The sequence below is a fragment of the Podarcis raffonei genome, chromosome 17 (assembly GCF_027172205.1).
Source record: "Podarcis raffonei isolate rPodRaf1 chromosome 17, rPodRaf1.pri, whole genome shotgun sequence".
NCBI lineage: Eukaryota > Metazoa > Chordata > Lepidosauria > Squamata > Lacertidae > Podarcis > Podarcis raffonei.
The window spans coordinates 26,074,550-27,038,558 of record NC_070618.1 but is presented as its reverse complement, the minus strand read 5'-3'; the positions used below and the strand labels follow the sequence as shown (position 1 = coordinate 27,038,558).

Below are 964,009 nucleotides of genomic sequence, written 5' to 3'. Positions count from 1 at the left end.
ACCGGATTAAACCGACCGGCGGGCCAGATTATGCCACCGAAATGGACTTTGGACATGCCTGTTTTAACCCCTTCTTCCCACCCCTTCTCTACCTTAAAGCATCTCTCCTTCCCTCCCCCCCAACCCCCCACTTTACTGGGACTCAGTTTAGGCCAAGACAAGCTGGCCATGGCCACATTTCATTTGACCCTTAGGAACTGATGTAAGCAACTTCTTGCTATAACCTATTGAGTTCAATAGAACTTAGTCTAAGGTAAATGTGTATAGGATTGCAGCTGAGCAAGGTGGTAAATTTTATTTTTTTTCCCCGCCCCCGCAACAGGAAACTTGGAACTCCCTTAGGATGAAGAACTAGATTCCCTTGAATCTATGAATCTATGAAAACGATAGAATTCTGAGAGGTGTCTCAGTTTTGCAGGTGGCCCTGAAGCGCGGAGAAAAGCAAATCCTTTTCTGTCCAGCCTTTTGTGCATGAACTAAAAAGGCAGCAGATTTAGTTCATTGGACTATGGACCTGGGTGTGCCATATTCAAACAACAAACACAAGAAAGCAATTTGACTTGTGCACATGAAATATACTCAGAGTCGCAAAGTGATTTCATGCTCTTTATTCAGCTCATAGTGGTGAGGAGGAATGAATGAAAGTCCCCTCAAAGTATCTGCTTTATATACATTATTTACACAATGGGCTGCACATGATTGGCTAATTCCAGAATTCTATTGTAAGCCAATCAGGTTGTGGATTCACTTCTATCTGGAGCATGATTGGGTAGTTCCTGCCAACCAATCATACTGCTGCATTCTGAATCCTATTGTTCTAGGACCAATCAGACTGCTGCCTTTTGGATCCTATTGTTCTAGGACCAATCAGACTGCTGCAGTTTGGATCCTATTCAACTCAGTACATAACAGCACATTTATCTGGCTTTAATCTCTAAAGGGCCGTTTGCTGTGGGCTGCCCGGGGTGTTAAATCGATCCATATTCATCTACCTTAAGCTCTGCAGCGGAAAAAGCGCTTTTGAAATGGTCCGTGTTTGTCTGCCTTTGATCTCTAGGCTGTTATTTCCTGTGGGCTGCTTCTGTATGTGACGCTTGTTCAAAAGAGAAATAGCGTCCACGTTTGGAGGTTTGCTGGGTGGAATATACTCATGAGCTCAGCACAAGTGTCACTTTTGCCGTTCGTGCACAGGCTAAAAAGCTACCATGACCACGTAGCTCAGTTGCGTGTCGAGACCCCGCAGCCACCCCCTCGTTGGAAATAACTCACACAAGGGCACGGATATTAGGTTTATGTTATTGGGCAAATTTTGGGCCAAAACTTTATTGAAATTACAGAATATGAGCGGTATTGGCTTAGGCATTGATTGGACCTGACTATATCTGACTCCTGCCCATTATGCAGGAAGTCCAGTAAGGGTAAGCCACCGGTAGGGGGAGCCCTGTCGATGCGAACCAACTCAAGCTCCCCCTGGTGTTTTCGTCAGAGTCGTGTCAAGGCCCAAGCCCCCAGCCGGGCTTCAGACTAGATCTACACCCCTGGATTCCTTTAACGGAATACCCTTAAGCATGGAGAGGCAGGTGATGGCCACACCTCACCTCCCCCCCCCCCAAGAAGCGAGCCAAAGAGGAAGTCCTCTGGCTCACTACTCCATTTAAACAGCTCCGGCCATGTCCCCCCCGGCCAGCGGATTGGCTGGCTGGGCTCTGACATGGCCGGGATCCCCCAAGCAATGGGGGACAAGGTCCCCCGCCCCCAGTGGGGAATGGGTGGCCACGCGGTCCAACGCAACTCCTCCCCACTGGGAAGTGGAGCGGATTAGCAGAGCACAAAGACCTCAGAATGGATGCCTCACGTCCAATCTTCAGTCTTCCCAGTTTAAGGATCTCAGATCTCAGATAATAGAGCTGAGTCAAAGAAGATAGCCAGAGAAGTCAGTCTGCAGGCAGATGAACTGATGGGCTTCGAAGGATAAAGAGACTGACATCGTTTAATGTTTCTGACGGCAGACAGTGCTAGATTTACGTATAAGCTAAACAAGCTCTAGCTCAGGGCCCCACTCTCTTTGGGGGCCACCCAAAAAATTAAAGGGAAAAAAACCTGGATGTACATTTCCAAAATATAAGATAAAAAACAAATAAAACAAAACCTACATACAGCAAAAGTGTTTTGTGTTGTGTAGGTTCCTATGATGGAAGTCATGGGCCCCGCCTGCTCCCTAAAATATCCCTGGTTTGCTCCTTTCTATATATAGGGTGCCTATATTCTGCATGGAATGGTTGCATGGCAACATGGGCAAATGGCTTGAGATACCTATGAGGTCCATCAATTACCACATAGCATATATTCAACACCAAAAAACAGCGACAACCTGGTGTTGACAAAGGACAGCTGGACATATAAGGAGCCCCATTACCTTCAGGAGCTGAGGGCCTCATCAAACCTAAATCCGGCCCTGGTCCCACCACCAGGATCTGGGATCTAGGTCGTCTTCTTCTGTTCCCTCCTAGGCTAGGATGTAATGCCTCCAAAGTTGCGACCATGCGGGTCTCTTTGGCCAGAAAGGAAGTGGAGGAAGAGGTCCACAACAGATTCCCACCAGGGAAGCGGTCAGCATCCATTAGCTCAGGCATGTCCAAAATCCGTTTCGTCTGGCCCCTGTGGCAGTTTATTTCCTGGGGTAAAATCCTAAAGAAACCTCCACAACTTCAATCCTAATAAAAGCTCAACAACTATAGCTTGTTTAGCTTATACGTAAATCCGGCACTGGATCCTTCTCTACAGATGTTGCATTGTAATGGCTCAGGCAATAAGAGGAGGAGGATTCTTTGCCATTAATGGATGGCCTATCTCAGAGACCAGATGGAGGCATCACAGAGAGAGACATTAATGGGGTGATGACAGTCACTCGCACCTGATATTCCCCACTGAGCTCCACCAAAAGAGATTCAGCAGGTGCCTTTTGTGTCAACTTTTAAACGCTTGATGGAAACATTTCTGTTCCGAGAGGACTATGCAGGCAATTAAGAATACATTTTCCCACAACGGTCAGTTGATGTTTTCTGTTATATATTTTATGTATTATTGCTGTAAACTGCTTTGATTTGGAGGCATATAAACATTTTTATTAATAAATAAAGCAAGCATCCAAAATTGGCTTGCAAAAGAAAGCTTTGTGCCGGATACGAATTTATTGTGGTATTTTGACAGTATTATGTTTATTTCAAATTCACCCATTTGTTGATAAATGAAATAACTATATACCTATTAAATATATGTTTTCACTGTAATGTGGTATAATTATCATACGGGCAAAGATTTGAACAAGCATCTGGATTGCACAGCTATCAGCAGGTGCCTTTTGTGTCGACTTTTAAACACTTGCTGGAAACATTTCTGTTCTGCGGCAACTACGCAGGTGATTAACTCGCCTATTCCGCTGTTTTGGAAGAGGAGAATTAATGTGATTGCTACCATTTGACTGAGGCTCCAATACTTTGGCCACCTCATGAGAAGAGAAGACTCTCTGGAAAAGACCCTGATGTTGGGAAAGATGGAGGGCACAAGGAGAAGGGGACAACAGAGGACGAGATGGCTGGACAGTGTTCTCGAAGCTACCAGCATGAGTTTGACCAAACTGCGGGAGGCAGTGGAAGACAGGAGTGCCTGGCGTGCTTTGGTCCATGGGGTCACGAAGAGTCGGACATGACTAAACGACTAAACAACAACAACAACCATTTGACTAGCACCATTTTTCTGCTTTTAATGCTCTAAATTCAGAGCTGTGCCCCTCAAGGAAATGGCCAGAATGCCGTGAGAAATAAACCACAAATGGATTTGTATAACCAAGGCGTCCAGTCTTTAGAGAAGGCTGCTCACTACACCTCTTGACCATTGTTTGTTCCAGTGCTGCACCCTGCTAAACTGGACTCATTTGGAATATGGGTAGTTTTGTCTCACCTCTCTGTTTTGGTTGCTATTACCTCTGATGGAGAGATAGAGCTATTATCTGCCCCAAGAATTCACATCCCTAGAATAGTGCTTCGTAGTGGGCTAGCAGGTAGACCTTATGCTTGCAAATGTTCAAAAATTAAACTTTCTAAGATACAAAAAACAACAACCCCCAAACCTAGATTTTTCCACAACAGCCAATTGATGTTTTCTATTGGATGTTTTATGTATTAATGCTGTAAACTGGTATTTTTCATTTTATGATATGGAGGCATATAAACATTTTTTTTATAAATGAAAAACGCAAGCATCCAAAATTGGCTTGCAAAAGAAAGCGCATGCCATTGCCTTGTGCCGGATACGAATTTATTGTGGTATTTTGATGGTATTATGTTTATTTCAAATTCACCCAGCAAACTATGTTGATATAAGAAATAACTACAGTGGTACCTTGCTTTAAGAACAGCTCAGTTTATGAACAACTTGGATTAAGAACGCTGCAAACCCAGAAGTAGGTGTTTTTGTTTGTGAACTTTGCCTTGGAATAAGAACAATTTTCACTTCCTGTTGAGTGTGTTCCATTTGTAAATTGAGCCCCCGCTGCTATAGGAAAGCACACCTTGGTTTAGGTACACTTTGGTTTAAGAACGGGCTTCCGGAACGGACCAAGTTCGTAAACCAAGGTACCACTGTATATACCTATTAAATATATATATTTCCCGGTAATGTGGTATAATTATCATATGGGCCAAGATTTGAACAAGCATCAGGACTGCGCAGCTATCTCCTGCATCAGCTGTGGAATCAGACTATGTTTTGTTTCCAGCCACGAGGTGGAGCTATAAAACCCTGAAATAAACCATATAAATGTAGCAAAGGTCCCCTTGCCTTTTTTCTTTCTTTTCTTGGCAAAGGGTGGTAGTTTTTTTGTTACACAAGGTCACGGGATTTGTTGTAATGGCGGGCGGTTGTGTGGAAATAGTTGTGTACTCCTGCCATAGCTGTCAACTTACAGATTTGAAAATAAGGGACCAGCAGCCAAAATAAGAGATTTTGCTATTGTAAAGAGTTACATACATTGGTAGGATTGACAGATGCTGTCAATCCGGCATGAGGGAGTTGCGGTGCCGCAGCGGCCGCTGAAGCGCCGCCCTTCTGCGTCCCTCCCCATCCCCTCCTCTTCCTCCTCCCTCAGGCTGCCTCCTCAGCTGCCACCACCGCTGCCGCCTCCGGGCTTGCGGGTGGCGTGGGTGAGAGTCTCTCTCCCTCCCCCCTCTCTCTAGGGTGGGGAAGGGCCGATGGAACTCCTCGCGCCAGGACGACGGCGCCAGCGCGCGCTCTCTCACGCAGCAGAGGACCCCGAGCCGCTGCTTCCCTCCCGAGCTGGGCAAGCATGAAATCCGGGAAATTTAAGGGACATCATCAATAAGGGACAGCAGTGGGACACGGTGCTGGGATAAGGGAGTTTCCCGCTAAATAAGGGACGGTTGACAGCTATGACTCCTGCCTGCCTCCCCCCCTACCCAGTGTTCCCCCCTAAAACCATGTTTAGGGGGTACTCCCATTTACCTACTCATATTGAAATCCTGCCCCTCAATGAGGCCAAACTTAGATTCACAAAATGTTTAGGGGTATGCTTACCCCCGCGTATACCCCACCCCCTCAAAAAGCTCTGCCCCTACCCATTCTACACAATTCTTCTGTTAAATAATCCTTACATGGTTTGAGTCAGAGTTAAATTTTATACAGCAGTTGGCTAAGCTTAGACTCTGGACCTCATGGTCTCACGGGGCTCCCCTCTTTAGACAGCAATGTGTTTTGCTTCATAACTTGAAAATGTGGTGAGCCAAACCTGCTGCATTTCACAGAATCCTAGAATTGTAGGTTTGGGACCCCCAGGGGTCATCCATCCCAACCCCCTGCAATGCAGGACTATGAAGCTGTTCCAAACAGGGATCAAACCTGCAACCTTGGCGTTATCAGCACCAAGCTCTAAGCAACTGATGATGATGATGATATTTATGCCCCGCCCATCTGGCTGAGTTTGCCCAGCCACTCTGGGCGATTCCCAATAGAATATTAAAAACACAATAAAACATCAAACATTAAAAACTTCCCTGTACAGGGTTGCCTCCAGATGTCTTCTAAAAGTCAGATAGTTGTTTATTTCCTTGACATCTGATGGGGGAGCGTTCCACAGGGCAGGTGCCACCACCGAGAAGGCCCTCTGCCTGGTTCTCTGTAACCTCACTTCTTGCAGTGAGGGAACTGCAGGAAAGCCCTTAGCGCTGGACCTCAGTGTCCAGGCAGAACGATGGGGGGGGGAGACGCTCCTTCAGGTCAACTGGGCCAAGGCCGTTTAGGGCTTTAAAGATCAGCACCAACACTTTTAATTGTGTTCGGAAGCATACTGGGAGCCAATGAAGATCTTTCAGGACTGGTGTTATATGGTCTCAGCGGCCACCCCCAGTCGCCAGTCTGGCTGCCACATTCTGGATTAGTTGTAGTTTCCGGGTCACCTTCAAAGGTAGCCCCATGTAGAGTGCATTGCAGAAGTCCAAGCAGGAGATAACCAGAGCATGCACCACTCTGGCAAGACAGTCCGCAGGAAGGAAGGGTCTCATCCTGAGTACCAGATGGAGCTGGTAGAGGCGTAAGTCAATTCTGTGTCCAGGGCAGCTGTCTACCAACTCCATCTGGTACGCAGGATGAGACCCTTCCTTCCCGTGGACTGTCTCGCCAGAGTGGTGCATGCTCTGGTTATCTCCTGCTTGGACAGCTCAATGCGCTCTACGTGGGGCTACCTTTGAAGGTGACCCGGAAACTACAACTAATCCAGAATGCGGCAGCTAGACTGGTGACTGGGAGTGGCTGCCAGGACCACCAGTCTTGAAAGACCTACATTGGCTCCCAGTATGCTTCCGAGCACAATTCAAAGTGTTGGTGCTGACCTTGAAAGCCCTAAACGACCTCAGCCCAGTATACCTGAAGGAGCGTCTCCACCCCTATCATTCTGCCTGGACACTGAGGTACAGCGCTGAGGGCCTTCTGGCAGTTCCCTCACTGTGAGAAATGAAGTCACAGGGAACCAGGCAGAGGGCCTTCTCGGTGGTGGCACCTGCCCTGTGGAACGCCCTCCCATCAGATGTCAAGGCAATAAACAACTATGTTACTTTTAAAAAACAACTGAAGGCAGCCCTGTTTAGGGAAGTTTTAAATGTCTGACGCTGTATTGTTTTTAATATTCAGATGGAAGCTGCCCAGAGTGGCTGGGGAAACCCAGCCAGATGGGTGGGGTATAAATAATAATAATAAATTATTATTATTATTATTATTATTATTATTATTATTATTATTATTATATCTAATGGAGCCCAGGGACGGAAGCTTTCCTGCTGTATTGAGGCAGCACCGGGTATTGAAATTTTGCACCCCTTAAGAATTTTGCTCCTGGGGCAACCGCCCCTGTGGGCCACCCCCATGCTATGATGCTGGAGAGTCTGCTACCACACTTCATAGGCTGTTCCTTTATCCTGGTTGCCCTTTGCCATCGCCATCCCTGGAGAAGCTAGGACAGAAAGTCAATGTCGTGGTCAAAGCAGCCTTTCTCAAACTTGGGTTCCCAGATGTTGCTGGACTGCAATTCCCAACATCCACAGCCAGTGGTCAGGGATGATGGGAGTGCTAGTCCAACCATATTTTGGAACCCAAGCTTAAGAAAGGCTTGGTTAAGGAAGTTTTGAATCACTGATGTTTTAATGTATTTTAAATCTTTTGTTGGAAGCTGCCCAGAGTGGCTGGGGAAACCCAGCCAGAGGGGTGGGGTATAAATAAAAAGGTAAAGGGACCCCTGACCATTAGGTCCAGTCGTGACCGACTCTGGGGTTGCGGCGCTCATCTCGCTTTATTGGCCGAGGGAGCCGTCATACAGCTTCCGGGTCATGTGGCCAACATGACTAAGCCGCTTCTGGCGAACCAGAGCAGCACACGGAAACGCCGTTTACCTTCCCACTGGAGCAGTACCTATTTATCTACTTGCACTTTGATGTGCTTTCAAACTGCTAGGTGGGCAGGAGCAGGGACCGAACAACGGGAGCTCACCCTGTCGCAGGGATTCGAACCGCCGACCTTCTGATCGGCAAGTCCTAGGCTCTGTGGTTTAACCCACAGCGCCACCCGCGTCCCTGGGGTATAAATAAATCATCATCATCATCTTACTAGGACTTGGGAGACGAGCATTCAAGTCCCCGCTGAGCCATGAAGTTCAGTGGATGACCTTGGGCCAGTCAAGTTAGGCTGAGGCACAACCTCACAGGGTTGTTGGTAAGAATTAAATGAGGGGGAGAACCATGTACACCACCTTAAGCTCCTTAGATAAGAGGTGCCAAGAAACTTAACTTGTGCTGTGGGACTTGAGACCCTTTCTTGAAGCTAGCGGCCGCCCCTTAGAAAAGAGGACATAGATTTGCTAAAAAAAATGCACATGCTAGTTTCTATTTGTGCAGATGCAAACTGAGCAGCAGTTACTGCAATTTATATAAGAAAGGCAGCCGATCTTGCCACAGGGGGGGGGGCAGACGGTGAGCAGGCATGTCTGTTGATCTGTTGATGGGCCAATCCGAGGCCCCTTGCCCTCCCTTGTTGGGATCCTTTATCTTTCCATCGGACTTAGACCAGACAAGCCAAGTCGCCATAAAGTAGGACGCATGATCCCCTCTTCCACTGCCAGCTCCTCCCAGGAAGTGGTACGAGTGGGAACTGGGCTAGAGTTCACACCGCAGAGACATCCTTGGTGCTTTTGTTTGAAAGGGGACGTAGGTAAATGGGCCATATTTCGTTATCTGCTGCTGGTCTGGAGCCTGAATCTGCCGTTCCTTCTGTTTCATCAGCCACGGCTATTCTAGGACTTGCGTGTCGAGGTCCCCAAGCCACCCCCCTAAATAAATCACAATTCACACAGAATTTTTGTTTAAGGTTTTTGGCATAATTTTGGCCACAACTTTACAGTGGTACCTTTGGTTACGTACTTAATTCGTTCTGGAGGTCTGTTCTTAACCTGAAACTGTTCTTAACCTGACACACCGCTTTAGTTAATGAGGCCTCCCGCTGCTGCCACACCGCCAACGCGAAATTTCTGTTCTCCTCCTGAAACAAAGTTCTTTTTTTTTATAATAATATTTTATTAATTTTAACAATAAAAAGAAACAACCAAACATAGAACAGTAAAAACACAGGGAAAATATAAAACACAACAATACAAGCTTTCACAATACATAAAATACAAACATTTAACCTAACAAGGGGGGGGGGGAATCAGTCAACACACAAAAAATAAAATAGGAAAAAACACAAATCACTCTTTTCTAATTGTTCATCTTTGATTAACTTATTTTCCTGACTTCCTCACGCCTCCCTTTTTTGTATCCCTTTTTAACAGTTAGTTCAGCAAATTCATATCCTACTACTTTGTCCTTATAATTTTACCTCCCAAATTTATAATTTCAAATTTTTATCTCTTGTTACTAGAACCCCTTCATTTTATTTCAATGTCATCAGCATTCATACATTTTACAGTACTTCTGTAAATAAATTTTAAATTTCCTCCAATCTTCTTCCACAAACTCTTCTCCCTGATCTCGGATTCTGCCAGTCATCTCAGCCATTTCCATATAGGCAATTACTTGCATCTGCCATTCTTCCAAGGTGGGTAATTCTTGTGTCTTCCAATGCTTTGCGATAAGTATTCTTGCTGCTGCTGTAGCATACATAAAGAAAGTTCTATCCTTCTTTGGCACCAATTGGCCAACTATGCCCAGGAGAAAGGCCTCTGGTTTCTTCACAAAAGTGTATTTAAGTACCTTTTTCATTTCATTATAAATCGTCTCCCAGAAAGCCTTAATCCTCGGGCACGTCCACCAAAGGTGAAAGAATGTCCCTTCAATTTCTTTACATTTCCAACATTTATTATCGGGCAAGTGATATATTTTTGCAAGCTTGACTGGGGTCATGTACCACCTATACATCATTTTCATAATATTCTCTCTTAGGGCATTACATGCCGTAAATTTAATCCCAGTGGTCCACAACTGCTCCCAGTCAGCAAACATGATATTGTGTCCTATATCTTGTGCCCATTTAATCATAGCAGATTTTACCGTTTCTTCCTCAGTACTCCATTTCAACAGCAAATTATACATTCTTGACAATATCTTAGCATTGGGTTCTAACAATTCTGTTTCCAACTTTGATTTTTCCACCTGAAAACCAATTTTTTTGTCTTGATTATAAACCTCTCTTATTTGAAAATAATGTAACCAGTCTCGCACCTTCCCTTTGAGCTTCTCATAACTCTGCAATTTCAGCTTGTCACCTTCCTGTTCCAAAATTTCACAATACTTTGGCCATTTTGCCTCCATATTAAGTTTTTTCATAGCTTTCGCTTCCATAGGTGATAACCACCTTGGGGTTTTATTCTCCAAAAAATCTTTATACCTTATCCAGACATTAAATAGTGCTCTCCTGACAATATGGTTTTTGAATGCTTTATGCGCTTTAACCTTGCCATACCACAAATATGCATGCCACCCAAATACATTATCATAACCTTCAAGATCTAGGATATCAGTGTTCTCAAGAAGTAGCCATTCCTTCAACCAGCAAAAAGCTACTGATTCATAATAAAGTTTAAAGTCCGGCAGGGCAACCCCCCCCCCTCTGTCTTTAGCATCAGTAAGTATCTTAAATTTTATTCTGGGCTTTTTGCCCTGCCAGACAAATCTAGAGATATCTCTTTGTCACCTCTTGAAACAGTCCATCTTGTCAATGATTTGCAATGATTGGAACAAAAACAACATTCTCGGCAATACATTCATCTTAATAACAGCAATTCGACCAAGCAAGGAAAGCTTCAAATTCGACCAAATCTCTAAGTCTTTCTTCACTTCTGACCAACATTTCTCGTAATTGTCTTTAAATAGATTTGCATTCTTAGCAGTCATATTCACCCCCAAGTATTTTACCTTCTTTACTAATGTTAGATCTGTCTCTTTCTGAAACCTCTCTTTCTCCATCGGCGTCAAATTTTTCTCCAAAACCTTAGTTTTAAACTTGTTTAACTTAAAGCCTGCCACTTGACCAAACTCCTGGATTAATTCTAGAGCCCTCTTAGTACTAGGTACTGGCTCTTGTAATGTCAATACAAGATCATCTGCAAAGGCTTTAAGTTTGTATTGTTTAGCTCCAACCTGAATACCATGAATCAGCTGGTCCCTTCTGATCATATTTAGCAAAACCTCCAGTCCTGAAACAAAGTTCTTAACCCGAGGTACTATTTCTGGGTTAGCGGAGTCTGTAACCTGAAGCGTATGTAACCCGAGGTACCACTGTATTAAAATACATAATGTGAGTGGTTGCTTAGGCATTGGTTGCGACTATCTGTCCCCGCCCCAGGACAGAACTGACTTCCAGATTCCAGCGAAAGCCAGTAAGGGAAAACAATATTGGGGAGAGAATGGGGCTGGGCACCATACCGTCACCTCTTCCCACATGCTCCCAGGGGCTTGCACGGCCCTAGCTCCTTGCCGGGGATACGGACAAAAGCATGGCAAACCCCTGGAATCCTTTAACGGAATTCCCTTGCAGCAGCAGCATTGGAGGGGCAGGCACAGCCAATCCATACCCCTCCACCAACCAATTTTTGAAACCAGTGCCTAACCGCAACCTTATAGGTTGCGACGATTTGCTACGCAGTAGGCAAAAACCGAATGGCCCCAGCCAATCAGCCAAATGGACAAAATTCCTACCAGGCCCCTGCCCCAAAAGCCGATGACCCCATGACAGGCATAGCAAGGTCAAACGCAACAAACACCCTAAAATTAGGGACGGTGGGTGGGTGATCCGATGCGCGCAGCGAAAAGAGGAAGCTCAACGCTGCGCGCAGGGCATATACAGTATTCAGCCCAGGCTGTCATTCAAAAATTGGCAACATCAAACTCTCCCCAGCAACTTGAAGAGTCCAATCACATTTTGGGCCAACCAAACCAACAGGGTGTGTCTGGTTAACCCCACCGCAACCCGTGCTCTCCATGAAGCAGAGCACGCATTGTCGACCTTTCTTTAGGGAGGACGGCACTGCCAGCGGGATGGGAGGAGGTGGGCAGCGGCTGGAGGGTGGCTTCTCCAGCGGGAAAAGCTGGACGCAATGCCTCCCGGCTCAGCTGGTCGCTTCGTGCCGTGGTGGCCACAGCAGACGGAGGCTCCGGGCGCAGTGCTGCTTTGGCACAGGCGGCATGGCAGAGTTGGGCGAGGGTGGCGAGTTGATGCCAGGAGGTGCTGCGTCCAGCCTCCGCTTCTTCCCTGCCACCCTCCAGAACTTGGTGCCCTGGCGCCCTGTGCCACTAGCCTCTATGGGTAAGACGGCCCTGGCTCTGAGCTATGAGCGACCTTCTGAACTCTGAGCTATGAGCCACCATCCATCTCAGGTCTCTCTCCCGCCCTGCAAGATTGCATCCTTGCATTAGCAAGCTCTTGATTGTTTTCTAAAGGAAGAGTTTGCAGATGAGTTTATGGCGATATGTGCAATGTTTGCTTCTTCTGCAGACGACCTGTCCCAGTCACAAAAGACAGCATTGTTCATATATTGACCAGATTTCACAAAGTCCTCCTAGCCATTGATATTGACTATCTTTTGGTTATAAAAGACAAGAAAGGTCAAGGATTATGTGCGTGTTATCGGAAGGCTTACATTCTTACTCTCTGTTTGAGCTCGCCATTGGTAAAATTCCCAAGGGAAAGGAGGAGTTGAAATCCACACCCAGCATATCTCCTTGTCTTCCATACTGGTTCTGAAGTGTAAGGAAACCTTAGGATTTTCGCTACTGGTGAATAAGAACAAAGGATTGTCAACAAAGGCTAAAATCTAGCGACTGATTCAATAACCAGGCTAAGTAATGTTTGCCTGATGTGCTCTGTTGTTGCAAAGAAGGGCAGGTGGGTTTTGTTGGACTGAACTAGTGGTTTCGTGATCTTCCATTATTTTTATTTATTTGTAGTACCGTTGACAAGTCATATGTAGCTTAAAGGTAAAGGGTAAAGGGACCCCTGACCATTAGGTCCAGTCATGACCGACTCTGGGGTTGCAGCGCTCATCTCGCTTTATTGGCCGAGGGAGCCGGAGTACAGCTTCCGGGTCATGGGGCCAGCATGACTAAGCCGCTTCTGGCGAACCAGAGCAGTGCACGGAAGCGCCGTTTACCTTCCCGCCAGAGTGGTACCTATTTATCTACTTGCACTTTGACGTGCTTTCGAACTGCTAGGTTGGCAGAAGCAGGGACCAAGCAACAGGAGCTCACCCCGTCGTGGGGATTCAACCCACCGTCCTTCTGATCGGCAAATCCTAGGCTCTGTGGTTTAACCCACAGCGCTACCCGCGTCCCTCATATGTAGCTTAGAAATGCACAAATTTTGTATTTCATTCATTTATTGGGATTTTATTCCCCCTTTCTCCAAGGAGCTCAGGTGAAGCAAATGTTCTACCCATCCCCACTGAACCCTCACACCAACCTTGTTAGGTAAGCAAGACTTGGGGGGAAAGTCAGTGTCATCCCTGAGCAACTTCGAATTAGAAGCTTCCTGCACTGGGTCCTGTATTCGAAACACACCAGATTTCAGGGGTGCATGCAGGCCTGTAGCCGGACAATTTGAGGGAGATAAAGCCGCCATCTGGAAAAAGAACGCTCCTTCGAAGGGGACTTTGCTGCCCTGAAAAACTGGTGCCATTAGCGCACAGGAACCATCACCTCCTGAAAAACTTAACCTGCAGAAAGCCATTCTGTCAAGCCCCGTAGTGACATTCCTAACCAAACCAGCGCATTTTGGGGCAGGCAGGAGGAAGAGAGGAGAAAAGGAAGAGTATATGTGTTTATACAAAAGGAAAGAGGGGAAAGGGCCACAGAAGAGAATGAGCAACATAATGTGACACACGATTTCCTTATCTTACTTCCACAGTTTCTTTTCTCTTTTTAAAATAAATTTCGCAGGGTTTCTCAAACTTGGATCTCCAGCTGCTTTTGGACTACAGTTCCCATCATCCCTGACCACTTGTCCTGCTAGCTAGGGATGATGGGAGTTGTAGTCCAAAAACAGCTGGAGACCCAAGTTTGGGAAACCCTCATTGGAGTATAAAGAAAAACGCAGAACTTAATCTCAGATATCTTTCCCCTCCAAACTGAAGCATTAATCTAAATACTGCAGCTCATCAAAGGGGAAAAAGAGAAAAAAAAGAGTAAGAACAAAAGAAGAAAAAGAAAGCATAGAAAGAAGAGAAGAACCTCAGAATAAGTACTTAATTTGTTCCGGAGGTCCGTTCTTAACCTGAAACTGTTCTTAACCCGAAGCACCACTTTAGCTAATGGGCCTCCTGCTGCTGCCGCCGCACCACCAGAGCACGATTTCTGTTCTCATCCTGAAGCAAAGTTCTTAACCTGAAGTACTATTTCTGGGTTAGCGGAGTCTGTAACCCGAAGAGTATGTAAAATATGCAGGGATTTATGATATGTAAAATGAACCATGGAAAGAGAAGAAGGGAAGTCATTGATATCTTAAGGATGTAAAATGAGTATTTTAAATTGTGAAACAGAAAATTTAATGAAATTTATGTAGAAGAAGAAGAAGAATGAGCTGCAATTCTCCAGACATTAATTTCTTCACACGCTTTGGCTCAGCTGCAGGGAACGTGCGCTTGCTACTGTACAAACCCGCTCTGAAAAGTACATTATTGGGTAACACACCAATAATAATAATAATAATAATATACTGTTTATACCCTGCCCAACTGGCTGGGTTTCCCCAGCTACTCTGGGCGGCTCCCAACAGAATATTAAAAACATGATAAAAGATAAAAGATCAAACATTAAAAACTTCCCTAAACAGGGCTGTCTTCAGATGTCTTCTAAAAGTCAGGTAGTTGTTTATTTCCTTGACATCTGATGGGAGGGCGTTCCACAGGACAGGCGCCACCACCGAGAAGGCCCTCTGCCTGGTTCCCTGTAACCTCACTTCTCGCAGGGAGGGAACCACCAGAAGGTCCTCGGAGCTGGACCTCAGAATGATGGGGTGTGGAGATGCTCCTTCAGGTATACTGGGCTGAGGCCGTTTAGGGCTTTCAAGGTCAGCACCAACTCTTTGAATTGTGCTCGGAAACGTCCTGGGAGCCAATGAAGGTACCCTGTAATGTTCGTATGCTGTTATTTGCACACTGTACCCAAGTCAGTGTATCCCTGGAGGCACAGGAACGGGGCAGATCAGCTTGCAGACTTGACCCACAGAAGCCGCTCCTGAATTTAGTAAAAGGCTGTATTGGCACAGACCCTAAATATAGCAGCTGCCTTCAAGATCCCGCTGCATCAAGGGATCACGTTCCCCATATTCTCTTACACGCACGTGATCTGCTTCTCCTGGACTCTGCCCATTCTAGCAGACAGCAGTCTGTGCAAACAGCTGTGTGAGTCAGCAAGCGCCTGAACTTTGCTCTATATCGGCTAATGAAGCATCGCCAATAAATGGACATGTGAGGCTCAAAAAACCCAGTGGAAGTTGACCAGGCCCATTCGCTTTCTGACACGTAAGGTAGTTGTGCAACAATAGCTCTGGTTCAAAAGACTTAGTTCAAAGTATGTTCAGATATAGATATACTCCAACGAGACCCACATCTCGCTGAACTTGGGAGGAGAAAGTGAGAGTGCCTCGCAGGAGAGTGAAAGTATTCTGAAGCAGCCTTAGAAACCAAGATATGAAAGCTAGGATAGGGTTGCCATACAGACACCTCAAAAATGGTTGAGCTTTTTTTTTTAGGCTGACCATAATTGTTGAGCATTTTTTAAGGAAACCACAAAAATGGTTGAGTTTACAAAAAAGCAATGTCTGGGAAAATACAGGTGTAAATGGCACCTTAAACCTAGGTTATCGGTGCAAAAACGGACTGTCTAGGCGTGCTTTTTTATAACAAGAATACAAAGCTGAAAATGAATGAACAGCAGCTAATATTTTTCATATGATCTAGTCCTTCCCCTGCCCACCCCCTAATATTCTTAAGAGGGTCTCTTCTCCAGTCTTCAGAGAGGAGCTGGAAGTGGGGAGGCAGAAAAAGCTCCTCCTTTGCTTCCACTCTGCAGTTTTAATCTGAAATTTTAGGCACAGTAGGCACAGTAGGGACGCGGGTGGTGCTGTGGGTAAAACCTCAGTGCCTAGGACTTGCTGATCGTAAGGTCGGCGGTTCGAATCCCCGCGGCGGGGTGAGCTCCCGTTGTTCGGTCCCAGCTCCTGTCAACCTAGCAGTTCGAAAGCACCCTCGGGTGCAAGTAGATAAATAGGGACCGCTTACCAGCGGGAAGGTAAACGGCGTTTCCATGTGCGGCGCTGGTGCTGGCTCGCCAGATGCAGCTTCGTCACGCTGGCCACGTGACCCGGAAGTGTCTTCGGATGGCGCCGGCTCACGGCCTATTGAGTGAGATGAGCTGAAGATGGCAACCCTAGAGTTGGTCACGACTCGCCCTGACGGGCAGGGGTACCTTTTACCTTTTTACTGCGCCCAGAGCTCAGAAACTGCTTGCGCTAATGAAATCCTCTGTCACAAAATGCGCCCAGAACAAAGGGAGTTTGGAACGCTGATCTGAAGGACTTCTAGGGGCAGGTTATGACTTGATATCTTGAAGTTCTGTTTCTTTCTGGCTATAATGTAATATAATACAAAGGTTGCATGGTTTGAATCCACAATGGAGATATCGGTTCCAACATATTTTACTATAAAGTGATATGCTGTAAAATAAGAAATAGTGCCTGTTTGTTTTTCTCCTTCTCCCTCCATATTTTTTTCCTGTTGTCATGTCTTTTGGATCGCAAGTCTGAGGGCAGGGACTGTCTCATCACTGACACATTTAAGCTATTCTTGGAGCCTTCTGAATGTTCTCTAGGGAACTTTTCTTGTTAAATAAACTACAGTACAGTGGTACCTGGGGTTAAGAACTTAATTTGTTCTGGAGGTCTGTTCTTCACCTGAAACTGTTCTTAATCTGAGGTACCACTTTAGCTAATGGGGCCGCCGCATGATTTCTGTTCTCATCCTGAAGCAAAGATCTTAACCCGAGGTACTGTTTCTGGGTTAGCGGAGTCTGTAACCTGAAGCTTCTGTAACCAGAGGTACCACTGTAGTTCCATTGTGCCATCTCTGAGGGTTGGAAATCAATTTATCATGTTGCCCACAATGGGGAATGATCCGAGATAGCATTGCACATTATTACAGCCTACTGTAGTTGTGTGGCCAAGGGGCCAGAGACCAGCACTCTGTACGCCCACGAGAAAGAGCAATACCATGGTGACAACCGCCACGAGCCCACCAAGTTATGTCATTGCAACAAAGGTTAGAATCAATCTGTCTAGAGCTTTGTTGCTAACCAGGTTCAAATCTCCTGCTTAAGCCATTTTCTCCCAGGTAAAGCAAGATAGCATTTCTAGTGTGTTAGAAAGAAATGAGTATTTATTTGAAGTGAGGAGCTGAGGTGACTTTTTAACATCAAATCAACCCATACCTGCCCTTTTTTAATCTCATTTTATCTTCTGTGCTTGGAACATAAAAGCGTTTTGGAGTTTTTGTTATGATGAGAGACACACCCATTGCATTAAGTTCAGCTGATTTCAACACGATGACTTGTGAAGGGGAAACCAAGGTTGCATTGGTTTATATGACTGTGTGAGTTTTCTGCTTTCATTTCCCCATTTTAGTGGTTTCCAAGCTTTTTTTTTACTTTGAAGAGACCCTTTTCCACGTGAATGGGTCTGCCTAGGAAGCGACGGAGGGGCAATTCTGTATTGCCAAAAGGATGAAATGCATCACACACAAAAAAAAGAGGACAACATATTTGCATAAAAAGTGCAGATGATAATGTGCACATATAGATATACAACTAGTAGAAATATTATTATTTAAATAGAAATGTAATGCATATCTTACCATAGTGAGAAAGATGGTGATTGAGTGATCTGTGTCTGCTTTCCAGCTCTTAACTATGGGTACACAACTTCAAGGACCGCTCCCCTCCTTTCTCATAGTTCTATAAACCAGTCGTCTTCTTCTTCCTCAGTGCTGAAAATAGCATTTTTTTCAGGGTTTACCATCTTGGCTGCCTTGCAAGCCTTTCCCCACCTGGCCCGGGAGGGCAGCACCCGGACTGACTCCAGCTGCAAAAGCTGAGGTTGCCGAAGAGGACAGAGACCAGTGCCGGATTTACATATAAGCTAAACAAGCTATAGCTTAAGGCCCCACTCTGTTGGGGCCCCCCAAAAAATTTAAAGACAAAAACACCTGGATGTACATTTCCAAAATATAAGATAAAAAACAAATAGAATAAAACCTACAACCAGCAACAGTGTTTTGTGTTGTGTAGGCTCCTACGATGTAAGTCAGGCATAGGCAAATTCGGCCCTCCAGGTGTTTTGGGACTACAACTCCCATCATCCCTAGCTAACAGGACCAGTGGGCAGGGATGATGGAAGTTGTAGTCCCAAAACATCTGGAGGGCCGAGTTTGCCTATGCCTGGTGTAAGTAATGGGACCCGCCTGCTAGCCTGTTCCCTAAAATATCACTGGTTTGCTCATTTCTATATACAGTGGTACCTTGGTTCTCAAACTTAATCCGTTCCAGAAGCCTGTTCCAAAACCAAAGCGTTCCAAAACCAAGGCGTGCTTTCCCATAGAAATAAAACAAAACCTACATACAGCAACAGTGTTTTGCGTTATGTAGGCTCCTCTGATGTAAGTCATGGGCCCCGCCTGCTAGCCTGCTCCCTCAAATATCGCTGGTTTGCTCCTTTCTATATATAGGGTGCCTACATTCTGCATGGACTGGTTGCACAGCAACATGGGCAAATGGCTTTAGATACCTATTAGGTCCATAAATTACCATATAGCATATATTCTGTTATGTACTGAAGTTCTCACCCTGGGCCAGCAGGGGGATACTGTAGATAGTTATGCAAATGAAGGATTGAAAGTGACGTTCAGTGATTGGATAGTTTGTATGCAAATGAAGGATCGAAAGTGACATTCAGTGATTAGATAGTTTTAGAAAGTTGCTACAGTTACGTTGTTCTGGAGCTCTATATAAGCAGGCTGACTGAGCTCTTCAGTTCAGTTCTGTTCTGGCCTCTGAATAAACAAGAGCTGTTTGAAGAATTGCTGTGTCGTCTAATATGTTCGCCCACAACTTAACATATTCAACACAAAAAGCAGCAACAAATTGTTGTTGACAAAGGACAGCTGGACATAGAAAGGGCTCCATTACCTTCAGTAGCTGAGGGCCTCATCAAACCTAAATCCGGCCCTGATAAAGACCCTCTTGGCTGCCTCTTGGTGCAGACCCAGGTCACTGAGCCTGAGCTTCACACCTCCTGCCACAAGCCACCATTTTCAGTAATGGCAGCAACAGCAGCAGATATGTTCTATGGCTGAGATAATATTTCATTCCCTTGTTAGTTAGGCTGTTTGAAATGTGCATTTTAGATCTGACTTCCTTTACTAATGTCTTCTTTTGAAATGTTTATGATAGTTGTTGTTGCTGCTAACTTTTCTGTGTTAAATGTGCCTTTGGTAGTTGGCCACCTCTGTCATGTTTTGTTTTGAAATCTTTAAGAGAATCTTTTAGTTTCCTGTTAATTGCATTGCTTTGAATGCATGCTTTATATTTGACTTTCTTCAGAACAGTTTTATTCTGGGTTGTTGTGTTTGGTGTTTTAACGTGTTGCAAACAGCTTTGAGATTTTTTCATAAAAAGGCAATGTAGTATAGAAATGCTATAATAATAATAATAATAATAATAATAATAATAATAATAATAATATGGTTTATGTGGAGTATTGGCCTCAACATTGCCTTACATGGTCTGACACTGCATCTCAGAAAACACCTGTCCTCTGCAGTTAAATACTGCAGATAAAGTAGGCTACTGGGCTTTTTTTCAGCCAGAACTCACCGGAACTCAGTTCCAACATCTCTCAGGTGGGCGCCATTGCAATGATAAGGGAACAAGAGAGGCATTTGTTATGTAGTGAAGTTCTCACCCTGGGCCAGCAGGGGGATACTGTAGATAGTTATGCAAATAAGGGATCGAAAGTGACATTCAGTGATTGGATAGTTTTAGAAAATTGTTACAGTTACATTGTACTGGAGCTCTATATAAGCAGGCTGACTGTACCCTTCAGTTCCATTCTGTCCTGGCCTGTGAATAAACAAGAACTGTTTGAAGAATCGCAGTGTCATCTGATATGTTCACCCACAACTTAACAGCATTCATGGTGAGTTCCAGCACCTCAAAAATAGCATTGGTTGGCGAAAGTGACTTTCTGTGAAGTTTGTCTTCTGTTAATGCCCCTTTCTTTGAGATCCCCGATAAACTTCTGAGCAACCTCAACGTTCCTAGAACAGACTTTGGAAGAAACATCCTCTTTCCATCAAAACATGTCTTGACCTTTTGTGCATATTGCAATCCGCCCTCAATCTTTTCTGGTCAAATATGTTTAGAACTTATGGAAGAGGGAAACCAAAAGAGGGGCAGGGAATCAACAGCATGAAGAACTACAATGAACAATCTTTATTTCCCAACGTGCGTCACTCGTTCTGGTCAAATAACCTAGCAACCATGTTTAGGACATACTGAGAAAAGAAAGCGTAGGAAAAATTAAAAGTAATCAGCTTGAAGGACTATAATAAACAAATCTGCAAAGCAACTTTTAGTTTACTTTCGACTAGTGCAATGTCCTATGGGGTACTGGCTGCAGAGCTAAATCTTCCCCTGACTGCAATGAATTCAGTCTCATTTGTCAACCAAATGTTGGTTTCTTTCAGAATGGTTCCTCCTGTTTGTAAGCTGCCTTCTGTTGTTAAACCCGTAACCATCTTCAACTCCAACAGAAATTTTCTCCTTTAATGGCTTTGATGTTTTTTAACCCTAGCAGCGATTAACTATACAGTGGTACCTCAGGTTAAGTACTTAATTCATTCCGGAGGTCCATACTTAACCTGAAACTGTTCTTAACCTGAAGCACCACTTTAGCTAATGGGGCCTCCTGCTGCTGCCGCGCCGCTGGAGCACGATTTCTGTTCACAATCTGAAGCAAAGTTCTTAACCCGAGGTAATATTTCTGGGTTAGCAGAGTCTGTAACCTGAAGCGTATGTAACCTGAAGCATATGTAACCTGAGGTACCACTGTAGATCATGTGTATGTATGTGTGAGAGTGTGAGAGACAGAGACGGAGAGAGACCGAATGAATTCATAACAGAAGACAGATCGGTGTGTAACATGAACAAACTGCCTTTTCTCAATTTTGAATGTACACCTGGCCATAATAATCTGAAAACCTCAGAAGGGAAAGCAAAGGAGACTAATGGCCAATTTCCATTCCCATTGCTTCTCAATATCTCTTGTTTCTAAATCAATACGGACCTTACCGGGAGGAAAGCTGTGCTTCTGCTACACAAACCATGAGGGTAACTGATACATATATTCTCCCTTCCCCAGTTAAGTAGTTTAATCTTTATATGAGAACTGGTGGATTGTCTCGTAGTAAGCATAAGGCAACATAAGGCCCATGGACCACATATGTATGTCAAGGTTTTCCCTGTGTCCCTGGCCAGACCTGCAGCCACACTCAGTAAGTCCAGGAGAGCAGCCTTAGTAGGCTGGATGAAGCCCACACATCTGATCTGATTTTTCTTGCTTTCAAAGTTGATGTTTTCTTCTATATTTGTACAAATTGGGACTCCTACTCATTATTGAGTATTTTTATATATTTAAAAGTGACCTTACTTTAAGTAAAGTTGCATAGGAAGTCAACCTGAAATTAAGGAGCAATGTTTTTGTACCCTTTCAACCGGGAATTTGGACCAATTCTGTTTTCTTTCCATTTCTAACGGCAACATGAATACAGAGATGGGTACCGTATAGAAAATAGGCAGACACTTCCTTTTGCAGTTCATGGCCTTTGGCCCCATTTTATTGCATCATCTCTTAGCTGTCGATGACACACCTGGTGAAGTCCAATGGACTCTGGTTCATGAAAGCTTACGCCATGGTAAATGGGTTGAGTCTTTGTAGCTGCAATCCTAAACACGCTTTACAGTGGTACCTCGGGTTAAGTATTTAATTCGTTCCAGAGGTCTGTACTTAACCTGAAACTGTTCTTAACCTGAAGCACCACTTTAGCTAATGGGGCCTCCTCCTGCCGCCGCACCGCCAGAGCACGATTTCTGTTCTCATCCTGAAGCAAAGTTATTAACCTGAAGCACTATTTCTGGGTTAGCGGAGTCTGTAACCTGAAGCATATGTAACCTGAAGCATATTATGTAACCTGAGGTACCACTGTATTATCTTCTGTTTGAACATGGGCTTCCAATAGGCACCAGCTTCCCTTCTGTGGGGAAAAAGGATGTTGGGCTCGATAGCAACTCTCTCCTTACCTTCTTTGCTGGTTGTGCTGCAACAGACCCCCATGGCTCCCTCTCCAGAATTTTTAACAAGCAGGAAGTGGCTTAGTTTATTATCAGTGCATCAAAGTTACTTTTCACGTAAGCAATGGTATAGATAAGGCATCCCCAACCTGCGGCCCTCCAGATGTTTTGGCCTACAACTCCCAAGATCCCTAGCTAACAGGACCAGTGGTCAGGGATGATGGGAATTGTAGTCCAAAACATCTGAAGGGCCGAAGGTTAGGGGTGCCTGGTGTCGGGACCTCCGCTCGGCCAAGCTGATAAAGCTCATTTTCTTCCCCCGAGTCTTCGGAATCGCCTCCCGACGTGTTTAATGACCTGAGCCTTTGATAAGGCTCCAAGGCACATTCTTCAGCAGAGTTTCCAGCACAGGAAAGAGACGAGAGGTTTGGGCTACATTGTAAAGAGTTTTACTTCTAAGCTACGTAGTCAGAAAAGACATCCTCTCTCTATGGAAGCAGACAGCAACTGAACAAAGGAACAAAGGAAGCAGGAAACCACTAAGGTCACATCCCGTCTCCTCTCCCGTGAGACTTCCAATAGTATAGAATCCCAGGAATGTAAACAGAGTCCTGTGACTCCAAGCAGCTGCTCAGTGGCAAAACAGAAACTAACACCTGGTATAGATCACACACAAATATACCACACACACAAAACAGTTCAAACAAGCAAGAGGCGGATTTCGGGCAGTTCAACTGCTTCCCCCGCCCTGGGTGCTGAGCCTAGGGGGGGCCGCAGGGTGCCACAACTGCAACATAGTGAATGGAGCAGAATGGAAGGTACTGATTGTTGGCCTCGCACAGGACGCTGCAGAAATCTGACAGACCAAAGTCTGCCCCAGACATGCCTACCCAGAGGCTTAGAAAGTGGGCGTAATTCTAATCTGTTCTAGCAGTCCCTTTTTCTGGGGGTATTCAAGGGTACACAGTACCGGCACCTTCACCCCCCCCCCAGTCAGATTGGTAGGGCAGCCCAGTCAGATTGGTAGGGTACCAATAATAAAATGATGATGGTGATAATGGTGAGTACCATTAACCCTCTGTTCCCTCTGTTTAGGGAGGTTTTTAATGTTTGATGTTTTATCATGTTTTTAATAGTCTGTTGGGAGCTGCCCAGAGTGGCTGGGGAAACCCAGCTGGATGGGCGGCGTATAAATAAATGATTTATTATTATTATTATTGACACTTTCTCCTCTTTTTTTCCTTTTTAAAAGCACTGCGTCAATATTTTAACTTTTGTATGTTTCCCTTCCCTCCCCCTTTTATGAAGATTACCCGCTCGGGGATCCCACAGCTAATTCTCCCCTGGTCTCCTCGCTGGCCCAAATAGGACTAATTAAGCCAGCTAGCCCTGGTGATCATCTAATGTTTATTGGATGGATTTCCCCCCTAAATTGATTTTTGAATTCTGAATTTATTGTTATTCACGTTTTATACTGTATTTTATGCTGTTTTTTGTAGCATCAATTAAGTGTTTTAAATTTGTTGTTAGCCGCCCTGGGCCCGGTTTTCTGAACCGGGAAGGACGGGATATAAATAAAAATTTATTTATTTATTTATTTATTTATTTATTTATTCTCGGTTTTGCTTTTTTAACACATAAAGTAGTGTAGGTATACACTTTATGAAATAAACAAATGAGGAAATAAGCGGTTCGGGGCATTGCATAACTGGTCCTGCGATTAAACCTGCACGCTAACTGCTGCGATTTCTGGGGTTGACATATTTTTTAAAGAGCCTCCCCAAAAAGAGGACGCTGCGTCGGCCATTCAAAGCAAACAGGTGCGCTTTGTCTTCCATTTCACCCCTCGGAAAAAAGAGGGCGCGTCCTGGGAAAAGAGGACACATGGCAACCCTCGTCCCCCTCTCTCTCCTCGGCTTCTTTCAGCTGCGCAAGGAGGAGCCAAGACGGCGCGGCGCCGAGAGGCAGGACCCGCCTGTTTCCTCCTCCGCCGCGCCCCTCCTCTTCTCGGAGCCGTGCGCGCATCGTGTGCGCGCTTGGAGGAAGCTGCCCGGATTTACAGCTGCCTGGCGTCTCGCGAGAGGAGGTGGAGGAGGAGGAGGCTGCCCGACGGGGCCCCCCCCTCTCTCTCTGCCCGGATAAATTGCCGGCGAGGCTGGGGCGCGGCTGCGGAGCCGACGGGGCGAGGGGACCAGCTGGGCGCGCTTGACACACACGAGGCAGCCGCCGCTCTCCTCCGACAGGTGAGTCGCCTTTGCCCTTGGCCGAGAGGAGCCTAACCTGCGCGTCTTTGCAATGGGGGGGGATGATGATGATGATGGGGGACTCGGACGCGCCTGGAGAGGCTGCGGGAGCCCCGGGCGCAAAGGAGCAAGCGGGTCTGCGCGCGTCCTCGCCTTGCAAAGGGACCTCGAGGGGTCATCCGGTCCAACCCCTGGCTCTCTCGCCCGACGCTGGGCTCGAACCCACGACCCTGAGAGCAAAGAGTCCCACACTGCGAGCGGGTGGGTAGGTAGGTAGGTGTCCCTTTGCGCTTTCTTGTTCTGCATCTTCCTTCCTCTCCATCTTCCGTTTGGAAAGCCCCGGGAATGATGCGCAGGGGCCGTAGACAAGGCAGGGCACACCCTGTGTATGCTTACTCCGAGGTAAGCCACACACGCGAGTTGGTTGGGGCTTACTCCCAGGTAAGTGCAGTTGGCAGCCTCTTTGCCCGAGGGGGGCGGGACTGCAGGGCATCTTCTTAAACCCCTTTTTTTCCCGTGAGGAAAGATCTCTCTTGAGGATGCAGGAGTGAGTGGAGAGGCTCTCCGGGACGGCAGCAAGGAAATGCAGGCGCTCCCCAAACGCCTCCGTCCCGATGCTTGGGGAGGTCTATAAATGTACTTTCACTTCTTGCTGGCGGATGCTGTGCCGTCACTGAACTGGAGCCATAATTGGGTGGGAAACATTTCTGTCGGATAGGTCATCATCTTGGCAATGTAGATGGGGGCAAAGGACAATCGGGAACAGAGCTGTGTGATAAATACAATGCAACGTAAGCAAACAGAACCGAGATAGAATCTGCTGCTTAAATAGGTTTGGTCCCATTGTTTGGAGGAGACCAAGCCTGTTTGTTTTCTCTCCCTCTCTGCTAAAAGCTGCGTTCATCTGTGTAACATGCAAGCTGCCTCAAAGCCTCTAAATTATCCCATACTTGAAGGGGCTGAGAGGCAAAATTTGCAGCTGTTTCACAGGGTTCTTTGTAGGAGAGGTTTAGTTTGGTTGCTTTTATTTACACTGCATGAAATATTGTAGTTGGGTTACAAAAAACTGTTGTGGGTGAGTGAGCATTTTTTAATTTGAAAAAGCTCCCTGTGATTTTTGGAATTCATTGTCTGTTGTCTGTAATAACTGTTAAACCAATGCATCACCTGTACTGTACTATATCTTTAAAAAAACCTGGGTTTTGAGTGCTTGGTGGTCCTTCAAGTATTGCACCGAGACTTAAAATGGGAAGCTTAAATGCCCCTAGCATGGTGTGCTCTTTCCCTTTTGCTACCTTTCGTATGAAAAGGAATCCTGCCTGATATTGATCAACTTAAGAGAGGCATTAAGGTTTTTTGTTTTCAAGTTGCTTTGTAATCATTTCTGCAGCAGGATAAAGTTTCACGAGAACTGAAATGGAAACACGTCCTGTCATTTCTGTGTTACAGGAACTCTTTAATAGTGCATACACAAATGTTTCAAACACACCCATTCAACCCCCCCCCTCCTAGAACTGTAGTTTATGCCTGTATTTCTGGCACCCTTAAATTATAGTTCAAAGGATTCCTTTCACGTAGAGGAGAGAGAATGTGCTTTAAATGTACAATGTGTCCTTGGCTGAGAACAGATTTCTGAATCCTGTTTGGTTTTGACCACAGCCTGCACCAGCCATAGTTCATAATCATGGGATGATAAGAGTCACGGTCAAAATATCTGGAGGGCACGAACTCAAGGATAGCTGAGTGAGAGGAATATTCCAGAGCAACTCTGTCTAATTATGTGGTTTCATAATACAGATGGCAGTTCTGTTTGCAGAGGGAGAGTCTCACAACCAGCAGTGAAAGAAGGGGCAATTGCAACGTGTTAAGCACTTTATTGCTACAGAGGGAACAAACAGTCTCCCTTGTTCCATTTAACACAACTTTGACAGTGGATCCACATTTGATAACTGTGGATTCAACTTGGCTTTTCTTCACTCATTCTTGTAACCAGAGTTTGATGCAGAGCTTTCCAAACTCTCCATGTTGGCGGCACACTTTTTAGACATGCATCATTTTGCGACACAGTAATTCAGTTTTAGTAGCAAACCGGAGGTTAAATGAACCCCCTTTCCACACACCGACACACTGCAGTGGACATGTCATGGCACACACAGTCTGGAAAGCTCTGGTTTAATGTCTACTCTGAAGGCACTGTTGTTTGTTTAGTAACTTAGTAAAGAATACTAGAATACAATGCTTGGCTTCTACTTTTCAAATCCCAATTTAAACTCTTATTTCCCTAACTTGTTGCTACTACGTTTTGGCTTGGAAAGTGAGGCGAATTTTTGGACACAAGAAAAGCCAAGTGTTCCCAAGGTTGTATACAAATTGGCTTTGCCAAAGCAACCCAGAACATGTCTCTGCTCAGTTCAAGCATTACTGAATAAACTAGTGAATTATAATTTAGAAATAACGGAAGATATCCAAAATAGTCATGCTTTAAATACGCCCATTGAAATTGATACTTAGTACATCAAGTTACTTAAGCCTATTGATTTTAGCAGGTCTATTCATGAGTATGGCTCACTGGATATTGCCCACAAATTTTATTGGCTAGTCATATTTGTCCGGAAAGAAAATGCTTTCAGATTTGAAGTTTCAACCTTCCATATTGCATAAATGGAAAGCATTTTAATAACGGAACAAGCTGAGCATATCTTAGCGGCTGCAACTTGTCAAAAGGTTAGGTTTTGTTTCAAGCCTTGCATTTAACTTGTGCTTTCTCTCCCCTCCCCCAGACTCTATAAAGCATTCAAGGCCCAAACATGGCGGAAGAGAGGACTGATTCACAGCAGGTATGTTTGCATGCACCAAAAATGTCCCTGACAATTTATTCCAGAAGAAATGTGAGCTAACTGTCCTGTCTTCTGCATAAACAGAATGTGGTCGCCAGGGTTGCCAACCTTCCCCTGGTGAGCTCCACCTACGACATGGTCTCCTCAGCTTACGTCACCACGAAGGACAACCATCCCTACCTGAAGTCTGTATGTGAGATGGCGGAGAAGGGTGTAAAGACCATTACTGCAGTAGCCATGACTGGTGCTCTGCCTATCATCCAAAAGCTGGAGCCACAAAGTAAGCCCCGACTCTTGGAAACACTTTTCAGCTTGCAAAATTCTTCCAGAGGAAAAAAAAAAGACCAGGTTTATTAGCAACAATAAACAGGTTCCCAAGCAGAAATGACAGTCTGGGCATACAAGTTGGTATTTGTTTGGAAATTTGTTTGGCTGTCGTTTCGTAGGCTGCACATTCAGATGTGTAGACAGCATGGTAAGGTCCAAAGTCATCTGTGATCCCTCTAGTGGAGTGCGTTGGGAACAGGCAGGATCCAGTGATCCTCAGGCATGCACCTCCAAATGGTGGAGCTGTCAGGGCTCCATTCTGGCTCCCAGGCACCTTCAGGTGGTTGCAAGAGACCAATAGCCAGGTGCCAAATGAGCCTGGCATCATGCGAATTTTGAACACTGCCACAGAGTATAATAATCTCACGCAGTGTACGAAACTCCCATTTTTCTTGGTGCATTTTGCGACAGGGAATTTCATTAGCATGAAGAAGAAGAATTTGGATTTGATATCCCACTTTATCACTACCCTAAGGAGTCTCAAAGCTGCTAACATTCTCCTTTCCCTTCCTCCCCCACAACAAACACTCTGTGAGGTGAGTGAGGTTGAGAGACTTCAGAGAAGTGTGACTAGCCCAAGGTCACCCAGCAGCTGCATGTGGAGGAACGGAGCTGCGAACCTGGTTCCCCAGATTACGAATCTACCGCTCTTAACGATTTTTCTGGGTGCAGTGCAGTGGTACCTCGAGTTAGAAACGCCTCAGGTTACAAACGCTTCAGGTTACAATCTCAGCTAACCTGGAAGGGTTACCTCGAGTTGAGAACTTTGCCCCAGGATGAGAACAGAAATCGTGTGCCGGCATTGCAGCGGCAGCAAGAGGCCCCATTAGCGAAAGCACGCCTCTAGTTAAGAACAGTTTCAGGTTAAGAACGGAACTCTGGAACAAATTAAGTTCAGAACTAGAGGTACCACTGTACTGTGCCTAAGTTATCAGATTAAAACTGCAGAGCGGAAGGAAAGGAGGGTCTCTTTCTGCCTCGCCACTTCTAGCTACTCTCTGAAGACTGGAGAAGAGACCCTCTTAAGAACATTAGGGGGGTTGGCAGGGGAAGGACTAGACCATATGAAAAATGAACATAATATTTTAGCTGCAGTTCATTCATTTTCAGCTTTGTATTCTTGTTATAAAAAAGCGCACCTAGACATTCTTGTGCCCATATCCTAAGTTTAAGGTGCCATTTAGGTCCTAGTTTCATATCTCAGCTTCTAACACTGATCTCAGGATGGTTATTCAACTACTTGTGTGCGGCTTAATTGCGCCAGTGGTCAGGGATGATGGAAATTGCAGCCCAATGACATATTCAGTTGTCAGCTTGCAAAAATGCTCTGCTCAGAAGCCTGGTTGCTTTTGTAGAATGCCTAAAATGTTTTCACCACGGGGAGAGTATTTTGTTTGGCTTAGTGGAAGCACACTCCCAACAAAGAACTGTAAAGGCCTGCCTTAAATAACAGCTCATTGCGAGGCTACTAATATCTTTGCATAACGTTTATGGGCCGCTGTGGCTATAAAGCAGCTTTCTGGACGAATTGGGTGTGAAGTCAAATAAGATTGTGACTTGTAAGATGCACAATGAGTCAAAAAAATCCTCCTGGCTCTAGTTTCTCACCCTTCACCCACTTCTAAGTTCTGTCTCAGCTTCCCCTTTCGCCTACTTTCTCAATGTCTCACAGTTTAGAAACTTGGCACTTTGCGCTGTGCACTCCCGTGCTTGAGTGTGTCAGCTTGTTCACGGAAACCTATTCTTGCGAAGTGGCAGACAGTCAGGAGACCCTCTTTTATCGCTTTCCGAAGGAGCTCTGAACTTGCTAATGAGTCATTCATGATGAACTTCGTCCTTAATGTGATACACCAGAATGCTTCCTGTTTCCCAGCAGTTCAAAGAAATAAACAGCTTCTGATTAACTTCTTAAAATTGCAAAAGCTGGCCTAACGGTCCTTTAATGTTTCCAGTTGCAGTTGCCAACAGCTATGCTTGCATAGGACTTGACAAAGTCGAGGAGAGGCTGCCGATACTTTATCAACCAACTGATAAGGTAAACGATTTAGAAAGATTTTAATGTGGCTTTTTCTCTCTCGTTGGTTCGAAGCAGAGTTACACATGAACTGGAAAAAAGGTACCAACTATAACTGGGTGCATTGGGGAGGGAGGGAGGGACTTCAGCGCAGGAAACATATGAAGTAGCCCCGAGGCACGCAGGACGGTACGACTTACTTGGGATACCTGCCCAGTGTTTAATCTACGAACGCAAAAGTCCCTTGCTTTATGTATCTGTTGAGTTCAAAGCCCTCTCCTGCAGGGCTTTCTCATTCACTTCTTCTTTGAAGGAAAAGGTCTCGCATATCTATAGGCTGCTCACTGGTTGGTATCCAGTGCTAGTCCTACTCAGAGTAGACTCACTGAAATGAAGGGAATTACTGTATTTTTCGCTCTATAGGACGCACCGGACCATAGGACGCACCTTGTTTTAGAGGGGGAGAACAAGAAAAAAAAATTCTCCCCCTCTCTGCTCAGTGCCCCTTCAGCGAAGCAGCAGGAGAAGCAGCCCCTTCCATTTCTCCTCCCACTTGGCTGAAGGGGCACTGCACAGCTCTCCCTCTCTGCTGAAGCCAGGAGAGTCTTGCTCTCCCGGCTTCAGCGAAAGGAACCTGAAGCCTGCAGAGCATCGCGGGAACTTGCGCTGTGCTCCAGAGGCTTCAGGCGGCTATCCCTGAAGCCTGGAGAGCAAGAGGGGTCAGCGTGCACCGACCCCTCTCGCTCTCCAGGCTTCAGCGAAAGCAATGGAGGGAGCGCTCCCTCTGCGCTTCGGAGGTTCGCATTGCTATCGCTGAAGCCAAGGAGCCTGCATTCACTCCATAGGACGCACACACATTTCCCCTTAATTTTTGGAGGGGCAAAGGTGCGTCCTATAGAGCGAAAAATACGGTAAGTTAGTCATTGACATTAATTTTAGTGGGTCTACAGAGTAGGACTGGCCAGTGGTGTTGCGTCCTTTGCTGGCGCCCGGGGCACTGCTCTGCTTGCCCCTCCAAATCATGTGCCTGGGGCTATGCTGTCCCAGGCTCTCTCCTTGCTACAACCCTGGGACTACCAATATTATTAATTACTACTTACTTATTGAATTTATATACCGCCCTATACCTGGAGGTATCAGGGCGGTTCACAGAACGAAACCAAAATATAAAACCACAAAATATATAATCAAAATAAAAACAATACCCCGCCCCCCCCGTGCAAAAAAACCCACCAAACATTTTAAAAGGGCATCAGGTGTCAATCAAATCAACCAAAGGCCTGGTTAAAAAGGAACATTTTCGTCTGGCACTTAAAGGTGTGTCATGAAGGCACCAGGCAAACTTCCCTGGGGAGAGCATTTCATAGACAGGGAGCCACTGCAGAGAAGGCCCCACTCTCGTGTTGCCACCCTCCAGACCTCTCGAGGAAGAGGCGCACGAAGGAGGGCCTCACCCATGTGGCATTCTGTTTTGTCAAGTAAAAGCCCAGTGTTACAGCTCCTTTGAAGACTCTAGGCATTGGGGACACATTCCTCCAAAGTCTGCATGGCGTACACAAAGTGATCCAGAATCTAAGCTGGTTGCATTGTCGGAACTCAGGTTTATGTTTGTTCTCCCCCCCCCCAAAAAAAAAAACAGCAAGCAGGAAGCAAGCTTTTTTATTGGCTTACTGATCTTGGTTTTTTTGGGAAACCATCAGGTTGTGCAATGGGCAAGATTCTGTCTTGTTTTATGCTTGGTGGGGGACTATGGGAACTCACGATGAATTTGCGAGTGTGTGCCAGCACGCCGCTCGTTCTTAATAAAACTGTATTTTTAAACTCGGGCTGAATGTGATGGGCAAACTGGGCCCATGTGCTTTATACTGAATGAGTTGCATCTTGCATTCAGCTAGCAGTGAAGAATCTGCAACCACTTTTTCTAGGTTGTCGCTAATGCAATGGATGTGGTTGTTGGTGCGAGGGATGTCGTCGCAACTACCGTGACCGGTGCCAAGGATACTGTTGCACAAACCATTAACGGAGTTGTTGACAAGACAAAAGGAGCCGTCCAGGACAGTGTGGAGTTGACCCGGTCAGTGGTCAGTGGCAGCATCAACACCGTTCTGGGAAGCCGGGTGCTGCGTCTGGTGACCAGTGGGGTGGACACTGCCCTCAGCAGATCAGAGACCCTTGTAGACCAGTATCTCCCACTGACGGAAGAAGAACTAGGTAAGTTCTCCTAGAACAGTGGTTCTCAACCTGTGGGTCCCCAAATGTTGTTGGACTACAACTCCCATCATCCCTGAGCTCTGGCCTTGCTAGCTAGGGGTGATAGGAGTTGTAGTCCAACAACATCTGGGGACCCACAGGTTGAGAAAGGCTGGCCTAGAATATGGGTAGGAAAACTAAGGCCCGGGGGTCGGATCCGGCCCAATCGTCTTCTAAATCCGGCCCGCGGACAGTCCGGGAATTAGCATGTTTTTACATGAGTAGAATGTGTCCTTTTATTTAAAAGGCATCTCTGGGTTATTTGTGGGGCATAGGAATTCGTTCAATTCCCCCGCCCCCCAAAAAAATATAGTCTGGCCCCCCACAAGGTCTGAGGGACAGTAGACCAGCCCCCTGCTGAAAAAGTTTGCTGACCCCTGTCCTAGAAGGTCCAGTCTGCCAGGTTACATACCCCGTTATGAAGATTGTGCTATTTTTCGTAAATAGAAACAAGGGGGAAATACAATTGCCGAAGTTCATTGGTTTTGAAGCCAATGAAATGTGATGCTATCGTGTATTATTTTTCAAGAACGAGGAAAACATACCGTATTTTTTGCTCTATATGACTCACTTTTTCCCTCCTAAAAAGTAAGGGGAAATGTGTGTGTGTGTTATGGAGTGAATGCAGACTGTGCAGCTATCCCAGAAGCCAGAACAGCAAGAGGGATCGCTGCTTTCGCTCCTCAGCGATCCCTCTTGCTGTTCTGGCTTCTGAGATTCAGAATATTTTTTTTCTTGATTTCCTCCTCCAAAAACTAGGTGCGTCTTGTGGTCTGGTGAGTCTTATAGAGCAAAAAATACGGTAGTTTGTGGGTAGAACTGGGCCTCTTGATGATCATTTGGCTATTTGGTTGGTTTACGACTGCAAACTTTGTAAGACGGCATAAGATCAGTCAGCCCTACACACTCAATCGCGGCTACTCTCTAGGTTTGACGGAAGGCTTCACATTCAAAGCTCTTCCCTGGGAAAGTCACCAGCTCTCTCACCTTGAACGTTTCACCATCAGACCAAAAACACCTTGCAAAGTTGCCTTGGGAGAATTTGTCTCTCTTGGCTATAGGCAACAGACTCTCAAGAAGCGAGCGAGAAAGATAGGAAGCGGTTGTTAGCTTTCCTAATTGCAAGCTTGACGGCGTTAACTTGCCGCGGTTACAGTTGGAATGGTTTGCTGTTTTGATTCTGCAGAGAAAGAAGCTACGAAAATGGAAGGATTTGAAGTTGGAGTTCAGAAGCCAAGTTACTACGTTAGATTAGGGTCTTTGTCGTCAAAGGTCCGATCCCGTGCCTACCAGCAGGCCTTAATCAAGGTTCGAGATGCTAAGCTCAGAAGCCAAGAGACAATCTCTCAACTTAACTCCACTGTCAATCTGGTAAGTGAGTTCTTGGTTCTAATTTCAGATTTTTGCTAAGGGTTTCAGTCAACCTTTCGGACTCACAGTGCATGTATCAGTGGATGGCAGTCCGCTCTACCTTTTTAATAATATTTTAATCCTATGTTCTTTACTTGTGAGTTGGCCTCAAGTTTTAAAGTTTGCAAGGCTAGCTTTAACGTAATACACAGCTCAGCGTTTTACTAGGCAGCCTTCATACATCCATGGACACAATAAGAATCTTTTCTTAACATCAAATTGTTGAAATGATAAGTCTAAAAAACACTATAGTGGCATTTGATGGGCTCTTAGGGCAGGGTAATCTGAAGGGGGAAATGTTAGGCTTTATTTAAACAAATAAAGAATTCTTCAAAATGATATGTAGCGTGCCAGCAACTGCAGCAAAGGAGAGGAATTGGTGAAAACAGAGGGTCTATTGGGCAAGAATACACAGTTACATTTTGGGGCCCAAGTAGATATCTTTCATTAATACAAAATCCATATAGCGCTGTGAAATTCCAACTTCTTTTTCAGAGGGTTTGTTGGAGGGTTTAACAATCTCCGGTGGAGTTTTAAAAGGAGATATCAGAGCCGACCTTGTACAAACATGTTTGATACCTGAATGAATAAAAAAATAAAAAAAATTGTCCAGTAGCACCTTAGAGACCAACTAAGTTTGCTACTGGACAGTTTTTTAATCGATTTATTTCGCCTGCCGTCAGACCAACATGGCTACCTACCTGAATCTTGTTTGATAACTGTTGGCAGAAGAAAGATTGCTTTAGCTGTGAAAGCACTCCCAAGAATGATCTGAGTTTCCTGTATCCTGGGAGAAAGATTTGCAGAAATCGGTGGCGCTCCTGAGTAGACATGTGCAGGATTGCACCATTGAAGAGTACTTCCCAAAAGTTGAACGTGCAAGTCTTTTGTATTCCAGATTGAATATGCCAGAAAGAATATGAATAGTGCCAACCAGAAACTCCAAGATGCCCAACAAAAGCTGTATAATTCCTGGGTAGAATGGAGGAAAAACACAGGCCAAAATGAGGAAGATGACTCCCGCAGTGCTGAGGTGGGTTGCTGAGTGAGCATTGGGCAGATCCGTCAGGTTAATACTGTAATTTTCGCTCTATAAGACGCACCAGATCACAAGACGCACCTAGTTTTTGGAGGAGGAAAATAAGGAAAAAAATATTCTGAATCTCAGAAGCCAGAACAGCAAGAGGGATCGCTGCGCAGTGAAAGCAGCGATCCCTCTTGCTGTTCTGGCTTCTGGGATAGCTGCGCAGCCTGCATTCGCTCCATAAGACGCACACACATTTCCCCTTACTTTTTAGGAGGGAAAAAGTGAGTCTTATAGAGCAAAAAATACGGTATTCTGCAGCCTTATAAATACGTTTGCAGGAAGAGGGCTTGCTCTTTGGTTGTTTTTGTTTTAACTATTTACTTGTGTTTTTTTATTGTATTCAATTTTATTAATATCACGAGTTAAAGTAAAAAAAGGAAAGAAAATACATAAACCATTTTAAAAGGTAGAGGAAAACAACACTATGATAGCAAAATATAATTAAGATCACAGAACTATATAACACATTTGCAAATGACTGAACTTACAGTTTCCCTCAAATATACATGGATTCAAGGGGCTGGTATGGTTTCGATAAATGCACTCCAAATATCATTTAATTTGTCCATACATAATGTTTGTCTGAAGGCGATCCATTCATGAGTTGCAATGCCATCTATCCATTGATCGAAAGACTATTTTTTTGGCCTCCCAATGTATTAGTATCATATATATTTTTGCAGATACAAAGGGCAAGGTTGCACCCAAAACAATTTCCTTGCCCAGTTGCTGCAGCAGTCTACAGCTGGCCATGCTGAAAGTTCTTTATCAAGGTTAAGAGTATTAACCTTTTGACCCAAATAATTACAGCAGTGATAAGGCTCCTGTCCAGGACTCAAGCGAAGGCTTAAACTTAGCTCTTGCTACTACTGGGTATTAGCTGCTTGTCTTGTTTCAGCCACAGCGGAAATACAGGAAGCTTGTAAAGAAAAGGGGAAAGATGTGAATGAGTAAGGTGGCTTCTCTCAGCACACTCTTTCCCATGCCTTCAAAATCTTTGTAGCAAGCGTGGGGGTAAAGCTATCTGGCAAATAGGATATAACTGAAGGACCACTTGACAGATCTGTTATTCGTGGGAGGCCAGGAGGGAGAAATGCTTTTCGCTTTCCAGGTCAAGGGGTCTAATTAGGTTTCAAGTCCCAGCCAAAGTTAGGATCCCTTGGGTGTGGAGAAACATTGGTCAGTGCGTACGAGCATTCATTTGGGTCTTATGGCAGTGTCTCAGCCAGTGTTAGAAACTCAGATACATAAGCTTAAGCGCCAAATGGCTCCTTAAACCAGGGCTAGTCGCCAAAACAGAATGCCTAGTGGCCATTTTGGGGGCCAGACAGTTCGAAAGCCATATTTTTCAATACAGTGGTACCCGAGGTACCACTGTACGGCTTTTTGGTACCTGAAATTCATTCTGATTGGGCAGTGAAAATGTAACAGAATTATACAGGATGCATTGTGAAAACAGCCAAGATCCATGGTTCCCCAGGTATGCACCTCCAAATGGTGGAGACATCAGGCACCATCTTGGCACCCAGGCATCTTCACTTGGTCGTGAGTGGCCGATAGCCAGGTGCCAAATGTGCCTGGCAAATTTTGAGCACAGGTCCCAGCTTCGTTCCATACTTCAGTCGTACCTTGGAAGTTGAACGGAATCCATTCCGGAAGTCCGTTCGACTTACAAAATATTTGGAAACCGCAGCGCGGCTTCTGATTGGCTGCAGGAAGGTCCTGCAGCCAATTGGAAGCTGCGTCGGACGTTTGGGTTCCAAAGAACGTTTGCAGACCGGAACACTCAGTTCTGGGTTTGCGACGTTCGGGAGCCAAAACGTCTGAGTACCAAGGCGTTTGGGATCCAAGGTACGACTGTACCCCCACATTGGAAGTTCAAGTTATTGTTGTCTAGGGTGGCGGCCTCGGCTGTAGAATACAGTCACACCTCAGGTTAAATATGCTTCAGGTTGAGCGCTTTCGGGTTGCGCTCCGCAGCGACCCGGAAGTAACGGAACACGTTACTTCCAGGTTTCGCCGCTCACGCATGCGCAGATGGTCAAAATGACATCACACGCCTTCGCGGAAGCGCGAATCGCAGCACGCGCAGACGTGGGTTGCGTTCACTTCAGGATGCGAACGGGGATCCGGAACGGATCCAGTTCGTACCCAGAGGTACCACTGTATTGGGGTTATTTTAAGCTAACAGAATAACATGGAGCCCGTTTCCAATGTCTGTGTGTTTTGCTTTTGTTTCCAGTACATTGAATCACGCACACTAACGATTGCACGGAACCTGACCCAGCAGCTTCAAACCACCTGCGTCACCCTGGTGTCGAGTATACAGGGTTTGCCCCAGAATATCCAAGGCCAGGTTCACCATGTGGGGGAAATGGCAGGCGAGGTCTACCGGAACTTCCGCTCGGCGTCTTCCTTCCAGGAAGTGTCCGACAACCTCATCACCACCAGCAAAGGGCAGCTGAAGAAAATGAAGGAATCGCTGGACGACGTGATGGATTACCTGGTGAACAACACGCCCCTCAACTGGCTGGTAGGTCCCTTTTACCCGCAATTGGCTGGCTCTGAGAATGCTGGGCACAGAGGTGACGGGGAGAAAAAGACCAGCCAGGAGGACAAACAGCCTGAACGCAACACAGAATAAATGGCGGCATGACAAAACATGCACACACACGCCGTGTAGCTTGACTGACAAGGTGGCCGAGCTGTGGTAGCTGCAGTGTAACCTGCTGGGGACAGGGGGTAGAAATTTAATTCCTGCTGCGCTTTCTCTGACAAAAAAAGCAAAAAAAGATTTCTGCGCTCCCGAGTTGAGTTCCCAGTGTTTGGGTTTGAAGTTGTGAAAGATGCAAAGTGCCTTAAAAGACTTCTGAGCCTCAGCAGATTGCATTGGAGAAAACCCTTTGTTTAGCTACCTATATATTACAAAGCTCCATCTTGCCTCTCAGTTAAAGTGGCCTTTAAAAAGAGTTTACTGCTATTCTGTTAATATACGCAGGGGCGGAAAAAAACAAAGCAAACCCCTTTATTGAAAATCTGTAAAGCTTCTGGCAGCATAATTACATTTTCTTATTCAGCTTTCGTTTGAAAACTGCACACTGTACCCTTGTATACTTATCATTCCTTCCATTTGCCTTAAAGCAACTTGTTCTAGGACCTAAAAAAAGAGAAAAAGCCTTGATAAGCTTTTTCCACTCCTTGCGTGGAGTTGGACTAGACTTGCCAGAGTAACTTGTCTGTTGTGACAGCTCACGTTCATCCTTCATTTCTAAATATGAGACGTTGTACTTCTCAGTAACTCCACTGAAGCTACTATTGAGCACTGTGCGCTAAGCGAGATTCATGCTGTTTGTACATGGGTGTTTTTAGCCTGTCTTTTTGTAGTGCCTTGCCTTGTAATTTCACATGTATGCTTAGTAATAAATGCTTCAGCAGCCGGAGTCTGGTGTCTCTTGGATTGTGTAAAGAGTACTGAGGATGCGAAACAAACGTTGTGACTCAATTACCATTGAGCTGTGGGTCTGTTTAAAACGGGTTGAATGCAAATTGCTGAATCAGCACCAAGCATTACATGTAAACAGATGGTCCAGGTGTTGCTGCTGTATTTATTTCCTACCTACGACTCCTCAGCCAGCTCTCTGGATACTTGCAGTTTCTTAAGCTTCTACCATCCCAGCTTTTGCTTGTAGCTTGCTTTTCTGGGTCGGGGCTCTTGAATCGGTGGGTTGTGGCTTGAATTGGTAGGCTGTTATGATGTATACTATGCCAAAGGAGGCCAAACCACCTGTCTCTCGTAGCACAGACATTCCGCAGTCTTGATGGCCCTTCAGATTTTACAACAGGTCCTAGGAAGTTGAACCACAACAAACTGTAGAGAACACCTGCAAATGATCTGGAGATATTTCTGGTTCCTCCTGCTCTGCTTGTTCTTGCACTTGATGCTTAAACTCAAACAAAAATAAGTTTGCTCTGCTGTCCAGGTATCCTGCTGCGCTAACAGTTATGTGACAAAGTACACACAGGTCAATACGTTAATAGTTTTGTCCCCGCAGGGAAAACATTTAGCGCACGGGATGCCCTGAGACTTCCACCTGTGTAGAATCAGCACCGATGAGGACTTGAGCGTTCTGCCAACATTGCTGGGGCAGAATTAAGCAGCAGGCCCACTCAAATCACAATTCATTGCTAATAATTCCCCTAGTCTAAAAGTGCCCTTTAAAAAATTGGCTTTAAAATTGAACCAGGCCAACCGTCATGTGATCTATAATGCATGCTTTGTTGTGGTTTCTTTGAACACAATTTTTGGTTGGTGTTGTCTGGCTGCATTGGCAGAAGAGAGTGAACATTTTGTTGCACTGGCGGGTGGGTGGGTGGGATTCACCTAACTAGTCCTGTTAGCCGAAGCCCTGCTCAAGGGCTTCTGCTTGTGCAATGGGGCTTCCCCTCCTATCTAACCCCTATGCGCCTCTGCCCCCCAGAATATCATTCAAGGGGAGCAGAGGAGAGATTTTTTCACCTGGCAAACTGAAATGCTTGTGCAGATGGTGCAGTTGACACAGCAGAGTGTTGAATTTCTCCCCAATTGTTTATCCTGGTCCAATTGGTTTCCAAGCCCAATTCAAAGTGCTGGTTTTGACCTATAAAGCCTTAAAAGGCTCAGGACTACCTCAAGGACCACCTCTCTCCATATGAACCTACCCGGACCCTGAGATCATCTTTTGAGGCCCTCCTTTGTGTGCCTCCTCCTCGAAAGGTCCGGAGGGTGGCAACATGAGAACAGGGCCTTCTCTGCAGTGGCTCCCCATCTGTGGAATGCTCTCCCCAGGGAGATTCGCCTGGTGCCTTCATTATATACCTTCAGGTGCCAGGCAAAAACTTTCCTCTCTAACCAGACCTTTGGCTGATTGACATACAATGCCCTTTTAAAATGTGTTGTGCAGGGGGCAGGAATAATTGGGTTGTTACTGCTTTTATTTTTATTATGTATTTTGTGTTTTTTATATTGTGATTTTTTGTCGTGAGCTACCCTGAGACCTGCGGGTAAAGGGTGGTAAACAAATTTGAATAATAATAATAACCACCTTGGCTTACAAAGGACAAGCAATAATTCATGTATGGATTGGTTTTGGCCGTGCAATTAATCTGTGGTTTAAAGGTCATGGATAGGCTGTGGGATCTCTCACACACATGTATATTTTCCTTCCCTTCAGGCTGTGAAGTTTTCCCTCTATACAATTCTGGTGTTGCATAAGCATTGTTCATCTGCATTAAAACAAATTGCATGTGCTTCTAATAATAATAATAAATTTTTATTTGTATTCCGCCCTCCCCAGCCGAGCTCAGAGAGGCTAACATCATAAAAACGAACACAATAAGCATAAAAACAGGCATTAATTAATTAAAATACATCTTAGAATTAATTCAGACAAGTTAAAATCCAGGCAGGTGGCAATTAGGTAAAGGACCCCTGACCGTTAAGTCCAGGTGCGGACGACTCGGGTTGCAGCGCTCATCTTGCTTTATTGGCTGAGGGAGCCGGCGTACAGCTTCTGGGTCATGTGGCCAGCATGACTAAGCCACTTCTGGTGAACCATTGCAGCGCACGGAAACACCGTTTACCTTCCCGCCAGAGTGGTACCTATTTATCTACTTGCACTGGCATGCTTTCGAACTGCTAGGTTGGCAGGAGCAGGGACCGAACAACAGGAGCTCACCCCGTCGCGGGGATTCAAACCACCGACCTTCTGATCGGCAAGTCCTAGGCTCTGTAGTTTAACCCACAGAGCCACCTGCATCCCCAGGTGGCAATTATCAGGGTGCAATTGAGAGTGGTTAATAATTGCCAGGACCAACTGTTTCCACTGATCATTCAAGGACCTGTGAATGGGTTGGGGGCCTCCTTCGGGCTTCTTTTATACAAAGGAAAGTAAGCTCACATGCAATTTGACTGGGGCTGATGAGTCCCACAAAAACCTGGGAGGGTCCCACATTTTCTACCCCTGCTTTAAAGATATGACATGAAGATAATTATTAGTTTTCTGCACAGGTGAATAACATGTTACATAGCAAGAGAAGAACCAGGGCACTTGCATTTTGCTGTTGCTTGGTACATATGTATATGTTCCACTAGCATTCAAGACAAACATAAGTACAATCACAGCAATAGCTCAATCTTCTTTGCAAGCAGAACGTCACAAACTCAATGCCATGCAGCTCCAGTGTTTGAAATTCGCCAGGCACATTTTGCACCTCTGGTTATTGGCCGCTTGTAACCAAATGAAGGTGCCTGACATCTCCACCATCTGGAGGTGCATGCCTGGGGATCTGGACTGTTTTCACACACTGGCAACACATCCTGTAGAATTCTACCCCTTATATTTTATCTGCAAAATCAGGATGAATTTCAGGAAACCAAAATGCATCATCTCTGCAGCCTGAGCAGGAGCTGAGAACGACGTTATAGTGATTTGTTGTAGCTTGTCTTCGCTTCTCCCGCCCCAATGCCCTGCTCACAGTTGCGAAGAATAGCACTACGTTATGAATGGCCCGTGTCACCATTAAGAAAAAGAGGTCGGAATAGGCCAATATATATGTGGACTGTCCCTGAGTCAAGTGACTTTTCTTCTTTTAAGTTCTCAAAACTCTTAACTTAGCTCAAGGTAGTCCTCTGAACTAGCCAGATGTTGAACTGAGAATCAGTCACAGTCAGCCCATCCTTTGAAAAACAAGACTTTAGCCCCATCTTGCCCCAAAACAGCAACTAGACATTCCGTTTGGGAGATTGCAACCTTGGTTTTAAGGAACCCTTTGGTGCCTAGAGTATATATCCTGAGTTTCGAACACTCTGCAGCTCTAGGTAGGGCAATTGCCTGCCTGTGTTGACAAAATGGAACTAGATTTTTCTCCCTTGGTGTAAGATGAAGCCTCATGTTCCCCTTAGAGGTTTTGCTGTGTTCAGTGGTCCTTATGCCCTGGAAAGTGTGTGTGTAGGATTGTAGCCGTAGCTACATAAGGTGCTCAAAACAGGTTAGGGAATAATAGGCAACTTGACCTGGAATCCAGCCTGCTGCTGAAATAGGTACGGCACGGCTAGGACAGAAAACTCCCTGCTACCTTATTCTGAGAGCTTCAAAGCAAATGGTAGCAGGGAGGCCAGCATAGCAGCAGACATAGAATCATAGAATCATAGAGTTGGAAGAGACCACAAGGGCCATCGAGTCCAACCCCCTGCCAAGCAGGAAACACCATCAGAGCACTCCTGACATATGGTTGTCAAGCCTCTGCTTAAAGACCTCCAAAGAAGGAGACTCCACCACACTCCTTGGCAGCAAATTCCACTGTCGAACAGCTCTTACTGTCAGGAAGTTCTTCCTAATGTTTAGGTGGAATCTTCTTTCTTGTAGTTTGGATCCATTGCTCCGTGTCCGCTTCTCTGGAGCAGCAGAAAACAACCTTTCTCCCTCCTCTATGTGACATCCTTTTATATATTTGAACATGGCTATCATATCACCCCTTAACCACCTCTTCTACAGGCTAAACATGCCCAGCTCCCTTAGCCATTCCTCATAAGGCATCGTTTCCAGGCCTTTGACCATTTTGGTTGCCCTCCTCTGGACACGTTCCAGTTTGTCACTGTCCTTCTTGAACTGTGGTGCCCAGAACTGGACACAGTACTCCAGGTGAGGTCTGACCAGAGCAGAATACAGTGGCACTATTACTTCCCTTGATCTAGATGCTATACTCCTATAGTCAGCATAGTACTTTTGTGTCCACAGTCTTAAAATAATACTAGGCAGCTGATCCTGCCTATGCTTACTCTGAAGTTCCACTAATTTACAGTGGCGCTTACTCCCAAGGGAACACAGGGGCATTGCCGCTTTAGGCCTGAATGAGCCCATTGACTTTAATTATTTTGAAACCAATTCATTCTCAATAAAATTATTTCTGGTTTTCATGAGTCAGTTTACCCTAACTATCCTGCTGGTGTAAACCACTGAGCCTCTTGGGCTTGCCGATCGGAAGGCTGGCGGTTTGAATCCTTGTCATGGGGTAAGCTCCCGTTGTTCTGTCCCAGCTGCTGCCCACCTAGCAGTTCGAAAGCACACCAGTGAAAGTAAATAAATAGGTACCACTGCAGCGGGAAGGTAAATGGTGTTTCTGTGTGCTATGGTTTCCATCACGGTGTCCCATTGTGCCAGAAGCGGTTTAGTCCTGCTGGCCACATGACCCAGAAAGCTGTCTGTGGACAAACGCCGGCTCCCTTGGCCTAAAAGTGAGATGAGAGCTGCACTCCCATGGTCAAATTTGACTGGACTTAACCGTCCAGGGGTCCTTTCCCTAACTGTTTCAGAGATGAAATCAAGCCATGTAGTCATGCTGTTGCTTTAGAATCAGAGATTTGGAGGAGAATCTGGTCTAAACTATGACAGTTGGTTAAAGTAAAGCGGGCATGCACTGAGGGAAACTGATTCACACGTACACTACAGTTTAACACATACCGGATCTCACTTCTGGTATCAGAGACCAGCTTAGGAGAAGACATACGGCAGGGATGTAAGCTGTGGGAGGAAGGAAAGATTTCTCTCCAGATTGTTGGTCTAGGGTTAGGACTCGTGCTTTCAGTGACAGGCCTTGAGTGCAATTCCCAGACAAACTCACGCAACAGGAAGAAGAGGGTCGAGCCCTTAATTGCTAGCCATAACTAGAGTGTATGATTTGCACGCAGAATATCCCAGGTAAAAACCCTCAAATCTTAGTGCTGGCCGGGAAAGACTTCCTGTCTGAAATCCCTGAGTGGTATTCAAGTGAGTTTTACACAGAGTAGACCTGTTAAAATTAATGGGCCTGACTCAGAGAGAAATAAGAATATTTCATTTATACCCTGCCCATCTGGCTGGGTTGCCCAAGCCACTCTAGGCGGCTTCCAAGACATAAAAACATAATAAAACATCAAACATTAATAGGAACAATCTGATCCAATTTAAAGTCACAATAACTTTAAAATAAACAACTTATATCAAACAAAGCAGCATCCAACAATCTATCAGAATCTAATTGTTGTTTAGTTGTTTAGTCGTGTCCAACTCTTTGTGACCCCATGGACCAGAGCATGCCAGGCACTCCTGTCTTCCACTGCCTCCTGCAGTTTGGTCAAACGCATGTTCGTAGCTTCGAGAACACTGTCCAACCATCTCGTCCTCTGTTGTCCGCTTCTCCTTGTGCCCTCCATCTTTCCCAACATCAGGGTCTTTTCCAGGGAGTCTTCTCTGCACATGAGGTGGCCAAAATCTTGGAGCCTCAGCTTCAGGATCTGTCATTCGTGTGAGCACTCAGGGCTGATTTCCTTCAGAATGGAGAGGTTGGATCTTCTTGCAGTCCATGGGACTCTCAAGAGTCTCCTCCAGCACCATAATTCAAAAGCATCCATTCTTCGGCGATCAGCCTTCTTTATGGTCCAGCTCTCACTTCCATACATCACTACTGGGAAAACCATAGCTTGAACTATTCAGACCTTTGTCGGTAAGGTGATGTCTAGGTTTGTCATCGCTTTTCTCCCAAGAAGCAGGCATCAATAGTAAACAGTAAAACTAAGCATCAGCAAATAATAATTAAACAGTTCAACCACAATAAAGAATTACCAACCTATAATCAATAAAAGTAACAGCAAATCACAATGCATAAAACACCACAAAACTTACAAAACCATGTAAAAGGATCAAATTGAGAAACAAAGAAGCACAACTTATAAAACTTATTTTTAAAAAATATCCCTGAACTCCTCTCTTTCCAGCTGCTGCTGCTCCTGCTGTTCTCCAAGTCATAGTCCGGGAAAGGCTAGGTTGGGAAAGGCAGGTGGAAAATACAATCATACATTACAATGGAGTTAAACACGAAAATGATAAAGAAAAGAGATAAAAAAGAAAAGCAAAAAAGTCACACACAAAAAGAATTGACAATAGCAAAAAAAATCAGTTAGAAAAGCCAATCATTTATACAGCATCATATCTTATCCGATAAAGTCTTCTGAGAAAAACTTCCAATCGTTTTCATTGGACTTTTCATATTGTCTTGATTTTATCGCACAGTTTATTTTATGACTTTTTCTATATATTCCTCTAAGATGTTTATTCCATTTGTTTATTATACACAAGTATCATTCAATTCTGCTAGGATATTATCATTTTTACAATGTAATCTTATATACTCCTTGAATAATTTCCATTCTCTGTATGTTTTTTGATTCGGGGCTCTCCTGACTTTTCCAGTCAGCTTTGCTAATTGAAAATACTCGATCATGAGTGTTTGCCAATCTATTATTGTCGGTGTTGTTTCACACTTCCAACTTCTGTCTATGAGTATTCTTGCAGCCGTGACTGAGTACATAAACAGTGGTCTTGTGTTTTGCTTGATTTCTATTGGCAATATTCGGATCTTGAATGTTTTCAGACACCAGCAACACACCCTGTACAATTCTATCCATTATATTTTATCTGCACAATCAGCATGAATTTCAGGAACCAGAAAGTCATATTGAAAAATAGGACTTTCGAGCCGTCTGGCCCCAAAATGGCAACTAGGCATTCTGTTTTGGCGACTGTAACTCTGGTTGAAGGAGCCATTTAGCACCTAGCTTACATAACTGAGTTTCTACCACTGCTTCCTACATTAAAATAACACAATTTGGATAAATGGTTGGTTTAAAATCTTTGGGTCTCCTTTTATTTCTCACTATGAAGCCTACGCCAGAGAAAGAGGCATTTCCCCACATGAATTATTTGTGAACTTTTTAAATGATAAGACAATATCATTTCATTTCACATGTGATACGCTATGTTTTTGTCAATATAGTACTGAAATGGGAGGAAATTTTGCTGGCCTGTTCTCCTCAGTTTGAGTCCTAGGTCTTTAGCGCTTTGGGAAATGTTGAAAATGTTGCCTTCAAATTTATTTGAGTTTCTTCCTCTGCAGGTTCCGGATTTTGCTATCACAGACTTGTCTTCGGAATCGGATGAGATACCAGATATCTTGGCTTTGGATGAAGAAGGGCAGCAAGATTATTCGCGTGCAAATGGTCCCATCACCACAGGTCAAAGAGCTGAATAAACACCGAGCACAAGAAACCAAAAACTAATACTTTTGATTGAATAAATATATGTTCATACCCATTTTCCCCCCTAACCTTATCCTCCTGCTTTTTGGAGTGGAGTTACTTAGCTCTTGGGGAGTATTGGAATTGTTTGTATCACTTTTGCTTCATTTAGATTGATCAAAACTCTGACCTTGTGAAAAAATATTATGGAACGCACATTAGTGTAACCTATTAGCATGGAGGAGTGGACTCTTTTTGTCCTCCGTGTCAGATAAATGTATTCAACTGGTCAACAATTTAAGTCTGCATCACAGTTTGGACAGCAGTTGCTTCTGAAACCACATCTCTGCTGCTTTGACATGGAATCCTGTCTGAAAGAAGATTTGCCGATTTCAATTTCAGTTCCTCTGTAAATACTTCTGTGTTTCTCCATCAACATCTTTACCTGCCAGGAAGAAAAAATGCAGCCATTTCTCATCTCTTTCTGTTTCGTTGTGATGTATCTGCATGACTCCGTACCAAATGTTTAAACAGGTGCCCTTTGAGTTCAAATGCAATGGATGAGCTCAGTGCTCCTTGCTTTTCTAAGATTATGATGCTCCAGCAAATTGCAACTCATGTTCTCAGTCAGGTGATAAACCTGTGCCTGGGTTGCGCCATTTTAGACTATGGGAGAAAGACCAAACGCTCTTCCATACAAAGTAAATCTTTGCATGTAGAAATCTTAGCACATCACAGAGAAGTTTGAACTAGGACCGTCCTTCCTGAGACCTAATTTTGTTTTTCTCTGGAAGAGCAGTCGTGTGAGCTCTCCACTTGCAGCCAGAAGTGGTACAGCCCAGGGATAGTAAGAATTAGGCTTTGCAGTAGGGGAACCTGTGTACCTTTCCCATATTTTGGACCACATCTCCCATCATCCCTTTCCATTGGCCAGGCTGGTTGAGGCCGATGGGAGCTGGGAGTCGCAGGTTTCGCCATCACTGCTTCAGAACATCTGGAGTTTAACCAGGACAATACTCTAGAGCAGTGGTGGCCAAACTTGGCCCTTCAGCTGTTTTTGGACTACAATTCCCATCATCCCTAGCTAACAGGACCAGTGGTCATGGATGATGGGAATTATAGTCCCAAAACAGCTGGAAGGCCAAGTTTGGCCACCACTGCTCTAGAGTAAAACAGAGCCAAACACAGGTTCAAGAGATGCAAACTGGGAAACTTCTGAGAGGGTTCAAAAAAAGAAAAGACGTTTAGTGAAAAATGGGGCAGAAAATACGAACGAGACGGAGAAAGCTAGCCCTGAAGCGATGTTCCTGCGCAATCCACAGTTGTTTTAGCAGGGTTTGTATAGTTCCAGTGGTTTGCCATCAAACAGACCCGCCATTTCTTGACGCAAATCGGAAGAGTCAGAGGAAGCTCAAAACAAACTAGAAATGCAGAATCAGACGTGCTTAACGAAATGCTACAGTTGAAAGACTACGCCGTGTTTTGGTTCAGACAACCTTTAATATCGCTGGCAGTTTTGGGTTTCCCCCCGTTTTTTAATTATGGGATTATGAAGATTTCCTATGGTGCTAATTTTTATAGGTTAGGTCCACAGATCTGGATTAAAGAGATAATTTGATGCTCTCTTTAGCATGAAGTGGACAACCTCTCCCCCCACTCTTCAGTTATGCATTATAAGAGATAACATGGAAGTTTTAAGCACTAGTCACTGAAATGCCTTGGAAATAAAGTTTAAAACTGTATAACCTGATGGCTGCTGATGTTTTGCTTCTCCTTTTTATTGCTTTTTATATGACCTCCAAACCATTAGAAATTCATGATTATTTGAAGTTGTTGTAGCTGCAACTGGAAAAAACCAACCTTTTCTGAAATGCAGGGTTATCACATTTTGATGGGATCATAAGAATATGATTTCTTATGCTGTCTTACGTCTGTGACTGAGTTATATAAAAAAGCACACAAGATCACCACTGATCCCACAGTCAGATGTCTTCCATGAAAAATAAAATGCGCATCTACTACTTTTAGTTACGCTTCAGATACTTTTTTAAAAAACACACACCAAAGAAGTAATTGTTGCTTCTGTAAGGGTGTGACTGAGTTGGCAAAAACCGTTCAAATGTCGTTATTAACAAGTTAACTATGCCTTGAAGTCCATTAATTCCTCTCAGAAAACAAAGTGATAATGCAACATGCTTCTTTTAAGAACTAAATAACCATTATCCTTGAAATATTTTTGACATTAAAAAACAACAACATGCAGCCTAGCTCTACCACAAGACCTTTGGGTGCCTGGAAAAGTATCTAAATAAAATGCATGCCCCTTCCCAAATGATGAAATAAATTACTGCTTACTGCTCTAGAATGCCGACCCTCCAACATTCCTCAGATGAAAATAGGGACCCACCCCCAACTGATCCTCCTTGATCTCCCATTTTGTCCCCCTCGCTCCCCACAGGGCCTTTTCAGTGATGGCTCCGACCTGGTGGAATGCTCTGTCCCAGGAGACCAGGGCCCTTCAGGATTTAACCTCCGTCCATCAGGCCTGTAAGACAGAGCTATTCCGCCTGGCCTTTAATTTGAATTCAGCCTGATCTTTTATTTCCCTTCTCTTCCCCCCCCTCCCCTTTCATGACGATTACCCACTCTGAGACCCCACAGCTAATTCTCCCCTGGTCTCTTCGCTGGCCCAAACAGGACTACTGTATTTTTCACTCTATAAGACGCACCAGACCACAAGATGCACCTAGTTTTTGGAGGAGGAAAACAAGAAAAAAAATCTGAATCTCAGAAGCCAGAACAGCAAGAGGGATCGCTGCGCAGTGAAAGCAGCAATCCCTCTTGCTATTCTGGCTTCTGTGATAGCTGCGCAGCCTGCATTCGCTCCATAAGACGCACACACATTTCCCTTTACTTTTTAGGAGGGGAAAAGTGAGTCTTATAGAGCAAAAAATACAGTAATTTAGCCAGCTAGCCGTGGTGATCATCTAATGTTTATTGGATGGATTTCCCCCCTAAATTGATTTTTTATTTTACTGTTATTCACGTTTTATACCGTATTTTATGCTGTTTTTTGTAGCATCAATTAAGTGTTTTAAATTTGTTGTTAGCCGCCCTGAGCCTGGTTTTCTGAACCGGGAAGGGCAGGGTATAAATAGAATATTATTATTATTATTATTATTATTATTATTATTATTATTTATTATTTGCACCACCAGTACCCCAATGGGACACAGCACATATCCCCTCCATCCTGAGAAAGCCAGCGTAGATGAAGAAGTGGTGTAGTGGTAAAGAGCAGTGGACTCGTAATCTGGTGAACCGGGTTCGCTTCCCCGCTCCTCCACATGCAGCTGCTGGGTGACCTTGGGCTAGTCACACTTCTCTGAAGTCTCTCAGCCCCACTCACCTCACAGAGTGTTTGTTGTGGGGAAGGAAGGGAAAGGAGAATGTTAGCCGCTTTGAGACTCCTTAGGGTAGTGATAAAGTGGGATATCAAATCCAAACTCTTTTTCTTAATCCTGATTTGATTTTATTCTTTGGTAGATCTAATAGAAAATTATTTACAGATAACAGTTCCTAAAGCAATTCAAATGTTGTCCTTCACCAGTGCCGGATGTACGTATAAGCTAAACAAGCTCTAGCTTAGGGCCCCACTTTCTTGCCCCCCCCCCAAATTTAAAGGTAAAAGACCTGTGGATGTACATTTCCAAAATATAAGATAAAAAACAAATAAAACAAAACCTACCTACAGCAATGGTGTTTTGTGTTGTGTAGGCTATGATGTAAGTCATGGGCCCTGCCTGCTAGCCTGCTCCCTCAAATATCACTGGTTTGCTCCTTTCTATATATAGGGTGCCTAAATTCTGCATGTGCAAATGGCTTGAGATACCTATGAGGTCCATAAACTACCATATAGCATATATTCAAGACAAAAAACAGCGAGGATTTGTTGTGGAAAAGGACAGCTGGACATATAAAGGGTCCTATTACCTTGAGTAGCTTAGGACCTCAGCAAAACTAATTTCGGCCCTGTCCTTAACACTTTCTCAAAAGTGTTTTTATTCAGGGGTTCTTTGACATCGTAGACCAACCTCCATCGAAATGCCACGGCATCGAGTCTACTGGCCAGGAATAAGTTGCACCGGACACCTTGCCCCACCAAAGCCACCAAACCAGCACTCAGAGTAGGATGTAGCCCACTTAATGTGCTGACATGGTGCTGGGGTTGCAAAATGACACTGCGAGCCTGGTGCTGCTACACCGGAATGCAATGTGTGTTGCACCTGTGGTCATTTAGCAGCTAGTTATGCGGGGAAAAGCAAAGAAGGGTGCCTTCACCCCAGTGTGGTTCCCCTTTCTCACATACACAGCAAAACAGGACAATTATCTATTCCCCCCAATAGCTTATGAATCAATATGACCCATCTGACCCAACAACCTACCCCTCCCCACAAAACAAGCCACACTGCAGCCAACTGAACACAACCAGGTAAGAGGTAAAGGACCCCTGGATGGTTAAGTCCAGTCAAAGGCGACTATGGGGTTGTGGCGCTCATCTCGCTTTCAGGCCGAGGGAGCCGGCGTTTGTCCGCAGAAAGCTTTCCAGGTCATGTGGATAGCAGGACTAAGCTGCTTCTGGCACAACGGGACACTGTGATGGAAACCAGAGCGCACAGAAATGCCGTTAACTTTCCCGCCGCAAGGATACCTATTTATTTACTTGCTCTGGTGTGCTTTCAAATGGCTAGATTGGCAGGAGCTGGGACAGAGCAACGGGAGCTCACCGTTGTGGGGATTCGAACCGCCGAGCTTCCGATCAGCAAGCCCAAGAGGCTTGGTGGTTTAGACCACAGCGCCACCCGTGTCCCTTGAAGGCAACCAACCAAGATCTGAACCTCTAACCTCTCACAATGTCTCACTCCACTGTGGGATGCTGATACAAACCCCTGGACTACTAACACTGTACAACTTTGTATGAAAGAACCCCCCCCCCCCATCTCTCTCTTACTCCTTTCCCCCAACCTCAGGATGTCTATGACAAAAGTGTCTCTCACTACCTGTAAACGAATGCGAAAGAGACTCTATGAACTGAAAGTGGAGACAATGGAGGTACTCCTCCCTGTTTATTCGTTTGTTTTGTAGCATTAGAATATCTTAAATAAAAGCTGATTTTGAAAAAATTAGCTAGTTATGCTTCTTGGTGGAACTGCAAGCCCACTATGGGAGGGCCCTGTAAAAAAGTCTGGAAAGGACCCCCCCCCATGAGGAAGCTCACAGTTTTTCCCGTGGTAGTAATCATAGTTTAGAGGTCCCGGGCCCTAAGGAAGTCAGATTATCCTCCACCAGGGCCAGGGCCTTCTCAGTGATGGCTCCGACCTGGTGGAATGCTCTGTCCCAGGAGACCAGGGACCTGCAGGATTTAACCTCCTTCCGCAGGGCCTGTAAGACTATTCCACCTAGCTTTCAATTTGAATTTAGCCTGATCTTTTATTCCCCTTCCTTCCTTCCCTCCCCCTCCCCTTTTTATGAAGATTATCCACTCTGGGATCCCACAGCTAATTCTCCCCTGGTCTCCTCACTGACCCAAATAGGACTAATTTAGCCAGCTAGCCCTGGTGATCATTTAATGTTTACTGGATGGATTTCCCCCTAAATTGATTTTAGAACTTTGAATTTATCGTTATTCACGCTTTTATACTGTAATTTATGCTGATTTTTGTTGTATCACAATTAAGTGTTTTAAATTTGTTGTTAGCTGCCCTGAGCCCAGTTTTCTGAACCGGGAAGGGTGGGGTATAAATAAAAATTTATTATTTATTATTATTATTACTTGTGCTGAGCTCTGTCAGTTCGAGCGAGGAGTGCGGGCAGCAGCAGGGCAGAGCGAGCAAGAGAAAACTGTAGCTGCTCTCGGTTCCTCTCTTTTGTTCTCTCTCTCTGGGTACTGTGCAAGGAGGGATGGCCCCACAGTGCTACCTAGAGAAATTGCAAGTAGCCACCTCCGCCCCCTTCCCTCTGTCTAGGGCAGGGTAGTGTTGTTCGTGATCAGAGAAGACCAAGTAGCCAGCTCTTCCTCACCATTGTGGGGAATTTGACCACATGGAAAGAAAAGAACAGGACACTTTAGAACTTGTTTTAAGAAGTTTAACATTCGCTGAAAACAAAATACCTGAATCCAAAATGGAAAGCCATTACAGTGAACAAAACCCAACAACAACATTCATTTTTGAGTCCTCTTGCTTTCATAAACCAGAAGCAAAGTTTGGCAAGGGAGCAGCTGCAGGAATGGAGAAACACAGATGCTCTTAGTCCCAAGGATGGTTCCTCACTCTAAATCAAGCCGTGGCAACACAGGAAGAATAAGGTTTCCAAAGGCAGAATCTTGGGTTATGAAGTATCCTGAGGAATGTGCATGAGCATGCTGCGAAAGGAACGTAAGTGTTTCAAAATGAGACCTTTTCAATGGAAGCCAAGTCTCTCCACCGTCATGCAAGCATGAGTGAGTGCTTAAGAACATCAGATTTGGAAGGAATATCTGTTCTTTGCCACATTTCAGTCCTGCTAGTAGTTGCTTTGACCCAGGTGTGGGGAACCCCTGACCCTCCATATTGCCAAACTACGTCCATCCTCACATCTAGCTCATTCTTCCCAAGGTTTTGCCCGCAGTGTTTAAAACGGGACTAAAAGTTCAGATAATACAGAACGTAACATGACCAAAGCCACTTCCTAAATCAGAAGACCCTCTCAGAATTTTAAACTTTGTCATCACTATGAAAATCTTAAGCTTTTGTGATGCATGTTAGCTTTCGTCCCCAATGTCTGAGATGGGTGGGGGGTTCTTAGGAGCTATAGTCTCCGAGGCACCAAAACAAAAAGGCCCAGGGAAACTTGCAAAACGGCCCGTTTGGATATGCTTTGGTCAGGACAACTCACCTGTAGAGCAGCCTTCTGCTGTGCAGCGATGTGCTGTAGTTCAGCATGATCACGAAAGTCCTTGTTAAGGGAAGATCTGGCAAGAGAGATGCTGCGAGCAATGATAAGAAATTGACATGTCACACAAAGGCAGGGAAGGCAGCCATCAGCACAGCATCATGGCCAGGGTGGGTGTTTCAGAGTCAAGAAGTTCCATGTCGTTACTTTAAATACAAGACTTGGAATTTTGGGCAAATCTGAGTAATTTGCACGTGCCAGACAGCATTAGAAACTCAGATATATAAGCTAGGCACCAAAAGACTCCTTCAACCAAGGTTACAGTCACCCAACAGAATTTCTAGTTGCCATTTTGGGGCAAGACAGCTCTAACGTCTTATTTTCCAAAGGATGGACTGACTGTGACTGGGTCTCAGTTAAACATCTGGCCAGCTCAGATGAAAATCTTGAGCTAGGTTAAGAGTTTTGAGAACTTAAAGAAGAAAAGTCACTTGATCAAGGGACAGTCCACATAATATATATTGGCCTATTCCTGCCTCTTTTTCTTAATGGTGACACGGGCCACTCACAACAGTGGGAGAAGTGAAGACAAGCTACAACAATTCACCACAGTGGACCCTCCGGATACAAATTAAATTCGTTCTGGGGGTCCATACTTAACCTGAAAAGTCCGTAACTGGAGGTGAAACTTCTGTGCACGTGTGCGGCACGCAGAGCGCTTCTGCGCATGCAGCGAAACCCGGAAGTATACACTTCCGGGGTTGCCGTGTTCGCAACCCAAAAGTTACGTATCCAGAGCGGTATGTAACTCTAGGGTATAATGTTCTTGTCCCCTGCTCAGGCTGCACCGAAAATGCGGCAGCTAGACTGGTGACTGGGGGCGGCCGCCGAGACCACATAACACCGGTCTTGAAAGACCTACATTGGCCCCCAGTACGTTTCCGAGCACAATTCAAAGTATTGGTGCTGACCTTTAAAGCCCTAAACGGCCTTGGCCCAGTATACCTGAAGGAGTGTCTCCACCCCCATCGTTCTGCTCAGACACTGAGGTCCAGTGCCGAGGGCCTTCTGGCGGTTCCCTCATTGCGAGAAGCAAAGCTACAGGGAACCAGGCAGAGGGCCTTCTCGGTGGTGGCGCCCACCCTGTGGAACGCCCTCCCATCAGATGTCAAAGCGATAAACAACTACCTGACATTCAGAAGACATCTTAAGGCAGCCCTGTTCAGGGAAGTTTTTAATGTTTGACATTTTAGTGTATTTTTGGTCTCTGTGGAAACCGCCCAGAGTGGTTGGGGAAACCCAGCCAGATGGGCGGAGTACAAATAAATTATTATTATTATTATTATTATTATTATTATTATTATTATTATTATGGTTCCAGAAATTCATTCTGATTGTGCAGATAAAATATAACGGATAGAAATCTACAGGATGGGGTATTCGTGTGTGAAAATGGCCCAGATCCAAGGATCCAAAGGCAGGCACCTCCAGATGGCGGAGATGTCAGGAGTCATCCTGGGACCCGGGCATTTTCACTGGGCTGCAAGTCGCCAACAGTCAGGTGCAAAATGCGCCTGGCTAATTTTGAACGCTGGTGCCAGAAGGACATTCACTCCAGCAATGGCAGGTGAAATCAAATAGGGAGGAAACCCAAGTGTAAGTCAAAAGGAAGTCAAGCGGAAGAAGAAAAAGGGGCCCCGACACATTTTGCTCTCTCGCCGACGCCCCCCAATAACTTGCCTAAGTGATACCTGAATAAAACAGCGCTACTAACCAGGGGTCCATAGTCTTCATGATGGGGAGTTCATATGTTTGGTAGAGTGGCTGCAGAACTCTGTATGCAGGAAAAGAGTTTCCCATTGAGATTGCGCTGAGACAACGTCTCTTCGTAGCCAACAAGTTACAGTACGCGAAAATACTACTACGACTCCACCATGAGCAATAAATCAAGTTCTACGCTAAACACATGGAAGAGGATTTTGTTTTGTTTTCAATTCAGGGGCAGCTTTACATTTCAGCAGATTCATAGAAATCTCAAATCTAAATATGAAAACAACGATAAGGTTCAACATGGGGGAAGCGGAATTTTGGTGGAGAAGTAGGTGGAAATACAAAACATTAAAAAGTTAACTTTTTTTTTTTAAAAAAAGGTGAACTGAACTTTCCCCTCTCCAGAGGGAATGAGCAAAGATGGAAACTCTCTTGCAGCTGGCTGCTTGGAACAATTGGCACACTGTTTCCATTATAAGTACATGTTGCTGATAGATCTATTCACCTTCTTGGTGGGTGGCGTTGCGGCTGGGTATCCGGGCCCTTGCAGCGACCCGGCTAGGGGGCGGGAGATTGTCGCCCCCTCTGCGCCAGCCCTGGCTGCGTCACCCCTACCTGGCCAATCTAAGCTGGCGGGGGGCATGGCCGCAGGTAATTGAAACCGCGGCGCGGCCGGGGGGTTCTCTCTCTTGCCTCCACGTCAGAACTGCAAGGACCTGCAAGGACCTTTGTTTAACAGAGGGGAGGCTGCAGCCTCCGTCTACCCCTCCTCGATAAGGGTATCCTGCTAAAAGGATCTGGAGGTGTGGATTCTGTCCAAAGCATAGGCATGGGCTAGGGCAGAGGTCAGCAAACTTTTTCAGCAAGGGGCCGGTCCACTGTCCCTCAGACCTTGTGGGGGCGCGGACTATATTTTGAAAAATAATAATGAATGAATTCCTAACACCAGGCAGGCCCCACAAATAACCCAGAGAAGCCTTTTAAATAAAAGGACACGTTCTACTCATGTAAAAACACGCTGATTCCCAGACTGTCTGCAGGCCGGATTTAGGTGATAGGGCTGGATCCGGCCCCTGGGTCTTAGTTTGCCTACCCATGGGCTAGGGCCATGCCACTAACCCAACAGGGACCCCTAGGACTGCCCTTATTTGATGTAAGTCATAGGGCTCCCCCTTCTGGTGGTTTACCCTTAGTTAGACTCCCTGCAAGGGATACGGGTGGCGCTGTGAGTTAAACCACAGAGCCTAGGATTTGCCGATCAGAAGGTCGGCTGTTTGAATCCTCGCAACGGGGTGAGCTCCCGTTGCTCAGTCCCTGCTCCTGCCAACCTAGCAGTTCGAAAGCACATCAAAGTGCAAGTAGATAAATACGTACCGCTCCGGCGGGAAGGTAAACGGTGTTTCCGTGCGCTACTCTGGTTCGCCAGAAGCGGCTTAGTCATGCTGGCCACATGACCTGGAAGCTGTACGCCGGCTCCCTCGGCCAGTAAAGTGAGATGAGCGCCACAACCCCCGAGTCGGGCACGACTGGACCTAACAGTCAGGGGTCCCTTTACCTTTACTTTTAGACTCCCTGCAGGTGGGCGGGTGTCAAGTTATACAATGGTACCTCGGGTTAAGTACTTAATTTGTTCCAGAGGTCCATACTTAACCTGAAACTGTTCTTAACCTGAAGCACCACTTTAGCTAATGGGGCTTCCTGCTGCCGCCACACTGCTGGAGCACAATTTCTGTTCTCATCCTGAAACAAAGTTCTTAACCTGAAGCACTATTTTTGGGTTAGCGGAGTCTGTAACCTGAAGCGTATGTAACCCGAGGTACCACTGTAGCCTGGTTTCACCCAACGTCCAAGCCAATAAAGTTGTGGCCTGTTTTAGCCCATAATCCCAAACACTCGTGTTGGTGTGTTTATTAATCAATGGGGAACTACAGGGCACGGGGCCTTGGCACACAAAAGAAAGCGTCCCTTGGCTTTTCTCCTTGATCAGAGAACACAACTGAAACAAAAAGGCAGGTCTCTAAACTTACTGTACCTGGCTCCAGGGTGATTTGTGGAAGACTGGTTTTGCATCAGCAGCTTCCTCTTCTCCTTATCTAGCTCTGCCAAAATTGCAACCCTGTTTTTATTCTGAAACCCTGGCAGGAGTGAGAAGAATGGAAAAGTCTATGCACTACTTCAAGCTCTCCAAAGTGAATGATAAAGAGTACAGTGGTACCTTGTTCTCAAACAGAATGCGTTCTGGGAGTCTGTTTGACTCCTGGAACCGTTCCAAAACCAAGGTGTGGCTTCCGATTGACTACAGGAGTGTCCTGCAGCCAATCAGAAGTTGTGCCGGACGTTGGACTTTTGGAAATCGTTCGAAAACCGGAAGACTCACTTCCGGGTTTTGATCGTTCAGGAGATGATTTGTTTGGGAGCCAAGGCGTTTGAGAGCCAAGGTACCACTGTATTACGAGTTTGTACTGAAAGGGCTGGTGCCGTGTTGTTTTTATTGTAAAATTTTATTATAACGTAACCATGCACATAGAGGCAAAGATTACCATTTACCTTGCCCAGGAGGATTTGATGCCATCTTTCTAGTTTCTGCCTTAATTGGCTACAACGTAGTTATGGGATGAGCTACCGAAAAGAATATAAATGAACACGTGAACATAAAAGGCTCACTACTAATACAATTGTACATTAATATTCAGATTGCAGGATGCAATAGCAACATACTTTGTAAAATGCTTGTGAAAATGTTGAGTAGCAGGTATGCTATACACAAAGATGGTGTGAATTGGGTACACTATTGGGTACACGTGACTCCCTTATTGGAACAACTACACTTGGTTTGGATTGGTTTTCCAGGGACAGTCCCGGATTTACAGAAGCCGTCCCGCTTTCTGATCCTGGAATGTCCTGCAAAACTGTATTAAGGTAAAGGGACCCCTGACCATTAGGTCCAGTCGTGGCCGATTCTGGGGTTGCGGCGCTCATCTCGCTTTATTGGCCAAGGGAGCTGGCGTACAGCTTCCGGGTCATGTGGTCAGCATGACTAAGCCGCTTCTGGCGAACCAGAGCAGCGCACGGAAACGCCGTTTACCTTCCCGCCGGAGCTGTACCTATTTATCTATTTGCACTTTGAGGCGCTTTCGAACTGCTAGGTTGGCAGGAGCAGGGACCGAGCAACGGGAGCTCACCCCGTCACGGGGATTCGAACCGCCAGCCTTCTGATCAGCAAGTCCTAGGCTCTGTGGTTTAACCCACAGTGCCACCTGCGTTCCCTGCAAAACTGTAGGACATCCCTATTTTCCTCAGGGAAATACTGGAGGGCATGGAGCTATTCAGTCATCTGGAAGCACCCCAAGTTTTTAAAATGTTCAGTGTTTTATTATGTTTTTATATACATTAGAAGCCGCCCAGAGTGGCTGGGGCAGCTCAGTCGGATGGACGAGGTATAAGTACTGTAATAAAAGTATTGATTACGGAACAGGACATCCCTCTTTTCATTGGAGAAACGTTGGAGGGAATTTCGTTCCATGGTTCACTTTTCGGACTACAACTCCCATCAGCGCCAGCAACTGATGGAAGAAGCTGTAGTGCAAGCTGTCTTGCAGGGTGCCTGGACTAGGGAATCCGCAAAGGGGAATCTTACAGGTAGCATTGCGGTTGCTGCTTTCGGCTCACCTCCAGCAGGTGGGTGGAGTCCCTAAGTGAAAGCATAAAAATAGACAGCTCCAAGCACCTGGCGATGGACACAGTCCGCATTCACCCACATCCTCCTTGCCGGTGGACTGCTCCCTGTTTCTCTCACGCCACCCCCTTTAGCTGCCCAGATGGACTCTGCTGCCCCCCCCTTTGGCTGTCCAGATGGATTCTCCCGCCGCCCCTTTGGATGTTCACGTGGGCTCTCCCAAACCGCCTTTGGATCTACAGATAAGACTCTGCAGCTTCCCTTTGGCTGTTCAAATGGACTCTCCCGCCCCCCTTTGGCTGGCTAGATGGACTCTCCCAAACCTCTTTTGGCTCTAGAGGTAAGAATCTGCCACTCCCCCTTTGACTGTACAAATGGACTCTCCCGCTTATCTTTCGTTGGACAAATGGACTCTACCACCCTCCCCCTTTGGCTGCCCAGATGGACTTTCCCGCCCCCTTTGGTTGGACGAATGGACTCTCCCGCCCCTCCCCCTCTGGCTGCCCAGATGGACTTTACCACCCCCCTTTGGTTGGACGAATGGACTCTCCCGCCCCTCCCCCATTGGCTGTCCAGATGGACTCTTCCTCTCCCCGTTTTAGGGGCTCTTTCTTCCCCGCTCACCTGCTCCCGACTTCATTGTCACGCGCGCCGCCTTAACGAGGCGGGGCCAGGAAACAAGCTCCGCCTTCGCTTCCCCGACCACCCCTGACTAAGAAAAGGGTAGAGTGACACGCAGAGTCCAGCTTCCGGGATGAGCTGGAGTTTCCGCTTAGCGAAGGCTTAGCCAGCTGGGTCTCCACTGGCAGGGAGTTCCAAAGGCGCCGCACAAGGAAGCGGGTATTCTGCGGCGGCGCCTGCGAAAAGTATTAGTAGTCCAAGTGTCTCTTCAGCGGTCAGCGTCTAAAAAAACCCCCACCTTGTTATTCTCTCCCCCCCCATAATATTCTTTATTGGTTTTGATTTGCACACTCCACATACACATGTTGTATTACATTTCACATTTACACCTGCTTCCCAGAGCCGACTTCCCTCCTTCCCTCTTCTGGCCTTTTATATCACATCTAACTTTTTCGCATTGTCTTCATCTCTTTTGTATATTATTGTTCTTCTTTCGTATTTGTGCTTCGAGTGTCTATTGTCAAATCCTCCTGTATATACAGTTCTTATTGTCTGCCTATATTCAATTACAATTACCATTGGTTACACTGATCACATTGTACATTTTATTTTTTGTTATTTTTCTTATCCAGAAATTTTCTTTGTATTTCACATTATGAGGTTTATTTCAGTTCTACTGGTTTCACTATTCCGCCTTATCCTTCCTATGTATGACATAAATTTTTCCCATTCTTTTTGAAATGTTTCATCACCCTGTTGTCAAATTTCCCCCGTTAATCTAGCTATTTCTGCATATTCCATTACCTTCTGCCGCCATTCTTCTACCGTTGGTACTTGCTGTTGTTTCCAAACCCACCTTGTTATTCTCATGCTATATCTCATGATCCTCGTGGATGCCCTGAGCTGAGATTCCTGCCTTGCAGTGGGTGGGACTAGATGGCCCATGCGGTCTCTTCCAGCTGCAGGATCCGGCAACTCTACACCGCAGGCTGTGGCTTAAAACATCCTTGCAAATGGAACAGAATATTGCAGGGGTAGGGTGGGAGGGGACTCAGCCCCTAGGAGTTAGGCTCCTGTGCATAGCTGTCAACCTTCCCTTTTTTTGCGAGAAATTCCCTTATTCCAGCGTAGTTTCCCGCTGCTTCCCACTGCTATCCCGGATTGTTGGATATCCCGTAGACTGTCCCCGGGACAGGTGAGGCTGCTGATCCCTTCTTTTCAAATCTGAAAGTTGACAGCTATGCTCCTGTGCTGGCCACGCAGTCCTTGCAAGGATGAAGCCAGGACCATGCAAGAAGCCACAGAGCAGGATTCAGTTACATTGAAAGCAGGGCCGGATTTAGGTTGGATGAGGCCCTCAGCTACTGAAGGTAATGGGGCCCTTTCTATGTCCAGCTGTCCTTTGTCCACAACAAATTGCCGCTGTTTTTTGTGTTGAATACAGTGGTACCTCGGGTTACATATGCTTCAGGTTACAGACTCCGCTAACCCAGAAATAGTGCTTCAGGTTAAGAACTTTGCTTCAGGATGAGAACAGAAATCGTGCTCCGGCGGCATGGTGACAGCAGGAGGCCCCACTAGCTAAAGTGGTGCTTCAGGTTAAGAACAGTTTCAGGTTAAGAACGGACCTCAGGAACGAATTAAGTACTTAACCTGAGGTACCACTGTATATGCTACATGGTCATTTATGGACCTCATAGGCATCTAAAGCCATTTGCACATAACAAAGTATGTATTTTATCAAAGTAAGTGTTGAGCTGAAATACAATTAAGAAGTATATTAATAGTGAAATACAATTAAGAAGAAGTATATTACTAGTGAAATAATTGATAATCTCTAACTTAAATTGGTTTTTATTCATAACTAACTTAATAATGCAAACACATTGGCATTTAGCAAGAACCAAAGTTCCTTTAGAAACACAATTTACACTCATAATCTACGGTAGTCTCTTGAAACTTGCTATAACATGAAATAATAATGGGTGTAAATATATCATGCAAACTACTAATAATTATAAATAACAGAATGTAGGCACCCTATATATAGAAAGGGGCAAACCAGGGATATTTTAGGGAGCAGGCTAGCAGGCGGGGCCCATGATTTACAAAACACTGTTGCTGTATGTAGGATTTATTTTATTTGTTTTTCATCTTATATTTTGGAATTGTACATCCAGGTTTTTCCCCCTTAAATTTTTTTGGGGGGGTCCCCAAGAGAGTGGGGCCCTAAGCTAGAGTTTATTTAGTTTATACATAAATCCAGCACTGATTGAAAGCCCGAGGGAGATTTTCCCCCTCCGTTGCTAGGGAGCAGTTTCCACTTTCCGCCTGCGGAAGAGCCTCGCGCATCAGGCAGACACTTAACTAGTAGCTCCTCTAAACTTTTCGTAGCTCTACGTCAGCGTGCCTCGGTTGAGAGTCGGGTACAGTAGATGTCTCCGGCAAGCGGTGCATGCTGGGAACTCGGATGTCGGTTTTCCCCCATTGGCTGGGCCGCGCATATTTCTTTTTGATTGGCTGACGCGCGGCTCGCCGCCTCTCCCGGTTTTCTTTTTTGGCGGTTTGAGCCTCAATGGCGGCGCGTGTGGTGGGCGAGGCGGCGGCAGCGGCTAAGGCTGAAGAAGAAGGGCGCCTCTGAAAGGAGCTGAAGGGTTTGGCGAAGGCGAAGGCGGAACCCTTGAGGAAGAGCAGAACGCTGACGCGGAGGATATACCTGCACGTGAGGAAAGGAAGACACGGGTCAGCCCCCGGCTCGCCTCGCGGCCATGAGCGCGCAGCAGCTCTCGCCTCCTCCCGCCTGGGAGAAAGAGCACCTCTGGCTCTACCTTCTGGCGCTGGGCTTCGACCCGGAAAAAGCCGCCGCCGGGAGGGTCTCCACGCATCTCGGCCTGGGCGTGTGAGTCAGCCTTTTTTTCTTTTTTCTTATAAACTGACCTTTGTTTAATGCTGCGTTCCCCAAATTTGGGTTTCCGGCAGGCTTTTGGACTACAACTCCCATTGTCCGCAGCCTTCCTTGGAGGTTTCTTAAGCAGAGGTTGGGCCCCCCCCCCAAATTTCACTACAGTATTAATATACTTTTTCTTAATTGCATTTCAGTTTAATAGTGGTATTTCAGTTCCACAGTTAATTTGATAAAATACATATTTTGTGATGTGCAAATGGCTTTAGGTACCTATTTGGCCCATAAATTACCATATAGCACATATTCTTTTATATACGGTGGGGCCCCGCAAGACGAATGCCTCGCTAAACGAAAAACCCGCAAGACGAAAGGGTTTTCCGATTTTTAGCGGCTTCGCAAGACGAATTTCCCTATGGGCTTGCTTCGCAAGACGAAAGCCCATAGGGAAATCTCCGGGGACAGCGGGGAAGCACAGCGCGCCTTCCCCTCTGTTCCCGGACCTGTCCTGAAGGCTTGCGGTGGGAGGAGGGTATTTCCTCCCCACCGCCAACATTCAGAACAGTATTCTGAATGTTGGCGGTGGGGAGGAAAGCCCTCCTCCCACTGCAAGCCTTCAGGACAGGTCCGGGAACAGAGGGGAAGGCACGCAGCGCTTCTCCTCTGTTCCCGGACCTGTCTTGAAGACTTGCGGTGGGAGGAAGGTTTTCCTCCCCACCACCAACATTCAGAAGGCTGTTCTGAAGGCTGGCGGTGGGAAGAAAAGCCCTTCTCCCCCGCCAGCCTTCAGAAGAGTTCCCGCAGGGCTGCCTAGGCTGTGGATAGCAGCCTGCTGCCCCGCGCGAGGGGCGCTCTGCTTCAGAGTGCCCTTCACGCCGGGCAGACATCCGCAGCTTGGGGAGCCCTGCAGGAGTTCCCCGCAGGGCTCTCCAAGCTGCGGATAGCAGCCTGCTGCCCCGCACGAGGGGCGCTCTTAAGCAGAGCGCCCCTCGCACGGGGCAGCCATTCACAGCTTGGGGAGCCCTGCAGGACTTCCCCGCAGGGCTCTCCAAGCTGCGGATAGCAGCCTGCTGCCCCGCACGAGGGGCGCTCTTAAGCAGAGCGCCCCTCGCGCGGGACAGCCATTCCTAGCTTGGGGAGCCCTGCAGGACTTCCCCGCAGGGCTCTCCAAGCTGCGGATAGCAGCCTGCTGCCCCTATCCGCAGCTTGCGGATAGCAGCCTGCTACCCCTATCCGCAGCTTGCGGATAGCAGCCTGCTACCCCTATCCGCAGCTTGGAGAGACCTGCGGGGAAGTCCTGCAGGGCTCCCCAAGCTAGGAATGTCTACCCCGCACGAGGGGCGCTCTGAAGCAGAGCGCCCCTCGCGCTGGGCAGCAGGCTGCTATCCGCAGCTTGGAGAGCCCTGTGGGGAACTCCTGCAGGGCTCCCCAAGCTGCAGGTGTCTGCCCCGCGCGAGGGGCGCTCTGCTTCAGAGCGCCCCTCGCGCGGGGCAGCAGGCTGCTGTCCGCAGCCTAGGCAGCCCTGCGGGAACTCTTCTGAAGGCTGGCGGCGGGAGAAGGGCTTTTCTTCCCACCGCCAGCCTTCAGAAGGCTGTTCTGAAGGCTGGCGGTGGAGAGAAAAGTCCTTCTCCCCCCGCCAGCCTTCAGAAGAGGTCCAGGGACAGACTGTCCCCAGACCTGGTCTGAAGGCGGTCTCCATAGGAACGCATTAATTGATTTTCAATGCATTCCTATGGGAAACCGTGCTTCGCAAGACGCAAAACTCGCAAGAAGAAAAAACTCGCGGAATGAATTAATTTCGTCTTGCGAGGCACCACTGTATCTGTACAGTGGTACCTCAGGTTACATATGCTTCAGGTTACACACTCCGCTAACCCAGAAATAGGGCTTCAGGATGAGAACAGAAATCGGGCTCCGGCGGCGCGGCGGCAGCAGTAGGCCCCATTAGCTAAAGTGGTGCTTCAGGTTAAGAACAGTTTCAGGTTAAGTACGGACCTCCGGAACGAATTAAGTACTTAACCTCAGGTACCACTGTATATCTATGTCTATATATTTATATCTAAATATTACTGTTTTTTTAACGTATCATTTTCAACAATTACTAAACATACTTTTATATCTTATACAATTTTTTTTTACTTCCATCAATCACATCTGAAAATTTTCCAATCTTTCTCATTTTATTTACATTTCTTGCTTTCACTATTACATAAATATCATAACTAATACGTCTCTTCTTTCTCTTCTTTGCAATATTTCATATATTCCTCCTTACAAAACTTATTGTAGTCCTACTAGCGTAATTTGTTGATTACAGTTGCTCTTCAAATAATTCGTAAATTTCTTCCAATCGTCTGTGAATCTCTGGCCCCGCAGGTTTCGAATAATCCTTCCTGTCATTTTATCTAATTCTGCGTAGTCCATTAATTTCGTCTGCCATTCTTCTTTCATCGGTATTTCTTCTTGCTTCCATTTCTGGGCCAACATTATTCTTGTCATTGTTGTTTCGTATAAAAACAGTTTAATATCCTGTCTATTAATGTCCTTGACCATATAGCATATATTCAACGCAAGAAACAGCAACAATTTGTTGTTGACAAAGCACAGTTGGACATATAAATGGCCGCATTACCTTCAGGAGCTGAGGGCCTCATTAAACCTAAATCCGGCCCTGTCTGCCATGGAGCTTTAGTTGAGATTCCTGCATTGCAGGGGGTTGGGCTGGATGACCTTAGGGGTCCCTTCCCACTCTACAATTCTGTGACTCCGTGATGGGTATTGTACAGTAGTTTGAAAGCAGCTGGAGACCCACTGGTTTAATGGGTGTACATCTCACACAAGTTCCTAGAAGCAACAGCGCTGGTGAGGTTGGGGGGGTTAAAATGCTATGGGGGTTTATTCGAGTATATTATTTATGGTAGTGGTTTTTTGAAAAATATACGGTACCGTCTTAAAAATGAAGTACTCTTGTGCCTTAAGCACATCTCTGGTGGGCAAATGTTGGTAGATGAAGTTTTCCCGTCACTGCACCTCTCTACCTTTAAATTAAAAAACAATGTCCATGTTCATGCAAATTGTATTTACCGACACTTAAATGGATCATGGGAAAGAATTAATAGTGCAGGACTGTTGCCTTGTAGCACTCCTGTAAGTTTTAAAAGTGCTATTATAAGAGGGGGAATAAAGCATGGTTGGATGTTAATCCCATTTCTTACTCCAAAAAACAACAACCTGCTTCTCTATAAATCTTATTATTTTGTGAGCTGCTATCAGTGCATTGAAGGGCCCTCTAAGGGAGGAAAGGAGGCAATCCTGGTGGGTGCTGAGGTTTGTGCATGGGGCAATTGTTTCCTTTACAAGGACATTTCTGGTTTTCATAATTTTTTATTTTTTTTTTAGGAACATGTTTGATAAACCGAACAAAGATGCATTTAGTATCGTTGTGCACTTCCTGTTTTCCAACGTGGACCAGTCTCGTTGTAATGAGATTTTCAGGTGAGTGTCATGTCCCTTTAACTTCATTTAAAGGGCCTGTAAGACAGAGTTGTTCCGCCTGGCCTTTGGCTTGGAGCCTTCCTCTCTTTCTTTTTTCTTTTCCTTCTCCTCCTGCAATGAGGCTACATTTTAATATTTTAATGTTCCATTATTTTAATGTTGTATTTTATTTTTGTTTTTAAGTTGTAATCATTCTTCTTGTTTTTATTATTGCTTGTAAGCCGCTCTGAGCCCGGCCTTGGCTGGGGAGGGCGGGGTGTAAAGAAAAATAAATAAATAAATAAATAAATAATAATAATAATAATAATAATTAAAGGATGCTTTATTACTCAATTGCTTTTTCTTATTGACAAAATTATGAACGGGTCCACAACTTCTGGATGGCCTTACAAGCCAAACTAAAAATTGTGGCCACCAGAATGTAGTTGGTCCCTGCCAGGCAGCGCCTTTTCACCCTTTCCTGCAGAAAAGGGTAACAGGGTGCTTGCCAGTTTGATAGCTGTGTGGCCAAGGGCCCAGCAACTATGCAGACCACAATTGCTAGTAGCAGCCTTCCTCTGGGGAGAAATTGTGGGACTGCCGTATTGCTCCCCATTAAAAGAAAATAGTGTAATATCCAGCCCACAAGTAGTAGAGGTCTAGTCTTGCTGCAGAGGAGATAACCATAATGTTTGTTTCTACTCCTCCTCTGCCCACCAAAAGGATGCATATTGTGCACAAGGTAGGGGGAAGAATTCCTGTGGATATGATTAACAGAATTAGAGGAATGTGTAGGTTCTACTTGTTAATTTAACATCCTTTGCTCCATTTCTTCACATCATTTTTTGAGATTTTAAGCTTGCTGCTGCTGCTCTCTCTGTGTGTAGCCTTTGTTTGAGAGGAAAAACTAGCTAACAAGGGACTTGCTGCACATTTTCTGGAGATTATTTAGTTGCAACTCCTGCAAGATCTTTGTGGTGTTGGGATCACAACGTGCTGGAAACTGATAGCGATGAGCAATAGAACTCTTTCCCAACTGATGTCATGAATAGTATCTTTGTAACAATATAGTATTCAGTGTTTGGAATATACGATTACACAATTTATTAGTTATAAAACATAGCAGTGCATTTAGCAGTTCAATCTTGCAAATGTCTATTCAGAAGTAAGGGCTTCTATGTTAAATAATACTTGCACTCAGGAAAGTATATAAAAGCAAGAGATCAGTTCACTAAAATAAATTATTCTGAAAGGTCAGATACCTGCTGGGATAAGACTAAGTCATGTGCCAGAATTTTCTGTTCTGACAAGTGAATTAGGTGATAAAAATCTTTCAAGCTTTACTAATTGTCATGGTTAGCTCAGTTTCAAAAGATGCAGATGGAGGAAGCCAGTCGCTTGGTAAGATGATATGTGTTCAGTTATTTATGCTAATGCCAATCTATTGTAGCAAGCAGGAATTCTAGCTTAAACAAGGCTGTGGGCATTCAGAATAGAACGTGATCTCTTTTTATCTGCTTTTTTTGCAGTCATTAAGTTCTAACTATCCACAAAAGCAATGGATAGTGATTTATTTCCAAACGGAACATGTAAATAGGATTTTGGAGACAAAATGACTGGCTGGGTGGGAAAACAAAAAATCTGAGAAAGTGAGGGAGGAAAGGCTGTGGAATAAATCTCTAGTTAAAAACAGAATTTTAAAAAACCCAAGCTATATCAATTTAAGATATATGTTTTTTACAGATAATATCTTTATTGATAAATTCAGGTAATATTATTGTGCTATCATAGTGGAACTAGACTGCACAGCTAGCTAGTAGAAACTAATGTCTGGCTATATTTTGTCAACCCCTGCTTAACTATGTGACAAAAGCTGAAGAGAAAGCAGGCCAAATAGACTTCCTAAGGGAGGGAATTTAACAGTCTAGGTGCTGCCACAGCACCCTAGGAGAGGTGCTTGTCTCCTAGCTATTTGTCATTCATCACTGATGGGACCTGGAGATCTTAAGATTAGGCAGATTTATATTGGAGACGATGCTCCTTTTGGTATTTTGGGCCCAAGTCATATAGTGAGAGACTTGTATGTCAGCTTGTGTTTGGAAGTGAACTGGAAGCCTGTGCAGCTGTTGTAAAGTAGTCAGCACATGTTCTCTTGGCTGAACACACACCAAAATCCTTTGTTGACATATTCCACATCAGCTGAAGCTTCCAAATATTCTTCAGAGGTTGCCCATTTGGAACACATTGCTGTAATTGTAACATGCCTCTTCTTGTCTCCATAACTTGCCTATTATTTAGCACAGGGGTAGTCACCAGGGTGCGTTCCAGAGCTTTTTGGACTCCACCTCCCATCAGCTTGGCCAGGGTTTGGAGATGATTTAGTATTATCAATGCCAGCCTGAAAATTGACTACAACTGTTGTCTATGCAAACTCTATCCTAGGTGGGATACTTAGCTTTTTGTTAATGCATATCTGTTTAGAGAACACTGAGCCTTTTGTATTGCTATGTTTTGTGAGAAATATAACTGATTCATTGAACGTTTGTTGAAATTGACTTCTTTCCCTTCCCTGGAAAGATTTTGTTTTCCTCCAACAGATAAAAAGACAGACTCTGAATTCAGGAAACATAGTTATGAATGGCTAAGAAGAATTTCAGTAAGTATCGGTAAGAATGAACAAGGGGTTCACATATTTGCCCCATACATATTGGTGGTCTATGAGAATTCCTTTCAGACTTTGTGTTCTGACTCTTTAGGTGTTGAGAGGGAGAGTTCTCTCATGCCCTGTTCTCCGCCTCCACCATTTCAGCTTTTTCACGCTTTCATCATCTTGCAACAACACAAGTAGTTCAAGTTGTCAGCAAATGATAGAAACTGTTTGAAAGGAGAGCCAGAAAGGAGTGTGGACGAAGATTCCTCCCTCCAGTACTTGCTCCTTTGGGGAGGTTTCCTTGCCAGTCCCAAAAGTAGCTGGTCAGTTTAAATTGCTGCTGTCCAGGATCAGAACATTGGTACCTCTCTTCAGTTTTTAAACAGGGCATTTAAAAATGGCTTTGCAATCCTATGGTTGCAGCACGTGGGATTGAATTTGAAACACCCAGCGCCGACATGAAAGTACATTTGATGAAGTCATGCTGGGCGGGATTCAGCACAGCAGAAGCTATTCCTTCATTTGTTTGGAATATGAATAAACCGGCAGCCCTTTTCAGGGAAGTTTTTAACGTTGGATGCTTTATTGTGTTTTTGGGAGCCACCCAGATGGGCTGAATAATAATAGTAACAAAAGAACATAGTGATATCCAACCATAATGAAAAATGAAAAGATAACAAATAAAAACAGATAAAACTATTATCAGAGAAAAAATTGGATGTTTTCCACGGGAAAACATTTGGGAAAGCGTGTAAAAATAAAAGTTGTTAGCCTGTGACAAAATGTGTCCAATTTCAGAGCCTGTCTTAACTTCCACAAAAATCCAGTTGTGATCTTACTGGCCAGTACATGGGTCGCTGTAACTAAGCTGTTCCTGTCCAGGAATGGCCATTGTTAGTACAGCAATGATGTCTGGGAATCCCTGCTCATCCCAGAACAGCTGCCGACGGGGGGGGGGGAGGCAGGGATGGCACTCTGGTTGTTACTTTAACTGGTTTACAAACGGCAACAACAACATGCAATCGCCAACATAGATCCTGGGGGGCCTCCACTATTCTTACTTGGCTGATCCCCAAAGTAACCATGGGGGCTTGTTGGAGTGATGGAAGGGCTGCTCTTGTTCCACAGGTGCCTCCTTTGAACACTGGGCCACTTTGGGGGTCTGGACTTCACGGCCCTCTTCCTCTCCTGGCTGGGATTTCTGCATTTCAGAGGCTTGGACTAGATTACCCTTTGGGGTCTCTTCCAACTCTACAAAGCACTCCTAATTACTGAGATCACTACTGTCACTTCCAGTGGCAGTGATGAATCAAGGAGTACTTCCAGACTGTGTGCCTGTTCCTTCAGAAAGTACATCCAGACCAGTGATGGGGTGGACTACCTCTGTTCTGTCCAGTGCCACATTCCCTGGGGAGGGGAAGTAATCTGTGGACCTTGCATGCTGAGTGTTGGTGGGGCACCTTCCTCCCCTTCTTCTTTTCCCCCTCTCTCTCCGCAGAGGAAGGAAGGTGTATTGTGAGCTGTGGCTCAGGCACAATATTATTAATTTATAAACCACTTAAATGTCATAATGGCTTCTAAGCAGCACACAGCTATAAAATCGATACATACTTAGATCCACAATAACAAATCCATTGGGGCACTCAACATCCTTAATTAAAATCTACAACAAAACAATAAAAAATCATAACAAAGCAATACAATCAGAAGTTTGGTATTGGTTCAAGCCTCAGGAAATGGTGAAGCAAAGTATGCTGATTTGTCAAAGCTACTTGGTATTGTTTTATTTGCCGATTGTATTAGTGCTACAAACAGGTAGTAGCTAAAGCTTAAATCTAAGAGATAGAGTTGTAGGCTGCAGTTCACTTCCTCCGTTCACTTTTTTATCCTTTTAATCCCCGAGGACGAATGTGGAAACAGCTTTCCTCCAGTCGTTGCGTCTTTATTCCTTTCTCCCGGTGGCTCTAAGTTCATTCATCTAATGTACTGCTTCGCAAGATATGTCATAATGCAACATGTTAAAGTAGATTCTGCAGGTAAGCAATCATTTCTTGGAAGGCTTTCTATTCCAAACTAGCTTTTTTTATATGCACGCCACGTGGGAAATAAATTGTAGGACATGCAGTTGATACTGGGTTCAAGGGATCGAAAAACAGAATGAAGGGGGGCCCATGCACAAAAGGCTTGAGAAACTTGCTTCTTCCATGTAGGTGCTGACATATCCTATCCAGAAGCAGTGAACTCAAGACCTCCTGACTTGAACATTGCAGTTGCAAAATATCATGTAGCACAAAACAGATTTTTACACGGTCTGCAAAAGGAAGACACTTTGATTCAAGAATTGCAGAAAAAAGCATTGTAAGTAGAGTTTCTATAACATGTAAGTTGTGGCAGTTTGAGTGATCCAAACAACCGTATAGCTGATATTGTTGAGTTTTTGTTTCTGTGCTGCCTTCCAGCCAAAAAAGGCCCTCACAAAGGGTAGCACACAAATACACAATTCAAATAAAGGAATAAGTATGAAACTTACAAAAATGTAAGACAAAATCTTAGCACTTCAAAAAAGACTAGAAGCCAAATAAATTCATGATCCTCTCAAAAGACATAGGGCAGTCTCTACAAAGATGTCAGGGAGAATAGGAGTAAATCCCTAGGGAGCAGGCCTGTGTAGCTAAAAAAGGCTTCTTGATTCAAACAAACAAACAAAAACTTTTAGGGAGCTGCCATCTTAGAATTGCATATTACTAAAAAAGTAAACACATGAACTATGTGAAGCACATATTGGGGGTTTGGGGCTTAAGGAAAAAATGCTGTTTGCTCTTCACCAGCTGCTTTTGGGAGTATTGTACATTTAAGAATCTTTACCTGTAGCTATTGGCTTTTACTTCTTTGTTTGCAGGCATTTTAGTAAGCGAATTAGAGATTTAAAATTTGAAAATGCAGATCTGGACAAGCAGCTCCAAAAGTAAGTGCACCCTCTTAGCTTGCTTACATTTGAAAGTTTCAGTTTAGAGTTTTTTGCCCTGGTTGTGGTGTTAATACATTTTCATTAAAACACAATATCTTGCAGATTTGAGAAGTGGGAGAAGGAAGCATTTTGTGTTGACTTGTATGTGATACACTCTTGTCATGCCTAATGCTCTCAATGGCTGCTGATTAGCTGTTAGCAAAATACACCAGAATATGTGAGCCAGCTTTTGCTGTAGCACAAATTATACTGTTGGCTCACACTTTTTGTGTTTTTCACTTTCTGGCTAGAATGGAGAAAGGCGTTAATCCAAGTCAGAACAACACGGCAGAGAGAGTTGAGAAGGTGAGGATATTTGATCATGTAATTCCAACTATCACCATCTGGTGCCCTGCCTCCCAGGACTGTCATTTTACGCACATGCATATTTCTGCTTTCTCAAAGTATCTCATTTTCTTTCTCGTTTCCACCCCCGCTTTCTTTTACTTCCAAAGGTTCGCTGTTTATGGACACAGATAACGGAAACACTTACATGTCTACAAAAAGAAATAGAAGTTGTAGATTCAGTTGTCAAAGGTCATATTGACCAGTACGTATTAGATGGCACAAGTGTCGCTATTAATGTTCCGAGGCCTCTACTTGAAAAAGTTGAAAAGGATATGCACCAAGTAAGTTTCTTTGCATCTTTGTTTTTACGCCACTGTTTCTGTAGAATTGTTTTTTTCTTGTCTGGTGTTGTTTCGTTTAGTTGTCTGAAATTCATTGTCCCCTAGGTATTGTGATTAGCAACTTTGTTAAGACAAAATGCAGGGAAAGATCTGCAGTATAGTGAAGATGTAATCAAACTTAAATCAAAGAGCTCTGTTCTAAGAGTTGTACTTCTTGCAAGATCATTCCACCCCTACACTGAGTTGGGCTTACGTGAGCCAGGCTCTCCTTGCAGCTGACCGATCATTGGGTTGGACGAGATTCCATGCATATACAGTGGTGCCTCACGAGACGAAAAGAATCCATTCCGCGAGTCTCTTCATCTTGTGGTTTTTTCGTCTTGCGAAGCAAGCCCATTAGCGGATTAGCGGATTAGCGCTATTAGCGGCTTAGCGGATCAGCTGATAAGCGGCTTAGCGGATCAGCTGATAAGCGGCTTAGCTGATCAGCTGATAAGCGGCTTAGCAGATCAGCTGATAAGCGGCTTAGCGATCAGCTGATAAGCGGCTTAGCGGATCAGCTGATAAGCGTCTTAGCGGATCAGCTGATAAGCGGCTTAGCGGCTTGGGGAAAAGGGGGGGGGGGAGGAAAAAAACCCTGCAGGAACTCGCAAGACATTTTCGTCTTGCAAAGCAAGCCCATAGGAAATTCGTTTTGCGAAGCACCTCCAAAACGGAAAACCCTTTCGTCTAGCGGGTTTTCCATCTTGCGAGGCATTCGTCTTGCGGGGCACCACTGTATCGGCACCCTTCATCTGTAATAAAGCAGGAGTGACTAACCCACGGGTCGCATACTACCCCCAACAGATCCCCCTCCCAATTTAAATTGTTTGCCATGTAAATTTTTAATTTAAGAGAAGTTTACTGATTGCTCCCAAGCATACACTAGCATGATGCCAAAAGTCTTTTGGTGCCCCTTTGTCGGTAGTCCCTTGAAAAATCACAATGAAAAATCGGTGATGCCTTTTTCTTTTACCCTTCAGCCACTCCCCCTTTTACTTCCAGGCCCATGGCATAAAGAAACAATCTACAGCCCTGAATCTCAAGCCACAGGCACTCAGTTATCTCTTAAATCACGGTCTTCACTCCATTTGTCTTGCATGGCTCACTATCCCATTATATTTTGCTCAGTTTTTGAAAGAGGAATGGGGTGTCACGATGATGTATTTCTGTATTAATCAGTTCCTGCCCTTGTTTGCAACGTTTTGCAGTTTCATGTAGGGAATGTTTATGAAGAAGGAAAACTAAACGTTTTAACAGTCGTCCACTTACTCAACAAAGCCTTGGAAATACTGATGCATGAGCGCTGGCGCATTGACAAGAATGCACTAAAATTGGATCTTCAGTACATGGAAGGAAAGACCAAATACCAGAATGTTAATTTACAGGGTCTTAAGTCACTGAGGTGAGTTCAGAAGTCTGTGGCTTGCATATCCTACATGCACAGTCGCTTTTCACATACTTGTGGCCTGAATAAACTGACTTACTGGCCTGGCTTAGATGTAAGGGTCTGGTATACCATGATTTCCTGGATCTGGAGCAAACTATGCCCCCTCTTCTGTTATTGACCTTAAGTCAATACTTCTATGGTTTATTAAGTCAATTTTCTCATGATATCTGAACCAGGAAACTGCTTTAAGTAATCCCTAAAACCAGGAACATTCCTCTTTTTTTACGATTTGCTTAAATCAGAGTTTTCTGGTTTGGATGCCATGAGGAAAGTGTGGTTTAACAAGTGCTGGAAGTATTAAGAAACAGAATAGAAAAGAGTGGGAAGCATACAAGCACATTATTTGTTTCTGGACTAGTTGATGGATCTGAACTTGGAGTACAAAATTCCTTTCTCCCTGTATGTCTTGGTGTCCAGATTCTATTTTAAACAGAGGACCTGTACTCTTTACCTTCTCATTTTATTAACTTGCAGTTAGCTCATTTCAATTGCCTTTTGGTGAGTATTCTTGCTTTTCAGGTCTGTACTAGTAGTCTTGTAACTGTTAACTTTTTAAGACACAGACTTACTTTTGTGAGTATCAAATAGCTTCAGATTTTTGTAAGTGAAACTTGTATATTGTGGTCTTGCAGTTTCTTTCTGCTTACTCTAATTATGGTTCATAACTAGACTTTAGCTAAGGCACAGCTGCTGTGTATTTAAAGCAGATACATTCACTTGATATAACTCATTTGTTCATGAAATCTCAGTTTGCTTGAATAAAACACTGTAGTAACTATGTTGGTTATTCTTCAAATTCTTACAGGCAAAAATTAAAACATGAAGATTGTGTATCAATAAAGCAGTCTATTTCTAAAAAACAGCAGGAATGGGATTTGAAGTGGGAAAATTGCCTTGGCCAGTCACCTTTTCATTTAATTAAAAATCCAGATCCTGTAAGTATCTGTTCAGGGAGAGTAAAAGGCTTGCATTGATTTTTTTTTTAATGTATGTTTTCAGTATAAAAATAATTGAAACAAATTGCCTATAAAAATCCGAAAGGCAGTCCCCTTATTGTTACACTAATTGTTTAACTTGACCAACACTTTTTGGTAGTGACGCTGGTAAAACCCTCAAGTATTTTGCAATGGGTTAATTATCTTGATTTGAACCATCTTAAAGAGCCAAACTTATGACCCCTTAATCTTGTAAGGCTGTAAGATTTCAAATGTTTATTGAAATGGTAAAACTTAAGGGCAGCCTTTTAGATTTTGAAAAGAGGCTGTGTGGTTTTAAAATTTTGTAGGAATTTTAAGTTTTCTGGAATATTGATGATACATTACTCAGAGCTAAAAATGTTGTTTAACATAACTTTTTGAATGTCTTTCTTTTTAAGGCACTTGACTTATTACCAGCCATGTCTCCCCTTTCTTTTTCTCCTGCTACCGAGGAAGCTTATAAAAGCAGTGTCTTCTGCCAGTACCCTGCATCAATTCCAGGTAAATCTCAAGAGCAGCTTTATCAATCCTGCCCTGAGATCCATAGCTTCAGAGCACGGGCAAGGGCTTTCGATGGGAGCAGTCGCAGACTTGTCTGTCTTCCTCTTTGCATAATTATACATTTAAAATTATCATCATTAGCCATAATTTTTTATGGCTATGCTAACATAGGCACAATATTTGAGGCATGTAGTATTAGTCATTAGGGCAGGCATCCCCAAACTCGGTCCTCCAGATGTTTTGGGACTACAACTCCCATCATCCCTAGCTAACAGGACCAGTGGCCAGGGATGATGGGAATTGTAGTCCCAAAAACATCTGGAGGGCCGAGTTTGGGGATGCCTGCATTAGGGCATTCTAATCTAGTAAATATAACAAATTTGCAGTTCTCAAAAAGCCATGATTCTCTTTGTAAAAATGTATTTTTAGATTCTACCAAGAAGAAGAGTTTTCAGAAAACAGAACTTGAGCTTCCTGGCAAAGCATCAAGATGTCAAGGTAGTTCAGATGGGGTAATTGCAGAGAGGTATGGCTTTAATATGTCCTTATGCATCAAAGGGGTGTGTGTGTTCGAGTTCGTGTGTGTGTGTGTGTGTTGAATATGACACAACTCTGAAAATTGGAGGAGCAGGTATTATACAGGGATGAAGTACTGCAACACATCTCACCTCTTGTTTATAGTTCTGTGACCATCTCATGGAAATGCAATGTGAAACAGTCTTTTCCTTGGTCCCAGGAGGCGCCCAGGTCCAATATGGGGGCGGAGGAGGAATAGCAGAGCTGAATTAATTTATGCTTGGTTTCTCTTGCAACGGGAAGCTGCCCTCAAGTGAGGAGGACCCCACTTGCGCTGCTGCTGCTCCCGTCAGGCTTGGGAAGCATCTCTGAAGAATATTGTCCCGTCCCCCCCGTAAGACATGCGTGCTGCTCCCTGAAGTTCTTAGGGTTGAAATACCATTTGAACTACGCATGTGACTGTGCACAGGTCAATATCGACCCAGCTGTATATGAGGCATACCTTCCAGCTATTGTAGCCCTTCCTATAAAGGACTATAAATAGTTTATTCAAATAGGGGGAAATACCGTATTTTTCCGTGCATAAGACTAAGTTATTTTCTTAAAATAATTGTGCTAAAAACTTGGGGTCGTCTTATACATGGATAGTGGAGAGGTGGGACGGGCGATTGGTGGCTGCTGCAAGCAGGATATTGCCCGCGGCATTTTTGCGGGTGATTGGTGGGTGCTGCAAGGTCTGCTGGCTATTGGCTGCTGCGGCAATTGGTGCTTGCTTTCGGCGAGCATGCAGACAGTTGGCTGTTGAGTTCCTGCGGGTGAGTGATTTTCGGCAAAACTGCCACCCAAAATGCTCAACAAGTCTGGGCAATCCCGCCCAAAATATCAACAACTCTGGGCAATCTCCCCCCCCAAAAGCTCAGCAACTCTGGACAATCTCCCCCCATTTTCTCTATTTGAAGAGGGGGCGTCTTATACATGGGAAAATACAGTACTTACCACATGTGAAACACTGATTTTGCTTGAAGTTCTCTGTGTGGATTGCTACCAGTTTGTAAAGTGGACTTCATCAATTTGTGATTGTGTGGCATGGTGTGCAGTTGCGATTTGTGTGCAATCTGTCTTTAAAAGCATTCTATGAAGCATATATTGCCAGGCACTGAATTCTTTGCGTGTGCATATATTGTTGTTCATGAGATTCACCTTTATACTTCTGGGAGGCTGATACTCAAATAGAGATAAAGCTCTGCTCTAGTTGGCACTAGCTCTCCCTATAATAAAACTGCCTTTTGATGACCGGGACGAATTGAGGGAAATCGTAACGGACAGATACGGGGCATACAGCTGTTATTGACTGAATGAAGTGTAGAGCATCAACAGTATGCATTTAGTAATATTTTCACCTCTCCTCACCCCCCCAGGATGGTCGTGCCCTCTTCCAGTCTCGCCACAGCGTCTGAAAATGAAACATGGGTATCTTCGGAAAAGGTAACCTGACTGTTCTTGAAAAGCTGAAGTGTCTACAAGGAGTTACAGAGCTTGGAGTAAAGTCATAATTTGGCCTGGTTCTGTCTTTCCCAGCTTGTGGATGGGAGTGATTTCTGCTTTTGGTTGGAGGAGAAGGGAGACAATATAGGCACCAAGAAGTAGTGCTTCTCTGGGTGTGAGGCAGCACATAGACTATTTTGTGAGTGTTCCCTGCCTTCCGCGTGGTGTTGATCGGCTCCAAAAAACGTTATTACGTCACAGAGAGGCCATTGCTTTGAAGAAGCTGAACCTTATCCTAAGATTATTTTACTGGTTTTGACCTTTTAATGGCCTTGAGACCATATATTCCTGTCAGTAGACATGCATGAGAGAGAGGGCCTTTTCAGTGGTGCTCCTGTGCCTAAGGAATGATTTATCCTATGGCCTAATAGATTTATAAATATTTCTAAGCAATTCATTGGGTTTTTAAATAGTTGTCTTGATTTTCATTTTTTATTTTATTTTATGTCATGTACTGTTTTTAGTTCTTTATTAGATTTCTTACCACCCGTCCCAGGGCAGGTTACAACAATAAAATACGTGAAATTTATTAAACAAATGAAACAATTATAATGGGGAAACACAAAAGTGTAAAAACAATTAAAAACATTTCCATATATAAAACAATTCCATATAATAACAATTAACAATAATTGCCAACTTGGGAGCTATCTTGTGAGGTTATGTACCCTGAAAGAGGGCCTAAAATCTTTAAAATTAAATCTTTAAAATGTGTATATGGTGCAAATGTGGCTTGGTTGCTGCGACATCATAAAATCTTTTACCTTAAAGAAGACCAGCTACACCAAGCTTTTCTGTAGTGACAGCCCAAAACCTGCTTCTCCCTTCTGAATAGGGGAATCCATATAATTTGGGAAACTGCAGCATTGTCTGTTGCAGTTAAATCTGCCATGGTGGTTATGTTGTCAAGAACGACAGTCTGCATCTAAAACCGGTCCTTGAGCATTTGTGCAAATAATTGCATCATTTCAGGGATCGGTTACTGAAACACCCAAGGCAGCAGATCACTCTAGTTATCAACTCTTAAGATATAAAGGAAGAAGTTCAAGACCTGCAAAAACAGCAAAGAAAAAACAAGCTGATACATTCAAAACGCCATCTTCCGTTAAACGAGAAGATCCTCTGAAGAAGGCACAAGAGCAACTGGCGGAACAGGTGAGAGACGTCCTTGAATGTGATTCAGCCAGAAAATTGCCACAAGGCAAGCAGCTCTGCTTAGCTCGGGCATAGGCAAACTCCGGCCCTAGAGATGTTTGGGACTACCATTCCCATCATCCCTAGCTAACAGGACCAGTAGTCAGGGATGATGGGAATTGTAGTCCCAAACACCTGGAGGGCCAGAGTTTGCCTATGCCTGGCTTAGCTGGATTCAGTATTGGAAGGTCTGAGGTGGGGGAGGGACTTCCTTCTTCCCTTTGGCCGTGGATAAGCAGAACAAAGCAAAAGCAGTCTCTTAACCATTTAAAGAGATTTTAATGATCACAGCTCAAGAACATCTCGGAGGAAAGGTGTTCCCAATTAAAGTTTCCACCCACTTCCCTGCCCCCCCCCGTCCCATCACTTCCATCTTGCAACCACCGTGCTTTTTGTGTAGCCACCTTATCTGCTCTACGTGACCTTGGACTGATAGGCTGGACACTTTCCAGTGAGAGAGAGTCTGTTAGCGCGCGCTCTCTCTCTCTCTCTCTCTCTCCCAGTTCTTCACTTTGCTGTTCACCCTCCCAGTTCTTCCCAACTATGCCCCTCTGCAAACCACTGTTTCAAATCTATACTGCTCTACAGCTCCTGGGCAGCTTCAGGATCCTGGTCAGAGGAGGGGGAAGCTCCCACCATTCCTCATCAGAGGTGCAGACCTCAGCCTGGTCTCTTGACACCCAGGAAAGAGTTGGGAAATCTGCTTGCATCTTGAGCAGCTGCTTTAAAAGCTGTTTCATTGGCAGGTGTCTAATGAACTAGTTTTTCTGTCGAAGTTTTACTAATGCTGCTCTAAAGCTCAATGTTAATAGTCCCATAGTTTGTCAAAGCTGGATTCAGAGTCCCATGAGTAGAACCCGGTCCTGTGGAAACCTGTGTTACGTGTATGGTTTTTTTGTGTGTATTTTTTTGCAGATGGCAGATGTAGTAGTATCTAATTCTCCCCAGAGCACTCGAGGAGGAGGACAGGATTTGGAGGACCTGTTTGGCACCTTAATCTCAGATCCCTTCTTAACAAAGAAACAGATTCCACGGACCCCAGAAAATCTGAGTGAGTATCTCTAATATTCCACCCTTTAATTACCTATGGCAGAGGATTCTGCAATGCCATTTGGTACAAAGTTAAGGTTTTGAGGGAATGTAATTCCTTTGTCTGATGCAGGAATTTTACAAGAAGTCGCGTTCTCTCTTGAACAGGTAGAACAGACACCACAATTAAAGGCATCAGAGAAATCGTTCAATATTTTGGGCAGTCAGTGATGCTTCTGTGCTAGATGGCAACGTTTTCCTCTAGGACTCAAGTGTTGAAGGCAATGGCAGCTGATACCTTTTGACACACAGGTTCTTGCAGATACATCCCCATCCTTTCTGCCTCTGTCCATTTTTCTTTAAAGGGTCAGGAAGAAGGAAGCAGAAATTGTCCTGGTGGCTCCCACTGGACCAGGAGGCTCCCTTTTTGGTGCTGACTGACTCATTGGGAGGCCAGTAAATTGTTCCCTCTCATCTCTCCAGCTGTTCTTGGGGGAAAGTGTGATGTCCTCTATGTTGGCCTGTATGAATAACCTGCCAAATTGTAATTACATGTGGGAAAGGAGAAGAACAATGGTTGGTCAGAGTTCAGTTACGAGCCAGATTAGCAGAAATGCTAATAGTTCCCAAAGGGGGTGATTCTTTCCAACTTTTAACTTTACTCTTCTGCAGCCTAATTCATTTGTTGTACAAGACAGGCACAGACTATGGTATTACCTTCACTCCCTGAGAATCCATTTTTTGTTTATGAAGAGTAAGTTTCTTTTCCTTATGGCAACAAAACAGGCATTTCCATTCTGTGGGCGATGCCTGGTGAAATACGCCTGGAGGAGGGAAGCCTTTTTACTGATCAGGGGTTGATGCTTCAGCCTATTGTCTTGCTGTTCACATGACTAGCAGAGCAGTTCAAGCTAAGAAAATCTGTTCAGCTCATACAGAACCTGATTTTTAAACGCAGATCAGTCACAGTCTGGCAGTACAAATAGTTTTGCTTCCCTGAACTTTGACATTATATCCACCATTCTTCTAAGGACCTTATACTTAAGTAACTGATGACATTGCATGTGGAAGGAAGCGAGGGAATCCAAACGGTCTGGGCCCAGTATCCCGGAAGGAGCATGTCCACCCCCATCGTTCAGCTTGGCCACTGAGGTCCAGCGCCAAGGGCCTTCTGGCGGTTCTCTCCCTGTGAAAAGTGAGGTTACAGGGAACCAGGCAGAGGGCCTTCTCGGTAGTGGCGCCCGCCCTGTGGAACGCCCTCCCATCAAATGTCAAGGAAATACAGTGGTACCTCGGGTTACAGACGCTTCAGGTTACATACGCTTCAGGTTACAGACTCCGCTAACCCAGAAGTAGTACCTCGGGTTAAGAACTTTGCTTCAGGATGAGAACAGAAATCGTGCTCCAGCGGCGCGGCATCAGCAGGAGGCCCCATTAGCTAAAGTGGTGCTTCAGGTTAAGAACAGTTTCAGGTTAAGAATGGACCTCTGGAACGAATTAAGTACTTAACCCGAGGTGCCACTGTAAACAACTATCTGACTTTTAGAAGACATCTGAAGGCAGTCCTGTTTAGGGAAGCTTTTAGTGTTTGATGTTTTATCGTGTTTTTAATATCCTGTTGGAAGCCTCCCAGAGTGGCTGGGGAGGCCTGGCCAGATGAGTGGGGTATAAGTAATAATATATTTATATTTATATTTATATTTATATTTATATTTATATTTATATTTATATTTATATTTATATTAGCTGTCCTAGCTAGTTTTGAAGGTAACTTGCTAACTGTGCAATAGAAACACATTGGATAGGAGTATGGTTTCCAGTGCAGTGCTACATTTCACTTATTCTTGATTGAATTTTAGTTGCTGAAATTAGAAGCTCCTGGAAAAAAGCTATCCAGGATGAAGAAGCCTCAAGTGTGGAAAGGAATCATACCGAAGCAATAAAAGACATGCCGGAGGACCGAGTCCCTGCGTCTCGAAACCAAGTAGATTCAAGTATGGCATGCTTTATGTCTTCATGCATGTCTGATACAGCAGAATCTCCTTTTCTGGATGCGCGGTCTCCATTTTGTTTCCAGCAGGTGGTTACCGGTTGTAGCGAATTGCTGACCTGTCAAGCAGCTGCTGGGCCAATGGGTGAGATGTTTTGGAAGCAAGGGTTAACATGCGCTGTTCCAGGCAAATGTGAAACAAAAAGTCCAGAACCTGGCCTCAAGACTGAACGTGCAAGTGAGCTGGAGGATGGTCCATGGAATGGCATTGCGGCAGAGACTTTGCCTCCTTATGTGAGCCAGAATTCTTCTATGAGTACAACTGTGTCATGGGATGGTCTTCCGATAGGAAGCTGCTCTGATAGCCAGGAAGTTATCCAACTGGGCATACTTCAAGAAACCCTTCCAGAGGAAGGGGCACTCTTAAGCCTTAATAATAGTTGTAAAGATTTTGAACTGGATGAAGTAAGAGAAGACAGCAACGCTTTGCCGGACTGCGTGGCAGGAAGTGCGTGCAAACTGGATTTGCAATCTATTCGAAGGCGCTTGGAAATGTTGAAAAAGTCTGCGCTTGAAAACTCGCTGCCTTCTAAAAAGCAAATCCCAAGGTGCAGGTCTGAGTTTAGTCTCTCTCCGGCGAGCCTAGAAGCTTGCAATGTTCTTACCCCTTCGGGGAAACCATATGCATCAGATGCAGAACTTTCCAGGAAACCATCGCACACGACTCTTCTTGAAAGAAAGATCCTTCTCTCCCCCCTGGGTTCGCTTCCTTCAACGCCACAAAGAGAGCAGTCAGGCTCACAGGATAGGGGAGACCTGTTAAACGGTTAGTACCTATTGGATCTTGCAGATGAAAATGTGTTTTATTGCCGTGTTGGGGTGGGTTGGCGTTCCTCTGTTTTCATTGTATGATTTAGGCCACAGTCCTCTTGTTTGCCTACAGGGGAAGCAGAGTTGCTCAGTGGTTAGAGCATCTGCTTTGTATGTAGAAGGGGCAGGTTTTCTCCCTAATCATCCACAGTTAGGGGTGTCCACACCCGCTGTCTGAAACTCTGAAGAGCTGATGTCAGTCAATGTAGACTTGATAAAAAGCAGCTTCCTATGTTACCAAAGCCCCAGTGAACATGATGGGACTTCTGAAGCAGGCATGGGATTGCTGTGATGGAACACTTTCTAATACTGAGTGGAGCAGAAGCTAAGGAATGCCAGCAAACTGCTAGCACAGTTCTGTAAGGGATAAAATAGCTTGCATTTCTGCTGTGCTCAGATTTGCATTTGCTAGTGCAAGCAGTCATGCCATAGTAGGTACACAAGGGAGCAAGTAGCTATGTGAAACGGCTTATGTACATGAGACTGAAGCCAAAGAAACATGCCACTAATTCTGCACATCCAAGGTAGTGTCTAGTTTATGGGGTTTTTTTGCCCCACCATTTCCTATGCAGCAAACAGCTTTTTAAACCTTGGGGACTTCCCAGACCAGTTTGTGTTAGAGCAAGAAAGTCTGCTGTCTGTTTTTTATTTCTTTGTTTAATTCTCATTTGCTCCCACTTGCACAACAAGTTCTCTGGATATAGTTTTATTTAACAAAATCCACGTGCTGATTTTAAAAACAATCTTGTATTCAGAGATCTTGCATGCGTCGTTTGTGCAAGGAAAATGATTTCTCATTTTCTGCCCTTACATGTGAAACATATTCTCTCAATTTTGACCATCTTATTCTTAATATTATCTAAATTCTAATAGCCAAAGTGACCATAAAAATAGCCTTTTGCTACTTGAAGTTTTAAAAGTTTTAACCGAGGTTGCTTTGTAATAGAGTTCTACCCCATACATAACAGGGTACATCCTTGGAAGACTTTATGCCTAAAGGACTATTATTTCTAGGCAAGTTTTAAAAAAATAATTGAAAAGTTTTTGAATGGCATATGTGTTTCTTTTTCAGAAAAGTAGCATGGAACTGGATGTAAAAGAATCTTCATCTGCAAAGATCTGTAAAGATGAAAACATTCCTTGGTTATATAACAATGCACTAACTTCAGAAACTTAAACATTTCACTTTTACCTAAAGTATTTTTTTTTTGTAAACCTCATGCTTTCATTGAGATTTTGGTGTTAAACAATGCAAACTCTGACTTAGTTTGTTGCATAGTCCCCATTATGGTGCTCTTCTGTTTTTACTGATTAAGAGATCCTGAAAAATTGAGGCCATTTGAGACTTTCACAAGCATGGAGTGTTAAGAGACTGAACCAACAAATATTATCCGTGTACACCTTTACATATCATAACTGCATTCTAATCAGATTTTGACAGATCATTTTGCTCTAATCCTTTTCAGCACATTCTTAATGAAATGCTCTTGTAAATAATTGGCTAAACCAATCGCCCATTCTGATGTCAACTTTTCCTCCTGTGTGTGAATCTACAGAGGTCTTCATTACGCAGATGTTTTCATCTTTCTCTTCTGTGTTTTGTCTTAATATTTGCTGTTGCAAGATGTTCCCCCTAAAATAGGTTATGTGCTGTGTATTTAAGATCTAATCTAAAAAACGGAGAGCTTGCTTTGTTAGAACACATTTGCCCAGACATAGCTTGGTCATGTAGACAATGAACTGAATTCTAGTAACTAATGTATTGTCTTAAAACTTTCACTTGTCTTAAAATATTTATTAAAATAAAATAAAAGTTTCACTTTTTGAAAATCATAATAAACTTCTCTCAATAAAATCTTCTGATTTAAGGGTTTCCCTCCCTCAGCTCTTCTGAAGAATGAAGTAAATTTATTTAAGGCTATGAAAGAAGCCCAACTTGTGTTTTATGCCTGTTCACTTATTTTAGGCTGGATTCAACTAATGGGTCGTGCCAGCGAAAGCCCAGGTAAGGCCTTCTGCTGTCACAACAGGTCTTTCCAAACTTCTGCAGCCCCCCCCCTTTGGTTCTGAGTGGTCCAAAATGCTTGCGCTGGTGGAATTGTCATCTTGGCGCCACATTGAATTCCTCCTAAACCTCCCTCCAGCTTTATGGCGGATGGTCTGTTCATGTGACTACTGTGGCTTCTGAGCTGGGAAAGTATTTTTCCAGCAGCAATTTTCTATACTTCATGAACCATTATTATTAATTTCATTTCTATACCGCTTTATATTTTTAAGAATCTCAAAGCGGTTTGCAGCATATTAAAACATCAATAAAACAATCTGAAGAAAGTCAAATAGAAAACAAAAACATTATCTTAAAGATTTCAAAAAAAAATATTACAAAGGCGGTCAACTACAGCATACATATTTAACACAAAGGTAAATCTTAAGCATTTAAAAGCAACACATTCCTAAGTGAAGTCAAATGCACATTTAAAATAGCATAATTAATGAGAATAAAACCCTGCACTTAGGAGCCTCTCTGATCACAGAAGTAGCTTTTGCCCCTAGCATTTAGTAATGCATATATCTTGCATGATATATTGCAGCATTTGGGTTATGCAGGTCGGGGGAAGTGGACCTGCCAGAATTTTCTCATTTGGAAAAGCCAAATAGTGTCATAGTGAAGTCTTCAAGGTGGAATCTACACAAAAATAGAAAATGCTGTGAAAATGCTTTTTTTTAAAAAGACGTTTTGGAAAAATACTTTTAATTTTGCTTAGCTCACTGTCGCCATCTAGTGTCACATTTGTATATTGCACTTTACAACACATTTAAAATGTTTTATTTGCAGCTGTGTAGCTGAGTCCCAAGTCAGACTTGCTACTTTTTCATATAGTGTGTTAATGTAGAAAAGCCCCTATAAAAGAAACTGCCAGCAAGGGATGATGTCTTCTTTCATATGTTTCAGCTGCACAGCTTACTCCCTTGCCTCAAAATATTTTGTTGGGACTTGCTACCTGATAGGATGACACCAAGGATGCTGGCCAAGTAATCCTGATTCAATGTGGAGTGCCATTTAATTTCTGTCTCTGTTCTAGATTTAAGGATATTTTGTAAGCCACTGCGATCCTCTTGGGTCTATAAAGCAGGATATACATATTCTCCCTAATACAAAAAGTCTTGTGGCCTGTCTCAGTAACATTTTTATTACAGGAAGTGTTCTAATATCAAACATGTGTACGAATCTGTTTTCAATATTAGTGGGCAGCGTGTGGGTTTTGCTCCACTCCACTCCACGTTCACAGGTAGTTTTGACAATGTTGCAGGAAATATGCCCCAAATGCCCACAGGAACAGAAACAAGAAAACAATAGCAATTTAATATTCATGTGTTACTGTGCCTTTGGCATTGATACATTAAGGTTTTCAAAGGACTGATGCGAAGCTCCACATGGAAGGGTAACAGTTCTCAAATAAAAGTATTGTCAAGTAATGTTTGCAGCTGTATTAACTAAATTTTGTTTTCCTTTTTATAAATATTGAAATGGGGGCCCTCTAGCTTGCATCTCTAAAGCAGCCCTGCTCTTTCTGATTTGCCCACAACTGGAGTAGTTTAGTGATTCCCAGATTTAAAATTGAGCTGGCTATAAATTGAGCTTTGAATTCCTCCTCTGTTTTGTGGTGGGGGCTGTGCTAAGTCCTGCTTTTGGCAGTTTTGCTGCTGCAAGATCCAGGTCTGCCTTGGTGACTTCACAAAGGATCTCCAAGTGACCACCCCAAGAGGATATTATGAGTCCCCTGTCCTTTGCAGAGCAGGCCTGGATTAGTAGAGGCTTCAACAGCAGCAAGTTTAGGGGGAAAGAGAATTTGTGCTGCTCTAGGAAAGCTGACTAGCTGAGATGTGCAGAATACTTTCTTCCTTTGTGACCTGCTGCAGTGAGATGAGGAAGAGCTAGCCTACAGGTTGCACCCCAGAAGAAACAGGACTGCAGCAGCCATGGCTTCTCCCGCGGTTTCACGTCTCTCCCAACCATGCATTTGCGAGATTTGCGACTGTGGGTATGTATATGCCGTGTGCTGGCTTGCGCAATCATAGATAAAGATACACACCTCCATCCCCATTCACGGTTAAGTCGCTTTTGCAGAGCTGTTACAAACAGACAGAATCTCTCGCTGTGTTGTGATCCGTGGTCCCGTGGCCAAGGATGTATATGAGTTGATTTTCAGAACAGCCACGTGACTTTTAATGCCTTTACATAGCTCCATCTTTATTTCAGACAGTGTGATATATCAGTATATCATTATGTTTAGCTGGTGATATATTGTGATGTTTAAAACCAGCTATTGCCCAGCCCTACTGGGTGGCTGGTAGTAGCTGGCCTGACCTAGAAGTTTTGGGGGAAGGGTTGCTGGTAGGGATCTGGGTGGACATTCTTTGCAATCCGTAGTTTCTTCTGCTTGGTGTGAGTTTGCATTGCAAAACACATCAGGTCTTGGTTTTGCCCATTTTGTTCCTATGTGAATTGACTTGCATCCATAAACCGCCTTGCTTAGGACAGCTGTTGGTCGTCTAGTAGGGCTTTTCTGAACTGCATCAGCTATACTTTCCTGCAGTGGTAACCATCTCTATATGTTTTCTGGATATGCATTAGGACAGTACGTGTATAAACCAGTAGTGCAGCTTGATCACCGGGAACCTCAGGTTTTGTGATTGCAGAGGAAAACTTTTAACTATGAGGTGCCCATGGCAACTTTCTGATATCACTGGCTCTAAGCCCATGTGTTTTCATGGCTGTCCAGACATTGATTTCAACCTTGCAGTACTCCTTTTTTAATTCTACACCTCTGATGCAGTCCAGACATCGCATAAAGTCAGCATACTGACATTGGGTGACAGTTTTCTTGAGCCTCTGTGGGTCGTGACCTGGGTGCTCCTGCCTGTGCGAGAGGTTGCTTCAATCTCTACATCTGGAGCAATGTGTGTGGGCTCACAGCTGGGGAACTCAATGTGTTTGGTGGATTTGGCACAGAGCAGAAACACACACATCGCCCACTGTTAGTACATCTGTGTCTCCTTTATTTTGGGTACATTAACACTTTCCCTAGCCTTCCACATCTGTTGCTGTTTTTCCATGGCACTGACAGTGGTTTCAGATATATTTACAAAAGGAGTCGCGCTGGTGCTGAATTTGGTCCGCGTTTGCCTTAATCTCTCATTTATGGATACACTGGCTGCTCAGCTGTCTTTTTCCAAAGTGTCTACATTTCAGTGGTTGCGCCACGGACGCCATGCAGAGATGTCTGTGAGAAGCTGGTTTTTCAGCACAGCCAGCAGCAAAATAATGTTATTCCACAATTATTTGTATTTGCGGTGTGAAACTCTGTTTGCTTGACACAATTCAGCACAGTCCATCCTTTCCAGCTTGAAACAGGATTAAGTGTTGACAGTCTCCTCCAACCCATAATAAGAAAAGAATGAAGGGATTGAGTCTATAGATGAGGACAATAACTCACTGGAAGACCCAGAAGTGGGAACTTGTTTAAGAAGTATCTTTAAATGTTGGAATCTAGACTCGTAATAGTGTGCTGTAGTAGATATATATGGATTTGTGTGGTGATGAGCTCTCATATTCCTAGCAGATTTATCTGAATTCTTAACATTCCACCATACTTGTGTGATCAAGGATCTGAACCCAGGGTAGATCAGAGCAGGCTTGATTCTCAATGACTGGGGTTAGATGAGTCAGTAAACAGATGTACCCCACAGACTTCCCCACCTCTTAGGAATGAAAAGGTAAAGGACCCATGAACGGTTAAGTCCAGTCAATGGTGACTATGGTATTGCGGTGCTCATCTCGCTTTCGGGCCAAGGGAGCCGCCGTTTGTCCACAGACAGCTTCCTGGGACATGTGGCCAGCAGGACTAAACCGCTTCTGGCGCAAAGGGGACACCATGATGGAAACCAGAGTGCATGGAAATGCCATTTACCTTCCCGCCACGGTGGTGCCTATTTATCTTATCTGCACTGGTATGCTTTCGAACTGCTAGGTTGGCAGGAGCTGGGACAGAGCAATGGGAGCTCACTCCGTTGCGGGGATTTGAACCGCCGACCTTCTGAACTAGTTGTTTAGAGCACGGCACCACCTGCTCCCTTAATGAAAAAGCAAAGTATAGCATTTGGGGGACACAGCTACAGTCGAGACAGAACCAGACCCCAAGTGACTTAGCCTTCACTGACAGGGATCATGCAGTGTGTCTCTTTGACCGCAGCATACAGAGGTGTTCTGCCCCCTCAGAAGTCCTTGGAGTATCTATGGAGACATTCTATGCAAGGAAAAGAGGAAAGGGAGCTGCTAGATGCAGGCTCAACGTGTTTCAAATTAGTATGTTCAGAGGTACATTTTAAACAACCAATCTTGCTATTCGGTCTCTGGTGATTCTGCTGTAAAGTAGCTTGGACTGTTTGGCAGCAGAGTTGCTGGAGGCTAAAGATTAAGGCTGGTTGTTTTTACGATGTTCTTCAGGAGCATGCTTAATTTGAAATGTCTTAGATCAGGGGTGTCAAACTCAAATTCATCGGGGGCCACATCAGCTCAATATAAAAACATGCGCTCAATATAAAAACAAGTGGAGGTTTCCTGAATGCATGTAAAGTGGAGGTTTCCTGTGTAGAACGGCCGGCGCCGCTAGAGGGCAGACGTTCTCTGGCTTGTAGGCTGCCACGCACGCACTGAAGAGGCGGCTTTCTTGTGTCAAAAAAAAAAGCGCGAGAATAAAAGGTGAAGGCTGGCGGCCGGCGATGGCTACACGGGCCACATGACGAGGTCTGGCGGGCCGAATTCGGCCCGCGGGCCTTGTGTTTGACACCCGTGTCTTAGATCCAACGAAGTGCACTTTGCACTGAATGTTTCTGCTTTTTACCTGTATTGGTGCTTTCCCATGTCTACATCCGGCCCGTCGTTTAAAGCCATTTTGTTTGTAATATGTGTTGTAAGGACCAAACGCTTCTGTTTGGGGAATCTGAAGTGCTGGAAAACTTTGTCTTCTGACGAGTTTATTGCCCTCAATAATTCTCTTAAGATAGTGGTTGGTAGTACTGAAACAGTTTGAAAGGTAAAGCAATCTGTACTTCTGCCCTTGATAAATACGAATATTCAGATGATGCATAACTTGGGCAAAAGGTGCAAATCCACTCAGAATTTGAAAACTAGCAAAGCTGTGTAAGATCTAGCTACATCCATTCTTCTGTAGTCTCTCTTTTAAGAAACAACCTCTGTGAACTTGGCATGTATTATTATTATGATGTACAGGTGGTAACCATTTTGCCTGCATTCAGTTGACGTGTGACCACCAATGCATAGGTCCTTTTGGACCTGGAGGAGGGGGCGGCTTATGCATACTCTACTATTGTGCATGGGGGTCAGGAATGGAACCCCTGTGCAAAATGCTCACCCCCTCTGTACTATTCGATCCAAGGTCTCTGGGTGGCTTTGGATATTAAAGCGCGCACACACACACACACACAATTCCTCGTACAAACCAAGGAAACAACAGCAAAAAGGCCAGCGAACCCCCCCTCCAAACCAACCCACCTATAAAACGCACAAACCATAGCTGCTAAAACAATTTAGCAATCCAAACCAACAAAGGAGAACTTTGTGCAAAGACTGAAGCACCCAAGGTACAGAGTCAGTGCAGTGTGTTCCCTCCAACCCAGACAGCCTATTCAGCAGGATACCATGGTTGATGGAGTCAAAAGGATTGAAGAAAACTGACAGTGTGTCACACACACCCCTGTCTGTGTCTCAGCAGAGGTGATCCCACAGGGCAACAAAATCAGTTTCCGTTCCGCAACCAGGCCTCAAGCCCACCTGAAGAGAATCTAGTAAATCAGTGTCGTCCGCAGAGACTCATGAGCTGAGCAACCACCCACTCAAACACCTTGCCAAGGAAGGGATTTTCTTTTGAATCTGACATATAGTTATTAACACCTCCTTGGTCCAGACTATGTTACTTTAGGAACAGTGCAGTCATGGCATCCTTTAAAGACTCTGGATCCAACACCTCTTTCGATGAGGAATTTATAACCACCTCGACATAACAATGTGGAACTTCTGTCTCGTTTGTCCTTTCAGATGCCCGATGGCTTGCTGATGTTTCCTAGCGCATATCATTATTTGTGACCTTGCCCGTTGCAGGGCATAACATAAGGGGAGTGCTGCATCTATCAGCAGGAAGCTATTTAGTCTGGGCTGTGGAGCCATGCTAGGGATATCCATCAGGACCCTCTGCAGGGCTGGAGAGTGATCCAACTGCCTGTGTGTCAACAGGGTGGCTATTTATTATTTTGCTCCAAAGAATAGAGCTGTGTGTATTTTGCTGGCTTGCTTTGTGCTTTGACCAAGAGATTTTAACACATGGGAAGCAGTTTCTCTTCTCAAAAGTTTTTAAATGCATGTAACGTTCCTTCATCCTTCACGGCGAGGTGAAAATATGTAGACATGGATAAAAGTACCTAGTGTGAAATATTTACATTTTAAGAGGGCATTCAACACCTGCTGCCCTCACCTGAGTATACAAGCTCCAGAAGCCGTTCAAATAACTGCAGCAGGAGAAGAACAGAGCCACCTAGGTGCATTATTTTGAATATTGACTTTAATGGAAGGCACACACCAGCCATTGTATGTTTGCGAAACAGGCGTGCATCTGTTCAACAGGTTACCACAGAGGTGGTGAACTTGCTGCCCTCCAAATGTCGCTGGACTCCAGCTCCCATCATCCCTGGCTATCTGAAGCCGGGCGGACTGAAGTTGTTAAACTCCAACTCAGCATCAGTATCTGGGAGAAGCACAGAGTCCCTATCCCTGGGTTACAGTGATTTGGGCTGGAACCAAAGGTTTACCTTCGCTGACCGAAGGAACTTCTTCTCCCAGGAAGACTTACTGTATCCACAGAAGAGGACCTTTCGGATCTGAATACGAGTCTTCCCATGAGTAGTTGTTGTGCACCTAATGTGCATCTAATATCAACATTGATGCTCCAGTTGGCATCTGATTTTTTTCTGAATCGTATCTAACAACAATGCTGGTAGGTTCTGGGCTATGGGATCTGATAATGGCAGCTAGCAGATTGAGGTTGAATCCTGACAAGACAGAAGTACCATTTTGGGGGGACGGGGCGGGCACGTGTGGGAGACTCCCTGGTCCTGAATGGGGTTACTGTGCCCCCGAAGCCTTGGGTAGGCTTGCCATACATCTGGAATTTCCTGGACATACCCAGAATACTGCTGTCAGAAGCAGTGCCCCTGCAGAAATTGGCATATCCGAACTTATGGCAACCCATGTCAGTAGTGTTTTTGCCTATTTTCCTTTTAAAAAAAGATAAAAAACAGCAATTTTGTTTTGCTTAGGAAATCAGAAAAGAAATATTTGCCCAATCTGGGCTAATCCAAAGTTGGGCTTAATGTTCCACTATAGCCAGAGAATTGGGGCGAAATTTATGGGTAGCAAATTTTGGACAGATTGGTTCAAAATATGCCACTCTTGAGGCTCAACCTTGCTGTTTACTCAGATTATTGTTGTAGCAACAGCAGCCAAGTAGCACCAAGATGGAGCTGGGCGTTTGCATTGGGAGTGGTTCAAGATGATGCCGCCATATTGTAGTCTAGCAAGCTTCTTGGATGCCCTTTATCCCCCACTGCTAAGAGGAGAGGAGGGCAGGGCATAGTCAGGGCCACTGATCGGTGGTCCTGTTCCTGCGGAAGTTTTCTGTCGCTGTCAACGAGGTTCTCCTCGGCATCTTTTTCCCTCTGAATTCCACAGGGTGGCAACATAGACCTTAGAATGCCAGAATGTGGAGGTTGCTGTTAGCTGTCAGTGCTTTTGCCTCTATTCACTTGCCTTTGCTCTGCGTTCCTTAAACCTGCTCCATGCTTTTGGGAAGCAGGTAGCAGAGAGAGAGAAAGAGAGAGAGGTATTTTACATTTGAAGGTGCTGATAACTGCCCACCTTCATTCCCAACTAGTATTTTATTATTATTATTATTAGGCAAACACCACAATTCTATACAAAATTTAAAAAATCCATCCAGTAGCACCTTAGAGACCAACTAAGTTTATTATTGGTATGAGCTTCCGTGTGCATGCACACTTCTTCAGATACACCACACTTCTATGATTCTATGGAATGTGAGGTTAGGGAGAGAATAGGTGGGGAAGTATTAGGTCTTTACTCAGTCAAATAACTAGTCCCTGCAAATGTGCTCTCCCTCCCTGCTGCTAGTTTTGAAATACAGTGGTACCTCAGTTTTCGAGCATCTCGGAAGCCGAACGCTGAAAACCCGGACGTAATTGCTTCCGTTTTCAAACGTGCCTCAGAAGTTGAACAGCATCCGCTGCGTTTTTTCATTTTTTCTCCATTGACTTTGCTGATCGCCCTTTGCGCCTCAGTTGTTGAACGTTTCGGAAGTCGAACGGTCTTCCGGAATGGATTGTGTTCGACAACTGAGGTACCACTGTATCTTACCCCTGTATGAACCTGCCTGGAGCCTGAGATCATCACCCTTCGCTGTGTGCCTTCTCCAAGGGAGGTCCAGAGAGTGGCAACAGGACTCTACACACTGTTGTGTGGTGAGCCAACCTCGTCATCTGTTTGATGCCAGACAAAGGTGTTTTTTGTCTCCTCTGCATTTGGGGAATAGCGCCCATGATATTGTATTGGTTAGCCTGTTTTAAATGGGTTCAAACCGTTTTATTATTGCAGTTTTTACTTGGTTGTAAGTCACTTGTGACTCACTTATCCCCTTAAACTTTGCTGCTCCTGAGCAACTTCTGTTGTGAAAGGAGCAACCTCTCCCTGGCGATTACTCTCACATTTGCCTTCCCCAAATAGGGCTGTGCAATATATTGATATATTATCCAAAACCGCTTTGAAGTCCATATTGTGATACTGGTTTCATAATTTTTTTACCTGGCAATATATTGCGAATCATGATGTGTGTGCTATGCAAAAATCACAATGTAGGAAAAACCATGAAGCCAGCCAGTGCCCTTACATAGCTCCATCCTTATTTCAGACATTGTGATATATCGGTATATCGCGATGTTTAGCTGGTGATCTATTGCGATGTTGGAAACCACCATATATTGCTGAGCCAAACCACAATGGGGGGGGGGGCATCTTGGCTGCACTGAGCTCCGTAGAGGAAACCCCAGAGCTTTTCATCAGTGGGTTGAATCCAGACTTAGCCACATTCAGAGCAACCCATTGAAATCAGTGGGACTTATTAGCAATGAACCATGCAGTCCTCACTGTGTCTATGCAAACTTTAATCCTGTTGAATTCCACAGAACCTACTCCCAGGTACTATGTGTTGAGATTTCAGCCTCAGCCTAGGATCCAACCTAGAAGGCCAACTACAGTGGTTGGCATTCATACGGACGTTGCTGTAGTCCACTTACCAGTGCTGTTTTCCCACCGGATGAGCTATGGAGGCACAGCTGTTGCTGGGGTTGAAGTACTGCCCTTTCAGTAGCAAGAGTGCTAATACCCCAGCATTCCTTGTGTGCAGCAAGAGGTTGCTTTCATCATCAATCGTGCTTGTTGGCTCAGAATGCTTTGTGGATAATTTCCCAGCATGCTTCACAAAAGGATAGCTTATTACCAAGGCAATGGCCCACAGCATGCTGGGACACATTTTATGATGTGTATGAATGTGCTGGCTAGGAGAGGAAATGATTCTGATGGAATACCACCAGTGGCAGGCTAAAAGCATGGCTCTCATAAAATAACAAAATACAGTCAAACCTCCGTTGTTGAACTTGTTATGTACTGAAGTTCTCACCCTGGGCCAGCAGGGGGATACCATAGATAGTTCAGGTCCACATATGCAAATAAGGGATCGAAAGTGATGTTCAGTGATTGGATAGTTACAGAAAATGGTTACTGTTGCGTTCTAGTGGAGCTCTATATAAGCAGGCTGGCAAACTCTTCAGTTCAGTTCTGTTCTGGCCTGTGAATAAACAAGAGCTGTTTAAAGAATTGCTGTGTTGTCTGATATGTTCACCCACAACTTAACAGAACTTAATCCTTTTCGGAAGCCCATTTGGCTTCCGAAATGTTTGACAACCGAGGCACGGCTTCTGATTGGCTGCAGGAGCTTCCTGCACTCAAGCGGAAGCTGCGTCGGACGTTCAGCTTCCGAAAAATGTTCAAAAACCGGAACACTTATGGGTTTTTGGCGTTCGGGAGCCGAAACGTACAGTAACGGAGGTGTTCAGGAGCCGAGGTTTGACTGTATAACCTAGCCTTCTCTTCTAGCAAGTAGTGTTGCACACAATGAAGTGAGATCGGTTCTGCCTACGTGAAAAAGCCACATCCACATATTTTTATTTATCGTGCCCTGTCTCTCAGCCCTTGTTTTCTTTCTCTTGGTTGCGCAGCAGAGTTGGAAGTTTCATTGTTTGTGAATGAAACACGACATGTGAGAATTTCCTCTTCTGTTTTGCTTGCACCATCATATCATTTGAGATCCACATTATTGCAGATATATATATTATTGCAGATATATATATATATATATATATATATATATATATATATATATGAGAGAGAAATAACTAAATAACTCCTAATGCAGCAAACGCCAGGAAGTAACTGTGAATCTGATCCAGAACTCAAACGATCAGATGATTTGAACAGGTCCCATCCCTAATCCTCTTAAGTCGCTGTGGGTGTATATCTCTTTCTTCATCAGCTTCAGTGAATGGCAGCTTTTTGTGGGCAGGGGGCTTGTAAAATAAGTCTTGCCTTCTGCCAGCTGAGAACGGACGGCTGACTTTTGGATTAGGAAAGCTGTCTTAGGCCTCTGAAATTCTCTCTGATCTCTGACATCCTTCCTTCAGGAAGCTTCTTTCTTAGATTGGGTTTCACCAAAGGAGGAAATATTATGTTCTACCCATTTAATTGGTATTTAGGATCTTAATTACCACACCTGTTTGCATTTAACTGCCTTTTGCAATAAGCTTGCATGATACCCAGTTTGGAAGGAAAACCCTCCTACTTCTCATCTGAAGATGTGCTGGGGTACCTTTTCCTATAATCACTTCTTTGTCATCCTAATTTTCTGTTAATGGACTGCAATATGTGCTAGGCCACAAGCCATTCTTTATCTGGTGCTGCTATGGTCCCAGGTTGCCATCTGTGCTGCTGATTTTTTTTTACATTTATAAACACTCCTATCGGAATTTTGGACTTTATATTGGCAAACAGCTGGATGCTGATGAAAGTTTTGCATTCTGTATTGCGTTTTACAGTTCAGTGTTCAATTGGATCTGGATTATGGTGTTGCTGAAAGGGGAGTTAATCCTCCCCCATGTCATTTTCCTTTAAAAAAATCAATCAATCAATTTTATTAACAATTTTCAACCTAATATACCATCAAATTCCAACTAAACTAAAAAGAAAATAGAATACAGTATATCAAAGAGAAAGGAAACTAAAGAGCAAAAGAAGATAAAACACATTAATAATCCTCATATAATCCTCATAATACACAAAATTATAAATATGCTTCCATTTTGCTGTCTGTCAGTTGTGTATATAACCGTTATTCTCAGTATTTAACATATATACTCCTGGTCCCAGCCCCTTCTGCCATTTTCCTGGTGCAAATTAAGAAAAATACCTTGGGGCAAACAGCTTCAGGAAGATTTACACAAAGAAAACTGGGGAGGTTTAATCCCTTCACCAGAGGCCCGGATATAATTCTCTACCCTGCCTTTAAAGGAGCCACAGGTCCAATTGTGGACTAGCAAGGCTGCAACTCGTTGAGCCGTTTGGTGCAGCTAAGCGGTGGCTTTCACATGCACCATTTTGCCTAAACCAGAAAACCAGGAAGGAGGACAAAGTCATTGACTTGAAAAAGCAGTTAATTCTGCTTTGCAGGGCTGCCCCGAGCGTGTTTGGGATTACAGCCTTCAAAAGACAAAGGGAAGTTTTTAAGCGAATGTCATGACAGGCCGTCTGCCTTGAGAAATGTAATGATCTCATGGCTGACCCTTTGCTGACCCTGCGAGCTGACAGTAAAGAAGCTGACCTTGTAATGACTCTGCCTCGCTGCAGCTTATAAAGAGGAGACATTCACGAGAGTCTTTAACAACATGCTCCAATGTCTGTCCTCTTCTCAGACTATTGACCTCATTCGGAATTAATAAAATGCTCCCAGTGGCTGATAAATCACAGCTGACTCTTATCGCAGCAGCCAGTTCAGAGCACAGATTTGTGCATTTCTAAAACTTTGGTTTTGCTTTCCTCAAAAATGACCATCAAACTGTACGTATATATACCCGCACTAGAGAACACCAAAGTTTTCTTTTGGAAAACAGTGTAGCTGTTGCACCCGGTTTCGCCTTGCTCAAGAGCTTTTGATGCAACAGACGCAGCTGCTACCATAAGAGAAAGGGGGAAGATGTTCAGCGGTTCCCTCTTTGGCCCCTTGAACCCCTGAAAATACGACGATTCACCTTGGAAGGGCTGAATAGCTTCTCCTCTGAACATTCAGAGGGATGGTTCAGAGGAATTTCTTTGGAAGAGCCCCGAGGTCTGGGGCGGAAACTCTGGCGTATAAAGTATTGCAGTGCAGTCTATAGAGTCACCATAGCTATAAATTAGTAGCAAAGTGGTTGGGGGAACAAAAGGAATTGGGGAGGACAGAATGTACTGCTCTTTTTGCAAACAAACCAGACCCATAAGATCATGTTTTATCTAGCTGGTTTTCTAATTGTGGTTTTTGTGGAATGAGCTGGATCCCACATGACTTGAGTGACAGCGTGGCTTAGTATAACGAAAGTCAATGGAGAATTGTCAGATAGCAGGGGACTGTCAACTCTGTTGTTAAAGTGTTGAGTTAGATTATTGAACGGGCAGGAGCCTGTCTTTTCTGTGATATTATTTGCTGCTACTAATAATAAGAGTAAACTTAAAAATAATAATTGTATCGTAAAAGATATTCAATTTATATAGGCTATTGCGATGAACAATGCTCTTGGTTTTAAAACTATTTTGAGTGGTGTCTCACGTTTTATTGTACTGTTGTATGGGCAGGTGACGGCCTTTGGCTAAGCAATAAAGATCTGGATTTCACTTTTTGTCCACTCCCAGCCCCTTATAAAGCTGTGTGTCTGGATTGTAATGTTAAGTGGTTATTCTGATGGATGAAATAGTAGTAGTAGTAGTAGTAGTAGTAGTAGTAGTAGTAGTAGTAATAATAATATATGTTTGAGCTGCTGCTTTTCTACTGAAGTACACAAGGTCTGATCATGTGATAAAAAGCATATTAAAAGTCTTTTAAAAAATAAATATATGAATCTGTTATTGTCAGTCAGCCTAATCACATACCCTGTTTTACACGTCAGCGTGGGACAGGCCGTTACAGAGCCATAGCTGTCAACCTACCCTTATTTGGCGGGAATCTCCCTTATTCCAGTGCCGTTTCCTGCTGCTATCCCGGATTGTTGATATCCCGTAAATTTCTCGGATTTCAAAGGAAGCAGCTCCTCTTCCTCCCTGCTGGCCGGCCAGGGAGGCTCATCAACTGCGTTGCTCGGCTGCGTTGCTCACCAATAAGGAGTCTGAGAATGACTGGGGGGTGGAGCTTGCATGTCTTGAGCCAATCAAATTGGCCGCGTTGCCTGAGGACTCGCCTTTGCTTCAGCGCTTCCCAACGGAGAGGTGACGGTGTGGTTTTCCTTGCTGCTGTATCCCTTTGCCGGGTTGCCGCGCTGTGGGAACCACCACTTGAGGCTTCGTTTGGCTGGCTGGGCTTTCTGCCTTTGGGCCTTTGGGCCTTTGGCTCAGAGGGGCTCTACTCTGTGTGTGTGTGTGTGTGTGTGAGAGAGAGAGAGAGAGAGAGAGAGAGAGAGAATGTGTCACTTAAGCTGATAGTAGGAATGTTGTAGCTTCACACTTACCTTCACACAATGTGTAATTAAGTTGGTTGGACAGTGTTCTCGAAGCTACCAGCATGAGTTTGACCAAACTGCGGGAGGCAGTGGAAGACAGGAGTGCCTGGGACAGGTGAGGCTGCTGATCCCCTATTTTCAAATCTGAAAGTTGACAGCTATGTACAGAGCTAATGCATGTAGCATACAGCAATGGCTCCAGAGCCTTTGGTTGCGTACGCACCATGCATTTAAAGAACATGACTCTCCTCAAATAATCTTGGGGACTGTAATTTACCCCTCACAGCACTACAATTGCCAGCAGCCTTAACAAGTTACAATCCCCGGGATTCTTTGGATTAAAACATGGGTAGGCAAACTAAGGCCTGGGGGCCGGATCTGGCCCAATTGCCTTCTAAATCCGGCCCGTGGATGGTCAGTGTGTTTTTACACGAGTAGAATGTGTCCTTTTATTTAAAATGCATCTCTAGGTTATTTGTGGGGCATAGGAATTCGTTCATTCCTCCCCCCTCCCCATATAGTCCAGCCCCCTACAAGGTCTGAGGGACAGTGGACCGGCCCCCTGCTGAAAATGCTTGCTGACCCCTGGGTTAAAATGTGCTTGAAGTGTATGGTACATATGCAGGCTTGGCCAATATGTCACAAGTAATGATCCTCGGTGTAAAAAGAGATATTTGGCACGTGCTTAAGAGTGGCTTTTCTTTTCACCAATGAATGGCATCTGTGTGTGTGTTGTACTGGTTGCATGTGCAAGATGCCAGCTTTCATGGCCAACTTGGGTTTATTGGTGCATGCAACTGCTGGTCTATGTTTTAGCGTTTGGGAAGCGTTCGTGGAATCAGGTTTATCATCCAGAGCGCTATGTTACAACCATGGCATTCGGAAAATGCTTCTGAGCTCTGCAGGAGTTCCTGCTAACCCTGTAGAGGTTTTGGATTAAAGTCATAAGCGTAGAGACTTCAAACTTTTGCTTTCCCCAAAGGAGGAGTTGCTTTTCACTGCACCTTTAAGTTTTATTTCAAAACCACTCACTGTCTAAAAGCAACGGGCTGACATTTCCATATGCCTTTATCTGCAATGTGTTTTCATTTTCTTAATACTATTACCACATCTAATATTCCTGTGTGATACATTGTGATGTGTTGCACATGTATGCTTTTGCTTCCTTACATTATCTCTGTAAGCTATCCTGCATACCCATGTATATATATCTTATAAAAATAATCCTATAATGTTGAGATATTGCAGGCACTCGGTATTTGTAGTGTCCGGAAACAATTGAAGATGTTCTTGTTTCGACAAGCTTTTCCAGCTGGATGAAGAATTGTTAGGTCTCTCTGCCTAGGGTGTTTCCCTTTCTTGCTTCTAGTTGTTTTATTGTACGGTTGTAAACTGCCTTGAAATTTATATGCAAGGATATTCAAAAAATAAGAAGAAGAATGTAGACCGTTGTTTGCGTGCCCAGGCGCAGTCCCCCCCCTTACCCTGGGAGCCAGACCTCAAGGGCAAAGGAGTAGACCCAACAACATATTTCGGGATTAAAATGGCCCCAACTTTATTAAATTTCAGATGTAGGGAAACCTTGGCATAGGCATTGGGCGTGCATCCCTCTCAGTCCCCAGTTGGGGGTCTGAGGCAGGGCAGGGTCAAATAAGAATTTGAGACCACTGCAAAATGTGCGTTTATACAGCTGGTCCCCTCCTAAGATGCTGGGGGGAGCTCTATGGCCCATTTGCCATGCGCTTGTGGACAGAGACTCGCCTCAAGACCCCTCTAATGGGGAACCCTGCTATCGCCGCCGGCACGGAATGGATGAATCACGCCTTCACCCCTTCTGCAGTTGTTAGACTGAAGCAGGGGTTGGCAAGATTTACCTTGCCTGGGCCAGTTCACTCCAGCAGAGATCCCGCCATTTCCGGTGTCTGCATCTGCGCAGATGTGATTTCCGGCATCTGTGCAGACGCGATTTCCGGTGCCGTAGAAGCGAGTCCCCGCCCCATGCTGTGCCAGTTTAGCACAGGACACGGGGACTCGCCAAGCGGGCAACTCGGTTTGGGAGAGGCTCGTAGGCCAGTTAAACGACCCCCGTGGGCTGCTTGTGGCCCATGGGCCTTAGTTTGCCTACCCCTGGACTAAAGGATTCCGCCCAAGACCTAAAACCACCACCCGAAACCACGGAATCGCACTCTCGCTACCAAGACTACCTACAGCTGAATTCACTCTTCAAGGCTCTGCTTCACGTCTCTCAACCAACGCTCATTCCCTGTAGGTGTAAGATGCACTCGGTCAGTTCTGAAAAGGTCCAGTTTGTCAGATTTAACTTCTGGATGTTTTATCATTCGGCCACCAAGACGCAGGGTCGCATTGCGTATAGCCCTGTTGATTTTTACTAGGGCGTAGGGGGATGACATAGAGTTGTTGAGCTTTTTTGGGGGGGGGTTACCCAGGGTTGTGCAGCTAAATCTGGCTCCTATCTGTCCCATCGCCAGCCAACTGCTGGAATGTCAGCCAGTCAACACCCACCCATTGACGCAGCAGCCAGTAACACGCACAATAGCCACTGACAGCCTCGGGAGCAACCAATCAAACGTTCACCCTAGGCACTACCCATGTATAAGACGACCCCCACTTTTTAGCATGATTTTAAAAGGAAAAAACATAGTCTTATACACGGAAGAGTACGATATTTGACATCGTTCAAGGAGCTGCAGCAAATGCAGCAGATTAGCCACATTCTTATGGCATTTGCAGAAGCGCATGCAACTTACGCACGGGGCTTGCCGAGTTTTCTCCGAAGGGTCTTTTCAGGGCTACAGCAGAGTTTTCTCAAAAACTTGATGGCGGAGCTATTGTTGGCCACAGTTACACACATGCAAACTCCACTCCTAGCAGGAAAATTTTGGTAGGGAATTGTCTGAAAGCTGTGTGCATATCTGTGTACATAACATGGGTAGCTGTGAGCATGTTACAGTTTCCTAAGTGTCTCTACGTGAATAAGGGTGGGGAGAAATTCAGCTCCATTCACAATTAAAGGCATTCCCCTATCTCTGCTTCCCAAAACAAAAACCCAGCCATTCTGCAAAGCCCACACTTCTCCGTATTTCGCAGTGCAATTCTCCAAATGATAGTTACAAAAATGCACATATGCTTATATGAGGAGACAGTCACACTAAGATGCCAGTGAATATTCACGAGGATTTTTATTTTTAAAAAAATGCAAACTGATGTAGAAATGTGGAGAACCGTATTTAAGGTGGTGGTGGGGGAATGAGAAACTGAAAGAAATCAAAATTGACAGATTCACCCATTCCCATACACAAATCATAATCTGGTAATTGTGTGACGTCATGCAATTTATATGAGACTTTTGAGCACTTTCCTACAAGGACATGATCCCTGTGTCTTGAAAATCTGAATTACTGGGCCTGGATAGCTCAGTTGCTTAGAGCGTGGCGCTGATAATTTCAGGGTTGCAGGTTTGATCCCTAAATGGCAGAGCTACATATTCCATGGGGTTGGGATCCCTTCCAACACTACAATTCTATGAATATTCAGTAGCCCTCTTTTTTTTTTTTTTTTGCTGTATTAGTGCCCCATTCAGGAATTTGGGTCTCTGGTAACATCCTTTCCTGGCTGCGGCCTCCCAAGAGCCCCCAAGACAACACTTCCATGGTGCCTGGTTCATGTGTGCTCTTGAGGCTCATTCCCCAATTTCGTGTCACAAAGGCCCTTGTTTCATGAAGAAGGTGAACCTTTGAGATGCTGTCAGATCCCTTTCTAACAGCACTCCATCTAGTCACACCAGCTGACAACTTGGGGGCCAGGACTTTGGCCAAGCGCATAGAAATCCACCCAATTCACTTCTAATTACTAGGGGTGATTTTAACAATGCAAAGTCGAGGTCATAAAGTAAGCAGGATAGCACTCGTCACTATCAGTTCGTGAAATGAAAGATCTTTCTTCCGCACTGCCTGTGCATGGATCATAAAGAACCTTTGCAGCTCTAGGTGTTACAGAAAAGCCTATTTCAGCTTGGCGGGCCATGTGTTTTCAGCCAGCCAAACCACCGTAGGCTCCGAAGATGAGCTAGCAATATTGCTTCAAGGCAGACAGTGCACCACAGCAACACCTTTAACTGCAGAAGGTGCTTTATAATACTTTAGCAAAGATATGGATTGAAGATTTTCCATGGTGTAGGTTGATATCAATAATATTCCCCTCCATAGCCCATGAGTGTTTGTTGACATATATATTCTACCATGCAGTGCAAAGAGTTTCCTGTATAAACACAGAGCACCCCCCAAAATCTTCTGCCATGTCAAGGGGGTGGGGCAGGAGGCAGTAAGATAATTCTATTGAAATGGCCAGGCCAGAAGTACAGCTGGGCAATACCTGGTTTCCAGCGTTGTGATATATCACCAGCTAAGCACCGCGATACACTGATATATCAGAGCTTTCAAAGCTTTTCATGTTGGTGACACACTTTTTAGACTTGCATCATTTCACAACATGGTAATTTAGTTTTACTAGCAAACCAAAGGTTAAACTAACCCCTTTCCGACCCTGAGAGGAGCACAGGGAGTGTTCATGTGACACACCTACACACTGCAGTTGACACACTTAACGTGTCACGACGTTTGGGAAGCTGTGTGATATATCACAATGTCTGAAATAAGGGTGGAACTCTGTAGAGGCAATGGCTGGCTTCACGGTTTTCCCCACATTGCAATTTTTGCATAACACACACACCATGATTCGTGATATATTGCCGGGTCAGAAATTATGAAGCTGATATCACAATATGGACTTCAAACTGATTTTGGAGATATTTTGATATCTTACTTGGCTCTAGCCAGAAGCAATCTAGAAACCTGGAGAGATGTTCTTCTGCCAACCCTGCCTCCTTGGCTACTTTGCCCATATTGTCAAAGTGGCCTGGATGAGGGTCTCCATGTGGAAAGGATTTCCCTGACACGAGGATCATTTATATTGGGGATGGGGAACAAATTTTGTTGTTGTTCTTCGAGGCCTGCCTTCCAGTGGTGAGTGGGACCAGAAGGGGATGGATGGGGCAAAGGCTATGATGCAAACTTTGCTCACTCAACCCCCTTCCAACCATGCTAACCTCTATCTGGTCGAGCAAAAAGTGTTATATCATTTCTCTGGGCTGGCTTGGGCCAGTTTCTCTCTCTCTGCCTAGCCTACCTCACAAGATTGTTTGGAATGATGAAGTAGATAAGTCATACATACATCACCCAGACCTCTTGAGGGTAAGGTTTTGGAGGCCCGTATAATAAAGGTGAAGGTAAAGTGACCCCTGACCATTAGGTCCAGTCGTGACCGACTCTGGAGTTGCAGCGCTCATCTCGCTTTATTGGCCGAGGGAGCCGGCGTACAGCTTCCGGGTCATGTGGCCAGCATGACTAAGCCGCTTCTGGTGAACCAGAGCAGCGCACGGAAACTTGCGGGATTCGAACCGCCGACCTTCTGATCAGCAGATCCTAGCAAAATGTGTTTCTCACATCAAGGGACATTCTAGCCAGGCCAAAGCGATCCAGGAGGCTGTGGAGCAGGACCTGTAAAGGGTGTGGCTTGGGGGAGTCCTGAGGGCAGAAGAGAGGCCTGTGGGTTCCTCACTGGGTATACATATGGAAAACACAAATAGTGTGGATAAATAAGATTGGTATAACTGACTTGGCAATTGGGGCTGGGGGTATTCATCCTACCTCATGATGACCTTCATCATGAGAGCCAGAGAAGTGCAGTGGCTAAAGTGCTTGGTTGGACTGGAGAGGGTTGGGTTCAAATCTTGCCAAGTCAGGAAGCTCTCTGGGCTGGCTTGGGCCAGTCTCTCTCTCTCTCTCTCTCTCTCTCTCTCTCTCTCTCTCTCTCTCTCTCCCTCTCTCTCTCTCTCTCTCTCTCTCTGTGTGTGTGTGTGTGTGTGTGTGCCTAGCCTACCTCACAAGATTGTTTCGAATGATGAAGTAGAGAAGTCATACATACATCACCCAGACCTCTTGAGAGTAAGGTTTTGGAGGCCCGTATAATACATCTCTGCAAATAAATATTTTCTTCATGGCGCTGTGGGTTAAACCACAGAGCCTAGGACTAGCTGATCAGAAGGTCGGCAGTTCGAATCCCCGCGATGGGGTTAGCTCCCGTTGCCCGGTACCTGCTCCTGCCAACCTAGCAATTCGAAAGCACGTCAAAGTGCAAGTAGATAAATAGGTACCGCCCCGGTGGGAAGGTAAACGGCATTTCCGTGCACTGCTCTGGTTTCGCCAGAAGCGGCTTAGTCATGCTGGCCACATGACCCGGAAAAACTGTCTGTGGACAAACCCTCAGCCAATAAAGCAACCTCAGAGTCGGCCACGACTGGACCTAATGGTCAGGGGTCCCTTTACCTTACTATAATACATCTCTGCAAATAAATATTTTCTTCTTATCCCACCCAATAACAAAGGTCATGACAATGCGATCAAAAGAGAAGGGGCAGCATGAAACTGAACTTGAGAGAAGCATAAGAGATAGCTAGGTAGAATCCAACTCTTGCCAAGTTTTTCCACAACCCCCAGTCATTTGCTGGCAGTGTGCTGAGCACATTGCAGCACCCCACTCCTTTTACCAAACAAGCCCCTCCACACAGAAAAAGAGTTGGAACATTCCTTGTCTCCCCCCTAAATGCATGAGTAGCTCACAGGACTCAACTCTTATTTTCTCCTCAGTAAATTCAGGTTGTTCTTGTAACAGCTGCAAAGAGAAAAAGGGGGATAAGATAACTTCAATTATTTTTAAGTGGTTAATTTCTCTTCAGATGACAAAAAGGATCAGGCCAACTTGAACAAAGTCGCTGAGATACAGAACAATGCCAGAAATTTGCTGTACTTAAAAGAAAAATGCATTTGGCTTGAATATTTCTCTTTGCCTGACTCGGGAAAGGAAGTTTGTTTAGGTCAGCGAGAAGAATGTTTGAGCTGCTTCAGAGCTTGCCCTGGGGATTCACGGCTAGTGCTTTATGATTTGCACCGCTATTTAACGACCTTTTAATGATCTGCATGAACTTGGAAGTGCACTTGTGTGCAGATGATGTCATGCACCAGGCTGCTTTGACAGTGTAAGTCGCAAGTACAAAAATGTGTGGCTCTCTGATCAACTAGATGCCAGTTTTGTGGGCAGTTGGCACTAAAGACCTGCTGCCATAAATAGAGTGTATTTTCTAACATTAAATTACAATAGAGGGTCTCTGCGATGGTCTGATTTAATAGCGGTCATAACTTTGTATGTTTTACTCCAGCTCTGTACAATGAGGTTGCTACTATTTCTGCTGGCCCAGCCATTGTGACTTCAATGAGACCATAGCTAAGAGGTAGAGGTCCATTTGACCATATGCATTGGCTCTAAATTTCACTTCCACGCTTTGAAAATAAATCCCAACTGCTATTTTCCACTCTCCGCTCCTTTAACTAATAAGTTTGGAACTGAAGATTCTGAATCCAGAATTTGGAATTTCTAACAATCAGGACATAGGACTCTGAGGGTGATTTTTGTGAATCAAGATAAACCCAGAAGTATGGATGAATCAAACTCTGTTTCGGTTTCTTTGAGTTTCTTGTTTCTCCCATCTTAACTTCAGTTCACCACATTCCCTCATCAGTTTGCATTCTTGAAAAACCTCAACAACTTGTCACCATTTTAGCGTGCATTTCTTCTAGAAAATTTTGTACGTACTTTTGCCCAATATACATGTTTTTGGAAGCAATTTAACCTAATGTTTGGGTTATGTATTCCGTGGTCTGTGTTTGCCTGAGCTTGAGTCTGGACTAAGGATTCTGAGCCCCTGCTTTCTAATTCGATGCATGATGTCCAATCACAGAACATTTCAGGATTTGGGCCTCTGCCATTGGCCCTGGATTCACAGCTTGGGAGTTTAGACAGCCAATCGCGTTGGGAGTGGGAGTGGCCCAGTCCTTCAGAAATGTATATAAGCAGTTGCTTTGCCCCTGTTGTCCAGTTCTGTTAGTTCAATAAAGGTTATTGTTGTTACCACTGTGTCTTGTCTCATGGGGACCCACCTACACTTCAGTTTGTGTATTGCTTTCAATATGCATTTCATGTGTTCATGTGTATGCTTTTTGGGGAGTATGCTTTCTCCTTATACACTTGTTTTTGTACACAAGTTTTCAACTCAAGAGAAGCACATATTTTATTTATTTTTAATTTTTTATTGGCAAAAACATAAATACATAGTTAACAAATACATACATTAATAACCTATATGAAAAGAGGAAAGGGGAAAAAATACACGTCAACGTAAATAAAAAAAGAAAAGAATAGAAAAGAAAGGAAAGAAAAAACAAAAAGATACAAATTGACAAAACTTAACTATAACAGAATGATAACTTAAACATTCTCAATACCTATCACCTGATAGGTTCTATTTAATATGATTCTACCCTGTGTTGGTATTTCTTGTATATTTTGAACCTTCGGTGTGGGTTAAATCTCTTTACTTATTTTTTATTGTAGACTTCCTTCTGCCTCATTACAGTTTCAGTTCACATTAACCTACTCTTTCCCCGTCTTATTTGTTTTATCCTCATCTTGGAGAAGTGCAAATTTTAACTGATACCAGCATTCTGGTTTGCGTACCGTTTTAGGAACTGTGAACTGGGTAATGCAAATCAAACTGAATTCCAACCCCATCCCTGCTCAAGAGGCCTGGGACCAGAACCTTCTCTCAACTAGGAATGCTCCAGATTGTTCCCATTAAATCACCTGCAGGCATTCCAGCATTTCTTGGATTTCGGCAGAGGGAGAGGGAGGTCAGCAGCATGGGCCACTGAATTTTAATACAGGAAAGGCAGACTTATCTCTGAATGCAACTGTCAATATTCCCTGAGGGGATTTATTCATTTGCAGTTTTGCCTAAGGTTCCCACATTTTAAGCAGCAGCAACATTGCCTTACTTCACAGGTGAAGTATAAATTAATTTCAAAACGGAAAAGCATTCGCATTTAAACTTGGCAGGAAACCATACTTCTGTGACTCTGAGCCTGGCTTTGGCTGGGGAGGGCGGGATATAATTTTTTAAAAAAATATTATTATTATTATTATTATTATTGGAAGGCTTGCCGTCCCTCTTCTTCCCCCTGTACAGTGGTACCTCAGGTTACTTACGCTTCAGGTTACAGACTCCGCTAACCCAGAAATAGTGCTTCAGGATAAGAACTTTGCTTCAGGATGAGAACAGAAATCGTGCTCCGGCGGTGCAGCGGCAGCGGGAGGCCCCATTAGCTAAAGTGGTGCTTCAGGTTAAGAACAGTTTCAGGTTAAGAACAGACCTCCGGAATGAATTAAGCACTTAACCTGAGGTACCACTGTAAAGTGTTTTAGGGCTAGCTCTGGTGAACCTGTGCCATGGGAAAGGATCTCTGCACATGCTCCAAGGATCTCTTCTTTATTACTATGTCACATGTCTCGGTCCTCAGCAGTGTCCCTGGAAGCAGTTTGCAGAGCTGAGCTGAGACAAACAAAGTTCTTGTTTTGTACGCCAACTAATTCCTAACCTTTGTGCTTCCTCCAGGCGCCATCGCTGCCCTCATATAACCAGACCCTTTGAAATGAACGAGAAGCCGTGTCTCCTCACTGAGTATACAGAGAAATACCCACTTTATCCCAACTTTGAACCCAGAGAATCCTGCAAACCCGTCATAGAGTACAATAAGCAGCCAGTACCAATGGAGGGCATTTCTACTATGAGGTAACAAAATGGCAAGTGTTGGGTATCTGTGAGCCAAGAAACAGACATACCTGGGGAAAGATGTGTGTTGCAGTCCCGTGGGGGGGGGTGAAGTTCTGATTTTTGGGACTTGAGGAGGGAAATGATGGAGGGTTTGTTTTCCTGCTGAATGGAGAGAGCAGAGAGGGCAGAATGGATGTTGCTCTAACACCAATACCTCTTGGCAACACCCTGGTTAGGTTTGGACAGTCATATTTTGGCCTCATAAACTGAGACAGGGAAGATCAGTCCAATGTTTATTATGGTGAGCGGACCATCAAAGGAGTACAGAGCATAAAAAAATATTAAATCACAGCCATTGCAGAACAAGGCTTAACAGGTGGCAAGGGGACACCATCTACTTTGCCACGAATTCAAATATCCAGGGCCTGATAAGCTGCGCCCAAGGGGTACTAAAGGAGCTCACAGATGTCATCTCAGAGCCTCTGCCTAAAAACTGAGAATTCTTGCAGAACAGGAGGTTTTTGAACTGTCCCTAGCTAAGATACTCAAGAATGTATGGATGCAGCCTTATCTATGGGGCTTCATTAGACTTGGAAGAAGAGGCTATGGGGTGGAGAAGGAAGCATAGTTTGTTTTTGTTTTTTTAAATAATTTTTATTAAGTTTTCCATTTAAAAATCTAATCATATCGCATTAATCCGAATTATACCAATACATATCATAAAATCATAAAATCCAAATATTTTGCCGAATTTTTTAAATTTTTGTTGGGGGTACCCATGTTTTGAGCTCAGTAAGGGTCCAATCATCTCATATTTCTGCTGCTTTGATGTTCACAAGTCAAGGGAGTACAGTTTGTAAACAGCAGCAATAATAGCAGCAGCAGCAGCAGCAACAGCAATGTCCTGCTAAGCACAATGGTTGTGAGTTTCTTTTTCTTTAAACAATTGGCCTTTAACAGCTGCCAAGTTAGGACCCACTACAGATTCCCAGCTTGATTACCACCATACAGATATATCAGGGGGGAAATAAAAAGTGTATCCTCAAGTGCATGTTTGGGCTAGATATGGGACTTGGGTGTAAAAAATTTGAAGACTATTATCATTTATGATGATTAAGTTTATTACCTGCCTTTCGCCAGCAGGTCCCAGGCAGGTCACAATAACCTAATATTCAACATTAGGAACAGTTAAAACAAATCACAGTTGTGGGAACAGGGCGAGTTGGCTTGTCAACCCAAATCGCCTGCCAGCTTCCAGGGGCATTAAACCTGTCCAAGAACATTATCTAAGGACGGGTGCAATATAGACACATGTTTTTCCTCGGTTCTAGATATTAACACAAGTGAGCCATGCCGGCGTTCTTGTTTACAGGAGAGATTATGTCCCTCATGAAGTGTCGCCTATAAAGTTGAGGCCGCCCGAACAATATTTCAAGAGTAATGCAGCTATGGACCTGTTGTCTACGTATAAGCAAGACTACAACCCTTACCCCATTAATCGAGTGCGTCCTTGCATGCCTCAGGAACGGAAATATTCTTCCGATGACAAGATGACCACAGTACCAACGTACAAAGGTAAGTGTCAAAGGAGCTATTTTATAAGGCGGTCTGCTTCTTTGCAACGTCTTGGACATTTATCTACTTGCACTGGCGTGCTTTCGAACAGCTAGGTTGGCAGGAGCTGGGACAGAGCAACAGGAGCTCACCCCATCGCGGGGATTCGAACCGCCGACCTTCTGATCGGCAAGCCCAAGAGGCTCAGTGGTGTAGACCCTTGGTGCAAGAGGAGGAAGCAGGATGGTGCCCCCGGGACCTTCCACTACTCCAATCTGAACATTTTGTATAGCGTGTAACAAATGGTATTTGTACAAACATATAGACTGCCTACAGGGCTTGTATACAGAAGGTCTGTATGCACTAAGTCATTCACAAGTATGGGAAATGTGACTAACGGGGTTGGGGGAACCTGTGGCAGACCTGCCAGGTGCCCTGATTTTCCAGGGACAGCCCCAGAATTACTGAGGCCATCCCAGTTTATGATTTGATCCCGGGATGTCCCGGTTATCCTTTTTCCTCCCCTCCACGTCTTTGCTCTTTCTCTCTCCCTATAATTTCGAGGGAAAAGGTCACCGATCCACTTTAAATTTTTTCATGGCAACGCTTCATTTTTAAGGAAACGCGTGGAGTGTTGATTCCTTTACTGTAAATGGAGCCTTACAATGCAAGCCTTTACATGTCTACTCAGAAGTAAGACCCGCTATATTCAGTGGAGCTTACTCCCAAGTAACTGGTTAAAGATTGTGCAGCCTTACATTGCAATCCTAAGCATTTTTATTCAGAACTAAGTTCTAATGAGTTCGATAGGATTTACTCTCTGGTATGTTCTTGATCATGTTCACTGTTTCCATCATCGTCATCATCATCATCATCATCATCATCATTATTATTATTATTACTACCCACCTTTTCCCCTGACAGGGACTCAAGGCAGCTTACAGATACAATTTTATTTCATTCCATTTGTCTGTGGAAGGTGTTGTGCGCAATCCCTTCCCTCACACATTTTTCTTCACCACAATCCTGTGAGGTAGATTCAGTGGAGAGGTTGCAATTGGCTCAAAGTGCCAGATGTCAATGTGCAGGTGACGTCCATGCGTGCATGAGATTAAACCATAGCTGTCGCTTATTTGGTGGGAAACTCCCTTATCCCAGCGCCGTGCCCCGCTGCTGTCCCTTATTGATGATGTCCCTTAAATTTCCCGGGTTTCATGCTCACCCGGCTCAGGAGCGAAGCAGCAGCTCGAGGTCCTCCGCCGAGAGAGTGCGCGCACGAGCTGCCGTGTCTCCGTCTCTCCCTTTTCCCCCTCAGGGGCGCGTTGTGAGAAGACGGGTGGTGGTGGGCGGGCAGGCAGCTCCTCTCTTGCAAGACTTCCGCCGCGCTGCCAGTGGAAGCCGGAGGCGGTGGCGGTGGCTGAGGAGGCGGCCTGAGGGAGGAGGAAGAGGAGGGGATGGGGAGGGACGCAGAAGGGTGGCACAACCGCCACATGCTGGGTTTGCGGGCAGAGTGGGCAAGAGTTTCTCTCCCTCCCTCCCTCTCTCTTGGGTGGGGAAGGGTCAATGGAACTCCTCACACCAGGACGACGGCAGCCCCGACGTGCTGCTTAGCATACCCTCCAACCAGTGCAGCATCTTAATGTAGTGATTTCCCCCTCTGCATCCCTTTCATAACTCTATTTTTATAAATCATTTGTCCATCCATAGTTCAAATTTTTACCACTAGTTTTCTGTCAATCCTACCAATGTATGTAACTCTTTACAATAGCTTTTCAGCTAAATTATAAACTTTCCCCATTCTTTATTAAAGAGGTCCTCTTCCTGGTTTCTAATTCTGCCTGTAAGCTTTGCCATCTCGATGTCGTTCATCAGTTTTGTCTGCCACTCTTCTTTGGTCGGAGTTGTAGACCCTTAGGATCATCTAGTCCAACCCCCTGCAAAACACAGTCAGTGGCAGCAAAAGCAGCATTGCTCCATCAGTGGTGGATTTCTGTATAAGTCAAACAAAATCCCTTATTTTGGCTGCTGATCCCTTATTTTTGAGGCTGCTGGTCCCTTATTTTCAAATCTGTAAGTTGACAGCTATGGATCAAACGCGGGAGCATCTTCCTGACGCAGAATAGGATTCCCTGTTTTCATCGGAGAAATGTTGGAGCACATGTCATGGACACAATCCTGCTCCCTGCTTACCCATGCCGATTGTGCATGCATGTCCCTTCTGTCCCGTCTTCCTTGGCCCTTCGAGTGTGGATTCATCCCCTCAACGACGTTAGCGTCCCAAACCGAAGTGCTTAAACTACCTGCAGATGAACCATATGAAAACCTTAGGTAATGATTTGCAGAGCCTTTGCCGGGGTTCCGAGAGCCGTAATGAAATGCAGCTCGGCTACATTTGGTTGCAATTTGCAACTTTTTATCACAATTCTCTGCAAATGGAAATCCCCAGCTAATAATTGGTTCCACGGTCTTGGGCATATTGTGCTGATTCATTGTTTATAGGGCACATTTCATCGATTTGGAGGACTGGAACAAAGTGGCACTTTCTAGTATTCAGGCAGTTATATCCCCTTAGCCAGAGTCAGACCAATTAAACTGCACTCACAAAGTTCCTGCGAGTTGGGGTCTCCATTCACTTCAATGGGGGATGGGAGGCAGCTGCTTCCATCAGTGGAATGGGGAAGGAGGCAGTTCCTTCTCCCCACTGCAGCTCCAGAGGATTTGGAACAGTGCCGGATTTATGTATAAGCTAAACAAGCTCTAGCTTAGGGCCCCACTCTCTTGGGGGCCCCAAAAAAATTTAAAGGAAAAAAACTTGGATTATATTTCCAAAATATAAGATAAAAAAGTAATAAATAAAAGCTACATCCAGCAACAGTGTTTTGTGTTGTGTAGGCTCCTATGATGTAGGCAAATTCGGCCCTCCAGAAGTTTTGGGACTACAACTCCCATCATCCCTAGCTAACAGAACCAGTGGTCAGGGATGATGGGAGTTGTAGTCCCAAAACATATGGAGGGCCGAATTTGCCTATGCCTGATGTAAGTAATGGGCCCCACCTGCTAGCCTGCTCCCTAAAATATCACTGGTTTGCTCATTTCTATATACATTTTTATATATTTCTATATACCTTGGTTCTCAAACTTAATCCATTCCAGAAGTCCGTTCCAAAACCAAGGCACGCTTTCCCATAGAAAGTAATGCAAAACAGATTAATCCATTCCAGACTTTTAAAAAACTACCCCTCAAAACAGCAATTTCTTCTTAATTATAATTCACTATTAATATACTTCTTAATTGTATTTCAGTTCAAAAATTATTTTGATAAAATACATACTTTGTTATGTGCAAATGGCTTTAGATCCCTATGAGGTCCATAAATAACCATATAGCATATATTCAACACAAAAAACAGCGACCATTTGTTGTTGACAAAGGGACATATAGAGGGCCCCATTCCCTTCAGTAGCTGAGGGCCTCATCAAACCTAAATCCGGCCCTGCTTTGGAACAATGTGCACTGGGGCAGAGGACAATTGCCCCCAATTGCCTCCCTCCCCTTTCTGCTGATGGAAGTCTCTGATACAACCCACTTTCCCCATTTCATAAAAGGTAAAGGGGACCCCTGACCATTAGGTCCAGTCGTGGCAGACTCTGGGGTTGCGGTGCTCATATTGCTTTATTGGCTGAGGGAGCTGGCGTACAGCTTCCGGGTCATGTGGCCAGCATGACTAAGCCGCTTCTGGTGAACCAGAGCAGCGCACGGAAACGCTGTTTCCCTTCCCACCGGAGCGGTACCTATTTATCTACTTGCACTTTGACGTGCTTTCGAACTGCTAGGTTGGCAGGAGCAGGGACCGAGCAACGGGAGCTCACCCCTTCGCGGGGATTCGAACTGCCGACCTTCTGATCGGAAAGTCCTAGGCTCTGTGGTTTGACCCACAGAGCCACCCGCGTCCCTTTCCCATTTCATAGAATCATACAATTATAGAGTTGGAAGGGAATTTGTGGTGGAGGGATCAGACCCACCAATGCAGATCCACGTTACCCTGTTATCTTTCAAGGTCAGGTATGGGACAATCCCTTCCGTTCATTATATGGAGATAGAATATAATTCAGACAGAAATGAGAGTGAGAGGGGAAAATGCAGTTTTTGCATCTATCTACATACACCCCAGCCAGACAGTGTGGCAGAAAATGATGCTATCAGGTCACAACGGATGCCTTGCAGCTTTGCAGCTTCACCCTGTGTATTGTTCCAGTCTTCTCATTATCTCCCAGATACACTCCTGATCTCGCCATAGGTAGATAATTTAATTTTAGAGTCATTTTGTTTGGCCATGCTGAGGTCTGCCTGAGCCTTTTTTTAAACATGTGGTGCGTATCCTTGATTCCCTCCCCTGTCTCTTAATTTTTTCAAGATGGTGATACATGGGAAGCCATTAATACCCACCAGAGAAGAAGGAGAGTTTCAATGAAATTGTAACATATTTTGGTGGTGGATAGTAGCGCTGTTGGCTCCAACAAAGTAAAATATATTCATAATACCTAGGAGAGCTCCAAATGTGTGGAGTTCATTTTAACACACACACACACACACACACACACACACACACACACACACGTGCAATGGAAGACATATGGAAACGTTTGTCATCTTCCAAATATTGTACAAAACTCCCATATCAGCAAACATCCTAGCCCAGATTATCACAAGTCATGGCAAACTCTGGAAATACTTCTGTATGTCTTCAACGGCCTACAAAAAGTGTGTTTGAAAGGTAATCCTTATAAATTTGCTCCATGGTTGCGTAGAGACTGTGTTAAGAAGCAGCCGTAAAAAACACGAGGGATGTTCTCACTTAGTCGTCGCTCCATTTCCCCATGGTTCCTTTCAATACGTGTACATGGCTTCTTCCCAAAGTAACCTTAATCCTTTATTGCGTGCAGTAGCTATTAAACTGTGGCTGTCTGCAGAGATCCCTTGCAAGCACCTCAGTCCTCCTTGGGACGCAGCATTGCAAGGAAGCAGATTTAAATCCCAAGGCTGTTACAGGTGCTGTGTCTCGATGGCAGCTTCTCAGGTAGCAAAGATGCAGATGTGCGGATAAGAATCAGGAAGAAGTTAAAGATCGCACAGGGCTTTGCATCACAATAAATTGTTGGGGCTGTGCTAGAGCAGACAAGAAGGGCTGTTGCACACATAACACATAGATAACTTTTGGGATTCAATAAATAATAATAATAATAATAATAATAGTAATAATAATTTTTATTTATACCCCGCCCTCCCCAGCCAAGACCGGGCTCAGGCGGCTAACACCAGGTATAAAAACAATTGATTAAAATACAACTTAAAAACAAGATTAAAATACAGCATTAAAATACAGCCTCATTTCAGTAGAAACTCAAATCAAAAACTTTTTGGGCATGAAAATGTCAAATCTTCACCAAGGCCAACTATCCAGACTGATCCTACGTGGGCCAGAAAAAAGCCAGGGAAGTCCCCAAATAGGAGTTCCATCACAGAAGGAGAAAGGAAAAAGGAGAGAGGGGGAGGGGATCAAGTTGATTCCAAGCCGAAGGCTAGGCGGAAAGATCTCTCTCTTACAGGCCCTGCGGAAAGAAATCAGATCCTGCAGGGCCCTGGTCTCATGAGACAGAGCATTGCACCAGGCTGGAGCCAGTGCTGAAAAGGCCCTGGGCTCTGGTTGAGGCTAATCTGACTTCCTTAGGGCCCGGGACCTCTAGGGTGTTGCTATTTATGGACCTTAAAGTCCTCTGCGGGGCATACCAGGAGAGGCGGTGCCATAGGTACGAGGGTCCTAGGCCGCAAGATGCAATTAGATGAAATGGTTTGGTTAGAGCAGGGGCTTCCGAAACTCCCCACTCATAGCTCCTTGGTCATAAAGTGATGAGGGTGCTCATGTTTCTTCTTCTTCATAAAACTGAAGCAGGAAGTTGGAAGAGTCACACTTTCCCCCACTTCCTCCTTCATCTCCATCTGTGTTTTTCAAGGCTCAGATAAATTCTACTGGATTTATTCTACTTTTACTGAGAATGCTCGAAGAAGCCAAGTGCACACATTCTCTCTTTCTGACTCTTTGGGAGAGGGGTATCGGTGGTGCCCATTTGCAGTCAACTAAAAGGACCCAGATGTGCCCACAGACCTAAAAAAGACGGGTGACTCCTAGGTTATAGGTACACCAGGAGAGTCAAAATGCCCATGAAGTACGGAGTTGGTATCACCATCATTCTTTTGAATGCCAACTCAAGTCTTCTAGAGTCAAACTACCCACCCCACCCACAACAGAGAGCATGTGGCCTTGTGGTGAGCATCTCTCCCTTTTAGGGTAATATATAGAAGAACTTACCTTCAGTGGTGATGCTGTGATGTTACAGTCCTTTAGTCCCGCTCCACAGCTTTCTTTGGCTGCTGTCATGGAATCACTTAGTGGAATCATGTTGCATGGAAAAACCAGGACGATTTCAGAGGCAGCCCTTTGTTTCTTATAGTTCCACCCTCGTATGCTATCCTACATTCTCTTTGGGCTAAAAGGTAAAGGTACCCCGACCGTTAGGTCCAGTCACGGACGACTCTGGGGTTGCAGCGCTCATCTCACTCTATAGGCCGAGGGAGCCAGCGTTTGTCAGCAGACAGCTTCCGGGTCATGTGGCCAGCATGACTAAGCCGCTTCTGGTGAACCAGAGCAGCGCACGGAAACTCTGTTTACCTTCCTGCCGGAGCGGTACCTATTTATCTACTTGCACTTTGACGTGCTTTAAACTGCTAGGTTGGCAGGAGCAGGGACCGAGCAACGGGAGCTCACCCCGTTGCGGGGATTCGAACCGCCAACCTTCTGATCAGCAAGCCCTAGGCTCAGTGGTTTAGACCACAGCACCACCTATGTCTGTTTTAGTGAAATTGAAGTAGCAGCCTTTCTGTACATCTTTCTTATGGGGTGCTCAACTCAGGAAATGCACATTTAAATCAAAATGGCAACTGGTCGTAATGGCAATATGTTATTGCCTGACTCTGAGGCAACCTGCCTCTAAAGGCCTGTCACTGGGCGACAACCGTTTTGAGGGCTTTTGCTCCCCATTCTTCCTTGTGCACTTCTCAAAGGCATCGGATTGGCCGCTGTGTGAAAAAGGACGCTGGACTAGATGCGGGTCTGATCTTGTTCTTAACATGATGTTGCACATCCCAAAACAGAGGGAAGTACAAAGAGACAGTGATCTAGGGATGTCTTGTTTCAGTATTTATTCAGCTATACAATTACCATGCTGATAATGTGTGCATCTCATATGTTTCGTTCTGTTCATTCATACAACGAATGTCTTGACATCTTTCTAATAACAAAGCAGCTGTATTCGTTCTTGCTGCCCACGTTTGCATAAATCCCACTGTTTTATTCATTAACATGGTATGCCATAAGTGGAGTGGAAATGAGAATATGAGGATAAACAATAGCCCCATATTATTAGTCAGCAAATGTTAGCATATGATTTTGCTTTAAAACCGCATTCTCCTTACATTTCAGCTGATTACTTGCCATGGAAGCAGGCCAAAAGGGACATGATTAAGCCGCCACACACTTTCCGCCCAGCAGAAGATAAATTTGACTGTCGGACCACGCACCAGGATGAGTACCTTTACAAGGGCCCAGTGATGACGAAGAGCTGCAAACCATTTAGATCGCCACACATTACAAAGATACCCTTGGACAGTATGACCAACTATAAGTTGAATTACGTGGCACACCCCTTGTCCAAACGTCACGCCCATGTCCCTGAGCCATTCAAGCCCAGCCAGGAGCCATTTGATGGTCTCACCACCCACAAACAGTCCTACAAAGGGCTGGCAGGGCCCCCCGCTCAGTCCGTGAAGCCCCCTTACGTGAGGCCGGACCTTGCCAATTTTGAGGGGACTACTGAATTCCGGGAAAAGTTCTTAGCTTGGCCAACGGCCCCGCCGGTCAGCAGGAAGCCTGCTGCGTACACACCGCCTAAGGAGAAGATGGACCTCAAGACGATGGCGCAGATTCATTACGTCGACCCTCACGGCCGCCCGGCAACGTCCTGCAAACCCCTGGCCCGTGTCGTAACCCACACAGATCCCTTCGACCACTGCTCCACCATGAAGGAGGATTATAAGCATTGGGACTATTCGAAACCGAAGGCCATTGTTCCTCACTGTGAGGTCACGTTACCCAAAGTCCCCATGGACACCTTGACCACCTTCCAGAGCCATTACGTGCCTCACCCGCTTCCATTCACCAAGAGCTTCAAGCCCCGGCTGCCGGCCGCTCGGCCTCACGTCCCGTTTGTTGATGAAACCACCTACGCCACGTGCTACACACCCAAGAAAGTCCACATTTGCCCTGCCACCTACAAAGAGCCGCCCGGCTACGTATTTGAGAAGATTGATGAAGCAGGGCACAGGCGGTTCCGTCCTTCTACGGTGGCCCAGGACCGATGTGCGTCCAGTTTGAATATTGGCGAGTGTAGAGGCAGTCTTCCCGGCGGCAGCTTCAGTCAAACGGGCCTCAAAGAGATTGCGATGAAAGCCTGATGTTTTTCGAGCTAGTTTTCAACACACCACTGAATTTATTCGTTGATGAATTCTATTGGTATCATGTTTATTTCCAGAGGCTTGTCGTCCTTCTGGTAGAGCTGAATAAATAACTAACATTCTAGGAAAGCTCTCCTCCCCTGGTTGCATTATGACATTTTATTTCTGGAGCTGCCACCAGAAAACCTCTACTTGGAAGTCCCATTGAGTTCAATGGCTCTTACTTGCAGGTACAGGTATGCAGCTTAAATTCATTAATTGTATGAGTCTGAACTGATTGATAAGGCAATTAATTGATCAAATCTATGGTTGCATGAAAAGGGACGCGGGTGGCGCTGTGGGTTAAACCACAGAGCCTAGGACTTGCCGATCAGAAGGTCTGCGGTTCGAATCCCTACAACGGACTGAGCTCCCGTTGCTCAGTCCCTGCTCCTTCCAACCTAGCAGTTTGAAAGCACGTCAAAGTGCAAGTAGATAAATAGGTACCGCTCTGGCGGGAAGGTAAACGGCATTTCCGTGCGCTGCTCTGGTTCGCCAGAAGCAGCTTAGTCATGCAGGCCACATGACCCGGAAGCTGTATGCCGGCTCCCTCAGCCAGGCCAATAAAGTGAGATGAGAACTGCAACCCCAGAGTCGGCCACGACTGGACCTAATGGTCAGAGGTCCCTTTACCTTTATGTTTGCATGTGAGGGGAAAACAGTAATTCTGCAGGGGAAAAATGTTTTTAAAATTACGCATAGGCATGTCACAGAAGGGATCAGCGCTGGTGAGTCCTTGTTGCACACAGATGTGTGTGTTCTCTTTTAAAGTGATGCTTGTACAGTGGTATCGCAGGTTAAGTACTTAATTCGTTCTGGAGGTCCGTTCTTAACCTGAAACTGTTCTTAACCTGAAGCACCACTTTAGCTAATGGGGCCTTCTGTTGCTGCCGTCCTGCCGGAGCACGATTTCTGTTCTCATCCTGAAGCAAAGTTCTTAACCTGAAGCACTATTTCTGGGTAAGCAGAGTCTGTAACCTGAAGCATGTGTAACCTGAGGTACCACTGTAGTCTGGTTTTATATATTCAGAATAATGTTTTTTAAGGTCTGCTGCCTAATTAATTAGGGCTCCTTTTTTTAGTCAGCAAATTGTTTTAAACTGATTAAACTAACCAATTCATCAACTAAGCACCCTACTAATTGCTGCTGCTATTGTTAATCAGGACTTCATTGCCAAAAGGGGAGGTGATGGGGCTCAGCTCTAGAAGTCAATCTCTTTGACTTGAAAATGCTGCATGGAATCGTAAGAGTAGCGAGGGTCGTCTTGGAGCGGCCTTCCAGGATGCAGTTACAGTATCCCTGACCAATAGCTGACCCTCTGCTTAAATATCACCAGCGAATGAGAGTCCACCACTACTTCCCAAGGTGGCCACTTGAGAAGAACTCTGCACATGCTCAGAGTCATGGTCCTTGTTAGTGAGTCCAGTTACTAGCCCAGGCACATTTTTACGACTTTATTCATTTGTGAGAAATTTATGTTGTAAAGGGAAGAGAATAACTTCAGGGCAGATCGACACCATACATTTAAGGCACATCCGACACACATTTTAAAAGCTTCTCCCAGAGAATCCCGGGAAACGCGGTTTGTTAATAAGGCTGGGAATTCTAGCTCTGTGAAGAGGAAACTACAGTTCCCAGGACGTGTAATGGTTATGAGGCTTCGCTGCATATTCCAAAAACTGAATTTTGGCCCTAAAAACAGCTTTCAGGCCTAGCAGTGACCAGCCCTGACTATAATTAACTAATAGCCTCACTGCACCTGTGGTTTTGTTCTTAGCAATGCCAGGAGTTTGCAGGGTTGCCATGTGTCCTAAATCACAGGTGATGGCCAATTTGTTTGAAGGGCTGCCCAACCCAAGCCCAGTTTAAAGATACAGAACCACCAAAGGCAGGGGGCTGGAGGTTGGTTGCCCATTTATTGTCAACACCTGGGCAGAAGGATGAGCAAGCACCCGAGTCGTCACCTCACACAATTCTGGTGAGTTGCATTTTTATTTCAAATTATAATAATTAATGCTAAATTGACATGCAAAGGGATGAAGTTCAGGGATAGATGACCCCAGGTCCAGTCCCAGGTAGGGGACTGGGGGAGAGCTCTCTCTAAAACCTTGGAGAGCCTCTGCCAGTCTGTGTAGAACAGAAGAAATTACCGTGAAAATCCCTGAAACGAGAAGTAATCGACTATAGAATAACAAAAATAAACAATAAACTAGAATTAAAGAAAAATTTAATGAGATCCCGGCTACAAAACTCATTTCACTGAACTAATCAGTTTCCTCAGAAGGAAATAAAGAAATTATAAGATTTTAAGTGATATCAAACAAGCTCAAGAGCCCTATTTAAGAGAATCGAGCAGTAGTGATAAGAAATTGAGGTTTTAAAGTTTCAAACAAACTAAAAAAACCGGGCAGATACTCAAAAAAGTTTTAAATAAAACCCTATTTAAGAGAACCAAGCAGTAGTAATAAGAAATAGAGATTTGAAGTTTCAAACAAACTCAAAAATAGGGCAGAGACTCAAACAAGTTTTGAACATAGCCCTACTGAGAAATTGAGGTTTTAAGTTTCAAACAGACTAAAAAACAGGGCTGAAGCGCTCCTGACTGTTGATGTTAAAGAATGATATAGGGTGTTCCCAATCACAGGTTTTTATACTGTAAGGTGAAAGAATTTTTAAAGGGACAGACCATCTAGTTCAAACATAGGGCGTGGTTGCCAAAGTTTGTAAAGAATAACAAGAATATTGTTTAAATAGAGTTATAAGAGATTACAATAAGGAACTAAAGTCAATATAAGAGTTGAGACCTGACGGAATTAAGGAACCAAATCTAAAATGATAAACCATCTGAAATCCGTTGCCTTATGTTTGGTTTCTAAGAAATGAGAAGTAAGAGGTGCTTCCATCACTTGATTATGAATACAATGGTTTATCATTTATAAACATCAAACTCCTGAGATAAATACGGATATTTTAAGAAAGAAATTACTACAGAAGGAAATGTATTGGATTTTTAGATTGCTCGATTCTCTTAAAGCCCTGTTTTTTGAGTTTGAAGTAATTTTTTGAGTTTGAAGTAAGTTTTTGAAGTAATTCTATAGTCAATTACTTCTCATTTCAGGGATTTTCACGGTAATTTCTTTTGTTCTGTGTAATTTCTTGGTTCCGTGACTGTCTTTTTTTCACTAGTCTGTGTAGACGCCTGAGAAACAGTTTCTACCCAAATGCGATTTTGGTTTTAAATGCAGTATAAGGAATCTCTATGGGAGAATATTGTATTTAAAAATGGGGTATCAGAGTTTTTAGGGGGCTAACCAGGTTGGGATAGCAGGCTTGTTGGTTTTTGAATGTCTTATGTAGATTTTTCAATTTCGTTGTTCTGTATGGGACAATGACAATAAAGATTATCGTATCGTATTGTATCGATCTCACTTGACACAAGGCCTATGGAGGGACAGTGTGGTGTACTGGTTAGAGTGTTGGATTAGCACCTGGTGGAGACCAGGGTTCAAATCTCCACTTAACTCGTTGGGTTTCCTAACCCTAGCTGGACCTGCCTTGCAGGATTCTTGTGAGCATAAAAAGTGGAGGAAAAGCTCCGTGGGGCACCTTGAGCTCTTTGGAGAAAAGGTGGGATATAAATCAAGCAGAAGAATAAAATATACAGTGGTACCTTGGTTCTCAAATGCCTTGGTACTCAAACGACTTGGAACCCAAACCCTGCAAACCTGGAAGTAAGTGTTTCGGTTTGCGAACTTTTTTCAGAAGCCAAACGTGCTCCATTTTGAGTGCCACACTTCCGTTTTGAGAGTTACACAGGTCTGTCTGTTTTTGCTATTTATTTTGCATTTTTGTTTTTGCAGCTCTTTTTTTGTTTGGTTTTTGGGACTGTGTGGAACCCAGTTCAGCTACTGACTGATTGATTGATTGATTGTGCAGTACATTGTTTATTGCTTTCATTTTATGTATCAATGGTCTCATTAGATAGTAAAATTCATGTTAAATTGCTGTTTTAGGGGTTGTTTTTAAAAGTCTGGAATGGATTAATCCATTTTGTATTACTTTCTATGGGAAAGTGCACCTTGGTTTTGGAACGCTTTGGTTTTGGAACAGACTTCTGTAACAGATTAAGTTTGAGAACCAAGGTACCACTGTACATGAAAATCAAGATGCATATCAGTGTTGTTTAAATCTGTGTCCTCTTTTTGGAGATTTACATAAGTGGCCACTGGAGGCACTTACTCAAGCAGGAATCTGATATCCCAAACCTCTTTCTGTGGGGAGTATTAATTGTCCAAAATTTCCTGGTTATATTGCAAGTCTGGAGAACATCACCATTTTATATATTCTGCTTAGTGGAAATCGTGGCTCAATGCATTCAGCCTTAGTTTTGCTTAAGGGGGTTTGCAGCAACTGTTGGTTTTCAAACAGCTTGGTTCTTGAATGTTTTGGCTCCCGAACGCCGCAAACCCAGAAGTGACTTTTCTGGTTTGCAAACTATTTTTGGAAGCCGAACGTCTTGACGGGCATCCGTGGCTTCTGATTGGCTGCAGGAGCCATGCTTTGGTTTCTGAATGGACTTCTGGAACTGATTCCATTCGACTTCCAAGGTACGACTGTATTTGGTCCTCCTGGCTATTGGTTAGCCATTCCCTGGTTTCTGGCTCAGGAATCTTTCCTCCTGGGTGCAGTCGTACTTGATCTGCTATGATACGTCTCAGCAAGTTAGCTTTCTTTCTTAGGTAAAGGTAAAGGTACCCCTGACCATTAGGTCCAGTTGTGACCGACTCTGAGGTTGCGGCGCTCATCTCGCTTTATTGGCCGAGGAGCCGGCGTACAGCTTCCGGGTCATGTGGCCAGCATGACTAAGTCGCTTCTGGCGGACCAGAGCAGCGCACGGAAACGCCGTTTACTTTCCTGCCAGAGTGGTACCTATTTATCTACTTGCACTTTGACGTGCTTTCAAACTGCTAGGTGGGCAGGAGCAGGGACCGAGCAACGGGAGCTCACCCCGTTGCAGGGATTTGAACCGTCAACCTTCTGATCAGCAAGTCCTAGGCTCTGTGTTTTAACCCACAGCGCCACCTGTGTCCCCAGCTTTCTTTCTTACTTGGTAATAAAAACCACTAGGTTAGACCACTGGGTTTGTAGAAAACCAGCCCCATAAACGTTGCACTACCAACTTCGCAGAACATTTACTTAAACCAATAATTTAGGCTTAACAAATAATTTTGGGTAAAGTGGGGGAGGGAATAGCAACCTTCAATCTGACCATTGAAGCATTTCTTTAAGTAACAAGGAGCAAGTTCTGGGTTCCTTCATTAGCAATTAAATTGTTCTCTGTTTCTCCAGTCTCTTCGGTTTACATGGCGCTCCTGTTTGTTTGGGTTGACCTTCTGGATTGAAGCATGAGATCATCCCAATGGTCATGAGGGACCGAGAGGCAGCAGACTGTTTTATAGGATCAGAGGAGCGCCCGCGTGTGCAGAAGAAATTGATTTCTCAATTCCCACATGATTTTGTTGCAAGCATATTTACAGTGCAGGGCGTGCAGCCACAGCGATCATAATAATTACCCACTCAAAAGCAAATGTTTTGTATTTCAAATCACAGCCTCTCCCAGCACTTTAATTCCTTCTCAGCCAGACACATATGCACCATATTTGCTTGTTATCGCAGATTATCAGCTATTTTACCCTTTATCAGTGGTGTCCAAACTTTTTTCAAAGAGGGCCAGATTTGATGAAGTGAAGGGCCGACCAAAGTTGTTTTTTAGGATTTAGTTGTTGAGCTTTTTTTAGAATTTTACACCCCACAAAATAAACCAACTGGCATGCCTGCTTTAGATTTAGATAGCATTTAGTCCTTTGAAGGAAGAACTCTAAGCCATGATAAGCTTTCATAGGAACCTAAGACCACTATCCTGTGAATATTTGATTTATGTAAGGACAGACCCTCCAAGTGTCCCTTTTTTCCAGGGACAGTCCTGGATTTACAGAAGCCGTCCCTGTTTCTGATTTCATTCCGGAATGTCCTGCTTTTCTTTAAGATGTCACTATTTTCATTCGAGAAATGCTGGAGTGTATAGGGATGTTTCTATTTTAATCGGAGAAATTTCAGAGGGTATGGAGTTATGCAACCCCCCCGAGACAAGGAGATACAATCTGTAGAAGACATCTGAAGGTAGCCCTGTATGGGGATGTGCTGTGGTCTAAACCACTGAGCCTCTTGGGCTCGCCAATCGGAAGGTCAGCAGTTCAAATCCCCGCAATGGGGTGAGCTCCCATTGCTCTGTCCCAGCTCCTGCCAACCTAGCAGTTCTAAAGCATGCCATCACAGTGTCCCATTATGCCAGAAGTGGTTTAGTCATGTTGGCCACATGACCCAGAAAGCTGTCTGTGGACAAATGCTGGCTCCCTTGGCCTGAAAGTAAGATGAGCGCCACATCCCATATCCGCCTATGACTGGACTTAACTGTCCAGGGGTCCTTTACCTATAGGGAAGTTTTCTAATGTTTAATGTTTATTAAGTTTTCATATATGTTGGAAGTTGCCCTGAGTGGCTTATACCCGGATGGGTGGGGTATAAATAAGAAAATTATGATTATGGAATAGGACGTCCCTATTTCCATCAGAGAAATGTTGGAGAGTATGTAAGGATAAAAATGTTTAGGATGAGGCTTTGGAAGCTCAGTGGTAGAGTAAATGCTTTGCATGCAGGTGGTCTGTTTCAATCTCCAGCATCTCCCAGTAGGGCTGGGAGATGCTCCTGCCTGAACCTGTGGAAAGCGCACCAGTGTTGACATTACTTATATATATATAATAAAAACAAAGCTCAGCCAAGAACAAGCCTCCCAGTACAGAAGCTTCACTCTGGTATCTTAAAAGGGAGAGAGGCTGCCATAAAATAAGCGAGAAGCCATTTCATATGGTGCTATCCCTGCTCTTGTAAATCCGATGCAAGTGGGATGCAGTACTGCTTGTCGGGCAGAAGGAAGCCGGTGAGGAAAGCCCTGGTCCCCAGGCCCCCCCCCCCCAATTTGGCAAATATATCATTGGCATCGGGATTGTTCACGTGCAACGAGCCAGCCTTCGGTTTTAAAGTGGGCCAAAATTCTTTTTGGTGCCCTTTAAATTCAGGCAGATAACGATGGCTGACATGAGGGCAGGTGCTAAAGAGTTTCGTTTGCTGCATTATCATTCACCATGGCTACTATTTGTTTCTCATCTGCACAACAGTACTTTAGGTTTTGCAATTAGGGTTTCAGTTTCGGGTCCCTTAGGGGACTGAAGAAGGAAACTTAAGTCATTTGCCTAATGTTAAATCCACCCTCTCGACTGGAAACCGAAGCCTAAGGTCACATTTAAATTGGCTATTAAAACGCATCTCTTCTCTCAAAGAATATGAAGAACTGTAGTTTTCTCCTCATGGAGCTCTAATTCACAGCACCCTTAACAAGGTACAGTTTCCAGATTTTTTTTGGGGGGGGCAGGGCATTTTAAATGTACACAGCCTAAGGTTTTTGATACTGCTCTTCAGATCTCGGACAGAAATGAAGCCTGGGCTGTTTCTAAATTCCAAGGCGTCCGTATGGTTTATAAAGAACGAGACGAGACAAGAGGGAGTAAATAAATAAGATGCATTATTTGTACAAAAAAAAATTATATAATCAAGTTTTTTGTTTTTGTTTTTTTAAAGGGGAGGGAAGCTGCCTCCTGTAATATTTTCCAACCCTAATAAATGTACACTGATGCTCTCAGGTTGCAATTCATCAGACAAATTACATTTGAAATTACATTCATAGGCTGCAAGCCTTTGCACAGTTAACAAACCTGCAAGCCCCGGCGGGACTTAGCACAAGCGCTCTGCGCAGAGGACCCTGGCCATGGTGTGCAAAGGGGGCAGAGCGGCCGAGTCAGCCTCTGAGTGCAATTCAGCACCACGAAATACAGCGGTACGATCCTGGATTTCTGTAGGCCTTGCCTTAGAGAGTCCTTGCAGGCGCAGGCCCCTCTGTGATGCCCACCCACAGCGTCACATAAATGAAGGGGGCAACAAAGGGATGTGTGCGGGGAGCTTCACTCTGCGCTAATTTTTTTTGGGGGGGAGGTCTGCTTGGGTGAGAGCCCCAGGCATGCTGGTCCACCGGGGCTTTAAGCTCCGAGATCCCTTGGAGCAGTGTTATTGCATGATGACTATAAAAGAGGTAGCTGCTGCATGGTTGCCATGTGTCCTCTTTTTCCAGGACACGTCCTCTTTTTCAGGGGTAAATTTTTGAGACAAATTGCATTTAATTGCTTTGAATGGCTGGCACAGTGTCCTCCTCTTTTTTGCTCTTCAAAATATGGCAACCCTACCAAAGGCTGATATTACCGCTGCATTTCTCGCCAGTTATTGCTGTCGGAAAACAGCCGCCACATCATTATTAAGTAAGCTGCTGTTCGTTCTCTTGGTAACTCCTTGGTTTTTTTTAAATTAATTAATTAAATTTAATTAATTTAAATTAATTTTAAAAACCCACCCCACCCTTGCCTCCCAGTTGTTGCAATTTACTCTGTATGCGCTGAAACTCAGTCAATATTAAACAAGAAGTGCTGATTTAGAATTTGGGGAGGGGAGGGGATATACATTATCACTGGTAAGACAAAAACACATTGCAGAGGGATAACAGAATAGCTCCTCCTCCTAAATAGTTTCATCTGAACAACATAATGTACAATTATTCATATTGCACTTTTTATACAAGAAATTCTAATAAATATACAAAAAAAGATACATTTACATACATAGAAAGACATTCTTCTTTTTTAAATAAACGTCGCTTTGATTCATAGCAACACAATAGCTCAGAGACCCATCTGAAAGAGAGAGAGAGAGCACGTATTCCCTGCCAGATACATTTTGGAATGACCCAAAACCGGAGGCAATTTAATCTGTCGGACCTGGTGCTGGCCTCACCAGAGAACTTCCAGACTTGCTTTAGAATTGGCAGGTAATAAAAGCTGCAACCTGTCAATGCTACCTTCAGCACTTGAGCTGCGTTTTATGACTTCAGCACAAGCCCTGGGCCCCCACAGAGACACCTGAGGCACAGTTAAGCCCTTTTATAGAACCTGGTGCCGCACAAAGCTAAAGGTTTGCAAGCCAGGCCTCCCCGCTGCCTTGCCCCACTGACATGGGGGCTTCTTTCTAAACAGCCTTTTATTTTCCTTGGCTTGAAGAGGTGTAGCACTTTGTGGCACTAAAGCCCGGATATATAAATCCGCTACACACCTATAGGGATGTCGGGGAATTCTGACAAAAACGGAAAAAGAAGCGGAATCTGCTGCAGCTTGCGTGTTTGTCTGCAGTCAGGAGCAGAAATGAATTGAGCAAGTAAGATCAGTGTTCATTCACATTGCTGCTGTTTCTGAGTCTGCAAACAAGCAGGCAAGTTAACAGCATTTTAAACATGGTTTTGGCGTTCCCTTTACACTGAAACGAGTGTAAGGTACATTAACTAGTGGACATAATGTAGCATTGGACAGAAACTGAACTGCAGTGGAATGGAAACGGCGCTGATTGTGATGGATACAGGTCAGAATGCAAAAGGTGGCCTTCACCCATCCCCTAGAGAGCTCAAAGCACACATAGGATCAATGCTATTTATTGCAGAAACTTGTTTTTTCTGCTTCACTTTGGGGCTGGGGGCTGCAGGCTGCATAGGTTGCTGTGCAGGCATACTGGCTGCAGTCCCACAACCTCGCCCGCTGGCCCACCTGCTGTTTGCAGCCTGGAAGTCATGCTCACGCAACCCACATGAGCTGTGTTGTGGGCCAACACCTATTTGACAACCTGCAGAGCCAGTGTGGTGTAGTGGTTAAGAGCAGTGGACTCGTAATCTGGTGAACCGGGTTCGATTCCCTGCTCCTCCACATGCAGCTGCTGGGTGACCTTGGGCCAGTCATACTTCTCTGAAGTCTCTCAACCCCACTCACCTCACAGAGTGTTTGTTGTGGGGGAGGAAGGGAAAGGAGATTGTTAGCCGCTTTGAGACTCCTTAGGGTAGTGATAAAGCGGGATATCAAATCCAAACTCTTCTTCTCTTCTTCAAATCTGCCAAACCCTAACTGAGCCATTCACGGGGGGAAACATGCACCTACTGCGAGAGCCTGTTGGATGCACACTTCCAAATCTCAAAATGTGCATGAGATGTGCATGGACTTTGGTCAAAGTAGTCCAGCTAAAGCCTGCTTCATACCTGACCCCGAAAACGTTTATTGGCCATAAGTTTCACTAAAGAGCCAGCGTGGTGTAGTGGTTAAGAGCGGTAGCCTCGTAATCTGGGGAACCGGGTTCGCGTCTCCGCTCCTCCACATGCAGCTGCTGGGTGACCTTGGGCCAGTCACACTTCTTTGAAGTCTCTCAGCCCCACTCACCTCACAGAGTGTTTGTTGTGGGGGAGGAAGGGAAAGGAGAATGTTAGCCGCTTTGAGACTCCTTAAAGGGAGTGAAAGGCGGGATATCAAATCCAAACTCTTCTTCTTCTTCTTCTTCTAAAGTGGGCGTGTGGCTCAGGGACCACCTAGACTGATAGTCCTATACTTATTCAACATTTATCTTGTCCTTCCTCCAAAGGGAGTCCTTTTTGTCTGAGATCTGCTTCAAATGAGAGGGCAGCACAGCCACGTTCCCCCAGTTACGGGAACGCTTACCTTTGTCCGAAGCAGCGCAGTCAGCATCATGCTTAAAGTAGGCCATTCGCATCAATTCATGCTGTGGCCCCATGCTGTGGATCGATGGTCCAGGTGTACTAACATGCCCATGCTGCATGGTCAGGTGCTACTGTTTTAAACATGATGCTGAGCTCGTGGGAATTCCGACAGGGTGTATTTAACCTTAATATCCTCATAGTGAGAAATACCTGATTGTGTGCCAATTCTGGGCCAGCAGGTGGGTGGAGATGGCTGCGTTGTACGAATCTCAAGTCACATTCAAGAGTTACACACTTTTGCATTTTTAACCTGTATACTTTTATTCTGTACTGTTAGCTACAGATGGCTCATGGTATTTCTTTTTCTGGACTAGGTCCCACACTTACCTCCGTTATAATCAAATATTCTTCTTCAAAATTTTTTAACACTCAGTATGCACTATTGCATCTATGCACCTGCCCAATCTAGAGCCTATTTTAATCATCAACTCTCAATTATGTTCCAATTTAATTTTTATTAGCACCAGCTAAACCAGATAATTGCTTCAGGAATTTTGAACCTGGGCTCTTATTCCAGTTTCATCCGGTCTAAAATTGATCAAGTGTCCTATTAGTATGTGAATATCATTGCACATATTCAGTATTTATTGAGAATATTTTGTGTGTGTGTTTTAAAAAAACAAGAGTCTATACGGTCGTACCTTGGTTTTTGAACAGCTTCGTTCACGAACAACTTGGAACTCGAACGTCGCAAACCCGGAAGTGGGTGTTCTGGTTTGCGAACTTTGCCTCGGAAGCTGAATGTCCGGCGTGGATTCCGATTGGCTGCAGGACACTCCTGCAGGCAATCGGAAGCCACGCCTTGGTTTCTGAACATTTTGGGAGTTGGACGGACTTCCGGAATGCATTCTGTTTGAAAACCAAGGTACCAGGGACAATGAACAGAAATCAACTGAAATGTGACAAGAGGGCAAGCCTTTGGTGCATCATTTCTTTCAAGACTCTTTTTTGTGACTGGCATTAACAGATATACCCTTTGCATTGCTCCCCCTGTTTTTAATGCCACGTTGAAATGGAGCTTGTGCCAATGCAGTATTTTGAGACTTGGACTGTGCCTCCTAAGCATAACCCAAAAGCAGGGAGGCCCAGGTGGTAAGGCAACAGAGAAACAGCTATACAAAACCCATGGCGGATGAATATACGGAACTGCTGACCACATGAACACACAACCATTTGGGAAGCTGTTGGGCTGCAGCATCCCTGCCCCAATGGTGAGTAGCAGAATTTCCCTGCTCCCTTGCTTCCCCGTATTTCTGACTGCAATGGTACAGGGTAAATTCCTCTTCGCCCAGTGGTGGGTGGCTGTTACTTCCCATGTCCATGTGATGAAATGCACTACATGGGAAGCTACTCCTTTTAGCAGATGGTCATATCTATTCACCTTACGTGAGCAAGTCTTCCAGGGTCAACTGAAGGCTAATCCATTCTTCAACATGACACCCCCTTTCCTTCCACCCTTCGTTTGTGCAGGGGTGAATGTGGCGTTCCACTCTTGACTCAAGGTAGTGGCAATTTCGCTAGGCGTTTGCTGAGCCCAGTTGCTCAGGGTCGGTTTCCGCAGGTTCCTTCTGTCCACAAAGGGCAGCCTTGAAGTCTTCCAGGGCGTTCCATCATTCCAGACTCTCCTCTCTCCGGTGCTCTCTTTCCTTTTGTTTTTGGTCTGCACCCTCATAATGAATTCTGTGACTTGCTGCGTTTGTCTCCTTATAGAAGGGAAACCTTGTCGAGGTCTTTACAAAGACTTCAGTTTAAGAAAGGGATTTTGAAAAAAGCGGAAACAAAAAAAAAGGGGGGAGAGGAAAAAATAAATAAATAAAATGGAAGATAAGGCCATTCCATTTCCAATTTTTCCTTTTTATGAAGAAGCCCTTCTCAGTAACAAAGCAGAGGGTGGGGGCTGGTGGTGCCAAATTCATCAGATGGTTCTCTGCCTGCCACCTTTATGCTTTTCCACACGTCCCACAGCACCGTGATTTGAATTGTGCGAGCTGGCAGAGTTTCAGCTGCTTCACCTTCTCACAGTATCTGGTGGTATCTCTGCACTCGACTAGGAAAAAGAGAAAAGAGAGAATCATTGCATTATTGCATAAAAAAGAGAGAGAGAAGAGTTCATTACCTTGCATCTCATATGTTGACTGGTTTTACAGCTTCTCTCTGCAAAGTTCCTATCTTCCTATCGTTTCATTACCGTTGCAACATTTGGGGCCATGTCTTTCACAGAACTTAAGACAGAACTATTGGCCGTTTACTTCCCCCCACCCAAAAAAGCTCCATAACTTTTTTGTCTGCAATTTGGCTGGCTTAATCCAATCTGCAGGGGCTCTTGGGCTTGAACATTTCATTCGCTTTGGCCAAAGGTGGAGAAAGTTATAGCTGTTTTTAGATACTCCATTATAGTGAATGGGGAACACACAGCTTTTTAAATATATATATACAGAACAGGTTAAAGCCTGAAATGCAGGTCAAACTGAAACAAAGATTGAACGGGGGAGAGTGTGGCACGATGCAGAAACAGATCATATTTTTTTTTAATGCACAGCTTGCAAGGTGAATCTTGGGGCCTCTCTAGAACTCCAAAACAAGGGAGCTGTGAGAAAAAAGATTATGCAAATATATATTCTTATATATGATTCAGTACATATTTCAAGCTACATCTGGGATTATCCTGCGACAATGTCTATAAAGAATAACCACAGAGCTTTATTTATATAGTACAGTGCTCCCTCGGCTTACATACGCTTCAGGTTACAGACTCCGCTAACCCAGAAATAGTACCTCGGGTTAAGAACTTTGCTTCAGGATGAGAACAGAAATCATGCTCCGGCGGTGTGGCAGCAGCAGGAGGCCCCATTAGTTAAAGTGGTGCTTCAGGTTAAGAACGGACCTCCAGAACGAATTAAGTACTTAACCCGAGGTACCACTGTAATGTAATTGTGCTTTACATGCAACTGTTCTGTAAGCTAGTCTTTCATGATGTTCTGCCGGGTAGTGATGAGAACTTTATCATATATAATCTGATTAGAAATCTGGGGAATCAGCAGTGTAGTGAAATTCATGCACAACCAGCTATGACCACCTGGCAGAGGATGACATGTGAACCAGTCCCCAAAACCTGCATTTTCAGACAGCGGCTTTCCCCAGCGAGTGCAGTGCTAAGTTGGAAAGACGTACTATTTTCACAGGGAGTGATGTTGCAGCGCTGCCAGTTAGCCGGCCTCGGTCTCCAGGCGCAGTAGTGCTCTTGCACAGGTTTGTTGGTGCGGACACGCACACATTCCACTCGTCTCGACTGGAAGCCGTAGTTCCCACAGGTAGCTGTGCACAGAGTCCATAGACTGACCCTCCAGTGCACTCCGCAAGCATCTGTCCAGCAGTTCTGCGTGCTCAGAGGCCTTTTGGCAAACAGAAGAGATACAATGCAACTGCGGAAATATTCTTAAAAACAACACCTGTACGAGCCTTTCAGGAAAGGCTGACCCTCGTCTGGCCAAGTAGGAGTCAAACCAGAGTCAGTCCCCTGTCTGGGGGGGAGGATGTACCAGAAGGATGTACACTCTGCATAGTCACACACACAAACACATGGAATGATTCACTACAGTATGCAGAATTCTGCACAATGAAAATGTGCCTACTTGAAGGTTAGGTTTGCTTGTCCAGTGTAGTATTGCTGGGTTGGGCTTACTTGTGCTTCTAGTGGACCAAGGCAGGAGTAGCTTTTACAGGAAATAGGTTGGGCCCTCTTAGTTTTGCGTACTCGCCAAGCATTAACAGTCCAGAACTGAAACTCAGCAGAGTGCTAACCCATTTCTTGCAACAAACCATTAACCGAAAGCCAACCGTGCAAATGGTGCCCTGAAAAAATTGCTAAGCCGAAACGAAGTTGTAAGAGGAGTCACAAACGACTGCAGGAGCAAAAAACCTTCAAAAGCGGCCAGCCTATTTCTTGTTCAAGCTTACTCCTGCCTTCATACAAGTAAGCCAAATTCAATGGTGCCACAGTTCTCTTTCCATCATTTTGCACAGTTTATTCCAACATCTGTCCGACTTTGCATATTTGTTTCTGGTTTTGCAGGTCATAAGGAAAAGGTGAGGATCTGTGAAACTGCTACTGGAATCCTGCCAATGCCCTCTGCCTTCCAGGGTTCCAGCAGAGATTGTCCAAATGCATTCAAGCATTTCTTTCTAACAATAAGGGCTGGGCACTTGCCCTTTATAAAATGAAAAGTTGAGCTTTTCCGGAAGCTGAGGGCTCTTGCTAGCAGGGCTCTTGCTATGTTACTAATGCCCATCCTACAGGATGGGCTTTCTCTCTGTCCAGCTCCCATCTTTCCTTGCTTGGAGGACAAATGTTTCCCGAACAGGGACCTGATGACTTTTCCTTCTTGAGATGCTGGCAGGTTGGGAATTTCTCCTTTCCAGCACTCTCATGGTTGTGGTGATGGGATTCAGGAAAGGAAGGGTAGGACTGAACTTCCATCTTGGATTGGCATTTCCCTTCTTAAGCTTGCTGCTTAGGGAAGAGGATGAGCTACTCAGACTGTGATTTGCCTTGGTTTCTTTTTTAATGAGCTATAAACCAAATTCAGTAGAGTTATTTCACTCTCTTCATAAGTCCTCATTATCATGGGTAATGAAGTGACCATATTCAAGGTAACTAGATCTTGCAGGAAATATGGGCCTTCCCTAAAAAAGATAAATGATTCCATCCCAAAATCTGTTGCAATACCCCTTCCCATATGAGAGAATACATTTGCATTCCTCTGTGATAAGGGATGATGTTAGATATATAGTTGTAGCTCGCACTCCACAGGAAACAGGTGACTGGGAGTGGCCACAGAGACCACATAACACTGGTCCTGAAAGATCTACATTGGCTCCCAGTACGTTTCCAAGCACAATTCAAAGTGTTGGTGCTGACCTTTAAAGCCCTAAATGGTCTTGGCCCAGTATACCTAAAGGAGCCTCTCCACCCCCATAGTTCAACCTGGACTCTTGAGGTTCAGCTCCAAGGTGGTTCCCTCCCTGCGAGAAGTGAGGTTACAGGGAACCAGGCAGAGGGCCTTCTTGGTGGTGGCGCCCGCCCTGTGGAACACCCTCCCATCAGATGTCAAGGAGAGAAAAAACTACACGACTTTTAGAAGACATCTGAAGGCAGCCCTGTTTAGGGAAGCTTTTAATGTTTGGTGTTTTATTGTGCTTTTAATATTCTGTTGGGAGCTGCCCAGAGTGGCTGGGGAAACCCAGCCAGGTGGGTGGGGTATAGATAATAAATTATTGTTATTGCTATTGTTATTATTCAACAGGATTAAAACTTAAAGTTCAAAACATAAATAATGCTGTGTTACAATTGGCAAACATGGTGTCAGTTTCTGAAAATATCAGCAGGGCTTACCTCGGAAGGGAGCTGCATTGGTCGGAAGGCACAGATATCCCATCCCTGGTCCGGCAGAAAACCTGCCTGTGTTGTACAGCCAGTCGAGATCCAATGCATGGTCCATTACACTGTTAAGAAAGACAACTGGACACTTAGAACAGACATGCACTATTTATTATTATTATCAAAGAATGCAGCCTACCAATCATGTATCGAAACCTATCAAGGACTTGATCAATACTTATTTGTTGCTTGTTCTGGATTGTAAAAGAGGTGTGTGTGTTGGGGGGTTAATTCCCAAGCACCTGACACTCCACAATATGTGGCTGGTATATTGAATTCAGTTCGGTGGGTCATAAATTGAGCGGGCTGCAGCAGAACGAAGATATAGCATGCATTTCTTTCAGTAGTGCTAAAGGAACACTGCAAATGAGTCAGATGCCCCCTGTCTTTTGCTATGGATCTGTGGCCTGGGATATGTATGATTTAATAAATTATTGTTAAATTCCAGAAGTGTAGCTAGGGTGGTCTGTTTCAGCAAAACCAACAAGAGTCCTGTTGCACCAGGAAATTAATGGTAGCATGGACTTTTGTGTGCCAGAACCCCTGAAAACTGATGCTACAGTAAACACATTAGTCTTTCAAGCTGCTTTGGTTGGTGCTATAAATTCAAGAGTTTAGGACAAATGAAAAGTCCCCTCTCACTTTCCCATTTTCTTGGCCTGCAGCTTGAGATCCACACGGCAAATGGCACTCTATCCCGTTTGCCGGATGTTTTACTACTCATAATTTACAGGCAACCCCTTAAAAACAAGTAATTGAAAAAAACGAGACAATTAATGCAAGTCCTAGAAACGTAACAAAAGTCGTGAATGAGAATTCATAAAGAGTTTCACGGTAGGGTTGTCCACAGATCTAAGGTAAACTCCCCTCAGTGTGGAACAATGGGTAATGACTAGAGATTTGCCTAAATGAAAATAATTAAAAAGAACTCGGCAGTGGAAATATATATCAGTTAGGCTTCTGCTCATTGCCAGATCTCATAGCCTCTTGGCCTTCTCGTAGTTGATCATGAAGTTGTGATCCTAGAAGACCGACAGGGTCACATGAAGTCTTCTGTTGTTTGGTGCAGGGATGCAGAGTCCATCATCATGTCCTCGAGGTAAGGAAAAGGGAATAGGCACAGAAGCAGCCACTACCTAGGTGAATGCTCTCTGGGCTGAGGCAAGGGCAAACCAGATTGCTTCGTATTGGAGGTGAAAGCCGTTGTAGGCAAACATGAAGAACCTGTGCTGTGGTGGAAAGATAGGAATGCGTGTGGGATGTGATCCATGAGAAGCAGTCAAGTACAACATTCCTTGTAATGCTAGAGAAGACACGCAGGGAAATGTTTGGTCCAGCCAGTCAAAACTTCCTGTTCCTCCTGGCTGGAGCATCCTTCCTTTGCATGTGATAGAAGGAAGGTGTGACCTTACCTGTCCAGGTAATAAAAGGACAAGTCACGCAGCACACTTTATCTTTTTGACTTCCTTCTTCGTTTGACCAGCTAGGACTGCTCTGCTAGCTCTCAGCTAGCAGAAGCACTGGGATTATTCCCCCTTATGGGGTAGATCCACATGTACATATTTGTAACTAAGTCTGCCTTCAGGAATCCAACTGTGAACTGATGTGAGTAAACTTATTTTATTGACTTTGAATAAGATTGTGGCATCTTTATTCTTTTAAGAGGCATTCAAGGGAACTTACCAGGAACGTACAATTCAGTCTGAGACAGACTGAATTATATAATAGTGAGAGGCTCACACGAGCCAGCAATCAGCTATCTGCTGTGCATGTAAAAAGGGGAATGTAAACTCTGCTAAGTAAAGGAACTTGCTAGTGCAAGTTAGGAAGGATATTAATAAACAATACATCTTCTCCTGCCACCCTGAACATTCCCACAATGTGCAGGTTGGCTTCTGTCAGATAGTCAGAGGACATGAAGCCCCCCCTTTTGGAGATATTCCTGAATAGGCTGTAACGTCTCCATCTGAAAACGGTGGTATTTTATGAGTTGGTTGCAAAACCTGAGGCCTAATACCGTTCTGAGCGATCTATCTTTCTTGGATGTGGTAAAGGTAGAATAGATCACTGAGCCACATTCTTCTTGAAGAATGTGCTCCACCAACTGCTCTGTCTAGTAGGTGTGCCATTGCATTTCTGACCCCAGCTCTCTTGGAGGGGTCTGGCGAGACTGGAGACGGTAAGAATTTGGATGGAGGAGCTGTAGGTTCATTCCAGACAAACACCATTGGGGATATTGTCCAGCACCCTTCGGTCTGACTTGGTCAGCTGCTGGCTAGCTGCTCTCCCACTGGAATGGCAACATTGCTGAGAGTGGTGGGGTTTGTTCTGTTGAGTGTTGCAGGATTAGGACCACTGATTTCACTTACGCTCCTGCTCATTGCCAGATATCACCTCCAACTTGTTTAAATGTCTGGAAGTGGAATGATCTATCAAGCTGTGAACACCCCAAAGGTCTAGACTCAATCCAGCCCTGAATTGAGCTACTACTTCCCAGAGGGGACTCAGTCCACCCAAGAGAACTTTTGACTCCCATTACTCTGAACAGCCAGCCTCCCAAACAGCATTTCAAATTATTCAGCCCTAGACTTCAAATCCGTAGTCTCAAATACCTCCACTGCAAACTAACACGAGTGAAACTGGAGTTACAGTGAGCGTACTTAATTCTTATGAGAAATGATTGCATGGAATTCCTGCCTTTGAGGCTGCCATGACACCTACATCAAAATTAAATGATAGGAGACGGGGGGGGGGAGGTCTGTTTGCAGAGAGGACAAAGTAATCTGCTTATTTCCCCTGCACTTTGGGAAAGGTAATCATTGAGCTTGGCCAATCGGAACCTGATGTCTCCTTGAGTGGACTATGTGATACAATAGTGAAATGGCACTGATCCATGGCCAGTAATCTGTTCTTAATTGTAATCAGAATAATCAATTTGTAGGCCTGCCTGGGAATGGAGCCTTGTAAGTTTACACAATGCATGAGAAACTCCTCTCCCTGTTCTCTGGTTGGAGAAATATTATATCAGAAAGCCGAAAGGTCAGGTGAAACAGATGAATTCATACAACTTTTTATAATTGAGCTTGGATATGACATCATGGGATGCTATAAACTAACAGCCATCCCTCTGGGGGAACTAGACATAAACCTTACCTGACATTCCAGGGAAAGTACAAATTAGACCATTCGCTTACAGCTTTTCAAGGAAAGATCTGATCCTTTTTAAATAAATGGCAGCATGATAAGTCAATCAATGCTAGAGGGAACATTTTCTAAAATCTACCAAAGCAGAATTTGTGTGTGTGCACACATACACATGTTTTTAATGCAGTTGTTATCAGCTAAATGAAAGCTGATAATAAGTCTGATTTGGCCATAGGATAGCCTGCAATCCTTCTTCACCCCACCAAACCGTATTCTTCAGGATGGGCTAGCATTGCCCTCATTGTGGCAGCTCAACACATACTGTGTAACGGACAGTAATGTAATGTGTAATGTCTTTTAACCAGGGAATTATAAGTCCATCTGGTTCATCAGGAATTGTAGAATAAACGTTGCTAGTTGACCCACAAGCCCTTTTTACCTGTCTGACATAAGACGTACTTTATTTGCTATTCTTTCAAATTGGCTTACCATGCTGTGATCATTCTCAGTAATGGGCCGGATATTGCGGATGATGCAGTCATACGGCTATTATAATTTTATCAGGATATTACTGGGTTCTACTAAACTTAATTTCCCTGTGCAGCTAATATTTAACAACATCCATTAAAACATATGGCTTAACGCCGTCATTTTAGGGTCAACCAAGAGTGACAGCAACATGCGCTTACAATTTCCTTTAATGCTATTATGATTAATATACACCAAACTTTTTAAACACACACACACACACACACACACACACACACACTCATGTTAAAATACTAATTTTTGCCTGCACTGAAGCAATCCTGAGAGGCAGGTCACTGTGGTTTTACAGGTGGGTAACTGGGATGATGACTTGCTCAGGGCCATCTAGGAGAGAGACAGCAACCCAATTTTTAAAATGCATTCTCAACCCCTGTTTTAACCTCCTCACAATCCCAAACAAGAAGAGGAGTTTGGATTTGATATCCCGCTTTATCACTACCCGAAGGAGTCTCAAAGCGGCTAACATCCTCCTTTCCCTTCCTCCCCCACAACAAACACTCTGTGAGGTGAGTGGGGCTGAGAGACATCAGAAAAGTGTGACTAGCCCAAGGTCACCCAGCAGCTGCATGTGGAGGAGTGGGGAAGCGAACCCGGTTCCCCAGATTGCGAATCTACCGCTCTTAACCACTACACCACACTGGCTCCCAATGACTGGCAGCTGCGTGTACTTACCTGCCCCCAGGCAGATGTTGCCCACTCGACACACAACTGTCTGTTGCAGCTCTGGGTGTCTACTGGGCGCTTGGAAAGTTGAGCACATGCGTCGTTTGACATGGACATGGAGCTGCCTGCAGCTGTCAGCTTTTGACATGTCACCCGACGGGTCTGGATGCCTCCGCCACAGCTTTGTGTACAATGGGACCACGACGTCACCATCCATCTAGCACAAGGAAAGGAAGAAGAATTACTGGTGGGTGAGCCACAGGGGTGTAGCAAAACGACCTGCCTTACCTTCCTTCTGAAACTGTACACTTTCAGTCAACTTGGCTTTTATCCTAACAAGGATTCTCACCTAGTTCCGTGAAAGGCCAGTGGGACTCGAGAAACTCAAAAAACCTCTCTCTCTCTAGCAGTGAACAAGGTGGTAGGTGCTGAGTGAAGCGCAACCAAAATGGGGCCAGCGAGAAACAACAGGGGAGACATAAGTAAAAAAAGGAAAAAGCCGCAACTTTTTCAAACACCTGTCGAAGAATGAGAATGCCCAGGAGGTGCTGAATGCTAGCTGTCAGTTGGGGGGGAAAACAGGCATGGGAGGAATTTAATCTTCTACACCCACTCTTTATAGCTTGTTGTAAAAGGTAAAGGACCCCTGGACGGTTAAGTCCAGTCAAAGGCGACTATGGGGTTGCAGTGCTCATCTCGCTTTCAGGCCAAGGGAGCCGGTGTTTGTCTTCAGACAGCTTTCCAGGTCATGTGGCCAGCAGGACTAAACCGCTTCTGGTGCAACAAGACACCGTGACGGAAACCAGAGCACATGGAAACACCGTTTACCTTCCCGCTGGAGTGGTACCTATTTATCTACTTGCACTGGTGTGCTTTTGAACTGCTAGGTTGGTAGGAGCTGGGACTGAGCAACGGGAGCTCACCCCGTCGTCGTGCAGATTCAAACTGCCGACCCTCCAATCGGCAAGCCTTAGGCTCTGTGGTTTAGACCACAGCACCACCCGCGTCCCTGGCTTAGCTTGCTGTATCCAGGAGGAGGCACGTGGCTGGCACCCTGAATAGGAACACCCCAATTAGGTGTGATGACGACGACACACTGCAACCTTTTGTTGCAGGTAGGGGTGGGGAGAATTTCAGTTTGGTTCCCATTTCAATGTGAACCCACTTAATTCGCCCTCCCTAAAACAACGTGAGAACCGAAACACAGCCATCTCTCAAAACTCACACTTCTCCGAATTTTGTGATGCAGTTCTCCAACAAAAAAAAATATGTAATGAAGTGCATATATTATGAGTAAAGTGGGCATAAAAATGCATATTTTGGCAAAAATAACGTACAAACACACATATTAGGGGAAATTGCATCCAAATACATAAAAAAGCACATTAAAAAATTTATGTTAGGAGAAATGTGAATTTAAATGGTAGGAATGTTCACCAGGACTTGTCAAGTGACGCAGATCTCTGGCAAACTTATCTTAAGACTGTGAAAATGAGAAACTGAAATGACAGATTCCTCCATCTCTATTTCATGCCTAGAAAATTTAATTTTTGATGCATTGCTAATTCTTAAGGTTCTATAACACTAGCAGGCCAAGAATATACATTATAATGATTTGCTGTGATTTGACAATATAATTTAGGCTGCAGTCCTAACTAGGAAGCAAGGACCATTGAATAAAATGCAAAAATAGAGAGGAAATTAGAAAACCATTAAAAGGGGTTGAGGGAAGTCTTAGGCTGTGATAGCCAAAGATTTGTTGTTATACTAGAAAATTTGTGCAAAAAAAATTAAACAATTATGTACAGTATAGGAAGCAAGAAACTTACTTCCAAGTGAACATGAATAGGACTTCTCTTTCTTGTCCTTTAAATTAAATAAAAATGCAAACTCTGCAGCTGTGAATTTGCTTTTATTCTTCTGCTAACCAGGACTACCCCCACCCCAAATACCCCCCCGAAACCTATCGGGTCCTGCCAAAACAAAGAAAACACACTTCCCCTGTCTTTGTAATGCTGCTCTTTGGAAAGGTCAAATCCACAGGTTTTTCTGCCCCTTGTAAATTTCAGCCCTGCATTTCCAACCTCTTTCTCTTTCCCAACTTATGAACATTTCATCAGTTTCTTGGGAGTCGGGAAAAGCAGCATGGGCGCTGCTGCAGCTTAGGAGAGGGGCAAATGAATGTGCATAAATCATTCCTGCAGAATGTGTTTCCCACCAGCAAGTCAGAATTTTGCTGATATTAATGAGCAAGTTTCATATTTCACACACTCTCCTGGTCCCAGTTGTCCCTTACGGTTCAGCTGGCCATCCTTTGCCTAAAGCAGAGGTGTGTGGAACATTATGGAAAAGTAATTAAAAGGGAGTTATTTCCAAGATGGCCACTCCAAGCTGATCATGCAGATCTTTGCTTTTGTTGTTTCGTTTCTATTGGCAGCTGTGCTGCTGCTGCTATTGTCAGAAAAGATTCCAAGGTCATGAAACACCGGAAGTGGCCCCTGGTAGACCTTTGCTCCACAACGTCTACGTTGGCCTGGTTTCTCATTACACAGCGAACGGCTTGCAGAGAGCACACAAACTTGCAGGTTCTTGGAGAGCAGCTCGCAACCACTTTGCTCCTCTGCAGTCGTCTTCTCCACTTCCACACCATACTGAGCTGAGCAAAAGTTTGACTAAGCATCCTGTTGTCCAAACCCAGGCTCGCGGTCGAGCTGTCTTCTTGCTAACCAATGGCTGTAAAAAGGTAAAGGGACCCCTGACCATTAGGTCCAGTCGTGGCCGACTCTGGGGTTGGCGTGCTCATCTCGCTTTACTGGCCAAGGGAGCCGGCGTACAGCTTCCGGGTCATGTGGCCAGCATGTCTAAGCCGCTTCTGGCGAACCAGAGCAGTGCACGGAAACACTGTTTACCTTCCCGCCAGAGTGGTACCTATTTATCTACTTGCACTTTGACATGCTTTCGAACTGCTAGGTTGGCAGGAGCAGGGACCGAGCAATGGGAGCTCACACCGTCGTGGGGATTCAAACCGCCGACCTTCTGATTGGCAAGTCCTAGGCTCTGTGGTTTAACCCACAGCGCCACCCGTGTCCCCTAACCAATAGCTGTAGCAAAGGCTGTACAGCCTGTGGTTAGTGAAGAGAGCTGAACCACGTGGCCAGGTTTGGACGGCTCAGCGCGGCACCTGAGTTGAAAAGGCAGAGGAGGAGCAAAAAAAAAGACAGCAAGCTTTTCTCTGGGAGCACACACACTTGGGAAGATGGGTGGGTCCCTGTGTCTGGACGGGGCTGTTCTCCTTCGTAAAGAACAGGTGCATAGGTTGGGGGCAGTCCTGGATCCATCGTTATCACTTGAGGGTCAAGTAGCCTCATGAGACCAGGGCCCTGCAGGATTTAACCTCCTTCCGCAGGGCCTGCAAGACAGAGCTATTTCTCCTGGCTTTCAATTTGAACTTAGCCTGATCTTTTATTCCCCTTCCTTCCCTCCCCTTCCCCTTTTTATGAAGATTACCCACTCTGGGATCCCACATCTAATTCTCCTCGCTGGCCCAAATAGGACTAAAATTTAGCCAGCTAGCCCTTGTGATCATCTAATGTTTATTGGGTGGCTTTCCCCCCTAAATTGATTTTTGAATTCTGAATTTATTGTTATTCACATTTTATACTGTATTTTAAGCTGTTTTTTGTTGCATCAATTAAGTGTTTTAAATTTGTTGTTAGCTGCCCTGAGCTCAGTTTTCTGAACCGGGAAGGGTGGGGTATACATGAAAAATTATTATTATTATTAATGGCTAGGAGTGCCTTTCAGTGGCGTGCAGTGATTTTTTTTTATAGGGGAACAGTTAGGGCCAGATGCTCCAGCTTGCAAAGGCAATTGGGAGGTCCGATGTTGCGCGTGTGATGCCCCAATGTCACGTGTTTGAGCATCGCGCCTCCTGCTCTGAGCTAGGCACAAGCTTTCTAGGCCTTGGGGAGGAAGTGCCAGGCTTTAATACTTTAATACTCTAATTTACCGGGAACCTTTAGGGGACTAGCCTAGTTCCCCTAGTCCACTGACTGCACGCCACTGTACAGGGTAGATATGGATTGTAGCTCATTTTACGTGTTTACGTCACTTCCCAAACCAGACATGGGAGCATAGTGGATGCAGAGTAAATGGGAGTATGTACGCAGCCTACATTTTCTCCAAAAGATGGGCTGAAAAATCTAGTCTCTTCCCAAGCACAAGTCTAGGAATCTTTATGTCTAAGATAACACTGCATAATAACATGGGGAGTGTGGCCTGCAGTTTGGCTCAGTTTATTTATTTAAAACCGCTGGTCATAACAAAACAGATCTCAGAATACAGTAGCCTCCGAAAAGTGCTGAGAATTATTGCTTTCTTTTATTAAGCTGTGCTTTTTACAAGCCGTCTCATAAAAGGAACTATGTGACCATGAAAGCTGGATTCACCCAATATTTCTACCACCTCCTGCATTCATATGGACCTTGTTTTTCTCTGTTTTTTTTTACAAGAGTTTCCTCACTTGACTGCCGGTAGGGAACTCTTTATTTACTGCAGGCTACCAAATTTGTGTGTGTGTGTGTGTGTGTTGCTTTATAAGGCTGATTAATATTCTACCTACAGCCTTTTAAATGTGTTTGTGGGATGGGGGGCATTATTGTTTTGTTTTAACTATTTACTTGCGTTTTTACCTTGTATTTTCATCCTGTGAACCACCCTCAGATCTTGTGATAAAAGGTAGTATATAAATCTAATAAATAACGACCACAACCACCAGGCAGTTTCAATCCTGCGGTGCAATCTGCACTTCAGTAGCATTGGGAATGCGCACAGCACATGTTGAAAACACATGACTAAACACATGATTAAAGCATGTGACTTCTGCTGAAGAATCCTGGGAACTGTAGTTTCCCCCTCGCAGAGCTACAATTCCCAATACTCTTAACAAAACCACAGAATTATTAAGCGAAGTTGTGTGGTTTAAAAGTGCATTGACGGTGCTTTCCATGTATGGTGTAGATCAATGTTTGGTTAGCAAAAAGGTAAAGGACCCCTGGATGGTTAAGTCCAGCCAAAGGTGATTATGGGATTGCAGCACTCATCTCTCTTTCAGGCCAAGGGAGCTGGCGTTTGTTCACAAACAGCTTTCCAGGTCATGTGGCCAGCAGGACTAAACCGCTTCTGGCACAACGGGACACTGTGACGGAAACCAGAGTGCACAGAAACACTGTTTACCTTCCTGCCACAGTGGTACCTATTTATCTACTTGGACTGGTGTGCTTTCAGACTGCTAGGTTGGCAGGAGCTGGGACAGAGCAATTGGAGCTCACCCCGTCATGGGGATTCGAACTGCCAAACTTCCGATCGGCAAGCCCAAGAGGCTCAGTGGTTTAGACCACAGCGCCACCCGCATCCCTCCTTTTTGTCAGCAACACACTCTTAGCTAGAGAAGGGAACCATCATTGCTTTGTAGTGATGCTTTGTAGCACATAATTATACATTTCAGGGGAAAGGCCAAACCTCGAAGGGCAATCTCTTCTGTTACAAGCAACCGGCTGCAGAGTCGGTTTGGGCTTCTCCATGCAGTGGGAGATGTTGACTTGGGCTCTGTCCAGTAAGCATCTCAGCTGGTGATACTGCAGACCCTTGTTACCGCAGGAGGCTGAGCAGGGCGACATCTTATCCACCGACCACCAGTAATCTGCAAGAATAGCAAAACATCCAGGTTAAAAGATCTAACAGAGTTAGACCTAATAGAGCTTATTAGTAGGTGTAAAAGCAGCAGACTTCTCAACCCATCTTTTTTTTTTTTGCATCAATATATTTATATGGTTATAGGTCATGGGTGGGCAAGTTTTTTTTTTACCCTCGAGGGCCACGTTCTCTTCTGGGTAAGCATATGAGGGTCGCATACCAGTGGTGGGCAGAGGCAGAGGCAGAAGTAGGTGCAGCAGCAAATGTAAATTTTATCTTTGTAGAGTAGGTGAGTTTCTACACGGTGCACACACTCAACTCATCCTCTGTCCTTCATCCAGACAAGAGAGAGGCATTTTCAGCATCCATTAATGCACATTCTGTGAAACCCGTGTTCTGTGGTACCCGCAGCACTTCCTTAGATTTCCAAATGTGATCCCATGTCCAAAAAGGTTGGGGAAACCTGACAGTCCTTGCCATTCATTGGAAATGGCTTTTTCCTTCACTACTACAACCCTTTTGATGCAAGTAGCCAGGGACGCGGGCGGTGCTGTGGGATAAACCACAGAGCCTAGGACTTGCCGATCAGAAGGTCGGTGGTTCAAATCCCCACGACGGGGTGAGCTCCCGTTGCTCTGTCCCTGCTCCTGCCAACCTAGCAGTTCGAAAAGCACGTCAAAGTGCAAGTAGATAAATAGGTACCGCTCCGGCAGGAGGTTAACGGTGTTTCCGTGCGCTGCTCTGGTTCGCCAGAAGCAGCTTAGTCATGCTCACCACATGACCTGGAAGCTGTACGCCAGCTCCCTCTGCCAATAAAGTGAGATGAGCGCTGCAACCCCAGAGTCGTCCGCGACTGGACCTAATGGCCAGGGGTCCCTTTACCTTTTTAACCAGGGCCAGATTTTGTCATACTCACAAGTCAACAAGAGGATAAATCCCTTTCGTGTCGTGATTCTGCTCACTCACAACAGCACTCACAACAGCACTCAAAACATGGGAAGCTCCAAAATCCTTAGGAGCATTTTGGAATACTGTAAACACTGCTTTCAAAATGCTAAACTCCCTTGGGTGTGATCGGCATTCCAGACTGAAAACTCAACACACCTCTGTCAAGAACATAACTGTGGAGGCAGGGCCGGATTTGGGTTTGATGAGGCCCTAAGCTACTGAAGGTAATGGGGCCCTTTCTATGTCCAGCTGTCCTTTGTCAACAACAAATGGTCACTGTTTTTGTGTTGAATATATGCTATATGGTAATTTATGGACCTAATAGGTATCTAAAGCCATTTGTGCATGTTGCCATGCAACCAGTCAATGCAGAATGTTGGCACCCTATATATAGAAAGGAGCAAACCAGGGATATTTTAGGGAGCAGGCAGGTAGGTGGGGCCCATGACTTACATCATAGGAGCCTACACAACACAAAACACTGTTGCTGTACGCAGGTTTTTAAAAATTTGTTTTTTATCTTATATTTTGGAAATGTACATCCAGATTTTTTCTTCCTTTAAATTTTTTTGGGACCCCCAAGAGAGTGGGACCCTAAGCTATAGCTTGTTTAGCTTATACGTAAATCTGGCACTGTGTTTAGGTGCTCCAGTAATTCAAAAGTTGCTTTAGTTGGGTATGCTTAGCATTAGGGTATAAACGTTTGATATTTGTGGACACCGGTCAAGTGTGTCCTCTTCTTTGAGTTTACTGAATCTGTTGGCAATATTCTAAAATCCATAATCTATTGCCCAGAAACTGACTGCTTCCACATGAAATTTGTAAGCTGTTTGTTTGTGTGTTTGTTTAAACAACAACTGTATTACCTATGCCATTTTTTTAAAAGATATTTATTAAAGTTTTCAAAGTTAATACAATAAAAAAAGAATCAAAAAGAAAAAAGAAAAAATAACAAAAAATAGAAAAATACAAAAAAGTTTAAAAACACATAAAGTTCACAATACTTATTTTTCATTAGCATATTTCCCCGACCTCCTCGTACCTCCCTTTTTTGTATTCCAGTTCAAATTGTTAGTTCAGCAAATCCTTATCAGTAATTTTTAGCCTATTTCTGCACCTTTTTTTCCCCATATCACTCAAAACATTACAGCTGGAAACCACTTAATTTCTATCCGACATCATTCTAACATTGATTAATTTTACAATATTTCTGTGAATAGTCCTTAAATTTCTTCCAATCTTCTTCCGCCGACTCTTCTCCCTGGTCACGGATTCTGCCAGTCATTTCTGCCAATCCCATGTAGTCAATCATCTTCATCTGCCATTCTTCCAGAGTGGGTAAATCTTGTGTCTTCCAGTACTTTGCGATAAGTATTCTTGCTGCTGTTGTAGCATACATAAAAAAGTTCTATCCTTCTTTGACACCAATTGGCCGACTATGCCCAAAAGAAAGGCCTCTGGTTTCTTCAGGAAGGTATATTTAAATACCTTTTTCAATTCATTATAAATCATTTCCCAGAAAGCCTTAATCTTAGGGCATGTCCACCAAAGGTGAAAGAATGTACCTTCATTTTCTTTGCATTTCCAACATTTATTGTTGGGCAAATGATAAATTTTTGCAAGCTTGACTGGGGTCATGTACCACCTGTATATCATTTTCATAATATTCTCTCTTAAGGCATTACATGCCGTAAATTTCATACCTGTGGTCCACAACTGTTCCCAGTCAGCAAACATAATGTTATGTCCAACATCTTGTGCCCATTTAATCATAGCAGATTTGACCGTCTCATCCTGAGTGTTCCATTTCAACAGCAAGTTATACATCTTTGACAAAATCTTAGTTTTAGGTTCTAACAATTCTGTTTCCAATTTTGATTTTTCCACCTGGAAGCCGATTTTCTTATCCAAATTATATGCCTCCATTATCTGATAATAATGAAGCCAATCTCGCACTTTGTTTTTTAGTTTCTCAAAACTCTGCAGTTTCAGTCTATCTCCTTCTTGTTCCAAAATTTCCCAATATTTCAGCCATTTGGCCTCCATATTGAGCTTTTTCTGAGCTTTCGCTTCCATTGGTGACAACCACCTTGGGGTTTTATTTTCCAATAAATCCTTATATCTAATCCAAACATTAAACAATGCTTTCCTGACAATATGGTTTTTAAATGCTTTATGTGCTTTAACCTTGTCATACCACAGATATGCATGCCACCCAAAAACGTTGTTAAAACCTTCTAAATCCAAAATGTCTGTGTTCTCAAGAAGCAGCCAGTCTTTCAACCAGCAGAATGCTGCTGATTCATAATAAAGTTTAAAGTCTGGCAGGGCAAATCCACCCATTTCCTTTGCATCAGTTAATATCTTAAATTTTATTCTGGGCTTCCTGCCCTGCCAGACAAATCTAGAAATATCTTTCTGCCACTTCTTGAAACAGTCCATCTTGTCCACAATTTGCAATGTTTGAAACAAAAACAACATTCTAGGCAATACATTCATCTTTATAACTGCAATTCGACCCAACAAGGAAAGCTTCAAATTTCACCAAATTCCTAAATCTTTTTTCACTTCCGTCCAACATTTTTCATAGTTATCTTTAAACAAATTCCCATTTTTAGCTGTCATATTAATCCCCAGGTATTTCACTTTCTTAACCACAGTCAAACCTGTTTCATTCTGAAACCTCTCTCTTGCAGTCAATGTTAAGTTTTTCTCTAAAACCTTAGTTTTTGACTTATTCAATTTGAATCCTGCCACCTGACCAAACTCTTGAATTAGTTCTAAAACCCTTTTAGTACTAGATTCTGGCTCCTGTAACGTCAAGACTAAGTCATCTGCAAATGCTCTCAATTTGTACTGTTTGGCTCCGACCTGTATACCTTTAACCAACTGGTCCCTTCTAATCATGTTCAGCAGGACCTCCAGGACCGATATAAAAAGCAATGGGGAAATTGGGCACCCCTGTCATGTCCCTTTTTCTATCTTAAATTCTTCCGTAACCACATTATTTACAATTAATTTAGCCTTTTGTTCAGAATATATTGCACCAATACCATTTTCAAAACCTTGGCCTACCCCCATACCTGTAAGTTCTTTTTCATAAAACTCCAAGAGATGTTGTCAAAAGCTTTCTCCGCATCCACAAATATCAGAACTGCTTTAGTGTTTATATTCACTTCTAACTTTTCCAAAATGTCAATTATATTCCTCAGATTGTCAGATAGGTGTCTTCCCGGGAGAAAGCCCGCTTGGTCCTTATGAATCTCTTCGATCAATACTTTTTTCAGTCTCTTAGCCAAAATGTCAGCAAAAATTTTGTAATCCACATTTAATAAGGATATGGGACGGTAGTTCTTAAGTTGAGTCTTTTCAGTCTCTGTTTTCGGTATAAGTGTAATATAAGCCTCTTTCCACGACTCTGGTGCCCTTTTCCCTTCCAAAATTTCATTGCAGACTTCCTTCAAAGGTTGCAATAGCCACTCCTTCAAAGATCTGTAATATCTGGAAGTCAGCCCATCCGGTCCTGGAGACTTGCCTAATTGCATATTTTGGATGGCACCTTCTATCTCCTGGTCAGATATTTTGCAATTCAACATTAGTTTACTTTCTTGTGAGATTTTTTGTAATCCATTTATCTTCAAAAATCGGTCAATGTCCATTTCATTCTGTGGCCCTTGTGCGTATAGTTGTTTAAAATACTTCTGGAAGCAATTTCTAATCTCAATTGGATTATGTATATCTTTTCCTTCTACTTCTAAATTTGTGATGGTATTTAATTTTTGTCTTTTTTTCAATTGCCAAGCCAATAGTTTCCCACATTTGTTCGCTGACTCAAATGTCTTTTGTCTCATTTGTTTAATTTTCCATTCTATTTCCTGATTCATCAATTCCATATATTGTACTTGATATAATTTTATTTCTCTCAAGATCTCCTGCGACTTTGGCTTTACTCTCAATTTTTTCTCCCCTTCTTTTATTTTCTCCAAAATTTTATCTTTTTTCTCATTTTGACTTCTCTTCTTTATTGCGTTCTGTTGTATCAAAAACCCTCTCATCACAGCTTTACTTGCGTCCCAGATTACTCTTTTTTCAACGTTGGTAGTCATATTTATTTCAAAATAGTCTCTCAAAGTTTTTTGGGCCTTTTTATATACTTCTTCATCTCTAAATAAGGTGTCATTCATCCTCCATCTAAAGGAGCCGGTTGTTATTTGCTTCATCTCCATCTTTACAGCGTTATGGTCAGAGCAAGTTTTGGGGCAGATTTCCACTTTCTTTATCTTTGGTGCCATTCCTCTAGTAATCCAAATTTGGTCAATTCTAGTCCATGTCATCTTGGCTTCAGAGAAAAAGGTTCCCTCTCTCCCCAGGGGGTTCTTAGTTCTCCAAATGTCAATCAAGTCCATATTGTCAGTCAATTCAAAAAAAGTTTTTGGTAGTCTGCCATCTTTGGTGACTACCTGTTTTTGTGCCTTGTCCATATTTGTAGATACTACTCCATTCATATCCCCCATCAGAATTATATTATAGTCCATATAGTCCAACAGAATCTCATGCAACTTCTTAAAAAATTCAGATTTCCCCTCATTTGGTGCATAAATTCCTACAATCAAAAATTTCTCTCCTTGAACTTGTATTTCAATTGCTAAAAATCTTCCTTGTTCATCTTTAAAAATTAATTTCGGTGATAATCTCTCCTTTGCATATATCACAACTCCTCTCTTTTTAACTTTATCAGATGAAATAAATTCTTGTCCCAATCTCTTGTTGATGAGTATTTTCCAATGTAGCCTCATTACATGTGTTTCTTGTAAACAAATCAAGTCCAATTGTTCTTTTTTCAATATATGAAAGACATTTTTTCTCTTTCGAGGCGAATTCAAACCATTACAATTCCAACTTAGAAGTTGCAGAGCGATGGTGATGGGGTTACTTCACTTTACCTCCTACTGCTCCAAGTAACTGTTCTTGTTCTGTCGGTGGTGTCTCTTTCCTTGGACTGTGCAGTCCAAAAGATAAGTTTGCTATGTCAATTGTTTCTTTTTTCCAGTGCTCCTGGTTCTTCTCCGGATTCTGCTTCTTTTTGCAAGTCTTCTCCGTAGTCTTTCAAAAATCGGTCTTTATCACTAACTGTTCTGATTCTTGTTTTTCTTCCTTTATACTTAAACGATAGGCCTTGAGGAAATTCCCACCTAAAGGATATTCCGTTTCTTCTCAGCAGGGCGACTAGGTCTCCGTATTTTATTCTTAAGTCCAGAAGTTGTTTTGGTATGTCCTTAAAAATTTCCACTCTCGAATCTTCAATTTCTAAAGCTCTTTGATAGTGCAAGTTCAAAATTTTATCTCTCTCCTCTTTTGTTCGAAAGATGATCAAACAGTCTCTTACTTTGTTCTTCCTTTGTCTTTTGCCAAGTCTAAATGCAGTCACTATCTTGAATTCTTCTTTCTCTAATTCCTGTTGCCAGAAATCTGTAAATTCCTGTGTTAAAAAATCAGCCAGACTGTCTTTCTCCCTTTCTGGTACCGCCCTGATTCTTAAATTCCTTTCTTTATCTCTTAATTCAATCATAGAAAGTGTCAGGTCATGGTCCTCCAATTTCTTGTATACTGGTGGTATCTTCTCAAGTGGCCGTCGCAATTTCCCTTGCTTCCTCCGCTACCTTTCGGGTCAAGGCAGATTCTTCTAGTAATTTTTCAATAGACTGTGTATTAGAGTTCACCTTCTGTCCCAAATTATTAATACTTGTGGTATTCACATCAATTTTAGCAGATGCTTCAGTCACTTGTTTATTTGTCTCAGCTACTTGCTTAGCCAAATTTTCCAAAGATGCATTAATTTTCCCAAGTGCCTGTGCCAAGACGTCTTCAGACATAACTTTTATTTTAGCCTGTGAAGGTGCAACCCCTGAAGTACCAGATGCTCCAGATGTTGAAGCCCTACGCTGGTGTGTAGTGTCAACTCGGTACTGTCTGCCAGACCTCGTTGTCTTTTCCTGTGTCAACTCTAATTTTCCTTTATCATTTGCCATAACACTCTCATGAAAATCCAAGGTCGCTCCCACGGCTGGTGGAGATTGTTTTGAATGGAAAATTTCCTAAAGCCCAGTTGTTGTTGCAACAAGAGCAATGTTCCTCTAGGGGGACACAGTTACCGTCCAAAGTTTGCTACTTTCTTGAAACAAATTTAGCTCTTTAAAGTCCCCCAACTCCCTTAAAAAACACAGCAGTTTCAATGTAATTCAATGTTACTTTAAAAATCAGGAAAAGTCCAGAAACACTGTATCCGTTTCGCAGAGTCAATTCTCAAGTTCATAAATTGCCGACAGGCTTTTCCACTAGCCGGCTTATCCTATCTGAGGGCAACTCGTTCCCAGGTCTTAAGCAGCGGATTTAACTTTCCTTCCCCCCTTTTTCTTGCAGATAAGTTTTCTCAATTCTTTTCCCCCTCCACTCCTGCAATCTGGAGGGGAATCAACCTTCTTGATGTCAAGATCAACGTCTTTTAAACAGTCTTTTAAAATTTCAAGGTTTCCGCTTTACAGTCTCTTTGCTTTGATCTATTTACAAGTCCGGAAGGCAGACTTCCTGTTTATACCTTCTGTTTCGGCATCCAATTTGCTCAAAATTTGTCTAGATTTCTCCAATTAAATCAATAAGCCTACTCACGGGTAGTTACTTTTTAAGTCCGAATGTTCCAAGAAGGCAGCGCTCTCCGGCAACGGCTTCGCGGCTTCACTCCACGGAAGAAGCAGACGACTCACAGCACAGCGCCACTTCCCCGCTCCGCTCCGGAGCCCAAAACTGGACTCCTTCGCCGATTTGGGGGGCGCAAAAGGTGCCCGCCGAGTCCCACGGTCACAGGCTTCACCCGCCTGTGATTTTTAAAGGGTCCCCGCTGCGCCGTAGCGGTGTAGACCCAGTTTCTGCGGAGCCAGTCCCCTCCAAATTAGAGAGAATCAGCCATTTTCCGATGGAGCCACCCCGGAAGTCCGTATTACCTATGCCATTACATCAATTCCAAAAATCTAGAGGTGCAGTATTTACCTTGGACTGTCAGAGATGTTTTTTGTACAAGCAAGCCTGCCTCGTTCTGAGCCATGCAGCTGATTTCTCCTTGATAATCAAGGCTGATGTTCAGTATCTGAATAATCTCTCCAGATGACAACACATGGTGAGGCATGCTGAGGGGCTGACCAGCATGAAACCAGGTAATGTTAGGAGCAGGATGACCATTCACAGGGCAGCCTAAAAAAGAGAAGAAAAAAGGACAGTAACATATCAAATCCCAGCAAACTTGGTCCCTGACAGCAGAGAACCCAAAGATGGTAGTTCCATATTCTTGACTTGAACATTCATATCTCCATTCTCCTGTTCAATTCAAAATGGCCAGTGACATTCATATGAAGAGCAATAAAGATCATGAAACAGATCCTTTGCAAACCCATCACCAAAGAGACGCTACCTACAAGAGAATAGCAGTAAGCTCTGAGCTGCTGGCTTCATTAGACTGGCTCCACTCCAGAGGCGGTTTTAGAGTACAGTCACACCTCGGGTTGAAGTTCCTTTAGGTTGAGCATTTTCAGGTTGCGCTCCGCGGCGACCCGGAAGTAATGGAACGTGTTACTTCTGGGTTTCGCCGCTCGCGCATATGCAGGTGCTCAAAATGACGTCACGCGCATGCGAAAAAGCGGTGAATCGCAACCCGCGCACACACAGACGTGGGTTGCGTTCTGCTCTGGATGCGAACGGGGCTCCGGAACGGATCCCGTTCGCATCCAGAGGTACCACTGTAGTGTGATTGGTTTGGCCGCACTGGGCGCCAACACCACAGGGTGTCGCACTGCAACAACAATGCAAAATGGAGCACGAGAGGGTCCCTCGACTGTTAGCGTTGCTGAAATTTGAGGGCCCCTGCCCACTCCTGACATCCACCGAGGATGGGGTCAGAATAATAAAGATGGCAAGGCTGGTGAGTCCCTGCAAATCATTACCAGCAGCGGAGGAAGCTGCTCAGGTGCCTGGGGCAGGGCACCCAGTGGCGGGGCGAGCCACCCATAGGGGCAGGGTGAACCACAGGGCCTCCGGAGTCTGCCTGCCTCCTCCCACTCAGCTGCCCTACAGCTGGGGGGGGGGGAGGCAGCAGGCGGACCGTTCGAGCAGCATTTAGCCTGTGCGTACCCAAGCCACAGCTTCACTCCCAAGAGAGACGTGTGGCTCAGGCACACTGCAGGCCCTGCGGTGAGTTCTGCCCAGCATTTGGTCACCCCCCTCAGTGGTGACACCCGGGGCGCTCCATACCCACCACACCCCCTTCTTCCACCCCTGATCTTTACAGTGGACGCTCGGGTTGCGGATGTGATTTGTGCGGGATGCACGTTTGCAACCTGCGTCTGAGCAGAAGTAACCTGTTCTGGTACTTCCGGGTTTCGCCGCTTGCACATGCGCAGACGGTCAAAATGACATCACGCGCATGCACGGAAGCAGTGAATCGCGACCCACGCAGTCGCGGGTTGCATTCGCTTCAGGATGTGAACGGGGCTCTGGAACAGATCCCATTCTCATCCTGAGGTACCACTGTACAAGGACCCCTGCCAAGGCCACCAGTTCTGGCACACCCCCCAATATATTGCATTACATCCAGCCTTCTTTTAGGTATGACACATCTAAACGCCAAGGCAGGTCTTATAAAAACATCAGTGCTCTGTTTTCACGAAGCCAGACTCTTTCGCTTGCACCATTTTCCCCCAGCTGATGGCTCTGAAGTGGGGATGTGATACTTGCACAGACAACCATAAGCCTTGGCTCCTATGAAAGGTTCTGTGCACAGCAGACGAGGGCTCTTGCCTCCCCAGCGTGCCGTGCCTGTAACTTTCGCATTGTGGCTAGGCGTGATCTGGCCCCGAGTGACTCCTAGTTTTTATGCATGTTGCAGATGGGAACAGAATGTATAAAAGTACATCCGCAGGTTCACAACAACTACACTGAAGGCCAAATTCAGTTTGTCCTCAGCCAATTTTTTTTCTCTTTTTTCATCTCCTACAAAGTTCTGGGTTGCCAAATAAGTCAAGCCTTGTTCTCATCGCTATATATTTAATTTGCATCAGCTATTACTACCTCTTCCAAAACCAGTATATAAGATAATGGAAATACCATTATCAACAATGGGAAAATAAATAAGTAAAACTCGCCCCCTGTTCTTGCAGCATGTGCAGTGATACATTTTCCTATTTCTTTCTCTCTCTCACCCTTTCTGATATCTATGAAAGTAGTAAGTAACATGTATTTCTCACTTGCACCTGTGAGAGGAGCATCAATCACCCTTGACAGACAAGATATTCTACATACATTCTTTACTACAAAACATAATATCTTGCACAGTGAGAATAAAATATAAAAAAATACTGAAGACTGACCTTTCATTCTGTGGAAAGGAATATTAATCCCACCTAATGCATCTTATTGCTAGTAACTCTTATTCTGTATTTCCTATCTGTCATACATTTTGACTACTTTTTGCTCAAGACTCATCTAAAATAAAGGGCACAGCCTATGGAAGTAAAACAGCCTTTACATACCGCCCCAAGTGAAGCATGGGGATATATAGACCTTTTAACTATTCCACTGTTAAGTCACTTACAGTGGCTTCCCATTCTACCCCCTTTGCAGTGAATAGACTATGAAGTTTGGTAAGTTTAAAAGAAGTTTACTTACAAACTCATTCAAGGTCAGAGTCCTGCGTTTTTCTACACAGCAGCAAGAAAACTCAGGTAGAAAAACTTAAGTTTACAAAATGTGGCAAAAGCTTCTGAGCACATGTTCTGAGCTTGAAGCGGTCAAGCTCAGAAGTCCACTCTGATTGGGTTCATATGGTGGAAGAGAGCAAATAGAAGAAAAAAGGTAAAAAAACAACTTTACTAGCTGTTGGTTACAGGACATAAGGGGGCGTGACCTGGTCAAGTCTCGCACAACAGCTTACTCTATGGTCTTAACTCCTTCATGCATTTAACTGGAGCTACACATGGTAGTTATATGAGTCTACATTTCCCACACTGCAAATCTTGGGGGGGTGGGGTGGGGTGTCATCTGGACTCTGTTGATTCTACCTTTTTATATATGGCCGTCGCCTTTCTGGCTCCCCAAGTGATGACACTTGGGAACTGAATTGGATTTCAAACAGAGGATGAGGATGTTCTGTGTCTTGAATCAACAGATGCTGTATGTGCACATCATGCATTTAAAGCGCGCGCGCACACACACACACACACACACACACAATCCTGGGAACCAAAGTTTGTTAAGGGTGCTGGGAATTGTAGTTTTGCGAGGGGTAAACTACCGTTCCTGTGTGCTTTAAATGTATGGTGCGTACTCAGCCGAAGAGAGCGGGGCCCTGCAGTCTAGCTTCTCAGAAAGACGCATTCTCTCCCAGGATCCCAAAGTTAGACTTGCAGAGTGCTGGCAGCCAGGCAAAACGAGCTCTGACTTGTGAACTGAACAAATATGATATGGAAGTCACCAGGGGAGAAGACAATAAATATGGAACAGCAGGATTTCCTTTTTACAGTTGACTGTACTTCTCTGGTCATAAAAAGCACACTTTACTAGCAAACTCTGCTGTTATTGTTTCATATCTCCCATGAATAGGGGCTTTTATTGTTTTTTTAAAAACTACTTGTACTGAAAGTCTGGGTCACAGACTGGACGCGAGTCAAATGGTACGGGTAGAGGCTGGTTTTTGCACTGCTCCATAAGGGTCAGATGAAGGGACCACATAACACCAGTCCTGAGAGATCTGCATTGGCTCCCAGTACGTTTCCCAGCACAATTCAAAGTGTTGGTGCTGATCTTTAAAGCCCTAAACGGTCTCAGCCCAGGATACCTGAAGGAGTGTCTCCACCCCCATCGTTCAGCCACTGAGATCCAGCGCCGAGGGCCTTCTGGCGGTTCCCTCATTGCGAGAAGTGAGGTTACAGGGAACCAGACAGAGGGCCTTCTTGATAGTGGCGCCCACCCTGTGGAACACCCTCCCTTCAGATGTGAAGGAAATAAGCAGCTATCCTATCTTTAAAAGACATCTGAAGGGAGCCCTGTTCAGGGGAGTTTTTAATATTTAACGCTGTACTGTTTTTAACACTTGATTGGGAGCCGCCCAGAGTGGCTGGGGAAACTCAGCCAGATGGGCGGGGTATAAATAATAAATTATGATGATGATGATGATTATCATTATCATTATTATTATTATTACCTGGGGCCCTCCAACAGCTCCTGGACTTCAGCTCTGACCATGGGCTGGGGCTGATGGGACTTGGAAGGCAACAACACCAGGAAGGCCATAGGTTCTACATGCCTACCTTAGGAACAGGTTCACGGTCTGTGGAACCATTAGATCCCAGTTGTGCCTCTGAATGCCTAAGGGACTTCTGTGGCACAGAGCGTCTTTCACTCCCCCCATCATCCCCAACCACTGGACCTGCTGGCTACAGCTGGCAAGAGCTGGAGTCTAACAACATCTGGAGGACCACAGGTTCCCCATCCTAGGTTTAGTGGCAAACCCCTTACCCATTTTTTTGGAGATGGAGCAGCTTTAAAAAACATTTTTTTGGAGATGGTTGCTTTAAAAAAAAAAGTGCTGGTGTTAATATTTAAAGCCCCAAAGGGCAGAAAACAATGCTTTGATGTACAGTCGTACCTTGGTGTTCGAACAGCTTAGTTCGCGAACGTTTTGGCTCCTGAACGCCGCAAACCAGGAAGTGAGTGTTCCGGTTTGCGAACTGTTTTTGGAAGCCGAACGTCCGATGCAGCTTCTGATTGGTTTCAGGATTTTCTTGCAGCCAACCAGAAGCCACGCTTTGGTCTCCGAACATTTTGGAAGTTGAATGGACTTCTGGAACGGATTCCATTCAAGAACCAAGGTACGACCTTACAGTCAAACCTCGGGTTACAGACAATTCAGGTTGTGTTTTTTGGGGTTACGGACTGCCAAAACCCGGAGGTACTGGAACGGGTTACTTCCAGGTTTCGGCGGTTGCGCATGTGTAGAAGCGCTAAATTGTGCTTTGCGCATGCACAAAAGCGCCGAATCGCAACCTGCGCATGCATAGACGCGCCACTGCGGGTTACGGATGCTGCAGGTTGCGAACGTGCATCCCGCACGGATCACGTTCGCAACCCGAGCTTCCACTGTATGTATAGGTTTTCTAACCTAAGTTGCTAATGATTCTGTTCTGATCTGACTGCCTCACCAAGTTCAGGGGAAGAGGAGAGATATAACTGGGCACCGTCTGCATATTGGTGGCTTTTTCAGTGATTTGGCAGCTCAATGCAACTGCTGCCGTCATGTCTAGCACTTGACTTAGCTTTCATACCTCTCATATATGCACAAAAACAAAACAAAAATTGTATTTCCAGTGCAATGATAAAAAGAGCATCGAAACCCCCACCGCTCCGAAATCTTCCTTTTAACTTCTTGGAAAGGTCCACAGCCTTAAATATAAACACTTAACATTGTACATTCATTTTTTTTTCCAAATAAGAGATCAACATACTTTTGAAAATCTTAAATGGGTCACTAATAAAAATATGTGAAAACTGATGCTTTTCAAAATTGTTGAGGCAACTGTTTATAGGTCCCTGGTAACGTATTAGAAAACAGAATACTAAATGCAGGAACTGGCATGCATGGCATTGATAACTTTATCTATATAAAATTATTCTAACAGTCCTAAGTGGTGGCTGCCATGGGTAGATTTACTGTCTTTGATTTAGTTTCCAACTATTTCAAGTGTTACTTATACCCCAGTTTCTCTTAAAACCTGGGAACTTGAAGCTTCATTCCAAACCCAGCAGCATCTCTGTTGCTGCATTATAAACACTACCAAATATTCTTATACAGATTGCACACACATACATGAAATCACTGCACATCAGGAAGATTGGATTTCTGCTGATTCTTAGAAATCAATAGGACGTGTGGGGTAGGAAACACCAGAGATGCTTGTCAAATGTTTCCACTTTTCTCTGTGTAACAAGAATGGGTAGCCCTGAAGGAGGGTAGGTATCAAATTCATATTTTGGCATTCTCGCAGCTCAAGCCTACAGATGTCTACTCAGATGTAAGCCTACGGGGGCTTGTTCTCAGGTAAGTGGGTAAAGGATTGAAGCCTAAAAGTAAGAAAAAACAACAACCCCCAAACACCTATCTCAACCACCATTCTTTGCGGCTTCTGTATTTGACAGGTAATTAATCTACAGTTGCCATTTGCAATAACCCTCCAGAAACACGCAAGCATGAGCCATGTAAGCAGAATATTTCCCATCTGTACAAAGAGAAGTCAGCATAGACCAACATTTCAAATTCCTTGGTCTATGGGATATTCATACAGGATTCCCAGTACACCAGGGAGCAGATTCGCAATTGGATCTCCCACCTTCTACTGAAAAAAGAGGAAAAAAACCCTACAAAAAGTTAAAAGCGACTACGTGTGTTTGGAGTTAAATTTTGGAGCAGCAGTATGGGTTGAGGGGCAGTTCTTTGGAATGAAGTCACTCTCCCACAACCCAAAGTTTCCACAAGTCCTACTGGGAAGGGAGAAAAAAAGTTGAATGCGGTAAATTCTAAACACCTGAACTTACCAATCAGCACAGAACTCCCTGGGCTGAGCACTTTTCTCGTTCCTGAAGGAGATGTTATCACAGAAGGAACGCCTGGTCCTGTGATGGATAACGCGGCTGCCATGTCTTCCAAACGATGAGGGAATTGTGGCGGGTCTGGGAACACATTGAAAAGCCTAAGATACGACAAGGAAGCCTCTTAACCAAGACAGTTAATTCCTGACGTTCTTTAGTACCACTCGTGGTATTGTTTGCCACACTGAAATGTGAGCTTTCTCAAACGGGACTTATATCTATTTTCTGACTGGGGGAATCAGGAAGGTAAAACATTAACGAGACAACAGGCCTAATGAGCGACATCGTGAACAGAACCATTTCCAACGTCGGGAAGTGGAATCCTAACAAATACAGTGGGATAGCCGGCAGATGGACAAAACTAAGCTAAGATACACAGGTGAGTCTATGGCCCATAATTAATCTGTGGAACTCAGGGTTGCAGGATATGTTTGATGGTCACAAGAAAAACTTTTTTAAAAAATCAAATCAAATTCACAGAAAACTGGTTTACTAGGGGATTCTAGTCAAACATAATAGTAATAGTAGTAGGAATAATAATAATATTGATTGATTGATTGATTGATTGGTTATACCCCGCCCATCTGACTGGATTGCCCCAGCCACTTTGAGTGGCTTCCAACATATATAAAAACATAATAAAACATTAAACATTTTAAAAAAGCTTCCCTATACAGGGCTGCCTTCAGATGTCTTCTAAAGGTTATATAGTTGCTCATCTTCATGACAACTGATGGGAGTGGGGTCCACAGGGTGGGTGCCACTACCGAGAAGGCCCTCTGCCTGTAGCTTTACTTCTTAATAATAATATTATACTAATGGTGGTCTATCTCTGACTATTAGATGTGGGATAATAAAAACAGAAGGGGTACCATTATTTACCTGATCATGATTCTCCTGAGGATATCTCTCAGTAGAAAGAATTCTAAGCTTCATGGATATGTCTGCCCAGCATAAACATGTCTAAGTCACCCTGGCAACACGGAGTTTTCCAGATGACTTCAGGGGTTGACGAATCTCTTAATTCAGAAACTTTCCCATTCAGAGCTTTTTGAAAATTATAATCAGTCCCCTTAAGTTGATTAAAGGCATACTCATCATTCAATGACTTCTGCCTCAAGTTATTTGCCTGCACAAAGGGGCCACTCGGATTGTGTTGCCTGTCATCAGTTCAGGCACAACATTTTTCAGTGGAGTCAGTTCACACATCCAAGTGCACCAAGTATAACTGGTACAGTGGTACCTCGGACAACTTGGAAACCAAACACTGCAAACCCGGAAGTACGTGTTCCAGTTTGCAACTATTTTTGGAAGCTGAATGTGCTCCGTTTTGAGTGTTATGCTGAGCTCTGTCTGTTTTTGCTATTTATTTTGCATTTTTGTTTATGCAACTTTTTTGTTTCGTTTTTGTGACTGCGTGGAACCCAGTTCAGCTACTGATTGATTGATTGATTGTGTGACTGCAGTACATTGTTTATTGCTTTCATTTTATGGATCAATGGTCTCATTAGATAGTAAAATTCATGTTACATTGCTGTTTTTGGGGTTGTTTTTAAAAGTCTGGAATGGATTGATCCATTTTGCATTACTTTCTATTGGAAAGCGCGCCTTGGTTTTGGAACGCTTTGGTTTTGGAACGGACTTCCGGAACAGATTAAGTTTGAGAACCAAGGTACCACTGTACATGCAATGTGTGAACCAGCCTTTGCACAAACAACAGGGTTTGAGAAGTCTCTGTTTCTAAAGGTGACGCCAGAGACAGAAGGGGAATTTCTGAGTTCCGTCCGCATGCTCTGCCCTGGAAGCTTGGGTCAGCAGGGGTTTAAAAACAAGCAAAGCATCGAGTCCTGAAAAAGGAGGTCTGCCATGGGTACTTTCGTATGAATTGGGAAGCATCAATTCGCCCCGGCCTCTCTAGAATGTGCACACTCCATTAGCAAATCTACAGTAGCATTTGCTCAACCTAGCCTATCTTTCAGCTCTCAAGCAGCAGGGAGTAAAAATGGCACAAACGTGTTATTAGGAAGGAAAATCCATCAGCAAGCGCCATAAATCAGCCCTAGGAACACATTTCCACTCATGCTTTGGGCCTGACCATGTCATTCCAAATCACCCAGCTAGACTCAAACTGCCTGCTATCGTGAAACACAAGACAAAGTAAACTTCACCCTTCGGTGAACTGAGTCCCTGTTTTGTGTGCGCTTTTTAAAATACAGGGCCGAGTTTGGTTTTTGCATCTGTCAGTGAGGTGTGAAATTGGTCCGTGTCACTTTGTGATTTACCACAGGGCTTGCTTCTCCAGTAAGGAGACTGTGATAGAGAAGCAGGAGGAATATATTGCCTTCATTTAGGGAAGCCTGTTCTTGGAGAAGGGCCCGTTTCTGTCCTCGGCATGAAAAGCTGGTGTAATATTAAATTCTCAAGTATCAGCTCAGTGGAAGTGAGTTCAGGAGTGCCATTTCAGACTCAGTAAGGAGGCAAATATATTTCACTAGAGATTGGTATTGGGTGTATCCTTGGGAAATTCTTATCCCAATTAAAAGGCCCACTGTTTGATGCATTAAATAGGCAGGGAAAGCAGTGCCTTTAAGGGCATTTGTCGACTTTTCTCTTTTAACAATATAGCAATAGCTGTCATTTACCCAAAGCAAGCTTACCAAGTCAGTCACCTTTCATTTTTAAGCGAAGAAATTTGTAACACTGGCATACATATCTAATACACAAGGCATTTTAGCTATGATGACTACAGCCACCTAATGCGTAGAACCAGCACACAGGCCACAAGTCAAAGGTCCTCCTGAGGAGAAATCACATGTGGTCTGAAGCGCAAGAAAGGGAGGGCGCTGGTCCCTTTCAGGCCTGGCTCTACCGTTAGGCAGAGTGCAATTGCCACCTCAGGCCTCAGGCGGCAGATGTCGGAGAGCAGGAGGCAGTGGTGAGGTGTTGCGAGAGAGAGAGAGAGAGAGAGAGAGAGAGAGAGAGAGAGAGAGAGAGCTGTGTGTGCACCACAGAGAGGTGGACAAATCTGTCAATATTGGCTTCTCTCAGTTTGTAATTTCAAAAAAGTATTTAATTCAGTTCTCCGCATTTCCACATCTGTTTCCTTTCTTTTTTTTAAAAAAAGAGAATCTTGAAAATTCACCAGCGTTTTAGTTTGGCTTTTTCCTAATATACACAATTTTGAAAGAAATTTAGCCTATTTCAAGGCAACATTCCCCGATGCAATGCATTTTTGTAGCTCATTTGCACCAATATATGCATCTTCGTCTACACCTTACCCTAGTTTATGTACCATTGTACACATGACTTGGGTGGAGAGCTGTGTTGCAAAATTCAGAGGAGTGCAAATTTTGAAGGTATCGTTTTGGAGAAAGCAGATTAGACAGGTTTGCCTTTAAATGTGAACCAAACTGAATTTCTCCACCCATCTCTAGGGTCACACGGCGTATTCTGCACTTCTTAAGTGAGGATGCTGGCCTCAGACTTGCTTAGGATTCAATTACCAGCCTGCCTGGCTTTGATACATGGAATTGTGGTGTGTCCTTTCATACCCCCCAATTGTGGTGTGTCCTTACATACCCTGTAAATATGGGACTGTCTCTGGAAAACAGGGGCACTTGTAAGTTCTGTCCTTCATGGCAGGCAGCAAAAAGTATTAGGTAAGCCCTGTGACCAGTGGCAATTAAGTGCTCAACACCTTTAGAAACTCGCTGTGTTTTATGTTTCACATATAACATTAAACCAGTGCTACTCTCCACCTCAGTATTTCCTATGAAAAAAGGGCTGCAACAATATTCCAAAGACCTTATTTACAACATGAATCCAACCTATCACCAAGTAGGTATATCACAATTGCACACCTAACGCTAAATTTTGAGACTGCTTCTGTGCGCTGTCTAGCTTCTGGAAGTCAAAACCTCTGACAGTTCCTCTCGTAATCCTACTGAGGTCCAAACTACATGAGATGTTAAATACGTGTCTGCCTCTGTTTGCATTGTAAGGGAATTCCCCATTGATACTACCCATATATTGCATTCCCCTCTCCATGCCTGTCCGCCTCCTGTTCTTATGCCGCCAATGGCCTATTTAAAACCCCTGTTCTTCCAAAGCAACTACTCTACTCCAAACTTAAAAATGCTGGTGGTCAGCAAAAGAGGTTCAAAGACTGACTCAAGGCAAATTTTTAAAAAATGTAGTATAAACACCAATAACTGGGAAACACTGGCCTGCAAGCGCTCCAATTGGAGAACAGCCTTTACCAAAGGCATCATGGACTTTGAAGACACTTGAACTCAGGAAGAAAAGGGAGAAATGTGCTAAGAGGAAGGCACATTTGGCAAATCCACACCGGGATCAACTCCCACCTGGAAACCTATGTCCCCACTGTGGAAGGATGTGTGGATCCAGAATTGGCCTCCACAGACACTTACGGACTCGTTTTTAAAACCATGTTAATGGAAGACAATTTTACTCGGCTACGAGGGATCGCCAAAGAAAAGAAGAAGAAGAAGACTTTGAATATCGTGACTGGTTTGGCCCTGCACCCCTCACTTTTATATAATGGCAATACTGGTGTTGCTCTCTGAAGTACATGTGAAGAAACCTTGGCAAGAAATGTTAGCTCTTTAAGCTTACCCAGAACAAGAAGCTGAGTGCTTTCGGTAATCTGCCCACGAATGTTGGCTGCCCTGCAGGAGTATAAGCCTTGATCCGAGAGAGAAACATTTTCAATCTGCAATGACCCATCCTGCAGGTAATGACCAGGGGCCAGCTTGATTTTATTCCTGAACCAGGTGAGTTCTGCTTCAGGCACACCTGTTAAGAGAATATATTAAAATAAAATCCTGAGAAAGAGAATCTGCATTCGGTACATTCTGCAAAGGTGTTGTTGATAAAAGCTGATGTTACATATGTTGGTTATTATTATTATTTGCCAAAATCCCAGTCTATCTCACACACATTAACTTGTTCTGAGAAGAATAAAAGTAATTCATTAATTCTATGTACACATTATCCTTCAGTGATCAGGCTCACAGCAGAGTTCACAATGTATTTAAAAGAAGATTAAATACAAATCAGTAAAATAAAGCATGCAAAAACATGCAAATCAAAACTCAGAGTTTAAAGCAGGCTTCCTCAACCTCAGCCCTCCAGATGCTATTGGCCTACAACTCCCATGGTCCCTAGCTAGCAGGACCAGTGGTCAGGGATGATGGGAATTGTAGTCTCAAAACATCTGGAGGCCTGAGGTTGAGGAAGCCTGGTTTAAAATTATATCCAAGCAGCAATTGCCAGTAGAAACACCCCAAAATCTAAGTGAATGAATCTTAGTAAGTCTCCAACGGAAGTGCTTTCCACAGATGGGGTGTCATCACAGGTAAGATATTCAGTACTTTGAAAGGCTACACTAGTATCTTGAACTGGGCCCAGTAGTGCGAAGGCAATTTCTTCAGAATGCGTGTAATATGATTCTAGTTTGAGGCACTGCTCTCAGTACTCTTGTAGCCACAATCTGCACCAGCGGCACCTTATTTTATATTTATTGCTATTTCAATTTGTATGCCCTCTTTCCCACATACGTGTGTCCAACATGGCTCACAACATGGCAGCAAGAAAGAAGAAGAATACATGATTACAGTAACAGTCTAAATCAGGCACCCCCAAACTCGGCCCTCCAGATGTTTTGGGACTACAATTCCCACCATCCCTGACCACTCGTCCTGTTAGCTAGGGATGATGGGAGTTGTAGTCCCAAAACATCTGGAGGGCCAATTTTGGGGGTGCCTGGTCTGAATCCTAAATCATTTCAAAACATGGCTATCCAAATAAATAATTCATTTCAATAATACGGACATAACAACATCTTGATTTTTAATCATTAAAATATATCCATTGATATCAGTTGGTTAAACTGACTGTCTTCAAGGCTTGCCCCCATGTCCCCGTTGCAGTAATCCAGACTAATTACTATGTGGACATAATGACATTGGAAACTCCCTTATTCTGTCGGACCATGGTCTTTCTACATTGACTTTCAGACTTTCAGACTTTCAGACAAGCCCTACCAGGAGTTGCTAGGGATTCAACATTCTGCAAATCTTGGGAGTATCTCCAAACATACAGAGATCTCCTGCTTGATTCTCCATGAAGCCATTTTGCATATAAAGTCATTGGCGCCACCACCCCAAGTTCAATATTAGAAGGAGTGATAATGTAATGGAGAGACGGAATCAAGAGCACATTTGCAGCATCTTCTCCAAACACAGACAGAGCTCAGAGTTCAGGCAGGTGTGGACAATTATCCGATACTTCAGTCTAATGCTACCCTAGCCAGGTACATCCTATTCTGTAATAGACACTTCTAATCTCAATCCTAACAGCTGTACAAGTTTCAGGTGGTGGACGAAAACCAAATCGCCACATCCACATTTCTTTTCTGGAGCTGGCGTGCTGCCTGGGCTCACGTGAAACCAAATCCTAAAATCATGACTCTGATCCATGGTTCTGCAAAACAACAAAGGGGAATTTTATTCGGATAAAAGTAAGGGCTTAAGGATTTGGAGGCAAAGTGTTTCTGCTGCAGCTGCGTTCAGAACAGAATGGAATATAGCTCAGTGCTTCTATAACTTTGATCACCTGCACAAAAGAGTTACCTGCTGCTACCTTCAAGGTGAACAGAGAAGAATCGAAACCAAATGTCCCACCTGCATGGAGTAAATGTCATGGGAAAGTGGAGAGAGAGAGAGAGAGAGAGAGAGAGAGAGAGAGAGAAGAAACAGCAGTGAGCAGCCCCTAAGCTTTCTTATCCTTCTTACGTGAGCCTTATTCCAAAGAAATAGGCTATGAAACCGAGAACATGGCGATCTGGCAAAAACTTCAAGATGTGCAATTTAGGACACAGGTGCAGAGGGGCCGACCGAGTCGCTATTCAATCGCAGCAGCAGTAGAGGGAGCAAGAGCATTTCCTGAATCTAAGTTTTGTGTTTTCTTTTACTGCATTATGCATCTGTCACCTGCAGTGCTTAATGGAAATAAGGCTTAGAAAAGGAAGAAGACATTAAAGAGAGAGAGAAACATTAATAAGAAGCCATGAAATCTTCAGAGTGAGAAGATTAAGGGCCATGTAGCCAACTGGAATAGGACACAGGTGGCGCTGTGGGTTAAACCACAGAGTCTAGGACTTGCCGATCAGAAGGTCGGCGGTTCGAATCCCCGCGACGGGGTGAGCTCCCGTTGCTTTGTCCCAGCTCCTGCCAACCTAGCAGTTCAAGAGCACGTCAAAGTGCAAGTAGATAAATAGGTACCGCTCCGGCGGGAAGGTAAACGGCGTTTCCGTGCGCTGCTCTGGTTCGCCAGAAGCGGCTTAGTCATGCTGGCCACATGACCCGGAAGCTGTACGCCGGCTCCCTCGGCCAATAAAGCGAGATGAGCGCCGCAACCCCAGAGTTGGCCACGACTGGACCTAATGGTCAGGGGTCCCTTTACTTTACTAGCCAACTGGAACACGGAGTATATTCAAAATGGCACAGGTGGAAGTAATTTTTTAAAAAAAATTCAAGGACTATCCTTCAATGGGCTGTATTATTCATCAAGTAGAAAAATATCATTTCCTAAGCATTGTTCCGCCACACCATTATTTGCTAGACTTTTAGCTCTTTTTTCCTCTTGGGAGCTCAGAGCAGCTTCCACTGGGCTCCCCATCAGGCCCCCATCTGAGGCAGTGCCCAGGGCCAGACCTCCATGCAGTGTGATCCTAGCCATGTCTACTCGGAAGTAGGCCCACTGAGATCACTGCACACTCTCACCATCTGTGCATAAGTTTATTGTTCTAGCCAATAGCCATGACAAATATGAGGGAACTGTTAGACCAGGGACGGGGAAACTTTTTTCTCTCTTGAAGGTCACATTCCCACATGAGTAACCTGCTAGGGGTCACATGCAGGTGATGAGCTTAGCCAGAGCCAAAAGTGGGCAGAGTACTCCTTTGCTCACTCTCTCTATAATTTAGTTACACAAATTAATTAAATAACTTACTTAACAAGGTAAATAGGCCAGCAAGACCATATAACACCGGTCTTGGAAGACCTAAATTGGCTCCCAGTATGTTTCCGAGCACAATTCAAAGTGTTAGTGCTGACCTTGAAAGCCCCAAATGGCACGGTATACTTGAAGGAGCGTCTCCACCCCCATTGTTCAGCCCGGACACTGAGGTCCAGCTCCAAGGGCCTTCTGGTGGTTCCCTCACTGCGAGAAGTGAGGTTACAGGGAACCAGGCAGAGGGCCTTTTTGGTAGTGGCGCCCGCTCTGTGGAACACCCTCCCATCAGATGTTAAAGAAACAAACAACTATCTGACCTTTAGAAGACATTTGAAGGCAGCCCTGAGGTTTTATTCTGTTAGGAGCCGCCCAGAGTGGCTGGGGAAACCCATCCAGATGGGTGGGGTATGAATTATTATTATTATTATTAGACACCGAACTGCAGCAGAATGGAAACAGCACCAATTGTGACAAACATAGGTTGGAATGTAAACTTCTGCTTTCTTTAATTCCTACTTGCTACCCACATGAAATGAGGCCAATGGCTACGTGTGGCCTTGAGTCCACATGACTCTGGGCTAAATGATCCTTTCCAGCTATATGATTCTTAGTGGGCTGAGCTGTTCCTTTCCTTACTGGTAATATTCTGGACACTGTTCCTATTAATCTATCGGCTGTTTCAAGTCCACACCTGTCCTAGGCCAGCCAGTCCATTTGATTACAGCAGTGTTTCCCAAACTTCTCTTTCAGACTACAATTCCCAACAACCTTGACCACTGGTCTTGCCAGCTAGGGATGATGGGAGTTGTAGTCCAAAACAGCAGGAGACCCCAAGTTTGGGAAACACTGGATTACAGTCATGAACTGTAGCATGTCCAGCCCAGCACTTAAGATTTCTTTCTCCTTCTTAATCCAAAAGGCTCTCATATCATGTTGTAGCTAGGCTTGAGCACTGTGAGGCGGCTACTGAGTATGACTTAAGCCCCATCTGCCTCCCCTGCCGCCCAAGAGGATAATCAAGCGTCCTGGTTATTTTCTTCCACTCATTGACTTGCCAATTATTCTCCTTTACTCATGAATGGGAATGGATGTTGTTCGCACTTGTTGTTTGTTATCCAATTAATCTACACGCACTGGCTGCGTTCCAGCGAGTAAGTACCGCTGGAGCAGCCAAGAATTTCAGACTGCTGGCGACATAACCACAGAGCTTGTGGTTCTTTGCCATCCGTCCTTAGCCATGGGATTTGACTGCACACACGGCTCTCTGGATTGCAGCAGCTGTGCACTACATCACGCCTTCTAATGCCGAACTCAGTCCCGGCGCGATGACAGCTTTGCAGCCAAACAGAGCCACTGAGCAACAAGGCCATACCTGTACGTTTGGGGGAATCTCACAGTTTGGAGAAGTATAAACAAAACCATTTTTAAAAGAGAGAGAGAGAGAGAGAGAGAGAGAGAGAGAGACCCGCCTTTAAGCGACAACCCACATCCCCTGCAAAACAGAAAGTTGCATGGAAGGAAGGAGAATGGGGAAGAATGATGAATGGTAAATGCACACATATAACCCAGTTCTTGACCACCTCGTTCTGTTAAACTCAGATGACCCAATAGGAGAAACGGATGAAGCAGGAAGGACGAGAAAATGAGATGAGGGGAAAAGGCTAAAAAGCAGGTGGGAGATGGAGGGGCTGAGAGTGGGCGAGGTGAAGGAAGCAGGAGGGATAACTGAAGCAGATATGAGAAACAGTGGGGCTGGGAAGGGGAGAAATCGAGGGGTGGGGCAGAGCAGAGGAGCCAGAGGGAGGACACAGAGAGCAGAAACCTCTTACCTGCAACCTGGCAGTTGATGGTCACGTTTGCACCCAGGATGGTTTTCACGGTGCTCCCAATATCAACAGTGACAGCAGGCAACTCCTTGTTGACCAGGGTGGCTCTTGATGTCTTTATTAATGGCTTCCCTGTAAGCAGAAGGGATCGCGGATTATTAAATAGATAAGGGAAGAAGCAAGATATGGGCACTGCTACTCTTCTTGAAAATAGCGCAAGGAATTGGCACAGTCTGTATTTTGCCTCCTGGCTGTCACTGACAGCCCTCGATTAGGACTCCCATTTCCTTCTTCCCCCATTCTGCAAAGTTTAGTATGATGCTAAAGCTGTGGTCTAAACCACAGAGCCTAGGGATTGCCGATTGGAAGGTTGCCAGTTCGAATCCCTGCGACGGGGTGAGCTCCCGTTGTTCGGTCCCCGCTCCTGCCAACCTAGCAGTTCGAAAGCACGTCAAAGTGCAAGTAGATAAACAGGTACTGCTCTGGCGGGAAGGTAAACGGTGTTTCCGTGCGCTCTAGTTTCCATCACGGTGTCTTGTTGCGCCAGAAGCAGCTTAGTCCTGCTGGCCACATGACCCGGAAGCTGTCTGTGGACAAACGTTGGCTCCCTCGGCCAGTAAAGCGAGATGAGCTCTGCAACTCAGAGTCATTTGTGACTGGGCTTAACTGTCAGGGGTCCTTTACCCTTACCTTTTTAAAGAGTTGCAAGCCTTCAGATGTTCTGCTATATCTTTCATCTTACAAACTGTCACTTTCTTCTTTAATTTTCTCTCCCCCTTAAGTCCGGTCACCCTCATTGGTGGGCAGTGTTGCGGCCAGGCCCCGGACCCCCAAGTGATCCAACTAATGGCAGGCCGGATTGCTTGGCTGCTGGCTATTGGCCAATGCCATCAGCCCTTAGAAAGGGCGTTCCCCTGGCAGAAGGCCCAACCAGCAAATGGGGATGCTTGGGCTCACTCCCAGGAGTTGTTAAATTGCAGCCTTTTGTGGTTTACCCTTAGATGCACTCCCAGCAGATGGGCTGGAGTGGAATAGCAACGGTTTTACCCAATGCCTATCCCAAACCACTCTCTACTGTAACCAATAAAGTTGTGGCCATATTCAAGCCAAAAACCCAAAATCCTGTTGTCCTGTGTGGTTATTCATTTCCCCTAGGGAACTGTGGGGTCATGGGGTCTTGGCATGTAAAACATTTTAACTTGCTTTGTACAAAGTAGCCTACTCAGACTAGACCCTTCCTCTTTTGGAAGGAATTGCTGCTGATCATGCACAACCTTATGTACAGTGGTACCTCAGGTTACATACGCTTCAGGTTACATATGCTAACCCAGAAATAGTGCTTCAGGTTAAGAACTTTGCTTCAGGATAAGAACAGAAATTGTGCTCCGCCAGCATGGCGGCAGCAGGAGGCCCCATTAGCTAAAGTGGTGGTTCAGGTTAAGAACAGTTTCAGGTTAAGAACAGACCTCTGGAACGAATTAAATACTTAACCCGAGGTACCACTGTACTTGCAAACTTCATCTCAAAGTCATCTCTTTTCCCCACATTCCCCATCTGACAGCTATGTGCATGGAGACAGGTGTGCAAAGGCAGCACTATTTTGGAAACAGTTCGAAGCATACAATTTGGAGAGAGGGGAGCATATACACAAATGGAGGATGCATAGAGATAATTTGGGGGGCAGAAAAGACAAAAAGAAATGAAATGAAATAAAATGGAACCAGTAGCCCCTGGCATGCCCCGAGAATCTTGGCAGCTCTTATACGATTGAAAACAATATGGTGGTGTGTAAACTGGAGCATGATAACTGCTCATTCACATGTCAAATCCTACCTAAGTCTTTATTCTCTAAGATTAACGTCAAAAATCTCTTGAACAGGAGAGCAAACTAGACAAATAGAAAGCCAGTTGCAACAATAAACGAAAATGTAACCGAAGCTGATATTTGCTTGACTATTGCCACAATCCTGATGTCTCAAGTAACTGTATACACATTCAGGGCTTCCTCCATAAAGTTAAGTTTCATTCTCCTTGTGCATTTATTTGCATGTCTCTAGGGTAGGGCCCCAGAAGCTGGAGAAATTAACTTGTGCATCAAAGGGTTAACGGCTGCAAAGTCAGATGAACCACGGAAAATGTTCCATGCTGCTGGGGAGGGAGAGAGGGAAGAGCTCAAAACGCCCCAGCCCAAGTGAGACTCCACCTAGCTTACGTTATCTTCTTGTATTGGGGCCAGCCCACTTCCGAAGGCATTAATGTTTGTGAGAGAGCTTCTCAGTGCTGGCCGGCTGCATGCTTATCTCCCAGAAGTGGGATTGTTCATGGGCCAGCAGAAGACAGAATGGATGCCGTCGTGTGATTCCACGGGCTTGGGCCCAAAACAGGAGCCTACAAGGCCTATGAATTAATCCAGCTATAAATCAACAGTGGCACTAAGAGGGGAAAAGCTGGTTAAGAAAGGATGGGTGGAAGAGGGAGGAGAAGGAGGAAGAATTATGGGTGCTTTAGTTGGCGGCGGCAACCAAAATGGTTGAAATCTGGTTTTGTTCCTGTCCTCCCGCCTCTCCGCAGATCCCGCTGCCGCGAATTAAAATCCATAAACTGGCCTGACAGCTGAAATGGACTCATGTGGAATAGGCAGCAAGCTAATCCACGTATTTTGAGAGGATGCCATGAAGCCCTGATGCTGTGCAGATTCACTTTCAGTAGCACTTTTTGTACAGGGGCAGGACTCTAGTGTCCCTGAGACATCAACGTAGAGCAGCATATCCAAGCACAAACATGTTCCATTCAGTCACGGAAAGTTCACCAAGTTCTGATGTTTTACAGGGTGCTCCTAAATCAAGGAGGAGGAAAGAGAGACCTCAAATGGCAATTGGGCTTTTAATTTTTCCTGGTGGTTTCTTCTTCTTCTTCTTCTTTCACGATCTCTTCGTTAGATTAAATATCTGTCAGCTGCTCAGCCCATAAAAAGTAGCAAACTACTCCAAAAATGGAACCACATTTTCTCTCTGGGCCCTCATGTGCTAAATTAATCAAAGAGGCTGAGTGTTTCATTTAGACTGCACAAAGGTTACCCACTTCCTCTGCAGAAAAGTTCTGGGCTCCACTTTTGAAACAAAATGTGTGCGGTTTATTTTTCCTCCTCCTTCTTTTGGTTAAATGCATTTTCATTATCTCAAACTTGGTGTCCAGATTTCCAGCAGCTGAGTGACTGGGCACTTTCAACTCCTGCTTGACGGATGAGGCTATTCAGAACCTTCCTTCAAGTAGTGTTGTCTCTTGAAAATATGACCCAGAGGGCCTTGCATTTGCTAATTTGTTTGCATGAGAAAATGAAATCAAGACATGGAGCATTTTATTAGAAAAATGATTGCTGGTTGCTGAAAACCCAAAGGCATATCTGTCTGTTTCGCGTATTCCCCTCTCCCTGCTTCTTCGGGAGACAGTGATTGATTAGCCTCCATTGGATGAAAACTGTGACTCTATACTTATAGCCTTTGAAACTTGCCCATCAGGAGCATAACTGGCTGCAAAGGCTCTCTGCAGAACGGATTGTTATGTCCCGCCACAAAATGCTAAGCCTGAAAACTCCCATGTTAAATCCATTTTTGATACCATTCCATTGTTGATAGGAGAGTTCCATAACAGATAAATTATTCCAGTGTTTTATATTACAGTAAAGTTTTTTTGAAAAGAGTCTACATTCTCCTAATTGCATTAGTTTTTCAAGGAGACACAACTGTACTGATTTTCAATGGAAATATTCCAAAAGTAGGCACGAAGCACGCAGAGAGAGAGAGAGAGAGAGAGAGAGAGAGAGAGAGAGAGAGAGAGGAAGGAAGGAAGGAAGGAAGGAAGGAAGGACAGAAGGAAGGAAGGGGGATGCATTTGGACATAACACAAAACCTGGGTTGGGAAACTTCAAACCAGGGGCCAAAGGCAGCCCTCCAAGTTTCTCTCTATAGCCCTAACCACAGTTTCCAACAAAGAAAACAACAAACTGCTGTAAGTTTACATCGAAGCAGTTGCTTCTGATTCCCCTCCTTGCAGCTGGGGAGGCGTAGGGAGCAGGTTTGCTGCATGGAATGTGAACTATGGTTTAGCGTTACATCCAAACAAGATAAGCATCATGCTTATCAAACAAGATAAGCACCATTCAGGGGAAGGTGACCTTTTTTAAAAGATATCCACACACCTGAAACCTTGTGGTACATAGCATGTTCTCCTTCATGGAGAGCAAGTGTTGCGGTAGGGTCTAACAAGACATCCCACTGTTGCTGGGCAGGTACAGATAGCTGGCCACCATTGCGATTGGGCTCCCCTTGTCGTTGGGAGGAATTTGATGTTGCCATTTTGTGACTGACAGCCAAAAAGTATACTGTATATTCCCTGTGCAGCGTTGAGCTTCCTCTTTTCGCTGCGCGCATCGGATCACCTGCCCACCCTCCCTATATTTAGGGTTGTTCGTATTGACCTTGCTATGCCTGTCATGGGGTCATCTGCTTTTGGGGCAGGGGCCCGGTAGGAATTTTGTCCATTTGGCAGATTGGCTGGTGCCATTTGGTTTTTGCCTACTGCGTAGCAAATCGTCACAACTTGTAAGCTTGTGGTTAGGCATTGGTTTTATGAATTGGTTGGTGGAGGATTAGCTGTGCCTGCCCCTCCAATGCTGCTGCTGCAAGGGTTTTCCGTTAAAGGAACCCAGGGGCTCGCCATGCTTTTGTCTGCACCCCTGTCAAGGGGCTAGGGCCACACAAGAGCCCCTGGGAGCATTTGGGGAGAGGTGAGGGTATGGTACCCAGCTCCATCTTTCTCCCCAAAATGTTTTCCCTTTCTGACTTTCGCGGGCGTGCGAATGTCAGTCTGTCCCCGTGTGGGGTCAGATAGCCACAACCAATGCCTAAGCAACCACTCACAATTTTTGTGTTTTAATAAAGTTGTGGCCAAAATTATGCCAAAAACCTTAAAGAAAAATTCTGTGTAAATTGTGATTTATTGGGGTGGCTTGGGGACCTCGAAACACAATTTACCGAGGCTTTAATGTCACTGAATGCACATGAGTGATAGATAATAACCCTGTCAGAAAGAAAAGCTGTTGTATTATCTGCTTACTCATTTTAGCAATCATCCTACAACGACTCAGGTTTAGCCATTTATCTATTTTTGGCTTTGTTTTATAATTCTTCTCTGGATTGCAAAGGAATACTGAATTTTCGCTGGAGGTGTAATTTTATGCTGGGTGCAAAAGCATTGCTAAACTATTTCAACTGCTGTTGCTCTGAGGAGAAACTTTACAATATCTGCAAGGGCTTTGCACCTCGGACTCTGGCCTGCTCCACATTTGGGCTTAACTTTTCAAAAACAGAAGAGGAAAAAGGAAGTATTTCTGTGATGACTGCAAGGAACATATTACCTGCTAACGTGACGGCAATGGAAACAGAGTCAGATCCCAACACATTAGTTGCATTGCAGGTATAGAATCCGACGTCTTCTTCGACAGGCTCCAGAATTTGCAAGGAGTCATCTGGCTGAAGAAGTATCCTGCAGCGACAGACCAATATCTAAGTCTAAGATCCCTTGCCAAGTATGCTATTACTCAGCACTAGCTATTTAAATAAATATATATGCAGAATGACAAGTTACAAGGCCTCATACATTCCAGTTTTGCAGATTCTGTTTAATTAAATAACAAGTTTTTAAATCCAGCAATAACAAACCACATAAGGCATCTGTAGCCTTCTGTTTTTTAAACTACGCACACATTAATTTTTCAGGTTCTACCTTGATACGACACACTGCTGTGTGCATTGGCTTCCAAAGCAGAGGTGAACGACGTTGACTTGTTCAAGCCCTACTGCATGTCTCAGTGCCTTGCAGCCTCCCCACCGCAGCTTCACAGCACCCGTTAATTGCAATCTCTAGGACTCCGGTACAAAGACATAGTCTTCACAACCCTGTGACCATGTCCCAAGGCAGGCAATGGTCCCCAAGCCCCAGGACCTGATGACTACATCCACCTGTGCCGGTCCTCTGCCTAACCATCATTTTGGTCAATACGGTCACATCATTCTTCCATTTCACCTTTCCCCAGAAAACATGCATATATTTGTTGCCGGGCCTCCAAATATCTGAGGTTGCCTTAGCTAAGTTTCCTCCCTTCCCAGCCTGGGATGTTCATATGCCAAGGCTTCTCCAACTATGTGACTAAATTTGATGCAAGGGGGAGCGAAATATTGGATTAGGGAAATCCTCTTTCAAATGTCATTATCGTGTGAATGTTGAAGACTAGGGGGCTGCCAATTTTTAAGGAGCAAATTCCACTGACTTCAGCGCAAGTAGCATCACGATCTCTCCTGTGGGAACTACTGGAAACAGCCCATTAACAACCTCTTGTTTTTCATAGACAATGCTACTTCAAATACCTATACATTCTTTTGAATAATTTCTCCCAGAGCAGGACTCCAACATTTGCTGAAAACCACGCTGCCACTGTTGGTTGTTCTGAGATGGCAGCCCCACTGGCTGCTTCAACTTCGAGCCTCTTAATATTGTATGAGACAGGGGTTGCCAACTTTTCTGAGCCCATGGGCATATTTACAAACCAGAAAAACTGTTGTGGGCATCACACACACACACACACACACACACACACACACACACACACAGCATCCTGTTCTCTTGGCTGCAGCGTCAGGCGTCTCCCAAACCTAATATCAGCAGGAGAAGGGTGGGGATGAGACCCTACAGGCATCCGGGCAGGCCTCTGCAGGTGGTGCAGGTGTGCCTAAAGGTGCCACTTTAAGGTAAAAGTTAAAGGACCCCTGGACGGTTAAGTCCAGTCAAAGGCGACTCTGGGGTTGCGGCGCTCATCTCACTTTCAAGCCTAGGGAACTGGCGTTTCTCCACAGACAGCTTTCTGGGTCATGTGGCCAGCAGGACTAAACTGCTTCTGGTGCAACAGAACACCATGACGGAAACCAGAGCGCATGGAAACGCCATTTACCTTCCCTTACCTATTTATCTTCTTGCACTGGCATGCTTTCGAACTGCTAGGTGGGCAGGAGCTGGGACAGAGAAAGGGGAGCTAACCCCGTCGTGGGGATTCAAACTGCCAGTCTACCGATCGGCAAGCCCAAGAGGCTCAGTGGTTTAGAGCACAGCACCACCCGTGTCCCTGGAGCCACTTCGGTGACCTCTGGGTAAAGGAATTAAATCTGAAATCTGGTTGACACTAAAGAAAGGAGCTCAAAGCTGGCCAGAACCTCCCTTCTTTCATCTGATGAAGTAGATTTTTCTCTACCAAAGTTCATGGCACAATATACCTGTTGCTCTTGGTCTGTCACAACTGCACATTTGAATTTTGATTCTGATTTTTTTTTGCTGCTGCAAAATTAGCAATCAGATTACTGGATTTCATGCTTTCTGCTTCCAGGGAAATATTTCTACGTTGCTTTCTTGTCTATCAGCAGAATTCTGCGTACTTGCCAGGAACTGCTGTGTGCTGCAGAGAATTCTGGGGCATGTACTAAAGTGCAAACTCAGCTCACGTAAAACAGGAGGCAAGTCCTACTGTTCCTCACTGTTAACTCTGTATGAACTGAGATTTTGTGCCCCTAGCATGTGGACAGCATTAAAAGACAGCTTCACACTGCGCATGATTATGCCAGACAAACTCTTTCAGGGAAGATTTTCTACCGTTTAACACTTTCTCATAGATGAACCTGATAAATTTATGAGGACCCCCCAGCTTGAAAACCTTTATTGTGTGCAGTTGAGGACACATTGGTAGCAGGTTTCTGGGGTCTCTGTGTGATGCCTTCTTTCTATGGAAAAATGTTTTGTGATTCCTGAGGATATATCCGCTTAGCACCGGGAATGAAGAAGGGTAAAAAGCACTGTCCCTGGATCCCAAAACATTCATGAACTGGAAAGAAACAGGAAGGGAGTGAGATTGTGAGTTGACAGATGGCAGGGAGGAAAATGGTTAAGAAGCCTCTTCCTTTTGCCTGAAGAATGTCTTAGGCTGCTTTTCATTTAAAACAGCAACACCACACACTGGGAGAAAAAGGCATGCCATTTCTAGTTTAGCACTGAATTCTTCATTATCTGATTTGCTGACTATCTGAATTCTGTGTCTGCCACCTATGTGATCCTGTGTAATTGCAAGCCTGTGTAAACAACAGCAATGCAGTTTATTCAAACTCAAGAGATCATTGGGATAAACCATACTTTGCAAGTGACAAGCAGACAACTAAGATCCAGGGAGTCTAGCTGACTTTTCCAAGACCACACAAGGAACTTAGTAGCAGCGATCTCTCATCTTTCACATCCCATGGGCCAATTCCAACGTTAATCTTGCCTACTTGCGTTTCGAAATAGCATAAAAGGAAGCAGCCAGGAAAAGGATGGTAATAACAACAACGACGCAGATATTTGCAAACTGGGAGCTGGGAAGGAGCCTGTGACTCAACTCATACGCAGCCCCTTTGCATATTTGGTGCAAGTCTTTCACCGAACTGTTCCAGTAGTGTAAAGACTGGACCTCCAAACATTTTGGGACTTTTCCTGGCCACGTCTGTTAATACTGTTCCAAAGGGAAAGTAGGAAAATGTAACTTCAGAAGAGGGCCCCAGGCTTCTTCCCAAGCAGCTGGGAAAAATCCCCATATCCCACTAACTGGACAAAATCATTATTATGTATTAAAAACATTTGTAGCGTATTACATATCCATCATCTTTAGAAACTGTCATCTGTTCCAGGCTTCTCTAGCAATAGTCTCCTGTTTTAACTCGAGGGAATATCTGGCATTTGCAAAACAGGGGAAGCTTCTACAACAGTTATACAGTGGTACCTCGGGTTACATACGCTTCAGGTTACATATGCTTCAGGTTACAGACTCTGCTAACCCAGAAATAGTACCTCAGCTTAAGAACTTTGCTTCAGGATGAGAACAGAAATCGTGCTCCGGTGGCGCGGCGGCAGCAGGAGGCCCCATTAGCTAAAGTGGTGCTTCAGGTTAAGAACAGTTTCAGGTTAAGAACGGACCTCCAGAACAAATTAAATACTTAACCCGAGGTACCACTGTATATGCAAAGCAAAAGCACCCAATCCCAAGATTATAGGGATCAGGGGGATCCTTTTGAGAGAGGGAAATGCATAAAAAATAGGTGGGGGTGCACTCAGAAACAGACCCTCCAAGTGTCCCTATTTTCCAGAGTTAATCCCGCAGAGCCCAGGGCTTGCCAATCGGAAGGTCGGTGGTTCGAATCCCCACAATAGGGTGAGCTCCCGTTGTTCAATCCCTGCTCCTGCCCACCTAACAGTTTGAAAGCACACTAGTGCAAGTAGATAAATAGGTACCACTCCAGTGGGAAGGTAAACAGCGTTTCCGTGCGCTGCTCTGGTTTTGCCAGAAGCGGCTTAGTCCTGCTGGCCACATGACCCGGAAAAACTGCCTGCGGACAAATGCCAGCTCCCTCGGCCTGTAAAGCGAGATGAGTGTCACAACCCCAGAGTCGTCCGCGACTAGACTTAACGGTCAGGGGTCCCTTTACCTTTACTTTTTTTAATCTCAAATTTACAGAAGCTGGGGAGGCATAGCCAGGATTTATTTTAGGAGGAGGACAGGCTTTATGTTATTGAGGGGGAAGTACCAAGTTATCTGAGGTGCAATTGGTCATTTAGTTAAAGTATTTTTGTTTATTTACTTGATTGATTGATGCCCCCCCATGGCTGCGCCCATGCATCCAGGGTCTGATTTGATCCTGTAATGTCCTGCTTTCCTTAGGACATCCCTGTATAGGGAAGCATTTTAAATGTTTAATGTTTTATTATGTTTTCATACATGTTGGAAACTGCCTAGAGTGGCTAGTGAAACTGAGTCAGATGGGCAGGATATAAGTACAGTACAGTCGTACTCTGGTTTTTGAACAGAATGCGTTCCGGAAGTCCGTTCGACTTCCGAATCATTCGGAAACCAAGGCGAAGCTTCCGATTGGCTGCAGAAGAGTCCTCAAGCCAATCGGAAGCTGGGCTGGATGTTCACAAAGTTCGCAAACTGGAACACCTACTTCTGGGTTTGCAACATTCGAGTTCTGAGTTGTTCGTGAACTAAGCTGTTCGAAAACCAAGGGATGACTGTAATGAAATCGCCGTCGTCCTGGTTTTAATTGGGAAAGTGTTGGAGGATATGCAAGAACTTAGGTCTGTATGAGATCATGCTTGTGGAGCAGAGGGTGGGAGCCAAGTATAGAGTCTATATCACTCATAGGGGTGGCTGTGGCATGGAGATTTTGGAGATAATATGCCACAGACCTTGTGTTATCAATGGCGCCTCTGTATCATTCATAATCACAAATAAATATACACAGGTATGCTGGACTTGGGCCAAAGGGTTTCCAAGCTTGGGCCTCTGAAAATCTATAGGTGGCCCTAACACCTCTCTCTCTCTCTCTCTCTCTCTCTCTCTCTCTCTCTCTCTCTCCCTCTCTCTCATTTTGCAGCTTCCACTTCAAAAGAGCTAATACTAGGAACTTCCTCAACCCGTTCTTAAGTTGAATGGGGGGGGGGACTATAGGCAAGGTTGCTTTTCTCAGAAGAAAATTGCAGCAGCTGTTTTACATAAATCGTTTTGCCAGGATGGTGACAGAAAAAGAAATTGGGGGAGTAACTGAGGCAAAAGAGGATGCGAAAGCTGGAATGAGAAAGCCCATCCGAGTGCAATCAAAGTCTAGTTGCTTACCATGCGCTGATGAGATTTTTTTTTGTTTTCCCCTTGAATGAAAACTACTGCCTCATGAACCACAAAGTTAAGGATATTTGATCTCACCCACAGCTCCATGGGTGGCAACACTCTAAAACAAACCAGATTAAGGCCACCCATCAAATACTTTTTTGGGGGGGAGGGGAAAAGCAAACTAGGGAAGGGCAGCGCACACACTCTACCTTTAAAACACATTTGAAGCACATTTTACTCCTCAAAGAATTCTCGGCACCCTCATAGAGTAACAATTCCCAGCCACCCTTAATAAACTACAGTGGCCAGAATTCTCTGAGGAGTAAAAATGTGCTTCAAATGTATAGTGTGTACGCAGACACGGTTCTGTCCCACCAAAAGATATGTTGACCTTCCTATTGCTCTGCAACATGTAGGAGGCAAAAAGGATCTGGCCTTACATATTTAGGAAGGCTTTCGACTTCATCGAAAGAGGCCCGGGGTCTTCTTAAGCAGACCACAAAGAGGGTCATTCCTTCCTCCAGAAAGGGTAGCCTTCAAGATGGCATGTAATCGCTACATGTCTGTTTAGAAACCAGCCTCTGCAAAACTCACACTTGTGTGCACAAAATACCCTTTTAGTACACAGGTAAGTGTCTGCTGGTTCAGCATCTGAATAGCATAGCACGGTCATGAACAAGGTCTTGAAAATGAGTACTCAAAATAGTTAGGACTGCTTCGCACGTTGCATTTTGAGGTGTACATCTGAGATGCTTTAGGCGTACACCTAAAAATGCGCAACTTGAAGGGGACAAATGCATTTGTAAACCGACTACACTTCCAACTTGACTGTACTCTTTGTGGTAACCCTCTACAAAAAGAAAAAGAAATGTATGAAATGGTACTATGGATGATAAGTAAAGGTAAAGGGACCCCTGACCATTAGGTCCAGTCGTGGCCGACTCTGGGGTTGCGGCGCTCATCTTGCTTTATTGGCTGAGGGAGCTGGGGTACAGCTTCTGGGTCATGTGGCCAGCATGACTAATCCGCTTCTGGTGTACCAGAGCAGCGCACGGAAACGCCATCTACCTTCCTGCTGGAGCAGTATCTATTTATCTACTTGCACTTTGATGTGCTTTCAAACTGCTAGGTTGGCAGGAGCTGGAACTGAGCAACGGGAGCTCACCCCGTCGTGGGGATTCAAACCGCCAACCTTCTGATCGGCAAGTCCTAGGCTCTGTGGTTTAACCCACAGCGCCAACCACGTCCCTTACTATGGATGATACCGAGAGGGAAAATACGTTATTTACCTAAATTGAGAATCACAGAATTGTAGAGTTAGAAGGGACCTCAAGGGTGATCAAGTCCAACCCCCTGCGTTGCACGTATCTCCTCACAGGACTCATTCCACTCTATTGAGAGCACCTCACCCCAAGAAGTTGCCAAAACCTGGAACCAACTATTTGCTCCCTAACAACAAAGCACTATATTGGTGCACATATACTACTCAAGCACATTTACTTGCAGCGTGGGATCAAGATACAATTTTCTCTTGCTTGAAATCAAGCTTAAGCCTTGTGTGGACTTAATGACAATTTATTTTTAAAATCATGACACGCACACAAATACCTATACACCACACCACAGTAAGTTCAAACAGAATGTGTGTATTATTATTATTATTATTATTATTATTAATCACTTTATGGGCACTTTCCCAACAGGATGTAACCACTGGCTATGCAAATCTGTGCATGCAACTCTCTACAGGCCAGAAAGATATTTTTACAGGACGATGTCCAATCAAATATATATACCATAGGCCTATTCTTGATTAAGACTGCATGTGCTTTTCATAACAAATACATTCCTGTTCTTACATTGAGGGTGGGAGAGTCACACACGTTTTGCTTTTAGTGGTAAAAATCAAATGTATCATGTGCCAGGGAAATAACAACAATAATAGTGAATGAAAATGCTGTTTTAAAAAGCAACAATGCTGCAAATGCTAGCAAATTGCAGAAATGGTTGCACTTGGAGAGCTTCTAGCCGCAGAAAAGGGAGAGCAGCAAGCAAGCTAATTCTGTATCTAAACCGCAAGCGATGAACTGCACCTTGGATAAATCACAAACTTGCTAGATCCCCGACAGAAACAGCCATTTAAAATTAATTTTAGCTCTGAGAGTTGACTCTTGTGCGCCTTCTCATTTCCTAGGCTGACCCCGGTGACCGGACTCGGATATTTAACCTCAGGCCCATAACTTACGCATAGAGGAAACATGTACTGGCAGCAGATTCTTGGTTGGCTGCCTTGTAAATACGTCAACTATTGCAGATGCCTCTGAGCACACTAGCAGGTCTTAAGCTGCTCTCTCATATGGCCACCCAACCCTGTGCATGCGTAGCGCCACAAATTAACACACAGCTGAACGCATAGCGAGGATACAAGGCCCCAGATACATGATCAAATATCGCCAGCCGTAAGAAAACGACACAGAAAGGAGTTTTGCTTAAAAAGAAAAGCAAAACAAAAACATCCCCCATTTTCTGCACAAATTAGAAGCTGCCTTGTACTGGGTTCTCTCCCAACAACTCAAGCCCCCTTAAAACAATGGAAAGCAAACTTTTTGGCAAGGATGCCACAAGTCAAAGCTAATGCATAAGATGTGCTACTCTGTTGTGCCTGTGTTATATAGCGGACAGGGGGCTGGACTTGGCCTGGAAGAAACTTTAGCTATTGTAAATGATGGGGCTGTATCTTTTATCACATGTGAAACTTTCCCATATATAGCTGCAGCTGCTGTTAATAATGACTGCTCACTTCACCGGAGCCAATTTGACCCAAACCTAAAATGGTATTATTTTTCACTTGGGTGTGTAAATAATCATCACTATGTGCTGATCATTCAGAGGGCTCAGAGGAATTTATTACAGATGGGTGTTTGACAGTTCAGGCTACAGGTTTTATTGCCCATGAAGAGTTCGGAAATGAGGAAGTAGCGTTCTTGGAGCAGCAATTCTCTCCCTGCCAACATAGGAGAGGGAACATGTCTTGACTGAAGGCGCCCCCCCTCGTGTTCTTGACAGCCCCCTAAGCCCTTCGAACAATTAAACAGTTCCTTTTCACTGTGAATCATCAATCTTGCTAAAAAGATTCTATGCTAATTATGTTTCAAACTACATTTTTAAATAAAAAATCAAAATCAACCAGAGACAGGCTATCAGAAAGAAGACAGGCGGCGTCAGGGTGCTTTTTAAAATAAATTGGGTTCTGAGTTGCTCTTTATTAAACAATGTTCTGTGTTCCCCATTTACTGTACTCGGGAATCTATTTTAAAAAGGCTGTAATTTCCCTGCTTTTTGCCAAAGTGGATGAAATTTACAGTCACAAGAGTCCCTCCAGAATATATTAAACCTGCTAAGTTGTAGGTATTTCATGCAGGGAATCTTTAAAGTTAAATTCATATTAACAGTCTATAACTTTCTGCCAGAATTTGCAGGACTAGCTACTTCCATCTGAGTGAAGTGTGTCAAATTTTACAATTTATAGCTGCAAAATGATAGCTGCAGTGGGTTTTTGTTTTTTTGCAAGGGCAGAATAACCTGTTCTGGGATGAGTGCTGTAGGAATCATAGGGGAGGCATGAAACAAAGAACATGGATCCCCAGGAAATACTGTGGTGGCCCCTCCCAGAAATGACCATGTTGCCCCAAGGGGTGGGGGTAGGCTTCTAGCTCCCCAGGTTTTCTTGAGCTACAGTGGGGATCTCCCCATTGATCTCTCAATAGGGGAAGGCATTGATCCATGCACTGAATAACGAAGACAGGTTTTAATCAGTGGTCGTCACATGGACAGTACCACTCCACACTGTGTGTGCATACTTGCAAAATGTGCTCCCAGAACAGGAACTGTGAACATCAAAGGATAAATACTACAACAGAAAACAAAGGAAGTGCATAGCTTAATCCTTGGGGTGGTAAAATCAACAGAATTTGTTACCTTTTGCTGAACTGCACAACCTCTCCATTCTTTGCCCAGCTAATGGTGGGCTTTGGGTTCCCAACCGCCTCGCAGTGAAGAAGAACACTTAGTGTCCCGCTAGCTAAAACGACAGTATGTCCGAGATGGGTGACCACTTCGGAGGCGGAGAGCTGCTGGGCCGCAGATATCTTCTTGAGAATGGCAGGCTTTCTATGAGGCCCCCGCGAGCCGTTTGTCAGCTCTGGTGATGAGGACAAGTGGGTTTCAGCCGAAGACGTTCTCAAGGAGCTGGTGAACTCGGAAAAATACTTGCTGAACGGGACCTCCACCGAAGCAGAACTGACCCTGCTCCCTTGCGTTTTGAAAAGGGACTCCTGATGTTCCAAATGGCTCTTGAAAATTTCGTGGGCCAACTGCGCAACCAGCTGCTTGCTATAGACATCCTGAACTTCCTCTGGCTGTTGGGACAAGTTTCTCAGGATGTCGTCCAAACGATCCTGGTTGGCGACCATGGTGAAAGGAAGGGTGTACTCCTGGCCTTGATCTTCCTCGGAAGAGATGTTTCTCTCCGCAGAGTCCTGAGCTTCCCATGGCTCTGGGTGGTCCCGAGGCCAGCCTCTGTACTCCAAAAGCCTGGAGACAATATCGTCGTACCGGCTGCTAGGGTCGGTAAGAAGCCCCCGTTTCTCAGTTTTGCTGCCGTTGAAGAGGATTCCGTTCTGATGCTTCTCCTGGGCGTGCAAAGCTTCGTTCAAGCTGGCCTTCCTCGTGGCTTCTTCTTCTTTCATCATCCCAAGTGACAAGGCGGCCATGCGCTTGTTGTGGCCTCCTATGAGCTTAATCACAAAATGCTCCCGAGCCAGCCCTGCTGTGCAGGTGTAAGTCCCCGTATCGGAGGGCTTCAACCGATGAATTTTCATATATCCATACGGAGCAATAGTCACGTGAGCCGAGCTGATGAGCCGCTTGCCATCTTTCTCCCATGTGATCATTGGCTTCCGGAACCTTCTCACGGGGCACCTGAGGATGACGGAGGTTTTGGGGAGAAGGTAGGCATACCCGCCAACAACGAAGTGCAGCTTTCTCTGTTTCCTTGTTTGGATGAAGACTTTCTTTTGAGCCATGATCAGAGGGGTTTGCTTGTGAGATGGCCTCTGGTGTCCTGAAATGTAATTAATAATGTTTGGAAATGGAACCACATCATCTCTCCTAGCAAGTTCGGGTGGAAACTAGAATTGGGTTATTCCCTCGCCCCCATTTTGTTTCAGTTAATCTGTGCTATGTTGTGATCAGATTGCGCATGTCCTGTTCTACTTCCACAACATCGGCTGCTGCTGTGGCAGGAGGCAGGGAGGGCCAAAGAGAGCATGACATGATAAAGGTAAAGGTAAAGGACTGTTAAGTCCAGTCAAAGGCGACTATGGGGTTGCGGTGCTCACCTCACTTTCAGGCCAAGGGAGTCAGAGTTTGTCCACAGATAGCTTTCCAGGTCATGTGGCCAGCATGACTTAGCCACTTCTGGTGAAACCAGAGCAGCGCACAGAAACGCTGTTTACCTTCCAGTCGCAGTGGTACCTATTTATCTACTTGCATTGGTGTGCTTTCGAACTGCCAGGTTGGCAGGAGCTGGGACAGAGCAACAGTAGCTTGAATGACATATCATGGGGTAATACACTATATCAGGCATCCCCAAACTCGGCCCACCAGCTGTTTTGGGACTACAATTCCCACCATCCCTGACCACGGGTCCTGTTAGCTAGGGATGATGGGAGTTGTAGTCCCAAAACAGCTGGAGGGCTGGGTTTGGGGATGCCTGCACTATATCATGGCATGGGGCACCACACTCTAATCTAGGAGAGAGGAAGGATAATCAGCACGGAAATATCATTTTCAGTAGCACCTCAGTGTTGTCCAGAAATGTCGTTTGCACCTCATTAAACAAAATAAACAGCTTCTTTTGGCACTGGCTGTTATTTTAGCTATTATGATTTACAGCAAATAGGTGGGTGGCAGCTGCAGCCCCTCTCCCAAATCAGAAAACAGCAATGCACATCCCGTTGCTGAAGATCTTTCCGTGAAGGAGCCCATCTAATGAATACAAGGAAGGTGCGAAAGAAAAAGGGGAACTCCCCTTGTTAAATGTTCATCGTTTCAGCCCTGTGAGGCCCCACAGCTGAGAGCAGCAAGGAGGAATAAATGCAGTGGAGTCTCGAGGGTGTAATGTGAAGCAGAACAAATCTAGTTTGAGCGGGTTGAAAACCCCACGGTGGATAATATTAGACTTCATTAGTTATGTGGGTCCCTGCAGTTCAGATCTCTGTGCCAGACAACTGAAAAGAATATGAGGACTGGGTCATGGATTTTGAAAATAATGTTACATTTTGCACTTAGAAATCAAATCCCAATGTAGCATTTATGAATGGCCCATCCATGTATAAATCACAGCTGTTGCAAACTTATACAAACAAGGCCCCCAATTCTTTCCTTCTCACTGTACTTCTCCATTTTTCAGGCAAAAGTTATGATACATGAGTAGCGTACTAATCTTAAATGACATTATACTAAACACACAGGGCAACACCCACCATTTCCTGATTCCCCCCCTCCCATATTTTTTTGAGGGGGGCGCACTGAGGGTACAAGGGATGGGTGGAACAGTTCTGCCAATGAGGGACGCTGTTAAACATCACCCATAAACCTCTGGAACGCTGAACCTGATTATTACTGTTTGGAAAGGGACGCCCACCCTTATATATCTTCTTCATGGAAAACAAACAAGCCCTGGGAAATTCAGGCACAATTGAATACAACTGCAATAGCAACTTTCTTATGAAACTTTTATCATTTTGAAAACATGGACTCCATTTGCCCCAAAGTGATTAGGGGGCCTTTTCTCGCTGAATCAAACCCCAAGACAGCACAACCAAATATCAGGGATGGTGACAGTTACAGTCCAGCAATAGCCACAATAAGGTCTCTCTCTCTTTTTGGTCCATAATTCACCCATGTCTATATTTGCAGACTCCCAGGGTAGACCATGGACTGTGTCACAAGTCACCTTGCCATTGATTCAGATCTCTGTGTGTGCATCAACTAGCCATTAAGGCCTTTTCTCAACTTGTTGCCTGATTTTTAAGGAAGACAGGCCAACTATTATGGGAAAGTCTTATGAATGGGATCTAGAGGGCAAACAATCCACTGTGCTGATTGAGTTCAGCCCCTGCTGAACTTCCAGGTAAAAGGTAAAGGTAAAGGGACCCCTGACCATTAGGTCCAGTCGTGACTGATTCTGGGGTTGCGGTGCTCATCTCACTTTATTGGCCGATGGAGCCAGTGTACAGCTTCCGGGCAGAGGGAAGGATTAACCAGTACACAATAAGATCAAAATGCGAGTCGGGTGAAAGTGTGGATGCAGTTAGTTCAAATTAAGTCTGATTATAACCAGTGAGGCATGTAAGGGACCCCTGACCATTAGGTCCAGTCGCGGACGACTCTGGGGTTGCGGTGCTCATCCCGCTTTATTGGCCGAGGGAGCTGGCATACAGCTTCCGGGTCATATGGCCAGCATGACTAAGCTGCTTCTGGCGAACCAGAGCAGCGCACGGAAACACCGTTTACCTTCTTGCCGGAGCAGTACCTATTTATCTACTTGCACTTTGACGTGCTTTTGAACTGCTAGGTTGGCAGGAGCTGGGACTGAGCAACAGGAGCTCACCCCGTCGCAGGGATTCGAACCGCCGACCTTCTGATCGGCAAGTCCTAGGCTCCGTGGTTTAACCCACAGCGCCACCCGCGTCCCGAACTTCCAGGTGCTTTGCAGTAAATTATTACCGAGTAAAGGGCTCTACAAACTCCTGTTTGGTCACAGAGATGTCACAAACCCTCAGAATTCCCACTCACCCCAGTTGCTTTTCTATACTCACTTGCACAGGTTGCTACTGCACATGGCCTGACCAATGATGAGAACGGCAAGGGCGGGCACAGCGATGAATTGATGATGGCAGAAAGCCCGGTGTTTAGCATTTTCCTGCAAATAGCATTTCGCTTCTGGGTTCCCTCACCACAGCTCACAGAACACTAGGCACAAAAAGGAGCTGATTAGGAAGGTCACATGTTAAAAGACAAAGAGGTGCAGAGAAAAGGGCTGGAGGCAGCTGGGTGCACGGACTATAATCTCTTCCTGTGGCCACTATGCTTTAAAATATTAGGGTGCATTACTCTGTACAGAAGGGAACTCCCCTTTGCAGATTTTTGTGGACTCGGTAATGCTCATACATGTAAGGTTTTCACAGTATCCACAGAACATCAACCTCGTGATAATGGTGCTGTCTGTCTCCACCCACCACTTTAATCCAGATGCACTGTTTCATGGTTTTGGTGGTTTGTTTTAATTGGTGAAATATACTCGGAGTGGCGTAGTGATTTCATGCTCTTTATTGCAGCTTGTAAACAGTGAATGAATTTCCCCAAAACCTCAGGCTTTATATACATTATTTACACAATGGGTTGTGATTGGCTGATTCTGCTTCCCTCCTGGAGCCTGATTGGGCTGTTCCTGCAGGCCAATCAGTTGTTGCATTCTAGGATCCTACTGACCTAATAGGCTGCTTAACTTCCTCCTGGGGCCTGACTGGGCTGCTCCTGCAGGCCAATCCAGTTGTTGCATTCTAGGATCCTACCTGCCTATTGTTCTAGGATCCAAGCTCAGTACATAACAATTGGATTTTCCATGGGAGCCGTAAACGCAGATTAAATTGGAAAATAAAATGGGAAGACATCATGTGGCTATTGTTCAAACCAAGCATGCATGGCCACAGCTGCCTTCCTGCAGCTGTCTGAACATGGGAATCCTACCCATGCTGGCATAAGAAGACAGATTCCCATTCCTTCGCTTCTCACCATCCTGTCTTCAGGAAAAGTTAGGTACTCCAGTGGGCAGGCTATGTATTCCATATACACAGGATCGCTTTGGTGTAACTAATATGCAGGCAACTTAACAGGCCTGCACTTTTGCCAACATCTGCAAAGAACTCCAATGCTGCCTCTTATGTTTTTTGCTTGCGGTGCTGTTCCTGGAAGCGGCTGATGACTAACATGGTAACAGCGAGTGGGAGGGAGGGAGGGAGAAGCAGACATGATGCTCACATGGACCCCAGTTCAGATTCAGCCTTGCACAAGGCAGGGTGGGCATGTGGCAAGTAAGGCACGGGTATTAATAATTACCAAAAGCTGTGGCCCCAGATAACCAAGAGCTATCTAAATCGTAAGACAGATGGATGGGCCCATCTCCATCTCCAATGAACGACCTGCATTCTTGAGCAAAGGGGCTTTCCTTCCTTTGAGCCCTGTGCACATGGTTACAGATGCAGTATTATAAACCTTATGTGCAGATCCAGTAGCAGCTGCGAGTATCTGGGTCCAGGTTTGCTCTGCTTGCCCTTGCTGTGTGTGCACCACATAAATAAATGGCTCTTGTTGAATCTGGGCTTTAAAATATAACTTTCTAATACTCGTGCAAGGATGGTTATAGGTATAAAAAAAGGGGGGTGGGACAGACACACCAAAACGTTCTCTGGTGTAGAAGGAAACAGCCCCCTTTTGAAAAATAATATAAATGCCATTATGCAGAAAGTTGTGTAGGAGGGGGGTAGAATGCCTGCTTTAGCCTCATAATGGGGGCATGTCCTAGCAGCAGATTGCCTTATACAATCTATTTATTTGGCAGGATAGATTATTATCAATTAGTTAAGCTTCCTCTACAACACACAAGCACACAAACACATCCTGACACGAAGGGTTTCTTTCATCGACCAAGCTATTAACTTTCTCCTTGAGTGAAAGAGGGGTTGGCAGTGGCAAGGAGAAGAACACCTACTTGGTTTTAGGATTAAGCAATATGCTTTTATATATGTTGGAAGCCGCCCAGAGTGGCTGGGGCAACCCAGGCAGTTGGGCGGGGTGCAAATATTATTATTATTATTAGGTGCTCCAGACATCCCTTACCTGAAAGCCTCTCTCTCTCAGCAATCACTCAATAATGTCAAATCCAAAGTACAGATGTATTTGGTTGTGGATCATTAAACAAGACTAGAGCAGTGCTTTACACAAATGCTTTACACAAATGCTTTACACAAATGCTTCAATGTTTATTGAAGTTGGCAAGGGCCTTTTTGCAGCCTGAGTATTCTATATTGCGAGACTTGTCAGGTGGTTCCTTAGAGAGAAGATAAGGCTGTGTACACATGTTCATTTCCTCTGCATCTGCTGGTCTAGGAAGCCATGCACTCATGGTATTCGCCACACCTGTATCTATCCTACATTTTCAAATGAAATACTGCATTGTAATTCATTCCCCTCAAACCAGCTTTGATCAGAATGGAAAAGAGGACTTCTCTGCATTTAAACTGGTAATGTGTACGCAGCCTAAGAAAGGACAGAAAAGTCTTTCTCTGCAGTGTTACAGGGAAGATGCTGGTTAGGTAAAGGTAAAGGGACCCCTGACCATTAGGTCCAGTCGTGACCAACTCTGGGGTTGCGGCGCTCATCTCGCTTTATTGGCCGAGGGAGCCAGCGTACAGCTTCTGAGTCATGTGGCCAGCATGACTAAGCCGCTTCTGGTGAACCAGAGCAGCGCACGGAAACGCCGTTTACCTTCCCGCCGGAGCGGTACCTATTTATCTACTTGCACTTTGGCGTGCTTTCGAACTGCTAGGTTGGCAGGAGCAGGGACCGAGCAACGGGAGCTCACCCCGTCGTGGGGATTCAAACCGCCGACCTTCTGATCGGCAAGCCCTAGGCTCTGTGGTTTAACCCACAGCGCCACGCCCTCTCCAAAGTGTGCTCTAAGTTCACACAGCACAACCGTGTGGCCCAAAAAGCTTTTCTACAATGGATCGCATTCCCTGAAACACGCTCTGAACCCTCCTGCAGCACACACAGGTGTTCTGCTGCAGACAAGGCAATGCAGAAAGGCAGCTGTAGCAAACTTCATTCCAGTTATTGCTCTTGTCTCCTCTAGCTGCCCACAGCGATGAAAGACAGACCTAATAATAATAATAATAATAATAATAATAATAATAATAATAATTTATTATTTATTATTTATTATTTATACCCCGCCCATCTGGCTTGGTTTCCCCAGCCACTCTGGGCGGCTTCCAACAGAACACTAAAATACAATAACCTAGTAAACATTAAAAGCTTCCCTAAACAGGGCTGCCTTCAGATGTCTTCTAAAAGTTTGGTAGTTGTTTTTCTCTTTGACATCTGATGGGAGGGCGATCCACAGGGCAGGTGCCACCACCGAGAAGGCCCTCTGCCTGGTTCCCTGTAACTTAGCTTCTCGCAGGGTAGGGAACCGCCAGAAGGTCCTCAGTGCTGGACCTCAGTGTCTGGGCTGAACAATGGAGGTGGAGACGCTCCTTCAGGTATACTGGACCGAGGCTGGTTTTGCATAAGTATAGAGCCAATGAACTAGCAACCAATGAATTTGTACCTCTGTGGAAATAACCTGAGCACCAGGACAAACTATCACTCACTTCCTCGCCTGCCCCCAAACCCACCTAGAATGTGCATGGTGAAGTTCTGAATTTACAAGCCACCATCTCCAACTCTTATTATGGAGGTTCTGCAAAGATGTTCCAAATGGAAATGTCAACACACAGCATCCCTTCAGCAAAGCACACTGGGTTCTCTACCAGCAGCCAGGTGTACTAGGGCTACTAGGAGAACACACCTCACAACTTTCAGGAAGAACATCATGGGAAAAGGGAGACCTATCTGACCAGCCATTCAGTGAAGGCTGGTCACTGAGGGCAAAAGGTGCACTGCCCAATCAACCTCAGCCTGCCTTTGGTCAGCCCCAACCTACCTGCTTTTCTCCTTACAACCTGCCTAGAGGGTGGCACTGCCAGTCAGCTACCTTCTCCTTAGTTTCAGTGTTGCCTTTGCAGAACTCATCAGGGAAGAGGATGGGGACAAAATTAGATGTCAGAGGCTGGCTGGATGAGTGAGAGCGGTGGGAGCCGTCTGCCCAAGAGCCCCCCAGGGAGGACACAGAAAAAGACGACTTTGAACCTGGTGGCCAGCGCACAGCAGCAGGGGTGGGGATGGAGGCTGGGCACCCACAGAATTTTTTTCTGTGGGTGCCTGGGCTCCCAGGGCCCCCTGAAGTTGGTGTCCCTGTGGAGGAGCGAGTGCCATTGTTCAACTATGCAATGCATGAAAACCACTTTTTTATCCATCCTGAATCTTCCAGCATTCTGCTTCATTAGATGCCCATGACTTCCTGTGCTATCCTGCCTAGAGCTGATGGTAATAAATAAATAAATAAATAAATAAATAAATAAATAAATAAAAATACTACTACTACTACTACTACTACTACTACTACTACTAATAATAATAATAATAATATATTATTTATACCCCGCCCATCTGGCTGGGCTTCCCCAGCCACTCTGGGCGGCTTCCAACAAAAGATTAAAATACCGTAATATATCAAACATTAAAAGCCTCTCTAAACAGGGCTGGCTTCAGATGTCTTCTAAAAGTCTGGTAGTTGTTGTTCTCTTTGACATCTGGTGGGAGGGCGTTCCACAGGGCGGGCGCCACTACTGAGAAGGCCCTCTGCCTGGTTCCCTGAAACTTGGCTTCTCACAGTGAGGGAACCGCCAGAAGGCCCTTGGCGCTGGACCTCAGTGTCCAGGCAGAATGATGGGGGTGGAGAAGCTCCTTCAGATATACTGGTATTCACAGTCCCAAACATCTGGAGGGTACCACATTGGCCACCCAGTGCTAGAGACACCCAAGGCTGCGGTTTGTTTGTTTTTGTTTTCTACTGCTACCTCATACCTGCGTCCAGTCTGAAAGAAGCCACTCAGGGGGGCAGTCCTCATTTTGGCAGGCTTGTTGGGAGGCGGGCCTCAAAGTGGAGCAGAATGTTTCTGGAAGCTCCAGGAAACTCCCATCGGCCATGCGCTGCTTGCAGAGCACTTCCCGCTTCTCAAGGCCACCCCCGCACGTCTGTGAACACTGGAGGACAACAGAAGCGGCAGAGGCCTCAGAGCTTGCTGACATTTGCAGCAACTGCCATGCATCAGGTCGCCTGAATCACAACTGAAGTGAATGGGAGCGACCTGACTGCGTGTGAGATGGCAGCCATTACATACAGCCTACTTGTGAGAAGAGTGTTAAGTTAAACAAACAGCAGAAGCGCAGCTCTCCTTTGGCGCTCTCTTTGCTCAGAAAACCCTCTGTTCAACACCAGGCCCAGCCTAACTCCACAGTCTAATCCACCACCCCCACCAAGTTTTAATTCATGGGAAAGCTACACCCTGGGTCTTCAATCCGCAGCTCCCTAAATAATTGGTTTGCAAGGTTAATATAATAAACTACTAAACCACACAGTCCTTTATTTTTATGACTCTTGGTGACTGCTGTGAGCACTGCTTCCAAAAATAAAAGGGAGGGTTATTGGAGTCAATGTAAGTATGTTAGATAAATTTCTAATGAACCACATCTCCCTCCCTCTTTAAGCTAAATCTTCTCCTGCATACATTCATGCAGGCAGGGAACTAGATTATAAACTTGTATAGAGATTCACTTGACCCAATGAGGCCAGTGAGGCCCTGCTTCTAGCATTTCTTTTTATGCACAAACCACCAGGTTAAAGAACATGGTGCCCATGTTGTGGACTGCAACTTCCACCATACTGGCTGGGGCTGATGGGAGTTGGAGTCCAAAATCCAAGGTACCATGTTAGGTTCCCAAAAGTAAGTTGAAACTGGTTCCATACTCTCCTGGTATGTCCCACAGAGGATCTTATGGTCTTCAAACAAAAACATCTTGGAGGTTCCGGGCCACAGAGCGGTTAGGCTGGCCTCAGCCAGAGCCAGGGCTTTTTTGGCTGTGGCTCCGATCTGGTGGAATACTCTGTCACAAGAGACTAGGGCCCTGCGGGACCTGACATCTTTCCGCAGGGCCTGCAAGACACAGCTGTTCCACCAGGCCTTTGGCCAGGGCACAGCCTGACCCCCTTCTTTGGCAATCCTCACAGAACTCTAGCTCAATGGTTGCCATTAATCTGATTTGAACGGATTTTATAATGAAATGATTTTAGAATGTTGTATCATTTTAATGTTGTTAGCCGCTCTGAGCCCTGCTTCGGCTGGGGAGGGCGGGATATAAATAAAATTTATTATTATTATTATTATTATTATTATTATTATTATTATTATTATTCTATTTGCACCTGTCAATTGGCTAATACCAATTAGTGACTTGTATGCTGATCCTCGGGATGACTTATCACATTCATATTTCCTCTGATAAAAAACTTCCTACAATCTTGGTTTTGCATGCTAATATCCTTTTTGGTTCCCAATTAAAGAGCGTGAGATCAAGTGAATGAGAGAACTACTCAATGGAGTCAGTTCACATATTCAGTTGCGAGATTAGCAAGCAGTGAGAAATAAAAGGGATGCCTAAGCCTGCACTTGTGAACCAGCTCAATGTCCTACATATGACAATGTGCAGAATGAACCGTGAGTTGGAAGGCAATGAAAACAGGCATGAAGGAGGAGTCGCGTTGTGTGCTTGTCCCTACAGTCCCTTTGAAATTATAGCTAAACCATTTACAAAATGTCTGGCAGAGGCTGACATAATATGGGAGATAGACCTACCCACAACAACAGGCTCTTTCTGATGCTTTAGGATGCTACAGTCTCCCATAAAGGTGTTTTAACGCACAGGTGTGTGTGCATAGGTAATTCGCTATCCAATCTACCAGACAAAACACACATGCAACACACAAACAGGTTTTGCTTTGTGAAACACAAAAGGAGCTTTCAAATTATTTGGGGCTAGTTTTTAGAATTATTCGCTGAGTAGTACCTAGAGCAGTAAACAAAGGGAGGCACACAGATGAGATTTCTTTTCTTTCTTTACCCTTGCACTATTATGAATTGCAGCTGCATTATTTATATTGTTGTTGCTATTATTAATGTATCTTTGACACATTTATTTATCCCCTTTTTCTGCTCCCCTGTACTGTTTGTATCTGTGGCATATGCACTAACTAGAATTATCGGGTGGGTGCATCAGTATGTTTGGGTATGTGACGAGGGGTAATGGGAGGGAGAAATGAAGGAGGGGGCTGTCGACTGAAGCATAATTTTGTGAAAAAGAAAACCTCAACAAGTGGAACCTTGGTTCTCAAACATAATCCGCTCCTGGAGTCCGTTCTGTTATGTACTGAAGTTCTCACCCTAGGCCAGCAGTGGGATACTGTAGATAGTTATGCAAATAAGGGATCGAAAGTGACGTTCAGTGATTGGATAGTTTTAGAAAATTGTTACAGTTATGTTGTACTGGAGCTCTATATAAGCAGGCTGACTGAACCCTTCAGTTCAGTTCTGTTCTGGCCTGTGAATAAACAAGAGCTGTTTGAAGAATCGCTGTGTCGTCTGATATGTTCACCCACAACTTAACACGTTCAACTCCTGAAACGGTTCAGGAACCAAGGCACAGCTTCCAATTGGCTGCAGGAACTTTCTGCAGCCAATCAGAAGCTGCGCTAGACGCTCGGCTTCCAAAGAACATAAAAAAACCGGAACAATCACTTCCAGTTTTTGATCGTTCAGGAGCCAGAACGTTTGGCTCCCAAGGCGTTCAGGAGCCAAGGTTCCACTGTATTCGCAACAGCAAAAGGTAAACAAAGACCCAACAGCTTTACAACTTTAAACTTTTGTAAGCAAAGCAACTAAAAAACAATGACAGTAACAACATATTGTATACAGCAGGGCAAGAGCCTCGCTACTGAAATGCTGCATTATGTGGACTGTCATTCACAGAGCACCAATTCATCGGTTGTCTGAAATGTGCCAAAATTAACAGAGATTATAACTCCCTTCTATGGACAAGTTAATATCTGATAAGCAGTTATTTTCTACATTCGCTCTTGGAATTGTTCACTTGCATTGTTAGGCAGTGAGACCAAACAGATGCAGAAGGAAAAAGGAATCATGCTTTCCAAAACTTTAATAGTTGCTGTTGGATCCTAAAGCATTCTAATTTGCTGCAATCAGCAAGGTTCCCCACTCCCACCTTCTGGGAGAAACAGTTTTGAAGGGTCAGGAGAGGGGAAAGAAGCCTTTAAAAATGTTCTGGGACATGTCAGCCCAAGGAACGTTAATAGATATTCTGAAAAGTGAGCCACGGTTTGTTCTATTAAAAGTCCCTTCCCTTCAGCAATAAAGCGAAGATAGAAAAAGATTTATTGATGCAACATTTTGCAGCCGCTTTCTAGAAAAGAAATGTTTACCGGGGCTTATAAAAATGAATTCTGATACCATTTTCTTTGGGGTGGGAGGCGAGGAGAGGAGATAACCCCTCAAAACAAGGTAAACACCCTCACAGCTTTATCCCAAATATGGAACGTTTTAAAAATAAAGACTTGAATTTATAAGGATGTATTTTTAATCACTCAAAATGTTAAACATGCTGATGGTTATCTCAGGAGTTCTTCTGCCAAGAACATTAAAGCTTTATTAAATAAATAAATAAAATTCTAATTTGGACCATCTTTCCTTATGGGAACTCAAAAGCCACAGCGGAGAAGAGTGGTAAGGCTTGTAGCTAAAATATTGTATTCATGCGAAAAACGTCAGTAGATACAATGAACATGGGTTTACCCCATGTCAGTGGGGCAGCCAAAGAGGGTGTCTATGGGGGCAGTGGGCTTGCCTCAAAATCAAAGCAGAAATGAGAGACTGTGTTTACCAGGGGTCAGCAACCTTTTCCGGTCCACTGTCCCTCAGACCATGTGGTGGGCCAGACTATATTTTGAAAAAAATGATGAATGAATTCCTATGCCCCACAAATAACCCAGAGATGCATTTTAAATAAAAGCACACATTCTACTCATGTAAAAACTGTTAGAATTCCTACTCCATGATTGCAGTCATGGGATTGTTGTCTTTCACATGACAGTGTATATTTTGACTCCACAAAGTGGGAAGTGACGGAGACAGGATGTTTGTGTTATTGTGTTCCGTGAAGTGGGACTATTGTCCTGTTTTTTCCTCTTTACTGTCTGATGCTAGAGAGGGAGGGAGCCATGTTGCAGTGCTCCGTGTGTGTTTATATGTAAATAAAGTAGATTAGCCCAAATGCTGAGTTGCTGAGGTCTGTCACGCATGATGCACAAACTCTGTGGATCCCTAAGTGTGCCGGTGTCAGTTGGCATCAGTCGCTGTGATGTTCGGGCTGAAGAAAGCTTTTGAAGCTCCCGAATGAAAGACTAGGAGGGAGAGAACATGCCAGTCGGGCATGTGTCTCTGCCAGGGTCCTACTTGAGTGTAGGCCAAGCTCCTCACAAAAACACCAGGGAGGCTCCACAAATAACTCAGAGATGCATTTTAAATAAAAGGACACATTCTACTCATGTAAAAACACGCTGATTCCCGGACCATCCGTGAGCCGGATTGAGAAGGCAATTGGGCCGCATCCGGCCCACGGGCCTTAGTTTGCCTACCCCTGGTGTTGATCTTTGATGGGGTTCAGAATTTGCACCTTCCCTGTTTGTTGCGCAAGTGGAGGAAACTTCATGCCTTGGTTCACTGAATGAAAGACATTACTTACCTGTTGCCACTCTGAGAGGTACCAGGACGGGGGGCAGTCGAAACGATTGCAGGCTTGCACCTGGATGGGCTGGGGCTTGTGGCACAGCCCGTCTGCCAAGATCACCGTCTCGTTGGTTTCTCGCGAGAGGAGGTGAGAGCAGAAGACGTCTCGGGTCTGCAGTCCTACGCCGCAGGTGAGGCTACAGGAGCTCCACTGCCCCGTCTCCCACCTGAGGGGGGAAAGACGAGAAGAGGAAACCGCTGCATCAAAACAAGTTTCCCAAACCTCCTACCAATCTGTCTGCCTTTTCGCTCTGCATGAGAAACTCTGGAATGGATCATGCCTAATGCTACAGTCCTATAAACCAGGAGTGCGGCAGAAGGCTGCGTTCCCTTCTGGGCACCTCTGCCCCCGGTGGGCAAGGCCAGAGGCAAAAAAGAAAAGGTCACAACTCTTACCTAGATCCAGTCATGCAGAAGTTTTTACACAAACCCAGGATGACCGTTTACAGAGGCAAACACAAAAAAGGAGTCTACTAGTTATTTGAGAAAGACTGTGGAATCTGGGAAGGTGGTACATGTGCAGCTCCCCAGGGGGTGGTATTACTGTGCCATCGGACTGGGAGTCTTCATAAGAGAGATGCTCCAGAGGAAGAACTGTGAGGGGAGAGAGACTTTCTGTTCATCATTGGCTCCCTACATTGGCTCCCAGTACGTTTCCGAGCACAATTCAAAGTGTTGGTGCTGACCTTCAAAGCCCTAAACGGCCTCAGTCCAATATACCTGAAGGAACGTCTCCACCCCCATCTTTCAGCCTGGACACTGAGGTCCAGTGCCGAGGGCCTTCTGGCGGTTCCCTCCCTGCGAGAATGAGGTTACAGGGAACCAGGCAGAGGGCCTTCTCGGTGGTGGCACCCGCCTTCCCATCAGATGTCAAGGCAATAAACAACTATCTGACTTTTAGAAGACATCTGAAGGCAGCACTGTACAGGGAAGTTTTTAATATCTGATGTTTTAATGTATTTTTAATCTTCTGTTGGAAGCTGCCCAGAGTGGCTGGGGAAACCCAGGCAGATGGGCAGGGTATAATTTATTTATTTATTTATCATCATCATCATCATCATCATCATCATCAGGCAATGGTTTTCCCACCTGCTTTGCCCCACCCTCCAGCCCTAGGAGCCTCTCCCAGATCATGACATTCAGAACAGCAGAAGCAGCTGGGAAGAGAGAAGAGGAGCTCAGGGATATATATATTTAAAATAATTTTATAAGTTATATTGTTTTCCTTGTTTTTCAACTTGATCCTTTTATATAACGTTGTGGTGTTTTATGCATTGTGACTGGCCACCATTTTTACTGATTACACTGTAGTAATTCCTTATTGTATTTGTTAAGTGAAAACTGTTTAATTACTATTTGCTGATATTTAATTTCACTGTTTACCATTACGTTCTAATGGCTTATTGAATATTGCTTTATTTGATATAAGTTGTTTATTTTTAAGTTATTGTGGCTTTTTTCTTGTAATTGGATCAGATTGTTATTAACGTGTGTGACCTTGGCTGTCTATTTTGTTGTTTCTTCGCCTTGTGAATAATAAGATAGAAAGGCAGTATGCAAATTAAAAGTGAAATGAAAATGAAATTTTCCAGTACAGATGTAGTCTATTTGCTGGATGCAGATTGCACCCAGCATACAACTCAGGCACAGAGCAGGATACATCCTCCATTGTACCGTGTTTGCATTCTGAATGTTGCTGGCCAGGATTTGAGGTTTAAATTTGAAATGGTTAACCTTGCAATGTGTTGCTGATGGCAAAAAATTATGGTGTGCATATACATAGGTAAAGGTAAAGGGACCCCTGACCATTAGGTCCAGTCGTGACCGATGCTGGGGTTGCGGTGCTCATCTCGCTTTATTGGCCGAGGGAGCCGGTGTACAGCTTCCGGGTCATGTGGCCAGCATGACTAAGCCGCTTCTGGTGAACCAGAGCAGCGCACGGAAACGCCGTTTACCCTCCCGCCGGAGCGGTACCTATTTATCTACTTGCACTTTGACGTGCTTTCGAACTGCTAGGTTGGCAGGAGCAGGGACCGAGCAACGGGAGCTCACCCCGTCGTGGGGATTTAAACCGCCGACCTTCTGATCGGCAAGTCCTAGGCTCTGTGGTTTAACCCACAGCGCCACCCGTGTGCATATACATACATGGGCAGAACTGCACAATGAATACCTGTATCACAATGCCATTTTTTTTAAACCTATTGACTTGTTCTCGGCCTAGCATTGTCAATCTGGGGTGCTATAACTATTCCATTTCTCGATGAGAGATTGGCAGACTACAGCTGTTTTCTGTGAGAGAGCACAACTAAACAGCACCATGTTGGCCACAATCCTTAAGCTGCCTATTCCTTAAATTATTGTGACCGAGAGAAATGTTACGACCTAGAAAACATAATGCTCATGAACTTCCCTTCCCCAGTTATTCCTGCCCTGCTACCCTGCTACCCTGATATGATGTTCTGCACCCTCATGATGTTCTTTCCTTTTCTTCACTTCACACTGTCATGTCATATTGGCACCACTTTCCCTGTACTTCACACTGTTGGGTTGGGTTCTTTTTTTGTGCCTCTTCAGAAAGAGAAGGTGTGAGAGCAGCTCACCTTGAACCAGGGAGACAAAGAGAACCAGCCAAGGCTTTCGTTCAGCCAGAACTCAGTTCCGGCACCTCTCAGGTGGGTGCCATTGCCATTACAGTGGATGCTCAGGTTGCGAACATGATCCGTGCAGGATGCACGTTCGCAACCTGCAGCGTTCACAACCCATGTCTGTGCACGAGCGGGTTGCGATTCGGCACTTCTGCGCATGCGCAAAGTGTGATCTTGCACTTCTGAGCATGCGCGACCGCCGAAACCTGGAAGTAACCCGTTCCAGTACTTCTGGGTTTCAGCGGTCCGCAACCTGAAAAAACACAACCTGAAGCGGCTGTAACCCGAGGTACAACTGTATATGAGGACAAGGGAGGCGTTCAGGGTGAGTTCTGGCACCTCTTTTTCTAGAAAAATAGCACTGGACTCAGCACATGTCAGAGTATCCTGGAGACGCAGCCCTGTGAATATACACCAGCTCTCTCCCAGAATCTTATTTACTGACCTTAATAAGGCTATTTGAAGGCCAAGGGACTTTATGAGCATTGGCTAAGTTATGATAAACGAGGGGGCTGCTATCACCGCTTTTCTGTGGGACAGCAATGGCACCCGGCCACCGTTTAATCTAATTCAGAGCAAGTCTCCTTGATACACGAACCTTGAATTACAGGTCCCACGAAGTTGTCAGTCAGAATTAATAATGACATATCGGCTACTCTCTGTGCTTGGCACACCTTAGAGGTATTCAGAGTACTTGGTGGTAAAAAACAAAACAAGACCCAAAACCCAAAATAAAATCCTGCCTTTTGTCTCTTCTTTGGAGGTCTATTTCAATGCAGAGCTTATTGCAACACTTGCCAAAGTTTATTCTTCTGGAGTGGGAGGTTTTCCAGTTACCTCCAGCAGCTCATTGTTTATCCATGGAATAAATGCTCAGCATTCATGTTGGCAATGAGCAGCCTAGCAGGCCATAAGAAGGAATGCATCCTTTATTTGGCTTCTTTAATAATAATAATAAAAGTTCGCAAGTTTTTTTTAAAAAAATCCTATTTTTTAACTTTGGATGAAAATAAATCCTGTAGCCTTTTAAAATGTTCGTTTTTTTCTAAGTAGAGCTGAAATCGAAGAAAGAAAGGGGGACTTTTAAACAGTTTCCTGATTGAGCGAAGTAGTAGGCATGACTGTAAGGCATCGTAACCAGTTTTCCCTCTGTTTCCATCATAAACATGCACATGAATGAGGATTTTTAGGAGCGAATCTTTGAACAAAAATTATGTTCGACTGAAACTGGAGTGAAAGGGAGGACCCACAAAAGTGTGGTTTTTTTGCACAGTAAGCGCCAATCTTCTGAATGGTCGCAGGCATATAAGTTTGGTTGTGCAAGCCTAGCATGTTTCAGAACCAAGTGTGCAAGAGAGATTATCCGATGCAAAGTGACTGGAGAAGGAGGAGGAAGCAGATGATCAGGTGGTATGACTCTACCTTTAGCAAGTGGTTGTAGTTAAAACTCTGCAAAAGCATAGGGAACTCTAGACCTTCTCTAGATGAAAGACCAACTTAAAATTCTTGGCTCTGACCTCTGTTTCCAAATTGTCAATTTATAAACCCACAACGAACGGCTGCCGGATTGTGGTCTGCAGTAGTCTCTTTGCTACCCTAAGAAGCACCAGGAACAGCAGCAGCAGCAGAACGGTGGTTCTTTGCCATTGTTTCCTATGGAAATTTGGCATGCAGATAAATCAAACCTGCAGGAGGAGCTGGCTAGAAGCCACTCATTTACCCCCCAAGGGCAACTGTTGAAAGCACTAAGCACATCTCCAGACCTGCCACATAACTGCTGGAATGCGATTATGTCTTTTAACCACAAGCAGCTATCTAAAAGGGTTTCAGCTTCTACAAGTGTGCAAAAGGCCAGGAGCAGAAGGCTCCTTGCTTACGCACGGTCTTTAGATGGTTGAAAAACAGAAATGCGCTCAATCTTCTGTTCCAAGAGGAGAGGAAAGCAGAGGGGCAAACTCTCTTCTCTGCCATAAGGTCAAGTGAAACTCATGGTGTGAACCGATGTTTATCATGGGACTGCAAGTTCCTTCTCCTAATTCTAAATCACATGTAGAAGAGGAGAAACTTGCCACATGACAGAGTGCTGTCATACAGAATGTTTCTCTAGCCCTTATGGGGAAAAGCCAGTTAACTAGACACTGGAATTCCGTTTAAAGCAGCAGTCAAATGTCATCCAAGCTGCCGTGCTAGTTCTGTCCTGAGCATCTCTACAGGGATTGCTTGTATCCTGCATTTGGCTCCTTCCCATAGAATTGTAGCTATGACACAAAGACCCAAGGTATCTTGAATACTCATTGCTATGGGTCAGCTCTGGGCTGTAGGCAGCAGCCTGGAGAGAGTCTGGAGTTTGGGACAGGGAATCAGGACCAGAGAGCAATCAGGCAAAGAGCAGTCGGGAAAAGGCACACCAGAAAGGCCTGACTGGAGAACAACCCAGGAGCCAGGATGAGAAGAGGAGCAGAAACACTAGACCAGGCATAGGCAGACTTGGCCCTCCAGATGTTCTGGAACTGCTATTCCCATCTTCCCTGACCACTGGTCCTGTTATTTAGGGATCATGGGAGTTATAGGCCAAAAACATCTGGAGGGCCGAGTTTGCCTATGCCTGCACTAGACATACTAAAGCTCAAATAGACCTAGTTGCTCAAGCAAAGCAAGCCATCTCATCTTCCTTCCTATCCAGAATGAGCCAACGGCCTGCCTCAGTAGGTGGAAGCAGTCTAGATCCAGAAGGTTCTTCCCCGAGAACTGGAGCAGATTGCATGGCCAGGCAGAGATTGTCACGGTCTGGTTCATGGGCAAACAAAGTCCTGGCTGGGGACGTCGGGACTGGGGGCAAGATGGCGGGGTAGGAGCAGGAACAGGAGTCCAGAAGCCAGGAGTAGGGAAGCCAAGAGTCCGAGTATCAGAGAGCTGGGAGTCAAGAAGTCAAGGGTCCGTTGGTCAAGAAGCAAGGAGGCACAAAGGCAGGGGTCCGAGGAGCAAGGAGCAAGGAGTCACAAAGGCAGGGGTCCGAGGAGCAAGGAGTCAAGGAGCCAAACGCAGCAAGGCAAGGAGCGTGTTGCTGTGGCAAAGAGCTGAAGGGAAATGCTGACCTTATATCCCTTCCCGGCTTTTGCCACCAGGTGCTGTGAGTTACCAATCGGCCTCACCTGTGTGGCCGCGCCTTGCCTCTTCAGAACAAACTTAGGAAGGCCCCAGTCCTGGTCACAGGGCCAGGCTCCTGCACGCACACCTGACAGAGATGTGGAGACACCCTCTTGCTGCAGCTTCCTGAATGGGGCGAGGCAGGGTAACAGTGAGGTTTGGTTTGCCTGGGCAGGGCTACCAGGCTGGCTCTGGTGGTATGGCCACACATCCCTGACTGCTTCCTTGCCTCCTGCCCTGCCCAGGTAAGCTGCAGCAATGCTGGTGTCAGGAAGGTGGTTCCATGGGTCCACTCCACCACACACAGGCCACTGCTACCCGAGGTTGCAGTTATGGAACTCACTGTGTGGGGCAGAGATCAGGAGTTCCTGAAACTATGAATAATGGGAAACCAAAATGTGAAGAAACTTGGCAAAGCCACTTCCGCCCTGCAGAGGAGGTGGGATTGCGGGCTTCACGGCCCAGCCTCCATGCGATTGGGGGAATCCCCGGTCACTTCACCCCCTGGCCAGCCAATCAGCTGGCTCTGGGGGTGTGGCCTGCCCTATTTAAGGCAGGCACAGCCGGGGATCTCCCTCTTTTGCCGCCTACCAGCTGTTCCTGTTTCCCACACTCCCGCCCTATAAGGTTTCATTCCTTGACCTTGCTATGGACCTTGGTTGGTTGCCGTTGAGGGGCCTAGTAGGAATTTTTCCACTTGGCAAATTGGCACCAGCCACTTGGGTTTTCACCTACCTCGTAGCAAATTGTCACAACTTTCTTGGTATTGGCGGTTAGGCATTGGTATTGTTCTGTAGATGGAAGAGGGGAGGTAGCGCCATCACCTGCCTCACATATTGAAGGGTAGTCTGTTAAAAAATTCGGGGGGGCATGGCCCTGTCCGAAGCCCAGGGAGGTTAGGGAATAAGGCACGCCCCCTAGTGGTGACCCCGGGGGAGTTCCTAGTTGATGTGCATCAGCAGGACTCCCCCTACTGGTGGTTAACCCTTCCCGGACTTCAAGCAGATGGGCTGGAGTCGGATATAGTCGGTTAGGACCAATGCCTAAGCCAATACCGCTCATCATCTGTAACCAATAAAGTTGTGGCCTTATTTAGCCCATTAACCTTAATAATTGTGTCATGTGTCTTTATTTCCACTGGGGGGGGGGACAGGAACTTGCCACGCAATGATGATCGCTGCAATGATTGCATTCTAAGGCAGTTTCACTCACGGCTTTTTAAATTGCCGTGGGTGCAATCAGAGCAGTGATATGAGACAGAGAGACAGACAGACAGCTCCTGCTGACTGATTTATTGTCTTTCAATTAAATTGTTTCAGATAGCCTTTTATAAAGAAATTTTGCCTTAGAGGTTTCAGGTGAAGAGGTGAACATCCATGTGTGCAAAAAATAAGAATAAGAATGAAGAGAACTCCTTTGTGCAAAACACTTTAGAATGAAGCCAGTATGTGCCATGAAGATTTAGTAATTATAAACGAATAAAAAGGAGGCAGTGATATATGGCATGATGGATGTTGTGAAGGATGAGGAATTACAATTTCCATAAGGATCACCCAGAGAAAAACGACCCATTGTGGAAAACCAGGTGTCACATCCTGTTAAGAGTTGGACAAATAATCGACAATAAATCACCTGGTTGACAAATTAGATTTTCCCCACTTGCAATTGTCCATGAAAAAGCCATAAAAAAAAAATACTATGTCCGTTTGCTTAATGCATAAACCAATAAGGTAGAATGCTATTTTTACTATGCGAGTTATTCTCAATGACTGGCTCACATGACACACAATACCAATCTTTGGCTTTGAAGAACCGTGCAAATTTGTGGGCTCCCAGAGAGGAATTTGTAGCCATGCTAATCTTCCCCCAAACTTTTTGCTGCTGTACCGCCCTGAGCTAAGGTTCGGCTTACTGACTTGTCTGAACAGCGATTTCTGGTTAAACCCTCTCCTCACTAATCACAAGCTGTAACCAGGCTTGAATTGATGCTTTTGAATTATGGTGCTGGAGGAGACTCTTGAGAGTCCCATGGACTGCAAGAAGATCAAACCTCTCCATTCTGAAGGAAATCAGCCCTGAGTGCTCACTGGAAGGACAGATCCTGAAGCTGAGGCTCCAATACTTTGGCCACCTCATGAGAAGAGACGACTCCCTGGAAAAGACCCTGATGTTGGGAAAGATGGAGGGCACAAGGAGAAGGGGACGACAGAGGACGAGATGGTTGGACAGTGTTCTCGAAGCTACGAACATGAGTTTGACCAAACTGCAGGAGGCAGTGGAAGACAGGAGTGCCTCGCATGCTCTGGTCCATGGGGTCACGAAGAGTCGGACATGACTAAACAACTAAACAACAACCAGGCTTGGATTGCAGTTCCCTGCCACCATGCGCAAGTTCTGGCAACACAACAACATATTTACATAAAACAAGTTCCAGATCAGGTTTTCTTTTTACACATTCTCACTGATACTTTGGATATTACGGTCAAGATCTGTGGGGCTAATTTAGTATTTAAAGTCCTGGATGTGTTTTACATAATGGTTTACCTTTTCCTTTTAAATCGAGATGGGGTACCTGTGGTCTCAGCTGGCATGGCCAATGGCCAGAGATGTTGAGAGTTCTCATCCAACAGTATATGGAAGGCCACAGTTCACCATCCCTGCTCTAAATGATTGGTCTGCATTGCATATCTCAATCTACCTGTGACATTCCCTTCATTGGGCGTGGTGTGTGCTGTGCTGTTTGAGAAACAGATGCCCCAAATTCCTTTAGGCCAGCCTTTCTCAACCTGTGGGTCCCCAGATGTTGCTGGACTACAACTCCCATCACCCCTAGCTAGCAAGGCCAGAGCTCAGGGATGATGGGAGTTGTAGTCTAACAACATCTGGGGACCCACAGGTTGAGAACCACTGCCTTAGGCAAATGGAACAAGTCATGAAGTTCCTTAGACCCAGGCTATGGATAAAGCAAATCCAAACTCCACAAAGTGTGGTGGTGTTAATCTGGAGGCTAAACTAAATTTGGGGGCACTGGGCGGATCTTTGCACCCTGGCAGCGCATATGCTAAAGACTCCTCAGTAAGAGACATTTATATTTTGGGAATGATTCATGTTCCTATGTAGCTGCATTGTTTTATACTTTCTGCATGTTCCATGATCATATTATAAAGTGGTTGTGTTCTATATTATAAATCAAGCACTCCTAGGTGTTGTTTCTTTTTGTTTTCCAATGTATTTCTTATTGATAAGAAATTCAGTGTGGTGCAAGCAAATTTTCATTCTGAAAGTGTGGCCCAGAGGAAAAAAAAAGTTTGAGAACCACTAGTTTAACTTCATACACCTGCAAGCACAGAGGTGCACTTTATGCTGTCTTGGCTGCATGGCAACTGGACTTATGAAACACATTGTTCTGAATTATGTTATATTGTCTATTTTCTGTTCCACCAACAATGCTGGCGAGATGAGCAGAAAGATTTGCCATTTCCAGTTCTCTCACTTTCCTCACTTTCTCATTGTTCCATTCTTAAATTAAGTTTTCTGCATTTCTGCAGCAATTTGAGCATTTATTTATTTTTCATAGTCATGAAAATTCTTCAGCATTTTAGTGCAAATTCTCCAAGCAAACACATTTTTGTATGCTGTTCTGACTAAAGTTACATATTTCCCCAAGCAATTTATCCTAACATAATGCATTTTTTGTATTTTATTTTCAATGATATATTTATTTTATGTGCACTTTTACCTAATATATGCAATTTTTTGGTAAAAATTTATTGGAGAACCACATTGCAAAATTCACAAAAGTCTAAATTTCAAAAGATGGATACATTTTGCGTCTCATATAGGTTCACAAAGTATGAATTTGATCAATTTAGCTTTCAATGCAAACTGAACTAATTTCTCCCCCATCTCTGCTGGAGAGAAGGTGAAGTCGAGACTTACAAATACACTCAAGACCATTCCACCTGTTGCTTTTTCTATTGCTTAAATTATATTTATGGCCAAACTATGAGCATGTGAGATGTATAAAACTTCAAAAGTCTTTCTTGTTTCGATGTTGACTTTATTTATGGGATTTATTTTAAACATATATGAACAGAATGGAAAGGGTGCCATTGTTTTCTAACTGCTGGGGAAGCAGTCCTTTTTGTACTAATCCCTAGTCCAGAATAATTAGTAACTAAGAGTACATAGTTAGTAGTAACTAGTGTACCCCATGCTGAGATTAGTTTAAGCAGTTCATATGGGATGAATGAATGGGATGTTGCAAGAACTGCACTTCAACAAGTGCACCGCCCACGATAATTTGCACAGAAATGCAAAATGGTGCCAAGCATCACTTGGCCACTTGCATCGCTGGGTTGTGTTTTCAACAGATGTACAGCTGGGAGAGCTAGCCAGATTGGCCAAGAGCTGAGACTAAAATGTCTGGCTGAATCTGCTCTGAGCAGTGGTGATTGTGGAGGAAAATTAATTCCATGCCACTGAGCTAGCTGATACACCTGCTACATTTCAAGTTTGGAAACTGCTGCATGGCAAGATTCAAATGCCTTTATCCATCTGGCTCCCTGTAGGTCTTGTGTCAGCTTAACTCAGGTCTCAAAATCCAAACAACCTCCTACAGCAATTACACACCATTTCACAGAGCCGTTTGTCCCATTTCTGTAGGTTTTAGGGAGGCAGGGTATTCTGTGTTTGTAGCATTGCAACACACTTCTCTGAAGGAAGAAGAAACGGTCAGTGTACTAGAAGAAGCAATGATTCTTCACCAGTGTTGAAGCAATGATTCTTCAACATCAGCTTCGTTGGTGTGGGTGCCTGATTATCGTCTTCCAAAGCAACTAGTCTATTCCGAACTTAAAAATGGAAAGCATAATGCTGGTGGTCAACAAAAGAGGTTTAAAGACTGTCTCAAGGCAAATTTTTAAAAATGTAGTATGAACACTGACAATTGGGAAACACTGGCCTGCAAGCGCTCCAGTTGGAGAACATCCTCTATCAAAGGTGTCATGGGCTTTGAAGACTCAGGACGCAAGGGAGAAACGTGCGAAGAGGAAGGCACGCTTGGCAAATCCAAACCGTGATCAACTTCAGCCCGGAAACCAATGTCCCAACTGTGGAAGGACGTATGGATCCAGAACTGGCCTCCACAGTCACTTACGGACCCCCTGTTAAAGCCATGTTATGGAAGACAATCTTACTCGGCTATGAGTGATTGCCAAAGAAGAAGAAGAAGAAGAGTAAAACCACAGAGCTCCTAGTAAAGCAGTCTCCTTGGGACTGGATATAGTGGCATGTGGGGAAAATGGAAATTGTGGTGAACTTTGGAAGCTTGTGTAGATAAAGTCAATAGCTCAGCAGAGGCTTAAAGAGCCAGGGCAAATCCACTTCCTCTCATTCAGATGCATGGAGGCATCAGCCCACACTCATGTTTTCTCCATTCGTATAGCGGTTAGGGGAGACTTTGATCTGGTGCAAGCTGTGCTGCCTTCACTGCTATCTTCAAGGTACCAGCCTGGGGGTGGCTCAGAAGAGAGACCCATTTCCTTCTTTGTGGCTTCTTTCCTTCCTGGCTTGGTGACAGAGTGCTGGCCAGATCTATTGTGCTGAATGGCAGAAATAAAAGCCCCATTCTGGAGCCAGACATTAGCAGTATGGGTTGTTCAAATATCATTTCCTTCCTGCAAAAAAATGCAGCTTAGTGCCACCAGCACAGATGCTCTCAAGGCTATTCCAAGATATTTTGCTGCTTTGAGTGGCTGTATCAGGTGTGGATTCCATGCTGCACTGCAATGCATGCTGGGACAGAACTCTCTGATCGCACGTTTCTTCAATGGTACTCTGAAAAGATTGCTTCCTCAAGCCAATCGCACTAGGATTGCAAGTGCAGTTGAGTGTGTCTGGGGCCACAACATCACCAAAGAGTGAAATACCCCAATACATTTTGGTGCTTGAAGCAGAAAATCCAAATGCAAACCCTATGGTGGTAAAACTAATAAATAAACTAAGTTAACCAATCGTTTCTTGCCTTTCTGTAATATTCCACTATCTCACACTGCCTGATACACCTTAAGTCCCATTAACCCAATTTGGAATTCTCTCCATCTTACATGAAAATATATGACAATGTACTTATCCGACTCTCTTTGACTTGTGAATGTGTGAAGCTGTGCAAGTGTAACTTCTTACTATTACCTATAATGACACATGCCATTTTAAGCACTTATGCTTCCTTACAGCTCTCAACTAATTTTGCAAGCTCAGAGGCTATTGTTTCATAAGCTTGCTATTTCAGCATTGCCAGCTTGGCAACAGATCAGACTCACTCGGTGGGTTTTCTGAGTAGAGAGGCATGGTGATTCTGCTCCCCCTCGGCTAAAAAAGCGTCTGTCTCCCAACTTAGAAGAATCCATGAAAAGAGACTATTGTACAGTTATTCTGCATCATTAAGCCTGAACGCAGACAGATCAAAGGCTTCATAAGAAAGGTTTGGGATCAAGAGCTGCGGTCTGCTTTGGCTCTGTGCTCTGATTGGTATCAATCAGAATTTTATAGCTCACAGTGAATCAAAAAGGCACAAAGCCAGCTTTTAGGTAACAAGGCGGAGGAAGAACTTTACAAAGCGGCTGAAGAAAGGGAGGCAAGTTAACAAAAAGAAGCCTGATTGCATACCAGGAAGTATCACCTTTGGTACAAAAGATCCTGATAGGCTGACGCAAGAGATTAATTTGAAAAATGTGTGCTCTGCTTGTCCCTGTGTTTGTTGGTTAATTTTCCAGCAGCGAGGTTTCCCATACATTTTGGTACCAGTGGTCTATGTTCACTCCTGGTAGCTCCTTCCAGTGTCTAGTTACAATAGACACAGCGGGTGGTGCTATGGTCTAAACCACTGAGCCTCTTGGGCTTGCCGATCAGAAGGTCGGCAGTTCGAATCCCCAAGACGGGGTGAGCTCCCGTTGCTCTGTTCCAGCTCCTGCCAACCTAGCAGTTCAAAACCATGCCAGTGCAAGTAGATAAATAGGTACTACTGCGGCGGGGAGGTAAACAGCATTTCCGTGTGCTCTGGTTTCCGTCACGGTGTTCAGTTACGCCAGAAGCTGTTTAATCCTGCTGGCCACATGACCCAGAAAGCTGTCTGTGGACAAATGCCAGCTCCCTTGGCCTGAAAGCGAGATGAGCACCACAACCCCAGAGTCACCTTTGACTGGACTTAACCGTCCAGAGATCCTTTACCTTTTTTAAAAAACAACAACAATATTTCTAGCTGCTGAGAGTAAGTGACTTATGAGTTCCTTGCCATGTGTGCAGTTCCCTTTTGTCACATATACAGCACAGGTCAATGACCTACCCCCCAACAACACAATAATCAATAAAGCTAACCTGACACAACACCCCCCCATACAAACAAACCATACTGTAACCAGCTAAATACAACCAACCAAACCCTGGACCCTCCAATCTCGCACAATGCCAATAGAAACAAATAGATATATAAATAAGGCACCTAGCCATGAGATACTGGCATAAAACCCTACACAAACACTATGCAATAGAATGAAAAGATAATCACACACACACCCAACCCTCTCCCTCTCTTTCTCTCTCTCCCCCCCTTCCCCTAAAGTCTCTGACAGTAACCTCTCATACCAAATGTAAACAAACTGGATTTCAAAGTGGGCACCCAACAAACTTATTTAACCCCCAGGTCAACCGCAAACTTGATTTCAAGAGGAATTGCAGAGATTCCTGCCTGGGCAAGGTACCTGAGGAATTTCAATGGAAGCACAAAGGAGAAGGCTAGTCTACTAAAGTTTTACAGGGCGTTGCACAAAATACCGAACAAGTCCTGTTGAAAGCAATACATATTGTGAGTGCTCCCCAGCCATATTTTGGCCTGTTCATCACATCTGCTCAAATATATCTGTGGGCGATGAGCAGCAGCAATTCATTGTTGGCAATCTGTGTGAAACAAGCACTCATATGGGCAGGTGGGATTCAAGGGACTCATAATGCGATAGTAGGAAAGCAACAGCTTCCGGGAGGGTCTTGCAACATCCAGCTACAAGCCGAAGCAGCTCTGAAATGTTAGCCTAATTATTTACGGCCTCCCCATCCCCAGAGACTTGGGGCAGATTAGGGCAATCATTCATGAACTCCCCAGAGCCTTGCTATTTAAATACTGTATCTTTCTGTAACACAGACAACATACTTTTACGCTTAAAGACCGTAAAACCGCCTGTCACTCTCAGATTTCAAACAGAAGCTCCTTAGGAAGTTTGGGGTTTTGTGCTAAGACTCAAGAGGGGAAGCACCTGTACACAATTCACACAGGATCCTGCCTGACACAGGTAGATCACTTAAACTTGGACACGTGGGAACATAGGTTAACTACCGAAGCCTTGTTTGGGATCCTGGTTCCAAACAGTTCTTCCAGTTTTAAATGCGGACGTGGATATGCAGCGACGGCTAGTGAATATGCAAGATGAAAATGCCAGCACTGGCTGTCTTGTTGAATCTCTGTATAGCATACATAAATAAGCGATGCTCTGTATATTACATATAAGGAAGGGAAGTGATGCTCTAGAGTGGATGGAAAGGCAAAAAGGAGGGAGAAGTAAGTAATTTGGAGAGCAGAGAAGATGTCCACCCTTTCTCTCCCTGTAATTCCATCTGTAAATATTTCATTTATAACTTTGGAGTGGTCTTCAGTACTAGTCCTACTCAGAACAGACCCATTAAAGTTAATGTGCAATTTAAGAACTTAGGTTCTTAAATTACAATGGGTTTGCTCTAAGTAGGAGTTAGTAGAATACAACCTTTGGTTGAGATTCTTAAGCGATTTTTGGTGAGTCTGCTATTCGTGACTTACTTTCTGCATCTTGCATGGGAGTGACTGGGAGCGGCCGCCGGGACCATATAACACTGATCCTAAAGGATCTTCATTGGCTCCCAGTATGTTTCTGAGCACAATTCAAAGCATTGGAGCTGACCTTGAAAGCCCTAAATGGCCTCCACTCTGTATGCTTGAAGGAGCGTCTCCACCCCCATCGTTCAGCCCAGACACTGAGGTCCTCCTCTGAAGGTCTTCTGGTGGCTCCCTCACCGTGAGAAGCAAAGTTACAGGGAACCAGGTAGCGGGCCTTCTTGGTGGTGGCACCCACCCTGTGGAACACCCTCCCATCAGATGTCAAGGAAATAAGCAGCTATCTGACTTTTAGAAGACATCTGAAGGCAGCCCTGTTTAGGGAAGTTTTTTAGGGATTGATGTTTTTATAATGTTTTTAGATATGTTGTAAGCCACCCAGAGTGGCTGGGGAAACCTAGCCAGATGGGTGAGGTATAAATAATATAATTATTCTTATTAAAGAGTAATCATTTTAACACAAACCAATCATTGTTCTTAGCCAGATTACTCAGTTGCGAGACTGTTCAAGAAGGCTTGCAGAATGCTGAAACCAGATTCAAATGAATAAAGACTATCACTGTTTCAGGATATACCCAGACTTTTAAAACTGATTTTATTATTGGCTTGGTTTTGCAAAAAGTGTCTCCCACCCCCACTTCTTCAGCACTGGCAGAAAAATATTTCCTTTTGTGTTCAGAAGAACAAATTCCTTCTGCCAAGAGAGTAAATTTATACTCGGGGAAACTGAGAACATATTTAAAGAGGAAACAAAGAATAAGAGGTAGAGGTACAATATATGGAGGGGAGACAGCCTTCCAAATATTTGAAAATATTAGGTGGCAGTGAGTATTAGGTTCTCTTTAGAAAGGGCATTAGGAAACAGAGACAGATTGAAGCAAGGTGCGGGGACAAGAAAACCATCCGTTCCAAGACAAGTAAAATGAAGGAAAATTGGTCACTGTATAGTTCTTAGTTTGGCTTTAAACTCGTGATCATATATGCTGCCAATCAAAGAGGGAGAAGCGGGTGGAGGGGGATGAAGTCAAATTACACTGCAAGGAAAACACAATGTCTTCTTCATGCCTCGGCACTACAAGTTTATCACCAGACAGGTACCTGTGTGCACAAGGATCATCAACAAATATGAGCAATACGATGCCTTTTGAAGCGAGAAGAAAAAACAGAGTGCCTACAAGCCATTCCTGTAATAAATCATTTACAGATGTGCTCCAATATTTTGTGAGCACATTGACAAAGAATTTAACATGCACCGAATCCAGTGAAGATTAAAACATCTACATGTACAAATCTGGGTAATATAGCTGGAGTGACTTTTTATCATATATATTTTAAACATTTATTTAAAATCAAATTCAACCGAACACAGGCTAGGAGAAGACGTGAGTGTTTGCTGGGGAGGGTTTTTCCACTCGGCTCATTCAGCACATCTCAGCACCACAAACGACACCTGCCCACAGCTAAGGCTACGCTGAACACTCTCTCCTTGCCCACCTGACTTCAGATGGTGGTGACAGCAGAGCAAGAGCACAACACACTCCCATACAAACAAATTAGGGTGTAACACTAAGAAGGAGCTTCTCCACCCCCATCATTCAGCCCGGACACTGAGGTCCAGCTCCGAGGGCCTTCTGGCAGTTCCCTCCCTATGAGAAGCGAGGTTACAGGGAACCAGGCAGAGGGCCTTCTCGGTGGTGGCACCTGCCCTGTGGAACACCCTCCCATCAGATGTCAAGGAAATAAACAACTATCTAACTTTTAGAAGACATCTGAAGGCAGTCCTGTTTAGAGAAGTGTTTAATGTTTGACGCTTTATAGTGTTTTTAATATTCTGTTGTGAGCCGCCCAGAATGGCTGGGGAAACTTATGCAGCTTTAAACTTGTTGTTGGTTAACCTCATGAGAAGAAAAGACTCCCTGGAAAAGACCCTGATGTTGGGAAAGATGGAGGGCACAAGGAGAAGGGGACGACAGAGGACGAGATGGTTGGACAGTGTTCTCGAAGCTACAAACATGAGTTTGACCAAACTGCAGGAGGCAGTGGAAGACAGGAGTGCCTGGCATGCTCTGGTCCATGGGGTCATGAAGAGTCGGACATGACTAAACGACTAAACAACAACCAGGCTTGGATTGCAGTTCCCTGCCACCATGCGCAAGTTCTGGCAACACAACAACATATTTACATAAAACAAGTTCCAGATCAGGTTTTCTTTTTACACATTCTCACTGATACTTTGGATATTACGGTCAAGATCTGTGGGCCTGATTTAGTATTTAAAGTCCTGGATGTGTTTTACATAATGGTTTACCTTTTCCTTTTAAATCGGGATGGGGTACCTGTGGTCTCAGCTGGCATGGCCAATGGCCAGAGATGTTGAGAGTTCTCATCCAACAGTATATGGAAGGCCACAGTTCACCATCCCTGCTCTAAATGATTGGTCTGCATTGCATATCTCAGTCTACCTGTGACATTCCCTTCATTGGGCGTGGTGTGTGCTGTGCTGTTTGAGAAACAGATGCCCCAAATTCCTTTAGGCCAGCCTTTCTCGACATCAGGGTCTTTTCCAGAGAAGACTCCCTGGAAAAGACCCTGATGTTGGGAAAGATGGAGGGCACAAGGAGAAGGGGACGACAGAGGACGAGATGGTTGGACAGTGTTCTCGAAGATACAAACATGAGTCTGACCAAACTGAGGGAGGCAGTGAAAGACAGGAGGGCCTGGTGTGCTCTGGTCCATGGGGTCACGAGAAGTCGGACATGACTAAACAGCAATCACTTATGATCTAAAAGTAACAGAACTACAAGACAGCAAAAGCTGTGAACGAGATTACAGAGCTACAATGGACAGGTGCTTAATTGTGAATGAGTTTAGATTAAGAGGGCTGGAACTCCTACATAAAAAGGGAAGTAACTGTGGATTATGGGTCAGAGGGCCACACTAGGAACCGGGGACCCTGAATTCAAATCCTGACTTAGCCATGAACCTCACCGCATGACCTTGGGCCAGTCTCTTAGCCTAACCTCCCTCACCGAGTTGTTGTGAGGATAAAAAATGGGTTGTATGCCACCCAGGACTCATTGTTTAAGAAATATTCCATACAGTACATATTTTGCATAATTGCAAATAATATTATTTGTTCCACGATCAGCTCTACTGCGATCAGAGCCAAAAGACATAAGGCAGCAATTGAGAGTGTCAGTGGGGTGTAGCGGATATTCACGGCTGGTAATCTTGGTGTGGGTGGGGGGCCCTTACCACGTGACAAACTAATGTACCTCACAAGGTTATTGAGAGGATGTGTACAATGCAAGCAAACATGTACATTCCTGAGTTTGTTGATGAAAGGTATGATTCATATGTCGTTAAACTAAAACAGGTCCCCCCCCCACGGTATCCTTTTTCAGCCTAATAATGGAATGACACCCTTGACATACAAATTTGAATTTATTTATTTTTTTTGCAGGCATTAAGGTTAACAAAACAGCATTTGTCTCTTCCAACACCTCATTATTTTTGTTCCACCACAGACAGGAAGCAAGCAGGGGGTGAGGAGGGGAAAAAGCCATTTTGGCATTTGAAGCTACAGGATTTCACACCCACCCACCCACACTCCTTCCAGCCCCACAGGGAGAGCCTCAGCTGATCCTTACGGTGACTCCTCAGAAGGGCTTTCTAACACATTCCTGCTCATGCCAGCTTTGTGTGTCCTGATTTAAAGGGGAAACTTTGAGCGACTTCTGTGTCCAGAATTACCAGAGGTCTTGCCTTTTGTTGTTCTAATTTGCTTTCCAAAGCTCCTTTCTCCCCTCTTTTACTTGTATAAACGCAAATCTGGAGCCACGAGGAAGAATGCCTTCTGTTGCTCTACCTCAGGTAAAAAATTGTATTAGGCCAGTAAATCCACACACAATGTGTGCAAACTTCATTTGTCTCTGTCCCAGTAGGCAGAGGGGGGTGTTTTCTACCTGTGTGTTTGAATACATCTTAAGACATGAGTCTGTATTATTCTTATTTTTGGGGGGGCAATGCCTGCAGAATGGTGCTGTCAAGCCAACCTCAGACCCTTCATGTGCCCCTATTTCTCAGGGATAGCCCCAGATTTACAGAAACCTACCTGGTTTCTGCTTTGATCCCAGAATGTCCCACTTTTCCTTAGGACATCCCTATTTTGATCGGAAAAATGTTGGAGGGTATAGAGTTATGTGACACCCAAGATAAGGAGATAAGTAACTATAAAACCTTTAGAAGACATCTGAAGGAAGCCCTGTATGGGGAAGTTTTTTAAAATGTTTAATCATAGAATCATAGAATCATAGAGTTGGAAGAGACCACAAGGGCCATCGAGTCCAACCCCCTGCCAATAATGTTTTATTATAAATTTAAAAAATTGTCCAGTAGCACCTTAGAGCCCAACTAAGTTTGTTCTGGGTATAAGCTTTCATGTGCATGCACACGTCTTCAGATACCATGCACATGAAAGCTTATACCCAGAACAAACTTAGTTGGGCTCTAAGGTGCTACTGGACAATTTTTAAATGTTTAAATTTATTTCGACTGCGTCAGACCAACACAGCTACCTACCTACTTGAATGTTTTATTATGTTTTTATATATGTTGGAAGCTGCCCAGAGTGGCTGGGGCAACCCAGTCAGGTGGGTGGGGTATAAATAATAAAATGATGATGATGATGGAAGAGGACACCTGCCAGTCCACCTGCCATTTTACTTGCAACCAGAAGCGGTGGGGGCTGGCCTGCTCTGCTTCTCATTGGCTCTGGTTCCAACTAATGCTGATTCTCTGCCCTCCCAGTTCCAGGCGGCACCAGTCACCACTGGCTTCATATCTATGTACATAATGCTGTGTCTATTAGCCAACTGTTAAGAGAAAATACTTGATAAATAGTCCATGTTTTCTCATAGCTTTCTCTTGATAAATCAGAGGAGAACGGGGGAAAGTCTCAATTTTGCAGACACAAGCAACCAGAACCACAAAAAACCCCTTGCTTTAAGAATAAGGAACTGATGTTCCCCAACACAAATCAGTCTTATAATGGAGGAGGTCAGGTGTTTACTACTCTGGGGTTGACCTTGTCAGAGTTCTGAGATTTATCAGTCCTGTCCTGGAATTATCAAACTGCTGTTACAGACTCTTTCTCCCTGTTCTCAGAAGAACCATAAAGTTTGAGAAAGAGCTGTGTACAGAAGGGAAATCTTTCCTTTCCCCCCTTTTTGCTGTTCCTGGAACTTTGTGAGCTGTTTCCCCCCATGTGTGTCTGTTCTCTGCTATTCTGTTATTTGCACAGGAATAAATGTTTAGTTCTGAAAGTATGTTAAGAACAAAGCGGCAGAAATTGACTGGAATTTCCTTCATTTTCATCCATCTGGCTTTCATTGCCTGCTCCTCTTTCCTCCTACTCACCCACCCACCCAAATCTCTTTAGCACATGCTGACCAAGATGCAGGGGGGATATTTTAAAAAAATATAATTCATAACACCCACTGTGGAAATCTTTCATGCACTTGGTAGCACTCCCTGTCTTTCCAAAGACTACTCATGCTTTCACAGTTGTCAAGAAACAAGATTATGTTATAAGCCATGCATTTAAGAAAGGTGTCAAATGCTCCTTATATTAAGTTAATGTGCCTTTTTACAGAACTATAAAGATTCAAGGGACAGCTCTTATTTCAAAAGGCAGCTCCGGTTAAGTTGTGTGGACACCACAAAAAACTCTAAAAATCTTTTGAGGGTGCAACTGAAATCCCTGATCTGCCATGCTAGGATGGTGATGGGTGTCCTAGACTAGAACAGCCTTATCTTCTGCTGCCATTGACTTCCCTCTTCCACCCACCAAAAGTACAGGCAGAGCTGGAATTACCACTGGTGATCCCAAACCCAGTTGCAACTTTCCTTGGTGTAACCCTCCTAGGGTATGAACTCACCAAAGTACCCCCTTAGAGTGCTTCGAAAATCCAAGCGAGTGGAATAATATGTTTCTGGTCAGTACAAATTCCTCTTCTGTTGAAGAGGGAAATTGTTTCAGTTTCATTGATGGCATGCTTTAGCTTATGAAGTCATCTGCCAGAGATGCTTCAGAAAGAGAATATCCTATCTCAAGGGGAAGGGGATTTGTCTGTTGCCTGCCTGCAGATAATCCTCTCTGCATTGATGCATCTGCAAAGGGACCTCTGAGCATGTGCCAGTACTGTGCACAGGATTCTGGGGTTCAGAGGTGTACACTAAATTAATGCGAGCCTAGAATGCACCCAACAACATTTGCTTCTAGGGAAACTTGAAGAAATCCCAGAGTTCCTTGAAATGCAGCTTGTAAACCACTGGATCAGAACATTCATTGCCTCATTTCTAGGACAAGGAAACTATGATTCTACAGGTTACTCCTGACTTGCAGGAAATGCAGCATTAGTAGATATATGGCCGAAAGATATCCATGTGGTAGCATGAGAATCAGATGCATCCCTCACCCAGCAAATGTCTGAATTTTTTAAAAAATCAAACGCCTGTGCGAACTTTTCACGTGCTGACAATTTTCACACACTATGTGGAATTTGCAGCAGAAAATAATAATTATATGGGGAAGGGAGGTATGTTTTGGGAAAATGTCCAGGAGCTTCAGAAAATGGTGGTTCCTGTGTATTTTCACAAGCGCACCCCTCCTCCACATGTTACAGTGGTCTCAAAAGGGAGACACACTAGTTGGTTTGCTATTGAATATATATATATGACACCTAGGAGAAATAGGCAGGCTTGATCCAGTTTTATTGTGGCACATTTAAGGGATCACAGAAGACGAAAATCTGATTGCTGAACCAACCTCTCAGCAAAAGTTGAAGCCGACACCTGCATAACGCTCTTATGTTTAAATATGTTTAATTCCACAAGCGTTCTGTATTAAGCAGGCCTCTGAGTTCTCACACTCAAATGTTCTCCGTTTCAAAGAGAACCCAAGAAAGTGACAGAGGAAGTAAAAGCAGGGCTGTTTTCCTTGCCCCTATTTCTTCCCACTTTCCTTCTCAACTGGGGAGACCAGCCAATATGGTATTGAAGATACCAAGGCTGAGCACTTGGTAGGAAAAGAAGACATTCTCGGCAAATCCTGGGAACTGTAACTTGCCCCTCACAAAGCTATCCTTTCCAGCAAGCTTCATTGAACTATAGTTCCCAGGATTATCTAGGTGAGGGTGGGTGCTTTAAATGTATGTTATGTATGCAGCCCCTGGCTCAAATGTACACTTGGCTGCAATGTTTGCTGGCTAATTTAGGGCTGGGAGAGAACTGTGTCTGAAATCTTGTAAGGCCACTGCTAGAGAGTATTGATGATACTGAGCTACCAATGATCTTACTCAGTATAAGACAGCCTCCTCTGCAAGCCTACAGCGTTTAAGGCACAGGCAGATGGGCAGGCAGGAAAATGAGTGAGGCCTCTGGCAAGGAAATAGATGAGAGGGCTTGCTTTGGAATCCACCCTAAATTCGCTGGAATTTCTGAGCCCCCAGCTACCTACATACTAACAACCCTGAATAGATTCAGGTGAAATAATTCAATCATAAATCAGTGATACATGCCAGCATAAAGTAAAGGGACCCCTGACCATTAGGTCCAGTCGTGGCCGACTCTGGGGTTGCGGCGCTCATCTCACTTTATTGGCCGAGTGAGCCGGCGTACAGCTTCCAGGTCATGTGGCCAGCATGACTGAGCCGCTTCTGGCGAACCAGAGCAGTGCACGGAAACGCCGTTTATCTTCCTGCCAGAGCGGTAGTATTTATCTACTTGCACTTTGACATGCTTTCGAACTGCTAGGTTGGCAGGAGCAGGGACCCAGCAACGGGAGCTCACCCCGTCGCGGGGATTCGAACCGTCGACCTTCTGATCGGCAATTCCTAGGCTCTGTGGTTTAACCCACAGTGCCACCCGCGTCCCATATCCCATATGTTGTCCCAATTTTTCTAAATTCAGTGGCCCACCCCAAATACTATTTGGTATAGGGAAAAAATAGTTTCAGGACACAATAGCTCAGTCAGCAGAGGGTTGTGGGTTCAAGCCCCACATTGGGCAAAAAAGATTCCTGCATTGAAGAGGGTTGGAATAGATGACCTTAGGGGTCCCTTCCAACTCTACAATTCTGAGACATCATGATTCTGTGACATCTATATGCCTAACTGAAGAAGAGAGCAAAGAGCAGCCTACCTTGGGGGACAAGGCTCCAGGTTACAAGCTTTCAGCAACTGTGGGGGACGCCGGCTGCTCACACATAGATTTTCATCGGCAAACTCTCTTGTCTGTTTATTCAGGCAAGCCACTACTGCCTCTTGAACACCTGCAAACACACAGACACACACACACACAATTACGTCAAAATAAAATTTAATGTAACAGAATCAGGGCGGAAAAATCACAGTCAGCGCCAGGAGAGCACAGTGCGGACATGGCATCGGCAGGGGTCCTTCTGAGTTGTTGTGGAGTTCATTGCCTCCGGGAGATGAATCTGATACTCCTCGCTGTCGACAGGGCAGGATCACACCATGCTGCCACCCATGGAACAGGAAGGGAAAGCAAAGTGTCAGATGTTGGGAGATCTGTTCCTTGTTACATCCTGTACCTGTATCAGGATTGCAAAGGAACTGGAATTTCTTCACTGGCAAGCGGCAAATAATAATAATAAAAAAACCCCACAGCTTTCAAATTTTTTTCTGATTAAGAAAACATCTCAATCTATTCACATTACAGTTCTTGGTTTACTCAGTTCATTCTTTCTACAAAGAAACACAGCTATGGAACCATTACCTCCTGCTGCTGAAAGTTGAGTGCCCACACTTTTTAAAGTTTCTAGCTATGGAGCAAATGGTCTGTACACCAGGTGACATTGACAGCAGCATGGCCCTCTTCTCAGAACACCTGGAATAAGGCGCAGGTATTGGAAATTCAGGTTCTAAGCCTATCTGCACAAACTAAGGTCCGGTAAATCATCATCAAAACCTTTTATTGGCAACACATACAAACATCCAAAACAAATCAATACAGAATTACCACTTCACCAGTGGCACAAAACATTTGCTAAAAGGAAGGAGGCAGAGCAGTCTATCGCCACATCTCTTGGTCTCCAGGGAGATCAGACATCTGCAATGTATTTCGACGACAAAAAACCAAATTCCAATCTTTAAAAAGGGTGATAAAAAGCTGCCGTCCAACTAGCGGCAAATAAGTCTCTTGTCAAACATTGGGAAAGGTCCAGTAAATGCAGGTGTAAGCGGAACTTTGTTCCACCAAGCTAAATGGAACTGAAATGGCTCAGGGATTAATATCTCCTAACAATGTTGCTACATTCCAGCTACAACTATAAGACCAATGCAAAAAAAAAAAAAAGAATAAATTTTTAAAAATCCTATTTACAAAAATTAAATTCACAGTGCAACCCTGTACCTGTCTTCACAACTGAGTTCAATAGGGTTTCCCGTCAGATAACCAGACATAGGGCCAAACCAGGTACTTTCATTCTGCAGTGAGCAGCTATGTTATTTAATTTTTATGGTGGGGGAACTTCTCATCAGAGCCACAGCACTTGGGAAAGGAAGGTTTAACACACCCTGCAAACATGAATATTGTGAGGGGTCTGTGTGTGTGTGTGTGTGTGTGTGTGAGAGAGAGAGAGAGAGAGAGAGAGAGAGAGAGAAGACACTTCCTAACTATTATTATGCAGTGGCGCCTGCCCTGTGGAACGCCCTTCCAGCAGATGTCAAAGCGATAAACAACTACCTGACATTCAGAGGACATCTTAAGGCAGCCCTGTTCAGGGAAGTTTTTAACATGTGATATTTTAGTGTATTTTTGGTTTCTGTGGAAGCCGCCCAGAGTGGCTGGGGAGGCCCAGCCAGATGGGCAGGGTATAAATAATAAATTATTATTATTAATTATTATTATTATTATTATTATTATTATTATTATTATTATCATTATCATTATCATTATCATTACTACAGCCCTTTCCATAGGAGATATAGATGACAGATAGATGATAGATAGATAGATAGATGATGATAGATAGATAGATATAGATACATAGATAGATAGATATTTCCAGCTAGTGTGGTTCTGTATACAGTTCTGAAAAGCTACTGATAGTGCAGAACTCAGAATCTCAGAACTCAGGGCAAGTTAAGAATCCCCAAACTATCATTCTGCCCCGTCCGCAAACAGGTTTTGCAGCACATGTTGAGATTTCCCGCACATTTGCATAAGCAATGCCAGAAAAAGGCCGTGACAAGTGTAAGGCATCCGTTGCCTATGTCTTGGCATCCACAAAGCACACACAAATGCTGGGCCAGATATGTTAATTAAGTGAAGCTAAAATATGCAAATTAACTGCAGCCCTCTAATATGTTTCCAGTGTTGCTCTCGGTGTGTTGACATAAAGTAGCCTGCCCCAGGCCTCAGGAAACCAGATGCAAGGCATTGTTTTCTCTGTGATGCGAGGCGAATGGGCCGCCTTCGCCCATGTGGCTAGACTGTCTCTGGGTAATTCAGGGGTCATCCAGTTGTGATTACAAGGCTTTATGGGATGGCAATGTTTAGCTTAGGCGAAACCTTTGGCATCACCTCCACCACAACAGTAAAAGCAGCAGCAGCAGCAGCAATGTAGAGGTTCACCCACCAAAGCACCAAGCTCTTTTGAAGATGACAGCATATTTACAAAAGCATCAAGCAAGCCTGAGAAGCCATGCTGAATGAGCAAAAACAACACTGCCACATGCATGGAAGCTACAATGCCTTGATTTATTTTTGTTTTTAACGCCAAAGCTTAAAAAGAAACACACCGCCTCTTTTTATAGCGATGAATCAAAGCACTGCTCTTCAAAACGCTCCTTTGCTTTTCATCAGTCACAGAGCTGTGAGGACCCACAGCCCTTGCCTGGTTTTATTCATTATGGGCCGCTCGCCGGATAATGCAAAGCACTATCGCACCGTTGCACCACCAGCACCTCACTCTGAGCTGCAATGTTTGCCCATAAACATGGGCAGGTATGCATGGGCAATGCAAAAATTCTAGTCTCCCAACATAAACAGCAGGGAAAGGTGCAAGGGACTAGAAGCAGAAAGAGATCCGAGCTTCAGGGCATTCCATACACTACATTTTTAGGTGTCTTTCTGTGGTGGCCACCAACAAACTGACCCCTAGGAGGAAACGCAGCTCCAAAAGGAAGGGCAAAAGAGAACAACCATTTGCATGAAATATGCACATTGGCACCTGTCTGTCTCGTGAGACAATGGAGGCATGTGCCTAGGTCAAGCTGTTGGAAGGTAGTGGTGCCTGCTGTGGCTGTAGAGACTAATACAGGAGAAACATGTTTTGTTGCAGCCAGGTGTGATGGGTCTGGAAGCCTTTCGCAAGGAATACCTCTGCTCACTCACAGATATATTTACAGTCTTTATTTACATACAAATTTACAGGGTACAGAACATAGCTTCATGCGTCCGAATCCTCGGTAGCAGATCCAGGAAGTGGGAGCTTTCTGCTCCTCCTCCAGCAGAGAAGCTTGGGAAGCCCCAAGCGCCTCTTTTGTTCCCTACGTTTTAACCCCCTCCTGTCCTGTGCTGAAGGAATGGGCATTGAATCTCCCTCTGTCCCTGAACTATTCGAGTGGTGTTGCTGCTCTCCAGCATCCGGGAGCGTCCTTGCCGCTTGAGTTCCTTCCACTTGTTTGTCCTCCTCTCCCTCTCCTGTCTTTTCTAATGGCTCCTGTTCCTTCTACCCCCTCAGCTCCGGGGCATTCCCTGGCAGCCCTGTGACACTGGGGCAGTGGAAGATGTCCAGTTGTGCTGCTGCAGATGCACCATGATGCTTCTTCTCTCTGCGCTCCTCCCAGTGGCTGTTCCTCCTCTGGTCACTGCTATGGATATGTGACTTGACTGCCTGTGTCCAGGCACTGTGGTCTTCTGCAAGGGATTTCCACATGGTAGTGCTGATGTTGCCAGCCTTCATGTCATGTTTGCAGGCATATCCGTAATGCAGAGTTAGTCTGCCAATCGGCCTGGTGCTGGAAGCCAGCTACCTGTGGAGCATGCACTTGGGGTTCCTGCCATCTTCCATTCTGTGAACATTGTCACAGTCTGGTTCACGGGCGATCAAAGTCCCTGCTGGGGACATCGGAACCGAGAGCAAGATGGCAGAACGGTGGTCCAGAAGCAAGGAGTCAGAAAGCCAAGAGTCCGAGGGTCAGAGAGCCGGGAGTCAAGAAGCCAATGGTCCAAGGGTCAGGAAGCAAGGAGTCACGAAGTCAAGGGTCTGAGGATCAAGAAGCAAGGAGTCAATGAGCCAAATGCAGAAAGGCAGAAAATGTGTTGCTGTGGCAAAGAGCCGAAGGGAAATGCTGACCTTATATCCCTTCCCTGCTCTTGCCACCAGGTGCTGTGAGTTACCAATCAGCCTCACCTGTGTGGCTGCGCCTTGCCTCTTCAGAACAAACTTAGGAAGGCCCCAGTCCTGCAGAGTCCTATTGGGCACAGGGCCTGGCTCCTGCACGCACACATGACAGACACAAGACAGTGTAGATATCGCTGAGACAGGAGTGCGGACGTGCTGTGGATGTTGACTTGGGGAAGCACATCTTTGTTTGGAATTCTGTCCTGCTGTGTGATGCCCAAAATCTTCCTGACGCAGCGCATGTGGAAGGCGTTGAGGTGTCACTCCTGGCGGGTGTAAGTTGACCATGAAAGCCTGGTAGACCTTCATCTTGGTATTGCTCATTACGTTCTCCCAGACCCTTTTGGAGAGGCGAGCCATTGCTGCAGCTGCCTTGCCAATCCACTTGTCCAGCTCTGCATATGCATATGCTAAACATAAATCAACTACAGCTGATCATGATGTGAACACATGACCGTTGTGCTTGCTGTCTAGAAACTAAAGGTTGATGGGCAATTTGAAGGTCACCATCTCCCTTCTTAGGATTTGGCCCAGAAAGCCCTTCTTTACACTTAGGATGCTTTCAAATAGAGGACTTTTCTCCTTAAAGTATCGTCGTCATCATCATCATCATCATTATTATTTGTATACAACTCTTCATCCAAAGATCTCAGGGCAGTTCACAGTAGGATATGTGTTTACCAGATATACACTTAAAATTGTAAAGTGTGAATGCAACAGACACATGCCTGCAAACACGAAACACTTTTTTTTTATAAATGTCATTTCTCTTATCTCTAATATCTTAATCTGTGCCCTGTAGACCACAACTCCCATCAGCCCCAGCCAGTATGGTCAATGGTTAGGGGTGATGGGAGTTGCAGCCGAAAGCTCTAGAAAGCACAAGTGTGGGAAAGGGTTAGAGGCAGCACTGGAAAAAACCCAGGGTGTTTTTTTGCACAGGCTCACTGCGGACAGTAAGGTCTATGAGAGTGAAGAACAAGATACGGTGAGGATACACTCAAAGGTGTGGTAATAATGGGAGATGCTATTATTAAAGCAGCCATCTTCCTAACAAGTTCACAGTGACAGGCTGAAGCCCATGGTGATGAGGTTATTGTCTCGTTTGTCATGACGTTACACATTTTTGTGTTTTCGTACTGTAAAACGCCAAGTGGTTATAAAAGGGAAGTTTCAGTTCACAATCCATCTGTCACAGCAGCCGAAAACCACCTTAGCAACTCCAGTCTGCCGTAGTTACGAACGTTTTCAAGCAGACTTCCTTGTGCATTCATAACTAAACTAAACCAATGAACTATTGTGTCCATTCACTTTAAGAGGAAGACAGGTTTTTTTGAAGCATCCTCTGACCTCAGACCATTCTCTGGCAGAAAGCACTGCTCTAAACTATGTGCTCCTTTATGCATTTTTCGAAATGACAGGTGAGCCCCTATTCTCCCTTGTCCTCAGAGAAAACTAGAAAGTGGCAGGAAGAGATAAGAAAGGTGGGGAACTCCTATATGAAATGGCAACAGTGCATTTCCATTCTAAAAATCATTTGCTTGTGTTTCAGACATTTTTCAATAGCTAGTAAAACTTACTTACTTACTTATTCAAACCTTTATTAGGCATTATACAAATAAAACGATAAAAGAGAAAGTAACATATAAAAGCCTTGAGATATATACAGAAAGGCAGCAGTTGGCTACATACATATATATATATATACATATAAAATCAGTGGTTTTCCTTGCTAACCCGCTCCTTGGAGGGCTACTACCAAAAACTCGGCTACCCCCGCCGTTACCCTTTGGTCAACGTCGGATAGGCAGAATCCCACACATTCACCTTGTTGGGGCTCCAGACCACCCAAAAGAGGGGACAGCACGCGTTGACGGAGCGTACTGTACAATGGGCACTGAAAGAGAATGTGCTCTACCGTGTCCGGGACATTCATAAAACATCTGCAGAATCTCTTGTTTCTGGGGATGTTTTGATATCTTCCCCTGACAAATGCTGAGGGAAAAACATTCAAACGGGCCAGCATAAAGGCCCTACGTTGGGCTGGAATTATTAATTTGGTGACGTAATTGGCTCTGTTATCTAAGATATTTAAATCATAGAATATGGGCGAACAAATTTTGTTTACAGCTGCCATAATATTTTGCCTCTCGACATCCTTTAGTCTAGTTAGGATATTATGGAAAATGTATTGCTCATTAGAATTGTACAGGGGCTCCAGCTCGATGCCTAAAGATTCAATCTTTTTTTCGAGGTACTGATACCATCTTGATTTGTAGGAGTCTTTGAGCAAATCAGCGAGCAGACTTGATGGAGGGCAGCGAAAATGGCAGCGTAACCAGTACTTTATTGAGGTGGACCAGGCCCAATATTCCATTGTGTGTATGCCTATTTCTGCACACATTGTTTCATATTTGATCACAGTTGGGAGTCCAAGAATACGTCTCAGAAAGCTGGAGTGAATCTTTTTTAGATCACTATTATATGCTTGGACCCATAGCGGGATTCCATAGAATATCTGGGATTGCACTTTTGTTTGGAATATCTGATTGGCCGCAGGAATAAATTGATTGCCTTTCTGATAATAAAAACGGGCAACAGCTGATAAGGTGCACTTTGCCTGTTTTATGGCATTTGTGCGATGATTTGCCCACCCTAAATTGCTCTGGAATAAGATTCCCAGATACCTATAGATTTTCACTTGTTGGATTTCCTGCCCTCTTATTTTCCATTTCTCTAATTTCCAACCATTCGAGAAGACCAAAATTTTTGTCTTCTCATAATTTATAGAGAGCTTGTTACATTCGCAGTAAAGGATCAGAGAAGATATAAGACGTTTCAGACCCAAGCTCGTTAATGATAGTAGAACAGCATCGTCTGCGTATAATAACAGAGAAACTGGTTTCTGATTAAGTTTAGGGGCATGTGATTCTATTTTTTGAAGGTGATCTGGCAAGTCTGATAAAAATAAATTAAATAGGAAGGGGGCAAGAATACACCCTTGTTTTACCCCTTTCGAGTTTGGGATGTCTGGTGAGAGGTGACCTTTGGTGTTAAGTTTGACTTGACAGATATTGGAAGAGTATAAATTTTTTATTAGGATCAATAAGCGCTGATCAATTTTTAATTCTGTGAGTTTCCTCCACAGCTTTGGGCGGTCAATTGAATCAAATGCACCACGAAAATCTACAAAAGCAGCATATATCTTAGATTGCCTTTGAGATCTGTATTTTTCAACCAAGTGCATAAGTATAAGGCAGTGGTCTAATGTAGAGCAACCTTTGGAGAAACCTATTTGTTCTTTCCCTGGTAAATTTAGATTTTTCATCCAGGTAAGGAGTTTAGATAAAAGGTGCTTAGCGTAGATTTTCCCTATCACTGATAATAGGCTTATCGGTCTATAATTCCTTGGTTCTTTTGGGTCGCCATTTTTAAAGATTGGGATAATTATTGATCTTAACCATATCTCAGGTATGATCCCATATTTATCTATGAGAGTAAACAATTGAGCTAAGGGTTCTGCCCACCAATCTATATAGGTCTTGAATAATTCTATTGGTAGACCGTCTGGCCCAGGAGATTTCCCCGATTTGAAATTTTTAACTATCTCTCTAATTTCCTCTTCTTCTACCCTTGGCCACTCCTGGAGTTTATTGATTTTATTTTTAGTGGATGTGAGGGCGATCTGGCTGCGACATCTGTCACCCCATTGATCGCCAGGGTTGATTCGGCTGATCTGGCTGGCTAGGCGGGTGTCCCCTTCCTCCCTCACCGCTCCATGTGCGTCCCTCCCGAAGCTGCGCGCTCGGTGGAAGAGGACGACCATCCCAGATAGAAGGAGTGTACCGTTCTTCGGTCAAGGGTATACGATAGCTGCGCTCCCCTGCTAGAACCTCCAAACAAGCTCAAGCTAGTAAAACATTCGAGATGCAGCACAGAACTAAGTAGCATGATAGTGATTTGTCCCTCTTGGAATTTTAGGATTAGATCTTGTAGCTTCCAACACAGATGTATTCAGAAACTGGAAAATACATATAACGAAGAAGCTGTACATTCCTTTCTAATGAGAAAATAAGCTGCTCAAAATGGGACGCAGAAAAGCCCTGGGCTTTCCACTTTCCAGGGTATTTGAGGCTCGAGTTTTAAAAATCATTGCTCACAATTTTAACATAATGAAGCTGGGTTTGTTTTTCCTTGAAAATCCCTGAAGTTTATGGCTGGGAAATTAAACTGCTACACGGAGGAAGGGGAGGACATGAATCTAAGTAGCTTTCAGTTCACTTTCAATATACCATCAAATAGGATTTGCTGTGTTTATATCTACCAGAATAGCATAATTGTTACATGATACTTGATGACAGCAGTGGAAGACGCAGCCACTTCATGAAGACTAAATTGTTAACTGGTTCCTTCTGGCTGCTACTCCTTTGAGGGTGAAGGGCTACTTCTGCATGAATCAAATTTCATCTCCAGAGAGCACAAGAACAATAAAATTAACTTGATCTGTCATGCAACTGTGGAAACAAAATGATTATTTGGAACCTATTTATTCCATTTTAATTTGCTCAACAGAAAACGTTTTTCCCCAAAACATTCTGAATGCCAGTCATTTCGCAAACAATCATATGGCATTGAATGGATCAAAGAAATGGTTCCTGCTACAGCCACATATTATCAGGTACAATAAATGTAACAAGAGATGCAGCTTTTAAGCCCAAGTTCTCTGTGGCAATGCTGTTCAGCAGACCGAGCGCTGGATGTGAATTTAACTCATGGAAACAAGTGGTTACCATCCAAAGGTCTTTAATTCCTACAAGCCACTGCGCTTTGATATGGTGTAAGAATGCTGCAATGTAGGGCCCACAGTTCTCACAGTGTGTGTTATGGGCCTTCCCAAAGAAGTGTGCGGCAAGCACAACTGCCTCCCAGTTCAGAACAAATGTGGACTGGGTTCAGGAATGAGAGGACAAACATTTCTTTTTCAATCAGTGTATGTCAGAAGCAGAACATCTGCTTGACGAGATGGTTGACAGAAGTGACAGCCAATGATGAAGCTCTCTATTTTAACAGGCTATCTTATTTGAAAAGATGCTGCGGTACTGTGTTGACCCGATCCCTCACTTTTCTAACCTAATGCAAAAAACCCAGCAGCTAGACTGGTGACTAGGAGTTGCTGCTGGGACTATATAACACCGGTCCTGAAAGACCTACATTGACTCCCAGTACATTTCCAAGCACCAACACTCTCACAGTCCGGTTCACGGGCAATCAAAGTCCTGCTGGGGACGTCAGGACCGGGGGCAAGATGGTGGGGGTGGGAGCAGGAACGGGAGTCCAGAAGCCAGAAAGCTAAGGGTCCGAGGGTCAGGAGCAAGAAGTCATGAAGTCAGGGGTCCAAGGATCAAGAAACAAGGAATCAAGAAATCAGGTTCAAGGATCAGGAAGAAAGAAGCCCAAGGCAGGAAGCGTGTTGCTGTGGCAAAGAGCTGAAGGGAAATGCTGACCTTATATCCCTTCCCGGCTCTTGCCACCAGGTGCTGTGAGTTACCAATCGGCCTCACCTGTACCTTGCCTCTTCAGAACAAACTTAGGAAGGCCCCAGTCCTGCAAAGTCCTATTGGTCACAGGGCCTGGCTCCTGCACGCACACCTGACAAACACTTTGAAGCCCTAAACCATGGGTCAGCAAACTAAGGTCCGGGGCCTGGATTCAGCCCAATTGCTTTCTGGATCTGGCCCATGGACGGTCCAGGAATCGCTGCATGGATCGGCATGGGGATTCTGATTGTTGGGGCTGTGCCATTTCCCCCCGTCCTTCACACACACTGCCATGGCACCTCCTCCCTCCCTCCTCCTGGCTTCTCCCCGCCCTGCCTAGAGGAGGAAGGGGGCTGGGCTTTGTTGAGCCATAGTTGGCTGGGCACCATTTTAAGTAACCCTCCGCCGCCAGCCCCTGCCGCTCACAAGGCACAGGTAAGCAGCCACCGGGGCTTGGCGGGCGCTGTGGAGAAGGGAGGGGAAAGTTGTGGGGGGGATTTTTCTTCTTCAAAATATAGTCCGGCCCCCCCACAAGGTCTGAGGGATGGTGGACGGCCTTCTGCGGAAAAAGTTTGCTCACCCCTGCCCTAAACGGCTTCGGTCCAGTATTCCTGAAGGAGCATCTCCATCCCCATCGTTCAGCCCATACACTGAGGTCCAGCTCCGAGGGCCTTCTGGCGGTTCCCTCACCAGGAGAGGGTCTTCTTGGAAGTGAAGTTCTCCCTCTGGAACTCCCTCCCACCAGATGTCAATGAGATAAATACAACCTTTAGAAGACATCTGAAGGCAGCCTTGTACAGGGAAGTTTTTAATGTTTAATGTTTTATTATGCTTTTGTATATGCTGGAAGCCACCCAGAGTGGCTGGGGCAACGCAGCCAGATGGGCGGGGTATAAATAATAAAATTATTATGATTATTAAGCGGCCTATCCCCAAACCACACGCAGCAACAGCTTTTGCTTCTTTTTCTTTAACTTTGCTAGCTAAGTTTTAACTTGAATTAGGGAGGAGCTGTGATGATGCAGAAGCGAGTTGGGATGCTGCAAGGATGCTTGCGAAACCGAGTGCCTCTCCATGCGAGAGGTCCAAGGTGAGCTGGGTCCCGTTCATTTCCGGCTGTGAGCAAAGTGAGCACATGGAACCTGCAGTTGCCACCACTGCATCCCGCTTCCCTGTAGGGGAAGAAGACAGGTGGCAGTGGGTGCCAAGGAGGTCGTGGTGGAGCCTCTTTCCTAAACGGGAATGGAGCTTCCAGCCCTCATAACCTCTGGTGCAAAACTGACTTTGATAGACCCAGGAGAACTCCCTTGCTCAGTGCCTGAGGACCCCAGTCCTGCCACTCACCACCTGGCCCAGCGCGGGGCCTGATGGGCTCTATAAAGGACTGCTGCCGCTGCTGCGGCTGGGCAGAGAAGGCTCCGTTTCATTTTTGCTTTTTGTTTAAATTGCTGGGGTTTTTTACCTATATCATTTTAAACTGTGATATTAATGCTGTATTCTTAGTTTCAGATTTAGATTTATGTGGAAATTGTTTCCCATTTGGTTGTGTATTTTTTTGATGTGCTTTATTTATTGTTTATGACTTTTGTAATGATGTAAATCTTGTTATGCTGTAAGCTGCCTTGAGCATTGTTTTTTTAACTGTGGAAAGGTGGCATGTTGTTGTTGTTTAGTCATTTAGTCGTGTCCGACTCTTCGTGACCCCATGGACCAGAGCATGCCAGGCACTCCTGTCTTCCACTGCCTCCCGCAGTTTGGTCAAACTCATGCTGGTAGCTTCGAGAACACTGTCCAACCACCTCGTCCTCTGTAGTCCCCCTCTCCTTGTGCCCTCCATCTTCCCCAGCATCAGGGTGTTTTCCAGGGAGTCTTCTCTTCTCATGAGGTGGCCAAAGTATTGGAGCCTCAGCTTCACGATCTGTCCTTTCAATGAGCACTCAGGGCTGATTTCCTTAAGAATGGATAGGTCTGAACTTCTTGCAGTCCATGGGACTCTCAAGAGTCTCTCCAGCACAATAATTCAAAAGCATCAATTCTTCTGTGATCAGCCTTCTTTATGGTCCAGCTCTCACTTCCATGGAAAGGTGGCATACAAATAAAAAATGATGATGGTGATGATTCTCCAGCTACCTAATGGTCCATCTCTAGGCATGCACTCATTCCACGCCTGCACTCATTCCACTTTGAGATTTGACCTGGGTTTGGCGTGAAAGACTACACCTGGGGCTTCTTTTGGATTCAAGAAAGCATGTTGACCTGCTTTCAGAGCTCTGTAAATTAGGGTTGCCATATGTCCAGAATTTCCCAGACCCAGCCGGAATACGGCCGTCGGAAACAGTGTCTGGGAGGAAATAGCTGAAATGTCCAAGAAAATCCAGAAACATGGCAACCCCAGGTTGAAACTCTAGTTTTTGGTGCAACAACTTTTGGGGGAGGGGATGGCTCAAGAACTTTGCCCCCCGCAAAGGCTCAACAACGTTTGTGTCTGGATTTTTACTTTTTGAAATATGGAAACCCTATGTAAATTGTGTATGCGTCAGATTTGAGCAACGCTGCAGAGATAAATGCTTTCTGTGCCATTTTTAAACCCACTTCCCTATTTTTACCTGAGAATGAGGTAGTAAGGGAAAGCAATGTTTTGTTCTGATAGGGTACAGGAAGTGGGATAACCAAAGGAAGGAATGAATAATTATGAAGCACTATTCACTTCGTGGTAAAAATGTTCTTTTTCTATCATGCACAAGTTACTGCATGTTTCGTTCTATAAGACGCACACCAGACCATAAGACGCACCTAGTTTTTGGAGGAGGAAAACAAGAAAAAAAATATTCTGAATCTCAGAAGCCAGAACAGCAAGAGGGATTGCTGCGCAGCGAAAGCAGCGATCCCTCTTGCTGTTCTGGCTTCTGGGATAGCTGTGCAGCCTGCATTCGCTCCATAAGACGCACACATATTTCCCCCTACTTTTTAGGAGGGAAAAAGTGAGTCTTATAGAGCAAAAAATACGGTACTCAGAACCTATGAAATGCAAGCCATTTGTTACAATTTCTGTGTGGAAAAACCCCAGCTTTAGAGGAGCTAAGGAATTTTAGGAACGGGACGTTTCTAATGGGCACGATTTTCATAAGCAATTAGCAGAAAACGACTGAGTAGACCCAAATGGATTAGACACCATGTACATTAAACAATTCTCATAATATGCATAAATGGTGACCCTCCTTAACTTTTAACCTAAGTGCCAAACTTACTAGCTCCAGGCAATCTTTTCACTGGTTATTTTTGCCATATGTTTTCTCTCTCTCTCCTTTACCCTGCACCGAGATCCAAGCTAATGTCATTTGCTAGTAAAAGCTATCAAAACCAGCTGAGTCTCCAGTAGATTCAGTAAAGAAATACATATGCAACAGCCCAACGCTTGGGATCCACATGTCTCTGCTTACAAAGCAGAAGTCAGGCAATGCAGAGCTAATGACACCTGATGCTTCCTGACTTAATCTTGCTCTTTAAAAATACACTTCCCTGGCCCAAATGTAAGTGGTCAGCAGGAAATGTAAACAACCAGACTACTGCATTAGTCATATGAAAGACCCCAGCTGTGAATTCTGATACCTTCTAGATCCAAAATGGTATTACATCTGGACTTTATTTTCGATAGTTCCCTCACAGAGCCACTCTTCCATTTCAAACAGAGAAAACAGAAGACCGAGGTCTGATTCTCACATTTTGGCTGCCACGGTGGAGCTGGTGGGACCGTCCACACAGTGCCCAAAATGTGCAGAAGGTGCTCATTTCATGGGTTATTGATGGATGGACGGAGTCGCTTTATATGCCACATTTATCCACATTTCCCATTAGCCAGCTGCGTGCCTGGTGAAAATCGGCTCTAATCCACTGAATTGAAAAGCTCGGTTGAACAAAAACCCCTCTTCAGGTTTTCCACACATCTGATAAGAACTAATTTAGTGGGTAAGGTTGTGTTTTCGCAAGGCACCACTGTGGAACAATGAGAGTAGCTCTTGGGCAGAGGGAAGGATTAATCAGTACACAATAAGATAAAAATGCGAGTCAGGTGAAAGTGTGGATGCAGTTTGTTCAAATTAAGTCTGATTATAATCAGTGAGGCATGTAAGGGACCCCTGACCGTTAGGTCCAGTCATGGATGACTCTGTGGTTGCGGTGCTCATCCCACTTTATTGGCTGAGGGAGCCAGTGTACAGTTTCTGGGTCATGTGGCCAGCATGACTAAGCCGCTTCTAGCGGACCAGAGCAGCACACAGAAACACTGTTTACCTTCCCGCCGGAGCGGTACCTATTTATCTACTTGCACTTGATGTGCTTTCGAACTGCTAGGTTGGCAGGAGCAGGGACTGAGCAACAGGAGCTCACTCCATTGCGGGGATTTGAACCGCCGACCTTCTGATTGGCAAGCCCTAGGTTCTGTGGTTTAGACCACAGTGCCACCCTCATCCCAAGGCATGTAAGGTAGTCATGACTTAATACCCATCCATATTTTGCCTGTGGATAGGCAATATTTAAAACAAGCGAAACAAACAAGTTGGAAAAAAAATTGCAACTCACCTCCTGCACAAGACTCAGAGCACTCTGTGAAGCCTTCATACTCCCAGTCATGGAGTTCGTCAAAATCCTGCGAGCCGCCATAAAACACATCGGCCTCTTCGGGACTATATTCGCTGGTCTCCCCATTGCAAGGGCCGCCATAACAAGCTCGTTCGGAGGCTGGTTTGGGCCCTTCACATTCATCAATGGGCAAATCAGCCACAGACTGAGAGAAGGAGAGCAGAACTTGGCACTTCACTAAGCGGACTTGGATTCCGACCCCACAGGTCACGCTGCAGGCAGACCAGGTCTCTGGAATAAACCTACAAGGAAAAGCAAACATAGGAATCATCTCCCAAAGACAGTGGTTTTCAGTCAGGGCACCTTGAATGGTGGTCAGGTGGATCGCAAGGCAGTAGTTCTCCAGACAAGACAAAGTACATAAAATAATACAATACAAAGGGAGCTGTGGACTCCAAAAGACTGAAAACCTTTGCTCTAAGGCAGACATAGGCAAACTCGGCCCTCCAGATGTATTGGGACTACAACTCCCATCATCCCTAGCTAACAGGACTGGTGGTCAGGGATGATGGGAATTGTAGTCCGAAAACATCTGGAGGGCCGAGTTTGCCTATGCCTGCTCTAAGGTATCTGGGCCTCTCTGCCAGAGATGCCAAAACTGTAACTTGAAACCGATATTATTTGAGAAGTTTGAAGGGTTCCTTCCATTCATGGAAGGGACTCAGGTCCAATGGAAGCTCCTGTTGAAGAAGGCAGGTTTGAAGAGGCTGCATGCAGGGGGAAGGGGAATCAGTGAAAACTGCACCCCCTTTTTTTAGTGTGAGCATCCTGTGAGTGGATTCAACTTAAGTAAAGAAAGATGGTCCCTTCGCAGTGCGAAGGAAATGGGCCAGATGACTTTAAGGAAAGTCTAGCTTCATAATTTTATAATTCCACAGATTCCTCTTACCAAAAACATGACCGCAAATTAATGCAGGGCAAAATGGCTCTACTATTAAAAAAGCATGTTAAGTTCATGCAGCACACCCTGTTAAATGAAATAATGGAGATGTGCGTAAACCACATGCTTGGAGCAACAGCAGAAAAGAGAAATGTATAGCCTGTAAGGAAACTCTTCTAGGGAATGAAAATTGCTGCATAAACTATAATCTACTCATTATTAATCATTTCACTGTGCACAGTAATTCATAACTGAAAAGCAGGAAATAACATCAGGAAGTTATATTTTTTCCTGCTTCCTAAACAGATACTTTGCATTTTGAGTTATGAGCCTAGTAGGGTAGGTTTATGCTATGTAATAACTTGCTTCAAAGGCATAAAGAGAACCTGTGGAGCTGAGAGCAATAAAACATACAAGGTTGCCATTAGAAAGTCAACATTTACTAATAACAACCATATTTCTGAGTTTGGTGATAGTGCTACTTTGCTGTGAAATAAATTCTTAATATATGCTTATGAGTTACTCTGTAGTACAAAACTGTAAGAGATATATTCCAAGCTTATTCATCTATTTGGAATGAGCGACACTTGACTAGTCAGAGTTGCGGTAAATCAAAGCGCTACTTGCACAGGGTTACAGCGATAACAGAATTAATATCCTGTGAATTGATATAATCAGGATCACTGTGCTTAGCATGGTCTTGATTATTTGAATCTCAGTGAATTAGCTCAGAACGGAACTTAGCAATGAAATAGTAACTGGATCAAATGGCAATTCCATACATTGAGCTAATAATCCTGTATATTTCTGATGTTCAGGTTATGAGTGCCATTGATTATGCAGCTACAATGGCACCACCCACAAATAACGATTACAATAATTGTAACAATGCAATTATTATCAGTAGACTTGGAGGGGGGAAACTCCATTTGCAGAAGTACTTTTTTAAAAAAAGAAAACTACTTAAGGTGAAGAAAGAACCCAGTGAGGACCAAGCCTACTCAATAATCACAGAATGCTAACTCTTAGGAACGGAAATGTAAAACAGGTGGGGGGGGAGGGGATGGAATGGGGTGGCTTGAATTTTGGAAAATGTTTCTTCTGGATTGTGACATTTTGTTTCAGGTCCAACTTGCATGCAGAGTGAGAGGAGAGACTTCACCAGGCAAGGACTTCTTTCACCTGCCTTGCTCCACCCTCCCGTCCTTGCTTCTCATTATGTATTGTATTATTTTATGCTCTGTGGCTTGCCGTTGTTTAACTGATTGAAGTTTAGAAATTACCGTATTTTTCGCTTTATAAGACGCACCAGACCACAAGACGCACCTAGTTTTTGAAGGAGGAAAACAAGAAAAAAATATTCTGAATCTCAGAAGCCAGAACAGCAAGAGGGATCACTGCGCAGTGAAAGCAGCAATTCCTCTTGCTGTTCTGGCTTCTGGGATAGCTGTGCAGCCTGCATTTGCTCCATAAGACTCACATACATTCCCCCTTACTTTTTAGGAGGGAAAAAGTGAGTCTTATAGAGCAAAAAACACGGTATTTATTGTAATTGCTAAGAATGGATTTCTGTTTGATTTTTTTATATGCTGATATTATTATTCTATACTATTCTAATGACTGTCGAATGTTACTGTATTTGATGTAGGTTGCTTATTTTAAAGCTATGTTTTATTATCACATTTTTGTATTGCATTAGATTGTTATAAGATGTACATTTTTTGTTTCTTCAGCTTGTAAACTGCCTTGGGTATTGTAAGACATAAATATGGTATACAAATTAAAAGTGATGATGATGATGATATTTTTGCTGCTGGATACATTTGGGACGACAGTCACATTCACGCCCTGCTTGTGAACTTCCTGAGGCGCTTGGAAACATATTTGCAAGGCAATTATGATCTTATGTACAGGAAGCTTTTGAGGAGCGGTGAGTGGGAAGCATTCAAACCCACAGTATTGCTTCTCCTGATGCTTCGGTAGAACAACGCTGGTAGAACAACTCTGGTAGACCTGATCTACATGACTTATGCCCAATTAACCCAAACCATTAGCTATTTGTTGCTATGAAATGGGCACTCCCACCCAAACCATTTTGGCTTTCCCAACAGAAACCTGGAACGGTACCCCGGATTTAAGTGCATGCGATAATTAGCAGAAAGATTAATTGCCACATTCTCAATTCTTTCGCATTAAAACTCAAATCATCACATTGTTTGTTTGTTTGTAAGAGCTAGGCTATAAAAGCTGGCATGTAGCCTGGACTGTAGAAACCAACAACAAAAATTCATTATATCCAGAACTGGATAGCCAGGCAAACACCTTACATCTGTAATCAATAAAGTTGTGGCATGATTTGAATCAAAGAATGTTGCCACGAGTTGTCATTGAAGCACATGCATGTTGTTGGGTCATGATGCCTGGGCATGCAATTTCTTCTGCTCCTTCCACAAGCTCCCCAACTGCCTTGTAATCTTGGGTTACCAGCCAGAGGAGTAACTGCCTGATATACCCAGTTTTGTTAACAATGCATGTATCTCCATACCATGGCTAATGCAAAAATAACCATGCCTAGCAAATAAGTTCACAAATCCTTTTTTTCAAAAGCAAACAAATAAGCAATGTCCCTAATTAAAATTAAAATTTAAAATTAAATTCTCAAGCTGCAAAATAAAATGCCAAATCACGCCCCTGTTTGATGTGAAGCTCCGTGCAATCGTTTGACAAACTCTTCTTCCTTCAGGCAGGAAGGTCTGAGTTCTTTTAACTTATAAAAATGAACATGCTTCAAATTCAACATTTGCGGTTAAGGAATATTGCTCCTGAGATAAAGATCGCCTCGTTTATAAAAACAACAATGTAACGGGGCCCTACTATTTTAAACAGATATTAGCAGTGAGAATGTCCACATTTTGTTTTGGCATGGAACAATCACATTCATTTATCGTTAAAATCCTCTAGAGTGAAGTGGGGTGGTTTGTAGTCAAAGCTTTGAGAGAGCAGTGGCAAGAGAAATGGAGAAAGACAAAGGGAAGAAATCGCACAAGCTGATCCAATGCCCTGGCAGCTGAGAGGGAATTTTCCCAACTGTTCCAAAACGCAATGGACTGCAACCATAGGAAACACACCTCCAAAGAGATATTTTGGCCGACAGAAAGCAGTGCAAAAACGAAAGGGAAAAAGTATTCGTAGATAATATCAAGAGCAATATATACATAACTAACATCCTCACTGACAGCCTCAGATCCTCCAGGGCACCTCTAACAATTTTCATCTCCTCTTTCATCTAAATATGGAATGTTCAAACGGTTTCAGAGACATCATCTCCTTGTAACCATTTCCAGAGAGGCAGTCATGCGAGCCTTTGCACAGCAAAAAGTCATGGGGCATCTTTGAAGACCAACAGGTTTACTATGGGATAAGGTTTTGTCGATTGCAGTATACATCTTATACTTCATTAGATGCATGGAGTGTTACCCTGAGTTGCTATAATGCAACCCTGCAAAAGAAGTCAGAACCATTTTTTTTTTTTAAAGTTATCTTATTCATTACATCCATATCACGCCGTTCCTCCAGGGAAGTCAAGGGGGTCTTCATAGCTCTCCTCCCCACTGTAACCTCACCACAACTAGGGACAGGCCTGAGGCGTGTAATTGGTTTGTTTCTGTTTTATTATGTATTCCGTGTTTTCATTTTGTATTTCTGTGTTGTGAACTGATCTTCAGATGAAGGGCAGTATACTAATTTTAACAAACAAACATATAAATACATGTTTTTGCTATGTTGCTACTTACTGGAGCAATTCCGTGTAGAATGAGCGCGCAGATCAAGTACATTAAGATGCAGGTAAAAGTTCTGAAAACACATCACCTGTCTAGTTCCTTAAGCCCTTTTGGTAGGAAATCTCACCTCTAAAAGACTGGCTCTAAGCAAGCGCGGCTTAACATTTAGGAATTATTATTGGGCGATTGCATACTACTGGCCTTTCTGCAGCTAAGTTGTTCCCTGTGGGTTCTATTCAAATAGATGCATATCAGGAATTTCCTTTTGTTTCTTACTGAATCAGCCCCATCACTTAGCCGGTGCCATCTGGCATCCAGATATTACAGTTTGCCCACCCCCCTTTTGCTTTATTTTATTTTATTTTTACAGCTCACACCAGGTTATTTATGGCAAAAGGTTAAAAGCTGGATATCGTGTTAACATACAAAAGTGTTTTTCAAGAGTTGCAAATCTTTTAGAAAAAAACTCCCCCCAACTTGGCAAACTCTCCAACGAAACAAGTCAGATGAAAACTAATAGGCCCCTGACTTTTTCAGCCGCGATGACTGTGTAGTGGACTGTGTTCAGGTTGTGTAGTGGGCTATGAAATCAGGCCTCCATGAAGAAGAGACTAGCCAAGTTCTGAACGGTCTCTTTCACATGCTAAACTTTCCCAAACATCAATGTGATAAAGTGGCAAGGAACGGGACATAAGGAGTTTATGACTATGTTTTACTCACTGGTGGATTTATTGTTTTCAGCTACTTTTATAATTTACATCTACATTTCCTACACTTGCTTTTGAAGGTAGCATTCCAAGGAACACAGTTCCTACCTAGAGGGCCGTATATAATGCCATCAATGGAGTCTCTCTTTCCTGCGTGTTTATTATATGGCTATGGTCACTGGAGGATTAAAAGGACCTAGCTGAGGTTTAAGTGAACACACTTTCCAATCTAGAATCGTAAGGCGTTGCCTCAGGCAATTCGCAACACTGCAAAATATATTATCACTCCCATTTTACAGCTGAAGAAACAGCTCTGCTGTCAACAGCCCTGTTAAATAGAATGGTACCTTTAAACCTCTTCTTAAATTACTGGATTCCTTTCAAAAAACATCACAGAGGTCAGATATTAATGCAAAGGAATGACCGCTCCCCGCTTAAAACGAGGGGTGCCCTTTGCGTGGACGCACGCAGCCCCTAGATCTGGAGCGGCTCCATCAGCATAGGCTTGGCTTTGCCTTCCCTCAGGTGGGATACCTGGAGGTCTCCGCCTACCTCAGTCAGTTTTCCAATCCCACCTGGGGAAGCGTTGCCAAGGAGACCAGGCCAGGTAGGGGAGGGATTACCTGCCCAGGTTGTGAAAAGAGCAAGATAGTGCACACCCCAGAAACGATCTCTTGAAGGAGGTACAGGGTTATAAAGATTAGGACTAGCTGCCTGAGAAACAGTTTCTATTCAAATGCGATTTTGGTTTTAAACGCAGTGTAAGGTAGTCTCTATAGGAGTATATTGTATTTAATTACGGGGTATCAAAGTTTTTAGGGGGCTAACCAGGCTGGGATAGCTGGGATAGCAGGCTTCTTGGTTTCTGAATGTCTGATGTAGATTTTCAGTTCCGTTGTTCTGTATGGGACAATGACAATAAAAATTATCGTATCGTATCGTATTGTATCATACTCTAATTAAAAATGAAAACAGGGTGTCACAGTACGGAGCTTTCATACTGGTTTAGATAGCGCTTTTAGCAACTGCAGTTGCATGCAACGTTTTGCCTTCATCTATAGATGGAACTATGCATGAGTCCATCAGGCCCAGTTGAGATTATAAACTGATGAGTGGGAGCTGCAACATAATGTTGTAGTGTATTTCCATTTGTGGGATGGTTCAAGTTCAGAGCTCCATTCAGCTCGGAACAGTGCACTATCCAGACCGCTCAAGAGACGGGATTGAAGGAAGGGTGAGGGAAAACAAGGACGCCTCATTTTCCTTGCCCTCCCCCTGATATAATGCTAGAGCTCTTAGACACAGACTCACAGAATTGTAGAATTGGATGGGACCCCAAAGGTCATCTATTTCAACCCCCTGCAATGCAGGAATCTCAGCTAAAGCATCCATGACAGATGGCCATCCAACCTCTGCTTAAAAACTTCCAAGGAAAAAGAGTCGACCGCCTTCCAAGGGAGACCGTTCCACTGTTGTATGTCTCTCTTTTTTTTAATGAATATTTATTAGCATTTTCTATAATGAAACAAAAACAAAAGTAAACAAAAAAATAACAAACATACAAAAATACAAAACTTAAAAACAATTAAAAACACATAAAATTTCAATTACTTATTTCTTTTAACTTATTTCTCAGACCTCCTCACACCTTCCCTTCTTGTATTCCAATTCAAATTATTAGCTCAGCAAATCCTTATTACTCCACTGTTGTATGTCTCTTTCTGTCAGAAAGTTCTTCCTGGTGTTTAGTCGGAATCTCCTTCCTTGTAACTTGAAGCCATTGGTTCAAATCCTGTCCTCCAGAGCAGGAGAAAACAAGCTTCCACCATCTTCCATTTGACAGCCCTTTAGATATTTGCAGATAGCTAGCATCCCTCCTCTCAGTCTCCTCTTTTCCAGGCTAAGGATATTCAGTGTGGTGGGCCCGGGGGTAACCCATGAAAGGCAGTCCTGGTCCAGTCCAGAATCCGAAGGTTCCACTAGGAGTCAGTCCGACAGGTCCAAGGCAGGGCATGAGGCAGGATACCAGGCAAGGACAGGTACAGGATCTCAGGCAGGCATACAGGTCTGGCATACAGCAATGTTGCTCCCACAACCTGGGGCGGGGTTCGACAGCCTTTTATCTTTGTCAGGGTAGCGGCTGGTCCTGATCCCCTGGCGACTCACCTCCCTGTTTCGCCCAAAGGCAAGCACTCCTCCTGTGAGTACTCAGGTCTCTCCTTCTCTCAGACCTCAGTCTCTGCAGCTCAGGAAACGTCGGTGGGTTACTAGACCCAGGGGCTGCCTCAGCCTCCCCTGACCCAACCAGTAGTGGGAGCAGCTGTAAATGATGGCCCAGCTGAAGGCAACGAGGTAATCCCTGCATCTGGAGCCAGGGCAGGCTCAGGCGCCTGTCTCGGCCCAGCTGGTGTTTGTTGCAGGGGAATCTGTGCGGAAAGGGACTCTTCAGGATCAGGCCCCAGACTTGGTTCAGATGATGCCTGAGGCAAAGGATCCAGTGCAGACTGAGACTCCTCTGGTTTCGAGTCCAAGCCCGAGTCCCAGGCCATCGCACTCAGCTCCTTCAACCGTTCCTCATCAGGCTTGGTTTCCAGACCCTTGATCATCTTGGTCACCCTCCTCTGCACACGTTCCTGCTTGTCAACATCCTTGAATTGTGGTGCCCAATCTATTCAATGTACCGGCATTAACAGAGCAATCTTATACGTTTACTCAGAAGCAAGTGTCACTGTTTTCACTAGTAACTGCACATATGATTCCAGCCAAAGGGTCTAAGAAATGTTGTTAGGAGGCATTCTTTAATCTTCACTTAAAGTAGGGCTAAGTTAGAGGATTGAGATCCTTGCAGTACACAGCCCTATAGAGAAAATTTAATATGAGTCATCTGTCTCATTTCTAATAGTAATTGGCAATAGAGTCAACCCTCAATTTAGCTGTTCTCCATAGAGATCATATTACTGATCATTCTCATAAGATTTTGTTGCCTTTGGAAGGTTAGCAGACGGTAGGTTTGTGTTTCAGCTTGTCAAAAATGGCTGTTTTCACAACTGCAGGGTGGGTCATAGGTGCAGTGAATTTAGCCCTCTGAAATTTGTTTTATGATAGAGGAGGATATCCTATCTAGTTCAGGCAGATGGAAAGCGACTAGTTTATCTCAACTAGATGAATAAAGTGTGCTGAGTGGCAGTTTCTTATTCTCCTCTTTCTTGAATTTGTGGGACTGGAGAGAGGAAGAAGTGTTGCCAGCCAGCCTTCAAGAGCCAGGTTTCTTTTGATGGCGGGCGATTGGCATTTCCCATTCCTGCTAACTAAACAAGACCTTCTACATTACTCCTATGCAGTGGCATAGCGTGGGTTGTCAGTGCCCAGAGCTGCATGGAGCAGATTTGTGGAATGGAGGGAAACAGGCGGAATACGCATGCACATTCAGCTGCGTAATGGTGTCCTCATCACCCAGGAGATTGTGGTTGAAGATAGGAAAAGAGGAGTTGTTCTGTTGCCTGGAGAGGTCTCTTCCTGCTTCGCATGGAGAAGCTATGTTCAAGAAAGTTTCTGACACAGTGGTACCTTGGCTTCAGGTTACATACGCTTCAGGTTACACACTCCGCTAACCCAGAAATAGTGCTTCAGGTTAAGAACTTTGCTTCAGGATGAGAACAGAAATCATGCTCTGGCGTCGTGGCGGCAGCAGGAGGCCCCATTAGCTAAAGTGGTGCTTCAGGTTAAGTACAGTTTCAGGTTAAGAACGGACCTCCAGAACGAATTAAGTACTTAACCGAGGTACCATTGTACAGTGGTACCTCTACTTACGTGCACCTCTGGTTACATATCCTTCGGGATACACACATGGCAAACCTGGAAGTATTTTTCTGGGTTTCAATGCACACGCATGCACAGAAGTGCTCTTCCACACCCTACGCATGCACAGAAGCATTCTACCATGATGCGCGCATGCTCAGAACAGACACCTCTGGTTGCGGAAACCTCGGGATCCGACCGGAGTTCCAGAATGGATCCTGTCCGTAACTGGAGGTACCACTGTATTTTATTGTGCTTTTAATACTTTGATGGGAGCTGCCCAGAGTGGCATATAAATTACTACTACTACTACTACTACTACTACTACTAATATTTCAGTGGAGCCCAGCAATGAAAGTGCACAGCTGTATTGAGGCAGCACCGGGTGTTGAAATTTTGTGCCCCTAATAATTTTGCACCTGGGGCAACTGCCCCTGTGGTCTCCCCACCATACACCAATGCTCCTTACAACCACACAAGGACAGCGGAAGGGAATGGAAAACCACTGCTGCTACATGCCACACTATATAACCTACACAACTGGAACCACTTTCAACATTTTTGACCCCATCCTCAAAATTGACGAAATGCTCTCCTCAGTTCACCCCCTTCAATGGGGTAGTAATTGTGAAGAAGGCATTTCGCAACAGACCAAAGAAAGAATGAAATATAATAAATATCTCTTTTTCTATCAAAGAAGACTTAATCCACTCAAACATTGTGATGTTATTTTACAGAGTTGTGTCTCCATTTTACAGCTGGGGAAACAACTCTGTAAAGCAAACAGATCTGCTGAATAAAAAGGTGCTGATAAGTACAAATAAAATCTCTGCTTAAGTTCTTGGGATTCCTTTCATTCCCCCCGCCCGTCCAAGGCTGTATATAATTCCTTCAATTGCCGTTTGTCCAAAATACATTATAATTATATTCCATATTTTCTGTTGTACCTTATCCCAGAATCCTTACAAAAATCCTTACAAAAATCCATTTGTGCCACTATTCAGAAATCTGTTGTGCTGTCATTTTTAAAAGAATGCAATAACTATTCAACACCAAGCATTAGGGGAGGTTATTTTCCCCTCACGAAGCAACGCCAACATTAATTCTCAACATTCAGATCCAGACTTTTGTCAATAAGTCCATGATCATGACTTCTTCTAGAGTTGTGGCTTCTTCTAGCTTATTTTTTTAGTGCTCTGCAGCAGAAATATGGGCTATGATTCAAATCATCCCATTCCAGTGTAAGCAACGTGATCCCTGTTTGACACACACACACCCCGACACTGCCCAGTTCCCATTATACAACTGAAGGGTAATTATAGTTTGTTAAATACGTATTTAGAAAAGTGGTTTACTAGTAGACAGAAAACTGCAGAAATCCAAAAACTGGGCTTCCAAATTAAAATAAATAAAAACAGATTCAAACATGTATCTGGCACTTGGCTATAAATGAACAAAAGGCACATATGAAATATATAATAGCTCTGAAGTATAACTTCATCATAACATGTAACAGCTGACAAATATATATTTACATACGATACATATAAATAAATATAAACATAACTATGATCTTGAGTATAATATTGTACATTTCCTCACTGTTTCCCCATGGCTTCAATTAAAATTTGCGCGATTTCAGGTCAGCCATGCCAGCATGGAAGCTTTACTATCTCAAAGACAAATTTTATGAGATGAAAATATGGCTCTAACATCAATCAAAACCAAAAATTGTCTCCAGGAAGGCTAGATATGTTTCAGCTAAATGTGTTTTGGAATGTGAAAGGTTCAGAGTCTAAAGGACAGCTGAAGCAGCTTGCACAAATCCTGCTGCCTTTCTGACACCATGAGGAAGACGTTAATTTTTTCCCCAATCCCAGGGCCAGCTCAAGACATTTGGCCGCCTCAGGCAAAGGAGCAGATGGCACTCCATCCTAATTCAATGTTCAGAACCCAACTGGGCTGATGTTTGAATTTTACTTCAACGTTGATGATAGGAGTAGAATCCTGCGCCACATCTGGGACAGCTGTCCAGATTAGGGGCCACAGGAGGGAGAAGTGGAACAGAGTCAGTTGCCTTACTCTGCCTAATATTAGGGCCAGCCTTGTCCCTTTCACAGTAGCAGCAGTTTTGAGAAAAGGTGATAGTGGCTGAAAAAGTAGCATCGAGGAAAATGCTTAGGTGGCCCTTCTCCCCTGTGGCTGCTTTTAAACAAAGAAAAAATATACTGTTGTTTAGTCGTGTCCGACTCTTTGTGACCCCATTTAGCTCATGCCAGGCACTCCTGTCTTCCACTGCCTCCTGAAGTTTGGTCAAACTCATGCTGGTAGCTTCGAGAACACTGTCCAACCATCTCGTCCTCTGTCGTCCCCTTCTCCTTGTGCCCTCCATCTTTCACAACATCAGGGTCTTTTCCAGGGAGTCTTTTCCAGGGAGCACTCAGGGCTGATTTCCTTCAGAATGGAGAGGTTTGATCTTCTTGCAGTCCATGGGACTCTCAAGAGTCTCCTCCAGCACCATAATTCAAAAGCATCAATTCTTCGGCGATCAGCCTTCTTTATGGTCCAGCTCTCACTTCCATACATCACTACTGGGAAAACCATAGCTTTAACTATACGGACCTTTGTCGGCAATGTGATGTTTCTGCTTTTTAAGGTGCTGTCTAGGTTTGTCATTGCTTTTCTCCCAAGAAGCAGGCATCTTTTAATTTCGTGTCTGCTGTCACCATCTGCAGTGATCATGGAGCCTAAGAAAGTAAAATCTCTCACTGCCTCTATTTCTTCCCCTTCTATTTGCCAGGAGGTGATGGGCCCAGTGGCCATGATCTTCGTTTTTTTGATGTTGAGCTTCAGACCATATTTTGTGCTCTCCTCTTTCACCCTCATTAAAAGGTTCTTTAATTCCTCCTCACTTTCTGCCATCAAGGTTGTGTCATCTGCATATCTGAGGTTGTTGATATTTCTTCCGGCAATCTTAATTCCGGCTTGGGATTCATCGAGCCCAGCCTTTCGCATGAAAAAATATACTTCACGTCTAATTTGGCATTTATCAACATCCCGTGAGAAACCACTTCCCATTTCAATACAGTAGGAATGGAAGGGAACCTTATGAGAAAGTCTTACAGGGCTTGTTCTTCAGTCCCCACCCCACCCTGGATAAATTGTAATATTTTAGCTTGGTGAATCAATGACATTCTTTAGTTTTTAATGTTTGATTACCGTACTTTTCCATGTATAAGATGAGGGTTGTTTTATTTTTACACAAAAAGAATATTAAAAATCGGCGTTCGTCTTATTCACGGATAGTGCAGAGGGGAGACGGGTGTTTTGTTTCAGCCATGAGCAGCAGCTTGTCACTGGTGACTGGGTGGGTAATTGGTGTCTGCGGCAAGGGCTGTTTTGGATTGGCTCACCAACTCAGGGCAACCCCACCAAAAAAGCTCAACAACTCTCGGCCATTTCCCCCCATTTTCTTAAAATGTAGTCCCCCAAAATAGGGGGCGTCTTATACATGGGGGGGGTATTATACACAGAAAAATATGTTAAGTAAAATGTCATATTTCAAGGTAAAGGTAAAGGGGACCCCTGACCATTAGGTCCAGTCGTGACCGACTCTGGGGTTGCGGCGCTCATCTCGCTCTATAGGCCGAGGGAGCTGGCAGACAGCTTCCGGGTCATGTGGTCAGCATGACCAAGCCACTTCTGGCGAACCAGAGCAGCACATGGAAACGCTGTTTACCTTTCCGCCGGAGCGGTACCTATTTATCTACTTGCACTTCATGCTTTCGAACTGCTAGGTTGGCAGGAGCAGGGACCGAGCAACGGGAGCTCACCCTGTCGCAGGGATTTGAACCGCTGACCTTCTGATCGGCAAATCCTAGGCTCTGTGGTTTAACCCACAGTGCCACCCGTGTCCCATTTCATATTTCAAGGTGGGAACCTCTAAACCAGTGGTTCTCAACCTGTGGGTCCCCAGATATTGTTGGACTACAACTCCCATCATCCCTAGCCCTGGCCTTGCTAGCTAGGGGTGATGGGAGTTGTAGTCCAACAACATCTGCGGACCCACAGGTTGAGAAAAGCTGCTCTAAATGTTTAAGTGAGAGACATTTTCTGAAATGAAAATTTACTTGGTGAAAGCACCCCATGAACCTTGGGAGTGCAGGGTGTGTGGAAATCTCAGATCCGATGGCCAGAGTTCACAAGATGAATTGCTGTAAACATGGCATTTCTGTGATGAATGTGATATCTAGGCTGGCTCTGAGCTAGCATAGGCTGGAAGCGGCAAGTTTTGATGTTTGTGTGTGCTTTCAAACTCATGCGAAGCCTGAACTATACAGTTATGCGAGAGGTTTTGCACTGCTTCCGCAACGGAGAGTTTGAGTCAGCTCTTATTCACCAGTTTACACGAACCAAAATAAATAAACTCAATCAGCATGCACAAAACCACTTTGGCTACGAGTGAAAATCAGCACAACTTGATTAAAAACCTCAGCTGCTACAAGCTTAGAGGGTCATAAAAATAAGCCCTCTGTGAATCAATTTACTCGGTTGTTAGAGCTACATCATGTTAATTGTGGTTTAACTCCTCGCAAGAAGACACAAATCAGCCAGGAAGACTTTCAAGTTAAGGGCAGGATTATGGGGTATGGAAAATATCCTAACTTCAATGGGGTTTAACTCCATTCCGGAATGTAACAAAATGCACCACACTTAGTCTTAAAGTAAAATACAGTTTCAAAGCACTGATCAACTCCTGACCTCATCCCAGTTTCAGAAAACCATACTCACGTTGGTTCTTCTGATACTATTGCTCCTTCTTCCAATTCCTGGGCTTGCTTGTACCATGGCAATTTAGCTTCAACAGGAAGTTTTTCTGCGGGAATAATTACAGGTAAATAGCAAATATGCCGCTGTAATATCATGCACATATTTTATTTTTTTTTGGTAAATCAATCCACCGATTTTCTGTGTGCTGCATTTATTTCATACTAGCAAGACACTAGTCACTATGACCACAGTGTTTGTGGAGAGCACATTCTGTCTCTGGGGACAGGGTGCAGTAAGTCTCTGCAGCCTCATTTGCAAACAATGCAAAACTGCAGCTCCTATCATTCCCAGACAGCATGGTCAATAGGGATGTGACAGGAGGGGAACAACATCTGGAGAGTCACAGGATAGCCACCCTGGTTTAGTGTGTCATCCAAATCCTAAACTCTGGTTAATCTGAACTATGGTTAAGATGCAGCTGATCTAAAACGCAAGCTGAAGTTTCCAAACTCCTCCTTGCAGACGTATTGGAGGAGACCAATGGGCTCGAGCCTGAAGCTCAGTTTCATTACACTAAACACTGGTTTAGTATTACGTCTGCAATAGTTCTCTCTCTGTGTGTGTGCTCTGCACATTTCTGCCAGAGGAATGTGTGGGCTTCATGACACAGAAGTCATGGATCTTCCCCTGTGGGAGACATGAGGTTTTGTTTTCACTTGTAAGCAGTGGCAGGAAGTGAAAATACACAGGTGCACACATTTCCTCCTGCTCCTTTTAATGTGCCTTATAGCCCCAAGTTCACGTTAACAGATCTGAAGATTCCTGCATTGCTTAGTCAAAGATGTGTGTGTAGTTATACCCATTGTATCCTCACTTTAATAACTTGAAGAAAATATATATATACTAAACTCCACTCTGATGGTTTATTATGACATTCAAGAAAATCCAGATGTGATGAGTGATAGTTGAAGAAACAGGCAAATGCAAAAATAGTTCAGTGATGCCCTTTCCAGTTTGAGCTTATCAGTTCATCAACTATGTGAATTCGAAGAATGAGCTGAATACTTTCCCTGTCATTTTTGATACAAAACAGCGCTGCTCTGTATCCCGACCTCTCCCTTCCCCTCCAAAATCAGTACCAAAAATATACATTAGAAGTATCTAATAAAATACTCACTTTAGGAGCCAAAATATACTCCCTTGGGAACATAAATCTGGACTTGGCTAGAGTAAACTGGAGCAAACCAGACTTGCAATGGCCCTTCAAGGCTAGACCTGAGGACCTGAGCCCATGACAAATGGGTGACTTCACCCTGAAGGAACAGAAAACCATCCCCAGGGACCTACTGATCTCTGCGGAGATCACTGGATGCTACAGCGCTGCTCCCAAGCTCTCTGACTACAGCAGGCTGCTGGAAATATGTGATCCACCTACATGACCATTTCCTCCCTGAAATTCATGACCCAGAAACAACCCTACATGGGCCCTTTTTTCCTTCAAATCCACTTGAACAACAGTTTACAGTTCTCATATTCAAGCTAGCTAGAAAAACAGCAGCTGTAGATACCGTATTTTTCCACCAGACCATAAGACGCACCTAGTTTTTGGAGGAGGAAAACAAGAAAAAAAATATTCTGAATCTCAGAAGCCAGAACAGGAAGAGGGATCACTGCGCAGTGAAAGCAGCAATCCCGCTTGCTGTTCTGGCTTCTGGGATAGCTGCACAGCCTGCATTTGCTTCATAAGACGCACACACATTTCCCCTTACTTTTTAGGAGGGAAAAAGTAAGTCTTATAGAGCAAAAAATACGGTAATTAATAAACTAAGTTAACCAATTGTTTCTTATAGAGCAAAAAATACGGTAGTTGCTACTTATGAGCAACATTGCTCTGATTAGAGTCTCCAATTCTGGCAATTCGACACATGCAGTTGTTTCTGAGTAAGCCCAATCTGTTTTATGTTGAATCCTAGAATTAAGAACCCTGGGTCCATATGGAACGCGGCTTTTCTGAACCTCCCACCAATAGCTCATTGCACTTCCCCCAAAAAATCTTCTCTTGAAGGTTGAGAGAACTTCAAAAGTGGAATTTAACATATGCAGGGAATACAATTTGGAGTGAACTCTATTAACCCTCCCCTTTCTGCTTGTGTATGGACTGGGCAGGTGAAGCTTTAGATGCTGCAAGACACAAAATTTAGATGAAATCTTTTGATGATGGATCTACTATAGGGACGTATACCCAGCCTAAGGATTCAATAAGGGCATTCCCTGCTGCTTAGGGCCCCAGGTTTTCTTCCAGGCACAGAAGACTGCCACGGAGCAGAACAGGAAATTAATACATACATACATACTTTTATTCCATGCTTCCTTCCCACAGTTCAAATCATGCTCAAAGCGACTTACAGCATGAAAATATGCATAACTACAACATGACAAAGTAGTAATAAACTGTAAATAGAACATTTAAAAATGCACAACCAGGCTGAACGATTTTCACACAACAAGCTTTAAAATAAAGATGCAAAAAACCCAACAGCAACAACCCCCTTCCCTTACCAACAACCTCTCCAATAGATTGTGCATTCAACATTTTTCATACAGTCTTTCACATTGATTGAACTATCCGTTGCAATTCTGGCAACACACAGTGACTATAACCTGTAATCCTATTTCACATTTCCTGTGATGAATTTTCCTGGAGTAGATTTATGGGCATGAGGACAAGAGGAAGAGGATAATGAAGTCATTATGCCCTGATTCCTCCCCAACCATTACTTGCCAGATTTCTATTCAGATATATTTAGTGGTACCACTTGATGTTATATATGTGGAAATGCAGCTCTTAGCTTAATCTGTATTTTACCATGTTCATTAACTCTAATATGTAAAGAGATATTTCTGTTTATACACAGTATACTTATTTTTATGGTAATGGAAAGTCAGGCCTTATTGCTTTAAAAAACTGTACAGCCTTGTAAAACAAAAACAAAAAAAACCCCCACATATGGTGCTTTCCTGTAGAGATGCCTGCATGATGCCTGTAAAATATGGTGTGTATATGCCTTGGTGGGTGAGAGGGAAAGAGACATATTAAGTCACATTCTGTTTACAAATCCTCAAGGCCAGCCCAAGGCATTCTGCTGTCCTTTCCAACTCTATAATTTGACTTTAGCATCTGAGGCAGCCAATCCCAGAAGCAGGGTGTAAAAACACAATAACAATGTTACAATAAATAAAACAAAGCAAATTTGCTGACTTTGCAAGTTGTTGAGCTGATCTTAACTTTGGTCTGACACAATACAATTATCATGGCGTTTGCAACTTGTTTGGTGATGACATGATACGGTATCATCTCAGACCCTGATGTTGCTCTAGGAAGCTAAGTGCAGTCAGAACAGAATATACACACTTTCAGAGTTAACGCTAAATACTACAGTGGTGCCTCGCAAGACGAAATTAATCCGTTCCGCGAGTCTCTTCGTCTTGCAGTTTTTTCGTCTTGCGAAGCACGGCTATTAGCGGCTTAGCGGTTATTAACGGCTTAGCGGCTTTAAGAAAAAGGAAACAAACTCGCAAGAACTCACAAGACGTTTCGTCTTGCAAAGCAAGCCCATAGGGAAATTCGACTTGCGGAATGACTCAAAAAACGGAAAACTCTTTCGTCTTGCGCGTTTTTAGTCTTGCGAGGCATTCGTCTTGCGAGGTACCACTGTACTTCTGGTAAATAAGCCACTATAGCTGCTAGAGGGATGTGAAAATTTGTGTCCTGGGCTTTTTAGACTCGTTTACCCATGTACAGGGACACAGGTGGCACTGTGGTCTAAACCACTGAGCCTCTTGGGCTTGCCGATCAGAAGGTCTGCGGTTCGAACCCCCGCGATGGGGTGCGCTCCTGTTGCTCTGTCCCAGCTCCTGCCAACCTAGCAGTTCAAAAGCACACCAGTGCAAGTAGATAAATAGGTACCACTGCAGCAGGAAGGTAAACGGCGTTTCTGTGCGCTCTGGTTTCCATCACGGTGGTCTGTTGCGCCAGAAGTGGTTTAGTCACCCGAAAAGCTGTCTGTGGACAAACGCCGGCTCCCTCGGCCTGAAAGCAAGCTGAGCGCCACAACCCAAGTAGCCTTTGACTGGATGTAACTGTCCAGGGGTCCTTTACCTTTACCTTACCTTTTACCCGTGTACTATCTGAGACCCAAGGGGTGCATTGCTTGCCAGATGTGAATCCCCCCCACAGCTCTCCTACTCCACTATATTGGCTAAAATTAAACCTAGGGCATCACCTCTCAGACTTCCGACTTACTGGTGGAAATGTCCTGCCACTCGGGTGGCGAGGAGTATACATGTATTTAGAGGGAGGGAGAGAGAAAAGGAGGCAAGGATTCTTTTGCCCTGTGTTTTACCTTTGGGCTTGTAGCAAGGAGTGGGAACGATGCATTCTTCTTTGATGTGAGGCTTTGTTTTAGCAGTGCAGCCACCGGTATGCATCCCTCTGTGATCAATGCACAGAACCACTCGGTATCTTAGGCCTTGGCCACATGTCACTGTGCACTGAAAGGAAAAAACAATGAAAAAAGTATATTCCTGAATAGCCAGACTCTGCCTCCCTTTTCGAACCCTGCTTGCCCATATGGACAATTAGCAATCCGAACCGGAACAACACCATCCACCCATCCTGGCTTTCTGATCATGGTTTGTTAGGAAGAAGCAAACCACAACTATGGTTTATACATAACAACAAACCATGTACATACAGCTTATTTCTTCCGCTCATACCTGGGCAAGAGCAACAGGGCAGAATACGCTAGCATGCTGCTTAATCCCAATTAGCCGTTAATGGTGGCGTTGCATGGGGGGTCCACAGAGGTGATTGCCCTAGGCGTAAAATTGTTAGGGGTGCAAAAATTCAGCACCCGGTGCTGCCTCAATACAGCTGCGTGCTTCCGTTGCTGGGCTCCATTGAAAACAGCTTCTCCATGCAAACCAGCAAGTGACCTCTCCAGACAATGGAATATGATCTGCTGCGTGATGTGGACACCATTAGGCAGTTGAATGTGCATGCATACTCTGTCCATTTCTTTCCCTCCCACCCCGCACCTCGTGGCCTCGGACACTGGCAACCCATGCTATGTCACTGGCCACAAGCAATGGTTTATTGTTCCCAACATGTGCTTTGTGTGTGACTGGCATTCTGAGTTAAGAGGAAGGAACAAGAGAATATGATGGTTTGGATTGTTCATAATTATTTGGTAGATAGGTCGTCTCCCCTTCTTTCTTTCTTTGTCACTCACTCGCTCGCTATCTCAGTACTGGCTATTTGGCTTGCAGCCACAAGTTGCTGTGCTTACTAACACTTCATCACTTTCATTTGTAGTCACTTTGGCTTAGTACAGAGGCAAAGCACTTAATGTTATGTGGTAATCAGTGCGATGTCAAGCTTTTTTGGAGTGGTGAATGGTGAACTACATACAGTAGGCTCTGCTCCTTCAACTACTTTTTTTAAGAAGTCCAGGTGAGATCAGAGCCTCTCTACAGAAAGGTGGCCTTGGATAATGATATGGAGACTGTTGGAGGTGCCAGGTGCAGTCCTGCTTGCCCTGTGGGCTGATATACTTGCATAGAAGATAAGAGAGCAACCTCCAAGATTCCTAGACTGCTGTTCCTGTGCTGATCTCTTGACATTCCTTCAGTGTTATACTGATACTCTTAGGGTTTGCTGACCTAACCTCACTTCCTCTCCCTTCTTCTCCATGCCTCCCTTGTGACCAGAGGGACGCTTGAATCTCTCTCCATCTGAGATGCAAGCAAGTTAGCTAGAACTGGGGATCTCTCCAATCAAGGAATAAACACAGGTTTTTATTTATTTATTTTACAAACTCAGAATCTCAATGTGCTTCTCCGGGTGTGTGTGTGTGTGTGTGTGTGTGTGTGTGTGTGTGTCAAGTACAGTGGTACCTCGGTTTACGAACTTAATCCATTTTGGAAGTCCATTCTTAAACCAAAACCGTTCTTAAACCAAGGCGTGCTTTCCCTAATGAGGCCTCCCACCGCCGGTGCCCTTCCACTGTTCAGATTCTGTTTTTAGACCAAGGTAAAGTTCTCAAACCAAGACACTATTTCCGGTTTTGTGGAGTTTGTAAACCAAATCGTTCTGAAACCAGTCTGTTCTTAAACCGAGGTACCACTGAATTTTCCTCCAGGGGGGATTCTGCATGGTAAACTTCTGCTGAGCATTTAAGCTCTCGCTGTCATCAGCCACGGTAGTCTAAAGAGAGGCTGTATCCCACTTTTCATAATAATAACCTATCATAATAGCAATCTACCCTTGCTCATTCCTTGTTGATCACATTCGTGAAATGCATCACAGGGCTTTATAGAACTAAGAGGGCTAATAGGCAATGCTGCAATATACAGTGGTGCCTCTGGTTGTGAACGGGATCCATTCTGGAGCCCCGTTTGCAACCTGAGCAGAACACAACCTGCATCTGCGGGTGTATAGGTCGCGGTTTGCCACTTCTGCGCATGCGTGTGACGTCATTTTGAGCGTCTGCGCATGCGGCGAAACCGGAAGTAAACCTTTCCGGTACTTCCGGGTCACCGCGGGACGCAACCTGAAAACACTCAACCTGAAGCAAATGCAACACGAGGTATGACTGTAATATATATGCATTTAAAGAAAGCGGTTACCGGAGACCACTCCTGAGCCAACCACTTGGGGCAATCGAAGATGTTGCAAGGCTGGACAATGGGCATCTTGGGAGTGTACATGCACTTCCATTCTTCCACAGAGCTGACGAGCCCCTGGATGTCCTCTTCCACGCAAGAGATTGTGCGGCTCTGAATGCCTCCGCCGCAAGAAGAAGAGCAGGCGGTCCACGGGGTACTTTCCCACCTGCAAAACAAGATGCCAGTCAAGGAAAAGGCTGAGCATCTGAGCTTTCTCACTGCATGCATCTTACGATATATTGGCATTTTTCTAGCAGCAGCAGCAGCAGCAAAGCACAACCATGTCGGTTGCTGGAACAATTACATCAGCCAGTATTTCACCCCTGACTGCCTAACAAGGACAAAATTATTTAGCTGGTGAAAGAATTCACAGCATGACATGAACAGAATAAATCTGTGGATTCAGTTTGCCTTGGCAGGGGTCACCCACCTTTACGGGTCTGTGGGCACGTTTGAAAATGGGAGAAACTGTTGCAAGCAACCAGGCACGCATTCCAACGTTGCGTACTGATCAGCGCCTACGCATCTTCCCTGAATCACCATTTCTCAGGGGCAGTGCATTTCCGCAATATTCGAATGGTGAGATATTACTGCCAGGAGAACACAGTTCCTGCAGTCTGGAATGTGGCAGTGGTGTGTGTGTCACAGGCACTACTAGATTCTGCCTGAGACACCAAGTGCAGCTACACCATATTGTATGTGCCGTGCTCAGCGATGGAGCTGAAAGGGAACAGTCTCAAGGCAAAGTACCTTTGTCAGTTTCTTTCCTGGCAGAGGGGTTTCCAGTTAAGTCTTTGAGTCAATGGTCAGCAAGTAGAGGGCTGCCCTGGGTGCTAGTGTGCTAAGCCTTCAGTCTTTAACCCCTTCCATGCAGCCAGCGGGCAAGTACAGTTATTGTGGATGCAGCTACGACTCCCACATCCAGCTATACTTTTTGTGTTGGCAACCAGGTGGGAAGAAGGAACAGACAGCATTCCCTCAATGCTGGGTCTGGATTTGGCCCAGCAGCCTATACAGTTGCTAATTACTACGTTAGCTGGACCCAGTCATGTTGTTGTTTAGTCGTTTATTTGTGTCCGACTCTTCGTGACCCCATGGACCAGAGCATGCCAGGCACTCCTGTCTTCCACTGCCTCCCATAGTTTGGTCAAACTCATACTGGTAGCTTCGAGAACACTGTCCAACCATCTCGTCCTCTTCAGTCCCCTTCTCCTTGTGCCCTCCATCTTTCCCAACATCAGGGTCTTTTCCAGAGAGTCTTCTCTTCTCATGAGGTGGCCAAAGTATTGGAGTCTCAGCTTCAGGATCTGTCCTTCCAGTGAGCACTCAGGGCTGATTTTCTTCAGAATGGAGACGTTTGATCTTCTTGCAGTCCATGGGACTCTCAAGAGTCTCCTCCAGCACCATAATTCAAAAGCATCAATTCTTCGTGGATCAGCCTTCTTTACGGTCCAGCTCTCACTTCCATACATCACTACTGGGAAAACCATAGCTTTAACTATACGGACCTTTGTTGGCAAGGTGATGTCTCTGCTTTTTAAGATGCTGTCTAGGTTTGTCATTGCTTTCCCCCCAAGAAGCAGGTGTGTTTTAATTTCGTGGCTGCTGTCACCATCTGCAGTGATCATGGAGCCCAAGAAAGTAAAATCTCTTACTGCCTCCATTTCTTCCCCTTCTATTTGCCAGGAGGTGATGGGACCAGTGGCCATGATCTTCATTTTTTTGATGTCAAGCAATTTCCCAGGTCACATGCACACTCAATGCATGGGGCATGCTTACAGCCCAAACCACTAGCACTGACATCTATGCAGTGAGCAGTACATCTGCAGCAGAGTCCCCATGCTAGTGTGAATTTTGATGACACATGGTTTCCTATCTGATGGAGAGCCTATGTACACAAAGTTGTAAACACAGAGACTTCCCTCTTCAGACATTTCATTGAATGTGCAACACTGGTGGCAATGGCCTGTAGCACAGTCCCACCTCCCTGTCCACACACCGAGTGGACGAATGTGACGACTATCTGAACAGGGCTATTGTTAATGTGAAACCAACAAAGGACTTAGGCTACAATCCTAACACCGCTTACCTGCAAGTGAGCCTCCCCAAATTCAATAGGACCTACTTCTGGTTAGGGATACATGAATCTTTCAATTTCAGTTTCTTGGAAAAGCTCCTAATTTTCCCAAACTTAAATCCAGTTCTCTAGATTTCCACAATAGTTTGTGATTTCTTGTTTAAAGTCCTCATGAAAGGCCATCAGCATTTTAGCACAAATTTATTCTAATAAACAACTTTCCATATGCTATTTTGCCCAATATACAATTTTTGCAATGCAATCTCCCCTAATGTAATGCATTGCTGTATGTTATTTTTAACAGACATATATGCATTTTAATGCTTAGTTTAATATATAGATTTTTTTTGTATATATTACTTGGCTGGAGAACTGCATTGCAAAATTTGCAGAAGTGCAAATTTCAAAGTGTGGTAAGAATTCATCTCTACACCACCTTTTTTGTTGCCCAGGTGAGGAATAACCACCTTTTGAATAAACCACAGAACCAAGGAAACTATTTCCAAGTCCAGCATCCAGATTTAGGGACCCAGCATTTATTATAGCTATTGTAATAGGACATAATTCACTCATTGGTTCTGTTGTCTGTTCAAAATGTGGTTGTTCCTCACCTGGGTAATGAACAAGGTGTTGTACAGGTGAATTCTTACCATGAAAGGATGGCTCTGTTTGGGCTTGCTTATTATTTTGGAAAGTTGGTTTTAGGTAAGATTGCCTTTAAGTGGAAACTGAAATTAATTCCTCCCCTTCTCTACATCAGTTCCAGTTCCCATGCAAGACCACTCTTTGTGGGTGAAGTTCTTTGTTGACTGAGAAGCAGTAGAAGCAAACTGATGGAGGGAGAGACACAGCGCCGTTAATTTCCTCTTCCGTTAAATGTGGGGCTGGGCATCATGCTAGTGATTGTGGATAAAAGTTTGCAAGGCAGGTCTGCATAGGCTAAAGTGTGGTTGGGCTATACTTTGAACTTAGCATCTAGATCAGGCATAGTTGCCAGCTCCTAGGGGCCTGTGGGATGTAATCCACTGGGAGCAGTCAAGTACAGCATTCCTTGTTTTGCTAGAGTGGACATGTAAGGGAATGTTTGGTCCAGCCAGTCAAACTTCCTGTTCCTCCTGGCCTGGAGCATCCTTCTTCTTGCATGTGACTAGTAGGCGGGCAAGACCTTTCCAGACCTGGTAAAAGGCCAAGACATGCTGCCACTCTCCTTCTTTTCCATCTTCCTTTCGTCCTGTGAACTGCTGGACTGCTAGCCTGCAATCACTAGGTGAATCTCCCTTATGGGGTAAACCGTTTTTATACGTTTGTAAATTTAAGCCTAAAGCCTGCCTTCAGGGATCACACTGTGCTCTGCCTGATCGTGAGTAAACTTTATTTTTATTGCTTATGAGTAGGACTGTGGTGTCTTTGTTCTTTTAGGAGGGATTCAAGGGTCTTACCAGGAAAATATTAGAACACATTTCAATCTGGACAAGCCAGACTGAATTGCATATTGTCTTAAGAAACTCACACAAGTTTGCAACTAGTTTTCTGCTGTGTAAAGGGGAATGCACTCTGCTAAGTAAAGGAACTTGCTAGCGCAAGTTAGGAAGGATATCAATAAACAATATATCCTCTCCTGCCACCCTGAACATTCCCACAGGGCCGAGGCATTGTTGTTGGTTTTTTGTTTTAGGGGACCAGGTCCCCTCAATGTTCATGGGGCACTTGGCTCCTCCTCCTGGCTCCTCGTGATGTCACACACATGATGTGAGAACATCACATTGGGCCCCCTCAATCTTCTTGAGAAGTTGGCACCTCTGAGATCAGGACTATGCAGACCTTGTCTGAGGCCAGGTATATTGTTCGAATAAAGCTGTAAACTCAAACAAAAAGGGAGCTGGTCTCAAGTGGGGGCCCTCAGCCAACTTAGCCCACCGAAGCCTAGCCATTCTAAGTTTCTGAACAAAACTATAGCAGCATACTTTTTATATTTACCATTCATTTGCATTCCAATGAGAAATGCAATTATGTGCTGCACAATTCACCAAGCCATTCATCCTTCACAGTCACTTTAATCTTAATAGCATAATATATGCCTTACAGACACACAAACGCACACAGATGTTTCTCCCCAATCAAGCTTGTAATCGGCTGAATGCTTCAATAATTGGGCTCACGGTTGCCTCAGAATAAACACACAGAAGAAAATACTTGCATAAGTCACATCAATAAGCCAAACAGAATTAAATAGATTCTGCTTCAATTTGGCAATTGTTAAAGAGCAAGGCCTTAGTCGCAAAATTATAAAATAACAAGCTTCTAGCCAATTAAGACTCATTTATGTTGCTTAAAAGATGAATATGCGAGAAATAATGTAATAGAGTCATGCAAAAACGCCAAATGCTGTCAAGAAATATGGATTGAGACAATGGCTTTTATTGGCCCCATTAGCAATTAAACTGTAATAACCTGGATTGCTATGTTAAAACTAGAGATGTCAGAATTTGTTTTCAATTAATTGGTCTTGTTTATAGCTGATTATATAACAAGTTGAATGGCAGTATTTTGACTTTTAACATATTACGTGAAAATAATAATTCTGGAGAACACAAATGCTCTCTGTTGCTATAAACCTTTACCTTAAATGAACTGCCTTCAATCAACAGACTGTAATTGCCATTTTGAGAAAGATCCAGTTAAAACTCTGCCTCTCAAAGTGCCAAACATGTGCCCACATGGGGAAAAGAAAGGGTGGCCAACAGCTTGACATTTTAATTTCAGTCTCAATTGGATATTTCAGTGACAAGATTCTTTGGTTTGTGTGATAGGTGATTATCATTCTTTGCAAGAACTCCAGGACACGAGAAATCCAGATTTCAGTATCTCATGTGTACAGAAAAGCAGGAAGCAATGAAAACAAAACACAAGACCGCAGGCCCAGAGCGTGTTTGCAGATCACTACCACACTCTGTTAAGAGTATCAATCAACCACAGGCACATATCTGCATGTTTGTTAAATAGAGAAGCTGGTTTACATACCGAGGAAGAGGATGGTAGAGGTCATAGGGCATGATCTGCTTGTATCCATCACTGTTAGGAACAATAATGCCAACCCTCTGAGTAGAAGGTACACACAATAAAATAAACACTAAATGATTACATTATACAGAGACATAGCATTAAATAGATTATTATGTCATTCTACTCATGCGGCTAAAAATCTAGCTTCAAAGACTAAGGAGCAAGCAAAAATTGACATTGGCACTCAACATTTCACTTTGCAAAATATTTCATGAACCAATTTTTTTAACCTATTAGTTCATATGGCTCCCACAATGTAAAGTGATTTATTTATTAAATGCAGAACAGTTATGTTCTTAAACTGAACTCAACAGAGTTAATGAATAAGTGAGGGAGAGAATGATGTGTTTTGCATTTGTAGGGAAGGGGCGCAGAACTTGTGAGCCTCCAGATGTGCTGGGAGTTCAGTTCCCATCCTCACTGACTGTGGGCCATGCTGGCCGGGGCTGATGGGAGTTGGAATTCAACAACATTCAGATAGCCAGAGATTCCCCATTCCTGGTGCGTGGAAAAGAAGTGTTTCTCAACTCTTACAAATCACAAACAGCAAGGAGTTATTCTGTCTCACTAAAAATAAAGCCCACCACCAAATTTTAAAGGTCAACCTAAAAAGTAGGGATTTTGTGCTGCAAAAAGAGACATATTCACCATTACTTGTTGACAAATAAAATGACTCTGTCGATCAGTAGGATTCGATTATAACATCTCAACAAGGTGGGAGAAATGTTGCCATCTTTGTACTAACCATAATGTTGAAGGATGCTTCCACACATCAAAGTTAACAGGAAAACAGGAAGCACAAACAGGAAGTACATCACTGGAGTTTCTTTTTGTTGGGGATTCAGGCTACTCATGCTTCTCTTGCATGATAGTGATCCTGCTAGTCCACATGGTCTAGCATCCATCACAACCTGGATCACTCCTTGTTCAGTATGTGGTTTCCAGGTCACCAGTGCTATAATTTACAGTCTTAATCCCCCACATTTACAGGGATGCCCCTTTACGACATCATAGCTCATTAGCTTATGAACTAAGCATTGATAAACCAAAGACTGAGCAAAGTGAAGCGAATATGCAAAAAGGCTACATTGCCTGAGAGGTAAAAGTACATATTCTAATGGATCACTTCCCAACAAATTATAAAGCAAGCAAACAATACAAATCAATAATAGGAAAGCATCGGTTTTCTTTAAGTTCTTGTTTGGATCTTCAGTGCTTATAGTTTGCATCTATGTGTACTGCTGCATGAGAGGAGGCTGAATGTAAAAAATGGGTTTGTTAGACACTAAGGTGGTAGCATATTGGCATTCTAAATTCTAGATGGCCAGTGAGGAACCACATTGCTGCTGGAGACCAATCCTTCGCTCCGCTATGTTGTCAGCCAAGAACCCGGAGCCCAATACCAAAACACAGGGTTAATTGTTTTGGCAACTGCAAGAGCCCAGAGCCTAATTCAGTAAAGGCCACAGCAAACCCGAGTTTGCAGAACTACTTGACAAGTGTGCGGGGATGCCACAAATTTCCTTGAAGGCAACATCCGGACCACTGGGCACGTGATGAAAGGTTAGGGGGCTCAGAAATACATTTAAAATAGAGCTGATCATCTTTGTGTGCTGTCTGTTGAACCCTGAATTTAGGCTGCATCCAGGTGCAGGTTATATACACTGCTCCTTGGTGGGGCTCTTAAACACAGGGCTGCAGCAGCATTCCTGAAAGGTCAGAGTTGCAGATTCCAGGCAAACAACTCTGCACATGCAACCAGACCCCCTTGCTGCAGATGTTTTGTGTTGTACAGATGGACCTCAAGGGAAGCGAGCACACCATCCGGGGCTACTCAACACGGGCCCACTCTGTGCTTCCAGATTCTTCGTCTGGAAGCCCCAGTACACCCCAGATGTTCCACCCCAATGTGTATGAGAGCTCAATGACTTTTTCTTAAGCAGAAGCAGCCCTGGGAGGCTGCAGTTTTCCAAGCAGAAGAAAAGCAAGAGGAAATGAGGTGCTTAACCCCTTCTTCTGTGGCTGTCTGCTCAAGATCAACCTACACACCCACCCCAGCTGCTCCCCTCTGTTGGGGTTTGAGGCTCTTTCAGCAAGTCTGAGGTGGAAGGGCCTTGCATATTAGACTGCATTACGGATAAGGAGGTAAAGCTGGAAGAGAGTCCTGACAGGATGTTTTCTTAACTAATTAGAGAGGTCTTTTCAGTTCATTTCAAATTGGCAGGTTACGCTGGAAATTTCTTAACTGCCTTGCTCTTATTCTGTCATCACGTTGCTGAAAAGTATTTAAATAGATAGCAATTATGAGGCAAATATCACAGTCAATCTGTATTCCTGTTTCCACTAAATTCGTGATCAGAAGAGCAACGAGGCAAGTATTTTGGCACATTGTGTGTACGGGAAGAGACTCTTTGTCAATGCCTGCAAGATATGAGTCCTTAGCAGTTTCGGTTAGCGGTAGAATGCTTTCCGCTGTGATAGCTGCCCTGCAACTGGGACTCATAAGGCAAGCAAGCTCCCACATGAGACCTCAGACTGCCAGTCAATAATTAAGCAGCAGAATTCAATCTGGAGGGCAGTGGGCCTGTACTGCGTGCTACTGTTGAATGGTTTCTTTAAATTTTAGGTTTCATTATTGTTCCACAAGATGTGTCTGTCTTTAAGGGCCAGAGCAAATAACATGACCTAGTTTTACATCTGTGAAGCAGTATAGCAGGTGCTGTTAGGTAAAGGTAAAGGTACCCCTGCCCGTACGGGCCAGTCTTGACAGACACTAGGGTTGTGCGCCCATCTCACTCAAGAGGCTGGGGGCCAGCGCTGTCCGGAGACACTTCCGGGTCACGTGGCCAGCGTGACATCGCTGCTCTGGCGAGCCAGAGCCGCACACGGAAACGCCGTTTACCTTCCCGCTAGTAAGCGGTCCCTATTTATCTACTTGCACCCGGGGGTGCTTTCGAACTGCTAGGTTGGCAGGCGCTGGGACCGAACAACGGGAGCGCACCCCACCGCGGGGATTCGAACCGCTGACCTTTCGATCGGCAAGCCCTAGGCGCTGAGGCTTTTACCCACAGTGCCACCCGCGTCCCTGCAGGTGCTGTTAAGTTATGTTAATTAAACTGTTGGGTATAGTATATAAAGATCAGCAAGTAGCTCTCTCAGTACCCTGGTGGATGGGTCACACTTATTGATATAATGTAATTTAGTGTAAAAGGAGTTTTTGCTTTTGTTATTTGTTATTAAACCAAGCAAAAGTTACTTTTGCGTTTCTTGAATGTATGGTCTCCCCAGCACACCTTCTGCAGCCAAACTAATCTGCAAATAACCAATAGTTACAGATGCTGCTTTCCTGCAAATTGGCTCCACCTCTTTGTGGGGACACATTGTGCGTGAGCCACCAAGCCTCCCCCCTCAGTGTGGGGGGCGGGACTGTGTCCCGCCTTACCCTGGGGAGGCCTGGCCATGCCAGTTAGCCAAGCGGCCAATCAGGCGGCTTGGGGAGCGTGGCTGGGACCAATTTAAACCACAGCGTGCTGTTGAACTGGCCCTTTTCAGCCTCACGTCGCAGATCTCCTGCCCTCCCACCCGTTGTACAGGTTGCATCACTGGCCTTGCTATGGACTTCGGTTGGTCGCCGTTGAGGGGCTTGGTGGGACTTTTTCCACTTGGCAAATTGGCACTGGCCACTTTGTTTTCACCTACCTTGTGGCAATTGTCACAACTTTGTAAGGTTTGGTGGTTAGGCATTGGAATAGCGTTGTGTTAGGCACTGGAATACCCCTCTGTGGTATTCCAATCTGGGGGTGTGGATATTGTCTGAAGCCTGGGGAGGGGCTAGGGCCATGCCATGATCCCAGCGGGAACCCAGGGGATGCTCTAGTCGATCTGCATCGGCGGGGCTCCCCCTACTGGAGGTTTACCCTTACCAGACTCCCTGCAAGGCAGACAGGAGTCAGATATAGTCTGTTGATGCCAATGCCTGAGCCAATACCGCTGTAACCAATCAAGTTGTGGCCTAAATTTTGCCCATTAACATTAACCTAAAATTCTGTGTCCTTGTGCCTTTATTCTCATGGGGATGGCTTGAGGCTTTGACATGCAAAGCAGGATCAGCAGAAGAACAGTTGTGGGTTGTGTGCTCTAGCCTCTCCCGCTGCACCTCTTTTCGCCTCCCAAAAGTCATCCTTTCAGCCTCTGTCACACTAGATTGTGTTTCCAGCACAAACGCAAGAACCCACATGGAGGAAAATTGGCTGTGAGGAATTCAGGGGAAAGGGTTAGGCACAAGTACATTGCATACCCCCCATGGCTTCTCCACTACAAATCCCATGCTCCCAACTCTGCTTTGCAGTGGTGACCAAGTGAGAAGCGCCATCTTTTTTTGGTGACTGTAGTCATTGGTCTTTAGTGGGTCAAATGTCTTCTCTCTGCCATCGTGATCGTGCCAAATATGGATACTCAGCGGGGCGGTGGGTGAGCAGGAAATGGATGAACCCAACCTATGCATGTAAAGGCTAGAAGGAATCATTTTCGTTTGTCAAATGTGTAGGTGGATTTTTTTTTCTAGCATTGTATGTACAATGGAAGGAATTTGAAATAAAGGCACAAGATGACTTTGTTAGGACAAGCAGAGAAAGGGTGCGTAACGGAGTGTCATTCCGGGTGTTAAAAGGTATGCACAGTTAAGTAACATTAGCATAAAGGCTATAATTAATGTGAAAAGGAAAAAAAACCAGGTGATTTGCCTATCATATGCAACCTCCCAGGCGCCTGTCTGTAGCCTGCAGTGTGAATAGCGAAAAGATGGATAGCGCAAACACATGAGAAACCCACTCAGATCAAGGGCCTGAGTAAAGCTTATTCTTAATATTGGTGAAAATTGATTAATTAAACCAATTAGCTGGGGGGGCTATTCTGCAGTGCTCTTTCAGAACAGGTTCCGCTGCTGAGGATATATATATTGCTTCCAAGAGCAAATGCAATTATGAGAAAGGTCCTATACTACAGTCACATGACTAAGCCAACTTCATTCTGGTAGGTCCCGTAAGTGGAAGAGAAGACTCTTGCATCTAAAGGACTCCTGCCCTTCAGGATCCGTATGTCAGCAGCCTCACGTTGATCCGTCTTGTATAAGAGCAAAAATTACTTCCCCTGACATCTGCACAGAAGTTATTTTTCTCTTTCTTTTGATATGCATGCACCATGCAGCCACCTGTCTTAACATTTATGTATATGTAGTGTCAGGTTTTATATATATATAAAAAACCAAACTGGAAAACAGCTTTGAAATCAGTTCCCAGAAACAAATGGCGTGTGTGAGCTCTAATATAATAAACATCAAGAAAGGCAAACATTTAAAAATGAATGGCAAAAATAAATACCTAGGCATGTTTAATCTTTATTTTGCAGGCACCACTGACATTTTGAGCAGCCGGCCGTGCGTCTCCCTCTGCTTATGGTACACTGCAACTCGCAAATTTGTGAAAATGCACTTTTCTATTTACCCTGATAATTCAGGCTGGCACAACATGTAGACACCGGGTTGTACCTGTACGCAGCACATCAGTCATATCTTGTGCTCAATAATGCCTGTTTCTGTTGCTCTGGGCAGGCCAGGGCACAGAGCTATCATGCTACTTGCAACCAATATCTCAGGCAGGCCATAGCTAGCCGATTACGATGTAACAGCAGAAAAACAGAGGAATGCACAGGCTTGCTTTCCTTGCTCCTGTTAGTGCTACGGTTTATTATAAATCTGGTTTGTGGTCATGTTCTTTGCTGGAGGCCAATTCTGCCTTAATTGTTAACTTCTATTTTGCGCAATCTCTTTCCATATTGCTTATCCTTTTCAGGCAAACGTTTAACATCACTGAATGTTAAATGCCCTGCTTACTGTATTCTCAGAGCTCTTATTTTATCTGTTTTTTGGGGGGCGCTTGGCCCCTCAGCCCCTCCTAGATGGCACCCCTGGCTGAGTTAAAGAAATCTATCAGAAGTGGGCTTTTGTGTTAAAAAGCTGTGAGCTCAGGTCAGGTCCTAGAGACAAATTCCCAAGCTCAGAATATGATCAGAGGCACCTGCGTCTTTGATTCTAATCGCATGTCTTTTGTATCTGATTCTGGCAGCTAGACTTTGAGGTTCTAGAAAAATAAAACCAAAGTAGATCCAACAAGCCTGAAGTCTGTCTCTCCCCTGCTCTGACGAGCCCCAATTCTCATTATTTTTCTGTGTTGGCAATTGATTTTTTTTTTTAAAAAAACCCAACCAAAACCAGAAACACACCATAAGGTTCCCAGCAGAAGGAGTGGGAACATTTAATCAAAGGTCAAAGGTGACAAGCAATAAAGCCCTGGTCAATACTTAATTTTCATGAAGTGCCCTTTTCAAATTGGAAGAATATAACATTCAATAATACAAGGTGGCTGGAATTTCATCTATGTTATCATTCTACTGCTATCAGTATTTTTCTCCTTTCAACCATCAGAAACACTTGATGAAAACACAAACCAACACACCTTCTCCTCATTGATAAAGTTGTGGATAAATGCCAGTGATATGGGACGAGCATTTCTCCAGAAATGTTTCCATAGATATATCTCCCCCCACCCCCCCTTGCTCAAATGAAAATTATCTTTTTCTGAAAATGCAGCTTCATAATGACTGGAAGAAGACCATTCAAAATTGGGGCAATTGCAAAGTTGTGAATTAGTTTTTGTTGCCAGGTAACCACCCCTAGAAAGCATATATAGTAAGTTTAACTGCGGAGCTCCTTCTCCGTGCTAAAATGAGCATATTTTCAGTTTTCAGTGACTTCATTCTTTCTTAAACTTTCGACAACATAAGGACAAGTACAGTATGCTATTGATCTCTCTCTCACACATATATATATTCAAAAAATATAATTTCCAAGTGCATAACTAAATTACTTTGAATATCCCACTTTTCAGTGCAATCCTAAAAAACATGCCTACTCAGAGACATCAGCTACATTAACAACTCTTTCAAGAGTTGTCCACCACATCTACCTCAAAAATGCTGAATCAGATCCCAGTTAATTTACTATACTAGAACAGAAAATGTCCTGGGATTCCCCCCCCCCCCCCGCCCCAATTCAAGATGTTCCGATCAGTGTGGTTACATTAATTTGTACATGCCGGCTGGATAACAAGCTATTTGCAATCCTCTCAATATCTAAACAATAAATTAACTGGTCTGATTTTGCTCAGTGTAAACTATCTCAAAATTGTGAACGGACTTACCTGGCAGGGCAAGGATCCAGGTTGCACTCCTGAAGTTTTGGCTTTGGCTTGATGTTTTCAGGGTAGTAGTGGCAGTATTGGTCAGAGACCACTCTATTGCTTCTCAGATCATAGCACTCGGCAGAAGTCAGCTGGTAACCTTAAAAAAAATCTAGACTCAGAAAAAACAAAGACAACTACGCAACTCTGAATTAACTCACAGTGCTAAGGTTTGTGATACTGGGCTAAAATACTAACCAGAATGTACTTGCTAGCCTAAAAAGACCTTGCAAGTGGGTCTTAAGAATGTAAATATAGGTTTGTTCCAAACGTTCGTTTCTCTTTTGGTCACATGTATCACTAGAGCTAAGAGGCTACGTACAAATTAACAAACTTACGTGGCTGAGTTGTGATGGCGTTTTTTAAAGGTATGAAACGCAACTTTGGGAAACCATTATTTAGAGAGGAGAAGCAGTCGCGGAGAAGATGCTTAAGTCCTTTCTCACCTGCATCCAATTGTAACAGCCACCCTAAGCGGCTTCCCTCCACGTGGTTTCCAAAAACGTGACTGGAAGTCACTGTTAATTTCTCAGCTATCTGTAAAAATTTCATGTAAACATGTTCCCCCAATAATTATTTACACACACAAAATTAAAAAGGACAGGTGGTCCATTGCCCTACAATAACCTTAACTATTACATTGTCACATATCTTGAGGCCTGAACAATTTATCAAGACAATAGGTGAAATCCTGTTCTGCTGTTCTGCTCATGAAATGGCTGTTGATCCAAGAGAGTCATTCCCTAATGGAAGAGAAGAGATGATTTTCTCTTATTCTCATTTCCCTACAGGCCCTTGACTCTCGCCCACAATGTTTCGGAGGGTCCCCCCCCCAACCCTCTGAAACAGATTTCCAGGGTGTTCTGAGTCCTGGAGTGGGGAAAGGAGAACTGGCAAGAATTTCTTCCCCTTCTCTTGCATTGACAGACACCTTCACTGGATCAAGAGCTATTCTGCAAGTATAACAGCAGTATTGGATTTCGCCTATTGCCGAAGCCTTTCAAAAAGAAACATTCGAAAGTATCAGCTTCCCAGCCATTGTTTTATTCTGGGGATTTTATTTAATTCAAAGTCACTGCTGTATATAAAGTATAATTCAGAGTTAACAAAGGTCGGTGGATACTGTCGATGGCAGTTTTCTTGAGAGGAACAAGAAGTTTATAGAATGCCTGTCGTTGGCCCTTGCTTTTCTTAAGGTGGAAATTGATTCCTTTTGCCTCTTCTTGGTTAGCTGCATGCTGATGTCAACTGCAATATTATATGGTTCTCTTTTATAGAGGGTTAATGCCCTAGGCTGATTTCTGTACAACAACCTCAGATTCTTAAGCTTGGTGCTACAGAAATCTAAAATGATAAAGTAGTAAAAGCAAAGTGCAAACTTCCCCCGACTGCTCGTATCTTTCGGGTTGATTTATCTTTCCCCTTAAAGTCCAGCTTTTGCATTCTGCATTACGAGTCTCCTTCTGAGCATTTCCTCCCTTTCCCCCTGTAATTTCCCATATGGGAGTATCGACTGTTGTGACCTAATTTCAATTACCAGATACCAGTTCTCTCTAGGCGCTGCTATCCTTGACCACAAAGATTGCATAACTCCCCCGGAGGCTGTCATGACAAGTCACTGTGACAATTCCTTTAATGAAATTGTTTGAAAATCATTGGAAGAGGCAAGGGGAAGTTCAACTCGCAGGCTTCTTCCCAGTGCACTAGGATTCAGGACGCCTGTATCACATACGTAGTACCCAATATCACACGGCAAGTTGTTAACTTTGCCCTTTCATTTGCCTTACTGCGTCCAATAAATTGGATCTCTTCCTCCAATCAAGCTGCAGAGCTGATGATGAGTTATGGAATCAAAAGCACATGCTGGATACATTAAAAGTAAAAACAAAAATATAGCTCCAAAAAGTATGCAAATAAATAGACCCTGTTTCTGTAATATGGCTAAGCAGTCTGCAAACTTCACCTATAGGGTGAAATTTAGGTGCATTTTTTTGTAAAAGGAACAGCTTGACAAATGAACATGTTCAGTAGTTGTAATGGTATTGAACTTAATTCTCTCTTCAGGCCAACTTTCAAGATTATACTTTTCAACCAGGATTTGGAAAACACGTAGGGGTGAAATGGGTAGATCATGGCTGATATGCTTCTTTGTAAACCTGGAATGTCCCAAAGGAATTGTGCCATGCACATAGTCTGAAGATAGTCAGAAAAGCTTTGTGAGATGTTTCCTCATATTCATATTGAACATGTCTGAAATTACTGAAAGCCATGACTTCAGTCCTCCTTTGGCAACTGCAAATACTTTCAGAACATGCATATATATCTATCTCTATATTTAACTTGGGATACAGGAACTGACTTTCTAAACAGAGAAGTAATCTGGGAAGGAGAGATGGTTTACAGTATAAGAGTGAAAAGCAAGTCATTAATCAGTGGTATTGATGCATCCTTGTGGACCACACTGGAGTTATAAATAGCAATGAACCACCTTCTATAATTATCCTCCACAGAAATAGACTTCCCTTGGGACAGATAACGCTGCAAATGAGATGCAGTGTTTTTGCCAGCACACCTGGGAAAAGACACACACCAGCAACTTGGACAGAGGTTATATTTATTGAAACGTATCAAAATTTGAGGATCTGCAAACCAACAAGCTGATTCACCACATCAAAATATAGTCAGGACTGGAAAGCTCCCTGAGGGTTAAACTCCCTCACGCCCAATGGGCAGGATGAGAGGCCTTGCCTGTGATGGAGTCGGAGAAAAGGATTCGAAGGAACCCTTCCTCATGCTCTGAAGGCCCTGGAAATCTGAGGTCTGCATGCACACTGTGGTGTGGTTCAGTGTTCACCCCAGGATGCATGTCAGCAGAGTAAAAGGTGACTCAGAGCATCCTTAACCCAGCACTGCCTCATTTGATTACTCCTTAACTCTTGCCCAGGCTAATTGCCAATTAAACCAAATAAACAGCGCTACTCCAAACAAAACTCGCAGCAGCATGAAGCAGGCGAAAATGAAGAGCCCAAGGGTGATTGAAAGGACTCCCTGACCCCCCAATTTCTACTTTGCCCCTTGAACAGGCAACTAGCAGTGTCCATACTGCATAGGGAGTTGGGTGGGTGCAGAAAAGAGAAACTGCAATATTTAGGGGGTGGAGGGAGCTCATAAGGCAAGTTCTTTATGGGGCCTAAATTTGGACGGGTAATCAGTGTAGCATTCTTGAACCTGTCCAATCCAAATTCTTAAGGCAGATTTTTTTCTGTACCGCCCTATGTCTCGAATGCAGCATTACGATTGGAGGCAAGTCTTCCCTCTGTAGAAGCTCGGTCCTGGCAAAGAAGTCCGTCTAAATTTAAATCCACCTGGTCTACTGCCCTTAGTGACACAAGACCCCCATAAAAGTGTGTGGTTTAAAATTGTGCACCAAAAACTCCTCTCCTGTGGACTCCACCCACATCAGCTTCTCATGACAGGCTTTATTAAAGCAAAAAGGCTAATTGAACAGTGTCTGAAGGACTTAGAGCAACAGAACAATCTGGCCATTATAAAGAAATTCTGTCCTTGGTATGCCTTTCCCCTCCCTTCTCAGTTTGATTCCCTGGCACCATATTTGTATAAATTAACTATCCCAAAATACAGACGTGCCTTCAGACTGGCCATATTAGATGTGATGCCCTCTGCCGTACTTGAGGGCAGATACCAAAAGATTCCAACTGAGAACTGACTCTGCCCCTGTGGAGATGGCAATCTGGAAACAGTGGCTCATGTTCTCCTATCCTGTCCCCTTTATAAAGATCTGAGGAATGAGATCATCACCCCACTCTTACTTACCATCCCAGGCCGCCCATCCGCGGTCACATTGTTCTTTCTGTTATCAGATCAAAATGATCAGACAACAGCAAAGGTTGCTAGGTTTATCGAGGGTGCAATGAGATTAAGGACCACTATCTGAACAATAATCTTGGTCTTTTGATTGCCCTTTTTAGCCATTGCTGTCTTTTTATTTGTATATATTGCTTGTTTTATGTTGCCATGGCCGTTGGCTAATGTGAATAAAGTTTATTTTTTTATTTTCTCCTCCCCTCTCTGATTGGCAACAGAAGCCATAATTCTGGGACAAAACAAGGAAGTCTTTTTCCTGGGGGAACTAAGATGTGGCAAATCAGCTCCCATGCTAATTGGGTGTGAATGGCATTTTCCTAGAGGTAGCTGTACTGTACAGAAGTACTAATCAGATACAAATCAACATTCCCGCTCCCACACAAGCAATTCCTAACAGGTGAAATCCATTCCAAGATGAAGAGTCAACAAGAGTTAATTCAGAATGAGCGAAACTCATTCCCATTTTTTTAAGCAACAACAACTTAACCTTATGTATATTGGTACAGAATGCAAATCGCTATAAACAATGTTAAATTTATTACCTCCACCACAGGAAGCGGAACAGGGAAAGAAATCAGTTTCTCTCCATCGGTGAATAATAGGTTGGTAGAAAATAAACTGAACCGTACTGTCGGCAGCACCAGCGTAACGGATCTGAAAAGGAGAAACGCTGCAGGGTAAAGTTGAAAGGTATGTAGCGCAGGTATCAAACACCTGTACAGGTCGCAAAATATAATAAAAAACACGGCTGGTAATATTCAGAGCAGGAGAAACATGTTACACCTTCTGCCAGAACTATGTCAAAATGTATATACAGAAGGATGCATATCAAAGTAAATTAGGCAAGCTTCGAATCCTAAAGCAACAAAACACCACCACCACAAACTGGCTTATAAGAATAAAACCAAATTTACTAGAATAATAGCTAGAATAGAGATAGACTTGTAGCCACTCAAGCAACAAACATACTAAGGTGCCTTGTTAAGATACAGTTGTACATTTATCCACTCCATGTTTACAGTATTTCCAGGCTTTGTTTTGCACATGGCACCTTAGTATGTTTGTTGCTTGAGTGGGGTGGGGGACAGATACAAAACCAATTGCATTATATTTGGATTACTTATTTCTTCAGGAAGTAAGAGGAACGTAAGTACTAATAAAATAGCATTTTAGCTGGGGAGGGGGAATGGGGGAACCAGGGCAGAAATGCTTCGGGATACGTTGAAAGATATAAGAGTTGCACTCTACTGAGGGAAAGCTGGTCTTTTTAAAATCAAGATAAACAGTGATGTCAAATTCCCCATTGGAATATGTGTGTGTGTGTGTGTGTGTGTGTGTGTGTGTGTGTGTACACAGCTGTAGCAATGGAGGAGGCCTCTTGTACGGATTAATATCATTTTGTTGAACATGCCATAAAAAGGATGTCCAATTCCTTGAAGTGGGGTGGTACATTAATCAAGTATGGATCTGAACTTAACGAAAAGCCCCACCGACTCTTGGGAACCAGAATGGTATCATGCTAGACGCTATTTGAAATCTCTTACTGGAATGTGCAGCAATGAAAGCTTTTGTAGCTGAGAGAGAGACAGAGAGAGAGAGAGAGAGAGAGAGAGAGAGAGAGAGAGAGAGAGAAGGAAGGACCAACTACGTTGCCTGGACCTGAAAGGTCTCATGTGTGAGGTCCTAGCCAGAGCGTGATAAATGAGGAGAGAGATTGCACAGGGACTAGTTGAAAGGGTTGAGTAGGTTCCACATCCCAAGTTGGGAAGACATAACAACCCAGATCCCCAAGGATTCTTGTCGTGTTGTCTGCTTGATTATCTGTCTTCTCTGACATAGAGAAAAGGCAGATGCAGATCAATCTATTGAAATAAGTGGGAAGTTATTCAGACAGCCAGGAATACACTGCAATTAATCACAGATGGAAAAATAACATTACTAGGTGAACGAGGCAAAAGAAATCAGTAAAAAAGAAAAAGAAAAGAAAGAGTGTTTATTGTTTCATAAAAGCTGCATAGGCTTTGGGAGAAGAAGAGACTATTATGATTACCGTGTTGTCAGAATTTTGTTTGACAAGAGGTTAGACCTGGGTTCTGCAGCCCGGAGGCAGGATCAGCTGTTGACTAGACACACATGTTGATTCTGCTGAAAGCTAAATGCTGTATCCTGCCTGCACACCCATTTTAAAACTCTGGACTACCTCTAAAAGCTGGGGGGAGAATCCACAAGCCAGGTAGCCGTGTCCCCATGTTGAAAAGGGAAGCATCTCAATTCCACATTCTGACTCACGATGTCTCTCAAAAGTAAGTGGTGCTCACTTCTGTTGTGAATTAGTAAAATGGATCTAGGGGCTGCCTCCTCATGTTAGTCTTATGATTAGTTGGGTGACTTTTTTATCTATTTTAAAGGTATTTTAAATTAAATTTGTTGTTGTTTTGCACCCAGTCCAGAATACCTCCAGGCTAAAGGGAATAAAGAACTAATAGAAATAAATAAAACCAGGCAATTGCTGAGATGATACCAAAACACAGTGGGTTTCTCCAGACACCCCATTGATTGAGCATTCATCCTGACTCGGGGATAAAAGGCTAAGGAATAAACTCAATGCAAATCCAGAGTGGAGTCCCTAAAATGGCTGGATTGGTGCTGGGTACGCCTCCTTCTGGCAACTCCTCCAGCCAAGCTGGTGCCAAAAGTCTTGCTCTGCTTTCCTTTGGGCCACCTCAGCAAGCCTGAGAGGCCTTTGTCACGATATTCCGTTCCACCTTAACAGATGTGTGGAGTTGTTGTATGTCACATGTCTGTTTACATTCCAGCACAGCTTGCTGGGAACTTCCATTTTGTGTATAGCTTTTGCCTATGTCTCTTCCAGCACCATAATTCAAAAGCATCCATTCTTGGGCGATCAGCCTTCTTTATGGTCCAGCTCTCACTTCCATACATCACTATTGGGAAAACCATAGCTTTAACCATACGGACCTTTGTTGGCAAGGTGATGTCTCTGCTTTTTAATTATTATTATTACACCACCACAAATAATATCCACCAATGTTCCTAATTTGTTCTGCCTATTTTTTGTGTGTGGCTAGTTGCACTATTGGCCATCCCAACATTGGTTTCAAAAACCCAAGTTCAAGGGAAAGTACAGATTCTAAATATATCTGTTAAATGCATTGTACGATGGAAAACACTAAAGAGTAATACTCTGCTCAGTTTATCGAAACCACACATGTTATGTGCTTAACACCCACCCACATTTGAAAAATGAAGTTTCTTTGAATCTGAAGGTACACAGTGGAAGCTGAGAGGAGCTCAGGATTCCTGGGGCATGTTCAAGACCCAGTAAGAAATTTTTTATATGGAAGCATTTTCATATGGAAATAAGCATCTGAATTTGGCGAGACTTCCTGATGAACTTGCTTAGGATCACTGCCGATGTCAGGAAACTTAAATAACGCAAATGGGTCCACTTAGCCCTGTGATTGCTTTGGTATCAAAGCCACATGATATAATATATATGTATATAAGAATGATCCAGGAAAGGAGGAAAGGAAGGAAGCACCCGAAGCAATCAATGTCTTCCCCTTTGTTTCTAAATGATTTATCCGTTTACTGCAGATGCTGAAAACAACTGTATGCCTAGGCACCAGCTATTCCTCCAATCCCTTGTGAGCTAATATATGTCCGCTTTGATCAAACTTCACACAGATCCATAAATAACAGGGCTCTTTGTGATAAACGCAATAAATAATCTTACGCTTGAAGCTATGATAGGAAATGGTGATTTGAAACATCTCTCTGGCAGTTAGTCACATTGAAAAACTTTTCGGTTTTAATCAGATAAGTTCACTTCCTTGTTGCTAAACAGAACTGTTTGGATTTTGGCAACGTGGGTCCCATCAATTTACTCTTGCCTGTTGGAGTTTACAGTAGCCTGACCTAAGATGCACATTCTAAGGTTACATCTGCTGTTGTCTGGTTTAATCAAAATGACATATTAATCGAGTTTCGCTAGGTCATCATCAAATAGCCATCTGCAAAAAGGGTATGGTCAGGTTAAGAAGAAAGAAGTTTCCGCAAAGGAAAACACACTTCTAAGGAACTTGCAATTGCTTTCTTACGTGTTTTAGTATGGTGAATACCTAGAAGGTTAGGCCTGGAGATGGGATAGTCGCAGACTCAGGTCCATAGATGTATTAAATTGGTGGGGTGGAAGATTTCAGGTGCATGATGGAGTCAGAGTTCAGCAACCACTGGCTGCATCATTCCTTACTCCTGACTGGCCACATCTCCAGAGCAGTCCCAAAGAATCGGTTGATTTAGAATACTCATATCCCATTTTCACATGCACACAGACCGAAGCTGTGAACTTGAAATCCATGTTTGGATTTAGTTTTGCGCATCTAAGAATGTTGAAAATGAGTTGAAAATGTCTGCCATCAGCACCCTTTCAAAGATAAGGGGGAAAGACATAGTGGACTGACACTAAATACCATGCTTTTCTGTGTATAAGACTAGGTTTTTTCCTTTTAAAATCATGCAAAAAAGTGGTCTTATACATGGGTAGTGCATAGGATGTCTGTTTGATTGGTTGCTGCCGTGGCTGTCAACGGCTATTGTGCATGTTATTGGTTGCTGCATCAATGGGTGTTGTTGATTGGCCAACGCTGTGACAATTGGGCGGGCGATTGGCAGCATCTGCCGGCGAGGGAACAGACTGGAGGCGGATTTTGTGATGCGAATTGCATTTTGCAATTCACAGCTAAAGGAACCTGTATTGGGGGGGGGGGGGAGGAAATCTTTGGCACCTACATTCTGGTCAGCAAATTCTCAGCTGAAATGAATGAAATGTTTGCATAATTGAGATTACATCTAGTTAGGTCATTTCACTTTTCTAAATGGAAACATTCATAGTAAGTGCTTTTAGAGAGAAAGGACACCCCTCCCTTCAACGATCAACCTTTTTATTACATTTTTGCTTAGTTCTGTTTGGTCCAGAATTGCCTTTCTGAAAAAGTAAATCAGGACACTCTGATGAGAACACAATTCAGCCAAGACTGATGGCAATAAAGCGCAATGGCTCTTTAAATTTTCCTTTTGGACTTATCAACAGCGTTATATAAAGAAGCTGTTGTAAGTTTAAAACAGTCAAAACACTAAGGCAGGGTTTCCCGAACTTGGGACTCCAGCTATTTTTTTGGACTACAATTCCCATCATCCCTGACCACTAGTCCTGCTAGCTAGGGATGATGGGAGTTGTAGTCCAAAAACAGCTGGAGACCCAAGTTTAGGAAACTTGCACAAAGGGCAAGAAAAGATGCAGGTACCATAGTTTGACTACCAAGAACTCTTAAGAAAAAAAGTTAAGAGACAGAGAACAAGTGGTTCATTCTGCTGTATTGAAGAACAGCCAATGACCTATGAACATGTGTGGATTTTGATGAAGAGTAGCTGAAAATGTTTAACATCCTGCCTGTCGGGCATTTTATTTGGCGTGTGGCCACTGATGTGATTTTGAGCCTCCCACCCTACCTTCAAAAGGCCACATTTTTTCCCCATCTCACACAAAGCATATCCAATCTTCATGCAAACATATGTCCTCTTCCACAAATTGGTTGGAGGGCCCAATCCACATACCATGTACTGGACCCAAAAAATCCTATTGGCACTCCCACTTTTAATAAACACCTCTTTTGGTACCTTGTGTGAACTAACCTGAGATATACAGGTATAGTGAGGAATGCAAATTTAGTAGTAGTAATAATAATAATAATAATAATAATAATAATAATAATAAACTGGTTTTGCATTGGGAACATTTACTCAGCAGGACCAGATTGCTACATCTGGAGAGGGTTATGAAGGGCAGGTACCACACACCCAAAAAGTCCACAGACTTAATTCTATTCTATTTTCTTCAATTCAGTTTGATCCCATATTCTGCTTTCCATGCAACCATCTGCATTTCCATCTGCCACAAGGTCATCAGAATCAGCTCACATCAAACACCCTCTGACATTGTATCCCACAATGAAAAATTTATGGTATCCTGGACACAATGCAATTTTTACAGCTTTACAGCTGAAATCCTTCAGGCCCTCTTGACCTACCTCCCCGCCCCCCCAAAAGGGGTTTTATTTTATTGTAATTCCCAAATGCTCACATTTGTCTCTGCAATTTCACCCCCTTCCCCTACAGAATGTGCACACTGCCTCCAGCAATGTGTTTTATATTACCTGGAAGAATAGGAAAGCACTAATGTGAGGAAACAACTTGATTCTTACAGCCAGCACTGCACAGAGCAGAACTTCAAAATTATACAAATGACTTCTTGACCAAAGCCAGCCTGCTCATCTTGAGAGGCTCGGGGTTTAGTTTTATATGTGTTTTACACCTTCTGTGAGACTTCAGAAGCATAAAAACCAGTGAATGATGAGCCTGAATCAGAGTCTAATTTGCCCACTTCAGCTTCATTTTATACTGATTCTTATTTTAGCCGGGATCTCATAACCACCTGCCTTTTCCACAAGTGTTTCCTCCTCCACTCCATGAATGTGTTCATTCCTAAAAACTTTGATTCTACTCTATTTAACTTGGCAATTTATTCATTAAGAAATGACACACAGAGCACTAGCAATAGCCTGCAACAACATATTTCCAATAAAAGTTTGCAACTCTTTGTACAGTGGTACTTCAGGTTACATATGCTTCAGGTTACAGACTCCACCAACCCAGAAATAGTACCTCAGGTTAAGAACTTTGCTTCAGGATGAGAACAGAAATTGGGCAGCGTTGGCATGGCAGCAGCGGGAGGCCCCATTAGCTAAAGTGGTGCTTCAGGTTAAGAACAGTTTCAGGTTAAGAACGGACCTCCGGAACAAATTAAGTACGTAACCAGAGGTACCACTGTATAGCTATCTTCCTAATGACCCACCCTCCCACCCACTACCCAATGCTGAACGAAAGCCCTCCCAGGCTCCCAGCTCTGATTCCTCAGAGGTGTTCAGGAGCAGAGATATAGGCAGCATATGCAACATAAATTTAAAGCCCATTTCACTACCTCCCAAAGAATTCTGGGAACCGCAGTTTGTTAAGCGTGCTGGGAATTGAAGCTATTTCCCAGGCAGTGAGAGATTTTACTTTCTTGGGCTCCATGACCACTGCAGATGGTGACAGCAGTCACAAAACTAAAAGATGCCTGCTTCTTGGGAGAAAAGCAATGACAAACCTAGACAGCATCTTAAAAAGCAGAGACATCACCTTGCTGACAAAGTTAAAGCTATGGTTTTCCCAGTAGTGATGTATGGAAGTGAGAGCTGGACCATAAAGAAGCCTGATCGCCGAAGAATTGATGCTTTTGAATTATGGTGCTGGAGGAGACTCTTGAGAGTCCCATGGATCAAACCTATCCATTCTGAAGGAAATCAGCTCTGAATGCTCACTGGGAGGACAGATCCTGAAGCTGAGGCTCCAATACTTTGGCCACCTCATAAGAAGAGAAGACTCCCTGGAAAAGACCCTGATGTTGGGAAAGATGGAGGGCACAAGGAGAAGGGGATGACAGAGAGTCAGATGGCTGGACAGTGTTCTAGAAGCTACCAGCATGAGTTTGACCAAGCTGCGGGAGGCAGTGGAAGACAGGAGTGCCTGGCATGCTCTGGTCCATGGGGTCGCAAAGAGTCGGACATGACTAAATGACTAAACAACAACAACCCAGGTGTCAGGGAAGAGTTAGAAGTTTCCAGTTTATCAGAGGGAGAAAGCATTCCCCAAGGGGGGAAGGAGAGCAGTGAATCTAATAGAAGAGAGCAAGAGGAACAACAGGGAGGGACTGGCTGTTCACAGGAAAGGCAAGGGTTAAGTTCTAGCTCAGATTCAGAGGAGGGGAGATACAAGCCAGTCTAGCCAGGAGGTTAGAAAAAAGAGAGGGAAAGCGAAGGGAAGGGCGCCTTCGCCATTTTGAGAGTGGCTGGTCACGGAGAAGCAGAGCTCAGAAGGTATCTGAAAGAAGTGACTCTGAGGAATAATATTTAAGAACTGTTTATAAGATTGTTTTGTTAATAATCAATAAAAAGTTATAAAAGAACAAGAAGTGTTCGTGTGGTGATCTGAAGAGGACAACGACCAGGCCTGACACCAGGATTTGTTGGAAGGGGATGAAATGTGCTTCAAATTTACGGCATGCTACATGCAGAGGGGCAATCACTCCTCTCCTTTAATCCCATACTATGAGCATTGAGGGTCAACGGGGACTGTCTCCCCACCTGATTTCATAGTAGATACCCCATCTCTATTTCAATTCTGGCAGAGAGCTGGAAGGATAAGTGGCCTTTTGATACACTGCTTGATACACCTCTTGACGTGAACTGCCCGTTGTTTCACATCCCCCTTTCCTTAAAAAGAACAGCATTGTTTAGTCGTGGCTTCTCACCTTGACAGTGAAATCTGCAGTGAGGGGGCCAGGCATTCTCAGGATCTCTTTGTCCGGAAACTTCTGCAAGTCCACGCTAGAATTGTCCACGAGGAACGAACCTGTGGAGCCGAGACTGTTTTCGCCTTTCAAACCTTGCAGCGTCTTGGTTTCTAAATCTGGCAAACACAACACATTTAAGAGGAGGGTGTGCTTGTTTCGGCAGCTTGCAGAGAGAAAACAAGCAAGCAAAATTATTTGTACCAGGAATGTCGAAGCACATTTGAAAGATATACTACGTTTTAAGGAAATGTCCTTTTTGCTGAGTGAGATGGATTTTCCCTCCGTTAATAAGGAGCAGCCAATCATTTAAGTTGCCCTCACTAATGTCTATGCTTGTGAACATCTCTGTTAAGACCTGCACACAATTTTTTTCTACTTTATTCCAGTGTATTTTGGTCTCCTCTCTTTTTTCCTATAGATTTATCTATTTGGGAGCCAGAAAAATTCCCAGTAGAATTAAGAAGGTGTTGTGTATATATCTCTCTCTGTTTGTGTGTGTGCTGAGATTCCAAGCGGAAGTTGTACTCCTTCCTGGCCTCTTTCAGAATGAGATATAGAAGTATATAGAAAGGCTTTTATTCCAGAGCTAGCCAAGGAGAACAGAAAGCTCCAGCCAAAAAAGCTCCGCAGGTCGGCCAGGATGAACTCTGTTTTAATAATGCATTTTCCACAGCGAAGCAAAATCCCCTTCTACATTTCATGCAAAACACACACGATTCTGCACCAGGCAGTTAAACGAATTACCTAACTGGTTCACCAGCACCAACCCCTTCCTTGGACTTAGGTTGCGTTGCTAGCCCCAGAATGTTTTGAGAACATGGAAATGCATAGCAGAGGGAGGAGAAAGGAGAACAAAAATGAAGGAATAAAAGAACAGTGGCTGGGAGAGTCATGGATAGGATCAGGAACGGGGAAGATATTCCTTACAGAACCAAATTGTTGGCTCAATGCCCAAGGGTTCATCCCCATTCCCCCCAGGGTATTTAATCCATGATGCAATAAGACAAGGGCATGACAAGTCATGGTGCAGCACAGAAATATGACCTGTTAAATGAAAACTGCCTTAGGTGTCAATCAGCTAGGCTTGTTAGGGAATTTCTTTCAGTATCTTCACATTACCGAAGCTGAACCAGGCTCAGCGTAACAGAGCACACTGGTTTCTTGCCAGTAGAACACATTTATTGCAAACACATGACAAGATCATGATCTTGTGTAAAGTTTACTCCAGGATGACATTCACCATCTGCCTATTGCTTAGGAGTCATATTGGTCCTTGAGCTCACTTTGAATGAGCTCATTCAAGGCACTGCTTTACGTGGAGCTGATCTTCTTTTATTCTAAAACTCTTCGTGATGCACAATATTTATGATATCTCAGCTTCACTTGTGAAAGCATGGGTAGGTGTGTTTTGCTTTCTGTCTGATCTTTCACATATTTGTACTTTTCATTTCTCTCGACTGCTAAATAGCCTCACAGAGCACTAGGCAGGATTGGTGAGGGGGACGGGATAATTATTACGCACATGCAGAACCTTTGATAAACCAGTTAATATTATATGGCTGTAGCAAACACCCATAAACTATTAACCCTAGTCTGGTGTTTAGAGATTTACGGAGATCCAGTTCTCACATTGTAACATTTAAGTGACTATGCATCTAACCAGAATTTATTGCAGATTTCTTCTGTGGGCTTTCTAGAATCTTGAAAATCATGTTATATTGTTCCCTGAAAACCAAGGGGAAACTGCACCATTTTAACGGCCATGACGAATTCAGTTAATATGCATCTTTTCACCTGCTTTCAACATCTCTTCCCTGGTGTATATTTTGTTTGGTTCAATTACTGGGCGCTCTCTCTCTCTCTCTCTCTCTCTCTCTCTCTCTCTGTGTGTGTGTGTGTGTTCACAGCAGGTAAAAGGGACACTGTCCTGATCATCCAACGTGTCACTGGCAATAAACTAAGCTGATCTAGATGCTACTTTCACCACGAGGATGAAATTTTTATAGTGAATTCCCCACCTTCTTACTGTGTCATCACGAAACACAGCTCAAGATGTTAAGTCGGCAGGACCATAATGCAATGAGCTTCCCTCTGACTTTTATTACTGTGGGATATGCCTGAGGACTGTATGACTCACATAGCGACTTCGGCTTCATGAGATGCGAGAAATTGTAGGCTTAAAGCAAGACAAATAGGGGTTGCCCCTTTAAAAATCCAGCATCATCTCATCATGAATTACCTGTTCTTTGGGGAGGGGATACAACCCATGTTTCAAACATGTTATCCTCCAAGTGAACCAACTCTATTTGGGTGTACTCTGAACTCTTGTCTTCCATCTCTGTATTTCATCATCTAATTCAATCCGTATCTCTAGGCCACGCTTCCTCAACCTCAGCCCTCCAGATGTTTTTGGCCTACAACTCCCATGATCCCTAGCTAGCAGGACCAGTGGTCAGGAATGATGGGAATTGTAATCTCAAAACATCTGGAGGGCCAAGGTTGAGGAAGCCTGCTGTAGGCCCTCAGGAACATATATGGCTGTTAATGATTTTGGCTCCCTCATTTGAGCTCATGAAAAGAAGCCAACTGGAGACTCTGCAAGTCAGGACCTCGTTGGAATATTTGCCTTCCATATCTGTTGCCATTCTGCTCAGACATCTTAAGCTGAGCTCGTGATATGATATACTACAAGCTCCTTGGGGATCTCCAGTGTATCTGCATTCCTTATGTCCCACCCTTATTAAACCATAATCTCTGCTCCACTATCTTGGGCACTGGCATGCTTTCTTTGGGCAACTTCCTTTAACAGCACAGTAGAAAATGCACGTGTCTCCAAAGTCCAGAAATACCAAAGAAAACATATGAGCAAGAACATGTGTTAAGCTCATGAGCAGTGTGGTGCTTCAGCAGAGCAGAAGGAAAGCTGTATTCGCTGTATTCTCATCAACCAGCACAATCTTTTCTACGGCAGTCCTTTGCATCAAGTTCGCTGGAAAATTAGTGATTTATTTATGGGTTAAATTATAGCTTCTTATAATTGTGCAGCTAACTGATGCTCTTGGGAGTGGCGTTTGAGGATAGGGCTGACCCTTACATTGGGCAGGAGGGCAGGGGCAGAGAAGCTGTAGAGTTGTTTTTGTTTTTTGGTAAATACAGCTCCACAGCATATTATGAGCATTTGACTATTATTGTGTAATTAACACATGCAATGCTGAAATAAGCTTCGAAGCATTTTTCATAGTGCAAAAACCAAGTTCATGTGAAGCATTCAATTGCAAATATATGCAATTAAAACACACAATTAAACAGCCCTGTTAAAACAAGACAGCAATTAAAAACGGGAGACCACGATAAAGTGTACTTTTACTCACAGAGATGATCAGGACCTTTCAGCACCAGGCGAACGTGTCGACTTCCGTAGGGAATAACAACCACGGTATCATCCGCTGGGTGAGGGAAGAGGGAGGCAAAAAACCATACATGATCAACAAGCAAAGGAAGTGCCCAAACAAGCAGTGAAAACAGTTCTTCATGGGAAAATGGCAAGCCAAGTTTTGGGCCACCTAAAAAGACAAACATTCAAACCCAATGAACCCTGAAGAACAGCTATATATGAAACAATTATGCTCTGCTCTACCGTCTCACAGATTTTGTGTGTGCTGCGCTGCTAGACAAATGCCCTTGTTTTCAAGAGAAAGCTATCACTTTAATTATACACGGTTGCTTTGTAAAATAAACACTTATTACACGTCCATAGCAACAGCTGCTCTTGCAGATATTAGGCTACAAACCAGCTGTTTACTGACTTTCTTGTGAGCCTCCTCAGAAATTTGACTGTGCATCTGTATTATCATTAAACAGTTATCAACATTTTTTACGGCAGAAGGCAAAGAGATATTTTATTGGCAAACAATGAGAATTTGAGCTTTCTTTGGGAGGGGGGATGAAATATTTACTTGGTTGGGGTGTTGGGATGTGGAAACTGGAAATTGGTGGGTTTGGTGGTCACATTGCTCAGATGATGGGGGCAAGGTGGTAGGACGGAATGGAGAGGAAATATCACACAGGATCTACTAAACAAAACAAAAAAACCCCAAAGTTTTATCTTGTAAGATCTCCCATTTTGGTGCTGGCTGGAGCAGCTCCGTAACTGCCATTTGTAGGCAGAGAAAACAAAATTAGGTGCCAAACTCAAATACTTGAAACTCTTTATCCCAATCATCCCACCACTTTAAATTAAAATATATATTGGATGCCAGCTCAGCCCCCCCCCCCATTCTCACGCACTAAAACATTCTCACAGCCTCAGAAACCAACAGAAAAACTATTTTAATGCATTTTTAAATTCTTAGCAAGCATATTTTACCTGCCTTGAACATTAGGAAAGGTCAGTGAAACCTTTGCTGCCTACCCTTGTAGTACAAAAAAATTGGTTAATAAAAACTTAATGGAATGGGGCTGCTGAAAATAGAAAGTCTATGTTTACCCGCAGGTCATCTGAAGTGCAAGCAACAGCAACCTTTCTATGTGAGCTTTAATTTTTTTTAAAAAGGATCCAGTACTCTCAACACAGCCACAGGCTGTTCTTCTTACTCTGTTGTGAAAATAGATTTGCTGTCCGCACTGCAAGTTCTGCTGTAGCCTTTTGACTTTAAATGTTCAACTCCACCAAAGCCAGCAGCAGAGCGAAGGTGCCCTTTCAAAGCCAAGTTGCTCAAGCCACAAAGCAGCACACAGTTCACTGAGGGCTTGGCCAACACCTCTGCTTGTGCCATGAGAGGTTCTGCCTTCGCCCTACTGCTGAAAACCTGCTCTTTAGCGCTATATCAGAATAGCAGTCCATGGAAAACTCAATTGCCATTTTATCTTCTGATTCAGTGCTAAACCACAGGTTTTTGGGAGGGGAAAGTGGTAGGGCAAACGGACGTGGGTAAGCCCTGAGTCATATCATGGTCTAGACCAGAGTTTCCCAAACTTTTTAGGCTACAGTATCCATCATTCTTGACCACTGATCCAGCTAGCTAGGGATGATGGGAGTTGCAGTTCAAAAGCAGCTGGAAAACCCTGGTCTAGACTTTCCTAAGGTCCAACATTTGAAATAATGTCTGTCTGGCCAATTGGTGAATTGACTCTCATTATCCTAGGCTCACCCAAGCTGGACAACACATACATAAATAAAAGTATTTGACCCTGTGATGCTTGTTTGTTTGTGCGTGTATCTGTGCAGAGGAGATAACAATTTTCACGTGTGATCCGTTGGAATACCGCTAAAGCAGAATTACTTGTGACTTGAGGCAAAGTAGCTTGGAATCCCTAGCAAGCAATCCATTTAGCCTTGACATAAAGCCAAAGTTAGAGAAAATGTCAGCAAAGCTGTCCTTTTATCAGTGCATGCCAGTGTGTTTATGTGAGAGAGGTCCAGATAAGAGCGGGCCATGTGTGTGCATGTGCAAGCTGAGAAGGGCAAAGCAGCGAAGACAGGAGTTGCCTTTGATCCAATAATGGTAGCAGCTCAGAGATTTTATTCAATTAAGTTGGACTATCCAAATCATGCTTGAGTAACACACAGTCCTATACAGTCTCAGAAGTAAGTCAACTGCAACAGCACTTAACTCCCCCCCTAGTAAGTGCATTTAGGATTTCAGTCGAAACCCACAAATTTCCCAAAAAGATAGCCTGCAAACCTTGGAATGCACACTTACTTGGGAGATAATCCCCACTGATTTTTTTCCCCTTTAGCTACTTTGGAGTAAGCATGCACAGGATTGCATTGCTAGGGAATCAAAGTTTCTAGACTCCAGAAGCATGACAGGAGCGAATCCTTTCTCAAAGCCACTCTGCAGTGGGGTCTTTCAGAAGCCCCACCCATTCCTGGCAAAAGATCTAATTCCTTGAGCTCACCCATCCCATGGCATGAAATCTACTTTCCTTGAGTGAAACAGCTCAATTTTTCAGGCATTCTAGCCCCCAGGAGAGGAGTGGAAATATGTTTGGTGGCCTAGTCCCCTCTATTGCATCCTGACAGCTTGACTCGGCAGCCTTCCACACATTGGAGAGCTCAGGACTGAAGTGAAGGATTGAGGTTGAATCCTGACAAGACAGATGTACTGTTTTTGGGGGACAGGAGACGGGCAGGTGTGGAGGACTCCCTGGTCCTCAGTGGGGTAACTGTGCCCCTGAAGGACCAGGTGTGCAGCCTGGGAGTCATTCTGGACTCACAGCTGTCCATGGAGGCCCAGGTCAATTCTGTATCTAGGGCAGCTGTCTACCAGCTCCATCTGGTATGCAGGATGAGACCCTCCCTGCCCGCAGACTGTCTTGCCAGAGTGGTGCATGCTTTGGTTATCTCTCGCTTGGACTACTGCAATGCGCTCTATGTGGGGCTACCTTTGAAGGGACCCGGAAACTACAACTAATCCAGAATGCGGCAGGTAGACTGGTGACTGGGAGCGGCCGCTGAGACCACATAACATCGGTCTTGAAAGACCTACATTGGCTCCCAATACGTTTCCGAGCACAATCCAAAGTGTTGGTGTTGACCTTTAAAGTCCTAAACGGCCTCAGTCCTGTATACTTAAAGGAGTGTCTCCACCCCCATCGTTCTGCTCGGACACTGAGGTCCAGCACTGAGGGCCTTCTGGCAGTTCCCTCATTGTGAGAAGCAAAGCTACAGGGAACCAGGCAGAGGGCCTTCTCAGTAGTGGCGCTCACCCTGTGGAATGCCCTCCCACCAGATGTCAAGGCAATAAACAACTACCTAACATTTAGAAGACATCTGAAGGCAGCCCTGTTCAGGGAAGTTTTTAATGTGTGACATTTTAATGTATTTTTAATATTTCTTGGAATACGCCCAGAGTGGCTGGGGAAACCCAGCCAGATGGGCGGGGTAGAAATAATAATTTATTATTATATTATTATAAGTGGAGTGCTCACACAAAATGCGCAGCCCAGAAACCAGCCCACAGAACCTGTGCACGTGACAGATGAGCTCAGGATCAGCACTTTATCCGTTACTTTGAGAAAGTGGATTCTGAAAAGCTGCCTCTGATTCGGAGGCAAAGCAGGGTCAAAGTGGGAAGAGATTCAACCATGCAGGGGCTTTGCTGCAGAAGAAAAAATTCACAAACCAGACTAATTTTACAAGCAGGAGTAATAAAAACACATTATGTACTTTTGGTGGATGCAGAGAAAGAGCCTGGATTGCTGAAGCGCCAGATCTTTCAAATAATCTTTCATTTTTATTTGCAAGGAGGGGACACCAAACCAGGTGTTTCCCCTTCAGAAGAGCGTAGGAGGGAAGTGGGGGACACAGCTCTCTTCCCACCATGGTAGTCCCCCCCCCGGTTTCTCACACTTCTGGGACTGATATACTATCCCTGTGAATACTGAGATAGTTGTTTCCGTTGCAAGTGCTAACAGTTGCACTGCTCCATCTACATCTTTGTCTTCTGATCCCTGTCTCCAAAACCCTCCACTCCCCCCTCCACAATGTCCGCAGAGTGGGGGAACAGAACCGAACGCAGATACAGAGAGAAAATTAATTCAATACGATGGACGCAGCGGTGTGTTTGGAATGCTTCAGAGAGAGAAAACATTCCCAGCATTTATTTTTCCTTTTGGCACAGAAGCTGCTAATGCGAAGTGCTAAAAAACGGAATCTCTTAAGTGCAGCGGCGTTCCTCAGAGCTTCTAAGCTACCTGCTTCACAGATGCTCAATCCCAGGCAACAATTCCCCCCCCCCTTATGTGATAGTACAAGAGGGAAGGAAAACCAGAAATGAAAGCAGACTCTCTCCAGCAGCCAAATGTTCCTTATGCCGTGCCTTGCTGTGCAGGAAGATAGCTATGGATTCGGAGAGGAAGTATGGGAATGAAATTACACTTGGACGAGGTTTTTTAAAATATATATATATAGAAGTAGCAGCAGCAATAACTGCAGCAACCCTGAGATTAAACAGCCAAGTCATGCAAGACCTGCAGCTCCAGAGCACAGAAACATGAGCAGTGCTATCAGATTGAAAATTGTTGCACATAAGTAGAACCTGCAGCAAAATGTTGCAGTGTATCTCCAACTCTATATGGAGCAGCAAACTTTGTAGTAGTATACAATCAACCCTTTAAAGAAAGGGCCTGAAAATATTTACTATATATATATTATCTACCCATTCTCTAAGGAGCTAAAAGGTAAAGGGACCCCTGACCATTAGGTGCAGTCATGGCCGACTCTGGGGTTGCGGCGCTCATCTCGCTTTATTGGCCAAGGGAGCTGGCGTATAGCTTCCAGGTCATGTGGCCAGCATGACTAAGCCACTTCTGGTGAACCAGAGCAGCGCACGGAAACACCGTTTACCTTCCCGCCGGAGTGGTACCTATTTATCTACTTGCACTTTGACGTCCTTTCGAACTGCTAGATTGGCAGGAGCAGGGAACGAGCAACGCGAGCTCACCCCGTCACAGGGATTCGAACCGCCGACCTTCTGATTGGCAAGTCCTAGGCTCTGTGGTTTAGACCACAGTGCCACCCACGTCCTTTCTCTAAGGAGCTACAGGCAGTATACATGCCCCTTTTCGTTTTATTTCCGCAACCACCTTTAAATGCAGGTTATGATGAGGACAGTGCTAATAAGTCTTCTGGTGAGCTTAATGGTTCGGTGGGAATTTGGACCTGCTTCTCCCCAGCAGAAATGCACCGCTATTCAATAAGCCGAGGATGTATGGGGAACCTGTTGCTGGATGCCCATAGCCCCAGTCACCATGGACAGCAAGATATAGGTCACAATATACAATTTGAAGATTGCATAAAACTTTGGAAAGCAAATCTGAAATTCACAGATTGCATATTGTTAAAATAGAAAAGTAAATAACTTATTTATGTATGTGTCAGCGCTGCCCAAGGTCCCAGCTCACACAAGACCAACGCTGCTTCTTGCTCAAGTTTAAAAGTCTTTATTGAAGTTCAGTTTCATTTCCAGACGCGCAGCGCGCAACGCTACGTCCATCCATCAGACTGTAGAAGTCCCATCTGAATCTCCTCCCCCCTGACACCAGCTTAAGATTCTAGCCTTACTCCACCTCTTCCTCTGTTCCTTCTTTCTCTGGGTCCTTCTGCTAGTCGGAGTCTCAGCCCTCCTAGATTCCTCTGACGCTGATTCTGCTGACTCTTGTCCCCCCCTCCTTCTGGCTTTAGGACCTGGCTCCCAATCCGGGTTTTCTGCTGTCCCGCGCTCCTCCACATTTGAACTTGGCGCGCGCGCGCAGCCTCCCACTTTCCTTCTGACCGTTACACTTGTGTCACTGCTCCCCCTTTCGGGGAGGCTAGCTGGACCTGGCCTTCCCTCCGTCTCCCCACTCCCCGATGGAGGAGAAGCTGGTCCTGACTCACGTGACTCTTCCCCCCCACTGTGCTCTGGTGGGGGAACTGGCCCTACTCCTCCGCTACTCCTTTGGGACTCCCCTCTGGTTCCTTGTTTATGGATCGTCCCCCCTGGGACTCGCCTCGCCCTTACCATAGGCGCCCCCTCCTGGGAATCTTCTGATTCGCTGGAGAAGCTCATGGAATCTCTCGGTCCACTGTCATATTCCCCTACGCTCCCCTCTGATTCCTCTCCTCCGCTCTCTATTTGCTCTCTCCCCTGCTCTTCTGCTCCTGAGCCTCTGACAGTATGCTACAACAGCGGCAAGAATCTTGTTAGCACAAGGATGGAAGAATAAGGAAATCCCAACGAAAGAGCTGTGGCAAGAAAAATTGATGAGCTATGCGGAATTGGCCAAATTGACATATAAACTGCGTGAAAAGGGCAACTGTGACATCAAGGAAGAATGGGAACTTTTTTGCAAACTATCTAAAAAGACAATAAAATGAATTGGACTTTTTGCCAGGTTTTGAATAAACATTCACAAATTTATTAGCTGAACATATGATAGATAAAGTAAGGATATGTACAATTTTATAACATGCAGAAAACAATATATGTAAAGAAATCAGGGAGGGGAGCTGAGGGAAGTCCTGTGGGGGGGGAAGAGGGAGGGTTGAGGGGGGGAGGGGGGAAATAATGTAATTGATTAAGAAGATTGATAAATTGTTATATGGAAATTGGTTAATAAAATATTTTTTAAAAAACAGAATTACATGATGTATAGATGGTATATTTCACCGGTTAAATTGGCAAAAATATATAAAAATGAACAGAAGGAGTGTTGGAGGTGTAAAGAAGTTGAAGGAACTTTTTACCATATGTGGTGGGATTGTAAAAGCGTTAAAATATATTGGGAAATGATATATAATGAATTGAAAAAAATGTTTAGAACAACATTTGTTAAACAGCCAGAAGCCTTCCTATTGGGTATCTGAGGGCAAGGTCTGCCGAAAGAGAAAAGGACATTATTCATGTACGCTACAACGGCAGTGAGAATACTGTTAGCACAAAACTGGAAGACTGGAGAAATTCCAACAAAAGAACAATGGCAAGAAAAACCGATGAACTATGCAGAGTTGGCAAAGCTGACAGACAGACTTCGGGAAAAGGACAATAGTGACTTTGAAAAAGAGTGGGAACCTTTTATATTATATTTGCAGAAATAAAGAAAGAACATTGACTCGATGGCAAGATTTAAATAAACATTCACAATTTTATGGACAGGGAACAAATATTGTAACAAAGTGAAAATATTGATATATTGTAAAAAACAGCAGAATATAATAATGAGGATGCTAAATCAGAAATGGAAGTTGAGGGAAGTCCAAAGGGAGAGAAGGGGAGATGTTACACAAATTGTACATTATGGATATAAGTATATTTGTGGTGAGAAAAAAGAAAATATTTTTTTTTAAAAAAAGAAAAAGAAATAAATGCTGGGAGCTGAGGGTCCAGCAAATTCCCTGCTCTTACACTAAGCCCACAGCTGGCCCTACCATAGAACAGAGTGAGGCAGCAGCCTCAGGCAGCTCATTCCGGGCTGCATTAAAAAGGTAGCAAACTGTTCATCATTTTATTATTGTTGCATTTTCTGCCTCAGATGCCAAAATAACTTGAGAAGACTGGGGGACTATTGTTTTTGACATACTGAGGGGTGGAATTTGCTGTCCTGCTTCAGGCGGCAAAATGTATTTGCTGGTCCAGACTAAGCCAGGTTGGCTTGGTATGCTCTCAGTCTTACAACACGTAGTATTGGCACAAGACTATTCAGCTTTTCCATGAATTGTTATTCCTCGATCTGCTGGGCAGATCGCAGCTAGCGCATTCATTTTCGGAAGCACGCTGTGCAAACTCAGGGTGTGTCTCAAACTTTTCTAGCCATCGGGCTATTCTTTGAGACCGTAAGGATGATTCTGTAAACAAACGCCTTTCCATGCTCCCCACAGAAACCAAACATAAATAGGTGGGATAGATATTCAGCAGAAATGGCTCCACACACCCTTGTCAGAAATTACATGCTATTCTAGATGTTTAGTTCATGTGCCAGTTTTTCTTTCTAAATTCAGAATACACACACACACACACACACACACACACACACACACACACACGTAAACCATGCATTCTGTAAAACTAATGTTCACTTTTGGACAGAGTTGAGGAAAAGCTAAGCATTACTGTTAACTGCTGTTAACTGTTAATAGGGACACGGGTGGTGCTGTGGGTTAAACCACAGAGCCTAGGACTTGCTGATCAGAAGGTTGGCGGTTCGAATCCCCAAGACGGGGTGAGCTCCCGTTGCTCGGTCCCTGCTCCTGCCAACCTAGCAGTTCGAAAGCACGTCAAAGTGCAAGTAGATAAATAGGTAGATTGCAGGAAGGTAAACGGTGTTTCTGTGCGCTGCTCTGGTTCGCCAAAAGTTGCTTAGTCATGCTGGCCACATGACCCGGAATTTGTACGCTGGCTCCCTCGGCCAATAAAGCGAGATGAGCGCCGTAACCCCAGAGTCGGCCACGACTGGACCTAATGGTCAGGGGTCCCCTTACCTTTACCTTTACTGTTAAGATCAGGGTGATTTGTACCAGTCTACACATTACATCACAACTACATTTAATTATTGCCCCTTTTTTTATTGCATGGTGCTCATGGAGGGGCACTTAGTAGCAAGGCGAGATGCTTAACCCTTCACCTGCCAGCAGTGTTCACGCCCTGCACTCCATTTGTTCTAGATTCATCTTGTCAAAGTAATTGTGTGCCTGGGGCATCTACATAGGCAGAAGTCAACGAGAGCATGTAAAAAAAAATTATTTAAGGGTAGGGGGAGCACACACACACGCTTTCCACTAGAAAGCTCCCGACCAAAGGTGCACTGCAATGGAGAAGGGGCCATCAGGCTGACATTAACACAGCAGTTTGGCCCCATCTGCAACATTTAATGAGTAAATCATTCTAGAATGTCATAGCTTTCCCCAAGTCCATTTTTGCTCCAAGGGCTTATGAATATTACCTCATGTTTTTGGGGGCACAAAATATTGCAGTGTTTGTGTATGTGCCATAGTTGTGGCCTGATTCTAACCCCAATGGGGCTTGTATACATTTGTAGTGGCTATGCTGCAGGCGAGCAAGTGGAAAGCCATTGAGCAGGTGCCGTTTTCTCATCATGGCAACACCAGAGCAGACACACCTGTGGAGTTTCCTTCTGACACGTCAGGAAAAAGCTGCCATGTCCTCTGCGACATCTGGCAAACCTATCTTCCATCTGCGTGCCTTCAGAATCCAAACACCAAGCCTTTTGTTGACGGAAGATTAATTCTGCCTGATTTCCCAGCATGGGGTCAGTACAGTTGAAGGAAACATTTTAAAAAATGTTTGGGTTATAATTAAAACCCTTAGAAGCGACCGGTCCCTTTACGCATCATTGTTTGGAGGGCGTTCATATTCCTGTTGAGGCAAAAAGTCAAATCAACATCTTACGTTTATTTGCCAAGAGCTGAGATTTATATTGGCCTCGGACAAGCCGGCAGGTGGAACCATCGCCATTGCAGACCCCACAGTTATCTTCCTTGATAGTGCTTCCCAGCTGGTGGTCACAGCCAACAATCTGACAAAAGAGAAAGATGTGCAGTTCAAATTGAGCACCTCCTGACTGCTGGATCCATCTCTGTGGTTAGTTCCCGCCAATTTCTTTCCCCCCTCTCTCACACACACTGTCTCAAGAGGGCCATAAAGCATGTTAGCAATGAAGGGGGGGGGGAGAGAGCAAATGAATTCAGCTGAGAGAGCTCCATCTGAACTGGGCAACAAAGTGATGATGCTGTGGCTGCAAAGAAAGAAGGGGAAAATGTTTCTCAAAAGGAGTGGTGGCTTAGTAGTGATCGCTTCCTGGTCAGGGGTCTGACGAAGAGGTACATTGGTACTTTGGTTCTCAAATGCCTTGGTACTCAAACAACTTGGAACCCAAACACCGTGAACACGCAAGTGTTCTGGTTTGCGAACTGTTTTCAGAAGCCGAATGGGCTCCATTTTGAGTGTTACGCTCCCGATTTGAGTGCCACACTTCTGTTTTGAGTGCTGCGCTGAGGTCTGTCTATTTATTTTGCGCTTTTGTTTTTGCAGCTCTCTTTTTTGTTTTTGTGACTGTGTGGAACCCAGTTCACCTACTGGTTGATTGATTGTGCGACTGCAGTGCACAGTTTATTGCTTTCATTTTATGAATCAATGGTCTGGTTAGATAGTAAAATTCATGTTAAATTGCTGTTTTAGGGGTTGCTTTTAAAAGTCTGAAACGGATGGGCATTACTTTCCATGGGAAAATGCACTTTGGTTTTGGAACGCTTTGGTTTTGGAACGGACTTCCGGAACGGATTAAGTTTGAGAACCAAGGTACCACTGTATTGTTTTTAACACACTTAGCTTGAAACAGGAAGACTACAAAGGCTTTAATGCCAACAGAAGGTTATCTAAGACAGTCTTCACCCAACCTGGTGTCTTGCAGGGCCAATGGGAGTAGTAATTCCAGTTGGTGAAGGCTGATCTAAGATTTACCATGTCACGGAAGAGATGCGCTATACACAAAAAGCAATGTCTAACAGTTGCATTCTGGTGACATCGCCCTATCTAATAGGAGCGTGAAAAATCATGCCTGGAAGAAACACTGAGGAATGTACAGTCTGACATGCATGCTGCTTATCTTAACTCACATTTTAAACCTGCAAGACTAAATGCACTGAATGCACTTGCAGCGGTGAACAGCGGTGAACAGCGCTGCCAGCGATACGACCCACAGTAAACAGAAACATGCAACTTGGAGCCCAAACATATTGGTCTGCATTCTGCCGCAGTCCCAATAAAACGCCCACTTCCAGATTAACATGTGGCATTAATTACATTTGACTGTCCTCCCGGTCCGTATGCAAACCGTGTCCAGATAATGTTCAGGGTGACACACAAGAGAGGCTGTATTTAAAATGAGGGTTTGAAAACCAGCAAGTCTGGATTCCATTTCCAGCCCTCCAACAGGCATTGGGGGAGCCATTGGGCAGCCTTCTCTTCCAAAATTTATATAACCTTGAGTGCTCAGCTCAAAAGCAATACATAAAGCCTGATCTGCAAAACAGATAAGCCAGAGAACCTTGATCAAAATGGGTATAGGGTGGTGTGTGTGTGTGTGTTTACATCAGAATGACCAACTAATTCACTTTCATTAAAGTACCCAAGCTTAAATTGTCTGTAGAGCACACCATCAGGGCTCAGATGTGTTCATAAAAAAAAAATCACACCCAACACCCATGTACAAACTCATATAACACTCATAACAGTGATTTCTGTCGCTTCCAATATCAGAAGAACCTTAGTGACACCACTGAATTTCACCTAAACTGAAATTTGTGTTGAATTTGACGAATCTTACTAAGGCAAATCATCTGTAGGAATTTTGCATAAAGTTGACAGGACTCTCTTAAGACTGGTATAACTTTTTGTGGCTCTCAAACCACTACCACCAAATTTCTGCTTAAAGGAAAATTTTGGAGATTACTTTTGGAGGGGGAGGGGTGGGAGAGACAGTAGAAATTTAGGGAGAAAATAAAAGCATTTATATGACGACCCAAATTTCTCACAGGGGTGGGGATGGGGGTTACACACTTTAAGGGGGGGTTATTCAAGTAGAGGAGGCTTCTCCCAACACAGTGCCCTCCAGATGTTGTTGGACTACAACTCCCATCCTTGCTGACCACTGACCATGTTGGCTTGGAAGCTGTAGCCCAGAATCCTTGCCCTGAGATCAATGAACTTATCGCATTCTTGCCACCATAACAGCTGAGTTATTGTTAAGTAGTGTTGCAATATCATTACTTGGCAGGCTAAAGATGAAACCCAGTTTCTGCTCCACATGCTGCATAACTCTGTATAACCACCAATTCTGTCCAATGTTTTATGCATTCATATATATATCCATTCTTAAGGAAAATACCTATCCATTCTTAAGGAAATCAGCCCTGAATGCTCACTGGAAGGACAGATCGTGAAGCTGAGGCTCCAATACTTTGGCCACCTCATGAGAAGAGAAGACTCCCTGGAAAAGACCCTGATGTTGGGAAAGATGGAGGGCACAAGGAGAAGGGGACGACAGAGGATGAGATGGTTGGACAGTGTTCTCGAAGCTACCAGCATGAGTTTGACCAAGCTGCGGGAGGCAGTGGAAGACAGGAGTGCCTGGCGTGCTCTGGTCCATGGGGTCACGTAGAGTCGGACATGACTAAACGACTAAACAACAACAACAACAACACATACACACACACACATATATATGACACATCTTCCTCTCATAGCTCACACCCATATCTAGGCTGAGTTGTTAACTTTGCTTGTAGGTTTAGCACAGATAGCGGCCAGAGTATTTGTTCAGATAAGCTGCTTCCTGCATCTGAGGCATATGGCTCTTTGGCATAAGTCAAAATGGCTGTGTTCTGAAGTTAAAAACACCATACTATAGTTTAGAAACTGACTTTTATATTTCATGTTAAGTGTGACCCCCTTCATTTGGGCGAACACCAAGTTGAACTGGCAGGACAAAGAATCGGGATACGCAGCCATAATATAGAGACTCATACATCAGCCATTGTTTACAAGACACTACATGAGGCAAGAAAGGTGAGGCAACGAGTTTCTGTGGACCAGTAAAAGCATCCCTGTGGTATAGCCGTGTTCTCCCACTATGTGTGAACTTTGGGATTTCTTCAGGAATACAAACTGGACCAGCAATGACAAGTCCTGGGGAGCTTTGCATGCTCCTAAGTGCCCTAGGGTAAGACATTTTCATAATCATTTCTTCTCAGCATTGAGAAACTTGGCCAGGAAATGGTATAATAAAAACAAACCGGCAACTCTAGCCAAGTATAGATAAATCTCTTTTTTTGGTCTTTCAGAGGCCCTGTCTGCGCCACTGAGTTTCTGGATAAAGATCCCAAGATTGGAATGGGTGTCCCTAATCCACTTAAACACTTGCTTTTAATTTAACCTTGCACATATTTTACAATCTGGTTGAATGCTGATATGCCCTGGAGCTTTGGTCTGGATATTTGAAAAAGGCGCAAGTGATAGTAAATATTGGAACTGGAGTTGCAAATAGATTGAGGGACAACAGCTGCCTTACAAACAAGCTCACTGTTGCAAGGAAAACCTATCAGCATGATTTATTTCACTTAGAAATGTATCAAACGCTATCATTAATACTTCTATTATTATTATATAGCAACATACTGCTGCAGCAACTACTACAATTATTATAAAGTGAGAACGGTGTGCTACCAGGTTAATATCTGTACAACACTAGTTTCAACACTTGAACTAAACCATCCAATATGCATTGTAAGCTAAACTAAAAAGAGATGTAGTGAATTGTACCAAAATGCTAATTTAGCATCACGAGTCCCTTTCTTCTGAAGACACGCTAGGGATTCAGGCTGGGAGAGAGAGTTATCCTCAAGCCATCCCCAAATGCACATCACCAACCAGGAACATTTGCACAATGCCTGTGATGCCAGTACCCCTAGGGCAGGCTTCATCAAACTCGGCCCTCCAGATGTTTTGAGACTACAGTTCCCATCATCCCTGACCACTGGTCCTGCTAGCTAGGGCTCATGGGAGTTGTAGTCTCAAAACATCTGGAGGGCTGAGTTTGAGGAAGCATGCCCTATGGTGTCACATCGCCCTCCTTTGAGTTAGAGGACTCCAGCCAGAAGCCCTGGCAGAACCATAGTTTCCCTTGCTCTGTCACAGTAAACAACAGCTAAAGCAAGCTGAGCCCCTTTAAATGAAAAGGACCCCCTCTGTAAAAACAGCACTAGTCAGAGGATGACAGCTGCTGAAACAGGACAAAAATACAGCCCCCTTTGATGAATGGATGGATGGATACAACCCATGAATGGATTGGCTTCAGATGGCAATTTGTGATGGCCTGGGACTCGGGCTCGGACTTGGAGCCAGAAGAGTCTCAAGTCTGCACCAGATCCTTTGCCTCAGGCATCATCTGAACCAAGTCTGGGGCCTGATTCTGCACAGGCAGCAAAATCTGCACAGGTTCCCCTGCAAAAAGCACCAGCCGGGCCGAGTCAGGGGCCTGAGCCTCCCTGGCTCCAGATGCGGGGATGACCTTGTTGCCATCAGCTGGGACATCACTTACAGCTGCTCCACTACTGTTTGGGTTAGGGGAGGCTGAGGCGACCCCTGAGTCTAGGAACCCGCCAACGTCTCCCGAGCTGTAGAGACTGAGGTCTGAGAGAAGGAGAGACCTGAGTACTCTCAGGAGGAGTGCTCACCTTCGGGTGAAACAGGCAGGTGAGTCGCCAGGGGAACAAGACTGGCCGCTACCACGACAGAGATAAAAGGCTGCTGGACCCCGCCCCAGGTTGCGGGAGCAACATTGCTGTTTGCCAGAACCTGCCTGTGCCTGACCTTGCCCTTTACCTTTACCTTAAAAAGGGATGCGGGTGGCGCTGTGGTGCTGTGGGTTAAACCACTGAGCCTAGGACTTGCCAATCAGAAGGTCGGCGGTTTGAATCCCCATGACGGGGTGAGCTCCTGTTGCTCGCTCCCTGCTCCTGCCAACCTAGCAGTTCGAAAGGACGTCAAAGTGCAAGTAGATAAATAGGTACCGCTCTGGCAGGAAGGTAAACGGCATTTCCGTGCGCTGCTCTGGTTCGCCAAAAGTGGCTTAGTCCTGCTGGCCACATGACCCGGAAGCTATACGCCGGCTCCCTCGGCCAATAAAGCGAGATGAGCGCCGCAGCCCCAGAGTCGGTCACGACTGGACCTAAAGGTCAGGGGTCCCTTTACCTTTTACCCAAAATAATAAGACTTACACAGTGAATCTATGCACACAGAGTTTGTTAATTTCCTATGAATTCCCACAGGAGCCCAAGTTTCTCGTCCCTTCTCCAAAGAATACTTTAACATTAAAGCTTTCAGCTGAAATACGGTGGGGGTGGGGATTTCCACAGAAGTCTACAGTGCATCAACTATGCAGTTGCCAGATTCACTGACTTAATTATTCAGTCTCACTTGTTTCTTTTTTTTGAAGGGCGCTCTCATTATGCCACATATCAGCATTCACCATCATTCTTCTTGGATGCCCTTTCCAACTCCACAATTCTCCGATTCTATGAAATAAACAGGGCTTAAACGTTTCATGCGATCATCTGTGATCTTTGGCTTCAGCTAGGGACAGTCCTAGCAATGTTTATATCAATACTCCTTCAAGGAGGAGAGATGGCAAGTTGGCCAGGAATATAAGTGTGCTTGATAAATAGACACTCAGCAGTAACCGGCAGCCTTGGGCAAATGTCAGGCTCATTGCTGCGTCCCTCTTCATTCATCTTCCTCCTGGCCCAGCACTGCAAACCGCACCGGTCTGCTATGTCAAGCCAGCGTTTAAATTTCCCACAATGCCCTTGACCTGGCATCTGAGGCATTGCGGGAAATTAAAAGGGTCTCTCAGCACTTCTTGGAACGCTGTCACCTCCAAGGGCTCATCCACACATAGCTTTGCTCTGCATATCTTTGCACAGGTCTGGGTTTGCCAGCTCTGCATCCCAGTGCTTACACCTCCCTCGCCTCCATGTGAAAACCCACTCTTTAGTGTTGAATCGGAGCAAACAGCAATCCGTAGAAAGCACAACTTGTCATTTATAATAAATAATAATAATAAATTTTTATTTATACCCCGCCCTCCCCAGCCAAGACCGGGCTCAGGGCACCCGATACAAAAACAAATTGATTGAAATGCAACTTAAAAACAAGATTAAAATACAACATTAAAACATTAAAATACAGCCTCATTTCAATGGAAACTCAAATCAAAAACTTTTGGGGGGATGAAAGCGTAAAGTCTTCACCAAGGCTAACTTTCCAGACTGGTCCTACATGGGCCAGCAAAAAGCCAGGGAAGTCCCCAAATGGGAGTTCCATCACAGGAGGAGAACGGAAAAAAGAAGAGGGGGAGGGAATCAAATTGATTCCAAGCCGAAGGCCAGGCAGAAAAACTCTGTCTTGCAGGCCCTGCGAAAGAAATCAGATCCTGCAGGGCCCTGGTCTCATGAGACAGAGCGTTCTACCAGGCCGGAGCCAGTGTTGAAAAGGCCCTGGCTCTGGTGAAGCTAATCTAACTTCCTTGGGGCCCGGGACCTCTAGGGTGTTGCTATTTATGGACCTTAAGGTCCTCCACGGGACATATTGGGAGAGGTGGTACTCTTGAGGCATCTGATCATAGCCTGCATTTTAATCAAGGCTTATATTTTGATCAGATTCCTGTATTCTAAAAATGAGCTTAAATTCACAAATGTTTCTTTCGAGGCAGGAAACCAGCAGGCAAGGTCTTTGTCAGAGGCCCCTTTGGTTTATTGCGGTCATAAAAAAAAAAGCTGAGAGCAAAAGGTCACTGACCCTACATATTACAGAATATAATTAAGCTGTAATAAAGCGGCTAAATTAAGAATTAGTAAATAGTAAAAGGTTTTGCCATTTGGCCTCTCATCATACAAAGAGTCATTTGCCTAAAGGTCAAAAAGGTCAAAGCATCTGGCTGGCAAGAGGGGGAGTAAAGAGCCGTTTTTTAAGCTGTTCCTTGTTCCTTTTAAATTGAGATCCTTTTACTCTGCAAAGATTTCTTTTCCTCTTAAAAGGTTATTTATGTTATGTATAATATGATATTCTGTTGCCTGAATGCAGTAAGCATCTAGAAAGTAATAAATGTTAGATTCTTATTTCATAGAATCATAGAATCATAGAAGAGTTGGAATAGACCACAAGGGCCATTGAGTCCAAACCCCTGCCAAGCAGGAAACACCATCAGAGCACTCCTGACATATGACCTCCAAAGAAGGAGCTCTTTCATAGATGGTGTGTGAGAAGGTGAACAAAAAGATCTGTTCAGATAAAATTAGAACCATTAGCCATCTGTTTTGCAGGGAATAGGGCAAGAGGGGCCAAAGGTTATCTGGTAATTAAGGTGCCTTGTAGAGGTTAATGGCTACTTGTTTGCCATTTATAAATAGAAGAAAATATAGCTCTCTGTCTCCCATAAAAGGTAATAGGAAATGGGTGTATCTTTTATGATTGGTTCTAGCAAACAGCCAATAGGAATTTCAACCAGGCTGATTGGACAAAGGCAGCCAAAGGGAGGAGAAAGGGGGCTGGATTGAGGAAATATAAGTGCTGGCCATAATGGCAGGAAGGCAGGCCAGAGCTTGGTAACCATATACCACTGTGCCTCTTATTTATTTGTCTGACAAATAAATTATTATTTTAATTTCTCTATTGCTGCGTTGAATATTTCATTCCAGCTAAGCGTTAACCACAAGCAGGGTGCTACACTCTGATTCAGCAGTAAAGATCAGGTTTTCCTGGGGGCATACGTGCCAGGTTCCACCTAACTGTGTGTGTGTGTTGTGCACGTGAAATCACACATGCAACACACACACGCATGACATCATCCATGTTGGGAGGAGGCTGTGAAGCCCAGCAGGGCAAGACTCCACCATGGGGAATCCTGGCAGGGGCCTCTGCCACTGTGGGGAGTTCCGATGAAGCCTTTGTTGCCATGGCCCGGCCCTTCAAGTTTGGAGGATGCCCAGCCCCATCCTCACATACATCGGGGGGAAGGAGTGTGAGAGAGGTGTCCTCAGTCCCATAGAGTTGGTGCCTATGCCTGGGGAAAGTACTTGGACAGGGACAGGGAAAGCATGGACCTGTGGCCAGAAAGCACATGGCAAAAGGCTAGTGTGGAGGAACCCCCAAGAGTCTACTGACAGAGGGTAGGGGCCCCACTGCTCCTCAGCTTGGAGCCGACCCCAGTGGGGAGGGCAGGGATATTGTCCCCTATTGTCTGGCACTTCTGCAAATAGGGAGCAAATTCCTCAGTGAGTCACAGAAATGCAACTTTAGAGAAAAGAGGGAATCCTATAGTTTTTATTATGTCCTTTCCCTGTATTTCACTTACATATTGCTTTCATTCTTTTTAAAAAATTTTTCTCTGTATAATGAAATATACCTGGATTCATGATACTGTTCTTTAACGAAGCAAAAAATGGACTCTTTAAATTCCTGACCCTCAGTAAAACAGCTATGTTTGTGATGGCAAGCAAAGTTAGCGGTGACAAAGTAAGCACAACGCAGACAACTTGACAACCTGACGTGTCACATGACAATTCTGTTGTCATTGGCTGCTATGGATATCGTCCCATGATGTAGATCCCCTGGAGATTTAGCTGACACAAGTTCCCAGGTTTCTCAGAGCAGGAAAATATATGCACTGGAGAAAGTAAAGAACCTACTGTTGAGCACATGTCATAAAATGATCAATCAAGCCATATTTGTTCCAGCATTTTCAGAATAGCATAATCAACTTTTTTTCAAAAAAAGCAAGCGATGGAATTAAATACACATAAAGCCAGCCTTTGCTAACCCTTTCAGATGTGTCCAATTACTAAACAGCAAGAGTCTGTATGAGCTACCGCTGGATTCTCATTAGAGAGTCTGTGATTCTTTGTCAGCGGCAATGACTTCATGACATATTTGGGTATCGCCAATCAAACCGTTCCATCCGCAAGGCACGTACATTTGCTGCTAAACGCACAGAGCTCCTTTTGTTGATAGAAAAGGGTCTTCTGGCCAGATGCAAACAGACGTCCCACTGGAGTGCATCCTTATTGTCAGCGCCTGTGCCAAAGGAGGTCTGTTGCTGCAATCAGATAATTAGCCTGTACCCTTGTGAAACCAAATTCAATGGGTTCACCCTGACCTCAGCCATCAGCAAAATGCTGGATTCCAGGCTTCAAATCCTGAATTACAGCTAAACCCGTGTATTGCCAAGGAAAGACCGTATGAGCAGCATAAAATGAGAGGACAGGAGGAATTAGAGACGAGGATGCAGCTGTTGCAAAGAGTTAGGAGCTTTTTCTAAAGAAAAGAAAATAGCAAGTATTCATTTAGGTACTTGTTGCTTTTCAGTGACTCTGAGCAGTTTTTTAATTTTAAACTAACTGCAAAATTTTCAAGACATTTGAAAACTAATGAGATGATGAATCTAATTAATCCTTTCTGGGACCCCTTTTTAAGATAGCATAAGCCAAGTATTTTTGGACCTCTGTAAAGTGCTATACATTGTTATGAGTTTGGGAGGGGGCAAATCCCCACCCCTAATAATCTCTACATTCAGTGAAGGGTTAGAATTTGAGCAAGCTCATAAATTCATGAATTTCGCAAGGGCTGGAAATAATATTGGCTGGCTTTCTCATGGGGCCAGCCTGGCAATGGCTCGCTTGGGATGGGCTTGGGACGAAACAAAAAGCTGATACAGTGGTACCTCGGGTTACATACGCTTCAGGTTACATACACTTCAGGTTACACTCTCTGCTAACCCAGAAATAGTGCTTCAGGTTAAGAACTTTGCTTCAGATTAAGAACAGTTTCAGGTTAAGAATGGACCTCCAGAACGAATTAAGTACTTAACCTGAGGTACCACTGCAATGGTTTGTTTGATAACATTAAGCCACTGGCAAAACACAAGACCCTCTGCCTAGTAGCTTTTGGGTTCGGATTACCATTGGCCTGATGTAAGCAGCAGGGAAAAGTGCCTTTGGCAATGGGTTTGAGAAACAGAGGTTGCTGGGGTGCCCAGTGATGCTGGTGGGGCTGGATGTGGAGAAGGGCTTTTCTGCAAGTGCTGCTGGGAAGGAGAAGGAAGAAGTGTGGAGGACTCCGTGCAGAGACTGAAGGGTAACATCCACGCTGGCTGGGTGGAGCAGGCAGTTATCAAACAGACATAGGGATGGTGCTTATGATGTCTTTGAATCCAACACTGCGCTCCTGGGAAGGACAAGTGCCTCTTCAGATGCAAACGTTGTGAACTCTCTCTCCATAAAACTCCAGTGTAAATATGTGTGAATAAACCATATTTCTCAAAGACCCTACAGTCTCTGCTGTGCCTCATTCCAAAGGAAAGACAACCGCTATTTAAGTGTTGGACTTTCGGAGGAAGAGAGGAGAACTAGCCCCGCTGTACATCGGGGAGGGCTGTGTGGAGAGAGTCTCTTCCTTTAAATTCCTAGGAGTTTATCTCAGTGAGGACCTTACTTGGAACATAAATACAACCCAGGTGGTTAAGAAAGCCCAACAGAGACTCCATCTCCTCAGAATATTGCAAAAGAATGATGTCAATCAACATTTGATGATCTCCTTCTACCGGTCAACAATAGAAGTGTCCTTTCATACTGCATTACGGTGTGGTATGCTGGTTTGACATCAACTGATAGGAAGTGCCTACAGAGGGTGGTGAACACAACACAAGATATTATGGGCTGTCCCATGAATCCGCTGGATGAAATAGCGGGAAAACGTTGCCTCAGGAGAGTGAGGAAAATTCTCAGGCATGATTCACACCCTGGCTGGCACTTTCTTGATCTCCTGCCCTCAGGCAGAAGATATAGAAGCATGATTAGTCACACCAACAGGGTAAAGAACAGCTTCTATCCGTGGGCTGTTAGGCTGCTGAATGAAAAGATAACAACAGGACAACTGACTTTGGGGTTTGGTGGGTGTGAGTCAGTAAACCAAGACTAAGAGAGCTGAGTGGAGGGTGCTCCTGTAATCTCACTGTATACAAGTTGTACAAGTGACAATAAAGTATTTCAATTTCAAGTGCCAAGACTCCCGGAACCTCACACTGCTCATACAGATTGGGGCAGCCTATAACACTATATTATGCTTCTGAAAATTGCAGCGCAGTACCCCCTCTGCCCCACATCCAAACAGGAGCCAGGTGAGCTGCCACAGACCCCTCGGCCCCTAGGAGTTGACTTTTTTGTGAATGTGTGTCTGATGGGCTCAGGAGCAGAATGTGGTGACCCCTGAGCCCAGCTGCAGCAAGAGGGACTTTTTGCAAAGGGAGAAGCAACTCCTGGTTTCTCAGCTACAGCAGTGTGCCACGGCAGGTCAGGGGCACAAGATATTGGAATGAACACAGTCGTCGCAAGATCACAAGATCAAGATCTTACGAGATTTTGGCAGGGCCTTTGTTTGTCCCTCAGTTGGTACTGAGGCAGCAGCGCTTAACTAAAAAAATGTATTTTTCAAAACATAAAGCAATCTTCACAACTATTTAAATATAGGAATTAGTGCTTACAAAATCCGTTTTCTTTTTCATAGGTCTGTATATAGAGTCAGCAGCTGTTTCCGATGTAAGTAGCAGCACAGCCTGCCTTTTGATGTAATAATTTACATCCCTGAGTCTCTGTGGATGTTTAACCTACAGGGAACTTAGTAGTTATCTTTGCTTTTAATGCTTGACCTTTTAGCCCTAAAATGTTGTAAGTTGGAGGATGAGATTTCAATGTGTCTTTTCTGAAACTCATCAACGCCTGTTGACCACAGCTGCAACTCAACACGCAAAACAAATCCTTAATCGGTCTGGTTTCGGCTTTCATTGCAGGCTCAGTATATAAAACAAGTCTTCAAGTGAGCGTTCCATTAGTACCTATATGGCAGGAAACAAATGAAAAATTCAAAAAAATGGAGATCCCTTTCTTTCCATGAGGAAAGAAAAGAAGACAAGACTCTGTGGTGTGAGATTTCAGTGAAGCTAGTCTATCCAGAAGTTACACAATACAGTAACACTCAAATTGGGAACAGAGGCACAGCTAAGTAGATAGAAACTTTGCATTTCCAGGAATGTGAAGGAAATTGGTTAAGCTAGAGTTGGAGCTTCTAAAGCTTAAGGCTGAAGATTTCAACAAAGTTCACATGCCAATCGAGTCTCTTGTTGGGTTAAGATAAACTGTAGACCCTCCAAGTGTCCCTATTTTCAAGAGACAGTCCCAGATTTACAGAAGCCGTCCCAGTTTCTGATTTGATCCCAGAATGTCCCGCTTTTCCTTAGGACATCCCTATTTTCATCGGAGAAATGTTGGAGGATACGAAACTGATAACACATCTCAGTCCTCTATTTACAAGAGGACCCCAACAGTTGTCAACTGTTGCTCCCTCACAATTTGACCAACAATTAGCACCCAACCGATAAAATAATCTCTCTAGCACTCAATACACTCAATGCATGGGCGCCAGTGTTGTCGCCAGTAGCTCTGGCTCTCTGCGCAGCGCCCCTTCAGCAACGTGCCTGTCCTCCTTCCTCTTCGCTTCGCGCAGCGATCCCACTTGCTGTTCTGGCTTCTGGGATTCAGAATATTTTTTTCTCTTGTTTTCCTCCTCCCCAAACTAGGTGCGCCTTATGGTCTGGTGCGTCATATGGAGCGAAAAATACGGTAGATACCTGAGTCTTTTCTTCCCTCTTTGAAGATGGGGTCATTTGCCCACCTCAAGCCTTCAGGGACCTCATTTGGGTCCCCCTATTGCTTCTTCTTTCATGCTGGGCTCTTGTAACTTCCCACCCTAAACCTCTGCGCTACTTCCCAGATAGCTAAATTATTTGTGGGTTCATTTATTCTTACAGAGCTTTGTTCTGCAAAAAAGAAAACTCAATCTTTCAAAAAGACAGGGTGTGTGGGGAAGTTAAAGCTTCCCAGGCATGGTGCCTCCAGCTAATGTTTCAATTTCTGAAGTTGATTAGGAATATTATGGCTGTGCTTCTCCCTCAGTTCACAAGGAAAATGTCACAGGTGGTTAGTAAATCAGAAATCTGAGGGTACCAATTATGTCTCACCCATGAAGAGCTGGCAGACCATTTTCTGTTCTTAGACCTAGGAATGCAATTGAGAATCAGCAGCACTGCAATTAAAACTATGGCTCAGGCCATCTGGATGGGCTTTCACAACGCACCCTTTCCCTCCTCACTGAAGGGCAAAGAATGTGCCATTCTTTTGAAACTCCAGTCAACTTGAGGGGACACAGAAATTCCAAGCCAAAGGAACCAAACAGGATAAACACTACAGCAGGAGGAAGAGCTCGCAAGTTCTTCAGGTGACGACAAAATATGGTGCTCCAATTGGAACTATCTGCTTCCTCAATAAGTGATTTTACAGGCCAACCCGTTCATCACTGATATTCTTCTGACTGCCCCCTACCCCAGGTCAGAAAAAGAAAATATGTGTGATTGGGGCAATGGGGAACGCACTCACCCAACTCTGATAAAGTGATGGTTTTAGTATTGTATGGACAAGCACAGGGATGGGGCAAAAGGCATCAAAGGATAGTAGTCTCTTCCATAACTAAGCTCCCAGCATCAAATTTCACCACTAGCAGAAAGGTGGTGAAACCTTCTGTTCTGCTTCTGAATAAAGAAGGTGAAATTAAACAGTGAAATGGAAAGCCACACAGATCTGACAACTGGGGACATGTATGGGAAAGGTTTATCGCCAGACATCTTGGGTAAGATTTTGTCACCTGCAAAGCTATATAATTATTAATTTTTATTAAGAACTGGTATTATAATGTTGGGAACAAATAGAGGTGCCTCCTCACACTGCCCCACAGGGGCTTGGGAAACACCCCCTGGCCAGCCCCAGAGGCACCATTCACCTGGGAAGCTTGTAGCCAGAATTGCTGCAACAAACAGCTAGGCAGAGATGCGAAATGGCATCAGAGGAGAGAGGGAAGGAAAGGGGGATGGAAGCCCTTGTTGCCCGCAGTACCCATGCCCATGATTCAAGGCACCCCAGGGTGCCACGGCACGCTGGTTGAAACACACTGCTGTATTGAATAAACTTTTTTTCTGTTTATAGAGATAATGTCATGATATTTTTTTATTTTTTCAAAAAGCGCAATTTAAAAAAATGAAGTGTGAAATTGCCACCAGGAAGTGGCTATTATTTCTCATGCAAACACTGATGAAGCACAGTGCATTTTCAACATGCCATCTACCCATCCTGCTGCAGAGCCAGCATTTCCAAGGACAGCTGCTTCTGACTCCAAAACACCACACAAAAAGCTGGCTTTCCTTCTTCTGAATGTAGCCAGAAGTCTGTGTTGATTTTATGCTAAGCTGGTGGGTGGTCATACGTAAAGCAAAAGGGCTTTGCCATGAGAACTTACAATTGCACAAAGCCTCATAAATATGTCACTCAGCTACTTGCATCCCTGCATCACGAACAACATCAAACAAATATGGATTAAAAGACTCGTATAAATTTCACTTATGTTGTCATCCCAAAGGGGTCCCAAACAGACAGAGCTTGCAAATTGCAATCTTAATGATGCACTGAGGAAGTAAGCCAGCTCTTAGTCTTTGTATGATTACCTTGGAGGATAAGCTGCAGACAGAAGACACATACGAAGCATGACCCAAGCTATGTAACGAAGAAACATAGTTAGGCAGGAGTTCAAGCACACGTCTTTCTATGCTGGATTCATGAAAAACACAATATGCAGAGGGTAACCTTTCCTACTTTGTCATCTGAAAGGTGCTAACCACAATAGAATCATACACCGCACTTCCAAACTTCCCTTGATACTGAAAATACATAATAACTTGCTCTCAGGTTGTTGTTGTTTTGGTATAATTTGCTAGCTTAAATTGCTAGTATACGATAATCTTTATTGTCATTGTCCCATACAGAACAACGAAATTGAACAAATCTACACCAGACATTCAAAAACCAACAAGCCTGCTATCCCAGCTCTCCCAGCCTGTTTAGCCCCCTAGAAACTCTGATACCCCATCTGATACTCCGCAGTCTTTACAGCCTTGGACAGCATTGTTTTTTCCCTGACCATGCAGCTCCCAAACCACACACACAGACCATAAGTTAATACACTCTCAAAAGTACAATAGTAAAATGCCATCAATAGGTCCTTTGACAGATAAAATATAACCTCTGCTGTGCTCTCATCATCAGGTCTTTGCTGTTTTCTCTCCAGGTTAGGTCATATCTCAACTCCATTCCCATAAATCGAAACACCAAGACCTGTTCCACGCACTTCCCCTCAATAATAAGTGGCTGAATATTCAATTTACATTTCCTAAAGTCCACAATAATCTCTTTTGTTTTCTTTAAGTTAAGGAGTAAGTTGTTTTTCCTGCACCACTCCCCCAATTGCTCAACTTCCTTCCTATAGGCCGCCTCCCCCTCTCCAGTCACAATTAAACCAACCACCGTTGTATCATCTGCAAACTTAAATGATCTTATTACTGGGGTATTTGGGGGCACAGTCAGCTGAATAGACTGTACAGTGGTACCTCGGGTTACATACGCTTCAGGTTACATACGCTTCAGATTACAGACTCCGCTAACCCAGAAATAGTGCTTCAGGTTAAGAACTTTGCTTCAGGATGAGAACAGAAATCGTGCTCCAGTGGCGCGGCGGCAGCAGGAGGCCCCCATAGGCTAAAGTGGTGCTTCAGGTTAAGAACAGTTTCAGGTTAAATACGGACCTCTGGAACGAATTAAGTACTTAACCTGAGGTACCACTGTATATAAAAGCTAGTGAAATTTTAAATGAATCTCATCACCTACTTTGGCAGGGTGGGGTGGAGATGAAACTATTTTGAAGTTATGAATGCGCCCAACAAAATAAAGTAGCTGCACAGAAATGATGGTCTCCACCCCCCACCTCTCTTTCTGTGTTTTCTCCTACCTTCGTCACTGTGATAGGAGCCAGAGCTCAACCCAGTGACCCCACCGTCCGGCAGGGAATAGAGGGAAGTGTCAAAGTCTGGTGTTCGGAGAGGGAATCCTGGAAGCAAAAGGTTCAGTTCTCACTGACATGGTGATGATATGTCTGTGATCACAGGGTTGAATGTTCAATTGATGTAAAAAAAAGGAGGAAGACTTCCAGTCTTACTTTCTTCCTGACATGTAGTTTTCTATCTGAGAAGGAAGGGACGAGTACGGAGGAGCTATCCATTCAATTTAAAATGGTGCAGAACAGAGGGATTCACTATCTCAGTAAAAACTAGGGCAAACGATGAGCTGGTGAGGTAGAATAGAGGAAATTGTGGCACACTTAGCAGAAATCAGATTCATGCCAAAGGGTATAGAAGTGTCACAATGGGAGCTGCAAAAATGAAGTATATTAACATTGGGGTTAGGGGGGGAGGATAGTAATAATAATAATAATAATAATAATAATAATAATAATAATAATTTATACCCCACCCATCTGGCTGGGTTTCCCAACAGATTAAAAACAGAACATCAACATTAAAAACTTCCCTAAACAGGGCTGCCTTCAGATGTCTTCTAAAAGTCAGATAGTTGTTTATTTCCTTGACATCTGATGGGAGGGCGTTCCACGGGGCGGGCACCACCACCGAGAAGGCCCTCTTTGAACGTAAGCCAGAAAAAGGGTCTAGAACAGTGATTTTCAAACCTTTTTTTGGTCACCACCCCTTGGTTCCATCATTGGACCCATAGTGCCCCCTACCCTACCTTACCGAAAGCATTATTCAGAATAGTGGTTAGATAACAACACACACAAAAATCACCACAATTAACAATTAACTGAACGTTTATCAAAATCCAGTCAAAACTATTTAGTTTAATTAGTTCAACAAAACTGATTAACTTGATGCAGTGATACCACCTTTTCAAAATCTGCTAGTCATTTACACCTCCAGCACCCCCCGGGGGTGCTACCAACCACTTTGGGAACCCCTGTTCTAGAAAGTTCAGGGGAAGAGAGCGTTAGCTCAGTAGAAGCATGGAGTTACAAGCGACCTGGAAGCCACACTACAAAGCCTTCATTTTGGGATTATCATATTTTTCTGTGTACAGTGGTACCTCGGGTTACATACGCTTCAGGTTACAGACTCCGCTAACTCAGAAATAGTGCTTCAGGTTAAGAACTTTGCTTCAGGTTGAGAGCAGAAATCGTGCTCCGGTGGCGTGGCGGCAGCAGGAGGCCCCATTAGCTAAAGTGGTGCTTCAGGTTAAGAACAGTTTCAGGTTAAGAACGGACCTCTGGAACGAATTAAGTACTTAACCCGAGGTACTACTGTATAACACATCCCTGTGTATAAAATGCCCCCTATTTTTTGGACTCAAAATTAAGAAAATGGGGGGAGATTTCCAAGAGTTATTGAGCTTTCTTCAGGGGGGATTGCCGAAAATCGCTGACTGCCTGACCGATAATGACAATATTGCCCGTGTCGCCGAAACCACCAATCATCTGCCCACTTGCCGCCAGCTGCCGCCAATCGCCCGCCCTATTCCCGCAGCACCAGCCAATGGACAGCAGCCTTTGCCACTGCCAGAAATCACCCGCCCAATTACCAATGACAATCTCCTGCTCACAGCTGCAACCAATCGCCCATTCCCCCCTCTGCACTATTGGTGGATAAGACAACCCACAATTTTAAACATTATTTTATAATAAAAAACCCTTGGCTTATACATGGAAATATACAGTAATAGATGTTCAGCGTAATAGGATAACCCTTTACTTGTCCCTTTTTCCAGCCTACTGAAATTCACCAGAAGCTTTGACCAGAGCCTATATCCAAACACATGACTAGAGATCTTATTTTTCCCAGGATTCTCAATCACATAGAAAGAGTCTCCCTGTGTAGGCTCTGCACTAAAAAGTCATGCTGGTTTTCAACTAACTTTTATTCAGAGTAACTCTATTGTACTCATGTTCATTAATTCTAATTATTGGAGTAAAGCTTAGTTGACTACCACCCCATGATTCTGTAACTGAAATGCAATCCCAGCTGGGCAGATTTATAGCTCCCTTGTAGAAAGTTTTGTATCTGTTTCACAACTTAAAACTAAACAATTCAAAATTGTGAGGTAAGGTTCAACATCTCTTTCCCTATTAAAAAGGAGCCGGCAATGTGGCAGTCCTAGTTTGCTGTAGCTCTGACAACACACTAGCATTTATAGGATGTCTTACTTTCTTGGGGTTTGGAGTAACTTAGGCGCCAAGCAAGCACATCCTTAACAATAGACCCCCGACTCCCTTGGAGACGATACATATTGTGTCATTGCTGGTGGTAATATCAAAATATTTGTTGACAGATATATGGTCTGCATTGAGAGTTGTCTTGGACTCATGCTTAATATACAAGATGTTTACAGATTGCATTTTTTTTAATCTCCATGAAAAAGTACATGCTCTGGGAGGTTTTTGCAAATATAGGCCAAGGGTAAATGATGCAATGCTGGACAGTGCTCAACAAGAAACAATGATTACAGGCACTTAGGTTGTTTTCAGACAAAGAGGTTTAAATGCATCAAAAGTGCTGCTGACTCTACCCAGCTAACCTGCAAGATACACAAGGGCAGTGCCATTCAGAGCTACTTCGAACAGGAAATCAGGGACTAGCAGTACACTGCCATGTTTGTTGGATGTTTTACTTGAACTACACATCCAAGAAACTACATGATGTGAGTTTCACCAGCTCTGCTTCACTTCCTTGAGCAAGAAACATGGGTTCAGTGTAGGTCTTCTGCATGCAGATTATGGGCACCATCCACTGATCTTGTCCTGGCTGAATAAATTAATTTCACTTCAAGCATAGTGCCGAGTTAATTATGGGTGGTAGTCTGAGACTATGGGTTCTCTATAGCAGTGAACTGACTTTTGCCACCAGAGTGGCTGAGTTCCAATCATGTGACCTGCAAGCAAAGTAGAGTCTTCTACCTCTACAGTGGTACCTTGGGTTACACACGCTTCAGGTTACAGACTCCGCTAACCCAGAAATAGTCCTTCAGGTTAAGAACTTTGCTTCAGGATGAGAACAGAAATTGTGCTCTGGTGGCGCGGCAGCAGCAGGAGGCCCCATTAGCTAAAGTGGTGCTTCAGGTTAAGAACAGTTTCAGGTTAAGTATGGACCTCCGGAACGAATTAAGTACTTAACCCGAGGTACCACTGTATTGTGTTTAATGGACCTCTACAAGGCACAACAGTGTTCTTAGAATCATTTTGCAGTTTCTGTGTGATTCATCTTCTCTCTGATAATTCCTCAGTGTCATGCATGCCTGATGGAAAGTTACAGAGATGCACAAGCCAGGGGGCATTTGGGTTTTAACATACAAGAACAACAACAATGTTGAATAACAATGTAATTGTCAGTGCTGTGCTCCATTTCTCCCTATATCCAAGTGTGTGAAAACAAGGAACACATGCTTCAATGGTGGATGTTATCTATTAGCACTGGAAGGGTTTCTCACATAGGTGTGTCCTGAACTTGGACCTTAAAACACAATCCAGCCTTAGTCCAATACGATCTGGCAAGCAGATTGTTAGTTGACTCAAGAATGCTCCAAATCCACATCTTGTCCTGAGCTCAAGCACTTTAGCCAACTAGCGAGGGGGTGGGGAAAATTAAACACATTGTCCCCTGGAGTCGCTTATTAATAAATTGAGAAACAGCCAACAGCAAGGTCTTCTGACTCGACTAAGCTCACTTCTCAGAAAGACCATTGTGTCCTCTGATGAAATAAAGAGACATGTCCCTGTTTCAGTTAATTACAGAGCTGAGATAAGTGAAGCTATGTGCTTTATATCACATTCCATTTAGCTTAAACATCTCCCTCAACAATAAAGACGTGGGCCAGGTCAGAACGCAACACTGAAGAGAAAGAGCGCTAGGGGAAAAACAACCATAAGACACAGAAAGGAAATTCAGTTCAAATGCTAATAAAATGTCAGGAATTATATGGGATTATGGATGGGGAGAGCTGTGAAACTTGGATTTGGAACGACAGTAAAGTTCAGAAATGCTTGCATCCTTTTTTTTGTTTTTGTTTTAATTCAGTGAGTCAGTCTGGATTCATATTTGACCCCAAAGCTTTAGGAGCCAGAGGTTTAGATGAAGTAATTTTATTATGTATCATTATAAACATATAATGTGTTAAATGCATGTATTATTTAAACACATAAGAACTTACGTATTGTCTTGTTGGGTCAGACAATGGCTGGTTCCAATTCAGCTTTGTTTTTTTCCAACAGTGGACAGCTGGATGTCTCTGAGAGCTCACAAGCATTATGCATGCAAATAACATTTCTGAAACTGACGTTGCTAATGTTGAATTGCATCACTTGTACTCAGATTGGTTATGCTGGCATTAGCCAATGCTGAGTTAGAAATGGCTGCCCATTTTCACGGGGGTGATGGAGCTGAGCAGGAGTTGAAGAGGAGAGGAAGGTTTATTTTGTATTTTTTAAAATCAAGTATCGGGGCTTATCAGTAAAGTGGCAGCAGGCCTGCATTCTCCCTTCTTTAACGGAATTGTTCTGTACAACAAACCCACAAATCACTGGATAACTGTGACACAAGCCTGGTGGCACAGAAAAGCTTTCAGTATTTTGAAATTAATAGAAGACATCTGAAGGCAGCCCTGTTTAGGGAAGCTTTTAATGTTTAAGAGGTTATTGTATTTTAGTGTTCTGTTGGGCGGGGTATAAATAATAAATTATTATTATTATTATTATTATTATTATTATTATTATTATTATTATTAATGAACCTGCAACCCTCAATTGAGATGTCTAATGGAGCCCACACCCCATCTTTGGCTCACACAAGATGGGGGCTCTGTTAGACTTCCCCACTGAGGGGCAGGCAGTCGCTCTAATATTATGAAACTCTAACAGACATACAAATCCTAACAATCACAGGGCCTTTCCATTCTGGAGAAACATATAGCTGTTGCTAATACTGACAAGAATACAATGGTACCACAGGTTAAGAACTTAATTCGTTCTGGAGGTCGGTTCTTAACCCGAAACTGTTCTTAACCTGAGGTACCACTTTAGCTAATGGGGCCTCCCGCTGCTGCCGCTGCGCCACCACCGCACAATTTCTGTTCTCATCCTGAAGCAAACTTCTTAACCCGAGGTACTATTTCTGGGTTAGCAGTCTGTAACCTGAAGCGTCTGTAACCTGAAGGGTCTGTAACCCGAGATACCATCATATTGGAAGCCCCAGCTTTTTTGTAGCTCCATGTGCACATTGGACTGATTGAAACCATAGAATACGTTTCAGTCTTTCAGACTTTGCCTGTTGTGTCTAATCCATAACACAGAACACTGATATCAAGGGCATGACCATAGAACTGAATGGAGCTGGAATGAGTGCATTGTTCATTACGGAAAGAATAGGTTGTATCCAATGTTAGTTGTCCTCAGAGTAGACCTGCTGAAGTGAATAGACTTAGAATTCCTGCTCCGTGATTGCAGTCATGGGATTGTTGTCTTTCACATGATGGTGTATGTTTTAACTCCACAGAGTGGAAAGTGACGGAGACAGGATGTTTGTGTTACTGTGTTCTGTGAAGTGGGACTATTGTCCTTTGTCCTTTTTTTCTTTGCTGTCTGATGCTAGTGAGAGAGGGAGCCATGTTGCAGTGCTCCATGTGTGTTTATATGTAAATAAAGTAGATTAGCCAAAATGCTGAGTTGCTGAGGTCTGTTTAGCAAGCTGCGAAGACTCTGTGGATCCCTAAGTGTGCCGATGTCTGTTGGCATTGGTCGCTGTGATGTTTGGGCTGAAGAAAGCTTTTGAAGCTCCCGAACGAATGGCCAGGAGGGAGAGAACATGCCAGTTGGGCATGTGTCTCTACCAGGGTCCTACTCGAGTGTAGGATGAGCTCCTGACATAGACATGGCTAACTTAGGTCCATTCATTTCAATGGGTCTATTCTCAGTGGACTGTACAGTCGTACCTTGGAAGTTGAATGGAATCCATTCCAGAAGTCCTTTCGATTTCCAAAACATTTGGATACCAAAGTGTGGCTTCCAATTGGCTACAGGAAGCTCCTGCAGCCAATCGGAGGCCATGGAAGCCCCATCAGATTTCGGCTTCCAGAAATAGTTCGCAAACCGGAACAGTCACTTCTGGGTTTGCGGCTTTCAGGAGCCAAAACATTTAAGAACTAAGCTGTTTGAAAACCAAGGTACAACTGTAGTTGGGTACACAATTAAGTATTTTGAATAGCAGTATCTCTAAATTGATAAATTACGTACATGTTGGGAAATGTGAATTCAACAGCCCCCCCCCCCACTTTCTCACACGAACAAACAAGGAACCACAATGCAACCAACTGAACTCAACCAACCAGGCACCGGACCCACTAATCTCTCGCAATGCCAATAAACATTTAATTAAGGTACGAATAAAAGGCCTACTCACATAATGCTGACCCAATAGTTTACACAAACGCTATGTAACAGAACGAAAGAACATCACATTCCCATCTTTTTCCTATCTTCCCCCATAACGGCATGATATCTAGAACAGTGTTTCCCAACCTTGGGGCTCCAGCTGTTTTTGAACTACAATTCCCATCATCCCTGACCACTGGTCTTGCTAGCTAGGGATGATGGGAGTTACAGTCCAAAAACAACTGGAGGCCCAAGGTTGGGAAACACTGATCTAGAATGATAGTGTCTCATACAAAACATAAACGAATTGTGAAAAAGACTCTAATCAAAAAATGGAGATGCTATATGAGCTTTCCACCGCTTGTTTGTTTTGTAACACAATAAAATCTCTAATAAAAAGGAATTAAAAATTAAAAGGGAATGGGAATGAAAAACCTGAAAGGACTACCTTGAAAGGGTTACCTTTTCAGGCTGTTTTAACAGGAAGAGCTGGCACAAACTTAAAAGAAACTGGGGGGGAGGAACCCCACTGTTGATAAAATGCATTTCAGAAGCAAATATGTAAGTGACTCTGAAAATGAACGCACACTTTAAAGAAGACTGTAGGAGCAAGCACCATGGAGGAGAGCGGGCAGGGGAGAGATTAAAACACAATACATACAAAAAGACAAAAGACACAGGAAAAGGATGTGTGGGGTGTGTGAAAATCAGCAAAAAAAAAAAAAAAAAGTATGGTCCTTACTTGGCACAAGCCGCTAATGCACATATCTAGCGATTCAGTGTAGCACCGGGTCCCATCCAGCACTTTAGGAGCCAATTCCACAACAAAGCTTGTCCCTTTGGCCTGGCACTTTAAGGAGCATGGGTTGTCAGGATCATTCGATACAGGGAGCCATTCGTAAAACTGCCCCTGGTACTTGACGTCGTTGTGCGCCGAACATTGCTGGGTACGAAAATCACCTGCTTCTGGAGGGCAGTCCTAAGGAGAAAGAGAAGAAGGTCAGGTGGTCACTTGTAAATGGGCTAATAATTGCGTGGCGAGTTCCCGCCTCCCCCCAGTGGAAGTAGACACATGACACAAATATTTAGGATAATGAGCAAAAAATTGGTTACAGGAATGAGCGGTATTGGCTTAGGCATTGGTCCTAACCGACTATCCGGCTTCAGCCCAATTGCTTGAAGACTGGGAAGGGTTAACCACCAGTAGGGAGAGTCCTGCTGATGCACATCAACTAGGAACTCCCCCGGGGTCACCGCTCGGGGGCGTGCCTTAGCCCCTCACCTCCATAGGCTTCGGACAGGGCCATGCCCCCTGGAATCCTTTACCGGACTACCCTTCGATATTCGGGGGAGGTGATGGCGCTTCCTCCCCCCCTTCATCTACATGACAATACCTCTACCAATGCCTAACCGCCAATGCCGAGGAAGTTGTGACGATTTGCTACGAGGCAGGCGAAAAACCAAGTGGCTGGTGCCAATTTGCCAAGTGGAAAAAATTCCTACCAGGCCCCTTAACGGCAACCAACCGAGGTCCATAGCAAGGTCAAAAGGAAAATGGGAGGGTGGGAAACCCGATGAGCTGAGGTGGCAAAAGAGGGAGATCCCTGGCCGCGCCAGTGTGATATCGCGCAAGCCACGCCCTCCCTAGGCCAGCTGATTGGCTGGCCAGGGGATGACCCGGCAAGGGATCCCCTCAATCGCGCGGAGGCTGAGAGCCAGCCCCTGCACACATAGAGAGGGCGTGAAGCCCGCAACTCCACCTCCTCTCAAGTTCGGAAGTGGTTTTGTATTCTCAACACGGGGAACTCAACCGAGTCTATATATAATGTGGTCATAGGCAGAAATCAGACAGCAGTTTTAAGGGAGTCGAAAGTGGGCATTGCACAAAGACACACACACTCCTTTCACTGCACTAGTGACATTGGTGAGACAAGTTTTCTTGGTTTAATGCGAAAATTTGCAAAATCTGTTTTGCAGAGGCAGCCATCGGGTATGAATCCCTCTTTGGGACTGTCCTGAAGAAGTAGAAAAGATTGTCTCTCTCCATCCAGAAGCAAACACATCAATTGAAGTAGCTCATGACATTATTACTAGAGATTCTTCAACTATGTGTTATTGAGGGACAAGTTGAAGAGGACAAAGCGCCATGTGTTTTAGTGTATGAAATATATTTTCTCCTCTCACAAAAAACTGCCTGTTGTTCAACATTTCTTCTGACTTTATGCACATATACAGACCTAGCCAACTGTTCTTTCTCCTTTGAAAAGGGAGAAGGGGGGGGGAGGGAGGAATCAAGAAAATTGCTTGATTCAAGTGTTTGTTTATTTAAGCATTCTTTGCTAGCGTTTCTTTCCAAAACGACCTAAATCAGTCAGTGAAGCAACGTGAGCCAGAAAAATGCTCTGTATATTTGTATTACTTCAACCTGGCTAATGCAAGCAGAGATTTTACAATCCACAGAATCAGCAACTCTTCAGAATTTTTTTCTGCTTATCACGAGTTATTTATTTATTTATTAAATACCCCTTGTTGACCTCTCAGGGGAGGTTTCAGACAAGTTTTGGGTGCAAGCATAGTATCTCTAATTTGTGCTAAGCAATTTAAAAAAACCCCAGTTTAGCTGTTAACGTTACTAAAGACTAATCATATATTTGGCTAGATATCTTAGCAGAGGCAATTATTTTCTGTAGTATTCAAGATAAAAGGTTTATCCAACTTTCAGTAGCTTTGAACCCCCCCCCCTTCTCCCAGAGCTACTTCAATGACCATTTCCTTTAGTTAAACACACCCATTATCGTAGTGGCTGTTTCTAGAGAGACTGTGGATATATCCAATTTGGTCACCCAACACAAAATTTGATGGCAAACACTCTCAAAACCTTCAAAAGAACTCTTAAAGCCTGACCCTATGCATATCTGCTAAGAAGGAAGTCACACTGGGTCCAATGAGACTTACTGTCAAGTAAGATATAGGTAGGTAGCCGTGTTGGTCTGCCGTAGTCGAAACAAAATAATTTTTAAAAAAAAATTCTGGTGACTTCTGTTTCAGTGTATCTGAAGAAGTGTGCATGCACACAAAAGCTCATACCAATAACAAACTTAGTTAGTCTCTAAGGTGCTACTGGAAGGAATTTTTTTTTATTTTGTAAAGTAAGAATATTTAAGACTTCCTGTAAAGTAAGAAAATTTAAGAAGGCAGCTTAAGAAGAGCTACTCACACCTTTGGTGATTAATTCAATCTTTCACATTTTCCATAGTTTAAAATTGCTCTTGGCAGTTTAGCCATAAATCAGTTTAAACCACTTACTCTTTTCTTCTTCACTTGCAATTGTAAATAATATCCTTGTGTATCCATTGCCTGACAGAATAGCTACATTTTTTAAAGAATAAAACTCACTATTTCCTTATGGGTTATATTAAAACCACTCTTCAGTTATCTACTAGCAAGTAACAGTTTCTTCCAGTATTAGCAGCTTGCCTGACCCCAAACATTGCTTCCTCCAATTCCTTTATCTCGTTTTTGTCACGGGGGTCTGATTCAGTTCAAGAGTCACTATAGCATGTGGGGCACCATGTGGGAAGACTCCACTGCTTCTGAAGGAAAAGGATGGATGGCAGCTAACAGATTGAGGTTGAATCCTGACAAGACACAAGTACTGTTCTTGGGGGACAGGGGGCAGGTTGGTGTGGAGGACTCCCTGGTCCTGAATGGGGTAACTGTGCCCCTGAAGGACCAGATGAGCAGCCTGGGAGTCATTCTGGACTCACAGCTGTCCATGGAGGAACAGGTCAATTTTGTGTCCAGGGCAGCTGTCTACTAGCTCCATCTGGTATGCAGGATGAGACCCTCCCTGCCCGCAGACTGTCTCACCAGAATGGTGCATGCTCTAGTTATCTCTTGCTTGGACTACTGCAATGCGCTCTACGTGGGGCTACCTTTGAAGGTGACCCAGAAACTACAACTAATCCAGAATGCAGCAGCTAGACTGGCAACTGGGAAGACCTACACTGGCTCCCAGTACGTTTCTGAGCACAATTCAAAGTGTTGGTGCTGACTTTTAAAGCCCTAAACGGCCTGTCCAGTATACCTGAAGGAGCGTCTCCACCCCCATCGTTCTGCATGGACACTGAGGTCCAGCGCAGAGGGCCTTCTGGCAGTTCCCTCATAGCGAGAAGTGAGGTTACAGGGAACCAGGCAGAGGGCCTTATCAGTAGTGGCGCCCTCCCTGTGGAACGCCCTCCCACCAGATGTCAAAGAGAAAAACAACTACCAGACTTTTAGAAGACATCTGAAGGCAGTCCTGTTTAGGGAAGCTTTTAATGTTTGGTCGACTATTGTATTTTAATATTCTGTTGGAAGCCGCCCAGAGTGGCTGGGGAAACCCAGCCAGATGGGCGGGGTATAAAAAATAAATAATAAATAATAAATTATATTATTATTATTATTCTGACATGGGAACAAACCACATTGTAGATGTCTCCCACATGGTCCAGGGCTTCTGAGGTCACCCAGGCTGCACGAGAAGAAGCTGTCCTCCTGCAGTCGCTACCACACCAGAAAGAAAAAGCAAAGTTCTTGTGCTTCCTGTCCTCTGTCTCTTTCCTTTACCACTGAAAGCAGAACTTCTGCATATAACAAGGGGAGAAAGTTGTGGCAAAATACAAATACAAAACCTCCATTTTTGGACTATGAACAGCAGTGCAGGGAGGCTGTTCTATATATTGTGTCCTTCCATAGTGTCCTAAACAGCTCGTCTCAGGGGTGATTCTGTTTCTTCTTGGCTGAACTAGAATGAACCTGGTTCAGCCCCTGACCCCTAGAAACAAGCAGTCAACACACTGCGAAAGCCCTGTGTGAGCATTCAGTGAGCTTTGGCCCAGATCAGCTGGGTCTGGTCTGAAAGGGTGCTCCATGTAAACAGCCTGAGAAACTATTAAAACAAGTGTACCTCCCTCCTAGTTCCCTTTGCACTCCTTTGTTCCACAAGGGCATGTAGCCTGGTTTAATAAGCTTGGCTTATTCTAGCATTCACAGAGCCAAGCTAGATCTCTTGTTTGGTTCTGTCTTGGCTCATCCTACATAATGTTCCGGCTTGGGCCGATTTATTTTTACAGAGATAAAAGGTCCAATAAACCCTACAGATATATATATATACACACACAGAGTTCTCAATCTTGGTTCACCTGCAAGCCAATAGGATTGTTTGAGCCGTTTGTTTTCTCAAACCAAAGGAATAAAAAACGAACGGTTAACCTAGCACGTTCCTCGGACACTGCAGGTGATCAGGACCAAAAGTTAAATGCTACGTTGCCTTTGATTTCCACGATTAAAATAATAACATGGATTTAAATAGCCAAGTATGTGTTTAAAGAAGTTTCCTGTGAAACTTGAAGCTCTTTGGAGAATAAATATGAGCACTCAAAAAAGCCTACATGCATACTTATGCCACGGGCCCTAAGGCAGGAATGAGTGGATTTCAACCTCTAGGGTGAAGGGCCAGCACAAACATACAATGCTAAATCCCAGCTAGAGTCAAAATCTTCAGGCCCAGCAAAATACCTTCTGTGACTTCCCTACTTTATGAGGCATGCAGCACTGTTGAGAGACACTCAGATTTTTTAGAAGCTCTACAGGCAAAATGCGTTTGAAAGAGTGGCTTGCCCATCTGCAAAAGGCCATTGAGAAATCACAAATGGTTCTGTGGATCTTTGGGGGCTTCCCCAGAAAAGGTAGATCTGGATTAGAGGGATGGCGTGGGATATGGGCTGGCATTCTTAAGCCAACAATGTCATACAAATATTGCAAAAACAAGTGTACTGTATGTATGCATAGGGACGCGGGTGGCACTGTGGGTTAAACCACAGAGCCTAGGACTTGCTGATCAGAAGATTGGCGGTTCAAATCCCCGCGATGGGGTGAGCTCCCGTTCCTCGGTCCCTGCTCCTGCCAATCTAGCAGTTCGAAAGCACACCAGTACAAGTAGATAAATAGGTACCGCTCTGGCGGGAAGGTAAACAGCGTTTCCGTGCGCTGCTCTGGTTCGCCAGAAGTGGCTTAGTTATGCTGGCCACATGACCCGGAAGCCGTACGCCGGCTCCCTCGGCCAATAAAGTTAGATGAGCGCCACAACCCCAGAGTCAGCCACGACTGGACCTAATGGTCAGGGGTCCCTTTACCTTTACGTATGCATAAGGAGCACAATAAGCACCCATGCAGAAGCACCTATGGATTCAGGTGATTCTGCAGAATTCAACAGAATATCCATGACCAGAAAGCAAGAGTTTGGGATTTTTATTTTATTGTACAAAGGTTATTCCTGTAAAGAGTTCCATGCTTCAAAGGCACTGGAATTCTAATTACCAAAACAAGCAAACCTCTGGAATGGTTTGCTTGGAGAGGAAGAGTTTCAAAGGGGAGTAAATTAATAGGTGACCAAAAAAAGTGGCTGAAACCGAAACCATCTTAATACAGAAGTTTGACTTATTGGCCTTAGGTAGCTTTCATTCAGATATGACTCTGCAAGAGGCAATACAGTGGTACCTCAGGTTACATACGCTTCAGGTTACAGACTCTGCTAACCCAGAAATAGTGCTTCAGGTTAAGAACTTTGCTTCAGGATGAGAACAGAAATCATGCTCCGGTGGTGCAGCGGCAGCGGGAGGCCCATTAGCTAAAGTGGAGCTTCAGGTTAAGAACAGTTTCAGGTTAAGAACGGAACTCCGGAACGAATTAAGTACGGTACTTAACCTGAGGTATCACTGCATGCCTTTTACTGTCATCAAAAGAGAAGTGGAGGCTTGACCTGTAGAGAAACTATTGAAACTAAAGCTGGAATACCAGGATTCAAACATTATCGGCCTTGTGGGCTCAGGGGGTATTTGGGCAACTAAACACCTTTCAGTGTTAGCCTCTTGGTGTGTTGTTGTTTTTTAATAAAAAACACACACACACACCCTTCCCGGAATTGCAATCACAGCCTCTCAAGCCTTATTGTCAGAAATGACAAGATAATTATAAAATTGTTGAGCGCACATAAAACATTACTAAAATGCACGTTACCAATTGTAATTACTGCTGCAGGATTCTGTTGCACATTCATTCCAAGGGGCTGAAAAAAAAGTGATTTCATTCTACATAAATTATTACACTTTCATGTAAGTGGATAGCTTGTGGGTTTGGGGCCCAAAGTCTCAGTGCCTCACTCTTGTAATTTTAGTTTCCAGTGGGCAATTTTTCTCTCAACCACAATCATAGGCTCTGGTTTCTTTTAGTTTTCCCCCTTTTCTTCTTTTCTTAAATAAACGGCTTGATACACACAGATAAATGATACAGAAGGTGCAGGGTTTAGAACCAGAGTTTATCCCACCTTCATTGGCCAGAGCCTCCTTACCTGCCCTGTACAGACACAACAGAGGACCTACTTCCTGTACCTGAGAGAGGTGGGAAACATGCAGCAGGAGCCACTCACAGGTGTTGCATCCTCAGTAAAGAGCAAAGACATCCAAACCGCTGCACCTGAGTCCACCTGACATCTCGGGACCTCTAGTTTGTTACAGGTGATGACAATTATTGCTCTGTGAGGGATCCCAGCAACTCTCAGCACCCTTCACAGACCACACCTGCCAGGATTTTGTGGGGAAGCCATAACTGTTAAAGTGGTGGAAGAGTACTTTAAACACATGGGGAAGATGCGGCCATTGTCTTTCGGATTCTTTGATGAGAGACCCTCTGGTTCAGCACTGAAATATATTTTACAACATTATTTTTTTGAGTGCATTTGAGGAATTCGTAACCTACAGGTCTTTTCTTTCTCTTGAGCGTTTGTTTAATGTCAATAACTATCAACTATTACTCATCCTCTCGGGCATATATTTCCTACAAAAACAATTTTTACTTTAAAGGTGGCCAACCGTTCCCTAGGTGAACAAACCCCTTTCCTTTGAATGCAAACACAAAATGTTAAGTCTTCGTATTTGAAACATAAAACCCAGATTGCCTAAATGTCTCTTGTCCACACATACACAACAACCATTTTTGCCATGACCTTTTATTTGCCCTCACTGTGCTTCATAACGGCAACACAGGTCTGTCATATTCAAATCCCATTTCAAACAATTTCTATTAATCAATGAGCTAGAGAAAAAGATAAGATGAATCCCAGATGTGCTTGATGGAAGTAGATCAGATTACACGGGACATGAAAGGATCGAGCTATTAAAAGTTTACTTGGTAGGTTAGATACAAAGATCTTATCAAGGTTTTTATAATAGAGAAGCAGTTGAGAAGCCTCTAAAACAATTTATAAAATATACATATTGTATATTTCAGGTTCCAAGAGAGATTAACTATATACTATCCCCAATAGGATTAGGAAAGGAGATTTCTGAGTGAAGTCTATGGTATTTTGGTGGGAGATTTGCTGTCATAGCTCACAATGCTAGTTAGTATATGAAGGAGTTAAGGACCACAGAGTTCTAACTGCTAGAGTTGGCTCAATGAGATCATGTCCCATCTTCTCCTGACAGTAGGGAAGTACACACTGTAAGCAAGGAGGTCCTCAACTGGGCTTCCTGTCTCAGACATGTGTCTGAGGCTGCTCTGTTGTATTTCAACCAAGTATTTTACCTGCATTATCTTTAAGCTGTTGCTTAAAGGAAAATGCATGACTGTGACCTCAATTAAGTAACTAAATCATTTTTAAACTCACTTCAGAGTGTGGTCCATTTGATTGCATGAGGATAGAAGTGGGTGTCAGTTGCTTCTTGCACCTGAACAAAATTAATAAAAGGTTTAATAGCCTATTCTTATGCTTCATTCATGTGCCTAATGATGGGGCTGAATGCTCTGCTCCTTGGGCTCTCTGTGTGCTAGCCCCACTGTTTTGAAAACAGGCGCTGGCAGTTTGCTAACTGACCCACACATGCGGGTCTGTAATAATAATAATAATAATAATAATAATAATAATAATAATAATAATAATTTTTTATTTATACCCCGCCCTTCCTGGTTCAGAAAACCGGGCTCAGGGTGGCTAACAACAAATTTAAAACACTTAATTGATGCAACAAAAAACAGCATAAAATACAGTATAAAACGCGAATAACAATAAATTCAGAATTAAAAAACCAATTCAGGGGGGAAATCCATCCAATAAACATTAGATGAACACCAGGCCTAGCTGGCTAAATTAGTCCTATTTGGGTCAGTGAGGAGGCCAGGGGAGAATTAGCTGTGGGATCCCAGAGCGGGTAATCTTCATAAAAAGGGGAGAGGGAGGGAAGGAAGGGGAATAAAAGATCAGGCTAAGTTCAAATTGAAAGCCAGGTGGAATAGCTCTGTCTTACAGACCCTGTGGAAGGAAGTTAAATCCTGCAGAGCCCTAGTCTCATGGGACAGAGCATTCCACCAGGTTGGAGCCATCACTGAGAAGCCCCTGGCCCTGGTGGAAGATAATCTAACTTCCTTAGGGTCTAGGACCTCTAAACTATGATTATTCATGGACCTTAAGGTCCTCTGCAGGGCATACCAGGAGAGGCAGTCCCGTAAATACGAGGGCCCTAAGCCACTCGTAGGGGATTAAATGTAATTGATATATCGTCTTATTAATTCCCACCAATTTTTACGGTTAATCCTATAAGCTTAATAAACAGCAAATACTTACAATACTGCAAGTATTGAGATTAGTCGTGTGGTGGCAACAATATTGTGAGAATTATCTGTTCTGTTTTTCTCCACATTCCCTTGCAAACCGTCTCACAGAATCACAGAAGTGAGGGTCGTCCAACTCCCTGCAATGCAGGAATCTCGACACATGGGGCCTCCCATCCAATTTGAAACCATACTGGACCCTGCTTAGCTTTGCAAATGTGCTAGCAGTTTTATTGCTGCACCGCTAGGAGGTGAGCAAAGATATTTGAGGGGGGCGCCCAGATGAAGCAACCGCTCCTTTCAAGGTGATCAAAGGAACTCTAAGCCAAGGATTTCCAGTGCTCTTCTCCTATAAGCTCCTTCCAAACAAAAGATTCTGTAGAGGGGCAATATACTCGCTAATTTGCAGAGGAGGACATATTCCTGATCCAGCTTCAGCTTCCGTCTTACATTAAATCATTCTTTCATGATTTGTTTAACTGCCATGGAATGTGGAAAGGGGCAGGAGGAGTGTGGTGCTTCATAAAGCAAATTGGCGGTTCCTAGTCATGACTGCATTGGGCTATCTATTTTGAGAAGGATCCGTAATGTGGGGGCAGGTGGAAAGTAAAGGTGACTTTTGGTCTAAGACATAATATGGTTCCCTTGCTTAGGCCATCTGGTTTGTCTTACAAAATTAAGTCTGCAGCATGGAAGATTCAGCGCCTGAGAAGGGAGTTGTACCAGATGGCTTCTGACTCTATGAACTTAGAAAAAGGTATAATCTGAGTATTTAGAAGCATGGAAATTCAGGTCATGTGATGGTTGAGCGGTTCTGTTTGTAGATGAAGAAATAATAAAAGGTTATTTTCAGGAGGAGAGAATTAGTGACATCTTGTCACTAAAAATAGAAAAACCTTTGGCAGCTGAAGGTGAATCTCCAGGAAAGAAAAGGGCTGAAAGAACAGCTTTAAAAATCCATCTTTTATAGGTTTACAATATGGCAGAGAAATCAGCTTTAGAAGTTCCATGCAGCCAAGAAATGTGTGAGTCACTTTTTAAGATTTTGTTTACTTTTCATACCAAAGGGTATATAATAACATAGCAAGTTATAAAAATGTGTCTTTTTCTTTTACTGCGTTCAGGGTCGTTTTTCCAAGAAACAACAAAGGGTATTTTTCTTTCAAAGTTCCAGAATGGTTTCAGACATGTTTAGCTGGGTTTTTCTCCCCCCTCAAGTTTCTACCACAGTTCAGAACACAAATAGATCTTTCTTGCCTCCAAAATAAAAATTTCCTGGCTGGACCCTAAAGCCATTTAAAGAATAAGAATTGGGCTGGCAGAATCATACCAAACAATCATTTAGTCCAGATAAAAGTTCCAGAAGGATGCCAACTTTTTCACTGGCCTTTGCTCACATGCCTCTAAGAGCAGCCTGGCACACATGAATTTAGCAGCTGGAGCTTTTCTTCACCTAAAAATAAAATTGCTGTGATAGGAGGACAGCCAAAAAAAGAGCTCAGAACCCTTACTCCACATGAATTTATCCATGTTCATCCCCACAACAGATAAAGGAGGAAACAAGACTTGCTGGAGCTACTGCTATTCTCACACACACCTTTAAAACAAACTAATGCGGTGTGTACTCCAGAACAATGAAAGGATCAAAAACTCTGGGAAGCAAGGATACCAGATTAAGCCAACCGTAATTGGAAAATAGAGGTGGAGTTAATGCAAGAGGCATCTGGGGAAAGTTTCTTGTCAGATTTATCTGGACTTCTTCAGATTATTATTATGGTTCTGCAACTGTAACTGCACTGAATGTTCCCTATGAGAGAAAGGGTTGCATCTCCCCAGGTACACAAAATAGGATTGCCGGGGCAATAAGATGAACCTTGAGAGAAAAATACGTGTGCCATATGCAGTAAATGAGAAACAAATGTGTACTTATCACACCGAAAATATGATTGTTAGGAAATTCCCTCAGTGCATACTAGACCTGGATATCTTTCCTTAGGTCTCCCCATTTTCACTGTTAATTTGTCAGTTCCCCCTCCTGCTGATTTGATATATGCAATGTATATGCAGGTATATTTTACCAGGAGCAGGCATCCCTTTCATCATGAAGACAAAACCATTTCCCTACAGGTGATTTATCTCTCCCTTGGACACTGAATGAGGAGTTGCTAGACTATCTCTGCAGCATGCATTCTGAGAAGGCAACTTCTGGAAAGAGGTTTTTGTTTTGTTTTTAAAGGGGAGCTTAGACAATCTTTCCTACTCTTTGTAAATTGTTTTGCTGTTTGCATTTGTGCAATGAGTGAGCTCGTGTTGAATTTCATGTAGATGCATATCTATAAATCACTTTCCCACATAAAAGCAGCCGAGGAAGTGGGCGATAAAAAAATTAAATAAAACCATACATCCCTCTCCCTTGAAACACAGATTAAATAAAAATTGGAAGACAGGCTAACCAGTAATGAACCCACACCGTTCATTAAAACGACTCAATGGTAAATTGGATTACAAAAGCTCTCCCAAGTTTCCTGGACAAAGATGTTAGAAAGTGGGCTTTTGTAGTGAGGGCACGCCACATTTTCAGCTCCACCGCATGAAACCCCTACTCCTAACCTCCACTAGCACCAATGGCTTCCCTAAAAGAAAAAAAGACTTAAAACAAGACTCTCCTCAAATACTTATTTGGATTCTGAACCAGGCAATTGTTAGTTCCAATGACATTATATAATATAATAATAATAATTTATTATTTATACCCCACCCATCTGGCTGGGTTTCCCCAGCCACTCTGGGCGGCTTTCAACAGAATATTAAAATATAATAACCTATTAAATATTAAAAGCTTCCCTAAACAGGGTTGCCTTCAGATGTCTTCTAAAAGTCTGGTAGTTGTTTTTCTCTTTGACATCTGATGGGAGGGCGTTCCACAGGGAGGGCGCCACTACCGAGAAGGCCCTCTGCCTGGTTCCCTGTAACCTCACTTCTCACAGTGAGGGAACTGCCAGAAGGCCCTCGGAGCTGGACCTCAGTGTCTGGGTAAAACAATGGGAGTGGAGATGCTCCTTCAGATATACTGGACCGAGGCCGTTTAGGTCAGCACCAACACTTTGAATTGTGCTCGGAAACATACTACTAGTGGCCTTTTAAAACATCGTTCATGTGTAGAGGTGCCCACTGGAGCCTCAGGCCACACAGTTGCGCCCAATATTACATTACAGTCCCCCTGTTTCCTTGGATTTCTGAGCAAAGGAACAGCAAGAAACACCAACCTTCTTCCCGTGGACAGAGATATGTGAACTTTTATTTTGAAGAGACACATTTCAAGTGCATTAGCCAGAAGATCGAACCTATCCTAAGAACAACATTTTTATTTTTTCTATTAAGGAAAGATTATTCTTTGTGTTGGAAAAGTTCAGCTGTTCCTATAAACAAGGGCTCCGAACTTAGGTGTAATCCCAGCTTCCCAGCAGGGTGATCCAGCAACAACAAACTAATGCAGAGAAGCATCTCGTTACATTCTGCTTCCTTTGGGGCTGGCAGCAGCAGAACAAGGCAAGGAGCAAGCTGGCCAGTATTGTGCAAAACAAAATAAAACCTGTGAGAGTCTTTTGAATCCCATCAGCTTGGACAGTGTCTCTTTCAGTTCTCCCATGCTATATTCAGTGGAGCCACCGTATGTCTCCCAATTTGACACAAATTATTAAGCCTGTTGCTCTCTTCAGTCTCCTGGTGTACCCAAAGTGCCTCGCAGCTGGAAGACAACCCACAAAGCAGAGGGCAGCTTTATTGACTGGCTGTTACCTCCAGTTGTTGTCAATGAGGACAGCTCCTGTCTAGACTAAAGGAAGATTGCAACAACCTGGAGAGGACCCCAGTGTAATCCCATGAACAGTAAGGTGGTTTAAATGCCCGTGAAATCAATGAGATTTATGCAGCCAAACCACGCACAACATTGGAACCATTAGCCATCATGTTCAATGACTGACTGAATAAATGTGAGTGTATGGGGAGTGGTTGTTCTAGTGAAGGAAAGAGATACAGTTAAAAGGTTTTCTGACTATTTAACACACAGGGGTTTAACACTTGCGGCCCTGCAGATGTTGTTTGACTACATCTGGTCTTGACGACTAGGGTGGATGATATTTAGAGTCCAACAATATCCAGAACACCACAGGTTCCCCATCCCTTCAGCAAGAGCATACCCTCAGGTTTTCTCTGATGAAAACAGGGACATGTCCAAAGGCTGTTCCATGGGTCTAATCCAGCCCACCGGTGATTTTAATTCAGCCCCGTGGGGTAAAGTCCTAAAATTTCAATCCTAAAAAAAGCTCAACAGCTTTGAAGTAAAAAATCAGGGGGGAAAAAGCTCAATTTGAATCCTAAAAAAAGGATAACAACTTCGGTTGACCCTTTGGTCGGCCCTCATGGCCCTTCACTTCATCAAATCTGGCCCTCTTTGAAAAAAGTTTGGACACCACTCATCATCATAATTTTATTATTTATACTCTACCCATCTGACTGGGGTGTCCCAGCTACTCTGGGTGGCTTCCAACATGTATAAAAAATAAATAGAACAAACTTAGGCAAACTAAGACCCGAGGGCCAGATGCGGCCCAATCGCCTTCTCAATCCGGCCCACGGAAGGTCCGGGAATCAGCATGTTTTTACATGAGTAGAATGTGTCCTTTTATTTAAAATGCATCTCTGGGTTATTTGTGGGGTCTGCCTGGTGTTTTTATATGAATAGAACGTGTTCTTTTATTTAAAATGCAACTCTGCGTTATTTGTGGGGCATAGGAATTCGTTCATTCCCCCCCCCCAAAAAAATATACCGTATTTTTTGCTCTATAAGACTCACTTTTCCCCTCCTAAAAAGTAAGGGAAAATGTGTGTGCGTCTTATGGAGCAAATGTAGGCTGCACAGCTATCCCAGAAACCAGAACAGCAAGAGGGATCGCTGCTTTCACTGCGCAGCGATCCCTCTTGTTGTTCTGGCTTCTGAGATTCAGAATTTTTTTTCTTCTTGTTTTCCTCCTCCAAAAACTAGGTGCGTCTTATGGTCTGGTGCGTCTTATAGAGCGAAAAATACGGGTAGTCCATCCCACCACATGGTCTGAGGGACAGTGGACTGGCCCACGGCTGAAAAAGGTTGTTGACCCCTGTTCTAAAGGTTGTACAGTTACTTGTTTCCTTGGCTTGGCGGGGGTCTCACAAAACTTCATACATTTCCCTGATGGATACAGGGATGTCCTAAGGTAAAGCTGGACATTCTGGGATCAAAACAGAAACCAGGATGGCTTCTTTAAATCTGGAAAACAGGGGCATTTGGAGGGTCTGCAAGAGGGCAAGCATGAAAAAGGTGCCCTTCATTCTCTCCCTCCTTCTGCACTGAGGGGAAAGACATCTGCAAGGAGGCCTGAGTATTGCGCCTCTATGGGGAAAATGTGCCTCTCTTCATACCAACAACACTTCAACTGTAAATATTTGTGTATAAACCTCATTTACTTGAATGTCACATGCCACTACCAGAGACCTATCCTTTTGGGAGATAGTTTCCAGAGCACCCATTTGTCACAAACCCAAAATCTTTCCAGATATGTGGATTGCAGTAGCCCCGGCACATAATCGCTTACCACGTTGCTGCATGTTCGGTATCTGATATTTCGACCCTCACAGCTCCTGTAGCCAAACAAAAACAAAAGCCACATTACTGCATGTCAATACCCTAATCCACAAGTCACTCATTTCCATCTGTATTTTGCCAGTCATATAAATCAGACACAATGCACAATTCTGACCACTGAATGTTGTCAAGATGTGCGTTCACCATGATATATTTCATGTTCCTAAATGGAGCAATGTGAAGAAATACATTCCATAACATGTAGCTCTCTGAAGTTGAGTGAACTTGGAATTCAAAAGGGACAGTAGACTTCAGAAGGTTAAACGCCTTTGCTCAAAGATAGTCAATTTATTTATGTAAAATATTTGCAGAGCACGCTTTTCATTAAAATACAACAAGGCAGCATACAACATGTCAAATTACAGTGACATCAGTGCATGACTGCTACAAACTATTTTCCAATACAGAACCTCAGAATATTGTGTGGCAACTTAACATAAGCGTTACTGACAAATATTCATTAGGCAATACTATGAAAAAAAAGGTATGATGAATTAACTCAGTAAATTTTGACATATGGTTAATCTGTTCCTCATGTGTGTTTGTGTGTAGAGGTGTGGGGGGGGGGAGAAAGTCAAAGCTATAAGTATGTTGCAAGAAAACTGAAATGAATTTGTTGCCTTAGATTCCCAGCATAAAAGAGAATCAAATTAACACTTTTGAAAGATGAGCATGTTAGTTAAAATTCATAGCTCTGCTGGATCCCCAAAAGAAAGGCTCAAACAGATATATTTGCTTTATGACCAATCATAGTAGCCTTCAGTAGCTTTGTCTTTGCCCTCCAGTTTCTGTCTCCTGTAGATCCTTTTTCCTTTCATAGGCTACAGGTTTTGCCTTCCCATATAATTTCCCTGATTTTATACATTCAGTCCAAGTGATCAACAAGTTTGCACTCCGGGGACCAATGCCAGGATTGAAATATTGCTAAGAAATGTATTTGGGGTTCAACAACACCAAGATTATCTTTGCAGAAAAAAACAATCACAAATTAATGAAGGTGGATTTGGAATTCCGAAAGTGGAACTACACCATCATGCCTACTTACTGTCTAATATCAAATACTGGAAACTTTTCTTCAGTTTCAACTTTCTGAACTGGGGAACTTTAGAATTTACATCTATAGCAACTTTGGCTGGTTGGACAATATTAGGATCAAAATATATGAAAACTCATATATGACTCTTAAAACAATGAAGTCAGTTTGAGGGTGGCGCTGTGGGTTAAACCACAGAGCCTAGGACTTGCCGATCAGGTCGGTGGTTCAAATCCCCGTGACGGGGTGAGCTCCCGTTGCTCGGTCCCTGCTCCTGCCAACCTAGCAGTTCGAAAGCACGTCAACGTGCAAGTAGATAAATAGGTATCGCTCTAGCAGGAAGGTAAATGGCGTTTCCGTGCGCTGCTCTGGTTCGCCAGAATTTGGAGGGTCTGCAAATCATGCAGTCATGCTGGCCACGTGACCCGGAAGCTGTACGCTGGCTCCCTCGGCCAGTAAAGCGAGATGAGCGCCGCAACCCCAGAGTCGGCCACGAGTGGACCTAATGGTCAGGGGTCCCTTTACCCTTTACCTTTAATAGTGTTAATGGAAAAACAACAACTCAACAACAGCAGTTCCTGAATTGGATTTCTCCAGATTATGGGAGGGAGGCTGAAAAGATTTTAATTTTTTTTAAAAGCAACAACAACACCTTATGTATAGGACTATGTCACCTGGCACCTTAATAAGTGCAAAGAGACTGCAAAATGTTACCAGATCAGGATAAGAATTTTGTACATGCTGTAGGCTGACTGGAATAAAAGATGGAACAAGATGAAGACTGATGGCCATCTGGAGATCAGAAACAGAAAGAAAATTTCAACCTAAACATTCCAGTTTCTGACAAAGTCCAAGCACTTTTCTTTTTTTCTCTCATTCTGAACTATAGCACGGCCAACATAATGCTTGAGTTAACGGAAGATCTGTTTCTTTTCTAAGCTGTTGCATGCATGGGAAAGCTGACTTTTCTTAATTTAAGAAGTTGAGCATTAAACTAACATAGTTCAATAAATCCAAACCTTTGAAATTAAAAATGCATTTCTGTTCCACGCCACGATGGAACACCCTGAGCAAGTCCATCCTGCTAAGAAGTATTGCAATAGGTTCTGATGCAGCACAATACAAGAACTATCGGTATTCTTAACCCCCATAAAATATATATTTTATAATACATAGGAAAAGGAAAGAGAGCCATACATGCTAACAATCTGAACAGTATATTGGCAACCCTCCATGTGTGCCCGTTCAATATGCGTGCATCTGTGCATCGCACTGAACCCAGAAGTGATCTGAAAACGTCACAAAACGAGGCAGGATGGGGAGGAACGGGGAGGAACGGGGTGTTTGCAGGCTTTTTCAATGGTGTTTCAAATATATGTGATTTCACTGATGCATGCAGTGCCTCCCCAAAAAAACACCCCCCCCCCAAAATGGGGGATTGCCTGTAATTATTGCAACTTCTCTTAAGAAGCCCATTATTCGATCGAAAGAAGAATGGATATTGAAGATGATGGAATATGTGGAGATGGCATGGTTAACCGGGAAGATCAGGCACCAAGAGGACAATAAGTTTAGTAGAGAACGGTCCTCCTCTTCTTCTTCTTCTTCTTCTTCTTCTTCTTCTTCTTCTTCTTCTTCTTTGGTGATCCCTCATAGCCGAGTAAGATTGTCTTCCATAAACATGGTTTTAACAATGAGTCTGAAAATGACTGTGGAGGCCAATTCAGAATCCACACCTCCTTCTACATAGGTTTGCGGGCGGGAGTTGATCACTGTGTGGATTTGCCAAGAGTGTCTTCCTCTTAGCACATTTCTCCCTTGCATCCTGAATTCGAGTGTCTTCAAAGCTCATGACACCTTTGGTAAAGGCTGTTCTCCAACTGGAGCGCTCGCAGGCAAGTGTTTCCCAATTGTTGATGTTTATACTACATTTTTTTAGATTTGCCTTGAGAGAGTCTTTAACCTCTTTTGTTGACCACTAGCATTACGCTTTCCATTTTTAAGTTTAGAATAGAGTAGTTGCTTTGGAAGATGATAATCAGGCATCCGCACAACATGACCAGTCCAACAAAGTTGATGTTGAAGAACCATTGCTTCGACACTGGTGATCTTTGCTTCTTCCAGTACACTGGTATTAGTTCACCTGTCTTCCTAAGTGATGTGTAAAATTTTTTGGAGACACCATTGATGGAATCTTTCAAGGAGTTGGAGATGGTGCTTATAAGTGGTCCATGTTTCACAAACATTAAAGAACACTGTAAGAGTTTAAAAACATTAGCAGGATTCACATAGCGCTTGTAATTTAAATTAACAAAGGGTAAGAATGGAGTATAACAAAGTTAGATAAAGTTATTAAAAGGTAAAGGGACCCCTGACCATTAGGTCCAATCGTGACCGACTCTGGGGTTGCAGTGCTCATCTCACTTTATTGGCCGAGGGAGCCAGCGTACAGCTTCCAGGTCATGTGGCCAGCATGACTAAGCCGCTTCTGGCAAACCAGAGCAGCGCACGGAAACGCCGTTTACCTTCCTGCCGGAGCAGTACCTATTTATCTACTTGCACTTGATGTGCTTTCAAACTGCTAGGTTGGCAGGAGCAGGGACCGAGCAATGGGAGCTCACTCTGTCGCAGGGATTCGAACCGCCGACCTTCTGATCGGCAAGTCCTAGGCTCTGTGGTTTAACCCACAGCGCCACCTGGGGAAGAATTCTGGAAGCCAGTGGAGGGGTGGGAGGAAGTCCTGGGGTTCAGGGAACCCCATAAAGGTGTTGATATGAATATGGTTTTGTGAAAATAAGTGTCTGTGTGTATATGCCTATGTGTGTGTGTTTAAAAAAATTATGCTTTCTTTTAGAAAATTTGAAAATAAGAAGCCCAATATTCGAAGTGTCATAGTATCTGAATTCTAGGATACTATTTTAATCCATGTTGTTGCTTTAATTGGGAGTTGCAGTAGCTTGATGATGATCCTCCCCCAAAGCGTGGTTGAAGCGAAAGTGCAAACCGTCAACTGAACAAAACACCCGCCAACATCGTGTCCAAATGACTTTGCTTCTCTTGAGCTAATACAGTTCTTCAGGCATTTTCACACAGTTAAACTTGGGCACAGATCAGCTTGGCACAGAGCAACCTTTGCCTTCAAAGTTAGGTCCTCATGGGCCCCATTTCTTGCAAATAGGTTTGGAGTGAAATGACTGGGTTAGGGTTTTCCATTCATTTGTCAAACAGAAGCAAGGGTTCTGTACAAAGTTTCTTAACACCCTATACTATCAATAATATGCTAGAAGCCTGCAGCCAAATAACAGGCTGGTTAGTTTAAACTGTGACATTCAGTGCCCCCAGCATTGCTTTTAGGTTTTTGTTGCTGCCCACGTAGGGTCGTTGAGTTATAATACTGCAATGAGAGTAGAAGCTTCAATTGGCAGAATACCCTATAGATTCTAGACCAGGGAATGGGAATCTTTTCTTTTTCCCTGTAGAGGTTTGTTCCGGTGAGGGGTCGTTCTGGCAGCATCAGCGGCTTGTCTGCCCCGGGTGCAGGCAACCCATGCTATGCCACTGGCATGTAGTCATTGGAGGATAGCTAAAAGGAAATGTGGTCTTCTGGCTAAAATGGTTCCTTGCCTATGACACAGATTCTCTTGAAGCTTTGTCTCAACATGGGACTCCTCCCTGACCCTTGCTATTAAGCCTGTGCCCTAAGGGAGGCTTAGGAAATGGGCCTTTGGGGACTTTTCCCATCTTTCCTTCTAGTGGTCAGGACTTGGGTGAAAAAGGAGGCGGGATATGATGGACAGTTTGAAATCACATGGGAAAATTGAAGTGTTTTATCAGCCATAGTGAAAATGAAACTAAAGAGCTCAGCTCCACGTTTCACCCTTTAAGATCAGAAAAGCAGGCAAGGAGTAGATAGCATAGGCCTTCTTCTTCCCCTGGCAACCTAAAAAACACACACGCCGAAACATATCTGAGGAATATTTTTTTCTGTAGCGGTAACAAAATAAACAACCAGCTGGCAAAATGCCAGCAGCAGTCACTGCAGTCAGCAAACTGGCCAGGAAAATCAAAACACAAATCATACCTTTTGGACTGCCAAAGGCCCACATATGGGATGCAGTATATGGGGTAATGACCCGAAATGAGAGCAAGACGAGAAGTAGTAAAGCAGGAGACCAAAAACTATTAGGAATTAATACTTTTAGCATAAATAACATTTCCCAAAATCTCAGGTTTTAGAGAGTCAGCGTTTCTGATGCAAATAATTTATCATAGCTGAAATGAACTAAATGCTAGCCTTTGTGTGGGAGGAGAGGTAGATTTGAGCTTCAAATAAATGTCCCTGGGATGAAACACACTCCAAATTACATCAATGTAATTCTAGAGCACTCATAAAAGTCAATAAAGCTGCACTGAATTTACTCCCAATGTTACTGAGAATGTCTCCCTGCCCGCTTAATGTCTGTCATTTCATAGAGTTAAGCAGTAAAGACCTGCAGCCCAATATTTAGTTGGATGGTTCGAACCAAGATGAAAAACTAGACCTTAACATGCAGTGCTGCGCCACCAGAAGTTCTCCAAGCCCTCTGGGTCTTTCTTCTTCCTGATACGAGCTTTGCACCCCAGACAAATTCATCAACAAGATGTCATAAAATTAATGAAAATGTCAAAAAATTAATAACCAGAAGTAACACAGGATGCAAGTATAATGGAAAAGAGACCTGCAACAGCAGAGGGTGATTAAGAGTAGAAGCCCAAGCCAGGAGAATCAGCAGCACTCTTGCAGTCTATGCTAACCAGGCTGGTGCTGCAACTTCATTGCAAGTCAGAAAAATGACCACAAGCCAAGCCCTAGTTTTTAAGAAGGTGGAGGACAGCAGAGGAAGTCTCCAGAAATCTGGCTGTGACCATGGCTCCGTTCCCCATAATAAATGAGTGGATATTGGGACCCATAAACTCTCCTATGATATACACAACATGCACAGGCTGCATATTAAACCATCCATGTGTATGGCACTTCGCAGAGTAAACAAGGAGCTTGCCATCTAAATATCTGAAGAGGAGATTGGGACAAACACTGGCAGTGTGTGCAATTATTTCAGTTACTTATACACAGCTATAGGGCGCAGCGGTACAGGAAATAAGAGGTGTGTAACAGTGACCCTGAAGCTCAACATCAAAAAAACGAAGATCATGGCCACTGGTTCCATCATCTCCTGGCAAATAGAAGGGGAAGAATTGGAGGCAGTGAGAGATTTTGCTTTCTTGGGCTCCATGATTACTGCAGATGGTGACAGCAGCCACGAAGTTAAAAGACGCCTGCTTCTTGGGAGAAAAGCAATGACAAACCTAGACAGCATCTTAAAAAGTAGAGACATCACCTTGCCAACAAAGGTCCGTATCGTAAAAGCTATGGTTTTCCCAGTAGTGATGTATGGAAGTGAGAGCTGGACCATAAAAAAGGCTGATCGCCAAAGAATTGATGCTTTTGAATTATGGTGCTGGAGGAGACTCTTGAGAGTCCCATGGACTGCAAGAAGATCAAACCTATCCATTCTGAAGGAAATCAGCCCTGAGTGCTCACTGGAGGGACAGATCGTGAAGCTGAGGCTCCAATACTTTGGCCACCTCATGAGAAGAGAAGACTCCCTGGAAAAGACCCTGATGTTGGGAAAGATGGAGGGCACAAGGAGAAGGGGACGAGAGAGGACGAGATGGTTGGATAGTGTTCTTGAAGCTACCAGCATGAGTCTGACCAAACTGCAGGAGGCAGTGGAAGACAGAAGTGCCTGGCGTGCTCTGGTCCATGGGGTCATGAAGAGTCGGACATGACTAAATGACTACACAACAACAACAACAGTGACCCTTGTTTTTTACAAGCTGCCATGGGTTGTTTGCCAAACCGCTAGTTTGGTCTTAAGACTGGAGCATAATTTTGAAACAGGGTAGGGATTTTTCTACAGGGAGCAACATTCTCTTTCTAGAGTGAGATGTGTGCATGCATTGGTTCTGCTGCAGACCCTTGGAGCTGCTACCAATCAGAGCAGATAGTATTTCACAGGAAGGACAAATTATCTGACTTCCCATAAATCAGCTCCTTATATCCCAAGCATAGCTGGATGCATTTTGCAGGCGGCCGCATAAATGATCTTACAATGTACAGTATATCTGTTAAAAGTCAACCCTGCAATTTGAAAACACAGAGACATTCCTCCCAGTCTTTACCATGCTAACCTCCCCTATCCCATAATATCCTGGAGGCAACGGTAGCTGTTTATACGGGGGAAACCATTTGGAAGATATTTAATGCATTATTCATAATTAACATGGTGTAGCGGTCGGAAATTAGGAAAACCACAACCAAGTTACCAGCCATCTCTGAAGGAACGATTAGTGAAACCTACAGACTAAACTGTCTCTGTAAATTGTCTGAAGTTTGTGACTTCGTGCGGTTTGGATTCAAAACAAGTATTGGAACTTGATGGTTCAACAAGCTTATCGTCCACAAATAAGTAACAAATTCTCTCTGGGTTTGCTGATGTCATCAGCATCGTATATATTTGGCTTGCGTTTCTGCCTCGCGAAACTACTGTGAAGGTAGGTCAGCAGGTCAGTTTTTACAGATGGGAAATACTGCATGTCAGATGATGACTTGCTTACAGTTGGATACTGATGCGCACAAATATGAATCCAGGCAAAAGCCCAACATTCTATCCACTGTATTTCAATAGAACCTGGATGCCAAAGTTCTGGGAGTTCCACGATAGTCAGGAAAAGCCATAGGCTCAGTGAGAGGCATATGCTTTGCTTGTAAAAGATCTAAGGTTCAATCCCTAGCAGGAATCCTGATAGACTGCTGGCAGTCAGTGTTGACAGTACTGACCTAGATGGACCACAATGGTCTAACTTCAGCCTAAGGCAGCACCTTGTGTCCTTTGTCTCCAAAGACCACTAAAGCTATGACTTTCCTCTATTTCTACAACAACAATTGTCTCCTTTTTTAAAGATTGTATTTATATTTTGGGGTGTTTATGTGATTTAATAACAAAGTAGCTTATTATTCACTCTTTTTACTGTGAACCGTGTTGTGAGTGTTTGTTGCATGGAAAGTAGGATATAAATTGAAACCACAGCAGAATGGGTGACAAAGAAAGACATCTGAAAAATAAAGTACAAAGCCATTAGAAAAGTTGTTGGCAAGTATTTTAACAGGAGTATTTGTATTGTACTTAAAGAGTACTTGTTACTCCTGATGCCTGCCAATATTTGCATATTGTTCTGGTTTACGTTTGCACCAGCTTGGAAATGGTTTCTCCAATGATTGGGGTTCATTTTTGATCCCTTTCCTAATGACACATAACTTTCCTTTTTTGCAGTTGCCACACACTAAGTGGATGCTTTCATTAAGATATAGTCGTACTCGGAGGTTGAACAGAATCCGTTCCGGAAGTCCGTTCGACTTCCGAAACATTCGACTTCCAAAGCATGGCTTCGGATTGGCTGCAGGAAGCTCCTGCAGCCAATCGGAAGCCACAGAAGCCCCATCGGACGTTCAGATTCCAAAAGAACGTTTGAAAACCAGAACAATCAATCACTTCTGGTTTTTGATCGTTTGGGAGCCGAAACATTCAACTCCCAAGGCGTTCAGGAGCCAAGGTATGACTGCATTCACTATGAGCCCAAGATCCATGGTCAAGCATCAGCGATTCATTCATACTCCATTACTGTAGATTTGAAGTTATGCTTTCTTTTTTGCCCAATGGGCATCACTCTACATATAATTACAACGAACCACATTTAGTATTTTAATGCCTCCGTCATCTAGTTTGGAGAGATCCTTTGTAATCTTTTTTGGTATGACAAACCTGGATAATTTGGTGCTATGAATGAACCTGGCCACTTCATTGTTCACCCCAACTGCATATCACTTAGGAACAAGTTTAAAGCACCATTCTCAGCACAGATTCTTGTGGGGCACAGATCCTTATATCCAGCCACAGTAAGAACGGTTTATTTGGTCCTACTCTACGCTTCCTGTTCCTTAGATGGTTTATGACGCATAACAAGATGTGCTGTTTTATCCTATGACTGCTAAATTTGCTCTGGAATCTTCAGTGATCAAGTTTATTCCAAGCTCTTGGAAAATCCACGTACACAATGGCTACTGGATTACCAATATCCACCTGCTTATTAACACTCTGAAAAAACTCCAAAAAGTTAGTGGAACAAGGGTTACTTTTGTAAAATCATGTTCATTTAACTCCAGAAAGACTTGTTCTTTCTATAAACTTGATAATTTTATCTTTAACAATTCTTTCCACAAATTTACCTTGAGTTTATCTAAACTAACTAGCCTATAATTTCCTGGATTCCAAACCCCTGGATTCCTTTTAAAAAACAGCTGTTACATTGCTCAACCACAAAGGCTGATCTAGGGGACAAGTTACATATTTTTGTTACGAGATCGTTAATTTCACATTCGAGTTCTTTAAGAACCCTTGGGTGGATACGATATTATCTGCTGATTTTTTAAAAATCTTCCGATAAAGCCCAGAACTTCATTCTCTTGTCAGCACCATTTGCTTCTTTTCTTCAGACTCCTTTCCTGAATTTTGACTCTTGCTTTGAAGAACAAATGCACCCCTTCCAAAGATATGGAGGTTGGAATGCAGTAAGACAACAATGGTAGTGAATTCATGGTAATGGTTTCATTCTATCAAGCTATTCAAAGAGCAACAGAAGTTTATTTCAAGATGGAAAATGGTAAGTACCTAAATGACCATCAAGAGTGAGGAAAAACAGCAAACCAGGGGAATCTGCTGCTGCCCTCTGCAACCCATCATTCCAGAATTACACCAGATGTGGCTGCTATTATGTTTGCATGCCACAGCAAAGTAGGCTTAATCCACATAAAACTAGAGCTATGCATTGAATGCAGGTTTTTCTCCATGTATACAAATGTATTACAGATTTGAAATCTGATTTCCCCTATAGTTTAAATTAAATATAATTTTAGAAATACACATTAACTGCACAATTGCCTAATATGTATACAAGGGGACTTAAATTCATTCCATGAAAAGGTCAATAAATAGCGAAAACTCAGACAGGACTAAAATTTTGGCTATGTATATTGTGCAATGGCAGCTGTTTTTAGGGAATATGAGTTTTGGCTATATAATCTCCACATGCTTTCTGAATTGGGAATGGAAAGGTGAGTATTCCAAAGAAAGCACCGAACAATGATTCCTACTCTTCCAATGACTTTTAGAAAGTGGCTTCTTCACATTGCTCTAACTTGGAGCTTGACAGCAAGTTGCCCTATCATTGTGGAACAAATTGGTGCATATCAATTCGATGGCACAGAGGGAAGGGAAAAAAGTGAACAAGCAAAATAAAATGTATATATTATTATATTATATTATATTATATTATATTATATTATATTATATTATAATTATATTATATTATGTGTCGTGATTTGGGTTTTTTGGTGTGTAAAAACATCTGCTGCTCAAGGCAGAAGGATCCTGATCTGAAGCTGGAAACCGTAAAACACTGGAATCATGGCCAACTCCATCATCCTCAGCCAAACTTCTCAAACAAAATATAGCTTGACAGGAAAGGATGATGACAAAAGGGAGTGTGCAAACAGTCACAGAGGGTGCCAAGTGAAACAGAAAACTTTGGCTCAAAGCTGTGGTGAAAACCACTTTGGGATTCCATAGGTCATCTTAGGAAAGGTTGCTGATCCATTATCTCCAGCCCAATTCTCCCATGGCTAATTTAGAACAGAACAAAATGAATGAGGTTCAAAGGGGACGAAAATTTACAGATTTTTCCACCCTATAAAAGTGTACTTAACTTATGTACTAAACAATGGGTCAAAGGGTGAGGTGGGGTGGGGGTTCCTGACAAGATATCAGACTGTAAGAAGAGTCCTGCTGTATCAGGCAAGAGGCCCATCTAGTCTAGCACTCTGGTCTCACAGTGACTTCCACAGGAAGGCCACAAGGAGAACTTGAACACTCTACACGCCTGTGTTTCCCTGAAACTGGTATTCAGAGGCATACTGCCTCCCTCAGTGGAGGTAGAACAGAGTCATTGCACCTAGCAGCCATGGGCAAACTTCTACAGGTGCACATTCAGGCATGCTTCCTTACAGTTACAAATAACTTTCCATACTGTAATATAAAATACAGTTTGTAGACCAGTGGGGCAGAAAGGACACCATCTGACTGCATGAGCAAGATTGCTGGAAGAAGTACGCAGACTTCTTCCATATGCACACTGCATATCCATGCTGATTTAAGCATTTTAAAAAACAAAACGAAACATGAAACATAAGGCCAAGGAACCAGGACTGGTTCCTGAGGGTATCTACAGTATGTTTGGATACTTACTGGGACCAGCAGATCTCTCCCACCATCCCTGACTACTGGCCATGCCACGTACCTGAGATCAACAACATTCGGAAGACCATAGGTTCCCTGTCCCTGTTCTATGTTAAAGAGGTCTCTGGACGGTTCCTTGCCCAAGCTGCTCCCAAATTTTGGAGCTGAACCTGCCTGAGCCATATGTGGCCCTACAGTGGTTTTGGAGAACAGTTATTCTCTTAACCTGTGATAGAGTCACAACGTGGGGGAAGCTCCGTGATGTAAGGCCTCTGAGACAGAGTCTGTGTGTGTCCTGTGGGATATGTAGACAGAGCTGTCAAGTCCATCGTTTCCTGTTTCCTGGAATGGGCACACAGGGGAATGGGTCTCCAACAGGGAGGACCTGTGGGAGCCACTTCCCCTTGGGTGTGGCCAGGTCGAGGTGGGCGCCACCCAAATTAAAGGCTGGACACATCACCATTTCTCTCTCTTGCCTCCTGCTCTTTGTCTGTTGATCTGCTTCCTGAGATGCCTCATGCATAACAAAGCATGTTCTAAGTCTGAGAGTTAGCTCAGGCATCTCTTCATTTTAATCTACAAATATACCCTATAACTGCAACTTAAGCCTGCCTTCAGACTGCTACTGAATGTGAACTGTGAGTAAACTCTACTCTTATTTTAAGAAGACTATGTTGTATGATTGATTGGAACGCGGGTAGCGCTGTGGGTTAAACCACAGAGCCTAGGACTTGCCAACCAGAAGGTCAGCGATTCGAATCCCCGCGAAGGGGTGAGCTCCCATTGCTCGGTCCCAGCTCCTGCCAACCTAGCAGTTCGAAAGCACATGAAAGTGCAAGTAGATAAATAGGTACCGCTCCGGCGGGAAGGTAAACGGCGTTTCCATGCGCTGCTCTGGTTCGCCAGAAGCAGCTTAGTCATGCTGGCCACATGACCTGGAAGCTGTACGCCGGCTCCCTCAGCCAATAAAGTGAGATGAGCGCTGCAACCCCAGAGTTGGCCACGACTGGACCTAATGGTCAGGGGTCCCTTTACCTTTACCTATTGTCAGGGAACTGCCATCACAGCCAGGAGTGGAGGAAGGGCTCCCAAGCGATGCCGGAGAAGGTCCCAGCAGGAAAGGAGGGGACTCAGCTACCGGGGAAGGAAATCAGCGTTACACCAGGGAGAAAGGCGGGCAGAGGCAGGCTTCGGAGAGTTGGCTCCAGGACTCTTCACCAGAGACTAGCGAGGAGAGTACGGGTCCTCCACTGCCCACACCCACCCTGCACAGAAGACTTCCGCGCAGGGAGGCTAGGTGGAGACTATCCGTCAAGGAACTTTTATGTTGGAAGAAGTTCAGGAAACGCCCACTGACGGATTCTGCCAGTGACTGAGACAGACGCGGAATCAGGGCTGTCCAGCCAGGGGAAGGTTTATCCAGGCAACCTCGCCGAGAGTGGCGGCAACTTACGCACGAGCAACCCCCAATTCCCATCACACCTATGTTGTATGATTATTCTTTTAAAGAGGGAATATGGGGGAGGGGATACCAGGAAGATCTAGGCTGCACCAGGGGCATTCTGGATTGCTTCATCTAAAGGATGAAACCAGCTTCTCAATAGCTTTCACTAACGCTGTAAAGGGGGTATACTCTGCTATACGCATAAACGTGAGTAAGGAAGGATAACATCAAATCAATATATACTCTACCACCTTCACACACTTCCGCACATGTCTTATATTGCAATGGGAGATAAAACCAAACAATAATGCATCTATTAAAACAACACGTATAAGGGTTAGAGAGATAAACAACTATAATAGCCAAATAATTTTTTTAAATAGTGGAAAAATCAAATTGGGAGAAAATACAGACACCGACATTAAAAACACACACCACAAATCCACACTGTAGTCCGTCAAGCTCACTTCTTGCCATGGTCTGACTCACTCATGGCATTTCTCACACTTTCCTGGCATTCACCTACAACAATGACTCATGGACATCAGGGTTCTAGTTTGCACTGAAATAAAATGCCAACATTCAAGAGGTTTAATCTTGATCAGGCATGTTCTGGGACTACAGTTCCCATCATCTCTGACCACTGGTCCTGTTAGCTAGGGATGATGGGAGTTATAGTCCCAAAACATCTGGAGGGCCAAGTTTGGGGGTGCCTGATCTAGATTAATCACCGTGCAATAAAAATGGTGTGCCTTCAAGTTAGTAATATGGATCCCCACTACTTAGGAGGAGGACCCCCCCTCAAAAAAAAGAAAAAACCAATTAAGCAAAGGACAAGGAGGAATCTGTCTTTGTGAAATATTTGGTCACATAACTGATAAACCAGGGCATGGCCTGACAACATTTCCAAAAAAAGGTACTCAAAAAAGAGGAAGGAAAGAATGAAATTGCTGCAGACATGGTAGAAGGGAAGTCCTTCCTTTTACCTTCAAAACAAAACAAAACACACACACAACTTACTTCTTTAAAAGTAAAAAGACTTCACTTTAAACAAAGGAATGGTCAGGTAAATGGTAGGCTGCACACCTGCCTTCTGCACCTATATGAAACCCTAGCTGAGGCTGCCATGGGGCTTTCAGGAAGCACAGGCACTTAGGAAGGTTGTGGAGCGCAGACCACAAGAGAGATAATTTGCAGAATATGATACAATACAATACAATAATCTTTATTGTCATTGTCCCATACAGAGCAACGAAATTGAAAAAATCTACCATCAGACATTCAAAAACCAACAAGTCTGCTATCCCAGCCTGGTTAATCCCTGAAAAACTCTGATACCCCATAATTAAATACAATATACTCCCACAGAGACTACCTTACACTGTGTTTAAAGCCAAAATCACATTTGGATAGAAACTGTTTCTCAGGCGGCTAGTCCTAGTCTTCATAACCATGTACCTTCTTCCAGAAGGCAGAAGCTGAAAGAGATCATTTCCGGGGTGTGCACTATCCTCCACTGTCTCTGCAGCTTTCTTATGACACCTGGAAGCGTAGATTTGATCCAAGGTGGGAAGAGTGCACCCAATTATTCTCTCCACAGTCTTTACAACCCTGGACAGCATTGTTTTTTCCCTGACCGTGCAGCTCCCAAACCACACACACAGACCTTAAGTTAATACACTCTCAACATTACAATGGTAAAATACCATTAACAGGTCCTTTGAGAGATGATTTCTCTGAAGGATTCTCAGAAAATATAACCTCTGCTGTGCTCTCTTCATCAGGTCTTTGCTGTTTTCTCCCCAGGTTAGGTCATCTCTCAACTCAATTCCCAGAAATCGAAACACTGAGACCTGCTCCACACACAGAACAGGGCACTCAACAACACCTCTAGGCCACATGTAAGGTAACTGCAACAAGGACCACACACCCGAACCACAAGGATTTCTCCAAAACTTTCTCTCCCCTTTGATAATTTTTCATATATTATTTTTTTCCTCATTAATTGAGGATGGATGATGTGGATAAATTTTAGGCACAGGCAAGATCTCCACCCTGATGAACAATTCATACAGGATTTCCTAGAGGAAAGGGTGATGATAACAGATGTTGGCCCATAAACTTGGCTTCAGTGATTCAATATCCATGAGACCACACATGGTCAGCTACGTCTTGTGTTTCTAAATGTTTGTGCACACACAAAGTATCCCATGCTTTGCCCCTTTGCTGGAAAGAATGACAACAATAATGGATAGGATCTCTGGGTAAATATTTAGCTTCTTGGTTAACCTATTATCACCTAAGATTGTTTCCAGAGTCCTGGGAGTTCCTCCCTTCCTGTACCCTCCCTTTCCATATTACGCATTTTCAAAGATTACTATAGAAGATTATCGTGAGAAAAACGCACCATTTCTCCCCAGAAGATGTCCAGAAGTAATGCAGTGAGGATGATGGTGGCATTTATTAACAATTGGAAGAGGAGGTACACAATCCAATGGCAACAGTTTCAGGGCGGAAGGACTCTTGATCCAAAGAGTAATGTGGAGAATTTCAGCCTCAATCTTTAGGGAAGGGGCTTTACTTGCTAACTTTGGACCAGATTGAAATCTATGTACCAGACTGAACTGACCAGTCCTGCCAGCAGACGCCATGAGGGTGGGCAGGGGGTATGAGTTTTGCTTCACAGTTGGAGGCTGCAATGCTTCTAAATACTAGTTGCTAAACCCATAGTTGAGAGTCCCATGGACTGCAAGAAGATCAAACCTATCCATTCTGAAGGAAATCAGCTCTGAGTGCTCACTGGAAGGACAGATCCTGAAGCTGAGGCTCCAAGACTTTGGCCACCTCGTGAGAAGAGAAGACTCCCTGGAAAAGACCCTGATGTTGGGAAAGATGGAGGGCACAAGGAGAAGGGGATGACAGAGGACAAGATGGTTGGACAGTGTTCTCAAAGCTACTAACATGAGTTTGACCAAACTGCGGGAGGCAGTGGAAGACAGGAGTGCCTGGCGTGCTCTGTGTGCCAGTGTGGTGTAGTGGTTAAGAGCGGTAGACTCGTAATCTGGGGAACCAGGTTCGCTTCCCAGCTCCTCCACATGCAGCTGCTGGGTGACCTTGGGCTAGTCACACTTCTCTGAAGTCTCTCAGCCCCATTCACCTCACAGAGTGTTTGTTGTGGGGGAGGAAGGGAAAGGAGAATGTTAGCCGCTTTGAGACTCCTTCGGGTAGTGATAAAGTGGGATATAAAATCCAAACTCTTCTCTTCTTCTTCTCTGGTCCATGAGGTCACAAAGAGTCGGATATGACTAAACGACTAAACAACAACAAAACGCATAGGAGGGGAGAGCGCTCTTGGGCTCATGATTTCTCACAGCCATCTGGTTGGCCACTGTGAGAACAGGATGCTGGACTAGATGAACCATTGGCCTGATCCATATTCTTATGTTTTTACCACCGGGTTGCCTCACCTAAACCCTCAGCTTAACCCTTTCTTTCTAACTTTCCTTTTTCAGAACCTACCACAAGTCCTGCTGTCCCTATTGAACTCAACGTTAAGCACAGCTGGCTTGGAACTACTAATGTCTTCCATGCTACTTGATGAACAAAATTTGCAGTGCATTGTATGGAGATCATATTAAGTAGGATCTTTGCATTTACACAGTGAAAATGCATGGCAGTTAAACATACCTGACCCGAACAGCTAAAGGAATGGGACTAATCAGGAGATCTGGCAGGCGAGTCTTGGAAAATAAATTAATTGCATTTATTCAGCTGCTTAGCTGAACAAAGATATTTAGAAGCAGGACATGTATTCTTTGCATGGCTTCAAAGCTGACACAATGGGACTGCATTCTCCTTTTACTTCGTGTTCTGGAAGCCATCACACAGAGAACGAAAAGGCGTAATACACCATGAACATTCCTCAGTGGAGGAGAAATATTTAGTTTTGGTTTGTGGGTTGGTCTGTTCTATAGTGCTCAACTAGCGCGCCAGTTCTTAATTTATCAAACTAACAATCAAAAATCTAGCGTCATTCTTCATTTTATCTGTTATAGAATTATGTACGGCATACACAACTCTGCAACATGACAGACATCACAAAACTGTGAACCACCAACACAAATCACAGATAGTTCATTTTCGTCTTCTTAGATTTAAAACTGTCATGTTTTGGGGTTTGTTTCTAAATCCCCAAAGTTTGGGTGGGTTTCTTTCCTTTTCGCTTTGAAACTGCTTGTCCAGCATCACAGGGAAAAATAATAATCATAATCATTTAGCACTCTTTTATAGTCATAATTGTATGCAGACCAGAAAAAGGAAAAATGAGTTGCACATTTAGTGCTAATTCAAGGTCAAATTTTACTATTTAGAATATATTGTTACTGGCGAACAGAATCAGCACATAATAACCCTTTCTCAATCTGCGAATAGGCAAAAGTTCAGATTTGGTTTCATAAATCAAACCGAACTCTCTTGATATGGAAGCAAAAAACAACACACTTTTAAAGACAATTCCGACTATGGAGTATGTCCCTTCTGCATATGTGCCATAGACAGCTTTTATGCACACTACCCAAAATACTTGTTTTCATAGAACAGTGGTGTCCAAACTTTTTTCAAAGAGGGCCAGATTTGATGAAGTGAAGAGCCATGAGGGTTGACCAAAGGGCCGACCAAATTTGTTGACCTTTTTTTTAGGGTTGAGGTTTTTTAGGATTTTACCCCAGGAAATAAACTGCCACAGGGATCAGATTAAACCGAGCGGCGGGCTGGATTAGGCCCCCAAAACGAACTTTGGACATGACTGTCATAGAAGATACCTTACTAAGCATAACTAGGCAAATAGACAAATTATAGTTTGTTCACCTTCATCTTTGACTACCTTCTCTGAGAATCCCCAGATACTATCATGAACTGCAGCCTGTACTGATGAAGCAATGAGGCAAACCATGGTTTGGTGGTTCAGATTTAATGCCAACTCTGGTTTGCCACTCAGTTTCAAACCATAGTTTCAGATCCTGGTTTGGCATGCACTTGCAATAAACATGGCTTGTCAGATGAGAAACTGTTCAGGTTATCATTCGTGACAAATCTTGTTTTATTTTTCCAGGCCCTAGAAAAATAGTTGAAGAACAGTACAGAAATCTGACAATTAAGTACCTATCTACCAAACGAACAAACAAACAAACAAACAAATAACTTAGCTTGGGTTTAGCATTGTTTTGCATTGCTGCTGAACAAATTCATACTGTCCCATGTTCAATATATGTTGAAAATTACAGCGAAAGCAAGCAGTGCCTTCAAGGAAGAAGGAGAGCAGAGAGTGGCAGTAGCTTTGGTGCATCTAAGGACTAAAAACCACACGAACTGGCCATATGAATGCTGAAGCCATTAGGCAAGAGTAGAGGTAACCCTCATCCTAATCCTTGATTTAAGTGCCTTATTATTTCCACCATTCTCGCTAACAGCAGAAAGAAGCTATACACTCGCTGTGGGTATATCAACCCTTCCCTGCAAATCCTATTTCCTGCAGCCTCTTCCAGGGTCAGAATGGTAGCAGAACCACAACGTGGCAAAGCAACTCGCATCACATCCAGATCATTGGCCATGATGGCTGGAGCTAAAGGGAGCTGGAGCTGCCCATTCTTGGGATAATGAATCTTAAGCTAACCTGCTGCTTACTGGGAGGGGTGAAGCAGCAGCAAGGTCAGTGCTGTGCAAGTGCACTGGTGGACCTAATCCTGTGTGCCCACACAGTCCAAGCCTTGTCACCGCCATGTCCTTCCACATCCCAGTGAGCAGCAGTGATGCTGCTACTAGGACACTATTGTTGTGGCTACATCTCATTGGGGGAGCTGCTCCTGGTCTTAAAAATGAACCACAATCCCTGCAGTCCATTACCTTCACGTACCTGCTGATTTTCCCCTTGTATACAATGCCCAGAGAAAATTTTGTATCATCTATTAACTGGTCCTCTGGCTGATCCCCCAGAAAGTGACAAGTCAAACTCTTAGCTGATAAACATCTGCAAATTACACAACTGGTAGTCAAATTTGCTCTGACAGCTAAGAAGGTCCATTCCAGCTATGTTAATGCTTTCTAATTTTAATTTTTTTATGCTGTCAATTTTGCATGCTGTAAACTTTTATAGGTTATGTTGTGTGGTTTCAGAGGAAAGCCTTGCCTTTGTCCTCTGCTCTTCATTGTAAAGGGGATTGTAGAGGGGATGCCGGTGGCATTGTGGTCTAAACCACTGAGCTTCTTGGGCTTGCCAATAGGAAGGTTGGTGGTTCGAATCCCCGCGATGGGTGAGCTCCCATTGCTCTGTCCTAGATCCTGCCAACCCAGCCGTTCGAAAGCATGCCAGTGCAAGTAGATAAATAGGTACCACTGCGGTGGGAAGTTAAACAGTGTTTCCGTGCGCTCTGGTTTCCGTCACGGTGTCCCATTGCACCAGAAGCAGTTTAGTCCTGCTGGCCACATGACCCAGAAAAGCTGTCTGTAGACAAACGCCAGCTCCCTCGCCTGAAAAGTGAGATGAGCGCCGCAACCCCATAGTTGCCTTTGACTGGACTTAACCGCCCAGGGGTCCTTTACCTATTCTTTTACCTTGTAAAGGCCTTTGGCTATACACAATAAATCAATTGACCTTCACAGTGATTGTTCAGCTGCTTAGTTGTCTTGAGAGGAGGTGTAGAGATTTACTGTGCTCTGGTAATGATGAATGAGTTCCCCATGGAAAAGCTGGGCTAATTCTAGACCAAGGCAACGGCAAGCCATTGTCCATTTCTACAGGGAGCTAAAACAAACACATTGTTGCCCCACTGATTTCATGGTTCCATCATGAATCTTTCCTCTCCTCATAAACATCCCACTCCTGCCTCAACGTAACAGCAACAGGAGATCCAGCTTCCATCTTTGTGCTGCCTGGACTCAATTATAAAATGAACAGTGCTTCCTTACATCGTCATAATATCAAACCTAAGAAAGCACTTTGGGACAGTATTTCCTTCCCAACAGGTTTCTATTAAATTCTCATCAGCATGGTACAGAAAACATGTGCCAGGTTTTTTTGCTCTGTTTAAATTACACCTGGGTGCCGTCAACGTGTAAGATAATAAAAGCATCATTGAAATTGATATATGATTATTCCCGCCAAATTCATACTTGTTGACATGTTCAGAATCATGCTCTGTGGTAGTGTCCCTCTTCTCAGTTCATAGAAACCCAAATTCTGTACACATCAGGTCAATTTATGCACATTAATCTCAGGGCCATGGGTTCAAGCCTCATGTTGGGCAAAGGTTTCCTGCGTTGAAGGGGCTTGGACTAAATGATCTTCATGGTCCTTTCCAACTCTGCAATTCTATGATGCTATGATCTTCTTGTTTAGGAAGTACTTTTTGAAATCTAGTAGAGTAATAAACCTGGTTTTAATTTAACGCTGCTTGCTTGGGCTGTTGGTTTAAGATTTTCATGCATGCGGGTACTTTAGGTGTGGGCTTTGAAAGTTATTCTAAAATGGATTTTATTATATTAGTGATATTTGTCATAAGGGGTTTTGAGAGTCCGGTGGGGCTAGTTTAAGAGTATAAATTTCAAAATAGTGTGGGTCTTCTTGGGCACAAAGACACACATTTATAGTTTGGCCTGCTGCTGATAACACGCAGGTCTTTCTGAGGGCCAAACTAGACATGATGGTGCTAATCCTAATACTTACATTTCCGTTTGTGAGTGAGTGTATGTGAATTGGTTTGGTTTTTAAATCAGAAAAGAGCCACTATACAGATAGAACTACCGTACACTCCCCGACTGTCATCCTGTCACTCTCACAAAACTACTTTTAGTAAAAATGGGGACCAGGGATGCCAACTATGGGGGAAAAGGGGGCTTCAGAAAGCCAGAGTGGTGTAGTGGTTAAGAGCGGTAGACTCGTAATCTGGGGAACCGGGTTCACTTCCCCGCTCCTCCACATGCAGCTGCTGGGTGACCTTGGGCCAGTCACACTTCTCTGAAGTCTCTCAGCCCCACTCACCTCACAGAGTGTTTGTTGTGGGGGAGGAAGGGAAAGGAGAATGTTAGCCGCTTTGAGACTCCTTCAGGTAGTGATAAAGCGGGGTATCAAATCCAAACTCCTCCTCCTCTTCTTCTTCAGCCCCCTCAATATTTGGGAGGCAGGAGGCTGAGCTCACCACTTAAAACTGAGGGGGCCATCCTCCCTTGCCGCCAGAGGGCAAGTGCTCGGGAACCGAGCGAGTTCAGGACACTAGCGCTCACCACCGCCAGGTGAACGTTCGGGAGTGGGATGGGGTAAGGGTGAATCACATGACACCAGGCTCCCTCAATGTGTGTGTGTGTGGGGGGCAAGTCAGCGTCCCTGATGGGGACCTTCCATTGGTGCCAGAGTCTTTTGCTCTCCCATCTCTAGGGTTAACAGAAATGGCAGAGGAGGAGGAGAATTTCCATTGGGACAGTGGCATGAAAGAAAGGGTCAACGCCCTGTATCAGAATTGATGGGGGCGGGGCGGAGGAAAGAACTTCCTAGGGATTCATTTAGCATCTTGTCTAGTTTGGTCCCTAATCTCTTTTATAACCTAAAGGAAATATTCTGTAAAAGCAAAAGCTCAGTATGTTATTATACATGTGTGTGTGTGTGTGTGTGTGTGTGCGTGTGTCTATATATAGACACAAATACGGATATCTTTTTTGGGGTTTTATAGATCCCATATGACTAAATGATTTAGGGTGCGAAAGCTGGAGGTTTATCTCAGGTTCAATGCATGGGAGTGAAGAGGATTACCACTCTGAATGAGAGAGTCTATGAGTGGTTTCATTTTTCATTAGCTGGCAACGGACCGTTTGGCATTAGACTCAGGTAAGAACTATGTAGGGATTGTTCGCTGCGCTGCACGCTTTTTTTAAAACTGCAGGCATATTTTAAGGACTGTGCGTTGGGCCATCAACCCTGCTGGAAGGTTGCCTGAAGAAGACACGACCTTTCGTCTTCCAAGTTCGAAATGCAAGCACGATTCTGAGACACCCGCTGCTCTGTATGCTGTAGACTCAAGAGACTCAAGAGACATTTAACTCCTTACTTGCTGCTCAGGCAGCGCCTGAGGGAGTAGGAAGCGCCTCCCCCACAAGTACGGGAACATTCGCTCCATGAGCCCCAGGCATCCCACAGCGTATCTCGGTCTTCCTCCGATCGAGCAGTTCGAGAACTCTACAAGAGAAAGAAAGAACAAAGTCAAGAAAAGGAGACATTGGTGACAGTCAAAAGGTTTAAGATGCAGCCATTTTACTTCCTCAGGACTGTTTGCACAAGGCATCCTCACATCCATATTCTATACCAATGAATCTGGTTCCTTGAACGAAACAGCATTTTTGCAAAACAATAATTCGCACAATGTGTAAATCCATCTGCTCCACCTGGCGCACTGGCTGAGACCCTTCCTGCCTGTGCACTGTCTCACCAGAGTGGTACATGCTCTGGTTATCTCCTGCTTGGACTACTGTAATGCGCTCTACGTGGGGCTACATTTCAAGGTGACTTGGAATTGACAACTAAGAATGCAGCTGCCAGACCGGTGACTGGGAGCAGCCACCAGGACCATGTAACACCGGTTCTGAAAGACTTACATGAGCTCCCAGGACATTTCCAAGCACAATTTAAAGTGTTGGTGCTGACCTTTAAAGCCCTGAATGGCCTTGGCCCAGTATACCTGAAGAAGCATCTCCACCCCCATCGTTTATCCCGGACACTGAGGTCCAGCACCGAGGGCCTTCTGGCGGTTCTGCCACTGCGAGAAGTGAAGCTACAGGAAACTAGGCAGAAGGCCTTCTCAGGAGTGGTGCCCACCTTGTGGAACACCCTCTCTTCAGATGTCAAGGAGGTAAAGAACTACACAATTTTTAGGAGACATCTGAAGGCAGCCCTGTATTGGAAAGTTTTGAATGTTTGACATTAACCCAGCCAGATGGGTGGGATAATAATAATCACCACCACCACCATCACTGGAAACACTTAATTCCAATTGCTTTAATTGGGGGGAAAGTCTGGGGAAAGTTTTGGTTGCTAAAAGGTGAAAGAAATTGATTCTGCACGTGCTCCAAGGCCCTCTGTCTTTTATTGATCCATTTCAGAGATGATCAGCGGCATTCAAAATAAGTCTACTATTTTGGGTCTCAGGCTATTCCTTGTGTTAATTGTTGCATTTAGATGAAGGCTATGGGATGGTCAGAGACAAATAAGGACAAACATGAAAACTGTTTCTCAAGAAATTGAGTAACATAAAACACACAACCACTGGCTTCTGATATAGTAACTTGAGGTCTAAACTACTGATTGTTTCTGTTGGGATGCTGCAGCAGTTTAAAGCATAAAATAGCTTTCTTATCTTGAAAGGCTGCATGAAACCTTTGTCATGATATCAGAAGCCTAGCAAAAGTCTTCTGTGCTGAATGCAGTTATTCACAGGCAGTTTGGGTAGGGGGGTTGGGAAGGGGTTCACTGAAGGCTGGAACTGTGAACAGTTCGGTATATATCTTTTCAGGAAAGCCTTTGAACTTATCATAGACCTAAATCCAAACCCTCAACATCTACCAACAGCTGGGAACTGTGCCTGGGGCCCTCTCTCTTTAAAGTTCTTTATCAAGTAGGACCTACCAATGTGGCTGCTGAGAGCCTTTGACGTTACAGTTGACAGTTGTTTATACTGGGAATGAAACAACCAAGAATCTATTTATTAGTAATGCCGAGGGAATGTGGTATTATGCGCTGTTGTGTTCTCCCGCAACCCCACTTCTCATTTAATGTAATAATGAGCAGTAGGAATGTTATACCAACTACATTACCCAGTGCTGCTGCTACTGAAGCGACTGGGTAACAGGGAGATCAAACTCACATAGCATAATTTTTATTACTGTTGTGCCAAAATCCGTCATCCAATTTCTTAAAAGAGGCTTCCAGGATTTAATGTGTTTTATTTAACTGATTGCTCTAAGCCCTACACCACTTAACCTCAGATATTTGACAAAGACCTGTTTATATTTCAGAAGGCATTTTAAAGTAAGTTCTACCCTGCCTATTTATTGAACTCACGTTTTCACTTGTGTTTTTTGTTTGCTTTAATCACCGTATTATTTTGGTTGATTGTTTTATTCCTGGAAGTATGCCCATCTGTGGTGAAAAGTGGTCTATAGGATCACACTAATACAGATTATTAGAAAACTCAGCCTAACTAAATATGGTCTGAAGCTCAAAATAAAAAAAACTAAGATCATGGCCACTGGTCCCATCACCTCCTGGCAAACAGAAGGGGAAGAAATGGAGGCAGTGCGATATTTTACTTTCTTGGGCTCCATGATCACTGTAGATGGTGACAGCAGCCACGAAATTAAAAGATGCCTGCTTCTTGGGGGAAAAGCAATGGCAAACCTAGACAGCATCTTAAAAAGCAAAGAAATCACCTTGCCGACAAAGGTCTGTATAGTAAAAGCTATGGTTTTCCCAGTAGTGATGTATGGAAGTGAGAGCTGGACCATAAAGAAGGCTGATCGCCAAAGAATTGATGCTTTTGAATTATGGTGCTGGAGGAGACTCCTGAGAGTCCCATGGACTGCAAAAAGATCAAATGTATCCATTCTGAAGGAAATCAGTCCTGAGTGCTCACTGGAAGGACAGATCCTGAAGCTGAGGCTCCAAGACTTTGGCCACCTCATGAGAAGAGAAGACGCCCTGGAAAGGACCCTGATGTTGGGAAAGATGGAGGGTACAAGGAGAAGGGGACGACAGAGGACGAGATGGTTGGGACAGTGTTCTCGAAGCTACAATCATGAGTTTGACCAAGCTGCGGGAGGCAGTGGAAAACAGGGGTGCCTGGCGTGCTCTGGTCCATGGGGTCACAAAGAGTCGGACACGACTAAACAACTAAACAACAACAACAATCAAGTTCTTCAAACTATTGAGTGAAGAGAGGATTTAGAGCAGGCATAGGCAAACTCGGCCGTCCAGATGTTTTGGGACTACAACTCCCATCATACCTGATCACTGGTCCTGTTAGCTAGGGATGATGGGAGTTGTAGTCCCAAAACATCTGGAGGGCCGAGTTTGCCTATGCCTGATTTAGAGGTACACAGCTTAGAGCAGGGCTAGCCGATGTTGTTGAACGACATCTCCCATAATACCTGACTATTGGCCATGTAAATTGGGGCCAATGAGAACCGTACTCCACAAAACATGCAGGGAACACCATGTTGGCTATCCTTAGATTAGAGCAAGTTGAGTCAACAAGACTGGGGCATAAAATCCTAGTTTAGAAAGTAGCAACAGGCATAATCAAGCCAAAGCTAAATTTTAAACCCTTAAAGCTCCAGCCCCATGTGCAATACTTAGAGTCCCCCTAATGCATTCAACAGAACTTTATTATGAGTAAACATATGTTTAATTGGACTATCAGCATCTCCCACTCAAGCCAATGGAATTCAAATGTGTTTCGCTTTGTGCTAAGTGGAAATGGTATATTAAGGTTTTATTGAGAATGGAAGGAGTCTAAAAAACTAATCCCAGCGCTTGATTTTAGAGCACAGATTTTGTTTCTTCCTGTGTACCATTTCCTTTTTTAAAAGTCATTTTACAGTAGAAAGTTAATCTTAGAAAATGAAGCACCCTAGAGACAGATTTGTGGCTGCTAAAAAACAGCAACACCCAAGTTGTCTTATTTCCTGCAGCCACGCCAAGGGCAGTTCTGTGAGTTTAAAGGAAGGGTTGAGTGGCAAGGGTCAGGTGCAGGTGACAAGGGGGATTCACAAAACCGATGTCCACTGACCTGCTGCTCCTTTGACATTTCCAAAGTGACATACTGGCAGCATTCCTACAGCTGCTTCTCATCACCCTTAAAGGCACAGGAAGCTCCTTTTTTAAAAGAAAGAAAGAAACCAGAGCACAGAGATATATACTAAGGGAAATGAGGATTCAGGGCTAGATTCATTTGCCTTTAAAGAAAAACAACCAGCTGATCTTGCAGTTATTGCTGCAATAAACCACGTAACTTGTTCAGCCCATGTAGCTCTGCTAGCTGCTGGCTATGGAACAAGGAGGGCACCAAGAATAGCAACGTCAGGTTGAAAGTGAAGAAGTACCGCATCCTGCTATTTCATGCATCCAACTGATGGGAATGAACAACAGGAAACTGGGCGTTGTTACTGTACTACTAAGCTGCCTGCCAAATGGTGGGAATGACTGCAACAGGGCTCAGCTTGCTGATTTCAGAAGGATAGTACTGGTTCACAGGCTGTCGATATCATAGGTAAAGGTAAAGGGACCCCTGGCCCGTTAGGTCCAGTCGTGACCGACTCTAAGGTTGCGGCACTCATCTCGCTTTATTGGCCGAGGGAGCCGGTGTACAGCTTCCGGGTGATGTGGCCAGCATGACTAAGCCACTTCTGACGAACCAGACCAGCACACGGAAATGCTGTTTACCTTCCCGCCGGAGTGGTACCTATTTATCTACTTGTGCTTTCGAACTGCTAGGTTGGCAGGAGCAGGGACCGAGCAACAGGAGCTCACGCCGTCGTGGGGATTCGAACCGCCGACCTTCTGATCGGCAAGTCCTAGGCTCTGTGGTTTAACCCACAGCCCTTAATTCTACACCAAAGGCTAAACTACACACGACATTTGCTGAGTGGCAACTTTTATTAATTAAACACCAGGAATGGGGGATTGCAAGTGAAAGACATTTCTATTTATGCATGGTTTCATTCTCATGCCAATTTTATCACCCCATGCCCCAGAAAACTTCTCCAGAGATTTGAGGGATCCTTTGGGGTAGTGTGTTGTGGAGCAAGGGGCTTCAGCCTGGGGTGAGGATTCTACTTGCATAACCCTATATTTGGATCCAAGACTTTGTACTTAAAGCAACCAACCCATTTTTCACATAAGAAGATGTGAAGCTTAGTGGCAATTGGCTCGCGATAATCCTACAGCATCTCCAAATGACATCATTCTGGAGGAGACTAGATGTGCAGCCTGCTTTCCAGAGTCCCCATGTGCTAGTGACCCCCATTTCACACTTACCTTCCAACTTTACTGCAGGTGGAAAGAACTCAGGGACCAATATGGGCTGTGTAGTTCACTTGGCAAAAGTCCCTTTGTGATTGTGTGCCAACCTCTCCCCCCCCCCCCAACTTCTTTCTTATGGAAATGTATGGTAATCTAATTTCCTGTATTTCCAGTTCCAAATGCACCAAACTGTGAGAGGAGCAAATTGCCCTCTAGGCACACCACAGAGAGCCACGTGGTGCATGGTCAGGAAATACTGCGGCCAGATGAACGGAATCGTGCAAGGCTATTGGTGCAAAACAGAGAAGCCTTGGAGGACTGCGCACTACGAAGAGAGAAGATAAAGCTTTCCCAAGAAAGCTATTCAGTGAACTTAATGGCTCTATTCCATCCCATTCGTGAAACTTTTCCTTCTTCGACTGACAATACTCTGCCAAATACCATATTTTTTGCTCTATAAGATGCACTTTTTCTCTCCTAAAACGTAAGGGGAAATGTGTGTGCATGTGAATGCAGGCTGCACAGCTATCCCAGAAGCCAGAACAGAAAGAGGGATCGTTGCTTTCATTGCGCAGTGATCCCTCTTGCTGTTCTGGCTTCTGGGATTCAGAATATTTTTTTTCTTTTTTTCCTCCTCCAAAAACTAGGTGCATCTTATGGTCTGGTGCGTCTTATAGTGCGAAAAATACAGTGGTTCTGGTTTGTGGACAGAACCATAGCATACTGGGAAGCTACTGTAGGCTGTTGTACTTCTATGGAGACTCAAACCACATCTGAAACAGATGTAGGGGCTTCTTTCCTCCCCTCCTCTCCCGTGCCAAAGTAGCTTTCTAAAGATCCGTTTCTAATTTAAACAGTTAACAGAATCTCATTCTAACTACTATAACATGCAATATTTCATTGTTTGGCTTTCATCCAGTGGCTAGCAGGGTGGGGGTGGAGTGGACCAGGGACCTAAACCGAATTAATATATTCTTATAGCACAAGAATATCAGATCAGTCCAGCGCACAAATAATTATTACGCTCATTAGGCATACCAAATTCAATTCTCTCTTATCTTTATTAAAATGCCACGCAGCTTAATTTTGAACCAACCCCTGTAATTGCTGGGATAAAGATAATAATTAAAAGGAAGCAAGATAAGTGATCAAATGGTGACCACAGCCAATCCCAACAGCTGCAAAGGATCACCCACACACTGGGTATGCAGATGTTCTCCATCCAACAGATGCAATCCCATTATCATTTACATGTTGGGCAAGGATAGTCAAATCCCTGGTTTCTGATATTTTTACGGCAGCTTGCTTCCCAGATTGTTGTCTTAAATAAAAAACGAAACTCAAATTGGACGGGGGGTACGAGAGAGAGAGAGAGAAGTTTTGTCTTACTGCAAAGATTTTTGTAAATCACGAAAGAAACCTAGAGCAGTCATGGTAATAAGCTGAGACTGAAGAGCAATTAAGCAGGGGTCACAAGGTGAAGCCACAATCACTGAGCGCTCTTACCTCATCACAAATTCCAAGCAGTAGAGCAACTTGAATTTGGACGAGAAGTCCAAATTTCCCTGAATAAATTTGCACGCCCACCAAGAAAAGAGCCATGTGCCTGCTATTTGCATTCCAAAATTCATTATAAGACCTACGCTTCTCCCAAAAACATGTGACCTCCAGCTGGAGCAGGGTCCAGGTTTCCTTTTAACAAGTGGAATAAACATAATTCATTTCAACTTGGGCCATGTTTAATGTTAGGAGAAAGTAAAGTGATTTCCCCTCCTCTTCTGAACTGACTGGTGATGCCTTAAAGGCCATTTAAAGGTTTAGAGGAAGAATGTGTTTATTTACCCCGAGTCTGAAGACTGCCTTGATATATAAACAGCCAACCTGTCTAATCCAGTTTTGCCACTTTCCTGAGCTGTTTTTGTTTACTGCTGCATTAGCACTTGAGGATTTACAGTAGTATAAACATTTAAGAAAAGAATTTTTTCAGAAAGGCTCCAAGAAACATCAAGCAAATCCTCCTTGGACAATTACTGTGGAAAGGAGATCTTAGGAAAGTGAATTCGCATCTGAAATGTTTGTTGTCTAGTACCACAAATCAACAAATCAAGTGATTAGACAAGAATGAGCGACATGACTTGCCAAAAAGAAAGGTCAACAGAAAAGTAGAGGCAAGTTATATCTTCTCTGCTCCAGTATTGAAATTTGCAGTTTTCCATTAATGAGAAATTGTTCTTTTAAATGTGCATCTTATTCCCCTCTCATGGGCTTAGCTAACTAACAAAATAAAATGCAAGCACTAAGATACATTCTAAAATCCGGATATTCTGTCAGCTTGGGCTTAAATAACTGTTTCCTCTTAGGATGCTTCCAAAAATGGCCCATACTTTAGAGTTTGGTGAGTTTCCAAGACAAATGGGGATTTTTGCTTGTGGGGTGAAAGAAAGTCCTCTTTTTATGCTCTTGTTCCAATTACGATAATGAAATTGTTAGGAGGGTGTTCTTTATAGACGGAAAGGGAAATTAGGGAGGAGCTTTGACTGGCAGAATTAGCAATACTAAAGATACCACAATATCTGTTCTTCATTGGTAAGAACTCGATTGTTTGGTGTGGCAGGACTCATTGCACAAATATGGGCAACACACACACACACACACACACATGCTTGCACAAATATTGCACAAATATGGGCAACACACACACACACATACATGCTTGCTTGCACAAATATTGTACAAATATGGGCAACACACACATACATGCTTGCTTGCACAAATATTGCACAAATATGGGCAACACACACACACACATATACATATATATGCTTGCTTGATATCGGTATATCAAGCAAGCAAGCAAGCAAGCAAGCAAGCAAGCGTTTATGTGTATGTGTGTGTGTGTGTGTGTTGCCCATATTTGTGCAAATTTACATTGACTGAGATAAGCTATTGGAACTAACGTAAAAGAAAATTTCTGGAAGTTTGTGTCCGCAATAAAATGTTTAGGGAGACTGCATTTCCTCATCTCCTGGTTTTAATTAAATATACATCAAAGATTCAAAGAATCAAACACATCATTAATCAAACGTGTGCAACAGAATGGTATTCATAAAGCACGAGAATACTTTAATAAAGAGCTAATTCAGAATCTAAACCAACCTGTGCATTCATATCAACCATGACCTAAAGAGAAGGTGTTAAATGAATGAATAGATAAATAATAGAAAACCAGCTGTTCTACATGTACATTGAGGCAGAAGGAATTATTCTACTTCTACTGTTTGGTTTTGTCTTTTTGCATGAGCATCTCAGTATTCGAATGGACAGACATGAATTGGGAATCACAAATATTGTATTTCACTTAGTTTGGTGCATACGTTGCTTCACTCAAGTGACCTCAATCCCCACCCCAAGCAATACAGATGTAAGCCGCAATGGCTTTTCCAAACTGCTTGGAATCAGTCCTGTCCTCAGTTCCCTAATACACACTTAACCTTCACTTGACCCTGTTAATACCGCTAGGTATAGCTGCATTTAACAACAGAACAGATAGCATGTATCTGTAAAAAGCAAAAGCAAAAATAAAACCCAGTAAACAAAAAAACCCTCCCAAATCTGCCAGTATAATGAAAAATATGTACATATTACATAACATGGAACAGGTCAAATAATGGAGATTCTATTACCCATCTCTAGAGCCTTGCTAAAAACATTTGCCTGGCAAATGAATCAGGCTCAGAGTGGGATTTTTATTTTTTTTATTTTTTTGTATGCATGTGGGTTGTTGTTTTTTTTGGTTTTTTGCTGTCCTAGAAAGCAACTGATTCAGATAGCAGCGTCCTGAGTGCTGCATGTCTGAAACATCACAAGCCACGATGCTCTTAATCTGAAGTTGCACAAAGACGGAGCTGAAAATAAGCCTTTTCGGACATTCATTCCATGTAGAATGGATGCAAACGGAAACCTGCTCCCTCATCCCATCTACAGGTGTTCATTTGAATGCTTGAAAAGAGTGCCTTCCATCAGCTTCGGCTGGTGGCCCAGCTGTGCCCCTATCTGGACAGGGATAGCCTAACTACAGTTGTCTTTGCTCTAGTAACCTCTAGGTTAGATTACTGCGACGAGTTATATTCTATGTAGGGCTACCTCTGAAGACAGTTCGGAAACTTCAACTGGTGCAGAATTTGGTGGTAAGGTTGCTCACGCAATTCAAAGTGCCGATATTAAACTATAAAACAGCTCAGGGCCGCAATACCTCAAGGCTTGCCTCTCCCCATATGAACCTACCTGGACCCTGAAATCAGCATGTGAAGCCCTTCTATGTGGGCCTCCTCCACGAGAGGTCCGGAGGGTGGCAACAGGAGAACGGAGCCTTCTCTGCAGTGGCTCCCCCATTTGTGGAATGCTCTCCCAAGGGAGGTTTGGCTGGTTCCTTCATTATACACCTTCAGGCACCAGAAAAAAAATATGTTCCTCTTCAACCAGGCCTTTGGCTGGTTGACATTAAATACCCTTTAAAATACGTTTGTGTGGGGGTGCGGTTATTGGTTTGTTTTTCCTCTTGTTTTTAGGATCTTGTATTTTTGTGTTGTGGACCGCCCTGGGATCTACGGATGAAGGATGGAATACACATTTAAGAAATAAAAAAAATAAACAGAGTGCCCACATGATAATCCACACAGTGACGTTATTCAGACATAGCACTAAATCATATTATACTGGGCTAGTATTGGCCTGCTTGACTTTTAGTAATGCCTTGAAATATTCCAACCAAAAGCAGTACAGTTGTACCTTGGAAGTTGAACAGAACCCATTCCCGAAGTCTGTTCGACTTCCAAAACATTTGTAAACCAAAGCACGGCTTCTGACTGGCTACAGGAAGCTCCTGCAGCCAATCAGAAGCTGCACCAGATGTTCAGCTTCCAAAAATCATTTGAAAACCGGAACACTCACTTCTGGGTTTTGATCGTTTGTTCCAGAGCCAAGGAGTTCGAGATCCAAGGTACAACTGTATTTGCATGTTTCACCTAAACAGCAATAGCAAATGTCATGCTGTCCAATACCATTGCAATATCCAAATCTACATTTTGCTTCTCTTCTTTCTATTGGTTTAAAAGGTCATGGATAGGAAAGACATAAATGTGTACATTGATATGGATTCTGTATCACCTGCTGCCCATCTGGTTATTGCTCAGGGATCTGATAACAGCCAGCGATGACATGGGAACATCATTTGAGGTTGTTGTCTTAAACTTAAAACTTATTCTCCGCTACTGCAGGGAAGGCTGTGTGCACACTGCAAGGGCATGAACAGAGATGTAAATATGGAAGGAGCTTGCCAATGAAATGCTCCTGCTGTCCTTCACACCTGCGCTGTCTCCCTCTAAGATACTTGGGAGAGCGTGAGATGTTTGACCATCGCATAACCACTGCTTGAAAATACCCTGCATGTCTCCCTCCCATAACATGCAAGGTAACCATGGATTCGAATTCTGTAATAGATGGTTTGGAAATCTCTGCTTATCGACAGAGCATAACGCTAGAATGTTAGTATTTCACTCCTCCGATGCCGCAAATGAGATTGGTGTAAATCACATGCCTGTCTGGGAAGAGTGTGGTAACGGAAGACAGTCTTATCTCTTCTTCTGTATGTACTATTTGTACTGTACTTTTGCTTTCACTTGTCTCTCTTCTTCTCTTGGAGCTGGAGAGAGAAGACGCCACAAATCCTTTGTCTGTACATGTTGTTGTTGTTTAGTCGTTTAGTCGTGTCCGACTCTTCGTGACCCCATGGACCAAAGCACGCCAGGCACTCCTGTCTTCCACTGCCTCCCGCAGTTTGGTCAGACTCATGTTTATAGCTTCGAGAACACTGTCCAACCATCTCGTCCTCTGTCGTCCCCTTCTCCTTGTGCCCTCCATCTTTCCCAACATCAGGGTCTTTTCCAGGGAGTCTTCTCTTCTCATGACGTGGCCAAAGTACTGGAGCCTCAGCTTCACGATCTGTCCTTCCAGTGAGCACTCAGGCCTAATTTCCTTAAGAATGGATGCGTTTGATCTTCTTGCAGTCCATGGGACTCTCAAGAGTCTCCTCCAGCACCAGAACTCAAAAGCATCAATTCTTCGGCAATCAGCCTTCTTTATGGTCCAGCTCTCACTTCCATACATCACTACCGGGGGAACCATGGCTTTAACTATACGGACCTTTGCTGGCAAGGTGATGTCTCTGCTTTTCAAGATGCTGTCTAGGTTTGCCATCGCCTTTCTCCCAAGGAGCAGGCATCTTTTAATTTCGTGACTGCTGTCACCATCTGCAGTGTCTGTATATAGTGTGTAAATAAATGCGTAGATTAGCTCTACGATGTCTCACGCTTCTTGCTGTGTTATGCTAGAAGATCAGTGTGCATATATCATTTTATATATGTCACTAAAGCGCACTGGAGAAGAAGAGAAATGCCTTTTCCAGAGCTGCGCATACCGGAGGACGCTCAGAGTTCGAGGGCTGTAGGGGCACCCTAGGGCATTTTCCAACAATCTCCATGCCAGTTGCATTACTTTTGGTACTGTACTGTTATTTGCAATGTAGCACAGAAGATACTTTCTAAATGCTTATTGAAATCGGGAGTATTGTGTCCAGTTGAATAAAGCATGCAGAAACAATCAGCTTTCACCCCCCAAAGGCTGCATTAAGATGCGATAACCTCGGAGTTATAAACACCCTGAGAATCACTCAGCACCGCCGTCTCTATCCTGCCGCATCTCTCCTCTGAAATGACCTTGCAAACTGATGGATTGCACTGGTCAGAGGGAAATGGCATGAAGCAGACATCTCCCAAGCCATGCCCACCAACCCCTTCTCCCTTCACACAACTAGGATGATGCTCGTACACATGCCACACAAATAAAAAATATTGAGGACCCTTCTTTGCAGTAGAAGAAAAAGCATTTTTAGTGTGTTATTCCAGAATACTAGTTGAATAATGGCAACGGCATGCTGAATCTGGCAAAAGCAGCAACAATATCACTATAAATGGTAATTGCAGGAAGTCCTAGAGAAAGATCATCCCTAGGCCTTTTCTCTTCTGTCTTTTCTATCGCAAAGTGCCAAGGCTCTTAAACCAGGTGACTAATGCCAAGTGACTTACTCAGCTAGCAAACTGGTCTGAACTCCACTGTGCTGCATCACCTCCTCTGCAAGTGATGGCAGGGATCAGGAGAAACATGGACCCAAAATGAGCCTCACCACTATCTGCATTGAGCTCCTGGATCTAGCCCTTTTCTCCTTAGTCTGAGCAACTTGTCGCTCACATTCAAACTGAACTGCTCCGACCACCTCCCTGCTTGCCTCTGCTCCGAACCGCCTACCTCCCTTTAGGCCACTAGCCCTGAGAGCCATCCAGCTTCCCCCAAAGCATCAACTAGAGCAGCTTCGGCAACTACAAGGTCCGGCCTGAAGGACAGGATTAGCAGGAGCCAGCCCAGCTAGTGCTATTTCACCCATCACAGTGTTGCAGCAGCTGAACTCCTTCTTGACAAGCAGCTATTAAGAAAGCCGAGAACTTATAAAGGTCAGGAGTTGCCAGCTTTAACCATGTCCCACCTGCCAGCTCCCCACACAAATCCTGCTCTGTATTTCCTGACAAGCTACTTGAAGAACATCCTTCCACAATCTTGTAACCCTCTCAAAGTTCAGGCTTAATCTGACAGCAGGAACTCCAGCAGCAAAGAACAAAGTGATTGACATTATGAATGGGCATTTGGTTGACTCGTCAGTTCGCATTTCCAGTATTCATATCCCCCAAGGAAATACTGTACGGATGAGTAAATTGGCTGTGGCAAAAAATATATGTCGTAGGTCTCCACAGAGAATATATTCTGAGAGAACATCAACATACCAGCACACACAAAATGGTAAGTTGCTGTTCTGCAAAACACATTAGTGGTCTCATTCTAGTTCTCGTTGGCATATGCCCATTTTTGCATATAAAATAAGAAAAAAGGAGAAGAATTACCTCACTTGGCAATCATTTGTTGGCTGCCCCAGAAGCAGAAATGCCAGTTTCAGACATGGCACTATCCGGAATTGACTCTGCAAATTGATGGTAGCAGGCAATCAACTGGCAGAAAGGTAAGTCTGCTTTTTCACATACAGTCAGAGCACTTCAATTTATTTGTCGCCAACATCACGAATAATGACTGTATACACTCATGGATATATATAAATGTAATACACATGCACAGACATATATATATATATATACTGTATATATGTTAATGCAAGTTCACTAGAAAATGTAATGCAAGTCCACTTTTCTACGCAGGGTGGGATGTGGCAAAAGTTGACAGCACGAACAGGCAATTTCACAAATGGCCTAGTCAAAGTGCACCAATTCACCAATATTCACCAATATTACAAATGTATTGCTTTTTAATGATTGATTTGTCCATGTTTTTTATCTGTAAACCACCGCCCGTTCCATCAGGGGAATCCATAAAATATTTATTGTGTCTCATTGAACATGGTTCACCTTCTCCACCTGGTTGCATGCTTCTTGCAATTAGGAACACAATTGCCCCCACATTACAGGGGTTCCCAGGACAGAGACACGGTTATACATAGCAATGATTGTATCTTTTTTCTCCTGCCAGTAAAATCCAAGAGTCATTTTCCAGGCAGCTGATTAGCAAAATGCCTTATGGTGCATGTTATATACCCACAATAATGTCATCACAGAGCACTTTCTATATATATATATGAAAAATATTTGGATGTGGTTTCTTGTTTTTCTATTGGAGGGGCTGGAAACAATAATTAGGGCAACCAGCTAAAAGAACACATGCGCTACAGTAGCTTGCTCATGTACCGAGTCTCTGAATTCCTGATGACCAACACTTTTTTTCCATCTGGGGGATGGACCTACAGAGCTATAGTTCAACTTTTCTAATTCCCGGCAGGAGTTGGCAGATAAAGGTGATTCACCATATGTTGCAATCCCTCTGTTTCTTCAGAACTATGATAAAGAGGCTGAACAGCAGCTATAACCCTTTCCTCAAACTTAGTCAAACACTAGAAAAGGAGGAAGGGAAGAATTTGGGGCTATCCAGATGTTGTTGGACATCTTCTCTGGCCATTGCCCATACTACCTAGGTCTGAAGGGGGTTGGAGTCCGGCAACATCTGGAGGGTGACAGCCTTTCTGGCCCCCCTGCCCCCGCTTCACTGGCCAAGCATCTGGAACTAGGTCAAATTGGTGCCCTACTTCTGAGGGGCATACCTGGTCTGTTTGGGTTCTGCCAGGCCCACACACTTTTCCAGAGCAGTTGCAGCGAGAAAAAAGGCCTTGCGCTCAGTCTATCACATCTGTTAAAATAAGTCAACATGAACTTCTTCATAATGACTCGCTCAAATCTACAGAAGGCAAAATAACTTTCCGTTCAATGTCGTTATGTGCCTGGCATAAATCACAGCGCCCCCTTTAAGGTGATCAGGTAGAGCTAAATTGCCAAAGCAATTTGTCTGATTGGGTGTTTTCTTTGTCAGGTTCTCCTTTGCACAAATGTGTAGAAAGAAAAGAAGAAGGGGGGGGGATGGTCACAGCAGCCCTACTTGGAGCAAGATTCTATATAAAGTTTTATAATCTGGTGCCCATCACATCAGCACCTAACTCAACGAACCTGTTAAGTTGTGGGTGAACATATCAGACGACACAGCGATTCTTCAAACAGCTCTTGTTTATTCATAGGCCAGAACAGAACTGAACTGAAGGGTTCAGCCAGCCTGCTTATATAGAGCTCCACTACAACGCAACTGTAACACTTTCTGTAACTATCCAATCACTGAACATCACTTTCAATCCCTTATTTGCATATGCGGACCTGAGTGAAAACTATTTACAGTATCCCCCTGCTGGCCCAGGGTGAGAACTTCAGTACATAACAGAAGCTAATTCTGTTAAGTTCACAGCAACCTCCTGCCTCTCTATCGCTAAAGAATCTCAGCCAAAGTTGAGCTCACACCTTCCCTTTAAAGGGACAACAACTAAGAAGGAAGCTTGGCACACCATACAACCAACAGGATATCACTTCAACAGCTTGCATGTTGTGCTCACCATAACATTTTTATAGAAACGCTTGAAATTTTGAAAAAGTAGTCACCAAAGTTGTTGATGGGCTGATTAAAAACAACGGAAGAGATAATTAACAATTGGTAGAGTTTTCAAAATGGAACAGGCAGAACATCTTACAACTAATCCAGAATGCGGCAGCTAGACTGGTGACTGGGAGCGGCTGCCGAGACCACATAACACCGGTCTTGAAAGACCTACATTGGCTCCCAGTACATTTCTGAGCACAATTCAAAGTGTTGGTGCTGACCTTGAAAGCCCTCAAAGGCCTCGGCCCAGTATACCTGAAGGAGCGTCTCCACCCCCATCATTCAGCCCGAACCCTTAGGTCCGGCTCCACGGGCCGTTCCGAGGGAACTTCTGGCAGTTCCCTCACCGTGAGAAGTGAGGTTACAGGGAACCAGGCAGAGGGCCTTCTCGGTAGTGGCACCCTCCCTGTGGAATGCTCTTCCATCAGATGTCAAGGAAATAAACAACTATCTGACTTTTAGAAGACATCTGAAGGCAGCCCTGTTTAGGGAAGCTTTTAATATTTGCTGAAGCATTGTATTTTAATATTCTGTTGGAAGCCACCCAGAGTGGCTGGGGAAGCCCAGCCAGATGGGTGGGGTATAATTATTATTATTATTATTATTATTATTATTATTATTATTATTATTATTATCATTACTACTACTACTACAAGAGCATTTGTGATGTGGCTAAGCTGAATCCAAGGGAGCAACCTTTTTAACTCTTTTCCTAACACTTTGCCTCCAAAAGATGTCTTTTCACTGCAAAAATCAGAGAACGATACAACCACCTTTCCCTTCTGCTCACCAAGCAGAAAGCAATGCGTTTCCTTTTACACACTTCACAACTACTCTGTTAGACCAATTTTTTTCTGAGGTGTCCATCCCTGCCCAAAGTCCTGATTGCCCTCCATGGCATCTCCTCTTCCCTTGAGCTCGTTTCCCCCCTTTCCTTCCAGCTCCCTCCCAAAGTTTAACCGCTCTCTGTGAGCACCTGTCAGGAGAGAAAATTCACACAAGCAAGTGTGACCTGAAGTCTGAAGATCAGGTTCTGTGGAGAAACCACAATTGTAGAGAACACTGGGTAGGCCCACCCTTTCCCATGCTTTGATTAAACTAAGTGGATTGATTGGCTGACATTTGCCCGCATAGGAAAAAGTGAAAGAAGGGAAAATAAGTAAATTCTCCAGGCTGTATTTCAGCACCAGAACAATAAAAGCCGTTATTACTTCTTTCATACCTTTTCATTTATGGTTCTATTGATGCAACACAGGAATTAAACACAACTCTATCGGACTTCAAACAGGGGGGTTAAGATTATATCCAACAAAGCAGGGAGGAGAAATCCAATACCCCCAACAGTACTTTTGTGTAGAAATAAAATGAGTTATATTTATTTTATGGGACAGTTTGGATTTATTGCATGTTGCACATAATCTCCGGCCTTATTTCTTCAGTTCTCCCGGATTTTATCTCAGGATGCCTTACGTTATCGCCCACCTCCTTCCTTCCACTGCGAAACTATTACTATTAATAATAATAAAAACCCCAAACCGCACTCAGTGCACCACCCTAATAAATGGTGGGAGCTTTGGAAGAAATTCCAAGTAGGTAATAAAGACAAAAATGGAAACTCGGCAAAAAATTAATGTAGTGTAGAATCAGGGAACATACCGCTTATTGCTTCTACACAAAAATAGCAGTCGGAACCCATTTATGAGGTATAATTCACAGGTGGTGAAGCTATTAGCAAGCGCTGCATATGCTTGCCACAGAGATGGAATAAATCTTGCACTCATACTTCTTGCACAGCTTTCTCGCTACTGTGTCTTGCATCCCACCCTTCTGATGATGAAGCTTTCTGATTTACCCACAACTATTTGGGGTTATTTTTACAATGAAATTAAAGCATGTTCTACTTCGGCGGTGGCGGCGGCAGCAGCAACGGTAGGGATGTGAAAGGAAACTTAAATCATTGTGCTGAAAGAAATTCGAAAAATGCCTATCAATTTACTAAGAATTGCAAAATGCATTCTGCAGACGCTACGGTCACTGCAACTGCATTTGGGACCAAAGTTCACTGCCATGCTGTCATTCTTGTGGGAATTTGCAAACAGCTAGTCTACAAAGCAGCCAGTATGACAGTGTTGACAGACTATCAGAACTGGAACCAGGGAAGATTCTGTTCCTTTGGGGATCTACCTGGATATCCTTGGGCAAAGATCTCTCAACCTTTTGCCTAATTTCATAGCTGACATATAGGCTTGCAAACCTGAAAAATTCAAAATCCTGGCACCTTGGCAGAGCTCAGAGGGTGGGGCCCACAGAAGAATACCCTGTTGTTCTCAAGATGCACAGCTATTACATGTGCTCACAAGTCTCCTGCCATCAAGGCATACAATACATGAATGGTATCAGCTCCCCACAGATCAACACAACACAATCCATTTGCATGCAGAACGCATAAGTCAAGACAACAATCACAGATGATGCTTCAACTCACACAACACACATATGCATTCTATGGCTAAGGTATGTGCCATATAGGAAATATACATGCACTTTCCATGCTCAGCCTCTCATTGTTAACACAAATGCACACACAAGGGACAAGACTGAGGGCACTTCAGTCTTGTCTCTATTCTGTCACATGCCGCTAAAGTTTGTACAATTAAAGCTGCTTTGGAGTTCTCACGCAACTAGCCAGCTTCTCCGAAAAGTCAGCCTTTTTGCTATCAGGAAAGTGAATGGAAATTGTGGGATCACATGTGCTTGACACAATGTCGCCTAACCAAGCTAATCAGAATTCTTGTTCAATAAATAGCTGGCATGGTCTAAACCTCCTCACAAACTTTGTGCAAACAGTTCAGGATGATTGCTGAATAAAAAGGTCATCCGAATGTGACCCGAGACCCAGTTTTTCTTCCCTCACATATATGTCGGAATCTCCGCTACGACCGAGCTGATAAAGCTTATCTTACAGAATCTCCTCCGACGATAATTCACGACCTGAGCCTTTGATGAGGCTCCAAGCACATTCCCATTACGCAGAGTATCAAAGCAGCAGAAGTGACGAGAAATATGAGCTACATGCTAAGGGTTTTATTACTAGGCTACGCAGACAGAAAAGAAATACATCCCCTCTCTGTGAGAGCAGAGAGCAACTGAAAAAACAAAGGAAACCGGAAACCAGTAAACATCACATCCGCCTCCCGTCTTCCGTCTTCTGTGACATTTCCAACAGTCTAGAATCTCTGGAATGCAAAACAGAGTCTTGTGACTCAAAGCACTGCACAGTGGCACAAACAGAAACTAACAATATACACTCACATTGCCTGAACCAGATGCCTGTATGCATGCTTGGTAGGGGCAGGGCCTTCTTGGTGGCTGCTCCCAGACTTTAGAATCCCCTCCCTAGAGAAGTTAGTTTGGCTCCCCACCCCCGTTGTCTTTCCGCTGGCAGGCGAAGACTTTCTTATTCCAACAGGCTTTGGGGAACTCACTTCTTTGAATGAAAGAGCTGGTGCTATTTTTATTATAATTATCTGTATGTTTTTAATAGACCTCAGAAAGAGCAAGAGTGAGATGCTGAATGATATTAATGCTTAATTGTTTTTCCTATTATTTCTTTTCTCTGTTTTAGCTGTTCCTATTTCATCTGTAATCCACCTTGAGTCCCATCCAGGTTTATAGTCATCACTGCTTCCTGTGGCAGAGAGTTCCATAGTTTAACCGTGTGAAGGAATGCTTTCTTTTATCTGAAATCTTCCAACATTCAGCTTCTAGTGATATGGGAGAGGGAGAAAATTTTCCCTCTATTCACTTAATCCATGCCATGTACAATTTTATAACCTGCTATCATGCCACCGCTTAGTCATCTGCCCTTTCATTCAAAACAGCCAGTTCCCCGAAGCCTGTGGGAATAAGCTCCCACATAAACAACATGTCAAGGAAATGAATCAATATATTTTCTATCAGCTGGGAATGTTTTATTGAGGTGCATTGGATCATAGGAGCTCACACCTGCAGTCTGCAGTGGTAACGCTTTGAGACAGGTTTCCTGTCTCATGTACTGTTTGCCCTGATATCTACACCCTTTAATAATCTATGCTAGACCTCTTTGATTGTCTTTAGTGACATATTTAAAGGTTTTCAGGATTCTTCCCATCACTGCTTCCTCAGATACCTCCTGCATAGCAGTGCTTTAGATCAGTGTTTCCCAAACTTTGGTCTCCAGCTGTTTCTGGATTACAGTTTTCATTGACTGGTCTTGCTAGCAAGGGGTGATGGGAGTTGTAGTCCAAAAACAGCTGGAGATCCAAGTTTGCGAAACACTGCTTTAGATAAACACCCTTTTGCCCAGTGGATATGCTTTTAATTTCCTGATTTTGAACTCAGGTGCAACAAAGATATCCGAGTGGCAGAGAGCACCAGATAAGTTTTGGACACGGCTGTCAAAACGGCGCAGTATTTTTGAACACGGATCATGTGCATAAACAAAGCCATTTGACTGCATGTGTAAAGAGCAGAGTACAGTGTGCACCTATTCAGCTGGCACAACTGAGTGCCGGTCGCATACACAAGTGAGTGATCATGGAAAAAGAACATGTGCGTTTTTGGAGCAAGCATTGGAAAATCGTTCTCTCCGCACAGCTATAAACGTAGAAACAGATGGGCAGTCTTAGAATGATAGACATATCTGCACACAAAAAGGGGGGGTGAAAAAAGAAAACTTTTCTGAGTTCAGCTGTAAAACAAGGAATTTAAGATTCAGTCCACAGGCTAATTGCACCAATGGTCATCCAAAACAGATAATAGAGGAGGAGAGCATGAATGGAATGGACTATTGTACTTGACTAGATTCCATGTATAAATTAGGAGGAGCAGGAGGAGGAGAAGGGGAAAGAAATTCTTGAGGGCAGGGGGAACCCATGTACTTTATTATCATTCCTAGTGTTACCCCTGAAACTATTACAATGGCAGGCAAGAGAGCTAAGGCCCCCTGAAAAGGAGCAGACAGCAAATGCAAATTTGATTCAATGACTCTTTGACAAGAAGTGGTTTGACTTCAAGTCAGGATGAACATGCATGTCAAAGAGCAGCCTAAGTCTCAGCCACATTCCCTTTGGGTGAGAAGACTGAAGGCTCCCTGTGTCTACTCTGCATTCTCTAAATGAACATAATGGGCCTTTTAACCCTCTTCGGGGTGTTTTTTTTTTTTTTTTGGCTCATTTCTTCGGCATGTAAAATCTATATAAGGAGCAAAGGCATCTCTTCTCACCCCACCGAAAAATACCTGGGTTTGTTGGTCCCTGTCATTGGAATTTTTGGGCTATGAATGTATGTCCATTTTGCAAGCCAAGGCCAAATTCTCCGCTGGTGCAAATCAATGGGGGTCAAATGAGGTCCAGTGGTCTGCATCTGATTCCTGAAGCATCAATATTAGTGGTTAGATTATGGCAGGCAAGCTCTTTCCATCCCTGTTACCTCATGTGAATCTCTTTCATCAACAGCCTCCCAACCTTATCAACCGCAATTTAAGCAGCAGGCTTTATCTGTGCATACACACCTCACAAGACAGGAACTCCATGCAATATCGATCAAGGTGTGGTTAAAAAAGAAATCTTTAGTATCTCTTATCTTCCACACACATAACCTCACAAAAAGAGAGAGAGAAAATCCCTGCATTTTTATAATAAAAACTTCATTGAATTGTTAGCCTACAACTCCTCATCCACCCCATGAAGGGTTTTTCTTTTCAGAAATCACACTCATTCCTCAATACAGTGGTACCTCAGCTTAAGTACTTAATTCGTTCTGGAGGTCCGTACTTAACCTGAAACTGTTCTCAACCTGAAGCACCACTTTAGCTAATGGGGCCTCCTCCTGCCGCCACGCCGCCGGAGTACGATTTCTGTTCTCATCCTGAAGCAAAGTTCTTAACCTGAAGCACTATTTCTGGGTTAGCAGAGTCTTTAACCTGAAGCGTATGTAACCTGAGGTACCACTGTATGTCCATCTGAGTGTGTCCAAGTGGCTTGAACTGGCCCAAGGTTATCTGTGAGCTTCATGGTTGAGGGGGACTTGAATCTGGGTCTTACAAGCCCAACCACAGTGCTACATAGGTTTTCATTCAGTTTTTCCGCATTCATAGAATGCCTCATGTATGCATTCTTGTGGATACTGAGGAAAATGTTCACCTCTGACAAATCTCAGTCACATAAATGTTTCTTCAATTAATTAGAACACCCCCCCACCCTTTTTTACAACTTATTTTTTATTTTTGGTGCATCTGGATTGGTAGTTTTTAAAACACACACACACATAATCTGCTACTGATATCTACTCACAAAAAGGGGCCTAATTTAGCATGTTCACTTTAAAGTCTGGAACTTTAAGCCTCCCCTTCCCCATTATGTACTTCATCAAGCAGGTTCCAGTTATTTCACAACTGATCTGGAGAAAGACTCATGCTGTGCCTTTTCTTGGTCACTTTCCTGTCTCTCCCCCCCCCCCTTTCATTTTTGGAGCAAGCGACTTGCAGAGCTGCACCTGTGCAGCTACTCAGAAGGAAACAGTAGTAGTCTGCTAATTCTTTTAGCAGAAGCTAAACCTGGCTACCTACCAATTCTCTTCAAGATTCCCTCCCCGCCAATTTTTGGCAATCTATATCAAATTAAGTGCATGTGCATGGAAACAATTGCAGAAATACATTGATTAATAAACCTGAATCCCCACAAGGAAGAACTGCATATGGGCAGAAAAACACGAGTATGTGTTTAACAACAACAATTACAACAACAATGGTGAAATTAAAAGCAACAAAGATGGCCACCTGGACAATCCTGCTCCCCAATGTCCTTATTTCTAAAATTAATTACTCGTTAGAATCTTGGTTTGCAAGTTCAGGCCCTGTTGCATAACAAAGCAATGAGATTTATTTTTATTTTAAAAACCTAATTAAAAATTATTGGGCTCAGTCCCCTGATAGGTCTTTGCAGTGTCAGGTACCTCCTTTTGTATGATGGTTTGTAGTTCTCGATCTGCATGCAGTGGGACTTTCAGAGGTTGAGCATGGCCAGCCCTCTTATGAGCACAGTGACTCAATGAACCAGAGAATGCTAAATCACAGCTCCACTCTTACTCAGAAAGAATGTGATGGGGCAGGAGAGACAGAACATCAATGCCTCCCTCCTGCTGCCTAGCCAGAGCTGGTGCAATATTTGCAGGGTTCCCCCGTCTCAACTCCTTTTTGCTGGTGGCAGCATATTTGCATATCAGCCACAATAAAGCCTACATTCCTATGAACTAACATATGTGAAGAGTTTCCACTGAACTCTGTGTCAGCATCACTGAAATATGGAATTTTTACAAGAATGAAGGAGGATGGAGGTCCTGGCACTCACGGGGTCAGTGGTGAAATCTAATGTCTGGAATTCTTTTGCTTCTAACCAGAGGTGGGTCTGGTAGACTTCTCCAAGGAGCTGGATGTGGCCCTGCTGCTGTTGCTGCTGCTGCCCTCAGCCAGATGCTGTGGCAGGCGGAATGCTAAATTATCTCTTGAGAAACTCAAACATATAGTCTTCACTTACTTCAGCGCCACTTCACACATTGCATTCTTAGGTGTTTAGTATATACTTCAAAGTATGCATGAAAAAATGCATGTATCCTGTGAGGACTCTCCATGGGAGTGTACTCTCAGTGGCTTCCGTTTCTTCTTGAGCGTGCTTGCTGTTGTTTAGTTGTTTAGTCGTGTCCGATTCTTCGTGACCCCATGGACCAGAGCACGCCAGGCACTCTTGTCTTCCACTGCCTCCCGCAGTTTGGTCACACTCATGCTGGTAGCTTCGAGAACACTGTCCAACCATCTTGTCCTCTGTCGTCCCCTTCTCCTTGTGCCCTCCATCTTTCCCAACATCAGGGTTTTTTCCAGGGAGTCTTCTCTTCTCATGAGGTGGCCAAAGTCTTGGAGCCTCAGCTTCACGATCTGTCCCTCCAGTGAGCACTCAGGGCTGATTTCCTTCAGAATGGATACATTTGATCTTCTTGCAGTCCATGGAACTCTCAAGAGTCTCTTTTAGCATAATAATAATAATAATAATAATAATAATAATAAAAATAAAATAATTTATTTATATCCCGCCCTCCCCAGCCGAAGCCGGGCTCAGGGTGGCTAACAACAATCAATAATTCAAAAGCATCAAAAGCCTTCTTTATGGTCCAGTTCTCACTTCCATACATCACCTCTGGGAAAACCATAGCGTGCACCTGGTGACAAAAACAGGTTTGTGCAAAGGATATTAGCATTTCAGGGTGTAAATCATTTGTCATCAACATACTCCCAAAGTGGAATCAGATTCTGCCCATCTGATTCCAGGGAATAAGTCAGTGTTCACAGCAGGATTGTCAGCATAATAAGGGCAGCCACCAAGGGACCCAACATGTTCTGTGCTTACATTCACACCTTTTCACAATCTGATTGCTTTCTATTTACAGCTGTTCCAGTGTCGTTCCCCTCCTCCCCTTCCTGGCCATGTGCTTCTTCCTGACTATTGTGACCCTAGCCAATTGGGGCAATCATATCATCAACAGGATGACATCATGATTTGGCTGTATGATTACGCGACAAAGCCCATTCAGAGTGAGGACAGGGCGCATTGCCCTTACTCTGGCTACGCAGACACATCTGCTGCTGTTTGTACCCCTGACAAATCAACTGAAAGTGGTCTCTTGTTGCTAAAGTCTTATCTGATACCTTGCAGCCACAATGCTGTGTGTGCTGTTCTGGTCCCCAACTGGCATGTGGTGAAGATGTGAGGATTTGAATGCCAGGATAAAGAACTGATGCATTCTACACTACTACTGCAGACCACACAATAACTGCCTTTTCTGGAACTATGACCCATTATTTTTTACAGGATGAAAGTACTGAAGACGATGGCTCTAGGGAAGTGGATGTACCACGGCAAACACATAATCAGAGATTAAAAACCTTAACCTAGGATGTGGACCTTGGTGAAAGCAGCAGAGCAATTACTCCAGCACACAGCAGGATGGCTTTTGATCAAACTGGGCTAAGCTGCCCCTTCACTTCCCATTTTGCATTATGCAGAAATATGAAAAAATGGTGATATTCAGACCAGAGGTAGAGTGAAGTAAAGGATTAGGGAGGCGTCTGGAACTTCCGCACTCCATCTGACTATTCAGACTCTGAGCATCTCTTGTAGTAGGGGAAAGGGGGCTTGCAAAACAAGGCTGTGAAGAGTGGGGGCAACACCATCTAAAATGAATGCACACGTTTGGCCTACAGCAAGAATGGGGAACCTGTGTCCCTACACAGATGGGCTACAAATCCCATAAGCCTTGACCATTGGCCATGTTTGCTGGGACTGGGACTTCTAGAGGACCACAGGTTCCCCATCCTTGGCTTGGAGGATGGAAACCCCAGGTACTTATCCCGCTGTACCTATTTTGCTCACATAACCACAATCCATTCAGGTTTTTGACTTTCAGTCTCTAGGGACTCATGTACGCCAGCTTCCCAGGCTCCCAGTTGCAGCACGTAACCAGTAGCACGGGAAATGTTCACAGAAAAATTGCAAAACCTTTCCCCTCCGAGACATGTCCTATGCTCATCCTGGGAAGACAGCCATGAAAACCAAGGCTCCTGTCTGCTTTGTGTGATCTATATGTGGGCTGACTCATTCAGAGTACTGAGGAGGTGATAGTTTTTCCCCCTGATCCATGCATACAGAGGTGTCTGCAAGTGTCAGCTACAGTCTATTCTCCAGCAAATCCATAGTGACAGCTCTACATACATGGAAGTTATCAGGGATATGCTAGAATTGACAGCAAACACTCCCCCCCCGAAATGTGGGCCTGCACGAATAATGAATAAAGTGAGGGTTACAGGGCCCAAATTTAACAGTGAATGATGCGGTTGAGGCCCTTCAGAATAGTGCCCTGACTGGCTTACCTGGAGGCAGGCAACAGTGATGGCACTGCTAGGTGGCTGTGTTCAGCCCCCATTTTAACTCCTCACAGCCTTCAAAAGGCATGCTACCTCAAGTGAATTGTGGGAGACTGAAATGGTGCCTAGACTAAACCACCCAGTGCTGCTTCGAGTGCCAGACTGGATTAAAAAAACACACACACATAAAAACCCAGCAACCCAAAAAAACCAGGCCACCCACTCACAGCCTCCTTTTGCTCTTAAAACTGGGCCCCTACCCCACTGTTTTATTAATGATTGGGGCAGACATCTACCAAAGAGAGGGATCTGCTTCTGGTGCTTCTGGTGTGGCCCTCATCTGACATCGCAAGCCGCTTGGGGATCAACAGGTATGTGTGTACTCAGCTCTGATACCTTCCTAGTTGACTTTACCCAGGTAGCTGTGCATACTTAATGTAACCTTGTTTTTTTTTTTTTTTGTTTCTTGTTGCAAGCCACACCTGCAAGGCAAAGGTGACCTTTTTGTGTGCAGTGCTATGCAGACCAGAACTAAAAGCCAAGCACAATATGCTTCATTCTCCCACATAAATTAATGCTGAGCTGAAGTTGGGTGACTTACTTTAAAGGGAGGAGGCAGAGATCTGCAGGTTTCTATAATCTATATCCTGTTCTTGGTGTCCCTCCATAATTCACTCATTCATCACACTTGATTTAGGGGAACTCTTTTAGAAGAGGAACGGAAGTCATGATTCACACGAACACACACTCCATAAGTGCTAGCTTATTAATCCCCTAATTATGTCCTCTCTTATCTTCAACTCTCTTTTAAATTTCTTGTTCCATCTCATTCCACCCATAAAGATCTTTGAAACCAAACAGTGAAGCAGAAAGTTGCCAGCCTGCCAAAATGCATATATTAATTTGCAGGGGGAGTGTAACATAGTCTTCCCCATCACTCATCATTTTATTGTGCTTTACTCGGTGTGCTTTGAAATGCATTGGGGCAAGAAAATATTTTTTAAAAAAAACAGTGCATTGTTTTGAGTACCTTTGAGATTGCATCTCTCCCATCCTCTTTTCCCCTATAACTTACCTGCAGGCACAAATTAAGTTTTATTTGGTGGTGAATGGGGAAATCTATTTAAAAGAGAGAAAAGAATCCCAGTCAACTCACCCAACTCAAACTGGTATATAGCATTAAAGAATAATGCATAATGGTTGGCAGCAGAGAGTACTATTTATTTTAGTGAACTGAGAAATGAGTGCCTAATTCACATGTAATGGAGATTTGGTTTAGGTATGTTCTGAGGATGAAGCCAAATCACGCTGCTTCAACTCTTGCTTCAGTCAGTCCTAGAATACCAAAAAAACAAAACAAAGTTTTCCAGTCGTGTATAAAGCGGGGATCAATTTTAAGAGAGAAAGGGGCATGTGATTGAGGCAGGGTGAACCAGTCTGTTGCCCACAATCTCTCACTCACAGCTTATTGGGGCTGGCAGTGGGGAGGTATGCTGCGGGAGAAGGAGGGTTTAGCACCCCTTTTTGCTCTCAGAAACTGGCTCTTGGTGGATTAAAATTGCACGATTTGGCAGGGCAACGCAGAGTAACAATTATGCAAGTCTAACGCAAGCATGCTCCAAATATAATACTCTTTCTCTTGCTGCTGGGATGAATCCAGAAAGGAAGAAAGAGCCTCACTCTTTTGACTTGCAGAGCAATAAGCTTACAAATCACTATTGCATAATGCGCACAGCCCTTTACAGTGTAAAATAAGCAAAAGACAGGCCCCTGCCCCAAGGAGCTTTCAAACGACCCCTTTATTATAGAAGTGGTGGATGGAAGTGATTATTCAGTGGCAAGAGAAATTGCTGATGTGTTCTGGCACTGAAAACAGGTTCTGGGGGTAAAAAGCCCCGGATAAGCCTGACCAGCTACCCATTCCTGCCACATTTATACTAGTGATTTGTAATAGTTTACACATTTTATCTTAAAAACAAATGTTGATATGCACAATGAAATAATATGTGCATAACTAGTGCAAAGATTTGCGGACAGTGGCATGTACAATATCATGCACAACACTTGTTGGCAAAAAAAATAAGTTTGCCCATAAAAGTGATGGTTGGTATAAGCAGTAGAGCTGGCAATAATTACAATGACAAACAGTAACCCGGTTTAGGATAAGCAGCCATCTGTAGGAAAGTATTTACAGTGCAAGTGAAGTGCAGAGTCATATCCCTGTCACAGAGAAAGAGTGAGTCAGCAATAAACTTTCAAATATTTCGTGGACCTTAGTGTGCAATAGCAAGTTTAATTCGTATTTATAGACAGACTGGATTTTCCTTGAACCACACCAGAAACAGTACTATTGACGTTCAAATATCATTTCTGACCCCCCACCCCCTTGCAATCCTTTGTGCAATCCTTCACACGGACAACTCCATTCCTGGTCCCGGACCAACTTTAGCTCTTGTTGCAAAAAGATCAGCATGAACGAGTCAATTATTCCAAATCACCAGAAGTGATTTGGAAAAACAAACAAACACAAAAGACACGCGCAGCATGCAAGAGTATATCTTTTCAAGATTGTGAGCGACGCTTTTGGGAACGTGAGGGAGGGTAGGGAGGAGGGGTAGTAACCCACGGGGGAGACTTTGCAACGGAGCCTTCCCTTTTAACACCCCCAAACCCCCAAGCCCAAGAGTCCAAGTCGCAAAAGAATTTCACCCGTCATTCAGTTTAGGGAAGCCTCTTATCTGAAAAGTTTCGTCTGGCTGAAGTAACGCGCGCTTAAGATCATCAAACGGACAGGATCCCTGGCACCGTGGAGAGGGAAGAGGCAGCTAAGTTTGCGCGAGAATCTTGCAGCGATCAGAGATCAGCGCGCTACTGCGGAAGCAGGGCTAGATCCTTCAGTCGCTTGCGGGACCTGCTTTTCTCTCCCTCTCAAAGAGTGGGCGAAATAGTTTTTTTAAGAGGAGGGAAAAGAACGGCATCCCTTCTAGAAAGAATCCCAGGCACATCCTTGACCACTGAACTGGATGTCAGGAGTGTGGGTTTCCCCTCCAAGACCCAGAAGTTTCAGGGGCTGCCTATCCACACCAGAGGCGAGCCCAACTCTCTGTACCTGCCCTTTAAGCCACTGCCACCTAACGGGACCTGCCCTGCGAGGCTGGAACCTCTGCGAGAGGAGCAGCCTCGCCGCGCGCTCTCCCCGCCTAAGTTCTCCAGTCATTGCAAGGGAGGAGAGACCATCCTGCGGCCGCCGCTGCTTTAGTAAAAGAGAAGGAAAAGGCATTTACCAGGAGCAGGGAAGCCAGGAGCAGAGCGCCAGCTGTTGCCCGGCGGCACCATTCCATGCTTGGATCCTTGCCGGGATCTCAGTCGGTCAGGCAGAGGCACTGAGTGAGCGGCTGCGGCTGCTAAGCGGCTCTCCTGCCTCGCTTGCCTGCTGTCAGGCTCGGCGCAGCAGCAGCAGCAGCAGCGGTGGCGGCGGGGCGCTAGCGCTTGAGCCGCTGCCTCTCCGCTTCCATCCGCCGCGCTCACGTTTCCTGAGCGAGGACTGGGCGAGAGCAGGGGCTGATCTGCATGGAATCTCTCTCCGAACAGGCAGGCAGCCAATCAGGCTCGGGCTAATCAGACATGCCGAATAACAAAAGGGGGAAAGGGGGTCCCGGACAAGGATAACTGGGAGAAGGAAGGAGGGAGAGGGGTGGAAGGAGAGAGGGAGCGTGGCAGAGCTTGGAGAGGAGGAGTGCTTTGCTTGGAAGCTCTGGCATAGTTCGTTGCTTGCGTTTAGGAACCAGCAAGGTAGCTCTTAGCTCGCTTTCTGCCCGCACATTGTTCCGTTCAGGAGGGGAAACTTAATCCCTGTCAATATATAACACATGCCGTTAAGGGGGACGCGAATCAGAAGAGGCAGAAATCTTTCAGGGAGGAAAATAAATCATCCTCCAAATATGCTCCCGTGCTCTTTGTAGGCACACGTACTGAAACAAAAAACAAAAAACCCCAAAACCATGGCAGGCCAGCCAGCCAGCCAGCCATAAAGAAAGCTTGCTTGTCCAAAGGTATATAAATTTGGGGCTGGCCCTCAGTACGCACCAGCACACCAATCGTGGATGGGAGCTGGTTGTTTCGTGAAGAGGTTCATCTCGAAAAAGTGACCCTGGAGATCAAAGGGTCAAGAAGCAAGAACAATCCATATCTCGACAAGGTGGCAGGAAAGGGAAGGAACGAGACCATAAGTGCAGTCCATGGGTGCTCTTTAGTAGATTCTTTCCGGGGTGGGTTCATTGCAAAGGAAATGTCTAGCACACACATTATTTACATAATACAACATGGAGTGTTTACATGTTTACTAGGCTGTGCCCTTTCTTGCTCTACTCACCAAACCCACCGCCCTGCAATTTCCCTCACATCAACCTCCCAGAGCATCCCCTTTCCTGCAACTACTAAACTCACTTTTTGCCTTTCCAACCCAATTTCTGAAGCCACTTCTATTCCGCAGCCCTACTTTGCACCCCTGTTTTCTGCAGATGGTGACAGCAGCCACGAAATTAAAAGAGGCCTGCTTCTTGGAAGAAAAGCAATGACAAACCTAGACAGCATCTTGAAAAGCAGAAACATCACCTTGCCAACAAAGGTCCGTATAGTTCAAACTATGGTTTTCCCAGTAGTGATGTATGGAAGTGAGAGCTGGACCATAAAGAAGGCTGATCGCCAAAGAATTGATTCTTTTGAATTCTGGTGCTGGAGGAGACTCTTGAGAGTCCCATGGACTGCAAGAAGATCAAACCGATCCATTCTGAAGGAAATAAGCCCTGAGTGCTCACTGGAAGGACAGATCCTGAAGCTGAGGCTCCAAGACTTTGGCCACCTCATGAGACGAGAAGACTCCCTGGAAAAGACCCTGATGCGGGGAAAGATAGAGGGCACAAGGAGAAGGGGACGACAAAGGATGAGATGGTTGGATAGTGTTCTCGAAGCTACCAGCATGAGTTTGACCAAACTGCGGGAGGCAGCGGAAGACAGGAGTGCCTGGCATGCTCTGGTCCATGGGGTCACGAAGAGTCGGACACGACTAAACGACTAGACAACAACAACAAAATTCACCTTCCCCCTCCTACCCATGCCTTCTCCTCCTTGCCTCTCCTTTTGTGTAACCTCCTCTTGCACACAGACCCCTCACACACATTGCAACCAGTAAGCACCCTTTCCATCTTCTGTCCAATTAGGAAACCACCCTCTCCTCTTCTCCAGACCCTTTCTTGCTCCTGCCTTCCTCTTCATCTCCACTCCCATGCCTGCTACTCCTTCCTTTTTTTGAAAACCCTTCTGCACCTCCAATTTCCCCTTCAAGCCCCTTTTCCCCTTCCTCCTCCTCCTTTTCTCAAATCTCTCTTCCACACAATCACCACAATCTCTATGCCTTGTCCTCTTGCCTGTTCTGCAGCCCCCTCTGAGCACACACCCCTCGAGACATTTACGTACCCTGCTCTCCCCACACATATATCTGTCGCTTCAATGAATCCATACGTTATACAGGGACCTTGCTGCCTTGGTATAAAAACCCAAGGAAATCCCTCAGCTTTTTAGAATATGTTCTGGTGGACAAGAGGAGAAATGACCATTGGGAGGAGTGCAGAGTGAAGAAATGCCATGGTGCATCTAGAACAGTGTATAAGGATGTGGGTGGCGCTGTGGTCTAAACCACTGAACCCCTTGGGCTTGCCAATCATAATTTTGGTGGTTCGAATCCCTGCAACGGGGTGAGCTCCCATTGCTCTGTCCCAGCTCCTGCCAACCTAGCAGTTCGAAAGCACACCAGTGCAAGTAGATAAATAGGTACTGCTATGGCAGGAAGGTAAATGGCGTTTCCATGCGCTCTGGTTTCCATCACGGTGTCCCGTTGCGCCAGAAGCGGTTTAGTCCTGCTGGCCACATGACCCAGAAAAGCTGTCTGTGGACAAACGCCGGCTCCCTTGGCCTGAAAGCAAGATGAGCACCACAACCCCATAATCGCCTTTGACTGGACTTAACCATCCAGGGGTCCTATACCTGTTACCTTTATAACAGTGAAACCAGATGCCTTCATTTGCCCCACCTGCAATAATACATGTCTCTCCCGTATTGGTCTCTACAGCCACTGCAGGTGCTGTAACTCTCCAATGCTTTGACTTTACCCCCAATGGCGCACTCTTCCATTGTCTCTGAGGCAGACAGATGACAACAACAGCAATTCTAGTAAGTCACTTTATCTGGGCTGAAATGAGATCCATACTGAGATAGGCGCATGAAAGCTTCTACCACAATAAGGCTGCAATCTTAACCCCACTAACCACAGAGTAAGCCCTACCAAACAAAATTGGAGTTAATTTTGAGTAGAAATGTATAGGACTGAGCTGTTCTTTTGCCACAGATTTGGTAATATACTTCATCAGAAAACTGGGTGGGAAAATGCACAGATGGAAAGATTAAAAGGTCTTAAGAGAACTACTGTTATAGGATTGGTGGAGTGGGGTGCCTAGTCTGGGTTTTTATACCTGCAAGATGGGATTCTGTTGGAAGATGCTGCTTAAGCAGTCAGATACACATCAGTGTTCCTACGCACACTTATGTCCACTAGTATACAAGTAGCATACAAGTTTATGAGTTCTTTTCAATAAAATAGGCCTATGCCTGTAAACCCATACTTGCAATAAAACCAAGGCAAAGATTCTCTTCTGCAAAACTCCCCAAAGGCAGGTAAATCATCATCTGCAGCTAATTAAACTGGAGTCTGCATGTGCGCAATTGACAGAACCATCATTGTCCTGTGCGTTGAAGTCAACAGGAATTTTGCATGCAGAAAAAAATGTCAGAAGAAATATATTAGTAGCTGTCAAACGGTGTTGCCTGCAGCCCTCAGACACATAATTTGTCAGCGGGTGTTTTTTTAAAAAAGATTTATATTTAATAAATAGCGCAACTATCAAATGTAAGAGCTCTGCAGTTGAACACAACTCTGTGCAACACACCCCTGGCTTTAAACTTTTGAGCTGGTTCAGACATAACATTTTCCAGACACAGGATGATTACTTCTAGAATGGTTTCCATTACCAGGCACATGTACGAATATGTTGTGAATCATGCTTATACCTTCCCACCCTCATACCTGTCTCTCTCTCTCTGTAAACAGATGGCGGAATTGCTTTGGCTCACCACAGTACCGCGATTATGGTTTAACAACTTATAGAACACAGCTAAGGTGTTCTGCCCATTGCAGAAAGACCAAATGAGGTCTGAAGAGATGTGGCAATTATAGGGAGCATGTTGTGCGGCATTTTCCTCCAGCTTTTACCACCGCGAGGCCACCCATAGTGCTGGTGCTAATTTTACACCCAGTTATGTTAGTTGACTGTAAAGAAGGCTGATCGCCGAAGAACTGATTCTTTTGAATTATGGTGCTGGAGGAGACTCTTGAGAGTCCCATGGACTGCAAGAAGATCAAACCGATCCATTCTGAAGGAAATCAGCCCTAAGTGCTCACTGGAAGGACAGATCCTGAAGCTGAGGCTCCAATACTTTGGCCACCTCATGAGAAGAGAAGACTCCCTGGAAAAGACCCTGATGTTGGGAAAGATGGAGGGCGCAAGGAGAAGGGGACGACGGAGGACAAGATGGTTGGACAGTGTTCTCGAAGCTACCAACAAGAGTTTTACCAAGCTGCAGGAGGCAGTGGAAGGCAGGAGTGCCTGGCATGCTCTGGTCCATGGGGTCACGAAGAGTCGGACACGACTAAACGACAACAACATGTTAGCCGAAACGCAATCAGGTAAAAAGACAAAGCGGCAATGCTAGTGAAATTAAGGGTAAAAAAAACTGAAGGCGACTGAGGCTGCTTTGATTGCATAGGGCCTCTGTTTCGATGTTTAGCATTTCTAGATAGAGAAACTTTGTCTCTCTCCAGGGAATCAGTCAGCACTGAGCCCAGAGTGGTCAAGCAGCCTGACTCATCACATGACAGCTCCACCCTCAGGGCAGACTTTTGGTCTAAGTGCTCTGGAGACAAAAAGGTCCTGGGTGAGGAGAACACTTTGAAACAGAGGGGGGGCATATCTTAGTGTAGGGCACACATTTTCTTCACACATTCTGTCAGTCATTTTGATGAGACCTTAGAGAAGCTTCTAAATTAGTCGCTCAAGAGTTTCCCCTCCTTTCCAGTGGTTATTTTCTTCTTGATTCTAATGAAGATCCTTATTTAGTTAAAAAAGGAACATCCACAGGTGGGGAGGATAGTCTGGAGTTGTGGGATCATCACAAAGCGACACAAAACTGATTCCCCATCATGAGTCTGGATGGGCCCTTGCCTTTGTTCCTTTGCTTTTCGGCTTTCAGATGTTGGAACTGAAGCTGCCTGGTTAGCCATGCCTCCGGCCTACAGCAAGTTTATGTGAAATGAGCGCAGAAGCAAGAGCGGGTGTCAGAACTGTCTGATGCATCACTCTAAGCTCTACAGATTTAACAATGCTTGATTTAAAAACCACCTGCCATGATAGGAGAAAGCTGTTAGCATCAAATGTGCTCTATAACTGGTGAAAATAGTGAAGTGAACTTTGGAGTTGATCTCCCTGGAGAGAATCACTTATAGTTTTCACTTTGGAACCCACCTGTCTCTTTCTGAAAGCTGCACATTCTTATTTTCTCAGTGTTTTCTTTAAACGTTTTTGCTGTGATGTTAACAGTTGTTATTAAATTGCCACTCACTATCCATTAGTAAGCAATTAGTGAGCATAGTGCATTAGAGTTCATGCTTATAATCATGGTTTGCATTTATTTGTTTTTGTTTTTATTGGAAGCTGCTCAGAGAACGTGTGTTATTGGACATCATAGAAATGTTGTAAATTAAACAAAGAAACAAATGCTGGGTGGATATTTACACAACACTAAGCTGATATAGATGGAAAGGGTGCTTTGACAAATGCTCTGGTTCGCCAGAAGCGGCTTAGTCATGCTGGCACATGACCCAGAAGCTGTACGCTGGCTCCCTCGGCCAGTAAAGCGAGATGAGCGCCGCAACCCCAGAGTCATCCGCAACTAGACCTAATGGTCAGGGATCCTTTTACCTTTACCTTAAAAAGGGATGCGGGTGGTGCTGTGGATTAAACCACTGAGCCTAGGGCTTGCCAATCAGAAGGTCGGCGGTTTGAATCCCCTTGACGGGGTGAGCTCCCGTTGCTTGGTCCCAGCTCCTGCCAACTTAGCAGTTCAAAAGCATGAAGTGCAAGTAGATAAATAGGTACCGCTCCGGCGGGTAGGTAAACGGTGTTTCCGTGCACTGCTCTGGTTCACCAGAAGCAGCTTAGTCATGCTGGCCACATGACCCTGAAGCTCCCTTGGCCAATAAAGCGAGATGAGCGCCGCAACCCCGGAGTCAGCCACGACCGGATCTAATGGTCAGGGGCCCCTTTACCTTTACCTTAAGCTGATACAGATGGAAATGGTGCTTTGACAAATGGGAATGTGTGTGTGTGGAACAGAAAGGGCAAAGAAGCCTTTGCCAACCTGGTGCCCTCACCTCCAGACATTTCAGACTACAACTCTGTACTTGGTGGGACTTAATAGTCCAAGATTTCTGGAGGGCACTGGGTTTGTGAAGGCTAGTGCAAAGAGAGGTGGGAGAAATTCGTTGATTGTGAAAGTTGTGCAAATGAAAGGTGATGAGACTGAAATGACCATATGGATCATTATAGAAGAAACTCATCTTTGCACGAGAGATCATCGGAAGCATGCCCAAAGACAGTGTGGTGCCCTCCAGGCCTGCTTGGATTCCAAGACCCTCTACCAGCATGGTCAATAATAAAGGATGATGGAAATTGCCATCCATCATGGAAACCATCATGTTGGCTATCCCTAAGATAGTCTTTTAACTCTAACCATATTTACATAAAAATAAGGGACGCGGGTGGCGCTGTGGGTAAAACCTCAGTGCCTAGGACTTGCCGATCGCATGGTCGGCGGTTCGAATCCCCGTGGCGGGGTGCGCTCCCGTTGTTCGGTCCCAGCGCCTGCCAACCTAGCAGTTCAAAAGCACCCCCGGGTGCTAGTAGATAAATAGGGACCGCTTACCAGCGGGAAGGTAAACGGCGTTCCGTGTGCTGCGCTGGCTTGCCAGATGCAGCTTGTCACGCTGGCCACGTGACCCGGAAGTGTCTGTGGACAGCGCTGGCTCCCGGCCTATAGAGTGAGATGAGCGCACAACCCTAGAGTCTGGCAAGACTGCCCGTACGGGCAGGGGTACCTTTACCTTTACCTTAAAGTTCTTATGGGTTTCACAGGATCTCACATCAAAGCAAATGCATTGAACTTAGATTAGCCACTTATCCTCCTTAAGTTATGGACCAAGAGCTGAACAATGCACACATCAGGTTCACGAAAGGTGGCAAAATCCTACTCTATTCTTCTGAAGGGTGTTGTGTGTATGGATTCTTTGTTCACATGGTAGCCAGTTCTGAGTTATTATAGCTCAGAGGTTTTATGATGTCATCAAGATGGCAAAAGCAATCTTTTTCTGATTTAAGCTATAATGTGATCTAAGTGTTGGTCAAATATGATAGCATTGCAAGTAACATTATTAATAAATTGCTGTTATTCTTTCATGGGTAAAATAACAAAGATATTTTTGTGGGACCATGGACCCACTAGATGAAAAAAGCATGCGGCCACAGAAGTGACCTCATCTGGCTGAGAACACACTGTCCACTTCTGTGCTGAAATAGCAAATGTAAGAACCGTGTCACCTTAAATCCCCATGGAAGATGTTGCCAAAAGCAGAAGAAATCAGAAACCACCAAGCAGCTTTAAACCTTGTAAAATTACCTTCAGTGCAATTCCATCATAAGTGCCGCAGCCTGTTTATGATGAAAATAAAGTTTGTGTGCTATGATCACCAAACGGTAACTATTGAATTTATTACAGCTACAGAATCTAACACAAAGGAACACCTTTTTGAATATCTTGAATTAGCAAAAATGACTGAGACAATTAGAAGACAGCCAACTCAAAGGTATAAAAAAGAATGGGGAATTTATAAAGAATACTTAACTAAACATTGTCCACAAGTGAAAACCTGGACATGTTTTGTCTAAACTCTGCAATTTGTAAGTTAGAGAAAGAATACATGAGATAAAAGAAAAGAAAATGCACATAAGGAATATTGAAGCAGTGATGATAAAAAAGGGGGGGGGGATGAACCCTTAATGAGGAGATGGGAAGCCATATGGAGAAATTAAGAAATTGTGAATTAAATACAAGTCTTCTTTGGGAATTTAAGGATTTATACATATTTGTTTATTTGGTAATTTGTTGTTCCTTTTGTATTTTATTTGGAATGTATAATTTTTAACATGTAAGAAAATCAATAAATTTTCTCTGAATCATATAGCAAAAAAAGAAAAAAGAAAAAATGCACACCAGATGGGAACCTTGCCCTTCTAGAATTTATGAGGTTAAGTGTCTTTTCTGTGAGAGACAAACCAATTAGTTACGTGAAAAGATGAAATGTGGGTGTTCATTACAAATGCAAGTGTGTTCCATAGTAAGGAAAGGCGTCTCCTTATCAGGTCTGAAAAGACATTCACAGAGAAGACACTGCACATTGGGGTGGACTTCTGAAAAGTATAAGCAGACTTTTGCCAAGATGCAGTTTTGCTGAATGGATTTATTTTGGTTAAGCTTATTCTTCAGGACTGAAACATAACAATTCAAAATGAACTAATCCCCCAGGCAGGCCCCACAAATAACCCAGAGATGCATTTTAAATAAAAGGACACATTCTACTCATGTAAAAACACGCTGATTCCTGGACAATCTGCAGGCTGGATTGAGAATGTGATTGGGCCGGATCCGGTCCCCGGGCCTTAGTTTGCCTATCCATGTGCTATGAGTTCTGTGCTCTTGGTTTAGTCTGGCTGAAACTGGTAAATCCCAAGGATGGCTTGCTTGAGCTATGTGCATTAATATCACACACACACACACACACACACACACACACACACACAAATATTCTGTAATGTTTACTGGATCCTCTGCAAACATGGTAATGTGGAAAAAGTTCCTTGAACATGGAAAGCTCCAATTCATTTGTTTGAATAGGATTACTCTAGATTGACTCTGTTGAAACTATAATCAGCAGGTGCCCTAACAAAGAGACCACACCACCAGCTAGTCTCACTGCATCTTCCAATGTTAAGAGTTTTGTTAATAGGTTAGCTACTAAAATAAGCAGGGTTTCAGTATACATCTTTTAATTAAATGTTGTTTATATTGTCAAGAGTGGAGAAATAAGATTGAAAACAAGGCAGCCCTGTCTGCATGCTGATAATTTATGCCAGGATTGTGGTTTAAGAAGAAAATTTCATTTCATGACATTTCATGTCAAAAGGGGGATTTGGAGCCAAAAAAATAATTTTCATTAAAATAAAAAATAATCTGCTTGGGGCATATTCTAACTTGATGACATTCATCTGCTATGGATTTTGAATTTAGTGGCAAGTTTCTTAAAGCGCAACATTTAGTATGTGTTGATCAGGCCAGGAAAATGCGTATAGATTTGCCTGTACATGCCGCTTTAAAGATACTGCTGTGCTGAAAATGTCTATCATTTCCAATGAATAAATAAGAAAATGAATTTGAAAATTATGAAAGAGGGGAGAAAATTTCAGTGAAACTCCCGTGGATAGGAGGTTGGCTTTTCTTGTTTCAACTACCTTACTTTTCAGGTGGCTGAGAAATTTTGAGTATTGCTCCTCTCATTCTATAAATTATCACTCTAGTGGTCTGCATTTTGCAGTCATCCTAGATATCTGAACTTCCAGTAAACCCTATTGTGCCCTTTTCCCTCTAAGAATGGGAAGCTATCTACTAGGCTGCTGATCAGTGTTTTGAAAGTAATATTAATAAAAAATCATTAAAAAACAAATCAGTGTGGAAATATTTTTTTTTTTAAGGTAAAAGGAAGAACTTGTTTTGAAAACAAAATCAGCAACTGCACTGATCTCAGGCGCTTGTTAGTCAAGACTCCCTAGCATAGCTGTCAACTGTTCCCTTTTTTAAAGGGAAATTCCCTTATTCCAAATAGGATTCCTCGCAAGAAAAGGGAAAGTTGACAGCTATGCTCCCTAGCTTCCCACATAACTTCAATAAAACCCAGGGGACAATATCAGATGATATTGTCTCCTATATGTCTGCCCCCTCCCCTTGCCCCACAAAAGTAAGCAGGGCACCCGGGGAGGCTGCAAAACACTGAATACACACAGCGGTGGAGGAAGCCGCTCGGGCGCTTGGGGAGGCGTGCCCAACGATGGGGTGAGCTGTCCAGAGGGGCGGGGCACACTGCAGGGCCTCCAGAGTCTCCCTACAGCTGCCCTACAGCTGGGAAGGAGGCAGTGGGAGGACCGTTTGGGGCAGCGTGGAGCCTGCGGGCGCCCAAGCCACCGTCTCACTCCCAGGAGAGACGCATGGCTCAGGTGTGCTGCAGGCCCCACGGTGAGTGCTGCCCAGCATTTTGTCACCCCCCTCAGTGGTGACACCTGGGGCGGCCCGCATCCCCCTTCCTCCGCCCCTGAATACACACGCTAGCCTTGGCCACCTTGCAACAAGGAGCTAAGCTCGTAGCCCCATATCCACTGAAAGTATGAAGCAATTCTACCCTGCAAATGAAGCAGTAAAGCAGAAGCCACTTTTGTAGTGGAAGAAAACTTTCGAGCAAATGGAGGACAGGTTTTGGCACAGCACTACCTTCTTATCTCAGTCAGCGTAGCACTGGCTGTTGTGTGCTTCCTACATTTACTGGGTTGATGGATTATAGGGCTGCTGTTTAATGATAACGGTCTGTTTTATACAAGGGTTTCTTGCTGGGGTTTCTTTGTGCTTTACTTCTGCCGGTTCCCTTCTTTTCCAGCATGTTGGCTCTTCTGCCTCATTTGAAAGCGAGCTCTGCATATTGAATTGTGCTTGGTGAAGCAAGAGAACCGGGGAGCCCACAGACCCACCAGAAACTGCCGGGCCCCCACCCCTGAGACCCACTAGAAACCACTGTGTAAAAGAGGGAACTTGAAATCAATGCAGTGGGCAGGCTTCTGGCACCCCATCCAAATCATTCTCTCCAATACGTGAGAAAGGAGAAGAGGTAAAGCTGTTTTATATTACCATGCATTAAGAACTCCTTGTCCATGTAAAGGGAAAGTTAAATAAGGGAGCCATATGGTGATAAACCCCAATAAATAATGTTTGAAATATTAACCAACTTTGACATTTTTTTTCTTGTAGGGATATAAATCCTTTACAGTTCCCTCCAACCCCAAAAATGCATGTTGGATGTTATAGATTTGTACCCACACAATGTAACTCCCCCTCTCCCAGATATGAAAGTGTTGGGGAATTTCAAGAAGAAGAAGAAGAAGAAGAAGAAGAAGAAGAGTAGTAGTAGTAGTAGTAGTAGTTTGGATTTGATATCCCGCTTTATCACTATCCTAAGGAAAGCAGCTAATATTCTCCTTTCCCTTCCTCCCCCACAACAAACACTCTGTGAGGTGAATGAAGCTGTGATGCTTCAGAGAAGTGTGACCAGCCCAAGGTCACCCAGCAGCTGCATGTGGAGGAGCGGGAAATTGAACCCGGTTCACCAGATTACAAGTCCACTGCTCTTTACCACTACACCACACTGTAGAGTACTCTGGCAAAGGCATGAGATACCATTCAGATAGTAGCTTGCAATGAGCAAAGCACTGTGTATATGCTATACAAATAAACAATCTCCCACATTTTGAACAAAATAACAGGCAGTGTTCAAGTCTTTAGAACATGCTAGATGGTAAATATATAAAAAAGGTAAAAGTAAAGGACCCCTGGACAGTTAAGTCCAGTCAAAGGTGACTATGGGGTTTCGGCACTACTCTTGCTTTCAGGCTGAGGGAGCCGCCGTTTGTCCGCAGACAGCTTTCCGGGTCATGTGGCCAGCAGGACTAAACCGCTTCTGGCACAATGGAACACTGTGACGGAAACCAGAGCACATGGAAACACCGTTTACCTTCCCGCCGCAGTGGTACCTATTTATCTACTTGCACTGGTGTGCTTTCAAACTGCTAGGTTGGCAGGAGCTGGGACAGAGCAACGGGAGATCACCCTGTCGCGGGGATTCGAACCTCCGACCTTCCGATCGGCAAACCCAAGAGGCTCAGTGGTTTAGACCACAGCACCACCCGCATCCTGGTAAATATATACAGCCATTTATCAAGTGTTGCTATGGCATGGTGCATATGCAATCACTTTGTAAGCTGATTATCTGCACTGTCTTGCAACGTGGTGAGAACAACTTTGCAGTTCCCCTGTGTCCCTGGGTTTCTGTTCAGCTGCAGCAGTCTGATCAGGTCAGTCTCCTCACCAGGACAACTGGAGTTCTATGCACAATGGGGTGAGGTACCACCAGGTCATTTATATGCCCGAAAGTTAAGAAAGTATTAAATCATAGGGGTTGGGCTGGAAGCGGCATTGTGTTAGGATATGAAATGCATTAAGATGAAGATCATGCACACTGTGGAGCTAATTCAGCACCACCAGTGCAGTTTGAACACATCTATAAATGCGACATATGCATTGTCGTTGTACTTCTTTCTGATTTTGATACTGCATTTGTAAATTTTGCTATTTACTGGAAGCATTGAAGTTCCAGTATTATTATTTTTTAATGGCCCTGTTTTCAAAGAATAGTAAGGACCAAAGGAGACAGGTGGGCAAACAGGAAACAATAGTGATATATGATTTTTCTGGGGGTGGGATTTGAGATAGGGGCATGAACATTGGGACCCTCCCCTCCAAATAGCCCGGAAGTGAAATATAAAATCCATGGATGGTTTGATTCCACCCTTTCCCTGAATGTTTTTAAAGCATCTTAATAACCATATACACTAGGTACTTTATTTTTTCACATCCAAATCACGGAGTTCTGCATACATGTCTGGAAAATATATGCAACACTTCAGCGACGCATGCCAAGCTACAAGACCAGCAAGCAAGTTCAGGTCCAGTATTAGGTGTGAATTCAATCCATACCTTTATATGTGATGGGGGGGGTGAGGAATAAGTTCTATAACTTCAGTAATTTTTCAGGACACCACAGTTCTCCCTTTATCAGCTCTTTTGGTGCACTTTGTCAGTTTGACCCAATATGGGTTAATGAATTTTCTTTTTTCTTTTAAAGAGAAATAATTAAACTTAAACTTCAGGGAGTTAGAAATTAAGATGCAGCTGCTTCCTGATGTGAGGAAATCTTTCACAGAATCTGAACAAGACACTGCCAGGTCAGTATAGGCCCCACTTATAGGTATTAGAGAAACAAACTTTTAGAAAGCCTTAGGTCAGCAGAAATGTTTCCTTTTCACTTTTTCGTGGAATACATTTGCCTTGCCGATTTTTTTAACTCGTTCACTGCTCAACTTTCCCTTTCAGAATGAACCAGCGGAAATACAGTGGTGCCTCGGGTTAAGTACTTAATTCGTTCCGGAGGTCCGTTCTTAACCTGAAACTGTACTTAACCTGAAGCACCACTTTAGCTAATGGGGCCTCCCGCTGCTGCCACGCCGCCGGAGCCCGATTTCTGTTCTCATCTTAAAGCAAAGTTCTTAACCTGAGGTAATATTTCTGGGTTAGTGGAGTCTGTAACCTGAAGCGTATGTAACCAAGGTACCACTGTAATGAAATCACCCAGGCACATCAAAATAAGTCTGCAACACTGCCTATACTTGTTTTATTGTTAAAAGGTGGGGGAAGGAAACCATTTTTCTTTCTTTCAAGGGTGATATGGGGTAACGTGCAGCAGAATGAGAGCCTTTTCCTTTCCTCTCTTACCTTCTTTCACCCTGTTTCCTTTTTGGTGAATGGGTGGAAATGAGGGGTGTTGCATGACAATGCTCTGAGCCATTGGGGTGCCATGCAACTGGCAACTCTCTCCATGGCCTTTTCAGTAAGGTTGTGGAGGGAGGGATGTTGCTGGATGCTGGTCAGAGGTGCTTGGGGTACATCATCAGATAACCAGCCATTCTCATGCTGGTTTCTCCCAGTGGGAAAGGCCACTGTTGAAAGAGGCAATATGCAACGCTATAGGGCAGCAAACTTTTTCAGCAGGGGGCCGGTCCACTGTCCCTCAGACCTTGTGGGGGGCCAGACTATATTTTTTTTGGGGGGGGTACGAATTCCTACGCCCCACAAATAACCCAGAGATGCATTTTAAATAAAAGCACACTTTCTACTCATGTAAAAACATGCTGATTCCTGAAGCGCCCGCGGGCCAGATTGAGAAGGCGATTGGGCCGGTTCTGGCCCCCGGGCCTTAGTTTGCCTACCTGTGTGCAATGCTTTTCAAAGCTGAGCAGGGCATCTCCTTCCAGGATGCAGGCCCTGCCCCTCAGTGGCGTGTGGTCAGCGGACTAGGGGGACTATAGGCTAGTTCCCTGAATGTTCCCCTGGTGCCGGCCTTCCCAAAGCCTGGGAAGCTTTTGCCCGGCTTAGGAAAAGAGATGTGATGCTCAATGGGTCCAAGAGCCCTCCTGCCACCTTCCCAAAGCCCGCGCAGCTTTGAGAAGCAATCAGGAGGGCTCCAGCATCCTGTCAGAGGTCTGGTGATAGATAGATGGATAGATAGATATAGACAGACAGACAGACAGACAGACAGATATAGATATAGATGATAGATAGATGATAGAGAGATAGATGATAGATAGATAGATAGATAGATAGATAGATAGATAGATAGATGATAGATAGATAGATAGATGATAGATAATTTATTACGGCCGGAGACCAGCTTATAAAACACACTTGGGGATACAATCCCAGAAGGAAAACAAACATTTAAAACAATGTACAGCAATAAATTTAAAATTTATAAATGTGATAAGCGTATAGATAAGCGTAGCAAAATGACCCAGAGTCAGCCATGGAACCGAGTCTGGGGATTTTCTTAACGAATTAGTTTGGGTCGGTGGATGGTCTGCGCCTACAGATCTGTACACAGAATCTGGCGACCATCCGGGTCATCTTATGATCTTTGCCTAGTAGGAAAAGGTCAAATTTTTGCTTTTTTGGGAGGTCAGTGAGCCTCACCAGCAGGGAATCAATGGTCTCACTACGTGCCTCTTCATAAAAGGGACATCTAAAGAACAAGTGCTCTGGGCTTCCTATATCCCCCAATGAACAGGCAGAAAGTCTTCGAGCATATGGGACTTTTTTAAAGGACCCTTCCAGGACCGGCAAGGGCGGAGCCGAGCTTCTGGCGAGTGTAAAAGCCCTTCTTGCATTTTTGGATACGAGAAAGAAGAGATATGCTGCCGGTGCAGCTATGTATCTCTTGAGAGGTCTGGTGTCTTTTCCTCAAAGCCCAGGAAGCTTCTGCCCAGCTTAGGAAGGGAGGCACGATGCGCACGCAACATAAGAGCCCTCAGCCCAAACACCCTTGGCAAGCTGGCACTTCTGGCCCCTGGGGAAAATTTCGCTGCACGCCACTGCAGCTGCTCTCCCACTGGGAAAGGCCAGTGCAGGAGGGAAGTGATGCTGATTTGAAGCACTTATGATCATGCAACTGGAGATGGGCAGTGCTGATTGCTGTGGAGGGGAAAAGGGTGAAAGGAGGGGGCTGAGCGGATGCCAATGCCCAGATGAAAAGGAGCTGCCGTCTGCATTTAGCGTTCCAGTTGGCACTGCTTCAACCCTTTCATGCGCAAGCTGTAGTTTAACAATGTTTTCTGATCCTGAGAATTAAGTCTTGCACCTTCTTTCTGTCCTGAATATGAGAGAGACTTCACAAGCCCAAATAAATAATTGTGAGAAAATATATATTCCTTTTTTTGAACAAAAGTTTGAAAAACAAGAAAGCAAAAATGTTAAACTCCTGAAAGTCCTGGGCATTATTATATTATATTATATTATAATATTTTAGTATGTATGTAAGTATACTGCCCTATACCTGCAGTTCTCAAGGAAACCCAGCCAGATGGGCAGGGTATAAATAATAAATTATTATTATCATTATTATCTTTCTCATCATCATCAGGGTGATTCACAGGATAAAATCACAATATAAAATCACAAAATACATAATCAAAATAAAAACAAAAACAGCCCAATAACTCCCCCCCCCCTCAATTTTAAAAGGGCATTGAATGTCAGTCAACCAAAGGCCTGGTTGAAAAGGAACATTTTTGCCTGATGCCTAAAAATAGATAATGAAGGCGCCAAGCAAACCTCCCTGGGGGAGCATTTCACAGACGAGGAGCCACTGCAGAAAAGGCCCTGTTCTCGTGTTGCCAGACCTTCTGGACCTCTCATGGAGGAGATACACGAAGAAGGGCCTTGGAAGGTGATCTGTCATATCTATTATTATTATTATTATTATTATTATTATTATTATTTCAAGTTATTCACAATGGAGGAGAATACCATATTTTTTGCTCTATAACACGCACCTGACCATAACATGCACATCGTTTTTAGAGGAGGAAAACAAGGGGAAAAAAATCTGAATGAAACAGTGGATGTATCATTTTTGTGCCTCATGCTGTGGCCACAGACATGTGATCTGATGGTGAGTTTGGGGTAGCCCAATGCAAAAATCCTGAGAATCCCTGTGGATCTGTGCTTTGTAACCACGTTTTTGCACCATTGTGGCCCCAGGCAACAGTGGGTGCATGATTTTTTTGGTGCAGGCTGTAGCCATGGACATGCTATGTGATCTGATGGTGAGTTTGGGGTAGCCCAATGCAAAGATCCTGAGGATCCATGTGGATCCGTGCTTTTTAACCACGTTTTAAGTGGGGAGGGAAGGAAAAACACAGAAGGGACAAGGAGCACGAGAGGGGTGTGCAGAGAAGCAGCTGGCTAAGAATGCAGGAGAGGGGTTTAACGGGAGGGAGGAAAGGAAGGCAAAAGTTTCCCCCCACCCACGCACCCATCCACCCAAGCCAGCCCCCCCCCCCTCACCTGCATGTTTTCCGGCTGCGAGTCCCTAAAATGCTTCCCTGGACGCAGCAGCACCGGAGCACGGAGAGGAATTAGAAGGAAGGATGTGATCCTTTCCTTTCCCCTCTGCTTGCCTGGAGGGGAGGGGATTTGCCTGCTCTTTGTTCCGTTTGAGCAAACAGGAACCGAAACAGAAGAGGGTGGGCAGTAAAACCCTGAGGTAGAATGCAGGAAAGCAACCTCTCTCACAGAGCTCCCTCCTCCCTGACGCGCGTGATTGGATTTTTGCCTGATTTTTGCCCCTGCGCTCGGGCCAGTCTGCTCCAGGGACCAAACATTCACTCAATAACATGCACAGACATTTCCCCTTACTTTTTAGGAGAAAAAAATCTGCGTGTTATAGAGAGAAAAGTACAGTAATTTGAGTATGGCGTAGAGCAACCCGCCTCCCTTCTCTAGGCATGACTACCAACACTTCTGATACTTCTGATGTAAGTAATTATCCAAAAAGGTGCATGGCCTCTTTACAGAGATTTAAACAAGCTGACACTCTCTGTTTCTGAAAGGTTTTAACGTAAGTTTGCTTACTGTCAGTTTGTGCATATAGTTGAAATATTTTTAAAATAGCATAATTAGGCATTGTGCAATGATGTGCTCATATTTTCCCTGTTAGCTGGGTGTGTGACTGCTCAGTGACAGCCAAATGTCTTATACAGGCACGAGTACAACATGAGTCAGAACATCAGAATGGGAATTCCAGAGAAGAAAATATTAGGATATTAAGGCTCATCTGCTCAAGCACCCTGTTTCAAAACAAGTGGCCAACCTCATGGCCAATACAGCCATCATGATTATTAGCCATTAATAGATATATCCTATCCACTTAAAAACTATGAAGGTAGTGACTGTAACCATATCTGGGTCTCAGGTCATGATCCAAAGGCACGACCATGCAAAAACTAAGCAGCACTGGGCTAGTGCCTTTGTGGGAGACTGCTTGAGAACAATGCTATGTGCGGCACCTTGGGTTCCCTGATGTAAAAAGCAGGGGAATAAATAAAACATATTTTGGCAGCAAATTACACGAACTAATTATGTGCTGTGTGAGGAAGTACTTGAGCTCAGGTAAGGATGCTTCCCCTCTTTTCTGGCTCATGGCACAGATCCGACTAATGTGTCTTCGGAATGTTCTTTCTGAATTAATTAAGCTTTCATTTCCATCACTAAGGACAGAATCCTTCTAGTTTCAAATTTTTGAAGAATTCTCAATGGCTGTCTTTTATCCAAGATCCTCTTCCCTAGTTTTAGATCTACATTGTATAAATGGAAGGCCCAGCTGTAATCTTATGGTGCTATTTAGTCTATAACATGGAGGCGCAGGTGAAAGTGGTACCCCGTAATATATACCGACCACAATGTCACATAGTTTCAATATTACATTATTCATTTGAGCAGAAATCCCCGCTTGTTTGATTCTTAAAGGTAAAGGTAAAGGGACCCCTGACCATTAGGTCCAGTTGTGACCGACTCTGGGGTTGTGGTGCTCATCTCACTTTATTGGCCGAGGGAGCAGGCGTACCGCTTCCAGGTCATGTGGCCAGCATGACTAAGCTGCTTCTGGTGAACCAGAGCAGCGCACGGAAACGCCGTTTACCTTCCCGCTGGAGCGGTACCTATTTATCTACTTGCACTTTGAAGTGCTTTCAAACTGTTAGGTTGGCAGGAGCAGGGGCCGAGCAACAGGAGCTCACTCCATCATGGGGATTTGAACCGCTGACCTTCTGATCGGCAAGCCCTAGGCTCTGTGGTTTAACCCACAGCGCCACCCGCGTCCCTGTTTGATTCTTAGGTACTTGATTACTCCTTACAGAGGTAGACACAGCTGAGTATTGGTAGACGCATTTCTAAAACTGTGCTCAGCACCCAGACACCCCAACTTAACTGTATGCTCTAGTTGCATAAAAATGGTTTGGACTGCCTGCCTAGACACTGTTTCTCAAGCAGTTCCACTTTTTCTTTGGGGGCCTGGTGTTTTCAATCTGGAGAGCTTCTACTGTCATCCCCACCACCACTTTCTAAGACCCACAAGGTATCCGCTGACCCATTTCCAGATATAGTGGGTCAAAGCGATTTGCCACTGGGATTGTGAACTCTGCAGACCTAACTTCTCTTTAGAAGCCAAAAAAATATTGGTCCAGTTTCATCTGTTTGGTATTCAGTAATTCCACATTATCAACTTTGTCCAAATTCCAGGGTTGTTGGTTGTTGTTTTTCAAATTTCCTCATCTTGCTGTTATGTGTCCAGGCTCCCACCCAGAACACACAGATAGAGGCTATGCTTGTAATGGTGCAGACTCAGCAGCAATGGTGCTCAGGAGACACAATTCAGTAGTTCAACAGCAGGGCAAGAAGTTCAGAACTGGGCAGAAGCTACAAAGATGCCCCAAAAAGTATCCCCACAACTCCAGCCAGCTTTTAAAGGTGAAGTTCACTCTCAAGACTCTCTCATCTTATAGGAATGTTGAGATTGGTACATTGCTTCCCCACCCCCCCTGTTTTATTCAAGTTGGCACCTGTCAGGAGTCCAGTCCCCAGCTTGATCACACAGTAAGTATAGTTAATTAAAAAGGATGATTTATTGTCAAAACAATAGATAGCTCCGGACAGCTCTAACACAGCCTCCCAGTATCATCAATCACGATGACCCTTCTGAAGACTCCTTCCAGTTTCTACAGAAGACAGAACTTTTGCGTCTTACGTCTCTTGTTTTGCTTCCGTCTAACATCCCTCCCCTTAACCTACTCTTAGGAGGGACTGGCTCAGCTCCAATCTCTTCCCGTTCTGACAAACTGCATCCTTCTCTGTTCCCTTCTCTGTTCCCACCAGTTTGTACTTCTCAAGAGTGTTGGCTGGGTTCCAGCCCGCTCTCAGACATTCCCTTATCAACCAGCATTCCAAGGGGAATGAGCCCGATGCTCATCCTGCCTGGCAGTTAACCCTCTCTGTTCCTGGCTGCTTTCTTCAGCTGGCTGCAACCCGTCACTGGGAACTGGCTCACTCATGACAGCACCCCTGGGAAACACTCAACCTCATCTGTCAGCAGAGGAGGAAGAAGAGAGGTACCACAAAGAGGGGCTATGCATGTATTGTGGGAAGGCAGGTAATTATGCCAATGTGTGCCCACCAAGGCTGAGAGACCCCCGTTGTGGGGAAATACCAGATCCTAGCTCTCCAAGAGGTTCAAGAGCTGGGAAGTATCAGGCAGACTGGACCTGTATCAACCCTTTCTGTCCAGTTGTACAGCACAAAGGGATAGGAGGTCCAGTCACACGCCATGATAGACCATAGTCTATCTGCTATCAACAAACAGACTTGGACGAGGCAGCTCAAATAGTAGAGGTCATCTTCTGATATAGGTGCTTCCTCTGACAGCCCTTCAAATAGAGGACTGTCCTCTGTTAAGTAAGACCTATGGCCATCTTGCCCAACAAGAAGAACCATTGCCATACATTTGTTTCTGGTGTTATTTAGCAGCAGCGCTATTTTCCTAGAAAAAAGAGGTGCTGGAACTCACCATGAACACCTCCCTTGTTCTCCTATAATGGCAATGGCGCCCACCTGAGAGGTGCCAGAACTGAGTTCCAGCTGAAAAAAAGACCTGTTTAGCAGCAGAGATAGTGAATCCTAGAAATCTTGCATACATATAGAATGCCCTGCATCAGGCCTCAAGTTTTCAGATGTTCTGTTCAACTGCTATGTAAATAAAGTTCAGGCTCACAAACAAAGAAATCACACATGGGAGAAAGGAAAACTGTTCTTGAACTGTACCACTTAGGACTGCAGATGTAGAGTCACACGTCTGAAAGCTTTCCCAAGCTGAAAAACAAAACCTTAGCAAAATAATAAAACAACAACAACAACAACAACAACAACAGGCTGTTAGGAAAAAGATGGGACTGAAACACATCTTTTTGACATCTGGTTTTCTCTGTGTAGGGAGTTTATATAGAAATGCAATGTGCTACTCCATCTGCAGTCTGAAGTGGTACAGTCCAGACTTTCGAATGCAACCTGCTGTTTGTGTAGATTAACTCTCTGTGGCTTCATGGTTCTGCCACTCTGGTACTCAAACAAATCACAACAGTCCTTTGAAAATCTAAAAATATTCAACATCCTGTGAAAGTGATGAAAAATGATTGAGAAGTTAGTGCTGGCCAAGAGAGAGAGAGAGAAAGTAGTTCAAACTGCAAAATTTATAAACATACAAAGAAGGAATACAGGAAACTGTTATAAAACACAAGAGGATAATGGTAAGCTTTGGGAGCACAGCAACACGTGCACATAAATGGAAAAGATATTTGGAGAAATATTTGAAACATATGGTTTTTTTGTTTGTGTTTCTTGCAAAAAATGAACTCTACCTGTATACAAGTTTGAACATGAATGCACTATTGTGTTGTAACAAAAAATGCATTTATAAGCAAAGCAACAGGCTAAAAAAAAAAAAAGAATTGGAAAGAGTTATATTGTTAATGTTAATAACTTGGAGGCTATCGGGTTCCATATTAAATTTTTTTCAGCAGAGGTGCTTGCCATGCAAAAAGCAGCACTTTTTCACTCTTGATGGATTAAACAGTTTCAATGTGGTGGAAATGCAGGAAACGATTAAATAAAACAGATAATATTCTACCCTAGAGCTGGGAAGGGAAGGGCGGGCTCTCTATCATCAGGTTAAAGCAAAACCCAGCCATTACTGTATTGGGCCATATTTCTCTCCATTAAAACTGAATGGGAGCATTTATCCCTTACATCGACTGCTGCTCCCTGCAATGCCTAGGTAGCTAACCAAATGATTTCCAATGAGCTCTCCAGGTTAATTCCAGGCACCAACGTTTGGCCACATTTCAACCTCATGTATCAATGAAAAACAAAAAAAAAAGCTTTGAAAGAGTTGTATGAGTTCTGGATATTGCACATTGATTTGTATTCCCAAATCCATCCTCACTCTATACAAGGAACCTAATCATCACCATCTGATTGATTGATTGATTGATTGGCTGTCCAACTGACTGGGTTACCCCAGCTACTATGGATGGCTTCCAACAGATTAAAACAAAATACGACATCAAACATTAAAAGTCTCCCTATATAGGGCTGCCTTCAGATGTCTTCCAAAAGTCAGACAGTTGTTTATTTCCTTGACATCTGATGGGAGGGCGTTCTGCCTGGTTCCCTGTAACCTCACTTCTCTCAGCGAGGGAACCGCCAGAAGGCCCTCGGAGCTGGATCTCCAGTACAAAATTGTTCTCCAGTGCAAAACTGGAGTTAAGCTTGAGCACATTTGTGATAACAGATATATATTTTAGCAGGGAGTCTCACATTTGAGACTCCTACCATGAAAACAGGCACCATGAAAGAGTTGTCTATGCTGTTTAAGACCTCCCAGAGCTCATGGCACCTGAGTTTTGTTTGGACAGAGCACAAAAGACTCAAAGCACACTCTTCCTAAGTATGTGTTTAGGACTGCAGCCTTACTTTGGATTTATCACATGAACAGGCACTGCTTCCTGTTCTAGTGCTGTGCATCACAAAGCAGGCCTATGCTCAAAGCAAAACAATTCCTCACATTTGAGTCTCAGCACTGAAGGAAACATGCTCGACATAGGGCCACTGAGCAATGGCACACCTGGTAGAAGAAATGAACTTGGCTCACAAAGTCAAACCCTCCCAACCCACTTGAGCCTAATGTGTCATTCCAGACATATCCATCAGCAGGATAGACAGGATCTTCTGCCCTGGACCCAGTGGGAGGTAGAGAAAAAGTGGAAATTTAAGTCTGTTGATAAGTCACATTTCCCCAGATTTACACTCCTCTCCCTTTGCATGGCCTTCTCGACTTTCTTCCTGAAAGCTGTTAAAAGCAAGATTCTACTTCCTCCTGGCTGAAAGGGAATGTGTGAAAAACACCTTTGCCAGCACTCATCTGGAAACCTTGGTAATGAGGTCCTGTCAGTCTTGCACAGCCAGGAGCCAAACACATAATCTTTGTGGCATTCCTAGTTTCCACAAGCTTGAGTGAAATAAAGAGGAGAGGCCTAACCCAAACCAACTTTTCAGAATGGAAAACCTTGTGCAAGGCTAATCAGTGGCAGTTGTTGGACTGATAATGTCTCATCTCCCCTATTTTCCATCTTGTTTATTGTGTGGCATTCAGGCAGGATGGACCAGAATTACACGATTTTGATATCTCACAAGGAGACAAACAGAAAGAAAATGTATTCTGAGAAAGCGTGTTCTCCTTCATGAAGAGCACATGTCGCAGTGGGGTTAACAAGACACTAACTGTTGCTGGGTGGGTTAGTTTGGATGGCCACCATTGTGACTGGGCTCCTCTGGTTGTTGGGGAGAGTTTGATGTTGCAAATTATTGACAGTTTTAGGTTACAAATTCCCTGCGCGCAGCTTTGAGCTTCCTCTTTTCACTGCGAGCATCAGATCACCCCCCCTCCTTAATTTTAGGGATTTTGTGTTTGACCTTGCCATGCCTGTCACGGGGTCGTCTGCTTTGGGGGCAGGGGCCCGGTAGGAATTTTGTCCATTTGGCAGATTGGCTGGTGCCATTTGGTTTTTGCCTACTGCGTAGCAAATCGTCGCAACTTGTAAGGTTGCGGTTAGGCATTGGTTTCAAAAATTGGTTGGTGGAGGGGTAAGGATTGGCTGTGCCTGCCCCTCCAGTGTTGCTGCTGCAAGGGAATTCCATTAAAGGAATCCAGGGGCTCGCCATGCTCTTGTCCGCACCCCTGTCAAGGGGGCTAGGGCCATGCAAGAGCCCCTGGGAGCATTTGGGGAGAGGTGAGGGTCTGGCACCCAGCTCCATTTACTCCCCAAAAATGTTCTCCCTTACTGACTTCGCAGGCTTGAGGATGTCAGTTCTGTCTCTGGGTGGGGACAGATAGTCGCAACCAATGCCTAAGCAACCACTCACATTTTGTATTTTAATAAAGTTGTGGCCAAAAGTATGCCAAAAACCTTAAACAAAAATTCCTGTGTGAAGTGTGAATTTATTCAAAGGTGGCTTGGGGACCTCAACACGCAAAGTGCTGTGAATCTAGATAACCAAAGTAGAACTGGGCACATAATTTTGTTCATAATGGGTGAAGCGAGGCTATGGTGGATTTTGACGTTTACATAAAATGAATGGGAAAGTTTCATTTTAAGAATGCTAATACCATGTGGCACACAGAGGCATAGAAGCCAACTCCAAGGGGCCAAGGAAACTTCAGTCCTTGCAATAAAATATTTGAGAGGGCTGCCCCCCACGTTGATGGGCACTGCCAATCAAATGGTGTGTGTGAACCGCATCTTGTGATCGCTTATGTTGGGTGGGGCTTAACTGACCTCCCCATCAATATTTTATCCAGATTGGCACTGCTGCATGGAGGCAGCTGAAAGAGGAAAGTCTGATCTTCAATGAGCTCAAGAGCAGACCATGCAGACTTCATGCTTAAGCATTCTGCCCAGCAATCGTGCCAGTGTGTAAATGCTCACTTTGCAATTACAATGCTCTAAGGACAAGGTCTTAAAAAGCAGAGACATCACCTTGCCAACAAAGGTCCGTATAGTTAAAGCTATGGTTTTCCCAGTAGTGATGTATGGAAGTGAGAGCAGGACCATAAAGAAGGCTGATCGCCGAAGAATGGGTGCTTTTGAATTATGGTGCTGGAGGAGACTCATGAGAGTCCCATGGACTGCAAGAAGATCAAACCTATCCATTCTGAAGGAAATCAGCCCTGCGTGCTCACTGGAAGGACAGATCGTGAAGCTGAGGCTCCAAGACTTTGGCCACCTCATGAGAAGACTCCCTGGAAAAGACCCTGACGTTGGGAAAGATGGAGGGCACAAGGAGAAGGAGACGACAGAGGATGAGATGGTTGGACAGTGTTCTCGAAGCTACCAACATGAGTTTGACCAAACTGCGGGAGGCAGTGGAAGACAGGAGTGTCTGGCGTGCTCTGGTCCATGGGGTCACGAAGAGTCAGACACGACTAAACGACTAAACAACAAGGACATGACTTAGTGTTGCTCTCATTCAGTAAGGTCTTTGCATTCTTCATTGGCATTATATATGTGATTATCAATTAAAACAGGGGTCAGCAAGGTTTATCTTGCCTGGGCAGGATCAGTCCCGCAGAGATCCCCCTGTGGGCTGGATCATGCGCGCCTGCAATTTTCGTAAGTCCCCGCACTGCGCCGGTTTAGCGCAGCACCTGAGCGGGCGGCTCGGTTCAGGGGTGGCTCGTGGGCTGGTCAAACGACCTCTGCGTTCCATTTCCGGCCCATGGGCCTTAGGTTGGTGACCCCTGGATGAGAACCTGTGATGCATTACTTCAGCTGCTAACAATTGCCCAATATATTGTGGACTGCCCGCTTACGACAGGGATGGGGGACAAATGTGGTTTAGCATGTTTTGTGATATGAACTTACCCAATTCGTCTTTGGCAAAACAATATGTGAACCAAAATGCTGTTACCCTTTCAAAATTTGCACTTCTCTGAATGTTGTGATGTAATTCTCCAAGAAGGGGAAAAAATGCATACGAAAATGTGTGTAATAGGGCAATTTGTGTGCAATATTGCACACAAAGGTGTGTGATACAATACATATATATGAGTGAAGATGACAAAATGTATTATATCAGAGGAAATTTCTTGTAAGGAAATATGCATATTAGGAGAAATGAATGTTAAAATGCTGGCAAGTTTTCAGGAGCACCTTTTAAAAATAGTAATCGCAATCTGCCACAGAAATACGGTGATCTGAACTGAAGAATGAAAACAATGAGAAACTGGGAGAAACCAAAATTGACTGATTTACCAGTCCCTATGTAATGACCAATGTTAAATCCCACATATTATTTTTACAGTTTCATCGTCTTAATCAGGGAGACGGGCATCTAAAATAAGTCACATACCTATATATTCCCATTTCCTACATGCTCCCCTACACAGAAGACCGTTTTCTATATATTTAGTTTGGAAGCATTTGTGACAAAACAATCTTGTGGCAGCTCTTGGCTTCACATGCTTTGTTTTGTTTTAGTCTGAAGTTATGATTGGGCGGTATATGTCCTTGATAGTAATAATTGCCCTGAGTGCCGCTTTTGCTGTTTTACTTGAAACCATGGCACTGTAAAATCATGGATAATAAGAGTCCTTTTTTTTTTGCCAAGCAGGAAAAAAGAAGAGGAGGGAAAAACCCCACAATTCTGAACTATTAAAATTAGGGAATCATAAAGAGAGGGGAAGAAAGCTGCTAAAACAAAGATTTGTTCAGTGTGTTGTTATGCTGGTCCCTGGATGTGGAGGAGATGGAGTAAGTAAACTGATACCTTTTATTGACGCTGGTATACACATGCAAGTTTTTGAAAGCTTGGACCCACCAAATGAAACGGGCCCTGTAAAAGGTATTATTTTACCTAATTTATTTCTCTCATAACCAAGGAACAAAGAGCAATAAATAAATAAATAAATAAATGCAAACCTCTAGCTGCCTGTCTAGATTAATATCTAGATGCTACTGCAATTAAGCCTGCTTCGTTTTATAACGTTGGATTTGTGAATGGACCCAACTCCCTATTTTCACTTTTATCGTTCTAGCCAATTAAGGGGAAGATCAAAGTATAAGGTAAAGGCATGCAAACAAAGATTGTGCTCCAGAAAGGCTATTCCCCCCCTTACCTGCTTTGCTGATAACTCATTAACATTTATGAGCACAGGACTTCACTGCACATAAGGAGATACAAAGAGTCAATTACACTTGGCTAGATCATAAAAGAATGTCAGCTCATCAGTGGCTTCCTATGATGTCACCACCAACTGTAAACTGGAGCAGTTAAGCTCCGAGAAGCTGGATATGAAATTACCATTTTTAATATTGACCCAGAAATAGAGCTCAATAAGGCTAACAGAGTACACTTAAATATATATTTCCCCAACCCTATAAAAATATATCAAAGGCTTGATTTTCAAAGGCATGGGAATGGCAGTCTATTTGGAAAGAATATCCTGCACAAGAGTTTTTGGTGGAAAAATCAGCAGGCAGCGTGGAGCAGCAGGTGAAATTAAGGAACTGACAGGCTCTACAGGACTGTAAAAATCTCACAGTATTAGAACTGACTAAGACACTGGTACCAATTTTTTCCTTTATAATAAGGCCATTTTGCTTCACTTAGGTGCCCTGGAGGGGTCTTAAATCAGGCATAAATTATATTTACAGTCACTTTTAGATGCCATGGAGGTCTATTTCTTGAGCCACTCATTTTCCCCGAGGTGTCGGACTGGGCAGCAATGCATTAATTTGTGTCTACACTGCAATATCTTACTACACTGCAATATCTTACGAAAACCCATATTGCACAGCACACACAACATTTCCAGAATGCAAATGCCCAAAAATAATGCCAGTGTTTTCCTAGATAGCAAACATATAACTTGGGAATTGTTGGTTGCTGTTTTTTACATGCTTTCTGATTTAGAGTACTGTCATAACTCAACCCATAATTCTGGTGTGAACGGTTTGACAAGCCAGGTTTTGTGCTGTGGGGTACAGAAGAGCTGCTGGGTTGACACGAAAACTTATGGGCGCACTTAAGGAACAAGTGTGTGGCATCTGGACTTGTGGTCATTCCATGCTAGGGATGCAGGTGGCGCTGTGGTCTAAACCACTGAGCCTCTTGGGCTTGCCAATCAAAAGGTTGCCGGTTCAAAGCCCCGCAACAGGGTGAGCTCCCATTGCTCTGTCCCAGCTCCTGCCAACCTGGCAGTTTGAAAGCATGGCAGTGCAAGTAGATAAATAGGTACCTATGCGGCAGGAAGGTAAACAGCGTTTCCGTGCGCTCTGGTTTCCATCACAGTGTTCCGTTGCACCAGAAGCGGTTTAGTCCTGCTTTGCCACATGACCCAGAAAGCTGTCTGTGGACAAACGCCGGCTCCCTCGGCCTGAAAGCAAGATGAGCACCGCAATCCCATAGTCACCTTTGACTGGACTTAACCATCCAGGGGTCCTTTGCCTTTTTTTTACCATTCCATGCTGACTCTTGTTTCAATTTGTGGGATAAATGAGCTGCAATACTCTGAAATTCATGCTGAAAGCCAGCTCTTGTGATACTTGAGCAGCATTGTCCTCCTCCTTCTGCTCAAGTTCCTTGGCTTTCTGGTAACTACAGGAGGAAACTGGTGTCACTGCTCTCCATGCCAGAGCCACCAGCTCATGTGCTTGCCCCAACCACTCTGGGCAGCTTCCAACATATATAAAAATGTAATTAAACATTAAAGATTTTTTTTAAAAAAACCCTTTCCAATATAGGGCTACCTTCGGATGTCTTCTAAAGGATCTATAGCAGCGGTTCTCAACCTGTGGGTCCCCAGATGTTGTTGGACTACAACTCCCATCATCCCTGAGCTCTGGCCTTGCTAGCTAGGGGTGATGGGAGTTGTAGTTCAACAACATCTGGGGACCCCTGGGTTGAGAAAGGCTGCTCTATAGTGATTTACCTCCTTTGCTTAGGCATCACGTAACTCCACGCCCTTCAACATTTCTCCAATGAAAATTGGGACATCCTAAGGAAAAGCGAGGCTCAAATAAGCAAGATCAACTTGGAGAGTCTGAGCTGGTGTGGGAATAACCATATTATTCGAGTCACCTTGTTCAGCTGTTACAGAAGCAGCTCAGAACATGAGCCCACAGCCACGGCAACCACACTTCTCAGGTAACAGGAGAACCAGCCTTGAGAAGCAACCTCTTTTTTTTCCATTTCACAAATAATTGTTTCTCTGAAGGCGGAGGTGAAATTTAAAGGACATTAAATTCTTTTACAAGATTTGGACTAAGTTATGAAGAATATATTGCTGAATGGAAACCTGATGTACTCCGTTGACTTCAAGAAGAACAAATGCGCCAGTTGTGATCCAACTCTATTGGACTAAAATCATTTAAGCTTCAATAGATTGGAGAGAAACCTAAGTCTCTTTCTCTACTGTTTGTATTCCACTAGGGGCCAATGTCTGCATTTTAAAGCTGGTGGGGAGCACTGCTTCTGTATGGCTTGGCCTGTTGTGCATGTTGAGTGTGTGCACGTAAAATTGACTGTTTTCAATAAAATTTCATTGCACCTCTATGGTGAGGAATTATGGCGTCTTCCCAGTTTTCACAGGTTGCTACACTGTAGAAGAGAAACTTTACACATGCTGGTTATGCCTGTAAATCAATGTACTAAAGCAAGGAACATTTAATTGTGTATATTGCAAAGCAGTTTTAATTAAACTGCTCAGTCTGACATCCAATACTTATTCAACTGGATGTAGAATTATCTTCCATGTTTTTTATAATCACCTTTTCTAATATTGGTTTTCTATGTAAGGATTCGGAAATGATCCCCAAATTAATAATTCCTGGTAGGCGATAACATACCAATTGGTCTATTTTAAAAAACCTCAATCCTGCAAGTACGTACTGCTATTCTAGCTAATATTGAAACACAACATGACTGGTGAATCCATTGAAATTACTTGTTTCAGTGCTAACCTCTTTGCAAAATTGGCAAGTGAAATCTACGGGCATTTTGGTTGGAAGCCGCCCAGAGTTGCTGGGGAAATTATTATTGTGTTAATATTATCTTCAGAAAACTGGGCTCAATGCAGTCCAAATTGAACACTTTAATTAGCAAGGACACTGAGACATCTTGGAAGCAGTCTGCCTTGAGAAGATCCAAGACACTTAAGGAACCACCTCCTTCTAACCTTTTGTCGCCACTTATATGACCCAAGAAGAGTCCCCCAAACCACAAGATAATACATTCCAGTTGCATAATGGGGTAACTGGAAAACAGCATCACTCAGTGCGACAATCAAATAAGGTCAGCATCACGGTATGTAGCTATAAAGGCTGGTCCCTACCTTGGACCAATATTTGGCGATCTAAGAGGCACATAAGGTCCTTGCTAAGGGATCAAGGAGGTCATATAGATCTAATAAACATGGAACCCCTGAACTTCTTTAACCAACAGCAGAAAATTTTACTTTTTTTTAAAGAGCTCAAAAATTCCCTCACTGCTACTTCATGCAAAGTGCATGCTAAATGCACATGAGTGTCAACTTGAATAAAATGTTGGGAGCAGGAAGGTAATCCCTGCCTCTCATAATCTATCACAAGATACAGCACACAAACACCATTTGAATTGAAATGCCCATCAACTTTTGGGGGTCTCAGCCCCCTCCAATATTTTATGGGGAGGTTAAAGGACCTCAGACCCTAGGAGTTGGCTCCTATGCCTTCCATTCCATATTGCTCAAGTACATGATTTAGTTTATGATTCCAAAGCAGTGGAGAATTCTTAGTTCTATGTTGGAAACAATATGGTAATTTGGAACTCAAAAATTCAGGGAAATTTGGCTTAGGAATTTTTTGGAAACATTACTAACATGTAGGAATGGCCACGACAAAAAGTGAGGTTTAAACCAGTCTTTGTGTTTCCCAATGTCTGTGATCTGAATGCAAAAAGCTATGTTGCTTAAAATGTACATTTTGAATGAACAGCTTTCTTTCACTTTCTAATCATTCTGTTGCACATTAACATTCATAAGTAGCGTATTCCAGACTAAGAGGCATTCTTAATGTCACTTGTGAAAATACCTTTTGACAACTTGCCTAGCGAAGCAAGCATTTTGGCTTACTAAAGGCAACCAGACCCAGGCAGCAGTTCCATACATGCTTACTCAGAAGTAAGTCTCACACATAGGAAAGTGGGAATGGAATTGCAGCCTAAAACAGTATGTTTCACTTTAAATAAGCGGGTGGATGTTGACTCTGGGGTTGCGGTGCTCATCTCACTTTACAGGCCGAGGGAGCCGGCGTTTGTCCACAGACAGTTTTCTGGGTCATGTGGCATGACTAAGCCGCTTCTGGAGAACCAGAGCACCGCACGGAAACACAGTTTACCTTCCCTATTTATCTACTTGCACTTTGACGTGCTTTCGAACTGCTAGGTTGGCAGGAGCTGGGACCGAGCAATGGGAGCTCACCCTGTTGTGGGGATTCGAACCGCCAACCTTCCGATCGGCAAGCCCTAGGCTCAGTGGTTTAGACCACAGTTTAGACTAATTTATAGTATGGAACAATTCCTACAATACAATTCATAATATAGAAAAATGTTCATATAAAACAATTCATGGCATTAATTACAGTATTCCCTGGGGCCATCAAAGTGTTGGTAAGCCAACAGAGGGCTCTTCTCTCCCCTACTCCTTGCAAAAAAAGGTAGGAACTTTTGGCAATAATGCTGACGTTACAACCTTAAATATGCAAAGGTGCAAACGTGGTATGGAATGGGGAGACTCAGTTTTGCCACACTTTTGAAAGGAAGGCAGATGAAGCCTTGAGCAGCTGGGAAACAGCTAAGGAAGGCAAGTTTAATCTTCTTGAGAACATGGTAGGCTGGCACAATGTCATCTTGATCTCTGGTGTGGCTCTACTAGAGGGATGCTAAGTTCTGTGTTATGCATTGTGTGTACATAGACAACATGTAAGTGCATATGTAAAGGGAGAGCAATGATTCCCGCTGGGAAAGAGCCAGCCAAATACCCAAAGAGAAGAGCCAACAACAGCAAATTACTGATGTCAGGAAGAAATGAGCATCACCACAGCCCCCTCTAGGGCACCACAGTAGAGTTGAAGAAGAAAACAGTAACAAGATGTAGCAATGGAAAAAAAGAGTGACCGTGATGGAAGAGAGAACTGGGGAGCAAAAGGTACCGAAGGAATTCTAGAGGATGGGGAAAGTGGGGAATCCACCTGAACATATTCCAAAGCAGACAGAGTTTGTCTTTCCCCAAAGAGCTGCAATTTGCCCCATCAATGCAAATGTGCAATTGGAGGAATAGCGCCTTTGGAACCAAATCGAACGTTATTATTTCGGTCACAGACCAGTTCCAGCTCACATACAATATCAAGGAAGCCATAAAACACGATAGGGATACATTTGAATTTGCAATTAGGTATAACAGCGGCAATACAGATATAGCAACAGTTTAAAATATATAAATGAAAACTTAGTCGCAAAAATATAACCTAAAATCATCATTTAAGGCCTTAATCATTAATTGTTCCCTAAGTTTTATGGCAATCGCACAGAATTTGGCCACCCTTAAGGTGATCTCAGGATCCTTGTCCTCTACCAGGGATTTTAGACATTGAAGTTCGGATTCATTTGGAGATTTTTGCATAGCAGGGTTAATAAATACCAAGCGTATATCCCCGTAGAAATGGCAGCGTAAGAAGGCATGAGAGACAGTTTCTACCTCCATCAAGGGGCAGACTCATTCTGCGTATGGTTTACCCTCGAATCTGCCCTGCAATAAGGCAGATGGCAGCATGTTGTACTTTTGGAACTTAGGCTGCAAACCTTGAAAACCCTTGACTGGGAGGAAGGTTGACCCCTGACCATTAGGCTCAGTTGCAGAGGACTCTGGGGTTGCGGCGCTCATCTTGCTTTATTGGCCGAGGGAGCCGGCGTACAGCTTCCAGGTCATGTGCCGCTTCTGGCCAACCAGAGCAGCACACGGAAACACTGTTTACCTTCCCGCCAGAGCAGTACCTATTTATCTACTTGCACTTTGATGTGCTTTCGAACTGCTAGGTTGGCAGGAGCAGGGACCAAGCAACAGGAGCTCACCGAGCAACGGGAGTGGGGATTGGAACCGCCGAACTTCTGATCAGCAAGTCCTAGGCCCTGTGCTTTAACCCACAGCGCCACCCGCGTCCCTAGTGGGACTTATTTCAGACTAGGTATGCCTTTGTGCAGCTTGTTGAACATGACTGCAATGTACTGCTGACTGCAGATGCAGTTGGGTTGCAGATCTCAACACAAAGTCATGCTCATAGATCTTTAGCATGGTTTTGTGTTGAAATTTGCGACCAAACTGTTTGTGGATTTGCCAGGAACAGATACTGTTGTGGTGGACTACTCAAACAGAATTCCTACAAGTGAACACTAAAACATGGTGTTTAGAAAAATAGGTGAAGAAACATGGTGAAGAAAAACTTCACCATGAAGTTGCTACAGTAAGTCCACACTTTCTAGCAACCCAAAAAGAGGTGCTGGTACTGCGTACCCTTGAATAGCCTCTGGAAGAAAAAAAACCCCACTGGTTGGGATTGTGCCCCAGATCATCTCTGCCACTATTTTGACTTTGCCCACCATAACATTCTACTAGGGGCGGAGCGGGGGGAGTCTGCAGCAGACATATATTAATTAAACAAACCTGCATAATCTAACACCTGAATCCAAAACTTGTTAAATCAAAAGTAATCCTCACTGAAATCAGCAGAATTGAGTTCTCAGTAAGTATGGTTGGGGTTTCAATTTAATTTTATTTTATTCTGATGATGTGAGCAGAAGGGCGATGCGCAAGATATTTTAGTGACTAAGCTAAAAAAAAATCCAGATTGCATCTTCATTGTAATAAAAGAATATTAATAACAACAATTGCTAATAACGAATAAATGAGTACATTTTGTTATTTGTTGGCCTTTGGGGGTACGCCCAAACATACTGAGATGGAAAGCGCATCCTGTCTAATGCTAACTTCCTGTATCCATCACATACTAATATCTACAGTCATGTGGTATAACTGCAGAATGAGTACCACACAAGTGTCCTGGAAAAAACTGGACACCACGTTTTCTCCTGCGAAAACACTTTGGGAAACTTTGGGTGCTGTTATCTTGCACAATTTCGCGCCAACATCTCACCCAGAAAAAGCCTTTTCCCCTCCAAAAAAAAGGTGCTTTTTGCATGGCTGCAACACGGTACCTCCAAACATGCATGTGGCGTTTGTCCTCCTAGGGGTGTGACATCATACTGGGTTCAGAAGGAAAGAGTTAACTAATTGTAAAATGACCAACCTATAGTAACCCAAGGGGAGGAGTTAGAGGAGTTGTTAAGATGTCAGTCTGGAGTTAGAGAAGAGAGAGGGAGGATAAGTCTGAGGGTTGGGCTAGTCTGACGTGAAAGAGTGAGATAATCTGTTAAAAGGAGTCAGTCAAACAGTTGAGATAATCAGTCAGAAGGTATTAGGAAGGTATAGGCAGGTAAAGAAACTAAGGTTAAGAAACTGACAAGAAAAATTATCTGAAACCATAAACTTGTTAATGTTTATAAAATAAACTTGTTTAATTGGTTTAATTTTAACAACTGACTGGACTCAGTGTTTTACCAGAGAGTAACTGGTTGGTGGCAGCGGGGAAGCGATCACAGTGGTGGCACAGGGATCAATAGACCGTTAAACGTCCGGGGACCCTGTGTGATCGCCACAATGCATTTTTGGGTGCTGTGGAAGCATGGTCCCAAGTAAAGCATGTGCTCCGTGATCTCACACAGAACCACGGACAGAAAGGCATGAGTCCTGGTTTGGGGACTCAAAATTTTGGAGGGTATGAGACTATATCTCAGGGGTGGCGAACCTGTGTCTCTCAAGATATTGCTGGATTACACCTCCCATAATCCCTGGCCATTTTGGCTGGGGCTGATGGGAGCTGGGGTCCAATAATTTCTGGAAGGCCATAAGCCACCCACCTCTGAATATAATGAAAACAGAAAACAGAATCTTGAGGCTTCCTATGGTGTTTCTCCAAAGGAAAAAAAAAGAAATATAACAGGATAACTTCCCCAGGTTTAAAAATGGGGAGGGGACATTGCGTGTACACATGGAAAGAAGCGGGGGAACAACCTAGCATCTTTAGCTCAGCAGTATTTTAACTGAATTGGTCTCCATTGGTCTGAAGCTTGATTTTTATTTTAATTGTGCTTTTAATAAATCATCAGTCAGACGAAGCCTTGGTGGAATTCTTAGCTTGTCTGGGAGAGAGTGTGAGGCAAGCCAGCAGGTCTGCTCTGCAACCTCAAGAGAAGTGAAGCTGCGTTAAGTTTTATCGTGACTGCAACAGTGAAAACACTTCAAGGTACTAGGCCAGGAAGCAAAATGTGTGTAGTCAGCTTGTAAACAAGCTCTCTTACTCCTTCCCTTTCCCCTTACGACGACTCGGGCATCCCGTCAAGATGATGAAATGTTCTGGAAATGGCATCTGGCTGGCAATGGTTCTGAGAGCCTATCCCTGATAACAGCTGGGTACACAAGTCATGTTCTAAAATAGGCTGGATGGCAATGCCGGCCACCTAGATTAGCTGAGATATCAGACAGCTGTCATTTTCTTCCCAGCGCCGGGCAATGGAAAGGTCACACAGTCCCTTAGGAATAATACTTGTATTATTAAAATGCTTCGCTTATCGCAAGGGCTAGGCTAGCTGCAGGGTCTCTAATTAGTATATCAATTCTACAAATGAATAATGAGACATGGTGCCATGTGCCAACTTTCTGGCTGCTCAGCAGCAGTGATTATCTATTTTCTCTTCCCAGCCCCCCAGCCCGGCCAATGGTAAGTAACTAAACAATGATCTTGTAATACAAATTTATTTGCAACAATTCAGCTTTTCTACCAGAAAGGTAGCATCAATTTACACTACACTTTGCCCCAGGAAAAAAAAGTTTCTTGCAACAATAACATGAAGTTAAAATCAAGCTTTAAAAAGCCAAACAGAGAACTTAATAAAGCTGCTGTAAATATTATTTTGTTACATTTCTATCTTGCAGTAAAAATACAAACAAAACCTTAAAGAAAGAAAAAAATTAAAACATTTTAAAACTTTAACAGCACATATAAACATTTAAAGCATTAAGAGCGTGCAAAAGGATCTAAAAACAATAAACCCCCAAATTAAAAAATCTAAAAACATTAAGAATATTATAATCCAAAAATGCCTTAAAAGGATTGAATCAGGTTCAATCGGTGCTGGTGATAAATGGTGAGTTTTATTTTATTGGAAATTGAAGTTGCCCATCAAAATTTAGCCCATGGTCACAGTCTTCTATACTATAATGAGATGCATTGTAGTATTTCTAGTTAAATGATAGTACAGTAATGATTTTTAAATTCACATCTATACATATAAATAATCATGTGTGGCTTATATACAAATCTGTCCCCTCTTTGTTCTTTGGTGATGCATTTGGGCAACGCATAAGTCGCCATTCTATATCTTGCACTGGTGCAAAGGTATGTCTCAATTTTCCAGGTAACTCTCTAATCATGCCTTAGTCCTGAGCAGGTGATGATAATATGTCCTTCAAACTTTGCCCTCTGTGATATTAGCTGCTCTAAAGAATGCCACGTGATGAGGCTTTTCTGGTCTCGATATTATGGAGAGAATAACTCCCCATTTCTTCCCATGTACCTATTTCCTTAATTCTTTCAGACATTTTGCCTAGGTCTAATTACTGTTTTCATGAGAATGACCAGTAACTGGCTTTAAAAAAAATCCTTCTAAGGGAACATTAGGAATAACAGATTTAATCTTAGGAATGAGTAAGAAAAACTGTGCTATGTATTTGTCTTCTATATGGACACCTCTTATGAGAAGAAACACATTTTTTTGGCTTTACCTTCTTTTATTTTAGAACAAAATCTGGACTACGACCAAGATCCCAGTAGGGAAAGTTTGTTTTCCTCTCTCTATTAAACCGCACTGCGATTGTTTCAAGATTTCCCTTCCAAACAGACCATAAAGATAGCATGATTGGAACAAAATGTACTTTCACAGGAGACCATGATAATAATCAGCAGTGGCCAATTAGCAAAAAGATATTTGGCAAAAAAAACACCCCTAAACCTATTAAAAGTAAATTAATTTAAAAATGAGCTCTCTACAGATAGCATATCTAAATTGCCAAAACAACCCTCATTCCAGCAGGAAGGCTTGATTTAATACCCGGAGGGTCACAGTGCTTTCCAGAAATATGTGACAATGACAACCCACAATATGTTGAATCGCCGCTTTTCAGGACTGTGAGATGGATTTCCCTAAGGAAATCTAGACAGTTGCTAAGAGAGGCCAGACCCCATTCATTAACTATCCAAACATTCTTATTTGATACTTCAAAAAGGCTCATTATTAGCCCATGTCACCATTGGTCCACACACAGACAGCGTGGCTTAGTGGTTAGTACTTCAAGTAGAACACCTGCTTTGCATCAGAAGGTTCCATGTTCAATTCCTGGCATCTCTAGGTAGGACCAGGAGAGATACCCTGCCTGAAACCCTGGGGAGCTGCTGGCAGTCAGTGTAGATAATACTGAGCTGGGTGGGCTGACTCTATACGGCAGCTTCTGATGTTCCTATGCAGGACCGGATTGAGGTTTGATGAGGCCCACAGCTACTGAAGGTAATGGGGCCCTTTCTATGTCCAGCTGTCCTTTGTCAACAACAAATTGTTGCTGTTTTTTTGTTAAATATATGCTATATGGTAATTTATGGACCTAATAGGTTTCTCAAGCCATTTGCACACGTTGCCACGCAACCAGTCCATGCACAATGTAGGCACCTTATATATAAAGGTAAAGGTAAAGGGACCCCTGACCATTAGGTCCAGTCATGACCGACTCTGGGGTTGCAGCGCTCATCTTGCTTTATTGGCAGAGGGAGCCGGTGTACAGCTTCCGGGTCATGGGGCCAGCATGACTAAGCCGCTTCTGGCAAACCAGAGCAGTGCACAGAAACGCCGTTTACCTTCCCACCGCAGTGGTACCTATTTAACTACTAGCACTTCATGCTTTCGAACTGCTAGGTTGGCAGGAGCAGGGACCGAGCAACAGGAGCTCACCCCATCGCGGGGATTCAAACCGCCAACCTTCTGATCGGCAAGCCCTAGGCTCTGTGGTTTAGACCACAGCGCCACCCTGTATTTTAGGCAAAACTCCACATTCATCTTGGTAAATGAAATCCTGTAGAATTTTTTTTAATTCTTTCTGACAAAATCACTGTAAATAATTTATTATTGAATAAAGAAATTGGTTGATAATTTTTTAGGTACGAATAATTTAGGTACGAATAAATAATTTTCTAGGTACGAATGTAATGTTAGCCTCTCTCCAGCTCTCTGTTATTTTCCCACTCTGTAAAATATTATTCACTGCCTGTTGCAATGGTTGAAAGAGTTCATCTTCAAAAGATTTGTAGTATGAAGTTGATAGCCCATCTGGGCCTGGCAGCTTTCTGTTCTTGAGACTTCTTAATAACATCACCTAATTCTTAAATAGTTATAGGTCCATTCATAATTTGTTCCTGCGAGTGTGAAATTCGGTATTTGGTAAATTTTGTCTCTGTAAGTATTCATCTATCTATCTATCATCTATCTATCTATCTATCTATCTATCTATCTATCTATCTATCTATATTTAAAAAGTTGCCTGGCAACCGCTTAGAATAAAAATACAGCTTAGAATAAAAATGATGAAATGCTTTTTTCATATTTATATTATCTGTTATTATAACATTTCCCTCTTGCAGCTTCAATGTCACTTTCTTCTCTTTCTCTTTCCATAGTTTATACTCCAACCACTTCTCTGAAACACACATCCCAATTCTTGAAGATACAACAGGCAAGCAGACACTCCAGGAACAATGCAAATGCCCCTTCTAAAAGCTACCTAACTGCTGTATGCACATCCATTAAAGTTATTATTAATGGTGTTTGGAAGTCTGGCAGACCAGGTAAAACCATCTGTGACATTTCTTAACCTGTTTGTGCAGCTGCAAGGGAAGTGTAAGATTTTAATTGATGACCCTTCTTAGTTTTATAGGACTGTCTCTCTGACTAGGTTGTCTCATACAAAGGGCTCTGAATGAAGACGATGCGACTCCCTGGAGTCCTCATTAGCCCAAAGTGAGCAACATATACTAGAAACCACAATGTTCCTGTCCTCTGGTACCACCTTAACTGAAAGCATGTTGGAAAGTAACATAACAGATGTCTGCCAAAGCAATAAGAATTTACGTAACTTTGTCAAAGAAGAATCTACGTAACTTTGTCAAAGAAGAAGAAAAGGGGGTGCCATTATCTATTTTCCTCAAATACCCTCAACCCCAGAAAAAGAGGCTGGAGGAAACCAAGAACAAAAAGAAACTCTGCAAGGAATAAATTGATATTTCGATATCTCAACATTATTTCAGTTCTTTGCAATCAGTTTTGGTTGAATATTTCAGTTTCCATCACAGCTAAACAAAGTCTTAAATCCAGCTCACCTTCTTTTTCTAAAGCCCTAATGGGAATGCCTCTATAAAGGACACAAACTTCTTTAAATAAATTATGACTTCTTTCCACAATGAACACTTTCTATCCCAGAGCTTCAAATTCATTTTAGATGACAACCATTGGCTCGGCCATTGCGGTAGGAATCTCCAGGCATCTTCATAACCTAGCCTCCACCCTTTTGAAGAAAGGTTTCACATCGACTAAGGCAAAAAGTTCAAGACACACACCCTGGGACAGTCTGCTAAAAACAAGACCAGATTTCTCTTACTACTGAACATCAAGCAATTGAAAAGCAGAAGCATGGTACCAAATATGAGAGATCTGTATGCGCATGCACACACAAATGCACACACACAAGAGGATATGCACTTTCCAAATAGATTTATACAAGTTCGGTTTAAAATACAGCTCTGATGAGCCAACATGACAAAGCTTTGGCATCGTGTAGCATCCAAAGTTGCCTTAAGTCAGATGTATTTTCAGTGATGACAACTGGCTTGGGATGAGGCCTATGCTAGCACCCTCTGGCTAGCAGACAATGTTCTTATTCGCAGCCTTCTCAATTTGCAAACCAGGTTTAAAGATAAGGATCAGGGTGGTGGGGCTTTTTCTTTTTTAATCTTCCCAAAATGAAAATCTTTCTGAATGAGATCATGTAAGGAAAAACAATTAAGTTGTTTTGCCTTTCACACAAATATGAGACAGACAGGTTTTTAAGAGTAAGAAATAAAACTTGTTGGATAAGAAAGCAGCAGTAAGAATAAAACATTAAATAAGTAAAGCCAGAGTCATGCTGCTACTCAGTTTTACACACATGTACATGGGGAGGGGAAAAGAGAGAGAGAGAGAGAGAGAGAGAGAGAGAGAGAGAATGAAAGAGAGCATTTCCACAGGTGTAGGATGTTGGAATGACTTTCTCTGGAGCCCAGCTGAGAAATAAGTGGAAAGACCCAACGACTAACTCTGTGTGGGTCACAGGCCTAAGTATCGGAATGTTGTGGAACAGCTATTTTCATGACGTAGCAACATAACTTCATGATGCAGGGTTTTTTTTAATATCATAGATACATACTACAGTCATACTCACACAGGTTTTGAATCAATGCAGCCAATTCGTGGAGCACTGAAGCATAGGTTCAAGGGAAGCCGCTTTATACTGAAGTCAGACCATGGGCCCGTTAAATAATTAATTATTAATAATAATAATTGTTATGTACTGAAGTTCTCACCCTGGGCCAGCAGGGGGATACTGTAGATAGTTATGCAAATGAAGGATCAAAAGTGACGTTCAGTGATTGGATAGTTTGTATGCAAATGAAGGATCGAAAGTGACGTTCAGTGATTGGATAGTTTTAGAAAGTTGCAACAGTTACGCTGTTCTGGAGCTCTATATAAGCAGGCTGACAGAGCTCTTCAGTTCAGTTCTGTTCTGGCCTCGGAATAAACAAGAGCTGTTTGAAGAATCGCTGTGTCGTCTGATATGTTCACCCACAACTTAACACTAATAATAAATAAATAAATAAATAAATAATAAATAAATAAATAAATAAATAATAATAATAAAATAATAATAATAATAATAATAATAATTTATACTCCACCCATGTGCCTGGGTTTCTCCAGCCACTCTGGGTGGCTTCCAACAGAATATTAAAATGCAATAACCTATTAAACATTAAAAGCTTCCCTAAACAGGGCTGCCTTCAGATGTCTTCTAAAAGTCTGGTAGTTGTTTTTCTCTTTGACATCTGGTGGGAGGGTGTTCCACAGGGCGGGTGCCACTAACGAGCTCAGTATTTGCTACAGTGACCAACAGTGGTTCCCCAGGGTTTCGGGCAGGACTTGCAATAGCCTTTCCCAACCCTACCTGGCCAGGCCAGGAACTGTACCTGGGGCCTTCCACATACAAGACAGATGTTCTACCACAGAGCTATGTTCCTATACCAAGTGTAGCATGCCATATTAAAGGACCAAAACCCTGGAAAAAGTGTCCTCTTCCACTGGTGAGCTCTGATGGGCTTACTTGGTATCAGTGATGCACTACAGCGAGCAGCAGCTGTGCTCTGAGTAGAGATGTGGGTGGCGCTGTGGTCTAAACCACTGAGCCTCTTGGGCTTGCCAACCGGAAAGGCGGTGGTTCGAATCCCTGCAACGGAGAGAGCTACTGTTGCTCTGTCCCAGCTCCTGCCAACCTAGTAGTTCAAAAGCACACCAGTGCAAGTAGATAAATAGGTACTGCTGTGGCAGGAAAGTAAACACTGTTTCCATGCACTCTGGCTTCCATCACAGTGTCCCGTTGCACCAGAAGTGGTTTAGTCATGCTGGCGACATGACTCGGAAAGCTGTCTATGGACCAACACTGGCTCCCTCAGCCTGAAGCGAGAAGAGCGCCACACCGGCTAGTCTCCTTTGACTGGACATAACCGTCCAGGGGTCCTTTACCTTTTGCTCTGAGTAGCACTAGATTGCAGGGTCTAGCTCCCCTATTTCTTTTTCTTATGATAATTTCTTACAATCATGAGTGATGCTATGTGGTGCCTTTGTATGCCCCTGAACACCAGTTGCTGTGAATCACAAAACGAGAGAGGGCTATTGTGCTCATGTCCTGGCCACTGAGGCCAGGATGCTGGCTGTTCTCATGTGCTTAAATGTAAATGCTGGCTAGGCCTGGCTGCCCATGCATCTCAGAGAAAAATATAAAGAGTGACATGATAAGTACTGAAGGATGGTGAAGATCTATGGCCATCTGCATGCTCAAAATTGAGATGCAGAGTGATAAATATATGTGCAAACATGAAACTGAGAAAGCCGAGAGTAGCAGCCCAAACATCACAATTATACGCATGTGTTTTATCAGTAACCCCTGCAAATGAAAATCTGGAAACTTTTAGGTAGCTAACGTTTGATAGTTAATTCACGTCACTTCTATTGCATGTGAATTAAGTTTATTGATAAAAATTGGTTTAATGGATATACCAATTGAACATTTGCTTTGCATTTTGGACTGTGTGGTTGCAAAGTCCCTGTAACAGTCACAAGAGGGAATTGGCAGAAGTTGCATAGTGTATCTAATTCACATTTGAAAGAAAGATAAGCAAATAAAGAAAAAGCCTCTGATCTAAAATCTGCCTTTGTTCAGTTTTGAAAGCAATTTATCATGGGGAGAGCTTTCAGAAGAGAGTCCAAGGAAGGGCTGTATTTTGATCTCCAAAAATTGTTTCATGAAAACAGAGAAGACCTTGATTAAATTTGCGGTTTTGCCTTTACACCCTGCTTGTGGGCTCCCTGAGGGCATTTGGTCGGCCACTGTGGGGGGAAAGGATGCTAAACTTGACAAGAGCCCTGGTCTGACCCAACAAAACTTTCCTTGTGTATCTGTACTATTAACCAAACTTATCCGGATGACAATGAAATTAAAAAAAAACAATTTTCAAATTGTTGGCTCTTCCTCTTAAGGGTGCTGCTTCTGATTCTTTTCCACTTCTGAACTTCTTTAGCTTCTTAAAATACCCCAGACTTCTTTTCTTTTCCACTTCTGAACTTCTTTAGCTTCTTAAAATACCCCAGACCTCAAATACCCCTGGGCAAAAAATAATTAGCTTGTGGGGGGAAGCAGTGCAATGTACAAATCAATTAATTTGAAATGAAAATGAGGTTTCTTGTAAAAAGTATAGCATGAAGAAACCTGCTAAATCCATTAAGTCAAATTTAGAAAGGCTAGACTTGGGATTTCCAAACGGCAAAGTGCTTTATTGCGGAAAAAATTTCCAGTAGTCTAATAGTAAGGATTAAATAAGTTATTGTGTATTTAGACACATTTCTAATGCACAAGGAAAAAAACTATTATGCACTTCAGAGAGATTTTAGCATATCCTAATGTATTTCTCACACAACCCATTTAGAAATGACAGAGCATGCAAAATGCAAGTCTCTTTTTGTTATTTATCTGTAACATAGTTTTCTGACACTCAGTTCCACAGAGAAGTGTACTCACAGATAATACTGTGACACAGAGGAGAGTTATAGGTTGACTATGGGATCTGTGCACTACTGTAACTGTGTTTTCAATTAAAATCTGAAGATTTACGTTGAGAATGGTAGGAGCTCCATGTATTGTGCGTTACAATTTTCAGGAGGATAGAAAGAAAAAGGAAGCACGGAGAACTAGCTTTCTGATTAAAAGTTAACAAAAACATATTTTGGAACAGGAAGAGCTCTACCTTAGGGAGATGACAATAGCTGAATCCCAGTCTTAAGGTTCTCATTAAAATTTGCTTTTGGGGGAAGAAAAGAGTGGGAGACAAGGCACACAGAAATTAAACCTGAAGAAGTAGAGACGCATGAAAATTCACAGATGTGTTTTGCATTTGCAATACCTCTTGTGTCCATTCCCCACTCACTCTTTTATGTTCTGTGCTTTAATCTGATACTACATGCATCTCTCCACTACCCTAATAAGTTGCCCTAAGAAATTATCCAAAAATGGCACTGACTCTGCAAATAGATCTATAGATACACTGATCCCAGTGCCAGATTTCCATATAAGCTAAACAAGTTATAGCTTAAGGCCCCACTCTCTTGGGGACCCCCAAAATATTTAAAGGGGAAAAAACCTGGATGAACATTTCTAAAATATAAGATAAAAAAACAAATAAAACCTACATACAGCAATAGTGTTTGGCATTGTGTAGGCTCCTATGATGTAAGTCATGGGCCCCGCTTGCTAGCCTGCTCCCTAAAATATCACTGGTTAGATACTGTACCTATTAGGTCCATAAATTACCATATAAATTATATTCAACACAAAAAACAGCGACAATTTGTTGTTGACAAAGGACAGCTGGACATATAAAGGGCCCCATTACCTTCAGTAGCTTAGGGCCTCATCAAACCAAAATCCGGCCCAAGCATAGAGAATTTGTCCTGCTGTTCTTACCTGTTATCTATAGAGCAGTTAACTTCATAAAGGAAATAAAATTTTCCAACCATATGAGTATCTGAATGATGTGAAATCATGGCATGCAAAATAGAACATGCCAAGTCAAATCTCCACGTTCTGTTTAAAAGAGCCTTATGTGTTCCCCCAAGAGACCCTAGAATAATAAAGTCAAGATATACTGTTATTTTGTTTTAAGCATTTGTGATGCCCAGGATGTTGTTTGCTGGATTCTGTGGAAATCAACTATTTACAATATGTAGAGACACATGAGGCATCTGAGCATGCAATAGATTCTTAGATGAACAGTAGAAGGACAGTATTGACGGCAAACCTGGATCTGTTGGAATTTACTTATTTTAGGAAAGAACCAGCTCTCTATGTACTGACATGTATCCCAAGATGGGTTCCTGTGTGGGCTCCTCAAATCACTATAATTAATAAATAATAATAATAATAATAATAATAATAATAATAATAATAATTTATTATTTATACCCCGCCCATCTGGCTGGGCCTCCCCAGCCACTCTGGGCGGCTTCCATAAAAACCAAAAATACAGTAAAATATCACACGTTAAAAACTTCCCTGAACAGGGCTGCCTTGAGATGTCTTCTGAATGTCAGGTAGTTGTTTATCGCTTTGACATCTGCTGGAAGGGCGTTCCACAGGGCAGGCGCCACTACCGAGAAGGCCCTCTTGCCCACTTCCCTTGCTAAGGTGTTGTTTCAAATCCTTTACCATATGAAGCTCTAAATACTTCCATCCACTCCAGAAAACACACCCATTATTACATGCGAGAAGCTAAGTTACAGGGAACCAGGCAGAGGGCCTTCTCGGTAGTGGCACCCGCCCTGTGGAACGCCCTCCCGCCAGATGTCAAAGAGGAAAACAACTACCAGACTTTTAGAAGACATCTGAAGGCAGCCCTGTTTAGGGAAGCTGTTAATGTTTGATGCATTACGGTATTTTAATATTTTGTTGCAAGCCGCCCAGAGTTGCTGGGGAAGCCCAGCCAGATGGGTGGGGTATAAATAATAAATCTATTATTTATTATTATTATTATTATTATTATTATTATTATTATTAAGCACTGGGTAGAAACATTACATGAGCTCAACAAATATTTACTAAACTTGGAGGCTGAAGTTCAGCCTAACCGCTTCTTAAAGATAAAGGTACCCCTGCCCGTACGCTCATCTCACTCTAGAGGCCAGGGTTGTGCGCTCATCTCACTCTAGAGGCCAGGAGCCAGCGCTGTCCGCAGACACTTCCGGGTCACGTGGCCAGCGTGACAAGCGGCATCTGGCGAGCCAGCGCAGCACACAGAACACCGTTTACCTTCCCACTGGTAAGCGGTCCCTATTTATCTACTTGCTTTTGAACTGCTAGGTTGGCAGGCGCTGGGACCGAGCAACGGGAGCGCACCCTGCTGCGGGGATTTGAACCGCCGACCTTTTGATCGGCAAGTCCTAGGCGCTGAGGCTTTAACCCACAGCGCCACCCGCGTCCCCTAACTGCTTCTTAGGATTACTTTAAACTTTCACTGTGGGAGAGTATTAAGTATTTAACTTCAATGCAACTTAAATTCCCTAACTCTTGCTGGATTCCACCCATTTATTAGTGCACCTAGAACTATCAATATAATCCAGCTGACATTCAGTAATAGCACAGATAAGCTACCATCCAGAAATTAGATAGATGGATTTATCCCAGTTGATTTCATTTGGACTCAGGTAAAGGTAAAGGTACCCCTGCCCGTTCGGGCCAGTCTTGCCAGACTCTAGGGTTGTGCGCTCATCTCACTCTATAGGTCGGGAGCCAGCGCTGTCCGCAGACACTTCCGGGTCACGTGGGCAGCGTGACAAGCTGCATCTGGCGAGCCAGCGCAGCACATGGAACGCTGTTTACCTTCCCGCTGGTAAGCGGTCCCTATTTATCTACTTGCACCCGGGGGTGCTTTCGAACTGCTAGGTTGGCAGGCACTGGGACCGAGCAACGGGAGCGCACCCTGCCGCGGGGATTCGAACCTCCGACCTTTCGATCAGCAAGTCCTAGGTGCTGAGGCTTTAACCCACAGCGCCACCCACGTCCCTGTGTTGGACTCAGGTAAGTGGATGTAATTATGCCGTAAACTGTAGCCATAGTGTTTATTAAGCCAATAGAGCCATCACTTCTGGCAGACTGATTATATATGCCCACTGCCTTATTACATCTGCCCCCACCAAATTTAACCTTCTTGACAAAGATAGTCCTTGCATGCTCATACTCACATGGTAAATAATATTACATTTCCTGCCAGTGCTTCTCTAGATTTATCTTTAGCGGGAGGGGAAAATATACAGTATGATAAACTCAGAGTTATAAATATATCTCAGCTTTAATAAGCTTTTTTTAATCTCATGAAATTTCAAAGTGACACACTCCTCAAGAAAATAAGCAAAGGGTTATTTGACAGAATGGGAGCACGATCTATTTGCTGTGAAGAAGATTCCTCTATTTCAGCTGTTCATTACTTACAACTTTATATAAAGTCCTTAAAGGAATGTCAGAAATACAGTTAAAGCTCTTGGGTGCTGTGCATTATGTTTCATTCTATGATTTAGCTACCTTTTTTTGGGAAAAAGACAACTAATTCATATGTAAATAGAAGCTTAATCCTGGGCATCATAACTGATCCCCTCCCATGACAATTTTAAAAATGCAGATTCTCTGCCAGTTTTCTGCTGCTGCCACAATCTGAATCAGGGTGGCCTTATTTATTTTTTTAATGGCTAGAAAGAAGTTTCATGGTTGTCTCTTACTCTAAGCATATGGACAAATGTTCACCTGATCTGGGTTGTTAATCCATCACAAATTGCTGGGTGCCATTTAAACACAAGGCTCTTTGGTTTGGGGATTGAGTTGGATTATCTTCTGATCGTTTCATAGAACCATAGAATCTTAGAGTTTAAAGGGGCCATATAGTCTAACTCGGTGCAATGCAGGAATCTCAACTAAAGCATCCATGACATACGGCCATTCAACCTCTGCTTAAAAACCTCCAAGGAAGGAGTCCACAATTTATTATTTATACCCCACCCATCTGGCTGCCATCAGATGTCTACTAAACGTCAAGATAGTTGGTTATTTCTTTGACATCTGGTGGAGGGACGTTACACAGGGTGGGTGCCACTACCAAGAAGGCCTTCTGCATGGTACCCTGTAACTTCGCTTCTCGCAGGGAGTGAACCGCCAGAAGGCCCTCGGAGCTGGACTTCAGTGTCCGGGCTGAATGATGGGGGTGGAGACGCTCCTTCAGGTATATTGGGCTGAGGCCGTTTAGGGCTTTAAAGGCCAGTGCCAACACTTGGAATTGTGCCCGGAGACTGTTCCACTGTCAAACAGCTCTTACTGTCAGAAAGTTTTTCCGAATGTTTATTCGGAATCTCCTTTCTTGTAACTTGAAGCCATTGGTTTGAGTCCTACCTTCCAGAGCAAGAGAAAACAAGCTTGCTCCATCTTCCATGTGACAGCCCTTAAGATATTTGAAGAAGGCTATCATATCTCCTCTTTTCTGGACTTTGGAGCCCAGAGATGCCAACTGTGTGAACCACTGACAGCCATTGTTCTGAATGCACCATTCCATGTTAGGTCTTGACTTAAAATAGCCTGACATGGACTGTGGCAGGAACTTTCAGTAAATCAATACTAACAGTCTATCCCTATTTGGTGGAGAAGCCCAGATAAATTAGGGTTATAACTTTTCTTACAGCCTCATGTTCCTGTAGCTTAGTTAGATGAACCTTTGCCTAAAAACAAATGAACGAACTGTCATTTCCAAATCTCTTGAAAAAAAGGTCACCCCGAAATTAATAAATCGCTTTATGTATATGCAACTGGATAATGTATTATGTAATATGGACAGCATGCATTATAATACAGGAAAAATAGAGCTTACAATTTTTCTAATACTTGTACAATGTTTTGTACACTGTACATCACTTCTTGTTGCTTAGAATAAATTGAGTTTACTGTTTGTCTTTGTTTCTGCTGCAAACACCATTAAGTTCCTGCATCACTTTGACTGCACATTCTTTCTATATACCATTATTTGGATTCTTATAGAACAGTTCCAGACAGCTGTAAAAGTTCTAAACAGTTCCACATAGTTTTAAAAAGTGCTAATACTTATGAGTTGTAACATTACATATACGGTGATTCCAACTTTCCCTTTCTGGGTGACCTTTTTTCACACCTGAGAAGAATTAGTTCCTTTCTCAGTGTTTCTAAGCAAACACTTACGATGCAGGAGTTCTTTTTCTTTCTTTTTATGTCAGTAAGTTATAACCCTAATGAATATAACTAGGCATGATAATAGATTCCATTTTGCAGCAGTACTGTCTCCTAATTCAATTCATCTCAATCCACATATGCAGTTGGCTGTGGGTTTTTAAGATGCATCAGAACCCGTTCCCCAAATCTCAGACCCCAAAGAACCAGACCCCACATATCCATGATGGGTGGAACATGAGTGCCACACCTGAAATTGTGGCTGCTGGTATTTCTCATCCTTTCTGTTCTAGAATTCAACCACCAGTTTGGACCAGAATTCCTTTCCTCCTTGGAGGGTATTTTCATTATTTATTTATTTTAAAAAACAGTAACATGTGGATACTAAAACCCTCTCTACTGATTTAATCTCTGCTCCATTTCCAGCACAGCTTGGCTAATGAAAATATATTTTATGCTTTCCTATATAAAACTTGATAGAGAATTATAGATAGAAGGGCTGTAAAGATCTGAGTAAATCTGTATCCCATCTGCATAAGCTACTGCAAGCAGAACAGAGAGTTCTAATGAAACACAGTGGCAACAGGTTACGACTTTGGCAGTTCAGCAGATTTATTAACATACCGAAAACTCCAAAGTGGGACATTTGCAGTTGAATACCAATGAGGATGCAAGAAGGATGATGAGTGGGGATGAAGGAAGCAAACTGTTGATTGGCAAGTCCCCATTTGAAGTCAGCATGTTATATTCCTACAGCCTGGGGAGAGGTACAGACTGCCAATTTTACCGTGAACTCCTTGAGGTCTGTCGTGTTTAGAAAAATCAGACGGAAGAATATCCAGTCATAACATGAGTGGGTATAAAACCCAGAAGGACTGAGGTATAACCTGTACTTTAATAACTTAATAGCAACACGGCATTGAAACATAAAAATGTAATAGCATCATTAAAAACATGGGTCATCAACAACACTCAGGCTATACTTATATTCCTGAGCTACAAACATAGCTTATATGTTTTTATAGCAGATAACATTACCAGTGACCTGGGTGCTCCATAGAGACTCGCAGCAGTGCAGAAGGTTTTTCTTCACAGAAAATATGTGCAGATAGTTTTTCCAGGCAAGCGGGCCACTGTGTGGTGCACCCAGCTCACAAGGGATGCTATTATCTCTAGGACAGAAGCAACTGGGGGGGGGGAGAATCCCATCACCCTTCCACTGCAAATTCAGGAGTATATGAACCAGATCTCCACATCTCACAGATAAGAAGTCTCCACTGAAAAGGGTATTGTGCTTGAGGTGAAGTCAGGAAAACTCTGTCCATGGTATCTGATTTGTGCTGGCTATTTCATCCATGCAAGTCATCACCTGAGGTTGCAGTTAAGTCATGAGTACTAAGAAGTAAGTGGCTACGGGCATGGCATAATACAAAAGGGATTCCTTTTTTAAGTGCTTGATTCAAAACCAATTTCGGTGCCCGTGTGTGTGTGTGTGTGTGTGTGTGTTGTGTCGGAGGTGGGGGGGGTGGTGAATTCCTGTTTAAATTGAGCAGAAAGTAATTTCTGTCCATGAAGCAATAAACCACCAAGAGGATTTGGGCAGGAAGCCAGATTTGTTCCTTAACATTAAAATCCCCACGGGCCTTTAGGTCACCAGTGAAACGCCCTGGAAAATTTAATTAAAGTGGATTCCAGGAAGAATGACGGGGCTGATAGAGGTAGCCACCACTAAATAAGAGGGAGAACTCGTACGCAAGTGCCTTGCAAGCATGAGATGCCAAAGTCTGGAATGAACACTGGCTATTTCAAGTGACCTTGGTGTGATACACATAATAAAGTAGCCAAGATGACAACCAGCTCCCTTTCTAGTAGTACTCGGTTGTACGTTTTCTGGGTAAAACATTTCCTGTCTTTTCTCAATGGGAATATTAGCACTGTTGTACAAACACACACACACCTACACAACAAATGGACCTTGATGCTTCACGTATGTGGGACAAGAAGCTACAGTTAGAACTGGATATGGAACAACTGATCGGTTCAAAATTGGGAAAGGAGTACGACAAGGCTGTATATCGTCTCCCTGCTTATTTAACTTATATGCAGAATTCATCATGCGAAAGGCTGGACTGGATGAATCCCAAACTGGAATTAAGATTGCCGGAAGAAATAACAACCTCAGAAATGCAGATGACACAACCTTGATGGCAGAAAGTGAGGAGGAATTAAAGAACCTTTTAATATGGGTGAAAGAGGAGAGCACAAAATATGGTTTGAAGCTCAGCATCAAAAAAACGAAGATCATGGCCACTGGTCCCATCCCCTCCTGGCAAATAGAAGGGGAAGAAATGGAGGCAGTGAGAGATTTTACTTTCTTGGGCTCCATGATCACTACAGATGGTGACAGCAGTCATGAAATTAAAAGACGCCTTTTTAAGCCTGTAAATGGTAAAATTACCATTTTAAGCCTGTATCTGATATTCTGCAACAGAAACTCTGAGTGAGTAAAGGTTTCTTTTTTACCTTTTACAAGACTGTTTTGTGAGAATCCAGTCTGCCTTAAAGCATCCTTGATTACTTAAACTAAAAGGCTAAAGCTAGTCTATCTAAGCTTCCCTTTTAAGCTGCAAGGGGATGCACTCTGCTGAAATTACAAATGTGAGGAAGGAAGGATAATATCTATTAAATATATCCTCCCCTAGCACCTATACACTCCCCTACAACTTAAAAAACCAACCAGGAAGTTAAAATCACAATAGACCAGACTAGAACAAATTAAAAGTCATATGAACTTTCCATACATCTGGCTAGGCGTGTCTAAATAAGAATGTCTTAAGCAGGCGCTGAAAACAACTCAGTGAAGGCACCTGCCTGGAATAAATAGGCAGGGCGTTCCAAGGATGCTAGCCAACACCTGACACCAGCTGTGCCACTGACCCATGGACCATTTTGCAGTGGAGGAATCAAGGCAAAGAGATCACTAAACCACGAGTTAATGGTTTATGTGGGATTAAACTCACTGGTCTGAGACCATCAAGCGACTGCATTAAGACATGAATAGATGTTTAAAGAATAAAGTAGCTTTCATTGTAAAATGACCAACATTTTCTTAATCAATCAGTCTATTATGGTCCAGAGGCCCAACAAATAGTTACAAAGCAATACACAATTCATACAGCCTACCTCCAGGTTAAACAAGCATTTTGTTCAGAATATAGGGATCATTGGTTCTTGCAACCACCGATAAAAACTTTGCCACTGCTAATGTTCTAGCGTTTGTCTGGTCTTCCAATAGGAACCTGACATAGTGAGCCTCTGATTTTCTTAAAGGTTCAGTGTATTCATTCATGTAGATATTAGATGGGCATTGGGGAAGCTGGTTTCAAGGAAAGGACTGCAAATAAATTCCAACTGTCTCTGCAAACACAATTAATAGACAGGCGTCCACAAAGAAACCTGCATTTTGAATATCTATTGAATCATATTTTGATACTGATATATCCAACCGACTGAAATTTTTAAAATGCATTAATTTTATTCTGGCTGAAAGTTCGAATCTTTCATGCCCAACCCACCTGAGGGGGGTGAGACACCACACCTATTTCAATCTTATTTAAGAATGGCAGCTCAATGCAAAAGGGGGAAAAAGGACAATGTTTCCGTGTAGCGGCTGAAGATTCTTGTCTCCATTTCTGCAAGCCTTACCAGCAGATCCATAAACAAGTCATGACAGTTTCAAGGTACCCACACATCATACTTAACATTCCCCTGCAGTGTCCCCTGGGAGATTCTTACGATGCTGCAATTATTCTATTTACTATTTTAAGTACAGAGAAATTATCTTTGCTGCTTTCTAGATACCTCTATAATAACTGTGGGTAAATGAATGTTAATGACAACACATTTAATACAGTATATAAATCAGTAGTTGGAGGCAGTATTTGCTTTGAACACATAAATGAAGCATGATGTTATAAGAGCCCTGGGAGGTCAGCATCTAAGTTAGCAGAAAATAATGAAGCATTGCTGGTAGTATATGAGAGATGAGCTTTGGCTGTGTGACAAACTATAAATTGCACCACACAGTTTATCTTCTAAAAGACTTCAGAGCCCCAAAGAGGATTTGCTTTCTTAACTGTACAAGCTATCATACAGAAAAACATGTCACACCCATTTGAAGTAAGACTTGCAGCTCGACTCTTGGAAACAAGATTATTAGAATTCACCTTCTTGCTGAATGTTTTATCATTCACGAATACCAAATTATCATGATTAGTAGACATAAAAGTGAAGAATGTTGGCACCCAAAATTGCCCCTAATTTATCTCTCTCTCACTGCCTCTCAGCTGGATAAAGTAAGCAATTCTCAAAGTTTAAATGCAGATTAAAGCTGCAACCCTATACACATTTAGGAAGAACCAGGTCTTTTTTTTCAGCTGGAACTCACCGGAACTCAGTCAGGTGGGTACCATGGCCAACCTAAGAGAACAAGGTGGGCATTCATGATGAGTTCCGGCACCTCTTTTTCTAGAAAAACAGCACTGGGCATAACTAAGTCCCACTGGATTCAATAGGACTTACTTCCGAGTAAGCATGTATAGGGTTGTGTTATGAGATGCTAAAATTCCCAAGCCAAAGATATAGTTTCACCAAGCCTTTTACTACACTGATTGTCTACGGCAGCAGTTGGGAACCTTTGTTCCACATTCTCTTCTAGACAACTTCTGGGGGGCCACATGCCAGGTGATCAGGGCCAAAGGCAAAAGTGAGTGAAACCAGAACAATGAATATAAAATGTTATATTTGTACAGTGGTCTTGTTTCTACATGCACCTATGCAGCTCTCTCTTGGGCAAACAAGAAACATTATCAGAGTTCAAGGACAAATTTCATCCAGGGTTCTCAATGAGTGTGCAGAGCACGGCTTGTGAAGTGTGTCATGTGGAAAGAGAAATATGGCCTAGGAAGAGTCCCAAGGGCTACACAGAGAAGACCGTCTCCCAGGCCTGAGGTTCTCCCATCCCTGGTCTAGGGACACCATCCTAGCCATGAGCATAGTCAATCATACCCAGCCATGGTTCCGTCAACTTAAGATATGTGCTTTCCATACACATGCAGTATGGTGCAAGTGTAAAAAAAAGAGAGAAAAGAAAGCACACACATATGGATTTACCCCAGACTTCAGCTTAGCAAGAAATCTGCCAGTATCTTAGCGGCAAATCCAAGATTTTAGTGGCAGAAATCCGATCTCATTATGCACCACTATCCCAAAATGCACCACTCAGTCCAGAGAACCTCAGTTCCACTTGCCTGGTATCAGACGGTGATCATTCCTCACATCCATGTCACGGTCCGGTTCACAGGAGATCAAAGTCCCGCCAGGGGACGTCAGGACCGGGGGCAAGATGGCGGGGTGGGAGCAGGAACAGGGGTCCAGAAGCCAGGAGTCAGGAAGCCAAGAGTCCAAGGGTCAGGAAGTAAGGAGTCACGAAGGATCACGAAGGAAGTAAGGAGTCCGAGGATCAAGAAGCAAGGAGTCAAGAAGCAAGAAGCCAAACACAGCAAGGCAGGGAGCATGTTGCTGTGGCAAAGAGCCAAAGATTCCCTTCCCGGCTCTTGCCACCAGGTGCTGTGAGTTACCAATCGGCCTCACCTGTGCGGTTGCCCCTTGCCTCTTCAGAACAAACTTAGGAAGGCCCCAGTCCTGCAAAGTCCTATAGGTCACAGGGCCTGGCTCCTGAACGCACTCCTGACAATCCAGGGCTGGCCTGACCATTAGCATAGCTGTCGACTTTTCCCTGTTCTTGTGAGGAATCCTATTCGGAATAAGGGAATTTCCCTTTAAAAAAGAGAAAAAGTTGACAGCTATTCCATTAGGCAGAGGAGCTTCAGATGGCAACAGCTAAGGGCAGGGAAGAGTGGTGAACCTCTGAACAACAGAGCTGTGTGCCATGCAGTTTGCCCAGTGCTCCCTAGTTAATATTAGCTAACCCTAAGGTAGCCTGCTGCCCTCAGTTGCAGTGGCCCATGTTTTTCTGCTGCCATTGCTGAATTGAGATTCAACCGACAATTCAGTGGAGTTCAGTATATGGAATGAAGGGAGTTCCACTTTGTCCTTTGCCTCAGGTGGCAAAATGTCTTGGGCCTGCCTTTGCTCATGTTCCACAGATTTCAGTGAGTTTAGGGAGCTTTCAGCACACACAATAAAAAAGCCTCAGCAAATGCCAGAAATCAGAGGCTGTGTTTTGCAAACAGTGTTCCTGATTGCAGTTTTTTTGTTCCTGATCAAGACCTGGGAATTAGCAGCGAGTCATCAAAACCTGCTCATCCTTCCTATTTGCTGGTAAGCACCGAGGTCTGCAAATGCTTGGGTTACCACGGATTACTTCTGAGGGGTCGGTGGGGGGAGAGAAGAAGAAGAAGAAGAAGAAGAAACCACAGCTGCCTGAAATAGCTTTTTCTATTTATTACAAAGTCATTTCTGCTTAACTGCATAGCTGGTTATGGTTACTGAATGAGTAGAAAGGCCTCATTTCATATACTCATGTTCTTCTCTTACTTCATGTCCTTTAGATTCTGGTGCTGTCTTTTATTGGCCAAATAAAAGAATAAATGGAGAGGTGCCAGCCCTGCAAGGTTCCTAGGCAAGTGCAGCCAAAGTTTTCCTGAACTTTTCCTTCCTTTTGTGGGGGGAAGAAAAGAAGAACTGCTCCTTTGAACTTACATCAAAACTGAAATAAAATGCCAGATTCTTTTTCCATTTGTTTTGTCTTTGGAAAAAGCTTATGCAGTACTCATAAATGTTACCTAGGGTCTTCAGGCTCGTTCGTATCTCCTGCACTCATCCTGCACTCAACCCACCAGAGTGGAAGCAGGCGATGACCAGGATAGTGTATTTCAGGTCATGGCACCCTAACTCTGGAAATGCTTCCCTCTCAGGAAGTTTGCCTGACATCCAGTGTGTTATCTTTCAGGTCAGAAGTGTTTTATTTGTCCAAGACTTAGCATAGTTTTTTCAGAATTGTAGATCTTAGACTTTCATTGCTTAGGTTGCCCAAAAATCTTGGGGAAATGAAAACGCTCACCTCATATGCCCTACTCATTGTAATGTCAGGTGTTTTTCTTTATAATAATAGTCTCTCTTTTGTTCTGACTCAGCCATCCATTGGGAAAATTCTAGAACCATTTTCTTGCTGAGTGAAAAACAGACCTGTATTATAATCCTAAGCATATCTGTTTAGTAAGTCCGATTGTGGTCAACAGAGCCTAATCATGGCCTTTGGGTGGCTGACACCACAGTACACAATTTCAGAGCAGTTATAGACCTTTCTTACTTTTCTTTCTTTCTTTCTTTCTTTCTTTCTTTCTTTCTTTCTTTCTTAGCACTCTATAATCTATTGGAATCTCCCCAAGGGCTGCTAATTACTGCAATTTCCATCACACAGATTGTACATCAGCATGTCAACTTTGAATTTTTCTGGAGGAAATGACTACTTAATTTATTTTAAAATAAATATTATATGGTTTTGAATGTTTTTTTTTTCTGGAGGGAAACCTTTTTTTAAATTCACAAGTAATCTCAGGTATGTTCTGTCAGGTGCTGCAGGAGGAGCAGTAGAAATCCGTTGATTCCCCACTCCCTCTTTAGTGCAGAGTAAAAAATATTGACTATTTTGTGCCTCACAATAAACTACACAACAAGAACTGCAATACAAAACTTGCAGAAAAGGATTTCCTCCCATAATACTCTTAATAATATTTTAGTCTTTCAACCCTGCTACAAAAAAGCAAGTAAAATAAAATGAATGAATCGCTTTCCGAAGAAGTCCACAATATCAAGATATGCCATAGCAGTGGTCCAAATACTACCAGTAGGAATTCCAAGATATTCATGCCATGTGTCTCAGTGGTGATTCTAGCTTTAATCTGTGTTTCTGAGCACAATTCAAAGTGTTGGTGCTGACCTTGAAAGCCCTAAACGGCCTCGGTCCTGTATATCTGAAGGAGCATCTCCACCCCCATCGTTCTGCCCGGACACTGAGGTCCAGTGCTGAGGGCCTTCTGGCACTTCCCTCATTGCGAGAAGTGAGGTTACAGGGAACCAGGCAGAGGGCCTTCTCAGTAGTGGTGCCCGCCCTGTGGAACGCCCTTCCACCAGATCTCAAAGAGAAAAACAACTACCAGATTTTTAGAAGACATCTGAAGGCAGCCCTGTTTAGGAAAGTTTTTAATATTTAATGCTGTATTGTTTTTAACACTTGATTGGGAGCCGCCCAGAGTGGCTGGGGAGACTCAGCCAGATGGGCGAGGTATAAATATTATTATTATTAGTGCAGCCAAACTGGCACAATCCACACACACAACAACAAACTTGGAGGAACCTCAAGGTTTGCAGAAGTACACAAAAATGCCACAAAGGGGAAATATGTGAATGGGAAAACATAAACAGTGTCCTTGGTGGACATGGAATGCTGATTGACTTCTGGGGGTTGGGGATGGAATCTGCAAAATTGGGCAAGGGTGTGGTATAGTTAGGTTATTTTCCACCCTTGATCCAGATAATTTGTATCCTCCAGGAACTCCTGTAACTGCTTCGCCATCCCCTCTCTACCACATCTTCCAGTTTGCAACTATTTGCAGTAGTTATGAACAATGGGATTTGGGGGGGGGTTCTTCCAGAGTAGGTGTACTACTGCTTGTTGAAGGGCACAAATGTTCCTGTTTCTGACCTGTGACAGACAAAACATGTAGCCTGAAAGAACAGTTTGGAAAGCTCATTTTTTAAAAGTTCAACACGCTCAAAAAGAAACTACTTTCAGTTCATGTTCATCCTTTAACAAAACAAACTAGTTTGGTTCACAGTTCAAGTTCAACCAAATGATCCTCAGCAAAAAGAAAAAAGAAAAACCAGCATGAAGAATGATACAAGCTACTGTGCTGAAATATAAAATATACTAAGAAAACATCAAAGCACACACCATGGACTGTTAGTTGTTTATTTCCCCCAATAATGATTATATTTAAGTGTAATGGCTCAAAGAGTCCAATGAATAAAAACACATGTTTCTTGAAGATGAACTAGAAATCACTCAAAGTTCTGCCAGAAAATGAACTTAGTTCACATTCAGTTCCCCCAGCAATTAGGAGAACTACTTTCAGGTGTAGTTCAGAGATTGTATTTGTACTTGTTTAACCCACCCACCCACCCCAACGAATAATGTTTAAAATAAATTATGTGAACTTTGTTAAATTGAAATAGTTCATTCTAAGTACTTCCTAATACTTCCTAATTTTTGTTTGTTTGTTTGGTACAGAGGAGTATTCAATCTTGTGAGCGTCCATCCGCAATCTGAAGTGGTATAACCTATACACAGGATTATAACAGCAATCAGATTCTACTTCTTTGTTAAGACTTAAGTTAATCTGAAGGGGGGTGGGGGAATATCTTGAGGAATGGAAATTGGCATGAGGGCTAAATGACTGTCTCTTCATTCTGAGCCAAGGCACTGTGCTAGGGAAGATTAGTTAGAAAATATGCCACATTGATTCCACCGGACAAATTACTTTTTAAAATATCGCTTCACTGTGCACATTTACTTGGGATGTTAGGGGATGAGAGGGAAGGAGAGAAGGAAGAAGAAAGAAAGAAAGAAAGAAAGAAAGAAAGAAAGAAAGAAAGAAAGAACGAACTTGGCTTTTCCTGTTTCAGCAGCAAACTTAATGGTGCCCTAAGCAAAATAAGCTCTCCTCTCTTATTTGTGGCTGGTGCAGAATGGTGACAACTTTCATGACTAGGACACAGTTTAGAAAGGGACCATGAGGGTCATCTAGTCTGAACCCTGCAATGCAGGAATCTTTTGCCCAATGTGGGGCTCATGGAATTGTAGAGTTGGAAGGGACTCTGAGGATGAACAACACCATGTGATGCAGGAATATGCAGCTGTACCATATGGAATTGATGCTTTTGAATTATGGTCTGGAGGAGACTCTTGAGAGTCCCATAGACTGCAAGAAGATCAAACCTACATGGGGTCACGAAGAGTCGGACACGACTAAACAACACCACAAACCATACGGAAATCAAACCTGCAACCCTGGCATTATCATCACCATGGTGTAACCAACTGAGCTATGCAGCCACATCTCAAACCCACAACCCTGAGATTAAGAGTCTCATGCTCTACTGACTGAGCTATCACAACATCACATACTGGTTCCCAGTTCCTAATCCTGAAACAGCCACTTTCTGAACTGTGCTTCCCCATAGTTGCAGGAGACAAATTTAAGATTCAAGCCAGCTTATGGGACATTAGACCTTACGCAATAAATGCACAGTATACTACCAACATGAATTAGTAAAACAAGGCATATGATAAACAGTATATCATGGACATTTGGAGTCATTCCATCACCATGTGTATGCTTTCAGCTGAGATTTTAAGGTGAATTGGATGTGAAAAGCCAGTTCTTCATCAGATATAAGAGCAACAGCAGCAAAGATTTCGCTGGGGAGGCAACAATTGATCCCAGCTGAAGCCAACTATCTCTAAATCCTCGAGCATAATTCTTTAATATCCAAATGATATCATGAGTATCTGAATTACCCGCTATTCGCCACATGGAGGAAGGGGTGCATCTGATGGAAATATGTGTCTCAGAAACAGCTCAGCCCAAGGCCCCCTGCCTCACGTACCCCTCCTCCTCCTCATTCAGTGTCAGTAGACCAAAACAGATTTAGGCAGACTTATGCAAAGCTAAGCACTGCAAGATAAGGAACTCATTTGATATTAAACTCAGGCAAATTAATGCAGACTTAATGAAAGCAATTCAGTTTGAAAGTAGATTCCCAGACACTATTTCTTACTTTCCATGACATAATGTATGTGCAATAAAATAATAGCTAACCACCTGGAGAAAACTTGGTGAGGGTGAACTGCCTGACAACACAGTTCTGGGAACTGTGTGAACTATTTACGAAATCTGAAAGTCAAGTTGCTCTGTACACATGGCTCTAGTTAAGCCACATTTTTCCACAATTTGCCGTCAATCAGCTCTTTGTATCTGAATAGTACAAGGACAGAGCCTTTCAGAATTATACCATCTGCTTGTATGTTTTTGTCCTATGGCATTGTTTAGAATTCAAGTACAATAAAGCAAAGCTCTCTTTTGGAAACAAAGTAATGCAGATTAAGTGTTCCTTTTAAAGCTGCAGACCGAATCAAGCTTGCCTCTTTACAAAATCCGCTTTTCTTTTACAAAAGGCATGGCAGTCTGAAGGGCCCAACCAACCTTGACACAAACACAGAGCTCCAGCACTCTCCTGTCCCCAGCAAAGAGAAGGGGGCACTTTGGCATGGTTCACACATAGTATTATACCATAGTTAACTATGAGTTAGTGTGAATGAGCAGTGTGCTGCCACAGGAACAACAAATCTATGAAGGTTGGCTCATCATCTGAACTGGAGTTGATGGTTTGTTTCTCTCCAAACAAACCATGAGCAGCAGCCAAAATTTGCTCTTGGTTTACGAATCACCATTTGTTTGGAGGAAATAAACCAGGAAACTGGGTTCGGATGGCATGGCAAACCAAGGCTTGTGGTTTGTTGTTCCCGGAACACCAAGGCCAGCAGTGGGGAAGGAGAGAAATGGGGACTTTTGAGCAGCATTAGACCATAGTTAAACATTAACTATGGTTTAATCAGATGTATGAACACAGCCTACCAGGACGCGGGTGGCGCTGTGGGTAAAAGCCTCAGCGCCTAGGGCTTGCCGATCGAAAGGTCGGCGGTTCGAATCCCCGCGGCGGGGTGCGCTCCCATTGCTCGGTCCCAGCGCCTGCCAACCTAGCAGTTTGAAAGCACCTCTGGGTGCAAGTAGATAAATAGGGACCGCTTTCTAGCGGGAAGGTAAACGGCGTTTCCGTGTGCGGCTCTGGCTCGCCAGAGCAGCGATGTCACGCTGGCCACGTGACCTGGAAGTGTCTCTGGACAACACTGGCCCCTGGCCTCTTAAGTGAGATGGGCGCACAACCCCAGAGTCTGTCAAGACTGGCCCGTACGGGCAGGGGTACCTTTACCTTTATGAACACAGCCTTCTTATTTTGCGCTATTGCACTTGACCAATAGCACAGGGCATGCCTTTAGTCTGTTACACAAAACACTAGGCTCTTTTCACAGCCACGGTGGAAGCTGCTTTCTACATTTGGAATACAATTTCCCATTTCCAACTGCACCATCCTATTTGATTTTCATGCTTGGATGGCTGAGTGAATGGACTGCTTTTCTGCATGGGCTGGAGTAGAAAAGATCTGCTGTCGCTTCAGTCGTTACAATAAAGTTGCCTTATATGCTGGGAAGGCTCCCAGCATATCAATCCCTCTCCTGCATTAGTACCAATCTATGCCAGGTTTCAGCCTGGGGTATGTCAACTTGGGCTGCCACCAAAAAAGGCAAATGCATTCCTCAGAGTTATTTCACCACCACGATTGCTTCAGATTCCAAGACTATCGATATAAGGATTCCATGTGCTTTTCATTGCTTCTGGTATTTTCTGCTTTGGTTATCAAATGGTTATCAAACAAGCAGTCTTGCTAACAGAGACACGGAGTGATGGTTTGTAAGTTGGTCTGCCCAACAACTTCTGCACTAAGCTGCTAAATCTGTTAGAAGCTTAGAGCAGAAGCAGATTCAGGGGAACAAGTTCAGTTGCACAGCCCAGCCTCCCTTTTGCCTTGCCTCCCTCTCTCTGAGTAAGCCACAGCGATGCTGCTGCTGGGAAGTGAGGAATGAAGAAATCCTTGGATATGGATGTGTCCCTGCATCTTCCATGACTACCTTACCCAAATATTACTCACTGCTTGTGCAAGCAGTTCCAGCAGATGAAAGAGTCGACAGATACAAAATCTGATCCACATAGACATTTGCACTGCTGAGCCGACACGGATTTCTGGAATTAACACGGTATTAAATACATGTAACAGATCTTTCTCCTTTGGCCAGGTCACACAACCAAATTAGCATCAGGAGAACATGCAATGAGAAGATCCATGCAGGGCACTGAAGCACAACGCAACAGTTGTGCAGTGCAACCAGTTTTTCATATGCACAGCCTCCAACTCAGGTCACTGCTCAAGTCTAGCAGTTCATTGTACAATTTTGGATTATGTGATGCAAACCCAACCCTATTGATGTTAACTTTCAAGATGATGCTTTGACTATCTCTTGAGACCTTCTCACATAGCGAAGCATTTTATTCTCTTTAGCATTGGGTGATGTGGAATCTGAACTTTTTCAAGCATAGCAAACTGCACTGCAGCAAGATATCACAAGATATCACAATACATGAAATATATTTTCTAGCTTTTGCCATCTGGGGGTGGGGGCTGCCTCCTTGCCTCTGTTCTGGGTTTTCTCCCAGCCCTCCAGAGCAGAAGGCCCTGTGGAGGAGGTCAAGACTCTTCTTCCTGGTGGACCGGCAAAGAGAGGTGGGTGCATGTGGTGTTTGCTGCTAGCCTAGGAGATCGCATTGGAAAACAGAGCTATGTCAAGCTTTTCTATTAGTCTTTGTAATTGTTTTAACCAGCTTTTTAAATACAGTGGTACCTCGGGTTAAGTACTTAATTCGTTCCGGAGGTCCGTTCTTAACCTGAAACTGTTCTTAACCTGAAGCACCACTTTAGCTAATGGGGCCTCCTGCTGCCGCCGCGCCACCAGAGCACAATTTCTGTTCTCATCCTGAAGCAAAGTTCTTAACCTGAAGCACTATTTCTGGGTTAGCGGAGTCTGTAACCTGAAGCGTATGTAACCTGAGGTACCACTGTAATTGTTAATGCTGCTGTCCTTTGCTATGATATTCTGAGAAAGGCCCCCAAAGTAGCATATAATTGGACAAATAGATAAAGATAAGGAACTATCTGGTGACTTGAGGCAAAGTCATTTAGGAGAAATGTGCAGTTAAATGCTGACAATTTTCCATGGAGACTTTAAAAATAACAACTCTCAAACTCATTCCTAACTATGGTGAATTGCATTTAAGGGTAGAAACTGAAATTGACAGGTTCATCCACCTCTACTCATATTATCCTCTTTTTCATTACAGGCCAATGTCTGCCAATATACCCAACATGCCTGATTGCCTTTAAGCTGCTGCATTTGTCAGATTTTAATCCAAAGGTTGTTCACACCAGCATGTGGTCTCTTACTTTGCCCAGTTTCCTGGGATCAATCCTGGAAAGATCATGCTCACTCGAAACACATGCCAGCCTTAGAATGCATTATCTGCAGATCAATAACAAGGAAGAGTAGCAATTTGTCTCCCTTGCATTTCCATCTCATTCAAGCCTGTTAGGAAACACAAGGAAACCTACAGTGGTCCTCCTTTGCCAGAACTGAAGAACTGATGGGTATCTAATATAATTTTTCATCAAAATTATGATGTGGGTACTGCCTAAAAATATTTCTGACAAAAAGGGGGTGGGGAGGCAGTAACAGGGGACAGTGGGACAATCGTGAGGTCAGAAAGTTAACTAAAAATGGCAGGTGTTCCCAAGCCCTCAGTCCTTGGATGCCACTGTTTTTCTTCAAATTCTCTTCCATGTGTTGTTAGTTAGCAACACCACAGGAGCAATCACAGAGAATGAAATGCCAAGTTCTGCACAAAGGTAAAGTTCAAACAATGGCCAAAACTGAAATTCTTTGAAGCAGTGAAACTTTTCTTGGAAAGTAACTTAGATTAACATGTTCCTTTCTGGAGTGAGGAGAAGACAAAGGATAAAACCCAGTCCAGTAGGCCTGGGATGAAGTATCGATGCATCGCCCAGGACCACTTTGAGGGCCAGAGTGTGATGGCTGTTTCAACCGGTGGTATATATCAGGGTGGTATATATCAGCGGCGGCTGCTTCAACTGTGATAAACTCCGGGTGAAGCCACCAGTACGCTCTGGTCGTCATACCACAGAGGGACTGCATGGGCGGGTGGCTTCTTTAAACTGCACACAGCTGCCCACGCCTCGGTGAGCAGTTTAACAAAGCCCCCACTCCAGCTCACAAAAGCCAGAGACCGGGAGCTCGATCAGCTGAGAAGCGGGCTTCTGTAAATCGCTCACTTCTCAGCTGATCAGGCCGAGGGAGCCAGCGTTTGTCCACAGACAGCTTTCCAGGTCATGTGGCCAGCAGGACTAAACCGCCTCTGGCGCAACGGGACACTGACGGAAACCAGAGGGCACGGAAATGACGTTTACCTTCCCACCACCTATTTATCTACTTGCGCTAGCATGCTTTGGAACTGCTAGGTTGGCAGGAGCTGGGACAGAGCAACGGGAGCTCTCCCCATCGCGGGGATTCGAACCGCCGACCTTCTGATCGGCAAGCCCAAGAAGCTCAGTTGTTGAGACCACAGCGCTACCCGCATCCCTGATTTGCAACTATATAATAATAAAAGAAGAATGTCTACAGGAAAGGGTACATTTCCTTCTAGTCACTTTATCCAATCCACTGAGTTTTTTGTTTTTGTTTTAAAAAAAGGATACACCAGACATAAGGAAAAAATGGCAAGAGTAAGTTCCTGGAAAAAAAAGGTAAAAATAGATCCAGAGTTTATTATTGTTCTCTATTGCATTCAAATGATTTATGAAAGTCGCCCATTCTGAAAGGCACGTGAAGCTATGTCTAATACAACATCAGTTCTTGTTGTCACTTAGATTGCAATTCTCTTAACACCCGCCAACCCATTATGCTGCAGAAATAGCAGCACAGTGTTTAAATTCAAAACATTCTTCCATGTTATCAGGAAAACTGGTGCCTATTGATGGCTCACTTCAGACCTGCTGTCGAGTTATGTTTGGTTCAGTGTAGTTTAAAAGCCAAAGAAAACTGCTGCCCTATCAACCTCATGCGAGCTTCACCTTACGTTTCATAATTGCAAACGTTGCCGCAGTGCTCCTGCTGTTAACATCATGAAAATCTCAACTGTTCTTTTTATTTACTTATTTTTATGTCTCTCCCCGCCCCCCGCACACCCTATGTTCTATATCAGGCAACAGATGTTTGGAACAGTAAAGGCGCTGGAATAAAATGATAATTAAAACACTGCATGCCAAAACAAGTGAGAATGGCACGTTTTCAGTCATTAAACCCCAAATGCTAGTAAACTTATCGGAAAGGTGCTGCCAATGGCCATGTTATACTATCAGAAGAATCAGGGACTGGCTGGATGAGGAAGAATGGTGGGAGCTCCCCGCCCAAGAGCCCCCTGGGGGAGGCACAGAAGACGATGACTTAGATCCCAGATCCTGGTGGTGGGACGCTGAAGAGAAGTTTGCAGAAGGGAGAAGCTGGGAGGTGCTAGAAGCAGGGGGTTTGAGAGATCAAGGGGGGTCAGGAGAAGGAGGACCTTCCAGGTCAGGGTTAGAGAGTCAGAGTGTGAGTGCAGACTCAGACAGAGAGGCGTCAGAGGCTGCCCCTGCTACCCAGCAGCAAGATGGCCCCAATCCTGCTGGCTCTCCTCCCCCTCTGACACATTCCTGAACAATGGGCAAGGCAAGCCCAGAGGAGGAGCTCGTCTCTTGACACAATCTTTGTCTGCTGGGGAGAGATCCAGGGTCAAAGACTAGAAGGGAAAGGGTGGGGCTAGTGTATGGTTACCAGATTTTTTTCAATGAATCCGGGGACATTTTTTTTTTTTGTAAGCTGAGTAGCAACAGGGAGTCAGTAGTGGGGATGGTGAGGCAAAAGACCCTGGGCCCAAGCACACATGCATATTGTATAAAGGTGCTAAGCCCTTTTAGCTTAGTCACTAAAATATCTTGCACTTCCCCCTTCTGCTCACATCATTAATCACATTGGAATAAAATAAAAATAAGATGCAACCCCAACCCCAACCATACTTACGGAGAACTCAATTCTGCTGAGTTCAGTGGGGATTACTTTTGATTTAACAAGTTTTGGATTCAGGTGTTAGATTATGCAGGTTTGTTTAATTAATATTACTGGGCAACGGACTGCCACGCGCCCGTGACTCCCGAGCCTCCCCCGGTCTCCCTTTGTTTTGACTGATCGGGGGAGGCTCAGGAGTCGTAGGCGGCTGGCCGTTGCCCAGTTTTTTTAAAAAAAACTGCACATTTATGTTTCACAGGGTGCAAAAGAAGGGCTTTGCACCTTGCCTGGCAGAGATACCGTGCGCCTTGCACCCCTGCTGGGCAACGGCCACCTGCCCACAACTCCTGAGCCTCCACCGATCTGTCAAAACAAAGGTGGAAGGGGGCAGGAAATCTGTACCGCCGGACGTCCCCGGTTCCCCCTGGGCAGTGGCGGTGGCAGCAAGCAGTGAGCAGCTCCTGAAGCCAGCCAGAGCCAACTGTGCTACCAGGCTGGCTCCGGGCTGCTGAGGCTGCCACTGCCACATTTCCCAGGGACAGATTTGCAAATCTGGGGATATTCCAGGGACAGAATTTGTCCAGGGAAAGATTTGCAAATCCAGGGACTGTCCCCGGGAACCGGGGATGTCTGGTAACCCTAGGCTAGTGGGTCAGTTTCAGCAGTCTCAGCTGGATTAAGGCAAAAATGATGCTCCCTGTCATCTGAAGAAAGTGTTTTGCTTCGTCAAGCATTTTTAGAGAATTAATTCTATTCAGAATTGGGCGTTTAGCCCTGCATTTTGGTGTGATTTAATTACTTCTATTGTATTTTTGGTGCTCAATATTTCTCAATAATGAGTTGGCGGTTTATATAAATACCCTTATAAACAAATATAACAGGGGCATGGGGCTAAACATTCTCCTAATCCTCTTGTTCCCCATCAGATCGTGCCTATAATATTTTTGCTTGCTGAAAGCCCAGATGCGCTGCAGAGATTCGAGTTCCCTTCCCCTCCACATCTGCACATCTGAGAGGGCAAGATGCAGTGAATCTGCTGCAGAAACACACCAACATGCGCACACTTACACACAGAAAAAATCACTGTGTGGCCCTCTGAAGGGTTATATGCTATCCTTTGGGAAACCACTATAAAAGTGTAATTCTTTTGAAAGGGCTGAGTCTGGTATTCAGCAATAGAAAAACCGTGCCTGCAGCGTGTCCTAACTATTCCTGACAGAGTTAGTAAACAGCTTCTCTGGGAACGCAGCACAAAACATTCAGACCTACTCCATGCGCACAGCTAGCGAGAGGCCGCGGTTTCGGCGTTTTAGTAAAGGCGGACAGAATTAAAAATCTTCACGTTGCAGCCCGGTGGGGGGAAATGGATGTAGTTCAAATTTGGTCTGGATATTGGATTCAAGTCCCAAAAAATTTTTTTGGCTGAATTTAGAATTCCAGCATGATACTAAGCTTGAGAAGAATGCACAGTAAGAAATCCTAGGAAAAGAAAGTTGGGGGGGGGAGGAGGCTGGAGAGGTGAGAAAGCAGGCAATGTATTATATAGCAGTGAACCTGGCCAGTGGAAATATTAATATCACTGGAGTTGGAGGTGATTATTTTCTCTATTCATTCTCAAGACAGTCAGATGTCTTTAATCAATAGATCTCTTTTTAAATGCACAGTAACCCGGAAAATTCTCCCATGGCCACTATAAGCCCTGCTGTTTTAAAGACAGCCCCTGATGAACTTCCAAAAGTTGGCAGCAGCAAACTAACCTCTGAAGGCTTTTGCATTCAAAGAAGACTCCCCTCCATCCCACCCACTGTGTGCAACAAACTGTTTGGCTACTTCCTAAAAGGCAGAACTTGATTTCTAAAGTAGGAAGTGTGCCAGGGTTTACAGTCTGCTGGAATGTTTTGCTCTGTGCATGCTCAGAGGCACTGTTTTATATCATTGCTTCACATGTTGCTGCTTACTGTTGTTCACACATTTCATTGCATATACACGTTTTTTTCGCTCTATAAGACGCACCAGACCACAAGACGCACCTAGTTTTGGAGGAGGGAAACAAGAAAAAAAATATTCTGAATCTCAGAAGCCAGAACAGCAAGAGGGATCGCTGCGCAGCGAAAGCAGCAATCCCTCTTGCTGTTCTGGCTTCTGTGATAGCTGCGCAGCCTGCATTCGCTCCATAAGACGCACACACATTTCCCCTTACTTTTTAGAAGGGAAAAAGTGAGTCTTATAGAGCAAAAAATACGGTAGTTGTTTTGATTTTCAAAATGACAGAAGCTGTTCTTGGCACTGTTTGGACCATTGAATGCACAACATATAAGTTTTCTAAAACCAATATATCAAAATATGAATTTCGTAATGGCTCAGCACCAATACTGAAAAAAAGGCCTCTCACGGTTGATAGCATATTTTAACAGAGCTAAAAGCGGTTTGAGAAAGTTCATTTTATCAAGGGCATACACACACATAACTTGTTACCTCTGGCCAAAGAGTTTCACAGATCTTTCAAGCAAAAAAGACAGAAAAGAAAAGCTTTGTAGGTTTCTGTAAACTAGAAGGTGAAAGTGGACTGAATATGAGCAGCAAGCTTTATTTCAAGCAAGCTTCCATTTTCGGGGTGGGGTGGGGGTGGGGGTGGAATAAACACTGCCTGTCTCCAGTCTATGCTTTTGGGTTCTAAGCATTGGTTCAAGTTAAGTCTTTAGAAAGTTACAGCTCATCATTTCCACACAAGGAAACCCTTACAATAACAAAAGGCACCACAGCACTGACCAAACTGTGGCTTACAAGCCACATTGAGCCACAGATGCTTAATTTGGGCCAAGCCTTGCTCCAACATCTGTTTTCAATGAGCTGACTCCCAACCTATAATAAAGGAAAGCGAGCATGTGCTCATGTATCTTCACTTGAATATATTCAGCCTGTCTACATTCATTTAGGATTCAAGTCCAAGGCTCCCTAAGAAGCCATATTACTGCCTGCAAGGTCCGATAGTTTCTGGGCAGGTGTGCATCCTGGCACCTCTCTGCTTCGAAATAAAGCACTTGGGGGATTTTAACTGCCTTTCCCTGATAGTTCAGGAGAATCAGAGTTGAAGGGAGAGGTGCTTGCTTTTGTCTGCACTACATATGATCCTCCCAGGCTCATACTGGGATGGAGGAAGTTCAGCAAGAATACAGGGGGACTGAACTTCCATTCACAGGGTGCCAGACAATGGCGCGCTCTCTCTCTCTCTCTCTCTCTCTCTAACAAAACACACACATTCTATGAGCATTGGGAGTAAGCCCATTAAACTCAGTAAGACCAGGTAAACTTGCATTGGCTCTGGTCGCACAGCTAACAAACGCTTAGCTACTTCTATAATAATAATAATAATAATAATAATAATTATTATTATTATTATTATTATTATTATTATTATTATTATTAATACCCCACCCTTCCAAGTTCAAAAACCGGGCTCAGGGCGGCTAACAACAAATTTAAAACACTTTAAAACACTTAATTATAAAAGCAGCATAAAATGCAGTATAAAAACATGAATAACAATAAAATTCAAGAATCAAAAATCAATCAGATAATCCCCAGGGCTAGCTGGCTGATTTGGTCCTACTTGGGCCAGCAAGGAGGCCAGGGGAGAATTAGCTGTGGGGTATCAGAGCAGGTAATCTTCATAAAAGGGGAGGGGGAGGGAAGGAAGGGGAATGATAGATCAGGCTGAATTCAAATTAAAGGCCAGGTGGAATAACTCAGTCTTACAGGCCCTGCAGAAGGAGGTTAAATCCTGAAGGGCCCTGGTCTCCTGCGACAGAGCATTCCACCAGGTCGGAGCCATCACTGAGAAGGCCCTGGCCCCGGTGGAGGATAGTCTGACTTCCTTAGGGCCCAGGACCTCTAAACTATGGTTATTCATGGACCTTAAGGTCCTCTGCAGGGCACACTAGGAGAGGCAGACCTGTAAATACGAGGGCCCTAAGCCACAATGGGCTTTAAAGGTCAAAACCAGCACCTTGAACCTGACCCTATACTCCACTGGGAGCCAGTGCAACTGGTAAAGCACTGGGTGAATATGCTCCCATGGCAGGGACCCTGTGAGGAGCCTCACTGCAGCATCCTGCACCCGCTGGAGTTTGTGGGACAGCTTTCAAGGGCAGCCCTGCGTAGAGTGAGTTACAGTAGTCAAGCCTGGAGGTGACCGTTGCATGGATCACTGTGGTCAGATCGAGGCGGGAAAAGTAAGGGACCAACTGCTTAATGCGGCAAAGATGGAAAAATGTTGCCTTAGTGACTTCTAGAGACTGTTGCTCCAATTCCTGTTATTTATTCCTTCCGTAGAAACAAGACCACACAACATTCAGACATTGTGAACGTTTACTGAGATGCAAATGTTGCTATGAGAGTAAAGGGGGGGGGAGTGCATAATTATACATATTTGTTTTAGAATATGCAAACTTGGGTGAAGGAATTGAGGGGATGCTCATCAAATTTGCAGATGAAACCAATGCCGCTGGGTAGCCAATGCCGCTGAAAACAGAATCAGGATTCTTAGCAGATTGGAGATCTAACAAAAAGGGCAGCCCTGTTCAGGGAAGTTTTTAATGTATGATATTTTAGTGTATTTTTGGTTTCTATGGAAGCCGCCCAGAGTGGCTGGGGAAACCCAGCCAGATGGGCGGGGTACAAATAATAAATTATTATTATTATTATTATTAAAATGAATTTCAATAGGGACAAATGTAAGTCTCCACACTTAGGCAGGAAGAACCAGCTGCAGAAATATAACATGAGGGACACCTGGATTGCCAGTGGTACATGTAAAAAGGTCTTAGTAGACCACAAGCTTAACATGAGTCAACAGTGTGGTGCTGCAGCAAAAAGCTAATGCTATTCTAGGCTGCATCAGCAGAAATATAGTGTCCAGATAAATTCTGCTTTGGTCAGACTACACCTGGAATACTGTGTCCAATTCTGGACACCGCAATTTAAGAATGACATTGACAAGCTGGAATGTATTCAGAGGAGGGTGACCAAGATTATCAAGGGTCTGGAAACCAAGCCTGATGAGGAATGGTTGAAGGCGCTGGACATGTTTAGCCTGGAAAAGAGGAGAGTGAGAGGAAATATCTTTAAATATCTGGAGGGCTGTTGCATGGAAGATGGAGCAAACAGACTCCAGCAGAACAGGTTCTCCTTCCGTGGAGCTTTTTAAGCAGAGGGTGGATGGCCATCTGTCATATATTATCTAGTTGAGATTCCTGCATTGCAGAGGGTTGGACTAGATCACCCTCAGAGTCCCTTCCAATTCTATGATTCTAGCATTCTAAGTTGAATAACTTTATTTCTGGGTTATGAAATTGATAAACCTATTGCAACAAAAGTGTCTGTCCCTAAATATAATAGCAATATATGGGTCTCTGTTCTTCACAGTGCTGTTAAAGGGAGGGGACCATTTACTCTAATGCCTACACATGGCTAGATTTTTTCATGATTTGTATTATGGACACTTTTAAAGTCGGATGTAGCCATCTGATAACAGAACAGTTTTCTTGATGCCATGAACTCAAACTGCTTCACTGAAGAACCAAACACGTTGGTAAGAAAAATACTTTATCTGGAGCCATTTGGAAATGAAACCAAATATAGTTCTGGCGTGACTAGCCATTTGCACAACGTGAAGCCCAGGCAGGGCTCCCTTTTCCCCAAATAACAACGTTTAAAAATAAATGTGGTGTTGTCTCCTGTGGTCCTCTACTTGCTCACAGCCACAGCTTCGTGAAACAGCGCCAGCCAGCTCTGATTTCCACGAGGTGCCTTATTTAAAGCGATGGTGATGCCTTTGGAAATCTTCAGAGAAAAGCTGTGCTCCATCAATGCACAATAGGGCTCCAGGCTGCCAAAGTTCACAAAACCAACATTCCTTTCCGTGCTTCACTGCCTTCTGAAACAGTGCTTTTACACTAAGAATATTATTGGTCCCCTTAAACCCAACGGACACTTCAAGGCACTGAACCTAAAACTACAATTTCCCTCCCAAAAAAGCTCTCCCTCGCTGATGAACAATGTTAGCAGGTGGGGCTTGGACCCACTAGAAGCCACAAAGGAGAACACTGTCCAGCCATCTCATCCTCTGACGTCCCCTTCTCCTTGTGCCCTCAATCTTTCCCAGCATCAGGGTCTTTTCCAGGGAGTCTTCTCTTCTCACTCTCCTTAAGGAGTCTCAAAAAGGTTAACAATCTCCTTTCCCTTCCTCCCCTACAACAAGCACTCTGTGAGGTAAGTAGGGCTGAGAGACTTCAGAGAAGTGTGACTAGCCCAAGATCACCCAGCAGCTGCATGTGGAGGAGCGGGGAAGCGAACCCGGTTCACCAGATTACGAGTCCACCACTCTTAACCACTACACCATGCTGGCTCTCTAGATTGCAATGGATCGCTTTGAACACTTCAACACCAGATGGGGGGTGGGGGACTCTCCCCAACCACGCTGCCCCACCTTGTATTTTGCCACAACAAAGGTGGCAACCCTAATTCCAGTCATTCAATGGTTTGAGGGCTATGTGGACCTGGCCAGTGAGAGGTGTGGCCTGAGAAAAGCAGGGGTGGCAAGGGGAAGTGGGTGGCCCATGGGCTTGTGGCTACACGTTCTCACATTCCAACATACCAGGTTTATCGTGGCTTATTGTGGATAAGCGTTGCTGCCCAGCCTTCCCACTTCACTGCTCCCCAGGTATGAACTGGAGAAACAAACCAGGAAGCCACAAACTGACATACTGTGATAGGATTTTGGCTATGTTGCTGCTTTAAAAAGTCAGGATTGCTAGCAATCCTGAAACCATAGTTTGCTCTTGGACTGCAAAATCCTGGCTTGTTGGGGAACATCAAAATAGGACCTCAGGTTCAGAAATCACCAGAGTATTGCCTGGAATTTTCCAGATGATGATGATGATGTCATTATCCAGTCCAGAAGGCAGAAGTTGGTGCAAACTATTTGTGTTCTGCCAAATGCACCAGGGGATGAGGCACTCTGTTCTTGCATGCAGCCTGATTATGATAAATTATAATTTTTATTATTAGCAGCTGGATATGGGAGGCAGAGGGAAGGTCTCACCATTTTTAAGGCCTATGCGAACACCTGCATGCTTGAACAGTATAGTGAGGCAATGTTTTACTTATAAAAGTTTGTGTCCGACTCTCCGAAGGTCCCAAACAAAGTGGACACAATAGGAAATGGGCTGTGTTACTGATCTTTTATGATATCATACATGTCCCACTTATATCAGTAGCAGTTTAAAACATTTAGTTTACTAATTCTCTTTCTCATTCCACATCTCTTTTGCATATATATATATATATATATATATATATATATATATATATATATACACACACACACACACACATATATATATATGTTTGCAGATAATAACCTGGTTAGCAGACATTTCTTGTTGCTCTTCTAGTTTCTTTAATGCAGCCTTCTTCAACCTGGTGCCCTCCAGATTATGTCGGATGACAATTCCCATCACCCGCCCTGACCACTGACCTGACTGATCCAAATGATATGAGCTGGCTGGTGTCAGTCGTGGTCCGAAAACACATGGAGTGCACCAAGCTGGAGAAGGCTCTCCCAACGTCTGCAACACTGAAACAAGGAAAACCCCACTAAGCATGGGCACGTCTAGGGCTCTCCTTTCTTCTGTAACATAGAGAGCCACAGACTGGGACTACACACACAGTGTGTTCTCCTGCGCACACACAGCAACAACAGACATGCTAAATGGAGAGGAGAAGAGTGATGTGTTAATACTTGTAATATATTTGTTATAAAATGTATTTTACAAATACAGTGGTACCTCAGGTTACAGACCATAGCTGTCAACGTTTCCCCTTTTTTAAGGGAAATTCCCTTATTCCAAATAGGATTCCTTGCAAGAAAAGGGAAAAGTTGACAGCTATGTTACAGACGCTTCAGGTTACAGACGCTTCAGGTTACAGACTCTGCTAACCCAAAAATAGTACCTCGGGTTAAGAACTTTGCTTCAGGATGAGAACAGAAATTGTGGCATGGCAGCAGCGGGAGGCCCCATTGGCGAAAGTGGTACCTCAGGTTAAGAACGAACCTTCAGAACAAATTAAGTTCTTAACCTGAGGTACCACTGTAATACATTGCATTGGGGGAAAAGGAAAACCTCTGTAATGTAATGTAACAGCTGCAACATCTTGCTGCTCCAATTAAGGTCACAGAAATGCTGAATCTTTGCCTTGTCAGTTTGTTAACTCCCTATAAAAGTGAGTATGGATGTCTTAGGTAGTGATAGGAGGGGTGGGAATTGTTTTGCTGTTGTTTTGCGGAGCGTGGAGGTGCCGTGTCCGGAGAAGTTTGTGAGGACGGACAAAGCTATGGACTGATCACTTACGCACTGCTAGGAAGGAGTTTGGGAAACAAGAAGACCCTCTCTTGGGCTCAAGGGAGAGAAATGCATTTCACTGGACTTGACATGTGTAAATGCTACTGCTTGTAAATAGTTGCCATCCTGCAAGTAAAGAGTCATCTTCAAGTTTTTATGTGTGGAGTCTACTTCATCACTAGGGCTTTGAGGGTGATGCCACTGCGTGACTCAGAAAAACAGCCAACATGAAGATATGGTTGAACTGTGGTACAATTATGAAATTATTTCAGACCTTGGGGAAAGTAGCCACGCCAACATTATGAATTGAAATATATTCTGTTCCACCTATTTCATATAATTTTTCTCTTTTAGTACTATCACATGTGTGATATTGGCTTTAGATACAAGGGTATCTTTTAGGTGCCACGCTAAAATGAAACTGCCACATTTCAAAGGCTGATTCATATAAAACTACACAAGTCAGAAAAGTAGATACTCATTCTGAAACTCAAGTTTCTCCATCTTTTTCTTTTTTATCATCACTTTAAAAAAATATTGAATTCAAATGAAAGGGATACAGGAAACAAACAGCCAAAACCTAAATGTTGATCAGCTTCCTGTTCTTACAATAGGAATATTCATCATTGATAACTGTATGCCAGATTTTAATAAATAGTCCTTATTACGAACGGAAGAATAAAAGATTTATGAACGGCAAATTAAACTATGCCTAAACTCTATTACATATTTAGGAATATGCTTATGTGCTCTTAATTATTTTGCACTGGCAACCTTTTTCCCCTTAACATTCTCACTGGGACTCTATATCAGAGTATGGAGGATGTGCCACAAACATGTATTTATAAGCAAATAAAAATTCCAAGCAAACTTAACAGTAACAACTAAAATAATATCACATTCCACTAAAAAAAAGGGGGTAAAAAGCCTCTAGTGGCTATAGCTTGTATTCAGGGTTTGGCAATATGAAACCCTTTGCAATGTGATATACATTTCAGATGCACTCCACCCTTGTTAAAATACCAACTTTAGGAGACAGGCATTTTCTGTGTTATCATAAAGTATTATTCTAATGATGGTATGTATGATAGCTCAACTGGAGCCGTATACCAAACAGCATGCTAAAACAGAGACAGCCCCATAATGAGGGGAAAGTGTATGGCTATAATAGATTATACAAACCATCAACTTATAAATGGCCTTTATTTGAAAAGGGAACAGAACTGAGTAGAATGCGATGGGAATAAATTGTTCGAAATGCCAAATAATTTCCAGACTGTGGGAAACATTTTCCACCCATTTAAAAACTAAAGAACCACTTTAGTGTGCAGCAACGAATCTGCTCTGCTGCTTCCTCAGAAATTGGCAGAAATTAAGCCAAGAAATAACAGCAGCAGCAACAACAACAACAAACTACTACTACTATTTTATTGTTTACATGCTGCCCATCGTTGCTCCAGCCGCTCTGGGCAGCTTCCAGCAAAATATAAAACACAATAAAATACCAAAACATAAAAAAGTTCCCAATACAGGGCTGCCTTCAGATGTCTTCTAAAAGTTGTAGTTAGTTATTTCCTTGACATCTGATGGGAGGGCGTTCCACAAGGAGGGTGCCACTACCGAGAAGGCCCTCTGCCTGGTTCCCTGTAACGTGACTTCTTGCAGGGAGGGAACCAGCAGAAGGCCCTCGGCGCTGGACCTCAGTGTCCTGGTTGTACGATGGGGGTAGAGGCACTCAGAACAAGGGTACAGGAAGTGTGATCCATAACGTTCTTAGATTTATGCCAGTTTCATTCTAATGATTTCAGTGGGGTGAGATTAACTTAAATCCAGAACAATTAATTAAAAATGAAACAATTAATTAAAATATGGCCCCAAGGTCTTGCTGATGATCAACCACTGCCAGTTCAGACCCCATGAATGCATGTGTAAAATGGTATCTGAAGAAGTGTGCATGCACACGAAAGCTCATACCAATAACAAACTTAGTTGGTCTCTAAGGTGCTACTGGAAGGAATTTTTTTATTTTGTTTCGACTACGGCAGACCAACATGGCTACCTACCTGTGTAAAATTATTAAGTCTTCCTAGCTGGATGAGAATGAATACACACAATCCAAACAATACAATGTTTCCAGCTCCATAATGATCTTTGACTTCTGAATGGTAGCAATTGCTTGTATCACATTTCTGCTCTTGTTGACTAGGGTTTTCCCTCTGTCTTCAAGGGATGGATTGACTAAGAAGTTTATGGGTTTGTTTCCTATAATGCTGATGTAATAAATGATATGCCTTTGAACTGATCATGAGATGAAGTGGCTTATTATCTTCAATTCATGGGAGTATTTGTGAGAGTGATCCCATTGGTCCTGTTCAGATGGTAGTTTAAATCCTGATTTAGATGATGGCAAATGAAGCAGAGTGAGCTTCAGGGTTCCTCTGTCCTCTTTTCTTCTTTTGGGCATATGGAGGATGAGCAGTGCCAGATTTACGTATAAGCTAAACAAGCTATAGCTTAGGGCCCCACTCGCTTGGGGGCCCCCAAAAAAATTAAAGGGAAAAAACCCTGGATGTAAATTTCCAAAATATAAGATAAAAAATAAAATAAAATAAAATACTTTGATAAAAATACATATTTTTGTTATGTGCAAATGGCTTTAGATACCTATTAGGTCCATAAATTATCATATAGCATATATTCAACACAAAAAAACAGTGGCAATTTGTTGTTGACAAAGGACAGCTGGACACATAAAGGGCCCCATTACCTTCAGGAGCTTAGGGCCTCATCAAACCTCAATCCAGCCCTCAGGATGAGGGAAGTCTTTGGCTGTTGAATAAACCGATTTCCATAACAGAGCAAAACACAAACCCCTCTCTCATAAAACCCCCCTTTGGATAGCATCCTTCCATCCAGCAACACAAGGAAGACCCTTTTCTTCCATGGTCCTCAAAGTGAGTCAATACAAACCCAATTTTTTTTTTTTAACCTGAATGTGCATGGGTGTCTAGCAGGAAGGGAAGAAATACCTGTTTATGCTTACACTTGACCTGCCAGTGGTAAGCATCCATCTCCTATTTAGTTGACTTGATTCTACCATTCCCCCATGCTGATCTTTCCTCCTGGAACCCAACGTAAAAATGGCTACTTCCAAACATGCTTTTGTTTCTGTTTTTGTTTGGTCTCTTGCCAGATGGAACCCATAATAATGCAGAAGAATAATATACTCTCATATGTAAGTTACTAAATCTTCCTTAGCGGTTACAGCAGTCTGGGATCAGTTGACAATTACTGTTATATTTTCTTTTCAACGCAGCCTGCTATTTTCTCAATTTCCTTATCTGAGCCCTTTAATAAAAAACACTTTAAATCAGTAGCCTGAAGTCGGCCGACTTGGCACATAGCTTAGGAGTCAGGCCTGCCTCACCCACATGTTTAATTGCCTTGTTTGTGCTAGACATTTTTTCTAAGGAGAGAACAGAAATTACAGAAGGGAATCTAGCTGGTAGAGGACAAGTAGGCTTGAGAAACATTACTTTCCTATTCTCAAGAAATCTAGTATCTCTTAAGTGCCTCCAAGCTTGTGAGCAAGAGGATAAGGGGAAGCGGTAGGGGTGATAAATCTTGCAGAGGTGCCTCTCCACTAAAAGTACCTCCCTGGATGACACAATTTCATATTACTAACACAGGGAACTGTGGGTTAAAGTAACCCTTGCTAAAAAAAATTTTTAAATATTGTTGACTTGCTACAGTTAGAATAAATCACAGTTTTCTGGGTCTCTTTGTAACAGAGAACTATGATTTAGTCAAAAGTGAAGTAGAAGATTTCATATTCTTCCTCTCATGAATGCATGTAGGGATGTTGGAAAATTCCATAGGAATGGAAATGGGAGTGGAAATTGCCACAATTTGCATGTTCACCCAGGGTCAGGAACAGAAGTGGTATCCACTATCATTTGTTACCTAAAATAAAAAAATGGCTTAACATAGTGGATTGTTTGCTCTTGAATCCTGGCCTTCTCCCAGAAGACAGCTAGAGGTAAAAGGTAAAGGACCCCTGGATGGTTAAGTCCAGTCAAAGGCGACTATGGGGTTGCGGCGCTCATCTCACTTTCAGGCCGAGGGAGCCGGTGTTTGTCCACAGACAGTTTTTCGGGTCATGTAACCAGCAGGACTAAACCACTTCTAGTGCAATGAGACACCATATTGGAAACCAGAGCACACAGAAACACTGTTTACCTTCCCATCACAGTGGTACCTATTTATCTACTTGCACTGGCATGATTTCGAACTGCTAGGTTGGCAGAAGCTGGGACCGAGCAACAGGAGCTCACTCTGTTGCAGGGATTTGAACTGCCAACCTTCTGATCGGCAAGCCCAAGAGGCTCAGTGGTTTAGACCACAGCACCACCCGCGTCCCTTAGACAGCTAGAAACCTTGCTTGGAGAGCATAATTATGCAAAATTCTTTATGTGGACTGAATGCTCAGTATGACCTTGAATGGTTGTGTGGATGTGGTAGAGAGGAATCAGGTGTGAGAAATGTGTTCCTTGTACAGCCAACATAAGTTGTTTGCATTTGCAATTCTCTTTGTTTTGCTATTTGGAATCCCTAAACATGAAATAAATTCACTAGAGCAATGCTTCAGAACTTGGAAGAAATCCACTCTGCTTGCCTGTGGAAGGAGCATAACTCTTCAAACCTGTCTCTTTTGATCCTTTATTGAGCTGAGTGGTAGTTTCAGTTACTACCACGTTTGCTTTGAAACCTGTTTCTGGGGGAATCACGCTGCATTCTGCTTTGGAAAACTGTGTTTAAAATACATTTTATTTAAAACCTTAGAGCCAAGTCTAGGTTTGGCTCTGAATTTTTTTTTTGGAAAAAATAGCAATAAAGAAAGATCAAATTGTTAAAAAGCACTGTTTCCTTCATCCCTGCAAAGCTCCATCTGCTTCAAAGAGGATAGGGAAACATTGTAGACCCTCGATTGTGCCAGAGCGAGGATCAAAAGGGCATGTTCACTTACTTTCAGATGCAACCACTTCTCAAAATACACTTAAATCAACAACAAAACCAGCCTACAAAAATGAGAACTACATTTTACATATTACATTGTTTATTTTTGAACTTGGAGCCAAATTTAACAATCGGAACATAAATGAAGAAAGAGAGGGCTGTTGTATGCAAGAAAATGACAAGAGCTGTGGTTCTCAGTCTTTCTGCCTTGCTCGAAAAGGAACCATAGAGCTGTAGAGTTGGAAGGTACCTCAAAGGTCATTTAGACCAACCCCCAGCAATGCAGGAAACTCTGAATGTTTCTTTTGGAACCCATAGGCATTGTGTTGCAGGGCATACACAGGGCCGTGCACTCAGGCTGGGTATTCCCAGTTAGCTGTTAGTTTACCATGAAGTCAAATTAGTTCTTATCAAAGTTCCTCTGGCTTCTGTGCAAGGCACTGAACTAAGGAAGGATCATGTCCCCAAACTCAGTTGTTGACTGGCTTGCTAGTACCGCTTCTTCTACCTTCTGAGCAAAACACAGGACTTTGATGTGACAAATTACTGTCACAATCTTGTACAAGTTACTTTTCAAAACTCACACCTATGAAAACAAGGAGCTAAGGTCTGGTCATACTCATCCATTTGTTAATCTCTTCTTCCTCTCTGAATCTAGGATTACTGATTTTTATTCCCTTTAATAAACCAGAATGTGAGAAATAGCTTCTGTACATTTGTGCTTCACGGAGCTTTTCAAACTGCAAAAAAAAGCTTTCTACACTTGCCGGCTCAGGTTTCCCTATTCATACATAATCTGTCAACTCTCATACAGCTTTTAATGCTCTTCCTGTATTTAAACACAGAGATTTCATATCACTGGAAGCTGAAGTCCCCTGAGAAACCAATGGTAGCCCTTCTGCTAAGCCTAATTTCTATCTTTGAAAGACCTTGTTGGTTTTTCCTTTAACGAGGTAAAGATGGACTGGGCTTTGCAGCTGACGTTCTTTTGTGGGGTTCAGAACTAATACTGTCTTCATGGTACAATATTTTGCGGTCTTACGCCATCTTTTATTATTATTTAATACTGTTGTTTTAATAAAGCCAGCACCAAAAAACACAGTCCAAGGATAATGTAGTGCTTGGCTTTCCTGATTATCCTGTAGCTGTGCTCCACAGAGCCATGCAAACTTCGTCCGAAACCAATCCTCAATGGAAGAGAGAAATATAGGACACATAGTGAAACCACAGGGTTGATCTTTTAGCCCATAGAAATAGTGGTTCTGTGTGGTGGAGAGGAGCCTCATTCTTCCAGTTCAATGCTGATTGCCTGGGTGGTGGTGGGAGAGAGAGGTAGTGAGCTCATGGCAGCATGGGTATAGTGGCAAGAGCACTAGATAGGCAGCAAAAGTCCCACCACTGTAACTGTAGTGTCACCACCATACCATCCCAGCTTGTCCAGGTAACCAACAGCAACACTGGTATTGGGAGAGTGTCTCTACCCCACAACACATGCCACTATTGGTCCATGGTGTGTCAGCAACACTGTTCACAGTAGCACAAGTGGCAGGCTACATCTACCCCACATAGATGTATATATCCCCAAGTAGTGGTACAGCAGAAAATGTCAAGGCCTCATGAGTTTGCATTTGAGTACTCAAGTTTGCTCTCCCACTCCCCACATTATATAATATAATAATAATTTATTATTTATACCTCGCTCATCTGTGTGGGTTTCCCCAGCCACTCTGGGTGGCTTCCAACAGAATATTAAAATACATTAGTCTATTAAACATTGAAAGCTTCCCTAAACAGGGCTGCCTTCAGATGTCTTCTAAAAGTCTGGTAGTTGTTTTTCTCTTTGACATCTGGTGGGAGGGTGTTCCACAGGGCGGTTGCCACTACCGAGAAGGCCCTCTGTCTGGTTCCCTGTGACTTGGCTTCTCGCAGGGAGGGAACCGCCAAAGGCCCTCGGCACTGGACCTCAGTGTCTGGACAGAATGATGGGGGTGGAGACGCTCCTTCAGGTATGCTGGACATTCTGTGTCATATGTCTAACAAACAGATGAACTAATTTCCCAGTGCTTTAAATTACTGACTCCAAAACAAAGGACCGTGCAAAACCTTCTTTTGAAAAAACTAAGCAAATTGCATGAACGTTTCATCTGCTTTTCACCTGAGTCTTTAACAGCTTGGAGAAAACTATGGGCATGCTGTCCCAGAAGGCCAAACTCTGCAATTGCTGAGGACAGTTCTCCCAGGGGGCATTGTTCAGGAAAGTTCTTCAGCTTTGAACCCAAGGGAAATAGATGGACCTGGCATCAGCATCGGGTACATCTAGGCTAGGGGCCCCAGGAACCCAGCAAGGCCCACCAACCAGCACTGTTTTAGCAGACCATGAAGCCTGGATGAATTAGATTGGAAAGATCCCTTGCGATTTATGGAGTTCAAAGACTTTATTCATGCAGGAACTATTTGCAGCTTGAGTGAAGGTAGAAAGGGGAAATACCAGACATTTTGTCTCAACAAGTTGGGAGAGAGTTAACTTAGACAAAGAGTCTCACAAGCAAGTGCTGGCTAGACTACTACACAAACAGTGTCCTCCTTTGGCTTAAAGTAATACATGCATTAATTACGAACTCAAGAGAAGAAGTTGCATTTGCCCTGTGTCCTTAGTAGAGGCTTTATGTGGTGGTGGAAGCACTGAGCAACCCTTTTAATTTCTCACAACAGAAAGAACACTGCTACACTGGTGGAACTGTGGGAAATTAACATGGCTACCCACTGCTGTTAGGTACAGCCGGGGGTCACACCAACACAAGAGGGGGCTCGCATTGCCAAGGGCCCCTTCAAACCTGGAGCTGGCCCTGAAGATACACAAACTTTGAGACTGTCCAACCAAGTACAGTATGCTGCAGCTTGTAAGCTTCCCAGAGCACTGTGGCGGCAAGCATGGAAGAAGCAACAGCAACCTCCACACCTCTCCACACAAGGTGCAAAACGACTCATTCATTTTCAGCCCTTTAAAACTGGGGTGCAGATCCTTTTTCAGCCTGATAGCTGAAGGTCAAACTAGGCAATCTTCTGAAGGTCACATGCCAGAGCTGGGCAGAGGCAGACCAAAGAGAATTAAGTTTTACTTTTGTATGGTTGGCTAGTTTCTACACCCACGAACATATATCTCTATCCTCCGTCCATGCAAGCAAGAGGCATTATCAGATTTCAAGGTCACTTTACAGCCAAGCAACAACGCTCAAGGGGTGACTGGGGAGGAAGTATGGCCTGGGAGAGTTCTGAGGGAATGACAGAAAGGGTTGCCTGGAGGGTTGCATTTGGCCCAGGCCTGCAGTTCCTCACCTGTGCTTTAAAACACAGAGATAATAATGCTCATGCTCCTGATAGTGACAACTCTCAAATGAACATTGCCTGTGCTCACACAGTGCTTCCAAGTTTAATTTCCAAAGTTATGTACCAGCTTCCCTATGTCTTAAACAAATGTCAGACAAACTTGAATTTAATTGCAGGGGTCATTCCACTTACCCTTTAAAATATTGAATGAATCATTAACTTTCTTCCAATCTCCCCAAATCCTTTCATGTTTTTATGATTTATTAAAGTCTAATGTCATTAGAGGAGAGATAGGCTCAGCTAATAGGGCTATTGGCAAGATATTGGGGCAGTATATTTTTAAAGCTTTGCAACATTTTTATATGCTGCTTCAGGATCTCCTTAGCTACAGCTGTAATGAAAAGCAGTTCACGTGCTATGAAAGTTAACCCCATATTAAAAGAAAAATATTTACCGAAGTAATGCCCTGATAGGTAGTGTTAACAATAATTTTTTATAATTTGCATATGCTGCATTAAATTAAAATACATATTTTGGGAACAATGCAATCAACATTTTGTGGTTGCTACTGGGTTATATTACAGCATAAGTATCATTTGTGGATGATTCCATCCAGACATTCACAACTTTTATTTATGCTTAAATGTTCAGCCCACATTTATGCAGCTGTTTGTGTGAATTGAAATTACAACTTTTGCATTCTTCTTTTAATGTTTGGTTTTAATTAACTGCTTTGAGAACCAATATGCTTGAAAAGCATTACATGAATACTTCTGTAATTAAAGAAATGAATGACATGTCTATATTTTGTTACATTTTTTTGTTTGTCATCATATAATATAGCATAGTTCTGTCACTTCATTCTGTTGTATTTAGGAAACAGAAAAAACAGAAACAATTGTATCTGTGAGCAATAAAATGCAGGACAGAAGTAATATAAAAGGGAGTTTGAAGGATGCTATAAATGTCCTTTCACAGCTAAATGGACAGACAACCACACCAAATTGTCAGCTGTGCCCCTCTCTTCTCTCAATGTATAAATACTGGAGTGTCTGCCACACCCTTACACATGTTCAATACATGTGCACCCACATATAGGCACAGCACTGGGAAATGAATAAATAGATTGGCAACTCCTACCTGCGGCTCAGATCTCCACTCCTGGTACCCTGGGGCAAATGTCCACACACACACCAGCAAATGGTCAGGGATTATGGCAGCTGTAATCAACATCTGGGGAGGGGAACCCACTGCACTGACGACCCCTGATTCAGACTGTATGGATATACTTGGTTCTTGTTGATTAAATAGGTGCCTGGAACTAGCCCAAAGGTGGTTGGTAGGTGAAATACAGAGCAGAAATTATTTGTTTCCCAGTTGAAAGTAAATTATGTAAGGAACTGTAGAGGAACAACCTTGGAATGTGTATGAACTTACCGGGGGGGGGGGACGATACCCCTAATTGCTAACATTTTCACTTCCTTAGCTGGAACAAATTCTGTCCAACAATTATACTTAAAACAATATGAGAAATACTTAAAATTACCAAAGAGCCATCACATTGCTCTAGTTTATTAGGTACTTCATCATTTTGGTTTATTTTCTTTGCTGGAGCCTGACCAATTTTACATCTCTTACAGTTTCTCAGACTTAGAATAAAACTTGGAAGCTTTCCTTAGCCCTCTGATCTTTTGCCTATGTGGTGATGTAAAGAAAATCCAGAGCCCACAGGCCGAAGCACCATCTCCCTCATTTCGGAAACCCCTTCCAGTGCAATAAATAAACAACTGCTTTCCTGATGCACACAGGCAAGTTTTAAAATCCTTCCCACTACTTTCTGGTGGTACCGGGTGGGAAAAAACAGGATGGTATATGACTAAGTCACACTTAGAGTGGGCCCACTGAATCATTTGGTCCAATGAGTCTATGCTGAGTATGGCTTACTTGAATACTATCCACAGATACTGAGATACTGAACAAGATAATTTTGTAAAAAAAATCATGGAATGTAAAATGCTGATTTTAATGCAGCAGGTCTGCGCAGCCTTACGGTTTTTGGACACCAATGATAAACCACCACTTTTTCAGTTATAACTTACACATACCCTCCAACATTTCTCTAATGAAAATAGGGGTGTCCTATTCCATAATAATAATAATATTATTGAATAATTTTATCATTTATACTCTGCCCATCTGACTGGGTTGCCCCTTTCATCCTGGGTTGCTCCCAACATACTGTACTTTTCAGTGTATAAGACTAAGTTTTGTTACTTTAAAACAAGGTTAAAAATCTGGGGGCATCTTATACACGGATAGTGCATATGCCCATTTTCTAAATTTGGGGTCCCCAAAAGGAAAAATATGGTATATGAAAACATAATAAAACATTTGAAGGCACCACTTAAGATACTGAACTACCAAGTCCCTAGGAATTGTTTGAAATCACCATCACAAATCAGAGGCCTTTAACTGCATATAAATATAAATAAAATCCATCTAATGTTACTCCACTAAGCTGCCCGTTCTTAAAGCATTTGTGCAGAATTTATAAGTTCAGAAACCACTTAACTAAACATTTTTTAAAAAATAAAACTCAGAGTATCAGTGCCACACATCATGCCTATATAGTTGAGTTTAAAAGCAAAGAGAAACAGAACAAACAGCAAAGCATAATTCAATCCATTTATCAAACATTCACCAATGCTTTCCCTCTACTCAGCGCTGGAACATTTATTTAGTCAATAAATAGTTTAAGTAAAGAATCAAACCATAAGGGCGAATCGCAAGATCCTTATTGCCAAATATGTAATTTGCTTTCATGGTAGCCTTAGTTTTCGTGTGCCCTGCAGCTCATGGTGATTTTACACAAAAAAAAGCAGCCAATGCAGGGCTGGCTCACTTGTAACCTTCCAGGTGTTGCTGAACTACAACTCCCAGCATTTCTGACTGTTGGGCTGAGGGGGATTTAGGGGAGCGTGAGCGCTTTGGTTGCAATGCACGTTGAGCTTCAGTGGCACTGCACAGGGTTCTGCAACTACCATGTCAGGTGGAAGGCAAGAGTTGAGGTGAGTGCCAGCTCCATTGGTGCCACTGAAACTTGAGACCTCAAGGCCCGCCACTGCTATTGGTCGCACTGGCTAGGGCTGATGGGAACTGGTATGGCCAAAAATCAGGAGGAGAAGAAGAGTTTGGATTTGATATCCTGCTTTATCACTACCCTAAGGAGTGTCAAAGCGGCTCACAATCTCTTTCCCCTTCCTCCCCCACAACAAACACTCTGTGAGGTGAGTGGGGCTGAGAGACTTCAGAGAAGTGTGACTGGCCCAAGGTCACCCAGCAGCTGCATGTGGAGGAGCGGGGAAGCAAACCCGGTTCACCAGATTACCAGTCCACCGCTCTTCATTCCAAAGCCTAGGCAGAGAAACAGCGAAACTACATCTCAAAAGCTTTCAACTTTCAACTGAACCTGAGGCCTGCAAAGTGTTTGTTCTACTGAACATGTATATTCAGGTACTGAAGGTGGATGTTCTCAATATCTGGTTTATTAGTCTTGCACTAAGAGCAGAACAAGTGAGCCTTGTGCTTATATTTCCCCTGCTTCCCTCTGGCCACGAGAAAGTGATTGCAAGCATTTTGTGTGTGTGTTCGCACGCCTAATGTGGTAAAAAGGTACTAATTATAACATTTGACATCACTTGACATTGTCTGAATGCTGGGTCAGGGTTATTCCTTCTTTTTTAATCCTACCCCCTTTATTTAACCATCATAAAAGAAACACAAAAGCACCTATGTCACACCCATGAAAGCTACTAGAGAAGCCTTATTTAACCTGGTGCCCTACAAAGGCTTTGAACTGCAATTCCCACATCCCCTGACCATTGGCCATGCTGGCTGGGGATGATGGAAGCTGCTGCCCCAAACATCTGGAGGGCAGCAGGTTGGGGAAGGTAGAATTAGATTGCCTGGTCAGCACAGCCCCCAGCTGACTACATCTATCAACCCAGCGAAGCCTCTCTGTGCTAGAGATCTGTTTTCTATTAACAATCTTCCTGATGCTGTAGTAAAAATATAGGCTATGCTAATTAAAGCATGCCAGGGGATTGTATAACAAAGGGCGCTCCAAAGCAGCTATAACAACACACTCTGCATTGAGAGGTTATCGTCGTTTGGTGGTCTTCTGATATACACTCTGCTTTATGAAAGAAATGAGCTACATTGATGTTGATAATTATATATATATGAGAGAGGGAAGGAAGGGAAACAGAACTGCAGCTCCTATCAGTCATTCCTTAATTAAAATCCTTTAAAAATTATACACAAAGAGAATAATAGAAAGATGTCTACTTTCCCCTCATATAATAGGTCTCTTAGGCAGTCTTAAGCCACCGCTTCCTCATGGAGAGTTCTTCTTGGCCATCACAGATATGGACATAATGGGTCAAAAGGAGCATGGACTTTGCACCCTGTCTGCATCCTTTGGTCTCAATAAGTTGTCCAATATAACCTGAAATGAGGAGGTTGTGTGGAGGACAAGTTGGAGTGTATATATGAGCAATTTTAAACACACACACATACACACACCCCTGCAAAAAGTGGGTATATCTGGAATCACTGTTCACTACATCTGTTTGCGGACCACTTCGGCAGTGCTGGACATCATAAAACAAAGCTTTACGGCTTGTTTTCACCTGATAAGAATGTGACCCACTGCTTCTTTCAGAGACTTGCATAGCCCACAAAGACTTTCAGAGACCTATAAGACTTATGTTTGTTTGGTTCTATGTTTTCAAGAGAATCCATCAAGAGTGTGTATTTTGTGACTTTCAGAGATTTAGAAGATTTCTGTTTATTTGGTTTTGCAGAGAGTGCATATTTCATATATTTCATATTGTTCATATTGTATAGATTATATAAAGAGTTTATATTGACGTTGCATGTGGTACTTGGTCATCATGTTGCCTTTGGATATTACTGCAAAAGTGTCGCAGCAGGCAGCTATTAAATCTAGCCCTGCCATTGCCATTAATAAACTGTGACTGTGAATCAGCGCAACTTCACAGGCTTCACTGGCTCAGGGCAAATTCACACAACCCTTTCAACAGGGAGAAATCTGTGTTGACGATTGAGTCACATTGCTGCCTACAGTGCTTTCCCTGTTCCAGTAGTTTACAACGTGGCTGGCCGTAAGAGCAATCTGACCATTTCACTACCAGGTGAGCTAAAGAGAGACTCAACCCATACCTAACCAGACTAAAAAAGAGAGAGTCATGTTTGTTTGTTTGTTTGTTTGTTTGGAAGCAATTCTACCCCCACCCCTTCCAACCATGATGGTTATGTTCTATCTCCACTGTCGGGCCCAGTATGCCTGTGAACACCAATTGCTGAAGGTGTTGGGTCATCATAAGCAGGATAATACTGCTGCATTCATGTTCTGCTTCTGGGATTCCCATAAGCATCTGCTAAGCTACTGGAAGCACAGGATGTTGGACAAAATGGGGCTTTGGGCTGTTCTAGCAGGACTTTGCTTATGATCTTCAACCAATCACATTCTTCAGAATGGCCTCACGTGATAATCTTACACAGCTTTTTTTAATAATAAGATTTGATTAAGACCTTTCCTAACACATTACAATAGCAAACAAACTAATCTAAGCAAAAAAAAAAAACAAAGGAAGAAGGAAAACAGGAGAATACAAAGTCCTCTTTCACAGGTAATTCTTACCTTGTCCCACACCTGGAGAGGTGAACCCTCCCAGCTCTCACCTGGGAGCTTCCTTTTCTTCTCCCATCCTCCCACCCTGGAAAATCTCCCCTTCCCTGCATCTCACATAGGGTCCTTCATCAACTCTCCATCACCTTTATATATGTATGCTAACTCCTCCTTAATTCTGAGCAGAGGACCACAATAAATTCAAAAGACTGTAGCAGAGCAAAAACACAAAGCAGAAAAATGGGGGGAGAGGGACAAAGAGATGAGAGCATTAAAGGAACAATAAAAGAATAAAAAGAAAAGAAAATATAAAAAATAAGTATGAAGGACTTCTAGCTACCCATCTGTCAGTTATATTCCTCAAAACAGTCTAATGTTCAATCCAGAGTAATATTCTTTTTTATTATTATTATTATTATTATTATTATTATTATTATACAGTATTCAGCTGTCTCTCCCTCTGCTAGGCAATGCTTTTACAGTCTTCAGTCTGGGCGTCTCAAGTTTGTTCATTTTCTTTCAAGACGAGAAGCCACTTACCACCTGGCCCAGGGCGGGGCCTGAAGCCTCATAAGGACTGCTGCGCTCCGCTGCCCAGGAGGACTCTCCTGTGTGAGTGTCTGAGGGCCCTGCTCCTTCCTGCCACTTACCACCTGGCCCAGGGTGGGGCCTGAAGCCTCATAAGGACTGCTGCACTCCGCTGCCCAGGAGGATTCTCCTGTGTGAGTGTCTGAGGGCCCTGCTCTTGCCGCTTACCACCTACCTGGCCCAGGGCGGGGCCTGAAGCCTCACAGGGACTGCTGCGCTCTGCTGCCCAGGAGGACTCTCCTGTGTGAGTATCTGGGGGCCCTGCTCCTTCCTGCCACTTACCACCTGGCCCAGGGCAGGGCCTGACGGTCCTCACTAGGACAGTTGCTGTTACTGCTGGAGGGGTGCAGAGTGCCTTTAAAATGTTTTAAAATTTTTCTTTTGAATTTTTTTGTATGTGGGGTGGGTGGGGGTGGGATGGATGTTTATTGGGCCTGGAAATTTGTTTGATTTTACGTTTTTGTAATTTTTACTGTTTTTTGTTTGTATTGTTTTATTGGTTGGTTTTTTTTAAGGTGTTATTTTGTTCTTAAGGGGAGGGGTCAGGGCTGCCGGGGAGTAGGTCCCAGCCAACAAAATGGCTGGGGCATGTTCCACGGGGGGGGGGGGATGCACTGGGACAACCGATCTCAGTGATCACGGGTAGGAGGAGGAGTTACGCTAAGACCAGACCATGACCAGACCAGAGGAGGCATGTTTAGTCGTTGTCTGAGGACTATCCCTGCCTCCGGGTCTGGTCCTGACCGGATGGATACTAGAATCAGCAAGGGATACCCACATGACCTGAAGGTGCTGCTGTGCAATGCCAGGTCAATGATTCATAAGACCACTGCCATCCATGACTTGATCATGGATGGAGGACTTGACCTGGCGTGTGTAACAGAGACTTGGTTGGATGAAGCAGATGGGCCTGTCCTTGCCACTGCTTGTCCACCAGGTTTCTCTTACGCACAGCAACCCAGGTGATGTGGGCGGGGAGGGGGGGTTGCAGTGATTTTTAGGAAGTCATTAGTTTGCACCAGGTGTCCTATTGGGAAGACCCAGTTTTCCGAGTGCATGTTCTGGAAGTTGGGCAATAGGGGCAGTACAGGATTCCTTTTGGTGTACCGACCTCCCCGCTGCACCAAGGATTCCCTGCCTGAGCTGCTTCAGGTTGTGGCGGATGTTCTCCTGGAGACACCTAGCTTGGTTGTCCTAGGGGATTTTAACATCCATGCCGACACGACCTTACAAGGGGCCGCTCGGGACTTCGTGGAAAGCATGGCCTCCATGGGGCTGTCCCTGAATAAGTCTGGCCCAACCCATAGCCGCGGACATGCCTTGGACCTGGTGTTTACCTCTATGGATGTTGGTGATCTGACACTAAGTAAAAGCAAAACGAAAGAAGTGCCATGGTCAGATCACTTCCTGGTGCAACTGGACTTCTCTGCGACCCATCCCCTCTGCAGGGAGGTGGGACCAATTCGGATGGTCCGCCCCCGCCACTTAATGGATCCAAATGGTTTCCAGAGAGTGGTAGGGGATGCTTTATCCCATTTTGATGGCCTTTCAGCCGATTCCCTGGTGGCCCGCTGGAATGTGGAGTTAGCCAGGGCTATTGACTGTTTGGCTCCGAAGCACCCTCTCCGATTGCATGGAGCCTGGACAGCCCCGTGGTTTTCCACGGATCTGAGGGCAATGAAACAATCGTTGAGACGGCTAGAGCGCCGGTGGCGGATAACTCATTCCGAATCTGACCGGACACAGGTTAGAGCTCAACGTCGAGCCTACCAAGTGGCGATAGCGACGGCGAAGAAGACTTTCTTCGCCGCCTCTATTGCATCTGCAGAAAACAGCAGCAGGAGACTTTTTCAGGTGGTTCACAATTTAGCGGAACCACCTGCAACATCGGGGCCCAGTACGGGCCACATGATCTCCTGCAATGATTTTGCAAAGTTTTTTGCAGATAAAATCGCTCAGATTCGGGAAGAAGTAGACTCCACTGTGGGAGCAGGGCCAGGGCGGGAGAGTGCTAGAGTCCTGTCTAGTCAAGTTGTGTGGGATCAATTCCAATCTGTTACCTCTGAGGAGGTGGACAGGCTGCTTGGACGAGTGAAGCCAACCACCTGTCTCCTGGATCCTTGCCCATCCTGGCTTATAAAAGCTAGCCGGGAAGGACTGGGCGATGGGCTTCGTGGAGTGGTGAATGCTTCCCTCTGTGAGGGAGCCTTCCCAGACCCACTGAAAGAGGCGGTTATTAAACCGCTTCTTATAAAACCATCTTTAGATGCGGCCACGATGGCCAATTATTGCCCAGTCTCAAATCTTCCATTCTTGGGCAAGGTGATTGAGCGAGTGGTTGCTGAACAACTACAGGCATGCCTGGAAGAAGCGGACCATTTGGATCCCTTCCAGTCGGGATTCAGGCCTCAACATGGGACTGAAACTGCCTTGGTCGCACTGGTTGATGATCTCCGGCGGGCTAGGGACAAAGGTGAGAGCTGTTTCCTAGTTCTGCTGGGTCTCTCAGCGGCGTTTGATACCATCGACCATAACATCCTTCTGGACCGTCTTGAGGGGCTGGGAGCTGGGGGCACTGTCATACAGTGGTTCCGCTCCTTCCTCCTGAGCCGTGTTCAGAAAGTGGTGGTGGGGGATGAGTGTTCAGACCCCTGGGCTCTCACTTGTGGGGTGCCTCAGGGTTCTGTCCTCTCCCCCATGCTTTTCAACATTTACATGCAGCCACTGGGAGAGATCATCAGGAGGTTTGGGCTGGGTGTTCATCAGTATGCGGATGATACCCAGCTCTACCTCTCTTTTAAATCAGAACCAGTGAAGGCGGTGAAGGTCCTGTGTGAGTGTCTGGAGGTGGTTGGAGGATGGATGGCGGCTAACAGATTGAGGTTGAATTCTGACAAGACAGAAGTACTGTTTTTGGGGGACAGGAGGCGGGCAGGTGTGGAGGATTCCCTGGTCCTGAATGGGGTAACTGTGCCCCTGAAGGACCAGGTGCGCAGCCTGGGAGTCATTTTGGACTCACAGCTGTCCGTGGAGGCACAGGTCAAATCTGTATCCAGGGCAGCTGTTTACCAGCTCCATCTGGTACGTAGGCTGAGACCCTATCTACCTGCAGACTGTCTCGCCAGAGTAGTGCATGCTCTGGTTATCTCCCGCTTGGACTACTGCAATGCGCTCTACGTGGGGCTACCTTTGAAGGTGACCCGGAAACTACAACTAATCCAGAATGCGGCAGCTAAACTGGTGACTGGGAGTGGCCGCCGAGACCATATAACACCGGTCTTGAAAGACCTACATTGGCTCCCAGTACGCTTCCGAGCACAATTCAAAGTGTTGGTGCTGACCTTTAAAGCCCTAAACGGCTTCGGTCCAGTATATCTGAAGGAGCATCTCCTCCCCCATCGTTCTGCCCAGACACTGAGGTCCAGCTCCGAGGGCCTTCTGGCGGTTCCCTCACTGCGAGAGGCCAAGTTACAGGGAACCAGGCAGAGGGCCTTCTCGGTAGTGGCACCCGCCCTGTGGAACGCCCTCCCATCAGATGTCAAAGCGATAAACAACTACCTGACATTCAGAAGACATCTGAAGGCAGCCCTGTTCAGGGAAGTTTTTAATATGTGACATTTTAGTGTATTTTTCATCTTTGTTGGAAGCCGCCCAGAGTGGCTGGGGAAACCCAGCCAGATGGGCGGGGTACAAATAATAAATTATTATTATTATTATTATTATTATTATTATTATTATTATTAGAGGTTCTCTGATTATTATTATTATTATTATTACGGATAGAAGTCATGATCTAAGAACAAAGCTAGGCTGCCCACAGAACAAAGTGGGAATCTGATTCAGTGGCTGGACTTGAAGGTGGTCCTGGCATTGTTGCTTCCCCGATCCGGGTGCTTCCAATGCTGAGATACGTCCTAGGAAAGGAGGGATTCGTACGCTTGGTCTACATGGCAGAAACAAAGGAAGAGAGACATGTGCCTGATTCTGTCTGCTTGATGGGTTTAACCACCATTAGGCAGAGTCCTTCAAATACCCAGCTACCCTTTACTGACAGAAGTCATGGGACAGTAAGACCATTTATACTGACTCCCTAATGCCATGATTGATTGGTTGGTTGATTGATTGATTGATTGATTGATTGACTGACTGACTGATTGATTATTTTTATGCATATTGTATTATTTATATGAAGTTAGCCGCTCTGAGCCTGGCTCCGGTGGGGGAGGACGGTAAAGGTAAAGGTAAAGGTAAAGGGACCCCTGACCATTAGGTCCAGTCGTGACCGACTCTGGGGTTGCGGCGCTCATCTTGCTTTATTGGCCGAGGGAGCCAGCGTACAGCTTCTGGGTCATGTGGCCAGCATGACTAAGCCGCTTCTGGCAAACCAGAGCAGCGCACGGAAACGCTGTTTACCTTCCCACTGCAGCGGTACCTATTTATCTATTTGCACTTGACGTGCTTTTGAACTGCTAGGTTGGCAGGAGCAGGGACCGAGCAACGGGAGCTCACCCCGTCGTGGGGATTCGAACCGCCGACCTTCTGATCGGCAAGTCCTAGGCTCTGTGGTTTAACCCACAGTGCCACCTGCGTCCTCTAGGGGAGGACGGGGTACAAATAAAGTATTATTATTATTATTATGACTTCCATTTTGCTTTTATATTAAGGTGTAAGTATGAAAAAAGTAGAGCAAATGTAACAACAACAAAATAGCAGGAAAATAGGAGGGGAAGGGTTGATGGTTAGATACAAAACTGGTGGAAACTGCAGTATCAACTGTATAAACGACTGAGCAGAGTAAACCTCAGTCATAGACAGTTCCTGGTTCTGCGCTGTGCAGAACATCATACTCAGTAGAATTGCATGAAATAATTTAGCTTTTGAACTCAAGTAGGTATTTCCATTTCCCAGCACATTATTCTTCAGATTATAATAATGTTCTTCTAACCCAGCTGAGAATTGTTTAAGGGTAAGCGATACAATTTGATATACCAATTTCGGCATGCCAATTTCTCTTCAGCAGCCATGCTAAAGAAAACACATTTGCAATATCCTTTCTGTACCACAAATTACAATGTACTGTATTATGTGCACCAGTTAACAGGTACAGAGATCATGCTAACAATAGCTGGTATTATTGAGATAATGGCCAACCATTATGGCGCACATTTTTTTTGCAAATTGTTAGGTCTCCTGGCAAAGTAATTAATGTACGAGGTCCTCATCTTCCCCCATAGGTAAATTAGTGGCACATATCAAAAACCCTGCTCAAATTTATTCCAGTTACAATGGTGCTGACATGGTGATCAAGCTTTTATGCTAACAATGTCTAGTATATGACCTCCTATTAATGCAACACACAGCACAATACAATGGTAGATGAACACAGAGGCTCAGCTCACTTCAAACCATAGTTTAAAGCAAAGTATGTTGAGGATTATGGTGCTGGAGGAGACTCTTGAGAGTCCCACGGACTGCAAGAAGATCAAACCTATCCATTCTGAAGGAAATCAGCCCTGAGTGCTCACTGGAAGGACACATCCTCAAGCTGAGGCTCCAATACTATGGCCACCTCATGAGAAGAGAAGACTCCCTGGAAAAGACCCTGGTGTTGGGAAAGATGGAGGGCACAAGGAGAAGGGGACGACAGAGGACGAGATGGTTGGATGGTGTACTCGAAGCTACCAGCATGAGTTTGACCAAACTGCGGGAGGCAGTGGAGGCCAGAAGAGCCTGGCGTGCTCTGGTCCATGGGGTCACGAAGAGTTGGACACAACTAAACGACTAAACAACAACATGTTGAGCATTAAAACTGGAACTGTTGTTATTGGATTAATTAAGATTATGCAAGCAGGAAGAAATAAGAACTTTATAACCTGCAACTCAGTACACAGGAAGTCATCTCAAATTGATTAATTTGGTTTTTGAATAATTGGTTCTCTCTCTATTAATTGGATTGTAATTTGGTCATGTGACGATGTGGCTTTTATTGGAATTGTATTAAAATTAATAAAAATTATTGTAACAATAAAGCAAACTATGTTGTAACATGAATGACATCAAACATTCCTGCATCACTGCTCCCCTGCCACTGCTGCACTGCAGATGAAACAAACCATAGTCTGGCTTACATTGTCAAAACTTGGGGTCTCAGCCTAGTATACCTGAAGGAGCAACTCCACCCCCATCATTCTGCCCAGACACTGAGGTCCAGCGCCGAGGGTCTTCTGGCGGTTCCCTCCCTGCGAGAAGCAAAGCTACAGGGAACCAAGCAGAGGGCCTTCTCGGTAGTGGCACCCACCCTGTGGAACGCCCTCCCACCAGATGTCAAAGAGAAAAACAACTACCTGACATTCAGAAGACATCTGAAGGCAACCCTGTTCAGGGAAGTTTTTAATGTGTGACATTTTAATGTATTTTTAATATTTGTTGGAAGCCGCCCAGAGTGGCTGGGGAAACCCAGCCAGATGGGCAGGGTACAAATAATTTATTATTGTTGTTGTTATTGTTATTATTTCTCTTCAAACAAACTGCAATCGGGAACCATGATTTGTTCTTAACTCACTGCACAAGGTTTGTTTTGGGGAAGCAAACCATGAGCCCAAGTTCAGATAGGACAAGTCAGGCTCCAGCCTTTTTCATCTGTGGCAAAGCAGCAAGGGCACCAAGATACTGCTCAGTCACATTAAACCAGAATTTGTTTTAAACTATGGCTTAAAGCGACGTGCCAACCAAGCTAAAATGCACCTCTTGAAAGCCAAAAGGAACCGGCACTCAAAAATAGAGAAGAATCCAGATCATAGCAATCATGTTAAGTTTGATTTTTTTCCCTATAGGGTGCGTGGATGAAGGAACGGGTAGATATCTAGACAGATGAAGCGGTTGCTGATTTCTTTTCACAACCCCGTTGGAAAGATACTGCTGCATAACATTTTGCAATGAAACAAAGGTTAGGTGTACATTTGGTCCTGTGGCTTGTGGTACAGGGAGGCCACCCAGAGAGGAGAGAAACTATTTGAGGCTCATCAAAAGCACAAGAGAAATGTAAATGCAGGCTATTAAAAAGCCACCCAAAAACAATGGGATAACACTATACTGTTACAAGCAAACCCTCCATTTAAAATGCGTTTGGGTTAAGATCAGAAGTAATTTGTTTTCCTAATTTTTATTTCACACCAGAGACCAAAAGGTACCGTTTCTAAAAGCTAAAATATTTATACTGTGGGCCAGACAGAGAAGTGCTTAAGGGGGGAAGGTGGAATCAAACTTCCTTATAAACTCTTTTACAGCAGATCTCAAAATTAAGAAATACCATTGAGGCTAGTAATGTGGCTGAAAGGCAGGTACACTTGGAACATTTAGAAATGATGTCTTAAAGCACAGCATTGTCTTTTTATATGCAATGGATTTTTGAATACTTTCTCTGCTTGTGCTGAGTTTATGAAAGGTAATCAAGTTGCAATTATTAGGAGAGACAAAAAAAAAAAAAAATGTCCAGGAGGTGGAGAAATGCCAAAACAGATCAAGTCGGAGTGGTGTTGTCCCAAGGGAATGCGAGAGACATAATAGGTAAAAATAATACTGCAGAAATTTGCGCAATAAAAGATCTACTCTGATTTGTGGGACGTATCTATGCCACAAACCTGTATCAGTTTTACAGCATTTAAATGTTCTGGCTCCCCACCTCTCCACCCCTGGAAAGGATTGTGGGAATTGGTGAGAATTCTAAGTTATAAATTCTGACCTGCTCACAAAACTAGTTAGCAGGGTTCCCTGAGAAAGGTAACAATCAGACCTCTTAAGACAGTCAGAGGGAAAACCTATGCATTCAATGGGGTTTACTTTCATGTATAAGACGGCTGCATTACCAAAAGAGAAGATGCATCACCAAGAAGGCAAAATATTGCATAACATTTGCATAGTATATGCATATGTGGAATATATGCACTATATTTTAATAATAACAATAACCATTTATTTATACCCCTCCCATCTGGCTGGGTTTCCCAGCCACTCTGGGTGGCTCCTAACAGAATATTAAAAACACAATAAAATATCAAACATTAAAAACTTCCCTATACAGGGCTGCCTTCAGATGTCTTCTAATTGTCAGATAGTTGCTTATTTCCTTGACATCTGATGGGAGGGCGTTCCACAGGGTGGGCGCCACTACCGAGAAGGCCCTCTGCCTGGTTCCCTGTAACCTCACTTCTCGCAGTGAGGGAACCCCCAGAAGACCCTTGGAGCTGGACCCCGGTGTCCGGGCTGAATGATGGGGGTGGAGATGCTCCTTCAGGTATACCGGGCCAAGGCCATTTAGGGCTTTAAAGGTCAGCACCAACACTTTGAATTGTGCTCAGAAACGTACTGGGAGCCAACAAAGGTCTTTCAGGACCAGTATTATATGGTCTCGGCAGCCACTCCCAGTCACCAGTCTAGCTGCCGCATTCTGGATTAGTTGTATAAAGGTACCCCTGCCTGTACGGGACAGTCATGTCCGACTCTAGGGTTGTGCGCCCATCTCACTTAAGAGGCCAGGGGCCAGCGCTGTCCGGAGACACTTCCGTGTCACGTGGCCAGTGTGACGAAGCTGCTCTGGCGAGCCAGCACCAGCGCAGCACACGGAAACACCGTTTAACTTCCCGCTATAAAGCGGTACCTATTTATCTACTTGCACTTAGGGGTGCTTTTGAACTGCTAGGTGGGCAGGAGCTGGGACCCAAGGTTGGGAGCTCACCCCGCCGCGGGGATTCGAACCGCTGACCATACGATCGGCAAGTCCTAGGCGCTGAGGTTTTACCCACAGCGCCATGTGTTGTATACAACACATCTAAATAGTGAGGAAGATTGCGACCAAGTGGCTGTGTAAGTCTGCTCAGTCTGCTGTCTAGTTCCTAATTCAGTTGCTAATTAAACAAATCCCTTGGTAGAAGCTTGGACAAAGCTTATTTGCTTTCCTGTGATCCTCTAAGTGAATGAGAAAACTGAGGAGCAGGGAAAGGAAAAGACAGAATGGATAGAAATTGAGGTCTTGTGACTGTTTCTCTCAGTCCTGCCACCCTCGCAGGCACACTTGGTGGGGATGCAGGAAAGGGTCTTCTTGGTGGCTGCTCCCAGACTCTGGAACCCACTCCCTGGAGAAACTAGACTCCCCCTCCCCTTGTTATCCCTCCGTCAGCAGGTAAAAAAGATATGTTTGTTCCAACAGGCTTTGGGGGATGACTGCTTTTATTGAAAGGGCTAGTGCCGGGCTGCTTTTATTGTAATTTTTTTTATGTTTTAAATATATATATATGTTTTATATATATCTATATAGTTTTAATTCTATTAATGTTTAATTGCTTTTAAATTGTTATGTATTGAAGTTCTCACCCTGGCCACCAGGAGTATCATGTATATAGTTTTCACTCAGGTCCACGTCAGTTACTTTAGGTGGGAAACCCTGGGTTGTTGTTGCTACAATGTTGACAGCCGGCTGCCTATAAAAGCAGGCCGGCTGAGCTGTTTGCGGTTCAGTTCTGTTCTGGCCTGTGAATAAACAAGAGCTGTTTGAAGAATTGCTGTGTCGTCTGACATGTTCACCCACAACATAACATAAACGATGGGTTTTCCCCTGTGTTTTTAGCGATTCTTGTTTTTATCTGAAAGCCACCTTGAGTCTAGTCAGGAAAAAAGGCAAGGTACATACATACAGTCATACCTCGGGTTACAGACGCTTCAGGTTGCTCGTTTTCAGGTTGCGGACTGCGCCGAACCCGGAAGTACCGGAACGGGTTACTTCCGGGTTTCGGCGCTTGCACATACTCAGAAACACAAAATGCCATTACGCACATGCGCGGAAGTGCCAAATCGTGTCACGCGTGTGCGCAGACACAGCACTTCAGGCTGCGAACGCTGCGGGTTGCGAACGTGCCTCCCATGCGGATCACGTTCGCAACCAGAGGTATGACTGTACACACATACATATGAGAAATGCACTGGTATCAACTAGTGCAGAACTGATGCAATGTGCTTCAGTTGCCTTGCCTGGCTCATCTTCAAAGGCAGCTCCCAACTTGCATTGGTATTGTTTGCTAGCATAATGTTCTCCAGAACTGTCAACCTGCTGCTTTTCAACAGGATGAAATTTTGAAAATGATATGTGGAATTAAGTGGAAAAAATAAATGTTTCGATACAAACCTACATGACTTGCTGTGATTTTTTTTTTTAAGTGTTCTGAGGAATCATGGCTGTGCCAAAGCCTGGAGCTATTTTTGGTTGGTTCTTTGGCAAACACCTCCTTCTTTCTCCTCCTCCTCCTCCTCAAGAGAACAGAAGACTCTGAGAATTAAAAGCATAAGTGCTTTGAACCAATGTGCCAAGTGAAATTCATCACTATTTATTGCTCCCTATAAGACAAATGGAAAGCTCCTTATTTATCTCAAATATTCGCAGTCGTAGGAGCCTGTGATACCAATCCTACCCTGCTCTTCTGGCATTATTAATTTATTTATTTTCAGATTGTTTAGGGGAGAGGTAGAACCGCCAACTTCAATAGCGCATGTAACAATCGACCAAAAATATTCTTTAGGAGCAATCAATCAGGATTATATATTCTTCTGATTTCCAAGCTGGCTTCTGTTGGGCTACAGGCTTATGATTAATGCTCGCTTCATTTATCACTTCTGAAGCAGGGGAAATCTCATTCAAAGACAGGGGGATTGGGCAGCAAGTGGAAAAGACAGAGGAGAACGAATATTTCCATTGAATGTGCAAGAGTACCATATGTCTGAACAGAAATGCCATTTCCAACCTTTTTTTAAATAAATACATAAATAAATAAATAAATAAATAAATAAATAAATCCCCCTTTAACCTATCGCTAGAATCAAAGTTAATCTATTAATGGAAAAAATGTTCAAACCAAACATCTGAAGTTGACCTGTAGAAAAGACTCTATGGACTGAAAACACAGGTGCTATACGTAGCTTTGTTATCCATAAAATTATTTCAATAAAACCTATTTAAAACAACAACAACAACAACAACAACAACAACAACAACAACAACAACAACAACAGAGCACAGCTGACTGGTTCTACAGCAACGAAGTGTTAATAGGCAAGAAAAGATCTGAAGAGACATGGTGAAGAAAGACATGAAGAGATTAAAGTTGGCTAAGACTAACCAAAAAGATAAGCACAGAAAAGCAAATAACTGTTTATAGTGTGGAGCACCTAGAAGAGCCTTGTCCAATCTGTGCCCCTCCATGAGTCAGGCTCCAAGGACTTGGCTTCTTCCCTCCCTTTTGCTGTAGATAAGCAGGACAAAGCGAAAATAGTCGCTTTCCATTTAAAGAGTCTTTAATGGTCACAGCAAAAGAACAAAGCAGCCATTCTCAGAATGAAGGTGCTCCCCATTAAGGTTTTCACCCACTTCCTCCCTTGTCACTTCTGCCTCTTGCAACCTGATCTTGCAACCACTGTGCTTCTTGTGTAGCCACCTTATCTGCTCTACGTGACCTTGGACTGATAGACTGGAAACTTTTGAGCAAGAGTCAATTAGCTCTCTCTCTCTTCTAGTTCTTCACTTTGCTGTTCACCCCCCAGTTTGTCCCAACTTTTGTCTTCAGAACTATGTCCCTCTGCAAACCACTGTTCCAAATCTATACTGCTCCACTGCTCCTGGGCAGTTTCAGGATTCTGGTCAGGAGCAGGGGGATGGGGAGGCTCCCACCACTCCTCATCAGAGCTGCAGACCTCAGCCTGGTCTCTGACACCATGTTACTATTCCAGGGTGTTGTAATTAAACGCATTGCAACAGGAATGGGGAACCTGTGGCTCTACAGATGCTTGCAGACTAAAGCTCTCCCAGCCATGGTGATTGGGGCTGATGGGGGAGCAGGTCCAACAACAAGTTCCTCACAAGTTCCCCATCTGTATATGATCCTAGAGAGTCCTTTTGGTGAGATATAGCATTCTACCAGATTGCCACCTACCAAGAAGCCTTGATGGGGCTTGATGGATTTTGATATTTCTTTTGTGCCAATTATTCCTACGTTAATTGTGTAAATTACTGTAGCATATCTGTTAATTCACTGCAACTTGAATGAAGAACTAAAATAAAATAATAATAATAATAATAATAATAATAATAATAATAATAATATTGGTAACAATTGGTAACAGTAACAATTGACTACAAACAGTAGCAAGTGATTATAGCACATTTTAAATAAATAAATAAATAAATAAATAAATAGTTATCCTTTATTAGGCATAGCAAACCATACATTATCAAGCAGACACCATATACAAATCGCGCAAAATATGAGCTCAACATAACAACATAACGTTACTATTAAAGTAATTTGATCATTCCTGTCCAATAGCAAGTCCTGAACCGTTCGCTTTGGCAGCACATATACTAAAATTGGAATGATTATAGCACATTTTCCAGCTAACTCATTGAACATCATGGTTGTGTCTCATGTATTTCCAATCACCAGCAAGCAGTGATAAAGGGAGAGGGAGAATAAAGAATGACACATGACCACCACAAACACTCTTCAGCCCTTCACCTGTGCAGGGGCCCATGCATGGACAAGTGTGGGATGTAGGCATTACAGGCCAGTAGATATCTTTACACATGTAGGGCTCAAATGGAATGCACCAGGCTCTATTAGATCATTTTCTGTGTCCTTCACTGGGGCACGGGGGGCAGGTTTATACAGCATGTATCTCCAAAGCAGTTGTGGAGCTGGGCTGCTAAAGATACAAAGTTCCCATAAAGTTTGCAAGGTATTTTTATGATTAGCCATGCACTTTAGGCATTCTCCAAGAGACTCAGGACTTTGAGCAAGTGTACATTGAGAAATGTATTGTATAGGTAAGGGTAAAGTTAAAGGTACCCCTGACCATTAGGGTCCAGTCACGGACGACTCTGGGGTTGTGTGCTCATCTTGCTTTACTGGCCGAGGGAGCCGGCATTTGTCCGCAGATAGCTTCCAGGTCATGTGGCCAGCATGACTTAGTCGCTTATGGCGAACCAGAGCAGCACACGGAAACACTGTTTACCCTCCTGCCGCAGCGGTACCTATTTATCTACTTGCACTTCGACGTGCTTTCAAACTGCTAGGTTGCAGGAGCTGGGACCGAACAACAGGAGGTCACCCCGTCGTGGGGATTTGAACCGCTGACCTTCTGATCGGCAAGCCCTAGGCTCTGTGGTTTAGACCACAGTGCCACTCACGTCCCATGTATTGTATAGCTAATTCTAAAAACATTAGAATAATACCCAAATAGAGATACATGTAGATCATATGCAGTGTAAGATCTAACTCAACCACCCAAAGATCTGTTATGGTATGTTGTGTCTCTTATTCAAAAAGAAGAGATTTATCTTGAATGTGTATTCCTGACAAATAGAGAAGTAGGAGAAAGACCAGGCACAGGAATATTATGTATACAGAGGACAGCATTGTTGTAAAATAATATATTATATTTGGGCTCAGCTCGGGGGGGGGGGATAGTCCTTGCCTCGAGCTCCTGAATTTACTACAGCTGAGTTGCCAAAAACTTCCAAACCTCTTAGCCTCATTCCCATTACCAAAAAAAATTCCACAGTCCCAGCAGATCAGATTTCATATCAATATTTGAGTGGGCTGGCTGCCAAAGCCTTATCAAGGAAATAGTAATTACTGACTAGACTGTTGCATGCTGAATTCTACAACTCACACACCCCTCTCTGTCTCAGAAACTAATATAATAAAAGTGCAATGAGATAACGTATCTGCCCTTTATTTATTTATTTGTCCTTTGCAGTTGAGTTGCTTTAACTGATGAATACTTCAGGTACCATTAAGGCTACTGACAAATGCCTGGTTTGAAGATGGAAGTTCCAAATTTATACAGGATACACAGTGATATACCATACTTTCGCCTCCTGATGAATAGTTGTTATGGTAATTGAAAAATCTTGCATCAACTTGTTATATTTGGCCATAAGTCAGATATCTAAAATGCCTACAACTCCATGCATTAAAATTCATCTCCATGCATTTATTTCATTCCACTGATATTTCTAGATCAGAGGAATCTAGCCCATTATCCAACCAGGCTGACAAGAAATCTTTTGGCCACAAGGATTCTAATTTCATTCAGCTTATTATTATGCCTTACATTTGCAAAGCTGCAAGTATTTCAAATGTGAGTTTACCAGCTGTTAAACTATAGAAGATTTGCTTCTTTACCAATTTAAAAAGCTTATATCCCACTTTCCCCCTCCGGATAGACCTCAAGTGGCTGACAATGTAAACCTATTTAAAAGCACATCAGCAGTGTACAAATAAAGATTAAAAAAATAAAATATACGTATAAAAACAGCGTAACAGCCAGCCAGTATAAGAGACCATTGAGAAGGGATGCAGTAAAGTCATCTGACTTCCTTCACACAAATCCACATACTGAATGGCATGATGATGAGGAGAAGGTTGCATCTCCTTTGAGCTCTGAGGCCTGCAGTTTGTTTTCAGTTAGCTTTTAGTTTCTAGCCATTAGCCAGGTAAGTTTTTATATCGTTAATCTTATTCTAATACTTCCTGGGAGGTTTTGAAACCTTCAAGGACTACTGGTAAAGCCAAACAAGCCTGTGAGCTAGCTGAAGATATCCTCCTCCCATTTGGAGAAGACGAGCAAGGCCAATACTGTTTGACTATGCTATCTTAAGCCCCCTTCAGGTGTCCTACTCAAGTGTAAAAGCAACATGCCAGTGAGGACATACTAAGCTTTGCTCCAGCGCTATCCCTGTTGCTCTCCATGAGTTGGTAGGGTTGACTTCTGAAGTGAGGAGACTTCTGCATTCATGGCTCAAGTAGGGAAACTCTATGAGTATCGGAGACTCCTTCATCCTCCAGCACATGACGGGGCTTAGGGGACTTCTCCCTAGTTGTGTTTCTTTTATACAGGGTGCAGAATGCCTGAAGAAGGCTACTATCAGCATTCGAAGTATCAGCACTCAAAATATAGTACTATGAATTGGCCTGGAGACCTGCTATATACAATACTTCCTTCTTCTTCTTTGGCGATCACTCTTGGCTGAGTAAGATCCATAAACATGGTTTTAACAATGAGCCCGTAGGCGACTGTGGAGGCCAATTCTGGATCCACAGTGGGGACATTGGTTTCCAGGCAGGAGTTGATCACGATAAGGGTTTGCCAAGCATGCCTTCCTCTTAGCAGATTTCTCTCTTGCGTCCTGAGTTTGAGTGTCTTCAAAGCCCATGACACCTTTGGTAAAGGCTGTTCTTCAATTGGAGCGCTCACAGGCAAGTGTTTCCCAATTATTGGTGTTTATACTACATTTTTTAAGATTTGCCTTGAGGCAGTCTTTAAACCTCTTTTGTTGACCACCAGCATTACGCTTTCTATTTTTAAGTTTGGAATAGAGTAGTTGCTTTGGAAGATGATAACCAGGCATCTGCACAACATGACCAGTCCAACGAAGTTGTTGTTGAAGAATACATACTTCACATCACTTGCACTCCTTTAATTTCCCCCCGTAAAATACATGGAATGGAAGTGGAGTTGCAAAAGAACCATGAGCTCCACACTGGTTTCCATCCAGTTTGCAAAGAAAAAAAAAGACTTCAATCAGCTACAAAAATGGCAGCATACATAAACACCATTCAGAGCTGATGAAAGGCATACATAAAAATGACAAGTGAGAAGCAGCACTGAATCTCAAATGGTGTAGCAGGATGACACATCCATATACAACAGGCTCTATAGCAGCTACTTGAAACCTTTCTCTTCCTTTTCTTCTATGTCTGCTATTTCAGTATTGAGCACAGATGCCACACTTGAGGAATACCAATGTGGTGAATTAGAGCAATCAACATCAACCAGAGACACCTGCATTTAAACCCTGGCTCAACCACGAAGCTAACTGGGTAACCCTGGACCAGTAAGGATCTCTTAGCCTTACAAGCCCCGTTCTGTGCCCAATAAGCCTTTGCCCAGCAGCGCTGTAGCCCATAGATTGCAGCAAAATACTGGTAAGGCTTTGCCCAGTATCTTCTCTGTGTGATGGGCTCATGGGAAAAAGCTGTCCCATGAGCCCTTGCTGCAGAGGGAAGCCTATGTAGGGCTGCTTCTCCTGGAGCTCGCAGCCATTTTGCTTTGGGAGCTTCCCACTCGCCCACCCTCGGGTTAGAGCTTTCACTGAGCAATTTTGGGTTGCTGGTTGACAGAAGTGGAAAGGATTTTTTCTCTCTCTCTCAACCTGATTGGCACTTGGTTGCTTTTTTTCTTTCTTTTTTTGCCTTTCCCTCAGGGAAATTATGGCTTTCCTTTGTAGGTAGAAGAACATTGCATGATGGTGGAAATGGCATTGGGCTGGATCAATATAGTATAGAGGGGCTCCCATAAGGAGCCTGCGGACTGACCACGGCAAACCTGGGCCTGGTTGGAATCTACACTCTGGTCCCCAGTGAAACCTTGCTTTCCTGGCTTCCACCATGGCAAGGTTCCCAGTGGATCCAAACCCAGTGGATCCATTCCATCAGCATGGGACTTGTGGAATGATGAACTGATCCTGGGACCCAATGCCATGCCAACCCTTGCCCTGCCCGCTGCTGTCAATAAAGATTTGGCCTCATTTCATCCCATCGCTGTTGTACAGCCCAGTTATTTTGTTGCTCTCATGCGTTATATAATGCGCCTGCCTGGGCAAATAAGCTAGGTTTAGTGAAAGTGTTAGTAGGCAAACTATACAGTCATACCTCGGGTAAAATGTGCTTCAGGTTGAGCATTTTCAAGTTACGCTCTGCGGCGACCCGGAAGTAATGGAGCGCATTACTTCCGGGTTTCGCTGCTCGTGCAGACTCTCAAAATGATGTCACGCGCATGCGGCAAAACGCGACCCGCACATGCGCAGACATGTCTTAAGTTCTACTCAGGATGTGAACAGGGCTCCTATACAGGTACCACTGTATAGGCAAACTAAATAGAGGTAATAATAAAATGCAAAGAGACTTTAAATATAACTAGGGGGGTTTTTTCCCCAGCATGGATTGCAGGAAGCAACTTTTCTCCTCTTGATGAGATCGTTTCTCCTGTCAACGAACATACGCAACTCTCGTTAATGGTAATGTGAGTTACATACATGCATGCGGTGGGAATGATGAGCCCCCTGTGGTCGTAGGTGCAATGTCTATTCGTTCTTTCTTTTCTCTTGCCTGAGGTACAGAAGCTGGCTATTTGACTCTGCTTGGCACTTGCTGCGCTGTTAATGTATAATCTGCAAAAGCCATTTTATCTATGGCATCATTTGTTTATTTTACAAAAAGAAGTTAATGTGCCTCTTATGTGGTTTCACAGGTAGAACTGATGATGGCATCATGCCTGCTTGAAAATAATTTTAAGGGGTTTTCATCAAATGTTTTATTTGCAGAGTGTGATATCCTGATATCGTCAGTGTAATTACCTTGCCAGATGAGTGCTTTGTTTGCTTCACATATTGTAGCTCTGTTTAAATACAGGAAATGAATGGTGTGTCTTGAACACACACATATACATAGCGAGTGAGCAACAAGCAGCCATGAATTATAAAACTATAATACCATCTCAGTCTCCTGGTGACTTCATAGCCCACAAATGTGAAATTATCAAGTCATTTTAGGCTCTGTCACCAGAGTTGCATTTTGCAAGCCCACAGGTTATTGGTATCATTCCATATTGACTCTGTGTGTGTGTGTGTGTGTGTGTGTGTGTGTGTACACACACTACATTTGTGATTCATCATATGCCCTGAGCTATCTGCTGATTCTCTTCTGTGGCGTTATAAATGAAATGTATGTTATATGTCACTGACAAATGCAAAAGACCTGCCAAAGTCCAAGCCTGAGCATTTCCTAGAAGCCGCTCTTGTTCGGATTGACTTTTTATAGCTAGATGAAGCAAGCACGAGTTTATCTTAATTTGCTTCTCTACATGTTGTACATTTTATTGGGAGTTTCCTTGTGGGCTGAGAAATGACTCCTAAATCTCCACAAGAAGGCTGAAATGTAATAAGTAGCAAGTCTGTCGTCAACTTCCAACTGCAGTTTACAAACGGGGTATCTATGAGCAAATTCTACCAATCCATTAATTGGTCTCTTTAGCCCATCAAAATAATAAAATAGATTAATCCATATCACCCAAAGGGAAGCAGGGAAATGCATCTTGTCCAGGTCTCTCGCTTTATCATACATTTCTTTTTAATTTCAGGCAGGAAGGAGAACTTTGATAGGTGGAAAAAGCAGAAACTATCTTAAAAAGGGAACAAGATGGATGCATCCTGTGCAGTGTTTCCACTGAAAACAATGGAATCTCAGTTACTCATGGTGTGACTAAGTTAAGTCTCACTGGTTTCGATGGGAAGTAAGTGTGACTAAATTAGTCTGAATCCAGTCCATAACACATTTCACAAGAAAGAAGGTACACCAAAGCAGCTGAATGATTCACAATCCCTTGGTGCCAGGGTTTGCAAGCGCAGAATTTTAAGGCAAAACATCTATACTTAAAAAGGGAACCCGCAGATTTTTCAGGCTCGTGCTGGTGTACAAAACTACATGGGTCTGATCTTGTGCCGTACAATCCTAATAATAATAATAATTAGTAATACATTTTTATTTATACCCCACTCTTCCTGGTTCAAAAACCGGGCTCAGGGCGGCTAACAACAATTTTAAAACACTTAATTGTAAAAGCAGCATAAAATACAGTGTAAAAACATGAATAACAATAAAATTCAAAGTTCAGAAATCAGTTTAGGGGAAATCCATTTAATAAGCATTAGATAGTCACCAGGGCTAGCTGGGTGAATTAGTTCTACTTGGGCCAGCAAGGAGGCCAGGGGAGAATTAGCTGTGAGGTCTCAGAGCAGGTGATCTTCATAAAAGGGGAGGGGGAGGGAAGAGAAGGGAAATAAAAGATCAGGCTGAATTCAAATTAAAGGCCAGGTGGAATAAGCATTTTTATAGAGGTGTCCTAGTGATCTCAATGGGGCTTTATTTTCTAGTCAATGTGCCTAAGGACTGAACTCCAATTTATGTAAAATTTCACAAACCAGGTGCAGTCATGACTTACATGAAAAAATTGACAGCCAAATCTTAATAGTGAATTTCCCAAGAAAATCTAGACAAGCGTTTGTCTTCAGGTCAGTATGTTTAAACTTAAGGAAGTTTGACCTGAAGATTACAGACTGCCATCCTTGAGTGGCACTTGAACCTCTACTAGGGGAAAACTGGGAATGATTGCACAGAATAAAATATGTATGGGGGAGAATTTCCCACAAACCTGCAGATGAATTTTCATGAAGACTAAAAAATTAACAAACCACTATGGAAATATGGAGAACTGACTGGGAAAATCAGAAACCGAAATTGACACACCTGCCCTTTTCTACTCCAGAGACTGCTTTGTTTGAGAAACTGGAAGCATAGCAGACCACTTCATTTGCGATTCACATGAAGGGAGCATCACACAAATACATATGATGATTTGACAAATAATTTGAAAATGCACCTGTTCACACTAGATTCTGACACTTCAGATATATATTTCTAAAACCCATCTTATTTTTGTAATTTTCAGCTGTTCCACCATTGTGTAATATTACATTGTAATATTAATGTTGTGTTTTAATCATTGTGATCTGCCCTGGGACCTTTGGGTGAAGTGCAAGTAAGAAACTGTGACAATGATAATGATAAATTAGGCTGCAGTTCTAGCCCTGGGAGTAAGCCCTGCTGCACTCAATCGTGCTTACTTCTGAATAAGAATGGTAAGGACTGCACTGCTAGTTTCCTTTTATTACATTTGTCAGTGCCATGACTTCAGAGTCGAGCAGTAATGAAAACACAGTCAGTGGTTAAAGAGTTGCTAGCTAATGAGCAAGACCAGGTATCCGACTCTAACCTGATGCTGGTCACCAAGGGAGTGCCAAATCCAAGGCTGCCAAGCAGGAGCCCCCTGGATCAGATTTCACATGTCCCATTAAGCCTAGGCCTGAAGAACTGAGTGCCTCCCAATCTACCACACTGGTTCAGTTGCACAGGGAGCACACCAGGGAGGGGGGCAGGGGTTGCAGAAGTGTCCTTGGGGTTGGCCCTCTAAGTATTGCAGTTCTCACAATGGAGGGGAGGCCTAGAAGAGGTGGACTTTAAGCTAAAGCGAAAAAGGCCTCAGTACATTTTCATTGGAGCAAGTTGCTCAGTTGGAGCTCTCCATGGTGCTGCAGCACTTGACCTGGCTTGCCACCTTGCTCTGTGGGCTCTCTTGCCCAACCAGAACAGTGCATTCAATCTGGATGACTGGGATATTCCCTAAAACAGACTTGCCCTATCCTTTGGATTATAAAAAAACAAACCACTGAACATGTGCAGTGTGCAAAGGCAAAACAACAACAACAACAACAACAACAACAACAACAACAATTTATTATTTGTACCCCGCCCATGCAGCCACTCTGGGTGGCTTCTAACAAAGATTAAAAATACATTAGAATATCACACATTAAAAACTTCCCTATACAGGGCTGCCTTCAGATGTCTTCTAAACGTCAGATAGTTGTTTATCTCTTTTGACAGCTGATGGGAGGGCGTTCCACAGGGCAGGTGCCACCACCGAGAAGGCCCTCTGCCTGGTTCCCTGTAACTTGGCTTCTCGCAGTGAGGAAACCACCAGAAGGCCCTCAGCGCTGGACTTCAGCGTCCGGGCAGAACGATGGGGGTGGAGACGCTCCTTCAGCAGTGGGAAATCTCTGTGTGGCCCTCAGGGCTCTCTATATGGCCCTTGAGACTCTCTCCAGATCACACCCCTCACCAGCCATACTTTGCATCATTCTTGAGCGCTTCTTGGTTAGCTGGAATGCATCCTGGATTCTGCTAATACTTCACGCTTCCTCAGGATAGAGGATAGAAAGGAGTGTGCAACTGTGTAGAAAGTAACCCACTGTCATGGACTAGCTGGATGCGGAGGAGTGGTGGGAGGCACCAGCTTGGAAATCCCCAGCAGAAAGTGGCTCAGAGCCAGGGGGTTGGTGGAGGGACAATGAGTGATCAGAGGGAAAAGAAGGAGCAGACTGGGAGGAGGAGGTGTCGGAAGCAGAAGAGGTAACAGGGTTTAGTGAGCAGGAAGAGGCTGTTGCAGACAGCAGTTCAGACTCCGAGGCTGGAAAGGAATGGAGCCAGGAGACAGAGGGGCAGGCTGCTGAAGAATACAGGGAGTCTCCCCCTCCTGCTGCAACCAGCTCCCTTACCCACTGGTCTCCCAGAACATGCAGAGAAATGGGGAAAAAGCAGGGCAGAGATTTGTTGTGCACAGAACAGTTTGAGATTGCTTGGAGGGGAAGCCCTGGAGAGAAGGAGCCTTAGAGAGTGTTGGGAAGGCAGCGACCTTCAATCCACCCAAATCCTGCCTCATTTTGGCAAGACCTACTGGGAAGAGTTTGTTGGGATCACTGTTGTTGTTGTTTAGTTGTGTCCGACTCTTCGTGACCCCATGGAGCACGCCAGGCACTCCTGTCTTCCACTGCCTCCTGCAGTTTGGTCAAACTCATGCTGGTAGCTTTCAGAACACTGTCCAACCATCTCATCCTCTGCCGTCCCCTTCTCCTTGTGCCCTCAATCTTTCCCAAAACCAGGGTCTTTTCCAGGGAGTCTTCTCTTCTCATGAGGTGGCCAAAGTCTTGGAGCCTCAGCTTCAGGATCTGTTCTTCCAGTGAGCACTCAGGGCTGATTTCCTTCAGAATGGATAGGTTTGATCTTCTTGCAGTCCATGAGACTTTCAAGAGTCTCCTCCAGCACCAGAATTCAAAAGCACCAATTCTTCGGCGATCAGCCTTCTTTATGCTCCAGCTCTCACTTCCATACATCACTACTGGGAAAACCATAGCTTGAACTATACGGACCTTTGTTGGCAAGGTGATGTCTCTGCTTTTTGCACTACTTTGGCTTCTTTGAATAACGAGTTAACTTCACTGACACCGGTTTTTTTATTGCTGACCTATACCTGACTCTGGCTCCTGACCCTACTCTTATGAAGGTGTGGGGAGGTGGGGAATTACATTAATTGCTTTGCCCACTTTGTCTTTGGCCTTTTCCACCATTTGACATGTGGCATCAGGGAGGAAAGGCAGTCCTTGGGATGAAAAGGATTCCTCACCCCTGCTATTAATGTTCATTTTTTGGTGCAGGCACATATGAATGGAAAGTAGGGGTCAGAGGCTGGCAAAGCAGCTATGGTTATTCTGCTCATGGTGGAAAAGAAAAGAAGAAAACATGCAGGCGAAAACAATGGAAAAGTCTATAAATAAAAGAATGTCGCCATGCTTCGTATTAAGGGTTCCTAAAAATGTCTCTGATGGAGATATAACATGACAGTTACTAGATGTTCAATGCCAACTGAATATTAAAGATGAATTTAATAAAGGTTCAAGGGCATATATCTGACCCAGTCTTGGCAGCAGAAAATAGCCTTAAAGGGACGGGGAAAGACTGTCCTGAAACACAAAGGTTTTCAGGTGCAAGGATATCATATAGAAAGAGACAGGAAAGCCATTCCCCACAGCTTCAGAGACAAAGGTATTTTGATAAGACAAGTGATTATTGATTTACCTAGTCTGAAATATTCTCAAGTGTAATTCTAAGAGGTGCAAGGATCTTTGTGTGTATATATGCATATATAATGAATTTCTGCATGGAGCCAGGATAACTCCTGGGGTTGAAAGAGATGGGAAATTAAACCAAGGAAAGGTTAAGAGTGAAGGGGACTTGTTTCTCCCAAAGAAAATGATTTAAATTAGCGGGTGCCAGGTCTACTTTCTCTCACAATGTTATTTTGTCTATCTTCATGCAGCTGGTATTGCCAAACCCCATGGTTCAAATTCATGAGTCATCTCCTTCCTCACGATCTTAACACTGTTTCAAATTTGAAAACAATTTTGAGGGCGTTGGTTATTTACTTTCCAATCTTTTAAAGTTTTAATTGTTCAACATTTTCAATATTTCTACAACTACTCATATTCTCATACTTCAAACAATAGAAGTTTTAAATTAAAACACCGTTTATTGCCAGTTTAGAAAGAAGCTGAAAATCTTTCATGCGGCTTCCATTAGTGCTTGTGCAGAAACAGGTTTCATTTCTTTAGAGAACAGTCTTGCAGCATATACAACTCTGTTAATTATGTTGCCATGAGATTATAGTTTGAATTTTATTTTGAAATTTTAAATTACCTATTTTTAACTTTGATGTTTATTGACAATTATAATGTGGGTTGTTGTTTTTTGCAAAGTGCTTAGAGGTTCTTTTTACAATCCAGCAGTATATGATTTTTGTTAAATAAAATAAGATTGGTTGGAGGAGAACCATTTTATTTTAATACTGTATTTACTCAAGTCTAATGCGCCATCAAATCTAATGCGCACCTTAATTTTTGCAACGTAACTTGGCCAAAAAAGGTGAGCATTAGATTTGAATAAATACGGTAAATATGCTACAGCCTTTACTTTTTTCTGGGAACATAAAAACATGTATTTTAAACTACAAAGTGTAAAAACCTTGGACTGTATACAAACTGTGTGCATGAGGCTTTCCATGACCTCCCCAATATGACCTCCCCAACCCTAATTTGTTGTTGCTGATTAGTCGTTTAATCATGTCCAGCTCTTCGTGACCCCAAGGACCAGAGCACGCCAGGCACTCCTATCTTCCACTGCCTCCTGCAGTTTGGTCAAACTCATGCTGGTAGCTTCAAGAACACTGCCCAGCCATCTTGTCCTGTGTCCCCTTCACCTTGTGCCCTCAATCAGGGTCTTTTCCAGGGAGCCTTCTCTTCTCATGAGGTGGCCAAAGTCTTGGAGCCTCAACTTCAGGATCTGTCCTTCCAGTGAGCACTCAGGGCTGATTTCCTTCAGAATGGAGAGGTTTGATCTTCTTGCAGCCCATGGGACTTTCAAGAGTCTCCTCCAGCACCAGAATTCAAAAGCACCAATTCTTCAGCAATCAGCCTTCTTTATGGTCAATAATAAAGGTATGTAAAACACACAGTTCAAGGTATGTATCCAGTAGAATCTAGTCACACTTTAAGGTAAAGGTAAAGGTACCCCTGCCCGTATGGGCCAGTCGTGTCTGACTCTAGGGTTGTGCGCCCATCTCATTAAGAGGCCGGGGGCCAGCGCTGTCCAGAGACACTTCCGGGTCACGTGGCCAGTGTGACGAAGCTGCTCTGGCGAGCCAGCACCAGCGCAGCGCACGGAAACGCCGTTTACCTTCCCGCTATAAAGCGGTACCTATTTATCTACTTGCACTTAGGGGTGCTTTCGAACTGCTAGGTGGGCAGGAGCTGGGACCGAAAGACGGGAGCTCACCCCACCGCGGGGATTCGAACCGCCGACCATGCGATCGGCAAGCCCTAGGCGCTGAGGTTTTACCCACAGCGCCACCCGCGTCCCAGTCACACTTTAGTGCAAGCCTAACCATGTCAACTCAGAAGTTAGTCCTGCTGAATTCAGTTGCGCTTACTTCTAGGTAAGTGGGGTTAGGGTTGCAGCCTACTGGTTTCAATGAAAGTGGGAACAAGTTCTTCTGGATTCAACTCTCAGTCTACAAATTTGTGTGAACAATGATATCAACTTTGTAGTTCCGCCCCCACTACCAGTCAGCAGATATGGCATAAAGATTATTGGAAACCCTCTCAAAGGAGACCTGTCGGGTTCTATCTCTGCTCACTTTTTGGTAGGCAGTCAAAACACCAATACAGGTACCTTTTTTAAAACGGATGCTTAAAAATTTAATTCAATTTATTAATCAGTAAATATTCCAGCTCTAATAATCAGACACACACAAACAAAGAAAAGGGGGGTGGAATCTAACCCAAAGGTAGGTGCAAAAAGTATACACAACGTACTAATTATTTTTTTTAAATCTCACTTATTGTCATTAGTGTTGGGTATGTAAAAACACCTTATATACAACATAAGCAAAAGAGAGAGAAAAGAAGCCCTTGGTTTGCTTCCTCATGGTTCTTATAATCTGAAGTTTCACATTAATGAGGGAATAGAGAGGGGAAAGAGGATAATAATTATAGAATTATAGCTGGTATGTTTCTCCCTAATCTGCACCATTTGGAGTTACGCTTAACCGAAGCCTCTCACTTTCTAAATCCATTTAGATGCCAACTGCACTCAAAATGCATCTGGTGATGGGCAAAGTTTCATATCACATTCCAAAATCTTAAGCATCACCCTCGCTTAAACTTCTGTGTGTCTTAAGCAAATGAACATAATAACCCAAACTTGTGGTCCAAAAACTGTCTCAGTATAGCATTTTTCAATATCATATTCCTAAGTAACATCGTTTCAGTTTCTAGATTATTATTTCCAGTGAACTTCACAGGCTGCTGGCTTCATCTTGCATCATTTGAGCAATGCTTAGTATCCAAAGCATTTAGACATCATTTTGAAACTACTTCAGAAAATAGAAGTCCTTTTCTCTTGCCTGCCTTAGGAGCATCACAGGCCCTTCGCTAAAGGAAAATCAGGATGACTTAAACAACTCTGGTACAGATGACCCTTAAGATTTGTACCAGAATACCTGTTGGTAATATCAATATAGTAACACTACAATCCTAGTACAATGCCATTCTAGCGCACTGATCACTTGTATATCCCATACTAAGTATACAATGTCATTGCAAGACTTAGATGTGGCTTCAAGTGTGCAACAATTGATTTAGTCAGCAGTGTTCATGGTACAGTATCTGGAAGTCTTTCGTGAAATCCCTAAAAAATTCCCTCTTTCAAATTACCAAAAACTCTATGGTGATTATTTTTAAGAACTGCTCATTAAAGTACTAGAGAAAGGAAAGGGAGGGTTTAAGAAAGTGTCTCATTTCATATGCACCTCTTACTTGGTTGAACAAGAAATGAATTCTTCAAAGAGGACAAAAAACAAAATCCTGACAATTTATCAGATGAAACTATGCTACAGAGCTTATCAGTTTGTAATAAAGGTAAAGGTAAAGGACGCCTGGACAGTTAAGTCCAGTCAAAGGCGACTATGGGGTTGTGGGGCTCATCTCGCTTTCAGGCTGAGGGAGCCGGCGTTTGTCCACAGACAGCTTTCCGGGTCATGTGGCCAGTAGGACTACACCGCTTCTGGCGCAACGGGACACTGTGATGGAAGCCAGAGTGCATGGAAATGCTGTTTACCTTCCCACCACAGTGGTACCTACATATCTACTTGCGCTTTGACGTGCTTTCGAACTGCTAGGTTAGCAGGAGCTGGAACAGAGCAACGGGAGGGATTCGAACCGCTGACCTTCTGATCGGCAAGCCCAAGAGGCTCAGTGCTTTAGACCACAGCGCCACCTGTGTCCCTTCAGTTTATAATATGAAGCTCCATCTCAGCAAATTGCAACAGGACAATTCACTAAAGCAAGAGTATGCACATAAAAGTGATTCTGCTGTCACCGACACCCCTCAAAGTAAGCCTCTGTAGGAGCCAAGCATTTTAATAATTTCTCCTGTACCTCTGTCAAAATTGTTTCCCCACTTTCAAGTTCCATTTTGGACATAACAGAGAAGGAAACACAGGACACGTTAGAATAAAGTTAAAGTTTATGTTGTGGATGCAAAAAAGAAAAAGAAAAAAATAGGAAACGATTTCTCAGTGAAATTTCCCACTTTGGTTTGTGGTAGCAATTCAGTTTATTTCAAGTTCTGCAAAAGCTTTTGGGTTTGAACACAGCCCAAACCAAACTTCCAGAGGTTTGCCCATGCTCTTATTCATGGAAATGGTATTTTTATGGCTTACCGCCCTCCAGAAACAGATTTCTCATAAACTGAAATGACATATATATTTTGAGCATCCAATTAGTGACTCTCCGAATGTGTTTAATCTTTGGACCCATTTAGAAGAATAAAACACTTCAAAACTATTAATTAAGAAAAGCTTAAACAGAAGGCATTTCCGTTTCAACCATTTCCAGGATAGCTGTATCATTCAAAGTGACATCTTGCTCTTAGCTAAATAAATGACCCACGTTCTAACAACAGATACAAAGACAGCAGTTCACGCTTGTGATATTAATACGCAAAGAAGGGAATTTTTTTATTGACTGCCGTTTCCTCTGAAGTTTGAATTATGAGGGCAGAAGTTGAAATAGAGTTTTTCTGCCTCTGAATGATTTTCTGAAGTATCTTTGCAGAGAGAAAAATGAAGAAAAAAGTCTACATTAGCACAGTGGATCACATGTACCCCAGCCCTTTCATCTCAAATTCCATTCCCAAGTGGCCTTTGGTGTGCTTTTGCATAAAAGTAATTCATTTCACAAATTTTTCCAAACCCTTTTTAACATTTGTGCTTCAGGCAAAAATGAAACAACCAAAGTCTTTACAGTGCTATTCTTTAAAAGTAGGAGGGATGCAACAACATTGTTTCTTATCTAAAATACATAATGGATATTGCTAGTCCTGTTTGCTGCAAACACCACTCCTAGCTGCAAACAGATTTGCCATTTCAGAGAGAATATGTTGCCCTTTTCCTTACGCTGTGTTTTTGCCTTTTTGCCAAGCCACACTCTTGGAATAACAAATTCCCACTCGGACACGGGGAAATGAATAGAGGCATTGTTAGCCCACAGAAGACAAAAATGCTCCCTAAGAATATCAGAGAGGGAGCCTGTCAGTTCCCCTCCTGTCTTCTTCCTTTTAGTGTTTTGATATGACTAATATCTTACTAAGATACACAAGAGGAGGCTTCTTAAATCTCATCCAGACTTAATCCCTCAGGGCTTCCCCTGGTATGTCGGTAGCCTAAAATGATCAGTTAACAAATACTGTCAGAGAGTATTTGTAGCAGTAAAGCCGGGGGTGGGGGGCAAGGGGGGAGCAAAAAAGCAAGGGAGTAGTTCATATCTTTGCTGCCTTCTCTTTCAGTGCCACTGCCAGACAAAATTATGTATCTACCAGAAGTACAGATTCAAAGCTTAATTTCAGCCGGGGCTCAGCACCTGAACTTATTTCAATGTGCATTGCTACAGTATAAGTTAACAACTCCCACCGCACACTTCTGTGTTTGGCGGGCATGGCTTCCAAGCAAGAGAAGGCAGCTACCAGGGCTTCTGCATCTCTCTTCATGTTAACCACTAAGGAGATTTTAGCATGTCTGTGTGTCTGTGTGTGTACTGTGTCTGTGTACTGTTTTTTGAAAGGTTTCTATCTCCTGACACTCCCAAGTTGTTTTACCAACTTGGTTCTGTTTAACTTCTCACTAAGTCTCCAAGTACCAGAGAGTTTTCTTAAAAACAAACAAATTAAGCAGCAGTTCATATGGGTTCGCCTCATGAAGACACACAACAGAGAGGTGCATAAGATTGTCCATGGTGCAGAGAAAGTGGAAACATTGTACAAATATTAGAAAATTTGCAAGCCCTGTTAATCCTGTACAGTGGTACCTCGGGTTATATACACTTCAGGATACAGACACTTCAGGTTACAGACTCCGCTAACCCAGAAATAGTACCTCGGGTTAAGAACTTTGCTTCAGGATGAGAACAGAAGTGGTGCTTCAGATTAAGAACAGTTTCAGGTTAAGAACAGACCTCCAGAACGAATTAAGTTCTTAACCTGAAGTACCACTGTGGTACAGTGGTACCTCATAAGTCAAACGGAACCCATTCCAGAAGTCCGTTCAACTTCCAAAACGTTCAGAAACCAAGGTGCGGCTTCTGATTGGCTGCAGGAAGCTCCTGCAGCCGATTGGAAGTCACGGAAGCCGCGTCAGGACGTTTGGGTTCCAAAGAATGTTTGCAAACCGGGAAACTCACTTCTGGGTTTGCGGTGTTCAGGAGCCAAAACGTTTGACTCGCAAAGTGTTCGCGAACCAAGGCACGACTGTATTATAATGCATATTACATAATATATTATACAGTTACATTTACAAAAATCAATTTAGTGGCATGGCAGCAGAGCCAATATGCTGTCCCTGCCATCATTTCCTGCACTGCACTGAGCTCCCCACACCTCACGACTGTTGTTCCTCTCAGGAACATAGCTGTCAACTGTTCCCTTTTCTTGCGAGGAATCCTATTCGGAATAAGGGAATTTCCCTTAAAAAAGGAAAAACATTGACAGCTATGCTCAGGAACCAGCTGTTGTGCTTTGTGTTGGGAAGGCAGGTGAACAGCGACACAATGCCTGAGCTGCCCCACTGACTGGCACTGGATGCCAAAGGCCCAGCTTCAGGTGAAGGAACTGAGAGCGCACTCTAAGCCAACTCAAGCTTGGCTGCAACAGAAGATCTCTGCTGAAAGCAGAGTTTGCAGGCCCAGCCAACCAGCCGATTCATGTCAGTTGCAAACCCCACTTTTGCAGGAATCTATGGGGTTTGCAGCCAGGCCGATCAATTGATCTGCCTGCCTGGCTGCAAATGGTGCTTTTGTAGGGATGTGGTTCTACTTGAAAGCTCTGACCAGAAGCTCATGAAGGGAACCAATCCCAGGGGGCTTGCATTTGGCATGAAATGTAAAAGGGGACAAACATAAGCCTCAATTTCCAGAAAATAATGGAGAGCTCACTTTGAGGTTCCCGAGTCTTCATTTGCAGCTGCTTCTTTACCTGCCCCCACACCTGGTATTACATATGATGTCAGGTGTAGGGCAGGTGGGAGTGGCTAAAATGGCTTTGCAGGTCACATTAGGACCCCTGCCAGGTCTAATCAGGCTGTTCTCCATTGCTGTTCTAACAAAGCAACATTCAAGGTTTCACACACACAGTTCGGGCCATTACTAACCCTGCAGAGTGGAGTTATGACAGCTTGCTAGTATCTTAAAGCTGTCTCAGTGCCTCTCCTGTCTTGGACAGTTTCCAGTCGTATAACACCATGCCATAATTGACTTTAATTGACAGCGTATTGGCAGGCTGAGCAGAAATCAAGGATTAAACAGGGAAGGAAAATGAATCTCACCTTCTACTTTCTATTCCTTACCTTTCTTATGAAAAAACAAATGACCTCAGTTTTTAAGATTGGCAATTCTACACCTTCCAAAGGAGGAATAAAAAACACTCACCTAATTATTTACCTGAAGAACTGACGTCTAGATGTCTATAGTAGAGGCTAGCGATATAGTAAAGTGGGTATTTCATGTAAGCAGGGCTGAGAAAGGGAATTGGACTTTCTGCTAATGTTTACTCTCCTCTACCAACAAGAGAAGCAGTTAAAGGTAAAGGTAAAGGAACCCCTGACCATTAGGTCCAGTCGTGGCCGACTCTGGGGTTGCGGCGCTCATCTCGCTTTATTGGCCAAGGGAGCCGGCGTACAGCTTCCGGGTCATGTGGCCAGCATGACTAAGCCACTTCTGGCAAACCAGATCAGCGCACGGAAATGCCGTTTACCTTCCCACTGGAGCGGTACCCATTTATCTACTTGCACTTTGACGTGCTTTTGAACTGCTAGGTTGGCAGGAGCAGGGACCGAGCAACGGGAGCTCACCCTGTCGCGGGGATTTAAACGGCCAACCTAGGCTCTGTGGTTTAACCCACAGCGCTACCTGTTACCCCATCTCCTTCAACAATTCTCCGATGAAAACAGGGATGTCCTATTCCACGATAATAACAACAGGACTACCGATAAACAGCCTATTCTGCATCCTGAATGATCACTGCTACAAAGAGTTTAAAAATAATGCATATAAGCATGTATGCCAAAGGAACATATCCTTTCAATTCTTTGAAAAAAGACGGATGGGGATTGTACATGTGTTCCTGTGATATAGAAAAAGTAATCGCAGCAGATGCAGTTTAATCTTTGCTAGGCTTTTAAAACTTGCTGAGAACCCTCCCATCCCTCAGTTTAATCTGAAATGTTGCCCATATACTGGTTTTGCCATGAAGCTCACACAGCCCTCTCAAAATGGCAGCAAGGGTCCAAGCCAGCCTTCCTACCAACTGACTGAGGAGATACTACTTTAAGAAAAACACCAGCGGGCTAGTGATACAGCATTTATAAATTACCATCATCAGTGCTGTTTTCGTAGAAAGTGAGGTGCCGGAACTCACCATGAACGCCTCCCTTGTTGCCTTATAATGCCAATGGCACCCACCTGAGAGGTGCCAGAACTGAGTTCCAGTGAATTCCAGCTGGGGGTGGGAGCCCTGACCCTTATCATAATATTTAACTAATAAAATACATTATAATAAACATGGTGCAACTTAGAAATTCAGTGTATTTTTTTTATAAAATATTTATTGAGATTTTACAAAAACATAAGTTTAGAAAATACAAAGAGAAACATAGTAAAAGAAAAAGATAAAAAACAAAAACATACAAAAATTCATAAAAAGGAAAAAATAAAAATAAAAATACAAGATACAAAAAAACCCAGATAGATAAAAAAGAATAAAAAACAAATCCATTTTTATAACTTTAAATTCGTTAGCTTGTTTCTTTGACCTCCTCACACCTCCCCTTTTTGTATTCCCATTTAAGTAATCAAGTCAGCAAATCCTTACCCTCTTTCATTTATCTTAACTCTATATCTTAACATATTGTACCTCTATATTTTCATCCTTTATCAATTCATTTTTGCATATTCTCATAACTTTGTTGCTAATGCCACTTATTTTCAATCCAACATCATTTTTAACATTCATTAATTTTACAGTGTTTCTGAAGATAGTCTTTAAATTTCTTCCAGTCTTCTTCCACCAACTCTTCTCCCAGGTCTCAGATTCTGCCAGTCATTTCCGCTAATTCCATATAGTCCATCACCTTCATCTGCCACTCTTCCAGGGTGGGTAAATCTTGTGTCTTCCAATACTTTGCAATGAGTATTCTTGCTGCTGTTGTTGCATACATAAAGAAAGTTCTGTCCTTCTTTGGCACCAATTGGCCGACTATGCCCAGGAGAAAGGCCTCTGGTTTCTTCAGGAAGGTATATTTAAATACCTTTTTCATTTCATTATAGATCATCTCCCAGAAAGCCTTAATCTTTGGGCATGTCCACCAAAGGTGAAAGAATGTACCTTCATTTTCTTTACATTTCCAGCATTTGTTATCAGGCAAATGATATATTTTTGCAAGCTTGACTGGTGTCATGTACCACCTGTATATCATTTTCATAATATTCTCTCTTAAGGCATTACATGCTGTAAATTTCATACCGGTGGTCCACAACTGTTCCCAGTCCGCAAACATAATGTTATGTCCAACATCTTGTGCCCATTTAATCATAGCAGATTTAACCGTTTCATCCTGTGTATTCCATTTCAACAGCAAGTTATACATTCTTGAAAGTATCTTAGTTTTGGGATCTAACAATTCTGTTTCCAATTTTGATTTTTCCACCCGGAAGCCAATTTTTTTGTCCAAATTATAGGCCTCTCTTATTTGATAATAATGAAGCCAGCCTCGCACCTTATCTTTTAATTTCTCAAAACTCTGCAATTTCAGTTTATCTCCTTCTTGTTCCAAAATTTCCCAATATTTCGGCCATTTGGCCTCCATATTGAGCTTTTTCTGAGCCTTCGCTTCCATTGGTGACAGCCACCTTGGGGTTTTATTTTCCAATAAGTTTTTGTATCTTATCCAGACATTGAACAATGCTTTCATGACAATATGGTTTTTAAATGCTTTATGTGCTTTAACCTTGTTGTACCACAAATATGCATGCCACCCAAAAACGTTAAAACCTTCTAAGTCCAAAATGTCCGTGTTCTCAAGAAGCAGCCAGTCTTTCAACCAGCAGAATCCTGCTGATTCATAGTAAAGTTTAAGGTCTGGCAGGGCAAATCCGCCTCTTTCCTTTGCATCAGTTAGTATTTTAAATTTTATTCTGGGCTTCTTGCCCTGCCAGACAAATCTAGAAATATCTCTCTGCCACTTCTTGAAACAGTCCATCCTGTCCAAAATTTGCAATGATTGAAATAAAAATAACATTTTTGGCAATACATTCATCTTTATAGCTGCAATTCGACCCAACAAGGAAAGCTTCAAATTTGACCATATTTCTAAGTCTTTTTTCACTTCTGTCCAACATTTCTCATAGTTATCTTTAAATAAGTTTAAGTTCTTAGAAGTCATATTAACCCCCTAGAAATTCAGTGTAAGAAAGCTGTCCTTTCGCGCTGTACCTGTGATGCATTTGCGACTGCTAAAGGCAGAACATCAACATCTACTGGGAGTGCTTTGGTTTTGCTTGGTTAAATTCAGATGCCTAATGTTATTTAAACACAGTGTTTCATATTTAATAAGAAACATAGCTTTTCCCCTTGAGACACAGGGAATAGAGAAAAAAGAAAGAAAACTAAATGCAGCAGTACAATCTCTTTACCTACACACAACTTACTAAATATACAAGGGCTGAAAATAGCTGGGGAGGGGAGAGAATGAGAGAGAGAGAGAGAGAGAGAGAGAGAGAGAGAGAGAGAGAGAGAGAGAACGGACTTGAAGAGTGTTTTAACAGTGAAGTAAAACCACAACTAATGACTTCAGGAGACAGGAGTGAGGTGGACAAGCACAGCATTACGGTTTTAAATATAAAATATTTGGCTTCACCTCCCAAGTAAGTGGGCTGGCACAAATTCAAATGGGCTAGTCTGGCACGCTAGTGCCTCTGGAAAGGGACCACACTGCCTGATGGAAACAACCACAAAAGCCACAGAGATAGCATAGACTTCCAAAGGCAACATGAAGGCAAACAGACGGGCAGCTAAACAATGCCAGAGGTTCTGCCTTGGCAAAGGGCAGCTAGGCCTAATGATGCAGCCCTGTCCTTCAGTAAAAGAGCCTAACAGGTTAGGCAAAACAGCACCTAACAATATAAACGTGTAGAGCCTCTGCCTTGCGAAAGACCAAGACCAAAATTAATTAGTAGCAACTGATATATACCATTTTAAGAAATGGGGTGAGTGGGTATGCATAGATACTAATGAGAATAATTTTATTATTTGTGCCCTGTCCATCTGACTGGGTTGCCACAGCCACTCTGGGTGGCTTTCAGCATATATAGAAACATAATAAAACATTTTAAAAATATCTTCCCTATACAAGGCTACCTTCAGATGTCTTCTAAAGGTTGTATAGTTACTTATCTCCTTGACCTCTGATAGGAGGGCGTTCCACAGAGCGGGCGCCACTACCAAGAAGACCCTCGATGACAAAAAAACAATCCTCTATGTATCAATTATCAATACCACTTGTTTTAATTCTTTTTATGGATGGAATACATAGGTTTTAGCTATGAGACATATTTTTGTAGCAAATACTGTATGGTGTAGCAGAGATGCCGTCCCATCACCAGTTCTGAAATAAATGGCAGTCATCTCAGCTTCTGTATGAGAAATAAGGAGGGACACCATCTTGTTCTTTGCCTTAGGCAACAAAATGCCTAACTTTCCAAAGTTCACAAAGGGAAGGAGGTGGACAGAGTTTAAGATGCTTGTCTTGTTTCCATGTGGATAGCAGGACAGCTCTTGAAAAGCTCCCAAAGCCGGTCAGTTAATTGCACTTGATTATTCTCATGCTTCTCTTTAATGTGCATGACCAGAAAAGTACTGAGTGTGTGTAATGACACTGATCTAGATGCTCCTTGATGGAATGCTACAGTAGAACACATCACGTTGTGTGCACGCTAAACCCAAACTTCAGGAATTCCAAGTTTTAATTCACCTGAAAGTCTGGGAGGTATGGCCCATTCCAAAGACAACATTAATATGTACTCAGCTATTGGAAAGAATTATGACAAGCACTGACAGAATTATCCCATATCTGCAAGAGTAACTCCATACCTTGTGGCAGTTACAATTACACCAAAAACATACGCCAATGTGGATGAAAAACGAACATCTTCAATGTATATTAAAGGGTCCCTATCCAAATGCATGTAAAAAGCTGCTTATAAACCATGGAAATGTCAGACACACTTCATGCATTTGCTGTAGGAAACATCAGTGTTCCTGGCATATAAAATGTTTAGAAGTGAAGTCAGATTCCACCAGAACTGAGAGGTGTTTTTCTTCTTCTACACAACTTCCAAGCATAATCTAAAAAAAACTGGAAGCATCTTGGACAAATTGCAGTAATAAAAATGTTGATGCTGCCTAGATTATCATCTCTTTTCCAGGTACTACCAGTCTTAAGACGTCCCGCCCTCAAAAGGCAAAATAAACACAATTATCAAAGAAAAATATCAAAGGGCAGTCATAAAATCCCATACAAGTCCAAGGGAGTCTTAGGAATGCCCAATTTAGGACTGCCCTATGTTGCATTTCAGGGATATGGGTGGCACTGTGGGTTAAACCACAGAGCCTAGGACTTGCCGATCAGAAGGTCGGTGGATCGAATCCCCACGATGGGGAGAGCTCCCGTTGCTCGGTCCCTGCTCCTGCCAACCTAGCAGTTCGAAAGCACGTCAAAGTGCAAGTAGATAAATAGGTACCACTCTGGCGGAAAGGTAAACGGCGTTTCCGTGCGCTGCTCTGGTTCGCCAGAAGCGGCTTAGTCATGCTGGCCACATGACCCGGAAGCTGTACGCCGGCTCCCTCAGCCAATAAAGCAAGATGAGTGCCGCAACCCTAGAGTCGGTCACGACTGGACCTAATGGTCAGGGGTCCCTTTACCTTTATGTTGCATTTCAAATAAAATCATTTATCCTACTGACCAGCGGCCAAACTGATTATCCTTGGGTACAGCTAAATTTGTTCCATCCTTGCTGTCAACAGGTGTGTCATACTTGCAGGGACACAGAGAAAGTGGAGAATCCTTTTTTTAAAAGCAGGAAAGATTGGCATAAAGTTCTACAATTCCCATTCTAGACCAGTCTACCTTTGGTTAGGCAGACAAGTACAAGCCGATAGGGAGTCAAAGGGGCTGTATAGAGTTTGTGATCTTCTCCCCAGTGAGAAGCTAATCTAAGCATTATGGGGAAGCTTGGGGATACACATAAATCTTGGTTCAGAGCATCACAAGGCTACGCTTTCACATGCTACCTGGAGCCCAAAGGGCTTACCATCCCTCACTGCATTCGAGTCTCTATGCTTTAATCAAACTATGAATTGAAAGGGACAGCTTCCCTAATCTATAGTATTGTAACATAGTATGGAAAATTCAGAAAGTTTATGGCAGCTGTGGGAGACAGAGGTAGGGAAAAAAGATAGAGGCTCACAGGTGGGACATGCCCTTTAAAGACAGTATCTGATCACCTTCAAGAAGGCTCCCTAAAAACTATCTTCTGATGGTATTGGACACCAATAAGACTAGCTAAAATAATCCACAGACTGTCCCCTTTCTACTGGAAAGCATGTGGGAAGCCTAGATATTACATGCATGTATGATTTGAATGTATAATTGTACACAAATTCTGGATCAACGTTTCCAAGGTTATTTCTATTATCCCTAAACCATCTCTGCAGCCTAATCCAGCGTTAGCACTCCTCACAGAGGACCTTAAGAATCACAAAGAATTAATTGGTTTTCATCTGACTGGGGGACACCTGGTGATAGCCCAGCAGTGGAAAAATCAGTCAGAAATACACGTGGATCTATGGTTTAATGCTGTGTGGAATGTAGCCTTATCAGAAAGACTTGCCTGTCACAGAAGAGTTATACAAGAAACTTTCAAAAGAGACAACTTCATTATGGTGTGGTGTCCATTTGTTTCTTGTGTTAATGAACATGGAAGAGATTCCCCATTGCCCCACTACTCAAACAGATCTTTGGAGAGGTTACCTAAATAAATGATGTTTCTAAATCAGAAATAAGGGCACTTCTGTATTGTTTTAGTTGTGGCAAATGCTCAGTACAAGTTGTGATAGTGGACAACAATTTAATGTTTCTGTTTCTGTATTGTGCAAAAATCAATAAAATAAAGTTTGGAGGCAGGGGGAAATAACTCCAAAGCATACAAAACCATATAAGGCAGGATTCTTCTCACCCTTTAAAAGAGAAATATTGCCTTTTCTTTTTCAACTGAAATGTGATATTTTCTTTTCCTTTTAACTCATCATTTTTCATTCTGCTATGTTGAAATTAGTTTTCTTTTAAAGATATCATTCCGATCAGAGTTTAAAAACCCCCACTATGGAGTGTTACGAGCTTCCCTCTTTTTATTGCAAGTTTGCTGGCAACCCAACCCTTTGTGAGGGGTAACTTAATACATATTTACACAAAAGAAGATGGCCAGTGTCAGATGTGTCAAGCTATGAATTTGGCACATTTGATATATCTGCACAGCTCAGCCTTTCCATTTCAAATAAACTCTTTCTAGGCCTTGTGGTTTCAAAAATAATCTTCTGGATTTGATCTGATGGAGCATTTCTATTGAGTTTAAATCATCAACTTTGAAAAGATGTGGTAAAGCACACAAGGAAAGCTTCAATCCTAATTGCACAAAACCTCAGAATCCTAATGAGAATGTTTCCACAGACAGATTATCAAACTATTTAAGCATGAAACTGCATGTCTAATTTTGCATACTTAATTACTGCAATTTCAAATGCAAATCCAGTAAACCCAAATGGTGAAAGAAGAGATGATCAAAAGATGTGGAGGTTCTGGAAATATTCTGCATCACTCTTTCCTACTGAGTTTTGATCAATTTGAGTACAATCCACTTCTATTTCTATGGCTGTTCGCCATTTTATCTAAATTTGATCAACTACCGTATGTTGCCTTAACTTTGCTGCTCTGCTCTAGAGATTACATAATTAAAAGCACAATTAGGGGTGCTCTATCAGAATGGATTTGATGGCTCAGCTCTGCATATTTCAATCACTGTGACAGCATCTCCAACTTCTGCTTTTAAAGAACTTGCAATAATAGGGCTGGCAGAATAATTTTTAGTGATGTGCCAACTGAGAGTGTTGAGGGTGATGAGAAACTAGATGGCATTGCCATTTTTCTGTATGAACAACACCCTGCAAACTCTTATGTACATTTTCTGGAATTCCATGGATGAGAGGCAGGATAGAACAAACAAACAAATTAGCCTTCTTCTCACTGTTGTGTTGCTCCCACAGCAACTAACACTTAGTGGCACAGTCCCTAAGCTACCATTTAGCCATGATGGTTGATAGCTGTTGCTATATGTCCAATGACTTTGTTGAAACCCTTCTGGAGCGATCTTAACCACTGGTACACCTTGTTGGGAGAAGAGCAGCAGGGGGAGCTAGAGACAATGTCAGGCAGTAGAAGATGGTTCTGTCTCATCTTCTGTCAGGAATGAGCCAGCTCCAAGTGAAGGTTTACAGCCAACTGCAGAAAGCAGCCAGGAACAGGGAGGCTTTGATGTGAGTCAGGCAGGTGAGAGCCGGCAGCTGCAGACTTTGGCTCTTCCTGACCTTGACGGGCTGGCTGATACGGCAGTAGCTGAGAGCAGGCTAGAACACAGCCATAGCTTGCCGGAAGCACAATCAGGAGTGAAGAAACTCAGAAGCAGCCTCTCAGAACAAGAAAAGGTTGGAGCTGATTCAATAAGTTGGTGGGGTCGGCGAATGGGAGGGCTTCTAGATAGGAAGCAAAACGAGATGTAAGGGTCGTAAGTTCAATATCTGCTGGAGACGCCGGAAGCAGTCTTCAGAAGGATCATCTTGAATAATGATGCCAGAGAGTTTGTTAGAGCCATCTGGCTCTGTTTGTTTTTGCAATCTGTTTGTTTTTGCAATAAATCCTCCTTTTTAATTAGCTACACTTACTGTGTTATCAAGCTGGGAATCTGGACTCCTGACATCCTCCTTCCTGCTAAGTTTTGTAAAGGGCAACTAAGGAGGGGAAAGCAGACAGAGGGCAACCCAATGAACTGGTTTTAAGTAAGAAGGTTGGCAGGTGTTGGCTGAGGGCAAATTGAGGTTGGTGGGGCACTGCATTGTTCACCCAAATGGAACAACTTCCACTGTTGGTACATATAAATGATTCCATTTAACAACATCTTATCTGTGTATTTTCTGTGTGTCACATGACCATATAATTCTTTAATTTTTCCATAAACTTTTCCATAAACTAAACCAATATTAGTGCAAACATGCTGATACTACAACTATTGAGCATGATGTATTTACACTGTTTATTAAGCACCTAGCAGTGAGAGACATTTGAAATATGCACTCACACACAAACTTGATGCAGTGGTACCTTGGGTTACAGACGCTTTAGGTTACAGACGCTTCAGGTTACAGATTCTGCTAACCCAGAAATAGTATCTCAGGTTAAGAACTTTGCTTCAGGATGAGAAGAGAAATCGCGCAGCAGCGGGAGGCCCCATTAGCTAAAGTGGTACCTCAGGTCAAGAACGGACCTCCAGAACGAATTAAGTTCTTAACCCGAGGTACCACTGTATACAGCAGCAGCTTGCCCAGCTAGGAAATGGATGTCCACTGCACACACAACATAAAACATTCTTAAGCACATGTTTATCTTTTAGAATATTGGTTAGCTCTGAAAGAACAGGTCATGGGTGGTATTCAGCCACGTTGTACTTAGAATAGACCCACTGAAATTAATTTACATTGCTAAGTTAGGTCCATTAATTTTAATGAGTCCGTTCTGGGTAAAACTTAGTTGAATACCACCCCGTGTGTCCAAAGATAAATTGCATGCTTAAGTCTACTTTATCAGCTTGGTTAGAGTGCTCTGTGTCACACAGAGAGTGGATAGGAACAAATATTCAGCTCGTTGAGTTGCTACTTATTGTCTCACTTTTCTAGTTATTCAGGTTACTCAGTCGTAGGTATTCTCAGTAGACAGTGTAATAACTTTCAGTATAACTTTCAGTTATTAGCAGGGTTGTGGAAACTGACAAGCTAACAAAATTCAACAGAAAAAAATCTCATTTTCTAAAACATTGGCTGCTGAAATTGTGAGTGCCCTGGCTTTCACTACATTTATAGGCAGCTCATTATGTTTCTAGTGTCGAAAATACTACCACATACCTCCAGGGTCGTAATACACTATGATAAATTTTAAAAAGCCAATCTTTATCAAACATGTATTTAATCATATATGGCTAATTTGAGACATTGATACTTCTACAGCATTTGTTGCTTTCAAAAGTCTTTGAGTGGTCTTCAACATTAGTCATAATCAAGGCAGACCCACTTGAAATCATAGTTATGATGTGCTAAAATTAAAGAGCTTCTTATTTACTTTTGTTTGTAATTTCTGGAAACTCTTAAGACTGTTGTGTATAGAGGGCATATATGTACCGTATTTTTCACTCTATAAGACGCACCAGACCACAAGACGCACCTAGTTTTTGGAGGAGGAAAACAAGAAAAAAAATATTCTGAATCTCAGAAGCCAGAACAGTAAGAGAGAGCACTGCCCAGTGAAAGCAGCAATCCCTCTTGCTGTTCTGGCTTCTGGGATAGCTGCGCAGCCTGCATTCGCTCCATAAGACGCACACACATTTCCCCTTACTTTTTAGGAGGCAAAAAGTGAGTCTTATAGAGCAAAAAAAATACGGTAATTCTTTTCCAAATTACCATATGTTCCGCCGTATCAGACGACTTTTTAACCCAGGAAAATCACCCCAAAAGTCGGGGGTCATCTTATACGCCAGGTATATGTGGAGCCACCTGTTGGGAAGGAGGAGAGGGAGCCAGTGAGCAGAGGCGCCCCTTCTGCCGTTGCTCCTCCTCCCTCCCCACGGAAGGGGACGCAGCCTCCTGTGGCACAGCTCAAGGCCCCACCTCTTCCGTACTGGTACAGCGCGTGTTCATTGGCCGCCGCTCTATCCTCACCACAGAAAGTCCTTCCGAGCACGGCGCTCACCCGCCCGCCCACTGCTGCCTTCGTGGGAGCCGGATCCAGCCTCCGCCGTGGCTGTGCAGGGCTTCACTCAGCTTGTGGGCGCCATGAAGAGCCTGCCGTGGCGAGGTGGTGCATGGCTTCGGCTGGGGCTCCAAGGAGCTGGGCATCCCCACAGGTGAGGGAGGGAGCCGGGCCGGGCCTCCCTCCCTCTGGGTGGCGGGTTTCGGTTTCGTTCCACCCACCCAACGCCTCACCTCAGGCTGCTGCTGCTGCGACGGCAGAGGCAGCGGAGGGGTGCGCACTCTGCCCCTGGCGGCAGGCGGCCAAACTCTATAATTTAACAGCAAAAGTTGGGGGGTCGCCTAATACGCCGGAACATACGGTAACTATTACACCACCAAGGCTCCAGACCAGGGGTCGGCAAGGTTCACCTTGCCTGGGCCCATTCACTTAAGCAGAGATCCCTCTGTGGGCTGGATCGCACCCATGCATGAGCGTGCACACCCGCGATTTCCGGCGCCTGCGCAGACGCAATTTCTGGTGCCGCGGAAGTGAGTCCCTGTGCTGCGCCAGTTTAGCGCAGTGCGTGGGGACTTGCCGAGCTGGTGGCTCGGTTCGTGGGCAGCTCGTGGGCTGGTTAAATGACCCCTGTGGGCCACTTGTGGCCTATGGGCCTTAGGTTGCCGACCCCTGCTCCAGACCCTCCAAGTGTCCCTGCTTTCCAGTTACAGTCCCACATTTACAGAAGCCATCTTGGTTTCTGATCTGATCCTGGAATGTTCAGTAGGATGTCCCTATTTTTGTCAGAGAAATGTTGGAAAATATGGAGTTATGCTACTCCCAAATCTAGGATATAAGTACTATACAACCTTTATAAGACATTTGAAGGCAGCCCTGTCTAGGGAAGTTTTTTATGTTTAATGTCTTATGTTTTTATATATGTTGGAAGCTGCCCAGAGTGGCTGGGGCAACCCAGTAAGATGGGTGGGGTATAAATAAAATTATGATGGTGATGGAATAGGACGTCCCTATTTTCATTGCAGAAATAAGGCTCCAGTAGGTATTTTTTTATTAATCAATGACCTGGTGCATGTGCTTCACTCATTTTGTGAGTGAACTGCCAAATTTTAACATTTGTATTGTCCTAGCCACCCTGTTGCTTGCCTTTACATTATTCCTGGTCCTGATATTCAGAGCAAACTTCTGCAGAATCAGTTTTTTGTCCCCTGTTTCTTACTTTTGCTTTATGCAAGCACTATCTTTTGTGTGTGCTTGGTTTTTGGATCATCCAAGAATCTTTTATAGAGCTCATGCAGTACTAGATGACAAGCGATAACATTAACTTTCTGACTGCAAACCAGTTGGGATTTTGAGAATTAAATCTCCTGGACACATCATCTGTTTTTACTTTTGGCGATACCTACTCAAGTTTGAATGTAAACGCACATATAAAACATAAGTTATTATTACATTTCTGTTATCACTGCTTATATCTAGTAGCATGGCTTGTAGTAATAGCAAATTTCAACAAAACTATGCCCAACAGCATCCCCTAGTGTCATGCAGCTGATTCACACAGAAAAATACAAATGGTTTGAGGTTTTCTGCTTTACAATCTAAAGAATGGTAATAAGCCTGGAAGTTTGGAAGAAAAAATGCAAGTAAATACTGAAAGTGATGAGAAACTTTTGACTGTTTTCAAAACAAACATCTTTTCACTGCCTGTGGGATACCCAAAATAGTCTTATAACACGCTGGGAGCAAAAGATCATTGGCAGGATTCAATAAACATAGAAAACCCAAGCTTTATGTTGCCATATACCACTGCCTGTTTTGAACATACCATTTTACATTGTGTGTAATTTGGGTTATAAACATCGCTGTTGGGTGAGCAGGAAGTCGCTAGTTTTGTTGAATTGGAATATAACTTTTGAGTAACAAATGTAACTTTCTACATGGAAGAAAGAATAAATTATTATTATTATTATTAAAGGATATACCATTTTACATCCCAGTTACAGAAAAATATGAAAACTGAAAACTTGAGCTCTGGTAAAATGAACGATAATCCCTGAAGTGACATACACAGACACGATGGAAAAACCTTGTCAATGAATATGAAAGTGGAAGGATTTAGTATTGGCCGGAAAGTAAAAAAGTGTATAAGTGAGAAAGCTATAGTTCTTGCAGAAAATGTGTGCATGAGCTACAGGAACATAGGAATCTTGTGCATCTTGCTCAGTTGTCTGAACTAAGGCTCAGGGCTTAGTTCTCTGCAGACAAGCTAGGAGCTGTTACTAAGATTTGTCTTGTGGTTTATAGTTTGTTTGGGAGAGATGAATCACATTATCAGGTTGGAATAACATGCTAAGCTAAACCATAGTGTAGTGTAGCTCACTGCAGAATGGCCGCAGAACAACCAGGGAGAATCAAAGCAGCCACAATCTCTTATCCGGAAGCTCACAAGTTTGCTTGTGAGCCATGGTTTGGCTTAGTGTTACATGTGAATGAGGCCATTATGCTCTGTGACCAGGAAGGAGAATACTTCCTTGTGGAGACGAAGGGCTGTGGGTTCAATAATCAAAGACGGTGCTCAATATTTACATTGAATACCCAGCAATAAAAGAGGGGGGGATTCTTATTCCTACTAAAGCAATGACCAATTATGCAGATGGTCAAAGTCTTTGAACTGGATGCTAGAACCAGAAATCAAAAGCAGAAACATGATTTCCAAACAGAATGTTATGAATGACGTTAGCTGTGTTGTGGGACCCTCTAATGGAGGATAATGTGAGTTGCAATGCTACATACTAAAAGGGATAAAAAGGTACATTATGGCACTTACTGCATTAGAATGCCTACAATGCTATCCTAATATTATTTTGCTAATTAAAAGTTTGAAGTAGTGCACACTTACTCTCCTCCCCACATACATCCCCTGCACATATTTTCATCTTATTCACTCACTGCATGTGAAAACTCTGTGCTTCATTTAGAGTACAAGGTTTTATTCTAATGCACAGCTCTAAGCAGTGAACAACTATGGTTGGAACCAGAGATGCTCTTCCTCAAATGGAAGGTCTTTTCCAATAAAGGCTTTTTTCTCATTTAGTACAAGATCTCTGTGGGAGAAAAGAAAACCGAAATATATCAGCATGCTTCTTTAGGTACAAGGCCCACTGCAATCTCCTGCCCAAGGTCACGTGTTGTTGTTGTTGTTTAGTTGTTTAGTCGTGTCCGACTCTTCGTGACCCCATGGACCAGAGCAAGCCAGGCACTCCTGTCTTCCACTACCTCCTGCAGTTTAGTCAAACTCATGCTGGTAGCTTCGAGAACACTGTCCAACCATCTCAACCTCTGTCGTCCCCTTTTCCTTGTGCCCTCCATCTTTCCCAACATCAGGGAGTCTTTTCCAGGGAGTCTTCTCTTCTCATGAGGTGGCCAAAGTATTGGAGCCTCAGCTTCACGATCTGTCCTTCCAGTGAGCACTCAGGGCTGATTTCCTTAAGAATGGAGAGGTTTGATCTTCTTGCAGTCCATGGGACTCTCAAGAGTCTCCTCCAGCACCATAATTCCAAACCATCAATTATTTGGTGATCAGCTTTCTTTATGGTCCAGCTTTCACTTCCATACATCACTACTGGGAAAACCATAGCTTTTACTATACGGACCTTTATTGGCAAGGTGATGTCTCTACTTTTTAAGATGCTGTCTAGGCCACGTAGAATATTTCAAAGATGCATATTTGCGCTAAGTCTATTTTGTGCAAAGTCTTTTGCTATCTCTTCTACAGAGGTTTACAGAAAAGCACCACTCCTAGAATTTTTTTCTGCCGGTTTATTTCTGGATTCAAACCCCATGCAGTGGTAGCCAATCTGGTGTTTTCCAGATGTTGCTCAGACTACAGCTCCCCTCAGCTGTAGTCAACATGGACAATGTACAGTCATTTGGGGAGCTATAGTCCATAGGAAGGACACTATGTAATCAGTACAATGCTGACTGCCTTGCCTAATGTTGCTATTGTTGCTTATTAAATTTATTCATTTTTTTAAAAAAAACAAAAATAAATCTCAAAGTGATTTCTCGTAAGTAAAAATGCAAGATGCCATAAAACAGGCAAAAACGGGAAATGATGCATAACATTTTGAGCTGAGCAGAGTATGTGCACTTATGTTCTAAGAATATCATTGCATCTAGGACTAAAAATCACAATGAAAAGTAAATTGTTTGCATTGCACAATGCATCAGTCTGTAAAATGTGCACTGTCAAATATGGCAGACACATGATTGTGCAAATGAAGCTATTGCACAAAAACCAACATTTGCTACGGTATAATCGTGTGTGAACAGTTGCTTAACACAATATAGTGCTAGACTTAAAGCAATCGTTGCAAGTCCTCATTGTCAATGCTTCCTCCATTTCCTAATCTACTAGATTCGCAAGTGGTAGCTGTTTAGTTTTTGGAGAAGGCCTGATATCCACTTCAGAGGATAATTTAAATTACTTCTAGTTATAAGATAAAGTCTCTTACTATGAATCAAAAACAAAGAAAAGCTTTCCAGAGTTACCTTATGCAAAACAACTATGGGGGGAAATGGCCACACAGTGTTTCAATTCTATTTGGGTAGGCTGCCAAAACAATGATAAAGACATGCTACAACACATATTTCTGTTTCCAATTGCCTTGAAGATGTTTGCTTCTGTTTTTAATTTTTATTTATGTAGTAATTAATTCCCAAAATAGAAGGTTGGCTAATGAAAGCATGCATAAATTTCACTGTGTTTGTAGGCAAGAATATAATCCAGCCCTTGGAGTAAATGAAAAGACTCACTTGGCACTGAAAATACCACGAGGATGTCCCTGGGAATGATCTTCCATAAGTGGGGTGCCATTGCTGAAAAGCTTCTCTTCCTAATGACTACCTGCCTAACTTTATTCAGTGAAGAACACTTGTAGCAGGCTGTCCAAAGAGGCTTTTGGGGTTTGGGTAGGTGCATAGGAGAGAAGGCATCAGGTAACCTGATGTTGAGGTCTTTGAAGTTTTAAATCAGCACTGTGAATTGGGCCAGCTGGAAACAAACTGGGAACTGGTACACCTGACAAAGCCAAGTATAATATGTTCAAACTGGCAAGTTCAGACTGCTACCGAGTTCCAGTTTTAACTCACCCCTGAAAAAAATCTACAAGCTGCATCCATAGCTCTGAATTCTGTTCACTTTGACTGATGTGCAACATCTGTTTACCACGTACTGAGACCCTACATACATTCCTGTTTCCCATAAGAACTAATAATTATTGTGGTCATGTGAACAAACCCACATGCGCAAACATGTGATAATCTAATATTAATATTATCTTGGATATTTTGTATCTCAGGGGCAAACTCATATGTTGAATATTGAATTGGCTAACGCAGACAGAGTTCAAAATTACATCTGGTGTTGGAGCGCGATGTAGGCTCAGAAACAAAGTCAGTACTGGTGGCAGAAGCAATACATTCTTTCCAGTGCTGAAATAAAAGCATTAGATTATTCAGAAATCTTAATCCTTCTGGTAACAGTAATCAATTCTTATGCCTCTTGCAATGCAAAAAATTCTGGCACAGCAGCTAAATACAGATTTTTAAGAATATAAAGCAAACATGGGAATCTTGATTAGCAATCAAGGGAGCATCCAGCTGTAAGCAAGATAGCATGAATGCACAATAACAATCTGGACCGCAACACTACAAATGAAACATTCCCCACAGTAACATATCATTGTTGCGACACTCAGTGTCTAAACATCCAGAGCTTTCAGCTCTATTTAAAACATGCCGGGGCAGCCGCAAATCAAGCAAACTGTTGATAGACAGAGAATTCATCTGAGGCATTTCTCATGCGCATGTGTACATCCGCAGCGATGAGGAAAAACCTGCCAGTTATGGAAGAATCAGAAGTCAACTCCAAGCTGTGGCAGGGGACAGATAGGATGAGAGAAAGAGCTCTTGGGTGACATTCAGCATTTAGTGTGGAACATAGGGCAGAAAGGGGGAAGAGAAGGAAAGGAGAAAGGGGAGGGGGAATACATGCCTTTATTTAAAAAGTACACATTCCTAATGGTACATAACAATGGTAAAATGAAGCAAGTCTGCTGGTGTTTTTGCCGCATGCCTGGATTAATTATATCAACTCTAGATTTTGGCTGCCAGAGGTCATATATTTCCTCAATGGTAGCTCTAGGGGTTCAACTGTCATAGTCATCTATTTCCCGCTGTTAACCCTAAAAACCTGACATGTGTCTTCTTAGCTGTAACGCCTAAGTTTTTCGCTAAGAAATCCTAGCATAGCTATAGGATATCTGGACCTGTTGAAAGTTGGTGTTGGTTTATTACAGCATGGTGGATTTAAATAGAAAACAAGCTGGTCACACAAGCACAAAAAGAACCCCTATTATTTATAAAAGCTAGTCCCCAAAATTCTCTCTCTCACACATGAACAGGAGTTGATACGAATGATTTAATAAGCCAGAAATAACAGGTGTGAAGGACAGGTACACAATCTAGACTCAACATCTTATGGTTGTGAAGCCACAGTTGCAGAAATATACGCATCTGTTTAAAGTATAAATGATTGGCAGTGATACACTTAATCAAGGGAGAATACATTTTTGTAATACAATACTAGATGTGCAGCATGTTTTCTGTTCTCTATCCTTGTTCTCAGTGTCTTCCTAACAAGCATAATTTAGTTGGGTAGCAGCAGAATGATGGTTTGCCAAAAGTTCAGCAGTGTGGTTTGCCAGGATGAAGCTAAAACTCCAAGTTTCTGTTGACAAACGCAAACGATATTTGCCAACTTTGTGAAGGGGTGTTGAGTTGTGTAAGACCCAAAGTGCTTTGCTACTTTGCTTGCATAGGGGGAATGAATCACAGCCTGCTATCTTTACATGGGAAAGGTGGCTGTCCCAATTGTAGCAAGTTTTTGCTTTGTTAAATGTTCGATCTGATTGCACAGTAGCTAAGTGTCTATTTAGAGAGAGTTCAGAGACGGATTTCTGCTTGACACAAAAGTTTTCTGTGTCTAATGGTAGAGGAGCATTTCATTAGGACAGCTCTCAAGTGAAGCCTAAAGTGGTTCGGTCCATACACAAAGCTTTTATCCTGGCTCCAGCAGTGCACAGTAGTTCACCTCCTATCTGCAGCTACTTTAACAAGCTTTGGTGTCATACAAATAAAGGAGTTTCAAGCACTGGTGCTAAACAGATTGAACAGAAGCTAAAGAAGTGATGGTTATTAAATTGTTCCCTCAACTAACAACCATTTAACTGATCTTGGCTTTGATTATAGGCTGCTATGTTGTATGCATGTGTGTGGTTGTTATGAAAGACGAGTATCCCCTGAGGTGCTCAAGGGAGTTGGCTGTAAACCTCTTCAAATTCTGGGTGGGAGGAGTTATTCAGTAGTCAGAGACACACTTCCCATAATCCTGTTGTTCTCTGTTTTCATATTCTGTTTGTAGATATAGTAGATAAGACTTCTTGGAGACAGTTGGAGGATGGATGGCAGCTAACATATTGAGGTTGAATCCTGACATGACAGAAGTACTGTTCTTGGGGGACAGGGGGCGGGTTGGTATGGAGGACTCCCTGGTCCTGAATGGGGTAACCATGCCCCTGAAGAACCAGGTGCGTAGCCTGGGGGTCATTTTGGACTCACAGCTGTCCATGGAGGTGCAGGTTAATTCTATGTCCAGGGCAGCTGCCTACCAGCTCCATCTGGTATGCAGGCTGAGACCCTCTCTGGCCATGGACTGTCTCGCCAGAGTGGTGCATGCTCTAGTTATCTCCCGCTTGGACTACTCCCATGCGCTCTATGTGGGGCTACCTTTGAAGGTGACCCGGAAACTGCAATTAATCCAGAATGCGGCAACTAGACTGGTGACTGAGAGTGGCTGCTGGGACCATATAACACCAGTCCTGAGAGACCTGCATTGGCTCCTAGTAAGTTTCTGAGCACTATTCAAAGTGTTGGTGCTGACCTTTAAAGCCCCAAATGGCCTCGGTCCTGTATACCTGAAGGGACGTCTCCACCCCCGTAGTTCAGCCCAGACACTGAGATCCAGTGCCAAGGGCCTTCTGGCGGTTCCCTCACCACAAGAAGTGAGGTCACAGGGGACCAGGCAGAGGGCCTTCTTAGTGGTGGCGCCTGCCCTGTGGAATACCCTCCCATCAGATGTCAAGGAAATAAGCAACTATCCTACTTTTAAAATACATCAGAAGGCAGCCCTGTTTAGGGAAGTTTTTAACGTTTAATATTTTATTGTGTTTTTAATATTCTGTTGGGAGCCACCCAGAGTGGATGGGGAGGCCCAGCCAGATGGGTGGAGTATAAATAGTAAATAATAAATTATTATCATCATCATTTAGTTTTAACAATTATGAGGGGCAAAACACTTACTACGAAAAACTATCTGCAAGTATTTTGTTAAACCAAGGTATGGGCATACTGAGGCTTTTAGCAATTCAACTGTACAATATATGCATAATAAGATCATTTCCTTCCTGGTAGCATTAAAAGGTAAAGGTAAAGGGACCCCTGACCATTAGGTCCAGTCGTGACTGACTCTAGGGTTGCGGCGCTCATCTCGCTTTATTGGCAGAGGGAGCCGGCATACAGCTTCCAGGTCATGTGGCCAGCATGACAAAGCCGCTTCTGGCGAACCAGAGCAGCACATGGAAACGCCGTTTACCTTCCTGCTGGAGCAGTACCTATTTATCTACTTGCACTTTGATGTGCTTTCGAACTGCTAGGTTGGCAGGAGCTGGGACCGAGCAACAGGAGCTCACCCCGTCATGGGGATTCGAACTGCCGGCCTTCTGATCGGCAAGTCCCAACATCCTGGTAGCATTACCAATCATAATATCCAGATGTAGCCCAGTAACATGTGGGTACTCAAAGAGAGTCCACTGGAATCAGTTTTGTGCCTTGGGGATTTAGCCATAACCATCTTGGCTGAGAGTCCTGGGAGATCTGCTCCCTGGCCTGGAGGGCAGGGCCCCGACTGACTCCAGCTACAAAAGCTGACGCTGCTGAACAAACTCTTGAGCTGGCGTATTGTTTAGAGTCGCACTGATCAGAAGAGTTGTTCCGTTGTCTGGAGAGGTTACTTCCTGGTTCACATGGAGAAGCTGCTTGCAATGAAGCCCAGCAATGGAAGCACACAGCTGGTTTGAGGCACCACCGGGTGTTGAAATTTTGTACGCCCTAACAATTTTGCATCCTGGGCAACTGCTCTTGTGGACGGCCTCCATGCAACGCCACTGTACACAAGCTGATTGACTGGTCACATGGGAGAGATCTGTTATCCTTCAACATGCAAATAACTGCTGCAACTACTGTTTACCTGTCAGATTGAGTGTGTGTGTGTGTGTGTGTGTGTGTGTGTGTGTAATTTCTTGAAATTTGGGCTCTTCTTTTCATATCTGTTTGTTTTAAATTGCTCACATAAAAAAACTTTCAGCTGCATTCTAAAGTCATAAATATGTACATCATAACTCTTCATGCCCAGAAGACAAGTTCAGATTTTATATTATTTTGGGGCTTCTGTTCATGTAAGTTTGATCTCTCCCTTGTGTCTTGTGTGGTCTATAAGGACATTCAATCTCATCTACCTAAGGCAAGTACTCTCTTCTGAGATATCAGAAGCATGATGATCGGTGGCAGTAACACGGAAAGTTAAACAAGGATGACACATTAGAACTAATTTGAGAATTAGACAGCCTAAGAAGTAATTAGGAAGGAGTAGCCACTATAAATTGTGGAGTCTTGTCAGAGCACTACACCTATAATTAGGTAAACCCAGAAGTTCAAAAGCTCCCTTTTCACATCTATGCTATAATTTTGAGTAACCGAAACATGTTGTCAAGTTGTCAGTATTAAGAAAGTAATCTCTTGCCAGGTAATTATGTAAAAGAACATTTTAGGAGGAACAACTCTGCACTGTAAAAAGCAAGCACTCACTTTATCCTGTTCAGTATTAACTAGAGTTAATACTTCTAAGGATAAATAAATAAATAAATAAAATACTACAGTGCCAAGACAGCAAAGGACACATTTGCCTTTTCTTTTCGACTTCCATTTCCCCCACCACCAATAACAACCGTTGCAAATGCTAAGGTTTTATGTACAAATTATATATACAAAATGATCAGCACCTTGGACACAACACCCTCAAATGTTTGAAATACCCACGGAAACCTTCCCAGCCTAAAATCCTTTTGTTGTCTGACTCTCTTATGGAAACTGGAAAACAACTCTGATGAGGAAAATCTCTATCCCTCTAGCTGCCCAGAGTGGCTGGGGAAACTCAGCCAGATGGGCGGGGTATAAATAATAAATTATTATAAATTATTGTTATCCCAGAAAGCAGGGGGAATGACTCCTCTAACACCTTCAGACTCGACCCGCTACCAATGTATTTATTCTGCCCCATCATTGAACAGCCCAAGCTAGCAATACCACATAATTTATTTTACTCCATCTCCTCAGAGTATTGCGGAAGAATGATATCAATCAACATTTGATGATCTCCTTCTACCGGTCCACAATAGAAAGTGTCCTTTCATACTGCATCACGGTGCGGTACACTGGTTTGACATCAACTGATAGGAAGTGAATACAACACAAGATATTATGGGCTGTCCCGTGAATCCGCTGGATGAAATAGCGGAAGAACGTTGCCTCAGGAGAGTGAGGAAAATTCTTAGGGATGATTCCACACCCTGGCTGGCACTTTCTTGATCTCCTGCCCCCAGGCAGAAGATACAGAAGCATGATTATTTGCACCAACAGGGTAAAGAACAGCTTCTATCTGTGGGCTGTTAGGCTGCTGAATGAAAAGATAACAACAGGGCAACTGACTTTGGGGTTTGGTGGGTGTGCGTCAGTAAACAAGGGGAATTAAGACTAAGAGAGCTGAGTGTAATCTCACTGTATACAAGTTGTACAAGTGACAATAAAGTATTTCAATTTTCCCTGGCAAGCCTGCTGTGTTGTTTCATACCCTCCAAGTGTCCAGATTTTCCAGGGACAGTCCCGGAATTACAAATGCCATCCCAACTTTTGATTTGATCCCAGAATGGAGCTTGGGGAGGAGGATGAGCTGGTGTAGCATTGAGGGAGCATCCTCTGGCCTCTCCATGGCCGCTACTGCTGGCCTCCTCCCTTGGGTAGCTCATAGTGGCTGTTTGAGAGCTCAGAGAAGGCAGGGACAGCAAGGAGGAGAAGGAAGCTCCATACAGCTTAATTCTGCTTAATTCTGGCACTAATCTTGGTTAAAAGAATTATCCTTGGCTGGATAATCACTACCTAAAACATTAGTGGAAAGGAATTAAGATAAAATAGGTTGAATAAGCGTAAAATAGTTAAAATATTTTTTTCCCCTATTAAATTTTCCACAGGCTTCTACTTGCATGATCATGTATGTTGATGATATCTATGAAACTGAAGTTTAATTTGACTTTCAGAGCTAGAAATTATGGGGTGGTAGTGGTTTCATTATGTTCAGAAACTTTGCATTAAATAAATTAAGACAGAAATCAAACAGGAGGACTGGTGTACTTCAGCTTTTCAAATTAGTACATTTTTTTCAGGGAAAGGGTAGTCTGGAGACAAACGTATTTAACTGGCTAACATGTAGTAACTTGAAATGCACATAGCTGTCTTCTCCCTCCATACTTATTTTACTCCAAGGGTTTTTTTTGTTTTTGTTTTTTGTTAATTGACTGCTTTAAGGAGCTGTTAAAAAAATACAACCCATGTACTGTGTGAAAGATGAGTATTCAGATAAAATTCAAATTGACATGCTCACAAATCTATCACTCCTGCCACTCTCAATTATGCTTGAACATTATTTCTTGTACAATTTCAACAACAAATTGAAGCAGGAACAAAATGGGATTTCATTAAGATCACTCTTTCAAAACAGCTCAGCATCAGAGCTCCAGTAAAAGAAATAAAACTTTTTAAAAAACCTAATCTAGGAATTTTTATCATAAAAGTGTCCTGCCTTGAAGCAGACCTGATGGAATCCTGATTTAAATTAAGATTGCTAACTGCATTCCTTTGTAACTCAGTTTGTTGCACTGAGGATCCTTGATAATCCCACTATTCACTGACCAGCAAGAGGTGAAATCCATTCCATAAATAGAATCGTAGAATTGGAAGGGGCCTGAGGATTGTCTAGCCCAACCTAAAATCTTGGCGGTATCAGCACTGTGCTCTACCCAACTGAGCTATCCAGGCTGAGATGTACATAGTTTACATACAACCATATCAGGTTACAAACCCCTCTTGAAATTCATCAAGACAAGTATTATCAAAAACTCACTGAAAATATTTCCTTGCTGTACAGTGGTACCTTGGTTCTCAAACTTAATCTGTTGCGGAAGTCCGTTCCAAAACAAAGTGTTCCAAAACCAAGGTGCGCTTTTCCATAGAAAGTGATGCAAAATGGATTAATCTGTTCCAGACTTTTAAAAACAACCCCTAAAACAGGAATTTAACATGAATTTTACTATCTAATGAGACCATTGGTCCATAAAATGAAAGCAATATACTATGTACTGCAGTCACACAATCAATCAATCAATCAATCAATCAATCAGTAGCTGGACAGGGTTCCACACAGTCACAAAAACAAAACAAAAAAGTCGCAAAAACAAAAACACAACATAAATAGCAAAAGCAGACAAACCTCAGCATAACACTCAAAACGGAAGTGTGGCACTCAAATTGGAAATGTTCAGCTTCTGAGAAAAGTTTGCAAACCAGAACATTTACTTCTGGGTTTGTAGTTTTTGGGTTCCAAGTTGTTTGAGTACCAAGGCATTTGAGAACCAAGGTACCAATGTATAGGTTTAAGCAAGTGCAGGATCTGTACAGGAGAACATCCTGTTGCATAGTGACAGGACAAATATACTGCTTCTATTCATTCCAACAAATGAATTTGCATGGAAGAACAGGGATTGTGTCCTTTTTGCCATCTTTCCATTTCTGTCGCATACACCATGGAGACTTCTTTTTTATGGAACGAAGAGAAGGATGTGTTGCATAAAATCATTATAGCATTGACTCTAGTAGCATATGCTTTGAATATCCGTACAAGTTCATCTAATTAAATGCAATGGCACATCTCTTCCAGTAGTGAGTGCTCTTTGCTAATAAGAAACCATCCAAAACTCTCCATGGACCATTATTTTCAATACATCTGAATCTCTGTGAAAATATCGAGCATGACCAGTTTTAAAAGCTAGCAGCTTAAACACCATTGTGAAATGTTGGGATTCTGGTCCAGGGACATCTTTGAACCTTCTTTCTCCTGAGTGTTTGGTTCATGGGCTGTTTTAAAGGATGAGAGTTTTAAAGAAGCAGAGTCCTGTACTTAAATCTGATGGCAAGGTCAACAGAACATCTCCAGAGGCTGTCCTCCCAGGCACTAAGAGGATACAACGAATGCATTCCCTACCCCTTTCCTTTACTGGTGGAGAAGTCCACCCTTCTCCATTTGCTTTGGCCAAAAGAGCTCTAAATGAGAATGAGACATGTGTCATGCTGAGGGGGAGAGAAAGATGAGCAAGACGATTGGCATGGAAAATAACAAAGAAGCCGAGTCTCAGAGCATTCAGTGGTATAAGCATTGTCTCTGGGCCTAGAAACCATACATTAACATAAGACAGGCATAAGCAAACTCGGCCCTCCAGATGTTTTGGGACTACAACTCCCATCATCCCTAGCTAACAGGACCAGTGGTCACAGATGATGGGAATTGTAGTCCCAAAACATCTGAAGGGCTGAGTTTGCCTATGCCTGGCATAAGATATCAGAAAATGCTAGAGCAGGCATAGTCAGAGAGGTAACGTTGGCAGAACGTTACTTTTTTGTTCCACAAGCAAAAGGATATTTCTCTTAGCCATTCCAGGAATCAAGAAAGCTAGAGGATCTTCCTTCTCTGAATGGTATTATCAATGGCACTTGGACCTAATCCTTTTCATCTTGTTTTCTCAATGAGCTTCCTTACCTTGAGCAGACCCCAACTTTATAGACATGTAGCTACAACCTGGTTCTCTTTGCCAGAGGACTAACTTAGACAAATATGGAGAACACATAATGAACTTCCTCTCCAGTTCCCATTCACCTTTCCTTGATTTCTCCTATACATTTTAGGTGGCTTTTCTCATCATAGAATTTGTAAGCAGTAACTGACAAAATAATGGGCTGCTTCATTTTTGCCCAGATACTGCCCTAGGTCCCACAGATAGGTAACTTAGCTGTATACCATTCTTCTTTGGTTACTTCCTACTATTTTCATTTTAGACCCCCCCCCCCACCAAATAAAATATCTAGGATGTTTTCCTAGAAGTTTGGCTCTGTATATATGCAAGTCCATGCATATACAGATAAATAACAATGGTAACATAAATGTGGTCTTAATTGCTTCTGACTATGTACCTTTTCTGACTATGTACCTGTGAAAGCTGGACCATAAAGAAGGCTGATCGCCGAAGAATTGATGCTTTTGAATTATGGGGCTGGAGGAGACTCTTGAGAGTCCCATGGACTGCAAGATGATCAAACCTATCCATTCTGAAGGAAATCAGCCCTGAGTGCTCACTGGAAGGACAGATCCAGAAGCTGAGGCTCCAATACTTTGGCCACCTCATGAGAAGAGAAGACTCCCTGGAAAAGACCCTGATGTTGGGAAAGATGGAGGGCACAAGGAGAAGGGGACGACAGAGGACAAGATGGTTGGATAGTGTTCTTGAAGCTACCAGCATGAGTATGACCAAACTGCGGGAGGCAGTGGAAGACAGGAGTGCCTGGCGTGCTCGGGTCCATGGGGTCACGAAGAGTCGGACACGACTAAACGACTAAACAACAACAACATGTACCTTTTCATTGACCTAATGAGTGGGAACCTGTTTGATACTGTGCAAATATGTGTGCTAGAATTCTATCCCATTTTTCATTATACACAGTAAACTAAAACTGTAAAGCTCCCTTAGCCCAGCCATGCTCAGACCCCTGAATGTGAGATTTCCTCAAAGAAACAGGAGAAGCAGGACCTGCCAACAAACAGCAGAGCCACCAAACCCAAAAAACACACCATTCTTGCAGAAATGCACCATTCCCCACCATTCCAGCTGAAGCACTGAAAACTCCAAAATGGATACCAGATGCACTCAAATTACCCAAGGGCTTACGGACCAGAGTGAATGAGGTTATGACAAGTCGAGCAGGAACATCAGGGTTGCCAGTAGACTACCTAGCTACTGCTGGAGGAAAGCAAATACATTTTCTTCTCTAAATATCCTAGTCAATGCATGTGCTGTTTTAAACCACTTCTGTTTTAAACAGAAGGCACTGTTTGCATAGCAATCTAGCCTGCTTTTGTTTGTAGTTCTCTAAGTTAACTCCATGCCTAAAAGCTGAGCCATTTTTTGTTTGCTGTTTTCTCCAAACAATGTGTGCGCTATTTCTCTTCTATCTCCACCAATCCTGTAAGAAGTTATTGCATGAATAAGCCCTTCAAACTCCAGAAGCTGTGATTATTCCAATCTAATTCACCCAAGCTGCTAACAGCTAGCTCCTCAAGGCTATTGTTTATATAATAATACTTGGAAGAAGAAATCCATGTGACATCCTGCCCAGACCAGGGTCTTTCTGAGAGCCAGGAAGAGGAGTCTCCATCTCCTATGGAGGCTCAGTCTAAGCCAGGTGGTTGCTGATGTAGCACTTACCTTGGAACTCTTTCCCAGGTTCCCTGGCCCTTCTGTTGTTGCAAAATATATACTCTTCCTCCTTCAAGACCAAGTAACAGACCTTGTCTTTTTACCTGCAAAGAACTGTTGCTTTCCTCAGTTCAGAGTTTTGTTTATAATGAGCACTTGAGGCTCCAGCAATAGCAGCAGGAATTCTTCTTTGAACTGTGGGACTACTTAGAGAAATGTAAATATTGTATTTCAGTGCAGTGCAGCTAAAAAGAGCTAAGCTTGTTTTTTAAAAAGATACAAATAAAGGAGGTGATTCCTATTGGGAAACATATCTGGAACAAAGCCATTGTTGCATCCACACTCCTGCAATTTCCAGCTCAAATTACAGTGGTTATTCTATCCATGCATGGAGAAAATAACCATGATGTGATAGGTAAGCCAAACTGTTTTTAATAGTGTTTTATGTTTTGCTGTTTTACGACCACCTGATGTTTTATGATATGGCAGTTTATAAATAAATGACCCTAATAAACAGTACTAGTGGCATGTGGTCATCAGTATACACCAAAAGGAACAAGGGCAGGGTAAAATGTATACTAAACATTTGTAAAACTAATGCAATTTGTTTATACACGCTATTCAAAATACTTAGTTTATTATATATTAGACACACATATATTACACACAGAATTCCAAAACTAAGACAAAAATACCAAATGGACAAGTGCCCGATCACTGCTGTTTCGGTCATTATCAATGGTGTCAAAACAAGAACAGTATATGTTTATTATACATAACATTTTGTAAATAAATAAATGCATTGATTACTTCTTCTGTTAGTACAAACAAGATCTTTAACCCTACACTGACAGAGAAACTGCTTTTACGAATCCAGTGTTTGGGTCAAGAAGGGCATACAAATAAAATATTTGGCAGATTTGATTAAGCATCACACCACTTGCAAGAAGATGAAAACATCATGCCTTCACTGCAACATTCGTTTTCCATTGCACCGCCCTTGTGCTTGACCCAACCTGTCAGCAAAGGGTTAAATATGCTTCTGCTAACATCTAACCACCTGATGTCCAATCATAAGTTTAAGAAGTAAACGAACCAATTAAAAAAGCACGTAATATTCCTAAAAGTCCATTTTGAAAACCACTAAGGAAACATTAAATCCTTAAGAGTCTATACATTGTTATTTTACATATAACCGTTGCTTTTTAAATTTATTTTCTAATTCTATGTTTCTAGTGAATGTTCAAAACTGAGGGTATGTGACGGTAAATAGGGATACCCTGGAGAAAACATGGAATCCATTGCTGGACTGCATTCTCTAGTTCATTTTTAGTTACGAGTTTAGCAAAAGATGGAATATGATAAAGATTTGGGGGCAGGGGCAGAATTCTTCCCCTGGCAAGCAGAAACATCACAGTTCTGAGGTTAAAGCTGGAAGTGCTGTACTGCTATTTTTGTATCATGTTTGTGCAGTGTTTGCATAATGGGGGCCTATGGGGCTACAGGATTGTAACTCACAGATCCATCCTTAAGACTCCAGAACAACAGAATTTGGGGACTTGATCCTCAGGCTGCCCAAATACTGCTTCGGTTGTCATTGATGGTGATGAATACACATTAGACCAGCCTTTCTCAACCTGTGGGTCCCCAGATGTTGTTGAACTACAACTCCCATCACCCCTAGCTAGCAAGGCCAGAGCTCAGGGATGATGGGTGTTGTAGTCCAACATCTGGGGACCCACAGGTTGAGAACCGCTGCATTAGACTGATATCTAGCAACAACTACTAAGTTTTTCTGGGAGAAAATCACAGCTAGCTTTTTTATTATTTTGAATAAATCTTTAATTTCTAATTGATGCATTGTTACTTTAAATAAAAGTTTGTTTTAATTATCTGATTATCCTGCAGATAACAATGTAACAATACTCTTGTCATGAGGCCATAAAGTCTGGCCTTTTAGCCTTATGCTACTGTGCTATAATCTCAGACCGTGGTTCCCAAATTCCACCACCACCACCCCAGACAAATAGATAACTGCAGAGTATCTAGGCAGATCATTTTTCTGTCTGTTGTTCACCAATTTATTGAGCTGTGCTAAAGTCAGGCTGCAGGCGATCTGAATAAAGCCCACAAACCACCGATAGCCCATTGACAGGGCTGGGCCATTGATATGGTTTTCAGCATCGCAATATATCACCAGCTAAACACTGTGATTTACTGATATATCATGATGTCTGAAATAAGGATGGAACTGTCTAGAGGCAAACATGGGCCACACACTGGGAACCTGTGATATAAGAGGTAATCTGAATACACAGTGCTAAACCTTCCAATAAAGTATCAGATTCAGAATGTAGGGAAGAGTATTCTAGGAGGAAATATTTTCCCATATCAAAAACCTCCTGACCATGAAAACCATTAGGGATCTAGGCCAGGCATCTGCCTGAAATTCTAGTTCTCCACTTAAAGTGAGAAATCATTCAGACATGATCTCTCCACCTTCTGTGTTCTGAGCTGATAAAGTTCCCAGAGATTTTTATGCCAGTCTTCAATAACGAAGGGGAGAAGTATGAACCAGGATATACCCTTGAGTGGTAGAATCAGCAACCTCTATTTACAGTGGCACCTCGGGTTACAGACGCTTCAGGTTACAGACTCAGCTAACCCAGAAATAGTACCTCAGGTTAAGAACTTTGCTCCAGGATGAGAACAGAAATTGTGCGGCGGCAGCGGGAGGCCCCATTAGCTAAAGTGGTGTCTCAGGTTAAGAACAGTTTCAGGTTAAGAACGGACCTCCAGAACGAATTAAGTTCTTAACCCGAGGTACCACTGTATTTAGATAGTTCTACACCACTATTGCAGTGTATTGGGTGGTAGAGGGGTAGTACCTGGTGGGGGGGGGGGTGACCTTTGGTCCCCACCCTGAACTCAGCATTCATTTGTGGCTCCTAGAAGCTGCCAATATGCGACAGTGGCTACACCCTGCAAAAGGCTTTGGCTGGCTGGCTAAAATAGGTGAGTTATGGACTTCCCCTGCATGTGGAGACAGGCTCCAGTGGATTGATTGGATGAGATCAATAGTGGATCTAATGGTCAAGAAGGCAGTTTCTGCATGTGCTGTAAAGGGAATTGAGGGGCAGATGGAACTCGTCAGCCTGGTACCGTATTTTTCGCTCCATAAGACGCACTTTTTCCCTCTTAAAATCTAAGGGGAAATGTCTGTGCATCTTATGGAGCAAATGTGTGGTCCCTGGGGCTCGGGGGGGGGGACCTGGGCTTCCCTCAGCAGCCCCACAAGCTCGGCTTTCCCCACCGCCAGCCCCACAAGCTGCGGGGAGCAGCGGAAAGGTTGTGCGCAGCCTTCCCGCTGCTCCCCGCGGCTGGCGATGAGGGAAGCTCGGCTTTCCCCACCGCCAGCCCCACAACGCGCCTGTCCTAGAAGCCGGAGGAGGAAGGAGATCCTTCTGTTCCTTCTCCAGCTTCGCTTGAAGGGAGAACTGCGCAGTGCCTCTCCTGAGAAGGAGAGGTGCTGTGCAAAGAGGGAGAACTGCACAGCACCCCTTCAGCGATGCGCCTGTCCTGGCTTCTGCCTTTGCCTCTTCTGGGTAGGGGGAGCCTTCATCCTGCTGCCATGAAGAGGATTGGCACTGTTATCCCAGAAGCCAGAACAGCCACACAGTATCCCAGAAGCCAGATCCCTCTTGCTGTTCTGGCTTCTGGGATTCAAAATTTTTTTTTCTTGTTTTCCTCCCCCCAAAACTAGGTGCGTCTTGTAGTCTGGTGTGTCCTATAGAGCGAAAAATACAGGTAATTTAGCCCATATGGGATAATGAAAACTCTGATCCTAAACCTCCACTGCCTTGTGGGATTTCCTCAGGAGGAGTAAACCCTACACAAATGCAGAGCAGGTTCCCTAAGACGGTTGGATAGCACCTTGAACACCTCTATTCTTCAACTCCTGCAGCCAAGCTGGTGCCAAACTTATTGCTCTGCTTTCCTTTGGACCACAGAGTTTTAAAATATCCTGTTCATATTCTGTTCATTCACATTCAACTGATTTGATTTTCTAGCAAATTTTCTGATTTTGATTTTCAACCAAAAGAATATATAATTTCTCAACGAAAATTTAAGATGTAGCATAGCTATCAGGGTGTGTGTTGTTGTTGTTTTTAAAAGCTCCCCCCCCTTATGTTATATTGTGTAATAAAATGAACTTACTGAGAAGAAATAGTTTCTGGTTGGAACTTTCTGTATAATTAACACAGTACTATCGCTTGTTAACCGTGTACAAATACTTGTAGTCCGGCACAAGACCAATGTATTTCAATACAACCACAGGCCAAGCCAGCAAAACAGACACAAAACTAACAAAAGGTTGCCTGCTGGTCTATGGAGCATTGCATTCGATGCACAGAGATTCAAGCCACACATCATTAATCACAGTGAGGGTTAATCGCATCATCTTCACAAAGAATCTTTTTGTCTTGGCAGTAAAGCATTGCTTGATTCTACTATGAGTCTCACCAACAGATTTATACACGGCAAAAACAAAGTGTTGATTTTGCCTGATGTGTGAACTCTTTGGGTGGGATTGTGAGAATCCTAGAGATGGTTTGCCGAAAAGCAGATGGATTACCAGGGGACTGTTTATTGCATCCATCCTCTTAATGCATCCATCCTCTTTGTTAAGTATGTTCTTTGACCTAAGCAAGATTTATCTTCGCAATCCTCATCTCTCTAATGTTCCGGTCAACCATGTTCTCACCAGTGATATCCACTCCACAATCACAAGTGCAGCTGAATTGCAGCACAAAGCATTATCTTTGAATCTGCTTTTTTAAAAATAAATTTATATAACCAAGAAGAAACAACTACATGCAATCAGAGAGTCTTCTCCAAATACAACACAGAACCTTGTAAAAGTGCATATGCTAAAAGCATCACAATCTTAACGAACACAAAATGATACACAATAACCTCCATCGCTTGGACTGTTGTCCACAAATGAAAAGACAGACTGAATCAGCAGGAGGACTTTGAATGGTTATGGTTTGCATAACTTAGTCAAAGACAGGAGGAAAGAGGAACAAATGCTAACTAAAAAATATATGCCTCTGTTTAATTTCAGGGATAGGATTTCGACACTAGAAATATTGAAATAAATTCAGTGTATTAGCACAAAGCAGGCAAAATCTAGAGAAAACTAGGCTCACGCAAGTCCCATCAAAATAACTACTATTCAAAGAGAGTTCACTAGCTTTGTCTGATGCCCTCCAGATGTTGTCCTCCAGCTCCTATCAGACCCAGCAGCATAGTCATTGTTCAGGGATGCTGGGATTTATAGTGCAACAAAATGCACAGGACAGCAAGTTGGTGAAGTCTGGCTTACACTATAGAGCAGGGGTCAGCAAACTTTTTCAGCAGGGGGCTGGTTCACTGTCCCTCAGACCTTGTGGGGGGCCGGACTATTTTTTTTTGGGGGGGGGGGGAAATGAACGAATTCCTATGCCCCACAAATAACCCAGAGATGCATTTTAAATAAAAGAACACATTCTACTCATTTAAAAACATGCTGATTCCTGGACCATCTGCGGGCTGGATTGAGAAGGCACTTGGGCCTTAGTTTGCCTACCCATGCTATAGAGCAGTGGTTCTCAACCTGTGGGTCCCCAGATGTTGTTGGACTACAACTCCCATCATCCCTGAGCTCTGGCCTTGCTAGCTAGGTGTGATGGGAGTTGTAGTTCAACAACATCTGGGGACCCACAGGTTGAGAAAGGCTGCTATAGAGCAATTGTTGCAGGTAAATTTCAGCTTCTATGCAGTCTTGTTACTTCACTAGGCTATGCTCCGGAACTGGTTTTGTCTTACAGTCACAACTTAAAGCCAGACCACTGAAGGGTTATGGGAGGGAGATACTCCTTCTGGTTTGCTCCCAGCCTATACTGACTGAGCTACTGGTTCCAGCTCACCATTCAGCTCTTCTCTCTTGAATTCAGAGCAGCCTGGTAGAGCAGCCAGAGCTGCAGTAGATCTCCCTCCAGTTTGGCATACTTGACCTCTGTAGACCACTTCTCAACCAACTGAAGCTCTTCTCCCTCATACCTGTTACAGTGCAAGTTTCTCTTTCCTTATGACAGCCTTTCTCAATCTGTGGGTCCCCAGATGTTGTTGAACTACAACTCCCATCACCCCTAGCTAGCAAGGCCAGAGCTCAGGGATGATGGGAGTTGTAGTCCAACAACATCTGGGGACCCACAGGTCGAGAACCGCTGCCTTATGAGTTCTGGGATAGGAAGGAGCCAGAAGAGCACTGCTACGGGAGGAGAGTTTGCCACCAACAGTTCCAACCACAGCTCTAGTGCCTGTTATACCTGTTCTTCCTAATATCTTTGAGTTCCTCTCTCCTGCCATTTAGAATAACGCTCTAAATGCTAAATGCCATTTTTCACATGCACCATATTATTTAAAAGATAGGCCAGTCCTACCATATCTTCAATTCTGTGGTTCGTATTCAGCAAATCTGAAAGGAAATCTTCATTAAGACTCTCTCTCCGAATCAAGGTAAACTCACGCAGAAAGATGGCTCCCTGGCTTTGGTCGCCACCAACCTAGAAACATAAAATACTATCGTTTAGAAAAATAATGCTTTATCTTTGCTGGCAACATCATAGAAAGGAATAACAATTTCTGAACTGTCTGCAAAAACAGTGTAGAAATATGCTGATGCATAAGAAAATGAAATATTTAATCAGCTTTTTTTATACAGCCAACCATGGACACATTGCATAGTGCAACAGGAGTAATAAACCCCAAATAACAAGAAAGGAAAAGCAATGATCCCAATTATTAGGGTGGGAAAAGATGAAGTCTATAAAATCTCAAATGATCAATTTTTCAAGTTCTCTTTGGAATTATATGCTAAACCAAAATATGTAGTTTAAGATGATATAGAGCCTTCCTTTAACAAAATAAACAACATATTTAGATGACACACAAAATACACACATAATATATTAAAAAATGTTTAGGGGTACTATCATTTTGACTCAAGAAAGTCATCATTTTATAGTTCAAATCGGGGAAAATAAATACAGTAAATGGACAAAAGTACAAAGATTCATAAAATGTTTAGGGGTATGCGTACCTCTGCGTCCCCCCAGAAAAAAAAGCACTGGATCTATCAGCACCAATTGTACAAAGAGATACCTGATAAAGGTAATTTATGAATGACATTCAATCAAGCTTATATTACAGTTGCACTCAAACCAGATAAAGATCACACTCAGTGTGCAAATTATCAGCCTATATCACTGATTAATGTTGATACAAAGAATTTAACAGCGACTTCAGCAATTAGAATCCAGCAATTGATAATGTCCGTTATTGAGAATGACCAGACTGGTTTTATAAAAATGAGGCAAGCAGCAGTTAATATGAGATTAGTGGTGGATTTCATGAAAACAAAGATCACCACAGCCAATCACAAACAAACAACCACACCCTAGGCCAACCCCCAACCCCAGCCTCTCTCACCACCAAAGGAACACAAGTGAATAGCAGAGAACCTGCACAAGCGACACTGACACAATATATATTAAGTATAATAGAATAAGTATAACCCCATATATATTAAGTATAATAGAAACATCGCCACCCACCCCCACCCACCTCTTTCCCCCTTTTCTTCCTAATGTCTCAACAAATGAAACTGATCTGTAAAAAATGTTACTTGGAAAGAGGAAGAAGAAGAAGAAGAAGAAGAAGAAGAAGATTATTAGTGGTGGACTTAAGCAAAAGTAAAGACCAATTTCTAATGTTACCATTAGATGCTGAAAAGCCTTTTGACACAATTTATAAACAGTATAGAAGATGTAGCTTGAAATAAATGTTGATTTCATAAAATGGATTAAGATATTGCATGACTTGCCTACACCTAGAGTTAAAATGAATGGTATCGCGGACCCACTCTCAGTGACCCATCCCCACTCCCCAAAGGAACAAGGCCTGAGCAAAACTATAACCTGTATAGTCATGGCTAGTATTAATACAAACTTTGCAAATGCCAGTCATCATAATGCTATGTCCCAGATCAGCCTCACCTGTGCTTTGGACTACATTTCCATCAGCCCCAACCAGCATGGCCAATGGTCAGGGATATTGAGGGCTGCAATCAAACAACATCTAGATGGCAGCTGGGTTGGGGCTCTGTGGGTAGTTAACAATGAGTGGCTGAGAGCCACCTGTCACAACTTGTGGCATTACTGCTACTTCCCTCTACCACCAATAAGCTCAACTGGGGTTTCATGAATATGTGAGGAATAAACTATGTATTACTAGCTGCCTGCATAGTATACAGTAATGTTAGCTCACATCTGGTGAACTTAAAGAACAGCAATTTGTAGCTTGACAACTTATATTCCTGCTACAGCAATTGGCCCAAGAAAGTTATTATACCAGTTTTTTTTTGTCTCATACTTCTTATTGCTGCTTTTATACTTCCCTGGTTGGTTTGTAGACTGCAAAGCTACCTTGGAAATGTTCAGAAAGCTTACACTTTATTAGGAAAGCTATGGGTTTAACCCATCTGTCTATATACCACATGACTTTGTCTTAACTATGAAACCAGGACCAGTCCACCACTCACGAGCAGATATATGGCATTTGCGTGGACAGGCAGAGTCCCCCAGATCCCGGGCGCCGCCTCCCCCGGTCATGTGGAATAACGACTCAAGACAACATGCTATGGGATTAAATTGGCCACAACTTTATTATATTTCAGATGTGGGTAGACCCTGGCTCAGGCATTGGGTGTTATCCCTTCCCAGTCCCCAGCCAGGAACCTAGGGAACATCAGGGTTATCCAAGTGTGTGGGGGGGGATGGGCTGGCTCTGGAGAAGATATTTTCAAGCAGAGATAGCCGCCCCCGTTACGCCGCCACCGCAGGGGAGAGCAATGACGACCTCTCAGCGTACGTTCAAAGCCTCCCCTCAGAAACCCCTTTAACGGGGAACCCTGGTATCGCCGCTGCAAAGAGGAAGATAGACTAAAGGATTCCGCCCAAGGTCTGATACCGCCAAAGTTGTGACATTTTGCTACGGGAAAGGCAAAACCTGCCAATGCAGGGGAATTCCTTTCCGGCCCTTTAACAGCAACCTTGACGTAGCAGAGCCCGCATACATGTGAAGAAAAGTTAACCTGCAAAAGAAGACTTAACTGAGGGTGAGTGGGGTGGGAGAAGCTCTGGAGCCAAGTGAGGATTCCCAGGTAAGATCCTCCCTCTGTTGTGTGGGCAGGTAGTCCCTCCCCTACCTGCCTGGTCTCCTTGGCAACGCTTCCCCCAGGTGGGATTGGACAACTGACTGAGGTAGGCGGAGACCTCCAGGTATCCCACCTGGGGGAAGGAGAAGCCAAACCTGTGTTGATGGAGCCACTCAAGATCCAGGGGCTGCGCGCGTCCACGCAAAGGTCACCCCCCATTTTATGTGGGGAGCGGTCATTTAGGGTATAAGGATGCGATCTTTTCACATGAAGAATGAGCAGTGATGTGTTTCAGAGTTACTGCGCCTTCCGTTGAGATGGCTGGAGAGAATTCAACAGAGGAGGAAAGGAGAGGGGTGGAGAAAAAAAATAATACCGAAAAGGGTGGATGGAAAATTCAAGGTCTCTCAGCACAGAATAGCCTTAGTTTTATACTTTGTAATATGTTGGAGAGAATTCCTTGAGTTCATGGCTGTGAAAAGGAGAGGGAGGTGTCCAGCCCTTCTGAGTGCACTGAACGCTTGTGCTGTAAAATTAAATGTTAAAAATTATATTATTGCTGTAGTATAAGACATATATGGTTTTATGAGCATGGGGAATTTTTTTTTAAAAAAAACAGGTGCATGGACTTTGCATTATGTGGTTAACAGTGAGGTACACACCCAACTGTATTACATAAGACTCACTGTGCCATAGCAACACTAAGTACAACATGAATCAGGTGGGAATTGAAAAAATATCTCAAAAGGAATGGTAAAGTGCCACAACAAGCTTGCAGCTGTGGAGAGTTCTAAAGAGCAAAGAGCCATACCCAGGGGAAAACCTACTCATTATGAGAGGCGAACATGCTTGTAAGCTCAGTGTTACTCACATATTTTTAATAAATGCAAATCTGTTTGCAGCTTAGTGTATTATTTGTGCAGCTACTCTCTATGCAGATGTACACCACTCAAGATAGAGGCAAAATAAGAAATAAGGGGCAGAAATTATTCTCTTGAGAAGAGGTCAAGTGGACCATTTTTCAATTTAAAAGTATCACCTGTGCCCTGAACCTTTTCCTTTTCTTTTCTTTTCTTTGCTGCTGCTTCTATCAGGGTGGCTAACTTGATACGTTTTTGGACTACAACTCACATCATCTCTGAATATGCCAGCTGGACACATGGGAGTTGTAGTCCAACAACATCTGGAGGTCCACAAGGTCTTTATTCCTGTTCTCCTCAACACGGAAGCTCCTCAGAAGAGGCAAAAATCTCTGGCTGCTTTATATCCTGTTTCTGATTTCTTTGGTTCAATTATCAGAAGCCAGAGATTAGCATGAGCTCAATTTATTGAGCCCTGGGATAGGCAGCAGTCACAATGCTTATAATTAAACACAAGGAATCTGTGTTTATGATTAACTGGCTCAAGATACAGTGCAGTCCCAGCAGGAGAGGAATTAAAAATGTTTCAGTGTGAAATGACACTTAATGAGTGCTAATTGCCTATGATAAGGTCCTGACTTCTCTCCACTGACTGAGAGAGCAAACATTTCTGTACCATCACAAAAATGCCCTGTTAGTGCATCCCAGGCCTCTTGCTCTGCAAAGTTACTTGGACAAGAAATGACTTCCTGTTCGGGCTTCCAGATGTGTCCGCATTGCTGCTGGCTGCCAAAAACACTTGCTGATTAGCACTGCTGTGTTGCTTCAAGCAAGGGTGGGTTTATTTTCATATAAAAAGGGAGTGGGGAAGGAGAGAAAAATATAAGGGGTGCTGAAAAGAGACAAAAATTGTAAGCAGTCACATCAAGCCTATGTTTAGATGCTTTTGAAGGAGTCCCTTTCAAAGAGAAGAATATGATTGAAGTTATAAAGTCATGCGTAAAAGAGAAAGAGGGAAATGCTATTTACTTTCACGAAATACGAGAGCTAAAAGCGATCTCGTGAAAATTAACCACCCAGCAAGATTAAAGCAAAAGGGAACTCTGCATATACACTGTGCACTATGGCAAGAACCAGAAGCGTACCAAAGATTCAAATTTAAATAAAAATAGATTAAATGAATCCATAAAAGGCCAGATACCTTATTTGCCAGATGGTGGGATGAACATCAGAGTACAGAACTCTGTTATCACCCTGTGTTGTTAAAACCCAATGGAAGAGTCACATCCTGGCTCTTTGTCCGAGATAGCTGGGTGGAGGATGGACTGTTAAACTGACTTCATGTAATCTACGGAACTCAGTTAATTAACAATTAACTGACATTTCATTTCCAGGAATGTGGAAGAAACAACAAAGGGATCATCTATCTTGGGACCTGGACCTCACCAACAGGAAGGAACTGATCAACAAAGAAGAAGTACTGGGAAGTTTGGGAGAAAGTCCTCTTGGGTTTCATGATACAGAGGCAAGGGAAAGCTGAGGGTAGTGTAGGACTGTGATACCCTCTGGACTTTAAGAAGGCTGGTTTCAAGCTTAAGGAACTAGTGGATGAGATTCCATGGTGAGAAATACTCAAAGAGAAGGGAGTCGAAGATGCATAGGGGTTTCTTAATGGTGAAATATTTGAAGGCACAAATGCAGACAAATCCAACAAGAAAGAAGAGTAGGAAGGGTCCACAAAAACCAGTGTGGCTGCAGAAGGAGGTTACAGATAAACTAAGATATAAAGAGGGTGTGTGCATAAGAAATAAAAGAAAGGGGAAATTCATGTATGAATAGCCAACATTTGTAGGGAGACGGTCAAGTGGGCCAAAGCTCTGGATGAGCTCAGGACTGCAAGAGATGTTAAAAATAATAATACTAATAAGGTTTCACATGTAAAACAAAGAGAAATAAAACAGGTACAGTGGCACCTCGGGTTAAGAACTTAATTCGTTCTGAAGGTCCATTCTTAACCTGAAACTGTTCTTAACCTGAGGTACCACTTTCGTTAATGGGGCCTCCTGCTGCCGCCACACAGCCGCCATGTGATTTCTGTTCTAATCCTGAAGCAAAGTTCTTAAACCGAGGTACTATTTCTGGGTTAGCGGAGTCTGTAGCTTGAACCGTCTGTAACCTGAAGTGTCTGTAACCCGAGGTACCACTGTATATGAAATAATTATCAATATACTGCAATGCATTAGCTACAATTCTTTCTCTCCCAGGTGTTTTGGATCATTTATTACAGCACTCCTGAAAAGTTGCTAAAATGACTTCCGGATAATGGTTTTGAATTATCTTGTTGAGTTCATGCTTTTAAAGACAAAAGTACTTTTTTGCTGTACATCTCCAAGGATACAAAGAGGGAGCCCATACCTGACTGCCCTATTTAAAGGAAAAAGGAGTTGCGTTAATGGGACAGTCTGAGATGTGTTACAACAAGCCCAAGAAATTCCCAGTTCAAATAGCAATATATTTCACAAGGGAATGTTTTTCATTCTGCTTGAAAATGTTCCCACCAGAAATTCTAGTTGCCCTTGAAATATGTTAAATCTCTCTTGCCCCCCCCAAACCCTTTCTTTCTACAGAAACTGAATTCAGGGTTTGCAGCAAGACTCTGACTCTTTTCCATGGCCTGTGAAGGAAATGTGGCTTTGTGCTAATTATTTTCAGTCCTCAAGCAGCCACAATAGATAAGCCTGGTTAATGTATTCATTGAAATAAATTATTTGAGCTCCATTTCAGCCTCTCCTTTCTCAAGCAACAAAAGCAACAAAAAGTGATTTGCATTCAAGATTACAGCGTGAAGTTGCCCCCTCGGACAAAGCCACCAGCAACTTAACATCTGAGGCAGACATTAGCAGTGATGGGGATGTTATTTGTAAAGCAAGCACACGCCTACACTTGACCCAGGGTGTTCTAACAACAGAGAAAGCCAACATGGCCCCAGCAAATGGAGTGGCAAAAAAGGGAGAATGGGGGAAAAGAAAAAAAGAACGTAACAAAAAAAACAACACGCCAATATTTCTGCTGCCAAGCAACCTTGGCTGAAAAAAAAATATGGGCAACAGACTGTGGGAAAGAAAGATGAACTCATATAGGAGCAAACAAATCAAAGCTTTACATCTGCTTTAAAACCCTGTTGATTAGAACAACCTTGCTGGTGGGCCACCAAGGCATGGCGAAGACAAAAAGGAAGGATGGGGTATCCTTTATAAGCTTGAGCAAATTGCGTTTTACAAAATTTACCCACTTGGAGCTTGAAAGGTGTTGTGAAAAACTGAGGGACGGGTGGGTTGAGTCAGGGTTTGCCACCAAATGTCCCCCAAAAGCAAAAGGAAAGATGAATTTAGAAAACCGGGCAAAAGATCTTCAGAGGTTTGAGAGATGCTAAGAAAGAATAAGCCTAACAGTTAACAGTTTTAAGTTCAGTGGAATTTTGCACATGGAATTGTAATGCTACTATTTTAGCTAATTTTATTATTTATATATTTTACACTTTAAAAAAATTAAACTGCCTTGAGATGTTTTTTACCTATAAAGCTTGCCTAAAAATATTTTTTATAATGATAAGTAATAATTCACATACAGTGGTACCTCGGGTTACATACGCTTCGGGTTACATATGCTTCAGGTTACAGACTCCGCTAACCCAGAAATAGTGCTTCAGGTTAAGAACTTTGCTTCAGGATGAGAACAGAAATCGTGCTGCGGTGGCGCAGCAGCAGCAGGAGGCCCCATTAGCTAAAGTGGTGCTTCAGGTTAAGAACAGATTCAGGTTAAGTACAGAACTCTGGAACGAATTAAGTACTTAACCCGAGGTACCACAGTATTCCCATTTTTAGTAATTCCTGATTAAAATGAGTCTTTACACAATCTTTCCAAATCATTCTGGTTCGCAGGCTTTTTCCCCGTTAAAAGCCAGGATCTAGACCAGCCATTCCCAGCCTGGTGCCCTCCAGATGTTTGGGATAGCTCAGTCAGTAGAGCATGAGACTCTTAATCTCATGGTTCGAGCCCCACCTTGGGCAAAAGATGACCCTTTTAGTCCCTTCCAACTCTACAATTCTATGATTCTATGATAATTCCATCAGTCCTTGCTAAAAGTCAGGGGTGATGGGAATTATAGTCCAAAACATATTGAGGACAGTAGGTTGCAGAAGGCTAGTCCAAACATCATATATGATGATGGGGCGGGGATTATTGTTTTACTTTTGCTTTAACTATTTTTGGGGTCTTCTATACTATATTTTAAGGGACGCGGGTGGCGCTGTGGGTTAAACCACGGAGCCTAGGACTTGCCAATCAGAAGGTCGGTGGTTCAAATCCCCATGACGGGGTGAACTCCTGTTGTCCGGTCCCTGCTCCTGCCAACCTAGCAGTTCGAAAGCACGTCAAAGTGCAAGTAGATAAATAGTTACTTCTCTGGTTACCTCTCTGGCGGGAAGGTAAACGGCGTTTCCGTGCGCTGCTCTGGTTCGCCAGAAGCGGCTTAGTCATGCTGGCCACATGACCCAGAAGCTGTACGCCAGCTCCATCAGCCAATACAGCAAGATGAGCGCCGTAACCCCAGAGTCGGCCACGAGTGGACCCAATGGTCAGGGGTCCCTTTACCTTTACCCTATATTTTTATCTTGTGAACCGCCCTGAAATCTTTAGATGAAGGGCAGCATATAAATTTAATAGATAACAATAATATTAAGGATCTCAGTTCCATACCCCCATATCTGAATTTCTTTTATCTTCCTCTCCTTACATCAATCTGATTCTTTATCCAAAGTTCTCTGTCCATATAGGAACTGGCGTAAACACCCCTTCATAGAATAAAGGTCAGAAGACCACTAGAAAGAATTCAAACATTCAACAACATGTTATCAAGTGATGGGACATCAAGTGATGAACACACACGTGCAAATCTCAGTTGGTGGTGCTTCAGGGTAGGAAACTTTATATCAAGCTTTGTTGTCTGGATGGTTTCCATTCCATCAACTACAGGTATATCTAGGTGCCTACTTCCTGTGCTACACCTTAGAAAGATCGTCTGTAAGTATACTGGAGCAGGGCAAAGTATGCTTTTAAATACTCCCATTCCCCAGAATCAAAGAGCTGAGTGGCAGGTTCATTCTGGGTACTGCCCAACACATAATGTGGGTGCAGACATTTCTGATTTACAGGGGTTTGGCAGGCCGTACTGACAACGGGTGGCAGCCTCTGAGCCTCTTGGGCTTGCTGATCAGAAGGTCAGTGGTTCAAATGCCCGCGAAGGGGTGAGCTCCTGTTGCTCTGTCCCAGCTCCTGCCAACCTAGCAGTTTGAAAGCATGCCAGTGCAAGTAGATAAACAGGTACCGCTCTGGCGGAAAGGTAAATGGTGTTTCCATGCACTCTGGTTCCAGAAAGCTGACTGTGGACAAACGTTGGCTCCCTTGGCCTGGAAAGTGAGATGAGCGCCGCAACCCCATAGTCATCCTTGACTGGACTTAACCATCCAGGGGTCCTTTACCTTTTACCTTACTGACAACACCCATCACACGCATGCTCAGTAGGACTGTTGACACACACACACACACACACACACACACACACACACACACACACGGAGGCTGGTTTTTGAGAAACACAAAACCACAGTCCCCTAGGCACATGGAACTCCTTGTAGAGTTCTTTGGATCCTGGCCATTGCATGTTCAAGTAAACCCAGGGTTGTTTGGGGGCTTTTTAAAAGCCTTATTTTCACTTTGTGGCAAGCTAAATTAAAATCAATGTTTCCTTCCACCCAGTGTTGCGGGTGGAGAACTTCTCATCGTATCTAATATCAGCTGTTCCCTGCTAGTTCCATATCAAAAGGAAGTGTGCATCATTTAAATAATTTCATCAGGCCCATCTTTCCGTGAGAAGTCTTAAGTTTGAGGGTCTTTTTCCCATGCTTGATTTTTATGTCCCCCCCTCTCCCCCAGATGCGTTTGATTGGGATGGGATTTTTAATGTTTCCTGCCAATGGTAAAACTGGTTTTAATAACTGATGCATCTCTATTCCGTTTTTTTAAAATACTACATGGTATACGAATATAGTTTTTTTATGATGCTGGAAATTTTTTCTTTTTATCTCTCCAGTTTGGATATGCTCTGATCTTTGTCACATGTGTTATTAATGAAACAAGCTGGGTCACACTCTTGCAGCTCGAACTTTTTAACTGTTCTCAGATCATTGTGCAGTAAACACGGAATTTATTTTTTCTATATTATGTTATTCTATATGATGATGGCACGGGACAGAGGCTTTCATCATTGCTGGGAGAAGAGACTTTTGGCACTGAAAAGGTCTGATGTTCTATCCCAGGTAGAGATGGGGATGTCCCTTACCTGAGGAACTCTGAGGAACCACAGCTAGCCAGTGTAAACAATACAGAGTTAGAGAGATCAGTGGTCTGACTTGGTATAAACCAGCTTCCTTTGTTCCTTCCTTCCTTGTTAAAGATATTTAAGCTTGGTGTGGGATGCTTTTAAAAACATTTATCCTCTTGGTTTTAATGTATCCATGTGGGGTTCACTGTCTGTTTCTTTGACTGTAAGTCGCTTCAGGTTGCCCTGGATGAGATAAAGTGACCGACAAATTTAATAAATAATAATAAAATTAAAAGCTAAGGGACAAAACTTCTATTTAATGCCAGTATGTGCCTTTCGAATCTTTAGTTCCGTAACTGCTTTTAAATGCAACCTCCATGTAAGATTTCTTTCAAAAAATTATATATACAGTTAAGGACTTTTAAGCCCTACTGATTTTAATTGGGGTGGGGGAGAGATAGAGAGAATATGAATATGTTCTTAAAATGCAAGAGGACCAAATAGTTTGTTTTACTTGAACTGTATCTACTGCATTCACATGCATGGGCATTCTTGTACAGTGGTACCTCTGGTTACATACACTTCAGGTTGCATATGCTTCAGGTTACAGACTCCGCTAACCCAGAAATAGTGCTTCAGGTTAAGAACTTTGCTTCAGGATGAGAACAGAAATCGTGCTCCAGTGGCGCAGCAGCAGCAGGAGGCCCCATTAGCTAAAGTGGTGCTTCAGGTTAAGAACAGTTTCAGATTAAGAACGGACCTCCGGAACGAATTAAGTACTTAACCCGAGGTACCACTGTACTATTTCTGGGTTTTTTTAAAAAAACATCTATAACCATGCAATAGTCTTATAACCCAGAAAGGAGGATTAGGGCAATGTGACAGGTGCTGCTGCAGGGCTTCTTATTCTTCTTTGGCGATGCCTCGAGGCTGAGTAAGATTGTCTTCCATAAACACGGTTTTAACAATGGGTCCCTAAGTGACTGTGGAGGCCAATTCTGGATCCACATGTCCTTCCACAGTGGGGACATAGGTTTCTGGGCAGGAGTTGATCACGGTGAGGGTTTGCCAAGTGTGCCTTCCTCTTAGCACGTTTCTCCCTTGCGTCCTGAGTTTGAGTGTCTTCAAAGCCCACAACACCTTTGGTAAAGGCTGTTCTCCAATTGGAGCGCTCACAGTCCACTGTGTCCCAGTTGTCAGTGTTTATACTACATTTTTTAAAATTTGCCTTGAGACAGTCTTTAAACCTTTTTTTGTTGACCACCAGCAGTATGCTTTGCATTTTTAAGTTTGGAATAGAGTAGTTGCTTTGGAAGACGATAATCAGGCATCTGCACAACATGACCAGTCCAACAAAGCTGATGTTGAAGAATCATTGCTTCAACACTTGTGATCTTTGCTTCTTCCAGTACACTGCTATTAGTTTGCCTGTCTTCCCAAGTGATATGTAAAAATTTTCGGAGACACTGTTGATGGAATCTTTTGAGGAGTTGGAGATGGTGTTTATAATTGGTCCATGTTTCACAAGAATACAGTAAGCATCGCAACTGTGACATAGTGAACTGAGCAGAACGGAAGACAAGAGGCAAAAGAGGCACCAAAGTTTGGCCTTGCACAGAGCATTGTTGAAATTTGAAAGGCCCAAGTCCACCCTCGGAGCCCATTTCACAACCAGTTCTGACGTTTCATGCCTACAGTGGTACCTCGGGTTAAGAACTTAATTCGTTCTGGAGGTCTGTTCTTAATCTGAAACTGTTCTTAACCTGAAGCACCACTTTAGCTAATGGTGCCCCCTGCTGCCGCTGCGCCGCTGCACAATTTCTGTTCTCATCCTGAAGCAAAGTTCTTAACCCGAGATAATATTTCTGGGTTAGCAGAGTCTGAAACCTGAAGTGTATGTAACCTGAAGCGTATGTAACCCGAGGTACCACTGTATTTCTATCATTCTTCTTGAAAGAACCTTGCACTTCCATTAAGTCAACTGGCATCCATTTAGTCAGCTTACAGTTCATTTTAATTAACATTTCAAGAGCAGCATATTAGACAAGATACAAAAACTTACAATATAAAGTCTAAATATACAGGTGGTTGAATATATTGGGATGGGGGCATGGGGAGAGAAATTACTCGGCAGTCATATGTCATTTTTAAGAATTTCAGTCTTCCAACTCGGGAAAACCAGCATCACAGCATGACCTGCAATCACTAAAGAGGATAGTTGTGGTTTTTTTGAGCAACCACAAAGGCCTCATTTTGTTCAAAGCAGCAGTGACTTAGGATGAAATGGAATATTAGAAAATTGTTGTTCATCATGACTGCTGGCTTTGGTGCAAAAAATTGTGCTAAGAGGCAACGCTACTTAGTGCCAGAGGTGTTGCAACAACTCTACAGCTTATGTCCCTTATATGCTGTTGAAGTGGAGAGTTTGACTATTTGTTACTAGGGTTGTAAACCAGTTACAAAAAGTATCTTAAATAGGGTTCCCATTTGTTCAGACAAAGGAAGAGTGAAAGCATATAGACATACCATACTTTGTAAAAGACAAACTTCCTGCTATTTCACAGTATACTTCTTACTGTTTTAAGTGTTCATGCAGTGTTCATAACCTTATTAAGCCACAGTAGTGCTTGGGTTTTGTTTAACAGAGATACAAGGATTTTCATGGGGAAAGCAAGAAAATGCTTTCAGCTTCCTCCATTACCAAGAGCTACATTCTGCCATTTTCAGAAGATGTATGAAGGACCAAGAGCTCTTAAAACAATTTTTTTTTGTTATCCTTCAGTGCACATTATTTCTGTATATGGTGCGAAATGTACTTTCTGAATGAATGATTGATTACTTTTGACTTGTATACAGCATTAGAAGGTGGTGTTCTCTTTAACCCAGATAGAGCTGGCAACTACATGGAGATGACAGGTACAGTCATCTCTGCTGCCTTCTGTTATTAATACACAGCAGTGGGAACTGAGCCAGATAGCTTTCCCAGCATTCAGTCACTACAATTCCTGCCTCCCAAAAGAAACATGCTCAACACTGGCAATACAGGCTGAAATAGCATGTGTGAGTGAAGAAGCAGTTCTCAGCATTTGTGTGGTGTGTGTATCAATGGCTTGGGTCATAGGGACCTATAGCCCTATGGTTACAAGCAAAGCCTTGTCTTGATTGGAATGATATGCTTGGAAGCAAAAGCAGGGTCAATTGAATTACTAGATGCCACTGGGTCTATCATGACATTGGCATCCTGGCTGGTCTAGGACCAATGGCAGAAACAACTGAATGTTCCTCTCAGGGTCACTGGTATCCTATCATGTGACAACCATAGCTGTCAACATTTCCCTTTTTTAAGAGAGATTCCCTTATTCTGAATAGGATTCCTCGCAAGAAAAGGGAAAAGTTGGCAGCTATGGTGACAACTGGTCTAAAGAGTTGCAGGGGCAATGGAATCTTACTGAAGTGGGAGCTCATCAGGTCCTCTCAGAGGTATGTTGAGGCCTGGGCCACTTCTGGCTTTTGAGGTCACAAACCATAATAAATGCAGCCCAGCCAAAAATGACACATGGGAACAAAATAAGTCACCACCACCTACCAAAAAGGGGACAGGAGTAAGAATTAATTAGATGGCTTTCCAGACTTTTTCCTGTGAAATGCAGTAATTGTTGTGGGAAAATATCCCTTTCACGTAATATTAACCCTGATATTAACCCTAATATCACAGTTGATGTTAAGCACATCACAGTTAAGAAAATCTGTGACTCTAAAATGCATTTACTACAGGGGTCAGCAAACTTTTTCAGCAGGGGGCTGGTCCACTGTCCCTCAGACCTTGTGGGGGGCTGGACTATATTTTTTTGGGGGGGAATGAACGAATTCCTATGCTCCACAAATAACCCAGAGATGAATTTTAAATAAAAGCACACATTCTACTCATGTAAAAACACGCTGATCCCCGGACCATCCACAGGCTGGATTTAGAAGGCAATTGGGCCAGATCTGGCCCCCGGGCCTTAGTTTGCCTACCCATGATTTGCTACTTCTGTGCTGCAGACAGTAAAACATGTTTACTACTTATATGAAGCTATAGTTAAGCCAAAGTGCCTTAAATTTCAATTTCCATCCTTTTTCTTACACAGGTGGATTTGTAAACACATTAAGTAGAATGTTAAGTAGAAAGCTTTTTGATCCAAGAACCAGAACCATCAGGATAGCTTTTCATTGGAGTATAAAGCAGAATTATGTTGTTGGAGGAAACTCTTGAGATTTCCATGGACTGCAAGATCAAACCTATCCATTCTGAAGGAAATAAGCCCTGAGTGCTCACTGGAAGGACAGATCCTGAAGCTCCAAGACTTTGGCCACCTCATGAGAAGAGAAGGCTCCCTGGAAAAGACCCTGATGTTGGGAAAGATGGAGGGCACAAGGAGAAGGGGACGACAGAGGACAAGATGGTTGGATAGTGTTCTCGAAGCTACCAGCATGAGTTTGACTAAACTGCAGGAGGCAGTGGAAGACAGAAGTGCCTGGTGTGTTCTGGTCCATGGGGTTACGTAGAGTCGGACACGACTAAACAACAACAAAAATAAAGCAGAACTGTTTTCTAAGTGAGTAACAGGAATAATGTCTATTGAGTGTTAGTTTTTTCCACTGCTTCTAAATTATCAGGTTGCTGGCTTTGTCTGAAAAGGTTATTTTTCCTCTGCTGATAACTGAAATAGTTCACCTATAGATATTCAGTAACTTCGTGGTATATGCTCAAATAATTATCTTTTCTGATAATTTTTACAACTGAGATGTTTAAATGTATTTCAGCATGGTAGATAATAAAAAAGAATGGCTGTTTAACCTGAGATTTCAAACCCTACACAAATCCTTATTTGTGTTGTCATCTGTATTTAAAAGGCCTAAGACTATATTATTAAATTATTGTTATTGTTATTGTTATTAAGATTCCAGTGTATTAAGAATTAATAAAATGATCCAGAGATACTAGTGGTGAGCTGAAAAGAACCCCCCTCTTTCTCATTTGGGTAATTCATCATAATCTGTACTGAGTCCAGCACCTCACATATTCAGAGATGGGTGGATTTCACAACTAACAGCAAGCAAGCAGTGACTAGAAAGTATTCTGAGATAGTAGAGAAGTGAGCTGGACAGGGTGACATCCTGTTTTCTCAGCTGGGATTGTTTATTTGCAAATAGCAGCCTCGCCCTCTGAAGTAACCCAAGGACTTTGAGCATGTAAACAACTGCTTTGTTAATTACATTGAACTAACTACAAATCAGACCAAACATATTGTTAAAGTTTTTTGGGGGGTACCCCCCTAAATTCTAAAAATTAATAAATGGAAGGATTTTGATTAGTTGGGATGTGAAGGGAGAAATGCAAGTTGCAGAGGAATTCCTTGGCTAGCCTGTGCAAAACAAACACGACCTGGCCAAGCCAGGGCCGTCAGAAAACAGTACAGGGCCACTGAGGGCCATTGGCATAGCAAAAGAACTGTCCCCCCCCCTCTTGCCCTGAGGTGTGAACAGAGACTGGGGATTTGGAAGTTTGCCTGGGTAACTGGGTATGAAGTGTCAGGAAAAATCACCTGTTAGCAGGTGTGCTGCGTAGAAGGAGGAGGAGGAAAGAGGCAGAAAGAAGACTAGGATCCATCTTGGGCAGGTTGGATGAAGGCTCGCTGCACTGCTGTGGGGGACAAGCCCATCTTGAAATGACCATGCTGTAAGCTCTGGACTCCCTCCATGCAGACTGAAGGTGCAAATAGGTGAATAAAGCATGTTTCTTAAAGCTATGACCATCTCTGCCATGTCTCAGTTCTCCAAAGGAACACAAACATTGGGTGAGTGCCTAGAACCCCCTGGGATCTTGCTATTGCTCAGCAGAGAGTGAATGTGGCACCCAACTTTTGTAACAATATTAATTCCATTTACCTGTGTTAATGTCACACGTTCTGGAAATCTCATTTTAGACATTTTGTTCAGGACTTCCCCATTAAGATTAGAATGTAGGGGCAATCCATATACTTGGAGGATAGCATTTATTTAGAGCAGGGATTAGAGACCTGTGGCCATTCAGATATTTCATAGAATCATAGAATTGTAATGTTGGAAGGGGTCCTGGGGGTCATCAAGTCCAACCCCCTGCAGTGCGGGAATATGCAGCTGTCCCATACCAGGATTGAACCTCCAGTTCCCATTAGCCCCAGGCAGCATGGCCAATGGTCAGGGACAATGGAAACTGAACATCATCTGGTGGATCACTTCTCTGGTATGGGAGTAGTAGTAATAATAATAATAATAATAATAATATATTATTTGTACCCCACCCATCTGGCTGGGTTTCCCCAGCCACTCTGGGCGGCTTCCAACAAAGATTAAAAATGCATTAAAATGTCACACATTAAAAACTTCCCTGAACAGGGCTGCCTTCAGTTGTCTTCTAAATGTAAGGTAGTTGTTTATCTCTTTGACATCTGATGGGAGGGCGTTCCCCAGGGCAGGCACCACTACCAAGAAGGCCCTCTGCCTGGTTCCCTTCTCACAATGAGGGAACTGCCAGAAGGCTCTTGGTGCTGGACCTCAGCGTCCGGGCAGAACGATGGAGGTTGAGACGCTCCTTCAGGTATACTGGGCCGAGGCCATTTAGGGCTTTCAAGGTCAGCACCAACACTTTGAATTGTGCTCGGAAGCGTACTGGGAGCCAATGAAGATCTTTCAAGACCGATGTTATGTGGTCTCGGCGGCCTCCTCCAGTCACCAGTCTAGCTGCCGCATTCTGGATTAGTTGTAGTTTCTGGGTCACCTTCAAAGGTAGCCCCACATAGAGAGCACTGCAGTAGTCCAAGTGAGAGATAACTAGAGCATGCACCACTCTGCAGTCTGCGGGCAGGTAAGGTCTCAGCCTGTGTACCAGATTGTGATGGCTTGAGAATACTCTCCACAAGAAAAGCTCCTGCTCACTCAGAGATACATAGATACAGTCTTTATTTTACATATGTACAAGCAGCACACATACTATGCGTCTGAATCTTGAGAGTCAGATTCCCGAAGTGACTTACGTCCGCCCCTTTTCCAACAGAAGAGGTAAGGCATTCTCAATTGATGTCTCTGCCCCCTACACTTTAACCCTCTCCTTTCCTGAGCAGATGGAACCGGCACTGCATCACTGTCAGTGCCAGAGCTTCCTGTGCGGAGTTGAGGCTCTGCTCCAGCATCTGAGAGCCTTTCCTCCTCCTGACTTCCCCTCCTTTCTTGCACTGGCACTTCCTGCCCCCCTTCCTCTGCTTGTCTCTCCTCCTCCTCCCCTGCGTTCTCCGGCAATACCATGACACAGATGGAGCTGATAAACAGCTGCCCCGGACACAGAATTGACCTGTGCCTCCATGGACAGCTGTGAGTCCAAAATGAGTCCCAGGCTGCGCACCTGGTCCTTCAGGGGCACAGTTGCCCCATTCAAGACCAGGGAGTCCTCCACACATGCCCGCCTCCTGTCCCCCAAGAACAGTACTTCTATCCTGTCAGGATTCAACCTCAATCTGTTAGCCGCCATCCATCCTCCAACCGCCTCCAGGCACTCAGACAGGACCTTCACCGTCTTAAGAGAGGTAGAGCTGGGTGTCATCTGCATATTGATGGACACCCAGTCCAAACCCCCTGATGATCTCTCCCAGCGACTTCATGTAGATGTTAAAAAGCATGGGGGAGAGGAGCTGCTATATCAGTAGTTATTTGGCCACAAGTTGAAGTCCCCACTTAGTCCCCAGCATCACCTACCACACTGCTCTCCAGAGGGTTGGATGATGCTCTGGAATGCTGGCAGCTGATGGCACTGGAAGCTCCAAGAGGAATCTGCAAATGCCACCCCACCACTCAAAAGGCAGAAAGGGCATTTCTGTCTGTTGAAAGTGAACTTTGGATCAGGACTAAGGCAACTTTTTAAAGTATTGTTTTTCATCGCAGCACCATTAGATGCTCTGTGCTACTGCTCTCTGTAAAATGTTCTGTGTGTTTTTGAAAGACAGTCTCTTATAAGAAAATATGAACCCACCAGCGCAATCCTACAAATGTCTATTCAAATATTTTAAATACAGACATATGGAAGCATGAGTATACTTAAACCCCTGAAAGGCAAGCTAAGGAACTAGGAATGTGAACAGTTTGGCCTCTGCTTTGTTCTGATCTAGCTTTAAAGACTTAAGAGTATGTCTCTCTCTTCTTGAAACCAGAGTTGCATTTTTGGGGACTTAATGGCAGATGGATACAAAATCTCTGAGATTTATCCTATCTGTATAAGTCTGGCAAGAATTATGAAGAAAAACATCTAACATTGAAAAGTGTGTGGGGGGTGTTCTTTCTAAATTTGCATTCCATTAATAACTGGTGTTAAGCTTGACAATTATAACCTTTTTCATATCTCTGTTTTGGTGAGATGAGGCCTGTCTGGATCATAATTGTATAATAGAATTAAACGTATTTCCATTATATGTAATTATTTCCTTGTGACAACAAATTAAATACTGAAAGTTGTTATATTCCATTAATTTGGGTGTTAATATGGCTTTTGGATATTTTAAGAAAGTCTTTGCCCTTTTTAACATTGTGTACTCTTGGATACAAATTGCATGATTATGTACATATACAGTTTCTGCTGTACAGATCACATGGACAAAAGCTTGGCTTTCCCCTCCACTATAAATGCTAAGTGTGGCTGGCCTCGCCATAACATTTTCAATAAAAAAGTCATTATTCAACAGACTCAGAAACCACGCTCGGCCTAACATCATTCTGTTTTAATAAGTTTGTATTGAACTGTTGTTGTTTTGCTTTGAGACCGGGCTGATAATCTTCAGTGAGCCATAGTTCAAAATCTTGTCTGATCTTTCTAGTCATTTTCTAATCTGAAAGAAAACCCACATCTAACGTGAGAACAGATATTAGGTCAAGGCCCAACTCAGGAAAAAGACAAGGAGAGGAAGCATTTGTTCACCACATTGAATATCATTCCTTAGAGCATCTTAATGTACAGGGATGATAAACAGAGCCATGTGGACTCTGCTAAATGAGAAACAAAAGGATGTCACAGCAGAATAATGGGAGCTCATCTTTAACACTTTTCCATATGTGTTCTGCATAAAGGCAATGCCTCAGTGTTCCATGGAACTGAGTGGCCCAGGAATTCGGGGTGGGGGGGATAAATTTAGCTATGAACAATGAGGTTCCAAAAGAAGTGAAATCTCCCACCCAGTCATGAGAACTGTAGCAGTTGACTTCCCTCCTCTAAGGTAGTCCATCACCAGTGGATGGTTGCTATCCAAAATCAAAACAAGAACCATTACATTAACCAAAGAGCAAAGGTAAAGGGGCTCCTGACCATTAGGTCCAGTAAGTGCTAAATCAAGCAGCACTATTGAAATACACTGTTCAATTCCCCAGTTTGTGTTTTGAAAAACGAAATGAAACACCAGTACTGTATTTATAAACACATAGAAAGATGAAATGAGAAGATTATGCCAGCAGCTGTTTTCAAGATAAGCAGAAGGGGGGGGGTTCTCCCACTTCTATTGATCAGACAACAAGCTCACTGGCAGACCAACTCTGCTTCTGCATTACAAAGATGTCTGGAAATGTGACACAAAGGCTGGTGACATTAACCCCACCATGTGGGAATCCCTTGCAGACAACCATAGTGCCAGGAGACAATCAGTCAGGTTGTGTATCCACAGCAGTGACCAGAGAAGGAATAACCACTGAGAAGAGTGCAGAAAGAAGAAATGCTATGGTACATCTGCAGCAGCACAACCGGATGCCTTCCTCTGCCCTAACAGCAACAAAACATGTCTCTCCTGTATTTGTCTCTACAAATACAACCACAGCAGGCGCTGTGACTCTCCAATGGTTTGACTTCACCCCTGAAGGCAAACTCTTCCATTGTCTCCCGAGACAGACAGAGGCCAACGGCAGCAGTTATTGTCCCCTCTGAAAACTGCACAGTGCACAAAAGTGGCAGAGGGATAAACAACCAGGGAACATTTTCCATATTTCTTGATGCACAGCTATTAATCGCCTCACAGTTTGTTGTGTACAAACCAATGGCAAATAAAGTCTAATTGTTCCAAAATGTTTATAGCCAGTATTGCCTGTAAAAATAAGGGGGGGGGGCTCAACTCCCATCCTAAAATAAAATGAAAAGGATATGATATTCTTGCTCTTTCCCCCTTCAGTTAAATGGTTTTACTGATTTGATGATAGCGTGCTGAAGAATTGCAAAAAACTGGGCAGCTGTCAACAGTGTATTTGGCAGACTCCTAAATTTATTATGTAGTCCATCTACCATCTGCCAGACCTGACCCTCGCATCTTCCCTGTTAACAATCTTCACATACAATCTCTTTCCAACTCCCATTGGGGTCTAGCCAACAGCATTCACACACACACAAAAAAATTCTTCCTGTGAATTACAAACAACATGCAAACATCTATCCTCTGGCAATGGGGGGTGGGGGGGTACTTCACAAGGGTGCTATGTGTAGCGCAAATTGTTTGTTTGTATGTCACAGAAACAGCATACACGCTTGTAATTTCTGCACGAGTAGCAAAACAGAAAGGGGAAAAAAATGAGAGTCCTCATTGCTGTTTCCTGCTAATAATCCACAGGCTGCCAAAGTAACTTGAACCTCTCTCCTCTACACACCCAGTCCCTAAGTCACTAACCTTCCCAACAGCACTGACAGCAATGATTGCCTGGAAAAGAATTGCAAAAGCTAAGAAAAAACAGCTTTCCATACAAAAAGAATTTGGGGGGCTGAACTGTGATCAGAGAGTTATCCTACCAATGCAAATGTGGTGGCAATGTTGAAACCTTTCTTCACACACAGATACACATATGGACATCAAGCTGCTATTCTGCGCCTACTTACCTGAGAGCAAGCCCTACTGAGTTCAATGGGGCTGACTTCTGAGTAGACATGCACGGCTAGAAACCGAGACTGCAGCTATTTTTCAACTTGCCCTCAGTTCTCCTCATTTCTATGCACAACCCATCGACACACTTTAGCTCGTTATTACATCAGAGAATATTGCCTCAGTGATGTAGAAGAGCACAGTACATCTGGTAAGTAGGGAAATAAATCACAAGGCTGGCTTTTGGGAGTCCTCCAGCCCCCACCCCACCCACTACCCTGGTTTAAATAAAAAAAATTGTTTCATCATCTGCTGCTTCCCTGCTAGCTGCTCAGCCCTGTAGGCTCATATGGCCTGTTTTGGCTTAGGAGAACTTTCTCACTAGCAGATGAAGGCTGGCACACACCAAAAAAGAGGTTCACAGCTGTGCAATATGCTGCGCTGCATTAACTACAAATCCCCAGCTACATTATGAAATTTTTATTTCATACTCCGCCACCCCCCACCCCACCCCCCAAATATGAAATCTGTACTTGCTACATTCTCAACTTGACAGGATGACAGGCACACAGAAGATTAGGCCAGCCCTCTTGTCTGGCAAGAGTAATTTTCTAAAAGCTAAACTTCTGGTGACAGGAACTCCCACTTTCTTCTTAAACTTGTATATGCATAAACCGTAATTTCATCCACAGTTTTCTTAATTAAACCAAATGCGCACATGTAACTGAGCAAATGTTTTCACTAGGTACACTTGCATGAAATAATCTGCCCAAATATAGGAAGGTAGGAAGCTCAGGAAGGTAGGAAGCCAGGAAGGTAGGTAGAGACATCACCTTGCCAACAAAGGTCCGTATGGTCAAAGCTATGGTTTTCCCAGTAGTGATGTATGGAAGTGAGAGCTGGACCATAAAGAAGGCTGATCACAGAAGAATCAATGCTTTTGAATTATGGTGCTGGAGGAGACTCTTGAGAGTCCCATGGACTGCAAGAAGATCAAACCCATCCATTCTGAAGGAAATCAGCCCTGAGTTTTTCTCTGGAAGGACAGATCCTGAAGCTGAGGCTCCAATACTTTGGCCACCTCATGAGAAGAGAAGACTCCCTGGAAAAGACCCTGATGTTAGGAAAGATGGAGGGCACAAGGAGAAGGGGACGACAGAGGACGAGATGGTTGGATAGTGTTATCGAAGCTACCACAGCATGACTTTGACCAAACTGCGGGAGGCAGTGGAAGACAAAAGTGCCTGCCGTGCTCTGGTCCATGGGGTCACGAAGAGTCGGACATGACTAAACGATTAAACAACAACAAAAGGAAGCTCTCTTAGTATAAGTCAGACCATGGGGGGTCTATTTGGCTTGGTGTTGTCAACAATGACTAGCAGCCGATCTCTAGGGATTTCAGACATCTCCTACCTGGAGATATAAGAGATCAAACCTGGGAACTTTTCGATGCAAGGCACATGGTCTATTACTGATCAGTCACCCTTCTGATTGCCCACTTCCTAAGGCAATCAAGTCACTAACACATACTCACAAATTGACAATAATAAGTAATAATAATAATAATTTATTTGTACCCCGCCCATCTGACTGGGTTGTCCCAGCCACTCTGGGCAGCTTCCAGTGTATATGAAAACATAGTAAAACAATAAACCTTAAAACCTAGAACCCTAAGTGAAGGATAGGGCTGGGAGATACATCAATATATCATCCAAAACTGGTTTGAAGCTCATATTGCTATATCGATTTCATAATTTTTGACCTGATGTATCATGATGTGTATGTGAGAGAGAGAGAGAGAGAGCTATGCAAAAATAACAATGTGGGGGAAACCGTGAAGCCAGCCAATGCTTCTCTCGATTCCTGCAGCTCCTGTTAACTCTGCCAGCTCAGTATATTGCTGCAGTGTATAGCTGGCGATACAGTGCTATGTTGAAAGCTACTTATTGCCCAGCCCTTTTGAAGGGGAGCTAAAAGGCAGCAGAAGCATTGCAACCACCAGCAAACACTTTAGCACATATTAGGTAAAGGTAAAAGGTACCCCTGCCCACATGGGCCAGTCGAGCCAGCACCAGCGCCGCACACGGAAATGCCGTTTACCTTCCCACTATAAAGCGGTACCTATTTATCTACTTGCATTTAGGGTTGCTTTCAAACTGCTAGGTGGGCAGGAGCTGGGACCGAACGGCGGGAGCTCACCCCGCCGCGGGGATTCGAACCGCCGACCTTGCGATCAGCAAGTCCTAGGCACTGAGGTTTTACCCACAGCGACATCTGTCCCTGCACCACCCGCGTCCCTGTACTTTAGCACATATTAGCATGTATCAAAATTAGCAACCTCCAATGATATGAAAGCTGAGGGAGCTAAACAGGCTTTGGGATTGGAATACTGTGAAGCTGGTTTTGTTGCCGTTAGCATTGTCCCACTTATTGAAAAATCATTTTGAACTTCTTTCTAACTTGTGTATTTTTAAACTTGGGGATTAAAAGATGTGAGGTGTGCCTGGGAAGAAAGGAGCTGGGGAGAGAACAGGGACTTTTATCATTATTTTATCTAAGCAAGCCACTCACACCACAAATAAGGCAGCCTTATTTGCATCTGAACTCCCTCTCTAACCCCAATTTAGTTCTCCATGTTCTTTTCTGCACGCCTTTCACCCTTCCTTCAACCTTGCCTCCTCTCCAGCCATGCCATCTCATATCACCCTCATCTGTCCCACCTGCAATAAAACATGTCTCTCCTGTATCAGTTTCTACAGCCACAGTATGTGCTGTAACACTCCAGCGATTAGACTTTGCCCATGAAGGCACACTCTTCCATTGTCTCCCAAGACAGACGGATGCCAATAACAACATATCATGACATACAATGACTGTGAGATCCACAAGTACATCTCTGGTCAAATGTCAAAGCGGACACACAATAACATCCTATACTGGTTATTATTTTTCAATTAAGTTGTGTCCTTGTGAATAATAATTTTATTCTAATCTCTAATGGCAAGAACAGAGGTTTTGAAAGCAAAATGGTGTCAATGTCAACAAAAGGAAGATGCTTCTGTCTCTTCTAGCGGAATGCCAAATGTATGCGGAAGACAACTTCCTTCAGCAATGGCACAGGGCTATGCTCACACACTATTTCTCAGTCTAACAATCTGCAAGCCGATGTTCAACTGGTTGGCTTTGAAATGGCTGAGCAGCGAAGTTCATTTTAGCTATAACTCAGCCCTAATTTTATCTGTCAGCAATTTTATGCAGCTTCCCAGACATAATAGGTGATTGCCAAGTTCGTTTTTGAATAAAACCACCCTTCTAAAAAAAGCATCGTATTAATATGTCAGCAGGCAATGAAATATTTTCATTCGACAGTTTTTCTTCAACATTTGCTTATGCACCAACATAAAACGGGATTTTTTTTAAAAAAATAGCAATTTCATTAGGTGGTAGTCTGAATGTTTGTTTGAAAGCATTTGATTTGGCATAGCTGTTCTTTCCGTGGTCCCCACACCCAAATCTCCTGACTGGGCAATGCTGGTTTGTTAGTTTCAGGACTGAAGTTGGTCTGATATGAGAGGTCAAAAAGTAATCAAAATAGTAAGAACCACCGCCAAGAGAAAAAGAGAATTGTGAGATTTAAAAATGCCCTGGTTGTGCTGTTATAACACATAAAGTGCTAAGAAAATCTCTTCCCCCACCCCAGGCTTTATGAACTTTGCCCTCCAAATGAAATCCCCTTGCAAAATGGGCTTTTAATTCTGCTTAGCCCCAGTTTACACTGGAGGAAATCGAAATCCAGATTTAGTTGCTGTTCATCTCTAAACTCTGTGATTTAGGATTTGCCATTGTGTTTTGACCCAAACTTGTGCCTATGTAACCCCTGTGGCTTCAATACACCTGTTACTTTATTGCAGGCTTTTAAGCTATTGTGCAGAGATTGGGTTAGGGAGGAGCGGAAGTACATGACAGAATGCTTTCAAGGCTTTAACTAACGGTAAAGGGACCCCTGACCATTAGATCCAGTCATGGCCGACTCTGGGGTTGCGGCGCTCATCTCACTTTATCGGCTGAGGGAGCCGGCGTACAGCTTCTGGGTCTTGTGGCCAGCATGACTAAGCTGCTTCTGGCGAACCAGAGCAGCGCACAGAAACACCGTTTACCTTCCCGCCGGAGTGGTACCTATTTATCTACTTGCGCTGGTGTGCTTTCAAACTGCTAGGTTGGCAGGAGCAGGGACCGAGCAACAGGAGCTCACCCCATCGCAGGGATTCGAACCGCCAACCTTCTGATTGGCAAGTCCTAGGCTCTGTGGTTTAACCCACAGCGCCACCCGCATCCCTGCTGCTGTCTTTAGTTCGCTTAAATTATTTCAAGCAGCATCTTAACTTCTGCGATGCTAACAAACCCCAGCATTTACAAACTGGAAAAGTATGCATTACAGCAATAAAGGCATCCTTTGAAGAGAATGCACAATTTAAAAACATGTGGTGTTGTAATTAAAGCTGGGGGGGGGGATTCAATAAAATATCTATCTTTCTTTCTTGTCAAGCTGCTTCAGAAAATATTTACCATGATACAGAATTGTTTATCTGTTCTTCGTTTGTTTTGAAAGTGGCCATCAAATTGGTAGCTAGCTATTCCCTGGCACTAGGCAAAAAACTGATTGATTTCAGACAGTATCACTTAGATGCAAAGAGGCCTTGCTAGCGGGCCTCATTTCCTTACTGTGCTACATACACTTTATTGTAAAGGATTTAACCACAAACCACCTGCATGAATTTTTATTTTTGTAAGAACTCATTAAGATGTTTAACAGGACTGTGGAGCACTGCTTTATGCAACATTTAGTGTTGGCTATCAGCTGTTCGGAAGGACTGAGAATGTTTTATAAAGTGAGAGTAACAGAAAGCAGAGGGAACAATGAGATGAACATGCAGCATTTGTCTATGGGTCCAAGTCCTCTAGAATGCACAAACAAAGATTTAACAGGTCAATGATTATAGCAACTTTGAAACTTGGGCAGTAAATACTGTTCAAACTTGAGGGGTTTTTTAAAAAACAAACAAATCCATTTTGCTCATTTCTATTTCTTTCGCTTGTTCAATATAGGCAGGGATTGGCCAGTTCACCTAAGAACCTAGCTTTGCCATTGTATGTGAAACTGATCCACCAAGGGCACGCACTAATGGTTTTTTTCAACAACAGGTGTGCACCTGCACTACAAGTTTAATTACATCTGCATGCGGCTTACAAGCATTCCTGGAGTGTGGCTGCTTAATTAGTCATTTGAGTAGTAGGCCTGGAGCACAGGTGGAAAGGCATTTCCAAACAAGCTGTTATACAATTTTCATTTGGTATATGTGCAGTCAAACAAAACTTCCTGGACCACAGCAAGCATGCAGTTGCTTCCTGGCTATTCCTACTTAGTGTATACCCTATGAGCATTCATGAACATGGCAAACTTAGGTTCATTAATTCCAATGGTTCTACTCTGGGTAGGACTAGCAATGGACACAAGTCAATAAGTATTGCAATCTACATCCTTAGTCTTAGGATGAGTGTGTGGCCATGCTAGTGGCGACATGCTTAATTTTCTATTACAAGAAAATTCAGTGTCTGAAGCACTGCATTTGGACTGAAGAAAGCTGCCTTCAGATCCTCAGTTGGTAATGAAGTTCTATTGGTTAGTCACTAATCTCAGTTTAACCAATCTCACATAGGTTTTGTGAATATAAAATGTGGAAAACACCATATACACTGCAACTCCTTCAAAAGTTGCAGGCAAATAAGGAATCCAGAATTAATTATTGGAGATACAGTGGTACCACAGGTTACATATGCTTCAGGTTACATACGCTTCAGGTTACAGACTCCGCTAACCCAGAAATAGTACCTCGGGTTAAGAACTTTGCTTCAGAATGAGAACAGAAATCGTGCTCCGGCGGCGCGGCAACAGCAGGAGGCCCCATTAGCTAAAGTGGTGCTTCAGGTTAAGAGCAATTTCAGGTTAAGAACAGACCTCCGGAACGAATTAAGTACTTAACCCGAGGTACCACTGTATTCCAAAAAAGTAAAATTCCAGAAAGTACCTTCATCATCATTATTATTAATTGAATTTATATACTACCCTATACTAGGGGGTCTCAGGGCAGTTCATGGAGTTTGGTGCATCATTCTTCTTCCAGTACAGGAAAATCCAACACGTGTTTTCTTGTGAACGATTTCCATGGCCTCTTTTCTCATTAGAAGGGAAGAGGCATGTGGCCTGGCCAACTTATATTCCTGGTTTTCTTTACGTGGCAACAACTGTAGGTGCAGTCTGTTTATACAGATTTTTCACCTGACCACAGAAGAAAGCTCTTTCAAAGTTATAAATAATTAGATCATAGATTTACGGAAATTTGGCAGGAGGAATGAGGAACAGGTGTACATTTGAAAGTACACTGGACTCTTTGTATACTGAACTGGCTAGAATTAAATTTATATCCCCTCGATCAGTTGGGCATGTCAAAAACACGAATCTTCCAAAGGCCTACATGCAAGTCTCCTACCTGGAGAGACAGGTTGGTACAAGGTGCAGATCTTGCAAAAATGTCTAGATGCACACTATTAAGAATGAAAAGGACCCAGACTGACACACAAACGTTTTTAGATCAACAGGCAATGACATTGACCTAGAAACACTATGGAATGTTTTATTAGACATTCTTGCAATGTGGAGTTCCACATTTTGAAACTCAATCTTATTTCAAGACATCCCACTTTTCAATTTATATGAGGAAAATAAATAATCAGAACACAATGATTCAAGGCTTACCATTCTAGCTCCTGATGGCCTGAACAAAAGCAAGAATTTTATTAATTTGTAAGCCGCCCATGTGACTGAGTTGCTCGATTTCGCATTTCCTTCCATTTTGACATTTAAATTGTCCTTACAGTAAGCTTGACTTCAAACTGAACTGAGTGATTTTGACATTTTGTGATATAAAGATAATTTTGCAACAATGAAATGGGTATGTGGCATATGAGCAACTTAGTTATTTAATAACTGAATTTCTGCAGCTTCCAATGGAAGAAAAGTGGTTACAATGACAACTACAATAGTTACTTTGTGCTGAAAAAGGAGGACGGGGTTGAGGCTATTCTGATACACAGTCAATGGAACAAAGCACACAAATTCCTTTATGTCACAGATTGCAGAAATGTAATTCTTGTTAAGAGGGAATTTATTTATTTATTGCTCCTTTGGTACTCAAAATACATTAGCCGCGACCACCAGTCTGTTTCCTGCTCAGATCAGAATAGAACTTTCTGGGGAAACCAAAACGAAAGCCAAAATCATTCTCTCCCCCCACAAAAGATTTTTGCCTCATCCTGACAACATAGCAGAAACAAAACAGCTGATTTTGAAGAGGGTGAAAGGTCACACGAGCCATCCTTGGCAATGCAGTACAGTGGTACCTCCAGTTGTGGACAGGATCCGTTCCACAGGTCTGGTTGGATCCCGAGGTTTCCACAACCTGAGGACCACTTCTGTGCATGCGTGCATGGCAAAACCCGGTAAAATACTTCTGGGTTAGCTGCTTTCGCATCCCGAAGTTTACATAACCAGAGGGTTATGTAACCGGAGGTACTACTGTACAGTCATACCTCATGTTACATTTGCTTCATGTTACGTTCTTTCAGGTTATGTCCCACGGTGACCTGGAAGTACCGGAAAGGGTTACTTCTGGGTTTCACCACTTGCGCATGCACAGAAGCGCAAAACGACGTCACACGCATACAGCTTCCGGATCATGTGGCCAGCATGACTAAGCCGCTTCTGCCGAACCAGAGCAGCACACAGAAACGCCGTTTACCTTCCCGCCAGAGCGGTACCTATTTATCTACTTGCACTTTGGCATGCTTTCGAACTGCTAGGTTGGCAGGAGCAGGGACCGAGCAACGGGAGCTCACCCTGTCACGGGGATTCGAACCGCTGACCTTCTGATCAGCAAGTCCTAGGCTCTGTGGTTTAACCCACAGCACCACCCACATATCTAGCTAACTGTTATTAGGCCTAATTTCAAACACAACAGGTTGGTATGGTTGTCATTTCAGCTCAGGCTGACTAAAGTCTGTGGTTTAATTGCATTTGCCTTAAGTAACTGACAACTGTAGAACTGAAGGCAGCCCTGTTTAGGGAAGTTTTTAATGTTCTGCTCAAACTTATATCCTGATCATTGCATTCAGTGTTAAACCACTAGTGGTATGTAGTAAAAGTATTTGCATTCAATTTATCAGAAGATGAGAAAGCTTACACTCAAGCTGCAAAGATTTGGATCCAGATGTTAAGTCCCCCCCCCAAAAAAAATTCTAGAATCTTTAAATCAAGGAGCTAGAACTGGCTTCACTTCAGCGACAATGCAGAACTGTCACTCAGTCAGAGCTCCAGTGTAGAAAACAGAGCTAGCTTTGGATGTAAAAATAGTTACATACTGTATTTGTCTTAGCAGCTTCTCACTTATTTTTTAAAAATACAAATTTATCAGGAATGAAAGCTATTCTAAAGTTAAACAAAAATGGTACATTTTCTTGGCACGGAGTTATAAATAATGTTTTATCATATTTACAGAGATCAGCATTTTTCTGTATTTCCTAATTTGATTAGGAGCAAAGCTGGATTGTAAATTTGATCAGATTCTCCAGAGTTAAGGCTATGTTCTTCATATTTAGAAGTTAAAAACATGGTTGTAGCTTCATTTATCACAGTGCACTAACAAGAAAGTACTGTAATCTTTTATATTTTTATGAAAAGGGCAGTCTATAAATATTTAATAAATAAAGTTAAGATTTGTACAAACCCTGCCACTTCCAGATCAACTGGAATAAGAAAGTAGCAGAGGATCAAAAGGTAAGTTGCAACCCCAATACTTAGGACACAGGCTAAGGAAGGACAACATAGATTATTCAGGGAATGGAGAGGGGGTTAGAAAAAGAAAAATAGTTATTTATAGTTAAAGTCTGATCTTCACTCAAATTCCTAGGATACTGGTAGTTTACAAAATTAAAACACATAAATTAAAAATTAAACATTCTAACACTGGCTGTATATCGTCTCCCCCAGTCAGTCACAAATGGTGTTGCAGCAGTGTGTGGCCAGAGTTAATAGCATAATAACCATTAGGAACATTATCAGAAGCAATCTTAGCCACTTCCCACAGCTTAAACCTATAATAGGAATCAGAGAACAGCTTCTGTTGATGACCTCATGACTCAGGTAGGTTCAAATGGGAGAAATAGTCCCCTTGACACAGGGCCAATAGTATGCAAGGTTACTGGATTTGGCAATAGAAGCAATAGCGATTGTGGCTAAGCTCCACAATGATGAGCAAGCAAGTTGCTTAGGATCGCTCTCAGACCAGGGAGAGGAAAGTTTACTGTGCTGTATTAAGGACTAAAAAGAAGACAGGACTGCATCACTTGCTTGTTGAAGAGCAATGTGTTACTCTGTATCTTGTAATTTTTATGTGTAACTATTTTAAGACAAGGGACGTGGGTGGCGCTGTGGGTTATACCACAGAGCCCACGACTTGCCGACCAGAAGGTCGGCGGTTCAAATCCCTGTGATGGGGTGAGCTCCCGTTGCTCGGTCCCAGCTTCTGCCAACCTAGCAGTTCCAAAGCACGTCAAAGTGCAAGTAGATAAATAGGTAAGGTAAACGGAGTTTCCGTGCACTGCTCTGGTTTGCCAGAAGCGGCTTAGTCATGCTGGCCACATCATTATGGCCTCCCCAAGATGCCAATCTACTGAGGGTCTATGCCCTGTCCACCCCACACTTGGCTTCTGGACAGAGGCTTCTACCTAGACCCCTCTAATGGGTTAGCCTGTGTACGGACCTGCTCTGGGGTCAGGGTGGTTCACCAATTTCTATTTAATGTACAGCTTCGGTTGTGACATTGCGATTTCTGATCCTTTTGGAATTATGCTTTTGTTTCATTTACTTTCCTTTGAAAACAATCACATGAAAGCCATTACTGGAACTAGAATGGTTTGGATTCAGACTGAGACTGCAGTTCTAACCCCCATTTTCCTGGGAATAAACCCCAGCAAACTCAACAGGGTTTACTTCTTATTAGGCATCAGTTAGCTGAACTTAAGCCCCACTGATTTCACTAGGATTTAAGTAAAATCATGACTAACATGGCTCATCGATTCCAGTGGAAACTAAGCCAAACTAAACTTAGTCTGGATCAAATCCAACAAGATTACAAAACCCTGGGCATTGTCAAAAGTTCGTAAAGTTACCAGACAGGTTAAGTCTGGGGAGTGGGGGGGTTTACCAGGCATGATGGATTAGTAATTATTTACTATGAGGAATACATATTTACACACATGCACACCTGCTTAAAACAAGAGCATTCCTTCAGGCCTACTTTGCCCCTCACTTAGTTCTTCAAATTTCACATCAGTGCCTATTTATTTCTGGAAGTAAATAAATGTATGAATAGGGTTACAGCCAGTCTACCAGTTCTAGGTTCCGTAAGAGTAGTTTTCCAGATGGAGTAAAAGAAAGCAGCATTTGTATATAATACTTAGCTCCTTTTACTTCTCAAAGTCATTAAAGGGGGGGGACACAAGACACAGAAACTGAGGAGAGGCGCATGGGAATAGCTGTTCTTGTTTGAGAGTGTGGATGGAAATTGGAGTGGAGTTTGGCTCTTAAGCAGAACACTCACTCGTCAGAGGTGGTTTACAATAGCCAGAGAGAGAGTCTAACAATGGGAGGCATATTGTAAATGAAGAGATTGTGTTATGACAGCCAACTATTCTGCAGAATGGACTCTAAACAAGGAACATGCTGGAGAGAGACAGAGAGAGAGAATGCACACACACACACACACACACACACACACACACACACAATGTCCAAACTTTAGACTGGTTTTTTTTTTTTTTAAAAAAAAGAGAATTGTTGAGATTTTCATTTCTTATCTGTCAATCTTCATCCTCCCTAGAACAGGAAAATAACCTAGTCTGATGAGAAGTCACTTTGCCTGGGGTGACAGGATGCAGGATCAATGCTGAATACTTCCTCCCAAGAGAGGGACATCCTTGGAAGCCTGTAGTTTATAGAAAATCCTTCTTTGGAGAACTGAGGGCAAGGGGAAAGGCGGGACACTGAAAGAAACATGAACATGTATAAAAACTGGAAAGTTATTCAACAGCTTCCACAGAAGAAAGAAAAACAGACATTGAAGAGATCTACTCTAGACTACCCTATAGCCTGTAGGATCAAGACAAAGTAAGGTATCTGAATATACTTTATAAAAGAAATCTGGCTCAAATTATATGGGCTTTCCTGACTATAGAGTTCATAAGAAGAGACTTTCCTAAAGGGATGTAGATGCTAGGTTTGGAATAGGGAAAGGAGCCACACTTTCACTTTTATTATTACTTTATTTATTTATTTATTTATTTTATTTCCATATTGCCCTATACCCGAAAGTCTCAGGACGGTTCACATAAAGGATCACATACATAAAATCAAAATACAAACAACAACTCAATAGAACGCCCCTAAAAAGAGCCAGCATTTTAAAAAAGGGTATAGGATGTAGATCAGGTCCAGCAAAGGCCTGGTTAAAAGGGAACATTTTTGCCTGGTGCCTAAAGGTGTATAATGAAGGCACTAGGTGAACTTCCCTGGGGAGAACATTCTACAGGCGGGGAGCCACTGCAGAGAAGGCCCCGTTCTCGTGTTGCCACCCTCCAGACCTCTCAAGGAGGAGGCACACAAAGGAGGGCCTCAGATGATGATCTTAGCGTCTGGGTAGGTTCATATGGGAAGAGGTATTGCGGTCCTGTGTCTTTTAAGGCTTTATAGATCAAAACCAGCACTTTGAATTGGGCCCAGAAACTAACTGGTAGCCAGTGCAGTTGGACCAGGATCAGTGCAATATGCTCAGACAGTCTTGCCCCAGTGAGCAACCTGGCTACTTAAGTTTCCTGTCTTCAGAGGCAGCCCTACATATAATGCGTTCACTTCACTCCCTTCCAATCCCTTTCCTAGCTGAGGTTTAGTTAAGACCCAGATCTATCTCCCACGCAGTCTCTAACTTTGATCCTGCCTCTTGCTAATTCAGAAGGTATGACTTCGCATCGGTCCATACTCTTGTTCTGCATCTAGCATTTCCTCAGGTTTACTTACTTCACACAGGACTTCAAAGGAAAGCAATAATCAGTATTTGTCATAAGTCTATGTAAATACTGTACTTGCTATCCCACATAAAGATTCAAACAAGTGAAGAATTGCCGGGCACTGCCTCATCCCAGATAAAAGAACTGACGTTTTCAAACGCAGTGTCGCAGCGTCCGAGAGAGTTGAACATCTAAAGGCAATAAATCACAGTGGTTGTTCTTTGCAGAAGGTCTCAGATGCCTCATCCTAAATAGAAACTTCACTGTGATACAATAACTTGGCCTGTCAAGAATGCAAGTTCTCCGGGCTTTGGTTACACAGAAAACGTGCGTTCTTAACAAGGAAGGTGAGCAAAAGAAAACAGAACCAAATAAGGGTGAAATTACTTAAGATTAGCAAGTCAATGACTGCAAGAAGACTACAGAATTCCATCTCCGTTTCCAGCTCCGTTTCCGAGCACAATTCAAAGTGTTGGTGCTGACCTTTAAAGCCCTAAACGGCCTTGGTCCAGTATATCTGAAGGAGTGTCTCCACCCCCATCATTCAGCCCGGACGCTGAGGTCCAGCGCCGAGGGCCTTCTGGCGGTTCCCTCACTGCGAGAAGCCAAGTTACAGGGAACCAGGCAGAGGGCCTTCTCAGTAGTGGCGCCTTCCCTGTGGAACACCCTCGCACCAGATGTCAAAGAGAACAACAACTACCAGGCTTTTAGAAGACATCTGAAGGCAGCCCTGTTTCGGGAAGCTTTTAATGTTTGATGTATTATAGTATTTTAATATTCTTTTGGAAGCCGCCCAGAGTGGCTGGGGAAGCCCAGCCAGATGGGCGGGGTATAAATAATAAATTATTATTATTATTATTATTATTATTATTATTATTATTATCTCCTAGACAAGACATGTCCAACTCCCAAGCGACCGTGATCTACTCCCAGTATAAAAAAACCCTGGCCGTGATCTTCCCATTGTCATTGGATGGAGGAGGAGTGTGCGTGGGGTGGGTGGATTGCCCACAGTTTTCGAGATTTTTTTGGGGGGGGGGATTGTACAGAGTTTTTAGCTCCCCCCCCCCGTAACTTTTTATACACAATAAGGATCCTGCGATCTACCAGGATCAGCTGGGGATCTACCGGTAGATCACGATCTACTGGTTGGACATCCCTGTCCTAGACTATGCTGTGTTGTCAAAAAGTCCTGCGCGGAAGCTTTTCAATGGAAATAACAGCATTTCCCATGGGACTGTGCTCCTGTGGAAAAATTTTGAGTTCGTAAACTCATATATAACGATGGGTGGTGTCCAGTTAAACAGTTCCACTGGTGCAAGCACTGTCGGCTACACAATGGGAATTCTCGCCCCTCTCCTCTCCCTGTGCCCTTACCAATCTGCTCTGGAGGATTGGGGAAAATCCTACAACAGATTTAGGGAGTGAGGGTGAAGAGAGGGAGGGGAAGTTTCACTGTGCTGACAAATGTGCTTTTTCTATTAGAACTGTTTAGCTGGACGATGCCAAAGGAATAGATGCCAACTGAATATAAAGCACTAGGCAAGCTTGGCAAGTTCAAAGTTTTCAGCTTTGTTTACTAAAGACAAATAGAAGAAACATGTTAAATTAAATTAGTCTCTGGGGCATCAGAAAATTTCCCAGTGCAAACTGAGTATTTTCTGGTGCACGTAATTCTATGCAAATTGCCCTGATAGGCAAAGGAAATTTTATTTGGAAATTTTTCCACTTCAGAATTTTCCATAAAACCCACATCATGGTATAGACGATATTAAAATATATTGTTTATAAGCAGAGATTAGTTTGTTGGTTCTGTGTCTGCTGCATCAAGACAGTCTGCGCAAGGAAGCCTATCTGCCAAAGCAGTTGCACTATGGTCAACATGAATAATCAAACCAATAAATTATTCAGCTCACAGCAAGGATTTGCATGTGAACCATTTATTTGAAGGCTCCACACTATTTTACCTGAGATACATATTTATTTCTACTTCCAACCCCCACTCATTGGCTCTTAAATATTCTTTCCTACTGCCTGTCTGCTTGACAGCCAATATTTCCACAAGTGAACATGTTCTAAAATTAGCTCAAGGTACTTCCAAAATTATGAAGAATGCCAGAACAGAAGAACTCAGAAGAATTCTGGAGGGATCAGGTTTTAATATATGCAGATTATGATTTGCCACATTCACTATGAAGGAGGCAGTGGTAAAACCACTCCTTAAAAAACCTTCCCTGGATTCAGAAAACCTAACTAACTACCGGCCAGTTGCTAATCTCCCTTTCCTGAGCAAGGTTCTGGAGCGAACGTCGCAGACCAGATCCAGGCACTTTTGGAAGAAACTGATTTTCTGGATCCATTTCAATCAGGGTTTATGCCTGGTTTTGGCACAGAAACTGCTTTGGTTGCCCTGTATGATGACCTCTGTCAAGAGAAAAACAAAGGAAACATGTCCTTGTTCATTCTTCTCAACCTCTCAGTGGCTTTCAATACCATCAACCATGGTATCCTTCTGGAACAACTGTCCAAACTAGGGGTGGCTGGTACCGCTTTGCAGTGGTTCTGATTGCCACTTTGTGTGAATCTGTGCTCCGCGGATCCAACAGCAGATATGGAACAGGTCCAACAGTTCCAGTCCTACTTGGATGGTCATTCCCAGAGGGTGTTACTTGAGGAATGCTTTTCAGCCCCATGGAACCCTCAATGTGGGGTTCAGCAGGGCTCAATCCTATCCCCCATGTTGTTTAACATCTACATGAAACTGCTGAGTGAGGTTATCCGGAGGTTCAGAGTACGTTGTCAGCAATATGCTGATGACACTCAGCTCTATTTCTTCTTTACATCTGCAGGTGAGGCAGTGGAAGTGCTGGACCAGTGTCTTGCTTCGGTAATGGACTGGATGAGAGCCAATAAACTGAAACTCAATCTAGATAAGACAGAGGCACTGTTAGTGGGTGGTTCCCTAGACCAGATGGGTGGGAGATCGCCTGCTCTTGATGGGGTTACACTTCCTCTGAAGGAAAGTGGTTCGTAGCTTGGCGGTACTCCTGGATCCTTTGCTGTCGCTCGAGGCTGAGGTGGCCTTCTATCAGCTGTGGCTGGTGGCCCCATCTGGACAGGAATAGCTTAACTACTGTTGTCTGTGCTCTGGTAACTTCAAGGTTAGATTACTGCAATGCGTTATAAGTAGGGCTGCCTCTGAAGATGGCTTGGAAACTTCAGCTAGTGAAGAGTTCAGCGGCCAGGTTGCTCAATGGAGCAAGACAGCATATTACACCAATCCTGATCCGACTGCACTGCCTACCAATTAGTTTCTGGGCCCAATTCTGGGTTTTGGCCTATAAAGTCTTCCTCAAGGACCGCCTCTTTCCATCTGAACCTACCCAGACCCTGAGATCATCTTCTGAGGCCCTTCTTTGTGTGCCTCCTCCTTGAGAGCTCCGGAGGGTGGCAACACGAGAATGGGGCCTTCTCTGCAGTGACTCCCCATCTGTGGAATGGTGTCCCCAGGGAAGTTCGCCTGGCACCTTCATTATACACCTTCAGGTGCCAGGCAAAAACGTTCCTTTTTAACCAGGCCTTTGGTTGATTTGATTGACATCCTATGCCCTTTTAAAATGTGGTGGGTGTTTTTGGGGAGGGGGGTTATTGGGTTGGTGCTTTTATTTTGATTATATATTTTGTGGTTTTATATTTTGATTTTGTTTTGGGAACAGCCCTGAGATCTCTGTGCATACGGCAGTATATTAATAATAATAATAATAATAATAATAATAATAATAATAATAATAATTCTGTAGGAGTCTTTGGAAACATGAGAATCACCAATATATCAGCTATACCATAAATAGAGTTTAGGATCTTATTTGATCTGAAATTTATATTCAGTTAGTGGCTGTGAATAAAAACAGAAGGAATTAACCAGAGAGGACCGAGCTGATCCTGGAATTAATAGCTGCTGCAATCACAGCATTACTCATTTGGCTCTAATTCACACATTAAACACTGACTGACAGTGCTGCTATTGTTAGTCTATGAAACCTAGGCCTGCTATTTAGTAGTTTAGAGTAGGCCAAAAGGTATAAAAATATCCACAGTGAGGAATATTGTTTACAGTTAAAACTGAGTAAGAATGTGAGACATAGATAGGCTTTTTAAATTTATCTATTTCTGATATTGGAGATAGAGAGAAATCTAGAAATAGTGATGGGTGGATGTTAGCAACATCAGATAAAGTTAGTAGTTTGGGCTTATAATGAAATAATTAATATTAACAAAAAAAAATTATTTCTGTATCTATTTGGCAATGAATTAACAAATGCAGGGATAATGCTGAACTTTTTCCACCAGTGCATATTAGAATTTTTCAACTTTAATTTCAGAGAGAGAGAGAGAATGAATCAGAGAAGGAAGGTATTTTGGAGGAAAACTTAGCTCACTTCAAGGTGCTAGTGGGAATCTACAAATATCTATTTCCAACTGATATTTCTGTCCTAATAACTAACAAAGGATATTCAATAACAGCTGCCAAAACAGACCTTAAAGGTAAAGGTAAAGGTACCCCTGCCCGTACGGGCCAGTCTTGACAGACTCTAGGGTTGTGCGCCCATCTCACTCAAGAGGCCGGGGGCCAGCGCTGTCCGGAGACACTTCCGGGTCACGTGGCCAGCGTGACATCGCTGCTCTGGCGAGCCAGAGCCGCACATGGAAATGCCGTTTACCTTCCCGCTAGTAAGCGGTCCCTATTTATCTACTTGTACCTGGGGGTGCTTTCAAACTGCTAGGTTGGCAGGCACTAGGATCGAGCAACGGGAGCGCACCCCGCCGCAGGGATTCGAACCGCCGACCTTTCGATCGGCAAGCCCTAGGCGCTGAGGCTTTTACCCACAGCGCCACCCGCGTCCCAAAACAGACCTTATCACTACCCAAATATTCACATAAATTATGCATTTGCTGACTCCATACACAGCAGCTTATGCTATTGTGGCCCAGTTCTTACATCATGGAAAACCATAGTTACTGGTTCACTATGTGCACACAGAAATTGCTCTCACTTTACAGAGTGAGCAGGAGCAACAAACCATGATGTCTGCCTTAATGTTGCATTGTGGTTTGTTTTGCTCTACCTTTGCCAAGAAAAGGACAAACCTTGGTGTCCCAAACCTTGGAGTTTGAATTTAACTCCAAGACAGAGATTATGGTTTGTTCATCTGACTGTTGCTAGGGCAGAAATGACATAGGAGCCGCCTGCATGTTCATGGTAAGCCATAATTAGCATAAGTTCCTCCTTAGTTATGGAAGTGAGAGCTGGACCATAAAGAAGGCTGATCACTTAATAATTGATGCTTTTGAATTATGGTGCTGGAGGAGACTCTTGAGAGTCCCATGGACCGCAAGAAGATCAAACCTATCTATTCGGAAGGAAATCAGCCCTGAGTGCTCACCGGAAGGACAGATTCTGAAGCTGAGACTACAATACTTTGGCCACCTCATGAGAAGAGAAGACTCCCTGGAAAAGACCCTGATGTTGGGAAAGATGGAGGGCACAAGGAGAAGGTGAAGACAGAGGACGAGATGGTTGGACAGTGTTCTCGAAGCTACCAGCATGAGTTTGACCAAACTGCGGGAGGCAGTGGAAGACAGGAGTGCCTGGCGTGCTCTGGTCCATGGGGTCACGAAGAGTCAGGCACGACTAAACGACTAAACAACAACAACCTCCTTAGTTGTTTTGCTGTGCTCTGTGCTGACCTTAGCCAAGACTTGGCAGAGCATGCCATCTGAACCCAATCTTGTGGATTGTTCTCTTTAGGAAAGTCAATGCTTTTCCCATGATTTATTGCTCATAGTTTGTCAGCAAAGACCCAAACCATGAACCTGGGTTCAGATATCATATTAAGCCAAACCATGACTTTTGGGGGGCAGAGTTCCATAGCGAAGCAACTAGGAGAAGAGCAAAGCAGCCGTTATCTCCTCTTTATACATGAGACGTAACCGGCTGTGTTCTTAGATAAATAAGGTATACTATTCATAGTATCAAATTGTGAATTTCAACAGAAGTAACTCATAAAGTTCAACAAATGAACAAAGCAGAAGACCCAGTGGATCAGAACATTCTATAGTCAGTTCATGTATAAGGTCCATCCATGTAATGGTGTCTACTCCACCTGTCTGTTCATAAAGTCCAAACCATCCACATGAAAGGTTGTTACAGTTCTACAAAATCCTTTCACAGAGTCTAAGACAAGGATTTCCGGAATATTGGCCTTGTTTCGCTGTCCTGGGCTTCATCAGTAGTTAAAGCTCATATGTGATATTACAGGACAGTGGATCTTACGGGATAGTAGTAGCTCCTCTTTGGCAATCTGCATTTTTGCACAAAGGCATAGTCGGGTTTAGCATTATCTGACAACGGGACCTCTGTCTAATCTCTTGTCAGAAATACTGCTCATTCCTTTTAAATACTGCATTCGAAAAAAATCCATAAAATAATAATTATTATTCAATTATTATTTTTCTTGCCTGCTTTATAAAAGAGGTATCTTTAATCTAATCTAATCACATTTGCATGTTTTAGGACGCAATAAAAAATACCTGTATTCGTGGTCCTTTAAAAAAGGAAGGAAAGGATTTGCTATGACACATACTATATTTCTTGTTATGTCTCTGGCTTTGTCAAACTATCAGCTACTCCCAGCAAGTAAAATGTAGGCAGAAGTAAAGAAATGTAACACCACACTGCACCTCTATTCTATGTGTGCCATCTGGTGACTGACAAGTCAAATTATAGGGTCATATTATGTGAATAACTACTAGAATTCTTTTTAGCTACTTTCCTGAAGAAATGTAATTATGTCAGCAGTGGGATTAGATTCTGTAACAGATTTTTGAGGTTTTTAACATAGCTTCAGATAGCATATTTGAAAAATCACATTTGGGTTTTGTTTCCACAAGTTTTGTTTGTTTCGGCAAAGTTCTGGTCTGGCTGTATTTTCTGCAACAGAATTACTTTCCCTTTTCAAATTAGCTACCTACTGTCTTGCATTTAATTTTTAGTTTGTATAACGACACTCACAAGAGTAATTCAGAATCTGGAAGTAACCTTTATTACACTGTAGTAATTTTGTTTGTATTAGTTCCTGAGCAGAGGAAACAAGAAACTATGTAAGGTTTCCTAATAAAATGTAAACATTCAAAATAAAGATCTCTTCCCAACAAGAAAGTCTAAATACTTTGGCCTACAGCAGTGGTTTTCAGGCAGTGCGTCATGCCACCCTGGGGTGCCATGAATGATTATCTTTTCTCCTTCCTCTATTGCTCTCTTGCATCTCTGCAGGGCCGGATTTAGGTTTGATGAGGCCCTAAGCTACTGAAGGTAATGGAGCCCTTTATATGTCCAGCTGTCCTTTGTCAACAACAAATTGTCGCTGTTTTTTATTGTTGAATATATGCTATATGGAAATTTATGGACCTAATTGGTATCTAAAGCCATTTGCATATAACAAAATATGTATTTTATCAAAGGATTGTTGAAGTGAAATACAATTAAGAAGAAGTATATTAATAGTGAAATAATTATTAATCTCTAATGTAAAATGATTTTTTTATTCATAACAAACTTAATAATGCAAACACATTGGCATTTAGCAAGAGCAAAAGTTCCTTTAGAAACGCAATTTACACTCATAATCTAGTCTCTTGAAACTTGCTATAACATGAAATAATAATAGGTGTAAATGATGCAAACTACTAATAATTACAGAAAGGTAGCCGTGTTGGTCTGCCATAGTCAAAACAAAAATTTTTTCCCCTTCCAGTAGCACCTTAAAGACCAACTAAGTTAGTTCTTGGTATGAGCTTTCGTGTGCATGCACACTTCTTCAGATACACTAGTGTTTCTGAAGAAGTGTGCATGCACACGAAAGCTCATACCAAGAACTAACTTAGTTGGTCTTTAAGGTGCTACTGGAAGGAAAAAAAATTTTTTGTACTAATAATTATAAAGAGCAGAATGTAGGCACCCTATATATAGAAAGGAGCAAACCAGTGATATTTGAGGGAGCAGGCAAGCAGGCAGGGCCCATGACTTACATCAGAGGAGCCTACACAACACAAAACACTGTTGCTGTATGTAGGTTTTATTTTATTTGTTTTTTACCTTATATTTTGGAAATGTACATCCAGTGTTTTTTCCCCTTTATTTTTTTGGGGGCCCCCAAGAGAGTGGGGCCCTAAGCTAGTGCTTGTTTAGCTTATACTTAAATCCGGCACTGCATCTCTGCCTCACAAAGGCTTGCATAGCTGTTTGTGGCAGCAGTCCTGCTGCTGCCAGTGCTGCCTTCCAAGGTAAGGTGCTGGCCTCATGTTCACCTTTGGCCAGTCTCTGTTGGGCCACTAAAGCTGGGGGAATTATCTGCCCAGGTCCCTGTGGGGTGGTGTGAGAAGGCATCTTTGGGGGCAGGGGCCAGTTCAGAGACCAGGGGTGGCAGCAGTGGCTGCTCAGAGGACTACCAATAATAATAATAATTTATTATTTATACCCCGCCCATCTGGCTGGGTTTCCCCAGCCACTCTTGGCGGCTTCCAGAAAGTATTAAAATACAGTAGTCTGTTAAACATTAAAAACTTCCCTAAAGAGGGCTGCCTTCAGATGTCTGCTAAAAGTCTGGTAGTTGTTCTTCTCTTTGAAATCTGATGGGAGGGCATTCCACAGGGCAGGTGCCACCACTGAGAAGGCTCTCTGCTTGGTTCCCTGTAACTTGGCTTCTCGCAATGAGGGAACCGCCAGAAGGCCCTCGGCCCTAGACCTCAGTGTCCGGGCAGAACAATGGGGGTGGAGACGCTCCTTCAGGTATACTAGACCGAGGCCATTTAGGGCTCTAAAAGAGAGGGGAAAGGAGAGGAGGCTGAGGGTGTTCAAAAAAGGGTGAATGGCTGCCAGCATTGCAGCCACATAATTGGGCTCCTGAGCCCCACAGGGGTGGCACAGAAAGAAGGTAGTTGGTCAAGGGAGCCGTGGGCTCAAACCTCTGGCCTACAGTAAGGTAATCACTTTAGAGACATTTTACATGTGCAGCAATCCACTAACTTCAGAAGGCCTTGCTTCCAAGTAAATGTAGCTAAGATTACACTGACATTGGAGAAAAACATTCTTGTGTGCAGGAAGAACAAGCAACACAATGACCCAATTTCAGGGAAGAGAATGGTTTGCTCCTAATTTCTCTATCCTAAAAAAGAAAGAGAAAACACACGCAACCGTGCATAGAAGATACAGCAATAATCTTTGAATCTTATATAACGTAGCTGGAGAAGGAAGGGCTCTGGGCTCTCACTTATTTAAAACATTTATACCCCCAACTCCCTGAGGTAGCTTCTGACAGAAAATAAACTATTAAAATAGCAACAAAATAAGATCACTGTAAACAATACAGAGCCGCAAATGTCCACTCAGCAGCCAAATGACTTTAAAAAATAAAAAAAGGATAAGCGCCAGTACATTGAATTGAAACCAGAAGCTAATTGCCCACGAAGAGCTTGAATACAGTCCCATCTCTCATCCTTCACCAAGAGGTAGTTGGCAGCATTCTTTATAATCCTAGTTGGTGCTTTCAAGTCATCTTCAACAGCAGCCCCACGCAAAACACATTGCAGAAGTCACTCCCCGTGATTTCAAAAGTGTGGGTAACAGAGAAAGTTTGTATCTAACAACATAAATAGTTCTCACAAGCAACTGATTCTGTCTCAATAGTTGTCTAGCTAGAAATCCTAAACACAACAATAAAACGATTCATTTTCAAAGGTATGAGGAATGTTTTGCGTGTCGAGGTCGCCAAGACACCCGCCAATAAAACACAATTGATACATAATTTTTTGTTTAAGGTTTTTGGCATAATTTTGGCCACAACTTTATTAAAATATTAGGCATTGGTTGCGACTATCTGACCCCGCTTGGGGACAGACTGACATTCACACGCACGCGAAGTCAGAAAGGGAAAACATTTTGGGGAGAGAGATGGAGCTGGGAACCAGGGGCTCTTGCGTGGCCCTAGCCCCTTGACAGGGGTTCGGACAAAAGCATGGCGAGCCCCTGGATTCCTTTAACAGAATACCCTTGCAGCAGCAGCATTGGAGGGGCAGGCACAGCCAATCCATGCCCCTCCACCAACCAATTCATAAATCCAATGCCTAACCGCAACCTTACAAGTTGTGACGATTTGCTACGCAGTAGGCAAAAACCAAATGGCACCAGCCAATCAGCCAAATGGACAAAATTCCTACCAGGCCCCTGCCCCAAAAGCAGATGACCCCATGACAGGCAGAACAAGGTCAAGCAAACAACCCTGAACATAGGGAGGGAGGGCAGGTGATCCGATGCGCGCAGCGAAAAGAGAAAGCTCAACCCTGCACGCAGGGTATATAAAGGCTTTGGCTGTCAATCACAAAATGGCAACATATAAATCTCCCCAGCAACAGGTAGAACCCGATTGTAAAGTGGCCAACATTCTTTCCCGCCCAGCAACAGTGGAGTGTCTTGTCAGCCCCCACCGCAACACGTTCTCTCCATGAAGGAGAACACGCTTTGCCAAATTAGAGAGTCTGTATCTTGTGCTCCATGTGGGAACATCCCCTACATGGAATTCCACCCAAGGCTCCCTCTTGCAGAAGTATATTTTGATTATTCTCCCTATTGTCACCAGTACCACGCTCTGGAACAGTGTGGGAGGGTGTACTGGGAATGGGACCCATCCACCCACCCAATGTTTCTTTCAACATTGACCAGTTAAAACACCATTTCATTGCCAATGAACAGCAGGGACTTTTTTATTTTATTTTTTGCAGTGGTTGTTCTTTTTCATGCTTTCAGTTTTCATTTCTTAGTACAGAAAGTATTGATCTGATGTGTGGAGATCTTTCCTATTCTGATTTGTTCAAGAATGTTCTAGAAGGTTTATTTCTATGTGAGAGAAACAGGAAGGAGATTCTGTTCTCTATGTTGTAGTGTTAAGGTTAAGTCTTAATATAAGTTACTGTAAGTTTTGTTTTAAGTGCTGCAACTGGATTTTTATGGACTGTGCCAATCCTGAATGCACTGGATTTCTGACCATTATGCTCGTTAACCTTAAGCAAGTAAAGCTCTGCTGAATAATAAATTTTTATTTATACCCCATCCTTCCCGGTTCAGAAAACCGGGCTCAGGGCGGCTAACGACAAATTTAAAACACTTAATTGACGCAACAAAAAACAGTATAAAATACAGTATAAAACATGAATAACAATAAATTCAGAATTCAAAAATCAATTTAGGGGGGAAATCCATCCAATAAACATTAGATGATCACCAGGGCTAGCTGGCTAAATTAGTCCTATTTGGGCTAGCGCGGAGATGAAGTTCAGTTACCTCTGGTCTATTTTTGGGGAACTCTGCTGTAACTTTTCTCCTGCTCCCCCCTTCCATGGGCGACATATACAACTGGGTATAGAGGGGGGGTGTAATCACTGAGAGGCAAATATTCTCTATCTCTGAGTACAGTGGTACCTCGGGTTACATATGCTTCAGGTTACATACACTTTAGGTTACATACCGTATTTTCCCCTCTATAACACGCAGATTTTTTCTCCTAAAAAGGAAGGGGAAATGTCTGTGCGTGTTATTGAGCGAATGTGTGGTCCCTGGAGCCAAAAAATCAAGCAAAAATCAAATCGCGCGTCACGGAGAAGGGAAACCTGAAAAGAGGAAGTGGCTGCTTTCCTGCATTCTGCCTCAGGGTCTTACTGCCCACCCTCCTCTGTTTGGTTGCTGTGTTTGCTCAAACGGAACAAAGAGCAGGGAAAGCCCCTCCCCTCCAGGCAAGCAGAGGGGAAAGCAGAGTGTCGTTCCTTCTAATTCCTCTCTGTGCTCCGGTGCTGCTGAAAACATGCAGGTGGGGGAGAGAGAGAGAGAGAGAGAGAGAGAGAGGAGAGAGAGAGAGAGAGAGAGAGAGAGAGAGAGAGAGAGAGAGAGAGAGCTGGCTGGCTGGCTTGGGTGCTTGGGTGGGGGGAAACTTTTGCCTTTCTTTCCTCCCTCCCGTTAAATCCCTCTCCTGCATTCTTAGCCAGCTGCTTCTCTGCACACCCCTCTCATGCTCCTTTTCCCTTCTTTGTTTTTCCTTCCCTCCCCACTTAAAATGTGGTTAAAAAGCATGGATCCACATGGATCCTCAGGATCTTTGCATTGGGTCACCCCAAATTCACCATCAGATTACATAGCATATCCATGGCTACAGCCTGCCCCCCAAAAATCATGCACCCACTGTTGCCTGGGGCTGCAATGGTGCAAAAACATGGTTAAAAAGCATGGATCCACATGGATCCTCAGGATCTTTGCATTGGGTCACCCCAAATTCACCATCAGATCACATAGCATGTCCATGGCTACAGCCTGCACCAAAAAAATCACGCACCCACTGTTGCCTGGGGCTGCAATGGTGCAAAAACGAGGTTACAAAGCATGGATCCACAGGAATTCTCAGGATTTTTGCATTGGGTCACCCCAAATTCACCATCAAATCACATGTGTGTGGCCACAGCATGAAGCACAAAAATGATACATCCACTGTTTCATTCAGAATGTTTTTCCCCTTGTTTTCCTCCTCTAAAAACGATGTGCGTGTTATGGTCAGGTGCGTGTTATAGAGCGAAAAATACGGTACTCCGCTAACCCAGAAATAGTGCTTCAGGTTAAGAACTTTGCTTCAGGATGAGAACAGAAACCATGCTCCGGCGGCGCAGCGGCAGCAAGAGGCCCCATTAGCTAAAGTGGTGCTTCAGGTTAAGAACAGTTTCAGGTTAAGTACGGACCTCCGGAACGAATTACCGTAAGTACTTAACCTGAGGCACCACTGTATCACCTTTTAAATCACAAGTAGACTACAGTGGTACCTCTGCTTACGAATATTGCAATCTCATGTCACTTCTAGCCCATTTAAAAGCAACACTGAAGTACGCTACTACAAAGGTGCTTAGTACGCAGAATAAAATGCTTAAGTTGGCAACGACTTCTAAGTGCTACTCAAGAAACACTGTTTTACTAGGATTACCACATGACTGCACTTCAGAAGTGACCGATCTTGCCCATTAAAGCAAAACATCTAAATGAGAGAGGCTAAGGAACCCACGATCTTCTCCCTATCTCGTACGCCACCTGCCTACTCCATGACAACTTGATTACATGCAGCCTGTTCATCCTGAGGAGATTGTTCTCTCTTTCAATTCATGTTTGCTTTTAGTTTAGCTTAGTTTGCCTGAATTCCAATGTTGTCTCTGCTACGCCTTGAAAAAGAAGGCATAGCAGGGTCAGAACTGGATCGACATCCATGGAGGGGTTTACCTCCCCAAACAAAATCTATTGCAAAAACAAACAAACCCAGGTTTTCATTAAAACCCCAATAATTGAAGAAAATGTTAAATCTGCACTCCACGGCTGCTGCAAACCTGATAGGTATCAGCTACCTCATGTGAAATGCAAGTGGTTGTGAGCATGCAATCTTAACTATAACTCAAGTTGCTGCAATTTATGCTAGAATAGGTTGTCTCATTCCCATTCCTGTGAACCGCCCTGATACCTGTGGGCGTAGGGTGCTATACAAATTTAATAAAGAAGAAGAAGAAGAATAACAACTCTAATCAGAAGCCTGTTGCAGGGGTTGCTTGCCAGCTGAGCTGTCAGGCGAGTGTGAGTCAAAGTACCGTATTTTTTGCTCTATAAGACTCACTTTTTCCCTCCTAAAAAGTAAGGGGAAATGTGTGTGCGTCTTATGGAGCAAATGCAGGCTGCGCAGCTATCCCAGAAGCCAGAACAGCAAGAGGGATCGCTGCTTTCGCTGCGCAGCGATCCCTCTTGCTGTTCTGGCTTCTGGGATTCAGAATTTTTTTTCTTGTTTTCCTCCTCCAAAAACTCTTATGGTCTGGTGCGTCTTATAGAGTGAAAAATTGGGCCCTAGGTCACATGACCAGGCTGAACCAGGTGGTTTGGAACAGGTGTAAGTCTTGCCTGGTCTCATCCTGCCCCCCAGAACATCCGCTTTTGTATCTTATTTGTCAGTTACTCATTTGTCAGATGCAACTCCTTAGCAAGCACCAGACAAATAGTATCATGTGGTGATTGTAGCACAATGGATGGGTTGGCAAGCTGGATGAAACCAAGCAAAGATTGTTCAAGAGACTTCGAAGGAAACAAGCTGGTATTCAACCACACTTTATTTCCTTCCTCCCCCTCTGACTTGTTCTGCTTTTGTACAGAGTGACCCCCCCACCCCCATTATTATTTTACAAATGATCTGAACTGTCCTACAGTGGAGAGCAAATAACTTTATGCCAAGGGAATTCAAACAAACAAGTTGGGCAGTTGGTATTCATTCAGGGCTGGCAGAGAGTGTGCTCAAAATCCATTGGTAATTAGAACATACATATTTTCCCCCACTTTGGTTAAAAAAAAACAAAAAACCAGCTTAACCTCATGGCGGCTATTATATTATTTCCTCAAAAAGCTTTAGAGAAGAAATATGACTGGCCCCCTGTGTCTAGATTTTGGAACTGATGTCTATTTTATTTCATTGCATAAGAAAGCTCTTGCCCATTTTGCACACACAAAAGCAACATATTAAGTCGAGGAGTGAAATATAAACAAAAAGAAGAAAAGCACACACACCAGGAAGCTTTAAACATAAAAAGTATTGTGCAGTATTCTCAAAAATAAATTTCCTATATCAAAAATTTCCTGTTCTTCCCATAGGGCTGTGGTATTTATATGCATACTGGAAAACGATGGGATACCATTGATTTATCTTCTGCACTGCCCTGAGATCTTGTTATGAAGAGCAGTCTATAAATCTAATAAACAAATAAATAAGGATGAATGAAAAAAAATACCATCAAATGCCACCCCCGGAAGTGACACCTACAAGACTATGGAAATTGCAAATTTCCTATTATAAATTCTTATTCTTATTCTCATCCTTATTTATATCCCCCCCCCCATCTGGCTGGGTTCCTACACGCAGTCAGAATGAGATTTACATATTAATCCTGCTGCCTAAATATTGCTTTGATATCTGTTATTCACACAAGGATGGCAACCAAAGCAGGGTCCCAGCAGTGGCAGAAACCCAGTGGAACCATTCACTGCCCGACTACATCTGCTTCTAATAAACTTGGACAGGTTGCCAAGTAACAGGTGTTCCTAATCTCACATTCTAAAAGCCACAGTGACAGCTGTCAATAATCAAGATTTACTCTGCCTATACTTCCATAAGTGAGATATTAAAACATTAGTAAGGTATGTTTTTGTTAAGCCTTGTCAATTTAAATGTGGTCAAAGCACATTTGATATTTGAAGAAAGCAGCCCAAACTTCTATTGGCTTAAGTTTGCAGAAGCTACATTGGTAACAGGCATACCATATCGTTGATTACTTAATATGGAACCATCCTACCACTATTGGCTTGAATAAATAGGGTGCTAATGCTTAAACAAATGGCAGTTTAATTCTTCTCATCTGTCAAGTACCCTGTGCAGCTGCTATTTTTAGAATCAACTACTATTCAAACCGGGAATTAGCTGATGACAGGTCTTTCATCTTATACAATGAACATTGCTGAATAATCAGTTTTAAAAGGTATTATTCAAAGCCAGTTCATAGACTAAATTCCATCACATCATGCACACAAGGGAATGAACATATCAAGAAATCTTACCAATGTGGAGAAGCCCTTTGGACTGGCTTATCTTGCATAGTTAGCACAAAGAACAGGCTCACCTTCTCCCATGTATACCTGCCTGGGCCTTGAGATCTTCAGAGGCCCTTGTCGCGGTTCCCTTGCCTAATGAAGTGTTACTAAGAAGACAGCCTTCTTGGTGGTGGCACCCCGCTTCTGAAATGCCCTTCCCAGACATACTCGCCTGGTGCCTACTCTATGGTTTTTAAAGGCATTTTTTTTCTCCCAGGCTGTTTAATGTAATGAGTATATCTATTTAGTACTTTTAGATCTTTGCATACGTTTTTGCTTTTGCTGGTTCTTTCTTGTTTTTAACTGCTTTATTTGTACTAGTCTTTGTTTATTTATACAGTGGACGCTTGGGTTGCGAACGTGATCCATGCAGGAAGCACGTTCGCAACCCTCAGTGATCGCAACCTGCAGCACCGCGTGCGCACACACGCAGGTTGTGATTTGGCACTTCTGCGCATGCGCGACTGCTGAAACCCGGAAGTAACCCATTCCGGTAATTCTGGGTTTTGGCATGTCCGTAACATGAAAAAACGCAACCTGAAGCATCTGTAACCCGAAGTATGACTGTGGTTGGTTTGACTGTATAAAAATGATTTTATTTTGTATTTTTAAATTACGTGTAAGCCACCCAGACAACTCTTGTGATATGGGTGGTAGGCAAATAAAATAAAACTAACACAACTTATTTCACTTCTGCATTTAGATATGCATATGTACGTGTATCCAAACTATATCTTTCATTTCCAAAAAAAATAAATAATAATCCTGCCGCACAAGAGACTGGGCTGACCAGGAGCAATATTTTGCACTGGGTGATTGAGCAGTCAAATGATGGGAGGAATAGAACACTATATCCACACCAAAGCATCGTCTGGGGGCAAATGGTTTAGCTCCTACTGAGTTTTAACTCTAGCCAGCATCTGCATGGAATGCACCTAGAAACCTTGTGCTTACTACCTTGCATTCTGTGATGGAAGACTGACAGGACGTAATTCCACTAACTAAATAAATCTCTCTATCTGCAGCCAGAAATAAAAGTCAGCACCAAACTGGGGTGCTAAGATGCTGCATGCATGGATATTTTTGAAATTTCACCTAGAACTCTCAAATTAACCAAAAGCATCTCATCACTGAGACTATGGGTAACAGGGGTGATTGAAGCCGATGCAGAGGAAACAAATGGTCAGCAAATTAGCACAGCCCCAGTACTTCCATTTCATGTTCAGGGTACTATGATACCAGCTTTTGTGCTGCAGGGGGGGGGGTTGCTGGGGGGGGAGTAGGACATTTGCCTCTGTTGGTGCAGTTCGGCAACATACAGCACGCAGTATACATTTCATTTGCATTCTACCCAGGCTTCAGGGCTCAGTAGCCGCTTGATAAAATTACAAGACGCTCAGCAAGTTCTGGCTGTGCTGGCATCCCCTTGCAGTTACAGAATTATGAAAGATTAGCAGCAGAATTTCATCCGTGAACCAGCAAACAGAACATATCGAAGAGTCTGACTCATAAAGACACATTTTCTCAAGGCACAACTCAACGCCTATTTAACATCAAGAATTTTGACCTGCCAAAATGCTGTTTCTTTTTTGAATCCACAAATGCATTTCAATCGAACATTCTGAAGCCTAAAAGCTGAATGTAATGGAATGACCTCCTAAAACAGGAGAGACCAATATAATAATTTCCACCCTTTATCATGCCTCTTGCAAAGTGACTTCGCAGGCCATTTTTAGACTGGAAACTAAGTCTAGTTGAAGGGAGGGAGGCAGCTTTGATTGTTTGCAGGGGAGAATCTGCAAATGTGAGAACAAATCGACTCCCTTCCTGTGGATTCTCCCTTGCAAATGCAAACCTCAGCAAAAATTGAATTCTTGCTCTTAAAATTCCCTCTCTCTGCTACAGTTTCAGCGTCTGGCATCAACTGTCACCAGTACGGTTAAAGAGGTTTAGCATTCCAGTGGATAGCCCCCTGTAGCCAAACTTGACTTATCTTCCCCCCGCCGCTGCCCTGCTACACTCTTCTGTAAAAGTTGGAACATACAGTAGGCTCTTTCTGCCTTGTAATCCTATCATGAAGAGCAAGATTAGCTTGAAACATTCTGAGTGCCATTGCCAAAATACATCTGTCATCCACACCGTGTACATCAAAGAAAGGTCATAGTGTTATATAATATTTCAAAATTGAGAGTCCCATCAGATCTGCTATCTGAGTACAGGGACCTGTCCGTTTTTTAAAAAAAAGATTTTTATTTTTTTTAATGGCTCTGAAGTGTTGATTTTACAGCACAGCAATAATTGCTGTGGGGTAGAACGGGGCTGCAGAAAAAATAGAACACACACACAGAGATGTAGAGCATGTTTCAGAATGGCTAATGGAGTTTAGTGTTGCCAGCACTCAGAACAACATACGTCTGAGTACTTGATATTCCCCTTACAGTCTCTGATGGGTATTAATATCCCCTTTTAAGGATCAAGGAGGTAATTCATCTTTTGGTCCTCTGTGACTATTCAAATTTAGCCTTTCTTTGTCTTAATTTTCCCCAATGAAGCTTCTATTGGAATTACAGCCGTACCTTGGATCCTGAACACCTTGGTACTCGGATGTTTTGGCTTCCAAACACTGCAAACCCAGAAGTGATTCGGTTTGCGAATGTTCTTTGGAACCTGAATGTCTGACGCCCGATAACAAATGTTGGAAATGTAAAGAGACTGAAGGTACATTCTTTCACCTTTGGTGGACATGCCCAAGGATTAAGACTTTCTGGGAGATGATCTATAATGAAATGAAAAAGGTATTTAAATATACCTTTCTGAAGAAACCAGAGGCCTTTCTCCTGGGCATGGTCGGCCAATTGGTGCCAAAGAAGGATAGAACTTTCTTTATGTATGCTACAACAGCAGCAAGAATATTTATTGCAAAGTACTGGAAGACACAAGATCTACCCACCCGGGAAGAATGGCAGATGAAGGTGATGGACTATAAGGAACTGGTGGAAATGACTGGCAGAATCCGAGACCAGGGAGAAGAGTCGGTGGAGGAAGATTGGAAGAAATTTAAAGACTATTTACAGAAACATTGTAAAATTAATGAATGTTAGAAGGATGTTGGAATGATGTTATGTGGTTTTAGCAGAAATGTTATAAAGGATTAAGAAAAAACTGTCTGTTAATTGGTGAAAGGAGGGAAAGTAAAGTTACATTATATTAAGATAAATTACAGGACAAAAATATGAAAAGATTGAAAGGATTTGCTGAAACAGATAATCGAACTAGAATACAAAAAAGGGAGGTGTGAGGAGGTCAAGGAAATAAGCTAATGAAAAATAAGCTATGGGAAGATTCGCTGTATTTTTTTTCTTTTTTTAATGGATTTAATTTTTCTGTTTTTTCTTTCTTTCATTCTTGTTTCTTCCTTATTGTGATGTGTTGTATTGTTTTTGTTTAAAATGGTGTTTTTCACTTTTCTTTCTGTAACCTTTAAAACTTTAACAAATATTATTTTTTTTAAAAAAAGAATGTCTGACGCTGCTTCCGTGGCTTCCGATTGGCTGCTGGAGCTTCCTGCAGCCAATTGGAAGCCACACTTTGGTTTCTGAACATACCACTGTATGAGGTACCACTGTAGAGAGTTCTGTAATGCAATCCTGTTCATATTTGTTGTTGTTGTTTAGTCGTTTAGTCGTGTCTGACTCTTCGTGACCCCATGGACCCCTCCTGTCTTCCACTGCCTCCCACAATTTGGTCAAACTCATACTGGTAGCTTCGAGAACACTGTCCAACCATCTCGTCCTCTGTCGTCCCCTTCTTCTTGTGCCCTCCTCCATCTTTCCCAACATCAGGTTCTTTTCCAGGGAGTCTTCTCTTCTCATGAGGTGGCCAAAGTCTTGGAGCCTCAGCTTCAGGATCTGTCCGTCCAGTGAGCACTCAGGGCTGATTTTTACTTAGAAGTAAATCTCATTGTGTTCAACTTCAGTGGACTTACTTCCAGATAAGAGTTCATAGGATTACCAGATTAGTGTCTGTTTTTGAAGAAGGTTAAATTCCAGACACCATTAAAATAGAACCAATGGACCCTAAGAAAATGGGTGTACAATATGTACTTATGGATATCTATAGGATAACCTGTGGTCCTCCATATGTTGCTGGACAACATTCCCCATCGTCCTTGACCATTGGCCATGCTGGCAGAGGCTGCTGGGTCCCAACATCTGAAATACCACAGGTTAGCCATCCCTGATTTATTAAAGTATGCATAACTTGCCAGCCCACTTTAGCCACAAATGCTCATATCTATTAGCTTGCTTCTGCTGCTCTCTTGCCTACTGTAAGGATAATCAGCTAAATATCAGCAATTATTACACTAATTCTATCTCTGCCTTTTAAAGTTCTATGAAGATGTCCATAGGATGATATATTGGAAGTTGTATTTTCCAGTCACCTGTTTTTACAATGCAAATTCATTTCTTAGTTTCTATTATTATACTTAGGTAGTTTTTCTGGCAATTGTAGTTTCACAAATGTTCTGATTATTTTTAATCTGAGCTACAGTTTGGTGTCATGGAGTACTGTCTCCCAAACTCCATGGTTTTTAAATTTAATATAAGACTGTTATGGGAGACTTGAACCAGGATAGCAGTAACAAGCTTTCATGTGGTACAGTCAATGGCTAGTTTTTTTTATTAAAAAAAAGACTAAATTATAATCCAAGTGATACTTTAGCCTTGACTGCTGGCTGCTTCGTGAAAAATCCAATAATGATTGGATCGTGTCCATAGGCAGAAACTGTTTTTTATTTCAATGAATTCTAATTCAAATGCTTCAAGATACATCTACACACATCATTCTAATTAACATCTTAAACTCTGCATTCTGCTCAAATATCATTAAGAATTTCTCTGCTTGATTCCAAACTGAAAAACTGTCTGAGGAGCCTGTAGTCATTTCCAGGCATCAACTAAGTTTACACAAGTTTATAGAAACAGTATAATGTGATTCAAAATAAGAGGTAGCTAACTTGCATAACCCAATGTGGTCCATGGTGCTGAACATTTCCTTCTTCCAAAACACTGGGGGGGGGGAATCAGTTTTGCATGAATAACTTGGCATGGGACACAATTCTATATTTTAAACATATAAGCAACATTTGTTTTATGAGGCAATGATAATAGCTCAGACCGGTACAGTCATTCTCAAATCACATTCATCCACATGCCACTTTGGAAATGAAAGTACAGGTCAAAAATTTAGCAACAGCCAGGTAACACATGACAAGCAAGGTCAGTCTTCTATAGGAAAACATAAGCAGCTCAGAGAAACTAATTAGAATTCGGCTTTTTGGCAGACTACCATGTTGGGTTTCTTATATTAAAAAAACCCTACTCTGTGTTCCTCTGTTTGGTCCTCTGTATGAGTTTCAGCTCCATCAACTCTAAACTGATTGGGACATGTCCAGCCCTACATACTAACGTCCAAAGCAAGGATGCTACGAAAGACTAATGGTAGCCCCGGAATGCAGCAGTGCCCTGGAAGCTCAATAATAAAAGCCTATATTTTAAGTGAACTTCCTGCATGAATAATGCCCCCTTCTCTTTCTTGAATTTAGAGTTTCATTAAGCACACTTATCTCTAGATAAATGGGATTACTTGTACACCGAAAGTAAAGCTTTCTCAGCCATAGCAGATCATGTTACGGAAAGCAAGGCAGCACTACCAAGTTAGAATATACTGACTGGCTGCTAAAACAAAAACAAAAAATTTATGGGGATGAAGGAACAGGCAGAGCTGAGAGATAGGGGAGGATAGAATTAGGAATAGGAATAGCTTTTGGACACCAAGTAAATAAGCAAAAACGTATAAATCTAAGTCAAGTATTTGTTGGAGACGTAAAGAAGTCGAAGTACATTTTAACCACATGTTGGGGACATGTAGAGTGCTTAAAACATACCCATAATTACAACAAAAGCATCACGGAACCAGGCCTACAATAATAATATTCTAAGTTTTTAATGAACTAATAGTCATGTGAAAATTATCATTTATCTACAGAACTAATCTGCTAAGGAGGTCTTCTACCAAAGCATTAACCTTCTGATGAACTATCATATAACCTAACCTTTCAATGATCAGTTTTTCCTAAGTGTTTGTTTTTTTCTTATCACTATAGTCTTTTCCAGTCTGTAATTGAATTTACTATACAATTCTGTACTTTCATTAATGAAGAGGTTGCAGTGGTTTTGATTTGCTTGTGTGTGTTTTTCAATTAATGCATCAGTACAATTGGAGGGCTGTGGGTTAAACCACAGAGCCTAGGACTTGCCGATCAGAAGGTCAGCGGTTCGAATCCCCGGGACAGGGTGAGCTCCCGTTGCTCGGTCCCTGCTCCTGCCAACCTAGCAGTTCAAAAGCACGTCAAAGTGCAAGTAGATAAATAGGTACCGTTCCAGCGGGAAGGTAAACGGCATTTTCGTGTGCTGCTCTGGTTCGCCAGAAGCGGCTTAGTCATGCTGGCCACATGACCCGGAAGCTGTACGCCGGCTCCCTCAGCCAATAAAGCAAGATGAGCGCTGCAACCCCAGATTCGGCCACGACTGGACTTAATGGTCAGGGGTCCCTTTACCTTTACCTTACAATTGGAGGAACTAGATTATACATTACTTGTCATTTACCTAGTTAAGTATTTGTGCAGCTAACAGGATACAGGTTGCGCTATGGTCTAAACCACTGAGCCTCTTGGGCTTGCCGATCGGAGGGTCGGCGGTTCGAATCCCCACGATGGGGTGAGCTCCCATTGCTATGTCCCAGCTCCTGCCAACCTAGCAGTTCAAAAGCATGCCAGTGCAGGTAGATAAATAGGTACTGCTCTGGCGGGAAGGTAAACAGTGTTTCCGTGCGCTCTGGTTTCCATCACAGTGTTCCGTTGCACCAGAAGCGGTTTAGTCATGCTGGCCACATGACCTGGAAAAGCTTTCTGCAGACAAACGCTGGTTCCCTCAGCCTAAAGCAAAGATGGGCACCATACCCCATGGTCAATTTTGACTGGACTCAAGAGTCCTTTAACTTTATCTTTGTGTAGCTAGAGAAGGTTATGTTTTAGGATTACATTGGCTTATAGTGTAGTTTAATATTATGAAAGGAAGTATGGAGTCATGGGTCAGATAGGCTAATGAGAAAAAAAATGGTTCTTCAGGGGATATTTGAAAATTACAGTGGTACCTCTGGATGCGAACCCCCGTTCACATCCTGAATCGAACACAACCTGCGCCTGCGCATCTGTGTGTGCACGGGTCACGATTTGCCGCTTCCGCGCATGCACGTGGCATCATTTTGAGCGTCTGTGCATGCGCGAGCGGCGAAACCGCGCTCCGTTACTTCCGGGTCACTGCAGAGCGCTACCTGAAAATGCTAAACCTGCAGCTACTTCAACCCGAGGTATGACTGTATCATAAGATGACACCAAAATAAAGAAATTAGAGATGAAGAAATGATACAGTTAACAACTGGAGGTGTTTTTTTTTAATAGCAAAATAATTTAGAAGTTAGAAAGAGATGAGAGAAAACATGATTAAAAATGGAGCAGTTGGAAATGAATAGGACTGATTAGCAACAAAATTCTTAGGAACAGAGATCTTTTATGTGTAACTAAAAAGTTAAGGCACTGGTAAACAAGACCAAGAATAGGTAGTAGGAAAACAAGCAGTTGATACAGAAGGGAGATTTGTCTTCTTGAAGTTAAATAGCCCTATTGGGAAATTAACAATGGGAAACATTTATGCTCCAAATGATGGACAAATTAAGTCCTAGGAGTATTTATAAAGAAAAAGGAATGACATAGTAGAAGGAGAAAACCTAGCTGGGGATATGAATGGGATATTCAACCCTGCCAAGGATAAATGTAAGGATAAAAATAACTGCTCTAGAATATTACCTGAAATACTTCATAAATATATGGAGGTGTTAATGTTGAACAGTATTTGGAGGCACAGGGAACACAAATGGAGGATTATACCTTTTATTCTACATATTTTAACACATACACTAAAATAGAAGTGTTCTGGATAACACCTACTTTAATGTAAAAAACAAATCAAGTTAAAATTGAAACAGTGACATATGCAGACCATAACCTGATTTCAGTGGAATTATTTAATGGGGAGAAAGGAGGTTGAGTTTTTCTTATTAAACCCGGAAGTAATAGGGAAATGCAAGCTGAATTAATGGATCCTTTCACTATTAATAACACTTCGCCACTTCGGAAAACAGCAGGAGCAGTATAGGACATGGGCAAAATTTATATTAAAGATAGAGAATGAAGTTAGAGTCTTAATCTGGGGAAACAACAGTGCTGTTAGCAAATTAAGTATATGCAGAAAACCCCAAAGCAGTCAGTTATTAGAAGCCGATAAAATTCAGACAATCAATTACATTTTGCTAAAGAACATTTGACTGAGGAATAATAATAATAATAATAATATTTATTATTTATACCCCGCCCATCTGGCTGAGTTTCCCCAGCCACTCTGGGCGGCTCCCAATCAGTGTTAAAAACAGTACAGCGTTACATATTAAAAACTTCCCTGAACAGGGCTGCCTTAAGATGTCTTCTGAATGTCAGGTAATTATTTATCTCTTTGACATCTGATGGGAGGGCGTTCCACAGGGCGGGCGCCACTACCGAGAAGGCCCTCTGTCTGGTTCCCTGTAACCTCACTTCTCGCAATGAGGGAACTGCCAGAAGGCCCTCGGCGCTGGATCTCAGTGTCCGGGCTGAACGATGGGGGTGGAGACGCTCCTTCAGGTATACAGGACTGAGGCCGTTTAGGGCTTTAAAGGTCAACACCAACACTTTGAATCGTGCTCGGAAACGTACTGGGAGCCAATGCAGATCTCTCAGAACCGGTGTTATGTGGTCCCGGCGGCCACTCCCAGTCACCAGTCTAGCTGCCGCATTCTGGATTAATTGCAGTTTCCGGGTCACCTTCAAAGGTAGCCCCACGTAGAGCGCGTTGCAGTAGTCCAAGCGTGAGATAACTAGAGCATGCACCACTCTGGCGAGACAGTTTGCGGGCAGGTAGGGTCTTAGCCTGCGTACCAGGTGGAGCTGGTAGACAGCTGCCCTGGACACAGAGTTAACCTGCGCCTCCATGGACAGCTGTGAGTCCAAAATGACTCCCAGGCTGCGCACCTGGTCCTTCAGGGGCACAGTTACCCCATTCAAGACCAGGGAATCCCCCACACCAACCCGCTCCCTGTCCCCCAAAAACAGTACTTCTGTCTTGTCAGGATTCAACCTCAATCTGTTAGCCGCCATCCATCCTCCAACCGCCTCCAGGCACTCACACAGGACCTTCACTGCCTTCACTGGTTCTGATTTAAAGGAGAGGTAGAGCTGGGTGTCATCTGCATACTGATGAACACCCAGTCCAAACCCCCTGATGATCTCTCCCAGCGGCTTCATATAGATATTAAAAAGCATGGGGAAGAGGACAGAACCCTGAGGCACCCCACAAGTGAGAGCCCAGGGGTCTGAACACTCATCCCCCACCACCACTTTCTGGACACGGCCCAGGAGGAAGGAGCGGAACCACTGTATGACAGTGCCCCCAGCTCCCAGCCCCTCTAGACGGTCCAGAAGGATGTTATGGTCGATGGTGTCAAAGGCCGCTGAGAGATCCAGCAGAACTAGGAAACAGCTCTCACCTTTGTCCCTAGCCCGCCGGAGATCATCAACCAGCGCGACCAAGGCAGTTTCAGTCCCATGGTGAGGCCTGAATCCTGATTGGAAGGGATCCAAATGGTCCGTTTCCTCCAGGCGTGCTTGGAGTTGTTCAGCAACCACCCGCTCAATCACCTTGCCCAAGAATGGCAGATTTGAGACTGGGCGATAGTTGGCCAAATTGGCCGGGTCTAAAGATGTTTTTTTAAGAAGCGGTTTAATGACCGCCTCTTTCAGCGGGTCTGGGAAGGCTCCCTCACAGAGGGAAGCATTCACCACCCCGCAGAGCCCATCGCCCAGCCCTTCCCGGCTTGCTTTTATCAGCCAGGATGGGCAAGGATCAAGGAGACAGGTGGTCGGTTTCACTTGTCCAAGCAGCCTGTCCACATCCTCGGAGGTAACAGATTGGAATTGATCCCATGTAACAGGACCAGACAGAACTCTAGCACTCTCCAGCCCTGGCCCTGCTCCCACGGTGGAGTCTCCCTCCTTCTGAATCTGAGCGATTTTATCTGCAAAAAACTTGGCAAAAGCATTGCAAGAGATCTTGGGGTCCCTACCAGGCCCCGGTGGTACAGGTGGTTCCGATAGATTGCGAACCACCTGAAAAAGTCTCCTGCTGCTGTTTTCTGCAGATGCAATGGAGGCGGCGAAGAAGGCCCTCTTCGCCGTTGCCATTGCCACTTGGTAGGCTCGACGTTGAGCTCTAACCCGTGTCCGGTCTGATTCAGAATGAGTTTTCCGCCACCGGCGCTCTAGCCGTCTCAACGATTGTTTCATCACTCAACGATTGTTTCATCACAATCGAGGAAACAAAGAAGTAAAGCTGCTGTCTTATCAATTGAAATAACAACATATATAAAAGCAGATTCCACCATTAAAAAGAGGCATTAGTCAACACACTGAGTGGATTACTGATGTATTATTCCAAAACTTTGTAAATAAACCTGATAAAAAGTAAATAATTTATTTTTTTATTTATTTCAGCTAAAAACTAGGCTAAGAGAATCAATAGGCCCTGGGTCTCCCCAGCCACTCTGGGTGGCTTCCAACAGAATATTAAAAACACTATAAAACATCAAACATTAAAAACTTCCGTGTACAAGGCTGCCTTCAGATGTCTTCTAAAAGTCAGATAGTTGTTTATTTCCTTGACATCTGGTGGGAGGGAGTTCCACAGGGCGGGCACCACCACCGAGAAGGCCCTCTGCCTGGTGCCAGTTAGTGCATTAAAAAACATTTGCAGATTCTCTAATAAAACCTGCTATTGGGGCACTTCTCAACCACAGTAGGGGCTCTCATCAAGAGCAGAACTTGGTGGAGCCAGGCAGGGGTAAGATGAGGAACATGTCTTCCCCAGCCAAACACCACCCAGCACGGCAGATCAGGGGGTTAGATTGCTCTGTAATTTACATTAATATTACACTGGGAGGGACGCGGGTGGCGCTGTGGGTTAAACCACAGAGCCTAGGGCTTGCTGATCAGAAGGTTGGTGGTTCGAATCCCCATGACGGGGTGAGCTCCCATTGCTTGGTGGTCCCTGCTCCTGCCAACCTAGCAGTTTGAAAGCATGTCAAAGTGCAAGTAGATAAATAGGTACCCCTCTGGAGGGAAGGTAAATGGCAGTTCCGTGCACTGCTCTGGTTCACCAGAAGCGGCTTAGTCATGCTGTCCACATGACCTGGAAGCTGTACTCCGGCTCCATCGGCCAATAAAGCGAAATGAGCGCCGCAACCCCAGAGTCGGCCACGACTGGACCTAATGGTCAGGGGTCCCTTTATCTTTACCTTTATTACACTGGGAAAAGCTATACTTCTGTTTTATATAGAGTGGTTCAGAACCCAGATCACAGATCAAAGCACAAAGCAACTCAGAGTTACCGGTATTTCTTAAAAACACACACAGAGAGATACAAGGAAAATCTTGGGATCTATGCAGAGTGCCAGCCAAGGGCTCCATCTCGCCCTCAGGATTGTGGGTGCCCATTGCTGTAACACATACGTGTGAGGTCACATGCACACGCCTGCACATAGTGCGCATGACATCACACGCACTACATGCAGGCATGTGTGGTGTGACATCCATGTTTCGGTGGCCAGCAGGGATTACTCCTCTTCCTCCTACTATCCACAGCAAAGGAGACACCCTTTTCCATGGGGAGAGGCTCAGGCTCGGCGGCAGAGAGACTGCTTCCACGTCCGAGCCCCTCCCCACGTAAAAGGGTGCCTCGCTTGCTGGCCATGGAAGGCGGAGCTGAACTGCTCTCTCAGAGGCAGCACCACTGCCGCCTGCTAGCCGTTTTTGTTGACTTTGTGGGTTCCCAGCCCCCAGAATTATATGGTTTGTGTGGGATGTCTGGAGTTGTCCCCTATGGTGCCAGCACCTGTTTGGTTTTTTACTGAATCACATGGAAGTATCAGTAAAACAGGAGGATAAGGAGTAAATGTCATATAATAATGGAAACAAAAACACGTCAGCACTAAGAGAATCCTGAGGGAAAGCGAGGATTCATACTAATGGCCAAATTGAAATATTATTTACAGGTGCATGAACGAAAGCAACAAATTAACTTCCCATCAAACAGGAAAATCTGTTACTGAATAGTATAAAAGCATTGCATCCTCAGTGAAAAGGAGGCTTTGAAATACTCTCAAGTCCAAGCATAGGATGAACTGATTACAGGAAAATATTTCATAGGAAATTATTTGCCACTGTTTGGCACACAAATTTTGTTTTATTCTTTCCCTTAGTTCATATTTATACAATATAAATATTTACAAATATAATATAATTGTTGTATATTTGATGTGTGTGCATGTGTGTTGGGTGGGGAGTGTTGCAGGGAATTCATTTGAACTAATAGTCAAGTGTGCGGGATCACAAGCAGTTTGTCAAGAAACAGGAGATCTGTAACTGTCAGGAAACAAATGCTCATTTAGCACTCCTCCCTTCTGAAAAAAGAGATAACTCTCCATTTTAAGCTTTCTGACTCACACTTGTATTCCTTTGCCAATAGTGCCTACATGAGAGTTTCTTCTTCAAAAGATTAAATACACACAGGACACATTAGTATGTCCATAAAAGGTCAGGTTCTGTGTATGAATTTCGAAGGTTTGCACTATTTGCAGACAGCATCACAGAGAAAGGAGGAAGCCTGACTATCTACATACAAAGTGAGGAGGAACACATTTTTAGGGACATCTCCACTCTCATTTTGTTGCAAAGAATGGCATAGAAACAAAGTTATGGATGCATCTAGTCTTAGTGCTCTAGCAAGGCCCCAAGTCACTGTTTCTCAATCCTGGGTCTGCAGCTATTTTTGGACTACAACGCCCATCATCCCTAGCTAGCAAGACCAGTGGTCAGGGATGGTGGAAATCGTAGTCTGAAAACAGCTGTAGACTCAAGGTTGTCCTAAGTGTTATCTGTCATCACAAATTTGTCCCATTGGTCTCCATGACATATAAATTCAATTAACACTGGGATGTACCTATTTAAAGATGCACTATGGATTCTAACCACAATGAAGGTGAACTATATATGAAATATTAGCTGACTTCAAGCATATGGGTTTTTGGGAGGTGGGAGCCAAGAGATGGGGCAACTGTCACTCATTATTTGCCAGAGACCTGGGCACCATAGCATTTCCCCACCATTTAACATATAATAAACAGGCTGCTGCTAAATAAATGACCATTTTTCACTCCAGCAAATGCTACCTTCCCTTAGACCCTTACCCAATCACCATGCACAATGCAACTGAATGGAACAACAAAGTAACACCAGTTGAAAATAATCTGATACAAAATAAACAGCTACAGGCATTGATGAGCACCAAAACAAAAACAAAAACCTTTTAAGGATAACTTTTTATTTACACTTCAAATATTTTTTAAACCAGACCCCCAAGCTGTTGTTCTACCATAGAAGATGGAAGATCTAGCAATATGCTGGTTTCTTTAAAGGAACAGCAGCTGTCATGCTATATAGATCTGTTGCTTCTTGCAGCAGCTGTCCAGCTGGCTAGAACAACAAGAGCTGTTTGGCAGTGTAATGGACTCCCATGGGAAGTTGTGGACTCTCCTTCATTGCAGAGGTTGGATAGCCATCTGTCTTGGGTGCTATAGCTGAGATTCCTGGATTGCAGGGGGTTGGTCTAGATGACTCTTGGGGTCCCACCAACTCTACAATTCTATGATTCCATGAAAGTCTATGCCATAATAAATTTCTTCGTTAGCCTTTAAGGGTCAACAAGTCACTTTTGTTTTTGCTAAAAAAGACTTAATCAACTGCTCTTTTGGAAGTAGCAGCACATGTTTTACAACACAGGGATTCTGACCAATGGCAAAATAGATGAGCCAAATAATTAACATTAGCTTTTGAAGAAAGAAAACCCAACAGACCAATAGGCAATACTGAAATTAACATTTCATTGGTTGAGAACAAATTTTTGTATAGCTGAAAAACGCAAACACACTACCAGGCCTCCATGGGGACATTTCTAAATCATTAGATTTATTTATTTATTTTGAAAAAGCTTTTTTTCCAGTTCCTCCTTTACAGTCCTATGCATGTCTACTCAAAAGCATATCCTGTGGAGTTCAATGTGGCATGTTCCCAGGTTAGGTGGTACAGGTTTGTGATGTTGTTTAGTCGTTTAGTTGTGTCCGACTCTTCGTGACCCCATGGACCAGAGCACGCCAGGCACTCCTGTCTTCCACTGCCTCCCGCAGTTTGGTCAGACTCATGCTGGTAGCTTCGAGAACACTGTCCAACCATCTCGTCCTCTGTTGTCCCCTTCTCCTTGTGCCCTCCATCTTTCCCAACATCAGGGTCTTTTCCAGGGAGTCTTCTCTTCTCATGAGGTGGCCAAAGTACTGGAGTCTCAGCTTCAGGATCTGTCCTTCCAGTGAGCCCTCAGGGCTGATTTCCTTAAGAATGGATAGGTTTGATCTTCTTGCAGTCCACGGGACTCTCAAGAGTCTCCTCCAGCACCATAATTCAAAAGCATCAATTCTTCGGCGATCAGCCTTCTTTGTGGTCCAGCTCTCACTTCCATACATCACTACTGGGAAAACAGCTTTAACTATACGGACCTTTGTTGGCAAGGTGATGTCTCTGCTTTTGAAGATGCTGTCTAGGTTTGTCATTGCTTTTCTCCCAAGAAGCAGGCATTTTTTAATTTCGTGGCTGCTGTCACCATCTGCAGTGATCACAGGTTTGTAACCCCAGTGAATAAAATACACCAGTAAAGGCTCAAACTGCAGCAACAAGGTTTTATGGAGTTATCCCAGGAGGAAAGAGAAAACTGGTCCTAAAGCTCCTAATAGCTGAAAGCAAAGTATGAAGTGTTGCTATTTTAACTGAATTAATAGCAGGTTTTAAGATAATTCAGCAGCACTGAAGCACATAGCGATTGGGCTCTTTCCTGGATATTGTATGTCAGGGAGCTTTAGTTTCATCTTACACTGCACTCATTTGGGATGGACTAGAGGCCCCCACAAGGTCCCTTTTCAACTTAAGATTCTATAAGTTGTGGCTGTCATCGCTCCAATTCAAAGCAATGATTCCTTGCTAAACATGAGAACTATATATTCACGCCTCTCTTGATTTTCAAGATGTTAGGTAAAGGTAAAGGGACCCCTGACCATTAGGTCCAGTCGTGGCCGACTCTGGAGTTGCGGCGCTCATCTCGCTTTATTGGCCGAGGGAGCCGGCGTACAGTTTCCAGGTCTTGTGGCCAGCATGACTAAGCTGCTTCTGGTGAACCAGAGCAGCGCACGGAAACGCCATTTACCTTCCCGACGGAGTGGTACCTATTTATCTATTTGCACTTTGATGTGCTTTCAAACTGCTAGGTTGGCAGGAGCAGGGACCGAGGAACGGGAGCTCACCCCGTCGCGGGGATTCGAACCGCCGACCTTCTGATCAGCAAGCCCTAGGCTCTGTGGTTTAACCCACAGCGCCACCCACGTTCAAGATGTTAAGGAGCATCAAAGCATGAGGGTTACATGGAAGTCTCAGTTATAACGGGGAAAGTTAAGGCTGTGACACTAGTTAGCCTAACTATAAATCAGTTAAAGCCTTTTCATGAAAAGATGTCCTTAGTGAACCAGGCTGTACAGTTTTATGAAACTGTTAATTATTTTAATATGTGGACTTATAAAAAAATATGTGGGTTGCAGGTCGCATTCCATCGCCCTTCTCTCTAAGGATGATGCCTCTCAAGACATAATCCAATAAATAAAAATGATTTATCCTGTGGTACCATTATTTTAGTCATATGCAAATTTATTAAATCAAAAATTATAAAAAGACATCCTGCACAAACTACATTTTTATCAGTATCTGTAGCTACATCCATTCAGTTATCTATTCCTCCAAAGAAGGGGATTCAAAGCAACACTTAGAGAAATCCTGAATAACATTAAGAAAAATCAAGCCTAGACTATTCTGATAGTTCTTTTCCTTGTCAGGTCTACTTCTTTTTCAAACTTCAAGTAATCTGTGCATGTTTTATCTTTACCTGACTATTCTTTACAACAACTGTGGAAGCAAGACCAGTTTTATTTTTTTCTATATCACACCCAGGGAACTGAGCACAAAAGAATCACTACTTGCCCAAAGTAAGATTTGAAATGGGGCTTTGGGGATCACACCATAACTGCAACAGCACTCTTAAGCAAGTTCACGCTTTATTTTTTTTTTATCTCCTTAACCATGGCAATGCCAAATCACACATTTCCATCTGTGTGGTCTTTGCTTGATACATTTGTCAAACAGACAAGTTAAATAATGGGTCGATTTTTCTCACCTGGTACTTGACATTGCAAACTCATTGTACTGTAACTTTGCAATGCCGCGTTAGGAGTAAGAATTGTAGACTGCCTTGTATGAGAATAGCGGTGGGAGTAAAACGGCAGATACATCAATTGAAGGTGCTCCATCTGTCTTTGTCAAGAATACAACATCTGCTCCAAGTTTAAAATGTTAAAATAGCAAATTACCCATCATCCCATGATTGGCTGATGGCTTTTCTCGTCAGGCAGCACCATGGTTCAGTTCCATTCCACCCTCAACAAATACAGGAAAGGAATGTACATCAATATTCATTTACAGGGCTATTGACAGTACTCTATCACCCCCAAACCTTCTTTGCAGTTTTTCCTTGGGGAGCTGTCCAGATAGTCTCCATCTGTGACTTGCTCTTCATTACTCTAGCCTCCAAGGTCCAAATACAAGCTCCATATGTTCCTTCTGAGCCAATAGTTCCTTTGTGATTCATCATATCTGTCATACTAAGCTCTGCTTCAAGGCTTTGAAGGATCAATAAGAGCTTTTTCAACCGCCACATGTGTGATAGGCTCATTCTCAGAGTTGACTTCATTCTTAGGAACCAAACACATGACCCATTTTTTGTGCAAACTTTTAATACATAAACTGTGCATAACTGGATAGCTATCCTTGTGCTTATCTCAATAGTTGCTTGCTTTGTCATTTATCCTGACACACTAGGCTCTTTGCTCTGCTTTTGGCCAAACAGCACAATTCCCTGAATGATATGGTGAAGAAGGAACTTGTCCAAAGTACCACAATAGTCAAGGTTGGCTAAAGAGGGGAAGACAGCAAAAATGGGATATCCTTCAGAACAGGACTGCATCCATTATGTCCATGGGAGATATGACACCCTAAATTCCCTGTTAAGTACATTATTAATAAAAGTACGTAATAAGTATTCTGCACAGCCTGTGTATTATTTTCCTATCCAAGCAATTGCCCACAACTATAGCTTCTTCCTTAACGAGTAGGTGAAGTATGAACACTGCACAATCCAGAATTAAAACATTTGAAAAAATAGAAGAGATTTTAAAAATGTCTCATTGAATAAAAGACTGGTTACAAAAGAGACTCTCACAAATGACCAGGAATGTGTTCTCTGTACTCCAGTTTGTACACCTTATAAAAAAGAAACATGGGGACAAGGCTTGGGCTTGCATCACTGCTAACGCAAACATAGCATTTTGTGTAAAGCAACAATGACATGCATACCTTTATGTACAAATAATGTCTAAGCACAGAAGAAGAAGAAGAAGAAGAAGAGTTTGGATTTGATATTCCGCTTTATCACTACCCGAAGGAGTCTCAAAGCGGCTAACATTCTCCTTTCCCTTCCTCCCCCACAACAAACACTCTGTGAGGTGAGTGGGGCTGACAGACTTCAGAGAAGTGTGACTAGCCCAAGGTCACCCATCAGTTGCATGTGGAGAAGCGGAGAAGCGAACCCGGTTCACCAGATTACAAGTCCAACGCTCTTAACCACTACACCACACTGGCTCTATACACAACTTTGTCTGGAAAGGGTTACTTCCGGGTTTCGCCACTCGCACATGCACAGAAGCACAAAACGATGTCGTGCGCATGCGCAGAAGTGGCGAATCGCAACCCGCGCATGCACAGGTGCGCCACTGCAGGTTGCACTCTTTTCATGTTGCGAACGAGCCTCCGGAATGGATCCCGTTCGCAACCAGAGGTACCACTGTATGTTAAAAGACAAAGTTATCTACTGTTGTAGAAACTGCTGCAACAGATAAGAATAGTAGCGGCACCTCACCTATGAAACCACTGAACATGCGTGTCTTACTCCTTGGAAGTGATTAGCTGCACCTGGCATCAAAAGTTACAGAAAGGTATTTTAACTTTAATACAGACATTCAAAATTCTGTAGTGGCGGGGGATGGTTCTTGAAGATGACAAGCATTTTGTGACTCAGTCCTGCTGATCCTGTCAACAATATTCCCAGTGATTAGCATTGAGCACAATCCTCAATGCACATTGAGCCACCGAAGAAGACTACATGGACACAGGGCATTCAGTGACCATTCACTCTACCTGGCTTTATTCAATCCTGAAGTTCCTGCTTACTCACTCTAAAAACACAAAAAAACCTCCTTAGTTTTCTATGCTTGTAATCTCAATTGTATGTACCTACATGCACTTGGAGTTTTTTGGCTGGTCCTACTTACTCAAGCCAAAAACTGTGCTCATTTCACCTGCCAGCTGTATGACGTCAATAATCTCCACCCAACAGCAAAGGAATCTCTGGCAACATTTCTTGTGGGAAAGGGAGGAGCAGGCTATTCAGGCTTTAGCCCATGTTCATAGGAGAGGCTTAGAGACCCCTTCATCTCTTTTTCTCCTCTTCTTGTCATTAAAAAAAGGAGGCGATTGTTTCAGTCATTACAGGCAGCTAGGGCTCAGCGGCATGTGGAAAATCGAGGTAGAGAGCATGCTTGCAAACACCTTCCCCAGCTTTCCTTCCAACATTGAAGCTGCATGGATGACCTCCACCTGCCTCTGGTATGTCACAGTTGGGAGGAAGGCTTTCCACTCACTCTCACCAGAGTGGCAGTGCCACACTTGTTACGATGAGCATTATTTGTAGAAGCCTGCTCACAGATGAACTTTCCTGCTTTTTAACACAGCGCTAACTCAAAAAGTGTGGGATGTGGGTGGCGCTGTGGGTTAAACCACAGAGCCTAGGACTTGCCGATCAGAAGGTCGGCGGTTCGAATCCCTGCGACGGGGTGAGCTCCCGTTCCTCAGTCCCTGCTCCTGCCAACCTAGCAGTTCGAAAGCACGTCAAAGTGCAAGTAGATAAATAGGTACCACTCCGGCGGGAAGGTAAACGGCGTTTCCGTGTGCTGCTCTGGTTTGCCAGAAGCGGCTTAGTCATGCTGGCCACATGACCCGGATGCTGTACGCTGGCTCCCTCGGCCTATAGAGCGAGATGAGCATGCAACCCCAGAGTCAGTCACGACTGGACCTAATGGTCAGGGGTCCCTTTACCTTTACCTTTAACTCAAAAAGTACCAGAATCTAGACAAAAAAATTAATACACCATCTCTCTCTCTCTCTCTCTCTCTCTCTCTCTCACACACACACACACACACACACACACACACACACAACACACACAAACTTCTCCAACAATAAAAGTCTCATATTTACATAGGTTGAAACAGAGGTATTCTTGACGGTCAGGTAGCATGACCCAGCTGTGCACCAGCTGTTTCTTCTTCAGCACTTAAGACAGCTCAGAGCAAACCCTTTCCTTTCTGAAGAATGCAACCGAAGTTTTCAAACTCCATGCTGAACCAAGTGTTTGCTATTTTCCCAAAGGAAGGCTACCACCCGTTGTCAGAAGGAAAGTTAAGTATTTGTGTTTTTAATTGCACACTGCAAAAACCAAAAGCAGATTTTAAAAGTGAACAAATGTGACATTTTAGCCGCACTAATTAAAGTTTTTGGCCATACAAATGAGAACTGCCTCTACCTTACCCACCAGCCAACTATCGATTTGAGATTTTAAGGTTCAGAACCTGCAGCCTCCCTGGTGTTCTCCAACTCCAGTTTCCAGCAGCCCCAGTGAGCACGTCCACTGGGGATGAAAGGAGCTAGACTCTAGCAAAACCGGACAGCCGCAGATTCCAACCACCCTCTTTTAAGGCCTACCATGCTCACAGGCTTCCAACTGTCCTAGCAGCACAGTAATACATTTTTTTAAAAAAAATCTAAACATATTTTGATGATGCAGTTAGCAACCAGGCAGAGTGGTCATGTTTTACTACCTTTTCACATCTTACTACTTAAGATGTGGCATTTCGCCCATGCAATCCGACACTATTCTCAAGAAGTGTAACCTTACATTAAGAAGTATATCAAAGCGATCAGATTTAATTATGTTTTTTAAAATAATAATAATCTGGAGATGACTCGAAAACAAATAAGAGTAACCAGGAAGGGCGGGTTCTCATACTAGCTTCACTTTCAGTTTTAAGAAAACAAGAAAAGTTAATTAAATTAGATTTGTTTGTGCTCCATTGCATCTGCAGGATATTTTACAGGCCCCCCCCAAGCTAAGCTATGATCCATTTCCCTGAAGCAACATCTGGGCAGCGGAGATTCCATGACTAAGCAGAGGGAACTACCTTGTAGAGAATACTAAAATGACATCAAGTACGTGTAAATTATACCCATGGGAAACACAATGACACAACCCAGCTCAACATTCTGCTTTCAAGAAATGAAAAACTCATTTGAAAACAAAACAGGAGAGACTACAGGAGTACTTGATACCCTGGAAGAAAAAAAATTCCTCCTCACAAGAGGATAACTAAGAATCACGGCCCATAATATTTACTGCAGCCTGCACAGTTTATAATAAATAGCATGCAACCTTCACTTCCCTGGGATTATAAAACTAACTTCATCTTTTAGATGTGCAGTGCGTTTTATTAGGGAAAGTAAACCTTACATCCAAATAGCCCCTATTTAGGAATCACAATTCCCCTTTCAATTTAAAAACCAGATTGTGCAGAGCCTCCACAAACAGAACAAGAGAAAAATTATGGGGCTCTCCTGCCCCCAGAATGACTGCACTAGATATATATTTTTATATATATGGCTAACACTTGTATCTTGTCTTTCCTCTAAGAAAGTCAATGCAGCATATGTCCCCCCCCCACCTTCTGTTTTATCACACAACAACCCTGTGAGGAAGACATGGCTGAAAGTTAAGCTTTATCAAAGGCCTGGGTTAACAGGTACCATCTTAACCTAATGCGAGAAGCCCAATAGTGTAGGGACCAATTGTACCTCCAGGCGGAGTGAATTTCACAGCTGGAGCACCTCTACAGAGAAGACTCACATCACTGTATAGCAATCTGCACCTGCTGGCACTACAACAAGAAGAAGTTTGCCTTTGTTGATCTCAGGGGCTGGGTGAACTGCTGTTATGTGACATGAGCGCGATCTCAGATTTTCATAACCCTTTGCTGTCTCTCAAGACAAACACAGTTGTCACACTGATTACTACAGTGTTACCTTGGTTTAAGAACAGCTTAGTTTATGAACAACTTGGATTAAGAACGCTGCAAACCCGGAAGTAGGTGTTTTGGTTTGTGAACTTTGCCTTGGAAGCAGAACATGTTTCGCTTCCTGTTGAGAGTGTTCCATTTGTAAATTGCGTCCCTGCTGCTATGGGAAAGCACACCTTGGTTTAAAAATGCTTTGGTTTAAGAACAGACTTCCAGAACGGATTAAGTTTGTAAACCAAGGGGTACCTCAGGTTAAGAACTTAATTCGTTCCGGAGGTCCGTTCTTAACCTGAAACTGTTCTTAGCCTGAGGTACCACTTTAGCTAATGGGGCCTCACGCTGCCGCCGCGTTATTTCTGTTCTCATCCTGGAGCAAAGTTCTTAACCCAAGGTACTATTTCTGGGTTAGTGGAGTCTGTAACCTGAAGCGTCTGTAACCCGAGCTACCACTGTACTTCATCTTTACCAGGCTGTATGCATTGTAATTGGGGCGTGGCAGAAACAATGACAAATTTCGCTCAAATGCAACTAATACAAACTAGGGACTGCCACCCCGCTCACCTTTCCCTTTGCTGATACCGCCTTCCCCCACCTCAAGCCAACCCCTCCTCCCTTTATACCTGTTATTTTACACCTCACCAACCCCCCCAAACCACTTCCACACCTTGCCCCAACCCCTTTTAAATGAGAGAGGGCTGCTTCAGAGAGCAGTTTGGTAAAACCATGCTCTGAAGTGCCCCCTACTTCTATTAAACAGTTTGCATGGGCAGCCTGCCCATCCACACTGCTGTTCCACTTACCTGCCTGCCCCTTGCCATCATTTGGAAGCCACACAGACTACAGAGTGACAACAGCCTTGCATATAAATATTTTTGTATATAGATGTTTTCAACAGCAGTACCGGTACCTACTTGCAGAACAGTGATTTTTCTGTTTGCCTCAGCAAACGTGATATGGAGTTGAGCTTTTCTTCTACTTGGCTGATCATTAAAAAGAGAGAGTTCTCAGGAGACCCTGCTGCTGTGTATAATGATTTGGTACCCCCTAAGATACATGAGGGGGGACGCGGGACACACTGTGGTTAAACCACTGAGCCTTGGGCTTGCGGATAGGGAGGTCGGCGGTTCGAATCCCCTTGACGCGGTGAGCTCCCATTGCTCGGTCCCTGCTCCTGCCCACCTAGCAGTTCGAAAGCACATCAAAGTGCAAGTAGATAAATAGGTACCACTTTGGCGGGAAGGTAAACTGTGTTTCCGTGTGCTGCTCTGATTTCGCCAGAAGTGGCTTAGTCATGCTGGCCACATGACTCGGAAAAACTGCAGACAAACACCAGCTCTCTCGGCCAGTAAAGCGAGATGAGCACCTCAACCCCTGAGTCGTTCGCGACTGGACTTAACTGTCGGGGATCCTTTACCTTTAAGATACATGACAACAATATGGGATGCCAATACAGAGAAGGCCCTGCTTTGTAACTGTTGAACTTGCTCTCCAGTACTTTATAGCTGGACAACCCGATGTGGGGTAGGTATAGGACATTCCATGGCAGAAGCATGCCCAAACCTGGCCCTCCAGATGTTTTGGGACTACAATTCCCATCATCCCTAGCTAACAGCAGTGGTCAGGGATGATGGGAATTGTAGTCCCAAAACAGCTGGAGGGCTGAGTTTGGGGTTGCCTGAACTAGAGACAACAGGAATAGAGCACTTTATCCATGTTGAGCAGGGGTTTGGTCCCCACACCTATATTTTAATTTTTTAAATAATAATAATATTAGGTTTATTTCAATTGACTCCTGCGGAGCTTGTGCTAGAAAGGTAGAAGGGGAAAGGGCAGCTCTTTGCCTTCTTTTGACCATCCTGTGCCACTCCATCCCTTTCTTTAATATTTTTTCCTCTCACTGGTTCCCCATGAAAGAAAAACCAGTATGCCAGCTCTAGGACTTTCCCACTATTCCAGGGATGTGTCCAAGGAAGAGGGGGCTTTGGATTCAGCAAATGCAAAGCCTTCCCCCAATGTGCTCCCTTCTCTCTCTCTGCTCTTGGAGCACTAAGAGTGATATACCTTTCCACAGGTGTTACAGGAAGGCAGGTGAGGGTGCACCTCCTCTCCACCAGCAAAGAAGGAGATCTGCTGTAACCCATGCCCCCTTGGTTGACCCCCAGAGGGACAGGACATCTATTTGTGTCCTTATATATTAAAGTTTAAAAATGTATATATTTTTACCTGGTTTTCCTTGGTAAATTACTGCACGGTGAAGGTTTTCTGGTGGCAGAACTGGGGTGGTTCATTTAAGGCATCAACAGCATAGCTTTACTGTGCATTCTTTCACTGTTCGTTATTCAAAGTCAGTGTTTCATAGTTTTTACAAATGTTTGTGCCTTTTCGCTAGTTTTTTCTCAGTTTTGTTGACAACTGTATTTGTTGTTAAGAAAAAACAGGAAAACACTGAAGCAGATACAATGTAGGCTTGGCTGACTTTTATCATCAGTGGGATAAACTGACTCTAAACTGACTTTAGACCTAGAGTCAATGCAGTACCAGGGGGCTCATATCTTGGGTCCAAAATTAAGACAGAATTCCTTGTAAAAGAGCTTGGAAACCTACTTCCATGTAATATGGAGCAATTCAGACTCAAAGCTAGAAAATCAATCATGTCACTAGCCATGCAACACTGCATTCTTAACAACTCTACTAACCTCCCCTCCAACATTCAATTTCCATTTATTAACCTGTGCACCAAAATGCAATCGTGGCTTGCTGATAAATGCAATTGTTCAGTATACTGAATTTTTAGGTTTTAGCTGTTATTATTGCAGACAAACTGGCAAACTATCCAAGAAAGGTTTTAGAACTGTGTGTGCTTTCAGCTTTACACAAGTGGCAAAAATATTTTTTAAAATTAAAAAGGGGCAGAAACGGAAAAGGGGTTCTGGGGAAAATGACTTTGACAATCCCACCCACCATTGAACCCAATGGGTTTTGACTTTACTCAATTTTGGCTATACACATGATCCCCAGAACGTAGCCCCACATAAGTTGCAGGCCTACTGTATGACTTTTATCATCAGTGACATTTTATCATTAAGATGGCAGAGTCAGCAATCTATTGGTGTACTTCTAGGAAAAGAATGTGACCTATATTTAAAACAATGGACAAAAATAGAATCTGGCAGAATTCACACTAGGGTTTTATTTTGGAACTCTGGGGACTGGGATACGCCAAATTTATGATTCTTGTGGTACAGGCAGAGAAAGCAGCCCATCTCCATTTACACAGTGGCATTTGCAAAGACTGTATTTGAAATTCAGAGGATGCTGGCATAATCCAGCCTGGCGCAACCCACCAAGATATAGGTACTTTTGGCATATTGAATAATAAAACATTTTCAATGACACTGGGAAAAGTGAAGTGGCATTGAAATGTGTTTATATTTTTAAAATGTTTATTTTTGAAATTTTCAGGTTTCATTGTTTCCAAAGAAAACCAGCTAATCTGGCAACACCTCCTGTTTTCGACATCAGTTTCAATTTCTGCTGTTAGCTGCTAGACACAAAACGAGTCCTGTTTCTTCCCTTCCACTTTCCAGCCACTTCAGCCCTTGCTGGGTCTAAAGAGAAGGTAATTTACCTGCTTTGCTAAATTCGCTCAAGTGAGATGGACATACAGCTCTATCCTCAACACCCATTTGCAGCAGAGAAAAGTGGCAAGCTTCCCTGAAATTCTACACCAGATTCTGCAGGTTTTGAAACTTCTGCTTCTTACTGAAGAGGATAACCATATCCTGAATTCAGGCATTAAACACATACAGACAGAAAGCCAGTTTTCAAAATTAAAAACCAACAACTTTGCTATCACTTATTTGCACTCAGAAACCAAGATGCAGGAACTGGACAGAGTCTCTAAAACTCCTCTGTAAACACCAGAGAAGAAGACACTGTACACAGCAGAAATTAACCCCTTATTAGAATCTCTGCAAGAAACCAAAGGGGTGGTCCACAAGTCCAAAGAAGAGGACACTTCCTTGAAGTTCGCATGTCATGTTCTGATAGTTCAAAGCTCCCTGGAAATGCCATGTCCTGGAACGAAAAGGTCAGCTATTTTAAAACAACTTTAAGAACCATCTCCTAAAAGCAAATGACACCTGTCAGTCTCAGCTTGGAGTCATCCTGAGAAGCAAAAGCACACAGTTTTTGAAGCCACCAGAGATGCAGCAAATCTTGTCCTGTCCCAAACTTCAGGTTCCCAAGACACTCTCTATCATAGGAGCCAACTCCTAGGGGCCAATGGACCTTCACCCCCCAAAAAAAAAATATATTTGAGGAGCTCACCCTCCCAAAAAAGTTGATGGGTATTTCTATTGAAATTGTGTGTGTGCACTGCATTATGTGATCGATTATGCAGTGCGGAGCTTGCGTGGCCCTCCAACATTTTATTCAAGCTGGCACCCCTGCCTATTATTACAACTCCTGATACCATGGGCATAGCTGGGGAGGCAGCTGCCCCCCAAACCAAGTAAATAAATAAAAATACTTAACTAACTGACCAATTGCGTAGCAGGTAACTCAGTTTTGTGTCCCCCCCCCATAAAACCTTCCCCCCGTGGCTACACTCATGCCTGACAGTGCATAGCAGTATGGGGTCAAAGAGATCCCTCACTTTAAGAGGGACCCCAGGGCCGGATTTCAGTTTGATGAGGCCCTAAGCTATGGAATGTAATGGGGCCCTTTATATGTCTAGCTGTCCTGTGTCCACAACAATTTGTCACTGTTTTTTGTGTTGAATATATGCTATATGGAATTTATGGACCTCATAGGTATCTAAAGCCATATGCACATAACAAATAGGAGCCGACACAACAAAAAACACTGTTGCTGTATGTACGTTTTATTTTATTTGTTTTTTATCTTAGATGTTGGAAATATACACCCAGTTTTTTTTCCTTTACATTTTTTTTGGAGCCCCCAAGAGAGAGGGATCCTAAGCTATAGCTTGTTTAGCTTATAGGTAAATCAGGCACAGGAACGCAGGTAGTGCTAGGGACGTGGGTGGTGCTGTGGGTTAAACCACAGAGCCTAGGACTTGCCGATCAGAAGGTCGGTGGTTCGAATCCCCGTGACAGGGTGAGTTCCTATTGCTCGGTCCCAGCTCCTGCCAACCTAGCAGTTCGAAAGCACGTCATAGTGCAAGTAGATAAATAGGTAGCGCTCCAGCGGGAAGGTATGGGGTCAAAGAGATCCCTCACTTTAAGAGGGACCCCAGGGCCGGATTTCAGTTTGATGAGGCCCTAAGCTACGGAATGTAATGGGGCCCTTTATATGTCCAGCTGTCGTTTGTCCACAACAATTTGTCTCTGTTTTTTGTGTTGAATAGATGTTATATGGTAATTTATGGACATCATAGGTATCTAAAGCCATTTGCACATAACAAATAGGAGCCTTCACAACACAAAACACTGTTGCTGTATGTAGGTTTTATTCTATTTGTTTTTTATCTTATATGTTGGAAATGTACATCCAGGTTTTTTCCCCTTTAAATTTTTTTGGGGGGCCCAAGAGAGTGGGGTCCTAAGCTATAGCTTATTTAGCTTATACGTAAATCAGGCACTGATCAGTAGCAAGCAAGCAAGGGCAGTTACAGGCAAGAAACGCATCCCAGCCCCTCTTACTCACACAGAGACGTCTTTCCCGAAAGCTCACCCGTGCGCGCAGGAGCCTCTGCTGGCCTCAGGCAACCCCTGCTCCGCGCCCGCGCGCATCCACACGTGCGTGTCCACCTGTCGCTCGCCCGACAGGGGGCTCCCCGCGCTAACAACCTAGCCGAAGGGAGAAACAGAGGGAAGAAGGGAGAGGAAGAGGAGGAGAGGGAGACGGGACGCGGCTTCTCTTACCTGGGGAGCCGAGCACAGGAGCCACCAGCTGACGGAGAAGAACACGGGCGCGGCGACTAAACTCCAGGCGCGCTGCTGCCCCGCCGGCGCTGCCATGGCCCTCGTCCTCCTCAGCTGCGAGGGCGGGAAAAACAAAGTGCGCGAGGAGGAGGAGGAGGAGGCGCGCAAGCTCCGCGCCCGGCTCGGTCGCCCCCCCTCTCGTCCGCTCCACCTCCCGCTTAATCCCTCCTGAAGAGGCTCGCCCCGTCCGCGGCTCCTCGCTGCGCAGCCAGGCGTCCCCGGGGAGCTCCGCGACGGGGCGCTTGCTTGCTTGAGCGGGACATGGGCGAAGGGGGCGAGCGAAACGGAGGAGCTCGGCGGGGCAGGAGCGGGTGGCGGGGCCGCGGCTCCTGCTGCTGCTCCTCCCTCCTCCCTTCCTCGGTGGACGGCTGAGGGGAGCCGCGGGCTGCTTTCGACGCCGGCTTCTCCGCCTCAGGGTTTCAGGCGCCGGGCTCCCTCGAGGCACTTGGCTCCTCAATTTGTGAGGAGTTTTCGCCGAGCGGGCGGGCGGGCGGGTTGGCGGGCTGGCGTCGGTGTGGGGAGAAGGGCCTCGCCCTACCTTCCCCGCCTTAAAGAGACACCGCTGCTTTCCCCTGAGGGGATTCCTCGGCGCGCCGGACCCGCCGGGGGCGTCCGCACAAGCGCGCGCCCACTTCGCCAAGTCGGAACCGGAGCGCAGCCGGCGGGCGCCTCGACGCGCGCGCAAAAGCGCAAGCTCACGCGGCGATCCTGCGCGCGTCGTCTATCCGAGCAGAAGAGCCACGCACTGCGCTGGGTTTTCCTGGATGGTGCAGGATCAGACCGCACGTGCACGGCATGGGCACTGGGGGCTACTTCAACCAAGCGCAACCCGAATGCATGCCAGCTAAGCTTACAGTCAGCCCGTGATTTTGAAATACTAAATGCTACGCAGGGTTGCCATATTTTGAAGAACCAAAAAAGGAGGACGCGCTAGTCGACTTCTACCTTTGACTGTGCATCGCTGTGACAACTCTATCCCTGAAAAAAAGAGGACGTGACCTGGAAAAGGAGGACATATGGCAAGCCTAGTTCTGGCAAAATACAAGACAGGGAGGGGCGGTTGGAAGGTGATTTTTCCCCCATCGAGTGATGAAGTGACTTCAAAGCAATCCACTGGAGTCAACTCCTAGGGGCCGAGATACCTTCGCTCCCCTCCCCCCATTAAAAAATTGAGGGGGCCAGGGTCTCCCAAAGTTGATGTGCATTGCCATTCAAATAGTGTGCATGAACAGTGTCATGTGATCAATTATGCAGGGAGGGCTTACCTGCCCCCCCCCCCAATACTCAGAAGTCCCACAATGCTACCACTTAGGCTGGATCTACAGTATACAGATACAAAAAACACTATTAAAAATGCTATAGGAGAAGAAGAACGCTTCCAAGGCAATCTGCCATTGACTTTGGATTCTGCCCTACAGCACCATCTGGGGTCACATTTTTAGAACAGGTTTATAATGTTATAAATTGACCTGTGTAGCTGAGTCACAGATAGATGTGACAGCATGGCTGCCATATGTCCAGATTTTCCAGGACATTACCAGGATTTCAAAGGCGGAACTGATGTCCTGGGCGGGGGGCAATTTCCACAAGGTGACGCTTTGTCCTGGATCTTAGGCAAGTCAGTTTCAATGGTTTCCTTTAAAAAAGCTAAACAACTTTTGGGGTGTCCTGGTTTATACTTTTTGAAATATGGCAACCCTTTGTGACAGCAAAGAATCACCTAATAGAAGACTCTGCATCAGATAGCTCTTAAAGGCACAACAGCAGAAACCTATAGCTCTTGTTAAGTAGTGCCTGCCACTAAGTATTTTTTCTAGATTCATTCCCCCCACCCCACCCCACCCCTTATCCCAATCCTATATGGATCACACCAACATCACCCATCAATATGATGCAAAGAGAGGGAGTGATAGCAGAGCCGGCCCACACATGAGGCACGGTGAAGCAGCCACCTCAGGTGGCGGAAATGCAAGAGGCAGCACCCTCTCAGGGGCCCCTCCCACCCCACCACTTCTGCTGCCACCAGAGAAGCAACCCAGGCAAGGAAGGCATTGGCAGCTGCAGATCACCCAAGCGGCCCGCCCACCACTCAGGGTTGAGGGAAGACCAGAGGCAAAGGTCTCCAGAATGGCTCCCTCTCACCAGGTTTTGGCAAGAGGGAGGGGATCGTGGATGCCCTTGTGGCAGTGGCATACGGGGGAATTTTTCATAGGGGAACAGTTGTCAGTTCAGCCTACACTCACGTAGGACCCTGGCAGAGACACATGCCCGACTGGCATGTTCCCTCCCTCCTGGTCTTTCGTTCGGGAGCTTCAAAAGCTTTCTTCAACCCGAACATCACAGCGACCGATGCCAACCGACACCAGCACACTTAGGGATCCACAGAGTTTGCGCAACTGGCGCGCCAGACCTCATCAACTCAGCATTTTGGCTAATCTACTTTATTTACATATAAACACACACAGAGCACTGCAACATGGCTCCCTCTCTCTCTAGCATCAGACAGAAAAGAGAAAAAGAACAAAGGACAACAGTCCCACTTTCAGGAACACAGTAACACAAACATCTTGTCTCCGTCACTTCCCACTCTGTGGAGTCAAAACATACGCCATCATGTGATAGACAACAATCCCATAACTGCAGTCATGGAGCAGGAATTCTAACAACAGTTAGGCCAGAAGTGCCAGCTTGCAAGGGGGATTGGGAGGCGACGTTGCATGCACAGGCATCACACCTCCCTCCCTAAGCTGGGCAGAAGCTTCCTAAGGCTTTGGGAAGGATACTTTAATACTCAGGAACATTTAGAGGACTAGCTAGCCTAATCCCCCTAGTCCACTAACTTCACACTACTGCCTTATGGAGTTTGCCCCCACCCCGGCCTGGTAGTGAAGCTTAGCAAAGGCTTTTGCCCTTTCAGAGCCTCACACCCCATTGTGGGGGTGGCAGCTGGACATTTTGCCTCAGGGTACCAAAACATCTTGGGCCGCCCCTGAGTTATAGCATAACAATGTATACACAGGGAAATTGAGAATCCTCACAGTAGAGTCCAAAGTAATATCACATTTTGCAAGCAAGGGCAGCCTCATTTATTCAGAAATTCTTTGGGGGCATTGATACTTCACAACAACTGTGACTTCAGAGGAAGAGAAGCGTTGTTTGAGGAAGAGACATCCTACAGATTTGGATCGTTAGATTTTCAGATAAAGAATGAACAACGGGAGTTGTCATCTTTGGTATGCTGGTAAATGCATTACCGATACATCAAACACGACCTTGTCTGACATTCAGTATGAAAATAGCTTATTTTTCCATACTGCGTAGTGAAAACTAGACTTTATTTATTTTAATATCAAGGCACCAATCCCAAGAATACTTGCCTGTAAGTAAGTGCCATTGTGCTTTACATGAGAAAGCAAACATTGGAACGGATTGCCTTGGTGCTGATAGTCAGACAGAATGTCAGCCGTTTTCTACAGGTCATGATCCAGTAACTGCAGCCTAGCACAGAAAGAAGGCAAGTCTAGTTTTCCTTGTATGGAGCTGGAGAGTGGTGCAAAAAGTTTCACCTGCTTAATTTTGTGTTTCAGGCTGCTGCTAAAGGCACAGAAGCGGGATCGATTTTTTTAAAAAAGAAGAAAAATGAATTTAAAAGGCTAGTACCCTGCGAAGAACATAGATCTCATCAGAGCTATAAGAACTGAAGATGCTTGAAGATCGCTTATTTAGGCACTTGCTAGATCTTAAAAACAAAACAAAAAAACCTTTTGATTCACAGCTTTAAAAGCTTTTGGCTTGCATATAAAGCCAGACATCTGTTAATGAGAAAGTTGCAAGACACATTTCTAACAATCAAATAGGAATATCAACCTGGACACGTTTGTGTTGGCAGCCTGTGAAAGATTCGGCTTGGATCCCCAAAGCCTCTTGCAAAACCGCAAGAAAATGTATTATTATTATTACACACATTTCTCAGCTCCCATCATGAGTATATGTGCACACTCCCTTAGCATCTGGGCATATAGTATTTACATACTTGGATTATCCGTGGAAAATGCACACCTCGCTGAGGCGCCAAATACATCATATGGGAATCCTAAATAAAACTATATGGTGATTAAGCAGCATGTATGCCGGCTGAAGACGGTCATCATAGCTCTCTTCATCTTTTCTGCATTATGTCAACCACTGCAGGGGCATTCTACCTCCCCCCTGCAGAGGTGGATTTTTAATGCTTAACATTAACTTCTAGGAGTGATTCAGGGATAAGGAGTGGATAGGATTTATACCACATTTAATCCAATAAGTATTTGCCTTCTGTCGTGCATATGATGAAATCTGACCAAGTAAAATACACCCTCCAGATATGTGTTCATCGAATAAAGAAATTGCTACATGCCCCCCTCTGTACACACACAAAAGCAAACAAACTTGGGCTGGCTGCAGATATAAACATTCTGCCTTACAGTTTCTTGTTTCTTCTCTCTCTCTCTCTCTCTCTCTCTCTCTCTATATATATATATATATATATATTACGCAGCTGAAAAAACTCTATAGCCATAGAATGATGTGTTTTGAGATGCCACTGATATAGCACAACCCAAAGAGGAACTTTTTGCCCCATGATTTCAGAAACAAAGAGTTTCATCCCACCTAAAGACAGGATCCAGTGTTGTCATCTGTGCACAAGGCACAGATTTGCAGCCCTGAGCAATGTTGAAATTGAAATACTTTATTGTCACTTGTACAACTTGTATACAGTGAGATTACACGAGCACCTCCCACTCAGCTCTCTTAGTCTTAATTCCCCTTGTTTACTGACGCACACCCACCAAACCCGAAAACTCAGTTGCCCTGTTGTTTTCTTTTCATTCAGCAGCCTAACAGCCTACGGATAGAAGCTGTTCTTTACCCTGTTGGTGTGACTAGTCATCCTTCTATATCTTCTGCCTGAGGGCAGGAGATCAAGAAAGTGCTGGCCAGGGTGTGAATCATCCCTGAGAATTTTCCTCACTCTCCTCAGGCAACGTTCTTCTGCTATTTCATCCAGCAGATTCAGGGGACAGCCCATAATATATTGTGCTGTATTCACCACCCTCTGTAGGCACTTCCTATCAGTTGATGTCAAACCAACATACCACACTGTGATGCTTTTATCTATGGACCTCTTGGTCAGGATGCCCTCAGTAGGCCCACTTCTTTATCACCACTGTTACCACCCATTCATTTGTTCTTTTCCGCTGAGGCCAATTTCCATGAGAAGCAGAGAGGAGGCTGCGAGTGAGCAAGCAGCAAAGGGCAAACAGGTAGTGGCAGAAAGAAGGAAGGGCTCTTTGCTAAGTGAGCCCCTTGGCACAATCTTTGTCAGTGGTGTTCCTGTGGCTCCTGCCTTGGAAGAGACTCAAGATGAATGTCAGAGGGAGGCACAAGGAGGTCTTGGTGGAGAGGCGAGATGAATAACTGCAGAGGAGCAAATTGGCCTGATTTAGGGTTGCTCAACCCCCTCCTTGCTCCTGTTCCCCCCCCCCGTGTGTGAATTGGACTATCTCCCTTTCTGCCATCTCAATGGTCCATCCTGATATGGCCCTGAGAGCTTAATTGGTGGACTTTTTTGGGGGGTGAGGCAGAATTTAGGATTTGGGTTAAATAACACGCGGTGGCGCTGTGGGTTAAACCACAGAGCCTAGGACTTGCCGATCAGAAGGTCGGCAGTTCGAATCCCCGCGACGGGGTGAGCTCCCGTTGCTCAGTCCCTGCTCCTGCCAACCTAGCAGTTTGAAAGCACGAAGTGCAAGTAGATAAATAGGTACCGCTCCGGCGGGAAGGTAAACGGCATTTCCGTGTGCTGCTCTGGTTCGCCCGAAGCGGCTTAGTCATGCTGGCCACATGACCCGGAAGCTGTACGCCGGCTCCCTCGGCCAATAAAGCGAGATGAGCGCCGCAACCCCAGAGTCAGTCATGACTGGACCTAATGGTCAGGGGTCCCTTTAACACATTGAAATGTCTTGTGTGCAGGGATGGTGAATCTATAGCACTAGATGTTGAACTACATTTCCCATCATCCCTGGTCATTGATCATTCTGGCTGTGGATCAAACAACTTCTGAAGAGCCACAGTTTCCCCATCCTACTTTAGATGAATAAGAAAAAAAATACCTTACCAAGCAACACCTGATAATCCTGACCCAATATCTCCCAAATCTCCTATTTTTTTTTTTTTAGATTAAAAGTTATTACTTTGTAGGACTTTGTCTAAATATTGTTGTTGGCTTCGCCCTTCTGCCTTTATGATTTGATAATTTGACCTTCCATTCGATTGATCTTGCCTTTATCAAGAGAGCTAGCGTGGTGTAGTGGTTAAGAGCGGTGGACTCGTAATCTGGTGAACCAGGTTCACTTCCCCGCTCCTCCAGATGCAGCTGCTGGGTGACCTTGGGCTAGTCACACTTCTCTGAAGTCTCTCAGCCTCACTCACCTCACAGATAATAATTTAATAATTTATTATTTATACCCTGCCCATCTGGCTGAGTTTCCCCAGCCACTCTGGGCACCTCCCAATTGAGTGTTTAAAACAATACAGTATTTAATATTAAAAACTTCCCTCTACAGGGCTGCCTTCAGATGTCTTCTAAATGTCAGATAGTTGCTTATTTCCTTGACATCTGATGGGAGGGCATTCCACAGGGCAGGTGCCACTACCGAGAAGGCCCTCTGTCTGGTTCCCTGTAACCTCACTTCTCGCAATGAGGGAACCGCCAGAAGGCCCTCTGCGCTGGATCTCAGTGTCCGGGCTGAACAATAGGGGTGGAGACGCTCCTTCAGGTATACTGGGCCGAGGCCATTTAGGGCTTTAAAGGTCAGCACCAACACTTTGAATTGTTCTTGGAAACATACTGGGAGCCAATGCAGATCTCTCAGGACAGGTGTTATGTGGTCCCGGTGGCCACTCCCAGTCACCAGTCTAGCTGCCACATTCTGGATTAATTACAGTTTCCGAGTGTTTGTTGTGGGGGAGGAAGGGGAAAGGAGATTGTTAGCCGCTTTGAGACTCCTTAAAGGGAGTGAAAGGCAGGATATCAAGTCCAAACTCCTCCTCCTCCTCTTCTATCATGCATCATCAGCAAGACAACAAACTCAAGGTTATGCAACTAAGCATGGTTACTTACTTCAGAGTAATCAGGCATATGATTTTGTTGTAAGTTCCTCCAGCATTGGTTTTCAGGGGCACTTACTATCAAGTCAGTGGGGATGGAATTGCAGCCCGAATGAACTGAACATGTTCAGGATTTGGGTGTAAGGCTTGCATGGGGTGATGTGTGCTTTGCTGCCTGATTCCCATTCTTGACTGTTCAAGATCTGGGACATTCCTGGCCATGTCTATTCCGATGCTGCAGGAGTTACAAGCTTTAGAATTGTGAGCCAGTAAATTTGAAGAAACAAAGCAGGATGTTTACATCTTCACCCAACCAACTATTTATTGGCTGTACTCACATCCCCTGGGACTATTTGGATATGCATGCATTTTCAAATCTTCATTTGCTAGTGTTTTCCCCTCCCCTTATGGCCACCAAACACCAGTTGAAATGAAATTGGAGTCTTTCCATTTGCTTCAGTGGGCGTTGGATCAGTTCTCTTGTGAGTAATGAAATGTGCAGGATTTGTAACTGAAATGGCACAAAAGTAGCTGAAAATAGCAGCTGGAAATTTCTATTTTGATTGAACATAACACAGATTTCTCTTTCTAGAAAGAAAAACAAAATCAACCTGCCGAATGTAACTTATGTTTAAAGTGTTATATTTATAAACTTGATGTTTATTGAAGAAGCCTATTGTGTTCCTTTTTTATAAAGACACAAGACGATAGAAATAAGATACAAATGAATTACTAGGCTCCATTACAAATTACCGTATTTTTCATCCTATAGGGCGCACCGGCCCATAGGACGCACCTCGTTTTTGGGGGGAGAACTGAATATAAAAAAATTATTTCCCCTCCCAGCCGTGGCTGCAGCCCCAAGCCTTGCGGACACCCGCCCGAAGCAGGGGGCGCCCTCCGGAGGGCGCCCCCTGCTTCAGGCTGCAGGCTGCCGCCCCAAGCCTTGCGCGCCCAGCGGGAGGTCCAGCCTCCGGAGGGCGCCCCCTGCTTCGGGCAGGTGTCTGCAAGCCTTGCGCGCCCGGCGGGAGGTCCCGCCAGGCGCCCCGTGCTTCAGGCTCCAGGCTGCTGCCCGCAAGCCTTGTGAGCCCACGGGACCTCCCGCCGGGCTTGCAAAGCTTGCGGATAGCTTCCTGAAGCCTGGAGAGCTAGAGGCATCAGTGCACACCGACCCCTCTAACTCTCCAGGCTTCAGCGAAAGCCTGCATTCGCCCCATAGGACACACACACATTTCCCCTTCATTTTTGGAGGGGGAAAAGTGCGTCCTATGGGGCGAAAAATACGGTAGACAAAATGTCTCATTGTATATAGATATACAGTGGACGCTCGGGTTGCGAGCGTGATCCGTGCAGGATGCACGTTCGCAATCCACAGCAGTGCGACTGCGCATGAATGGGTTGCGATTCGGCGCTTCTGCACATGTGTGACCCCCAAAACCTGGAAGTAACCTGTTCCAGTACTTCCGGGTTTCGGCGGGCCTGTAACCTGAAAAAATGCAACCTGAAGTGTCTGTAACCTGAGGTATGGCTGTACACACTTTAAAGGTTTTGGGTTTGTTTGTTTTAAAAAAACAACACCATCCTGTCAAATGTAAAATTGAAAATATGACAAAACTGTTTTCCATAACACATTAAAATGACTTATCAAGAAATAAGTTCACACTCTCTTATGGTGCTGGCTGGTGAACGTCTGCTCAGAAGCCCCATTGAGTTCCATGGGGCTTAGTTCCAGGAATGTGTGCATAGGATCAAAGCCCAAAGAAGTCTCAAGGAATTGGGTTTGTTTGTTTGTTTTTTAAAAAGGAATCCATATTTTGCATTTTATAGAAAACCAAGCCATAAGACGAGATCTAAAATACTTAGCACCCCCAAAGTACCGTAACAACTTCTATAAACTGCTTTAGGGTGAGGCTTTATGAGAGAGATTCAGCTACCCACACACAATGTAATGAAACAGTCAGAGTCCTCCAAGTACATTTGGATATTCTTGTCTTAGAGGAGCATGAAAGCAATAAGGCATTAAGGGGAGTGCCATAGATCAGTGGTAGAACATCTGCTTTGCATGCAGAAGGTCTGGGTTCAGTCCCTGGCGTCTCTGAGAAGGGATAGGAATGTCTCCTGCCTAAAATCTTGGAGGACTGCTCAGCTGGATGAACCAATGGCGTGGGCGACTCAGTATAAGACTCAACATTTTGCAGAGACAGAGGCACAGCAAGGCCTGGCTGGCAGGAATGTGGATGCTGTTGGGCGGGCGTCTCCCCGAGATTTGGTTTTTAATATCAAAGACTATCAAAAAGACTGGCTGAGGAGCTATGAGAGAGATTTAAGAGCCTCGGATATAAGATCTGATGGTTGATGGTCCTTTCTTTTTTTTTGAGACTTGTTGGGGACTGAAACCGGGAAGGGGGTATGGGTGGAATGAAAAATGGGAATTTAAAGTGTATATAATATAAGTTATCTTTTTGTTTTATCTTTTTGTTCTACTTTTAGGAGAGTTGGGAAATTCGTGGAAGGGAATTTTCTTTCGACCTTAGGGGAATGTCTTAAGAATAAATATTGCTATATAGGTCTGGATGAGAGTTAAGTTTGGATAAAGTAAAAGTAAAAGCGGTTTCTAAAAATATGGTAAAATCAAGGATTTTGTTGATAAGATGTTTGAAAAAGGAATTTATGTGGTTTTGGTAAAAAGATATTAAAGGATTAATTAAAAATGAATTGATGAAAGAGAGATAAAGATACGGTATTTTAAAACAAATTATTAAGATAATTAGGTTGGAAGGATTTGCTGAAACAACAATCTAAATTAGAATACAAAAATGGGAGGTGTGAGGAGGTTCAAGGAAATAAGTAAAGGAAGAAAGTTAAGTAAAGGTTTGATTTGTTTCTTTTTTCTTTTTTCTTCTTTCTTCTTTTTCAATGATTGTATTTTTTATGTGTTGTTTTTTTAAAAAAAATTGTTTTCCCTTTTTTATTGTAACCTTTAAAATTTTGAATAAAGATTATTTTAAAAAAAAGAGACAGAGGCACAGCAGTTCATATTAGTACTGCAAGTGCATATTGTTGAGAGCTCTTTATCAGAATCTGCACTGAAAAAATAGGATTCCTGTTTCAATGCATATGTCTTCTTCTTTGGTGATCACTCATAGCTGAGTAAGATTATCTTCCACAAACACAGTTTTAACTATGAGTCCGCAAATGACTGTGGAGGCCAATTCTGGATCCACATGTCTTTCCACAGTGGGGACATAGGTTTCTGGGCAGGAGTTGATCACGGTGAGGTTTTGCCAAGCGTGCCTTCCTCTTAGCACATTTCTCCCTTGCGTCCTGAGTTCGAGTGTCTTTGAAGCCCATGACACCTTTGGTAAAGGCTGTTCTCCAATTGAAGTGCTCGCAGGCCAGTGTTTCCCAGTTGTCGGTGTTTATACTACGTTTTTTAAAATTTGCCTTGAGACACTCTTTAAACCTCTTTTGTTGACCAACAGCATTATGCTTTCCATTTTTATGTTTGGAATAGAGTCGTTGCTTTGGAAGACGATAATCAGGCATAGGCAAACTCCGGCCCGCCAGATGTTTAGGACTACAATTTCCATAATCCCTAGCTAACAGGACCAGTGGTCAGGGATGATGGGAATTGTAGTCCCAAACATCTGGAGGGCCAGAGTTTGCCTATGCCTGTACTACGCAAGTAAGGCCAATAGGCAGCAAAACAGAAATCCAGCCCTGAATCTTTATAAAGTACGTTGTTGAGGCAAGGCAGCCATAACTTCTGCCATACATTTCCCCTTGTGTCCTTGTGTCAGCTTTCTCCTGGGACAGGGACACTATGGGGAATCCATAGCCACCACTGTCAGAAGTCAAACAGTGGCTCAATTTACTCTTTCTCGTCATTCATCTCTCCTTTCTGCCCTCGGCCAGTGGCAGCAGAGCTGGGTAAGGGAGTGGAGAAAAGGCAGGCCAAGAAGGGGAACTTTAGTGCTCACACTCTAAATTTAGTGGCTGGTGGGGTGGGAGGAGCAAGGATAACAGGTGATGATCTGTGCAAAGCGCTGATTGGTTCAGTCAAAATTAGATGTGTCCCCTTCTCACTGCTGCCAGAGAGCATAAAGTGCCCCAGCCTCACATAGGAAAGGAAAAAACAATATCTAGTACTGTACTCATTTCTCCTGGTCCTGTCTCTGTATTTAACATTTTTCTTTTCATTCATCATTCCTACTTAGCACTGAAGGCACAATCAGTTCCCTTCCTTTTAAATAGATTATCAGTGTAGCTTCCTCCTGCTGTACCAAAAAAATATATATGACAACTTGCTGCTTTAGCTTTTTCCAAAATAATATGCTGTTGCCTGTGGCATGTAATCACTGCAGGCGTTGGCAAACTCCGGCCCTCCAGATGCTTGTGACTACAATTCCCATCATCCCTGACGACTGGTCCTGTTAGCTAGGGATGATGGGAACTGTAGTCCCAAACATCTGGAGGGCTGGAGTCTGCCTATGCCTTAGACCAGGCATCCCCAGCCTTTGGCCCTCCAGATGTTTTGGACTACAATTCCCACCATCCCTGACCACTGGTCCCGTTAGCTAGGGATGATGGGGGTTGTAGGCCAAAACAACTGGAGGGCCGCAGGTTGGAGATGCCTGCCTTAGACTGATTGCAAGCCAACAAATGCAGATTGATCAGAACCAGCAACACATTAAAACAACAGCAGCAGCACACCGACAAATTATATGTGGCGTGTTAACAATGTAGGAATTGAACAGCCTGTTGATTTTGTGATCGATAAGATTCTTCTTTTGCTGAAATTTCTTTACAGGACAATTTCCACAAGACAATGGCTGTGTACACACACTTCAGCCTTGGAGGCGCCGCAGTTTGGGGTTCTTCTAAGAGTGTTTTTCTGGATGTCACTCTGCAAATGTCCATACCTGTACACAGGTGTCCTCTAGTGCACATTAGTTTCTGTGTTCCCTCCCCTTCCAACAACCCTCACACTGTTTACTATAGAGATGCTACCTGGAGAACTAATCATAACCACATTTATTCACAAGCAAGTTCCATGGATTTCACTGATTCTTGCTTTCAAGCAGGTATGCTCAGGATTGTGACCTTGCAGTCCCAGAAATATATATATGTATAGTAAACAATGATTTAATATTATTAAATCAATTAACCAGGTGATGCCTCATATCCCGTGATTCTTAATTCTGGTTCACTTGCAGCATACATAGATGAAGTAGGACTCAACAGTTTTGCTGTCTTATCTTCAGATGATTCCAATGAAAGAAAATTAGAATCTGGTACAGAAAAAAAGAATGTACATGCACCCCCTTATTTATGCTTATGAAAATATAGAGAGATTGGTATTTTATAATTACTTCCCCAGAATGCACTTCGTATTAATACAAGTGGGACATGCAACATTATATTACTATGTGGAGCAACTATGTTCAAGCCAACTATTTCTTCTTTTAGGAGACGCCATTCCCTCTCACCCCCAGATGTTCAGAATTATGTGGCCACTCACTATACTCAGTTATCATTGGGTGGTTTGTGAGTTTGTTTCCCCACCCCCAAAAATATTTGTTGAATTTCTGCAGACCAACAATGCTAATGACCCCCTCTTGTTTCTTAGCAGCTTTGTCCTGGTTACAATCCTGCCAGCCCTCACTGGCTGAATTTACCGTCGCTTTTGCTATGCGCACATCCTAATTTTCATACCATGAGAAGTTTCAGGGCAGCAGAGGTGGCTTTAGGGTACCATGGCCGCTGTGATCGTCCTGGGCGCCATTCTGCAGGGGGCACCAAAAGAACGCTGTAGAACGGGGAACAAGAGGCAGGTGGCACTGAATTTTAGAGTCCAAAGTCTGCCACCGAAGGCAGTCCTGTGCATGCCCCAGGTCAGTTTCCTTTGAATGAGGTCATCAGAGATTTATGGTGTTCCCTTGAAATAAGGTTTCATCTCGACAAATACAGGCTGAGCACAAGAGGGGAATTCATTGCATTGACTCCAACAGATATTGCTACCCATCAGACATAGATAGATGATAGATAGATAGATAGATAGATAGATAGATAGATGATAGATAGATAGATAAATAAAATTCTCAACACATATAACATATTTTCTTATCTTATACAATGTTTTGGACTTCCATCAACCACATCTGAAGATTTTTCAGTCTTATCACTTAATCTACATTTCTTAATTTCCTTATTACTTTTAATTGTCCTTAACTAATAATTCTCTTCATAATCTTCTCTGCAATATTTCACATAATCCTCCTTACAAAACATATTGCGGTCCTACTAGTGGAATCTGTTTATTACAATTGCTTTTCAAAGAATTCAAATATTTACTCCAGTCCTCTGAGAATCTCTGGTCCCGCAGGTTTCATCTTGTCTAATTCTGCATAGTCCATTGATCTTGTTTGCCATTCTTCTTTTGTCGGTAATTCTTCTTGTTCCCCATCAGATTTCTAACAGAATTCCAAGTGTGCCAAGTTTAGATTCTCACCGAGCAAAACCCAGACTTCTGTGTCTCTGTGGATACAGTGTTTATGCAGTCTCAGTTTCAGGCCTGCCAGTCTATGGTTCTCTTATTTACACATCATCTTGATGATACTGCCTTCCATGGGGAGGCAGAGGGAAGCTAAGCCCTCATGTTGCTCCTTCCAGGAAAAAACCATCCATTGAGAGTCACCTCCTTCAGGAAGGCTGGGGAGTTCAAGATAACCTGGTTCCCTCTCCCCTGACTAAACCTCAGTCTTGCAACCAGGAATCCTGAAAGGGACCCCTCAGATCACACCCAGACTGGCCCTCTGAACTTAATAACAACATGCATGATTTTTTACAATGTATTACTGATCCAAACATCATATGAAAGTCAACAGACACAGTAACACATCTTTTACTCAGCGCTTGTACTCAGGAATACTATCTCCTGTTTTAAATCCAAACCAACTGTTTGAAAAGGGAACTAGAGGAGAGAATGACCAAAAAAATAAATGATAAGAGTTTTGAAAGCAGGCTGGGGAAAGTGGAGAAAATGAAAAAGACAGCAACTGCTTAGAAGCAGCAAGCCTTGTCATGAGATCATTATTTTCTCCAGCTATGGACCCCCTTGCCCATGCTAGGCAAACCTTCATAGGCTTTTCTGCATATGCAAAAGCATTATCTATTATTATTTTTAAATAAATATATAGCACTTTAATTGTTTGAAAGCTAAGGAAAACCCACATTCCCACCTCAATTTTATAATTTGCTCAGTATTTTCTTTGAGGTGCTCAGTTAAATAAGACTAAGAATTACATTATAATGACAGATTTAAAGAAAAAGAAAAAACACAGTTCAGGCGATATATTGCCATTATCCTTTACACAACATTTTCTATCTCTGTGACTGGTATGTAACTGGCACCATGTACTAAATGCATTTATATGAAGCAGATAGTGCTAAATTCACAATGGGGGAACCACCAGAAAACCCTCAGAGCCCAACCTCAGTATTTTGGATGAACGATGCAGATGGAGACGCTCCTTCAAGCAGACAGGGCCAAAGTTGTTTAGGGCTTTAAAAGTCAATATGGGAAAATGGTGGTTTGTGCAAACCACAGTTTGTTAGCAGGCCAATTCATTAAATCAGAGTCAGATTTACAACAAAGATTTTAATTGAGAAAACAGCATAGGGAAAGAGATAAACGACCTGTCTTCCAGTTCTGCTATCCTTATCGAAAACAGAGCACTACACAGCTGCTTCAAAATGGGGGGGAAATGTTGAGAGATCTAATCAGGGGCCTCCTGCATTGTATCTTTTATCAGGTCCCCCATGTTGCTAGCTAGCAACAGATTTCACAAGGTGGAAAAGCAGAATAATTGCACCTCTCTTCTGCCACAGACCTAAAATAATGTACAATTTTGGTGCTATTTATAAAAGGCCATAGAGACGGCCACCCATTTCACAATGAACTCCCCCCCTTTTTTTAAAAGGGGAAAGAATCAGACAATCATGTATAATGGTCTTTGCAAAGGACACCTACATCAGATATTGAGCAAGCAGCATAATGGAGGGCTGCTGCTGACTTGGTGCTCATCCATGATTTGAATAATAATAATAATAATAATAATAATAATAATAATAATAATTTATTGTTTATACCCCGCCCATCTGGCTGGGCTTCCCCCGCCACTCTGGGTGGCTTCCAAAAAAATATTAAAATACTGTAATACATCAAACATTAAAAGCTTCCCTAAACAGGGCTGCCTTCAGATGTCTTCTAAAAGTCTGGTAGTTGTTGTTCTCTTTGACATCTGGTGGGAGGGCGTTCCACAGGGAGGGCGCCACTACCGAGAAGGCCCAGTAAATATCTGGACTGGGCCAGTGGGAGTCCCAGGACTGGGTGTCCCGTGAAGCCTTGGGGGAGAGAAGGGCAGAGCTGGCAATTTCTGTGAAGTGATTTTTCTTCCTCCTGGGTTTCTTAATGAGATCACTCTTGGATTGTTTTCTAAAGCTTTAATAATGTGCTTATCCCAAACATCACCACAAATGGTACTAACAGTCCTTTTGAGTGTTTCTCTCTGTGTGTTGTACACACGTCTAGTTAACTTAGGTAGAAAGAAGGTATTTGTGCAGCACCCCACTCCCTGCGTAAAAAGCCTACTACAAGCGACGGAAAAGGTACAGCAAAATGCCCTTCTGAAGCAACCCCTCGAGGGCTAAGTCCAAATCTGTATTCAAGACTGAATGAATAGCGAAAGACACATTTAATTATAATGCCAAGCAATATTAATTTCAAAATATATTAAAATGACTGCAGCCCATGAGTCTCAACAAAGGCAACTGGAATAAGGCTCCATTGTCCCTTTCTTCATAGCATTAACTACTTACAGCATAATTCTGTGCATGCCAGAAACAATTACGTTGTTAGGCCAATGGCACAAAAAAGACTCAACACTCAACAAACCTTCATTGGTTTCAAATATGAGAATACGCTTGCAGGTATGGTGGTTGTTGCTTTAAACATTCTTCTGTCTGTGTATGCTAAAGGTAAAGGGACCCCCGACCATTAGGTCCAGTTGTGACCGACTCTGGGGTTGCGGTGCTCATCTTGCTTTATTGGCTGAGGGAGCCAGCGTACAGCTTCCGGGTCATGTGGCCAGCAGGACTAAGCCGCTTCTGGCGAACCAGAGCAGCGCACGGAAACGCCGTTTACCTTCCCGCTGGAGTGGTACCTATTTATCTACTTGGACTTTGTGCTTTCGAACTGCTAGGTTGGCAGGAGCTGGGACCGAACAATGGGAGCTCACCCCGTCGCAGGGATTTGAACCGCTGACCTTGTGATCGGCAAGTCCTAGGCTCTGTGGTTTAACCCACAGCGCCACCCGTGTCCCCCGTGTATGCTGCTTTATCAAAATTAAGTGGTTTTTACCACCTAACTTCTAAAAGGACAATTTAAGAAGTTGGGGGGGGGACTCCAGAAAGATTCCCCGCTCCGCCTATTCAACAGCTGCTATCAACAACATCTTACAGTGCAATAACCTTGAGGTAACTGTTGTCAATCCTAATGGGATATGATACTCCAGTCTGATTCTACATGGTGGGAACTGAAATGCCGTCCCAGCTTTGCCATTCCTCAAAGATCCCCATTCAAATGGAACTTGCAGATATGCTTCCCTTTTATACATAGGCCAAATCCATGCGGCCAGTTCCTAGATTTTATCAGGGAAATTGATTATGTGATCTTGACCTGGAGCCATTCTGTCAGACCTTCCACACCCAGGGCCGCCTTTACCCAGGGGTGCAAGGGGTGCAGGGCACCCGGGTACTAAATTCTGGGGGCACCAGGCGCCCACCGCTGAAGCCGCCTAAGCTCTTAACTATCTACCTGTTATGAAATAATAAATGATTTTGATCAAGCTAGAAAAACAAAATACATATATACCTAGGTATTACTGAAATGTATACCTACTGTTTCACTAAAGGACTTTCGACTTTGTGCGCTCATTTACCAAAGATGTGCCGCACGAGCGGCGGCACTTGTCATTCGCAACAGCAGCACTTGTCAGACTGATGACACTTGTCATTCACAACGGCGGCATGCACGCGAAATTAACTCTTACATCAAAATATTATGTTATGTATTTGGGGTAAATTTGGAGGCTAAACTAAATTTGGGGGTGCAGGGCAGATCTTTGCAACCCGGCAGTGCATATGTTAAAGACAGCGCTGTCTACACCCATGAGATGAAAGTAGGAACAGGCTTGATGGCTCCACATAGAGGGTCATATTGAATCTCTGCAGTATCATCCAGACCAGAGTATTGCTGCCTACGGTGTGCATACCCCTCCCACTCTGATATATTTTTAATGATCAGGGACCAGAGGAAACATTTATTGTATATTACTTCTACTCTCTTCAAAATCATTGTTTCCAGCATATTGCAGTCAGGGTAAACCATTGTCTTGGAAGTTGAAGGCAGACTGCTGGGAGGCTGGGGAATGATTCCGATTCCAGATTTTGAATTATTACCATGTCTCTAATTCTGGCTTGCAATGAAGTGTAAGCTGGCATAATAGCCATTATGGATATATTAGGATAGGTAATAGACTGGGAAGAAAGAAAAAAAGAAAAGGGATTTCAAGTGACTGGAAGTATACATTACAGTAATCTTAACACTTCACATGTTTTTTTTTTTTGTTTGTTTTTGTTTGTTTGTTTTGTTTGTTTGTTGTAAAGTTGTCCTGCCTTTCATCAAAAGAGCTCAGGGATACGAGAGAGAGACAGACAGAGAGACAGAGAGAGAGAGAGAGAGAGAGAGAGAGAGAGAGAGAGAGAGAGAGAGAAAGCCTAGAGCCAAAATTGCATAAAATTAAAACACAGTGGGATGCGATGGCAGGTGGGATTGTCAAAGCCATTTTCCTGGGAATCCCACCCCCTTTTAATTTATCTATTTGCCAACGTGTTTAAAGCCAAGTGCGTACAAGTTAAATGTGTGTAAGTTGCATACTTACCGTATAACAAAAGAAAGTCTCTCTCTCTCTCTCTCTCTCTCTCTCTCTCTCTGGAGAACCAACAACCCTACGGTTAAACTGAAGACAATGACATCTCAGGAACACTCGCAGAGCTTTATGGCTGATCTTAGTTGTCCAGTATTCTAGCCATCAATGAGCCTCCTGCACCTTTGCATTTTTTAAACTCCTCTCTCCCTCTGCCTCCACATTTGCAGTGAGAGCACTAGCATTTTCTGCACTTCATCTTCTCTCTTTCTCACCTCGATACGATGATGATGGTGATGATGATAACAACTCCATTTGTGACCTTCCTTTAAGATGTGATGCCCAAGGCAGTGCCTGAGTTGTTGCCGCAGTAGCTAAACAGGCTGTTTTAAACTTAGACAAGTTTCTAGTAGCCTCATTCCACCCTCAAACAATTTTTTAAAAGTATCTGTAGCCACCATGGCAAACTGCTGCAGCAACTCATAGAACTTTTCTGAAGAAGGACCTCCTTAACCCATTCTCTGAATAAGGTGAGACAGGGAGGAGAAGGTAGAAAGGGCAGTAAAGAGCTTTGACTCATGGGGAGGTGGCTGGCCAAGTTAACAATGAAGCTAATAATAATAATAATAATAATTTCTCATACCACACCATCTTGGCTCATGGGAAAGGGAGGTGGCTGGCCAAGCTAATAATGAAGCTAACAATAACAATAACAATAACAACAATAACAATAATAAATTTTATTTATACCCTGCCCAGCCACTCTGGGCGGCTCCCAACAGAATATTAAAAACAGGATAAAACATCAAGCATTAAAACCTTCCCTAAACAGGAGACCTGGGGGCACTAATTCACACACAAATTCCATCCCCGCTGCCTGAGACAATTTTCTCATTCTGTCTCATTTCGGGACCGGATCTGCAAACCATTATTAGTTCCCTGTTTACAAATATTCTGGATCTCTTCAGCCGCCCAAATGCCTTCATTATCGCTAGCCCAAATTCAGCCTTTGATTATACTGATCTAAGACCCGGTTCTAATGAGACGTATCAGAAAAAGTTGTCCATGCAGCATTCCCCATGTTTAAACTTGGGCCTCGGCTGCTCCCTGTGTTTTGTTCGCATGGCAGTGGGGTGCCATGGACCCCTGGCATGTGAGCGCTGCGCACATAGGCAAGGCAACCCAGCTTAAATGAGATTCTGGCTGTGTGGCGCACCACATGGACACATTTTTCTGACACGCCTGGCATCTCATTAAAAGAGCAAGGGAAGAGCATATGGAAATGCGCATTTGGGGGATGCCAGATGGATCTTGGCAATATATGGTGTTGATAACTTTATACGAGAGAACCTTTTATGTGAGATATAAAACGCAAGCATATCAGGCAATCCGCTGAGACTGGAGCTGAGTGCAGGCAGAAATCTAAGATCAAGCGAGCTCCGTAATGAACTGATGTGCATTACTGACAAATTTATAGCCATTTTGGAGCACTGTGACGAACCCATGGTGTTTTATAAATGACATTTTATGCAATGGAGTAATAAATCTCCCATGAACTACATTGTCTCTGCAAGGAATAAAAGGTGTTTTTTAGTAAACAATAAATATTTTCATGCTTAGCTCTTCTTGTGGCAGAAATTCAGCTTTATTGATTTGATACTCTGCCTTTTAGAGCACAATTAAAAGCACCTAGTTTTTGCTTTCTCTTTCTTGCTGTTTCTCCCGCACCCAGAAGTTGACTTCATACATAAGACCCTACAGCCCATTTAAATTAGATCTGCTGGGAAGTCGTTCTCATTTATTTCCATTTCCACGCAGTCTCTTAAATGGGTGTAGGCTTAGGACTGGGAGCCAGCGTGCTGAGAGCTATGATTTAGGGCGGGTTTCTCGTTTTATTGTATTGGGAGGGGCTGGATGCTCCCCTCACACCTGAAGCAGACACACAGTAGCACAGTGTGGGATTCAAACGGGAAGCCATGTGCAGCCACTCTATGTGGCAAACTGAACTGCGGCTCGCAGCATCCACCTAGGCCAGTGGTGGCAAACCTATGGCAGGCACAGAGTTCGTAGGGACAGCACATGCATCGAATAGAGCCGTGCATGCGTGAGTACGATACGATACAATGCGATTATCTTTATTGTCATTGTCCCATACAGAACAACGAAATTGAAAAAATCTACACCAGACATTCAAAAACCATCAAGCCTGCTATCTCAGCTATCCCAGCCTGGTTAGCCCCCTAAAAACTCTGATACCCCATAATTAAATACAATATACTCCCATAGAGACCCAATAAAGCGAGATGAGTGCTTTCGAACTGCTAGGTTGGCAAGAGCAGGGACCGAGCAATGGGAGTTCACCCCATTGCGGGGATTCGAACTGCCAACCTTCTGACTGGCAAGCCCTGGGCTCAGTGGTTTAGTACCCTTTAGTCCTGACTATGCTGGCTTGGTCCCTCAACTCAGATGACTATCATGTAACTCCTAGCTCATATCCAGTGCCAGTAGTTCAGAACTCCCACACACAAAAAATAAATCTCACAAAAGAAGGTTCCTTAAAACAGCTGACATCACCTTAGTCCTGTCTTTGTAAGAGGACGATGAAGCCTCTGCCCATTCAACAGTCACCTGCACTCTTTCACATTCAATTCCAGGTACAACAGGTTTGGCGAATTTCCCAGTGGGACCCAGGGATGGGGAAAGGGCGCCCCTCCACTCACAGTTTTTTCTCTAGGTTCTGTCCTTTCCTCCTCCAGTTAAGCCCACAATATTGCAAAACAACAAGTCCCAGCATAAAACATTCTGGGAGTAACTATACTTACCATATTTTTCGCTCTATAACACGCACCAGACCATAACACGCACATAGTTTTTAGAGGAGGAAAACAAGAAAAAAAATATTCGAAACGAAATAGTGGATATATGATTTTTGTGGTTCATGCTGTGGCCACAGACATGTGATCTGACAGTGAGTTTGGAGTAGCCCAATGCAAAAATCCTGAGGATCCATGCTTTGTAACCACGGAGGAGGAAAGGAAGGGGAACCATGGATCCTCTGCTCACGACTGCAGCAGATCCCCCCACCACCCGCAGGCATTCGCTCCATAACACGCACAGACATTTCCCCTTACTTTCTAGGAGGAAAAAAGTGAGTGTTATGGTGCAAAAAATACGGTATATATATGTAAGGTAAAGGTACCCCTGCCCGTACGGGCCAGTCTTGACAGACTCTAGGGTTGTGCGCTCATCTCACTCTAGAGGCCGGGAGCCAGCGCTGTCCGCAGACACTTCCGGGTCACGTGGCCAGCGTGACAAGCTGCATCTGGCAAGCCAGCGCAGCACACGGAACGCCGTTTACCTTCCCGCTGGTAAGCGGTCCCTATTTATCTACTTGCACCCGGGGGTGCTTTTGAACTGCTAGGTTGGCAGGCGCTGGGACCGAACGACGGGAGCGCACCCTGCCGTGGGGATTCGAACAGCCGACCATACGATTGGCAAGTCCTAGGCGCTGAGGTTTTACCCACAGCGCCACCCGCGTCCCGGGCTATATATATGTAGACATACTATATTCATATCTTTTGAATTATGGTGCTGGAGGAGACTCTTGAGAGTCCCATGGACTGCAAGAAGATCAAACCTATCCATTCTGAAGGAAATCAGCCCTGAGTGCTCACTGGAAGGACAGATCCTGAAACTGAGGGTCCAAGACTTTGGCCACCTCATGAGAAGACTCCCTGGAAAATACCCTGGTGCTGGGAAAGATTGAGGGCACAAGGAGAAGGGGACGACAGAGGACGAGATGGTTGGACAGTGTTCTCAAAGCTACGAACATGAGTCTGACCAAACTGCGGGAGGCAGTGGAAGACAGGAGTGCCTGGCGTGCTCTGGTCCATGTGATCACGAAGAGTCGGACATGACTAAACGACTAAACAACAACAAACATATTAATATCATGACAACAAGATAAAAGAGGAGGATTGAACTCAGATAAGCAACACCCAGCAAAATAAAATGGTTTTTGCTTGGCACAATGTCCCTGGTGAAAGGATTTCCCTCTCCCCAGTTACCACCCATTTTCTTCTGCATATGGAGGTATTGGAGCAGGACCTCCACTGATGACATCTGAGAACGGGCAGGCTCATACTTAAATTTTGGCTTTAGAAAGGATTAGGCAAATTCATCAAATCCAGGGGGACTACATCCCAGTAAAAACAATACAGTACTACAGTCTATGTGTTCTTCAGAGTATGTTTGTGAGTTTCAAGTACAGAACCAGGGATGTTTGAATTATACAAAGGTCTTTTCAATGTGCCCAAAGTGTTGGGTCCTTACTATGTGTGCTTTATACCTGAAGGAGTGCCTCCACCTCTATTGTCCAGCCCGGACACTGAGGTCCAGCTCCGAGGGCCTTCTGGTGGTTCCCTCACTGCGAGAAGTGAAGTTACAAGGAACCAGGCAGAGAACCTTCTCAGTAGTGGTGCCCGCCTTGTGGAATGCCCTCCCATCAGATGTCAAGGAAATAAACAACCGTTTGACTTTTAGAAGACATCTGAAGGTAGCAGGGGTGCCAACTTGAATAAAATATTGGCACGTGACTTGGTACACACAACCATTTCAATGGAAATTCTTCTCAACTTAGGGGTCAGCAACCTCAAATATTTTATGGGGGGGGGCCAAAGGGACCTCAGCCCCTAGCAGCTGGCTCCTATGAAAGGCAGCCCTATTTTTAATGTTTTGTTGGGAGCAGCCTAGAGCAGCCTTTCTCAACCTGTGGGCCCCTAGATGTTGTTGAACTACAACTCCCACCACCCTTAGCTAGCAAGGCCAGAGCTCAGGGATGATGGGAGTTGTAGTCCAACAACATCTCGGGACCCACAGGTTGAGAACCGCTGGCCTAAACTGTCTGGGGCTTATTATTATTATTATTATTATTATTATTATTATTATTATTATGGATTAGACTTACTCCCCTCTACCACTGAATTCAACATCAACTACAGACACATAGTGACAATTTTAATAATAATAACAATAATAATAAATCAAACTAAAACAGCTCTGAAGTGGTTGGCCATGTCAGCTGTAGCCGTTTCCCATTTATTTAACTTTATAAACATTTGAGAAGATTTAAGCTATTTCCTGTGCTTCATGGTATGGCCTCCCACACCCGAAGAACTTTACATCATCTAGCTAGAATGCACCAAAGGGAATAGCCTGTGCTGTTTAGCAAGGAACAGCTTTATTTAAGAAAAACTATGATTTCTTAGGGAGCTTTCGCCTTGCATTTGATTTGTGGGTAGACACAGGCAGCTGACCGGAGGAGGAGAAGGTTGCTCTACAGTCCATTTCATAGGAAGGTGTTGAAAGGATCAAAGGCATTTTCTCTCACTGGTTACAGTGGAAATGGGGATTGTTCTGCACATCTTAAAGTCGAAACCACTAGCCCACTGAGAAATAGTTGCTGCTTTACGCAAAACTTATATTGCACCGCTAACTGATTGAGGCAGTATAGGCAATGCTGTAAAAATCAGTAAACAGGAATGTGAGAGAAATTTGTTTCAGTTTGCATTTAAAGGCAAACTTATCAAATCTGCACTATCCAAAACAGTGCGCAAGCCGTCTTTCTAAATTTGTTCTTCTTCGAATTTTGCAATACATTTCTCCAACCACGTTAATGTGTGTAAAAATGTGTATTTTCTAGGGTATAGCATGCATAAAAATGCACAAATTTCTGAAAATAACACAAAATGCTTATGTTAATATTCAAAATGATGACCTGAAAGGATAGCAGGCAATCCTAATTCCTGTCAACAGAATGCAGAAAGTCACACACGGCATGTATACAAGAGAAAAAAAGGATAAAACACAAAACCCAATTTCTAAAAGTAATAAAATAGTTTCCTCAAACTCTAGAAGCAATAAAGCCATTACTTTACAAGATCTAGAAATACAATAAAGCCGTATTTGCAAATATGGAATTAATATTCTATAAGAGATTGGGTCACGCCTTAGGGAAAGCCTTATTGAATAAAAAAGTCTTCAACAGGTGCTTAAACATCATGTGTTCCCCATTAAGCTTGACACTGGAACCGATATAGGAAGAGACGGCCTTTACCCAATATATTATCTTCATTCATTTAACTCCAATACTTTATAGTTTTCTGCTGTCCCTCATTGTCGTACACAAATCTTGCAACAGCAGATGTTATTGTACAACCTGTCTGCAGCAAAAAATTATCTTGCCTGTGAGAACTATTTGGCTTCTTTCCTGTAAATTTCTTTTTCAAGGGAAGCAATGCAGCCCAAAATTCACACCCATTGCATATATTTTGGAACGCATCTCGAATGACTGCATTACTAAACATTGTGGCGAAGCAGTTAAAATCAGTGCACATGTGTAGAACATCCTTGATGTATGAACCAAGGAACTACAAAAATATCAGATATGAAATACTGTCTGCTTACTCTAGTCACTTGGTACTCAAGCTGAACATGAACCAATGGAGATTCTCTGCTCAATAGAAGCAATGCACAAGAGGACTTGAGCAGCTCTGCCTTCTCAGGGATACCAAATGGACCAGCTGTAGACCAGACCTTAAGGCAAGGAAATACAGCTTACTTGCTGCTAACATAAGATCTGAAAGAGCACAACACTGGGTTAATTTAATTACACCGGGAGCAGATATCCCTGTTACAATAGGAATCAGGTGAAATTAATCCAGGCTGTAGAAGATGAAAACTGAATACATTCCATTCACTTAAGTTACATTCCACCTCTTCCATTCCATCTCCCGCTCACAATGATGTGGATGATCATAGCTCAATGGCAGAGAACATGTAGACTATCCAAGGTTCAGTCCTTGTCATCTTCAATTGAAAAGAGCATGTGTTGGGTGAACAGAGAGACCTCTCTGCCTGAGACTCAGGACAACAACTGCCAGAATAGACAAGGACGGGCTCAACAGATGAACCATCTGACTTGGCATAACACCTTATACAATGGGGGGGGGCAAATAAGATGGTACTGTACAACAAGTGAGTGCCTGCAGGAGAAACAGTGTACGATGAGAATAACATCTCATAACATAAACAGTGTACGATGAGAATAACATAAATAAAGATCAATTAAGCTGACTGTGTAAGAGCAGAACTAGATCTTACATTTCACATGTGCAGCTGAAAACTCAACACAAGACTTTCTCCTCCCTTCCTGTAGCACACACATATTGCTGGTGTGGTTGGGTGTGCGCACAAAGACTGGGTGTCAAGTCAATTCCGATGGGGCAAGTTCCGTCTCGTATGTTAAACTATCAGCCCCAAATCTCTATGTTTTTCATATTTGTGCTCTGGTCCCAAATAACTATTATCCAATTAGATAAAAGTGGTTTCAGTAAGATTTATAGCCAACTGCAGTCTGAATATATGGTCCTTTCTTATTATTTAATTTAGCTTCCAAGTGGGTGTTTCAAAATGCATCATGAACAATTTGCAAGTCCCTTTGGCAAGCAGTCTCGCCCTGCTCTTTTTAGCCCCAAAATCTGGGGGTTCAAAGACAAGCACATGGCTGCTTGCAAAGGGGCTTTCAAACAGCCCTTTGAAACACCAAAAACAGGGAAAGTGATATGCACTGCAAAAGTAGCTGGATTTGACCCCAGCTGCTTTGACTGTGTGCATAACAACAGTAACAACTTTTTTTATTATTTATATCCTCTACCCATCTGGCTGGGTTTCCCCAGCCATTCTGTTCCCAGCAGGGGAAGTGGTACACTCAGTCAAACTGAGCAGGATTTAATCCCTACTCAAATCCTGTTGCTTTGGCAGGATGGAGCCCCCCGATGAGCTCATGTCACCTTCCAACTGAGTGCTTGATGCTAGCTGATTGGCAGGTGGGTGTGTTTTTTGAGAAATAGCTTTACAGGCCAATATACTTGTCAAAATGGTTTCTAAGTGGTTTGCAAGCATAAAAATAAATTGCAAGAAGATAGCAGCCACATGTCATTAAAATGCACAATAAAACAATTTCATCAAAACATTAAATTAAGCATCTATAACAAATATGTACAAATATGGCCAATGGCGGTAAGGGTAATGGAACAATGTCTACATTAGTTGAAAATTCATTTTTGTCATATAGTCTTAGAAAGGGTGTGGTTGTCATGAAGACCACCTCAGAATTTCATACTACCCCACAAAATCCAAATTCAAATAATTGAACACCAATTCAATTGGTTGTCACCAAACAACTGGCCAATATAGTACCTCTCAGCACAACTTTTCTCACAAGGCTATAATCAATCTATTTGTGTAAAAGTGTCTCTAAAATGGCTCAGAGCCTGGAACCAACATGTCCTGTTGCATTCTGGGTATGAAGGAAGCCATGCAAGGCAATAATAATAATAATAATAATCCCACAGCTTGTGAAAAGTACATGCGGACACTCAAGCAAATTTTTAATGAAGCCAGTGCATTGGAAAAACCTTATCCGTCCTCATCTTAAGAGATCGGCTCAGCACCCAATCATGTGTGCAACCTCACTGGAAGAGAGAGAGATGAGTCAGGTGTGTGGGGGTCCCCCATAACACCCCCAGCAATCTATATTGCTCACTCCAACTCTCCAACCCCACCTTTCCATTCTTTTATTTATTCCCCAATTTTTCACCATTGTACAAGGCACAGCCAGAGTGCAACCCAGAGTTATTATATCATTTTTCAATCCCTTATTCTCAGTAAGAATCAATCTGCACAGGGACTGGGGTAAAATAGAATCCACTCTGCCCCAGGCACCAGCATAACTATATCTGTCTGTTGTTGTGAAAAAGGCAGAGAGGAAAGACCTGCATCTCTGCTGTGGAAGAAAAGCCTGTTTGTGCTTAATACATTGGAGAAATTGTTCAAGAACAGTTCATCCATGTGAAAAATATGACCGCTCTCTGGCTGCCAAGTTTAGTAAGTCCTACTATGATCAGTTATGTTAAGTGCCAATTCTTCAAGTTCAAGCTGCCTGGGGGCGGTTTCAAGTTATGCACCCAGTTTTTCAGAACTGAAAGGAAAGAAGTTTTGCTTATTTGGGTCAGGTATGTCATCCCCTGTTAGTTCTACATGTGTATCTGGCAAATTCCACTACAGCGTTGGTACTGGATTCCAAGAAATGCACAACTGAGATAGCATAATTTATGCTGTCTGGAATACGTTTTAAACACATGCTGAAAATCCTTTTATTCATACTAAACTCCTGTTTTCTAAAACTCTTGTGTCCCTTTTTATTTTGAACTGGAAAATCTGAACGTACACTCAACATAAGCAATACACCATGGCCCCACCATCAGTGATGTAAGCAGGTTACATCATATGATAATGATATCCCACATCATTATTCATTTGTCACATTTGCAACTTTCTATTCCCTCAAAGGAGCTCAGTGCAGTATAATGGCATCGTCCTATTTTATCCATGGAACAACCCCGTGAAGTAGATCAGGGTGATAGAGACTTGGCACAAGCCTTGTCAGTACAGTTCTCACAAACGTGGTAAACTGGCTTTAGAGCTGAACCAATGCAAGCAAGACTCACATGGTTTATTCCTCCTCCAGACTTATCATATCCCTGATGTTGGTGATGAATCTGGGGCTCCCCATCCCTTGTTTAACGAAAGGATTTGGTGATTACTCACCCATGCACAAACCCTTTCACACCTTTTCTAGAGGCATGAGGCTGCCCCCAAACCCCATGTCTGTTTGTGTGCAAGGAGAAACCTGGAATTAGTATTAGTATTCTGCTTTTCCTCCCACAGAGCTCAGGTCTGAGCATTGTGCATCTTTTCTTTTTTTTTTTTTTTTTTGCATGAATGCCATTATATATTTCTATCTTGCTTTTCCTCTCAGGAGTTGATGGCTGTGCACATTACCCTCGACTCCCTTTTTTAATCTTAGTAACAGATCTGTGAGGTAGCCTAGGCTGAGTTAATATAGGTCCACTAGCAGCAGTTCTTACTAATAGTTTGGCATCCCTGTCTGGAGCACCACAGATTCCCTGTCCCCACAGTGAAGCGAGAATGAGGTTGGTTTGGGCAAAGGGAAGACCGAGAAAGTTGTCTCTTCTGATCGGCAGAACTGGAATGGTACTGAGTTGACCCTGAACAGAGTGGGAGCCACAGTACAAGATGAAGCCAGAAGTATCAGTTCCAATCGCAGTCAACATTAAACTATACTAAAGACCTATCAAAACAATCTCCTGCTGTAATCCTAAAGCAAACGAACTCATTTGAAACTCGGTGAACCATACTTCCCCCAAAGCATGCATAGGATTGTGCTGTTAGGCTCTTTATTGCATTGCGCATTTCAGGCAGAAAGAAAATTCGTAAATTGCAGAAAAAACTGGTTATTTTAGTCAAAGGCAAGATACGGAACATGGTGGTTTTCACTCACCAAATACCGCAAAGATGTTCATGGGGTGTTATTTTCCCACCCAGACTATACAGGTCTCTGCCTCTGGCCATCCAAGTGGCTCTATTTTCAGAAGACATTTGCAGCAGCTGTACTGGTTTCCTTTTCATATATATATATATATATATATATATATATATATATACACATACATACACACATTTTATTTTTCAATAAACAAAGTAAGCATAGCTAACATCCATAATTATACATTCGCATCATACACGTCAGCAGACCACTGTACGGCAATCACTTAGTATGCTTTAGAGTGACGTTCTCTACATCATTTTTCATGGTTTTGATTTATTGTTGCCCATTATGCTTTTAATCATTGCATTCGCATGTTGTAAGGCGCTTTCAGGATCCATGGTGAAAAAACAAGGTGGCTTATAACTTGTTTGATTAATAAACAACATAGTATATTAGGAAGACCTTCCAATTTCCTCTTTAGTTCATTAAGTCTTATCTTTGTATTTATCACATACATATCTTATTCTTCCAGGAAAGAGTTACAGATTCATGCATTAGGTACATTGTTATCCTCCTTACAAAGTAGGATACGCTTAGAAGTGTTGGTTTTTGTATTTTGGTTAAAGATAAAATATAGGCATATGAAAACAAGAATTCCCTAGATGCCTAAGATCCAGGACCTGGAGCAAGTACCCTGTGGTGAGAGAACCCCAGCAGAGATTTAAAATCACAAAATATGCAGCAAAGTAAAGGATGGAAATATAGGCTATTAGACCTTTAAAAGATCCCCTTCTAAGTTTCTTCCAAAGTTCCCCTCTTCCCTTAGCATAGAAAGAGATCACACATTTGGTATGTTAAAATGGTCTACTTACAAACTCTTCAAAGGTCAGATTCATGTGCTTTTCCATACAGCAGTTAGAAAACATAAGCAGTAAAATGTAGGTTCCAAAGTGGTGAATGTTTTAAAATTATTTGTATAGAAACCCAAAGACAGCTTGCTTAAGAGCTTGGAACATCCAGCTTAGACCTCCTTACTGGTAGGATTCACTTGGTAGAAAATGGAAGAACAAATGCTTAATAGCCCTTCATCTCATTATGAGAGGGAGTGACCTAGCTAAGCCTAGCAGGACAGCTTACTCTGTGGTATTAACCCCTGCATGCATTAATTAGATTTAAGCATGTTGGTTATATGAGGCTGGTTATCCCACAATATGATGATGTCTGGTCCAAGATCACTTCATGCAGTAGTACCAACTTCATGCAGTAGTACCATCATGGCAGGACTCTGGGGTAAAGGTTCAGGGCACCACACTACAGAATGGACAGGAGGACCCCAAGTTTCAGTGAGGTTGGCTTTCAATACTTTGAAGTAAGCAAAGTAAAATGGTTTGCCATCTAAAGAGGAGCACCCCCTACCTTGTAATTGACCAGAGTCTAAAATTATGTAACTGCACCAATGGTTTCATGATAAGCAGTCATTCTGCACCACCCTGATGGCTCTACTCTGATCACACAATGGTTCAATACCCTGATCAGTGTTCTGAACTCACTAACCCAGGGTATCCCAAAATTGAGTCTCCAGCTGTTTTGGGTCTGCAATTCCTGTTTTGGGTCTGCATCCCTGACCAGTGGTCCTGCTAGCTAGGCATGATAGGAGTTGTAGTCCAAAAACAGCTGAAGACCCAAGTTTAGGAAACCCTGCACTAACCTATCATTTACAAAAGTTGGACTCCTAGCACAGTTTTTGAAAACTAGCCCTGAAACAACCAGGAGTTTCAACATGGTGTTTCTTACATTCCTTTCATAAATATTTGTTCTCAGGAGATCGATGCCTTTGGTTAAGTAGAGGCAAAATGAAAGCAGTTATTATTAATGCTCAGAAGTAGATCAGCCTAAGCTCCCTATAAAAAGGGAGAAGTCAGAATGCTGTGGTTTGGCTAAAGAGCCCCACCAGATTTCAGCAGTTCTGCAGCTGGAGCTGGAGTGTGATTCTGGTGCCAAGCGTTAAGCTGCACAGAGACAGTATGCGGACAGAGCTCTGCTTTGTCAACATCCCTTCTCTAGGATGCTGAAGCTCCTCCTCCAGGTCTTCCCAGGTCCATCTTCACACATGGCAAGTGACACATGTTAATGAAGTCACGTCCATGAGAACAAATGCAGAATGGCTCACCCACCCATGCACACACAGCAAAAATGGCCATTTGTTGATGGTAGTTGCCTTTCTAAAAAGGGAGAATGGAGGATCTACTAGGAGCAGTTTGCTCCAAGTACTTGAGTCTCACTTTTGGCTCTCAATTACTGCCAGCCACCTGTTCTGTATTCTGCTGGAAAGGAACATGGCTGAGAGGTCAGAGAGCAACAGCAGCTTCTCCCACAAAAGGAGCAGTTTTTCCAGCTCGCAATCGCTCTTGTCCTGAAAGGAAGGAATTCCACACCGCACTGCTTCCTAACTCCAGAACAATTACTTACCCATTTATTAGCTATTGTAACACAACTGTATTTATTGTTTAAATGCAATATGTTGACACAGAAACACACACCCTTCTCTTTTGGCTTCCAGGCTGTTCTTTGGGGGTTTAGTTTTTATTTGAAAACAAAAAAAGAACCCCAAATGTTTCTTTAGAGGGGATGTCTTTTCCCTAACTTCCCACCCCGACATAACTTATATTGACAAAACATATTAGTTGCAGATATCTGTTAATCAAATGCAACCAGTGAGGCTGCAGTTACTATTGCAAGTATTTAAGATGTTGGATGGGAGTTTAACAGCTTTTGTGCACCCCCAAAGTAGACAGAAACATTTCTCTCTTCCTATCCAAAAAGCACGTCCATCCAGAAAGAGGCATGAAAATTGCATGCAGATCACTATGTGTGAAGATTGTAAAAGCATCTGATTCATTGTGCGAACATGTAGCTGAGTTTAAATGGGGAGCAGATTTCACTCTCACTGACTCGCTCGCTCTCACACACACAAATCACCCCCCGTGAAACATTCCTTCATGTCTCAGCGATAACAGGAGGAAGGGGTGTGAAAACAAGGGGGCGAAAATATTGCCACAATCCTGATTCGGCTTCATAATGTCACGACGTAGCCATTCAGATTTGAATGCGAGCCCAAACTTCTTAGCTAGCAAGATGTGCCCTCTTTTAAAATGGGAGTGAGACAGTTTTAGAGGGTATTTTGAAGAGCAGGGGAGGCTGAATTCCCTTTCACAGCTAGGATGCAGTTTAGCTTTTTCATCACATCTTCAGTGCGTATTCAAGATCACTCAAAGTAGACGAGTACCGTATTTTTTGCTCTGTAAGACGCACCTTTTCCCTCCTAAAAAGTAAGGGGAAATGTGTGTGCGTCTTATGGAGCGAATGCAGGCTGTGCAGCTATCGCTGAAGCCAGAACAGCAAGAGGGATTGCTGCGCAGCTTCAGCGATAGCCATGCAATGTTCTGGCTTCGGCGATAGCCGTGCGAAACCTCTTCAGCGAAATGGGAGGAATGCTCCCGCTGCGCTGAAGAGGCTTTGCGTTGCTTTCGCTGAAGCCAGAACAGGAAGAGGGATTGCCGTGCAGCAATCCCTCTTGCTATTCTGGCTTCAGGCATAGCCACGCAAAGCCTCTTCAACAACATTTGATTCAGAATATTTTTTTTTCTTGTTTTCCTCCTCTAAAAACTAGGTGCGTCTTATGGTTGGGTGCGTGTTATAGAGCGAAAAATACGGAAAATTTCTCAATCGCCTTCACCACCCTGCTACACCAATAACCAGGATGGTAAAATGCTTTATCTTTCACTGAATACAGAGTGCAGGATTCCACTGTTAGAAATCTGGAACAAGGATTATGAGCTATTCACTGGACAACTTAAAGGTCTCCATTCCTATGGCCCACACACAATATCACAGTTTTGCAGCCTTTGTTTTGTGGCCCATTGGAGTATGAGACCCTACATAACTCATTTTGACAGTTGTTTATTGCAACAGGGGCAATCCTATTATTAAAATGGCAGAAGATTGTCAATTATTTAGTTTATTACTATACTTTTGAATCACAGCAGGGGAGCATCATTTGGAGCTTCTGACTCGGGAAACAAAGTGACTCTCTCTACGGAATTGTTATGAATTAACTCACTCAAAAAAACACAGGCAGGCCAAGCTAGAGAGTGATAGCATTGCCACTGGTTTCAGTTTCCCATTCACATGCCATTGGCAGTGATAAAGATGGAGAACACATTTTGGTAGGTGTCCTGCATTGCCTTAATAGGGATGCATAATGTTGGGCTATTTTTCAATGCATGCTACTACGAGGGAGGGCCACATCAGTCAATTTCAGTTTCTCCCAGTTTCTCATTTTTCCAGTCTTAAATTCAGTTCTCCACATTTCTGCAATGATTTGTGGATTTTATTGATTTTATTTTTTTTAAACCCTCCTGGAAATTTATCAGCATTTTACTGGGAATTTCTCCTTACAGACACATTTTTGTATGCATTTCTAATGAATTTGCAAACAATTTCCCCTGATAGAAAGCATTTTTTGCATGTTATTTCCATGAATATGAGTATTTTTATGCATTCTTTCCCCAGTACAGTGGTGCCTCGCAAGACGAAATTAATTCGTTCCGCGAGTTTTGTCGTCTTGCGATTTTTTTCGTCTTGCAAAGCACGGTGTCGGGAAAGTTTTGGAAAAGCTTCAAAAATCACCAAAGTCTTTAAAAACCTCAAAAAGGCTACCACACCGCATTCTATGAGTTGCTCCTCGAAGTCAAGTCACAACTGTATTAACGGTGTTAAGAAAAAGGAAACAAACTTGCAAGACGTTTCCGTCTTGCGAAGCAAGCCCATAGGGAAAATCGTCTTGCGAAGCAGCTCAAAAAACAAAAAACCCTTTCGTCTAGCGAGTTTTTTGTCTTGCGTCTTGTGAGGTACCACTGTATATGCATTTTTGTACACATGGCATTGTTGTAGAACTGCAAAATTCAGAGAAGTGCAAATTTCAAATGATAGCTGTGCTTTGGTTCATGATTTGGTTTGAGAAGTGCAAATTATATAGTTTCCAATTAAAATTCAAACAAAATCGACTCTCTTACCATATCTAGCTACATTTCCCCACTGCCTGCATCTTTAAAATGTTATTAATGAAGCTACAATGTTTAACTAACTAATTAGATTAATAAAGCATGTAATTCCCCCATCTTAAAATGGGCTTTTAATTCATGGATATACTTGTAAGATGTTAGAGTTGCTTCACGCTGCAGGGTTTTCTTTTCAGTTTTGGGGCACACATTACACAGGCAAGTGTACACTCAGTGGCAAATCCCAGTTGTTGCCAATGTTGTCATGAGTTGCACGAAGTGTTATTCTGAAATTGTTGCAGAGTGGACCCTTGGGAACATAATAGGGGAATCCCCCATAATTTTAATATTTTTCTTAATCTTTTTTGAGATTTACTTTAGTGGCTTAAAATGAGCTGCAGTAGCAGACAGCATGGTGGGTGGTGCTTACCTGACATCCCAACACCTGAGCGGCTGTTGCTTAGTGGGAGTGAGAGGAGGAGTAGGGATGTGGCAGGGAGATTGGTGCAGTGAAAACACACCAGCAGAGCCAACCTGGTGCTCCTGCTGGTGCATTTGCACTTCGTTGACTTCCTAACCACCAATATCAGGAAAAAAATAATCACTAACAAATGTGTTGTGGCATGAACTTCTGTAGGGAGGAGGCCACTGAATAGAGCTGGGTGATGTCAACTTTCCAACACTATGATGTATCACCAGCCAAACATCGTGATCTGGTGATACACCGCGATTTGAAATGGAAGGAGGAACAAGCTCCATTGGTCTTGGCCCTACGAGGAGCTGGGCTGGAATTGCTACCTCTCTTGTTGAGTGAGCTAAAGTGGTTTCACCCTGGCGCCTCAGGGAGTCAGGGCAGATACAGCTTTTTCCTCCCACTGGGTTTTGGGGACAGAGGGAGTCCCTCCAACCCCAGCGCCCAGTGCATGGAGGTAATGAGCTACTGAGGCAAGCTGGAGGGGAGGCTCTCTCAAAGGCGTCTGCCTGCCTTCATGCACTGCTTCTTTACTCCCAGGGTGACCAACCACCCCGGGAGGAAAGACGCAGCCCAACCTTCTGGGTGAAGGCAGACAGGCAGTGGTAGCCAAGCGCACAGAGCCTGTCAGGCTCTGTACACAGGGCTGCCTCCGCCTTCGCATGAGTGGGCTACCTCTTTCTCCCGAAGGGGGAGCTGTGGCCTGCCATGTGAAGCTGGCGGGGACTGAGGCCACAGCACAAGTACTCCATTTGTGCAGCTGCAGTTTAACCTGTGATATACCGCCGGGTGAACTTACAAACGCCATCTTTAACTCCTTGAAAGATTCCATCAACGGTGTGTCTGAAAAATTTTACACATCACTTGGGAAGACAGGCGAACTAATACCAGTGCATTGGAAGAAGCAAAGATCACCAGTGTCAAAGCAATGATTCTTCAACATCAACTTTGTTGGACAGGTCATGTTGTTCGGATGCCCGATTATCATCTTCCAAGGCAACTACTCTAGTCCTAAGTTAAAAATGAAAAGTGTAATTCTGGTGGTCAACAAAAGAGGTTTAAAGACTGTCTCAAGGCAAATCTTTTTTAAAAATGTAATATAAACACTGACAACTGGGAAACACTGGCCTGCGGATGCTTCAATTGGAGAACAGCCTTTACCAAGGTGTCATGGGCTTTGAAGACACTCGAACTCAGAACGAAAGGGAGAAATGTGCTAAGAGGAAGGCACGCTTGGCAAATCCACACTGTGATCAACTCCCACCCGGAAACCTATGTCCCCACTGTGGAAGGACGTGTGGATTCAGAACTGGCCTCCACAGTCACTTACAAACTCACTGTTAAAACCATGTTAAGGGAAGACAATCTTACTCAGCTACGAGTGATCGCCAAAGAAGAAGAACCATTCCTGGGCGAGGTACTGATACATCGCCAGGCTTACCACTGAACAGTAGGTAAGCACTTTTTATCCAAAGTTAATAGCACTACTATGTATCCCATAGGATTCGTATATACAAAGCGGTGGAGTTGGAAAAATGTAGTACCATATTTTATGGCCTAAGAGCATATGCTCATTTCTGAGAATTAATAGGCCTAATACATTCAATGCTCTTCCTCAATACACTGTTACTCTGAGTAAAACAACAGCAGAAAGCAGCACCTATTGAACACCACCTATTTACCTTGCGGTTTCAAACATACCAGGCAGAATTCTTAACGTTTTCCCCCCCAAATCATCTTGAGATCTAGGACATCTGTGGTATTTTTGCCAAAATATTTTTCAACTGTATTCATTAAGAAGCTTTTCAGTTTAAACAAAGCTGCCAGCTATGATTCTATGATGGGACGCTTATTTATTTCCTTGTTTACTCTCATACAGCTTCAGTCATCTAGAATAAATCTGAGGGAGTAAAGCAATTTTTTTTAAAAAAAGACCCAAGTGTGGGCGTATAATATTGTTGAGTATCAAATAACTGATGGAGAGAGAGAGAGAGTGAAAAAGAACTGACAACTTCTGAGTTTTGGCCGTAGAGAAATCACACATAAAAACTAACTGTAGATTATTGGGGGACACAGATGTTTGGCTAAGCTGCCTTACATTTTACTACTTGAAATATTTTCCCAATGGGCATGATCCAAAATCCATTTTCCTATTGTTGTATGTATAAAATGGTGCCTAAATTATTCACCTCTCCTGTTGTTGTGACCATGGCTGTGTAAACACCAGGCTGTTAATCCGCAAGTGAGTCACTCAGGTCCATTTTTTCCATTTCTGCTTTTGAACACACTCGTCCACACATGAGAATTTTCAGCTGAACTTTGCCTCCTAGTTTCCCACACACACTAAGGGGCCATGTTTGATGGGATGTATTTGCACTATGCGGTGTTGTTCCTGTTAGGTTGTGGGCGAACATATCAGACGACACAGCGATTCTTCAAACAGCTCTTCTTTATTCTGAGGCCAGAACTGAACTGAGCTGAAGGGCTCAGTCAGCCTGCTTATATAGAGCTCCAGTACCTTGTTACTGTAACAACTTTCTAAAACTATCCAATCACTGAACGTCACTTTCGATCCTTCATTTGCATACAAACTATCCAATCACTGAACATCACTTTCGATCCTTCATTTGCATAACTATCTACAGTATCCCCCTGCTGGCCCAGGGTGAGAACTTCAGTACATAACAGTTCCCACCCCCTAAAATAGTATTTTCCTGCCCTCCTTGAGTTCCAGAGACCTGTGGGCATCTGCAGAGGGATTTTTGTTTGTGGACTTTTTTCTTTCTTTTTTAGACCCAAGTTTTCCAAATGCCAGACTGGCAGAAAACAGCAGGTTAAAAAAAAAAGCCATGCATGATGTGACTGGCCCCACAAGTACCCCACTGAGGAGTGCTTCACCAATGGAAGTTAAGGGTTTGGTGATAGATGACACCCTACAGAATGTCACCATGCACAAACACGTACACAGGAAATTTGTACTGTAGCTTGGGGAGCGGGGATTAGCTCTGCCCTGACTCTGTCATTTTCCTGCCAAGAGGAAAAAGAGTTTGAGGGCTTAAAAAACTTGGCTCTCTTTTGAGGGTTGTTACTGAGCAGTCTTGTAGCCCTGCAGATGTTGTTGGACTCCATTGGCCATGCTGGCTGGGGCTGTAGTCCAACAACATCTGCAGGGCCACAAAGCCTCCTCAAACATGCATTCAGGGCAGTCAGCAAGCAGTCTGCTGTTTGAAACAACAACAAATAGACTTCAAGTAGCAACCAAATTGTATAGCAAAGAGCAGAAAACCAGATCTTCCTTTAAAATGAAGGAGGAGGAGGAGGAGGAAAGGAGGAGGAGGAGGAGAAGAAGAAGAAGGAGAAGGAAAAGAAGAAAACCCTGGGCCTCCCTACATTGTCCACCACAACATTGACAGCAAGAACTGTATTGGAGAGTTGGATGACATGAACAGGCAAAGAAAGTATAAGCTTGCTAGAGGCAAGACATTCTTCCACAGCAAGCAGCAAAAAAAGGAGTGAAATTTAGTCAGTGATTATGATGAATGCAGCAGAATAAGATGCATCTCTTCCCACCAAAAACTGCCACAACGTATTTCCCTGCCTCCTCCCTTGTGCCTACTGAAAACCCTAAGCAAGACACAAGAGTTATTGTTGTACACATTAAATTGCCTCGGGTTTATTTGTATTTTTTCCCTCAGATCAGTGATGCTCTATGAATAATGTGGGAACTGCAGGCAAAAATAAATGGCTCAGACCCAAAGTGGACACACCATCACAGATTCTATATAACCAGCAGCCTTAGGACACTGTAAGCTTAAGCAAAGGAAAGTGAGGAGAGGACTGTTTCTCCCCAACTCAAAATGGTTTCCCTGTCAAATGGCTCCCCCTGCCAAACATGAGTGTTTTGTTGCATCCAGTTTGGACTCACTTGGAATACACTGCCCTCCTTCTTTGTCCATTTCACCATCTCCTGGTTTTTCGGGTCAATAGCTTCCTAATTTGCAGCACTTAATAGAGGCGCCACTTATCAGAATGGCAAACATAAAGCTGAAAAGTTTGGCACTTCAGTCCATTAGGCTGGTTGTAAAATAAGATGCATTGGTATGGGTCAGACAAAGAAATCTTAGCCCAGCTACTGGTGGAAAGGATCGATGGCATAAAAATTATTGCAGCAAATCTGAACACTAATTGACGCACATGGAAGTTTTCTATAGAGGATTCCAGACCAGGTTGTCAACCATATGTCAGGAGTGCTCTGATGGTGTTTCCTGCTTGGCAGGGGGTTGGACTCGATGGCCCTTGTGGTCTATTCCAACTCTATGATTCTATGATTCTAGGTTACACCTTCCACCTGAGAAGGCAGCCCACAGCTCCTGATAGAAGCTGGTAAAAGATTGGGTGCTCTGATATTCTGTGCAGCACATCAGTTCACAGTAAAGTACTTGAATTGCCAGAGGAGCTGTCACTGAAATACTGCTGTGCACCGATCCTATGTAAAGGCTTCTGTGACGGACAGCTGATCTAGGCCAGAGTCTGGTGATGCAGTGCCTCAGACTCCCACCAGAGGGCTGGAGCCTCTCTCTGATTGGCTACCAAGAGGGGGTGGAGCCAGCACTTTGGGAGGAAGAATAAAAATGGGCTGCTTCTGACCCAGGTGGGGTCTAGGGCCACAGCACCCCCCAGTTGCAATCCAGCAGGGGAGTTGCTCCTTGATGTAATTCAAGAACCCCCTCACTTCCGGTTGACCCCAAATTTAAGTCCTTCCGGCAGGCAGGCCGGAAGTGCTTGGTTCTACCCAGAGCCTGTGCCAAACGTCTTACATCTGCAGGCAATAAAGTTGTGGCCTGATTTGACCCAAAATATAAGTTGTCATCTCTCATTATTCACTGTTGAAGGCGGTCCGTCGGGCTGGAATGCCTGGGCACGCAACTTATATTACACATAAAAGATTTCCTATATTAAGACTGAACTCAATGGAACTTTCCCCTGTGCAAAGCACAGTCAATTGTGATGTGTGCACATATAGCTATTGGGTCAGCTAACAAAAGTTAGATATCTCAGTTCAGGGGGGGAAACCAGGAATATTTTAAGGGAATTTACAAGCATGTGATGAAGCATAATCTGTCCAAAGATGAAGCACAATATGTTGTGGCCAAACAGACATGTAATTTCATAGGCAATAGCATGTGGCGTGTACGAAGTTTTCAAAAATTAACAGACATGAACAGTGCAAGTGAACATGCAACAGGTGAAACCATGCTCAATGAACTGCTGTGCTGTGGATTGTCATACGTTCACAAGATAATGCCAAACTAATAATGCCCATGATGAAAGACAGATCACATGATAAACAGGGTACAATCTTCTCACCTCCCAAACATAACACTTCATGTATATTTTTGGATTCATTCTCTCTCTCTCTCTCTCTCTCTCTCTCTCTCTCTCTCACACACACACACACACACACACACACACACACCTCCCTCAGTTGAGAAACACCATACTAGACCCTTATGAAACACACTTCAAATGTCAAAAGGACATTCTTATACATTGCCTCAGTTATCCTTACAAGACGACTGTGGTGGATCTTAGGGTCTCAAATTTTAGTGGCACCAAAATTCGGCACCCCCTGCCTCTTGCGCTCCATTCTAAATAACATTTGCGGCGGCACTGAGGCTCTGCCCAGTGTGATTGAAGTACTCACTCTTCCCTAAATCTGCCTCTGAAGACGCCTGCATTCAGACATCACACTTAACCATACTTCAGCACTACATAAACAAGTCTAAATGAGCAGTGGGCTCACTTGCTCCCCTCCTCTGGCGTGGCCATGAGGAGGAGACTGGAAGCTTTTTCTATTAGTAGTTACTTGCTGTGTTTGAAAGCAGACAAACAGTGGTGTTAACAATCGCCTAGGAAAATAAGCCAGCTTCAAACTGTGATGAATGATCCTGCCTTGCTCCCTAAGCCACAGTTAACATTAACCTATGCCTGCTTTCCAGACACGAGAAGCAACTGTGATTGCCTTGAAGCAAGCAGTCCTTCTGGCCATATTGAAAGAAGAGAAGGGAGTTTGGAAATTACGAGCTGTGCAGTGCATATAACCTGTGTACAAGGGATCCCTGCAAGGTAGGCCAGTGCTAGTTTATCCATGTTGCCAATGGGAACAGGCAAAGAGATTAGGCAGGCATAGGCAAACTCGGCCCTCTGGATGTTTTGGGACTACAATTCCCATCATCCCTGACCACTGGTCCTGTTAGCTAGGGATGATGGGACTTGTAGTCCCAAAACATCCAGAGGGCCGAGTTTGCCTATGCCTGGATTAGGAGAACAGTAGCATGCAGTAGTTTGCCTAAGGCCACCTAGTGAATAATGACTGAGGTAAGATTTTATCCAAGAGGGACATGGGTGGCGCTGTGGGTTAAACCACAGAGCCTAGGGCTTGCTGATCAGAAGGTTGGCGGTTCGAATCCCCGCAACAGGATGAGCTCCCGTTGTTTGGTCCCAGCTCCTGCCAACCTAGCAGTTCGAAATCTGGAAGTGCAAGTACATAAATAGGTACTGCTCCGGCGGGAAGGTAAACGGCGTTTCCGTGTGCTGCTCTGGTTCTCCAGAAGCGGTTTAGTCATGCTGGCCACATGACCTGGAAGCTGTACGTCGGCTCCCTCAGCCAGTAAAGTGAAATGCGTGCCGCAACTCCAGAGTCATCCACGACTGGACCTAATGGTCAGGGGTCCCTTTACCTTTAAGATTTTATCCTGTGACTTCCCTGCCAACAGCTTACATGTATGCTATAGCAGCTCACTAAAATAACAGCTAGAATATTAAAACATACCTTACATCATTTTTTGGATGTGGCCGAACATTTCATTGCATCACTCGTAATGTGTGCTGGCATGTTAAAATGTCCATCCGTACTTGAAAAACGCATCAGCGGTTGGGTGTGTCCTGAAGAAAATACTCTCCCCCTCACACCCAGAGCCCAGATCTTTTGGTACCTTCATACTTTTGGTCCATGACCTCCCATCATGCAATCAGAACATTGGCCTCTTTGACCAAAGAAAGGTGTTCGTCGGTGGTTTCCTTTTGAAGGGAAGCTTTCGTTCAAGGAGTACACTTTCTACTAAGTGGCTAAAGTAAGGAAGAAAGCAAAACTCTGAAAGAAGATGCTATCTCTCCACAACACCCACCCCTTTCTCTGAGCCAACTGCTTTAACAGCCCTGCTTTTTAAACGCTGCTCTGTTTGACCCTTGGATGAAGGCATCCACTGCTAGGCAACACCATTTCTTTGCTGGTCTCCTGGGCGGCCACTTGAGACTGGTTTCTTTGTATTTATATGCAAAAAACAACAACAACCCAACCACTTCACTTGGCCCACCATATTCTATATTCCCTTTGCTATTTATTATCTGACATATTTTTGCTTGGATAATAACTTATTGCCTGACAGCTATAATCCGGTATTTGTGACAGTCCGTTTTGTTGCCATAGAAATGAACATAGTATATGGGGGGAAACCAGCATTATTGCAACTTGACTGTGGTTGGAAGAAACCATGGGCTCAAAAGCATATGGGGAGGGGGGCGGGAGGCCATTGGAAACTCAAATATCATCAGCAGTTAGCGAGAGCACTAAATACAGCAGAAAGAAAGGACAGGTCAGGCACTTTTAGTAGCTTTTTTTTTTTTTGGCTGAAATACTAAATAGAATGCTTTTGTTTACATCCCTCAGAAGACCAGTTTTTGCCCTGGGGCCACCAGCTGCTGATTTTTATATTATGAATTCTGCATTCATACTTCAAGCCTGCTTTGGAAAGTTTTGAAGAACCAGAAGACGAAAGAAAGATTGGCCTAGCGTGTAGTGCCTCTGGGATGGCAGATTCTATCTGATACACCCGCATGCCTCCGTTCCTTGTCGCTGTCAAAAAGTTCATTTGTGTCGTTATACACAGAAACAGAATGCATTTTCAGCTATCTATTCAAGGCAATATTTAAAGAAAAAAGTAAAAAAACAAAACGAGAGTCTTGTTTGCTGTAAGCAAGCATGGAATAACAATGGACATACAATATATTCAGAAGAAGCGTGTACAGAACAAAAGCCAACTAAGGATGATGTTACATACTTTATATGAACAGTTTCTTAAAAAGAACAGAACATAGGAAGAGCTCGTCTGTTCTCACAGTTGCCAATCAGATGCTTATACGAAGCAGAAAAACAAGACCCGAGGGCAACAGCAGACCCTCCAAGTATCCCTTTTCCCCAGGGACAGTTCCCGGATTTACAGAAGCTGTCCCGGTTTCTCATTTGACCCTGGAATGTCCCGCTTTTCCTTAGGACATCCCTATTTTCATCAGAGAAATGTTGGAGGGTGTGGAGTTATGTGACCCCCAAGCCAAGGAGATAAGTAACTATACACCTTTAGAAGACATATGAAGGCAGCCCTGCCTAGTAAAGTTTTAATGTTTTATTGTGTTTTATATCTGTATTTTTCACTCCATAAGACGCACCCGACCATAAGACGCACCTAGTTTTTAGAGGAGGAAAACAAGAAAAAAAAATATTCTGAACGAAACAGTGGATGTATGATTTTTATGGTTCATGCTGTGGCCGCAGACATGATATGTGATTTGACGGTGTGTTTGGGGTGACCCAAAGCAAAAATCCTGAGAATCCATGTGGATCCGTGCTTTGTAACCACGTTTTTGCGCCATTGCGGCCCCACGAAACAGTTGATGTGTGATTTTTTTGGTGCAGGCTGTAGCCATGGACATGCTATGTGATCTGACGGTGAATTTGGGGTTACCCAAATGCAAAAATCCTGAGGATCCATGTGCTTTTACCTCCCCCCCCCCGGCAGCCTCCTTTATCTCTAGAGTCCCTTATCTCCCTCCCAACCGCTTGCCGATCAGCTGCTCAGCAGCTTCGTTTCAACACCCCCTTCCCTCTTTCTTAAAAAAAAAAAAAAGCACGATCTGCTTTTTGCCCCTGGGAAATTCGGCTCCAGGGACCACGCATTCGCTCCATAAGATGCACAGACATTTCCCATTACTTTTTAGGAGGAAAAAGGTGTGTCTTATGGAGCAAAAAATATGGTATGTTGGAAGCCACCCAGAGTGGGCAACCCAGTCATATGGGCGGGGTACAAATAATGTTGTTGTCGTTGTCTCTCTTCTTCTTCGTCTTCTTCTTCTTCCTCCTCCTCCTCCTCTTCTTGAATAGGATGCCCCTATTTTCATTGGCTACCTCATGAGAAGGGAAGACTCCCTGGAAAAGACCCTGGTGTAGGGAAAGACTGAGGGCACAAGGAGAAGGGGATGACAGAGGATGAGATGGTTGGACAGCGTTCTCGAAGTGACCAAGATGAGTTTGACCAAACTGCGGGAGGCAGTGGAAGACAGGAGTGCCTGGCGTGCTCTGGTCCATGGAGTCATGAAGAGTCGGACATGACTCAACGACTAAACAACAAAATTTTCATTGGAGAAATGTTGGAGGGTATGCAACAGAACTTGGCCCAATTGTGATTTCTAGCAGGTGGCATTGAGAGGCATAGGGCCTCCGGCAGTGAAGGTCAAAGCATAGCTCTGCTGGGACTGAATGCTTTCAGAATGCAGATGTGTGACTGCATGCATGAATGTTCTCCCACACAATAAAAGAAAAAGAAAGTGGTCTCCCACCATTAGCAGGAACCAGTTTTTCCTCGTGCCACTCATCTTGGAAAAGGTGGCTTGGTCTTTTCCAGGGCAGGGGCTGTGGGCCCATCACAGTGCATTCAACCAAATTCTACACTCCTGTAACTTAAGCCCATTAGTTCTGTTCGAGAGGCAACAGAGAACATGTCTTCGCCCTTGCCCTCCCCACACTTCTTTAAGACAGCCCTTAAGGTATTTGAAGAGTGTTATCCTGGCGCTTTGAAGTCTTCTCTTCTCCACATAAAGCATGCTCACTCCCGTCAACCTTTCTTCATTTTCCAAAACAGCGGACCATCATTATTGCTCTCCTGTAGACTCATTCCAGTTTATCTACATCCTTCTTTAGAGTCCTTTTGGGGTAGGGGTGGGCACGTGCAAATATAAACAGTAACAGCTTTGCCTCTTTCACATACATTTTCTGCCCTGAAATCTCTTTTAGATGCACCACATCTGGAACTTAGGAGTGAATTATATGGACAAGACAGGAAGTTGGCAAAAGAGGGTGCTGAACAAAGGGCTCTCTAATGGGCACCCTGACTGACACCCAATTATTTTTTTCTCATGCCCACTACATTAATGGGAGCATGTAAAATGCTCACCATTCTGCTAAAAGGGGAGGTTTCACGATAGCTACATGTTGCTTCGTGCATTGTGGTCATATGCAGTCAGTAAGAACAGCTATAAGCCGATTGAAACAGGCTTCAGATTTTCCCACATACACAAAGCTGGGTGTGCCGGGAAAGTATTTTGATGATGGGTAATGGTTTTAAAACAAGGAAAAGCTCTGTTGAACTTCCAAGTGCCATCATCTCCTTCTGTAAGCACAGGATAGAGTCCTGGGAGAAAAGTATGTTTCGTTTTCAGCCAGAGGCCTTAAAGCGCTGTTGCCTGGTTTATAATTTTGAAAACAACACCTGTATTGCTCCTTAAATATTACAAATGTATCACTTTTTTTCCTGTTCTGCAGTAATAAAAATCATATTTAAATAAGTGTGGGGAAAGCCAAGCTAAAAGTCAGTCTACGGTTCATCCATATTAGGACCCGGAAGCTAGCTCAACTAAGGCATTTGTAGTGCAAAAACGTACTTTTTCTCAGTCATTGGTGCTCAGTCTCACAGGACGAGCACTTCCATGAGACAGTGGGGGGGGGGGTGTGCTCCACAGACATACCACCACCAGAGAAGCAAGGATTAGTGGCCGAATTCCTGTGAGATTTTCCAATAACCCCACAAAATCTTGTGAGAGCACCTTGCTTACCTGGGTCTTGGGAGGGTCATGCGAGAGTTCTGGAAGATTCCATGCACTCTTGCAGAACTCTTGCATACTCTCACAGGGCTCTCGTGAGATCTCACCAGAACCTGGAAGCCACAGCTGCACGATCCCAGTGAGTGAGGCTTTGGCGGGGGTGACAAGGGGGGGCACATGCCAGAACCTCGGCCCAGTATACCTGAAGGAGCATCTCCACCCCCATCGTTCTGCCCGGACGCTGAGGTCCAGCTCTGAGGGCCTTCTGGCTGTTCCCTCAGTGCGAGAAGCAAAGCTACAGGGAACCAAGCAGAGGGCCTTCTCGGTAGTGGCACCCACCCTGTGGAATGCCCTCCCATCATATGTCAAAGAGATAAACAACTACCTGACATTTAGAAAACACCTGAAGGCAACCCTGTTCAGGAAGGTTTTTAATGTGTGACATTTTGATGTATTTTTAATCTTTGTTGGAAGCCGCCCAGAGTGGTTGGCGAAACCCAGCCAGATGGGCGGGGTACAAATAATAAATAATTTTATTATTATTATTATTATTATTATTATTATTATTATTATTTCACTTCAGCTGCAGGAGCAGGAGGATGCTCAACAGGTTGCTTTCAGTATTGATGGATTCTACATCCTTCTGTCCACAAAGGGTGGGTGTGGTTGCCTGTTAGCCATTTGTTGAAAGGTGGGCATACTTGTAGAGATTCTTCTTAGGGACAGCTTAGAAATTTGATCTTTGTTAATATTGATATGAACAAAATAATTGCAACTCATTATCCACCCACTTCCACACGTCCTGAATGTTCCAATGCAGTTACAAGTTGTGATGTATCCTATCCAGTGCCGAATTTACGTATAAGCTAAACAAGCTCTAGCTCAGGGCCCCACTCTCTTGGGGGCTCCAAAAAAATTTAAAGGAAAAAAAGAACTGGATGTAAATTTCCAAAATATAAGTTAAAACACAAATAAAATAAAACCTACAATGTTTTATAAAACAACAGTGTTTTGTGTTGTGTAGGCTCCTGTGATGTAAGTCATGGGCCCCACCTGCTAGCCTGCTCCCTAAAATATCACTGGTTTGCTCCTTTCTATATATAGAGTGCCTACATTCTGTAGGCACTCTATATAGGCTTTAGATACCTATTAGGTCCATAAATGACCATATAGCATATGTTCAACAGCGACAATTTGTTGTTGACAAAGGACGGCTGGACATATAAAGGGCCCCATTACCTTCAGTAGCCGAGGGCCTCATCAAACCTGAATCTGACCCTGATACTATCCCAAGGGCTCAGGGAAGACTTTAGCATAGCTATAAAGCACAATTGATTAAAAGTTTATTGAATTAAGACCTGATTTTCCCATGATGATTTAGCACTGCTGGTGCAGGCCCTTATTGTACGCTGCTTGCAAGTGCGTTTTAGAAAAAGTCTCACAAGATCTTTGCAGGCAGGAAGTATTTATCAACATAATGCAAAGATAAGCTCTCATACAATGGCAGAATCATGGCAAAGCCCCCAGTCAATAATGTATTAGGATCAATAATTACAATACATTAACTAAAATAACTACAGTAATTCTATTCTGAAGCCCCTTTCCCCCATTTTCCTGGCTAGCTGTCCCTCTTTGTTCGAGAGAAACAATGAGACAAAGGAGCATTCACCTCTTATCTCCTAACTTGAACTTGCACAGGATGCGAAATTTGCACTAAATGCAAAAGGGTTTGGTGTTTACTTAGGTGTTACACATACAATATTTTATTCTAGGATCGATGGAGAAGGGAGTACTTGGTTCCCCCCCTCCCCAATATAGTTTATCCATAATCTAGGTTTGTTGCATATTTTTTGTAGTAGTAGTAGTAATAATAATAATAATAATAATAATAATAATAATAATAAAAAAAAACAATAATTTATTTATTTATAACCCACCCATCTGGCTGGGTTTCCCCAGCCACTCTGGGCGGCTTCCAACAAAAGATTAAAAATACATTAAAACATCAGTCATTTAAAACTTCCCTAAACAGGGCTGCCTTCAGCATATGTCCTTGAAAAATGCTTCTTTAGGAACTGGTTTCAATCTACATTTCATTGTAGACTGAGTCTACATTACACTGCAGTGTGCCTATTTGAAAACAGATGAAAACTGATGTAGGTGATCCCAAAAATGGGCGAGTATATCCACACCTGACCAATAGCATTGTGGTTGGGCATATACAATGGTACCTCGGTTTACGAACTTAATCCGTTCTGGAAGTCCGTTCTTAAACCAAAACCATTCTTCAACCAAGGCACGCTTTCCCTAATAAGGCCTCCCGCTGCTGGTGCCCTTCCACCATTCAGCTTCCGTTTGTAGACAGAGGTAAAGTTCGCAAATGGAACACTACTTCCGGATTTGCAGAGTTCGTAAACTGAATAGTTCATTAACAGGACAGTTTGTAAACTGAGATACCACAGTATCGCAATCACCACCGCCTTTTTCATTCACCTGGAGCATGTGCAGAAAGGGCAAGGCAGTCTGAAGTGGAATAGTTCAGAATCCTATTTTCTTTGTAGATCCCTCTGCAGGTCCTCCACATGCATTTCAATCTCTTCTGCCCACTGGTACCATTTATTCTGGCAGTAAGCAGAGTGACCAGAGTTGTTAGGAGATCCCTATTTGCTAAATGGAGCTACAGTTCTCAGAGTGGTTAAACAGTCAAGTGCCTCTTCCAATGGAACTCTGAGAGCGATAGGGGTCCCCTAACATCTCTCAGCACCTGTCAGGGGCTCAGGAGCAGAAGCACAGGGGAGAGAGGAAACGGAGAGCGAAGGGGAAGAATCCGAGGGCAGCGTAGGGGAGTATGACAGTGACCCGAGAGATTCCATGAGCTTCTCCAGTGAATCAGAAGATTCCCAGAAGGGGGCGCCCATGGTCAGGGCAAGGGGGGTCCCAGGGGGGACGCACCAGAAACAAGGGGTCAGCGGGGACTCCCAAAGCAGCAGCGGGGGATCAGGACCAGCTTCCCCACCAGAGCATAGTGGGGGGGAAGAGTCACATGTGTCAGGACCAGCGTCTCCTCCAGCGGGGAGAGAAGATGAGTCAGGGCTGACCACGCCTCCATCGGAGAGTGGGGGAACGGAGGGGAGGTCAGTTCCAGCTAGCCTCCCCGAAGGGGGAAGCAGTGACAGCAGCAGTACAACGGTCAGGAGGAAGGTTGCCGGCCGGGCGCGCGCGCCAAGTTCAAATGTACAGGCGCGTGGGACAGCAGGAAACCCGGATTGGGAACCAGGTCCTAAAGCCCGCCGGAGGGAGGGGGAAGACTCAGGGGACTCAGCGTCAGAAGAGTCTAGGAAGGGCGAGACCCCGACGGACAGGCGGAACCAGAGGAGGAAAGAGCAGAGGAAGAGGTGGAGCAAGGCTAGAGTCTTAAACTGGTGTCTGGGGGGAGGAGATTCAGACGGAGCTTCAGCGGTCTAGAGTTTGAGACGTAGAGCTGCACGCTGCGGCTGTGAAAGTGAAACTGAACTTCAATAAAGACTTTCGTATTTAACAACGAAACGGCGTTGGTCCTTTGTGAGCTGGGACCTCGGGCAGCTCTGACAGCACCCTTAAGGAGAACCCAGGATTCTTTGGGGGAAGCCATGACTGATAACGTGATATGGTACTGCTTTTGGGTGCAGATGTGGTCTTAGATCATTTGCAGGAAAGTGTTTTGTTTTGTTCTGTTGGACACAGGAGCGCTCTAAAACCTGATGTCACCAACTTGGAGCCTGAAGTGGTATAAACTGCTTCATCCCCATTACAATGTGTTTAGACTAAGCGTGAGAACCAGGGCCGTCTTTCCCCGGGGGTGCAAAGGGTGCAGGGCACCTGGGCGCTGAATTCTGGGGGGCGCCAGGCACCCGCCGCTGAAGCCGCCTAAGCTCTTAACTATCTACCTGTTATGTAATAATAAATAATTTTGATCAAGCTAGAAAAACAAATACATATATACCTAGGTATTACCGAAATGTATACCTACTGTTTCACTAAAGGACTTTGTGTGCTCATTTGCCAAAAATGTGCCGCGCCAGCGGCAGCGCTTGTCATTCACAATGGCGCCGTGCACGCGAAATTAACTCTTACATCAAAATATTACGTTACGTATTGTATTGAGTTGCTATGAGGCAGTGGGGTCAGTGGCACCTTTGACACGACTGATGTTTCTCTTAAGCAGGTGCCTAAACAATACTTATAAGTTTAAGTGTGGTGGTGGTGTATACTTAAGTATAAGTGTATTGTAAATAAATGAGCAAATAAAAAAGTTTCTTTTTCCTCCCTTCTTTCGTAAACAAGAGATAAGGCGCAAACGAGGTGTCTGACATAAGCATAATAAAAGTTAATTTGGGGGCTATACTAAATTTGGGGGCGCTGGGCGGAGCTTTGCACACTGGTGGTGCATATGCTACAGACAGCGCTGGTGAGAACCATCTTACAAGATGCACTATTACCTTCAAATCCCCACCTGCTCATTCCAAAAGCAGTTTCAGCCACCCAACCTCTACATAATTGGCATTCCCACACGTTGACTGTTTTAAAGTAATCATAAACGCAGCTCCAGGATCGCAAGATCTGAAGAAGCGTTTATGATCTATGACATTGCCAGACACAAACAAGATGCTTTGAACAGACAAGTGTTATTTATTATGTCTGTACAGCTAAAGTAATCGGGGGGCCGGTAAATGTGGGAGGTGCCACTCAGAACAAGAGCAGCGTTCTCTGCAAATCTCTAAATGTTTATTTTTTTAAAGGCCTTGGTTGCATCAATTGCAAAAGGTGTGCCCAGGCAGCAAAGGTGTGGGGGGGGGGAGGTAACAATGCTTCTTTAGCTTTTCCAGGCTTCTCTTTTAATAACTGAGATTCTTCAGAGACAGTCTGTCCAAATGGCATCTGCAAGTACCTGCTTTCTCTCCCCCTTCCTGCCACAGTCCCCCCGATCTGGCGCCAGGATATCACGGCTGTCAAGAAATCTAGTTTAGTATACTAATAGGCTAAACCCCCCTCAAGAACCTACCTATTCACTGTTCCTTGTCCTTATCTTGCTTTTTCTTATTTTTGATCTGAGCAGACATTACTGGAAATATGTGTGTTTTTATTATTATTGTTACCCTGCTTACAGTCACCTTGAAAATGCAAGGTGTTCCTTAAGCATGTTCTTCCTCTTCTCTTTCTCTCTCTCGGTCGATGCCAGAGAGGGGTTCCCCACCCTCGCCACAACAGTGGAGCCAGGACAAAGGAGCTTCTTTTCTAAAAAAAGAAAAGAAAAGTATGCGAAGAATTTGGAAAGTTTGCTTTTGCTCCTTGAGCTATAAATGCTTTCTGTACAAGAAAATTAGGCTGAGTGCATGCACACAAGCTCACATGAAATGTGAAAGGTGAGAACACCAGTGTTGTTCCTTTTGGGGTGGGGTCTATAAATTCATTTCAGCAGAGCTGTTAACTTACTGCCTTGGCTAGGATAAAACACCGCCTTTTTGCTTCCTACACCACTTGTCTAAATCTTACATTTTTGCCATTAGGTAGGCTTGCAAGGCTCTTCCACTGAGTTGCTGAAGCCCACTGTCACTTGTCTGGGGAGATCTTCATCTCTCGCTGAACCTGCTTCCTACGACATGACCTTGTATCCTGCTTATATCCCAATCCTTCCAAGTTTTCACCCAAAACCTAAGACCCAAGTGTATTTCTGGATGCAGAGCATTGGGATTTAATATTGGCAGGCCTGAGCCTCCTACAGCGTCACCAGCTTTCCCTTTAGCCTGGCTCTGATACGGACTTCTGAACTCTTATTGTGGCACATTATGCAAAACAAACATCATAGCCGGCCTGGATCAGATTCTGCCAACGCTCCAACACCAGCAGCAATCGGAGTCAGAAAGGTGGTCACACGGGGCTGCAGAAAGGCACAAATTGAAAGTCTCTTGCCTAAGTAAGAACAGAAGAACACATCTGACAGATGTCAAAGGCCAATTTAGTCTGATGTTTTCTTTCTCATCCTGTGTCCAAGCCTAAAGGCATCTCTCACTGCTGTTTGCCAGCAACTGATTTTGCTGCCTCTGATGCTAGACTAGTGGCCCCAGGTAGCTTTATCCTCCATAAGTTTGTCTAAGCCCCCTCTAAAGTTTACTTTTATTGTATTGGATCATACTTGTTGTTTTATTGGAGCATTTTCACCTGAAAGCTAAGGGGAGCTTACAGCATATACAATCTAATCTGATGGCCATCGTCATATCTTGCGGGAGAAAACTTCGCCATTACACTGTGGGAAAGTTTCTATGCATTTAGTGGGTTATGGGGTGGGGCTTAGCCAAATTGGGTCCTTAAAGAGGGCACATATCGCGGTGAGACCTGGAAAACCGACACCCTGTCTTGTGGGTGGGTACGATTGGTCAGCCACAACACCAGATTGGTAGGTCCCTCAAAGCTGGGTGCAATCTGGCCAACGGGACACAGTCCAAATGGTTTGAGGGACCTATTTTTACCCAAGCATGTGACTCAGAGCTTCCTCTTTTGGCACGTGCATTTGGAAAACCCGCCTACCTCTCCCTACTTTTAGGGCTTTGCGCTTGACCTTGCTATGCCGTCGTGTGTCGTCTGTCGTTGGGACAGGGGCACGGCAGGAATTTCCCCCACTTGGCTGATTTGCTGTTGCCATTTGGGTTTCGCCTACTGCGTAGCAAATCGTCACAACTTGTAAGGTTGCAGATAGGCTCTGGTTCAGGTGATAGGGATGGGAGAACGCTCTCGCCATCCCTATGCAAAGGGTATTCTGTTAAAGGATGGTTTGGTCATCCCCTGGGAGGGGGTAGTGCCGGTGGCAGAGTTAGCCTGTTCCTGGCTTTCCGCTTATCCAGCTGTTCACCCTTGACTGACCTATGCTGGAGCCCTGGGTCAGTGCTACCTGCAGGGCAGGGAGCTAGTCAAAGCAGAGCCTATGCAACCAGTCACTTTCTGTAATCAATAAAGTTGTGGCCTAAATTCTGCCAAAAACCAAACCAAAATTTTAGTCAAGTGTGAATTTATTTAGGGGGAAGGTTTCTGGGTCTGAACACACGAAAGCTAAGTAACCTCTATAACAGAGTCATTCCGTTTAAAACAGGGGAAGGGGGCGGGAGAGACATTTGTAAATTAGAAACTTCAAAAGGAATGTAAAAGAAGAACAACGTGCTCAAAGAATACAGAATATTTTTTCTCTCTGTGTAAGCAGTTGCATGCTGCCTTTAAGGCTCAGGTGTACTGTGACATTTTGGGAATTGGGAGTTAAAAATTTGTCAAAGAACAGCCTGCACAGAGACAACTCCCAGGCTGATGCTGGCAAACATCGCAGAAAAGCTTTCTTTTCTCCCTGAGGCAGGAAGACACACCCTAACTTCCTGCCAGAGTCACTTCCTGAGCTTTCAGGTCCATCCCCTATGAACGAGCCACACCTTTGGGGAGCTGTCTGTTTTCGTGCCAGGACATATCAGTCAGCCAACATTATTAACTGTGTCAGTGCCTTTTAATTCAGAGTTGTCCCCCTCCCCCAGCTCATACATACAGACTCTTTTTCCTTTCCTAAGCCTTGACATTTCTGGAAGAAAAAAGTTTTCCAGAAAGGAATATTTCTTAAACCAGTCTACTACTTGATTTAAAGCATAAAAGAAAATCATTGAAATGCACCTCACAAAACACTGCACTAGCTCTTTTAATTTAATTTCAAAGGAAGAGTAAAGGGTGCACTATATCTGCTAAGGGAATGTAAGATGAAGTGTGTGTTTGTGTTTGTGGGGGGGGGTGCGCGCGCGCACCACCCCAATCTCTGAGCGTTGCAGGATTCCAGGGATTTCAGACACTTACCCAGGGTTCAGTTTCCTCAGAATGAAGGACAGCGACGTCTTAAGGATATATGGTTTATTTACACATATATACAACCTGCACCCATGAGGGAGGGGCTTATAGCATTAACACCCCAATAAACTCTTGCTTCTCCCATAGCCACACTCCTGGCTCCCAGCAGAGATCAGGCATGGCTCTGTCACTCAGCTGCCCAGCCTGCTTCTAGCTCCTACACACAACTTTGTCTTTTGTCTTTCCAACAAACAGTAAGTTGAAGGAAGGGGACTCGTCCATTTGTCCTCTGGCACAGAGACACTTCCTTTGTTACCTTAAAAAACCCATGCTTAGGCCGTTACCAAGAAACATGCCTGGCTATTCCAGCATTTGAATCCTTGTTGGATTCAGGAATTAGAAGGATTCTTACCCCCTTAACTGTTTTTTTAATTGTTTTAATTCATATATAATTTATTTGTTTTAATTGTTCTATTGGAGTGTATACATCCAACCCCAGAAACTTACTTTGTTTATGATGGTGATGGGGCTACTGCTACTAATAAAATACGGTTTCACAATGGAACCAAATATTCAAAGACACTGTACAACACAATGCAAATCTCTCATGAACAACTTCTCTTTCCTGAGCCAACAGTCCCCTCCAGGGCTGCCAAGTTGAATAAAATATTGGGGGGACCCAGGCTCCTATGGTCGTCCCCTGCTCTCACTACTTTGCCTCTTTCTCTCTACAACTAATCCAGAATGCGGTAGCTAGACTGGTGACTGGGAGCAGCTGCTGAGACCACATTGAAAGACCTACATTGGCTCCCAGTACATTTCCGAGTACAATTCAAAGTGTTGGTTCTGACCTTTAAAGCCCGAAACAGCCTCGGCCCAGTATACCTGAATAAGCGTCTCCACCCCCCACCCCCATCGTTCTACCTGGACACTTTGAGGGCCTTCTGGAGTTCCTTCACTGCAAGAAGAGAAGTTACAGGGAACCAGGCAGAGGGCCTTCTCGGTAGTGGCACCCGCCCTGTGGAACTCCCTCCCACCAGATGTCAAAGAGAAAAACAACTACCAGACTTTTAGAAGACATCTGAAGGCAGCCCTGTTTAGGGAGGCTTTTAATGTTTGATACATTACTGTATTTTAAAATTTTGTTGGAAGCTGCTGAGAGTGGCTGGGGAAACCCAGTCAGATGGGCGGGGTATAAATAATAAATTATTATTATTATTATTAAACCTCAGATCTTCTTCTTCTTCTTCTCTGGCGATCACTCATAGCCGAGTAAGATTGTCTTCCATGAACACAGTTTTAACAGTGGGTCCGTAAGTGACTGTGGAGGCCAATTCTGGATCCACACGTCCTTCCATAGTGGGGACATTAGTTTCCAGGTGGGAGTTGATCACAGTGTGGATTTGCCAAGCATGCCTTCCTCTTAGCACATTTCTCCCTTTCGTCCTGAGTTCAAGTGTCTTCAAAGCCCATGACACCTTTGGTCAAAGCTGTTCTCCAATTGGAGCACTTGCAGGCCAGTGTTTCCCAGTTGTCAGTGTTTATACTACTTTTTTTTTAGATTTGCCTTGAGAGAGTCTTTAAACCTCTTTTGTTGACCACCAGCATTACGCTTTCCATTTTAAAGTTCAGAATAGAGTAGTTGCTTTGGAAGACGATAATCAGGCATCCGCACAACATGACCTGACCAATAAAGTTGATGTTGAAGAATCATTTCTTTGACACTGGTGATCTTTGCTTCTTCCAGTGCATTGGTATTAGTTCGCCTGTCTTTCCAAGTGATATGTAAAATTTTTTGGAGACACCGTTGATGGAATCTTTCGAGCAGTTGGAAACTGCGTTTATAAGTGGTCCATGTTTCACAAGCATACAATAAAGTTGGTAGTAGCTCCTATGGTCCCCTCCCTTATCTCACCACTTTCCCTCATTCTCTTCATCCTCACGTACCATTCATCTCACTCTGGAGCTCCCACATCTGTAGCCTATAAATGTGTTCTGCACATGGAATGGCTTTCCTCATGGAGATCTAATATGGTGCTCCTGTCTCCTGGTTTCCATATCAGTGCCCAAAGAAAAGTGCTGTGGCCATTCTGGAGCTATCCAGAGCTAAACCCGGAAGGATTTGAGATTGCGGTCACATTCACACAATGCACTTAAAGTGCTATGCTACCACAAACAGTCATGGTTTCCCCCAAAGAATTATGGAAACTGTAGTTTGTTAAGGGTGCTGAAAATCATTAGGAGACCCCTATTCCCCGGCCAACAACCCCTATTCACCTTGCCAACAAAGGTCCGTATAGTAAAAGCTATGGTTTTCCCAGTAGTGATGTATGGAAGTGAGAGCTGGACCATAAAGAAGGCTGATCGCCAAAGAATTGATGCTTTTGAATTATGGTGCTGGAGGAGACTCTTGAGAGTCCCAGGGACTGCAAAAAGATCAAACCTCTCCATTCTTAAGGAAATCAGCCCTGAGTGCTCACTGGAAGGACAGATCTGGTTATCTCCCGCTTGGACTACTGCAATGCGCTCTACGTGGGGCTACCTTTGAAGGTGACCCGGAAACTACAACTAATCCAGAATGCGGCAGCTAGACTGGTGACTGGGAGTGGCCGCCAAGACCATATAACACCAGTCTTGAAAGACCTACATTGGCTCCCAGTACGTTTCCGAGCACAATTCAAAGTGTTGGTGCTGACCTTTAAAGCCCTAAACGGCCTCGGTCCAGTATATCTGAAGGAGCGTCTCCTCCCCCAACGTTCTGCCCGGACACTGAGGTCCACCTCCGAGGGCCTTCTGGCGGTTCCCTCACTGTGAGAGGCCAAGTTACAGGGAACCAGGCAGAGGGCCTTCTCGGTAGTGGCGCCCGCCCTGTGGAACGCCCTCCCATCAGATGTCAAAGCAATAAACATCTACCTGACATTCAGAAGACATCTGAAGGCAGCCCTGTTCAGGGAAGTTTTTAATATGTGACATTTTAGTGTATTTTTCATCTTTGTTGGAAGCTGCCCAGAGTGGCTGGGGAAACCCAGCCAGATGGGCGAGGTACAAATAATAAATTAATAATAATAATAATAATAATAATAATTATTATTATTATTATTATTATTATTATTATTATTATTATCGTGAAGCTGAGGCTCCAATACTTTGGCCACCTCATGAGAAGAGAAGAGAAGACTCCCTGGAAAAGACCCTGATGTTGGGAAAGATGGAGGGAACAAGGAGAAGGGGACGACAGAGGGCGAGATGGTTGGATAGTGTTCTCAAAGCTACCAGCATGAGTTTGACCAAACTGCGGGAGGCAGTGGAAGACAGGAGTGCCTGGCGTGCTCTGGTCCATGGGGTCACAAAGAGTCGGACATGACTAAACGACAACAACAACATTCCCCTGCCAGAATTACGATTTGCAGAGAGGGATTTGCAGAATTACGATTTGCAGAATTCCCTGCAGAGAGGGATTGGTTGTTAAACCACACTGTGAATTGTTGCTCTATGAGGGGAATAGGGGTCTCCTAACAACTCCCACCACCCTTAACAAAATACAACGCCTTGGGGGGGGGGAGGCGTGCCTGTTTAAAGTGGTATCATAGTGCTTTAAACGGGTGGTGTGAATGTGGCCTATGACATATGAGCAATGCTAGTAAAGAATTAGCACAGTTCTGAATGGAAAACGTTTGCCATTCAGCTATCACTAACAGGCTCTGCCGTGCTCTCGGGACATTCTTTCCCATCAGCGAGCACCTTTGAGCTTGACTGAAGGAAGGCTCAATTCCTTCCTTGTGCTCTTCAAAATTACAAAAATGTTCCCCAGAGGGCATCTGAGATCATCGTGCTCCGGTTAATGAAAATCAAGCACATCAAGTTTCCGCCAAACAATTTGGGAGAGAGCTCATAGAAAAAGCAGGAACCTGTCTATTACAGCAGCTTTTGTGTTGGGGTTTTGTAATGGTGGACTTGCGAGAAAGCAGCTTCCTTGCTGGCAGCAGATTGATGGAAATAAGGAAATACAATGACATTGCTCTCAACTCGTGGCACTTACCTGGGTGTAGGACATATTTCATACAGTGGAGCTTACTTATGAGTAAACATTGTAGGATTGCACTGTTAGAACGCAAAGGCTCCGTTTGCACTAAACATTTAAATCCGTATCATACTGCTTTAAACTGTGATGGCTTTCCCCAAAGGAGCCTGGGAGCTGTAGTTTGTGAAGGTGCTGAGAACTGTTAAAAAAAGGTAAAGGGACCCCTGACCATTAGGCCCAGTCGTGGCCAACTCTGGGGTTGCGGCGCTCATCTTGCTTTATTGGCCGAGGGAGCCGGCGTACAGCTTCCGGGTCATGTGGCCAGCATGACTAAGCCGCTTCTGGCAAACCAGAGCAGCGCACGGAAACGCCATTTACCTTCCCACCAGAGTGGTACCTATTTATCTACTTGCACTTTGATGTGCTTTCGAACTGCTAGGTTAGCAGGAGCAGGTACTGAGCAACGGGAGCTCATCCCGTTGCGGGGATTCGAACCACCAACCTTATGATCGGCAAGCCCTAGGCTCTGTGGTGTAACCCACAGCGCCACCCGCGTCCCGCTGAGAATTGTTAGGAAACTCCTATTCCGCTCCCAGAGCTACGGTTCCCAGAGTTTCCTGTGAAGAGGGATTGATTGCTAAACCGCTCTGCAACTGTAGTTCTGCAAGGGGAACAGGAGTATTCTAGCAAGTCACAGCACCCTTAATGAACTACAGTTCCCAAAATTCTTCAGAGGAAGCCGTTGTATCACAGTGCATTAACTATATGGAGTGAAGCAGCCTTAGGAGTCCTTTAGCCTGACATTCAGCAGTCCTTTTCTGAATGAACATTGTCACAAGTGAGAAACTTGGTGAGAAACACTAAAACTGCAAATCTGCAGAGCACTGGCTCACTCACTCACTCACTCCAGAAAAGCTGGAGAGAAACCCGTATTTTGGAAATCGACTTAAAACACACACACAACCTTCTTAATTGCTTTCAAAATGCTTACATTCTGCTTAAATCTTCACCTTCCTATGACTCACTTAACCATGTGCACAGAATAAAGACAGTCGCCTCTAAGAGCTAGCGCTAATGTTTGTTAATCTTGGAAGGCCCTCATATTAAAGGTATGTAAAATTGGGTTGACCTGTGATGAAAAGCAAGCTGTAAGTATGCTAAGTATTGTTAAACCACTTTATCTGCAGGTTTTTATAGGGAAGGGGGATAAACCACAAGTCGTCTTACAGCTAGAAGCAGGTTTGTTTTTTTAAAAGATGATTAATTGTTTGAGCTTCATTGAACAGTTTCAGAATACATTCCTTTTTAAAAAAAAAGAGTTGAGCATCTGCACATCAATGATTGCAAGAAGGGGGAAAGAAGTCTAAACGTGTGCAGCATTCCTGCGTGTAATCGTAAAGCCACACTGAACATTATGAATTTTCTGGATTAACTACTATGCTAAAACTGCTATAGAAGAAGGAAGGAAGGCCTGGTCCAAGCAGGTGCCTTTGCTGCAGGGTAATTTTGAACAAAGTTTGTACTGAACTGGGACGTGGGTGGCGCTGTGGGTTAAACTTGCCGATCAGAAGGTTGGCAGTTCGAATCCCCGCGACGGGGTGAGCTCCCGTTGCTCGGTCCCTGCTCCTGCCAACCTAGCAGTTCGAAAGCACCTCAAAGTGCAAGTAGATAAATAGGTACCACTCTGGTGGGAAGGTAAACAGTGTTTCCGTGTGCTGCTCTGGTTCGCCAGAAGCGGCTTAGTCATGCTGGCCACATGACCCGGAAGCTGTACGCTGGCTCCGTTGGCCAATAAAGCGAGATGAGCGCTGCAACCCCAGAGTCGGCCATGACTGGACCTAATGATCAGGGGTCCCTTCACCTTTACCTTTGTACTGAACTGCAGCTCACTCAGTGGTAGAACACATCCTTTGAGAGCTGTAGTCAAGCTGTACCTGGAAGGCAACAGCTTCTCCACTGCTTCACTACTGCCAACACTTCAAAGCTGCACTATTCTGCCAGCAATTCTTGACTTTCATCTATGTCCTGTGGTGCCAACCTTGTCACAGTCCGGTTCATGGGCGATCAAAGTCCAGGCTGGGGACGTGGGGACCGGGAGCAAGATGGCAGGGTGGGGGCAGGAACGGGGGTCCAGAAGCCAGGAGTCAGGAAGCCAAGAATCCGAGGGTCAGAGAGCTGGGAGTCAAGAAGCCAAGGGTCCGAGGGTCAGGAAGCAAGGAGTCGCAAAGTCAGGGGTACGAGGATCAAGAAGCAAGGAGTCACAAAGTCAGGTCAGGGGTCTGAGGGTCAGGAAGCAAGGAGTCACGAAGTCAGGGGTCCGAGGGTCAGGAAGCAAGGAGTCACGAAGTCAGGGGTCCAAGGGTCAGGAAGCAAGGAGTCACGAAGTCAGGGGTCCGAGGTTCAGGAAGCAAGGAGTCACAAAGTCAGGGGTCCGAGGGTCATGTAGCAAGGAGTCACGAAGTCAGGGGTCCGAGGATCAGGAAGCAAGGAGTCAAGAAGCCAAACGCAGCAAGGCAGGGAGCGTGTTGCTGTGGCAAAGAGCCAAAGGGAAAATGCTGACCTTATATCCCTTCTTGCCGCCAGGTGCAGCGAATTACCAATCGGCCTCACCTGTGTGGCCGCGCCTTGCCTCCTCAGAACAAATTTAGGAAGGCCCCGGTCCTGCAAAGTCCTACTGGTCACAGGACCTGGCTCCTGCACACACTCTTGACAAATGTGAAGGATTTTCAGCATTTGTAGATTGCAGAAGAAGCTACACCTGCTGAAAATCCAGCTTTTACCCAATACCTAAAGGTGCAAGAGGCGTCTTCTGTCCTGCATCTGGCTGCCCTAAGCAAGGGAAGGAAAAGACGGGAGACTTTCCTTATGCAAACTCACTTATCTGGAATTTCCCAGACATAGCCAGGAATCAACTGTAGGAAACAATGTCCGGGCAGCAATTGCTGAAATGTCCGGGGAAATCCAGATGTATGGCGAGCCAAAAACTTCAGTATTTTTTGAGATTTTGCACACACACATACACAAAAAGCTCATCAACTTTGGGCAAAACTAAAAAAAAGTTCAACAACTTTGGCTCCCACCCAGAAAAAAGCTCAACAACTTTGCCCCCCCCAACTGTCCAGATTTTCACTTTTTGAAATACAGCAGTCAAGCCTAGGATCCATGCCATTGCAAATAAACCCCAACATCTTTGGAAACGTCTGCTTCATTCGCAGCAGTACTGGTGGGCACCCTGTTATGCGTCTGTTAACATTTTAGCATGTTGACATTTACTTGCATAAGGCATTTACATCCATAAACATAGAGTCCAAGGCAGTTTATGCACCGCAACTCTAATGAGCAACATCGCATTACGTATTTAGCATTTCCCAGTCTCCCCTGTGACTTAGGTTCTTAATTTCCAGATGACAAAATGCAACAGACAGATTCAGTTAGCCCGCATTTGGTATTGTACTGCAAACTGGAGCACGAATGTCAGCACAAACCTGTTCTTTTTGTACGCAATCTATTGGGTAAACTTGCCAAAATGAAATTGCATCCTCTTTGGAGTCTGTTAGCTATCTTAAAATGCCTGAGTGCCCTCTACTGGCTATTAGCATCCACTCACCCTAACAATATTGTTTACTTCAAGGAATCCACAAAGGAACCCAAATATCAAACACTACTAGGTCACAGCTCTGCTTGACTTAAAAGTTTAATATCAGATTTAAATCTTATAATGCACAATATAGTTAAACGCAGACAAATACTAGTGCCCCAGGATTTCAACTTTTATTTTTAAAACTTTGATGACTACAGTCATTTTTAAATGACAGCTAATGAGTGAAAAAAACATGCCGACCATTTTACATTGGCTGGAAATAATGGCCTTGATTTCTTCAACACAGTTAACTCTGTATTGTGTTCTGGCCGCTAATTAAAGAGCTTTCTGTGCTTTCACCAATCTCATGTAAGATTGTTACTTATTATGATCATCACCACTATCTTGTACCCAATATCTATGACATCTTTTCATTAATCCCAATCCAATTCATAAATTGGGATCAGCACTGACCAAACAACACATGCAAATTTCCCACAAAAAGTAGCAGCCATTGCTTTCACGCTGATCCTACTTTTCCTCCTAAGTGGGGGCATGATAAACAAATAAAATACCTACCAGTCTGCTGGACTTTCTTGCCCTTGTTCCCATCCTTTTCTGTGGCACAATGCACTATTCCCTTATGTTTCAAGGATATACACAATATTTGCCACAAGCTACAATTAAAGAAAGACTTGCTTTTTGTCCCCAAATATCGCAACCGGGCCATGAACATAAATATTCAGATAAGACCCCAAACAACTCCTTACCTTGCCATTCTGGAAAGAAGATCTTCTCTTCTCTGTAGTGTGGCTCAGTGGGCTTCAGAGCTTGGGAGAAAGGCTGCCTGCCTGCTGCTAACCTCAGGTGGTGCCTATCTCTTTGCAAATTATCATTTATTCAGATTGGATGCAGCTGCTCAGCTGCCTCCCCCAAGACTGCCATCTCCATTTAATATACCCACTGCAGGGCAGAATTAAAATCTTGCCTGCTGCACAGAAGGACAGGCCACTGCATAGTCTTTCAGGTTTTTTAAAGAGATAGGTGTGTTCAGATTGACAGATATCAACAACACCTGAAGCCTGTTTTCAGACTGATAGCTGTCAAGCTCACCTGGACAACACACACCTTTCTGGACTGCAGCTGGATTCTGACATTTGTTCTGTATATTAATAGCCTTTCATATGCTCTTTAAAGCACTCTTTTGCCATCTCAACAGTTAGGACTTATCCCAAGGAATCCTGGGAATTGTAGTTTGGCAAGGGTGCTGAGAACTGGAGCTCTCCGAAACATCTCCTAATAAATCTCAGCACCTTTAACAGCCATGACTGTTCAAAGTTGTATGTTATTTAGCCGTATCCGACTCTTCGTGACCCCATGGACCAGAGCACGCCAGGCACTCCTGTCTTCCACTGCCTCCCACAGTTTGGTCAAACTCATGCTGGTAGCTTCGAGAACACTGTCCAACCATCTCTTCCTCTGTCGTCCCCTTCTCCTTGTGCCCTCCATCTTTCCCAACATCAGGGTCTTTTCCAGGGAGTCTTCTCTTCTCATGAGGTGGCCAAAGTATTGGAGCCTCAGCTTCTGGATCTGTCCTTCCAATGAGCACTCAGGGCTGATTTCCTTCAGAATGAATAGATTTGATCTTCTTGCAGTCCCTGGGACTCTCAAGAGTCTCCTCCAGCACCATAACTCAAAAGCATCAATTCTTCGGCGATCACCCTTCTTTATGGTCCAGCTCTCACTTCCATGCATCACTACTGGGAAATCAAAATCAAAGTTGTATAGGAGTGCTTTAAATGACATGGATGGGGCAGGTGGGGTTTTTTTTTAGGCAAGCTTCCTCCAAGATTTTAAATCTATACTCTGAACACAGTTTTGCTTGGCGCAGATTCCTGTGACACTCGAAAAAGCCTGCAAACGGGTTTGATCAGGAAACTATACAATCTCATAAATTATCTCTGTGTATGGTTTTTGGAGTGGAAAAAACAGTGTTTCACCGCTAGAGGGCAACTTATTTTCCTTCGTAAAATATGATTTCCCTGAGTCATTGGAATGTAGGCACTGGATGAATTTAAATCCATTTCTAGGTAAGGATGTGCACATGTGCAACCTCATCTGCAATCATTAGCTGCGCTTGGAAACGTTAAGGAACACTGCCAGAATTTATTTATTTTTAATGGCCTAAGAGTGCAGTGAACACAGCCCTGTCCCTGCCACAGAATGACTACCACCTTTGTTTGTTAGACGTGCTTTTATGCAGCAGACAGAAATTCAAGATGCAAAAGCTCTCACTGTCTCCATGCAGGGGAATGAATCCTTTCTTGGTTTTTACCCCTGTCATCATAGAGCCGTTAGAGAAACAAAGCCCTTTGGGCAGAAATGCTAATACAGAATAATATCTCACAGGCTTCCTGCACAGATGCATCCCTCATTCACAAGTGCCCTGGTTTTCTTTAATGGGGATGTTGCTGGACTCCAACTATAGCTGATCTTAAAAGGCAGTGTGCTTTAACCACTGTGAAATCAGAGAAAGAAAGAAAGAAAGAAAGAAAGAAAGAAAGAAAGAAAGAAAATCCACTATCCAGATGTGTATTCTGGTTTTTTAAAAAACAAAAATGCTGGTTTTGTTTGCAAATCATTGATAATTACTTTATACACACCGCTCAGAGCTTTTTATATATTCTTCTAAAAAGATAAATTTTGCAACTTTTTTTCATGTTACTATTTCCACAGCTGCTGCTAACAGATGCACAGCTGACTTATTAGATCAAACATTCAAAAAACATTTGCTTCACTGTCATGAGTTACATAAAAATTGAATCCTTGATTCACCATCCACATACAGATTATTATTATTATTATTATTATTATTATTATTATTATTGATTGTTTTGATTAAGAATGGAAAGAAGGGGAATTGTGGTGGTGACGGGTTGGGTTTAATTAAAGAGGAGCATTTATGCTTACGCATTAGCCCCATTCACATGTAACGCTCAGGATGCTTTCAGACACGAGGTTTATTGTATTAGTTTTCCTGGTTATAACGCTGGTGCGAGTAGATAAACAGGTACCACTCCCGCGGGAAGGTAAACAATGTTTCTGTGCGCTCTGGTTTCCGTCACGGTGTCCCATTGTGCCAGAAGCGGTTTAGTCCTGCTGGCCACATGACCCGGAAAGCTGTCTGTGGACAAATGCTGGCTCCCTTGGCCTGAAAGCGAGATGAGCACCTCCTTTACCTTTTTTTTTTTTTTTTACTACAGTGGACATATTTGGATGTGGTGTCATGGTTCTGTTCTCCCATAGTTCTCTCATGAAAATGGCACGAAAGAACTGTATGCCCGCACTGTCACATGGTTGTGTGAACCAGACGACTGCATGCAAGTCCTCTGCTAAAATTGCAATGAACTTTGAAGAAAATTCAGCAAATTTCTCATTGGCTGCATCTAGGCTGTTCCATGACGTATGTAACTCCATCCCTTGCTGGTTGCTAAAGACCTTTTTATTCTGCAAGATTTTCGTTATATGCAGCAGGTAATGTTCTTATGCATGTATTTTATTGCTGATCCTGCCTCATGGGTTCATTGCTTGGTATTTATTGCTTTTATGCCATTATAGTTTTCAAACGATAGCTGCCCCAGGCAGCTCCTTTGCACCAAAAGAGTGGAATGGAAATGTTTTAATGAATAAATAAGTAAGTTTCTGGTGTGCATGCACCAGAAAGACAGAATAGAAAGCTCTTCATATGCATAAATAAAATAAAATAAAATCATAAAATAAAAGCATCATCCTGTAACTGATCCTTCAGCTCCCACTGACTTTTTGGAATTGTGGCCAGAATGAAATTTTAGTTCTTGAAGCCTCAGGTTATAAGCATCCTTTTTCCCCCTCCAAAAGCCTCTCCCTTATTTTAATTTCCTCAATGGAACGAACATGCTTCCCACAGCAACACAAAACCCAGGAAGCTAAAAAATGAAACTGGGCAAACCATAATTTCTTCAGCGCATGGCAGAGCCAAAGGAAACCCAGGCAGCAAACCAACAAGCCACCTAAATGCTGCTTTATTATTAACGCGTGGAGGTTTTGAGACATTTCTGCAAATGCCAGACAATAACACTGAAATAATCTCCCGGACTTTCCCTTGCATAGGCACATGCACTGCCAGACTCCTGTCAGTCAGACTCTGGACCGGAGCGCAGCTGGCTTGCCCACCTCTGCAAACAAGGAACAGCTGGGTGTGCAAAGAAAGGATCTTACAAGCCACAGCCATTCACGAACTCAATAGGCAGAAGGATAAGTCCCTTGTAGTTTGCATCGGACAGCTAGCTTGCCATGCTGTTTGCCATAGGCAGTGATCATTCAGCTCTATGCTGGCAGCGAGAACGTTTTGCAGGGAGACACTGGGGACTGAACCTGGGGCATGCAAGGAAGATTCTCTGTCACTGAGCTCCTGCCTTCCCCAAATCCTACGATCCATTCATTGCCACCGTAACAAAGCTGCAGAGGTTCTGTTATTTAAAGACAAGCCACCGCAGGGGCTGCCTCCTTTGGTTTTTCTTCCTAAACATCTCTTGCAACTTCCAAATGGATAACATGGGACTGGTCCACCCATGAGGCGAAGTGAGAGGACCGCCTCAGGTGGTAGCATCTGTGGGATGTGAAACACAAGAGCAGTCAAGTACAACATTCCTAGAGTGAACATGTTTACACATGAGGAGGAATGTTTGTCTGGTCAGCAGGTAAACTTCCGGTTTCCTTCTGGGCTGGGACAGACTTCCTCTGCATGTGACTAGAGGTGGGCGTGGCCTCACCTGTGCAGGTAATGACAAAAGCACAGGGCAGGGCAGCCATCTCTCTATGACTACTTTCGTTGAAGAAGCAACATCTGCTTAGCCACAGATGCTCTCTTGGCTTCCAGCCAAGAAATACAAAGGGACTGTCTCATTATGAAATAGTTTCCAGGTGATACATCTGCCTTCTGGGATCCGATTGGGAACAGAATGTGAGTGAGTAAACTCTCTTTATACTTTTATAGAAGACTGTGTTGTGTCTTATCTTTTCTGAGGGAATAAGGGGGAAATACCAGAACAGTTATTATAGAGGCTTTAGAGAGCCTGAGCAAAAGCATCCGCTGTGAGTTTAAAAAGGGGATCGTTACTCTGCTAAATTGTAAACTTGTTTACCCAAGTTGGAAAGGCTATAATCAAACAATATATCCTCTCCTGCATCCCTGACCATTCCCACAGCATCTACAGAGGCAGCATAGCCAGCCTCCAAGGAATGTCGCCCAGTGCTGCTGCCGCAGTGGCAATGACAGCTGTGCCACACTCCTCAGAGGCTGGATCTGCTTCCTTCTTCGCAGCCCATCTCACAATGCTGCCTCTATAGCAGCCTCTTGGAGAATAGGAGTCATTGTGGGTCTCCTCCCCCCCTTGTTCCCAGTGGAGACCTTTATCTCCCCCCTCCCCTTGTTGCTGATGTAGATCTTCACACATTCTTTTTCCCCTGGTGGGAGGCGGCCGCCATTTTGTGTCAAAATGTATTGAGCTGGCCTTGGAATATGATACTGGGCAGAGGCAAAGGATGAGCTTCTTTCTGATGCAGAGGTGACTCTCCAGGGGTTGGAAGAAATAGTCAATATTCACTTCGGCAAAAAAACCCCACAGCATTCATTCCTCCTTGGTGCCTCCCTCTACAGGTTACCAGAGTGGTATATGAAGCTATAATAATAATAATAATAATAATAATAATAATAATAATAATAATAATAATAATAATAATTTCCCCAGCCACTCTGGGCGGCTTCCAACAGAACACAAAAATACCATAACCTATTAAACATTAAAAGCTTCCCTAAACAGGGCTGCCTTCAGATGTCTTCTAAAAGTCTGGTAGTTGTTTTTCTCTTTGACATCTGACAGGAGGGCGTTCCACAGGGCAGGTGCCACTACTGAGAAGGCCCTCTGCCTGGTTCCCTGTAACTTGGCTTCTCGCAGTGAGGGAACCGCCAGAAGGAGCTACAGAAACTTATGGCCCTAGCCATTCTGTCTGAATATTTAATTTAAGTATTGAGTTTATGGAGAAATTCCCTCCTTGCAGGAGAAGTGGAAAAGGAATAATCATACACAAAAAATCTCCCCTCCCCCAACAGATTTGCAACAAAAATTATGCAGTGTAAAATACCAAGACGATCTTGATTTGCACCAATTCAAAATGTATTTAGTTGGAACTTTTTGTCAAAGATGCCACAGTGAACCCAGACGCAACATACCTCTTGAAATACTGCCTGCTGCCATCAGAGGAGACTCAGGTGTGGTGGAGTCAGAAGGAAAACAAAGTCAGTGCTCAAATGACAGTCCTGTAGACTGCCGGAGAAAAAGTAATACAGCTACGAGCAGCTATTCCTCCCCCTTTAAAAATGTAAGATTTTTTGTTTTGTTTTATCCCAATATAAATTACGCAGAGAACTTTAAAAATAAGAAATGCAACAAAACACACTTGGAAGGCTCTGCATTAATCAGCAGACCACATCAGGCTTAAGAGGATTTTAAAGGGTAACTTAGGAATGAATAATAATAATAATAATAATAATAATATTTATACCCTGCCCATCTGGCTGGGTTTCCCCAGCCCCTTTGGGCGGCTTCTAGCAAAATATTAAAATACAATAATTCATCAAATATTAAGTTTCCCTAAACAGGGCTGCCTTCAGATGTCTTCTAAAAGTCTGATAGTTGTTTATTTCCTTGCCATCTGATGGGAGGGTGTTCCACAGGGAAGGCGCCACCACCGAGAAGGCCCTCTGCCTGGTTGCCTGTAACTTCGCTTCTCACAGTGAGGGAACCTGTATGAAGCTTTCTTCAATTGTATCAAACCATTCGTTATGTTTCCCAGGATTGTCTGCAGCTGACAGCAATTCGCTCAGATCTTTTTCCATTCCAACTACCTGAGATCCTTTGCAGTAGTGTGTGCTCCTTTGAAGTGTGTGCTCCTTTGAAGTGTGTGCTCTACCAAAGCGCTACACAAACCCTTTTCTAAACACTTTCATAGCTTGCTCCAAGATTCTCCATACAGAATGCAAAGGTAAAGGGTAAAGGGACCCCTGGCCATTAGGTCCAGTCGTGGCTGACTCTGGGGTTGCAGCACTCATCTCGCTTTATTGGCCGAGGGAGCTGGCGTACAGCTTCCGGGTCATGTGGCCAGTATGACTAAGCCGCTTCTGGCAAACCAGAGCAGCGCATGGAAATGCCGTTTACCTTCCCGCTGGAGCGATACCTATTTATCTACTTGCACTTTGTCGTGCTTTTGAACTGCTAGGTTGGCAGGAGCAGGGACCCCATTGCAGCTCACCCCATTGCAGAGATTCAAACTGCCGACCTTCTGATTGGCAAGTCCTAGGCTCTGTGGTTTAACCCACAGCACAGAATGCAAAGTCAGCCCCAAATAGCATCACTTAGATTACCAAGTCACTTTGAGCAGATGTACCTCTTGGTTAGAAAACAGCATTAAATTGTTTGCAATCTGTCTCCAGTCGACATTTCAGTATTAGGATTCCCTGCCCCCACCCTGTTTATCTTGATTGAAAACATTCATAAATCAAACTACTTCTGACTGGTATAGCAGTTAAGCAAGAGTTTTGCATTTTAAAAGTGTTCTGGAAGGCTGCATAAAAACTTAGAGGGGTCGAAAATGATTGAAGGCAGCATAACCTGTCGATGACAGCACAACATCGCCTCCCTTCAGAAAGGATAATATATGACTTGCTTAGCTAACAGTGCTGTAGTCCCACAGGCACAGCAGTTTCAATGTGCCTGGGATTTGATACTTGCTAGCCAACCTAATTTGTTAGAAGCCGCCCAGAGGGGTTTGGGTAACCCAGTCAGATGGGAGGCATATAAATAATAAATTTCTATTATTATAACTTAAAACTGGGGCACATTTTTGTGTGTGTGTGTGCCTGGAACTCAGTTCAGTTGTGAAATTTCATGTAAACATTTCTGTCTTGTTTTAATCATCATTATGTGGAATGTATTCAAAGCACACAAACTAACAAACTAATTGCTAAGGAAGTAATTGCAAGATACTTCCTTGGTCATCCCTGCAACCACAGGAGTATATGCAGCCTTGTTTTGAGCACACAATTAGTGCACTTCACACACTTACACAATTGCACGAGAGCCATTTCTCCATGCTTCCACTTCACATCACTACAGTATATATGTGAAAAGTACATCGCATCTCTTTCCCACATGAACATTGCCCTAATGAGACAGATTTTAATGATGAGGTGCGAGAGACGCATACAATTGGCCCAATAGTTCACAAACCAGAGCAGTTACTTCTGGGTTTGTGGCGTTCGGGAGCCAAAATGTTTGAGAACTAAGCTGTTTGAAAACTAAGGTATGACTCTGTGTGTGTGTGTGTGTGTGTGTGTTATATATATATGCCCTAAGCATTTCCGTTAGGGATTATAGGGGTAGAAATCCCTCCCTCTAAAATGTCAAAGTTTTTTTATGTATGTAACAGCAGCAGCTAGGATTCTATATGCACAGAAACAGAAGGAAGAAGACGCTCCAACAAAATAAGAATGGATAAGAAAGATAATGGAATCTGCAGAACTGGCAAAATTAAGAGAATCTAATGATGAATGTTTTACGGAAGAAAGGATGCCCTTTTCAGACTTTTTAAAGGGTTAGCGCCATTGGCTAATGGCGGATTCCCTCCGAGCTCTGGAGGGAATCGGCTCAGCAGGATCCGGGTCTTGCCGCTGCGGCGACGCGGGGACCCTCAGAAATCACAGGCGCTGAAGCCTGTGAACCTGGTGACTCGGCGGGCACCATTTGCACCCCCCCGACCCGCGAAGGAGCCTTTTTAAAGGCTTCGGAACGGGAGACGGGGTGAGTGGCACGGTGCTGAGAGTCGACTGCTTCTCCTGCGGAGTGAAGCCGCATGCCATGGTCGGAGAGCGCTGACTTCTTCTTGTGAACAAATGGACTCTAAAAGCAACAACCCGTGAGTAATACGGAAATTGGATTTGTAAAGAAAAAAATTTTTTTTTAATTAGGCACGATCGGGGAAGGTGCAAACAGGAAGTCCGTCTCCCCGTCTTATAAATAATCTAAAGCAAGGACTAGCTAACTAAGGTCGAGAGAATTTCTTCTTCTTTATTGGATAAAAGACATTAATTTCACGATTTGGCAGTATAAGTAATTTCACTGGAGGATAAGAGCTAATTTTGAGAGCTGAAGTGCCACCCCCCCGGACCCGGGAGTGATCCGCGAGAGAGCCTGTTGAGGAGATATAGAAGAGTTTGACAGCTGTCAAATTAGCTGTCAAGAAGGAAAAAGAGAACTTTGTTTCTGCTGTCTCTGCTGGATATATTTGCTATAATTTGGTTATATTTTGTTGAAAACAAGGAAGAACTGATACAAACTAACTTGATTTTTTGGATTTGAACTGGAAGGAAGATAAAGTAACCAAAATCCCTCTAGAGGGGATTTTGGGACATTACAAGAATGGCTGAAGGAGGAAAAATTCAAGCTAAATTGGACAGAGTGTTTCTTCTCTTGGGAAAGTTACAAGGCCAAATTGATGTTTTGGCTACAAATGTTGTAACTCTGGACTTAACAGTAAACAAATTCATTGAATTTGATAAGGACTTGACTCATGAAGTCCATGCAGCTGGACAAGAAGAGAAACTTGAAAGATTTGAGAGTGTGGAGAAAGAGATATATGTTGTTTCTGAGGAAAAGGAAGGAGGAGGTGTAATGTTGCAGATGACAAAGGAGAGCCAGAGGCCTGACATGATGGCTACAAAGGAAAATAAGTACTGGATGATGAAAATCTGTTTTGAATTGAAGATTGAAGAATGGAGAGATCTCCTTATGTGGAGATCTGAAGACCTATGGATTACAAATTTGATTAAGGTGAAAGTTGGAGCTTTTGGGACATTTGGACTTAAAAGGAGTAAGAAACAAGATTGGGCTCCACTTTTAAGTATGGAGGTCTGGCTGGAAGAAATATGGACCCTATCGGGACAGAGCTTCTCCGAGATCTGGTGTTTAATATTAAGGACTACCAAAAAAACCGGCAGAGAGGAATTGAGAGAGAATTAAGAGCCTCGGACGTGAGGTCTCCAGGCTGATAGTAGACTAAGACTGATGGACATTTGTTGGGGATTGAAACCGGGAAAGGGGGGGTGGGGTTTGGGAATCCAAAGGGTGCAGAATTATAATCTGTTTTTTTATTTTGTTTTGTTATTAGTATGAAAATTGGGGAATTCGTGGAAGGGAATTTGGGTCGACTTTAGAAAAAAGTTTTAAGAATGAGCACTGATGTTTAAATACTGATGTTTATAAGTTAAAATTGGTTTTTTAAAAATGAATTAAATATAAAAAGGTCAAAAATTGGGGACAAGAACTTGTTGAATTAACAATTTGAATTGGAATATAAGAAGGGGAGGTTTGGGGAAGTCAGGGAAATATGTTATTGAAAATAAGGATTGTAAACTTTATGTGTTTTTAACTTTTTATTATTATTATTTTTTAATGTATAAAGGTGGAAAAACTCAATAAATATCTTTAAAAAAAAAGAAAGATAATGGAATCTGCAGAACTGGCAAAATTAAGAGAATCTAATGATGAATGTTTTACAGAAGAAAGGATGCCCTTTTCAGACTATTTAAAGAGATATCGTAATATGATGAAAAATGCAAGCAGGATTTGAGCTATGAGCAACAGAAGTAATTAGACTATACTACAGTGGTACCTCGAGTTACAAATGCCTCAGGTTACAAACGCTTCAGGTTACAAACTCCGCTAACCTGAAAGAGTTACCTCAAGTTGAGAACTTTGCCCCAGGATGAGAACAGAAATCGTGTGCCGGTGGCGCAGCGGGAGCAAGAGAACCCATTGGCGAAAGCATGCCTCTAGTTAAGAACAGTTTCAGGTTCAGAACGGACCTCCAGAATGAATTACCGTAAGTTCGTAACTAGAGGTACCACTGTATTATGGTTATGATTTGAGAGATGGAAGACAATTTGCATCAGAAGGGGAGAAACAACAACTCCATGGAAAAAAAGGGAAGTCAACAAAAATAAGAGAAAAGATGAAATTGTGTTTTGACTGTATATGCTAAAAATATTGGAACTTTATAAAACAGAATTGGATGAAGCTGCTAATATTGACTTGTGAAGACTTAACAGCTTGGGACTGAGCTCCTTTACTTCCCATAGCATCTTGATGCCTGCATCTTGGGTTAGCCAAAGACCTTTTCCTCTGTTACTTCCTTGTCAAAGGTGAAGCAGGCGACAATCAGAGACAGGGCTTTTTTGGTGGTGGCACCCCATTTATAGAAAACCCTTCCTAGGGAGCCTCAAGTGACCAGCACTTGTTTTGTTTTGGTTTTTTCAGGCACCAGGCAAAACCACCAGGCTGTTACATGTTAGGCATTTGCCAATGGTTCTGTTTTATGTAGCGGTTGTTTTATTCTGTGTTCTTATTGCCGTGGCATTTTTAACGACGAAAACTACATCGGAGCCAATTTTGGCAAAGGGTGGCATATAAGTATTTTGAACAAACAAATAAAATAAAGATTCTGGGAGGGTAAGGAAACTGGGGTGAGTGGGTTGTTAGTTGTTGCTATAGCTAGACAACTGGAAGTCAGAAACAGGTGTTGATCTCATACAAATCCCCCAGATTTTTACTAGGAGTTCTCCCAGGCCCCCTCTCCAAGCCCTCCTGCCCCGACCTACAGAATTTGATTGTGCTGGCACAACAAGAGAAACAGCAAATCAGTGATATGTGGGGGAAAGCACACACACTCATTCACTAGTCAATCCGCATTTTTATTTGAAATAACAATGCTCTCCATGGTATAAGTTTATACATTAAAAGCAGGAGGATTGCCGTCGTTTCACATGGTCCAATACTGAAGCGGCACGTCCAAAGCAGTGCAGGAAGAGTCTGTACATATAGAAATATATATGTACATAGATAGATAAATAGAACTCTGGGCAACTCAAATTAAAACAAACTCTTACAGCAGTTACCAAAAATAGGAACAGTGAATCAGCTAGAGACATCACTATGCACACACAAAATGTAGGACGCGGAATGGGATATATATATATATATATATATATATATATATATATATATATATATGACTCTGGAGAGGAAAAATCAACTTGAATGTTTTTGCATATAGCCACATGTCGCTTTAATTGCTCAGCACAAAGATTCTTCTGTTTTGTTTTGTTTAGTCCTCACTGAGGGCAGAATATACACAAATGATGTTCGAAGAACACAAGGTAGATGAAAATAAAAATTACATAACGTGAGTTGCTTTTCATTATTATTTTTCAGTGAAGATGTAGAATAATATTGGGGTTGTTGTTTTTCTGTGCCTAGACTTTATACAAAGTGAAAACAGTTGTGTTTGTTTGTTTCTTTAGGTTTTTCTTCTAGCATCATCTATTTGCTGCTGGCATTAGGTTGTTGTTGTTGTTGTTGTTGTTGTTGTTGTTATGTCCAACATTTCTGAGGAAAGCCACATTGGCTTGTGGCGCTTGACTTTCCTGGCCTGGCCTTTGGATGTTTTCAAAAGGTAACCTGGATACTGCACAGGCCTCTATTTAACTATTGCGTATATAAAAGCTGGTTCTACGCCAACAGCGGGTATAGAATAGTGGCGATTCATCTGCGGAGGAACTGAAATATACGCTATGCTGTTTCTCCAAGGACAGGACTCTGTCTTTCCCCTCCCCCTTTATTTTTTCCTTTTTAAGAGAAGAACGACATGAGAAGCTGGTTAGCGATATTAGGCCCACATAAACCGCAACATTTGGGAAGGGAAAGATGGAAAAATCAGGGGCGCTACCCAGCTCCCCGCTTTCGATGGGAGAACTAAAATGGCAGTAGACTGGCGACAGGCTTTTCTTCCCAGCTAACTCAACTGCATCCCCCCATTCCCAACACTATGACTGACTCAAAAACGCCTACCGCCACTTTCTCCCCCCATCATTCTCTGTGGCAACCATGCGTGTGTGAACGTGAAAATCCCACGTGCCTGGGCACACAGCCTGGAGAAGATAACACGCATCACCACGATGTAGCATGACAACACGAAAACCAAGGATTGTCTGTGGGGGCCCGATGACTGGTTTTTTGTTTTTGTTTTAAGAAAAAAACACCACCGCAGCTTGTATTTGTGATGTGGAGTAAGCAGCCATATTATGTATTCATTGCTTTGTTTTTAAAAAGCAGTGGTGTCGACATATGACCTGTTTTATTTATTTCTCAAGGGAGAGGGGGAGATTAAGACATGGTGACTCGGCCCTCCTAATGAGGCAAAGCTACGAGAATATCCACGTAATTAATAGGGAAAAAGCCTGACTGGCCATGAAGCATCCCTTCATACCAGTTTTCGTCAATCTGGTTAGTGAGGGTAATGATATCACCCTCTTTAAAGCCCAGCTCCCCTTCGTTTTCGGGATCGAAGTCATACAGAGCTCGACAGCACGGCTGGTCCATGGGAACATCTGCAGAGGAAGGAGAGGGAAGAGAGGGGAACAAAAACAAAGGCGCTTAGAGAGAAAGAAAGAAATCAATACTGGCAGAAGTCAGGGGTAGGCAACGTGGTGCCCTCCAGCCCTCATCAGCCCCAGCCAGCATGGCAAGGGATGGTGGGCACTGTAGGCAGCGACAGCTGGAGGGAACCAGGTACCCTACACATGGCAAAATAATAAATCTGGTCCAGCATAAAAAAAAATGCTGGACCAGATGGGCCCTTGGACTGGCTGAGGAGAGTAGTCATACCAGCTGATAAATGTCTGATTATAGCACAGGTTTGGGATATGGGAGGACATATTAACCTCCATATCCCTGTTCTGCCATCCCAATTTGGCTGCTATTTACACACACACACACAATTTGCACAACATTTTTTTTATTCTCGAGTATGGACCTTGCACAACTTTTGACTCACTAAGCTGAACGCAGCCCAGGAATGATGCTTGGAAGTCCATGGAGGATTCAACAAACCTCAGTAAAAGGACAGGCGTCCACAATGCCATTGGGGACTTCTGCTCACCTTCAAAACCCTCATTGACGGAACACATGGCCAAGAACATCGTGGCTGCTGGCAACACGCTTGACTCCCCTACATTCAGTGGGGTGGACACATGTAGGTTCTCTAAGCACGACCAGGAAACCTGAGAGTGCATGGTTCCCAGTGTGTGGAAGCATTTGTGCCAGGAGTAAGGTAAAGGGACCCCTGACCGCTAGGTCCAGTCGTGGACGACTCTGGAGTTGCGGCACTCATCTCGCTTTATTGGCCAAGGGAGCCGGCGTATAGCTTCCAGGTCATGTGGCCACCATGACTAAGCCACTTCTGGCAAACCAGTACAGTGCACGGAAACACCGTTTACCTTCCCGCCAGAGTGGTACCTACTTATCTACTTGCACTTTGACATGTTTTCGAACTGCTAGGTTGGCAGGAGCAGGGACCGAGCAACGGGAGCTCACCCCGTCACAGGGATTCGAACCGCCAACCATCTGATTGGCAAGCCCTAGGCTCTGTGGTTTAGACCACAGCACCACCCACGTCCCTTGTGCCAGGAGTAGCTAACTTTATTTGGTGGCCCTCTGAGGGTCCCATACCAGAAATGGGTGTAGCCAAAATCAAATGGGGCAACCCACACAGAGACCCACACCTCACAGGGAGCATGCACAAATGCACCTCAACACTGTGTCAACTGAGTCTTTAATTTTTGCTTCATAGGAACACTTGATTTTTAAAAAATTATTTAAAAAGAGCATGGGAAACTGGCCTGTGGTCTAGATCATGTCCTCAGACCAAGAATTGCATACTTCAGCCTAGAGATATTCAATGGTTTGCACCCAGTACCAGGACCACATTTTATACAGAATGAGCTGGGGTGGTGTCAGGAGGTCTTCAGTCAACACAGATTATGAAGGTGAGCATGGGCCCCTCCCTCTTTCAGGAGCCACCACCCTTTTCTGTCTTTGCTGCCAGTTGGGTTGGTAAATCTACGAATGGCATTGGATCGGCAACACATGGAGGAATGCTTTAGCCTAAATGATATCGAGCATCAGAACAACTTGGCCACAATAAGGAAATTTTGCCCATGGTATAACTATTTCCCACCTTCCCATCTTGACTCTCTGGCACTCTAAACAATCTAAATAACCCAGCAATTCTAAAATATAAACGTACTTTTACTCTCGCAAGACTGAATGTATTGACCTTGGCTGTACTTGAGGGACGATTCCAGCAGATTCCACATGAAAAACACTTATGTCCCTGTGGAGAAGGCAGTACCGAATCGGTGGCGCATGCCCTTCTGGCTTGCACCCTTTATAAAGACTTGAGGAATGAAATTATCACCCCTCTTTTATTGTCTATTCTGGGTTGCTCAGCCACTGCCCCAGTGTCCTTTCCCTTGGCAGATCAAGATGAGCAGGTGACAGCAAAGGCTGCAAGGTTTTTAGCCGGGACAATTAGAATAAGATCCACTATTTGACTATTGATTAAAAACCCTAAAATGTATTTTATAAAACTGACTTTTTTAATTCTTTGTATATCGTATTGTTGTTTTATTGCTATGGCTGATGGCTGGCGCAAATAAATATTCATTCATTCATTCATTCATTCGTACTGTGAGAATAAAAGGAGATAATGTCATGTGTGCCAGCTTTGTCTTTTTGGAGGAACAGTAGGGAAAATATAAATGTATGAGAGATCAACCAATGAATTACGCTGACAGATGCCCCCGCTTTAAAATGCTCCTTGTCTCATATCCAAGGGGGAAAGTCTGGGCATGTCTTCCATGGTGAATTATGTGAGGTGCCCATGGATCTTTCTACAGAATTCAACCTTTGGGCATTCCTAGCCAGGAATTGAAAATGCTATTGCAGGAGTCGCTCATGCAAGCGTTTGTCCTTGTTTAGTATTAATTTTCAGAGCAACCCCCAGAAAGACTTTACTATCATATGTTCCCCACCCCTCCTTTCCACCTTCTCTTACTTGAGGGCTTGGGAGTGGTGGCATTAGAGAGCCCTCCGTTGTGCTGATTGTTTTCAGAGAAGTCCAAACTCATGCGGGGCTTTGGCTGATACTCTCTTCTGGGCTGAACTGAGGCATCTTTTATCCTGCCAGAAGATAAGCAAATCCTGAGCAAGCAATTCATCAGCAAATGGTAAGCACCAAGACTAAAGAAAGACAAAAAGTTTTCCTTGCATTCCGAATAAACTGGAGTCTCTTAGATATTTTGTTTTGTTTTGGTATATTTTTTCAGCCAGAGCTCACCAGAGCTCAGCTCCGGCACCTCTCAGGTGAGCACCATTGTCATTCTAAGATAACAAGGGAGAAGTTCATGGTGAGCTCTGGTACCTCTTTTTCTAGAAAAATAGCACAAATTATAACCCTTCTTCATAGTAGATCCTTTTGTACTTTTTCCTGGAAGGTCTGATTGCAAAAGACCTCAGGAAAGCTGTGTTTCTGCAAAGCTGTCATGTTCTGCAGTTTGAGGTCACATTTGCAGTGGAACTGAAGCTATACAGATTCCCCGGCTCACTGAATATATTGAACTCTCCGTTGATAGAATGCAACAGACTGGACTTGTCCAAGGTGCTTAAAGTCAACAGTAGAAAGACTATATATAGTTGAGTAAAAGTGTAAAGGCATACTGCATTAGGTAGCTCCAAAATCTTCCTGTCCACAAAATACAGAATTTAAAACAAGCAAAGACGCCAGCTCCAAGTTTTGCAACACCCGAAATAGGTACCCATGACTTCAGAGTGAAAAAAGGGAACAAACGCCACCACTAGTCTTTAGAAGTAACATTTCAATCCATCTGTATCTGTTCTTCTACTGGCATGGGAGCAACTGTGCGAATACTAGTAAGGCTAGGGATGGTGGTGGTGGTGGTAGAGACCCCATTCCAATGAGGTTGTTTTTGGTTGAGTGCCTGCTGCATAATATAACATGCTCCAGCCCTAAGTTACACTTACGTATCTTACTTCCTGGTGGCTGCAACCAATGGGATTTAAGTTATGTGTTAAAAGACTGAACAGATCAACAATGCAATTTCATGCCTGGTTCAGCACTACTGACAAGTTTGCACAGACAATATACACAAATTGAAACATATATTAAGCCTCAGATCCCCACCCCCTTTTTTAAAGAACATCAGAAATATTTAGCTACCTCTCTTCCAACTTGGAACTAACTTGCTGGAGGATCTGTGTGGCTTGCCTGTGGTACTCCAGCTGGGCTTGTACTAGGGCAGATAGCTGGCTCACTTGCTCAATCTGAAAAGGGAGATATTGAAAACGTGTGTTGATTATTGTCGTGCAGCTTATTCAAAGAGCTTTCGTAAAGGCACAAACACTCCAACATGCAAGAAACAGTGAATAAAGCACTAGCTGTATTGGACTGGAGAGCCAAAGTGAACATAAATGTATGTAGACTTGTGTTAGGAGCTCACTTCCACAGGAAATGGGCAGAACCATTGGTATACCAGTGGCAGACTGGTCGATCAGTACTGGGCATTTTCTGAGAAAGAATCATTCGATTCCAGCTGGGTTCTGGAATGGGGGCTAGATAGACATTGGCCTGGGGCAGCAAGGTGCTTCTTATGTTAAGAGTCCATACACAGAGTAGCTTGCACACAAATAAAACATTATTATTGTGCATGCTTGCTCTGTTGTTTTAAGAAATACGATGATGCATATTCATGAAAGAGAGTCTAGAAAACATGAACACAAAACTCAGTTTTGTTTTGTTTTTCTACTCATTTAAAAAGTCATTAAACTGCCAACAATCATGTCAATAATACAACACATTCCAAGGAGATAAGAGATTTGCTCACATCCATTTCTAGCAGATTAAACATGCTCAACTCAGCAACTTCCTTTGACTCATCAAACTTCTCCAGAGCCGCACGGAGTTCTTCATCTGGGATTTTGCCTTGCCTTTTCTTCTTGTAATCGAAATCCAGGCGTCTGCCCTCCAATTTTTTAAGGTGATGCTGAAGAGGGGGAAAGGGTGGAGAGAGATTCTGCAAGTCCTCGCCTCTGCCTTACACACACAGTGGACTAAATAAAGACTATACATTCAAACTTATATGGAATGAGTTGACTAAGCACCCACAAATTCTGCTGTAGAATCAAGTCCGTATGCTGCTCATATTGCAGATAAAGGGCAGAAGTCATAGTTGGTGGCTGTTTAGATGTGAAACTAGCCTATCAGAGTGAGTGAAGGCTGAAATACATAGAATAGGAGAACCACACAGTCATAATTTTAATATAACATTATTTGCCTAAATATGCAACTTTTAAAAAAAAGCAATTTTAGCTAGCAACCTAATTTTTGTCTCACTGTATGAAATATACTCAGAGAAAGGCTTCAGTTTATTTCAGGGGAGTCGGATAAAAACAGTCAGGGTGTAGCCTGGCTTGTAGTCCCTGCCAGACCCAGGCTATATATCATGTAACCACACCCTAGGTCACACCTGATAGGTTAGTTCAAACTTCCCTTCTGGAGCCGGATTGGACGGCTCCACTGCCAATCAGATGCTGCCTTCTAGAATCCTCCCTGCCTATTATTCTAGAATCCCAACTCCAGACATAACACTGTAGTGGATAGGAAAGCTTCACAGTGAATTCAAGACCAGCTGTGCATCTTAATTACATGCTTATTTATTCAAGGACCACACACTGCTTCCTTGGATTTTGACAACTACCAACTACATCAGAAACTATGTTTATCACAAGAATGTGGCCTTTCCAGGCTCTTCTAGAGATCATCAGGAAAAGTGGTACTCCGAGATCGCCCTTGTTTTATTTTGTTGATTGTACAGCATTTCAGTGGCTACCCTCCTACCACAATTAAAACAATAAGTAGGTGTTTATACTGACAGGAAACTCCATCAAATTTGCAGTCCTTGAAGAAAGCAGTACTGCACAAGACTTCATTGCAGAGGGAGCTGAGAGTGCATCCAATGTAGCACAAAGTTAAAGTTGATTAGTGATGTTCTTGTTGCGCTGGCGAAACATTGTTGGACAAGGGAAAACATAAGTACTTTACCAAGCATTGCTGTGAAACAAATTGCACAATAAACATTGGCTGTTGCACAACAAACTTCCACTAGCGCAACTGCTGCATTGAATTTCTTTGCCGCGCAACCTTTAAACCCTGCCATCTGCTAGCAAAAATGGTGGATATGGGCCACAATTATGAAGGCAACCCTGCCAAGCTACTTCACTGCCCAGTTCTAGGGAGCTTATTAGCCTTTAAAAAAAAAATTGGCAGAAAGTTAAGAGATGGTAACATGACTGGCGTCTTCTGCTGCTGTTGCTTTCTTATTGCTCTTTGGGTTTATTTGTTTTTAATCTGTGCATGAGGTTGTGTGTGTTTTTTTTTTTTTTAGAAAGCTGTGATATAAACAACCTTTCATTTGCCTAAGGTGTACTTACAGCCCACTAAATTAAAGGACAGTTTAGGAATATCTAAAATAAAAATAATAATTTTACAAATAAAACATTTTTTCAAGTGCTCTCCAGTAAGCCATTAGAGCTCTGAGTGAGCCTGTATCCAAACACCAGTGTCTGAACAGAACTACAATTCTCAGGCTGCTGGGGAAGATGCTATCGTGTAGATGAGGACCACAACACCAGCCACCAGGGAATGTTCTCTTAGTTTTGACTTTGGAGTAGGAACTTGCCGCTGGGAGTGATTTTTATTCTTGGAATCCTTGTTTCCATTTTTAATTACATTCTCCCTGAGCTGTGCTGCATAAAGGGTTGGATCCAGACCACGGCTGCAATGCTATGCACTTACCTGGGAGTCATCCCGTTGAAGATTCACTTCTGAATAAACATACATAGGATTGCAGAGTTAAAATAAGCTGAGCAATGTTATATATTGGTATGACCACCATTTAACTACTCCTTCTTCTAAGATAGAGATAGGTGATGATAGATAGATGATAGATGATAGATAGATAGTAATAATAATAATAATAATAATAATAATAATAATAATAATAATAATTTTTATTTATACCCTGCCAAGGCTGGGCTCAGGGCGGCTAACAAGCAATAATAAAAACAAGTTGAATGAATACAACTTAAAAACAAGATTAAAATACAACATTAAAATATTGAAACATTAAAATATTAAAATGCAGCCTCATCACAGGAGGAGAAAGAAAAAAGAAAGAGGAGGAGGGAATCAAATTGACTCCAAGCCAAAGGCCAGGCGGAACAACTCTGTCTTACAGGCCCTGCGGAAAGAAATCAGATCCTGCAGGGCCCTGGTCCCATGAGGCAGAGCTTTCCACCAGGCCGGAGCCAGTGTTGAAAAGGCCCTGGCTCTGGTTGAGGCTAATCTAACTTCCTTAGGGCCCGGGACCACTAGGGTGTTGCTATTTATGGACCTTGAGGCTCTCCGTGGGGCATACCAGGAGAGGCGGTCTCGTAGGTACGAGGGTCCTAGGCTGTAGATGATAGATAGATACATAGGATAGATAGAAAATATTGTGTGTGTGTGTGCGTACACATACACACAATTAAATTACAGATATGGAGCAGGGCAGAGACAAGGTGGATACAGTGCAAGTACACCAACAGAGCCAATCAGGTCTCCCGCCAATGCATGTGCACCACACTGACCTCACCCCTCGGCTTCTCTATCCTGGCATCCTGTATTATGTGAAAGAGAAAGGAGGAGCTATAGAGCAATGGTTCTGCTGTGTATCTTGCAACGGCCAGTTAATTTCTCAGCAAATTACCTGTATTTCCCTCAGATCTTTGTCATGAAGGTTTTGAAGGGGATCAATAAAATTCTGTTTCACATCAATGTCCAAAGAATCTTTCACCTCAGAAAGTTCTCTCATTGCTTCCCCAACGTCACCGAGAGCTGGGCCTGAAGAAATGGAAGAAGAGTCTACTTAATCTTTACAAAGAAGCAAAGACTGTGCTTCCACATCAGCATAGAGCAGGGCAAGTATTGAGAAGTTCATTACAGAAATAAAATTCTTAGCACGGTTCCTAAGCTCAGTAATTTCTCAGGAATCAAAAACACAGGGGTGAAAACCAGCATTAATCATACACAAATAGACCCACTGAAACCGCTGGATTTAATTAACTGATTTCAATCATTCTAATGTACAACTAATGTTGAATATCACTAAAGGCATTCTAGGCAACAGAACTTCTGTATCATGGCACATAATCATGCAACTCCCTCCCAGATGACCTTTGGTTGTCTGCTATGTTGGCCTCATTCAGACCCAGCCTGGGGAATACCAGCCATTAATTTGTTTATTTGTAAAAACCAATAGTTTTCCACACTTCTACTGTGGAAATCAGGCTCTAGTGCAGCTAAGAAGATTAGAAACAAAAGCTTATAAGCATGGCAGGATGTGAGAAAGCCTATATCTATCTATCTATCTATCTATCTATCTATCTATCTATCTATCTATCATCTATCTATCATCTATCTATCTATCTATCTATCTATGCTTATGTGAGTAGACAATGCTCACAGGATCAGGACATCCCTTTTCAGTGGACATCTCATGCAAGCAAGATCTACTATTAAAAGCACTCATGCCTGTAAGCCCTGGTTCAGACTGAAGGTTATCTGTGCATGCTGGAGAAAATTACATGAGCCCAAGGGATGCTACTATGCCCAACAGTGTGTATATTCTGAATAGTTAGCCTTTGTGTGCAACAGCCCCAAATGTTTAACTGTCAGAAAATAAGCGGAATTGACATCCGGGAGGAATATCCGCTTTGTCCTGGATCTTAGGCAAGTCAATTGAAAAATTGCATATTTTGGCTCAACAACTTTAGGGTTCTCTTTAAAAAAGCTCAAAAACTTTTGGGGTGTCCTGGTTTTTACTTTTTGAAATATGGCAACCCTACATATGGCGTGTTGTTGAATTTTTGTACAGGGAGCTTGTGTCTGATACAAACTATTCTACAAAGGTCCAGTTATGAACATTTAATTCATAAAAAAACAATTTGGCAAACCAGATGCAGAGATTCAAAGCAAATTGTGGCTGCAGCTACACATTTTGAACGAGGGTACTCTGCATGTGCTTAGTCCTTGCCCTCCCACATTGGAAAAATCTGCCTGAATAAATGTGTGGCATGTTGTGATTTTAAATCTTGTTGTGAGCCACTTTGTGGGGAACCTCTCTCAAAAATCAGGACATAAATTTGTTTAAATAAATAAAATATGGCATAATCAGGTTTTGCCATTTTTGTGTCACCTTGGGACGCCTAACCCCGAGAAGGTCCAGCCAGAGGTATCTTACAGTGAGGATAAAAAAAAATCACATTACCAAAGTTGCAGTCGTCTCCAAGTTCTTTTCCAAACTTCAGCATCGCATCTGCTAACAGGGCCTCTGCCTGTTGGTAACCTGGTCCTTTCTCCTGGCCTCTGATTTTGGACATAGTGTTGAGCATGTTGAGTCTAGCTCTGGAAGCTGCAAGCAAGCAAACAAGCTAATTAGCCCAAGAAAAGGTGACAACACAGGACCAAAGACAGAATAATAATTTTAAAAAGAGTTCTCCCAGTGAGTTCTTCAGCCATGGTGAAACTCCATTTCCTCCAAGATTTGCCATTGAAAAAGCATGCACAGTGTGGGATGTAATCCACTGGGAACAGTCAAACACAACATTCCTTGTTTTCCTAGAGTTGGACATGCAGTGGGATGTTTGGTCCAGCCAGTCAAAACTTTCTGTTTCCTCCTGGGCTGGAACATCCTTCCTTTTGCATGTGACTAGAGGTGGGCGTGACCTTACCTGCCCAGGTAACAAAAGGACAAGGCATGCTGCCACACTCTCTCTTTTTCACTTCCTTCTTCGTTGGACCAACTTCTTAGCTGGAAATGCTCTGCTAGCTTCTCAGCTAGCAGAAGCACTGGGATTATTCCCCCATTATGGGGTAGGTCCACATGTACATATTTGTAACTAAGTCTGCCTTTAGGGATCCAACTATGAACTGATGTGAGTAAACTTCTTTTATTGACTTTAAGTAAGATTGTTGTGTCTTTGTTCTTTTAAGAGGGATAAAAGGGAACTTACCAGGAACATACAATTCAATACTGAATTGTATGATAGTGAGAGGCCTACACAAGCCTGCAACCAGCTATCTGCTGTGCATGTAAAAAGGGGAATGTAAACTCTGCTAAGTAAAGAAACTTGCTAGCGCAAGTTAGGAAGGATATTAATGAATATATCTTCTCCTGCCTCCCTGAACATTCCCACACATAGCAGCCAATCAAAGCCCCATTAAGTAAATTTCCTCATCTTTCGGGTGAGGTAGTTAGCAATGGCTACTAACCACAATGGTTATGTTCTTTCTCCACTGTTTGAGGCAGCATACCTCTGAAGAGCAGTTGCAGGGAACTCCAATGTAGGAATAACGGAGACGGCAGGAGGTTGGATGCAGGTGAGTTGTGCAGAAGCACGCTGGCAAGCATGCTCCAAGCAAGCTGCTGGCTAGCTCTGCCAAGGCTCCTTTTATTAGCAGAAGTCAACCATTCGAAACAGTAGTGAAACCACCCTGAACTTAACGTATTTCCATCTAAGCACATTTCCAGCATTAGCAAATACATGTGTCAGCAGGTGTTTCCCTCAGATGTTCCCCCCGATACTTGATTACGTCTGTGTCCCTGGTCATGCTCCAGCCAAGCGATATGTCTAACAAACAAATTGTGAGAGGACAAAAGGCCAGGGGAAAACCCCTGTTTTCTAGCCAAGAAGGTCAGGGAACTCAGGCGCAATGCTCCTTGACATACTGTTGCATATCTGGAGCAAGGTTTGTCTTTGCAAAGCAGAGTGTTACCTCCACACTCCAAGTGGGGAAAGTTGCTCTTGAACTCAGTTCCAGCTTGTAAGCTTCCCATAGGGATCTGGCCGGCTACTTTGAGAGCAGAATGTTGAATTTGATGGGCCACTGGCTGATGCATCGTGGCTTTTCTTGTGTTCTTATGCAGTGGGAAAGTGTGGGTGCACCACAGGCAGACTGGATTGGCTGGTGCACCCACAAAGGCTCATCCTCGCTGCCACCCCCCCTTCCCCTCCCTTGTCCAGGTAAACAGGAGTGATGCCAATGTCAGGAGGGCAGCTCTGCTCTACCACATGTGTTGCTACTGGAAAAGAGGAGAGTGAGAGGAGATATGATGGTCATCTTCAAATATCTCAAGGTTTATCACATGGAAGATGGAGCAAGCTTGTTTTCTCCTGCTCTGGAGGGTAGGACCTGAACCAATTGACTTCAAGTTACAAGAAAGTAAGAGCTGTTCGACAATGGAACAATCTTCTTTAGAAGGTGACAGACTCTCCTTCCTGGGATGTTTTTATGCAGAGGTTGGATGGTCATCTGTCATGGATGCTTCAGTGGAGATTCCTGCATTACATGGAGTTAGATTAGATGACCCTGGGGGTCCCTTCCAACTCTACAATTCTATGATTCTTCTTTTTTAAAATTTCTATTAAAGATTTTCCTCGTACCTACGGGACTGCCTTTGCTGGTATATCCCATGGAGGACCTTAAGGTCTTCAGACAAAAAACATCTTGGAGATCCAAGGGAGGTTAGGCTGGCCTCAACCAGAACCAGGGCTTTTTCGGCTGTGGCCCCGATCTGGTGGCATGCTCTGTCACAAGAAACTAGGGCCCTGCAGGACTTGACATCTTTCCGCAGGGCTTGCAAGACAGAGCTGTTCCACCTGGCCTTTGGCCAAGGCACAGTCTGACCCCCTCCTTTGGTAATCCTCACAGAACTCTAGCCCAATGGTTGCCATTAATTTGATTCTGAATTGATTTTAGAATGAATTGATTTCAGAATGTATTTCAATTAATTGATTGTGATTTTATGTAAACTGTGTTACTTTTACTGTTGTTAGCTGCTCTGAGCCCGGCTTCGGCTGGGGGGCGGGGGTGGGATATAAATAGAATTTTTAAAATTATTATTATTGTTATTTACAAAAGCACATGCGTTGTCTCTTTCTTCAGGTTGTGTTTTCTACAGATCAGTTACATTTCTTGTGAGACATTGGTGTCATATGCAGTATAGGGTTGGTAAGAAAAGAGGAGGGGGCGGGAAAGAGAGGGGTGGTGGGGTGGTGAAGCTTATGTTATTTTACTTAGTGCATATGGGGGGTTTTGTGCCAGCGTCACTTGAGTAGGTCCATCATCATCATCATTTTTTATTTGTATGCCACCTTTCCACAGTTAAAACAATGCTCAAGGCGGCTTACAATATGAAAAGATTTACATGATCACAAACATAGCAAAGTAGTCATAAGGTAAAGGTAAAGGGACCCCTGACCGTTAGGTCCAGTCATGGCTGACTCTGGGGTTGCAGCGCTCATCTCGCTTTATTGGCCAAGGGAGCTGGTGTACAGCTTCCGGGTCATGTGGCCAGCATGACTAGGCTGCTTCTGGCGAACCAGAGCAGCGCACAGAAACGCCGTTTACTTTCCCGCTGGAGCGGTACATATTTATCTACTTGCACTTTGACGTGCTTTTGAACTGCTAGGTTGGCAGGAGCAGGGACCGAGCAACGGCAGCTCACCCCGTCATGGGGATTCAAACCGCCAACCTTCTGATCAGCAAGTCCTAGGCTCTGTGGTTTAACACACAGCGCCACCCGCATCCCAAAGTAGTCATAAAAACAAATAAAACACATTATTAAGATCTACACAGCCAAACTGAACAATTTCCACACAAAAATAGAGATACAAAAAGTTAATATCAGTACAGTGGTACCTCAGGTTAAGAACTTAATTCGTTCTGGAGGTCCGTTCTTAACCTGAAACTGTTCTTAACCTGAGGTACCGCTTTAGCTAATGGGGCCTCCTGCTGCCGCCATGCGATTTCTGTTTTCATCCTGAAGCAAAGTTCTTAACCCGAGGTAATATTTCTGGGATAGCAGAGTTTGTAACCTGAAGCGTCTGTAACCTGAAGCTTCTGTAACCCGAGGTACCACTGTAATATCAGTAACAACAGCAAAAACTCATATCATAGAAGGGTTCTCTTTCTATGATTCTTCTGCCTACATGGGTGCCTTGGGCAGCAGGGAAGGGAGACAGCACTGTTTGCTTCCTTCTTTCCTCTAAAGCTCTGTATCAAGTAAGCAGACTGCCTGCTTTCCCACCCCCAAAGCCTGGCACTACAACTATCAGCACACTGGACAGCAGACAGTCGTAATAAGCTTAACCCACTCACTCTTTCTACATGGTTCCAAGGAAGCTGTAGCTCAAGAGACTTTCTGAGTGCACAAAAGATCCTCATATCACATCAGTATTGAGAGGTGCATGGATATGTGTTTCCCCACCTTAAAATATATGCCAGCTGCAACCGGGAAAGATATGAAGCCACACTCACATGGACTGTAAAGGGACCTGGAGTAATTTATGCATGCACACAATTCCTCCGTTGTGGATGCATGACGCATACATTTTGTAGCTGGGTATCTGTCTCAGAGTACAAAACCTATCATAGGAAGCAAACCTTATTATCTCGGTGACTCATCTATGAAAATGTGTTTTGGCTGTGGTGCCTCTGCAGCACAAATTGCTCTATAACACATAATGTATATATCGCAACCAAACCCACGAGATGGCAGGGGAAATCATCAGAATTCTGTTGCTCAGAGTGGGAAACAGAACACTATAATGATACCGGTGGAGTGCAGGATGGCAAGTAATGGTTTGCGCCATTGCATTCTGTTTGTGCCGCTGCAAATCCTTTCCGGGCTCACTAAATCCTTTCCAGTCCTCTTGAAACCTTGAGTCGGGGAACAACGAAACAGTGAAACTGTTGCACAACTCCCTTGCAGTCTTCAGATGAAGGCTGGGTTGGAAATGGTGTTTATTTTCATGAAGAAGTCTGTCCAAAACTAGACATTGCCACTCCCCAGTGCCCCTGCCCCTTTCCACAGGTGCTTAATCTGACTGGAAGTCTGTACCATGAGAGATCCAGTATACACGAAGTGCCTATATGCATACACTGTATGTGCCCAGGATCCCCTTTTCAGACACCCCACTGTCTGAAACTCAATGCATGTTGGTAACAACTGAAAAGAACCAACACCACTTGCATAGCCAAGAAATATTTCAAAGTTTGATTTCCATCCATTCTAGTTTTACCAAACGCTCTGATATGGAACCAGATGTCAACACCTTGCAAATAAGCAATGTTTTAATTCAATACACATCAGAGTTCTGGGTCAATACCAGGATGTGAGGAGACTATGTTGCTTAAGATTTTCAACCTGCGGTTTGCCCTTTGAATCTGAAGTGTTTTCAACAGGACGTCAGAGCTTCTTGCCTCATTTAGCAGCTGGCACAATTCAAGAGCACGGACTGGAACAGAAGTGGGTGTATTCAGTAGCCTAGGGACATGATGCAGTTAGGCTTCACCTGTAAGCACAGCTATTATGCACAGAATGACTCTGCAGACTATAACTAGTGAGACCGTACTTTCTCAGGCTTCTTCCACCATGAAGGACAAAAACCATTACCTATTTCTGAGAAGTATTTCCCATCTTCTAAATGCATGTGTACGAACACAGTGTACAATCCACAAACACACCAAGAAACCAGACTCAGCATTGTCTCCCTACCACATCTGCACATAGTGATAAACATGCAGTGAGAGATACAGGCAGACCAACAGCACACACAAAACCCCAGATTCCATCCCTGACATTTAATCCATGGCTACTAGTCACAGTGCCTAATAATAATAAATAATAATAATAATAATAATAAATAAAGTTTTATTTATATCCCACCCTCCCCAGCCAAAGCTGGGCTCAGAGCGGATAACAACAGTAAAATAACACAGCATTCTAAAATCAATTCATTATAAAATCAGTTCAAATCAAATCAATGGCAACCATTGGGCTAGAGTTCTGTGAAGAATTACCAAAGGAGGGGGTCAGGCTGTGCCTTGGCCAAAGGCCTGGTTGAACAGCTCTGTCTTGCAGGCCCTGCGCAAAGATGTCAAGTCCCTCAGGGCCCTAGTCTCTTGTGACAGAGTGTTCCACCAGATCAGGGCCATGGCCGAAAAAGCCCTGGCTCTGGTTGAGGCCAGCCTAACCTCCGGGATCTCCAAGATGTTTTTGTTTGAAGACTGTAAGTTCCTCTCTAGGACATACCAGGAGAGGCGGTCCCGTAGGTACGAGGGTCCTAGGCCGTATAGGGCTTTAAAGGTTAAAACCAGCACCTTAAACCTGATCCTGTACTCCACCGGGAGCCAGTACAGCTGGTATAGCACCGGGTGAATGTGATCCTGCAGTGAGGACCCCGTAAGGAGTCTCGCCGTGGCATTCTGTACCCACTGGAGTTTCTGGGTTAGTCTCAAGAGCATCCCCAAATATCCATTTTCTGGGAATCGCAGGTGGGCAGAGTGCTGTTGAGCTCATGACCAGCTTGCAGGCATTTCGTCTGCCATTGTGGGAACAGGAGGCTGGACTAGACTGGACATTGGCCTGACCCAGCGGGTTCTTCTTTTGTCTTTATGGCATGCTGAGAAGGTGGACAGGCATTGACAATCAGTGTAATAATAATAAATAATAATAATTTTTTATTTATACTCCGCCCTTCCCGGTTCAGAAATGGCTGAAATGGCAGGGCTCTACCGCCTCCTCTGTAGCCCTCAAAATCCATCCCCAAGTCTTGGGAAACAGGAAGGCATTGGGCACAAGGCACTTAAGGAGGAAGAGAGAACTGACAAATACCAGGCTCCTCTTGTCCTAGCTGAAGCACCTTCCACTCATACAAGAGCATCTTAAGAACTAAGGCAAAGGGGGTTCAGGATATGACAGTATCAGGTGTCTTTTCTTTTCACTGTACAAAGCAGCCCTGAGATTCTGGTAAACATGAGGAAGTGAGACTTTGCTGAAAGGGGGAAAGCAGAACAGCCTTCTGTGTAGATTAGGATGTTCCTTGCGCTGATGTACATTCAAGAAGTATGGCAACGAAGGCTAGTGAATTCCTCACCTTAGATTCAGGGTCCATGCATCAGTAATGACAAAGCTCTTAAAACCATCTATATACGTCATACTTTGCACAGAGAATATCTCTCCTACACATCATTTCTTACTCTGCTGTTTTTCGATAAAAGCCCATCTGAAGCAGGATTGGAATAAAGTGAGTGAGCTCTTAATCAACATGCACTCTGATTCCCAAAGAAGGACAATTACCTGGGTTAGGTTGAAGGTATTCTGTTGTCCTGGCCATTATTTCCATCACAGCCCTGCTGGTGACATCCACTTTCTGCAATTAAAAGACGAAGAAGAAGAAGATATAAAAGGGAGAGAGGAAACACCCAATGAGGATGGATAATCCAATACTTTTTGTTTTCTGTACTTATTTTTCCATCATTCTTCATTATATGTGGTAGATGACACAAATGTGCTAGTTGTGTCAATAGCAACTACAGATTAACAGACCCAACACACTGCTGTTCTCCCCTAATATGTTACTGGGTATGTGGCAAAATCCTATGCCTGCCATGATAGAAAATCTATAATGCTGCAGACTCTGCCTCATGCAACAACCTCCTTAATGAGCCAGAACAGGGACAGAAACCTTCAAGAGCCTATAGAAACCACTGGTTCCGATAGCCACTACAGACACCTGGCACAGGTGAGCCCGCTTCCAGATTTCACCTGGCCCCAGTTTCTGGGAGGGCGAGAGCTGCTACTCACTCATCCTCTGGCAGTACCTTGCTTTTTCTTGCAGAGAAGATCAAGGAAGTCACTCCCTGACTGTTTTCCTTCCTTGTTCTCTCTTTTGTTGACATCTCCTGCCTGCAGTTGGGAAGGAGAAGAGTAGGGAAAAGCAACCATTGTCAGACAGGACAAGAAAGGAAAACTGGGGAGCAATTGTCTACTTCCATCCTTAAAAATAAAAGCAAGGCACCTATTAGTTGGTTAGTGAGCAGCTGAAGCCCTTTACTCACCAAGACCACAAGGGGGATCTCCGACTTTGAGTGTCAGGCATCAAAGATGTCAAGACAGAGAGTCATCTACAGGCTCTGGGAGGCTTCTATGTATGCCTCATTGAGAGGTGAACATATGACTCAAGCCTTCCTTTCAGAGAAGCTAAGGCTCAATAAGCTATTACCAGTCTTCTGGGCTCTAGATATTCTCAATATTCTACTCTGAATATTCTACAATGTGTCTCCTAAAATGGAACCATTATGGTAAACAATGCTATAGCAGGAAAACTGAGTCACATTTTGAAGCAGGGGGAGAGTTCTGGAGATTATTCAGCCCCATTCACTGGTATTAAAACACCTGATAAGGTTAAGTGTGAATACATTGAAGAGATGTGGCACCTTGAGGCCAAAATGGCATCCCTTCCCCATTCCATCAGACATGCAGTGGAATCTTAATTGGAAGCACGAGCAATGAGACAGCACCTCCACTGTACCCAAAAGTAGGAGGTTGGCTTAGAGGCTGCAGAGCAGGTCGTGTGGCACACACAAAGCTCTGTCTTTCAGCACCTCTGCCTAACTGTTGCATGAGGTGGCCACATCACTCTGCAGAACAATAGGGTCGGCCGTGCTCCCAAACCCAGCAGAACACTGCCAACTTTCAATGGCTTATGCAGAAACCTGAGAATAGTCCTCTTGTACTTGCTCAGCTACCATCATTGACCAAATATCTACCCCATTCTTTTCACGTACATCTGCATTGTTATGTACACAGATACCTGCTTATATTGTTAATCTCCTTTCCATGCCCTCGTTTCATTTGTTCACCTACCTGCTTTGTTGTTTATATGACAGTAAGCACTTTGAGGGCCAGGGAATAATTAAAGTTTATTATGTGTCATTACAATGCTTAGCACAGTGAAGTACTGGCCTAATTGAGGTCTCAGAGCAACATAAAATCAAAAGGCTGGAATAATAAAGGCAGTGAAGGAAGCCTAGAAAGTAGCAGGTCTAATAACACCAGGTCTGAAATGCAGATTCTTGAATGCAATGGCCTTTCCATTGATTTATTGCAATTCCTATCCTTCCTCCGCACAGCTCAGAGCGGTCTGCATGTGGTTCTGTGTCACCCATTTTATCCTTACAACAATTTGGTGAGGTGGGTTAGGCTGAGAGACAATAACTAATCCCAGGTTCATGGAGTGGAGAATTGAATCAAGGTCTTCACAGTCTCATACTCTTAACCACATTGGCTCTACAAAGAATGAATGGGAGCAAGGAGGTAATTTTTTGGCTTGCTGCGTATTCTTGGCCACTTACCTGTTTCAATCAGGACAAGAACTGCCCCTAATTTAAGAAGTTCAACATTTTCAACATTACTATGAAGCTTCTCAATGGGGCGTTTGCTCCCAATTCAAAGAGCAATTTCCAACAGGAGCACAGCAGGGGTGGAAAGGGTTAAACTCCTCTTCCCTGACTGCTGAAATTCTGCCAATTATCAGTCATTTGTCCCTCCCCACCTGAAGCTACTATTTGCATTCTGAAAATGTGCATATGAGATGCAAGCATAAATTCAACATCACATCTTTGGGCCTGAAATAACAGTTGCATTTAGGGTTTTCAGAGCCTCCTCTGTTCTCCTGTATCATACGTGCAAATCTGTTATGTAAAGGTAAAGGTAAAGGGACCCCTGACCATAGGTCCAGTCGTGGCTGACTCTGGGGTTGCGGCCCTTATCTCGCTTTACTGGCCGAGGTAGCCGGCGTACAGCTTCCGGGTCATGTGGCCAGCATGGCTAAGCCGCTTCTGGCAAACCAGAGCAGCGCACAGAAACGCCATTTACCTTCCCGCCGGAGCGGTACCTATTTATCTACTTGCACTTTGACGTGCTTTCGAACTGCTAGGTTGGCAGGAGCAGGGACCAAGCAACGGGAGCTCACCCCGTGGCAGGGATTCAAACCGCCGACCTTCTGATCAGCAAGCCCTAGGCTCTGTGGTTTAACCCACAGTACCACCCGCATCCCTAATCTGTTATGTAGTTTTAAGGAAATAGGTATATATTACAAACTATTGAATATTTTCATTCTTTTTTTAAGTGGGACCTAGATGGGGAGATCCAGTATCACACCAAGGGACATGAAATTATCCCTCTTCCACCCCTCTCCCCGGAATATTTTCCTTGCCTTCTGCACCAGAATTTCCTCACTGCTGCTGCGATGCCACCCTCCCACAATGCTTTGAATGACTGGATGGGGCTAATGACAGGCCCTGGAAGCAGGTCTCCAAAATCACCACTGCAAGACACAGGCAATACCTGCCTCCTAGTGATCATGAACAAGCAACCCTTTTATTAGGAACAGTTGGTGTCATTCTGCTAGAATATTGGGACAACCCACTGGTACAGCCCGAACGCACCTGGCCTGCTTGTTCCTTTGCAGGAGGAAGCATTTATAGATGTCTCATTGCCTTTGCCACTTCCTCCTCCCTTCCACGTTTCTGGCACAGGTGTTCATCAGAGCAAACACAGACCTAGTAATCTTCCTTCACTCAACAGCCCACCAATCATTAAAACGGCATGTAGATGTCCAAAGAAAATAGAACAAGCGTATGCAAGGATCTAGCTTTCGTCTGGCTGCCCATCTTCCACTTTTAGGTTATCATTCAATTCTCTGCCTTTATCCATTTTCCCTAATGAGTCATGGGCTTAAAGCACAAAGCAAAAGTAGATCAACACAAATTTCATTGGAAGGCAAAATAAGTGGACGTTGTTGAAGCTGCTGAAAATTGGGCTCCAATCCAGACGTTGTCCGTTCACATCAAAAGTAGCATCCACCCCTTTCAACGGGGCTCAGATCAGCATCATGTTGTGGATGGGAATGTGTACCTAGAAGCACATTTATACTGGCAACTGCCATGGGTATGGAAGAAAGACCAGAGGCCATGCGAAATATTCAATCTCTCCTGCCAGATTGGGACACTGGAGCTTTCTCTCTTAATCCTTTTATTCACCTGTGATATGGCGGCATATGACAAGATAAAAGTAATAGTCTCTTCCGAATTCAGCGGTAATAAGAAACTGGGTATCATTTGAACACCTGATTTCCTACACAGTGTGCTAATTGTTTTATCATAACTAGGTCCAACATTTGATTAAAGCCATCAACGTCCATTAGTAGTAGGGGTTTAAAACCTCTATATATGTCCCATTCATTTCAATGGGGCTTATCCCTAGGTAGGTACGAGATTGCCGCCTGAATTACTAGCAATGCAGTCCTACGCATGCCTGTTCCGAGGTTAAGTCCTTTTTGAATTCAATGGGGTTAAATCCCAGGTTAAGTAGGTCTTGGTTTTCCTCCTTGCAATGGTTGGAATCCACACTCGGCGATGCAGCTCACTGGACTAAGCACAGTCTCTCAGTCTGACCTCCCTCACGGGTTTGTTGTGAGGAGGTGGGCAGAACATGGGGAGGGGGTGCATAAATGTTAATAACAAAAAAAAATGAAGCCAACTATAATTGGTTCCCAGTATGTTTCCAAGCACAATTCAAAGTGTTGGTGTTGACCTTTAAAGCCCTAAACGGCCTCGGCCCAGTAGACCTGAAGGAGCATCTCCACCCCCATTGTTCTGCCCGGACACTGCGGTCCAGTGCCGAGGGCCTCTGGTGGTTCCCTCACTGCAAGAAGCAAAGCTACAGGGAACCAGGCAGAGGGCCTTCTTGGTAGTGGTGCCCACCCTGTGGAACGCCTTCCCACCCGATGTCAAAGAGATAAATAACTACCTAACATTCATAAGACATCTGAAGGCAGCCCTGTTCAGGGAAGTTTTTTATGTGTGACATTTTAATGTATTTTTAATCTTTGTTGGAAGCCACCCAAAGTGGCTAGGGAAACCCAGCCAGATGGGCAGGGTACAAATAATATATTATTATTACTGTTGTTGTTGTTGTTAAAAAGCAGAGTTGGTTTCCAGATGGAGCACGCACAAATCACAACAAGCACCATCTTAAAAGAGATACCCTCCCCTGCTAAAATGGTGCCTGTCATTTGTGGCTTTGTAAAAGCTTGTACTTAAAACAAACTATTCAAAAAATTAAATCTGCTCCTTGAAATCTGCTGCCCGTGCAATCAATTAATCAGAGGCACATTTTTAAAATAACATTCAAAAGGTTTTTAATCAATTGTTCCAAATGATTAATTAACTATACATTTTGGCCCTAATTGCAATGGTGCTTTAATAATTTTCCCCCCAAGTAAAACATGTCAGTGTCTGTGCATATGGTTTGGGCAACGTTAGATCTATAACCCGGGACGCGGGTGGTGCTGTGGGTTAAAGCCTCAGTGCCTAGGACTTGCCGATTGAAAGGTCGGCAGTTCGAATCCCCGCGGCGGGGTGCGCTCCCGTCGTTCGGTCCCAGCGCCTGCCAACCTAGCAGTTCAAAAGCACTCCCGGGTGCAAGTAGATAAATAGGGACCGCTTACCAGCGGGAAGGTAAATGGCATTCCATGTGCTGCACTGGCTCGCCAGATGCAGCTTGTCATGCTGGCCACGTGACCCGGAAGTGTCTGCGGACAGCGCTGGCTCCCGGCCTATAGAGTGAGATGAGTGCACAACCCTAGAGTCTGGCAAGACTGGCCCGTACGGGCAGGGGTACCTTTACCTTTACCTAGATCTATAACCACAGGCCTGTTGATAAAGAGAGCTTCCTAAACATCACTTCAAACAGACATGAACCGGGATAAGCTTTGAATTGCAGCATCGCCATGCAAGCTTACTCTTCTGGTTCTTGTGTCAAGAGAATTCTTTAGATTCCTTTTATGGTGAAGCATAAACCAGATTTCCTTTCCTCTCTCCAAATGATTTTAATTTCTCCTTGCACATGCTCAAACTCACACAATGTGTGCACAGGTTTGCAATGACAGTTTGTCCTACTTGATGACTGTATTACTCCTTACTTATAAAGAGAGCATCAAAACCACATGGTCTTGGTGGGCTGCTACCAAACACTTGTCTTGTAAGCAGTAGCCTGTCTAGCAGCATTTTTTGTTTTGTGTTAAGTAAGAACACTTGCCAGAAAAAGATGTCATGGGAAATCTCCAAATGTGTAAACGCTGCCCAGCCATACATGAAGAATCCTACATTAATTGAATTAGGATCTGCCCTACTGTTATTTTTATTTCTTGGTTGAAAATAGAGAGAAGTAAATCAGGCATTGGCTGAAATAATATGAAAGATGTAATAGCAGTCTTTCAGACTCACCCTTTCCATTTCCTTGAAATCCTCATCTAGCTTGGTTCCTTCTGCTCCACCAACCTTCTCACTCACTTTCTGCAGACAAAGAAAAGCAAAACAAGATAAATCCAGGTGAAACTGATAAGCCAGGAGGAGCTTTGATATGAGACTTTAATTCCCAGCGTAGAATGCCTTTCCTTGAAGGAAGCAAGGATGATTTTTAAAAATTATTATTAATTCCATTTATATGCCACCATTTATCAAAAGCTCCCAGGGTGGTGTACAACTTTAAAAACACATTACAGAACATGATAGAAACATAATAAAAAGCATACTGACAGCCAGCCTAATAATAGTTATTAGAACAGCAGTCCTCTCCCCCACACTTTCACAGGCTGTAGGTTATTTAATAGCCATAAAGGTAAAGGGAGCCCTGACCATTAGGTCCAGTTGTGACCGACTCTGGGGTTGCGGCGCTCATCTCGCTTTATTGGCCGAGGGAGCCGATGTACAGCTTCCAGGTCATGTGGCCAGCATGACTAAGCCGCTTCTGGTGAACCAGAGCAGCACACGGAAACACCATTTACCTTCCCGCCGGAGTGGTACCTATTTATTAGGCTGATTAGGGAGTGTCCAGATGTTGCGCGGAATCCCCTGGTTGAAATTATCAATTTGTCCCTCGACACGGGGACATTCCCAGGGGAACTGAAGGAAGCAGTGGTGTGTCCACTCTTAAAGAAAACTTCATTAGATCCCTTAGACCTATCCAATTACCGCCCAGTTTCAAATCTTCCATACCTGGGTAAGGTAATTGAGAGAGCGGTTGCTGAAAAGCTTGGTAGGTTTCTGGAGGAAACATCGGCATTAGATCCATTTCAGTCCGGTTTCCGTCCTGGTTTTGGGACGGAGACGGCTCTGGTTGCCCTAACAGATGATCTCCGTAGACAACTAGATTGAGACGGGTCAGGACTGCTGATCCTTTTAGATTTGTCAGCAGCCTTTGACATGGTCGATCATGATCTTCTGGACCACCGCCTCGCAGACGTGGGGATACAGGGCATAGCACGTGGTTGTGCTCTTTTATCTCTGGTTGGGGACAGAGGGTGGCACTAGGGAGGGAAATGTCGTCGCGCCACTCCTTGGTGTGTGGAGTGCCGCAGGGCGCAATTCTCTCCCCGATGCTTTTTAACATCTTTATGCGCCCCCTTGCCCAGATTATCCGGAGCTTTGGGCTGGGCTGTCACCAATATGCTGATGACACTCAGCTCTATCTGCTGATGGATGGCCACACAGACTCGGCCCCGAACACACTGACCAGATGCTTGGAAGCTGTGGCTGGATGGTTTCGTGGGAGCCGATTGAAACTAAATCCTTTGAAGACAGAGGTCCTATGGCTAGGTCGGGATGGCATGGGGATGAGGGACCAACTCCCTTCTCTTGCGGGGGCCCAATTAGTGCCATTGCCTTCCGTTAAGAGTTTGGGTGTAATCCTTGACGCCTCCCTTTCCATGGAGGCGCAAGTTACAGCAACAGCCAAGGCGACATTTTTCCACCTTCGCCGCATCAAGCAGTTGGTCCCTTACCTTTCCCGCCCCGACCTGGCCACAGTGATCCATGCAACGGTCATCTCCAGGCTTGACTACTGTAATTCGCTCTACGCGGGGCTCCCCTTGAAGCTGTCCCAGAAACTCCAGCGGGTACAGAATGCTGCAGCGAGGCTCCTCACGGGGTCTCTGCCATGGGAGCATATTCACCCAGTGCTTTTCAAGCTTTTCAAGCTACACTGGCTCCCGGTGGAGTACAGGGTCAGATTTAAGGTGCTGCTTTTGACCTTTAAAGCCCTTCATGGCCTAGGACCCTCGTACCTACGGGACCGCCTCTCCTGGTATGCCCCACGGAGAGCCTCAAGGTCCATAAATAACAACACCCTTGTGGTCCCAGGCCCTAAGGAAGTTAGATTGGCTTCAACCAGAGCCAGGGCCTTTTCAACTCTGGCTCCGGCCTGGTGGAACGCTCTGCCTCATGAGACCAGGGCCCTGCAGGATCTGATTTCTTTCCGCAGGGCCTGTAAGACAGAGTTGTTCCACCTGGCCTTTGGCTTGGAGCCAATTTGATTCCCTCCCTCCCTCTCTTTCTTTTTTCTTTTCCTTCTCCTCCTGCGATGAGGCTACATTTTAATATTTTAATGTTCCATTATTTTAATGTTGTTTTTTATTTTTGTTTTTAAGTTGTAATCATTCATCTTGTTTTTATTATTGCTTGTAAGCCGCTCTGAGCCCGGCCTTGGCTGGGGAGGGCGGGGTATACCAGTAAATAAAAAATTATTATTAATTATTATTATTATTATTATTATCTACTTGCACTTTGACATGCTTTCGAACTGCTAGGTGGGCAGGAGCTGGGACCGAACAACCGGAACTCACCCAGTTGTGGGGATTCAAACCGCCGACCTTCTGATCAGCAAGCTTTAGGTTCAGTGGTTTAGACCACAGTGCCACCAGCGTCCCTCAGGGTAAAGAGGAATGTTTTTGCCTGGCGCCTAAAGACATGTAATGATGGCGCCAGGCGAGCCTTTCTGGGGTGAGCATTCCACAATTGGAGTGCAACCGCAGAAAAGACCCCATTCTCTTGTTGCCACCCTCCAAACCTCTCTGGGAGTGAGGGACATAGAGAAGGGCCTCAAGTGACAAGTCAGTTCAGGTCCAGGTCAGTTCATAGGAGGAGAGGCGATCCTTAAGGTATTGAGGTCCTGAGCCATGTAAGGCTTTATAAATCCACACCAGCACTTTGAATTGCATCTGGAAACTAATTGGCAGCTAGTGGAATTGTGCCAGGATTGGTGACGGTGATTGTTCTTAAGCATCATGATTTTGTTTGCAAGCCAGAAATACACTTTTGTCACCATCAGGCTTAATAATCAACAGTGTAAGGATATCTTCCTGTAAAGGATGTATGCAAGGCAAGGAAAAAAACACGAGACCATAGCTTTAGAGGTTTCAAAAGGCATTCTATGCATGAAATCCACACTCACAATGGATTTCAAGGAAGACTTCCAAAGCAGGCGATAGTGTGTACTGGGCTTCTTTAGACAATCTAATTATATCACTTGATGACATGGAGCTGGACCAGAATGGCTCTAAAAGCAGAGCATCAAGGTGATCTGACCATTTTAGCTGAAGAAGTTGATGATGAAATTTCCCAAAAAACAACAACCGCCACACACCTTAAAATGGTAAATACTGAGTAATGGTGGTCTAACTTAAGAGTTTACAGACATTTAGCAGATATCTGAGTCCCTCATCTTTCACTTCTGCTTAATTGTATCCTGGATGGAAGTGTTATTCCTGCTTCTTGGAAGCAATCCAGACACGTTGTTGCACCCAAACCAGATAAGGACCCTCAATCAATGAACCTGTACAGCCTGTTCACGTTGATAAATCATGATGTATAGATCTTTTTGGGCAGCAACGTTAAGTGGGAAAACCATTTTCTTGATAATGACGACTAACAAGATTTAATCAGTTCATTCTGAAATGCGTAAATAATGGTCTTTATGCCCACCCAGCAATTCAGTCAGGAGGGCACTGAATGTGGTCTACCATGGTGCCCCCAAGCTAAATCCTAAATGCTTCTAATCCAATTAGACATCTTCAAGCTTTTGAGCAGTTTGAATGGAACTTCCTTCTAAGATTACTTTGGAGACAGTTTTTTTTAAGCAGTTATTGCCCAGCTATATTCACCTCAAGTCTGCCTGCACAGGGGAATAAATCAAGGGTGTTCACTATCAGCTCTTCTTTCCAGAATAGTTATAGAAACATTTGCAGAATCAGGACGTACTAATCTGAAAGTGAGACGTGTTACAGTCAATGGTAAATCTTGTTGGAGTTGGTATGCTGCTTCCTTCAGTAATTTGAGAGATGTCCTGCCAGAAACATACTGAATTGGCTACTGGCTTAGAGATTTATTTGCCAAGTCAGAAACATTGTGCCTAAGCATCTCTCTTAAAACACAGAGAGAACAACAGGAATTATCAAGCCTTAAATTGCAGCTAAAAATGTTTAGAACTAATTATTATGATTTGAAACAGCTTAAGAGGCAAAACTTTGACACCCTCCACCCCAATAAAACAGGATATTCAAAATTGGAGACTGTTCAAACTTTTCTTGGTTAAGAAAGATTGCAGTGCTTTAAATGATGGCTATTCCCATGTTTTCTTTCCTGTTTCAAGTGCTACCGGTTTAGTTTGCAGAATGCTTTGCACATGGAAACCGAAAGTCAAGGTTAAGAGCAGGATTTAGCATCGTTATAATGCATCTCAGTCAAAACAACTATTTGCAATAGCTAGAAATGAAAAAAATTAATCCTGTGGGTGTCAATTCCAGCTGCTTTCCCATGTAATCTATTCTTTTTGTGAATGAAATGGATTATATTTAACAATATACATAACCCCTTCCCCTGATGTCTATCATCATCATCATCATCATCACTACTACTACTCAGCCTTGTCCCCTGACATGGACTCAGTGCAGGTTACAGATAAAATAATAACAGCTAAAAACGTAGAAAAAATGCAATGATTTAAAAAAATGATTCTATTAAATCTCTGCCTCCTCCTCCTCATCTCTCTCTCTCTCTCTCTCTCTCTCTCTCTCTCCCTCAAAAACAAACAAATAATTATATTAAAAACCAGCATGGCACCAGCCCTTTCACAGAAAGCAGCCATTTCCCCAAAGTCTGTTGGAATAAGAAGGTCTTCACCTGCCAATGGAAGGACAGCAAGGAGGGAGCCAGTCTGGCTTCTCCAGGGAGAGAGTTCCGAAGTCTGGGAGCAGCTACCAAGAAGGCCCTGTCCTGCATCCCTACCAAGCGTATCTGTGAAGGTGGCGGGGTGAAAGAAGTGCCTCCCACAAAGATCTCAGAACTTGGGCAGGTTCATAAGGGGGAATATAGTCTTTCAGATAGCTTGGACCTAAACCTGTAAAGGGCTTTATAAGTCATAACCAGCGCATTGAATTGTGCCTGGAAACAGGCCTGGATGGAGGATGGAGAGATCTCTGTTGTAGAAATGTCTGATTTTTGCACAGTTCACATAAACCCTACTGTAGAAAGGTAAGAGTTCCTCTATTGTTCCACTCACCTTTGTGGTCTTTCTGGGCTGCAAAAGGTTTTCCCATCCCTGTATCCCCATATCCATATCCATATGCACCTGTCCATTTAGCATTGTGTTTTTTCTCACTCTTGCAAATAGAAATACACACAGAGAGAACAGTGTTAATCCTCTACGCTAATGGGTGACATTTGCCACGCAATTGCCTAGAAGGAATACAAATGATTTCTTATTGCTCGGGCTTTATCTCTCACATTGAAATTGAAAAGCTAAATGAGACCACCGCCAGGTGACAAAAGCTCTGCTTGAAATCGGAGTGTGAGAAATTAAGACGCCGTGAGAATGGGTTTTTACAGTCAGGGTTGGCCGGCTGGTGCTTGATGTTAAGCATAATAGTTGCATAAATATATGTGTCAGGGAACTGCCATTGGCTCAGGGGCGAGAGGGGGAAAGCCGGATGGATTACAGAGAGCCCCCAAAGATCGTGGGAAGCAGCACCTCCTCAGCGGAGGAGAGTAACCATGCCTCCAGTGGAGAGGAGCTTCAGGGCTCGGAGGAGGTGAGGCAGTGCCAGGACACCTTGCCTGAGCAAAGCAGGGAGGAGAGAGGTCCTCCGTTACCCACGCCCTCCTTGCGCAGTAGGCTTCCACGCCGAGAGGGGAGGCGCAGATTAGGCGTCAAGAAACTGCTGGCGAAACTTTAAGGACCACCCACTCACAGATTCTGCCAGTGAATGAGCGAGCCACGGAATAGTGGTGCTCTGCATGGTGAAGGGTTTTTGGCAAGAATAACGAGGCTTTACAGCTGACCAGGGAGGCATTTGCCTGATTGCTCTCGAGTAACCCCCTGATATCCTTACAATATGGCTTTATTAAATGCCAATCCACATCTTCGCTTTTCTCTGCAACTGTGGCAAGGCCTGTTGCAAAGAAGAAGGTGCTTTCAATTCCTTCAGCCCTGAAGAGTTGTCTTGCTAGCGGTGAGCAATATGTGGTAGATGGAGAGGAGAATTCTGCAGTTCTAGATACCAGCATCAGTTTCCCTGGGATGAATTTAAGGCTGTTTGGATCTGGAGTGCCCCATGTCTGAATAAACATAAACCTCATGAAATAAATAAGAAAATAAAAAAAATTGTCCAGTAACACCTTAGAGACCAACTTAGTTTGTTCTGGGCATAAGCTTTCGTGTGCATGCACACCTCTTCAGATACACTGAAACAGAAGTCACTAGACCCTTATATATAGTGGGAGGGTGGGGTGGGGTTTTTCTCAGGAGGGTAGTAGGAGATGGGTAATTGACTCAATGGGTATGGTAAACCTGTTGACGACTGTTAACAACTGCAATTAGTCCTACAGGAAAAACAGTCGCCAACAGGTTTACCGTACCCATTGAGTCAATCACCCATCTCCTACAGTGGTACCTCAGGTTACAGACACTTCAGGTCACAGACTCCACTAACCCAGAAATAATACCTCGGGTTAAGAACTTTGCTTCAAGATGAGAACAGAAATTGTGCTCCGGTGGCACAGCGGCAGTGGGAGGCCCCATTAGCTAAAGTGGTGCTTCAGGTTAAGAACAGTTTCAGGTTAAGAACGGACTTCCAGAACAAATTAAGTTCTTAACCTGAGATACCACTGTACTACCCTCCTGAGAAAAACCCCACCCCACCCTCCCACTATATATAATGGTCTGGTGACTTCTGTTTCAGAGCAAACTTAGTTGGTCTCTAAGGTGCTACTGAACAATTTATTTATTTATTTTGACTGTGTCAGACCAACGCGGCTACCTACCTGAATCTATAAACCTCACGGTCATCTGTAGTACTGCAGGAGGAAGAAAGGGCAGCTTCTTGTGGGCAGAACAGTGTAGAGGTTGTCTACCTAGCATCTTTGCATCCCAAGTGGCAGAAAAATAGCTGTCCAGCCCCACTGCAGACCACCCCCAGCTGACCAGCATCTTGTTCCTTCTCTTTCCCATGCTAACCAAGAACAAACCAGGCAAGAATTGTAATGGTTGGCAATCTACTGAAGGGAGAATCGGAGGGCAGGGGGAGAGAAGAGTCCTGCAATATCGTACAGGAGAATAACCTGAAAACTAAATGTTCTTTATTAAACTTGGAGCAAAGCCAGAGTAACCAACGCTTGATCACATCAACCCTGAAGCAACATCCTTGACAACTTCAGTGGTTTATCATTTATTTACTTATTTTAAAACACAGTGTTGGTCTAAGTACCTCGACAACTAAAGAGGAGACCGGTGAAGGGAATGGCATTCCAAGGACTTTTAACACATGAAGGTGACCGTAACTAATCTATCGCTACTCCTATGACAAAAGAGGGGATCAAATATAACGTGGTTTCAGTATCATCCTCTCACCCTAGTTAGAGTACCTGTCCTCTAAGAGCAGTTTAAGTGAACATTTTCATGCTTCTTCCTTTTCTAGGATAGTGTGTAATTGCAAGTTGCTTTTTAAAAATAAATACAGAAATCTGCCTTGTGTTTTGTAAAGATCTTAACTGCACATCTTCTCTTTTGAATAATTCAGGGTTCTCACATTTATTTGCTGCCTTCTTTTTTGAAGCCGTTTCAAATGCTGTTTTTTTTTAAGTTGTCATTCTAGAATTTTTTGCCTGTGCACCTTTAAAATGTAATTTTTAAAAATAATATTTATTAAATTTTCTCTCTTTTTAAGTACAATCAAAATAAAATTTTATCATCACATACATCTTTGCTCAATCACAGCATCGATTCTCCCCCCCCTCCCATTCCCCGGCTTCCATAAATACTAACATTCATCTTAGCATTTCTCTATTACCCTATTTAGCTTCTTTCTATGCTTATAAATCAACTCAAATATTTGTAAAGAGGTATCTAATCATAACATTACAAAATATTTTAAATCAATCCTGCAAACGTTTTCAAATGTTTACCATGTTCCTTCATATATTGTAAGAATTTACTCCAGTCCTTTTCAAACAGTTCATCACACTGCTTTCGGATTTTCCCTGTCAGCTTCACCAATTCTGCATATTCAGTCATCTTCCAATGTTGGAAGTTCCTGCTGCTGCTATTTCTGGGCTAAAAGTGTCCTCGCCGCAGTGGTAGCATACATAAACATATTTAAGTCCTTTTGGGGAATTTCATCTCCTATCATACCCAATAGAAAAGCCTCTGGTTTTTTTTTTTAACTAAAAGTGTTTTTAAATACCTTTCACAATTCATTATATATCATATCCCAGTAGACTTTGATCTTAGTACAAGTCCACCACATGTGATAGAAATTCCCTTCCTTTTCCTTACATTTCCAGCAAACCTTATCTTGGGTCCTATACATTTTAGCAAGTTTGGTTGCTGTCAAATACCACCTATAGATCATCTTCATTAAATTTTCCTTAAGTGCCATACATGCAGTAAAATTAATAGTTTTTGTCCATCATCTTTCCCACATTCCTAATTGAATATTATAACCAAAATCTTTAGCCCATTTAATCATAACCGTCTTAACTTCTTCATCTTTAATATGCCATCCTAACAATAGTTTGTACATTTTAATGCAGCAATAATATCTGCATACACCATGCAGGTACACCCACAAAAAGGGGGGGGGGAAAGAAAAGAAAAAACCAAGATGGACTATGGCTCCCAGTGCCATGACATTTCCAAGACTGCTATCAAGTAATGTAGGAAATAGGCCCCTGCGCAGTAAGTCTTACTAAAGTACCCCACCACCACAATAACTAAAGAAATGGAAAACTTCTTATCTGCTCTAGATCTGGAGGAGCTTGTGATTTTCCTCCACCACAGCCGGCACAGATCCACACCAAACATGTAAAGCAGATCCAATGCACATTAAAAAGACATCACTTTCCCCAAAGAATCGTGGGAACTGTAGTTTCATTCTCACGGAACTACCCTCACAGAGCTGCTCTGGAGGGCAGGATTGAAACCAATGGCTTGAAGTTACAAGAAAAGAGATTCCGACTAAACTTCACTTCAGGAAGAACTTTCTGACAGTAAGAGACAGTGGAACCGTCTCCCTTGGGAAGTTGTGGACTCTTCATTCCTTGGCCATCTGCCAGGGATGCTTTTGTTGAGATTCCTGCATTGCCAGGGTTGGACTAGATGACCCTCAGGGTCCCTTCTAACTCTACAATTCTATGATTCTATCATTATCAGCATTCTTGACAAACTACAGCTCCCAGGATTCTAAGGAGGAAGTCATGTTTTAAACTGTGCTTTAGATGTGCTTCAAAGATGTGGTATAGATCTGCCCATACTCTCACACCTTAAGTTTCTCTGGTTCAGGACCCCCTGAAGTTAACGCTGGCCCCAAGGAATTCGAGGTTTGTCTCAATGGACACCCAGCAATAAAGAACATCCATTGTTTAACTTGTGAAGGTTTCTACTTTTAGACCACGTAGAGGGCAAGTCTGATAAAGCAGCACGTAGGAAGGGAACTTTTGGTCTTCGGGATGTTGCCAAATTACAACTCTAACCATCACTGGCCAGTGGTCATGCTTCTGGGCTGATGTAATTCAGCAACACCTGGAAGACCCAAGGTACCTAACTGTGTCCCCAACTCCATACTTCTGTTAGAAGCTGCTGAATGCCCAATTTCAACTAAAGCATGATGGGCTGTCCTAAAACATTGGCTCAGGATTTCAGTATTTGATCTAGGGAAGGGTTTGTACCAACACCTGACCAATGAGGAGTTTGTCAGCAAATGGCAGAAAACCATGGCTAGAAAAGCCACCTCTATTGGTCTGTCACCCCCCCAACTTTATTACCTGGGTTGTGAAGGCGCCCTAAAGACATTAAAGCAAAGATTATGGGATAATACACACAGTGACTTGCGATCTCGATCACACGCAGTCTGTAGTCCGCTGGCAGTAGGAGTACAATATGGGCATGTCTTTAAGTTAACACCTTACATTAAAAACCTGACAGTACCAAATTATTCACCAAAGCCAGACTACACGTCTTTCCTTCTGCAGTGTTGGATGGCAGGTTGAGAGGAGTTCCCTACCAGGACAGACTTTGCTTGTGTGCTCAAGACATTGATTCTTTAAAACATATTTTGCTGCACTGTGCGAAATATGAGCAAGCCAGGGCTGAACTGATATTACCCTTGCTGGTACCTTTCCCGGGAAAAGCAGAGGCTCACTATGACAGGTTCCTATTGGAAGACCGGACAAACGCTAGAACATTAGCAGTGGTGAAGTTTTTATCGGTGGTTGCAAGAACCAATGATCCCTATCTTTAAGTCTGAACAAAATGCTTGTTTAACCTGGAGGTAGGCTGTCTGAATTGTGCATTGCTTTGTAATGATTTGTTGGGTCTCTGGACCGTAATAAAGATAGATAGATAGATAGATAGATAGATAGATAGATAGATAGATAGATAGATGATAGATAGATAGATAGATAGATAGATAGATAGATAGATAGATCTGGAAGACCCAAGTTCCCCTTGTTTGGAATTAGCATTTGAATTCGGCTTATCTGGTGGTGATTTCTTTTTTTAAAAAAAACCTTTAAAAATAAGATTCCTTCTAGCCTTGCTCAGCAGTTTAAGGCTGCACAGTCTAGTACATTCCTGTGACTCAGGCAGCAAAGAACAAGAGCAAAGGATTTGAGCCATAGCCAGTACCTAGTTTGGCAGCAACGGCCCTGCTGCGTATCCTTCCAGCCCATCGCTGCAGAGCCTCTGCTGCAGTGCTATTGCATTCCACCTAAAAGCTACACATCCACCGGGGACCAAAAGGCAACGTCTGTGTGGGAGGACAGAAAGAGCAGCGGCGTGAAAGTCCCTCACGATACAGCAGATCTGCCGTGCACAAGGTCAGCAACGCCGCAGGACAAATGATGTCAGCCAGGGACACATGGCACATCCTAAAAGTAAATCAATGTTGCTAATTTCAGGGGGAAGAGATTTGCATAGCGTAGCATAATGCCAAGTCAGCAACAGTTCAAGTGATAACGCAGAAAGGGAACGTTCGGAATAACAAGGCTGCTTCGTTTTCATTATGGAAGTATTTGTGCAAATGTTTTATGCGGACCTTAGGAGCAGGTTTTGTTTTTGTGCCCTCCCCCCCCCCCCCCGCGCTGCCAAATTTCTGTTCAGAAAGCTGGCTTTAGCTTCCCTGATCATCTGGCTGACAAGTTATCACTTGCTCTCACGAGCTGGTAGCAGATATCCTGATAGCTGAACTTAACCAGAATGCACCATTCCACGCATGCAAGTCATCTTAGGTGGTAAAGCTAACAGAGAATTATGAGCAGTTTCTCAGTCTGCGTCTCCACCTATATTTCAGGGCTACAAGGCTTGGTGAGATCATTCTGAACATGTAGAACTTTTGAAATTTCTTGTTGCTGCTGTTTGCAATTTAGGTAGGTGAAGGTTTCTACATACAGTGGTACCTCGGGTTACAGACGCTTCAGGTTACATATGCTTCAGGTTACAGACTCCGCTAACCCAGAAATAGTACCTTGGGTTAAGAACTTTGCTTCAGGATGAGAACAAAAATCACGTGGTGGTGGCGTGGCGGGCGACCCCATTAGCTAAAGTGGTAACTCAGGTGAAGAACAGTTTCATGTTAAGAATGGACCTCCAGAACGAATTAAATTCTTAACCTGAGATACCACTCTACAGGCTTCCAGGGGAAGGACGAAGAGCAGACACAGCCACTTCTGAAGTTTCAAATGTTGCCACGCTCTCTGCTTTGATGTGACACTGATGGCTACAAAAATGCACGTATTTAGTCAAGCAATCACAGTAATACATGTGTGGCCTCAATGTAACACCTTTGAGGAAAGGCAGCTGTCTCTCTCTGTCCTTTTTTAAATAACTGAGATCTACCACCTGCATTTAGGCTCTCACCTGGGTTGCATACACATCATGAATGTGTAAGCATCATTATTTCCCCCGCCCTGAATCTTGGGAATGGTAGTTTGTTAAGGGTGCTAGAAATTGTAGTTCTGTGATGAGCTGGATTCCTGGGAAGGAGGAAAATGCTTTAAATGCATGGAGTGTACACAGTCTTACTATTTAAAAAGGAGGCTGTATTTTATTTTGAAACAGGCACATAAAATTAGGTTGTGCATTATCTCCAAGCATCTTCAGGGAGAGAGCATGTCTAGGAAATACAATAGATTAACTGCTCAAGGGCAGAACTGAGCAGGAGAGCACTTGAAGCCATTGCAGATTGCATAAGGTGTTCAAGAATAGCCTGTTTGTTTGTTTTAGTTAGTAGTTGCAGTCAACTATTCTATCCTGGTAAGGATCTGAAGAATCCTTTGGCATTTACCTTAATATAGAGATACTCATTTTTTCCCCCATTCCTAGAATATTTAAAGCTACTGCAACAGCCCAGTCCTAGGATCCTAGCCTTCACATCTTTAAGGTAAATGACAGATTTTATTCCAGTCTTAAAGTCCATTGTCAGATCCTAGCTAGCTGCAGAATCAACCCACATGGATCATTTATAAGCAGCAAATACGCAGGATCCTCTCACCACCGCCCCCAGTACTGTGATGTGCCTTTGTTGTATTGCTGCAGAGATCGCTGGCATGAACTTCTCACTAATATGAATAATTTCAGCACAGTACAGTAGTCTAAACAAAGTTGGGTTTGTCTCTATCAAAGGCAGCCGAGAAGATTCAAAGTTACAACAGTTAATGCAAGGAGACAGACAGATGGAATAAATGCATTTTTATTCATTTATCTTGCCGTTTAATGTTATTTATTTGCACACACAAAAACCCAATCAATCAACAAACCACGGGAAGCTGATAAACACCTTCCTTCAAATATCCCTAAGCTATCAGAATTATGCTGAGCACACACAGCATTCCAGCTTCGCCTTGAATCATGAGTCATTCCATCTCCATGTGCATAATGTTGGGTAGTTTTGTTTTTTTGTTTTTGTAATGTGACATCTCAGCCTATCCAGAAGGATTGCTGACAAACCAGTACACTACCCATCGTGAGTAGAAAAGACGCATCGTGCTCTGGCCAATATTTATTTGTTAGCGAAATGCCTATCATTATGACAGGCAGGTCATGTTCACTGATTTCAATGGGTTTACTCTAAATAAAACCTAGCTGAATACCATATATCATCATCAGGGGGAAAAACAACCCCTTTATATAGGCACAATGTAGAAGAAGGTTTGTGCAAATTAACATCATATTGGATTGAGGTTGAATCCTGACAAGACAGAAGTACTGTTTTTGGGGGACAGGGAGCGGGTTGGTGTGGGGGATTCCCTGGTCTTGAATGGGGTAACTGTGCCCCTGAAGGACCAGGTGCGCAGCCTGGGAGTCATTTTGGACTCACAGCTGTCCATGGAGGCGCAGGTTAACTCTGTGTCCAGGGCAGCTGTCTACCAGCTCCACCTGGTACGCAGGCTAAGACCCTACCTGCCCGCAAACTGTCTTGCCAGAGTGGTGCATGCTCTAGTTATCTCACGCTTGGACTACTGCAACGCGCTCTACGTGGGGCTACCTTTGAAGGTGACCCGGAAACTGCAATTAATCCAGAATGCGGCAGCTAGACTGGTGACTGGGAGTGGCCGCCGGGACCACATAACACCGGTTCTGAGAGATCTGCATTGGCTCCCAGTACGTTTCCGAGCACGATTCAAAGTGTTGGTGCTGACCTTTAAAGCCCTAAACGGCCTCGGTCCTGTATACCTGAAGGAGCGTCTCCACCCCCATCGTTCAGCCCGGACACTGAGATCCAGCGCCGAGGGCCTTCTGGCGGTTCCCTCATTGCGAGAAGTGAGGCTACAGGGAACCAGACAGAGGGCCTTCTCGGTAGTGGCGCCCGCCCTGTGGAACGCCCTCCCATCAGATGTCAAAGAGATAAATAATTACCTGACATTCAGAAGACATCTTAAGGCAGCCCTGTTCAGGGAAGTTTTTAATATGTAACGCTGTACTGTTTTTAACACTGATTGGGAGCCGCCCAGAGTGGCTGGGGAAACTCAGCCAGATGGGCGGGGTATAAATAATAAATTATTATTATTATTATTATTATTATTATTATTATTATTCTCTAAGTGATATTATCACTGTGATTATGGTTTATCCCTTCTTCTTGATGAATGTTGCTATGTTCTTAACCAGATACTAACAATGTTCTGAGTAGCCAATCCCACAAGTATTTCCTGTTCCAAAGTCACTGATTAGACCTGTTTGGTTAAGAGAAGCCCAAACTAGGGAGCTCATGCTATTAGCTCCTGAAATTGGTCTGGGAGTATTTTATAGCCTTTCTTCAAATATTTAAAATTGTAAACCACCCTGGATACCTTGGGAGGAAGGTAATATATAGATGTAATATATAAAGACATAAAAATGGAGATTGTCATCCTATGGCCCTCCTATAATTCCCATCAGTCTCAGCCAGCATGGCCAATGGTCAGGAATGGTGGGAGTTATAGTTCAGCCCCATGTGGAGTTCCACAGCTTGGCTACAACTGGGTTAAAAACCAATAAGCTGCAACTGAAAGAGATCCCACGTGAATTTCTTGAGTCGCAACCTGTGTTCTCATTATCTGCAGTTCTGAAATTTCATGTTTATCTGACATAGACGGGAACTAAATACTGTTTGCTAATATCAACAAATCAGCATCTTTATTTTATTCCTATTATAAAGGAATAAAGCTCTACTGAGCCGAGGAGTTAGATAACTCTTTGCAGAATTGCTTCTGTGATTGAGAATTGTTTTCATGACCACATTTGGGAGATCCTTTAAATTGCAAGATAGATTAAAACTAGTTTGCATCCCACAGTTCATTTAATTTTCTTCTAATACTAACTCTGTGTGATGCTTCTTTCCTAATAAGCCACAGCTCTACAAATTAAAGGTTTCATTTTTCTTGAGCAAGCTAGCTGTCTCAATGGCATCGTGCTTAATTCAGTACCCTTGACTAGAACAGTTATATCTACAGCTGGAACATTACAGCTGGGAAAACAGTATGTCTGGTGCTATGTTTGATCTGTGACCATTATTCATTTGGTTGATGCTTCTAAGGCAAATTAATTTGGTAAACGATGCCAACGATGGCATATATTGTGTTTGGAGTAGCCATGCACAGTTGTGATTCCATTTCAGCCAAATTATGCAATGCAGTGTGAAACACAACACAAGATGCATTAACCCAAAGTTCAGAACTGTGTGCCCAATGTCACCTTTCACACTGACTCTGCATTGTGAAAGCTGACCTCTAGATACCCTTGTTTATGTTTTGAGATGGATTGCCAGATGTCATGGGCTGGTTGGATTCAGAGGAATGGTGGCAGGGACCAGCTGGGGAACCACCAAAGGAAGGAGGCTCAGAGCCCAGGGATTGGTGGTGGGACAACAATAAGGGGTCAGAGGGAGAAGACCAGGAAAGAAGTAACAGGGCTTAGTGAGCTGGGAGAGTCTGTGGCAGAGTCCAGAATCAGAGGCAGAAGCTGAAGCAGGGGAGGAGGAAGGCCAAGAGACAGAATTGAGGCACGGGTGAAGAGGCACGGGTATCTCTTGCCCTCCTGCTATGACTAGCTCCCCTCTCCCCTGGTCTCCCAGAACCAGAAGAGGTGTGAAAAGGGAGGAGGAGATGTTGGTTTCTCACAGGCGTAGTCTCCGATTGCTTGGGGAAAACTCTGGAGAGGAGGAATCCTTTTGCCCAATGTGGGACTTGAACCACCAGCCCTGAGATCAAGACTCTTATGTTCTTACCAACATTGAAATGGTTTGTTTTGCATTTAGATCTGTGCCTTTACCTATGCAAGCAAATGGAGAACTCCTTTTGCTCCCAAGTGGAAACTCACCCAAACAACAACCCTTGGGGCAGCAGGGCTCTTGCTGGGGTTTATTTATAACACGTCCCTCATCCCAGTCTTTCCTGTTTTCCCACCACCAGAAATGTGGGCCTAATTTTATGAAACTCCCTTGTAGCTGAGGTCAGACAAGCCCTCTCTCCATTGAACTTCCATTGCCTACTGAATCCTTAAAAAAAAAAAAATCTAGCAGGAATTTTAACTGGATTCTGATTTTATAATTTTACCTGACTTTTATTTTAGGTAAAGGTAAAGGTACCCCTGCCCGTTCAGGCCAGTCTTGCCAGACTCTAGGGTTGTGCGCTCATCTCACTCTATAGGCCGGGAGCCAGCGCTGTCTGCAGACACTTCCGGGTCACGTGGCCAGTGTGACAAGCGGCATCTGGCGAGCCAGCGCAGCACACAGAACGCCATTTACCTTCCCACTGGTAAGCGGTCCCTATTTATCTACTTGCACCCGGGGGTGCTTTTGAACTGCTAGGTTGGCAGGCGCTGGGACCGAACAACGGGAGCGCACCCTGCCGCGGGGATTCGACCGCCGACCGTGCTATTGGCAAGTCCTAGGTGCTGAGGTTTTACCCACAGCGCCACCCGCGTCCCTCTGACTTTTATTTTAATTGTAGTTATATTTTTTCTACACTGCTAAGAGATCAACATAATTAAGCAGTACAGTCGTACCTTGGATTCCGAACGCCCTGGAACTCAGACATTTTGCTCCCAAATGCCGCAAACCCAGAAGTGAGTGTTCTGGTTTGCAAACGTTCTTTTGGAACCCGAACATCTGGCGGGGCTTCCGCAGCTTCTGATTGGCTGCAGGAGCTTCCTGCAGCCGATCAGAAGTCGCAATTTGGTTTTTGAACATTTTGGAAGTCAAACAGACTTCCTGAATGGATTCTGTTTGACTTCCAAAGTATGACTGTATATTAAATGTCTAAATGAAATAAATGAAAAAAGTGTGTATCCCACCTGTCCAACAAATACTATAAGTTGGCATACGTGCTTCTCCCTTTCCTCCATATTTTATCCAGAGAGATGTTACAGTGACAGTAAGTGATGCAGCTGAAGCTTCTGTCAGCAGTTCAATATCCTCGGCTACGATCAGACATATCACAAGCACTCTTATATTCTTGCTTCTGATCTGAATTTTTGGTCCCCCAAATAACAGGGAGTAAAGGTCACTGCTACTCACAGAACTCTGGCACTCTTTGCAGAGATGGCTGGAGGCTGATGATGTACTGTGACTCACAGAATCTCCAGCATTGTTACTGATCACTGCCAGGCATTTGTAGTCTGCAGTGCTATCATCTAAACAGAAGCGAGCGAACAACAAACTTGCTGTTATGGAAGGGGGGGGAGGTCATATACAGTCCAAGTAGATAAATAGGTACCGCTGGGGCAGGAAGGTAAACAGCGTTTCCGTGTGCTCTGGTTTCTGTCACGGTGTCCCATTGCGCCAGAAGCGGTTTAGTCCTGCTGGCCACATGACCCAGAAAACTGCCTGTGGACCAACGCCGGCTCCCTCAGCCTGAAAGTGAGATGAGCGCCGCAACCCCATAGTTGCTTTTGACTGGACTTAATCGTCCAGGGGTCCTTTACCTTTTCCCTGCTGTTACATATGCACAGTCAGAAGACTGAGGGTGGGGGAATCCATCCCCAACAGCATGTACAGAGCCTATGTGCCCATAAATTACATGCAGAACAGATGTGTGTGGTTAATCAGACACAGCGATTTTGTACCATATCCCCTGCCCTACTCCCTCCAGTTTAGACCATCTGAACAGTCCTTCAGACGTTTTCTTTTCTATGGCAACCATGCCACTAGCAGAACTCCCTGGGCACAGAACCACATAGAAATCTGCATAATGTCATGTGGTTTGCAATTATGTTCACCTTGCCAACAAAGCTACTTAAAGTCCATTTCATTCCTTTATGGCTTCAAATTATGTATGAATCCACCCTTACAGCTTCTACTAGCTCTCTGTGAAGGCAGAGCTATTTGCTAACTTCAGGCTCATTAATCTGACTTCCTGCATTAAGCCAATTCTAAACTGGAATTTCGCTGAGAAGTAGCTCCTAAAATTAGCCCAGATTAAATATGCAAAGGACAGAAGCTATTAAGGAAGTATGACATCATACCAAAGCTCTGCTAGGCATCACCATAAAAAAAGAAGAGAGCCAATTGGAAATGTGGGAAGAAGGGGCTAGTTTTGAATAAAAGAAGCCTGCTGGATTCAGGGCAGAATTAAGACGCTAGTGGCACTCCTCCCGTCAGGAATCCAATGGATCTTTATGTGTGGTCAGTCTCAAGTGGTTTGCATGGCCATCTGCTGCAGCTTTTAAATCACTTGTTTAAATAACAAACAAAACAAATGTCTTGCTACATTTAAATGACAAATTATGAGATTTGCTTCTAATTTTAACCAAACTTACTACATTGAACATGGATGGCTTGCTTCAGAGCAAACATGCAAAGAATTGTACTGTCAGGGACATTGTGGGCCATTATATCACTTACCTAGGAGGATTACAGCATTATTCTTGTGACAATGTGTAGCTGTCTGCATACCTGGGACTAGATAGCAAACCAACCCACCAGAGACCAGTGATAACCGTGGGTTCTTTTTCTGCTCACTCTTCCCATACACATTCAATATTTTTTATTTAATACATATAAGAAGTTAGGCCTTGCGTACACATATAGAAGATCATTCCCTCCTATGTTTCTTTTGTGATTTTTTTAAACTAATACCTTTACTCCTTTTCATGGTCGGCACTGCATGCCACCAAGCTAACAACATGCAAGCAGTTTGTGTTTCCCAGCTCAAGAGTAGCACATGCAGTGGCTGTCCACATTTCCCAGAGTGAGATCAGCTTACCATGTTAATGTCATCTAGCTGGAGTGTGTTGCAATTAACAACATAACTATGCTTTGCATTTAAACCATTACATAGCATTTCTTCAAAAAACAAATAAACACATAAACACAATGCTTGCTTAAGGTCCATGAATAACCATAGTTTAGAGGTCCCAGGCCCTAAGGAAGTCAGACTATCCTCCACCAGGGCCAGGGCCTTCTCAGTGATGGCTCCGACCGGGTGGAATGCTCTGTCCCATGAGACCAGGGCCCTTCAGGATTTAACCTCCTTACATCAGGCCTGTAAGACAGAGCTATTCTGCCTGGCCTTCAATTTGAATTCAGCCTGACCTTTATTTCCCTTCTTTTCCCTCCCCCTCCCCTTTTATGAAGATCACCCGTTCTGAGACCCCACAGCTAATTCTCCCCTGGCCTCCTCACTGGCCCAAGTAGGACCAATTCAGCCAGCTAGCCCTGGTGACTATCTAATGCTTATTAGATGGATTTCCCCCAAATTGATTTCTGAACTTTGAATTTTATTGTTATTCATGTTTTTATACTGTATTTTATGCTGCTTGTTTAAATTTGTTGTTAGCCGCCCTGTGCTCGGTTTCTGAACCGGGAAGAGTGGGGTATAAATAAGAAATTATTATTTATTATTGTTTTGGTTAATTGTCTCCAATTCTGTGACTTGCGTTCTGGAAAGCGTGTTATTCTGTGAAGCTTACATTTCACTCTAAGGGTCAATGTTGCCATCTCCATGGGGTAGGGGAGCCCTCACAAGTGCCAACAACATGTTGGTGCCATTTCCTTAAAATGACTTACATGCGAGGCAACTTCAACCTGCACACAACTGGAGAGCTCAGAGTCTTTTCGGTTTGGTGTCCAATTAAAGCCAAATGCAGCGGAGACATCTCTGAGCTCCTGTGGACTTGAAATTCTCAAAACATGCCACATTGTCATTTATTTAAGAATGCTGTCAGAGCATTATGTAAGTTCCACTGCACTGAGCCTCAATGGAGATGAAGCTGTAACTATTTCAAGGTGCAGGAAGAAGCAGTGGTAGAAATCACTTCACAGCAAAATCCAGGATTAGTTGGGTTGTGTGATGTTTTTTCTAAGGATAAGCAAAATGGCAAAGTAATCCCAATCTTCTCAGCTCAAACATAAGGGGGGAGAGGAAGGCAAGGAAGAAGAGCAAAGTCATGTCCAGGCAATTTTAGTGCTAATTTTAAATGCCGCTTTCCAGAAGTAAAGAGACTTACACAAACACACAAAGAGCTGTTAGTGTGATAAGGGAATTAGCTATCAGCTGTTGGGAGAAGCCATGCCCCATTGCAGCTGAAGCCAACCTGCCAGATGTTTTGGACTACAACTCCCATCAGCCACAAGCAAGATGGCAAATAGCCAGGAATGATGGGAGTTGTAGTCCGAATCATGGGAGGGCACCAGGTTGAGGAAGGCTGCCCTAAAGTGCTACTGCCAAACTAGAGCTTCTCTGGATATGTCAATGTTCTCCTCCCCCAGAGCTTTTTAGCTCCTATCTCTTCTCATTCCCCACCTGCTTTCCACCCACCCATCCCTATTATTTTTGCAACATAATATTTAATTAGGGCATAAAAACACTAAGAATGGCAGCAAACAACGCTTTTGGTCTGGACAGAAAAGTGTCCTGGGCCAGAATCTGCATTTCTTAACAGAGATTTTCTGTCAAGCACTCTCAAAGGCTTAAAAAATTAAAATAGACTGTATGTAATTCAGGATCCAAAGTGAAGCGAGTTCTGCTTGTGCTTCTTCTGGATTAATCCTTCCAAATATAGGCTTACTGCTTGATATTAAAGTAATCACAAAACATGTCAGGGAGAATGAAATTGTAGTAATTCTACGGCTCTTTCCGCGAAGCACAATATATTTTATTTTGATAAACAGACGTCCCAAGCTAACAAATAAGCTCTCGTGGCAAACTGCCTCTCCTGAAACATGTGCTGGTTACTTGTTACGGTTATGAGATCACCGGAGAGAGCTCAAGGCCACCAGCCTCTGTTAAGCAAACTCCTCTGGCAGAAACTAAGCGCTGGATGGGTAAGGTTTTTCTTCTTGTTCCTTCACCACTGAGAGCTAAGAATTGAAAAGTGGGAACTTTTAATAACCTCCAGCCCAATTATGTCCCAATGCACATGCAGTGATTAAAGAAAGGTGATACATACCTTCTTTTTTTGTGTGTCTAACTCTAGGGGCTCTGATCTGAAAGAATAATACCCAGTTCTGTGGTTACAGCTATTCTGGGCTGATCATGAGTGTTCTTGAACCAAATGAAAAGACTTAATTAACCTACAGACAATTTTTGAGCACCCATGGTTTTCCTCCCCACAGTATGACTAACACAAAAGTTCCATATTGTAACACTCAGCAGGATCTCATGACTAGCTGTCACTGCCTGTTGATTGCCTCTGCACACTGTGTGAAAGGGCCTGGTGCAATTATTAATTTGAACTTCTTAAAGTGGGGAAGGAATAGAGAATTGAGTCTTTTTCACCTGTACAATCCTGCAACTCAAGTTAGACAGTTCAATCCAGTTAGATGGGCTGGATCGGGCAGGTGTTGAAGTGCAGAACTCTGTTTGAATGTGGCTGCTATGACATTTTCAGTGTCATGATTATACAATCTAGGAACTAAAGGAAAATCCAGCCAGGGCAGAAAATGCAGGAGACATGGTCTACAGATATATTGATTCCTTGATTTATAAATGTGTTGTCTGGTAGTGCTCATGGCCATTAATTAATCCTTAAATGTGATTTCAGTTATTCTAGATTGACTCCACACAAACACATTCTTAGGTTGTCTTTAACTGTTCTCATGGGGGCAACAGTCAATGCTTCTCTGACCAAGGAATATTTACTTAATGGGGGTAAATATTGAATTGTCTTGACATTTTAATATAGCTCCCTAAAAGTGGGACAACAATGGCAGTAAAGAGGTTAAAGAGAAGAGAAAGCATTATAATGTGGAAGGTAGGAGCAAGGATTCATGAATATTTCCGAAGCAGAATAGCAATTTTTGCAGCAAAGTTTTGGCCCTCACAAAAATCCAGCATAGTACTAGCATGTGCTGCTAGTAATGGTGTGAATAATTGTTTGCCTTATTAATCATTATACACCGGAGCGTTTAGTAAATTGGGGCCCAATGGAATGGCGTCTGCCAAAAATCAGCCTGTATAAATACACAGAAGATATTTGTGCAAACCTCCATCCCATAATACCTAGCCCATCATCAGGATTTGCTCCCAGTCCTCCTCATTCAATATAAGCCTAACAGTCAAGAAGATGGAAATTGTTTACAAGCCAGATAATGCAATGCAAATTACTTGACAGATTTACTCACAATGTGTTCTAATAGGCTTGGCCATGATCTCTCTCCCAATGAGCCAGGCATAATTCTTGCAGTCACAAAGCATCAGATGTCAGCCTGGCTTCTTCAAATGGTTCCACCAGGTGCTTGAAACTTTATCTAATCAACCTAAAATCATAGATCATAGAACTGGAAGGGACCCAAAGGGTCATCTACTCCAACCTCCGGCAATGCAGGAACCCTGCCCTTCACCATCCCTGCATGGCCTTAGACCACCAACCTTCTGGTTAGCAGCCAGACGCACTGACCCACTGAACATGTAGGACATCATCAAAATGCAGGCAATCTATTCTGATGTTAGAGTACTTCAAAAGAAAGCCTTGCTATACATCTGCACCAAGTATAGCATCCCTTATGGAACAGCACACTCTTTGGCAATTTAGAGGGTGTCATCCACTGATACCCACAGGGACATGGGTGGCTCTGTGGTCTAAACCACCTTGGGCATGCCGTTAAGAACACTGGCAGTTCAAATCCCCATGATGGGGTGAGCTCCCATTGCTCTGTCCCAGCTCCTGCCAACCTAGCACTTTGAAAGCAAGCAATTGCAAGTAGATAAATAAGGACCACTGCGGCGGGAAGGTAAACTGCGTTTCTGTCAACATGCAGAGGAGCCGGGAGGCCTGCTGGCAAGCCCAGCTCGGACGTCTCCTTCTATTGGACCGTGCTCCAACAGAAATCAGTGACCCGAACTTCAAAAGCCAGGGCATGCAATTAGCAGAGTGTGGTTCGCACACAGAAGTAGGCATGAGGCATAAGTCATGCTACAGCTACAGATTTATTCAACATAAATCAGAACAAAGAAACATGTCCTCTCTCTCTCATGTCATCACGGAGAGAACAGCAAAAGCTATACACAAACAGAAGTTCCCAGCATAATGTGCTGGAATGTAAACAGACATGTGACATGCAACAATTCCACATGTCTGTTCCTTAAGGTGGAATGGAATTCTCAACAGTTTCTGTACGCCCTGGTTTCCGTCACAGTGTCCTGTTGCACCAGAAGCGGTTTAGTCTTGCTGGTCACATGACCCAGAAAGCGGTCTGTGGACAAACGCTGGCTCCCTTGGCCTGAAAGCAAGATGAGCGCTGCACCTGCATAGTCGCCTTTGACTCAACTTTACCATCCAGGGGTCCTTTCCCTTTACCTCCCCCCCCCACAGGGCTGTGTGACCCATTTCTGCTTGCAAAGCTGAACTTCTCCTTCCTTTCATTCCCTCTTCATACCCCCAACATGTGCTCCAGACAAGATTTTGGAGGCATACAGGGAGCAGCAGAGGAGGAGGAGGAGGAGGAGGAGTGGAAGGGATAGTCTGTTCATCCAACACTGGGCATCACCCAGAGTTGAGGAAAACCTTAGGGAGTGTGTAGAAGGAGAGCGTTACATTGTGCAAGCAAACATCCTGGCATTGATGGGCCAATTGCCTTAGCACGACATTGGATTCCACCCAGTGGCTTGACATTTTCCTAAATCAAAAATATTCGGAGCTAGGCAATAGCCATATTTATGAGGGAAAGAATTGCTGTCAGAGGATTTCTTTGAAAGGAGGTTGACAGCAACATACAATGGGTGTAATCTGCCACATGATATTCCTGTGCACACCTAAAAATGCAAAATGTGAATGCATCCAAGGCGCAAAATCGTTTTTACATTGCCTGTCATGCAATCTTGAAATATCTGTCTGGAAATTTCTCTTTTACATACTAAGAATGCGAACACTTTATTAAAAAAAAAAGACACAAGTGCATATTTCAATTATTAAAAACTGGGGGGAACAAAACCCCTCAGCGCGGTTTGGCTTTGTAAATCTTGATATGTGGAAAAGAGCATCTGACATTATGCCACAGACAGCTTCCTCAGTTAAAAAAGGGAAGAGAGAGAGAGAGGAGAGAGGAAGAATGAAGCAAAACAGCAGTTGGTATTCACTGTCACAACCAGGAAAGTCAAGGTTGCCTAGCAACAAAACAGAAGAAAAGTGAGGTGTGAGCAGTCTAAAAAATAAACTGAGGAATCTCTTCCTGGAAGTCCAGTTACTATTCAGTTTTGTCCAGTGTTGGTTAGAGCTAGAAAATAAGGTGGCATATACACAGCCATTAAGAGCCACGACCTAGGAGACCCAGGTTGATATCCCCACTTGGCCCTGGACAAAGTTCAAGTTTACTGAATGACCTTGAGCCAGGCACTGCATCTTGGGGTTGCTGTGGGGATTAAGTGAGGAGAGTCAAGTCTATCACCTTGAACTTATGGGAGGAAGATAGTAAAGGTAAAGGGACCCCTGACCATTAGGTCCAGTCGTGACCAACTCTGGGGTTGTGGCACTCATCTCGCTTTATTGGCCAAGGGAGCCGGTGTACAGCTTCCGGGTCATGTGGCCAGCATGACTAAGCTGCTTCTGGCGAACCAGAGCAGCGCACGGAAATGCCATTTACCTTCCCGCCGGAGCGGTACCTATTTATCTACTTGCACTTTGACATGCTTTCGAACTGCAAGGTAGGCAGGAGCTGGGACCGAGCAACGGGAGCTCACCCCGTCTCAGGGATTCGAACCGCCGACCTTCTGATCGGCAAGTCCTAGGCTCTGTGGTTTAACCCACATGGAACTTGGTGAACCAGCATTATGTTTCCCAGTGAATCAGTGGGTGCTCACAAGCTGGGCTGGGCTGAAATTCCCGACAGAACTTTGGGGCACATTTTGTAGGGATTGGGAGCAGATCAGAAGGAAAAGGAAACCACAGTCCTTGGAGGACTGGTGAAATCTTTCAACCCCCTGCATTGGGGGGGGGGATAAACGAGACAGGACTTAAGTTTTTAATAGTCTGCCATGTTTGTGGGGCAGCCAGATTTCCCCTACAACCATTTATTTATATTAGATTTCTGAACCTCCCTTTAGCAGAAAGTCCCAGTGTGACACAATTCTCAAACTGATGAAATAGTGACAACTATAAAACAAGTGTAAAAACTATTTTTTTAAAAAAAAAGTTCCATATAGAAAACAATTCCATATATAAAAACAATGTAAGCATTTAAAAAGAATTCCACCTATAAAACAGTTATATATAGTAGTAGTGGTAGTAGTAGTAGAAATAGAATAGAAGATATATTATTAAATATTATAATAAATATATTATACTATTAAATATAATAATAAATATAGTTCAGTACAGTTGCAGACTTGGATAAGATGCCTCTGGAAGTATGCTAATCAAGCCAGCATAATAATTGACCTGAAAAGTTTTAAAAGCCTTATAGCCAGTTAAACACTTAAAGCACACACAGGAAGAAATTTCCGAACTGCTGCCAGAAAGGCTCTCTTGTGCCTGCTAACCAGCACTCAGAACTCTAAATAAACCTGACTGACAATATATTTGGAAAAAATAAATCTCTTTCGCTCTTATCTTTCACATGCCATACAAATTGTGCACAATTTCCGAAGCCCTGTTTACAAGCAAAACTGCATGCTGTGAAAGAATCTGTCACCTGCAGAAGCATGATAGATTTTTCAGAAGAAGACAAACCATCTCTAAAAGCCTACACTTTCAGCCTCGTTCTCCCCCGCCCTCCGCACAAACACTGTATTTTTACACGTTGAGGATATGTAGGCTAATTTGCTTTCCATGCCTGCCTTTGAGAGAGTCTGGAGATGTGAGGAATTGCTTATTCACCAAGCAAAGATGGTCCAATTAGGAGGATAGTGTTGCAAAGAGCGAGATGCCCAGGTCTGGGTCCTAGAGTCTGCAGTTTGAAACTCTCTGCTGCCTTACATTATGTGGGCATGTGGCCTCTAGGCCTTTATCAAACTGGGGTTTGGAGCTACGGCTGCTGTTTTGCCATAACAACTGCTGTGCCGCCCACACAGATCCTGCTAGCCTCCCTGGAGCAGCAGCAATAAATATGGAGATTCGTTATGCAAGGCATCTTCTGCTATTGCCACCACAGCGCTGTATTGCTTTATTACTGCTTGTATATGCCATCTTTTCTCCAAGAAGCTCAAGGAGTCATACTGGGTTCTCCTTTCTGCATAATATCTTTACAACAACACCGTGAGGGAGGCTGGCCTAAGAATAGGTCCAAGGGCACCCAGTGACTTTCATGGCTAAGTGAGGATTTCAGTCCTGGTCTCCCAGCTTCTAGTCCAACATGGTGACCATGAGATCACAAGGGATCTCTCACCAACCCTGCAAGCAAGTTTTGAAAGGTTTTGTGGTTGTTGTTTTTAGCAGGAAGCAGGAGATCCAGGGTCCAATGTCCTTGGGTGTTTGTGTCTGAACTGTTCCTAATGAGGCAATACACCAAATAAAAATCGCCATTTGGCTTACAGATATTCATGCTACAAAGATGGAAGCTCAGGGTGACATCCTTTAGAGCAAGGGCAGTCAACATGGTGTCCCAGACCCTCCAAGTGTCCCTATTTTCCAGGGACAGTCCTGGATTTACAGAAGCCATCCCGGTTTCTGATTTGATCCCAGAATGTCCTGTTTTTCTTTAGGATGTCCCTATTTTCATTAATAATAATAATAATATTTTGTTTATATCCCGCCCTCCCCAGCCAAAGCTGGGCTCAGAGCGGCTAACAACAGTAAAAATAGCATAGTTTACATAAAATCACAGTCAATTAATTGAAATACATTCTAAAATCAGTTCAGAATCAAATTAATGGCAACCATTGGGCTAGAGTTCTATGAGGATTACAGAAGGAGAGAGGCATACTTTGACATAATCTTTTTAAGGTTTGCCAGAAAGGCTGCCCAGCACCAGCCTAAGAATTTGGGTACAGGACCCAACAGGATATAACTCTTGTTTCCCTATGTAATGCATCCTGTGCCTTATATATCCTACCATCTCCCTGATAGCCCCAGTCATTAATTGTCTCTATAATTGCATCTTTAAACCACTTTACTCCAATTCATTCCAGAGTAATCCCATAAGTGTGGTGTGTAACTTGGTTCACTTCAGTACAAGACACCAAAGGGCTTTAATGTTTGTTTTTTTACTAGAGCTGCAAAATTTAGTCAATTAAAATTAATTTGAAACCTTTTGATCAATTAAAAAAATATTGCCTCTGTTTTAAAATACAAATCCTTGCTAATACCATCTTAGAAGAAGCTTTTGTCTTTGGTCTCATTGACACACAAGAGGCTCGTCACATGCATCATCTATTAAAACAAACTGTTTTATTTGTATATTTTTAACGAATGTGCATCTTTAATTGGAGAACAAATTAAATTGCAGTTAGCCACCAAGCTTGTATAGTAAAAACGCGTTGCATTAAATTCATGAACAGAGATATCTCTCCCCTCTCCTCACCTCTTTTCTGGTTGTGGTAGGAGTGTTAATATGCAGTTTTATTTGCTTGGCAGATACAACCTTCTGTTGTATAACAACATGCTGGATTTGTTGTAAATGTTAACTGTGATGCAGGTCAAGCTCCCTTTTTCATTTTGATTGTCAGTTCTATGTGGCAGCATTCATCTGTAAGATTTCATTTCATGGAAGTTAGTTCTCTGCCTACAAATCTACTTCATGCAGGAAATCTAGGCCTGTTATGTGTGACTGTGATCGTTTTGATCTCGGCTGACCTTTGAACTCAACCTGAATAGGTCATATATTTATTTACTTTAACGGTCATACTTCATTCTTACAAAGGGCACACACGACAGCTAAAATGTGGCCCTGTCAGTCACTCCCCTCTCTAGGCAGTTTACAAGGCCAATCGAGCCTGTTCAGCTTTTGAATCAAAACCAATTCCTATATATTGACACCATTTGCAGGACAATACGGCTGTCAGCATCATAAAATCCCTAAACAAGCAATAGCTAAGCCCCAAAGGAAGGAGGCTTAACTTAAGCATGTCGTGACCATAATACATAAAACACAGCTGCCATGCTGTGTTTAGCATGGGAATTTCATGATAAGCAGAACTGGTTTTAGCCCATTTCTTTGTACCTGTAGAAATGGGAATTTAATGAATGAGGATGCTGATTTGGGACTACCAGACTGTCTGAACCAGCAATGATACCATGAGAACCAGCAATGATACTGTGGGTGGGTCCCCAGATCCTGTCTCCACTGATGCTTCAGTTATGTCAATCATGGTTCAACACTCTGTGATGTCCTACATGGGTGTCCCACTCTGATAGCTAGCTACAGGGCAGTCATCAGAGCAGAAGTACAGGTGGTGGTTGTTTAGTCGTTTAGTCGTGTCCGACTCTTCGTGACCCCATGGACCAGAGCACGCCAGGCACTCCTGTCTTCCACTGCCTCCCGCAGTTTGGTCAAACTCATGCTGGTAGCTTCGAGAACACTGTCCAACCATCTCATCCTCTGTCGTCCCCTTCTCCTTGTCCCCTCAATCCTTCCCAACATCAGGGTCTTTTCCATGGAGTTTTCTCTTCTTATGACGTGACCAAAGTATTGGAGCCTCAGCTTCAGGATCTGTCCTTCCAGTGAGCACTCACGGCTGATTTCCTTCAGAATGGATCGGTTTGATCTTCCTGCAGTCCATGGGACTCTCAAGAGTCTCCTCCAGCACCATAATTCAAAAGCAACAATTATTTGGTGATCAGCCTTCTTTATGGTCCAGCTCTCACTTCCATACATCACTACTGGGAAAACCATAGCTTTAACTATATGGACCTTTGTCCGCAAGGTGATGTCTCTGCTTTTTAAGATGATGTCTAGGTTTGTCATCGCTTTTCTCCCAAGAAGCAGGCATCTTTTAATTTTGTGACAGCTGTCACCATCTGCAGTGATCATGGAACCCAAGAAAGTAAAATCTCTCACTGCCTCAATTTCTTCCCCTTCTATTTTCCAGAAGTACAGGTACTATCTGTTAAATAAACTCCAGGTTTTCTGGGAAGCCACGAGTAAAGACAAAGTCAACACTACGATATGGCAGTAGTAATCACATTGGTCTCTATTCATGGATTACTTGCTCAAGCAATACCAGGATTCCATACATAGGAACACACAGGGGGAGATACATTGTTCGACCTGCACATATTCCCCTCTTAGTGTTCTTTTTTCCCTGTGATTCACATCATCCTTTAGCATTTCCACAGCGCTCAAAACAGAGGCATTTAATAAACATGTTTTGGTACACTGCACCTTCCTTTATATTTAACACATTTTTCATTATGCCAACAATTAATTTGACTTTCTGCAAAGCTTCAGTGGGAATTCAATTATAGAGCATTAGAAAATTATAAAGCATAAAAGCATCACTGTGTAATTAATTACCTGGGGGGGACACATATATTTGGACAAAAAGTATAGTGGCTACTGGAAATCAGATAGCTGAACACGGGATAAGTCAAGCTTTTCTTTCTTTCTTTTGGAAAAAAAAATGCAAGCCACAAAATAGAGCTATGATTCTGTAAAAGCTACTTGGTAGGAGCAAATGCAAAAATGTATTCGAATTTGTATGTAAGTTGTTGCTTGGATTTCCTTGTTTAAAATTTATGTTTTATTGCTGCAGTATTTCTGTCACAAGTGAATTGCCGGCAAACGTTAAAACAGGCGAGGGCCCCTGAACAGCCTCGGCCCAGTATTCCCGAAGGATCGTCTCCACCCCCATCATTCTACCTGGACACTGAGGTCCTCCTCTGAGGGCCTTCTGGCAGTTCCCTCATTGTGAGAAGTGAGGTTACGGGGAACCAGACAGAGGGCCTTCTCAGTAGTGGCGCCCGCCCTGTGGAACGCCCTCCCACCAGATGTCAAGGAAATAAGCAGCTATCCTATTTTTAAAAGACATCTGAAGGCAGCCCTGTTCAGGGAAGTTTTTAATATTTAATGCTATATTCTTTTTAACACTCGATTGGGAGCTGCCAAGAGTGGCTGGGGAAAATTCAGCCAGATGGGCGGGGTATAAATACTAAATTAATTATTATTATTATTATTATTATTATTATTATTATTGCAGTCCCCACACACAATCAAGATAGCATCACCCCCACCGGAATAGCATGTGGGAAACTCAACAGGGAGCAAAGCACAACCAGAGCTTGTACTTTCTATTGGCACCGGTATTGCAAAGCAGTCCAGATTTATAGGGTGCCAAAATGAGTGTCAATGGGATAATGATGCACAATGCAAGAAGCACTGTGCAAATTCTAGTTTAAGCACAGAAACCACTGGCTAAGAGGAAGACCTCTCCCTTGCCGCATAGCCTGCAGGTTGGGCAGCAACTGTGGGAGAAGGAAGGAGGTGGCACTTTCCGGTGCTTCATTTCTGGGCTCAGGGCTAGGCTGACTTGAGGCTCTCATGACTGCAAGTGTAGCTTAGTAGGTACTGTAAGATTTCAAGCAAGAAATCAGCCTCTATAAGGTCTGTACAGGGTTGACTTGGGGTCGGGGTGGGGCTGTGGTCTAAACCACAGATCAGAAGGTTGGCGGTTCGAATCCCCGCAACAGGGTGAACTCCAATTTCTCGGTCCCAGCTCCTGCCCACCTAGCAGTTCGAAAGCACGTCAAAGTGCAAGTAGATAAATAGGTACCGCTCTGGCAGGAAGGTAAACGGTGTTTCCGTGCGCTGCTCTGGTTCGCCAGAAGCGGCTTAGTCATGCTGGCCACATGACCCGGAAGCTGTATGCTGCCTCCCTTGGCCAGTAAAGCGAGATGAGCACTGCAACTCGAGTCATCCGCAACTGGACCTAACGGTCAGGGGTCCCTTTACCTTTACTGGTTGACTGGGAAAGGTAGGTAGAGCGATGGAAGCCACTGTAGGGAAGGAAAGGTGGGGCACAGCCTTGGTTGTGGAGGCAGGAATCTGCTTCCTTTCCAGGCTTTTCATTGGACCACTGTTCTCAGCTGGTTGCAAGTATATATAGCACAGGGCATTACAATTTTTGAAGCACTGTGGGATTCTTCCAGGGGCATGTGGCTTGAGTTGAAAACCAAATGTGCATAGGAGAGGGCCAGGAACACCCATAAAAATTTCAATTAGGTTTAAAGGTTGGTGGCTTGGGACAATCACCACTCAGCTAATGCTGCAGCCTATTTTCTTAGTGGAGGAGGCATTTTGGATTCAGGTTGTGAAATATTTTTGATCCTTTCCCTTTGCTAAGCTGGTGCTTATAATGAGTACTTTGCAAGGGAGCAGAAGGGACAGAGTAGAGCTGGTGTGCATGAAAAGTTCCCATGGGAGCTTAGGAAAACACCTGGGAATTCCATCCCTACATATCTAGAGTCACACGGCTGATGGGAGGTTGCTGTGCAGGCATCACATAGCAGCACTGCTGCTCATCTACCAGCCCCTGCGGAGTTATAGGTATGCCTGTCTGTGTTTTTATAGGTACTGCAGGCCGCCCAGCGTGGCTGGGGAAACAACAGGGTAAAGGTAAAGGCACCTCTGACCATTAGGCCCAGTCGTGACCGACTCTGGGGTTGCGGCGCTCATCTCGCTTTATTGGCCGAGGGAGCCGGCGTACAGCTTCCGGGTCATGTGGCCAGCATGATTAAGCCGCTTCTGGCAAACCAGAGCAGCGTACGGAAATGCCGTTTACCTTCCTGCCGGAGCGGTACCTATTTATCTACTTGCACTTTCACGTGCTTTTGAACTGCTAGGTTGGCAGGAGCAGGGACCGAGCAATGGGAGCTCACCCTGTAGCGGGGATTCGAACCACCGACCTTCTGATCAGCAAGTCCTAGGCTCTGTGGTTTAACCCACAGTGCCACCTGCGTCCCTTCAAACAACAGGGTATAAATAATAAAATTATTATCTGTCTTGAAATTGGATAGGGGGCGTTGTGGCTAGTGAGCTTTGAGGTTGGTTTTTCTGTGCAATTCTACTTTGGGGTATTGAACTTCTGTACATGCACACCCTCCATTCTTTTTCTCTGTGTTAATTGTATTTAGTAAAGCTCTTGCCTACTTTTACACCTAACAGCCAAAAGTGAGACTCATCCAGAGCCATCAGCAAACCTGTCCAAAAGGCTGGGGCTGCTGAAAGTTGGAGGCCAACAGCTGTAGCGATCCCCCCCATCTCCATTTCATATACCAGGCTGATGCCTCTGAGAAAGGACTAAGCCTTTAAATATTGAAGGAACATCATTTCCCCCTCCCAATAGGACACATTAGTAGAAAATAATAAAAATAAAAGAGCTTCATTTGCAGAAGAATAGCAGGCTCTGATCCCCCAAGCGAATGTTGGACGCTGTCCATTGGCAGCTGGTGCTGATCTAATCAAGCACCATAGCAGCAGCGTATAGTTCTCTTCATGACTAACTATTCTACCCATGCTACATTCCAAAACAAACATTGCTCTCACTGCTGTGCAACCGGCTGGAAAAGAGGAAAATGACCATGCAACTCCTTCTGAATTCACGTAGCTCACTAATGAACAGGTAGTTGTTATGGAACATCTCACTGGACACCATCTGAGAAGTGGAGACCAACACTAGCTAAACATAAATTACACTAGAATACATTTCTTGCTCATTAATTTTTTTAGCTGCTCCTCATATTGTCAATGGTGGTTTGACATTCTGCACAGGCTTTACCAAGCAATTCCACTTGTGACCCCATCCCTGATCCCTCCACGTCTGAACACTTCTATTAGACTAATTATCAGTTGGATCTTAAAGGTAACAGTGAGTGAATCACCAAAGCTTCAGGGATTATTATTTTTACTAGTGGAAAATGCTAAAAAGAGCAGAGTCCTGCTTGATGTAACAAAGGCTGGCAGCAGAATGATTCCTTCTAAATAATTTGTGGCTCAGAGAGTAGCAGCAACGGCACAGAATAAAGTTTGGGTATCTTGAGTGGCAAAGAGAATAGCACAGCTCATGAAATGCTCCTTATACGGCTGACAGTCAAATGGCGAGAGCTTAATGAAACTGCTCTATAGAGGAGACAGGAGCAAGCCATCATTTCTTGGAACTGTTTGCAACTGTTTGAAAGCTCAGCTTCGGAAAACTCTGGCAAACCGCTCTAAACTCAGAGGCTCTCAGGAACATATAATGGGAACATGGACCACTGCCATTATGGTTCATTATGGAATAATGGACGGCACTGCAATGCAAACACATTCTAGTTCTAGGAGCTTCAAGATTCTTAGTTCCATTTAGCAAGTGCTCTCCAATGCCAATCTCCAGCTGTAAGAACTTCTAAAATTCTTCTTCATAAAATGCAATACTGCATTGACTTGCACCAAGGCCGGACCCAGAAAACTACCATTTGTCAAATCCCAAAATACCACAATGTGATAAATTATATCTGAGCACGCACAGGAATTAAGAAGTGGAAGTTAAGTGGTGCTCTTTCAGGGGTGTCATAACCCCTGGAGATCCCAAATCCCCTTCTCCATCTCCATGTGCAACCCACTCCTTCATAACACTTACTTTGTGGAGCAGCAGGTACTTCTCTCAAGAGGATTCCTCCAGAGGGGGCATAGTAGTTACAATATCTTCAGATGTGTCCAAAACAGTGTAGTTTTGAAAAATGTCTGGTGTGAAATTGTAATTCTAATGGGATTCAATGGCACCCAAACATACATGGAAAAACTGCTCCTCAATCTTAGGAACTTTTGTGTCAAATTTTGTGTCAGTATCTTAAGAGATGTCTGAATTCAAAGAGAACAGGTGAATGGCCAAACAACTTTCCAAAATATAGAACAGTTTGCATTCTTGTGGGAGGTAACATGTTTAATAATTTAGCATTATATCTCTTATAGAAAAGGGATGCATGAAATCCTGAAACAATAAATATACAGGGCCAAACATGACATAACATTAAAATGCTTCTCTGCATTAAACATGGATCTTTGCTTTTAAACAGAGAGGGGAGGAGAGAAAACATGCCACTGCAGAAGGCCTGGAGGGGAAGTTCAACCATTTCCTCTTCTGCAATGGTCCTGAGGAAAATCTCCTGCACACGTGATGGGCTCCTTCTGTTCTGCAGGTGGATCAGTTATAGACCTCTCAGGTTCTGTATACATAACTTGGGCTCCTAAGGTGGTTTCAGAGACTGCTAATTTGGTGTGATGCAGGTCAGCAACTTCACCTTGGGGTTATTCACATAGGCAAACAGTCCTTTTCTCACTTCGACTGGAGGAAATGTCCATGCAACAAATGATCAAAGGATCTGTGGCACGTTAAGAGCTTCAATCATATCCAAGTACTTGGGTACTTGGGAAGTTGCTTTGTAGTCCCTCCTGTTGTCCTTTTAATGCATCTGCATCAATTCCTTCCAGTCTGTATCAGCGGCCTTTGCTTGATTAAAAATACACTCACCCTTTCGAGTCTATTGCACTTGACATTACAACTGAAAAACTCAGCTGAAGGCTGAAGAGGATTTGGTCTAGAATGCTGTCCTTTGAAGCAGAGTGCGATTCTGATCTTGGTTAAATGACGAATAAATGAGATGGTGATGATGATGAGCTAGCCCTTTTAAGAGCTATGCGTGCTTTGTATACAGCACAACAAATCTAACCATCTGTGTCTCAGTTGAATTAAATAATCATAAAGTGTGCTTTGCACACTTCTCTGGCAGTATCTTCTCTATCCACTTAATCATTTGCACTACTGGAGAGTTAATTCCACTATAACTCACAGGACCAAAAGGGAAAGCATGAACTTTCAGTCATCTTCGCCCATTGTTAAGCGCAATTTTGTAAACAATGCTATACGATTCTCATTGGTAGCCTTTTTATATGTAGAGATTGTCGATCAAAAGGGAGGTTTACAGTCCTGAACCAGAAAGTATATAGAACAAGCGAGATAAAAGATTAAAATGCTCCTTCCCTTTTGACATGCAGGTTTTAAACAATGCAAATAGCATCTGGTGAGGGTGGGAATTGATGGTTATGGTGCGGTGAGTGAGTTACTTTAACCATAGCATGGATCCTGAGGAAAACCCTTCCTCTAAAGTTGCTATTTGCAATAAGGGGAAATCCCCTATTGCACCCAGTAGGGAATTTTTTTCATTACCAAAAGCAGTTTCAGAGAATATGCAAACCCAATTTCCATCTCATGCCATGGGGCAGCTTAACCTCATCTACTTGAGTCTGGGAGCCTGAAATAAAGACGCCTTAGAGAGCTTGGCAGGCCCACAAATTATGCTGCAAAATATGCCGCTGCTCTCGACAATGGAATTTACTCCATACATTATCAGGGAGTGAGAGAAAAAGCAAAACTTGCATTGTTCCACAAGTCAAACACATTACCTAAAACATCACCTGTTTAAAAAGTGAATGGTCAAACATTAAGATGGAGAAATTCAAACCACAGCTTTCTGGCTCCTCTCCTTCCTCATTTTAAAGGTTTGCCTTTTGCTATTAAGCTTTCTTCATAAATGATATGAATGTGGACAAAATCCTATTGAATGTTCGCATGCAGTATACATTTTCTAAGTTTAATACATCTTACAATATGGCAACGTATATGCAGCATCCCAATGAATGACAATAGCTTTCTAATCATTTCATGCTACTAATATTAAGCGCAGGAAGCGATGGCTGCAAGCGTTTAAGAGGCAGCCACGGACTTAAACGGATGCGACTGAGGTTGAGGAGCTTGAAAACTCTGACCTGTTTCTGACCTTTAGATCTTTACGCTGAGCTACCAGTTCACTATGTATCAGAGGTCATAATACTGCATTTAGGAACAGACAACACACACAGTTGGAAGCCAGCTTGTGCAAACAGAAACAAAATAAACCTATACCCACTGTCATATTTTCAGGAAAATATGTTTCGCTTGCAAGCTTCCTAGCGGTGGAAATTGTTTTCAAAGGGAAACAGAATCTGACTGACTCTTTCAAGTTTCTACCAAGACTCCTCTTCCCTCACTGAGAAAAGAAATGCACCTTTGAACATTCCATTTCTGAAGAATGTTTTGCAAAATCTACATGGAAAGAAAATTAGCATCATGAGCAACATGTGAACCCACTAAATTGCTTCCTGGTTATCACATACTGTTACATATTGTCTGCTTTTATTTTTGACATTGCAGCATTTACTGCTTTACTGCTTCAGTTAAGAAAAGCAAGTTGTTTATATATATATATATATATATATATATATATATATATATGAAATTAAAATTGACCCTTAAATCCCTAGGGTTTACCTACATGTATATTTTAAGAGCTCTTAATCTATCTCCTGCCTGGATTATCATGTCAGGTCACAGGAGTCGGGAACTAGGAGACGTGAATTGCCAGCGGTCAAGAACATGGAGCCAGAACCACAGAGTACAGCAGAGCAAGCCAGAAATCAGGACAGAATGCAGGAATGCGTCAAGAGTTCAGAAACTCCTTCTCAGGTGGATCAAATACTAAACCTGGGGGCTCAGCTACATTAGGTTTTTTTTTTAAAAAAAACACCACACAATTTAAATGTGTTATAAAACTGTGACACCAGATGGCACTGTGGAGTTCTGTCTTTGGGCAACATGATTTCCCATGATGAGGTTTACAACACGTTTTCCTCAAACGTTTTTTCAATGCGTCTAGATCCAGCCGCAGTGCACCATGTAAGTGCAGGGCTTGAATGATAGACTGTTTTTAGCCTTGGATTTTATAAATATTAAGCAAAAGGCACACAGACTGACTCTTATGGCCAAGTTTTATAGAACGTGTGCATCACGTGAAGTCCTTATGCGACTGAAATTAACTAAAATAACGGCAACTAATTAGCTGCAGAGCTGCTAGAATGCTTTCCAAATTGAGTGAGAACAGTCTGTCATATTTCATTGATTTGGTGACCCATTTTCCTGGGTGTCTCATAGATCACATACACAGTGACACTGTTTTATTTATACCCTCTGGAAGGTTGGTGTATCTTAATTATTTATAGAAGGGCGAACCGAGCGAGCCGCTCATGCGTTCTCTTCAAGCCTTTTCCTCTTCCCCAGCAACCCGACTCAAGACAGACAATATCTTCTTACACAGCAATGCCTTATTTTTCTTCCTAGACATCCTTATAAACAAGACGAGTCAGCTCACGATTTACCTCGAACAGCTTTCCTGCTGGCATTTTGAAATCATCGTGATTATGACTTTTAAAAAGAGCCAGGTGGTTCTAGTTCTTCCCAATCCCACAGCATCTTCCTGGCGTGTCCCCAGAAAAGTGTGCCAGGTAGCGCCATTTCCATGGGTGTGTTCTAGGAAATATAGCATAGCTGAGGCCAGCAAGGGCACAAAATGGGAGCGAATCCCCTCACCCACCTCTTACAATCAGCAAAGCTAAGGCATCTGCAAACAGCCAAGAAAGATGGGGTTAAAATTCCCGCCCAGATCCTCCTGACAGCCCTATAAATCTGGGGAAAGCCAGAGAGTCAGAAAGAACAGGCAGTCCTTTGGGGCTGATGTGAATGGAAGATATGCAAAGAGACCCTAGAGAGTGCAAGGACCGAGGAGGAAGAGAGGGTTGGCAGAAGATGTCTGATACTGTGTCGTATGCAAGGCCTCTCCTCCTCACAGAGGGGAGGTGTTGTGAGCGGGAACCAGTCCCACGTCAGCAGGGGGGCACAGTCGGCCCCCTGCATCACTGTCCTGGCTGCTGCGCCCCGCCCATCAGGCCAGCCAATAGGGCAGGGTTGAGCTGCATTCAAGCGGAAGCCGCAGCCTCGTGTCTTCACCCTGCTGCCCGGTACCTTCAGATCACCCGCCCGCCCTCCCTAGGTCTTAATTCTTGCCTTTTGACCTTGCTATGGAACAGGGCTGGTTGCCCTGGTTGACCAGGGGGCCTGATAGGAATTTTTATCCATTTGGCACAAGCCTCTTGGTTTTTCGCCTACCTGGTAACAAATCGTCACAACTTTTCAGGTATTGGTGGTTAGGCATTGGAATATCTGTCGCGTGTTGGAGGGCAGGTTGTGGCCATCACCTACCCCTCCCCTTGTTGGGTATTCCGTTAAAGGAATCCGGAGGTTGTGGATCCTGTCCGATGCTCTGCTGGTGGCTAGACCACCGGTGACATCAGGGGAAGCTTCCAGTTGTATTTGTATCAACAAGCTCCTCCCACTGGGTGTTAACCTTTAAATGACTCCCCGCTGCACGGGGTGGGGTCATATTGTTGATTGTTGATCCAATGCCTAAGACAATACCTCTCACATGCTATAATCAATAAAGTTGTGGCCTTATTTAGCCCATTAACCTAAAATACATGTGCCTTGTGTCTTATTTATCCTAAGCGGATGGAGGGTCCTTGACTCACAACTGCCTTGCTGAAACTTCTGGTTTCCAAACCTTAAGACAATGTAGTGTGTCACTGTACATCAGCATGTATACACACAAAAAAGAAGAAAACGGTCCCTTGGTTCTTCAGTAGACTCTAGATCTGCAAAACAGGGACAGATAAGCTCTCGCTGTAATCTGTTCCGCAGGTTTAAGGGCTAATAATAATAATAATAATAATAATAATAATAATAATTTATTATTTATACCCCGCCCATCTGGCTGGGCCTCCCCAGCCACTCTGGGCGGCTTCCATAAAAACCAAAAACACATTAAAATATCACACATTAAAAACTTCCCTGAACAGGGCTGCCTTAAGATGTCTTCTGAATGTCAGGTAGTTGTTTATCGCTTTGACATCTGATGTAAGGGCGTTCCACAGGGCGGGCGCCACTACCGAGAAGGCCCTCTGCCTGGTTCCCTGTAGCTTTGCTTCTCGCAATGAGGGAACCGCCAGAAGGCCCTCGGCGCTGGACCTCAGCGTCCGGGCAGAATGATGGGGGTGGAGACGATCCTTCAGGTATACTGGACCGAGGCCGTTTAGGGCTTTAAAGGTCAGCACCAACACTTTGAATTGTGCTCGGAAACGTACTGGGAGCCAATGTAGGTCTTTCAAGACCGGTGTTATATGGTCTCGGCGGCCGCCCCCAGTCACCAGTCTAGCTGCCGCTATTTGAAAGGAAAGGAAGAGTGATGTGGAACTTCCAAGTTTACGCTCCCTGTGTAGCTTTGACCACTCTGTATTTGAGCATGCACAGCTCTATGAGCAACAACAAATGGCCACGGCTGCGGAATTGGCGTAGACATAATGTTGGTAGCATCTTGGGACTCTACACAGGTGCACAAGTTGTGCGCAGCTGATGCACATGCATCACACACCTCCCAGATGTAGAGAGGCTCCTGAATCCATCTGCTGTCACTCCCTTCTTTCCATCGCATCTGATTCTCTGCTATTCCTTCATCTCAAGCAGCACATGCAAGTTCACAAAAGCGGCATTTTTCATTTGCAGCTCAAATACTGTCCCAGGCGGCTTATTCATGCAACTGGACCAGAAGAGCAAACTTTAGGCCCAGGATAGGCAGAGAGAAAATTATAAACCTATCACCTTTGAACATTCAGGCATGTGGAAGTCTCATGTAATACCAGGAGAAGGTGAACCTGCATAACTTATTCCCAATATGGAACATGCACATGCTCCCAATTTCTAGTGTACATGTAGGGAATACTATTAGCTCATTTTCCTTCAAACTTTTTATTAGTCAGACAGTCTGACTAGAATGTTTCAGATTCTCTAAATTCATACAATTGAGCTGTTCACGGTTGTTCCTACTGCCATTACTTTAGAATGGCATAGAAACAGAATGGGATAAAGAAACAATAGACGGCCTTCATTTTGGAAAATAAATTCTGCTTTCAGCCAACCAGGATAGAAAGCTGACTTACACCATGGCCCCATTTTAAAAAAAAATAAAATCCATTGGGTATAGAAACATAGAAGCAATCTTGTGCTGTATACATGGTTTTGCAATGCTGATGCAGAATAGAATTTATTTTTGAAGAGAAAGATGGAAAAGGCCAGGCATTTTACTGATAATACCTCAGAAAGAACAAGGCATCAATGTTTCAGTGCCATTTATCTCAGTTCAGTCAAGCAAGGAGAGGTTAGAGATTGTGCACAAGCTGTTTTTTTAATGTTCAGATTAACACTGCCTTGGGACAATCTGAACAAAGGGTTTCACAGTGAGTTTGCAGCAAGATGGTAACTGGCACCACTAAAACAAAAGAAGTTGTCTTTAAAAACCTCACTTCTTAGCCGAGAACCCTCTCTCACTGCCAGCAAGCTTTGTATGTGTCAGAAAACAAACTTAAGATCTTCCCACCCACAGGATCTCAATTGTGCCAGGTTTCAGCTTCCAATTCTTGCCTCCCTTTCAGCCCACCACTTCATCCAGGCACTGGGCTCAGAACCGGCACGTACCTCAATTGGCACAGAGAGGTGTTGTCAGCATATTGATGATGCCTTGCTCCAAATTCCCAACTGGCCACTCCCAATGGCTTCAATGTAGCTGTTGAACAGCACTGGAACCTTCCTGAATCTCACAGTCAAAAAGCCATGGGGTTGACCAAGCATTGCCAAATGCTCTGGTTCCCTGCAGATAGGAGCAGAACCACAGCAACTGGGGCCTGCAACTCCCATGCCACTGATCCACTCCAGGAGAAAGCCATGATCAATGGTATCAAAACAGAATCAACATGCTCGCACTCACTCTTTCCCTCTCCCAATAAAAGCTATACATCAGAACTAAAGCTATCCAAGGCCTGAATCCTTACTGGAACTGGACTGGATAATATTTCTTCCAAGGGGCATGCATCAACATGGCCCTCCCAACTTCCTACAGTGCCCATTATTCTTGGCTTTTGATCATTTGGGCGGGGCTGATGGGCACTGGAGTCCAACAACACCCCTGGCACTGGCCATCTCTGCCCAAATATAATGCAAAAGACTTACTCCATGTCTCATAGCAGTAACCACACAAGGTCTTTGATGGCATACTATTGCTATATGAAGACCTTCTGTCACCATCGCCAGGCAACTGCACTGTTGAACTGTTGAGTTTCAACCTCACAGCAAGTTTTGGTTCCTCCATCTATCTGTGCATTAGGTTTTATCGGTATTTTTAAAATAAATGTTTAATTGTGTTGTAAGTTGCCTTGAGCATTTTTGACAGAAATCCAGGGTTAATGTACTTTGAATATTACCTGCGCTTTCTAGAATTCTTATGGTGTGTTTATGAAAACCCTTGATTTCTAGGAATTGCCCTTTTGAGAACTTCTGTTCTTGGCTAGATACATTTCTTGAAGTGTTGTCTTGTAACATTGTCTATAGGTATCAAGACTGAACATGTATGGGAAAATGAAGTAAGCTTCTATTTTAAATCACACAATACCATAATGCACACACCTACGTGTCTATGGGCAAATTAAAGCACCACACATCTTAAAAGTATGTGAGAATGCCAACCCGGTTAAGTTCCTCCCATACAAGCACAGACACAAACACAGACAAAGTGACAGACATTCAAAATTCTTCCATTGTTTGGAAACGGTTCTTTTTCTCCAGTTCTCTAACTCACCCACCCACTGTTGCCGATTAAGTAGGAAATGAAGACTAGGAATCTGAGTGTACAGTACATGCATTTGTAAAAGAAGAAGAAGAAGAAGAAGTTCAAGAACAGCAATGAAGTTTATATGAGTATTTATATAACCATGTTGTTTGTATTAAGCAGAAGGGACTGGAGGAGGGGGAAGAAGCAACTGTGCTAGATGAAAGTAAATAGACTACAACTGAGAAGGCCTTGGGTACAAAGCATGAAATCCTAGCCAAAACTTTGTAATTCCATATGGAATAGGCTCAATGCAGCCAAACTTTAGCATCTGAGTCATATAGAAAATGGAATGCTTGGAACTTGTGTTTAACTACTCCACTGAAATCAGTGATGTGCTTAGCTTTGGTTGGGTCATTCCTGTGTTGTTAATGCATGGTTTCTGCAACAGCTAAAGAACTGGACTTCATACAGGTCACAGCATGTATCAGGCATCATCTAGCCAATCTATTTTCCATGTCTGTGATATTTTGGAGAATCCCGTTATCTATCCAGTGCCTGCAGGGTTGCAGTACAGGAAAAGCAAAGTAAAATCCTTCATCACTGTTGCCTCTAATTTCTGCTTTATTAATGAGCAAAGATTGCTGTGATGTGCCACATTCAATCTTGTAGTCAACTGCAAAGATACACATCTTAAGGTTATCACATGTACTAATTTGATTATACTGTGGTTCCACCCCCTCATTCCAAGCTGGAGGGTTTTTCCTCCTCTAATTTCTCTGCAAACAGCACAGATCTGGCCCAAAGGAGAAAGAGATGGAAGACAGTTCAAAAGCAAAACAGCTCCTAGAAATGCAATTGCTGTCAGCAACTCAAACGCAGAGTCCTTGGGAGGGAAAAAAAATCCATACAGCTGGCTTTTTGTCACCCAAGCAGCTAAAATAAACCATTGCTTAAACTGAACAGAAGCACACCTATGATAAATAAGTAATCAATAGTACTTGTTTTCTTCTACAGATTGCAATTCTGCATGCATGTCCTGCCCAGCAGTATGAAGTCACAATAAATCAAGCTATTACACAGTGAATAATTAAGGCTCCTCTTCCAATGAGTGAAAACTGAGTGCCTGGGGAATAGGTTCAGAGGACACACAGCATCATCAGAGCCAAGCACACAGGGACATGGGTATCATTTTAGGTTTCAGGCAGCCTGGGGAAAGGAGGCAAGGCTCAAAGGCCCCCTGATGGAGGCATCCAGAATTAGATTGTGAAACAGCAGTATTGTAAGAGTGTTTGGTATTTCAGATGCCATAAAAATAGTAGTAAGGGATTTACATCTTTTATCTAGCACACAGGCATTTTTAAAGCATTTATAAATTGCCATTAAGTTTGTCATAGGAACATCAGAAGTTGCCTTATACCACTGACCCATCTGGCTCACAATGGGCTACATCAAACTTTCTACCCTCAAGACCCTCTTGAGGGGGCTAAGAATCAACACATCCCACCAGCCATAACATACAGGAAGCAAAGCCAATCACAAAGTGGTGGTGGATGGGAGGAGCAATTAGGTATGCCTATCTAATTCCCTGTGGCAAGGAGTCCCATAACTCAGCTTCAAGTACAGACATTGGTTCTGTCGGTATCGTGACTCATCTTCTTCATTTTAGGCAGAATTTTCTGACCCAGAGGCATTACATGCAGAAACTTCTTTTATTTTCTATTTCCCCCTCTCCCACGTGCCTCTTCACGTATTTTCAGAACCTTCACACAATGCATCAGATTTACAAGTTAGTTTCATCAACGTTGATAAATGAAGTCAGTGCCTTAAGATGGTCAGTTGAAAATTCCTTCTCATATACTTTCATACTGAGCCATGTTACTGCTCGTTTGAGAAACACCAGTGTTTCCAGATGCAAGCACATGGCTGGTTGGTTTTGATAAAGATGCGCACATCACCGCCACTATTTACCCTTTTGTTATGGCAAACATTGGCATCTCCTTTACTAGTCATAATATGTAGTCTTCCCCTTCATCTCCAGGTTCAGCGTATTCATTCAAGCATCAGTCATAGAGCTTCAGTATACTGATGACAATGTAGTGTGTGCACACTCAGAGGATGACCTCCAAACCATCCTAAATATCTTTGCAGAAGCTTACGAAAAGCTTGGCCTATTGCTCAACATCCAAAAAAACCCAAAGTGCTGCACCAACAAGTACAAAGTACTCTGCAGCGCCACGAATCCAACTCAGTGGTGTAACGTTGGAAAATGTCGATCACTTTTCCTACCTTTCCACAAGAGCTGACATTGATACTGAAATCCAGCATCGCCTGAGCTCTATGAATGCGGCTTTCTCCCGACTGAAGTGCAGAGTGTTTGAGGACCAAGACATTCGCAGGGAAACCAAAATGCTTGTTTACAAAGCTATTGTAATACCAACCTTACTATATGCTTGTGAAACATGGACCACTTATAAACGCCATCTCCAACTCCTCGAAAGATTCCATCAACGGTGTCTCCAAAAAATTTTACACATCACTTGGGAAGACAGGTGAACTAATATCAGTGTACTGGAAGAAGCAAAGATCACCAGTGTTGAAGCAATGGTTCTTCAACATCAACTTCTTTGGACTGGTGATGTTGTGCAGATGCCTTATTATCATCTTCCAAAGCAACTACTCTATTCCGAACTTAAAAATGGAAAGCGTAATGTTGGTGGTCAAGAAAAGAGGTTTAAGGACTGCCTCAAGGCAAATCTTTAAAAATGTAATATAAACACCAACCATTGGGAAACACTTGCCTGCGAGCGTTCCAATTGGAGAACAGCCTTTAACCAAAGGTGTCATGGACTTTGAAGATGCTCAAACTCAGGATAAAAGGGAGAAATGCGCTAAGAGGAAGGCACGCTTGGCAAACCCTCATTGTGATCAACTCCCACCCAGAAACCTACCGGTATGTCCCCACTGTGGAAGGACGTTTGGATCCAGAATTGGCCTCCACAGTCACTTACGGACAGATTGTTAAAACCGTGTTTATGGAAAACAATCGTACTCGGCTACGAGGGATCGACAAAGAAGAAGATTCATTCAGGCATCATGAACTTTTGTATAAAGGCATTGCTGTATATCATTGAGTGGCCGTTGCCACAAGAAGGAAGGGTGGCCACAAACATTGGCAATGAGAAACATCCTAGGCAACTACTTAACTCATTACTGCCAAGAAGTTCATTCACTCTGGGAAAGATATGGGCTCCTATTGGCATTTCCAAAATCCATTTTTAGATTGCAGTTCAAAAATGGAAAGTTGGAAGGAGCAACGGCAGAGAGCACTGTCCATGGTGCTGATCCACGCAGGCTGACTCTCTAGAGTCTACACTGTGCCCTGCAGCATACATGCATCACCAGCAACCACAAGTTCACTTCCAAAACTGGGCAGCACAAAGCAGCTGCTACTGGGGAGTGGCGCACCGGGCAAAATATTCCTGTCAAAATGGTCGTTGTCTGATTTTATTCGTTATTTATATAGCAACATCGATGTGCACAATACTTTAAACAGTACAAGAGAACCAACACCAAGAACCTTACAATTTGAAATTCAACATGCTCAGTTTGCACACACTTCTACAGACAGAATGACTCCCCCCCCAAAAAAAACCACCCAAACTCATAGAGAAATGGGATGCACACTCTGTATAATCTGATTAAGTAAGTCAACATTCAGCTAGCTTCACTCATAGAATCAGAGAAATGTAGAGTTGGAAAAGACCCTGAGGGTCTACTGCATGTGGGAGCTTCAATGGCCCCAAACCCCTTTCTACTGAACACAATTGTCCAAATTGAAGGAGGGGAGACTACTAAGCATGCATTAGGTTAAGCTATGTGGATTTATTGAGTAACATAATTGCCTCAGTACCAGAATTTTATTTTATTTTTAGGGAGAAATTGAGACCACCAGCAAACAACACCTCTGCAAAAATAGCTGATACTCTAGAGACTCTTTTCCTCTGACATCTTACTGCTTGTTATAAGAGTCAACACTAAATTGGACATATGTAAAAACAATTCTTTTTTGTTTGTTTGTTTGTTTCAGTCTCTTGGCAACTGCAGCTGCTGTGGCTTCCTACATTATGAGCAGAGTTGTTTCCCAACATTTCAGAAATAATGCACTCTTCTGGGCTACGCTGTCAGCTTCATGGAGTTCAGTTAAACGGCAGTGGCCTGGAACAAGCTGGAACGCTAATTGTGCGGAGTCCTGTGGTTCTCTATAGAGCTCTGAAGTGCTGGGTCTCAAGAGCAGAAAATAACAGCCATTATTTTGACACCATATATCAGAATGTGAGCTGGTCTTTGCAAAACAGACCAGACATTAGGGCTTCCGGCAAATTATCAAACGGAATTGCGTCTGCCTTGCGATCGTGAGCTGAAAGCCCCTGAAGTGGAGGCATGCAGTTTTGGAAGAGATGGAGTTCTGAACCCAGCCCCATGCTATCAAGGAATACAGGACATACAATTTCAGAGAGAAAAGGTGTTGGATGCCTTTGATGTAAGCAGGTGAGGGCTCATTGCATATCCACTTATAGAAAATATTGAAAAGCAATAGGAGGAAGGACAATGATTTTTCCATTGCTGTGACTTGCTTTACCAAGAGAATTCGGTTGAGCATCATCCTTCTATTATGTCAGGTGCCCTTCACCAAAAGCCTTGGAGCTGAAACTGTCTGGTCATCTTTGATGCACCTTAACATATACCATGTAATGAACATGTGTGTGTGACCCAGTGGAACTCTGGGGTCAAAAAAGGTGCCATGTATCACTGGCACTTGGCTACAGCTTTCATCATATGCAATTCTATATCCAGACTTTCAAAATTGAGCCAGAAAGCTCACTGGGCACCCTTGGGCCAGTCACAGTCTCTCAGTCTGACCACAGGGTTGTTGTAAGGACAAAATCAGGAAGAGGAGAACCATGTATACCCACTTGCATTCTTTGAAGGAAAGGTGGGCTATAAAAGTGCTCAATAAAATGAAAATAACATAGAATAGTTGTATTTCATCACTGTGTTTCAGTTTTATTTGTAGATTTTCAGCATGCTGTCTCAGGGCAGGTGACAACAATTTAAAAATACATTTAGGAGAGCTTTAAAACACTGTCTTTTACATTCTGCCCTTTGCTTCTCTGTGAAAGGTGTTCCACACATGCATGAGCACGTACTGATTTGTTAGCATTTGTTGCCTGGCAACTGAATGGCTAAACTATCCTCAGTACGAAGGACTGTGTATAAGATGACAGTGGATCTTTAGGATTTGCTTTGTGAAAGTTCATTGTCATATGCAGGACATCCATGATCTTAGGAGATAATCAAGAAAGGAGCACACATATTGAACAACCCCCAAGTATTTTTTTGCCTAGGCCAGGGACAGACAACATGGTACCCCCCAAAGGCTGTTGGACTCCAAATCCCATCAGGTCTAGCCAGCATGGCCTATGGTCACAGGGTGATGGGAAAAACAATCTGAAAAGCTCAAGAAGGCACCAGGTTAGCCACCCCGGGCCTAGCTTGTTGGGTGATCACCCTCTTAAAAAAAAGGTATCCCAGAGACATTTACGGATCTAGTAAGCAATTCATGGGGCTAATAAGCCACATTTCCAACATACCCACCTACAAGGAATATTGATATGATAAGCACAGTAACACTACCCACACAAGTCTGAATGAGCCAAGAAAACACTATGGGTGAAGTTCAACATGACACTCTTCCAATCTTCCCGTCTGTGCAAGCCTTTCAGATGGGGATCGTTAGGCAAATTCTGCCCTGTGTGCCTCAACTGATCTAAAATTCTATTATGTTGATCAAATACTAGCATCTTCAGTAATTCTTACTTTGAGAACATTGCAATAAAATCTCCTGGGGTCTGATGTTTATGGTGAGGGACCACTGCAGCCATGTTAGTCTGCTATTAAAAAAAACTCAGTATCATGGCAAAATATACATTTTCAATTACCCGATCTTCTTTGTCGGAGAGTAATATATTCATCTTGCTGGCTGGAAGCACTTAATAAATAATCATATTCTGAGCTGTGGGAACAGCCATTCTGCTGCTTGTTACACTACAGGCATGCAACAAAAGAGAAACAGAGAAGGCGAGAGGCCTGCCGGCCCGCAGGGAGGTCTTAATTGGATTCCGGGATTCAAAGCCTGCTTCCACCCACATGGGAGGAAAAGGAAAGTCGCCCTGAGTGGCAGAGGAAAGAGCAAACACACACAAACACACACACACAAGCATATCGTGGGGGACGGAAACCCTCAGAGCCGTAACATTTAGGCACCGAGTTAATTCAAGAGAAGCGCAAGCGTTGATAATTGACCACTGGTTGCAAGGAGGCATTATAATGCAAAACTCAAACAGGAGTAATTATACATTTGCCAAGATGGAGAAGCAGCCGGAATTCCCATGCACAGCTCCCGCTTTGAAAGAAGCAGGCTGCTGAGACAGGCGGAAAGACCCTCTGGGCAACAAAGATTCCGCAAAGCAGCTATTTGGTTCCAAATGGCATGGAAACGAGACTTCGTAACCAGCTTAACCTGCCTCCGATAGGGCTGTCATCATGCATCAAGGTGCCTGCAAAGAATGGCACTGAGCCAGCCAAGGCCATATGAAGGCAGGCTGTTGGGGATGGGGGCAAAGAAGAGAAGGGATTTGGTATGTATGCATTATATCCGCTAGTACTTGTATTTTGTAACCATTACGCAGCCCGCGTAAGGTACAGAGGAGACTGTTAGTTGCATGCTGTAAGCTACAAGGACCCACAAGATAGTAGGGGTCTCCTAGGCCAGATGGGAAGCCAGTGTGGTGTAGTGGTTAGAGCAGGCATAGGCAACCTCAGCCCTCCAGATGTTTTGGGACTACAACTCCCATGATCTCTAGCTAACAGTGGTCAGGGATGATGGGAATTATAGTCCCGAAACATCTGGAGGGCTGAGGTTGCCTGTGCCTGGGTTAGAGTGTCCTGGGAGACCAGGGTTCAAATCACTGGGTGACCTTGGGCCTGTCACTGTTTCTCAGCCACTATGAGTTCCTTAGAGGAGAAGGTAGAATAAAAATGCAATAAAATAAAGCAAATTAGATATTCATTTAGACATGAGTTGCCACCCATTTTTGCTTAATGTAAAGTTATTCTGACATTTCTGCTCATTCTAAGTGTTGGAGGAATTTAAGGAAGATATATACATGTGTACTGATTGCAGTGGACCTTTTGCATGTGGAAAGTCCCAATTTTTATTTTTGGATCTTGAGTGCATATCTGCCCATGTCTAGAGGCTTCAGCCATGCTGAATATTCAGCAGTTTTAAAATGCTTTTAAAATTAATACACACACGCATATGCATATATGCATTAGGGCTGGCCGATATATTGATATAGGGTCCAAAAATAGTTTGAGGTCCATATCATGATATCGGTTGCAAAAATTCTGACCTGACAATATATTGCAAATCATGACATATGTGTCTATGCAAAAATCACAATGTGGGGGAAACTGTGAATGCAGCCAACGCTTCTCTCGATTCTTGCAGCCCCTGTTAACTCTGCTGGTTCAGCTCTCCCAGGTCTCCTGCAGGGAAAAGCGAATCACAAGAGCAGGTGCCGGCAAAAATCATGATATGGGGGAACCCTCAAGCCAGCCAGTGCCTCTACATAGCTCCATCTTTATTTCAGACATCATGTTATATTGGGATGTTTAGGTTGTGATGTATTGCAATGTTGAAAACCAGATATTGCCTAGCCCTAATATACATACACGGGACGCGGGTGGCACTGTAGGTTAAACTACAGAGCCTAGGACTTGCCGATCAGAAGGTCGGCGGTTCGAATCCCCACAACTGGGTGAGCTCCCGTTGCTCGATCCCTGCTCCTGCCAACCTAGCAGTTCGAAAGCACCTCAAAGTGCAAGTAGATAAATAGGTACCGCTCCGGCGGGAAGGTAAACGGCGTTTCCATGTGCTGCTCTGGTTCGCCAGAAGTGGCTTAGTCATGCTGGCCACACGACCCGGAAGCTGTACAGCGAGATGAGCGCCGCAACCCCAGAGTCTGTCACGACTGGACCTAATGGTCAGGGGTCCCTTTACCTTTAATATACATATACATACACACACACAACACACACACAAAATGGGGGGGTCATGCAATGATGGTTTATAAATTATCTACTGTACAGTCAACATGGAAGTTGGGTGCCTCAAAGCTGCCTAGCTGGCACGATCAACACACACATGTGTACACGTGGAATGTCAGCTCAGGCTAAAAAATTTCATGTACAACCCAAAATACAACTTCACACTCAACAGTTATACACAGTGATGACAGAGGTGGATTTCTGCCAACAGCGCAATGAAGTAAGAGAGAACTGTCACTCATTTTCGCGGGCAGGTAAGAGTGGGTGTGGGAAGATGCAAATACAGAAGCTGAGATTGCAAATATCCCACTTCCAGGAACATGCTTGTGTTGTTTGGGACACCTACAGATAAACTGATACAACACATGACAAAACAGATTACAGAGACTGTGATTAGCTTGTTAGGAAGATGCACCAGCTGTGGCTATGAGGCCCTTCAGGTGTGCATAAAAATGAAAATCTCCTTTGATACGTTACATAGAACAAAATGGCACAATCTTTAATTTCCCCCTTTGAAGTTTTTCTTGGGGGGGGGGAGAGCTAACAGCAGAACTTGGCTTAGCTGTCTGATTTGCTTAGATAGGTGTTGCAGCCAATGACTGAGTCCTGGGCAAAGGGCACAACTAAACAATCATTACAGGCTAAACAATGACACAGCCAGTTATTGTAGGAAATTCCCTACCAACTTATTGGCGTTACATCATTGTTCTGTTCAATTACTGTAAGCAGGAAGATTAACATTATTATATGTAAACAGCGAATGGATGAGAATCTATGGAAAGCACCTGTGTGAACCTAGCAATACCCAAGGGTTACTGTGGAATGAAACAGGTAATTACAGAATGTGTGTTGGCATCTGTCTGTCTCAAGAGACAACGGGAGAGTACACCTTTGGGGGTTAAGCCAAACCATTGGAGAATTACAGCACCTAGTGTGGCAGCAGAGACTGGTAAGGGAGAGATATGTTTTATTGCAGGTGAGGCAGATGAAGGTGTCTGGTAATAATAATAATAATAATAATAATAATAATAATAATAATAATTATTATTATTATTATTATTATTATTATTATTATTAATTAATTTATTTATTATTTATACCCCACCCATCTGGCTGAGTTTCCCCAGCCACTCTGGGCAGCTCCCAATCAAGTATTAAAAACAATACAGCGTTAAATATTAAAAACTTCCCTGAACAGGGCTTCCTTCAGATGTCTTTTAAAAATAGGATAGCTACTTATTTCCTTATATATGTATGCCTTACTTACAGAATTCTGTCTCTCCCCTCTGCCCCAACTAGCCATTTTTTAAAAAACTAAAGTCTTTTTTAAAATACTGAACACACAATCACTTTTAATTTTAAATTAACCATGTCTCTAAATCAGGTGTGGGAACCTTTGACCCTCTGGGTGTTGCTGAACTACAACTCTCATAATCATTGGCTATGCTTTCCGAGGTTAATGGGAGTTGTAGTTCAGCAATATCTGGAGGGCCAGAAGTTCCCCACACTGGCTCTAGAGGGAGTCCAGACAAGAAACAAAGTGACTCTCCTCTGAATATCAGTTAATTGTTTCTAATAAGAATGCTTGACCAACAGAGCGCCGAGGTGAGTGAGTATGAGTGTCTGACATTTGGTTCTGCTGTGGGACCTCACAGAGCAACCCAGAATGATCTCATGAGATCTACCCGATAAGCACAACTGTAGCCATTGCAAAACAGTTACTCATAACTGCACACAGCTAAGAGCCCTGGAAGCATCCCAGAATCAACGTTATCAAAAGCTACTGAGTGTTCCAAGAGAACTAAAAAGGCTTCACTTTCCTTTCCTACTTCTAGGCAAAAATAATCAACCAGGACAACTAAGGCACTTGCAATCCTCAAACCAGATCAAATTTTAAATCAGAAAGGATCGTAATCATCATCATCATCATCATCATCATCCAGGAAAATAACTAATCCACAGAAGGATCACTAACCAGCAAGTCACTGTATTAGTTACCGGTAATTTTGGCACATCTAATGCACACAAGCTGAGGAGCAACGGTTTTCCAATGTACAATAGTTCCCGAGAGGTCAGTCTTGTTTGTCACAGGACGCCAGGTGAGAAACCATTTCCAGGCCTGAAACTGCAATCCTATGCACACTTGCTTGAGAGTAAGCTCTAGTGAACACAGAAGAATGTGATTCTTAAATAAATACGCATAGGGTAGCACTGTGAGCTACCTCATTATGAGCTTAATTCTTTATTGGCAGTGGAAGCTTTTAATTAGAACTTTCTTCCGGACTATACACATAGCTTCTCTTTTATTGTCTGTCAATTCAAGGCACACTACATTTGGATCTTAGCTTGTAAAAGGTTCCCCATAAATATTTACCTGGCACAGAGCAGGCAGCTGGCTTCACAATAGTTCCGTGCAAATCCAGCAGAGTAATTTGTTTCATTATATTGATTGCCAAGATGAGTAAATTTTGTGAAGTGTGCAGAACAGAAGCTTACGGTTTTTGAGTGGGAGGGCTATAGGCCCAAAATAGTTTCAGATTAGCAATTCAATTTGTCAATTCCATTTGGTCATCATTAAACCTGAAGCAACTTAGTATACTGAATGAATGAATTAAAGTGAGAGAGAGGGCGAGGGAGAGAACACAATGAATGCTCTTTGTCAGGACATATTATGCTGTTGTAGAAAATTTGGGCTTGGCTTTTGCTGCCCAACTCCCCAAGGAACTCTGTGTCCCCTAAGTCCATGATCAGTCAGAGAAGAACGGATGGAACCAGTGGAAAGCAAGGCAGATCTTTATTTTTTTGTTGCAACAGAGTTCCCTTGCAAGGAAGTGAGAGACCCAGAACAAAGAGAGACACCTCTTTTTTAAGGTTAGCATTTTGGCATGAAGATGAAGGACATCCCCTTTACAGTAAGAAATACATCACGCATAAGGTGGGGTTACAGTGGCTCAGGCAGGTCAAGCTGTGACATTCCTGGGGTTTAGTAAATTTTACATAGTTCCAGACATAGTTTACACAAAGCATCAGCATTGTTGAAACAAAAAAGGTAAAAGTAAAGGATCCCTGGATGGTTACGGTAAAGGTAAAGGGACCCCTGACCATTAGGTCCAGTCGTGACCGACTCTGGGGTTGCGGTGCTCATCTCGCTTTATTGGCCGAGGGAGCCGGCATACAGCTTCCGGGTCATGTGGCCAGCAAGACTAAGCCGCTTCTGGCGACCCGGAGCAGCGCACAGAAACACTGTTTACCTTCCCGCCAGAGTGGTACCTATTTATCTACTTGCGCTTTGACGTGCTTTCGAACTGCTAGGTTGGCAGGAGCAGGGACCGAGCAACGGGAGCTCACTCTGTCGCGGGGATTCGAACCGCCGACCTTCTGATCGCCAAGTCCTAGACTCTATGGTTTAACCCACAGTGCCACCCGCATCCCTTCCCTGGAGGATTAAGTCCAGTCAAAGGCAACTATGAAGTTGTGGCACTCATCTTGCTTTCAGGTTGAGGGAGCCAGCGTTTGTCGACAGACAGCTTTCCGGGTCATGTGGCCAGCAAGACTTCTGGCACAATGGGACACCGTGACAGAAACCAGAGCGCACAGAAATGCCATTTACCTTCCCACTGCAGTGGTACCTATTTATCTACTCGCACTGGTGGCTTTCGAACTGCTAGGTTGGCAGGAGCTGGCACAGAGCAATGGGAACTCACTCCATCTCAGGGATTCAAACTGCCAACCTTCTGATCAGCAAGCCCAAGAGGCTCAGTGGTTTAGACCACAGTGCCACCCGCAGGTAATCCTTCCATGATGAGAGCCTGGGCAAACAATGACAATTAACATAGAGGTTCACACTTTTGGGGGGAAATCCCCTCAGCGCTTCCCCTGATGGATATCTGCCCATGTGATCTCAGACAAGGGGAATTATGGAGGATTCCCACTATGCAAAGAGGTACACATGACCAACAAGGTCCAAAAGCAAGAATTATACATTTATTCTATATTTGAGACCTTAGAATTTTTACAATACCCTTCAGAGGGTCTCAATTCCATTGGAATCACTTTGTCTTAGAATCGGGGCCAGGTGGCAACCCAATAATACCTGCACGAAACCTTAAAAGCACAACTGTAGATCGAAAGCATGGCAGAGCCATCAGCTTAGGGAGATCATCTTTCCTCACAACAATCATTTCTTGGCAGAATTAGACTGATCCTGTATTGTACAAATATAAGTTCGTAGGGAGGTAAAAAGAAATTATATAAGAAATATGTAACTGTGTAGCATAAAGTAATGGATAGACAAACTACAGTGAGATTAATTGGAAGTCAGTTTTAAATTTCTTCTCTATAAGTTTTGTAATTGTGTTCAGCATCAGGAGTATATATGATGATGATTATATTAATCTTCTTATATCTTATAGTGTGGTGGTTTGTTTGATTTTTCTGTTAGTTGTTTGATTGTATGCTTGTTTACTTGTATGTACATCTGTTTTCTCATAAATGTATTTATTTTAAATTAATAAAGATATATTTTTAAGAAAACACACAATCATTTCTGAGGAGAAAATAATATGAGGCAATTAAAATAAAATTGGTAGTCTATCCCAGTCACTTCCCACCAGCTGTTACGCCCCACTGCTTTGCTGTGGCAAATGACAGCATGGAGTTTTAGGTCGGTGTGAATGCTGAGATGGCAGCCCTTTGATGTGAACCAATTATTCCCCCCCCCCCCCCATGGTAAATATTGCAGCCAATACAGCAGCTGCGGGGGACGAGCAATCAAGGAGCTTATATTGAGGCTGGTTAGCAGGGTCAGTTTGGTAACCAAGAACTATAAAAAATTAAGGTCAGCCATTGACACAATCAATGTGCTCCTCACTGCACAGAACTCTGCAAGATCCTGCCATGCTTTCCATTTGCTTTGTACAACATAATGTGGTTCATAACACCCTCAAACCCTTACAATTTCACGAAGTTGGCTAGGTTTCTGAGACGCTTGTCTTTCCCAAGATGGAAAGGGAAAGTGGCTTCACATTCAGAGTTTACCTCTGGGACTGAACAAGCAGGAGAAAGGTTAAGTAACCACAGTCCGTGTGATAATAAATGATACACACACGGTAAGTTTCTCCAAGACAAGAGGATCATGCAAAAGCTGATGGACACTAGCATGGAAATGGTTCATCTGAGGAGGTTTGGGGCAGCCTTATAGATATTTTGAGCTACAACTCCCATCTGTCCCCAAAAGCACAAGCTGGTTGGGGCTGGGGGCTAAAATATCCAAAGAGTATTAGCTTGAATAGGCTGACTTAGACACAAAGCCTTCAGCAGGATCTTGGCAAATGCTACTCTCAGGCATGCTGCAAAGAGAGGTTGCTGCCAGAATCCCATCACATCCCAACTTCCAAGTTAGGAGGAGCTAAGTAGGGGTTTCTCGAAAGAGTACACTATAAGGCCACACGAAAAGAGAGAAAGAGACAGACAAAGAGAGGTCTCTGGCCATTGGCGCCATACCAATTTTAGTGATGAGGCCAAGTTGGCTCCAGCTCACCCCATAAGGAAATCAGTTTCTCCAATGAGTTATTGGGCAAAGGCACCAAGCCCCTGCCTCCCTGCTGGGTGGCTCACCAAAGCACATTTATAGTATTAGTCTGCTAGGCTTCTCAGTTGGTATAGGAAGAAATCACTGTGCAGAATTCCATTTACTTGCATTGTCAGAAACACATTAATTAGGTGAATTTTATCTCCAGAGGAAATTATGCATCAGCTAATTTGGCTGGTGCTATATTAGCTTCTGACATGGAGCCCAACCCTCCAGCTCTCATTAGGTTGGTGTCACCAGGTCCAGACTCCTCCTCCTCTAGCAAAGCTTTTGTAAGAAAGCCCCTCTTTGTGTGCTGGCTTTTAGATGTATGCCAGGGGAAACTAATTATCAATGCAATAATATTGAGACGTATTTCCCCCTAGGCTTAATGGCCTTTTTGTAACATTTTAAACTGATCAAAATACTAAATTTAACTCCCATCTCTCCAGCCAAATAACTGTATTTCCACAATTACCTTCCCTGACATCTCACTCCTATTTTGGTTCATGTAGCATTAAAGAAAACCAGCACAATTATCTTTCAGCAATTACTGCAAACAAATACTTAGTAGGGTTGCTTCAGTTTACAAATATGTGGTTAAAAGGTAAAGGTAAAGGTACCCCTGCCCGTACGGGCCACTCTTGACAGACTCTGGGGTTGTGCGCTCATCTCACTCTATAGGCCGGGGGCCAGCGCTGTCCGCAGACACTTCCGGGTCACGTGGCCAGCGTGACAAGCTGCATCTGGCGAGCCAGCGCAGCACACAGAATGCCGTTTACCTTCCCGCTGGTAAGCGGTCCCTATTTATCTACTTGCACCCGGGAGTGCTTTCGAACTGCTAGGTTGGCAGGCGCTGGGACCAGACGACGGGAGCGCACCCCGCCGCGGGGATTCGAACCACCGACCTTTCGATCGGCAAGCCCTAGGCGCTGAGGCTTTTACGCCACCAAAGTCTCCCATGAAGCGCACCAGGTGTAGTTTCTTCCTTTCTTAATTTTCATTAAACTTTTCCAAAGTTTCACAAATTAACTTCAAATCAAATTATTACATTATAAAATAAAATAATGCACCAGCTGTAGTCTACAAACCATCTTCAGAGGCAGCTCCGCATATAAAACGTTGCAGTAATCTAACCTAGAGGTTACCAAAGCATAGATGAAAGACATAATCCCAGAGTGTTATTTCCTCCTCCTGGGGTTCATGGGACTTGTAGCTTTCTGTGCCCTTTGGTTCAGTGCTTCCTGGGCCAGGAAGCATTGAAAACACAATGCAATCTGGTAAAAAATGATGTTCCAGCTTCAGTTGTGGGGAGATAACTCAGCAGTATTTGCTTCTGGAGAAACATGCCTAGAATCGCAGTGTTGAGGACTGTTGTTTGCTTTCTGCCCAAAAGAGTGACCCTAGACAGAATGAGAGGGCTGCCTCAGGCGGGAAACTGAAGGTGTCGTGAAAGGGCAGCAAATTAAATAGCTAACCAGCCATTTATTATTATTATTGTATTTTTACTGCTAGGAAGGAGGAAGGTGTGCTTGGTTTCCTGCCTTAAGTGCCAAAATGTCCTTGACTGGACTGGGTAGGGCATCGTTTACTGCTCTGGCAATATCTTACTGCCGTAGCCCCATCCAGGTCCCTTCGTCAAGCAAGCAGGGGCTAGGAGTCTCTGGGGAACCCTTGCCTGAGAGCAGAATCCACATATGAAGTCAGACAGTCCAGAAGTCAGGGAATCCAGGTCATCTCAGTGCCATGGAAGCAGCAAGGTAGGGCCAGGAACTGCAGGTGTTATTTCCAGCATCTAACTGCTGCTGAGAGCTCTGTTTAAGAAGACCAGAACCAGCTGGTTCTCATCAGTGCCTTCTCCTCTGTGGAGGCTGATCAACCGCAGGTGGAGTCACTCTGCCCTCTCCCCCCTTCAAGCTGCTGTTCAGCAGGTAAAGCTGACTCCTAGCCCAGGACATGGACCAGCCCGGTCAAAAGAACAGAAGGCTTGTCAGGCCACGTTTGTGTGCATTTTCCAAACCACCTCTCAAAGAGGCTGGAAGTTGGGTTGGACAGAGGTGGGTGCTTGGGTTTTGCTTTTTAGGGATCCCCAGAGACACAGCCGTGTCAGCTTGTTGCAGCACAAACATTAACAAATATTGCGGCACCATAAAGACTAACCATTTTATTATGGAAGAAGCTTCTGTAGGCTACAGTCTACTCCAGATGCATCAAGTGACTGACACTCCATGAAAGCTGCTGACAAAGGTTCAGGTCTTTACCCCTGCTGAAAGTCTCTTTGCCATTTTTATTTTATAATGGACTCACTGATCATTTGTGGAGGGCAAGAAGATATGCTGCAGCTGGTCAGCCGAGCTGAAGCTCTGAAAGTTCCTCCATCCTTCTCCAGGTGCAACTTATAAGCCAAACCAATTGCTTGAAAACACCTGGAACCAGGCATTTTGCAGGCTCACTTGGACATGTCATGTGTTCCATTACTTGCTCTACTTGTGATATACCATATAGTCTGGATTACACGATACAGTCTACTAGGATTAAAAGGTGATCAGTCCTGTACAAGAGGTTGGACTTGGTCTATGGAGTGCCTTCTAGCCCCATGGATTTCTTTTCAGAACTGATCCATTTTCTCCAGCGATCACCATAGGAAGACAGAAGCCATTCCAGAGCAGCACTTACTTGGAAGCCTTTTAAAGCTCAAATGCCTATTTCTTCCCAACTGTAAACTTCCACACTTGCCAAATTGGTTTATGCCCGTTCAGTTTTACTCAGCAGGGATGCTATTAGGAGGGTTCCCAGTGGGGATATTTTAAGCCTCTCTACACAATTGCCCATGATTGACCTGAAGTAGTCTATGGCTTGCTTGCATTACTACACAAAAAATAAATAAATACAAAGAATAAATTGAAGTAGGCTCACAAAACTACACAATTAGGCTTCAATAGATTCTTACGAATTCATGCCCATACACCCAGTAGCTAGACCATGGAAGTTGTTTGCCCTCAAAGAGATAAAGAATACTCAACAGTTAAATGTCAATTAGTATTATTAATTGAATTTATTAGTTTTATGCAAAATGAAACTCAAAGCTACTTACAAAACCAAACGCATATATTAAAACCAGCATAAAACTAAAATGGAGTAAAACCTAAAAACACATTCATATTTGTAAAAAGGCACATTCCACCCTCTGAATGAGGCTACAGATAATTAAGGGCCAAAGGCCTGGTGCAAGCAAAATGTTTTTGCCTGGTACCTAAACATAAGTAGTGATGGTGCCAGGGTAGAAGATGATGATGGGGAAACCTGCCAAATAGAGCCTAAGCTGATTATTATAGCATGTGGGAAGTGGGTCAGGGGAGAAGGTGCATTGGACCCTAATTTCTCCCATCCACAGTCAGAATGCTATCTACTTTCAGGAGACCCAACCCATTTACTGTTGAAAGAGCCCTGGGGGTGATTTACTAAGGTTGGAAGAAAAACATTTCCTCCAGTCCTGATCGCACACACTCAACTCTTTCATCTAAGGCAAAAGCAGGAAGTTTGTGGCCCTCCAAACATTGTTGAACTTCACCATCCCCAACCACTGACCATATTTGCTGTGATTAATGGAAGGTGGAGTTCAACATCTGGAGAGGTCCCCTATCCTTGTTTTAAGAAGAGGTCAGAGCATCCAACAGCTTAACAAATATTGGAATTCACAGCTAGCACAAAACCCATCTCCAGTTCTTCCCAGAATATTGTGTGTGTGTGTGTGTGTGTGTGTGTGTGTGAGAGAGAGAGAGAGAGAGAGAGAGAGAGAGAGAGAGAGAGAGACAGACAGACAGACAGACAGACAGACAGACAGACAGACAGACTCTGTCTCCAGACTGAGCAACACAGATTTTGGGAACACTGAGTAGATTTTTGTTCATCTAGCTCTAAACCACAGGAACTAGAGCTATAAGGCAATAGTGCCAGGCTGCTGGGATTCAGGGCCCTGAGTCACTAACCTACCCTATACAGTGGTACCTCGGGTTAAGTACTTAATTCATTCTGGAGGTCCATTCTTAACCTGAAACTGTTCTTAACCTGAAGCACCACTTTAGCTAATGGGGCCTCCTGCACCGCCAGAGCATGATTTCTGTTCTCATCCTGAAGCAAAGTTCTTAACCTGAAGCACTATTTCTGGGTTAGCAGAGTCTGTAACCTGAAGTGTATGTAACCTGAAGTGTATGTAACCCCAGGTACCACTGTACTTAGAAGCATAGAGATGGAAGGACCCAGATGAACATCTACTCCAACCCCCTGCAATGAAGGAATATGCAACTGCCCCATACGGGGATCAAACCTGCAACCTTGGCATTATCGGCACCACACTCTAACCAACTGAACTATCTTGTGCTAATGCTACTGGGGAGGGAAAGCGATTCCAATTATTTATCAGCCTTCCCTGCGATTCCTCACTTGCCTCCCCTCCCAACTTCTTTTCTCAAACACTCCATTTTTGACTATACTATTCCAATCTTTAAATGTACACCTAAAAGTGCAATAAGTGAGCAGCAACTTGCAGAGGTGCACACAAGGCTAAACCAGAAACAGGTGCCATGTTGAAAAAGGACTCAAGAGGTTTAATAAAATAAAATAAAAATTCACATTGAATGTGAAAGAGTGCACAGCCTATTTTTACCGTGTGCAGTAGGAGGCTAAAAGGGATTTGCAGGTGTTAAGTAATTGTAGGTATTACGCTAACTGGAAGGCAGAATAGGTTAAAAAGGTGAGCAGAGGACAAGGAGGCACGAAATTCATTTCCTTAACTCCAGCCATACACAATTCATGGAGACCAAACTAATTTAAATGCAAATCTCTGAGAAAACTACAATTAATAACAGAAAGTTTAATTCAGTTTTCGGCAGCGGTTTTTGAGATTTCTGCAGCACTGAGTTTTACCTGCTTATTCAGTCTTTTTTAAAACAACACCAATAACAACAACACAATATTAAAAACTGAAATTTTAAAAGGAGTTATATCAAATGTGATTCGCCTTCAGAACTATATTTCACAGTTTATTGCTCAGAAATAGGCCTTAAAATTATGACACATGCAGTTTTAATTTCTACCTATTTTATTTAACCGGCACGAAAGTTTCAGAAGTGTAACCCCATAAGAATATAGTAAGGGGGGAGGTGTTGAACCATTCACAGGGTTTTTTGCCACCTTTTACAAGGGGAGTCAGAATGCTGAAAATATTGATCAAAACCAGCGTTTAAAATGCAACATCAGCTAAAGTGCCATCCTCTGTCTGCCAAATCTATTTAATAATCAAATTCAATGGGACTTACTCTGTTGTGCATATAGAACGAAAGCCCTCCTATCGTTGGGCCATCTTTCTAATACATCTCATTTTTAAAGCCTGCTTAGTTGAAGACTAAATGTTCCTGACTAGCAAAAGAGTTCCAACATTTATATGCTACTCTGCCAAATAGATTCAACCATATTCTCGATGGGACCGAAGACTGACAGAAAGGAACTAAAATATTGAGACGATGAAGGCAACATCTGAAGCCCACTGATCCCATGACATGGTGATAAGCCATGTCATGTTCATATCAAAGCTACTCGGTCCAGTATACCTGAAGGAGCGTCTCCACCCTCATTACTTAGCCCGGACACTGAGGTCCAGCTCCAAGAGCTTTCTGGTGGTTCCCTCATTGCAAGAAGTGAGGTTACAGGGAACCAGACAGAGGGCCTTCTCGGTGGTGGCACCTGCCCTGTGGAACGCCCTCCCACCAGATGTCAAGGAAATAAACAACTATCTGGCTTTTAGAAGACATCTGAAGGCAGCCCTACTTAGGGAAGTTTTTAATGACTGATGTTTTAATGTGTTTTTAATCTTATGTTGGAATGTTTGATCGTGTTTTTAATATTCTGTTGGGGGCCGCCCAGAGTGGCTGGGGAAACCCAGACAAATGGGCGGGGTATAAATAATAAATAATAATAATAATAATAATAATTACTGAAGAACGGTTGCAACACAGTGTTGCTTCCCTCTAATAAAGTATTTGCATTGCTCACTTTGGCCATTAAAGTAATTTAAAGTAAATGATGATGGAGGAATCAGAATGAAGGCATGTGCCAGTAGAACTGCTCCATCGTGAATTACTAATTCTGGAAGGTCTGCATTTCCTAGAGGATAAGACAATGTGCTAGAGCTGGTCCGAAAGGTCTGATGCTGCACTGCATTCTGCAGAGGAGATTCACTAGGGTGATATTTTTAAACAGCTTGACGTTATCTTGAAGATACTTCATAGGCGGCATTATATAACACGTGGCCTTCAAAAAAGGAAGACAGAAGGTTTTCTGTGACCCGACATATATTGGGGATTCGATTCCCCTTCCTGTCCCAGGTTTGCACCAGCGTGAATTGAACTGAATCAGAATCTAATCCTTGGTTACAGAAATACAGCATGAGGCCATTAAACCATCAGACTTCACTCTCCAAATCAGTTACTCACACAAGCGCATTGCCACTGGTCACAACACAAGATTAAACTGAAAAAAACACTGCAGCCTGACAGACGGACACACTAGATTATATTTTTAAGGAACTTCCCCTCCTATAATGAAGGGGTGGCCGTGGTGGCAAGGCTCTTTACCACCAAACAGATTTAACCAACAAAATACCAAAACAAACCAGTTTGGCAATATCCAACTCGAGTGTCAAAATACCCCACACGAAAAAACCCCCAAACACCTCATTCATTGGGATTTTAAAGACTAAAGTTTAATATAGATCTACTTCCATTCATGAAGTCGAAAACCCGATGGAAGGAAAGGATGGTTTTCCGTTGATGAGACGGGGAAAGGCGCGGAGCGAGGGGAGGGGACGCGCGCACGGTTAGGGAAACCGTGTGATGGAGTAGCGGGGGGGGGGGGGGAATCAAAGCTCAGTAACTACATCACTGCAAGGTCACTGGAGGAGGATTTTTACATAATCCGAGTCCCGGCCGGATAGTCCACTGGAAGGATATGGAAATAGTACAACTGGCCAGCCCTCCTCCTCCACCAGCAGCCGCTTGCACGTTGCAAGCTCCGCCAGCCTCCCGCGCCCGGTGCCCCCTCCTTCCCCCCCTCCCAGCCGCGTCCCAGAAAGGCTGCAGGAGCAGCAGCAGTAGCAGCGCGGCGGATAAAAGCAGCCACAAATCCTCGCCGGGCTCTGCAGCGGCTGAGCTGCTCCAATGCGGGGGAAGCGCGGAGATGGAGGGCGGGAGGAGAGAGAAGCGCAAGATCCCGCGTCTGCGGCGAGCCAGTTGTGGGCGCCCAGCACGGAACGAGGCCGGGCAGAGAAATAAAGCGGGGGGGGAGGGGGAAACCGGGTGTCTGATCCTCCGTCTCCCTGGAAAGCAGAATGCGGTACCCATCGCGCCCCCTGCATTGGCAGACCTGGTCCAGCCAAGCGCCCCTCCGCCGGGACCCTTTCCAGCTTCTGCTGCAGTCACACAGAGCAGGTGCGCTATTTAGTGCAAAAACACCACTTAATTGGGAAGACCTGGCAATGGCACAGGACCAAGCCGGGAGCCTCGTCGATCTCGGATGTGTTCCCCCACCCCACCCTCTCCCCTCCTCGCTTTTTTTGCCCCGGGTTAAGCCTCCAGAGAGGCGCCACAGAGGCTCCCAGCACGGGTGTGTGTGCGCACGCAAATGCGCTTTGGGAAGGGTGCCAAACTGGGTCTTTGCCCTGGGTGAAATAAAGCCTAGTTTCGCCCCCTGCCTCCCACCCTCTCCGCCTCGCTTCCCAGCTGCCCCCGGTCCTCCCGATTGCCCAGCGCCCCCTCCCCAACGCAGCGCCCCCTGGAGGCCTCCGCCGGCCCCTCGCTCCCTCCCGCGCGCGCCCAGAGGTTCCTAACTCGGAGGGTTAGACCCGCGCTTTCCGCCGCCCCCGCGCGCCTCCCTCCTTGCCCGGGGGCTCCTCGGCCTCCTCCGCGCGCGCTCCCCGGCCCCCTCACCTGAGTGGCTTTGTGGAACTGCTTCTTCAAACCTGCCACAGACATGGCTGCAGGAGACGCGCTTTCCGCGGGAGGATGCTGAGGACGAGCCGGAGGGGCTGCGGGACGCTTCCCGGGGGAGCTGGGCTTCGCTTCCTTCTCCCTCCCTGGCCGGCCGCGCTCGCTGCCTCTCTCGCCCCTCCTGCCCGAATGGGGGCTCGCGGGTGCCGGCGAAGATGCAGAAACAGCCTGACGTCAAATGGAGGCAAGCCGGCCTCTTAAAGGGAAAGCTCTGCGCTTCCCTCTCCGCCTTGCGCTCTCTCGACCATGTGTGTTTTCGCTTGGATATACTGCATCCAACTTACCTGCTAACATTGAGGTGCATAAGACACAGGTTCACCTCTGCTCAGGAGAAACCCACCTTGGGATGCAATGATTGCAGATATTAATATTGTGCAGTTTGAAGTGACTGAAGCATAAGAACTGACTCCTTTTGGAATAAATCACTGTCCAGGCCCATAAAAATATTATTCAAACTTTTACTGGCAGAATTCTTTACAAACAAAATATAAGCATCAAAAATACATCCAAAATATCCATATAATGTTGTGTGCTGTCCAGCACAGGTTCAGAATCTTAGAAATAAAAGATAACTCTCTCTCTCCCACATTCCAGCTTGCCTAAGCCTACCCTACCTAAGGCTATGCAACTCTTTTTGGAGAGCCTTTATCACATCCTTTGTTGTATTAGCCACTACCCTTCCAAGATGGCAAATTAGCAACTCGGTTGTGGGTTAAAGCCTCAGCGCCTAGGACTTGCCGATCGAAAGGTCGGCGGTTCGAATCCCCGCAGCGGGGTGCGCTCCCATTGCTCGGTCCCAGCGCCTGCCAACCTAGCAGTTCGAAAGCACCCCCGGGTGCAAGTAGATAAATAGGGACCGCTTACTAGCGGGAAGGTAAACGGCGTTCCGTGTGCTGCGCTGGCTCGCCAGATGCAGCTTGTCACGCTGGCCATGTGACCCGGAAGTGTCTGCGGACAGCGCTGGCCCCCCGGCCTATAGAGTGAGATGGGCGCACAACCCTAGAGTCTGGCAAGACTGGCCCGTACGGGCAGGGGTACCTTTACCTTTTTACCTTTGTCAACAACCTCAGATATGCAGATGACACAACCTTGATGGCAGAAAGTGAGGAGGAATTAAAGAACCTTTTAATGAGGGTGAAAGAGGAGAGCGCAAAATATGGTCTGAAGCTCAACATCAAAAAAACGAAAATCATGGCCACTGGTTCCATCACCTCCTGGCAAATAGAAGGGGAAGAAATGGAGACAGTGAGAGATTTTACTTTCTTGGGCTCCATGATCACTGCAGATGGTGACAGCAGTCACGAAAATAAAAGACGCCTGCTACTTGGGAGAAAAGCGATGACAAACCTAGACAGCATCTTAAAAAGCAGAGACATCACCTTGCCAACAAAGGTCCGTATAGTTAAAGCCATGGTTTTCCCAGTAGTGATGTATGGAAATGAGAGCTGGACCATAAAGAAGGCTGATCACCGAAGAATTGATGCTTTTGAATTCTGGTGCTGGAGGAGACTCTTGAGAGTCCCATGGACTGCAAGAAGATCAAACCCATCCATTCTGAAGGAAATCAGCCGTGAGTGCTCACTGGAAGGACAGATCCTGAAGCTGAGGCTCCAGTACTTTGGCCACCTCATGAGAAGAGAAGACTCCCTGGAAAAGACCCTGATGTTGGGAAAGATGGAGGGCACAAGGAGAAGGGGACGACAGAGGATGAGATGGTTGGACAGTGTTCTCGAAGCTACCAACATGAGTTTGACCAAACTGCGGGAGGCAGTGGAAGAAAGAGTGCCTGGCGTGCTCTGGTCCATGGGGTCACGAAGAGTCGGACACGACTAAACAACAACCACCTTTGTCACCTGACCTAAAGTTACAACAGTTTAGAGTAACAGAATCAACGGGTAACCATTAATCCATTTAGGAGCTTAGAGCCCCTTAGAAAATCTACTATGGAAAAATCCCAATGTTACCAATACACGTTTAACCATTTTCCATTTTAAATTTCATCTTCCATTTCTGTGTCAATTAAATCAATCATACTCAGGGCTTTTCCCCCCCAGTCGGAACTTGTTTGAACTCAGTTCCAACACCTCTCAGGTGGGCACCATTGCCATTAAAAGAGAACAAGAACTTTACAAAAGTTAAGCACCTTTTATCTTATCCTTGGAATCAATTGTGAAATGACTGCAAACATAGAGAAGTCACGATCCTTTTCACATTTTGTATAATGCAACATTTTACTATGAAGTAAGTCTTGCTGGGTTTTGTGGGTCTTAGGGGTAAGATATATTTTGGGGCTGTTGTGTGTGTTGAAGCCTTGTAGTAACATATTGAATTAACACAGGATCTGGGCACACATACAGAGAGGACTGAATATTTTTCTATGTTGAGGACATTTATTAGTTATCTTCTTTCACAAAGGGGTTTCTTTCAGCTATAAAGAATAGTTGATATGCTATAAACAGGGGAGATTCATTTCAGAAATATATATATGGGTTTCTCTGGAGTTATTTTATTGAGTGCAGTAAAGTCAAGTAAACTTTAACACTGAATTTTCATTCCCCCCCCACAAGATAATACTGCACAGAAATAAATAACAATGCTCTGAACACAGAGACACACAAAATCCATTTATACAAGCAAAGCCTCTGAAGGATTCACCTTCCAAAAAAAACAAAGTAGTTCATTGTTCTGTATATATTTATAGCTTTAATCTTCAATCATAGTGGGTTGCTGACAGTTGAACAGTCGAAATGGGCTCTCTTTGTGGAGGCTAATAAAAAATATAATTCGAAATGATAGGAGTGTGCTCTTGTTTCAGCCGATATATGTTGAACCACTTGCATCTGGTTTTGAGAGAAAACAGGAATCATCAATACTCCATCAGCCTCGAAACAACACTTGCGCAAAGCTAGCAAATGACAGCAAAACCCTATAAATGTTTACTCAGGAGTAATCCCCTCTGAGGTCAATACAGGGGTGCCAACTTGGAGCCCCGACTGTGGGTGCCCAGCATGCCACTCCACAACATCATCGTAGCTGAGGTGTGAATTCTATGATTATGATGAACACCGAACACAAATGTCTAATATTTTGTAGCTCACACAGAAAAAGTTGTCTCCAGCCATGAACGATGTGACCTTCAAGCCACGGTAAGTGAAGGTCCCATAGCCAACACGTGAAGTCATTGCTCACCCAATAATTACTCCCATGACAGTGGAAATCATTGTGTGACCTGGATATAAGTTGAATGGTTACTCACTTTGCTCAGTGCAAATTCTCTTGCGTTATCTTCCCATGAGAACCGTTTTGTCTTCATTTGCATGTCTAGTAGCAACAGGTGCCAAGCCACTGGGATGAGCAGGTGTTAATACTCTCAAGCCTTTGATTCCCAGGGGGCTGGAACACTGCAGAGGTAAGCAAAGTTTGTGCTTGACAAAATCTGTGCAGTTCTTCCTTGGCTTTTCGCACATTGTCCCTCCTCTCCAGTCTCGGAGCCTTCCAAGGCAGAGAAGGGATGCATTTCTGACAGCCACCGCAGTTGCCTAAAAATCAGGGACAGGGTATCTTGCCCTGCTTTGCATCCTTCTTGAGTGTCTTTGCCTGGGCGCAAGGCATTTTTGAACTCTGATAATGCCCTCTGCTTGCCTGCATGGAGGACAGAGAAGGATGTGTGTGCAAACACAAATGGAGAGGTACCCTAAACCATGGAGAGGTACCCAAACATGGCCATGGAACACCATCTTCCCCATAGCTCCACACCATTCCCCACTCATTTCCTGCTTGCGTTTTTTGCTTCTTATTTCCCACAGCTCCTGCATTGTCCCTTCTTTAAAGCATCCTCTATATAAACTCCTTGTCGTTTCCATGCTGCTTCATTACTCAGCCCCTGCTCTCAAGCGCTGCAGATGGCACCTCTGCTGCTAATTTCTAAAATGAGCGGTATCACACACTTGTAAACTCTGAGCTCTATATTCTGATTTGATCAGGATGCCTTTGCAAAGCGACAGGTGGCTGTGGTTACCTGGTAGAAGAAGATTACTCCAATGCCCTGCTCTTTTTTATCAGCTTTTCCCCAGCTTAGCCTGAGATTTGCATACACAACATCCAGAACAGTAAACTATATCCCCCATGATCGGAGGGAATGTACCTGTGAGGACCACATGCTGGGACACAGCAGGAGAAAGGCTTGGCTTTATGATGCCCTTCTTGCGTTCTTGCTAACAGATTGAGGTTGAATCCTGAAAAAACAGAAGTACTGTTATGGGAGGACAGGAGGCGGGCGTGTGTGGAGGACTCCCTGGTCCTGAATGGGGTAACTGTGCCCCTGAAGGACCAGGTGCGAAGCCTGGGAATCATTTAGGACTCGCAGCTGTCCATGGAGGTGCAGGTCAATTCTGTGTCCAGGGCAGCTGTTTACCAGCTGCACCTGGTACGCAGGCTAAGACCCTATCTGCCCGTGGACTGTCTCGCTAGAGTGGTGCATGCTCTGGTTATCTCCGGCTTGGACTACTGCCATGCGCTCTACAAGGGGCTACCTTTGAAGGTGACCCAGAAACTACAACTAATCCAGAACACGGCAGCTAGACTGGCGACTGGGAGCGGCCACCGAGACCATATAACACCAGTCCTGAGAGACCTACATTGGCTCCTATAGTACGTTTCCAAGCACAATTCAAAGTGTTGGTGCTGACCTTTAAAGCCCAAAACGGCTTCTGTCCAGTAGACCTGAAGGAGCTTCTCCACCCCCATCATTCAGCCTGGACACTGAGATCCAGCTCCAAGAGCCTTCTGGCAGTTCCCTCACTACAAGAAGCCAAGTTACAGGGAACCAGGCAGAGGGCCTTCTCAGTAGTGGCACCAGCCCTGTGGAACACCCTTCCATCAGATGTCAAAGAGAAAAACAACTACCAGACTTTTAGAAGACATCTGAAGGCAGCCCTGTTTAGGGAAGCTTTTAATGTTTGGCAGACTATTGTATTTTAATATTTTGTTGGAAGCCACCCAGAGTGGCTGGGGAAACTCAGCCAGATGGGCAGGGTATAAATTATTATTATTATTATTATTATTATTATTATTATTATTATTATTCCAGAGGCATGTGGAGCACTGCCAGATTCCCACTTATTTTTTGCTCTCCGGCCTCCAGCATATGGCACAGAGAATAACACGAGGAGAGCTCAGTCTTTGATGGGGTTGCGCCATAACCTGCCAACGAGCCACACTCAAATTGTAACTGTAGATTGCTGCATACTCCTCTCCACAGTCCCTGGGAGTTGATACCTGTTGCTGGGATGTTTTTATTCACCACCTGCTTTCTCTGAGAAGCATAAGAACCAAAACTAAGCAAAAGAAACAAGAACAGTATTTCACAGGATGCTGTAGCAAATTAAGAAAAAAGTGCTCCTTTTAAAAAGCGTTGTCAAAAGCTGTGGGTTGCTGAATATCAGTCCTGCTCAGATATATTTACAAAACCAAAAATAATCCATTATACATGAAAACACAGTTCTAGCCTCCTAATCACTAGTCACTTGCAAATCCGTTCCTTTCTAATTATTTTAAGCACACTCCGCATTCAATTTCCTCTCGAAGACTGATATATCTTATTATGAAACTAATTTGTTTCGTAATGATTTCAGGCTTCCAGATCTTTGCTTCTGCCTCTAGTCAATTCCGCACTCTGCATGCATGCTGTGCAGCTGCTCTCAGCACATTAATTGCAGCCCTCCTTGCATGCGTGCGCACACAGCCATGCGCCTCCTCCTGCAGCTGCAGGAATTGCCCAACGTGGCATGACTGTATTTGCAGGGGGGAACAGCAATGCACACTGGCATCGCTGGGGAGTTAGGTAAGAGGTGGAAATGTTGGAATGAGCCGATTTCTGTGCATAGCTTTCAGTGTTCTGCCTGGAGGAAGTGCCAGGATTCTTCAGGAAGTAAGGCCAGCTATGCACATCTCCCCTCCTGTATGATTAAGACAATAAGGAGAGCATTAAACAGTCTGGACCTCTGAGGTTGTAAATGTGGGACAGCTGTGTAACTTGTCTGCAGTGGGGCAGTAGCATGTCCTCTCTGTTAAGAAACCATATCTGAAATCTAAAAATTATTGTTCAGGTTCAAATATTCCAATCCTAGGTAAAATGCTTGGAGTGTGTCACCCAGCTCTGCATTTACTCGAACGAAGCTAATCATCTTGGATGCAGCTAATTTGGGACAGAAGCTTTCATAAACAGCTCCTACCAGGAGACAGATGGGGGGAATGCGACCCTGAACCTCTCAGCATCTTTTTCAGTACCATCATCATAGGATGGTGGGGGGTAAGCGCTATAAATAAGTCAGAAATCAAATCATTATAACAAAAGAAAAAAACACTACGTAAAAAATTGCATAGAATTTTTTTGCTCTCCAGCGCCCTCTGGTGTTGCATGTTTATAATGCAATCAAAGTGTTTCTTTTTTTTTTTAGTAATGTAGCTGAGTCCTATAGTTTCCTTCTGGGTCCTCTTTCAAGGGTGGGTTTAGGAAGAACCCTGTTGAGGTCCTTTGGGGTCGCTACAGATTCTAGAAGATGGGGATGAGAAACTAATGCACGGATTTTAGCTCCTGGGTGCAAGAGGTTGTATCTTCTCCCCAATGCTCTTTACCACTGATGAAACCGCTAGACGAAGTCCTATGGAGATTTGGGCTAAAGTGTTACCAGCGTGCTGTGCATAAATAGCTCTATTGCTCTTTAGTGATTCAGTTAAGAAAGATTTGGAGTCTGAATGAAATAGATTTACTTTTTCTAGCTCCCCATTTTACTTACGACCAAACATGCTAAGGAAGCCCTGCTCCGCTTTCTTTTGACCTTAGCTTTCTGTGTTCAGCTTTCCTTTTTCATTTGATCTGCTGTTGCTTCAACTTTTGAGATGATTGTTCTTGCTGCCTTATGCTGCTGCTTTCTTAACTGTTTTTATTACTTGGAAATATAATTTTATTGTTAGAATGTTGTTGTTTTTTTAAAACAACAACAACAACAACCACCTTGGGCTGTAATCCATTCTGGGATATATATGATTCCTATGCTCCATAGGAATTATTCTATTCTATTCTATTCTATTCAACAGACTCCAGTCTGGCCACCAGCCAATGGCTCAAGTGAAGCTTGATTTATTTGACAAGGCTATTCATAGATAACTAACTTCCATAGTGTTTTCCCTCGTGGTTCTATGGGTTTATTTTTCGCCCTGAGGTTTATTGTATGAATACAAGTGCAGAAGGTCTTTGGGGGGCTCATCTGGAGAGAGAAATCGCCTTTTATTCTCCTCGGCTCTGAAGCAGTAACTAATATACCTTCCGGCCTTTTCTGTTGTGAGGAGAAATGTCCAAGAAGCATGTTTGATGATGATTATTATTTTGCTTCGCCTGTGTCTCAGGGTCCAGGGGGCATCATGCTGTTTCAAGGAGGGACCAGAATCTGATTATTATCCAGATACAGTAAGCAACATTGTTGGGAAAATTGACTTTTTGGATCCCGGCTGATTTAGCTGTTTGCTGTCTTATCTCACTAGGCTCACTAATGCAGTTTGAAATGTTCTGTCAGCCTTGGTTTAGCCACCGATATGAGGCAAGCAGACCATCTGCTCCTGCATTTTGATGGGATGCCAGATCACAGGCTGGCAAATTGTTCCTTAGGTGGAACGGACGGACCTCCTGCGAACTGCTTTCTCGCCTAGCAACAGAGACCTGAGGCAGCCTGGCCACCAGGCCTCACGGATGTCAGCAAAGGCAGGTGAAGGTCAGATGACCCATTGAAATGCCAGTGAAGGAAAATAGATACAGTATAAAGGGGGGAAATTAAGTTTAGGACAGATAGGAGGAACATTCATTTACAAAGCTATTGTAATGAGGGGCTGGAGGCTGTCACACCCCTTTGCTATCCTATATATAGGAGTGGGGTGTGAACAACTTAGAGCTCTAAGTGTTTCTGCAATCTCTTTTTATGCCCAGTAGGTGGAACCTTCTGTTCTTTTCTTTTCGGGCTCCTCCTGGACCCAGGTTCTGGAGGAGGTGTCTCTGCCTCCTGAGAGGTTGCTGGCACTGGAGAAACACCCTGTCTGGAAAGGCAGAGCTAATCCCAGCATCCCATGACACAAAGGTAGGCGATTGTGCTGGTCCCGGGGGGTTACCATGCAGTGTGGTCCAGTCCGAGGTCGAGGGTGTGGTATGGAGGCTGTCCGTCAAGGCTGAAGCAGAGTCCAAGGCAAGGAGTCGGGTGTGGTCAGGAACTCTGGTAGAAGAGCAGGATAGGGTGCCAGCAGGAACAGGTTACCAACAATGTTGCTCCCGCCACCTGGGACTGGGCTGGCTGGCTTTTATCTGCACTGAAGCATAGGGCAGCCCCGGTCTACAGGTGGCTCACCTCTCCTGGCCTGGAGGTGAGCACTCCTCCGGCGAGAACTTAGTTCCCTCCGCCTCTCTGCTCTGAGCCTCTGCAGCTCAGGAGAGGCTGGAGGGTTACCGGACCCAGAGGCAACCTCAGCTTCCCCTGACGAGGCTGAGAGTGGAGCACCTGCAGGCAATGGGTCCTCCATCACCTCCGGAGCCAGAGCAGATTCAGCTGGTGTCTGCTCCTGAGGACCCGGCACAGGTGAGGGCCCTTCAAGTTCAAGCCCCAGCCCCGGCTCAGCTGGTTCTGGAGGCGGGGACTCCTGTGCAGGCTGGGATTCCTCAGGTTCAGCCTCTGAATCCAATTCCCAGGCTATCACAGCGATGTTACAGCCTTCAAGGACAGGTGAGACCAGAGAGCAGGTTAAGACACTCCCTGCTCCATAGAAGCTGTCAGGCGGCAGAGGATTCAACCCTCACGGCAGGTTGCCAGGAACGGATACGGCAAGCGAAATTTCTTACCAACTGCTTTTTATTCAATATTCACAGAGAGAGGCTTGGAAATGCAGCCTCTTGGAATAATGGCGTTACCCTGACTGAGTCTCCACCCCCTTCCTATCTTATAGCATCGCTATGGGTGCTGAAAAGTGCCCTCTGCATTTGAGCTCTTTGCTCTCCTACTTTCAAGGCTCGCCAAGTTCTGGGAGGGGAGGTCTTGAATGCTTTCTAAAAACACTGTGTCTGTCAGCTGTCGCCCCCCTGGTGCTTCCTCTTCCTCCTCCTCCTCCTCTCCCATTATTTCCCAGCTTTCTCTCGCATCTGCCTATGAGCTGTGACCTCCCTCCCTTCTTGTAAATCTGAACTGTCTTCTTCTTCTCTGAAGAAGAAAGGAGAGAAGCAGTAACTAAAGAGAGTTAGCCAACATTACAAAAAACCTGGATTAATTCATTTTGGCATTTGGCGGGTAGTGCTGTGGTCTAAACCACTGAGCCTCTTGGGCTTGCTGATCAGAAGGTCTGCGGTTTGAATCCCTGCGACGGGGTGAGCTCCCGTTGCTCGGTCCCTGCTCCTGCCAACCTAGCAGTTTCAAAGCACGTCAAAGTGCAAGTAGATAAATAGGTACAGCTCTGGCGGGAGAGATAGTCTCCAACATTCCTCCTCTACCCAATCTCTTGCAGAAGCCAATTGGTAGTGGTCAAGGTCCCTTCGGTCCCCCCCCAATAAAATATTTGAGGGGGCTGCCCCCCAAAGTTGATGGGCAATGCCATTCAAATGGTGTGTGTGTGTGTGTGTGTGTGTGTGTGTGTGTGTGTGTCATGCAATCAGTTCTGTGGGGCAGAACTTAACTGTCCCCCCAATATTTTATTCAGATTGGCACCCCTGCCCCCCTCCATCCCCACCAATAGGCTGCTCCAATCCCAGCAGAGGTCCCCAACTCCCCACATCCCTCTGGAGCCCTCCCCGGGTCCTCAGACAATGTGCTCTCTGCATCATCCTGACCCATCCTGACAGTGATTTGGAACTAACTTTAAAATCCATTCTTTCCTATCCTGCGCCCACAAACATCAAGGCAGCTCAGCTCGCTTCGCTGTAATTTTAAGGAAGAAAAGCTCCAAAAGTACAGACGCCACACTCTCCATAAGTGCTTGGATGGGACTGATAATTCCAAAATGAATGGAAAATTCATTTCTTGTACTTTAGCACCATCATGTGTTTGATTGGAAAACTTAACTTTTATTAAAAAAGATGGTGGTGACTCAGTGATTTCCAAATGATCAAGAAGTTTGATATAACTATTCTTTCAAATGCTAAATAATGTTTGCTCCTGTAACTCACTGTTACAGGATAAAATAAAAGTTATTTTATTTGAAATGCTTCCCATCCTGTCCTTCAGTTTTGCAATTTGCAGGGCAGCCAACAGACCCCAAATTTCAAAACCCCAATCAGCATACTGGCCTAGTTTCCTTTGGGAGGAAGGGCAGGATATAGATTTATAATTATCATCATCATCATCATCATCATCATTTACAACCTCCAAACATTACTGAAAACTGTAGTGAAACCAAAAACAGAAAGAAGAGAAGCAACAACTAAAGAGAATTAGCCAACATTACAAAAAACCTGGTCTAATTAATTTTGGCATTTGGTGGGTGGCACTGAGCCTAGGACTTGCCGATCAGAAGGTCGGCGGTTTGAATCCCCACTCCTGCCAACCTAGAAGTTTAAAAGCACACCAAAGTGCAAGTAGATAAACAGGTACTGCTCCGGCGGGAAGGTAAATGTTGTTTCCGTATGCTGCTCTGGTTCGCCAGAAGTGACTTAGTCATGCTGGCCACATGACCCGGAAGCTGTCTGCAGACAAATGCGAGCTCCCTCGACCAGTAAAGCGAGGTGAGTGCCACAACCCCAGAGTCATTCGTGACTGGACCTAACGGTCAGGGGTCCCTTTACCTTTACTGATAATATAATGGTCAAGTGTTGGCAAATAATTACCAAGTTATCTCCTAGGAAAGGTATTTAGGCCAAGGGTGCCGAAACCTGGGGACCTGATGCTCCCTCAACTTCATATTTTGTTGATGGTGGCCAAAAGAAATACAAAATTAACGTAATGCTAGGGTGGGCAGAGGAAATTTAAATTTTGGGTATGCAGCGACCACAAAATTTTTCTTTTATCTGTAGCATCTGTTAAATCTGAGGCTCTGCCTTTACCCTCCCAAATAGGTTCTAATGGGGAATCTAGAAATGGCCATAACCTTTCCCCCCACAGAGATGGATGAAATTTGCAGAGAAATGAGTCCCTCTAGAACTGGCATAGGCAAACTCGGCCCTCCAGATGTTTTTGGGACTACAACTCCCATCATCCCTGACCACTGGTCCTGTTAGCTAGGGATGATGGGAGTTGTAGTCCAAAAACATCTGTAGGGCTGAGTTTGCCTATGCCTGCACTAGAATAAAACAAGTTTTCCATATTTCAGGCAGATTCATCCAGGAGCTTTCATGCAGGAAACCTTTAAACTCCCCCCCCCCGCTAGAATTGGATGCAAATCGCAGGCATGGTCACCCCTTCTGAAGCCTACCAAATTTCAGACAGAAAGTTGCCGTGGTCCTTCAGTAATAGCAGGCTCTACCTGCCTCGTCTTACTGGATGGGAAGGAGAAGAGGTCTCCGTTACCTGTACTGCTTCATTTGAAGTTCATTTGATGAAGCTTCATTCCCACTAGCAAGTCAAGCAGCGTGTGCAAAATCACATCTTCTACACAACCAATAGAGTTCCATTAGAACTGTGGGTCAAAACATAAACATATGCAGAGAGAGATAATAGACATGTGATGGACTCATTTTCCCTGCCATCATAATACATTTTCAGTTAAAGTTTGCCATCTAGTGGGAATATTGAGGATGTGTTTGCATTTATCACTTTTTTTAAAAAAATTGCTGTAACGAATGGAATGCTCTGGCCGGGGAGGGCAGGGTATAAATAAAGTTGTTTATTATTGTTGTCGTTATTATTGTTATTGTTATTGCTATTAACCAATGAACATGGGTACGGTATCTGAAGAAGTATGCATGCACACGAAAGCTCATACCAATAACAAACTTAGTTGGTCTCTAAGGTGCTACTGGAAGGAATTTTTTTATTTTGTTTTGACTACGCAGACCAACACGGCTACCTACCTGTAACTAGAACTATGGAAATCATTTCATATAGTCACTGAATTTATTTGTTTCTGGTTTAGACTAGGTAATGAGGTTTCATCTAGTCACACACACACAACCTGTTGATACCAAATGGTACTGAAAGTCAAAGATCGTCTCAAGCAGTTTAAGTTGTACAGTCATGCCTTGGTTCTCAAACGGAATCCTTTCCGGAAGTCCATTCGACTTCTGAAAGCAGTCAAAAACCAAAGCGTGGCTTCTGATTGGCTGCAGGAGTTTCCTGCACTCAATCGGAAGCCGTGTCGGATATTTGGCTTCCAAAAAAACGTTCACAAACTGAAACACTCACTTCCGGGTTTGCGGCGTTCGGGAGCCAAAACGTTCAAGTCACAAGGCATTTGAGAACCAAGGTATGACTGTATACAGTTGCTGCTCTTACTCTAGTCCAGTGTTTCTCAAACTTGAGTCTCCAGCTGTTTTGGACTACAATTCCCACCATTCCTGACCACTGGTCTTGCTAGCTAGGGATAATGGGAGTTGTAGTCCCGAAACAGCTGGAGGCCCAAGTTTGGACAACACAACACTAGTCAGATGATTTCTCTGTAAGCGTCTTCTCCTTCACTTGAATGGAGAAATCACTTTGCATGTGCAAACGTGATCTCTCAACTGAAGAAAGATGACAAGTGCACAGAGATGTGTGTACAACTTGGAACACACCATCTTTGGACTGGGCCAACTTGTGACTCTTTGCCTGCTTTAAACAAGTTTAGTGAAACTGAAGGACATTTCCAATGCCATCTTATGCAAGTCCACTCAGAAGTCCCACTGTGTTCAATAAGAGTTAAAGGTAAAGGTAAAGAGTCCCCTGACCATTTGGACCAGTCGTGACTGACTCTGGGATTGCGACGCTCATCTCACTTTACTGGCCGAGGGAGCCGGTGTACAGCTTCCGGGTCATGTGGTCAGCATGACTAAGCCGCTTCTGGTGAACCAGAGCAACACACGGAAACACCGTTTACCTTCCCGCCAGAGCGGTACCTATTTATCTACTTGCACTTTGACGTGCTTTCGAACTGCTAGGTTGGCAGGAGCAGGGACGGAGCAACGGGAGCTCACCCCATCACGGGGATTCGAACTGCCAACCTTCTGATCGGCAAGTCCTAGGCTCTGTGGTTTAACCCACAGCACCACCTGCATCCCTAGTCAATGAGAGTTACTCCCAGGTAATTTGGCAAAGGATTACAGCTTTAATCTTTCCACCTCTGTCCTTGATTTCTCCAGTTTGTTTTTGCTATTCACACAAGTAAGATCAGGTGGGATACCAATATAATGCCTCACTCAGTGTTAGGATACTTAAAACATGAACACTCTATTTAGGAGTTCAAAAGAACATCCAAGGACGCAATACTGGGAGGTCAGAGGAACATGTGCCAGCCCTGCATTTATCCCTCTTGTGATTCCCTACCTCTAATGCTGACCTTTGTAGCTTCAGCATGTTCTGAAATGTAGAGTCCAAGAAAGTCCGGTCTTATTCAACATCTTTATCAACGACTTGGATGATGGACTCAAGGGCATCCTGATCAAATTTGCAGATGACACCAAACTGGGAGGGGTGGCTAACACCCCAGAGGACAGGATCACACTTCAAAACGACCTTGACAGATTAGAGAACTGGGCCAAAACAAACAAGATGAATTTTAACAGGGAGAAATGTAAAGTATTGCACTTGGGCAAAAAAATGAGAGGCACAAATACAAGATGGGTGACACCTGGCTTGAGAGCAGTACATGTGAAAAGGATCTAGGAGTCTTGGTTGACCACAAACTTGACATGAGCCAACAGTGTGACGCGGCAGCTAAAAAAGCCAATGCAATTCTGGGCTGCATCAATAGGAGTATAGCATCTAGATCAAGGGAAGTAATAGTGCCACTGTATTCTGCTCTGGTCAGACCTCACCTGGAGTACTGTGTCCAGTTCTGGGCACCACAGTTCAAGAAGGACACTGACAAACTGGAACGTGTCCAGAGGAGGGCAACCAAAATGGTCAAAGGCCTGGAAACGATGCCTTATGAGGAACGGCTAAGGGAGCTGGGCATGTTTAGCCTGGAGAAGAGGAGGCTAAGGGGTGATATGATAGCCATGTTCAAATATATAAAAGGATGTCACATAGAGGAGGGAGAAAGGTTGTTTTCTGCTGCTCCAGAGAAGCGGACACGGAGCAATGGATCCAAACTACAAGAAAGAAGATTCCACCTAAACATTAGGAAGAACTTCCTGACAGTAAGAGCTGTTCGACAGTGGAATTTGCTGCCAAGGAGTGTGGTGGAGTCTCCTCCTTTGGAGGTCTTTAAGCAGAGGCTTGACAACCATATGTCAGGAGTGCTCTGATGGTGTTTCCTGCTTGGCAGGGGGTTGGACTCGATGGCCCTTGTGGTTTCCTGCTTGGCAGGGGGTTGGACTCGATGACCCAACTCTATGATTCTATGAAAGTTCAGCTGAATGCACACAGAATCTTTCTGTAATTATGAAACCCAACTGAGCAGGGTTCTGGGTTGCAGGAAGGCTTTTGGCACACATTCAGATGAACTCACTTGGAATCTCCCTTTGGACCTTCATACTGAAAGTGCAAAGCTCTCCGACTGTATATGGGACCCGTCTGGGTTTTTGAAGCTGAACACCTGAGGGTTGTGGGATATATCTAGCCTCATATAACCAACATGCTTAAATCTAATTAATGCATGAAGGGGTTAAGACCATAAACTGCCCCGCTCGGCTTAGTTAGGTCACACACCCTTACCTTGGGAGGAAGGTTGACCAAACTCTTTATTCTCTCTCTTTCCACTATGTGAACGCTACCAGTAAGAAAGTCTACACCAAGCTTAGACCACATGGATTTAGCAAGCCATCTTTGTGTTTGCATACAACTTTAGAAACACTGTACCACTTTTTGAAACTAAGCTATATTGCCTGTCTTTTCTTGCTGCTGTATGGAAAAGCACATGAATTTGAACTTTGAAGAGTTTGTAAGTAAACTGTTATTAACTTAACAAATGTGCGGTCTCTTTCTATGCTAAGGAAGCTTTGGAAGTGACTTAGAATGGGATATTTAAAGGTCTAACAGCCTATATTTCCATACATAACTTTGCTGCATGTTTTGTGACTTTAAATCTCTGCTGTGGCTTTCTCAACAAAGAGTACTTGCCCCCAAACCTGGCTCTAGGCATCCAAGAAAGTATCCTTTTATTCTTTAACAAAATTACAAAAGCAACATGGATGACGTAAAGAGAAGCAATAACTTGTCGTGCTGGCCAACGTAGCTATAGAAAAGAACTCTTTAAAAAAAATTAAGGATTAGGTCTGAAAAGGTAAACTGGAAAGGTAAGCAGCTAACCTAGTTGTAAGGCATAAGTAGCTCCCTCAAAGTTAAGCAGGGAATGCCAGTCAATTCACTAAATGGAGACAGGATCACACTGAACAAATAAGTGATCAATATGGGCAGATTGCAATCTAAACCGCTGCGTACTGTTCAAGCCAGAATTATTCACTGTTACTGGACAATTCTTCATTTTGTACATATTGAGGAGGGGAAATATTTTAATTTTCCATTTATTTTTACTTCCATTCCCTCTGCCTATTGCATATTGGTTTGTTTTAAAAGAAAGAAAAAACATGATGTGTTTGTGTGATACAACCAGGCATTGCGGTGTGTGTGGGGGTATGACGACAAGGACTACTCAAAAAACATTTTTCCACATTAAAACTGTTTTACTGAAAAAGCTCACAGGAAGTACTCAAAGTTGCTTTGTGTAAAGTTTATTTAAGGCAGGTGGGAACTTTCCTTCCACTAGGTGGCGCATCAGCAGCACTTAATGGAAGAATAGATTCAGCCAGGAAGCCCCCATTGTCTATATAAAGTAAGAGGACATTTTCTTTGAATTATTCTCCAGTTTCCTTGGTCATGTTTGCGGAGGTGTACATAAACTGTGCATTTAAAACCCTGTACTATCCAATGCCATTTAAAAATGTATTTCTTGGGTTGTTTCCTTTTTTATTATGTATTTTGTTTTGTTTTTTTATATTGTGTTTTTATGTTGTAACCGCCCCGAGACCTGTGGGTATAGGGCGGTATGCAAAATTAATAATTAATGCAAAATAATGACACGCAAAAAAATTAAACCCTTAAGAATCTGCTAGGCTCTAGAAATTTCATTTGGTCATTTAATCGTCACAAAGAAGCAGCTAGCAGCAACCTGATCCAGCTAGGCCATAAGCAGGTCAGAATACTTATCTCTAAATTCAGGAAGAACGACATATGCAACATATGCAAAGAATGTTATTCAGACATTTCCGCCCCGTTCAGAAGGAGGGGCTGCAGTGGTTGTTGACTGCACCAATCACTTCTTCAAAGTGCCATTTTGTATGTGTCTACTCAGAAGCAGACCTCATAAGAATTTAATCATCGCTTCCTGCTCCACACCTTCCTGGTAATCCCTTTAACAGCGGAAAATACATATGACTCTAAATGAGGTGTGAGGAACCTTTGGTCCTCCTGCTGTTGACAAACTGCAACTCCTATCTGCCTCGGCGCAGGGGTGATGAGAATAATAATATTTATTATTTATTATTTGTACCCTGCCCATCTGGCTGGGTTTCCCCAGCCACTCTAGGCAGCTTCCAACAAAGATTAAAAATACATTAAAATGTCACACATTAAAAACTTCCCTAAACAGGGCTGCCTTCAGATGTCTCGTAAAAGTCTGGTAGTTGTTGTTCTCTTTGACATCTGGCGGGAGGGCGTTCCACAGGGAGGGCGCCACTACCGAGAAGGCCCTCTGCCTGGTTCTCTGTAGCTTTGTTTCTCACAGTGAGGGAACTGCCAGAAGGCCCCCGGAGCTGGACCTCAGTGTCCGGACTGAATGATGGGGGTGGAGACTCTCCTTCAGGTATATTGGAAGATTGTGAAGCTCCTTGACATCTGGCAGGAGACGGGTGCCACCACTGAGAAGGCCCTCTGCCTGATTCCCTGTAGCTTTGCTTCTCACAGTGAGGGAACTGCCAGAAGGCCCTTGGCGCTGGACCTCAGTGTCCAGGTAGAACGAAGTGTAGTTCAGCAACAGCTGGGAGCCCAAAGGTTCCTCACACTTGATGTTTATAGTGGAAAACTTGTCTGTGAAGAATTCAAATGGTATTGAACAAGAACAAAGGGACTTGACTGTGTTTTTTAACAGGCAATAGCTGTTACTCTCAAACATCTCAGTTTCTGCATTGATGGCTCCACATAATATGAGAGACCTCCAGTCCTCCCCCTTCCTTGTTGCATGTGGGACAGCATACCCTCCAACATTTCTCCAATGAAAATAGGGACTTCCTATTCCATAATGATGATGATAATTTTATTATTTATACCCTGCCCACCTGACTGGATTGCCCCAGCTACTCTGGGTGGCTTCCAACATCTATAAAAACATAATAAAACATGAAACTTTTTTTAAAAAAACTTCCCTATACAGGGCTGGGTTCAGATTTCTTCTAAAGGTTGCAGAGTTACTTATCTCCTTTGCTTGGGGTTTGCATAACTCTATACCCTCCAACATTTCTCCGATGAAAATAGGGATGTCCTAAGGAAAAGCAGGACATTCTGGGATCAAATCAGAAACTGGGACGGCTTCTGTAAATCCAGGACCAGTACTGTTCCTGGAAAATAGAGACACTTGCGAGGGTCTGTGACAGGATTCAGGGATGGGCAGAAGTCTCCTTTATTGTGCTGAGATATCAACCAGGAAAAAGCTTCTCCTTGCCCTAAAACTTGGCTTGACATGGGAGACCTTTCAATTCTTGATGAACTTGGAGGTAGAGATCTCTGTGCTGCTGGACTTCTTGACCAGGGCAGGAGGCACTGCCAGAGGGTCAAGGGGCAGTTGCCTTCACAAGTACATTTGTGGAAGCTTGGTTGACCGATTGAACCAGACGTGGCTGTTCTTACTATTGCAAGGAACAACAGGTTGTACCCAGCTCAGTTTTTCTTAGAGTAGACTCAGCTGAAATGAATGGATCCAAGTTAGTCACATCCATTAATTTAAATGGGTCTACTCTGAGAATGACTAAAATTGGCTTCAATGCTTTCTTGTTAGAGCAATGGCTACTTGCCAATGAGTAATAAGGAATAACTGCTCAAAGAATTATTATTAATTTTTAAAAAAGAGAACGACATTGATACTATTTACTACAAACTAAGCTTTATTACTCATCTCATTTTCAAAAGTCTCAGAATTAATAGCCAGATACAATTTAGCGCAACCTGACAATTTAGAAACATTCAGTGCTGCTAAATGAATTGGTGATGCAGGAACATAACATTCACAAAGGGTATTAATTTGTTTTGTTTATAAACAAATTAGATTGGTTTATAAATGGATTCTCATTACTTCTTCCTTTGGCTGGAACCTTTTTTTTTCATTTCACTAAAATGAAATTTGCACAAAGCTAATGCAAAACATAAGACTCCAGAGAGAGAGAGAGAGAGAATATCTAAGGATACGCACAGCGCTTGGATAATTGGCATTATCAATAAGCCAGGATTTGTGAAAGAACAGTTTATACTGTATAGTATTAATTATGCCTCTTTAGTCCATACCCACTGACAAAACCAATTCATTAATCAGTACAAGGCTGAGGCTAAAGAAAGTTGTAGAATCTTCACTATTGGATTTTTAAGAGAAGTTCAGAAGCTGTCAGAGATGCTCTGGGCAAAGGATATTCTCTTTGAGGACAGGAAGTTAAAAGCTGGCAACCCTGCCTTGAAGTTGCATTTTCCTGTAAAAAAATGAAACGAATGAACTGGTCATGCTTAAATCCAACAAAGGTGGGGAATTTAAGCCAAGGATGGTAAACTTGCACTCCTCCAAATTGTTGGATCCTCCCTCTTGGACATGCCAACTGAGGCTGATAATTCAACAATATTTGAGGGGGTCACAGATTCCTCATCCAGGGTTTCAGCTGTTCAGCCACTCCACCTGACAATTTCTTCAAGCTGTAAGCTCTGTTGCCGTGTGTAGTCAAAGGCATTTGCTCCAATTCTTGTGCTGCTACTGTAATTTAATGATCTTTCCTATGATCCCTGGGATTCCAGTTCATTTTACACTATTATTAGGGATGGGCGATACCTGGTTTTCAACATTGCGATATACTGATACATCACAATGTCTGAATAAGGATGGAGCTATGAAGAGGCATTGGCTGACTTTCCTGGTTTTTTCCACGTGATTTTTGCATGGCACATACACGATTTGTGACATATTGCCAGGTCAAGAATTATGAAAGTGATATCACGATAAGGACTTCAAACCCATTTTGGACGATATGTCACCCAGCCCTAGTTTTAATGTATGTATTCAGGCATACTCTAATGCAACAGACCATAAGATAAGCTTCCAGGAGTCTTTTAGAGCACTGGTGGACCACTGTGGACCACTGGTTGTCTGTGAGCTTCATTCAGATGGCTTACGGTATGTTCATTAAATAGCTGAAAATCAAATAATGCCAAATACAGTGCATTGCGTGGGACGTGGGTGGCGCTGTGGGTTAAACCACAGAACCTAGGACTTGCCGACCAGAAGGTCGGCCGTTTGAATCCCCACGACGGGGTGAGCTCCCGTTGCTCAATCCCTGCTCCTGCCAACCTAGCAGTTTGAAAGCACGTCAAAGTGCAAGTAGATAAATAGGTACTGCTCCAGCGGGAAGGTAAACGGCATTTCCGTGTGCTGCTCTGGTTCGCCAGATGCAGCTCAGTCATGCTGGCCACATGACCCGGAAGCTGTACGTCGGCTCCCTCGGACAATAAAGCGAGATGAGCGGCGCAACCCCAGAGTCGGCCACGACTGGACCTAATGGTCAGGGGTCCCTTTACCTTTACAGTGCATTGCACTTTCTACAACTGGCAGAAAAACCGTTAAATGGCTCACCAAGACCCTTAGCAATTTTCAAGTAGTTCACGGGGTAAGAAAAAGTTGGGGTGGCACCGTTCTAGAGTTTTAGATCTATGATTGTAATCCTTCTAACGGCTGGTCTACATGTTCAGCTAAATTATGTGGTGTGCCTGTTTCAGACTGCTTACCAGCTCATGGAAAAGCCTAGGCCAATTATTTGTTTCCAGTGTGCCAGCTGGAATCTATGCGCAGGATTCAGATATGCAATCTCCCACTTCAGTGTAACAAGATTTTACTGAACATGCAGCTCAGCTCTTAGACCCAACAGCAGATTTACAGTCCTCCTTTATAGAAGGGGTTGGGGGGGTTACAGCTGTTCATCCTGCATCTCTCGGTGGGTCTTTTTCTCTCCATACTTTTTCAAAGTATGTCAGGAGGGAAGCAAACTTTTTTGGTCCAGAATTTATAATAATCCAAAGACAATATTTTCCCGCACTTTGTGGAGGAGCCTAGAATCAATCCGAAAACAGGATCAATTGGGAAAAAATTATAAGCAATGAGGAGGAAGGGGAGGAAAGTAAATCAGAGGATTGGTCTGCATTCTAGGTGAGGCCATCATTCAGGTGTGGAAATAATGAGAGGCGATGCACAAAGTACCTGTAAAAATGCAGCTTGCTCCAGTTATTTCAGCCGTTCAACAAAAATATTGGAGACAACCGGAAATGTGAAAAGTGGTGGGTTGGGGTGAGGAAATGTTGATTTATTTATTTTTACAAGCAAGTGTAGCTAGATGTTTGTACTAGTTCTAGCTTTATGGGAAAGTTGTGATTGGGTATGATCAGAGAATTTCCCACCATGCTATTCTTATACTCTTTTTACTGAATAAACTTAATTAAATAGCAGGTGTGATAACACATTAAACCGTCTGAAGGGTGTGCAGGTATTTCACATCAGTTCAGGCTTCGTGGCTTACAGGGTTAACTTCAGATAAGCTTAAGCACTCAAAGCATATGTCTGCTCAATTTTCTATGCCACAACAAATAAGATCCAAAAAAATTATGCAGTGCTGAACAGCATTCATGGTTACAAAATTCAGTCTCTCTTTTTAAACCAGACAATAAAATTCATCTGTAGAAATAGAATCGCGTATGCAGCTGTTTATAAGTGTTCTGATGTTGTTCTAATTAAATAATTGAATGGGTGGCCCCATTCTTCCGTGCCAAACTCCTTGAAGAAAATACCAAGTGTTAAACCTGGAACTTCCACTGACCAACCAACCAATAAGGCACACCACTGTTTCATTTCCTTGAGCATATCTTCAAAGGCATTTTAAAAGAAAATATATGGAAGACTAGAACAAGTTGTCAAGCAGTCTTCAGAATCTTGTTCACACAGAAGCAATTTACCAGTAGCTGAATATTTTGTCTGTGCTCTAAGAATGTACCTTTGTTCTAAAGGGATCATCTTCTTTAGGAAATAATCGAACGGGTCTTTAAATATTATTGTAGTTGTGTGGGAGGCATTTTTTCTTGACCCAGCCACGGGTGTGCTATTGATGGCATGGGTCTCTAACATGGAATTTATTTCATGCCATGTGCTCTCCTGATTCAATGGGAAACAGCTCCCATATAACTAAGAGACCCTTTTAAGCACCTGTCCACAGTTGTAATCCCCTAAATCAGGGGTCGCCAATGTGGTGAGATGCCCCAGCCAGAATGGCCAGTGGTCAGGGAGCTACAAGTTGTAGCTCAAACCATATGGAGGGTCCCACATTTGCTATCCCTGTCCTAAAGGTGTAAGGTCAATACGTGTTCATCAATGCACCTCTATTTTCAAGCATATTACTGATAGTTCTATTATTACAAAACGTTACTACAGCTATGTGTGTGAGAGAGACAGAGGGACGGAGAAACGAAGAGAAACATAATTTTTCAGGGATTTCCTAGATAAAAAGTTCAACTCAAAATCATTTATTCAAACAAAATGTTTCTTAAATACAATTAAATACACTGCACACTTAATGCACTCTTTCACAGTAAAAAAACAAAACGAACAAACAATAGGAAGCACATGTTTGCTGAATGGTCCCTAAAAATGCTTCATTAACCATGCCTTGTATTCTTTTTGTTGTTGTTTCACATAAAAAGAGAATTTAGAAGCTGTCTATTAGGTTAGTCATAATCGAGGGTTTTCAAAGGACACTCACTTCAGTTTTAATGAATTATATTAAAATTTGCACTCCTGCTTTTCTGAATGTATGGCACAGTTGCCTAGGGGGTTTCCTGTGCACACACCATTCAAATGATCAGGAGCTGTGCAAGAAAAGAAGTTGGTCAAGTTCCTAATGGATTGTGCTTAGCAATGCTGGTTATGTAATGCAGCCTCTACCATTTTTGGACTACAACTCCAGGCATGTTTGCTGGGAACTGCTCTTAAGACAACCTCTGCAACTGCATCTTGCTTTATCCAGACTTCCTACTGGCAAAATAAATTTAGTTTTTAATTGCTTGAAGGCAATCTCTCTGCAAAATGCTTACACTATTTCCATTGGACTTGGGAGCATAACCAGTGTCAAATGGCTCTGCAGCTAATGCTTAGAAATGTGTTTGTGTAGAAGGTGGCTAGCAAACAAGAAGGGAGATCTACAGCCAAATCTTACGCCTGTTTACTTAGAAGACTCATTGACGGCAAGGTTGCCAATGGCTGCTTCACACTTAATGAGAACAGGTACGTTTGCTATGTCTACATTGGTGGGTATCTTTCCTTTTCATATTTGCTGTACTTTTTTGTGAATGCAGCAAATGTACCTGCTGCGACAGATTGTGAACTGGTCGTTAGTATGAGCCAAAATCGGGAGTGGAGTCAAAGTGCAAAACCGAAAACAGGAGGGGGAAGAGTCCCCTTTCTCTCTTTCAAGATTCTGTTCAGCAACACCTAGGTCATTTGTTTCACAAGAGAACTGTATTCTTCCGCCAGTTTTTTCTGCTCATTTAGTTTTTCCAGCACTGCATCCATTAAATACGAAGCAAAAGGAAACTGAAAGAGAAGCAGAGTAAGAAAAATGATCAGCGAAGCCTATATTTTTCTTCAGCTAAAAAACATTTACTAAGTGTTCTGAAGCCATTAGATTTCACTTAGTTCTGACACTGGCACACTTGCCCACGTCCGTTCTCTCCTAAAACGGATCCTCCTGATTAGTGTGTGTAACTGTTCCTTATCATAAAAATGATAAAAGAGCAGAATAAAATGAAAAAAGATAAACGCCTTATTGAACAATTCATGGTTTACTGACCATGTTAATGATGTAATCTGCAATACCAGCAGCTCTGTCATTTATCTTCAATCAGCTGATCAATATGAGGTTACAGTCATCTCTGGGGCACTTATAAGTAGACGCAGCACTGCATGCTGACTGCTCTCAGGAGAGGGAGAGAGGCAGCTATCAATACAGCTCCTCAGGCTGGAGGCAAATGCTTTCAGAGGCATCCAGTGAAACTTTGGGGACTAAATGCGGGGGGGGGGGGAATCCCTTCACAGATCAGGATTCTATTGGGAAACGTAAGCATAAAGGAAACTTTGGGGTGGGCACAGGACAAGCTTGCACTGACTTTATTTATACTTTACGGTCAAAGTTAGAAAAACGACATTATTCGCAGGATGGCTGTAATTCTCAAGAAAGCCTTCGTCACATGGCAACTCAGTAGTCTTTGTGTCCTTAGAGCAGTGGTGTCCAAACTTTTTTCAAAGAGGGCCAGATCTGATGAAGTGAAGGGCCATGAGGGCCAAACCAAAGGGCCAGCCGAAATTGTTAACCTTTTTTAGGATTGAAGTTGTTGAGCTTTTTTGAGGATTTTACCCCAAAGTTGTTGATCTTTTTTTTAGGATTGAAGTTCCTGAGGTATTTTTAGGATTTTTGCCTCAGGAGATAAACTGCCACAGGGGCCAGATTAAACCATGTGAATGGGTTGCTTGTGAGCATCTAAATCTACACCAATTCTGTGAGCTCACTATGATGTTGAGAAGGAAGAAAGAGATTTCCCCACGCAACAGGTGTGAAATCTGGTGCTAAGTCTGGAAAAAGCCTTTCAGTTGCAGAAGGACTTCTGGGGATGCAACCTTTTCTGGCCCCAAAGGCTATAAACCTCAACAAAGTGGGCCAGGTTTCTGGTAAAAGCTAGAAACGGTAACTAGCAAATATGTAATGACAGATGGACATATCAAGCATATTAAGTCATTCTGTTGAGAAGGTTGGGTTTGGTCGACAGATAACACTCAGCAGTTAGTACTGTTCAACAAACAGAAGCACTAGCAGAAGACTTCACTCAACACAGATTTAGTACAAGCATCTTCTTGAGATGTTTTGCAAATCCTTGTGCAACACTTTGTACCAGCAGACGCTGCGGAAAATATTTCACAATGTCTTGTGCTAACAGAAGCACTCCACTGAATTTCACTTCTTTTTCACAAAGGTTTTGTGCTAAGTCAGAGATAGTCTTTTCATTTGCAGATGAAGGCTTCTGCTTGCACCTGTGGAACCAACTCATGGTACCCGAAGATTGCTAACCTCAACAAAATAGGCTAGGTTGGCAAAGGGGTTTGCTTAGAAATCCCTATAGATGCAGAGGTATTCCCACAATGGGGGGTTTAAGACCTCCAGTTAAGTATTCATAGATGAATTAAGAACAAGAAAAAGTTGTATGTGGGGACATAAGCAAATGACTAACTCAAACCATCACAGATGAGAAAAATAAATTAATACAGAGAAAAACACATCAACATATGTGCAATTCATACACTGGCGTTAAGGTTTCTTGTGCCAAAGAACACTGAGCCAGTGGGAATCATGCAATGCAGTTCACATGTGACTTTGTAAATATCATTTCCCTACATTATGCTTTCCCCCTCTTCATGTAGTTATGTATAGGGTAACCGCCAACCTTTCCATTCTTCAAAGTTTCTCAAACCTGTCTCAAACCCCAGACCACATTTGCTTTTGAGGCATCTTTATTTTTTCCTAATAACACTCCCCTTTAGATGAATGGATTACTTTACCACTGTCTTGGGCTCATATCATTCTATATTTTACCTGCTGTTCACTACATTCTAAGGCTCCTTTGTCACTGTAAAATGATTTTTAAGGAGGTGTTTCTATCTTAATCATTCAGTGCAATCAAGGATAAGAGAGCTTGAAATGTTGCAGATGTCTTGCACATTTATCAGCTTCTGGGAATGTGTCCATGTTCTTATCTGGCTCTCTTTATAGACATACATTCCGCACTGCATCTTTGCAGTCTTCATCTTCAGTGGAGGCCTGCCAGATTTTTATTAATGGGTTAGTAAATATACAGATTTCCTCTGTGTGTTCATAATTCCTGAACAAAAAGAGCTCACCCTACAGAATCCTATCAATGGGGCCCAGATGTTTACTCTCTCTCATAGGAAGCTACATTATACTGAGTCATAGTACAAGCCCTTTTAGCTCAGTATCAGAGGCACCAGGTTGCCCCCAAGATTGGGGGGGCGGGGTTTCCAGTATGTGTGACATCACGTGTATGACCCGCATGCCTTGGGAACGGCTCAGGAGGCTGGAGGAGCCAGCCAATGATCCTGCATTGTGCATGTCACATCACACACACACAACATACACGGGGGCACCTGGAGATTGTGGGGGCCTGGCCCCTTCAAACAAATATTGAGGGGGCCAAGGTGCCTTTGGCCCCCTAGAGTTGGCATGCCTGCTTCGTATGCATAGTGTAGGGGAAGCAGGCCATGAATAAAAACCAGGCCATAACTTTATTGATTAGGGCCAAATGTGTTTGGTGTGGGCACTGGGCATGTATCCAATGGCCAACCAGCTCAGGTGCAAGTTGATTGACAGCTGGGGTTGACGAATATTAGGGGTCCCCCACAGTGCTTCTGGTGGAACCCCAATCAGTCAGTGGCCTAGCAGCCTCCAAACATCACCCTACCTGCATATATGATTTTTTAATTGACAAGAGTTACAGATTATCCTGCCTGCAAGCTTGCCATCTAAGATATGGGGCACGGAAGGCAAGAGCCACCAATTCAGGTTGCATAAATCAAAGAGATATGGCTCTTAAACAGCTGTTTGAATGGAAGGACCAGGCTGAATGTTGGTGGGCCCAGAGTTCATATATTTTATGACTTAGGCCTGGTCTCTACCCAGGGCATTTACAATGAAGGAATAAAAATGTGTATTCCTGTGGCAGGGAGTGACAAATTTGATAAGATGCAGCCAATGTTCCTGCAGCCAATCGGAAGCCGTAGAAGCACCGTCCGACGTTTGGGTTCCAAAGAACGTTCACAAACCAGAACACTCACTTCCGGGTTTGCAGCGGAGTCAAAACGTTCGACTCACAAGGCGTTCAGAATCCAAGGTACGACTGTATATATATATTCACCCTCTCCACCTACCATAAGCAAACACACACTTCTTTGGTTGAGGTGACAGAATGTAAAGATTAGGCCTCTCACTCTGGTCCTTTGCTGCCCCCACTTCCCCTGCAGTTTGCCCACTTTAAGATGTCTGACAGATTAATTTGATGCAGGACAGGTTGATTTAGACTCCGCTAGCTTTGGCAAAGAATAGTTTTCAGAGTTTCCCATTTGAATTAAAATTTTAAGTCAGTACAGTGGTACCTCAGGTTACAGACGCTTCAGGTTATAGACGCTTCTGGTTATAGACTCCGCTAACCCAGAAATAGTACCTCAGGTTAAGAACTTTGCTTCAGGGTGAGAACAAAAATCGTGCGGCGACAGCGGGAGGCCCCATTAGCTAAAGTGGTACCTCAGGTTAAGAACAGTTTCAGGTTAAGAACGGACCTCCAGAACAAATTAAGTTCTTAACCCGAAAGGAAATATTCCTTTCCCATACAGTTGCATGGCCTGACAGGGTCCGTCGAGATGGTATGCATAACTCCACTGGGAGACCTTGTGCCTAACACTGCAACCTGTTTATTCAGCTAATTTTGTGTGCTGCAACGTTCAGTTGCTTTTCATAAGCCACATCACTGCAGAGCTCATATTACCTTATTGAAAAGACAACCCCAAGCAACAGAAAACAGTTTTGCAAAGTTTGTGATCGCTTTGGAGGGAACAGGGGTTGCGTTGTGTGCTGGGTGATACCGATTCTTCACGAGCCGCCTATTGTATAGATTTCAGCTGCCTTTAATGTAAGGATACTAGAAGCTTTGCTCTCTGAGGGTTTCAAGAGAGCAAGGCCTCGTGAGAGAGGAGGCAGACATCAGAGAAGTAACTCTGCTAGCAAATGTCTCCAGGGACAGGGAAGTCCCGTGAAACAGCTCAAAGGGCAGCTACAACTAAGGTACAACTAGGGGGCAATTTTTAATTTAACTGTCCCCTCCCAATCTTTGATCTTATGATCTGTTTTGATTAAATTAAGCATTGATGGTAGAAAGAAAAATGGCAGGTTTGGTACATGATAAAAAGACTCATATGACCCATTTCCAACGGTCATAGATTACAGTAAGCAAAGAAAGAAAAACAGAAGATTCATATGAAGTGGTCTTTAAAGATCCAGCAATGTTTGGCGTCTGATAAGACACTGCACCATGCTATGGATTTCCCATTTGTTATCCTTCTGCCTGCAAGGCAGGGGGAAACAGTGAACAGAAAGGAAAGAGCCACACAGGGAGTGCCGCCATGTTTGTGCTAAGCATCAGGGTGACTATGGGCATTACTGATATGTATGTATTTTCGTAAAATGTATATACCACTTGATTGTAGAAACACCCCCCCCCCAATTCTTGCCATAGATCTGTCCTGCCTCACTTTGCCTCCACCCTGCCTCTGACTTGGCAGAAGCAAGGGTTGACATTTGGTCCTCTTAACACACACAAAGAGCCTCTTAATTAGAGTGACGGCATTTTAGGCAAAGCAAGAATATTGGTCAGCCCTTTAACAGGTGACCTTTAGCTTCTGCTGCAAGGTAAGTTCTGCAGTGATGAAGGAAGGGGAAAGGGCTTAAGCAGTGGACCATCTGTGATTTGGCTGCTGTGTCCTGGCTCCTGCATCTCAGCCAGGGATTATATTGCCAAACCCAAATATTTATTTACAAGTCAGCCTTGCAAATATCAATGGTTTAAATAGAAGCCGGGTTCTTTCATTAGGTTCTCATCCTCAGCACACAGTGCTATATTACACACACACACCCTGCCGCCCCCAAAGCGTCTCTTTGAGAACAAGGATTTACAAACACATATTTTCACTTTTTAAAGGACAGAAGTGAGACTATATAAAGGGTTACTTTGATTATGGATAACTGGAGAAATGTACGTTGGATATTGTATATACGTAGGTATGCCACGTAATAGATCTCCTAACCAAGTCTTTCTCCATAAACTCTGTGTGCATCTGTGCCATGGGAGGTCACTGATTACTCTGCATTCCCTGTGCTTTAAGAAATGTTATGCACTGGAGGGACCCATTCATTTTTTTCCCCCTTCCCCAAGGCTTTCTGAACTACATGGATACGTGTTTCCATTCCAGCTTGAAATTATAAAAACGATGTAACTTTAAGAATTGGTTCCAGTTTGCTTTTCCTCCCTCTTCCTATTTTCCTTTAGCATCATATCCTTCAGTTCATAAGCCTTTTTGGAAGGCTTCTTTTGACTGTAGGTAAGCTGCTCTTGGAGACTTTTCAACAGAAGAGCAGGGCAGAAAGCCATTAAACCAGGAATGCAGAACTTTTCTCCAGCCAGATGTTGCTGAAGGCCAACTCCCATCAGCACCGGTGAGCCGGACCAGTGGCAAGGATGATGAGGTTTGCAGTTCACCAACATCAGGAGGACCAAAGGCATTGTAAGTGATCCATAGATACTTTGGTGACAAAAGGCGCAGTCCTTACTGAAGGTCCAGTAGGAGGCTATAGGATTCTGCAGAAGCCCTGCTGCACTGGTGGAAAGTAAGAAGCACCATTGCCGTGACACTCCAGATATGCCAGTGGAACGTGAAGCCAGCCAAGGGAATGGCAGTAGAAGTGCTGTTGTTGGCTAAGCCACTGGGGCTGAGGATGTTGCGATGTCATCCTGCATTCAATGCGCATGGAGATAAGAGGCATGTGCGTGTCCCAATGCATGGATGGCATGCGCTGATGCCGACAGAGTCCTTGATTGAAGGCTCATGGCAATGTATCCAGGGACATTGTGGGTGCCTCTGTTGTGTTTATTCCACCGTCCTATGTTCCGGTTGCATTTCCTTGACCTCATATGAAGGTCCATGCTTCCTCTCCTCTCCTGGGCGAAACATGGTGGCCATTCTGCTAGCATATGTCGCCCCTGCACCCCCAACACGGGTAATGCGAGGATAGGATTGCTCCGTAAAAAGACTCTAATAGCCCATTAGGTGAAACAAGAGCTCGCTGGAAGCTTTCTCTCCACTCTAACTGTAATCTCACTCATATGGGCCGGGGGTGGGTGGGGAGGTCACTTTATGCAGATATATTTGTTCAGCAACTGCCCAGAGATATTATATTTGTTAATCAGCAACATTATTGATGATTTCCTTAGGCAGAAAAGATCCCGTCCCCTCTAGGTATCAGCAATACAGGAAACACAGGTGGAGATGCAACATCTACGAGGTGTGCCCCGGTTTACGACTCCTCTCTGGGGGAATCTTTAAATGACAATAAAGAACAACCAGTGCTCACCATGAAACTGCTCCCTCCCAAATTCTAATGTAGTACTAAAACGGTGCATGTCAGCAATAAAAATAAAACGTCTATGACATTTTAAATGTTATCATACTGTCACAGTGGAATAAAATTAGCTTGAAAAATGATCCAAAGGGATGTGATGCTGTTCATTTATGTATAACAGCAACAGCAGCAGTTTCCCTGTGTTCATAAAGGTTTCTCCATTAAATTTACCTCCAGTCAATAATTAGGAGTCCACAAATAAACCTAGGCAATTAAATCAATACTGTTGGGCAATTATGTTCTAGAGGCCAGGCTCAATGGCACAAGAAGACACTATATCAAACTTCGGTATTAAGTGATCTCATGTACTTTGCTGCAAGACATTCTGCGAGGGGGTGGGGAGGAAGTGGGGGGGGAGGTGGCCCAGCAGATCACAAAACGGACGTAAACATCTTGGATGGGAAATGCAAATGACACAAGAGGGCTCTAACTTTTCCAGGCTTATTGGCCTCCACAGAACGGGCAGGAGTTTTCATGTCAGCCTGGCCTTGTCTGCAGGATGTGCTGTCCTTCGTGTTCCACAAAACTGGATGGGTGCCTGCGGTACTGGTCCGCTGAGAGAAGGGGTATTCAATATCTCCCATTTGCACCTGCAACATATGATACTACCCTCTCTTTCCCAGGTATATGCCAAAAAGGCAGCTATCTGGCTTAGGCTTGTGAACTTTTGTTGTGATTGAGGGCTGCCTTCCATTTTCTTCCATCGTCAGTGCTTCCACGTATTACAATTGTGCTCATCACATGTCCACTGGCATGCTTGAGGAACAAACGTTATGTTCGTTCTGCTATTTCTACACATGCTGGGAAGCCATGGCAAAAAGATAGAACAAGGGCCATTGTAAATCTACAGTCAACTTTTGGAGCCCAAAGTTGGAGTTGGAAGCCGCTTCTTTTCTTCAGCAACTGAGTTCCAAGTGCTTCCCACTTGGTGGTGGTGAGAAATGAGCAGCAGTATGATCTGAATCATCTCCAAAGGCTGCAATTCTCAACACACTTAGGTGGGAGTAAGCTCTGAACTCAATGGGGCTTGCTTCCAAAGAAATAGCATTGTGCTATAAATGACATGAAGTCCCACCGGATTAAGGAAAGATCCTGCCTTTCCAAAATACGTGGATTCCAGCCCGAAACCTAAAACTTTGCCTACCTAAGTTATGCACTAATGGCCAGGTGAGAAGTTCAAAAGGAGGATACAGAAAACAATTTTTTTGTATTTGATCTTTCTATTGTATAGACTGGCAGAGGCGTAGTTCTGAAGACCTTTTAACTATGGTTAAGAGTTTTTGAGGCTACCACCTTGCCTCTTTTGTCTCCCCCAGAAATTGTGTTACGTCAGCATTACTGTTAACTGGAGTCCCTGCTTAACTACAGGTTGAAGCCAGTTTCAGATCCTGCCTATGATAGAAGCCTACTTAGCACTGATAATGGCAAACATCGATGACAGTTACACTTAGCCAGGGTTTGCTGCTTTTAACTGGGTGCACAGATTGAAAGCTATTTCCACAAATCTCCCAAACCGTTTTAAACACCCCCCTTTTCACTTTCTGAAGAGAAATCGCATGTGCATTTTACGACATTTGTGCAATAAATACTGCGGCACATCTGTCATAAACAGACTCTTCTCTTTGTAGGACAGTTTCTCCCTGGATTAGGGAGACACTTTAGCAGAACTGGGAGGATAAATATACTACACAGGAAAGAAGTTTCAAAACCCAGTTTATGTTGTCAGCCATCTTGAAACAAAAGCTGGCTGTGACTAGAAAAGCAGGGCTCTCACCTGCCAATAAGCTGCCCTTGATCACTTACAAGAGGGGAGCATCCCAGTAGACTTGTGTGTGTATTAAAAAAAAAAGACTTGAAAGAGAAGAAAAAGTATCACACAGGTCACAGCGGCAGTCTCAATGGACCCCTCAGGGATTTCAACTAGTCTCAGCCTTGTCATCCTCTATGCAGCCTTCCACTCTGCCCAGAAAATGTCGATAGGAAAATGTTTGAGGGGCCTCTGGTGGAAATTTTTTCATTCTTTCTGCATTGACAGGATGCCAAATCAATATTTACTTCCCACTAACAAGCTGCTTGAGGTCTCAGTAGAAAATATTGTAGAGAATGCGGGAAGACACGGTAATAAACAGCTGTCTGGCTGTGAGGAAAACATGAATTGACTGGAAACAGGTCCATAGTAAAAGGTCACAGAAACCCATGAACTCCTCAGGTGTCCATATCAACTACTAACTTTAAAGGCACATGATAAAAAAAATCTCTTTTTCCTAAGACATATGAGGGAACAGATCCTTTTCTCTCCACTATGGATATAGATAGACTCAATAATTTAATTAATACGTTTGCCGAGATGTAGGCTTGTCTCCCTAGACGTTCTATTTTCCATATGTATCATTAGCTCAAACAAATATGGTGTTAACCTTTCCTCCATCTCATGCGAAGTCTCAAAAGCTTAAGAGAAAAGGATGTTTAGGAAACACCCTTGAAAATTTTCAATAGATTTTATTTTTTGTAAAAAGATACTGAAATGCACTTTAATTAAATCTGTACTTGAACCTCTCAGACTTAGGTGAACTCTGCCTAAGGTATTCAACTTCCCTTCTTTCCCCAAAACGTAAGCAGGAATGGTTCACTTGGGGCTGAATTTAGCTAGGGTTGACATTTTCTTCCAGCCCCTCCGCCTGTCTTCCTTTGCCGTATTGAGCAAGTGGCTTCTCACCTTGCAGGTGCCACTAGGAGTGGGGAGCAAGGTGACATCACAGGAGGCCAGGTGAGATGTGCACTGATCACCGCTTTTGGCTTGGCCAATGCGTCTTCCCATTGGGAAATAGGAAATCCAAATAGGAACCTCCACCTGGCATCATTATCATCAATGACTTCTCTGTAGGAAGGGCTCCTGGTAGGCGAGTGAGAAGCAGAGCTTTTGGACCAGCCAGCCATTTCCTCGGAAGAGAAGCACTCTGTTTCTTACTCAGATAACAGGTTCCTCTCCCACCGGGAATTGGGAAATCACTCCAGATCTACCGTGCAAATAGCCTTTGAAGAAGTTCTCCTTCTTCAATAGAAAGGATCCCCATAAATACAGGAAGGAGGTAAATGAGACTCCCACACTCTTTTGGCCTTCTTCACACTGGGAACTGAACTCTCCCCGTCTTAGCTGTCAAAGGTGGGTGATAACAAGAGTGTTCTCCCCCATAGCTGAGGAAGTCAGCAAGTGTAGCGTATATTTTCTGGACAATATTGTGTAAAAACAGCATCTTTCCCATAGATAAGCAACTGCATGCCATGAAATAAACAAATTATAGCCATGGTTATACTTGATGATGTAGCAAAAACCAAGCACCTGTCCTTCAAGAAGCTTCTGTAAGTAGCCCATCCATTCTTTGTCGCTTTCATATTCCATTTTCATCTGTTGTGTTTCCTAAAAACACACACCAAAATAAATAAATATTGATGATGAAGAAGAAGAGTTTGGATTTGCTATCCCACTTTATCACTACCCGAAGGAGTCTCAAAGCGGCTAACAATCTCCTTTCCCTTCCTCCCCCACAACAAACACTCTGTGAGGTGAGTGGGGCTGAGAGACTTCAGAGAAGTGTGACTAGCCCAAGGTCACCCAGCAGCTGCATGTGGAGGAGCGGGGAAGCGAACCCAGTTCACTAGATTACGAGTCTACCACTCTTAACCACTACACTACACTGGTGCACAACAATTCCTCTATTACAGGGTGCAGAAGTTGGGGCCTGCCACCCCTTGTCAGCCAGATCACCCTGTCTACTAGCAGTGACATTTAAAGGGATATAAGAAGTAGAGAAAGAAGGCTTTTCTGTCCCGGGCAATATCAAGCAGGGCTTTCTTCAATGCAGTCCCAACCCTCAGTATAGCTCCACCGTGTTGTTAACTTGGATGTCAGGTCTGTGGCTTCTCAAGGCACAAATAGTGGACCTCCACAGCTGATGAACCAGTGGTTACAGAACTTCTATCACAAAACATGTGGCTTTTGGAGCTTAGCATGGGGGATGCATTTGAGGGACAACTCTAAACTCCCCAATGATCTGTGGAATACGTTCTTTTAAACCTTGCCCATTTATTCACGAGCGGTTCGCCCTTCCCAATAGATTTAGCCTACATCCCAAAAATACTGAAATACTGTTTCTGGGGGAGATGGACGGGTAGGTGGGGGGGGGGCCTCCCTGGTCCTGAATGGGATGAGTGTGCCCCTAAAGGACCAGGTGTGCAGCCTGGGGGGTCATTTTGGACTCAATTCTGTCCAAGGAGGCAAAGATCAATTCTGTGTCTGGAGTGCCATACTTACTACTGGGGGAATAGTTTATTTGGAATTGGAGGGTATGAAATATGTTGCATTTAAATTGTCACTCATTTCTGAGCGGTGGCAGGCAAGAAAAAAATAGGGAAGGCCCAGAGCACAGTGATCAAGAAAACATGCAGAAGGGCCCAAATTGAGGCTACAATCCATTACTGGAAGTAAATTGGCTATCCCCTGCATGCAAAGACAGGTTCGAGCAGATGAAAACAATAGTGGGTCCAATGATCAAGAAGGCAGTTTCCACATGTGCTGTGGAGAGAAATGAGGGGCAGATGGGGCTTGTCAACCTGGAAAACTCTGGTCCTCAACCTCGGCTATGTTCATTCATGAGAAAGGCTTCTAGAAGAAACCCCAATGTAAAATCTGTACCCGCTGCCTTGTGGGACATCTTAGGGACAAGAAAAGGCTAAAGAATAAACCACACGAACAAGCAATAACCCAATACATACATAGAATCATATAATCTTAGCTAAAGCATCCATGACACACACCCAGTCTAATCTTGTTATTGCATTGGTGGAACCTTATGGTGAAGGGTGGGTAAGAAATCAGAAGAGGAGGAAGAAGAGAAAGAGGAGAATAAATTTATAGAGTCTAAGTGACACTGTTACAGCCCACTGAGTTAATTGGAGCTATGCCAATCCATACCAGCAAAAGAGGGGGCTTCCTTTTAGCAAAACCAGGTGTTATTGGTAGCTTACCTCATCATCCTCAACATCAAGTAAATTGTCTAAATCAGTCTTTGAAATATTAAGGATAGATGCTGCCACGTGCTGGGCTCGGTGAACAGACGCTTTGGAAACGCTGTTGCATTTTTTGTTTTCTTGCATTTTTTTACTACATCTGATTCGCGTTCTCATCTCTTTCACACTAGACTGCAACTCTGTGGCCAAACTCTAAGGAAAGTGAAATAAAGAAATAAATGATCAGTACATTTCCAGATCACCTTTCAACGCCTTTGGTCTTCATATTGGCACATCACAAATGCTTTAAGGCATGGTTGCAGTTGGGGTAGAAGTCATAATCAAAAGAAAGTAGGCTGCACATGACATATCTGTGTAACTGCACAAGCACACATGTGTGTAATCGAGAAACACTCCATTTGTTTGGCATATGTATGCTAATAACAACCCTAGAATAGAACAGAGCAGAGTTCTTGATTGACTTTGGACAAAGTTTGATGTGTTGAACAAGACAGTTCTACAAATAAACCACCCTATTTATTGTTTTAAAAGAACCCCAACAGGAGAAACCACATGAGGTAATTAAGTTAAAAATAACAAAACCCTTCCTACAGTCCCCAAAAGCTGCCACAGCTGTTATCCTCTTTTGAATTTGCCTGAATATTAGACCCGTGTTTTGCTCTAGATATTAAACTTTGGTTCCACAACGGGGTTAACAGTGAATACCTACTCATTCAATAGGATGAGTTCAACTGAGTTAGTTAGGATTTACTCCCATTTAAATAGATTTGCAGCCTAAAACCTGCAATTGCACCTAAGAAAAGATAAGGCATCATAAACATGCACATCAAATGCCAGGTGTTGCCTCATTGGAGCAAGCTTCTATTAGTGATAAGATTCATACAGTTGTTCATGAGTAAACAACAACAACAACATGGAATTTATTTTGAAATAAAGTTAAAAATTCAGGCGACAAAAAGGGAAGAACACATGTAACAATACAAGAAGATCACTGATCATAGTCCTTAGCCGTCATTAAATTTTACCACTCCAAAAAGCCTAGTGTTGAGAAAATGGCAATAATGTTTGTTTGTCAAATTTAAGAAAGAATATGAAAAACAAAGCAAGATGAAAAAGGGACATGGAAGTCACAAACATGGACAGCTTCAGACCAAAAAGTATATAGCACACTGGATGCAGCCACATCATATGCCTCAACAAGCGCTTTTCAGCATTACATCTCCAGCATCTATCTGTATTAGACTGCCTTCTGGTGCAGGCATTGCAGATTCCAGTATCTATTCCTTTCCATCTCCAATACCACCATTTCACAGGGAGTCCAGGGCTTCAGCAGCATGTCATCAAGGAAGTCCAGCAGAGCAATCAGGAGTCCACTGGATTTCATTAAGACTCCAGGGATGCAACCCCCTTGCCAGTGACATTCCAAATCCCACCAGGGAATGGTCCACCCTGACAATGGGCTTATTACAATCTACTGACCAACAGACCAGTGACCAACAGATCCTTGGTTTGTAGCAAAGACCAGGTCGAGGTTGTGTCTCGTCACATGAATTGGGTCCTTGATAAGCTGAGAGAGGCCCAATACCAGAAACAAACCCTCAAAACCAGTCCAAAGTAGATTGGCTTCCTGATGAGAGGAATACAGTTATTTCATACCCTCCAATTTTTCTCTGATGAAAATAGGGACTTAGTTTCTTCTTCTTCTTCTTCTTCTTCTTCTTCTTCTTCTTCTTCTTCTTCTTCTTCTTCTTCTTCTTCTTCTTCCTCCTCCTCCTCCTCCTCCTCCTCCTCCCCACCACCAACCTGACTGGATTGCCCCAGCCACTCTGGGCAGCTTCCAACATATATAAAAGCATAATAAAACATTAAGCGTTTTAAAAAAACCTTCCCTATACAGGACTGCCTTCAGATGTCTTTTTAAGGATCTATAGTTACTTATCGCCTTGGCTCGGGGGCCGCATAACTCCATACCCTCCAACATTTCTCCAATGAAAATAGGGACATCCTAAGGAAAAGTAGGACATTCCGGGATCAAATCAGAAACCAGGGTGGCTTCTGTAAATCCAGGACTGTCCCTGGAAAATAAGGACACTTGGAGTGTCTGTTATTTGTTCTTCGTGTAGCACTGTCTGGGATAGAAAGGGGGCAAAGCTATGGTCCCGGTACAATTCACTACATGCTACGGGCCTTCTGGGCCCATCGACGCCATCAAGGCCGCACTGCAAACTTCCAACCTCCAATACTGAAAGTAAGAAACTAGAGAGAGGATTTGCCTCCAGGGATAAAGAGATGCATAATGTTGCTTCTGTTGCTAGATCTATAGCACTGGAGGGCAATGCTGCAATCCAGCACATTGATTTCAATTGTTCTTAAGCACCTCTAACTGAATACTGGATTGCAGCCCAAATGGCTAATCAGCAGGCAGGACTTTAATAACTCGTACTCCACTGATGTTTTTGTTTTCCCCTGTGCTGGATTCTCATGGTAACTGTAAAACTATCCCTAGTGTTCCCTGACCATCAGTGCCACAAGGGAAGCATTGCAGTTTTGAATATGTTTTTAATTTTGGTAGCAAATAATTAAATGGCAAAGAGCTTGAAGTTTTTACAATGGAGGCGCACATATGTTTTAGAGGCTCATGATCTATTTTCCCACTAGAGTACTACAGAAGATAGAATTCCCCCTGTGAAAACTCACCAACCCAATCCTTCTTAAGTAGCTAATAAGTTCAATGCTGAGTATGTAAGGGAATGATCAAACAGTTTCACCAGCAGCACTAGCTCATACTGGTTTGATGGAAAAGAGAGAGAACTACATAAATAACGGCGAATTTCTGCACAGCTTTAGAGAGATCACACCTGAAATATTCAGTCGGCCGTAAACAGCTGGCATTCAGACATGATCAAAACAAAAGTATTATCTGTCAGCTGAAAGCAATGGCTTAACATTGGCAGCAAATGAGAGCCAACGTCTGATTAAAGAACGAGTAAGTAGTTTATGAAAAAGATTTAAGCAGAAAGGTGGAAGAATATGGTAGGATAGAGAAAGGGGAGTCACCACACTCAATAATTCAGTGAACATCCAACAGTTTCCCACTAATTCAATTGTAAACAGCTCCGAGAACATGGCTGATATGGAGGGGTATACACTTTCTTGAAATAAATAACTGTGCAAGATAGCAGACTATTTTTGCTATCTGTAATTTCTTTTTCAAATAAATGTGTTAATAAGCACAGGAACAGCTTGGTGGTCTTCTGTAGCACAATTCCAAGCACAGGCGGCCGTGGGTGCTTGGGCACCCACAATAATCTAATTGTGAGGGTCAGGCACCCACAAAGTCAATGAGCAAAGCCAGCAGGTGGCAGTGGCACTGCCTCAGAGAGAAATTGTTCAGCTCTGCCCTCCACAGCCAGCCGATGAGGCACCGTTTCTGGGTTAGGGGCTTGGACGCTGAGACAGAGTCTCTGCCTCCGAGTGTGAGCCCCTCTCCACAGAAAAGGGTGCTTCGCTGGCTGTGGAGAGGAGGAAGAGGAATGGCTGCCGCAATGCGGACATGCGACATCACATGCACTACGTGCAGGCATGTGCTTGTCACATCACACGTTCGTGTTACGACAGTGGGCACCCACAATCCTGAGGGCAAGATGGCTTCCCTGGTTCCAAGAGTAGCCACGGCTAAGGAAAACACGACCATCAACATTGCCAGTCGAGTGTCTGCATTGCTACACATGACAGAAAAACAGGCTTATGAAGGGGACTACTTACAGAACCCACAGGATGGAGCACCACTGAAATGCATCATTTCATATTTCAGGGTACACAGAGGGATTTGGAATAAAGGATGAAAGAGTAACCAAGTTCCAAATCTTTGTTCCAGCATGCATTCATGTTTAATGTTTCATAAAGGACGGTGTCCCATTACGTATTGCTCAGAGTAAACCCATTGGCATTAACTGATGCAAATTAGCCATGCTCGTTAATTCCAGTGGGTCTACTCTGAGTAACATTAAGGGGAATACCACTGAAAACATCTGTATTGCCACTCTGGCCATCAGCAGTTGTGCTCTCTACTGCCTTCAAGAGCCAAATGGAAGGTGCCCTTTGAGACAAGTTTCCTAGTACTTTTTCAGACTGGTTCTTCTCTGCTGGATGGTCCAATTTCAACAGAGCACTAGTTGCAAAATAAATAAATAAAAATAAATAATAGCAAGAGCTTTTGACATGCATACACTTAGCACTGTTTATAACAGTAATCACTTTATTTATGGATGCTATGAGCCAGCCAGAAGTAAGATGATAATAATTGTTTGCGGTCTATAATAAGGGAGGGGGTGACACTCACTCTAAATGTCACTCTTGGGATAGAGGGAGAGAAGATGGGAACTCAGCCTGAAGCTGAAAAACTCAAGAGAGCTACACTAATTTTTATTTCCTGCCACACGTAGTAGGTGGTCATTCTACAGACATTTTTTATTATTATTGAAAAGAACCAAACTGGACAATATTTTAGGGAGGAAACCTCATTTCCCAGTGGTTTCATAAAAGAGCAACAGAGAATCACTGGCTATACTGTTAGCCACTAAAATGACTGACCATGCAGATTATCTTATTCTAAGATGTGACATGTAGAATATGAGTAGTACACAAAATTTGTAAGCTATACAAAGTTAGGATGATGCTATTTGCTCACTGACTTTAGGATTGACCTTAGGAGTATGAAACAAACAAGGATTGATCAATTAAGTTCTCCACTTGGGTGCCAAATCAGAGTTTGGCGATTAGGAGCGTCCACTGACTCATTACCTCCCATTTCCATGTCTTATGTTTTCGCCAGTCATAGCTTGCCATGACATCTATATTGGCAAAGTAGAATTAGCACAGTGTCTTTAAATAATGATTTTGAAACGAGTTTACACACTTACAATTTGCCAGCTCAGATGTGGCAGCAAAATATGGGTAGCAAAAATCAGGAAGTGGAAGAAGAAACCCAAACACAAGGTAAAGAGGGAATGAGTGTGATCCCCAGAGAAGGACCCAGTTGCCAAACCACCATTGATTTGAACCATGGAGTTTAGAACACAGACTAACGGGCTTTTTTGCTCAGTACATTTTCTTCCCTAATAATGTATGTGTACAGAAAAACTGAATGAATGCCTCCCTTGTACAAAGCATGGAACCACATATAAAATTGATTACAGTATTATGAAGCATGGTTACTGGTGTGCTGAGTAAAGCACTCTAATTTCAAGCCTTTGGTTTATTCAAAACATGTTCTTCAGGGAGGAGTTGTAAACGTATTTGAAACATATCTAAAGAGATTTCTCTAATTCTGAAAATCCATTTCTTATTTCCCTTTACTCATTTCACAATCTGAGATTTGGGTAATCTGAAATCAATAGTTACAAAAGACTACTCCTATGGTAATTTTCCTACTACGTCTTGAGAACAGCTTATTTCTTTGATATTTTTGCAGTTTGTCAGCAGTTCACTATGGGCTGAAGAAGACAAAAGACAGCAGAAAACAGAGATCAGCAAACAGAAAGAGCAAGGCAGTGTTCTGACAAATTCATGGAAAACTAATGGAAATCTCTTCATTTATTTTAACATAGTCTCTTGTCTCTGAGATACTTGTAGACCTGGATGAAACATCTTTGATTTATTTTTTTGCTCATGCATGCATTGATAAATGAGAGGATATCATTTTGTGGATATAGGGGCATGTTAAGGGTCTAGCCTGCATATTTCAATTTCTACTCCCTCCCCCCCAAAACCCCCCTAAATTTAGCTGTAATGAGGATCTCAAAGGGACAAAGGGCTTGAAATTGGAACTCAAACTGAGGCTGGGACCTTGGCCCGAGGCTGTGTACCCTCTGATCTCAGAGTTCTTCTTAAATCCAGAAGAGAAGGTTAAAGGAAAAGCACCCTCTGTTTGGCAGGCAATGTGGAGCCTTTGGTTTGGTCAGGCTTGGTGTAAGTACAGTGGTACCTCGGGTTACATACGCTTCAGGTTACATACGCTTCAGGTTACAGACTCCGCTAACCCAGAAATAGTACCTTGGGTTAAGAACTTTGCTTCAGGATGAGAACAGAAATTGTGCTCTGGCGGCGCGGCAGCATCAGGAGACCCCATTAGCTAAAGTGGTGCTTCAGGTTAAGAACAGTTTCAGGTTAAGTACGGACCTCCGGAACGAATTAAGTACTTAACCCGAGGTACCAGGAACCTACAGTTATGCATTTCACTGGTAAACAAAGCAGTACCTCTCAAACTCTAGCATCTAACTCAAAACCTCTACATTTAGATTTTTGAGCATATTTCTACTGTAGTCAGTACCCATGAAACTTTCCTTAAAGCATTTCAGCTCCCAGGAATCTTAAATGTCCTCAAAGACCTAGAAATAAAGGTCACACTTTTACTGACCTTATTTGATATTCTCTCAGAAAATACATTTTGAGCATTAGCTAAAGTCCGCTAACATTTTTTTTCAGCTTTGTCAGTCTGAGCTTTGATCTACTGGCAAATAATAAATTAAGAACCACTAGTCTTGTTCAGTGCTTGGAGAACAGCACTAAAACTGTTGGTACCGCAAGCAGCGGAGTATTTGTATAGCTAGTATACTATCCCCCGCAAGGTTACAGTTGAATGGCAAAGGTTTTGCGATCTTAGTAAGACATAAAATTAAGGACTCAACAAAAATATGTGATGATAATAAATAAATAAATAAATAAATAAATAAATAAATAATTTTTATTATTATTTAAACCCTGCCCTCCCCGGCCAGGGCTGGGCTCAGGGCGGTTAACACCAAATATAAATTACAATAAAATGTAATAGAAAATAGTTAATTAAAATACGGCTTAAAATGCAGCTCAAAATGCAGCCTCATTTTAGTAGTAGCCCATAAATCAAGACCATAAAGGGAGGAAACATCAGATATTCACCAGAACCAGCTATCCATGCTGGTCCTACATGGGCCAGCAAAAAAGCCAAGGGAAAATTTATATGCCAAATCCCATATAAGGGGTCAGAGTGAATCTAAGCTGAAGGCCAGGCAGAACAGCTCCGTCTTGCAGCCCCTGCGGAAAGATGTCAAATCCCGCAGGGTCCTGGTTTCTTGTGACAGAGTGTTCCACCCAGTCAGGGCCAGTGCTGAAAAGGCCCTGGTATGTTTTGTCATCCCTGAGAGCCAGAAAAAGAAAAGATTCAAAAATTAAAGGTAGCCATGTTGACCCATAAGAAAATTTCAAAATCCTGAGTTTGGGCCAGTGCCTTGTGATGCCCCTCTCAAGACCATTTATGGGGATCCCCCTTTAGGTTATGGATCCAGTATCATACGTCCCCCCTGCCCAGTCATTTTCCTGACCTGTGGACGACCTGCATTTTCCTGACAGCCCCTTGACACATCATGTCTGAACATTGGACACTGGCTGGTGTTGAAGACTGATAATACCAAGCTAGATGGACCAATGAGTTGACTTAATATTAAGAAGCTTTCTTCTTCTTAGCAAGAAAAAACTCTCATTTTTGTTATCAATATTTAGATATGGTAGTGATTTAGTAGACCTGAACTTCACAGTATAGCACAGTCTCTGTCTTCACAATCAGCAGAAAAAAGCATCTCCTTGAAGAGATTTCCATATTTTCTTTTGCCAAAATAAAATTGGTTGCACGTACCATGCAGGTTCTATGTGCTTGCCCTCTTGAGAGGGCTAGTGTGGTGTAGTGGTTAAGAGCGGTAGATTCGTAATCTAGGGAACCGGGTTCGCGTCTCCGCTCCTCCACATGCAGCTGCGGGTGACCTTGGGCTGGTCACACTTCTCTGAAGTCTCTCAGCCCCACTCATCTCACAGAGTGTTTGTTGTGCGGGAGGAAGGGAAAGGAGAATGTTAGCCGCTTTGAGACTCCTTCGGGTAGTGATAAAGCGGGATATCAAATCCAAACTCCTCTTCTTCTCTTCTTCTTGCCAAAACAATCTTGAACATCTATCATATACTGCATAGAAATAACTATGTGATTGTACCCAAAAGGCATTTCAAGAGCCAGAACAACTAGTTTCCCTATACCAGCTCTGGATCAGCACACTACATTGCTATACTGCAGCAACTCTTTAAAACGAAATGTGCTTCTATATTAGTTATGTGAATCAGGTCTGTAGACACTTGCCTTTTCAGAATTATATGAGCAGCTGCTGGAAAGATGCTGCCCACTGCCATTTGGCTGCAGTATGTGTGAATATATGTATATATATATATATATATATATATATATATATATATATATATATTCTAAATTTCAACATAGGCTGAAAGATTTTCAAAGATTATAAATACAGTAGTATCCAGACACAGTTTTTATACTGTAATATTGAAACCCCCAAGGAAATGTGCTATCTGTGTCCAAATCATAAATGGAGCCTAATTTCCAGCACAGCAGAAGTTTTCCATTTTTCATCTAGAGCGATACAGAGTCTGTCCAGCATCTACATTATAGCTCCTGGTGTACTGTACGTATTTCTTACCATATGCTAACGCGAAACAGCGAGAATTCAGATATTCACTTCATTCATTAAAATCCAGATAGCCTATTATTTTCCCCTTGCACTCTAATAGATATTCACTGTCACCATCCAGGCTTCTGATTCAATTTGCCTAAATCCCATCTAAAGAGTAATCCTGATGGAGAATTAATTTAATCACCAATTTCTTCTCAGAACCATCAACTGTGGCTGTTTCTTAATACAAGCATCGGCGCCTGACCTGCCACCAAACGGAAGCCTGGTGAACAGAAAATAGTCAGCGAATCATATACATCAAGATTTTCCAGAGGCGTCGTGAAAATGCTCCCATGAGCCACTTGTGGTAATCTTCTAAAGAAGCCAGCCTGTTGACCTTCACATGTTTGAACTATAGCACCACGGACAGCAGTGTGGGGAAGGCTGTTCTAGCACATATGAAAGTGTTTAAATTAAAAACTATTCTGATTTATTTTGTTATCACACATATTATGGATGTCCACAGACTGGCAAACTCACTGCCTGGCGACAATGGTACAAATGCATCATACGGGATTTTTCCCCAAATCTGAACTAAAATTACAACTGTAAGATTGAGCTAAAATGGACCAAAAAGTTCAGTCTTTGCTTTCAAGCTGCTCCAACATTAAGCTTGTTTCCTGCGACCAAAAGCCTTATACAAGGAATGGTGCTTCTAACCAAAATTGTATTATAACATCTTTCCAGACACAGTAGAGAAGCCAGGAAATCTTAGTTATCATCAGGCTACATCCTATTTAACCAGTGTATTACTCACATAGTTCTAGGGCTCTGATCCTAAACATTTTTCCTGGAAATAGGTCCCACTGACCCCAGTGGAGCTTACTCTGAGTAGACATATTTTAGATTGCACAAATGTAGTCCCAGAGCAATAATTAAATCAAGATCTATAAATTATGAAAAATTCAGCTTGTTAATTAAATGGTTGAGCATTTGGGGCATTTCTGCAGTATCTGCTGATATTAAATACCAATACAAAGCCCTCCACTTGTAAAACAAAAGCTGCTTTATTTCCACCAATCATACAATATAAATATGTTACATTAAACTTCTACTATAAACACCAAAACTGATATGAACATGTAGATGAAAACATCCCACATCCTTAAAGGAGATATTTGATTGAAATTACTATCAAACAAGTTTTCATTTTTTAAAGAAAGCCTTTCACACATTCCATATTCTCCGGTATTCCCCCTCAAGTTCAAAATCTCCCAAATGTATCTACTGGTGCAGACATAGCTGACAAGAATCCAAGTTTCCTGTAGATAAATATGATGGCTGAAAGTAACTCAAGGCTGAAGGCTTTGGGGGTTGACAGTACCATGAACAAACGGATCAGATCACTCAAATGAAGAGAGAGAAAAGGTGAAAGCAATATGGACAGCTGCTTGGCCAATAACCTGGGGACACATACTCTTATCTGTAGGACTGGGGTGACGGGCAGCTGAACTGAGCGCGTTGTAGCAGAGAAAAGGGCAGCAGTGTCTACAGTGAGCAAGATCTATAATGCAAAGTAAAGGCATAATGCAAATTACGATCAAACCGAGAAATGGTACCGTGTTTTGTACTGATGCAGCCCTTACAGTGCTGAAGGTCAAAAGCCAAGGTACGTTCGTACGCCTGGTGTACACTTCAAATGCAGAATGTGTGAAAAGGGTCTCTGTCATTCACTTGAAGATACAGCCGTCTCATAATAAGGGCCGATACAGGAGGGAGAGACATATCAAAGTGGAAAAGGGAAGAGCAGGGCGAGAATAGAAGAAAAATTGGCAGTTTCCTAGAGGGAGAGGGTAGAGATGGCACAGAGTATACTTCAAAGAAGGAGGTGGTGCCAGGGGGAGGGGCACAGGTACTGCCTCATTGTGCTAACTTAATTTCCCTATGTGTGGTTTTAGTGGGAAATGTTTAAGAAGTAGTTTTTATGTGCAGTATATAGTGCTACTGATACCCGAGGAAGAATCTCAGCTGTTATTTTTCGGTAACACACTGTGCTTAAAAATGGGTTTCAGAGGACTCTCCTTGCATAAATATTTAGCAACTAGGTGAATTCAAGTCAATAATGGCTGCTCTGCTCATCATCAATATCTGATTTCCAGACCACATCTTTGTTTTCTTGCAATTTATCTACCAGGCACAATAGATTAACAGTTTTCAACAAAATTATTCTATCAAATGCATATTGACCTGGGTTTTGTTTATTATGAGGTTTGTAACTGTGTACGTTTTAAGATTGTCACAGCACAAATATGTAGAAAAAGGCAGTCCTCACAAATGACAAAAATGTGTGAAGCCACTGATTCCTTGCAACGGTTAACCATGTAATGGTGTAACCATATAACAGCATTTCAAGAGTAAAATCTAAGGCGTTGGGAAGTCATTTGACATGTTGCCATTGTTAAACAAATGGGAGCCAGAAATCCCAGATGATCAACCTCAAATCACCTGAAGATCTCCCAGTAGATCCCAATCAACCCTTTGTCTACCCCTGCTATATACTAATAGAAAACTCATTCTATGAGGGTGGATTTGTATGTAGGCAAAATGACACCACACAAATGGAAGGCAGGAACACATCTGCAGAAATAAAATTTTAAAAAATCTGTAGGAAGCGAGGGGAAAACGAAAGGATGAAAATGCACAAAAACAGCTTAGTTAGGATTCAGCAGGCTTGGTAGGTATGGAATGCTGACTGGCTATTAATTTTTTGTGCCAAGATTGGGAGAGAGATGCAAGCCTTGTTTGTAATCGAACAACCCTGGGAAAAGGGTTGTGCAAGGCTAGAACTTTGAACAAGAGCATTCTATGCTCCAATAGGGTTGCCATATTTCAAGAAGTAAAAATCCAGACACATAAGTTGTTGAGCTCCCCCCCCCCGGTGCAAATTTTCCCATTTCAATTGGCATTTTAATATGGCAACCCTATGCTACAACATTCTCTATACTGCTAAAGCAACATGCAGCAGAGCTCAGTATCTGAATAGTGTAGAGAGGATCTGCACCAGTGCTGCACATGACTACCTGCAGCTGGCACTGGCCTGGCAGATCACAGAATCATATGAGTTGGAAGGGACCACGGGGATCATCTAGTCCAACCCCCTGTAATGTAGGAATCTTTCGCCCAGTGTAGGGTTCGAACCCACAGCCCTGAGATTAAGTGTCTCATTATCTACCAACTGAGCTATCACTCAGGAGGTATCCATACAATGTAGAAGAGCAACATGAAAAGCAATGAGTCTTGTGGCCCCTTAAAGATTAAACACCTGTATCATGGTTGCAAGCTTCCGGGCACTACAGGTGCTGCATGCATTGTTATACTAAGTTGGTAGGTATGTTTATGCATGAATGCCGTGTTAAAAATGTAAACAGATATGAAATGCCCAAAAATACAGATTGTGAGAAGCATGCAAAACTAGAAAGCAGTGTTGAGGAGTAACAGATATTCTGGCACTGGTACATTCCTAAACACACATAGTGGATAATACAAAATACTATGGGGAAGATGCCATAGGGGCAAGATGCAGTATGGGAAAGGTGACCTGGGGATGCTATGTCAAGCAGGCTCCCTAACCATTTTATTATGTAGAACGGGACCTTGGAGTTGATTTCTGTGTGTTCAGTTTGAAGGGATCAATATATGCATGTGGTGAGGTCCTTGACTTTCAAAATTAGTGTTTTCTCTGACATGATAACTTTGGAGCAATGCTCCCCTGATCTTGTTTGGTCTACTTCTCACAAATTGTGCTCAGCTAGGAAAGTCCTGTCACAAAATGCAGCTCATTCCGTTGCATTTTGTGCAGTCGCAGTCCAAAACACAGCAAAATGTGCTTAAGTTCCAATGAAATTCAACAGTTCTAGGTGTGCTTAGCAGATGAGAACTGTGCCCTGACCATTTTAATACATGCAGCGACACATCTTTTGAGATAGCGTGCTTCCTCTTCTTCCTCTGAAAGCTACTCAGCTGTTTTTAGGTGCCGTGTGCTTGACTGTGTTTATTACTGACTATCCAAAGTAGTAATTAGCTTGTTAGGTTGTCAGCAAGCAAGTTAATTTCATTTAGTCTTTATTAATTTCACTCCTGCTGGCAATTTCTTTTTAGCTACCTTTGCTCTTGACAACTTGGCAGTGATCTTCTATTCAACAGAGGGAGGATACATAACTATGATATTTTGGAGATGGCATTTATTTGGAAAGGTCTATTAAATTAAATTTAAAATGTTGATAGAGAAAACAGGATGTTCTATTCCAGATTCATAAGAGGTTAAGTCAAAGCAAAAGAAGCCCTATGACATTTATCTCACTTTACTGTGACCCACCTTCATAGATACTTCTGTTGCTATTAATTCTGCGGGGGGGGGGGGGGAGGCAGCATCTGCACATGCCTTTTTCTGCCCTGCACAGCTAACAACCGCTTTTTAGCAGGAGGCAATTTACCTTGGAGAAACTGCCTGGGAGAAAAGGATTAAACAACACCTTCCAAATCAAGCCCTCCCACCAACCTTCATACACACACCTCCCTTAATAGGGCTGCTAATTAACAAAACAAAATTTGGTGGACATCCTGTTCACAGATTTCCTGTCTGGTTTTGCTGTCTGGGCATCACTTTGTACTCAGGAGAAATTTGACAGTCACTCATCAAAGGTTATGAAACAACAGCTTTGTCCATCTTTTGTTCACAAGAGGAGAGGTGGTTTTTTAATATATACATATATAGGGGGAAGAGGAGTGGGATGGCAGTCTGGAAACCAATCTGAGGGAGGGTCCCAGGGGCTGGGGGGGGGTCTTGATCTGGATGCTGGGGATATGCTGAGCCAGAAGAAAACTTCGTCCTGGCAACAGTGGATGCCCCAAGTCACCATTGGCCCATCTCACCGTCTGCTAGAAGGACAATAGGAAAACCCTGAAGTCTGGAGTCCACAGGAATATTTGCATTAAATTAGTATGATGAAGGTCAGCCTTCCCCAACCCAGTGCCCTCCAGATGTTGGAACAGTACTTCTGTCATCCCTAAGCACTGGAGGGCACATCTGGAGGGCACTAGGTTGGGGAAAGCGGACCTAAGGCATGTCACTAAACCAAAAGACAATTTTTTAAAAATACCGAACCTTCACAAAGGTAACGAACTCTTCCACCTTGTCATTGGACATCATCAATTTTTTCTGCAGTACTTCGAGTGCTTGTTCACTTTGCTTTGCCAAGCCATGAAGTTGCTGAGAGGCAGTGGTTTCGAGTTCTGTCATGGCACATTCCGCCTCAGCCATTTTAGCTTCTAGATTGGCGAGTTTAAGCTCCTGAAATAAAGCCACATGAAAATGATATTGGTATACTTTTTACTCAAGAGCAAAATACCCTAAAGTGAGTCAATCAAGCCATGAGAGGGAATGCGAGTTTTGTGGATACATAGTGAGTCCACAAAGTCCACTGTGTCCCCTTTCTAGGAAGATTCACTGTAGGGACCACAACCTGGTTCCTTCACCCTTAGAGTGGGGCATTCTTAGTTCTTGTCTGATTTCATGAGGTAAAAACTGTATTCAGCTTCCTTTACCATGTCCATTGCTGTCTTCTTCCAGTGTCACATATCTATAAAGGTACCTTTGCTTGATTTGCTTTAGGTTACAACGATTTTGTACCTTACTCTCTCCCAATGGAGCAGCCTGTTACCCTCTCCCATGTCCTCACCATTCTTCCTCAGCTGTTTGGGATTAAACAAACTAGAGAAAGGATCTATGTATTGGTGTTAAACCTTAGTGGCTTAAACCTAAGTGCTGTTTCCTTTGGACTGTATCACACAGTTGTGGATTTTCTACCACCGAGGGCCTTGGGCTCAATGAAGCCATTGCTGTCCTAATATGGGCTCAGGGTACGACCTGCCCATAATACGAATGTAGGGTTTTTGGCACAGTAGGAGACAAGAGTAAGCTTTGAGTTCATACATGGCCTTCATTCCATCTTTCTTTCCCCCTTTTCCTAGGTACCAACCCATAAGGCAAGGTGAGGCAGCAAGATCCACAGAGGCAGCAGATCTGGAATTCATTGCCCCCTGCTGCTGCTGCTGCTGCTACCACTCCTTGGAGGCTGGGTCTGTGGACTTCTTAAGCCCCACCCAATGCCACCTCTGCAACGACCTTTTGCTCCTCCCATCCTTGCTCCCGATGTAGAATTTTATTTCCCGCCCCCCCCCCCCCCGTTCCTGATATACATCTTCCCTTACCCGCTCTCCCCTGGTGAGGGAGTGCCATTGTGCAGTTCGCCACAGGTGCCAAAACGCCTTAGGCCAGCCCAACTAGGTAATAGGTAATAAGTAAGGTGGGAATGCAGGTGCTGCTGTGGGTTAAACCATAGAGCCTAGGGCTTGCTGATCAGAAGGTCGGCGGTTCAAATCCCTGTGACAGGGTGACCTCCCGTTGCTTGGTCCCTGCTCCTGCCAACCTAGCAGTTTGAAAGCACGTCAAAGTGCAAGTAGATAAATAGGTACCACTCTGGCGGGAAGGTAAACGGCGTTTCCGTGCGCTGCTCTGGTTCGCCAGAAGCGGCTTAGTCATGCTGGCCACATGACCCGGAAGCTGTACGCCAGCTCCCTTGGCCAATAAAGCGAGATGAGCGCCGCAACCTGAGTCGGCCATGACTGGACCTAATGGTCAGGGGTCCCTTTACCTTTAAGGTGGGAACAGGAACAACACTTAAAACCTCTGTCTCTACCTAAGCTAAAAGAACAACATGAATAGAAAACCAATGGAGAGCCAAAGATATGCTTTCTACGTAGAGCAGGGATGGGGAACCTATGGGCCTTCATATGTTGTTGGACAGCTGTAATTCCTGACGAGTCCACTTCTCCCCCAGCTTCCAAACATTGCATGTCGTTGGTGCTCTCCGGGGGGGGGGGGGGGGGAGAGGCATGGGGAACTTGGCACTGTGTGGTGCTGGGAAGCCCATCTGCCACTATTGCCATTGTGGCCCTGAACCACGCCAGATTGTGCTCACACTGTGTTTGGGAGCCAGGAGAGCAGCAGTGCCCCCCACACCAGACCCTACAGGTTTCTCATCCCTGACCTAAGGATAATGATGGTGTGCACCACAGGAGCATGTTCACATATTCCCTGACTGCCCCAAGCAGAAGTTTCAGTCCTTGCTTCTTGAATTGCACAGAAAAAAAGCAGCTCCGCTGAACCCATTTTAGGGTGCTACAAACAGGGGCATATTGAATTTCATTACCTAGGCTAATATCACAGAACATCATACTGTGATTCATTTAATTCATCTTCAAATATGCATTTTGCCATTACATTCGTATCTTGTAAAGGCTCCAAATCCAAGAGAATAAAAACCACAGAGATACCGCGATGGGTAGAGTGAAAATGCAGAGTTGCTGACCTCACCACTCTTTTCCTTTTGGTAATAAACACTGTACATGAAAAGGTTAGGTAGAAATTAAATATTCTGTGTTTAATCCAAAACAATCTGTAACCATGTACCTTTTTCTCCAGCTCCTCCTTAGCTTTGCGATTCATCTGCTCATATTGTGCCTTTTCTTTTGTAGCTACATTAAGCCTTTGCTTTAGTGAATCAATCGACGTTTTTTTGTTTGAACAATCTTCCGTCAATGACTTTACCTGAAGTAACACCCAGAGAATAACTGTTATTAGGGAAAACATTTGCATCATTTCGAGGGGAAACCTAAAACCTTTTGCCAAAATAACAACTACATTTAATTGTAAACATTTCTTTTGCCAGTTTAGGTGAAAAGGCTGGCAGATCTCTTTCAGTTGTTCCTGCGGGGACTGTATCCCATGGAAATCAATAGAACTTATTCACACATAACTGGCTACAGAGCTGCAAGTTCGTAGTTATTACAAAATTCATAGCATTTAGCAAGTAGACAGATATAAGCATGCAGAAAGTATAGCTACATGGAGATTTAGTGCTTTCAGGTTTTGATGGAAACAAATATTAACCACACAACCCTTCTGTTAGTATCCAGTACCTATAGATTTTGTTTGGATCAGCCTTTCTCAAACAACTGTAAAGGAAATGTATTCAAGTTCTATGCAATCTATGGTATGCAGATACTTTCTCTCCCCGAAATCAAAACATGCAAGATTTAATATCACAGCTCTTCAAAACATTGATTTTCTAAAACAGAAACAAAATCAAGGATTCATTTTGCACCTTCCTGGTGTGATTTCCTCTCAACCCCAACCCCCCTCTTTTTGGCTGATGATTTCTTAATGACATCTTATCTCTGACATGGAGGGCAAGAGAGTAGTTCTCTCTGGAACTGACAAGTGCTTAATGGCTGCCGGTGCAGGCTACTTTCAGAGCAACGCAGCCAGCACCTGATTTTAAAGAGAATCAAAGTAGGGCTCGCCTCGAAAACTATTTCTGCTCTGAGGTTGTACAGTGTGAAGCCTCAGGGGTTCCTCCATGTGAGCCCTGTTTGCTGGGAATAAAAGGGTGCTGGGCAGATAGAGTAAGGAAGGCGCAATTTCACTTCTTGTCCCTTTAAGCATCTGTAAAATGCATTAAATATTTAGGGAGAAAACAACTTGCAGAATAGCATAAAATGGAATCATTAAATATATAACAGCAAAAGGGATAACATGTCACTGTTATTATAAAGCTAATTGAAATGTAATCTTTTCTTTCTGCTAGATGTTAGATAGAACAAACACATATATTTCACATATCAGGGATTTGAGCTGCATTTTTTTGAAATTAACAAGCATAAGAAAAAACAGCTTCACTATATACCATATGTACACAGCAAACCTTTCATTCTCACATTAAATTATTTTACTGTTTAGATAGCACAAATGTGCTCTCTCTATGTATGAATGGAATTATCACGACTGCTGCAATTAATCAATGAAATCTGATAGCATTTCTAAGTGGATACAAATGCAACACTTTTTTAAAAACAAACAAACAAAATCTCCCCAACGGTGTTAATATTTTGATTTTTGTATGTGATGCTCATTTTGGAGGAGGGGGACTAAACACACACAAAACATGACATACCTTTTCTTCAAGAGTTTGTAGTTTTTCATTAAAGCTTTTTTCTTTTTCCTGATTTGCTTTCATGCGCAGCTTCCAATCTTCTATTAAATTTCTTTTCATACTTAGGTCTCTCTCCATTCGAGAAATCCTTCAAATAAGGCGGAATGCAATATCCACAGAATTAGGAAACATTAATACTGTGTGCTTATTTTGAATAATTAAAATGTACGACTCTGATGAGTGCTAATCTTTGTACATTTTGCCAGTGCAAAGGAGTTGAAAATCACTGCATTTTTATACAAATATAAAGATACAAGAGATAAATTGAAACTCTGTGGACTTCTGAATTGCAAGCACAACATTATTATACCAGCAATGCAAATACACAGCACTTCCTACAGTTAATCATACTAAGGTGAGCATACAATTATGAGCAAAGGGAAAGCAGAATATTGCATTATTTTGGTGTAGGCTGACAAAGTGAAGAAGAGGAAGAATGTAATTTACTAAAGTATCAATTTAAAAGTGCAAATATGTGGACTGCCCAGCATGATTATACACCTTTATTTAGGATATAGAAAGCTTCATAACAATAAAAAGGAAGGAATTAAAATATGTCTGTGGGTAATATCTGTGGAAAATCAATATGCTGATTTCAAAGACAGCATTGCTTTCACACATAGCATCTCTGAAGGAAATGCAAACTTTTCCGTAGCAAATCTGTGGCAAAGGAATTTTAAAAACTGCTGATTGGGTGATATGTGAGACAAACAGGATGCCTATTGCCTTATTACTTGAAACTGTTTTCTTATGGACACAATACTTTATCCAAATAAATCAAATCAGTATGTTGAATATACAGAATACATTGTTGTTGATATCATGTCACATAAAATCAGCAAGAAAACCATGGCATAATAAAAAAGGATAGAAGGAATTTACATTTCAATGGTCACCTAACAGTGTACTGGGAGCAATCAAGTAGATCACCTCCAGCAAAGCACATTCAGTATTTACTATATAAAATAATGGTAGGGCACAGTCTTATCTAAAATCTAAAAAATGGAGGTGCTGGGTTCTTTAGGTGCATCTTAAGGCATTAATCAATGAAATATGCATTCCATGAATGCATTTTAAACATACTCCCATCTTAAAGGTGAAGGAACCACGTCAATAAAATATTTTTAATTTCCAAGATCACACATTAGTAGGTAACAGGTTTACTCATTTGGAGGTGTTTCTGTGACTTTAATATTTGACTAGATAATCAATCTACAAATCTATAGTATGCACTTCTGGAATAAACCAGCATAGTTAAAATACAGTGTTATGTATGTAAAATAAATGAGATGTGGTTTTCAAAGTTAATGTTTTTCAGAGTTAAAACTGCAATCCTATAATAAACACTTACCTGGGAGTCAGCCCCACTTAATACAATGGGATGTATTTCTGAGTAAACAGGAATAGGGTTGCAGAGTTAACAAACATAAAAATGAATAAGCCTAACTGCCCTTTTGCACCTTTTACAGATGTAAAACTGGAGATTTAATCCTGTTTAAGCATCTAAACCTTGACTTGTCTTTAAGCCCTTAGGCATTTGTATTTGAAAGATTGCTTTTAGCTACGGTGAGGCAATCATTTAGATTTACATCAAGGGATAAGCAAGCCTACTCTGCAATCTGAAATGTGACTGTTGATGCTCTTTTTGCTATACAGAAATTATAGTCAGTTAACAACTCATCAGTTTTTGTCTTTTGCTTTTAAAGTCATCAGCATGGACTGCTGCAATAGTTTGAAATAGGCATCATAAAGGAAAAAAAGAAACTGGATGGAAAATATCACTTCCAGAAAAATGTCTCTACTTGATCCAAAATTCTGTTAAGTAATTACATTTCTGCCACTGGGGGGAACCAGACACAATGGAGAAGCAAAGTGAACCTACTTTTCCTGTAGTTCCCGCATCTGTTCTTCTTTTCGCTGGACTTCATATTTCAAAGATTTGATGGTTGATGACTGTTTAGTGATTTCATTATTTGCATTCTAGATTAAATAAAATATTTATTAAATCTTCAACAGTGTAGATTTAGAATTATCGAAAGTATAACTCATAATGATCTTATTTCAAACAAAAAAAATTACTGTATAATAGTTTATAGTCTATTTTGATCACTATTAAACAATCATTAGTGTACATCACAGCACAAAAGAATATCTCTTACAGCTTTTGAGCTTAGAAATTCTGCCCTTTAGAAACACTTTGCTAATGTTTCACACTGCTGACTTTATAACCACTAAATGGTTATTTATCAGGGCCAGCCCAGAGGTAGATACATCCCGTCTTATTTGGCAGAAAAAATATTAAACTCTTACGATCGGCTTACAGAAATTTTCCATCAACTGTGTTTCCTCAAAGGATAGGCTTGGGAAACAAAAGGCATATGTCTGAGAGACCTGTGCTTCTTTTCGGTCTTTTGATCTTCAAAATTTGCATGAGACCTATGAGAAACATTACGTAGGAGCAGGAGTTGATCGTACAGATTTTTGGTCTGTTGTCCCATGTCCTACTTAGGAGTAGTCACACAGGACACCAGCATCTGGTTCACTTCCTCTGCTGTTAATATTTTCACCACCAACACATCAGAATTTTAGCAGCCTAAACAAGGATGTCCATAGACCTTGTCTTGTCTATGTATACTACTCGGAAGTAGACAGCACAACTCACTGTACACAGATGATCAAAATAACTGACTTAAATCAGTTATTTTAGGCAATTCTGGGGGGAAAGGGAATGTCAAAAAAAGGAACCTCACAGCCGTTTGAAATAATCCTACCATATTTTCCAGAGTGATCAACAGCTAAAATTGGTGGCATGGAACTGCAACAATTAACTTTCATTTCAGAGTATTTCAGAGTATTTCAGAGTAAATGGCATTCTCTTCTCCTCCACCTTTCGATGCAGAAGTGGGAGATGAATTCATGGTAGGTGTGCATTCCTATTTGCAAGTTCAGCCCTTGTTTTGGCCTGGGGAATTTACACATTAGGTGTAAAACTGTGAGCGAAGAGATGGGATAGGCAGTAAAGTCAAACTCTGCTGGAATGTCTCCTGCTCATTGCAGCCTTCTAACTCCCATTAACATTAATGGGAGCCTTGCACATAGTATTCTTCCCCTCAAGGGAAGTATAGACTCTGATGGGTAGAGTATGGGGTAAACTGCAGTTATATTGAGCAGCATCTTCTGCACTGCTACACCCTTTGACTCACTGGCTTAAAAATAAAATGATAGTTGTTCCTCTAATTAAAATCCAATAATACTGGCAACCCACAGTGCCTTGAAATTCCAACATTTTCTCATGGCAGGGACTATAACGATCCTGTTTTAACATTCATATAATGAAATAAAAATTAAAAGCAGGTTTGTGAAGGATTCAAACGCAACTTGGTAAAGCATGCCAGGAAGTTGAACCTCTAATTACTTTTTTCTTTAAAAAAAAGAAATTAAGGCTGGCTCTGCATGTTCATAAACACAATCATACTGTAAGGGATGAAAAATAATGTCTAGTTTATACTCCTGAGCCACAAAAAGAATGCAAGTCATAATTCTTGCGTTACAGCGCACTTCAACAGGAGCTTTCTCTGGGTAAGGAAAAAGATTTTTCAGAACAGAGCTGCAGTCATTTATTACATTTACCAAAAAAAAAAAAGTGGGGGGGAGGGGGAAGTGAAATGTTTTCATGTGGTCAAAGCATGCCTAGGATTCCAGCAGTTCTGTATTGGGCATGCCACCCCAACCTGAAATATATGAAGTTTAACCCGAGAATAGTTAAAATGATAGATGGCAGCAGAATAATAACTGAAGTTCCTTAGGCCAACTTGTGCAGCATGACCTTCATTAAGGGTGAAGTGCAACACGCCGTCAGAGGCGTTTACATGTGCCAAGTGAAAGTGGACACTTGTGCGGAACGTGGGCCTCTGCAAAGAGCTACACAGCAGTGCTTGTGTCCAAGGGGGAAAGTCACCACTTCCTGTGGAAAACAACGCTGCAAAGAAGGGGAAAGGAAATGAAGCAAATCTCTTCCAGCAGTGATTGGGTAGGAGTGTTAAGATGCAGGAAGCCTGGTTCTCAGAAACCACTTATTGTGTGGTTAGACTTTGGAATTTGGAAAAGGGGGAAAAAAAGATACATGAATAAGGTACAATCTCGGACTATTTATCCTAAACCTTGCAGGGAAAACCGAGACGCGTGCACAAACGATGATGGTTTTATAACAGGTTCCCAGGAAGTCAGATGCATCGTATAAGTTTATTGCGTTGCTAATAGCTTTCTTAAAATTCTCTTTGCTAAAGTTGTTGGATGATGCAGGACACACTGAGGGGTGTATTAAGAAGCCACACGGTTAATATGTAAACTTTGATATGTGGGTAGCCGTAGCAAATCATCATGTTGTGTTTTTCCATACTGCAGCAAGCTTCCAGGTGTATCCCTTGTAACTGCTTGAAAAGCAAGGCAGTCTTATGAACAATGGGCTATACTAGGAAGCCATGTGGAGTAGGGAACAGAGTGATAGACTAGGACTGGGAAAATTCCCAACTCAGCCATGAACCTTACTGGTTGATTTGGCCCCAGTCAGCATCTCTCAAACCAGCCTACCTCCTAGGGCTGTGGTGAAGATTTTTATTTTTATTTTATTTTTTGAAGGGGAGACAAAATATATGCTGCCTTGAGTGAACTTAAGGAAAGGCAGGATATAAATGCAATAAATAATAAAACAATGTTGACTTTGGAAAAGCACTGGGATACTTGATTAGGGTTTTCATGAGTAAGTACTGAGAGACTAAGGTAGGGTTCCACTAAAATCTGCTTAACTAAATCAGGAATTAGATTCAGGTAGGTAGCCATGTTGGTCTGATGCGCTCTCGCACTCTCTCTCTCTCTCTCTCTCTCTCTATATATATATATATATTGTCCAGTAGCATCTTAGAGACCAACTAAGTTTGTTTTTGGTATAAGCTTTCATATCTGAAGAAGTGTGCATGCACACGAAGGCTTATACCAAGAACAAACTTGTTTTAATTTTTTATATAAATCAGGGATGCCATCGCACAGTGCTATGAAGGTTGATTTGGCTCCAATTAAATATTTCATTATCCGCCATCCATGAGATAGGAACAAAACATACGAAAATTCACTACTTTGAAATAGTCTGTCCACAAAGATGAAACCATGGGCTTTCCACTCCACCCTACCCCAGGGTTCTTCCTTTTACCAAGAGGAGTCATCTTGCTCTATCTGAATCTGAATTTTAGTATGTTATTTTCTGGGACCTGTGCACAGTACGGAAGCACTGCTGTGGCCGTCCGGTGCTGGGCTCCCCACCCCTCTCCCTCCCTGCCTTTTGCTCAGCACTGGGAAGACAAGAACGTAACTTTGTCCTGCCTGCCCTGCCAACGGCTACTGGGGATAGTCTAGGTCCTATTGAAATCCAGCTCACATGAGCCCCAGCCAGCAAGGACAACAGTCAGAGATTATCAGAGCTACAGTGCAACAACAGTATGGGAGGGGCACCATGTTGGTTACTCCTAGCCTATCCAATTCCAGCTATTCCACAATCTCATCTTGTAGCTGCTAATACAACACCTATTCCATGTCACTATCAACATTCAAATATCACAAAACCTTCAGCCTGCATGTACTCTTCCTTTCTGTTTCTCCAACCTGTGCTCCCTATGTACTTTTTGATATTGCCAATGTTTCCATTAAGATTAACCTCCATACAGCAATTCTAACTCCCTTCAAGAAGTCAGGAATGCAAAATAATCATTGTGATAAATGTGATTGGTGGAGTCATGCTGGGTTTTTTAAATGTTCACCAATACTGTTGAAAGTCAATAGCATTTTCCAATTAGGCTTGAGGCTTTCCCAGAAACATTAGAAAGACTTTCAGACAGGTGTTCCAGAAAGGAAGTTGTTTCTGGTAGTGGGCAGCAACAGAGGGTTGAAGAGAATATGACTACAGGGACCTCTTTCTTCTAGATTATATTTTCATACTGTCCCAAAATGCAAGGAGGTCACTATCCTCTCAAACAGCTGTAATGGTGATTTATATCCTTCATAGGACACATATATCCAGTGAATATAGCAATTTTAAATCTCACTTCTTATACTGTAAGGACTGGAATCATATGATTTGTCTTAAACACAGCCTAACACTTTCAACAAGCCAGATTTAATCATAGTCCTGAATCTGATTTATTTTCTCTAATCTTTGAACAGATGAAGCGAGCCAGTTCAATTTCATCTGACTGAATGTTAAGTTATTCTTATTTAATTATGGTTGTGTGACCATCATTTAATAGCAAATTTACCTAAGCCGCAAGATGCATTTTATTTTTGGTCTTTCAGCGCTTGATACTCTCTTTAGGACATAAAAGTGCAAATTTCATAATAATTTCATAACGTGGACTGTCACCTTCAGTTTACACTGCAACTGCTTCATTTCCAAATCTACATTCTTTAATGGAGTTGCTGGTGTCATTCCAGTAGGGCCAGATGTCACAGGAGACAGACCCTCTCTCAATTTCATAGACTGGGTCAGGTGGTCCAACTTCCCTTGTAAATCTGATTTTTCTCGCTGCAACTCAGTCAGGTTGGACGTCAGTGTCTGTTTTCCAAAGAAAGTAATAATAGCGACAGTTGTGTTCAATATGCAATAGAGACCAACATGCTGTATAATTTTACAGTTTAGCATTACGAAACACAACATATGCACCGTGCATTGTCCAAATTGCAAATGGGTTGGCTGATTTCACTGGTTGCAAAACAGACACAACCATATTAAAGAGGAAGAGAGAAAGGAGACAGGCTGCCTTTAGTGATATTTGCCCATCAAAGGGGAGAGGAAAATGATGCTTTAAAGAATAGTTAATACTGTTCACCACTGCCACTGATATTCCTTGTGATGTGTATGTGAAAACAGTGACATATTCTCAGATTTCACTTTATGTAGGAAATGTGGATTGAATGTAATGGCCGCTGGAATAAGTTCACATGAATATTCTATTGACGAATGCTATGGAGCAGTGTGCTTTGACTTATTAGGTTTGTAGGACTTGTGGAGGTTAAAGCAAAATAGACCATATGCACTGCAGAACTTCTGTTTGGCTGGTCTTTATGTTGTTGCTTCTTCCGTTCCTCATGTACACACAAGAGCCAGGAAACCACAAATTCCATAACCTTGACCCTGGGGCTGATGTACTTAACTGGTAAAAGCCAAGCTGGAGCACGACAAGATAGCAGATGTTAGTTGTTTATTCCACTGGGTAGGTCTTACCACCCAACACTGCAGCCAAAATGCTTCTCATTTAGCAACATAAATGTTAAGTCCAATTAGCAGATGAGGCTTGTTAGGGATTTAGTTCATATGAATAGCAAGCAAATAAACTATTTCAGTCTTACTGAACTTGACTGACAACGGATCAGGAGCATTTATGCGATGTGAAATGGTGCTGCAGCGTGCGTCTTAAAATGGTAAAATGAAGTATTCAGTATTTACCTTAATTTTGCTATGCTGTGGAATATAGGAACATGTTTTATTCTGTAATAGCTGGAATAATCTTTTACCAGACTGTAGTCAGCAGAAAGCCACCAAGCTTTTAATGGCATAACAGCCGAAGGCTCCTTAAGAGCTCAACAATAGTACTATTTTAATATTCCAAAGATGCTTATAATATGGTAGTTTAACATAAGGAACAATTAGACAAAATGGTATTGCAATCTCTCAGAGGAGCAAAAAACTTCCCTTGTGAAGACTCCCAATTAGACACTGCAAAAGATGCTACCATTTAAAACAGCTAGCTGTAGCTACTTTATATTTTGTACTGAAATAAGGAGATAAGAAACAGATACACTATAATGTTAATCTGAAGGTAGAAGGCAGGAAATAGAAGAAAGGACTTAGGAGGCATGCACAAAAGCAAAGAATGTAGACAGGAAAAGGGAACATTAAAAAAAGAATTGGAAGGAAATATTGGGGCGTTATTAAAACAGACAATGAGCCGCCCCAGAGAAAAAGCGGGAGGCAGTGGGTTTACCCAACATTTATTTTCTCCACAAAGCCTTAAGACTCATGTATTCATTTCTTGCTCCTTTTCATTGATGTCTTCACTAAATTTGCCATGTCTCTCGCCTTAAAAACATCAGGACACCTGATAATGTTCATATTTTATCATTTAAATCATTTGTGTGTGTGTGTGTGCATGTGTGCATATCTCCTGTTCTCTACTACTGAACCTGAAAGACTAGAAGAAGATGGGGAATCACAGGGCTCGTTTAAAATAGGGCAGTGCTTTCTTTTGAGCTGAATAATTTTACTGTAGGGTTGATGGAGGTATGTGTACAATATATGATCAACACAAACCAGAGCTATATAGTATTTATTTTTAATTCAGTGAGGAGGAAAGACACACAGATAAATTATAATATGTCTGGTGTCAGACGTGTCGTGCCGGCGGGGGTACTTTGCTCACCTTTGGTCCCCACCCTCATTCAGCTCTCTCACCTGTGGCTCCTAGAAGCTGTCAGCATGTGACAGCAGGCACACACACCGGGAATGGCTTCAGCAGGCTGGCTAACCCAGGTGAAGGTAGCTGATGGGTCTCAAACCCTCAGTGAGTTAGGGACTTCCCCTGCATGCAAAGATAGGGTCCGGTTGATTGACCCATAGTGGGTCTAACAGCACGTGCTGTAGAGGGAAGTGAGTAGCAGATGGCACTCATCAACAAGGAAAGGGAGCCCATCTAGGAGAAGGAAACCCTGATCCTAAACCTCTCTGCCTTGTGGGATATCTTCAGAAGAAGAAAAGTATGGAAGTCTCTCCCAGTATAAACCTTCCAGAGCACACATCCTACTTGTCTAAGCTAGCCTTTACAGCTCAAGAGTCAAGAAAGCTTGGGGAAACTTCACTGCATTTGAATATATTTTACTATGTTCTGATGGATGGTGTTTGCTTTTGTAATCTGCTCTGAGCCTTTGAGAAAGGATAGCTTGTAGATCTAGAATCACAGAGTTGAGGTGCCTTCTGTTCAGATCTCTTATTTAGTTTCAATTCTGCTGGAAGATCTAGTCTTCCCTATCTCAAGGGCTCTGGACAGGTAACAAAAGCACCTTCCAGCAGAATTGAAACTAAATATATAAATAGCTATTGATTTATAGTAAAAATGATCTTCATGTCTACCCTATTTATATAAACTTGTAATAGCATTAAAATAGACCTTTCATATAGTACATACCTTGGGAATACTCTTTTAGCACTTAATGATAGGTCATGTTATAATTTAGATTAGACAAAGAAAGGACTGGCACGTTAGTATTAAACACATAGTAGGGGGTGGTAGCTGAGGGCTTCTGCTTAATCAAGATAATCAAGATACACTTCTTTGCTGATCTGATGAACTCAGTAGATAATAGCAAAAGCCAGCAGATGTATGGATAAGCTGACTGAAGTTAGTGTAAACAGCATGCATTATTCCAAAAACTCTCTAGGTAACTGGCAGCAGGTTAGGATAGCAGCTGTAGACAAAAAAACATCCAATTTCTTTTCTGTAGATATACTTTTAATAGTGATCCTCAGAGGATTTTAATTACCTGTGTGTGTGTTTTATATTGTCCAGGAGCAACAGCAAAACCATAATTAAGGTACTAGAATTTAAATTGGAGACAGTGATATTATTAAGTAAAATGCCTTAAAAACTGACTCGATGCAGTAATGCTTTGTAAAAAGCTTCTGCATAACCGAGTATGTCTGTAGGGTTTTCTTGTAGATCAGGCTTTCCTCTAAGCTCTCAAGTAAACTATTTTACCAAAGGCTTCGCCCCTAGAAGAAAGGCTTTAGCTTTGAATCATATCTTTGTGTGGTAGATTACACTGCTGTTTATATCTTATTCTAAGAAAGGTTGGAGAAAAATAATTTAACCAAATGCCACATTCTGCATCATGCACCCCTATTCTGACACCTTTATTAAAATAATTGTCTGAAATGGAAAATTGTAGGGTTTTTTAAAAAAAAGAACATAAGAAAAGCTCTGCTTGGATCAGCCAAAGCAAAGGCCTGTCTAGTCTTACAGTCACAGTGGCCAGTCAGATACCCATGGAAAGCCCACAAGAAGAATTTGAGCTTGTGCCATGTGGTCCTGTCTAAGCATTGAGGCTCAGGACCACAATACCTCAAGAACTGCCTCTCTCCATATGAACCTCCCCGGACCCTGAGATCCATCATTTGAGGCCCTTCTTCGTGTGCCTTCTCCACGAGAGGTCCAGAAGTTCTGGCAACACAAGAACGGGGTTTTTTTTGCAGCGGCTCCCCGTTTGTGGAATGCTCTCCCCAGGGAGGCTCGCCGGGCGCCTTCATTATACACCTTTAGGAGCAAGGCAAAACGTTCCTCTTTAACCAGGCCTTTGGCTGGTTGACATCCAATCCCCTTTTAAAAGGTGGTGTGGAGGGGGGATTATTGGGTGGTTTTTTGTTTTTATTATGTATTTTGCATTTTTATACTGTGATTTTATGTTGTATACCATGTGTGGGAATAGGAGAGTATACAAATAATAAACACAATAATTTATGCTTTAGTCTCATTGAAACTAATGAAACAAATCACCCAAACCACATAAGCTATCCAGAGGGCACCATGCTGCCTACCCCCTGCTCTAAGGTATGTTTCATCTTTACAATGATAATACATTTACCAACACACTAAAAGCAATGTATTACAGGGAGAGTTCGGGGAGGTCATTGCACCTAAGTTGTTATTTGATCAAAGCGCTCCATCTGTAGTTGTAGCCTCCAGCATTATGCGACTGAAAGCACAACGCACCACTTTAAAACGTTTAGCTACCTTAGTGTATGTTATGAAATTCCCATCAACATCTGAGCATATTCCAACGCTGAGAGTGTAATTTCTCTGGTCATTCGATTTTCCTCCAGAGATTATCCTACTGACTCCTCCAGCATCACTTATACCGAGTCCTCTCTAGTTGACATTGGAGCTCGGATCATCTGTGCGGCATATGAAGGGAATGCCATAGAGGAACTGAGAGACTGAAAGTAGTTTTTATGGGGACAGGAAGGATGCAAGGCAGGCTGGAATGGTTAAGTGTTGCGGCAGTTATAAATTTACACAGAACTCTGCAAAATTATAGCACCAAATGGGACTAGGTAAGTATACCCATGGTCTTCTATTTCTTGCAGATTTGGAGCTTCATATAGGTAAAATATTTATGAAAAAACAACAGATGTGGGACATCAGGCCACTACTGCCTTCAGATAAGAGGCTATAATAATTTAATAACTTGGAATTCCAAGGTGCATATTTTTTTTCATGCAAGGAAAGGAAAGAAAGGAAGTCTTTCTTCTACCACATAACTACATGGAGAAAAATGGAAATGAGAAATGGCCACCTTGTCAGATAAGACGGACAGAGCAGGGAGGGAAAGAATATCCTTAGTTGCTCAGTTTCGTAAGAGCTGCCAAGATTACACATTTATAAACTATTTCCAGATAGTTACTGAAAGATAACAGTGTATTTCGCAAAATGTCAAGCAAATGAAGGTAATGCAGAGGACTTTTTAACGAGTACTTTAGCTAGTTGCTAGACTTCATCAGCCTTTAGAGACCATTAAGTACCCTTTGGTTAATTGGCCAGTGGTAGATTAATCTTTTATTCCAGCAGCACTGTTTTAACACCCCTTGCACTCTGTCAGAGTAGCAGCTGAATGACAAAATAATATTGTGCATGAATAATAAGCAGAAAAGTTAAATTAACATTTCATATTTCATATGCCATACCTGTATGTCAGCGAGAGAAAAACTTTATTTTCAAGTCCCTGACATTCAACTCTTTTTTTAAAGCAATCCAATGTTGACATCTCATTGAGTTGAATCTTCCTAATTACTGCTAATTGCCTATCAAGATTTTGCTCCCCTTGAAGTTCAGTTGTCTAGTATAAATGAGCACTGCTCTAGCACATGCTGCATAGACAGCCATGACACTTGAGGTGTGCTACATTATTATGAGGTCATACTAAATATGGTTTGCAATTAACAAAGCAGCTTTTAAAGATGCTTAAAGGTACCGAAAATGCCAATCTCTAATGAAGTGTTTAAACTACATCCCAACAGAGAAATAGAGGTATGTTCCTGTTGATAATACTGCTTTTTGCCTTAAAAAAACCACACATTTGTAAGTATTTTTTCCTGCCAATGGGATTCACACTGTAGTTTCAGTTCAAAAGATCACACTAACACGTTTTAAGGATGATTCTGCAAACTTTCACCTCACGTGTGGAAATTAAATGCTGAAACTTATGACAAATCCTGATATTATTATGTTCTCATATATAATAAAAGTCTCAATTTGGCAACACATCAAAAAATGTGTTAAGCAGGCCACCAACTGAAGATGACCCATCTAAAGAAGTCATCCATTAAGAAAATAATCCTGAAATTATCTCTCAAAGCGTCTCCCCTCTCTCCCTGCTTTTCAAATAGGGCCAAATCAAGTTCTTGATCGTAGCTTCATATAGTAGGGCACTGAAGGGAAGTTTAGGAATGGCAGAGCGAACTAATGTATGGCATTAATACATTTATGTATGTTCCACGAATGTGCAAACTTGTGGTTTTAAAAATCAAAACACTGTGTGTACACTTCTTATGAACTGCTTCTGAGTGTTAGCAGAAAGGAACATCAATAAACTAACAAACTAATTAATGTAATAAAACTAATTGTAAGTTGCTGATTATCAGAGATAAATATAAATTAAACCAGTATCCCACAGAGCTAGAATTCTTTCAGATGAATTGGACCAATGAATTCATCATAGCTACTGTGAACTGTTTACTTGAATGCACAAGTGACCAGGGGCACAAGGCTCTTATGCTCCTTTGAAGAGGGCCTTTTCGGTAGTGGTGCCCACCCTGTGGAATGCCCTCCCATCAGATGTCAAGGAAATAAAACAACCAACTTTTAGAAGACATTTGAAGGCAGCCCTGTTTAGGGAAGTTTTTAATGTTTGATGTTTTATTGTGCTTTTAATTCTGTTGGGAGCTGCTCAGAGTAGCTGGGGAAACCCAGGCAGATGGGCAGGGTATAAATAATAAATTTTATTATTATTATTATTATTATTATTATTATTATTATTATTATTGGTTAGAATTTATATAACCATATAAATCTGGCTATAGACATTATTGCATTTATCTACTACATACATCCTGTAATCAAAGTACAGGTAACCCCCAAATTGTGCAGAGTTGCATTCTGGGTGATCATGCGTGATCATGCCTACCTCATTATGCTCCCATTCTACCTTCTTCTAGGTCCAAAAGGACCCGCCCATTGGCGGTCACATGACAATTAGACGAGCCTAAAATGGTCACTGCCTGTAGATGTATAATCACACATTTGGTTCTGGCTTATTGAGTGAACTTTTATAGTATCTTTTATACAAAACCAAATATGTACACTTATGTGAACACAGGCAAATGCGATACCTTTAAGCTCACTGTCCATTATAAGGTCAAAATCCTGTTGTAGGCACCAATGTGCCACTTAGGCATGACACGAGACGATATCTTTGGATGTTACATTACAGTTCAGTTGCCCTACCGTTGCTGCTCACACCAAATATTGGAGGAAGGAAAACAACAGGTTCAGAATGGCAAAATTAGGTTAGCACATCTGAAAGTAGAGGCTGGCTTTACTACGTTATTATCCAGCATCTTGCCACATCTAAGTGCTGTAAATGAAGTACTTATATGAGAGCCAGTCGGGGAATTTCACAGCCCCTACAGCTCATTACAAATTTAACAGCAGCAATGCTCAGTATTGATATGTTTCAGGTAACACACAAATATACTCATTATGGAATGGGCGATGGATGCTTCCATCTGTTTTCCACATAGCTAACAAAAATATGGAGAAACAGACATTAACATAATAGTAACATAATATTAAGGGTTTTTTAAAAATTGCTTCTGATTATTTAAATTGAATGTAACCAAAGGATATAGTCTTCCAAATGACTTTGTACATGCACAAAAAAATAAGGGGATGCTGAAAATTCATTTGCAGCATTAAGTTCTCTTTTAGGAGTGGAAGCAGCATTTTCTCTAAACTCTTCTTGTGCAATGAGTATAATAGAAAAATATACAATATTTCCTCCCCCCTTTTTTTTTTGCTTCCATGCAGCTCAGGCATTTCACTGCCTTCTTCTTCAGCTGTAATAACGTTACACTGCATGGAATGTAGGAAGCTGTCTCCTATCAATGGCCCACGAAGCTCAGAATTATAGGTATTTACTTACTGGCATGAATCCTGTACCCTTTAGCCAAAAAGCCTCTCAAAGCAGCTTACAGAACAGTGGTCTCTCCTAAACTTACCTGGAAATGCTGGGAATTCAGCCCGAGATCTTTTGAAATCAAAAACGTTGTGTTCTAGGACTGAGCTATTGTTAATTTTCTCAATAATTTTTAACACAAGTAAACATATACATACTACTGAGAAATCATGATAATAATAGCACCTCTGGACAAAAGTAAGTGGCTATTAACTGCTGGAGAAAGTACAAAGCTCTATATATCTTTGACTTTCATTCATACTAAAATGGTGAGAATAAAACAGGATACCAAGCCACATAAGATGTTCTGGATGACATTTCTGCTACCATTATCCTGAAATCTGTGGCTGTTCAATAAAAATGCTTTGAGACCTTACTCCTGAGGTCCCCAATCCCATCAAACCTGTAAACGCAAGTGAAAATTAAAATGGACACAATCATTTTCTTGTTAATTCTGCATCTGTTGTTCTCACTTTTAAAGGACTCCTGTTTATCCAACAGCTTGAGGAAACCATTTAAATTTTTCACCCGTCTCCTGCAACGTGGAAAAGCCTGCGACAGTAAGCAGAATCTCACCAGGGCTAATAGGGAGGGAAGCCAGGCACACTTCCACTGGCAAATTATAGTTGCCAATCCTGGCCACAATATTGTTGTCAAACTCCACCTGTGCCTTCAGTTACCAGGCTTTTCAAGATTGTACTCTGGCTCAGTGCTGATGAGCCATTTGGCTCTGAGCTACAGAATTAACTCTCTGAGCAACTTAGCCTGCTCCCCGCTGAGTGCTTACATTGTCAATCTTTATCTCCTATCAAAGAGAGGGTCTGCCTAAATGGTTCTATGAACACTTCATGTGCCGAACTACATTCGGGCTAGGAGGGTACTCTTTATGGACTTGGCAGGGGATTTGATGGTGGGAGGAAATCACTCAGCAATGGATAAAAATCACTGCATGCACCGAAGTGCTACGATACAGTTTAGAAAACATCCGTACAGGCCAAACTAATGGCGCTCAAGTAACGACCAAGGGTGGAGGCTGTATGCAAGGCAATCAAATCTTTCCCAAGCCATAAACTCACTAAGGGGGAAGGAAGAATACTCAGTGTCCAATATTCAATACAGTGGTACCTCGGGTTACATACGCTTCAGATTACACACTCTGCTAACCCAGAAATAGTACCTTGGGTTAAGAACTTTGCTTCAGGATGAGAACAGAAATCGTGCTTTGGCAGCGCGGCGGCAGCAGGAGGCCCCATTAGCTAAAGTGGTGCTTCAGGTTAAGAACAGTTTCAGGTTAAGAACGGACCTCTGGAATGAATTAAGTACTTAACCCGAGGTACCACTGTACAGAGATAATAAGGCTGACCTACTGTACAGGGTTGTTGTAGTGATTAAGACGCTCCAAATTATGCTCCAAATTATTGAAAAGTGCTATAAAAACGTAAGGATTAAAAATTTGGCAAGTTTCAATTAGTAACGATAGCAATATTAAATGGAATTGTAATCAAACTAAAAAAATGATTGTTTTCTGCCAATTTCCCACTGTTCAGGTTTTCGTTTATTAATATCAGTTGTGGCACATGGTCAAATATTTGCAGCTTCAGTCATCTGAATATTATTGGTAAGTTTGTATGAAAAAATTGTCTATTTTGTATAAAAGCCAGGGCAAATGCTAGCTAGCAAAATCTACATTTGGATGGCATATTCATTAGGCAACTAAAATGTTATAAAGAACTGTGCCCACCTTGATGCCCACCCTGAATGCTTCATCAGGGTAGATTGGTTTTTCAATTTTAAATTTTAAAAAAACAGGGGGAGGAGACAGCTTATGCTGAAGCATGTTTGAACCATGGCTTCCCTCAAAGAATATTGGGGACTGTAGTTTGTTTGGGGTGTTGGGAATTGTAGTTCTTTGAGGAGTAAACTATTGTTCCCAGGATTTTTTGGGGTTCTATGTGTGAAAGAGGAACCATGGGAGGAAGCAGGCAGTCCAATGAAGCTACTAGGTGCCATGCAGGTTCCAGGTTGCACACCTACAAGTGATAGAAAGAAGCATACAATAGTTGATCACCTACATTTAATCTCTGGCTTTGTGTATACAAAGCTTTCTCCGTATTCCTGTTTATCACTTACCAAGGAACTATTGCTATTATTTATTAATTTATATACCAGTCATATGCTTATATAGCTTCTTAACAGTTTAAAATTATAAATAAAATCCAAATCTAGAGCATCCCTAATATACAATGAATAAGTTAAGAAGAATGACAAAACACTTAAAAGCAGTTAAAACAATAAGATCAGAAGATCAAGCTCAGAGGAGTGCTTGCCTAAAGAAGTGTGTTTTCAGCAGCCGACAGAATGCCAATAGTGATGGGCATCTCATATTACAACATGGAGGGCACTCCACAACACTGGCGCCACCAGTAAAAGAAGCCTACCACCATGTTACTGAAAGCTGATCATCATCATCCAGCTGTGGCAAATCTAACATGGTACCATTTGCTGATCCCACTGCCCTTATCAGGCAGTTGAGAGAAATAGTTTTCTATCTGGTTCAGTTGATTTAGGGCTGGCTCGGTGGCTGATAGGCAGCCAGTGGTGATCCCTCAGCATGGCCAGGAAATGTGCCCAATGATGAGCATCCCTCACCACAGTTCCTTAGGTATTATCTAGGTTTTATATTTTCAAAAACAGAGGACCAGCCATTGCATGCTTCTTCTTCCCAGCTAGATTTCTTTACTGCCTTCTGGTCTGATGAATATTTCCGGCAACCTCAAAAGCTAACGCCCTATTAGTAACATTTTGGTTGTCTCCATCAAGGTATTGCCCTAATGTGGAATTTGGAATTTTTATTCCAAGCCTTTGCTTCTTATTAGTTAACAAAAACTTGTTTCACATTTGATTTGACAGTTTAGTTTCTTGGAAAAAAATCTGTACATTCTAAAATAAATAATTCAGTTATTTTTGAAATGCATACCAAAACATTTTGAAAACATGTACAGTGCAGGAATTTTTTTTGGATAGTATTACCATGAGATCAAAGCCATAGATTTTGTGACCACAGTGCATGCTGAGATTTTAATGAGACAGGCTCTCTCTCTTTCCCTCTCTCCCTCTCTCCCACACACCTGTAGGTGAACTGAGACTAGCAAGGGAATTCCTACAGGGAATATAAGCAGATTCTTTTATTCTGTGATGTATGAGAACTATCAATTTGCTACAAACAGAACAGAAATTATTGACTTGTGTTGTTCAGATCACATTTACTGACTTAAAATATTCTGATCCCAAGTGCATTTGAAAACAGAGTGGAAAAATAGTATGACTTTATTGGACAGGGTATTTCAAATGATAATCATACTTCTCTGAAACATAATATAAAAACCGCAGCCATTGGGTTAACAAATATCACTCGCCTGAGCTAGAATATAGGACATAGGGATAAGACAGTCACGTCCAATTCCACATAGATTCTCAGCTTGGATCCTGTTTTTTGCCCAGTTTACCTTACGAACATGATCCAAGTGACATTTCACAAATTCCTGGATAAATGTTGCTACACTCTGCCAGCAGAGAGACAGGCTGTGTCATGTACAGATCAATAATAGCACCGTGTTTCATCAGCCTCAAAATCAAAAGTGCTTCATCTGGCAAAAGCCATAGCCCTTGAGAACCCGACATATATATACTAAATATCCTACTAGGATTGTCCGCTATGCAGGCTGCCAAGTCAAAGTAAAAACAATTCAGGGGGTAGACAATGAAAAATTATATAAATAGGACTTTTCAGTTGTTATCACCAGAGTTGTACAAAGGAAAATCACAAAATAGCTGCTGAAAAGAAAAGCTGTTTTTCAGTTCTTAGCATAAATACTTTTGGAAAAATAAACTGCTAGCATGAAGTGCTTTGTCCAGAAAATAAACTGTCCTGGTGAGTATGAAGGCCACAAACACTAAAAGACATTCATTGGGCTATGGTAGTACATAGAAAAAATATTAGACCCCATATAGGAAAGTAAAAATAAAAAACACCTAGTGTAACATTTTATCAGAGTATAGTATTTAGGCTTGGCTTAGGATCCTAATACCTAGCTTCTCAAGTTACAGAATCTTGAAAAGCCCAGTTGGCAAGTCCATCATCTGAGTTCTTGGAAAGCTTTCAATAAATGCAACTGAGGAGACAGCTAAGAATGGGGGCAAATGGCCATCTAGCTGCACTTGCCGAAGGCAGGAGCAAACTGAATCCTGGGAGCCCTACATCAATCTGTGGGCAGAGCCAACACCCAATCTGCTGGCCTTTAGTTGTAGGAATGAGGAAATTGCATGGGCTTCATTTTTGGTATAATAAACAACAAGAAGAAACAAGAAGAAGCAACAAAAATGCCTTACAATTTTGTTTCTACATGTTTCCATGCAAAATAAAGCTAACAGTCTTATTTGTGAAATAGAAACTGAGAACTAATTTCACAAAATTTTTGGTAGATGCGATTTTGAGCCAGCAGAAATGTATTCAGTACTCTGGCTACAATCCAGAATGACATACACACACACACTTTTGAAATATTCATTTCAGAATATATACCTGAACCTATATAAAATGCAAATATATTGACACAAATTGTGCATAGAAAGCAGGGAATGGCCTCAAACCACTCCAACCGAACTTCATTTTCAGAGAGCTACAGATTTTTTTTGATGGGTTGGATATATTCTGAATTTCTTGGCAGTCACCAGCACTGGCTATTGAATATAGCTGATACAGAAAGAACTTGAGTACTGAACCCTGCAAAGGAAAAGCCAACTTGTACCCACTTTGTTTCTCTTCTGTGAGTCTCTCACACCAAGTAAAGGCACAAGCCCTCTTCACAACAGTGGAGAAAAGATCTTAGGAAATGTTTCCTACCCCAGTATGCAAATATAAAGCAATTTATAAATTTTCTAGAACGTGCAAACAGTTTCCATCCAGGAGACATTTGCTTCTCATCTTAGATTGTTTTAGTTTAAGTTTAAAAAGGTAAAGGTACCCCTGCCCGTACGGGCCAGTCTTGACAGACTCTAGGGTTGTGCGCCCATCTCACTTAAGAGGCCGGGGGCCAGCGCTGTCCGGAGACACTTCCGGGTCACGTGGCCAGTGTGACAAAGCTGCATCTGGTGAGCCAGCGCAGCACACGGAACGCCGTTTACCTTCCCGCTAGTAAGCGGTCCCTATTTATCTACTTGCACCCGGGGGTGCTTTCGAACTGCTAGGTTGGCAGGCGCTGGGACCGAACGACGGGAGCGCACCCCACCGCGGGGATTCGAACTGCTGACCTTTCGATCGGCAAGCCCTAGGCGCTGAGGCTTTTACCCACAGCGCCACCCGCGTCCCAGAGAGTTTAAGTTTAGATGAGTTAAATTGTATCTATACAGGACAACTGCTTTTGTATCTGGAATACACACACACAAGTTGTATGTAACTACAGAAGCAATTAAAAGCTTTTAAAAAGTGACTTTTGTACATGCTAAAGGTTTATCTAGGACATAGGCAATGTTGATGGTTTTAACTCCTATTATCAGTGAGTAATTAGAATAATAAAAGATACAAATGACTGGTTCTAGAACACAATTTAGAAGTAGCACCCTCTAATCCTATGATTCAGGGATCCAGAAGGAATCATAGAATCATAGAATCATAGAATCATAGAATCATAGAGTTGGAAGAGACCACAAGGGCCATCGAGTCCAACCCCCTGCCAAGCAGGAAATACCATCAGAGCACTCCTGACATATGGTTGTCAAGCCTCTGCTTAAAGACCTCCAAAGAAGGAGACTCCACCACACTCCTTGGCAGCAAATTCCACTGTCGAACAGCTCTTACTGTCAGGAAGTTCTTCCTAATGTTTAGGTGGAATCTTCTTTCTTGTAGCTTGGATCCATTGCTCCGTGTCCGCTTCTCTGGAGCAGCAGAAAACAACCTTTCTCCCTCCTCTATGTGACATCCTTTTATATATTTGAACATGGCTATCATATCACCCCTTAACCTCCTCTTCTCCAGGCTAAACATGCCCAGCTCCCTTAGCCGTTCCTCATAAGGCATCGTTTCCAGGCCTTTGACCATTTTGGTTGCCCTCCTCTGGACACGTTCCAGTTTGTCAATGTCCTTCTTGAACTGTGGTGCCCAGAACTGGACACAGTACTCCAGGTGAGGTCTGACCAGAGCAGAATACAGTGGCACTATTACTTCCCTTGATCTAGATGCTATACTCCTATTGATGCAGCCCAGAATTGCATTGGCTTTTTTAGCTGCCGCGTCACACTGTTGGCTCATGTCAAGTTTGTGGTCAACCAAGACTCCTAGATCCTTTTCACATGTAGTGCTCTCAAGCCAGGTGTCACCCATCTTGTATTTGTGCCTCTCATTTTTTTTGCCCAAGTGCAATACTTTACATTTCTCCCTGTTAAAATTCATCTTGTTTGTTTTGGCCCAGTTCTCTAATCTGTCAAGGTCGTTTTGAAGTGTGATCCTGTCCTCTGGGGTGTTAGCCACCCCTCCCAGTTTGGTGTCATCTGCAAATTTGATCAGGATGCCCTTGAGTCCATCATCCAAGTCGTTGATAAAGATGTTGAATAAGACCGGGCCCAAGACAGAACCCTGTGGCACCCCACTAGTCACTCTTCTCCAGGATGAAGAGGAACCATTGATGAGCACCCTTTGGGTTCGGTCAGTCAGCCAGTTACAAATCCACTGAGTGGTAGCATAGTCAAGATCGCATTTTACCAGCTTCTTTACAAGAATATCATGGGGCACCTTGTCAAATGCCTTGCTGAAATCAAGGTAGGCTACATCCACTGCATTCCCTTCATCTACCAGGCTTGTAATTCTGTCAAAAAACGAGATCAGGTTAGTCTGACATGACTTATTTTTCAGAAATCCATGCTGACTATTGGTGATCACAGCATTCCTTTCTAGGTGCTCACAGACTGTTTGCTTAATGATCTGCTCCAGAATCTTCCCTGGTATTGATGTCAGACTGACTGGGCGGTAATTATTTGGGTCCTCTCTTTTCCCCTTTTTGAAAATAGGGACAACATTTGCCCTCCTCCAGTCTGCCGGGACTTCGCCTGTTCTCCAGGAGTTCTCAAAGATGACTGCCAGTGGTTCTGAGATCACATCTGCCAGTTCTTTTAATACTCTTGGATGCAGTTCATCTGGCCCTGGAGACTTGAATACATCTAGACTAGCCAAGTATTCTTGTACTATCTCCTTAGTTATTCTGGGCTGTGTTTCCTCTGCTGAATCCTTTGCTCCAAATTCTTCAGGTCGGGCATTGTTTTCTTTATCGGAGAAGACTGAGGCAAAGAAGGCATTGAGGAGTTCAGCCCTTTCTGTGTCCCCTGTTTGCATTTCACCATCTTCTCCTCTGAGTGACCCCACTGTTTCTTTGTTCTTCCTTTTGCTACGAACATACCCATAAAAGCCTTTTTTGTTGCTTTTAACCTCTCTAGCAAGCCTGAGTTCATTCTGTGCTTTAGCTTTTCTGACTTTGTGTCTACACGTGCTGGCTATTTGTTTGAATTCCTCTTTGGTGGTTTCCCCCCTTTTCCATTTTTTGTACACATCCTTTTTTAATCTTAACTCAGTTAAAAGTTCTTTAGATAGCCACCCTGGCTTCTTTAGGCACCTTCCATGTTTCCGTCTCATTGGTATTGCCTGAAGTTGTGCTTTTACTATCTCCCTCTTAACAAACTCCCAGCCATCATGAACTCCCTTTCCTTTTAGTATTACTGTCCATGGGATCTCACCAAGCACTTCCCTAAGTTTTATGAAGTCGGCTTTCTTAAAGTCGAGAAATTGAGTCCTAGTATGCTTGGTTGCTCCTTTCCGCTGTATAGTAAACTTCAGAAGAGCATGATCACTCGCGCCTAATGATCCTTCCACTTCTACCCCACTAACCAGGTCATCAACATTGGTTAGGACCAGATCTAAAATGGCTGTTCCTCTTGTTGCTTCTCCCACTTTCTGGACAATGAAGTTGTCTGCAAGGCCAGTGAGGAATCTGTTTGACCTTATGCTCTTGGCTGAGTTTGACATCCAACAAATATCCGGGTAATTGAAGTCCCCCATTACTACTATCTCCCTTCCTTTTGCATGCTTGGCCATCTGTTCCAGGAAGGCATCATCTATGTCCTCCGTTTGGCTTGGGGATCTATAGTAAACTCCCACAATGAGGTCACTGTTATTCTTCTCTCCCTTAATTTTGACCCAAATGCTCTCACTTTGGCTTTGAGGTTCTAAATCTTGGATCTCTTCACAGGTATACACATCCCTGACATATAACGCCACTCCTCCTCCTTTCTTGTCTGGTCTGTTTCTCTGAAATAGATTCTCTAGAAAGGACTATTTCCTTTCTAGAAAACAGAGATGGGGAACACTGATTCTTCCAGACACCATTTGCTTTGTCTTTCATGTGAGAGAAATAATTATTAAAAACAAAAATAAATAGAATATTCTAAAAATAACTAGTGCTTGGAGGAACGCTTATAAATATTACCAGTTTTAACAGGAACGCTTAAAGCGATTAAGAAATGGCAGAACTATTAAGTTACATATTATCAGCATTATGAAGTATTATGTGACACCCAGAAATTGTATATATTAAAGGAAGAGTTCTGTGTTATAAACCACTACCAAGAAAACAAAACAAAAACAAAATAAGGGATTTTCTTTGCACTGGAATGAATCACAACTGAAAACTTGTGATACAATTATAGCAAAATCACGCCATATGTACAGGAAAAAACTGATATACTATAGTTTGTATTAAGTTTGCAACTAAAAGGAGAGGGCCATGTACAGTTTTAAACTCCCAATATTTAAATAAAAGAATATAAAGCACATACCTAACGGGCTCGTTGGAAATGGGACTTTCAAGTGCTGAACATCAACTGAATCGGGCCCCTTACTTTATGCCAAGGAAATCCACAGGGATGTGCCTTTGTTTTCTAGGAAGGCTATGCACCAGTATTTGAATACCAGCACTCCCTCTTTGAGGATAATTCACTTGCCTTGCCACATTATACCTTTTTAGCATCTAGCATCTATCAACATTCAGTTTGCATTACAATGAATATAAGCACTCAGACAGGTCTGATTCATGCCAAACAGCTGCTGTAATTTATGAATAAGCCACATTTCCAACATGCAGCCTATGTAAGTTCATTAATAATGGAAGACTTTTTAAATAGCAATCCTGCTTTAGAGATCAGTAGAACATAAAAGGCATTTTGTTTGATCGCGGAAACACAAACCTACGGAAAGGAAAAATCTCCTACTGTATCGTGCCCTTGTACTTTAAAAAATATGTATGTCACAAAATGAAAAGAGTTACTAATTAGTATCATAACGCTGAAATGGAACCCCCCAAAAAGGTCACCCAGACCCGGTCACCATGGGACCACCCACCCACTAGCCAGAGAGCAATCCAATAATTATAATTTTATTATTTATACCCTGGCCATCTGACTGGCTCACCCCAACCACTCTGGGCAGCTTCCAGCATATAAAAAAACATAATAAAACATCAAACATTAACAACTTCCCTATAGAGGGCTGCCTTCTGGTGTGTTCTAAAGGTTGTATAGCTACTTATCTCCTTGATGTCTCATGGGAGGGCATTCCACATGGAGGGTGACACCAGGGAGAAGGCCCTCTGCCTGGTTCCCTGTATGGAAACCACCAGAAGGCCCTTGGAGCTGGACCTCAGTTTCCGGGCCAAATGACGGGGTGGAGACACTCCTTCAGGTATACAGGGCCGAGGCTGTTGAGGGCTTTAAAGGTCATCTCCAACACAATGCCACCCACATTAGCAGAGAGTGCTGAACACAAGAAAAGTGTTTGGGGCAACAGCTTCAGATGGCTTCTACCAGACCTGTGCTCTTCTAGATATCGTTAGGCTCCAACTCCCATCAACCCCAGCCAGCATGTCCCAATTTCTGGAATGATACAAGAATCCCTGCACGCCCATGGAAATCGGTCAGACCTTGATCAAAAAAATAATAATTTCCACACTGTAGACAACTGTATGTGTAGAAATCAGCTTCAACATGTGCAGCCCCATGGCCTAAATCTGCATAGTTTCTGCCTGGATTCTGTTTTTCATTCACCCTGTGTGATAGATACTAGGGCAGCCTTTCTCAACCTGTGGGTCCCCAGATGTTGTTGAACTACAACTCCCATCACCCCTAGCTAGCAAGGCAGAGTTCAGGGATGATGGGAGTTGTAGTCCAACAACATCTGGTGACCCACAGGTTGAGAACTGCTGTAGGGTGTTATGGAATGACAGGAACTGGTATACATTATTATTGTTCTTATTTATTAAATTTGTATACTGCTCTATACCCACAGGTCTCAGGTCAGTTCTCAACATAAAAGTGCAATATAAAATACACATAATAAAAATAAAAACAAGAACAACCCAATAATCCCCCCCCATACACATTTTAAAAGGGCATTGTATGTCAATCAACCAAGACCTGGTTAATGAAGGCACCAGGCGAGTCTCACTGGGAAGAGCATTCCACAAATGGGGAGCCACTGCAGAAAAGGTCCGTTCTCTTGTTGCCATCCTCTGGACCTCCCCAGCTAGGGGAGAGGCAGTGAATGAGATTGAGTTGTGAAACTGGGTTTTCTGTGAGATATAGCTGAGAGAGCAGAGAGAAAAGGAATGACTAGAATGGAATTGATGGCAGGGCTTTTGCTTTTGCTTTTGTGAATTCAATTTAAGTGTTTGACATTGATACAAGTAACTCAGTCTCTTCTAAAGATGTACCAAGTTAAAGCAAAAGTTACCTCCCTTAAGCCAACAGAGCTCTGAAATGCTAAGGAGCTTTTCAGTGCAAAACACAGAAAGCACTGAACAACAAAGATTTTCTTTTACAAATTACTAGCATCACTGGAACTCCTTAAGAAACGCCGGCAGTCGTTTTTGAAATGCTACTGGAGGAATTCTTTAGGCTGAAGCACAGCAATCCCAAGCAGAGGCTTGAAGGAGAAACAACAGTTACACATCTGGAAGAGGAGCTGCTTCACAGCCTTTGTGTACTGCTGCCCAAAGGAGCTGCAAACAGTTGCCTGGCAGGTTGCAAGTCTGTTCCCTTTTTTAAAAGCCTGGCCTCTTCAGATGAGAAGGGTTTGCTCAGCTACTCAGTCCTTTTCAGATGTCAAAGGCAACCCATAAAACAATCCGATTACTCCTGTGGAGCCACTTCTGTAGCACTATGGGAATGGGAGCAAAGGATTCTGGGTAACTTTGTCGTGGGGGGGCTTTGTAATTGGGTCGCTACATTTAAAAGGCAATGATTACTGACTTAAATTACAGTATGGCAGTTTTGCATTGTATCTTGCTTCCCTTGCGCCTCTATGAGTTTTTGCTATGCTAATGTTATATCTTACCCATGTATAATTGTCATTACCCTAGTACGTACAGCAGAGGATGTCTTAATCTGAGAAGACATCTGGTGATGGAAATTCCAGCACTGCCATTAGACACAGGGGGTGTAAGGGAAAAAACAAGCTTTTAAAAAGAGTTTCCCTGAATTTTGCCAATAATTCTTCCATGACATTTTTCTAAGGAACTCCTGAAAGATCAGATCCCATCACTTCCACATTAAGTAACAACTCCAGCTGTGATTTCTACACACTGAGTGGAAAGCCTAACTACTTTACTCACAAACAGAATGTCTTGTTTCAGTACTTATGATGAGTCTCGGAAACTGTATACCAAATCCCAAATGCGCAGTCACCCTGCGGTAATTTTGCTGGAAAATATGGGGGGCAAGGTTTTCATTGCAAAGATAACACAATATGGGCTCTGGAATTCTACAGATAATTCATGTAACTAAGAGAAAATATTAAATCCAACATACATATTATGAGATAGTTACAAACATGCACTGTGTGGGGGGAGGGGAGGGATGGAGGGAGGGAGGGAGGGAGAATGAATCTAGCCATCCAGGAAACAGACGCCAGCCAATCCTCGGGTTGCAGGAACTGTAAAATCAGTCTCGAAAATGAACATCTGGAACATTTACATCTTAAATCTAGAGCTGATCTTATACGACCAGAGTCCATGGGGATGATGATAAAGTATTGACTGAATGAACACCTGTTTGTGTTGATTTACATACCTTTTTCTTCAGTTTCATTCAGTCAAAAGGTTATCTTGTCTACGCATACTATGTTAACAAAAGCTGATGTACCGGACTGCGTTTGATCCAGGGTCATGAATTAGGTATACAAACAATGTTACATTAACACGTTTTTATGATGTATAAGCAGGGGTGGGGTTTTTGAGCTAAGAGCAACTTTCCCTACAGCTGCTAACCCGTCCAGATCATTCCAGTGGCTTGTATTTTCACTTCCATCCTGTCCTGCTTTGCAGCCTATAGATGCCAAAAACCATCTACATCCATTAAAATATTACGTGGGTGGGCAGTAAGCATGACAGCATGTCATTAAATGATAATAGCATAAGAAAATATCTGCTGTTGTCCACAAACTTTTGTAATCAATAGATGCCAAAGATCATCTACATCTATTACAACATTTCCAGAGTGAATTGTAAGTGTAACATCACATCATAAAAAGCACATGTCAGTATCTCCTGCTGCCCACTAAGTTACTACATTACCACTCAGTGACCTAGTTCTCATATCACACTAAGCCAAACCTTGGCTTGGCACCAATGCACACAATCTTGGAGAGAAGCTTGCAGCTTTTTTTGCTGATCCAAGCCAAGATTTGGCTTGGTGTATCACCGGAACCTAGACTCATGAGCTATAACTAAAGTTTGCCCATTGATTTACAGTTCGTGGATTGTTTGGAAAAGCTAACCAGCCAATTTCTTGATCATAGGCAGTACTAAAAAATGTGTTTTTTCTATCACTTGGTCTTTTGAAACCCAAAGCTACCTCTAAAATGCATATGTTCCTGCAGTGACTACAACGATGTTTTACCTTCTTAATTTTCACTGGAAGGTAGCCGAAACCTCTTCTTAAAGTGATTTCTCCTTTGGTAGCACTAATGGAGCACGTTAAGCATAACTGGTTGAAATCAGAAAATTAAAATTGGATGCTGAGATTTGGCACATAACTTGTATAGATATTTTGCCCAACTTTCTGCAACAGTTTTATCTCTCTCTTTTTTGGCTTGGAGAGAATTACTTTTTCTGTAACCTGCATCTAGTGTGTTTGTTAGTAAAGGCAGCAAGGAAAAAATGTGTGTGACTATTTTTACATGTGGTTTAGTTTCCATATTTTCTCAAAAGTTACCTTCCAAAAACTCTGGACACCTAGGGGATGAGAAAGGATGAAGAAATCTGAAAACACCTTTGCCAAAATCCAGTTCTACCTGTCCTCAGCAACCCTAAGTAGGCAAGGAGAATTTCTATGCTTTGATCACATGCCAGTCCAACACAGTCCTTTGCAGTTAAGTACATTATTTATGGCTTTCAATTAACTTACCATCAGAAGATCGCTCAGGAGGAATATGCCAATATGAGCACTACCTGTATTCCTTTACCACAAGACAAATAAGTGACAGGTAGGTGTTTGTATTTTTTTGACACTTGGCATGGATAGCTAAATGGAATCTCCACATTCAGAAGTATAATGTACCTTTGTGGATTTCACAATACCAGTGTCATGCACCCACAGGTATCTCTGAATTCAGATAGACAGGTAAACAGATGTATGTGATTAATTTGGCCACCAAACTTTGGTTTTCTTGCATGTCGAAACTACAGTGCACCATTACCTGAATAGTTTGCTTGCTGGCCTGAAGTCTTTGTTCAACAAGATGCAGCTGGGATGTTAATTTTTTATTTGTTTCCCTGGACGTTTTGAGAGATGACATGGCTGTCTTTTTCGAATTCTGAAGAATGGCTAACTGCTGCTGTAAGGATGTAATCCGTCCCCTGAGTGAAATGGCACAGCCAGGTTTCTGACCCACGATACTTCTCTTCTCTCTGTTTACTAAATATTGGTCACAGAGATCAACAATTAATTTGATGGTTTCCATTGACCTTTAATGAAATGGTCATCCTCTCGTCACACTTTAATGCCTCACAACTAAACATTCTTTAGAATCAAGTCCTAATCAAGCCCACTTTTCTAGTTGAGACAATGCAGGATTTAGTATACAGTACTACTATGTCGAGGGACGCGGGTGGCACTGTGGGTTAAACCACAGAGCCTAGAACTTGCCGATCAGAAGGTCGGTGGTTCGAATCCCCGTGACACAGTGAGCTCCCGTTGCTCGGTCCCAGCTCTTGCCAACCGAGCAGTTTGAAAGCATTTCAAAGTGCAAGTAGATAAATAGGTACCACTCCGGCGGGAAGGTAAACGGCGTTTCCGTGCGCTGCTCCGGTTCGCCAGAAGTAGCTTAGTCATGCCAGCCACATGACCCGGAAGCTGTACGCCGGCTCCCTCGGCCAATAAAGCAAGATGACTGGACCTAATGGTCAGGGGTCCCTTTACCTTTACTTACTACTATGTGGGCATTAAATGCATGCTAGATGCTGTGCGCATGACTGATAGAAGATTATTTAAAAGTAACGTATCAGAAGTGAAGAGGGTGTGTCTTCAAATTTCTCTCTTTGCAAATTTGAAAGCACGTTGGTTATCATAGTAGAGACAACAGGCGGAGCAGGCCAGACGTTATCATTTGATTTTGGATCAGACTGTGCTGAAGGAAATGCCCTCTGAGGTCCTAAACTCTGAGTCATTCTTCTTGACCTGCAAACGCAACTCCAGAGAGTACTGGCTGTGCGCCCCCACCTCAGGATACAAGGCAGACATGAAGAATACTGCACTCTCCCAGTTAAGAATTTGTCCAGAATTTGACCATCTCCAACACCTTTCTTACTTCAACTGAATACCATAGGTAAAGGTAAAGGGACCCCTGACCATTAGGTCTAGTCATGGCCGACTCTGGGGTTGCGGCGCTCATCTCGCTTTATTGGCCGAGGGAGCCGGCGTACAGCTTCCGGGTCATGTGGCCAACAGGACTAAGCCCCTTCTGGCGAACCAGAGCAGTACACGGAAATGCTGTTTATCTTCCCGCCAGAGCAGTACCTATTTATCTACTTGCACTTTGACGTGCTTTCGAACTGCTAGGTTGGCAGGAGCTGGGACGAAACAACGGGAGCTCACCCCATCACGAGGATTCGAACCGCCGACCTTCTAATCGGTAAGTCCTAGGCTCTGTGGTTTAACCCACAGCGCCACCCATACTTTCCCCAAATACTTGGGATTAGGTCATAAGACTGTACAAAATTCAGCACTAATGCAGTCATGAATTTGCTCATCCAGTTATCAGTGTGTTCTCAATTTGTTTTTATTTAGGGTGATTTAGGCTTCTGGTAAATAAGTAAAGGGCAGCGGTTTGGTACTGCATGGACCACATAAGGTGGTCTGTACTGTTCTGTTACTGCTCAAAACCCTGCTAATGTTCATGAACAGAAATAAGTTACAGAAATTGGCCTCAGATACCAGGGACAGGAGAAAAATACATGCATACGTGATATTTAACTGGCTTAGTTTACATTAAAAGTCACTCTACACAAATATTAGAGTGCAATGATAATAGGATGATAAATTTTACTTTATAAGAATTTTACCTTTACTTGGGATGAGAGCTGAATGCAAGATCTTCTTTCTGTGGAAAGGAACTACATCTGTTTCTTTCTTTTGCTAGAGTCACCAAAAAGAAACATGTACAGAATAGTAGAGCATGTGGCTATACATGAGATAGTTGGGTATTTTAAAAAGCTACAAATCAGCAAAGGAGGACACCTTCACCCTGGTGTGGCTTCCCTTTATCACACATACAGCACAACTAAACAATTACCTATCCCCCACAACATAATACAAATCAATATGGATAATCTGGCCCTAGCAAAACAACAACAACAAAAACCCATACCATCAAACCACACTGTAACAAACTGAATGCAACCAACCAAATTCTGGACTCTCTAATCTCTAGCAATGCCTATCTATCTATGTACATATGCACACAAATAACCTACCCTCGTGACGCTGACACGAAAACCCTGCACAAACACTATGCACTAGGATGAAAGATCATTATCCCCCTACTTCCCTCGCTCCTTCTCTCTTTCTCTCCCCCCTCTCTTTTCCCCCAACAGCACAATATGACAATAGTGTCTTATACCAAATGTGAACGAACTATGAAATAGACTCTATGAAAGTGGAGGTGCTAGATGCACTTTTACTTGTTTATTTGTTTGTTTTGTAACACAAGGAAACAATTAATAAAAACTATTTTTATTTAAAAAGGTACAGATTATCCTTCCCTTTGTGAATCAACAAGAGACTAATCAACAATGTAGAAAGTGAAGCACTTCCCGTATTTACTGAACTCTGAATACATAAAGATTGGGCTTGTGCATGTGCTGCTTAGTAAGATGAGAGCAGTAAGAATACGGGAGTGGTCAATCGCACCCTGCATAACTGGAAGGCTGCTCTGTGGAGGAGAACAAACTTTGGGAATTCACCTGGGCAATCACTCAGACAGACCATCAAAATATACCTTAATGCAGATCAAGGCATCTTCCCAAACACACTTTATTATGCTAAGAAACACTGCAAGATACCAAACAAAAAGTTCTCTGTGGAACACATATCTGAAATGCCAATGCAAATCTCATTCAGCTCAATCATGGCTCCTACTAGAACAGCATTTAACAGCTGTATATCAGGGTTCATATAAACTAAGCTCTCTTTGGACAACAAATAACGGTGTGAAGGGTGCACTGCCTGATGAGCCAAGAAGGGAACACCTGGTAGCTTACACAGATGCTAACAGGATTTGCAGTGACACTGTGAAAACAAAGAGATCCGTGCTGTGAGTGACTTTAAAGAAATAGTTGCCACACAGCACAGGTTTCATACAGGGCTACTATACTTGTGACTGATTAAAAGATCTGTTGCAGAGGTAAGTAAATGCTTAGGATGTGATTTTCAGCTGCTGCACCAGTGCAATGTCATACAACACTAACAATATTTGATAACAGAGTGGCTGTTTAGCCAGCTTGTTCATGCCTTATCAGACTTGTGATGTTGCCACTTCCTCATAGTTTGATCCCCTGCCACTCTGTTAACATATCTTAAGAGGAACCACTATGTACAAGATAAATGCATTTGATCACCATTAAATATCTGTCACATACATTGAAGAGCAGCATGGTTAAATGTGCTCAAGTCCATTTTTACCTTTTTGTAGCATATTTTGCTTGGGCCTTCTAAATGCACACTGTTTGGAGGCATGGAATTATCTTCCACCTTATTTTGTTCCAGTTGGTCATTTTTGTCTGTCAGTGGAGTATGCTGTGCTCTTTTTGCAGTTATTGTCCCCAGATTCTCGGAAACTGGTGTTTCAGAGTCACTATGAAGACCAGATTTGGAAACATTAGAACATTGGGGTTTAATGATCTCCAATTATCCAACAAAGCAGAAAATAAAGCAACCACATAATGATCTAGAAAAAACAAACACACAAACTAAAGTGCTATTATTATTATTAACACCCCACACATCAGGCCGGGTTTCCCCAGCCACTCTGGGCAGCTTACAGCATATCTAAAAACATAAAACATCAAGCATTAAAAACCTCCTGATAAAGGGTTGCCTTCAGATGTCCTCTAAAAGTTGTGTAATTTGCTTGACATCTGAAGGGAGCGTTTTCCAAAAGGAGGGCACCACTACCGAGAAGGCCCTCTGCCTGGCTCCCTGTGAGTTCACTTCTCGCAGTGAAGGAACCAGCAGAAGACCCTCAGAGGACCTTAGTCCTCCAAACCTTCAGCCCATATCCTGAAATTTAGAGAAATAAGTTATATGAAGTACTGACTATAAGAATGTAGTTTCATCATCTTTATTTTGATACCTTTTAAAATGTAATGGACGCTTCCTGCTTAAGGAAAGGGAATGGAGAAAGGAAACAGCAGCAAGAAATCCCAACAACTGCTCTGATTCCTTGCATTAGTTGCCCAGGACTCTGGGGGCCACTTATCACTTGACCCTTGGATGTTGCAACTGTATCTAAAGATCCAGAATAGAATAATTGTTCTGTTTTTCTTTAAGGAAATATGTGTATTGGGAAAATTCTGAGAAGCCATTAATTCTCTCCTCTAGACAGGGTTATGCATAGTTCAGACATTATATTTTCACTGGCATAGGCGTGACATTTCTGCATAGGCCACATGTGGCCTTGCTTGTCCCCAAATCTGTGGGAGAACTTTCCCCCAGAATTCAGAAAGAACCTAATGGTAACCATATAAAGGGCATAGGATCATTGATAAATATGAAAAGCAACGGTGCCCAGCTTACTTTGAGGTGACTTAAAGAATATGCCGGTGGCTCCCGGTGGAGTACAGGATCAGGTTTAAGGTGCTGGTTTTAACCTTTAAAGCCCTATACGGCCTAGGACCCTCGTACCTACGGGACCGCCTCTCCTGGTATGTCCCACAGAGAAATTTACGGTCTGCAAATAAAAACATCCTGAAGATCCCAGGCCACAGAGAGGTTAGGCTGGCCTCAACTAGAGCCAGGGCTTTCTCGGCCGCGGCTCCAATCTGGTGGAACGCTCTGTCACAAGAGACTAGGGCCCTGCGGGACCTGACATCTTTCCGCAGGGCCTGCAAGACAGAGCTGTTCCACCAGGCCTTTGGTCAGGGCGCAGCCTGACCCCCTCCTCTGGCAATCTGCACAGAATTTTGCTTAATGGTTGCCATCAATTTGATTTTAATTTGATTTAAATTAATTTTATAATGAATGTTTTTAGAATGTTGGATTATTTTGATTGTTGTTAAGTGCCCTGAGCCCAGCTTCGGCTGGGGAGGGCGGGATATAAATAAAAAATTTTATTATTATTATTATTATTATTATTATTATTATTATTATTATTATGCCGACTGAAAGCCTTCAGTGATGGCAAGGGAGAACTTAATCTCAAACTTTTAAAACTGAATTAAGCTTCATCTGATTGCCTCTAAGGATACATGTGCCTAGTATGTTTATTTTGTATCCTGAGAGCGCTGATTTCGCATATCTGAATAAAGCAGATTCAGATTGTTGGTGCTTTGGACTACAAAACACATTGTCCCTGACCACTCATCAGGCAGACTGAGGCTGATGGGAACTGTAATCCCAAACAACAAGATGAGATCAGGGTGGGGAAACTGGTATAAGTCAACACGGATGACCTAACTCAACCCATGACAGCTTCCTAAGCCCTTAACATTATATACACAAAGACATACACACACACATGATCAAATACTTGAGATAAAAAGAAACCTCCAAAATATCCAATGTTTCCATCATGGCCAAAACTACTTGCTACCAAACAGTGTTATGTTTCTGTGATATTGCCACCTTTAGTAGCAGAAGTTGAAAATGACCACTCCTCCTGTCGTGGAAGGAATGTGAAAGCTACAAAATTTATATATTATCCAGATTTCAAATTAAAGTCAAGGTCTGATCGAAACCATGGATGAGGAACCTGTAGTCCTCCATATATTGCTAGACTCTAACTCCCATTATCCTTAAGCATTGGCAATGGTGGCTGGGGCTGATGGGAACTAGAGTCCAATAACTTCTGGCGGGCCGTGGGTTCCCCACCCACATCTAAACTCTTAAACATCTTATAAAGATAATGTGCAAATTGTTACAAAGGATCTTCAATTATTATTGGTTAAGACAAGCATCACATGACCTGGAAGATCCTTTGTTGTACCCATTTTTAAAATGGATGTTTCTTATTGCAGACTTATTCTGCACACATTTGGTTCATTTGATGAATACAAATAACTGTCCAAAACCAACTTTCCATAACTGCAGATTTACAAATGTACTATACAATTCAGGTTGAACATGAAAAGGGGTGTGATAAATTTATTTGATTTTACAACATTCATAAGATTGAAAAAAAACCACACACACAAAACCCACACAAATGAACATGAGCTAACCCCTTTCGGGAATACTGGGAAATATTCAAGGCATTATTCTCATGTGCAAATGGCAAGTTCTGAAAGTTGGATGACGCACATTACATGTATGAAATCAAATCAAGTGGGAAGCTGAGGAACTTTGCACCCATTGGCCTCTTACAACCTATGGAAACATCCTGAACTGGCTTCAAATAGCATTTGCTAAGGACTGTTTCTAAGCACCTATGCAGTTATACTTACCTTTACAGAACTGATTTTTCAACCATCATTCAATTAAAGTTAGTACAATGACTGCACATAAAACATACATGAAATAATTAGTGTGGATGATCCTTAATTTAAAGGACGTTAAACAGCTTGTAGACATCTGGTTGCAAGCTGAAATGGGTCATTCAAAATTTATCTAACTAAATTAAGGGGAGAAAATGTTTCTACTCCCGGGTCGGCATGTCACAAGATAACTAAACCGACTTCGCAAGGCTTGCCTGGGAATCCTTAGCTGTCAGTGGTGAATATGCAAAGGGCCAGCAAATTAAATCAACCTGCCAAACTGTCAATTTCAAGCCTCATGACTGCATGAAAATAGCATCACTGGAAGAAATCAAGCATCGCCTTCTTTTGGGTTTCCTGGCACCTACTCAAATACTCGTGCAGTTGTGGCTAATTTTGCATGCAAATTTCAGTCAATAAACTCAGAACAAGACCTCCCAAGATATTTCAAAGGCTCTGACAGTATTTTTTCTGAATACCAAATCGACAGTAGTTAAAATTCAATCTCTATTTGCTAGTACTTTACATATGCACAGTGTCCCCTCTACAGAGCGAAGTTAATGAGAGCCGTACCTGCTTTCACTCACATCCTCCCAGCCGTCCTTATTGAAGTTCTCAAATACACCGCTCATAACCTTGATGGACTGATTGAGAAGAGACTGGTGATATCCCACTAAGCCTTTCTTCTTCCCTGTTTTCAACTTAACTTTGGCACTTCTACTCTTACACAGACATTGCCTGCAGGATGCCTCCGCATTGGCCATGGAAGGCACTGTCCTTGCTCTGTCCAGCGAACTCTGCAATTGCCTCACTTGACTCAGTAGATCCTTGTTTTCATCTCTCAGCGAGTTTGCTTCTGCCAATTGCCTCTTCAGAGAGGCAACCTCTCTCTCTAGCCCATCTATCAGTAGCAGCAGGTCTGCTTTGTCCTGCTGGACTTCTTTGATTTGTTTCAGTAGCATCTCCAGCTCCTTCTCCCTGGCCTCTGCTTCTTCCTTCTGCTGTTTGAGCAATGCTTTCAGATCACTGTTACCTTTCGTTAACTCTTTGTTGATTTCCTTCAATCTCCTTGATTCTCTCTCGAAACTCTTTAGCCTCCTTTCCAGTTCCAAAACCTGAATACAACAGCAAAAAAATTTTTAAAAAATTCAGTTTTAACCTTTCAGACAGCAGTCAGTCTAGCAATTATGTCTTAATGTCCTATATACTCTCTATGAAAACAAAATTGCATCCAATGCAAGGGCAAAAGCTATTTAAAGTACCTAATCGAAAAATAATTCCAAGGTAGTGCAGATGAATGCATTTGAACTGCAATAATACATCTGTTAAACAAAGGGCAGATGGTAAAAGGAAGTTAACATTCCCAACAAAGTGACACAGAAGTCTAAATATAGTCAGAGACTTTCAGCACAATCTTATACACGTCTGCTCAGATGGAAGTCCCATTGAGTTCAGTGGGGCATACTCCCAGGTAAGTGGGAACGGAATTGCAGTCAGGGGTGCTAACTGGAATAAAATATGGGAGAGGGGCAGGTAAGCCTGCCCCGCATAATCACAAGATGCGGCATGCACACACACCATTTGAATGGCAATGTCCATCAGCTTTGGGAGTGTGCCCTCAAATATTTTATTGGGGGTGCTGAAGAGACCTCGGCCCATGGAAGCAATATATTGCCTGGACACTGTAATGGATTGCATATAGACTAACAGTAGACAGGAACGTGGGATGGGTTTTCTGGGCCACCCCCTTGATTATGGAACTCCCTCCCTAGGGAGATTAGATTAACTCTTTCATTGCTCAGCTTCTGGCTGACAGTAAAGAGATTTTTCTTCTGGTTTTTTATAATAGCCTCTTTAGTCTTGTTGAGGTGTAATTGCTCAACATTCAATTTTTGTTTTCTTAGTTATATTTCTTCTTTTTAAAATTGCTTTCATGTCTGCTTTATACACAACCTTGAGAGCCGTGTGTCCAAAAGTTATCCCAGATATCAGACATTATTAAACTTTAACATAAATTCTGCACATTAAATTCAGACTGAGCTACACTGTCTCAAGAAATAATATTTATAATTTCAGTTATTTTGATGCTTATAAACTTAACAGCTTCATTCATATCTTTATCTGAATGTTCTTCAGCCAACCGTGGTCCCTGGGGTTGAATGTGACCAACTTTTAAAGGCTGGGTGCGGACTGGAGTCAAGCCTGCACCACTACAGTCCTCTCCCAAGCCCTGCCCACCCAGCGAGCCCAGATTGGCTGGAATTCAAATCTTGGGGTGGTGGGAAAGCCCACCAATCCAAATGGCCAGCCAGAGGATTTCCCCAAATGCTGGGTGCCTAGCCTAGTATTGCTCCCCAGAGGATGGAGCCTGCCGCGATGGGATGGCAACAGCTGCCCACCCCAAGCCATTATTCACATCAGTAGTGTGGTGGTCCTGCGTTCTCCACCCCTGCCCTTCTGACGATGACAGTGGTTACTGCCCGTCACTTATCAGGAATCTTAACTGCACAGGGAAGAGTGTAAGAACATTCCGTGAAATGCATTGACAGGTTCCCCCCCCCCCAAAAAAATACCTTTTGGGTGAACATGGGGAAGTCTGGAGTAAAGATGAGTGAGGCTGGGGAAAATCCCCAGTCACAACTGTAATGAAAATGATACTTTTGCATGGTCATAGCAGACCAATGCAGGGCAACCTTGGCCTATTAAATCCTTCATTATTATTTTTTAGCAATACAGAGCAGACAAAATGGTTAGTGATTCTGCCAGGATATTGCTTGAATGAATAAACCTCACCATCAAATTTGTCATTTTGGTGCACGAGCCAAGTGAATACTGTTATCGTCAGAGCATTTAAACTTGCATAGGTGGTGTGTATTGATACAATTCTGGTTTCAATTAAAATCAAGATTGAAGTGGAACTCAGGGATGTTACTCTGACCAATTGTCAGCGCTTTTGAGGCTAAAAGAAGTGGCACTCTGCCTAAGTCCAGTTGGAGTACTGTCATTTATTACTGAAAATAGTTGGATGATGTTCCAGAAGGAATTGCTACAGCTCTCAGCTCTAGTTACTTCCCACCATAAGCCAGCTACAATTACAGCAAATAGCAATGAAACACCACCCTGTATATCTGGGTAGTACATACACTATGGAGTTAGTGCCAGAGCTGAAGCCTAGCTGATAATAATTTACGTCAAATTAGCCTCCATCATAAAGCCCTCCTATGTAAGATGCTTGCTGCCTTTTAGTTTTGTAAAACAGATTCTTCTTTATTTGGTGCAGGACTAGATCATTTACAATAGTTGAAAGGAAACAATGAATGTCTTCAAGGTTTATACCCTAAGGTCTCATGATAACACCTTTAATCCACAGAGATGGAATTTAGAGTGTACCTGGCAAACAAAATTACTCTGAAACACAGGTGATTGGTGTGACATCCTCTACTGTATCGCTCAAATTATTTCAATTACTCACTCTACCTTAAGATAAATGAATGTGAGCATTTCCTGTTCTGTGTTATTATTTTAACATGATGTTTGTCATTCAGTAATAACGAGATGACAGCCTTCATTACCTGACCATATGGCAAGTGTTAGAAGTATATGCAATCACATCATCTGCTGTAAATTACTGTACTTCCTACAAGCTAATTCACAAATATAAGATAAATGGACATAGCTATCCTGATATTAAGTCACAAGGTCTCGCTTATTCAGTTCAAGCATACTGTTAAAACTTCAGTTTAAGCAGCTCAAGAAATGGGGATGGAAAAGCGGAAAGACACTTTTAAATATATTTTTGGAGCAAACATATGGTAAAGCACAGCCTCCTAAGTGAGCAGCTGTTAACAAAATGAACTACTTAATATCAGTTCTAGAGATGTGGAGGCTCAGGAAGAAACAGCAACATTTCACCCCCTTTATCCCAGGCCTTCCCATTTCTTGCACCTCATCCAAATAGTTTGTTCCTCAAGGGCTGCCAACATGGTTTTCTGGGGCCAGTACATTGTATATGAATTAGGCCCTCCGCCCACTTGCAAAAAAAAGGGGGGGGATAAGTTTGCATAAAATTTGCATATGATTTGTGTCATATGCAACTTTTGTGCATGTATGGATGGGGTGAACGGCCCCCAAATGGGTCACAAACAACTAATAAGACAGAATGTTGGTGGGTCAAGCTGCTCCCATAATTCTACTGCCCTACTAGCAAAGGCTTGACCTGCTTAATTTCTGCCTGCCATGCATCTGTTAAAGGCGTAAGAGTGCAGATCTCCCCCAAGAATTTGGTTTCATGAGCTGAAAATTGGTTACGTCACTGTACATCTTTCATCAGTTAATTTAGGCTGGAAATATTTACTTCAATATAACACCAGGTGTGGTATTTCAGATTGTTGGGGCAGGTATCTAGAAAGGATTAATATCTGCAGCAACCAAGGTGCAGATAATTTCTAGATTAAACTGTTAAATAGCAAGCACTATATTCTAAGAGCAATTGTGGTCATTTCTTCGTGTTTCATAAGAAATACGCTAATGTTATCATCACAGATCAAACAGCCTTTAATTGTTGGCTTTGGTTTTTAGCAAAAAGATTTGAGCCTCTGACATAACTATGTTGATTTGTAAGTTTAGACGAGCAGCAACAACCGACACCCAACAATTCCCCTCTTTCCTCCCCTCACGCTGTGGGCGGTAAACCAAGTAATATACACCACACTGCTATGTTGATGCTACAATCCTCTTGTGCAGTCAGAGAATAACTTTGGAAAAATTTAGTTTCAGTTCAGTGGTGGTTGTGTTCAACCCAGGGATTGTGTTTTACACTAACCATCACCAGTTTCAAAATATGTCAACTTCGGCCATGGGCTACAAAGCTGGCTTGTTTAAGCTACAAAGTTAATGTAAAACATGACCCCTAGTTTGGTCAGAATTAAAAGGCATATTTAAGGGAAACCAAGTCACTATCCTAGCTGTGCAAAAGCAGGGGAGAGTGTGTGAGCTTGAGGATGACTGCAGTGTGTGCACAGCACTAAACCATGGTTTACTGCAGCATCCAAACTGGGCCAATGAGAAGCCTATATACAGGGAGGTACATTTGGCTCTTGGAAGCCTTTGGTGATTTCATTCATTTATTTTTCACATGTTTCCTTCACGCAATATACCAATGTGCCTCTGCCCCCATACATGATTTGTGAATCAGCAAACCAGTGGCATCATCTTAGAGGTACCGCATATAGGCATAAAACCAGTTACATCAGGGGTTTTTTAAAAAAACATAGCACTATTTTGCACTGTGAACTTACACACTTATGCATACACAACCGAGTCTTGAAATTGTCCTTTCTGCAAGTATAAAAAGCCATTGGGGTGTAGTATTTACGTGTTGTACTATACAAAAGCAAACTGCGGCACACAAAATGTTTACTAAAGCTTCATAAAACAAAGAAATGCTTCCATTTACATCTAGATCTTCCCTGTCTCTTTAAATACATTTTAAAAATTTTCGTTCCCTCTACAAGAGACACATATATATTTTCCACAAGCATTGATTTCTGACACAATTTTGGCAGTTAGGGTTATTTTGAATTATGGGTGGTAATTAAAAAAAAGAACACATGGCTTACATTCATCAGTTCTGTCTTTTAACTTATGATCCCTTATACTGAAATTGAGATTTAACTTGCTGGACTCAATATCTTACAGATTAGGGTACCTTCAGTAATGTCTGTGCTGGTATTTCTTTCACATTCTTCTTTGGAGTACTGTTCTTGACCCCATCCTCTTCACCAAGTCTAAAGAGCAGCTCTGGAAGAGGAAATAAATAATATATTTTGACACCTAATATCCTAGTAAAACAATACCAAGGCATTTTAAGGAAATGGGTTCATTGGCTTCCCAATTATGAATACTGTGGTCTATTTTCTTGTCAAGCCATTTGGTCAGCCTCAAAAGAGTGACCTTTTTTTAAAGTCTTATGCTGTATAATTATTAATCCTTGTAGCATCACCATGTTTTTTTCCCCAGTACAAGCTTTTCAAAGGTACAATAGATGTGCAGGTTAAAGATGGTGTACTTTTATTCCCATCTTCATTCTTTTATAGACTATTCCCTCTGTGCCATAAAAGGCAAATTCACAAGTCTTTTTATCTACACAGTCACTAGCAGTTTTGTTCTCTGGGTCTTATCCCCTGCCAGGAGGATCAGAGTGATTGGCGAACAAAGCAAACAGAAACAGAATTAGGGTGGACGGAACTTTAAACTCCCTTTCTTGTAAGGTGAAAGATCAAGTACTTTACAGGATAAGTCGCACATGCCATTCCAGTGAAATGCTGGAGATTCATAGCAATTAGAAACTCCAGCAACCAACTAGTGACCCATCATTCTATTCACCACTCCTAAGATCATCCACACGCTTGATGGTTTCCCTCGACTGTACCTCCTCCTCGCTCTAGCCCCAAAGTTGAAAACTCAAAACCTATTTTTTGTCACATACTAACCACTGTTTATAAAAGTAAAAACATGTGTTTCAAATAGGCAATCTGGAACCCGCCTTGAAAACATGCCCCGCTGCTCCATCTGATAAGCCAATTCTGCGCCCAGTTCCAACCATTTCCACCACATCATTCCAATGCCTTTTCTGCACTTTGTGCTGGATATATTAATGACCACATGGGCAGAAACTCACTCACACAACTAGCCAGTGTGGTGTAGTGGTTAAGAGCAGTGGACTCGTAATCTGGTGAACCAGGTTCGATTCCCTGCTCCTCCACCTGCAGCTGCTGGGTGACCTTGGGCTAGTCACACTTCTTTGAAGTCTCTCAGCCCCACTCACCTCACAGAGTGTATGTTGTGGGGGAGGAAGGGAAAGGAGATTGTTATCCGATTTGAGACTCCTTAGGGTAGTGATAAAGCGGGATATCAAATCCAAACTCTTCTTCTTCTTAGCTTGCCCAAAGGACCAAATCATAGAATTGCAGAGTTGGAAGAGACCCCAAGAATCATCTAGTCCAACCCCCTGCAATGCAGAAGTCTCAGCTAAATAATTCATGACAAATGGCCACCCAACCTCTGTTTATAAACCTCCAAGGAAGGAGAGTGCACCACCTCCCGTGGGAGACTTTTCCACTGTCAAATGGCTTTTACTGTCAAAAAGTATTTCCTGATGTTTAGTCGGAATCTCCTTTCTTGTAACTTGAAGCCATTGGTTCGAGTCCTACCCTCCAGAGCAGGAGAAAACAAGCTTGCTCCTTCTTCCATGTGACAGCCCTTGAGGTATTTCAAGATGGCTACTTAATGAATGCAGCATGAAATCATGGTTTGCGTGTCTGAATGGTTCACTCCAGCCAGTCCTTCTCTCCCAAAATATGCAGTGATGCACCCCTTCCAATTGTCCATTCCCATATTTAAATTAAATTCATCAAGTGCACATTAGCCAAGGGCACAGAAAGTATGTTTGTGTGCATATACTAAGCCACAGCTGTGCTTTTAACTGTGAACTGAGCTTTTAAAAATATGTTATATAAAGGAAATGGATTGCAGCAAAACTGCTCAAATGTTGCAAAAATATTTTTAGGGTAAACAAGACGTGCCTCCTAGGAGAATAATATCCACTATACCGGCTAAAGGTTTGCTTTAGAACCGTCATTCAAAAGTAAAGCAGACATGGCAGGTCACTTAAGAACTTTCAATTCACAAACAAAGGAGGAGCAGAAGAAAAGCCTGCTACTCTCTGTAGGTTAGCAATCCTCTTGGCATAAACAGTGACTAACAAGTTTGTTAGAGAGAATTAGATCTTTCTTTTGTCTTTGGAACATGTCATGGCCAATTAAAACTTCTGTATTCACAAAATAAATGGAGCACCAGTCTAAAGATAATAGAAGCTGAAAAAAGTAAAATTGTGCAGCTGGGGAATATGTACCTTTACCTTGATATTAATCTATCAGCTCCCATGTTAGTTCCAAGGCTAGTCCCTCAGCACAGTGGTACTGCATACATTTGCTACTTCCTTTAAGTAACATGCAATGGTAACACATAGAGGCTTTTCATCTTTTTCTAAATATTCACTCATTTGAATGTCAATTGTAGCTTTTACATCAACATTTACTTTTGAGGGAGTTTTTTGTTTTGTTTCTAATAATAAACTTATCAAAGCACTCAGCGTTAAACCTTATAACATGATTAGATATATGAATTACAACCACTGAATATAAGATTTACACACACTGAAAACAAAGGTGATTTAAATATCTTTTTTTTTTCGGTGATCCAGAATTTAGGAAACTCACAATGCAACAAATGAGAGAGAGAGAGAGAGAGAGAGAGAGAGAGAGAGAGAGAGGAGTTACAAAAGTTCATTGCTACCAAGCAAAGTATGCAGAATTCACTCTAGATTCAGGTGTCGATTGTGAGGTTAACTGACACAACACTGACTAAATGTCCAGATTACAGTTAAAATTAAGCCAGAGCCGGCAGTGTATCTCCAGTCCCTCAAAGGAATGCTGCAGTCCCTCCAAGTGCCCCAGTTTTCCAGGAACAGCGGACATAAGCCACACCTGTAAATAAGCCGCACCTTTAAAAATCAATAGGAAAAATAGATATTCCCCTACACTTCTGGACTGCCTCTGGGGGGGGGGGGGGAGAGAGCCACGCCATTTTGCTGGCAGCCTTCCCCCTTCTTTCCGGCGGCTCAGGGGAGGCTTGGGAGCGGTGGGTGGGCTGTGCGCCATTGCCCTGTGCTCCCGGTGGGGCTCCCCACCCCCTGCATAGAGAAGTTTGTTAATGTTTAATGTTTTATGATGTTTTTATATATGTTGGAAGCAACCCAGAGTGGCTGTGGCAAGCCAGTCCGATGGGCAGGGTATAGAGAGTAAAATTGTTGTTGAATAGGACAACCCTATTTTCATTGGAGTAATGTAAAGCCATTGTTTTCCGAGTAGTGATGCATGGAAGTGAGAGCTGGACCATAAAGAAGGCTGATCGCTGAAGAATTGATGCTTTTGAATTCTGGTGCTGGAGGAGACTCTTGAGAGTCCCATGGACTGCAAGAAGATCAAACCTACCCATTCTGAAGGAAATCAGCCCTGAGTGCTCACTGGAAGGACAGATCATGAAGCTGAGGCTCATGAGAAGAGAAGACTCCCTGGAAAAGACCCTGATGTTGGGAAAGATGGAGGGCACAAGGAGAAGGGGACGACAGAGGACGAGATGGTTGGACAGTGTTCTCGAAGCTACCAACATGAGTTTGACCAAACTGCGGGAGGCAGTGGAAGACAGAAGTGCCTGGCGTGCTCTGGTCCATGGGGTCACAAAGAGTCAGACACGACGAAACGACTAAACAACAACAACAACAACAACAACAAATGTTGGAGGATATGGTGCTCCCATTCCATGCCCCAGCCAGTCTGGAAATGGAATCTCAGAATACTATAAATAATAATAACAATAATTTTATTATTGCCCCTGGCTTGCCCCAGCCACTCTGGGTTTGGAGTGTTCAAAGTTTTGGGCTGCGCACATCCACAGGGATGTTGCTTTCCCCCACCAAGGGATTCTGCTTCTGCACTCTAAGCTAGAGGGTCAAAATGTGCCAACGTAGAAAAAGAAGAAAGATAATGGCAAGTATTTATGGGAGGCAATGTGACCCCTTTGATTGCTTTAAAAGAGGACTAGACACATTCAAGGCTATTGATTACTACTAGCTACAATGGCTATGTTCTACTTCCACTGCCAGAGGCATAATAATAATAATAATAATAATAATAATAATAATAATAATAATAATATTTTATTATTTATACCCCACCCATCTGGCTGGGTTTCCCCAGCCACTCTGGGCGGCTTCCAACACAGTATTAAAATACAGTAACGCATCAAACATTAAAAGCTTCCCTAAACAGGCTTGCCTTCAGATGTCGTCTAAAAGTCTGGTAGTTGTTGTTCTCTTTAACATCTGGTAGGAGGGCATTCCACAGGGCGGGCGCCACTACTGAGAAGGCCCTCTGCCTGGTTGCCTGTAACTTGGCTTCTCGCAGTGAGAGAACTGCCAGAAGGCCCTCGGCGCTGGACCTCAGCGTCAGGGTAGAACGATGGGCGTGGAGACGCTCCTTGAGATATACTGGACCGAGGCTGTTTAGGGCTTTAAAGGTCAGCACCAACACTTTGAATTGTGCTCGGAAACGTACTGGGAGCCAATGTAGGTCTTTCAGGACCGGTGTTATCATGGGAAAAGCAGGAGGCGAGAGTGCTGTCGCACACATGTCCTGCTTGCAGGCTGCCCACAGATACCCAGTCAACCAGTGTGAGAACAGGATGCTGGACTAGATGGACCACTGGCCTGATTCAGCAGACTTGTCTAACGTTCTTATGGTTGGAAACTGAATTTCCTTAACAGCTATGCAAACAGTGCAATTTGAAGTTAAATTCAATTAATGCAGTAGGGCACACATTAGAGCCAATGCCTTTATGACTTAATTATGGTAGAGTGCCATTTTAGGAGAACTGTGACTCATTTCTTACTTATTGAAGAGCTTCACAACAAAGAAAGCACTTGAAGCAATGTATATCTGAAGTGACTGACATAACTGACACAGACAAGTTGCTAGATGCAAGAGGGACAACTGCCATAGATATGGTTTGATAGGCCATTTCTTATATCCATGTATGTGATCCTCATGATTAAAAAGGGAGAAGCTGAAAAATTCTTACAATAGCAAACCTCTGTGTAAGTAAACTGAGGGAAATTTATTACATTTCTTCCAAAAAGCTCAGGGCAGCTGTTTAGCCTTGTGACCTCCCTGGCAATTCTGACATCATACCAAACTATAGTTATCACCAATTGTGGTTTTTGGGTTCTGGTTTTGCCAGCCAGGGTTTTAAGAAGCTTAAGTATCTTTTCAAGTAATTTGTGAATTGACAAACGACAGTTTGCATTTGGCTGGCAAACCAGCATCAGAGGCCATGATTTTAATAGTGTTTGAGAATACAGTTTGGTGTGGTGTCTGAATTAACACATCATAATTATACAGCCATCGCTCTGTTTCCCACTGCAACTGTACCATGGGGCCTAGAATGAACTTATGAAGCTGAGCATTGTGAGGACAGAAAAGAAAAGCACAGAAACAGATCTAAAACTATGGTTTGGGTTATAAACTATAATTAGCACGACACATGGTTTGTTTGACATTATGGCTGAAATAAGCCTACCTTCTCTTTCTTGTTGCAGGCATATATTCAGTTCTTGTATTGTAGCTTTATCCCTAGATGTATACACTCTCATCTGATCCAATTCTTCCTCTAAATTCAGTCTAGAAAAACACACACAAGAACTGAGCGCACAGGAGAAAGAATGTGGGGTGAGTGAGTCAAGGAGACATACCCTACAAAAACGTGCTGAATAAAACATGTCACTGAAAATACTGAAAACTTTTATACTGAATTTCAGGAAACACATATCAGCACTAGTGTTACCTGTATTTACGTGAATCTAATGTACCATTGAATCGAATGCGTAACTCAATTTTCAAATCTTTGAAATCAAAGAAGTATTTGCTGGCAAATGTAAATGTACCGTCAAATCTAATGTGCACCCTAATTTCCACGACATAATTTGGCCAAAAAAGGTGCACATTACATTTGAGTAAATATGGTAACTTTTAACACTAGTATGTTATGAGCAGTCCTGCTCCAGAACAGTACGATCAGCAAGAAAATCCTATTGTTCCATTTCTAGTCTCTTTAATTGAAAACATGTAGATACATCCACTCTCATGTTTAGTTACAATGCCAACTTTTGGGGAAATCAGCAATCAAATCACAACCATGTAAGAAGAGATTTGTAAAAGATCTGAAAATAGAAAGCAACGGTCTGTATTTGATTTGATTTTCTTGAATTGCAATATACTCTCTATTATGATGTTATGCTTTCAAGTTTGAGTATTTGCCCATTGACAGATTTCACAGCAAATGAAAAAATTAACTAGACAGTACTGGAATGACTGTGACTTGCTGGTACTCTCAAGCTCTGCACAGCCCTTATAAATGCAGATCTCTTTTTCTTTCCTGTGTGTGCTGGTTTCTAAGTAATCAGGGTTTCAGCTAGAAATAGCTCCCTCCTATGATGAGTCAAAGTCCCATCAAGTCATCTGTCCAGCAGCAGATAGCTCAGTTGGTAGTAGAGCATGAGACTCTTAATCCCAGGGTTGTGAGTTTAAGCCTCATGTTGGGTGAAAGATTCCTACATTGCATGGGGTTGGACTAGATGATATCTGTGGTCCCTTCCAACTCTACAGTTCTATGATTCTATATGAGAAGAACTGTGTGGCAGGAGCAGCCCTGTCCTCTCAGTCTAGAAACCTCTTCTTCCCGAAAAATAGAAGTGCATTACACTAAAACTATTTTAATTATATCCCTTGCATTTGAAGCATATTACCAACCAGCATTTAGCTAAATTAAACCAGGACACAGAAAACTGGGGGTGGGGACTCAAAATTTCAGCCTAAAAAAATTACAAATAAGTAGGAAACAGAATAATTGTCTTTATGAAGACATCATAATGATTACAGATTAACCAATTATCATGACCTTAGGCAAGGTACCGGGGATACATGCAATAACCAGAGGCATTTATGTAAAATCTTATACACAAAGCACCTGAAGCACATAAGCAATTCCAGTAGGATACATCAGAAAACTTTTTAGATCACTCCTTACAACTTCTCTATGATCCGTCCTTATGAAATAGATTTTATTTCATTTCATTTTGCATTGTCTTGGATCAGGTGACAACTCTGATCCTATATTCTGTAAGCAGTGCTGTTTCTCTAGAAAAAGAAGTGCCGGAGCTCACCATGAACATCTCCCTCATCTCTTAGAATGGCAATGGTGCCCACCTGAGAGGTGCCAGAACTGAGCTCCTGTAGGCTCTGGCTGAAAAAAAGCCCTGTCTGTAAGATATTTTACTACACGTAATTGCTGACCCTTTAGATGAAGGGGTGTACATAATTTTTCAAACAACCATTCAAACAAAATCATACAGATATAATCATCAAAATCCTACAGATATATTCATCAGAGAGCTAGGATTGGCTGCACTTCTCATTTAAGAATACATTTAGTGGTAATCTCATTTCCCCCTGCATTTTGTGTGAAACAACCCTTCAGTGAGGAGGGTTTGACTTCCACCAAAATAAAAATCTTCAGTCCTGCGAAACACGATAATTGAAGCTTTGCAGCCATCCATTTTTGCCTGAAAAACATTGTAAAAATCAGGATTCAATAGGACATTAACAGATTGGAAATTAGGGCTAAATCTAAGAAAATGAATCTCTATAGGGACAAATGTAAGGTTCTGCACTTAAGCAGGAAAATCAGCTGCACAAATATAAGATGGGGGATACCTGGACTGCCAGTAGTACAAATGATAAGGGATTTTAGTAGACTACAAGTTTACATGAGTCAGGAGTGTGATGCAGCAGCAAAAAAAGCTAATCCTATTCTAGGCTGCATCAACATAAGTATAGTGTTTCGATCAAGGGAAGTAATAGTACTGCTCTGTTCTGCCTCGGTCAGACCATATCTGGAAGAATGTGTCCAATTCTGCAGACCACAATTTAAGAAGGTTATTGGCAAGCTGAAAACGTGTGCAAAGGAGGGTGACCAAGATGATCAAGAGTCTGGAAACCAAGCCTTATGAGGTACAATCGAGGGAATTGAGTATTTTTAGCCTGGTAAAGAGAAGACTGAGAGGCGATATGATTTTGTTTAGTCATTTAGTGTCTGACTCTTTGTGACCCCATGGACCAGAGCACGCCAGGCACTCCTGTCTTCCACTGCCGCTCGCAGCTTGGTCGCTTCCCACCATCTCGTCCTCTGTCGCCCCCTTCTCCTTGTGCCCTCCATCTTTCCCAACATCAGGGTCTTTTCCAGGGAGTCTTCTCTTCTCATGAGGTGGCCAAAGTCCAACCATCTTGTCCTCTGTCGTCCCCTTCTCCTTGTGCCCTCCATCTTTCCCAACATCAGGGTCTTTTCCAGGGAGTCTTCTCTTCTCATGAGCCTCAGCTTCATGATCTGTCCTTCCAGTGAGCACTCAGGGCTGATTTCCTTCAGAATGGATAGGTTTGATCTTCTTGCAGTCCATGGGACTCTCAAGAGTCTCCTCCAGTACCATAATTCAAAAGCATCAAGGCTGTCCCATGAAGGATGGAGCAAGCTTGTTTTCTCCTGCTCCAGAGGCTAGGACCCAAACTAATAGATTCAAGTTACAAGAAAGGAGATTTTGACTAAACACCAGGAAGAACTTTCTGACAGCAAGAGCTGTTCGACAGTGGAACAGATTCCCATGAGAGGTGTGGACTCTCCTTCCTTGGAGGTTTTTAAGCAAAGATTTGATGGTGATCTGTCATGGGTGCTTTAGCTGAGATTTAGCTGCATTGCAAAGGATTGAACTAGATGACTCTTGGGGTCCCTTACAACGCTACAATTCTATGAGTCCTTGATTTTCATTAAAAATCTTAATGGATTTTCAAATATATAGTTATGTAATGTTTGGCAGAAGAATAGTCCAAAGGGGTGTGCTGTAATTAAAATGGCATTCCATGCATATTTGTCCAGCTTGCCAGAATATGGAAAACAGCTGCAGTGTAGAAAAGTGACACCCCAAGTCAGAATTGCAAAAAGGGAACATAGAAAAATCTACTTTTCCTATTGTATGATATCCTTCTGATACATATGTAGATAATTCCACTATTAAGAAGTTAGTTCCCCAAAAGTATAGGTATACACTTCTGCTTCTGAATATCACTGATCTTTTACTATTTATTTAAAGTATTTATGAATCACCCGTATTCATAGATTTCTAAGCGTTTTAAATAAAATATAAAATAACTCGCATCATAAAATAAAACAGCAGAATATTAAAAGTGACTGGATAAAATTAACATTCTGGAAAGGCTGGCTGAAATATAAAAATGCTTTCGCAGCACGTCGAAATCCATACAACGCTGGCGTCTGCCTCATCTCCACTGGGAGAGTGTTCCATAATGCAGGGGCTACTGCGCTCAATGCTCTCTTCTGAGCAAGCTTAGAGAAATTTAATTTCTGGGGGCATTAGGCACCTGAAGAAGCTGGGCCTCTGATTATGTCAGGGATCTAGGTGACCTACAGGGGGTGAGGTGCTCATTAATATACCACGGTACCAAGTTCTTCAGGGCTTTGTTCACTGTACTAGCTTGAGGTGTGAGGAGGGTGAGGAGACTCCTCGTGGGCGATGGGTTGCGATGGGCTTGCTCGCAGGCGAGAGTGTGGAGCAGATGGGGCGGGGGCTTAATTAGCCTTCCAAATCAGAAGTGGAAGGCTGGGTAGCTGCGTCTGCAGAGAGAACATCAGTGCAGCTCATGAGCACATACCCAGTGTGACCGGTGGTTATTTTGTTGTTTTGCTTGTTTTATATTATAAATTGTTTTATATTAGGGACGTGGGTGGCGCTGTGGGTTAAACCACAGAGCCTAGGACTTCCTGATCAGAAGGTCGGAGGTTCGAATCCCCATGACGGGGTAAGCTCCCGTTGCTTGGCTCCTGCCCCTGCCAACCTAGCAGTTCAAAAGCACGTCAAAGTGCAAGTAGATAAATAGGTACCGCTCCGGCGGGAAGGTAAACGGTGTTTCCGTGCGCTGCTCTGGTTCGCCAGAAGCGGCTTAGACATGCTGGCCACATGACCCGGAAGCTGTACGCCGGCTCCCTCGACCAGTAAAGCGAGATGAGTGCCGCAACCCCAGAGTCGGCCATGACTGGACCTAATGGTCAGGGGTCCCTTTTACCTTGTTTTATATTGTTTTGATTAATTGTATTTATTGCACTCTTATTGCATATCCTGGTCCGACAGCATACAGGCAGGCAATGCAGATCCTGCAGCAAGCTGTTGAAAACCTGCACCTGTCTGCAATTGAGCCGCAACATTCTGTATCAGATGGAGCTTCCAGGGCACAGCAAAGGTAGCCCCACATAAAACAGACTGAAGTAATCAAGTCTGGAGGCTACCCATAATCACCTGCTGCAGAATCTTGTAGAGTTAGACTTTGTTTGAGGGGAGGGGCTTGGTAGCCATATTTGCTTCCCATGTACAAATGATGTTGATAACACTGATCCTTTATCCTGTAAACTGCTACCTGTTCTTTCAATGCTTCTCAAACACGGGATAAAAGCATGAAAAAATATTTAATAAAAACTGCATTTAAAAAGATGAATGTGACTACTGTTAATCCTAGAAAGAATTTATGCCACTGCTGGTCTACTCATACAAAGCTAAAGGTTCCTGTTCAATGCTTCTAACTGGCCCTGTTCCTCCTCCCTTTCGACATAAGTCCTTTGTATAACATAGCCACCATAGCACAGCCAATAACAATTGGTTCACTAGGAACTCATTAACTAGGGCTGGGCGATATCTGGCTTTCAACGTCGTGATAGATTACCAGCTAAACATCACGATATACCGATATATCATATTGTCTGAAATAAGGATGGAGCTCAGTGGAGGCATTGGTTGGCTTCACGCTTTTTCCCACTTGGTAATTTTTGCATCACTCACACACACACACACACCATGATTCGTGATATATTGCCAGGTCAAAATTATGAAACTGATATCATGATTTAACTTCTAACTGGTTTTGGACGATATAGTGATAGATTGCCCAACCCTATCAATAATCTGTTTGTGCTACCTGACAGTAACTGAAAAAACATGAAAGGCTGATGGGCAGCCTTTATTTATTTATTTTTCAGGTAGCATGAGGGGCTGGAAGTACTGAGGAGCATGGCCAATAGCTGCCTCTTCACAAATAAATAGCATGATTCATGTTGGTACGTGACTTGCTGTGGCGCATCATAATTTCTTTATGCCCCTTGACGGAAAAGCAAAGACCCCACAACACATTACTTAAAATACTATGGTGTCAGCCTAGTGGCTCATAGGATTACCACTTAGTTGCATAAACCAGAACAATCGTCATACTAAAGTGCTTTTCATCATGACCCAATGAACCAGAAATCTTCTTTCACTTGCTGTGAGGAATGCTGTTATGTGAATATAGGAGTGTTACTAGGGAAATAAAGCTGTTTTTTGTTATTAAGAAAAAGGAAACCTAACACCAATTTTTCCTCAACGAATCCCTGTAAAACTGCTGAAAAACCTGCCCTTTAATTCTGCTGTCAATACAGATGTCATAAATTAAGGCTGAAGAAAACAACATGGCTCAATGTTCTCTTATTCTACTTCGCCAATATCCCCACCCTGCCAGTCTTTAAAGTTGCAAGATCTGAAATAAGCTTGAACTAGATCTGACTTCTTAAGCAGTCAAATACTAGTATGACAAAAGTTTTCCCTTTGCTCCTCCAATGTTAAGATTCAGGTACATCTGCTTGCAATAAGGGCAAGATATGCTCTTTCAAAAGGTCTGTATATTTGTGTGTCAACTGACAGCTTTGGGAGGCGAGAGCAAATCTTGGAGCAGGTGTTTGATCTAGCCTGTGTGAGAAAGCAAAAAACCATTACATACATTGGGGGATAAGGCTGCCAAAAGAGTGTAAAGCAAAAAAAGAGAGAGAAGTACAAGCATTACTTACATTTTAGTCATGTTCGTGCTACAGAGAATGATTTATTGAATTCCTTGGCCAATTTGGACTATCTGAAAGTGATTGCAGTTTGATAACTATCAGCTAGCCAAGGACAGCTGTTCAACATTTTCTGGATCTTCCAACAAGGGTTAGGTGAACAGCCACTGCAAGCACATCAAGTTTCAGATGGTTGAAATGCCCAAATAAGGTATATCATAGAAACAAATTGTGCCTGGGTGTGCATCTGTATGAATTCTTAATGTCTTTCCTGGATATATTTTTTCCCAATTAATGACCGAGAAACATTTGCATGTTCACAGTCGTGAACTGGGTCAGTTCGCGGTTCGCAGCAGCAGTAAACTATGGTTGGGCATTACATGAGTAAACCCTGAGCTTGTGCACTCCTCCTTCCAGCCCCACCATACTCTGTGCTCTGATTCCTTTAAGGATTTCTCGAGTGTCAGCTGGAAGTGAAACATTGAAGAGTGAGAGTGAATTGGCACGCCTGAGCCTATTATAGCTGATTAGTATCACGGGGAGGGAATGGCCGGCTGGCACCCTAAATAAGAGCACTTCTGCTAGCGGTTGAGATACAAAGCAACATTTTGTTGCAAGTCCCATTTGTTTCAAATGTACAGTGGAACCTTGGTTCCCGAACGGCTTAGTTGCCGAACAAATCGGCTCCCACAACGCAGCAAACCTGGAAGTAAGTGTTCCAGTTTGCGAACATTTTTCAGAAGCCGAACATCCAACGCAGGTTCCGCTTGAGTGTAGGAAGCTCCTGCAGCCAATCGGAAGCCACGCCTTGGTTTTTGAATGGTTTCAGGAGTCAAATGGACTCTCGGAATGGATTAAGTTTGAGAACCAAGGTACCACTGCAAAGTATGATTTGTCCAAAACTGGCAACAAAATGTTGTGTTTTGTCTAGGTATTTGGTTAAACTGGATCTTTTAATTGTCCTCATTACCTTATGATGTCAGAATGCTAATTTGCTGTTATTGAAAATGTTTATAGGATTTTGTGGTTTTTACATATTGTCCCTCCACCCCACCCCACCCCATTTACCTTTGGTACTTTGTTCCCCGCTCTGGGATTTAAAAAGCTGAACAAAGAGTAGCCTATATATACTGTAAGTAAATAAATAAGCACATTTTAATCTGCGATTCCTAGGGTTAATTGGCTCTTGGGAGTCCCTTCAAACACATCTGTGTGGCTTGGGAAGATGACAGCATAGAAAGCAATTCTGCCATCCCAACTGCCCGCCTGTTGCATAACCAGAGCAATGTTGGAGGGGACCATGCTACTCAAGCAACTCCCATGTTGCAAAGGTAGCTTCTGAATGAAGCCTGGGCTCAGTCCTACCAGAAAAACAAAAGGGAAGAAGGGAGTTTGCATTTTATCGCTGCCTTCCCTCTGTCATAAAACACAACCTTGACTCCCTTTGAGTGAGTTAGTCAGTGATAAATCATATTAATAAGTTCTCCAAACCACAAATTGTATGCGAGGAGTATTACATTCCTCCTCATTATTTCAATTTGAGAAAGGAGGTTATTGGGCAGCATGTAGGTATTAATCCACTTAAGGACCTGCATAGAGGGAAAGTGACTGAAGCTCAGAACGCCTTAATTTTTAATAACAGTCAGCATTATTAAAAATAATTTAATGTAACAGGCCTATCTCTATTAACCTCTGTGAAACACCTTATTTAGATAATCATTGCCTCATTTGTACATAAACTTTTTCATAGGAGACACATCCCTTCCAGGCCCTCGAGAACCTTTGGCAAATCTAAAAGCACAATAAAATTACAAAATCAATCAGAGCAGCAGCGATTCTCCTTCTCTGGCTCCCAAACATCTCTCATATTGATCACCAGCCAGAAGATCCAATAAAATAGCCGCTCCCTTTCCACATCACATTCCCCCCCCCAAATAAAAATTCCAGTCTCATCTGTAGCAGCCTTTCTTCAAAACGCTGCTTAACTAAATGGGCTTCTATAAATGCCTGGAAGGTAAGAGGAGGAGGAGGAGGGAAGGCCACAACAAGCTAACACAGAAAGGATGTTGACAGAATTCTAATTACGGAAACAAGGCATTGATATGGCCACTTAATGTTAAATTCTGGTGCTATTTCCCTGGTATGTGCTCTTGGAAGAATAGCTGCAAGAAAAATGACCCAATTAGAGACAAGAGACCAAGAGTTAGTTCACCCGGGCCTTTTCTCATTCCGATGAAAAGTCCCAACTCATCCTTCCTCACACTCAAATGTGCAGAGTGTTGGTGTGTGTTTTATTCTGTTTTTAGTTTATCACTGTTGTTAATTTTTTGATATGTTTTAAGCAGCTGTTCATTTCATTTTTTCTGTGAAGCACTTTTGAATTGTTGGGGTTTTTTTACAACCAAGCAGTGTATAAATTTTATGGAATAAATATATAATAAATAAAGGTAGTGTATAAATTGTGGCACAGGGACCTAGCCCGTGACAGTTTCTGTGCCCACGGCAGCCTTTTTCCCTATCTGCCCCAGACCTCAGGCCTAACTGCTTTTTAAAAATAGGATGTCGAGAGATTTTAGCAACACAATCCTACATCTAGTCCAAAGCAAGTCCCACCAATGTACACAGCAATGCTAAACATGTCTACTCAAAGTAAGCCATATTGAACTCAATGGGGTTTACTCCAAGGTAAATAGGATTGAGATTGCAGCCTTACTTCCAGAAAAGTAAGTACAGGAACAGGATACTGGAAGAAACCAGATTCAGAACAGGCTATGTATCAGACAAATAAATTGCCCTGTTCAGTAGCTCTGGGGTCCTTTATAGAAAGGTGACGGGTATAAATCTAATAAATAAATAAAAATTATAAATAAAACACACCATCAACACTTTTAAGGGCATCATAAACTATAATTCTGCTGCAGCTGTGTTCATGCTAGATGTGTACAACAGAGGGGGCAGGCACACCTGCTGCGGCTGAAAGCCATAAAATCACTCAGGTCGCATGCTGCAAACATAGACACACCATCAACCGTGGTGCACCATCAATGCACAGTGTCAGAGCTGGGCAGCAATGAGACAGAGGCAGAAAAGGCAGCTCTAGTCATTCATAACATTTGTGCATTGGCCAAAAAGATAATTTGCCAATCACAGCTTTGACTTTATTCGCTGGCTATAAACCTGTAGTCTGCCGATACATTTTAAAAATAATAATAATTAAAATTACTTGCTTTTAACACTTCTTGTTGATAATTTTAATGTTTTTTGTAAAAAATAATCAATACATAAATGTTGTTAAATAATAGTAATAATAATGCCTCATTGTGGCATATGATGTGAGAATGTCCAGTGACATATTCATTTTGGTCTGAAGTTGTTGTCCATATTAATGTTGTCGTGGTGAAATCCCTTATCTTTCATGTACTTTTAAACTCCATTATTCCAGTATGGGGATTAATGGAAGGACAACCAAAGGGTATTTCATGAACCCTTTTATAGTTGCTAAGAGAGTTATATGTTGCGCATGGAAGGGTAAATACCCGCCATGCAAGGGTCTGAGGACCTCACCGCCTTTGCCACATTTGAACACATTTCTTATAAATGTCAGTTTCATGTGGATACCTATCTGGACATTTATTTGACACATATCAATTTATATGTTTAAATTAAGATGGCTGTATCAGTACTTATTGTATTTTTTAATGTGAGCTAATGGGTTTCCCCACATTGCCTACCTCTTGCTCTGTTCTTTTTGCTTGCTTTGCTAAATTTGTTAATAAAGGAGGGGTGGTGACTACAGATGCCGATGATAGTGGTGCAACTGGTCTGAAGACGGTGTACACTGTACAGTTCATTTAAAATTGTTGTAGTCATGAGGATTCATACAAAACTCTCGAGAAGAACATCTAAAGTATAGTTCTTAGAATAGATGTGCTTTTTTTAAAAAAGGGGGCTGTAAAGATATTCAGCATAAAACGTACTTTAGTTCACCTGCATTTATGTTTCAAATTAGGGAAGAAAAGACATGGGGTTTGGATGCCAAGGAAGGTACAGTCAATTAGCCCAATAAGAGCATCAAGTTCCATGTAGAAGCATAATCCCAAAGAAGTGTGGAAGCAGTCCTAAGTGTGGGATCAGCAAATTTAGGGCTTTTCTTTCATGAGTGATCAAGGACAAAGCTTTTGATGCAGATTACATTAATACACTGCCATCCCTTCTACCTGGGAAGAAAAGATGAAATACTTTACCCATGATCGTGTGTGCATGGCTACACTGCGAATGTAACTGAATTCCTAGTAGCTATTGACAATTCTTCTTCTTCTTCTTCTTCTTCTTCTTCTTCTTCTTCTTCTTCTTCTTCTTCTTCTATTGCAGCTCACAGTTCTATTTCAGAAGAGCTAGAGGCTACACTAACTGACGTAGTGTTTTTAAAAATATGTATCTGTGGCATAAGTGTCAGCAACCGAAGGAAACATCTTTGCCACCATCTTTGCATCTACAAAATAGCATCCAGTAGATTTTCTCTGGAGGCAAAAGGTGGAATTGGATTCTTTAAATCCAGAGCCACAGGAAGATCCTTGTCTCTTGAGATGAGGTTGATGTTTACTGTACCCCTGTGCTGATGGATCTGTTTCAACCGCTACGCCATCTAAAGCAGATAGTGAACTGTGCTATACAGTTCACCTACAACAAGCCTTAGTTTGAAGTAATCAAAGAAAGGCTGCTACAATAATTGCTTTTGCTAAGATGGAGAAAGGAAGAAATACGACAATTTCATCCTTTTACCCCCGGTAGAATAAATGTTTCAGAGGCACACAGTGGAACTCCTGAACACTTCCCCATTAGAATGCCTTTTTAAAAATCATCTCCTGTCCTCCTGCACATGATCATCATATTTATATCCCATTGCTAAACTTTTGCTCCCAGAACAGCTCACAACAGTATGAAACAAATAATCAGGTCCGTGCATCTGAACAGGTCATCAGCCAAACACTACCAATAAGATGAAATAAGGAGAGCTCCTTCCATCAGCTCAGCACCTCCTAAACTGTTTCCATTCCACTTGGTCATTTTAAGAGCTACTATTTAACTTTAAGAACTGGTGCCTGAGTGTGCTTTTTTGCTCTTTCCTCCTTGTCGTGACTGTGTGTGTCTGTATATGTGTGTGATGCCTTTTAGAATGTAAGCATGCAGGCAGAGACTGCCTTGTTTTAATTGCTTGTGTGTAAGCCCCCTTGGGAGGTGATTTAGCTGAAGACTGGGGTACAAATGCTCTATCTTAATTAATTACTATTTTGCCATGTGTTGTGTTAAAGGTCTGCTGAATGTGTCCTGCAGAGTAGTTTCTTTCCCTGGAATGTGAATCATCACAGGATGCATGCGATAGGCGGTTTTATCACAAACAGCGTACCTGATCAATTCTTTACATTCCATACAAGAACTAGCAAGACAAGCTATATAAAATCTGGGGGGGGGGGGGGAGCCTTTAAGGAACATTAGTTGACCATTTAGTCATAGAATACTTAGATAACCATGCCTGGTACTGAGACATCTTGGACACAGTGCTACAATTAATGAATTGGGTATCTGTACTAACTGCAAATGTAGACCAGTAAGTGGCTCTTTTTAGAGCAAAGGGGAAAACATTTGCCTGTCACCGCTCAATATCTTTATTTTAGAAAATGATCTTTATTGTGTTCTTCCCCCCCTTCAGCTGACTCTCTAACAGAGATAGGCAACTTTTAAAATACAAACTATCAGCAGATGCTATTGACTAAAAACATCACTGATGTAATATGTGCATCAGAGAAGACCGGTACAGTCTTACATCTTACCCAATTTTTCTGCTGGTGATACTGCTGTTCTAAGAACATGGCTTTATCACTTGAAGCCTTCACAGGAAACATAAGAAAAAGACCAGTAGGACCAGTCAATTTATGATCTTCCTTGTCACTGAACAGCATTTGCTACAAATCAGAGGTAGATTCGATGACTTTGGAGATAAAGCATTTGAAAAATGAGCAGCTCTTTTTTTGCAAATCTATCACAGCACAGTTCATAATCAGAACTTTGTATAAGTCTTTTAAGCTTTATTTATTTCTTCCAGTATTCTATCCTTAACAAACCCCAGTCCATTTAAGATTGCTTTTTCCTTGAAGACCAAGGTTACAAGGAAGCTCAAATGTGGATTGAACTGGAACAGGTTTTTACAACACTACACTATGTTAATTGGCCTCCCAAAACAGAGTCATCAATATTTTTTATTTTATTTAATTTTTGCAAATGGCCACTGCTGATAATGCAATTAGAACCATCTGTACTTTTTTGCATTTTATTTCACTTCGTTTCTTTTGTGATCTCAGTGTTTATGTTTCTCCTTCTCCCAACCATGCAAACCTCATAAGACAGGATAACACTTCCTGAATCTGATGAAATCGACTGACGTCGGTGAAAGCTTATGCCATAATAAATGTGTTCAACTTTAAGGGAGGGGAGGAGAGGATGGGGAAGTTTGGTTGCACTCATGGAAGTTGTTCGGAGCAGGCAATTGTTTGATTGTTAGATACAAACCCCTGTTATATTTGCTGCAACCAACTAACATGACTATCTTTCTGGAAAAAGCACTACCCAAGTTTCTTCCCATAGCGTTTTCCTAAGATGTCAGAATAATGCTGAAATGCAACTGGCCAGTGTAGGGTCTAGTGCTTGGAACAATGGAGTAGAATCAGAATTCTAAAACATTGCAAGACGCAGTAAAAAAAATGTAAAGAAGATCTCCGGCTTTCAGAAATTCTATGGTAGAATCCCATATGCTACTATCTTTATGTGATGATACAAAAACCTATGATGCCAGTAAATGTGTCAGAAAATCATTATCCAAGCGATCATAGTGTCATATATATATTTTTAAGTGGCCAACACAGACAGAACCAAAAATAGCTTGTGCTATGGATACAGCAGTATTTTTGTAGTTCCAACAGTGAAGTTTTAAAGGTAGGCCCTTCAGCATTTTACTGCCAATATAATATTCTAGATGTTCTATCAATGCAGGCACACTTCTGACAAATTTGCTGAAGTCTCAAAAGAACGGGGGGGGGGGGGGAACGTTCAGAGTTTTAAGCACACTCAATGCTAAACAACAAAATCAACTTGACAAAAGACATTTTAAAACATAATTAAAAGAATAATTATGCAATCCCTACCAACTCCCTTTTTTCTAGTATGAAAGGGAAATGCTCTTACTTTACCAGGGTGAGTGTAATAGTCTATGAATTATAAGATCAAAGAGGCAAACTGTATGTTTTCTAAAGTAAGAATTCCTTCTCCAAGTTTTACACTTACCACAGCTAAAAGAGCTGTGTGAAGGGATCAGTACTAAACCCAAAGGACAAGCTGTGCATGGCAAGAAAGAGAGCAACTCCCTCATGCCTTTCGCAGGTCACTACGAAGGACCATGTTAGCAGATCCACTCCAGACCCTTAACAGGCAGCTCTGCTGCTACCAGTAATTAGCTTGGACAGCTCTGGCTCCAAGAGTAGCAGCAAGGCTACACCATAATGAGCTCAGCTGGGATTAGCAGGACAGGGCAGGGAACCAAGAGAGCTGAGGCATTCTGCATTGCGTACCTATCAAGGAGATCAAACAAGGATGGCTGGCTAGGTTATCCCCTCACCACCTCATTCCAAAAATGAAGCACGGCAGTGTGTAAAATACAGGCTAATGAAGAGCGACACCTCCAACAGATGAGAGCCACATTAATTAACACAATCCCTAGATCATGCAATACAGTTTCTGTTAGTGCTAGCAAACTTGTTGTCACTGATTTAAAAGGAGGGGTGGGAGGAGGATGGTGCTTTCCTCTCTCTTTCTAGGAGACGAAGATGATTTAATTTTGGTATTTGAAAGGAATTCCTTCGTGTAGCCTTCAAACCCCAACGAGAAGAAGATTTAGCAAACTAGCAGCACGTTTCTCAATGTATATGCATTTTAAAAAGAAAGAAAGAAAGAAACTCACTTTTCAATCAATAGCTTTTTGTGTTCCTTTTTGAAATACGCCAGTTCGTTCCACACAGCATCAGAATCTTCTTGACACAGCTGCCGGGGATGAGAACGCTCTGTTCCATTTTTACCGCTTCCAGGCCTGTATTTAAACAAACAACGACAACAACAAAATCTATAAAATAAACGGTTTTACATGTCCGTGAAAAGTGTAATGTCCCAACACTTGACATGTAATGGCATTACTGAAACATAGCCCCTAAATTTTCACGTCAAGAAACTGAAATTTCCGTTAACTAATTTCAGAAGGATAAACTGCTGATGTGGCACTAGAGTTCAGAAATGGTGTGTGTCAAACTGTAACGTTCGCCTTCGTTTGCACAGTCAGCAGGGAGAAAGTGAAAGGTAGAGATGTCAGACACAGTCTCAGAGAAAGGTGAGGAGCCACCAATTCTCCCAGCACCCAGTGTCAACTGATCCTTAAGTAGCACAAACACTTGATCTGAAGGAAGTAGCTAAGCATATATCAACACACAAAGACAAGAAGGAGGGAGCTCTTCTTCATGATCTTGGCAGTTCCTTTTCAGACAATCAGAACTTCACAAACCATGGTGTTTTCATACACAGCCCTCATATGGAGACGCTGGTTCCCGCAAATGGTGCTTCGACATTCGTGGTGCCAGTTACAAGCCTACTGTCAGGCCTCTGTACTCCCAAAACCACCATGGTGATGCAGTCTACAACTTCCTGCACAAAGATCCATGACATCACAGGCATACATGACACCTCTTTTCTAAACTCATTGTGCTCCACAATCCAACTGGCTGATAGTCAAAGCACAGAATTCTGGTAAACTCAGATCAGGGCTCTGCTTAGCCAAGAGACATACTGGGTGGCCTTGGATACGTCCACGTCTTTCAGACAAACCTACCCCTGCCCCAGGGTTGTTACTAACATAAAATTATGTAAATCCACATAGTGCCAGTTTTCTGTTTGGAGAGAGTAAATCAATTGCATTTGAACAGAATGTTGCTGTTGTACAAGACACTACAACTAAGCTCGGGATTCTACTGTCTGTCTTCGGAAGGAATTTGGAGATGTGATTCATAAGCATGCCACAACACAAACATTACATGAAAGGCTTTGTGGCAAGAACTGACATATGACATTGTCCACTTTCCTCCCAAGAGAATGCTGCTTATGGCCTTACTACATGTTCAATTTACGTTCCCATTCTGCTGTGTTTGGGGAGGTTTGAGCATGATCCCACACAGTGTGGACAGAAAAAGACAAATAATCAGCAGACAAGAGGAGAAAACCCCTCTAATTTATGCCTTGCATAAACAACCTTGCTGACTATGGTGAGTCATAAGTGCAAAACCAAACTGAAATGACAAAGTGGTATGGGAAACGTTTGATAGGCAGTAGTGTGCAAAAACTGTAACAGAAGAAAGGACATAAATAGAGGTCATATTAACAGTGATAGGAAGAGAACCAAGCAATTGAATCAAATTATAAATAATTGAATCAAATTATAAGCCAATACAGATGTATTTGCACATGTTCCTGAAAAAAATCTCCGTCATCTATATTATTCATATATTTATACATTAATATTTGAATTTTGAATACCATCTCTTAAGGTATTATTGATTTATTATTAGTTTTATGATATTCTTATTCCTATTATTATACCTATTTCTAATCATTAGAAATTGTAAATTAAAATCATTTCATTTTTAGAAAAATAAAAAGCCTTCTAAAAATAATAAATTTATAGAACAAATGTTCTCCATTAAAATTATATATGAACAATGCATAGGTTTTAAAAGTGCATGCAGTGCCCTATATTTTCATTTACACCAGAAGGGCAGTTTACTTCTAAGAATGAGTTCTAGGGGAGTACAATGCTTTACTCACATGCTGCCCTTTGATGTCCCTGTAAAAGCCACATGGCGAATTCAAGGAACATGAGATTCCTTTGTTCCAGCAACTCTGATTGGATTTCTTGTGTCTCAGGTAAGGTATGGATGTGACGGTTTGTAATCTTCCCTTTGCATCTGGTTTGACAAAGTCCTGGTCTAATTATGTCTTAGAATCACTTCTCTCAAAGTGACCTTGCAAGTTAACAAAACATCTTTTATATTTTAAATAGAAATATTCAGCTTGATCCAATGTTCTGTGGGTGCTCTGCTGCATACAAGGAGCTCCTTGCATGAATTTCCCATTCAAAACAATGCTGAGCTTCAGGTACATAAAGGGGATGGGAAGCATGGAGCTGCCCCAAACACTGACATGAGTATGCAAAGTGCCTCACACCTCCCCTGAACAAAAGCCAGTGTGTATGGAACGATTCTTGGCATCCTTTGGATTCACCTTCTGTGCAACCAGAGCCATTCCTGATTACTAATTTACTTCAGAATAATTGCGTACAGTCACCATGTTGAGGGGGCTCAGAACTGACAGGGTTAAGAGTTCTGAGTGATGACGCCTCACATTCTGAGGGCGGGCAGAGAACACGGAAGGGGCGTGGATTTCTCTGTGTGTTTTTCAGTCTGCGTGTTAGGCTCCATGGAGAAAGGAGCAACATGAGTTGCGTCTCACCGGGAAGATTTACGATGTGTTGATCTGTACAGCAATAAAGACTTTAAGATAAGGAGAGCTGCGTGTCAGCCTGAGTTATTGCCACCACACGACAGAACGTTCAAGCTTCTTCTTCTGCTGTGTTTACTCTGCTGGAGTCAAAGGTCCCGGGGGGAAGACCAGAGCTGCGCGAGGGAAGTGTGCCGGACCCCCCCGGTCGAACTTGACCCCCCCGAATAGGTTATGGGGATCAGCGATAAAGATAAGCAACGTTCGTGCGTGTGAGGAGGCCAGCCGATGAGACGCTGGGAAAGAGAATCTGCAGGCAAAGAGGCCAGCAGCCAAAGGCCAGCTAAGGAGTAGCTGGAGCCAGCCGGGAGGAGCTCGCTGGGAAGGATCTGCCGGACCGGGAGGTACCTGTAAGTAGGCCGGGCCCCGGGGGAGAGATGGCAGACAGCCATGAATCGTACTCCGTCCCTTTTGAGAGGCTGGACGGCAAGAATTGGGAAGAGTGGAGTAGGAAGCTAAAGGCCTGGCTACAAGCCAAGGGTCTGTGGGAGGCGGTGCTACAGGCCCCATTGCCCCAGCCAGGAGCCGGAGCAACGGCAGCGGAAGTCGCAGAAGCCCATGCCTCGCGCAGAAGGAACCAGAAGGCCCTGGGAGCTATAGTGCTCAGCCTGGAGGGTTCGCAACTGCCATTGGTTGAGGGGCTTGAGACTGCTGTAGAGGCCTACCGTGCGCTGGAGAGAGTGCACCACAGAACAACTGCTGGGGCAAAGATACACACCACCAGGCGCTTGTTTGAGATGAAGCTGCGTCCTGGGGTCAGCATCAGGAAGCATGTAACTGAGATGCTTGCTGTGTTCAACCAGCTGAGATTGCTGCAGGTGAACTTCTCAGAGGAGCTGAAAGTTTATATCTTGCTCAGCTCTCTGGACAAGAGTTATGACAATTTGTGTCTAACTCTGGAGTCAATGGATCCACAGCAGCTGACGCTGGAATATGTGACCGGCCGTCTGGGGGATGAAGAAGAACGGCGTATCAGAGAGGGCAAGGCTGGCTCGGGCGGCTCCTCCAGCAGCAGGGGGGCCAGACCAGCGGAGTGCTCTGTTCAGGCTTTTTCCGTTCGCCGCTGCTTTGTTTGTAACTCCCCGGACCACTTGTGTCGCAACTGCCCACAGAGAGCGAGAGAGCCAAGGCAGGATGCGCCCAAGGTCGTTTCCCATGGGAACCAGCCCGGGAGAAGAGGCCAGCGTGGAAAATCCCAGGGTCGGCCGGAAGGGGAGGACAGCGTTTTTCAACTGTCTGCGGCGATGGCGGTTTTGGACAACACCTGCAGCGAGAGCTCCAAGGTCGGGAGGAGCAGGAAGTCAGTTGCTAAGGCAACAAAGAAGGACAACTCCGGTGGGGGGAGGGTCCTACGTTGGGTTGTTGACTCAGCTGCGAATGCCCATTTGATAACAGCGCCACCTGATGGACAAATGTGGAACTGCAAAGCTGTTTCAACTGAGACAACTGTTAGTTTTGCTACAGGTGCACAGGGCCGTGTAACCCATATTTCTAACTTGTTTGTCTCTTTTTTACAGGCTGAATTGAAGGTTTATGTTCTCCCTGAGATAAAGCATTGCTTGCTGTCTGTACCTTCTCTTTTACAGGAGGGATATTCTGTGAGTTTTGAAAAAAATGTTTGTACAATTTCCAGAGGTGGAGAGCAACTGGTACGTGTTGAAAGAAATCAGAACAACCTCTTTGTTCTGGAATCACCTCTCGAGGGTGAGGGGAAAGCCACTGACCACACTCATGTGTCGTGTGCTTGCGTGTGGCACAAGAGGATGTCACATGGGTCCTGTGAGGACGTTCAGTTGTTATCAGAGTGCACCAAAGGTTGCAAGGTAAAAGAATGTGGTAAACCTTTGAAGTGCAAGGCTTGCAGGAAAGCCAGAAACAAGGGGTTTAATGATCCCAGAGTGGAGAGGGTCACCACAAAGCCTTTTGAGCTTGTGCATGCAGACCTTTTAAGTATGCCACAGCCAAGTCTGGGCAAGGCCAAGTGGCTAATGGTGCTGACAGATGATTTTACAAGGAACGCATGGGCGTTCACGCTGAGAACGAAGGAGGAAGCAGCGCAACTGATCAAGGATTGGGTTGCAGAGGTGGAACAGAGGTTCTCCACCAAGCTGCAAGGTTTCCAGTTCGACCGTGGTTCGGAGGTCACTGGGTCTGCTCTAAAGGGTTTCTTTCGCCAGAGGGGGATACGTCACAAGGTGACTTCTCCTCAGGAGAGTGGCGTGGCAGAGCTGAGGAGTAAAGCCCTGGTTCGAGCATCCGAGATCCTACTGGATGACTCTGGTTTGCCTCACAGTTTTTGGGGGGAGGCGGTAAAAACGGCCAATTTCACGATGAACAGGTGCTACAATGCAGTGGTAGGTGACACCCCGTATTTCTTGCTCAACGGACAGAAGCCGCTTGTGCATTTCTTCCGTTCTTTTGGTTGCAGGGCCATGGTGCCTGTACCAAAGTGGTTGCAGCAAGAAGGTGGTCCAAAGTACCAGGAAATGATCTTCTGTGGGTATGAACCCGCGACCAAGGGGTGGAGATTCGCATACCCAGAAGGTGATCAGACCAAGCTTCTGGTCAGTAAACAGGCTGAGTTCTTTGAGCAGGATGGCTGGGCTAGGCGCAAAGTGCGCTCTGACGTTCACTCAGATTGTCTGTCCGACTCTGAGGAGGAAAGAGAGCCAGAGCCTGAACCTGCTGGTGGAGACCAGGACCCTGAACAGAGTAGGGCGTCTCCACAGGTTGGTAAGGGAGTGTCCAAGAGTGAGCCCTCATCTCCTGTGCGCATAATGGAGAAAGCTCACAGACGTGTCAAGTCAGAGGGGGAGTCTTCTGATGAGGAAGACGCACATGCTGGCCCCAGTGGGTCAGGAGAAGAACCCCAGTTTGTGCCCAGGCGGTCTTCAAGGGCAACAAAGGGAATTCCACCTGAGAGGTTTCAGGTCACAAATGCGTGGGTTGGTTTCGCACAGTGCGAACCTGAGGTTTGTGAGGTTCAACAGGTGCCTAACAACGATGCCAGGAAGGGGCGGAAGGCAATGGGGAAGGTGTTGAACACTCAGAAGTCCTCTCAGAACGTGATTCGAGAGGGGGTGTTGAGGGGGCTCAGAACTGACAGGGTTAAGAGTTCTGAGTGATGACGCCTCACATTCTGAGGGCGGGCAGAGAACACGGAAGGGGCGTGGATTTCTCTGTGTGTTTTTCAGTCTGCGTGTTAGGCTCCATGGAGAAAGGAGCAACATGAGTTGCGTCTCACCGGGAAGATTTACGATGTGTTGATCTGTACAGCAATAAAGACTTTAAGATAAGGAGAGCTGCGTGTCAGCCTGAGTTATTGCCACCACACGACAGAACGTTCAAGCTTCTTCTTCTGCTGTGTTTACTCTGCTGGAGTCAAAGGTCCCGGGGGGAAGACCAGAGCTGCGCGAGGGAAGTGTGCCGGACCCCCCCGGTCGAACTTGACCCCCCCGAATACACCATTCCGTAGGAAAGTGTGTTGGCTGCAATGGCCTCACATTTTCAAATCGCAGCATTTTCTTTATCAGAAAATGTTATTTCTAGCAGTCAATACTACTTTGTGGAATGTGTTTGTGCATCTGCTTTGGACACCTAAAGGATTGTGATAAATGACACAACTATTTCCCTTGCCAGAAGCTTATATATGATTTTGATTTTTTTTTTTAAGACTGGAAAAACCCTCTTTATAAGCTATGCCTCCCCTTATACATGAGGAATCAAGAAACCCTTTAAATATTCAAGAAATGCAACCACTTAAAAGTCTCTCCGCCTCTCTCCACAATAATGAGGAGACCTGTGGCTCAGTGGCATGGCACATGTTTAGCATTCGAAAGGTTCCAGGTTCAGTCCAGATCTCTGGACGGGTCTGGGAAAGATCTATCTGAAATGGGAAAGTCAGAGCTGTCCATTGAAGCCATCACTGAGCTACAAGGGCCAATGGTTGGCTTTGGTATACAACCACTTCCTATGTCCCTACACCATGTTATTTCAAAAACAATTTCTTTTCACAATTTAGCCATCCAAAGCCTTTCCAGTAATGTACTGCTCAGAGCTTATGCCTCCCGATTTAAGATAATATAATTGATATTCCCTGCAGCATGTGGGAAACCAGGCATGATAATAACATGTATTATTACTATTTATTTATTTTGTATACCGCCCTATACCTGTAGATCCAAGGGTATCCTGATATTGGATCAGGGCTAGCATAACTGTGGTCCTAAAATAAATATTTGAGGGGCTTTTTAATTGTCCAAAAAGTTCCTTGCTCAGTGATACTACAAACCCTGTGCACAGATGACAAGTTTATAACATTAAATTTATTCATTATCCCAGTGGAAGAGGCATATTCAACCAACATATCAAAACTCCTTCTACTGAAGACTGGGGCTTTTCCAGAGAGAGGAACATCCATGCTAATTTGCTGTGTTCATTGAACACCATCCCTATGTGGTTGTGATTCTGGGCTAAATAGCTCAACAAAAACTGTTTTTATTTAATTTGGTAAATGAACCCAAGTGTCTCGGAGTGCTCCACATCATAAAACAGAAAATAAAAGATCGTTGTGTGTGGTTTTTAGTACCAGTTCAACATACCTAGAGCCCCCATTTGGTTAGGGCAGGGAAATAATGGGAGCAGAAAAGGTGGTCATTTCATTTCTTTTAATAAACCCAGACACACAACAGCTATCTACGGGGAATAGAAAAACCAGCAAAGGCCCCTGAAGAAATCAATACATGGCCTTGATTCAGAGTTATTTCTAAAAACCCATTCAAAGAAATAGCAGAATTTCAATTAGTTTTACTGTTATTTTCACTACCATTGCTTAATCCGGGTTTATGAATTGATCACCTTCTTCCGTATAACTTATACGCATAAATGATTAATTAGCAACACATTCTGGTGTTGAATTAACAATGCAATCTGTGCAAATTAATTGTGGAGCGACCAAGAGAATCCCCTCTACTGACCATAACACTCAAGAGGGTCTGTAAGGTAGGAGGCTGACTTTCAGATATTTGGGGCCCAAGTCATTTATGGCAAATATCTACTAACATGAGCACCTTGAATTGGGCCCAGAAACGAACCGGCAATCAGTGCAGCTGTTTTAAAATGGGGGTTATTCAAATTAGAGATGGAACCCCAAACAGTTATCTGGCTGCTTTGTTTCAGAACTGTTGTCTTCAATGGTAGCCCTATGTTCAGCATGCTGCAATAATTAATCTGGAAGTTATCAGACATGGAGAACATTGGCTATGTAATATCTGTCCAAAGGGGCCATAGCTGGAAATGGGCACTCCTGGTCACCAAGCTATGGACCTGCTTAAGTTGCCCATAATTTAAAATCTAAGCTGTTCTTGCCCATTGCTCATAGATGTTATACCATGTGACCTAACAGTAAAAGTGGAGTATAACTGCATATATTAATAAATGTTTCAGGTGTTTATAATGATTATTGCATACTATGCAGAATTATTTGGAGTGTACAATGAAATCTACATGTAAACAAACAATTAAAGCAATGGGTGATATTCACCTAACTGTTACTCAGACAGACCCACTGAAATGACTGGACATAGCTTGGTCATGTTCATTCTTTTCAATGGATCTACACTGAGTAAAGTTGGTTGAATATCCCCCACTGTAAACTCATTAATTAAGAAGGATTTTAGGAGAGGTGAAACAAACCATTTGACAACTTAGAGAAAGTTGCCATACTGTGTTAAGTTCATTGCAGCAAAAACAAAGGGGTGGTTTGGCATTACTCGTCTGAGCCTTCGCTCAAGCCCTCTCCCCAAGCATATGCACAGCCTTCTTCCTCCTTTCTTCACGGATAGAGAAAAAAAGCTACCGTATTTTTCGCCCCATAGGACGCACCAAGTTTTTTGGGGGGGGAATAAAGGGGGGGGGAAATTATTCCCCCCCCCCAGGCGCTTGTGGGGCCGGCAGCGGGGAGACGCACTGTGCCTCCCAGCTGTCCCCGGAGCTTGCGGGGCAGGCAGCGGGGAGAAGCGCTCTTCTCCCTGCCGCCCGCTTGCAGAACAGGTCCGGGGACAGAGGGAAGACGCGCTGCGCCTCCCAGCTGTCCCCAGAGCTTGCGGAGCAGGCAGCGGGGAGAAACGCTCTTCTCCCCGCCGCCTGCCTGCAGACCAGGTCCGCGGACAGCGGGAAGACGCGCTGCGCCTCCCCACTGTCCCCGGAGCTTGCGGGGTTGGCAGCGGGGAGAAGCACGCATCTCCCCGCCGTCAGCCTCCAAACCACATCGGGAGACAGCGGGATGGCGGCGTTCCGCCTCCCCGCTGTCCCCCGACCTTGTGGGGCTGGCGCTGCGGCTCTCCTGAAGCCTGGAGAGTGAGAGGGGTCGGTGCACACAGACCCCTCTCGCTCTCCAGGCTTCAGCGAAAGCCTGCATTCGCCCCATAGGACGCACACACATTTCCCCTTCATTTTTGGAGGGGGAAAAGTGCATCCTATAGGGCAAAAAATACGGTATATATAAACAGTGGAACTAAATGCCCACAAAACACAGGTACAAGGAAATGACAGTGACCATTCACAACAAAAGTAATTGGTGGCCCTGTTCATTCATGAAACTTATAATGGAATAAATAAATGGAATTCCAGTTTATGCCACTTGTTTATACAGTAACATTTACTCACATGAGCCTGTGCAATAAAGACGAACAGTATCAGGAAATTATCTTTTCCCTGCTTTAATCTACTTCTTTTCTAGAACACCTAAGCAGCAAAAGTTACACTCAGATTTAATACATATAATGGTTTTTAATGAGCTGTGTAACTTACTTGCTATAGCTTTCCTCCCATTGTTTTAATTGCTTTTTTACTGCTCTGTAGTTGGTCTGTAACATCTGCAGCCTCTTTTTGCGCTTTTCATGGGTTTGCCTCAGCTCATCGTTTTCTTGGATCTGCATAATACCAAGGTGACGTGATAAGATACAACTGAGTAAAATGCAAGCGCTTAAAATGGCAGTCTGCTACAGCTAAGTTTTTTATTATTATTTACGATCAACTGACAACACAATGTTCATACACGGTGACAGAAACACCCATGGCATTTAGAGTTGGAAAAAGGTTGAGAAATGGGCAACCAAACGATCAAAGGGATGGAGAGACTCTCCTACAAAGAAAGGTTGCAATGTCTGGGACTTTCAGTTTAGAGAAAAGGCGAGTAAGAGGTGAGATGACAGAAGTTTATACAATTATAAACTTGGCATGACATGGAGAAAACGGATAAAGTTTTTCCCCCTCTCTCAAAATACCAGAACTCATGGAAATCCAGTAAAGCTGGATGTAGGAAGATTTAGAACACATAAAAGAAAGTACTTATTTACCCAGTGCATAGTTTTGTTTCTTTTGTTTTTGAAAACAATAATTGGGAATACAGAGCCTTAGAAATGGATTTATTTCACAAACGTTCTTACAAATATTCAAAATGGTTGTGACCAAACACAATCGTTTAATTACTACAGAAAGTGGTTGACAAGAAGCAACACATTACCACCTCACTGTATCCTCGAAGCGCCTGTGGCCTCTTTGAGATAAAGAGCTTTTATGGGACATCAGAAAAACTCAAGTTGTCCTATGCAGAGTACAGTATTCCTGGGACTAACAAGTCATGTTCCTTCCTATTAGTAACACAGCCAATACAGATCAACTGTGTGTTGCAAAAAAGAATTGATTCTTAGCACTTGACTCCATGGTTTATTGTCTATGAGAGTAACCAAAACCTGAAGCTGTGCTGATACCCAGTGCATAGTTTAATTATGGAACCCACACAGGAAGTAATGATGGCCACCAACTTGGATGGCTTTAAAAGATTAGACAAATGCATGGAGGGAGAGGTCTATCAAAGACTACTAGCCTCAGTGACTAGGCTCTGTCCTCCACAGTTGGAGGCAGCAAAGCTTCTGAATACCAGTTGCTAGAAACCAAAAGCCTGCTTGATGGTCTCCCACGAGCATCTGGTTGGCCACTGTGAGAACAGGATGCTGGAATAGATGGACCATTGGCCTGATCCAGGAGGCTCTTCTTATGGCCATTTCAGACATGGGGATATAACTCTCTGGGGTGGACAGATAGATTTGCAGGGATCCAGCCCCACAATCCTTAATTCAAATTCTATTTAAGTAGCTGCTTGAACATTTTATTTCAATTTTTTTTTTGCACAGGACTGACTGTGAAAATGGTAAAACTTTAAGCCCATGGAAAACACATCTTGCTTATTTCAATTTCAAGTATGCATTGCTATGTATGCTGGGTTTTATAAAATGACATTGTGATTTTTGTTTGCCTCTGTCTATGCCAACTGAAAGCTAATTCTTATAATAATAATAATAATTTTCACCTTTAGCTGCAGTGTCTTTTCTAAGTTTTCAATCTTTCTTTCAGCTATTTTAAGCCTTCTTAATTCCTCCGACTCTTTCAAAAAGCTCTTTGGGGACAGAGACCTTGAACGTTTCACAGGTGGTTCCTCGAGAATAAAACAAGGACATGGTTGAACTGGTTGGAACACCGGATTATGAAAGACATGCAAAATTAAAGAACAAGTAATTTTGAATACTAATAATGAATTATAAAGAAAAAAAATCCTGCATGGAATATCAGAGAAATAACAAGCAGAATTACCACAGCGCTACCACTAAAGGTTTCTCTGTGACTCGTTAATGAGAATATTCATTTACATTTACATTGTTTCTTTCAGAATAATGATGTCCCATTAGGGAAGACTAAAGGGTTATAGACTCAGAAATGCAAGAAACCTCATTACAAAGGAGGGGATAGAGGCTGATCTAATTGCTCTATAAGGGTCCAAGGTTACACTTGATAGGACAACCAGAAACAAGAGGGAAAGGATTTTTTCCCCTTTGAAATAGTTTAACACACTGTGAAGTTGAAGGAACAATATGCTTGAGGAATATAAATACAACAGACAGTAGATCTTATACCATAATGACCATATGGTCATTAACTATAATATGCCTAACTAGAGACAAGAGTGTGTGTTTATATTATGTGCAGCTTTCTACGGCAATCTGGAGAAAGGATGTGTGAAAATAGCACTTAAACTGGGCAACCTTCTTGCTCGCACCATGTCATATGCCTTTATGTAAAAGGCATGAAAGATTCAGATCAACTTCACTGAATTCCTAGATAATTTTGCTTAAAAGGCTGGGCAGTATCTTAATACCATTATGGTGCACTTAATAGTTTAGCAGCCCAAGATATATAATGCTCCTTTTCTTTATAATGCTTCTCCAATTCTTTTATTTTGTAAAACAAGGAGCAATTGCAGTGCCTTCAAAATTCATCAGTTTTTTAATGACACAAAAGAAAAGAAATGGGGTTCTGCTGTTCTTTGTTTCTGCGCAAAACGGATAAGGACTCGGACTGTAGTGGAACACCTCTTTGCAAAACATATTTAAACATATGCTTCCCATCAACTATAAGGATAATCTGAGGAAGGAGGAGGTATGGTACTTGGCTGCATAATCCTGTTTCCTGCTGGGAACAGGATTGTGCAGCCAATGCAGACTTAAACTCTGTTTTCTCACCCATCAGCTGACATTCCCTTGACATTAGCTGAAGAGCAGATGGACGTGGTTTGGGGAAAATGGCCTCATGGGCCAAACTGGAATCCCTGATGGCCAGGATTTGTGCAATTGCAGCCTTATTATTTTTTTGAGCCACTGTGAAGGCAAGTGGCTTGTGGACATGAGTACTGCCTGGCCACAACCCTAGTATTGTCTCCAACACTCCAGGGGTGCTTGCATGAGAACTGTTGAGTGTGAACTGGCCCACAGACCAAAACAATATAAGTTATATTGATTTCTCTATCTGCCTGTACTGAAGGCTTGGGATGGCAGAGGCACTTCTCTTGCTGTCCCTAACCTAATCTTCTATGACCACTGTTCACGTTTTCTCAGCATCCCTGGTCCCTCGGAAGGGGGCACTCATGACACCTGGTGAACACGGCTGAACTCTAATGCCTCATCTCCATCTTCCACACATGTTTACATCTTCCTTGTCACTTCCAGGAACATAACTGCAGTCTAAGGTTGATGCCCTCTTGCCAAGTGTTCAAGGTGGATGTTGCAGAACTGTACCACCAACTCACCACCCTTTCTCTGACTCCAGTGAGTCAATCCACACTTCAGTAGGAATTACGTAGAATTGTACTTAAGGTAACAGATGACATCAGGCTGACTATTCTGGCAGAGTATGTTTCTCGCCGCTAATGCATTGCTACGCTATATAAATCTTTAAGAACACTTTTATGCTTGTAGCATTGTAAAGGCTATTATAATAAGATCCGTAAAGTGCCATGTACATTGATGGTGCCGAACAGATTATAAAACACACTTTGCTGTAGATCATCCGTAAGTGAAGAGGAACTGGTTGCACAGGCCAAAGAGCACAGGAATGGAGAGAATTCTGAAGAACATTTATGAAGTCTTCAATACAATAGAAAGGTTGACGCAACAAAATGTCGGTGCAAACCCCGATGAGGTGCAAATGTTCCATGCTAGAGGCTTTCCTGGAGCAGGTCAGAAGTGGGGAAAAGGTTGCTAATAGAACTACTGTATAGTTTATAAGGGTCACTAGAGTGGCATAACTAAGTAGATTCTGTTATACCACAGCTAGTGGGCCACTTCAAACATTACTACAGTGTGGGACAAAGAATGGCCCCCAAATTTGTTGCCCCATTTGCGGTTTTTTTCAGGCAGCAGCAGCAGCAATGGCAGAGGTCCTCTTGTCAGGTGCCTCTTGTGGCAGATGCTATCTCCAGCGGCAGTGCCAAAAAAAGATTTCCAGGGGGTGGGGGGGTGGGCACAGAAAAGGCAATGTATATTTCTGGGTGAGGAAGTTGTGTTTCACATGTTAAGATCTCTGAACCAAAAGTATCAGTATATGTTAATGGCAGGAGTCTAGTAACAGAAGGTGGCAAGTGGGGGGGAGCTCCTTCTTTGGGGGGCACTTGCCTCCTGCCCCCCCCCGGTGCTACCTATTTCCTACCCAGAATGCCTCAGATACAGTGTTGTCCCTGAGCATCCTAAGCGGAAATGGCAGCTTCCCCCAGATCCTGGGGATTCTGGGGGGATAGGGCAGTCATTGCAAAAAAAGGTGAGTCTTAGTGCAGGGGAACATTTTCCTCCAAAATTGTTTCAGAATTACTCTGTGTCCACAACATTTGTGGGAGGGGGTGACAAGAGGACATCCATTGCAGCTGTATGTTCTACCTTTAAAAATAAAAAATACCGTTGAAATGGTGCCTGATTCACTTCGCCCAGTTTTAAAACTGAACCTCCTTCTACAGTATTTCAGACATAGAACCACCTTAACTATGTCTAATGGTTCCAAATTAGAAAAATTTGGGATAGTGGAAGGCACCACTTCTTTCACGGGGGCCAGAATGATGAAGGAGTCCCTGTTTGACCACATATTTGTATCTTTACAAATTTCCTAGTTTCAAAATACCACAGGGTGTTGTTGTATTGGCCATCAACTTCTATGGCATTAATAGGGGAATAAAAAAATTCATGGTGGGTAAGGCTATCAGTAATTAGTAGTCCCGATGCTATGTATGCTATGTCCAGTGTCACCAGCACCACAGAAGGGCTCTTGAGCTTGTATCCCGCGTGTGGTCTTCTCATAGGCATGTGGTTGGTTACTCTGGAAAACATGATGCTCAACAAGATAGGCCTGGTCTAATCTACCAGGGCTCTTCTTGCAAGCTTCCAGGTATAATTCAAGATACAGTGGTACCTCAGGTTAAGTACTTAATTCGTTCCGGAGGTCCATACTTAACCTGAAACTGTACTTAACCTGAAGCACCACTTTAGCCAATGGGGCCTCCCGCTCCTGCCGCGCCACCGGAGCATGATTTCTGTTCTCATCCTGAAGCAAAGTTCTTAACCTGAGGTACTATTTCTGGGTTAGCGGAGTCTGTAACCTGAAGTGTATGTAATCCGAGGTACCACTGTAGTTGCTCTGTTTTGACCTATAGACTCCTATAATCATTGAAGCCCTTTATCTGAAAAATATCTTCCTTCCTCATGATTGTGATTAATATGACTACACAAAACTACTTTATTAACAATACTATCCATACAAGAAGAGTGAAGACTAGTGTTCTGTGGAGCTGCTTCACAATTAAGAATAATCAGAACCAATGAAAAGACATATTTTGGCTGGTATCTGGAAATTAGTGTTATACAGGTATAGGTGGGATTATTTTCATGTAATATATTTTGTTTTTTGTTTTTAAATGACATGATGTAACAAGCCCTGAATATCTAAGAGCAGAGAGAAATACAAATTCTAATAGGTAAAATAAATGGAAAATAACTGAGTTCAGATTCAATAATTAATTCTAAAGATAAAACAACACCAGTTGTACAGAACTCCTAACTCAGCATTTATATTAATTGCAAACTTTTAAATCTCAAACTCAATTTCTTAAGTTCATCTGTTTGAAAAGAATGGGCATCCTCACAAACAGTATCAAGTAATAAATATTCATCTTAAGAATCCTACAAAGAATTGAACCTTTAAATAATTTCATTAAATTAACAATCCTTTATTCAGTGTTTAATAAGGTAAAACTTCCTACTCCCAACAGTTATTTTAACAAGTCTTTGGCAGATAATAAAAACACTCTTCAATCAAGCTTCCAGAATTATAAGTAGCATCGACAGTTATTAAAACTGGTATTATCCGAGTCCCAGAGCAAAATGTCAAGCTTTGCCAACCTCATTTTGACACAAATACACAAGGCAATAAAGCTTTCCTACCTTGTATTTCTTCCCAGCCTTAACACTGATGCAATCCAAGAAATCTCTGCTGCAAAGGCTATGATCTGCTAGTGTATGATTTGCTCTTTTCAATTTTTCTTTCAAAAGCTTTATTTCAGATTTTTGTGATAGTATGAGATATTCTAGCTCACTTAAAGAATACTGCTGGAATTCCTAGAAAACAGAAGGGCAAGTGCTTTGGAATATTTGGGGATAAAAGCAAAACATGAATACTGCTACCAACATACTATGCTTCACATATTAAATCAAAAAGTTGCACACCAAAAGACCACCTTTTATAGCCGGGGCTGGGGTGGAATAAAAGAAAATATTGAAGTGCAATTGGACATAGGGCTAAGTTCACTAAAACATTTTTTTGGATTGTACCTGTTATGATATGAACTGTGGTCATAATGATTTGGATGTTTCCCACAGGCATTTAATTTATTTAATTCAATTCCATAGCCCTGTTCATCCCAAGGGAACAGGACAGATAACAATATGCTAATTATAAAACACTGAATAATTTTTTAAAAATCCCACCTTGATCTATACTAACACTTTCACCTATCCTATCTTTGGCATCAAAAGTCCGTAAAAGAAACACTTTACTGCTTCTGGAAGGCACGGGGAAGTGTCCAAGGAAAAGGAGGTCCAAAGTTACAGTGCAACTATTGGGAATACATCTCTTAGTGCCTTTTCTGTCCTGGCTTAATACATAGATGACACAGTTGATAGGAGCTCTTAAAGGCTTCAAAAGAACATGAAAAGCAAAATGGCATTAGAACACTGGTGTAATGCACTTATAATGCACCCCTCACCACGGCCCAAAAGATGGGCATAGCAGTTTTTATCAGCTGAAGTTTCAAACCATCATCAAAACACAGGAATCTGTGTTGTTTTGATGTCTAAACTTCTAGATATACCATGGGAGCCCTGGGATTATTTGCCATGAAATGTGTAGCGCAATTCTAACATGTTTGCTAGCAAAAGTTCTAAACCTTCTCCATGTAGCCCATTATTACAATTCTAACCCTAGAGAATACAATCAGTTACAACGTGACAAAAAGTGAAACACAAAACTGCATATCTTCCCAAACCAGAAGGTGACAATAGTGGATGCCTCAACAAATGGCTTTGATTTTCAAACCCTTAGCAACTATCAAGCGACTCAAACTCCCCAGCCCACCTCAAGGGTTGGAAGTGAGTCTTGGGCTTGCAGAAGTAACCACCAACTCCCTCACCAGGCAAAGAAAAAAAAAAAGGTTGCACAAAGAGACTCTACTCTCAATATGGATTTGTGCAGCACCAAGGCAGAAGAAGTAGCATCTGAGAGCGTGGTGCTGATAATGCCAAGGTTGCAGGTTCAATCCCTGTATAGAACAACTGCATATTCCTGCACTGCAGGAGGAATAAATGATCCTCAGGGTCCCTTCCAACTCTACAGTTCTCTGATTCCATGAATGGAGCCCCTGTCTGACTACCATGTATTGAAAATGGGTGAATAAATTGTTCCTACTAGTTGGAAGCTTGGCAATGCATTTACTTCCACTGTAGCGTATGAAAAATCATTATGCGAGCCTCAATTTAGTTCTGCTTAAATTGGGGTTGTTTTTCTAAACTCATTCTTTGTCATGGGTTCCTCTGACCTGATTCACTTTTATCTGCTCTCTATTTGTGGCAGATTTTAATCTGGTTATTATTGGCTGCATCCATAAACCATTTTTGTGTGTACAGAATTGTGCTGCGGCACACAGGTATGGACTATACAAATGTCAAATGTTTCCATGTACTGCAGAATTTGCCCTTCAACTTTTTCTTTATTAGCATGCTATGTCCAAACAACTTGGTTAGCAGCTACTGGATGAGACATTGCAAGGTTTAAGGTTTATGTAACTCAGGTTTGGATTACGTGCTCAGATTTCTAGGCAGCAAAAGTTGATATTTATTTAATTAGAACTTCCTTGTAAATCAACAAATGCTACCACTATAAAAGAAAAAATGAAGTTACTAGCCTGCAAAAGAAATTACTAACCTGCAGGGCTGGCCCAAGACATTTTGGCACTCGAGTTGAAACAAAAAATGGGTTCATTCACCTGCAATGAACTCCATGCACCTGACTATACCAAATTACTATAGTGTATCTACCTGGCAAGTTGTGAAACACAAAACAAGTTTGTGTTAAAATCCTCCATCTAATTTGTACTTGCATGTGCAGTTTTTTCCAGTATGTAGTCCGTGGAGGTGCAGCAGGTAACAAGCTCCTCTCCCTGAGCCACCATCTTGCTAATTCCCTCCTTCCTCTGAAGTTCCTGTGTGGCTCTAGCATGCTGAGAGCCCCTCCTCAGTGTGATCCCTTCACTGGATCAAAAGTAATCTGTAGATAGTAGTCTTTCCATCCATGGAAGGCAATCTGGATCCACTCCAATGTGTAGCCAACAGGAATACACATTCATATGTCAAAAGTGTGTTTCTTTTCTCACAGGGCAATAATGCCAACTTGTCCTAATAGCTCAAAGTAGAATACTAAATAAAAAATAATAATTCCCAAAATAGGACAATTCTCCTACTTGCTCATTTTATAACATGAAAATCTGCCTCAAAAAGAAAGCCCATATGATCACACTGCATTTTGTAAGAATAGATGGACTAATGTGGGTGATTTGCCAGAATTGGTTGAATATACTCTTGACTTTCAAAGCTGGCACCTGCCTGGCATGGGTAAGATGCATACTTTCACTAATCTATAAGGACTCTTAATTGGATCTATGAATCTGAGTGCAAGAGGGAAAGCAGAGGCATGTGAACCAATGGTAGTTTGTATGTGAATCAACCTAATAAGGAAATGACATTAACAAGAAATATGCATATAGTTACGTGTGCAGCTCACATGGCAAGTTTGCATTGAACATATAGAAAAGATGCATTGTATATAACTGTGCTAAGATAAAAGGAAACATCTCACTAATTGTTTTTCTTAGTTAACACTGCAGTAACTTAGTTTTTATACAAGTGCAGCTAGCAAGTTCGAAGGAAAATCAATTTTTATAAACATCGTAACAATATTTATTACACTATATAGTGAGGAATAGCATCAAAATTTGTAATTACCAGGCATAGCATACAAGCTGTTTAAAATATAAGGCCCAGCTATAATGTAAGTTGAGTACCATTCTGCCTTCCTCCCCCAAAAATTCTTCTCCATCTCAGAATGATAAATCAATTTGGTGATTAGGTGATCTGAAAAGCTGGAATGTGTAGAAATTATTTACTCTTAACTTCTTTTGGGTCTTGCAAGCCCTTAAGGTGGTTATTAGGAGGGGAGAGAATATGTCAATTTTGTTTTCTCTTGGTTTGTCATTTTCCAGTCTTAAGTTCAGGTCTCCACATGCAAATTTTTGAAACACATACGCACATCCACATCAGGATTCGAATGTGATATTCTGCTAATACAAACCTGTGTGTATCATTTTGCCCAATATACACATTTTTGCAGAGCAATTTCCCCAAATATTTTATGCATACCTTACCCCAGTATATGCATTTCTGTACACATTATTACTAGGTTAGATAACTGCGTTGTGAAATGCAGGGGGAAATGCAAATGTCAAAGGATGGCTAGCTTCAGTCTACTTGTTGTTCCAGAAGGTACAACTAGGTATGTTCACCTTTAAATGAACACTGAATTTAGGGGAGGCTGAATTTTCAAGGTGCACTCCACCATGGTTGGTACTGTGGAGTGAAAACAAGGCAACAAGGATGGGGATCACACTACAATTCCTAGAAGGCAATACAGAATTTTCAGAGAAATGGGGCACTCATCAGGGAAGCCACAGCAACACAACTTTATAGACTATGAGAACATTCCATAACACAACAGAGCTCAGCCTTATTGAGCCTAAAAACATCAGGATGTGATGAGCTTAGCCAATTTTCATCTACATCTTGGAATCTTCCATGTCCATGATGAAGAATGCCCAATGCAGACAGAAAGCAGGGGCGGGGGACGACTCACAGAGCTCTAACTTCATAATGAATTCTGTATGATTGTTGCATATGGCCATAATCCAGAGTCCACATGCCAGACAGTTCGGCAATACTTGGACACCTTTCTCCTGTTGTAGCTTAAAGCCCCATGTTAATGTGTGGGGTGCCATCTGGACATTTGTCTGTGACTATCATTCTAAGTCCTTTCCAATGCCTCAGTGAAATCAAAACTGCAGCATTAATTTCACGCTAAACTGTTCTACATATTGCTGACCATATTATCAGTGCTAGAGAAGACTTTCAAACAATTTTGTTGAATGCAGTCAGTACTTTACAGAGACTCCAATTAAACGCCTTTCCACGCCATTTTAAGTATATTTTGCACGCTCTTTCTGCATTCAGCACACTGACACCTAGATTGTGTTTTCTAATTCAATATAGTAACACTTGTATATGGAGCATCTTGCCTCATATGCAGAGTCGGACCTGGTGACCTTAAGGTTTCCTCTGGGGTTACCAGCATGCAATTGTGTGATACGGTTGTATATTAGCTTGGGAAGGCAGAGTTAGTTTGATTAGGAAGGAAAAGGTGTTGTTTGGCTCTTCCGTCTTACTGTTGCTAACAAACACAGCCTTATTAGCCAGCTACCCCAAAGTGTGCAAAATGGTTACACTTCTGTCACCAGTAGAAATCAAATCTTGCACAGTAACAGAGTAAACCAGGAGCGACGCTTGTTATATATTATCATCTCTATACATTAGAATCTCAATCATACTCAAACAAATTCACCAAAGTGTGGTTTTCAATCTGCTAACTATGCATTCCATAATAGCCTGTAATTATTAAAAACTGACAAGAAAGCTACGCCACCTGTGTTTATGTGAAGCCAGGTAATGAAAAAAACAACAACGCTGTCATCACCTCTCAATTCCTGATTGCATTATCAAAACTGTAGCTGAGTTTGGCATCTGGGTGTGACCTTGTTAACTGCTAGGGTAATTAAATTTATTCTATTGGGAAAAGGGATGATAAATTATTAGCAAGAAGATTTTGTTCACATTTTATTAAATTGGCCTGTCAAAGGGTCGGCCAAATTATCAAGGGCCTCATTTATTGGAGGCCAGCCATATTGCCACATCTGTTACAATTATTTATAATTTCAGCAGTTGAAAACCAACTGAGTTAGGCATCCGCCATGTAAAGTAATTTACAAATTATCTGATGAGGGTTTTAGCTTCTCCCTCATTTCTAGCCAGCAGAAAGCCGCACTGTAATTACAGAACACGATTAGGTTCTTTGGGGAACTTATCTTGCACTCATAGCCATAGTAAGATGCCGCAAGAACATATGGAGGAGCTTGTGCTGCTACTCCCTGAAGCTCGTGACCCGCCTGCCGCTGAGCCCTCGAGTTGAATTTGAATGAGAGTGCCATGGCTAATGTTCTACACATGCACCATTTATGCCACAAAACAAATCGGATCACTGTTAATTATGAAGCAGCTATAATCAGGTCTTCACATCTGTGTAATGTGAAGCGCAGTAGGCTCTATTCCAATAATGTATGACTACCTTTGGGTCGCAAATTGTGAGCCATATTGCCTCAGTAGTAGTTACTGAATTCAAAGCAACTCCTTTGATAAAAGCCCATCACAGGGATATTTTTATCCAGATTTGTTTTTTAACACAAGCTTCTCTTTATCAGCTATTGACCAGAACAGTTAAAGCATATGGCAAAAGTTCATTAATGAACGGGAGCACACAGCACTCTAATTTAATGAAACCACTTGAGCCATAAAATCAGATCTACTTAATTCTCTCTTCCTTTTTAGTTCCTCTTCTGCATCTAGCCTAAACCCTGAACTCTTAGCACAATATCATGAGCAACCCGAATGGGGAAAAAAGTGAATATATTTATAAAAGCTGATTTGTAAGAGGCTCCATGACTTCAACAAAGCAACACTGACAAAAAAATAAGATGTTAAAAAAGTTCTTTTTCCACATTATTTTTAATATAGAGCAACATAAATTATTAGGGCACACATCATTTGTATTTTAAAGAATATTCTCTAGCAGCTGCTTTCTAACAACAAAAATGCTCTTTATTCCATGAAAAATCTTTCTGTGAAAAGCAGCTAAACAAGCTGCACCCAGATGGCAAACCAGCTACAGTTTAATTAATCCACTAAAAGCCATTCAGTTTTCAGTAAGGGTAATGTAATTTTGAATAATTGTAGGGGAAAAAATTACTAAAACGTTCTTAAGTTTTATTATAGCGGCATGAACACTGCCACTATAGAGTAGTTAAAGTTGAGTTGCTGTTTCCATAATAAAGCCCTGCACTTTCCCATTCTTACTGCTTGCCTTTGCTTTGAGTGGGAAATGGATATTCACTTTGCTGGCTTATTAAACATATAAACATTTAAGCTTCACCAACAAGTCCTGAAGACAGAAACTTCGGATACGGCACTTCGCTACTGGCTTGAAACTTCTTACTGGATAACAGAATTCAGTCAAAAGGGCAGGGGTGGGGCTTGCATGCTAAACCGCTCCTAGAGATGGTAAAACCCAACACTTGCAACCTTTTCAAACCATGTTTCCTATTGTGCACCTTTCTACATACAATAATGTTGCTGATGCACTGCTCCCAGCAGCCCTGTTACCATTAACAAAAAATGGTTACTGCACAGAGACCCTCCACATTTATTTGAACATGGGATGTTCCTCACCTTCCAATAGAGAACTGTCTATGCATTCCACCTATGCAAACATACCACGTTGCAGGGTTGGGAAGCCACTAAATTCAAATAAAACGGTTCTAAACATCACATGGCTGCAACCGTAAATAAGAGGCAAAGGTCAGTAATGCTTAATATCAGCCTTGTATACAGCACATTTAGCTGAATACTGTCCCTGCAAATATTTTGCTAGCAATGTGAATGAAATTACTGAAATGAAAGTTAGAAATGATAACTCTTTCTCTCTCTCTGTCACACACACACACGGGTTACTATAGGGGTGCTTATGCAGAAGATAAAATGTGTATGGATTACTCAAGAACATTATCCTAAGTACTATTATTTGAATCAGCAGGATTATCATTTGCATTTCTCAAAGGAAATAAATACATAAATAATACTCATTCCATGTGTTCACAAACCGCTGAGTAAATTTCAATATTTAGGTTTTTTCCAAAGGGATGGGGTTGAAATAGGAAGGACGGGGGGCAAGAATCAAAGATGATTAATCTTATGGGTTTAAAACAATTGATTAAAAGAGGCACACACTTTTACCTGAAGAACTGACCACTTTGAAGAAGGGAAAGGTATTTTGTGTTTTTTACATTAAATTCCCATAAAAACCTTAAAAAAAAAATGCAGGAATATGCCCATTGATCCAGAATTTCAAGATTATTTCAGGAGAAACAGCAAGTTTGTTTGCATTTTGTGGCCAGCGCTGCTAAGCATGGGTCAACTCAAGCAGGGAGGAATGGCAGGAAACTGGACAAGGGAGAGGATGGTGCAAGTCAGGAATGGAAACCCTGGACCACCACCACCCAATGCTGTTAAGGCTGCAACTTCCATCATCACTGACCATGCTGACTGGAGCTGGTGGGAGTTGGAATCCAGCAGCACTTAGAAAGCTACAGGTATGTTATCTGTGGTGGAGAAAAATATTAAGCCTGGAAAACTGCTGTTTGTCTTCACAGCAAAATGCCGGTCATGCCTAGTTCTGCACCATCACAGAGCACCAGCAGGTGGAACGTCCTGTCTTAGAAAAGGCATTCCCTTCTTTATGAGAAAATAAGTGAAATGCCTCTCCAACAACACTGTCCATTCTTCTTGATTTGCATTCGAATTTTTAAAAAGCCTGCTACCCAATTAATTGGAAGCACATTTGAACGGATTGAAGAGTGCGTAATCAACCAGTTGGCAGTATTAATTGACCAAACGTTACACTCGCAAGATTTAAAAAGTTGGTCTTCCATTGGAACGTGGAACTCTCTGGCCTATATGAACTATGTATGAACTATGCAACTGTGCACCTTGGTAATGGTTTGAATGAGAGCCAACAAACTGAAACTCAATCCGGATAAAACTTAGGCACTGTTAGTGGGTGGTTCTCCAGAGGGGAGGTTGCCTGCTCTTGATGGGGTTACACTTCCTCTGAAAGAGTGGGTACATAACTTGAGGGTACCCCTGGATCCTTTGCAGTCCCTTGAGACTCAGCTGGTGGCCCAGCTATTCCCCATTCTGGACAGGGATAGCCTAACTCCTGTCACCTATGCTCTGGTAACCTCTAGGTTAAATTACTGCAACATGTTATATGCCGAGCTGCCTCCGAAGGCAGTTCAGAAACTTCAGCTGGTGCAGGATTCGGTGGCCAGGTTACTCACTGGGGAAGACTGTTAGAGTATATTACACTGATCCTGGCCCAACTGCACTTGCTACCAATTAATTTTCAGTCCCAATTCAAAGTGCTGGTTTTGACCCATGAAGCCTTAAATGTCTCAGAACTACAATACCTCAAGGACCACCTTTCCCCATATGAAGTGACTCAGACCCTGCAATCATCACCTGAGGCCCTTCTTCGTGTGCCCCCTCCATGAGAGGTCCAGAGGGCGGCAACGTGAGAACAGGCCTCTTTTGTGGTGGCTCCCTTTTGTGGAATGCTCTCCCCAGGGAGGCTCACCTGGCACCTTCCTTACATATCTTTAGGTGCCAAGCAAAAACATTTCTCTATAACCAGGCACTGGGCTGATCAAACATTTTATGGCCTTTTAAATGTGCTTGTGGGAGGGAGGTTATTGGTTTGTTTTTGTTTCATTATGTATTTTGTGTTCTCATTTTTTGTGTGAACAACAACAACAACGCAAGTGCTGCAGAAAAACTTAACTTAGTTGATGCTTGATTGTTTCATGGGTGCATGGTGTTATATCTACCAGGTTGTTCACTTGGACAGTGGGATAATTAAAAATACTGTTTGCCAACAATTTTTCTCTCACCTCTTTTCTCTGTTTTGAAGGACTTTCAGGTTTTGAAAACAGAGAGCTGAGAGCCTGTTGAAGTTGTTCTTCCAGCTGACTGATATGTCGTTCTTTTTCAAGTAGTTGGTTCTGGAGAGAAGCTTGACTTTGCCGGAGCTCCAACTCACTTGCTTTGAGTTTCTCAAAACATATGGTCAATTCATTGTAAAGCTATTTTAAGATTTAAGAAATTTAAGAAAAATTTAAGATTTAAGAAAAAGCGTCATTATGAACAAGAGCACATGTTCATAAATATGCAACTACTAGAGTGTGAAATCTAGCAACAAAATTCAGAGAACCAGTATAATTAAAACCATTTTCAACCCTTGTAAATGCTGATCCCACTCTGCCAAATTTCGTTTGAGACAGAGTTCCAATGCCTTTCATCAACACATAGAAAGAAAATGCTTGACAATGGAACTGTAGTGTACTACCTATAGTGTACTTACCTATATTTTACACTAAGCAAATCTACAGAAGCTATTCTGCATAAAACTATCTTAGATGTAACAGCTCACAACAATATTATCCCATAAATCTAAATTCTACACTACTAAATGAAGGCTATAGGCCAAACCAAACATGACAGAAGCAACCATTTCTATCACATTGACATATAAATTGGGTGGGTCTAGTTTTTATAACGAAAGGTGACAGCATGTGAAAGGACCTGAATCCACCTGAACTTAATCTTGCTGTGCTCTGGCACACTTCCAGTATCAGAACTGCCCTGGGAGAAAAGAGCCGGAGATTCCTAGAATGCAGGGACGGAAGAGAGAGGGAAAGGGACAGAAAAGAAACTTGCCTCTGCAAATATCTCCTACAGAAATTAGACCACATCTACTTTATTCATGAATGGAACAGACACAGCAACAAGACAAATGCAACAAACATTTTTTGCCTGCCAGGACTTATTTTGGTCCTAAGAACATGAACTCAGCTTTAGCTTGATGGTTACAGTTTCACATGTCATGGGTTATCGAAAATGGATGGGTAGGGTTTGTGCATACAAATGATTTTTTCTAGTTTCTATTTAATATTTGGCAAAAATAAATAAATACAGTTCTCTGTTAATTGAAGCTACTGTATAACAAAATACCATTTCCAAGTTCTTTCCTGCACCACAGTAGCTTACTGTTATTTACATAGCAGCTAAGATGATCAGGTTTCTCTAAGCCATCTAACTTGTCTGGATAAAAATATTAAAGAGAACAAAACAAAACAAAACCTGCAGCCACCCAGAAATGCAAATGTCTACATTTGCAAAAGGCCCAACAAGTTTTCATCCTCCAAATGGCTGAAACCAGATAACGGACTTTATATTCCCCTAACAAATCAAAAGTGCAGTATTCCAAGACAACTGTCTCCCTTGCATTAGTGTGCTGGCTGGAAGAACTAGATAAGGACTTGTCAGCCACTCTATAGGCAAATTCACAGAGGAAAAGTCTTCTACATTTCCAAATGGCATTGAGCCTATCAGCATGTACGTCCTATGATATATCGTCCCTTATAGCAAGATCAATGACCCCTGTTAGTGGTCAGATAGCCCATATGCCCAGAACCTCAGGTCATGTGACTCACTGGCATATCATTTAGGAAATAATGGAATTTGCAAAGACAGACCAAGTTTATTAGGTCACACTTGAACCCCTTGGCTTAAAAGCTACTGCAAGCTGCCTTGAACAAAAGAAGACAGGGTATAAATTGAAATAAATAAAGCTGCTCTGACAAACTTGCTGCACAATTCTGCATATATGCCTACTCGGATGTAAGTCCCAATGAGTTCAATGGCACATACCATAATCCCAGTTGTGTATGTATGGGATTGCAGCTTCAGGAGTGAAGGCAAATGGTTGGTAATCTCATGTGATATACACAGACACAGAAAGCTGCCGTATACCATGTCAAATGATTGATCCATCTTCCTTTGTATCGTCTACCCTAACTGGCGGCAGGTCCCCAGGGTTCAAATGGGAGGCATTCCCAGCCTGAACTAGAGACACCAAGGGTGAAGCCCTTCCCTGCTTCTGAACAATACAGTAATAGGCTGTAATCAGGCTGTGAGTAAGCAACTGAATGTTTGAACATTCCCATATGCCCAACATAAAAAAAATCCTGAATGAACAGACACATATGAACCAACAAACCTTACATGTCAAAAAGAGAGGCTCTAGTTACCCGAACCTTTTCTATGATGTGTTAGTATTTATATATCCAGGATTTGTTGTTGTTTTTTTAAAATATAGGAAATATTCAGTCTAAAGGTTTTTATGCGTTCAGACATTTTTGGTAATCTTGAATTCTTGAAACACATGACATAAATGCATAGTATGATTATTAATCCTCCACCTATATTTTAAATATGGACAGTCTTGCACCAGATTAATCACATGAGCCCATTCATGCTTGTATCATGCTCTTAGATATAACATCTTGAGAGGCTTATAAATACATATCCAGACATAACTACAATGGAAAACATCTCCAAACTCTCAGGCGTTTTTGTAGAACACAGTCTAACTAATGATCCCAAGTTAGAAAAACTGGATGTAGGCATTCAGTTCCACACTAATGTCAAGATGGGCTACACAACACTACTTCCCCTCAGTCCAAATATTTTAGGTTAGTGGGTTTATGGAAACTCATTGACATCTATTTTATACTGTATTTATAGCTCTTCTTCTCAAGAAAAGGAATTATTTTCTAAAAATGTATACCAACTATTTCACTGGTCCCAGACACACCAAGTGCTCCAGTAGCATGCTGGTTTTAATGAGACTCAATAGATTTATCCTCACCTAAGACTCAAGGTGGTGAGTCTTAAATCAATACTAAGGATAATAAGACAACAAGAGTTTCTCGGTCTCCAGACTACCTTATCAGCACACTCTGAAATTTACAGTTTAAAAGTTTTGTTTCAAAATGCAGCACTTCCCTTCAGCGAGGTCTTGGCTGCCTAGCTATTTATTAATTGGTCTGATTGAAAATCTCATAAAGGAAAGCTTTCTCAATGGTCCAAAAGTAACACTGTTTGCTCCCAAACAAGAAACTAAGTTTAAATCCTAGACCACATCTGTGTTTCCTCTATCTACAGAAATTGGGACCAGCAACACGGATAAACAAAGTGTCTTCGGTGTACTCAATCAAGTGTTGTTTTTCAAAGCTTGCTCAAATGAGCTTGATAAACCCGAAATGAACTTGACCAGCTCTCCAAATATAAATCCATGGTCACATCATTAGCTTGAAAGGACATCACACTTGTTTGTCCGAAGCCTAGAGAAAGCGGGAGAACAAAAACAGGCTTGACTTTCCAAGTGGATCAAGAGAACAGATTTTATAAGGAATGAGAGAGATAATTAAACAATCGGTCTGTGAGCACTTAGAAAAGGATGCTGTGATAACTAAGAGCCTGCAAGAGTTTCTCAAAAACAGGTCATGTCAGACAAATCTTATTTTTTTGATAGAGTTACCAGCTTGGCTGACAGGGGAATGCAGTGGATGTAACGTATCTTGATTTCAGTAAGGCTTTCAACAAAGTCCCCCATGACAGAGTCTTGCAGAGATGGTGGTAAAATATGGGCTAGACGATATTACTATTAGTGGATTTGTAGCTGGTGACTGACCAAACCCAAAGAGTGCTCACCAATGGTTCCTCGTCATCCAAGAAAAAAGTAAGAAGTACCACGCGGTTCTGGCCTTGGCCCAGTGTTGTTCAACATCTTTATAAATTACTTGGATGAAGGAATAGAGCAGATACTATTCATTATTATTATTTTTTACACTAAACTGGGAGGGATAGGTAATACCACAGAACATACAATCAGGATTCAAGATGACCTTGACGGATTGGAGAACTGGGCCAAAACTAACAAAATGAATTTCAATATGGACAACTGTAAATGCAGACAGTTAGGCAGGAATAATCAGTTCCACAAATATAGGCTGGAGGACACCTGGCTTGGAGGCAGGACATGTGAAAATGATCTAGGGGTCTTAGTAGACCACAGTATGAACAGTGTTGATGCACCAGCAAAAAAAAAAAAAAAAAAAAAAGCTAGTGCAATTCTAAGTTGCATCAACAGAAGTACAGCATCCAGATCAAAAGAAATAATAATACCATTGGGGAGGCATGATTATAACCTTGCATATGAAGACTGCTGATTTTGACAGGTATTTTAATTTTCAGGCTGCTGACATATTTAGGTTTTTGTAAACCTTCATTGGCTTCTAACCTGCTGTCTCTGTTCCTAATTTTAATTTTAATCAGTTTTACACTGTTTCTTGTATGTGATGAAGTGCCACATAGTGTTCATTCTGCAGGAAACTGAACCTTTTAGTGTGGTAGCACCCAATTCTTGGAACTCCCTTCCCATTAATATTAACCATGTGCCTTCACAATAGTGTTTTCAACGCCTCCCCCACACACACCAGACCCCAACATGTAATTTTGGTGTGCAATTTTAAACACACAATTTTATTAAGTATAACTGCTTTGAAAATTCTAGCATTTTTTAATGTAAGTTGTTCTACATGTTCGTTTTATTTGTTTTGTTAATGAATATTTTAGATTGTCTTTTATAAATCTCTGTTCTACGTTGATCAGACCACAACTAGAATACTGTGTCCAATTCTGGGCCCCACAATTTAAGAAGGATGTTGACAAGCTGGAATGTGTGCAGAGGAGGGCAACCAAGATAATGACGGGCCTGGAAACTAAGCCTTAGGAGGAGTGCCTGAAGGAGCTGGGTATGTTTAGCCTGGAAAAGAAGAGACTGAGAGGAGATATGAGAGCCATCTTCAAATATCTCAAGGGCTGTCACATGGAGGAGGGAGCATGCTTGTTTTCTCCTCCTCTGGAGGGTAGGACTCAAACCAATGGCTTCAAGTTACAAGAAAGGATATTCCAACTAAATATTCAGAAAAAAAACTTTCTGAGAGTAAGAGCTGTACAGCAGTGGAACAGACTCCCATGAGAGGTGGTAGACTCTCCTCTCCTGGAAGTTTTTAAGCAGAGGTTGGATGGCCATCTGTCATGTATGCTTTAGCTGAGATTCCTGCATTGTAGGGGGTTGGACTAGATGACTCTTGGGTCCCTCCCAACTCTATGATTCTATAGTGTAAGTGGTGTATACATTTTGTTAATTAAAATAAACAGATAAAAGAAGAAAAAGAAACACAGCAAACTGGTGCACACTGATTGTGCTATATTTTCCCTGTCTGGAAACAGGAGTGTCGAATTATATGTCCTCCCTTCCTCAGCTGCAAAGAGAAAGATGTCAATAACAGTGTGGTAGTGATGAGGCCAAGGGCAGTGATGGAACAAGCTATTTGCCACTGACCTTCAATGACTACTCACACAAGTCCAACCACATATTGCACTTATAGCGAAGGTGACACTTTTGCAAAGCTTTGCCCTTGTAAAGAAGGAAACGCACTTTCGGAGCGCCTACATACTTTTTGATATGATATTGTTTCAGCTGTGTGAGCATCTTCCTGAGTTCTCAGTACTTTTTGCGTATCCATATTGAGAGCCTGAAGCTGCTGGATCAGCTCTGCCTGCTGTGCTGCATGTTCAGTGTTTTGTTTGTAGAGATTCTGCAGCTCCTGCAACTCCTTCCTGTGCAAAGCAAGCAAGAAACAAGAAACTTGAGCAAAAGAAATATTGCAATCATCTCAATTAAACAGTTATGTTAGCTGTTTTTATGTGAAAATCTTCCACTCTCATCTATAGTTTCAGATTCATTAAGTGATAAGAAAGAGTGATGAACTAAAAAGAAAAGAAATATAAACTGTAATGTCAGTTTTCATTTTAATTCGTTTCAACAATATGAATGGTAAAATAAATGGTCTTCAACAAGTTCTCACAGAAACGCTTGCAGTTCTCCTTTCATTATTCAATATACTTTTTAAAGCAAAAACATAAGAAGGGATACATGCAGGTGACTTTCACTGTTTTTATTCATACCTTTTTTGATTCCTGATAAAATATGCTTGCAGTGAAAATGTCCTACTACGGAGTTTATGTAACAGAACACATAACAAGGGGACAGTAAGAACTAGTCCAAAGAGGTGTTGTGAAACTTCTTGTGATATTTAAGGAATTTGAAAGACCCACCTTATATCAGGCCAAAGACAGGGGGTAGAATTCAACGTAGTGCTAAGCAGATCACTCTGCAAGTGCAAACATTTCTACTTGTCTGAAATCAATAAACATGACTATGCTAAACCGAATAATATTAACAGGTCTATTCTGTGTAAAACTTTGTTGAATACCACTCAAAGAAGGCTTAGCTTTTGAATTTCTGATTTTCCATTCTACTATATAGCAAAAATGTTTAGCAATTCAGAATTTCCTATGAGAGCAGATATGTGATCATTAAAAGCACAGCTAAAAACAGTGGTTCAGTTTGATTTATATATTTTGATCTTGCTTTTTATTTTCAGTATTCTTTGTATCTATTTAGCATCTTAAGATTTTAAAAATTTAAAATCTTAGCTTCTCTTTATTACAGAGGAACAACATTTTGTGTAGATTTACCGTATGAATCAGGTACTTAATACCATTAAAATGGCATGCTGTTTACAGAAACAACCAGACAGAAACATTGTTGTGTGCCCATTTAAACCCAAAGGAGGAAAGAAATTCAGATGACAGGGACATGAATTATGTAACAGAACTAACAGAAGACTCAAGAGAATTAATATGCTAACAGATAGTTGACAAAATAATGCCTTTTACTACTGGAAGAATGGAAACATATGCTAGATGCTCAGTAGCATAAAGGCAGCCAGTGGAAATTATGACTCCCTACTAGTGCAACTGTTAAAACCTGTGTGGCAATGTTATGCACTAGCTACAGTTTCTAGACTGCCTTCAAGGGTAACCCATATGGAGTGCATTACAGTAATCCAAATGGGAGATCTTGGAGCAAGCAAAACTGCCACCAGGGAATCTCAATCCAGGAATGACCACAGCTGCTAAACAAACCTGGGTCTCTATCGAAGTTATTGGGTTTAGGAGCATTCTTGAACTACACACGTGGTCCTTTACAACTCCCTCCAGAAAAGCCCAAACATCCAATTCTCAGACATGAGAACTGCCCACCAACAGTGCCGCCATTTTGTCAGGATGCAGTTTCAGTTTTTTGGCCCTCTTCCAGCTCGTCAATGCCTTCCAGTACCGGGTTTGGATGGTATGTAGATACAGAATTGGGCGTAATCAGTGTATTGGTGGTGCAGACTCTCAGTCTCCCTGGCAACCACACCCAGCTATATATCTAGATGTTACATGGGGACAAGGATGTTACATGGGGACCTGTGGGATCCCACAGCGTAACTGCCACAAGGGCCAAGCAGAAGTAATCCAATGCTATTCTCTGGAAGTGGCCCTGTACGTAGCAGCAAAAACGCCCTTAACCCTGTGACCCCAACCATTGGATTGGGGGGGGAGGTGGGGTGATTGTATCAAAAGCCGCAAGGCCAACATACTTGAACTCCCCCATCTCTCACAAAGCAGGTGATCAACCAGATTAACCAAAGCTGTCTTGGTACGAAAACCAAAGCCAGGCTAAAATGGGTGAAGATAACCTGTTTCTTCGTCCAAGTACATCTGAAGCTGCACAACCACAACCTTCTTGAGTACCTTGCAAAAGTAGGACTGCATTACCAGGAAATACAAGAGAAACTGCCTGTGACAATTCTATATTGACTATTTGGGATGGCTCTTTTCACCCTTGCTGTGGAACAGCTTTCCCAGGGAGGCTAACTTCAGGATATCATTTCAGGAACAGGGAAAGGTCTTTTTTATTTTCCAATGCCTTTTAATTGACTGCTAGTTTTTTAGGCAATTTATCTTTGCAACACATTTTTAATCTGTTCAATTTTACTCGATGAATTTTTAATTAAACTTTATTGTAGGCTGTCTTGTAAACCTACAAATAGGAAGGTCTATAAATACCAGAAAAGAGCACTTTGTGCTATGAAAACTTATGCCACAATTAGTCTGTTAGTATAGTATTTAAAGTGCCACAATAGTCTTTCTTTTAAATAACTAATTCTTCAAACTTGTATTTTGAACTTTGGGGTGTTTCAAACTCAGCTGGGAAGTTCCATGGTGCTAGCGGATGTGAAAGCAACACAGCAAAAATCTGCCTATGTGCAGTCCGCTCTGGATTATATTCATAGCCCAACTTGCACGGTGAAACTATCTTGTGCACAAACTGGATGTGTTATGCCAGTTATAACTTCCCCAGCAGTGAGGGGTCGCTTGCTTGAAACACCAATTACAAGTATATCATGTGCTGAGATTCCTGGCACTGGTATAATGTGGTCTGCCCTGCACTTCCGAATGTTTCCATTCTGTATTGCTTATGATCTCCTTGGGGGTCCCCTAAAGAAATGCAAGTAATAGAATGGAGGCTAGATTAACATTAGCTATTGATTTAAGGATGATGAAACCCACTGGACTCTATGCTGATCTCAAGTTTTCAATATCCCATCTCCCAATTTAACTTTGTGGAGTTACTTCAAGGATCTCCCTGTTTAAAAATGATTATTATCATTTCTCACAAAAAACCCCCATGTATTATAATTTGCTCTTTCTGAAGCAAGTATCTGCTCTCAGGTGCTACAACAATGCACTTTAATTAAATTAACATTTCCCTGATACAGATACCAATGTCAGTAAGATCTGATACCTAAAATGGAATTATTGCCCTTTCTCCCCACTTCTGAAATTTGCCATGGAGGGCACCAGACTGGTGGACGAAGTGAGGATTTTCTATGGGTGTGTGTGTGTGTGTGTGTGTGTGTGTGTATGAAAGAGCTTTAGGTCAGGCAGCTGCTCTGTTCGTTCCCACAGCTGCTGAAGTCAAAGCCTTCTCCTGCCGAGCGAACTTTCATAGAAAGCACAGTCATTACATTGTAAGAAGAGATAGAGCAGCCAAGCAGCAGGGATGCTGCAGTTGATCACAGGATACTTTTCAAAACCTAGCAGTTTTAATGGAGCCTTGCGAAGACTATAAAAGGAAGAGACCTCAAAGCTCACAATTCCAAGCATTTATCTGCAAATTTCAAGGTTAATGCCCTACAAGTAAATGTCTAAACAACAAAGCAGAACAAAGGACCTGAGCATAAGCGACAGGGTTGCTAGTAAGTGGTTCGCTGCTTCAGCTGTAATTCTGCTGGGTGCACAGCTCAATTTTGCAGGTTTCTGAACATGTATGGACTGAATAAAGTAGTAATTTTGCCAAAATAATACAAACAAGAAAGGGATACATTTACATTTATCCCAGTTCCTATCATGCAAATACAGAGACTAGGGGAGGTAATTATAAGCAATGACGTCATTCTTCCCCTATTAGTTTTCTGGCCAAGTAATAAAGGTAGGCATTGCAATTTTGTGATATAGCCAACGCAACACAATTTTAGCAGAGGAAGCTCCCCGCAACATATTGGAATAATACCAAAGATCACTGAACACAGATTAATGTCTTAAGCTTTAGTCATCAAGTGGTGTGCACAGTCTAATCCATGTGGGTGACTGAAAATGGGGTTTCAAGTGGTTTTGAGAACCCTGGTTAATTTAGCCATGGTTAACTTAGCCGTACGCTGGGGCAGTGCTAATGCCAGCACTTGAAGTGGAGTGTTAATTTGCAGTAGAGGAAGGAGCATCCATTCCTGAAGCTGATTTCAGAATCTGCACATTGTGAGCTGTAGGGAGCCAATAATAGATATGCACCACAGACAATGAAAAGATACAGCAAGAAATAAAAAGAATTTTAAGTTGGGCAATTGGAGCAATGGGGGAGGGTTCAGAAAGAAGCTCCTTCGCAGCTTCTTTACAAAGCAAGTATGTCAGAATTTCACTTAGGCTCCCATTCCAAGCACCCAGTTCAAAGGATCATTGGTTTTCACACCTGAACTAAATATTAAGTCCTGTGAATCTTAGTGGTTTCAAACCGAAGTGCAACTTTCCAAAGTTTAAGTAATATAAGCAGCTGCCACCAATCCAGATGCTAGATGTGGCAATTATGAACATACATCATGCCCGTGGCATCTATCAGCCTCAGAATAACGCTTGCTGATATTTTGTAGATTTGCCTTACTGGTATACTAACAACAAGTATTGTAGATCTTTCACAGTCATAGTTGTATGTTTATTTGGAGGTACAGAATAAGAGCCTTATAGGGTTATAAACAATGAATATCATGCTAATTTCTTCAACACTACTCTCAGGAGATTTCTTGCCCCTTCCTACTTGCATACTGAATTGCATTATCTTTTTCTTGGCTTTGTGCACTGTAAAGACGGACAATTCTGTCACCACCACACAAGTTCCTTGAAGGCTACTTATTGCCATGGACATCGTATAGAAGAATTACTGCCTAGAATATAAAGTGCAAATGTTCCAGAGGGGCAGCTGTGTTAACAGTGCAAACTTTTGCATGTTTTGCTTCTGAGTCTCACAATGTCCCCAATGGGTAAACATTCCAATGCCAGCCTGAGGACAAGACTGTTACCGCAGAAACAAGGAGGAGGTTTGTGACACATTAAACGAAGACCTATCGTGGCAAGATAGCACAAGAGCCCACTTCATCACTGCATGCATGTAAAATGGTTCTGAAAGAGCTGCACTGGCTGTCAGATACTGAGCAAAGTTTGAGATTTAAGCACAGGCTTATAAAGCCCTAAATAACCAGGTGATTTGAGCGAACTTCATTCTCCCACAATGACCAGTCTGATTGCTGTGAACTGTGGAAGCATCCCTCTTAACCAGACCACAGCCTGCAGATGTCTACTTCACAGGGGTGCAAGGAAGGGATTTCAAGATGCGGCACCTCCCTTACAAGTTGATCTCCCTCTGGAGGAGGCCACTGATTATTGGGTTTTTATTCAGGTAGGTAGCCATGTTGGTCTGGTGCAGTCGAAATATATAAAAAAATTGTCCAGTAGCACCTTAGAGACCAACTAAGTTTGTTCTGGGTATAAGCTTTTGTGTGCATGCACACTTCTTCAGACACACTGGTTTTTTATTGTTATTGTTAAACGTTGTCATTTTTACTGTCCTACAAACTGCTTTTGTATTTATTTGAAATGAAAAGTAGCATGCAAATAATTGAAATCTATCTTCTGTGTGCATGCGCATATATGTTTAAATTCATGCAGAGAGAAAAGGTACAGAAAGGCCATGGGAGAAAATAAAACTGCAAAACAAGGGTGGCCAACCTGTGACTCTCAAGGTATTGTTAAACTACAACTTCTATCAGTCCCAGCTACCATAGCCAGTGTGCAGAGATGATGGGAGTTGTAGCAACCTGTAGTAAAGAGTGGAAGCAAACGGAAGAGGCGCCATGGCATTTCTATGGAAAGCTAAATGTATGCTAGATAAGCACAGTGGCCATTCAGAACATCAGTATTTGGAGATGATATAAGCTCTTTCCAGGCATTATGCCTGAACAGATAATGCCAACTTGAGGAGGGAGCAGCAGCAATATGTGTCGTACCAGCACTACCCAAAAGGTTCCTGCATTGGTGGGATAGCTTCAAGGGGTTCCGAAGTGTGTCCAGCAAAGCTGTCTTAGGTTTGGTCCCCTGCTGTGAGGTAGAAAGGAGTGTGGCCCAAGCACAAACTAATTTGCCTAGCAGTTGACTGCCAGCTCACATCCAAAACATGGCCACTATCTGCACAATCTATGCACACTTAATACGGGACATCATCTGCAGCAACACTGTGAATGGTGACTGCAAGACAGTTCCTAGGGGTTCTGAGTGGCTGTCATCATTAATACGTTCCCTCATTTTTCTACTGCTGTTAATTGTGCTTGGACATTTCTTTGGGGACAGCATAAGATTCCAATTATTTACACTGATCTAAGCTCCCGCATAGCAACAGTCGTATTAGCCGAAACGTAAGTTTGCCCTGCTTGTGCTTCTTGGTTCAGACTTGCCTTACGTGTCAGTCATATTTCATACATGCAGTATTAATCCTCATGATCCAACTTAATATGTGAAACGCTCAGATAAAGCTAAAATCACAACATTTTAAACCTTTAGCAGCAGACTCCTGCTGACCTGTCAGACTTAACTCTAATTAAAAAGTGAAAGTTAGGCTTCAAACTTTTGTCAGTTTCGGGCATTTAGCCTCTCAAATTAATTGCTTATGTTACTAATCATATTGATGTTTTGTGACTTGCAGCAGAGACTGAGAACTCTTTGACCCAATGCTAATTAGAGATGTGCAATTTTTAAATAATGTCCATAACAGAAGTCAAAAGGCACTGAGATAGTCTGCGTAAACAGTAGGCATTCTAAACTTTTTTCATAATGCGCAAAACATACTACAAAAAGCAAACCATTTGATGTTGCCCCATATTCGTTATCATGGGAATGCTCACAAGCCCTTTATAAAAACATTGCATACACACCTAGTTCTGGCCACATCCAAATCTTTTTGTGTTAGTTCAGTCTGCTTAACACCCAGCTGAGATGCCAGATCATTGCATTTGCTGTGCAAGGTTTCCATTTGCCCACTTGCCTCTGTTAAATCAGCTTCCAAATTCTGGAAAACATATATTACGTTATAGACAAAATTAAACAAGAAATGAAAGGATGCACATCATTGTAACAGGATCAAAAATAGTATGGATTTTTGCCCCTTTTTAAGAAAACAACACCCTGCTTTTCTGAATTTAGAAAACTCCAAGCTGCGTAAGAATTTTTTAAAAAGTAATTCAAATTACTAAAATCAGCCATAACCAACAGCAGGATAAAACAATTCAACATCAATAGGGAGGTGGGACTTCAACTCACGCTAAATGTGAGTTACCAAACTAAAATGGTGTAGGCAGTAAAACAACCCTCATCACATCATGGAAGCTTGGCTCTTTGAATTAAGTTCTGTCTACCAAGAAAACTCTGTGACTCCAATTAATTCATAGATAATTAGCTACCGCCTCAAACTAAGATTGGCAAACTCATGGCTCAAAAGTTTCATGTGGGAGCCAAAAAAGAGCTGCTGTAGATGGTGCCTTTTTGTTGTAAATGAAATTGAAACATAGCCTTTTTGCTTTAGAGCCAAAACTGCTTAATACAGGTCTGCTATTCATGATACAATGATAGACTTCAAAAAAGTAAAAGTAACGTCATCACACACAAATTCAGAGCATAACATCAGCTCATAGAATCATAGAAGTGGAAGGGACCACAAGGGTCATCTAGTTCAATCCCCTGCAATGCAGGAATATTTTGCCCGACGTGGAACTCGAATCCATGACCCAACTCTACCAACTGAGCTATTCATTTTCAATGTGATCCCTGACCATGCAGACACATGTGTTTTTACAGAAGTCACTTCCAAAGCTAGAAGGTTAAAACCACAATGTTCCTTCCATGAGGAGAAGGACTCTCTCTGTTTGTGGAAAGGTTGCAGAGGGAAGGTAGAATCAGCAAAAATCACTTCCTCCCTTGCTTCCTCTAGTAGGAACATCCCATGAGCAAAGTTCATGGGAACTCTGCATCCAACCTGTAGGAAGAAGCAGTAGTAGACAGATGTGCCACAGAGATTTTTGTTGTGGATTTGACTACTGATGAAAAATTATCATTGGAAATACAGTATCTGGCACTTTTTAGAAAAGGGAAACTGGGGAGCCTTAAGTAGTACCAAGATTGTGAGGAACAATATCAAATTAAATTAGTTCAACAAGAATGGTGCCTCTGGACACCAATGAGACCTGTCACTAGACAAATTTTGGAAAACCTTAATTTTTTTTAACAAGGTACAAGCTATCCATGAGAAAACTTAGAAGTGGAGCAATAAACTCTCTCCACCACCACCCATAATCAGATTACATAAATAAGATCAGTATGGATGCACCCAGAGTAGACTGTATTTAATGAATAAGTGCTAAATGAAATCATTACACATTATTTCTCAATGGTTTCTGAAATGTTATTGGCCTTGTTAAGTTTGCTGGACATCACATAAGAACAAGTCACTGTTGTGAACTGGTATAAAGTCTCCTGGTTTGGGCTTCTTAACTTGACTCACAATAAGGAATTATGTCTTGCTTGGATCAGGTGGGACTTATGTAAAGCTGAGGTGCATCAGACTCATGGGTTCTTGATGCTCTAGATGCTGACAGTGTCAACTGGCCAGAGGTTCTACCAAGTGCCCCTAGAAAAAAAGGAAAATTCTCTTTTTCCTCCCCGATTCCAGCATATTTCTTACTGTTCCCCGACCACCGTCATACACACACCTTGCGATGAGGCTATAGTTTTCATATTTCTAGTAACTGAACTAGTTAAAAGGTACGGGGGGCATTGGATTTGGGTTCTCCACAGTTTAAAGAACAGCTGGCTACAGGAAACACTAAGGCATGGAGTCTGTTGCTAATTTCTAGTCGTCATGACTTTTACCTATTCCAGGGCCACAGAACAGTAGAGAGATTTTCTCATCGTTTATTATGAAAAAGGTTACAGTAGTGTGAGAATGCGATCAATGTGAATTGATTGCCTCCTTGGAGCTTGCTTTAATGAGCCGGTCATGTATACACAGATAAATGTATACATCTTCTTTTACAAATGAGCAGGCAATGGGGTCAGGCATTTTGTGAAAACCTCTAATATCATAAATAGTTCAAATTGCAGAATTCCATTCTGGGAAATAGTCTGCTAAAGTAAAATAAGCTTTCTGATTTAGATCTCCAGGTTGTCAAGCATATTAACAAGGGGAAAACATCAGCAGAGCTGATAAAACTTCAGATGTCCCAAAAACACAAAATAAGGAATGTGACTGGTGAGGAACTCTGAAAAAATCCATCCAACATAGCATTCAAAGCATGCTAATGCAGAAGTTCCTTCAAATTACAAATCTTCCTGGAATTGTTTTCCCATATAAAGCAACAGGTTTCCAAATGACTGTCATGGACAAATAAGAGGAAATAAGCAGAGACTGTGCACAAGGAGGAAAGCTGACGAGAGATCTAGAAACTAAATACTGAGAATCAAGGCTTGTGTACGTTCAGTCTGGAGAAGAGACAATTAAGAGGAGACAGGATAGCCATCTTCAAATATCTGAAAGGCTGTTATATGGACGATGCAGCAAATGTGTTTTCTATTGCTCCAGAGCCTGCTGGGTCTCTCTTCTCCACTTGTTTGGGGAAGCTGGGGAAGCTTCTGGAGGCAGTTCTCCAAGTCAGCTAGTTTATCTCTTATATTTGTGTTTTACTTCTAGACATGGACTATTTGTACTTCTTGCATTTGAAGATGGCGCCCATAAGAATTTCCATCTTGGAGTTCAGTTCTTTGATCTGTTGCTCCAAGGGAGTCATTGGGTTCTTTTAGGTTTTCCATAGTCCATGAGAGAGCCTTGGATGGCTTCTTTCAGTTTCAATTCAAGTTCCTCCAGGTTCTGTTTTGGTACTGTTGCGTATTCACTGTCTGGGGAACTTGTCTCTTTGGTTTCTGCCTTTCCCTTAATCGATGCCATTTTGGTCTTCTTGTTGACCTTGGACTAGATCTTGTGTGGTGTCGATCTGGGTCTGGGTGATTCGGTAGGTTTCTTTGTGATTGTTAAGAGGTCGTTCAGACTGCGTTGCTTGATAGCTTTCTAACCCTAACCCTAGGTTAGGGATAGCCAGTATGGTGTAGTGGTTAAGAGTGGTAGACTCGTAATCTGGTGAACCAGGATCGCGTCTCCACTCCTCCACATGCAGCTGCTGGGTGACCTTGGGCTAGTCACACTTCTTTGAAGTCTCTAAGCCCCACTCACCTCACTGTTTGTTGTGGGGAAGGAAGGGAAAGGAAAATGTTAGCCACTCCTTCAGGTAGTGATAAAGCAGGACATCAAATCCAAACTCTTCTTCTCCTTCTAAGAGCTCCAGGGATCAAGCAGCCATTATTGTTGAAGTCAGGCCAGCACTCGCTTGTGTCTTTCTGTTGGTAAGCTGGGTAACTGGGTGATCTGAGTTCCCCACAAAAATCTGTGTCAGAGTGTTCTATAGGTCACGGTTCTGGGGTCAGCTTGAGCAGCAGCCATCACCACTCTCTCCTCCTTTTATAAAATACTTTACTGATAATACTGAAGAATGGCAACTACCAAAATCACAGATTAGACTTTGGAAAATTTAACTAGATTAATCTGTCCTGGGGGAGGGAAGGGGGCAAATTGGGATTTTGTTTTTGTATCCTTTTCTCTCTTTTTTTGTAATTGTTCTATACTGGAAATCAATAAAACTATGTATTTAAAAGACGAGGCCGGCAGAGGGGAAGCTGGTGGGAGCGACAGGAGCAGCAACAGCAACATTTCAAGGCATTTGTGGTATTGGTTTTAGGACGAAAGGGAAGCTGAAGTTATCAAAGAGACAAAGTAGGGGATGCACAGAACGGATTGAGTTGAAAGAGGGGAAAACAGACAGAAAAGATGAAGTGAAGAAAGCCAAGGAAGAGACAAGACATGAGAAATGGTGATAGAAAGAAAAAGATTTAGGAGGCAAAAGAGCATAAGAGAGCGAAGAAATGAGGAGGGAGCAAAACAAGGGAACTAGTTTGAAGAGGCAGAGAGAGTGCAAAAGGTGGGACTTTGGGAGAAGCAAGGTGAGTGAGAAGGAGATTAGAAGAAGCAATTGAGGGGTTCAAGAGACAGCTAGGGAGTAATTAGGGAAATGTGAGGAATAGTATGAGGTGAAACCTAGGTCACTGACACTCACCCATCGACACAGCCACACTCCTCATGCAATAGTCATTTTTTCTCCACAAAGAGCCTTGGGAAATGCATTTCTGAGATTAGGACTAGGAATCTATTAAAGAATTATCCGCAGCAGCACCAAACTACAATTCCCAGGATTCTAGGGGGCAAGCCTCATAAAATGCACTGACACATGTCTGAAATATAGATTATGTCCAGAGAAAAAGCAAGATTCACTCAACAACTGCACCATGCCTTAGCAACAAATCTCTATGAGAAAAATACAAGGGTTTAAAGTGCCTAATTTATAAAGCATTCATAGCTTATCTATCTGTGGATGTGTCATTTGTGCAAAAGCAACAAATATGCTATAGCTATGTAAGTGGCATTTAGTCTTAATAATTTCGATCTCACAGAAGTCTAGATACATCACGCAACATATTGCTATAGATATGCATAAACAGACGCTGAAATCTGTATATGTGAGACATCCTAACAAAATGGAAGAGTCAGCATATTTATCATAATCACTCCAAAGAGTTGTCTGTTTGTTTTGAAAGCAAGATGATACAATATAAAAACTCAACATGCATGGAGCTCTCTAAAGAATGATAGAAATGTATTGCAAAGTTTAAGAACAATTAATTACAACATGCTGTAATTCATGACATTAACATTAGAGAAATGAAATGACCACTGCAAACCTTTGCACACTTACCTGGAAGTAAGGCCCATTGATTGCAGTGGGTCATACTTCCAAGTAAACCTGTTCTGGCTGGTGACTGCTGGGAACAGAATGACCCACCTTTGGGTCGGATCATTTTTATGCACAGGACTGGGCTGCCAATCTCACCGAGGGGAGAAATCTTGGATAGGATAATTTCTATTTATTTTATTTTTTAAAAAACCTACATGTTTATATTTGAATGAAATATCTTTTATTATTTAATGATTACATTTTAGGGTGGCTATTTGAAGTCAGCTTCCTGCTTTGCAACATCAATTTTTAAAAAGCTTTGGGTCTTAAGTGAAGGAATGTAAATGAATGTCAGTCCCCATTGGTACTTATGAATATATAACTTGTTATTTAAAGAAAATAACATGTAGCATAAAGCCTGTGAGAAGCTGGTGCCGAAATCACATCCAGGAGTCTCTTCCTCCTCATACCTTTATTTTTGCTTCGATGCCAGATTTTTCTATTCTCCATTGTGCCTCCCGCTTCCTCAGTTTCTCCAGGTCATTTAGCAGGTCAGCATAGCGTGTACTTAATCCCTCATTTTCCTCCTCCAGGTTTTTTATAACCAGTCTGCTGTGCTCTTCCTTTCTCAGTGCACACTCCTTAGTGTCCTGTACAACAGTACCACAAGGGCCGATAAACAAAAACAAAACCAAGGAAAAAGGGGAAAGGAAAGGGGGGGAAGAAAAGTGAGAACTAATCAGCAAATATAAACTGTGCAGTTTTACCCTCGCAGCAGCTTCTTCTATATTTGATGGCCAAGGTCACCTGTGTACTTTTATTGGCCTCTTTCATGCAGGTGGAAGGGTCATATTTTTTAGCTGGATGACAGCTTTGATGAGTACACATTTGCAAAGAGCCCATTAATTGATCAAGCTGCCTTTGATGCTGTCCCCAGCTATTTTTGAGACCCACACAGACATATCCTCCCAGACCTCGGCTTTATCAATTAATAATGCCAGTCCCATCAGAATCTAATTACACGAAGCCACATCTTCACACTCCTACTTTCTTTGCTCCATTTCCATCATTAACTATTTATTCAAAAGTTACAAAGCGTGGATTCTTCACTTTAAAGCATCTTTCTCCGAGTTTTGTGCGTGAGAGAAGACTGGAAGGTACAGCCTAAGGCCTAAGGCTATATTTCCTCTGAGCTTGTCACTTTCCATGCCACAAAGACAGATGCAGCTCAAAGAGCTACTTCAAAGCTGTGGCCATCTTAGTACTATGTACAAGTCAATATACCTTAAGTTCCTGGATTTTATCTTTACATTTCTGTTGGAAGATGCAGAGCTCTCTCTTCAAGACTGCGTTTTCCTCATCCACAGCAAGCTTTCTCTGTACCAGGTTGTTTATCTCCTCTTGTTGCCCACATGTTCTCTAAGAAAGATTGTTTAATAATAATGATGATGATGTGAAAATCAACACATTTCAAAATTTCATCTTCCAGGCAGCAAACCATCTGCAGTTTTATCTAATCTGCCTGTACCTGCAGCACAGCTTTGTGACAAACACAAACATTTTATCATTAACCAAACCAATTATTACATTACTATTTGGCATATCAAAAAAGAGGGATTTGAAACTATTTCCTGAATGTAAGGATCCATTGCATCATAAATTTGTGCAAATGAGGAAGATTTTCGTTTTGCTGAAGAAGATTAAATACCCAGGAGCCAGAAACAGAGGATACAGATGTTCATCAGGCAATGTCCTAGGCCAACTCAAGATTTTTTTTATTTAAAAAAATGTTAGTGGGAGTCGATGGGTATCTTGGGTTGATGGGGTTACTTAGGAGCGTACTGCCACTGGAACACTCCAACCTGCACCAATTTTGGCTTGCCACACTAGGAGCAGCATACAGATTTCTGCCCAGGCAGCTCCTGACCAACTGAGTGGGGAACAATTTTGGCCTGGCAGGTCAGATCTTTATCTGTCCCCATTCCACAGTCACTTGCTGAAAATGAAAACAATGTTGGAGCATGAAGCACCTCAAAGAGGTGGTCATTGAAAAGCTGTGGAATGCCCTGCCACCTACCCCTGCACCACAGCAGGTCTTAAAGCACAGGTAAAGGTAAAGGGACCCCTGACCGTTAGGTCCAGTCGCGAACAACTCTGGGGTTGTGGCGCTCATCTCACTTTACTGGCCGAGGGAGCCGGCGTACAGCTTCCGGGTTATGTGGCCAGCATGACTAAGCCTCATAAGGAAGCCTCCACAGATGAACACGGAATTTGCCCTAAGCATAGCTTAGTCAGTAGAGCACAACACTCTTAATCTCAGCGTTGTGGGTTTGAGCCCACATTGGGAAAAGTATTCCTGCAATGCAGGGATTTGAGCTAAATGGTCCTCAGTCCCTTCCAACTCTACAATTCTACGATTCTGTGATCTATGATTACTACACTGCATGTCACACGCTACCTCCGTTTTTCTCTTATCCTATATCAGCCCCTTCCAAGTTTTTGTTCTCTCCACATCCTTTTTGTACCCCTGTTTTCTTCTTCTAATCTCTTCCTCTCCCTGCACCCAGTTTCTATCCCCCCCATCCCTATTTAATCTCACTAAGTTTAGGGAAAACAGCACACAAAATTTCCCCTCTCCAAGCAATGCACACCAGACACAGGTGAGCCATGCAACATTGTTAGCCAGCAGCAATAAGATGGAAAAAAATGGCACTAATTCCACCATACATTTCTAAATCCAGAGAGATTAAAAGCTCTACAGATACAGCCGTACCTTGGAAGTCGAATGGAATCCATTCCAGAAGTCCATTCGACTTCCAAAACGTTTGAAAACCAATTGGCGTCAGGAAGCTCCTGCAGCCAATCAGAAGCCACAGAAGCCCCGTTGGATGCTCAGGTTCCAAAATAACGTTTGCAAACCGGAACAATCAAACTGTCCGAGTTCCAGGGCGTTCGGGATCCAAGGTACGACTGTATAGTGAAGCAAGTAGGATTAGATAGATGGTCCTACACAGACATGAAAAAGCAATGAAAACAAGAGGCATTCCAACTCCCCCCAGAAAACTGCAACAGATGGGAAAGGGTCACAGTTTGCCCCCATGGGCGTTATTCTGTGGAGGCTTGGACTAGACCCTAAAGAAGAAATCATGATGAATAGCTGTGAGTGAAATACCCTTTTCAGTAGAGGCACGGTCAGATTGGGAGGGGCAGACAAGGTTCCCCACTCCAATTCTGGCCACTCAGCACTTCGGCTGATGATTGTACAGGACTCTTTCAAGCCTTCCAAAAATCATGTTACATTTCTTACAATTGCTCAAGAGTTGCATGACACTTTGTAACTGTCTCTTTTTATCATGATGAAATATTCCCATTTTGCCAGTAACATTTTATTGAGGTTCCATCTTTCAAAAAATATTAATATTACAGTAATTTCTTCTACAATATGATTTTAATTTAATCAAGGTATAGAAAATTGAATTAATAAATAGGCTAGGTAAAAGTTAAGAACGAAATGTATTAAAGTTAATTAATGCTCGAAGCTAGAGTTATGTTTCTTTCAATTGGACCTATTAAAGGGGGCTTTAATATAGATTTGCACAGCAAGCCAAAGATTTTCAAGTGGAGATAATGAGGTAGCTAGTACTGTTTTAACCCCTCTGGAGTATAATTGGTTGATAAGGTTTTGAAAGATTACAAGGTCTAGGACAAAAAGATTAGCTTTAGTCTCTTCAGATCAAAACTGAAAGCTAATTAAATAACAGTGCTATAAAAAAAGAAGGTAAAGGTTTACTGTACTTTTATTCATCCTTAATTTTCATCTCCCGAGAAAAAACAAGTGAGCATATTTTCTTTACATTTTATTTCGAGACTACTGTGTGGACTACACAGGAGGAAGAAGATTTACATTGTCAACTGAGATAGTATTAAAGCCACCAACAGACATAGACAAACCTAAAATGTGGACATGATAATTTCTGTGCCACCAGGAATTCTTTGTATCACAAAGGCACTATGTAGTCATTTTGACTTTTTTTATATTGGATCAGATTGCTACTATTCATGTTTGATGCTTTATTATGTTTTTATACATGTTGGAAGCTGCCCTGAATTGTTGTTGTTGGGCACAAACATTGCTGCCATTTATATGTTCCATGGTTCGCTTATTGCATTTATTGATGGAGACACATAGCTTAGCAATGGTTAGGGTCTTTTGCAAAGATTAAAAATGTGCAGTTTGAACTAATCCTAAAAGGGAAAACCTTTGAAGAGGTCAGAGTCAAAGGTATGGGTAGGGCTTTATTTAGTACCGTGTATGGGAACAGAGTGTGGGCCTCAACAAAGCCAGATCCAAATTCAAACCTTTACGCAGTCACAAAGCTCAATGGGTGGCCTTTAGCCCATTTTACAGGTCTTCATGGGTATAAAATAGGATAACCACAGCTAACAATAACAATGCAATAGTTACAATCTGCACATATATATGTAGTATTTTCTGCTAGAGGAAAGCCAATGGGAAGGCCATGGAAAAATTGCCTCTCTAGAGAAACACAATTTGATGCATGCCAACATAATTTTTTTCCAAACGCCAACTTAGATTCCAACACACACACATCACTGATTTCCAGATGATTCCAGTGTAAGCAATGTGGATTAGCACCAGTTTCAAGTATGTGATTACCTGTATTAAACTAATTAACATTAACAAGCCCTGAAACCAATTCACAGAACTTAACGCCATACCACATATTACATTCCCTCCATTGGTTTTCTGATCTGTGTGCCTGCAATGATGACACATAGTCTTCGAAACTGTGCAAACGCTAAAGCTCATGATTTTGCAAGCACAGAGATTGAACTATTGGTCTTTTTTTAAAAAAAACCACAAAATTAGTATTTCAAGATCTAAATATGTGTTCATTTTAAAGTTAAAAAATAAATAAAAGATGTTTCCATTTATTTATTTTGAGATTTATAACCTACTCTATCCCAAGGGCTCAGGGCAGTTTTCTGTTGAAAAATGAGAAACTGATTTTAATGATTTTGCTAACCCACATGTCAGGACGACCAAATGGCAGTTCACAAATAACAAATGCTAATTAGCTACCCAAAAGATGTAACAGAATATTCATCATGAACTGTGGGTCAGCATGCATATACAATGTAGTATTCCTAATGCTACTAGATATAACCCAATCTTCTGTACTACACCTTCGGAACAAATCTTTCCTCACCAATTGCTACAATTATAACCAATGGTTAGAAGAAATTAATCTGAAAAATATTAAAACTACCAGAAATGCAGAAACTACCAGAACTAATGAAAGCCAGTTCCTACAAAGCTGCAGTTAGCATTCCTCTTCCCTACACCGGGTGACTATCATCTCAAGGAAGAACATCAGCTCAGGGGAATTAGTAAGTGAGTGCACATCCAGAGTTAGGAGCAAGGAGCTAATCTGAAGCATGTAAAAGAGAAGATGATCCAAGCTGATAACATCCTCTCTTGCTTAACCTAATAAGAACCCAGTTATTATAATAATTGTTGTTTCAGCTAATGAACATGAATCCAGGAGCAGCTGACACGGTACCCTCCATATATTGTTAAACTACAACACTTATTGTTGTCTAAGCTGACTAGAGCTGATGAAAGTTGAGGTCCAACAACATCTGGAGAACACAACACTGGTGACCTGTGCACTACTTGCTACCAACATCATGGGTGTCTTGTTTCTCCACAAACTAACTGCTGTTCTCTCTGTCACTGGAGAGACAACTATAATTCAGGATGTTAAGGCACAAGGTGTCACTATCTATAGTGGCTGCAGGTTGTCTCCAGGTACAACCACAGTTTTCCACCAGCAACCTATACAATTGCACCCAACTGTAGCAGCAATAGTTCTGGATCAGGGAGACCCAGACTGAGACCGCTACTTAGCTACAAAGCTTACTAGGTGACTATGAGCCAGACACTCACCTCCTCTTTTTTCTCTTAGCCTTATCTACCTGAGAAATAATCTCAGGATAAAAACCAGGATAGTCATGCATGCTACTGAGCATTCTAGAAAAGAGGTGAAATGAAAATAAAAAGAAGACAAAGTGTCTTACTGGATTTTGGTAAACCAGTGCCTCAAAGTGGGAAGGCATAGGCTGTGTACAGTGGTACCTCAGGTTACATACGCTTCAGGTTACATACGCTTCAGGTTGCAGACTCCGTTAACCCAGAAATATTCCTTCAGGTTAAGAACTTTGCTTCAGGATGAGAACAGAAATTGTGCTCCGGCGGCACGGCAGCAGCAGGAGGCCCCATTAGCTAAAGTGGTGCTTCATGTTAAGAACAGTTTCAGGTTAAGAACGGACCTCCGGAACGAATTAAGTATTTAACCTGAGGTACCATTGTATATGGATGATAATTAGTCAAATGCATCTCAAACAGCCAATTGTACAGGATTCACACGAGGCAAAAGTGACATTGCCCCATTTGGTTGACAAACAACTAGCTGCACAGCTGATTAACGTAAACCTGCATTAACTGAAGAGGTCACTTGAAAGACATGATGTGGGAAAATATCCTTAATATTTGATGGTTTCATAAACATGGTATAAGTAGAGAATAAAGACAGAAAAATCAAGATAGCAACTCTTTTAATGGTTTTTGAGTAGATCTTCTGCTGCATCCAAGTGGCCGAGCTCAGCACTGACAGGTTTTCTGAAAGCTGAATGCTTGTAACAGAGAAAAATGTACTTAATCAAATACATATATTAGTTTTTATGTGTCCACCGCTTCTTTCACTATTGTGATCTGAAAATTAGTATGTTTGTGTTTAAGGCTTATTAAGGAATTGCCTAAGGAGGAATCTAAGCCTGCAATTCTATACCCACTTTCTCAGAAGTAAATCCCATTGAACAGATTTACTTCTGTACAAACATGCTCAAATCACACTTATCTGGAAAAAATACAAATAATAAATGAAAATATTGCTCCAAAACAACTGTCACCAATTAGAACTCTTCACCCACCCCAACAACCCATCCCCTCCAACCACAGGCACCCCTCGTTCCAATGACTATACACAAAAAATAAGCACACAAACAAAAATAAGAATCCACCTCCCCCACACACAACCCTAATATCCCAACAAACGAATAAACTTTACACCCAACACAAGCGCCACAAAGGTGCTTGACACAGTCTCGCTGACCCACCCCTATCACTGTTGGGATACTGCCAGGGAGACAAAGTCCATCTGAGCCCCCAAGCCGGCTGCCGGACGTTCCATCGATCTCACGTAGACAGGCAATATCAGCAATCAGCGACACGAAGCCTCAAGAAAACATTGCCACATTCTTGGACTGGTGCACACTCTATCAGCAGAATTCACACAGCAAAAGATGCACAGCAGGAGAGCATGTTTACAGTTTATTCAGCGTTGGTCAGAACAAAGAAACCATGACCGCCTGCTCCGGCTGCTCAGGCAACAAGAAGAAACGAAAGCAACTGACAACATAAACATCCTGTGAACAGGAAATACGCAGACTCTGTGACTCACAAAGCCTGCTCCCTTTTAAGGTGGAATGGAAATATCCTAGCAATCACAAGCGAAAGGGGGGATGGCCTGTTCTCAGACAAGGCCGTCCATGCCAGCTGAGACACAGGACCAACTGGCTGGGAGCCAAATGGTCCAAGCTAACAAACTATATAACAAACAAACTAACACCTTTATAACTACATATAAGCTACTCTCTATAACCTGCCCCCCAATCTTCAGCCCACCCCTACCTCTAGGTTTGATAGACAATATAAGGTGAGAAACACAGGACAACCCAGACGGGTTGGCAGGGAATCATCCTATAAAATAGACATGCAAAATGTCTAGCTTAAACGCAATTACATTAAACATGAGGGGATTGGGAAATCCTACCAAAAGAAAATGCATCACCTCATACGTAAACACCATGAAACTACACATTGCCTACCTGCAGGTGGTACTTAACACCACAGAAACTGTCACTGATATGCCCAGGAACCTCACCAAGATGTTGGAGAGGCTGAACTTCCACAGGCACATACCTCCGCATGTGGTAGGAATGCCCTAAAATCCAACCCTTCTGGACAGCAGTCCTACAAGAGATATGCAAAATAACTAAACAGGTATTAGAACTCACCCCAGAACTGGCCCTACTGAACATCTTCCATAATCATAATGATCACTCACATTATACAGAGCTTATAACCCACCTACTCTCAGCAGCCAGAAGCCTCTTAGCCAGACGCTGGAGAGACCTGTCAGGCGTAAACATGGACCAAGGTATCAAACTGTATGGGGAATGGCCTAACTAGAAATGCTAATCCATAAACTGAAACTGACACGGGGACAAATACAAGAGGGCGCCTTCACCCAAGTATGGCACCCCATTATCACATACACAGCCCAACAAGACAACAACAGGAATCCACCAACAGCATACGAATCAATCTGGCTTACCTGACCCAACAAGCCCTCCCCCCTCACAAATGCAAACAAACCCCACTGCAGACAACCACAGACATCCAACCACACCCTGCCCCCCAATACCTCTCACTACCAAGGAAATGTAATAAACAGATAGAAAGAGAACCTACCCAGCTGACGCTGACACAAAACCCCACATGTACACTATACAAAATAATATAAGCCTCACCACTCCACCTCTCCCCCCCCTCTTCTTCCCCAACCTTATACTGTACTCAACACTAATGTCTCACAACAAACGTACGGTAACTGATTTGTAAGAAAGACTATACAACCTGAAAAAAGAGACAAGGTATGTACCTTTGCAAACCAAGAAAATCTTTAATAAAACCCTGACAGCTAGTTTTACAGGAGCTGTGCCTTGAAGAATTAGAGTGAAATGCTCTTGCCAACTTCATCAACTGCTACACTTTGTTCATCTCTAGGTTGAAAACTGGGAATGAAAAGTTGGAAACTGGAAACAATATAGAAATACAGTAGGGTTCAGGGAGCTGGATAAGCTCCAGGGTCCTCTAGTAGCTCTTTACACTTTAGGAAACAGAACTCGAACAATAGGGATTAAGCCAAATTAGAAGAAGCAACATTATTCTCACCTGTTAGTTTAAATATAACACTAACCTGTTCCAATGTCTGTATTTTGTCGTCTTTAACTTGCAAAATTTCTAAAACCTTCCTGTCCTTGAGTTCAGCTTTCTGCTTTTCTCTAGAAACAACAAAAAATATATTGACACTTATTAGTCATAATTTGCTGCTAATCATTTGAATTTTTCATGTCCTGATAATGAATGTCATTTTAAAGCATGGGAAATTAAATTATCTGAGGCTGACAGCCCTTGCAGTATTAATCATGGAACATATGGCAAGTGACAGCAAATTTTATCTGCAAACAACTAAGACAACTTTATTCTAAATGAAGCAGCATTTATGATACCAAGACTAGATATGCTTACTTTTAAAAAAAGATATATGGAGTATCTTGCAAATGAAGCCTTTTTTATGAGCACTCCCCCGCTTCCTCATTATTGATATCAAATAAAATCTGGGTTTCATTTTAGGGATATAAAAAGAGCAACAAATTGAGGACCATCGCCATTTTCCCACTGGTAAATGCAAAAGTTATATTGTGCTAAAACTGTCAACAACTGGAAAATTCAGGGCTGAGATGTTTCATTCCCTAATGATTTATTCTCCTCAGTCAAGTTCCAAATTGGCAACCATCCCAACCTGTGCATCATAACTTCAACTAGGATGATAATATGGGAACAGAAAGAGAAAACAAATGGTGCCAGCTTCTCAGCTGCATTCATCAGGTTTGCTGGTTTACTCTTCATTTAGTTACTGCAACCTGTTTTTACAGTTCTTAAACAAATCCTGCAATCAACTGTGCCTCAGGAGTTTTGATTTAGTTGTGGGTAATGTTTGGAGGAATTGTAAAAATTTCCAAATGAAGACCGGCTCCCAGTACGTTTCCCAGCACAATTCAAAGTGTTGGTGCTGACCTTTAAAGCCCTAAACGGCCTCGGTCCAGTATACCTGAAGGAGTGTCTCCACCCCCAACGTTCAGCCCGGACACCGAGGGCCTTCTGGCGGTTCCCTCACTGTGAGAAGCCAGGTTACAGGGAACCAGGCATAGGGCCTTCTCGGTAGTGGCGCCCTCCCTGCGGAACGCCCTCCCACCAGATGTCAAAGAGAACAACAACTACCAGACTTTTAGAAGACATCTGAAGGCAGCCCTGTTTAGGGAAGCTTTAAATGTTTGATGTATCACAGTATTTTAATATTCTTTTGGAAGCCGCCCAGAGTGGCTGGGGAAACCCAGCCAGATGGGCGGGGTATAAATAATAAATTATTATTATTATTATTATGGCCAGCTGGACAAAGAGCATCTCCACCTTCACAGTTGTCATTTCTCACCTCGCAGTTGCAAGGCAACAGTTTAGAGACCGAGTCCATTCACTGATAGAATCGGAAAACTGTAGAGTTGGAAGGGACTCAAAGGGACATCTAGCCCAACCCCCTGGGAACGCAGAAAGGGTCATCTTCTGGCTGAGGGGGAAATGTGCAAACAATGATGGGTTTTTTAGCCTGAGAAGTCAAACCCTCAGTCAAGCACCAATGAGAGATTTAAAAAAAATATATTCTGGAACCTGAATGACTTAGCCAGTGAGGTTCTAGTGTTTCAAGCTGAAGAAAGTGGTCATTGCTGTTCTAAAACACTGAGTTTACTCAACACATACTTACTCAATATACAATACAGAAAGACTAAAACCACATACATTTGCCTTTTATTCGGTAGATTTGGACCAGAGAGCTTTAGCAACCACATCTTTTATTCCAATAAAGATTGAAATATCATCCTACACCTTTTCCTGGCTTGGTGATGTCACTGCTTTCCAAAGTATATAGCAATAAGATAAAATATTGTTATTTATAAAGCACCTACAATAAGTGGAAAGAGGGCATGGAAAGAGTAAGATAATTAACTGCATTAATTAAAAATGAATGCACTGGTATACCTAGTGAACCCTGACTTAGCAACTTTTGCCATTATGAAGGGTAACTGACAACGGTGTGTTGAAAAATGAAAGGTGATCAAAGGAGCGCCCAAAACTCCATCAACAGTTGGAATCTGTAAGCAGACAAAAAGTAGTAAACGTGGGTACAGAATCTGTCCCTCACAGAAAAGGGAAACCAGAAGGAAAAAAATTGAAAAGATGCACAAAGTGGCCAACCCTCAAAGAGGCACAGAAAAAGCACCCACATCTGGAGTGTATGTTGGTTCTTCATACAAGGCTTTATACAAGGCTTTTCCAAGCCCAGCCTCTAGGGAACGCTACTGTTAAGAACTCCTAAGCCTCACCTACTTCAGTGAGGAAGTTCTTTTTGTTTCTTCTTTTTAAACAAAAGGTGTATAAATTTTAAGAAATAAATAATAAATAAGGGCATACTTATTTTAGGGATTTTTCAACAGGATGCTTTTAAATGTATTTCACCTGCTTTTTGCTTCTTCTTCTTCTTTTTTTTTTTTGAAAGAGCATGCTATGACTAGACTAAACATTTAGGGAAATAGTGTTACATAGGAGCCATAATAAATGTGATGGGCACCGGATGAATGCCTCATTGCCTTAAATTAATAATAATGCCAGAATTGTAACTTTCTGTTGCAAAGTCTCTGCCATCCCTCTAGCTCCAATTTCTGGCCTATTTTGTCTCTTGCACACATGATCTCTCTTGCTTTCATAGCAATAGGAGGGTGCTGTAAACCTGGGGGGCGGCAGAGAAGCCCCATATATGCAGCTGAAGTCTGTTGTACAAGTGGAACACCACAATTAGATATCACTCCCAGTGTCTAACAGAGGCACAAATGAGAATTCCAAGAATGTATTTACATTCCATTAAATAAAAGGGAGAAAATTAACACCTTCTTGGGGGGAGGGAAGAGTTCCTTCGGTAAGCAGCCTTTAGTAGAGTGGTTGCAGTACAAACCAAGTCAGAAATGTGCAATCATTGTATATACTGTGTAAATGCTCCAATTTTTGCATACAGTGGGTGCAAGTAGATGCTGCAGCATAAATTAAAAACCTGGTATAGAATTTTATCACCAGCTCCTCCTGGTGGTATAGGATAACTTCCAATACTCATTACAGGGAAGGTCCCAGAAGAGGCGCTAAGTAATATTGCTGTATGCTTCAAGCTACTAGCATATCATTGAACCCACTGCTACATTTTAAGTATGATAAACGGGAGGAAAGGGTGGAAGCAGAGGAAAGGCTTGCTTATAAAGGTAAATGGCACAGTCAGAAAAAAAATATGGTTGATTCAATTAATATACACTGTACATGCCTACAATACATTAAAAAGTGTTCGCCCAAATAAGAAAAAAACATAATTCAGGCACTGTCAAAGAGTTGATGATGATCAATGACCGAGACAAACTCCAGTTTAGCTAATTAGAACCACTGATGAGCAATAATGATGTGAGCTAAGAATATTTGCAGACTTCTTTAGGATGAAAAATGGAGTGAAGAGAGGCTGTCAATTTGTACAAGTTTTAAGCTCCAATCACTTTTCCCACGAGTACCGCCTATTTTAAATGTTTAACAGAGCTGTATTTAACCACATGGATTTTTCACAGTCAGTTTTCACCAGCCACCGAAAGCCAAAAAATCTGAGAAATTATACTAAACCATTAACTAACAATTTTCTATTGCATATGGCCCACGCTATATATTATACAACATGACAGGACCATATTTTCTGGGATTTGGCCCATTTTTAATGAGTTGTCAAAAATGAAATATTGGATACGACGAGGAAGCATTTAACTACGAATGAGGTGTGAAAATAGAACCTGCAGTTTCTAAAAAACCGCAAATATTTTCAAAGGTGCCCTGCTGAAGTTTATAAAATATTATCTTTTCTATAATAAATATGCAAAGCAGTGGTGTTGAAGAGAAATTATGGGCAGGAGGACAAATAGAGATCTGTGGTGGAAATCAATTAAACTTGTTCATAACATAAAGTGAAACACAGAGAAGTCAAAAGCTATGCTATTTCATATTACTGTAGCAAAAGTGTAAGTGATAAAAGACAGTGGCTACAACCCAACGAGGCACCAACAAGTGTAGAAGGATTTGTTTGTAATTTCTCTCCAGAAGCCCCCTCTGAACTGAAAAGCTGCATTTTGAAATGCCAACACAATGTTTGGGTTTGTCAAAGGAGGATGCTGTAGAAAGGAGTCTGAAGGCATAGGAGACAATTTGGCTTAGGCAAAGTGAGTGTGGTTTGAGCAATGCCTAGATGGGTGATGGACTGGGCCCTGTGCGAGCCACTCTAGGGATACAGGAAACAACCTTACGCCAAACAAGGCTTTACCTTTTGCATAGATCACAGTTTATTTAGTTGCTCGTTGCTTTTCTCACATGTACAAACAACAGCACTTTGACAACCTCAACTGCTTTGGACTGTTGATGGCACTTCCCATTCATTTCATTGAGACTACTCAAAACCCTGTGTTACTAGGAAACCATCTTATTAAAATGAATGGAAGTTGTGAGACTGGTGAGACCATTTAAGGATACCAGAGCTCACATATACACATTATGTGTTGCTTTGACTATCCTTCTCCCACCACTGTCCACAAACAGACACAAGAAACACAAGAAACTTCCCCAGGATTTCAAAAGCAGTTTACGCCATGGCAGGATCTTGCTGATGGTGCCTCCTGGTGCAGTTTACCTTGCAGAAGTGACAATATATTTCATTCTCTCCCACAGGAAATGAAGGCTGGGAGGGTCAACATTTCTCTGAACATAGGGCTTTGGAAGAAAGCCTTCAGCGCTTCCTGAACAGGAAGGGTGGGGGAGACAGTGAAACTGGTTGTGTTCTCTCCATCCATAATTCCACCCCACTTCAGTGACTCTGCCAGCATAGTGGGGCTTTTGTGGCATCATACTGCCCCTCAGCCAGGAGATCTCAAGTATAGGGTTGCATCTAAACCTCAATACATCTTAAGATGTGTGAAAAATGGAAAACGTGAGACTGCCAAACCAAATTTTACATGCAGTTTTTGTTTTATTTAACAACCTAGAAAGCCTAATTTGCAGAGTATTAAAATATCTGAGTCTCCATATCAATTATTTTTATAATGAAAACATTTAAAGAACATATGATCAATATAAATTACATTTTTCTAACATTGCTTAATTTAAAATTAAGTAACTGCTTATGTCTTTGCTCTATGCATTATTTCACTACATATTGCTTTGTCTACTAGAGAAGCTTGATTCAAGGAAACAAATTATCTTGTACTTGTAAACTGAATGACTAAAATCAATCATGATTTTTATAGCTATGAACACAGACGACTCTTTATGCATTCCTGTACATTGTGGAGGTTATGGCTTAAAGTACTAAGCTGAACACTTTAAGTATCATATTTCTTTCTTAATTTTGAAAGCATCTTATCATATAAAATGCACAAGTTTCTTACAGTGCTCAAAATATCAGCACTTCAGAACAGACTGGTCTAACATCTGCACATCACCAGGGTTTCCCCCAAGGATTTTTAAATGATGCCTGCCTGTGCTGAATAAAGTGCTAACTTGCACCTTGCATTTCAAACTGTGTCCTGAGCAGCCATCCAGTTGGTACAACACCAGCTGAATTCCCATAGGCCACTGTTCACTCAGGCTTGACTGCAATTATCATGTCAATATTTTGTGCTCCGATATGCAGATATGCACACATGCAAGCTGCGTAATACTTTCTTCTCCATGGAATGTTGACTTATGTTCAATGTTCTGAGAATTTTTAATGAAACAGGGTATTAAACTTTCATCAGTTGTGGACAATCACAATTATTTGACCTTAGAGGCAAAGGTTATACACCTCGACACCCCACTATTCTTTTCTGTGTGCCAGTCAGTGATGGCATGATCTGGCTAAAAACAAAATCCTTGTTTTAAAACCTTTGCTGCTATATATTCACTTAAGTAAATATTCATCAGCTTACATTAAAGGTTTTAGAGTGAGAAAGACCAGGCATTTACATTTTGTTTTACTCCAATCCACATCTATAGCATAATCTTATAGTTTAAATCAGTGCCCATATGCTAAGCGGTCTATGACTGTGCTCTGTATGCCTTGATTAACTGAGGAAGGAAGCTGATAAATGACAAAGTTGCATTGATTGAATTACTCTGTCTATTGGCAGTATAATCAATGAGCATTGCTAAATGATTTAATGCAAACAAGTTCATTTGATATTGCCACCAGAAGATCAGATATAAATCACTTGATGTTTAAATCCTGCCATGGTGTTATATTTCCCCTCTAAATAGAACACTGAGACTGTGCAGACAATGTAACACACAGCCTCAACTCAACAGGGAAAAAATATTATGGTTTATTCCACCTTCACCAGTCTGAGCCCAACTGTTGTAGCCCATGCTGGACATAATCCACAATCCCTAGAGGAAGCTGACACTTGAAACCAACATAAATGCCCTGCTCATGAATTTAAACATGTAGTTACAAGATTGGCATTATTCCGTAACAGACTGGAAACCCAACAGACCAAGTAGTTTTAAAACAGATTCCGGTTGCTTAGATCTTTACCCATATGTAAGTGAAGGAACAAAAATTTATTTTATAACTTATAACTGAAACAGAGTAAAGCTTCACACATTTCTTTAATAAACGGAAGCACATTAGATGTACAGGGCGATCTCTGCAAGCTGTCTGGATAAAGGAACTTTTTAAAAAGCAGGGTGGGGGGAACCAAGATATGAATAGCCAAAGCACTGCACAATGTCACTGCACAACTTTAAGAATATTTGCTCTAGTATTTGGCTTAAAAATATGTAGTTAAATTCATTAAATTATTGCTCTGCCCTCAAGAGTTTTTTAGTTTTTGTTTTTTTAGAGGGGAGTTGGCCTTACATGGCAAAATCTCCATTCTGATCCAGAATAAAGAAATTTGTTACTTGGGAATATTCCGATTTAAGGCATTTGCTCACCCAAGTGACTGAAACACAGAATGAACCATGTGCAAGCCAGAGGAAGACATGTCTTCTCCAGCTGTTATGAAACAGCAGAAGTTCATTATTAGGTCCTTTTTCGTATACGACATTAAAATGGCCACTCCCAACAGGACCAATTTCATTTTATAGGAGGTTTTGAAACTTATTGGACATCATTTACCCTTGCACTCTTTGTCACTCTGGTAACTTATGTGCATGAGTTTGCAGGATAATTCTCTGGCCTTGTCTTCAAAGTAATTTTTTTCTTCAATTCATTTCTATACCGCTTTCTATTTTTTTAAAAGAAAATCTCCAGGTGGTCTACAACCGACATTAAAACATCAAATAAAACAATCCAGAAAAAAAACCACACACAAAAGAAATACAATACAAAGTATACATTCAAAGCAACATAATTAACAGGAAACAAAAATATTATCTTAAAAAGTCAGGGTTGTTTGTTTTCACAAATATCAGGAAGAATTTTCTGATGGCAAGAGCTGTTTGACAGGGGAACAGACTCCCTTGGAAGGTGGTCACCTCTGCTTCCTTGGAGGTTTTAAAGCAGAGGTTAGATTGCCATCCATCACAGCTGCTTTAGTTGAGATTCCTTTTATCGGCCAGGGGGTGCTAAAGACAGATATAACTTTCTTTATGTACGCTACAACAGCAGCTAGAATACTTATTGCAAAGTACTGGAAGACACAGGATCTACCCACACTGGAAGAATGGCAGATGAAGGTGATGGACTACATGGGCTTGGCAGAAATGACGAGCAGAATCCGAAACCAGGGAAAAGAAACGGCGGAAGAAGAATGGAAAAAGTTTAAGGACTATTTAAAGAAATATTACAAAATTAATGACAGCTAGAATGATGTTGGACTAAAGTAAATGGTTACTATTAGTAATGGTTAAGACAAGGAGAATAAGGATGAATAGCTTAAATTTATAGTAAAATAAGGGAAGATTTGCTGAACAATTGATTAGAATTTGGAATACAGAAACGGGAGGCACGAGGAAGTCGAAGAAGAAAGGTTTAAGAAATTAGGACATGAAAGGGTACTTGTTTCTTGTTTTGCTTTTTTTTTGTCTTGTTTGTTTATGTATGTTTTGTTCGTATGAATATAAAAATTGTTTAATAAAAATATTTTTTTAAAAAAAGAGATTCCTGCTTTTAGGGGGTTAGACTAGATGGCCCTCAGGCTCCCTTACCATTCTACAAAGATTCTATGAAAAGGAAGCAGAACCCCCACCCCAAGTCCTAGTAGGACCAGCGTCTGCTAGCAAAAACTATTTATGTGGGTCATGCTTTCCATCTGCTTCTGATTGGAGATTTGTCACACAAGTCAAAAACTATTGCTTATAGGCACTTGGCATATCATCCGGACACAGAAACCACCTAACCACACAGCCTCCATCTTCCCAGGATTCATACGCATTCAGACCAGCACTGCATTTGGACCTTAGTCCAGAGTTTCCACAGTGTCTTCTGATTCAGATATTACGAAGTAGTAGAGTTGCAGGTCACCAGTGTAACCATGGCTGTGTGCTCCAGAATGTCTAGTGACAGCTCCCCAGTGTCTCCATGCAGCTGTTAAACAGCAAAGGAGTTAATGCCCTGCAGAATCCCATAGCACAGTTGCCATGGGTCAACAAGCACTCCTTCCCCCAATCCTATTCTCTAGACTCAACTGTGCAAGTAGGAATGGGATGACTGTAGTACAGTGTCTCTACGCACCATCCTACACAGGCAATCCAGTAACAGTAACAGGGTTGCATTCCCATTGACTTTCTCCCAATGCAGCTCATTCATCCAGGCAATGGAAGCTCATTTAGTCCCCAAACCAGGCCTAAACCCAGACTGAAATGAATCTACATAATCAGGGTCATACAGGAACATTTGCAGTCACTCCGCCACCACCTTTTGCACCATGCTCTTGTGCAAACATGTGTTAGGGACGCGGGTGGAACTGTAAGTTAAACCACAGATTCTAGGACTAGCAGATCAGGTCAGTGGTTTGAAACCCCGCAACGGGGTGAGCTCCCGTTGCTCGGTCCCTGCTCCTGCCAACCTAGCAGTTCAAAAGCACTTCAAAGTGCAAGTAGATCAATAGGTACCGCTCCGGCGGGAAGGTAAATGGCGTTTCCGTGCGCTGCTCTGGTTTGCCAGAAGTGGCTTATTCATGCTGGCCACATGACCCGGAAGCTGTACGCCAGCTCCTCGGCCAATAAAGCGAGATGAGTGCCGCAACTCCAGAGTCGGTCACGAATGGACCTAATGGTCAGGGGTCCCTTTATCCTTTACCTTGTGCAGGCACAGGCAAACTCCAGCCCTCTAGATGCTTGGGACTACAATTCCCATCATCCCTGACCACTGGTCCTGTTAGCTAGGGATGATGGGGATGGTAGTCCCAAACATCTGGAGGGCCAGAGTTTGCCTATGTATGCTCTTGTGCTTTCGCACTGGCATCTGGGTAGCCACTGTGAGAAAAGGATGCTGGACAAGATGGGCCACTGCCCTGATCCAGCATGCTCTTCTTCTGTTCTTACAACCATTGGGTCCAGGGGGGGTCACACCACCACCTCTATACGGGTAGCTGGCACCTCCCCATCACACAACGACATGTTCACAACACCCTGGGCACCCTGCTCTAGCTAGCTTTAACCAGACCAGCAAAGGCGGGTACCAGGGGAACATATGGTCAGATGGATTGCTTCAATTATCCTGTCCACTTTCTCACTTATTCAAATATGCTGGGTTTGTGGGAAAACATTGATAAAAGATATTCAAAATAGCTTAAAAGTTAATTTCAAAACTCCGTACAGTTAGCTTGCTCCTTCTAGAAACATTTACAGAGCAACAGAAGCATTTCCAGGTTTTTACCTGATAAACGCAGGTATTCAAAATTACTGATTAAGTGTTTATTTGTGCTTAATTTTATCAAAAAAAAAAGTTTCAAAAGGCATATGAACTAGAAATAGCATACCTTCTTTTTTTTTTTTTACATAATTCAGAGATCAATAGTATTTAAAGTAGTTGGAAAGTACACTAACATGGATATACTTTTACAATGGCTTGTTTGAAAATACCTGGAGGCTTTAACATATCCCAAAGGCTTTTCTCATTTGCACAGTAAAGATATTTTTTGTTTGTACCTGAATATTAAAACAGAGAATGTTGTTACAGTCACCAGATAAGAACTGCAACGAATGCTGAAAAGTGAAATCTATTTTGTGTATCTCAGGAATCAACGCTACAGACAATGAGGTTCCAGTTTCATTTTGAAATTTTTAGGGCAGTTCAATCCCTATTTGGGAACATGAAAGAATTCTGAAAAGGAAAAAGTTACTTTCTTCAGTTGCAAAATATTTCCACATCAAACCAGTACAAAGGTATAATTCCCCAAAAGATTTTTCAACTGCACAGCTTAATTATCATAGTCTCATAAAAATGGATATTTAAAAGTGTTGAAAAATAAAAGCCTACTGAAATATTAATTGGTTAAATAAAAACAATTAGACTAAATAAAGAATGCCTAAAAAAGACAGGCCTTTTTTTGGTGGTGACCCTCTCAGGTATGGAAACATTAATATAGGGCCAAAAAAAAAATCCACATTTCATGTGTACATTAAATAATGGGGTCTGAACAGGCACAATGAGATCATGGGGTCAGAGAAAATAGTTCAGTGACCCAGTGTGCAGCAACTGTGAAAAGGGCTAATTTGGTGCTAGATATCATTAGGAACAAAATTGAAAACAAAAGTGACAAGGCTCATGATCGTTAAGAGGGAGGTAAACCAGTACAGTATGCTGGTTCAGACAATGTGCAAACCAAACCGTGGTTCAGCTCAGTGTAGTGCAGCAGAAGAGAGACCAGGGATGAGCAAAGCAGCCATAACCTCTTCTCTCAGAGCCCATACATTTGCATTAAGCTATGGTTTGGTTTAGCATGATGTGTGAAGCAGGCCAATGACCGGCCCAAATTCACCCCATAAGATTCATAGTTCAGTGGGATTTTGATCTCAGATTTCCCTAGTCCTAGTTCCACACTTTAACAACTATACCTTATTGGTTCTCATATTATTTCTTCAGTCAGGAAAAAAATGACTATATGTTTTCAACAATTAAGGTCCATATATTTAACAAGCAAGTATTCCAACATCTCAGAAAGCGTCATTCTTAAGTCATTTTAATGATGGTGGTGGTGGTAGTGGTATTAATTTATATCCTGCCTTGTTCCCTGATGGGAAAAACAATTATTAACAGAATTAAATCTCTCCCTCTCTCTATATATAATTACTAAAATCATACTAGATGACACTTGGGATTCATTTCAACTCTACAGTTCTATGGTTTAATAATAATAATAATAATAATAATAATAATAATAATAATGTTTTAAAACCAACTTTTCTCACTTTAAAATTTTTATAACAACATATCTATAACAAAATATCAAAAGCTGAATGCTATGGCTACAACATTTATCTGATTGATAGGCTAGCATAAATCAGGTCAAAACCTTCTGATCAACTGAAAAATTAATCAGGCAGAAGATAGATGATAGATAGATGATAGACACACACACACACACACACACACACACACACTGCAAATGGCAAGTGTCATCAAAAAGTATTCACCCTTCGCTTACACAAGATGAGATAGTAGAATGATGCCTGCTGTGAGAGATACATGCATCATCCTACCTTCACCCCACAACTGATTTCTGTCTTTAGACCTATTGTTGATCATATGCAAATTCAATTTAATTAATCAATCAACTAACACTCATGAAATTTATGGACTAAGATTCCTTTAACCAAATGGCAGCCCTAAATATAACTAGGCCTGTCACCTTCAATAAGTCAGCACTGATCTCCTGAATACATGGAGAACAGAGTTATTCAACTGTATTGTAGGACATCATTTCTGCCCTCTCTGTATGGCCAGCTACCTAGGGCAAACCCTTGTGATCTTAAACAGATTCCTCATATCTGAGAAAGGACTGAACATGCAATATCTAAAATAAAGGGCAGCCAGACACAGCATCCCTGCATGCATGAGCCCAGACCTTCCTGTGTTGAGCACGAAAAGTCTGAAGCAGGCTTTTACTCACATTCATTTAAACGGGACTATAACTCTCCATCTAGTGGGAGACTCTGCATTATCAATGATCAAACTGTGCAGAGAGTTTTTACCAGTATTCAAGCAAATCTAGGCAAAAGCCCCTTTCTTGCTCTACATGGGAAGGTCAATGTTAATGTGCATGAGGATGAATGAACACGAGGATGTTGTGGCTGGGGCTTGCATGTGCACCCTGTCCTCACTTTTAAGCATTGTATCTTCAGGCGAACACTTGAACATGACTATAATTAAAAAAGAAAACAACACAAAGAGAAAAATCGCCCATACTCACCTTTCGACAACCATACTGACTGCTTGTGTCAGATCTGGGTTTGCGACCTGAAGACGTTTCCATAAAGACCACACAAATTCTTTATCAGCCTAATAATACAAACAGAAAATGAAAGCGTGAAACACATTGACACTACATTATAAGCCGTACAAAACCTCTACTACACGCAGGTCCCGCTTACCAAACACAATGTGTTCCTGGAAATAATTCATTATGTGAGCATTCACATATCAAGTGCATGTTTTCCATTGATTCCTATGGGAACATTTCTAATCAAGGATTTGTCCAATCTCCCCCTGCCCCACTCCAGTTTCTTCATCGCCATAATTTCACTTCCCTACATCATTTGCTGAACCCATCCCACTTCTTTTAACCAGTCTATCTCCTAAGAGTCTTTTTTATTTTTATTTTTAAAAAAGAGGCATTTACAAGACTTACAAGGTAGCCAGATGTAGAAAAGCTACACCTGCTGAAATTCCCTCTTAAATACAAAGGCTAAAGGTCTGTCTGCTTTTGTGGTCGGCCATCATACTCTGCCTGCCCATTATTTCAGCTTACTCCATCCCCAACAATAAATATCATTTCTTAGAATCACAGACATCCTAAGGATTCTAAGTTCTAATGGCTAGGAACTCAGGAAGGCAAGCAACAGGGCACATCCAGCCAGTGTGGTGTAGTGGTTAAGAGCAGTGGACTTGTAATTTGGTGAACCGGGTTCGATTCCCTGCTCCTCCACATGCAGCTGCTGGGTAACCTTGGGCTAGTCACACTTCTCTGGAGTCTCTCAGCCTCACTCACCTCACAGAGTGTTTGTTGTGGGGGAGGAAGGGAAGGAGATTGTTAGCCACTTTGAGATTCCTTAGGGTAGTGATAAAGTGGGATATCAAATCCAAATTCTTCTTCCTCTTCTTCATATGTATAGAGGGCATGAAAAATTTGAATATCTGAACTACGTTCTAACTGAAAATACCCAAAACGTTTGCTAGTAAATATTCTTAATTTTATAAGAAGCATTTGGACTAATAGAAGTAGCGATATTAGCTGGCAATTGTTCAGAATAAAACAATCTTGGTAAGATGGCTCTCTAAACGGTTTTGAGAGCTAACTAATTTTTTTCTGAAGCAAGACAAAACCTCCCGTCTGAAATTGGCACAGCAGCCCAGCTCTACAGCTGTCAATGCCTGGGATATATCAATCTTCAATGTACCCAAGGACTGTTCTGTCTACTCTGCGTATGTTAACGGCACAGAGAGGTCAGCTGAGGTGTACCTTGAGCAGCTGAGAACTTATCTGTGCAGGACAGAACACAGATGTCATTCGGAGGTTCCCTCAAATTTCCTCATTAAAAATAAAATTACCCACACTACCACTGTGTGTCAGAAAGAGAAGCTGCTCACTTTGGGAATGTGTGTGCAGGCTGGAAAGAGAGATGTATAAAACATAAATATTTAGAGTGCTTTGGGAACTATATTGAAAGTGAGATGCTCTTCCCAGTGCAGCAAAGCATCTGCAATGATTGCAGGTCAGGCCTCGCACTGGAAAAGTGACAGTTATGAAAGAGAGAGACAATGGGATTGTGCTTCAGTCAAGAGTGAAAATAATTATACCTCATCATCGTCATGTTAGCAGACATATGGAAATGCAGAACAACCCAGCCTCTGATCCCTGCTACTATTGAATACGGTCGTGTCATAATAGGAACAGAGCAGATCCCTACATGCAATATTCAGACATATACCTTCGCTCCCGCCCCACGAAAAGCCCATACACTATGAAAAGGTAAAAACATCAACATTTATTTAAGACTTCAGTTTAGTACTGTAGGACTATTCAGCCCTCAGCATTTGAGCCCTGGCCTTGAAAACATTTCAGGAGATGCTCACCCTAGACACACATTTTCCACACTTCAGATAGCCGACACAAATTCTTCTCGTAAATTAAAACTGGAACACTGTACTCTTTCAGTTGAAAAGATTTTGAGTGTCAGCACCAGAATGACTCGCCTTCAGAGAACTACACACATGCATGCAACACAAACATGTTTCTGTGGTGGTCCCTATTCTGAGTGGGCCTCTTGCAAGAACAGGTAATTCTACTGTGTCCAATCACACCAAAGGAGGACGTGAGAAGAGGCCTGCTATAAGGCCAAAGGCCCATCTAGTCCAGCATCCTGTCTTGCAGTGGTCAACCTGATGCCCAGAGACCTTACAAGCAGCACGTAAGTGCAGCAGCTCTCTCCCTACTTGTGCTGCCCAGCCTCAGGCAGTGGAGGCAGAACACAAGCACCATGGCTAGCAACCTCATCCTCCATGAATGTGTCTAGTCTTCTTTTAAAGCCACCCAAGTCAGTGGCCATCACTGCTGTGTGTGTGTGTGTGTGTGTATATATATATATATATAGAGAGAGAGAGAGAGAGAGAGATAAACACATACAAAATACTGTAAAAGTAATAAGTGTAACCAAAATAAATGCATGCAGATAGAAAAAATAAAATGGGGTGGAACAGGGGGTTTAGTGGGCTGTTCAATTGAGTTAACATAGGGAAAAAGGCTTATACCATGTTGAATAAAAAATAACTGCTTTAATGAACCATTAAGGACTCTCCATTTATGTGTCAAATATTCTGGCAGTGCAATGTCCCAGACTTGTGCTAGCCACTTCTCTTGGGAAGGAGTTGGACTTCCAATGGGAGGTCACCAACAATCTGGCTGAAGCAAGAAGCATAAATACAAGAGGTTTGTGCACAATAGGCTCCTACTACTCACAAGAGCAAATTCCCTAGTTTAGTTATGAACTGTGTGAAAAAGTACTTTCTTTTGCCTGTCCCAAATCTTCCAACATTTAGCTTCGTTGGGTGGTACCAAGTTCCATTGTTACGAGACAGGAAGAAAAAACTTCAGGTATTTTTTCCCTCTCTCGGAAAACTGAGATGTGGCAAAATTAGCCACTGGCTGTAAGAAGGGGGGCCAGAACAGAGGTGGGAAATCTTGGGTCTGCGGGCAAATGCAGCCTTCGAGCCCTTTCTCTCCAGCTCTTGGGATTCTCCCCAGCCCGTGGCTCAGTTGACAAACCATGAGCTTTCTCCACAGGCCACAAATCACAACACCTCCCTCCTTGAATCCTTCTACCTGGCTGGAATGTGTCCCTGTATTATGAAGTTCTATTGTAAAGAAGGCAAAACTTGCTGTTTTCCTTTTACATGCATAATTCAATGGTGATCAAATATTCAATCTCTGGAAAGCCCCTGCTTCCATTCAGTACTGTGCAATTGTTATTGGTTTTTGTTATTTTGAATTTCCTGGCATGTTCTGCATTTTGTACTTTTGTACATCAAATGTTCTCTATTTTTATGTTTTGAATGTCTGCTGTAAGCCGCTTTGGGCACAGCTCATTGTAGAAAAGTGGTGTATAAGTGAAACAGACTGATCCATCCTCACTGTATACATTGCAGCAGCCTTTGGCTATAAGCAATAAACTTGACTGGCTGACTGACCCCTCCATCTTGCCTATCTGAATGAAGAAATGGAAACGTGTGAGAAAATCTCTTAGTTTCACCTGGAATGTTGCCTACAGTACAAAGAGTCACATCAATTGATTCACTTTTGCCTCTTGCCCCACCAACCCTTCGAAGGTTCCCCTGGAGGGAATGCAGGTTCTCATCTTGGTGAAGTTGGCTGCTATTTATTCACTTACTTCCAGCAGCACAAAAATCCCTCCGCCTGGCACAAAGTTTTGGAGCTACTGATCTAGACCAAGTGAAAAGCACACAGAGTCATGGCTATGGTGAATAGCATTCTAAAATGCTGCTCGGAAGCACACTATTCTATCAGTTTCCATTATTCCTGAACACACATACACACACTACTACTGTTTTCCTACAAGAAAATTGTGAACTGTTCTGATACTCTCTCATCAATCCGGTTTCCCAGTGTGCTAATTGAGCCAGAAGCAGAATACTGATACCTCTATTCACATAGAGACACTTCAGAAGCAGAAAGTATTATTTACATTAATATCATGCCCACACTTATTCTACTGAGGATGCCAAAGATCTCGGGAGGCAACCCTTACACACAAACACTCAGCCTTGAGCTCCCTCCAGGCCTCTTGTTTCCCTAAGCTCAAAGCATCCAGGTCCCTTCATTTTTTTTTAATTTGCAGCTGCTAAGCAAGAAACCTAAGCAGCAAAGCCTCCCAGGAGCAGCATGGAGACCTTCAACAAGAGCAGTCTCTTTCAGGGGCATGCAGGCAACACTCTGTCCCAGAGCCAGCATTAGTCCCAGGCACATAGCCCAAGACATACCCAAATAAACTAAAATTCCTGACCAAGTTGCAGTCAATGATATTCCAAGATACGCAGGAGTGAAATCCAACTGGTGTCCTCAGGCTCACAGAAGTTATTTTCATCCAGCAAGTTATTCATTGGTTTATTCCATTTCTGTCCTAGCCTTCCTCCAGGGCAGCTCTGCTAACACTCCCTGGTGTCAGGTGTGCGTGCAGGAGCCAGGCCATATGACCAGGACTGGGGCCTTCCTAAGTTTGTTATGAAGAGGCAAGGCACGGCCCCACAGGTGAGGCCAATTGGTAACTCACAGCACCTGGTGGCAAGAGCTGGGAAGGGATATAAGGTCAGCATTTCCCTTCAGCTCTTTGCCACAGCAACACGTTCCCTGCCTTCTTGCTCCTTGATCTTCAGACCCATGCCTTCATGACTCCTTGCTCCATGATCCTCGGACCCCTGCCTTCGTGACTCCTTGCTTCTTGACCCTCGGACGCCTGGCTTCGTGACTCCCAGCTCTATGACCCTCGGACCCTTGGTTTCCCAACTCCAGGCTTCTGGACTCCTGTTCCTCCTCCCACCCTGCCATCTTGCCCCTGGTCCTGACATCCCCAACCAAGACTTCGATCGCCCATGAACTGGACTGTGACACCTGGAACCCCCTGACACGCCAGCATAGGATGGAAGGCAGTGGTGGGGCTGCAAGGGGAATGGCAGAAAATGCCTTCCTTCCTCTTGTGTTAGTGGAGGTGTCTGCTGTATCCAAATCCTTCCATGAGCATAAGGAGACCAGCTGGAATTCACCCAAGGCACGTGAGCCAAGCTCTGAACTTCATAAAATCAGAACAGCTGGATCAGACCAAACGCCTGTCTAGTCTAGTACTCACAGTACTACCACCCAGATGCCACATGTGGGGCATGAGTGCAATAGCACTCTCCCAGCGTTTGAAATTCAGCAGGCGGCAGGCACATTTTGCACCTGGATATCGGCCAATTGCAACCAAGATGCCAGGATGGAACCTGACATTTCCACCATCTGGTGGAAATGTTAGAAACTGGGATAGAAAAGCTAGGAGACAAATGGCTTCTGGGATCTGGGTTGTGGGCGCCAAAACAGACTGTCCAGTCGCCATTGGGGGTTGGGGTTTGGCAACACTTTTTATTTATTGATTAGCATGAATTAATATACAATTCAACTAGGTGACACATTGTTGATATCACATTTTAACAGAAATTGTTAATAAATGTTTAATTTGGTGTTTGCAATAAAAATATTGGGACCATACTTCAGTTTTCAAAACACTCTTTGTTGTTAAACTCCTTAACATATTGTCTATCCTTAACATATATTTTGAGGCTTCAAAGCACATACATTTCAGGAATACCCGAGTGTCTGCCAGGCGCAGAAAATGGCACCCACTTTTTTACGTGCATGCAAATGGAGAATCTTTAGGTGCAAAATGTGCCTGGCACCCTGTCAAAGGTGCATGCCTGGAGATCATTAGATCTTGACTGTTTTCACACACGAGCAGCACATCCTGTAGAATTATATCTGTTATATTTTATCTGCACAATCAGAACGAATTTCAGGAACCAAAAAGTTGTACTGAAAAATACGACTTGCAAGCCATCTGACCCCAAACTGGCAACTAGGCATTCCATTTTTGCAACTGCAACCCGGTTTAAGGAGCCATTTGGCACCTATCTTGTATATCTGAGTTTCTAACATTGCACTCTCCTGGAAATCCAGCCACGACTTTAAGATTCACTGCAAACAGGCAGGGAATTATTGGCTGCACAGAACAAATCTCCAGGGGAAGATGAAAAACTTGCAAAGTCCTGGCCAACAGAATCAGGCTGTATTTTGTTGCCCTTTTTCCTGACCTGATCCCAGAAAAAAGTGAGGACCAGGCTAAGGGACCATCTCAGTGTAACTTATCTTATTGATTTATTTTAACAATTTATAACCCACCTTTTCTTTTTTTAAAAAAAAAGTCCAAGACAGCTCATCTAAAGCAATATTTTAAAAATAATATTATTACAGCCAGTTCATATTGCTGCAAATCTCTTAGATCCAAGATTCAAACGTAGCATGTTAATTAAGACAGCACTACTACTATGCTTGACTGGATTACTAAACAAACAGAGCTCTTAGGACTTGATCTTGAAAAAGCACTTTCAAATGCTGCAGAATAAAGAACACTTTCAAGTATTTACTTCAGGAGAGCTAGCCAGGAATTTGGCAAACACATTGCCCCTGCAACATAGCTGCAAGGTTTGCTCAACACAGCTTGATTCCTCTTGCTTCTCACTTGCCTCACTGAGTGAAAGAAACTGATGAACATTTGAAAAAATACACAAACAATTGAAACAAGCCACCTGTGAAAGAGCTGAGAAGCACATTTCAGTTCATGTAAATCTTCCATTCTAAAGTCTATGAAGCTTCAAGTAAATGCTCAGGGCCACAAGCAAGTACATCTTTCAGACTGGTTCTTGTTAGAAAAATAGATGAGCGAGGGAGTGGAAGATATGTTCAACAAGGCTTGGGATAGTTTGTGGAGAATAAGGCTATCCATAGCTACTGACCATGATGCCTATACTTCTGAATACCAGTGGCTGGAACTCAAGCAAGGGGAGTATGCTGTTGAGCTCAGGCCCTGCTTACAGACCTCCTGTGGGCACCTGGTTGAACACCATGAGAACTTGCTGCTAGACTGGGTGGGCCACGGGCTATTCTTATACAGCCACCCTCCCATTGATGCACATTCTACTCACTTGTGACCATCTATATGCACGGCATCAGGAAATACTTCAAACCTGGAAATGGTGGGAGAGAGCTGGAGAGTCCTCGTAGCTCATAAGACCCTCCCTGGAGCCCAAAGAGGATGTTGGTGAGGGCGGATGAAGCCCCAAAGAGACCAGAGGCACAGGGGGGCTTGTTTACGCTGCTCAGCCTCCCTTCCTAACAGATGATGTGCAGGGTAGTGCAGCAGCAGCAGCAACCGCTTTCCCATGCATCTTCCACCCTCCTGCCAGCCCCAGAGCTCCAATTCTAGTTGCACATATTTTTGGATACAGTATTTTTGATATGGATTGAAGAAAGCGTGGCAGAGAGGGCACTTAAAACATGTTTAGAGGGTGGTCCCAACTTTACACAATTTCACTTATGTGCGTGGGGGCCCGGAACTTAACCCCTGTGTAAGTGGGAAGTGGCCTGTGTTTTGAATTGGTCTGGACAAAACACTAAGCCATAGCTTGTAGTTTATCTGCACAAGGCTTGCATTCATTCACTTCCCCTTCTCCTCTCCTCCGCTGGCACAGGAGCAAGGACACCAGAACATAAGCAGTGCCCTGCTGGATCAGGCCATAGGCCCATTTAATCCAGCAAGCATCCTATTCTCAAAAGTGACCAAAAAGAAGCTTGTGGGATGCTTTTAGTTCTGTTGAGAATTAACAGTGGATTATTGTCATGCCTGGATCAAAACTATGCTAAGTCTCTACTATAGCTTAGAGAAATATGTTACACCATGGTTTGAGGTTGTTCCCCCCCCCCAAAAAAAAATCATAGTTAAAATTAACCGAAGTTGCCCTACTGCTTCCACACACTGGCAGGGCCTGCCCATATCTTGGATCTTGGGTCTGCTAGCTATCAGCTGGGCTGACCCAGATTAGGGCACTTACTGGGATATGTTTTGGGGTTGTCATTTTGTTTCTATTTTCTTGAGAGTTCACTTTAGCCATTAAGATAGGCTATAAATATTTGAATAAAGATGTGGATTGTACCCTCAATGAGTTACTGTTTCAGAGAACTCAGCATGAACAAATGAAACCTAGTGAAAAAATACATAGAATACCAAAACTACATACATCCCTATGGGTTAACACAGCTATCTTCTAGGTGAGCAAAACTTGAGAAATCAGGATTTCTGCATTTGATCACTGGTTCAGGGAATGGAGTGCATTCTAACGGTCAGAACATCCATTGGACTGATGGGAATCTTTTATTGTTCCTTGCTTCCTAATGATGCTCAGCATTTGCATAGTGTTCATCTGTCTGTAAATTTCAAAGCTGTTTTCAATGTAGAATTTCTGTGAAATCCCAGGAAACAGATAGCCTAGCCAAACATATATACTTGGCACATTCTTTTGAGAGTTGATGTGGCTAAATAGAGAAAATTTAACTGTTAAGCACTCTGTAGCTCATTGCAGTGTTGGAACATCATTTATCAGACAACTAATTCAAGAGGCAGAAAATCTGCATTAGGATCTATAGAGAGCCACAGCTTTGGTGATAAGCCACTGATAGAACCACTGATAAGCCTCATAGATCTCAATCCACTATAGCTGCAAAACCTAGGGTTAAAGACAACGATCACTTTAGGAACTATGTGAAACAATCCTACGTACTTAAAGGGTAAAGGTAAAGGGACCCCTGACCATTAGGTCCAGTTGTGACCGACTCTGGGGTTGCGGTGCTCATCTCGCTTTATTGGCCAAGGGAGCTGGCGTACAGCTTCCGGGTCATGTGGCCAGCATGACTAAGCCGCTTTTGGCAAACCAGAGCAGTGCACGGAAACGCCGTTTACCTTCCCGCCGGAGCGGTACCTATTTATCTACTTGCACTTTGACGTGCTTTCGAACTGCTAGGTTGGCAGGAGCAGGGACCGAGCAACGGGAGCTCACCCCATCGCGGGGATTCAAACCGCCGACCTTCTGATCGGCAAGTCCTAGGCTCTGTGGTTTAACCCACAGCACCACACTTAGATTGTGCTAAATGATGGGCAATATTCAATTGCACAACAAACTTCTGCTCAAGCAAACAGGGCTTCCTTTTCCTTTTTCCCTCTTGTAGCACCCAAATTCTGCTCTAGAGCATTGGGGTATTTTCTGGATGGGGGAGAAAGCGTCAATAGGAAGAGAGGGAGGGGAATGCCCATCGCTCATCGTTACCTTATAACAATAGGATTAGAAACTCAGAAAATAAGCTTCTATTGGTTTAACACTTCACAGAACTTTTTCAAGAATTAAATTGGGGACTGGGTGTCACACTGTGTATGCCAACTTGTGCTCCTTGGAGGAAAAGTGAAATTTAAAGACAAAACTCATTCCATCAATATGAGAAAGTCAGGTTAATAATTTGGGACTAACCCTTTCCTCACAAGTGTTGGAGAAAGCCACTTCTGTCCCACACCCTTCCAAGCATATAATTCCTTGAATAGGCTCAGAAATGACAAATGACAATATTCCACAGGTCTTGGCAACATACTGAAAATATCTGAAATACTAAGGAGAAGAAGAAAAAGGAAATAGGAGGAGCAGTCATGGTAAAAAAAAGTAGCTTTCAACTCTAAGGACCCTGGCCCTAACCAAATGAAAACTATTCAAAACCGATAATCGTGTTGTATATATCTGTATTTTGGGAGAAGAGGAATGAAGAAAAATATTGCAGGTGCTTTGCCACCATCTGGCAAGTGACAATGGTGTACAGATAGAATAAACTACTTCAAATTTCAACTAGCTTTTCATAAAAATGTTAAAGAATTATGAGCACTGAAGAGTTTATGATCTCACTGCTGAGGTGGTCCTTGTTGACATCAATTTTGTATCAAAGTTTCCATATTTTTAAAGCTTGCATTTGCAAACATGTAGCATCAAAGACAAATAACACTCCCAGTGGGTTCAGGCTTGATGTTCAGCTGTTTCAGAAAGAGAACATGCATGTTTCAGGGGATAGCTGAATATTCATCATTGTACAGAGCCTGAACACCAGGGTCAATTTGTTTGTATTTAATCCATAATGCACTTTTTTTGAAGGCTACTGGTAATGTACTAGTAACTAGCCCAAAGGTTCCCACTTTTCAAAAAGTCAAGCCATGGACCTCTTACTTTTGAAAATGTTGATATTTCTATGATAGTTTTTGTTATGTAAATGGTGTCACCATATCCTCCAACATGTCCCAAGGCAAAAGAGGGCCACGCATTTTCAGAGCCATGCACCTATGAAAGTCACATGACACCCACAAGAGCACAGTGCCAGTGCTAGGTTGGCCTAATAAAAGTATGCCCCTACAGTGGTACTTTGGTTTAAGAACAGCTTAGTTTATGAACAACTTGGATTAAGAACGCTGCAAACCCGGAAGTAGGTGTTTTGGTTTGAGAACTCTGCCTTGGAAGCGGAACATGTTCTGTTGAGTGTATTCCATTTGTAAATCGAGTCCCCCCCCTACAATGGGAAAGCACTCCTTGGTTTAAGAACGCTTTGGTTTAAGAACGGACTTCCGGAATGGATTAAGTTCGTAAACCAAGATACCACTTTATAGGGTTGCAGCCTTAAGATACCATGACACATATTTTAAAAATGAATAATAAATACTTGAGTAGATCAGAAGCATGTAAACCCTGAACATCTGAAGACTGTTGGATCTGTCTAGCCAAATATTGTCTATTCTGACAGGCAGCTGTGTATCTTCCCTATAGGAACAGGACTTGCTTCTTGAGATCCTTTAACTGGAGATGATGGGCATGAAGGTAGGAACTTCTGCATCCAAAGCATATGTTCTATCACTGAGCTGTGGTTGCTTTCCAGTATACCAGATACAAGAAGACAAAGGTACAATAGTAGGATGTAAGGAAACAGGGAAATTATAGAAAGGTAAATCACATGTTTGCACTTAGCCACTCATCTAGCTGCCTGTGAAGAATAAGTATATCCTTCAAACAACCATGCAGAAGCTTTTCTAAACCAGAATCGCGGCAAATAGCATGCCAAAAATTACTAATGAAAGCTTTTTGAAGGAGGCAGCATTGTATCTCTTGTGGTCTTATCTGCAAGTCAGAGCTCAACGGATTATTTTCATCAGTCCTTACTGAAGATGCTGGAAGAGATTCCTACTTTTGAACAACCACTCCAATGAACTGTGTCAATTGGAGGTGACAAAGGAAGCTGGTTTAGAACTAAATGACAAGTTAAAAATAAGTCACCAGGGCTGGATGGCATTCACCCAAGAGTTCCTAAAGAGCTCATATGTGAAACTGCTGATCTTTTAACAAAAATATGCAACTTATCACTAAAATAAATCTTCTTAGAAAAGGACTGGAAGGTAGCCAATGCAGCATCAATTTTTTAAAAAGGATCCAGGGGGGATCCACATAATTACAGACCAGTCAGCCTAACATCTGTCCCAGATAAATTCGTAGAAAACAGGGGGTCCCCTAAGGATCTGTATTGGGACTGGTGCTATTTAACTTATTCATAAATGATCTGGAGTCAAGGGAGAACAGTAAAGTAGCCAGGTTTGCCGATGACACCAATTATTCAGGGTAGTACAGATACTGGAAAGTTTGAAAAAGGATTTCTCCAAACTGCTGGATTGGCCAACAAAATGGCAAATAAGACTGAAAAACAGTAAGTGCAAAAAGTGACGCACATAAATTCTGATGGCTGTGCATACCCAGAAAGTAGGTCTTTAAAGGCATAGCAGAAAGCTCACTGAAAGGGGCAAGTAAAGAAAGTATTAGGAATTATTAGGATATGGGTTGAAAATAAACCAAGAATCACAATGATGTCAGAGAACTGGAAAATATACCCCAAAAAAGACTTAGATGAAGGCGCCCCCAGTGGCACAATGGGTCAGTGTGTCTGGCTGTTAACCAGAAGGTTGGTGGTTTGAGCCCAACCAGGGACAGCTGTGGGCAGGATTCCTGCATTGCAGGGGTTGAACTAGATGGCCCTTGGGGTCCCTTCCAACTCTACAATTCTATGAGGCCAGCTGAGGGGAGTGGCATAAATGCCACTGTGCCATGAGAGAGGATGTGCCACTAGTGGACTTCTACAGGTCGTAGGGAAGGACAAGGCAAGGCAGCCTAAGATTCAGAGGATCCAAAGACCCAACATTATCCTGACACATCCACAAATCAGGCCAGGAGCTGACATAGTTAATTTTCCTCATACTGGTGGCAATTGGGAGAAAGGAGGAGAAAAAGAGAGGGGAGTAACTGGGCAGCAGATTCAGGGAACACAAACACAAAAGACGACTACATGCAATGCATAAATAATGTAAGGAATTCAATGACACACAATGAAGCAATAGCCACAAGATTGGCTTTTTTAATTCACAGATGCATCAATGGCTATTAGTCATGATAGCTTAAAACAGAAGCTGCATGTTCAGAGAAAGGTGACCTCTGCCTATGAAATAAAATAGGGGATGATCATCATCAAACACTGCATTTGAGATTCTTAGATGCATCTAGCTGCCCTTTGAGAATATGTTTCACCAGCTAGGATTTCTACTTCATCCAGCAAAGGAGTTATTACTGACTTGCAGTACCAGGCTGTCATAGGCAGCAATGTCACACATAATATCAGAAGGCATTTTACACACACTTCTAAAATAAAATGTGGAATTTAAACAACCATACAGAGAGCTTGCAATATGAAAGTGGCATCACATATTTGTATCAGGGAGTTAACATTAGGCTGAGTGAGATGGAAGGTGCAGGGAGCAGTGGTGAAAAGGTGGAGGAGCAAGTCATGTGTGCTACCTGGTCTGCCATGCGACCCCTAAGCTAACCTGTTGTCCCATCATCAATACTTATTAATGAGGTTCCATACCTGTGACACGTGCATTTACCACATTTTTTGCTCTATAAGACTCACTTTTTCTCTCCTAAAAAGTAAGGGGAAATGTGTGTGCGTCTTATGGAGCGAATGCAGGCTGCGCGGCTATCACAGAGCCAGAACAGCAAGAGGGATTGCTGCTTTCACTGCGCAGCGAATATTTATTTTCTTGTTTTCCTCCTCCAAAAACTAGGTGTGTCTTGTGGTCTAGTGCGTCTTATAGAGCGAAAAATACGGTAATAATATTTAACTTTTTCAAGTTGCTCTAGCAGCATTCTTATGTAACATTCACCAAGTGGTGGAGTATCTGTGTATACAACAGTGGTGGTGTACAAATCAGTCAGAAGACACTTGCACACAAGCGCAAGTGTAGAACACAGCACCTGTGTTCGGAGTAATGTGTGAACAAGCCTTTTGTAACGTTCATATTCAGGGGAGTCAACGAGACTGCATGGGAATTTGCTTTGGTACTGGATTTTCTCAAGCAATGGAACCAAAGCTGTAGACCAAAATGTACTTATGGCAGGCTTCTCAGCTTCCATATGAAAAATCGTAAGGCCCTTATGAAGAAAGAAGCCATCACAATAACTACTTGTTGTTTCCCTTCCTTATAGTGTGTAGCTTGGCTTACTTGCCTGAGTCATCAGGGACTACAGTGGTACCTCTGGTTACGAACTTAATTCGCTCCGGAGGCTCATTCTTAGCCCGAAACCGTTCTTAACCTGAGTCGCGCTTTTGCTATTGGGGCCTCCTGCTGCCGCCACACGATTTCCGCTCGCATCCCGGGGCAAAGTTCGCTACCAGGAGCATCTACTTCCGGGTTAGTGGAGCTCGTTACCAAAAGCATTCGTAAGGAAGACGGTACGCAACCCAAGGTTCCACTGTATTTGCTCTGCATTCACTTTTTTGTGTCTCTGGGCACAATGATCCCACTTCAGCGTGTGGCTCCTACGGCATGCCTGATGGGGCATGCCCAGGGTTCAAGCCCCACAAGGAGAGAAAGATTCCTGCACTGCAGGGGGGTTGGATTGGATAACCCCTGGGGGTCCCTTACCACTCTACAATTCCAAGGACTCATAAATTCTAGGACCAGGCAGAGGGCCTTCTCGGTAGTGGCGCCCTCCCACCAGATGTCAAGGAAATAAACAACTATCTGACTTTTAGAAGTCATCTGAAAAGTTTTCAATGTTTGATGTTTTATTCTGTTTAATATTCTGTTGAGAGTTGCCCAGAGTGGTTGGGGAAACCCAGTCAGATGGGTGGGGCATAAATAATAAATTGTTATTGTTGTTATCATATAAACTCCAGTCTGGAACGAACAAATTCAAAGGTTGGAGAGCCGTCAATCAGGGATGCTTTAGCTGAGATTCCTGCCTGGCACACGGAGGTGGGGGGGGGGTTGGGGCTGGATGACCCCTGGGGAACCCCTCGCCACTCCAGAACGCTATGATTCCGTGACTCTCCTTCCCTGGAGCTTTTTAAGCAGAGGTTGGATGTCCGTCTGTCAGGGATGCTTTAGCTGAGACTCCTGCCTGGTCGGGGGGCTGGGGTTGGACTGGATGACCTCTGGGGGACCCTCCCCACTCCACACAAAGCTGCGATATTTCCTCCTGCTGCCTACCTGCCTGCCTGCCGAGTGGATGATGGGTTTAGGAGTGAGGGAGGCCCTCCTCTCCCCCGGCCCCCAACGCCCTGCGCCCCTTCCTCCTCCTCCGCCCCCGTACCCACCTGGCACTGGCTCAGCTCCTCCGTCAGGCCCCGCACTTCTTCCTCCAGGGCCAAGACCCGCGACGATGCTGACGCGGCGGGAGCCGGACTCTTCCTCCCCCCTTTGGAAAAAGAAGCCATGCTGAGGAGAAAACCCTTAATTGTAGGGGGGGGCGGCAGTTGGGGGGGAGGCTACGAAGATGAACCTTCGCCTCGCGCGCCACTGAAAATCGAAAGCGCGCCTGCGAACCAATGAGACGAAGGGCTCCGTCGAAGCCCCGCCTCCTCCTCCTCCTCGTCGTCCCGCCTCCCTCTCGCGTCCTTCTGCTCGCTTTTGCTTGCTTTCGAAATGTGTTTCTCCAGAGTGGGAGGGAGGGCGGGCGGCGATAGGAACCACAGGAAAAAGCACGCCGCGTCCAGCATCGCCCGTTTAACGGCTGCAGAGCGGGGATGGAGGGGAGCGGAAGGAGGAAATGCTTTCTCTCTCTTTTTTTAATGTCCCTGCGTCGCTACAGCGCATGCGCAAGTTTTCGCGCCTCAGGCTCCCGCTCTTTTTCCTGTGCGTCTCCTCACTCTGCGCTTTCGCAGCTTCTGTTGCCTCTGAAGAGACACTTGGGACAGAATTTTTTTTGGTGTTCTGTTTGGAAATAGGCCCAATTTACACTGAGAGGGATATGGGGAGAAAAGTTATTATATTCTATTAAATTTCAAAAACTTTCACGTATACACTCCAAAACGTAATAAATTTTCCTTTGGTTCTTTTTCAACTTCCCCACCCGTGTTGTTTTTAACTTCCTCCCCCTTGAACAATTCCTTACCTCAGAGCTTTCCAAATGGTGTTACTAGGTGTGTCCCCACACATTTCGATATTACAATTTATGTCTATGTCCGTATCTCTAATAAGGGGTTAGTTTATAACCTCCAGTTGGCTTGTAAAACCTGAATTCCTGCGTCGTGAAATGCTGCGTGTCTAAAAAGTCTGTCAAAAACATGAAAAGTTTGGAAAACTGCCTTACCCGCTGGATAAGGTATATCTGCATATAGAGTGGTACCTCAGCTTACATACGCTTCAGCTTACAGACTCTGCTAACCCAGAAATAGTGCTTCAGATTAAATACTTTGCTTCAGGATGAGAACAAAAATCGTGCTCCGGTGGCGCGGCAGGAGCGGGAGGCCCCATTGGCTAAAGTGGTGCTTCAGGTTAAGTACAGACCTCCGGAATGAATTAAGTACTTAACCTGAGGTACCACTGTACACACTGGGGTTATAACTTTTAGACTTTTTCCAAAAAAAAAAAGCCTGATTTCCAGTGTCATAAAGGGGTGAACTTTTGCTTAGAAACACTGAAAGGGGGGCTAATTCTCCTCAGCTGTGAACAAAGGTCACCCCGAAATGAAAAGTCACCCTATATGTAACATTACTACTCATAAGTATTTTCACTTGAAGGCCCCGCTGGAGGGGTCCATGGCAGAGAGGCTGCTCCACAATGGATGGAGGAAAAGGTAGCGCCGACCTCATGAGTGACAAAAGGTTTGTGTCTGAAGCGGAGATAGAAGAGCGGCGCAAGCGAAGGCAGGAAGAATGGGAGAACGTTCGGAAATCCGAAGACCCTGAAGACTACGAAAGGCTCCAGGAGCGGAAGGACAAAAAGCAGCAGGAGTTTGAGGAGCAGTTCAGGTTAAAAAATATGATCAGAGGCCTAGACGAAGAGGAGACCAAGTTTCTCGATGAGGTTTCAAGTTCTCACCCTGGGCCAGCAGGGGGATACTGTAGATAGTTTTCACTCAGGTCCGCATATGCAAATAAGGAATTGGAAGTGACGTTCAGTGATTGGATGTGTACAGAAAGTTGTTACTGTTGCTTTGTAGTTGAGCTCTGTATAAGCAGGTTGGCTGAACCCTTCAGCCCAGTTCTGTTCTGGCCTGTGAATAAACAAGAGCCGTTTGAAGAATCGCTGTGTTGTCTGATATGTTCACCCACAACTTAACAAGTACAGAAGCACTTGTCAAAGGTGGGGGTCAGTGCCGACCTGAAGAAGGAGGCAGACAAGAAACCGCCGCCGAAATCAGCAGAAAAGAGCAAGTTCTCAACCCCATGACAAAACAATTCACCCACTTTTCAGAACCACATCAGAGTTGGAGCAGGCTGGATCAGATTTGGATCTCAAGAGAATTAACAATAAGAGTGTCGAAATGCGAGATACAACCCAGAACACTATCTGATCATAGCCCAATAATGTTACATTTAAAATGGGAGACCCAGGGTATGTATAGATGGAGAATGAACGATTATTTATTTGAAAAAGAGGAAGTGATTGAAAAGGCTAAAACCACCTTGAAAGATTACTTTGATGTGAACATTAACAAAGAAACAAATATGGACATAGTATGGGATGCCAGTAAGGCAGTGTTAAGAGGTTTTTTGATACAACAAAATAGTTATAGAAAAAAGGTGAGAGAGCAAAAAAAGAAGAGTTAATTACACAAATGAGAGAATGCGAAAAGAATCTGATAAAAAAACCGAATGACGAAAGAAATAAGCAATTGTCTAAGATGTTACAAACACAATACTCAACATTAATAAATCAGGAGGTGGAATGGGGAATTAAGTTAATGAAACAAAAAATTTTCAAGTCTGCAAATAAAACTGGTAAATTTCTGGCGTGGCAACTAAGAAAAAGGAGAAAACAAAACGTAATCAATAAAATAAAAGTAGAAGAACAAGTCTTGGAAGATCCTAATGAAATAAAAAAGAGCTTCCTTAAATTCTATGAAAAGTTATATAAAAGAGAAGAAGAAGATATAATAGAAATAGGAAAATACATAGAAGAAAATAGAATTAACAGCATATCGGAGGAGGAAAGAAGCCTATTAAATAAACCCATAAAAGTAGAGGAAATCCAGGAGGCGATAAAGAAGACGAAACTGGGGAAAGCTCCGGGGCCAGATGGCCTATCGGCCAAGTATTACAAAGTCTTAGAAGAACTTTTAACACCGGTGCTCTGTGAAGTAATGAATGAGATTCTAAGAGGAGGAAGAATACCAGCGTCCTGGAAAGAAGCACATATTACGCTAATACCGAAACCTGACTCAGATAAACTTAACATCAAAAACTACAGACCGATTTCATTATTAAATAATGATTATAAGATCTTCGCAGATGTAATGGCGAGTCGACTTAAAAAGTGCTTAGCTAAACTCATTCACAATGATCAAGCTGGTTTTTTACCTAATAGGCAAATAAAAGACAACATAAGACATACAATAAACCTTATTGAATACTTAGAATGGAAAAATGAAATTCCCGCGGTATTAATGTTCATTGACGCCGAAAAGGCTTTTGACAATGTATCCTGGCTTTTTCTAATAAAATGTTTGGAAATGACAGGGATAGAGGGCACATTCCTGGAAGGAATAAAAGCAGTTTACTCACAACAAAGCGCTAAATTAATTATCAACAATAACTTAACAGAATCCTTTGAAATTTCAAAGGGTACAAGACAGGGGTGCCCTCTATCACCTCTTTTGTTTATTTTGGTGTTGGAAATAATCACAAATAAGATAAGGAAAACTTCGGAGATACGCGGTATAAGAATTGGAGTGAAAGTATACAAATTAAAAGCATATGCCGATGATCTTATGTTGTCGCTGGAAGACCCAAAAAAAAGTGTCGGTAAAGTGTTAGATTTGCTAGAAGAATTTGGAAAATTATCCGGCTTTAAATTAAATAGAGTAAAAACTAAAATGATGACCAAAAATATGTCAGAAGAGGTAAAAAACCAACTTGAATCACAGACGGGGATTAAAGCAACTAGAAAAATAAAATACCTCGGAATTTGGCTAACGACGAAGAATATAAATTTAATGGAAGACAACTACACAAACACCTGGAAAGAAATAAAGAAAGACCTGGACACCTGGAACAGAATAAAGCTATCCTGGTTGGGAAGAATGGCAGCAATTAAGATGAGTTTATTACCGAGATTGCTGTTTTTATTTCAAAATTTACCGATAATCAGGGGAACCTCAGTTTTTAAAGATTGGCAGAAAATACTCTCCAAATTTATTTGGCAAGGGAAAAGGCCAAGAATTAGATTCAAATTACTTACAGATCAAAGAGACAGGGGAGGATTTGCAGTTCCAAATTTAAAGTTGTATTATGAAGCTTCCTGCCTTTGTTGGGTTAAAGATTGGATTGTCATCAAAAACACAGACCTGTTAGACTTAGAAGGATTCAATATAAGATTTGGTTGGCACGCTTATTTGTGGCGCAATAAGGAAAAGGTCCACAAAGGATTTTCTAATCATATTATTAGAGGGCCACTGTTGGAAGTATGGGAGAGAAACAAAAAATTACTGGGAAAAAATACCCCTTGGTGGTTATCACCCATCGATATATTGACAAGAAAAAATACAAACATTGAAGGAGAAAGATGGACGTATGAAGATTTGCTAGTAAAAACAGAAAATGGATGGAAGATTAGGCCATATGAAGAGGTAAAGAATAAACTGACAGGTTGGATCCAATTTCACCAAATTAATGCTATGTGGACTGAGGACAAAAAGAACAGGATGAATGATAAAAAATCCAGATTCCAGGTAGAAATATTAGAAAGCAAATCAAAACTCCTATCAAAAATGTACAGCCAATTGCTTGAATGGGACACCAAGGATGAGGAAATAAAGGAAGTAATGGTGAAATGGGCAATAGACATTGGATACAACATAGAATTTGATAAGTGGAAGAAGCTCTGGAACAAAGGTATGAAATTCTCGGCATGTACAACACTTAGAGAGAATATGTATAAAATGATGTACAGGTGGTACATTACGCCTGTAAAATTAGATAAAATGTACAAAACCGGGGACAAATTATGTTGGAAATGTAAGATCAAGGAAGGCAATTTCTATCACATGTGGTGGTCGTGTGAGGTAATTAGAAAGTTTTGGGAATCTATTTACAATGAACTAAAAAAAATATTTAAATATACCTTCACAAAAAAACCCGAGGCCTTCCTCTTGGGGATAATTGGAGAAGAAATTAAAAAGGAAGACCAAACACTTTTCCAATACGCAACAGTGGCTGCTAGAACACTAATAGCACAAAATTGGAAGACAGCAAAAATCCCAACTATAAATGAGTGGCAATCTAAACTATTTGACTATATAGAGTTGGCAAAAATGACACAGAAAATAAGAAATCAAAATGGTACAAAGTTTAATAATGAATGGAACAAATTTATGACATATATTGAAACAGATGTAAAAAACCTAAAAATCACAGTAGGCTCGATATAACGCTTGTGACGTAAAGAGTTTTAAGAAAACGAAACTGCAGATAGTAAATTTATTGTAATATATTCCAAAACTGAGTTGAAGGGAAGTCAATTATTGTTATGTGATTTAGTTATTTAATTACTGTAAGTTTAATTTGTTTGTATCTTATGTTATGTACTGTTTTTCCTTTTGTTTTTTTTTTTGTTTTTTTCTCTTTACTTTTTCGTGTTCTGTTTGCCTTTTTTTGTTGTTTTAATGTTTGGTGTTGTATAATGAAACCAATAAAAATTATTTAAAAAAAGAAAAGAAAAGAGCAAGTTCTCACAGGCAAAGCTGTTGGCTGGAGCTGTGAAACGTCGGAGTTCAGAAGGTGCCAACAGTGTGAAAAGACTGAAACTCGATCCAGATCCTGACCATGACAAGACTCCAGAAAGGCCGCCTTGTGTTCCTCTGAGCAACGGCTCCATGAGCGGCTCTGCCCTCCACTGGCTGCTGTCTGCATTGGGATCCTGCCGAGCCTCGGGGCCTACTCTGGGAGCAGTGACTCAGAGTCCAGCTCAGACAGCGAAGGGACCATCAACTCCACCGGGAAGATCGTCTCTCCGTGTTTCGGGGAAGCAACTTCTTTGATGCTCCACTGTAGACGTCTTCCCAGCCCCTTAGAAGCATGGGTAGGGATGCTCGTCATTTCTCTGTTTCCATCCCAACCATCCCCTAGACTCGCAACTTCTGTTCTCCTGTCTCTTTTATTTTCCAGAGAATACCAAAATAATGTACTGAATCAGTCTTTGTGCGTGTCTCTCTTCATGTCCCCTGTCCTTCTCTCCGCTCTAAGACTTGTGTTCAGTTTGGAGGGAGTACAGATTAGGGGCATAGCTGTTAACTTTCAGATTTGAAAAAAGGGGATCAGCAGCCTCACAGTCTTTGGGATATCTAATGGGATAGCAGCGGGAAACAGCAGGAAACGGCGCTGGAATAAGGGAATTTCCCGCAGAAAAAGGGGAGGTTGACAGCTATGTTTGGGGGAGACATACATCTTCAATATCCATAAAATCTAGAAAAGCATCCATTGTACCAACAGCAACAAAATACTTGAGGCTTCTGAGGTTTACAGATGAGAACAGGAAATTCCTTGTATTTTTAAAAAGATTCAATGAATGAAAAGATTGTTTGCTGGGGGTGTTCCGAGTTGGTTTTACAAAGAAGCATTTTTAGGGTGTTGCTGTCTGGCAGGTGCTAACATATGGGTTGGATCTCTCTCTCTCTTTAGTTTTTAAGTATTGGTTTTGTTGTGGGGAGAGTGCAAAATCGAGCAGATGGTAATGTGGATTGCCACGACACTGTAACGAAGTTTTAGTGTTGCATCTGATTAAAGAACTCCTAAAAAAATAAATATTTTCACTTTTAAAAACTTTGGGGAACTGTTCATAACTTTTACAGCTACCTGGAAGTTCCTAAAATATTTGAGGAATTTAATATTTGATGAATTATTGTATTTTAATATTTTGCTGGAAGAAGCGTGGTTGGGGAAACCCAGCCGGATGGCCGGGAGTATAAATAATATGTTGTTGTTGCTGCTGTTGCTGTTGTTGTTATACTGTTTAGAATGTTTTT

At 43.3% G+C, this 964,009-nt stretch overlaps 6 protein-coding genes, 1 long non-coding RNA gene, 2 other non-coding genes and 1 pseudogene across 31 annotated transcripts; 5 read left to right on the top strand and 5 right to left on the bottom strand.

The window, feature by feature from the left end:
• The first annotated feature begins 24,498 nt into the window (after positions 1-24,498).
• On the top strand, positions 24,499-47,455 carry PLIN2 (perilipin 2). 3 transcript variants are annotated; one of them, XM_053371826.1, is made up of 9 exons: positions 24,499-24,691; positions 27,472-27,528; positions 27,613-27,808; positions 29,808-29,890; positions 31,795-32,080; positions 33,306-33,490; positions 34,428-34,562; positions 36,859-37,149; positions 45,585-47,455. In XM_053371826.1, the coding sequence occupies exons 2-9, from the start codon at positions 27,499-27,501 to the stop codon at positions 45,717-45,719; spliced, it is 1,341 nt and encodes a 446-aa protein (XP_053227801.1). In that variant the 5' UTR covers positions 24,499-24,691; positions 27,472-27,498; the 3' UTR covers positions 45,720-47,455. The 3 variants fall into 3 exon arrangements, with proteins under 3 accessions (XP_053227801.1, XP_053227800.1, XP_053227802.1); XM_053371825.1 differs by lacking the exon at positions 24,499-24,691 and having other exon boundaries at positions 27,436-27,528; XM_053371827.1 differs by lacking the exons at positions 24,499-24,691; positions 45,585-47,455 and having other exon boundaries at positions 27,436-27,528; positions 36,859-38,056.
• A 4,383-nt stretch (positions 47,456-51,838) lies between these two features.
• Positions 51,839-58,810, bottom strand: LOC128405307 (SOSS complex subunit C-like). Of its 5 annotated transcripts, none has more exons than XM_053371832.1 (7): positions 58,709-58,810; positions 58,078-58,099; positions 56,956-57,027; positions 56,441-56,543; positions 54,413-54,472; positions 52,642-52,732; positions 51,839-52,129 (listed from the first exon to the last, which is right to left on the bottom strand). In XM_053371832.1, the coding sequence occupies exons 3-7, from the start codon at positions 56,978-56,980 to the stop codon at positions 52,034-52,036; spliced, it is 375 nt and encodes a 124-aa protein (XP_053227807.1). In that variant the 5' UTR covers positions 56,981-57,027; positions 58,078-58,099; positions 58,709-58,810; the 3' UTR covers positions 51,839-52,033. The 5 variants fall into 5 exon arrangements, with proteins under 5 accessions (XP_053227807.1, XP_053227806.1, XP_053227809.1 ...); XM_053371831.1 differs by having other exon boundaries at positions 58,046-58,099; positions 58,709-58,809; XM_053371834.1 differs by lacking the exon at positions 54,413-54,472 and having other exon boundaries at positions 58,046-58,099.
• Positions 58,312-82,793, top strand: HAUS6 (HAUS augmin like complex subunit 6). Of its 5 annotated transcripts, none has more exons than XM_053371811.1 (17): positions 58,312-58,424; positions 65,007-65,102; positions 67,659-67,737; positions 69,635-69,767; positions 69,942-70,089; positions 70,631-70,696; positions 70,990-71,044; positions 71,194-71,367; positions 72,618-72,811; positions 73,662-73,791; positions 74,232-74,334; positions 74,764-74,860; positions 76,269-76,335; positions 77,368-77,550; positions 78,505-78,640; positions 80,478-81,434; positions 82,551-82,793. In XM_053371811.1, the coding sequence occupies exons 2-17, from the start codon at positions 65,011-65,013 to the stop codon at positions 82,556-82,558; spliced, it is 2,622 nt and encodes an 873-aa protein (XP_053227786.1). In that variant the 5' UTR covers positions 58,312-58,424; positions 65,007-65,010; the 3' UTR covers positions 82,559-82,793. The 5 variants fall into 5 exon arrangements, with proteins under 5 accessions (XP_053227786.1, XP_053227785.1, XP_053227784.1 ...); XM_053371810.1 differs by lacking the exon at positions 58,312-58,424 and adding an exon at positions 61,248-61,604 and having other exon boundaries at positions 78,538-78,640; XM_053371809.1 differs by lacking the exon at positions 58,312-58,424 and adding an exon at positions 61,249-61,604.
• Positions 76,062-76,193, top strand: LOC128405482 (small Cajal body-specific RNA 8). The gene has a single exon (XR_008328314.1). It is a non-coding gene; the product is annotated as a small Cajal body-specific RNA 8 (non-coding RNA).
• A 249-nt stretch (positions 82,794-83,042) lies between the features above and the next one.
• On the top strand, positions 83,043-117,414 carry SAXO1 (stabilizer of axonemal microtubules 1). 2 transcript variants are annotated; one of them, XM_053371824.1, is made up of 5 exons: positions 83,043-83,483; positions 85,400-85,521; positions 107,004-107,180; positions 108,535-108,737; positions 116,255-117,414. In XM_053371824.1, exons 2-5 carry the CDS (start codon positions 85,460-85,462, stop codon positions 117,283-117,285), a joined length of 1,473 nt encoding a protein of 490 aa, XP_053227799.1. In that variant the 5' UTR covers positions 83,043-83,483; positions 85,400-85,459; the 3' UTR covers positions 117,286-117,414. The 2 variants fall into 2 exon arrangements, with proteins under 2 accessions (XP_053227799.1, XP_053227798.1); XM_053371823.1 differs by lacking the exon at positions 83,043-83,483 and having other exon boundaries at positions 83,932-85,521.
• A 12,121-nt stretch (positions 117,415-129,535) lies between these two features.
• Positions 129,536-608,211, bottom strand: ADAMTSL1 (ADAMTS like 1). Of its 4 annotated transcripts, none has more exons than XM_053371804.1 (30): positions 607,693-608,211; positions 531,363-531,485; positions 351,981-352,108; positions 329,968-330,013; positions 315,432-315,668; positions 292,109-292,235; positions 282,590-282,664; positions 279,177-279,334; positions 271,288-271,399; positions 266,822-266,960; positions 259,524-259,574; positions 254,387-254,591; positions 252,103-252,250; positions 247,721-247,805; positions 233,703-234,004; positions 219,357-219,486; positions 196,399-196,609; positions 191,611-191,790; positions 186,681-186,834; positions 182,776-183,919; positions 173,476-173,603; positions 168,063-168,191; positions 162,832-163,011; positions 158,143-158,277; positions 151,555-151,755; positions 143,389-143,569; positions 137,878-138,085; positions 133,468-133,577; positions 131,247-131,467; positions 129,536-130,122 (listed from the first exon to the last, which is right to left on the bottom strand). In XM_053371804.1, exons 1-30 carry the CDS (start codon positions 607,786-607,788, stop codon positions 130,016-130,018), a joined length of 5,451 nt encoding a protein of 1,816 aa, XP_053227779.1. In that variant the 5' UTR covers positions 607,789-608,211; the 3' UTR covers positions 129,536-130,015. The 4 variants fall into 4 exon arrangements, with proteins under 4 accessions (XP_053227779.1, XP_053227781.1, XP_053227782.1 ...); XM_053371806.1 differs by lacking the exons at positions 531,363-531,485; positions 607,693-608,211 and adding exons at positions 378,202-378,380; positions 380,330-380,847; XM_053371807.1 differs by lacking the exon at positions 191,611-191,790.
• Positions 550,153-552,379, bottom strand: LOC128405308 (uncharacterized). The gene is made up of 2 exons (XR_008328263.1): positions 552,294-552,379; positions 550,153-550,275 (listed from the first exon to the last, which is right to left on the bottom strand). It is a non-coding gene; the product is annotated as an uncharacterized LOC128405308 (long non-coding RNA).
• A 71,829-nt stretch (positions 608,212-680,040) lies between the features above and the next one.
• Positions 680,041-957,298, bottom strand: LOC128405330 (endophilin-A1). Of its 9 annotated transcripts, XM_053371855.1 has the most exons (33): positions 957,141-957,298; positions 942,513-942,601; positions 930,188-930,272; positions 922,347-922,481; positions 921,533-921,712; positions 916,107-916,240; positions 909,135-909,297; positions 903,660-903,851; positions 894,670-894,843; positions 890,223-890,348; positions 888,662-888,783; positions 879,216-879,341; positions 864,803-864,903; positions 859,314-859,405; positions 854,180-854,721; positions 850,599-850,770; positions 848,981-849,053; positions 847,117-847,334; positions 825,406-825,597; positions 820,879-820,976; positions 818,958-819,084; positions 817,415-817,552; positions 815,048-815,233; positions 801,392-801,586; positions 799,707-799,784; positions 703,461-703,529; positions 697,468-697,540; positions 690,592-690,735; positions 689,032-689,165; positions 686,110-686,268; positions 685,446-685,549; positions 684,264-684,388; positions 680,041-681,756 (listed from the first exon to the last, which is right to left on the bottom strand). In XM_053371855.1, the coding sequence occupies exons 1-33, from the start codon at positions 957,258-957,260 to the stop codon at positions 681,557-681,559; spliced, it is 4,866 nt and encodes a 1,621-aa protein (XP_053227830.1). In that variant the 5' UTR covers positions 957,261-957,298; the 3' UTR covers positions 680,041-681,556. The 9 variants fall into 9 exon arrangements, 8 of the variants coding, with proteins under 8 accessions (XP_053227830.1, XP_053227831.1, XP_053227832.1 ...); XM_053371856.1 differs by lacking the exon at positions 894,670-894,843; XM_053371857.1 differs by lacking the exon at positions 903,660-903,851.
• LOC128405486 (small nucleolar RNA SNORA40) lies at positions 889,493-889,618 on the bottom strand. Its single transcript, XR_008328317.1, has one exon. It is a non-coding gene; the product is annotated as a small nucleolar RNA SNORA40 (small nucleolar RNA).
• Positions 957,299-958,565: 1,267 nt separating the features above from the next.
• LOC128405160 (PSME3-interacting protein-like) lies at positions 958,566-963,182 on the top strand (annotated as a pseudogene).
• Positions 963,183-964,009: the final 827 nt, after the last annotated feature.

What these genes read in the sequence shown, in the direction of transcription:
- HAUS6 (XM_053371809.1), top strand. Translation starts at nt 61,474, where the DNA reads ATGAGCGCGCAGCAGCTCTCGCCTCCTCCCGCCTGGGAGAAAGAGCAC. An exon ending in ACGCATCTCGGCCTGGGCGT is followed by an intron (nt 61,605 to 65,006) that starts GTGAGTCAGCCT and finishes TTTTTTTTTTAG; the next exon opens with GAACATGTTTGATAAACCGA. An exon ending in GTACCCTGCATCAATTCCAG is followed by an intron (nt 74,335 to 74,763) that starts GTAAATCTCAAG and finishes ATGTATTTTTAG; the next exon opens with ATTCTACCAAGAAGAAGAGT.
- SAXO1 (XM_053371824.1), top strand. Translation starts at nt 85,460, where the DNA reads ATGGCTTCTCCCGCGGTTTCACGTCTCTCCCAACCATGCATTTGCGAG. An exon ending in TGCGAGATTTGCGACTGTGG is followed by an intron (nt 85,522 to 107,003) that starts GTATGTATATGC and finishes TGCTTCCTCCAG; the next exon opens with GCGCCATCGCTGCCCTCATA. An exon ending in GAGGGCATTTCTACTATGAG is followed by an intron (nt 107,181 to 108,534) that starts GTAACAAAATGG and finishes TCTTGTTTACAG; the next exon opens with GAGAGATTATGTCCCTCATG.
- PLIN2 (XM_053371826.1), top strand. Translation starts at nt 27,499, where the DNA reads ATGGCGGAAGAGAGGACTGATTCACAGCAG. An exon ending in TTTATCAACCAACTGATAAG is followed by an intron (nt 29,891 to 31,794) that starts GTAAACGATTTA and finishes CACTTTTTCTAG; the next exon opens with GTTGTCGCTAATGCAATGGA. An exon ending in ACTGACGGAAGAAGAACTAG is followed by an intron (nt 32,081 to 33,305) that starts GTAAGTTCTCCT and finishes TTGATTCTGCAG; the next exon opens with AGAAAGAAGCTACGAAAATG.
- ADAMTSL1 (XM_053371804.1), bottom strand. Translation starts at nt 607,788, where the DNA reads ATGGCAGCGCCGGCGGGGCAGCAGCGCGCCTGGAGTTTAGTCGCCGCG. An exon ending in CATTGCCGTCACGTTAGCAG is followed by an intron (nt 168,192 to 173,475) that starts GTAATATGTTCC and finishes TTCTGCTTACAG; the next exon opens with GGAAGCCATTAATAAAGACA. An exon ending in CATCACTCCCTGTGAAAATA is followed by an intron (nt 130,123 to 131,246) that starts GTACGTCTTTCC and finishes TCTTTTTCCTAG; the next exon opens with TCGAGTGCAGAGATACCACC.
- LOC128405307 (XM_053371832.1), bottom strand. Translation starts at nt 56,980, where the DNA reads ATGGCATCAAATCCTCCTGGGCAAG. An exon ending in ATGAAGACTATGGACCCCTG is followed by an intron (nt 52,733 to 54,412) that starts GTTAGTAGCGCT and finishes CATTGCTCGCAG; the next exon opens with CATCTCTCTTGCCAGATCTT. An exon ending in AGCAGAAGGCTGCTCTACAG is followed by an intron (nt 52,130 to 52,641) that starts GTGAGTTGTCCT and finishes TTCCTTTCGCAG; the next exon opens with CATGCTCATGCACATTCCTC.
- LOC128405330 (XM_053371855.1), bottom strand. Translation starts at nt 957,260, where the DNA reads ATGGCTTCTTTTTCCAAAGGGGGGAGGAAGAGTCCGGCTCCCGCCGCG. An exon ending in ATAAAATCCAGGAACTTAAG is followed by an intron (nt 921,713 to 922,346) that starts GTATATTGACTT and finishes ACTGTTGTACAG; the next exon opens with GACACTAAGGAGTGTGCACT. An exon ending in GCATCGAAGCAAAAATAAAG is followed by an intron (nt 916,241 to 921,532) that starts GTATGAGGAGGA and finishes TATGTTTTCCAG; the next exon opens with AATTTGGAAGCTGATTTAAC.